Genomic DNA, 1,153,433 nt, shown 5'->3' on the forward strand with positions numbered 1-1,153,433 from the left:
CCCGAATACAATTTCGTGGGGAGATAACCCTATCCTGGTGTGGGCCGTTGTTCTTGTGGACAGTAGGGCTAAGGGCAGAGCATCAACCCAAGTGACACCTGTCTCTGCTATTATTTTGGCCATTTTAGTTTTTAGGATGCCATTGTATACCTCCACTAAACCTGCTGACTTGGGGTGGTTAGCGTCGTGAAAATTTTGCTTTATGCCTAGTGCTGTACAGACATGGTCCATGATTTAAGCTGTAAAGTGTGTCCCGTTGTCGCTCCAGACCAAGCGGGGCAAACCAAAGCGTGGGAAGTACTCCTTGAGTAGTACTTGGGCGGTAGTGATAGCAGTGAAGTCTTTGACGGGGTAGGCTTCCACCCATCGACTGAATGCACAGACCACCACCAGGACATATTTTAAGTTAATGCACCTGCCCATCTGGATACAGTCCATTTGGAGGACTTCAAACGGGAAGGTAGGAGGAGAGAATCCTCCCTTAGGAGTAACGGTGCCTTTTCCGGGGTTGTACATTAGGCAAACCATACATGTTTTAACCAGCTTTCCAGCATATGCTGGTATTTTGGAATTGTACCATGTAGGAGCCAACGGTTTGCAAATTCCTTTCGCGCTAATGTGGGCAGGACCATTGGCCATTGTAACTACTGCCAGCACGTGACTGTCAGGCAACATCCATTGTCTCTCCGTGGTTGTACGGACCCAACAACCATCAATTCCCTCCTTTGCTAAGTGATCTTCCCACACTCTTAGTTCTTCAGGAGTAGGAAGGGACTGAATGTCCAGCACACTCTGTACTGTGTTTTCAACCATGCCCCCTTCTGTCACCCACCTATCGGGACCTCCTACATACATTCCTTCCCTCTTCTTCAGCGCTGTTTGTCTGGCTGTCTGATCAGCCAGGGCATTGCCTTTCCCGACATCGTCTGTCACCTTCTTACGGGCTTGACATTTCATAATGGCCACCTTTTTGGGGAGTGACAGAGAGTCTAACAGTCTGTGTATTAGGAGGCCATGTTGGATCTTGCTCCCATGGGAAGTAATGAAATTCCTTTCTTTCCATAACCTCCCGAAGTTGTGGGCCTCCCCGAAGGCATACTGGCTGTCGGTGTAGATATTTACATTATACCCTTGCCTAACGCACAGGCTCTAGTGAGGGCTACTAGTTCTGCTGCCTGGGCAGGGCACTGCGGAATCTGAGCTGTTTCGACTACCTTTTCTAATGTTGTGAGTGCGTAGGCAGCTGAGGTGTTACCATCTGGCCTTCTGAGACATGATCCGTCCACATATAGTGTACCTTCTGGGTCCTCTATCGGTGTATTCTGTAAGTCAACCCGTCCCTTTGTCTCGTACTCTGTCCTCAATATGCAGTCATGTGGGTCTAAGCGGGCATCTGGAGTGTACAGTGGGAGTAATGTGGCGGGGTTTAGTGCAGTGCATCTTTTGATGTTAATGTGGCTGGCAAAGAGTGTTAGTTCATACCCTGTAAACCGTGCGCAAGTGAGGTACTGTGTCTTGGTGTTGTTAAGGAGGGTGTCTACAGAATGGGGGACCATCAGGGTCAGAGGGGAGTTCATAACGATTCCCGCACTCTGGCGGACCATGAGGGCGGCCGCAGCTGTCGCCTGTAGGCATCCTGGGAGAGCCCTCGCAACAGGATCTAAGGTGGCTGAAAAATAGGCACATGCTCGTTGGTGACCTCCAAACGTCTGGGTCAGGACTGCGCATGCACAGCCATCTGTCGCGTACAAAAAGAAAAAGTTGTTTGCTATAGTCAGGGGTACCGAGGACTGGAGCAGTGCACAGGGCCTTCTTAAACTCTTCGAAGGCCTGCGCATGCTCTGTAGTCCATGGAAAGGAACTGTCTGATACATCCTTGGTGGTGGGGCAAGAAGGGGTTTGACCATGGCCGAAAAATTGGAAATCCACTGTCTACAGTATGAGGTTAGACCTATGAAAGCTCGTACCTGCTTTTGTGTTTGTGGGGCTGTCATTGCATTGATAATGGCTACACGATCAGCGGTGAGTTGTCTTTCCTCCTTCGAGAGGAGATGACCTAAATAGGTCACTTTCTCTTGACAAAACTGAAGCTTTTTCAAAAACACTTTATGGTTGTGGAGGGCAAGGTGGCGTAACAGACAGAGAGTAGCTTCTTTACATGTTGGGGCAGAATTTGCAGCAATGAGGAGGTCGTCTACATACTGCAATAGTGTTGAATTGTCAGGAAGTTCCAAGGAATCTAGTTGTCTTTTTAGGGCTTGGCTGTAGATACTGGGGCTCTCGGTAAATCCTTGAGGGGCGCGGCAGAATCTGAAGCTCCGCCCACCAAGGGAGAAACCCAAAAATTGTCTGCTGTCAGGATGTATGGGTATGCTGAAGAAGGCATTCTTCAGGTCGATGACAGAGAAGTGTGTGGCGTCAGAGGGAACCATCGTCAAGAGGGCAGTGATGTCGGGGACAACAGGATATTGTTATTTTGTTAATGGCTGTCAAGGCAATCACAAATCTGTATATTTTAGGGAAGAGAGCATCTCCATTAGTCTTTTTAGGAACGGGAATAATGGGACTGTTACAGATATTGCCACGTGTCTATTCTACTACGCTCTTGTCAATCAATTCGGATATTATTGTTAACAGAGCCATTTCTCCTTCCGCGGGCAGTCGATACTGCCAAAGGCGGGGGAGAAGTGCACCTGGCTGGATGCGTACCACATGAGGGAGTATGTTGAGACACCCTACATCAGTGTCTGATGCTGCCCAGAGGGAGGAAGGTAAAGACTGCAACTCTGCTGGGAGAGGACCGGACAGATACATGTAGGAAGCTGCAGTCGGGGAGATTGTTAGGGATACACTTTGGGGACTACATGATATGGTCGCATACAGGGCTTTTAGTAAATCTAAACCTAGCAAGTTCTCACTGCAACCTGTAGTAAGGACCAAGGGAGCGTCAACATGTGCAGGGCCAATGTTGAGAGGGATGGGTTCAGAGACAGGACTGGTCACGAGCATCCCTGCAAAACCCACGGAGACATTCATATTGCCAGAAAGGGGTGCCTCCAGGACTGACAGACGTGCAATAGAAGACCTGGTGGCCCCAGTATCCAAAAGAAAATTCTTATCATTCCCCACAACTGACATTTTGACATACGGGCCCTTTTGATCTACTGGAATTTGCACTCTGGTAATGCCCCTTTCCTGGCTGTCCTATAATTGGTAGGATCCTGTCTCATCAACTTCATCATAATCGTCATTATAATAAGTGCGTGTTGCTTCGTTTCCATCGAACCTGTTGGTCGGGCGCTGCCGGATGGGGGCATCATCGCTGGGCCTATGCTCTTTATCCTGTGGATGGGGCGGGCCATGATCCCGAGTCGGCCTCGCTTCCCTGGGAGCGCGAGGCCGAGTCCTCCCTGTTCTTAAGTTTTCTGCTAATACAGGACACTCATCTATCCAATGGCTGTACCCCTTACAATAAGCACACTGATCTGTTTGGAGGGCTCCTGTACCTTGAGGACTGGAGGGGGTGGACTGGCGAGCCCTTGGAGGGGGTTGGGGTTGCGGTCTAAAATTTCCGCGGACATCGGGACCTCGGGAGGATAAGCTTGCTGCAAAAGTGCCTTAGTTTTAAGATCCCTAACTTTCTTACTTTCCTTATCTTTATCTTCGTTCTCCCTATTCTCGTGATATTGAGCCATAGCCAAGATACCGGTCATAGTTTGGGCAGACCATGTACTCTCAACCTTCCTAAGCCTGGGAGAGATCTCGGGAAGTAAGTTGCCGACAACTTTGTCGACAAACACTGGGCCAGAACCTGGGATCCGGTGATCCAAACCGCTATACCCCTTGTATTCAGTCTCAAAACGGGGCGAAGAAATCAGCCACATTTTCATCTTTTCGCTGTCTACAGGCGTTTATTTTATCCCAATTGATGACAGTTTCCGGTAAAAGTGTCTTCATAAATGTCATTATATTACCGGGCAAAGTCAGGATGACAGTTTCTGGTTTAGTCCCTCCTACCCTTGCTTCTTCCATAGCCTCTAGGTCAGCCAATTTACCTCCCAATGCCACTTCATGATCGGTATGCCGAATCTTGTCCCAAATTTCAGTGGGTCCAACTGTACCAAAAAGTAAATCTATATCCTCCAGAACGAGAGTACCTACGTATATTATCTGGCCTAATTCTCGGTAAAAGGCAGCCGGATTCTTCCGGGGATCTGGTAACTGACCTTTTAATTGCATTACTTCTGACCTTTTCCAAGGGACATGAACCCAAAGCCTGCGCCAGTGTGCTTCGACAGCCCCTCGGCCATTATTTTGGGCGTCGGTAAGTGCACTAACAAAGACAGGGGCCGCCTCTCTCATTGGCATAGCTGCAGTCATGTCACGGTAAGCTACTAAAACGGATATAGCTCCAAACATCCCCTCTCCCTGAACATCACCCCTTTTTATTTGTGACCTAAGGTCCATCAATCTGGTAGGTATCTGAACAGACACATTTTCAAATTTCTGCATGACCAAAGCACACATGTATTTAGCCCAGGTGGTTTGTTCCATAATTGTCCATTGTGAAAAGGTGGACCATATTTCTTTAAAAGAAAAAATATTTTTGCTATTTATCCAACAATCACACTGTTGCCTCTGTAGGTCTTTCTCTTGAAGGGACGAAAAGCTGACTGCTGAGCGTAAGGAGGCTAATCGGGGGGAATTAAATAATTTACATAAGTCTTGTTTGACTGTAGACCACGGGGAAGCAGGAGAAGGACGGGTAGGGGTAAAGCCGCTGGGGTTGGACTGATGGAGACTTGTTGTCATTCCCTCGGCGAGGAGAGAGTTAACGGGTGTGGTCGAAGTCATGGGAAAAGTCGGGAGGGCTGGTGTGACGGGGGGAACAGTAGGAGGGGCAGTAGGGGCTGGAGCGGGTAGTGGTGGGGAGACATGCGGGGTGTGAGGCGTCAGGGCAGGGTACATTGGGGCATATGCAGGAGGGCTTTTTAGCATGGTATCAAGCAAGGAATCACTTTCTTCTCCCCCCTCTATATGGACCCTTACATTTTCCTCACGGACTGGTTAACATTTCTGTACCCGGGCCCCATGCTCCCTATCGGCTATTTCTACCAATTTGGTCATTCTATTTTGCAAATTTTCTCTGGCGTGGTCGGCCATAGACATTCGTTCTTGTTTTCTTTCTTGCGCCTTCTGTTTCCTAGCTCTCTGTTCTACCTCTTTCCTCCAAAATCGGACAGACTCAAACATGGACAGGCGCGTTTTTTTAAAATTAATTGTTCTTCTAAGTTTGCGAGGACTTGGGAATCAAAGGAGCCAAAAAATGGCCACTGTAACTCTGCGTTACTTGGTGTATATCACCCAAAACGAGGAAAACATTATGGCAGCAGGGCCATATTTAATATACATAGTATGGCCAGGAGTTCCTTCTAGAGGAAGCGAGCAGGTCTCCTCCAGCTGGGAGTCCTGCGTACACATACAACAACATAACCTCTTGAATTTACTACTGACCGGCATGCTTTTAAACAAATAACAGTCACCAGCGGATTCCTAAAACTCACCTCGCTTGCTTGTCTTTTGCAAAGGACAATGATAACGGAATCATACAGAACAGACACCAGCGGGTAAAAAATTCACCTCGCTTGCTTGGCTTTGGCAAAGTCAATAATTCATACGGATTTCCTACAGAACAGACACCAGCGGGTTTTAAAAATTTACCTCGCTTGCTTGGCTTTAGCAAAAGTCAATAATAATTTGGCTTTTGCGAAAGTCAATAACAGAATCATACAGACTTGGTGGATGATCAGTCCACCCTTACCTTACAGGGGTAGTTCTCTTCTGCAGACGTAGGGCTGTGTCCTGCTCCAGAAATTATTTGCTAGGGGACTACAGCGAGAAGGCGGTCAAGTGGCCCAGACCGGGTGGGGAGGAACACCGGGTGAGTTGTTCGGTCTACCGGAATACAAGAATCCTTGGGTAGGGCGCCTCCGTCAGAGTCTCTCCGTGCACCTCCTCACGTCCACCGGGCCTGACATCCGTACTCGTGGAGTTCCTGTTCGGGCGTCATTTGAAGAACCGGAATAACCCATTTACAGGGTCTCGGCAGGGGGGGAACCGCTCAAATCTCCCATACCCTTCATTTGTAGTAAAAGGAGACACAGGAGCCTTCGTCTGCAGGAGGAACCCAGATTTATTACAATAGCCCAGGCTAGGGGACAGAGTCCAAAGCCAGTCAAAGACAATACAGAAGAGGCTGCTACTTAAATCCGTAGCTAACAAGTCTTTTTATATGTTTCATACTCTAGCCTATTGGCTGCAAGATCATTGTCCAATCAGAGCAGTGTTTGTTGTTAATTAGCCGGATCCAGGTGGTGTTTGCAGTTGGTGCCCTGGTCAAGGGAAGGTACACAGACAAATGTTAGTTTTGCTTTGATCGGGGCTAGGTTTCCTCAGGTTTCTTTGCCCAGCTGCCTTGATCAAAGGCCCCGGCTTTACGAGCCATTCTTCGATTGTCTGGATGAAAGTTCAGCAGTCAGATCATTGACCAAATAACCTGATCAAGATGACAAGGATGTGTTATCAGGCTGGGAGCAGGATAGGAAGAATGATTCATTTACTCGGGTTGAGGGTCATGTAGCTTTCTGATGACTCTGTAGAGAACAGAGGGCTTGGGCGGGTGTCGGTTCCTGATCAGAAATGCGGGCCTGCAAAAATGGTTTTTTGTCGTGTCGACAGATTTTCCTCGTACATCATGAAAAACGACCAGATGGGTCGTGTGGAAAGTATTTGCCACGAGATGGCAATGTAAAAATCAATGAAGTCCTATAAAATTGATTGTCGTTCAAAAATACATTTCCTCAGTCCGGTAGAGCTTCTGAAGCTTTCACATCAGTTTAAGGTTTCTTTGAGTGACTTTGTCGCACCCAGTAAATTTTCTGATGATTGAGACTTTGAGACTATTAACAACATGATGAAAGATTTAGAAATATCTGCTAAATTTACATAACATGACTACTTAGAAGGGTCATCAGATTATGAACAAATGTATTGTTTTAATCACTATGGTCACAATTTTTTGCATAAATCTGCAAGCCCTAGAAATGTGTTTCATTACAATCAATGGGAACATTGTCCAACGCCGCCAAAAGGGAGCTCAAGAATTCTATGAAAAGTTTCCATACTTTACAGGTTTTAATGTTACAAATCCAGAAATGTTTTATTTTAAAAATGAAAATAAGACAGGAATGAAATCAATGCTGACCAATACTAAACAAATTTATTCTGAAAACTTTTATGCACAGCTGTCTACATTAGGTTTTGACTTCTGGAAAGACAACATCGAGACAAAAGACTGGCAGGTGCAAGGTTTAGAAGCACTGTTCACAGCCTGCATTATACCAGAACAATTTTTGTTTTTAAATGACACTGCTCAACAGACTTCTTGTCTAGGCTTAGCAAGATAAAAGATTTAAATAAACCGTCCATACCAAAGCCTGCACCGGACAGTAATAACACTTCGGATGAGTAGGTTCAAGTTCAAGTTCAGAGATTTGTATAGCGCACTACTCACCCAGAGGGTCTCAAGGCGCTTGAGGGAGGGGTGTGCTTTACTTATCAAATATCCAAGTTTTTAGTTGCTTTCTGAAGGCGAGGTGGTTTTGTGTAAGGCGGAGGTGGGTAGACGTAACCTATATATTAAAACAGAACAGAACTTATCCTGATTGGAAAAAATGGTTAATCTGGCAAACAGACATTAATAACTGTAATTAAAGATTCCTGAACAGATCACAAGGGTTCAAATGGAATAGGCCAGATCCAAGATATTCCCAGAGACAACATCCAGGGATAGTAACCACTTACAGTGTAGGGAAGCTATGCCTTGAGTGGCTTCAAAAATCTAGACTTCCAGAAATTAAACAACATTTATCTTTACTTAAAGAGAGCAATGATTTGCGAGATTTCTTAATGGGGCCTCGCAAATCACGGCAAAAACGGTTCATATACGCCAGTATGTATGCGGCATACAACGAAGCTTGGAAAGTGACGCAAATAGAAACTGCTGAAACAATACGGGAAATTGATCGTATTCATTTGGAGAAATCTCTCTCTGTAGTGGACAATGGGTTAACGACTCTGTCCTCCAGAATATATTCTTTGGACAGCATCGTGTCATCTGCTATTGACATCATAGAACAAGACTTGCTAATGTTACAACATGGCCAGTCTCAATTGCGTTCTATCATGCTGTTAGGCTGGACGTTGCAAAATCTGCGTTCGGGCTATGTGCCATGGCATCTAATCAATACAACGTCATTGTTTGCTGTATTTAACCTTACAGATAAACAAATCTCTCTGGCACAAAGCGGAGCAGACTATACCGTGCGGAGCATTGAAAAACTCGAAAGATTACAATTAACAGTTTCTGAGAAACCTGTCATTGAATTGATAATTCATGGCTCCATTACGATACCAGTAACGTCTTTCCGGTTTCAGTATTGTCTGGAGCATATACCAGCAGGCCTGTATGAAAGGTTGGATAAAGAATACATTAAGTCGACCTGGGTTTTACCATACACACACAGATGTTGGAATGGGGGACATGAAGTATTCCTTAGTGGTAAGAATTGTAAAAACTCACTAAGTGGTACACTTTTGTGGAATGAAATTTATTTACACAGGGCCTGCGACGGTTCTGCAAATAACCTTTCATGCCACCTGCACGCTTCGCCCTCCACTACGTAAATAACGATTTTCAGGCAGCTATCCAATGGCAGTTACGTTATGCTGAATGATCACAGATGTTGTGGTATGTTGCCAGGAAAAAGTTATCTCGTAACTGTGTCGTCCACGGTCACTTGTTTGCAAGTATTGTATCCAAAAAGTGAGACAGGAAGGGAGACGGCTCTATGGCCTTCACTGAATATCTCTTCTATACGAATTGATACTTTAAGCAGAATGAAAGCCATTCTTTTACAGAAAAATGTGCCACTGACCTCGTCTAGGGAAACGTATGATCTGCAAGTAGCAAGGTCTTCTGCAGAGATACATGCATTATTATCAACAAACTGCCCAGTACATTTCGCAGAAATGTTAAGTCAAATCTTGAACATGTCTGATACCAGCGGCATCGCACATGTATTTAAGACGATTTTTTTGGGGACTGTTAACACCATTTGAAGCAGTCCTCTGCATTTTTCCAAATTTCATGCACTCTGTGTGCGGCGGCCTGCCTCTCATCTTGGGACTAGTAGCAGGAATTCTATTTTTATTCCTTCTGCTCTTAAGCCGCTGTTGTCCGCGTGGCTGGTGTTGGTCGAGGAGGCGTGTAAACAGACTGACCCCAGGACATCCGTTCTCTGGCACTGGCAGAGGAAGCCCCACCTGCGGGAGAAAGACAAAGCTGGCAGTCAGACACTCAGGGCGAGGGCATGCCAGCGCCCTGAGCAGCTGGATGAATGCTTGTCACAGTCCGGAGTCGGAAACCATGCAAAATCATCTTATGAGGAGGGGGATGGCGGACACTGCAGGGAGCAGCAGAATCCCGTGGGCCGATAGAATTAGACAATGATGATGACCCCAGGTCACTCCCCACGCCGCTCGACTCCTCTCCTCTACGACCCTAGTGCCTCCGAGGGTTCGCCGCTGGTGTGCCCCGGGTTTGCTTTGCTTCCTCACTGTATTTTACTATTGTTCGCCTGTATTTTTAACTTTATTTCACTGTGTCTCTTGTGGATTGTTAGGCGCTCCTTGTGCGCCCCTGCCCTCAGTGCCCCCCCGCTCCCCGCCGCTGCTCCCCCGCGGCCCACCCACTTTTTCTTCTGTTCCCCTGCACGCCCGCCCATTGGCCACCCCGCTCCCGCCTCCCAGCTGCCCCTCCCTCCCACTTCACCTGTTATGGAGGTCTCGCAGCGGCCAAAGGCGCGCCAAAGGCAAACCCGTCTGCGCCCGTCCGTACCTGGACCGCGCCCAGCACCAGACCCCCTGGCCCCAGCCGATGCCATGGCACCCGACTGAGATACGACACCGCCACCCTCATCGCACTCAACACCGGACGACCTGCCGCCTGCCACTGAGCCACCCCGAGGCGCACCCACGGACCCTTCAACTGCCAAGCATGCAAATTCACCTGCCTTTGAACATGCACCCTGCCACCAAACACAGCAACGACAACAACAACCACCTCAAGTGCATCCTCCTCAACACCCGCTCCGTCCACAAACACGCCGTCGAACTCTGGGAAGTCCTGGATACTACAGCACCAGACATCACCTTCCTCACGGAAACCTGGATAAACGCCTCCTCGGCCCCCGACATCGCCATAGCCATCCCAGACGGCTACAAAATCACCCGGAAGGACCGCGTCAACAAAACTGGAGGAGGAATCGCCATCATCTACAGGAACACCATCAGCGTCACGACCAACGCTGAAGACACACTCTCCACCGCCGAACACCTACACTTCCAGATTCACACCGACCCCAAGACCACCCTCAGAGGAACACTCATCTACAGACCCCCGGGCCCACGGACACAATTCAGCGAAACCATCGCCGACTTCATCAGCCCGCATGCCCTAGCCTCACCAGAGTACATCCTCCTAGGGGACCTGAACCTGAACTTCCACCTGGAGAAAAACAACGACAACAACACCACCACCCTGCTCGACAACCTCGGACTCAAGCAACTGGTGGACCCGCCCACCCACCTCACCGGCCACACGGTCGGCCCCATCTTCTCCGCCAGCAACCACGTCTCCTTCAGCCACTCCACCAGACCACACTGGACCGACCACAGCTGCATCCACTTCACCTTCAAGAAGACCACCTCCCACCACCAGATGCTACAGATCCCCCGCAGATGCTGGAGCAAAGTCACCACAGACCAGCTGACCACATCGCTGAGCCAGAACCCAAGTGTTGACACCCACGACATCAACGACGCAGCACACAATCTCGCACAGTGGATCACCAACTGCGCTGACGACCTCGCTCCTCTGAAGAAACCCCCTGGCAAGACGAGCAACAGAAAAACCTCATGATTCACAGATGCCCTCAAAATCACAAAGAAATCATGCCGAACCCTCGAAAAAGCTTGGCGCCACAACCAGACATCAGAAAACATGAAAGCCCTCAAGAGCGCCACCCGCGAATACCACCAGATGATCCGCACCACCAAAAGGACATCGTTCAAAGAGCGGCTGGACAACAACGTCCACAACAGCAAGGAACTCTTCAGCATCGTCAAAGAGCTATCCAACCCCAGCGCCTGCAACAACGACATCACACCGTCGCAAGACCTCTGCAACTCCCTCGCCACATTCTTCCACCGCAAGATCGCAGATATACACAACAGCTTCGGACCCCAGACTCCGCCTCCAACCAACAAACCAACGACCCCCCACCACCATCCTCAGCGCATGGACCCCTGTCAGCACTGAAGACACCACCCGCGACATGAACACCATCCACTCCGGCTCCCCCTCCAACCCATGCCCTCATCATATCTTCTACAAAGCCGACACCATCATCGCACCCCACCTCCGGAACGTCATTAACAGCTCCTTCACGTCAGCCACCTTCCATGGAAGCTGGAAACACGCAGAAATCAACGCCCTTCTGAAGAAACCAACAGCGGACCCCAAAGACCTCAAGAACTTCCGCCCCATCTCTTTTCTCCCCTTTCCGGCTAAAGTCCTCGAGAAAGCTGTCAATAAACAGCTGACTGCATTCCTCGAAGAAAACAACTCGCTCGACCCATCCCAGTCCGGATTTCGAGCCAACCACAGCACCGAGACCGCCCTCATCGCAGCCACCGATAACATCAGGACCCTGATGGACAACGGAGAGACAGCCGCTCTCATCCTCCTGGACCTCTCGGCAGCCTTTGATACCATCTGCCACCGCACCCTAATAACCCGCCTCTACAATTTTGTAATTTGTAATTTGTAGGGGTATTTATAGAGCGCAACGGTCGCTCCGAAAGGAGCATCTTGGCGCTGATTTCCAGGTAGATTATCGAATTACTTCCAAAGGTTAAGAATTAGATGGCTGCCATGGTGTAGTCATCGGGGAGATTAAAGATCCAGGTTTTCAGAGATTTTCTGAAGTGTTTTTCTTGGTTTAGGGATCTCAGGTATTTGGGCATGCTGTTCCAGGCTTTAGTGGCGAGATGATTTAAGGTTTTGCCACCTTTGGTTTTCAGAGAGAACCTAGTAGGAAGGATTAAATTGTCCTTGGAGGAGCGCAGGGATCTGCTAGGGTTGTAGTGAGAGAAACGCTTGATGAGATATTTTGGGCCGGAATGATTAAATGCCCGAAATGCTACAATAAGAATCTTAAAGAATATTCTTTTGTGTAGAGGGAGCCAATGTAAAGATTTTAAAGCAGAAGATATTGAAGACTTTCTGGGTAACTTAAGAACTAGTCTGGCTGCAGAGTGAAGTACACTTTGGAGTTTTTTAAGTGTGGCTTTCTTGGCGCCAGCCAGAAGACCGTTGCAGTAGTCCAAGCGAGCAAGAACTAGGGCCACTGCTACGGTTTTTCTCGAGTCTATTGGCAGAAAGTTAAAAAACTTTTTTTGAGATTTGATGATTCCGAAACATCGGCCAGCCACATTCATCACGTGTTGGTCGAAAGACAGATCGGTATCGAACAGGACTCCAAGGTTCCTTGCAGTGGTTACGGTCTGGGGGGGAGCCGCTGAATCTTCAGGCCACCATAGGCTAGGACAGAAATTGACATTTTTACCTATTGGGAGGATCTCCGTCTTGCTGGAATTGCATTTTAGATGATTTAGATCCATCCAATGAAAAACAGCTTTCAGACAGCTTTTGAGGTTTTGCTCCGCCTCAGTCGAATGTTCCTCTAGTGGCACAATGAGTTGAGTGTCATCGGCATACGAAGTTACGAGTATGCCGAATGACTCAATCAGAGAAATGAGTGGGATTAGATAAATGTTAAAGAGGAGAGGGCTCAGGATGGAGCCCTGGGGGACTCCAGATGAGACCCTCTTCTCTTTGGAGAGGAAAGGACCTAGGGCGGTCATTTGCGATCTGTCCGTTAGAAAGGACATTATCCAGGCTAGAGCCACCTCTGAGATACCGATATCTTTCAACACTGGGATCCAAGGAAAGGCCCTGGACTGGATCACATCGTTCCTCTCCGACAGAACCCAGAGAGTCCGCCTCCCTCCCTTCCGCTCCGAGGCCACCAAGATCATCTGCGGAGTACCCCAGGGCTCCTCACTCAGCCCAACCCTCTTCAATATCTACATGAGCCCCCTCGCCACCATCGCACGCAAACACAGCATCAACATCATCTCCTACGCCGACGACACCCAACTGATACTCTCCCTCACCAAACACCCTCTCACCGCCAAAGCCAACTTCCAGGATGGAATGAAAGATGTCGCAGAATAGCCGTCTGAAGCTCAACTCGGACAAGACGGAGGTCCTCATCCTCGGACAATCCCCATCCGCCTGGGATGACTCCTGGTGGCCCACGACGCTGGGCACCGCACTGACACCCACGGACCACGCACGCAACCTGGGATTCATCCTGGACTCCTCCCTCACGATGACCAAGCAAGTCAACGCAGTCTCGTCCTCATGTTTCAACACCCTGCGCATGCTCCAAAAGATCTTCCGGTGGATCCCCACCAAAACCAGAAAGACGGTCACCCAGGCCCTCGTCACAAGCCGGCTGGACTACGGGAACGCCTTAAACGCAGGAACCACAGCCAAACTTCAGAAATGCCTTCAACGCATACAGAACGCCTCCGAACGACTCATCCTCGACATCCCTCGCCACAGCCACATATCCGCCCGCCTGAGAAACCTGCACTGGCTCCCCGTCAGCAAAAGGATCACGTTCAGGCTGCTCACCCACGCACACAAAGCGCTCCTCAACATGGGCCCCGAGTACCTCAACAACCGCCTCTCGTTCTACACCCCACCCGCCAGCTCCGCTCCACCAGCCTTGCCCTCACCACCGTCCCACGGATTTGCAGAACCACCACTGGAGGAAGATCGTTTTCCTACCTGGCAGCCAAGACATGGAACTCCCTCCCCACACACCTACGACTGACCCAGGACCATCTCACCTTCAGGCAACACCTCAAGACCTGGTTATTTGAGCAATAGCGGCACCCCCCCTCCCTTCAGCGCCTTGAGACCCTCACAGGTTGATTGATTGATGGCAAGTCCAGCCACCAGCGACAATCAGACTACCATGGAACAATGCCTCCTTGCCATAAGATATCGTGAGAGAATTTCCCAGATTCTTGGCTTGGCTCGTTTAAGAGATCTGAACACCACCTGGTTTCTATCGTTCAGACCAATCTGGCAAGATTGCATCTTACCTGTTCTTCGATGCCTGCTTTGCGGAGAAGAATGCATGTTGGACATCTGTCTTACACTTCCATCGGTCCTGCCTGCCGATGTTGACGCTTTGCTAGGTCCTGTAACGGCTCATGCATCGTGTTGTCCCTAACGGCTGCCAATTCTGATGACGGCATTCATTGAGATCTCACCGGCGAGTTTGGCTGAGGGTGAGATACGAGGAACTACAGGCATACAGATAACATCTACTACGGACATTGCTAATGCATCAAACGCTGACGGCGATGCTCCCCACTTCTGCACTTTTGATCTACTAAATGAAGTGGTTCAACTTTCATCTACCACGGTAGACGATTTCTTTTCTAGCCTAGATGATCTGATGTTTTCTCCCGACTCTTCTGACATTCCTGAGAATAACTTTTGATTATTTCACACAGCGTTCCCTGAACTCTGTAATTTGGCCTTCATTGTTTAAAAATAAAACGACTAATTTGAACTTTTGGCACGGAGTAATCTGCTTAAAGTAGAACTATTCTTAGAGAACAAGGTTTCATGTTTTTGAACTTCCTTAGAATGACAATATTTGGATTCAACCTCGAAAAGAATAAAACCAAACACAGTTAAAAACTTATGCTATGTGACTGATCTCATGTACCGATTGATGACTGTACTTTCGTTTTTTATAATGGGAGAATATATGCTCATAATGTATGCTTAATTTCAGGTGATGCCTATGACTTTTGCATACAGTATACTCATTTGAACCTATTCAAAAATGCATTTTTGTATTTTGGGGTGGGATTGTGAACACTTTGCTTTAGAGATGTTCAGTGCTTAGGTGTTATTTAACTTAATAATCGTGGAGTGGGTGTTATGTGGGAATCTATGACCCTAGTGTAATTTTTCCCGATTCATGCCCATATATAGGTATAATTCACACAGTCCTTATATAGGCATAAAGAATCATTGCCTTATTTAGTCTTAGCCTGTGCAGCCCAAATACGGCATGGCTACTTCCACTAAACTCCAAGAATCCACAATGATTTCTTGGTAAAACCAGCCTTCAGCAGTCAGGAACTTCCCCCTGCTTGAATACTAATTTATCCAAGAAATCCTGGAGTTTTCAAGGAACTAAGGCACAAGTGACGATATTATATCTTATCTTACGTCAAACTCGGCACCTTCAGAGGTATAAATATACCTACATTTGCCCAGTCAAACACACGGTGGTTCAGGAGCAGATCGACTAACGACTTGCCCGACGCCATGCTGCTGCAAGTACCGAAGGATCCGACCCTCCAACTGACGCACTGAGAAGACGCTGTCTTTTCTCCTGTCGAGAAATCCAGCTCCGGTGTTTCCAAGCTACCCTTGTGGGTTGCTGGGAGATCGAGTCCCGAGAGAGAGATACAAGACCACTATCATCCTAAAACCAAGGTACGGAGCTGATTAGACCCATAGAAAATTCTTGAACAGATTCTTGGCAGAGAAATACTAAACTTAAACTACTACTCACTTACTTCTTCCCTTGTACTAGACTTAAGTTAGGTACACCGGGGTAGGCATATGTTAGAAGCACCAGTTGAGTACTTTTAGCCACTCTTTTATCACTGTATGTATTTTATGCATTTTATGTATTCTATGTTTATGGCTTAGAAACCATATCATGCTCTTACAGTACTATTTTATAATACTATTTGTATTATATGCATTGTAATTCCTAACCGGCATTTCAATTGTAGCAGTGCATTTCTTATGCTTGAGAAATAAGACTGTTCAATAAATCCTTTTATTGAAAAACGCCTGTCTCTATTTCTAAGCAACTCTGGTGAAACGAAGCATGCACATCTGACTTAGTGAAATAGCTGTCTAGCGTTTCCGCGACTCTAGAGATACATTTCATTCTGGGGAAACAATGTTGTCATGTTATATGGTTGTCAGAAACTAATCCCTTCTTGTTTATTCGAGAAAGTTTCTAGTGACCTCTGAGCTAGCTGGCACTCACAATTAAGTCTAATATATTCGGCAGAGACCTAGTCGACGTAAGTCCTACCTCTAAGCTGCAGGGTATATTATTCCAATGCGCAGAGCCTATTGGGAATATAGGAACTACACTACAGTATGACCACCTGATACTGAAAGATGACACTCTGTTAGCTCTAGCTACACTTCACTATCTGATTCACTACCGCCTTGACCAGTGGTAGGGAATCAGATAGAGGGGATGGTTCATTGATTGCCCAGACCAGTAAAAACCGTTTTTTTTACAGGAGGTATAGCGAATAAAGAAGGGCAGCAGAGATCAGAACAGACGCCTGCACACGGAGAAAGACAAGGAGGGGAAAGAGAAGGGGCGCAGGCAGAAGAAAGACTAGGAACCAGGTCTTGGAATAGAAGGAAATAGGCGATGTCCCTAACGTGAACCTGACTGAAGTGTTATGTTATGTTAAATGGCACTTATAAAGCGCGCAGCTAGTCCCAGGAGTGGCCCGGTGCTGAAGCAAAAGACCACATAACAGCTAACAGAAAGAGAACCCCTACATGCGAATAGCTGCCCGAAGACTTACAGTTGAAAGAGCCAGGTCTTTAATTTCCGCCTAAACGTGAACGGTCTTGCACCTGTCTGAGACCGAGAGGCAGAGTGTTCCATAGACGAGAGGCAGCCACTTGAAAGGATCTGCCCCCTATCTGAGACAGCCGGACCTTAGGCATGGAGGTGAGAAGCTGAGTGGAGGACCTCAAAGTGCGCTGGGGAATGTAATGTTGAAATCTTTCATTGAGGTAGGGGGCCCCGATCCTATGAAAGGCTTTAAAGACCAGAACCAGTGCTTTAAAATGGATACGTTTCTGAACTGGAAGCCAATGTAGGGAAACCAGCAAAGGGGTCGTGTGTGTCCTGGGGCCTGCTAGAAAAATGTCTCTGGCCGCTGCGTTCTGAATCATCTGAAGACGGCCAACTAGATACACGGGGAGGCCTAGGGAAAGAGAATTGACGTAATCCAGCCTTGAGACCACTTGTAATGTCCCTGTTTTCTCGGGATCGACTCTAGCGGTAAGAAAACCCCCACGACAGACCAAGCAATGTTATATACTTGTTTAATAAACACAAGTATAGATAGTATAGGTAAAACAATAATACCGGCGATGTTCAGTCTCGCATTAAGAAAGAAAGTCATACGATACCCATCAGTCGTAGCCCATTGCACCTCCGGGCTCGGTTCCAACCGTCCTCTGCAAGGGCACCGGTCCCGGTGTCCAGCCAACAGAGGACACTGTGCAGCGTAACGGCCGAAAATGCCGTTCGAAAACGACTGATGGGGCGCACACGCCTAATGGCGACAGGGACTGACACTCCACTCGGGAACACCCGGCCGGGCGCTCTACCGAGGGGTCAGAAGAGACACTCGAGTACCACACCACAGAAACGCGGCAAACACCGCCCTTGGTGTGCGTCTCTGTGATTGTTTGTCACTGGAGTGTTAAGCCTCACACTCTACCCTGACTCCTTGTCCGGATAATGCAACGAGCAGCCGCTCGCCACCTGCAGCTGATTCCCAAAGGTCCGTGATGTGGGGCTGTCACTGGATTCCGTTGCTGTACTCGGCTCCGTCGTCCCGGGGTCCAAGGTGTAGAGGGACTCAACGGACAGCCGGTCAGCGTCAAAATTATCGACAGCGGCGCCTCGTCTATGCGTATTAAATACGCGTTTCCGGGTGCGTGCGCAGCGCGCTAGGAATGCCGGTCTTTGAAGTCTTTATGTCTCTGCCCCGTAGATCTTCCGTTTCGGCGTTCACGGGCAGCAGTGTCCCCCCGCTCCCTAGGATCCCGACAGTACATCCTCCCCTCATCCGCCCCCCCCCCCCCGAACAGGACCCGCGGATGCTGGGTGACTCCTGTGAAAAGCAGCAACCAACCGTGGAGCGTGGATGCCCGCCTCGGGCTCCCATGACTGTTCCTCCGGGCCGTATCCCTTCCAGTCCACCAGATACCAGAGCTTGCTGCCTCTCCATTTGGAGTCCAGAATCCCTGCCACCTCGTACTCTGCGTCGGCGTCCATCGACACTGGCCTCAAAGGCACCCGACTGCTCCGAGCTGCCGGCTTCAGGAGGGAAACGTGGAACACCGGGTGGATCCTCAGGTGGGCCGGCAAACTCAGGCGCACGTTCACGGGTCCTAGGTGCTTCGTGATACGATACGGGCCGATGAACTTAGGTTGAAAGACGCTGCGCTTCCGGAACCGCAGATTTCTGGAGGAAACCCAAACGTAATCCCCCGCCTTATACAGAGGACTGGGCCGTCGCTTCTTGTCGGCCGAGGCTTTGTACGCAGATTTGGCCGCCTCCAGGCAGGCACGAGATCGAACCAGAGTCTCCTTGATGTGCGCCACCCTCTTAGCGGCTTCTGGCACCCGTAGGTTCTTCACAGGGTGAACGAAAGGCAGAAACCGGGGGTGATGGCCGTAGTTGGTGTAAAACGGAGACGACTTGGTTGAGCTGTGGGTGGCGTTGTTGTAAGCGACCTCCGCTAGCCATAGGTGATCTACCCACTCCTCCTTCCCCTGCTCGACAAAGCAACTCAGGTATTGTTTGAGGGACTGATTAAGCCGTTCCGTCTGTCCGTCCGTCTGCGGGTGGTAGCTCGTCGACAGGGCTGATGTGACGTGTTACGCCGAACACCACTTCCTCCAGAATTGGGCCGTGAACTGTGCGCCCCTGTCCGACACGATAATGGAGGGCAACCCGTGCAACCGCACCACGTTCTTCAGGAGGAGCAAGGCCAGCTGGCCCGCCGTGGGTACCTGCCTGCAGGCCACGAAGTGCCCCATCTTCGTGAGATAGTCTACCACCACCAGTACGGCTGTACAACCCTGATCCTTCGGCAACCCCACGATAAAATCCACTGATATGCTCTCCCAGGGCTTACTGGGCGACGGAAGAGGCTGCAGCAAGCCTTGTGGCTTGCGGTGGTCTGTTTTCGCGGTGGCGCAGACTGAGCACTCCATCCCCCATCTACGGACGTCTGAACGCAGCGACGGCCACCAGAAGTGTCTTCCCAGACTGGACACGGTCTTTGCAAATCCCAGATGACCCGCGCAGGGCGACGTGTGGCACCATTCAATGGCCTGCTTCTGTAAGCGGGGAGTGGGCACCAACAAGCGGCTGCCGTGCACCGGCATACCGCCTACCACTCTCCATTCCTTATGACACGAGAGCCACCGTTTCCAGGCGAATGTTTGAATCCCCTCTTGGATGCCCTTGAGGAACTGGTCCGGCTGTACTGCCCCAATCACCGCGCCCGGTGGTATGATGGAGTGCACCAGCGTAGGAGGAGGGTCCAGAGCTGACGACTGACGTGACAGCGCGTCCGCCTTCCTGTTTTCCGAGCCCGGTCTGTATGTGATATGGAAATGAAAACCAGAAAAGAACAGCATCCACCGCATCTGCCGAGGTGACAGGTGTTTCGCCGCCGTCATGAATTGCAGATTGCGGTGATCTGTGTACACCGCTACCTCATGCCTGGCCCCCATCAGCCAGTGCCTCCACTCCGCAAAAGCGTCCCTTATGGCCAGAAGTTCCTTCTCCGCTGTAGGGTAGTTTCTTTCCGCGGGGTTCAGTTTTCTGGACATGAACGCCACGGGATGTAGGATTCCGGCGGGCTGGTGGCGTTGTGACAGGATGGCTCCTATGGCGACCTCGGATGCATCCACCTCCACTACGAAAGGCAAGTCAGGGTTCGGATGTGCCAGAATAGGGGCAGAGATGAAGGCCTTCTTGAGCGCTACAAAGGCTTCCTGAGCGTCCGCACTCCATCGGAAGGGCTGTGCTTTACGCAGCAGTTGTGTAATTGGGGCCACCAACCCTGAGAATCCGTCGATGAAGCAGCGATAGAAGTTGGCAAACCCTATGAAGCACTGTACGTCCTTCACCCCCTGAGGCGTTGGCCACTCTTCCACGGCTTTGACCTTGCGCTCTGCCATTTCCTGTCCCTCCGGACTCAGCATCACTCCCAGGAACTCCACTGATGTGACGTGGAAGTCGCATTTGCTGAGTTTGCAGAACAGCAAGTGATCTCGGAGTCTCTGGAGTACCGTGGCCACGTGGTGTACATGTTCTTCCTCAGTGTTGTAATATATGAGTAGGCTTTCCTGTTTTCAGTTTCTATTTTTGGTAAATTCTGGTGGTGTTTTTTCAGTGTTTTCCAGTGATTTCAATACCTCAAAAAAGCAGTGCTTTTCAGTGGTTAGTCGTTTTTGCGCCGTAAAAAACAACTGAAACGGTGTTTTACTGGTGTTTATGGAATTCTTTGCTTTTATTATTGCTTGTTTCTCGAACACATTTAGTGCAACCATCTATGCTACACCTAGTCAAGGAATCCCTCAACTGAGGCCCTACAGAAGGTGCTTAACTACCAATTCTAAGGGTAAAAGCATTGGTCTGATGCCTACTGTGCTGCAGCACATTCCTCCCACAGACACGTATAAATAAATGACTGCCAGAAAGGTGCTTGTGAAGAGGTGGATGTGGTGGTCTGTCTTGGAGTGCGGGAATGCTGCGGGTATGAGAGTAGGTGGGGTGGTGGGGTGGTAGATTGGTGCTAGTGTTGGTTGGTATGAATGCCGCTGTCATTTCTACGGCAACAGTTCCCCTGCATATCCGGGCCAACAAGCTATCGGTCTGCAATCTGAGGATGCGCCGGTTAATTTCGTGCAGGTTCTTTGTCCATTTTTATATTTTTATTTTTAAAGAGACATCCTCAGCCTGCTGTCCCCTCCATCAGCCTCCGTTTCCTGAGCTCAGAAGCAGTTGAGGCCTGAGATAAGGATCCCGCAGACGGGTCAAGGTGTGAGTGGCTTGTGTTGGGGTTTCTGCTTTGCTTCACCACCCCAGACCCTGGCGCCACCTGCAAATAAAATATCAAAATGGCTTTGTTTGTAATGGGGCACTTTACAGCCGGCCTTTGTCTTGTGATGGGACAGGGTGTGGGTGTTTTTTTAAATATTTTTTTTAACGGAGTTTTATATAGCGCAAACTTGACCCATAATCGGGTATCAGAGCGCTTTACATAGCACCAGTTGCATTACATGAGGACACATACATTTTTTTAGGCACAGGGAGATTAGTGATTTGCCCAGAATCACAGGATGTTCAGCGTCATTGCCGAGACTCGAACCCGGTTTCCAAGATTCGAATTCAACAGCTCTAGCCGTTAGGCCAACTCCTTTCCCTATATATAGACACACACACATTTTCTGTATATACGTTTGTCACTGCATTGTCCCCCCTGAGTATGTAAGATGAGATAAGAATTTTATTTGCATGATTACTTAAAACCATTGCAATAAAATAAATAACAGAAGTGTCTTGACTTTTCATAAGTTAGGACTGAAAGTTGCAATTTGATTTTCGTACAAAGTAGTTATACTGGATTTGCACCCAGTATAAGGAAAACATTTTTTAATGAATTTTGTTGTATTTAAAAAATATTAAAAAAGGTAAGTGGAAGATCACGAAATTCAGTAATATAAAAGTTAATAGTTGACACTCCAATAAAAAAAGAGCAAATGTTCTTCTCTAGACAACCGAGCTGATGTTTGCTGGTGGCCAGAGTACAATTAGTCTTCAACACTGGATCCAGGTGGATGGTTCTAATGTTCAGAGTGGGAAGCCAGAGCATAAATATGAAGTCTGGGGACTTAAAGGTCCTAAGTTTTGAGGAAGGCAGATTTTCAGCTACATAATGGATGAGCTAGCGAAAAGGTTGTGTGCAGCATCTCTGTGGAGAAACATGTTGGTTGCAGTGCGAGCCCTGAGCATGTGTTTTATTTATATATATACATTTATATATATATATATATTCCTTCGCGCTTTACCTCGTCGCAGGGGGAACACATTCACGCTGGTGCCATCATCGGGATCGAGGTCGTCTCCCGCTTTACATCCAACCCAAGTTTTCAAAATTGATGGCACTCCACTCAGAGGTTGCTTTTCAAATTATTTATTAACAACAATTGAGATCGCCTACGCGTTTCGAACTGAAGCGTTCTTGATCACGGCATAATTTTAGACAGTCAGTCCTTCTTTGCTTTCCCATTAAATACACATGTAAGTAGCTGTGCATTGTGGGCCTTGTAGTGCAGCTTATTTACATGTGTGCATTTGAACAATTTAATTCATTGGACAAATGAGTGCATTGGCAATTATTTCATTCAATTACACTTGTTTTCTTAAGAACTCGGTTCTTGGGCTTAGTGCCCTTTATATATTTTTCTATTTACAGGTGTATTAGCAGATAAACAGATCTGAGTATTTTTCCCATTGCCTGTGCGGCCTTGCGGCGAAATGCTTCCCATCCGCTCATATCAGTAGTTAGTGCATTATTCTCTGATATGCCCTTATGTGTTTAATCAGGGATTATATTAACTGTGAACAGCTGTATATATGTGCATATACTAATGTGCTTGGGAGCATTAGAGATTCACGGGCTGAGTGCCCTGGTCACCGCAATTGCTGGCCATAGGTGTATGGGAATAGGCTGTAATGTGTTTGTCAAAGGGTGCAACAATTCGCAGTTTTAGCAAACAGTATTTTTCAGCAGTTATATTTTGCAATAATGTCAATAATTACAGATGTACATGTAGTTCAGCGTCTCCATTCAGTCCATGTGGTTGCATCGTCTTGAATCTCATGATGAGTCTCGATTCGAGTCGTCTCAAGTCCAATTTTCTATCCCCGCCACGTTCGTTTTGGGGTATCACCGCCAGGCCAGAGTATGTCATGTACTGCCATGATTTTCCAGGATGGGTGGCCATGTGCTTTGCCATGGCATATGAGAAGTCTTTGTTTTGGATTGCACGAGTATGCTCCAGGATTCGCTTTTTCAATGGACACGTGGTACTCCCTATATATTCTTTCCCGCATTTGCATTGTAATATGTATACCACAAAGGATGTTTCACATGTTATCACATCTCTTACTTCAAAGTTTTTCCCAGATGGATCACAAATATTTTTAAGATTTTTGCCAATCTGACAAGCTTTACATACTAAGCATCTTGTAAATCCTCTTTGTTTGATTTCCAACCAGGATGGTTTTTTGCGGATTTCAAAGTGGCTGTGTACCAGGTGGTCCGATAAGTTTGGTGCTCTTTTGTAGCTCACTATCGGATTCTCTCCTATGTCCCTGCCAATGTCACCATCCTTTTTTAGGACATGCCAGTATTTAGTTAGTATTCTTTGTATTTTGTGACTCTCCTTTGTGTACCTCATTATTAATCTTGGTTGATCTTCTGATGTTGTTTCTTCCATGCGGGATGGTTGTTCATCTGTAATTATTGTTTCAGGTTGATTTCTTTTCCTTTTCTTTGATAATGACCTTTTCATCTTATCGCCAGATATCAGCATCTCGTCTCTGTGCATTTCCCTTGCTGCGTTTTCTCCTCTGACAACGTCCTTCATTTTATATCCCCTCTGCATGAAACGAGTCTTTGTCTCCTTAAACTTCTGTTCCATTTCATTTGCTTCGGAACAATTTCTTTTCATGCGGAGCAGCTCTCCGTATGGTATGCTCCTTTTTAGACTTTCGGGGTGGAAACTCTGTCCGTGGAGAATATTGTTGGTGGCAGTTTTCTTGCGATGTACCGTTGTCTCCAGTTTGTTATTCCTCACATATACTTTTGTGTCCAGGAACTCTATCTCGCTGGAGCTTAGATTAAACGTGAATTTAAGGCCAACTTCGTTGTTATTCAAGGCCTCGAAGAACACAAGAAATTCCTGCTTTGTTCCCCTCCATAGCAGAAACAAATCGTCTATGAAGCGCAGCCACAACGCTACGTTGGCCATGTGTTGGTCGTTTTCTTCTCCCCAAGCCACGCACCTCTCCCACCACCCCATCATGAGATTAGCGTAGCTCGGGGAGAAGGAAACTCCCATGGCCGTCCCGCAGCGCTGCATATACACCTTCTTGTTAAAGAGGAAGACGTTATTGTATAGGCACAGTCTTATCATTTCTAATAGCATTTTTGAATGCTCGTATTGGCCAATTGGAAGTTGTTGAAAGAAATACTTGATTGCTTGGAGGCCAATTTCATGGTCAATTGAGGTGTATAACGAAATTACGTCAATCGTTATGAGTAGATAATTGGGTTGCCAGTCAGTGTTGGAGATAATTCGGAGGAAATCCCCAGTGTCCTTTATGTACGACGTGAGTGTGGGGACAATCGGTGCTATGAAATTGTCCACATAGTTTGAGATGTTTTCATACAAGCTCCCACAACTCGATATTATTGGTCTCCCCGGTGGTTTGTTGAGTGTCTTATGCACTTTCGGGAGAAAGTATATGGTCGGTGTTCTGGGGTTGTCCGTCATTAAGAATTTCCTCTCTTGTTCGGAAATCAGGCCTTCATTTTTCCATTTCTCCAATTTGTTCCTTAAATCCATTGTTAACTCCTCCAGTTGTCTCATCGCCTCCCTCACATAGTCTTCTTTTTCTAGGATGACGATGTTGCCTCCTTTATCGGGAGAACTAGAAAGAATGACCAATGTCACCAACAACAAGCGTGAAAATCTAAGCAAAGAAGAAAGAGAGGCGATACAAACATTGAAGGCAAACACAACCATCGAAATAAAGCCCGCCGATAAAGGAGGCAACATCGTCATCCTAGAAAAAGAAGACTATGTGAGGGAGGCGATGAGACAACTGGAGGACACCACGAAATACACTGAACTTGCTAAAAACCCTACAAAGGAGTTAACAATGGATTTAAGGAACAAATTGGAGAAATGGAAAAATGAAGGCCTGATTTCCGAACAAGAGAGGAAATTCTTAATGACGGACAACCCCAGAACACCGACCATATACTTTCTCCCGAAAGTGCATAAGACACTCAACAAACCACCGGGGAGACCAATAATATCGAGTTGTGGGAGCTTGTATGAAAACATCTCAAACTATGTGGACAATTTCATAGCACCGATTGTCCCCACACTCACGTCGTACATAAAGGACACTGGGGATTTCCTCCGAATTATCTCCAACACTGACTGGCAACCCAATTATCTACTCATAACGATTGACGTAATTTCGTTATACACCTCAATTGACCATGAAATTGGCCTCCAAGCAATCAAGTATTTCTTTCAACAACTTCCAATTGGCCAATACGAGCATTCAAAAATGCTATTAGAAATGATAAGACTGTGCCTATACAATAACGTCTTCCTCTTTAACAAGAAGGTGTATATGCAGCGCTGCGGGACGGCCATGGGAGTTTCCTTCTCCCCGAGCTACGCTAATCTCATGATGGGGTGGTGGGAGAGGTGCGTGGCTTGGGGAGAAGAAAACAACCAACACATGGCCAACGTAGCGTTGTGGCTGCGCTTCATAGACGATTTGTTTCTGCTATGGAGGGGAACAAAGCAGGAATTTCTTGTGTTCTTCGAGGCCTTGAATAACAACGAAGTTGGCCTTAAATTCACGTTTAATCTAAGCTCCAGCGAGATAGAGTTCCTGGACACAAAAGTATATGTGAGGAATAACAAACTGGAGACAACGGTACATCGCAAGAAAACTGCCACCAACAATATTCTCCACGGACAGAGTTTCCACCCCGAAAGTCTAAAAAGGAGCATACCATACGGAGAGCTGCTCCGCATGAAAAGAAATTGTTCCGAAGCAAATGAAATGGAACAGAAGTTTAAGGAGACAAAGACTCGTTTCATGCAGAGGGGATATAAAATGAAGGACGTTGTCAGAGGAGAAAACGCAGCAAGGGAAATGCACAGAGACGAGATGCTGATATCTGGCGATAAGATGAAAAGGTCATTATCAAAGAAAAGGAAAAGAAATCAACCTGAAACAATAATTACAGATGAACAACCATCCCGCATGGAAGAAACAACATCAGAAGATCAACCAAGATTAATAATGAGGTACACAAAGGAGAGTCACAAAATACAAAGAATACTAACTAAATACTGGCATGTCCTAAAAAAGGATGGTGACATTGGCAGGGACATAGGAGAGAATCCGATAGTGAGCTACAAAAGAGCACCAAACTTATCGGACCACCTGGTACACAGCCACTTTGAAATCCGCAAAAAACCATCCTGGTTGGAAATCAAACAAAGAGGATTTACAAGATGCTTAGTATGTAAAGCTTGTCAGATTGGCAAAAATCTTAAAAATATTTGTGATCCATCTGGGAAAAACTTTGAAGTAAGAGATGTGATAACATGTGAAACATCCTTTGTGGTATACATATTACAATGCAAATGCGGGAAAGAATATATAGGGAGTACCACGTGTCCATTGAAAAAGCGAATCCTGGAGCATACTCGTGCAATCCAAAACAAAGACTTCTCATATGCCATGGCAAAGCACATGGCCACCCATCCTGGAAAATCATGGCAGTACATGACATACTCTGGCCTGGCGGTGATACCCCAAAACGAACGTGGCGGGGATAGAAAATTGGACTTGAGACGACTCGAATCGAGACTCATCATGAGATTCAAGACGATGCAACCACATGGACTGAATGGAGACGCTGAACTACATGTACATCTGTAATTATTGACATTATTGCAAAATATAACTGCTGAAAAATACTGTTTGCTAAAACTGCGAATTGTTGCACCCTTTGACAAACACATTACAGCCTATTCCCATACACCTATGGCCAGCAATTGCGGTGACCAGGGCACTCAGCCCGTGAATCTCTAATGCTCCCAAGCACATTAGTATATGCACATATATACAGCTGTTCACAGTTAATATAATCCCTGATTAAACACATAAGGGCATATCAGAGAATAATGCACTAACTACTGATATGAGCGGATGGGAAGCATTTCGCCGCAAGGCCGCACAGGCAATGGGAAAAATACTCAGATCTGTTTATCTGCTAATACACCTGTAAATAGAAAAATATATAAAGGGCACTAAGCCCAAGAACCGAGTTCTTAAGAAAACAAGTGTAATTGAATGAAATAATTGCCAATGCACTCATTTGTCCAATGAATTAAATTGTTCAAATGCACACATGTAAATAAGCTGCACTACAAGGCCCACAATGCACAGCTACTTACATGTGTATTTAATGGGAAAGCAAAGAAGGACTGACTGTCTAAAATTATGCCGTGATCAAGAACGCTTCAGTTCGAAACGCGTAGGCGATCTCAATTGTTGTTAATAAATAATTTGAAAAGCAACCTCTGAGTGGAGTGCCATCAATTTTGAAAACTTGGGTTGGATATATATATATATATATGTTGCAAAAATGAAGACGGAGATAACGAACTTCAAATGCGTTTTTAACTTAAAAGTCTTGAATGTGACGCCTAGGAGATGTGTCCTGTCTACATTTACCGCCTGAACGCCGAAAGCAGGTGGCACAAGTATGAACATACACATGGCATGTGTGCATGCATAGCGGGTGGCTGGGACAAAAGGCAGACACGCTGCTGTTTATTGGCACAAGTGGGGAGAGGGTTGTAAGCCCTGTTAAACATAAATACATTCGTAATAAACACCCAGGTGCTATTTTCGGGCCGGGAAAGGGGCCAATCTAATCACTCTGTCGGAAATCGAAATCTGGAGACACATTACACACTCAAGGTCGTTTTGTTCTCCGATTTAATTACGTGCCCACAACTCTCAACTGAATGCCATTTTCCTGTTACGCTCACTAAGACTGGGGAGGTGGGTCAGACAGAGTGGCGTGGTTGGGGCGCACTCGGCCTTGCCCTCTTGCTAAGCGCCGATTTGTGACCCTCTTGTCTCGCCACAGCTCTTGGAACAGTCAGTGGACATAAGCCCCTTGTTAAGGACTGCCTGCCCCCCATTGTGTTTATTTGGTGCAACCCAGTGCTGGGGGCGCCATAAAACGGTTTTGTCTTAGACTTTTATTAACTGCTAGGAAAGGAATAGCCCTTGCTCAAAACCTTGTCAACCAAACCGCATTCCAAATGAGCGGCAAGAGCACTTCCTGAAATACAATGGTGTAACTGGTCGTCCCAAATTGTATGAAAAAAGCCATTGAAAAAGCGTTGAACTTTTTTAATGAGACCAGTTATCTAAGGACGAGTTGGCAGTCTTAAAACTCATTAAAATGTTATTTTAATTAACACTCAAATTCGTACATATTTTAGAAGTTTGATTTCGGGGTGGGGAGGAAGGAGAGCACATTAATGCACATTTCACCATTACCCTCGTGGTGCTGAATGAATCTTTGACTCCCAGACCCGGCCTCTGTGCGCTCTCTGACATCTCTCACCTGCGTGCGCTCCTGGTGTGAATCCATCAACAATTAGACACCCCTAGACCAGCGCAGCTGCTCGCCGTGTTTTGAGCGCAGTCCCTGGTGGGAGGAGGGGAGGAGGAGAGGGGGGGGGGGGAGCTGAGATGCACGTAGAGAAGGCAGTGCTGGGAGCACTGAGAGATGCCCAGTGCTGCATTTCTGCACTGAGGGTCCAAAGCTCCCCGAAGCCGCCCCTCACTGATTACACTGATGGGCAGGGCAATGGCGGACGATATGGGGCAGGAGGAGGCCTCTCTGCTGGGACAGCAAGGAGAGCCCACATCTCTGCAGACAGGTACGCCATATTAATTATTTTTTTGGACATCACTTGCACAGCCCTTCTCTGCGTTATGATGTCGAGTGCATGTGTGCTCCTAGGCGTCTATTGTTTCAGTGCATAAGTACGAGGCAAAGGCCAGGATCACACATTTTCGAGGAGCCAGGATTACAATTCCGCTACCCTAAACCTATGACTGGCCATCTAATCACTACGCAGCGCCTACAACAATTAGCCTGTGCTTCCCCAAGCGATTTTCAAAGGTAGCCTTGTTAAGTAAATGGTCTTGTTAAAGATATGTGAAGTACTCCTCGGGTGCGGCCGCATTAAGACAGACGGCATACAACAACAGATCCTCTCCCCCCCCCCATGTGAGCCAGGCAGGGGGCCTGGTGTTGCTCTGGCCCTCGGGCCATTCACACCTCGGCTCTCCTGACAACTCCGCGCCAGGCCACCAAAGGCAGGCCAATGCTTTCAAATGCTTTGGCTCCATCAAGTGGCCAAAAGGCGCAACAACTCTGAAAATCAGTGACACTCGGTTTAAACCAGGTCAGCTGATTTTCATCCTGTAGTGTATTATCGTTCAGAATCGGTTTTAACCGAATTCCGGACTGCCTATATATGAGGATATCATCAATGTACACCACCACGTACTCATCCATGATGTCCCTGAATACCTCGTTTAAGAAGTACTGAAAGGCCACAGGGGCGTTGCATAGCCCGAACGGCATGACGAGGTACTCGAAGAGGCCGAATCTGGTCTTAAATGCCGTCTTCCATTCATCGCCGTCGCGCATTCGCACCAGATGGTATGCCCCCTTGAGGTCCAATTTCGTGTACACCTGGGCCTGTTTCACCTGTTCCAACAAGACACTAATGAGCGGCAACGGATACCGATTTTTTACAGTGATTGCGTTCAACTCCCGGAAGTCCACACAGCCCCGCAACTCCCCGTTGGCCTTCGGGATGAAGAATAGGGGAGACGCGGCTGGAGACTTGGAGGGTCGGATGAATCCCAACCCCAGGAGTTTATCTAGATAGGAGCGCAGATGGATGTTTTCCGGTTCCGTTAACGCGTACAACCTACCGCTGGGGATACTGGCTCCCGGAATCAGATCGATCTGACAATCGTAGATACGATGCGGGGGGAGGACCTCAGCCCGGGCCTCATCGAAAACGTCCTGGAAGGTATGGTAAACATCAGGTAACGCCACTGCCTTCTCGGCTGCTGTGGCCACAGTGTACCTTGTACCGGACTCGAACGCGAGCTCTTTCTGCAACCCACAGTGTTGGCGGCAATGCGCCGAAGTCATCCTGATCCGGTGGTTAACCCAATCCACTGTCGGGTTATGCTTCTCGAGCCAAGGTAGACCCAGGATGATTCGGTACCTCGGGGCACGGATGCCGTTGAAATCGATGCCCTCTTCATGGGCTTCCCTGTACCTCACCGGCAGCACCCCGGTGTGATGCCCTATGGGGCCGGTGATCAGACGTCTTCCGTCCACGGCATACACGTCCTCTGGGCGCTCCTTGGGCACAAGGGCGATCCCCAGCCTACCCGCCTCCTCTTCGTCCATAAACAGGCCCGTGGCCCCTGAGTCAACCATGGCTTCTACAGCCTTCCACTGGTTGTCGATGGATACATGGACTGTGACGTAGAGGTGCTGTGGTTGCGACCGAGAACGACTCGACAAAGAAGGGATTGCAGAGCGACTCCGAGAGGACCCTTCGCTTCTCAAGGAGTCCGTTAGTTTTCCGCCTCGATGTCGACTGCAGCGGTGACGGGTTTACTGGTCCTGTTGCGACTGGTTTTCGGTTTGGCAGGGCACTCACGGACGTAGTGTCCCTTTTTGCCGCAATACAGGCATAGGCCTTGCTTACGGCGTGTTTCCTTTTCCGTGGTAGTAAGGCTCGCCCGAACGGTTCCAATATCCATGGGTTCGGCCTTGGCAGAATGGACGCCCTCCGTGGCTCCCGGCGTTCCTGGGATCGGCATAGTCTTCCCTTTCCTTTTGTGGTCTCCTCGTCGTTCCCCCAATCTATGATCCAAGCGTAGGACCAAGGCTATAAGACCTTCACATGTTTTTGGCTGGGGGTCGATCTGTGCCACCACATCTTTGAGGTCTTCACTCAGGCCCTGGTGGAACACAGCTATCTGTTTCGGAACTGGCCATTTGGTTTCCGCAACCAACCGGCGAAAGGAGTTCAAATATTGCACCACGTCTTGGTTGCCTTGACGTAGTTCCAGTAGTTCACAGTCCGCGGTATATGTGTCCGCCCGTCGGTCGAAAACCTTCAGGAACTCCTCACGAAACGCCCCCCAATCACAAAGGATGGGGTCGTCCCTGCTCACCAGGGGCACAGCCCATTGAGCCGCGTTTCCCGCGAGGTATGAGATGAGAAAGGCCACTCTGGCCTGGCTCATGGGAAACGCCTTGGGTTTGCAGGATAGGTGTAACGCCACCTGTGTCATGAATACTTGTACTGATTCGGGGTCTCCACTGTAGCGTTCCGGAGTGGCCAGAGGAACGGACACAGGCATCTCTACCACCACTGCCGGGGTAGGAGGTGTGACTTGGCTGCCAGCATCAAAGGGATTCCGCTGCGTAGCTTCGAACCTAGCTTTTAGGTCCGCCGTTTCCTGTCTAGAAGCCGTCAGCTCTACTTGGACAGCTGCCAACGCTGCCACCACATCATCCAGCGTGGCCATGGTTTTCTTGCCTCGACCGGGAGAAGATTGTTTAGAGTTAGGTCGATAATTATGTAATGTCCCTGTTTTCTCGGGATCGACTCTAGCGGTAAGAAAACCCCCACGACTCTTGCCTCGACCGGGAGAAGATTGTTTAGAGTTAGGTCGATAATTATGTAATGTCCCTGTTTTCTCGGGATCGACTCTAGCGGTAAGAAAACCCCCACGACAGACCAAGCAATGTTATATACTTGTTTAATAAACACAAGTATAGGTAGTATAGGTAAAACAATAATACCGGCGATGTTCAGTCTCGCATTAAGAAAGAAAGTCATACGATACCCATCAGTCGTAGCCCATTGCTCCTCAGGGCTCGGCTCCAACCGTCCTCTGCAAGGGCACCGGTCCCGGTGTCCAGCCAACAGAGGACACTGTGCAGCGTAACGGCCGAAAATGCAGTTCGAAAACGACTGATGGGGCGCACACGCCTAATGGCGACAGGGACTGACACTCCACTCGGGAACACCCGGCCGGGCGCTCTACCGAGGGGTCAGAAGAGACACTCGAGTACCACACCACAGAAACGCGGCAAACACCTCCCTTGGTGTGCGTCTCTGTGATTGTTTGTCACGGGAGTGTTAAGCCTCACACTCTACCCTGACTCCTTGTCCGGATAATGCAACGAGCAGCCGCTCGCCACCTGCAGCTGATTCCCAAAGGTCCGTGATGTGGGGCTGTCACTGGATTCCGTTGCTGTACTCGGCTCCGTCGTCCCGGGGTCCAAGGTGCAGAGGGACTCAACGGACAGCCGGTCAGCGTCAAAATTATCGACAGCGGCGCCTCGTCTATGCGTTTTAAATACGCGTTTCCGGGTGCGTGCGCAGCGCGCTAGGAATGCCGGTCTTTGAAGTCTTTATGTCTCTGCCCCGTAGATCTTCCGTTTCGGCGTTCGCGGGCAGCAGTGTCCCCCCGCTCCCTAGGATCCCGACACCACTAAGGCCTGTATGACCATCTTTCTGTGCGTAGCAGGGGGAGAAAGTTTTGCTACATTCTTAAAACCGCAAAGCAGTTTCCGGCCACTGATTGTATTCAGGCCTTTATTAGAGGGTAGCATCGTTTAACCCCTACATTTTTTACCGTAGTCACTTGTGCTAAAGGATGGGACATATCTTGTGGCCACCAATTAAGCCATGCATCACAAGGGCAGGAGCCAAAGAAAATAATCTCGGACTTGTCCGAGTTACATTTCAGCCAGGAGAAAACGTCGGATAAACAGTTTTTAATAGCATTGCCATTGAACTCTGCCCTCTTCTCGCATGTGAACAACAGTTGGGTATCATCCGGATATGATATTATTTTGGCACTATGTTTCTCCGCTATCAGTGCGCGAGGGGCAATAAACATATTAAACAGAGTAGGGCTCAAAATGGAGCCCTGAGGCAATATATCGGCGGTGAAAGGGGGAGACCAAATAGTTTGCTTATGGTTATTCAGGAAGGAGGTGAACCATCTCAATACAGTTATTCAGGAAGGAGGTGAACCATCTCAATACGGTTCCTCCGACACTGCTCTCCTTGAGTCTGCGCAGAAGTCTGTTATGAGGTACGGTGTCGAAGGCCGCAGAGTTGTCCAACAACATCAATACAGCGTTGCCTACTTTGTCCAATGTGGTTTTAATAGCTTCAGCAACTTCCAGTAATGTGGTTTCCGTGCTGAAGTTTTTTGTTTTTTTTAATTTCTGTATTGGTTTTTCATAGTACGACAAAAAGAGAACAAACTCTACGCCACGGAGGGCCTACCCAACAAAACAGTATAATCAGTAGGCTTGTGATTATCGCATGTGGACTGGGTTACATTCGTGAACATTAGAATACAGGTCAGCCGCGGGCAGGCCCTTTCCCTTATTGCTGAATCCAAAAAGGCGAGGAATCGGGAGGTGGTGGAACTCGAGAGGGAGATTGTTGGGATAGAGGTGTAGTGTAGTTCCTATCATCCCAATAGGCTCTGCGCATTGGAATAATACCTACAGCAGTAAAGGCCTAGACCAGACGTTAACTAGGTCTACTACTGTCGATACTAGACTTAAAGTTTTGGGTTTGCCAGCTAGCTCAGAGTTCACTAGAAACTTTCTCGAATGTTCAGGAAGGAATTAACTTCCCTGATTAGACAAGAAGGGATTTAGTTTCTGACAACCATAGAACATGACAACTTTGCTCTCCCCTAATCAAGAGTGTATCTCGAGAGTCGTGTGAACAAAAGGCAATTTATTTTACTCAGTCAGTACGTGCATTCTTAGTCTCATCAGAATGTAGAGAAAAGGAAGAGACGGGCGTGTTCAATAAAAATGTGTTATTTATTGATCAGTCTCTTTTCTCATACAAGAGAAATGGATCGATATTATTGCAATACTTATAGCTAAGTAAAGTGCATACATTAAAAGCAGAAGTATAAAATAATACTGTAAAAACATTGATATGGTTTCTAAGCCATAAGATGTTTTAAAATGAATAAAATATATTATATACACATATACATTTGACTAAACGTACTCAACTGGTGTTTCTAAATACGCCTACCCCGTGTACCTGACCTAAGCCTAATACGTGGGCGGGAATAGAAAGTTACAGTTTAAGTTAAGTTTGTTTTTGCCAAGTGAATAACTAAAGAATTCTCTGTGAGGGGTTATTCAGTTCTGTACCTGGAATCTAGGTTGAATGAGGGATGGTATCTCTCGTCTCTGGTCTCGATATTCCAGGCTGCCTGTGAGGGCTACCCAGAAACGCCGGTGCTGGATTTCTCGGCAGGAGAAAGCAGCTTCTCTCAGCGCGTCAGGAAGGCGGAGCTGTGCCAGCGGGGTCTGCTCTGCTCTGGGCTTCGGCAAGTATGGCTGCTCCATCTCGTCACCACCGCGTGTGTTTGCATAGGGCAATATCGGTAATATTTATACCTTTAAGGTGCCGAGATTGACGTAAGGATGGACATAGATACGTCAATAAGGATGTCATACGACTTGCTCGTTAGCACATTCTTTTGCTGAAGTTCTCGGTGAAATCAAAACAATGGCCGCAGGGTTTTGCCCAGGTTGTCATAGGTTTGATTTGTTATGAGAACTCCGTATGCCTTATCAGGGGCTGGAGGAATATCACTTGTCTAATTAGATCGCAAGCGTTATGACCTAATCAGATAACACGTTCCTGTGCCGTAGTGTGACTGCGTCAGATAACGGTATCTGCATCATGGGGGTTTTCTGCCTCATGGGCTGACTGTTAGTTAACTTGTTGGTTTGTTTAACCAGAATAGGGTCAGGAATAGGGGGATCGATTCAGAACCTATAGGAATACATCACAGAGGCTGACTTGGAATTGACTGTTACTCCTGATAAACTTCACGCCCTGGGTCTGAAACAATTTGCTTATAGGTCTTTGGTTACGGATGCGGCTAAAATGATGTTTCGGGAACAACAGGGTCGTTTGTATGATGTGGGGGACAAAGCGGGTAAATTGCTGGCGTGATTGGACAAGAAGGAGAGGGCGAATCGTGTGGTACCGGTGATTCAGACTTTGAATGGTGTGAGAGTGACTGACCCGGTTGAAATAGTGGAATGTTTTGCAGACTATTTTCGTGTGGTTTATTCCCCTGTGTCTGAACGGGATGTGGATGACTCTCGCCTCTTGTTGCGTGATATAGCTCTGCCTTGTGTCTCCGATTTAGACCGAGTCTCTTTGGAGTCTCCTTTCTCCACGGACGAGATAGCGACTGCCATTCGCTCACTCCGTTCGGGCAAGGCTTTGGGCCCGAATGGATTGCCAATTGAGTTGTACAAGCTACGTCCTGATAGGGTGGCGCCCTATCTTCGTACCATGTTTTTGGAGTCCCGGGAACGGGGTATTCTCCCATATGATCAGCGGCTGGCTACGATCGTTGTTATTCCTAAGGAAGGTAAACCCCGGGACCTTTGTTCGTCTTATAGGCCCATTTCCCTGTTGAATGTTGAGCCCAAGGTTCTGGCTAAGCTCCTGGCTACCCGCCTCCTGACGGTTATTAGCGGTTTGATTCATCCGGACCAGTCCGGTTTTATCCCGCATCGTAACACGGCTCTTAATCTGCGTCGTCTCCATGGAGCCATTGCGAGGGCGGGGCTTCTGACGGAGCCGGCCATTTTGGCTTCGCTTGATGCCTCGATGGCCTTTGATACGATAGAGTGGCCCTATCTTTGGGCAGCTCTTGAGAAATTTGGTTTCGGCCCTGGATTTATTGGTTGGGTGAAGTTACTATACGCCGAACCCCTGGCGCAGGTTGTGGTCAACGGTCGAGTTTCGGTTCCCTTTTGCCTTGGTAGGGGGACCAGACAGGGGTGCCCCTTGTCTCCGCTACTTTTTGCTCTTGCTTTGGAGCCACTAGCTGCGTGGCTTCGATGGGAACCTTCACTCAAAGGGATCCGTTGGTCACCAGATTTTGAGGACCGCGTCTCGCTTTACGCGGATGACATTCTTCTTTACCTTACTTCCCCGCGCAAATCTTTAAATGTTCTATTTGACGTTCTTACTTCGTTTGGCGCTAACTCTGGTCTGGTTATTAATTGGGCTAAGTCCTGTGTGTATGTTCTTTCGGGTGTTCTGCCCCCGTTGCCGGATAGATTTCCTATCCAGGTTGTCCAGTCTGGCTTCAAATATCTGGGTATCTTTATTACGCTGGACTCCTCACTCCGGTTTGAACGTAATCTCCTCCCCCCGCTTCTTAGACTGCGACTGGATGTGGCTCGCTGGCGTAAGTTGCCCTTGTCCCCTCTGGGCAGGGCTGCCCTTTTCAAAATGATGTCTTTGCCACGATTCCTGTACGTACTTCAGAATTCCTATGATGACGTTCCCACTACCTATTTCCGAGAGATTGAGAGTCTCCAAAGGCAGCTGATTTGGGACGGGCGTCCACGTATCGCCCTTGCGAAACTTACCATCCCTTGGTTTGACGGGGGCATGGCGCTCCCTGATATCAAGAGATATTACTGGGCTACCCAGCTGTCGGCCATTAACCATGCAATGTATTCCCCGGGTCGGGATCCGGCCTTTGAGATGGACAGACTTCAGCTGCCGGGAGGGGATTTTAATAGAGCGCTTTATTCCAGGTCGGCTGGGCGCCATCTTATGGGCCCGTCCAAGATTGCAGTCAGTGTGTGGCGAGCCGCGAATGTGAGTCTGGGATGGGAGAATCGTCTGACACTGGCGACGCCGCTTTATGCTTCCGAGCGTTTGGGATGTCTCTGGTCTACTAAGGGCTTTGACCGCTGGGATATGATTGGGATATGTAGAGTGGGTGATGTCTGTGTGAATGGTAGAATGAAGTCCTTTGAGGCCCTTCGGGCCGAATATGACTTGAGTGATAGGGAATTTTTTCGTTATCTGCAGGTCCAACATGCCCTGGCCTCTGTTTTGACTCCTGATGTGGCCCTCCCCGAGTCCTCTCCCCTCGAGGATCGCATTCTGGATGGCCACCTTCCCGATAGCACTATCTCCCTGATTTACAAGAAGCTGATCAATAATCGCACTGACTTACTTGTCCGACTTAGGGAGGTTTGGGTCGGCGACGGGCTGGACTTAGATGACGAAGATTGGCAATCGGCACTCTCTTCTCCGAAAGAGGTCGCCATCCCTGCCCGTCTCCGTTTGGTTCAGCTTAAGATCCTCCACCGGGTGTATGTTACTGGTCCGCGTCTGGTTGTGATGGGTTTTTCCCCGGATGGTCTATGCAAACGTGGATGTGGAATGAGTGCGACGTTTCTACATATTATTTGGGAGTGCCCGGGGGTGGCGGCCTACTGGACTGAAGTACTTGCGGTGATGACAGTTGTGACTGGGATTGCCTTACGGCCTGAGGCCCGACGATGCCTGTTGAATGTGTGGGAACCCACCGACTATTCTGTGGCCCAGACCAGATGGGCGACCTTGGGATACATGGTTGCAAAGCGAGACATTGCTCAACTCTGGGGCGCATCTAGACCTCCCGACGTCTCGGTGTGGGAGGACAACATGGACTGGTCCATGTTCCGCGAGAAGACCGTCTATGTAGCTAGGGGCAGACCCAGGGCGTGGACGAAAATTTGGGGTCAGTGGAACGAATATCGTGGAAATATTTGTACTCCTCCCTTGGTTGACGCACCCGATGTCACCCTGTCTCCCTAGGCTGGTGTTCCCGAGATTTCTTATGCTGTTTTATGATTTGCCTTTCCTCCCCGCTGTCCCCCCCCCCGCCTTGCCGAGTCCTATCGATTGTGATTCCGTCTTCCTGATTAGTGACTTTCCCCTCCTCCTTCTGGGCTGACTTTGATTAGTATGCATTCGCCTTTTTGTGGTTTGTTGTTTTTTGTATGTATATAACAGAAAATTGTTGTGTCCTGTTCTATACTTCGAGTAACATTTGGTATCTGGTCTGTGCCTGACCACGGGAGTGATCGTATGATCTTTACATTGTGCCTTGATTTTAGCGGCCAGCCCGTGTGGTTGTAGGCCCATCCTTGTAACCTTTATTTGATTGCTCAATAAAAGTTTTTACCCAAAAAAAAAAAAAAAAAAGAATACAGGTCAGGACATATAATTGGATATTCGTCTGTAAACGTGTCTAGCATTACAGCTACACAGGTACACTTAGGGTGACCTTTCCTCCCTTTGCACTTGGTGCACCAGATATTGCCTCAATGGTTCCCAAATGTCTTTTGGTCGTGATGATACAGGCAATTATTCTGCATACAATTCCAGGGTTTCCTTACAGTGCACTAAGAGCCTGATGTAGGTAAATACCATTTACCGATTCTAAAATACCGACTTTTATTATGGGTAAATGGTATGTAGGTATTAATTGGGTAATTTTTACCGAATCTGTAAAATTTGGTAAATACAGTTTCGGTATTTACCCAATCGGTATTCCCCATTCATTCCAATGGGTCTCCAGGCCCATAGGAATGAATGGGGAATACCGAAGACCTACAAGGGTGGCAGGGTGTCACATTGACAGCCGGTTGCACCCCTAAATAGTGCATGGGTGCACATGTGGCACACATGTGGCACACATACATGCCCTAAGGGCATGTATGTCTGCCACATGGCACTGTTATAAAAGCAAAAAATTGCTTTTTTAATGGTTTTCGTTATTTACCACCAACTTGTAGTTGGTGGTAAATAACGAATCCTTACAGGTGAAAAGCACTCACTTGAGTGCTTCCTACATTTCAGATTCAGTAATGTCGCGTTGTGATGCCTCCGCATCTCTGACTTCTTCAGGGCTATAAGCAGATTTAACAAAACAAATATTTCTATGTCATACAGAATTATTTACACAAAATCACCCCCACCATAACACCCATGTGCATAACGGTGATCACAAGGTGATTTACAAGTTAATAAGTCACCTGCTAGTCAACCTCTAGGTTTACTTAATCATCCAAAGTAAGTCTTATGCAGAGGGGTAATGATGTAAACATTACATCTACATGTATAGAGATAATTTTTAGACACTGTGTATAAGCTTCTAATAAGGCCCCAGAACCTTAATTACAAAATCCCCATGACACGGTTCCTCACATGAGGGTATGATAGGGACGTAGTGGTCAAAGCTGAGATCCGAGCACGAAACTTAAAACGTATTGATACACTGAGCGTGAAGCGAGAAGCGTGAAGCGTGGAAGCGTGGCTCAGTGGTTAGAGGCGGCAGACCCGGAAGCTGAGATCGACCGTGGACCAGGGTTCAATTCCCCGCCTCGGCGGGTCTCGGGCTCAAAAATTCCACGGACTCGACAATTCTCGCTCCGGTGCCTACTCGACTCATGGGGTCACACTCTGCGACTCTGGGCAATAGCTTGCTTAATCTCCACTACGGCCTCTCGCGGCAGGATGCCTGGCTTTCACCTTGTGGACACCCTGCCGGGGTTTCTCACAGGGGAATACCAGGACGGGTTCCCTAAGCAAGCGCTTAGATACCGTGTCGGTGATTTGCGCTATATAAATACATGTACATTTACATTTACATTTACTGAAAGAGAAGACTGTGGCGAATAAAAAGGATGTTACTGTGCGATTACCAATTATCCGCAATCACACAAATTGTACAGTACGTTGAAAAAACATTGGTCACTGTTGAAGACTAATCGGGATTTACATCATTTTGTGAAGGAATATCCAAGTATCACATATTAAAAGGGCACATCTATACGAGGAATTGTTAGTCTTAGCTACCCCTCAATGGTGAAGACAGGGACTTGGCTCCATAGTTTGCATAACGGTGATCACAAGGTGATTTACAAGTTAATAAGTCACCTGCTAGTCAAAGTAAGTCTTATGCAGAGGGGTAATGATGTAAACATTACTTCTACATGTACAGAGACAATTTTTAGACACTGTGTATAAGCCTTGTGTTATAATATAGCATGTGTTATGCATCCTCCCTATGCTTGCCCCTTCTCTACTGCTTGGCCTACATGATGTCATCGGAATGTTGAGAGGGTGGAATTGTAAGAAGGAGTCAGTTGGTATGAAGGGCTGAGCAGTGGTTAACTGCTCCTGGTGGGGTCTCTAAAATACATCTTTATACTATGGATTTGAACTGAAGAATACAGCTTAAATCCTGAACTATACCTATGGACTACGGATCTTTCTTTACTTGTAACACTGGCGACGATTTAAAGAACCTGCGTATTATTTTTATGGATATAGACTTTCAAAAACTAAAGGAACCTCAAGTAAATCTGGATTTGAAGAAACTAAAGGACTACAACCTATGGATTTGGAGAAACCTGGCACTTCAAAGGCCCCACCAGTGACCACATCATCGGTCGCCCTTTCATGTAAGTGCCAGTTTGCTTCACTGACTTTATTTTAACTACATTGGTCTGCTGGAATTTACTACAAGCTGTTTGGAGAGAGGTTGCTGTGTTTAATGCTGAGAGTGTACTCCAGAGGAAAGGGAGTGACGTGGATATTTGAGCCCCAGTATTCAATAGTAAAGAGCGTGTGTTTTCATTTCTGGCCTGCCTCACTGTATCGGATCTGCAAGCTGTTCCTTGACAGCTCGCCCTCTCTACAACCACTATGTAACAGGTGTATTCTCCCACATTGTGGGCACGTTTTCTCCTGTGAGAGCCTGCTGTATCTGCTTTCACGGAGTTGCCCTGGCGCTGGGAGTGCCCTTTTCGGTGAGTGTTCTCCCAAGAAGGAGAAGTTTCCCCTGCTTTCCTTGTGACTGCGGCGAACTTGAGGACATTATCTAGGGTGTGAGCCGACGCTCGTCTTTGTGGAAACTGGACTGTGTATTTATTTTACTGGTGACTGGGGGACATTTTTATTTGTTTTTTGTGCACTCACGATGCAATTACCTTCATAGCAGTTGAACCGCTGCATTTTAAACTTGTCACGAGCCCTTGTGCGCACACACACAAGCTTACCGGTCTCGTGGTGCCGGCATCTTTTCCTCTGTGACGTCTGCTCCTTTGCCTCAGCCTGCTGCTATGCAACGTGGTACAGCACGTCTTCGCTGCGAACGATCCGGTGCAGCCGTGACGACGTGCCGCCATCTTGATTGGAGTCAGTGCGCAAGTCTAGAGGCAGTGTGTACGAGTGCGTCTGGTGCTACGTCTTGTGCAAAAGCAGTACTGTTTGCCTTCTGGTCCACTCCAGTTTGCCCTGCAGTGCAAGTCCCATAGCCTCTTCTGATTGTAAACACTTTGAGCGGCAAGCGAAAGACGAGAAATGTGTTTCAACAGAGAATGGATCACGTCTTGTGGCTCTCTTACAGAGGTTGTATCCCACGGACTACGTGACTTTTCACTCTTATGGCAATACTCGACATTTGAACACTGCAAGTATTCGGCTCTTTTCAAGCCTTCACTACATCGCACTGTGCATTCGATGCTTGTCACTACCTGGAGCTGTCTGCGGGGACCCCGGGTGAGAGATCGCTCACCAGAGCTCATGTCACTTATTTATTTTGTAGTTAACATTTCACTGCATGTTGCTTAGCAGAGTCTTGTCCTCGTTGCATTTTCGTTGAGAAGGTTGTCGCAGTTCAACCTATTGGGTATATTTGCCGTTAGTTTCAATTTTATTTTGAAAAGTGGTGTGTTTTAAAAAAAAAAATTATTTGGCAAATGTGTATTGTTTTCATGCCTATTAAGCTGTACTCTGTTGGTTATGATAACATTCTGGATGAGTGAATGTTTTTACTTCCTTACTTACTTTCTTTGCCTATAATCTGTACTCTTTTGTCTTTAAATGATTGATATGATAACGCTTCTGGATGAATGGATGTTGTATTGAGTCCTGTTATTGTACACTGTTAGGAGTAGATTTTTTCTGTAGTGTTGCTTATGAATGGAAAAGTGTAGGTGTGTTGTGTAGTAGCAGTGGTGTATGCAGAAGGGGTAGTACACGGTGTTCCTAGTCTAGTTATTGTATGCAGTAGGGGGAATATGTTGTGTCCTCAGGCCTGCCGTTTTTCTTGGTTGTGGGCGACATAAGTTGTCACCCGATAGGCATTGTCTGCCTTTATCTTTTATGGGGTTGTTTTGAGAGCTGTGTTCTCTCATTTGGGTGTGGGTTGACATAGGATAGTCACCCCGTAGGCAATGTCTGCCTTTATCTTTTATGGGGTTGTTTTGAGAGCCGTGTTCTCTCATTTGGTTGTGGGTTGACATAGGTTTGTCGCCACGTTTTTACCTCTGTGGTTGTCTTGAGAGTATCGTTCTCTCACCTGGTTGTGGGTTGACATGGGTTAGTCGCCCCGTAAGCAATGTCTTATTTTTGTGGTTGTATTGAGAGTATGTGTTCTCTCATTCTCGGGTGAGATAAATCTATTCCCTGACTTTTTTCTGGATATACGTTAGGACCTTTGTGTGTGTCCAAGTGTTGGGAAACCTTTTTATAAATGGATTTGGAATGTTTGAAGTTTTAGGACTTAGGAGGTTGAATAATAATGTTATTTGACCTTCATTTTATTTCTGAAGCTTCTGACATTCTTGTTGTGCTGTTTCATCTCTGCACATTTACTTATTGTGGATTATAGTGTATGCATGCATTATCATTCATATGTTTCCTTTGTGATTTTGATGAAAGGGGGATGTGTTGTAATGTAGCTTGTGTTATGCATCCTCCCTATGCTTGCCCCTGCTCTACTGCTTGGCCTACATGATGTCATCGGAATGTTGAGAGGGTGGAATTGTAAGAAGGAATCAGTTGGTATGAAGGCCTGAGCAGTGGTTAACTGCTCCTGGTGGGGTCTCTACAGTACATCTTTATACTATGGATTTGAACTGAAGAATAAAGCTTAAATCCTGAACTATACCTATGGACTACGGATCTTTCTTTAATTGTAACACCTTGCTTCTAATAAGATTGTGTATTTGCCAAAGGCCCCAGGACCTTAATTAAAAAATCCCCATACTGATCTTCCAAGAGAGAGGAGCTCACCTATTCAAATATCCGCCCACAAAGTTATCTACCATATACACCGTACTTCAGGAAGAAGATTTCTCAGCATAGTAAATCGTATTCAACTGGAGCAAGAACAAAATTATGATATGTTATGTTATGTTATTGGTGGTTTTGTAGCATGCTCAATTACTCTGGAGTATCCTGGCGCGTAAAAAGCAGAGAGGCATCAGAAGAGAAGAGAAGTTAGACCGTCATTTTAAAGAGGTGGGTTTTAAGTGCTTTCTTAAAAAGGTTGAAGTTCTGCGTGGCGTGCAGTGCCGGAGGGAGGGAATTCCATGCAGCAGCCGCCTTAACAGCAATAGAGTGTCCACCAAGGCGTGTGCGTTTGAAGCGGGGGACAACCAACAGATGTTGGGAGGCTGCCCTTAGAGGACGGTTAGGTGAGTACCGGGAGAAACGTTTCCTCAAATACAAAGGTCCCTGATCGTTGATGGCTCTATGGACGAAAGTAAGGGATTTAAACAGAACCCGTTGAGCAACAGGGAGCCAATGTAGGTCGCGCAGATGTTGGCGGACACTGGACTTCCGTGAGATGTTAAACAGAAGTCTGGCTGCTGCGTTCTGTATAATCTGAAGACGATTGGTTGAGTAGGACGGAATGCCAATGAACGGGGCATTCGCGTAGTCGAGTCGGGAAAGAATGAGTGCCCTAGCCACTGTTTCTTTGGCCGTCCTCGGAAGTAGAGGAAAAAATCTCCGGAGAGCTTTGAGAGTGCCGAAGCATCCACCAGTAAGTTTTTTAATGTGCTCATTGAATTTTAGGTTTTCCCCGATCCAAACCCCTAGATTCTTAGCAGGTTTGCCGTCGGAATTAGGGGGAGGAAAGCCCGATGGCCACAGGGATTCTCTGAAGTTGGGGGGGGGACTGACCATAGAATAAGATTTCCGATTTGTCTTCATTGCACTTTAATTGGGCAAGAGCAAGCCAGTTGAAGACTGAGGAAAGACAGGCCTGGACCCTTGCGTGTCGTCGGCATAGGCTATTATTTTAGCGCCTAGTCCCTCAGCCAAAGAGATCAGGTATATATTAAATTGCAGAGGGCTCAGAGTAGACCCCTGTGGCACCCCGGTCGAAAGAAGTTTAGCCGAGAAAGAATAGGGGGGTAGCCACACCGGCTGCGTCCGATTATTCAAAAACGAGGTCAGCCATTTTAAAGCAGAACCAGTGATGCCAATAGCTGCCAGCCGAGTGAGAAGAAGCTGATGGGGTACCGTATCAAAAGCGGCAGAGAGGTCCAACATTATCAGAGCCGCTCTGCCGCCAGCGTCCAGACATTTCCCGATGGCCTCAGATATTTCAACCTGGGCCGACTCAGTGCTGTACGCAGCACGAAACCCAGATTGAGCGGGATGGAGAACATGGGACGCTTCAACAAAAGCGTCAAGCTGATGAAATGCGATCTTCTCACATACTTTTGCTAGCGCTGGCAACAGGGAAATGGGCCGATAATTGTCTGGGACTGCAGAATCCAAACCTGATTTTTTAAGTAGAGGCAGGAATTTAGCTTGCTTCCAGCAATCGGGAACTGTAGCCGTCTGAAAGGAGAGACTAATAATCTCCGAAACCTCGGCACAAACCACCTCAGCCACGGGGTGCGGAGGAGGGGACCGATGGTTGTTCGGCACAAGGTGAAAGAAAGCTCTTGACAATAGTGAAGATTTCTTTACTATTATTATTGGCCCTAGAGATCCTGCCTGCATTGTAGTCACCCTTAGCCACCCTGATGGCGGCATAATATTCCTTCTGAGCCGCACACAAAGCCCCCTTAGCTGTGGGGCAATAGGCGCATCTTCAGCCTCTTTCAAGTTTTTTGCAACCTAGCTTCAGTTCTTTCAGAGCATACGAGTACCAGGGTTTAGAGGGCGCAGAGCGTTTGTTGGTGCTAACGCCCTGTTTCACAGAGGCCCCCACCCCTGTACTGATCCAGGTGTTAAAGCGCTGCACTGCAGCAGGAAGCTCAGAACCCAACACTGGACTCCCCTGGTGGAGGGCAATGTTCAAGGCCGGGAGATTAATTTTCGGATGGCATATATTGGGGGATAGCCCCAGATGGCTTCTCTAAAGACCAGGAGAACCTGATCAACATATGATCTGACCAGGTAAGGACTTCTGGATCTAGTGTCGTTAAGGCAAAGTTGGAGCAGACTACATTTAAAAGGTGGGCCCCCGAATGCATAGGCAGCTTTACCCACTGTGTTAGCTGGGCCAAGTTTAAAGATTCCGACAAACTGATTGAGTCCAACGACTCACCAATTTCCACATGAATGTTATGGTCACCCAAAAGAAGAAATTTAGGGAACCTCAAGGCTCGAGGTACAATCACGTCCTCCAGATCCCTGAGGAACGATCCAGAAGGGCCCGGAGGACGGTAGACCAATGTTCCGCCCAGCGTGAAATGGGGTGAAAGGATAAACGAGAAGTGAAGAACCTCCCCAACACCCAATTCACTGGAGGGCTCGCTGTGAAAAGACCAGATGTCTCTAAATACAACAGCGGACCCTCCTCCTCTCCCCGCTGCACGATCTGCCCTAATGATTTTGAAACCCCTCGGGATGGCCAGTTCAACCACAGGGGCACAGGAATTATTGATCCACGTCTCATTGATGAACAGGATGTCAAGACAGCCATCAGACAGGAGCTCAAAAATGTCGGCGGCATGTTTAACCATCAAACGTGCATTTATCAATGCTGCAGAAATGGTATGTTTGTTATTAGAGATAGGGGTGGGAACAGCCGGCGTTTTAGGGGTACTGAAATTGAATAGGGGACAAATCCTGAAAGAACAGTCGGGGGCATCCCATGACCCAACACCTCTACAATTAGGATTGAAAGTCCAAAGCTCCTCTCGGGAGTATCTCTGTTGAGCTCCCTCATTATGAAGACGAAAACGGGCAGCATGGCTGGCGCTGGGCGCGCCCCGGTGCGCAGACGGGTGCAGACGGGCTAACCTGTGGCTTACCTTCGGCCCGCCCGCTGCGCGTCTGGGAGGACATCCGCAATTTATGTGTGCACCTCCCTCCCCAGCTAGAGCGCTGCCACTAGTCTAGCCGGGTCTGGGACTACACCTAAAATGGCCGCCTGCCCTCCACTCAATCGGCACAGCAAGCCCCGGTGGAACGGGGCAGGGAAGGCACACCTCAGCACCGCCGAGATGACAAATCAGGTATGCGATGTTACACAGAGGGGATAAACAATTTTAAAATCCAATATTCAGCGTGAGCGCCTCAGCGCGAAATCCGAGTGCAGTGAAGGTTAAAATACAAAGTTTAAATGATATGAAGAAAAGTAAAGAGTAGATGCCTCTGCAGAGTAAAACGGGTCGGAGTAGGAGCTGCCACCACCTACCCTAGCGTCAAGCGTCCCAGTCTGGCAACCAATTTATGTGTGCACCTCCCTCCCCCAGCTAGAGCGCTGCCACTAGTCTAGCCGGGGTCTGGGACTACACCTAAGATGGCCGCCTGCCCTCCACTCAATCGGCACAGCAAGCCGCGATGGAACGGGGCAGGGAAGGCACACCTCAGCACCCCCGAGATGACAAATCAGGTATGCGATGTTACAAAGAGGGGATAAACAATTTTAAAATCCAATATTCAGCGTGAGCGCCTCAGCGCGAAATGCGAGTGCAGTGAAGGTTAAAATACAAAGTTTAAATGATATGAAGCAAAGTAAACAGAAGATGCCTCTGCAGAGCAAAACAGGTCGGAGTAGGAGCTGCCACCACCTACCCTAGATATAATCAACTAATCTATTCCAAAACTATTAGTATATAGCACAAAAGGAGAAACTCTAAGATTAGGTGATGTACACCCTTACCGTTCGTTTTTCATGTAATCCTCAATCAGGACAAGAAGTTAACAGAATATGTAGTCTGTTATCCGTAAATCATACATATATGCACTGTAAGACAAAATTCAAGCTTATTTCAAATTCAAGAGTCTCACATTTACACCACTCAAAATGGTCGTAGTCGGTTTCTTAAATCTATACTTAATCCATCCTTTCTCCCTATCTGTTTCTTTTCTGACGAACTACAGGCATGCACAACTTGTTTAAATGCCCCACATAGTTCGCACTGGTTATCGTATCAGGGTTTTTAACTGATCAACCTAGATAAGGTTGAAAGTGAGATGCCCAAGTACACCGTGCTCCATTCATTTAGCCCGTTAAAGTTAGTGAGTTCACTCGTTATCCGGCTTGTCCCTAAAATCTTCCTACATAACCTGTCTTATCCATATTACTTAATGTGCAAAAAAAACACCGTATATGCGAAAAACTCATCCAAGCGGCAGAGAGTACTCTTCACCCAAGCGAACCGGCGTTGTAATCAAGCGCCATTTTGGGTTCCCTCGTCATATATTTTCAGTTGGTTAGATCAGTCCGCTTTTTACGCGTACTATCCTTTCAAGACGATCAGCGTTTCGCTCCGTCATATAATAGAAAAGCAGTTTATTGTTAAATTAAAATCGTGTACCTGTATTAAACCAGAATAGATCGGGACTTTACTACATCCCGTATTTGTGCCTTACACAACATGGCTTCTGGGATACTTCATGTTTTAATAAAAAGTACTTAGATACATACAATTTTATGTTGTGACTATAATATTCTATATGGGGCTATAAAATAAGGATGAATTTGGTCTAAACAAATGATGTTTTGAAAAGTTTATGCGAACACAGAAATTGAAACACACAGAAAGGAATTTCCTTGTTTGATTGTGATATTTCCCGGTCCTTTCTGGGTTTATTTGGGAAAACTCTCTCTTTTTAGAGCGTTACCCGACGCACCGTGACCTAGAAGGTACTTCTTTACATGTTGAAACTTTATTGACAATCAACATGTTTATATGTATCGGGTACTGATAAGCAATATTATTATGCACTTCGTTAGTATAGACACAATGTACACAAACATAAGTCCCTTGAATTATGGTACTTATCCTTACGATCGCACATCCCTGTACTCTAATCCTTAAAATCTCAACTATCAAAAAAAGCACTCGTGAGTAAATTAATAACGTGTGTTATCCATAAAATAATAAAAAAAGAATGTAGCTTGGGTACGTTAACCAAATGTTAAGGCCAGATAACTCCAAAATACTAAGTTACAATAATTATAGATAATGAGCTCGTCACAAATGGAACATCAATAGGTATGGTCCACTATTGTAGTCAATAATGTCATGACCACATTACCTCTGTATTTATAAAGAAGATAGGTAATAGCCTTCACTCATTCTCAGATGAAATAACCTAGTATCATATCCAAACTTTCTGTTTTAAAATACACGTTTTCCTATAATGTACAATACAAGAATACATACAACAGGTAACAGAATTAATCAAAATTCAGACCTTATTAGGAACAGAGAAGCAGACATTTGTATCAAAATTTGCATATAACAAGCATTAACATCTAATGCAAGATTAACAGCATGTATACCAGACCTAGTATCACAGAATAGTTCTTGTTAATGTAATGGTCATAAATTGGTATACGATTGAAACCAAGCCCCATATTTCCACCTTCTGGTTATCACTTATATGTCTTCAGGAAATCACATCTTACATCCCTAAAAAAGATTGCATCTCATGGTCCAGGTTAAGCCCATGTTTCATGAGTCCAAAGTCATGATCCATCGTGCCTCATTTTGACGTAATCTCAACTCCCTATTCCCACCTCTCCTGCCAATAGGGGTTGTTTGCAAGCCATGATACCTGAATTGTAGATGTTTGCCCTGGGCATTACATACACTCATGTGTTGCGCTAATGGGTATCTCATATCCTTCTGTTTCACAGCTCTGAAGTGTTCTACGATTCTCTCTCTCTTAGGTCGAATGGTACTTCCTACATAGATCATTTTGCAATTACAAATCAAAACATATACCACATATTTAGTCATGCAATCTATATGATTCCTGATTTCAAACTTATTTTAACGATTCTACTCCAGTTCCTTTATATCATCCAAAGCCAATTTGCACATGCTACATCTACCACATTTGTATGAACCATTACTCGAACTATGGAGCCACGTCCCTGTCCTCACCATTGGGGGGGTAGCTGGGACCAACAATTCCTCGTATAGATGTGCCCTTTTTATATGTGACACTTGGATATTCCTTCACCAAATGATGTTAATCCCTATCACTCTTCAACAGTGACCAATGTTTATTCAATGTACTGTACAATTTGTATGATTGGGGATGATAATTGGTAATTAATCGCACAGTATCATCCTTTTTATTCGCCACAGTCTTCTCTTTCAGTGTATCACTACGTTTTAAGTTTCGTGCTCTGATCTCAGCTTTGACCACTACGTCCCTATCATACCCTCGTGTGAGGAACCGTGTCACGGGGATTTTTTAATTAAGGTCCTGGGGCCTTTGGCACATACACAATCTTATTAGAAGCAAGGCTTATACACAGTGTCTAAAAATTGTCTCTGTACATGTAGATGTAATGTTTACATCATTACCCCTCTGCATAACATTTACTTTGGATGATTAAGTAAACCTAGATGTTGACTAGCAGGTAACTTACTCACTTGTAAATCACCTTGTGATCACCATTGAGCACATGGGTGTTATGGTGGAGGTGATTTTGTGTAAATAATTCTGTATGATTTAGAAATATTTGATTTGTTAAATTTGCTTATAGCCCTGAAGAAGTCAGAGATGCGGAGGCATCACAACTGACGAAACACTTGTTGGCTATAGATGATCTGAAGAGAGTCACTTGTGATTGACGGAAGATTTTATCAAACTTCAAGAATAAAATCGCTGTGAGAAAAAAAGATTGACTTCTTTGTATTACATGTGGAGTTGTGCTCAGGACAATTTACAATTTTCTCTATAGGACTGGGTTTCTGATCTATACCTGGGGTTACGAGTGGCTGTTCCGGTCCTTGGAGGCCCAGGGTTAGTGACTTTAAGGTAATTCCAACAGTCGAGAGTGATCACAATCCGCTAATCTTGGAATTGACCCTGCCTGAAATTGGCAAAAATATCCATAATGAGTCTGATTACTCTGATATTGGGATGACTCTATCTAATGATAGACGTAGAGTCAGGTGGGACAAACTAGCAGCACACCCCGAGGATATTTGTAAACTGTATTCACGGATAGTGCCAGCATTTGAAGAGGTTGGTGCCTTACTCACAAAATCCCACCTCCCAGATTTCTATAATAAGCTTCAGGCCCTTTATGTGGATTTAACAAGCACCCTAGCAGAGATATTTAATCCCCACGTGACCAAACGGAACACGAGGGGTTATACAAGCTCATGGTACAATGCCGCCTGTAGAAAGGCCAAAGCAGAGCTAGTAAAGGCTTTGAAGCAAAATAACAATAAATTCAAAATACAAGCCAGGAGAACAGAATATAAACGTTTGATTAACTGTGCTAAGTCAGAATGGGACCATGATAAGTGGGCTAATTTAACTGTTGCCCTTGCCACTAGAGACTCTCGTAAATTCTGGTCAATTGTGAACACGGGGTCCGGAGAGTCACTATCGGCTATTGAATCAAACATAGCAGCCGAAGTGTGGGAAGACCATTTCCGTGCCCTGTATTCAGTGGATGATGGCGGGACAGCTGGGGTCTTAGAACCGATGCTGTCACCATCTATCCCACAGTCCGAGGTGGTTTGACTTTACTGTGGAGGAGGTCTGTGTTGCGATTTCCAAGCTTGCGGTGGGAAAAGCCCCGGGCTTGGATAAACTCCTGGGTGACCTCTTCAAACATGAACCTAAGGTATGGGGCCCACTTCTACATACTATCTTCAATGCAGTTCTGAGAGGAATAGCGGTACCCTGTACTTGGCTGGGCGCAGAGATAGTCCCTATATTCAAGAAGGGCTCTACTCTGCTTCCAGCCAACTACAGGCCTATCAGCCTCATTGACGTGCCACCGAAGATTTTTGCGAGGCTAATTTTAGATCGTCTACAGGACTGGATAGACGACCATTCAATTCTTAGTCCCTACCAGGCAGGGTTCAGAAAAAATACTTCCACCACGGACCAGATTTTTCGCCTGACCTTATTGTTTTGGAAGACTGTCAGGATAGAGGGTGGCAGCCTCTATACGGTCTTTGTGGACCTACGTGCTGCCTTCGATTTGGTCCCACGGGGAAAACTGTGGTTGGTGCTTTCTGAGCTGGGCATCCCACCCCAAGTCTTGAACATACTGATGAGGCTCCATGAGGCGAACTTCGCATGGGTTAGGTGTGGGAAGAAAGGAATGTTGTCATCTAGATTCCCCGTTGACAGGGGGGTAAGGCAGGGGTGTGTTTTGGCACCTACCCTGTTTTGCCTCTATGTCAATGGGGTAATCGCCCACTTGAATGGCGTACCGAACACCGATGCCCCCAAGCTAGCGGGCAGCAGGGTGCCTGCGATTATGTTCGCAGATGACACCCTTCTGCTGTCCAAATCTGGTGGCAGAAGGAAAGTCTCAATTTACCAGGAGTGAATACTGATATTGAAGTTGCTGAGGTGCCCGGATTTCATGTGGTGAGGGGAGGAAGGAGTGCGGGTCCACAGAAACAGAGGTAAGTGAAGGAGGCAAGCCTTCCTAAACTTGAACATTCTGCCCAAAATTAAAAAAATTAAGGGAAGTAATCTGGGGGAGAGGGTAGTTGCCCATACACAAGAGACAGAAGCCTTGCAGTACATCCAAGCTCCCTTATACCCCCGGCTACGTAGCAAAGAAGAATTTGAAACAAATGGCCTTAGGGAAAACAAAACCACGTAAGGCCCTGAAAAACCCTAAAAAAGCAGGAAACAAATCCGGAACGGTGGACGTGGCAAATGCATCAAAAAGTCTGGAGAACGCAAAAACACCACCAACTGGCAGCAGAGTATTGACTAATGGAGAAATCTCACCCCCGAGTTTAACTCCTTTGCCAGCACTTGCATCCTCTAAGTCAGCTGGCGCAAATGGGGGGTCGGCGGTATCAAAAACCATTAAGGATTTTATCGGGAAACATTTTAAAGGGAAAGAGACAGTACGTAAGGAGTCAAGTGTATCAGAGACTCCGCAAAACATCGAAGACTCGGCAGAAACTAGCTTGGAACCCCTGAACCAGTCAGTCTTCAATATCGCTGAGATATCATTGGAACCTCGATTGTCTTCCTCACCAAGGTTGTGGCAGTCATTATTCACCCAGGTCACAGGAGCAGAGGTGGTGAACGAGGATAAAAGAGACAGTAGCAACCACTTGGGTGAAGAGAATTCTGCCGAGTGGGAAATCAGTGTCAATGGACAACAAAGATTAAAGAGCTCAATTGTTAGCGGATTAAATGCCACAGACGGGCCCCTATGCAATTTAGAGGTGACTGGATCTACTAGCCTATCCATGCTTGAAGTTATGTTGATGCTCCAAAAGACCTTGCAGGGCATTTTAGAAGTCTCAGTCCTAAATAACGACATTATAAAAAGACAAGGTGACCAATATAAGGATATTCTTGGAGAATTGGTACAGATTAAAAATTTGATGCCCGCCTTAGTAAGACCAGTAGAAGACCAGGAAGTGATTATAGTGGATAGTGGGGATGTAGCGAGAAGGGAGAGTAGCCATTTAGAGGATGCACCCACAGAATACATATCCTATCGCCCAATGATAATAAAAAGGTATGGGGAAAGGAGCTATAGAAAGCAAATAACAACAAAGCAAAGGAGGGGGAAAAAGGCCCCAGTTAACAGCAACCCCGAAAAGCACCAGGAGCAAGAGAAGGGGGCCACGCCAGTCTATAAGTTAAAGGATAAGGAACTAAGGCAAGGAGTTAAGAAACTAAATTTTGCAGAAACAGGAGCAAGTAGCAATAATTCAGCCGATCCAAGCAGGAGGATAAGTAGGAAGAGATTGGGAAATGGTGAAAAGGCTACCAGGAGGACCCAACCAGGGGTAAAGGAGAGCTCAGTAGTAGGTTGGGGGATGGACTTACCTGTAGATGGGGGGCCTACAAACCTAAATCAGGTGATGGGGGACAGAGCTAGAGACAGAGAAGAAGTAAGTAGGTATAACAGGGAAGAGAGGTCAGAGGGATTACTACAACACCGACAGCCAGAACTCCCTACAGATAACTGGGTGTTTGTAGAGCCATTAGGACAAGAAAAGGGGGGGAAAAGAACAAGGAAATTAAACCCTTTAAATCGTTCACAGCTCCTATCATCTTTTGCAATGTGTCCCAGCCTAAGATATGTCAGCACCGCAGATTTAAAAGAAGTTGGGTTCATGGTGAATAGTAAGGGGAAGGAAATAACAAAGGTTCTACTCCACTCAGCCCTAATAAAAGATGCAATAGAAAAGGCAGAGTCTGAGATGCGTTGGGAAGGAATTCGAATAGTAAAAAGGGAAGAGGTGTTACTGGATATGACAGGGAACTCTTTCCTTAGGAACCACGCAGCACTAGATGAAAGACAAATAAAGATGATTAGCCTGGGGAGAGGCAAGAAAGATGCCCTTGAAATTACGATAAAACCAAAAGATCAGAGGCGGAATGTGGAAGATGTCCTTGCGGGGAATAGATATAGAGAATTGGCCTATATGAATGGTGAGGAAGACAGCTATATGAGTAACATTGATTAGGAAGAAGGGTCGTTGCACAGCCTTGCCATTCTGTCCTGGAATGTAAATGGATACAATAGAATAAAAGCACAGAAAGATTTCAAAAACATCTTGAAGAAAAATGATATTGTATGCCTCCAGGAAACATGGCTGTGCGACGAAACCCCAGTTACGGAAGGCTTCACTCACCATGTAAAACCAGCAAAAAAGAACCAATCAGGTAGACCGTCAGGTGGCCAAATGACGCTGATCTCAACAAGGATAGTTAAAGATATGGAACCCCTCGAACTTAAGTGCAAATGGGCGTTGGGTAGTAGAGTGTGTACCGTAAACAACATGCTGGGGGGTGAAAACCTATGTATTATAAATGTGTACATACAGAAAGGGAAATCAAACGAATATAAGACTGATCTAGATTGTTTAAAATCAGACCTGGAGTACCTATGTGATTGTTATCCAAGAGATGTACTAATAGTATTGGGGGATTTTAATCATAGACTAAATCCCATCAAAACGGACTCCTGGTTGAGGGATATGTTGGGAGTATATAAAATAGAGCTCGCGCATTTTCCCCATTGTGAGATCTCCACTCAAGACGCTGAGCTTGGGCAACTGCTGGGGGCCATAGGTATGGTCTGCGTAAATGGAAGGAAGGAAGCAGACCGGCCAGCAAATCGTACTTTTAAGATAGGACAACAAATGTGCCCAATAGATTATGCATTCATTCAGGCCTGGAACTTTTATTTAATCAAACAATTTGAAATTCTTAGGCTTGAGGGTAGTGATCATTACCCTCTACAGGTAGAACTCCAGGTACGCAGTTCCCCACATAGACAAAAAGTGCTTCAAGTAGAGGTGGAATACCCCAAACGACTTACTACGAGAATTACCGATGAATATATAAAAAAACTGAGTGCACACCAGCTAACGGTGAATTTAGATAATCTAGCACCAGTGGAGGGCATAATATGGTATGAGAACACAATAAGGGATATGGTGGAATGCCTCAGGTTAAAATTAAAACACGGTAACCGTAAAGTAGTAAATAATATGAAACCATACCCCGATAGTACCTCCCATTGGTTCGATGATGAATGTCGTAAGGTCAAGGCCACTATTAGAAAACAGGAGAGATATCTAAGAGCTTATTATAGTGATGAAGCGGTAATAGAACTTAAGAAACTAAAAATAAAATATAAGGCCACCATTAGAGATAAAAAAAAGGACATTTAAGGACAAATGTTGGGGGAATTTACTTGAGACAATTGAAGAAAAGAATGTGAGAGGCTTTTGGAAGTTAATTCAGGAATGTACGGGGAAAGCCTCAGGAACCCTACACTGCTCGGTCCCAGAGGACAAGTGGATGACATACCTGAAAGAAATTTATGGCATATGGCCAGAGAGGGAGGGGAGAACGGCCAATGATTGGCCTAGAATAGGGGAAGAAATTAAAGCACACTTCTCCCCAGATGCCATTAGAAGTATAATAAAAAGGCTAAATCTAACACGGGCTGCAGGACCTGATAATGTACCAGCAATTATAATAAAAACGAATGTAGATTGGTGGGCGGAGTTTTTTTCTAATATGTTTCAAGAGATCCTAAATACAGGCAAGTTCCCAGATAATTGGAAAGGGGCAATCGTCAGGCCAATACATAAGAAAGGAGACGTAAACTCCCCAAAAAACTATCGCCTAATAAACCTATTGGATATAGGAGAAAAGGTCTTTTCAAAAGTAATTTTGGGTATACTAAAGGACTGGGTGGATAACAAACAGATAATACCACCAGAACAGGGAGGGTTCAAAGAAGGCCACTCAACTGTTGACCACTGTTTCGCTCTTTGGTCCATTGCACGGAAGTCGATCGATCAGGGGGGGAAATTATTCGCCTGTTTCGTGGACTTCCGTGCAGCTTTCGATCTGGTGGACCGGGTGCAGCTGTGGACATCACTGGTTGGCTATGAAATACTGGGTGATCTGCTAGCCATAATCCAAGAACTGCATACAGGAAACTGGGCACAGATAATCCTGGATAAGGAGGGAGGATTGACGAAGAGAATCCCAATTGGGAACGGTTTAAGGCAGGGTTGTGTACTTGCCCCCCTACTATTCTCCCTGTTCTTAGCAGACCTGCCTCAAAAGCTGAGAGAGGTTAGAGGGGCAAACCCAAAACTGGGAGGAAACCAGATATCATGCCTCCTATATGCTGATGATCTGGTAATCATGGACCAGACGGAGATTGGGCTCCAAAGAAAATTAAATCGATTCAAAGAATACTGTACTACCAAAAAACTAGTAGTAAATATGGAGAAAACAAAAATTGTTTGTTTTGGTAGGAGAAAAACAAAGTTCTCTTGGTACCTGGGCACAGTATTACTTGAGAGGGTATCTGAATATAGATACCTGGGAATGTGGTTTTCTGGTACCCTGAAATGGCATACGCATCTACAAGCACTAAAAATGAGGGCATTGGCTTCCGTGAAAGGTCTAAAAAGATTCAACAATATATACGGAGAAATGTCGGACAGACCGGTCCTGAAAGCCTATCAAGCAATGGTGCCCCCTCAATTCTTGTACGGAGCTGAAGTCATTTATTTAAGCAGTAAGACCCCCTGGGATAGAGAGGAGGGTAATATATTAAAAAGCCTATTTGTACTGCCTAAATCTTCTATGGTACAGGCGGTTAGACTTGAGCTGGGAATTACCTCGTGGGCGATAACCGCCTGTATGGCCCTTGTACGATTCTGGCAGCGATTGGGAACAGATGAGCTCCTCAAAATTTCCCAGTGGGCCAAAGAGGAAATTACAAAGAGCGACCTACCCTGGGCAAAGGAGGCTAGAGCATCAATAAGGAATGCATACAGGGTGCTCGATCTGAAGGTCTGCCCACTACAAGATCATATAATAACAGGAAAAAGAGAGTTAAGGCTCCAAGGCACGGATATGTCCCGCACTTATGACCGGGAGTACCTCTCACAAAAAAGCTCAGTAGCCCACATGACATCTGCCTGGGAGCTTGACCAACATTTTCCGTATGTGGACCGGTTACCTAGTCATAACTTAAGGCTGTGGAAAAGTAAATTTTGCCATGTTCTGTGTCCCTACGCCCCATCCATCATATGTTATGTATGCATGACCAATATGCATATGTTATTCCCCATTTCTGATTAATGACGCAATTATAGTTGTGTCCACCTCTAATATGTTAGTTTCCAGTCCTCGTGAATACTACGAATATCAGGCCTATGTAAAATAATGTTGCCACGTTTCTCAGTGTGCACGTTATTCCATTATAAAGTCCCCGTTTCTAGGCCTCAAAAGGGCCCGGACCCTGGATTCAGCTCCTGTCTCCTGAAAGCCTCGCTGAGGAGCGATACAGCCCCCACCTGTATCCTCGACCTTTCACTTACTTCCCGCCTTGCAGTGCCCGGTGCACCCCGGCTCTGCCTCTAAGTCTGCCAAAAGTATGTTATAGTTCCAGCTATCAGTTCAGTCCTCCTCCTTTGCATTCCTAAGCTACTGAACTGCATCAATAGTTTCCGTCATTGTCTAGCCTTCTCGGCTCCACGTTAGAGAAATACTGTATTTAATGGTCATTTAATATTCTTCTTCACGCACTACATGTAGAATAATGCATGGTCCAGTCTTAGAATCAAGTTAGCCTCTCCCCTCATGACTTCTAGTTTATATCAACATGTTCCCTAAACATTAGATACCAGATAGGGTTTAGGTACATGTCGCTCCGACCCTCCAGACTCTAGTCTCTGCTCCTAGCACAGAGTTCGTAGCCCCCAGCTTCTCCTAGTAACACGTCATTGCCAGTTTTCGCGCACCATTAGGTTAGAGGTCCCGGCTCCTTAGGTAGCCCCCTCCTATGTGTCCGCCCATTCATGACATATTCTGTTACGTTTTACTTCACATGTCTAAGTAAACTCCCAGTTACACCTCTTTTTACTGTTATCTCTCGCGACTGCTACACGTCATGCCTTCTGCTCCACCCACTGCTACGCCTACTGCAATGTAATGCTATGTGTTTGCGTTATGTATATAAATGAATGTCTTGTTATTGAATGTTAGCGCGCTCATCCCAGACCAAGCCCCGGCAGCTGCCGGGCCTCTTTTCCCCTGTCATCCTGTTCCTATGCAGGTTGTCCTGATCCTGTCCTTATGCTGTAATAAACCTGCAGAAACTCCTACTACCTCGAATCTTGACTCTTATTTATTGAGCTATCTGTTATTCATTCATTCATCCAAAAATAGGGTATTATTTATTTATTTACCACATAATGGCGCCCGAACAGGGACTTGCCCTTTCCCCACGCGTCGGTGAAGCCACGCCGACCCCCTGACCCTCTGCAGTCGTGACGGAACCATACCGTGCACCTGGCAGATATTTCTGCTTCAAGTATCCCTCAGGCCCACGGAGGAGACGGAGGAGGCGGTCCAGCATCCGAACGAGACGGTGGAGGAACGCGGCGAGTCCCGACCAGAGCCCAAGCCGAGAGTCCAAGGTCCGAGGTATCCGGAGGTCCACCCGTAACTGAAGTCCGAAGTCCGAAGTTCGTCGTCGTAGTCCAGTCCCGTCCGAGGCCTTCCGTTCCGTGCTGCCCGGTGAGTACCATTGCTGGGGTAGTGTCTAGACAGGGTCAGTCTAAATTGACTCTGGTCCGTGGGTTGGTGGTACCCAAGCTCACAAACGAAGTGTTCACCTAGGTGGATACGGGTCTTGATGTGTTCCTTTATGGGACCGGTATGTTCCGTACTGTTTCAGCAGTGCATCCAGTAACTCTAGTCTGTTCCGTTCTCGAGAATTCTGTTCTGTTTTCAGTATTTTCAGGTAGTATTCTGTTCGAACTGTTATTTATAATGTTGTTTAATGTATTTCCAATGTCGTGGTATGCCTGAATTGTTTCCCCAATTGTTATTGTTTTTCGTGTATTGTATTGTGTTCCGATTCAAGTTTAGAATGCCGCTCTTTTCCAAGTTACGTCAGTTAAAAACTAGAAAGGGTCTGCTGGAAGCAGCAGTTCCTGTTCCGCCTAGGGACAGTCCAGGTCACTTTATGTATCAGAAACATGGCATAAGCGCCATATTGTATCTAGATTTATGGGTAGAGTATACCAAACAGTTAGAAGAAAAGTATAGATGGCCCGTATCGGGTACATGGGATGCCGAATGTATCATGCGAGTAGAAGAAGCATTATGGAAAAAGAAAGCCAGACAGTCACAGAAAGATGCCATCGAGTTATGGCGTAAGGAAGCGCATAGAAGAACGGAAAAGGAAGTCAGAAAGTCAGAGTTAAGTAGAGAATCCCAAGAACGAGCCCAAGAAAGAGAATTAATCGAGATAGGTGAACAAGTCAAAACCGAACAGTCAGACAGACAGAGGCATGCCCTTATTAGGGGTATGTATCCTCTCCTTGCCGAAGGCTCGCCAAAAGCGACCCCAGAGGCACCCAGTAATTTCCCGCCACCATTAGTTCCGACCAAGCTACGTCACAAACCGACCGCAGCTGATATTTTTATTTCGTCCTATTTGGACGATACAGTTCCAGAATATGCAAATCCTGTTCGCGCTCCGCTAGTCCCTGTAAATCAGGCACTTCCCGTTCCTCCAGACACCGGAGTACCTGTTACGGTACCCCCGGGTCAGCCTGCCATACAAGTTCAGCCCACGTTACAATTACCGACCCTGCAAGCACGAAGAATGTCAGTCGACGATTCTAGTCTAGGGGCCGCAGGAGGAGGTCCTCCTCAAACCCCGCCGCCACACAAACGTTTATCAGCACTCGAATTACATGCTCAAGCATCACAGCGTACTCCTAAAAGTAATAAGTCTGTTACAGAAATCAGACAAGCCCTTGCCGAATGTGTTTATGATCCAGTTCCAGGCGAATATAATATGGTTTTATATTCCGTACGCGTAAGAAGGGTGACCGAGTATCTAGTCACCTTACCAAATATGAAAGAAGATCTAGACAGAATATATCGTTTCATCCGTACAGGGGATGATCCAGAAAGTATTGGCGAGATCATGTCTCAAAGGAAAGCCGAGATTCAGCTCATGATATTAAAGTTCCTGATCAATTGTCTAATAAGAGAACAAGACTACCCGTCTAAAGATCCCGCCGAAATGAGAATCCTGACAAGGTGGAGTGATAATATAGCCGAGGGTAAGCACAAGACCATTAGTGCCATGGAAAGTATGTACAAGAAAATTCGTAAAGAAATAGTAAGGTTACACGAACAGCGTAAAGCAGCACAAGTAAGTGAGAAAGAAAGTATCTCTGATCCTGAAGAGGAAGACGAGAATCCCGCCAGAATAGCGTATGTAGGGAAATCCAGATTTCCAGATCGCCATTTACGTCTAGAACCCAAGTCTATTTTTCATCATCCAGCACCAGAACGAGAGCCTTGTTCTCTAGAACAAGTATTTCAAGCTACCGATCACATTCTGAAATCACGAGTCGGTTATAACGAGTTAAGCACCATGCATGAACAAGAACTAGCCCGATCAGCAGTCCGATGGATTACTGATTCTACCACTTTTCCAGACGAAATAGTGGCACAAATGTTTCTGAAACTGCCCCCAGCCGAGCAACGACTGGTGGGTATGTATATGATCCAGCACCTCATTACTCAGTATGAGGGTCAACACTCTGATCCAGGCCCGTTACACGATATCCTGAACGAGTTACTCCAGTACAGATGGAGAGGTCTAGGTACCGATTTAATTAGTGTTATTCTAGAACAGCGTCACAAGTATAGAACGTTCCTGAACCCGCATTTTGTTCACGTCTCACCCCCAGAAAGTAAACCATTCTACATAGACAGACAGAATCCGTTACGAGAAGTCCACCCAGTCCAAGGGACGGGTGGCGAAATGCAACGAGTGTTTGTATACACTCCAATTTCAAAGATGGAACTCCTCGAAATGAAAAAGCTAATTCCCTGTCATGACAAAGATCCAGCAGGGTTCCATAGAGAATTAAAAGACATGCTCCGTATGGGAGAATACACGTACCCAGATGTCATTAAAATGTTAAAGGTCCTGCTACCCGCAGGGGTGTATGAAAAGTTAAAGGAAAAAGAATGGGAGGTGGGAGAGAAAAAGATCGATTGGACAGCTCTAGAAGCTGAAGACAAGGCACGAGTACCAGGTACCGGTCTTGGAGATAAATGTAAAGAATTACCAGAATTATTGATTCAAGTTTTACCCAGATTATTGACAACTAGGAAAGAAGACTGGGATGCCATCTCAGCCTGTAAACAGAAACAAGATGAAGACATTAGTGATTTTTATTCTAGATTTGAGAAATGTTTCAGTATTAATAGTGGTCTCAAGACAAGTAGTGAGTCATACCCTCATCTTTTCGTTACCAAATTAGTCGAGAATTCAAGTCCACAAATTAAAAACCGAGTTTTGAAAGTCGAAAGCACCTGGCAAGCAAATACTCCGTCCCAGATGCTCCAGATGCTTCAGTATCACCAGAATAGAATCAGAGAAGAGCAAGAACACGAAAGAAAACGTATGAAAGACACGAAAATGAAAGTGCTAGTTGCACAATCTATTCCTCAAGACAGTCAGAAGAGGGGTCCGATTCAAGCCAGTCATCCTGCAGCTCCCGTTAAAGGGAACTGCAATTATTGTAAACAGCCAGGTCATTTTATAAACGAGTGTGCAGTTCTGAAACACAACATAGCTACTGGTAAGACTAAAGAAAGACCACGTCCGCCGAGACAAGAACAAGTTTCACAGATTCCTCAGTCACAGAATGCACAACAGACAGTTACAGTACCGCAGCCTATTGCTGCAACACAGCACGTTACATCGCAGATGTACCAGTATGCACAGTCTGAGTATCCAGAGTACCAGTCATATTCATGAAACAGCCTAGAGAGGGAGGTAGGCTTGCCTCTCATCGAGATACCTGTAGACCAAGAAGGTCCCTATGTACACAGTCAAGTATTAGGGAAAGACAGAAAGTTTTTGATCGATACAGGGGCAAGTAGGACTACAATTAGTCACGCCGAAGTTCCAGGGGCTCCGCTCTCAGGCTCAAGAAATGTTTCCCTTGGATTTTCAGGAAAACCCATAGTTAATGAAATATCTCAGCCAGTTACTCTAGAAGTAGGTCCATTGTCCCGTACTACTGATCTGTTACTTACTAAGGCATGTCCAGAAAATCTGTTAGGTATTAAGACACTGAAAGAGTTAGGTGCAGTTATTTGCTGTTCCCCAGAGGGAATACGTCTGTTCCTACGTGACTTTAAGGGTCACTATGTATTACGAGATTTTGATTCCAGATTGTCTAATGTTCCGCAGCATTTATGGGCGCAAGGTCCAACTGATGTAGGTTACATGCAAATCACACCCTATCGTGTGACTCTCAAACCAGGTGTAGTGTTACCCCGAATCAGACAGTACAGATTGCCACCTGAGGCTGTAGCAGCCTTATCCAAAATTATTGACGAGCTCATGGCTCAAGGAGTAGTTGTAGAAACTGACTCCAATGTATGCAATTCTCCGATCATTCCAGTCATGAAACGTACTGATCCAAATGCACCCCTAGTATATCGATTAGTGATTGATTTACGAGAGCTTAATAAATGTATTATTCCTCAGTATCCAGTTGTTCCAGACATTTCTTCCCTGTTAACTGCCATTGATTCCGAAGCCATGTTTTTCACTGTTATTGACCTCAAGAATGCATTTTTTAGTGTTCCAATTCATCCAGACAGCCAGTTTCTTTTCGGATTTTGTTTAAATGGAAGGAGCTATATGTTTACACGCGCTCCTCAAGGTTTCACAGAAAGCCCTAGTATTTACAGTCAAGCACTCAAGAGACAACTAGACAATATTCACATGCCAACTGACACTGCCCTGCTCCAGTATGTCGATGATCTACTGATCACAGCCCGTTCTGAACGTGCTTGCGAGCGAGCATCACTTACAGTTCTGTATTTTCTAGCCGAGATGGGGCACAAGGTGTCACCTTCAAAGCTTCAATTCTGTGTCCAGCAAGTGGTATACTTAGGACACTTGCTGTCCAAGAGGGGTAGGCAGTTGACACCCGACCGTATCCAGTTAATAGCGAGTCTTCCCCAGCCCAGAACCCAGAAGGAGGTACGTGCTTTTATCGGCCTTACTTCTTATTGTAGACAATGGATTCCCCAGTATGCATTTCTAGCCAAGCCACTGATACAGTTAACGACACAGGAGGCAGCCGTATCGACTGTCCTCCCTTGGACATCTGAACATACACTTAGTTTCAACAAGTTAAAGAAAGCCCTATGTCAAGCTCCAGTTCTAGCTACACCGAACTACAGTAAGCCTTTTATACTTTTCGTTACAGAACGCGAAGGTACAGCATTATCTGTTCTCACACAAGATCAAGCAGGTCAACACAAGCCCTGTGCTTATTTTTCAAGCACATTAGATCCAGTCGCCCAGGCGTTGCCTGCGTGCCTCAAGTCAGTCGCAGCCACAGCACTAGCTATCAGACAAAGTGATTCCATAGTTTTAGGACATTCCCTGACAGTACAAGTTCCACATTCAGTAGAAGTTCTTTTAAACCGAACACAAACTCAGCACTTGACAATTGCACGTTTAACAGGTTATGAATTGACACTGTTCCAGCCACACATAGAAATTAGACGCTGCAATGTCCTGAATCCTGCTACACTGTTACCATCAGTTAATTCAAATCCAGACCCACATGACTGTGTGGAAGTAGTTAACGTTACGACAAAGCCAAGACAAGACCTGACAGATATTCCGTTATCAGATCCTGACCTGACACTTTATGTGGACGGTTCATGTATGAGAACTAGTACAGGAGAACTAGTCGCCGCGTATGCAGTGACTACTGACATTGAAGTTATTGAAACACACCGTATTGATACCCTGTCCGCTCAAGCAGCAGAGCTAGTTGCTCTGACACAAGCCTGTGTACACGCCAAGAACCTGAAAGTTAATGTTTACACAGATTCACGTTACGCATTCGGAGTTGTACACGACTTCGGAGTGCTCTGGCAGGAGAGAGGTTTTATGACTTCTCATGGAACCAAGATTCAGCATGGTCTCCTTATTCAAGCTCTGTTAGATGCCATACATTTACCGACATCTATTGCTATCATGAAGTGCAAAGCACATACGAAAGTTACTGACATTATTTCCCAAGGTAATGATTTAGCAGACCGCACAGCCAAGCTTACAGCACAGACTCCAGACATTCCAGTTAATCAGACACAGACACATATTCCAGATCCGACTATATGCATGACAGTTAAGGACCCTACTCAAGATGTCATAGATATCCAGTTACATGCTACTCCCGATGAGATCAAGAAATGGTCTGTACAAGGAGGGGTCCAGACAGATCAAGGATGGTTAACGAAGGGTAGAGCCACATGGTTTCTCCCCGATTCTATGGTTCAAGTTATTATCAATACCGCACATAGTCCAGCACATTTAGGAGAAAAAGCTATGTTAGACAGTATCCAGAACATTTGGTTCAACAAGCATTTACGAGCTGCAGCCAAGCAGAAAGTCCGTACCTGTATGATATGTTGTCAGTTTAATCCAGGTAAAAGTGTCCCGGTGGAACAAGGTGGTTTCCAGCCCCCTGACCACCCTTTTGAGGTCCTCCAGATGGATTATATTCAGATGGAGCGATGTCGAGGTTTCAAGTATGTCCTTGTAGTTGTATGCGCTTTGTCCAGGTGGACAGAAGCATATCCAGTCCCAGATTACACAGCCGCGACCACTGCCAAACAGTTGGTTCGTGAATTCTTCCCTAGATATGGACTCCCTAGAGTCGTATATTCTGACAACGGCCAGCCATTCTCATCCGAACTTATGAGACATGTTTCCCTGTTGTTAGGGTACCAGTGGAAGTTCCATTGTGTACGCCATCCAGAAGCAGCTGGACTAGTCGAGAGGCATAATCAGACTCTGAAAATCCGTATAGCAAAAGTCTGTAAAGACAAGGGTGTGGACTGGTTAGTAGCTTTGCCAGTCGCTCTGTTCTACATGCGTATGGTCGCACATTCCAGATCAGGTCTGTCCCCGTATGAGGTCGTTTTCGGCCGCCCCCCTAACATGTGGGGTACTCCTAGACCCCGAAGTATTACCGATGTTTCATGTAATATGCTGACAGATTACCTAGCTTCCTTGATGTCTGCCCTCAACTCATGTCGTTCACAGGTTGCCGCCGCATTTCCAGACAATACCGAGGTGGCACCGCACGAGATCGTTCCAGGATCGATGGTCCTCGTCCGCAACTTTGACAGATCAAGTCCGCTGGAACCACGTTGGAAGGAGCCACGTCAGGTCCTCTTGACCACCCGAACTGCCGTCAAGTTGGAAGGCAGGAAGGGGTGGGTCCACCTCTCTCATGTAAAACTTTTCAAAGGACCAAAGCCAGACTTCAAAGACATTGCCAAGAACATTTCCCAGGATTCGAAGGATTGCCAGAACATTGTTTTAAAGGACTGTCCCGCACCAGACTTTATTACAGCCCCTCCCTTGTTAGAGAAAACTCCGCAACAGGAGTATAAGTTAAAGCTCAGGTCTAATAAGTCAGCCAGTTTGATTGTATAAGTCCTCCCCTAGGTGAAACGGTTAGATTGTTTCTGACATGTATAAAATAGACCCCCATAGTGAGAGAGTCAGTCGAAGTTCACTGCAATGCATCGTTTTTCTGAGTTTCATATTATTCATCAGCATAATGATTTCTTGCACCAGTTATGCTTTCTATCTGAGTTTTTCAGTTCCTCATGTAAATATGTCTGCTCATGCTACAGTAGAGCACACGTTTAGTGATCTGCCTCCTCACGAATATTCATACCGCCTCGCCATGCGTAATAACACATTCATCCGTATGTTACATTACTCACACCAGACCAGCAATGCCACTAATTGTTGGGTGTGTGGTCGACTCCCCCCTTTCCAGACATCGAAGGGAGTTCTGCCACTCTTTCCTTATCCATTCTCACACAATGGTTCGTGTGGAGCATGGTCCACGTTAACGTCATCCTCAACAGATATGTCTTTTCTTAACAGTACATGTTTCCCAGACAAGCAAGGTTTCCCCCATAGAACAGGTTTAGATCTAGAAAATGAAGTATATAATTTAGGAAATTATTCGTCGAATTTCATGGTTCTGAATGTTCAGTCTGATACTACTCCAGACTCACCCGCTATTTCAGTACTACCAGTCAAAGGCGAATTATGTGTCCGTAGTTATGGTTCTGTACATATAGGTCATAGTGAATGTACTACTGTTATCCAGTATAGTGACAGTGGGAAATCTATTTTTATAGCTTCACGTCATTCTTATTTTGTTTGTGGTCAAACTGCATATGTCCGTCTGCCCCTCGATTGGGAGGGAACCTGTTACATTGCTTTCCTACTGCCACCCGTTTTTCTAGCCCCACCTGATTATCATAGGAATTCTTTCTTAGTACACACTAGACACAAGAGAAATCTCCCGATTGTCGATTATACTGAAACCGCCGCAGAGCAATTCATTGATATAGATAAAGGTGTTTTCCCTTATTTAGGTACAGTTGTAAATAGTAAGCTAATCCGTAGGTTAACAAGAACCCTTGAAGCAGTAGTAGATGAGACTGCCTCTGCTCTAGGTAATTTAACTGAAGAGCAATCCTTTATGAGAATTGTCGTTTTACAGAATCGTCTCGTCCTTGACGTCATACTGGCCGATAGGGGCGGGGCCTGTAGAATTCTCGGATCCAGTTGTTGCATTTTCATTCCAAATAACGCGCCGTCTGTTTATTCAGCTATAACCAGACTCCATAAAATTGCCCATCTGTTACATCAAGATCCAGGCACCTGGACATGGTCCGGTTGGTTCTGGAATGTAATTTCCGCATGGGGATGGAAAGTCCTGTCCTTTCTAGGTATTGCAGTAGCGATCATATTTAGCTGCTGCCTCTGTATACAATGTGGCCCTGCGATTTGCAGCATGTGTGCTACCTCTTGTATTCCTAGTCCCAAGCCCCGTTCTAAATCCCGTTCCAAGACAATTCGAGACGAGCAAATGGTACTGTATGAAATGATAGACGATATCATGAATATTGATGTTTCCTGATGGAAACGTAGTGACAAGGAGGGAATGTGGAAAAGTAAATTTTGCCATGTTCTGTGTCCCTACGCCCCATCCATCATATGTTATGTATGCATGACCAATATGCATATGTTATTCCCCATTTCTGATTAATGACGCAATTATAGTTGTGTCCACCTCTAATATGTTAGTTTCCAGTCCTCGTGAATACTACGAATATCAGGCCTATGTAAAATAATGTTGCCACGTTTCTCAGTGTGCACGTTATTCCATTATAAAGTCCCCGTTTCTAGGCCTCAAAAGGGCCCGGACCCTGGATTCAGCTCCTGTCTCCTGAAAGCCTCGCTGAGGAGCGATACAGCCCCCACCTGTATCCTCGACCTTTCACTTACTTCCCGCCTTGCAGTGCTCTGCCTCTAAGTCTGCCAAAAGTATGTTATAGTTCCAGCTATCAGTTCAGTCCTCCTCCTTTGCATTCCTAAGCTACTGAACTGCATCAATAGTTTCCGTCATTGTCTAGCCTTCTCGGCTCCACGTTAGAGAAATACTGTATTTAATGGTCATTTAATATTCTTCTTCACGCACTACATGTAGAATAATGCATGGTCCAGTCTTAGAATCAAGTTAGCCTCTCCCCTCATGACTTCTAGTTTATATCAACATGTTCCCTAAACATTAGATACCAGATAGGGTTTAGGTACATGTCGCTCCGACCCTCCAGACTCTAGTCTCTGCTCCTAGCACAGAGTTCGTAGCCCCCAGCTTCTCCTAGTAACACGTCATTGCCAGTTTTCGCGCACCATTAGGTTAGAGGTCCCGGCTCCTTAGGTAGCCCCCTCCTATGTGTCCGCCCATTCATGACATATTCTGTTACGTTTTACTTCACATGTCTAAGTAAACTCCCAGTTACACCTCTTTTTACTGTTATCTCTCGCGACTGCTACACGTCATGCCTTCTGCTCCACCCACTGCTACGCCTACTGCAATGTAATGCTATGTGTTTGCGTTATGTATATAAATGAATGTCTTGTTATTGAATGTTAGCGCGCTCATCCCAGACCAAGCCCCGGCAGCTGCCGGGCCTCTTTTCCCCTGTCATCCTGTTCCTATGCAGGTTGTCCTGATCCTGTCCTTATGCTGTAATAAACCTGCAGAAACTCCTACTACCTCGAATCTTGACTCTTATTTATTGAGCTATCTGTTATTCATTCATTCATCCAAAAATAGGGTATTATTTATTTATTTACCACAAGGCGGGAAGTCCTAAAAATGAGAATCGGAATAAACCCATGCTACGCGAATAATGGAGCTCGAAATCAAATGATAAGTTGTAATGGGATCTGCACTTGCACTTTAGGTACTACCTGTAATATTATACACATTTTATTAGATTGTATGTGGTTTTTAGATTTACGAAAGGAGATTTTACGTCCGATTTTTAAAAATTATAATATTGTAAATAGGATGCAAGCTGCTAAATTGCTGATGGAAATGGAGAACTTAGATATAGCCTGTGCCTTGGGGAAATATATGAAAAAAGTTAAGGTATTCCTCAGCTGCACAGAGTAAGATCTAATAATATAAGCCCTTGACATCAAATAAACGTGAAACAATTAGTGATTAAAATAGTGCTGAATGATTAAGAAGATGATGTATAGATAGGATTTGAGCGTCTCATTTAAATTAATTGTGATAACATTCCGGTTTTAAAAACGATAGTCAAAGTATATGTATATTAAGATGTAATATGTTTATTGATACCGTTGTGCTATGCATTTACTGTTGTTTTTATTTTCCCTGTTTTAGTAAGATAAGAGGTAACTTGTACTTTTATGGTTGTAACAAACCAAATAAAGTTTGTTTTGACTTGACTTGCTGTCCAAATCTCGAATGGGGATACAACGGGTGTTGGATGGATTCGTGGCATTCTGTGGTGAGAGGGGGTTGGAGATAAATGCTCTCAAAACCAAATTTATGATCTTTAATCCCCCTGCACCACCCAGCCAAACCCTAGCATAGGCACCACCAGACTGGAAAGGGTCCAGATTTTCGAATATCTGGGGATAACCATAAATGAGAGCATGACGTGGCTACCCCAACAAATTAAATCTCAACTGAAACTGGCCCAACTTGCAGGGGGCATCCTCAAGCTCTCCAACACTTCGACCTTTAAACCTATTGGTTCTTCCCCTGGAGATCTACAAAATGCAAGCAAGGGCGGCGATCACTTATGGCGGTGAACTTTGGGGCCATTCATGTAGGCCAGGGATTATTAACACCGAAAACAAATTCTTAAGACAACTGCTGGCCCTACCACCCAGTTTTCCTCTTCTACCCCTGAGGCTCAATCTGGGACTTAGATCGATAGACGAGGAGCTAGGTCTCAAACCGTTAAGATTCTGGCGAAGGCTCTGGACTACACCAGAGCTTTCAAATTATAGGCAGGAACTACAAGAAATTCTAAGCATATCGAAGGCAGGGAAAATCCCATGGTTGACGTACATTAAGAACGAATGTGGGAAGTTGGGCGTACCAGCATTGTGGTCGGACCCTGAGGCTGGCTGCAATGCAGTTTCCCGCAAGCACCTGGCTAGATTGTTTTATGACCGTAAACTAACTGCCGTTTTCCACAATCCTCATAATGGCACCTTAACTAAATCCTTTTTAAGGGTTAAAGATTCATATCATTTCGAGCTTGTCGTGGATAAATGTTTCCTATTGTAATTAGAAAATTGTACCTACAATGGAGATATGGCACTCTACCGATTAGAGCCTTTACCAGCAGATGGTCTGCATCTTTCCCAAAAAACTGTCCTGGTTGCAACTGTGAATTAGAAAATGATTTACATATACTTTTCTTTTGCCCGGCTTATCGAATGTCTAGGAGGTATTGGCTCATACCTATGTGTACAAATGTGGGTTTTACTCGCTGTATGCAAGCTTACAGAATTCTTAAAACAGAGTTAACCAGACCCATTGTATTTGCTGTATCAAAATTTCTGACAGCTATGTGGCTTAAGCGCAGGTTTTTAATTGCCCTTGCATAAAATTCTTTACAAGCATATCAATAGTTACAGAGGACACAAGGGTCATACTGCAAATTGTATGTTTTTATGCTGTTATACTTATGGTCCATTTTAGATATTTATTTGTTCTAACACCGCTGCTAACCCATTTTTGCTGTCAAGTGAATTTATGTGTCAGTTATGTTTATTGTATTTTAATGAGGCTGCAAACATCTTTTATGGCTAATTTGCCGAAATAAAGATATATGAAATGAAAATGATTGACGGAAGATTTTATCAAACTTCAAGAATAAAATCGCCGTGAGAAAAGAAGATTGACTGGACTTCTTTGTATTACATGTGGAGTTGTGCTCAGGACAATTTACAATTTTCTGAAAGCAGAGGGGACAGAGTCTGGGTCACTTGCCAGTGACCAGGAACACGACAGGAAGATGCCAGGCGATGTGCCAGCCAATGTCGGGTGCTTTCAGGTGAAAGAGGTGAAGCTTGACTCTTCAGCCACGACGACCAGGAGCTGGATTCGAGCTGTCCCTCGAAGGATGTCGAGTGCTGCAGAATTAGAATCCGGATTGGACCCAACAAGCCTTGGCAACAGCAATCCATGCAAGAGGACATGATTGGCTTCGGTGTAGACTAACAAGGTCTGAGGGACTCCTTTGGAGAGGAGTGAGAGCACGTCTGGAGCAACCAGGTAACCTCAAGCAACAAAAGATTGTCCTTCGTAGGGAGCCAACAGACTAGAGATCGTGAAGGAGCCTCTAGCGGAAATGCAAGAAGCGGGCCTGCGGAACACTCGTGGAGTGTAGGCTTCGGTGCAAAAGGTGCTCGGGGCAAGGGCTTCAAATACACCAATGCGCAACTTTGGGAAGTAGGTGCAGTTTCAAAAATGCAGGATGTCCAGGAGTTCCGGTCCCACGTTTCTCGTGTCATCTACAGGTCTCAGCTTTGCTGGGAACTAGTGTCAGCCTCGGAGATGTCTGGAAGTCCGTGTCCTGTGTCGCAGATTCTTCGGGACCGGCAAAGATGCTTCTTGGTGCCTGTTTGAACAGGGAGGTCACTCCTTAACCTCAAGGGTGATTTCTTCCGTCTTCCAGTCGATATGGAATGTCGAAGGTCCAAGATATATGTTGCAGAGTTTTGTCCAGGGTAATCTAAAGTCCTAGGGACTGGGACCTGGGGAGGGGGTGCTTACAGACTCGTGTTTGTGGAAGCAGCATCCATTTTGTGATGCTGAGTCTCTTTTAAACTTTAACCGGGTATACCAGTGTGTACATGTCTTCTCACTCTAGAAGGGTAGAATGCTACCCCCGCCGCCAGAACTGGCGGGGGGGCCGTGGTATTCCAAAGTGTTTGACACCTTACACAACATGTTTTTATAAGGCCAAACCAAATGTAGACCGGCAAAGATGCTTCTTGGTGCCTGTTTGAACAGGGAGGTCACTCCTTGACCTCAAGGGAGATCTCTTCCGTCTTCCAGTCGATATGGAATGTCGAAGATCCAAGATATATGTTGCAGGGTTTCGTCCAGGGTAATCTAAAGTCCTAGGGACTGGGTTCCTATACTTATCCCAAGTTTAGGGGTTAGACTAACTCTAGGGTTCCACCTATGGGAGGACCTGGGGAGGGGGTGGTTGCACCCCTTCCCCTTTGTCCAGTTTCGCACCAGAGCTGGGGCTGAGTGCCCCAGCAAACGGTTTGAACTGGGAAATGCATGGAGTACCTTGTGTGCCCCAGGCAGTGTCTGAAAAGCATTCACTGAATGCAACCCACCCTGTCCCAATACACTAAAGCCTGCTTGGGGGGTTGCTAGCACATCCCTGGACAGGAAACCTATTGTCCAGGCCTCCCCTGCCGGAGTTTCCTCCAGCAGCAGGAGGTCAGACTCGTGTCTGTGGCAGCAGCATCCATTTTGTGATGCTGATGCTCTTTTAAACTTTAACCGGGTATACCAGTGTGTACATGTCTTCTCCCTCTAGAAGGGTGGAATACTACCCCCGCCGCCAGAACTGGCGGGGGGAGGGAGGGGGTGGGGGGCTAGTATTCCAAAGTGTTTGACACCTTACACAACATGTTTTGATAAGGCCAAACCAAAGTTAGCATTGACCACGAGGATTATAATGCCCTTAAGAGTATATGGTATGGCTATATCATAGAACAGCTATAAGGAGATATTTCCGAAAGCTGCAGAGGGGCTCGGCTCATGCTAGGGCACCCTCTCACATAAAACCAAGCACTCTGCCTCCAGGATTGATAAGGTCTGCCATAGGAGTGACTTATAAGTTACTATGTGTCTATATGTAAAGGTAGATACAGGTATACTATATCTAAGTAAGGGGTGCTTACACCACCTTACCCAGGCTGCAAGTGCAGACCTGTGGTGCCGCTTTGGAAGGCTTCCCAGGGGTGGCATAATACATGCTTCAGCCCCTGGTAGGCCTCTGGGGTACCTATGCCCTTAGTACCTAAGGTACTACATGTAGGGGCTCACAAGGGTAACCCAGTAACCAATCGTGTAGGTGAAGTGCGGGTGTGGGGCCAGTAAAGGATGTAGACATTCTAGGGTGATTAAAATAAAGCTAGAGGTACCAAGGAACGATTTATTCTGGCGGTCCGCTGCTTTAATTAAAAAGAGAATCTGGAAGGTGCGCCTGGAGTATTATGCTTCCAGAGATCTTCCAGAGTATGCTAACGTCCGGTCGGTTGGATGGCCAGCCAGGGGTGGCATGATACATGCTGCAGCCCCTGGTAGGTCTTGGATACACCTATGCTCTGGGTACCTATGGTACACTATACAGGGGCTCACAAAGGTGACCCAATACCCAATCTGGTATGTACCTAAAGTACATGGTATCAATTTAGAGGGAGAACAGCCTGACTGTGGTCCTGATTAGCAGGCCCACAGCCAGACTAAAGTAAAGAAAACAGTGAAACACAGCAAAAAGTTAGGGTAACCATAGGAAGCAGATGCTACTCTCCTACAGTGACTTTTCATGGCACCTTTTAGGCAGTATGTTGTGTATGAAAACAGCAGAGTGGGATTGTCAATGAATTCTAGATCAGCATGGCCTATATATGCGCCGGCAGGGTATAAATCGCGCATGTGGGTGATTCCTACCTCCCTTAGGGCTGTCAGCGGGCCAGCTTCATGTGCCACAGAAAATGCAGCATGCCCAGTCAGCGGCAGGGCAGGGGCATAAGTAAGGAGCTTGTGAAGTAGCTTTCCAATCGCCTGCCAGGCTGCAATGGTGGCATCTATGGTGTTGATCTCAGCCTTGGGTGTGCCTCTGTGAGTGTAAATGTGTGTATATGTGTTTGCATTTTATATAGCGCACTTCTACCCAGAGGTCTCGTAGCGCTGTATTCATACCGCTGGGGAACCCATCCTGGCTTTCCTGTGAAATGTCCACTCCTGGGCACCCCCAAGGTGAAGCCAGGCATCCAAGCGCTGCTGGGGCCGTAGTGGAGATTAAGCCAGCTATTGCCCAGAGTTGCAGAGTGGGACCCATGATTAGACCAGGCACCGAGGCGAGAATTATCAGGTCCAGGGAAACTGAGTCCAAGACCCGCCGAGGCGGGGAATTGAACCCTGGTCCTGGGCCAGAGCTCTGCATCAGAGTCTGCCGCTCTAACCATTGAGCCACGCTTCTCCAGTGTGTGCAATTATCCCCGGTAAAGATATGGGATGTGCATCCCCATCCTCCACAGCCAAATGCAGAACGTAATCATGTGTTCTGAACCAGTAATAGGCATACTGTGTCTGCCCACATAGATAATATATGTACAAGTCTGTGCACCGAATCCCCCACGGGCGAACGGGAGTAGAAGAGTAGTCCAGCTGATTCTGTCTTGTTTAGTTCCCCAGATCAACTTCAAGAGCTGTGTTTTTATCATGGAGAAGAAGTGTTTGGTTAGGGTAATTGGTATGTTGCAAAATAGGTACAGGAAATGGGGGAGAGTGACCATCTCAAAAACAGCCACACGGTCTGCAAGGGTAGTGGTATATGAACCCACCTCTCCACCTGATCCACTAAAGTGTGATAGGCTCTCCCATCATTTTCCCTGATGACTGTCTCTGGGTCACGATGCACCCATACCCCTAAGTAGTTAAAGGGGTCTGTTGTCCAAACCAAGCGGTATTCCATCAAAGGAGGGGGTGTACACACAGTCAGGGGGATCACTATTGATTTATCCTAATTTATTGTGAGCCATGAAAAAAGGCCACATCTGATGTACTCACGGAGTACCGCATTGGTGTGGATCTCGAATGAAGAGAACCATGTAGTCCGCATACATTGAGATACCAACAGGCCTATGATTAAAATTGAGCGCAGTGTGTCTGTGTCTTTGACGTATTATGCAAGCGAGCAGCTCCATCATGATAGCAAAAAGCAAGTCCCTCTATCTATTCGAAACGGTTCAGAAGGGAGCCCTCCCACCCTCACCCTAGCAGATGTGTCTTTGTACAGTATCTGCAGCCACCGCAATAAAACATTCGGGAACCCTATTCTTCTTAGGACGTGAAACATGTATCCCCATTCGATCGAATCGAATGCTTTTGCAGCATCTAGCATAACTGCTGCTGCCAGAAGCTCAGGGTTTAGTATGTGAAACATGGCAAATATTGTACGTAAGTTATTACAGTAGATCGGTCTGGCACAAATCCGGACTGATCAGGCAAAACCATGGTGGGAAGAAGAGGTTGCAACCTGGTGGCGATGATTTTCGCCAATATTTTGGTATCTAGCTTTATAAGTGATAGAGGACGGTACAATTCACATAGTGTAGGTGTTTTGTCCTTTTTGAGCAGGGTGATAATTAAAGCTTGTCTAAGAGATGGAGGCAGAACAACAGGGTTGTGCGCTTCCGCGTAAATCTCCAGCAGATGAGGTAACAGTAGATCTGCATAGTTCTTATAAATTTCGGCGGTGAGCCCATCTGGCCCCAGAGCCTTACTGTTAGGTAGGGACATAATTGCCTCTTTAAGGTCAGATTATTCAATGGGTTGGCTGAGATATTCTCTATGCCCGTCTGACAGCGATACACAGGCTATATTATCAAGGTAATCTTGTAGTGTGGCCTCATCGAGTGACCCCACGTGTAGTATATAATTCTCTAAAAAAGCTTCTGAATTGGTCTACTATTCCTTGTGGTTGATAGTGCTCAACCCCCTGAGATTCAATTATCTTAGTGATCTGGTGGTGGACAGATCAGAAACGTAAATTGGCAGCCAGTCATTTGCCCGGGCACCCTGCCTCCCCATATGATCTAGCCACCTGGCGACGTGTCAGATAACATGTCTCAGACTCCGCTAGTGAGTCATACTCCTTTAGCAATACTTGTACTTTGTCGAGAGAGACTGAGGACGGGTTAGTGGAGTATTGAGTTTCCAACTCGTGTAGCATCTTCTCAGTTTTGGAGAGTTGCCCTCTGATGTCCTTCAAGATGCCCGAGGTGGTACTGATGCAGACCCCACGAATTGTCACCTTGAACGCTTCCCACAACGTTGCAGCCCTCTCAACAGGACCTACATTTAACTCAAAATACTGTAATATCGCCTGCCTAATGGTGTTTTTGTATAAAGGGTCTAACAATGCTTCAGCCCGGAAGCGCCATGTGAAGAGGCGATGCACATTTGCAGGATTTTGAATATGTAGCTGTATCGGATTGTGATCCGAAAGGGTGCGTGCCAGGTTTTGTATGTGCGTGACCCAATCATTTGCCTCCTCATTAAATAACCAGTAATCTAATCTAAACCAGCTGTTGTAAGCAGGGGTGATATGTGTGCCCACCTTTGCCCCAGCGTTTCTGAGCCGCCGGACATCTACCAGCCCCACCTCCGCTATGGCGTCTGGAATGCACTGTGCTACTTTGATAGTTCGCGTCCCCCTGTGGGTTGGATTAATCTAGAGTCGGGGTAAGATGTGTGTTGAAGTCCCCTCCCCAGATAACAGCAGCTTCTGGCCATGTCTGCAGCAGTCCTAGTAACTGCACGAAAGTGTGCGGATCATCCACTACTGGGCCGTACACATTAATTACTGTTAATAAAGTGTTGCCTAGTTTTCCGTGTTCTATAGCCCAACGACCCTCGTCATCCGTGTGTGACAGTATAGGGAGGAAGGGCACCGCTCTTTTAATCAGAATAAGGACTCCCCTAGCATAACTAGAGAATGATAATGCTAACCTATATCCTGCCCATTTGCGAGCGATGTTGACTTCTTTCTGCTTACACAGGTGTGTTTCCTACAGCAAGGCGATTTGTATTTTGTGTCTCTCGAGGTATGCTATTATCTATCTAATCTTTTTTGGGGTGTTAAGGCCCCATACATTCCATGTTAGGTAGTTATAGCGTTCTCCCATCCTATCTGTCGTTGCAAAAGTACCTTGGCTCAACATTTAGCCGCCCGCAGTACACAAGAGTCCTAGCTGGACCTGTAATCAAGTCTGACCTTGTTATCTCCACAGTAGCAACAATCCTATGTAATAACATCCCCCCCCACCCACCTTGGCAACCCCAATGCGCCAAAGCCATAATCCCGGGTCAATAACAACCCCCAAAGAAGAAAATAATACAACAAGTGCAGATTGGGTATTTCCATAAGGGGGACGTAGCGGCACCTACCACTCCCGGGTGAAGGAGGGAGCGGGCCGCCTTGATATAGTAGAAGACTCTGCTAATGGCCTACCCGCCACCAAACAGGGATATATTTTCTTAGAAGTGCTATAAAAGACAGCAGAAAAGCGGAACATACGCTCCCAACGCGTAAAAATAGCTACATAGATAGGATTGCTCCTCGTCTGTACAGCCATAACGGTGAATTAACCCAAGCTCATAGTCACCGCCATGTCTATTTTTTACAACCTAGCAACTCGCCCGTAAGTAGAAAAGCGAAATAACACATACTCACAGGGCTGGAGAAAATCATGTGTATGATACACGTTGACATAGTGCATTATAGGTGTTACAATGCCTTCCAGCAGTATTTTTAGAATAAGAGAGGACTGAAAGTGACCCGGCAGCCGACAGCGCTGCACGGGTTTGCAACCAACAATGGTAAGTAGAACTACACAAGAATCAGTGGGATTAGTCGTCTATGTCCGACGTGCGATCGGAGGCTGCTGCTTGCATCGTAAATTTCTAGCATACTCCATGGCCAGCTTTGGATTACTAAAAATCTTTGCCTTGTCATCCACTCCTACGCGGAGGCGAGTAGGGTATAACATTGCATAATCCACCTGCTCTTTCATGAGTTTTTTTGACCCCTTGGAATTCTTTACGAGCCGCCTGAACTGAGGCCGTGAAGTCTGGGTAAAATGACAGTTAATTTCCTTGATATTTGATGGTGCCTTTCTGTCTGGCTATTCGCAGCACAGCGTTTTGGTCCCTGATGTTTAGTAGCCGCCATATGATGGGCCTTGGCGGTGCTCCGGGCGGCGGGCGAGCTGCGAGAGATCTGTGGGCTCTTTACACAACCAGCATGCTTGACAGGTTCTCAGCGCCGCATACATCTTTAAATAGTGCATCGACGTAACCTTCCACCTACCCCACGTTTGTCGATTCAGGCAGACCCAAAATGCACACATTATTGCGCCAAGAGTGCGCTTCAATATCCTCCTTTTTGTCTCGTATGAGCGCAAGAATCTTCTCTATGTCTGAGGTTTTGGCTGCCACTTGTTGTAGTCCATCTTCAGTGTCAGATATTCTTTGTTCCGCTTCCCCCAACCTTAGTGCCTGCTTATCTAATTTGGATGCCATGTGATCCATGCGGCCATTTAATGCTTCAATCTTGCCATATGGATTGTAAGCTGGCTTGGATCGCAGCCAGCATCTTCTCTAGCGCCGTCGGGGCCTGCAAGGCAGAATCAAGCTCCGAATCGGACGCTGCATTTTGCGTTGCTTTTACGCAGATCAAAGCTCAGGCTGGGTTGGTTCTTTTGAGGTTTGCCCATGTTGCAAGTGTGAAGAGTGTGGTTGGGGCCCTCTGCGCATCTGTGATGAGGTGGGATAGAAACTGGGCCTGAAGCGCAGATCTGACGACCAAGAGGTAGGGCTAACTTGGACCAGATGTGTCTACTGGGTGCACCCCTGCAGCTTAATATATGGCCTGATCACCAATTACCGATGAGGTGCAGCACAGAGCAGGATTACAGAGTCTGAGGTGAGGAGCTCATTGGGCGTCATCAAATGCCATTGCCTGCCATTTTGTACGCTGGGGCCTAGACTGACCTGTGGAGCCGGGCACTCACATGATGCACTTCCCCCGTGCAGGGCGCGCTCTCCGCTTCCGTTTTCTGGGGGGCGCTGAGTGAACATACAGCAGTATCACCAGCACGCTGCAACTACGACGTTCGCCTGCCAACTATGCATCCCCGATACAGACTAGGGTGACTCGAACTTGCTCCCACTTGCACCATAGTATCTCACAGAGCAGCCGCGGTCACGATCAAAGCCGCGCGGCCGCCATTGCGACTCCCGGCGTTTAAGAGCCACGTTAGGGAATCAGGCTCCCCAGGCTTCCTGTGCTGGACAGAGCGGCACCGGAGCAAAGCCCAACCCTCCACCACACTCCAGATGCTGCCTGTGATCGCGGTTGGGCCAAGCAGAGCAGGATAGGTGAAGGATGTTTGCGGCGGCCAGCAGAGCTACACTACTGTGTGGCCATCCCGCTGCACGCCAGACCACTCCCCTCTTTCCGTGCTGAAGTTAGCCCTGAAACCTGACTGGCTAGAATGGAGCAGATGGTTGGCCTATACATACTATGTGGTGATTATAGTGACATATTCTCCAAAGCCTTGGAGAAAAGAGGCAATAAGGAAATGGGCTTGTAAATACAAGCTGCTCCGGGGTCGGCCGAGGGTTTTTTCAGCAGCAGGAGGATTTTGACATGTTTCGGGGACTGAGGCATGAGACCCTCTCAGAGAGGGGTATTACGAATAAAATTTACTGCAGGATTGAGTACCTCTGCAGTAGAAGATAGTATTTTAGCCGGACAGGGGTCAGAAGATGAGCCAGATTTAAGAGCTTTCATGATTGAGAGGGATTTTTCCAAAGTAATGACAGGAAACTGCGACCAAGAAGGGTCAGTACAATGCCTATGCATTCAAAAAGGAGCATAGAGGGAAAAGGGAACCCTGGTCGCCCTCCACTCAATAATCATCAAACAATAATGACCAGGTTCCTAAGACTACAGAGTCAATCTTCTAATCTCTTTTGATTTGTAGTCTGTGTGAAGACTTTTAGACTTCTACATAACCTTCCCTCAACATACGTTTGTAACACATTTATAAGATCCCCTTTTAACACTTTGTTGACAGTTTTAAAGAAGTATGGAACTCGCATAACATATGCTCATCAGGATCTTCTTTCTTACAGTCCCATACACACAACTGTTGTGAAAAAATGTGAAAAGGGATTCTCGACCTGAACGCTGCACGCCGTCAAGGCGTACCTTTTTGATTTCTTGCCCTTGTAACTCCTGAAAGCCACGCCTCGCCGGACCCGCTTTGCGGGTCCCGCAGCACGGTTACACACCGTGACAGGACCACTGAGAAGGGGGCAGTCTTCCACCGACCGGCAGGGCTGCGAGCAACAGCAGGGACTCCAAGGACCAGGAGTCCCTGCGCGCCCCATTGGACCAGCTGGGCTGCTCTCCCTGCCGGCCCCGCCCGCCCGCTCACTGAGTGAAAAGCCTGCCGCATTGGGGAGTGAGCGGATTCTCTACCTGAACGCTGCACGCCGTCACGGCGTACCTTTTTGATTCCTTGCCCTTGTAACTCCTGAAAGCCACGCCTCGCCGGACCCGCTTCGCGGGTCCTGCAGCGCGGTTACACACCGTGACAGGACCACTGAGAAGGGGGCAGTCTTCCACCGACCGGCAGGGCTGCGAGCAACAGCAGGGACTCCGAGGACCAGGAGTCCCTGCGCGCCCCATTGGACCAGCTGGGCTGCTCTCCCTGCCGGCCCCGCCCGCCCGCTCATTGAGTGAAAAGCCTGCCGCATTGGGGAGTGAGCGGATTCTCTACCTGAACGCTGCACGCCGTCAAGGCGTACCTTTTTGATTCCGTGCCCTTGTAACTCCTGAAAGCCACGCCACGCCGGACCCGCTTCGCGGGTCCCGCAGCGCGGTTACACACCGTGACAGGACCACTGAGAAGGGGGCAGTCTTCCACCGACCGGCAGGGCTGCGAGCAACAGCTGGGACTCCGAGGACCAGGAGTCCCTGCGCGCCCCATTGGACCAGCTGGGCTGCTCTCCCTGCCGGCCCCGCCCACCCGCTAGCCACACCTCTAGTTATTTAAAGGTTGACGTGATCCCGCTGCGCGGGAGCGTCCCGGGAGAAGCCCGGGACAAGGGCGGGACCGTCTGTGGCCGTCCGGGGCCGCAGGAGGCCGGGCTGGGCCACCCCCCTTATATTGTGAAAGCAGTCTTATGGTATTGACATTATCCGTTGACTATTGACTCTGATCACAGATCTTTATGTTTAGTGCCACATATGTTTTTAAATAACTGTTATCGCCCCGTATTACTTCTTGTCTGAGCAGATTTTGCTACTGATTTTACCCTTAGGCTTTGTTCACATTGTCATTTAGAATTTGATGCAAGCTTAAAATGTCCTCACTCGAAGTTATCCCACGGTCGGGTCCGGCTGGATCTCTCATTTTGGGTCCATTAGATAAATTCTTTGCCAAAATAAAGAGCGAGACCGACAGAGAGCTCACGCTCGCTGAGAAGCGAGCGGGGTGACGTTTATCCATTGAGCTGTTAAAATTAAGACCACTCCTTGCCGAGAATGTTTATACAGGTAGCCCTGCAGATTTAACTAAATCCAAAGACTCTGACAGTGAGTCTTCTAGCTCAGAGGGTATTCCACTTATATTTCAGACTAACTACCCTGCCCAAAATGACATTATAGTCATTCCTGACCCTACCACTTCAGAGTCTATCGATAACCAGATAATTGACCTAAGTACTCCCCTATCTAATGGTCTAGCTCTTCTCCACGATATAAATGTACCTTCCCCTTTATTTACACCCGTGGGACCAGACGAGCATCATCATCCGCCCAGTATACTTGAAAAATCAAAAAAATCTCCTACTAATAAAATCAATAAGGGTTTCAACCGAGTCTCTGGCTCACCACCGAGAAAGAGAAGAAGGAAGGGAGCACTTAAAAAGGGGAATAGCCCCTTCATGTTCCCTCTGCACACGATCCCGAAAGTAGTAGGAAAAAGGGACCAAAGAGGGCACTCGTCTGTTAAATCGATACCTGTTCCAAGCTATGAAGGCCTACTAAATGATATTGATAGCCTTATCAAGGCTCTGATACTTCCACTCACCGAAAGGGTCAAAACGCTAGGGGAAAAAATGGATCAGATCCTTAATGGGCAAAAGGTAGTTCCTTGTCACAATCCTGATGAACAAAGAAATAGGAACCAACCAGCTAAACAACCTTCCACTGAATTATCCAAGCAACAAACTGGTCCTCCTACATTAATTAAAAAGCCTGCTGGGGGGAGATCCACTTCAACGGTGGGTATTAAACCATCTAACAAATTTTCCACAGCTTCCGACAATATAAATAAGGAAACTTCTCACCCTAATACAGGGACACAAAAAAGAAGCCACATTATAAAAGAATCTTTAAATGGCCAGACCCTTGCAACTACAATGAGAACAAGAAACGTAGCTGATCTGCCCCCGGAATCTCTAAATTTTGTCATCGTCCTCACAGGAGTTCCGCCTATGCCAAACGGTAGCCATGAACATTATTCAAGTTTGAAAAATAAGGTCATCTACTGGCTGCGGAAAAATAGACCACTACCAACACACCTAAATGGTGACATAGTTTCGGTCAGGCGATGTAAGTGGGTGGGATCTAGACCAAAGGACATCGAAGGGGACGTCATTATTGTTAATTTTAAAGACCACAGACTAGTCACATATATCAGTGACTGGTACCCTGGGGATGGTGAGGGGGGAATTGCCACGCATAACCTGAGCTATTTTTATCCGGAAGCTCTTATGAAGCCCCCACCCAATCATAATCCACCAAGGAGGAATAGAAATTATAGTATCCGAAACAACTGGAGACCAGAAGGTTCACATAGATCTACCTTAACCTTGAACCGAGCTCAAAGGTATCATAATGGAAACGACCCTCCCTTTTTCCAACCCATGCCCATTCCCTATCCTTTTAAGAGTAATAGACCCCACGCACCACCTTTATGAACCCGGCGGCCCATGATCTTTATAATAGGAATTCTGATCTTTGTCTTCCATCGCTATATCCAAACCATCCACTGGCTTATAATAACAACTTCTATGCTGACAATCCGAGGGATCATTCTCAGATTTATAATCCCAAGGATACTTGGCATATACCTCTGTCTAATTTATTCCATCCTTTCTCCCGATTGGATGAGAATGAATGACTTAATGTGACATGCACAATGAAAGAGTCCCACGATAGGTACCCGATGAGTGGTTGTATTATAGACCAAACCGATTCATCCAGTCCGCCCAAGGACCAACGTGTTCGTAATATAGTTGGGGATGATCCACCAAGATCTACCATAGATCGTAAGTCAGCTTCATACCACCCTCAGTTACCCTCAATTGACTGTAGCCCTGACTCTCCCATGACAGTAGTGGCTATACCACATACACTTCTCCCACACGTTTCATGCCCTTATGAGAAAGCGGCTCGTAACCGAGGAAATTCTAGCAATAAATGTCATTCTCTGCTTTCCTGGAATGTGGCGGGCCTCGGAAGCAAAACTGCCCATAAGTCTTGGATAGATCTTATTCGAAAACACGCTATACTCTGCTTCCAAGAAACATGGCTTCTAGAAGAAGCACATCTGTTAGGTTATCAGACCTTCCACTCCCCGGCTTTATTATCAGCACAGGGACATAACAAGGGTGGTCTTTGTATTTATGTTTCAACAACTGCTGATGTCAAGGTACATACATTTTTTTCCAGTCAGCACTTCCAGCTATTATCATTTACATGGGGACTCAATGTGAATATTGTATTAGTGAATTTTTATAATAATATGACTAATAGTGAAATTGAGCCCACTATGGCAAAAATGATGAGTTGTATTACTCGTTTTGCTGATGACCTTGTAGGGGTAAAAAGGATTGTATGGGTGGGGGATTTCAATTGTACTATTTGCTCGCTAACCGAAACAGATCTGTGTGGTTTGTCAGACCATGGGGAGGAGGGTCCAACCCATTTTTCTCATATCAAGATGGGGTCCCTTCTTAACAGTATCGTTTTTAATTTTGACTTTTCATTTGTTAATCAGATTTGTTCACCATCAGTCCCCTTTGAGCCAACCTTTAATGGCAGAGGTTGTAATTCAACAATTGACTTTGCTTTAATCACCCCTGCCAACCCAGGGTTTATTGCCTCATGGGAAGTTGGAAAGGATCTATCTAGCGACCACTACCCACTGATAATCGGAGTAAAAGTCATAGGGCGCCATGGTAAAAAGGGGACTGTACGTACTTACCCATATAAGATCAATTTAACTAGAACCAACGGATACGTTGTTAAATGGGATAAAATTGTGCCCGAGGTGTTCCTACAGAATCTGCTTACCCAATGTGCTGTTGATGCGGCTGTTTGTTTGGAGGAACATGGCGCTCCTAAGAACGTTATGTCCGCCTTTTCAAACATCCAGCGTCACATTAAAAACATGCTGGTTCGAGTGCCTAAAAGAAATTTCACAAAGCCCGAAGGGTGGTTCAACGGAAAGTGTAGTAAGGCTTTGAAAGACCTAAAAAGAGCCTTGTCCTTAAAACCGAAAAATTCACCCTTAATATGTGAGACCAGGAGACGATATAAATCAGCTATTAAAGAAAGAAAGCTGATCTTGAAAAAGGAAACATGGGATTCACTGATGGTGGCCTCCAGGCAGAAGAATAGTTCTCTCTTCTGGAGGGCGGTAAAATCTTTATACCAGCCAAGGGACAGTGATAACATCATTGATTTAGCTATAACTGGCGAAAGATGGTTAACCCATTTTAAACAATTGTATAATCATGCAATGAACAGGGACGAAAAAACACCAATAGGAGTATGTCCTTCCTCAACTCATTCATTTCCTATAGATCTAGTCTTTACTGTGGAGGAAGTTCATGATGCAATAAGGGAAAGTGCTCCAGGCAAAGCTGCAGGACCAGATTGTATGCCGGTGGATGTTTACAAAGCAGAGCCGGATTTCTGGGCTCCCCTGCTTACAAATGTTTTAAATAAGGGAAACAAATGTGGATTTATTGAAACCTGGACGGATGCCATCGTGGTCCCTATATTTAAAAAGGGTAACAGGGATGACCCCTCCTGCTACAGGCCGATATCCCTATTGGATGGCTTAATGAAAGTGGCAGGAAGAATTATTTTAAAGAGAATACAACTATGGGAGGAAGATCACAACGTTGTTTCCCATTTACAGTATGGGTTTAGAAAGGGAATAGGGACAATCGAACAGTGCCTGAACCTGTCCCTCCTTATTTCTAAGTATACCCATGTCAAGAGCGGAGCACTTTTTATAACTTTTATCGATTTAAGCTCCGCTTTTGACTGTGTTGACCATCCACTGTTGTGGGTAACACTGGGTGAACTGGGCATTGATAACCGCATCATCATTTTTATCAAGGAGCTCTATAAAGATGCAGGGGCAAGAGTAAGGTTTGGTAAACAGGGGGAATGCACAGAGAAATTCCCAATTACTAGAGGGGTGAGACAAGGCTGCATTTTGGCTCCGCGGTTTTTTACATATTATATCAACTCAATTGGACAGCATCTTTCGATCCTACCAAATGACTATCCAACTGTCAAAGGCCTACCAGTGCCTATTTTATTATATGCCGACGATGCGGCCATCATGTCCCAGACCCAAGTTGGTTTACAAAGGGCGGTAACCAATTTTGCACACTATATGAGAGACAGGGGTCTCAGAGTTAACATCTCTAAAACATTTACAATGCCATGTACCCGAAAGCTCAATAGAGCCCCTTGCACCGTCTTTTTGGACAAACAGAAAATCGCAACCACAGACAAATTCTGTTATTTAGGAGTATTGTTTGAAAGACGGTGCCGCTGGCAGGCTGCGATAGCTGCTAGAAAGCTGGCTTATAGCCGCACAATAGGAGCCTTGCGCATTTTTTCTGATAGAACTGTCGGCAAGCCAATCAAGGAGCTGATCCGGATCTATCGGGCTAAATGCGTTTCAACAGCCACCTATGGTGCGGGCATATGGGGCATCGAAAAAGACCACTCCCTACAGGGTTGTGAAAATCAATTTATTTGTTACCTATTGGGAGTGGCCAAAAGTACCTCCACGTTTATGTCACATATTGAGGTAGGAGTTAAACATCTCGATGATTTCATTAAGATGTCCCCTATCCTGCTCTGGCATAAAGTGTGGGTCACACATGAAGCTAAGTTCAATAGAGACCTTATCGAGGATTGTCTGGCGCTAGACGGGGCGGTTAATTTTAGATGGTTATCATATGTGAGATCTATGTTTATTGATTTGGGTCACCCAGAGTATTTTGATAACCCCAGAATCCTGGAGGGCATCCCAAGATCAGCTTTAAAAAAATGATCATCACCCATCTAGAGACTGCTAGATGGATTTATGTAAAATCAAGACACACGGTTTTAAATTACCAGGAAATTACACCTAACGAGGGTTTACAAACTTACCTGGCTGTGGTACATAGTCCATATCTTCGAATGCTGCTGTCCCGTCTCCGCCTGGGAATTTTCTTTCGTATGGTTACTCTACCTAAAACCAATGATTGGTCCAATAGTAAAATAATTTGCCCATGTGATAATATCTCGGTGCAATCGAATATACATATTATGTTTTTCTGTAAACTATACTCTTATCCCAGACAACAATTTTTGAAGCCTCTTCTTAAACGATGGGGGCTACGAAATTGTAGACCAGCTTACGTAAAAATGTTACAGCTAGAGGATGAGCATGTCATTTACGCCGTTTCATGTTTCTTAAAAACGGTAATAAGGTATAGAAAAACTCTGTGTTAAAAATGTATTTATTTGTTGGCACATCGCTTTCTGTGGTTATTGTATTGCCCGTAAAAAAATTGGGTGTTTTTATTTCTTTGTCTCTCTCAATGAACTTTTTCTAAATGATAAAGTAAGCACCTATGTTGTATCAATCATGTATATGATACTTTTTAATTGTTGTGTATATATAAATGTTCTTGAACTGCTTTTATGATTTTATCTAAAAAATCGAATAAAGCTTACTTACTACTATGTGAAAAGGACAAAATGACCCCTCACGGGCGCACCACCAACTGGGTAACTGGCAGGTACTCACCAGATAAGCCCATATTTTTCATCAGTGGCAGTCATTTTGTCCAAAGAAAATGTGTCCAAAAAGAAAGAAAGAAAAAGTGTATACAGGTGCATACAGTGAAGTGGCAACAAATCACACTCCACGTTGTGACAATCAGTGATTAAAAATGACATAGATTCACTCAAACACGCAACAATTTTATTCTTTACCAAGTGAACCTAGTCAAAGGTAAAAACAAAGTAGTATGCTATTCATGCATACCAATACTATATGCCAACATGTTTCACTGCCCTTTGTTTTTTAGGGCAGATTCTTCAGGGCCAGACTTTTCGAAACAGCACCTAGGTTGCGAGATGAGAAATATGGGCTTATCTGGCGAGTATCTGCCAGTTACCCAGGTCATTATTGTTTGATGATCAGTACAATGCCTAACCATGGGGGATAAGGCAGTGACAGCAACCGGTGCTGGTGGCTGTGTTTCAAAAGTGTCTTGGATCATTTTAATTTTAGCATGGAAGAAACATGCCAGCAAATTAGTCTATTCGCTAGTAGGCGAGAACAGGCTACCAGTGGACTTAGGGGCTACAAAGTTCTTTACTATGTTAAAAAGTTCTCTGCTTTTATTACTAGCCTCATCAATTTTAGTGGAGAAGAAATGCTTCTTTCCCTCGCGAACATTCCTATAATGCTCTCTCAAAGCCTACTTGTAAATGCCTTTATCTATGGAATTATAGTGCGCCCCCCATTTCCTTTCAAGGCATTTAGACGCACTTTTACTTGTCTTTAGGGCCACCGTGAACCAGGGGGCGGAGACTCAGTAAGTTTTGACTGGCCTCATAGTTGGGGGAGCAATTTCCAAGGCGCGCAGTTGGAGGCAATACTCGAAGGCGATCAGATTGCCCTCTAGGTTCCCTCTCAAAGGGATTGGATGATGACTTAGTGCTTTCTGCATAGCCTCAGGGAAGATCAAGTGGAAAGGTCTATAACTGTCAATAACTGGCTCCCTGGACACTCTAAAACCTAACAGGCAATGGTCCGACCAGACTAAAGGAAGAGGAGCGTCTATTTCAATTCCTTTGGAAGAGAACATCTGATCTAACGTGTGCCCCTTATCATGGGTAGGGAGATAGACATACGGGGTCATGTTCAGTATATCCATGCATTCAAGATAGATTCCAGAACAAGACACAAGGGTTTACAGTAACTAGGCCACACCCAAGATATGTCCAGAGACAACATCCAGGGATAGTAACAACATACAGTGTAGGAAAACTGTGCCTCAAATGGCTACAAAAACCTACACTTACAGAGGTTAAACAGTGCTTAACTTTACTTAAAGATGGCATTGATTTGAGAGACTTCTTACTAGGGCCTCATAAACCATGTCATAAACGTTTCATATATGCCGGTATTTATGCTGCTTATAATGAAGCATGGAAAGTCACGCAAATGGAAACTGCAGAACGAATACGAGAAAGTGATGATCGTATTAATTTAGAGAAAGCTCTCTCTGTAGTTGATAATGGGTTAACGACTCTGTCATCCAGAATTTATTCTTTGGACAGCATAGTATCCTCTGCCATAGACATAATGGAACAGGACTTGCTCGTGTTACAACATAGATAGTCTCAATTGCGTTCTCTAATGCTGCTAGGCTGGACGTTACAAAATCTTTGTTCAGGCTATGTGCCTTGGCGTCTAATCAAAACCACGTCATTGTTTACTTTATTTAACCTTATTAAATGGAGGTTGGATTTAACAAATCTCTTTGGCACAAAGGGGAGCAGACTATGCGGTGCTGCGCATAGAAAAACTGGAAAGATTACCATTGACTGTTTCTGAGAAACCAGCCATAGAATGGATAATACATGGCACCATTACATTGCGATTGACGATTTTCCAGTTTTAGTATTGCTTGAAACACATACCAGCAGGCCTGTATAAAAGGTTGGGTAAAGAATACATTAAGTCAACCTGGAATTTACCATACACAAACAAATGTTGGAGTGGGGGAAAATAAGTATTTCTTAGTGGTACACAATGTAACAGCACACTAAGCTGTACGTACACTTTTATGTCAGGGTATTAATTTACGCGGAGCCTGTGATGGTTCTTCAACCAACTTATCCTGCCACCTGCAAGGTTTTCCGGCAGCAGTGATAGATCCAATTTTTAGGCAGCTTTCCAATGGGAGCTACATAATGTTGAATGATCACAGCTGTTGTGGAATGATGTCAGGAATTGCCTATCTCGTTAGTGTGTCAGCCAGGGTCACTTGTTGTATGCAAGTATTGTTTCCTAAAGCAAAGACAGATGGGGAGTCGCCGCTATAGCCTTCACAGAACATCTCTTCTATTCAAATTGGTACTTTAATCAGATTAAAAGCCATACTTTTGAAAAAAACTGTGCCACAGACCTCGTCCAAAGAGACGTATGATCTGCAAGTTGCAAGGTCCTCTGCAGAGATCATGCCCTTTTATCCACAAACTATCCAATACATTTCGTAGAAATGTTAGGTCGTATCTTAAGCATGTCTGATACCAGTGGTATTCTACTTGTATTTAAGACAATTTTCTCTGGACTGTAAGCACCTTTTGAAGCAGTCCTCGGCATATTTCCAAACTTCGTGCACTCTGTGTTTGGCGGACTGCCTCTCGTTTTGGGATTTGCAGCAGGAATATTATTTTTACTACTTCTGCTTTGATATGGCAAGACAATCCACCAACGACGCCCAGATTACCATCGAGAACACTCTCCTGGCAATGAAGTGTCATGAGCGCATAATCCAAATTTTGGGCTTGGCTCGTTTAAGAGATCTGAATACCACATGGTTTCTATCATTCAAACCAATCTGGTTAGATGCATCTTACCTGTTCTATGATGCCTGCTATGTGAAGAAGAATGCATGCTGGACATCTGTCTAACACTTCCATCAGCACTGCCAACGGATGTTGATGCTTTGCTTGGTTCGGTAACGGCTCATGCATTGTGTTGTCCCCAACGGCTACCAATCCTGATGACGGCATTCATGGAGGTCTCACCGGCACAACCAGCTGACTGTGAGATACTCGGACCAACAGGTCCACAGGTACAATCTACTGCGAACATTGCTAATGCGACTGACGCTGACGGCGATGCTTCTCATCTGTGTACAATTGATCTGCTTAACGAGGTAGTCCAACTTTCACCTACAGTAGTAGACAAATTCTTTTCAAACTTAGAAGATTTGATGTTTTCTCCAAACAATGATAGTGATTTTTGACTTGGCACACAGCGTTCTGATGTGCTCTGAATTCGACCTTAACTTTTCAAAAAAAAATTCTAACTTTAGAACTCTATTTTTCTTCGATGTAACTTTTTCAAATTGTACTTTTTTTGGCACAAAGTAATCTGCTTATAGTAGAACTATTCTTAGAGAACAAGAAATCTTTGAACACTTCCAAGAAACATTATTTGACCTTGCTCACAACCATAACAATTTTTATATTCTGCCATGGAATGGTCTCGACCTTTTTTTCTCTATGTAATTTCATGATTAATTGTGATAAGCTTTTTTCCAATTTCACACTACATGCTTTGAATAAAAATATTGTTTTTTTTAAATGCATACAGCACAAATGCTCATTTTTGTGTACAACCATTTCGAATGCATTTTATGTATTTTGGGTGGGATTGTAACCACATGCTTTAGATACGTTTTTGCTTAGTATTTAGTAATATTGAACATAATAAAGTGGAGTGGGTGTTGTACAGCGTTTTAGGACCCTAGTGTAATTTTCTCGATTCATGCCCTTATATAGCTATAATTCACGTTACCCTTATATAGGCATAGAAATCATACCCATATTTAGACATAACCCATCCAGTCCAAATACGGCATGGCTACTTCCACTAATTCCAAAAAGCCACAACGATTTCTTGGAAAACTCAGCTTCAGCAGTCAGGGACATCCCCTTTCTTGAATATTGATTTGTCCTAGAAATCATGGCGTTTTCAAAGAACTGCCATTCCCTTGGGGTTCTTTGGTGATGTTATAATGTCTGACTTTAGGTCAAACCAGGCACCTTCAACGTATAAATATGCCCACACTTGCCCTAGCAAGGACACGGTGGTTTGGAGCAGTTCGACTATCTACTTGCCCAACGCAGCTCGCTACAGCAAGTGCCGAAGGAAGCCGACCCTTCAGCTGACGCACTGACAGAGAGGCTGCCTTTCTCTAGCTGAGAATCCAGCTCTAGTGTTTCCAAGATCCCCTTGCGGGGTGTTGGGAAATCGAGTCCCGAGACAGAGATACCAGACCTCCTTCATTCTAAACCAAGGTACGGAGCTGATTAGACCCTAAGATAAATCTTGGATAGATTCTTGGCAAAGAAACTAAACCTATGCTACACCACGCTTACTTCTTCCCTCGTACTAGACTTAGGTTAGGTACATATGGGGCTGGCGTATTTAAGAAGCACCAGTTAAGTACTTTTAGTCTTTGTTATTTATGTATGTATTTTATGGCTTAGAAACCATAGCATGCTTTTACAGTATTATTTTATAATACTCTTCTTGCTGTACGCATTATACTTTACAGCCAGTATTACGATTGTAGCAGTTCATTTCTTCTGCATGAGAAAGAAGACTGTTCAATAAATACTTTTATTGAAAACGCCCGTCTATCTATTTCTCTGCACCTCTGATGAAACGAAGCATGCACGATTGTCTGAGTGAAATATCTATCTATTGTTTCCATGACTCTGAAGATACGTTTTATCTTGGGGAAACAAAGTTGTCATGTTTATGCGGTTGTAAGAAACGAATCCCTTCTTGTGTATTCGAGAAAGTTTCTAGTGACCTCTGAGCTAGCTGGCACTCACAATTAAGTCTAATATATTCGATAGAGACCTAGTCGACTTAAGTCCTATGTCACTTCTACAGGATATATTATTCCAATGCGCAGAGCCTATTGGCAGCGACGGACCGTGTAGGGCGTTACACCGGGCGGTGACGTGGGCGGGGGAGGGGCAGGATGGGGGGGTGTAAAATGCGGGAAACGGACAATTATCAGTAAGTAACGTAAAAAATAAACAAAACAAATTAGGTTGTGGGCGCCGCATCGCAATTGGGGGTTGCAGCGCGCGCAACGAATTTTGTTCTATTTCTTTTTTACGTTACTTACTGGTAATTGTCCGTTTCCTGTATTTTACAGCCCCCCGCCCCACATCACTGCCCGGTGTAACGCCCTAAACGGGCCGTCGCTGCCTATTGGGAATATAGGAACTACACTACACCCAGCCCCCTAGGGGCCATGCTGCCATTCCTTGGCCTGAAACTATGCACAGGTTTTAGAAGCCTTGGTATAGGTGAGGCAGCCTGCATATACTACGCTTAAGAGCAGATTGCACCTGCTCTGTGATCCCTGGATGCTTGTCCGGACTTCCTTTATGCCCCAGGGATACCTAAGGCAACGCTTCCATTCCGAAGTGATGGGACTGTGCAAGAACTGTAATGAGTCTTCGCCTGCACAAGTCACCCAACAGACAAGTTGGCCCTGACTAACCTTGTTTTCTGGTGCCAGATTTGGGAAAGCATTTCCCATTTTCTGTCAACCACTGTGCTGTCCGTGCACACTCATCCAGGCTATATAAGTTTTACAACTTAAAACTGCATACGGTTTGCTTTTCCAACACCAATCCTATGCCCCTTTTCAAAAACACCATTTGACCTTCTTGCGCAAGGGGTCATTTGGCTGAAAGCCCCGTAGGACCTATCCGTGAAAAACTCTTGCTTACTACACTGCTGAGTGAGCCCACAGTATTTCACAAATTTCCTTTAAAATGTCAATTTCTGACTAATTGTGAATACGTTCACCCCATGGTATCTTGGCACTAAATTCCACGGTTATTGTTACCCAACTCAATTTTACTTACTTCGTCGACCACTCTGGCCCTCATGCTAGAACACAAACACTAGCTGTCCAGTAACGTGACAATAACGTGTCCACAATGAGATTACACAAGTCAAAGGCTTTATTGCATCAGCTGGACCAAGAGTTGGAGTCCGAGCAGAATGGTCGTAGCGTGGGACATTGGGAGGGCAACCTGCCTAACCCCTGGTGGCACAGGGACCTTGTTGGCCACCCAGCGAAGTGTTTGCTCAATGCAATAAATACAAATACAAGCCCTACTCCACCTGCATTGTCACTTTAGTCAAACAGCACCAAGGATGTATGCCTTGGCCTATGTCTGCAAAAGTCACCCAACAGCACAAGTTGGCCCTCATAAACCTAGTGTCCTGGCCCCAGCTTTGAAAACGTGTCCACGTTTCATCGTAAATATTGTCCCCTCTACGGGACAGGAACAACATTCTCCTAGGGGCAGTTTAATTGTCCAATTCACTGTAACTGCGTGAGGCCCAATGCCCCCTGCAGCACTGCTAAAAGTTTTTTGGAGGATCTGCTTTCTCATGTCCCCGCCGCACGCTGAGGTCTGAAAATAGTTATAGTAGCCACAGTGCCACCGAGGGGCCTTAGCACCTTCCAGCACCATCGCAGAGCATACTCTGTTCACTGCAGACTATTCTACCAGCACCACACTGCTGGCAATTTTATTTATTTATTTATTTTATTTAAAGAGTTTTATATAGCGCTGGCTAGACCCGAAGGTATTAGAGCGCTTTACATGAGAATCAACAATGTAACAGAGAAAGTTCAACTATTACACAATACATCAAAAAAATAGGAAATACAATTAGGGGAGGAGAGACAGGAGAGAGAAAAGTAGCGAAGGGGGTATGGGAGGTGAGAGGGAGGATAAGGGAAGAGACAATAAGGAGAGACGAAAAGAAGTCTGTCTAAAGACCGACTGGGTAGGTGACGACCAAGGATGGAATCCACGGCTCATCTCCTCTATAGCTAAACTAAGTAGCTCCATCGGGCATCAGACAAAATAGTTCAGTCTCAATACATTGAGAGAGGAGGGAAGGAGAGACATGCGGAAGGGAGGGAGGATGCGGGAGGAGACGACAGGGGAGACGAAAGAAAGTGCGACAATGTGGTTCAAGAATATACCAGAAAAAGATCAACAAGTAAACATTATATCAAACAATCAGCAATACATAAGGAGAAGAGAGAAAGGAGAGAGAAAGTAGTGGGGGGTAGGGTAGGAGAGAAAGTGAGGATAAGGGAAGAGACAACTGTAGAGACGAAAGGAAGTCTGTCTAAAGACCGACTAGGTAGGTGACGACCAAGGAGGGAATCCACGGCTCATCTCCCCTATAGCTAAACCAAGTAGCTCCATCGGGCATCAGACAAAATAGTTTGGTCTCAAGTAGCAGGGGAAGAGGTTCACAGAAAAACAGGGTGGGGACAAAGGGCAAGGGCATGTGAGGGCAGAGGACAGAAGCTGGAAAGAGTAGGAGCGGAGAGGGGGATGGTTGGGGGAAGGGAAGGGAGAGGGGGAAGATAAGGTCAGGAGAGACGCAGGAGCTTTAGCCCGAAGTCCGGCTGGGTAGGTGATAGGCAATGCTGACATCTACACCGGAAGTGGCCATGCTCACACCAACCAATATCAAATCATAACAAGGAAGCAATATAAAGAATATTAAATTTTTTTAGTGAAAACACTATCATAAAAGTAGATCTGCACAGTTTATTAACATACACTATATTTTGTTAAAAAATCAGTGAATGTATTGTCTATGATTTGGTTTTTGTATATGTATATAGGAGATAGCAATTATCGTTATGCTGTAATAGAATGTATTGTTTGTCTAGTGTAACATGGAAGCAATGTTATTTTATGTTTTAGGGATGTAGGAATCTGTATACATTATGTTTTTTATAAAAAAAAGTAAAGATAATATTATATGTAACTAAGATTGGGTTTGTTTGAATTTCAGAACCATTGGGAAACATTTATTATAATTGTCCTGATGAAGGTGGTCAAACATTAAACACACCGCCGAAACGCGTCGATGCACAAGGAGTAATACTGGAAAAACAAATTAAGGAAAATTCTGAATTCTTGTTGGAATTTAGCCCTTTACCTGTACCTCCTTTTTTATAGGAATGTTGGATTTATTTCTTTTATAGTGTTCCGTCTTGTATATGTTTCCCATTTTTAACAAAATATAGTGTATGTTAATAAACTGTGCAGATCTACTTTTATGATAGTGTTTTCACAAAAAAAAATTAATATTCTTTATATTGCTTCCTTGTTATGATTTGATATTGGTGAGTGTATATGTGTATGTCTGTAAGAATCTGTTTTTCTTCGGTAATTCGCCCAAAGGGAATTATATTTTGACTTGTGTCAATTGTGGAACCCTATGCCTTTGGTTCTGGGGTCCCTCTCTCTTTTACTAGAGACATGCTCACACCAAACCTGGTTAACATAGGATGTCAAATATCTGCACTATTTAAGGTACTGCATACCCTTGAAACCAGGGCTCCCCTTTTGTTGCTGACTTTTGACCAGGTGCTTGAGGGAGATTTTAATGCTAAATTTGGTCAACCCATCCTACTTCACAATCCTTTTGAGAGGAAAGTGCAATATAGCCCCTCTGACGGGGCTGACATAAGAGGACTGTGGCTGATAAGTGCTGTTGCACCCACTGATCTAATAGACTTTGGGTACTTTAATTGGGCAAGGTTTTAGCAACAAACCAACTGTCATAGGATTCAGAAAGTAAACCATCATTGATTTTATATTCTTATCAAGGTAAATGGGGAAACAGGTCAAATCAGGCAAAGTCATGCCTACCAAGCCTGCGTCAGTGGCGTGACGCGATCTAACAGTGCCTGCACAACTACAAACTTAGGCACTCCTATGAGTGCGACAACTCAGACTGCTCGAGGGAAGTTGAGTCATTTGCCCCCGCTTCACAGGATGCTTGGGCCTTCTGCCAGACTCGAAGGATGATTTTGGAGCAGGCACTACTTGTCTCCAATGCACATTGAACAACTAACAACTGTTGTGCTCATTTTAAACCACACAAACAGCGCCACCATGTGGCAGCGGCCACAAGCGCAAAACAACAGTGGTAGTTCGGGCTGGACTGTTCCCATGAGGCACAGTGTCAAGGCTGATTTGCATATGGCCATGTCTGACCTGGGGTGGCATGGTGAGCAAAAAAACGATGGATTTAGGCCCAGATCTCTGTACTGGGGTGAATGTATGACATTGTTCTGCATTCTGTCCATCAACTGTTGTTTTTGCATTTGTCACCCCGAGTGGGATGGGTATGCTCAGACGTGAGTCCCGTGCTCTCCAAACCACTGGAGTGAAGCTATCCTGGCTGAAGTCGGCTGATAGCCAGAAACCGGTCCTTGGATGCTTGATTCCGGTCCAGGAAAGACATGGCATGGCAGTTCGGGCTGGGCTGTTCCCATGAGGCACAGGGTCAAGGCTGATTTGCATATGGCCATGTCTGAACTGGGGTGGTGTGGAGTGCAAAAAAAACCCGATGGATTTAGGCCCAGATCTCTGTACTGGGGTGAATGTATGACATTGTACTACATTCTGTCCATCAATTGTTATTTTTGCATTTGTCACCTGGAGTGGGATGGGTATGCTCAGACGTGAGTCCCGTGCTCTCCACACCACTGGAGTGAAGCTATCCTGGCTGAAGTCGGCTGATAGCCAGAAACCGGTCCTTGGATGCTTGATTCCGGTCTGGGAAAGACATGGCTTGGCAGTTCGGGCTGGACTGTTCCCATGAGGCACAGGGTCAAGGCTGTATTGCATATGGCCATGTCTGAACTGGGGTGGTGTGGAGTGCAAAAAAACGATGGATTTAGGCCCAGATCTCTGTACTGGGGTGAATGTATGACATTGTACTACATTCTGTCCATCAACTGTGTTTTTTGCAATTTTCACCCCGAGTGGGCTGGGTATGCTCAGACGTGAGTCCCAGGCTTTCCACACCACTGGAGTCAAGCTATCCAGGCTGATGAAGGCTGATAGCCAGAAACCGGTCCTTGGATGCTTGATTCCGGTCCAGGAAAGACATGGCATGGCAGTTCGGGCTGGACTGTTCCCATGAGGCACAGGGTCAGAGCTGATTTGCATATGGCCAGTGTCTAACCCAGGGTGGCGTGGAGTGCAAAAAACCGATGGATTTAGGCCCAGATCCTTGTACTGGGATGAATGTATGACATTGTTCTACATTCTGTCCATCAACTGTGTTTTTTGCAATTTTCACCCCGAGTGTGCTGGGGATGCTCAGACGTGAGTCCCAGGCTCTCCACACCACTGGAGTCAAGCTATCCAGGCTGATGAAGGCTGATAGCCAGAAACCGGTCCTTGGATGCTTGATTCCGGTCTGGGAAAGACATGGCTTGGTAGTTCGGACTGGACTGTTCCCATGAGGCACAGGGTCAGAGCTGATTTGCATATAGCCAGTGTCTAACCCAGGGTGGTGTGGAGTGCAAAAAAACGATGGATTTAGGCCCAGATCTTTGTACTGGGGTGAATGTATGACATTGTTCTACATTCTGTCCATCAACTGTGTTTTTTGCAATTTTCACCCCGAGTGTGCTGGGGATGCTCAGACGTGAGTCCCAGGCTCTCCACACCACTGGAGTCAAGCTATCCAGGCTGATGAAGGCTGATAGCCAGAAACCGGTCCTTGGATGCTTGATTCCGGTCTGGGAAAGACATGGCATGGCAGTTCGGGCTGGACTGTTCCCATGAGGCACAGGGTCAAGGCTGATTTGCATATTGCCATGTCTGAACTGGGGTGGTGTGGAGTGCATAAAAACTATGGATTTTGGCCCAGATCTCTGTACTGGGGTGAATGTATGACATTGTACTACATTCTGTCCATCAATTGTTATTTTTGCATTTGTCACCTGGAGTGGGATGGGTATGCTCAGACGTGAGTCCCGTGCTCTCCACACCACTGGAGTGAAGCTATCCTGGCTGAAGTCGGCTGATAGCCAGAAACCGGTCCTTGGATGCTTGATTCCGGTCTGGGAAAGACATGGCATGGCAGTTCGGGCTGGACTGTTCCCATGAGGCACAGGGTCAAGGCTGATTTACATATGGCCATGTCTGAACTGGGGTGGTGTGGAGTGCAAAAAAACAATAGATTTAGGCCCAGATCTTTGTACTGGGGTGAATGTAAGACATTGTTCTGCATTCTGTCCATCAACTGTTGTTTTCCAGCGGCCACAAGCGCCAGCGTCCAAGGTCAAGCACCAGAAACCACCGGCTTAAACCAAGCGGTGCAAAAATACCGGCGTGGCAAACGCAGACCCCCTCTATCCGATGGCCACAAAGAGCAGCACCGTGCTCCCGCGCCTAAGTGCTTGGCACTGGACTAGGGCAAAGGTCAATAGTCAACACGTTGAAGCAAGACCACACAGTCCCCCTGTATTCCACAGCGTGCCCCAAGGTCAATACTGTCGGCAGGTTTGCTCCTCATCATGAAAATACAATCCACTCAATGCGCCTGGTTCAGCACACACTCAAGGCACAAAGCGGGAGCCTCACACTTGGTGAACACCAGTAAAGTCCCTTCCTGAGTGGAAGCGAACTGTGCAATAGTATTCCAAGTCCTCAAGGGTCAACTGCCTCGCCCGACCCCAGAGCCCCTCCCCCGGCACCGCACGACACTCAACATGGCGCCCAGGGCACAAGTCCTAAAAAAAGAAGTGGGGGGACGCTGACGTCCATGATAGGTGGCGTGCACCATCTGACCCATTGCCCCCCCTCGCTCACCCCTTAGATGGGATTGCCTCAGAGAAGCCAGCGTGTGAGCAGAGTTCTGAATAAGCTCCGATCTTGCCGCAGAGAGGCCAAAGAGTGAATGTGTGGCTCTATTTGCTCCAGTAATCGAGCTCCTGGTAAAATAAGTGGGGGGACGCCGTTCACCCGCGTGGTACGCCGACTCGAGCCCTGAATTGGCACCAGACCAGAAAGACGCGGGGGCGATGAAGTGCAGCACCTCCCTGCAAGAGCCCTGTTGCACCAGGCCGGTGAGCCCTGGCCAGGCGGAGGCAGCAGCGCCAACAAAACTACCCCTTGGACAGCACCCGAAGCCATCGCTGCCTTCCGCAACCCCGAGCCCGGAGATACCTGGGCCAGTGGCACGGCGCTCTGCCCACCGAGCAAGGAAGGCAGGAGGAGCGCACGCACACCCCCTCTGAGACTCGCTTATCCAGAATACGTGTCCGGAAACACAGGGGGCCAAACCGGGGCCACCCACCAAACTGTGTGCCCGTGCAGCTGAGAGCACCGCACAGCAGTCCGCACAATGCTGCATGGCACAATGGGGAAGAGGAGAGAGGGACGGACAGGAACCACAATGTCTGTCTTCCAACTGAGTCCACCGGAGACATCCAACCCCACACAAGAAAAGCGCAGGGCATGGGGAGGTAGGTGTCCCTCCCAGGGTCAGAGCGCTGAGCGGCCGACCCCTCCCTGCCAATCCTCCCTGCTCATGCCCCTTGAGGCAAACACACACAGAGATGGACTCGAACCTGCGCCCCAAGGACACCTGTTATTGGACTGCTGTCCTCCAATCTACGAACTGATCAACGGTAGAATAGCCTGACTAAACCGCCCCCTCCCCATTGGCGGCGCAACTCGCCCCGGCCAAAAACAGTTCCTGGGAGTTATGCCAGTTCATCCGCAAATGGCTGTCCAGTGACTGCGCGCAGATGTCCATGCACGATGGTCCTGCCCAGGCGGGAAACATCCTTTACCACGCAACTTTTACCACGCAGTGCTTTTACAACGCAAGTTTTACAACGAAAACCATTACAACGCATTGCACTGGGGGCGCTCTAGGATAAGTAATAGTTTAATTTTACTATCCAACACCTTCCCTACTATCCACGGGGACTGGAGTTGGAATAGTAAATTAAACTACTCACTATCCAGCACCCCCCAAAGCAATGCGTTGTAATGGCTTGCGTTGTAAAACTTGCGTTGTAACAGCATGCGTTGTAACAACGTACATCCGCCCAGGCCCCACACCGTGGCGCCCAGCATGACCCATGAGGGGACTTTGGGGGTGTTCTGGGGGCTCTAAATAACAAAAGCCCACACCCCCAGCCATGCCGCAGCTCGCTAGCGCGTCAGCATTCCCTCGTGCACGCAACAATGGGCAGGGCAGGGGGAATACGGGAAATGCATTTTGGCACGCCCCGAAACCACATATAATGCTTGCTTCAAAAGTTACCTGATGGAACTCCTTTCCATGAAATGATAGTACGAAAGTTGCCTTTCCAAAGAACTAGCTGCACATAACGAAGTTAGAAATTAAGTGGTTTGCCCAGAATCACAGGTTACTCGGCCCACCCAAGACTCAAACCTGGTTCCCCTCCTCCAAAGTCGTCACCTCAACTGTGAAGCCATAGCCTCTCCCCTGCGATGCCTACATTCTGATTTCATACAATCAGTAACCTTGTTTCAAAACAAGAGTCAGAGAAACAGAAGGCCTGCGGGGGAGAAAATTGGTACGGGAGATCAAGGGAACGTATCTGCTTTGCAGCCTGGGAAGTCGAGGGAATGATGAAAGGTGGTGCATGTCCCCTATTTCATGGTCCTTGACCGAGCCCCGGTGGTCACAAGTGGCACTCCCCAGGGCAGCCATAGGCACCAGTGCCACTTGCGGCCACCGGTGGGGGGGGGGGGGAAGAGGGGGAGTTGGCATGGTTGACTCACTGTTGTAAACTTATTGTGTTACTTTCCGGATGTTTCCTCTACGAAGCGCCATCATTGATTCTTCTTCTTCTCAAGTATCCTCCTCTCTTCCCAGTCCTAAAATTCCAAGGTATCGTAAAACACCTGTTTATTTAAATGATTATATTTGCAACTAATGTTTAATATCCTGTTTTTGTAAAGAAGGGAGATGTGTTGTAAACTTATTGTGTTACTTTCCTGATGTTTCCTCTTTGATCCTTTCTCCTCTCTATGCTCTACTTGTATTCTAGAATTGTTATCTTGGCTTGGATGACTTGGGTTCTGCTGTGACAGTTGGCAGACTGGTCAGCAGGCGTAGAGTCCACATCCTGCTGTGCTCTTCATTAAATCTCTTATACTACAACAACTGGTCTGGAGATTTACTTACCACACTCACCGGCAACCTCCTCAGTGAAAACACGCACAACAAGAGACGACGAGTCAAGATGGCGTGCCCGGCACAACAGAGGATGCCAGGGTGGCCGGGGAGGAATAAATACCCTCCCCACCTCCTCGGCGCGCCTGAGGCAAGGGGGACTACTCCCTGGGTCCCGGCATTAGAGGGGGTGGGTTAGTGCCACCCTTTCAAGGCCCCCCCTGCGTGGGCCGCGTGCTGCCGCATATCTTTCCTTGCGACACTGCAATGGGGGGGAAGAAGTGCCCACCACTTTTTGTGTTGATGCATGAAGTCTTCCTGTGTGGTGATGGCAGAGACGATCTGCCACAGCCAGGACCTCCAGAGGATCGCTGCCAAAATGAAATGATCCAACCATGCAGGTGAGGTGAACAGGAAGCGGTTTAATGGTAATTGCGGGTCCCAGCATATTCAGACAGGAAGGGCAACTGCCTTTACAAATGTGTATGTGTCTTGTAAAGCGCACTGCTGCACTGAGGCGTCGCAAACTGGAACAAACGCTCGGACGGAAGGAACACTACACACATGTTCTACTGTCTGTTTATTTATTTAATGCCTTTTTATATAGCGCTGACTTTACCCGAAGGTGTCAGAGCGCTTTACAATAGAACCAGTTATGTTACACGAGAGAAATGTTACAAAATAGAACATTACAAAAATAGACAGGAGACTAGAAGAGGTAGGATGAAATCAGATAAGATAAGGCAACAACACAATATCAAACACAGCAAGCAAGGGAGAGGAATGTTCAAGAAAATATTACAAATTGATAATGATGAACGAACATTTTAGAGGGGTCTGAAAATGAAGGTATTAGTTCTGAAAGTGTCTTCGGAAGAGAAGAGATTTGAGATCAGCTTTGAAGATCCGGATGGAGGTGGTGCCACGGAGCAATGGCGGAAGCGAGTTCCAGATTCTTTTACAGGACCGGAGGCTTCGGATTATGCTTACTCTCTCTTTACTGCACAAAACAGCAGCCAATACATTTTTTTTTTACAACAACAGTAACATTCCCAGAATGCTTAGCATGCCTTCCATAACAACCATAGAGACTTGCCCTATATAAGTCTCTTGCCCAGCGAGCACTTCCTCTTTCTTTGCTGCTCGCAGCCAAAGAGAAGTGCTTCTTTGTTCTGTCTGATCATAGGTTGCTACTTATGCTTGGTGTATTTTAATGTTAATTTGAACTCTGGTGAAGGTCCACGCTACTGCGCTGCTGTTTCGCGCTGCCTTGCAGCTGGTGAACTGACCTCGTGTGAGGAACGCTTCAGGGTGTTTAACTTCCCCGTGCTGTCCTGCCCTCGAGCGGTGGCGCGGCGAGGTCAGCACGAGAATCTCTGTCCCCGCGCGCCTCTGCCCGACGGTGGTTTTCCCCATTTCTCCGGTCCCGGTCCCTTCTGTACTTGCCGTGCCTCCCCTCATTCAGGCCCGCATTGCTGGGTGCACGCAGCCCATTTGGGCTCCTTTTGGGCTGCGTGCAGCCCAAGCCCTGATTTTTTTTCCTCGCGCTCGTTTTTCAAACAAGCTTCAGGGTGACAAGTAGCTTAGGTGAAAGGTTGTCCTACGGTCCCATTGCTGACGCCTTCCAAGGGCTGGTTATAATATTGGAGTCAGGCCAAAGCTGTGTGCAAGCTTTTAAAATTATATTTGGCTGGTGACTGTCCACAGCTTTGCTGAGGAGCACTTTTCTGATTTTCCCATATTCCTGCACATAGGGTGGCTCCCCCTTGATTAATCCCTTTGGGATTGCTTGGATTGGTTCAAGCTTTCTATATGTCTGGCACTGCCTTTTCAATCGCACGATGGAAGACTGGGCCTACTGCTAGGAAGATCAATACGGGTACTACGAGGAGGCGCAAGTTACGCCTCTGGAGGACAACCTAGTGGATGTGTTGGACGCATCTGTACAGCAGTCTGTAAGTAGGGCAGTTGAGGTGGCGGTCCCCAAAATGGTGAACAAGGCGCTGGCTGTCACTCTAAGACCGATTACAGCGCAACTGGAGCAATTTGCGAAGAGGCATGGCATGCTACCTGAGACTTCCCCAGCCTCTTCTGATGCTACCTCTGCTGCAACCTCTGCTAACACCTCTTCTTAGTATTGGCCTCACGCTCCGACTTTGACTAAGTTGCCCCCTCCGCCCGCTAGTGACCACCAATACGCGGAGGCGGGCCCTAGTCAATCGTCTTCCACCATGGTGTATACCACCACAGACACGGACACTGACACAGACTCCACGAGTAAGACTGCTTCACCCAAGAAGAAGAAAGCCAAGAAGCGCTCCGGGTGTTCCCAGGTAGCGCCAGCGTACCAATATACATCATCTTTTGATTTCAACCCGGTGGACAATGTCCACCCACGTTCCTCCGATTGGGCCCCTCCCCCTGAGGTTGCCGGCTACCTCCAGCAGAACCTCAGGCGTAGCTTTGACAGGGAAGTCAGGAGCAGGCTACGCTCAGAGTCTTCTCGCCCGGATGTCCCAAACAGGGTGGCGGAGACGACGGAGATAGATCCGAACATGCTGTTGTTACTTAAGAAATTTGCCAAAGACCCGAAGAAGGGGATCGACAGAGCTTGCCGCGGGTGCTAATATAAGGTCTTGGACACCGTTGGTCCGCTGGCAAAGATCCTGGAATTGGCTTTGGTTGCCAAGGAAACGGGTGCGCTCATAGACCCCGACATCCTGGAGGGATGGGCTCAACGCGCCAATTGTTTCGTAGGGAATGCCAACAGTGCTATTTCATCGTAGCGTAGGAAGTCCTTACTCATGAGGATGGACAGCAACTTTACGGAGCTGGCATCTGCCGAGCCGAGCCCTTTGGCTGAGGGTTTGCTGTTCGGGGACAAGTTCGTGAAGGACGTCTCCAAGTACGTGAGGACCTTTACTTCACTTGATGAGGACCTTTACTTCACTTGATAAGGCCCAAACCAATCTTCGGAAGGTTTACCAGTCTGGCCTTTTTGGAAGGGCCGGGCGAAGCAGGGGCCGCTCGCCAGGCCGTCCTTATCCCCAGGGCCCACCGAGAGGTGGATATGGCAGAGGCAGAGGGGACTTTCAGGACACCACCAGAGGCGGAACCTTCTACCCCTCCAGGCGCCAATTCAAAGGCAGATTTCGTCGTGGCGGCCAAATGGGGTACCTTCCAGCCACAGCTTACTACAGGTGAGTCCAACACCTTTGTTCTCTTATCCTCTGGGCGGTCGCATCTGGCACTTTCTACACAATTGGTCTCAAATTACACAGGATTCTTGGGTTATGCAGACAGGGGTGGGTTTCCACATAGAGTTTTATCAAAACCCAGTGCAGGACACTCCTCCCCCTCCCCTGTATTTTTCCCAACTAGACATGACTTTTATAGATCAAGAGATAGAACAATTGCTGCAAAAGCACGCTGTAGCCTACTGCGAAGGCAAACCAGGTGGTTTCTGCAGCAACGTCTTCTTGGTCCAGAAAAGAGGCGGCGGCTATCGCTTAGTTCTCAATCTGAAAGGGTTCAACGGCTTCGTCCTCTACAGGCATTTGAAGATGGAGGTTTTGTTTCTAGAAATTTAAGCAGATATTTGGAGCTTGTATATGTTATACATATATTATCTCTCCCGCATAACTGCTGGTATTTTCGATCTGTCTAATTGTTTATTTGTAAATATTCCGATTTCGATTTTTATGAAATTATACCAATTATTCTTTTGGGACCTTTTTATTGACTACTATTTATGCCTCACGAAGGAAAATTCTTCATAACTAGACTCGTGCTATTTAGTTCGTTATTCGCAAGGGGCCATAGCCAGGGTGATTAAAAAGAGTGTGTCTCGTGGGCGCCATCTTAGAGTATGTCATTTACTTTGCAAGGTGGCTATTGAGAGGTAAAAAAACGTTTTATTTGTGGGAATTTGAGCCGATATTTGGAGCTTATGTGTATATATTTTGCATGTGTTATCTCTCCCGCATACCTACTGATGAAGTTATCTGCTTAAATTTCTAGAAACAAAACGTTTTCGCACCATTCAGAGGTAAAGTTTACAGCTCAAAGATGGAGGCTCCGCGCACAAATTAATGCATCATGGTGAGTATAAGCGGAGAGACACAGCGAGCTCGCGAGATTACGCCAGACAATCAGGTGGTGGCCGTTTGTGGCGCCAAAACCTAAACTTAAAAAGGATGCCGGTGTAAGCGAGCATAGCGGAATCACCAGGCATGATGGCAGGACCCGACTTCACGTCATCTTTCAAGTAGACAAGGTAAGACCATAGGGGACCCCTATTAGAACGAGTCCATAACGCTAAGAAAGGTTAAAGCGTATTTAAAGTGGAACTAATGGGAGGACATAATGTTTTATGCCCTTAGAAAATATTGCAAAAGGCACAGAAGAATTTCTCTGGGAGCCGGGATCAATACAGATGCCAAAAAGTAAAAGCTTAAAATTGAGATCGGTGTAAGCACCCGTAGCGGAGCCATCTAGCCTGACTGCAGGACCTAGTACCACAACGTGGTCTGCCATTACACAAGGTAAGACGTAAGGGGAGCCCTTACGTAGCAAGTTAAAAGCGTAATAATAGATGCGTATTCTATCATAGCATAATTAATGGGAGGAATTAATCTTTATGCCCACAGCAGACATCATAAAACTTTACGAGGAATCTACCAGAAGCCAGCCTTGGCATATGTGTCAAGACAATACATAGAAGTAAGGACCCCACATGGAGTGCTGCCATTGCATCCCCTAAGGTATGGAGAGGCTCTCAGTTAATAACTCAGAATTAGAAAGTATTTAAGAACAAGAGGAGTTGCTTTACAGCGTCAGTTTAATTACATAAGTGCCTTTATCCTCCCCTGTATACTTAGCATCGTTGAACTCGAGAGAGGCAACCTACTAGTGACGGTAGTCTACCGGTGAAGCCCCACAAGACAACATTGGAGAATGAAAGATATCTAGTACCAAGGTATATCGCTATCCAGTGTTGTGTCTATAATGATTACATCTTTTAAATATAGACCACTAACACCGACATTTATATCATCTTTCCCTAGACAACCTTTCAATAACCTGACAAATAAGAGAAGTCAAAAACCTATTGAATTAGGAACGGAATGTCACAGCGCCTAAGTCCTTAATCCAGGTAGTACGTTGTAGCACAATATTATGTGGCTTAAGCACCTTACACACTAGGCATCTAGAGGGTAATAAATATAACTTTTTCCACTAGGCTAAGTCAAAACCGAATAGCGTGCAAGTTGAATCTCGCTCCAATTTGATCGTAATGAGAGCCTGAGAACCCATCTCTATAATACAGGTATAGCATATTCATCCTTAACGTTACCAATGAAGTAAGCCTCTGTGTCTCGGTAATTATTAGTTCGGAACCATAAGATTTAGACTTCCCATGCCTGCTCTCCTTACCTTGCTAACTCACAGCATTAGACCATTATTACCTCACCTGCTCTATTCAACTGCGTGATTTTCATATAAATTGCCCTTCAATCTGTTTCACATATCCAACATTAATTCTTGGTTATTCAGCCCGTATACGATCTATAATCTCAGCTCCCATCTGCAAGCATTAAAAACATGTAAAATCATGGTATGTAAATAACTGTTGTAAATATTGTACATATATGAAATTGTGGTTTTAAGGATTCACAGATGAGAAAATAGTAAAAGCTTTATTTTTGTATGTATAGTTTTAGAGGTGGTTACACACTAATGTATGAAGTTTAATCCAGCCCAGTAAGTAAAGACCCCTGATCAGTAGGAGACCATTAGACGTCATAAGTGACATAGAGATAAAAATGAAAAAAAGTATATGTTAGACGTTGTTTGTGTTTTGTAAGTTTATATTTGATTCACTAAACTAATATTTTTCATAATTGTAGAATGAAGTTCATGCAGTATTCAAAAATACAGATTTCCTGAGGAAGGCTACAAGCCGAAACGCGTTGGAAGGGAATATATGCTGTATTTATAAACTTAAAATCAGAAATTGCTAAGTGATGTATATCCATATATCAATTGTTGTCTCCTTTGAACTGTTTTTTAACAAAATTGAATTGTAATTTTTAAGATACATGTGTGTGGTTGTTATACAGAGATGAAATGAAAATATATCAACGCACTCTTTGCACAGAGGAGAAAAAAACTAGAGGAAGAAAAACAATAAATATAAATAAATAAATAAATAAATAAAAAAAACTTTTTTCAAATTACGCCATTTCTGTGCAAGTTAATTTATCAAATTGCAATGTCTAACTTACTTTAGTGTTAATGTACACAAAACCCGGTGTGCATGGTCAAGTTTCCAAATAGTGGTTCCACTGGTGCCTTGCATACCTGACGACTGCATCATGTGCTAACTGTTACGTTTTCTAACTGTCCCACAACAGGTTCAGACTCTGGGACGGGTTTGGGGTGCTCCGATACAGGGGCTGCTAGCCTCCTGCATAGTTGGGAGTAGTTAGGGGGAGGGGGGAAGCTTTAGAGTCAGTGGGTGTTCGGGATCCATTGGTATGGTAGGCTTTGGGCGCTCTGTTTTGGGCCCGAAGCCGCCCATATCGCGACAGGTACTTCAATGTTTGGTGAGGTATAGGGGGGGGAGGGGGGCAGTTGGGGAGCTTGGTTGGGGGACAGGTTGGGGTTGGGGTAGTTGGGGGGGTGGGGGAGGGTGGCACAGTGTCTGCATTACTTAGGCTACTTTCTTGTGTGTGTGTGTGGCTCCGAGAGCCCGGGTCCTTACATCTCCTCCCCATTGACTATGGTTGATCACCAACGGTCAGGCCTACCGAGGGCAAAATTGCGAGTGGTGAGCTGGAATGTCCGGGGGATGCTGGATAAAATTAAGCGAGGGGCGGTGCTGCAGCTAGGGAAGAGGGAGGGGCGGATGTCCTCCTCCTCCAGGAGACGCACCTTCAAGGCACCAAGACCCTTAGTTTACAGAGGTTTGGCTATCAACAGGTGTTCCATGCCGGGTTTGCAAGGGGGTCCCGGGGGGTGGCGGTCCTGATACACCGAAGGCTCTCATATGTACACGAAACTCATTGGGTAGATGCACATGGCAGATACGTGTTTGTTAAAGGAATGATTGGGAATGAGCCGATGGTCTTTGGTAGCGTGTATGCCCCGCCCCCGCTGCAGGATGCCCTTATTGAGAAGTTGTTCGAGGTGTGGATCGGTATCCCGGATGTTTTGGCGATTGTGGGAGGAGACTGGAATGATGTGATGGATGGGCGGATGGATCGCTACAGGCCCGGTAGGGAACCCCAGACAGCGGCGCCGACGAGGCTTCATGGCCTGGCACAGGGCATGGGATGGACCGATACATGGCGCTACCAGCATGCCTTGAGCCGAGAATACTCCTATGTGTCGGCTGTGCACAAGTCCTTCTCTAGGCTAGACTACCTGTTCGTACCGACTCCTTGGCTGTCGAGGGTCGCTACCACGGCCGTTCTCCCCCGTGGCGTCTCGGACCACTCCCCCGTGTCCCTTGACCTGCTGCTGGACAGGAGGCGACAGCCCTTCCGCTGGCGCCAATCAGCGTGGCACCTACAGCAGGATGGATACCGCACACGTTTGCGCGAGTCTATCTCCGATTATTGGACAGAGAATGGCGGGCCAGAGGTCGACGCCGTCACCCAGTGGGAGGCGATGAAGTCGGTGCTCAGGGGAGTGGACATTGCCTGGTGTGTGGAGGCCCGCAGGACCCATCTGCGCGAGGTGGAGGAGGCGGCGGGGCGGGTTCGGGACCTGGAGAGGGACTGTACCGCGAGTGACACGGACGAGGCGGTGGGGCCGCTCCTGCAGGCACAGCAGTTGTACTCCTCCCTGCTACACAATGAGGCGCGCCAGCTTTGGCTAGCCACCCAGAGCAGGATCTATCAATGGGGGGATAAATCCAGTACCATGCTATATAGACTTTGCCAACACACCTTCCGGCCCCAGGCTCTACCGGGCATTTGGGATGACCAAGGTGTCCAGTTGGCGGCCCCTGAGGCCATAGCTGCCAGCTTCGCGAGGTATTATGCCGATCTTTATGCCCCCCGTGAGGTCCTCACAGCGGACGATATAGACAAATTTTTGGCAGATATCCCGCCGCGCGCCCTCCCAGAGGAGGCCAGGGATCGGCTAGACCTTCCCCTTTCTTTGGAGGAACTGGGCACGGCACTTGGGGAATTGAACACCGGCAAAGCCCCGGGACCGAACGGATTCCCGTGCAAGTTTATGAAGACCTTTCATATCCAGCTGGAGGGGCGCTACCAGTTGGCACTGGAGGCGGCCAGGGAGAGTGGACACCTACCAGCGGATTGGCGACACGCAGAAATTGTTGTTTTCTGTAAGCCAGGGAGGCCCCCGGAACAGCACTCTTCGTACAGACCGATTTCCCTCTTAAATTTCGAGGCGAAAATATTGGCCAAGGCCTTGGCCAACCGCCTTCTCCCGTACATCACTGACTTAGTACACCCTGACCAGGCGGGGTTCATGCCCCATAGAGCAACTCGGCTCAACATTCGCCGGGCGCAGGTGGTGGTGGAGACGGCCCGGGCCGCCGGGATCCCAACGGCGCTCCTCCTGGCAGATATCGACCGAGCCTTTGACTCTCTCAGCTGGGTGTACCTTAGGGCACTGCTGTCCCGCCTTAATCTCGGGCCGGTTTTCCTCTCATACTTGAGCTTGCTCTATACGGACCTGACCGCGTCGGTGCGGGTGGCGGGAGCGGCGTCCGAGTCCTTCCCCATCGGACGGGGCACCAGGCAGGGATGCCCTCTCTCCCCCTACCTATTCGCCCTGGCCATGGAGCCTCTGGCGGCGTGGGTGAGGATGGATGCGCAACTCCGGGGACTGGAATGGGACATGGGCCCCTCCGACCGTATTGCGCTCTACGCCGACGATGTCCTGTTCTTCCTCACGGACCTCAATCGGTCCGGACCCAGGGTCCTGGACATAATGAAAGTTTTCGGGGAGATTTCAGGATTGCATCTGAATGTGCAGAAGTCCAAGCTGTGGGCTCTGGGCGGCGGAGACAGGCCGGGTGATTGGGCCTTGACACTGCAGAGCGCGGTGGGGGGCCTCAAATACCTGGGTATCTTTCTTACAGATGTTCCGGACTTGGCATGGGAGCGCAATGTGGTGCCTGTGTGGGACAGGGTGCGTTCGGACATAAAAACCTGGTCCAGAATGCCACTGAACATATATGGCCGGTCGGCGATCTTTAAAATGGTGGCCCTGCCGCGCCTTCTATACCAATTGCAGAACCACCCATACCCCATTGCACCGCAGTGGTTTCGCCAAGTGAACGCCGCTCTCAGTCAGTTCCTTTGGGCTGGGGGAGTGGCGAGAGTGGCTCTCCGCACCTGCTTCCTTTCTACGTACTGCGGGGGCCTGGCCACCTCGGACATCTTATCATACTATCAGGCGGCGCACCTGCTGGTGCTTAACGACTGGTGGTATGGGGATCGGGGTGACCCGACCTATGCCCTGGAGCGGTACCTGATGGACCCAGACACGGTCCACACCATTCTTTATTCGGCAGCTATCAGGAAACGACTCCCCATGGTCACTCAGGTGGTCTTCCGGGTGTGGCGCGCTGCCTTGCGCCGTATGGGATGGTGGAACAGATTGACGAGGGAGACCCCGCTGTGGCAGAACGGCCGTCTCCCGGAGCTGGCGTCCCTACAGGGATTCAGGAGCTGGGATGATATCGGTATCTCCACGCTCGGCAGCGTCATGAGGGGCACCACCCTTAAGTCTTTCCAGATGTTGAGGGAGGAATATGACATGCCCAAAACTCAATTCTTTAAATATTTGCAACTACGTCATGCACTATCTCCCTCCCTGGTGGGCTTGGAATCTCTGCCCGAGTTTAGCCCCCTGGAGGCCAAGGTGTTCATGGGGGAACTAGAGGAGAAAAAGATCTCCAATATATACCAAACTCTGGTCACGCACTGTTCCTCCTCTCTTGATGGATTACGTTCTGCATGGGAGAGAGATCTTGGTGCGTTCGAAGAAGAGGACTGGAGAGAAGCCCTGGAGGCCCCTAAGGGGGCGGCCATTGCGATGCGCCTCCGCTTTATTCAGTTTAAATACTTACATAGGGCCTACTTTACCAGAGAGCGGTTGTGGAAAGCAGGTTTGATTGCCTCCCCCGAATGCTTGAGATGTGGCCGGGCGGTTGGAACGTTTGTCCATACTGTGTGGTCGTGTGCGAACTTGGCCAGGTACTGGGTGGGGGTCTGGGACTGTTTGGCTGAGGTTCTGGGCTGGGACCTTCCCCGATCACCGCAACTTGGCTTGCTTCATGTTATGGAACAGGTGGGGGGCAACATTTACAAGCGTCACTTACTGGTCCTGGGCCTTACTGTAGCCAAGCGGGACATAGCCAGGGCCTGGAAGGACCCCAGGGCCCCTTTGTTGGAGGTTTGGAGACGAGGATTGGACTTTTGCATGGGACTTGAGCGCCCGATCTTTGAGGCCAGGGGTTGCCCCCGGAAACATTTTAAGATATGGAAAAGATGGGCGGACTACAGGGGACTGTGGCTGGAACCACCGATGGCCCAGGACACTGGGGAAGACCTTTAACTACTGTACCCTGGGCGACAGGGAGTACGCACACTGGCTATTATTATATTCTAGGCCTTGAGATTAGCAGACACTGGGTGGGGGGCGGGGTTGGGTCAGGGGAGTTAGGGAGTTGGGGGGTTGGGTGTTTCATGCAATAATGCTTGTACTGAATGCATATCCTTTTTTCTATATGTTTATGCTCGTTGGTCCTGCGTTGTGATGCGGGACGATGTCCTTATGCTCTGTGTAATGTCAGTACTTGAAAATAAAATTTTGTTCTGAAAAAAAAAAAAGATGAAAGTGTGACATGTACACAAATTGCTTCTGCTTTAGGCCGTTACCCTGGGGCAGTGTGCGTCCCTTACGCATGCGCAATAGACTTGACTATTGTAATTCTCTTCTGACTGGCCTTCCCAAATCTCACCTCTCCCCCCTCAAATCCGTCCTCCATTCAGCAGCTCGCTTCATTTCAGGGTCTAAACGAAGTGACCACATCACTCCTATCCTGTCATCTCTCCGATGGCTTCCCATCGAGGCTAGAGCTATTTACAAAACGGCTTGCATCACCCACAAAGCTTTGCACTCTTCCTCCCCTCGCTATCTGGCGAATAAACTGAAATTGTCTGGAGGTTCCAGACCTTCTCAGAGTGCGGAAAAGTTCCTGCTTGAGCCCTCCTCCTTCAAAAGGGAAAAACTGTTGGCACAATCGTTCTCAGGTAATGCGGTGAGAACCTGGAACTCGCTTCCTCCTTTGCTCCGTGCCATCACCTCCATCCAGATCTTCAAAGCGGACCTCAAATCTCTTCTATTCCAAAGACACTTTCAGAACTAATTCCCTCCTTCTCAGACCCTGCCAGGAAGTTCTTTAGTCATTGTAAATTTGTCACATATATTTATATTTTTGATGTACATCCTGTGTTTAATATTGTGTTCCTTTTGCCTGCGTTGTTTTGATTCTATGGCCTGCTATTGTTCGCCAGGAAGTTCTTTAGTCATTGTAAAATGTGTCATATTTATTCTTACCTTTGCTTGTACACTCTGTTCAGGCTATTTTTGTTTGTTCTATTCCTGCAACAGTTCTCTCATGTAACGTAACTGGTTCTATTGTACAGTTCTCTGACACCTTCGGGTAAAGTCCGCGCTTAATAAGAATGCATAAAATAAAAAAATTAAAAAATAAACAGCTCCCTTCCCTACGCTCAACCGGGACAGGTCCTGGCCTGGATTTCGCTATTTTCTTCGATGGAAAAGTGAAATCACTTGTGGATCAGGTTGCTCATCCTACACCTCCAGAGGAGCGCAAATCCTTAGCCATTTGGCAGAGCTTTGACCCCATATCTGAAGATGCCCTTCTCAAGTGTATACGCGAAACAAAGCCCTCCAACCATTCTCTTGACCCTATCCCCAGTGCCATTGCCTTTGACTTCTATATCCATTCCCTTTCCTATTGGACCACTCTGATCAACCTCTCCCTCTGGCAAGGCTCCCTTCCTGTCTCCTTCAAAACTGGGCAGGTCACCCCTCTGCTTAAAAAACCCACTGCTGATGCGAAGGACCTCAACAACTTCCGCCCCATCACTAACCTTCCCTTTCTTGCGAAGATCACAGAAAGATGTGCAGCAAAACAACTCTCTCGTCATATCAAGGACAATGATCTTCTTGACAATTGTCAGTCCGGCTTCATCCAAAACTGCAGCACTGAAACAGCCCTACTGCAAGTGGTTGATGATGCGCTGAGGATACTCGACTCTGGGGGGTCCTGTTTGCTAATTCTCCTTGACCTTTCCGCAGCCTTCGACACTGTTAATCACAAAACCCTCCTCAATATTCTTCAACAGAGAATGGGCATGGAGGGCACTGTGCTTAAGTGGTTTGCATCCTTCCTCTCTGACAGATCTCAAATGATCAAAATAGCGAACAGTCTTTCTTCTCCTGTGGCGGTGGGTCAAGGTGTTCCCCAAGGCTCTATACTTGCACCCACATTGTTCAATCTCTACTTAGAACCACTGGGAAACCTCCTAAGCAAATCCGGGATTCACTATCATCTCTATGCAGACGACACTCAACTCTACCTCAAGGTTGCCTCCACTCATGATCTCTCCATCCTAAGATCTACTGTTGACTCCATTCAAAACTGGATGTCAACTCATCAATTGATTCTGAATCCCTCCAAAACTGAATTCCTCCTCTTCTCCTCCTCACTCTCTCCTCCCCCGGTTCAATCATGGATGGATCAGATTAATCTACTAAACAATAAACCCATCATTGTTGACAGCGCAAAATCCCTTGGTGTCATTCTAGACAAAAAACTCAATCTAACTCCCCACATCAATTCTACTGCGAAATCTGCTCGCTACCAACTGCGCCTTCTTTGGGGAATCCGTCGCTTTTTCCCGGAGCAGGACCTTATAACCCTGGTGCAATCGCTGGTCCTCTCCAGACTGGACTACTGCAATTCTCTTCTTACTGGCCTCCCCAAATCTCACCTGTCCCCACTTAAGTCTGTCTTCCATTCAGCAGCTCGTTTCATTTATGGGGCCAAAAGAAGCGATCACATCACACCGATGTTATCCACCCTCCGCTGGCTTCCCTTCGAGGCTAAAGCTATCTACAAGACCGCTTGTATCACCCACAAAGCCTTGCACTCCTCCTCTCCCCGCTACCTGGCGAATAAACTGAAACTCTCTGGAGGCTCCAGACCTTCACGCAATGCGGAGAATCTACTGCTTGAACCTTCCACTTTCAAGAAAGAAAGAACAATGGCCCAATCCTTTTCAGGCAACGCAGTGAGAATCTGGAACTCCCTTCCGCCTCAGCTCCGGACCACTGCCTCCTCCCAGGCCTTCAAAAGGGACCTCAAAGTTCTCCTCCTCCAGAGACACCTCCAAAAGTAACTCACGTCCTCTTGCTATTTGTGAGGAAGACTTCCCACTACTGATAATTTCTACTTTCCATGACCATGGAAGTGCCTTCCCAGTGTATTCCTGTGGTAGGAGTGTCTGCCTTTTGCAGTACTTTCCATGTACTTGTGTTCGGTGCCCTTTTGTAACATGCACACACCACTCTGCCCTTGCAACACACGGCTGCTACCTCTCACATGTCTTTACCTTTGATACTTGCACAAGTGCCACCTTGCCTATGTAACGCTTGTTCCTGAGCCTGAGTGTCTAGCACCTATTGCAGGACTATACCTCAAATTATACTCTGTTTTCTCTTATAACTGCACACTTGTCACTTTTCCTCTTGTGCACTTTTGACTACCTCATGTATTTTTGGTTGCTCACAATTATCACTATTACCTTTACTACCTCATGTATTTTTGGTTGCTCACAATTATCACTATTACCTTTACTACCTCATGTATTTTTGGTTGCTCACAATTATCACTATTACCTTTACTACCTCATGTATTTTGTTTGCTCATAATTGTCACTATTACCTTTACTACCTCATGTATTTTGTTTGCTCATAATTGTCACTATTACCTTTTGTAAGTAACATATGTTTTTGCAATCTGTTCTTTTGTAATGTTTCTCATTATGTTTCATTTCTGTTCCTATTGTGAAGCGCTCTGACGCATTCGGGTAAAGTCCGCGCTATATAAAAATGCATAAATAAATAAATAAATAAATAAAGGTCCTGTGCGCACGCGCATTAGGCACGTGTCCTTTCAATATTCGACCCCCCTGTCACTGGACGTGTTCTGTGCTCAGCGCATGCGCGGTAGACGTGTACTACATATCTAGTCCGTTTTCAACACCGACTCCGCGCCCCACGCGTGCGTAGCATGTGCTCTACGCATGCGTAGTATGTGCTCTCCGCACGCGCAGTCGTCGCGCAGCGCCAGTCCTAAAGACGTGTTTTCTCCCGCCAGCGCACTGGGGTGTCTCTGCTCCGCGCATGCGCAGTCGGCGCGCACGGCCATTCCTGAAGCTGTTTTCTCCCGCCAGCGCCCCGGGATGGTATCTCTGCTCCGCGCATGCGCAGTGCGCGCGGACGGTGGTGGGGCAGTGAGGGGTTCCGCCCGCGGCCGCGCAGACCTTCATCCTTCGAAGGGCCAGGGCCGGCGAGAGGGCCCCAGTCCCCGGGGAGAGGCGCCTGGACGCCTGGAGGTAAGGCCCGCCGGGAGCGGGGCCGAGGGGGCACGAGCACCGGTGACCCCGCACGCGGCCAGGGGCGGCGTCTGTAGGCCCTGGGAGGGGAGGGGGGTCACAGGGCGGGGGACAGCCCCTGCCGGGCGGGGGTCACTCCTCCCGGCGCTGAGGGCAGGGGGGGCACCTGGCATGGGTGCAAATGTATTTATTTACAAATGTATTTATAAAGTTCAGGACAAAACTTCGGGACAAAAGGTACGTTTTCCAGACACGTCAGAGGTGGTCGTGCAAGAGTAAATAAGTAAACAAACAACCACCGAAGTACAAGTCTAAATAAGTTCATATCCGGTTGAGACAATCGTGCACTTCACGGTTTGTCCGTATGGCCGCTGCGCCACCTTAGACGACTCAACACTGGCATCTCGCTCCAGCAGGTGCGTTAGTCACCAGGGGATGGTGAACCACACCTGGATATGTCAGGCCGCTTTTTGTTGGTGATTTGAAAACTACTGGATGTACAAGGAACTTTGCAGTGCCAGCCCCCAGTGACAAAACCACTCCTCCCCCCTTTCCAGCCTCCCAGGGAAACACCCGATGCCCGGTCCGGCCAGTCCGGCCATGCTACCACCCTCCAATAGCGCCCCTCATCTTCACTTAGACCGTCTCTCATGTGTATTTAATTTCTTTTATTGTGTTACTCATCCCAAGTATGTAGGGCAGGGTGTCGGAGTGCGATACATCACACACATCATATAGAGCCAATGACTCATATGAACGTGGAAATCAATGTATGGGAAATGTTACTTAAGATAATGGGTGCTACAAGGTATAATAAATCTTTCATCCATTATTCAGTCTTTGACCATTCATTCTGTCCTTCCATCTGTGTGCCCATCTATATCCAAACATATTCAACCATTTGAAAACCTATTTACCATATATCCATCCATCCCTCCATCAATCCCGCCATCCATCCTTTTACTCATCCATCAATTATTCATCCACCCACCCTTTCCCCCATCCATCGACTCTTCCACCCAGCCATCTATTCACTCACCCATCCAGCCATTTACCCTTTTACCCATCCATTCACTAACTCATCCACCCAGTCACTCATCCATCCACCCATTCAGTCATTCATCCTCCCTTTCTCTCTCCATCCCCTTTTCACTTATCCATCCATCATCCACCCACCCATTCATGAATCCATCGATCCTATTACTCATCCATCCTTACACTCATCCATCCATTCTCATCCATCCACCCTATCACTTCACTCATCTATCCATCCTTTTGTCCATCTATCCCCCTTTCACTCACTCATCAGTCGTTACATCCACCCTTTTACTCCTCTATCCATCCATTCACCCTTTCACTTATCAATTCATCAATCCATCCATCCACTCATCCATCCACTCACTTATCCATCCACTTACTCATCCATCCACTCGCCCATCATCTACCCTTTCACTCATCCATCCACCCTTTTACCCATCCATCTACCCATCCACCCATACATCCATCTATTTACCTTTTCTTTCATCCATACTTCCACTCGTTCACCCATCCATCCTTTCTTTCATTGTCTAGCCATTCCCCCCTTTCATTCATCCATTCAGTAATCCATCCAGCCATTCACATATTCCTTCACTTATTTACTCCTGCACCTTTTCACATTATGAGCTGAGCCTTTGTCTGCAAGGTTGCAGACAGAAGAAGCCCATCAAGAACCTCACCTTGCTGTAGTTCCTAAAGCAAGGGGTGGGGTACGATGGGGGAGAGATCACTATGCCCCTGCACATAGGCAGTCTGAAAATGTAGAAGTCATGAGTCATGCATGATGCACAGTGCCAGGATGCAAGGTGACTGTGACATGGTGTTGTTTCCAGGGCTTTAAGTGGTGTAAAAAAACTTGGGGGATTCTCTTCAAAGGGGGTGTTTGATGTAATTAAGGGCGGTGGTTTAAAACACCTAGGCTAAAAGTCTGCGCTTAGCATAGTGTTCCGCCTGACTGGTATTATGTTATTTCTGTCATTGCATCCAGATATATAATACACCAAGTATCATTACACCAACAACAAGTCAGGACTATTAGCTTTGTCAATGGTTGTTAGTTCCTTTAAATAAAAAAGCAGCAATCATGGCTTTGTTGAATATAATATTGAAAATACGTCAGTTCTAAAATGACGACACAGTGAAAGAACGATAACGCGTTCTTTTCAACTTGTTTTACAGGTTTCTTTAAATAAACTGTTCTCTAACGTTGCAGCATGGGCATTTTACCTTTTATGTAACAGAATGCCCTGCTGTACACTGAGACAGGAGGAGGCCACCACATGCTTTAACACCCAGACTGCCCCATTGACATTCTGTATGTGGCAATTACCCGGCATACAGAATGACAATGGGCGGGGTGGGGCTGCTCTTGTGCTCCAGGAGGAGTGCTAGGCGGCCCCATCAGAGGGGTGAGACCTCTCAGAGGGGAGCAGTGTTGGTCCCAGTGATGGCCAAAATTACGGTCAAAAGGCGTCCGTAAAAGGGTTCCTCGCGGACGACAAACGTGAGGTCCAAATTACGGACGGTCCGTGAAATTTACGGACGGTTGGTCACCCACCCTAGCTGAGGGGCGCGTATGGGTCTCTGCCACAACACTCGACCACCAGCATATTGGGGGGGGTACATCCGAGAGCAAACTCAGCCTTCTTCAGGGACAGGGAGCCATCTCCGTCCTCAGCCTCTCCTTTTGTACTCCTCCTCTATCTCCTGACTCACTCTTCCAGCGCCCTCCCTCACTCCCTTCCATCCCTGCCTTTGTTTCACCCTGCCTCCCTTCCATCCCTGCCTTTGTTTCACCCTGCCTCCCTTCCATCCCTGCCTTTGTTTCACCCTCACACCCTTCCATCCCAGTCTTTGTTTCACCCTCAAACCCTTTCATCCCTGTCTTTGTTTTACCCTCACTCCCTTCCATCGCTGTCTTTGTTTTACCCTCAAACCCTTCCATCCTTATCTGTTTTACCCTCACACCCTGCCATCCCTGTCTAACCCCCACACCCTTCCATCCCTGTCTTTGTTTCACCCTCCCTTTCTTCCGTCCCTGTCTTTGTTTCACCCTCCCTCTCTTCCATCCCTGTCTTTGTTTCACCCTCCCTCTCTTCCATCCCTGTCTTTTTCACCCTCCCTCTCTTCCATCCCTGTCGTTGTTTCACCCTCCCTCTCTACATCCCAGTCTTTGTTTCATCCTCACTCACTCCCTTCCATCCCTGTGTTTGTTTCACCTTCCCTCTCTTCCATGCCTGTCTTTGTTTCACCCACCCATGCTTCCATCCCTGTCTTTGTTTCACCCACCCATGCTTCCATCCCTGTCTGTTTCACCCTCCCTCTCTTGCATCCCTGTCTTTGTTTCACCCTCCCTCCCTCCCATCCCTGTCTTTGTTTCACCCTCCCTCCCTCCCTTCCATCCCTGTCTTTGTTTCACTCTCCCATGCTTCCATGCCTGTCTTTGTTTCACCCTCCCTCTCTTCCATCCCTGTCTTTGTGTCACCCTCCATCCTCTTATTAACCAATCAGATGGCCGACTGGCGCGTGCAGGCAGCGTGAGCAGACCGTGTCCCTCGCGTGGTGTTCACTCGTTAAGGAGCATTCAGTGATATACGTGGCGTGGCATGAGATTGCTTTAATCTGTGAGTCGGCCCTTCTGTCCTTCAGCCCCGACACCGTGTGCCCCGCTGATTGCAGCAGCCGCCGCACCGTGTCACCCTAGGGCCCCCCGCACCTGCCTCGGTTTGTCCCTCTACGACCTGAGCCGCACCGCCGACAGCCGCCACAAGCTGCCCTTGCAATTTGCCCCAAAGCGGTACGGAGTGTACGCCGGAAGCGTACCAATTATTTCTCAGTGCGCTTTACAAAACACAGCCCGCTCATTAAAACGCTAAAATGACTGAATGCGCTGTGCACGACAGCTCACTCGTGCAGGATGATTAGCAATTTTACAAGACTCATCACACTCTCTACTGACGCTTCTGGATGTGCTATTAACAACTCACAAAGAGCAATGAAGCTAGACTGTGTGTGTGTGGGTGGCTCTGTGTGTGTGTGGGTGGCTCTGTATGTGTGTGGGTGGCTCTGTATGTGTGTGGGTGGCTCTGTATGTGTGTGTGTGGGTGGCTCTGTATGTGTGTGTGTGGGTGGCTCTGTATGTGTGTGTGTGGGTGGCTCTGTCTGTGTGTGTGTGTGGGTGGCTCTGTGGGTGGCTCTTTTTGTAGATGGCTCTGTGTGTGTGGGTGGCTCTGTGTGTGTGGGTGGCTCTGTGTGTGTGGGTGGCTCTGTGTGTGTGGGTGGCTCTGTGTGTGTGGGTGGCTCTGTGTGTGTGGGTGGCTCTGTGTGTGTGGGTGGCTCCGTGTGTGTGTGGGTGGCTCTGTCTGTGTGTGTGGGTGGCTCTGTCTGTGTGTGGCTCTGTGTGTGGGTGGCTCTGTGGGTAGCTTTTTTTGTAGGTGGCTCTGTGTGTGTGGGGGTGGCTCTGTGTATGTGTGGGGGTGGCTCTGTGTATGGGTGGGTGGCTCTGTGTGTGGGTGGCTCTATGTGAATGACTCTGTGTGGGTGGCTCTATGTGTGGGTGGGTAGCTTTGTGTGTGTGGCTCTGTGTGAGTGCAAATGCAATAGGTCTCGCATTTGCGAGCGATTAAGCTATTGGCATTGTAAATTACAATGCCATTTATTTATGTTTAAAAACAAAAAAATAAATACAAATGTCATGAGCAATGCCAATAGCTCTAACTTTGACAATGCCGACCATTGCATTGTAAATGCTTGTTAAGGATTCTAGCTGTGGTTTAAAAGAATTGTTTCAGTCATTTCCACCGAGCACAGAGGTATCCCTGGGTGTAGTCTTCAGTCTACTAGAGTCCAGAACTAGGAAACTGTTAGGGGAAGTAATATCAGTAAGCATCTGGTGCACCTCCCGCCAGTCCAGATTTAAGTCCTCTGCTTCAGAAGGACACTGTCAGGCACATTGTGCAAGCTGGGGGTAGAATGACCCACTTCGCAATGTCACCTGGGTCTTTGACCCCATAATATCCTCCTGTCTCACTTCTATTCATTTCCTGAACACACTCTCACTCCTCTCACCGCCTTCATATCACCCGTCTCTCCTTTGCTCTCTTCTTCTGTCATTTCGGTTCCAGTTCTCCCATTCTCCACCCAACTATCTCTCTCCCTCTCTCTCTCTCTCTCTCTTCTGTTTCTCTCTCTCTCTTCTGTTTCTCTCTCTCTCTCTTCTGTTTCTTTCTCTCTCTCTTCTGTTTCTCTCTCTCTTCTGTTTCTCTCTCTCTTCTGTTTCTCTCTCTCTCTGTTTCTCTCTCTCTCTCTCTCTCTCTCTCTCCTGTTTCTTTCTCCCTCTTCTGTTTTTCTCTCTCTCTCTCTCTCTCCTGTTTCTCTCTCTCTCTCTCTCCTGTTTCTCTCTCTCTCTCCTGTTTCTCTCTCTCTCTCTCTCTGTTTCTCTCTCTCTCATGTTTCTCTCTCTCTCTCTCTCCTGTTTCTTTCTCCCTCTCTCTCCTGTTTCTTTCTCCCTCTCTCTCTCTCCTGTTTCTTTCTCCCTCTCTCTCTCTCTCTCTCTCTCTCTCTCCTGTTTCTCTCTCTCTCTCTCATGTTTCTCTCTCTCTCTCTCTCATGTTTCTCTCTCTCCTGTTTCTCTCTCTCTCTCCTGTTTCTCTCTCTCTCTCCTGTTTCTCTCTCTCTCTCTCCTGTTTCTCTCTCTCTCTCTCCTGTTTCTCTCTCTTTCTTCTGCTTCTCTCTCTTTCTTCTGTTTATCTCTCTCATGTTTCTCGCTCTCTTTTTCTCTCGCTCTCTTCTGTTTTACTTTCTCTCTCTCTCTTCTGTTTCTCTCTCTCTCTTCTGTTTCTCTCTCTCTCTCGCTCTCTCTTCTGTTTCTCTCTCTCTCTCTCTCGCTCTCTTCTGTTCCATGTACATAGAATTTTAGATACTATGTTGAATTTTTGTATGCCTCACCAAAAAGAAAAATTGGTCTCAAAAAGGGATTCCAGGGTGGGCATTGTCTGAGTGTGGTGCCATTTGGTGTATGGATGGGTGTGAGGACAGAGTGAATAGGTGAACTATTCTGACACAGTATGTATGATGCTTTTTTGATCACAGAGGTTTTAGAGAGTGAATGGGTTTGTAGTGTATAAAGGGGCTTTCTAGAAATAAAAAGCAAAACATTCCTGGGTACTAAAAAACAAATAAAAAATACATAACCTCAAAGTAAAGAGAATAGAAACATATACAAATCAAGTTTTGGATTCTTGTATGAAATGGAATAAGTGGTTTCTTGAGGGCAATTGTTTCAGTCATTGCTTGTCATTATTTGTACAAACAATTTTGCAGCATTGGCATTTGTTTTGTTTATTTATAGTGTGACGTTTCTCCTGGCATGCACAATGTAGGAGGCTATGCCATGTCTTGGCCCCTTGTGGATGTGACATCTCTGTTTGAAAGTGTGGGTTGGAACACATTGCATGTTTGGGAGGGCACTTTATTTTTTTATTTCAAAAACAGTAATCTGGGGAGACAGATTGTCATCACTGTCAGGTCTACACATCATAGAGTTGCTTGCAGTGGCTTTTTCATCTTTCAGATGGTAAAATTGAAAGTAAGTGCTAGGAAGTAAGACATGGTGGCAGTGGACAAAGGTAAAGCTAAAGCATTGTAGCAGCTTTAAGTAAATAATCTAACCAACGTTGTCCACTACTTTAGGCTAACGCTCAATCTTTGGGGCCCAAAACGACAGATAGAGTGCGTGATTAATCTTAATTGGAGAACTTATTTAGTATATATTCTCCAATATCTTAGTTTTCTTTCTCACTTACTTTAGCATGTCCATAAACTTTTCCTCTCCTTGTTTCTCCTTTTTGTCTTTTCTTGATACAGCTTTGTAACCTTTACAATAACTTTCATTCTAGGTTGAGAAACGGAAAATCTAAATGCCATGTGTTAGGAAGAATATTTGGAGAAAGAAAGCAGACCAAAGAAATTGACAGATCAGCAGTCAAAAGACATCTGCTCTTGATGGATGGCCTGATGACCCAGGAGGATGCCGTACCATCCAAGGATTGGATGAAGACAACGGAAGAGACGAACAGAGACCAAGGGGATGATTCGTCATCTAGGAATTGTAAGGGGTCAAGGTACTGGGCAAAGGCTGTGGTAGAGACGGATGCTTCTAGCATAGATAACCAGCACTCCGCAGACATGGCAAAGATTGATCTAGAAGCACATCCTTCTTACAAGGGTAACCAGAAGTCCATGGGCTTGTTGAGGATTGAGGTAGAGAAAGGACCTTCTACCGTGGACGACCAACACCCCACGGACTTGATGAAGGTAGACTTAGCAACCAAACTTTCGAAAGGATGTGATGAACACTGCATAGACTTGACACAAATTAAAGATGAGGCAGAACCGGTTTCCGTTGATGACCAACACCCCACAGACTCTATTAAAATGGAGGTAGAGGAAGAGCATTGTACAGTAGATGGCCAACGCTCCACGGACTTGATGAAGGTAGACTTAGAAACCAAACTTTCGAAAGGATGTGATGAACACTGCATAGACTTGACACAAATTAAAGATGAGGCAGAACCGGTTTCCGTTGATGACCAACACCCCACAGACTCGATTAAAATGGAGGTAGAGGAAGAGCATTGTACAGTAGATGGCCAACGCTCCACGGACTTGAGGAAGGTAGACTTAGAAACCAAACTTTCGAAAGGATGTGATGAACACTGCATAGACTTGACACAAATTAAAGATGAGGCAGAACCGGTTTCCGTTGATGACCAACACCCCACAGACTCGATTAAAATGGAGGTAGAGGAAGAGCATTGTACAGTAGATGGCCAACACTCCACGGACTTGATGAAGGTAGACTTAGAAACCAAACTTTCGATAGGATGTGATGAACACTCCATAGACTTGACACAAATTAAAGATGAGGCAGAACCGGTTTCCATTGATGACCAACACCCCACAGACTCGATTAAAATGGAGGTAGAGGAAGAGCATTGTACAGCAGATGGCCAACAGAAGGCTGCGGGAGAAAGAGAGTCGTCTGCCAGGGTTAACAAAGGTCCCGTCAGATGGGTGAAGATTGAGGTACAGAATTGTGCCGGTGATAACCAAAAGGTTGCCAAGTTTATAAAGATGGAAGATGCTGATGAGCTATCTTCTGAGTTCCCTCAGGATGCCACTGACATGGTAAAGTTGGAAGCCAGAAATGAAACCTATTCGGAGGTATGTCAGGATTCGAGTCGCCTCATAAAATGTGAAGAGGAGGATCCATTGGCTAGGGATAGTTTGGGAGATATGGTCCATGTAAAGACTGAAGAATGCGATGGATCATTTCACAAGATGTCACCTGGCTTAATTAAGTGGGTGATGTTCAAAACTGAGGCGGACCATTTTTCCAGGGATTCTCAGGACTGTGAAGGAGGGAGGAGTGAACATTCTTCTGCAGGTAAGGAGTAAAATCTCTAAGTCACTATATAATCTTTCAGTTATATGTTGTAATTTAATGGTAAGATGATGTACGGAAATAACATTGAAAGCTGGAAGATATTTGACACGTCCTCCAAACAAAGAAGTGCTATATAAATACCCTAGCTATATATGAGCATGCAAGTAGGCTTGGACAATGTCGGCCAAAATTGGCATACAGGTGTTTTTGAGTTTTCTTGGGGAAATCTGGGTTACTTGCAAACCTTTCCAGGTTATTATTTGCTCCAGGAATGCACCACATTTTCTTGTCAGGATTTTGTTGTTGTATTATAGTAATTGTATTTATATAGCGCTTACCACCCCTGTCAAGGCGGCGAAGCAAATTTTTTGCGAGTAGCACGCTACTCCGGAACCCATAAAGGATTAGTGTTGAATTAGTATAGTTAAATATGTAACTAATTTGAGTGGTGGATAGGTTAGTCAGTTATTTGGATTCAGAAGGACAGCGGAGGGATAGAAGAGGGAAAAAGGTTTGCATCTATATAGCGCTCATTACCCTTGAAGAGGTGTTGAAGCAATTTTTTTTGGGGTGCAAATTAGCATGCTACTCCGAAACACACAAAGGATTGGTGGTGAATTAGTGTAGTGAAAAATGAAAGTAATTTGACTCGTGGATATTAGTCCATTATTTGGATTGTTGTTCCAGATAATTTCAGACATTTTACACTTTTTGAGAAGCCCTGTCAAGAAGTGCGTGTCACCAGAGAGCATACCAGTGTTCTCTTTATTTCTATAGCCATATGGGAAAGGCAGAGCACAGACTGTGCTGTTTATAATCTCCTCCAGACAAGGGAATGCCCCTCTGTGCTTTGAGGCTCTTTAAAAAAGAAGAACTTACCTGCATTATTTGCTGTGTTGTAGCCACAGTACAAAGAGTACTGTTTGCTATGTAATATTAGATTGTAGTGTTTTATGCAGTACTTACAGCCTAGTGGACATAAAGGTATAGTGTAAAGATAACTGACTGCTGTGGATTACCAGATCACCGTGTTTTACGCAGTATTTACAGCATGATGGGCATATAGGTAAAGGTAAAGAGTATTGGCTTTTTAAATTTTTTTATTTATCAACTTTTCATTGATCATACAGTGTACACATAGCATGTTCACAGCAATTCTGCATGTATCAGAATAGTGTCATTCGACAAACTTCAACAAAGAAAAAAAAACAAGGCCAAAGAGTACAATACATACTATATAAAGTAGAGTACCACAGTCAGTATAAAAGTACTTAGGGCCGCCCGCCTTCAACATGTCATCCAGTTCAAACAGGCCATGTTACAATAACAGCGATCAGGCATTATCTTCATCCCCATCCACCCACTCATGTTTACAGTCCATCCCCGGTGTCCACCTCACTGCACACTAATAAATATTCCCGTAAGGGGGCCCAAATGTCCCTGGGCTTAGAAGAAGTCGGGAGCACTTCTGCGTATGTCTCAAGTTGGTCTCTGCAGTACACCATGTCTTTCAGCCAGCGGTCTGTTTTGGGACACCTGCAGCTATCCCAAGTGAATAGCGTGCGTCTTTTCGCCATAAGCAAGGCGAGATGTACAAAGCGCCCTATCGCACCTTTAAGTTGAGGAGCGTGCCCTAGGAGGCACAGCTCAGGGGCATTTTGCAGTTCCAAACCGGTTATGTCCTTGAGAATAGATAACACCTTTTCCCAGTAGCAGAAAACCTGTCTACAGTGCCACGCCAAATGTATAAACCCCGCTGGCTCAGTCCCACAGCACTTCCATCCCCCCGTTGGCCTAAGACCTATCCGCCACAACCTATGGGGAGTGTGGTATGTTTGATGCAAAAACTTGAGGTGTATTATTCTAAGGTTACTATTAGAGGATAATCGCCCTGTCACAGAGCATATGTGCGTCCACTCCTCCGTGATGGGGGTGTCTAGCTCACTATTCCACCTGGCTAAGCTGATATCCGTGCTATGCGGTGTGTCGTTCTGGATTGCCTTGTATAGTTTGGTGACTAGTTTCTTCTTCGTTGGGGCCGTAATTACCAACTGTAGTGCCAACAACGTCTCCGGTTCAGCCGGAAAGCTAGTGTAGTGTTCCTTATTTGCTCGTCGCAGCCTGTAGCAGGTGAACTGGAATAGTGGTGTGGGATTGCAGATATACGATAACCCCTCCCCCGTAATGTATGTGCCTTCGGGGAACAAGTCACTCAGACTCGTGATACCCGCCTCTCGAAGAGCCTGCACAGAACCCCTATCTTAAGCTACCGACAGTGCAGCATGTCCTTCAATGGGAACGGCAGGGGCGTATAGGGGGAGTTTTTGCGTCCGCCTACCAATCGCCTGCCAGGCCGAAATGGTAACATCATTTGTGTTTATCTCTATCCGCGGAGTGTGCCTGCACGTGTGTGTTATAAGGCCCCTCAATGGTGTAGGGTGTGCATCACCTTCTTCCACGGCAACATGCGGTGTAAATTCATGCGACCTGTACCAATAGTAAGCATATTGGGCTTGACAGCAAAGATAGTATAGATAAATGTCCGGTGCTTTGAACCCCCCTCTATCGTAAGGCAGCGCTAAAGTGCGCCAGCTTATTCTCGGTTGCTTGGCGCCCCATACAAGCCGTTTGGACGGTTTGGAAGAATCTTTTTGTAGTGGGACCAGGACGTTACAGAATAGGTACAACAGTTTAGGCAAGATCACCATCTTTATTATGGAGATCCTGTCCACCAGCGACAAGGGTAAACTTATCCATCTGTCTATATGCGCAACTATAGCTGTGTATGCCGTGCCATAATTTTCGGAGACGACTATTCCCTGGTCTCTGTGTACCCACACCCCTAAGTATTTTACAGGGTCAGCAGACCAGATCAGCGGATACTCGACCACCGGAGGAGTGGTTGCAGTAGTTAGTGGAATGATTACGGACCTGTCCCAATTAATGTGGAGGCCAGAAGAATATAAGCTAAATTTGACGTACTCGCGGAGAACAGGTGATAAATACTGGTTCGGTTCGCGGACATATAGGACCATGTCGTCCGTGTACATTGAGATTCCCACCGGCCTGTTGTTGAAATTGAGGGCTGCCGCCCTGTGTATCTGACGGATCTTGCATGCCAGGGGTTCTATGACAATGACGAATAAGAGTGGGGACAGGGGGCAGCCCTGTCGTGTACCCCGCTCGATGACAAACTGCTCAGAAGTGTCACCTTCTACTCGAACTCTAGCTGATGGGTCAGTGTATAAGAGCTGAATCCAGTGCATAAACATGGGGGGGGGGAATCCCATTTTGCCCAGTACACGCAAAATGTATCTCCATTCTATGGAGTCAAATGCCTTTGCGGCGTCCAATAAAACAGCAACCGCTGGCAAGTCTGCATTAAGAACATGCAACATGGCAAAAATGGTGTGTAAATTGAGGGATGTGGATCTGTCAGGAATTAACCCAGCCTGGTCCGGGAGTACAAGCAGCGGCATTAGCGGCTGCAGCTTTATGGCCAACATTTTCGATAGTATCTTAGCATCCAGGTTGATAAGAGACAGGGGGCGGTAAGATTCGCAGTGATCGGAGGGGCTTATTTTTCTTCAATAGAGTTATAATCATTTCCTGCCGCAAAGAGGGGGGTAGCCTGCCCGTTTCGTATGCTTCTGCATATACAGCCAGCAGGTGTGGCGCAAGGAGATCAGCGTGTGCTTTATAGAATTCTGCGGTCAGACCGTCTGGTCCAGGAGCTTTTCCGTTTGGGGGTGATTTTATAGCTTCTACCACATCCTCAATATCCAGTTGGAGGCTAAGGTATTTTCTGTGTGCGTCTGATAACCACGCACAGGCAATGTCATCTAGGTAGGAATTTAAGGCCTGCTCGTCAGTTCCCCCGCCAGAGGTGTAAAGTCCTGCATAAAACTGTCGAAATTGCTCCACTATGTCAGTAGGGGAATAGTGTGTCTGCCCAGCAGTATCCACTATCAGCTCAACCGGGAGTTGAGCGGCTCTGCTCTGTAGTCTACCCGCTAGCGATCTGCCCGGGCGACCTCCTTCGCCGTATCGCCTGGCGACATGCCTTTTTGATAGATATTTTACCTCTGTCTCTGCGAGGTCGTTATATTCATCAATGTGTTCTCGTATGCTCGCCAGTACACCCATAGAAGGAGCATTATCATATTGGGCTTCTAGGTCACTTAGCTTTGTCTCCAGTAAGTGTAATCTGCCTCGTATGTCTTTCAAGATCCCCGCTGATGTGCTTATACAGGCGCCCCTTATCGTGACCTTAAAGGCCTCCCTCAAGATCTCCCGACTGTCCACCGACCCCACATTTGTCTCGAAGTAGTGTATAATCGCAGTTCTAAGTGCCTCAGCGTATGTCTGGTCTAGGAGTGCTTCTGCTCTGAACCGCCACGTAAAAGGCTTCTGAGGGTTTAGAGGGATAGTGAGTGTGAGAAGTACTGGATTGGGATCCGATAACGTTCTTGGGAGATTGCGGACATCTGTGACCCATTCATTTGCACTTTCACTCAACAGCCAGTAGTCTAGCCTTGACCAGCTATTTGTCGCCATTGTGACATGTGTGCCCGCCAGTACCTCTACATGCCTATGCCTCCAGGCGTCCACTAGGCCAAATTCAAGCATTCGTTCCTTACACAGTCAGCAACCCTGACCATCCTGTCCCCCTGTGGATTCGATTTATCCTTTGTGGGATCTAGATGTGTGTTGAGGTCTCCCCCCGAACCCCTCCCCCCCTCCCAGATGAGCGCTGTGTCGGGCCAGGTGCGCAGTGTCTTAAACATACTCAGGTAGTCAGCCGTGTCGTCGACCACCGGCCCGTAGAAACTTACTATTGTCACCAGGATGTTGCTTAGCTTGTTGAGTACCATCGCCCACCGCCCCTCTTGATCTGTACTAGAGTCCAGTACCGTAAAGGTCACCCCTCTCTTGATTAAAATGAGGACCCCCCTCGCGTATGAGGAATATGATGATGCTAATCTGTAGGAGGACCATTTTTTTGCTACTTTATCCTCCGTCGTTTTAGTCAGGTGGGTTTCCTGTAACAGTGCTATTCCAACATTATGCCGATCAAGCTGTGCCAATACCTGCCTGATTTTCTGCGGCGTGTTGAGCCCTCGTACATTCCACGTTATAACATTATATGTGTCCCCTGTCATGTGTGTCCCGGAGGTGCGGCATTGCATCTATCTTCCCAATAGTGTAGAAGTGCACCCATCTAGTACGCCAGTACATTACATCACAGTAAGACTCACGCATCTTTGGCCTAGAACGTAAAAAACAGCCTCACCCTCCCTCCTCCCACTTCAGCACACCCCAATTGCCAAAGACATACCCCTCATTCAACTCCCACAATAACATCAACCGTAGTGAACACAGTTCCCATTGGGGATCACCCATCGGTGGTCGCGGCGGCTTAACCCCCTCCCAGATAGCGTAGGGAGGGTAGCCATCGAATCTTCGTAAGGTCCACTAACCCTGCAGGACCCAGCATTCGAATATCAGCATGTTACATATCAGTCGGCAATAGTATCATCACCCGTATGAACCCGCTTACCGCATGTTTCCACCCCGCATTGCTTCCACACATACTACACGACCTCTGCCTTCAGAAGCCCGTTTAATCTCTCTTACTGTTCATTCGTCGATGTCCGACGTGGGAGATGCGGTGGAGCGCTGTCGTTGCTGTCGCAGGTGTCGAGCGTGTTCCATAGCATGTTTAGAATATCTTGCCACTCTCCATTGTTCCCACACGCAGCCTTGCAGGGTACAGCATTGCATATGGGATCTGTTCCTTTTGGAGCATTTTCTTGACATTTTGGAATTTCTTACCGGCTGCTTGGACAGTGGCCGTAAAGTCCGGATAGAAGGACAGCGTGTTTCCTTGATTTGTGATAGTGCCCTTCTGTCTGGTAACGCGTAGCACTGTATCTCGATCCCTGAAGTTAAGCAGCCGGGCTATTATGGGTCTCGGAGGGGCCCCCGGCGGGGGTCGCACCGCTAGTGATCTGTGTGCTCTCTCAATTGCAAAGAGCGGCGATAGCTCGTCTTTGCCACATATTTCCTGAAGCATGGCCTCCATGTAGTCTTCCAGCTTACCCACGTTTGTGTATTCCGGCAGCCCCAGTACGCGAATGTTATTGCGGCGAGACCGCGCTTCAATGTCCTCATTTTTAGCCTGGATTACCGCCAGCAGCTTGGTGATGTCAGACGTCTTTTCTGCAACTTGTTATAGCCCATCCTCCGCGTCTGTGATCCGCTGTTCTACTTCGCCCAGGCGGGCCGCCTGTTTGTCCAGTTTCGTTGAGAATTGGTCCATCCTGCCATTTAGTGCTTCAATCTTGCCGTCGATCGCCTGTAGGCTTGCTTGAATGGCTGCTAGTGACTTCTCGAGTGACGGGCTGGGTTGCGTCGCAGTTTCCAACTCGGAATCCGAAGTTGGCGCCTGCCCCGGTCCCCCCCCCCCCCTTCCGCAGCTCAAACGTGAGACGAGGCTGGTTCTTGTCCGGGTGCCCCATGTTATAGGTCTGGGTGTGCTCGCGGTCCTCTCTAGTTTCATCGTTGTCTATAGTTATTCTTATAGGGAGTGCACAGGTGGGAATTTAGGTCCTCCAGCGAATTAGGCCGCAGATCCACTGGGCCACGCACCACATGGTTATTTAGAAATGGCGCTGGTGGTGCAGATTCGGCGAAATGGCGTGGCCCATGCACCCTCCCCAGGGCACTGTGTCAGTCCATACAGTCCGCGACCCAGTGTCAGTAGAAAAGCCTCCCCAAAGTATCAGCAACGATGATCGCAGTCCTTCGGTCTTGGTCGGCAGCAGCTGGTCACAAAGAGTCAATCTGGGGGAACACGTTCTCTCAGGGGGGCGGGGGTACAGTTGTGAATCGTGTGTTTCGCTGTCCCAGGAATCGCACCCACAGTTATGTCACTCTAGTGTGCTACAGTATTAGGGGGGTTTCCTATGACCGTGAGCAGCCCCCTCCTCATATATCAGCAATTTAATCCTCCTGCTTGGCCTCCAACAGCGTGTAATAGAGGGCCTCTTACTCCAAATTGTCCCGGCAGTTACCCCCTTAAAGGCACCAATAGAGGTGCTGGGCTCTCAGCTATGTGCGTGTCTCGGGAGGGTGGGAGGGGGGGAAGGGGAGGGAGGAGGGGCGGCACTCCGATCGGCCCCTGGTAGGTCGTCTTCGCACACTATGGTTGTCCCCCTCTCAGCCCTTCGTTTTCCGCAAAGAGGAAGGCAGGGGGGGGTCGGGCACCATCTCTCAGGCCGCTAACATGGCACTCTACACTGGCGCGGCCCACACACACTCGCTGCGCCGGGGACTCGCGTAATTCACAGCCCGGGTCTTCTCCCAGCCGTCCTCGTCTGCCGCCTCAGCCGCGCAACTCTCCACCTACGCCCGCTCCGGTACCTGAAATGTTTGCCCACACGACTCTGAGCAGATCACAGGCGACCTCTGCTTCGCGTACTCCGTCAGCCACACCGCCTCAGGGCCCTGGTCAGTCGTCTCTGCTACCCGTGCGCCGCCATTAGTCCTATACTGCGGGCGTCCATGCGATCTCTCAGATCTCGCTCTCGTGCTCTAAAACAGTCCACCGCGGGCAGCGCCGGGTGTGCCCAGCACGCAGCTTTACAGGTTCATAGGGCGATATCGCAGGTTGGCAGGGTTAGGGCAAGGATAGTGAAGGATTGTCCATCGATGGCTGGCAGAGCTGCACTAGAGTGGGGCCATCGCACCAAGCTCCAAGCCACGCCCACAATGAGTATTGTTATGTAGTACTAGATTATAGTGTTTTATGCAGTACTTGCAACATAGTGGGCATGTAGGTATAGTGTAGAGTTCTGTCTGATATGTAGTACTAGATTATAGGGTTTTATGTAGTACGTGCAACATAGTGGGCATTTAGGTATAGTGTAAAGAGTACTGTCTGCTATGTAATACTAGATTATAGGGTTTTATGCAGTACTTACAGCATGGTGGGCATATAGGTAAAGAGTACTGGTATGTAATACTAGATTATATTGTTTTATGCATTTGGGTATAGTGTAAAGAGTACTGTCTGCTATGTAGTACTAGATTATAGTGTTTTATGCATGACTTGCAGCATAGTGGGCATTTGGGTATAGTGCAAAGATTACTGTCTGCAATGTAATACTAGATTATAGTGTTTTATGCAGTACTTGCACGGTGGGCATATAGGTATAGGTAAAGAGTACTGTCTGCTATGTAGTACTAGATTATAGTGTTTTATGCAGTACTTGCAGCATAGTCGGCATTTGGGTATTGTGTAAAGAGTACTGTCTATATAGTACTAGATTATAGTGTTTTATGCAGTACTTGCAGCATAGTGGGCATATAGGTATAGTGGAAAGAGTATTGGTGGCTATGTAGTACCAGGTGGCAGTTATTTTATTGTACCTTTCACACCGTAGAGCTTGTATAAACACTAAGGTCTACAATAGATTGTAGTTTTTTGTACAGTACTTACAGCCTACTGGGCATAATATTATGCTTCTCTTTCTTATCTACCGAACACAGCAGCAAAGTAATATATGGAAAATTACTACATTTCCCATGAGCCCCACAGCCCACATTCCACCAATCAGGACCCACACAGTCCTATATAATGTTATAAAACAATAGGCCTTCCTCTGTTATTATCCAGTAAAATCGGAAATCTCCAAAACACCAGGAACACCAGTGGAATCAGCCAACCAAGCCGAGACACCGTCGGTTTGGAATCTGTGCCTGTGAAATATAAAAAATGCAACTTGACGAAACATGTATCGGCTGGTTTGTTTTAGTTTGTATTGATCCAATTTGAAATACAATCCATGCCACATGAAATCTTGGAAGTCGAGCTCCGTTACTTTTCTAAGAACATTATTGTGTATATTTGGTTTTGACCACAAAGCCTAACTACTCCTTTACGTGTGCATAGGACTTTGTCTCAGCAGCTACAATAATGTCTTCCAGTCTAGAACCGGATGAAAGCGCTTGAGAAGCCATCGCGCCACAAACTGTATGAGCTCCAGAACCAGATGTATCAATACCAGCCTCCCCAAGAAACCATTTAACTAAACGGGCTAAGGTGGCAGAAGAAACAGACCTAAAGGGCTTTTGTAGAGAGAGGGAAGGTGGTCCCCGACTAAAGCTGACTGCCATAAACTCGGACCGGCATTACGCCCATGATTTAAAGAATCCTTTGAACTTTTATAACAACGTTGACTGATATTTCAAAATATCTACCCGCTCTGAGGAAGCCCCAGGTCGGATGGCCATGTAAAGGAGTGAAACACGTGTTGGCTGTTTTCTCTCACTCACTCTTACGGATAGAGTGCCAATACTATTCTGCATCTCATAAACAAGCATTTACAATGCAATGGTCTTGGCAGCATTAAAGGTAGAGCTATTGGCATTGCTCATTATTATTATTTTTTTTAAAATCCTAAATAAATGGCATTGTCATTTACATTGCCAATAGCTTCATCACGTGCATATGCGAGACCTGTTGCATTATCACCCACACACACAGTAAGTAGTAGAGTGAGAAGTCGATAGTGAGTAGGAGAGAGTTATTAGTAAAGAGTATTAGAGAGCACAACAGAGCTGTGTGAATAATAACCGCTGTGAGCCCGTGCCTGAGGTGCATCATCTGAGCTGTGTGAATAATAACTGCGTCAGCCCCGTGCCTGAGGTGCATCATCAGAGTTGTGTGAATAACAGCTGTGAGCACCTGCACGAGGTGCATCATCAGAGCTGTGTGAATAACTGCGTCAGACCCGCGCCCGAGGTGGATCATCAGAGCTGTGTGAATAACTGCGTCAGCCCCGTGCCCGAGGTGCATCATCAGAGCTGTGTGAATAACTACGTCAGCCCTGTGCCCGAGGTGCATCATCAGAGCTGTGTGAATATCTGCGTCAGCCCTGTGCCCGAGGTGCATCTTCAGAGCTGTGTGAATAACTGCGTCAGCCCCGTGCCTGAGGTGCATCATCAGAGCTGTGTGAATAACTGCGTCAGCCCCGTGCCCGAGGTGCATCATCAGAGCTGTGTGAATAACTGCATCCGCCCCGTGCCCGAGGTGCATCATCAGAGCTGTGTGAATATCTGCGTCCGCCCTGTGCCCGAGGTGCATCATCAGAGCTGTGTGAATAACTGCGTCAGCCCAGTGCCTGAGGTGCATCATCAGAGCTGTGTGAATAACTGCGTCAGCCCCGTGCCTGAGGTGCATCATCAGAGCTGTGTGAATAACTGCGTCAGCCCCGTGCCTGAGGTGCATCATCAGAGCTGTGTGAATAACTGCGTCAGCCCCATGCCCTAGGTGCATCATCAGAGCTGTGTGAATAACTGCGTCAGCCCCGTGCCCGAGGTGCATCATCAGAGCTGTGTGAATAACTGCGTCAGCCCCGTGCCTGAGGTGCATCATCAGTTGTGTGAATAACAGCTGTGAGCACCTGCACGAGGTGCATCATCAGAGCTGTGTGAATATCTGCGTCAGACCCGCGTCCGAGGTGGATCATCAGAGCTGTGTGAATAACTGCCACAGCCCCGTGCCCGAGGTGCATCATCAGAGCTGTGTGAATAACTACGTCAGCCCTGTGCCCGAGGTGCATCATCAGAGCTGTGTGAATATCTGCGTCAGCCCTGTGCCCGAGGTGCATCTTCAGAGCTGTGTGAATAACTGCGTCAGCCCCGTGCCTGAGGTGCATCATCAGAGCTGTGTGAATAACTGCGTCAGCCCTGTACCCGAGGTGCATCATCAGAGCTGTGTGAATAACTGCGTCAGCCCCGTGCCTGAGGTGCATCATCAGAGATGTGTGAATAACTGCGTCAGCCCCGCGCCCGAGGTGCATCATCAGAGCTGTGAGAATAACTGCGTCAGCCCCGTGACCGAGGTGCATCATCAGAGCTGTGTGAATAACTGCGTCAGCCCCGTGCCCGAGGTGCATCATTAGAGGTGTGTGAATAACTGCGTCAGCCCCGTGCCGAGCTCGCAGCAGCCGATACTTGCATCCATAAACTTAACTCTCTGTGCACCTATCCACACCAAAATATTAACCAACAGTGAAGCCCTGCACTCACACCCCATAAAACAGCATTGCTCATTTAGAAGACAGACACACATTGAATTTCGAGCTTCTTCTGCGTTGATGGTAATTTCTATAAATTACTATTGAATTCTTGTTTTCCACTCCCAGTTTGATAGACCACCATCAATCACGTTGACCCAGATCGCTGTCCCCGGATAACCCCCATGTCGTCGCTCTCCCTGTGCCACCCGGCCTGAGCCTCCTCTGCAGTTACCTGGGGTGAGGCGTCGCCCCCAACGAAAGGCAGAGGCGATGGTGTTCCATGAGGCTGTTCCTCGCCGTGAGACATCAGACCGCACCGCTGCGGGGAATGTCCCCCAGGGGACCCAGGCAGCGGGGCGCACCTCCTGCCCTTAGGGGACTGGGAGTGGGGGCTAAGAAGGGCCTCGAACTCCACGGGCCGCTTCAGAGTGGCACCGCACGCCATGCTGCCTTCCATGAAGCCGGCCAGGAAGAGAGCAGTTATCGGCGCGCGGCGGAGACGCTGGCGCCGTGAGCGTTCGTGCGACCAAATCTGCGGGTGGCCAGCTCGTCGCTCCCTCTCCCATTCACAATGCTGCGCGCGTGCACAGCTCTTGTCTCGTTTTGTCAGATTTTGAAGGCTGAAACAATCGCTATAGTTCTGTCGAACGCGCTTCGCTTGTTTTCTAGCCGAGACCGAATAACCAGACAACGTTTGAGAAGGGCTTTCCCATGCAAAGCAACAAATATTGCAACATTTTTAGTAACTTTTAATCCGTTTGAGCGAGAATTTTTTTTTTTACAAAGTCTGCAGATTATGCAGCAGATAATGGATTATTTATGTTGCAAATGCCTCAAATCCTTAATTATGCAGAAAACACTGCGGCCGCAGAATCGTATAATTCCATGGCCTTACTCACCACATATATAGCTATTGATCAGCTCTGGTGCAAGGACTTTCCGATTTCGAGGCAAAATGAATAGTTGCTATGCATGAGGAAGGCCTGCAATCTTTCTTAGGCAGCATGTGTAATTGTCGTAAACACAAAAGATTTAACACATTCTGTGTGAGTCCATATGTGAAATTGGGACCTTTAGAATATTTCCAATTGCTAGATTCCCATTGCATTATCTGCTCGCCATAAGAAATTATGCTGCTTGCATTTTCATGGCGACAGTCAATATCCAGATTCTATCGTTTGGATGTGAACTTTGCTATTGCAAGACATGTGGAACTCATCTGATTTCACTATTGCCATGGGACATTTCTGGTTGAACCAGCTCCCCCACAAAAGATAGCAAGGGGGTTAGCAAAAGGTAAATTACAGGAGGTACGGTAATCCATTTATTGAGATGTATGAGAATGATGCTCATTTAATAATAATTAAACACAGGAACTAACAGGCATTAGCAAAACCAATCGGTGACAAAACAAGCATGGACAAAGACAAAAGGCTAGCAGCCAACTCAGACCTGTGTTGGCAGCCAGCCTTTTGACATTGTCCATGCTTGTTTTGTCATAGTTTTTTAGGTCTCGCGCCTGCGATTGCAGGCCAAAGGCCTGCAGTCGCAAAGCGAGACTATTGTCATCATTCCGGCTTTCAAGGGCTAAATGGGAGAGGACAAGAGACTGGGACGCGCACGCTGCAGCCTGCCGGAATCGGATCAGGTCGCGCGCGTCAACACGCGCTCCAATTCCGGCAGGCTCTTCACGACACACATACAGCCACTCCCCCCCTGCCGCGCATACACACACAGACCCCCGCCCCCTCCCCGCCGAGCATGCACGCACACACATACACAGAGAACACCCGGCGCTTACACACACATCCCCTACCTCGTCTCGGCGTCTTCACGCTCCCTTACCCCCGCTCCTCTGGTGCGCGCGCACCACAGGTTTCTATTCCGTGTTTATTTAAACAGCCAATCAGGAGGCAGAACTCCTTTAAGACATGCTCCCTCTCTGGTCCGCTATCATTGTAACTGCACGGTGCGTTGTGCATCTCCGCAAAAACGGCAGCATGGGCCAATCACCTTTGTTTTTGCTTATTATTTCCGTAGGCAGCTTTTGGTTATGCGCAGCTTACGTACAGAGACACCCGTGCGAGTACTTTAAACGTGACTTGTTTTATTTTTTTTAACAGTGGGAAAGGTAACAGCCTCAGTCTTTTAAAGGGCCCGACGCTGCCATTGCAAGCCGATGAAACACGTAACCTGCGCTTAGTAGTAAATGTGTGTGGCACCTTCCCGAAAAAACAAGATAAAGCATTATTGTACGCAGCATGCCTTTCATAGAAGGAATTAAGCCAGTATATTTACTGTCCCTGTAACGTCCGTAAATGTGGAACTAGTAGACGTGTAGCGAATGTTTGTTTCCTTTAACAGTAGAGTATTACAATCAACTTGATTCATTTTCATGAGGTGTCTTACTGTTTAATTGGTTGTATTGGGACATTTATTATTTTTTTAATATTACAGTTTTTCATATTTTAAAATGTGCAGTTGTCAGTAGGAAATTCTAAAATCTAGCAATCACAGACTTGTGCGCTGAGCGTCCCTCTTTAACAACATTAGAAAGCTGCGTTGTGGTGAGTAGTAGCTGTTAGGGAATGATGTGAGTTTTCACTGCATGGCGGTGTATAAGTGAGGTGCGTGGTGAATGCAATACAAAGTGGGGCGAGTGAGGTCGGCGACAGCGTGCCAGTGAAATGAGTGATTGATGTGTGCAGGTAAGGTGAGTGAAGGCTCTGGGGTGGTGAGTGAGGGCTGTATAACAGGGATGCCAGTAGTGGCTCCAAAGGAGTGAGCTTAGATAGCCGTGGGACAGATTTTTGTTTCCGTTTTATATAGCACCAACTTGACATCGGAGCGCTTTACATGAACACCAGTGTTCACAGAAGCCTTTCTGCTAAAAGTCCGACGACTTCCCACCAGGGCGCTCACAAAGGCCGGTCCGAGAGCCTTTCAGCGGCGTCGGCTCCTTTCCGTGCTCCCCCCCCCCCCAGCTAGATACACAGGTCTAGCAGAGTCACCCTTTTATTTTTCTATTTATTAATTAAGACTCTTAATTTAAGAGATTTATTAAAAAACCTGGTCTGTGGTAATTCCTAGCGCCTGTGAACCTTGGCGAACATGTGTTCCCTGTGGCACCCAAGTGTATGATTATAAATGTACCTCACATAGTCATCCATCCATTCACACATTCCCAGGCAGCAATCAAACACATATCTACCCACCAATCCGAAAAAGTGCTTTTTGGACCCCCCCTGAAGGGTAGCTTCAGATCCCGTCCTCACCCACAGGGAAATCCAACAACCGGGCGTTCATTGGACGTGTGCAAAGTTCATCATTTTGCTTATCCCTAAACCTCCAGTTTAATTTCTCCCTTGCACAAGCAGAAAGTTTGGGTGCACGGCGGAATAACTTTAAACAGGTTGTGAGATAAATGCACCCTATTTCTGACATTTTTTTTGCGAAAGTCCTGATACTCTTGCAAATGTGACGAGACGAAGATGCAAGGCCCTCACACAACTTTGCGAAAAAAAGTGAACTTTGCAAAACAGCGCTCACTTCTCTGGGCCTGGGTTTGTCGAAGAAACCCCCATGGAAGATTCGCCTTCCCTGTGGGAAGACGCAGCCCTAAGAGGCTGAGTCCAAAAGTGCCAGGAAGCTCAGTAATTGGCATCGGGCGCTATATAAAAACTGTAATGCGTGGGACCCCCGTTCAGAGCAACTTTTTCAGTTTTATGGCACACTTTTGTACTTAATCAAGCCCAAAGATACCAAACAATATTAAATTATGTGTTAAAGGTTGAGCTAGGGAAACAGGAAGAACTTAGTGTTTACTTTCACGGGGACCCCTGGGAGTTGGGGCCCCTGGCAGCAGCCCACTTTGCCCATCCTATAAAAGGCCCATGCCTAGTGCCACAAAGGGTGCACACTTACGCGCTGCTCCCCCTCCCCCCGAAGCAACAGTGACAACCATTGGTTGAATGTAATTAATAAAAGATAGCGCGTTCACAGGCCCGCAGACCTTGTAACGCGATCGCTCGCAATTTTGTTAAAAACAAAATAGTGATTCGGTCTTGTAGGAGAACGTAAGAGAATTTTAAATCGACCTTCAATTATGTGTTAAAGGTTGAGCTAGGGAAACAGGAAGAACTTAGTGTTTACTTTCACGGGGACCCCTGGGAGGTGGGGCCCCTGGCAGCAGCCCACTTTGCCCATCCTATAAAAGGCCCATGCCTAGTGCCACAAAGGGTGCACACTTACGCGCTGCTCCCCCTCCCCCCGAAGCAACAGTGACAACCATTGGTTGAATGTAATTAATAAAAGATAGCGCGTTCACAGGCCCGCAGACCTTGTAACGCGATCGCTCGCAATTTTGTTAAAAACAAAATAGTGATTCGGTCTTGTAGGAGAACGTAAGAGAATTTTAAGGATTAAAAATAAATCGACCTCTGCCCCTGAACCTTTTACCCAGATTAAGGGCCCATTAGGACTTCTAGGGGGCGGGGCAGGAAGCCGTGGTGAACCTGCCCCGTCACTGAGGGCTGTTCACCAGCAACCTCGGTTTAACTGTCATAAAACAGCCTCGGAGCTTGTAAGCACTTACAAATCGGATTCTGTCCAAGTACATTAATACAGTGATTGGATTGCATGGAGTCAATATGGAAGGGCGGGGGCGGGGGTTCCTTCCTTCCTTCCAAGCCTCGCATCCGAGGCTCTCAGTGTAAATAACAGCTGAGGCCGGGGGAGGATCAGAGGCCATTTTGATAGCGGCCAAAACTTTATTTTCACCTGAGGCACGACACAGGTTTAGAATCCTGGGGCCTTATTTATGAAGGGCTTGCGCCGCCGGTACGTCACTTTTTCCCATTTTAAAAGTGACGCACCGGCGGCGCAAGGCCTTCATAAATACGGCCCCTAGTGCCTAGATAGCCCCCGTCATGGCGCCACGTGTTAACATGGTAGACCACTTGGCGCATGCCCCTGTGCCAGGTGCCTGCATTGCATTCCCCAGCGCCTGGTGCCTGCATGACGCATGCCTGACGCGAGCTCCGTGGCACAGGGTATGTCCTTTTGCACAACACTGCCTTGTGCCAGATACCACTTCAAAGCACATTGTCATGGCCACAGGGCCCAAGAGGTATGTGCCTGCGTTGCCCAGGTGCCACCACCAGCGTGTTGTGGGCACCTCCATTATGTTTGACCCACAGTAAGTGATGGTGAATGGTAAGTACCGCTCCCCTCCGCAGGGGCTGCTCGCATCGGATTCCAATCACTGTTCAATAATAGCTCATCCAGTTATCAGGAGGGTCTGGGTGCGTCACGCGCCAAGGCCTCATGTCCTCTGGTGTTAATGGACTGGCGGGTCAAAGGGCTAGTGACGTCATTTCAACTACTCTCGTAGCGCCAAGGGACAGCAGTAGAAAACGGACGGGAGGAGACAGACAATGAATGTGTTCGCCTGTTGCTTTGTTTACAACTTAAATTAAACAAAGACGAGTATATGCTGAGAGATGGAGGCAGGTATAAAACCCCCTGCCTGTCACACCACACCTACATAACTGCACACTCACGTGTAGCTATGGTTCTAACTTTACATCCACAAAACATTATTTGCTTTTAACTTCCTGCTTTTTAGGTCTCGCTTAGCTATCACGTAAGCGATGCTTTGTGAGATATTAAGTAAGGGGCTTTTGAAAGTGCTCCCAAAGGCTGCAGGCGGATCGGGTACCGTGCATGTGCGCCGGGCACACGCACCATTTGTTAACCTGCGTGATCACTTTCGCTGCCGCTTTAATGTTCTCAGTGAGCTGCGCGGCCACTGAGAACATCAAAGCGGCTGCGAAAGTGATCACCATTTGCCATCCGAAGGATTCTAATAGAAGTAACATATTTCATCTACATTGTGTTTACTAATAAAATTTAATACCGGAATGCCCCCACTTGCTCATCTAAATACCAAGATTGCATTATACTTAATGTGGGAAGTATTTGGGTATCCTTTATTTTTTTATACATTTGCAGTGGTTGCATCCCTTCTTCCTCAGCTTGTTGTTCTTGCCTTTCATCTCCTACCCGTTTTATCCCATTGTTGATTTCCGCACCGCCGTCCGTCTGTCTATTAATCGTACCTGTCTGTATATGTCTGCTTTTTAGTGTGTGCCCTTTTCCCTCTCTCAGTATTTTGTAAGCGAACTTGCTAACTGTACTGACGTGCTGTTTTTCATAGTGCCTCTTACGCACACATTTTAATGATCGGCGGTGCAGGGCCTCACGCGCACATTTATAAGCAGTACTTGCAACGTAAGGTGCGCTCTCCTTTACTGTCACTTCCCCCTTCATTTCAGGCCCACAATCACGCTCTTATTGTATTTCATTCTTTTTCCAAGCTTTCTCCTATCTCTTTCCTCTCTTTTACTCTCCTCTGCCCTCCATCTCTTTAACATCTGTGTCGCCCCTGATGGCTCATGTTTGCCACCTGTCCGCTGCTTCCCTTCTGTCTCAATCCCTTGTTTCTCTTCCTCCAATTTGTTTCCCGGCGCCCCTGTCTTTTTCTTTTCTCTTCTGGCTATGCTTCTTCCCGTCCCTCTTCTTTAGCTATGTCGTTCCTAGTTTTACTCCCTGGTTTTGCCTTTCATCCTGCCCCTCTCTCCGTTTCCCCTCTCTCTTCTCACACCATCGCTCCCTCATTAGCTCTTCTCATTCTTTACTTCCCCTCTTCCGCTCCCTTCTTTGTCTTTCAATCGCTCCTTTTCTGACAAATTTTTGTGTTCATTCTTTCCCCTTCCATCGACCTCTCGTTGTTTGTCTTTTCATTGCTCTTTTCCCTTACCCATACTTTTCAGATTTCTCCCCTTTCCACATTTAACACATGCGTTGTTTCTGCCTTCCGTTAGCCCTCTCCTGCCTTCACCTCTGGTTCATTCTGTGTACATATCCATCCTTGTCATATCAGGTATATCTATATATATCGGATATAATTCTGCCTATCCCTTTCACTCTCCTCACTTATTTCTATTTTTACGCTCCTTGTTTTATTCTCTCTCGCTCCTTCGGTGCATGTCCTCACATTAGCGCCCCTTTAGCCTTCCTCCCCTCCACTTTTCCCAATTCACCATCCCCAGCTTTTCCCAATTCACCATCCCCAGCTTTTCCCAGTTCAGCCGTCGTCTACTCTTTCTGAATCCATTTCTGTTCCAGGAGTACTGGAAATAGCGAGCAACACCGTGCTGTCTTATAGCCTTGCTATTAAAGTTGGCCATTTAAGACGAGGCTCCTTACCTGACCAGTCCTCACTGAGTCTGAACAGAGAAGGAGCCTTGGGTGAAAGGGGTTCAGAGCGAGCCACGAGTACCACAGCGCATTGCCAAAGCTGGGCTTGCTTGGGTTGTGAAGGTTCAGACTAGGGCACTATTTTGGGCCGTTCCAGACCAGTGTCTTTACAGTTCTTATCTTTGTTCTGCCTTTTCTCACCTGTCCCTCACTCCACCACTGCTGAAGGCCTAGTACCAAAGGTTTCCCGCCTCCTCCTCTGTGGGGATGGGGCTCTGTGCGCATTACACCGAGCATCTGCTGATGGCGTTTATTCATCCGGCGCATGGGAATTAAACACATCACAACCTCCCCCGTCTCACTTTCCCCACTGCCTTACCCTCCCCACCTCCTTTCTCACCAGGACTGCTTCAGCGTCCTCGCTTTCTTTCTTGTCTGCTTTCTGCATGGTTCATCTTTGCTTCCCTAATGCCTCTTCTTGTCTTACTTATTTCTCCCATATCTACCGCACGTCTCTCTTTATTCCTTTGCGTTTGTCTTACATGCTTTCGACACACGCAGAAATAGCATTCTTCTTATGCTTTCTTCGCGTTTTATTTCAGTTTTGACATTTCTATACTATCATATCAATTCCTTGATCTTCCTTCCTTCCCCTCCCCCTTACCTCTCTTTATTCTTCCTTCCTTCCTTCCCCTCCCCCTTACCTCTCTTTATTCTTCCTTCCTTCCCCTCCCCCTTACCTCTCTTTATTCTTCCTTCCTTCCCCTCCCCCTTACCTCTCCTTTATTCTTCCTTCCTTCCCCTCCCCCTTACCTCTCTTTATTCTTCCTTCCTTCCCCTCCCCCTTACCTCTCTTTATTCTTCCTTACCTCCCATAGCATAGCCAATAGGTCTCGCCTTTGGGGACCTTATAAGTGTTTAACCATGCAACAGTTAATGTTGTTGCACCAAGGATATTTTGCTGCATAACTAAATACTTATAAGGTCCCAAAAGCGAGACCTATTGGCTATGCCAATGCTTTTTTTTTTTATTGCTGGTGGTAGGCAACACAGAGGGCAAGTGGGGAAAAGAAAAAAAGCACTTGTGCATTGAGCAGTGGCAGAATCACAGTGCTTCTTTTCTTTTTAGGTCGAGCCTGGGCAGTACATGCTCTGTGAGCCATGCTGTATTGAAGTATGGATTTGAAGCCACGCCCACTCTCTGCCAATATTTGTCATTAGCATTTATCATTGTCTTTCGTAAATGCTGGCTTCTGATTCGTTAATAGGCTTGTTAGTCTCTCCTTAGTACCGCCTTGTCTTCACTTGTAACCTCCCATGAGGACTGGACCTTTTACTTTGGCTGTTACACATTACATCTTCTTTAGTCTGTAAGCACTATTTTCTTTAATGGTTTCTCCTACTGCAGACACAACATGTTTTCCTGCAAGATTCAGCGTGAAATGCACGCTTTTACAAAAAAAAGCATTTGTCAACTTGACCAACAAATGCTTTTTTTGGTAAAAGTGCCCCATACCGCGCTTTCAATTTATTAGCGGCACCAGACCTTTCTTTAGAGACAGCTCTTCTAAAGAAAGGGGCGTGGCCCACAGTGAATTGTAAACAACAAGTATTTACGATGCAATAAGTCTCACATTTTAGAAACTTTGACCTATTGGTATTGTAAATGACAATGCCTTTTATTAATGCAGGTTTTTTAAACACAAATAAAAGGCATATTCATTTACAATGCCAATAGCTCAAAATCTCGCAATTGCGAGACCTATTGCATTGCAAATGCTTGTTTAAACAACTTTACTTTTGGGGAAACTGCTGGGCCCTCGTCAATCTAAAATAAAACATTGTCTAAAAGCCAAAATATTTTTTGTAACAAAAAGCACACCTTGCTGATATAGTTTCTGCCTCTAAAGAGAACTACTGGGCGTGGCCAAGATGGCGAGGTGAGCGGACACACTCTCCGCGAGCTCCTCCGACCTCAGGCCCCTAAGCCATGAAATCGCACTAATCTCCCCCCGGTTAATGGCGGTGAGGTGGCAGAGTCACACATCCACCGACGGTCCATCGCTGGACGGCTGTCCTACAGGCGATTTGCGACCGGAGGTCTCAGCGGAGCGGCGACTCCTGGAGCGTGGCCTTGACGCGGCTCCGAACACGAGGCCGCCTGGGTGACGGAAGACACCGAGTCCAGCACCGAGAGGCGACAGGCGTCCCACGCAGCTCGACCCCTGGACACAGACGCCGGCGGAATCCGAGCTGGGAGTGACGCCCGGGGGCGGTTAACAGAGGCGATGTCGAGGGGTCCCGCCTAACCGGAAATACACGCACGAGGCCGGGGACGCGGCCTACTACTGGAGCATCCCGACCCCCTGCCACGGACCAGGCCATCGCGAAGCTGCCACACAGCGCTACACCTGCGGGGGTGAGGGACACCGCAGTAAGCGTTCCCCGCGGAGGACACAGTGAGTTGCCCGACGACGGCGTCTGGCGAAAGGAGGGCCCCGGGACCCGTCCCGCGTGGAGCTCAGCGGGCCCGCAGGGAAGTGACTGGACGCTTGATCCACCTGAGCGTCAGTGGACAGCGGGGCGCGGCGGTCCCAGCTCGACCCCGGTGACAGTGTCGAACCGGCGAGTTGAGGGTCCCTAGGCCTGAGGTATGACCGGAGAGGGCCCGCGGGAGCACAACGCGGCGCAGCCGGTGCGAGGCTTTCACGCGAGGCCGGGGCCTACAACTGGAACGGGGCGACCCCCACCTCGATCTGCGCAGACCCCATCCCGGAGGAGGACAAGTGGAGGTCCCGCAACGGTGAGGAGAGCTACAGGGACCGCGCTCCCCGGGGTCTAGGCCCGCGACGACCGGCGAGGGAGTGGGCGTGGGTCTGGCGGCTAGAAGCGAGACCGACCTGCGTATCAGTGGGGGAAGAGACACATCGAGCGCCCGGAGAGACGTCAATGGTACCCCGGGGGACCTGCCAAGCCCCAAGGCTGACCCCGGCGCGGGCCTTTGAAGGGGCTCAACGGGCGGAGACTGACGGCCTCGAACCTGAGAGGGGACTAACTGCACATTGTTGAGAGGGTGCTGCTGAGGCGTTGGGAGGCCGCGAGGCATCGATCGGAGGCCTCGATCTGCAGAGAAGGAGGGCTCGAGGGTCCCCAAACGGCGGACTGCAACCGAAGGGGATTGGTGACCCCGCAGAGAGAGTAGTCGGCCTACAACCTCGAACGGGGGAGACAGGCTGCTACACGGGGATTGAGGACGCCGCCCTCCCCGGCTGGACTCTAACCGACACGCGGCCGCCCCTCGTCCAGGCCTTGCTACCCGGCTGGCCCTGCCCGGGCACCAACACCCCCCGTGATGGCGGGCAACAGGGGGCCGAAGAAGGGGGACCGGACTCTGCTCGAGATGTTGAACAGGGGAACTTCGAAAACTGACAAAGGCCAACACTCGCCAGGCCCCTCGAGAAGCCCGCTAGAAACGGAAGAAAGAGAGCCGCCGGTCACCAGGTCCTTCCTGGAATCTCTATTCAGCTCACTGCGGGACGACTTTCAGACGCTGAAACAGGAGGTAGCCGGAGAAGTCAGAGAAGTGCGGAGAGAGGTGGATGGCCTGGGCGAGAGGGTGGCTACCTTGGAGGGAGTTGGTCACTCCATCGACGAGGAGATCGAACACTTGCAGCAGGAAGTGCTCTGTCTTCGGGACCAACAACTGGACCTCCAAGCACACAATGAAGATCTTGAGAACCGGTCCAGTCGAAACAACATCCGTGTCCGGGGAGTGCCATCCAAGGAAGAAGGAGAGGACGTTGCCACCTATCTACAGTGCATGTTCAGGGAAGTACTGGGAGAAGCGGAGGACTTTCCTATCAGAATAGACAGAGAGCACAGAGTGGGCCTAGCGAGGCGGACCTCTGCGCCACTGTTAGAAAGGCGATCCTGGGGGTGGCAGAAGATGTCTGACTGACCACCCCTAGGTCCACCCCTCCTTCTGGAAGCGGCCAAGCATAGTTGAGAGGCCTCCTGGGTGAGGCTCTTCTCCTATAATCGTACAGCAGAGCAATCACACCACTACAAATGGACACCACACAAGAGGATAAGTTCTTAGGCTTTATCAGTAATAAAGGTTGATTATCTTCGGCAATATATACATGCGGATCGAGGGATCCGTAAAGTCTCGTAACCGGGAACAGGGTAGCGGGTCAGTCTCAGTACTGGTTGGGCGTAGGGATAACCTGCGCACAGCTCCCAATCCTCGAGCTGGGGGGTTCCGAAAGGACGAGCCGCGGCAGCGCCAGCAGGACTCGAGAGATGGTTTTGACGAAGTTGGGCCGCGGCAGCAGGCTTCGAGGTAGTTTCGGCGAGGATGGGCCGCGGCAGCGCCAGCAGGCTCCAAAGATGGGTTCAGCGAGGATGGGCCGCGGCAGCGCCTGCAGGCTCCCAAGTTGGTTTCAGCGAAGATGGGCCGCGGCAGCGCCAGCAGGATCCCAAGATGGTTTCAGCGAAGATGGGCCGCGGCAGCGCTAGCAAGATCCCAAGATGGTTTCAGCGAAGATGGGCCGCGGCAGCGCCAGCAGGATCCCAAGATGGTTTCAGCGAAGATGGGCCGCGGCAGCGCCAGCAGGACTCCAACAAGGGGTTCAAGGTTCAGGGTAGCGAGTTCTTCTCGGGGTCAGCCGCGACAGCGTCAGCAGGGCTCTCGACTCCAGGATACAACTGCCGTCCTAGTCCAGGGCTAGCCCAGATATAGGACTGGAGTCCTTTGATGTCCGGACCCTCGCGCCTGGGGGTCAGAGGGGCCGGGATGTTGGTGTCCAGATACCCAGCAGGGGGGTGGAGCCAGCGCCCAGGGAGGCCGGAGGGCGATCGATACCAGGCGTCCGGGGATGGCTGGAGGGCCATCGAAACTCCCCCTCCTCTTGGATCCGTCGAGTGGCCACTCTACCACCTGGGTGGATCTTGGTGCCTCGATGTCGGGGCTTCGCTGGGGTCGTGGCCGAGGCCACGTGCTGGGGACGTAATGGGCCCAAGATGGAGTCGGGCCTGAAATGGTGGGCCGGCGTGGTAGCCGGACCTGCAGAGTTGGGGCACGTAGGGTTCGCCGTGTACCAGGGGGGAGAGCCGGGGGTTGCCAGGGTGGCTGCTCTTGTCGAGAGTTCGGGTAGGGTAGCGCCCAGGGGGCGACAGCTGGTCGATGGAGGGCCGATGTCGTCCCGGGCCCGCCATGCGGGAGGGGTAGGACCACGCCACGAGGCCGGGTCCAACACACGTCCCCTCCAGCTGAAGGCAGGGGAGAGTCACCCATCTTCTTGGGGGTTCTCCTCGCCGAGGCGGAAGAAACGGGACAGGCCATCCGCATTGGCGTGGTCGTTGCCAGGGCGATGCTCCACAGTGAAGTCCATCCCTTGGAGGGAGATGGACCATCGCAACAGCTTCGGGTTCTCGCCCCGCATCTGCATCAGCCACCGCAGGGGCCGGTGGTCGGTCTGTACCCGGAAGTGGGTGCCGAAGAGGTAGGGCCGGATTTTCTTTAGGGCCCATACGACGGCGAAGGCTTCTCTCTCGATGGTGCTCCATCTTTGTTCTCTAGCCAGCAGGCGCCTACTGATGAAGGCCACAGGAAGGTCGACTCCCTCAGGGTTAACTTGTGATAGGACCGCCCCGATGCCGTGCTCCGAGGCGTCGGTTTGGACCACAAACTCTCGGTTGTAGTCCGGAGCCTGGAGCACAGGTGCGGTGCACACGGCAGCTTTCAGAGTCTCAAACGCTTTTTGGCACTCAGGGGTCCAGTGCACCTTCTGTGGTAGTTTTTTGGAGGTCATTTCAGTGAGGGGCCCCACAATGCTCCCATAGTCTTTGATGAAGCGCCGGTAATATACCGTGAGCCCTAAGAAGGCTCGGACGGCTGTCTGGGTGATCGGGGGCTCCCAGGCCACAATGGCGTCAATCTTTGGTTGGAGGGGAGCCACCTGGCCGCTCCCTACTTGGTGTCCCAGATAGGTCACGGACCCTTGGCCTATCTGGCACTTGCTGGCCTTAATTGTCAGTCTGGCCCGTCGGAGGGCCGTCAGGACCTCCCGGAGGTGCGTCAGGTGCTCGTCCCAGTGGAGGCTGTACACCGCAATATCGTCCAGATATGCGGCACTGAACTTTTCTAGCCCCGCCAGCACTCTATTCACTAGTCTCTGGAAGGTGGCCGGGCGTTTTTCATGCCGAAGGGCATCACTTTGAAGTGGTAGTGGCCATCGGGGGTCGAGAAGGCAGACCGCTCTTGGGCACCAGGGGTGAGGCCGATCTGCCAATACCCGGCCGTGAGGTCGAAGGTGCTGAGATACCTGGCAGCTTTCGGCAGTCCTGGTGCTGTTCTGGGGTCAGGGCGGAGGAGAGGGTGACTCCCTTGACGGAGCCATCCTTCTGGGCGGTGCTCAGGAGGTCCGGTAGGGGCTCGGAGTAGTCTTCAGCCCCGTCATCTGTAGCCAACAGCAGGCTCAGCTTCGTGCGGGCAAAGTGAGGCTTGAGCCGGTTGGCGTGTAGGACCCGGAGGGGATCCCGGGGGACTCCTTGTCCACCAGGTAGGTGACGGGGCTCTTGCGCTCCACCACTTTGAAGGGCCCCGTCCATTTGTCCTGGAGGGCACAAGGCTCGACCGGGGACATGACCCAGACCTGCTGGCCCGGCTCGAACTCGAGGGACGAGGCGTTCTGGTCATACCAGCGTTTCATTTCCTCCTGGCTGGCCTCAAGGTTAGCTTCGGCAAGTTCCCGGAACTTCCGAGTTTGGTTGCGGAGGGTCAGGAGGTACCGGTAGACATCCGGTGGAGCATCTTGGACAGCCGTCTCCCAGCCTTCTTTGACTAGGCTGAGGGGACCTCGGACGGGTTGTCCGTGCAATAGTTCAAAGGGGCTGAACCCCAGGGACTTCTGGGGCACCTCCCGATAGGCAAACAGGAGACAGGGCAGTAGGACGTCCCATTTGCGTCGTAGTGGTTCTTCTAGGCCCTTGATCATCCCCTTGAGTGTTCGGTTAAACCGCTCTACAAGTCCATTCCCTTGGGGGTGATATGGGGTGGTGAACTTATATGTGACCCTGCACTGTTGCCACAGGGACCACATATATTTGGATATAAAGTTTGTGCCCCGATCACTCACGACCTCTCGGGGGAAGCCGACTCTGGAGAAGATCCCCATTAGCGCTCGGCCCACCACGGGGGCCGTTATGGTCCGGAGGGGGATGGCTTCTGGGTAGCGGGTGGCATGGTCCACCAGGACGAGGATGAAGCGGTGTCCCTGAGAGGTGCGGGGGTCTAGGGGCCCCACTATGCCGATCTCTACTCGCTCGAAGGGGGTTGTTACCACGGGAAAGGGTTGGAGCGGGGCCTTGACTTTCCCCCCGCTCTTCCCGCTGGCTTGACAGGTCGGACAGGTTCTGCAGTGATTGTTCACATCGTTGCGCATTTTTGGCCAGTAAAAATGGGTCGGCAGGCGGCTGTAGGTTTTGTCCTGCCCCAGGTGCCCGGCGAGGGGCACGTCGTGTGCCAGGTTTAAGAGGAAGTCTCTGAATCGTAGGGGGACCACCAGCACTCGGCTGGCCCCTAGTTCGGCAATTTTCTGCTCGCTGTATAGGAGATCGTGGTCCCAATAGACCCAGTGGGACCCCGATGGGTCTCCCGCGGCTTGAGCGGCGGCTTGTTGTCGGATTCCCTCGAGGGAGGGACACGTTTTCTGTTCTTGCCGGAACTGTTCTCGTGTGGGGCCACCTTCTTGGCGCCATTGGGCTAGTTCGGGAAGGTGGCCGAGCTCGGTGATGTCTTCATGGCTGGGCCCCTGGGGGCCGGGCTCTGGGGCGGCGTCCTCGGGGACGGCGGGCGGCGGAGGTTCGGGCCACTCCGGTTCCTCAGGCGGGGTATCTTCGTTCGTGGCGGTGGCCCGGGCGGCCATGGATCGGGTGGTCGCACAGACCCACTCGGGAAGGCCTAGCATCTCCAGATGCTCTCTCCGCTTGACGTGGGCCCAGGGGAAACTTTCCAGGTCGTTCCTGAGAAGGCAGTCCATGGGGGCATCGTCTCGGACAGTCACTTTCAGCATGCCCGACACCCCTCCCCACTCGAAAGGAATACGGGCCATCTGGAACAAGCTCTCGGAGTTGTCCGCCGACCGTACTGGGCATAGGACGTTGGGCAAGATCTGTTCGGGGGCCACCAAATGGCAGTGGACCGCCGTCACGCTGGCCCCAGTGTCACGGAGGGCTTCGGCCCGGCGTCCATTAATGGTGACCCGTTGGCGGTACTTCTGTGTGTTGCCTGGGATCGGGGCTCGGGGGACCATGTCTCTTTCACCCAGGCACACCAAGGACATAGCGGCGGGCTCCCACTCGGCCTGCTCGGGGTCGTCGTCCTCTTCCTCGCCTCTTTCTTCTCCCAGGGCGGCGGCCGCGATCTGGCGGTTTGGAGGACCGGTGGTGCCGGGTCGTTGGTTCATCGGGCAGAGGGGGTCATTAGCATAGGGACCAGGCCGCTGGCATCTGTGGCAGGTAACGTTAGGGCAGGGCCCCGGTCGTGCTGGGGGGGCCCCCCTTCGGGCCAGAGACGGCGAAGTGGAGGTTTGGGGTGGTCCCGTGGGGGCGTCTCGGCCCCGGTTCTGGCCTCCTCCGCCGCCTCGTGGCCGGTGGTTCCTCGGGGACCCCCGGCCGTAGTCTCCCATCGGGCTCCGGGGGACTCGGGTGCTCACCCATCGATCAGCCTCGACAGCGAGTTTCCGTGGCTCTGTCAGTTTGCTGTCGAGGAGATGCTGCCGGAGTCGATAAAGCAGTTGTTGGAGAGGTGCTCCCATACAATAAGGTTGAACAACTGCTCGTAGGTGGTGACCTGGCTGCCTTTGATCCACCCCTCTAGGGCTCTACTATAACAGTTTACGTACTCCACCCATGTGGTACCGGGGAGTTTTTTACAGTCTCGGAATCGCTGCCGGTACATTTCGGGGGTGAGACCGTAGCGAGTGAGAAGGGCGGTTTTCATGTGTTCGTACGAGGTCATTTTGGCGTCGGGGAGCTCTAGCAGGGCGTCCCTCCCTTCGTTGACGAACTTCCCCTACAAGCCGGCGCCCCAGTCCTTGAGGGGTACTCGATAGGCGGTCATTGCTACTTCATACGCTTTGAACCACTGTTGGATGTCGTCGTTTTTATAGTACTCTTTGACGACATCCTTGGGGATGTGAACTTTCGTGTCCACAGGTGGAGGCGAGTTCCTTCCCCCCGGAGGCGCTGGCCTCACTCGTTTTGGCCTTGATTTCAAGTTCTTTAAGGCCACGTTCGTGAGTTTCTTCTCTTCGAGGTCTCTCTGCCTCAGTTTCTCCTCCAGGTCTCCTTCCAGCCGTAGTTGCTCCAGGGCTATTTTTCTTTCTGCTAGCTGCGGTTCTCCGTCCAGCCGGAGTCGGGCGAGCTCCAATTCGTGGAGCCGGTTCCTCTCTCGTTCTCGGGCGTCTTCGTGGGGGAGGCCCGTGTCTATGTTTGCGGGTCTTTCCCCCCGCTGGGGTTGCGTCGGTCTCCGGGGGTCCGTTCGGGCCCGGGTTATCTTCGTTCCGGGGTGGCGTCGCTCCTACCTCCACCCATGTTTGCAGGGCCGACTTGAAATCTTCTTTGGTGCTTAAGCCAGTGGTAGCGATGCCCAGGTGCTTGCAGAATTGCTTCAATTCCTTATGACTGTACTCTTCCATTTTTTCTTTCTGGAATTCTGCGGTCGGTCTGATTTCTTTGGTAGTCATGGTCGCGGTGTGTTTCTGTCGGTAGTGGTTGAGTTACTCTCTGTACGATTTGCGTTGGCTCGGATCCCACCGCCTGCCACCAATGTTAGAAAGGCGATCCCGGGGGAGGCAGAAGATGTCTGACTGACCACCCCTAGGTCCACCCCTCCTTCTGGAAGCGGCCGAGCGTAGTTGAGAGGCCTCCTGGGTGAGGCTCCTCTCCTATAATCGTACAGCAGAGCAATCACACCACTACAAATGGACACCACACAAGAGGATAAGTTCTTAGGCTTTATCAGTAATAAAGGTTGATTATCTTCGGCAATATATACAAGCGGATCGAGGGATCCGTAAAGTCTCGTAACAGGGAACAGGGTAGCGGGTCAGTCTCAGTACTGGTTGGGCGTAGGGATACCCTGCGCACAGCTCCCAATCCTCGAGCTGGGGGGTTCCGAAAGGACGAGCCGCGGCAGCGCCAGCAGGACTCGAGAGATGGTTTTGACGAAGTTGGGCCGCAGCAGCGCCAGCAGGCTTCGAGGTAGTTTCGGCGAGGATGGGCCGCGGCAGCGCCAGCAGGCTCCAAAGATGGGTTCAGCGAGGATGGGCCACGGCAGCGCCAGCAGGCTCCCGAATTGGTTTCAGCGAAGATGGGCCGCGGCAGCGCCAGCAAGATCCCAAGATGGTTTCGGCGAAGATGGGCCGCGGCAGCGCCAGCAGGACTCCAACAAGGGGTTCAAGGTTCAGGGTAGCGAGTTCTTCTCGGGGTCAGCCGCGACAGTGTCAGCAGGGCTCTCGACTCCAGGATACAACTGCCGTCCTAGTCCAGGGCTAGCCCAGATATAGGACTGGAGTCCTTTGATGTCCGGTCCCTCGCGCCTGGGGGTTAGAGGGGCCGGGATGTTGGTGTCCAGACACCCAGCAGGGGGGTGGAGCCAGCGCCCAGGGAGGCCGGAGGGCGATCGATACCAGGCGTCCGGGGACGGCTGGAGGGTCATCGAAACTCCCCCTCCTCTTGGATCCGTCGAGTGGCCACTCTACCAACTGGGTGGATCTTGGTGCCTCGATGTCGGGGCTTCGCTGGGGTCGTGGCCGAGGCCACGTGCTCGGGACGTGATGGGCCCAAGATGGAGTCGGGCCTGAAATGGTGGGCCGGCGTGGTAGCCGGACCTGCAGAGTTGGGGCGCGTAGGGTTCGCCGTGTACCAGGGGGGAGAGCCGGGGGTTGCCAGGGTGGCTGCTCTTGTCGAGAGTTCGGGTAGGGTAGCGCCCAGGGGGCGACAGCGGGTCGATGGAGGGTCGATGGAGCGGGTCGTTGTCGTCCCGGGCCCGCCATGCGGGAGGGGTAGGACCACGCCACGAGGCCGGGTCCAACAGCCACCACCAGACATCCTGGCCTTCCTGCCAGACTACCCGCTTAAGGAGCGCATCCTCCGTGAAGCTAGGAAGCAACAGCCGTTCAGCTTCCGGGGGCACTCGATCGCGCTTTTCCAGGACTTGTCGGCAATTACGCTTCAAAAACGCAGGACATTTAAGATTGCGACTGACTTTCTGAGAAGCCATTAGACGCAGTACTCTTGGGGATACCCTTTAAGGCTTATCTTCCGATGGAACGGCACCTTGCACCAACTACGCTCCTTCCAGGACACATGCGAGGTGCTGGGCATCACCGCATCGGACGAAGACCCACCCACACCGCGCCACAGATGCACCAATAGGGACGGCTGGCAACGGATCCCAGACCGCCGGTCCTCTGCTTCATCCACCCGCCTGGATTCACCCACTATCCGGTCCGGTATGGACAGAGCGGTGCAGGAGGCTGCCAGGGGCACAGCCACCAATGTCGTAGCGCTTACAGCTTAAGAAGCCTCCGGGGGGCGAGCGATGCAGCCTTTCTATGATGCAGGTTTGGGGGTACGGGGGGGCCGACAGGGGTGCAGTGGCCGGACGTCCACTATGGTAACCAACCACGGTCTTGTCCTTGAGGGGCCGGACTGGGACTATGAGAACTTGGGACTTGTTGCGGGGAAGGGGTGGAGGGTGGTGGGGAATGTTGGGGTGGTTTTTGTTGCTCTGGCGCTTAGGGGTTGTTACCGAAAGAATGGAGGAGAGAGAGAGGGGAGGTCGGGTGGGGACAAGGCCAGAGGAGTTCAGGGGGAGTAGGGGGGGAGAGGGGTTGGGATCGTCTAGTGCTTTTAAGGCACCTACTTTGGCCGGGAAGAGCTTCCATACACTACTTAGCACAGAGCCGCCCTTCCTGGGTCCCGATTCACTGCTTGCACTACAGTTGTCCCTACGATAATGGCGACCCTTAAGGTGATGACCCTTAATGTGAAACGGTTGAATTATCCCGTAAAGAGGAAAGCAGTCTTGTCCTTGCTTGAGAACACCCAGGCAGATATTTGTCTCTTACAAGAGACCCATTTGCTGGCCCGTGATTGCCATAGGATGCGATCCCACAAATTTCCTACACATTTTTTTCCGTCCAACACCACCAAGACAGCGGGGGTGGCAATCTTAATTTCCCGAATGTTCAGGGGGGAGGTTTTACGTAAGTTTGCAGAGCAGAAGGGGAGGCTTCTGGTGTACAGGGTTAAGTCAGGAGGTCTAGTGTTCACCATAGGGTCGATATATAGCCCCAACGAGCATCAAGAACGTTTTTTTCACTCAGCCTTAGTGGATGTCACAGCCACCGCAGATAGACACATCATCATAGGAAGGGACCTAAACATGGCATTCGACTCATCTCTAGATAGGTCGGCTCAGAGGTACCCACAAACGGGAGAGATTTTACGAAACGGCAAGTCCCAACTAGAGGACCTAGATCTTCACGGCCTCTGGCGCTGCCTCCACCCCACCGACAGGGACTACTCCTATTACTCACATGCGCATAAGACGTATGCGAGACTGGACCACCTCATGGTCACATGGCCAGTACGTGACCTAGCTACAGCATCTGAAATAGGGTTCTCTCCTTATCAGATCATGCACCCGTCACGGGCACCTTTCGCTTACCACAGGTGTCATCACGTGGGGTTTGGCGCCTCAGAGACACACTGCTGCATAAAACGACAGTAGTGAGGCATATCACGGATTCGATCCGTGATTATCAGACCCACAATGATAATACCGACACCTCATTAGCAACACAATGGGCGGCCCTGAAGGCGGTGCTCAGAGGCGAATTTATAGCAATATCATCTGCGGAGAATAGAGAACGACAGCTCAAACGAGACAAACTCACAAACAAGGTCCGCGAGCTGGAACATGTACATCAGCGCACGGGGACCCATAGGGTTTGGAAGCAACTTAAGGCAGCGAGGAAACTCCTGTCGGCTTTAGACATGGACAGAGCGGAGTATGCGGCCCTGCGTTTGAAGCATGCGTACTACACCGGGGGGGACAGATGTGGCCGGCTGCTGGCGAACAAGCTCCGTGTGGTGCAACAGCGGCACTTGGTGAAGGAGCTCCGGGTCTCGAACGACGAGACGGTCACGGAAGACGACCAGATAGCGGAAACTTTCCGTCGTTACTATGCAGACCTATACACCGGTGAGCCCCCAACGCCATGTGCGGAGGCGAACTATCTGGACTCGGTCGACCTCCCTTCCTTAGCTCCGGAGCAAGCGGAGTACCTTGAAAGGGACATTCGGAATGAAGAGGTGATCACGGCCATCTCTAATCTCAAGCATGGGAAGGCCCCGGGTCCGGACGGATATACCTCGCTTTTTTACAAAACTTTTTGCTCTGTGCTGGCCCCTGTCCTCACCAGGCTTTTCAACTCATTCTCCGCGCCTGGAGCTATTCCACCTGATTTACTCCAGGCGACTGTGTCGGTTATCCCCAAACCAGGGAAAGACCGAACTCACTGCGGCTCATACAGACCGATTTCCCTCCTGAACGTCAATCTCAAGCTATACACCGGGATCCTTGCAGCTCGGCTGGCACTTCACCTGCCTGGACTGATTGAACCGGACCAGGCGGGATTCATCCCGGGACGTCAGACGGTGGACAACACAAAGAGGGTGGTTCACCTCCTGGAGAAAGCCTCCCGGATCCCTGGGGAAAGAATGTTGTTAGCCGTGGACGCGGAGAAGGCATTCGACCGGGTCCACTGGCCTTATTTGGAGCGGGTCCTGGCAAAGGTGGGGATTGGGGAGAAGTTCCGCGCCCTAGTGTTCAACTGCTACAGACTCCCATCGGCAGTAGTGCTGGTGAATGGCTGTAGCTCCCGAAGGTTTACCATAGAGAGGGGCACCAGGCAGGGGTGCCCATTATCACCGCTGCTCTTTGCTTTATATATGGAGCCTCTGGCTCAAAGGCTAAGTCAGAACCCGGCTGCGACGGGGGTGAGAATGGGGGGATATACCCACACAATTAGCCTCTATGCTGATGACGTCATACTGACGCTAGCTAACCCGAGGGGAGCGCTTCCAGCGTGTATTGCTGAGCTGGAGGCTTTCTCGGCGGTTGCGGGCTTCAAAATGAATATGGGAAAATCCGCAGCCCTTGACGTCTCCTTGACCGCGGCCACGAGAACTGAACTTCAGAACCTCTTCCCCATGCATTGGTCTTCGGATCTTGTACCCTATTTGGGCATCCTCCTGGCGCCCACCTTTCCCGCTATGGTGACCGCCAATTATGCGGCCTTGGGAAAGAAAATCAAGGAGGAACTGGGGCGCTGGGACAAGGGCACTCTGTCCTGGCTGGGCAGGGTAGCGGCAGTTAAAATGACGATCTTGCCACAGGTTCTCTATTTGTTCCGGGCCCTGCCGCTCATGCCCCCCAAGGGGTGGATCCAACAGACGCAGTCGGACCTTGCGCGCTTCATCTGGCAGGGCCGCAAACCCAGGCTGAAGAGGGCCCTCGCCACGCTGGCCCCGGAGGCAGGGGGTCTGGGTATACCGGACTTGCGCAAGTACTTTTAAGCGGCACAACTGCGCTATCTCATTGAGTGGAGCAGATGGGAGTCAGATAAACACTGGCTCTTCCAGGACCAAGCTGTAGCGGGCAGGCCTCTCCAAGAGGTGCCCTTCTTGCGCAGAACACACCGCCCCCCCCCAATATATACGCGTCTTTCATCACGCGTGACCCTTCTCAGGTATGGGACGCCACCAATCTTGTTCATGACCTCACCACGTTCCCCTCCCCGTTTACACCATCGGTCGAGAACCCGGATTTCACCCCCAGGATGGAACAGGGTGCCTTTCAGAGTTGGAGGACGGTGGGGTGCAGAGCGCTGTTCCATATGTATGCCCCAGAGGGCATTATCTCATTTCAGGACTTCAAACGCGAATATCACCTACCAGAAATGGAGAGACTGCGATATTTGCAGGTGCGACACTGGGCGTTGCAACCGCAGGTACGTGACTCAGCGGACAGAAGGCTTTCACCTTACGAGAAGTGGCTTGTGACACGCACTTGAGATGCGAAGTTGATCTTTACCATCTTTTGCAGCCCCCTTCCTCTCATTTTTACAATCCGGGTAGGGAGCGTTGGGAACGGGAACTGGGGAGGACATTGAGTCATGCAGAGTGGGACCAGATTTCATACCGGGCACGACACTCCACTTACCACACCGGACTTACCGAAACATTCACAAAGGTGACCACCTACTGGTACTACACCCCAGAGAGATTGCAAGAAATGTATCACAGTGTTGAGGACAAATGCTGGCGGGCTTGTGGGCAGGTAGGCACACTTACGCATGTGTTATGGGATTGCCCTTTGCTACACCCCTACTGGAAGGAGATCTTTGGACGAGATAGACAAGCACTTTGATATTGAATTGCCACGCTTCCCTGCGTATGTGCTGCTAGGTTTCCCTAACCGGTTGATGTACCCCCTTAAGTCCCGACGAGGCAGACAGATTGCAATTGCGCTGGGGTCGGCCATTCAAAACATTCTTATACACTAGTGCACCACCACACTCCCCTCTATCACGGGCCGGCTACATAGGTTATGGCATGTCTTGGGCATGGAGAAGTTGTCGCTCACAGTGGCGGGTGAAGTGGAGCAATTCCGAGAACTGTGGCGACCGTTTCACTCACTGTTGGTCACGGAATTTAAGGAACTCACATGTCCACGATATCTTAGACTTTTGAGACTAACGTCACCTGCAGATGCCACTGACTGATGGAGTGTACTTTGTGATGGTTGAAGGAGAGGGCGGCGGAGGGAGGAGTGCACAGGGAGGCACACTAGGCACTGGACGTGGGAGGGAAGGGAGGGAATAGGAGGGGGAGGAGGAATGGGGATTGTTTATAGTGTATTGTTGTCGCTGTATGAGTATCAATGACGGAGCCGGCTGGTTACTTCGTTTGCAGAGACTTTATGCACCAATTGCACTCCAGCATGGCGATAACGTAACACAAACCTTTTTGCGACTATGGTTTCTTGTTTTTGTAAATGACTCAATAAAATGCTTTTAAACCTAAAGAGAACTACTTTTTTTGTGGATGTGCTCTTTGTGAAAGCAAAAGGAACAATTGATGGACCGAATGCTGAACAATACAAACATTCACCCCTAGTCAGAAAGATATTTGTTTAATCCACCATTCTTTTGCTCACCACGCCACCCCAGTTTGGACCCAGACATATGCAAATCAGTCATGTCCCTATGCCTCATGGGAACAGTCCAGCACGAACTGCCAAGCCATTTCCTCCCTGGACCTGAAACAAGCATCATGGACCGGTTTTGGGGCACCACCCCATATCAGCCAGGCTAGCTTTAATCAAGTGGCACAGTGAGCACGGGACCCGTGTCTGGGCATACCCGGTGCACTTAGGATAAAACGTGCTGTGGCAAAAATGATGGATGAAATGCTGACCAATGCAAACATTCACCCCCAATCACAAGAATCTGGGTTTAATATGTCGGTCTTTTGCTCACCACGCCACCCCAGTTCAGACCTGGCCATATGCAAATCAGTCTTAACCCTGTCCCTCATGGCAAAGAGTCCAGCCCAATCTGCCAAACCAGGTCCTCCCTGGACATGGCTGAAGTTGAACCACTGTCACATGCTGTATGCTGTAGTGGGCAGAAGAAAAATGTAAATTACACAATGAATGATCAGCGGATGAAGAGCGGTGGCTTAAAACCCTTATTCGTAAGAATATTCTACATATAATTTTAGAAAAAGGTCTCGGCTAACGGCCAACCTAAAATTATTCATTGGGCACATTTTCAACCTTGGAACGCTCACCCTCCACCAGTAAAAAAAACATTTTTATTCAGTTTTTTGCAATCTGGCTCCCTTTTGCGACAGTGCTGTTAAGGCCGCTGCCTACTTGATCTTTAATGGATCACAGGCTCTGATTGGAAATCTGCAGAGATCTCCAAACCACTCTAACACCAGGCTTTGGTTCAATGCGTATGTTTACAAACTACAACATTTGGGAAGCTGCAGACTGGTAACTTTAATTGGAGCATGGGCACTAAAGCAACACTTACAACTGGCAATGTTCAAAACTGGCATTACCCTGTTGACAGCAGCACGGAGGCACACAATCGCCCTATTTTATAAATATCCAGCTTTCTTTTTTTTAAAGAACAGTAATGAGGTTGAGCTATTACTTTTCTATTATAAGATGAAGCTTTCGGGTTTCTGTGCATTTCAATGGAAAGTCGAGTCTATCTACGTTTCTCATGACATCATTCTGGACGATGCAGTCTCACGGTACTCAGTTTTAAGGCTTGTGCACTCATTTACATACATCTTGCACCGTGGCAGATAGAAATGGTTCACTGCAATCCAATCAGTTTTAAGGTGCCACTTTATAATGGGTAACGGCCGGGAAATACGACATCTCTCTGACAGCCAATGCACCGTTCACTTTAGATGGTAAATGGCAAGTTGTACTGTGCCTTCCGAGCAGCCCACTCCTGACACGGGCTGCGTCAGACCTCGGGAGATCTTCTGTTTATTGCATACGAGAGATCTGGATTTTTCCTATTAAACGTGCATACATGGAGTCATCTCGTAACTTCATTGTATTTGTCGTAACGGAGTTTAACACTTATTGTAGAAGTACAGTTATCTGTTCACCTACAGATTGAAACAATTACGTAAACGCAAGGATACCCATGCCATTAATCACATCCAGGCTTTGCTGGGCGAAGCAATAACTCCCCTATCTATATTGGAATGTAATGAAAATACAAGTCCCAGAATGCAAAGTACAGCAGGATAAAAAGTCCGGACTGGATGAATGTTCCACAATGATGTGGCATTCATCGCACTAAAAGAAATTTAGCCACCACAGTAATCTGGAAAATAGTTTTTGTCCTTGCCAAAAAGACACGCACATTGCTTGACACTTACTGTCTGGTGTGGCGGAGGCGGTGGGTACCACGATGGCAAGGAGAAACACTTTGCCGAGGTAGAGCAGGCAGGGGGGCATGTGGTCTGCCTGGTGGCCCCCATGCCTCCCGTGCTTCGCGTGCAGGGTGCTTCCAGTCAGCTGAACGGGACGTCTTTCGAAGATGTCTCACTGGAGAGAAGGCTCCTGCTTCTGGGACACTACACGTGCTCTCGTGTCAGCCCATGCTAAGGTAACTGGTGCGGCCCTCCAAAAACACCTCAGGACTACCCCAACAAAGCGATCAGATCAATCTCCCAGTCTTGCTTCCACCAAAACCACAAAAGCCGGCCAGGAAGAGAGCAGTTATCGGCGCGTGGCGGAGACGCTGGCGCCGTGAGCGTGCGCGCGACCAAATCTGCGCGTGGCCAGCTCTTGTCGCTCCCTCTCCCATTCACAATGCTGTGCGCGTGCACAGCTCTTGTCTCGTTTTGTCAGATTTTGAAGGCTGAAACGAACGCTATAGTTCTCTGTTGCTTCGCGCGTTTTCTAGTCGAGACCTAAAAACCAGTGTGTGATTGTCATTTTCCCCCCGAAGAAAACAGATTAAACGAATCTTGCCCAGACAAACCTTTTGAACCAGACTTCAGAAACTGGTCAGGGGGATAGCACTAGAGCCTAAACTCTAGGCCACAGAAAGAGAAAGTGCTGAGATGGGCCTAGAGCCCATCTCTGGTTGCAGCAAAATACTAAATGGAGATAAAGATAAATATTTTGAACCTAAGATCCCCAAAGGGATTTCCCCCCGATATACAGGTGGTGATGATATCACTAAATAGTTCACAGCCTTTGAGAGAACTTGTAGGTTTAGGAAATGTAGCCAAAAGTATTGGGGCTCACTTCTGTGGGAGCTGTTCTCAGGAAAGTGTAGGTTCCTGACACTGATTGTCACAGATTCTGAGTCCTATGACCTCATCAAGGGCACCCTGATTGAGGGCTTAGGACTCACCCCTGAGGAATACAGCATCAGGTTACGGGAGAATCAGAAGACCTAGAGTCAGCCTGAGTAGATTTTGTACACTTTTCAGTGAAAACATTAGGTGGCTGGTTAAAAGGTAACAATGTTCAAGACTATGATGGGCTTTATAATCTTATTATGAAAGGGCATCTGTTGAGTAAATGTGTTCCTGAGAAATCACATTAGTCCCTGGTAGCCCTAGATCCACTTTCTCCTCAAGAGTTGGAGAAGAAGTCAGACCACTGGGTCAAGGTAAGGGTAACCAAGACAACTCGTGGCGGGGGTTACCAAAAGAAAGGGGTTGCTTAGACCCCCTCTCCCCCGCCCCATGGAAAGATGGCGACTATTCTAAAGATAAAAACAAAGAGTCTTCTAAAGGCCCCATAAAACCTAATCGGGAGGGCGGGCCTGAGCCAATACAGTCTGAGGGTGGGTACTAGGGTAAGAACTGAAATCCAAAGAAGGCTGGTGCTTTGATTATAAGGTAAATGGGCATCGAACTGGAGTTCCTAGCTGTCCCATCAAACCGACTGTAAATGCAGGGGTAAGTCTCCAGTTGGATCCCAGGTGAGCCTTGACAATTGTAGGGAGCTCGCAGATGCAATCTTAGTCTGTGAGTGGGGTGGATGGAGCTGCCGTATACAGACAACAGTCTCATATAAATGGGAACAGGGTTGGAACACTGAGGGATACAGGAGCAAGTGTCACTATGGTGACTGAAAAACTGATATCTCTAGGACAGAATCTGAATGGTGAGACTTTCACTGTCCTCAATGTTGACTACTAGACAAAGATACATCCCATGGCGTCCTTAGAATGGGGAGGGGTTAGTGTCCAAAAGAAGGTGGTGGTATCCGCTGCACTTCCTGTAGAATGTCTGCTAGGAAATCATCTGGAGTCCTCGGCATGGGCTGAGGTCGAAAGAAAGACCTATGCAGCTATGTTGGGTATACCTGAATCTGTGTGTGTAAAAACAAGAGCACAGTGCAAAGCCCAGGGTGAAAAAGAGGAGTTGGAGCCTGGAATAAGGGCCCAACCCTCCAATAGAAATGGTACGAAGACTGGGAAACCAGCTTCTGATCAGACACAAGCTCAGCTCCCCTCTCATCAGGGAGAAGCCCTGTCAGCCCCCAGAGGGAACTGAGCCCCAGGAGCTTGGACCTTACACAGCAGAGCTCCTGGGCCCAGGGGGACTCCCTAGAGTAGATCTGTGCCAGGGACAGAGAACCTGTCTCACTCTTGAAAGCCTAAGATCGCAAGCTGCTGATCAGGCAAAGGGGGAGATGTTAGTGGCTCCCACAGAACCTACTGGGTGGGGGGACTCCTTTACACTGAGGCCATAGACCCAAACCTGGTCCCACTTGGAGAGTGGCAGTGCCTCAGAAGTATAGAGAGTTCCTGCTCACGATATCCCATTAGCTGGGCATCTTGGCCAGGCCAAAACCTTGAGTAGGTTAGTCACCCCTTCTACTGGCCAAGTATATCCCAGAAGCATAATGCGGGCGGGAGGCCCGTTCAGCCTCCTGGCTGCATGACAAGTTTCCCCCGGTAATCTCTGGAGCGGCATCGCATTCACCCGTGGGGGGGTTGCTTGTGCCAGAGTCCTGCCTGAGCCCGGCCGTTGCACTGCCCGTCCCCCGCCCGTCCTGCTTCCTCTCACTAGTCAAGACGTGGAGGACCTCCTGCGATGGACTGACTACACTTGCGCGAGGAGCGACACAGCGCGACACCGGGAATCAAGACGGCCCCCCTCCCACTCAGCCTGGTGTGACATCCCCAGAGGAGGCTGAGCAGGGGACATGGCGGTCTCCAGAGTCCACTGAGCATCGCGGAACGAGCTCCGAAATTTCTTTCTGATTTAGCCTGACCCTAAGATGGCGGCCATAATAGACACACACGTTTTAGAGACATTTGCGCATATTCACGCCGGCGTTTTAACTATCTGCAGAGTGTTATGTGCGCTTCACTCTCAATCCGCTGTGCCACCCACCTCCCATGTGATTGGGAGCTCTTCCTACATTGCTTCGTTCCTCTTTTGTGCCCACTGAGTCCTAGAGGAGATGGGCTATGGACTCCCTCCTTGGCCATCACCTACCCAGCCTGTCCTTGGGCAAATTCTCCTGCGTCTTTCCTAAACTTTTTCTCCCTCCCCACCCCTCACCTTACCCCCTACCGCTCTACTCTTCTCTTCCTTCCAGCTAATAGCCCCTGCCATCACCTGTCCCTGCTTATAGTTACCACCATGTGTATCCACTGGACTTCCTTATGTGAACTCTCCCTCATCAGCTGAGACCTAGCTATTTGACTGATGACTGATGGAGCTACTTTGTTTAGCTATAGGGGTGATGGGCTGGGGACCCCCTCCTCGGACGTCACCTACCCAGTCGGTCTTTGGGCAGACTTCTTTGTCTTTCCCGCCTTCCTTTCCCTCCCTCCCCCTGTCACACTCCTAATTCCTATGTTTATTTCGCTCTTGGAACAAATGTAAATTGTAACCTGTAACTCTGATCCTCATGTAAATACTGCTTGTACCTGCCTAAAATGACGGCCTCAACAAACCCTCCTGCGTCTCTTCTGACCTTATCTCCCTCTACCCCCTACCCCTCCCCGCTCTACTCTTCTCCACTTTCCTGCTTCTGACCTTTGCCCTCACCTGTCCTGGCCCTTTAGTCCCCACCTGTTTTATCTGTGAATTTTTCCCTCGTCATTTGAGATCTAGCTTTTTTGTGCGACGCCCGATGGAGCTACTTGGTTTAGCTATAGGGGAGACAGGCTGTAGATTCCCTCCTTGGATGTCACCTACCCAGTCTGTCTTTAGACAGACTTCCTTTCATCTCTGTCGTCTCCTCCCTCTTTTTATTTCTCTCCTTCTCTCCTCTCTCAATGTATTGAGACTGACCCTATTCTGTCTGATGCCCGATTGAGCTACCTGGTTTAGCTATAGGGGAGATGGGCCGTGGATTCCCTCCTTTGGTTATCGCCTACCCAGTCTGTCTTTAGACAGACTTCCTTTTGTCTCTACTGTTGTCTCTTCCCTTATCCTCACTTTCTCACCTCCCCTACCCCCCACTACTTCTCTCTCTCCTTTCTCTCCTCTCCTATTGTTTTGCTGATTGTTTGATATAATGTATAATTGTTGATCTTTTTCTGTTCTATTGTTGAACCACATTGTTGCACTTCCTTTCGTCTCTTCTGTTGTCTCCTCCTGCATCCTCTCTCTATTTATGTCTCTCCTTCTCTTTTCTCTCAATGTATCGAGACTGAACTATTCTGTCTGATGCCCGATGGAGCTACCTGGTTTAGCTATAGGTGAGATGGGCCGTATATTCCATCCTTTGGTCGTCACCTACCCAGTCGGGCTTTAGACAGACTTCCTTTCGTCTCTCCTTGTTGTCTCTTCCCTTATCCTCCCTCTCACCTCCCTCTATTTATCTCTCTCCTTCTCTTTTCTTTCAATGTATCGAGACTGAACTATTCTGTCTGATGCCCGATGGAGCTACCTGGTTAAGCTATATTGGAGCTGGGCCATGGATTCCCTCCTTTGGTCGTCACCTACCCAGTCGGGCTTTAGACAGACTTCCTTTTGTTGCTCCTTGTTGTGTCTTCCCTTAGCTTCCCTCTCTCACCTCCCCTGCCCCCTCCACCACTTATATCTCTCCTTTCCCACCTCTCCTAATTGTATTGCCTATTTTTTGATGTATTGTGTAATTGCTGATCTTTTTCTGTTAAATTGTTGATTCTCATGTTAAGTGCTCTGATACCTTTGGGTCTAGCCAGCGCTATATAAAACTCTTTAAATAAATAAAATAAATAAAAAGGTGAAGTAATTTTGTAATTCCTATGCTACTTGCCAAGCCAGTGGCGAAGCAGGTTGCCACCCAAAGACCCCCTTAATTGTACTTCAGTGGTTGAGGTTCTCTTTGAGAGGGTAGAGGCTGACGTTGTTAGCCCCTTGACTCTTCCACAGCCTCTGGGAACAGATTCATACTGGTGGTGGTGCACCATGCTACCAGGTACAATGAAGCCATTCCCATAAAGACTTACTGCTCCAGCAGTTATCAGAGCCCTCATTAGTATTTTTACAAGAGTGGGCTTTCCTAAGTAGGTGGTGTCAGACAGTGGTAGTAACTTCAAGTCTGGCTACCTGAAAGCCATGTGGGCTGAGTGTGGGTGACTTACAAGTTTACCACCCCCTATCATCCACAGACAAATAGGTTAGTTGAGAGATTCAACAACACAATGAAAGTTATGATTGGTGGACTCCCTGAAAAACCCAGAAGGAGATGGGATCTCCTATTGCCTTGCCTGCTTTTCACCTACAGAGCAGTACCACAGAAGAAAGTGGAATCTTCTCCCATTGAAGTTCTGTTTGGTCATCCTATAATGGGGTCATTGTGTCTAGTGAAGGCAGGCTGGGACAGACCTCACAGAGAGCCTAAGCAAGACATAATGGACTATGTGCTTGGCCTATGTTCAAGGATGACTGACTACATGGAAAAAGCATCCAAAAACCTTGAGCTCTTTGATCTGAATTAGGTCACTGTTATCTCGATACAGGCTTCACCTTGGACCCCCACCTTCCATGCTCTATTGCCACCTCTATTAATGAGAGGGCAGAAATGTTTGCACTTGGTAGCCCCTGAGCTCAGCTCATTTCTTTTCACAGAGCTGAAAACAAACAAATAGTACTTTGTGTTATCGTGTATCAAACCACTCGCTCAGTATGGACTCTTGTTTAACAGTCCAAGCAACATGCTTTGTTCCTGTTATATTTACTGTATTGCGTTACGGAATTACAGTGAATCAGTTAATTCAGCGTACCATTGCATGGACCAATACTTACTAAGCTTTTTTTTCTGCTTAGTTTACTTCGCTTGTTGCCTTGGAACCATTGGGACTGTCACTGGTTGTAGGGAACCTTCTAGATGACACCAAAATGATGGCGTCCACACTCTCCTGGAGTTAACAGCAGCGCGGAAAGCAGACACCTCGAGTCTGCGCAGCGTGTCTTCAAATGGGCTGATGACACACTATGCAGATTTGATTTCTCCGCTTCCCACCTGCCTGCAGCCTTTACTCTGCCCTTTCCCAACTCGTCACACGGCGGGACCCACCCCACTGTGATGATTTGGGAAAGCCCAACTCGTCACAAGGCAGGACCCACCCCACTGTGATGATTTGGGAAAGGGTCGGGATGACCACCCTCTCCAATCCCTGACTGAAGTGAAGCCCCTGGTGCTACAGGGCTTCAGCCTGAAGCTCCCGGGCAAAGTTTACTTCCACGTCATCAGGGGGTGGAGACTGGTCCTCGAGGCTATGTCTTTGCCAAGCTGATGACCTCAGAGGCCTCAGGGCTGTGAGCTTTTTTAAGCTCAACAAATACAGTAGACTCTAGGCCCGCTCACAGGCACCAGAGTTAAGGAATGCATCAGTGTTGCTAACTCCATGGCAGTGTCATCATGAGACTAGTCCCAACAATATCCTGGCCCTAACAAAGATGTGTGGGTACAAAATAAAAAAAAAAAAAAACGGATTTAAAGAGTTTGTTTTAACTTTGGGAATGGCCTTCCCTGGGGGGTGAAAATAAAGGGGGTGGAACCCCGACGCCTTCTCCCAGAAACAGCCACGGGTGTCCCAGTTAGTGGCTGTAGGTATCTTACGGAGCCCTAAAGTGTCTTCTTTGTTTATTGCAATACTCTTGGCTTAAGCCCACACCAGCAGCGATTGCCACCATGCCGGCAAATGGTGTGGTTCAGGCAATTTCCATGGTCAAAATATCATGATGTTCCCTTGTGTGTCTTGCTCCTGCAGATGAGTCCTAAGATGCATGCCTCCCACGTGTGTAGTTTCGTGCGACCCTTGCAGGCAGGTAGTTGGGTAGTTACGTGTCGCCAGTAAGTGTGTATATTAGGATGTGTCAAAAATCAAGAAGGACTAGCTAGGTTTTTACAGGGAAGACTCAATGGAGTACGTATGTCAAGGAAAACCAGTAGGTTTTTGGAAAGCCCTCACCCACCAACCTAGTTGGTGGCATGCTTCATCATCGGGCCCACCACAGTGGCACCTAGCGTGCCCCGGGTGTGCTTCGACGCCAGATTACTGCGGAGCTGGTATACTTACTGAGTGTGCAGTGTGGTGAGTGTGAAGGTGAAGATTAAAAAGCCATACAAAAAATCCCAGCACCCGAGGGTAAAAACACTATTTTAATAAACTGGGTCTCTGTTGGCATATTAAAAGGCAGACGGACACGGTGGAGTATGGATTATGACCTCCAGTGTCCTGTGTGGTCTACATGTTTCAGCCTGGCCTTTCTTAATTTAAAACAGGCTTTCCTCAGGACCAAGTGAGTATGTGTGGAGTTGAAAAGGTTAATTTACAGTGAGTGTTTTTTGTTTTTATGTGTAGCACTCCCTAAGGTGCTATATGGGTGAGAAGGGGGTTCCCTCTCGCTTTGACAGTATTTTTGCTGTTCAAAGCCTCCTTGGGTCGCCTGGCAGAGAAAAAGACCGCAGAAGGACGACACAGGCGACCCAAGGAGGCTTTGAACAGCAAAAATACTGTCAAAGCGAGAGGGAACCCCCTTCTCACCCATATAGCACCTTAGGGAGTGCTACACATAAAAACAAAAAACACTCACTGTAAATTAACCTTTTCAACTCCACACATACTCACTTGGTCCTGAGGAAAGCCTGTTTTAAATTAAGAAAGGCCAGGCTGAAACATGTAGACCACACAGGACACTGGAGGTCATAATCCATACTCCACCGTGTCCGTCTGCCTTTTAATATGCCAACAGAGACCCAGTTTATTAAAATAGTGTTTTTACCCTCGGGTGCTGGGATTTTTTGTATGGCTTTTTAATCTTCACCTTCACACTCACCACACTGCACACTCAGTAAGTATACCAGCTCCGCAGTAATCTGGCGTCGAAGCACACCCGGGGCACGCTAGGTGCCACTGTGGTGGGCCCGATGATGAAGCATGCCACCAACTAGGTTGGTGGGTGAGGGCTTTCCAAAAACCTACTGGTTTTCCTTGACATACGTACTCCATTGAGTCTTCCCTGTAAAAACCTAGCTAGTCCTTCTTGATTTTTGATATATAAAAACGGGGATTCGGACTAGCTTATCTAGTCCTCCCTCTCTCCTTTGATTCAGTGATATATTAGGATGTGCCCATAGCATATGAACTTGGTTGGCCTCTAGTAAATTACATCTAGGGCAGTGTGCGTCTATTTGTTTATAGTATCTGCTCATTTTCGCCTGTATGAGATAGGCTTGTTGGGTTATGTAGTATTGGAGGAGGCAGAAGCAGGCATTCTGAGGGACGTGAATCGGAATCTCCAGCAAGGAAGCCCATTCCTTATCCTTACATGGACATTCCAGTTACCTCCCCCAGCATTGCCTCAGGGATGTGGGAGGCACTTCTGTATGTTGGCGGAGGGAGGCTGCAAACTGTCTTATGAAGTGCCAACCTGTTCCCATAACATGGAGATACTGTATCGTGAGGTGTGTTGAAGGCTCCCTTGTCATCTCCCCCACCTGCCACCCTGCGATGCAAATAACGAGGCATGTAGTAGAAAAAGACCCGGCGGTAGCCCCTCTTTGTAGGAGAGTAGGGTCTGCTATCCTATGGTCACCCCAAATTTTTGCTTTTTGCTTCACTGGTTTTCGACTACTGAGGCTGTGGGCCTGCTGATCAGACCCCCAGCCTGCTGTTCTCTCACTAAATTACTGACACATGTGCTATAGGCACATACCAATTGGAAATGGACTCCTTGTCAGCCCCTGTATAATGCACTATAGGTGCCCAGGGCATAGGGGCCACCAAGGCCTACCAGGGGCTGCAGCATATCTTTTGCCACCCCTGGCTGGTTCTTAAATTGACACAACTGGCTGATCACTCAGCTGGGGGTAAGGTGGTGTAAACACCCCTTGCTTAGATATAGTATACCTATATCTAAACCTATATCTGGACACATGTAAACATGTGAGCCACTCCTATGGAAGGCCTCATCAATCCTGGAGGCTGAGTGCGTGGTTTTATGTGAGATGGAGCTCTAGCATGAGCTGAGCCTGTCTGCAGCTGTCGGGAACAACTCCCTAAGCCGTTTCAGGATAATGCCATACCATATACTCTTAAGTGCCTTATAATCCTCGCGGTTAAATAGCAACTTTGGTTTGGCTTTATCAAAACATGTCGTGTAAGGTGTCATACGATTTGGAATACTATCCCCTCGCCAGTTCTGGCGACGGGGATAGCATTCCACCCCTCTAGAGGGGTAAGACATGTTGCTTTACCTAAATGCGGTTAATTTCTCCAAAGACCTTAAGATCCACAAAATGGATGCCTCTGCCACAGACAAATGTCTGGACCCCTGCAGTTGACCGAAACTCGACCAAATGGGTCCTGGACAAAGGGTTTCCTGTCACAGGAGGGTGTCACCGCCCTCCAGACAGGAGATAGTGGATTGTAGCAGGGAGGTTTGAAAGAAACCAGACACTGCTTGGGGCGCACAAGGCTGCCCCTTGCATAATCCGGCCAAACCGGTTCTGGGGCACTCCAGCCCTCGTGCCAGGGCGGCCTGGATCAAAGGAAGGGGGTGTATCCACCCACTTCCTGGGTCCCACCCATAGGGGGGGACCTAGCAGGTAATCACGCCCCCCAGATTCGAATAAGAGTGGGAGCAGTGCCAATGCACATCAGATTTCCTGGAAGAAACATTTGAAACGAAATTCTGGACCCTTCGCCCTCCATCTCAACGTGGAAGCCCGAAGAATCTCCCTTGTGGTCAAGGAGTGACCACCCTGCAGCAGCAGGCACCATCCAGCCCTCGACGTCTACTTAGTTGCAGTTCCCGCCGGAACTCGAGCGACTGAGATCGACGAGATCAAGCCTGCCTGCCTTCCAACAGCCCGATCCACAGTCCCTGCAAAGCTGAGACCCGTGGAGGCGACCGGAAGCGTGGGGCACGCCATCTTGAATTGACCACGAGACGCTGACCGTGCAGCCCACGAGTGACCCTCGAAGCTGTGCACCGGGGTTTGAGAAGCCCCCACCCTGAGCTACTCCTGAGCCGAAGTTCAGCCCTCCACACTCGACGAGTGCTGCGTGGGGCCCTTCTGCTCCATTTGGCTCAACGCGTTGGCCCGGCCACTTGCCAGCTGGCTAGTGGTCCCTGTGCCGACGAAACTACGAAGAAGACTCGTGAATCTGGTTGCTCCAGATCCACACCAGCTCCCCTGAAAAGGAGCCCCGACTCTGACCTTCCTGGTCCGAGTGAGAAGCAATCTTCCGATCCCGCGTGGATTGCTCTTGCCAAGTGTTGTTTGCTCCAAACTTGAAGCCGACTGCACCGACGGTGAGAGCCTGCGTGGGACAGATCGTGACCTGCTCCTGGACGTCGCAGATGCCCCAGAGCCCACGTGACAGCGGAGAGAAGCTCCTCGACGACCACCTGATTGCGCCCGACATTGCCTGGTTCCGTCCTGGTTCCACCCTGGTCACTGCTGAGTGACCCAGACTCTGTCCCCTCTGCTTTCAGGTACCCTTCGACTTGAGTCCACCCTTGGACTCCACCGGACACTTCATCTTTAACCCGCCTGCAGCCCTTTCAGCTTCAAGCACCAAGAGCCTGCGTGTCAAAACCCGACGCATCTTCGACCCTGTGCACCCACTTCCTGTGGGTGAGGTAACTTTGCTCCGCCGGTGTTCCCACACTGGTGCACACCTCTAGGGTCTGTGTGTTAAGTTTTGTTCCTCTAGGTTCAGCGGAAGTGTCCTTTAACTTTAACTTTACAACTTTTACGCACCATTGGTTAACATTGGTGCATGCGTGCGCTCTCCGCACATCTCCCGAATCCCGAGGGCCATTCCCGACTTCAGCATTGCTTGTCCTGACTGCTCCCAGCGATGCCCTAGGCCTAACCACTGCTCGAGTGGCATCTCTTATACCACTTGTTTAGTATATGGTTTGAGTGGCCCCCTGCCCTCATCCATAATTGTGCAACTTTGTATGTTTAAACAGTGCTTTTGATTTAACGCTTGTGCCCCTTTATTCATAAAGAATACTGGGGATTGTTTTTAGTAATAAATACATATATTTTTATAATATATACTTGTGTGGTGTCCTTTCATTTGATATTACAGGATTGTATGTGGTAAAACAGCTCGCTTAACACGACCTCTTAAGTTAAGCCTTTAGGCTGCTTAGTCCATGCTAGGATAGCTTGTCTAATAAGGTTGACTTACAACCAGACACCATAAGGGATTGTTTGGTCTGATAACAGGTGGTTCCAGAATTGGAAACATCACCTATCAGGCCAACTTCTCACATTGGTGAGCAGCGGTGCGGATTTGAGCTTGCTGTTGTTTTACCATTGCAATCTTTGTATCAAATTGAAAGATCACATCAAGTACCTCTAGGTACATATAAATCAAAAGCTTAGCATATTAAGTTCTACTGAACTTAGTAGTTGTAGATTAAAGGGATTAGCACACCCTGACTACAACTCACTAGCAAGGTACAGTAGGAAAACACTTAGTGTAGGTAAGTGCACCACTTACACCTCACTAGTAGTCATGTCTGACACAGGAAAAGCCTCAGGGTCTACTCCTGTGACAGTTGACCTTACCCAGGCAACTTTTGGATATGACAAACTAACCCGAAGAGACTTGATTGCCTTGTGCAAAGCAAGAGGGTTATAAAGGGGCAGAAGCCCCACCTGCCAAATCCTGGTAGAAATCCTAGAGCAGGATGACTTAGAAAGGGCAAAGGAAGCTTCCCTAGAAACAGGAAATGGAGGGAACCCCCCTGTAACTGACCCCCCTCAGGAGGAAGATGAGGAAGAAGAAGAGGAGGAGGAGGACTCAGAAGTTGAGGACTTAGAAGATCAGGATCAGAGGGGTAGCCAGGTTCCAGTTGCCAGGCTTAGCCAGGCCAACTTGGACCTACTGGGGAATGGAGAGGGCCAGCACCTCCCCAGAACCCACCATGGTATTCTCCCAGGCAACAGAAGAGTGAGATCTCCCTCAGGGGACTCTCATATTTCTAGTGCCTCCAGAGAATCAGAGAGAGGCATGACTGCTTCTCAGAAAGCTGAGCATAGGGCTAGAATGAGGGCTGTCAAACTCCAAATAGAGAGAGAGGAGGTAGCCCTGAGTCAAGCTAGACTTACCTTAGCTCAAGCTAAACTTGCCTTGGCAAGAGAGCAGAAATTAAGTGGCTTAGATGCCACTGGTGGCAGCAAATTTCCAAGAGAAAAAGACAGGGCCTATGACAATAGAAACCTGACAAAAATTGTGGCCCCCTTTAAAGAAGGGGATAACATCCACAAATGGATGACTGCTCTTGAGAGAGCCTGCATGGTACAGCAGGTTCCTGAGGATCAGTGGGCTGCAATTTTGTGGTACTCCTTTTCTGAGAAAGGGAGGGACAGGCTCCTCACAGTTAGACCTGAGGATGCCAAAAACTACTCTGTTTTGAAGAGTGCTCTTATTGAAGGGTTTGGCCTAACCACTGAGCAATACAGGTTGTTGTTCAGAGACACCCAAAAAGCACAGACTCAAGACTGGACTGATTTCGTTGAGTGTGCCACTAAGGCTTTGGAGGGTTGGTTGCAGGGAAGTAAAGTTTCAGACTATACAGGATTGTACAATCTTATGATGAGAGAACAGATCCTTAATAACTGCACAAACCAGCTGTTGCATCAATACCTTATTGACTCTGATCTGACCTCTCCCCAAGAATTGGGAAAGAAGGCAGACAAATGGGTCAGAACAAGGATTAAGCAGAAACCCCAGAACCAAGGTGGTGACCAGAAGAAAACAGACCAGAAGGGTGGTAATCAGAATCAGAAAGATAAAGAAAAAGACCAGAAGTCTTCAGGCCCCCAAACTAATAGTAAGGAGGGTGGTTCCCAAAATGGAAACAAGAAGAAGAAGAACAAAGGTCCAAAGACACCTTGGTGTAATACCTGCAAATCAGTTTCACACTGGGGCAGTGAGTGCACCAAGGCAAATCCAGTTCCCACCACTACAGCTCCTAAAGCAACTGCAACCCCAAGTACAGTAAGCAGTGGTGGAACACAGTCCAAGGGTGTAGCTGGGTTGACCCTGGGTATTGAAGTAGGATCTTGCCTAGTCAGAATCCCTACACAGGCAGTTCTCCTGTATGATGTGGACATTGAGTTGCCCACTGCAGTAAGCCCCAGTAACCTGGGCAAATACAGGCAGACTCCCTTAATTAATGAGAAACTGGCTCAAGCCTACAGGGACACATGTGCCAGTGTCACAATGGTGACACCTGACTTTGTGGACCCTGGACAGATTGTACTAGGTGAGAGCTACCTAGTGACCAATGCAAGCAACTCCACTACTTCCCATAGTGTGGCAGTTGTGAACTTCTCCTGGGGAGGGGTTGATGGCCTAAAGAAAGTTGTGGTGAGTGCAGACCTACCAGTAGACTGTCTGTTAGGCAATGACCTTGAAAGCTCAGCATGGTCAGAAGTGGAGTACAGGACTCATGCAGAAATGCTAGGGATTTCAGAGCATGTCCTTGCCATGACAAGGGCTCAGGCTAAGAAGTGCCTTCCTGAACCAGTGGTGGATCTTGGAACAATAGACCAACCACAACCCAAGAGAAGGAGCAAGAGAGGAAAGGCTGAGCCTTCCACCTTGCCCCAGGTTGAGGATCAAGTTTCAGAGGAAACTGATTCTGCAGTCCAAGAGGAGACTGTCTCTGAGGAGCTTAAACCTGACCAGGTTGAGTTTCTGGGGACAGGGGGACCCTCAAGGGCAGACCTGAGGCAGGCTCAATTAGATTGCCCTTCCCTTGAACCCCTCAGACAGCAGGCTGCTGCTGAGGCTGCTGGGGATGCCCAAGGTACCCATACTGTGTATTGGGATGATGGACTCCTTTACTCAGAGGCTAGAGACCCCAAGCCTGGCATGACCAGGAGGTTGGTTATACCTCTGCAGTTTAGGGGGTTCCTTCTTACCTTGGCCCATGATATTCCCCTTGCAGGACACTTAGGCCAGAACAAGACGTGGGACAGGCTTGTTTCACACTTTCACTGGCCTCACATGTCAGAAAATGTCAAGGAGTTTTGTCGCTCCTGTGTCACTTGCCAAGCCAGTGGTAAGTCAGGTGGCACAACAAAGGCCCCCCTAATACCACTACCTGTGGTGGGGGTCCCCTTTGAGAGAGTTGGAATTGATATTGTGGGTCCAATGGACCCCCAAACAGCATCTGGGAACAGATTTATACTGGTGGTAGTGGATCATGCCACCAGGTATCCAGAGGCTATTCCCCTAAGGACCACCACAGCACCTGTGGTGGCAAAGGCCCTCATTGCAGTTTTCTCAAGAGTGGGCTTACCTAAGGAGGTACTATCAGATAGAGGCACGAATTTTATGTCTAGCTATCTGAAAGCAATGTGGAAGGAATGTGGAGTAAACTATAAGTTTACCACCCCATATCATCCACAGTGCAATGGGCTTGTGGAGAGATTTAACAAGACCCTTAAAGGCATGATAAAAGGATTACCAGAGAAGCTCAGGCGGAAATGGGACATTCTTTTACCCTGCCTGCTCTTTGCTTACAGAGAGGTCCCACAGAAGGGGGTTGGCTACAGCCCTTTTGAACTTTTGTTTGGCCACCCTGTGAGAGGTCCATTGTGTTTGGTGAAAGAAGGATGGGAGTTACCTCTCAAACAACCCAAACTAGACATAGTGGACTATGTACTTGGTCTCCGCTCCAGGATGGCTGAGTACATGGAAAGAGCATCCAAAAACCTGGAGGCCAGCCAAGAATTACAGAAAGCTTGGCATGACCAAAAGGCTGTACTGGTAGAGTTCCAACCAGGACAGAAGGTATGGGTACTGGAGCCAGTGGCTCAAGCAGCACTCCAAGACAAATGGAGTGGACCCTATCCTATTATTGAGAAGAAGGGAGAAGTCACCTACTTGGTGGACTTTGGAACACCCAGGAGCCCTCACAGGGTAATCCATGTGAATCGCTTGAAAGCATTTGTGGACAGGGAGGACATGAGCTTGCTCATGGCCACAGATGGGGATCAGGAGGAAGAGAGTGACCCTCTCCCAGACCTGCTTTCTCAGAACCCTGATGATGGTTCAGTTGATGGAGTAGCCTTGGCAGGCAGCCTCACTGACCAGCAACAGATGGACTGCAGACAAGTTTTGCAGGCCCACAGGCATTTGTTTTCACTCGCACCCAGCCAGACTGACTGGTGTACCCATGTAGTGGACACTGGTGACAGTCTGCCTGTGAAGAATAAGATCTACAGGCAACCTGACCATGTCAGGGATTGCATCAAGGCTGAGGTGCAAAAGATGTTGGAGCTTGGAGTGATTGAGCCATCAGAGAGCCCATGGGCCAGCCCAGTAGTCCTGGTGCCAAAACCTCATACCCAAGATGGAAAGAGAGAAATGAGGTTTTGCGTGGACTACAGGGGTCTCAATGCTGTCACTAGGACAGATGCTCACCCCATTCCAAGAGCAGATGAGCTCATTGACAGATTGGCTTCTGCCAAGTTTCTGAGCACATTCGATCTGACAGCTGGCTACTGGCAAATCAGACTAGCTGAGGAGTCAAAAGCCAAGACAGCATTCTCTACCCCTAGTGGACATTATCAGTTTGTGGTAATGCCCTTTGGTTTGAAGAATGCACCTGCCACTTTCCAAAGGTTGGTGAACCAAGTCCTTACTGGGTTGGATGACTTTTGCGCAGCATATCTAGATGATATTGCTGTCTTTAGCTCCACCTGGGAGGATCACCTGATCCACCTGAAGAGAGTTTTGGAGGCCCTGCAGAAAGCAGGCCTAACTATCAAGGCCACTAAGTGCCAGATAGGGCAGAGTAAGGTTGTATACCTGGGCCACCTAGTAGGTGGAGGCCAGGTTCAGCCACTGGAGAGCAAAATCCAGGCCATACAGGACTGGGCTCCTCCAGTTACCCAGACACAAGTCAGAGCCTTCTTGGGCCTGACTGGGTATTACAGGAAGTTTGTGAAGAACTATGGGTCTATAGTGACACCATTAAATGACTTGACATCCAAGAAGATGCCAAAAAAGGTTCAGTGGACAGTTAGCTGTCAGAAGGCATTTGATGACCTGAAGAAGGCCATGTGCTCTGCACCTATCCTGAAGAGTCCTGACTACTCCAAACAGTTCATTGTACAGACAGATGCTTCTGAGTTGGGGGTGGGAGCTGTGCTCTCACAACTTAATCAAGATGGTCAAGACCAGCCTATTGCTTTCATTAGCAGGAGGCTGACTCCCAGAGAGAAACGTTGGTCAGCCATTGAGAGGGAGGCCTTTGCTGTGGTTTGGGCATTAAAGAAGTTGAGGTCCTACTTGTTTGGAACTCACTTCCTGGTGCAGACAGACCATAAGCCCCTCTTATGGCTTAATCAGATGAAGGGTGAAAATCCCAAACTGCTCAGGTGGTCCATTTCCCTACAGGGGATGGACTTTACAGTGGAGCACCGCCCAGGGACTGACCATGGTAATGCAGATGGTCTCTCCCGGTACTTCCACTTAGAACATGAAGACTTATCTGGTCAAGGTTAGTTTAATGTCCCTGCGTTTGGGGGGGGGGGTTGTGTAGGAGAGTAGGGTCTGCTATCCTATGGTCACCCCAAATTTTTGCTTTTTGCTTCACTGGTTTTCGACTACTGAGGCTGTGGGCCTGCTGATCAGACCCCCAGCCTGCTGTTCTCTCACTAAATTACTGACACATGTGCTATAGGCACATACCAATTGGAAATGGACTCCTTGTCAGCCCCTGTATAATGCACTATAGGTGCCCAGGGCATAGGGGCCACCAAGGCCTACCAGGGGCTGCAGCATATCTTTTGCCACCCCTGGCTGGTTCTTAAATTGACACAACTGGCTGATCACTCAGCTGGGGTAAGGTGGTGTAAACACCCCTTGCTTAGATATAGTATACCTATATCTAAACCTATATCTGGACACATGTAAACCTCTAGAGGGGTAAGACATGTTGCTTTACCTAAATGCGGTTAATTTCTCCAAAGACCTTAAGATCCACAAAATGGATGCCTCTGCCACAGACAAATGTCTGGACCCCTGCAGTTGACCGAAACTCGACACAAGGCTGCCCCTTGCATAATCCGGCCAAACCGGTTCTGGGGCACTCCAGCCCTCGTGCCAGGGCGGCCTGGATCAAAGGAAGGGGGTGTATCCACCCACTTCCTGGGTCCCACCCATAGGGGGGGACCTAGCAGGTAATCACGCCCCCCAGATTCGAATAAGAGTGGGAGCAGTGCCAATGCACATCAGATTTCCTGGAAGAAACATTTGAAACGAAATTCTGGACCCTTCGCCCTCCATCTCAACGTGGAAGCCCGAAGAATCTCCCTTGTGGTCAAGGAGTGACCACCCTGCAGCAGCAGGCACCATCCAGCCCTCGACGTCTACTTAGTTGCAGTTCCCGCCGGAACTCGAGCGACTGAGATCGACGAGATCAAGCCTGCCTGCCTTCCAACAGCCCGATCCACAGTCCCTGCAAAGCTGAGACCCGTGGAGGCGACCGGAAGCGTGGGGCACGCCATCTTGAATTGACCACGAGACGCTGACCGTGCAGCCCACGAGTGACCCTCGAAGCTGTGCACCGGGGTTTGAGAAGCCCCCACCCTGAGCTACTCCTGAGCCGAAGTTCAGCCCTCCACACTCGACGAGTGCTGCGTGGGGCCCTTCTGCTCCATTTGGCTCAACGCGTTGGCCCGGCCACTTGCCAGCTGGCTAGTGGTCCCTCTGCCGACGAAACTACGAAGAAGACTCGTGAATCTGGTTGCTCCAGATCCACACCTGCTCCCCTGAAAAGGAGCCCCGACTCTGACCTTCCTGGTCAGAGTGAGAAGCAATCTTCCGATCCCGCGTGGATTGCTCTTGCCAAGTGTTGTTTGCTCCAAACTTGAAGCCGACTGCACCGACGGTGAGAGCCTGCGTGGGACAGATCGTGACCTGCTCCTGGACGTCGCAGATGCCCCAGAGCCCACGTGACAGCGGAGAGAAGCTCCTCGACGACCACCTGATTGCGCCCGACATTGCCTGGTTCCGTCCTGGTTCCACCCTGGTCACTGCTGAGTGACCCAGACTCTGTCCCCTCTGCTTTCAGGTACCCTTCGACTTGAGTCCACCCTTGGACTCCACCGGACACTTCATCTTTAACCCGCCTGCAGCCCTTTCAGCTTCAAGCACCAAGAGCCTGCGTGTCAAAACCCGACGCATCTTCGACCCTTTGCACCCACTTCCTGTGGGTGAGTTAACTTTGCTCCGCCGGTGTTCCCACACTGGTGCACACCTCTAGGGTCTGTGTGTTAAGTTTTGTTCCTCTAGGTTCAGCGGAAGTGTCCTTTAACTTTAACTTTACAACTTTTACGCACCATTGGTTAACATTGGTGCATGCGTGCGCTCTCCGCACATCTCCCGAATCCCGAGGGCCATTCCCGACTTCAGCATTGCTTGTCCTGACTGCTCCCAGCGATTCCCTAGGCCCTAGGCCTAACCACTGCTCGAGTGGCATCTCTTATACCACTTGTTTAGTATATGGTTTGAGTGGCCCCCTGCCCTCATCCATAATTGTGCAACTTTGTATGTTTAAACAGTGCTTTTGATTTAACGCTTGTGCCCCTTTATTCATAAAGAATACTGGGGATTGTTTTTAGTAATAAATACATATATTTTTATAATATATACTTGTGTGGTGTCCTTTCATTTGATATTACAGGATTGTATGTGGTAAAACAGCTCGCTTAACACGACCTCTTAAGTTAAGCCTTTAGGCTGCTTAGTCCATGCTACCCCTAGGATAGCTTGTCTAATAAGGTTGACTTACAACCAGACACCATAAGGGATTGTTTGGTCTGATAACAGGTGGTTCCAGAATTGGAAACATCACCTATCAGGCCAACTTCTCACACTCTTCCTCTGCCAGTGTATCATACAGCACTAGTTCACTGTCTCAATAGAAGTCCCCAGTATGTATATACCAGTGGACGGCCAAGCAGTGATCTCCTTTGACGAGGTGTTGCCTCTAGGCGTGTCCACCAAGGGCAATGCTGGCTCGTACAGGGTAGAGTATTGAGTATGGTATAGGCAATTTAGTGCTGTTCCATATTGGGTACTGCGAGCCCTGCCTGGTCCATGGGCAGATACATTTTGGCCAGTGCCACTCTGCACCGAGACTTGTTCAAAATAAACTCTCACATGATTCCTTCAAAGGATCTTAAGTAGGGAGGAGCAAGATATATACTAGCAGATTAGTGAACAAATAGAGTAGCCGAGGCAAGACCACCCTTTTGAGCAGAGCTACCCACCCGTGCAGATAATGGAAGTGTACACCAGAGCTACATTTGGGTTTTGAGGGCAGTGCTCGTATATCCTAACCACCAGGTAGTGAAACATTCTGGATTGCCACAATACTGGGATGCAGCTAAGGGCAAATGTGGGATTGGGGTACAAAGGGGTAAAAGGGAACAAGCAGGATTTAGCCCAGTTAACCCACAAGCCAGAAATGACAGCACATTCAGTGAGCATCTGGGCTAGAGCAGCGGGTTCTGATTGCATGTCTTTACTATAGAGGAGGAGATGATCAGTGCACACAGAGATTGTGCGAATCTCGCCTCCCAATGGAATGCCCATATTTTGCCCTGGGCCCTGATATCCATAGCTAGTGGCTGTAGGCCAGAGAAAAAAGCATTTGCCGTGCAACAGGTCTTGCATTAGGAAAGTTTGAGCTATTGGTATTGTAAATGACAAATTTTTTATTTATGTGTTGGGTTTGATAATAGCGAAATTAATAGCTTTGTCATTTACAATGCCAATAGTTGTAACTTTCGCAAATGTGACATCTGTAGCATTTGTAATGCAAAATGTGTTGTATTTACGTGACTTAGATGTATTGATATTACAAATAACAAAGGCTTTTTTTTTTATAATTAATACTTAAATCAAAGTTATTGTAATTTATAATGGCAATAGCTTAAACTTTCAATCAATCAAGAAATTTGTATAGCGCGCTACTCACCCGGAGGGTCTCAAGGCGCTTGGGGGAGAGGGGTCCGCTACTGCTCGAACAGCCAGGTCTTGAGTTGCTTCCTGAAGGAGAGGTGGTCTTGGGTCAGACGGAGGTGGATGGGGAGGGAGTTCCAAGTCTTGGCTGCCAGGTAGGAGAAGGATCTTCTTCCCATGGTGGCTCTTCGAATGTGTGGAACGGCGGCGAGGGCGTGGCTGGTCGATCGTAGCTCGCTGGTGGGGGTGTAGAAGGTCAGGCGGTTGTTGAGGTACCTGGGGCCCAGGTCGTGGAAGGCCTTGTGTGCGTGGGTGAGGAGTCGGAACGTGATTCTCTTGCTGACGGGGAGCCAGTGCAGGTCTCTCAGGTGTCTGGAGTTGTGGCTGTGTTGGGGGATGTCCAGGATGAGTCATGCGGAGGCGTTCTGGATGCGTTGGAGTCTTTTCTGTAGTTTGGCTGTGGTTCCGGTGTAGAGGGTGTTTCCATAGTCCAGTCGGCTGGTGACGAGTGCCTGGGTGACCGTCTTCCTGGTTTCGGTGGGGATCCATCGGAAAATCTTTCGGAGCATGCGTAGGATGTTGAAACATGATGATGAGACGGCGTTGACTTGTCTGGTAATCGAGAGGGAGGAGTCCAGGATGAAGCCCAGGTTGCGTGCGTGGTCCGTTGGTTTGTGTGCGCTGCCCAGGGCAGGGGGCCACCAGGAGTTGTCCCAGGCAGAGGGTGATGATCCAGGGATGAGGATATCCGTCTTGTCTGAGTTCAGTTTCAGGCGGCTGTTCATCATCCACTCGGCTACGTCTTTCATCCCTTCGTGTAGGTTGGATCTGGCGGTGGCTGGGTCGTTGGTGAGGGAGAGGATCAGCTGGGTGTCGTCGGCGTAGGAGATGATGTTGAGGTTGTGTTGGCGTGCGATGGCTGCGTGGGGGCTCATGTAGACGTTGAAGAGGGTGGGGCTGAGTGATGATCCTTGTGGTACGTCGCAGATGACTTCGGTGGCCTCGGATATGAACGGGGGAGGCGGACTCTCTGGGTTCTTCCGGCGAGGAACCAGATGATCCACTACAGTGCCTTCTCTTTGATTCCGATGTTGCTGAGGCGTTGCACTAGGGTGCGGTGGCAGACAGTGTCGAACGCTGCGGAGAGGTCCAGGAGGATGAGGGCCGCTGTTTCCCCATTGTCGAGCAGGGCTCGGATGTCGTCAGTGGCTGCGATGAGGGCGGTCTCGGTGCTGTGGTTGGCTCGGAAGCCGGACTGCGAGTGGTCGAGGGAACAGTTTGTCTCGAGGAAGGCGGCAAGCTGTCTGTTGACGGTCTTCTCGATGACTTTGGCAGGAAACGGGAGGAGCGAGATGGGTCGGTAGTTCTTGAGGTCGGTGGGGTCTGCTGATGGTTTCTTCAGGAGGGCGCTGAGTTCGGCATGCTTCCAGATCTCCGAGAAAGTGGCGGTGTTGAAGGAGCAGTTGATGATGTCCCGGAGTTGGGGTGCGATGACTGAGTCGGCCTTGTTGAAGACGTGGTGGGGGCATTCGGAGTGGATGGAGTTCATCGTGTGGATGGTGTCTTCGGTGCGGACCGGGGTCGAGGCGCGGAGGGTGGTGGTCGGGGGCGTTGGTTCTGTGGTTGGGTGCGAGGTCTGTGGATAGAGCGGGTGTTTAGCAGGATGCACTTCAGGTGGTTGCTGCTGGTGCTCGGCTTGGCGGGTGCGCTGCAGGTCCGGATGCAGGAGAACTTGCAGGATTGGCAGGTGAAGGGTCCGTGGGTGCGTCCTGGGGTGGCTCGGTAAATAACTTTTGTGAAGATTATGTTTAGTGTATTTTATTGTGGCGAAAATCCAAGAACAGAAGTGAAATATTAATATCTTTTTGTGACATTTGTAATAAAGCTTGAAACATTGAGATAACATATTTGAACCAGCTGTTGTTGAATGGTTGCACAGATGGATGCTGTGGTGGCGCTGAGTGATGTGGTGGCGACGAGTGATGCTGTGGCGTTCAGTGATGTTGTGGTGCCCCTGAGTAATGCTGTGGTGCCCCCAAGTGATGCTGTGGTGCCCCTAAGTGATGCTGTGGTGGTGCTGAGTGATGCTGTGGTGGTGCTGAGTGATGCTGTGGTGGTGCTGAGTGATGCTGTGGTGATGCGATAGATGGAGTGAGTGCGATAGATGGAGTGAGTGCGATAGATGGAGTGAGTGCGATAGATGGAGTGAGTGCGATAGATGGAGTGAGTGCGATAGATGGAGTGAGTGCGATAGATGGAGTGAGTGCGATAGATGGAGTGAGTGCGATAGATGGAGTGAGTGCGATAGATGGAGTGAGTGCGATAGATGGAGTGAGGGCAATAGATGGAGTGAGGGCAATAGATGGAGTGAGGGCAATAGATGGACAGATAGAGTGAGGGCGATAGTGACACTTCATCTCAAACTCCAACAAGTGGGCCTTTTTTAGAGGTAGGCCAAAAAGACACAGAAGACCCCGCAGGCGCAAAAGAAAAAGAACCTTCAACATCAACATTAAAGACAACGGTCACCAAGACCAACAGAAGAAAGAAATAGGAACAGACAATCAATTGGTGATTAACATTTCCTCCTACAATCTCAGCAAGACCGAGATACAAACTTTGCAAAAACGGACATCCTTTGTTTCAACTCACAATTCCAATAAATTGGAACTTAACATCAGTCTTTTTAAACTTACACGCAATTTCGTCACTTTTTTGAAAATGTTTTACAACCTGGAAAAGAAAAAGAACCAGACACCCAACTTAAACATCTCAGACCTAAGAGTACCTACCAGGCACCGGTGAGTCACAAATCCATTGATACTTTTGAATCATTAGTTAGTAATGAAATCAACTGATTTGACTTCAGACATCACACCAAATTTCAAAGCTTATCTAAAAAAGAACTGAATATCTTGAGGAACATATCTAATAATGTGAACATCACCGTACAGAAAGCGGACAAGGGAGGTGCACTTGTTCTAATGGACACCGATTTCTATACTGCACAAGTTAATGCCCATGCGAATGATCTAGAAGTATATGCTCCATTGGGGTTTAATCCAACCAAAAATTTTCAGGACTTCTTATCACAAATTTTGGATAAAGCCTGTGAAGATGGCATAATCACAGAGAAAACAAAGAAATTCCTCACCAAAGCACATCCCACGACACCATCAACATACATGCTTCCAAAAATACACAAGGACGCACAACATCCTCCTTTCCGTCCTATAGTAAACACGAGAGGAAGCATTCATGACCTATAGGTCAATTTCTGGATTTACATCTCAAGGATTTTGTGACACAAGCTGTTACTTACATAAAAGACACCACCGACTTTTTGATTAAAATTGCCCAAATCTCTCTACCGGAAGATCAAGAAGTATGGCTATGCACGATCGACGTTAATGCTCTTTACACCTCTATACCGCACAACCTTGGTACAGAAGCAGTCAAAACTATGCTACTACAATCGCAATTGAGTCATGATTTTCAAACCTTTCTTATGAAATTGCTTAATTTCACGTTATACCAGAGTTATTTCAAATGGCAAGATGACTACTATTTACAGCTCACTGGTACTTCTATAGGCAACTGCACAGCTCCTAATTATGCTAACATCTTCATGACCAATTTCGAGACTAACAATATCCAAAATGGTGAAAATTGGAAAAAATATGCACGGATCTTTTTCCGGTATATTGATGACATCTTTGTGTTATGGCAAGGCCCCCATTCAATCTTGACACAAGAACGAACTGGAGAATTTGAATAATATCAATGATCGCAATCAATTCACTCACCAAATTCACGACAAATCCATAGCTTATCTTGATGTCTTATTTCTAATTGAACACAATAAGATCACCACGACTCTATTTAAAAAGCCCGCAGATCGGAACAACCTTCTGCATTACAGAAGCTTCCACCAGTCTTCACTCAAAAATAATTTACCCATTTCACAATTGTACAGAGCTAAGAGAATAGCTTCGGACCCCAGTGAATCCACCCTGCAAGTACAAAACATGATTCGACGTTTCCAGGAACGCGGATATCCTCCTGACATTTTGAAAAGAGCAGAAGAGAAATGCTCAGCTAAAACACGAACTGAATTACTACAGACCACAACAAGATCTGATGATAGACAAATGGTAGTGGTTTCAAAATTTTTAGACGAATGGTAGTGGTTTCAAGATTCTCTACAAAAAGCCACATTTACAAACAAACCATTTTGAAACACTGGCAGATCTTATCCAACGAACCTGATTTCAAAGGAATCTTTCAAGACAAACCTAAATTCGCTTTTTCAAGAAGTAAAAATATTCTTTACATATTAAAACCCACCAGCTCTATTTCAATTACCAGTCACCCCAAAGGTACTTTGCCTTGCCACAACTGCAACAATTGTCATGCTATCTTTAAAGGAACTACTATAAATCATCCACGCAGTGGCACATCCATTCGTCTAAAAACAACAGCAACTTGCGACTCAATGAATTTGGTCTATCTACTCAAATGCCCATGTGGCTTTGTTTATGTAGGGAAAACAATCAGAAAACGAGACTTTCAGAACACAAGAGCAGCATCAGAAGAAATGACGAGAAATCAACTGTAGCAGTGCACTTTAACGAACGTAGACATAACATTTCACAATTGCAATTCATGGTACTCGAGACCATTACGAATATTGAAAACCAAGACGTAAATAAAAGACTATTGCAGAAGGAAAACAAATGGATTTTCAAACTTGATTCCATGAAGCCTTATGGGCTTAATGATTGTCTGGAATTTTCTTGTTACCTGTGAACATTTAATCTAGAGATGTAGCATTTTGATCATCTTCTTTAATTATGGTATATTCTTTTTCTATTCCTCTTTTTAATCTAACACATTTGAGTTTTTATCACTTATTGTCATGCATTTTTATCCTCAGTGATTGAATGACTCTTTCGTTTAGTATTAATTTACACATTATCATTCACATATACTTTTTTTGCCCGTTCCAATATGGCCGACACCTTAGATCATCTAGGACAGGGTTCTTCAATCTGTGGGGCGCGCCCCCCTGGGGGGGCGCAACACCATCCCGGGGGGGCGTGCACTCCACTCCAATCTTCTCTTTGTTTGGAGAACTCTGTGATGGCTGGAGGGGGGTGCGAGGGGAATTCCATAGGGCACTACGTGCCCGTTCCTTTGTCTGGGTAATTCTCCCAGGAGGGGGTTAATTCATGGAGTTGACAGCTTCAGCTGCAGTGCGAGGCAAGGAGTCTCCTCTGCTAAAAACGAAAGCAAACAAACTGATACGCTTTGTTTTAGCAGAGGAGACCCCTTGCCTCCCACTGCAGCTGAAGCTGTCAACTCCGTGAATTAACCCCCTCCTGGGAGAGTTAGCTCTTCCCAGAAAGGAGAGAAAGTTTCCGGAGAAGTTTTAAGGCACGGGCAAAGTGGGCTCTGGCCCAGGGCCCCAGCCTTTCAAAGGGGGTGGGAGTGAAGGGGGGGGGGGGGGCGGTAATACTTCAAATATTTTAGGACGGGAAGGAGAGGTTACAATCCAGGTTTGGGCCATGAATCAGGTTGGTGAACTCTAATCTGCAGTCCTCAACTCATGAAGATCTTTGTGTAAGCACGGAAGTGTCAATGTTAAAAAATATTAGTCTGCAAATTCAAATTTAAATCATCAAATGTGTGAAAGATGTCGAATAAAGCCAACCACCAGACGTTTTCCGTTATATTACCATATAGATAAATAGATGTATGGGTGGAATGGTGGATGTATGGGTGGAATGATGGGTGGAATGGTGGATGTATGGGTGAAATGATGGGTGGAATGGTGGATGTATGGGTGAAATGGTGGATGTATGGGTAAATGGGTGCATGGATGAGTGAAAGGATGGATAGATGAGTGAAAGGGTGGATGGATAATGAGTGACAGGGTGAATGGATAATGAGAGAAAGGATGGATGGATGCATGAGTGGAAGGATGGATGAGAGTAAATAGATGCATGTATGGTTGGAAGGGTAGATGGATGGGTAAAAGGATGGATGGGTCAGTGAAATGGTGGATGGATCAATGAAAGGGTGGATGATGGACGAGTCAATGGGTGGATGGATGAGAGAAATGATGGATGGATTGATGTATTGATAAGTGAAAGGGTGAATGAATGAATAGATAGATGGATGGATGCGTGAAAGGGTGGATGTAAGGATGGATGAGTGATTGAGGAGGGTAGATGGACCAAGGGATGGATAGAAGAGTGAAAGGGTGGATGAGTGGTCAATGGATGGATTCATGAGTGGATGAGTAAATGGATGAGTGGGTGGATGGGTGAAGGGTGGATAGAAGGATGGGTGGCTAAGTGAAAGGGGAATGGAGAGAGAAAGGGAGAATGGATAGATGGATGAGTGAAAACATGGATGAATGACTGGCAGAATGGATGGGCAAATGTGTGTATGGATGAGTGAAAAGAAGAACATAAAGATGGATGAGTCAAAGAATGCATACATGAGTGAAAGGGAGGGTGGAGAGCAGGAAGGATGGATGGATGGGTGGAAGGATGAGTGAAAGGTTGAATGGATGTACGGGTGAGTGACTGGGGGGGATGAGTAAGTGAAAGGATGGCTGGATGGGTGAAAGGGTAAATGGTTGGATTGATGAGTGAATGGATGGATGGGTGGGAGAATGGATGGATGGGTGGAAGAGTGGATGGATGAGTGGAAGAGTGGATGGATGAGTGAAAGGATAGCTTGGGTGAAAGGGTAAATGGTTGGATGGATGAGTGAATGGGTGGATGGGTGGAAGAGTGGATGGATTAGTGAAAGGATGGATTGGGTGAAAGGATGGATGGATGAGTGAAAGGGTGGATGGAGGGATGGAGGAGTGAAATGATGGATGGAAGGATAGATGATGGACAGGTTTGCAAACGGTTGAAAAGGTTTGGATATGGATGGGACACAGATGGAAGGACAGAATGAATGGTGAAAGAGTTAATAGATGACAAAATGTACATGATAAATGGGGAGGGGTGTGATGACTTACTTTGCTTTCTTGGTGCCATAAGAGCTGTAGTTCAGAGTGGGAGGTATTTAAATTGTAAATGTAAATGTAAATGTTTGTATTTTATATAGCGCACTTCTACCCGGAGGCCTCGTAGCGCTGTATTCATACCGCTGCGGAACCCATCCTGGCTTTCCTGTGAAATGTCCACTCCTGGGCACCCCCAAGGTGAAGCCAGGCATCCACAGCGCTGCTGGGGTCGTTGTGGAGATTAAGCAAGCTATTGCCCAGAGTCACAGAGTGGGACCCATGATTAGACTAGGCACCGAGGCGAGAATTATCAGGTCCGGGGAAATTGAGCCCAAGACCCGCCGAGGCGGGAATCGAACCCTGGTCCCGGGCCAGACCTCTGCATCAGGGTCTGCCGCTCTAACCATTGAGCCACACTTCTCCACATTGTTTGGCTACTCCCTTGCCTATGTGTTACTATTCTGTATTCTATGTGTGCTCATGTGTGGGATCTATACATCATGCATATTACATTTTGCGTGACATCCAACTGCTACTTGAATGCAAAGCCCCCATAAGCAAAGTCAGGTTCCATATTTTAAGTTCCACTTAATGAAACACCCATAATGTGTTCCCTATAGTGGGTTCATCACAGCAATCCTCCCTTTAGTTCACTTATGCATGGTGCTTTACATCTTACAATGTATTTATTTATTTATTAAGGAGTTTGTGAGATTGGGTTCTCAGCACTTGCAGTATTAAAGACTAAGTACCGTTCAAGACTGGATGTGGAGCACAACCTGAGGATGGCAGTAGCAAAAATCCACCCACAGATTGAGAGTCTAAATGTGGCTAAACACCGGCACACCCGTCACATTCATGTTGGTGGTGTTATTATTAATCTATGTCCTGTGTAAAACAAAGCATCCTAGTAAAAATAATTTGCGCACATTTTATCTTGGAAAATTATGTTTTGAGCTGTGTAATACTCCTCTGTCATTTCACCACACCCACTCACAAACCTGCAGTTTACTAAACACTCTTATTGTGTTGAACATTATTTGCCGGATTTGGCCCGTAATATGCGCGTGGCAGTTGATCATGTAGTGTACCAGATTCCCAAAATTTCTGTCAGGTGTTGGGGGGGCCCACCATCTAAAAAAATTCAGCTGGGGGGGCTCAACCTAAGTTTGAAGACCTCTGATCTAGGATCACGTTAGAGGTGGACTTCCTCAATTTCTAACCCCCAGCATGCTTAATTCACAGACTAACGCGATCCTTGTAACTGACGACCTCGATTCAGATGGCGTTCTATCTTGTACGGAAACTTTGACCTACGGGCCACACCGGTAAGAACTTTTACACCACTTGAATATCTCCTACGGGTTATCTACTCTCGAGCATGACCTTTGCTCTGATATACTAATTCACCGTTCTGTTATCTATTCTCGAGCAGGACCTTTGCTCTGGTATACTAATTCACCGTTCCGCATCTCCATAACATTGTATATACTATTTTAAAACCTGTATGACATACCACCTTCACGGCTACGGGCAGTTTACACTTTTTTATGCTCGGCAACTCTCCGTTTATCTTTTATAATTTCCAAACAGTTTCACTTTTCACGCCTGATTTTTTTATAAGTGAGCACATTATTCATGTTCTATCCGAACACTCGATTGCAACTCCATAATCACATGTTGTATCTTGAACATGCACTTTTTGAATAATCTCACCATTCACGATTCAGGAGCTACGTTTCCTTTCACTGTGACCACCACATAGGTTTAGATTACTGATCATCACGCTTCACTTTGATGTTTTTGAAATTAAGGTTATTATTGTTGTAAATTTAGCTATGATGTTAGGATTAATGTGGGTCCTCATTACACTTTTGTGTTTGTAGATTCCCCTGATAAAGTGGCACTCTGGCACGAAATGTGATCTACAACATTGATTGAACTTTTCACATGCAAGTGAAATAAACTGGTTGATTCAATTACAACGGATACTTTTCGATTTACTTTAGAACATTTTCCTTTGGTGAATAAACTCTCTTTACAATTGTCCAAATCGCAGATGCGATCTTGTATAAGCTGCGCCCAGAGGGTCGCCCCTTAAACTTTAAGGGACGCATTTTTTGTGTTTTAATTGAAACACCTACAGGACGACTAGGTGATACCTCCGTGGCACGCTACAAAACTACTCACCTGTTTTCAGAGAGCCTGTGCACAGTCGACAAACCCTTCTTTGTATCTAAAAGTAAAGTGTGCCATACAGTGATTACTACAATAGTTAATTGTGGATGCATTAACAATTGATGGGTGCACTGATGTCTGGTGGTGTGTGTGCCTGTAGAAATTGTTCACTGCCGGCTGTTGGTGTGTGTGCCTGGTGGAAGTGTGCACTGCCGGCTGGTGGTGTGTGTGTCTGGTGAAAGCGTGCACTGACGGCTGGTGGTGTGTGTGTGTGTCTGGTGAAAGCGTGCACTGATGGCCGGTGGTGTGTGCCTGGTGAAAGCATGCACTGACGGCTGGTGGTATGTGTGTGGCTGGTGAAAGCGCGCACTGACGGCTAGTGGTGTGTGTGTGCCTGTTGAAAGCGTGCACTGACGTCTGGTGGTGTGTGCCTGGTGGAAGCGTGCACTGACAGCTGGTGGTGTTTGTGCCCGGTGAAAGCGTGCACTGATGAATGATAGTGTCTGTGCCTGGTGAAAGTGTGCACTGACGGTGTGGTTGTATGTGAGGTTGTGCTTGTGTGTGTGGTTGTGTTTGTGTGTGTGTGGTTGTGTTTGTGTGTGTGTGGTTGTGTTTGTGTGTGTGTGGTTGTGTTTGTGTGTGTGTTTGTGTGTGTGGTTGTGTTTGTGTGTGTGGTTGTGTTTGTGTGTGTGGTTGTGTTTGTGGTTGTGTGTGTGGTTGTGGTTGTGTTTGTGTGTGTGGTTGTGTTTGTGTGTGTGGTTGTGTTTGTGTGTGTGTTTGTGTGTGTGGTTGTGTGTGTGGTTGTGTGTGTGGTTGTGTGTGTGTGTGTGTGGTTGTGTGTGTGCTTGTGCGTGTGGTTGTGCTTGTGCGTGTGGTTGTGCTTGTGCGTGTGGTTGTGCTTGTGTGTGTGGTTGGGTGTGTGTGGTTGGGTGTGTGTGTGGTTGGGTGTGTGTGTGGTTGGGTGTGTGTGGTTGGGTGTGTGTGGTTGGGTGTGTGTGGTTGGGTGTGTGTGGTTGGGTGTGCGTGGTTGGGTGTGTGTGGTTGGGTGTGTGTGTGTGTGTGGTTGGGTGTGGGTGTGGTTGGGTGTGTGTGTGTGGTTGGGTGTGGGTGTGGTTGGGTGTGTGTGTGTGTGTGGTTGGGTGTGTGTGGTTGGGTGTGGGTGTGGGTGTGTGTGGTTGGGTGTGTGTGGTTGGGTGTGTGTGGTTGGGTGTGTGTGGTTGGGTGTGTGTGTGTGTGTGGTTGGGTGTGTGTGTGTGTGTGTGGTTGGGTGTGGGTGTGGTTGGGTGTGTGTGTGTGGTTGGGTGTGGGTGTGGTTGGGTGTGTGTGTGTGTGTGGTTGGATGTGTGTGTGTGTGTGTGGTTGGGTGTGTGTGGTTGGGTGTGTGTGGTTGGGTGTGTGTGTGTGGTTGGGTGTGTGGTTGGGAGGCCGGGTCCAACACGTGTGTGTGTGGTTGGGTGTCTGTGGTTGGGTGTTGTTAGAAAGGCAACCCCAGGGGAGGCAGAAGATGTCTGACTGACCGCCCCTAGGTCCACCTCTCCGTCGAGAAGTAGCCGAGCGTTTACCGAGAGGCCTCCTGAATGAGGGTCCTCTCCTAGAATCGTACAGCAGAGTAATCACAACACTACAGATGGACACCACACAAGAGGTCAAGTTCTTAAGCTTTTATAGATAATAAAAGGTTGCGGGTTCTTGGCAGTATGTACAAACAGATCAAGGGATCTATAAAGTCTCGTAAAAGGGGGTAAGGTAGCGGGACAGTCTTACTCGGGTGGAGGAAGGGATACCCTACGCACAGCTCTCAATCCTCGAGCTGGGGGGTTCCGAGAGGTCGCGCCGCGGCAGCGCCAGCAGGCTTGCAGGATGGTTCAGTGAGGTAGGCCGCGGCAGCGCCAGCCGGCTCGTAGATGTCTCAGCAAGTTGGGCCGCGGCAGCGCCAGCAGGCTCTCAGATAGTTCAGCAAGGTAGGCCGCGGCAGCGCCAGCAGGCTCTCAGATGGTTCAGCAAGGTAGGCCGCGGCAGCGCCAGCAGGCTCTCGGAAAGTTCAGCAAGGTAGGCCGCGGCAGCGCCAGCAGGCTCTCGGAAAGTTCAGCAAGGTAGGCCGCGGCAGCGCCAGCAGGCTCTCGGAAAGTTCAGCAAGGTAGGCCGCGGCAGCGCCAGCAGGCTCTCAGATGGTTCAGCAAGGTAGGCCGCGGCAGCGCCAGCAGGCTCTCGGAAAGTTCAGCAAGGTAGGCCGCGGCAGCGCCAGCAGGCTCTCAGAAAGTTCAGCAAGGTAGGCCGCGGCAGCGCCAGCAGGCTTTCAGAAGGTCGTCGGGTTACGGGGAGGATGAGTTCGTCTGGTGTCGGCCGTGACAGCGTCAGCAGGGCTTCCAGTCAAGGATACAACTGAAGTCCTAATCCAGGGCTGGCCCAGATATAGGTCTGGAGGTCTTTGAAGTCCGGACCCTCGCGCCTGGGGGTCAGAGGGGCCGGGATGAAGGTGTCCAGACACCCAGCAGGGTGTGGTTGGGTGTGTGTGTGGTTGGTTGGGTGTCTGTGGTTGTGTGTGTGTGGTGGTGGGTGTGTGGGTGTGGGTGTGTGGTTGTGGGTGTGTGGGTGTGGTTGTGGGTGTGTGGGAGTGGTTGTGGTTGTGTGGGTGGGTGTGTGTGTGGTTGGGTGTGTGTGTGGTTGGGTGTGTGTGTGGGTGGGTGTGTGTGTGGGTGGGTGTGTGTGTGTGTGTGGTTGGGTGTGTGTGTGTGGTTGGGTGTGTGTGTGTGTGTGGTTGGGTGTGTGTGTGTGTGGTTGGGTGTGTGTGTGTGTGGTTGGGTGTGTGTGTGTGGTTGGGTGTGTGTGGGTGTGTGTGTGTGTGGTTGGGTGTGTGTGTGTGTGTGTGGTTGGGTGTGTGTGTGGTTGGGTGTGTGTGTGGTTGGGTGGGTGTGTGTGTGTGTGTGGTTGGGTGTGTGTGTGGTTGGGTGTGTGTGTGGTTGGGTGTGTGTGTGGTTGGGGGTGTGTGTGTGTGTGGTTGGGTGTGTGTGTGTGTGTGTGTGTGTGTGGTTGGGTGGGTGTGTGTGTGTGGGTGTGTGTGTGTGTGTGTGGTTGGGTGTGTGTGTGTGTGTGTGGTTGGGTGTGTGTGTGTGTGTGGTTGGGTGGGTGTGTGTGTGTGTGGTTGGGGGTGTGTGTGTGTGGTTGGTTGGGTGTGTGGTTGGTTGGGTGTGTGTGTGGTTGGTTGGGTGTGTGTGTGGTTGGGTGTGTGTGTGTGTGTGGTTGGGTGTGTGTGGTTGGGTGTGTGTGGTTGGGTGTGTGGTTGGGTGTGTGTGGTTGGGTGTGTGTGGGTGTGTGTGGTTGGTTGGGTGTCTGTGGTTGTGTGTGTGGTTGGTTGGGTGTCTGTGGTGTGTGTGGTTGGTTGGGTGTCTGTGGTTGTGTGTGTGGTTGGTTGGGTGTCTGTGGTTGTGTGTGTGGTTGGTTGGGTGTCTGTGGTTGTGTGTGTGGTTGGGTGTGTGTTTGTGTGGTTGTGTGGGTGTGTGGGTGTGGTTTTGTTTGTGTGGTTGTGTGGTTTTGTGTGTGTGTGGTTGTGGTTGTTTGGTTTTGTGTGTGTGGTTGTGTGTGTGTTTGTGGTTGTGGTTGTTTGGTTTTGTGTGTGTGGTTGTGTGTGTGTTTGTGGTTGTGGTTGTTTGGTTTTGTGTGTGTGGTTGTGTGTGTGTTTGTGGTTATGTGTGTGTTTGGAGTTGTGTGTGTGGTAGTGTGTGTGTGTGGTTGTGTGTTTGTGTGTGTGCCTGTCGTTGTGGTTTTGTGAGTGTGTGTGTGTGTGTGTGTGTTGTTTGTTGGATTGTGTGTGTTTGTGGGGTTGTGTGCGTGTGTGCTGGTGTGTGGATATTGTGCACCATAACTAAATACTTACAAGGTCCCAAAAGCGAGACCTATTGGCTGTGTTAATGCTTGTTCTCTCTTGGTGATAAGGACAATAAACAACAGTGTCAGACTGCAATGCAGGCTTTTTGCATTCTCACCAAAAGAATAGCACAGAAACAACAATGTTAAATGGTGTCATAGTAACAGCTATTATATACAGTGCTTAGAAAAGGCAAAAGGGTAAAGGCGGGGAGCTTTGAGGGGGTAAGGGTATTAGAAAAGGTGTTCACTTTAGCTTTACCCAGGGCACTGTCTGAGCAAAGACTGACCCTGAATATTCCACTGGCTTAAGCCAGACTTTGATTGATAAGGTTTCAAGGCAACAGCTGAAAGAGATTGGTTGAATACAGTCAATGGTTAAAAAGCGCAGAACCACAGCCACTCTATGTATAGTGTAAGCAACAGGTCTGATTGATACTGAACTGTAAAAACCCACACCTAATAAAATAAAATACTAGTGCACAATGTTTTTATGTGCATCTGTTACACTTCTAAATATAAAATATAGGAGCATTTGAAAACCAGTGTTTTGTTCCATACTGAACAGCTTAGGAGCAGCATGTGTGCCTATAGATATATTAAACTTCTGGCTGTCAACAGAATTTGGGCTCCATCCCATAATGTACAGTAACTTTCAGATGGTGAATAGAATCAGAGAGGCACATTTCTATCTCTAATAGTTGTCTGTCTGATATTAAAGAGCACATGAGCATCCTGCCTTTATAGAAAGGTGTCATCTGTGTGATGTAAGATAGCCTAGGTGGATGGAACTTTCATAAAGACACTTTAGCTTTCAGAAGTGAGCAGCTCCAAGGCAGAACGCCTATCTGTAGTATAACAACTGTATCACAGGACTGGAGTCTTCATGTTTTATGCTGTGTTATTGTCATTGTTTGTTTACATGGATCCTGCAGTTAGTTTGAGGTGCATGCATGTTCACCCAGTGGGCATACCTTATATTGTTTGTCTCTGTGCAAAATACCTGTGTCTCAGTCACAGAAGTGTGTATTAAGCGTTAGTGTCGTGTGAGGAAGAGTGTACAGAGTGAAAAATAATGTACTGAAAGAGGATAGTGGAAAAGTAGAATTTAAATGTCACCATATCTCAAAATGTGGCGCGTGATACAGAGACAGCAAGAAGTGGAATGGAAGTACGTTTTTGTTTTTCAAAGCAACGCAGATAAAGGGGTGAGAGAGAGAGCCTCCAAAATAGTAGTTATTTCAGTATAACGAGAATTAGAGAAGGAAGAGATAGAGAAGCAGAGAGATTATAAGCTATTGCAATGTGTGATGTTTTTAATCATGAACAGTTTAAAGTTGATAAATTGAAATGCCATATTTAAAAACGAAATATACTGTTAAATGTGCTTTCATACCGACTTTAATTTCAATATAGTGAAAGGATGAAAGTATTTCACCATGTTTATAATACAATGTGACCACACTAACAATACTGTATAAGACAGCATCCTTTAATAAAAAGTACATGTTTTTGCTGGTTCAAAATGTCCCGAGTAAAACGTGAATTAAGGACATCAATAAAGGCGGATGTCTCTGTCTAGCTTGTGCTCTCCTGGCACCTCGGGTCGGTTTAGTGTTAACACGTAATTGACAACGCATCGTCAAGCAGGATGTCTCAGTCTATGTTGTTGCCCACTGGCGCCTGTTGTCTGTTTCAAGCAGAGAGGAAAGAGCTGGAGAAGGCGGATGCACACGCTGCTAAGGGGGAAGGGAGGGGGTACTCCCATAAGAATGCTCTGTCTGCCTTGTCCCCGCCGGAGAACTGACTGAACTAGACTTAAATCAGTTTAATATTCTATGCAATATATCTTCAATTGCTCGTTACTACACTAGCACATTAAGAGGGTGTAGCATATTTGTGTTTTCTACAGGAAACTAGTGACAGCTCGTTTACCTTTGTAAACAAATTGAACTGTCTTATTCTGAAGAACGATTTCTCAAGCCCCTGCAAGAGCACAGCTCACCTCTTTACCGGAGCTCACTGGAGCAGGGGACTTTTGATTGTATCCCGTCCACAGGTTTCTAGATGCAGCAGGGTGCTACCGGAACACAACGTGCTGCTTGATGACCCTCCCACAGTACAGAGAGCACTGCGAGGGGTCGTGGACGAAGGCACTACACTTGTCTGCTGTTGGCGAGGGGAGGCAATGTTAAAACAAAGGCGCTGTGCGCCCTACCAGTGTCTGCCTGGGTCAATCTGTTATCTACAACAAGGGGTGGTGATGGACAGAGTCTCTGAATTAAGCAGAGTACTCTAACCCAGTCAAGAGATCAGGGCTAGATCCAACACCGTTTTTTAGCTCATTGCACCATCCCAGTTTCAGAACCTGGCTGTATGCAAATTAGTCTGTCCCTGGCCCAGTGCATCATGGGAACAGGGCAGACCAGACTACAAAAGCCAATTCTTACACTGGGAAGGAAACAAGCTTCCGGGGACCGGTTTCTGCCATTTCAGGCGTCTTCGGCCCGGCTTGCTTGAATCCTGATGGTGCAATGAGCAAGGGACTCACATCTGAGTATACCCTTCCACGCTTAGGGTGGACAAAATTATCTACAACAAGGGGTGGTGATGGACAGAGTCTCTGAATTAAGCAGAGTACTCTAACCCAGTCAAGAGATCAGGGCTAGATCCAACACCGTTTTTTAGCTCATTGCACCATCCCAGTTTCAGAACCTGGCTGTATGCAAATTAGTCTGTCCCTGGCCCAGTGCATCATGGGAACAGGGCAGACCAGACTACAAAAGCCAATTCTTACACTGGGAAGGAAACAAGCTTCCGGGGACCGGTTTCTGCCATTTCAGGCGTCTTCGGCCCGGCTTGCTTGAATCCTGATGGTGCAATGAGCAAGGGACTCACATCTGAGTATACCCTTCCACGCTTAGGGTGGACAAAATTATCTACAACAAGGGGTGGTGATGGACAGAGTCTCTGAATTAAGCAGAGTACTCTAACCCAGTCAAGAGATCAGGGCTAGATCCAACACCGTTTTTTAGCTCATTGCACCATCCCAGTTTCAGAACCTGGCTGTATGCAAATTAGTCTGTCCCTGGCCCAGTGCATCATGGGAACAGGGCAGACCAGACTACAAAAGCCAATTCTTACACTGGGAAGGAAACAAGCTTCCGGGGACCGGTTTCTGCCATTTCAGGCGTCTTCGGCCCGGCTTGCTTGAATCCTGATGGTGCAATGAGCAAGGGACTCACATCTGAGTATACCCTTCCACGCTTAGGGTGGACAAAATTATCTACAACAAGGGGTGGTGATGGACAGAGTCTCTGAATTAAGCAGAGTACTCTAACCCAGTCAAGAGATCAGGGCTAGATCCAACACCGTTTTTTAGCTCATTGCACCATCCCAGTTTCAGAACCTGGCTGTATGCAAATTAGTCTGTCCCTGGCCCAGTGCATCATGGGAACAGGGCAGACCAGACTACAAAAGCCAATTCTTACACTGGGAAGGAAACAAGCTTCCGGGGACCGGTTTCTGCCATTTCAGGCGTCTTCGGCCCGGCTTGCTTGAATCCTGATGGTGCAATGAGCAAGGGACTCACATCTGAGTATACCCTTCCACGCTTAGGGTGGACAAAATTATCTACAACAAGGGGTGGTGATGGACAGAGTCTCTGAATTAAGCAGAGTACTCTAACCCAGTCAAGAGATCAGGGCTAGATCCAACACCGTTTTTTAGCTCATTGCACCATCCCAGTTTCAGAACCTGGCTGTATGCAAATTAGTCTGTCCCTGGCCCAGTGCATCATGGGAACAGGGCAGACCAGACTACAAAAGCCAATTCTTACACTGGGAAGGAAACAAGCTTCCGGGGACCGGTTTCTGCCATTTCAGGCGTCTTCGGCCCGGCTTGCTTGAATCCTGATGGTGCAATGAGCAAGGGACTCACATCTGAGTATACCCTTCCACGCTTAGGGTGGACAAAATTATCTACAACAAGGGGTGGTGATGGACAGAGTCTCTGAATTAAGCAGAGTACTCTAACCCAGTCAAGAGATCAGGGCTAGATCCAACACCGTTTTTTAGCTCATTGCACCATCCCAGTTTCAGAACCTGGCTGTATGCAAATTAGTCTGTCCCTGGCCCAGTGCATCATGGGAACAGGGCAGACCAGACTACAAAAGCCAATTCTTACACTGGGAAGGAAACAAGCTTCCGGGGACCGGTTTCTGCCATTTCAGGCGTCTTCGGCCCGGCTTGCTTGAATCCTGATGGTGCAATGAGCAAGGGACTCACATCTGAGTATACCCTTCCACGCTTAGGGTGGACAAAATTATCTACAACAAGGGGTGGTGATGGACAGAGTCTCTGAATTAAGCAGAGTACTCTAACCCAGTCAAGAGATCAGGGCTAGATCCAACACCGTTTTTTAGCTCATTGCACCATCCCAGTTTCAGAACCTGGCTGTATGCAAATTAGTCTGTCCCTGGCCCAGTGCATCATGGGAACAGGGCAGACCAGACTACAAAAGCCAATTCTTACACTGGGAAGGAAACAAGCTTCCGGGGACCGGTTTCTGCCATTTCAGGCGTCTTCGGCCCGGCTTGCTTGAATCCTGATGGTGCAATGAGCAAGGGACTCACATCTGAGTATACCCTTCCACGCTTAGGGTGGACAAAATTATCTACAACAAGGGGTGGTGATGGACAGAGTCTCTGAATTAAGCAGAGTACTCTAACCCAGTCAAGAGATCAGGGCTAGATCCAACACCGTTTTTTAGCTCATTGCACCATCCCAGTTTCAGAACCTGGCTGTATGCAAATTAGTCTGTCCCTGGCCCAGTGCATCATGGGAACAGGGCAGACCAGACTACAAAAGCCAATTCTTACACTGGGAAGGAAACAAGCTTCCGGGGACCGGTTTCTGCCATTTCAGGCGTCTTCGGCCCGGCTTGCTTGAATCCTGATGGTGCAATGAGCAAGGGACTCACATCTGAGTATACCCTTCCACGCTTAGGGTGGACAAAATTATCTACAACAAGGGGTGGTGATGGACAGAGTCTCTGAATTAAGCAGAGTACTCTAACCCAGTCAAGAGATCAGGGCTAGATCCAACACCGTTTTTTAGCTCATTGCACCATCCCAGTTTCAGAACCTGGCTGTATGCAAATTAGTCTGTCCCTGGCCCAGTGCATCATGGGAACAGGGCAGACCAGACTACAAAAGCCAATTCTTACACTGGGAAGGAAACAAGCTTCCGGGGACCGGTTTCTGCCATTTCAGGCGTCTTCGGCCCGGCTTGCTTGAATCCTGATGGTGCAATGAGCAAGGGACTCACATCTGAGTATACCCTTCCACGCTTAGGGTGGACAAAATTATCTACAACAAGGGGTGGTGATGGACAGAGTCTCTGAATTAAGCAGAGTACTCTAACCCAGTCAAGAGATCAGGGCTAGATCCAACACCGTTTTTTAGCTCATTGCACCATCCCAGTTTCAGAACCTGGCTGTATGCAAATTAGTCTGTCCCTGGCCCAGTGCATCATGGGAACAGGGCAGACCAGACTACAAAAGCCAATTCTTACACTGGGAAGGAAACAAGCTTCCGGGGACCGGTTTCTGCCATTTCAGGCGTCTTCGGCCCGGCTTGCTTGAATCCTGATGGTGCAATGAGCAAGGGACTCACATCTGAGTATACCCTTCCACGCTTAGGGTGGACAAAATTATCTACAACAAGGGGTGGTGATGGACAGAGTCTCTGAATTAAGCAGAGTACTCTAACCCAGTCAAGAGATCAGGGCTAGATCCAACACCGTTTTTTAGCTCATTGCACCATCCCAGTTTCAGAACCTGGCTGTATGCAATCTGTTAGCCTGGCGTGTCTCCACTAGCACCCCAGGTATGTGCTTTTTTTTAATGTAAAACAGTGAAGGCACAGAGGCAAACAACGTGGACGGTGGTTCACTCAGTGAGATTCAGAGGCAGCCCGGCCGGCTGGTTTTGATTGATCTGAAATGATGGCAGCTTTGTTTACACCATGAATAAAGGCAGTGCTATGGGAGGTGCTGGCGAGATCTCTGTTTTGTTTGCCGCCCGTGGCGGCCGATTGAAGGGGGGTGGGGGGGGAGTGCATTGAAAGTTCACGGCCATCCGTAGCGGACATCTAAAAAAAAAAGGTGGCTTGTCCATGAGCATAAAACAAATCTCTTCATAGCAGCCTAGTTTCTTTGTAAATTCAGTTTTTATACAAGCAGTCTGGTCTGGCTATTCGAACTCCCCTATGGTTGTAAATTGTATCATTATAGTTATACATTTTTAATCGTGACTGAAAAGGGGCACCCGTAGGTGCTCCCATCTTCAAAAGGAATCATTTACTGTCATTTCTTGGCAGGAAGAAGCAGTGTTCACGGCGAGGACTGTAGAAGCAGACATCTGCAGTTGTTTCCATGGCTACAAGACACTGCAAAAACTCTCGCAAAAAAATGAATTTGTAAAAAAAATGTTGGCAGCGAAGATAAAAGCAAGATCGGCAAACATAAAAGAAAGGAATGGGGAACTAGACTTTCATTGATGCTGTTTAACATTGTCAAAAGAAATGCATAGTACTGATGCTGTTCAGTATTCTTCAAATAAACGCTCAAGGGTGATGGTATCTACATCATGTATTATGAAGCTCAGGTGTTCGAGCGTGAAGATGTGTACCTGCAAATGCTTCACCACACGTGACATTCTTCAAGATGCGGCAGCCATTCTGTATTTTCTTTTTTTTACTGTTCCAAGTTGGCTGAACGGTAATTGTGAGTGTTAAATGAAAAGAAAGAAAATGTGCAGCAAAGTGCATTTACACAATGGAGTGGCCCAGAAGCCAACTGCAGTGGTGGGGCACTGCAAAAAACTGAAAAAATGCTTTAAAAATGGAAATGGCAGCACTGGAGTAGTGGTGGAGTGAAGGGACCAATCTAGCACTGACTAGAGGCGGCAGCAAGGAGGGATGGGGCAACACATTTCGGGAAGTTTTAGTTTTAAAAATCTGAGCAGAACGGGTAGAGATAACAAAAGCAATATACAGGCTGCCGTGTGGGAGAGCACAGGGGTGCAAAGGAAGAAGCAGAACACAGGATAAAGAGGGAGAGAGCCGAAAAACAATGCATTTACATGGAGCATTAAAAGAACAAGCTCTCTGCATTGCTATGGCGGGGGAGCGGGAGCACATTTCTTTGAAGTCTGATGCGGGGGAGCGGGAACGCATTCCTTTGAAGTCTGTTGCGAGGCACAGACAAATGGTGGTGTGTGACGTGGCTGACGATGGTGTGCACGCGCATATATCACATGAACTGTATGCGATCCGCAACTGTTTTGGTAGACTTTTCTTTTCTGCTTACTATAATCTTGCCGAGCAATGCGCAAGGCATTGGCTCAGGTGAGACCTAAAAAGCAAACAAAGCAAAAGAGAAATGTGACAAGGAAAAAAAGTGAAATGAGACAATAATGGACAGATGGAAAACAGGAGGGAAAATGAGGAGCGACATTAAGAGGAAGGCAAAAGAGAAATAATCAGAACCCGAAACAGTGGATAGGGAAAACACGCATACCATACTGATGAGAAGATAGACAGCAGAGAGTACGTGCGGGAGGGAATGGGATAACAAGCTCTCAGCATTGCTGTGACTGGGGTTTGGGGGGCGGGGGAGCTGCAGCCTTTGAAGTCTGATGCCGAGGCACAGACAAATGGTGGTGCGCGATGTGCACCACCATTTGGGGGTGCACATTGCGGGGGAGCGGCAGCCTTTGAAGTCTGATGGCGAGGCACAGACAAATGGTGGTGTGTTATGTGGCTGGCGATGGCGTGCACACGCATAGATCACATGAACTGTACGTGATCTGCAGTTTGGTAGTTTTTGAACTGCTTACTGTAATTCTCGCCTATCTATCCCTGCGGGATAGAAGAGTCGAGACCTAAAAAGTAGTGGGGATAGCTGGCATCCCTTCCGGGGACCTCTGCCCATCGAGATAGCATAAGAGATATAGGATGCTGTTATGACTGTGGCCAACGGTGTAGTGTAGGGCAATTTACTCAGTCTGAGGAAGCAGCCTCCCAGTCCATAGTGGGGTAGTGTGTCAAATAAGAAATCCCATTCCAGTGAATCAAAGGCTTCCTCAAGGTCTAGCACCAAGCATCCAGAGTGTGGTCAATGATGCGCGGAGTATTTTGAAACCCAAATGAATCGCCCCAGGGTCAGCGGGGTTAGGAGTCATCCTCTTGATAATAATGTACCATATTGGTGAAGGGCACCTGAAAAGCTCATGGGAGCAGAAAGAGGAGGTATAAGGAGGAAGGGGGTTAGCCCCAGAAGGTGCAAAGGGTGTATAAACTCCCTAACCGGCAAAAAAGAAGTGGCGGGAGACTCCTGGCCCCTGTGGCAGAGCCCTGCTGCGGATTAGCTCTCTATTAGGCGTAAGGGGAAAAGTAGAGATTCACAGACGTGTCTTTACCACTACAACTCCTGGGAGACAGTTGCATAATGGTTTAACTCAAGCGTGTTGCAAAGACACATGCACAAAGGCAGACATGGAAATTGGACCGAAGCCTGTGTTCCGCTTGACACATAGCTCTAAATTCCCTGCACCGGCTTCACACCGGAGAAAAGCAAAGGTGGGGAATATAACCCCTGTCAACTATACACTCACATAGTGATATAGAAGCCAATAAAGCACAATAATGCTGTAGTATGGTTACAGTGTCAGAGTAACGTGAGAGCACTTATCTGAGCTGTGTCAGCAGCAAAGAGAGAGGAAGGACTATGGTTCCAGAACACTATATAGGGCTGTGTGGGTACTAATTGGTGGAATATGGGCTGTTGGGCTCATGGGAAATGTATATTTTTTCTGTATGTTGCTTTGCTGCTGTGTTCAGTAGATAAAGAAAGAGAAGCATAATTTGAAGCCTCCGGTCCTGCCATAGTAGATCGGCAGAGCTGTAGATATTTTGTTTAAAAAAAACAACAAAAAAAACCATAAATCACAGCTCTGCTGTGGCTAGCCTACAGCACAGGGCGTTATGAATGAAAAAATAAATGCCAGAGCACCTTTTAGGAGCTTGCACCCTGCAGGACTTAAAGGTTGGTACAAGGCTAACTGCCCCAAGCTGCCCATACCAAAACGCAAGTACAAACCTTGGAGGAGTTAAGCAGGTTTCACAAACTGAAGATCGCCCAAAAGCTCCTGGGATTTTAGATTCTTTTAAAACTAAAGGGATTCTAGCGTCTTCCCACTTAATTTTCCCTTCCTATATATGAGGAGCCATGGCGGGGTTTGGTGTACGTCAGAAATTGATCCGTGTACAAACAAAGGACCTAAAGAATAATGGAATATGCCGATGGCCGTGCAATGTATGGATTTGGTGCTTGGGCTATGAGGATGGAGCAAGAATTGCTGTTCAGGGCTTTATCCAGATCAGGAGCTAAGCAGATTTCAGTGGTAGCGAGTGATAGCAACAGTTCAAACATAATTACTAATTTGCATACCTTGACCAGCGAGGCTTAGCACAGAGACTAGATGAGGCACCACTGCAGGTTTTCTCCTACAGACCACATGTGCTTCGGATTGCACATCTTCAAGTACAGACGAGTTATTTAAGGTCCTTTAGCACCAGTACTGATTAAGGACCGCAAGCAGACCTCTTTAGATCGAGGACTGCGTCGCACTGCGTAGCAGTGTGGGCGGAGCTCCGAGATTTAATGTTTTTCTTAGTAGGGGGCTTGAACCCACCCCTCTTCTCCATTGGCTGGCCTCGTGAATGCTGGCCAGCCATTAGAGGAGAGGGGCGTCACTCAGTTCATGCCCCGTCTTTTTCGGACTGTTTTTTGCAGTTTTTAACTCTGTGATGTCATCCATCACTCAACCTGCAAAAACCATACCCCCGAATGCAAAAATGGTGGCGCTTTTCTTATGCCATTTCGGCCCGACCGCCGCCGGAAGAAGTCGCCAAGTCCTCTGACCCAGCCGGTGAGTGCTTGCTTTTCTGCCACCCCCCTGTTCCTCGTTCTGCTCGCTTTTCGGCCCCCCCACCCCCCTGTTCATCGTCACTTTTGGTGTAGCATCAAAGTGCCTGTACCAAGACTGAAGCTCAAGAAGGAGGTGCACTGACAGTCGCGTGTGGGTACCAGGGCTGGAGATCAAAATGGAGGTGAACTAGCAGAGCCAAGGCTAGAGAACAAGATGGCGGTGCACTGGTGGAGCTGTGTGTCAGTCTCAGTGCTCCACACTGTTGATGATTAAACTTTCATTTCCCTCTCGTGCGTTTTCGTCGTTTTCCATCTCGCGTCACTTGTGGGCTGTGAATAGCTGTGGGGGATGGGGGCGCCCTGTGGTGGTGCCTGCCCGGGAGAGACCCCCAAAGGGCACGGCTGAGATCACAGGGTGGTATAGCTGCATGGGAAGAGATGTTTGTGGTCTTTGGGAATCAAAGCAGGGAGTGCCCCAGGTCTGGATTGAGGTGCACTCAGCGAGCTAAATCGGGCTCTGCATTAGAGCACTAAGGGGGTGGAGGGTGCAGTCTAATATGTAAGAGGATTGGTAGAGGTCTACGAGAGTCTCACCACCTGTGTGCTGGTGCTCCTGCTCACAGATTGAGGTGCATTGAGTGCAGAGCCGTGGATGGGTACCAAGACTGGAGCTCAAGAAGGAGGTGCACTGGCACAGTCATGTGTGGGTACCAGGGCTGGAGATCAAAATGGAGGTGAACTAGCAGAGCCAAGGCTAGAGATCAAGATGGCGGTGCACTGGTGGAGTCGTGTGTCAGTCTCCGTGCTCCACACTGTTGATGATTAAACTTTCATTTCCCTCTTGTGCGTTTTCGTCGTTTTCCATCTCGCATCACTTGGGGGCTGTGAATAGCTGCGGGGGAGGGGGGCACCCTGTGGTGGTGCCTGCCCGGGAGAGACCCCCAAAGGGCACGGCTGAGATCACAGGCTGGTAGAGATGTGTCATCGCCGAAGGAAGAGCGGTGAAAACATCTGCTGCACAGCTGGGGTCACGAGATGCTGTGGGGGGGCTGAGGGGGAATAGGTGGGAGACGGGACAGAAAAGAGATGGGACCAGGTGAAAGGATGAGAGTCGAAGAGAGGGTGAGGCGGAAGGGGGAGTGTGTAGAGAGAGAGGGCACCATAGAGGAAAAGGACAGCGAGGGCACGGACAGCGAGGGCACGAAGATAATAAAGAGGGGAAGTGGAGAAAGACTGGAGAGCCAGGGGAGAGAACTTGAAAACTAACTAAGGAAGAGCAGAAGAATGAAGCGTGACGGGTGCCGGGAAGACGCGAAGGACAGAGAACAAGGAAAGAACTATAACAAGCTTTGGCAAAGCCAATAGGTCAGGTGTGAGAAGTTGGCCTGATAGGTGATGTTTCCAATTCTGGAACCACCTGTTATCAGACCAAACAATCCCTTATGGTGTCTGGTTGTAAGTCAACCTTATTAGACAAGCTATCCTAGGGGTAGCATGGACTAAGCAGCCTAAAGGCTTAACTTAAGAGGTCGTGTTAAGCGAGCTGTTTTACCACATACAATCCTGTAATATCAAATGAAAGGACACCACACAAGTATATATTATAAAAATATATGTATTTATTACTAAAAACAATCCCCAGTATTCTTTATGAATAAAGGGGCACAAGCGTTAAATCAAAAGCACTGTTTAAACATACAAAGTTGCACAATTATGGATGAGGGCAGGGGGCCACTCAAACCATATACTAAACAAGTGGTATAAGAGATGCCACTCGAGCAGTGGTTAGGCCTAGGGCCTAGGGAATCGCTGGGAGCAGTCAGGACAAGCAATGCTGAAGTCGGGAATGGCCCTCGGGATTCGGGAGATGTGCGGAAAGCGCACGCACGCACCAATGTTAACCAATGGTGCGTAAAAGTTGTAAAGTTAAAGTTAAAGGACACTTCCGCTGAACCTAGAGGAACAAAACTTAACACACAGACCCTAGAGGTGTGCACCAGTGTGGGAACACCGGCGGAGCAAAGTTACCTCACCCACAGGAAGTGGGTGCACAGGGTCGAAGTGGCGTCGGGTTTTGACTCGCAGGCTCTTGGTGCTTGAAGCTGAAAGGGCTGCAGGCGGGTTATAGATGAAGTGTCCGGTGGAGTCCAAGGGTGGACTCAAGTTGTAGAGTACCTGAAAGCAGAGGGGACAGAGTCTGGGTCACTCAGCAGTGACCAGGGTGGAACCAGGACGGAACCAGGCAATGTCGGGCGCAATCAGGTGGTCGTCGAGGAGCTTCTCTCCGCTGTCACGTGGGCTCTGGGGCATCTGCGACATCCAGGAGCAGGTCACGATCTGTCCCACGCAGGCTCTCACCGTCGGTGCAGTCGGCTTCAAGTTTGGAGCAAACAAGCCTTGGCAAGAGCAATCCACGCGGGATCGGAAGATTGCTTCTCACTCGGACCAGGAAGGTCAGAGTCGGGGCTCCTTTTCAGGGGAGCTGGTGTGGATCTGGAGCAACCAGATTCACGAGTCTTCTTAGTTAGTTCGTCGGCACAGGGACCACTAGCCAGCTGGCAAGTGACCGGGCCAACGCGTTGAGCCAAATAGAGCAGAAGGGCCCCACGTAGCACTCGTCGAGTGTGGAGGGCTGAACTTCGGCTCAGGAGTAGCTCAGGGTGGGGGCTTCTCAAACCCCGGTGCACAGCTTCGAGGATCACTCGTGGGCTGCACGGTCAGCGTCTCGTGGTCAATTCAAGATGGCGTGCCCCACGCTTCCGGTCGCCTCCACGGGTCTCAGCTTTGCAGGGACTGTGGATCGGGCTGTTAGAAGGCAGGCAGGCTTGATCTCGTCGATCTCAGTTGCTCGAGTTCCGGCGGGAACTGCAACTAAGTAGACGTCGAGGGCTGGATGGTGCCTGCTGCTGCAGGGTGGTCACTCCTTGACCACAAGGGAGATTCTTCGGGCTTCCACGTTGAGATGGAGGGCGAAGGGTCCAGAATTTCGTTTCAAATGTTTCTTCCAGGAAATCTGATGTGCATTGGCACTGCTCCCACTCTTATTCGAATCTGGGGGGCGTGATTACCTGCTAGGTCCTCCCCTATGGGTGGGACCCAGGAAGTGGGTGGATACACCCCCTTCCTTTGATCCAGGCCGCCCTGGCACGAGGGCTGGAGTGCCCCAGAACCGGTTTGGCCGGATTATGCAAGGGGCAGCCTTGTGCGCCCCAGGCAGTGTCTGGTTTCTTTCAAACCTCCCTGCTACAATCCACTATCTCCTGTCTGGAGGGCGGTGACACCCTCCTGTGACAGGAAACCCTTTGTCCAGGACCCCTTTGGCTGAGTTTCGGTCAGCTACAGGGGTCCAGACATTTGTCTGTGGTAGAGGCATCCATTTTGTGGATCTAAGATCTTTGGAGAAATCAACCGTATTTAAGCAAAGTAACATGTCTTACCCCTCTAGAGGGGTGGAATGCTATCCCCGTCGCCAGAACTGGCGAGGGGATAGTATTCCAAATCGTATGACACCTTACACGACATGTTTTGATAAAGCCAAACCAGAGTTGCTATATAACCGCGAGGATTATAAGGCACTTAAGAGTATATGGTATGGCGTTATCCTGAAACAGCTTAGGGAGTTGTTCCCGACAGCTGCGGACAGGCTCAGCTCATGCTAGAGCTCCATCTCACATGAAACCACGCACTCTGCCTCCAGGATTGATGAGGCCTTCCATAGGAGTGGCTCACAGGTTAATATGTGTCCAGATATAGGTTTAGATATAGGTATACTATATCTAAGCAAGGGGTGATTACACCACCTTACCCCAGCTGAGTGATCAGCCAGTTGTGTCAATTTAAGAACCATCCAGGGGTGGCAAAAGATATGCTGCAGCCCCTGGTAGGCCTTGGTGGCCCCTATGCCCTGGGCACCTATAGTGCATTATACAGGGGCTGACAAGGAGTCCATTTCCAATTGTGGTATGTACCTAGGGTACATGGAATCCATTTTACAGAGAGAGCAGATGGCCTGGGGCCCTGATTAGCAGGGAACCAGGTCAACTAAGTCAAAAAACCAGCTAAACACAGGCAAAAAATCTGGGGTAACCATAGTCAGGTAGCCACCTTCCTACATCAGGTGTTGCCAAACAGACCTTTTGCTTTGTCAATGTTTGTTCTGTTTTCTCGTGGCTTTTGCAAAATCTAATTGTTGTGGGAGTTGCCAGGCCCACACCAATCTAATTGGCCAAAAGTTAATATATTTTTGGTTGTAAAAAAATCATACATTGCTACAGTAGCCTCATGCACTTATGGGAACTACTTTGTATGTAGACGCGCTCCATCTGTGTGTGTGGCTCTGTGTGTGTGTGGCTCTGTGTGTGTGTGGCTCTGTGTGTGTGTGTGGCTCTGTGTGTGTGTGTGTGGCTCTGTGTGTGTGTGTGTGGCTCTGTGTGTGTGTGTGTGGCTCTGTGTGTGTGTGGCTCTGTGTGTGGCTCTGTGTGTGGCTCACTGTGTGTGTGTGGCTCACTGTGTATGTGTGTGTGGCTCACTGTGTGTGTGGCTCACTGTGTGTGTGTGTGTGCAGCTGTGTGTGTGCAGCTGTGTGTGTGTGTGCAGCTGTGTGTGTGTGTGTGTGTCTCTGTGTGTGTGTGTGGCTCTGTGTGTGTGTGTGGCTCTGTGTGTGTGTGTGGCTCTGTGTGTGTGTGTGTGGCTCTGTGTGTGTGTGTGTGGCTCTGTGTGTGGCTCTGTGTGTGTGTGTGGCTCTGTGTGTGTGTGTGGCTCTGTGTGTGTGTGGCTCTGTGTGTGTGTGTGGCTGTGTGTGTGTGTGTGGCTCTGTGTGTGGCTCTGTGTGGGGCTCGGTGGGTAGCTTTTTTTGTAGGTGGCTCTATGTGTGGGTGGCTCTGTATGTATGTGTGGGTGGCTTTGTGTGTGTGGCTCTGTGTGCAAATGCAATAGTTCTCGCATTTGCGAGAGAGTAAGCCATTGGCATTGTAAATGACAATTCCATTTATTTATGTTTTAAAAACAAAAACATAAATAAAAATGTAGGTGGTTATTACTCACACTCTCTCTACTTTAGGATGCTCCAGGTCTTCACACAGGTCCACCTGCACACTTCTCCAATGGATCGCAAGGGGTCAGAATGAGCATTTTGCCAGTTCCCTTTTCCTTGCTTTTTCATTAGAACGTCTGCTGCATTATGTTGTCAGAGCAGTTTATTTGGACACTGAATCCAACCCTCCCTGAGCTTTGCCGTCCAAGGTTGAGGCTCCTAGATTCCTGTCTCACATATCACCAATCGCAGCCATCCATACGGCTTGAGATCGGCACACTTTGCATAGTGCACTTACAAGTGTCGGCCCCTTCCCTCTTAACTTTGGCCTGAGTCAAGTTATGGGTGGGTTACATTGCAGCATGGCTCATTGTCTGTGTTTCCCGTACATCAAGCCATTTCAGCCTCGTTCTGCCACATCCTACTTCAGTGATGCTATGCTTTTTTTTGAACTGCACTGTTCAAATGTACTTGTACCATGATCTCGCGTATCAGTTTAGTGTGCAGTGTCTTCGACCTCAATTTACTTTAGATTTGTTCAGTGAAGTCTGCTCAGTAACACAAGTAGCATCCATGATGTTCCTGGGATTTTGCATTGCCGTTCTTTTAAAAACAGTTTAATTGTTGAGAATTCCACTGGATAGCCGCCGCACCAAAGGGGTTAAACATCCTGGAAAATCTGTGTAAAATTCTTATTTTTATACTACAAGTGGTGAAGACATTAGAAGATCCATGTAAATTTGGATATATGTGCTTAACTTGACCAGCCGTTATATCTCTAAGAGGTAGTTTTAAAGTGCACCTCCCGGTATCAGAGGCTGACTGTGAGGAGGTGAGGAGGTGAGGACCTCACATGCAATTGTGGACTTCTGCAATATAATGATAAAAACCCTGTGGCGAATTTACTTGGAAGTAAATTTGTTCTTCGATCAGCGAACTGTTTCACAATCTTCTAGTTAAGATTTCAATGCTAAACGTGAGAGGGAACTTCCATTTCGCATTCTGCTCTGAATTTGAAATTGCTTTGGGTTTTCCTGATCTAGAACTTAGTGAGAAGAGTATGGCCTTAGGAGACGTTATTCAAATTATGTTTTTAGGAATAGTACAAGTGCATGAGGGACTGGGCAGGCTAGCCCTCCTGGTGTATGACCAGATAATCTTCTCTGCCTGACTGTACTTGTTATAAACGGGGATATTTCTAGGTTTGTGCGTTGTTCTTCCTGGAGCGATCACATGTTCATGTGCGTTTACATTTTACTAGTCTTTTAAGAGCAAAGGTGATAAACAGCAACATGAGTTGGCTATAGACGGAACAACGCAAGTCTAGTGGAATCATAAAAAGATTTTACGGTTCTGCAGCTAATTGAAGTTGGAAATGATCTACAGAAAGCTGGGGAGAATGCTTTTCTGCACATGGCAGATATGACCTCACTCAAAGTTTCACAGAGCTGCACTACCTCTTAATTACAATGCTTGGAGATCTGAACAGGAGGCTTGTAGCAAAAGCAGCACCTCACCAGCTTAGCTTGATATTGAAACTGGGATGAAACAAAGTGATGTGCGTAAGAAATGAGTGTATCGCTGATCAGCAAATGAGCAAAAATTACAACAGGATTAAAACAATTACACAAGGTATTAGAAAGGTATCTTGTCTGAGAACAAATGAAATTATACAAGAGGTCATTGATAAGGAGGACAGACCCTTTTACAAATTGATTGCAAAAGGAATTGATGGCATAAATGAAAATAATTTGGCAGCCATACTTTAAATGCTAAGTGGATGTTCATGGTTTACGGCTCTGCAAAGGCTCGGACATGTTACTTGAGTAGACCTTTATTTAAAGTTGTCTATAATCATTTGTAATACAGTCTTTCTTTTTTTCTTTAATTATCAGTCAGGGGTCATTAAGGGAGCACAAGAACATATTTTAAAGTGTTTTCTTCTCACGTTTACCATTTGAAGTAAGTACTGATAAGCTGAAAAAATATCAGCGTTAGTGATTTAAACAACAAATTCTGTAGCAGCAAAGACACTAAAATACCAGTCATGCCGGTTTAAAACTAGCTGGATGTCAACGCTGCTCAGAGCCTTCCACGATGATGGGTCTTTCTCACAGCCCAAGTATTTCCACCGGTTCCTAAGAAAGGCATTGCTGTGCTCTGGATGGGTAGCCAATAATTTAAATATCGGTCAGATAATACAGCGTGATGGTGGGGGTGAGGAAGCCTTGGAGGTAAGGCCTAATGGCCCCCTGATCTGAGCCTTTCCTCAACCTGTGAAAGTTGAGCCTCCAGTTTCATTGACACCCCTCTCACCTCCGCCCCCTCATTGCGCCCCCCCCCTAATTCCCAAATCTGGGATTTTCCTCTGGTATTTTTCTTTTGCTTTAAATCGTTCCGAAAAATATTACCCTTTCCTTTCTTGACTGTCTGTGTCAAGGCGCACTCAGCCCTAGTTGAATTAAGGATGATCCATGGAAATGCTCTGTCTCACCTCCAAATGCTTCAGAACTCTGTTGCATAGCTGTTGACTGAAGCTCACAGATTTTGTATGGCCGCTCTGTTCCCTATTTCAGCAAAATTCTCCATGGACTAAGCCTGTCGTCTCATTCACGACAACAGCCAGCATTGTTGAGGGAGTTTACAACATATTGGTTATCGAGTCAAAGTGAGCGGATCATATTCACCTTTAGGTGCACTCTTTAAACGGGAAAGTAGATGAGGCAAGACCGTTAATTTTTTTTTAGTTTAAGAAAACTGTAATCATGCCTCCTTACGAAGTGCTAGATTATCTTGACTCACTTATTCAAATGTATTTTGATAAGAAACCAGCGCCAAGAAACCCTTTTGGGTACACGTGTGCTTTCCAAGAGCAGCCTGCTGGAGGAGTGGAGTATTGTATCCTGTTCACAAGAAGGCCAGACATTCCCTCAGCCAACAAATGGAGGTGTATGCCTTATTGTCAAACAGACTTTCATAAGTGAATGTCTGCAATGCCCATATTGGAGGCAGTGGCAAAAATTGCCGATTAACTATTAAAAGAGAGAGGTCTGGTGCACTTTGCTTCCCCTAGCGGGTTTTACTTGCAGGGCTCCAGTGATGCTTTGGCATGGAACCTTTCCAAGACATGGAGGTTTTTATATGAACCCATTTACACTTTTTGTTTTACACTTTTTGCAGCCACAGCTGTAGCAAGGTCCAGACTACTGCAGTTGCTGCAAGCAGAATGAGGTCTGAATGACAGTCAGCCTAAGACCAACTGAGAACAGTGGAGTGAGGGGAACTGAGTACAACTGAAGGGGGATGAAGCAGACTAAACAGTAAGGCAACAGGAAGATCAGAGAGAGAGAGAAATAAAAGGAGGGGATACTGAGGTGAGACGAATCAAAGGAAGTACTTAGAGGAAGTGCGAGTTCATTGAAGGAAGGAGGGACAAATCTAGAGAAAAGGTGGGGGGATGGGAATAGAGAGGCACTAAAATGTAGGTGTATTAAAAAAAAGGTAAGAGGAAGAGTATTAAGGGTAGGTGGAGCTGAAAAGGGATGGAATAGATCAAGAGGGTTTGAAAAAGGAGGGAACAATAGACCAAGAGTGTTTTGAAAAAGGAGGGAACAATAGATCAAGAGCGTTTGAAAATGGAGGGAACAATAGATCAAGAGCGTTTGAAAAAGGAGGGAACAATAGACCAAGAGTGTTTTGAAAAAGGAGGGAACAATAGACCAAGAGCGTTTGAAAAAGGAGGGAACAATAGATCAAGAGCGTTTGAAAAAGGAGGGAACAATGGAGCAAGAGCGTTTGAAAAAGGAGAGAACAATAGATCAAGAGCGTTTGAAAAAGGAGGGAACAATAGATTAAGAGCGTTTGAAAAAGGAGAGAACAATAGATCAAGAGCGTTTGAAAAAGGAGAGAACAATAGATTAAGAGCGTTTGAAAAAGGAGGGAACAGTAGATCAAGAGCATTTGAAAAAGGAGGGAACAATGGAGCAAGAGTGTGAAAGCAGTAGGCTGAAGAGACCATGTAAATCTAAACATAAAAACTGCAAAGATGACGGGGAACAGAGGGAGCAACCAAATAACAGTAAAATTCAGGGAAAGAGACGAGAGAAGCACTGAAAGGATCAGAGCGCACCAAAAAGTAAGAAACTTAATAGAATGAACATATGTGGGATGAAAATGATCAAGGGCCAGTCTTATGTTTTCTATTTTTTATTTTAATTATTCCCATAAAGTGAAATTCTGATCTATAAAAAGATTGCCAAGAATATGCAAATAAAGTAAAGGCATAGGGCCAAAAGTGTAGGCTGTGAAACCCATTTGTATTAATTTTGAAGACAAATGTGTTTTTAAACCATTCCGTGCTTCACTGTTTTGTTCTCATTTCTGACCACAGGGCAGTGGCCGAATCCTAGACCTCTCGACGTAAAGAATGAAACGCGACCGGAGCGACCATCCCTTGAAGGGAGACTCACAAGAAAAGACTTGCGAGATGGTAGGTCAGCTAATATGTCAAGCATTTCCATTTTAAAATATAAGCTATCTTGGCCAACAGGAAAAACTGAGGGCCGTCAAATGACAGCAAAGCAGTAACCTTTATTTTCTATTTCCCTCTATTCTCCAGCCCCCTCCGGGCTAACAGCTTTTTGTTCTCACTCAGTTTACAATGTTTTATATTTGCACTTCTTTTATATCGTTATGATTATGTTTTTTACTGTGACGCTTTCTATCTTATTTCATTTTATTCAGGAATGTTCGTTATGCTATATCCTCTTTTTGTTATACACTCTGTTATATTGTATTTTATTCTCCTCTGCTTAGTCCACCCCACTGCCGATCATTGTAATATGTCTCACGATACTCTACTGAACGCTCTCAATGTTTAATCCTTAATCCTTTGTATCACTTTACCTTCTTTTCTCTACGTTGTTTATTTAAATTACTAAGGTTACATCACACTTATACCCTAACTGTCTATTTGATTCAGGATACTGTCCATTTCCTCCTCCTTCTATACAACCATATATACTAATTTCTCTGGGCTGCCCCTCCTTCACCTTTAAAGTATTATTTATTTACTCACATCAACACCCCACGCACTGACCTTATTCTTACATCCTCACTTGCTGAAATGTTATCTTCTACGACTACATTACTCCCTCACCTTCTGTGATTAATCAAACTCCACACACCCAACTCTCTGGATGAACCAGCTTTGATCTCACTTATTTTACCCTCCTCTTCCCCTTGCACCACCCCCCACTCCCCCTAGTAAACCAGTTGTACTTACTCTAGTGTCCTTTCTCTTCCCCCCCCTTTTTTTTTTCTTTTTTTCCTTCCTATCTCTAAACCATGCCTCCACTTACTCCTACACCTTCATTTTCAACACCTCACATCTCCAAATTTGGCCCTAACTCTTGGTCTATTATCTACCCACCCCATCTCTCTAAACATGGTAAAAAAAAAACTCAAACACAAACTTATCTGTCTCCACCCCGAAACCTTATTCGCTGATCACCATAACAGCCTTAACTCTTCACTTGTCACCAATTTCATCTTTTTCACTAAACGCCCTTCTAAATGGAAAAGCATATTCCTGGGTCACTTCTTGATCTCTAATTCACGCAACATCCCCTATGGTTTTAAACTCTCCTCCACAACATCCTCCTCCTTTCCTGGCGAAATAGACATCTTCATATTCAAATCGGGTACCATCCTTATCCAAGCATCTGAAAAACACCTCGATATCTTTGAACAACACTTTAACACCGTATCACAAACCCTCAGAGTACCCCCTAATCCGACCCACTATAACCCTCCTCCCCTTGATGCACCTCTCCCCCTCTCTTCCCCATCTCCAATATCCTGTCTCTCCGACCAATCCCAACTTCTAATGTCTGTTTCTCCTCTCAATCCCCTCTCCCCCCTCTCATCTCATTCTGATTCCCCCCCTTCCTCTCCCACTTCCAATGTTCTACATATCAGCTCCTCATCCCTTACCACCATTCAATCACCTAACACTACCCCCTCACCTCAGAAAACCCTTGATTCACCACCCCCCATTTCATCCTCTTCCATTTTACCTCACCTATCGGACCCACCCCAACCAACGCCCTCGTCTGCCTTCATTCCTCTCTCCCCCCATCCCTCCCTCACAATTCTACCTCCCCTCCTACTCCCAATGAAAATCACCTTGACACTACACCCCAAACCCTCATTCCATCCCCCTCCCTCTTAGCCTGTTCCTCTGACCGTCCCCAACTTCTTCTGCATTCATCCCCCCTCGTTTCTCCCCCCCCCCCCCCATTCGCTCCCTCTTGACTTACCACTTCCTTCTCCGGTACCCAATAAACAACAAATTAGCAGTCCTCTACCCCGAGTTACATCACCCCCCATCACAACCCCGTCCCAATCCCAACTTCTAATGCCTGCTTCCCCCCTCATTCCTCTCTCCCCCCTCCCCTCTCATTCTGATTCCTCCCCTTCCTCTCCCACTTCCAATCACCTCCACATCCTAACAACAATACCTCCTACATTCCCCTCTAACCCCCTGATCTCCCCCCTTTCCAAAAACACTCAAAACTTGCTCTAACCCCCTCCTGGCTTTCCACCTCTTCCTCCACTCTTCATTCACCCAACACATAACCCTAATTTGACGAACAGCCCAATAAACACAGACCCATCTACTCTTTTCCTGGCTTCCCCTACCACTGAACTTATCCTTCTGTCCCTCATCTTAGAGCTCTCCTCTCTTAGAAATGATATCTCACTCCTTTCAAAAACTATCTCCTCACACACGTACACCCTCCTCAGCACATCCACAGACTCCCACCTTAACCCCATCACCTGCAAAATTACTCCTCCTTCTAACAACCACACAACTGACTCATTACCCAATCAACCCTCACAAGCCACGACCCCATACAATACCAACATGTCCAATGAACCACAACGTGGCACTCAACCAACACCCACTGAAGTTAACAGCTCCTCTAACATAACTATCTCTCCATCTCTACCCTCAAAAGCAAACAACTCCTCTAACTTAACTATCTCTCCACCTACACCGTTGCCCAATCTACCCCCTAGTCATAAACATTCCATCCCAGTTATCTTAGGAACTAGAAGACTCCCCCTTCCGCCCTCCTCACCTAGACCTCCACAACTTCTTAGATCTATCCCCCCTTGTCCCCCCGCCCAATCGCCTGACCCCACTCCCTTTTTTTTGCACGTCGACTAGCTGCCGATCCACCTCATGCCCCACGCACCTGTCTACTATTCCAGTTTTTTTTAGGAACAAGCAAACTCCCCCTTTCTCCCTCCTCCCCCAGACCACCCCAAATACTCACACCGATCCCTACTTGTCCCCCCTCCCTTACACCAGTCCCCACCTCCCTTTGCTGCATGTTGATTAACTGCAGATCTGCCTCCTGTCACGCCACTGAAATCGCTGAAACCATTCTTAGCGAAAACATTGACATTGCCTTCCTAACCGAAACATGGCTCACCCCCCACTCCACTCCTATCCTCGACTTGCTTATCCCCCCTGGCTATTCTAGCATTAGAAAAGACAGAATTGACCAAACAGGCGGTGGTCTCGCCATAATTTTTAAAGCTGAACTTAACATCTCTCTAGTCAATCTACAAGTCCCTTTATCCTTTGAATACCTTTGCGCCGATCTCATCACATCAGACTCCACCACTACCCGGTTACACGCTATCTACCACCCCCCTGGAAACAACATCCCCTTTACGGAAGAATTGACTGATCTTATCATACAATCGTCACTCTCACATTCTAAAAATCTCTTCCTCGGTGACTACAACATCCATTGGAACAACAGTCTTGATCCCTCTGTCATCCTACTTAACGACACCGTTGACATCACCAACATGTCCCAACTCTGCCATACTCCGACACATAACAAAGGTGCCATTCTTGATGCTATTATAACGAACACAGATCTAGCCTCCCTCTCCAATATTCACCCCGTTGATTGGTCTGACCACTACCTTATCCTCTTCACAATGACTAAATCCATCACTCTCCCCTCCCTCAACAGCACATTATCCAAGAAATCCACCCGCAACCTCCACCTTATTCCTACGGACACATTGGAAACCGCAATTAAGGCTCACCTAGCTCTCCCCCCTCTCTCTGACAGCACCAATGACCTTACCAACCACTATAACAATTCTATTCTTGAATCCCTTGACCAAATTGCCCCAATCAAACTTAAACTACAAAAAAACATTCCTCCTAAGTCTTGGTTCAATTCCGAACTTAACAATGAAAGACGATCCCTTAGACATTCTGAACGGACTTGGAGAGCTCATCCAAATGTAGACAATCTTGCTATCCTTAGAACCACAAGATCCCAGTACAAAAAACACATTTTTAACGTAAAAGCCTCCTTCCTACGTTCTCAACTAGAGCAGGCCAAAAATCGCCCTCGAGAACTTTTTAAAATTGTAAAAAAACAAACCTCCACTGGTCCTCCTAAAATTCTAGCATCCATTAACAAATGCGAAGAAATTGCCAGCTTCTTTACTAACAAAATCAACATGATCGAACTCTCGTTCTCTTCCCTCCCACCGTCACCTCAACTTTCCACCATCCTACACACCATCCCAAACTCTGATAACTCTCCTTCGACCACCTCCTCTGCACCGCTCGATACCTCCGCTCCCCTCCCTGCTATACCCCAACAGGATATCCCTCCAATAACAAACCCCACTGCTAAAAACAATGCCTCCTGGAGAGTCTTCAGTCCAGTAACAGATTCTATGATCACTAATATCATTGCCAAACTTAAACCTTCTGCCCACTCCAAAGATCCTCTCCCCCCCACTCTGGTCTAAGAACTCAAATCCATCATTGCCCCCATATGGACCAAAATCATCAACTCCTCTCTTTCCACTGGATGTGTCCCCGCCTCCCTTCAACTCGGCCAAATCTTGCCTATTCCAAAAAACTCAGCAGTTGACCCAAATGACCCTAACAACCTTCGTCCAATCTCTAACCTTCCATTCCTATCCAAAGCACTTGAAAAATGTGTCCTACTACAACTTGAGAATCACATCGCCTCCTTCAACCTCCTTGATATCTTCCAGTCTGGCTTTAGAAAGGGATGCAGTACAGAAACTGCTATGCTTAATATCATTGATGACATTCATCTTTCCCTCGACAAAGGAGAATCCTCAACACTTATCCTTCTAGACCTCTCAGCTGCATTCGATACCGTCCACCACCCCACCCTTCTCAGCACTCTCAAAGACCGGTTTGGTTTAGATGGCACCGTTCACAAATGGTTCTCCTCATTCCTACAAAATAGATCTCAACAAATTAAGCTCAGCCATTTCCTCTCTAAACCTAAACCTGTCTCACTTGGCGTCCCTCAAGGATCCATCCTCTCCCCAACCCTATTCAATTTGTTCATGGAACCACTCACCCTCATCCTCAAACACTCCAATATCAACTACCACCTCTATGCTGACGACACCCAATTATACTACAAGATCAAATCTCACAAAGACATCCTTCACCTCAATGAGACCCTGATAAAAATTCAAAGCTGGTTCCATTTGAACCATCTCAAACTGAACCCCAAAAAAACGGAAATCATAATTTTCTCCCCCAAAAATAGCTTTCTTCCCATTCAACTTTGGTTAAATGACATCAAAGCTCTAAACTGCTCTCTCTCCACCTCCAATTCGGTCAAATCCCTAGGCATTAGTATTGACCAGAATCTGAATCTCATCCCCCACATTAAAAATGCTTCCAAAAGAGCTCTTTTCACCCTTCTCCATCTTAAGAAACTTAAACCTTTTATTCCTGCAGAAGATTTCAAACTTGTTGTCCAATCGCTGGTCCTCTCCAGGATTGACTATGGCAACGGCACTTTGGCGGGCACCCCTAAAATCCATCTTGCTCCAATTAAATCTGTCCTCAACCTTGCAGCTAGACTCATCTCTGATTGTAGAAAATTTGATCACATCTCCCCCGTCCTCAAAAATCTCAAGTGGCTCCCAATAGAAGGTAGATCAACATTCAAGATCGCCTGCATCACTCACAAAACTCTCCACCAAAACACCCCTTCTTACCTTGCAACAAAACTACACAAAGCAGGCTGCTCTAGATCCCTGAGGAGCACAAACTCCCTTGTCCTCATCCCTCCTAGACTGAAATGTAAAAAAACACAATCCCGTGCTTTCTCCGGCAACGCTCCCACTATCTGGAACTCTATCCCAAAAGAAATCCGTTGCAACCCCTCCTACCCTCTCTTCAAGAAAGAACTAAAAATACTTCTTCTTAACAAATATTGGGGTATCTAATGTTTCTGACACTTTATATGAACCAAGTATTAGGATATCTTATGTAAATTAACTCCCTACCTGCTCACTCCCCTCTCCTCTCTATGCACCCCTCCTAACTCTCCCTCTCTTTACCCTCGTACTCCTACTCTCCCTCACCTCTCTCCCCTCTCCCTACTAACTTTCTTTTTCCATTACCATCCCAACCTCTATCTCTATTCTCCCTGCCCCTTTTAGACACGCTGGCAATCAGTAACATTTTGTAACTCGTTCTCGCTTAAATCTCTTTAATCTACTTAATTGTTTTTGTGTTCTCATGCCTTGTAAAGCGCTCTGATACTCTTGGGTCCAGTAGCGCTATATAAAACCTTTGAAATAAATAAATAAATCATGATGTGAGGCTATAGATGCCAAGTTTTCAGTTTGCTTACCTGTGAATTTTGCATGTTTTTAATGTGAGGTTATATGTGGCTTTTCAGTGCTTTACACGTGGCAGAGTTAGTAACACTTCAAGCGTCTAGCAAAGCTGATTTGCTCGTGCAAAATGAATTGATCAAATGCTCCCACTTATGTGCAATAGATTGGTATAGAAACAGCTTTAAAACTGTAGAAATATTTTTTAAGTGCTTCTGCACTGGGGATGGGGTGGCAACAAGTTGTGTCCACTCCTGTGAGAGCTGTAGACCAAAGGCCAGGCAGCAAGAAGGATTCAGAGTAAGACAATCGAACATCTGACGTCCACATTAAAACATCTTCCATCTGAGCTGAACACACGAAAGGCGGCACACATCCCCAATATTTGCCCAACAAACCTTGCAATATCTTCACACACAGACATATTGTGCAAGGTATTGCAAAGGCAGCACCTCACCTCAACTAAACATCTACAGTAAACACAATAGCAGTGTGCCTAAATGCACACACACAAACACATGTATTAGAACACCTAGGAATTTAAATTACTCAAGGTTCATGGTCACATTGTTTGAAGGTGACAGAGTTCCATATTCGAATATTTTAAAAATCAATAGTCTCATTACTCAAGTTGTTTCTGGAATTTATGTAACTTTTTCCAGCAGGAAATGTAATATAAAATTCCAATATTTAAGTTTTAGCTAGATCAGAGACCAAATTCTTGAAAGACCTGATGGCTCTCCCCCAGAGCACCCCTTCAGTACCTGTACTAATGGATATGGGTTGTAGATCGATCAAGGATCAAGCCCAAATTCGCCCCCTGCTGCTCTGGGCACGACTGTGGCGAGGGCCCGAGCTAGCCCCATACGCGGAGGCCTTAGCAGAGGTCATGGCTCTGGAGGGCTGGTCCAAGATTAAGTGGCTGAGGGACATGAAACACCTGCTAGGAGCTTTGGGGTTTGGGGATGCTTGGGAAGCAAGGACTGCCTCCCCCAAGGCAGTCCTAAAGAACCTTTACTGGAGCTGGGTACTCTGTAAGAATTTCCTTGATGTAAAACATTGTAAATCCACGGAGGAATTTCTGAAGGTGAAGGAAGTGGTGGCCTACGAACCCTACCTTGACACTATTTCCAATCCTATTGACAGAGCTTTGTATTTTAAATTTAGAGTAGGGACGCTACGTGTAGGTGATTTTATCTCCCGTTGGAATCTTGCCTATCCCCGCTCCTCCTGTGCGACCTGCCCATCACGTGTAGAGTCGGTCGCTCACATTTTCTTTGAATGTCCCGCATATGCACGGCCAAGGCGGAGGTGGCTTAAACCCCTGTGCAGGCAGTTAGGCACCCGGCAGTGCAGAGAGGCGCTGCGTATTTTAAAATCTGACACTTGTACCCTGTTTGCATGCTGTGTGCCCAAGTTTCTAAAATGGGCATTGCTAATTCGTCTGAATAGGCTTTCTGTGACTATTTAATGCTTGTTTTATCTGTTTTGGTTAATATGATTTTATCGGTGTAAATAGAATGCATCTGTTTTTACATGATTTTAAAATTGATGTATCTGCTTTTATTATATTTTTTTATATCGAAATAAAGCCATTCATTCATTCATTCAATATTGAAGACCTGTTTCAGGGGATCCTAGGGCAATCAAGGGGTATTGGCCTTAAGCTCTGCTAATTTCACTCATTTACTGCTGGTGTTCAGGGCTCTACTGTTGGACCTGAAACTAATTACCAAGCACCCCTTTCCATGACCTAACTCCAAAGCCAGACTAGCCGGACCGGGCATCAGGCGTTTCCCCCGGGAGGCTGGAAGGGTCGGGAGGTGCTTTTGTTACTGGGGTCTAGTTTTGTAGCAGTGCCACAGTTTTAAAAGCACTGTGGAGTTCCTTGTATATCCAACAGTTTTCAGGCAACAATAAAAGTGCCAAGATAACTCTGGTAATTAATGTACCTGCTGGAGAGGGAAAGGTAGGGCCTGCTGCAAAGAGCATGTACTATGCAGATCACAGAGCAGTATTTTATGTGTGTAGCTCAAAAGGATCTCTGTGACAAAAGCAGTAACCCACTGTTACTTTGCAGTTCTGTGAGAGGGGCTATGCACAGATGAGAGGCACTGTTGGAGGGTGATAGCGAGGAAATAATTGAAGAACCCCAATAAAATTGCTGTATACTGGTGCTCTCCAATATTTTTTATTTTTTTTAAATTATTTTTATTGTTGCTGACATAAAGTATTCACATATCGAAAAACATTTGGCAGCGCAGCCTCAACATTCAGCTGCGTCCAACCATTTATGCAACATTTCCATTTTTTCATTTAACTAATTTGAACATTGCAAACAAAGGGTCAAGATGTGTTTCCGTTGGCAGAATCAAATTACACCAATTGCGTGAGAGATAGCAGCATAATGCTATAGGCATGGTTTATATCAATCACAAACTTAACATCACTACATTTCACGAGGCTTGTACATTCCGGCACACTTAACTACACTCCCCCTCCCGCCACCCTCCCTGCTCATTCCATCTCCTCATCTTCCTCAGCGCTATCAATATCATCATCCTCAGGCAGTGGGTCACAGATCTCCCCCCTGTATACATTCCATGGTGACCATGTCTTATTCCACTTACGTGGGTTGCGCCTCTGTTGGTATACTGCTCTTTCCGTCATCATTAACATATCCATATTTCTGCACCATTGGGCCAGGGTCGGAGTGTTGTGCGCCCCCCAGTTCATTGCAATGTCCCGCTTTGCCAACATCATCCCAATGATTACCCATCTCTTTCCATGCTGTGTCAGGTCGGTCTGGTCCCATACATTCAGCAGGCAGACCCTGGGGTTAGGTGTAAACGACGTGTGCAAAGTCTGGCCTACCGTGCGCGCCACACGCCCCCAATAGTGTTGTATACTGGGGCAGGCCCACAATGTATGGAACAATGTACCCTCTTCCTCACAGTTTCTCAGACAATACGGGTGATCTGCCCTATAGATTTTGTGCAGTGTCGTGCGGGTGTAGTAGACCCTGTGTAGTATTTTAAATTGTACCAATCTAAAACGTGAGGATATACCCGCCTCCTTGGGCGATGCCAATGCTGCGTTCCAGTGTGTCTCGTCCAGTTCCCCAATCTCATCCTCCCAGTGTTCCTTCAGTTTCACCAGCGGATCCGGTAGGTTGTTCAGCAGTTTACGGTATGTGAGTGAGGTAGCACTGGCCTCCATGTAGTCCGTAAGCAATCTGTCCGATAACGGGGCCGAGTCCGGGACCGTCGTACCTGGCTCCAGTACCGCCAGAAGGGCATGCCTAATTTGAACATATCGGTACGTTTCGTTTACTCCCATGTCGTACTGTTCCCTCAGGGCCGCGAATGAGATCACTCCCTCTCTTGTCCACATATCTCCTACGGTGGAGATCCCAATGTTGTCCCACTGGTCAAACCCTTTACTGCGTCGCAGAGTACCTAGGGCCTTAGCGTCCCACAGCGGTGTGAGTTTGGTAATTACCCCCTCCCATGCTAGTCGTCTTTGAGCTTTATGCCATATAGACACCGTGTGTTTGGTTGGGCCTCTCAACTTTGTCAACAGTCCCTTATTATAAAGCGGGGCCAGAAGGGTGTTCAAGCCTAATTGACTCCTATCGGCCAGGAATGCTGGGTCATCCTGTGCTACATGGATCCATTGGTTGATCACCTTAAGGTGCGATGCCCAGTAGTACAATTCAAGGTTTGGGAGCGCTATCCCCCCGCTATACCAGTCTCTAACCAGTTTCGATTGAGCGACCCTGGCCGGCTTATCTCCCCACAGCAGGCCTGACTACTGTGCAGACACCTGGCGGAAAAATGACGGTGGAACCAACGCCGGCGTGTTTTCCAGGACATACAGGAAGCGCGGCAGTGCCATCATTTTGAAGAGTGCCGCCCTACCTAACAGAGTTAAGGGGAGGGTCTTCCAATGGCGCACATCTGCCTTCAACCTATCTAGCAGTGGCTGAAGGTTAAGGTCACGAAAGGTCGTCTGTTCTCGCGTGATTCGAATCCCCAGATATTTAAAGGAGAAAGGTTCTACCTGCAACGGGCAGTCCGGGGTCAGGGGCGGTGGAGTGCCACTGATCAAGTAAAGTACCGATTTTGCCCAGTTAATTTTATAACCCGACGCCGTGCCATGTCTCTCACATAGGGCCAGCAGGACCGGGATACCATTTGCAAGGTCCGTGAGGTAGATTAACATGTCGTCGGCGTACAGGGAGACTCTATCCTCCCAGTCACCTCCCCAGTGTATGCCTTTCAACAGCCGAGTGGTCCTGATAACCGTCGCCAAGGGTTCCAACACTAAGGCGAACAGCAGCGGCGAGAGCGGGCATCCTTGCCTCGTGCCTCTCGCCAGTGGGAACTCCCTCGAGATGTGACCATTGGCCGTCACCCGTGCTACGGGGTCTGTGTACAGTAGCCTAACCCATGATATGAATTTCGCCCCTATACCCAAATGCTCCAGAACCGCGAAGAGATATCGCCATTCTACCATGTCGAATGCCATTTTGGCATCCAACGACAGCACCGCCGCTTGTTCCCTCAACAGTGGAGCGCGTGCCAGCACGCCATGCAGCCGTCGAAGGTTCAGCGCCGTGCTCCGGTGTGGCATAAAGCCCGACTGGTCCGGATGAATTAGGTGCGCCAGATGAGGCAGCAGCCTAGTGGCCAACAGTTTCGCCAAAATTTTACTTTCGGCGTTAAGGAGGGAGATTGGGCGGTACGATCCGCATTCATCAGGGGGTTTTCCGGGCTTTGGTATTGCAATTATAGTAGCCGTACGCTGGTCGGGCGCCAGCTGCCCCCTTTCCAGACAATCCTCGTACATTTGGAGTAAAGGCGTCGACAGCGTTTCCGCCATGGCCTTGTACCATTCTATCGGTACACCGTTAGGGCCAAGCGCCTTCCCTGGGTGTAACGCCGCGATAGCTGCCTGTATCTCCTCAGCCGTCAGGTCTGCGTCCAACTCGTCCCGGCTATTCTGCGGTAGAGTACGAGTAGGCACTCCAGCGAGAGACCCTTCTGCCGTCTCCCGGGAGACCTCGAAATCAGGGGAATATACTAAATGGAAATGGTCCGCCAGTATGTCCACTATTTGAGACGGCCCTGTCTGCACCACGCCCTCTGGGTCTTTCAATTGTACTATGGCCCTCTGCCCTCCTCGTTTCTTTTCTAACCAGGCCAACAGTTTACCCGCCTTTTCACCGACGTCGTACACCCTGTGTGTTGTCGTTCAATCAATCAATCAGGTCATTTATAGAGCGCGCTACTCACCCGTAGGGTCTCAAGGCGCTGAAGTTGCGCTGAAGTTGCCATCAAGTCGTTGCCATATTATCCATCACCCTGCGGCGCACATGTGCTGTGTGACGTTGCTGGCACAGCCGGAGCGCGTGTTGTGTTTCCTCGGTCGGGTCCCTCTCGTGGTCTCGTGTGGCCCTTTCGAGTAGTCCCTCTAAATCCAACAGCTCCTGACGCTGCGTGTGTTTATGGTGGGCTATAGCTGAGATGGCTTGCCCGCGCAGAACCGTCTTGTAGGCTTCCCACACGGTGGTAGGGGAATCCACTGACCCTATGTTTTCGGTGAAATAAGACCTCGTGCCCCTCTTTAATGCCTTGGCTACTGTCAGTTCCCTAAGGTATCCTGGGTAGATCGGGTAGATACGTTTGCGTGTCTGTGTATGATTGGAAAGAGTCAGCGTCAGCGGGGAATGATCTGAAACCCCTCGTGGACGGATTTGGGCTTCGGCAACAGTGAGGAGGCCCCCCCCCCCAGTGTCAGGAGGTAGTCAATTCTCGAGAGGCTGTCATGGACCGCCGAGTAGTATGTGTATTGTCGGTCATCTGGGTGGGACCGCCTCCATATGTCTACCAACCCCTGTGCTTCCATGAAGTCGTGCAGTCGGGAGGGCCCCGGTGTTAGTGTGCGCACAGGGACGCGATCCATAGAGTTATGTGCCACCGCATTGAAGTCGCCCCCTATAATGAGATCCCCTTCCGGTAGGTCCAATAAGAATTTTCCCAGCTCTGGGAGGGCGGTGGCGTGCAGTGCCGGTGGTATATACACCGAGACTATGTTAAGTGGCTTTCCCTCCCACTGCCCATGTGTCGCCGCGAAGCGCCCCAGTGTGTCGATCCTAGTGGATTGGGTTATGAACCTAGATGATCGGTGCATTAGTATCCCCGTGCCCCGGGACCCCTTCGTAAATTCAGAGTGAACAATTATACTATACCCTTTCCGATCTAGGGCCCGTGTCGCTGCGCCCGTTAGATGCGTTTCTTGCAGTAGGACAAGAGCGGGGTTCAGTCTCTTTATGCCTTGCAGCACTAGCCCCCTTTTTATTTTGTCACCCAGGCCCCTCACATTCCAGGACATGAGGTGTTACGGGGTCGCCGGCCCTACACTATCGTCCCCTCCCACCATTCTTGAAAGAGTGGATTGTGTGGCCAGGATCGTGAGGCATCAAGCCTCCTAAGTAGTGAGAATAGATGCCATGCCATGGTTCCGCTACTCTACGCGTGTGTATCCTAAGGTTCCTATCCAGACCCTGATAACCAACTAAAAACCCAAAAACTACAGTACCCCCACCTCCCCCCCCCTCCCTGCCCCCCTGCTCAACGGACTTAGAACTGCCCGCCCCCCCAACTCAGCAGAGTGCCTGAACCCAACCCAAAACATAGTACTTGCACGCTGGGGTGAAGGACTCTCCGGAGTCGGCGGCCCCCTCCTTTGGCCGCGGAGGCCCTCAGCCCAGTGTCCAACAGCGTTGCAGTCAGTTCAATGTGCCATTATCTGGGGATCACTGTTCTCCATCATCGTCCCCTTCTCGAATAGTGGGCAGAGACGAGAGTGGCTCCGCTTCCTCGCCGGTTGATTGTAGCTCCTGCTGAGAATCGACATTGCGGTTTTTGGTCTGTCTGTTGGAGCGACGAGGGCGGCCTGTCGCCCGCCAACCCTCCAGCCAGTCCTGTGCTGCCTCCGGGTTGTCGAAAAACCAAGTCTTATTGTCGGCCACAATCCGGAGTTTGGCCGGAAAAAGCATTGAATAGGGGATCTCCCTGGCTCTCAGTTCTTTCTTGACCTCGAAGAAAGTTCTCCTTCTCCGCGCGACCTCCGCCGTGTAGTCCGGAAAAAAGGCTAGCTTGGAATTTTGTATCCTAACAGGGGGTGAGGTCCTCGCCGCTTGTAGAATGACATCTCGATCCCTGAAATTAAATAGCCGTGCTATGATCGGTCTGGGGTTCGCCCCCGTTTGTCGGCGCCCTCCCGGGACTCTGTGTGCCCTCTCCACAGTGAAAAAATTTGAAAGTCCCTTAGGCTGCAGGTGCTGTTTGATTAGATTCTCCACATACAAGTCCATCGTCCTTGTGTCTTCCGATTCCGGCACACCTATTATACGGATGTTATTCCGTCTCGAGCGTCCTTCTTGGTCATCGAGCTTGTCACGCAGTTCCTTATTTTCTTTCGTGATACGTTCCATACTAATCTACAGTTCCGACACATCTTCCACCAGGGCCTTGGTCACCAGTTCCATCGTCTTCACCTTCTCCGTCATCTTGTGGAAGTCCGCCCGAATCAGAGTAATTTCTGCTGAGATCGACCCCACAGTGGCCTGCACCTGTGTGAGGGCCTGCATGACATCGTCCAGGGTTGCCTTCTTGCCCCCTGCCGCCTCCACTGATCTTGCGTCTGGCGGGGGAGTAGCGGGTTTTTCATATGCGAATCTGTCAAGGCGGGATTGTGCCGCGGTGTTTTTCGGCCCCTTGCCGGCCATCTTGAACGGGGAGTCGAGCACTCAGACCCCCCTCCGGTTCCACCCGGACTCCTGCACTCCTTCGGGGCAGTCTCCCGCCTCTCAAGGCTCTCCGATGTATTTGGGGCACAATCCACCCGCAGCCGTGGCCCTCAGTGGTCTGGCGTGGACCCTCCGACTCGCTTCCGGTTAATTAAGGTGGCGGCGCTCCCGCAGCCACACGTGGGGCCAGGGGGGGGCGACCGCTTCCACGGACGGCTAGCCCCAGCCACGGGGTGTCGACGAGTCTCAGGCAATGGGGATGGTCTCGTTGTGCCCCTCCCGTGTTGTTCGGGCCGGACCGTGTCGCGTTGCCGGTGTCTTCCGCCCTTCCCCCTTGTATCTGCTGCAGGGCAATGATGTTATTTGGCACGTCGGCCTGTGTCCTGGAGGATGGAACCGCCTGTGCGGGTTCGTGCCGCACAAGAAGTCCCTGCGCACACTCGCGCCTTCTTTATGTACAGTGCGCCCCCACCCAGCGGGGGGGGGCCGGGAGCGGTGCCTCGCCGTACCTGGCGGTGTTCGACTGTCGACAGTCCTGCCGGCGGTGCCCGACCCGCCTCTGCTAGTACGGGACCCCTGCCGGGTCCTCAAGATGGCGGCCCCGCTCCGGAGTCAGCAGCTCCAAGCGCCGTCACTTAGCCCCTCAGTTCGTCCGGGCCGGACCCCTCCACTCAGCGAGAGGGTGCCCGGGGTACCGCGCGGGGCTCACCAGGTCTGATGGCAGCTGCGGGAGGCGGGGGGGGGGCCACTCTCTCCGTGGTCATCGCGGGCGGGCGCTTCCGGCCGCTTCTCGCCCAGGATGGCTCACTTCCTGTCAGCCTACCCGCCCAAGCAGGTCCCCGGCTCAGTATCTCCGCAGGGGCCTTCTCGGTGTCCGCCACAACTGGACTCCCCGACGTCGGATTTTCTCCCCGCTTGTCCGAACCTACGCCGCCCGGTCCTGGGCATCAGTACCTTCCCGCCTGGGTCATAGATGGATCGGATCAGTGATCGGATATTGTAGGAGGCCGCTTCAGCCGCGGAGCTCTCTTCCTAAGCTGCCGCCATCATCGGCTGCTGGCCACGCCCCCGCTCTCCAATATTTAATGGAAAATGTGTTGCAGAATGTACACTTTGTCATTTTTTTCCCACAAATATTATTGGCGGGGGCAGAACCCCCATCAAACCCCCTTGCGGTGGTCCCTCTTGCTTCGCTCGCATGCTATGCACTGTATGGGGGCGGTCTGTCAAAATTTGTCAGGTCTGCGTTGGGTACCCAGTCTGAGTAGCAAGGTAGAGAACCAAATTTGCATACTCAAGGAATTGGTATGTGTTTCACTAATAACTTTGCCCCAGTTTGATGAATCTGCGCAAAACTTCCCCAAAAGAAGTTCATCCACCTCAGCTCTTTCATGGAATGGAAAGTTTTGCGGTTATTCTTCAGCCGGAAACCAAGACAAGCATTTGCAATGCAATAGGTCTCGCATTTACGCAAGTTTGAGCCATTGACATTGCAAATGACAATGCCTTTTATTTTTTTTGTAAATGACAATGCCTTTTATTTATGTTTTAAAAACAAACAAAGATAAAAGGCATTGTCATTTGCAATGCCAATAGCTTAAATTACGTAAATGCAAGACCTATTGCATTGCAAATGCTTGTTTTAATCTGTTTTCAAGCACTCCATAGGAGTGCTTGTGTTTTCAGACCCATCTGTTACTTCTCGTACCCCCAAATTCCCCCTCAGCCCTGTTTCATCTCCAAGCTGCCCTCGTTCTGGTTTTGTCTCCCATCTCCACCTGCCCGTTTCACCTTTCTCCACCTAGCAATAAGCTTCTTTTAATAGTGTTTTAAGCTGCACTTTCCTGGCATGCGGCCAAAGCATTGAGGTACAAACAGTTAACAATGAATAGACACGGATGCCTGCACAAACAAAACTTCCTTTCTTTATAAAACCAGGAAGAATTACCGTGCTGTGAGGGTCAGCTGAAGGTTTCACTCCTGATCCTCTCGAGGGCCGCTTCCGCACGTTTGCTATTCCATGTCGCCTGTAATCTGAGCTCCTCTTGAGCCCAGTTGGAAGTCAGGCAGGCCTGCCCGGGACCTGGGCGGGGCCTTGAACCCAGCCGGAAGAGGCTGGCGTGAGCTGTGACGCTGGGCTCCCGTGCTCGAGGGAGAGCCCCGCGGTGGCAGCCGCCGGATGGAGGAGAGCCCCGGGTCCCAGGACGGGGCCCGGGTGAATCAAGGAAGGCGGCCGAGGCCGCCAGCGGCAATGCGGGGCTTCCAGGAGTTCAGGGAAGCCCCGCAGGGGAAGTGCTGCCGCCACAAAGGGAGTCCCCGGAGAGCAGCCCGGTAAGGTCAGAATGGCTGGGGGGGAGCTCCATAGGCGCTTAGTTAGTGCTAACAGCGGCACAATTCCGTGAGTTGTTGCAAAAGAAAGTACAGTAAATCTAGTAGATAGCAAGCGCAAGCTTTAACAATGAAAGTGAAACTGCATGCTGGCTTGCCTCCCAAGGGGGACAGGAGATGTGCACACGGCGTGCCTGAACGTGCCTCTTCACGCGCGTGTTCACATTTCCAGTCCGGCCAGCGCGTGCCCATCTCCTGTCTCCCTTGAGAGCCCTTGAAAGCCAAGTCAGCGACAATAGGTCTCGCTGGCAACAGCGATTTGCGTTGCGTCGCCAGGTGCGAGACCTAAAAAAGGGGTGTCCTAAAAGTTTGATTCCCCCATGTTAATTCCCATAGGAAACTTTGCTCTCTGATATAAATAAAACAGCTGAATGGAATTACACCCAATTTGGCAGAGAGTTAGAGGTTTACTCAGTTTGCTTTTTGTGATTTGGTGTTAATCTGTTTAGCCATTTTGGAGAATTTGGTATTAAAATAGGTTCTTGCGTTGGGCTTCAAGGGGTTTAAAAGGTAGGTATCTCTGCAAGATTGGTTCCGCTGGAGTCCTGGGGTGTGGAAAATTAAAAACGAGGTCCTTCTGAATGGCAGAAGGAGCTTTTTCTCTCGTCATTTTGGTACAGCAGTACCAAGTGATCTGTTTAGCTGACCGCAACTCTGAAGAAAATGTCCCAGTCACCGTTACAGTAGTCAGGGAATCTACTTCTGAGTCTTCAAAAAGTTTAGAAATGGGTATAAAGAATCCGGGCGGGGACACCCTGACCACTAGGAACTTGTGGACGAATCTCGATGGACATCCCTAATGAGGTTTAAACGGACTGTAGGTAGCTGGGCTACTTTATGTAGTGTACCAAAGGGAGGTTCACTATGTAGAAAGTCCAGGTAACCCTTATTGGTTTACAGGGCTTAAATTAATAATCCCAAATGCTTTCTTTGTGTTAGTGTAGTCTCGCAGTTTTGGCTTATCAGAGGGTATTGTAAAGAATTTGTTGTATACACAGTCCATAAGTCGGACACACACTTAAGAAGAAACTCGAGACCTATTTAGAAAAATAATATATATTTTAATTTAATTTTAGACATCAAGAGCTTCGCAATCGGGTAAGTACTTTAGACATTAAATCTTGTGGAGAAGTGTGGCTCACTGGTTAGAGGAGGCAGACCCTGAAGCAGAGGTCAGACCCGGGACCAGGGTTCAATTCCCGACGCGGCAGGGTCTTGAGCCCAAATATCCACGGATTCGATAATTCTCGTTTTGGTGCCTACTCAAATCATGGGTTCACACTCTGCAGCTCTGGGCATTAGCCTGCTTAATCTCCACTACGGCCCCCCCGCGGCGGGATGCCTGGCTTTCACCTTGGGGGAAGCCAGGACGGGTTCCCAAGGCAAGCGCCGAGATGCCTACGGGTAATCGAGCGCTATATAAGAACGCATAATAATAATAATAATAATAACATTGCAGGAAGCTCTTTATATGATATATCAAAATTAGATATATTGTGCAAAGTGTCCCGGGGTTCCCTTAGGAGTGTACAGTGACTTGCTCAGTTAATCCAAAGGTGTTCTTCTAGGGGGTAGTGTGGTCGAGCAGCTTTAGGCTTATCAGAGAGGAGTGCAAGACATCTACTAATGCACACAATAGTCAAAAAATGACACGCACGACTCCATAAGGAGATCCACACAAATGTATAAAAATAACAGGTATCTTTATAGTATGCACCAGAATCAAGATGATCAGGTGAGTACGTTTTGTGATATAAATTATTTTATACTTAAAAAGTCGACACTTAGTGCAATTTTTTGAGGCTGCAATGTTATTCTATTGGAGGAAAACCAAATATGGCCTATCCGTTCTCTGCAGCGACATATCGGGCCAGGCTCCTGGATTGAAGGTGAGTAACGGGCAAGGTCCAAGGCAACACCAGCAGGTCACCTCCAGCTGCACCAGAGCGGGCGGGTGCAGTCGTGCAAACAGTGTCAGGTGCCCAATGCAGTTCAGTGAGGAACAGTCCCGTCACAAATAGGCTGCAAGGGAGACTGAGGGGTCAGCCCAGAGAAACCAAAGAGTGGCTTCGGGTCGTGCGATGTTGGGGGACGTGAAGACACATTTGGTCCTCTTCTCCTCGGGATGGGGTGTCTGGGTGCAGAGGGTCTGTGGGGTGACTGGTTTCTTCATCTGGCAACACTCTCAGTTGAGAGGGCCTGCAGCTTTTGGGAAAGAGATTTGGCACAGGGGACCTGGTTAGCAGGAACCCAGTGGACTTCCAGACGAAATCACATCCACACTATGCAAAAAGTGGGAGTGACCATGTAAAAAAGGGGCACTTTCCTACATAACCCCCCACCCAAACGAAGGAGAGCGAAACTAACCTTTCCCAAGAGAGTCTTCATTTTCTACGTGGAAGAATCTGGAAAGGGCATCTGCATTGTCATGGGCAGTACCAGGTCTGTGATCCACTGTAAAGTTCCTGCCCTGTAGGGAACCGGACCACATCAACCGTTTGGGGTTTTCTCCTATAATTTGCATTAGCCATCTGAGAGGCCTGTGGTCAGTTTGAACAAGGAAGTGAGAGGCAAAGAAGCATGGCCTCATCTTCTCCAGGGACCAAACCACAGCAAAGGCATCCCTCTCAAAGGTACTCCAATGCTGCTCTCTGGAGAGTGACCAAATGCTAATGAAAGCAACATGTTGGTCATGGGATAGGACGGCACCAGTCCCATGTTCAGAGGCATCTGTCTGCACTATGAAGTACTCGGAATAATCTGGAGTCTTTAGAATGGGTGCTGAGCACATTGCTTCCTTCAGAGTGTCAAAAAACCTTTTGACCGCTCACTATCCAGTTTACTTTCTTTGGCATCTTTTTGGAGGTCAGTACTGTAAGGGGTGCCACAATGGGCCCATACCACCTTTACTAACCTCCTGTCGAAGAGCCCAGTCATGGCAAGGAATACCCTGACTTGTGACTTGGGTCTTAGCTACAGTTGTCTGGGTCGTGGGTTGCAAGGGTTGAACTTGGCCTCCACATACAATTGTCCCAAGTATATGACCGGGCCCTGCCCTATCTGGTACTTACTTGCCTTGATAGTGAGGCCTGCTCTCTGCAGAGCTTCAAGGGCCTTTCCAAGGTGGATCAGGTGATCCTGCCGGGTGGAACTATAGACAGGAATATCCTCAAGATAAGCTGCACTAAAAGATTCCAATCCAGCAAGAACTTTGTTCACCAACCTTTGGAAGGTGGCAAGGGCATTCTTTAGACCAAAGGGCCTATCGGTGAACTGAAAATACCAATCCAGGGCTGATAATGCAGATTATTTTTTTGCTGACCAATCTGTCAGTACCCTGATGTCAGATCAAAAGTACTGAGAAATGTGACTGCCCCTTGCCTGTCCGTTAATTTATCTGCCCTTGGGATAGGGTGTGAATCTGTCTTGGTGACAGTGTTGGGACCCCTATGGTCCACGCAAAACCTCAATTCTGTCATTCCACCATGGGGTTGAGCTTTGGGGACTAAGACCACAGCTGAGCCAGGGGTCTCTCAAAGGGCTCAATTACCCCTAACTCCAGCCTCTTGCTGACTTCAGCTCTGATGCTTTCCTTCACTTGGTCAGACTGTCCATACAGTTTATTTTAGACAGCAGGCTCTCACCAGTGTCCACTTCATGGACACACCAGTTAGTCTGGCCAGGGGTGAGGGAAAAGAGCACAGCACACTGCCCCAGGACTTTCCTGCAGTCAGCTTGTTGTTGGGCAGAGAGAGTGTCTGACAAGATGACAACATCCACTGACCCATCTTTGGAGAGGAGGTCAGGGAGAGGCTCGCTATCTTCTTTCTGATCCTCATCAGTGAACATCAGCATGCCACTTCAGCCCTGTCGTGATAGGGTATAAGGTGATTTACATGGATGGCCCTTTTGGGGTTTCTGAAAGTGCCAAGGTCCACCATATAGGTGACCTCCACTTTTCTTTCTAGGATAGGGTAGGATCCACTCCATTAGTCCTGGAGTGCCCTAGGAGCCACAGCTCCAAAACCCACACCTTCTACCCTGGTTGGAACTCTACTAGTGCAGCCTTTTGGTCAAACCATTGCTTCTGGAGCACCTGGGGGACCATAAGGTTTTTAGAAGTGTTTTCCATGTACTCCGTCATCCTTGAAGGTATGCCAAGCACATACTCGACAATGTCTCGTTTGGGCTCTCTGAATCGTCTCTCCCGGTCTTCACTAGACACAGGATGTCCAAACAGAAAGGTCAAAGAGGGCAACCCCGCTCCCTTCTGTGGCTTTTCTCTGTAGGTAAAATGCAGGCATGGTAATAAGACCTCTGTAGGTAAGTGGGTTTCTATTGCAGTAACCCCCCACTTTGTGCCAGATTTCTGATGCACATTGACGGAGAGTGTACTGGGTCCCTGCTCACCAGGTCTCAGTACCTGTGTTCCTTTCCTAAACTGTACCTTTATTTCCACCTTATGTCCCTTGTAAAGGGTACCACTAGTACCAAGGGCCTCACGACCAAAGAGGGCCCTAATGGCTACAGCATGTATTTTGCCACCCCCAAAGACCCCTCACCAAACACATACACACTGTCATTGCAGACTGTGTGTTTTGGTGCAGACAAAACTTAATAGTCGACATGGCACACTTCCTTGTGTTTTGAAAACATGGTTCGTGATGTGTGGCACACTGAATTTCTCTGTGGGTTGTTGATGGTGTTTCAATTTTAAATGGAGTTTCTTAGGTGCTAGTGGGTAGCTCCTTCTGACCTTGGGGAGTTGAGCTTGAAAATCCGTGGAAGTACACTGTTACCTTAATAACACTGTTCCCAACTTGCACTCATTGGAGACGTGTTCTCGCCTTGTTTAAACAATTTAAATCCACATGGAAAAATGAAAGTAGTAAGAGGCTGTTTTCCAATTCAAATGTTCGTTGTTTAATATACCAATTTCATTGTTCTTCACAATGTTTGCAGCTTGTTGATATATTTCATTCATTGTCCGAATTAAATTCCATACATGGATAATGTTCATATTCCAAACTTCATATCCCTATGCATTTCGGAACTGAGCCCTTCATCAGGGGAAACGTAAGCAATCTGAAAATAAAGGAACATCTTATTGTACCCAGGTTGGTCTAGTCTACCACAAACTAGAATATAGTTAAAAAGTGTCAGACCTTGAATAAAAGTAGTGGCTTGTGGACATGCAACAAAAACAGGAAAAGTGGTGGTGAGTGACGAATTGTAAAAATACTCATCAATTATATACTCGTGTGACACGTATCTACAACGGATCCTGTCAAGACTAAGATTCAATAAAGTTATTAAACAGGTGTAAAAAGCGATGTGGTCGTCGTCGCAAAACAAGTGAAATAAGCAGCTCCGGTGAAAAAAGTGAACAATCATGAATACATGGGTGAACAAGCCGGTCATCGCGCGGGCGGTAAAAATAATCAACGTGCATTACATGTGAATGGAAATATGCTCTCGTGACTGTAAGGCAAACGATTACGTCATCGCAAACCGGCAATAAGTGGTGGCGTGTTCCGTAGTAATAATCCGCGTTCTTCGGAATACTAACAGTATATGCTCATAATAACGCAGGTTGGCAATTACCCATCTAGTGAGCCGGCAAAGAATGGCGGCGTTCTACGTGCTGCCAGATCAAAACGCTAGGCATGTATAAACCCCGTGGGTTCCTGAGCTGCCTATTCCACTCATTTTGTGACGGCGACCACATCGCCTTTTTTACCTGCCATGCCCACAAACCAATGCCTGTTATTAAGGTAACTATGTACTTCCACGGATACACATCCCTGTGTGCCATGCCCACAAACCACTGCTTGTGGAATAGGTAAGTCACCCTACTAGCAGGCCTCACAGCCCTAAGGCAGGGAATGCTATACCACGGGTGAGGACACAGCTGCATGAGCAATGTGCCCCTACAGTGGGTGTGCCCACTCAGTCATTGTAAGTGCAGTGGAGCCACATCGCGTACATGGGCTTGGAGTTTGTCATTACGAACTCCACAGCCCCATGATGGCTTTACTGAATTCTGAGAAGTTTGGTATCAAACTTCTCAGCACAATGAAACCACACTGATGCCAGTGTTAGATTTATTGTAAAATGCACTCAGTGGGTATCTTTGTGATGCCCTGTGAAAAACTACCAACTCCCTCGTGTCAAGCTGCCACTTCTAGACATGTTTCTGACACCCTGAGGTGGGAGCCTTTGTGCTCTCATGGGTCCGGAAAAAAGCCTGCTTAGGTGGAGGTGCTTCACACCTACCCCCTAGCAGGAATAGCATTCAGGGTAGTGAGCCTGAAAGGCTTCCTTCCATTTGTAATGCTAGCCAGGGCCCCTCTAGCTAGTGGAGATGCCCTCCTCCCCCGTCCAAGCCCGACTTTTGGCGTCAAGGTTGGCGGGAAATATAGTAGTCAGGAGAGGTGTGCCCCCTACTCTGCCATGACCAACCCTAAGGTGCCCTGGACTGAGGTGACCCACTCCTTAGGAAATCCTCCATCTTGAATGGAAGGATTCTTCCCAATCAGGTTAGGGGATGCCCCCTTCCCAAAGCGAGGGGACATACAAAGGGAGTAGTCACCCTAAAAGGCAAGTAACCCATTGGCTACCATCTTCTAACACCTGTAATGCTCCTAAATTCAGTATTATGGGGCACTCCCAAACCTTGATCCTCAGATTCCTGCAACCCACAAAAAAAAAAGGTCGAAGAAGACACCATGCAGCAAAGCTTGAAGACAACGACTGACTTGTCCCCAGCCCTACTGGCCTGTCTTCAGCTTGAGGAGTATGTGAAGAAGACGATGCCTTTCCTGTGGCCAGCGACTTCCAAGAACCTCAGGAAGACTGCCTCTCTTCAACAAAGACCAGATCTCCAGAGGTCAGCGGCCCTGTCCAGAAAACTCCAACTTCAAGGACTTCGGATCCAGGCGGATCCACGACCTCTACCCACTCTGCATCCGACGCCCACGGCCTGGGTTTGAGTGGCCCACCTGCACAGGGAAGTCTCCTCAGCAATCTTGACATAGACTCCATCAGTGGCTGACCTCTCCTGGACTCCACGATGTTGCCTTCACCCTCTAAATGAAGGGTCACCTGACAACCGGCACCTGTAAAGAAAATCCGACTCTAAAGGACACCCCTGCATCCTCAGCCCTGACCTTGGGGAGCCCAGACCTGCCCCTTAATTCCAGCTTACCTGCCCAGCTGGTGGTCAGCTTCATCCGGCTCCCTGGACTGAGCCTGTAGCCTCTTTGTGGGACTCATTGGGTGCCCAAATCTGTTTTGCACCTGGCTACTACTGGTGGTGTAGCTTTGGTGCTGCCTTGTGCCCCCTCTGGGCTTGCCTTTACCCCCAGGGCCTTTGCCCTGAAACCGCGTGTACCTACCTGCAAACTGCACCTCTTGTAGGTGCCCCCAGTCTCCGTTGACTAACATTGTGCTCAGTTACCTCTGCACCCTGCCTCCCCAGTGCGGCTGGTGGTGCAGTACCTACATTAAACTGACCTTGCCCTGTGTTGGTCTAAACTCTTGAAGACTAGAAGAGTAAGTTATGTACTGTTAATGCATATACCTGTTTTCCTCCAATAGGATTGCATTGCATTGCTCCCATTACATTCAAATGTCTCTCTGTTGCTGTTGTTAAGTTCTACTGATTCTGATTGACACCACAAAAGTATTTCTAGAGCTGCAACGCATATTTTACTGCCTTAACAAAATAATTCCAACTGCATCTTGAAAAGTATTATTGCTGTTCTTGAAACTGTTACTTACCTAGAACTGATTTCCTCTTGGTTCTAAAATAAAATAACAAATAACTTTCATACAAAACAGTTGGTCTTGGATTCAGTCTTTGAGTGTGTTTAATCATTTCTTACCTGAGTGTGTTCAACAAATGCTTAATATAGCCCTAAGAGAAGCCGAACTGCTCGACCATACTACCACAAATAGATATCTTAGTATTATCTACTTAAACACCTGGGGATCCACTGGACTCTGTGCACACTATACATTACTTTGGTTAACTATATACAGAACCAGCTTCCTACAACATCCCATCTCCTTCTGAACTTTTCAGGGAGTCCTGCAATCATACCTTTCATGGTCTTTTTGAATCTCTAAACAAGACCATTTGTTTGTGGGGGGTTGGGGTAGTGAACTTGTAACTCACTCCACATTCTGCCCACTTGTGCTTTAGGTAACAGACATGAAGTTTGTACTGCTGTCTGACACCACCCCCTTCAGAGAACCTACCCTGGTAAAGATACCAATGGGGGCCCTAGCTACTGCAGGAGCATTAGTAGTCCTTTGTGGATCTGCATCAGGGTACCTGGCATAATGATCCACTACTACTAATAGTATGCATCTGTTCCCTGTTGCAGTTGGAGGGTCAAGGGCACCGACAATGTCAATCCCTCCCCATTCAAAGGGACCCCCAACCACTGGAAGTGGACTTAAAAGGGCTTTTGGGTGGCCACCTGCCTTGCCACTGACTAGAGAGGTAGCACAGGAGTTGCACAACTCCTTCACCTTCTGGGACATACCTGGGCAGTAAAATTTGGCGACTTGCCTACTTCCATGTTTTGGCCTGGCCAAGATGCCCAGCTAAGGGGAATTCATGAGCCAATGTGAGTAGGAACTCACAATGCTGCTGAGGCACTACCACTCCTAGTGGCACCAGAATTGGGGTCTCTGGCCTCAGTATAAAGTGGTCCCTCGTCACAGTAGGTTCTGTGGGAGTCACTGACCTCTCCCTTTTCCTGATCAGCAGCTTGTTGTTGCAGGCGTTCAAGCGTGAGACTGGTCCTCTGTTCCTGGCACATATCTTCCCTAGACTGTCCTCCTGGGCCCAATTGCTCTGCTATGTGAAGCCCAAGGTATTGGTGTTCAGTCCCTCTGGGGATGACAGGTCTTCTCCTTGACGAGACGGGAACATCGCTGTGTCTTTTCAGAAGCTGGTTTCCCAGTCTTCCTGCCTTTTCTCTTTGAAGGTTGGGCCATTATTCCAGGCTCCAGCTCTGTTTTCACCCTGGGCTTTGATTGTGCTCTTGCTTTTACATTGCAGCATTGCATATTAACAGGAGGCAATACACCAGTCACAGCTTTTCTACTGGGCAATTCCCAAATATTGATGCGGGTCATGTGCGCGAGCATGGGAAGCAGCTGGAGCTAAAGCCTCTAAGGATGGATGGAGCCAGTCAGGAGGCTGCACACAGTCATCTGCACCAACAGAAAATCTTTAAAGAGCATGCTGGCCACTTGCTTGTGTGTCCACTTCAGTGATGCACCGATGTCCTTAAAATTAACCTAACATGACTTGTGTGACCAATGGTAGGGCTGCCGGAGAAGCCGCATCAAGGGATGGAGAAGTCCAGTGCAGTCAAGGACACATTGAGGTCCTGCATTCGACCCATTACAGGGGCCATCCAGTGTTGTGGGAAATAAGTTTTCTTTCCCACGCCCTGCATTGCTAACAGCTACCAATTATAGGCATTCGAGAATGTTCCTTAGACTTTGTCTTTCTGAGTTTTGAGACATGCTGTGACATGATTTACCAGATAGCCTCTTTAATCTCTGGACTACGCTCTGAGCTCTGGAGTAGCGTGTTTTCTGCTAAGCACCCATCCTCCCTATGCTGCCCAGTCTCTCTTTGCTTGCCCAGTCTCTCTTTGCTTGCCCAGTCTCTCTTTGCTTGCCCAGTCTCCATTTGCTTGCCCAGTCTCCATTTGCTTGCCCAGTCTCCATTTGCTTGCCCAGTCTCCATTTGCTTGCCCAATCTCCCTTTGCTTGCCCAATCTCCCTTTGCTTGCCCAATCTCCCTTTGCTTGCCCAATCTCCCTTTGCTTGCCCAATCTCCCTTTGCTTGCCCAATCTCCCTTTGCTTGCCCAATCTCCCTTTGCTTGCCCAATCTCCCTTTGCTTGCCCAATCTCCCTTTGCTTGCCCAATCTCCCTTTGCTTGCCCAATCTCCCTTTGCTTGCCCAATCTCCCTTTGCTTGCCCAATCTCCCTTTGCTTGCCCAATCTTTCTTTGCTTGCCCAATCACCCTTTGCCTGCACGATCTACCTTCGCCTGCCCAGTCTCCTCCCGGTCTCCCTTCTCCTGCCCAGTCTCCCTTCTCCTGCCCAGTCTCCCTTGTCCTGCCCATCCTCCCTTGTCCTGCCCATCCTCCCTTGTCCTGCCCATCCTCCCTTGTCCTGCCCATCCTCCCTTGTCCTGCCTATCCTCCCTTGTCCTGCCCATCCTCCCTTGTCCTGCCCATCCTCCCTTGTCCTGCCCATCCTCCCTTGTCCTGCCCATCCTCCCTTGTCCTGCCCATCCTCCCTTGTCCTGCCCATCCTCCCTTGTCCTGCCCATCCTCCCTTGTCCTGCCCATCCTCCCTTGTCCTGCCCATCCTCCCTTGTCCTGCCCATCCTCCCTTGTCCTGCCCATCCTCCCTTCGCCTGCCCATTCTCCCTTCGCCTGCCCATTCTCCCTTCGCCTGCCCAATATTAAAACAGCTGTGACACTCTGAGGCGTGGATGATCTATTTGACGTGAGATGACATGTGTCTCCCTCTTAGGCTGGAATCTTTCACAAAATGCATCTGGCTGACAAGGCAAACTCATGCAAACTGATTCAGTGTTTAGTCCCCTGAGAATTGCTATTTTGTATCAGTCTTTTTGTTATATTTTTTTAATTATAGATCTAGTCTGTTTAGTTTTATATAACCGATTTACCTATTTTCTTGGATGTTATATCTTGTTTACAGTGTGGGCTCTGACGACCAGCTTTCCTCGATACTAACAAAGTGGCCTAATTTCCTCTATAAACCAGGCATATTATGACTAACGGCTGATTTAGATCTCGGCAGTAGTTACTCGATCACAACGGTGACTGATATCCTGTCTGCTGAAATATAAATCCCATTATTCCCTAAAGGAATTATATTTTGGCAGACAGGAGATTTGCCAGCGTTGTGATGGAGTGACCCGTCCGCCAAGATCTGAATCTGGCCTTATATCTTTGATTTCATTTACATTTGTCCTCAAGTACCAGTAACTACTTTTGGTTAACATGTTTTGGATTCATTATATCTAAATAAGTTTTTTGATGTTAAATAAACTGATCAATTAAAACAAACATCTTATGAGGTTGAGTTTGTCTACACATTATTGAATACTGAATAAATAATGACTTTTACTTTCCACGGCAGTGTTGGCTGAACTTGCTGCCAAGGAGAAGGATGCACCGGGAGTTGGGGCCGAACGCGTCAGCCTCAGGCACCCCCGTCACGTCTTCTCCGGAGAGGTCCATTGCAACGGTGTAGCGAAGATCATCATGATGAAGCCCGGTATGTGCGGGTTTGTTTGAATTAACTTTGTATGAACTCGTTCCGGAGTCGTTGTTAAGGATGTTTCCCATGTGCGGGTCCATCCTGCTGCAGACTGACCTGTAGCTGAACCCAGTATTCCATTTCACAATCACAAGGACGCGCTCCTAGTAGCCATCACGGTGCACATACTTCATTGTGGACTAAAATAGTTCCTGATAAGCGAACAAATGTAACTTAAGGATATTGTTTCTTATCCAACACTGCTTTCATTAGCAGTTATAAGTGAAGCTATTGGAAGCATATCGGTTACATTCCAGAGTTACGAGATAAAGGCTCAGAACAGAAATTAATGTATTTCACAATAAGTGGTGGCTTTTTCACTGTATTTATTCACCATGTTGGCTTTCCAGCGATGGTATTCATTCAGAAGATTGTTTTTATAAGGTATATAGAGTTATCACATTATATATTTGTTTTTTTATAAATTTGTTTTGTATGGATTATGTATAGCCCTGTGTGAAGTTATTGTTGTTGTTATTGTTAATTGAGATTTGTATAGCGCTAAATCACGGACAGGTCTCTTAGCGCTCGGGACAGGATGGGGAAAACTACTTACTGCATGGGTGGTAGAGGAAAGGCTCTAAAGGGAAATTAATCTGTATTTAATGCTTCTCTAAAGAGGACAGTTTTGAGTAATTTCCGAAAGTGAAGCAAATTGGGTTCTTTGCGGGGCTAGTCAGGTAACTTGTTCCAAAGCTGAGGAACCAGTACTGAAAAGTATCTCCCTCCTTTTGAGGAGAGTTTGTACCGAGGACATGACCGGATTTGTGCCTCTGAAGATCGCAATGAGCGTCCCGGAGTTTAAACCTCCAGGCGTTCTTTTATGTAGACAGGGGCTAAGCCATATATAGCTTTATGAGCTATGCAGAGGCTCTTGAATTTCACTCTTTGTTTTATAGGGAGTCAGTGCAACTTGCGTAGCAGCGAGGTGGCATGTGCTTTTCTAGGTAATCTAAAGATTAATCTAGCTGCATCATTTAAAACTACTTGTAGTCTATTAGCCAGATACTGAGGAAGACCTAGGTAAAGGGCATTACTGTACTCTAGCCTCGAGATTATGATGGCTGAAACAATCGTATGAAGCGTGGAGGTGGAGAGAAGGGGGACCAGTTTACGAAGTTGTCTTATTAGTCCCGTGCAGGTGCCAGCCACCGATGAAATTTTGTTGGCCATTGAAAGTTCATCATCAATTTTTATGCCAAGGCTTTTTACGGTTGAGCTAGGTCTAGGAGTAGGACCTAGGTCTGGAGCCAGAAGAAGTTCTTCTGAAAAAGGAAAGAAGCGCGTAGGCTGACCTTAGATCGTGAGAAGTTTGTGAGTCGGTACCTTAGGATCGAGCGCATAGCAACATAGGATCACTTATATGTGCTGCTTTTTTGGCAGAGATCTGTTATGCAGCTGGGAGCTGGTGCAGATGCAGTTGCACGAAAAAAATATTCAGTCGGACTGACAGGGAGCATGATGTGGTTTTTGTCTTGGCAAATTATTTCGATTTAAAGTTGTTTAGGGGTTGGAGAAGGATTAACTGATCAAGTCAGTATGCCTATATAGTGCACAGCTCCCATGCAGGGTCACTAGGCTCTTTTTATCACTGCAGGGTAGTGTGCGTGTGCCTGAGTAGGTACAGGTGCATGTGGGTCAGGGGGTCTTCCAGATCAGGGCTGCTTGCAGAGCGGGTCAACATTTGCCCATTTATGCAAGATGAAAGCTCGAGGTACAGATGAAATGACCTTTACAGCTTCTTATCAACTGCATGTGACAATGGAGGCTAATTTTACAGCCAAGGTAGAGTGGGGTGGAATAGGCATTTGAAAGGAAGATTTGTCATTTTAAACTTGATAAGGTCCTGAATTGGTTTCCTATCGGATAAGACCCCAGAATACCAGATTCGAATTATCTATGGCACACAATAAATTAGAATTGAGCTTCTTTGATATCTTAGTCACTTCTATGTTCTATAATTTTGTGCAGTTGTCGTCTTGGGCACTACCTCTTCTTTGGTCAGATCTTACACCTTTAACTTAATACTCCAAGCACAAGTTAAGTGACTTAAATGATGTGAGGTATTGGTTGACAAGCTCAGCGAGGCTTTTCTGCTCATTTAATAAGAGGTATTACTGTGACAGAAGGACAAGCCACCATAATCTGAAAAAGACTGAGTTGACAACTTCAGTACTTAAGTTATTAAATACCTATAAGGCAGATTGTTCACATGTGGTTCAGAGGCAAGATACGCACTCTTGACAGAGCCATACATTTTTCTGTCTTGTCGCAGTTCAGGAATAGGCTCACAATGTACTTCACGTGGTCAGTGGCCCAAGAGATGCTGCCAGCTCCTTCAACCAGAGGTAATACCCTGCGGAGCTGAGTGATGCCACCAATAACAGCACAACTGACAACTTTTACTGTTTTCAGTACTTTGTATAGGACACACAGGTTGCCTTCCAAAGTTCAAAGGCAAATCATCTTGCAAACTTCCTGACCCTTCTAGTAAACAGTTTGGCTAGCGTTCTGGTCGGCCAATTATTCACAGTTCATACTGCCATGGAGGTATCCTATGACTTTTTCCTTAATCAGGCTATCATTTTTGGTCTGTTGGTGATAAGATGTTGAAAAGTCGAAGTTCACACCCCATGGGAAGACATAAAATGACTGCCTCAGCTGGAAATCACTGACGGGAAAAATAACATGGGAGAAGAGTGCAAGTAGTGCCCCAATGAACATAGCCTCGCCAGCTCTCATCGTGACCGGGAAGTGCAGGGTTAGCTTTTCCTTAAATCAATCAGGGTTCTTATAGAGCACAGCTAATCACCCGTTAGGATCTCAAGGTGCGGGGAGGGTTTTGCAGTTCTGTCAAAGAGCCAGGTCTTGAGGTCCTTCCTGGATTGAGGCAGGGAAGGTGATTGCCTGAGATGTAGAGGTAGATAGTTCCAGATCTTCGCATTGAGGTAGGAGAAGTATCTTCCTCCGGCTTAGGTCTTTTGGATCCTTGGGAAATGGCCAGAGCCCCTTGGGCGGAGCAGAGTTGTCTGGTGGGTGTGTAGAAGGAGAGTCTGTGGTTGAGGTATTCAGGTCCAGTATTGTGGAGTGCTTTGTAGGTGTGTGCAGGGAGCTTGATGGTGATTCTTTTGTTGATTGGAGCCAGTGAAAGTCGCTCAGGTGACCAGAGATGTGGCTGTGGCAGGGGATGTCCAGGATAAGTCTGGCAGATGCGTTCTGCTCTGCAAATTCTTTTGGAGTTTTTGGGGGCACTGTCGTCATAGAGCTTGGTGCCGACGAGCGCCTGGGTGACCGTTCTCCTGGACTCCGTGGGGATCCACTTGTAAATATATCAAGTCGGGCGGAATGTTTGGAAGCAGGAGGATGAGACAGTGTTGATTTGGCGGTTCATTCCGAGTGAGGAGTCGAGGATGATGCCAAGGTGGCATGCGTGGTCGGTGGGTGTATATGTGGGGGGCGTTCTGAGCGCTACAGGCCACCAGGAGTTGCCCAGGCAGAGGGAGTGGTGCCCAGGATGAGGACTTTGGTTTTGTCAGAGTCGAGTTTGAGGCAGTTGTCCTTTATCTGGACAGTAACTGCCTTCATTCCGTTGTGACAGATGTTCTTTGCGGCTGTAGGTTCGTCAGTGAGGGAAAGAATCAGCAGGGTGTCGCCGGCATTGGAGACGAGGTTAAGTCCGTGGTTTCTGATGATTGCTGCAAGCTCGGCCATGTAGATGTTAGCTGGGGATTCAAAGAGGAGCCCTGAGGACCTCCACAGGTGATCTCTATAGGTACTGAGGGCAATGGTGAGAGCTTAACTCTCTGGGTTCGGCTGGTGAGGAAGGAGAGGATCCACTCTAAGCGTTGTGGAGTCTTGTGCAGAGGGTGCAGTGGGACACAGTGTTGATGCGACAGAGATCCAAGAGGATGAGGGCTAAGGTTTGGTTGAAAATGCGGTGGGGGCAGGCGTTCGAGGGGGCTCCAGAGAGGATGCTTTTTATGACCCTTAGGGTGTCGTCAGTTCAGTGGTGAGGGGGGTCCAGTTGAGTTGGGTAGGCTGGGAACGAGGACATTTGTGTGCAGTGGTGTGCGTGGTGTTATTATTTGCCTACCTGACTGCTGGTTGAAACGCTGCCGGCGTTTGTTCTTTGCCGGTTTGCCGCTGACATTTGGCTGACTTCAAGACCCACGCCTCGCGGCCCCCGCTCCGCGGGCGCCGCTCGTGGTCAACGCACTAACTCCTACGCCGGATTTTCTTCTGCAGGGGGTCCTGCCACTGCCCATCAATTGTCGGGACTGCGAGGACCAGCAGGCGCAGCGCTGCTCAACTCGCCGCAGCTGGTCCTCTTCCCGCCCCTCCCGCTTGAACCTGATAACTGCGGGCTGGGGAAACTCTGCGTGGTGTTATTATTTGCCTACCTGACTGCTGGTTGAAACGCTGCCGGCGTTTGTTCTTTGCTGGTTTGCCGCTGACATTTGGCTGACTTCAAGACCCACGCCTCGCGGCCCCCGCTCCGCGGGCGCCGCTCGTGGTCAACGCACTAACTCCTACGCCGGATTTTCTTCTGCAGGGGGTCCTGCCACTGCCCATCAATTGTCGGGACTGCGAGGACCAGCAGGCGCAGCGCTGCTCAACTCGCCGCAGCTGGTCCTCTTCCCGCCCCTCCCGGTATTTAGTAGCCGCCACTGACGCGCTAGCGGGACGCGCGCGGAGCAAAGCGCGGCGCTAAGCCCGGGCAAAGGGCGGGCCCTCTGTGGCCGAGGTAGGCCGGGCTGGGCCTGGTTACTTACATGGACTAAGTTATTTGTATTGTGCTCTCCCCGAGCTGTATTGATAGTGTTGGTCGATTCCAGGAAGATTTCTCTACTGATATTGTTTATATATTCGCTGGAATCGTTCATTTTTGGCGGTCTTCATTGGATTTTCAGGACTATATGTTTTAGCTTCGGAAAATATCTGTAAGATTTTATATTAATTCTTCTGGAAGTCGGTATTCTTGTATTGTTATTTTGTGAGTTATATTTAAAATGTCTAAAACGTTGCGTTCAGGGAGGGAAGTTGGAGGCATATTGGCCTCACAAAAAGAGTCTGTTCGCATAAGAAATAAATCTGTGAACAACCCCCCACTGAAGGGTCAATGCCAACTATCTGATCTCTGGGATCTGCCGACCCTTAATAACGCTAATGTATCAAATAAAGCCTTCGGTGTTACGGGCCAGGTGGTTCATACCACTGCCCTTATCTCTCCCCCGCCCACTTCCGTGTTGCTTTCTGCACCACATTCAGTATTGGCGGTGCCCTCCCCTATTGCTATTCTTGAAGGGAAGGGAGAAAGCATGGTTGATCTAGTGGGACCTGAAGGAGATCTTACGATTTACCCACTGCTGTCTTACACTCCACAGATTGACAGGTCGGGTGGTGGTTTGTTGCCATCATCTACCGACCGTGAATTCTGTGGTCAATGTGTAAATATAGCCAAAGTGGAGTCTGAGGCCCCCAGTAGATCTCCGGGTGGTGCGACCCCTTCCAGGCTTTTGCTCCATAGTAGCACCCCTTCCTTATATGATCAGGACATGCCCAATTTGTTAGACGCTTCTGGGTCTCTGGGTCTTAATTTATCGGGTATATGCCACCCTCAGGAGGCATGCGAAAAACCCATTTCTGAATCCATGATTGCTCTGGAACAATTACTGTCCTCGATATTAGCTCTATTGGGGAAATTTGTTGGCAGCTCAGATTGCATCTTGGATTCAGTTACCCAAATCTTGAAGGCCTTGTTACAAAAATCAAGTGATTTGAGAGGTGCTGCCCTACCCACGACGGCACATAGCTCGCAAGGGGGCGAAATAAATACCCGTGCACAAGTTGTCTATACGAAGGATGTGGTGACTTCCCAATTACATACTGCAGCTAGTCCTTTAACTGCAGTGTCGAATTGCATTAAGAATTCTGTTATAGAGATTAAGGAAGAAAATAAATCTATTGCTGGTCTTACCGGGGCTCAAGACCTATTTCCCATCTTTACGTCTGAGAACAGAAAAGGCGTCTATGATTCTGAACCTGTGGTAAGGAAAAAAATCGGCAAAAATGGTAAAAATAAAGGGAACAAAAAGAAGCCAATTCGCAAGTACAGGAAGAAAAGGCAGCGTCGAATAATATTCCAAGATTGCTCGGCCGAAGGGGAGAATGAAGAGGTTGGTTCAGAGCCCCGCTCATTATCAACTAAGGCGGATGCTGAATTGAACTCCTTCCTCTCTTCACCTCCTAAGGGTAGACGCGAACTGGGTCCCTTGACATCTCAGGAGGTTTTGCTTCGACTGGGGGGTCCCTTGCCAACCCAGTCTCAACCACCTGTGAGTGGAGACCCAAGTAATTTTCGATCCGGGCCTCTTAATCCTATGGCGCCTTCATTTGCCATGGCTTTAGAGACTGAGGTTGTCCCTATAGTGGAGGATCTCCAATTTATATCCAAAGCTCCAGTGGACACCCTTGTCTTGGACTTTCTACCTTTATTTGATGTGGACCTTCCCCTAAATAGAGCCTGGTTACTTAAGCGATTCAGTGAGAATGAAAGTCTCCACCATATCCAATCCAGGGATATTGAACTGGTTACCCTGTTTGGTGAAGTTAAGGTTTCTAGTATAAGGGTTACATTTTACTCACCAATCATTGTAAACCTGATATTGCAGCAAGCCGAGATTTTCCAACGCACGGGTATTGATATTCTCCCGATTTTTAACTTGGGCAACATTAAGTATGCCCCTGGGGAGGCATTAGGAGGAGATAGGATTAGGGGGGTTACCGCTCCCCTTGGGGATCTGAAGATTCAGGTCTCTAAGGGAAAACGTGTGGTTTTGCAAGCAAAACCACCCCCGTTGACACAGATTTCCTCCTGTATAGAGGATAATGATCGGTGGAATTGGCTGCATGGAGCCCTGACCTCAAAAATTAAAGACAACCCCAGACTATTCCAGCATCTTTAGCACTTCGCTGAAGATTATTTCTTGGAATGCGTCAGGGATCCATAGCAGCCCAGAGAAATTAGATTTTCTCTTTTCTGTAGGAGCCAATGTGATTTGTTTACAGGAAACTTGGTGTGTCAACATGTTGAAAGTGTCTAAAGATTTTTATGTCTTGGAAGTGCCTGCTGCCCCCTCCAAGAAAGGACACGCCAGGGGGGGAATCGCCTGCTTATTGTCTAATAAATCGCAATGGAGATTCTCCCATTATATTGACCCCAGTAAACTCTTCCATGCTATAACTATAGAAAATTTGTTTAATGATGGCACTAAGTCCCCTATCGTGATTTTAAATGTTTATATTCCTCCAGAAGAACGTTTTAATGTGTTAATGAAGCGGGTATTTCGTTATGTGGATCAGATTAAAAATGTTCCATCTCCTCCAGAGGTTCTGATTATGGGCGATTTGAATTGTAAGATCTCTAATGTCAGTCTGGAGCTTTTTAGGAATAAGTCTAAAGAAGAGGCACACTTTATTCCCCAAGCTCTCTTCCCCGAAAAGTCAGTGACAAATAAAAGAGGGAAGATCCTGCTAAATGAATTAGTGGCCGTCGACGGGCTTATAGTAAATGGTAGATTCCCGTCGGACGTCCCTGCAAAATTTACCCATAAGTCTCCTTTTGGGTCTTCCATCTTGGATTATGTCATCGCTGACTATGGCCTGTTTCCTTCTATTCTTGACTTTAAGATTGTACCCACCCCCCTGAGTGATCACAGTTTATTATTGGTAACTATTTCCTTAAAAACCCTGCCTACTGCACCTTGGTCTCTTAGCGGCAGCGATGCTGCCTTCCATGCTTCTTCGGGAAGGTGCTATTGGAATGCCGCAGCCGTTAAAGGAGTGCAGGAACTTTTATCTGATACCGTTTTAGTTCTTAATGAGTGGCGTGGTAATGAAATAGTATACTTCGAAGAATTTTTGCGGAAGATTACTTCTTGTGCAAAAAAATCTTCCCGATCAATAAGAGGGGTTGAAGTTCCCAGGGCACTGTGTACCTTAAATAAGGAAATTAACAACCTTGTCCGGGAACAATACTTGGATAGAGGTATAGAACGTGGAAGAGAGATTTCAAGGCTAAAAAGGAAGAGAAGTAGACTTAAACTAAAAATAAAAAAGGCTAAGGAGGACATTATCTGGATCGACCTGCGGGAATCGGTCGTCCATGGTAGGATTAGAGATTTCTGGGCAATAATAGGTAAGGGGTGTGGGTCCAGATTAAGCCCCTCCCCTATTCCCATAGCGGAAGAGGTATGGTCCATCTACATTCGGGACCTTTACGCAGGGAATGGTATTTCTGATATTATCGCTTCTGATGATATCCTAGGTAGTGTTAATACTATTGCGCAGGATGCGGATGGCCTTTCGAATTATCCTCTAGCAAAGGAAATCGAGACGGCCATAAAAAACATGCGTGCATCTGGGGCAATGGGACCTGATGAACTCCCCATGATGATCCTTAAACAGGACCCGCTCGGGTGGAGTAAAATACTGTACCCCCTGTTTAAAGTATGTTTTTTGTCTAAAAAGGTACCTGCCTCGTGGAGGGGGAGTATTCTGGTCCCAATTTTCAAGAAGGGAACTAGGGACTGCCCAAGTAACTATCGTCTGATTGCGCTCCTCGACTCAATCGGGAAGGTCTTTGCGAAATGCCTTCTAGGATTTCTCTCCGCTTGGGTTGAGGAGAACAATATCCTGCCGTTTGCACAGACTGGGTTCCGTAGGAATCACGGAACCCTGGATAATCTTACTGCCCTACATGTGGTAACGGACAAATACGTACAGGTGAGACGGGGGACGGTGTATGCAGCTTTTATTGATTTCTCCACTGCGTTCGATAAAGTGGATCGCGGAACGCTTTGGAGAAAATTGGCTGCGCTCGGTCTCCCGTCTCACCTGTTGGAGCTGGTGCGGGCTCTCCACACAGAGACCTGGTGTAGGGTCCTGTTGGGGGGTGAAGGAGGGCTTTCTGACCCAATCCCATCGAGCAATGGCCTTAAACAAGGCTGTTTACTGGCTCCCCTCCTATTTTCTCTATATACGGCTGATTTGCCCGCCACTCTGTCAGCCACTGAGGGTATCGCCCCCTTGTTGGGGGGGAGCCCTGTATCTTGCCTGATGTATGCCGATGATGTCCTCATTCTTGACTTAACGCCCAAAGGACTTTCAAATCGGCTGCATGCCCTCCATAGTTATGCGGTGGCTCATTGTATGAAGATTAATATAACCAAGAGTAAAGTCATGTGTATAGTAGGAAAAAAGAGGTGTCGAGCTGCAGATTTTGGTTGGTGTATCGGGGGGGCAAAAATTGGAGGTTGTAAAGTCATATATTTTTCTGGGGAAAATTGTTACTGCTAATCTGAGTGAGAAGCTTCATATAGAGCATTGTTCTCGCAAAGCTCTTGCCCATGGCAAAGGTTTAAACTCACTATACCATGCAACGGGGAAACGGCACTTTCAGATTTTATTGGAGGTGTATAGATCTAAAATCCCCGCGACAATTCTGTATGGTATAGAGCTAATAGAGTTGAAAAAGTGGGACTTTTGCCATAGGATTGAGGGGAAACTCTTAAGGTCTCTCTCCTCATTAAATTCTGCCTGCTCTCTGGCCGCCTGCAGGCTCGAATTCGGTCTAAGGAGCAGTTGGGTACAGGGTCTCTGTGCCCTAGTAAGATGGGTGGCCTGTCTTGCAAGAGCGGAAGCTGGGACACTGAGAGCACTCATTAAAAGTGAACTACTAGGTAATTTCAATGAGTTTTCCCAACTTGTCTGTAATTTCAGAAAAGCCGTAACTCTTTTAAAATTAGACGAAAAGTCTCTTTTTTTGTACTCCCCTAATCAGTTAAAACTTGTGCTAAAAGCAGCCTCCTGGGACCTCTGCTTCCAATCGGATAAAAAATTAATCCATGGGAAAAGGAATGTTCATATCCTTCTCGATACTTATCTGATGAAGCAGCCACAATCCTATGTGCGATGGTCCCTACCACATGGTATACGTAGATTTTGGTTCCTGTTGCGATACGATTTAATTCCTTTAAATCTCTTGTTATCCAAATGGTACGGCTCCACCTCTCTGTGTAATCTATGTCATTTAAATATTCAGGACTGTACGCATGTTCTATTGATTTGCCCGGCGTTATGTAAATTGCGCTCTAGATGGATAAAAGTTATTTGTCTCCGTCTTGGCATTCTAACTCTGAATGATTTTCTTCATGCACTTTATTGTCCCCCTAACGAAATGTTCTGCTTCTACATTTTTAATTTTTTTAAAGGTTTTTTAGCTATTTATTAATAATCAATGGAGACGCCTTCCTGATTTGCCAAATTTTCTACTGCTCCAGTGTGTGAATTAGGTCTATATGTAATTTATGTACTTGTTGGCGGACACTTTTTGCATTTGTATTGTTTCGTATTTTATTTCTGTATATTTTATGTGGCCCTCTGCTGAGAGCCAAAACATAATAAATAAAATTGATTGATTGATTGTGTGCAGTGGTTGCGGGTGGGATGGGCGGGTCTTGGGTTGTGAAGCTGTCAAGGATATCTAACATCTTGCGGTGGAAGAAAGTAGCAAAGCTGTCACAGGTCTTGGGAGGGGGTGATGTCTGTGGCATCCGTGCTGGGTTTGGCAAATTCTTTGATCAAGGTGAAGAGTTCTTTGCTGCTGTATGCATTGATGTTGATATGTTACTGTATGGCAGTTTTCTTTGTGGTTCGGATGAGGGGGCGATGTGTGGTGATGGTGGTTTTGAAGGCTGTGCGGTCGTCCAAGGGCTTGCTGCTCCTCTATCTTCTTCCTAGCCATCTGCAGGTGCGCCTGGACTTTAAATCGGGGGAGAACCAGCTGGCTTTCTCAGGGGGTTACTTGCTGGAGGGTTTCCTATGGGAAGCCAGTGTGTTAGCACAGTCGGAGGTCCGTAGGTGGCGGTTGCGTGCTGAGGCATGGCGTCCGTGAAGGTTTTGCTGAGGGAGGTGGTGAGTTGGTATTAGGAGACCTTGTTCCACCCTCTGCGTGGGGAGCGGTGGGCGTGGTGGTGTTCGATGGTTATGGTGAGGGAGGAGTGGACAAGTGGTGGTTGATTCAGTGTGGCTTGGAGGTGTGGCTGACAGAGATGTTGTTGCTTGCTGAGAAGATGGGGTTGAGCGTGCTTCCTGCTGAGTGGGTTGGGGAGGTGACCAGTTGTTTGAGTCTGATGGTGCCGAGGTTCTCCAGTAGAGATGAGGTGTTGCAGTCGTTGAGGTATTCCAGATGGAAATTGAGGTCACCGTGGAGGATGTAATCCATTGAAGCGAGAGCGTGGTTTGCAATGAAGTCTGCTATGGATTCGCTGAGGGGGGACGGAGTCTGGGAGGTTTGTAGACAAGGGTGCCATGGAGGCTGGACCCGGAAGTGGAGGTGCTCCATGTCTGGTGAGTGGCCATCTGAGTTAGCTGTGAGGCGGAGGGTGTTTTTGTGTATGAACGCGATCTCCCCGCCCATCTGGTTGGTGCTGTTCTTGTGGATGGTTTTGTAACCCTCCTTGACTCACAATCAAGATAAAAGTAACTTTATTTGGTTGATAAAACAACCATGAAAGCATATAAATCATAAAAACAGATAAAATACGCCCATACTTGATGAGTGTTAAAAAATAAAGGCACGCACAATAAAATCCAGAGTAAAACCCTGCAAAGTAAAGTGCACAGTGACTTACATTTAAAACGACAACCCATAAAATATGTTCCAATGTCCTTGACTCTTGGGATGCATGTGCCATTAAAGGCATGTCATGTCCCATTAAAGGCACGTCATGTCCCATAAAAGGCACGTCATGTGCCAGCTGCCCAGGAGGTTCTTGTGCACTTGGGGAAATAGTAATAACTTGCGAGACGGTGCCTCAGAGGAACATGCCTCACTTTCCCATTGACCCAAGCTTCAGTCTGATTCTTCAAGTGTTCCAGAGGGGTGTGCAAAACACCTGGTGAGCAGCCAACAATCTTTGCAGCTCCTTCCAACTAAGGCAAGAGCAACTGGCACTGAACTGGTGCATTCCTGGGCTGCCTCGGTCCTGTTGTCTTGTCCGGCCATTTTGCGACAGCTCCCCTCTGGAGCCACATTTGCCGAAGGGGGGAGGACAGGTGGGCAGCCTGAGAATGAGTCCAGGATTTCTCTATGATCTTTCGAGAGACCAGGTAATTTCCCTACAAATATCACATCTCGACAACTTGCAGGACTAGCTCAATCGTATCCTTTATGTGCAGAACTTCATCTTCTAAGGCAAAGAAAAGAAGATGAGAAGGAAGCCCCCTTCCTGCTCTCAGGAAAGAGATCCTTAGGGTCAATGACCTTCTTGCTCCTTTTTCCCAGTGAGTAGTTCTCCTATGCTCACTGAAATTGTCAGACTGACAAAACCATAGGTTTTGGGATTTAGCACTGCTCACTATTTTAGGGTCTGCCTCCAAGACTTCCAGTGACACCAGAGCCATCGCTACTGACCGAGTGCTCAATGGTCAAAACTTAATTTATAGGATCATCTCTGCTTCATTTGCTGGGCAGTCGTTACATGGCCGGGCTTGTAACACCTGTAACAACCACTGTACGTGGAAGGAGGGGGCGTCGTGTCACTCTCATTTCCCTGGTGGCTCTCCAAAGGCCCCAGGCTCTTTGGGCTTCTGTCTTGACTTGGAGCTCTGGGGATTGCCAGTGCCATTTGTCTGCCCATGCTGTTGTTCAGAAAAGAAAGAATGGATTAAGGGCTTCCAAATCCTTGACCTTCTTGCATCAGCCATACTCTTTTTCTTCTAAGGTGGCCATATCTTTCTTCTTTTGCCTCTTGAAGTTTTTTTTTGCAATATTATGCTTAGATTAGCCCAAAAAGCATGCTAAAAGAATGTATTCATGCTTTCATACTGCATGTGCTGACTTTCACTCAAATGAAAATAGCTTTGTTCCCACGACTCAGTAGAGCAAGCTCAACATTTGCAGCCATGCATCACATCTGCACCTAAGGTGCTTGGAAGCATAATGTCTTTGGGAAAACTGACACTGGAAAGTGTGCTGCCTCCCTCCTGTTCTGGGGCTGCCGATGGGAAGTGCAGTTTGTATCTCCTGCTCCGTCAGCTTCACAAGATTGGATAATCACTTTTCAACCATCTCCATTCTTTGTTGGGTCAGGTTGAATCAAGGGACCAGTGAAGGACATAACTGGTCCATATGCTTCTTGACCAGACAGAGACAAAATGAGTTCATCAGCTCCCATTCTAGATTCCCAAACATACCTTTCATTTTCCGGGTCGATATCGCAGGATCTATATATCGGGGCAAGATTTTCCCTCTGGCAGGGCACCCAAGGGATCCCTTGGAATCACTACTGTCACCAGTTCCCAGTGGTAACTGGTCAGTTTTAAGGTTAGGCTTGACCACAGTTTCACCTAGCAATATTGTCAAGAGTGGTGTACACTACACTGTTGTTTGGGCTTTTTGGATTCCCAGCACCGCTGCAACGCAGTCTACAGTCATGAGATTGGCCTTTGTTTATTTCATCCTCATTGTGAAGAGGATACGATAACAGCCCTAAAAGGAATCATGCTGCTACCGACAGGTCTTCCCATGCACTCAAGTCATTAGTGATGATCACCTGGGCTATTATAAATTTGCATAGGAGAGAAAAAACAACAACAAGAGAAATGTAAGCATATGTTGCCCAGCCTGTTGAGATCCCTTCAGTCAGCAGCCTGCCTCCAGCCTACATCCACTCCCTAGCTAGTCTCCCTTAAACAGTACTTTCTCTGATAATCCCAGGGGGTTTGACAGTCTCCACACTAGTTTATCTGGGCTCAGGTTTGTTGTATGAATAAAAAACAATGAACTGACATCTTCATGTTACAACATTACTGCATAATACAACATTGACAGGGCATTACCTTTCTCTAACTTGTGTCTGCTGCATTCAGGGTCTCTTAGTATTCTTTTTACACTAGTGTTTCGGACGTAAGCCCTCTGCTCTAACAAGTTGTGGGTTTGCTTAAGACCGATTATCAAAAGTTATTTTACTCCCAGCCAGTAGTGCCTTGCTGGTACTCTCTTTTCCGATGCGTAATTTTCAGATGTACTCAGTTGCTCACAGTCTGCAATGAGTCTTTAACCCATAACTAACCGAGTTCATTACTTTTACCTTCTTTTCTTATCATGTAGGCAGTGCTCCGCTGAGTAGGAATGTTGTCAGGGGGAAGAATCTGGACTCTGTCCTCCCAGAGCACCAAACAGCTGCTGTTAAAGATCAATACAAGGATGTGGCAGGTAAGTTCCAGGTTGCCCTGCTTCACAAGAAGCATGTGTGCTGATAGGCCTTGGGAAAATCGAGGGATCTTGTAAGAGTTTCAGGATGCCCCACTGACGCTGTGGAACCTTTCAGAGGACTTTGTTTGGACAGGCCAGTGGGGCGTGACCCTTAGATGAGGCCGCCAATATTTTGTGTGTTCAGGAAATGGGCCGGCTGCACACGGAAGGCTATGGAGCTAGGACTTCCCCCCTCAGAGCTCGGATCTGTATCTATAGCAGGCTTTCTTCCAGTAGTCTGTGTTTGAGGTTAGTGCTGGACCAAAAGTCCTGAAGACTTCCAGTGCAAATACTTGTCTAGGCTCCTGAAACCTTGTAGGAAGCTGGCTCTTTATACAGTGGACAGAAACGAGGTACACTGTATAAAGAGTCCAAGCAACCCTTCTTGGTTTACAGAGACAAAATTGATTACACAGAATGCTCTTTTTTGTGGTAGTGTGGGCGAGCAGTTAGACTTATCAGAGGGCAGTGCTAAGCATGTATTTACTCACAATGGCAATAAATAAAAGACACGCTCAAGAAGAAATCCATCGTATTTATATAATAATTTTGATACCAAGAACTGTTTCATTAAGTAAGTACTTTATTAAAATATCAGTTTTTAGAGGTAAGTAAAAAGTCCACTTATGCGTCTTTACGCAGCAGTGCTTTCCAATGGGTTGAAAGGCATATGTTGCATACGCTTATTTACGGTCAGTTTCTGGGGGTCTCCTTCAGGACTCAAGGTCATAGGGAGCCAGGGTCCGAAGTACCACCAGCCGTTACTCATTACCTGCCCTGTGACATCCGGGTGCAGAGGTGCTAGTCGGGTAGGTAGCTTTGCCTGCTACGCTGGTGGGAAGAAGGGGGGGCACCTAGAAACGGGCTGCAGAGGGAGACTTAGGGACAAGTCTGGAAGCTCCCAACGGTGGGGCTTGGGTTCAAAAGGCAGAACAGTCGGTTCGTCTGTACCCATGCTTGGGCGTTCAGGTGCAGAGTGGAAAGGTCGGCTGGGCTCTGTATGTTCATGGTCTTCGCGGTTCTAGGTCTATCTGGTTGAGGGTGCAGCTGGGCCACCTTGGAAGGGGGCCTCTGCAGTGCTGATGTCCCTAAAAGGCTGCTCAGTCTCAGTGTCATTGGAGTCTGGATTGGACTCTCACGGTTTTAGTTTTCCAGGGGACCGGTACCCCAGGTATTGATCTGTGCGGCTCTCAGTGGTCCTGATGTCCTCGCTCAGTGGGGGGGAAGGACAGATCTGACCTTGTGGAATAGGTGCCTCTTCCTGGGGGGCCAGTGCGTCGGGATAACCTGGGAATGGCAAACTGGTAAACCGGACTCTGCTCTTTGGTGCCTGCAGACAGTGGCAGTGGAGTAGCTCCTCTACTACATAGGAGATTGCTGGCAATTTTCTAAGGGCTGGCAGCCTGCCGGGACTCTTGGTAGAGGCTCTGCTGCAGGACGAGTCACTGGGTCACGATTGTCGAGACTTGTTGCAGGTAGGCTTTGGTGCCAAACGTTCACAGCAGTCTTCAGTTCTCACGGCTCTTCTTTGCCCTCTTATTCTGGATCCCAAAAATCTAAATTCCTGGCTTACTCCAAGGACTAGCCAAGGGACAAATGCCGCCCAGAAGCTGGAAGGTCGCCACTGCCCACCTGTCAAAAAAGAGGTAAGAACATTGCCAGGGTCAATGAGAAGCCTGTTCCTATTCATACTGTGAAGTGTGAGCCGCACTGTTGCTGACATCCAATGCCAGTATGGTCTGTATATGCCCCTTTCTTTAACACAAGGGGGACCAGACGGCAGTCGGTCTTCAAACCAACAACATGGGGTCCCGTTCTGATGGCTTCAGGAGGTCAGCTTGATCCCAGAATCCTGAGAATTATCTTCATAGGATTTCCAATTTCAGAGACATTTAGCTTGGTCCAAAGGTCTGTAGCATAGTGCCCCTTTCTTGACATGGTCACTCCCACTTTCTGTCTGGTATTTGATGCAATTTTGACAGAAAGTGCACTGGGTTCCTGCTATCGAGGTCCCCAGTGCCAGATATCTTTCCCTAAACTGTGCAATTGTTTACCCAATTAGCAATACTTTTTGCACCCCCTGTCAGTCCTTAGTAAATAGGAACCCCGAGTTCCCTGGGCATGGGTACTAAAGAGGGTCCCTGAGGGCTGTAGCATGCATTGTGCTACCCTAGGAGACCCATCGGCACCAACATACAAACCGTCATTGCTAGGGGCGAAATAGCCAAATCTACAGCTTTATAAATGGAGTGTCGACCGCCTCATAAAAAGCATCCCCCCAGGGCATGTCCGCCAAGGGGTCTTGCTCCTCCTGGTACTCATCATCATACTCCTCCATGGCCAATGTGCAGAGGAAGGAGAAGACAAGACATGGCACACTGCCTGTGTGGCATGCCTGAAGACCCTGCATGCAGTATAGGTAAGTCACCCCTACAACAAGTCTTACAGCCCTGAAACAGGGTGCACTATACTACATGCATGGACATATCCGCATGAGCAGATAGGCACCTGTGATGTCGAAGTCTATTCACAGATATTACGAGTGGACAGGGAAGGCATTTTGAGTACATGTGCTGGACACTCATGATGAAGAGTTCCCCAGCTACATGAAGGCGTCTCTGAAACTAGGGATGTTTGGTATCGGACATCTAGTATTAATAAACCCCCACTGATTCCAGTGATGGGTTAACGGTTACATGCACCCAGAGGGCACCTTAGAGGGGCCCCCTGAAAACCTAACCACTTCTAGGGCTCTGGCAGACTGCAGCAGAACAGCCGGACATCACAGACCGGTTTCTGACCCGCTGCAGGGCAGAAACAATGCCTGCTCCAGCCAGAGGTGGGGTTACCTCCACCAAGCAGCATGGGCACGTGATCAGCATATCAAGGCAGGGGACTTCAAGGGCCTCGGCTGCCTTTGACATGCCACTCAAGCCTTCCCCATACAGGAGAAATGCTACTCCCTGGCCCTGGTCCATTTGGCACAAGGACAGGCAGGAACATTTGCTTTTCAGGATGCATGTTCCCCCATCAGACTAGTCCCACTCCTAAGGTGAGCTACCTGGCGTGAACACAAAATTTAGAATTCCACCATCTTGGCTGTGGTGGAATTAGGCTCTCTGGTTCAGTATTATTCCCACTTTCCACAGGAAGTGGTCATACAAAGGGTGTAAACAACCTAAAGGTAAGTAGCCCATTGCCTACTACCTGCCACTCCCTGTAACACCACTAATTTGAGTATTTAGGAGGCACCCCTGATGCCAGGAATTCAGATTTGACCGATCAAGAAGAAAAGGCCACCGAAAGACACAACAAAAAATTAGAACTGAAGACTGCTATAGACTTTTGACATCAAACCCTGCCTGTCGAACTAATTCTCAACAAACGTGACCCAGTAACGCGTTCTGCAGCTGAACTCCTGACAAGAACCCCAGTGGTTTGCCAGCTCTTTGCAAATTGCCCAGCAATCTCCCTTGGGGTAGAGGCGCTCCTCCCTTGCAGTCTGCAGGCACCGAAACGCAAATCTGAGTTGCAGCTCCCCAGTCATCCCAATGAAGCAGCCCCCCTCCCCCCAGGATGAGGATCCTGTGCTCCTGAAGGTCAGATTTGTCCCCCCGGCCAATGTGACACCAGAACCAACCGGAGCTGCACAGGATTAATACCCCTTATAGCAAGCAAAGATCGTAAGAGTCCAGTCGGACCGCATCGTCTACGAAGCAAAGCAGCTGTCGAGGGACGTCCGCACTGCAGACACCCATTTCCAGAGTGGCCCAGCTGTCCTGATATTTTTCACCCTCAACCGGGGAGACTGAAGACTGCAAGGATGTAGGACGCACAGAGCCCAGCAGACCTTTCTACTCTGCAACGGAGTGCCCCAGGCCAGGTACCGACAAACCCACTGTGCTCTTTACTCCCCAGGACCCATGTAACACGCGGCCACGTTAGGAGCTTCTGATTTGTCCCCAAGCACTCCTCTGCAGCCTGTTTCTAGGTGCCCTCGTTCTTTCTACTGGCATATAATGCACAGTTACCAACCTGACCAACACCTTTGCACACTGACGCCCTTGGGCAGGCAACGAGTGCAATGAGTAACTTCTAGTGGTACTTTGGACCTTGTCTCCCTAGGACCGTGGAAACCGATCGCAAATAGACGAATGCTAAATATATGCCTTTTCTTCCGTAGGAAAGCATGGAGCATAAAGATGCATTTACATGAACATTTTACTTACCTCCTAAAATAGATATTTAGAAAAGTACTTACTTGATAACAATGTTCTTGGTATCAAAATTTACATAAAAAGAGGACTTATTTTTTAAATTGGTCTCGAATTTATTCGCGAGTGTGAGTCTCATTTAATGCATCTGTGTGAGTCAACAGTGCTTAGCACTGCCCTCTGATACGCCTAACTGCTCGCCCAGACTACCACAGAAGAGAGCATTTGGGGAGTCATTTGTGCCTCTGTAAAGAGTCCATGCAAACCCAAAGGAATTACACAGTGTACCTCTCTTTGGTCCATATAACGAGCCAGCTTCCACACTCATTATCTCACTCTCCACATTCTTCTGTTCACCCTACTCAAGCCTGACCTTTCCATGTTGTCCGTCCATCACCACCCCCCTTTTGTACCATTTTCATGTTGTCCAGCAAGCACATCTACCTTCTTCCTTTCATTGCTGCCATTTCTCCCAACCACTCATTAATAGTAAAGGAGTTTCATATCGCTCAAACTTGACCCCACGTAAATATGCGTGTGAAAACCTAGGCCCTCATTACTAGTTGCCGGGACACTATCCTTGGGGGAGCTATAGCTCCAGGCAACCACGCGCTTCCCATTGTGTCTGAGCCCAGAGTTTTGATGTCCACAAACTCTGGACTCAATGCCTTAAGGCCCAGAGACACCGGGCCCACAATCCTCAGCAGATCTGCACGGACTGTGGAAGCTGCTGGACCTGGCCCATACTTGCTACATACAGCCTTTTTGGTGGATAAGGAAAAACTCCCTGCAGCTAGAACTAATTGTGTTGGTTGTGAGAAGTTGGCCTGGTAGGGGATGTTTCCAATTCTGGAACCACCTACTACCTGACCAAACAATCCCTTATGGTGTCTGGTTGTAAGTCAACCTTATTAGACAAGCTATCCTAGGGGTAGCATGGACTAAGCAGCCTAAAGGCTTAACTTAAGAGGTCGTGTTAAGCGAGCTGTTTTACCACATACAATCCTGTAATACCAAATGAAAGGACACCACACAAGTATATATTATAAAAATATATGTGTTTATTACTAAAAACAATCCCCAGTATTCTTTATGAATAAAGGGGCACAAGCGTTAAATCAAAAGGCACTGTTTAAACATACAAGTTGCACAATTATGGATGAGGGCGGGTGGCCACTCAAACCATATACTAAACAAGTGGTATAAGAGATGCCACTCGAGCAGTGGTTAGGCCTAGGGCCTAGGGAATCGCTGGGAGCAGTCAGGACAAGCAATGCTGAAGTCGGGAATGGCCCTCGGGATTCGGGAGATGTGCGGAAAGCGCACGCATGCACCAATGTTAACCAATGGTGCGTAAAAGTCAAATAGTTAAAGTTTAAGGACACTTCCGCTGAACCTAGAGGAACAAAACTTAACACACAGACCCTAGAGGTGTGCACCAGTGTGGGAACACCGGCGGAGCAAAGTTACCTCACCCACAGGAAGTGGGTGCACAGGGTCGAAGTGGCGTCGGGTTTTGACACGCAGGCTCTTGGTGCTTGAAGCTGAAAGGGCTGCAGGCAGGGTGAAGACGAAGTGTCCGGTGGAGTCCAAGGGTGGACTCAAGTTGTAGAGTACCTGAAAGCAGAGGGGACAGAGTCTGGGTCACTCAGCAGTGACCAGGGTGGAACCAGGACGGAACCAGGCAATGTCGGGCGCAATCAGGTGGTCGTCGAGGAGCTTCTCTCCGCTGTCACGTGGGCTCTGGGGCATCTGCGACGTCCAGGAGCAGGTCACGATCTGTCCCAGGCAGGCTCTCACCGTCGGTGCAGTCGGCTTCAGGTTTGGAGCAAACAAGCCTTGGTAAGAGCAATCCACGCAGGATCGGAAGATTGCTTCTCACTCGGACCAGGAAGGTCAGAGTCGGGGCTCCTTTTCAGGGGAGCTGGTGTGGATCTGGAGCAACCAGATTCACGAGTCTTCTTCGGTAGTTCGTCGGCACAGGGACCACAAGCCAGCTGGCAAGTGACCGGGCCAACGTGTTGAGCCAAATCGTGCCAAAGGGCCCCACGCAGCACTCGTCGAGTGTGGAGGGCTGAACTTCGGCTCAGGAGTAGCTCAGGGTGGGGGCTTCTCAAACCCCGGTGTACAGCTTCGAGGGTCACTCGTGGGCTGCACGGTCAGCGTCTCGTGGTCACTTCAAGATGGCGTGCCCCACGCTTCCGGTCGCCTCCACGGGTCTCAGCTTTGCAGGGACTGTGGATCGGGCTGTTAGAAGCTGGGCAGGCTTGATCTCGTCGATCTCAGTCGCTCGAGTTCCGGCGGGAACTGCAACTAAGTAGACGTCGAGGGCTGGATGGTGCCTGCTGCTGCAGGGTGGTCACTCCTTGACCACAAGGGAGATTCTTCGGGCTTCCACGTTGAGATGGAGGGCGAAGGGTCCAGAATATCGTTTCAAATGTTTCTTCCAGGAAAATCTGATGTGCATTGGCACTGCTCCCACTCTTATTCGAATCTGGTGGGCGTGATTACCTGCTAGGTCCCCTCCTATGGGTGGGACCCAGGAAGTGGGTGGATACACCCCCTTCCTTTGATCCAGGCCGCCCTGGCACGAGGGCTGGAGTGCCCCAGAACCGGTTTGGCCGGATTATGCAAGGGGCAGCCTTGTGCGCCCCAGGCAGTGTCTGGTTTCTTTCAAACCTCCCTGCTACAATACACTATCTCCTGTCTGGAGGGCGGTGACACCCTCCTGTGACAGGAAACCCTTTGTCCAGGACCCCCTTGACTGGGTTTCGGTCAGCTCCAGGGGTCCAGACATTTGTCTGTGGCAGAGGCATCCATTTTGTGGATCTTAAGGCCTTTGGAGAAATCAACCGCATTAAAGTGAAGTAACATGTCTTACCCCTCTAGAGGGGTGGAATGCCATCCCCGTCGCCAGAACTGGCGAGGGGATGGTATTCCAAAGCGTATGACACCTTACACGACATGTTTTGATAAAGCCAAACCAGAGTTGCTAAATAACCGCGAGGATTATAAGGCACTTAATAGTATATGGTATGGCATTATCCTGAAACAGCTTAGGGATTTGTTCCCGACGGCTGCAGACAGGCTCAGCTCATGCTAGAGCTCCATCTCACATAAAAACCATGCACCCAGCCTCCAGGATTGGTGAGGCCTGTCTATAGGAGTGGCTCACAGGTTTACATGTGTCCAGATATAGGTTTAGACATAGGTATACTATATCTAAGCAAGGGGTGTGTACACCACCTTACCCCAGCTGAGTGATCAGCCAGTTGTGTCAATTTAAGAACCAGCCAGGGGTGGCAAAAGATATGCTGCAGCCCCTGGCAGGCCTTAGTGGCTCCTGTGCCCTGTGCACCTATAGTGCATTCTACAGGGGCTGACAAGGAGTCCATTTCCAATTGGTATGTACCTAGGGTACATGGAATCCATTTTACAGAGAGAGCAGATGGCCTGGGGCCCTGATTAGCAGGGAACCAGGTCAACTAAGTCAAAAAACCAGCTAAACACAGGCAAAAAATCTGGGGTAACCATAGTCAGGTAGCCACCTTCCTACATTGGTGATAAGCCTTAAGCATGATACTATCAGGAAGAGGAAACCCGCGCAGCTCACAAAGACTGGAGACATTTCTTGCCACTTGTTTGCTCCTTGGACTGGCTGGCTCAGCGTTGATTGCAGGATTTGAAGTAAAGAGCATTCTCTCCATTGTCATGCATCTGCTGGTATGAGTGCACAGGTGAATGTACCTTTAGGAATTGCATAAATCCAACCCTATTAGGGAGTCTAGCCTTAAATGTGTCCGAAAGAACCCTCCTATAAAGTGCAGACAATAGAAAGGAAGCAATCTAGCATCTAAGAGGTGTCGTTTTGTACTCTAAAGATCACAAAATCTGTTATGTTTTGCTGGTGGTTCTTCTGTAGACCAGACAGGCTAGGAAAGTAGCAGATGGTATCTTTTTTCATGACATCTTAGGCAATCAGTTCTACTGTAAGTACTTTCTTTCGACCACTCACACAAGAGCACTTCAGTAGATATGGAAGAGCAGGCAGTTGTTACTGTCTGTGTGTTCTGAACAAAGTGCCTACTTTTAAAAAGATCAACATGCATTTTCAATGTGTTGTTGCATTTCCACGTCACTGATTGGCAGTACCTATAAAGCTAAATTACTTACTGTGCATAAAAGCCGCTTGAACTGAACTATGGGTTCGACATACTATCCCATTTCTCAAATCAGGGATGTACAGATCACACAGTGACGAGTTTGCAGAGATATAATTTGCAATGTAACTTATGTCCCAACAAGTCGCTGCCTCTTTATTTTTATCTTCTTGTTTGTCAATATATGGCATTGGCTCAAAAGTCTCGAGTGAGTGTTCAGGAAGCACCATTACCCGTCTCCGTTGAATTTATAATTGTTAGAAGCATTGAGGTATCCATCCCATGCATGGAGCCATTACTACCACCCTATTAGAGGCTCTACGGGCTATTGAAGAAAAGGCAGAGGAGGGTTAACCATTGTAGCTCCTCTGCCGCTCGTTTCTTCTCCCGTTTTAATAAACTGACTGGTGTTGTTAAATGTTTAATAAAAAGTGGGTAGAGGGTGTACTGTTTATGAAACTATCTCGCTTATTCCAGCTACCATTGTTTAATTTATTGAAGGAATGGAGAATACAAAGTGAGGAGAGAAAGTGATGAAGAATACTGAAGAGTGATCGAATGAATGAGAAGTAAGAAGGACAACCGAATAGTGAGGAAGATGAATGACAACTGAGGAGGGTGACTACTGAGGAGTGAAGAGAATGAATGAGGAGAGAGGAAGATGACCAAGGAATGGGAATTACAACAGAAGGGGAAGACTGAAGAGTGAATGAGTGAATGACACGTAATAAAGATGACTGATGAGTGAGGAAGATAAATGAGGAGTGAGGAAAGTGACCAAGAAATTAGATTGATGACTGAAGAGTGAGCAAGATGACTCAGAAGGGAGGAGAGTGACTGAGGAGTGAGGAAAGGCAACCAAGATAAAGGACGATAACTAAAGAGGACGACTGATGAGCGAGGGGGCTGTATGATAACAATGATTACTGAGTGAGGAGGATAACTGAGGGTGAGTGAGGAGGATAACTGAGGATGAGTGAGGAGGATAACTGAGGAGGATCACTGAGGGTGAGTGAGGAGGGTCACTGAGGGTGAGTGAGGAGGGTCACTGAGGGTGAGTGAGGAGGATCACTGAGGGTGAGTGAGGAGGATCACTGAGGGTGAATGAGAAGGATAACTGAGGGTGAGTGAGGAGGATCACTGAGGGTGAGTGAGGAGGATCCCTGAGGGTGAGTGAGGAGGGTCACTGAAGGTGAGTGAGGAGGATCCCTGAGGGTGAGTGAGGAGGATCCCTGAGGCTGAGTGAGGAGGATCCCTGAGGGTGAGTGAGGAGGATCACTGAGGGTGAGTGAGGAGGATCACTGAGGGTGAGTGAGGAGGATCACTGAGGGTGAGTGAGGAGGATCACTGAGGGTGACTAAGTGAGGAGGATCACTGAGGATGACTGAGTGAGGAGGATGACTGTGTGAGGAGGATAACGGAGGATCACTCAGTGAGGAGGCTCACTGAGGACGACTGCGTGAGGAGGGTCACTGAGGACGACTGCGTGAGGAGGGTCACTGAGGACGACTGTGTGAGGAGGATCACTGAGGATGACTGATGAGAGAAGAGAATGCATGAAGATTAGAAGGAGAACAAATGAGTGAGGAATATGAAGGAGGAGTGAGGCGCTTTACCGAAGAGTGAGGAAGATACATGCAGAGTGGGAAGGTTGATTGAGGAGTGAGATGACTGAGGACGATGACTGAGGAGTGTGACATGAGTGAGAGATGCATCTGGTTAGTGAAGAAGACCTCTGGTGCCTGAGAAAAGCATTTGATGATTGAGGCGCATCAACCAGGATAATAACATCAAAAAACGTACAACGTCCAGTCCGTGAGGTGGATGTGGAATGTTGTCCTTAAAGAAGGACGCTGAGGCCATCATGGTCACAAGTGTGGGCTGGAGGTGGTCTACGTTCAGACCCTGCCACTCAGCTCTAGGTTTACACCACAAGGAGTAAAGTCGCAGGCATCTTTAGTGACGACATCTATTCTTCCTAACAGGCTCTCCTGACTGCCATGAAGACGATCCTTGTTCCAGTGACACAGAAAGCTCATGCACGACTGAAAACTCCGAAAGCCCCAGCACAGGTAAGAGGGTAATAGTGTCATGAAAAGATTCAACACCTCTCACTGTTCCCAGCCTCACAAATCCCACCCACAGTCTTGATCTGGTCCTAAGGTTACAAATCTAAAACCTAAAACTTTAAAAAATGAGATGCTATGAAGAACTCTCTGTTCTTATGGACATTTATACAAACGTATCATATGCTCTCTAATGTCCTCTGCACTTGGAAGGGACAAATATACATATGTAGATTTTCTTATGGAAAAATAGACGTCACAGAAGTTTGCTGGGGTACAGATTCCAGGCCTACTTCTGTAACATTCCTGAAAGAGACACATGTGACCAATGCAGTCACATATACCTGCAGGGGCACCTTTATGACTTTCTTTAAGAAATGATTTTCATGTTGCCAAAAATAGTTTTGCATTACTTTTCCATTACTAATGTTTTTCTTATATATTGGCATAAATCAAGCATATTTTACTAAATATCATGACTAAGTGAGGAGGGTCACTGAGGATTACTGAGTGAGGAGGGTCACTGAGGACGACTGATGAATGAGGAGGATCACTGAGGATCACTGAGCGAGGAGGATCACTGAGGGTGACTGAGTGAGGAGGATCACTGAGGATGACTGAGCGAGGAGGATAATGAGGACTACTCTGAGGAGGATCACTGAGGATGACTGAGTGAGGAGGGTCACTGAGGACGACTGATGAATGAGGAGGATCACTGAGGATCACTGAGCGAGGAGGATCACTGAGGGTGACTGAGCGAGGAGGATCACTGAGGATGACTGAGTGAGGAGGGTCACTGAGGATGACTGAGCGAGGAGGATAATGAGGACTACTCTGAGGAGGATCACTGAGGATGACTGAGTGCGGAGGATCACTGAGGACGACTGATGAATAAGGATGATCACTGAGGATGACTGAGTGAGGAGGATCCCTGAGAATGACTGAGCGAGTAGGATGACTGAGCGAGTAGGATAACTGAGGATGACTGATGAATGAGGAGGATCACTGAGGATGACTGAGCGAGGAGGATCATTGAGGATCACTGAGCGAGGAGGATCATTGAGGATCACTGAGCGAGGAGGATCATTGAGGATAACTGAGCGAGGAGGATTACTGAGGATGACTGAGTGCGGAGGATAACTGAGGACGACTGATGAATGAGGAGGATCACTGAGGATGAATGAGGAGGATCACTGAGGATGAATGAGTGCGGAGGATAACTGAGGACGACTGATGAATGAGGAGGATCACTGAGGATGAATGAGGAGGATCACTGAGGATGAATGAGTGAGGAGGATCACTGAGCGAGGAGGATCATTGAGGATCACTGAGCGAGGAGGATCATTGAGGATCACTGAGCGAGGAGGATCATTGAGGATAACTGAGCGAGGAGGATCACTGAGGGTGACTGAGCGAGGAGGATCACTGAGGATGACTGAATGAGGAGGATCACTGAGGATGACTGAGTGAGGAGGGTCACTGAGGATGACTGAGTGAGGAGGGTCACTGAGGATGACTGAGTGAGGAGGATCACTGAGGATGACTGAGCGAGGAGGATCACTGAGGATTGACACTGAACCCCGTCCGGATACTATATGGGCTCCCCAACCCTCTAACTGCACCCCACTCCTAATCATCTCTCCCCCTTCACCATCTCTGCATTACACCGACACCCCTAAAACGCACTCCCACCATCTCAATATGGATACGATTTATTCTCCTACAACAGTGGAACTCCCTCTGGATACAACCATCGCTCCTCCGCCCTTTAACACCCCCCCCCTCCTTATTAATTTCTCCCCCTACCTCATCCCTACCCCACAACAGCATCCCTAACACAGACTCCCACCAAGCCAACCAACACCCCACAGGCCATTTGTTGGCTCCTAACAGGACATCACACCACCTGATTGCAACTCCGCCTCCAATACTACCCCACGCTGCTGCGCCAGTTCAAGCACCTTACCAGGCCAATGCTCAGACATCCACACCCCTATCTCAGACGCCAACCACAGCCATATCCGTGACAGATACCAGACTAGACGAGATTATGTCTGCTCTTCACCATATCAAAGAGGAACTCCATGCTTTTAAAGAAATGGTTTTGAGACCACCATGGCGAACTAGATCCTCAAGTACTCCTTCATCTAGTAAGCTCACTACTCACCCACCATCCACCCCCACTCTCACTTGGCCCTGCTGGAAATCTATTTCCTCCCTTAACCTCGCTACCTGCCCTATGCCAAGCATCAACCCGTTATCGGAGAATGACTTACGGTCTCTCCTATTCTCCTACGAACCCCCTCCCACAACAACCACATCTCCCGCATTCCTGCCCATCCCCACTTTCCCCCCCAACCCTCACAGGCCCTCCACATACAACAACAGAAGAATCACTGACATTAGTCTTAGAAAAATCACACACATGCAGGATCCCATAGCTTCCCTCATCACGCCTCGTCTTAAATACACACTCCTGAACTGTAGATTGGCTGCTAGACACACAGCAGACATAGCTGACATCAATATCACACATGACTTAGGCCTGATAATACTAACGGAAACCTGACTCACAGAATCCTCCTCGCCACTCCTCGACATTCTTGTCCCCCCAAATTACAATATCATTAGATTGGACAGGTCCAGTAAGACAGGGGGAGTTATCGCATGTATACACCGGAGCAACATCACCGTAAACAGAGCCATATCCCCTCTATTGCCCTCGTGTGAATACATATGCCTTGACATCAACAGCAACGGCAAACCAATTTGCCCCTTACACACTATCTACCACCCACCTAGTGACAACCTGCTCTTCACTGAACAACTCATGGACATGATCACAACGAACACCGGATGACAAAATACCCAAATATTCCTTCTCAACCTAAATCTCCAATGGAACGACCACAACAACTCAGTGGTCAATAGTCTCAAAAACTTCCTCACGCTTTAGACCTCTCCCAAATTTGCAACAGCCCTACACACGATAAAGGCTCAACCTTGGATTTAATAATCTCCAAAAATGACTCCATTCAGCTGGAATCGATCCAACCCTGTGACTGGTCTGATCACCATATCATCACCTTCTATATCAATGAATCATTGAAATTTAACTTGGCTCAATCCACAAAACCCAAGGTCTGGAAAAGAGACGTGAAAAAACCCAACCCTCTCACTCTACCTTCTACCTGTTACAAGCGTCTTCTGCCCCCTGCCGACTCATCCAACGTACATGATCTCACCAACCACTACCTCAACACTATGACTTCGATAATCAATGAGGCTGCTCCTCTACAACTAAAGAGAGTCTCCACGAAAGACTCTAAACCCTGGTACAATGGCCTACTTAATGAAGATAGACGTTCCCTTAGAACTTCGGAACTCAACTGGAGATCAGTACCTTCTGCTAAACACCTCAAAATTCTAAGAATGAAGAGAAACGCATTCTTCAGCCACCAATTAGACCAAGCAAGAAACCGTCCCAAAACATTGTTTGAATTAATCAAAACCCAATCTAAGGATGCACCTCAACAACCACAAGACATAGCCCATCTCCGGCCCACATGCGAAGAATTCTCTACCTTCTTTAATCTAAAGACTTACAACATCAAGCAAGACCTCCTCAATGACTTAAGCTTACACTCGAGCTCCCTCATCAAAACACCCCCTACATATCCTAGTTCACCACAGCAGACCCCTGCAAAGACTAACCTAAAACACAACGCAGCCTGGTCCTCTTTTGACACCCACACAGCAGATGCGATAGGCAAGGTGCTTAGCACCCTGAAGCCTGCCAATCACCTCACCGATCCTCTCCCAGGAAAAGCTGTTAAAGACGGAACCCCACTGCTCCTGCCTCTCTGGACCAAAATCATTAACAGTTCCCTGCAACAAGGTTGCATCCCAGACACCCTCAAAGTGGGACAGGTCTCACCCATCCTAAAGAAACCCACAGCGGACCCGACAGACCTAAACAACTATTGCCCTATTTCGAACATTCCTACTTTGGCCAAACTATTGGAAAAATGTGTCCACCTCCAATTGACAAATCACATTGATCGCTTCGACCTGCTTAACAAACACTAATCGGGCTTCCGAGCAGGCCATAGTACGGAATCAGCTATGACACACATAATTGATGATGCGCTACAAATACTTGATCAGAACGGTACTTGCCTGCTCATCCTGCTGGACCTATCCTCAGCCTTTGATACGGTCAAACACGAAAACTTGATAGATCTGCTGAATCACAGAATGGCCTTATCAGGTTCAGTGCTCAACTGGTTCACCTCCTTTCTTCAAAACAGGACCCAAAATTTTAAGGTCAATAACACCCTATCCAAACCTGTTCCAGTGACGTTGGGAGTCCCGCAAGGGTCCTCGCTATCACCGACACTGTTTAATCCATTCATGGAACCACTCACCGAATTGTTGAAAGCATCTGATGTGCAATACCACATGTACGCAGAGGACACCCAACTATACCTTAAGATACACACCCCGGAATACATTAAACTGCTTAATACAACGCTTGGGAACACACAGACTTGGTTGGCAGAGAACCACCTCAAATTGATTGCTCTAAAAACTGAATTCCTCCGAATAGCCCCACCCGCCAAAATCCCCTTCTTTCAGGACTGGCTCAAGCATCTTACGGCATCCAACGCTCAGCCTACCTCGGTTGACTCAGCGAAATCATTAGGTATAACCCTAGACTGCAACCTCAATATGCAGAAACAAATTAGCACTGCAACTAAGGGAGCAAACTTCCAGATAAAAACTCTAAGGAAGTTGAAACCCTTCCTGCCCCACAATGACTTCAAGTTGGCAGTTCAAGCATTAGTTATCCTGCGGGTGGCTTATGGAAATGTCTCTCTCTGTGGCTTGCCTAAAGCAACAACTGCACCCCTAAGAGCCTCCATCAATGCAGCAGCGAGGCTCCTCACGGGCTCAAAAAGAAGGACTCACATCTCCCCAGACCTAAAATCCCTGAACTGGCTACCATTTGAAGCCAGAATACACCTGAAAATTGCGTACATGACGCATAAGGCCTTACATCACAATGCACCAAAATACCTCTCACAGAAACTCACAATCTCTGGTGGTATAAGATCCACAAGAAGTGCAGAAAGTCTACTCCTGAAGCCACAAAGATTCAACAAGAAAAAAACATCTACATGATCCTTCTCAGGGATGGCACCCAGGATTTGGAATGCTCTGCCTCCGGAAACCAGACGCAATCCCTCCACTGTTTCTTTCAAAAAGGAAGTAAAATAGATCCTCATGGCTAAATTCAAATGAACATAGACTAAGAAACTCTGAGGATCTTTCGTACCTTCACCTGTATTCCTCCTATGACAAGTGTCCACTCGGCTACCTAGTCATTATGGTTGCCTTGGCTCTGACTCAACAGGACCTTACTCGCTAGCATCTACCTTGCTCTCCTTGCACAAGCTGTTTTGTACACCTGATTGATTTGTCGTATGTAGTGTATAACTCTCTACTTTTGTATAAGTAACCTCACTGTGTTGTAAAGCGCTCTGATATCCGCAAGGTTCTTGTTCGCGCTCTATAAAACTCAAAATAAATAAATAAATGAATGACTAAGTGAGGAGGATGACTGTGTGAGGAGGAGGATGACTGTGTGAGGAGGAGGATGACTGTGTGAGGAGGAGGAGGACTGTGTGAGGAGGAGGAGGACTGTGTGAGGAGGATGACTGTGTGAGGAGGATGACTGTGTGAGGAGGATGACTGTGTGAGGAGGATGACTGTGTGAGGAGGATGACTGTGTGAGGAGGATGACTGTGTGAGGAGGATGACTGAGTGAGGAGGATGACTGTGTGAGGAGGATGACTGTGTGAGGAGGATGACTGAGTGAGGAGGATGACTGAGTGAGGAGGATGACTGAGTGAGGAGGATGACTGAGTGAGGAGGATGACTGAGTGAGGAGGATGACTGAGTGAGGAGGATGACTGAGTGAGGAGGATGACTGAGTGAGGAGGATGACTGAGTGAGGAGGATGACTGAGTGAGGAGGATGACTGAGTGAGGAGGATGACTGAGGAGGATGACTGAGTGAGGAGGATGACTGAGTGAGGAGGATGACTGAGTGAGGAGGATGACTGAGTGAAGAGGATGAGGAGGATGACTGAGCGAGGAGGATCACTGAGGGTGACTGAGCGAGGAGGATGACTGAGGATGACTGAGCGAGGAGGATGACTGAGGATGACTGTGCGAGTAGGATGACTTAGGATGACTGAGCGAGGAGGATGACTGAGGATGACTGAGCGAGGAGGGTGACTGAGCGAGGAGGATGACTGAGCGAGGAGGATCACAGAGGACGACTGATGAATGAGGAGGATGACTGAGCGAGGACGATCACTAAGGATGACTGAGTGAGGAGGATCACGGAGGATGACTGAGTGAGGAGGATCACGGAGGATGACTGAGCGAGGAGGATCACTGAGGGTGACTAAGCGAGGAGGATCACTGGGTGACTAGGCGAGGAGGATCCCTGAGAATGACTGAGCGAGGAGGATCACTGAGGACGACTGATGAGTGAGGAGGATCACTGAGGGTGACTGAGTGAGGAGGATCACTGAGGGTGACTGAGTGAGGAGGATCACTGAGGGTGACTGAGCGAGGAGGAGCATTGAGAACGACTGAGTGAGGAGGAGCATTGAGGACGACTGAGTGAGGAGGAGCATTGAGGACGACTGAGGAGGAGCATTGAGGACGACTGAGCGAGGACTGAGCGAGGACGACTGAGTGAGGAGGATCACTGAGGATGACTGAGCGAGGAGGATAACTGAGAACGACTTAGTGAGGAGGATTACTGAGGATGAGTTGATGAGTGAAGAGGATAACTGAGGGTGACTTGGTGAGGAGGATCACTGAGGATGACTGAGTGAGGAGGATCACTGAGGGTGACTGAGTGAGGAGGATCACTGAGGGTGACTGAGCGAGGAGGAGCATTGAGGACAACTGAGTGAGGAGGAGCATTGAGGACAATTGAGTGAGGAGGATCACTGAGGGTGACTGAGTGAGGAGGATCACTGAGGGTGACTGAGTGAGGAGGATCACTGAGGGTGACTGAGTGAGGAGGAGCATTGAGGACGACTGAGTGAGGAGGAGCATTGAGGACGACTGAGTGAGGAGGAGCATTGAGGACGACTGAGTGAGGAGGAGCATTGAGGACGACTGAGTGAGGAGGAGCATTGAGGAGGATCACTGAGGATGACTGAGCGAGGAGGATAACTGAGGATAACTGAGAACGACTTAGTGAGGAGGATTACTGAGGATGAGTTGATGAGTGAAGAGGATAACTGAGGGTGACTTGGTGAGGAGGATCACTGAGGATGACTGAGCGAGGAGGATCACGGAGGACGACTGAGTGAGGAGGAGCACTGAGGACGACTGAGTGAGGAGGATCACTGAGGACGACTGAGTGAGGAGGATTACTGAGGACGACTGAGCGAAGAGGATGACTGAGGATGACTGAGCGAGGAGGATCACTGTGGACGACTGAGCGAAGAGGATCATTGTGGATCACTGAGCGAGGAGGATCACTGAGGGTGACTGAGCGAGGAGGATCACTGAGAATGACTGAGCGAAGAGGATCACTGAGGATGACTGAGCGAGGAGGATCACTGAGGACGACTGAGCGAGGAGGAGCATTGAGGACGACTGAGCGAGGAGGATCACTGAGGACGACTGAGTGAGGAGGATCACTGAGGACGACTGAGTGAGGAGGAGCATTGAGGACGACTGAGTGAGGAGGAGCATTGAGGACGACTGAGGAGGATCACTGAGGATGACTGAGCGAGGAGGATAACTGAGGATAACTGAGAACGACTTAGTGAGGAGGATTACTGAGGATGACTGAGCGAGGAGGATCACGGAGGACGACTGAGTGAGGAGGATTACTGAGGACGACTGAGCGAAGAGGATGACTGAGGATGACTGAGCGAGGAGGATCACTGTGGACGACTGAGCGAAGAGGATCACTGTGGATCACTGAGCGAGGAGGATCACTGAGGGTGACTTGGTGAGGAGGATCACTGAGGATGACTGAGCGAGGAGGATCACGGAGGACGACTGAGTGAGGAGGAGCACTGAGGACGACTGAGTGAGGAGGATCACTGAGGACGACTGAGTGAGGAGGATTACTGAGGACGACTGAGCGAAGAGGATGACTGAGGATGACTGAGCGAGGAGGATCACTGTGGACGACTGAGCGAAGAGGATCACTGTGGATCACTGAGCGAGGAGGATCACTGAGAATGACTGAGCGAAGAGGATCACTGAGGATGACTGAGCGAGGAGGATCACTGTGGACGACTGAGCGAGGAGGAGCATTGAGGACGACTGAGCGAGGAGGATCACCGAGGACGACTGAGCGAGGAGGATCACTGAGGACGACTGAGTGAGGAGGATCACTGAGGACGACTGAGTGAGGAGGATCACTGAGGACGACTGAGTGAGGAGGATCACTGAGGACGACTGAGCGAGGAGGATAACTGAGGATAACTGAGAATGACTTAGTGAGGAGGATTACTGAGGATGAGTTGATGAGTGAAGAGGATAACTGAGGGTGACTTGGTGAGGAGGATCAATGAGGATGACTGAGCGAGGAGGATCACAGAGGACGACTGAGTGAGGAGGATCACTGAGGACGACTGAGTGAGGAGGACGACTGAGTGAGGAGGACGACTGAGTGAGGAGGACGACTGAGTGAGGAGGACGACTGAGTGAGGAGGACGACTGAGTGAGGAGGACGACTGAGTGAGGAGGACGACTGAGTGAGGAGGACGACTGAGTGAGGAAGACGACTGAGTGAGGAAGACGACTGAGTGAGGAGGACGACTGAGTGAGGAGGATAACTGAGAATGACTTGGTGAGGAGGATCACTGAGGATGACTGAGCGAGGAGGATCACTGAGGACGACTGAGTGAGGAGGGTGACTGAGCGAGGAGGGTGACTGAGCGAGGAGGGTGACTGAGCGAGGAGGGTGACTGAGCGAGGAGGATCACAGAGGACGACTGATGAATGAGGAGGATGACTGAGCGAGGACGATCACTAAGGATGACTGAGCGAGGAGGATCACTGAGCGAGGAGGATCACTGAGGGTGACTGAGCAAGGAGGATCACTGAGCGAGGAGGATCACTGAGGGTGACTGAGCAAGGAGGATCACTGAGAATGACTGAGCGAAGAGGATCACTGTGGGTGACTGAGCGAGGAGGATCACTGAGGACGACTGAGCGAGGAGGATGACTGAGGATGACTGAGTGGGGAGGATGACTGAGTGGGGAGGATGACTGAGTGGGGAGGATGAGGAGGATGACTGAGTGAGGAGGATGACTGAGTGAGGAGGATGACTGAGTGAGGAGGATGACTGAGTGAGGAGGATGACTGAGTGAGGAGGATGACTGAGTGAGGAGGATGACTGAGTGAGGAGGATGACTGAGGACGACTAGGTGAGGAGAATCACTAAGGACGACTGAGTGAGGAGGATCACTGAGGGTGACTAAGCGAGGAGGATGACTGAGGAGGACTGAGCAAGGAGGATGACTGAGGATGACTGAGCGAGGAGGATGACTGAGGATGACTGAGCGAGAAGGATCACTGAGGGTGACTGTGCGAGTAGGATGACTAAGGATGACTGTGCGAGTAGGATGACTGAGGATGACTGAGCGAGGAGGATGACTGAGGAGGATGACTGAGGACGACTAGGTGAGGAGAATCACTGAGGACGACTAGGTGATGAGAATCACTGAGGACGACTGAGCGAGGAGGATGACTGAGGGTGACTGTGCGAGTAGGATGACTGAGGATGACTGTGCGAGTAGGATGACTGAGGATGACTGAGCGAGGAGGAGGACTGAGCGAGGAGGATGACTGAGCGAGGAGGATCACAGAGGACGACTGAGTGAGGAGGATCACGGAGGATGACTGAGCGAGGAGGATCACTGAGGGTGACTGAGCGAGGAGGATCACTGAGGGTGACTGAGCGAGGAGGATCACTGAGGGTGACTGAGCGAGGAGGATCCCTGAGAATGACTGAGCGAGGAGGATCCCTGAGAATGACTGAGCGAGGAGGATCACTGAGGACGACTGAGCGAGGAGTATCACTGAGGGTGACTGAGCGAGGAGGATCACTGAGGGTGACTGAGCGAGGAGGATCACTGAGGGTGACTGAGCGAGGAGGATCACTGAGGGTGACTGAGCGAGGAGGATCACTGAGGGTGACTGAGCGAGGAGGATCACTGAGGGTGACTGAGCGAGGAGGATCACTGAGGGTGACTGAGCGAGGAGGATCACTGAGAATGACTTGGCGAGGAGGTTCACTGAGTATGACTGAGCGAAGAGGATCACTGAGGATGACTGAGCGAAGAGGATCACTGAGGACGACTGAGCGAGGAGGATCACTGAGGACGACTGAGCGAGGAGGATCACGGAGGGTGACTGAGCGAGGAGGATCACTGAGGGTGACTGAGCGAGGAGGATCACTGAGGGTGACTGAGCGAGGAGGATCACTGAGGGTGACTGAGCGAGGAGGATCACTGAGGGTGACTGAGCGAGGAGGATCACTGAGGGTGACTGAGCGAAGAGGATCACTGAGGGTGACTGAGCGAGGAGGATCCCTGAGAATGACTGAGCGAGGAGGATCACTGAGGATGACTGAGCGAAGAGGATCACTGAGGGTGACTGAGCGAGGAGGATCACTGAGGGTGACTGAGCGAGGAGGATCACTGAGGGTGACTGAGCGAGGAGGATCACTGAGAATGACTGAGCGAGGAGGATCACTGAGGGTGACTGAACGAGGAGGATCACTGAGCGAAGAGGATCACTGAGGGTGACTGAGCGAGGAGGATCACTGAGGGTGACTGAGCGAGGAGGATCACTGAGGGTGACTGAACGAGGAGGATCACTGAGGACGACTGAGCGAAGAGGAGCATTGAGGACGACTGAGTGAGGAAGAGCATTGAGGACGACTGAGTGAGGAGGAGCATTGAGGACGACTGAGTGAAGAGGAGCATTGAGGACGACTGAGCGAGGAGGACTGAGCGAGGAGGTTCACTGAGGATGACTGAGCGAAGAGGATCACTGAGTGAGGAGGATCTCTGAGGATGACTGAGCGAGGAGGATCACTGAGAATGACTGAGCGAGGAGGATCACTGAGGACGACTGAGCGAGGAGGATCACTGAGGACGACTGAGCAAGGAGGATCACTGAGGACGACTGAGCGAGGAGGATCACTGAGGACGACTAAGCGAGGAGGATCACTAAGGGTGACTGAACGAGGAGGATCACTGAGGACGACTGAGCGAGGAGGAGCATTGAGGAAGACTGAGCAAGGAGGAGCATTGAGGACGACTGAGTGAGGAGGATCACTGAGGACGACTGAGCGAGGAGGATCACTGAGGACGACTGAGCGAGGAGGATCACTGAGGACGACTGAGCGAGGAGGATCACTGAGGATGACTGAGTGAGGAGGATGACTGAGTGAGGAGGATGACTGAGTGAGGAGGATGACTGAGTGAGGAGGATGACTGAGTGAGGAGGATCACGGAGGACGACTGAGTGAGGAGGATGACTGAGTGAGGAGGATCACGGAGGACGACTGAGTGAGGAGGATGACGGAGGACGACTGAGCGAGGAGGATGACGGAGGACGACTGAGCGAGGAGGATCACTGAGGATGACTGAGAATGACTTGGTGAGGAGGATCACTGAGCATGACTGAGCGAGGAGGATCACTTAGGATGACTGAGTGAGGAGGATGTAAACAAGAAGGGGTGGGAAGAACAGAAAAAATATGCACGAATAGCACTCCACAATCAGACAGACAAAAACAATCTGTTTGAAAACTGCCCTCACTCACACACAAGATTGTGTGACATGCTTCATCATCGGGTCTGCTTACAAAACGCCCAGGCGTAGCCACGCTCAGGGCGGAGCATAGGGAGGGGGAGAAAAAAAACAAACAACAAGAACGCAAGGACAAATCTAACATGACTTAGATGTGACAAACACAGTGATAAAGTAGTGAATATCACCCTGTGACTGGGTATAGTGATAGAACAAAGTGCAGCATGAAACTGTGCTTAAAAACTGGCTTGTGGATACCAACAACTCCTTTATTGCTAGGTTCCACATCCAGGATTAAAAACCTGAAGGATGGGCTGTGTTACCAGAGAATATTAAGATCTCACAACACCCCTCCTAGTACTGCTAGTTTCAACATGTTTCGACCGAATTACTGTACCATAAAGGTCACCCCGATCTTCATCAGGACGTCTATCTCTCCCAGTCCTCATATACACCTCACCTAAGTCCGGCTAAAAGGTGGTCAAAAGTGTTTTTTCTGGATCCTCATTCGATCACAACGTGTGGAGGAAAGTCCCACCATCACGGGAAAACAAATACTGCAAGAAAAATAAATCGAATGCTTCCATGTATAACACATATTATTCGACATCATAAGACGTCTTGTGTTCGTTTAATAGCCCCCTCTAGAAATGAAGGTAGCGGGCTACTTAATTATGTGAACCCGGAAGGTGGTTAATAGCATCAGCCACCCTTCCCAAAAATCTGTCTGTCTGATTGTGGTGTGCTATTCGTGCATATTTTTTCTGTTATGTTATGTTATGTTATGTTATGTTATTTCGGCTCTTCTATAGCGCAACAGCTACTCCCGAAGGAGTGTCCCGGCGCTTTGGCGAAGGAAACCTTCAATATGGCAACACAACACGACAACAAAGGAAAATGGCAAGCCTATCTAGTAAAAAGCCAAGTTTTTAAAGCCCTTCTAAAGGACAAAAGACAGGGAGTCTGTCTTAGAAAAAGCGGGAGCTCATTCCACGCACGGGGAGCCAAATGGTGAAAAGAGCGACCGCCCTGTCTAGCTCGTTTGATGGCCGGGACTACCATCTTAGACAGGGAGGCAGACCGTAAGGCTCTGTTTGGTTTATAGAAAGCCAAACGTTTCCTCATATATTTGGGGCCAATGGCATGAAGAGCTTTGAAAGTCAGCGTCAGGCTCTTAAACTGAACTCTCTTGGCTATAGGGAGCCAATGCAGCTCTTGCAACAGAACAGAGGCACTTGCACGTCTAGGGAGCCCGTTATTCCCACCCCTTCTTGTGTTTACATATTGCATTAGGGGGATCGGGGTGGTGGAGTCTTTTTTTCACTTGCCCCTCTCCTCTTATACATGAGTAATGAGTGAGGAGGATCACTGATGAGCGAGGAGAATAACTGAAGACGACTGGGTGAGGAGGATCACTGATGAATGAGGAGGATGACTGAGCGAGGCGGATGCCTGAGCGAGGAGGATGACTGAGCGAGGAGGATGACTGAGCGAGGAGGATCACTGAGGGTGACTGAGTGAGGAGGATAATTGAGGATGACTGAGTGAGGAGGATGGCTGAGCGAGGAGGATGACTCAGCGAGGAGGATGACTGAGTGAGGAGGATGACTGAGGATCACTGATGAGTGAGGAGGATCACGGAAGATGACTTATGAGAGAAGAGAATGCATGAAGATTAGATCAACAAATTAGTGAGGAAGATGAGTGAGGAGGACGACTACGGAGTGAGGATGACTGAGCGAGGAGGATAATTGAGGATGACTATAAGTGAGGAGGATCACGGAAGATGACTGATGAGAGAAGAGAATGCATGAAGATTAGAAGGACAACAAATTAGTGAGGAAGATGAGTGAGGAGGACGACTACGGAGTGAGGATGATAAAGGAAGATGAAAAGTAAAGAGTGAGGAACATGAATGTGGAGTGAGGAGGTTGATTGAGGAGTGAGACGACTGAGGACGATGACTGAGGAGTGTGACATGAGTGAGAGATGCATCTGGGTAGTGAAAAAGACCTCTGGTGCTTGAGAGAAGCATTTGAAGATTGAGGCGCATCAACCAGGATAATAACATCAAAAAACGTACAACGTCCAGTCCGTGAGGTGGGTGTGGAATGTTGTCCTTAAAGAAGGACGCTGAGGCCATCATGGTCACAAGTGTGGGCTGGAGGTGGTCTACGTTCAGACCCTGCCACTCAGCTCTAGGTTTACACCACAAGGAGTAAAGTCGCAGGCATCTTTAGTGACGACATCTATTCTTCCTAACAGGCTCTGCTGACTGCCATGAAGACGATCCTTGTTCCAGTGACTCAGAAAGCTCAGGCACAGGTAAGAGGGGAATAGTGTCATGAAAAGATCCAACACCCCTCACTGTTCCCAGCCACAAAAGTCCCACCCACAGTCTTGATCTGGTCCTGAGGTTACAAATCCAAAACCTAAAACTTTCAAAAATTAAATGCTATGAAGAACTCTCTTCTTATGGACATTTATACAAACGTATCATATGCTCTAATGTCCTCTGCACTTGTAAGGGACAAGGAGAAGTGTGGCTCACTGGTTAGAGGAGGCAGACCCTGATGCAGAGGTCAGACCTGGGACCAGGGTTCAATTCCCGACGCGGGAGGGTCTTGAGCCCAAATGTCCACTGACTCGATAATTCTCGCCTCGGTGCCCACTCAAATCATGGGTTCACACTCTGCAGCTCTGGGCAATAGCTTGCTTAATCTCCACTATGGCCCCCCCGCGGCGGGATGCCTGGTCTTCACCTTGGGGATGCCCAGTAGGGGTAATCTCGCAGGGAAAGCCAGGACGGGTTCCCAAAGCAAGCGCTAAGAGACCTGTCGGTGATTTGGCGCTATATAAATCGAAATTAACATAACATAACAAATATACATATGTAGATTTTCTCATGGAAAAATAAATGTCACAGAAGTTTGCTGGGGTACAGATTCCAGGCCTACTTCTGTAACATTCCTGAAAGACACATGTGACCAATGCAATCACATATACCTGCAGGTGCACCTTTATGACTTTCTTTAATAAATGATTTTCATGTTGCCAAAAATAGTTTTGCATTACTTTTCCTTTACTAATGTATTTCTTATATATTGGCATAAATCAGGCATATTTTACTAAATGATACCTCAGAGAAATGGTGTTTAAAGTTGCACCAATAGTTTAGCAAAACGCTTGTTACAAGGTTCAATATTTGGTCTACGTTTTATTTTGAACGCAAGCAATCGCCAATCTTGTTCTCATGCTTACGCATGTATTTGCATATAATCAGGGAGCAAATTAAATAGCCTCAGATTGTTAAATATGGCAAACATGATTACACACTTTCATATTAAAACAATTGTCAGTAATGCAACTGGAGCTCACTGTTCACTGCATTTTTGTAAAATAAAAAAAAAATGATTCTAAACCTTTTCTTTATTTGCATTCTCCAAAGAATTACAGGTATAGGATGACATATATATATATATATATTTTTTTTTTTAAACCTTTATTGTACAGTTAAGGATATACAAATACGGGCCAACAACCGCTCAGGTAGGCCACGACACAATATAATAAGCCAATGTATCCGAAGGGAAGTGTGCCGGGATGTACATTACATTATGTAGGTAAGCAGTCAATATGAGAACGGCCATATATACGACAACCGAAAGCAGGAGCAAAGAAGGTTAATTTTATATTAGGAAGTATAGCAGGATTAATTGCAGTGTATGGTCCTCCGAATTCCCATAGCGTGCCACAAATCAGACAGCAAAACAGAAAGGCAGCAAAGAAAACTATCATCAGCAACAGTGTACATCAATTAGGATATATACGCCATATAACAAAGCAATGGTCACCTTGGCCCGCCTTTAGTCACCCCACCAACCAGGCACATACTGAGAGTGAACGGAGGAACCAGAACAGCAGCAAGAAATACAACCGTCCGCCATACTAACCCAAATAATAAGAAAAGAAGAGAATAAAGGGGGAAAAGGGGAAAAAATAAAATAAATCAGAAAGGGGGAGAACGCCGCGCTGCGGCACGCGCCCCACAGCAACGGAGCACGCAAAAAGAGTGAGGGTACAGCCAGCGAGGTGGACACGCGAGTCGCAATAGCAATGTGGCAATGCAGTAGAAGGGAGAACAACACACCCCCAGTTACCACCCGCAATCATACCATGGGAGACCAGCACAGACGCGGCGCTCCGATAAAGGGATACAAAAGAGCCATAGAACTAAAGAAAAAGGAAAGAGAAAAAATTCCCACCCCACCCTGCACCCCTGCAGAAGGCTACGGCCTACCCCCCCAGCTGCGTGCCTGTCGCCCTAAATCAGAACCCGAAATATAGAGAAGTCAAGAAGAGAGAAGGAATAAGAAGGCAAAAAAGAGGGGGGGAAAGAACCCAAAAGGGGGGGGGGAGGAGAACATAAGGCAAGTCGGTGGGCCCCAGCCTCCCGCCCACCCACACAAATATGCAACGTCCAGACGAGATCGACACAACCTTAGGTATTATAAACTTGTAAAGGAAACCGTCCATATTATCATAAGCGGGGGCCATCAGCATAGCAAGCTATTAACCGGTAGTCCTCCGGGTGCAGCATCGGCTCATCCCTGGCCTGTCTTCGTCTTCACCACCATATGCGATATAGCAAGGAAAGGCAAGCAGTTTAAAGTGAAGCTGCTCCACGGTCGAAACAGACCAGGACTAGGGCGCAGATCAAAGGGTTCCGGCAGCCAGCAATAAAACAAGGACCAGTCACGGGAGTCCAGAACCCTCGATAGTAACACGATGAGCAGCAAGATGTAGGAGTCTCGCATCGCAGCACAGGAAAGTGGAGTCCCCCCTGCAGCACAACAGCAGGGCCTCCCCATAGCAGATCGGATCAGCACTCCATGACGTTCCTTGAACCCTCGAGCAGCATACTAACCTGACATGGAGCCCATGCCCTCGCACTCCACCTTCACAGCTGCCAGGAGAGTCGGGGCCGCACGGCGGCAATCCTGTCCACGCACAGCGGAAGCACTCCTCGTAGTGACCAAGGGGGACAAAGCAACGCCATCACAAAGTCGAGAGGTGACCATGGGGAACGGTCCTTCAAAGATGACGGCGGACCGCCCAACCCCCACAGGGGCACCGGGGGCCAAGGCCGCACGCAAAGACTGCAGGGCAGCCAAGACATCGCCGATCGTGGGCTCACGTTCATATGACCAGGCCCCCGCACAAGTCAGCGACACAGATCCGCAGCCCCGATGAAATCCGTGTTCCTGGGCGTCAGGGACGGGGTCTCACGCAGGGACACCGCCGGGGGTCACCGGGACACGCTAATGGCAATCTTGGTGCAGAAAAAGCGCCATCAAATTCGGGGGCCCGCTGTTCGAGCACCCGAGGGCGTCTCCCGCCGACTCCGGGCGCAGGGCTTCAAGATGGCCGGACAAGGCATCAAAGGGGGGTCATCCTGCACAGACCTCCCACCTCCACGGTGCTCCGTGCTCCAACAAGGGGTCCACTGGCCGCAGGACCGGCCCGGCCAGGATCCACCGGTCTATTCGCACAATGGCCCTCACAGCCGGCTCCGCCCCCGCACCGGGGCCCGCCGCCGACACCACAGCACCGGCTGACCCACACAGGCAAGTCTCCGGTCTCTACACCGCGAAGGCCCCGGAGCAAGCAAGAGCCCAGCAGCGGATCCACCGCACGTACGGGCCCCCGGGCCAGACGGTGAGTACCAGCGTTGTTTCCCCTTCCTTTTCCTTCCAGGGTGTGTCGTCTCGAGGCAGGATATTCAACAGGATTTGTGTGTTGGGCAGGAAGGCTGGCGGAGCCGAGTTACAGAGCGGCCATCTCGGTCGCGAGCTTGGCTCCTCCTAGGATGACATATTTATGCGTAATCTCCATAACCTTCAGTTGCATACTTTAAACATAAGAATTACAAACCCTTTAGGACAGTCGGGCAAATATTTGATAGGAACATCATCACTCTTTCCAAAATCCTATAATGCATGCACTACGTGACTTCAGCATCCAACAAATAATTTACCACTATTTAATGATTGCTTATTACATCATCACATCTCAGCCAACTATTTCTACATTAGAGGACTTAATACCAATAGTAACTATATCAGCTGAAACTGCATCTGTATGGTCAGACTGTTGTGTATGCAGCCATTCTGATATAGGGCTCCAGATATCTTTAGGTCAAGACGCTGTAGGCATAAGTTCCCAAAATAGCGAGAGCTGAGTTTGACAATATGTGACGTCCCGTAACCATGCTGTACTGGATGGGGCACTTAATTTCCTCTAGTGTATAGCTACCCCGCGTTTGGCCAATAATAATAGCATGGGGTGCAATTTCCGAGAGTGTGAAGGTGTTTCCTGCACATACCCCAATAGTCCTAACAACGGGGAAGGTGTTGTTGGTAGATTAAGAATTTTACCAATAATATTAAATTTGTCTGTCCAGTATTTAGCTATAGGAGGGTATTCCCAAGCTACGTGCAAAAACATTGCTGACATCACTACATCTCCAGCAGTCGGCAGTTGGTCGCAATCCTATGCGGTGGAGCAGGGCAGGCGTTCTGTAGAATGTATGCAAATATTTCAAATGAATCCACCGCAATTTGTAATTTGGGGATAGCATCCTTAATTGGCCACAGCAACATTTCCACTGCTCCTCTAGAAGTGGTGGTTGTAACTCAGTAGTCCACATCTGTAAAGGTTTGGGCTCCAATATTGGACATGTAGTCTGCATGGAGCTGTATAGGTCAGTGATAAGTTTACGTGGTGACTGATTGATTAGTATTTGCTCCAGAGCCTGCAGTGTGGGAGGCAGGTTGGGGAAGGTAGTGTGAAATTGACGGGAGGTTGCTTTTATACGGTGATACAAAAATATTTCGGAGGAGGGTGCTACACCAGGGTGGGCGGTAGGTGTCGGCCGGATGTAGGTCTGCATATGTGTTCATGCCCAGCCTGTTAGCCAGAGTGACATTTCCTTTGTCCTCCAATATCGGCAGCTGGGAGTTATGTGCCAGTGGGACCGAGGGGGCATATCCAGACCAGCTCTCCTACGCAGGCCATTCCAGCTCCTTCTCAGTGCCTCAACCGGGTCTATTTCATCCCGCGGTCTTGTGTATCGTTGAAATATCGCGAACGAGAGATGGGTCGGAGCTGCTCTGTCAATCTCGACCGCCACATGCAGCCTAAAGGGTGTGGGATTGATCCGGTGATGTAGAAACTGTGCCTGTGCACAGTATGCATAACGCTGGATATCTAGCGCACCCAGTCCCCCTTGAGCCAGGGGAAGGGTCAGGAGCTCCCACGACACTCTGGCTTGTTAACCGGCCCATGCCAAGGATATCATCAGGGATCGCATTGTCTTGATAAAGCCTGCGTGAGGGGGAAGTTGATAAACAAATAGAAACATTTCGAGAGGACAATAATGCTAGCAATGGCTATGCGTCACGCTGGGGAGAGCTGCAGCCAGGGCCAGATCTTTATTTTACCCTCCAGACAAGTCACTTCTTTCCCATGGTTTTCATCCCAGAGTTCTTGTACATTAGGGCTGAGATATATACCTAGGTAGCGTACCAGTCCTTCTGCCCATTAAAGAGGGTAGTCTAGTTGATGAGGCAGGTGCAGGTTGTGAATGGGCTGCATTTCTTAAGAGCACTTGTCTTAATATTAAAAGCTTTGCATCAAGTCATGTACACAACTTTGAATAACTTGTGCACCTTTCATTAAGTTTATTATTCGTGCACTCAGTCAATCATTTATAAAGCGTGGTAAATCATCATCCCTGAGGGTCTTGAGGCGCTGGAGTTGCTAGCTGCTGCGAAGTGATGTGCTGAGGCGGTCCTGAGGTGCAGGGCAAGCATGTTCCAAGCTCTGGTTGCCAGATGTGAGAAGGAACGTCCTCCGCTGTTGGCTTGACAGATCTGTGGGGTATCTGCGAAGAAGAGGGAGGTGGATCGTTGGTGCCTGGTCAGCTGGTGGGAGGTTGTGAGAAGTTGGCCTGGTATATGATGTTCACTATTCTAGTGAACACCTTGCACCAGTCCAAACAACCCTTATGGTGATGGTTGTAAGTCAACCTTATAGACCAGCTATCCTTGTGGTAGTGTGGACAGAACAGTCTTAGGCTAAAAGACTCTTGAGGGCGTGTAAAGCCAGCTGTTTTACCATATGTAACCCCTTGAACATCAAATGAAAGGACACCACACAGGATATATATAAAATATATATGTATTTATTCACTAACACACTCCTCTGAACTCTTTATGAGAACAGAGGCAAAAGCACATAACAAGTTACACTTAGAAATACTTTAAATAGCACAATTTACAGTTAGGCCCTAGGGGCGCATAAAACCATATACTAAGTAAGTGGTATAAGGACCACAACTTGGGAAAGGGAAAGGCCTAGGGCCTAGAGAATCGCTGGGGCTACACTATCTGACCCTTACGGTAGGAGTGGGACGACCACAGGCGGCGCGTGCAGAGTCAGTACTCACGCGAGAGTCAATAGAAAGTGAATAGGAACGTAACAAGGTAAGTAATGAACCGTTAGGACACTTCTGGTCTAACTAGGATTACACAACTAACAAAACTGGACACTAGGATAGTCCATCCCTACAGGAGCACCGAAGTACTCGTGTTACCTCACCCACGGGCTGCGGGTGCATAGGTGTCAAAGTGTATCGGGTTTTCTAGTTGTTTCTTATGGAGCCTTGGAAGAAGATGCTGCAGGTGACCAGGAGGAAGATGTCCGGGTGGATCCAAGGGTGGATCGAGGATGAAGACCTGAAAGCAGAGGGCACAGAGTCTAGGTCACTAGCCAGTGACCGGGTGGAACCAGTAAGGAACCAGATGTCGTCGAGGAGCAATCAGGTGCTGTTGTGAAGCTTGTCGTTGCAGCCACGCGGACCAGGAGGCATCGAGGATGACCAGGTGCTGGAGAGGAGCTGTCCCATGAAGGTTCTCGCAGATGGAGGGGCCGACTTCAGGATTGGAGTCAACAAGCCTAAGCAAAGGCAACCCATGCAGGATACACAAAAGGCTTCTGGTGCAGACCAGGAGGGTCTGAGGTACTTCACCTTTTCAGGGAAGCGAGGGCCAGTCTGGAGCAACCAGACCAGCGATGGATTTTCAAAGGAGTCGTTGTCAGAGGGCTACTAGCCAACGGGCCTGCAACCGGACAATGCGTTGAGCAGAACACAAGCAGAAGGGCCCCACACAGATCTCGTGGAGCGTGGAGGGCTGGTCTTCGGTGCAGGTGGAGCTCGGTGTCGGGGTGTCTCAGTCCCCAGTGCACAGCTTCGAGGATGCCTCAGGAGCTGCGCTGTTAGCAAGTTGAAGACTTTCCAAGTTGCCTGCTTCCACGGATTCCGACGCCTTCCACGGAGCTCAGCTGAGTCATGCAGTGGGGTCAGAGGAGTCCGGGGGTCGAGGTCTTGTCAGGCTCTGTGCTCGGGTTCCGGCGGGAACGGGGACAAAGCAAGCCGTCGAGTTGCTGGATGGTACCTGGTTGCCCAGGGTGGTCACTCCTTGGCCACAAGGGAGATTCTTCAGTCTTCAGCTTCAGTTGAATGTCGAAGGGTCCAGAGTTTCGTCTTCAGTTCGATTCAAGGATTAATCTAAAGTCTCCTGGGTCAGCTCCTACCTTTATACAACTAAAGGGGGCTGGTTTACTCACTAGGTCCCTCCTATGGGTGGGACCAGGAAGGGGGGGTGGTTACACCCCCTTTCCTTTGTGCAGTTTTGCGCCAGAGCTGGGGCTGGAGTGCCCCAGCAACTGGTTTGAACTGGGGTATGCATGGAGCACCTAGTGTGACCCAGGCATGTCTCATTCTATTCTGCCCTCCCTGTCCCAATACACAAAATCCTGTCTGGGGTGGTGCTCGCACCTCTCCAGGCAGGAAACCTATTGTCCAGGCCTCCCTCGCTGGAAGGACTCCCAGCAGCAGGAGGTCAGACTTGTGTCTGTGGCAGCAGCGTCCATTTTGTGACGCTGGGGCTCTGGTTAACTTTAACCGGGATAGTCAGCAACAACAGGTCTTCTCCCTCTAGAAGGGTGGAATTCTACCCCCGTCGCCAGAATTGGCGAGGGGTAGTATGACACCTTACACGACATGTTTAGATAAAGCCAAACCAAAGTTAGCATTCAACCGCGAGGATTATAATGCACTTAAGAGTAACAGCTATAAGGACATGGTTCCGAAAGCTGCAGACAGGCTCAGCTCAAGCTAGAGCACCATCTCACACATAACCAAGCACTCTGCCTCCAGGATTGTTAAGGCCTGCCATAGGAGTGACTTATAGGTTACTGTGTGTCTATATTTAAGGGTAGATATAGCAATACTATACCTAAGCAAGGGGTGATTACACGACCTTTCCCCAGCTGAGTGATCAGCCAGTTGTGTCAGTTTGAGTGGCCAGCCAGTGGTGGCATAATACATGCTGTAGCCCTTGGTAGGCCTTGGTTACACCTATGCCCTTAGTACCTAGGGTACTCTTCTACAGGGGCTGATGAGGTGAGTCTATTCCCAATTGTGGATGTACCTAGGGTACATGGTGTGAATTTAGAGGGAGTGCATCTGGGATGTGGGTCTGATTAGCAGGCCCACAGCCACATCTAAGTCGAAAACCAGTAAAACAAAAGCAAAAAGTGGGGGTGACCATAGGAAGCAGACCCTACTCTCCTACAGAGGTCATGCACTTGTTGATGCATGTTGGTCCTTGATTGTCCAGGGCTTTGTGAGTGTGGGTCAGCATCTTGAACTGCCATCTCTTCTGCACCGGGAGCCGGTGTAGCTTCCTAAAGTGCAGTGTGGTGCGAGTACGTCTGGGGAGGTCAAGGATGAGTCTAAACGCTGAGTTTTGTATTGTCTGTAGTCTCTTTAGGAGGCGTGCGGTGCTTCCTCCATAGAGTGTCTTCCCGTAGTCCAGCCTGCTTTTAATGAAAGCCTGCCTGATAGTCTCTCTCTGGTGTCGACTGAGAGCCACTTGAAGATCTTGCAGAGAATGCATTGGGTGTGGAAGCAAGCGGACGAGACAGCGTTTACCTGTTGCTTCATGGATAGCTTGCTGTGCTAGATAATGCTGTGGTTGCAGGCATAGCCTGTCTGGTCGGAGGGTGGGCCGAGTTCCGCAGGTCACCATGTGTCCATTTGAGGGCCTATCCCTGGATTTCAATGTGGTGGAGTTTGTTGATTAGGATGTGATGGGAGACGGTGTCGAAGGCAGCTGATAGGTCCAGGAGGATGAGGACTGGTGTTTCGCTGTGGTGCAGGGAGGCCCTGATGTCGTCGATCGTTGCGATCAGGGCTGTCTTACTGCTTTGGATGACTCTGAATCTGGTTTGAGAAGGGTCCAGGAAGTTGTTCTGCTCCAGGTGTTCGGTGAGTTGCTGGTTGATTGCCTTCTCGAGAACCTTCACTGGAAGGGGAGGAAGGAGATGGGTTAGTAGTTCTTCGGTCCTGCTGGGTTGGTGGAAAGTTTCTTCAGGAGGCGCCTCACTTCAGCATGTTTCCAGTCCTCGGGGAGGGAAACTGAGGTTATGGAGGTGTTCGGGACTCACTTGAGCTCGTAGCCAATCTTCCTGCTCTCAAGGTTGAAGACGTGTTGTGGACTGGATTCCGTTGGTGCTCCCATGTGCACGGTGTTCAAGATGGCGATTGTGGGTAGGGTTCTGAGAGGGTCCCAGTTGCTGAGTAGGTGTTCGGGTTCTGTGTTCATAGGTGGGAGCAGGCTGAAGTTGTGGACAGTGGAAGGTTGGGGTTTTACGTTCTTGTAAATGACTAAGATCTTGTCATGGAAGAGGTCCGCCAGGTTGTCACATGGTCCTTGGGAGGGGTTGATGTCGTTCTCGGCGGCTGTGAGGTTGGAGAACTCCTTCAATATGGCAAAGAGCTTCCTGCTGCAGTTTTTCTGGCTTCTATGCGGTTTGCTACTGTGTTCTATTTTGTTTCTCTCAGTTGGCAGTTGAGTGCTGTCCTGAAGGCTGTGATGTCTCTACTTTCTCCATTTTCTTTCTAGTTGCCAGCAGTTGCAGTAGGGTGAATTTATGTTCCGCTGTTCTTACTCTTCTAGTTGGTCCTTGGGACTTGGCTGGCTTGGCGGGGCGATTGTTTCGGTGCATGCTGTGATCCACTGGGAGAAATTCTACACAGCCTGCTCTGGGTTGGATGTTGTGCCTGGGAGGTGGGAGTTGAGAGCGTTGTTCCTCTGGTCTTCTGAAACATTTTTCCAGTCTTTGCACTTGGATTTGGGGGTTAGGGCCAGTGTTGGGTGGTCTGGTAATGGAAAGTGGACGCTGTAGTGGTTGTTCCAGTTGAGCCGCGTGACTTAGTTGTACTTGAATCTGTCACTGGACATGAAAATGAGGTCGAGCATGTGTCCTGTGATCTGGATAGGATCGGTGAAAAGTTGTTTGAGGCCCAAGTTGTTCATTCTTTCCAGGAGGTTGGTTATGGCGGTTTCTCTGGGGTAATTGAGGCGGAAGTTGAGTTCCTCTCAGAAGATGCAGTGTTCGGAGTTCGATTACGATTGGGACGAAGAGGTCAGTGATGGCATTACATAAGCTGGGGCTTGTTCCTGGTGGTCTGAAGGTGTGGGTGCCTCTGATGGTTCTTTTTCAATCTGTGTGGAGTTGGAAGTTAAGGTGCTCCATTATCAAGGTCGACTCGTCTCGGGAGGTTGTACAGTGGATGGTTTTCTTGTAGATGATGCAATTCCACCTGTGTTTGTTGTTTCAATCCCAGTTTGCTATATTGTAGCCTTCGAGGTTGGCGATGCCTGGCACTGAGGCGGAGGTGGGGGGGGGAGGGGCGGCGGGGGTCAGGCAGGTCTCTGTGGTAAAGATGACGTCCGGGGTGAAGTATTAGATCATATCCCAGATCTCCGTGGTGTGTTTGCTGAGTGAACGAGCATTGAGTAGAATACACTGGAGTTGTGCAGTTGCGCACTAGTTGAATAACGCTGCAAGCATGAGACACACAGCACTTTGTTCATGCTAAGGATATCATTCCTTTAGCTTACATAACATTTTGCCAGACAAATCTTTCGCTTCTAAGCAAACACAACTTTTTAAGGGACACAACCAATCATTTCCCAAATACATGGATGATCTGGATCGAATTGTAGCACACCTATGAAGCAGTCAGTATTCTGCGTAAGCCCTGAGGAAGTCATTGGGTTACACCCACTGGACGAAACACATATTGACCTGCTTGGATGTTTTGTAGTACAGAAGATCAGAATTGGCTGGCTGGAATGTTAAAAAGCACAGAATAAAGGAAGACTTGCTTGACTGTCTATTAATATTTTTTATTTAAAGAGTTGTGTGCAAGCAGGAAATTGAATCAAGTAATGTGATATATTTCAAATTTGGAGAGCATGAGAGCGGCTGCTCTTCCTTAGCCAAGCACCTGCGATCAATTATACAATTGATGCAGTTTTACATCTGCTTAACTATTGTACTTGGTAAAGATTTGAGCGACAGTTCTCTGGCTAGTCTATATGTAAACTCTACATATGGATACAAAACTTGCCTTAGTGACAGACCTTCCTCGTTCATATATTCATACAGTGGTACTCTAAACTGGCAATCAAACAGGTTGGGCTGCAGGGGTTCGGCAACTTGTACAGTGAACAACAAACAGTACGTCCTGGGTGGTGGACAGTAGGAATTCCGCACCCCTACTGCACCAACTACATTCAGTCTTGAAATAGACTTGAAGCTGGGTTTACCTGAAGCCCAGACAGTTTCCCATTTGGCTCTCCATGATATCTAGTGAAAATCCATCGTTTTTACGCCACCACGGTTTGGACTTAGCCATTTGTAAATCAGTCTTGAACCTGTCCCCATCATAGGTTCTTTTTGCATTTGTCGCACTAAATTGAACTAGCAGATGTTAAATCACTCTTGACTTTGACTGACCTTGTTCCTACAGAATCTTAGCTCAACAAAAGTCATCGTTGCATAGGGCACATCACCTCCCGCCCATAACTGCATATCTGTTTTTTACCCCATCTTTTCCCTACGCTTCCTAGACTCCTTATCTATTTCAAATTAGTCATTATGAAATCTCCTCTCCGTGTGTATTCCAAATCATTCTGTCTGTTCTGCAACCACCTGTCTAATTTTTCTCTCTCGCTGCCCCTTTGTTCTTCAGTTTGAAATTTTCTAAGATAGCCCTGCTTGTGATGCTCTGAAATTATGTCTCCACCGTGTAGCACTTTACATTTTAATTCTCATTTTACGTTGTTTAAACATCTCTTTTTATGTCTATTCTCCTATCGCTACAGCGCTACAGTGTCTTCAGGGCTGGTTCTTGCTCTCCATAGGGAGCTATGAATTTATATTTATTTACTTCTACAAACAGGCTTTCCGATGATTGCATCGGTCAACTCTTTACGAGGAACAGAGGAGAAAAAGCTTCACTCCGCAAAGCATCAGGAATCAGCGCCACGTAAAGATATAAGTTGTAATTCTGGTGAGTGAGTGTTGGCCACTACTTGTGAAGGTTCGTTATTTCCACGCATGTTCCACAGAGGAAGTGTGAAAAGGGGACAACCCAGCTCAGGTAACTGATATCTGTATGCATTTATATATTAACCGAAAAAACATCTGGCCGTGATCAAAGTCCTCTTTTTCTATCTTTTTATGCCACTGGAGAAGTGAATGATTCAAAAAGGGGGTGGTGATGGACAGAGTATCTTAGTTAATCAGAACACTCCTACCCAGTCAACAGATCAGGGCTTGATCCATCGCCGTTTTTTAGCTCACTGCACCATCCCAGTTCAGAACCTGGGTACATGCAAATTAGTCTGTCCCTGGCCCAGTGCATCATGGGAACAGGGCAGACCAAACTACCAAGCCAATTCTTTACTGGAAAGGAAACAAGCTTCCGGGGACCGTTTTCTGGCAATACAGCCGTCTTCGGCCCGGCTTGCTTGAATCCTGATGCGGACCGGCACCTAGGGAGGTCGGTGACGGGAGGACTTACCGGAGCGCATGAGGAGAGCGCGCATCTGCCTTGAAGGTGGCGTGGCGGTGGCTGTTCCCCGCCTTCCCCCTTTGGGCCTTCTTATCAGGGCCTGACCTAATCTAGACGCCTCGGGACAGCTGGGTCCGCTTGGTGGTAGACGAGAGGCCCTGCTGGAGAATGCCCTGGCAAGACTGACATAACGGACCGAGCGGATGCAGTGGCGCTTGAGAGTGGACCGCTCTGGATAGGTGGAGAGCGGTAGCGGTGTCCAGGGATCCAGCGCGTCTGAGGAACGTCAACGCCTGGTGGATCTAGGGACGGTGACTGAAATCGACTCCCCAGATAGCGATAGCTGATGCTCTCGGCTCGCAGTCTGCACACGAGGGTCGGAGGAGTAGTCCTGCAGAGCTGAAGTTCGGTTGGGAGCACTGGAGCGGAGTAGAATACCGGGTGGACATAACCTACTCCCCGAGGAATGCGACTGAAGGCACACAGCCCTCGTGTCCTGGGTTGGAAACCAGCCTTCGGGACTGGACCATGGGGAAACAGCGACGGACGACTGGAGCGGTACAATCTGACCACGTTGAGGACTCACTTGCGACCCAGGAGTTGGGCTCGACTGGAAGCCATGCTGCAGGGCTACAGCAACATCAGATGGAACAGATCCTCAAAGCTATACCGGACACGAAAGAGGCGCTACGCCAGGATATAGCGCAGGTGTCCACGAGCCTCTGATTATTGCGGGCGGACCATGGGAAGCTGGCTGACCGCGTTAAAAGCACAGAACTTGTATTGGAAACGCTGGAACCGGCACAAAAGGCGACGGATGCGTTTGTGAGTGACTTATTGCGCAGAGTACAGCAGCTGGAGAAGAGGGCCGAAGATGCAGAAGGGCGCAACAGGCACAATAACATACGGATAGTGGACCTGCCCGAAAAAGTTGAAGGAGACAATATGGTTGCATATCTGGAAACATGGCTGCGAGATGTGGTCGCCCCCAAGGGATTATCGCAGTTCTACACGCTGGAAAGGGCCCATCGCGTGCCTGTTCGCCCACCGGTTCTGGGCCGCCCTCCCCGGCCAGTGGTGGCACGCCTGTTGCACTTTAAAGACCGAGACATTATATTGCAGAATGCCCGAGCATCTGGCCCATACCGGGTAGACAACGCCTCGGTCTCCCTCTACCCTGATTATTCCCAGGAAGTACAACGGAGCCGTTTCTCGTTTTTGGCGGTTAAGAGGGCTCTTCGGGAGGAGGTTATACAATATGCCCTGTTGTTTCCGGCACGATTGAAGGTGATGGTGGATGGGACTACGACCTTCTTCGATACGCCAGAGGAAGTGTGACACTGACTTGAAAAGTATCGAACGGGGACTGATGGCGCTGGACGATGGGAGAAGACGGCCGAGACCCCATCGAGACCTCGTAGGGGCCGTCGCATCAGGAAACGTGTGAGGAAAGAACAGTTGCCATCGACTTCTCAGATGGAACTGGAGAGGCAGGCGGCCTTGCAGGCGGTATCTGTCATATCGGGAGCTGCAGCTACGGCTTCACTGGTGGGCTCAGGGTCTCAGCATGGCTCAGAAGAGGTGGTGTCGGAGGGTTCTGAGGAGGACTCTGGAAATTTACCTCAGGTTACCCCGGGAACTGTCGATGGCCTGTTGGACGAGTGACTATGATTTACTTCAGCCTGTATACAGTAAGGGGGTGTGCGCCTAGTGTTTTCCTCAACTGATGAGGGGAGTGGGTATGGTCCTACGGGAGGTGGCGGGAGGCTTGACTCTTGGCTGAGGTGGGAGGATGGCGCACGGGGGGGGGGGAGGAGGAGATCCTAGGGAGGGGGGGGCTCGCCGGGGGCGGGACACCGCTAGGAGGAGGGGAAATCTGTATAAGAGGCTCGACCAACACACAGAGCTGGTGAGAACGCTGTCCGGCTCGGTGTGGTGTAGAGTCACCCCCTCTGCCTCACACTTACTGTGAAACTCTGGTAGCTACCAGGGTATTTTCCTTTGAAGGGATTACGTTTGGATGGGTAACTATGGTTTAGCGCCTGTTCTGGGGAAGGGTGGGTGGGGGTTTGTTGGGGATGTTCTACAAGTTGGGGGTGTGTCAGTGTGCCCACTAGGCTGTTTTGGATTGTGCTCTGTTGTATGCTTCCTTATGGCGACCCGACTTGAGCTAAGATGTATCACCTGGAATGTGAGGGGATTGAACTATATGAGGAAACGTTATAAAGTGCATGCATATTTAGTCCGCAGGGGGTTCCAGGTGGCCTTTTTACAGGAAACGCATATTGATCAGGCGGAGGGGCGGGCGCTGCAGAGAAGATGGAGGGGACAATTATTTTATACCACCTATTCTGCGTTTGCCAGGGGGACCTTAATTTGGGTGCGATCAGGGGTTCCCTTCCAACCCATGAACACGATAGTAGACTCAGAAGGGAGGTTTGTGGCGGTCCTAGGCCCCCTGGACGGCAGAGATGTAACATTTTGCAGTGTATACGCCCCAAACTCGGAACAAGCCGCATTCTTTTCGCGGCTTTCGGGGAGGCTGGCATGGTACTTAGCGGGCTCGTGTATGTGGGAGGAGATTTTAATTCCGTCGCCGATGTGGAGTTGGACCGTTCTCATCCACCGTTGGCCCAATCAGCGGTACATAGAATGGCTAAGGCGAGGAGGGAATGGCAGGAAGCATGGAGCCTTGTAGATGCTTGGCGTGTGCATCACCCCACAGACAGGGACTACTCGTTCTACTCTGTTCCGCATGACTTACATGTACGACTTGATTGCTTCTTGTGCACCCCGGGGGCCCAGGAACTCACGCATCATAGTGAGTATCTGGCGAGGACACTCTCGGACCACAACCCTTGTTTGATAACAGTGCTTTGTTCGCGACAGCGGCAAGTGATTCCGACATGGCGTTTGAACCCAATGACTTTAGAAGACCCAGTGTTTAATGCAGTGGTCAGGGAAGGCATTGAACATTATTTTTTGGAAAACTCGGGGACGGCGACGAGTAGAGCGCATGAGTGGGACGCCTTCAAAGTGGTGGTGAGGGGGATATGCATTTCATCCGTCATGGGAACGCGTAAGACGCTATTGCACGACATAGATCGGGAGGAGGCTCATCTGCGGCAAGCAGAAAGAGACAATCACGCGGATGGGGCGGTCAAGAGGGGGTGATGGCTGCGCGGGAGAAGGTGGCCTCTCAGGTTGAGCGGTTTCGCTGCTATGATTATAAAGAATACATGGTGCGCGCACACGCCGAAAGGGACAAAGTGGGGTAGTTACTGGCCTGGCTGGCCAACCCGGCTCTCAGGGGATCCCCCATAGTGTCACTGTCTACGGCGGATGGGGGCCTAGTCTACTTGCAGAAGGAGGTCAATGACCAATTTCTGGAATACTACTCGCTCCTTTATCAGTGTAGGGTGAGAGAACCGCCTGAGGGGCTGGATGATTTCTTGGAGACAGCACGGTTGCCACGCCTGGAGCCGTGCCAGGCCACCAAGCTGGGTGGCGCTATTTCATTGGGTGAGATCGGAGCAGCGGTTAAAGGTATGGCCAGGAGAAAGACGCCGGGGGCTGATGGCTTCCCGGTGGAGTTTTATGCAACGTATATAGACCTTCTGGCGCCGCAATTGCACTCAGTATACGGAGAGGCGTGGGAACTAGGCAGATTGCCGCCAACCACAAGAGAGGCGATCATAGTGACATTGTTGAAGAAGGGCGGGTCCCCACTTCCAGATCAGCGTACCGACCGCTATCGATGCTCACGGTAGACTACAAGGTTCTGAGTAAGATTTTAGCCGCGCGACTATTGGATCACATGAGCACCCTGGTGCACCCAGACCAATCGGGCTTCATCTCCACCAGGAATACTGCGATGTGCATACGGAGGCTGTTACGGATTATGGGGGAAGAAGCAAAGGTTCGTCTGGAGCTGTGGTTCTATTGGTGGATATCGAGAAAGCATTCGATAGCGTGGAGTGGCCATACTTATTCCGTGTGCTGAAGGAATTTGGTTTGGGAGATAACTTCCTACGTTGGACCAGACTGCTATACAGCTTTGCCATGGCTAGGGTTCGTACGGGGCGCACTATATCAGCGGCATGCCAGGTGGAGAGAAGTACCCGACAGGGATGTTCTTTATCTCCGCTGCTTTTTGCGCTCGCAATCGAACCTCTGGCAGCACATGTTCGACAGGGACAGTTGTATGAGGGGGTCTTGCTACGCGGAGAGGTTCATTATATCTCCCTATACACGGATGACCTTTTGTTGTATCTGGCAGATGCAGGTGATTCCTTGCGAAGCGCCAGAGCCTTTCTTCGGGAGTTTGGTCATTTGTCGGGCCTGCGGGTGAACGGGAATAAGACCTGTCTGTTTCCTTTGACCTCAGATAGTCGGGAACCTCTGGCACTTGAGGATTTGCGGTGGGAGCCTAAGTGCTTGCCGTATTTGGGCGTCCGCATATTCCACGCTCACTCCGACCTTTTGGAAGTGAACGTGGGCAGCGTGATGAGGGAGCTCGGAGGTAGCATGGGCTTTTGGCGAACCCTTCCCCTTTCGGTGGCTGGGAGGGTAGCGCTACTTCTTTTGTACTTTGCCGGTATGGATCCCTGTATCTTTTTTTAAGACGCTACGGGCGCTGGTGACGGGGTTTATCTGGGGATCAGGCAGACGGCGTGTTGCGTTGAATACTTTGATGCGGCCGAGGGACGAAGGGGGATTGGTGGTCCCAGATTTCGAGTGGTACTACTTAGCGGCACAGCTGCAGTGGATAGCGCGTGAGTTTATAGGCCCGGACGGACCGCAAGGGAGAGTTATTCCCCGTCACGTGCTGTCATTCATAGTGCTTCGGCAGAAAATTAGGATAGATCAGCTCACGCTTGAAGAGCGCACCCTCCGCCTGTGCTGGACTCGAAGTCAGAAATGGGCGGGTTTTGCTGCCCCGTATGCTCCGGAAATTCCCTTGGGCATGTGCACTGCCCTCCCACATGGAGGAGATTGGTCGGCGTTGGCTGGCTGGGAGGAGCGCGGGGTCCACATGATTGGGGACCTGTATAGGGACGGTGTCCTATTATCTTTCCAAGAATTGCAGAGTGCCTACGATTTACCAAGGGGGGATTATTTATTTCATGCCGCTCTCGTGACGGGAATTCAGAAGCAGTGGAGGATGGGGCTGTCGGAGCCCCCAACTTCGTTGGGCTGTCAATACATTACAATGACGGCAGGAACATGCAAAGCGATTACTTGTCTGTATAGGCGGCTGTCCATGGAGAGGCTTTTACCCCTAGATAGGCTAAAGAGCAAATGGGAGGAGGACCTTGGCAGGCCCATTCCTGAGACAACATGGCCCCAACTGTTGAGGAGGACCTGGAAGGGCACACGCAATGCCAGGTTTCAACTGGTTCAATTTTTTACTCTCCACAGGGCCTATTTAACCCCGGTTAAGATTCAACAGTATTTTGGGGGAACTCAATCATTGTGCCGTAGGTGCAACGCAGAAGGGTCTGATTATGGCCACATGTTTTGGTCCTGTGTGGGTCTGGGATCTTATTGGGCGGAAGTAGTGACGTGTTTGAATCGGGTAACGGGGCGTGAGCTGGAGGTAGAGATGGGAACTTGCCTTTTGCTTTGGTTTCCTCATACTCCCAATACTAAAATTACTAGCAAGTTTTATGATTTAGGGTTGATAATGGCAAAGAGGGAGCTCACCATGCATTGGAAAGCGAGAGCGGGACCTAACTTACAGAGATGGAAGGCGAGTTTCTTGAATTGGGCGGGTAGTGAAGGGACGCTTCGTCTGCAACTAGCCAGGCGTACATCCAATGACAAGGCGCTAGAAGCGGCAAGAGCATGGGGGCATTAGTGGCAGAACTTCAACCACCGATAGAAATAGATGAGGGGGATGTAGGTAACGCTGGACCTGATCAAAGAATAGAGGCAAGGGCGGGGAGCACTGGGGGACACAATGGGGATGGGGACAATTAGGTATGTAAGGAGAGGAGATCGCTCACACACTCTAGGCTAAGGAGTCTTGGAGGGTCGAAACAAGGGCTCAGAGCACACATGAGTGACTGTACGGAACCTTCTGTTTCCAAGGATTGAAGATGATGTTATTCTCCAATGGTTTGTGTTAGATCCTTCACCACGAGGGGTTTACGCAACTAGACGAAGAGGGGTGTTCGAGGGCACACTGACTGGGGGGGAGGCTGTAGTGAGGGAGGTGGGCGGGAAAGTTGGAGGAAGAATGTTGAGAACTGGTTTCTCATGTACTGTAAGTTGGCTAATGGACCATCTGCGTAATGGTCTGACAGGTGTTTTTATAATGCTTGCATGGCGAACGGAGAATTTCAATAAAAATTACTTTACAACAAAAAAAATGAAAATCATCTGCCACTTGGTCCGAACTCGAAGCAGTTCCTGAAACCACGAAGATGTGGAACATTTAAACTCTCAGAGCTTCCTGTTGCTTTGTTCACCAAATGAATTCCAGCCACACTCACTCCAAAGTCCTCCCCACTGTATCTTGCCCCTCAGTGAGCCTTGATTGTCCCGATATTCTGTTATCCCCAACAGCATTTGTTAGCCTATAACAATTCTCCATCCAACCGAGCTTGCAAGCTTTATACACGAATAAACTCGGTGAGTACGCCAAGCAGGTTATATGTTGAATGCTGAAATCTTTTACCTATCAAGATGTCTACTGATATTGTACGATTTAATGAAAGAGGCTGTATATACCTTCTTTTTTTGGGGGGTGTGGCAATGATTTAGGCAGCAATATATTTTATTCATTTATTTGATGCTTTGCCCAGATTTTTGGGAAGGGTGGCCGATGCTATGAACCACCTTACGGGTTCACATAATTAAGTGGCCCCGCTACCTTCCTTTCTAAAGGGGGCTAATAAACAGACACAAGACGTCCTATGATGTCGAATAATATGTATAATACATGCAAGCATTCGATTTATTTTTCTTGCAGTATTTGTTTTCCCGTGATGGAGGGACTTTCCCCCACACATTGTGATCGAATGAGGATCCAGACAAACCACTTTTGACCACTTTTTTAGCCGGACTTAGGTGAGGTCTATATCGGGACTGGGAGAGATAGACGTCCTGAAGACGATCGGGTGACCTTATGGCACAGTAATTCGGTTGTAAAATGTTGACACAAGCAGTACTAGGAGGGGTGTTGTGAGATCTTTATATTCTCTGGTAACACAGCCCATCCTTCACGTTTTTAATCCTGGATGTGCAACCTAGAAATAAAGGAGTTGTTGGTATCCACAAGCCAGTTTTAAGCACACTTTCATGCTGCACTTTGTTCTATCACTATAACCAGTCACAGGGTGATATTCACTACTTTATCACTGTGTTTGTCACATCTATGTCGTGTTAGATTTGTCCTTGCATTCTTGTTGTTTGTTTTTTGTTCTCCCCCTCCCTATGCTCCGCCCTGAGTGTGGCTACGCCTGAGCGTTTTGTAAGCAGACCCGATGATGAAGCATGTCACACACGCTTGTGTGCGAGTGAGGGCAGTTTTCAAACAGATTGGTTTTTGTCTCTCTGATTGTGGTGTGCTATTGGTGCATATTTTTCTGTTCTTCCCACCCCTTCTTGTGTTTACATATTGCATTAGGGGGTTCGGGGTGGTGGAGTCTTTTTTTCGCTTGACCCTCTCCCCTTATACGTGAGTAATGAGTGAGGAGGATCACTGAGCGAGGAGGATCACTGAGGATCACTGAGCGAGGAGGATCATTGAGGATAACTGAGCTAGGACGATCATTGAGGATGACTGAGCGAGGAGGATCATTGAGGATGACTGAGCGAGGAGGATCATTGAGGATGACTGAGCGAGGAGGATCATTGAGGATCACTGAGCGAGGAGGATCACTGAGGATAACTGAGCGAGGAGGATCATTGAGGATCACTGAGCGAGGAGGATCATTGAGGGTGACTGAGCGAGGAGGATCACTGAGGATGACTGAGCTAGGAGGATCATTAAGGATGACTGAGCGAGGAGAATAACTGAAGACGACTGGGGGAGGAGGATCACTGAGGGTGACTGAGCGAGGAGGATGACTGAGAATGACTGAGCGAGGAGGATAACTGAGAATGACTGAGCGAGGAGGATAACTGAGAATGACTGAGCGAGGAGGATAACTGAGAATGACTGAGCGAGGAGGATAACTGAGAATGACTGAGCGAGGAGGATCACGGAAGATGACTGAGTGAGGAGGATCACGGAAGATGACTGAGTGAGGAGGATCACTGAGGACGATTGAGTGAGGAGGATCACTGAGGACGACTTAGTGAGGAGGATCACTGAGGACGACTTAGTGAGGAGGATGACTGAGCGAGGAGGATAATTGAGGATGACTGAGTGAGGAGGATGACTGTGTGAGGAGGATAACTGAGGATGACTGATGACAGAAGAGAATGCATGAAGATTAGAAGGACAACAAATGAGTGAGGAAGATGAGTGAAGAGGACGACTACGGAGTGAGGATGAAAACGGAAGATGAAAAGTAAAGAGTGAGGAACATGAATGTGGAGTGAGGAGGTTGATTGAGGAGTGAGATGACTGAGGACGATGACTGAGGAGTGTGACATGAGTGAGAGATGCATCTGGGTAGTGAAAAAGACCTCTGGTGCTTGAGAGAAGCAATTGAAGATTGAGGCGCATCAACCAGGATAATAACATCAAAAAACGTACAACGTCCAGTCCGTGAGGAGGGTGTGGAATGTTGTCCTTAAAGAAGGACGCTGAGGCCATCATGGTCACAAGTGTGGGCTGGAGGTGGTCTTCATTCCGACCCTGCCACTCAGCTCTAGGTTTACACTACAAGGAGTAAAGTCGCAGGCATCTTTAGTGACAACATCTATTCTTTCTAACAGGCTCTCCTGACTGCCATGAAGACGATCCTTGTTCCAGTGACTCAGAAAGCTCAGGCACAGGTAAGAGGGTAATAGTGTCATGAAAAGATCCAACACCTCTCACTGTTCCCAGCCACAAAAATCCCACCCACAGTCTTGATCTGGTCCTGAGGTTACAAATCCAAAACCTAAAACTTTCAAAAATTAGATGCTATGAAGAACTCTCTTCTTATGGACATTTATACAAACGTATCATATGCTCTCTAATGTCCTCTGCACTTGGAAGGGACAAATATACATATGTAGATTTTCTCATGGAAAAATAGATGTCACAGAAGTTTGCTGGGGTACAGATTCCAGGCCTACTTCTGTAACATTCCTGAAAGAGACACATGTGACCAATGCAGTCACATATACCTGCAGGGGCACCTTTATGACTTTCTTTAAGAAATGATTTTCATGTTGCCAAAAATAGTTTTGCATTACTTTTCCCTTACTAATGTATTTCTTATATATTGGCATAAATCAGGCATATTTTACTAAATGATACCTCAGAGAAATGGTGTTTAAAGTTGCACCAATAGTTTAGCAAAACGCTTGTTCCAAGGTTCAATATTTTGTGTACATTTTATTTTGAACGCAAGCAATCGCCAATCTTGTTCTCATGCTTACGCATGTATTTGCATATAATCAGGGAGCAAATTAAATAGCCTCAGATTGTTAAATATGGCAAACATGATTACACACTTTCATATTAAAACAATTGTCAGTAATGCAACTGGAGCTCATTCTTCACTGCATTTTTGTAAAAAATAAAAAAATTCTAAACCTTTCCTTTATTTGCATTCTCCAAAGTATTACAGTTATAGGATGACATATTTATGCGTAATCTCCATAACCTTCAGTTGCATACTTTAAACATAAGAATTACAAACCCTTTAGGACAGTCGGGCAAATATTTGATAGGAACATCAATACTCTTTCCAAAATCCTATAATGCATGCACTACGTGACTTCAGCATCCAACAAATAATTTACCACTATTTAATGATTGCTTATTACAGCATCAAATCTCAGCCAACTATTTCTACAGTAGAGGAGTTAATACCAATAGTAACTATATCAGCTGAAACTGCATCTGTGTGGTCAGACTGTTGTGTATGCAGCCATTCTGATATAGGGCTCCAGATATCTTTAGGTCAAGACGCTGTAGGCATAAGTTCCCAAAATAGCGAGAGCTGAGTTTGACAATATGTGACGTCCCGTAACCATGCTGTAGTGGATGGGGCACTTAATTTCCTCTAGTGTATAGCTACCCCGCGTTTGGCCAATAATAATAGCATGGGTGCAATTTCCGAGAGTGTGAAGGTGTTTCCTGCCTAACAACGGGGAAGGTGTTGTTGGTACATTAAGAATTTTACCAATAATATTAAATTTGTCTGTCCAGTATTTAGCTATGGGAGGGTATTCCCAAGCTACGTGCAAAAACATTGCTGACATCACTACATCTCCAGCAGTCGGCAGTTGGTCGCAATCCTATGCGGTGGAGCAGGGCAGGGGTTCTGTAGAATGTATGCAAATATTTCAAATGAATCAACCGCAATTTGTAATTTGGGAATAGCATCCTTAATTGGCCACAACAAAATTTCCACTGCTCCTCTAGAAGTGGTGGTTGTAACTCAGTAGTCCACATCTGTAAAGGTTTGGGCTCCAATATTGGACATGTAGTCTGCATGGAGCTGTATAGGTCAGTGATAAGTTTATGTGGCGACTGATTGATTAGTATTTGCTCCAGAGCCTGCAGTGTGGGAGGCGGGTTGGGGATGGTAGTGTGAAATTGACGGGAGGTTGCTTTTATACGGTGATACAAAAATATTTCAGAGGAGGGTGCTACACCTTGTTTTCCCACCGGGGCGGGCGGTAGGTGTCGGCCGGATGTAGGTCTGCATATGTGTTCATGCCCAGCCTGTTACAGAGTGACATTTCCTTTGTCCTCCAATATCGGCAGCTGGGAGTTATGTGCCAGTGGGACCGAGGGGGCATATAGAACATCCAGACCGGCTCTCCGACGCAGGCCATTCCAGCTCCTTCTCAGTGCCTCAACCGGGTCTATTTCATCCCGCGGTCTTGTACATCGTTGAAATATCGCGACCGAGAGATGGGTCGGAACTGCTCTGTCAATCTCGACCGCCACATGCGGCCTAAAGGGTGTGGGATGGACCCAGTGATGTAGAAACTGTGCCTGTGCACAGTATGCATAAAGCTGGATATCTAGCGCACCCAGTCCACCTTGAGCCAGGGGAAGGGTCAGGAGCTCCCACGACACTCTGGCTTGTTAACCGGCCCATGCCAAGGATATCATCAGGGATCGCATTGTCTTGATAAAGCCTGCATGAGGGGGAAGTTGATAAACAAATAGAAACATTTTGGGAGGACAATAAGGCTAGCAATGGCTATGCGTCACGCTGGGGAGAGCTGCAGCCAGGGCCAGATCTTTATTCTACTCTCCATACAAGTCACTTCTTTCCCATAGTTTTCATCCCAGAGGTCTTGTACATTAGGGCTCAGATATATACCTAGGTAGCGTACCAGTCCTTCTGCCCATTAAAGAGGGTAGTCTAGTTGATGAGGCAGGTGCAGGTTGTGAATGCACTGCATTGCTTAAGAGCACTTGTCTTAATAGTAAAAGCTTTGCATCAAGTCATGTACACAACTTTGAATAACTTGTGCACCTTTCATTAAGTTTATTATTCGTACACTCAGTCAATAATTTATAAAGCGTGGTAAATCATCCGTGAGGGTCTTGAGGCGCTGGAGTTGCTAGCTGCTGCAAAGTGATGTGCTGAGGCGTTCCTCGGGTGCAGGGCAAGTATGTTCCAAGCTTTGGTTGCCAGATGTGAGAAGGAACGTCCTCCGCTGTTGGCTTGACAGATCTGTGGGGTATCTGCGAAGAAGAGGGAGGTGGATCGTTGGTGCCTGGTCAGCTGGTGGGAGGTCATGCACTTGTTGATGTATGTTGGTCCTTGATTGTCCAGGGCTTTGTGTTGTGTGTGTGGGTCAGCATCTTGAACTGCCATCTCTTCTGCATCGGGAGCCGGTGTAGCTTCCTAAAGTACGGTGTGATGTGGGTACGTCTGGGGAGGTCAAGATGAGTCTAAACGCTGAGTTTTGTATTGTCTGTAGTCTCTTTAGGAGGCGTGCGGTGCTTCCTCCGTAGAGTGTGTTCCCGTAGTCCAGCCTGCTTTTAATGAAAGCCTGCCTGATAGTCTCTCTCTGGTGTCGACTGGGAGCCACTTGAAGATCTTGCAGAGAATGCATTGGGTGTGGAAGCAAGCGGATGAGACAGCGTTTACCTGTTGCTTCATGGATAGCTTGCTGTGCTAGATAATGCTGTGGTTGCAGGCATAGCCTGTCTGGTCGGAGCGTTGGCCGAGTTCCGTAGGTCACCATGTGTCCATTTGAGGGCATATCCCTGGATTCCAATGTGGTGGAGTTTGTTGATTAGGATGTGATGGGAGACGGGAGACGGTGTCGAAGGCAGCTGATAGTTCCAGGAGGATGAGGACTGGTGTTTCGCTGTGGTGCAGGGAGGCCCTGATGTCGTCGATAGTTGCGATCAGGGCTGTCTTACTGCTTTGGATGACTCTGAATCTGGTCTGAGAAGGGTCCAGGAAGTTGTTCTGCTCCAGGTGTTCGGTGAGTTGCTGGTTGATTGCCTTCTCGAGAACCTTCACTGGAAGGGGAGGAAGGAGATGGGTCAGTAGTTCTTCGGTCCTGCTGGGTTGGTGGAGGGTTTCTTCAGGAGGCGCCTCACTTCAGCATGTTTCCAGTCCTCGGGGAAGCAAACTGAGGTGATGGGTGTTCGGGACTTACTTGAGCTCGTAGGCAATCTTCCAGCTCTCAAGGCTGAGGAAGTGGTGTGGACTGGATTCCGTTGGTGCTCCCAATCAATCAATCATAGGATTTGTAAAGCGTGCTACTTACCCGCAAGGGTCTCAAGGCGCTATGGGGGGGCTGCTACTGCTCGAAGAGCCAGGTCTTGAGGAGTCTTCTGAAGGCGAGTAGGTCTTGGGTTTGTCGCAGGTGGGTGGGTAGGGTGTTCCAGGTTTTGGCGGCGAGGTAGGAGAAGGATCTGTCGCCGGAGGTGGTTCGTTGGATGCGGGGGACAGTGGCAAGAGCGAGGCTGGCGGAGCGGAGCTGGCGGGTGGGGTTGTAGAAGCTGAGTCTGCTGTTAAGGTAGGCTGGTCCGACGTTGTGGAGTACTTTGTGTGCGTGGGTGAGGAGCTTGAAGGTGATCCTCTTGTCGACGGGGAGCCAGTGTAGGTCTCTCAAATGGTGGGTGATGTGGCTGCGGCGGGGGCGTTGACGATCAGTCGGGCGGAGGCGTTTTGGATGCGTTGTAGTCGTCGTAGGTGCTTGGCTGGGATTCCTGCGTAGCGTGTGTTCCCGTAGTCCAGTCTGCTGCTGACAAGGGCCTGTGTCACTGTTCTTCTGGTTTCGGTCGGGATCCACTTGTAGATCCTGCGGAGAGTGCGGAGAATGCGGAGGGTGTTGTAGCAGGAGGAGGAGATGGCATTGACTTGCTTGGACATGGAGAGGGGAGAGTCGAGGATGAATCCCAGGTGCGTGTATGGTCGGTGGGGGTTGGTGCTGTTCCCAGTGTGGTAGGCCACCAGGAGTCATCCCAGGCTGAGGGGGAGGGTCCGAGGATGAGAACCTCCGTCTTGTCAGAGTTCAGTTTCAGACAGCTGCTCCTCATCTAGTCTGCGACGGCCTTCATTCCCTTGTGGAGGTTGGTTTTGGTGGTGTGGGGGTCCTTGGTGAGGGAGAGGATGAGCTGGGTGTCGTCGGCGTAGGAGATGATGTTGAGGTCGTGGTGGCGGGCCACTTGTGCGAGGGGGGCCATGTAGACGTTGAACAGCGTCGGGCTGAGGGAAGAGCCCTGGGGAACGCCGCAGATGTCGGTGGCTTCTGAGCGGAAGGGTGGTAGGCGGGCGCTCTGGGTTCTGAGAGGTCCAGGAGGATGAGGGCAGAAGTTTCGCCATTGTCTAGTTGGCGCCTGATGTCGTCTGTGGGTGCGATGAGGGCGGTTTCGGTGCTGTGGTTCCGTCTGAATCCAGATTGGCACGGGTCCAGGATGTTGTTGTCTTCAAGGTGGCGGGTTAGTTGTATGTTGACGATTTTCTCGGCGACCTTCACCGGGAACGGGAGTAGGGAGATCAGTCGGAAGTTTTTGAGGTCCTTGGGGTCTGCCTTGGGCTTCTTGAGGAGGGCATTGATTTCGGCGTGCTTCCAGCTTTCCGGGAATGTCGCTGTTTCGAAGGAGACGTTGATGATCTTACGTAGTTTGGGGGTTATGACTGTGTCTGCCTTGTTGAATATGTGGTGGGGGCAGGGGTCTGTTGGGGATCCTGAGTGGATGGAGTTCATGACCTTGCGCGTCTCGTCGTCGCTGACGTTGGACCAGGAGGTAAGGTGGTTGATGTTGCTTGTGTTCGGGGGGGTGGTGGGGACTGGCGTGGTCATGGTGTTGAAGCTGTCGTGGATGTCCGCGATCTTGCGGTGGAAGAAGATTGCCAGTGAGTTGCATAGATCCTGTGAGGGCGGGATGTCGTTGATGTTGGCGCTGGGGTTCGCTAACTCTTTCACGATGCGGAAGAGCTCTTTGCTGTCGTGTGCGTTGTTATCCAGGCGGTCTTTGAAGGAGGACCCCTTGCCTGATCTGATGAGGTGGTGGTGTCTGCGGGTGGCGTCCTTGAGGGCTGCGTGATTGTCTGGTGTGCGTTCGTGGAGCCATTCCTTTACCAGCTTCCGGCATGCGCGTTTGGAGGCCAGGAGCTCGTCGGTGAACCAGGTGGCTTTCTTGCTGGTGTGGTTGCTGAGGGGTTTCTTAAGTGGGGCGAGGGTGTTGGCGCAGTCATTGATCCACTGTCTGAGGTTGCGGGCTGCGGAGTCCGGGTCGGTGGGTTCGATGAGAGGGTTCTGGGAGAGGGTGGTGAGTAGCTGGCCTTCGGTGACTTTGCTCCATCCGTGGCGGGTCAGCTGGAGGGTGCGGTGGTGCATAGTTGGTTTTTTGTAGGTGAAGTGAATGCAGCGGTGGTCAGTGCAGTAGGGTTCGGTGGTGTGGTTGAAGGTGACCTGGTTGCTTGTGGAGAAGATGGCGTCCAGCGTATAACCGGCGGCGTGGGTCGGTGTGGTGACGATTTGTCTGAGGCCGAGGTTTGCGAGGTTGTCGATCAGCGTGGTGGACTTGGCTTCGTTGCTGTTCTCGAGGTGAAAGTTCAGGTCTCCGAGGAGTATGTAGTCCGTGGAAGCGTGTGCGTGGGTGCTGGCGAGGTCGGCGATGGCGTCGCTGAACTGGGCCTGTGGACCGGGGGGTCTGTAGACGAGTGTTCCTCTGAGGGTGGTGTTGGGGTCGGGGTGGATCCGGAAGTGCAGGTGTTCGGCGGTGTTGAGGGTGTCGTCTGCGTGGGTGGTGACCTTGAGGGTGGACTTGTGGACGATGGCAATTCCTCCTCCGATGCCGTTTGTGCGGTCCTTGCGGGAGATCTTGTAGCCGTCTGGGATGGCAATGGTGATGTCCTGCGCAGAGGAGTCGTTCCACCACGTCTCGGTGAGGAAGGCTACGTCTGGAGCGGTGGTGTCGAGCAGGTCCCAGAGCTCGACGGCGTGTTTGCGTGCAGAGCGGGCGTTGAGGAGTATGCAGCGGAGGTGGTTGGGTCTGGTCTTTGCCGCTTTGATGGTTCTGTTGCAGGTGAAGCGGCAGTTGCGGCAGGAGAAGGGTCCGTGGGTGAGTTTCGGGGCGGCTTGATTGCAGTGTTGGTCTCGGCCGGTGTTGAGAGCGCGGAGGGAGCCGGCGTCGTAGCTGAGGCTGGGTTTGGAGCGGTGGGGTGTGCGGGGCCAGGGGGTCTGGCGCTGGGCGCGGTCCAGGCGCGGACGGGCGCAGACGGGCTTGCCTCTGCTCGGCCGCGCAGCGACCTGCATTAAGAAGGGGGTGGAGGGAGGGAGGAGCAGCTGGGAGGCGGGTGGCGGGGAGCGAATGGGAGGGAGGGGGCGGAGACGCAGCGGCGGGAAACGGGCAGAGAAGGCGGCAAAAGCGGGAAGAGGGGGATCCAGGCAACATGAAACAGAGGAAACAGAGGAAAAAAACACAAAATGCAGGCAGCAAATACAGAAACAGGGGACAATAAACAGTACACAGGCAACAAGTACTACAGGAGATTATGATCGAGAACACAGGAGAAGGGACAGACCGAATAATTACCGCCCACCACTGGGCCACCAGGGATGAGGCGCAGGCGGGAGCCTGTGGGTGGAAGAGGGCCTCGAACTCCCAGTCATCATGAAGGGCAGCAGCCGGAGGACACCGCACCAGCAGGGAGCGCTGGGGCGGCGGGGGAGCATCTTGGCCTGAGCACCATGTGCACGGTGTTCAAGATGGCGATTGTGGGTAGGGTTCTGAGAGGGTCCCAGTGGCTGAGTAGGTGTTCGGGTTCTGTGTTCATAGGTGGGAGCAGGCTGAAGTTGTGGACCGTGGAATGTTGGGGTTTTACGTTCTTGTAAATGACTAAGATCTTGTCATGGACGAGGTCCGCCAGGTTGTCACATAGTCCTTGGGAGGGGTTGATGTCGTTCTCGGCGGCTGTGGGGTTTGAGAACTCCTTCACGATGGCAAAGAGCACCTTGCTGCAGTTTTTCTGCCTTCTATGCGGTTTGCTAGTGTGTTCTAATTTGTTTCTTTCAGTTGGCAGTGACACTGGTTGCGTGCTGTCCTGAAGGCTGTGATGCCTCTACTTTCTCCATTTTCTTTCTAGTTGCCAGCAGGTGCAGTTGGGTGTATTTATGTTCCGCTGTTCTCACTCTTCTAGTTGGTCCTTTGTACTTGGCTGGCTTAGCGGGGCAATTGTTTCGGTGCATGCTGTGATCCACTGGGAGAAATTCTACACAGACTGCTCTGGGTTGGATGTTGTGCCTGGGAGGTGGGAATTGAGAGTGTTGTTCCGCTGGTCTTCTGAAACATTTTTCCAGTCTCTGCACTTGGATTTGGGGGTTAGGGCCAGTGTTGGGTGGTCTGGCAATGGAAAGTGGACGCTGTAGTGGTTGTTCCAGTAGAGCCGTGTGACTTAGTTGTACTTGAATCTGTCACTGGACATGAAAATGAGGTCGAGCATGTGTCCTGTGATCTGGATAGGATCGGTGAAAAGTTGTTTGAGGCCCAAGTTGTTCATTCTTTCCAGGATGTTGGTTATGTCGGTTTCTCTGAGCTCATTGAGGCGGAAGTTGAGATCCCCTCGGAAGATGTAGTGTTCGGAGTATTTCACGATTGGGGCGAAGAGGTCAGTGATGGCATTACATAAGCTGGGGCTTGTTCCTGGTGGTCTGAAGGTGTGGGTGCCTCTGATGGTTCTTTTTCAATCTGTGTGGAGTTGGAAGTTAAGGTGCTCCATTATCAAGGTCGACTCGTCTGGGGAGGTTGTACAGTGGATGGTTTTCTTGTAGATGATGCAATTCCACCTGTGTTTGTTGCTTCAATCCCAGTTTGCTATATTGTAGCCTACGAGGTCTCTGTGGTAAAGATGACATCCGGGGTGAAGTATGAGATCATATCCCAGATCTCCGTGGTGTGTTTGCTGAGTGAACGAGCATTGAGTAGAATACACTGGAGTTGTGCAGTTGCGCACTAGTTGAATAACGCTCAAAGCATGAGGCACACAGCACTTTGTACATGCTAAGGACATCAATCCTTTAGCTTACATAACATTTTGCCAGACAAATCTTTGACTTCTAAGCAAACACAACTTTAAGGGACACAACCAATCATTTCCCAAAAACATGGATGATCTGGATCGAATTGTAGCACACCTATGAAGCAGTCAGTATTCTGCGTAAGCCCTGAGGAAGTCCTTGGGTTACACCCGCTGGACGAAACACATATTGACCTGCTTGGATGTTTTGTAGTACAGAAGATCAGAATTGGCTTGCTGGTGGTTAAAAAGCACAGAATAAAGGAAGATTGCTTGACTGACTATTAATATTTTTTATTTGAAGAGTTGTGTGCAAGCAGGAAATTGAATCACGTAATGTAATAAATTTCAAATTTGAAGAGCATGAGAGCGGCTGCTCTTCCTTAGCCAAGCACCTGCTATCAATTATACAATTGATGCAGTTTTACATCTGCTTAACTATTGTACTTGGTAAAGATTTGAGCGACAGTTCTCTGGCTAGTCTATATGTAAACTCTACATATGGATAGAAAACTTGCCTTCGTGACAGACCTTCCTCGTTCATATATTCATACAGTGGTACTCTAAACTGGCAATCAAACAGGTTGGGCTGCAGGGGTTCGGCAACTTGTACAGTGAACAACAAACAGTACGTCCTGGGTGGTGGACAGTAGGAATTCCGCACCCCTACCACACCAACTACATTCAGTCTTGAAATAGACTTGAAGCTGGGTTTACCTGAAGCCCAGACAGTTTCCCATTTGGCTCTCCATGATATCTAGTGAAAATCCATAGTTTGTTTGCTCACCATTCCACCCCAGTGTGCACTTAGCCATTTGTAAATCAGTCTTGACCCTGTCCCCATCATAGGTTATTTTTGCATTTGTCGCACTAAATTGAACTAGCAAATGTTAAATCACTCTTGACTTTGACTGACCTTGTTACTACAGAATCTTAGCTCAACAAAAGTCATTGTTGCATAGGGCACATCACCTCCCGCCCATAACTGCATATATGTTTTTTACCCCATCTTTTCCCTACGCTTCCTAGACTCCTTATCTATATTAAATTAGTCATTATGAAATCTCCTCTCCGTGTGTATTCCAAATCATTCTGTCTGTTCTGCAACCACCTGTCTATTTTTCTCTCTCGCTGCCCCTTTGTTCTTCAGTTTGAAATTTTCTAAGATAGCCCTGCTTGTGATGCTCTGAAATATGTCTCCACCGTGTAGCACTCTACATTTTAATTCTCATTTTACATTGTTTAAACATCTCTTTTTATGTCTATTCTCCTATCGCTACAGCGCTACTGTGTCTTCAGGGCTGGTTCTTGCGCTCCATAGGGAGCTATGAATTTATATTTATTTACTTTTACAAACAGGCTTTCCGATGATTGCATCGGTCTTCCCTTTACGAGCAACGGAGGAGAAAAAGCGTCACTCCGCGGAGCATCAGGAATCAGCGCTACGTAAAGATATAAGTTGTAATTCTGGTGAGTGAGTGTTGGCCACTACTTGTGAAGGTTTGTTATTTCCACGCATGTTCCACAGAGGAAGTGTGAAAAGGGGACAACCCAGCTCAGGTAACTGATATCTGTATGCATCTATATATTAACTGAAGAAACATCTGGCCGTGATCAAAGTCCTCTTTTTCTATCTTTTTATGCCACTGGAGAAGTGAAAACGCAAAAGGGAAAGTTTAAGGCATATAAAATCCTGTTTGAGACAAGCATGTGATGACAGCAACACTGTAAAAGGTGAAGAGAAAGCAAAAAAGGAAGACGATACCAGCTAATGCTGCAGGACTGATGGAGAAGCTGAGACAGGCTATTACGGTATTGGCAGGGATTGTGTGGCCGTAGCTCAGGCTGCCCTCGCCTAAGCCTGATAGTGAAAGTAAAGTAAAGGGGTGTTTCATCACCTTATTCTGTCATCTGTAGCCCTTATCAAGCAGTTGACGTTCTAATGTGGGGCGCAATGGAAAAGTGAAGGGCATAGTATTAAAACCTGGTAGAAAGTGAAGAGGGTGGTCGGAAAGGGAGAACTGATGTGTGAGTGGAATGCACAGTGAGGTCGGAGGATGACTAAGGAGTAAGACGGCCAGGGAGCGAAGAGGATTACAGAGGAGTGAAAAGAGTCGCCGGTGAGTGAAGAGGACATTCGATTCTTGATGAAAATTAAAGGGTATTGGGATGTCATAAAACCGACAAATAATAGTGAGGGTTCTCTTGGAATGCTGTAGGTGGGTGTAGCTGCTTTCAGGGGCACAAGCCTGGGCAGAAGGTAGTCTTTATCTCATTTAGACCCGGGTACTGGCCTTCACACCATGAGCAGGACATGTGTGGAAAAGTAAATTTTGCCATGTTCTGTGTCCCTACGTGTTCCCCATCTTATGTTATGTGTGCATGATTAATATGCATATGTATTCCCATGATCGATTAAAGACGCAATTACAGTTGTGTCCATCTCTAGTATGCCAGTTCCCAGTTTTCGTGAATACAACGAATATCAGGCCTATGTAAAGCTACGTTGCCACGTTTCACAGTGTGCACGTTATTTCATTGTAAAGTCCCCGTTTCTAGGCCTCAAAAGGGCCCGGACTCAGATTCAGCTCCTGTCTTCTGAACCCTCGCTGAGGAGCGATACAGCCCCCACCTGTATCCCTGACCCTTCACTTACTTCCTGCCTCACAGTGCCCGGCTCGGCCTGGCTCTGCCTGCCAGTCTGCCAAGAGTATGTTATGATTCTAGTTATCAGTCCAGCTCTCCTTCTCTGCATTCCTAAGCTACTGAATCGCATCAATAGTTTCAGTCATCGTCTAGCCTTTACGTCTCCATGTAAGAGAAATACTGTATTAATGGTCCTTTAATATTCCTCAACACGCACTACATGTAGAATAATGCATGCACCCGTCTTAGAGTCTGTTAGCCTTTGCCCTGATAACTTTTGGATTCTATCAACATGTTCTCTAAACATCAGATACTAGATAGTGTTTAGGTACATGTCGCTCTGACTCTCCAGACTTCAGTCTCTCCTTCTAGCGCAGAAGTCATAGCCCCCAGCTTCTCCCTAGTAACACGTCATTGCTAGCTTGCGCGCACCACTAGGTCAGAGGTCCCGGCTCCTTAGGTAGCCCCCTCCATGTTTCCGCCCCATTTATGACATATTCTGTTACGTTTACATCACATGTCTATGTATACGCCCTGTTCACGCCTCTTGTTACACCTACTTTCTTCCTTATCTTTCGCGACTGCTACAGGCCCTGCCCACTGCTACGCCTACTGTATGTACTGCAATGTATTTTGTTTAACTATATATGCTTGTGCACTGTTATTAAAAGTTGAGCTAGCCATCCCAGATCTTGCCCGTGCAGGTTGTCCTGTTCCTGTCCTTTATGCTGTATTAAACCTGCAAACTCCAGCTACCTCGAATCTTGACTCTTATTTATTGAGCTATCTGTTATTATATATCTAGTCAAAAATAGAGGTATTATTTATTTATTTACCACATAATGGCGCCCGAATAGGGACTTGCCCTTTCCCCACGCGCCGGAGAAGCCACGCAAGCCCCCTGATCCTCTGCAGTCGTGACGGAACCATCCTGCGCAGTGGCAGATATTTCTGCTTCAAGTATCCCTCAGGCCCACGGAGGAGACGGAGGTTGCGGTCCAGCATCCAGACGAGGCGGTGGAGGAACGCGGCGAGTCCCGACCAGAGCCCAAGCCGAGAGTCCAAGGTCCGAGGTATCCGGAGGCCCACCCGTAACTGAAGTCCGAAGTTCGTCCGTCCGTCGTCGTAGCAGTCCAGTCCAGTCCGAGGCCTTCCGTTCTTGCTGCCCGGTGAGTACCGTTGCTGGGGTAGTATCTAGACAGGGTCAATTGCATTGTCTCTGGTCCGTGGGTTTGGGTACGCAGATCCAACACGAAGTGTCCACTTAGGTGGATGCGGGTCCTGACGTGTCTCTTTATGAGACCGGTAAGTTTCGTACTGTTTTAGCAGTGCATCTAGTTTCTGTTCTAGTCCGTTCTGTTCTCGAGAAATTCATGTATTCTGTTTTCAGTATTCCAGGTAGTATTCTGTCCGAACTGTTATTTTAAATGTCATTCATGTATTTCAATGTCGTGGTATGAAAGTGGTGTTCTTTAGTAATTATCGTGTTCATTGTGTATTGTATTGTGACTCCAGCCCAGTCATGCCATTGTTTTCCAAGTTACGTCAGTTAAAAACTAGAAAAGGTCTGTTAGAAGAAGCAGTTCCTGTCCCGCCTAGGGACAGTCCAGGTCATTTTATGTATCAAAAGCATGGCATAAGTGCCATATTATATCTAGATTTATGGGTGGAGTACACCAAGGAATTAGAAGAAAAGTATAGATGGCCCGTATCAGGTACGTGGGATGCCGAGTGCATCATGCGAGTAGAAGAAGCATTATGGAAAAAGAAAGCTAGACAGTCACAGAAAGATGCCATCGAGTTATGGCGCAAAGAATCTCATAAAAGAACCGAAAAAGAAATCAGAAAGTCAGAATTAGGTAGAGAATCCACAGAAAGAGCCCAAGAAAGGGAACTAATCGAGATAGGTGAACGAGTTAAAACCGAACAGTCAGACAGACAGAGAAATGCCCTTATTAAGGGTATGTACCCTCTTCTTGCCGAGGGCTTGCCAAAAGCAACCCCGGAGGCATCCAGTAATTTTCCGCCACCTTTAGTTCCGACCAAGCTACGTCACAAACCGACCGCAGCTGATATTTTTCTCTCGTCCTATTTGGACGACACAGTCCCAGAATATGCAAATCCTGTTCCACCAGCTCCTGTAAATAATGTAATTCATGGTCTTCCAGCCACCGGGGCACCTGTTACAGCACCTGTTACGGTACCCCCGGTTCAGCCCGTAGTACAAATTCCCGCCACATCAGCCACTCTGCCAGCACGAAGAGTATCAGTCGACGATTCCAGTATAGGGGCCGCGGGAGGAGGTCCTCCTGGTACACCGCCGCCAAATAGACGTCTAGGGGTAGTCGAGTTACATGAACGTGCATTACAGCGCACGCCTAAATATCAGTCCATTGCAGAAATCAGGCGAGCTCTTACTGAATGCTGTTATGATCCAGTCCCAGGCGAGGATAGTATGGTTATATATTCCGTACGTATAAGGCAGGTGTCCGAGTATTTGGTCACCCTACCGAACATGAAAGAAGATCTAGACAGAATGTATCGTTTTATTCGTACAGGACAAGATCCAGAAAGTATCGGTGAAGTCATGTCTCACAGAAAATCTGAGATCCAGTTCATGCTATTAAAGTTTCTGATCAATTGTTTAATACGGGAACAAGATTCCCCGACTAAAGATCCGACCGAAATGAAAATTCTGACAAAGTGGAGTGATAATGTAGCCGAGGGTAAGCACAAGACACTCAATAGTATAGAGAGTATGTACAAGAGAATACGTAAAGAAATAATAAGGTTACACGAACAACGCAAAGAAGCTCTAGGAAGCGAGAAAGAAAATGACTCTCCTACTGAAGAGGTAGACGACGAGAATACCGCCAGAATAGCGTATGTAGGTAAATCTAGATTTCCAGACCGACATTTACGCCTAGAACACAAGAAAGTTTTTCATCTCCCAGCACCAGAACAAGGCTCTCTGGAACAAGTATTTCAAGCTACCGATCAAATTCTGAAATCACGAATCGGTTATAGTGAGTTAAGTACTATGCATGAACAAGAACAAGCCCGATCAGCAGTCCGATGGATTACTGATTCTACCACTTTTCCAGACGAAATAGTGGCACAAATGTTTCTGAAACTGCCCCCAGCCGAGCAACGACTGGTGGGTATGTATACGATCCAGCACCTCATTACATTGTATGAGGGTCAACATTCTGATCCAGGTCCGTTACATGATATCCTGAACGAGTTACTCCAGTATAGATGGAAAGGTTTAGGTACCGATTTAATTAGTGTCATTCTAGAACAGCGCCATAAATATAGAACGTTTTTGAACCCGCATTTTGTTCATGTCTCACCCCCGGAAAGCAAACCGTTTTACATAGACAGACAGAATCCGTTACGAGAAGTACACCCAGTTAGGACAGCGGGTGGTGAAATGCAACGAGTATTTGTTTACACCCCTGTCACAAAGATGGAACTCTTAGAAATGAAGAAGTTAATTCCCTGTCACGACAAAGATCCAGCAGGGTTCCACCGAGAATTAAAAGACATGCTCCGTATGGGAGAATACACGTATCCAGATATAATTAAAATGTTAAAAGTCCTGTTGCCTGCGGGCGTATATGAAAAACTCAAGGAAAAAGATTGGGAGGTGGGAGAGAAAAAGATCGATTGGACAGCTCTAGAAGCTGAAGATAAGATACGAGTACCAGGTACCGGTCTTGGAGACAAATGTAAAGAATTACCAGAATTATTAATACAAGTTTTACCTAGATTATTAGCTACTAAAAAGGAAGACTGGGATGCAATCTCAGCCTGTAAACAGAAACCAGATGAAGATACTAGTGATTTTTATTCTAGATTCGAGAAATGTTTTATAATAAACAGTGGTCTCAAGACGAGTAGTGAGTCATATCCTCATCTTTTTGTTACTAAATTAGTCGAGAATTCAAGCCCACAAGTTAAGAATCGAGTTTTGAAAGTCGAAAGTACATGGCAAGCTAGTACCCCGTCACAGATGTTACAGATGCTCCAATATCACCAGAATAGAATCAGGGAAGAGCAAGACCACGAGAGAAGACGTATGAAAGACACGAAAATGAAAGTATTAGTTGCACAATCTGTTCCACAAGACAGCCAGAAGAGGGGTACGAACCAAGCCAGTCATCCTGCAGTTCCCGTTAAAGGGACATGCAATTATTGTAAACAGCCAGGTCATTATATAAACGAATGTGCAGTTCTGAAACACAATATAGCCACCGGTAAAACTAAAGAAAGACCACGTCCGCCTAGACAAGAACAAGTTTCACAGACTTCTCAGCCACCACAGAATGCACAACAGACAGTTCCAGCACCGCAGCCTATTGCTGCAACTCAGCATGTTACACAGCAGATGTACCAGTATGCACAGTCCGAGTATCCAGAGTATCAAGCGTATTCATGAAACAGCCTAGAGAGGGAGGTAGGCTTGCCTCTCATCGAGATACCTGTAGATCAAGAGGGTCCCTATGTTCATAGTCAAGTATTAGGGAAAGACAGAAAGTTTCTGATTGATACAGGGGCAAGTAGGACGACTATAAGTCATGACGAAGTTCCAGGGGCTCCGCTCTCAGGCTCTAGAAATGTTTCCCTTGGATTTTCAGGAAAGCCTATTGTAAACGAGATATCAAAGCCAGTTACTCTAGAAGTTGGTCCATTGTCCCGAACTACTGACCTATTACTTACGAAATCATGTCCCGAAAATTTGTTAGGCATTAAGACACTGAAAGAATTAGGTGCAGTTATTTGTTGTTCCCCAGAGGGAATACGTTTGTTTTTACGTGACTTCAAGGGTCACTATGTTTTACGAGATTTTGATCCGAGATTGTCCAATGTTCCGCAGCATCTATGGGCACAAGGTCCAACTGATGTTGGTTTCATGCAAATCACACCCCATCGTGTGACTCTCAAGCAAGGTATAGTCCTGCCACGAATCAGACAGTACAGATTGCCACCTGAGGCTGTAGCAGCCTTATCTAAAATTATTGACGAGCTCATTGCTCAAGGAGTGATTGTAGAAACTGACTCCAATGTATGTAATTCTCCTATCATTCCAGTCATGAAACGTACTGATCCAAATGCACCCCCAGTATATCGATTAGTGATCGATCTTCGAGAACTTAATAAATGTATTATTCCCCAGTACCCAGTTGTTCCAGATATCTCATCTCTATTGAAAGCCATTGATTCTGAAGCAATATTCTTTACCGTAATCGACCTCAAGAATGCATTTTTCAGTGTCCCCATTCATCCAGACAGCCAGTTCCTTTTCGGATTCTGTTTAAATGGAAGGAGCTATAAATTCACACGAGCTCCTCAAGGTTTCACAGAAAGTCCTAGTATTTACAGTCAAGCACTTAAGAGACAACTAGACAATATTCACATGCCAACTGACACTGCCCTGCTCCAGTATGTCGATGATCTACTGATCACAGCCCGTTCTGAACGTGCTTGCGAGCGAGCATCACTTACAGTCTTGTATTTCCTAGCCGAGATGGGGCACAAGGTGTCCCCTTCGAAGCTTCAATTCTGTGTCCAGCAAGTGATCTACTTAGGCCACTTACTGTCCAAGAGGGGTAGGCAGTTGACACCTGACCGTATCCAGTTAATAGCGAGTCTTCCGCAACCCAAGACCCAGAAGGAGGTACGTGCTTTTATCGGCCTCACTTCTTATTGCCGACAATGGATTCCTCAGTATGCATTTCTAGCCAAGCCACTGATACAGTTAACGACACAGGAGGCAGCCGTATCGACTGTTCTCCCTTGGACATCTGAACATACACTTAGTTTCAATGAGTTAAAGAAAGCTTTATGCCAAGCTCCTGTTCTAGCTACACCAAACTATAGCAAGCCTTTTACACTTTTTGTCACAGAACGTGAAGGTACAGCATTATCTGTTCTTACACAAGATCAAGCAGGACAATACAAGCCCTGTGCTTATTTTTCGAGCACATTAGATCCAGTAGCCCAGGCTCTGCCTGCGTGCCTCAAGTCAGTTGCAGCCACAGCATTAGCTATCAGACAAAGTGATTCCATAGTATTAGGACACTCCCTGACAGTACAAGTTCCACACTCCGTGGAAGTTCTTTTAAACCGAACACAGACTCAGCACTTGACAATTGCACGTTTAACAGGTTATGAATTGACACTGTTCCAGCCACACATAGAAATCAGACGCTGCAACGTTCTAAATCCCGCTACACTGTTACCGTCAGTTACTTCAAATCCGGCCACACATGACTGTGTGGAAGTAGTTAACACTATGACAAAGCCAAGACAAGACCTGACAGATATTCCATTACCAGATCCCGACCTGACACTTTATGTGGATGGTTCATGTATGAGAACAAGTACAGGAGATCTAGTAGCCGCGTATGCAGTGACTACTGATACTAAAGTTATTGAAACACCGCGTATTGACACCCTGTCTGCTCAAGCAGCAGAGCTAGTTGCTCTGACTCAAGCCTGCATACACGCCAAGAACCTGAAAGTTAATATTTACACGGATTCACGTTACGCATTCGGAGTTGTACACGACTTCGGAGTGCTCTGGCAGGAGAGAGGTTTCATGACTTCTCATGGAACCAAGATTCAGCATGGTCTCCTTATTCAAGCTCTGTTAGATGCAATACATTTACCGACAGCTATCGCTATCATGAAGTGCAAAGCACATACGAAAGTTACAGACATTATTTCTCAAGGAAACGATCTAGCAGATCGAACAGCCAAGCTCACAGCTCAGACACCAGACATTCCAGTTAACAAGACACAGACACACACTCCAGATCCGACTACATGTATGACAGTTAAGGACCCCACTCAAGATGTCATAGATATCCAGTCACATGCTACTCCCGATGAAATCAAGAAATGGTCCGAACAAGGAGGGGTCCAGACAGATCAGGGATGGTTGACGAAGGGAAAGGCCACATGGTTTCTCCCCGACTCTATGGTTCAAGTCATTATCAATACCGCACATAGTCCAGCACATTTAGGAGAAAAAGCTATGTTAGACAGTATCCAGAACATTTGGTTCAACAAGCATTTACGAGCTGCAGCTAAGCAGAAAGTCCGTACCTGTATGATATGTTGTCAGTTCAATCCAGGTAAAAGTGTCCCGGTGGAACAAGGGGGATTCCAGCCTCCTGACCACCCTTTTGAAGTCCTCCAGATGGATTACATTCAGATGGAGCGATGTCGAGGTTTCAAGTATGTCCTTGTAGTTGTATGCGCTTTGTCCAGGTGGACAGAAGCATATCCAGTTCCAGATTACACCGCCGCGACCACTGCCAAGCAGTTGGTTCGTGAATACTTCCCCCGCTATGGACTCCCTAGGGTCGTGTATTCTGATAACGGCCAGCCATTCTCATCTGAACTCATGAAGCACGTTTCCCTTCTGTTAGGGTACCAGTGGAAGTTCCATTGTGTACGCCATCCTGAAGCAGCAGGTCTCGTAGAGAGACATAACCAGACCCTAAAAATCCGCATCGCCAAAATATGTAAAGAGAAAGGTGTGGACTGGCTAGTAGCTCTGCCAGTCGCCCTATTTTATATGCGCATGGTCGCACATTCCAGATCAGGTCTGTCCCCGTATGAGGACGTATTCGGCCGCCCCCCGAATATGTGGGGTACACCCAGACCCCGAAGTATTACAGATGTTTCCAGTAATATGCTGACAGATTACCTAGCTTCCTTGATGTCTGCCCTAAACTCTTGTCGTTCACAGGTTGCCGCTGCATTTCCCGACAATACTGAAGTCAAGCCACACGAGATCCTTCCCGGCACCCTGGTTCTAATCCGGAATTTCGATCGTTCAAGTCCGCTGGAGCCTCGCTGGAAGGAGCCGAAGTTAGTCCTTTTGACCACCCGCACGGCCGTGAAGTTGGAAGGAAGAAAAGGCTGGGTGCATCTGTCTCACGTCAAGAGATTTCATGGATTAAGAACTAAAACTTTAAATAACACTTCTACAGACACTTTTAAGTCTGAACATTGCCCTATTCTTAAGGACTGTCCCGCAAATGACATTGATACCAAGCCCTCCCTGTTAGAGAAAACTCCGCAGCAGGAGTATAAACAGAAGCTACGGTCTAGTAAAATAAGTCAGCCAGTTTAATTGTCTAAGTCCTCCCCTAGGTGAAACGGTTAGACAGGTATCTGACATGAATGAAATAGACCCCCATAGTGAGAGAGTTAGTCAAAACTCAATCCGATGTATCGTTTTTCTAAGCTTTATATTATTTTTAAGCTTGATAATTACCTGCACAAGTTTTGCATTTCATTTATGTTTTCCAATTTCTCATGTAAATATGTTGTCTAATGCTACAGTAGAGCACACGTTTAGTGATTTGCCTCCTCATGAACTATCCTATCGTCTTGCTATGCGCAACAATTCATTTATCCGTATGTTACACTATTCACACCAGACCAGCAATGCCACTAATTGTTGGGTGTGTGGTCGACTCCCCCCCTTCCAGACACCGAAGGGAGTTCTGCCACTGTTTCCTTATCCGTTTTCACATAATGGGTCATGTGGAGCATGGTCCACGTTAACGTCATCCTCAAATGATATGTCCTTTCTGAACAGTACATGTTTTCCAGACAAGCAAGGTCTTCCCCACAGAACAGGGTTAGATCTAGAAAATGAAGTGTATAATTTAGGTAATTATTCTTCGAATTTCATGGTCCTGAATGTTCAGTCTGATCCTACTCCAGACTTACCTGCTATTTCAGTACTACCAGTCAAAGGCGAATTATGTGTCAGAAATAATGGTTCCGTACATGTAGGACACAGTGATTGTACTACTATTGTCAAGTATAGTGACAGTGGGAAATCTATTTTCAAAGCTTCACGTCATTCTTATTTTGTTTGTGGTCAGACCGCATATGTTCGTCTGCCCCTCGATTGGGAGGGAACCTGTTACATTGCCTTCCTACTGCCACCAGTTTTCCTAGCCCCGTCTGATTATCATAGAAACACACATCTAGTACACATTAGACATAGAAGGGAGATCGAGTCCCCAATTGTCGATCAAACTGAAACTGCTCTAGAACAGTATACAGACTTTAATAAAGGATTCTTCTTCTTTATAGGCCCTATTCAGAATAGTAAGTTAATACGTAGATTGACCAGAACCCTTGAAGCAGTAGTGAATGAGACTGCCTCTGCTCTAGGTAACTTAACCGAGGAGCAATCTGCTATGAGATTTGTCGTGCTCCAAAATCGTCTCGTTCTTGACGTCATACTGGCCGATAGAGGAGGAGCATGTAGAGTCATCGGATCTAGTTGCTGCATTTTTATTCCTAATAACGCGCCGTCTGTTTATTCAGCTATAACCAGACTTCATAAAATTGCCCATCAGTTACACCAGAATCCAGGCACCTGGACATGGTCCGGTTGGCTCTGGAGTATAATTTCTGCCTGGGGATGGAAAGTATTGTCATTTCTAGGTATTGCAGTAGCGATCATATTCAGTTGCTGCCTCTGTATACAATGTGGCCCTGCGATTTGCGGCATTTGTGCTACCTCTTGTATTCCTAGTCCCAAGTCTCGCTCTAGACCCCGTTCCAAGACAATTCGAGACGAGCAAATGATACTGTATGAAATGATAGATGGTATCATGAATATAGATGTTTCCTGATGGAAACGTAGTGACAAGGAGGGAATGTGGAAAAGTAAATTTTGCCATGTTCTGTGTCCCTACGTGTTCCCCATCTTATGTTATGTGTGCATGATTAATATGCATATGTATTCCCATGATCGATTAAAGACGCAATTACAGTTGTGTCCATCTCTAGTATGCCAGTTCCCAGTTTTCGTGAATACAACGAATATCAGGCCTATGTAAAGCTACGTTGCCACGTTTCACAGTGTGCACGTTATTTCATTGTAAAGTCCCCGTTTCTAGGCCTCAAAAGGGCCCGGACTCAGATTCAGCTCCTGTCTTCTGAACCCTCGCTGAGGAGCGATACAGCCCCCACCTGTATCCCTGACCCTTCACTTACTTCCTGCCTCACAGTGCCCGGCTCGGCCTGGCTCTGCCTGCCAGTCTGCCAAGAGTATGTTATGATTCTAGTTATCAGTCCAGCTCTCCTTCTCTGCATTCCTAAGCTACTGAATCGCATCAATAGTTTCAGTCATCGTCTAGCCTTTACGTCTCCATGTAAGAGAAATACTGTATTAATGGTCCTTTAATATTCCTCAACACGCACTACATGTAGAATAATGCATGCACCCGTCTTAGAGTCTGTTAGCCTTTGCCCTGATAACTTTTGGATTCTATCAACATGTTCTCTAAACATCAGATACTAGATAGTGTTTAGGTACATGTCGCTCTGACTCTCCAGACTTCAGTCTCTCCTTCTAGCGCAGAAGTCATAGCCCCCAGCTTCTCCCTAGTAACACGTCATTGCCAGCTTGCGCGCACCACTAGGTCAGAGGTCCCGGCTCCTTAGGTAGCCCCCTCCATGTTTCCGCCCCATTTATGACATATTCTGTTACGTTTACATCACATGTCTATGTATACGCCCTGTTCACGCCTCTTGTTACACCTACTTTCTTCCTTATCTTTCGCGACTGCTACAGGCCCTGCCCACTGCTACGCCTACTGTATGTACTGCAATGTATTTTGTTTAACTATATATGCTTGTGCACTGTTATTAAAAGTTGAGCTAGCCATCCCAGATCTTGCCCGTGCAGGTTGTCCTGTTCCTGTCCTTTATGCTGTATTAAACCTGCAAACTCCAGCTACCTCGAATCTTGACTCTTATTTATTGAGCTATCTGTTATTATATATCTAGTCAAAAATAGAGGTATTATTTATTTATTTACCACACATGTAGGAAGCTAGGTTCTTGTTGCAGTAGTCCCCCTTAAGTTGTGTGTGGTATTTGATGCAACTTTAACAGATGTGCGCCTAGTTCCTGCTAATCAGGTCCCCAGTACTAGTGTTCTTTCCCCAAAACAAGAGAACTGGTCACTTGATCCCCAAGTGACCATACCTGTAGCACCTCTGTAAGTCCCTAGTAAATGGTCCCCCTGTTACCCAGGGCATATGTTCTAAAGAGGGTCCCTAAGAGCTGCAGCATATCTTGTGCCGCTCTAGGGGACCAAACGCCAACCACTGGTCAAAAGGAGTTCCCCAGCTCCATGATGACTTCACTGAAACTAAAGATGTTTGCTATCAAACACATCGTATTAATAACCCCACATTGCTTCCAGTGATGGAATAATTAATACGGGCACTAGGAAGGTACCTTAGAGGTACCCCCTGAAACCTACAAGTCCACTAGTGTGCTGGCCGACTGGTCCAGTCCAGCCTGCCACCACATGCTATTTATCGCCTGCTCTAGTTCCACCTCTCCCTCAGATGTTAACCTTGCGAAAGAATGTGGAAATCGAATAATCATCACAAATGGCCCTCTTCAGTTATCAACAAGGATTTAAAGGTCATAGGCTTAATGGAGAGAAAGTGGCAGCCTACGAAGAACGTCTTTGTTAGTAAAGATTTTTGGTAAAAACCCACATTGTCCGGGCCAAAAACCGATACAAGCAACTTTTCGATATTGTCAGACATGACACAAGTCTAATACTCCAAAGTCATTTTGTTGATCCTCGTACATAATTGTGAAGCATTTGCTGAATTGAAATTTTAGGATCAAATCTCTTACCTTTATTAATCTCGCCTCGACCCATCACTATATGAAAATCATCTGCCACTTGGTCCGAACTCGAAGCAGTTCCTGAAACCACGAAGATGTGGAACATTTAAACTCTCAGTGCTTCCTGTTGCTTTGTTCACCAAATGAATTCCAGCCACTCTCACTCAGCTGTCCTCCCCACTGTATCTTGCCCCTCAGTGAGCCTTGATTGTCCTGATATTCTGTTAACCCCCACAGCATTTGTTAGCCTATAACAATTCTCCATCCAACCGAGCTTGCGAGCTTTATACACGAATAAACTCGGTGAGTAGGCCAAGCAGGTTATATGTTGAATGCTGAAATCTTTTACCTATCAAGATGTCTACTGATATTGTACGATTTAATGAAAGAGGCTGTATATACCTTCTTTTTTTTGTGGGGTGTGGCAATGATTTAGGCAGCAATATATTTTATTCATTTATTTGATGCTTTACCCAGATTTTTGGGAAGGGTGGCTGATGCTATGAACCACCTTACGGGTTCACATAATTAAGTGGCCCCGCTACCTTCATTTCTAAAGGGGGTTATTATACAGACACAAGACGTCCTATGATGTCGAATAATATGTGTTATACATGGAAGCATTCGATTTATTTTTCTTGCAGTATTTGTTTTCCCGTGATGGTGGGACTTTCCCCCACACGTTGTATTCGAATGAGGATCCAGAAAAACCACTTTTGACCACTTTTTAGCCCGACTTAGGTGAGGTGTATATCGGGACTGGGAGAGATAGACGTCCTGAAGACGATCGGGTGACCTTTATGGCACAGTAATTCGGTTGAAAAATGTTGACACAAGCAGTACTAGGAGGGGTGTTGTGAGATCTTAATATTCTCTGGTAACACAGCCCATCCTTCACGTTTTTAATCCTGGATGTGGAACCTAGAAATAAAGGAGTTGTTGGTATTCACAAGCCAATATAATCACACTTTCATGCTGCACTTTGTTCTAGCACTATACCCAGTCACAGGGTGATATTCACTACTTTATCACTGTGTTTGTCACATCTATGTCGTGTTAGATTTGTCCTTGCATTCTTGTTGTTTGTTTTTTGTTCTCCCCTCCCTATGCTCCGCCCTGAGCGTGGCTACGCCTGGGCGTTTTGTAAGCAGACCCGATGATGAAGCATGTCACACACTCTTGTGTGTGAGTGAGTGCAGTTTTCAAACAGATTGGTTTTTGTCTGTCTGATTGTGGTGTGCTATTCGTGCATATTTTTTCTGTTCTTCCCACCCCTTCTGGTGTTTACATATTGCATTAGGGGGTTCGGACGTGGTGGAGTCTTTTTTTCGCTTGACCCTCTCCCCTTATACCTGAGTAATGAGCGAGGAGGGTCACTGAGAATGACTGAGCGAGGAGGATCACGGAGGATGACTGAGTGAGGAGGATCACTGAGGGTGACTGAGCGAAGAGGATCACCGAGGAGGACTGAGCGTGGAGGAGGATTGAGTGAGGAGGATCACCGAGGGTGACTGAGCGAGGAGGATGACTGAGGACGACGGAGTGAGGAGAATCACTGAGAATGACTAAGTGAGGAGGATAATTGAGGATCACTCAGTGAGGAGGATCACTGAGGGTGACTGAACGAGGAGGATGACTGAGTGAGGAGGATAATTGAGGATCACTCAGTGAGGAGGATGACTGAGGATGACTGAACGAGGAGGTTGACTGAGGATGACTGATGAATGAGGAGGATGAGTGAGAATGACTTAGTGAGGAGGATAACTAAGGATGACTAAGTGGAGAGGATCACTGAGGATGACTGAGCGAGGAGGATCATTGAGGATAACTGAGCGATGAGGATCATTGAGGATGACTGAGCGAGGAGAATAACTGAAGACGACTGGGTGAGGAAGATCACTGAGGATGACTGAGCGAGGAGGGTCAATGAGGATAACTGAGCGAGGAGGATCACCGAGGATGACTGAGCGTGGAGGATAATTGAGCGAGGAGGATCGCTGAGGAAGACTGAGTGAGGATGATAACTGAGGATGACTGAGTGAGGAGGATGACTGAGGATGACTGAGTGAGGAGGATCACTGAGGATGACTGAGCGAGGAGGATAACGGAGGATCACTGATGAGTGAGGAGGATCACTGAGGGTGACTGAGCGAGGAGGATGATTGAGCGAGGAGGATCACTGAGGACGACTTGGCTAGGAGAATAACTGAGGACGACTGAGTGAGGAGAATCACTGAGAATGACTCTTCGAGGAGTATAACGGAGGATCACTGATGAGTGAGGAGAATCACTGAGAATGACTGAACGAGGAGGATCACTGAGGATGACTAAGTGAGGAGGATGACTGAGGGTGACTGAGTGAGGAGGATGACTGAGGGTGACTGAGGAGGATGACTGAGGGTGACTGAGGAGGATCACTGAGGGTGACTGAGTGAGGAGGATCACTGAGGGTGACTGAGTGAGGAGGATCACTGAGGGTGACTGAGTGAGGAGGATCACCGAGGATGACTGAGCGAGGAGGGTCACTGAGAATGACCAAGTGAGGAGGATAATTGAGGATCACTCAGTGAGGAGGATGACTGAGCGAGGAGGATCACTGAAGGCGACTGGGTGAGGAGGATCACTGAGGATGACTGAGCGAGGAGGATCACTGAGGATGACTGAGCGAGGAGGATCACTGAGGACGACTAATGAATGAGGAGGATCACTGAGGATCACTGAGTGAGGAGGATCACTGAGGACGACTAATGAATGAGGAGGATCACTGAGGATCACTGAGTGAGGAGGATCACTGAGGGTGACTGAGTGAGGAGGATCACTGAGGGTGACTGAGCGAGGAGGATGACTGAGCGAGGAGGATGACTGAGCGAAGAGGATCACCGAGGATGACTGAGCGTGGAGGATGATTGAGCGAGGAGGATCACTGACGACGACTGAGTGAGGCGGATAATTGAGGGTGACTGAGTGAGGAGGATGACTGAGGGTGACTGAGTGAGGCGGATAATTGAGGGTGACTGAGTGAGGAGGATGACTGAGTGAGGAGGATAACTGAGGATGACTGAGTGAGGAGGATGATTGAGCGAGGAGGATCACTGAGGACGACTTGGCTAGGAGAATAACTGAGGACGACTGAGTGAGGAGAATCACTGAGAATGACTGAACGAGGAGGATCACTGAGGATGACTGATGAATGAGGAGGATGACTAAGTGAGGAGGATCACTGAGGATGAGTGAGTGAGGAGGACAATTGAGGATCACTCAGTGAGGAGGATCACTGAGGGTGACTGAACGAGGAGGATCACTGAGGGTGACTGAACGAGGAGGATCACTGAGGATGACTGAGTGAGGAGGATGACTGAGGATGACTGATGAATGAGGAGGATGAGTGAGGATGACTGAGTGAGGAGGATAATTGAGGATGACTGAGTGAGGAGGATCACTGAGGATGACTGTGCGAGGAGAATAACTGAAGACGACTGGGTGAGGAGGATCACTGAGGATGACTGAGCGAGGAGGATCACTGAGGATAACTGAGCGAAGAGGATCATTGAGGATCACTGAGTGTAGAGGATCACTGAGGATCACTGAGTGAGGAGGATCACTGAGGATGACTAATGAATGAGGAGGATCATTGAGGATAACTGAGCGAGGAGGATCATTGAGGATCACTGAGCGAGAGGGATAACTGAGGATGACTGAGCGAGGAGGATCACTGAGGATCACTGAGCGAGGAGGATCACTGAGGGTGACTGAGCGAGGAGGATCACTGAGGGTGACTGAGCGAGGAGGATCACTGAGGGTGACTGTGTGAGGAGGATAATTGAGGATGACTATAAGTGAGGAGGATCACGGAAGATGACTGATGAGAGAAGAGAATGCATGAAGATTAGAAGATCAACAAATTAGTGAGGAAGATGAGTGAGGAGGACGACTACGGAGTGAGGATGATAAAGGAAGATGAAAAGTAAAGAGTGAGGAACATGAATGTGGAGTGAGGAGGTTGATTGAGGAGTGAGACGACTGAGGACGATGACTGAGGAGTGTGACATGAGTGAGAGATGCATCTGGGTAGTGAAAAAGACCTCTGGTGCTTGAGAGAAGCATTTGAAGATTGAGGCGCATCAATCAGGATAATAACATCAAAAAACGTACAACGTCCAGTCCGTGAGGTGGGTGTGGAATGTTGTCCTTAAAGAAGGACGCTGAGGCCATCATGGTCACAAGTGTGGGCTGGAGGTGGTCTACGTTCAGACCCTGCCACTCAGCTCTAGGTTTACACTACAAGGAGTAAAGTCGCAGGCATCTTTAGTGACAACATCTATTCTTTCTAACAGGCTCTCCTGACTGCCATGAAGACGATCCTTGTTCCAGTGACTCAGAAAGCTCAGGCACAGGTAAGAGGGGAATAGTGTCATGAAAAGATCCAACACCTCTCACTGTTCCCAGCCACAAAAATCCCACCCACAGTCTTGATCTGGTCCTGAGGTTACAAATCCAAAACCTAAAACTTTAAAAAATGAGATGCTATGAAGAACTCTCTTCTTATGGACATTTATACAAACGTATCATATGCTCTCTAATGTCCTCTGCACTTGGAAGGGACAAATATACATATGTAGATTTTCTCATGGAAAAATAGATGTCACAGAAGTTTGCTGGGGTACAGATTCCAGGCCTACTTCTGTAACATTCCTGAAAGAGACACATGTGACCAATGCAGTCACATATACCTGCAGGGGCACCTTTATGACTTTCTTTAAGAAATGATTTTCATGTTGCCAAAAATAGTTTTGCATTACTTTTCCCTTACTAATGTATTTCTTATATATTGGCATAAATCAGGCATATTTTACTAAATGATACCTCAGAGAAATGGTGTTTAAAGTTGCACCAATAGTTTAGTAAAACGCTTGTTCCAAGGTTCAATATTTTGTGTACATTTTATTTTGAACGCAAGCAATCGCCAATCTTGTTCTCATGCTTACGCATGTATTTGCATATAATCAGGGAGCAAATTAAATAGCCTCAGATTGTTAAATATGGCAAACATGATTACACACTTTCATATTAAAACAATTGTCAGTAATGCAACTGGAGCTCATTCTTCACTGCATTTTTGTAAAAAATAAAAAAATTCTAAACCTTTCCTTTATTTGCATTCTCCAAAGTATTACAGTTATAGGATGACATATTTATGCGTAATCTCCATAACCTTCAGTTGCATACTTTAAACATAAGAATTACAAACCCTTTAGGACAGTCGGGCAAATATTTGATAGGAACATCAATACTCTTTCCAAAATCCTATAATGCATGCACTAAGTGACTTCAGCATCCAACAAATAATTTACCACTATTTAATGATTGCTTATTACAGCATCAAATCTCAGCCAACTATTTCTACAGTAGAGGAGTTAGTACCAATAGTAACTATATCAGCTGAAACTGCATCTGTGTGGTCAGACTGTTGTGTATGCAGCCATTCTGATATAGGGCTCCAGATATCTTTAGGTCAAGACGCTGTAGGCATAAGTTCCCAAAATAGCGAGAGCTGAGTTTGACAATATGTGACGTCCCGTAACCATGCTGTAGTGGATGGGGCACTTAATTTCCTCTAGTGTATAGCTACCCCGCGTTTGGCCAATAATAATAGCATGGGTGCAATTTCCGAGAGTGTGAAGGTGTTTCCTGCACATACCCCAATAGTCCTAACAACGGGGAAGGTGTTGTTGGTAGATAAAAATTTTTACCAATAATATTAAATTTGTCTGTCCAGTATCTAGCTATGGGAGGGTATTCCCAAGCTACGTGCAAAAACATTGCTGACATCACTACATCTCCAGCAGTCGGCAGTTGGTCGCAATCCTATGCGGTGGAGCAGGGCAGGGGTTCTGTAGAATGTATGCAAATATTTCAAATGAATCAACCGCAATTCGTAATTTGGGGATAGCATCCTTAATTGGCCACAACAAAATTTCCACTGCTCCTCTAGAAGTGGTGGATGTAACTCAGTAGTCCACATCTGTAAAGTTTTGGCCTCCAATATTGGGCATGTAGTCTGCATGGAGCTGTATAGGTCAGTGATAAGTTTACGTGGTGACAGATTGATTAGTATTTGCTCCAGAGCCTGCAGTGTGGGAGGCGGGTTGGGGATGGTAGTGTGAAATTGACGGTAGGTTGCTTTTATACGGTGATACAAATATATTTAGGCGGAGGGTGCTACACCTTGTTTTCCCACCGGGGCGGGCGGTAGGTGTCGGCCGGATGTAGGTCTGCATATGTGTTCATGCCCAGCCTGTTACAGAGTGACATTTCCTTTGTCCTCCAATATCGGCAGCTGGGAGTTATGTGCCAGTGGGACCGAGGGGGCATATAGAACATCCAGACCGGCTCTCCGACGCAGGCCATTCCAGCTCCTTCTCAGTGCCTCAACCGGGTCTATTTCATCCCGCGATCTTGTGTATCGTTGAAATATCGCGACCGAGAGATGGGTCGGAACTGCTCTGTCAATCTCGACCGCCACATGCGGCCTAAAGGGTGTGGGATGGACCCAGTGATGTAGAAACTGTGCCTGTGCACAGTATGCATAAAGCTGGATATCTAGCGCACCCAGTCCCCCTTGAGCCAGGGGAAGGGTCAGGAGCTCCCACGACACTCTGGCTTGTTAACCGGCCCATGCCAAGGATATCATCAGGGATCGCATTGTCTTGATAAAGCCTGCGTGAGGGGGAAGTTGATAAACAAATAGAAACATTTCGAGAGGACAATAATGCTAGCAATGGCTATGCGTCACGCTGGGGAGAGCTGCAGCCAGGGCCAGATCTTTATTTTACTCTCCAGACAAGTCACTTCTTTCCCATGGTTTTCATCCCAGAGGTCTTGTACATTAGGGCTGAGATATATACCTAGGTAGCGTACCAGTCCTTCTGCCCATTAAAGAGGGTAGTCTAGTTGATGAGGCAGGTGCAGGTTGTTAATGCACTGCATTTCTTAAGAGCACTTGTCTTAATATTAAAAGCTTTGTATCAAGTCATGTACACAACTTTGAATAACTTGTGCACCTTTCATTAAGTTTATTATTCGTGCACTCAGTCAATCATTTATAAAGCGTGGTAAATCATCATCCCTGAGGGTCTTGAGGCGCTGGAGTTGCTAGCTGCTGCGAAGTGATGTGCTGAGGCGGTCCTGAGGTGCAGGGCAAGGATGTTCCAAGCTTTGGTTGCCAGATGTGAGGAGGAACGTCCTCCGCTGTTGGCTTGACAGATCTGTGGGGTGTCTGTGAGGAAGATGGTAGTGGATCGTTGGAGCCTGGTCAGCTGGTGGAAGGTCATGCACTTGTTGATGTATGTTGGTCCTTGATTGTCCAGGGCTTTGTGTGTGTGGGTCAGCATCTTGAACTGCCATCTCTTCTGCATCGGGAGCCAGTGTAGCTTCCTAAAGTGCGGTGTGATGTGGGTACGTCTGGGGAGGTCAAGGAGGAGTCTAAACGCGGAGTTTTGTATTGTCTGTAGTCTCTTTAGGAGGCGTGTGGTGCGTTCCCGTAGTCCAGCCTGCTTTTAAAGAAAGCCTGCCTGATAGTCTCTCTCTGGTGTCGACTGGGAGCCACTTGAAGATCTTGCAGAGAATGCATTGGGTGTGGAAGCAAGCGGACGAGACAGCGTTTACCTGTTGCTTCAGGGATAGCTTGCTGTGCTAGATAATGCTGTGGTTGCAGGCATAGCCTGTCTGGTCGGAGGGTGGGCCGAGTTCCGCAGGTCACCATGTGTCCATTTGAGGGCGTATCCCTGGATTCCAATGTGGTGGAGTTTGTTGATTGGGATGTGATGGGAGACGGTGTCGAAGGCAGCTGATAGTTCCAGGAGGATGAGGACTGGTGTTTCGCTGTGGTGCAGGGAGGCCCTGATGTCGTCGATCGTTGCGATCAGGGCTGTCTTACTGCTTTGGATGACTCTGAATCTGGTTTGAGAAGGGTCCAGGAAGTTGTTCTGCTCCAGGTGTTCGGTGAGTTGCTGGTTGATTGCCTTCTCGAGAACCTTCACTGGAAGGGGAGGATGGGATGGGTCAGTACTTCTTCGGTCCTGCTGGGTTGGTGGAGGGTTTCTTCAGGAGGCGCCTCACTTCAGCATGTTTCCAGTCCTCGGGCAGGGAAACTGAGGTGATGGAGGTGTTCGGGACTTACTTGAGCTCGTAGCCAATCTTCCTGCTCTCAAGGTTGAAGACGTGTTGTGGACTGGATTCCGTTGGTGCTCCCATGTGCACGGTGTTCAAGATGGCGATTGTGGGTAGGGTTCTGAGAGGGTCCCAGTGGCTGAGTAGGTGTTCGGGTTCTGTGTTCATAGGTGGGAGCAGGCTGAAGTTGTGGACAGTGGAGGGTTGGGGTTTTACGTTCTTGTAAATTACTAAGATCTTGTCATGGAAGAGGTCCGCCAGGTTGTCACATAGTCAAATCAAATCAAATTGTCTTTATTCGGATTTCCGTAGTTATTGAAATTCCATAAAAGTGATGATGAAAAAGCTTTATTCGAGTTATACACTCATAAAAGCACACACATAAAAATGTATACATTTAAAACTTTAAACATACATTGGCAATAAATTTGCAGTTAAAAATACATGATACACACACATAAAATAGTTACCAATAATGGTTAAAATAAGCTTTCTCATAAAGTGCCGAGACTATGTGCATGTTAAGGTGCAGAATCCTCCGTTTTACAGGGCATACCCAAATTCATGCAATCAAAAGCTCTTAACATACATATTAGCAGCATTTTTGTAATTAAAATTCATATCTTCCTCCCAGTAGGTACTAACAAGGATAATTCAAGCAAGCGGAAAAGGTAAAATTCAAAACATATTAGGGAATAGAGCCCGCCTCCTTATGGACCATGCCCAACCCAGATATTTTGCGGTTCCAACTACAATAGACAATTCGGTGGAGGAACAAACAATTCTCAACCCCTCAACACCACTTAGCACACCAAGATTCCTACAAACAGGTGCCAGCCAAGATTTTCTTGGATTTGCATAAGCCTCGCATAGAAATAAGAAATGTGCAATACTTTCGTTTGGGGCGCCACATGACGGGCAACACGAACTACTACTAGTTCTCCAACTGGACGTCAAACACCTCAAGGGGAGAGAGCCTGCCCTTAACTGGAAAAATAATTTCCTGTCTAGTGGAACAGTTATAATGTCCCAGTACTGTTCTAGGGCTGGTCTTGTTTTAATTTCCATGAATCTACCCCCCATGGATTCCGAGGTTGCGCTCCTCCAAAGCTTCTGATCAATGTAATCCCAATATATTTCTTTTATAGTGGTTTTACTAGGGAACACTTCCCCAAGGGGGTTTTCCCAGAGTTTGGAGAGACCAAGCTCAGCAAGGACGTCCCTCAGCATTTTTAGCCATGTAATTTTATGAAAGACATCTGATTTGGCTAATGCTAAGAACCCCTCAGCATAGTGTCTTATTTCTATAGTTGTCCATAGCCGTCTCCAATAGAGGATAGGCCTCAGTCGGGCACGATCACTAAGCGATCTCCTTCCTAGATCCAAGCCGAGCGGTATTAATGGGGTGCTTTGAGGGAGACTAGTTATCCCTCTCAGGAACCTGTTCTCAGATCTTTGGAGGGTGGTGAGCCTCTCAAAGCCCCAGACTTCAGCCCCGTAAAGGGCTGTGCCCAAGGCTTTTGCGTCATATACCATGAGAACAGGTTTTATAGGCCTAGTTTTGGATTTTACTTGTTCTACCCGGAGGGCTCCTGAAATCTGCTGGTGTTTCAGCACCGCCTTCTCAATTTGTCTCGACCAACCAAGTTTACTTGATATCTCCACCCCGAGGTATGTAAAAACATTTACTAACTCTAGTTTGATGTTGTTCAGAGATACCCTAGGTTGGGATTGGCGCTTTTTCCCAAAGGCCATCAACTTGGTTTTATTTACATTAACCTCGAGACCTCGTTCTTTACAGAACATATCAAATATGTTCAAGGCTCGCTGGAGTCCCGACGGGGTCTTGGACACGATCAAGGTATCGTCAGCGAACATCAGGATTGGAACCCTGATGCCCGCTAGCGAAGGTGCGTCTACCATTGCGTCCAATATCCTGTCCACTATGCCATTAATGAACAGGGAGAACAGCAGGGGTGCCATAGCACAACCCTGCCGTAGCCCCCGCTCAACTGGGAAGTTGGTGGTAGATTCACCATTCCTCCCCCACTGAACCTTGGCGAAATTACATTCATGTAGACGCATTATTAATGTAAGCAAGTCAAGTGGAACCCCTATCTTGTTCAAAACCGCCCACAGCCTGCTTCTAGGCACCAGATCAAAGGCAGCCCTTAGATCTACAAATGCTACATAAAGGCTGCCTTCGCCCAGGAGTACAGTCCCCCACCGTAGCATGGTGAAGCGAAAAATTTGATCAACCGTACTGGTCGCCCGTCTAAATCCTGCCTGGTAGGGGGACAGAGCATTATTGTCATCTACCCAAGCCATAAGTTTGTCGACCACCATCTTCCCCACCACTTTTTGCATAGTGGCCAGCAAACTTATCGGTCTATAATTTGCCGGGAGTGACCGATCACCTTTCTTGAAGATCGGTATTATTATTGCCCCCTTCCATAAATTGGGGATTTTTGCCCCTTTGGCCAGGCCATTTCCCAGCATAGTCGCATATTTTGCCCACCGAACCTTGTCGTGTTTGAAAATGTCTGTTGGAATTCCATCTAACCCCGGGGCTTTCCCTCCCTGCAGGGTTGAGATTACAAGTTCCGCATCTTTAATTAAAAATAAATCTCCCTTGGAAAATACCACAGGGATTGATTCTGTGGTCACTAAATCCCTACTCTCCGCATACTGGGGTTTAAAATACTCGACCCACAATGCCTCATCGACATTGTTGTCGGGGTTATTGGGGGTACCACCTCTTCCCCATTTCAGAATTTTCCAGAATAGTCTGGAATCTTTTAGCCCAGAGGCCTCAAGTAGCTCCTCCCAATGCTCCTTGTCCCACAGCTTCTTAGCCTTACGAATGCTGTCATTATATTGTTTCCTACCGGCGCTAATCAAGGCCCTATCCCTGCTTTTTATTGCTCTGCCCAACTCCAGTCTGGTTACCCTGCACTGCTTATTAAACCACCTCGCCAATTTGATAGGTGCTTTTCTATTTACCTTCACTGACTTGATGAAATGCGGGGACCCTTGCTACTTGCTGTTTTGCTCTCAGGATCCACGTCGTGCACCCTGCTCTGGTGTGTCTGCTGGGCGGAGGCGGCTTCCGTGAACAACTCGCCGGACCCGCTCCGCGGGTCCCGCAGCGCGCCTGAGGCAGAGGAGGCGGTTGGGCACAGGCTGCTGAGAGTGCTGGGAGGAGCGCGAGAGAGGCGTTGGGACCAGCGGGGTTGCGAGTGCCAAGCAGGGACTCCAGTATCCAGGAGCCCCTGCGCGCCCAATCAGTGACACCTGGGCTGCTCTCCCCGCTGGCCACGCCCCCCCGCCGAGGAAGTGAAAATCGGCATCCTCCCTCACCCACCTGGGACCCTTGCTACTTGCTGTTTTGCTCTCAGGATCCACGTCGTGCACCCTGCTCTGGTGTGTCTGCTGGGCGGAGGCGGCTTCCGTGAACAACTCGCCGGACCCGCTCCGCGGGTCCCGCAGCGCGCCTGAGGCAGAGGAGGCGGTTGGGCACAGGCTGCTGAGAGTGCTGGGAGGAGCGCGAGAGAGGCGTTGGGACCAGCGGGGTTGCGAGTGCCAAGCAGGGACTCCAGTATCCAGGAGCCCCTGCGCGCCCAATCAGTGACACCTGGGCTGCTCTCCCCGCTGGCCACGCCCCCCCGCCGAGGAAGTGAAAATCGGCATCCTCCCTCACCCACCTGGGACCCTTGCTACTTGCTGTTTTGCTCTCAGGATCCACGTCGTGCACCCTGCTCTGGTGTGTCTGCTGGGCGGAGGCGGCTTCCGTGAACAACTCGCCGGACCCGCTCCGCGGGTCCCGCAGCGCGCCTGAGGCAGAGGAGGCGGTTGGGCACAGGCTGCTGAGAGTGCTGGGAGGAGCGCGAGAGAGGCGTTGGGACCAGCGGGGTTGCGAGTGCCAAGCAGGGACTCCAGTATCCAGGAGCCCCTGCGCGCCCAATCAGTGACACCTGGGCTGCTCTCCCCGCTGGCCACGCCCCCCCGCCGAGGAAGTGAAAATCGGCATCCTCCCTCACCCACCTGGGACCCTTGCTACTTGCTGTTTTGCTCTCAGGATCCACGTCGTGCACCCTGCTCTGGTGTGTCTGCTGGGCGGAGGCGGCTTCCGTGAACAACTCGCCGGACCCGCTCCGCGGGTCCCGCAGCGCGCCTGAGGCAGAGGAGGCGGTTGGGCACAGGCTGCTGAGAGTGCTGGGAGGAGCGCGAGAGAGGCGTTGGGACCAGCGGGGTTGCGAGTGCCAAGCAGGGACTCCAGTATCCAGGAGCCCCTGCGCGCCCAATCAGTGACACCTGGGCTGCTCTCCCCGCTGGCCACGCCCCCCCGCCGAGGAAGTGAAAATCGGCATCCTCCCTCACCCACCTGGGACCCTTGCTACTTGCTGTTTTGCTCTCAGGATCCACGTCGTGCACCCTGCTCTGGTGTGTCTGCTGGGCGGAGGCGGCTTCCGTGAACAACTCGCCGGACCCGCTCCGCGGGTCCCGCAGCGCGCCTGAGGCAGAGGAGGCGGTTGGGCACAGGCTGCTGAGAGTGCTGGGAGGAGCGCGAGAGAGGCGTTGGGACCAGCGGGGTTGCGAGTGCCAAGCAGGGACTCCAGTATCCAGGAGCCCCTGCGCGCCCAATCAGTGACACCTGGGCTGCTCTCCCCGCTGGCCACGCCCCCCCGCCGAGGAAGTGAAAATCGGCATCCTCCCTCACCCACCTGGGACCCTTGCTACTTGCTGTTTTGCTCTCAGGATCCACGTCGTGCACCCTGCTCTGGTGTGTCTGCTGGGCGGAGGCGGCTTCCGTGAACAACTCGCCGGACCCGCTCCGCGGGTCCCGCAGCGCGCCTGAGGCAGAGGAGGCGGTTGGGCACAGGCTGCTGAGAGTGCTGGGAGGAGCGCGAGAGAGGCGTTGGGACCAGCGGGGTTGCGAGTGCCAAGCAGGGACTCCAGTATCCAGGAGCCCCTGCGCGCCCAATCAGTGACACCTGGGCTGCTCTCCCCGCTGGCCACGCCCCCCCGCCGAGGAAGTGAAAATCGGCATCCTCCCTCACCCACCTGGGACCCTTGCTACTTGCTGTTTTGCTCTCAGGATCCACGTCGTGCACCCTGCTCTGGTGTGTCTGCTGGGCGGAGGCGGCTTCCGTGAACAACTCGCCGGACCCGCTCCGCGGGTCCCGCAGCGCGCCTGAGGCAGAGGAGGCGGTTGGGCACAGGCTGCTGAGAGTGCTGGGAGGAGCGCGAGAGAGGCGTTGGGACCAGCGGGGTTGCGAGTGCCAAGCAGGGACTCCAGTATCCAGGAGCCCCTGCGCGCCCAATCAGTGACACCTGGGCTGCTCTCCCCGCTGGCCACGCCCCCCCGCCGAGGAAGTGAAAATCGGCATCCTCCCTCACCCACCTGGGACCCTTGCTACTTGCTGTTTTGCTCTCAGGATCCACGTCGTGCACCCTGCTCTGGTGTGTCTGCTGGGCGGAGGCGGCTTCCGTGAACAACTCGCCGGACCCGCTCCGCGGGTCCCGCAGCGCGCCTGAGGCAGAGGAGGCGGTTGGGCACAGGCTGCTGAGAGTGCTGGGAGGAGCGCGAGAGAGGCGTTGGGACCAGCGGGGTTGCGAGTGCCAAGCAGGGACTCCAGTATCCAGGAGCCCCTGCGCGCCCAATCAGTGACACCTGGGCTGCTCTCCCCGCTGGCCACGCCCCCCTGCCTATCAGCCAACCAACAAACAGGCCCTGTGTACTTTGGCCTGCGTAGTAGCCGCTACGCGGGAGCGTGCGGGAGCGCGCCGGGAGAAGCCCGGGACAAGGGCGGGACCGTCTGTGGCCGTCCGGGGCCGTAGGAGGCCGGGCTGGGCCACGTCCCTTGCCCCTCAAAGGCGGTGCATCACACGGCCTGGGTGAGGCCCTGTACCGATCCTCAAACCATGTCTACCCGCTCTGGCAAACTCATCAGGAGTGAAGGCGAGAGAGGATCTACTGCTGGGAGCCCTGTGATTGGAACAATGGACCGCTTCATTACCAGGGTAGCAGCGGTGATAGAAAAGGAGATAGCGATGTCCGAGCGGCGCCTATCTGAGATCTATCTCCCCTCAAGACGATCATCATTGGGGGCTGCTGCCCAGTCGCTCACACCGACTAGTGAGAAGGCTCACTCTGTTCCCCTACCCGGTGCTTCAGGTGTTACTATAGACACTATAGATACGCCCCAGTTGGAGGAAATAGGGCAAAATATAACTAGGTTGGAAAATCTGGCTACGTCCATCCCCTCTGTTTCTGTAGAAGATGGTGACCTTAATTCCCTGTATCCAACTGTAATATTTAAATCCTTTAGTGATGCTATTAGTGTCCCTTCTTCACCAGAATCTCCTACCCCCACACTAGTCTCATTAGACGGGGTCCCAGAAGGTGCTTCTGTCAACTTCCAATCTCCCGAAACTAGGCAGGACAATAGTCCTAAAAGTAAAAAGGCAAGAAAACGTAAAAAGGGTAGGCTTGTTAGGCAGGCCGCACTTTACCAAAGAGTAAGAAGGCATACTGGACAAGGTATGAGAATCACAAAGGCTGGGCTGTTAGAGAGTGAGGGCGGCATAGAAGGGCCTGCTGTGGACTCCCCTACGGGGACTTGCACAGATGTCAATATTACTAACGTTCCTGCCCTTGCTGACCCTGTAACGCTTGAAAATATCCTAGAGAAGGTAAATAGTCTCCTGAGGCCTCTTTTAGCCCAGGTTAAGGGCCTGGGGGTGAGGATTGACAAATTAGAGCAATCAACCCTTGACGGACTCCACTCACTCAAAACTACAATTAAGCAAATAGTTAGAGTGGGTGAAAACCGGGACATTGGTGCAAAGGGGAAGGAACCACCTCCTCAGAGAGACCCTAAGCCCCTAAACTGTTCAAAGAAGGTTGATCCTAATAATATAATAACTTCATCTTCTAAAACTTCTCCTCCTCCCAAAGTAGGGCTAAACCGTAAGGACTCTCCAGCATGCTCTGTGCATGTCGCAAGTAAACCCAACCCTATCCCACAAAAGCAGCCACTGACAACCAGAGGCAAAGTGGAAGATCCACAAGTGGCTGGTACATGTAATAAAACTCAAGGCCCAGTGATAGGGAAAACTCCCAGATCTAGGGTTAAGTCTACAGTCCCGGCTCCCACTCCATTGGTCCCCAGAAATCCTGTGCGTCGGATCCCGCCTGTAAACCTCCCGCCAGACTGTCAACCTTTTGTTGCTGTGATGGTAAATGTCCCCCCTCTAAAGGAAGGCCAGATGGAAAATCACCAATCACTTAAGAACAAGTGTATCCACTGGCTGAAGGCATATAAGCCTATTCCCTTGGACGTAGATGGGATTATTTTAAGCGTTCGTAGAGTTGGGTGGGTAGGGCAGGGGAGAAAAACACAGGAAGGGGACTGTATAATTATAAATTTTCAAGACCCTAGAGTAGTGCCCTCCATTTGTTCTCCTATTAAAAACATGGGGGCTCCAGGGATTAAAGTGGTAGACTTATCTTATTTTTACCCTAGGCAAGTTGTAAAACTAACTGGAGAAAGCCAAATCTCCCCTGGGCTGGGACACATTGGGGAGGTTTCCTGGGCAGGGAAAATGGGAGGCACGAGGGCTAATCACGTGTGGGCGCCAAGCTCGAACTGACTGGAACTTGGGAGTAGAGCGTACCCAACAGGAGAATTGCCCTCTCAAATCCTTTTGACTAGCGGGACGCTAGCCACTAAAACTAGCATCCATGGCCCCTGCTCCCCTAAGATATCCATGGCGAGGCCCATAGACGAGAATACTCTTGCACCCAGAGACATTCCAGCTGTGACGGACCTGGCTTTTAAGGTTTTCAGCTGGAATGTCGCAGGGATTGCAAGAAAGTTGGCCCAACCGGATTTTGCTGCTTGGGTTGATGAGCACTCTGTGTGTATTTTTCAAGAGACATGGAGTTTGGCCCCGGCCCATAGGGTGGGATTCTCCTCCCATTCTGTCCCCGCTCAAACCTCGGAAACAGGGAGAGGGCGTCCCTTGGGTGGCCTCCTTATCTGGGTTGCTGCCTCTCTAGATTGTAGAGTAGAGGAGTTCCCCACAGGCTGCCCGGATATTCAAAACATCACCTTAACAGACCAAAGGGGGAGACTGGTCCTAAATATTTATAATGTTTATGCTCGTGGGACCAAGGGTGGACGGAAGTCTCCTGTAATATCTCTTCTTGAGACCATCCTAAAAAATACTCCTCACAAGATGCGTACTTTGGTTGCAGGAGATATGAATTGTACTTTCGAGCCCTTGGGCTCGGACGTAGCCCTTGACCAAGATGAGGAGGATGCTAGAAGGGGGATTCCTGTATTGGAAATTTCTCCGATCAGGAGGTGGTCAGAAGTGGCGCTCCAGCTATATTCCTTGTGTCTCGAATTAAACTTACGGGCAGCAAATGGGAGGACAAATTCGGACAGGGTGGGGGCCCACACTTATAATAGACCAGGGCACACCTCGAGGATCGATTATTTGTTGATAGACGTACACCTATGGCCCCATGTAAGGGACATGCTGGTGGTCCCTGCGACTGAAAGCGATCATAATTCGCTTTCCCTAAAAATGGACCAGTGGTGGCGCCCTAGAGAAAAGGGATATATTACCCCGGTACCTGCTCCTCCCGACGAGTCTGAAGTCTCCCCTTGTGGGAGAAGAATAAAATGGGCGAAATTGGTCCTCTCTGAGGCAAGGGTAGGGGAAATTTCATCTCTCCTAAACCTCGCAGTGGCAACCCTTGGGTCCCCTATTGAAGGAGTGGGCAGAGCGAGTGGGCTGTTTGTCGCCCTGATAGAGGCGTTGACTAATGTGTTTACCCCATACTCTAGTAAGCCGGGCAATAAAAGATCTATAAAGCCCGCTGATGGATGGTATACCCAATCATGTAGGGCGTATAAGTCAAAATTAGTGGAGGCTGTAAAGTTTAAATCCCCCAGTGAGATTCAGGTCGCAAGGAAGACCTATAATAAAGCCCTTAAAAATGCTAGGAGGGAGTGGGAAGATAAGTTCTGGGAAGACCTGCTCTTAGCGAGTAAAAGTAGGGACACAAGGGCTTTCTGGAATCTTATAGCTTCACGGAATAAACCCGCTGAAACTATGAGACCCTGTAATATTCCGCCCCAAAATTGGGTAAATCATTTTGGGGCGTTATACCTCCCTCCAGACGGGGACATGAACATGGGGGTAAACTTCTCACTAGTAATTGAACCTCAGTCCTATGATTTCTTCACCCCTGTAGAAATTGAGGGGGTCATAGGGTGGGTAGCTCCCCGCAAGGCAGCGGGCCCAGATGGCCTCCCGGGGGACTTAATGAAGGCTTATCCCGTAGAATGGGGAAGGGTGATAGCTGCTCTCCTCAATGACATCATGATGGGTGGAGCAGTACCAGAATCTTGGAAAGGGGCAGTGGTGGTCCCAATTTACAAAAAAGGCTGTAGGGAAACCCCGGGGAACTACCGCCCAATAAGTTTGATAGACTCCACCCAAAAGATAGCTGGTAAAGCTATTCTCGGAAGGATCCTCCACTGGGTGGAGGAAAATAAAATCCTATCAGACTTCCAGGCAGGCTTCCGGGCAGGAATGGGGACAATAGAGCAGGTGTTTAGGTTGGCACTATTGGGATGGAAGGTGGTGGATCTAGGTAGGGGTAGTCTTTACTTGGCCTTTATAGACCTGAAGACTGCCTTTGACCTGGTCCCCCGGGAAGAACTATGGAGGGTACTTTACAAACTGGGATTGCCCGATTATATCTTGTCCCTCCTCATTAGCCTCCATGCCAATACCTATGCACAGGTTCGTTGGGGTAAAAACGGAGAGGTCACTGAAAAAATACCGGTGTCTAGGGGAGTAAGACAGGGTTGCGTCTTGGCGCCCACCCTATTCTCACTTTATCTAAATGGGGTGGTGGAATATCTCCAACAAGAACCAGCCGACGCCCCCTGTCTTGGAGGAGTCCGGATCCCCACCCTGCTTTTTGCGGATGACACGCTTTTGATCTCGAAGACTCCCCAAGGCCTCCAGAAACTCCTAACGCGCTTCCAGGAGTTTTGTGCTGCAAAAGGGCTAATAATAAACGTGGACAAAACTAAATACTTAGTCCTAAACCCCCCACGGAAATTGGGCCGCCCACCTATGCTTAACTCTGTTGCCCTAGAAAAAGTATCCGAATTCGATTATCTCGGAATTCGGATCACGGATAGAATGTCCTGGGGAAATCACATAGATAAAATGGTCCTTAACCATAAGAGAGTAGGAGGAGCTCTTATGAGGGAGTACCGGGCCTCACCGAGGAGATCGCTTACCCCGGTAATTGAAATTTACAAGACCAAGGTAGTGACATCAGCCTTGTACGGGGCTGAATTGTGGGGCCACTCCCGATTGGACACTCTGGTAACAGCTGAGACCAAGCTTCTGAAATCAATCATTGCCATCCCCCTGAGCACCCCATCTGTACCTGTGCTGTTGGACACAGGCTGCAGAAGCATTAAGGACCAAGCTCTGCTTCGCCCTCTTCTTTTATGGACCCGAATCTGGAGGGGCGAGGAGTTAAAATCCTATGCTGACGGCCTGAGGGAAATTATGAGCCTGGGGGGTTGGGCAAAGATAAGATGGCTAAGGGATACCAAAAACCTGATGGAGAAAATTGGTTTGGGAGACTACTGGTCATCGCGTTCAGCTCCGCCGAAAGATGTTGTAAAGGCCCTTTTCTGGAAATGGGTCGCGGAGCAACTCATTACAAACTCGAACCATTGTAAATCTACTGCCGCCTTTTTACTTGTTAAAGACATCGTGGCATTTGAACCCTATTTGGATTTAATTACTCTTCCCCTTGATCGTGCCCTTTATTTTAAATTTAGAGTTGGTTCTCTACCTCTTGGTGCTCTGGTATCTAACTGGAGCTCCACGGCCCGTAAGTCCCCGAATTGTGCCTGTTGCCCAAGTAAGATAGAGTCCGTTGCGCATGTACTGTTTGAATGCCCGGATTATGCAAGGCCTAGGGGCACTTGGTTGAAGCCCCTTTGCCGAAATATGGGCACACGTAGCCACTTAACAGCTCTACGTATCCTAACCACGGACACATCCCCCCTGATTGTATGTGGAACTGCAAAATTTTTAAAACAGTTTTGGCTTATTCGTTGCAAGAGATTGTCAGTAGCGATTTAATTCTGTTTAGCTAATTTATCAGCGGACAATCTATGTCCTTTTATCCCTTTTAAATGTGCTTTTTATACTGACTTCTTTAAGTGATGCTTTTTGTATAATTGAAAATGTTTGTATTGCATGTGTGCTTATAAGATATCTTGCATATCGAATAAAAGCTTTTTGACTGACTGACTGAAATGCGGTTTTATCAAGGAGAAGAATGTGTCGTGTATGTCTGTTATTTGGGAGGAGCCCGGTATTACAGGATCTACTATTTCCATGGCGGTGATAGCATTATCTACCTCCAAGTTAATGTAGTCCAAGGTGGCCAAATTTGCCAGCACATTTGGCCATTTCACCCTTCTTGAGTCATTAGCAATAACAGGTACGATCTCACTACCTGAGACTGGATTGGCACATGCGGCTCTCCACCATGAGTGAGTAACACAGAGGGGGTTATGGTCACTTTCTACTCTCCCCTTGATTTCCATGTCGCCCACGCCACACCATAACTCAAGACTACAGATGACATAGTCGATCCTACTTTTATTATGGCCATTGTCGAATGAACAATTTCCTCCTTGGTCGCTTTTTGTCCTGCCATTAAGGGCCCTCAAACCATATTCCAAACATAACGCATTCAACAACAATATGTCTTTTGTCCACCGCTTCACGGGTATGAGGTTTAAGTTTGGGATGCCCCAAAGGGCGTCTTCCTCTTGTCCTATTGGATATGCACTATTTTCTAAAGGCTCAAATGTCCTATTCAGGTCACCAGCCACTACCACTCTGTTTCCAAGTGACTGGGATTCAAGGGAGGTGGATAGAACTTCTAGGGTGGCAGAATTCCCAACACTCATACCCCTAGCATAAATGTTATAAATGTCTATCACACCGCCCTTCCCTACTAATAATCTCAATAATTGTATATCCTTACAACCTAGATCAATCATTTTTATTTTGACTTTTGAATTCTGCTTGATCCAGACTGTGAGACCTCCCATAGGTCTTCCCCTAGGGCCTCTGGTCGCTGGTATACAAAAATTTAAGTAACCCGGCAGGTAAATTGGATCACAGGCCCAGGTCTCTTGGAATAGGCACATTTCAAACCCGCTTACAAAATCTATCCAATGCTGTGACATCAATCTGGCCCCCAACCCCGCTATATTCCATGACAGAAAACTCCCCTTGGTAATTTCTGTACAGATCCCCTTGTCATTAGGTACCATGGGCGGTAAATCAGTCAGCCTCCCACAATCACTGTCCTCTCCTGGAACAATATCTGCGCAATTTACATCTGTTCCCTCCTTAGTGCAAATGCTTGGTGAGAGTCCGGGTTCACCCCCCCAGTCCTCCGGACATTCAATGATGTTCCCCCGCATGTTAACACAATCCCTCTCATTAGCCACTTCAGGTATTGTACTCATTACATCTTCATTGAATACCAGTGTTACATCTGGGATACTTCCCCTGGCCATTTTCCCTCCACAATACATTTGTTCAGCAGGTTTCTGTCAACATCCCCACCTCATCTGCCCCTGCCCATTATAAGGGTTATATGCCTGATTGTAACAAACATTTGGTCTTAAGATGGGGGCAGGAAGGGGGCCGCCCTCTACCCAGGGACAGAGACTAGATCTCGATTGTTCCCTACTGCCCCCAGGGTAGATCGCCACCGGTCTGGGATAAAAGAAGGTGAGGTCCACAACACCGATCCCACCAATACTAATGTTCCAACCTGGTCCCGTAATCAACCCTACAACCCTTGGGTCCTGGAAGTTGATTATAATACACTCACCCCCCTGTTTTTTTGAAGTGTTCCCTATCCAATTGACCCTTCTGACCCCAATTATCAAACCATCCACTCCCCCTGGCAGGGGTCTATTGACACGAAGCCAATGCATGGCCTTATTTTTTAGCGTGTCATAGGATTCTCTTTGGCCCTCCAGTAGGGGTGGAACGTTGGTGAGTATAGCCACATATGGATAGGAATCCGGGGTGAGCTGTACTGGGGGTGTCCTAGTCAGTGGTTTGGTCACTTGTAGCTTTATTTGGCCGTGATCTGGAGCAGCACGGCACTGTGAAACAATGTTTTCCACTGCCACGATGATATTATTCCCATCTCCAACACTGTGCGTATCCCTTATGGAACCACCCCCCGTTATTATCTGGGAGGTTGGCCCCACATTATTTCCAGCGCCATTATTAAGGCAGATTTTGTCATTTCCTGGCAAAGTACCCAAAGATTTTTTCGAGCTGGTCGGCAAGGGTGGGGCATTTTTACTAATGGTGGTAGCTGGGTTTTTTGTACTGTCCTTTCTACCCTTAATAGTAATATTATTGGGCTTAGTTTTCCCACCATTACTCTTAGTTGTGGTGGACAATAATTCAGATACGTTCTTACTAATCAGCCCGTTGTTACCCTGCACAGAAACACCACTCACAATCGAGGATTGTGAGTCAATCAACTCGACTCCTAAGTTTCGGTCGGCTGCCTGTTGATATTTCCCATTCTCACCCATTTTATTGCCAGACTTAATTAGGGATTTTATTGAGAAAAAATTATCTAAGCTAGCTTGTTCTAGATGGTCAAGTTGTTCTGCTAACTTTTTAAGTCGAAGCTCAACGGGGTTTAAAAGGGAACGCATTAGTTTTTCCACTTCCAACAGAAAACCATGATTAGGAGATGGTGATCCAGGGGGTGCTGTAATAGTGGGATCTAAACTTGGTGACACCAGTGGTGTAGTGGGCACCATTATTATGGAGTCCACACCTACTGGGACGACCTCACCCTCTCCCATTAACATTGCAGCGCCATTCTTTGCAGGGACATGGCTTGGGGGTGATTTAGTACCCTGCTTCCTGTACTTTCTTGCTGGTTTTTGTGGTTGTGATTTTTTTACAGTGGCTCCCCATTTCCTTTTGGGGCAGGGTTTAGATTTAATCACTTCCAATTGTACACAAGCTTTTTCTAATACTTCTTGCCCTTTGGGTAATTGGCTAGATACATTTAAATGCTCAACAGATAGAGTAGTAGCTACAGTGTCTGTCGAAGAAGTACCCGTTAACTCACTAGACAAGGGCGAATCAAGTAATATATCCTGAGTGGCTGGTAATACAATAGATGACAAAGGTGTAACTAACGCAGGGGAATTTTGACCTTGGTGTTTCTCAAGTGGGTTTTTCAAGAGCTCAATCGACAACCTACGCCCGGCTCGTCTTTCCGCCAGAGCGATCTCCCTATCAATATCCTGCGGCAATCGTTTGAAATAAGAATCAAGAGGGCCCATGACAGCTATCTCGACCTCACCCGTAGATGGCAGCAGGGTAGAAATACTTGTTGAGCAAGCCATGGCGCAAGAAACCCACTTCTACCTAGCAATAAACTAGCGGGTCAAAATACAGTTGCTAAACAAATCGAATTTGTCAGTACCAGCACCGTAGATGTTGGTGGGGTGGCCCAGCCCAGCCTCCTGCGGCCCCGGACGGCCACAGACGGTCCCGCCCTTGTCCCGGGCTTCTCCCGCGCGCTCTCCCGCGCTGCGGGAGTACTAGTGGCTTGATATGGAGCGTGCACACAATAGGTGGAAGGGGTAGGAGGAGTCGGGGAGAGCGGCCCAGGTGTAGCTATTCAGGGCTGGCGGGTGCTCCTGGGAAATGTAGTCCCAGAGAGCCCACGCGCTCGCTCGCAGCCCCGAAAAGTGCTTTTCCTCGGTGTCCCCTTCAAGGCGCAGCAAACAATCACTCCTCGCGCAGCGGGACCCGCGGAGCGGGTTCCGCAAGAAGTAGGCTGGTGGCTGAAGACAAGGAAATCCAAGCAGGTAGGAGCAAAAACAGCAAGGCGTCCCACTCGCTAACACAGCGAGAGCAGTTGATAAGGGGTCGGTGGAAGGGTAGGAGGAGTCGGGGAGAGCGGCCCAGGTGTAGCTATTCAGGGCTGGCGGGTGCTCCTGGGAAATGTAGTCCCAGAGAGCCCACGCGCTCGCTCGCTGCCCCGAAAAGTGCTTTTCCTCGGTGTCCCCTTCAAGGCGCAGCAAACAATCACTCCTCGCGCAGCGGGACCCGCGGAGCGGGTTCCGCAAGAAGTAGGCTGGTGGCTGAAGACAAGGAAATCCAAGCAGGTAGGAGCAAAAACAGCAAGGCGTCCCACCATAAAAGTACATAAAATACATTGCAACGTTTGCATAAATAATTAAAAATGATAAAAGGCAATTTGAATTTTACCCGGCTTTTAAAAACTAGTTATACACAGATATGCAAATAAAAATTTAAGATGTTATGCATTAACATTGCTACATAAAAACTTCATCATCCTACACTAAAAATTATCGCGAGGCGGTCAACACATACTATTGTCATCTCAAAGCACTATGGGCAAACAAGCATCATAGGTTACGGCGATGTCTAACACAGAATTTAAGAAAGTAAACTAGCGATTTAGCCATCAATTCATTTTCCAAATGCTGGAGAGCCAGAAATGCTGGGCGGCACTGCCGCAGCCCCATTACCCTCAGAATAGGGACAACCCACCTCCTACGCGGAGCCATATAGAACTTACAAAAAAAGGCCACGTGGATGGTAGATTGTGGGGAGGTGGTATCACAAGGACAAGGGCATAGGTTTAGGGACCAATCATTTTGAAGAGGGAAGGAGAGCAAACGATGAAGCAAGTTGAATCTAAAGCGGGTCAACAAAAATTTCCCGTATTGATTTATACTGTAGTTTAGGTACGGCTGGATTGTAGGTACAGTTTGAATTAACAAATAATGTTGAACTGATGTTTTCCCAGCCTCGTTCGATAAGCGCAGTTCGCTCAAGTGCGACAGGCAAGCTTTTCTTAATTCAATTTTTGATATGTCCACTATTGCGGGGGGATCGTCAAAGTATTTCTCAAGGCCTAGGTCCGTAAGGAATGTCTTAACGTAAGCCAACCATTTGATCCTCCTCATATTGTCAAGCTTCAGGCAATCCTGCACAATTGCCCTTGTCAGGTGGCACTGCTCCGTAACCCAAATTCGCCGCCACAACATGACTGGTTGAATTTTTATTATATCCGAGAGGTAGTCCAATCCCAGTTCGTTATGGCATCCGTATGTAGTCGCGCTTTTCGGCATCGAGAGCAAGTACTTTAGAAAGGAGTTCTCAATTGATTGGAGCTGGTCTGTGTTAACTCCTCCCCAGACCCCTGCCCCATAGGTTGCTGCGCTGAGACACTTATATATTTTGATCATTTCTGCCGGAGGTCTTTTCCTTAGCTTTTGCGCAAAGGATTTCAGCGCTGTGACAGCCCTAAGGAACACTAACTTACGAGATTTAATGGCTTCCCTCCATTTGAACTTATTATCAATTAAAATTCCTAGGTAAGGATATGTTAGTGTTTGATCAAGGGGCGCTTTGTTGACACAGATTGTCTTCGGGTTTCTGTATTTTGGGCCAGCATGCATCACATACGTTTTTTTTATATTTATTTTTAGGTTCAAGCTAGCCATGAATGAACAGTACTTGTCCAGGACCCGTTGAAGCTGTACTGGGGTTCGGGCAAGAAGAACCGCGTCGTCGGCGTATAATAAAGCTGGAATCTGCCGACGACCAATAGCTGGAAGGTCATCCGTGCCCTTGAGTAGAGCGGCCTCTAGCCCATTAGTGTACAGGGTGAAAAGGAAGGGGGCCAGAACACACCCTTGTCTGACCCCCTTCTCTACCCGAAAGCTATCCGTTAACTGGCCATTGGTTCCGTATCTTACTCTCCCTGTGGCCCCTGTATACAGCTCTCGCAGGAAATCAACAATCGGTGGATCAATGCCCATCTGAAGTATGATTGTCCACAGCCTTGAGTGCACAACACAGTCAAAGGCTGCGGACAAGTCAACATACACCATATGGAGAGAGGCACCCTTAGCGTGAACATATTTCTCAGCCAGGAGCGTCAAATTCAGTGCCTGGTCCACCGTACCCAGTCCCTCCCTGAATCCATATTGCAGGTCCGAGATCACATTTTGTTGGTTTGTCCACTCCTGGAGTCGCTCAAGAAGAATGCGTCCAGCCATCTTCCCGAGCGAGTCCAGGAGTGAAATGGGTCTGTAACAGGATGGACTGTTCCTATCGCCCTTTTTGTAAATAGGGACCAGTATCGAGGTTGACCAAGATTTTACCAGGCCAACCTCCTTGGCAGCGTTTAGTACATTTGTGAGGGGTCCACAGGTCTGGGTTTTGTTTGAACAGATCTACTGGGACCGCGTCTGGGCCTGGTGCCTTCCCCCCTTTAGATGATTTTATTGCGTTTAATACCTCTTTGTGATTAAAACAGAGAGTTAATGGATATTTGACATGGGGGCGAGGTTCAACTGGGGCCATCTCATGGGTATTCTCCCTGCGGAAAACCTCCGAGAAATACTCAACCCATTCTCTAGCATCGATGGCAATGTCCAAAGTTGGGACGTCTGCCTGGGCAAGTAGAAAAGGAGACCTAACTACTTACCAAAAGGCTGAACCATCCTTTAGAGTGCTGCTTTTCTGTAGTTGGTCCCACAGGTCAGCTTTAATCTCCTTTTTAGGTTTTGACTAGCCAATGCGTACGAAGTACGCATGTGCTAGAAAAAACCTAATGAGAATAGTATATAGGGCTTGGAATCCGCCCCGTCTTCTATTGGCTAGCTCCATAAATGGAGGCTAGCCATTGGAAGACGGGCCTGTCCGTCAATGCCGGACCAGATTCGGGGACGTTCCCGAGATTTTTTGGCTTTTGGCTACGTCAGCCGAAAGCCTGTCCTCGGGAACGCCCCCGAATCTGGTTCTCCCTTGAACCCATGGCTAGTGGCTTCATAAGGCGTGACGTGATGCAAGCAGCCTCAGGGCGCCGTCTGGTACCGATAAGAGGGTGGAGGGAATGGGAAGCGCTTCAGGCTTGAAGGCTGAACATCGTGGCGCTACTCGCCTCTACCTGTCAAATTCCCCTCCTCCCTCTCTTCATCTTACCTGCGCCCTTCCCCCCTCCACTGTTGTGCAGCTCGTCTTTGCCAGCTTTAGTTACACAAGTACCACACATGCTCACGGCCTATGTGTGCCAGAACAACTGAAAGCGCCGGGAAGCCGCGCCAGTGTCAGAGTGTGCGCTACAGAAACGCCAGCTGGCAATAGCAGTGTGAGGCCTTCAAAAGGTGGCTGCGCCTTACCACGAGGAGACCCGTGTGTACTGGGAACACGTCCGGATCCGTGACTAACTCTGTCCCAGCCCTACTGGCTTTGTCACAGGCACTGTCGCCTGTCCAGAAGTGTGGCAGGCCAGTCAAGTCACTAGAGAGGATGTCGTGCAAAGAAAGCTCGCTAGAAGCTCGAATTTGGGGACTTGTGGTTTTATTTAACCAGTGTAAAACCAGGACTACAAATCCCAGAATTCTAAGCGAACCCCCGGGAGAGGACTCACTGGAACTGGAAGCTTTGCAGCTGTGTCTGGGGTGTTGCAGCTCATGATGATGATGAGGCAGTTATTGATGGCCCCACTGGAATGTCTGGGGGGAGGGGGGTGAGTCGGTGACCCCGCCCCCGGGCCCCCAGCAGCGGTGACTCGGTGGGAACGGAGCGGCCAAGGTTGGCCCGGCCCAGGGGACCCCTCGTGGAATCCGGACCGAAAACATAGCCCGGATTCCTGGGAATCCGCCGGGCTGAGAGGGGCAGAGCAGGCGGGCCTCCCCGGGGAGCAAAGGGAAGGGCTGGGGCCGGCACAGCTTGGGCGAGTTAGGGGTGACTGACTGCCCGAGTGAGTGAGGTTACATGAGGTAGGCTGTGCAGGGCACCTCTTGCCACCCCTCACCCACCGTGACACACTGGCCCCAGGCATTGCTTGCACCCGGGGTGGGCGAGTCAGAGCACTCATGGGCGAGCCAGCCTGAGCCGAGCCCGGGCACCGGTCTGGCTCTAGAAGCCGAAGGCCGAGCCGAGCCGCAAAACAGCAGCAAAGGCAGCAGCGGTTACTTTTGTAACAGGTGCGAAAATAAGACACGTTCCTTAACACGTAGAAAATTAATGTTTATTTAATGACCACTTGTGTTTCACCGACAGTTGCCCGAGTATAAGTTTCAGGCAGGGTGTCTGTCCCACCCTCAAACACACGCTTCATGTACGTGTTAACAATAATACACATTAAAGTCACACAGCGCACCTTTCCGCTCGCCCCTGATGCAGTGTTACCACTTTGTTTCTGCACAGCCTCTGTAGCCGTAGCGAGCCCATTTTCACCAGTTTATCTGCTTTGTTTTATTAGTGTTCCCATGGTGGTGGTATGGAGTGTGTGTTTCTGTAGTATTCCCTCGCGTCAGCAATTTTTTCTCTTCGTTGCAGCAGAGTTCTTACTGTGTTTTGGGCACTGTTCCTTCCTTGTTTCAGCTGTGTTCTTACTGGGTTTTGGCACTGTTCCTTCCTTGTTTCAGCAGTGTATAATATGGATTTGCATTTTCCTTGTTTTCGATTTGTTGGAACAAAGAGACATAAAGGGAGGGAGGGAAAAGAGGGGAAAATATATTTTTCATTATATTTTTTTCTCTCTTTTTTCTCTTTCAATCTACCTCCATTTTTGCTCTAATCTTATTTGCTGGATAAGTAATTTATTTTGTCCCCTCGCTTTTGGCTTGTGATGTTAGGTAAGTGGCCCTGTAGGGAGCTGGAAGAAGGCAAAGATCCGAAGCGAGAGATGAGGGTCCTACAGGGGGAACCAGCAGGACAAATAAGAGGTCTGTTCAGGACTGGGAGGGGCAGATGAAAGGCCCGTCAGGGATTGGGAGGGACAGATGAGAGACCTTCAGCAAATGGGAGGCTAGAAAACGACCCAAAGGAGTAGATGAGAAACCAATAAGAATCAATAGAGCAGCGAGCATTTTAACAGCAAAGCTAACAAAGTTTAGATTGACATGTATGAGCCCTAACTAATTCCCAGCGTTTGAATTCATCAAGGCTGCATTTTGCTGAATTCTTAGCTTCCAAATTCTGCCTGGTAGTTAAGTTAAGGAAATATTATAAACCAAATAGATGGCATGTGTTCCCTTCAGTTAGTGCTGCCTTTTTAGCCTACAGCCCATTCTTGCAATGTATAAGCATTAAACTACAAATCTCAGAATGCAGTTGTTGTTGGATAAAAAAGCTGTAATGCTTATGCTTACTGGCATTTGTAGAGCGCAACCAAATACCCGTGGGTGTCTCGGCGCTAGACTGCAGTAGTGTCTTTCCTTAGAAGTAGGTACGGTGGGCTGAGTATGTGAGTTACTGGTCAAATAACCACGTTTTTAGTTGTCTCCTGAACTGTAGGAGTGTTGAGCTGGATTTAACGTAGTAAGGTAGGGAATTCCAGATCTTAGAGGCTGCAGCAAGAAAGCGACGGTCGCCCCAAGTAGCTGTTCTGCTGCGTGGAGTGATTAGTTGATTAAGTGTAGAGGAACGGAGTGTTCTGACTGGATTGTAGGGTTTTAATTGATCTTTAAGGAAGCGAGGCCCCTGGTCCTGCATTACTTTGTAAACTATACACATGGCTTTAAACTTTATCCTGTTTTGGATAGAAAGCCAGTGATAGGTTCTCAGAGTGTCTGAGATGGGGGTGAATTTGGGTTTTTTGGATAGCAGGCGTGCAACCGCGTTTTGTACAGTCTGAAGTTTTTTAGTGACTCTTTTTTGTGCATTTAGAAGGAGGCCGTTGCAATAGTCTAGGGAAGTAAGAACCAATGATGTGACCAAGGTCCTGGCGGCCGCATCAGGTAGAAAAGGCAGGATTTTCCTAATCATCCTAAGTTTGAAATGGGCCGTGGAAGCTACCTTATTGGCATGGGTCATAAAGTTGAGTTGGTCATCAAACATGACTCCCAGATTTCTGACCTTAGAGGAGGGACAAGGTGGGGTGCCAAAGTTGATGGCCACCAGGCTGTGGGCCAAGATGGTGAGAGCTTGCCAAAGATGACCACCTCCGTTTTGTCGGAGTTTAGCTTTAGGCAGTTACCTGCCATCCATTCACCTATCGCCGTCATGCCAGCTTGGAACCGTTCGGCCACCTCCTGACCATCACCCTTGATGGCCAGCACCAGCTGCGTGTCGTCGGCGTATGAGGTTAGGCTCATCCCATGTGCTTTGATGACACTAGCAAGGTCCGACACGTAGATGTTGAAAAGTGTCGGACTTAGGGATGAGCCTTGAGGAACCCCACATGGTAACGACCGACTGGCAGATTGGAATGGGCCTAATGTGACCGCCTGGGTTCTGTTAGCCAAGAAGGAAGTCAGTAGATTTTTCGCAGTGAACTGGATGCCCATTTTTTCGACACGGTTGACCAAGGTCTTGTGGTCAACCGTGTCGAATGCTGCAGAAAGATCTAGGAGCACCAACAGGGCTGTCCCTCCCTGGTCCCGGATGGTTCTGATATCATCCGCTGCCTTAATGAGAGCGGTTTCCGTCCCGTGATATTTGCGGAACCCAAACTGGGTGTCATCAAGCAGGTTATTTCTCTCTATGTGGTCAGTTAGCTGTTGGTTCATAGCTTTCTCCGTGATTTTAGCTAAAAAAGGGAGACTTGCTATAGGCCGATAATTTTTCAGCTCTTGTCTGTCTAGATTGACTTTTTTTAGTAAGGGCTTAATCAGTGTATTTTTCAGGGCATCCGGGTAAGACCCGGAGCTCAGTATTGAGTTGCAGACATGGGTGATGACAGGAATAATGGTATCTGAGACCGAGGTTAGCACAGAAGTGGGGCAAGGGTCCAACGCTGATCCAGATTTAACTGTATTCAGTATGGTCCTAGTTTGATCGGTGGTTAGGGGAGTAAAGCTCGTCAGGGGATTGCTCAGGGTGGTCAGAGGAGGGGGGGTGAGGGTAGTGCTTAGTTCAGAAGTGAACGCTTGGTATATATTATTTACCTTCACAAAGAAAAACTCAGATAAAGCATCGCATAATGATTGCGAGGGTGGAGGTGTTAAATCTGGTGTGTTACCTGATAATGTTTTAGCTATATTGTATAGCTGTTTACTGGAGTTTTTTGCTAGTTCTATATGTTTAGAGAAGAAAAGCTTTTTTTGCTGCTGTTATCATGGATTTATAAGTGGCTAGGGCCTCTTTGTATTTATCCTTACTTTCGCTATCATAATCTCGTCGCCAATGCCTTTCCTTGTTCCTTGTTAGTTGTTTTTGTGTTTTTAATTCTTTAGTGTACCATTGGGCAGTCGGAGTACTCCTGTTTTTCGAGTGGGATTTAGTTGGTACTAATTGCGAAGTAGCGACACTCAGCCATTCATGGAATTGATGTGTGGCAACATTAGGATCGTTGGATAGATCCGGTTTGAGTTTAGTTAATAGTATGTTTAAGCTGTCGTAATTTAAATCCTTCCAAGCTTTGAAAGGACCAGTCTTAAGATGAGGGATCTTTTTACTCAGCGAGTCTTTGGTGGTCATGCTAAAGAATATGGCCGAGTGGTCTGTCCATGTCATCGGGAGAACGTCAGTCACATGTAAATTTTCGATGTTAGTGAATATGCCATCTAACGTATGCCCTGCTTGATGGGTAGGGGCGTCAACCAATTGCCTGAGACCAATTAATTCTAGGTCTGACGTGAGGGAGATCGTATCATTATCGTGGTTTTGTTCGAGGTAGAAATTAAAATCGCCCATAACCGTGATGGACTCATCTGTGGCTATAGATTCAGTTATCATCCCCAGGTTGGTCAGGAACGCAGCTCTGGACCCCGGAGGTCGGTATAAGAGCACTCCCTTAAAACTGAAGGAAGGAGAGAATTTTATAATAAAATGTAAGGCTTCACATGACAGAACTGGGATGGGGGAGGTACGAATTTCAAAATGATTTTTAATTATAATGGCCAGACCTCCACCTCTGTTTTTCACCCTGTCCTGCCTATGGACAGTGTAACCAGGTGGAACTGCCGTGACCAGGTCTGGGGCAGATGCCTCATCGGTCCATGTTTCAGTTACGTACAGTGCATCAAGATTGTGATCAGTGATAAGGTCGGCGATCTCTTGGCAGTGTTTAGGCAAGGATCGCGCATTGATGAGGGCCATGGTAAAATGATTCTCCTTAATGCGCTTAGTGGCAGGATTAGTGATGGTACTGTTAGTTACGTGGATGAGGGTATTGCAATGGGGACAGTTAAGGTTGGTACCTGTGGGCATAAGTGCCGGGTCAATGATGGAGCAGCGGGAGGCGGGCTTAGGGCGGAGTTGCAGCAAGGTGCTCCGCTGATAAGGTAAGGGACAAGCAGGGGTCATGGCCCTGGGCCCGGTCCCGGCGCGCCGTCGGCGCGCCCGCTGCGCTCGTCCGCTGCGCGGACGGGAAGCCTTCTTCTTATATTCGGTGTGAGGAGGGTGGGAAGCGTCCTGCATCTCGAGCGCCACCCCTCCCTCACCCAAGATGGCCGAACCCTTCTCTCCAGGCGCCCCGGATACAAATGCGCTCTGGGAGTCGGTTCGAGTGGCCAGGGATCCGAGAAGTTTTTAATCAACTACCAAATTAAATCCCTATATTGCAAGAGGTATTTGAACGTGTGCAGCAAGTTTTTAAAATCAAATTCACAACACAGTAAAATACAAATAGTGAAAGTGCAAGGTGCAGAGTTAAAATTATAGCACAGCGCCCCCGGCTTCCGCCTCAGGGGAAAGACATCGGTTGAGTCAGCGAAGCAGCGCTGCTTACCGGTTTAAATAGCAGGGAGGGCGGGAAGCGTCCTGCATCTCGAGCGCCACCCCTCCCTCACCCAAGATGGCCGAACCCTTCTCTCCAGGCGCCCCGGATACAAATGCGCTCTGGGAGTCGGTTCGAGTGGCCAGGGATCCGAGAAGTTTTTAATCAACTACCAAATTAAATCCCTATATTGCAAGAGGTATTTGAACGTGTGCAGCAAGTTTTTAAAATCAAATTCACAACACAGTAAAATACAAATAGTGAAAGTGCAAGGTGCAGAGTTAAAATTATAGCACAGCGCCCCCGGCTTCCGCCTCAGGGGAAAGACATCGGTTGATGGTTTAAGGATCCAGGACGGCTCTGCTAGAAAAGAGGAAAAAGGCATGCATGCCCCAATTCCCAATTCAAACTGGAGACTCATATTTTTTTTGCCAGAAACGGGCTTCATTTTAGCATGCAATTGCTTAGAATTCCCACCATCCCATTCTTAACGGAAATTCATTTGAACCAATTTTTTTTCAAATCTCCTTCATAGCCACTCCCAGCCTGCCCTCTCCCAGCCTGTCCTCTCCCAGCCTGCCCACTCCCAGCCTGCCCACTCCCAGCCTGCCCTCTCGCAGCCTGCCCTCTCGCAGCCTGCCCTCTCGCAGCCTGTCCTCTCGCAGCCTGTCCTCTCGCAGCCTGTCCTCTCGCAGCCTGTCCTCTCGCAGCCTGTCCTCTCGCAGCCTGTCCTCTCGCAGCCTGTCCTCTCGCAGCCTGTCCTCTCGCAGCCTGACCTCTCGCGGCCTGCCCACTCCCAGCCTGTTCTCTCCCAGCCTGTTCTCTCCCAGCCTGCCTTCTCCCAGCCCTTTCCCAGCCTGTCCTCTCCCAGCCTGTCCACTTCCAGCCTGCCCTTTCCCAGCCTGTCCACTTCCAGCCTGCCCTTTCCCAGCCTGTCCTCTCCCAGCCTGTCCACTTCCAGCCTGCCCTTTCACAGCCTGTCCACTTCCAGCCTGCCCTCTCCCAACCTGCCCTCTCCCAGCCTGTCCTCTCCCTGCCCTCTCCCAGCCTGCCCTCTCCCAGCCTGTCCCCTCCCTGCCCTCTCACAGCCTGTCCTCTCCCTGCCTGTTGTCGTGTCCCGGCAGCAGCAGGCAGGAGCGTGCACTGCGTCCCCGAAGTAACAGCTCTAAAGCAAGCAAGAAGTACGCCCCCCTCCCACCAATCCCTGTTAGGTAGTGGAAACTGTCCAAACTGGGGTGCAGACAGCCCCTCTCACCTTTCGGCCTGGTACCACTGCACCAGCCGCACTACTTCCCTACTGACCGTTCTCCACTTCAGCCCCGTCTAAATTACAATTCATGCTTGTGACCCTTTTGCCTGCTTGTGCCTCCGTGTGCCCCTGTTGCCTGCTTGTGCCTCCGTGTGCCCCTGTGGCCTGCTTGTGCCTCAGTTTTCGTGCCCCTGTTGCCTGCTTGTAACGGTGCCTGCTTGTACCTCCGTTTTCGTGCCCCTGTTGCCTGCTTGTGCCTCAGTTTTCGTGCCCCTGTTGCCTGCTTGTGCATCCGTTTTCGTGTCCCTGTTGCCTGCTTGTGCCTCTGTGTGCCCCTGTTGCCTGCTTGTGCCTCCGTGTGCCCCTGTTGCCTGCTTGTACCTCCGTGTGCCCCTGTTGCCTGCTTGTGCCTCAGTGTGCCCCTGTTGCCTGCTTGTGCCTCAGTGTGCCCCTGTTGCCTGCTTGTGCCTCCGTTTTCGTGCCCCTGTTGCCTGCTTGTGCCTCCGTGTGCCCCTGTTGCCTGCTTGTGCCTCCGTGTGCCCCTGTTGCCTGCTTGTGCCTCCGTGTGCCCCTGTTGCCTGCTTGTGCTGTGTGGGTGTGTGTGGAGGGCTCTGTGTAGCTGTGTGTGTGGGAAGCTTTGTGTGGCTGTGTGTGTGGGGGGCTGTGTGGGTGTGTGTGTGGGGGGGGTCTGTGTGGGTGTGTGTGTGGGGGGGCTCTGTGTGTGTTTGTGTGTGTCATTTGCGAGAGATAAAGCTAGTGGCATTGTAAATGGCAATGCCATTTATTTATGTTAAAAAAACATAAATAAAAATAATGTCAAGAGCAATGCCAATAGCTCTAACTTTAACAAAGGCAAAACCATTGCATTGTAAATGCTTGTTTCTATTTTTTATAACTAGAGAGTAAGCCTTCCTTAATCTAATAATCTCATCTCTATCTCTCGTTTGCTTGGCTAAAGCCTTTCTTAGTAATGTATATGCTTTGGTGCATGCGGGACTGAACCAGCCCTTTCTAACCTTCTTCTTATGTTTACAGACTTTGGTTACTTCTTTCCTTGTAGCTTCAACAATCGCGGCATAACTAGCCAAAATTTGGACCGGGGTAGCCAAAGGGTCAAGACCCTTCATTATGTGGGAATTACTTGCAGCAACTATTTTTGCCACTACGGCCATCTGATCTAGTTTGCCCCATTTTAAAGTGTAACCGTTCAAGCGGTCCAAAACCAATTCTTGCTGATCCAGCAGATTTAACTGGAGTGAGCCCTCATTGGTTTGACTATTACCAATCTGGAGAGTCACGTTTAAAGGAAGGTGATCGCTAAGTGCGTTGTTAATAGTTTGAAAGGTCTTAATGTGAGGGGCTTTGTTGGTGGAAACTAGGATGTAATCGATCAGGGTTTGTGCACCTCTTCCATTGAATGTTGGGGCGAATACGACTGCTGGAGTTTTTAATTCGTTGGCAAAACCCATCTCTAGTTCCACCATTGTCTCGTACATTTTTGTTCCCTCGGGCGTGTGTGTGAAATGTGTAAGCCCATTCTCTTGTTCGTCAATGATCCCCCAGTTAGGGGTATTACTTTTTGTGCACAAGTGCAAATTGAAATCCCCTCCCCAGACTAAAGTGTATGTCTTACTTGCGTATTTTGTACGCAGGGCCTGAAGCAGATCAGAGATCTCAGCTACCAATAGTATGAGGTCGGGTGAGTTCAGATTATTATAAAAGTTAATTAAGAAATACACTTCCTGGGTAGATCTTTGGAGGATGAGTAGTTGGTAGTTAAGCTCTAATTTCACAGGGATGATATCGTAGCAGGGCGAAAGGTTTGAGACATAAGTAGTTAGCCCTCCCTTACTCCTGCCAGCAGTGGACCTTTTAGCTGGAGAGAAATAGGTCTTATAACCTAGAAGATGTATCGGTTCATTAAGCCACGTTTCTTGTAGGCAGATGATATTATTTGAGTTGGCAGTCTGCAGGTAGCTGGTTTCCGTGTGCTTAGAAGCTAAACCTGCTATGTTCCAGAAGAGAAAGGTGACTTGTTTAATAGAGGTTACCGATGTGGGTACTCTAGGTTGCGTCTGCATCACCTCGCTAGTCAGTGTCATAGGAGAGTTTACCTTCCGTGTCTCATTAATTAATTTCAGGGTACAGTCTATGATTGTAGGGCTATCTTTTGAAGTTACAACATTAGTGGAGCAATTCTCTGGGGCATCTATGGTATAATAATTTTCAATAAGGCCTGTGGTTACCTTCGCTGTGTGTGCTGTTAGCTTGATTAAGTGCATAGGGCCTGTGCTACCATATTTATTATCTAATAATGGTCAATCGACCATCTCCAGGCCACTATATCTATTAAATGTTGGTATACCTCCCCAGGTATCCCTATATGGTGGATTTCTCCTGTCCCTACCTGTCCATACTGCCCAATCGTTCCTCCCCTGCCTAGTGTGATCTGGGCCCCAACCCCATTGGCGATTTACTGGTTCATGCCAGGGCCAGTATGGCCCTTCGTTATAGCGGTGTAGTGGTGGGTAAAAATAGGACGGTCGTTTAGTTGATATCCCATCAGGTTTACTTGTCGAGCCCCATGAGCAGATGCGATCCGCTGTATGAGGGTAATCGAAGTTGACTATAATGCAGTCACCTGGAATTTATTTTAATTTTATGGCCTATCCAGGGGACTCTACGTACTGCAATAATCCTACTGACACAATTTTGCGGGAGTGGTCTGTTATTGTTTAACCAATACTGGACTTTATTTTTTAAGGACCAGTTTGGTTCCTCAGTGTTGTGAGTCAATTCAGGGACCCCTGTCATAACGACTACGTAGGGACTTGCTTCAGGGGGGAGATTTGCCGATTGGCACCCCCCTCCCTTTGACCTTTCTCCCGGGTGATTGTCTTGGTGGATGGTCACATTGAACAGTATTTATCTGAGCTGGTTTAGAAAGAATAGGAGCAGGAGTTGGAATTACCGGGGTGGCAGTTACAGGGGGTATCTTTTTCTGTGGTAAAGACACCTTTTTAGTGGTTTCCTTTCGGGCGTTAGTTTTTGGGGTAGCAGGTCCTGAGGCAATTTTCTTTGTGCCTTCCGGTTGTTTAAGATTGGTGTCCTTGATTTTCAGTCCTCCTACATTAGTCACCCCCAAGTTCTTCTGATGGGTAGATGTCTTCAGAGTTAACGCTAAGACTGCTAGCTGTTTCTCAATAATTGCTAGACTCACTTGGAACGGCTGTAATTGCGTTTTTATTAGTTCTCTAATTTGGCCTAGCAAAAGTTGATCAGCACCACGTGTATGATTGCCACCCCCCGTTTGATTACCCGATATGTCGGTGTTAACATGATCATCTATAGTGCTGTCTATTATGCTAAGATCCACAGCCACGGGATGGAGATTTATACTGTTGTTGCCTGAATTAGTCGGGTTAAGATTGTGCATCGTTGATCCTGATGTAACATTGCCCTTCCCCTGGATGTTGGGTCGCGGTTTATGTCGGGTATTTCTTGGGTTTATGTCTGTTGTTTTCTTTCTCTTATTGGATAGCTTATTCTGCTTTGGGATAGCGCCCTCTTTAATTCCCCTTTGTACAACTTGAGCCTGGTCAGTTTGCACTGGTGTCGCAAAAATGTTAGGGTTTTTTTCAAGGGCCTCATCGGTTTGTGAGTCCGACATTGACAATGTAGCAGAGAGATCAACTAAACTGGGGATACCATGGACATCGGCGTGTACCTCCGACATAGCAGCCTTCTCTCGTTGGTTGACAGGAGTCTGAGCCAATGCCAGAGGCCCAAGTGAAGATCGTCTTGCCTGTGCTAAGTCCTGTGAGACTCTTCTGTCCAGCAGTATTATCCCTTGATCTATGGCTTCGTTAGCTTTAATAATAAACTGGTCGATAGGACCTGTAAACTCTGCCATACGTTGCTTTGTTTTACTACGACTACCTCTAGGTGACATAGTGATTACGGACACAGATAGAATTATAGTTACACGTTCAAAGTAGGTTACACCTTAAATGTCTATATACAGACCAGCTAGCTGTCCGTCCCGTGTCTGTAGCTGGAACTAGATGTTAGAGGGGGGGCCCAGCCCAGTCTATTCCGGTCTATGACGGGATAGGACGGGCCCGCCCTTGGCCCGGGCTTAGCCCGGCGCGTCCCGCTCGCGTCCCGCAGAGCGTCACGTTCCGCCAACAAGTAGAGGGAAAGGGCGGACCGTGGGCGGGGCTCACAGGTGCGCGGGCCAGGTGACGAGGCCGTTCTGGGACTCCTGGGAAAGTGAGTCCCTGCTGCGCGCTGATCTTTCCCCTGTGGCAGAAGGACTCGCCCACAGCACAGCAGCCTCCCGAGCTTTGCACCACCTCCTGGCAGCGCGAAGCGGCACCCGCGAAGCGGGTGCGGCAAGTATTGGGGCTACAACAACACCCACGGGTCCTCAGGTGAGATCAAGCAGCAGGCTCCACAAAAAGTTCTAGGCAGTAGAGGCTATCCCCACAGCAGTTCACAGCGTGTTTTCCAACTTTACACGCTGGTGACGGGGCTTTAATGTTCAGTTGCCGGCCCGGGGGCGGGGCTCACAGGTGCGCGGGCCAGGTGACTAGGCCGTTCAGGGACTCCTGGGAAAGTGAGTCCCAGCGGCGCGCTGATCTTTCCCCTGTGGCAGAAGGACTCGCCCACAGCACAGCAGCCTCCCGAGCTTTGCACCACCTCCTGGCAGCGCGAAGGGGCACCCGCGAAGCGGGTGCGGCAAGGATTGGGGCTACAAGAACACCCACGGGTCCTCAGGTGAGATCAAGCAGAAGGCTCCACAAAAAGTTCTAGGCAGTAGAGGCTATCACCACAGCAGTTCACAGCGTGTTTGTCACATAGTCCTTGGGAGGGGTTGATGTCGTTCTCGGCGGCTGTGGGGTTGGAGAACTCCTTCATGATGGCAAAGAGCTCCTTGCTGCAGTTTTTCTGGGTTCTATGCAGTATGCTAGTGTGTTCTAATTTGTTTCTTTCAGTTGGCAGTGACACTGGTTGAGTGCTGTCCTGAAGGCTGTGGTGCCTCTACTTTCTCCATTTTCTATCTAGTTGCCAGCAGTTGCACTAGGGTGAATTTATGTTCCGCTGTTCTTACTCTTCTAGTTGGTCCTTTGGACTTGGCTGGCTTGGCGGGGCGATTGTTTCGGTGCATGCTGTGATCCACTGGGAGAAATTCTACACAGCCTGCTCTGGGTTGGATGTTGTGCCTGGGAGGTGGGAGTTGAGAGCGTTGTTCCTCTGGTCTTCTGAAACATTTTTCCAGTCTTTGCACTTGGATTTGGGGGTTAGGGCCAGTGTTGGGTGGTCTGGTAATGGAAAGTGGACGCTGTAGTGGTTGTTCCAGTTGAGCCGCGTGACTTAGTTGTGCTTGAATCTGTCACTGGACTGTGGAAAAGTAAATTTTAGAACACAAGAAAACCTAGGGGTCTAGACGAAGGTACCTTTCGTACACTTTAAACCGCAGCGCCAGCTTGCTGGAGAACTATAGTAAGGGTGGAGAACAGATGCAATTGAAAGGAAAGGTGTGAGTGATTGTGACAAAGAAACCCGCTTGGTTTAGAGGATTCCCATCAAACACTTGTATGATCAGATTCTATCATTTGGTCATCCTCAGGGGTATGGTGTCTCTAGATCATTGAGACACAAATGTCCCCTGTAGTATAGCGGAGCCAATGCCCACAAGTACTCAGTGACCTATGATAGACCGAAGATGGGTCTAAGTGCAGTGCAAAACTAAAAAAGTGGTGAATATAAAATAGAATAGAGGACAGAAAATTAGGTTTATTAAGACACAATCCTCTTCCTAAATAAAAACAATATGAACAGTGCAAGGATGCAGTATGAGAACAAATCACTGCATATCTGGCCTGATATGCAGTGATTTGTTCTCATACTGCATCCTTGCACTGTTCATATTGTTTTTATTTAGGAAGAGGATTGTGTCTTAATAAACCTAATTTTCTGTCCTCTATTCTATTTTATATTCACCACTTTTTTAGTTTTGCACTGCACTTAGACCCATCTTCGGTCTATCATAGGTCACTGAGTACTTGTGGGCATTGGCTCCGCTATACTACAGGGGACATTTGTGTCTCAATGATCTAGAGACACCATACCCCTGAGGATGACCAAATGATAGAATCTGATCATACAAGTGTTTGATGGGAATCCTCTAAACCAAGCGGGTTTCTTTGTCACAATCACTCACACCTTTCCTTTCAATTGCATCTGTTCTCCACCCTTACTATAGTTCTCCAGCAAGCTGGCGCTGCGGTTTAAAGTGTACGAAAGGTACCTTCGTCTAGACCCCTAGGTTTTCTTGTGTTCTAATCATTGCATTGGGGGTTCAACCTAGATGTGGTCGTTAAACTCCCCTTAGACCCTTTTCTCCTGCCTTTTTATGAAAAGTAAATTTTGCCATGTTCTGTGTCCCTACGTGTTCCCCATCTTATGTCATATGTGCATGATCAATATGCATATGTATTCCCTTATGATCGATTAAAGACGCAATTACAGTTGTGTCCATCTCTAGTATGCCAGTCCCCAGTTCTCGTGAAAGCTACGAGTATTAGGCCTATGTAAAGTTACGTTGCCACGTTTCACAGTGTGCACGTTATTCCAGTAAAAGTCCCCGTTTCTAGGCCTCAAAAGGGCCCGGACACCAGATTCAGCTCCTGTCTCCTGAACCCTCACTGAGGAGCGATACAGCCCCCACCTGTGTTCCTGACCCTTCACTTACTTCCTGCCTCACAGTGCCCGGCTCGGCCTGGCTCTGCCTACGAGTGTGCCAAGAGTATGTTATGATTCTAGTTATCAGTCCAGCCCTCCTTCTCTGCATTCCTAAGCTACTGAATCGCATCAAGAGTTTCCATCATCGTCTAGCCTTTACGTCTCCATGTAAGAGAAATACTGTATTAATGGTCATTTAATATTCTTCAACACGCACTACATGTAGAATAATGCATGCACCAGTCTTAGAGTCTGTTAGCCTTTCCCCTCCTGACTTTTAGTTTATATCAACATGTTCTCTAAACATTAGATACTAGATAGGGTTTAGGTACATGTTGCCCTGACTCTCCAGACTTCAGTCTCCTCCTCTAGCACAGAGTTCATAGCCCCCAGCTTCTCCCTAGTAACACGTCATTGCCAGTTTGCGCGCACCACTAGGTTAGAGGTCCCGGCTCCTTAGGTAGCCCCCTCCATGTTTCCGCCCCATTTATGACATATTCTGTTACGTTTACATCACATGTCTATGTATACGCCTCCTGTTACACCCACTTTCACCCTTATCTTTCGCGACTGCTACAGGCCACGCCTACTGTATTCACTGTAATGCAATTGTTTTAGTATATATATGTTGTACATTGTTATTAAAGTTAGCCTGCCTGCTCATTCCAGATCCTGCCCCCGGCAGCTGCCATTCTGTCCCCATGCAGGTTGTCCAGTTCCTGTCCTTTATGCTGTATTAAAACCTGCAAACTCCTACTACCTCGAATCTTGACTCTTATTTTATTGAGCTATCTGTTATTACTATGTCCAGTCAAAAATAGATCCGGTATTATTTATTTATATACCACATAATGGCGCCCGAACAGGGACTTGCCCTTTCCCCACGCGCCGGTGAAGCCACGTATGCCCCCTGACCCTCTGCAGCCGTGACGGAACTCTTCTGCGCACCGGCAGATATTTCTGCTTCAAGTATCCCTCAGGCCCACGGAGGAGACGGAGGTTGCGGTCCAGCATCCAGACGAGGCGGTGGAGGAACGCGGCGAGTCCAGACCAGAGCCCAAGCCGAGAGTCCAAGGTCCGAGGTATCCGGAGGCCCACCCGTAACTGAAGTCCGAAGTTCGTCCGTCCGGCGTCGAAGCAGTCCAGTCCAGTCCGAGGCCTTCCGTTCTTGCTGCCCGGTGAGTACCGTTGCTGGGGTAGTATCTAGACAGGGTCAATCTAATTGACTCTGGTCCGTGGGTTTTGGTGGTACACAGACCCAACACGAAGTGTCCACTCCGGTGGATGCGGGTCCTGACGTGTCTCTTTTTGAGACCGGTAAGTTTCGTACTGTTTCAGCAGTGCATCTAATTTCTGTTCTAGTCCGTTCTGTTCTCGAGAAAATTCATGTATTCTGTTTTCAGTATTCCAGGTAGTATTCTGTCAGAACTGTTATTTTAAATGTTTTTCATGTATTTTAATGTCGTGGTATGAAAGTGGTGTAATTATCGTGTTCATTGTGTATTGTATTGTGTCTAGATTACAGTTCAGTCATGCCTTTGTTTTCCAAATTACGTCAGTTAAAAACCAGGAAAGGTCTGTTAGAAGCAGCAGTTCCTGTCCCGCCTAGGGACAGTCCAGGTCACTTTATGTATCAAAAGCATGGCATAAGTGCCATATTGTATCTAGATTTATGGGTAGAGTACACCAAAGAGTTAGAAGAAAAGTATAGATGGCCCGTATCAGGTACGTGGGATGCCGAGTGCATCATGCGAGTAGAAGAAGCATTATGGAAAAAGAAAGCCAGACAGTCACAGAAAGATGCCATCGAGTTATGGCGCAAAGAATCTCATAAAAGAACCGAAAAAGAAATCAGAAAGTCAGAATTAAGTAGAGAATCCATAGAAAGAGCCCAAGAAAGGGAACTAATCGAGATAGGTGAACGAGTTAAAACCGAACAGTCAGACAGACAGAGGAATGCCCTCATTAAGGGTATGTATCCTCTTCTTGCCGAGGGCTTGTCAAAAGCAACCCCGGAGGCATCCAGTAATTTTCCGCCACCCTTAGTTCCGACCAAGCTACGTCACAAACCGACCGCAGCTGATATTTTTATTTCGTCCTATTTGGACGACACAGTCCCAGAATATGCAAATCCTGTTCCGCCAGCTCCTGTAAATAATGTAAATCCTGCTCCTCCAGTCACCGGAGTACCTGCTACGGTACCCCCGGTCCAGTCCACATTACAATTTCCCGCCGCGCCAGCACGAAGAGTATCAGTCGACGATTCCAGTATAGGGGCCGCAGGAGGAGGTCCTCCTGATACCCCGCCACCACACCGTGTAACGTTAGTCGAGTTACATGAACGTGCGTTACAGCGTACGCCCAAATATAAGTCCGTTGCAGAAATCCGACGAGCCCTTACTGAATGCCGCTATGATCCAGTCACAGGTGATGATAGTACGGTTATATATTCCATACGTGTAAGACGGGTGACCGGGTATTTGGACACCCTACCGGATATGAAAGAAGATCTAGACAGAATATATCGTTTCATCCGTACAGGGGATGATCCAGAAAGTATTGGCGAAGCCATGTCTCAAAGGAAAGCTGAGATCCAGCTCATGATATTAAAGTTTCTGATTAATTGTTTGATAAGGGAACAAGATTACCCGTCCAAAGATCCGGCCGAAATGAGAATCCTGACAAGGTGGAGTGATAATATAGCCGAGGGTAAGCACAGAACCATCAGTAGTATAGAGAGTATGTACAAGAAAATTCGTAAAGAAATAAAAGGTTACACGAACAACGTAAAACAGCACAAGTAAGCGAGAAAGAGAATGACTCTCCTGCAGAAGAGGTAGAGGACGAGAATCCCGTCAGAATAGCGTATGTAGGTAGATCTAGATTTCCAGACCGACATTCACGTCTGGAACACAAGAAAATCTTTCATCATCCAGCACCGGAACAAGGTTCTCTAGAACAAGTGTTTCAAGCTACCGATCATATCCTGAAATCACGAATTGGTTACAGTGAGTTAAGTACTATGCATGAACAGGAACTAGCCCGATCAGCAGTCCGGTGGACTACTGATTCTACCACTTTTCCAGACGAAATAGTGGCACAAATGTTTCTGAAACTGCCCCCAGCCGAGCAACGACTGGTGGGTATGTATATGATCCAGCACCTCATTACATTGTATGAGGGTCAACATTCTGATCCAGGTCCGTTACATGATGTCCTGAACGAGTTACTCCAGTATAGATGGAAAGGTTTAGGTACCGATTTAATTAGTGTTATTCTAGAACAGCGTCATAAATATAGTATGTTCTTGAACCCGCATTTTGTCCATGTCCCACCTCCAGAAAGTAAACCGTTTTACATAGATAGACAGAATCCGTTACGAGACGTACACCCAGTCAGGACAGCAGATGGTGAAATGCAACGAGTATTTGTTTACACCCCAGTTACCAAGATGGAACTCTTAGAGATGAAGAAGTTAATTCCCTGCCATGACAAAGATCCAGCAGGGTTCCACCGAGAATTAAAGGACATGCTCCGTATGGGAGAATATACGTATCCAGACATTATTAAAATGCTAAAGGTCCTGTTGCCCGCAGGGGTATACGAGAAACTCAAGGAAAAAGAATGGGAGGCGGGAGAGAAAAAGATCGATTGGGCAGTTCTAGAAGCTGAAGATAAGATACGAGTACCAGGTACCGGTCTTGGAGAGAAATGTAAAGAATTACCTGAATTATTGATACAAGTTTTGCCTAGATTATTAGCAACTAAAAAGGAAGACTGGGATGCAATCTCAGCCTGTAAACAGAAACAAGACGAAGACACTAGTGATTTTTATTCTAGATTTGAGAAATGTTTCATTATAAACAGTGGATTGAAGACGAGTAGCGAGTCATACCCTCATCTTTTTGTTACTAAACTAGTCGAGAATTCAAGTCCACAAGTTAAGAATCGAGTTTTGAAAGTCGAAAGTACATGGCAAGCTAGTACCCCGTCCCAGATGTTACAGATGCTCCAATACCACCAGAATAGAATCAGAGAAGAGCAAGAACACGAGAGAAAACGTATGAAAGACACGAAAATGAAAGTACTAGTTGCACAATCTGTTCCACAAGACAGTCAGAAGAGGGGTCCGAATCAAGCCAGTCATCCTGCAGCTCCCGTTAAAGGGACATGTAATTATTGTAAACAGCCAGGTCATTATATAAACGAATGTGCAGTTCTGAAACATAATATAGCTACTGGTAAGACTAAAGAAAGACCACGTCCGCCTAGACAAGAACAAGTTTCACAGACTTCTCAGCCACAGAATGCACAACAGACAGTTCCAGTACCGCAGCCTATTGCTGCAACACAGCATGTTACACAGCAGATGTACCAGTATGCACAGTCTGAGTATCCAGAGTATCAACAGTATTCATGAAACAGCCTAGAGAGGGAGGTAGGCTTGCCTCTCATCGAGATTCCTGTAGATCAAGGAGGTCCCTATGTTCATAGTCAAGTACTAGGGAAAGACAGAAAGTTTCTGATTGATACAGGGGCAAGTAGGACGACCATAAGTCACGCCGAAGTTCCAGGGGCTCCGCTCTCAGGCTCTAGAAATGTTTCCCTTGGATTTTCAGGAAAGCCTATTGTAAACGAGATTTCTGAGCCAGTTACTTTAGAAGTAGGTCCATTGTCCCGCACTACTGATCTATTACTTACGAAATCATGTCCAGAAAATCTGTTAGGCATTAAGACACTGAAAGAACTAGGTGCAGTTATTTGCTGCTCCCCAGAGGGAATACGTTTGTTTTTACGTGACTTTAAGGGTCACTATGTATTACGAGATTTTGATCCGAGATTGTCTAATGTTCCGCAGCATCTCTGGGCGCAAGGTCCAACTGATGTAGGTTATATGCAAATCACACCCCATCGTGTGACTCTCAAACCAGGTGTAGTGTTACGACGAATCAGACAGTACAGATTGCCACCTGAGGCTGTAGCAGCCTTATCCAAAATTATTGACGAGCTCATGGCTCAAGGTGTAGTTGTAAAAACTGACTCCAATGTATGTAATTCTCCGATCATTCCAGTCATGAAACGTACTGATCCAAATGCACCCCCAGTATATCGATTAGTGATTGACCTTCGAGAACTCAATAAATGTATTATTCCCCAGTACCCAGTTGTCCCAGATATCTCTTCCCTACTGACAGCCATTGATTCCGAAGCCTCATTTTTTACAGTCATAGACCTCAAGAACACATTTTTCAGTGTCCCCATTCATCCAGACAGCCAGTTTCTTTTCGGATTTTGTTTAAATGGAAGGAGCTATAAGTTCACACGAGCTCCTCAAGGTTTCACAGAAAGTCCTAGTATTTACAGTCAAGCACTTAAGAGACAACTAGACAATATTCACATGCCAACTGACACTGCCCTGCTCCAGTATGTCGATGATCTACTGATCACAGCCCGTTCTGAACGTGCTTGCGAGCGAGCATCACTTACAGTCTTGTATTTCCTTGCCGAGATGGGGCACAAGGTGTCCCCTTCGAAGCTTCAATTCTGTGTCCAGCAAGTGATCTACTTAGGCCACTTACTGTCCAAGTGGGGTAGGCAGTTGACACCAGACCGTATACAGCTAATAGCGAGTCTTCCTCAGCCCAAGACCCAGAAGGAGGTACGTGCTTTTATCGGCCTTACTTCTTACTGCAGACAATGGATTCCTCAGTATGCATTTCTAGCTAAGCCACTGATACAGTTAACGACACAGGAGGCAGCCGTATCGACTGTCCTCCCTTGGACATCTGAACATACACTTGCTTTTAATGAGTTAAAGAAAGCTTTATGTCAAGCTCCAGTTCTAGCTACACCGAACTACAGTAAGCCTTTTACACTTTTTGTTACAGAACGTGATGGTATAGCATTATCTGTTCTCACACAAGATCAAGCAGGACAATACAAGCCCTGTGCTTATTTTTCTAGCACATTAGATCCTGTAGCCCAGGCTCTGCCTGCGTGCCTCAAGTCAGTTGCAGCCACAGCACTAGCTATCAGACAAAGTGATTCCATAGTATTAGGTCACTCCTTGACAGTACAAGTTCCACACTCCGTGGAAGTTCTTTTAAACCGAACACAGACTCAGCACTTGACAATTGCACGTTTAACAGGTTATGAACTGACACTGTTCCAGCCACACATAGAAATCAGACGCTGCAACGTTCTAAATCCCGCTACACTGTTACCGTCAGTTACTTCACATCCTGCCACACACGACTGTGTGGAAGTAGTTAACACTATGACTAAGCCAAGACAAGATTTGACAGATATTCCATTACCAGATCCTGACCTGACACTTTATGTGGATGGTTCATGTATGAGAACAAGTACAGGAGAACTAGTAGCCGCGTATGCAGTGACTACTGACACTGAAGTTATTGAAACACACCGTATTGACACTCTGTCCGCTCAAGCAGCAGAGCTAGTTGCTCTGACACAAGCCTGCATACACGCCAAGAACCAGAAAGTTAACATATACACAGATTCACGCTACGCATTTGGAGTTGTACACGACTTCGGAGTGCTCTGGCAGGAGAGAGGTTTCATGACTTCTCATGGAACCAAGATTCAGCATGGTCTCCTTATTCAGGCTCTGTTAGATGCCATACACTTACCAACATCTATCGCTATCATGAAGTGCAAAGCACATGCGAAAGTTACTGACACTATTTCCCTGGGTAATGATCTAGCAGATCGCACAGCCAAGCTTACAGCACAGACACCAGATATACCAGTTAACAAGACACAGACACATACTCCAGATCAGACTACTTGTATGACAGTTAAGGACCCTACTCAAGATGTCATAGATATCCAGTTACATGCTACTCCCGATGAAATCAAGAAATGGTCCGAACAAGGAGGGGTCCAGACAGATCAAGGATGGGTGACGACGGGAAAAGCCACATGGTTTCTCCCCGACTCTATGGTTCAAGTCATTATCAATACCGCACATAGTCCAGCACACTTAGGAGAAAAAGCCATGTTAGACAGTATCCAGAACATTTGGTTCAACAAGCATTTACGAGCTGCAGCCAAGCAGAAAGTCCGTACCTGTATGATATGTTGTCAGTTTAATCCAGGTAAAAGTGTCCCGGTGGAACAAGGGGGATTCCAGCCTCCTGACCACCCTTTTGAAGTCCTCCAGATGGATTATATTCAGATGGAGCGATGTCGAGGTTTCAAGTATGTCCTTGTAGTTGTGTGCGCTTTGTCTAGATGGACAGAAGCATATCCAGTCCCAGATTACACAGCCGCGACCTCTGCCAAGCAGTTGGTTCGTGAATTCTTCCTCCGCTATGGACTCCCTAGGGTCGTATATTCTGATAACGGCCAGCCATTCTCATCTGAGCTCATGAAACACATTTCCCTTTTGTTAGGGTACCAGTGGAAGTTCCATTGTGTACGCCATCCTGAAGCAGCTGGTCTAGTAGAGCGACATAACCAGACCCTGAAAATCCGCCTTGCCAAAGTCTGTAAAGAGAAAGGTGTGGACTGGCTAGTAGCTCTGCCAGTCGCTTTGTTTTATATGCGCATGGTCGCACATTCCAGATCAGGTCTGTCCCCGTACGAGGTCGTATTCGGCCGCCCCCCAAACATGTGGGGTACACCTAGACCCCGAAGTATTACAGATGTTTCAAGTAATATGCTGACAGATTACCTAGCTTCCTTGATGTCTGCCCTACACTCTTGTCGTTCACAGGTTGCCGCCGCATTTCCAGACAATACCGAGGTGGCACCGCATGAAATCGTTCCTGGAACTTTGGTTCTTGTAAGGAACTTTGATCGTTCAAGTCCGCTGGAGCCCCGCTGGAAGGAGCCGAAGCAAGTCCTCCTGGCCACCCGTACTGCCGTCAAGCTGGAAGGCAGGAAGGGCTGGGTCCATCTGTCTCACGTAAAGAAATTTTATGGACTAAAGACTGTTTCCAAGAACATTTCCGAGGATTTTAAAGACTGCCAAAGTACTATTCTCAAGGACTGTCCCGCAAAAGACATTGATACAAATCCCTTCCTGTTAGAGAAAACTCCGCAGCAGGAGTATAAGAAGAAATTAAGGTCTAGTAAAATAAGTCAGCCAGTTTGATTGTCTAAGTCCTCCCCTAGGTGAAACGGTTAGACCGGTTTCTGACATGTATATAATAGACCCCCACAGAGAGAGAGTTAGTGAGAACTCTAAAAGTTGCATTATTATTTTATGTTTTCTGCTATATCTCAGCCTTATGTTTACCTGCACAAGTTATGCATTTTATTTGTGTTTTCCAGTTTCTCACGTAAATATGTCCTCTAATGCTACAGTAGAGCACACGTTTAGTGATCTGCCTCCTCATGAACTCTCTTATCGTCTTGCTATGCGAAATAATTCCTTTATCCGCATGTTACATTATTCACACCAGACCAGCAATGCCACTAATTGTTGGGTGTGTGGTCGACTCCCCCCTTTTCAGACACCGAAGGGAGTTCTGCCACTGTTTCCTTATCCATTTTCACATAATGGTTTGTGTGGAGCATGGTCCACGTTAACGTCATCCTTGACAGATATGTCCTTTCTAAACAGTACATGTTTTCCAGACAAGCAAGGTCTTCCCCACAGAACAGGGTTAGATCTAGAAAATGAAGTTTATAATTTGGGTAATTATTCTTCGAATTTTATGGTCCTGAATGTTCAGTCTGATTCTACTCCAGACTTACCCTCTATGTCAGTATTACCAGTCAAAGGTGAATTATGTGTCCGAAAGAATGGTTCCGTACATGTAGGTCATAGTGATTGTACTACTATTATCAAGTATAGTGACAGTAGGAAATCTATTTTCAAAGCTTCACGTCATTCTTATTTTGTTTGTGGTCAGACCGCATATGTTCGTCTGCCCCTTGATTGGGATGGTACCTGTTACATTGCATTCCTACTGCCACCAGTTTTTCTAGCCCCACCTGACTATCATAGGAATTCCCACCTAGTACATACTAGACACAAGAGAGACCTCCCGATTGTCGATTATACTGAAACTGCTCTAGAACAATACATAGATATCAATAAAGGTGTCTTTCCCTACTTAGGTACTGTCGTGAATAGTAAACTGATACGTAGATTAACCAGAACCCTTGAAGCAGTAGTGATTGAGACTACTTCTGCTCTAGGTAACTTAACCGAAGAGCAATCTTTTATGAGAATTGTCGTGCTCCAGAATCGTCTCGTCCTTGACGTCATACTGGCCGATAGGGGCGGGGCATGTAGAGTCATCGGATCTAGTTGCTGCATTTTCATTCCTAATAACGCGCCGTCTGTTTATTCAGCTATAACCAGACTCCATAAAATTGCCCATCTGTTACACCAAAATCCAGGCACCTGGACATGGTCCGGTTGGTTCTGGAATAAAATTTCTGCCTGGGGATGGAAAGTATTGTCATTTCTAGGTATTGCAGTAGCTATCATATTCAGTTGCTGCCTCTGTATACAATGTGGCCCTGCGATTTGCGGCATTTGTGCTACCTCTTGTATTCCTAGTCCCAAGTCCCGTTCTAAATCCAGTTCCAAGATGATTCGAGACGAGCAAATGATACTATATGAACTGATAGATGGTATCATGAATATTGATGTTTCCTGATGGAAACGTAGTGACAAGGAGGGAATGTGGAAAAGTAAATTTTGCCATGTTCTGTGTCCCTACGTGTTCCCCATCTTATGTCATATGTGCATGATCAATATGCATATGTATTCCCTTATGATCGATTAAAGACGCAATTACAGTTGTGTCCATCTCTAGTATGCCAGTCCCCAGTTCTCGTGAAAGCTACGAGTATTAGGCCTATGTAAAGTTACGTTGCCACGTTTCACAGTGTGCACGTTATTCCAGTAAAAGTCCCCGTTTCTAGGCCTCAAAAGGGCCCGGACACCAGATTCAGCTCCTGTCTCCTGAACCCTCACTGAGGAGCGATACAGCCCCCACCTGTGTTCCTGACCCTTCACTTACTTCCTGCCTCACAGTGCCCGGCTCGGCCTGGCTCTGCCTACGAGTGTGCCAAGAGTATGTTATGATTCTAGTTATCAGTCCAGCCCTCCTTCTCTGCATTCCTAAGCTACTGAATCGCATCAAGAGTTTCCATCATCGTCTAGCCTTTACGTCTCCATGTAAGAGAAATACTGTATTAATGGTCATTTAATATTCTTCAACACGCACTACATGTAGAATAATGCATGCACCAGTCTTAGAGTCTGTTAGCCTTTCCCCTCCTGACTTTTAGTTTATATCAACATGTTCTCTAAACATTAGATACTAGATAGGGTTTAGGTACATGTTGCCCTGACTCTCCAGACTTCAGTCTCCTCCTCTAGCACAGAGTTCATAGCCCCCAGCTTCTCCCTAGTAACACGTCATTGCCAGTTTGCGCGCACCACTAGGTTAGAGGTCCCGGCTCCTTAGGTAGCCCCCTCCATGTTTCCGCCCCATTTATGACATATTCTGTTACGTTTACATCACATGTCTATGTATACGCCTCCTGTTACACCCACTTTCACCCTTATCTTTCGCGACTGCTACAGGCCACGCCTACTGTATTCACTGTAATGCAATTGTTTTAGTATATATATGTTGTACATTGTTATTAAAGTTAGCCTGCCTGCTCATTCCAGATCCTGCCCCCGGCAGCTGCCATTCTGTCCCCATGCAGGTTGTCCTGTTCCTGTCCTTTATGCTGTATTAAAACCTGCAAACTCCTACTACCTCGAATCTTGACTCTTATTTTATTGAGCTATCTGTTATTACTATGTCCAGTCAAAAATAGATCCGGTATTATTTATTTATATACCACAGGACATGAAAATTAGGTCGAGCATGTGTCCTGTGATCTGGATAGGATTGGTGAAAAGTTGTTTGAGGCCCAAGTTGTTCATTCTTTTCAGGAATTTGGTTATGTCGGTTTCTCTGGGGTAATTGAGGTGGAAGTTGAGTTCCCCTCGAAAGATGCAGTGTACGGAGTCGATTACGATTGGGACGAAGAGGTCCGTGATGGCATTACATAAGCTGGGGCTTGTTCCTGGTGGTCTGTAGGTGTGGGTGCCTCTGATGGTTCTTTTTCCATCTGTGTGGAGATGGAGGTTGAGGTGCTCCATTATCAAGGTCGACTCATCTGGGGAGGTTGTACAGTGGATGGTTTTCTTGTAGATGATGCAATTCTGTAGTGTAGTTCCTATATTCCCAATAGGCTCTGCGCATTGGAATAACATAAACAATAGTTTAGACGTTGAACTTAGGTCGACTAGGTCTCTATTGAATATGTTAGACTTCATTATGAATGCCAGCTAGCTCAGAGGTCAGTAGAAACTTTCTCGAGTAAACAAGAAGGTGTTAACTTTCCTGAATAGACCAGAAGGGATTCGTTTCTGACAACTGCATAAACATGACAACTTTGCTCCCTCCAGAATAAGGAGTATATCTCCAGAGTCGCGGAAACAATAGATAACTGTTTCACTCAGTTAATCGTGCATGCTTAGTTTCACCAGAGTGCAGAGAAATAGACGGGCGTTTTCAATAAAAGAGGTTATTTATTGAACAGTCTTCTCTCTCATGCAAGAGAAGTGAGTTGCCACAATTGCAATACTTGTTATAAAGTAAAGTGCGTACAGTATTATGAAATAATACTGTAAAAGCATGGTATGGTTTCTAAGCCATACGGTGTTTAAAATAGATAAAATATATACATAGATAAAACCATGACTAAACGTACTCAACTGGTGCTTCTAAGATATGCCTACCCCGGTGTACCTAACCTAAGCCTAGTACGTGGGAAGGAGTAAGTAAGCTGCAGTTTACGTTAAGATAGGTTTTTGCCAAGAATCTGAATCAAGAATTCTCTAAGGGTCTAATCAGCTCCGTACCTTGTTTATAGAATGAAGGAGGTCTTGTATCTCTCTCTCAGTACTCGATCTCCCAGCTACCCGCAAGGGTGACCGGAAAACACTGGAGCAGGAGAAGCGTGGCTCAGTGGTTAGAGGCGGCAGACCCGGAAGCTGAGATTGACCGTGGACCAGGGTTCGATTCCCCACCTCGGCGGGTCTCGGGCTCAAAATTCTACGGACTCGACAATTCTCGCTCCGGTGCCTACTCGAATCACGGGGTCACACTCTGCAACTCTGGGCAATAGCTTGCTTAATCTCCACAACGGCCCCTCGCGGCGGGATGCCTGGCTTTCACCTTGTGGACACCCTGCCGGGGTTTCTCACAGGGGAATACCAGGACGGGTTCCCTTAGCAAGCGCCAGGATGCCCTTTGGGTGACAGGTTTGCGCTATATAAGTACACCTACATTTACATTTACACATTTACATTTCTCGGCAGGAGAAAAGACAGCGTCTCTCTCAGTGCGTCAATGGGTGGGTCGGCTTCTTTCGGCACTTGCCACAGCAGGGCGTCGGGTAAGTAGATAGCTGATCTGCTCCAAACCACCGTGTGTTTTGCTTGGGCAGATGCTGGTATATTTATACCTGGAAGGTTCCGAGTTTGACGTAAGGTTGGACATAAGACGTCACTAAGAACTCGCAGTTCTTTTAGGACTCCAGGAGTTCTAGGACAAATCAATACAGAAGCAGGGGAAATTCTCGGCCTGCTGGAGGCTTGGTTTGTTTAAGAACGCGTTGTGCTTTCTAGGAGTCTATGGGAGTAGCCTTGCCGTATTTGGACTGCATTGGCTATGACTTAATATGGATATGATTCTTATGCCTTTATAAGGATATGATTAGCTATAACCACATAAGGGCATAAATCGGGAATATTTAAATAGGGTCCTAGATAAGTTTACAACACCCACTCCACGTATAATGTCCATCATTACTAAATACTAAGCAATTTTAAACATATGACTATGCATGTTATTGTTATTGTTATTTTCGATTTATATAGCGCCAAATCACCGACAGGTCTCTTAGCGCTTGGAACCGAGGGAGAGAAAGTGGCTGCTGAGTGGTTGGAAAGTGCCCGAATCTTCAAAGGTTACTCTAAACTTAGTGCTTCTTTCAACAGCAGGGTTTTAAGTGATTTCCGAAATGAAAACAGGTTGGATTCTTTGCGGAGGTGTTCCGGTAGTTTATTCCAGAGCTGTGGGACCAGCACTGAGAAAGATCTACCGCCTTTCGAGGAAACTTTATACCGAGGGCAGGACAGCAGTTGTGCCTCGGAAGACCTTAACGAGCGTCCAGGATTGTAGACCTCCAGGCGTTCTTTTATGTAGATCGGTGCTAGGCCTTGTATAGCTTTGTGGGCTATACAAAGGCTCTTGAATTTCACTCGCTGTTTTATGGGAAGCCAGTGCAGTTTACGCAACAATGGTGAGGCATGGGTCCGTCTTGGCAGCCTGAAAATCAGTCTAGCTGCATCGTTTAAGACCACCTGCAATCTACTTACCAATGCCTGGGGAAGGCCCAAATAGAGAGCATTCCCATAGTCCAGCCTTGAGATTATAATCGCTGAGACTATCGTACGGAGCGTAGAAGTGGAGAGGAAGGGGACTAGTTTTCCTAACTGTCTAATGAGTCCCGTACAGGTCCCCACCACTGATGAAACCTGGCTAGCCATGGAGAGGTCATGGTCAATTTTTATGCCTAGACTTTTTACGGTTGAACATGGTTTGGGGGTGGAACCTAGGTCCTGGGGCCAGAACAGATCAATCCAAGGGGATTCTGCTGCAGGGATAACCAGGACCTCTGTTTTTTTCAGGGTTGATTTTTAGTGAGTTGGCAGTCATCCAACTCATTGTATAGCTGAGGATGTTTTGGGCTAGGAGGTGCGTGGGAGCGGTGTTGTCGATGCCAAGCAACAGCTGAGTGTCATCCACATAGTTACAAATTTTGCAGCCCATATTTACCAGAGTTATTAGGGGCTGCAAATAAACATTAAAAAGAAGCGGGGAAAATGCAGAACCCTGGGGAATCCCACAGCCGAGTGAGCCTAGGTCAGATGTAACATCCCCCAGTTGAATCCTTTGTGTCCTGCCAGACAGAAAGGATTCAAGCCATTGGTAGGCTAGATCTTGTACACCCAACCTGGCCAATCTATCCAGTAAACGAGTATGGCTGACGGTATCAAATGCCGCTGATAGATCTAATAGTATCAGGGCGCAGGGTTTTTTACCGTCAGCCATAACTCTAAGCTCATCAAGCACTGAGAGCATCACCAACTCAGTGCTGTGGTGCGCTCGAAACCCAGCTTGGCGTCCCTGGAGAAGATGGTGAGCCTCCAGGAACGATGAGTGTTTTCAGGACATGCTGTTCTAAGATTTTGGCCAGGAAAGGTAACTGGGATATTTGCCTATAGTTTTTTAGGTTGGCTTGATCTGTCCCAGGCTTTTTTATTAGAGGCCTAACTCGTGCCTCTTTAAAACTAGATGGCAGATATCCAGTGTCCAGCGAGTTGTTGAGTAAGGAGATGATGTGTCCTTCTAGGCCTGGAAGCGCCATCCGGAAGATTCTGGGAGGGCATGGATCTGACGGGGAGCCTGTTTTAATTCGGTTCATAAGCTGCCTGAGGGAAACTATATCTAGTTGTGGAAAGCCAGAAAGAATATGATCTAGAGGGAAGGTTTGTGGACATGTCGGCAAAAAATGGCTAATGGGAGTTTTATTAATGTCTGAGAGAATGATCCTCACTTTTTCCAGGAAAAAGGATTGGAAGGTATTTCAGTCGATTTGAACCTCTGTTTTTCCTGTTTTTTTACTGAGCTCTGTCAGAATTCTATAAGTTTCTTTCTGTTTATTTCCTGCATTGTTTATTCGGGCTTCAAAATAGTTACCTTTAGTCAATACAATACATTTTTTATAAGAGTTGAGAGATAGCTTATATTTATCTCGATCTGCAGGGTCATTAGTTTTACGCCACCGTCTTTCCACGAAGCAAAGCTTTCTTTTAAGTTCTCTCAATGGGGGGTTGAACCAGGGGGCTCCTTTTCCTGCTTCTTTAATCTTATATTTCCGCTCTGGTGCTACCTGATCAATGGCCCAGCACAGATTTTGTGTCAGGTTCGCACATTCTTGATCCAAATCCCCTTGTGTATTAGCAGAAGGTGTATGTGTCAGAAGGAGATCAGTCAAGGTTGCTGGGTTAATTTTATTCCATTGACGTATCATTTTGAAAATTTGGGGTGAGTGGATTGGGTCACCTTCTATTGGGATACAGCAATTTATAAAAAAATGATCTTACCAGAGGCAGGGTAGAACATCTATTACAGTGACCTCCGGGTGGGTAGTCCAGATGAGATCTAGAGTGTGGCCTTTATTATGTGTAGGGACTTTAACTAATTGTTGGAAGCCTAATGTGGTCATGAGTCTCCAGCTGTAAGGTTGCAGTGTCTTTGGCTTTTTTGTCCCAGTGAAAGTTGAAGTCCCCCGCTACTAATACTCTCTGGTAGCGTGTACGGATATCAGAGATGATAGTTGTGAGCAGGTCATTAAAATGCGGGGTGGATTTTGGCGGGCGATATGCCGTTAAAAGAGCAAGACATGAACTATTAAAAGTGAATTTTACCCCGAGATGTCTGCTGAGTCTACAGACTCTGCTATTAATTTTGTAACCTTCAGTTGTTTTTTAAACAAAATTGCCACCCACCCCCCTCCCTTCTGATGTTATCACAACGGTTGTGCCACATTGCATCATATTCGTTTGGTAGGGAGGCAATGATATCTGGTAGAGAACTAGCTCCCAGCCAGGTTTCCGTAAGTGCCAGTATATCTATGTCCTCATTTTGGAGGAGGGTAAAGATTTCTAAGTGGTGTTTTTGTAACGACCGTGTATTCAGGCATGTTAATTTCAGTTCGGTCTGAGATTTAATCGTCGAATTGATGGTATTTCCGGGGCGTTTTTGAGAGGGCGACAGACCGCCATTTCGTAGTAGATTGAGTTCTTTTAGCTTACTCAGAGTGGACTCACTGACAGAGCGAATTTTTAAGTCCAGTGAGTGTAGCTCTGTAGCTGAGTACATTAATCGGTGACCAGGGGATCTGGCCCCTGGGCCCGGTCGTGCGCGGATGGGCACAGACGGGCTTACCTTCAGCGCGCCGTCGGTGCGACTGCTGCGCGCGTCCGCTGCGCGTCCGTAGGTCCATCAGCCTAAATAGATCCAAGTGGAGACGCGGCTCCGCCCCCTATTGGCAGGAAGTGCAGCCCGGGGTCAATCTGCTGCTAACACGCCCTCCTCTCAAACAGCTGAGCTGCGGGGACCGAGGCGGTTAGCAGTCAGAGTGAATGCATCACAAGTAGGTAAAACAATTTTAAAAAGCTTCAATCGCTAAAAGTAATTCCAGGTTGCGCTTTTAAATCCGCGTTTTAGTCAGAAAAAGCACCATGTAGCCGCGCGTGTGTTCAGGCAGCCGCCTACTCATCGCAGTCCCTCTAGCGCCTACTGAACCAGCAGCCTAAATAGATCCAAGTGGTTCATGTGTTTTCCATCCCTCCCCAAAATACATAAAATGCATTCGAAATGGTATACACACGAAAATGAGTAATATACTGTACGTTTTCAAGCAGTGACTGAATTAATCACGAAAATTACATTTATGAAATGGCTCTTAATACAGAAGAGAAAGTCGAGACCATTTCATCACATATTTATACAAGATTGTACATGTGCTAGAGGCTAAATCAAAATATTGTCTCTAGAGTTTCAAAATAGAAATCTTGTTCTCTAAGAATAGTTCTACTTTAAGCAGAGTATCATGTGCCAAAAAAAAAGGTAAATATTTTGGGAACGGGAAAAAATAGTTTCGCTTTCAGGGCAAAATAGTTCCACAGTTTTTTTTTTAGAAGTTCTTGTTTTCCAAAATTGAAGGTCGAAGTCAGAGTTCAGGGAACGCAATGTACTCAAAAGTTATTCTCGTTGTTAGGAGAGAACATTAACTCAGATAGGCTGGCAAAGAATTTGTCTACAACAGTAGGTGAAAGTTGGACCAGGTCCGAAAAAGTAGAAATAGTGCATATATGAGAAGCATTGCTGTCATCGATGTTCAGATCAGCAATGGTCACAGAAGGTTGTACCTGTGTGCCGCTTTCATCTCGTACCTCACGTCACCTAATCGTAATGGTGAGGTCTCAACGAATGCCGTCATCAGAATAGGTAGCCGCTGGGGACAAGACGTTGCAAGAGCCGTTACCGAACCAAGCAAAGTATCGATATCCATAGGTACTGCTGATGGTAGTGTGAGACAGACGTCCAACACGCATTCTTCTCCGCATAGCAGGCATCGTAGAACAGGTAGGATGCAATCTTGCCAGATTGGTCTGAATGAAAGAAACCAGGTAGTATTCATATCTCTTAGCCGAGCCAAGCCGAGTACTTTAGTTATCCGGTCTCGGTATCTCATCGCTAGGATCGTTTCTTCCATTGTAGCCTGAGTTTTGTTTGTGGCTGGATTTTCCATATCGGAGCAGAAGGAACAAAAATAAAATTCCTGCTGCGAGTCCCAAGATGAGAGGCAGGCCGCCAAACACAGAGTGCACGAAATTCGGGAAGATGCTCAGGACTGCTTCAAAGGGTGCTAATAGTCCCGAAAAAATTGTCTTAAATACATGTGCGATGCCACTGGTATCAGACATGTTTAAGATTTGACTTAACATTTCTACGAAATGCACGGGGCAATTGGTTGATAATAATGCATGTATCTCTGCCGCTGTCCTTGCAACTTGCAGATCAAACGTTTCTCTAGACGAGGTTAAAGGCACAGTTGTTTGTAAAAGAATGGATTTCATTCTGCTTAAAGTATCAATTCCAATCGAAGAGATATTCAGAGAAGGGCATATCGTTGCCTCCTTGTCTGGTTTGCTGTTTGGATACAATACTTGCATACAGCAAGTGACCATGGAAGTTACACTGACGAGATAGGCCCTTCCTCGCACCATGCCACAACAGCTGCGGTCACTTATTATAACGTAACTGCCGTTGGAAAGTTGTCTGAAAAAAGGTTCTATTTGTGTAGCCGGGGTGCCGTGCAGGTGGCATGAAAGGTTATTTGATGAACCTTCGCATGCTCCATGCAAGTTAATTCCTTGACACAGTAGTGTACCGCTTAGTGAATTTTTACAGTTGTTACCACTAAGAAATACCTATTTTTACCCCCACTGTAACATCTATGTGTATAAGGTAGATTCCAGGCCGACTTGATGTAACCTTTACCCAACCTTTCATACAGGCCTGCTGGTATATGCTTTTGGCAATATTGAAACTGAAAAGTCGTTATCGGAATTGTAATTGTGCCATGTGTTATCCATTCAATGACAGGTCTTTCGGAGACTGTCTATGGCAATCTTTCTAGTTTTTCAATGCTCCGCACCGTATAGTCTGCTCCTTTTTGTGCCAAAGAGATTTGTTTATCAGTAAGGTTAAAGCTAGAAAATAATGACGGTGTGTTGATTAGACGCCATGGCACGTAGCCTGAACGGAGGTTTTGTAACGTCCAGCCTAACTGTACAATAGAACGTAATTGGGACTGGCCATGTTGTAACATTAGCATATCCTGTTCTATTATATCAATAGAAGATGATACAATGCGGTCTAGTGAATAAATTCTGGAGGACAGAGTCGTTAACCCATTGTCCACTACAGACAGTGATTTTTCCAAATTAATACGATCAATTTCTCGTATTTTCTCTGCAGTTTCAATTTGCGTTACTTTCCATGCTTCGTTGTAAGCAGCGTATATGAAACGTTTTTGACGCTGTTAGCGAGGTCCCAATATGAAATCTCGCAAGTCAACACCTTCTTTAAGTAAAGTCAAGTGTTGCTTAATTTCAGGCAGTGTGGATTTCTGTCGCCACTCGAGGCATAGTTTTCCTACACTGTATGTTGTAATTATCCCTGGATGTTGTCTCTGGGAATATCTTGGGTCTGGCCTGTTCTGTATGAACCCCTGTCTTTTATTCAGGAATCTATCTTGACAGTTATTAGTGTCTGTGGGCCAGATCAACCATTTTCTCCAATCAGGATTTGTTCTGTTTTGGTGTAAAATATGGGATACGTCTATGTCCGCATCTGTAGAGCTATTACTATCCGGTATGGGCTTTGGTATAGACGGTTTGTTTAAGTCCTTTATCTTGGCTAGGCCAAGACAGGTTGTCTGTTAAATGGTGTCATTCAGGAACATTATTTGTTCTGGGATCATGCAGGCTCTGAATAATGATTCTAGACCTTGTACCTGCCAATCTTATGTACCCCAGATGGTTTTTGTTTCAATGTTGTTTTTCCAAAATTCAAAACCAAATGTTGAAATTTTTTCATAAAATGTTGTGGAATATATCAATTTAGTGTTTGTCAACATGTTTCTCATTCCTGTCTTATTTAACATTTTAAAATAAAACGTTTCTGGATCAGTTATGTTGAACCCTGAGAAGTATGGGAATTTCTCATAAAATGTTTTCGAGCTGCCTTTTGGCGGTGTTGGACAATGTTCCCATTGATTATAAGTAAAAACATTTCTAGGATTAGCAGATTTATGCAAATAGTGATGCCCATAATGGTTAAAACAATACATTTCTTCATAGTTTGATGAGCCTTCTAAATAATCATGTTCTGTAAATTTTGCTGACATTTCTAAATCTGACATCATATTATTAATATTTTCAAAGTCCCAATCATCAGAGAAAGTACTAGGTGATACAAAGTCACTTAATGAAACCTTGAACTGGAGTGGATATTTCAAGACTTCAACCGGGCCATAGATGTCGTAATCAGTAGCTTCCCATGCTACACCACCAGGTATAGAAATGGCTGTGATGTTTACTGATGATAGTTCTCTTTTTTCAATGTGAGAAGATCTGTGAGGCTTTAGGACCAAGTTGATGTTCTGACTTGCTGTGTCCATTGTACAGTATTTTCCATCACGCATTCTTCCCAAGCTTAAAACCAAAATGAGCCAGAGTAGGAGTAAAAGTACACCTAACACGATCCATAATTCAATCCATGGTCAAATCAGATATGTTTCTTTGAGTTGATGAAAGAGTTCAGTCATTTTTTCTTTGAAAGTTTGTCGGCGTTTCTTCATGTTCACTTTGATCTTCGGAACAGTCATCGAAATTGATGAAGTAGCCAGATGCAGTTCTGTCAATTGTTGGAATTGCTTCCAGATTTTCATTAATCTTTGCATTTGTATAGTCAGAGGCTACATCATTGTAGATTGGTGTTTCTTGACGGACTGTTGCAATTTGGGTTTCAAGAGGCACAAGTTCCATGGCTTTGTTGCATAGTCCTTTTTTTAGGTCTGTCTTAGAGACGCGCGAAGCACGTTCTCGGCAGAGAACTATAACAATCGTTTTAGGCGACAAACGGAGAGAAGAGCTGGGCACGCGCCCAGCATTCTGAATGGGAGAGGGAGCGACAAGAGCTGGCCACGCGCGGATTTGGTAGCGCGCACGCTCACGGCGCCAGCGTCTCCGCCGCGCGCCGATGACTGCTCTGTTCCTTGCCGGCTTCACGAAAGGCAGCATGCTTGTTATGATAAGTAATCTACAGGAAATTGTTTAATTTTATAATGTTTTGCCCTAACTTTACCCAGAAAAACACATTCTGTAATGGTAGGAGCGGTGTTTTAAATGAGAAGTTGCCCTCAGGTACTGCCTTTCTTAAATTTGAAAGGGGGCAGAAGTACCAGCACCTTTTCGCACTGCTGTAAAGCGTTTGATGGGAAAGTACCGGCACTTCTTCTCATTGGTAAACAGGCACCCAGACAGCACCGGCTTTTGGCATGGGCGAGCTGGGCTCAGGTACAGGGCGCCAATCTTCAGAGGGTGGACGGAGCTGTATGTATTAACGTTATGCAAACAGCAGCAAACTTCTCACCTTTCTCCAACCTCTGTGACTCTGCGCTCTCGTTTCTTTCAGTTTAAAGCCTTTTTAGGTCTCGGCTAAAGACGCGCGGAAGCGCGTCTCCGCCGAGATCTTATGTTAGGGAGTGTGCTCCCCAGGAGACAGTTTGGGGCGCGCGCATCCCTGGAGCCGATTTGAAACGGGAACGCGCGCTGTGGCCAGGCGCTGTCTCCTGGGAAGCGCAAGCACCACACACGCATGCGCATACACACACAAGCACTCATGCACGCACGCACATACATACATACATACAGAGACACACCCCCCCTGACACATACGCGCGCGCACACACACAAGTGCACCGAGGCCCCCCCTCCCCCCTCCCCGCCGTCACCGTCGCCGTCGCATACACACACGAGCATACACGCACACACACACACACAAGTGCACCAAGCCCCCCCAGCCTTTTGAAACTTACCTGGGCAATGTCGGGGACTCTTCTCTCAGCACGCGGCGCCCAACCTCCTGCTAGCGCGGCCCCGGGTCTCCACACCGCTCACAGGAGCCCCGGGCCGCGAGACGCATCGACTCCGCCTGCCTCCTCTTCCGGTCTGGACGTGGCCCCGCCCCCGTCACAGGCGACCGTGCCTGACTTCCGGGGCGGCCTCCGTGTATTCCGTCCGTGGATTCTTTCCGTCTTCTGTTTTTCTTGTTATTATTCTCTCTTCTGCTGGATCAAGGTCTGTTTGGTTCGCATTCCCAGTTTTTGGGCTCTGAGTATCGGCTTTTGTTTTTCGTTGGAGACAGCCTCACGTCTTTGGGATATTAATTTTGTTTTGAAAGCCGTCCATATATTGTGACTGCAGCCTCTGGATCCTGGGAGGGAGTGAAGTGCTTGTGCCTAGTTACATCTCTGTTTCGGCGTCCTCGTCTCTGTTCCTCTGTCTCTACCTCCCTGCGCCTCTCCTTCCACCGTCTCCTCCCTCTTCTCCCCCTCGTCTCTTCTCCCCCTGTTGTTTCGCCAGCCGCCTGCAGCTCACCTTCCATCCCCTGATCGCCTCATCCCTCCGAACGGGCTGCGTGGATCTCACCGGACTCGATAGCGCGTGAGATAAGGGATCGGAGTGGGGTCAGTGAAAGTAAACCATACATGGAGGAGCAAGGCCTTCAGTGCAGGAAGTATCCACAGTAACACATTCATTCAGGAAAAAGTCTCATATTATTTTCTCTACCACGCTAGCCATATATTTGTGTACCTATACATAGACATAGCATTGTTGATGTCTGCTGTCTCAGGTGTCAGTATCTCGTCCACCTCCATTGAATTCTGGAACTTGTAGTCCTAAACTGTAAGCCACTTGCAAACAAAAACCTATAATGGAGTGAAGTGCTTGTGCCTAGTTCTAAGGTAATTACAATACATAGCACATTATATAAACCGAATTGTATGTAGGCACTTGGTTAAGATGGCTGTATTGGACATAGTAATTTAATCGACCTTATATGCATGAAAGTCTGCGTGGCCCCACCAGAATTCGAAAACCTGACATTAAGGTTACAGACAGCTATCCGCTGTACATGCATTATCCCACTTAGCTATCTTACCAGTCGCCTTCCAGGCGGCCTGTCTTCCTGGTTAGGGGGCTTGAGGTCACATTGTAATGGATCCTGTGCCTTGAGAGAATAGATCGAAGTGTCAAGTGTCCCTGTTGAGTTTATACGAACTTTAACTGCCAACTTGTAGTAAAAGTAGATGTTTCATGACAGCCTGCACGTTGTACCCTGGCCCTCACATGGGCAGGATCGGGCCCGGGGTGAGACTTCATCTAGTGTGTGTCACTCCATTGAAAAAGAGAGTCCCCGACATTCCAGCCTCTGAAAACCACTTCTAGCTTTTTGCAGTTTTAAAGAAGGCTGAAGTGAGGCTGCTTTCCAGTGGGCAAGATGCTGACAAAACCTTAAGTCATGTTGAATCCGTATGGCTGACGCTTTCTTTCTTTTTCTGTTTGTCTCTCTCGCTCTTTCTCCCTCCTCAGTCTTTCCACCCTTTCCTGGCCTTCCCTCTTTTCTCTTCAATCTCCTTTCCCTTCTCTCTCCCACGCACCCTCCCCTCTTCATGTCTCACTCTGTCGCCTCCTCACGGTCTCCCACCCCCTCAGTATGCCGGGGAGCCCTGTCGCCTGTCTCATCTCCCTTATCTCACTTGCTCCCACACCTGTCCCACAGCTCATCTCTTTCTCTCTTTCTTAAACAGTACAGGACCCCATTCACCAGTCTGTTCCCCAACACCAGCGTTTTTATTTTTTTTATTTTCAAAAACCTTTATTCACTTACAAAGTATTTTACACAGCTTGTAGCCTACAACTCTGGGGCCGGCAGCAGGTGTGTGACATTTTGTCTGCATAGAGCGGGTAATGTGTACACAGCCATTTAGCCGGCATCCCTCACCAGCGTTTGTTGCTTAGTGTCCATCCCTCCCCCAATATCTGTCCCTCATACCAGTGTCTGTCCCTAGGCATGTCCCTCCCCGGACATCTGTTGCCACCTACACTCATTTCTGTCTCCCGCCACCAGTGTCAACCCTCACCGCTGATGTCTGCCCCAACACCAGTGTCTGTCCTCACACAGGTGTCTGCCTGTTCCCATACACTAGTACCAGTCCCTCAGCAGCACTGACTGTTCCCCTTCACCAGCGTCTGTTCCCCTTCACCAGCGTCTGTTCCCCTTCACCAGCGTCTGTTCCCCTTCACCAGCGTCTGTTCCCCTTCACCAGCATCTGTTCCCCTTCACCAGTGTCAGTTCCCTTTCACCAGTGTCAGTTCCCTTTAACCAGTGACAGTACCCCTTCACCAGTGTCAGTTCCCCTTCACCAGTGTCAGTTCCCCTTCACAAGTATCTGCTGCTTAGTGTCTGCCGCTCCCCCAATATCAGCCCTAACACCAGTATCTGTCCCTCATACCAGTACTATCCCCATACATGTCCCTCCCCATACATCCGTCGCCACCTACACTTGTGTCTGGCTCCTGTCGCCAGTGTCTGTTCCACTTCACCAGTGTCTGTCGCTTAGTGTCCACCCCTCCCCCAGTATCTGTCCCTCATACCAGTGTCTATCCCCAAACGTGTCCCTCCCATACATCCGTCGCCACCTACACTTGAGTATGCCTCACAGCACCAGTGCCCATCCTCACCACTGAGGTCTGCCCCAACACCATGTCCGTCCTTACAACAGTAAGAGTCCGCCTCTCTCCCTACGCTGGCACCAGGCCCTCAGCAACAGTGTCTGTCCCCAAATGTTGCAGTTTCTGTCTCAGCAAGGAGGGAGCGCATATTTGCAGACTGTAGACATGTGAATAGGTCAGCAGCTGTTAAGTGTCTGGAAACCACTAGGAATCCATTTAAGAAAGGGGCCAATACCACCAGGAAGGCAACATTTTCCCTCTACATCCCTCCACCAGGCATGCCCTCCACAGACATTTAGGAGCAGTTAGAAGTGTGAATGCATGGAAAGGAATGTGGGATCTGCCCCTTACGGACACCAACTGCTGGAGTCGGTATCAAAAGGTCGCCTCTTCCCCGCTTTCCAAGAAGCAGACTCAGTTATAGGTGAGACTCTATGTGGGTGGCTCTGTGTGTGTGTGTGGGGGGGGGTGGCTCTGTGTGTGTGTGGGCGGCTCTGTGTGTGTGTGTGTGGGTGGCTCTGTGTGTGTGTGTGTGTGTGGGTGGCTCTGTGTGTGTGTGTGGGTGGCTCTGTGTGTGTGTGTGGGTGGCTCTGTGTGGGTGGCTCTGTGTGTGTGAGGGTGACTGTGTAGGTGGCTCTGTGTGTGTGGGTGGCTCTATGTGAATGACTGTGGGTGGCTCTGTGTGGGTGGCTCTGTGTGTGTGTGTGGGTGGCTTTGTGTGTTTGGCTCTGTGGGTGAAAATGCAATAGGTTATGCATTTGTAAGCGATTAAGCTATTGGCATTGTAAATGACAATGCCATTTATTTAGGATAAAAAAAAAAAAGTCATGAGCAATGCCAATATCTCTACCTTTAATAATGCCGAGACCATTGCATTGTAAATGCTTGTTATTTATACCGTGGAGGATATTTTTAACGGACAGCCCATTAGCCCCCTTCCTTGCCCCCTTCACCCTCTCACCCTTCACCCTGTCACCCTTGCTGACACACACACACGAATGTTGTTCATGCTACGTATGGCGGGGGACCTTGCTTTTGAATTCCATGATCCTGTTCACATTTATGCACTGAGATCAGATCGGAACCACCCTCACGCTTTCCCACGAATCACTGCAGAGAGGCAGTGTTTTGCTTCCTGACCAAGGTTCAGGGGCTCGGTAATCTGACTCATCCCATATATTGCTAGGGATGCTGTGTGCATACGTTGAAATACAAGTGCCCCCTATGAACATGAGGGACGCTTGTTGTTCACAATGCACTAATTGTAAAGCATAACACTTTACAGCAGCTGAGCAAACGTTCAGTATAATAAAGAGGTGATGCACTTTTCTTACTTCTATTCGATCATGTACACAGATGCTACAAGACCTGTAGTGTTTGTAAAGCCTATAGCCAGTTCTGCTTTTTAGCAACTGAGTGTTGCATTCTGGGACTTGTAGACTTGTTATCACCCTTACAAGGACAGGATGTTGCCGGTAAAAAAAAACCAGGCCTGGCTGAAAGAGAGGTTTATCACATAGGCCCCCTTGGAAGCCCACAGCTGTGTCTGCGTGTGTGCGAGTTGTGTGTCTGTATGTGGGCCAACAGATCTTCCTGCCGCTCAAATGCAGGAGGTGGGAACGTGAAACGAGGCTCCAGGACATCTGGAGAGTCCCAGGCGCCCTGACCTAAAGCTTGCATGTCAACACTCACTAAGAGAGGATGCTCAGGGCTGGTGTGTCTTTTGGAGCGGTTTAGACAGCAAGTGAGGGCATTTATAAAGAGACAGCATGAGAGACAGCAGAGTGGGTGTGACAGCAGAGTGGGTGTGACAGCAGAGTGGGTGTGACAGCAGAGTGGGTGTGACAGCATGAGTGGGTGTGACAGCATGAGTGGGTGTGACAGCATGAGTGGGTGTGACAGCATGAGTGGGTGTGACAGCATGAGTGGGTGTGACAGCATGAGTGGGTGTGACAGCATGAGTGGGTGTGACAGCATGAGTGAGAGCGACAGCATGAGTGAGAGCGACAGCATGTGACAGCAGAGTGAGAGTGACATCATGAGAGAGTGACAGCATGAGACAGCAGAGTGAGAGTGACATCATGAGAATGACAGCATGACAGCATGAGACAGCAGAGTGAGAGTGACAGCAGAGTGAGAGTGAGAGCGACACCATGAGAGAGCGACAGCATGAGAGAGTGACAGCATGTGACCTCAGAGTGAGAGTGACCTCAGAGTGAGAGTGACCTCAGAGTGAGAGTGACCTCAGAGTGAGAGTGACCTCATGAGAGAGTGACAGCATGAGAGTGACAGCATGAGAGTGACAGCATGAGAGAGTGACAGCATGACAGCATGAGACAGCAGAGTGAGAGTGACAGCAGAGTGAGAGTGAGAGCAACACCATGAGAGAGCAACACCATGAGAGAGCGACACCATGAGAGAGCGGCACCATGAGAGAGCGACACCATGAGAGAGCGACACCATGACAGCATGTGATAGCAGAGTGAGAGTGACAGCAGAGTGAGAGTGACAGCAGAGTGAGAGTGACAGCAGTGAGAGTGACATCATGAGAGAGTGACAGCATGAGAGAGTGACAGCATGAGACAGCAGAGTGAGAGTGACAGCATGAGACAGCAGAGTGAGAGTGACAGCAGAGTGAGAGTGACAGCAAAAGAGACAGCAGAGTGAGAGTGACAGCAAAAGAGACAGCAGAGTGAGAGTGACAGCAGAGTGAGAGTGACAGCAGAGTGAGAGTGACAGCATAGTGAGAGTGACAGCATAGTGAGAGTGACAGCAGAGTGGGAGTGACAGCAGAGTGGGAGTGACAGCAGAGTGAGAGTGACAGCATGACAGGCCAAAGGGCAAAGCTAGGTCTTTTCGCATTACGTAGGGTGAGCAGTGTGTGAGTGTGCAGGGTGAGCAGTGTGTGAGCGTGCAGGGTGAGCAGTGTGTGAGCGTGCCGGGTGAGCAGTGTGTGAGCGTGCCGGGTGAGCAGTGTGTGAGCGTGCAGGGTGAGCAGTGTGTGAGCGTGCAGGGTGAGCAGTGTGTGAGCATGCAGGGTGAGCAGGGTGTGAGCATCCATGGTGATCATTGTGTGAGTGTGTAGGGTGAGCAGTGTGTGAGTGTGCAGGGTGAGCAGTGTGTGAGTGTGCAGGGTGAGCAGTGTGTGAGTGTGCAGGGTGAACAGTGTGTGAGTGTGCAGGGTGAGCAGTGTGTGAGTGTGCAGTGTGCGAGTGTGCAGGGTGAGCAGTGTGTGAGTGTGCAGGGTGAGCAGTGTGTGAGTGTGTAGGGGCAGTGTGTGAGTGTGCAGGGTACAAAAACACGAACTAAGTCCACCACACACACTCACACACATAAGACCACACACAAGACCACACCACACACACACCACCACACACACACACCACCACACACACACCACCACACACACACACACACACACTCACACCACACACTCACCACCACACACTCACCACCACACACCCACCACCACACACTAACCACCACACACACAACCACACACACACACACCACCAGCGGTCAGTGCACGCTTTCACCGGGCACAAACACCACCAGCCGTCAGTGCATGCTTTCACCGGGCACAAACACCACCAGCCGTCAGTGCATGCTTTCACCGGGCACAAACACCACCAGCCGTCAGTGCATGCTTTCACCGGGCACAAACACCACCAGCCGTCAGTGCATGCTTTCACCGGGCACAAACAACACCAGCCGTCAGTGCATGCTTTCACCGGGCACAAACATCACCAGCCGTCAGTGCACGCTTTCACTGGGCACAAACACCACCAGCCGTCAGTGCACACTTTCACCAAACACACACACACACACACACACCACCAGCCATCAGTGCACGCTTTCACCAGGTACACACAACACCAGCCGTCAGTGTACGTTTTCACCAGGCACACCCCACAAGCCGTCGGTGCACGCTTTCACCAGGCACACACACCACCAGCCGTCAGTGCACGCTTCCACCAGGCACACACACCTCCAGCCGGCAGTACACGCTTCCACCAGGCACACACACCACCAGCCGGCAGTGCACAATTTCTACAGGCACACACACCACCAGCCATCAGTGCACACATCAATTGTTAACGCATCCACAGTTAACTATTGTAGCAATCGCAGTATGGTGCACTTTACTTTTAAACATATTTATTTTATTTATTTTATTTTCAAAGTTTTATATAGCGCGAACAAGATCTTTGCAGATATCAGAGCGCTTTACAGAAAACAAGGGCTAGGGGAAACAAAAGGGTGATTAAACAAACTCTTGGGTACAGTATAGTAGTCGGTAGTAAGTGAATAGCCAGATAGGATAGCAATCCGATAAAAAGCATAATGCAAAAAGGATAGCAATCAGTTAAAAACATAATACAAAGTAGGATAGCAATCAGATAAAAAACATAATACAAAAAGATAATCAGAATAACCAATAATAAAAAAAAAAACGGAGCAAAGTCTTCAATCCAGTAAATATAGAGTTCAGGTGAATTTAGCCATATGGATGGCTTTTACCTCTTTCTTAAAAAATGCCGTGGAGGAGATAAGTCTGGTTTCAGGAGGGAGTGCATTCCAGATCCTGGGTGCCAATCCCGAGTAGGAGCGTTTGTATGTTTTTTCCTTCCGGAATCTTTGGGGTTTCAGGAGGAGATTTTTTTGTGCTTCTGTTGGATCTGGAGCCTCCTGATATAGTCAGCTTTTGAGTGAGGTAGTCGGGTGACTTGTGGTGTACTGCCAAGTGTGTCATGCAGGCGATTATCAGCTGTATTCTGGCTTCAAACGGCAGCCAGTTCAGTGATTTTAAGTCAGGGGATATGTGTGAATGTTTCCTTGATCCAGTGATAAGTCTCGCTGCAGCGTTCAAGGAGGCTCTTAGGGGTGCGGTTGTTGATAGGGGGAGTCCGCTGAGAGCCACAATTCCGTAGTCTATGCGTGGGATGACTAGGGCTTGTACAGCAGTTTGGAAGTCCTTAGCTGGGAAGAAGGGTTTAAGTTTCCTCAAAGTGTTGATTTGAAAATTAGCTCCTTTGGTTGCTTTGCTAATGTGCTGCTGCATGTTAAGATTGGCGTCAAGGGTGATGCCTAAGGATTTCGCGGAGTCCACGATGGTAGGTTGGACATTGAGTGCAGTAAGGTGCTTGAGCCAGGTTTGGGAGATGGCGATTTTCGCCGGAGGTGCGATCAGAAGGAACTCAGTTTTCAGAGCATTTAGTTTGAGGTGATTGTCGGCCAACCATGATTGGGTGTTTCTGAGTGTGGACTTCAGAAGTTTGATGTCTTCCGGGGATTGGAGTTTGAGGTAGAGTTGAGTGTCATCGGCGTACATGTGAAAGTGTACATTAGATGCTTGAAGCAAGGTGGTGAGTGGTTCCATGACCAGGTTGAACAATGTGGGGGATAGGGAAGATCCTTGTGGGACGCCTAATGTTACAGGCACAGATGAGGACAACACGTTGTTGATCTTGAACTTCTGAGACCGGTTATGTAGGAAGGAAGTGAACCATTTGAGAACAGTTCCGGATAAACCCATTCTGGTGTTTAACAGCTCCAGAAGATTCTTATGTTTGACAGTGTCAAATGCTGAGGAGAGATCAAGTAGGATGAGGAGGCAGGAATCGTTGTGATCAAGGATTTGGAGGGCGTCATCAATTATGTGCGTCATAGCCGTTTCCGTACTGTGTTTTCCTCAGAAGCCTGATTGGTGAGGGTTGAGGAGGTCAAACCGATCAATGTGTTTTGTCAGTTGGAGTTGTACGTATTTTTCCAGCAGTTTGGCCAGGGTGGGGATATTGGTAATAGGGCGGTAATTGTTTAGGTCAGCAGGGTCAGCTGTAGGTTTCTTGAGTATAGGCGCGACTTGCCCCACCTTGAGGGAGTCCGGGATGAGCCCTTGTTGCAGGGAACTGTTCATGATTTTTGTCCAGAGTGGGAGGAGCAGGGGGGTAAAGTCCTTTACCGCATTAGCAGGTAGGGGGTCTGTGAGGTGATTAGAGGGTTTCAGGGTGCCGAGCAGTTTGTTAATTTCTTCTTCAGAGTAGGTGTCGAAGGACGACCATGCTGCGTTGTTTTTAGGCTGAGTGTTAGTTATGCTGATGGGGCTGGAGTATCGGCTTACATCATTGAGGAGATCAATTCTTATATTATCGGTCTTTAGCTTAAAGAAAGCAGAAAAGTCTTCACAGGATGGTGTAACGCTTGTTGTGCTGTTTGGTTGTAGAGGTTGTTCCTTGGTTTGGGTATTGACTAGTTCGAACAGTTTTCTTGGTCTGTTTTTTGCTTGGTCGAGCTGGAGGCTGAAGAAGTCAGATTTCGAGCGCTTGATTTTCCTAAAGTAGGCATTCCTCTTATTCTTAAGAGTTTTAAGGTGCAGTGCTGAGGGGTCTGACCTCCAGGTGCTCTCTGCCATTTGCATGGCACACCTGTCATCATTGAGTCTACCATCATACCATGGGTTCGAGTTCTTGGTGGAGACTCTCTTCCGGTGCAGGGGGGCGGCTTCGTTGATTATTGAGGTCATAGAGTTGAGGTAGAGGTCGGTCAGGGATTGTACTTCAGAGGCGCCCGAAGGGGGAAGGAGGAGACTGCAGGTGTGAGAAGGCAAGGATTTGGGGTTAAGTTTCTTCAGGTCCCTTTTCCAGATCTTGGATTTGGTGGGTTGAGCCGGGTTAAGTTTAACTATTTCGTTGATGAAGAATGTGATAATGTGGTGGTCTGACCAGTCACTGGGTTGGATTGCTTCCAGTTGTGTAGAGTCCTCTTTGGCGATGATGAGGTCGAGGATAGAGCCTTTGTCATGTGTTGGGCTGTTGCAGATTTGGGTGAGGTCAAGCGCATTAAGGAAAGTTTTGAGACTATTATGATCGTTCCAGTGGAGATTGAAGTCACCCAGGTAGATTTGAGTGTTCTGCCGTCCGGCATTGGATGAAATCGTGTCCATGAGTTGTTGGGTGAAGGTGAGGTTGTCCCCGGGCGGGTGGTAGATGACATGTAAAGAGCATACAGGTTTGCCCTCGCTGGTGATATCGAGGCACATGAGTTCACAGGAGGTGAGGGAGGGGGATGTGACTTTAGTAACAGAGAGGTTGCTCTTGAAAATGCATGCGATACCCCCACCCGTCTTGCCTGTCCTGTCGAGTCTAATGATGTGGTAGTTGGGGGGGACTAGAATGTCCATTATAGGTGTAGAGGATTCAGTTAGCCAGGTTTCAGTCAGAATGGCTAGATCAAGGTCCATTGTTATGATGAGATCCGCGATGTCGGAGGAATGTCTAGGGGCCGATCTGCAGTTGAGTAGGATACATTTGAGTCTGCGGGTGAGAAGGGTGGTCGAGTGTTCTAGAGAGAGGGTGACTTTTCTGAGATTATTGGGGACGGAACTTCTGTTGCTTTGTGTGGGGGGCCTACGGGGATTTGAGAGAATCGTGGGTATGGGGAGGTGTGGTGGTAGAGTGGTTTAGGGACCTGGGACAAATGAGCGGAGGAGGGTGTGTATGTCGTGGTCCGAAAAGGGGTTTAAGGGCGCGTCGGGCGGTTGGTGTAATTGCGAGCGGGGGTAGAGGGCCAATGAGGGGAGTATTGAGTGAGAGGGTCTGTGGGGAGGGTGGGGGACTTGTTGGGCAAGGAAGTGGTGGTAGGTAGGGGTGTCTGGGGTGTATGAAGAGAAGTTCTTTGATGGTGTGCAGATCTTCTTTGAGTTGGAGGAGGGTGGACAGAATCATGTCCAGCGTAGGATTGGGGATGGTGTTGGGGATGAGATCCCTGGGCTGGTTGAACAGGGAGCTGGAGTGGGGGGGGAGGGGTGCGCTAGCGTTGGTGCAGGGCTCTGCGGTAATAGTAAGTGGGATGGCATTCGGAAGGTGAGAGAGTTTAGGGGTGTAGGATGTGGATGAGGTAGGGGGTAGGTTGATGGCTTAGGTGGGGGTGTTGGTGGGAGTCAGCAAAGGTGAGTTGGGGATGAGTGTAAGCTGGAGATGGTGGGAGTGCAGGTAAGGTAGTGGGGGCTGAGAATGGGGGGGAGAGAGGGGGAGGGGATAAGGTAAGGGAGGTGGTGTGTTCTGAGAACCTAGTTGGGAGAGTGGGGTAATGGGGAGTGAGAGTGGGGGGGCGTGATAGAGTGGGATATGGTCCTGCCGCAGGGAGGGGGAGATAAGTTCAGGGAGGTGGTGGGTTCTACGAGACTCGTAGGAGGTGTGAGGTGGGGGTGTAGTGGATGTATGGAGGGGAGTGATCTACGCCTATGATTGAGGGGTGTGATGAGGTTACCGTGGGTGGGTGAGTAACTAGAGCGCTGGGGGCAGGGGACAGGTGCGTAATGTTCAGATGCTGTGCTGGGTTAGGAGTGTTAGATAGACTGTAGGAGGTGGAAGGTGTTGTGTAGTCTTGGGTGTTAGGAGTGGAGGTACGACGGTTGGAGATATGTTCTAAGAGGGTGGGGAACAGGTTGTCGAGTAGGTCAAGGTTCCGGTCTGTGGATTGAGATAGGATGATCCCGTTGTTGTAGATAGTGATGGTGGCTCTGCCTGGGAAGAGTTGGGAGGGTGTGATAGAAAGTGTTAGACCATGAGCAGATTTTCTGGTGGTGGAGATAGTGAGAAGGGAGAGGAGCGCTTTCCTCCATTGTGCTCTACGAATAGTGTAGAAGATGATATCTGTGCTCGTGGCTCCATTGGTTAGTGAGAAGTAGATGTCAACAAACGGGGTTTCAGGGTGGGCCTTCAGGAAGTTGTGTTTGAAGCGTTCGGCTTTTTTTTTGGTGAGTTTGGGTGGGTAGTTAATTTTGTATGTGTGCTTGCCCATGCGTTCCATGTTGGGAGAGATGGTGTAGGTAGATGAGGGGGAAGAAGAGGGGGGGGGGTGTGTGGGTGGGTGAAGTTACAGAGCTATAAGAATGAGAATAAATAAGAAGAGAAATGGCATAGGTGGGGGTGTTGGTGGGAGTCAGCGAAGGTGAGTTGGGGGATGAGTGTAAGCTAAAAAAAAAAAAAAGAGGAAGACTAGTCTAAGATGGCCACCAGAGTGGAGGACTATTCTAAGATGGCCGCCAAATAGGATAGTGAGAGATAGGAATAATAGTCTCCTGTCTGTTGTAGTTAGGGTTTAGAGAGTTTAGTTTCCCTTTCTACTCTGGGACAAGTCGAGTTAGTCCAGCTTCTATGTTGCTAGGTGGGGATGAAACAGTCTTATCTCTGTTTTGGTGACCCCTGGTCGAGTTGTTATGCAGCCTCGTGGTCATCTGGGGGCAGTGGAGATGATTTATTGCTCCAGTTTATGGCCCCCGCCATTTTAGACCATGGAAAGACCGACATGAATGACGAAGATGGTAATTTAATTTAAGTGCAGATACCTTCCAAGATTCTGGACAGACAATGGAAAGAGCGACACGAAAGTCCAAAGTAGTAAAATGAGTGCAGATACCTCTTTAAGACTCTGGGGGCGTGGCTTGGCGCGCGGCAAGATGGCAGCACAGTAGAGCTGCTCTGCCGGCCACCGCACTGTAATCCTTCAATATCCTGCCCCGCACGCGCCGATTCAGCCCCTGCTTGGTGAGCGCTGTGTTGCTGTGCCCTTATCTGCGGACTGTCCGATTTTCGGGGGCTCTGCTGCTTGGACGCCGCCGGAGTCAGCCTCTGCGGTATCGGCCGCGGTGGAGTTCACGCCTGCGGCCCGTGGGGCGCGAGTGACTCTCCTCTGCCTTCTCCCCCTTCTCGGAGACCGAGGCTTTGTCGCTGGAGGTGGTGGCTGACGTGCGATCTCCGGTGAGTCCCGTCCCCGGCTGCTGGCCTGCTGTCATTTAAGGCGGAGCTCCGCGCGGCTCTAGAGTTTCGGGACGCCGGGGAGCAGTGAGGTCGCTGGGCGGCCTGAAATTCGAGCGGCCGGCTGCAGAGGGGCTGGAGGGCCGTAGGTGGGCCGTTGGTGCGTGGACTTCTCCTCGCAGCAAAAGACAACAAACACTACGGGGACACACAGGCTACTTTGCAGTGCAAGAGTCGTTATGTGCTGGAACCTCTGAACTTGCTTTGGTGTGACTGAGAAGGTGGTGCGGCCTGCGCTCCGGCCCATGAAGCACCGGGGTCCTGCTGGAAACACTCGCTCTGGGCCACAGACGCTGCGCGATTGACTGGTACCCTCTCTTGAACCACGGCTGTCACTTACCTGGTGCGCTGGACATCGCATTAGCGCTTCGTGCTGTGCATCCTAGGCTACCCTTCATACCGGTGTGCGCCTGTTTCGTGGTCGACCTACCGAGCACTGCGTGGACTTCACATCACTGCGGCCCTTGGGGGGGCTGCCCTCTTGCCCCACTAGCGAGAGTGTATCAGGCCTACACCCTTTAGGGCGTCGCGGCCACATACTGAATGTCAAGCGGAGTGTGATAAGACGGCTAGTTGGCCCTTGGTTGATCCTGTGAAGACCGGGTGTTTGGTGTGGTGGAGCCCCCCCCTGGCCTGCCTGGGATCGCGATAGTGTGTAAGACGTTGAGGGGAGTGAGAGGCGGCGATTCGCCATGGGCAAGCCTGATAAATCGCAGCCCAAGCTGTCCTTTGAGCTCCGCAGGAGCAGCAAGCAGCCGATCACAGGAGCGGCGGATGGTGATCACGATTCCACCTCACAAGGCCACTCCATGCTGGAGACCACACTAGTTGCGATACAGGCGAGTCTACAGGCAATAGATGGGAAAATCGAAGCTCTGAACACCCGCATGGATCAATTCTCCGCCAAGCTCGATAGACAGGCTGCGAGACTGGGGGAGGCGGAACAGAGGATCACAGACACCGAGGATGGTCTACAGCAGATGGCGGGCAAGACGAATGAGATGGTCAAGCTCCTGGAAGTCATTCAGGCTAAAAATGAGGATATTGAAGCGCTTGCCAGGCGCAATAACATCCGCGTCCTGGGCTTACCGGAGTCGACCAATGTGGGGAGACTGGAGGATTACGTGGAGACCATGTTGAGGGAGATCTGCGGCACCGACGATTTGTCTCCCATGTTTGCAGTCGAGAGGGCCCATCGCTCCTTAGCAGCTCGTCCTCCACCTGGCACACCTCAGAGACCCATCATCATTAGACTGTTGAACTACAGAGACAGAGACACTGTACTTCGTGTTACTAGACAGAAAGGCATGATTATATATCAGAACAACCAACTATCCTTTTATCCTGACTTCACTGCACAAGTGCAGGCGGCGAGAAAGGAGTTCCAGTCAGTGAAGAAACTACTTCAACGGGAAGAGGTTCCGTATGCCATGCTCTATCCTGCGAGACTCATAATTGGCGACTTCGAAGGAGGTAAAATCTTTACCACCCCCAAGCAAGCGATGGCGTATGCCAAGACACTTCAAAAACGTCGCAGATCCTCTGCTGACACCTCTGATGTGGATGACTAACTCTGGATGCATTATGGTACCCCTTTTACTGGTGTAATACTTGGTTATGAGCCTGAGGAGGTGGTGGGGGTGGATGTTTTTTTTTTTTTTTTTTTTAATATACCCTTTGAATTGTGCCTACTCTACATTTCCCCATTTAACGCTCCCCAACTTGATGTCAACGTGCTGGGCACACTGCTGGCTCACGCCCTCAGGTGAACGATGCAGACTGCACGCTATAAACCTCACCGGTGATACCGTGTCTGTTGATATTAATTGGCACGCTCAAGGGGCTCGATCTGTTTTCTGCGGGGGCCCACTTCTGCCTTGTGCCAGAAGTGAGCATTGCCTCCACTGCCCCCACTGGGTGTAACCCATTTGATGCTTTGTTTGTTTGACTATGTTGGGAGGGAGGGGGGGGAGGTTGTAAGGCTCTTTGGCGGGTTGGGGTTGCCAAAGTGGGAGGGGGGTGGGAGGCCTGGTCTCTTGTACTGCGTCAGAGTATGCTCTGCAAAAGTTGTTCACTCGTATGTGCTGATTGTATCACCATGTAACTGTGCTGTAATTTTAGGAGATGCTGACTTGCAACTTATCAGGAGCCTCTGGGATGGTGGGTGAGAGTTATACTTGCGTGACATGGAATGTACGCGGCCTCAACACACCTAGAAAGACCAGACAGGTACTAGCTCATTTGGATAGGCATGGAGTAGGCATCGCCTTATTGCAGGAAACTCATCTGACTGTACAAACTGAGGGTTCTATAGCGCGTAGATGGGCTGGGTATCGGCTAGCCTCCTCTTATTCTAATTACGCCAGGGGGGTCCTCATACTTATTAAGAGAGGGATACATTTTACTCCGTTGGACTCCTGCACTGATGGTGGGGGCCGCTGGGCGGCAGTGAGAGGCACATTGGGCAAGACTGAGGTGATTATCGCTAATGTCTACGGTCCTGTGGTGGACGAACCAGCGTCACTGTCTTCTTTATTTCAGGTGCTGCGTAAGTGGCCGGAATCGGCTCTACTGATTGGGGGTGACCTTAACACACATTTAGATCCCCGACTTGACAAGTCTGCCCTCGCGAGTAGCCGTATGCTGAAGACCGCAGCTTGTGTACGGCAGTTTATGGAGGAGAGGGGCTTGGTTGACGCTTGGCGCCTGCGGAACGATGGGGTAAGGGCAGGCACGCACATTACACCCTCTCATAATACATGGTCCCGACTGGACTACTGGTTATTGGACAGGCCAACAAATGGGTGGGTGACCGATACCTACACATTACCCCGGACCCTATCGGATCACACGCCTGTCATGCTCAAACTGCAGATTCCACACACCATGCGGCCTCCCTTTACATGGCGGTTTCGGGCAGATGCCCTGCTAGATCCCGTCTTTGCAGACACTGTCCATAAAGCCATAGAGCAATATTTTGACCTGAACGTGGGCACGGTGGATAGTGCTGCCAACCTCTGGGAAGCGTTTAAGGCCAATATACGGGGGGTCTGTATAGGCACGACTGCAGGCATTTTACGTGACCTGAGGGGACAAATACAGAAGGTTGAATCCAAACTGCATGACCTAGAATCCTTATATGACACCCTTCCCTCACTGGACACACTGGCACGTATTAGGGAATACACCGAGGAACATAAATCCCTAGCGGAGGCAGAGATGAGGTATATCTCCAAGCGCTTCGTGGCTAGAGCGTATGGAGAGGGTGGCAGGCCGGGCAGGGTACTGGCAAGTCGCTTAAGTGAGAGGGCCACTGCACATCCTATAGAACACATAGTGGACGATAACGGCACCAGTCATCACACGACGGACGCTATACTGGGGCAATTCCGCGATTTTTACGGACGGCTCTATTCGACCCGGGGCGACGTGTCGGACTCTGTTATGGAAGATTACTTGCGGGATACTGCCTGTGCCTGGCTATCGGACGCCCATAGGAAATATCTTGGCGTGCCTATTGATGAGACCGACATCAAGGAGGCAATACTCTCTTTGCCGAACAAGAAAGCTACCGGCCCGATGGGCTGACAGCTGAATTTTATAAACGATATGCCGATCTCCTAGCGCCCCACATTCTGGCTGTTTACGCTGAGGCACACGAACTGGGCTATCTTCCTCCGTCCTTGCGTCAAGCACTCATCATCACTCTATTAAAAAAAGACAAGCCCCCCAACAGATGCGAGTTTTATCGGCCCCTTTCCCTTATCAATATTGACGCCAAGATTCTCGCTAAAATTCTTGCTACTAAACTTCACCCATTGATGCCCATGCTTGTTCTACCTGACCAGTCAGGCTTTATTCCTGATCGCTCCACATCGTGGAACCTCCGCACAATCTTTGCGATGTTCCATGTCCTCAACCCAGACCTACAAGCTGTGGCCGTGTTGCTTGACGCGGCCAAAGCTTTCGACTCGATCGAATGGTGATATATCATTTTTGTTCTCCGTCGGATGGGGTTCCCCCCTATTTTTGTCCGTTGGATTGAAATCCTGTACACTGATGCTTCAGCAAGAGTGCGGGTAGGTGGTTTCACCTCTGATCCATTGACGATCCAGCGCGGTACCAGGCAGGGACGTCCTCTCTCCCCATTCCTTTTTGCTATTATACTAGAACCATTGATGTGTAGAATCCGGCAGCACCACAGGGAAGCTGCGCTCAATTTTGATAACAGACCGGTGGGCGTATCTGCTTATGCAGATGATATGGTTGTGTATGTTCGCGATCCGCATACCCACCTAACGCAAATCATCCGGGAATATGTCCGATTTGGCCTCCTCTCTGGATTGTGCATCAACTGGGATAAGTCGGTTGTAATCCCCCTCACACTGGCCACTTCTGCCCCCACGTTGGAATATCCGCTGCTTTGGACTGTAGATCCCGTGAAATACCTGGGGATCTGGGTTCACAGAGACCCGGAAATTGTCATTCGTGAGAATTATGGACAGGCTAATGCTGACTTGGTACAACAGGTAGATAGATGGGTGGCTCTGCCTCTGTCATTGGCGGATCGCATTGCGGTTATTAAGATGGTGATACTCCCCAAGTTCTTGTACTTATTCTGTAATATACCTATTCGCTTGAAGAAAAAATTTTTCACCACTCTTCAGACCCAGTTACTCCGCCTGGTCTGGGGGTCGAAACCCCCGCGTATCAGCTGGGCGACCCTGGTCCTGCCATTTGACAGGGGGGGGGTTCTGTGCCACAGATTTTTACATATATTATCTATGCGGCCTGGCTCATTTCGCGTTCTTTTGGTACAGGCATCATGGCTTTATCCCGCATGTAGCGGTTGAGGGTGGGGACGCGGGAGATATCCCTTTACAGAACATATTAACCCACACGCACAGACATGTACCTAGGACAGAGATTAATACGATTGCCGCCACGTGCTCAGCCTGGCAGGCGATTGGTAGACTGACGGACAAACTGCCTTTCTACGTGCCAAACATGAGCATTGCGGGCCACGGCGCTATCTCTGTGGCACAAGAGCGTGGCTCAATGAGGCTGCTTGCTGAAGCTGGCATCTCCGCTCTGGGCGACTTATTTAAAGATGGGATGTATATTTCTGGGGACGAGCTGCGATATGTCTCCAATGCTTCACCCTTATTCACATACACATGTTATCGATTGCGGCGCGCTGTGCGAGATCACTATCCTAGCTTCCCCTGTGAGCCTGACACCTCCAAAGCCCTGCAACTAGTAATTACGTCCACCACTAGAAAACACCTGCTGACTAGGTTGTATAGAGTGGTATTCTCGGAATTGGTCCTCCCAGAAGATCGCAGCTTGGCTAGATGGAACACTGCCCTGGGCACACAACTAGAGGCGGACACATGGGGTCACATCTGTTCCCTCACGGGCAAGCTCTCGCCCAATAGCAACCTCCGCATTATCCATCTGAAGTTTATACATCAGACATACCACACTCCCGTTAAGCTGCATAGAATTGGTTATAGGGATACTGACGGTTGTAGGAGATGTGGGCATGCTGGTGCTGATTTCATCCATTTAGCATGGCACTGTCCTGAGGTTCAGGCCTACTGGGTAGATGTCCTGCAGAAATTAGATAACATGACAGGTCTCACTTTAGACTGTACACCGCTTCTGTGTTTACTAGGACATGTGCCTGAGGCTAAAGGGTTGCTTGGCCGCTTTGTTAGAGTGGCTCTTCTGCTGGCGAAAAGGAGGGTGTTATTTACATGGGATGGTAAGCGCTACCCCAAGGTGTCACAGTGGCTTAAAGACTTGGTATACTGCCAGGAGCAGCTCAACACATATTCTGAGGAACTCCCTAGAAGTTCGAGCCCTAAAGACATTTGGGGTCCACTCCGAGACTATCTACTGGCGAGCTGTGACCGCGATGAGGACACTGTGGAGGAGATTCTGAGAGCTACGGCTTCACCCCAACCGACTGTCGGCTCTCAGGACGCTGTCATTGAGAGTGCCTCCTGAGATCGTATCATTTTTCATCTTCAGTGCATTGCATGAGTGGTATATGACAATTGTATGACATATTTGGACTTGCAGTATGTATAGATATGAGGGGGTTTGAATGTTATGTTGAAGATTTCTATTTTCTGGAAATGACACTGTATCTGGTATGCTTCTTGCAATATACTGATTTCAATAAAAAAAAAGATACCTCTTTAAGACTCAGGACATGGTCGTCAGCAGACGCGCGTATCCGCCCCCTGCATGGTCCGCAGTTCCGTTCGTCCCGTCGGCAGCAGAGGGGGCGCAGGGAGTGGGAACCAGGGTGAGGTGCCGATCCGTGGGTCTGGGCAGCAGGCAGCCCTGCGCTGTAGTTCTGGCACTTAGAGAGCAGGCTGCACCAAAGCTGCTCGATCTCACATGCCGGGCACAGGGATGTCTGACACCTCGATAGCCCAACTCGCTAGTGCAGAGGCGTGCAGCTGTGGTGCAAGACGAGGGGGCAGATCGTGCAGGATGAGAGGGCAGATCGTCGTCACAGTCTGGCCGTGAAGCAACCCAGCCCGTCTCAGTCCTCGAAGCCGTGTGCAACCCCAGATCCGATCACATTGTCTCCAGGATTGCCCTCCGTTTGATCCGCCAGGGCATAGGTGCGATACTCCCGGGGCGAGTCCTGTCCCTAGGACCGATCCGGTGCTGATGGGGGAAAGTCAGTAGGCGGCTCGGAGACCTCCAGAGGGCAGCCCAGCTTTCCTGGTGGACTCCGGTCAACAGTCTTGTGCACAGCGATGCCAGTCTCCTCGGTGGCCGCAGGTTTTGCAATAGGCTCCAGACATCCGTCTCCTCCGATGGTCCGGTGAAAACGTGGGAGCCCTCAGCCGATTAGTACTCCTCTGGTGTCCACCGCCTCCCAGGCTACCACCGATCACGAGCACGGTGAGCTTCAGCCCTCCGCAAATCAGGTAGGAGTGATAAGGTTGCGATCCAGTTACTTGTGTTGTTTGTGTTCCTCGAGGTAGTGGGTGCTAACAGGGATAAGTTCCAAAAATGGAATCCCAAGCACTAGGAGCTCTGAACAAGAGCTCCTACCTGGCGGCCATCTTCCGGCGCTTAATGATGCCTTTATTCATCTAAAGCGCAGCATGCCACCATTGCTACAATTCCAATCCAATCCACATAATTTCACTAAACACCACATGCATACACATGGCTAAAAGACATTGCCATTTACAATGCCATTAGCTCTATCTCAAATAAATCCGAGACCTATTGCATTTCCAATGCTTGTTATTCACTGCAGGTTTATCAAATGTGATTAGTCTCTCAGTTTGAACCTCTTGAATTGTAGCATGGTTTGGTCTTCTGCTACTTCTTGGGAGTCCACTGGGCCTACTACTTATTATTGGCCACATGATTGTGGTTTTACCAGGTCGATTGATACAACTCTGTTCTTCTTTTTACCAGCAAGGGGCGCTAGTACTACTGATCTCATCCGCTGATAGCTAAGACAGGTACTGCTTTTCTGTAAGAAGGTCCAAATTCCTTCTTCACTGCGATCTTTTCTCTGACCAGATCCCCAATCTTTGGAATCCAGACAGGTCTTTTTTTTTTTTTTATTTTTTTTATTTTTTTTGGTGTAAGAAGTTTATTCGCACTTAGCATATATGAAAATACCTTACAAGTGATTCGCCTACAACCAGTGGTGGCCGGCTACAGTTGTTCTTGCCCAATCGGGCCCTCTCTGTTATGTACACAGCCCATCAGCCGACATCCATAGGACCGGCGGCGTTTTACATAGTCATCATATTCACTATCCAATTCAGTGCTCCAGCTATGTATATTCTTGCCAGTGTTCACACTTTTTTGGTTACTTATTCTCCCAACTGTAAACTGGATGGTGTCACCCCTAAATTAACCCGGAGTGTCCATCAAAAACGTATACTCTGTGTCACAGCATCCTCCCTCCCTTCCCATACCACAGTATTCTCGTACACCCGTTGATCACACTTCATGTAGCATTTCTAATCGTTCGCATTCATCCCCTCTTCATTGCCCCGTTCCAATAAGTAGGTTCTGAGGTATTCCCAATAGTCTTTGGGTCTCGATCTAGCTGGCAGTTCCTCCTCATAGGTGTTCAGAGTGTCGCGACAGTACACCATATCTTCTAACCAACTCTTAACCTCTGGCCCTTTTGTACTGTTCCAGTGTAGTGAAACCCTTCTTTTCGCCAGCAACAACGCCACTGCACAGAACTTTCGCCTCGTCGCCCTTAATGTTGGTTCAATACCCAAGAGACACATCTTGGCATCGCATATTAAAGCAGATTCTAACATGACATTCAGCGTTTGCACCACCCGTACCCAGTAGCCCGCCACCTTGCGACAATGCCATGCCAGGTGCATGAAATCCGCCCCCTCCTGCTTACACCTTTTACACTGCGAATCCTCTTGTAACCCATATCTCTGTAGTCTCTGCGGTGTGTAGTACACTTGGTGGAGGTATTTGTAGTGTATGATTCGCAGGTTACCGTTTGGTGTCAGCATGTCTGTTAGCATGCATGCCGACGCCCATTCCTCCTCCGCGATGGGTGTCACTAGTCCCTCGCTCCACCTAACTCTAGCTTTGTCTGTGCTACCCCCTATCGCTCCCTGTAAACTAGTGTATAATTTAGATACCAGGTGCGATGCCGCAGGCGTCGTGAGAAGGAGTTGTAGGGGTGCCAGCGGGGTCGGCTCCTCCGGATGCGTCGGATAATGCTCCCTAAGTGCTCTTTGGAGCCTATAATAGTTAAAGGTGAATAGTAGGGACGGGTTGCTGATGTATTGCATTTCATTTAACGTTTGGAAGACCCCATTGAGATACAAGTCACCCATTTTATCTATGCCCGCCCACCGTAGCAGATCCATGCCCACCTGTTCTTGTGTCACTGAGATATGTGGGTTGTGTGCCAAAGGCAGAGCTGGAGCATACAGTGGCAGTGCCTTAGCCGCCTTGCCCATCAATCGCCATGCTTCCGTGGTGGTATCCACCGTGTTTATGTCTCTGTCATGCAGCCTGGGGCGTTTATGTAGCAGTATGTTCACCAGTGGTATCGGGTCTGCATCCCCCGCCTCTACCGCCACATGCGTCAGGAAGGGTACTTCGTGATGCCAATAATGTGCGAATTGCGCTTGGGCGCACAGATAATAGAGATAGAGGTCCGGTACCTTGAAACCCCCCTGGGCATATGGAAGTGTCATGGTGCGTAGTTCCAGTCGCGCTTGCTTTCCGGCCCACAGCAGACTAAGAACTAAGGAGTTGATATTGCGAAACACTGCCGCCGGCGGCTTTATTGGGATGTTATTAAATAAATACAAAAATTTGGGCAGTATCACCATCTTCACGATTGCAGTCCTGTCCGCCAGGGATAACGGGAGTTTATTCCACCTTTTTATTTTATCCCCTAGGTCCGCTATCGCTCGCCCATAATTGGTGCGTATAACAAGTTCTGGGTCCCTGTGGAACCACACACCTAAATATTTCGTGGGTTCCTCCTGCCATTCGAGTGGGTAGTCCAGGGGTATAGGGTGTGTGCTATCCGTCAGGGCTAGAATGAGCGATTTATCCCAATTAATTTGTAAACCGGAGTGGCTCCCAAACCTAATGTACTCCCTCATTAGTGGATTTAGGTTTTGTGCCGGGTTTTTGACATAAAGCACCATGTCATCTGCGTATAACGATATGTGGATGGGGCGTGATGGCATCTGTATGGCTGAGTAGTGATGGTGCTGTCTTATTTTACATGCCAATGGCTCCAGGATCAATGCAAAGAGCATCGGCGAAAGCGGGCAGCCCTGCCTCGTCCCTCTGCATATCGGGATGGGTGCTGAGACATGTTTGTTTATTCGAATGCGTGCCGACAGATCGGTATACAGCATTGAAATCCAGCCCAGGAACATCAGGGGGAAACCCATGCGCACCAGGACCGCCTGTATGAAGGCCCATCCTATTGTGTCAAATGCCTTGGCAGCGTCAAGTAGCACTGCCACTGCTTTCGTGTCTGGGGATAGGTAATGGGCCAACGCAAAGAGTGTGCGGGTGTTATGTGTGGTGGCCCTGTCAGGTATGAACCCAGATTGGTCTGGCCTGATTAGTAGCGGCATGAGCGGTTTCAGTCTGTCCGCCAGTAGACTGGCTATTATTTTTGTGTCCACGTTCAAAAGGGACAATGGGCGGTATGAGTCACATTTGTCCTCCGCCTTACCCGGCTTTAGGAGCGCAATGAGTAAGGCTTCCCTCATGGAGCCTGGTAGGGTTTGGGCTGCGTGTGCCGCCCCGTATAGCCTCACCAAGTGAGGTGCAAGCAGATCTGCATATTCTTTGTAAAATTCTGCCACGTACCCGTCCGGCCCCGGTGCTTTGTTGTTCGGCAGTCGCTTGATTGTGTCCGTAACCTCCTCGATCGTGACAGGGCGCGCTAGGTACGCTCTGTGCCCGTCTGACAGCCAGGCTAACTCCACATCCTCCATGTATGCTAGCAATTCTCCTTGCGTGGGCGTAGGGCGTGCTTGGTAAAGGGCACCATAGTGTGACATAAATTCTGTCATAATTCCCTTGATGTCGTTCACCGTTTCACCCGTGTCCTTACAGATGGCTGTTATATTCTGTGGGGCCCTCCCCGAGCATATCTTGTCTGCCAGTGCCCTACCCGGTCTACCTCCTTCCCCGTAGCGTCTGGCCGTCGCCCGTTTAGTGACGTATTTGAGTTCATCCGAGGCAAACTGTTTGTGTTCTGTTAGAAGGGTGTGTATGTCTCCTAGCACCTTAGTGTCTCCAGTGTGCGTGTATTTGTGTTCCAGCTCCTGTATTGCTGTTTCGCGCGTGCGCAGTTGCCGCCTGATGTCCTTCAGTATGCCTGAGGACGTGCTAATGCATGCCCCCCTGATTGTGGCCTTAAACGCTTCCCACAGGAGGCAGGGGTCATTCGTGGACGGGCCGTTTATTGCGAAGTAATCTATTATTGCCTCATGTATCGTGGTGGCATACAGTGGGTCCTTCAGAGCTGTCGCGTTGAAACGCCAAGTGAAGGGCGGTGGTTCATATTGAGGGACCTCTATCTGTAGCAAAACTGGATTGTGATCTGACAGTGTCCTGGGCGGATGCGAGATGTGTCGAACCCATGTTAGTATCTCTCGGGTACCAAGCCAATAATCTAGTCGCGCCCAGCTGTTGTTTGCAGCATTAATGTGTGTTGCAGCGGTGATCCCTGCGTTACTCTTCCTCCAAATGTCTGTCAGTTGGAGGTCCTCTATCGCGTCCCGCAACATATGTCTGGCATTGCTATGGTGTTCCGTGGTGTGTGCAGCCCGGTGATCTTGTAGCGTGACATTGAAATCACCTCCCCATAGTATGTGGTCTATATGTGTATCTGCGAGTGTCTGCCAGATTTTCCTGTAAAACCCCGGGTCATCCACATTAGGGCCATACGTGTTCAGTAACAGGAGTCTCTGTCCCCTGACCTTCCCCTCTACCATCACACTTCTGCCCTCTGAGTCCCTGTTCACATTTGTAATGTCAAAGTGTGTTCCCTTACGTATGAGGATGCTAACCCCTCTGGAGTACGTTGAGTAGTTAGAGCTTGTGACTGATTCAGCCCACCGTGCCCCCAGTGTAGATGTGTGTGCGGCATCTTGGTGTGTCTCCTGTAAATACACTATATCCGCATGCAATCTGTCAAAATAAGCAAACATCTGCCTGATCTTTCTCGGGTTCCCCAGTCCCCTTACATTCCACGTGAGCAGGGTTAATGTGTTAACTCTCGACATTGTCATTTGTGTTCATCTTGGCGTCTATTTCGATGTGCGGCATCCGTGTACGGCTCCAAACAGGCAGTAAACAGTGAAGTGCTTGATGCGTGATCCCCGCCGGGTCGGTGAGGCCGCTACTACATTGTGCACGCTCATGTATGGTCTTGGAGTTTGCCATGCTTCTCAGACACAGAGTTAACGAATCAAACATACCCAGTTCCCCCTTTTCCCCCCCACCCACTTTAGCGCCCGAACTTTGCCAAAGCCATCCCTTAACTAACTTAATCTGAACTTGAAAACACATTGTGGGGCGCCCCCGCTCGGGGGTATCGCCAGGTTCACACATCTCCATCCACGTAGTGGACGTGGACGGACGCCCATGTCGACTTATTATGTCGTGTGTGAAGTTTTTCCACCCTCCACCCACCAAATACCAACAGAAAGTAGGCGTGTGCCATCGAACAATTCCTCCCATCGAAGATTTGATATACCCCAGGGACACTCGGTAGCTGTGGTTCATTCCAGTGCTAGCAACGAGGGCTGGTCCTAGGGCTAGCGTCTGTACCCCCCTTACTACACGCTACTGCCATGGGAGCTACTCGGCCCCCTGTTTATGATGTCTCTTCGTGCAGCCATCGGTGGCCCCATGTTCCCCCATTACTCACTGCGAGGACAGACATCTCAGGTCCGCTGCTTCAGTGTTCAAAAAGAAAGGTCTGTGGCAGTGCACCTCCAGGCCAAGTGTTCCGGGGTGAGTCAATGTGCGCCACCCATACGCCTCTGCTTGGTCCCTGGGCCGCTTTCGTGTTCATCAAGGCTTCCTTGCCACCCTACCGTTCATTCCACATCGCTGGTCGGTTCCGCTCTGTTCTGCTCCTTCCGTCGCTTCCCCTGCTGCTTGACGAATTCGTGCGCCGCCTGTACTGATTGCAAGATGACCGGTTTACCCAGGTTCGTGATTTTAAGTTTGGCCGGGTACAGCATGGCATATTCAAGACCAAGGTCACGCAGTTTCTTCTTCACCGGCGCAAATTCCTTCCGTGCTTGCTGCACCGCCATGGTGTGATCAGGGTAGAATTCCAGCGTGTTACCCTGGTGTGTGATTTTTCCCATGTCTCTGGCGAGTCGGAGGACTGTGTCTCTGTCCCTATAGTTGAGCGTACGCGCTATGATCATTCGTGGAGCGGCCCCTGGTTTCGGAACTGGCGCCAGGGAGCGGTGCGCTCTCTCGATCAGGAACACTGAGGATAGTTTGTCGGCGCCAAAGATTTCTGTTAGGAGGGTCTCTATGTACGTTTCCATCCTCCCTGTGTTGGTGGATTCCGGCAGGCCGGAAATTCGGATGTTGTTCCGCCTGGACCTCGCTTCCTGATCCTCCACCTTCGCTCGAAGGGTCTCCACCGTTTTCTCCAGTCCTCCGCATACCTTCGACGTGGTTGCATGGTCGTCTTCCACCCTGGATATCCGTTGTTCTGCTTCCTCCAGGCGCTCGTCGTGCTTCTCTATTTTAGCCGCCATACTGTCCACTCTCTGCACCACGCTGTCCAGTTTCCCATTTATTTCCTGCAGACTCTGCTGGATTGCGCGAAGCACCGCTTCCATGGCAGACCCCTCCGCCATTTCTACGTCACCTTCGGTTTCAGGGGTGGCCGACACTGTTTTGGGCTGCTTCCTTGTTTCAAAGGGGAGCTTGGACTGTTGTTTGTCCGGCTTCCCCATAGTCCGCAGTGGTAGTGGCGAGGTGTGTTCGGCCGCTTTTGGGCTGCCGGCCGTTAGCGTGCTTTTTCCCGCTGGTGCCTGGGCCCCCCACCTCTGGGTGCGTCTGCTCATTTACCCCCGGGTGTGGCAGGAAGGGGACGTTGTAGGGTTTGCTGTGCTATATCGGTCTGGTGGCAGAGTTTATCGTGGGGAGTATCCAATGGCGCACTTCGGCTCAGAACTCTCTCGTTGTGGATGTGGGAGTTGGTGTCTACAGCTTCAAGGGAAGCTCCACGCCCCTCCGTTGAGCGCGCAGTGCAGTGAGCTCGCCGGTCTGGGGGGCCAGCTGGTCTGGTCAGGCGGTGCTTAGCGCTGGGCTGGCTCACCTCGTTATTCGCTATTCCCGCTCCCGATGGGGCTCCATGCCGCCTGTCCCGGGGGCCGCCGATACCGCCGGTCTCGTGCGTTCCAGCGCCGCCGCCATCTTAGTTTCAGTGAAACGCACACCGGACTTCTCCGTTTCTTGCCACATCTATCGGCCTCCGTTGTCTTGCCGCCTCGCTGCCCCTACAGCCGCTGTGACGTGGCTTGGGATCATGCCGCAGCAACCCTCAGCGCTCCGCTGGTCAGTTGGTCGCTTCAAAGCGGCAGCCGTCAGGCGCGGCCATCTTGCTAGCGCCCCGGCGGCGTCTCGAGTTTCCGCTGTTTCCTCGCCGTGCAGCTCACCAAACTCCGTCAAAATCAGAGCATCTTGTCGGCTTCACCTTCCGACACCCGGAGCTGGCCGCAGTTTAGCTGGGTCGGTGGTTTAGAAGGGTGAAAGGGCCGTTATGGTGGCGTCCATCCGGCGGAGCCGACAGTTCAGCCAGCCATCCCGCAGTGCGCCCTCTAGCGCCCCCCCGGAATCCAGACAGGTCTTGCTGGGACAGGTGGTTTTTTTTCAGTGGCCGTTGGCTTTAGCTTTGTGTTACTTAGACTTCTTCTTGTTTCATTTAAGTCCTGTAAAACAGCCTAACGATCTTTGATATCAAAGGTTTTTTGTTCTACCACTGAAGTCTGACTATCGAGATCTACGATTATCATTCTAGTACCAAACAAAAGTTCATACGGAGTGATTCCACCCAGAGAATGTCTTGGCAGATTATTAAGACTACGTTGGACACTTATTAGATGTTTGACCCACCCATCACCCGAACCCAATTCCCTCGCTGTTATGGATTGCTTTATGTCACGTTTTTTTCTCTCCACTACCGCATTTCCCTCGGGATGGAATGGACTAGAGTACCGCAAGGCAATGCCCATGCTGGCCATGGCCTCCTTGTAAGCTCGAGAGCTAAACGCAGGAACCTGGTCAGAATGTAGCATGCCAATTGCGTATGTGCCAAAAAAGACTCGCAAATCTTTTATAACAGTTCTGGCGTCAGCCGAGCGCTGGGGCCACATCTAAATGAATCTCGTCTTAATATTTATGGGATCGCATTTTTCCGTGTGGATGTCTACCTGTAGATGGCCTAATGCTGTCTAGTAGAGGTGTCTGGGCTGGTATCTGGTCCGGTTCACAACTGTGATCTCTATTGCAGTCCTGACAATCCATTGCAAAGTTATAAATTTGCACGCTCATCCCCGGCCACCAGTATTGTGATTGCAATTATATTAAAGATTTCAAGATCTCTTGGTGCCTCAGACCCATTCCCATGTGTGCTTCTTGAATCAAGTAAGCCCTCTGGTTCGTATTTGGAATTACTCTGTCCCCCACTCCAGGGATTTGAGCAAACGGAACAGAGTTCGCATCAATTATGTATCTATTGTCGAGTGGATAGTTGAGAGGTAATGCTGCATAGTCGCCTTTTAATGAGGCTTTTACTGCCAGCATGGTTTCTCCATCTATTTATTTTTTAGGACGCTTTTTGTAGCTACGGAAACCGGTTCAACAGCTGCCGTTCTGGCTCTGTTAGCCAATCAATTCCCTGCAACGTGAACGCCATCACGTCGAAGACTCTGCGTATGTATCACGTGAGTCTTTCGTAGTTCTTTCTGTAAAAGAACTACTTGTTCCCATAGTTTTTTATGCTTTATTGTGACACCTGTCTCATCTTTGTAACCGTTTTCAATCCAGGTCTGCATGTATTCACTGTAAGACTGGACGCAATAATACAAATCGCACACTATCAGTGTGGGGAATTCGCGATCGGCATTCTCAAGCGCCATCTTTAAAGATCTTATTTCAGCTCACTGAGCAGTACAGTTTCTGAGTGATTCAGTTTTAGTGACCATCGGTCTGAATTTACCTAAGCGCCAGCGACCTTTAACAATCGCGCATGCTGCATTGTAAACTTGTTTTTCCACAACGTAGTGTTGTGCAAATCTGTCCGTGTAGATTACACAGGTGTACTGTTCGAGAGGCAGAATTTCGATTGACAGGACATTCATGTTCGTATTCTAGATGTTCTAGTTTTTTCATTTTGTGATCAAATGCGTGTTTCACGTCTGTTGCAGCAAGAGAATTTTCCCATTGTATCCATTTTGGATCTAAAGCTTTAGCATTCGGAATGCTTGGTCTTGTTACTGCCTCAAGGGCTGATTCTGCTGTTAAAACAGATATGCTTTTCCCTTGAGCTAGGGCTCTTTCTTTTGCTACAGCAGTTTGGACTGCAGTCAGAATTTTTTCAGTAGAACTGAATTTCATTTCAGCTTGCGTGCACAAGTGTGATTTATAAGCTATTGGTACCGTTTTTCCCTCATTAAAGGTTAGGTACGTAAATCCGCATCTTCCTGGGATGACTCGGATTACAAGGTTTCGTTCGTTTGCGCGTGTTTGCAGTTTTGTTTTAGTTAACATGTCTGTTTGTATAGATCCTAAAATTTTTGTGTGGTTCTGAGTCCAATTGATTGGTTTGAAATCAGGTTTTATTAATTCGTAGAGAGGTTTAACCCTCTCTGCGTAGTTTAGAATGTAAGTTCTTCCGAAATTCAGGAAACCTAGAATTGATTGTAAGTTTTCCAGCGTTTTTGGAGCTTGGAGTACTGCACACTTCTCTAAGAAGTTGTCTGCTAGGCTTTTGCCTTCACTTGATAATTCATATCCTAAAAGTAGGACAGTGAGGTGGGCAATTCGTGACTTTTTTAAGTTGAATTTGTATCCTTCAGATGCGAACCCAAGTATAATGGTGTTCACTCTTTTCAAGTGTGTCTCCAGGTCATCGTCTGTAAGATAGATGTCATCGGCATAAGATAATGCCTCATCATCATACATTTGTAGTAATTCTGTTACCCTGGCTGAAAATAATCCTGGGCTGTTCTTGAATCCCTGTGGGAGACGACAGGATTGTCAATGGGCCCCCATACTTGAGAAAGCGGTTACATACCTGCTTTCTGGTGCAATGTTTTGACAGAAGAAACCAATTGAAATATCTAATGTTGTTTTATATTTTTTGCGCACAATGTTATTCATTAGTGCTGCACTGTGTGAGTTTTGTACTGCAAATGTTTTGCAACAAGAGTTTATGTGTCTGTAGTCCAAAACTAGACGATATGAATCGTCTGGCTTGGAGACAGGAAACAAAGGATTGTTCATTTGTGAGGTGCATGTTTCAATCACCCCCTGATATTCAAGTTGATCTAAGATCTCCCTGACTTGTTTTTTAGCTTCTTGCTTAACAGGATACTGCCTCTGTGCAGAATGTTGATTTTTTTAACTGAATTTTATGGTGAGGAGAATCCTCTTCCCATCCTACATGATTTTTATATAATGGAGGGGCTTGGGTCACTGCCCATTTTCTAGCATATGTGTATTTTTAGGTCGAGGGACCGTCGCTTCTCACTGTGAAGCAGTGAGGGGGCGGAGACCCAAAGAATTAATGTTTTGGAGTTAGGGGGCATAAACCCGCCTCTCTCCTCCATTCTCCTCCATTGGCTGGCTTCCTAAACGGAGGCCAGCCATTGGAGGAGAAGGGAGTCACTCCAATAAAGCCCCGTCTCTTTCGGATTCGGGGGCGTGTTTTTGCGTTCTTTAGCCCTGTGACGTCATCTGTCACTCAAAACGCCTAAAACACGCCCCCGAATCCGAAATTATCGGAGTTACGGCCGCCATTGTTTTTTTTCTTGTTTCTTCTTGACACAGTTTTCGCATTGACACAGCACAAAGATTGCCAGCTAACGCCAGAAATTCGCTTTGGCAAAGCTTTAAAAATAATCCATTGTTCTCAATCTGACTGCAGGCAAGGTGCCCCCGTCAAGTCGCTCTTCGTGCGCGGTATTACATTCGGCCCCCTGAAATATGTGGTGAGTCTTCAAATCTGTTTATCGGGAGGGTGGTGGTACGGCCGATGGCCTTGAGGTGGGTGGAGAGTCCCGGTCAGATATCTGGACGGACTTATTCTTTGGAATGTCAGTTCGTCAAATACTATTTTTGAGTTCGGTTCTTTTAGCAAAGCGACCAAACTTCCTTCCCATCTTAACCGTGAATATTTTATTTTTGGTAGGAGCTGGAGTTTGGTAGGCAGCCTACACCGACCTCCTAAATATATGTTCTCTGCGTTACTCTGAATTCTACTTTAATGTAACGAGTTTCCTCCTGCCCTATAGCGTTTTTCTTGCATTTTTCTTGCTTGCAAGTTTCTTCGTACAAATAAAAAAAAACATGTTTTGTTATTCGTCTGTCACTACTGGGGCAAATGTGTTGTCTTGACTCTTTCGACTTGACCAATCAGTCTCTGTATGTAGAACAAGTTATTATTGGAGCATTTATAAAGCTGGGCCTCGATCCTCGACTCGTCACCTGATTGCCGTAACTATATCTTCTGCTCCCTCTCGATGTGATCCGGCATTTCCGAATCCTACACCAGCAGGTGAACCCAGCACACCCCGCAGTTAGTGAATTTCATGCCGACAGCGAACTTTGCAAACTTTGGCTGCACCTGCAAGTGTTAATGCACCTGCAAGAGAAGCCACGCTTTCTTTAATCTTAAGATGATGACCTTAATATTAACCTATTGTCCCCACTCATTTGGGGTGCGCCACCTCTTAGATTTTTTTCTTTTTTTCAGGAGAGTTGTGAGCAATGTCGGGGAGCAGGGGGCCCTGTTCCACTTTGAAAGTGGTGATTTCATTTCCATAGTATCTCTCCACATGTAAATCTCAAAATGTCATGTATAGCGCGCACTAGTTTAATAAACTGTAGCGCTGCCGTTCACACATTGAATCTTCGAAGCTCAGACATTTAAATGGTACAACAGGCTTAGGCCGTATAAACCCAATGGGTGGCCATAAAAATCTTAGTGAAGGTGGTAGACCAAATAAAAGGTATGGACAGGAGATATAGCATAACGAGAATTGCAGGAAGTGCCCTCTGTCATTAAAGAAATAACGTCTTCTAAACTTCAGATGAATTCTCACCCAGGTATCAAAAGTATTAGAAAGCATGTTACATCAGAACAGCAGTTTCTGAAAATGCACGTTTTTCCATGAAATAAACTTCATTTTAGGGAGACTAACTTTCCCCAAGAAAAAGCTTACCCGTAGTACAAAAACATGTTTCTGAAATAGCTTAGCTTCAGATAAGACATATTTGGCGGGCACAATTATGCCTAACACTGTGGTAAACTAAACCCATTGATCCAGAATGCGGTTGCTTTGAGTTAGTCTGGCCGCTCATTGGATCTGCCCAATCCATTTTTAAACTCTACCAAGAATGCTTTTGCATCTGCGCGTAGTCCTATTTGGATGGGATTAGGGACATGATTGCTCTGTGTGTGTGGGGCTCTGGGTGTGTGTGTGGGGCTCTGGGTGTGTGTGTGGGGCTCTGGGTGTGTGTGTGGGGCTCTGGGTGTGTGTGTGGGGCTCTGGGTGTGTGTGTGTGGGGCTCTAGGTGTGTGTGTGGGGCTCTAGGTGTGTGTGTGGGGCTCTGGGTGTGTGGGGCGCTGCGTGTGTGTGTGGGGCTGTGTGTGTGTGGCTCTGTGTGTGTGTGGGGGGTTCTGTGTGGGGCTCTGTGTGTGTGTGGGGGGCTCTGTGTGGGTGGCTGTGTGTGTGTGTGGGTGGCTTTGTGTGTGTGGCTCCGTGTGGGTGTAAATGCAATAGGTCATGCATTTGCGAGCGATTAACCTATTGGCATTGTAAATGACAATGCCATTTATTTAACGATTAAGCTATTGGCAATGTAAATGACTGCCATTTATTTAAGATTTAAAAAAAAAAATGACATGAGCAATGCTAATAGCTCTACCTTTAATAATGCCGAGACCATTGCATTGTAAATGCTTGTTTATGAATTGGAATGTGATTTGAGAAGGCAGGCATAATCATTTCTTCGCCATGTGGGCACTCCCTGACAAACTCTGGTGGCCAGTCTTTCTCTGCTAGCAGGATATCATAGCCTCTAGATAGGTTCTCCCAAAAGAGACCTTTTATTTTCCTAGTTTTGTCCCCCTCTATACGTAATGTTATTTCATATAATTTGTGGGGCACACTAACTCTGGTGTCTGCAGTTTCCACCTGAATGTATTCATTCGTGTCCACTGTCTCCAGAAGATTCATCAGGATCTTGCGAGCTATGGTCACTTCTGCTGCGCTGTCTAGCATTGTCTGGGCCCATTCTCCGGGCCCATTCTCCGTTCTTGAGTTGTGTCCTCAGAATCCTCGGCATGTTTTATTTTAATACTGGCTACCTTCTTTTTGGGGAAATTTTAATTTTTTATTTTGATGAGCAGGTTCCTTGTCTTTGGACTTGACGCGCTCTTCTTTATGTTCTGACCGTCCTCTTCTTTCCAATTTCTGTGAGGAAGTCTGAAAAGATCGAGAGGGACGCGTATCATTATCTTGATATCTGTCAGGTTTTCTTAAATTATCCCTATTTCTAAGGTTGTATCTTTTTTCAGAGGGCTCCCGTTGTGGAGACCTGCCCCCCCCCCCCGTTCTGGAGATCTATTTGTCCTTTGGGGAGAACTTCCTCTGGACTGGAACTGTTTTTCTCTGGGAGTGGTTTGTTTATTACTCTCCCACTTCTTTTTTGGAGTAATGAGATTATTTTTAATAAAGCTCTTTTCAGGATTTTCAGTTAGTTGGGGTTTCCCACCTAAACTATCTCTACTTAATTCTTCATAGGATTTTTCAATTATTCTGGCAAGTTCAAAAGGTTGTTCTGCTATATCTGTTTCTTTCAATTTTTGGCGGCAGGTTGTACAGTCAATTGTCAATTGAAGCTAATTGTCTATATACTTTTGTTAATTCTTTTAGTTTAACTAAAAGCTCTCCGCTTGACATGTTTTCAATATCAGGATGTGGTGTATAGCCGGCTAGAACCGGCCATGTGGCTCCTGGTCTACCTAGTGGACCGAGCCTGGTGAATTGATTTTGATGTTTTAGGGCGCCATTAAACCAGAGCTGGTGCTCTTGGTATGTTAGTGGAATTTCAATGTCCTCAAAAGGAACGTATTCTGTTGGAGATTCCTCTATTTTATAGTAGTGGAACTCGTGTGTCACAGCATGTGCTGCTGGAATGTGTATCCAGGAATAGAACACCTCTGTCGGCCGATATTCATGGGCCTCTACCACATATATGACTGTACCACCTCTTGGTGATACCCCATTATTTATAAGTTTGTAAGTTACACTCTTCCTTACATTGACTGGGATGATTATAGCATCCGGGTCATCTTGCCGGAGACTTGTGTCCTCCGCTAAAAGTTGAGCTGCTAACGCTTCTCTTTTTCTTTCCTCTTCACCTTCCGACATTTTGTTGACAGAAAGTTTGCAGAGCAAGTTTCAAGGGAAACAAAGATTAGGTGCACAATATTTTGGAACACTGTATCCTTCAACGTTGACTAAACCAAAAACTAATACATAGGAATCTATTCCTACTAAGTTTTGGCGGATATTAACCTTTCACCCATCTATTGGAGCATTTACGGGAAAAAGGGGTCTGTGTGAAAAGCACGACTGAGTTACTCTAGTATCTAGCGTTAAATTATCGCCTTACCAAACGTTGGGCACCATGTAGTGTAGTTCCTATATTCCCAATAGGCTCTGCGCATTGGAATAACATAAACGATAGTTTAGACGTAGGACTTAGGTGGACTCGGTCTCTATTGAATATGTTAGACTTAATTATGAATGCCAGCTAGCTCAGAGGTCACTAGAAACTTTCTCGAGTAAACAAGGTGTTAACTTTCCTGAATAGACCAGAAGGGTTTAGCTTCTGGCAACCGCATAAACATGACAACTTTGCTCCCTCCAGAATAAGGAGTATATCTCCAGAGTCACGGAAACAATAGATAACTATTTCACTCAGTCAATCGTCCATGCTTCGTTTCACCAGAAGCGCAGAGAAATAGAGAGACGGGCGTTTTCAATAAAAGAGGTTATTTATTGAACAGTCTTCTTTCTCATGCAAGAGAAGTGAGTTGCCACAATTGCAATACTTGTTATAAAGTAAAGTGCGTACAGTAAAAGGAGTATTATGAAATAATACTGTAAAAGCATTGTATGGTTTCTAAGCCATACAGTGTTTAAAATAGATCAAATATATACATAGATAAAACCATGACTAAACGTACTCAACTGGTGCTTCTAAGATACGCCTACCCCGGTGTAACTAACCTAAGCCTAGTACGTGGGAAGGAGTAAGTAAGCTGCAGTTTACGTTAAGATAGGTTTTTGCCAAAAATCTGAATCAAGAATTCTCTAAGGGTCTAATCAGCTCCGTACCTTGTTTATAGAATGAAGGAGGTCTTGTATCTCTCTCTCAGGACTCGATCTCCCAGCAACCCGCAAGGGTGACCGGAAAACACTGGAACTGGATTTCTCGGCAGGAGGAAAGACAGCGTCTCTCTCAGTGCGTCAATGGGAGGGTCGGCTACCTTCGGCACTTGCCACAGCAGGGCGTCCGGCAAGTAGATAGCTGATCTGCTCCAAACCACCGTGTGTTTTGCTAGGGCAGATGCTGGTATATTTATACCTGGAAGGTGCCGAGTTTGACATAAGGTTGGACATAAGACGTCACTAAGAACTCGCAGTTCTTTTAGGACTCCAGGAGTTCTAGGACAAATCAATACAGAAGCAGGGGGAATTCCCGGACTGCTGGAGTCTTGGTTTGTTTAAGAACGCTTTGTGCTTTCTAGGAGTCTATGGGAGTAGCCTTGCCGTATTTGGACTGAATTGGCTATGACTTAATATGGATATGATTCTTATGCCTTTATAAGGATATGATTAGTTACAACCACATAAGGGCATTTATCGGGAATATTTAAATAGGGTACTAGATACGTTTACAACAATTCCACTTGTGTTTGTTGCTTCAATCCCAGTTTGCTATATTGTAGCCTTCGAGGTTGGCGATGCCTGGCACTGAGGCGGGGGGAGGGGCGGCGGGGGTCAGGCAGGTCTCTGTGGTAAAGATATGACGTCCGGGGTGAAGTATGAGATCATATCCCAGATCTCCGTGGTGTGTTTGCCGAGTGAACGAGCATTGAGTAGAATACACTGGAGTTGTGCAGTTGCGCACAAGCATGAGACACACAGCACTTTGTACATACTAAGGATATCATTCCTTTAGCTTACATAACATTTTGCCAGACAAATCTTTCACTTCTAAGCATACACAACTTTAAGGGACACAACCGAACATTTCCCAATACATGGATGATCTGGATCGAATCGTAGCACACCTATGAAGCAGTCAGTATTCTGCGTAAGCCCTGAGGAAGTCTTTGGGTTACACCCACTGGACGAAACACATATTGACCTGCTTGGATGTTTTGTAGTACAGAAGATCAGAATTGGCTGGCTGGAATGTTAAAAAGCACAGAATAAAGGAAGACTTGCTTGACTGACTATTAATATTTTTTATTTGAAGAGTTGTGTGCAAGCAGGAAATTGAATCACGTAATAAATATATTTCAAATTTGAAGAGCATGAGAGCGGCTGCTCTTCTTTAGCCAAGCACCTGCGATCAATTATACAATTGATGCAGTTTTACATCTGCTTAACTATTGTACTTGGTAAAGATTTGAGCGACAGTTCTCTGGCTAGTCCATATGTAATCTCTACATATGGATACAAAACTTGCCTTCGTGACAGACCTTCCTCTTTCATATATTCATACAGTGGTACTCTAAACTGGCAATCAAACAGGTTGGGCTGCAGGGGTTCGGCAACTTGTACAGTGAACAACAAACAGTACGTCCTGGGTGGTGGGCAGTAGGAATTCCGCACCCCTACCACACCAACTACATTCAGTCTTGAAATAGACTTGAAGCTGGGTTTACCTGAAGCCCAGACAGTTTCCCATTTGGCTCCATGATATCTAGTGAAAATCCATCGTTTTTATGCCACCACGGTTTGGACTTAGCCATTTGTAAATCAGTCTTGAACCTGTCCCCATCATAGGTTCTTTTTGCATTTGTCGCACTAAATTGAACTAGCAGATGTTAAATCACTCTTGACTTTGACTGACCTTGTTCCTACAGAATCTTAGCTCAACAAAAGTCATTGTTGCATAGGGCACATCACCTCCCGCCCATAACTGCATATCTGTTTTTTACCCCATCTTTTCCCTACGCTTCCTAGACTCCTTATCTATTTCAAATTCGTCATTATGAAATCTCCTCTCCGTGTGTATTCCAAATCAATTCTGTCTGTTCTGCAACCACCTGTCTATTTTTCTCTCCCGCTGCCCCTTTGTTCCTCAGTTTGAAATTTTCTAAGATAGCCCTGCTTGTGATGCTCTGAAATATGTCTCCACTGTGTAGCACTCTACATTTTAATTCTCATTTTACAATGTTTAAACATCTCTTTTTATGTCTATTCTCCTATCGCTACAGCGCTACTGTGTCTTCAGGGCTGGTTCTTGCGCTCCATAGGGAGCTATGAATTTATATTTATTTACTTTTACAAACAGGCTTTCCGATGATTGCATCGGTCTTCCCTTTACGAGGAACAGAGGAGAAAAAGCGTCACTCCGCGGAGCATCAGGAATCAGCGCCACGTAAATATATAAGTTGTAATTCAGGTGAGTGAGTGTTGGCCACTACTTGTGAAGGTTCGTTATTTCTACGCATGTTCCACAGAGGAAGTGTGAAAAGAGGACAACCCAGCTCAGGTAACTGATATCTGTATGCATCTATATATTAACCGAAGAAACATCTGGCCGTGATCAAAGTCCTCTTTTTATGCCACTGGAGAAGTGAAAATGCAAAAGGGAAAGTTTAAGGCGTATCAAATCCTGTTTGAGACAAGCATGTGATGACAGCAACACTGTAAAAGGTGAAGAGAAAGCAATAAAGGAAGACGATACCAGCTAATGCTGCAGGACTGATGACGAAGCTGAGACAGGCTATTACGGTATTGGCAGGGATTGTGTGGCCGTAGCTCAGGCTGCCCTCACCTAAGCCTGATAGTGAAAGTAAAGTAAAGGGGTGTTTCATCACCTTATTCTGTCATCTGTAGCCCTTATCAATCTTCAGTGGAGATTAGAGCAGTTGACGTGCTAATGTGGGGCACAATGGAAAAGTGAAGGGCATAGTATTAAAACCTGGTAGAAAGTGAGGAGGGTGGTGGGAAAGGGAGAACTGATGTGTGAATATGAGAATGATGCATGAGTGGAATGCCCAGTGAGGTCGGAGGATGACTGAGGAGTAAGACGGCCAGGGAGCGTAGAGGATTACAGAGGAGTAAGAAGAGTCGCCGGTGAGTGAAGAGGATATTCGATTCTTGATGAAAATTAAAGGGTATTGGGATGTCATAAAACCGACAAATCATAGTGAGGGTTCTGATGTAATGCTGTAGATGGGTGTAGCTGCTTTCAGGGGCACAAGCCTGGGCAGAAGGTAGTCTTTATCTCATTCAGACCCTGCTACTGGTCTTCACACCATGAGCAGCGGGTATGATTTGCTATATTTGCTGCTTTGCACACTGGTGGTACGCCGATTTTTAACCTTGTTATTATTCGTTACTAGCGCTTATCTTAATTTGTTTTTAAAATAATCACAAAGCCCAACTTCTGCCTCACCTGATCTCGCCCCACCCGCTGTCCTGTCCGCCGGCTCCCCGGTCCACCGCGGGTTTTCCCGTTTGATGTGGAGCGAATGAAGGCGGGACAGTGACATAGTCGAGGGTTAGAGGTCAGGGGCGGGAACTACACTGCTGGAGCACTACTTAGTCGGCCTATGTGTACGTCGCGCAGCCAAAGGCAAGCCTGTCTGCGCCCGTCCGCGCCTGTCCGGGACCAGGGGCCACCCCATCTGCCCAACTCCCCAAAGTATTTACCTATTCCATAGTGATCTGCTCAGCCACAGATCCAAATACAACTCTTACTGTAAAACGTTACTCTGTGAGGATCCTCCCCTCCTCTTCCCCGAGTGCAATTTCTCATTTTCCCATCTACAGCCTGGAATAACAGGGGAGAACGTAGGATGCTTAAACAATAAAACTGAGAGTACAACAGATGCAGCTAGGCATTTTAACTTTATTAGCACCAACTGCCGATCGCTCCCCAAACATAAAAAGGACATTTTTAACTTACTAAATGATAACAAGCCAGATGCCTTATTCCTAACAGAAACTTGGCTAAATGCCAGTTCAGGCCCAGACATCGCCACAGCCCTACCCCAAACGATACCATAGTAAGGAAAGATCGATTGAATCAAAGTGGGGGAGGCATAGGGATCATTTTTAAAAAAGAACTGAAATGTAAATGGACAGATCTTAAAATGGACAACTGTGAAGCCGGACTTTTTAAACTTACCCTCTCACCTCAAATAACGTTTTCTGGAATCCTGATCTACCGACCACCAGGCGCGGCAGGGGAATGTTCGGCGGCTCTGTCAGAGTTTATCACCCCACTCCTGCTGGAGGCCTCCATGTTTTCTATTCTTGGCGACCTTAACCTGCACTTAGAGGACCACAATTGCCCTTTGACCCTCAACCTTCTTTCCGACTTAGAAGCACTCAATGTCCAATTATGGAACCAAGGTCCAACGCACAAAGCAGGGCACTTACTTGACCCAGTTTTTGCTAACTTTAATAACTTAAGCTGTGAACCTGCACTTCCCATACCCTGGTCTTACCATTTCCTAATCAAGTTTAAAATCTGGGTACCTAATAAAAAAGACCTCAATCGCACTGAGGTAGGTGTCAGGAACTGGAAAAAAATGAACATCGATGATCTTATCTCCCAGCTAATACGGTCCCTACCCAATTTATCTTTTAATGAGCTCAAAGTATTAGATCACAATGAAATCAGTACCTGGTTATCTGCGGCAGTACAGGCGACCATTCCGCTTACACTAAGTAAACGAATATCATGTAACCCCCCAGGTACCATGGTTCTCTGAGAAACAGAAGCAAGAAAAAAGTCACTGCAAGAAACTAGAGAGGCAGTGGAGAAGAAACTATGACGTAGCAAGCAAGTATGTATATAAACAAGCGCTAAATGTTTATCTCTTGTCTTGCAAAATAGCTAAGGTGGAATACACAAAGAATACAATTTTAGAGGCACAAAGCAAACCCACTACTCTTTTTAAAGTTTTAAAGGACCTACCCGGAGCAGCTCACCAACCAGAACCCCCTATTTTGTCAAACACACAATGTAATCTCATTGCAAATTATTTTAATGAGAAAATATCTAACATATACTCCAACTTTAATGCTGGATGCGAATCCAAGGCAAAGCCGCAGTCAATCGCAATCTCCAACGGGTCTGACGAGTGGGAGAATGCTCCTGCAAACCTGCTTTCTGCCTGGCAGCCACTAGACCTCATGACTTTCATGGAAGTACTAAATAGCATCAAATCTGGCTCACCCCAGGACCCCCTGCCGGCCCTTATCTTTAAACAGCTCGATCCTTACATTCTAGATGTTATTAGGAAATTGCTTAATGCATCTCTGAATGAAGCTGTAATACCTAAAGACTGGAAGCACGCAATGGTAGTACCTCTGCTAAAAAAGGCAAACGTGATCCAGAGATGTTCTCTAACTTTCGCCCTATATCGCTCTTGCCAAAATTCTCCAAAATCTTGGAAAAACACGTTAACAGACAGCTAGAAGATTTCATTAATATAAATCAGGTACTACATCCCTCCCAGTCGGGTTTTAGAGCTGGTCACTCTACCGAATCCACTCTATTGGGGGTAACTGAAGCTATTCGTCAGGAACTGGACAATGGTGGCACGGTGGCACTCATTCTTTTAGATCTGAGTGCCGCCTTTGACACCATTTCCCATAAAACATTAATTCAGACACTGGGGGACATCGGAGTTAGAGGGATAGCGCTGAAGTGGCTAGAACAATTCCTTTCACAACGAACATTCCAGGTCTTTTCCAAAAACAATGCCTCCGATGTCCTACACTCCCTCTGCGGAGTACCCCAGGGCTCCATATTGAGTCCACTACTTTTTAATATTTATGCCACCCCCTTAGCGAAAATTGCAGAGGAAATGGGCCTCACAATTTATTCCTATGCGGACGACACACAACTAGTATTCTCCCTATATACCAACGATAAATCCAACACCTCCTCCCTTCGCTCTGGGTTACTGAGAATGGCTAATTGGATGCACACCAAGAAATTCAAACTAAACGGGGAAAACCCAAGCTTCTCATCTTTGGAGATCACAAGGAACTCTGGGGATCAACTCACTGGCCCGCGGAAATGGGCCCAACCCCAGTCGCGGTACAATCCGCCCGCAATCTAGGGGTGATAATCGACGACAAACTGTCCATGCGTGCGCAAACAGCTGAAACTGCCTCAACATGCTTTGCCATCCTTAAATGGCTGAGAAAAATCCTGTGGCGACTCCCTGAAGGGGCACAGAAAACAGTAATGCAGGCTCTGATTGGCTCCAGATTGGATTACAGGAATATACTATATCTAGGAGCCAATAAAGAAGTCACTCATGGACTCCAGGTCGTCCAGAATCCTTCTCCAACTCCCTGGCCGAGCAAGTGTTGCCGAACACCTAAGTAAACTACACTGGCTCAAAATTGGCAACAGAGTCAAATTTAAAGCATTATGCTACATGTTCAGGATAAACGCATAGGTAGCGCCTGCCTACGTATGTAAGCTGGCGCAAAAATACATTCCATCCCGCAACCTCAGGTCATTACATCAGGCTAAGTTTATTGTCCCAAGGTTTAAACGGGTACGACTGGGCGGACTCTCTTTTACTTACCTGGCCCCGGTTCTGTGGAACTCACTCCCATTGAAACTTCGTCTTGAACCGAGTTACATCAAATACCGGAAAGGCATCAAAGCATGGTTATTCAACCAATAAATCTTAAATCCTACCTTAGATTCCTCTTACTCTCTGGGTAGCTGTTGCGCCATATAAATGCATTAAATAAATAAATAAATAAATAGGAAGCTAGGTTCTTGTTGCAGTAGTCCCCCTTAAGTTGTGTGTGTTATTTGATGCAACTTTGACAGATGTGCGCCTAGTTCCTGCTAACCAGGTCCCCAGTACTAGTCTTCTTTCCCCAAAATAAGAGAACTGGTCACTTGATCCCCAAGTGACTATACCTGTAGCACCTCTGTAAGTCTCTAGTAAATGGTCCCCCTGGTACCTAGGGCATATGAACTAAAGAGGGTTCCTAAGAGCTGCAGCATATCTTGTGCCGCTCTAGGGGACCAAACGCCAACCACTGGTCAAAAGGAGTTCCCCAGCTACATGATGACTTCACTGAAACTAAAGATGTTTGGTATCAACACACATCGTATTAATAAGCCCACATTGCTTCCAGTGATGGAATAATTAATACAAGCACTAGGAAGGTACCTTAGAGGTACCCCCTGAACCCTACAAGTCCTCTAGTGTGCTGGCCGACTGGTCCAGTCCAGCCTGCTACCACCTGCTATTTATCACCTCCTCTAGTTCCACCTCTCCCTCAGATGTTAACCTTGCGAAAGAATGTGGAAATCAAATAATCATCACAAATGGCCCTCTTCAGTTATCAACAAGGATTTAAAGGATTCAATTTTAAGAGACTTGAAGAAACTCAACCCAAACTCCTTACCGCCTAACAGCTGCAATCTCCTACTTCCCCCTTCCGGCGCTACGGACGTTCAACTTCTGACTGACCACTTCCTCAATACTATGTCCACAATAATCAATGAGGCGGCGCCCATGCAACTGAAAAGAGTTTCGTCCAAGAAGACTTCCAACCCATGGTATGACGGGGGCCTCAATGAGGATAGACGGGCCATGCGAATGGCAGAGCGCACCTGGAGGTCAGCCCCTTCTGCAGTGCACCTAAAAAGTCTAAAGAAACAGAGAAACGCCTACTTCAGGAAAATAAAACGCTCAAAAAGAGATTTCTTCAGCCTCCAGCTCGCCCAAGCTAAAAACCGACCAAGAAAATTGTTTGAGTTAGTCAGATCACAATCCAAAGAGCAATCCCAGACACTCAGCTCCATGGGCGTTACACCTTCCTGCGAAGACTTCTCTGCCTTCTTTATCCAAAAAACTGAGAGAATAAGAAGCAATCTCCTCAATGACGCTATCCTGTACTCCAACCCCCGACACACAGCAGTGCCTCAACCAAAGAACAATGCTACTTGGTCATCCTTTGGCACCTACTCCGAAGAAGAAATTGGCAGATTGCTCAGCACCTTGAAACCATCCAATCACCTCTCTGACCCCCTTCCTGCTAACGCTGTAAAAGACTTTTCCCCTTGGCTTCTCCCACTCTGGACTAAGATTATCAATAGCTCTCTTCAACAAGGATCCATCCCCAATGCCCTCAAAGTCGGGCAAGTCACACCGCTACTAAAAAACCAACAGCAGACCCCACTGATCTAAACAATTACCGCCCTATTACAAATATTCCCACTCTCGCTAAATGTTGGACAGGCCGCATGGTCGGGCTGCCCCCTCCCCGCAATGGGACCTGGACCCTGGCTCCCCCTGCATCCCCCAGCCAGAGTCCCCGCCGACCACCCGAAGTACACTGCAATTCCGCACCCACAAGACACCAGCTCCGAACCCAGCTGGCCCGGGTCACCATCCACACCACGGCCTCGGCCCAGCCGCCATCTTGGACCACTACAGCACGAGGCCGCGTGGCCTCAACTCGACCCTCACCCCGGGCCCGGCCGGGCCCGACATCGAGGCACCAACCTCCCCCCGGGAGGCAGAGTGACCACTTGGCGAGTCAATGGGAGAAAGGAATCGTCAACGGCTCTCCTCCGCCAGGTGTCGATCACCCCCGGCCGCCTGGGCGCTGGCTCCACCCCCATGCTGGGTGTCTGGACTCCCTCATCCCGGACCTCCCGGCCCCCCAGGCGCGAGAGTCCGGACATCAAAGGGGACCAGACCTATAACTGGGGCAGGACCAGACCAGGAAGGCAGTTGTATCCTGGAGTCGAGAGACCCGAGAAGAACTCATCCGTGACTTGGCCTGCTGGCGCTGCCGCGGCCCTCTGCCTCGTGAAACCATCGTCTTGGCCTGCTGGCGCTGCCGCGGCCCTCTGCCTCGTGAAACCATCGTCTTGGCCTGCTGGCGCTGCCGCGGCCCCTGCCTCGTGAAACCATCGTCTCGGCCTGCTGGCGCTGCCGCGGCCTCTGCCTCGTGAAACCATCGTCTTGGCCTGCTGGCGCTGCCGCGGCCCTCTGCCTCGTGAAACCATCGTCTTGGCCTGCTGGCGCTGCCGCGGCCCCTGCCTCGTGAAACCATCGTCTCGGCCTGCTGGCGCTGCCGCGGCCTCTGCCTCGTGAAACCATCGTCTTGGCCTGCTGGCGCTGCCGCGGCCTCTGCCTCGTGAAACCATCGTCTTGGCCTGCTGGCGCTGCCGCGGCCCCTGCCTCGTGAAACCATCGTCTTGGCCTGCTGGCGCTGCCGCGGCCCCTGCCTCGTGAAACCATCGTCTTGGCCTGCTGGCGCTGCCGCGGCCCTCTGCTTTAAGAGACTATCACCTTGGCCTGCTGGCGCTGCCGCGGCCCGATCCACAGACCCTCCAGCTCGAGGATTGTGAGCTCACCTGTTACCACTACCTGTACCGATCCGGTACCAAGACTGTCCCGCTACCCCCTTTCCCTACAGAGACTAGAAGTGAGAGGACCCCCGGGTCCAAGATCTCCTGTATCGCTGATATCCTTGCCTTAAGAACCTTATATAAAGCCTTGAACTCGACTTGGTGTGGTGCCTGTTTGTGGGGAGGGAGGGTACTTGTCTGTACGATCGCCGGAGACGGTCCCCCTCGGGGATCTCTCCCTCGGTATCCGGCCGACCCTCAGGGTCCCCGTCTAACATTGGTGGCCAGCGACGGGATCCGAACCTACGCATAATCGTACAGAAAGTCACTCGCCCCACCACACACAACAACCATGTCAATAGAGAGCGGAACAACGGAGAAATTTCAGATGGAAAAATTGGAAGACTACAACCACCGGGAACTGAAGCAATATTGCATAGAACTTGGACTTCCAACCACAGGTCTTAGCACAAAGGAAGACTTCAAACGAGCCCTAGAAGCTTGGGCGGAAACGGGTACGGCCGTACCCCGAACACAAACAACCGAGACGAGCCCCGCACCAACTAAAGAAAGAACGGATCTCTCCCTGGAAGAGATCCGAGAAAGAGAAAAAACCAGACTCCACGAATTAGAACTTGCCCGACTTCGCTTGGATGGGGAACTCAAGCTGGCAGAACAAAAAATAACCCTGGAACACTTACGGCTCAGGGAAGAGCGGGAAGACAAGCAAAGACAGAGGGAGCTAGAGGAAAAGAGACTAGAGTACGAACATGAGCGCAATCTCAAAGCACTGGAGGTCCAGAAACAGAATAAAGACCTCGGGCTCCCCGAACGACCGACCCCGTCTGCCTCGACCGAACCCAAGGTTCACATCCCCAAAGATGTCATCCGGGAATACCACAAGAACGATGATATCCAGCAGTGGTTTAAAGCCTATGAGGTGGCAATGACCTCCCACCGGATTCCCCGAAGCGATTGGGGGGCCGGTTTATGGGGGAGGTTTGTCAACGAAGGGCGGGACGCCCTGCTACAACTCCCGGACCAGCTGATGACCTCCTACGACCACATGAAGGCCGCCCTCCTCACTCGATACGGGCTCACACCGGAGATGTACCGCCAACGGTTCCGCGACTGCAAACGGATTCCGGGTACAACTTGGGTGGAGTACGTGAACTTTTTTAGCCGAGCCTTCGAGGGGTGGATCAAGGGCAACAAAGTAACCACCTACGAACAACTCTTTGACCTTATCGTATGGGAGCACCTGTCGAACAACTGCTTCGTGGAGCTCCGGCAACACCTCCTGGACAGTAAGCTAACCGACCCTCGACAACTAGCCGTCGAAGCCGACCGGTGGGAAAGCACCCGAGTTGGCAGGAACGCACCCAGCGAATTATCCAGACCGTATCGCCCCCGAGGGGGAGGAGGAAGTCAGGGTCGGGGGAGAGACACCGGCCCCTCGTCACCCCCCAGAAACCCCTCGACCCCGGTTGGCCGAGGAAGCCCTGCCGTCCGGGCCGGTTTCCGGGCCAACATTACGTGCCACAGGTGCCAGCGACCCGGCCACTACGCCAGTGATCCCAATTGCCCAAAGAACCCGAACACTACCCCCCGCCAAGTTGCAGCGGCGGCCCTAGGGGAAGAACTAATCCCGGAAGACCAGGAAGAGTACGAGACCGATCCCTCTGAATGGGCACCCGCCGCCATGGCACTGGTCTGCTTAGGGGAGAGAGACATGATTCCGCGGGCCCCCCTTCCCGCCAACACCCAGAAGTACGGTCAATGGGTCAACATTAATGGCCGCCGGGCGGAAGCCCTCCGCGACACCGGGGCCAGTGTAACGGCGGTCCGACGCCACCTCGTCACTCCAGACCAAATCTTGCCGAACATTCTTTGCCCTGTCCGATCAGCCGACAATTCCGAAAGCCTATGCCACATGGCCTGCGTCCCCTTCGAGTGGGGAGGAGTAACAGGGATGTTAAAAGTAACTGTCCGCGATGATGCCCCCGTGGACTGCCTCCTAGGAAACGACCTTGAAAGCTCTCCCTGGGCAGCTGTCGAACGGAGGGAGCACCTGGGGATGCTTGGCCTCCCCGAATGGGTCTGCGTCACGACCCGGTCCATGACCGCCCGCGCGGTCCCCAGCCCAGAAGAGCCCGAGTGGCCAGAACCTCCTCCCGCGCTCATCCCCGAGGAGGCCGCCCCAGAAGCCAGTCCATTGACCCAAACCGAAGAAGGATCCGACCAGCTTCGGGACGTCCCTGACCTGGCACAATGGCGGCAGGAGGGAGGCCCCACGCAGGAACAATTCCGGGCCGAACAGAAAACCTGTCCCTCCCTCGAAGGACTCCGGCAGCAAGCCCTGGCCCAGAGCGCCGGGGATACCTCGGGGGCCCACTGGATCTACTGGGACCAAGACCTGCTCTACAGCGAGCAGAAAGTTGCAGAACTAGGGGCCAGTCGGGTGCTGGTGGTGCCCCTTCGCTTCCGAGACTTCCTCCTGAACTTAGCCCACGATGTCCCCCTTGCCGGACACCTGGGGCAGGATAAAACCTACGACCGCCTGGTGACCCATTTTTTCTGGCCCCACATGCGGAAGGATGTCACCAACCACTGCAAGGCCTGCCCCACCTGCCAGGCCAGCGGAAAAAGTGGCCGAAAAATCAAAGCACCATTACAACCCTTTCCTGTCGTCACCACCCCGTTTGAACGAGTGGGAATAGACATTGTGGGGCCCCTCGACCCTCGAACAGCCCAAGGACACCGGTTCATCCTGGTCCTGGTAGACCACGCCACCCGCTATCCCGAAGCCATCCCCCTTCGGACTGTGACGGCCCCCGTGGTGGGCCGGGCCCTGATGGGGATCTTCTCCCGGGTGGGGTTCCCCCGGGAGGTTGTCAGTGACAGGGGCACGAACTTTATCTCCAGATATATGAAGTCCCTCTGGCAGCAATGCGGGGTCACCTACAAATTCACGACCCCCTATCACCCGCAAGGAAACGGACTGGTCGAGAGATTCAACCGCACCCTCAAGGGGATGATTATGGGTCTAGAAGAACCCCTTCGACGCCAGTGGGACGTACTGCTTCCATGCCTCCTGTTTGCCTATCGGGAGGTCCCGCAAAAGTCCCTCGGCTTCAGCCCCTTTGAACTACTGTACGGGCACCCCGTCCGGGGCCCCCTCAGCCTAGTCAAGGAAGGTTGGGAGCAGCCTCCCCAGAAAACTCCCCCGGACATCTACCGATATCTCCTGGCTCTCCGCAACCAGACCCGGCGGTTCCGAGACACCGCCAAAGCCAACCTCGAGGCCAGTCAGGAGGACATGAAGAGGTGGTACGATCAGCACACGTCCTCCATTGAGTTCGAACCTGGACAACAGGTCTGGGTGATGTCCCCGGTTGAGCCCTGTGCCCTCCAAGACAGATGGTCCGGGCCCTTCAAGGTAATCGAACGCAAGGGGCCCGTCACCTATTTAATCGACATGGAGACTGCCCGGAACCCCCTACGGGTCCTCCATGCCAACAGGCTCAAACCCCATTTTGTGCGATCCGAACTCGGCCTCCTGATGGCTACCGATACTGGGACAGAAGAAGACTCCGAACCCCTTCCGGACTTACTGAGGGCCCTCGAGCAGGATGGCTCGGTGGAAGGGGTCCAGCTCTCCGAGGCCCTGTCCCCGGAGCAACGCCAAGACTGCCAAACGCTCCTGAGGCAGTTCGCCTCCCTGTTCTCCCTCACCCCCGGAGTCACCCCCTGGTGCCTCCACGATGTGGACACCGGGGACAGCCCTCCTATTCGACACCGGGCATACCGCGTACCAGACCGGGTACGAGCCTGCATCCAGACCGAGGTGTCCAAGATGCTGACCCTAGGAGTGATCGAGCCCTCAGACAGTCCCTGGGCGAGCCCAGTCGTCCTGGTTCCCAAGGCAGCTGCCCCGGGCGTTGCCCCGGAGCTCCGGTTCTGCGTGGACTATCGAGGGCTGAATGCAGTTACCCGGACCGACGCTCATCCCATCCCCCGGGCAGACGAGCTAATTGACCGGATGGGGGCCGCCCGCTACCTGAGCATCTTCGACCTAACAGCGGGCTACTGGCAGATCGGCCTCACCCCTAGGGCCCAAGAACGATCCGCCTTCTCTACCCCAGACGGGCACTACCACTTTAAAGTCATGCCCTTCGGCATGAAAAACGCCCCGGCAACGTTCCAACGGCTGGTAAACCAGGTACTGGCGGGCCTGGAAGACTTCAGCGCCGCCTACCTGGACGACATTGCTGTGTACAGCCACCAGTGGACCGACCACCTCCGCCACCTGCGGGAGGTTCTACACGCCCTCCAGCAAGCAGGGCTCACCATCAAGGCCAGCAAGTGCCAAGTTGGCCAAGGGTCCGTGACCTACCTGGGACACCAAGTGGGAAGCGGGCTGGTGGCCCCTCTCCAACTCAAGATTGCTGCCATCCAGGCCTGGCAACCCCCGACGAGCCAAACGGAGGTCCGGGCCTTCCTGGGGCTCACCGGATACTACCGGCGGTTCGTGAAGGACTATGGCAGCATCGTGGGGCCCCTCACAGAGCTCACCTCCAAAAAGAGCCCCAAAACCGTCAACTGGACCCCGGACTGCCAATCAGCCTTCGAGAAGCTAAAGACCGCCATGTGCACGGCCCCCGTGCTCCAGGCTCCCGACTACAGCCGGGAATTCCTTGTGCAAACGGACGCCTCCGATCATGGTGTGGGGGCCGTCCTCTCCCAACTCAACGCCGAAGGGGTCGACCATCCGGTGGTCTTCATCAGCAGACGCCTCTTGCCCCGAGAACAGCGCTGGAGTACCATTGAGAGGGAGGCCTTCGCCGTAGTCTGGGCACTCAAGAAGCTCCGGCCATACCTCTTCGGCACCCACTTCCGGGTGCAAACAGACCACCGACCCCTGCAATGGCTGATGCAAATGCGGGGGGAGAACCCGAAGCTGTTGCGCTGGTCCATCTCCCTGCAGGGGATGGACTTCACGGTGGAACATCGTCCAGGCCAGGACCACGCCAACGCCGACGGCCTGTCACGCTTTTTCCGCCTCAGCGAGGAGAGTCCCCAGGAAGATGGCTGACTCTCCCCGCCTTCAGCTGGGGGGGACGCATGTTGGACAGGCCGCATGGTCGGGCTGCCCCCTCCCCGCAATGGGACCTGGACCCTGGCTCCCCCTGCATCCCCCAGCCAGAGTCCCCGCCGACCACCCGAAGTACACTGCAATTCCGCACCCACAAGACACCAGCTCCGAACCCAGCTGGCCCGGGTCACCATCCACACCACGGCCTCGGCCCAGCCGCCATCTTGGACCACTACAGCACGAGGCCGCGTGGCCTCAACTCGACCCTCACCCCGGGCCCGGCCGGGCCATACATCGAGGCACCAACCTCCCCCCGGGAGGCAGAGTGACCACTTGGCGAGTCAATGGGAGAAAGGAATCGTCAACGGCTCTCCTCCGCCAGGTGTCGATCACCCCCGGCCGCCTGGGCGCTGGCTCCACCCCCATGCTGGGTGTCTGGACTCCCTCATCCCGGACCTCCCGGCCCCCCAGGCGCGAGGGTCCGGACATCAAAGGGGACCAGACCTATAACTGGGGCAGGACCAGACCAGGAAGGCAGTTGTATCCTGGAGTCGAGAGACCCGAGAAGAACTCATCCGTGACTTGGCCTGCTGGCGCTGCCGCGGCCCTCTGCCTCGTGAAACCATCGTCTTGGCCTGCTGGCGCTGCCGCGGCCCTCTGCCTCGTGAAACCATCGTCTTGGCCTGCTGGCGCTGCCGCGGCCCCTGCCTCGTGAAACCATCGTCTCGGCCTGCTGGCGCTGCCGCGGCCTCTGCCTCGTGAAACCATCGTCTTGGCCTGCTGGCGCTGCCGCGGCCCTCTGCCTCGTGAAACCATCGTCTTGGCCTGCTGGCGCTGCCGCGGCCCCTGCCTCGTGAAACCATCGTCTCGGCCTGCTGGCGCTGCCGCGGCCTCTGCCTCGTGAAACCATCGTCTTGGCCTGCTGGCGCTGCCGCGGCCTCTGCCTCGTGAAACCATCGTCTTGGCCTGCTGGCGCTGCCGCGGCCCCTGCCTCGTGAAACCATCGTCTTGGCCTGCTGGCGCTGCCGCGGCCCCTGCCTCGTGAAACCATCGTCTTGGCCTGCTGGCGCTGCCGCGGCCCTCTGCTTTAAGAGACTATCACCTTGGCCTGCTGGCGCTGCCGCGGCCCGATCCACAGACCCTCCAGCTCGAGGATTGTGAGCTCACCTGTTACCACTACCTGTACCGATCCGGTACCAAGACTGTCCCGCTACCCCCTTTCCCTACAGAGACTAGAAGTGAGAGGACCCCCGGGTCCAAGATCTCCTGTATCGCTGATATCCTTGCCTTAAGAACCTTATATAAAGCCTTGAACTCGACTTGGTGTGGTGCCTGTTTGTGGGGAGGGAGGGTACTTGTCTGTACGATCGCCGGAGACGGTCCCCCTCGGGGATCTCTCCCTCGGTATCCGGCCGACCCTCAGGGTCCCCGTCTAACACTAAACTGTTGGAAAAATGCGTACAGCTACAACTGACTAAACACATAGATAAGTTTGATCTCCTCAACGCTCATCAGTCAAGCTTCCGAGCAGGGCACAGTACCGAAACTGCCATGACTCACATAGTGGACGACGCCCTCCAAATGCTAGACCAAAACGATACCTGCCTCCTCATCCTTCTGGACCTCTCCTCAGCATTCGATACAGTTAAACATGAGAACTTACTCGAACTGTTAAACACAAGAATGGGCATATCTGGGACTGTTCTCAAGTGGTTCACCTCATTTCTACACAGCCGGACACAAAGAATCAAAAGCAACAACCTGCTGTCCTCTCCGGTACCTGTATCGCTAGGCGTCCCTCAAGGATCCTCCCTCTCCCCAACACTGTTCAACCTAGTTATGTAACCTCTCACTACTTTGCTACAGACATCTAATGTTCACTTTCACATGTATGCCGACGACACCCAACTTTATCTCAAAATACAATCTCCCAAGGACATCATGCTTCTGAACACCACGATCAGAAACACCCAATCCTGGTTTGCTGAGAATCACCTCAAACTCAATGTGCTGAAGACCGAGTTCCTCCTGATATCACCTCCCGCTAAAATCTCCACGGCTCAAAAATGGCTTAAGCACTTAACGGCTCTAAATATACAACCCATCGTCGTAGACTCAGCAAAATCTTTAGGCATAACACTTGACGCCAATCTCAACATGCAGCAGCACATCAGCAAGGCAACCAAAGGAGCGAACTTCCAAATCAATACCCTGAGAAAACTTAAACCCTTCCTTCCTGCCAAAGACTTCCAAACTGCAGTACAATCTATAGTCATCCCGCACATAGAATACGGTAGCACCGCCCTCTGCGGGCTCCTCCTAACTACAACGGCACCCCTAAGAGCGTCCCTTAACGCCGCAGCGAGACTCATCACCGGCTCAAAAAAACACTCGCATATTTCCCCGGACTTTAAATCACTGAACTGGCTACATTTTGAAGCCAGAATACATCTGAAAATCGCATGCATGACACACAAGGCTGTTCACATGAACTCACCCGCCTACCTCACTCAAAAGCTGACAATTTCGGGTGGCTCTAGAACTACTAGAAGCACAAACAATCTTTTGCTGAAACCTCGAAGATTTCGGAAGGAAAAAACATATAAACGCTCCTTTTCAGGAATGGCACCCAGGATCTGGAACTCACTCCCTCCTGAAACAAGGCTCATCTCCTCCAACACACTTTTTAAGAAAGAAGTTAAAGCGATCCTCATGGCTAAATACACATGATCTACTATTCCGTATTACTCATGAATCTGCTCTGTAAGACCTGCCCGACCCCCCTGGTCCATTGTACTACCTGTATTATCGACTTACTTGATTGTATACGCTCACTCTTTGTATATTGTTATAATGTTGACGCACCTGTGTGACTATGTATATTGTTATATTGTTGACGCACCTGTTTGACTTTGCACACTTTACCCACACCACCTCAACGATCCCTACTTCTCTACTACTGTCGCACCTGTGGGACTATACATCCTGTACTCACCCACCTCAACTATGCCCACCTTTAAGCTCCAAATATTTTAAACACGCTTAAGCAAGTATATGCTCCTTATTTTTGTACTTTATATTATTGACGCAACTGTCTGTCTATGCACCGTGTACTGACACTACCTCACCTGTGACCAACCTCATGTTTTTTGACCTACCTATGTAACTAAGCACCTTGTACCTAACTACCTCAAATATTACTTTGTATTACTCCTTATTACTTTGTATTATTATCCCTGTGTCCTTGTAAAGCGCTCTGATATCTGCAAAGATCTTGTTCGCGCTATATAAAACTTTCAAAATAAAAATAAATAAATAAAATAAAGGTCATAGGCTTAATGGAGAGAAAGGGGCAGCCTACGAAGAACGTCTTTGTTAGTAAAGATTTTTGGTAAAAACCCACATTGTCCCCCAGAATAAGGAGTATATCTCCAGAGTCGCGGAAACAATAGATAACTGTTTCACTCAGTCAATCGTGCATGCTTAGTTTCACCAGAAGCGCAGAGAAATAGAGAGACGGGCGTTTTCAATAAAAGAGATAATTTATTGAACAGTCTTCTTTCTCATGCAAGAGAAGTGAGTTGCCACAATTGCAATACTTGTTATAAATTAAAGTGCGTACAGTAAAAGGAGTATTGTGAAATAATTGTCAACACTCGTTTACCTTAGAATCCTGTTATCTTCTGTTGGGAAGTTGAAGATAGTTCTAACCCACCCTTGAATCCCTTGCTCCTCTGAACTGGTTGAAAACAGCGCAAAGTTATCAAGAAATCCAAGGGAAGGGGGAAGTCGAGAAAATAACAAACAGAGAAACAAAACACAGCTTCACTGATTGCTTGTCTTCCTATGTCACGAATTCTGGAAACTGTGATGTCTAAACAGAACAAAAAGACATAACAGTACTTATTTTATGTTCTAATGTTCCCTAGAACATTATGAATAAATAGTCCTGCAACCTTTTATCAGAGCGCTTTGTTCTGAGAAATAATTCTTTCTCTGTAATTCAAGTCAATACTCCTTTAAAAGTTATTTGCTCGATTCACTGTCCAACTTGTTTTCAAGTAAACAAATGTTCGTTCTTTAAAATGAATGGAAACCACTTACTTGTAGTGTAGTTGAACTTGAGCACGATACCTGTTTAAAGTTCTATCTCTGTGTCTTTTTCTTTTGCAGACGGAACCTTTGCGGTCAGGACACTGAAGCTAGAAGCGCCGGAAACGCTGGGGAATAATCAGGAGGAAGGACCAACACCAGAAGCTGAAGATCCGGGATGGGCAGGAGAAAGGAGGACACCGCGATGGAGAGGAAGACCGGAGGACAAGGCAGGATCCACAGGTAAGAGTAACTCCGACGAGCACAAGCAACCGGCAAAGCTCGAAGCCGGCTTTTATAGGCAGAAGCGGGCGGGGCTCTCAAGCGCTGCACGTTTACAGAAGAAACAGTTCGAAACGTGCAGCGCTCATTAGTATTCAGGCAAAAGGCTTCCTTTTTCTCTTGTAACAACTGAAGGAGCTTTTAAACCTTATCAACAAGCTTTGGTAAAACCAAATAAAAGGCTCAAGAAACATTGCTAATTCTGTATATGCAAATGCAGGAATACCTTTCTATTATTATGGGAACTTCTACAAACAGTCTATGGTTATTAAGAGAATTCCTTGATGCTATAATGAAGGGCAAGCTCGCTGCTTATGACAAACCCTGACACTGAGTGAGGAGGATGACTGAGTGAGGGGGATGACTGAGTGAGGGGGATGACTGAGTGAGGGGGATGACTGAGTGAGGGGGATGACGGAGTGTGGGGAGGGTGACGGAGTGTGGGGAGGGTGACGGAGTGTGGGGAGGGTGACGGAGTGTGGGGAGGGTGACGGAGTGTGGGGAGGGTGACGGAGTGTGGGGAGGGTGACGGAGTGTGGGGAGGGTGACGGAGTGTGGGGAGGGTGACGGAGTGTGGGGAGGGTGACGGAGTGTGGAGGGTGACGGAGTGTGGAGGGTGACGGAGTGTGGAGGGTGACGGAGTGTTGATTGTATAATTTGTTTTATGAACTAGAGAATCATGAGAAATATGTTGATATTGAAATCATATGATGAATTATGATTTAATGAAAAAAATAAACCAGAGAAGAAGTATGTATCATTTTTATGGTTGATTTTTTGAATACTATACAGAGGCCTTCTGCCCATAGCTGTGCGACAAGTAGCGTGAGGTTTCCTTACGCTCTCGAGTGATTTATTTGTAATTTGAGGGCTCTGGGCACATGCCCCCACACTTGTCAGCACGCGAAACATTTTTCACATAGCACAGAATTTAAGAATAATATTGATAAGAAATAGGTGTGCAGGCCCACTACTATATATGCTCAAATATTTGATGGGAACATCAATACTCTTTCCAAAATCCTATAATGCATGCACTACGTGACTTCAGCATCCAACAAATAATTTACCACTATTTAATGATTGCTTATTACAGCATCAAATCTCAGCCAACTATTTCTACAGTAGAGGACTTAATACCAATAGTAACTATATCAGATGAGACTGCATCTGTATGGTCAGACTGTTGTGTATGCAGCCATTTTGATATAGGGCTCCAGATATCTTTAGGTCAAGACGCTGTAGGCATAAGTTCCCAAAATAGCGAGAGCTGAGTTTGACAATATGTGACGTCCCGTAACAATGCTGTACTGGATGGGGTACTTAATTACCTCTAGTGTATAGCTGCCCCGCGTTTGGCCAATAATAATAGCATGGGGTGCAATATCCGAGAGTGTGAAGGTGTTTCCTTCACATACCCCAATAGTCCTAACAATGGGGAAGGTGTTGTTGGTACATTAAGAATTTTACCAATAATATTAAATTTGTCTGTCCAGTATTTAGCTATGGGAGGGTATTCCCAAGCTACGTGCAAAAACATTGCTGATATCGCTCTGTATCTCCAGCAGTCGGCAGTTGGTCGCAATCCCATGAGGTGGAGCAGGGCAGGGGTTCTGTAGAATGTATGCAAATATTTAAAATGAATCAACCGCAATTTGTAATTTGGGGATAGCATCCTTAATTGGCCACAACAAAATTTCCACTGCTCCTCTAGAAGTGGTGGATGTAACTCAGTAGTCCACATCTGTAAAGGTTTGGGCTCCAATATTGGGCATGTAGTCTGCATGGAGCTGTATAGGTCAGTGATAAGTTTACGTGGTGACAGATTGATTAGTATTTGCTCCAGAGCCTGCAGTGTGGGAGGCGGGTTGGGGATGGTAGTGTGAAATTGACGGTAGGTTGCTTTTATACGGTGATACAAATATATTTAGGCGGAGGGTGCTACACCTTGTTTTCCCACCGGGGCGGGCAGTCGGTGTCGGCCGGATGTAGGTCTGCTTATGTGTTCATGCCCAGCCTGTTACAGAGTGACATTTCCTTTGTCCTCCAATATCGGCAGCTGGTAGTTATGTGCCAGTGGGACCGAGGGGGCATATAGAACATCCAGACCGGCTCTCCGACGCAGGCCATTCCAGCTCCTTCTCAGTGCCTCAACCGGGTCTATTTCATCCCGCGGTCTTGTACATCGTTGAGAGATGGGTCGGAGCTGCTCTGTCAATCTCGACCGCCACATGCGGCCTAAAGGGTGTGGGATTGATCCGGTGATGTAGAAACTGTGCCTGTGCACAGTATGCATAACGCTGGATATCTAGCGCACCCAGTCCACCTTGAGCCAGGGGAAGGGTCAGGAGCTCCCACGACACTCTGGCTTGTTAACCGGCCCATGCCAAGGATATCATCAGGGATCGCATTGTCTTGATAAAGCCTGCGTGAGGGGGAAGTTGATAAACAAATAGAAACATTTCGAGAGGACAATAATGCTAGCAATGGCTATGCGTCACGCTGGGGAGAGCTGCAGCCAGGGCCAGATCTTTATTCTACTCTCCATACAAGTCACTTCTTTCCCATAGTTTTCATCCCAGAGGTCTTGTACATTAGGGCTGAGGTATATACCTAGGTAGCGTACCAGTCCTTCTGCCCATTAAAGAGGGTAGTCTAGTTGATGAGGCAGGTGCAGGTTGTTAATGCACTGCATTTCTTAAGAGCACTTGTCTTAATATTAAAAGCTTTGTATCAAGTCATGTACACAACTTTGAATAACTTGTGCACCTTTCATTAAGTTTTTTATTCGTGCACTCAGTCAATCATTTATAAAGCGTGGTAAATCATCATCCCTGAGGGTCTTGAGGCGCTGGAGTTGCTAGCTGCTGCGAAGTGATGTGCTGAGGCGGTCCTGAGGTGCAGGGCAAGGATGTTCCAAGCTTTGGTTGCCAGATGTGAGGAGGAACGTCCTCCGCTGTTGGCTCGACAGATTTGTGGGGTGTCTGTGAGGAAGATGGTAGTGGATCGTTGGAGCCTGGTCAGCTGGTGGAAGGTCATGCACTTGTTGATGTATGTTGGTCCTTGATTGTCCAGGGCTTTGTGTGTGTGGGTTAGCATCTTGAACTGCCATCTCTTCTGCATCGGGAGCCGGTGTAGCTTCCTAAAGTGCGGTGTGATGTGGGTACGTCTGGGGAGGTCAAGGAGGAGTCTAAACGCGGAGTTTTGTATTGTCTGTAGTCTCTTTAGGAGGCGTGCGGTGCTTCCTCCGTAGAGTGTGTTCCCGTAGTCCAGCCTGCTTTTAATGAAAGCCTGCCTGATAGTCTCTCTCTGGTGTCGACTGGGAGCCACTTGAAGATCTTGCACAGAATGCATTGGGTGTGGAAGCAAGCGGACGAGACAGCGTTTACGTTATGTTATGTTATGTTATATGTGCTTGTATAGCGCTCAGCTGCCCCAGCGAAGGGGCGTCCCGGCGCTTTCTGTATGAGACCCGTTGCTTCATGGCATAGCCTGTCTGGTCGGAGGGTGGGCCGAGTTCCGCAGGTCACCATGTGTCCATTTGAGGGCGTATCCCTGGATTTCAATGTGGTGGAGTTTGTTGATTGGGATGTGATGGGAGACGGTGTCGAAGGCAGCTGATAGTTCCAGGAGGATGAGGACTGGTGTTTCGCTGTGGTGCAGGGAGGCCCTGATGTCGTCGATAGTTGCGATCAGGGCTGTCTTACTGCTTTGGATGACTCTGAATCTGGTTTGAGAAGGGTCCAGGAAGTTGTTCTGCTCCAGGTGTTCGGTGAGTTGCTGGTTGATTGCCTTCTCGAGAACCTTCACTGGAAGGGGAGGAAGGAGATGGGTCAGTAGTTCTTTGGTTCTGCTGAGTGTGTGGCGGGTTTCTTCAGGAGGCGCCTCACTTCAGCATGTTTCCAGTCCTCGGGGAAGGAAACTGAGGTGATGGAGGTGTTCGGGACTTACTTGAGCTCGTAGCCAATATTCCTGCTCTCAAGGTTGAAGAAGTGGTGTGGACTGGATTCCGTTGGTGCTCCCATGTGCACGGTGTTCAAGATGGCGATTGTGGGTAGGGTTCTGAGAGGATCCCAGTGGCTGAGTAGGTGTTCGGGTTCTGTGTTCATAGGTGGGAGCAGGCTGAAGTTGTGGACAGTGGAAGGTTGGGGTTTTACGTTCTTGTAAATGACTAAGATCTTGTCATGGAAGAGGTCCGCCAGGTTGTCACCTAGTCCTTGGGAGGGGTTGATGTCGTTCTCGGCGGCTGTGGGGCTGGAGAACTCCTTTACGATGGCAAAGAGCACCTTGCTTCAGTTTTACTGGCTTCTATACGGTTTACTAGTGTGTTCTAATTTGTTTCTTTCAGTTGACAGTGGTTGAGTGCTGTCCTGAAGGCTGTGATGCCTCTACTTTCTCCATTTTCTTTCTAGTTGCCAGCAGGTGCAGTTGGGTGTATTTATGTTCCGCTGTTCTCACTCTTCTAGTTGGTCCTTTGTACTTGGCTGGCTTGGCGGGGCGATTGTTTCGGTGCATGCTGTGATCCACTGCGAGAAATCCTACACAGCCTGCTCTGGGTTGGATGTTGTGCCTGGGAGTTGGGAGTTGGGAGCTTTGTTCCTCTGGTCTTCTGAAACATTTTACCAGTCTCTGCACTTGGATTTGGGGGTTAGGGCCAGTGTCTGGCAATGGAAAGTGGACGCTGTAGTGGTTGTTCCAGTTGAGCCGTGTGACTTAGTTGTACTTGACTCTGTCACAGGACATGAAAATGAGGTCGAGCAGGTGTCCTGTGATCTGGATAGGATCGGTGAAAAGTTGTTTGAGGCCCAAGTTGTTCATTCTTTCCAGGATGTTGGTTATGTCGGTTTCTCTGAGGTCATTGAGGCGGAAGTTGAGTTCCCCTCTGAAGATGCAGTGTTCGGAGTCGATTACGATTGGGACGAAGAGGTCAGTGATGGCATTACATAAGCTGGGGCTTGTTCCTGGTTGTCCATAGGTGTGGGTGCCTCTGATGGTTCTTTTTCCATCTGTGTGGAGTTGGAAGTTGAGGTGCTCCATTATCAAGGTCGTCTCGTCTGGGGAGGTTGTAGAGTGGATGGTTTTCTTGTAGATGATGCAATTCCACCTGTGTTTGTTGCTTCAATCCCAGTTTGCTATATTGTAGCCTTCGAGGTTGGCGATGCCTGGCACTGAGGCGGGGGAGGGGCGGCGGGGGTCAGGCAGGTCTCTGTGGTAAAGATGACGTCCGGGGTGAAGTATGAGATCATATCCCAGATCTCCGTGGTGTGTTTGCTGAGTGAACGAGCATTGAGTAGAATACACTGGAGTTGTGCAGTTGCGCACTAGTTGAATAACGCTGCAAGCATGAGAGACACAGCACTTTGTACATGCTGAGGATATCATTCCTTTAGCTTACATAACATTTTGCAAGACAAATCTTTCACTTCTAAGCAAACACAACTTTAAGGGACACAACCAATCATTTCCTAAATACATGGATGATCTGGATCGAATCGTAGCACACCTATGAAGCAGTCAGTATTCTGCGTAAGCCCTGAGGAAGTCATTGGGTTACACCCACTGGACGAAACACATATTGACCTGCTTGGATGTTTTGTAGTACAGAAGATCAGAATTGGCTGGCTGGAATGTTAAAAAGCACACAATAAAGGAAGACTTGCTTGACTGACTATTAATATTTTTTATTTGAAGAGTTGTGTGCAAGCAGGAAATTGAATCACGTAATGTAATATATTTCAAATTTGAAGAGCATGAGAGCGGCTGCTCTTCCTTTACCAAGCACCTGCGATCAACTATACAATTGATGCAGTTTTACATCTGCTTAACTATTGTACTTGGTAAAGATTTGAGCGACAGTACTCTGGCTAGTCCATATGTAATCTCTACATATGGATACAAAACTTGCCTTAGTGACAGACCTTCCTCTTTCATATATTCATACAGTGGTACTCTAAACTGGCAATCAAACAGGTTGAGCTGCAGGGGTTCGGCAACTTGTACAGTGAACAACAAACAGTACGTCCTGGGTGGTGGGCAGTAGGAATTCCGCACCCCTACCGCACCAACTACATTCAGTCTTGAAATAGACTTGAAGCTGGGTTTACCTGAAGCCCAGACAGTTTCCCATTTGGCTCCATGATATCTAGTGAAAATCCATCGTTTTTACGCCACCACGGTTTGGACTTAGCCATTTGTAAATCAGTCTTGAACCTGTCCCCATCATGGGTTCTTTTTGCATTTGTCGCACTAAATTGAACTAGCAGATGTTAAATCACTCTTGACTTTGACTGACCTTGTTCCTACAGAATCTTAGCTCAACAAAAGTCATCGTTGCATAGGGCACATCACCTCCCGCCCATAACTGCATATCTGTTGTTGGAAACCGGCTATTTCTGGTAGGCCAAGGCTGATGCCAAAGCCAGGCAGAAACCACCATTCCAGTCAGGGCAAGGAAGTCACACGCCAAGATAACCCCTGCTCACCCTCTAGGTAGCATGGCGCGAGCAGTCTAGGCTAAACTCTGAGGCGATGTGTAAAGCATTTGCGTCAGCGCACAACAGCAACAACATACTAGGTACACCACAAAAGAGACTCCACACAAGGTTATATTAAAATAACTTTTGTATTGTCAAAAACATCTCAGATAGAAATCACACATGTACATTGTGCCAACGGGCACGGCAGTATTCACAAGGGATTATTTACACAGGACAGGGCCACATGGGCCACTGTCATAATCAGCACTTTTAGAAATATAATAGTACTTATAGAACTTAGAATAAAAGTGTATAAAATCACTGTAACACAAAGTAGCAGTTATAGATCACATCCATTAACTACTGGGAACAGGTAAGTAACACCTACGCAACCCTAAACCCTTAGGAGACTGTCACGCAGGGGACCAGGACCTCACTAGGACCACCTGTACTAAAAAGAACAACCACCTAAGTATCACACAGCATTTAGGGGTCTAAGAAAGAACACATTACCCATGATGCATAGATATACATTCAGAGGAGTAGTAAAGAGAAACACATAATGTATAAACCTACACATTCAGCGGTGTTAAGAATAAAGCACATGATGCAATGAAAATACATTCAGAGGTACCATATTACAGTAGCGCAATAGTCACATGATGTCTAAAAACATTCAGAGGTGCAGGAATAAGACATGATGCAAGAAATCACATTCAGAGGTGCAAGAACCATACAATTGCGCAAAACCTACATAAGCCACCACCTGTGGCAGTCCCTAGGCCACCTGGCCTTGTTGGGGTTAGAATGCCCTGAGTCTCAATGTCAGGGCCTAAACGATGCAGGGGCCCACTACTTGCTGGGCCCCTGGGAACACTCACAAGGGCCTAAACGTTGCAGCTGGCACTAAGTGCTGCGCAGCTGTGAAGGCCTGGCACCACGGTGCCCTCGCTGTCCCACACAGGGACTCTCTCTCCCACCTGCGCCTAAACGGTGCAGCTGCCCACTAATTGCTGGACAGCTGGAGAATCATCAAAACTGCGCCAGGGCCCTCACTGGCCCTCAGGTGCAAACTGCGCCGAAGGTTGGAGCCACACAGGCTCTGAAAACAATAGGCACACGTTGGAGCCACACAGGCTCTAAAAACACTACAACTGCCCTTGGGGCGCCTCGAGGGCTCCAGCAAACGTTGGGGCGACCCACTGCCATCCGGGGCCGCCCTAGATGCCCCCAAAGTCGATCATGCCCCTACGAGCCTAGCAGGCTCTTAGAACCACTGTGGGGTCCGTGGAGCCAAACAGGCTCTTAAGCAAAATATGGCCCCTCTGGGCTCCGCTGAGCTCACACACGTTGGGGCGACCCGCTGCCAACCGGGGCCGCCCTGCCTCTGTGCCAAAGTCCAGTATGCCCCTTGAGCCTCTCTGGGCTCACCAACCGTTGGGGCGACCCACTGCCATCTGGGGCCGCCCTTCTTGCGCCAACTATGCCCCCCGGGATGGAGGGCAGGGCACGGGCCATCAAGAGAGCCTCCGGGGCTCTCTACACATCGCGGGAAGCAGAGAGGAGCGGCCCGCTGCCTCGATCAGACACGGCCGCCCGCAGAGCTCCCCGCCTACCCCCAGCCCTCCAAGCACTCACCGGGCTGGTCGAGGGGGCTCTGCCTCACACGCGGCTTCCTCCGCTGGGCTCCCCTTTGCCGGCGCGGCTCTCTCGGCTCTCGGGCACATCTCCGGTCTCCCTCCACCGCATGGGAGACCGGCACCGACAACCTGCTTCTTTCTCTCGGGGCTCCCTCCCGGTCACTGGAGCCCCGCAGCAGCCGCCGCCATCTTCCGCCCTTCCTTCCTTCTCCTTCCCGCCGACTGCGGGGGCGGGACTTCTGGCCGGCCGCGACAGGATTGGCCGGCCGGCCGACCACTTCCGGGTCGCTGCGGGCAGCGCAGCGGCCCTCCTCTTTAGGCAGGCAGGCGGGGAACCACGATCCGAGGGGTGGCACCCTCGCTACGAACAGCGCCCCATCAAAGTTGAAGCGCTATTAAGCGCTTGGGGCCAAGTAGCGCTGGGAAGACAAATAAAGCGCTCTCCCGCGCTTGGGCAATAAAGCGCTCCAAAGCGCTAGAAAAATAGGCAAAGCGCTCCTAAGCGCTAGAACCCAGGCAGAGCGCTCCCAGGCGCTCAGGGGGAGGCTCAGCGCCTCCAGGCACTAGGAATACAGTTCCAGCGCTCTCCCCACGAGAATGCAGCTCCTCCATGCTGCCAAGGGTCCCAGAGCTTCCCAGGCGTAAAGCCAAGTCTCCCCCTCAGCCCAGGCAGGGCGGAGGGGTCCCCCAGGAGTCCAGGCATCCAGGGGCTGGGCAGCGCCCACCCCTGATAGATTCAAGTCCAGCTAACAAGAACAAGACAAGAACATTTTGGAAGGGGCAGAGCCCCTTCTTATACACAGAAAAGGCTTTGAAGTCATTTGAAGTCTTTGTGTGAGCGAGCCCTAAGCTCTGGGTGTATCTGGTTTCCCTCTCCTGTCAGCCTCAGGTCAGAGGTGACAGGGGGCCATCAGGAGGGAGAGCCATCAAGGGTGGGCCCACAGGCACAGCCTGGCTCCACCAGACGCTCTTTCCACTCCTCCCTAACAGCAGATGGGGGCCTTTCATCTACGGCTGACTCAGACCCCCTCCTCCAGACAGTCCATCTACCAGCAGTCCCCGGCATGCCTGGGCCAGGCCCATCAGCCAATCACGTGCTAGCAGACTCACTACACAATTATGCCAACTTCTAAAAGTGGCGCTTCTGGACTAGATACAGCCATGCCGCATACACCATTTTGCAGCATTCATTCTCACGAGTTCATACATATCAAACTCGCCCCTGCACTCCCCACGCATCAGGAATCTACCATGGGCATACATATTTCCCATTCATTCCTATGGGAGGGCAGGTCACTCACCATCCATACACAGAAAGCACACGCACTTTACACTGTACCACAGTGAAAAAGTGCGCAGAGGCCTAAAATCACCAACCCAGGTTCCAAAAACAGGGTAGGAAAAAGCAAAAAGTCACGGGGTGAACCTGCCCAAAGGACCGGGTCCAACACATCCCCCTTCCAGCCAAAACGCCGGTAGACCAATCACTACACTGATGGTCTTCACTGCTTTGGGCGACAAAAACCACGGACACGGGCCTGCACGGCAGGGCCAACTTCCAGTTTTTTTCGCCACTCTGAACCCATCCACTCTCTCTCTCAGGGTAGCTACACTACCACTGATCCTACAACCTAGGGACCACACCCTCAGGCTGACTAGAGGTCACGGCAAGAATGCCCGATCCTACCTCTACTCCACCAATGTTAGAACTGGGGGTCTCTAGTTGGCAGAGGTAAGTACCTTAGACCAAGTAGGGACCCTTGCTTCCAGTCCGGGTGAAGGAATAACCCTCACAGGGAAGCACTCACCAGAACACAACTCTCCTACCAGATCAGGACCTCACTCCGTCACTGGTCTACCACCTGGAAACGATTCCACTTCTGAGGTACAAAGCACACAGCACAGTCCCTCTTCAAGCAGGTGGGGGCACAGCACAGAGCAAAGCCCCCTTTCCTCTACCTTAGTGGAAACAACAAACTGCAGGTGGGCCCCAGAACACACAGCAAGGGCAGCCCCCTCAGTCTCTTCAGCTGATCTACTTTGGTAGAGTTCCTCTTGACCTAGAAGTTGCCTAATCTCCCAACCTAGGATTTACACCCTCAAGTTGCACCGGGGTCAGAAGTACACCGTCCTTCTGCACCCCCTTCCAGTTCCATGATTACAGGCCTAGTATGTCTCAGGCTAGACAAAGCACACGCCAGCGGTGTATCAGCGACACACTCTCCTCCCACCGGGGTCAGAAGTAGGACACCGTCCCTCTGCACCCCCCTCCAGAGTTCTGCACCCTCCCACCTGGGAGCGGTACCCCTGGAAGCCAACAACCGGTCAGGACACTGACTACAGATGCCCTTCCCCCCAGGTAAGGCTGAACCTGAACCTGGCCTCCCCCTTCCTCGGGGAACAACCTCCAGAGGCCCCACAAATGGTCAAGCACTCTAGACGGTCAAATGCCCAGTGAACCAGGACTTCTGCACCCTCCACTTAGGAGCGGTACAGCCCAACACTAGGACCGCCGGAGTTCTGATTACAGACACTCCCCGTCCTCTAGACACAGGAAGATCCTCCTCAAATGACTTATAAGTACAGCCTAGGCCGCTGACCTGGCGCTCCCTTAGGGAACCCTCCAGGCCCCGAGACAGGGTTTCGGGCCAACGTGGGACACACCGTCCCACACTCACTCCGCCTCCACTGAGACAGGACGTGAGCCCCTACACCCCTACCATCCTAATGGGACATAGCTGGGCTACACATGAACCTCTTCACCTACACAGGATCATCAGATACACAAGCCACTACTTTTAGAATCCCTCCCTAATGTCTCTGCACGACATCCAGCACACCGCCAGACATCCACCTCACGTGCAAGCTCCTTACAAAAAAACTCACACAACTCCTCCAGTTCAACACAGCACTCATCCACACAATCCCCCTCCAGACTGGTGAGACAGTTCCTCACTGCCTCCGACTCTCAACCTGTCACCCTCTTACTGAGCGCACCAGGCACCATACTCTGGGAAATGGGAATGGGAATTCGCGCACTGGACACATTTAAGCTGCCACCACTGGGGCCAAGTAGTGCTGGGAAGACAAAGCGCTCTCCCGCGCTTGGGCAATAAAGCGCTCCAAAGCGCTAGAAACATAGGCAAAGCGCTCCTAAGCGCTAGAACCCAGGCAGAGCGCTCCCAGGCGCTCAGGGGGAGGCTCAGCGCCTCCAGGCACTAGGAATACAGTTCCAGCGCTCTCCCCACGAGAATGCAGCTCCTCCATGCTGCCAAGGGTCCCAGAGCTTCCCAGGGGTAAAGCCAAGTCTCCCGCTCAGCCCAGGCAGGGCGGAGGGGTCCCCCAGGAGTCCAGGCATCCAGGGGCTGGGCAGCGCCCACCCCTGATAGATTCAAGTCCAGCTAACAAGAACAAGACAAGAAAATTTTGGAAGGGGCAGAGCCCCTTCTTATACACAGAAAAGGCTTTGAAGTCATTTGAAGTCTTTGTGTGAGCGAGCCCTAAGCTCTGGGTGTATCTGGTTTCCCTCTCCTGTCAGCCTCAGGTCAGAGGTGACAGGGGGCCATCAGGAGGGAGAGCCATCAAGGGTGGGCCCACAGGCACAGCCTGGCTCCACCAGACGCTCTTTCCACTCCTCCCTAACAGCAGATGGGGGCCTTTCATCTACGGCTGACTCAGACCCCCTCCTCCAGACAGTCCATCTACCAGCAGTCCCCGGCATGCCTGGGCCAGGCCCATCAGCCAATCACGTGCTAGCAGACTCACTACACAATTATGCCAACTTCTAAAAGTGGCGCTTCTGGACTAGATACAGCCATGCCGCATACACCATTCTGCAGCATTCATTCTCACGAGTTCATACATATCAAACTCGCCCCTGCACTCCCCACGCATCAGGAATCTACCATGGGCATACATATTTCCCATTCATTCCTATGGGAGGGCAGGGCGCTCACCATCCATACACAGAAAGCACACGCACTTTACACTGTACCACAGTGAAAAAGTGCGCAGAGGCCTAAAATCACCAACCCAGGTTCCAAAAACAGGCTAGGAAAAAGCAAAAAGTCACGGGGTGAACCTGCCCAAAGGACCGGGTCCAACATCTGTTTTTTTCCGCATCTTTTCCCAACGCTTCCTAGACTCCTTATCTATTTCAAATTAGTCATTATGAAATCTCCTCTCCGTGTGTATTCCAAATCATTCTGTCTGTTCTGCAACCACCTGTCTATTTTTCTCTCTCACTGCCCCTTTGTTCTTCAGTTTGAAATTTTCTAAGATAGCCCTGCTTGTGATGCTCTGATAATATGTCTCCACCGTGTAGCACTCTACATTTTAATTCTCATTTTACATTGTTTAAACATCTCTTTTTATGTCTATTCTCCTATCGCTACAGCGCTACTGTGTCTTCAGGGCTGGTTCTTGCGCTCCATAGGGAGCTATGAATTTATATTTATTTACTTTTACAAACAGGCTTTCCGATGATTGCATCGGTCTTCCCTTTACGAGGAACAGAGGAGAAAAAGCTTCACTCCGCGGAGTATCAGGAATCAGCGCCACGTAAATATATAAGTTGTAATTCAGGTGAGTGAGTGTTGGCCACTACTTGTGAAGGTTCGTTATTTCCACGCATGTTCAACAGAGGAAGTGTGAAAAGGGGACAACCCAGCTCAGGTAACTGATATCTGTATGCATCTATATATTAACCGAAGAAACATCTGGCCGTGATCAAAGTCCTCTTTTTCTATCTTTTTATGCCACTGGGGAAGTGAAAATGCAAAAGGGAAAGTTTAAGGCATATCAAATCCTGTTTGAGACAAGCATGTGATGACAGCAACACTGTAAAAGGTGAAGAGAAAGCAATAAAGGAAGACGATACCAGCTAATGCTGCAGGACTGATGGAGAAGCTGAGACAGGCTATTACGGTATTGGCAGGGATTGTGTGGCCGTAGCTCAGGCTGCCCTCACCTATGCCTGATAGTGAAAGTAAAGTAAAGGGGTGTTTCATCACCTTATTCTGTCATCTGTAGCCCTTATCAATCTTCAGTGGAGATTAGAGCAGTTGACGTGCTAATGTGGGGCACAATGGAAAAGTGAAGGGCATAGTATTAAAAACTGGTAGAAAGTGAGGAGGGTGGTGGGAAAAGGAGAACTGATGTGTGAATATGAGAATGATGCATGAGTGGAATGCCCAGTGAGGTCGGAGGATGACTGAGGAGTAAGACGGCCAGGGAGCGTAGAGGATTACAGAGGAGTAAGAAGAGTCGCCGGTGAGTGAAGAGGATATTCGATTCTTGATGAAAATTAAAGGGTATTGGGATGTCATAAAACCGACAAATCATAGTGAGGGTTCTGATGGAATGCTGTAGATGGGTGTAGCTGCTTTCAGGGGCACAAGCCTGGGCAGAAGGTAGTCTTTATCTCATTCAGACCCTGCTACTGGTCTTCACACCATGAGCAGCGGGTATGATTTGCTATATTTGCTGCTTTGCACACTGGTGGTACGCCGATTTTTAACCTTGTTATTATTCGTTACTAGCGCTTATCTTAATTTGTTTTTTAAATAATCACAAAGCCCAACTTCTGCCTCACCTGATCTCGCCACACCCGCTGTCCTGTCCGCCGGCTCCCCGGTCCACCGCGGGTTTTCGCGTTTGATGTGGAGCGAATGAAGGCGGGACAGTGACATAGTCGAGGTTTAGAGGTCGGGGCGGGAACTACACTGCTGGAGCACTACTTAGTCGGCCTATGTGTACGTCGCGCAGCCAAAGGCAAGCCTGTCTGCGCCCGTCCGCGCCTGTCCGGGACCAGGGGCCACCCCATCTGCCCAACTCCCCAAAGTATTTACCTATTCCATAGTGATCTGCTCAGCCACAGATCCAAATACAACTCTTACTGTAAAACGTTACTCTGTGAGGATCCTCCCCTCCTCTTCCCCGAGTGCAATTTCTCATTTTCCCATCTACAGCCTGGAATAACAGGGGAGAACGTAGGATGCTTAAACAATAAAACTGAGAGTAAAACAGATGCAGCTAGGCATTTTAACTTTATTAGCACCAACTGCCGATCGCTCCCCAAACATAAAAAGGACATTTTTAACTTACTAAATGATAACAAGCCAGATGCCTTATTCCTAACAGAAACTTGGCTTAATGCCAGTTCAGGCCCAGACATCGCCACAGCCCTACCCCAAACGATACCATAGTAAGGAAAGATCGATTGAATCAAAGTGGGGGAGGCATAGGGATAATTTTTAAAAAAGAACTGAAATGTAAATGGACAGATCTTAAAATGGACAACTGTGAAGCCGGACTTTTTAAACTTACCCTCTCACCTCAAATAACGTTTTCTGGAATCCTGATCTACCGACCACCAGGCGCGGCAGGGGAATGGGCGGCGGCTCTGTCAGAGTTTATCACCCCACTCCTGCTGGAGGCCTCCAAGTTTTCTATTCTTGGCGACCTTAACCTGCACTTAGAGGACCACAATTGCCCTTTGACCCTCAACCTTCTTTCCGACTTAGAAGCACTCAATGTCCAATTATGGAACCAAGGTCCAACGCACAAAGCAGGGCACTTACTTGACCCAGTTTTTGCTAACTTTAATAACTTAAGCTGTGAACCTGCACTTCCCATACCCTGGTCTTACCATTTCCTAATCAAGTTTAAAATCTGGGTACCTAATAAAAAAGACCTCAATCGCACTGAGGTATGGGTCAGGAACTGGAAAAAAATGAACATCGATGATCTTAACTCCCAGCTAATACGGTCCCTACCCAATTTATCTTTTAATGAGCTCAAAGTATTAGATCACAATGAAATCAGTACCTGGTTATCTGCGGCAGTACAGGCGACCATTCCGCTTACACTAAGTAAACGAATATCATGTAACCCCCCAGTACCATGGTTCTCTGAGAAACAGAAGCAAGAAAAAAGTCACTGCAAGAAACTAGAGAGGCAGTGGAGAAGAAACTATGACGTAGCAAGCAAGTATGTATATAAACAAGCGCTAAATGTTTATCACTTGTCTTGCAAAATAGCTAAGGTGGAATACACAAAGAATACAATTTTAGAGGCACAAAGCAAACCCACTACTCTTTTTAAAGTTTTAAAGGACCTAGCCGGAGCAGCTCACCAACCAGAACCCCCTATTTTGTCAAACACACAATGTAATCTCATTGCAAATTATTTTAATGAGAAAATATCTAACATATACTCCAACTTTAATGCTGGATGCGAACCCAAGGCAAAGCCGCAGTCAATCTCAATCTCCAACGGGTCTGACGAGTGGGAGAATGCTCCTGCAAACCTGCTTTCTGCCTGGCAGCCACTAGACCTCATGACTTTCATGGAAGTACTAAATAGCATCAAATCTGGCTCACCCCAGGACCCCCTGCCGGCCCTTATCTTTAAACAGCTTGATCCTTTCATTCTAGATGTTATTAGGAAATTGCTTAATGCATCTCTGAATGAAGCTGTAATACCTAAAGACTGGAAGCACGCAATGGTAGTACCTCTGCTAAAAAAGGCAAACGTGATCCAGAGATGTACCCCCTGAACCCTACAAGTCCTCTAGTGTGCTGGCCGACTGGTCCAGTCCAGTCCAGCCTGCTACCACATGCTATTTATCGCCTCCTCTAGTTCCACCTCTCCCTCAGATGTTAAGCTTGCGAAAGAACGTGGAAATCAAATAATCATCACAAATGTCCCTCTTCAGTTATCAACAAGGATTTAAAGGTCATAGGCTTAATGGAGAGAAAGGGGCAGCCTACGAAGAACGTCTTTGTTAGTAAAGATTTTTGGTAAAAACCCACATTGTCCCCCAGAATAAGGAGTATATCTCCAGAGTCGCGGAAACAATAGATAACTGTTTCACTCAGTCAATCGTGCATGCTTAGTTTCACCAGAAGCGCAGAGAAATAGAGAGACGGGCGTTTTCAATAAAAGAGGTTATTTATTGAACAGTCTTCTTTCTCATGCAAGAGAAGTGAGTTGCCACAATTGCAATACTTGTTATAAATTAAAGTGCGTACAGTAAAAGGAGTATTGTGAAATAATTGTCAACACTCGTTTACCTTAGAATCCTGTTATCCTCTGTTGGGAAGTTGAAGATGGTTCTAACCCACCCTTGAATCCCTTGCTCCTCTGAACTGGTTGAAAACAGCGCAAAGGTATCAAGAAATCCAAGGGAAGGGGGAAGTGGAGAAAATAACAAATAGAGAAACAAAACACAGCTTCACTGATTGCTTGTCTTCCTATGTCACGAATTCTGGAAACTGTGATGTCTATACAGAACAAAAAGACATAACAGTACTTATTTTATGTTCTAATGTTCCCTATAACATTATGAATAAACTTTTATACACTTAAAATATCCAAGGAAATAGTCCTGCAACCTTTTATCAGAGCGCTTTGTTCTGAGAAATAATTCTTTCTTTGTAATTCAAGTCAATACTCCTTTAAAAGTTATTTGCTCGATTCACTGTCCAACTTGTTTTCAAGTAAACAAATGTTCGTTCTTTAAAATGAATGGAAACCACTTACTTGTAGTGTAGTTGAACTTGAGCACGATACCTGTTTAAAGTTCTATCTCTGTGTCTTTTTCTTTTGCAGACGGAACCTTTGCGGTCAGGACACTGAAGCTGGAAGCGCCGGAAACGCTGGGGAATAATCAGGAGGAAGGACCAACACCAGAAGCTGAAGATCCGGGATGGGCAGGAGAAAGGAGGACACCGCAATGGAGAGGAAGACCGGAGGACAAGGCAGGATCCACAGGTAAGAGTAACTCCGACGAGCACAAGCAACCGGCAAAGCTCGAAGCCGGCTTTTATAGGCAGAAGCGGGCGGGGCTCTCACGCGCTGCACGTTTACAGAAGAAACAGTTCAAAACGTGCAGCGCTCATTAGTATTCAGGCAAAAGGCTTCCTTTTTCTCTTGTAACAACTGAAGGAGCTTTTAAACCTTATCAACAAGCTTTGGTAAAACCAAATAAAAGGCTCAAGAAACATTGCTAATTCTGTATATGCAAATGCAGGAATACCTTTCTATTATTATGGGAACTTCTACAAACAGTCTATGGTTATTAAGACAACTTCCTTGATGCTATAATGAAGGGCAAGCTCGCTGCTTATGACAAACCTGACAGTCGCCCCCCTCAAAGGTCCCCTTACAGGCCGTGGTTTACCCGGATTTCTTAAATAAAATAACCTGAGTAAACGTGGAGCATGCACATTAGAAGCTGGTTCCCAGGAGTTTTCTGTGTTATCATAACCTTTCCAAGCAATTAAATAAAATAAACGACCATGAATTCTTTTAGCATCTACAATCCTCTGGATTTCATATTCTTGGTGACCTGCTATAGGAATGGGAGGAGGTGGAGTTTCTTTTCGGGTGAGGGGATTGTAAGGTTTGAGCAAGGACACATGAAATACTGGATGCACTGGATAATCATCAGGAAGGTCTAATTTTACTGTGACTGGGTTGAATAATGCTTTAACAGCAAAGGGTCCTATGAATCTAGGTTGTAGTTTTCGAGATCCTTCTATGTTTAGATTTCTTGTGGTAAGCCAAACTTTATCTCCTACTTTATAAAGGGGTGTTTCAGTTCTATGTCTATCAGCTTGTTTCTTCATTTGTTCTTTATAATTAGTCAAATGCTTTTTGGCTTTCTCTTGTATCCTTATCAAATTTGTTAATCTCTCAGTTAGTTTTGGAAGAAGTGAGTCATTCAAAATAACCGGTAAAGCCCTAGGATGATAACCTTTCATAAATAAAATAGAGTACAATGAATTGCTGTATGTATTGTGTTGTTATATATCCAACCATTCACTTGTGTAATCTACTAAAAGACACCTTAATGTTTGTAGTAACTTCTGATTTAAACGCTCTGTTTGTCCATCTGTTTCCGGATGGAAAGCTGTAGACCGAGCTGGTTCTATTTTTAATTTTGCACAAAGCGTTTTCCAAAATTTAGAATTAAATTGGCTACCTCTGTCATAAACTACTTTACTCGGTAATCCATGGAGACGTACTACTTCTTTTTTAAAATATGTCTGCTAACTCTCCTGCAGTTGGTAGTTTTATCAGGGGAACAACATGAGCCATTTTTGACAAATAATCCACTATTACAAGAACCGTAGTATATTTTTTAATGGGAGGCAAATTCACTATGAAATCCACACTCAAACTATGCCATGGTGTTTGTGGAATGGGCATGGGAATCAATAAACCAGCTGGAGCTCTATGTGAAGCCTTCTGACAAGCACATGTAGGACAGGTTTCAATATATTTCTTGATATCAGTACTCATGGTTGGCCACCAAAAATTCTTTCGTACATTTTCTAGTTTTCAACCAACCCGGATGCCCTGCTAAGACTGAAGCATGATGCCAAGTAACAATCTGTTTCTGCAAATCAGGAGTTGGTACATACAAAAGAATTCCATGATACATTAGACCATGTTGTACTGAATTGGACTTATCTTTTAACCAATCTTGAGGATTGATCTGTAAATGTGAATTGTATAGGACAGTCATGAAATCCTGTTGCTGTACTGGTGCTAGTACATTTTGAGGTTCTATTATAGGGTGCCCTCTTTTTTCTTGATTTATTTCCAAAGTATGTTCATACCTTGATAATACATCTGACTGAATTTGTTGTGTACCAGGCCTATACGTTATTACAAAATCATAGACTAAAAAAGTTCAACCATCGCATTTGACGTGGTGTTAATGCTTTAACTGAGCTAAAAAATTGAAAGTTTTTGTGATCACTAAAGATAGTTACTGGAAACTTAGCCCCCATCAAATGATGACGCCATTCAGTAAAAGCTACTTTAATGGCCAGGAGTTTCCGCTCTGCTACTGTATAATTCTGTTCAGCAGGCAACCATTTTTTAGAGTAAAAGGCGATGGGATGTAATTGCCCAGCTTCTGAATCTCGTTGCGAAAGAACTCCTCCTAATGCCACCTGTGAGGCATCAGCTTCCACTTAAAATGGGAGATCTGGGTCAGGATGTTTCAAAATGGGTGCAGTAATGAACTTTTGTTTCAAAATCTGAAAGGCCTGTGATGCTGCAGTATCCCACAAAAAACGCTGTCCTTTCCGTAATAATTTAGTAATGGGGGCCACAATATCTGCAAAATGAGAAATGAATCGCCTATAAAAAGTAGCAAAACCTAAAAAATTCTGTACTTCCTTAAGGGATGTGGGATCTGACCATTCTGAGATAGCTCTTACTTTCTTTTCATCCATGACAATGCCTTTTGGTGTTAAACAGTATCCTAAAAAGTCGACTGAGGTGGAATAAAAAGTCAATTTTTCTAGTTTAGCAAACAAATGATGCTCTCTTAATTTAGCTAAGACTGCTCTAACATGATGTGTATGTTCTTCAGCATTGTTTGAATAAATGAGAATATCATCTATGTATACAATAACACAGACATCTAGATATTCATGTAATACTGTGTTGATAAAAAATTTAAATGCCGCAGGTGCATTACACAGTCCAAAGGGCATGACTGTGTATTCAAATAAGCCAAATTTAGTCTTAAAGGCAGTTTTCCACTCGTCATGTTCTTTTACCCGAACCAGATGGTATGCTCCTCGTAAGTCCAACTTAGTATGAATAGTGGAATGTCTGAGTTGATCTAAGAGCACTGGTATTAAAGGGAGCGGATACTTATTTTTAATATTGCCTTATTAAGTCCTCTATAGTCGATGCAAGCGCGCAAAGAGCCATCTGGTTTCGGAATAAAAAAAAAGAGGAGATGACACCGGTGACGTGGAGTGTCGAATAAAACCAGATTGTAGTAATTCGTCCAAATAAGTTCTTAAATATGTAGTCTCTTTTTCTGTTAGTGCGTATACTCTGCTACTAGGCAGAGGAGCTCTTGGAATTAGATCTATTCTCCAATCAAAGGAGCGATGAGGTGGTAAAACACTAGCTTTAATTGGATCAAAAACATCTTGAAATTCTAAATATTCAGAAGGAATACCTGTGACGTCTAGAGAAGCAGTAACTGCACAGTGCATTACAGAAAGATTGTCCTGAGTTGCTTCTCTATAACAAGTAGAACGAAAAAATGATGAATCTAAAGTAACCGTTCTGGCCACCCAATCAATCTTTGGGTTATGGGTAGTGAGCCAAGGCACACCCAAAATTAGACCAAAATTAGGAGTATCTATTAAATCAAAGCTAATCTCTTCAGTATGACCATTTTGGCATACCATGGTCAACGGACTAGTTTCTTTAGTAATCAAACCTGAAGTTAGGTCTGAACCATCTACAGCACACACTGTCTCTGGATGTGTTTTTAAAACTATAGGTAGATCTAGCTTTTTAGCCAAGGCAATATCTACAAAATTTCCCGTGGCTCCTGAATCTAAGAGTACTGGGAGAGTATACCTCAACTGGGTGCTCACAATCAAAATAACGTGTATTAAGAAATGTTTGGGAATACGTGGCACCGTGAAAGCAGCAGAGAATGAGGTCTGGTTGTGACTTTATCTCGAACAAGTGACCTCTGCCCTTGTCGAGCTTTTTAGTTTTCTGACTCAGATTCTATTGAAGTTAACAAATTCACTTTCTTTGGGGTCTTTGGTTTTACAGGACACTCCCTGGCGAAATGACCAGGTTTCCCACAATACAAACATAGCTGAAACTTTCTACGTCTTTCTTTTTCCTCAAAAGTCAAAGGTCCTCTGAGTGTACCTATTTGCATAGGTTCTGGAAGTTTATTCTCAACTTCCTTCTTTTCATGCTTAAAAAAAGGATAATCTAGATTTTGTCTTAATTCTATCACCCTTTCTCTCACCTAAGCGATGGTCCAGTTTGACCACTAAATCAACAAAATCAGAATAGTCTTCTGGGAGATCAACAATGTGGGCTAAGGCGTCCTTTAAATCATCTTTTAATCCCTTATAAAAAAGGGACACTCGTTTCTCCTCAGGCCATTGAGTTTCGGTCAGGACACTCGTTTCTCCTCAGGCCATTGAGTTTCAGTCAGGAGGCGATTAAAAGAAGTAAGATAGGTCAATAAATCTTTTGTTCCCTGTTTCAGATTCAAAAGCTCATTATCACTGGCCTGTACGTAGGTGTGTTTTGCAAACAAACGGGTCATCGTCCTCTTGAAATTATTCCAATTATGCAATATTGGATCGTCCCTATCCACATAAGGAATGGACCAATTGGCCGCTGTTCCTCCCAAATAAAAAAGGACAAAGGCCACCTTCGTGGCATCTGTAGGAAACTGTTGAGGCTTGCAAACAAAATGTAACTGGCACTGATTAAGAAATACCTGAAACTTACTGCTGTCTCCATGAAAACGCTATGGAGCTGCTAAAGGCACTACATTAGGCACATTAACTGTCACCTCTACAGGAGAAGATAAAGTTTTTGGTCTAGTACCTGTGTTTAACGAAGGTTTAAAGGTAGAAGGAACAGGTGAACCCCACAAATTCTCTCTAGGCTTATAGCGTATTAATTCTTGTTTTAAGGTTTAATTTTCCTGTTTTAAATGGTCTAATTCTAATCGCATTTGTTGTAAAAGCACTGTGACTGACTCAGGTTGAGTCAAATCTTCCTCTAAAGCTTGAACCATATCCGAAGCATCAATAGTGTCTTGATCTAATGCGGTGTTCATCTTTCCAACAGAAGTAGGATAAGGCTTGTGCTTCTGTCAACACTTGTTTACCTTAGAATCCTGTTATCTTCTGTTTGGAAGTTGAAGATAGTTCTAACCCACCCTTGAATCCCTTGCTCCTCTGAACTGGTTGAAAACAGCGCAAAGGTATCAAGAATTCCAAGGGAAGGGGGAAGTGGATAAAATAACAAACAGAGAAACAAAACACAGCTTCACTGATTGCTTGTCTTCATGTGTCACGAATTCTGGAAACTGTGATGTCTAAACAGAACAAAAAGACATAACAGTACTTATTTTATGTTCTAATGTTCCCTATAATATTATGAATAAACTTTTATACACTTAAAAATACCTCTCAGCTCTGGTTAATGAGCTCACCGGAGCTGGGAACTTGGTTCTAGATAAGGCTTCTTCCTTTAAGTAAAATAACACCTTATTAGTCAGGTTTTGTACACTGTCACTTATAGCATATTATACATATTGATACCTACTTTACCCACAAGATGGCACTACTCACTTATCATTTATCCAAGATTGCTCATAAATAATTCCTACTTGCTTCCTTCATTCGAAAGCAATTTGTGTCTCAAAATATTGTATTAACAAATAGAATCTGATGACCTTCGTTGCGTTTCTTAAACCATAAATCACAAAGTCTGATATTGTGCCCTTTAACGTTCAACACTAGGAGCTGCAAAGAATATATGCAAATATCCAAGGAAATAGTCCTGCAACCTTTTATCAGAGCGCTTTGTTCTGAGAAATAATTCTTTCTCTGTAATTCAAGTCAATACTCCTTTAAAAGTTATTTGCTCGATTCACTGTCCAACTTGTTTTCAAGTAAACAAATGTTTGTTCTTTAAAATGAATGGAAAACACTTACTTGTAGTGTAGTTGAACTTGAGCACGATACCTGTTTAAAGTTCTATCTCTGTGTCTTTTTCTTTTGCAGGCGGAACCTTTGCGGTCAAGACACTGAAGCTGGAAGCGCCGGAAACGCTGGGGAATAATCAGGAGGAAGGACCAACACCAGAAGCTGAAGATTCGGGATGGGCAGGAGAAAGGAGGACACCGCAATGGAGAGGAAGACCGGAGGACAAGGCACGATCCACAGGTAAGAGTAACTCCGACGAGCACAAGCAACCGGCAAAGCTCGAAGCCGGCTTTTATAGGCAGAAGCGGGCGGGGCTCTCACGTGCTGCACGTTTACAGAAGAAACAGTTAGAAACGTGCAGCGCTCATTAGTATTCAGGCAAAAGGCTTCATTTTTCTGTTCTAACAACTAAAGGAGCTTTTAAACCTTATCAACAAGCTTTGGTAAAACCAAATAAAAAGCTCAAGAAACATTGCTAATTCTGTATATGCAAATGCAGGAATACCTTTCTATTATTATGGGAACTTCTACAAACAGTCTATGGTTATTAAGACAACTTCCTTGATGCTATAATGAAGGGCAAGCTCGCTGCTTATGACAAACCCTGACACTGAGTGAGGAGGATGACTGAGTGAGGGGGATGACTGAGTGAGGGGGATGACTGAGTGAGGGGGATGACTGAGTGAGGGGGATGACTGAGTGAGGGGGATGACTGAGTGAGGGGGATGACTGAGTGAGGGGGATGACTGAGTGAGGGGGATGACTGAGTGAGGGGGATGACTGAGTAAGGGGGTGTAGTGTAGTTCCTATATTCCCAATAGGCTCTGCGCATTGTAATAATATCTTCAATAGTATAGACGTAGGACAGAGGTGAACTAGGTCTTCTACTGACGATATTAGACTTAAGTTTTGTGTGCCAGCTAGCTCAGAGTTCACTAGAAACTTTCTCGAATAGGCGAGGAGGAGTTTAACCTCCCTGGATAGACAAGAAGGGATTTAGTTTCTGACAACCATAGAACATGAAAACTTTGCTCTCCCTGATCAAGAGTATATCTCTAGAGTCGTGTGAAAACAAAAGACAGCTATTTTACTCAGTCAATACGTGCATACTTAGTTTCACCAGATTGTAGAGAAAAGACGAGACTGTCGTTTTCAATAAAAGGTGTTATTTATTGATCAGTCTCTTTTCTCATACAAGAGAAATGAATCGCTACAATTGCAATACTTAGGGTTAAGTAGAATGCATATAATAAAAGCAGGATTATAAAATAATACTGTAAAAGCATTGATATGGTTTCTTAGCCATATGATACTTTAAAATGGATAAAAGATATACATACATATATACATTGACTAATCGTACTCAACTGGTGCTTCTAACTATGCCTACCCCGGTGTACCTGACCTAAGCCTAATACATGGGAGGGAGTAAGTAAGTAGCAGTTTAAGTTAAGTTTGTTTTGCCAAGAATCTGACTCAAGAATTCTCTGTAAGGGTTTAGTCAGCTCAGTACCTGGGATTTAGAAGGCTGGAGGGCTGGTATCTCTTTCTCAGGACTCGGTATCCCAGTCACCCGCAAAAGTGGGCTGGAAACGCTGGAGGCTGGATTTCTCGGCAAGAGAAAAGACAGCGTCTTCCTCAGCGCGTCAAAAGGGGAGGGGCAGCGTCCGTGGGCTCTCGCATCAGCTGGGCTCTCCGGCAAGTAGTCACTGCTCCAGGTTCATCACCACTGTGTCTCTGCTTAGGGCAGCATTGGTATATTTATACCTGAGAGGTGCTGGGTTTGACGTAAGGATGGACATAAGACGTCAATAAGGATGTCACTAAGAACTGAGCGTTCTTGCAGTGCTTTACAGGAGTTCTTGGACTAAATCAAAACATAGCAGGCGGGGATTTCCCAGGTTTGCTCGAGGCTTGGATTTGTTTAAGAACTCGGTGTGCTTTCTAGGGGGCTGGAGGAATAGTGCTTGCTTAATGTGACAGCATGCGCTATGACTAATTTGAAACTGGTTTCTGTGCCGTTGTATGGATATTAGTGAATTATAACCGGACAAGGGTCAGAAATAGGAGTATCGATACAGGTCCCTAGATAAACATACTACACCCACTCCACAAATTCATGTCCATATTTACTAACCTAAGCAATAGTAAACATAACTAATAGTGCATGTGTATACCGAACCTCCCCAAAATACATTTTTTGCATTCGAAAAATGGTATATGTGAAATACACGAAAATGAGTATAGGTACTGTATGCATTCAAGCAGTGTAATTATTCAAAAGAGATGCACATATATATCAGCATGAATGATTTGCGAAATTACACATGAAATGGCTCTTAATACAGAAGAAAAAGTGCGAGACCACTCCATCACATATAAATACAGTTACTTGTAAATACGCTGAGGCTGAGGTAATGTATTGTCTCTAGAGTTCCTAAAAATAGAAGCTCTGTTCTTTAAGAATAGTTCTACTTCAAGCAGAAGATAAGTGCCAAAAAGGTAAATATTTTGGATTTGGAAAAAAAGTTTTCGTTTTCAGGGGAAGAAAAAATAGTTCTCAGTAGCTTTGTTTTTTAAAGCTGAAGGCCAAATTCAGAGTTCAGGGAACGCTGTGTGCTCGTTTGCTTAAAGTCATTCTTTCTGGTCGGGTGAAAACATCATGTCAGACAGACTTTCAAAAAAACAGTCTACTGCCTCAGGTGAAAGTTCGACTAGGTTGGAGAATGTCGCTACCATGCAGTCGTGCGCATGATCGCTTTCAATGATGTTTCGATCAGCATTGCTTACAGAAGGTCGTACCTGGTTGATGCTGCTCTCATCCTGTACTTCACTACCCTTCAATCGTAGTGGTGAAGTTTCCACGAATGCCGTCATCAGGATAGGTAGCCGCTGGGGACAACACAATGCATGAGCCTATACTGGACCCAACAAGGTATCTGTATCCAATGGTACTTCTGATTGTAGTGTAAGACAGGTGTCCAACACACATTCTTCGCCGCATAGCATACATCTTAACACAGGTAAGACACAATTCTGCCATATGGGTCTGAACAAAAGAAACCAGGTCATATTCAGATCTCTTAGCCGGGCTAATCCAAGGACTTTAGTTATGCGGTCCCGATAGCGTATAGCTAGGATCGTTTCTTCCATTGTTGCTAGAGTCTTGTCTGTGACATGGCTTGCCATAACGAAGCAGGAGTAGCAAAAATAAGATGCCTGCTACGAGTCCCAACAGGAGTGGAAGTCCGCCAAAGACAGAATGGACAAAATTGGGAAATATTCCCAGGATTGCTTTGAATAGGGTTAATAGTCCCGAAAAAACTGTCTTAAATACACTCGCGATACCATTTGTATCAGAAATGTTTAAGATTTCGTTTAGCATTTCTGCGAAGTGTAGGGGGCAATTTGTTGATAACAATGCATGTATCTCTCCCGTTGTCCTTGCAACTTGGAGATCATACGTTTCTTTTCATGAAGTCAAGTGAACTGGCATCTGTGGGAGCACAGTCTTCATTCTGCTTAAAGTATCAATTCGAATAGAAGAGATTTTCAAACTGGGCCAAATTTTCCCTCCCTGTCTGGAGTGTCATTCAGAAACAATACTCTCTCACAGCAAGTGACCATGGAGCTCACGCTTACTAGATAAGGTTTTCCTGGCAGCAAGCCACAACATCTGTGATCCACAATTAGAATGTAGCTCCCGTTAGAAAGCCGTCTAAAGAATGGCTCTATTTGCGTAGCAGGTGTGCCGAGCTGGTGACATGAAAGGTTATTTGAAGTCCCCTCACAGGCCCCATGTAAACTTATACCCTGACACAGAAGTATACCACTCAGTGATTTTTTACAATTATTACCACTAAAAAATACACTCTGTCCCTTATTGCTATAACATGTGTGTGTATAAGGTAAGTTCCATGTTGACTTAATGTATCCTTTACCGAACCTTTCATACTGGCCTGCCTGTATATATTTTTGGCAGTATCGAAATTGGAAAGTCGTTATCGGAATAGTTATAATCCCATGTATTATCCATTCAATGACAGGTCGTTCTGACATTGTCAATGGTAATCTCTCAAGTTTTTCAATGCTCAGAATTGTATATTCTGCACCCTTCTGTGCCAAGCTGATTTGTGTATCAGTAAGGTTAATGATAGTGAATAATGACGTTGTGTTGATTAAACGCCAAGGCACGTAGCCTGAACGCAGATTTTGTAACGTCCAGCCAAGCTGTACAATAGAACGCAATTGGGACTGACTGTGTTGCAACATCAGTAAGTCTTGCTCTATTATATCGATTGCAGATAATACAATACTGTCCAGTGAATATATTCTGGAAGACAGTCATTAACCCATTGTCCACAACAGAAAGTGATTTTTCCAAATTAACACAGTCAATTTCCCGTATTTTCTCTGCTGTCTCAATTTTAGTTTCTTTCCAAGCTTCGTTGTAAGCTGCATATATAGAGGCCGCTATGAAACGTTTTTGACGCTGTTTGCTTGGTCCCATAATGAAATCACGCAAGTCAGCACCTTCTTTAAGTAAAGTCAAGTGTTGCTTAATTTCAACCAGTGTGGATGTTTGCAGCCATTCGAGGCAGAGTTTCCCTACACTGTAAATTGTTATAATCCCTGGATGTTGTCTCTGGGAGTATCTAGGGTCTGGCCTGGTCAATGTGAACCCCTGTATTTTGTTCAGGAATCTATCTTGACAGTTATTTGTGTCTGTGGGCCAGATCAACCATTTTTTCCAATCAGGATGTGTTCTGTTTTGGTTTAAAATATGCGATACGTCTATTTCAACATCTGTAGTGCCATTACTGTCAGGTGTTGGTTTTGGAATAGACGGTTTGTTCAAGTCTTTAGTTTTGGCTAGGCCAAGACAGGTTGTCTGTTGAATTGTCATTCAAGAATATAATTTGTTCTGGGATCATGCAGGCTCTAAATAATGATTCTAAACCTTGCACTTGCCAATCTTTTGTACCCCAGATTGTTTTCATTTCAATATTATTGTTCCAGAAATCAAAACCGAATGTATTCATTTTTTCAAAAAATGATTCTGAATAGATCAATTTTGTATTTGTAAGCATGGTTTTCATTCCTGTCTTATTTAACAGCTTGAAATAAAAAGTTTCTGCATCACTTGTGTTAAACCCTGAGAAATATGAAAAATTTTCATAAAATGTTTTTGAACTGCCTTTTAGTGGAGTTGCACAATGTTCCCATTGGTTATAATTAAAAATATTTCTAGGTTGAGCAGATTTATGCAGATAATGGTTACCATAGTGGTTGTAACAGTACATCTGGTCATAATTAGATGAACCCTGTAAATAATCGTGTTTTGTAAATTTAGCTGACATCACTAGATCTGACATCATATCATTAATACTTCCAAAGTCCCAATCATCAGCGAATGTGCTCGGTTTTACAAAGTCACTTAATGAAATCTTAAATTGATGTGGATACTTCAAGAGCTCGACCGGGCCATAGATTTCGTAATCAGTGTTGTCCTATGCTACCCCACCGGGTATAGGATTGGCTGTGAAGTTTACTGAAGAAAGTTCTCTTTTCTCGATGTGTGAAGACTTGTGTGGTTTCAGGACCAAGTTGATATTCTGACTTGCTGTGTCCATTGTAACATATTTTCCCTCAATGAAATGTCCCAAGCATAGTACCATGATGAGCCAAAGTATGAGGACAAATACACCTTGTGCCACCCAAAATTCAATCCATGGAGAAATCAGAGAGGTTTCTTGTAGTTGATGAAAGAGTTCTTTTGCTTTGTCTTTAAAAGTCTTTGATGTTGTGGGCTGTTCCTCCGGTTCGCTCGGATCCTCAGAAAAATCATCGAAGTTGATGAAGTAGCATGATGCTGTTCTGTCAATTGTTTCAATTGTTTCTGGATTCCATTTCGCTTTTGGAATTTTCTTTGTTTCATTAGCATAGTCAGTGGTTACATCATTGTAGACTGGTGTTTCTTGATGCATTATTGTGATTTGGGTTTCAAGAGGTTTAAGTTCCATGGCTTTGTTGCATAGCCCTTGTTGATTCACTGTAGGTTTCTCAAATGTGATTAGTCTCTCAGTTTGAACCTCTGTGTTTGTAGCAAACATTGGTGTTCTGCTACTTCTTGGGAGTCCACTAGGCCTACTACTTATTATCGGCCACATGATTGTGGTTTAACCAGGTCGATGGATACAACTCGGTTCTCGTTTTTACCAGCAAGGGGCAGTAATACAACTGATCTTGTCCCGTTGATAGACAAGACAGGTACTGCTTTTCTGTAAGAAGGCCCAAATTCCTTCTTCACCGCGATCTTCTCTCTGACCAGATCCCCGATTTTTGGAATCCAGACAGGCCTTGCTGGGACAGGTGGTTTCTCTTCAGTGGTTGTTGGCTGATGTTTCAACTTTATGTTGCTCAGGTCTTTTCTTTTTTCGTTTAAGTCCTGTAAAATAGCCAAACGATCTTTGATATCAAAGCATTTTCCTTTCACCACTGAAGTTTGACTATCGAGGTCCTGGATTAACATTCTAGTCCCAAACAATAGTTCGTACGGACTGAGACCTCTCAGAGAATTTCTTGGCAGATTATTAAGACTACGTTGGACACTTATTAAATGTTTGACCCACCCAGCTCCCGAACCTAATACCTTTGCCATTATAGATTGCTCTATGCCTTGGTTTTTTCTTTACACCATCCCGTTTCCCTCAGGAAGGAAGTGATAAGAATCCCGCAGGGGTGGGGAATTCCTATCTCCCGACGCCCGAGACATCTAGATTTCTTAGGAGGGCAAGAGGTTTTAATTTGCATTTTGTCCAAAGGACAAGTAGACAGTTTAATGGTGCTGGGGCCTGCACTTTAATTTCCCAAGAGCAGAACAACAACAGAGATATAGCAGAGCTCAAAGTTGCAGCCAGCTCCATAAGCTTGTGTGCCCCCCAGGCCCGCCCCTGTTCCTTTTATTTACTTTGAGCAGGAGACAAACATCGTGCTTCTGCAGCTCCAGAACACTCGCAGCAATGGCATGTAAGAGGCTGCCTTATCTGCCTCTTGGCCCCTTGCTCGGACTTGAACTCTATGACCCCTGCGTTTTAATCTCTGCTCCACTCTTGGGCCTCATACGGCCCCAAGAGCAGTGCTTTCCCTTCTCATGCACCTCGTGCACCCCCTTCTTTGCACTTTGCCTTTCCTGTACACTTTGTTTCACCCGTTGCCTAAACCTGCTAACACCGCCCTCTCTGACACCCCGGACCTGCTCCCCTTGGCCTCTCGTTTTCTTAGTCATTCAGGGCTTACATTAAAGCTCATAAGTTTCTCCATGAGGCTTTCACGCAGGCCTAAGGCCACCCCCATTTCTGTCCTTGCACTAGGCCTCATCTCACTTTGTGCATACACTAGGGGCATTTTGAACACACTGCCATAGCAACTACAGCAGCTGTGGAGTTCTTGATGGGCCTCTTCAGTCTGCAGGTCCGCACACAAAGGCCCATAATGGATTTGAAAGGGGTTGGTGGATGAGTGATAGGGTGGATGAATAGATTCATGGATGAATGAGTGAAAGGGTGGATGGATAGATGCATGGATGAATAAGTGAAAGAGTGGATGATAGATGCATACATTAATGAGTGAAAGGTTGGATGGATAGGTGCATGGATGAATGAGTGGAGTGAAAGGGTGGATGGATAGATGCATGGATGAATGAGTGAAAGGGTGGATGGATAGATGCATGTATGAACGAGTGAAAGGTTGGATGGATAGGTGCATGGATGAATGGATGAATGGGTGGAGTGAAAGGGTGGATGGATAGATGAATGAATGAGTGAAATGATGGATGTAAGGAAGGATGCGTGAAAGAATGGATGGGCAAGGGTGAAAGGATGGATGGCTGGATGGATGGGGTGAAAGTGGATGGATGAGTGAAAGGATGGATGGCTGAATGAAAGGGGGATTAATGGTTGAGAGAGAGTAGATAAATAAATGGATAGCTTAGTGAATCGGTGGGTGGGTAGGTCGCTAGCTAGGTGGAAGGGTGGATGGATGGGTGGATAGATGGGTGGATAGTTGAGTGTAAAGGTGGATGGAGGGATTAGTGAAAGGGTGGATGGAGGGATTCGTGAAAGGGTGGATGGAGGGATTCGTGAAAGGGTGGAGGGAGGGATTAGTGAAAGGGTGGATGGAGGGATTAGTGAAAGGGTGGATGGATATATGAGCGAAATGGAAGATGGATGGGGTAAAAGGGTGGATGGATGAGCTAAAGCATAAATGGAGGAAGTGAAAGGGTGGAAGGATATACGAGTGAAAAGGAGGGTGTATGTATGAGCAAAAGGATGGTGGAGGGATGAGTGAAAGGGTGGATGAATATGAGCGAAAAGGAGGATATGTGGGGTGAAAGGATGGATGAGCAAAAGGATGGATGAGTGAAAGAAAGGCGGGATGGATGAGTTTGGTAGATAGGTTTGAAGATGGAAGGATAGGAATGAACAGGGGCTTCGTGAACACCCCACTTTAGCAGCTACTGTAGAGGTGGAGCTCTTGATGGGCCTCTTCTGTCTGCAGCTCGACAGACAAAGGCTCATAATTAATGTGAAAGGGTGGGTGTGAGTGAAAGGATGGATGAATGTGTGGGTGAAAGGATGAGTGAGTGTAAGTGTTGCTGGCTAAATGCATGGATGAATGAGTGACAGGGATGGTTGAGTGACGGGGATAGTGAATGGACAAAGGATGTTATAATGAAGGAAAAGATGGATGGATGGGTTACAGGGTGTAGATTAGGGAGCGAAAGGATGGATGAGTGTAAAGGGTAAATGGCTGAGGGGAAGGATGGATTGATGGATTGGTAGATGGGTGGGTGGGTGGATGAGTGAAAGGGTGGATGGATGAGTGAAAGGGTGGATGGATGAGTGGATGGATGGATAAGTGAAAGGATGGATGGATGGATAGATGGATGGAGGGAAAGGGTGGTTGTATGGATGAGCAAAAGAATGAACAGATGGCTGAAATGGTTAGGTTTGGAGATGGATGGGTAGGTTTGGATATTAATGAGCGGATGGACTGACAAATCCACAGATGGACGAACACATTGGTGAAAGGCTAATGGATGAAATAATGAATGGATGACCATGTAAAGATGAAATGCTAGATATCAGTGGGTGAAAGGATGAATGGATGGATGCTTAGATGGAAGAGGGAGCAATTCTGGAGAGGACTCTAGTGACTTTTTTCGCTTGCTTGGTGGCATAAGAGCTTTGGATCAAAGTGGGGGGTATTTCAATTTTCTGGTTACTCACTTGGCCTGCACTATGCTCCTTTCTCTACCTGGGGATTATCAGGTAGGTGTGGTGCTATTAGCCAGCACGTTCTTACTAGACAGCCAGTATTTGGTCTCATAAAGGCTTCATTGCCATAGAAATTCCTGGTACTGAACAAACTACTTAGTAAAATAGCAGAATGTTGTCACACACAATGAAGCCAGCCGATAGATAGGATGAGAAAGCATTTAAATAAAAACAAAAAGTCTTGGTTAACTCAGATTGAATTAGGGGCTCAAATGTTAAAGAAAGTCACAAAAGTGCACCCAGGATATATGTCCTTATATTAATGCAGATTTACGTTTTTCATGAATTCACATGAATTTCCTTAAGTAGGCCAGGAAACCGTAATTCTAGAAAATATTTGTGAATTGCATTTTAGCATGAGCAAAGATGAATGTGCCCCAGTGGAAATCTGAGTGTTTACAAGTTCACTTTTCCTCGAACCACATTTTTCCCAGCCCTGGAAGAAACTTTACTTCGGTCATTGTCAGGGGTAGTACATTTCCAACCTTTCTCAGTATGGGAAAAGATTAGAGAAAAGCTAGTGAAAACCCCCAAAAGTCAAATCCTTTTATAGTATTAGCCTGACATTAACCAGAGAGGCTACTATCAAAGCTCTTCTATATTGAGATGGCTGCCATTATTTTACGGCGCACTATGTGGCACCAAAGGGACAAGTGGATTTTGTTACAGGACAAGTAGATTAATGAAGCTACTTGTCCCTTGGACAAGTACATATTTCATTAAATTCCACACCCCTGTCCCGCAATGCAATGCCCATGCTGGCCATGCCCCCCCTATAAGCTCGAGAGCTAAAGGCAGGACATTGGTCAGAATGTAGCATGCTCCTTGCGTATATGCCATTTTAGACTCGCAAATCTTTTCATAACAGTTCAGACGTCAGCCGAGAGCTGGGGTCTACATTTTAAGTGAATCTAGTCTCTATATGTTAATATGACGCATTATTCATACTGGGTATTTTTTATATTTATTGCTTAATCCCATCTTGGGCGAAACGCCATGGCAATACACCGTCTCGGTCGCCTCTGCGATCTCTGTTGCAGTCCGGGCAGTTTTTCGCAAAACTGTGATGTTGCAGGCTCATTCCTGGCCACCAGTATATTGATTGTAATTCTTCCAGAGAATCCTTAAGCTTAAGGTGTCTAAGACCCTCACCCATATGTGCGTCTGCTATTAACAAGACTCTCCTGTTCGTGTTTGGAATTACTCTATCCCCCACTCCAGGGATTTGAGCAAAAGGAACGGAGTTTGCATCGATTATGTATGTATTATTGAGTGGATACATGATGGGTAGCGCTGAGCAGTCGCCTTTTGATGACGTTTGCACCGCTAGCATTGTTTCCCCGTCAATGTATTTTTCCGAACGCTTTTTTGTAGCTACAGAAGCCGATTTAGTTGCTTCCGCTGTGGCTGTCTCAGCCAATTAATTCCCTGCAACGTGAACGCCATCACGCTGATGACTCAGTGAGTGTATCACGTGAGTCTTTGGTAGTTATTTCTTTAAAAGAACTACTTGTTCCCAAAGCGATTTTTGCTTAATTGTGGCACCTGTGTCATCTTTGTAACCGTTTTCAATCCATTTCTGTAAATCGTTATTGTATGATTTGACGCAGTAATACGAATCGCACACTATTAGTGTCGGGAATTCGCGATCGGCATTGTCTAGCGCCATTTTTAACGCTATTATTTCAGTTTGTTGTTCTGAATTATTTTCCACTATGTGTGTTTTTGTTAACAGGGGTCTCAATTTACCTCCGCGCCACACGTTTTTTACAATCTCGCATGTGGCGTTATAGGCTTGTGTTGTATAGCTCCTATATATCCTTATATCGTGTTAAGTTAGCATAGGTACATTTCAGATTTAAACGCCATTTTTCCTTTCTTGCAACTTCTGCACACGACCCTTAATTGTTGACTTAGCTTTCAACCTAGTGGTTTGCCGTGGTGTATGTGAGAATAATATGTTATTGCTCTGATATCAGTCTTGTTTAATAAACCATGTCTGCACGGAGAGTGCTGAAGTTTCAGGAGCAACACGATATGGAATTGTTATGAGGTCTGATCTCCACGCCTTCATAGTCATAACACAAGTGCAGCCTTTGCCAACTTGGGCTTGAGGCGGGATTGATATTGCTTTGCACGAGAATTGTTAACACACTTGATGCGGTGCACATGCAGAGAGAGCTGGTGTATGCTGATGTGATTCCTTCATGCTAGGACACTAAGGTATGGGCCCGCCCTAAAACAACCCAAAGAGACCTTCTTAGATAATAATATAATATATGTGTTAGGGAGGGTGAGATATAAGTGTTGTTAACTCTTATTCATTACAGCATGTTAACATGCTGTCACCATTCGCTTTTTATGTCTTAGTAACTATGCTGATAATTTTGCTACTGATAATAAGTATACTTGTATTATCAAAGATACTGCGCCTGAGAAGACGGCATTAGTAAATAAACATTTCAAATGCACATGTGTCTTCTTTACTCCATGTTCTGGTTTGTAATGATAATATAACGAAAGAGTGTGCATGAGTCCCACGTACCCTGAGGTACTGTAAGTTCATGTTCTGGTTTGTCTAAACATTGGGTGTTTGATATGTCCAATGAGACACTGTAGCTAGCTCGGTAAGGGGTGAGTTGGTTGCTAAGGTAAGTTTTGGGACATCCTAATTTGCCGAGGTTCCACTCCTCTGTGCACAGTTCTGTGTGAGTACAGAAACCCTGCAACATGGCGCCCAACGGTTTCGGTGGTCTTATATCATGACACTCGAGTAGTTTATCGTTCATGCCTTAACCCCTTCACGTCCGTTTCCGGAAAACGGGGTGTCGGTGAAACCTACCTATTTTTTGAAATAGGTCTTTATTCAAGCTTGATTCTTACTCAAACGGTTTCTTTGAATTACTACCCAGTTGTGCTACAAAGTGTTCTTTGTGTTTTCTTGTTTCCAATTCTGTAATGGCGGCAGCGGTGGCTATTGCGCAGCATAGTCGCGTTGCGATACGCAACCATCTTCAGACGTACCAGGTCCCAGTAGATGGGATGGCTGTGATTTTCGTGGTAAGTGCAGATCCGGCGTTTCCTTACGAGTTGTTTTACTCTTGGGTTACGTTTCCGGCTGTGGACGCTAATTCTGGTTTGTACCACTCCTACACCGCCTCGGATGTCCCGGCTGAATATACGCCATACAGGGCATTGGAAATACCTATTGATCATTGGCAGCATCGAGTTTGGTTTGATGGCGCCCTCCCCCACTCTTTGTCCCGTGCGAGGTTAGGTCCACTCTCAATTCCAGGTACTAATTGGCCTGCGTTGGGTGGCTTTACCCCGCACCCGAATCACGGGGCTTGCACCCTGGCTGAAATTCGCAGGCTGCATGTAGTTTCCATTTCCGTGATTCGTGCTTTAGTGCAATACATCGGACGACATCTTCCTGGTGGTCCCCAGGGGGGTGCGGCCGCTCCCATGGAACGAGGCGGTATGCGTCTCAATCCAGTGATGGTAAATTCGGTTTTTGGTGCGCGTCCTGTTGACAACGATGACTTCCCATTCTGGCTAGCAGAGAAGTTTGATCAACTGGAGGCGGTTTTTCCGAATTCTACTCCTGCTGATAAACATAGAATGTTGACGATTACTCTACCGAAGGATATTACTCCTGAACTTGCTGACTGTGACAGCTGGGGAAAAACATTTGCGGCAGTTTATACAAGGTGCTTCGGCACCCCGTCTATGACTGCCCTGCCTGAAATCGTTAGACGTGTTCAGAATGATCACGGTCCAGAGGCAGCGGTTGAATTGGGTATGCGCCTGTGTGGTTCTTTTGAGATTGTAAGTGATCTCATTCTCTCCAATGTTAAAGGAGATGCAGTTAACTTTCAGGTGTCGAATGCTTTGGCTGCTCTGCCCGATGCCGACAAACCCCGCCAGTTAGCAAAGATTGTAGTGGCCGCTTATAAAACTATTGGCCGCACAAGTAGAGGTCTAAAATATTTTCCAGTAAAGGAGAAAAAACAACCACAGGGACAATCTGCAGTGACAGATGCCCAGCCCAAGTCCAAGAAACAAAATTGGCCTAAAAAACAGACACAGGGGAAGCAGACAATGCAGACTCAGAGTACTTTTCCTGCAATAGAAGCTCCTGCGCCACCCGAAAAAGTTTATGATTTGCGCGACCGCGCGATGATTAAATCACCTGATCGTTTTCAGGGTTCTGATCAACGCTCTCCTCGTTCCTTTCAGGACACATCGGCCCCGAAGACCGGTGGAGGAGGAGGGGGTGGACGTGGACGTGGTGGCCAACAAGGACGTGGTCAGTCCCGCCAGACGGACGGCGCAGTGAAGCAGGAGGATTCTACGCCTAGGCGTCCGCAGTTTGCGAAAAAGAAAGTCGCAGCCTTAACAGCGCATCGATATGCCACAGATAGTGAGAACGCGGCTTCGGAATCTGACTTGGGCTCTGACGTTGCTGGACAGCGCGGCGGAGATAACCATAGTCAGAGAGGCGCTGCGTCCACTACTGAGGGTGACAGCGACTGATGTCTACGTTGTGATAGAAACAGCGGATACGAGACTTGCTCCCCCTGAAAGACTATATGAAATTGTCCTGTTAATTGAAGGTGACATACAGCGTACCGTTAAAGGTGTATTTTGGGAGAATCTGTCTTCCACATATGATATTTTACTTTCGGAGGCTGACTGGCCCCCACCTTTTGTGCTCGCGGCGCCGCGAGGGGAGGAGGTGATCCTACCCAGTTTCGCGAACACTGTCTCGAAAGAGCATGCGCAGCATTTTGCAGAAGAGTGGGCTCGGGCTCTCGCGCCGGCTCTGTACCGTAACCAATGTGGTTGGGATAAATTGTCGCCTTGCCACGAAATTCCGTTGCGGTCTCAGCCGCAGCCTCAACCTCAATATCCCATTCGGCGTGAAGCAAAATCTTCCGTCGCGGAAATCCTTGAACAATTGGAATATCAGGGAGTTATTGAAACGTGTGTGTCACCGATGAATAATCCCCTTTTTACTGTGAATAAACCTGACGGATCATATCGTTTGGTTTTGGATTACCGGCATTTAAACTCGCATTGCCGTAACTGTGCAGTACAGAATACCCACGGCTCTGCCCTAGTGGATAGTCTCGTGCGTAAGCGTTTCAAGACAACGCTTGACATATCCAATGGTTTTTATGCCCACAGATTGGACAGCTTTAGCTCCCAATGGACCAGTTTTACAAGCGCTGGAGTCCAAAAACAATTCCGGCGTCTTCCGATGGGCTACAAGAATAGTCCTGGTGTATTTACCGCTCGAATTGTCTCTATTCTGGAGGCACTCGACCCTGATGCTTTTTCGTATGTGGATGACATATATCTCACAGACGACGATATTTGGGAGCATCTGTGTCGTGTAAATTCTCTTGTTTGCAACTTCGCAGACATGGGTTACAAATTCAACTTTGCAAAATCGCACATTGCTGAACACACAGTGTTGTTTTTGGGCTATGAGCTCAACAATGAAGGTAGAGGTTTGGCTCCTCACTTCTTGGAGAAGTGCGCACAATTGCGCGCACCGACAACTCTGAAAAAATTACAATCCTTACTGGGCTTTTTGAATTTCGGCAGAACTTACATTCCGGAATATGCCCAGCGTATCAAGCCTTTGTATGCTTTGATACAACCGACTTTCTCAAAATCATGCTGGCTGCCTGAGCATTCAGCCACTTTGCAATCCTTGCAGGCTGATCTGCTCGCTTCTAAATATTTACTGACTCGTGATAACCACACCAACCTGGTCATAAGAATAATTCCTGGGACGGTGGGTTTCACTTACCTCACTTTTAATGAAGGTGACACAGTACCTATTGCTTACAAGTCACACTTGTACACCTCGGCTGAGATGCGGTTTCCCACCATAGAAAAGGTTTTAACTGCTGTACAGATGGCTATTCTAAAGGAACGAGCTCTGTCACAGGGGAAACGCATGCTAGTGGTAACACCCTGTCCTCATTTGGAGGCAGTCACGAAAGCCAGTGTACCAAATTCAAAAGCTTTGCACCCTCGGTGGATTCAGTGGGCTGCGTCATTGTCATCCGCGGATGTCATGTTTATTTTTGACGCTTCCTTACGGTCGCAGGAGTTCTTGCAGTATGAATTCGTTCACCCTGCTCCTCTGGCGATGCGACCTTTGGAGGACTTCCATTGCATCATTTACACTGATGGGTCGGCGCAGGTTGCGCATGGCTCTAAACATGCCTACGTTTCCGCATGCGCCATTGTAGTCGGTGCTATGTTGAATGATGAGTTCATTTCCAGGGAGGTACACACGTTGCCCCTGGGCGATTGCACTGCACAATTGGCAGAGCTTCGTGCTCTATTACTAGCTTTGGAGTACGCAGATTCAAGTGTTACTACTAATTGTAAGTGATTCTTACTACTGTGTCCAGTCTTACAATGAAAACTTGTTCTTTTGGATTCAAAATGACTTTCGTGATTCCAAGGGTAGCACAATAAAACATAAAATGATCTGGGTTCGAGTGGCAGAGCTTAAGGCTATGTTGCCACTCGTTTATGTGATTCATACTCTCGGTCATCAGCGCGTGGGAGTACACGCTCTTGGCAACTCGCTTGCTGATGAAGCGGCGAAATCAGCAGTATCTACATACTTAGTTGCAGCAGTTACTAGGTCTAAAACCAAGATTGATAGCGACATCTTGGCAGCGGTTGCTGCCTCTGAGAAGGGAGGTAAACATCCTTCGGGATTCCCTTCGAAGTATAAATACCACTTAAGTCCCGAAAAGGTTCCTTTTGTGACAATTCCTGATGTTGGGGAACGGCTGATTCCCAACACGGATCGCAGAACAGACTTGATTACAGCGGCTCATGAAGGTGTGGCGTCTGCGCATGCGGGCGTCTCAGCCACTGTAACGCAACTACAACAACGTTTCTGGTGGCGGGGACTGTACAAACAGACGCGTGATTATGTCCTTCTTTGTGACATATGCCAGCAGATTAAACCTTCAACTGCTACGCGTCCGCCACAGACTCAGTTGTACATTTCTAATAAACCACTAGGTTGTGTTTATTTAGATCACTGCGGTCCATTTTCATCTGATACTGCGTATAAATACATCTTAGTAGCAGTTGACTCATGCACACGCTTTGTGTGGTTATGGCCACATCGCAGCGCTGATTCCCGGACTGTCATCAGAGATTTGCGTATCTTTATAGGGATTTTTGCCTGTGGTACCTTCCATTCGGATCAGGGTCCGGCTTTCGCCTCTAAGGCGTATAAGGATGCCATGACTTCGATGGGGGTCCAAGTCAAGTTTTCGTCACCCTACAGACCCGAGGGTAATAGTGTAGTTGAACGAATGAACCGTGATTTAAAGCAATCTTTGACAGCCCGAGTTATAGGCACTGGCAGAAACTGGCTTGCTCACCTCTATGGCGTGCAGCGTGCTCTTAATAATCTCCCTAGAAGGTCTCTGGGTGGGCGGACCCCATACGAAATGCTCTTTGGCATCAAGATGTTCGTCCCTGACCTTGACGGTCTAGACTCGGTGGTTCGCGCCACTTCCTTTGACGCAGATGAACATTGCAATGTTTTACAGAATCTACAAAAGACGAGAGACACTCTTGCAAAGGAACATTTGCCCTCCACATCGGATGATGCGTTGCAGATCCCGGTAGTTGGCTGGCTACCCCAAGTTGGAGAACTGGTTCGAGAGAAGATCGACAACAAAAAAGAGTTTGGTCCCTCCTATCGAGCTCCGGTCCCAGTGCTTGGAGTGAAGGGCACAAGAACAGTCATTTTACCACCACTTCCAGGTCGTAAGGAAAACAGGTTTATTTCTATTGACAATGTCAAGATACACAGAGTGGCCGATTCTTCTTAGCATGACACCGGCTGTTTCCTGTCCTTCCATTGTGAGAAATTCAATTATGCCCACTGCTTCTGATAATGAACCTGAGGTGGCCATCGAATTACCTGCTGTTTCCAGTCCATTATTGAATAATTTACCAGGAACTAACCTTGATGAGACAGACTATACATACCCCACTGATTTGTCCATGCCTGACCTGCAAGCTCGTTTAGCCACGGAATCCAGATTTTCATTTGACTCTGCTTCCCTTGCCTCGAAAAAACCCTCTAAAATTGCATTATATGCTAGCCTGTTTAAAAAACATTTTTTGATACCTCCTTGGATATACATTTGGCTGGTCCTTTTTTCAGTTTACCTTTTTATGTCAATTGGTTTTGTGTTTTATTTTTTTCGGATTATGAATGGACACTATGTCGAGGAGAGAACTTGCATTACTCATTTGAATGGAACTTTGGCCCCACTTTCCTCTTCACATTCTACACACAGATTAAAAAGAGACTTGACTTTGGTTAACATCACAGCGTGGCCTGTTCTGGATGGAATCGCGTGGGATGCAGTTCGTTTTCAGATTCATGGTCCAACGGAAGTCGTTAATGTCCCTAATGTACTAAGAGTTAATATGGGGGATGTGGTGAAACAAAACATTCGTTCTGATGATTGGGATGTTAATGCTGTGGAAAGTTTGTTTTCTGATTTGAAATATTATGCTGCTTTTGATGCTGAGGATTTATATTTAGAATCTGCTAATTATGGTGAATTGTTCTGTTACCAACATTATGGCAATCACTTCTTACACAAGACATCTTCCCGAAGGGATGCGGTTAATTTTACTCAGTGGGAACATTGCCCAGCACCAACACAAGGGAGTTCAGAAACGTTTCTTAAAAAGTATACTTATTTCACTGACTTTAATCAGTCCAATCCCGAGTCCTTTTATTTTAAATTTCAAAAACAGCCACTGTCCAAGGTTAGACTTACAAATACAAAATTGTTATATTCAAAGGCCTTCCTGGATCAATTAGTTACTGGAGGGTATGAGTTATGGAAGGATACCATAGACCTTAAATCGGTTTGGGGCTCAAGGGCCTGGCAGGTACGAGGCACTGAGGCTTTGCACCGTGCATGTCTCATCCCAAATCATATGTGGTTTTTGAATGAAACCATTTCCCAAACCACATGCTTTGGATTGGCTACATCTAAAAGGTTAAACACCCCGTCTTTCCCGGAGTTGGAGGAATATGAGAATTGGAGTAATTTTACTAAATTGTCCATTAAAGATATTCAGGCTCTGCTTCTGAATTCCTCCTTTAACATTTCCAGTATGAATCCCAAGGGTTGGCTGCTTTGGCACCGTGGTGCTGATTCTTGCCAAAAAAGATTTTTAAATATGACTGACGGTTTTAAGGCTGTTAGATCTGATCCCCGTTTTGATTTGAGTCATACTGTCACCTCTTACTCTGTGGGCAAGTTGTGTCAAGCCTGGCTGAAACATTCAACTTTACCTGCGGTTAAGTATCACCTTTCCAAACTGAATGCAGACGTGGATTTGAATGATTTCATTAAGGGCCCAGCTAGTGGCAGGTCGAAAAGGTGGTTATATGGTGTTTACAATGAAATTTGGAAACTCTCACAGATTGAGGCTGCTTCACGCCTTAGGGCTATTGATCAGGCAAATCTTGAGAAGGTGCTTGCAGTGGTTGACAATAGCATTAACGTGCTGTCCTCTAGAATTTACACATTAGATAATATTGTGTCGTCTGTTGTTGATATTGTGCATGATGAAGTGTCTGTATTATACCATGGTCAAAATCAATTACGTTCAATCATGCAGTTTGCATGGACACTACAGACTCTAAAAATGGGTAAAGTTCCCTGGGGATACATGAACGTTTCCTCTTTATTTGCACCGTTTAATTTGACAGACAAACAACGCTTGCTTTCAATGCGTGATGCTTCCTTTTCTATGCTCCATATTGAAAGATTGGAATCTTTGCCTTTTTCTGTGGCAGAGACCACTGCTGCTACGTGGCTTATCCACGGTTTAATAACGCTGCCTTTTGCTTTATATAAGTTTTCAAATTGTATGAAATATGTGCCAATAGGTCGTTTTGAACCCTTAGGTAGCGGTTTTCTTCATGAGGTCTGGTCACTCCCATATACATACAGATGTTTCAAGGATGAACAAGAGGTTTATCTAACAGGGGATGAGTGTACTGAGACGCCAGATCATTCTTTAATGTGTAGACACATACAGTTACACGGTTCATGTAACAAGGACAGACCGAATATGGCTTGCGTTTTACAGGGCACGCCAGTTCCTGCTATCATCCCCACGTTTAAATTGTTAGAGAATGGTAGTTATTTAATGCTCAATAATGAAAACTGTTGTGGTTTAATTAAAGGTATAGCTTTCATAGTAACGGTTAGTGAGCGAGTTATTTGCTGCAGAAATGTTCTTTATCCTCCCACACGTGAACATAGGGAGTCTTCCATTTGGCCACAGATACCGACCTTGGGAGCAGAATTCAGCGGCATGGCTAGAATAAGAGCTCTATTGTCCCAGAAAGAGGTGGCCTTGAGCTCGGCCCGTGAAACTTTCGTGCTTCACATTGCTAACACCCGTACGGAGGTTCAGGCTCTTTTAAACACTGATTTGCCTTTGCATTTCGGAGCCATGGTCCGTTCTATCTTTAACGCATCCTCCACAACGGGCCTAGCACATTTTTTTAAAGTTGTTAGCGGTGGTCTCGTGACTTCCTTTGAGAAGATTTTTGGAGTCATCCCTGCCTTCTTCCATTCTATTTTTTCATCCTTATTTGGAGGGTTCCCGTTTTTGCTTGCATTAGCGGCTGGCGCATTGGTGGTTTTCTGCCTTTTTAAATATGGATGCCCTTCCTGTGCAAGACCACGCACAGCTACTACTGACGCGGTTTCGCAACCGCATGCTTGATTATTATGGCACACTGCCGTTGGCGACTCTAAGCACGGCGTTTGGATTATCTTTTCGGTTCTCCTATTTCACCTGTGTCCAGCCTGTATTTCGCTGCCTGACCTGTGATTTCCTTTGGGCCATTGATTTGTGTCTCTGCGGACCAGCATCTTCTGACGTCGATTTTGATCAACTGATGAGTCCTATCATTGCTCACGAGTTGGTTTGTTCTGACGAAAGGATTATGGCCTTGGCGGTGGCACATGGACTAATGGGTCCCTGGGATGTGTTGTCGGCAGCGCAAAATTTCTTGGAACAAAGTTTTCTTGAAAACCCACCGAGCTGTCCTCTGATGGTTATAGAGGATCCGGTGCTGGAAGATCACGTATGTTCCTTTCATCTTTTAAACTGGATGGCTGAACTGTTTTCGGATGAGGACAGTGACTTCCTCCTGGAGGCTGTTGCAGCTTACTTTTCATATACAGTCTTATCATAGACACTGCCTCAAATTGGCATGCTGATTGATAGCATTTCCTTGATTTTATTGACTTTTGGTCAAGACTTTTTATTTTTGCTTGCCTATTGGCTTGAGCCACATTATATTTGTGGGCTATTTTTTAGCATTAGTTTTTATTATTGAATTTTTATTCATGCTCGTTTATAAATGGATTCTGCTCTCATGTGATGGCACTTCTGTTACCTTATTTAGTCCGTTCTCGGATCATGGGGGGGTGTTGTATAGCTCCTATATATCCTTATATCGTGTTAAGTTAGCATAGGTACATTTCAGATTTAAACGCCATTTTTCCTTTCTTGCAACTTCTGCACACGACCCTTAATTGTTGACTTAGCTTTCAACCTAGTGGTTTGCCGTGGTGTATGTGAGAATAATATGTTATTGCTCTGATATCAGTCTTGTTTAATAAACCATGTCTGCACGGAGAGTGCTGAAGTTTCAGGAGCAACACGATATGGAATTGTTATGAGGTCTGATCTCCACGCCTTCATAGTCATAACACAAGTGCAGCCTTTGCCAACTTGGGCTTGAGGCGGGATTGATATTGCTTTGCACGAGAATTGTTAACACACTTGATGCGGTGCACATGCAGAGAGAGCTGGTGTATGCTGATGTGATTCCTTCATGCTAGGACACTAAGGTATGGGCCCGCCCTAAAACAACCCAAAGAGACCTTCTTAGATAATAATATAATATATGTGTTAGGGAGGGTGAGATATAAGTGTTGTTAACTCTTATTCATTACAGCATGTTAACATGCTGTCACCATTCGCTTTTTATGTCTTAGTAACTATGCTGATAATTTTGCTACTGATAATAAGTATACTTGTATTATCAAAGATACTGCGCCTGAGAAGACGGCATTAGTAAATAAACATTTCAAATGCACATGTGTCTTCTTTACTCCATGTTCTGGTTTGTAATGATAATATAACGAAAGAGTGTGCATGAGTCCCACGTACCCTGAGGTACTGTAAGTTCATGTTCTGGTTTGTCTAAACATTGGGTGTTTGATATGTCCAATGAGACACTGTAGCTAGCTCGGTAAGGGGTGAGTTGGTTGCTAAGGTAAGTTTTGGGACATCCTAATTTGCCGAGGTTCCACTCCTCTGTGCACAGTTCTGTGTGAGTACAGAAACCCTGCAACACTTGCGTTCCCCAAACTGAGGGTTGAGCATGTCCGTCTGTATATATTACACAGGCGTACTGTCGTATGGGCAGAATGTCGATTGGCAGAGGGTATTCTCTTTCATATTCTAGATTTTTTAATTTTTTCATGTTCGGTCCAAAGTAGTAATTTACTTTGTCTGTAGCAAGGGAATTTTCCCATTGTATCCATTTTAGATTTAGTGCCCCAGTAGTTTGATTACACAGGCTTGTTAACGCCTCAAAGGCTGATTCTGCTGTTATAACAGTAATCAGTCTGCCTTGGGCCTGGGCTCTTTCCTTTGCTATAGCTGTTTGAACCGCATGTACAATGTTTTCCTTTATACTGAATGTTTTTTTCAGCTTCTGTGTACAAATGTGATTTGTATGCTATTGGTACCGTTTCTCCCTCATTAGAGGTTAGGTATGTGAAGCCGCGGGCGGACGTGCCTAGAACCACTAGCTGAGCTGAATACCGAGGCATCGGGCCACCCCCCGGGGTGTGCGGTTGCACGGCGCTGCACATAACTAGCCCGGTCGGCGGTGAGTGACCGGAGGTAACAAGAGAGGACAGACGGGGCTACAGCATATCGCCCACGGGGAACACTGCGGAGGAGCAAAATGGGAAGGAATAGACTCCCCCGTGGCGGAGCGCAGGCCTCTGGCTCGGACGATCCCCTGGCCTCTTCTTTCTAATGAAGACGTGATCCCGCCCACGGGAACTACCTCCCACGAGGCTAAGCTGGACCTCATACTCTCGGAGATCCGGGCGTCCAGGGAGACACTTGAAATTCGGATGGATACGATGTCGACGGGCCTATCGCTACTCAAAGATGACCATAAGAAACTAGCGGAAAAGGTGTCGGAGCAGAAACTTGCGATTGCCGATTTGATACCCCAACAAACGGAACACTCCACGAGGCTAGAAAATCTGGAGAAGCAAATGCGACACCTGAGAGAAAGGGTCGACTATGCGGAAGGGCGCTCGAGACGCAACAATGTACGCATCGTGGGCGTGCCGGAACGCAGTGAGGGGACAAATCCGACCTGCTTTGTGGAGGAATGGCTAAAGCCGTAGCAGACCCAGCAGACCTAACCCAGATGTACAGCGTGGAGAGAGCACACAGGGTCCCTCCCAGACCACCGAAGCCGGGGGCTCCACCTCGCCCCTTGATAGCACGCCTCCTCCACTTTAAGGACAGAGATGTCATCCTGAAGGCCGCAAGGGAGAAAGGCCCCATACAATATGAGAACCACTCAGTATCCATTTACCCAGACTTCACGCAAGCGGTGCAGAGGGCCAGAGCGTCTTTCTGGGGAGTGAAGAAAATACTAAGGGAGCGCAGCATGAAATACGCCTTGTTCTACCCGGCGCGCCTCAGGGTCATTCACGATCACAGAACTTATTTTTTCGACACTCCAGAGGAAGCTTCGGAGTGGCTGGAGGTTACACTCACCCCGATGCACTCCACATGAGAAGAGCGGGAGGTGCCGGAGACGCAGAGGTCGGACAGCCGGACGGAATCTCGGGGTCGCCCTGGTCACCCGGACACGGAGGAGCCCCGCACTGATCATCAGGACCGGGAGGAAGAAGACGGTTCGGCAGCGATAGTGCGCGCAACCACCAAAGCACTGGCGGAACATGACGCACACGTCGGGTCACCATCAGCGAGTCGGACAAGTTCCCATACTGCGGCCTCGGACACGGAAGGCAGCATACAGCTGTTTCCCCAAATTACGGCCCAGATGGCGGCTGACATGTGATCCTAGCCCCTACAGCGCCGGACTGGTAATGTAACGGATGTTCTAATCTGTTTCGAGGGGGGGGGGGGGTCGGGAACTTGGGACACTTTTGAAAGTAGGGGACAATGGTTACGAGACTTTTTGAAGTAAACTGTTGTGAGAGTTTGTCTGGGCTTACACCCCCAAGCCTAGGCACGGTTCCAGAATTCATTTACCCATGTTGGGTGTTACGGTTTGGTCTCCTGAGGTTGTAGAGGGGGACCTACGAGTTGGGGTAATGTTCACAAAGGTAGCACTGAAACTTTCCATTTTGTGGTCAATATTGATACGGACAATGGTTTTGGAATATTTTGAAGGTATCCGGGGTAATGACATCCCCTAACGATTATGTGGTCTGCACTTGGAATGTACGGGGATTGTTCTCGGTACACAAGAGACACAGAGTTCTAGCACAACTGCGCAGGCGGCGGGTGTACATAGCGTACCTCCAGGAGACGCACTTGAATGAGTCAGAGGGGGCCAAAATGTTGAGGAAATGGAAGGGCCAGCTATTCGCCACTAAGTACTCTGCATTTTCCCGGGGAGCAGCCATTTGGATTAATAACACGGTCCCGTTTAAACTCATTGAATCTAAAATAGACGGAGAAGGCCGCTACGTGCTTGCTAAGGGATTGCTAAACGGTGTGTGTGTAGTGCTTGGATGTTTGTATGCCCCGAATGTAGAACAATCACAGTTTTTTGCAGACCTAGGTAGGGCGCTTGCGGATTGGGTGGAGTACGATTGGGTTATAGGCGGGGACTGTAATGCGGTACTAGATCTCACGCTCGACAGATCACATCCCCCTCTACATGCAGCAGAGAGTAGACGGCAGGCGGAGGCTTTGGCACAATGGGCTGAGGGGTGGGACCTTGTTGACACATGGCGGGCACTTCATGCATCACACAGGGAATACACGTTCTACTCCCCACCGCACAAACTCCACACCAGGATAGACCGCATCTTTTGCTCCAAGACACTTACGCCGTCGATCGTGAAGGTGGGACATATGGGGAAGACGCTATCGGATCACAACCCGGTGGAATTGTCCCTGCAATGGGGTAGATTACCCAGCCCCATACCGACGTGGCGATTGTCCCCTAGCCTCTTAGAAGACTCAATTTTTAAGTCCACCCTCTCAGACGCTACCGCACATTGCTTCACCGAGAACACAGGTACGGCAAGCTCCAGGCAGGTCGAGTGGGACGCTTTCAAGGCGACTATTCGCGGGGTGGCCATGGGCACCAAGGTAGGCATCAAACATCAGGTACTGAGGGGACTGCGAGAGGTAGAGGACAGTCTAGCGGCTCTGGAAACCGAGACTGCAGGCACGGGCGCCGCCCTCACGCAACTACAGGAGGCTAATATACAGTATGCGGAACTTCTAGAAGACCTAAGGGTCCTAGACTATAGGGAATACACCGCACGACAGCACACACAAGCGGACAGGGCGGGTGCGCTTTTGGCGCGCCTGACCAGGGACGCACCGGCAACCACCCCTATCATGGAGATTCAGGATCCCTCCGGGGAATTGATCCAGGGACAGCGGGAAATTAACACGACGTTCCGACGTTACTACACTAATTTATATGGCCCTCACGCCCCACTCTCGGAACCGGCATTGGAGGAATTTTTCTCAGACGTATGCGTTCCTAAACTAAGTGCGGCGCACAGTGAGGAACTGGCAAAACCCATTACGGTTGCGGAAATTAGAATGGCCATTAGGGCTCTGCCCAGAAACAAGGCGCCCGGGACAGACGGACTCCCGGCGGAGTTTTACCTGACATACATAGACCTATTGGCCCCCCGCCTTCATGAGTTATATAACGAGGCATCGAAGGGCAATGGCCTGCCTGACACGACACTACAAGCCCTAATTGTCTCCCTCCAGAAACCAGGACGGGATGCTTTGAGACTAGACAACTACAGACCGCTGTCACTTCTGAACACTGACTCCAAAATTCTCAGTAAGATACTGGCGGCGCGCCTGTCCCAGCACATCCCGGAGATGGTGCACCCCGATCAATGTGGGTTTGTGCCGGGTAGGAGCACGGCGCTAAATTTACGGAGACTCAGTCAACTATTGTCTCCGATCACAGGGGGGAGTGACACCGAGGGATGCATCTCACTGGATCTATGTCAGGCTTTCGATACGCTCAGGTGGGACTACATGTTTGCGGTCATGACCAAATTCGGGATACCCGCCGGATTTATAGCCTGGGTGTCCCTATTGTACCGGAAACCTACGGCACGGGTTAGAACCAACAAATGTATCTCTGATCGGATTGAGATAGTGCGAGGCACTAGACAGGGGTGCCCTCTCTCGCCCTTGCTGTTTATAATCGCCCTGGAGCCCTTAATGCTGAAAGTACGATCTACGGCGACTGCGGTGGGGATTAATAGGCTTAACGCTCACCATGTCATATCGGCATATGCCGACGACATACTGCTATTCCTAAGAGACATGAATAACCCAGTGACGCCGTTGCCGCGGATCTTTGAGGTCTTCCGCGAGTTGTCGGGCCTCGCCATCAACGAGACAAAGTCGTACGGGTTTGGCTTTCGCGGCCCGGTGGCGGGACCACAAGTTCAGTTTCCACCGCACTGTTTCCAGGTGGCACCCGTGACGTTTAAGTACCTGGGTATCCAGTTGTTCCGACAACCGCAAGACCTGCTGGACGGGAATCTGGGGCGTGCCCTGACTAACCTCGCTACACGGGTGCAATTCTGGAATACTCTGCCGCTATCAGTGGCAGGAAGGGTGGCTATATCAAAAATGGTGGTATTGCCGCGCTTGTTGTACTTCTTTACGAATCTACCAGTCTCTATCCCTATGCCCTTTTTTAAGAAACTTAACACTCTCCTACTCGAACTAATATGGGGGAAGGGCAGGAGACGCATAAGCATGATCAGACCGCAACTGCCCACGGATAAGGGCGGCTTGGGAGTGCCTGATTTGTTCGCTTACGGCTGTGCGTGCCAACTGCAATGGCTAGCTTATTGGTTGGCCGGTCGCAATTTACACAAGCTGAATATGATGGAGGGTGATAGACGCCGGGGGGATGTCCATCGACTGTTACTGCCGGGGGCCAAAACACCGAAGACGACCCCACCCCTTCTCAAACTGGCTCTTACATACTGGAAGAGGGCGATCAGGTATACGAATGGACGTTCGATTTATGCGCCCTCGATACCACTGTTGGGCATCCCACTGGGGACAGGCCCGATGACGGAACGAAGACTGCAGGTGTGGCAGGAGGCGGGAATAACGCAAATCGGGGATTTCTTCTCGGATAACAGGCTACTGCCATACGAGGAATTCGCCAGGCTCCATCGGGCGCCGAGAGCGCTCTTTCTGCAACATGCACAACTGACTCACTACATAGGCACCCACTGGTTGGAGGATGGGGAGGAGCCTCCCACCAACACATTGATCACGATGCAATACCTCATGGGGACGGGTAGTCACTTGACAAAATGGCTGACTGCTGGGATACGGGAAGGCAGGGCTGACCCCCTACAACCCCTGAAATTGCGATGGGAGGTGGATCTAGGGGTGGCATTGAGCGACAAGGAATGGGACCTGATTTTGAGATTGCCAAAGAAAGTGTCACGGAACCCTAGGTTTAAATTTATACAATTGATGGTGTAATACACAGGGCATATTTGACTCCCCACAAGATACACATAATGTTCCCGACTGCGGCTGATACTTGTCCCAGATGCCAGCAGGAAGATGCAGGTATGATGCACATGTTCTGGGAATGCTCTAAGCTGGGACACCACTGGGGTACAATACACCACATATTGAATGACATAGCACCAGGTAGACCCTACACATCCGCCTCATATTGCATGCTGGGGATAGGACACAAAGAGAAGAAGAGGAGTGTGGGATCCAGATTTGTGGATTTGGCGCTGTTACTAGCGAAGAGGTCAGTGGAGATGAGGTGGAAATCGGCAAGGCCGCCAGACATAGGGACCTGGAGCCGAGGAGGTGATCAGGTGGGGTAAGGCTGAGGGACAGGAACTAGGCAGGGAAGAACGCAGAGGCCTCAGGAAACATCCCATCTCAATGGAATGGAATGCCCTACTTATAGCGTTCGAACAAGGTACGCAGGAACAAGGGGACTAGTACGAGTCTGTCGACCGTCGTAGGGGGACACAATACCCATGGCCGAATATACGCAGGAACTGAGATGCAGACGCACACAACGAACTAAATGCTATACATATATGATGTACAACGGGGACCGGCACCCCTATCGGATGCTGATTGTAATGTGTACAATGACACAAAACCGTCATAGTGTTGATATATGGAAAGAGTAAGTGCTGGGAGGGGGAGGGAACAGGGAGGGAGTCGGGGAGTTGGGAGGTTGATATACGCTGGAAATGGGAAAAATTTTATAATTGAAATGCATACTGAGATATATGTCAGGATACAGTGATACACTATATGACCGTATGTACAATATGCAGTGACTTATCTTGCAAATAAAGAAATTTTCAACAAAAAAAAAGGTATGTGAATCCGCATCTTCCTGGGATGACTCGGATTACAAGGTTGCGTGTGTTATCGTGTGTTTGCAGTTTTGTTTTTGCTAACATGTCTGTTTGTAATGATCTCAAAATTTCTGTGTGTTTTTGAGTCCAATTGATTGTTTTAAAATCTTGTTTTATTAGGTCATAGAGAGGTTTAACCCTCTCTGCATAATTTATAATGTAAGTTCTTCCGAAATTCAGGAAACCTAGAATTGATTGTAAGTTTTTCAGCGTTCTTGGTGCTTGGATTACAGCACATTTCTCTAGGAAATTGTCAGCCAGGCTTTTGCCTTCACTTGATAATTCATATCCTAAAAACAGGACAGTTAGATGGGAAATTCTTGACTTTTTGAAGTTGAGTTTGTAACCCTCTGCTGCGAACCCAAGTATTATGGTGTTCACTCTTTTCAAGTGAGTATCCAAGTCATCATCTGTTAGATAGATGTCATCGACATAAGATAATGCCTCATCATCATATATTTGTAGTAACTCTGTTACTCTCGCTGAGAATAATCCTGGGCTGTTCTTGAACCCCTGTGGCAAACGACAGAAATTTTTCTGCGAGCCATTTATTGAGAACGCGGTCAAATATCTGCTTTCAGGTGCTATATTTTGACAAAAGAATCCATTAGAGATGTCTAATGTTGTTTTGTATTTTTTGCGCACTATGCTATTCATTAGTGCTGCACTGTGTGAGTTTTGTACTGCAAATGTTTTGCAACATGAGTTTAGGTGTCTGTAATCCAAAACTAGACGATATGAATCGTCTGGCTTGGAGACAGGAAACAAAGGATTGTTCATTTGTGAGGTGCAAGTTTCAATCACCCCCTGGTATTCAAGTTGATCTAAGATCTCCCTGACCTGTTTTTTAGCTTCTTGCTTAATTGGGTACTGCCTTTGTGCAGTTGGTTGAGATTTTAACTGGATTTTGTGAGGAGGAGAGTCCTCATTCCATCCCACATGGTTTTTATATAATGCAGGAGCTTGGGCTACTGCCCACTTTCTTGCAAGTGTATATTTTTTATGTATTGGAATGTGATTTGAGAAGGCAGGCATAATCATTTCTTCGCCATGAGGGCACTCCCTGACAAACTCCGGTGGCCAGTCTTTTTCAGCTAAAAGGATGTCATAGCCTTTGGACAGATTATCCCAAAATAGACCCCTTATTTTCCTAGTCTTATCTCCCTCTATACGCAATGTTATTTCATTATATTTTATGAGGTTTGCTAACTCTGGTATCCGCAGTTTCCACTTGAATGTATTCATTCGTGTCCACTGTCTCCAGATGATTCATCAGGATCTTGCGAGCTATGCTCACTTCTGCTGCGCTGTCTAGCATTATCTGAGCCCACTCTCCGTTTTTCAGCTGTGTCCTCAGTATCCTCGGCATGTTTGATTACTTTAATACTGGCTACCTTCTTCTTTGGAAATTGTAACTTTTTACTTTGATGAGCAGGTTCCTTGTCTTTGGACTTGACGTGCTCTTCCCTGTGTTCTGACCGTCCTCTTCTTTCCGATTTCTGCGAGGAAGTCTGAAAAGATCGAGAGGGACGTGTATCAATATCTTGATATCTATCAGGTTTCTTTAAATTATCCCTATTTCTAAGGTTGTATCTTTTCTCAGAGGGCTCCCTTTGGGGAGACTTGTGTCCTTGGTCCGGAGATCTTTCTCTCCGTCGAGGAGACCTTCCTCTGGACTGGAATCTTTTTTCTTTGGGAGTGGATTGTTTATTTCCATCCCAGCTCTTTTTTGGAGTGTTTAGATTATTTTTAATAAATACCTTTTCCGGATTTTCAGTTAGTTGGGGTTTCACTTGTTTCCCACCCAAACTATCTCTTCCTAGTTCTTCATAGGATTTTTCTATGATTCTGGCAAGTTCAAATGGTTGTTCTGCTATATCTGTTTCTTTCAACTTCTGGAGAAAAGTTATATCCTCAGTTGCATATTGAACCAATTCTCTGTATGCCTGTGTTAATTCTTTTATTTTAACTAAGAGTTCTTCGCTTGACATTATATTAATGTCAGCATGTGATGTGTAGCTGGCTAGAACCGGCCACGTTGCTCCTGGTCTACCTAGTGGACCGAGCCTGGTGATGTGATTATTATGTTTTAGGGCGCCTTTAAACCAGAGGAGATGCTCTTGGTATTTTAATGGTATTTCCACCTCCTCGAAAGGAGTGTACTCTTCCGGAGGTTCCTCTATTTTGTAATAGTGGAATTCCTTTGTTACAGCGTTTGCTGCTGGAAAGTTTATCCATGAATAGAATACCTCTGTCTGCCGATAATCATGTGCCTCAATTACGAATATGACTGTACCACCTCTCGATGTCAGTCCATTTTCTATAAGTTTTAAAGTTATAGTTTTTCTTATGTTGACCGGGATGAGTATTGCGTCCGGGTCAGTTTGCAGGAGACTTGTGTCATCCGCTAGGAGTTGAGCTGCTATTCTAGCTGACTCCCTTTCTCCTTCGCTGTCTGACATTTTACTGACAGGAAGTTTTTTTTATTACAGATCAGGTTTCCAAGGAAACAAAGATTAGGTGCACAATATTTTGGAACACTGTATCCTTCAACGTTGAATAAACCAAAAACCATATATAGGAGTCTCCTACTACTAAGTTTGCTGGATTTTAACCTTTGACCCACTCCAGACGTCTTTGGAGTATTTACGGGAGAAAGGGTCTGTGTGAAAAAGCACGACTGAGTTACTCTAATGCCTTGCGTTAGATTTATCGCCTTACCAAACCGTTGGGCGCCATGTAGTGTAGTTCCTATATTCCCAATAGGCTCTGCGCATTGTAATAATATCTTCAATAGTATAGACGTAGGACAGAGGTTAACTAGGTCTTCTACTGACGATATTAGACTTAAGTTTTGTGTGCCAGCTAGCTCAGAGTTCACTAGAAACGTTCTCGAATAGGCGAGGAGGAGTTTAACCTCCCTGGATAGACAAGAAGGGATTTAGTTTCTGACAACCATAGAACATGACAACTTTGCTCTCCCTGATCAAGAGTATATCTCTAGAGTCGTGTGAAAACAAAAGACAGCTATTTTACTCAGTCAATACGTGCATACTTAGTTTCACCAGATTGTAGAGAAAAGACGAGACTGTCGTTTTCAATAAAAGGTGTTATTTATTGATCAGTCTCTTTTCTCATACAAGAGAAATGAATCGCTACAATTGCAATACTTAGGGTTAAGTAGAATGCATATAATAAAAGCAGGATTATAAAATAATACTGTAAAAGCATTGATATGGTTTCTTAGCCATATGATACTTTAAAATGGATAAAAGATATATATACATATATACATTGACTAATCGTACTCAACTGGTGCTTCTAACTACGCCTACCCCGGTGTACCTGACCTAAGCCTAATACATGGGAGGGAGTAAGTAAGTAGCAGTTTAAGTTAAGTTTGTTTTGCCAAGAATCTGACTCAAGAATTCTCTGTAAGGGTTTAGTCAGCTCAGTACCTGGGATTTAGAAGGCTGGAGGGCTGGTATCTCTTTCTCAGGACTCTGTATCCCAGTCACCCGCGAAGGTGGGCTGGAAACGCTGGAGGCTGGATTTCTCGGCAAGAGAAAAGACAGTGTCTTCCTCAGCGCGTCAAAAGGGGAGGGGCAGCGTCCGTGGGCTCTCGCATCAGCTGGGCTCTCCGGCAAGTAGTCACTGCTCCAGGTTCATCACCACTGTGTCTCTGCTTAGGGCAGCGTTGGTATATTTATACCTGAGAGGTGCTGGGTTTGACGTAAGGATGGACATAAGACGTCAATAAGGATGTCACTAAGAACTGAGCGTTCTTGCAGTGCTTTACAGGAGTTCTTGGACTAAATCAAAACATAGCAGGCAGGGATTTCCCAGGTTTGCTCGAGGCTTGGATTTGTTTAAGAACTCGGTGGGCTTTCTAGGGGGCTGGAGGAATAGTGCTTGCTTAATGTGACAGCATGCGCTATGACTAATTTGAAACGAGTTTCTGTCCCGTTGTATGGATATTAGTGAATTATAACCGGACAAGGGTCAGAAATAGGAGTATCGATACAGGTCCCTAGATAAACATACTACAGGGGATGACTGAGTGAGGGGGATGACTGAGTGAGGGGGATGACTGAGTGAGGGGGATGACTGAGTGAGGGGGATGACTGAGTGAGGGGGATGACTGAGTGAGGGGGATGACTGAGTGAGGGGGATGACTGAGTGAGGGGGATGACTGAGTGAGGGGGGTGACTGAGCGAGGAGGGTGACTGAGCGAGGAGGGTGACTGAGCGAGGAGGGTGACTGAGCGAGGAGGGTGACTGAGCGAGGAGGGTGACTGAGCGAGGAGGGTGACTGAGCGAGGAGGGTGACTGAGCGAGGAGGGTGACTGACTGAGCGAGGAGGGTGACTGACTGAGCGAGGAGGGTGACTGACTGAGGGAGGAGGGTGACTGACTGAGCGAGGAGGGTGACTGACTGAGCGAGGAGGGTGACTGACTGAGCGAGGAGGGTGACTGACTGAGCGAGGAGGGTGACTGACTGAGCGAGGAGGGTGACTGACTGAGCGAGGAGGGTGACTGACTGAGCGAGGAGGGTGACTGACTGAGCGAGGAGGGTGACTGACTGAGCGAGGAGGGTGACTGACTGAGCGAGGAGGGTGACTGACTGAGCGAGGAGGGTGACTGACTGAGCGAGGAGGATTTCGTAGGATGACTGGGTGAGGAGGATGACTGAGCGAGGAGGATGACTGGGCGAGGAGGATGACTGAGCGAGGAGGATGACTGAGCGAGGAGGATGACTGAGCGAGGAGGATGACTGAGCGAGGAGGATGACTGAGCGAGGAGGATGACTGAGCGAGGAGGATGACTGAGCGAGGAGGATGACTGAGCGAGGAGGATGACTGAGCGAGGAGGATGACTGAGCGAGGAGGATGACTGAGCATGACTGGACGAGGAAGATCACTGAGGATGACTGGACGAGGAAGATCACTGAGGATGACTGGACGAGGAAGATCATTGAGGATGACTGGACGAGGAAGATCATTGAGCGAGGAGGATAACTGAGGACGACTAGGCGAGGAGAATAACTGAGGACGACTAGGCGAGGAGAATAACGAGGACGACTAGGCGAGGAGAATAACGAGGACGACTGAGTGAGGAGGATCACTGAGGACGACTGAGTGAGGAGGATAATTGGGGATCACTCAGTGAGGAGGATAATTGGGGATCACTCAGTGAGGAGGATAATTGGGGATCACTCAGTGAGGAGGATAATTGGGGATCACTCAGTGAGGAGGATCACTGAGAATGACTTAGTGAGGAGGATGACTGAGTGAGGAGGGTCACTAAGGATGACTGAGTGAGGAGGGTCACTAAGGATGACTGAGTGAGGAGGATGACTGAGTGAGGAGGATGACTGAGTGAGGAGGATGACTGAGTGAGGAGGATGACTGAGTGAGGAGGATGACTGAGTTGTGGTAAATAAATAATTAATTACCGGATCTATTTTTCAGAAATAATCAATAAACAGATAGCTCAATAAATAAGAGTCAGGATTCGAGGTAGCTGGAGTTTACAGGCTTTAATAGGCATAAAGGACTGGAACAGGACAGCCTGTACGGGAATAGGATGGCAGCTGCCGGGGGCAGGAATAGGCTAGGCTAGTTTTTAATAACAGTGCACAATATTTATAGTTAAACAGAATACATTACATTCAATACAGTAGGCGTAGCAGTAGGCGTGGTTCGTAACAGTCGCGAAAGATAAGGGCAAAATGATGTAACAAGAAGGCGTGTACAGGGCGTATACATAGACATGTGATGTAAACGTAACAGAATATGTCATAAAAGGGGCGGAAACATGGAGGGGGCTACCTGAGCAGCTGGGACCTCTAACCTAGTGGTGCGCGCAAACTGGCAATGACGTGTTACCAGGGAGAACTGGGGGCTATGACTTCTGCGCTAGAAGAGGAGACTAAAGTCTGGAGTGTCAGAGCGACATGTACCCAGGCATATCTAGTATCTAGTGTTTAGAGTACATGTTGATAGAATCCAAAAGTTATCAGGGCAAAGGCTAACAGACACTAAGACTGGTGCATGCATAATTCTACATGTAGTGCGTGTGCGAGGAATATTCTATGAATATTAATACAGTATTTCTCTTACATGGAGACATAAAGGCTAGACCATGACGGAAACTATTGATGCGATTCAGTAGCTTAGGAATGCAGAGAAGGAGGACTGAACTGATAACTAGAAACATAACATATTCTTGGCAGACTGGGAGGCAGAGCCAGGCCGGGCCGGACACTGCGTGGCAAGAAGTAAGCTAAGGGTCAGGGATGCAGGTGGGGGCTGTATTGCTCCTCGGAGAGGGTTCAGGAAACAGGAGCTGAATCTGAGTCCGGGCCCTTTTGAGGCCTAGAAACGGGGACAATTCAATGAATTAACGTGCACACTGTAAAACGTGGCAACGTAACTTTACATAGGCCTAATATTCGTTGCTTTCACGAAGACTGGAAACTGGCATACTAGAGATGGACACAACTGTAATTGCGTCTTTAGTTGATCAGCAAGGGGATACATGCATATCGATCATGCACATATAACATAACATGGGGAACACGTAGGCACATATGACATGGCAAAATTTACTTATCCACATTCCCTCCTTGTGCCCTACGTTTCCATCAGGAAACATCAATATTCATGATACCATCTATCATTTCATATAGCATCATTTGCTCGTCTCGAATTGTCTTGGAACGGGACTTAGGACTAGGAATACAAGAGGTAGCACAAATGCCGCAAATCGCAGGGCCACATTGTATACAGAGGCAGCAACTGAATATGATCATTACTGCAATACCTAGGAATGACAATACTTTCCATCCCCAGGCAGATATAATACTCCAGAGCCAACCGGACCATGTCCAGGTGCCTGGATTCTGGTGTAACTGATGGGCAATTTTATGAAGTCTGGTTATAGCTGAATAAACAGACGGCGCGTTATTAGGAATGAAAATGCAGCAACTAGATCCGATGACTCTACATGCTCCTCCTCTATCGGCCAGTATGACGTCAAGAACGAGACGATTTTGGAGCACGACAAATCTCATAGCAGATTGCTCTTCGGTTAAGTTACCTAGAGCAGAAGTAGTCTCATTCACTACTGCTTCAAGGGTTCTGGTTAATCTACGTATTAACTTACTATTCTGGAGAGGGCCTATAAAGAAGAAAAAACCTTTATTAAAATCTTGATACTGTTCTAGAGTAGTTTCAGTTTGATCGACAATTGGGGACTCGATCTCCCTTCTATGTCTGACGTGTACTAGATGTGTGTTTCTGTGATAATCAGATGGGGCTAGAAAAACTGGTGGCAGTAGGAAGGCAATGTAACATGTTCCATCCCAATCGAGGGGCAGACGAACATATGCGGTCTGACCACAAACAAAATAAGAATGACGTGAAGCTTTAAAAGTAGATTTCCCACTGTCACTATACTCGACAATAGTAGTACAATCACTATGTCCTACATGTGCGGAACCATTCTTTCTGACACATAATTCGCCTTTGACTGGTAGTACTGAAATAGCAGGCAAATCTGGAGTAGTATCAGACTGAACATTCAGGACCATAAAATTCGAAGAATAATTACCTAGATCATATATTTCATTTTCTAGATCTAACCCTGTTCTATGGGAGAGACCTTGCTTGCTGGAAAACATGTTCTATTCAGAAGGGACATATCATTTGAGGAGGACGTTAACGTGGACCATGCTCCACACGAACCATTATGGGAAAACGGATAAGGAAAGAGTGGCAGAACTCCCTTCGGTGTCTGGAAAGGGGGAAGTCGACCACACACCCAACAATTAGTGGCATTGCTGGTCTGGTGTGAATAGTGTAACATTCTTATAAATGTATTATTTCGCATAGCAAGACGATAGGATAGCTCGTGAGGAGGCAGATCACTAAATGTGTGCTCTACTGTAGCATTAGAAAACTTGTTTACAGGTGAACTTGGAAAACATAAATGTAATGCATAACTTGTGCAGGTAACCATAAGACTTAAAAACAATATAAAACTTAGAAAAACGATACATCTTATAGAGTTTTGACTAACTCTCTCACTATGGGGGTCTATATCATACATGTCAGAAACCTGTCTAACCGTTTCACCCGAGAGGGACTTAGACAATTAAACTGGCTGACTTATTTTACTAGACCGGAGTTTCAACTTATACTCCTGCTGCGGAGTTTTCTCTAACAGAGGAACTTTAAGTTCGGAATCAAGTTCAGAGTCTGTTTTTAGGCAGTCTTTAGTAATGGAACAGTCCTTTGCAAAAGATTTTTCACGAAGTCCATGGAATTTTTTGACGTGGGACAGGTGGACCCATCCCTTCCTGCCTTCCAACTTCACGGCGGTCCTTGTAGTTAATAGGACTAGGCGAGGCTCCTTCCAACGGGGTTCCAGCGGACTTGAACGATCAAAATTCCGGACCAACACGAGGCTTCCTGGAATGATTTCATGCGGTTTCACCTCGGTGTTGTCTGGAAAAGCGGCGGCAACCTGTGAACGACAAGAGTGTAGGGCAGACATCAAGGAAGCTAGGTAATCTGTCAGCATATTACTGGAAACATCTGTAATACTGCGGGGTCTAGGTGTACCCCACATGTTTGGGGGGCGGCCGAATACGACCTCATACGGGGACAGACCTGATCTGGAATGTGCAACCATCCGCATATAAAATAGGGCAACTGGCAGGGCAACTAGCCAGTCTACACCTTTCTCTTTACATGTCTTGGCAATACGGATTTTCAGGGTCTGATTATGTCTCTCTACGAGACCGGCTGCTTCAGGATGGCGCACACAATGGAACTTCCACTGGTACCCTAACAAAAGGGAAACATGTTTCATTAACTCGGATGAGAATGGCTTGAAACCTCGACATCGCTCCATCTGAATATAATCCATCTGGAGGACTTCAAAAGGGTGGTCAGGAGGTTGGAATCCACCTTGTTCCACCGGGACACTTTTACCTGGATTGAACTGGCAACATATCATACAGGTACGGACTTTCTGCTTGGCTGCAGCTCGTTAGTGCTTGTTGAACCATAGGTTCTGAATACTGTCTAACATAGCTTTTTCTCCTAGATGTGCTGGACTATGTGCGGTATTGATAATGACTTGAACCATAGAGTCGGGGAGAAACCATGTGGCTTTTCCCTTCGTCAACCATCCTTGATCTGTCTGGACCCCTCCTTGTTCGGACCATTTCTTGATTTCTTCGGGAGTAGCATGTAACTGTATGTCTATGACATCTTGTGTAGGGTCCTTAACTGTCATACAAGTAGTCGGATCTGGAGTGGATGTCTGTGTCGGAATGTCTGGGGTCTGAGCTGTAAGCTTGGCTGCTCGATCTGCTAGATCGTTACCTTGGGAAAGGATGTCAGTAACTTTCGTATGTGCCTTGCACTTCATGATAGCAATAGCTGTCGGTAAATGTATTGCATCTAACAGAGCTTGAATGAGGAGACCATGCTGAATCTTGGTTCCATGAGAAGTCATGAAACCTCTCTCCTGCCAGAGCACTCCGAAGTCGTGTACAACTCCGAATGCGTAACGTGAATCTGTGTATATGTTTACTTTCAGGTCCTTGGCACGTATGCAGGCTTGGGTCAGAGCAACTAGCTCTGCTGCTTGAGCAGACAGCGTGTCAATACGGTGTGTTTCAATAACTTCAGTGTCAGTAGTCACTGCATACGCGGCTACTAGTTCTCCTGTACTTGTTCTCATACATGAACCATCCACATAAAGTGTCAGGTCGGGATTAGGTAATGCAATGTCTGTCAGATCTTGTCTTGGCTTTGTCATAGTGTTAACAACTTCCACACAGTCATGTGTGGCAGGATTTGAAGTAACTGACGGTAACAGTGTAGCAGGATTTAGAATGTTGCAGCGTCTGATTTCTACGTGTGGCTGGAACAGTGTCAGTTCATAACCTGTTAAACGTGCAATGGTCAAGTGCTGAGTCTGTGTTCGGTTTAAAAGAACTTCCACGGAATGTGGAACTTGTACTGTCAGGGAGTGTCCTAACACTATGGAATCACTTTGTCTGATTGCTAGAGCTGTGGCTGCAACTGACTTGAGGCACGCAGGCAGAGCCTGGGCTACTGGATCTAATGTGCTCGAAAAATAAGCACAGGGCTTGTACTGTCCTGCTTGATCTTGTGTGAGAACAGATAATGCAGTAACATCACGTTCTGTGACAAAAAGTGTAAAAGGCTTACTGTAGTTCGGTGTTGCTAGAACAGGTGCTTGGCATAAGGCTTTCTTTAATTCATTAAAAACAAGTGTATGTTCCTGGGTCCAAGGGAGGACAGTCGATACGGCTGCCTCCTGTGTCGTTAACTGTATCAGTGGCTTGGCTAGAAATGCATACTGAGGAATCCATTGTCTGCAATAAGAAGTGAGGCCAATAAAAGCTCGTACCTCCTTCTGTGTCTTGGGCTGTGGAAGACTCGCTATTAACTGGATACGGTCTGGTGTCAACTGCCTACCCCACTTGGACAGTAAGTGGCCTAAGTAGATCACTTGCTGGACACAGAACTGAAGCTTCGAAGGGGACACCTTGTGCCCCATCTCGGCTAGGAAATACAAAACTGTAAGTGACGCTCGCTCGCAGTCACGTTCAGAACGGGCTGTGATCAGTAGATCATCGACATACTGGAGCAGGGCAGTATTAGTTGGCATGTGAATATTGTCTAGTTGTCTTTTAAGTGCTTGACTGTAAATACTAGGACTTTCTGTGAAACCTTGAGGAGCTCGTGTGAATTTATAGCTCCTTCCATTTAAACAAAAACCGAAAAGGTACTGGCTGTCTGGATGAATGGGGACACTGAAAAATGCATTTTTGAGATCGATAACTGTGAAAAATGTAGCTTCAGAATCAATAGCTGTCAATAGGGATGAAATATCTGGGACTACTGGATACTGGGGTATGATACATTTGTTAAGCTCTCGAAGGTCAATCACTAATCGATATACTGGAGGTGCATTTGGATCAGTACGTTTCAAGACTGGAATGATAGGAGAATTACATACATTGGAGTCAGTTTCTACAACCACTCCTTGAGCAATAAGCTCGTCAATAATTTTGGATAAGGCTGCTACAGCCTCAGGTGGCAATCTGTACTGTCTGATTCGTGGCAAAACTATACCTTGTTTGAGAGTCACACGATGGGGTGTGATTTGCATAAAACCTACATCAGTTGGACCTTGCGCCCATAAATGCTGCGGTACATTTGATAGTCTTGGATCAAAATCACGTAATACATAGTGACCTTTAAAGTCACGCAAAAACAATCGGATTCCTTCTGGAGAGCAGCAAATTACTGCACCTAATTCTTTCAATGTTTTAATGCCTAACAAATTTTCTGGACATGACTTCGTAAGTAACAAATCAGTAGTTCGGGACAATGGACCAACTTCTAGAGAAACTGGTTTCGAAATATCATTAACAATAGGCTTTCCCGAAAATCCAAGGGAAACAATTTTAGAGCCTGAGAGCGGAGCCCCTGGAACCTCGTCATGACTGATAGTAGTCCTACTTGCCCCTGTGTCAATCAGAAACTTTCTGTCTTTCCCTAATACTTGACTGTGAACATAGGGACCCTCTTGATCTACAGGTATCTCGATGAGAGGCAAGCCTACCTCCCTCTCTAGGCTGTTTCATGAATACTGTTGATACTCTGGATACTCTGCCTGGGCATACTGGTACATTTGCTGTGTAACATGCTGTGTTGCAGCAATAGGCTGCGGTGCTGGAACTGTCTGTTGTGCGTTCTGTGGTGACTGTGAAGTCTGTGAAACTTGTTCTTGTCTAGGCGGACGTGGTCTTTCTTTAGTCTTACCAGTTGCTATGTTGTGTTTCAGAACTGCACACTCGTTTATAAAATGACCTGGCTGTTTACAGTAATTGCAAGTCCCTTTAACGGGAGCTGCAGGGTGACTGGCTTGATTTGGACCCCTCTTCTGACTGTCTTGTGGAACAGATTGTGCAACTAACACTTTCATTTTCGTATCTTTCATACGTCTCCTTTCGTGTTCTTGCTCTTCCCTGATTCTATTCTGGTGATACTGGAGCATCTGAAGCATTTGTGACGGGGTACTAGCTTGCCAGGTACTTTCGACTTTCAATACTCGATTTTTAACTTGTGGACTTGAATTCTCGACTAATTTGGTAACAAAAAGATGAGGGTACGACTCGCTACTTGTCTTCAAACCACTGTTAATAATAAAACATTTTTCAAATCTAGAATAAAAATCACTAGTGTCTTCATCCTGTTTCTGTTTGCATGCTGAGATTGCGTCCCAATCTTCCTTTTTCGTGGCTAGTAACCTTGGCAAAACCTGAATCAATAACTCGGGCAATTCTTTACATTTGTCCCCGAGACCGGTACCTGGTACTCGTATTTTATCTTCAGCTTCTAGAGCTGTCCAATCAATCTTTTTCTCTCCCACCTCCCATTCCTTTTCCTTGAGTTTTTCATATACCCCTGCGGGCAACAGGACTTTTAGCATTTTAATGATATCCGGATACGTGTATTCTCCCATACGGAGCATGTCTTTCAATTCTCGATGGAACCCTGCTGGATCTTTGTCGTGACAGGGAATTAATTTCTTCATCTCTAAGAGTTCCATCTTTGTAATAGGGGTGTAAACAAATACTCGTTGCATTTCACCACCCGCTGTCCTAACTGGATGTACTTCTCGTAACGGATTCTGTTTGTCTATGTAGAATGATTTACTTTCTGGAGGTGAGACGTAAACAAAATGCGGATTCAGAAACGTTCTATATTTCTGGCGCTGTTCTAGAATGATACTAATTAAATCGGTACCTAAACCTCTCCATCTATACTGGAGTAACTCGTTCAGAACATCATGTAACGGACCTGGATCAGAATGTTGTCCCTCATACAGTGTAATGAGGTGCTGGATCATATACATACCCACCAGTCGCTGCTCGGCTGGGGGCAGTTTCAGAAACATTTGTGCCACTATTTCGTCTGGAAAAGTGGTAGAATCAGTAGCCCATCGGACTGCTGATCGGGCTAGTTCTTGTTCATGCATGGTACTAAGTTCACTATAACCGATTCGTGATTTCAGGATGTGATCGGTAGCTTGAAATACTTGCTCAAGAGAACCTTGTTCTGTTGCTGGAAGAGGAAAAACTTTCTTGTGTTCTAGGCGTGAATGTCGGTCGGGAAGTCTAGTTTTACCTACATACGCTATTCTGGTAGGATTCTCGTCGTCTACCTCTTCGGTAGGAGAGTCGTCTTCTTTCTCGGACACTTGTGCTGCTTTGCGTTTCTCGTGTAACCTTATTATTTCCTTACGAATTTTCTTGTACATACTCTCTATACTACCTAGTGTCTTGTGTCTTCCCTCGGCTATATGATCACTCCACCTTGTCAGGACCTTCATTTCGGTCGGATCTTTATCTGGATAATCTTGTTCCCTTATTAAACAATTAATTAGAAACTTTAAAAGCATGAGCTGAGTCTCAGCTTTCCTTTGAGACATGGCTTCGCCAATACTTTCTGGGTCTTCTCCTGTACGGATGAAACAATATATTCTGTCTAGATCTTCTTTCATATTCGGTAGGGTGTCCAAATACTCGGTTACTCGCCTTACACGCAATGAATATATGACCATATTATCATCGCCTGGGACTGAATCATAACGGCATTCAGTAAGAGCTCGTTTGATATCTGCAACGGACTGGGGTTTGGGCGTACGCTGTAACGCACGTTCATGTAACTCGAGAAATGACGGACGTTTGTGTTGCGGCGGGGTACAAGGAGGACTCCCCCCCCCCCCCCCCCCGCGCGGCTCCTAAACTGGAATCGTCGACGGGTATCGTACGGGCGGGCAGAGTGACTGATGTAGCGGGTACTTGTACTGTGGGCTGGACCGGGGGTACCGTAACAGGTGCTGTAACAGGTGCCCCGGTGGCTGGAGGAACAGGAATTACATTATTTACAGGAGCTGGCGGAACTGTATTTGCATATTCTGGGACTGTGTCGTCCAAATAGGACGAGAGAAAAATATCAGCTGCGGTCGGTTTGTGACGTAGCTTAATCGGAACTAATGGCGGCGGAAAATACATGGTGCTTCCGGGGTTGCTTTCGGCAAGCCCTCGGCAAGAAGAGGATACATACCCTTAATAAGGGCATTTCTCTGTCTGTCTGACTGTTCGGCTTTAACTCGTTCACCTATTTCGATTAATTCCCTTTCTTGGGCTCTTTCTGAGGATTCCCTACTTAATTCTGATTTTCTGATTTCTTTTTCGGTTCTTCTATGAGATTCTTTGCGCCATAACTCGATGGCATCTTTCTGGGACTGTCTGGCTTTCTTTTTCCATAATGCTTCTTCTACTCGCATGATGCACTCGGCATCCCACGTACCTGATACGGGCCATCTATATTTCTCTTCTAATTCCTTGGTGTACTCCACCCATAAGTCTAGATATAATATGGCACTTATGCCATGCTTATGATACATAAAATGACCTGGACTGTCCCTAGGCGGGACAGGAACTGCTTCCTCGAGCAGACCGTTTCTAGTTCTTAACTGACGTAATTTCGAGAACAGAGGCATAATTTTGGGCTGGAGTCTGGACACAATACAATACACGATAAACACAATAATAACTAAGAACACAAAACATTCATACCACGACATTGAAAACACATGAAATAACATTTATAATAACAGTTCGGACAGAATACATGAATTTCCTCGAGAACAGAACTTACTGGAACAGAAACTTACTAGAATGACTAGATGCACTGCTAAAACAGTACGAAACTTACCGGTCCCATAAAGAGACACGTCAGGACCCGCGTCCACCTAGGTGAACACTTCGTGTTGGATCTGTGTACCCAAACCCACGGACCAGAGACAAATTAATTGACCCTGTCTAGATACTACCCCAGCAACGGTACTCACCGGGCAGCAAGAACGGAAGGCCTCGGACTGGACTGGACTGCTACGACGACGGACGGACGAACTTCGGACTTGAGTTACAGGTGGGCCTCTGGATACCTCGGACCTTGGACTCTCGGCTTGGGCTCTGGTCGGGACTCGCCGCGTTCCTCCACCGCCTCGTCTGGACGCTGGACCGCAACCTCCGTCTCCTCCGTGGGCCTGAGGGATACTTGAAGCAGAAATATCTGCACGTGCACGGTATGGTTCCGTCACGGCTGCAGAGGATCAGGGGGCCTGCGTGGCTTCTCCGGCGCGTGGGGAAAGGGCAAGTCCCTATTCGGGCGCCATTATGTGGTAAATAAATAATTAATTACCTGATCTATTTTTCAGAAATAATCAATAAACAGATAGCTCAATAAATAAGAGTCAGGATTCGAGGTAGCTGGAGTTTACAGGCTTTAATAGGCATAAAGGACTGGAACAGGACAGCCTGTACGGGAATAGGATGGCAGCTGCCGGGGGCAGGAATAGGCTAGGCTAGTTTTTAATAACAGTGCACAATATTTATAGTTAAACAGAATACATTACATTCAATACAGTAGGCGTAGCAGTAGGCGTGGTTCGTAACAGTCGCGAAAGATAAGGGCAAAATGATGTAACAAGAAGGCGTGTACAGGGCGTATACATAGACATGTGATGTAAACGTAACAGAATATGTCATAAAAGGGGCGGAAACATGGAGGGGGCTACCTGAGCAGCTGGGACCTCTAACCTAGTGGTGCGCGCAAACTGGCAATGACGTGTTACCAGGGAGAACTGGGGGCTATGACTTCTGCGCTAGAAGAGGAGACTAAAGTCTGGAGTGTCAGAGCGACATGTACCCAGGCATATCTAGTATCTAGTGTTTAGAGTACATGTTGATAGAATCCAAAAGTTATCAGGGCAAAGGCTAACAGACACTAAGACTGGTGCATGCATAATTCTACATGTAGTGCGTGTGCGAGGAATATTCTATGAATATTAATACAGTATTTCTCTTACATGGAGACATAAAGGCTAGACCATGACGGAAACTATTGATGCGATTCAGTAGCTTAGGAATGCAGAGAAGGAGGACTGAACTGATAACTAGAAACATAACATATTCTTGGCAGACTGGGAGGCAGAGCCAGGCCGGGCCGGACACTGCGTGGCAAGAAGTAAGCTAAGGGTCAGGGATGCAGGTGGGGGCTGTATTGCTCCTCGGAGAGGGTTCAGGAAACAGGAGCTGAATCTGAGTCCGGGCCCTTTTGAGGCCTAGAAACGGGGACAATTCAATGAATTGACGTGCACACTGTAAAACGTGGCTAAGTAACTTTACATAGGCCTAATATTCGTTGCTTTCACGAAGACTGGAAACTGGCATACTAGAGATGGACACAACTGTAATTGCGTCTTTAGTTGATCAGCAAGGGGATACATGCATATCGATCATGCACATATAACATAACATGGGGAACACGTAGGCACATATGACATGGCAAAATTTACTTTTCCACAGAGTGAGGAGGATTTCGTAGGATGACTGAGTGAGGAGGATGACTGAGTGAGGAGGATGACTGAGTGAGGAGGATGACTGAGTGAGGAGGATGACTGAGTGAGGAGGATGACTGAGTGAGGAGGATAATTGAGGATGACTGAGTGAGGAGGATAATTGAGGATGACTGAGTGAGGAGGATAATTGAGGATAGCTGAGCGAGGAGGATGACTGAGCGAGGAGGATGACTGAGCGAGGAGGATGACTGAGCGAGGAGGATGACTGAGCGAGGAGGATGACTGTGTGAGGAGGATAACTGAGGATGTCTGAGCGAGGAGGATGACTGTGAGGAGGATCACGGAAGATGACTGAGTGAGGAGGATCACGGAAGATGACTGAGTGAGGAGGATCACGGAAGATGACTGATGAGAGAAGAGAATGCATGAAGATTAGAAGATCAACAAATTAGTGAGGAAGATAACTGAGGAGGACGACTACGGAGTGAGGATGATAACGGAAGATGGAAAGTAAAGAGTGAGGAACATGAATGAGGAGTGAGGAGGTTGATTGAGGAGTGAGACGACTGAGGATGATGACTGAGGAGTGTGACATGAGTGAGAGATGCATCTGGGTAGTGAAAAAGACCTCTGGTGCTTGAGAGAAGCAATTGAAGATTGAGGCGCATCAACCAGGATAATAACATCAAAAAACGTACAACGTCCAGTCCGTGAGGTGGGTGTGGAATGGTGTTCTTAAAGAAGGACGCTGAGGCCATCATGGTCACAAGTGTGGGCTGGAGGTGGTCTACGTTCAGACCCTGCCACTCAGCTCTAGGTTTACACTACAAGGAGTAAAGTCGCAGGCATCTTTAGTGACGACATCTATTCTTTCTAACAGGCTCTCCTGACTGCCATGAAGACGATCCTTGTTCCAGTGACTCAGAAAGCTCAGGCACAGGTAAGAGGGGAATAGTGTCATGAAAAGATCCAACACCTCTCACTGTTCCCAGCCACAAAAATCCCACCCACAGTCTTGATCTGTGCCTGATGTTACAAATCCAAAACCTAAAACTTTCAAAAATTAGATGCTATGAAGAACTCTGTTCTTATGGACATTTATACAAACGGAGCATATGCTCTCTAATGTCCTCTGCACTTGGAAGCGACAAATATACATATGTAGATTTTCTCATGGAAAAATAGACGTCACAGAAGTTTGCTGGGGAACAGATTCCAGGCCTACTTCTGTAACGTTCCTGAAAGATATACGTGTGCACCAATGAATCACATATACCTGCAGGTGCACCTTTATGACTTTCTTTAAGAAATGATTTTCATGTTGCCAAAAATAGTTTTGCATTACTTTTCCCTTACTAATGTTTTTCTTATATATTGACATAAATCAAGCATATTTTACTAAATGATACCTCAGAGAAATGGTGTCCAAAGTTGCACCAATAGTTTAGCAAAACGCTTGTTCCAAGGTTCAATATTTTGTGTACATTTTATTTTGAACGCAAGCAATCGGCAATCTTGTTCTCATGCTTGCGCATATATTTGCATATAATCAGGGAGCAAATTAAATAGCCTCAGATTGTTAAATATGGCAAACATGATTACTCACTTTTCATATTAAAACAATTGTCAGTAATGCAACTGGAGCTCACTCTTCACTGCATTTTTTTTTTTTTAATAAACATTTTTTTTATTTGCATTCTCCAAAGAATTAGTTATAGGATGACATATTTATGCGTAATCTCCGTAACCTTCAGGTGCATTCTTTAATCATAAGAATTACAAACCCTTTAGGACAGTCGGGCAAATATTTGATAGGTCACTCGAGAGCGTTGGGAAACCTCACGCTACTTGTCACACAGCTATGGGCAGAAGGCCTCTGTATAGTATTCAAAAGATCAACCATAAGAATGATACATACTTCTTCTCTGGTTTATTTTTTTCATTAAATCATAATTTATCATATGATTTCAATATCAACATATTTCTCATGATTCTCTAGTTCATAAAACAAATTATACAATCAATTTGGAAGTTCTGCTTTCACTCGATTCAATTGTATGGAATGAAACATTTTAGTTTACAAAACTCTACATTATACCCAAAGCATTTCGGGTTCTGCTCCGAACCCTTCCTCAGGGGATAAAATTCCATAACATATTTGTAAAAATTCTGAATTTCTTGCAGACTGTTGTATGGTTACTTTCCAGATCTAGAACACAGAAAACAGCAACGGTTGTTGTATATATGACATAACATCAACATGCAGTCAATGCTTGCTTAATTCGAAATTCCAAGTTAAACTGGGGAACGACACCGCAAGCACCAAAAAATAGAAAAAAGAGGAAAATAGTGAAATATGACTTTCCACCCGTGTAACACTCCAAATAACAGTAAGGAGTGAATACAAAGTGACTAGAAAAACGCCTCTATTCCATAATTTATCACCGAGGAGCAAACTAAGCGCCTCTATTAGGGGTTTGGTGTACCAGATAGAAGAGGCTTCTCGAGTGCCTGAGTGTTGGGATACACTTGCATAACAGTCCGCTTTTAGTGTTGCTTCACGCATAGTCTGTCATCGATATTTATGACTCTCCAAGAGCGCTCTCACACAACCACGTGTGATGATGCAGATCATGTGACTTTGGTTACGAGATTCCTATGAGACATGTTATGGCGGCGCTCCACGAACTGTGGTGAGTGTCTATTAGAAGGATTTTCCGGTTCTCGGATTAACAGCGTCAGGGCAGATGGTGATTTTATTTCTTTCTGCTTAAGGAATATCTACGTAAGAATCGTGTGAATTCCGAGGGTTTTTCGGCGCATACTCCGGTATGACCTCTTGACCGTTTGGTAAACACACATGAACTATGACAGATCCAAGAAGGTTTCTTATACGTGGTGTTAGTTTCTTTCAGGATTTGAGTTACTTTATTTTAAGAACTCTTATTGTGGTCACGTATTGAATACCTCGAGTATCTTTAACGGAGCTTTGGGTAAGAGGCATCCTCTTTATGTGTTTGTTTAGCGCTTGCATGTGAGGTATACAGAGGCCCTGTATATGAGCACTTACACTGTGATATGTACACTGGAGCATTTTGTTTACCGTTGTGCCGGTTTACGAATGCATCTCTTCTATCTGGTACACCAAACCCCTAATAGAGGCGCTTAGTTTGCTCCTCGGTGATAAATTATGGAATAGAGGCGCTTTTCTAGTCACTTTGTATTCACTCCTTACTGTTATTTTGAGTGTTACACGGGTGGAAAATCATATTATTTCACTATTTTCCTCTTTTGTCTATTTTTTGGTGCTTGCGGTGTCATTCCCCAGTTTAACTTGGAATTTCGAATTAAGCAAGCATTGACTGCATGTTGATGTTATGTCCTATATACAACAACCGTTACTGTTTTCTGTGTTCTAGATCTGGAAAGTAACCATACAACAGTCTGCAAGAAATTCAGAATTTTTACAAATATGTTATGGAATTTTATCCCCTGAGGAAGGGTTCGGTGCAGAACCCGAAATGCATTGGGTATAATGTATAGTTATGTAAACTGAAATGTTTCATTCCATACAATTGAATCGAGTGAAAGCAGAACTTCTAAATTGATTGTATAATTTGTTTTATGAACTAGAGAATCATGAGAAATATGTTGATATTGAAATCATATGATAAATTATGATTTAATGAAAAAAATAAACCAGAGAAGAAGTATGTATCATTTTTATGGTTGATCTTTTGAATACTATACAGAGGCCTTCTGCCCATAGCTGTGCGACAAGTAGCGTGAGGTTTCCTTACGCTCTCGAGTGATTTATTTGTCATTTGAGGGCTCTGGGCACATGCCCCCACACTTGTCAGCACGCGAAACATTTTTCACATAGCACAGAATTTAAGAATAATATTGATAAGAAATAGGTGTGCAGGCCCACTACTATATATGCTCAAATATTTGATGGGAACATCAATACTCTTTCCAAAATCCTATAATGCATGCACTACGTGACTTCAGCATCCAATAAATAATTTACCACTATTTAATGATTGCTTATTACAGCATCAAATCTCAGCCAACTATTTCTACAGTAGAGGAGTTAATACCAATAGTAACTATATCAGCTGAAACTGCATCTGTATGGTCAGACTGTTGTGTATGCAGCCATTCTGATATAGGGCTCCAGATATCTTTAGGTCTAGACGCTGTAGGCATAAGCTCCCAAAATAGCGAGAGCTGAGTTTGACAATATGTGACGTCCCGTAACCATGCTGTACTGGATGGGGCACTTAATTTCCTCTAGTGTATAGCTACCCCGCGTTTGGCCAATAATAATAGCATGGGGTGCAATTTCCGAGAGTGTTAAGGTGTTTCCTTCACATACCCCAATAGTCCTAACAACGGGGAAGGTGTTGTTGGTAGATTAAGAATTTTACCAATAATATTAAATTTGTCTGTCCAGTATTTAGCTATGGGAGGGTATTCCCAAGCTACGTGCAAAAACATTGCTGACATCACTCTACATCTCCAGCAGTCGGCAGTTGGTCGCAATCCTATGCGGTGGATCAGGGCAGGGGTTCTGTAGAATGTATGCAAATATTTCAAATGAATCAACCGCAATTTGTAATTTGGGGATAGCATCCTTAATTGGCCACAACAAAATTTCCACTGCTCCTCTAGAAGTGGTGGATGTAACTCAGTAGTCCACATCTGTAAAGGTTTGGGCTCCAATATTGGGCATGTAGTCTGCATGGAGCTGTATAGGTCAGTGATAAGTTTACGTGGTGACTGATTGATTAGTATTTCCTCCAGAGCCTGCAGTGTGGGAGGCGGGTTGGGGAAGGTAGTGTGAAATTGACGGTAGGTTGCTTTTATACAGTGATACAACTATATTTCGGAGGAGGGTGCTACACCAGGGTGGGCGGTAGGTGTCGGCCGGATGTAGGTCTGCATATATGTTCATGCCAAGCCTGTTAGCCAGAGTGACATTTCCTTTGTCCTCCAATATCGGCAGCTGGGAGTTATGTGCCAGTGGGACCGAGGGGGCATATCCAGACCGGCTCTCCTACGCAGGCCATTCCAGCTCCTTCTCAGTGCCTCAACCGGGTCTATTTCATCCCGCGGTCTTGTGTATCGTTGAAATATCGCGAACGAGAGATGGGTCGGAGCTGCTCTGTCAATCTCGACCGCCACATGCGGCCTAAAGGGTGTGGGATGGATCCAGTGATGTAGAAACTGTGCCTGTGCACAGTATGCATAAAGCTGGATATCTAGCGCACCCAGTCCACCTTGAGCCAGGGGAAGGGTCAGGAGCTCCCACAACACTCTGGCTTGTTAACCGGCCCATGCCAAGGATATCATCAGGGATCGCATTGTCTTGATAAAGCCTGCGTGAGGAGGAAGTTGATAAACAAATAGAAACATTTCGAGAGGACAATAATGCTAGCAATGGCTATGCGTCACGCTAGGCAGAGCTGCAGCCAGGGCCAGATCTTTATTTTACCCTCCAGACAAGTCACTTCTTTCCCATGGGTTTCATCCCAGAGTTCTTGTACATTAGGGCTGAGATATATACCTAGGTAGCGTACCAGTCCTTCTGCCCATTAAAGAGGGTAGTCTAGTTGATGAGGCAGGTGCAAGTTGTTAATGCACTGCATTTCTTAAGAGCACTTGTCTTAATATTAAAAGCTTTGTATCAAGTCATGTACACAACTTTGAATAACTTGTGCACCTTTCATTAAGTTTATTATTCGTGCACTCAGTCAATCATTTATAAAGCGTGGTAAATCATCATCCCTGAGGGTCTTGAGGCGCTGGAGTTGCTAGCTGCTGCGAAGTGATGTGCTGAGGCGGTCCTGAGGTGCAGGGCAAGCATGTTCCAAGCTCTGGTTGCCAGATGTGAGGAGGAACGTCCTCTGCTGTTGGCTTTGCAGACCTGTGGGGTGTCTGCGAGGAAGAGGGAGGTGAATCGTTGGTGCCTGGTCAGCTGGTGGAAGGTCATGCACTTGTTGATGTATTTTGGTCCTTGATTGTCCAGGGCTTTGTGTGTGTGGGTCAGCATCTTGAACTGCCATCTCTTCTGCATCGGGAGCCGGTGTAGCTTCCTAAAGTGCGGTGTGATGTGGGTACGTCTGGGGAGGTCAAGGAGGAGTCTAAACGCGGAGTTTTGTATTGTCTGTAGTCTCTTTAGGAGGCGTGCGGTGCTTCCTCCGTAGAGTGTCTTCCCGTAGTCCAGCCTGCTTTTAAAGAAAGCCTGCCTGATAGTCTCTCTCTGGTGTCGACTGGGAGCCACTTGAAGATCTTGCAGAGAATGCATTGGGTGTGGAAGCAAGCGGACAAGACAGCGTTTACGTTATGTTATGTTATATGTGCTTGTATAGCGCTCAGTTGCCCCAGCGAAGGGGCGTCCCGGCGCTTTCTGTATGAGACCCGTTGCTTCATGGCATAGCCTGTCTGGTCGGAGGGTGGGCCGAGTTCCGCAGGTCACCATGTGTCCATTTGAGGGCGTATCCCTGGATTTCAATGTGGTGGAGTTTGTTGATTGGGATGTGATGGGAGACGGTGTCGAAGGCAGCTGATAGTTCCAGGAGGATGAGGACTGGTGTTTCGCTGTGGTGCAGGGAGGCCCTGATGTCGTCGATAGTTGCGATCAGGGCTGTCTTACTGCTTTGGATGACTCTGAATCTGGTTTGAGAAGGGTCCAGGAAGTTGTTCTGCTCCAGGTGTTCGGTGAGTTGCTGGTTGATTGCCTTCTCGAGAACCTTCACTGGAAGGGGAGGATGGGATGGGTCAGTACTTCTTCGGTCCTGCTGGGTTGGTGGAGGGTTTCTTCAGGAGGCGCCTCACTTCAGCATGTTTCCAGTCCTCGGGGAAGGTAACTGAGGTGATGGAGGTGTTCGGGACTTACTTGAGCTCGTAGCCAATATTCCTGCTCTCAAGGTTGAAGAAGTGGTGTGGACTGGATTCCGTTGGTGCTCCCATGTGCACGGTGTTCAAGATGGCGATTGTGGGTAGGGTTCTGAGAGGGTCCCAGTGGCTGAGTAGGTGTTCGGGTTCTGTGTTCATAGGTGGGAGCAGGCTGAAGTTGTGGACAGTGGAAGGTTGGGGTTTTACGTTCTTGTAAATGACTAAGATCTTGTCATGGAAGAGGTCCGCCAGGTTGTCACATAGTCCTTGGGAGTGGTTGATGTCGTTCTCGGCGTCTGTGGGGCTGGAGAACTCCTTTACGATGGCAAAGAGCTCCTTGCTTCAGTTTTACTGGCTTTTATACGGTTTGCTAGTGTGTTCTAATTTGTTTCTTTCAGTTGACAGTGACAGTGGTTGAGTGCTGTCCTGAAGGCTGTGATGCCTCTACTTTCTCCATTTTCTTTCTAGTTGCCAGCAGGTGCAGTTGGGTGTATTTATGTTCCGCTGTTCTCACTCTTCTAGTTGGTCCTTTGTACTTGGCTGGCTTGGCGGGGCGATTGTTTCGGTGCATGCTGTGATCCACTGCGAGAAATTCTACACAGCCTGCTCTGGGTTGGATGTTGTGCCTGGGAGTTGGGAGCTTTGTTCCTCTGGTCTTCTGAAACATTTTTCCAGTCTCTGCACTTGGATTTGGGGGTTAGGGCCAGTGTCTGGCAATGGAAAGTGGACGCTGTAGTGGTTGTTCCAGTTGAGCCGTGTGACTTAGTTGTACTTGACTCTGTCACAGGACATGAAAATGAGGTCGAGCAGGTGTCCTGTGATCTGGATAGGATCGGTGAAAAGTTGTTTGAGGCCCAAGTTGTTCATTCTTTCCAGGATGTTGGTTATGTCGGTTTCTCTGAGGTCATTGAGGCGGAAGTTGAGTTCCCCTCTGAAGATGCAGTGTTCGGAGTAGATTACGATTGGGACGAAGAGGTCAATGATGGCATTACATAAGCTGGGGCTTGTTCCTGGTGGTCCATAGGTGTGGGTGCCTCTGATGGTTCTTTTTCCATCTGTGTGGAGTTGGAAGTTGAGGTGCTTCATTATCAAGGTCGTCTCGTCTGGGGAGGTTGTAGAGTGGATGGTTTTCTTGTAGATGATGCAATTCCACCTGTGTTTGTTGCTTCAATCCCAGTTTGCTATATTGTAGCCTTTGAGGTTGGCGATGCCTGGCACTGAGGCGGAGGTGGGGGGGGGGAGGGGCGGCGGGGGTCAGGCAGGTCTCTGTGGTAAAGATATGACGTCCGGGGTGAAGTATGAGATCATATCCCAGATCTCCGTGGTGTGTTTGCTGAGTGAACGAGCATTGAGTAGAATACACTGGAGTTGTGCAGTTGCGCACTAGTTGAATAACGCTGCAAGCATGAGACACACAGCACTTTGTTCATGCTAAGGATATCATTCCTTTAGCTTACATAACATTTTGCAAGACAAATCTTTCACTTCTAAGCAAACACAACTTTAAGGGACACAACCAATCATTTCCCAAATACATGGATGATCTGGATCGAATCGTAGCACACCTATGAAGCAGTCAGTATTCTGAGTAAGCCCTGAGGAAGTCATTGGGTTACACCCACTGGACGAAACACATATTGACCTGCTTGGATGTTTTGTAGTACAGAAGATCAGAATTGGCTGGCTGGAATGTTAAAAAGCACACAATAAAGGAAGACTTGCTTGACTGACTATTAATATTTTTTATTTGAAGAGTTGTGTGCAAGCAGGAAATTGAATCACGTAATGTAATATATTTCAAATTCGAAGAGCATGAGAGCGGCTGCTCTTCCTTTACCAAGCACCTGCGATCAACTATACAATTGATGCAGTTTTACATCTGCTTAACTATTGTACTTGGTAAAGATTTGAGCGACAGTACTCTGGCTAGTCCATATGTAATCTCTACATATGGATACAAAACTTGCCTTAGTGACAGACCTTCCTCTTTCATATATTCATACAGTGGTACTCTAAACTGGCAATCAAACAGGTTGGGCTGCAGGGGTTCGGCAACTTGTACAGTGAACAACAAACAGTACGTCCTGGGTGGTGGGCAGTAGGAATTCCGCACCCCTACTGCACCAACTACATTCAGTCTTGAAATAGACTTGAAGCTGGGTTTACCTGAAGCCCAGACAGTTTCCCATTTGGCTCTCCATGATATCTAGTGAAAATCCATCGTTTTTACGCCACCACGGTTTGGACTTAGCCATTTATAAATCAGTCTTGAACCTGTCCCCATCATAGGTTCTTTTTGCATTTGTCGCACTAAATTGAACTAGCAGATGTTAAATCACTCTTGACTTTGACTGACCTTGTTCCTACAGAATCTTAGCTCAACAAAAGTCATCGTTGCATAGGGCACATCACCTCCCGCTCATAACTGAATATCTGTTTTTTACCCCATCTTTTCCCTACGCTTCCTAGACTCCTTATCTATTTCAAATTAGTCATTATGAAATCTCCTCTCCGTGTGTATTCCAAATCATTCTGTCTGTTCTGCAACCACCTGTCTATTTTTCTCTCTCGCTGCCCCTTTGTTCTTCAGTTTGAAATTTTCTAAGATAGCCCTGCTTGTGATGCTCTGAAATATGTCTCCACCGTGTAGCACTCTACATTTTAATTCTCATTTTACTTTGTTTAAACATCTCTTTTTATGTCTATGCTCCTATCGCTACAGCGCTACAGTTTCTTCAGGGCTGGTTCTTGCTCTCCATAGGGAGCTATGAATTTATATTTATTTACTTTTACAAACAGGCTTTCCGATGATTGCATCGGTCTTCCCTTTACGAGGAACAGAGGAGAAAAAGCTTCACTCCGCGGAGCATCAGGAATCAGCGCCACGTAAAGATATAAGTTGTAATTCAGGTGAGCGAGTGTTGGCCACTACTTGTGAAGGTTCGTTATTTCCCGCATGTTCCACAGAGGAAGTGTGAAAAGGGGACAATCCAGCTCCGGTAACTGATATCTGTATGCATCTTTATATTAACCGAAGAAACATCTGGCCGTGATCAAAGTCCTCTTTTTTTATCTTTTTATGCCACTGGAGAAGTGAAAACGCAAAAGGGAAAGTTTAAGGCATATAAAATCCTGTTTGAGACAAGCATGTGATGACAGCAACACTGTAAAGGGTGAAGAGAAAGCAATAAAGGAAGAAGATACCAGCTAATGCTGCAGGACTGATGGAGAAGCTGAGACACGCTATTACGGTATTGGCAGGGATTGTGTGACCTTAGCTCAGGCTGCCCTCGCCTAAGCCTGATAGTGAAATGTGCAGTATCACGTGCCTGGGTGCTCTTGAAGTAATGGGGTGTTTCATCACCTTATTCTGTCATCTGTAGCCCTTATCACTCTTCAGTGGAGATTAGAGCAGTTGGCGTGCTAATGTGGGGCACCATGGAAAAGTGAAGGGCATAGTATTAAAACCTGGTAGAAAGTGAGGAGGGTGGTGGGAAAGGGAGAACTGATGTGTGAGTAAGAGAATGATGCATGATTGTAATGCACAGTGAGTTCGGAGGATGACTGAGGAGTAAGAAGGCCAGGGAGCGAAGAGGATTACAGAGCAGTGAGAAGAGTCGCCAGTGAGTGAAGAGGACATTCGATTCTTGATGAAAATTAAAGGGTATTGGGATGTCATAAAACCGACAAATCATAGTGAGGGTTCTGATGTAATGCTGTAGATGGGTGTAGCTGCTTTCAGGGGCACAAGCCTGGGCAGAAGGTAGTCTTTATCTCATTCAGACCCTGGTACTGGTCGTCACACCATGAGCAGGACATGTAGGAAGCTAGGTTCTTGTTGCAGGAGTCCCCCTTAAGTTGTGTGTGGTATTTGATGCAAATGGGGGTGGGGTCGCACACTACTCACACACCGGCGGTGTCGCCCCTAAGGACTCTGGTCAATGTAGTAAAGTGTTTGCGATGCATCATCTTTCGATCTTCTGCTATCTTCGCTGTCTTTGCCATCCCTGGACACGTGTTTCGGGGTATCACCCCTCGTCAGCAGGGATAGGCCGTGTACTGGGGTTGCCGATGGCTGCCAATATCTGCCAGGTATAGTACCACTCAGGCGCGTAGGTACGGGATCCCAGGCTCGTCAGCCCACTGCTCACGGGAGCTTTAAAGTTACAAATGGGGGTGGGGTCGCACACTACTCACACACCGGCGGTGTCGCCCCTAAGGACTCTGGTCAATGTAGTAAAGTGTTCACGATGCATCATCTGTCGATCTTCTGCTATCTTCGCTGTCTTCGCCATCCCTGGACACGTGTTTCGGGGTATCACCCCTCGTCAGCAGGGATAGGCCGTGTACTGGGGTTGCCGATGGCTGCCAATATCTGCCAGGTATAGTACCACTCAGGCGCGTAGGTGCGGGATCCCAGGCTCGTCAGCCCACTGCTCACGGGAGCTTTAAAGCTACAAATTGGGGTGGGGTCGCACACTACTCACACACCGGCGGTGTCGCCCCTAAGGACTCTGGTCAATGTAGTAAAGTGTTCGCGATGCATCATCTTTCGATCTTCTGCTATCTTCGCTGTCTTCGCCATCCCTGGACACGTGTTTCGGGGTATCACCCCTCGTCAGCAGGGATAGGCCGTGTACTGGGGTTGCCGATGGCTGCCAATATCTGCCAGGTATAGTACCACTCAGGCGCGTAGGTGCGGGATCCCAGGCTCGTCAGCCCACTGCTCACGGGAGCTTTAAAGTTACAAATGGGGGTGGGGGCGCACACTACTCACACACCGGCGGTGTCGCCCCTAAGGACTCTGGTCAATGTAGTAAAGTGTTCGCGATGCATCATCTTTCGATCTTCTGCTATCTTCGCTGTCTTCGCCATCCCTGGACACGTGTTTCGGGGTATCACCCCTCGTCAGCAGGGATAGGCCGTGTACTGGGGTTGCCGATGGCTGCCAATATCTGCCAGGTATAGTACCACTCAGGCGCGTAGGTGCGGGATCCCAGGCTCATCAGCCCACTGCTCACGGGAGCTTTAAAGTTACAAATAGGGGTGGGGTCGCCACTACTCACACACCGGCGGTGTCGCCCCTAAGGACTCTGGTCAATGTAGTAAAGTGTTCGCGATGCATCATCTTTCGATCTTCTGCTATCTTCGCTGTCTTCGCCATCCCTGGACACGTGTTTCGGGGTATCACCCCTCGTCAGCAGGGATAGGCCGTGTACTGGGGTTGCCGATGGCTGCCAATATCTGCCAGGTATAGTACCACTCAGGCGCGTAGGTGCGGGATCCCAGGCTCGTCAGCCCACTGCTCACGGGAGCTTTAAAGTTACAAATGGGGGTGGGGTCGCACACTACTCACACACCGGCAGTGTCGCCCCTAAGGACTCTGGTCAATGTAGTAAAGTGTTCGCGATGCATCATCTTTCGATCTTCTGCTATCTTCGCTGTCTTCGCCATCCCTGGACACGTGTTTCGGGGTATCACCCCTCGTCAGCAGGGATAGGCCGTGTACTGGGGTTGCCGATGGCTGCCAATATCTGCCAGGTATAGTACCACTCAGGCGCGTAGGTGCGGGATCCCAGGCTCGTCAGCCCACTGCTCACGGGAGCTTTAAAGTTACAAATGGGGGTGGGGTCGCACACTACTCACACACCGGCGGTGTCGCCCCTAAGGACTCTGGTCAATGTAGTAAAGTGTTCGCGATACATCATCTTTCGATCTTCTGCTATCTTCGCTGTCTTTTCATCCCTGGACACGTGTGTGAGAAGTTGGCCTGATATATGATGCTCACTAATTCTAGTGATCACCTTGTATCAGTCCAAACAACCCTTATGGTGATTGGTTGTAAGTCAACCTGATAGACCAGCTATCCTAGTAGCGTGGACAAAAGCAGTCTTTAGGCTAAACTCTTTTGGCATGTGAAGCCAGCTGTTTACCACAGTACAACCCCTTGAATACCAGATGAAAGGACACCACACAGGTTGTTATGAAAATAAACGATATATTTATTAATAACAACACCTCTGAATTCTTTATGAGGTCAGAGGGCTAAGCACATGACAATACTACAAAAGAAATACGAGTTCGCACAATATCTATACAAGTGCCTTAGGGGCACGACAAACCATATACTCAAAACAATGGAATGCGAGGAAGGAAAATACTGTAAGGAGATCCAGAGGCTGGAGGATCGCTGGGACTACGCTACGAACTAGGTAAGTAAGGAGCAGGAGGCCCACGGGACTCACGTGCAGAGTGGGAACTCTCACGCGGGATGCGTACCAACGTCTATGGATGCTACAGTTTACAAAGTTACGGATTCCGGACGAACCCGGCTGGATGGAGGGAAAACAACAGTGGACCTGGACACTAGGATAGTGGACACAGACTTCAGCTCCTAGAAGCTTTAGTTACCTAACCCACAGGCTGCGGGTGCATAGGGCTGAAGTTGCGTCGGGTTTGCTGTGTGGATCCCGGTGATGCCTGAAACAAGAAGTTGCTGGCAGGTAGCCAGATGGAGGAGTCCGGTGGTTCCAAGGATGGAACTAGGAAGAAGGAAGTCCTGAAAAGGAAGGGGACAGAGTCTTGGTCACTTGCCAGTGACTGTGCTGGAACCAGGAGGGAACCAGATGCTGTCGCCGCGTTCAGGTGAAGGAAGGGTCGCTTCTCTCTGTAGCTGCGCGGACCCGGAGCTGTTCTTCACGACCAGGCTGGAGGCACGAGCTGTCCCACGTAGTCTGCTGCTGTTGGCGGTGTCGGATCGTCGATCTGGACAACAGGCCTTGGCTAATGCAAGCCACGCGGTGGAACAAAGATGGCGTCTGGTGTGGACCAGGAGGGTCCGGGGTGCTTCTCTTTCACAAGGAAGCAAGGGCCAGTCTGGGGGACCAGACTAGCAGTGTTGAAATCTTCGGGTCGTCGCCTCAGAGGTCACTAGCCAGCCGGCAAGTGACCAGACAACAGGAAGGGCAGCAACCAGGCAAAAGGGGCCCCACGCAGATCACGGGGATGCTGGTGGGCTGGTCTTTGGTGCAGGAGCTGCATCGGTGTGGGGCGTCTCAGTCCCCAATGCACTCACTCGAGGAACCCTCAGGGGGTCGTGCTGGAAGCGCTGTGCAGGTTTCTTCAAGATGGCCGTCTCCACGTTGCTCGTCGCACCCACGGGTCCCAGCTGTGCTGTGGATGTGGGTAGAGGTCAGAGAGCTCTGGAGGTCCGGGTCTTGTCGAGCTGGGTCGTCGGATTCCGGGATGGAAGGACTTTGCAGCAAACCGCACAGGAGCTTGATGGTGCCTGCGAAGCAGGATGGTCACTCCCTGACCATAGGGGAGATTCTTCAGTCTTCTGATGTTCAGGAGGTCGAAGGTCAAGAGTTCTTCGTGGAAGTTGTCAAGAGTAATCTAATCTGGAATGGGACCAGCTCCTACCTTTATTCAGCTAAAGGGGGCTGCACTACGACTAGGTCCCTCCCCTGGGTGGGACCAGGAAGGGGGGGGGTGTTTACACCCCCTATCCTTTGTCCAGTTTCCCGCCAGAGCTGGGGCTGGAGTGCCCCAGCAACTGATTGGAACCGGTGTATGCACAGGGCACCTTGTGTGCCCCAGGCATGTCTCATTCCTTTCAGCCTTAGCCTACCTAATACACAAAATCCTGTCTGGGGTGGTGCTAGCACCTCCCAAGGCAGGAAACCCTTTGTCTGAGCCTCCCTCGCTGGAAGGACTCCCAGAAGCAGGAGGTCAGACTTGTGTCTGTGGTGGCAGCATCCATTTTGTGATGCTGAGGCTTGAGTTAACTTTAACCGGGGTTTACAGTTACATACATGTCGTGTCCCTCTAGAAGGGTGGAATGCTAACCCCGTCGCCAGAATTGGCGAGGGGTTAGTATTCCAATTCGTATGACACCTTACTCGACATGTTTTGATAATGCTATGCCAAAGTTAGCATTTAACCGCGAGGATTATAATGCACTTAAGAGTATATGGTATAGCGTTATCATGGAACAGCTATAAGGACTTGGTTCCGCAAGCTGCAAACGGGCTCAGCTCATGCCAGAGCACCATCTCACATATTTCCAAGCACTCTGCCTTCGGGATTGATAAGGCCTGTCATAGGAGTGACTGATAGGAATATATGTGTCCATTTTAGGGTTAGATATAGGAATACTATATTAATATATTATATAATTAATTAATTAAAGCAAAGGGTGATTACACCACCTTGCCCCAGCTGTCGTGCAGCCAGTTGTGTCAGATTTGGGTGGCCAGCCAGGGGTGGCATAATACATGCTGCAGCCCCTGGTAGGCCCTGGGTACACCTATGCCCTGGATACCTAAGGTATACTGTACAGGGACTGATAAGGTGGCCCAGTACCAATTGGTAAATGCACCTAGGGTACATGGTTGTAATTTAGAGAGAGAACAGCTAGGCTGTGGGTCTGATTAGCAGGCCCACAGCCAGGGAAAGTCGTAAATCAGTGAAGCAAAAAGCAAAAATCTGGGGTGGCCATGGGATTGCAGACCCCACTCTCCTACAACGTGTTTCGGGGTATCACCCCTCGTCAGCAGGGATAGGCCGTGTACTGGGGTTGCCGATGGCTGCCAATATCTGCCAGGTATAGTACCACTCAGGCGCGTAGGTGCGGGATCCCAGGCTCGTCAGCCCACTGCTCACGGGAGCTTTAAAGTTACAAGTTACTACGCGCCTGAGTGGTACTATACCTGGCAGATATTGGCAGCCATCGGCAACCCCAGTACACGGCCTATCCCTGCTGATGAGGGGTAATACCCCGAAACATGTGTCCAGGGATGGCGAAGACAGCGAAGATAGCAGAAGATCGAAAGATGATGCATCGCGAACACTTTACTACATTGACCAGAGTCCTTAGGGGCGACACCGCCGGTGTGTGAGTAGTGTGCGACCCCACCCCCATTTGTAACTTTAAAGCTCCCGTGAGCAGTGGGCTGACGAGCCTGGGATCCCGCACCTACGCGCCTGAGTGGTACTATACCTGGCAGATATTGGCAGCCATCGGCAACCCCAGTACACGGCCTATCCCTGCTGACGAGGGGTGATACCCCGAAACACGTGTCCAGGGATGGCGAAGACAGCGAAGATAGCAGAAGATCGAAAGATGATGCATCGCGAACACTTTACTACATTGACCAGAGTCCTTAGGGGCGACACTGCCGGTGTGTGAGTAGTGTGCGACCCCACCCCCATTTGTAACTTTAAAGCTCCCGTGAGCAGTGGGCTGACGAGCCTGGGATCCCGCACCTACGCGCCTGAGTGGTACTATACCTGGCAGATATTGGCAGCCATCGGCAACCCCAGTACACGGCCTATCCCTGCTGACGAGGGGTGATACCCCGAAACACGTGTCCAGGGATGGCGAAGACAGCGAAGATAGCAGAAGATCGAAAGATGATGCATCGCGAACACTTTACTACATTGACCAGAGTCCTTAGGGGCGACACCGCCGGTGTGTGAGTAGTGTGCGACCCCACCCCCATTGGTATTTGATGCAACTTTGACAGAGGTGCACCTAGTTCCTGCTGACCAGGTCCCCAGTATTAGTGTTCTTTCCCCAAAACAAGAGAACTGGTCACTTGATCCCCAAGTGACCATACCTGTAGCACCTCTGTAAGTCCCTAGTAAATGGTCCCCCTGGTACCCAGGACATATGTACTAAGAGCTGCAGCATATCTTGTGCCGCTCTAGGGGACCAAACGCCAACCACTGGTCAAAAGGAGTTCCCCAGCTCCATGATGACTTCACTGAAACTAAAGATGTTTGGCATCAAACACATTGTATTAATAAGCCCACATTGCTTCCAGTGATGGAATAATTAATACGGGCACTAGGAAGGTACCTTAGAGGTACCCCCTGAACCCTACAAGTCCTCTAGTGTGCGGGCCGACTGGTCCAGTCCAGCCTGCCACCACATGCTATTTATCGCCTCCTCTAGTTCCACCTCTCCCTCAGATGTTAACCTTGCGAAAGAATGTGGAAATCGAATAATCATCACAAATGGCCCTCTTCAGTTATCAACAAGGATTTAAAGTTCATAGGCTTAATGGAGAGAAAGGGGCAGCCTACGAAGAACGTCTTTGTTAGTAAAGAATTTTGGTAAAAACCCACATTGTCCGGGCCAAAAACTGATACCAGCAGCTTTTCGATATTGTCAGACATGACACAAGTCTAATACTCCAAAGTCATTTTGTTGATCCTCGTACATAATTGTGAAGCATTTGCTGAATTGAAATTTTAGGATCAAATCTCTTACCTTTATTAATCTCGCCTCGACCCATCACTATATGAAAATCATCTGCCACTTGGTCCGAACTCGAAGCAGTTCCTGAAACCACGAAGATGTGGAACATTTAAACTCTCAGAGCTTCCTGTTGCTTTGTTCACCAAATGAATTCCAGCCACTCTCACTCCGAAGTCCTCCCCACTTTAACTTGCCCCTCAGTGAGCCTTGATTGTCCTGATATTCTGTTAACCCCCACAGCATTTGTTAGCCTATAACAATTCTCCATCCAACCCAAGGGCTCCACAGCATTGTAGTGTAGCTCCTATTTTCCCAATAGGCTCTGCGCATTGGAATAGTACCTACAGCAGTAAAGACCTAGGCCAGACGTTAACTAGGTCTACTACTGTCGAAACTAGACTTAATTTTTGGGTTTGCCAGCTAAGCTCAGAGTTCGCTAGAAACTTTCTCGAATGTTCAAGGAAGGATGAACTCCCCTGATTAGACAAGAAGGGATTTAGTTTCTGACAACCATAGAACATGACAACTTTGCTCTCCCCTAATCAAGAGTCAATCTCAAGAGTCGTGTGAGCACAAGGCAATTATTTTACTCAGTCAGTACGTGCATTCTTAGTCTCATCAGAATGTAGAGAAAAGGAAGAGACGGGCGTGTTCAATAAAAGATGTTATTTATTGATCAGTCTCTTTTCTCGTACAAGAGAAATGGATCGATATTATTGCAATACTTATAGTTAAGTAAAGTGCATACATTAGAAGCAATAGTATAAAATAATATTGTAAAAACATTGATATGGTTTCTGAGCCATATGATGTTTAAAATGATTAAAATATATTTACATACACATATACATTTGACTAAACGTACTCAACTGGTGTTTCTAAATACGCCTACCCCGTGTACCTGACCTAAGTCTAATGCGTGGGCGGGAATAGAAAGTTACAGTTTAGTTTAAGTTTGTTTTTGCCAAGTGAATAACTAAAGAATTCTCTAGGAGGGGTTATTCAGTTCTGTACCTGGAATTTAGGATGAATGAGGAATGGTATCTCTTTCTCTGCTCTCGATATTCCAGGCTGCCTGCGAGGGCTGCCCAGAAGCGCCGGTGCTGGGTCTCTCGGCTTGAGATAGCAGCGCGTCTCTCAGCGCGTCAGGAAGGCGGGGCTGCTGCCTGCGGGGTCTGCTTCTGCTCTCGGCTTCGGCAAGTATGGCTGCTCCGTCTTGTCACCACGCGTGTGTTTGCATAGGGCAAGGTCGGCAATATTTATACCTTAAAGGTGCCAGGATTGACGTAAGGATGGACATAGGTACGTCAATAAAGATGTCATACGACTTGCTCGTTAGCACATTCTTTACTAAAGTTCTCTGTGAAATCAAAACAATGGCCGCACGGATTATCCAGGTTGTCATAGGTTTGATTTGTTATGAGAACGTCGTATGCCTTATCAGGGGCTGGAGGAATATCGCTTGTCTAATTAGATCTCAAGCGTTATGACCTAATCAGATAACACGTTCCTGTGCCGTAGTGTGACTGCGTCAGATAACGGTATCTGCATCATGGGGGATTTCTTGCCTCATGGGCTGACTGTTAGTTAACTAGCTAGTAAGTTTAACCAGAATAGGGTCAGGAATAGGGGGATCGAATCAGAACCTATAGAAATACACGACACCCACTCCACGCTAACTATGGTCATATCTACTAATCTATGCATAGTATAACATAGTACAACATACTATAGAGTATAGTGTATACCTTACCACCCCAAAATACATAAATGCATTTCGAAATTTTCAAATATACTGAAAAATTGCAGTCATATATATTGTATGCACTTAAGCTATGAATTAGATGCAAAAGTGAACACGCATTGTTATGCATTATTGATTGTTGGTATATGAGAAATACACATGAAATGGCTCTTAATATGGCTATACAGAAAAAAAGTCGAAACCATTTCATCACATAAAATCTATTGCGAACATACCAGCGGGCAGCTAAAGTCTATAAAGTCTATAAAGTATCTAAAATAGAAATCTTAGTTCTCTAGGAATAGTCTCTTACTTTAAGCAGAAAATCAGTGTCCCGGGAAAAAATATATAGAAAAATATTTTAGGGGCTTGCTGAAAAAAGTTGCTGTCCGTGAACTGGATTGTAATTGTTCATGTGACTTTATTTTTAAAGTTGAAGGCCGAATTCAGGGAACGCCGTGTGCGAGTTTACTCAAAAGTCTCTATTTCTGTTCCGGAGAGAACATCATATCATTCAGGCTTTCGAAAAAACTGTCAACAGCTTCATGGGAAAGTTCCTCTAAGTCGGAAATAGGGGTAACCATACATTCGTGCGCATGATTGTCTCCATTGACATTCTGATTTGCATTGCTGACAGAAGGTCGTACCTGTTCGATGCTGCTTTCATCTTGAACTTCACTACTCTTCAATCGCAGTGGTGAAGATTCCAGGAATGCCGTCATCAGAATTGGCAGCCTTTGAGGGCAGCACAGTGCGTGAACCTTGGTAGGAACCAACAGTGTATCTGCATCCACCGGCGCATCCGATTGTAGCGTCAGACAGGTGTCTAACACGCATTCTTCTCCGCATAGCAGACACCTTAGTACAGGTAAAACACACCTTTGCCACATTGGTCGAAATGATAGAAACCAAGTCATGTTTAGGTCTCTAAGCCGGGATAGTCCCAGGATTTTTGATATCCGGTCCCGGTATCCAATGGCTAGGATCGTATCTTCCATTGTCGCGAGAGTTTGATCTGTGACATGGGTTGCCATAACGAAAAATAAGGACTAGGAATAGGATTCCTGCAATTAGTCCTAGGATCAGGGGAAGTCCGCCAAAAATCGAATGGACGAAGTCTGGAAAAATACCCAGTATGGCTTTGAATGGTGTTAATGCCATCGAAAATACTGTCTTAAATACCTTTGAGACCCCTGTGGTATCAGAAATATTTAAGATTTCGCTCAGGATTTCCGCGAAATGTACGGGGGAATTAGTTGATAATAATGTATGTATCTCTGCAGTCGTCCTTGCGACTTGTAGATCATACGTTTCTTTAGATGACGTGAGCCTTGTAGGCGTCTGAAGAAGCACTGTTTTCATTCTGCTTAAAGTGTCTATTCGAATAGAAGTAATTTTCAAACTGGGCCATGCCCTCGCCTCCCTGTCAGGAAAGGAGCTGGGGAACAAAGAACGTCCACAGCACTTGACCTTCGCCGTCGTAGTGACGAGATAAGGAGTCCCGGGCATAAGACTACAGCATCTGCGGTCTACAATAAGAATGTAACTCCCATTATAGAGTCTTTGAAAGAATGGTTCTATTTCAGTTGCAGGTGCGCCTTGCTGGTGACATGAAAGGTTGTATGAATTCCCTTCACAGGCTCCGTGCAAACTAATACCGTTACACAGAAGCGTGCCGCTTAGTGACATAGCACAATTGATGCCACTAAGAAACACTTTCTGTCCTTTGTTACTGACACATGCATGTGAATAGGGCAGGTTCCATGTTGTTTTAAGGTACCCCTTTCCCAATTTCTCGTACATGCCAGCCTGTATATATTTTTGGCAGTATTGAAACCTGAAGGTTGAGATTGGAATATTTATGATTCCGTGGATTATCCATTCACTGACAGGTCGTTCTGACATTGTCAACGGTAATCTTTCTAGTTTTTCAATGCTCAAGATTGTATAATCAGCACCCTTCTGCGCCATACCGATTTGTCTATCAGTAAGGTTAAAGATTTGAAATAGTGACGTTGTGTTGATTAAACGCCAAGGCACATAGCCTGAACGCAGATTTTGTAACGTCCAGCCAAGCTGTACAATAGAACGCAATTGTGACTGACCATGTTGTAATAACAGTAAGTCTTGCGATAATATATCGATTGCTGAAGACACAATGCTGTCCAATGAAAAAAATTCTGGAGGACAGAGTCATTAACCCATTGTCCACTACAGAAAGTGATTTTTCCAAATGAATACGGTCAATTTCCCGTATTCTTTCTGCTGTCTCAATTTGAGTAACCTTCCAGGCCTCATTGTATGCTGCATATACAGAGGCTGCTATGAAACGCTTTTGACGCTGTTTGCGTGGTCCCATTATGAAATCACGCAAGTCAGCACCATCAGTAAGTAAAGTTAGGTGTTGCTTAATTTCAGGCAGTGTGGAAGTTTGTAGCCATTGAAGGCATAATTTGCCCACACTGTAGGTTGTTATTATCCCTGGGTGATGTCTTTGGGGATATCTAGGGTCTGGCCTGTTCATTTTGAAACCCTGTGTTTTATTCAGGAATCTATCTTGACAGTTATTTGTATCTGTGGGCCAGATCAACCATTGTTTCCAATCAGGATGTGTTCTGTTTTGGTTAAGTATATGGTTTATGTCTATTTCTTCATCTGTTTCAGAGTTATTGCTAAACATTGTTGGCTTTGGAATAGACAGGTTATTTAAATCTTTGATTTTGGCTAAGCCAAGACAGGTGGTTTGTTGAACGGTGTCATTTAAAAATATCATTTGTTCTGGGATCATGCAGGCTCTAAACAAAGCTTCTATACCCTGTACTTGCCATTCTTTTGTACCCCAAACACTTTTCAAATCAACATGTTTGTCCCAATAATCAAATCCAAAAGTATTCATTTTTTCAAAGAAAGAATCTGAATATATCAATTTTGTGTTGGTTATCATGGTTTTCATCCCTGTCTTGTTTGACAATTTGTAATAAAATGTTTCAGCATTAGTTATGTTAAAACCTGAAAAATATGAATATTTGCCATACACGGTTCTAGAGCTCCCTTTTGGAGGTGTAGCACAATGTTCCCATTGATTAAAATTTAAAACATTTCTAGGTTGTGCAGATTTATGCAAGAAATGGTTACCATAATGGTTATAGCAGTACATGCTGTCATAATTTGTAGAACCCTGCAAATAATCATGTTTTGTAAATTTAGCAGACATTACTAAGTCAGACATCATATTGTTTATACTTTCAAAGTCCCAATCATCAGCAAATGAGTTTGGTTTTGCAAAGTCACTCAAGGAGATCTTGATTTGGTGTGGATATTTCAGGATCTCGACCGGACCATAAATTTCATAGTCAGTGTTGTCCCAGGCTACCCCACCAGATATTGGAATTGCTGTGAAGTTGGCTGAAGAAAGTTCTGAAGAAAGTTCTCTTTTCTCGACGTGTGAAGATGTGTGTGGTTTGAGGACCAAGTTGATGTTCTGACTTGCTGTGTCCATTTTAGCATATTTTCCCTCAATGAAGCGTCCCAAGGTAAATACCATGATGAGCCAAAGTATGAGGATAAATGCACCAAAACCCACCCAAAATTCAATCCATGGAGAAACCAGATATGTTTCTTTCAGTTGTTTCAAAAGTTCCTTCGCTTTGTCTTTAAAGGATTTTGATGATGGCTGTGTCTTTTGTTCGCTGAAGCCTTCAGAGGAATCATCGAAGTTGATGAAGTAACCGGATGCAGTTCTGTCAATTGTTCCAATTGGTTCAGGATTTTTGTTTCTCGCATTTTCACTTGGTACTTCTGTATAGATTGGTGTGTCTCTGCTAAATGTCTTTATTTGGGTTTTCAGAGGTCTAAGTTCTATTGCATTGTTGCATAGTCCTTGTTGTTCTTCTGTAGGCGTTTCGAATGTGATGAGCCTCTTTGATAGGACCTCTGTACTGGTAGCAAACCTTGGTGTTCTGCTACTTATTGGGAGTCCACTTGGCCTACTGTTGGTTATCGGCCACATGTTGTGGTTTTACCAGGTCGATGGATACAACTCGGTTCTCCTTTTTTCCAGCAAGTGGCGGTAGTACAACTGATCTTGTCCCGTTGACAGACAATACAGGAACTGCTTTTCTGTAAGAAGGCCCAAATTCCTTCTTTACCGCGATCTTCTCCCTGACTAGATCCCCGACTTTTGGAATCCAGACAGGTCTTGCTGGGACAGGTGGTGATTCTTCAGTGGTCGTTGGCTGTTCTTTCAACTGTATGTTGCTCAGGTCTTTTCTTGTTTTGTTTAAGTCCTGCAAAATAGCCAAACGGTCTTTGACATCAAAGCTTTTTTCTGTTACCACTGAAGTCTGACTATCAAGGTCAGAGATCAACATCCTAGTTCCGAATAATAATTCGTACGGACTGAATCCCTTCAGAGAATTTCTTGGCAAGTTATTTAGACTACGTTGGACACTTATTAGATGTTTGACCCACCCAGCTCCCGAACCTAATACCTTTGCCGTTATAGATTGCTTTATGTCACGGTTTTTTCTTTCAACAATTCCGTTCCCCTCAGGGTGAAATGGACAAGAGTACCGCAATTGCACGCCCATGCTGACCATGGCCTCCTTATAAGCCCGAGAGCTAAAAGCAGGACCATTGTCCGAATGCAGAATGCCAATTGCGTATGTGCCGATAAAGACCCGCAAATCTTTTATAACAGTTCTGGCGTCAGCCGTTCGCTGGGGCCACATCCATATGAATCTCGTGCATGAGTCCACTGCGACCAAGATATATTTATAGTTACCGTCCCTTTGTAAGGGACCACAGTGGTCTAGATAAACACAGGCTAATGGTTTATCCGAGATTAGAAGGGGCGTCTGTGCTGGACGTCTCACAGTTGATACTTTCATTTTTTGACATATTTCACATGCTAGAACATAGTTCCTTGTTTGTCTTCTCATTTGCGGCCACCAGTATCTCTGTTTTAATAATGATACTGTGGCTGAGACGCCAGCATGGGTAGAAGCAAGCCCTTCGTGTGCCGCTATTATTAGTCCTAATCTGTGTTCCATGTTTGGAATTGCCCTATCCCCCACTCCAGGGATTTGAGCAAAAGGAACATTGTTTTCATCTGTTATGTATGAGTACTTTAATGGAAAGCCTTTAGGGAGTGGTTCTATCGAATCCTTTTCAGAAGCGCTGACAGCTTGTAATATTTCGCTGTCTATTTTTGTTTTTGACCGGGTGATGGCAGCTACGGAAGCCGTTTGCACAGCTGCCTTCGCGGCCTCATCAGCCAATGAATTCCCTGCAACGTGAACGCCATCACGTTGATGACTCAGTGTATGTATCACGTGAGTCTTTGGTAGTTCTTTTTGTAAAAGAGCTACTTGTTCCCATAGCATTTTATGCTTGATTGTGCCTCCTTTCGCATCCTTGAAACCATTTTGAAGCCAGATCTGCAAGTATTCATTATAAGATTGAACGCAATAATACGAATCGCACACTATGAGTGTGGGGAATTCTCGATCGGTATTTTCAAGCGCCATCTTGAATGCTAGTAATTCAGCTCGCTGAGCTGTGCAATCTCCTAGAGATTGGGTCTTAGTTAGGGTTGGTTTAAATTTCCCTTCGTGCCAACGACCTTTAACAATCGCGCACGCAGCACTGTAAGCTTGTTTACCCCCTACTGCGGGTTGTGCTGATCCGTCTGTATATATTATACAGCCGTATTGGTCTAGAGGCAGAATTTCGGTTGGCAGAGGACATTCGAATTCATATTGTAGAAATTCTTGTGTTTTTAAGTAAGGATCAAATTCGTACACCACGTCTGTTGCAGCAAGAGAGTTAGCCCATTGTATCCATCTCGGATGCAGTGCTTTCGCATTAGGAATGCTTGCCTTTGTTACCGCCTCTAAGGCTGGTATTGGTGTCACGATTATTATTCGTTTACCTTGTGCCAGGGCTCGTTCTTTTGCTATAGCTGTCTGTGTTGCTGTAAGAATTTTTTCCGTTGGGCTAAATTTCATTTCAGCCTTAGTGTACAAGTGCGATTTAAATGCAATTGGTACCTTATCTCCCTCATTAGAGGTTAGGTATGTGAATCCGCATCTCCCTGGGATGACTCGGATCACAAGGTTGCGTGTATTATCACGGGTTTCTAATTTTGTTTTAATTAGCATGTCTGTTTGTAAGGATCTCAAAATTTCTGTGTGTGCTTGAGTCCAACTGGATCTTTTAAAGTCTGGTTTAATTAGATCGTAAAGGGGTTTGACCCTTTCTGCGTAATTTGCAATGTAAGTTCTTCCGAAATTTAGGAAGCCTAGAATTGACTGTAGGTTTTTTAGTGTTTTAGGAGCTTGGATTACGGCACATTTCTCTAGGAAATTGTCTGCCAGGCTTTTGCCTTCACTTGATAACTCATATCCTAAGAATAGGACCGTCAGATGGGCAATTCTGGACTTTTTGAAGTTGAATTTGTAACCCTCTGCAGCGAAACCAAGTATTTTGGTGTTCACTCTTTTCAAGTGAGTTTCCAAGTCATCATCTGTTAAGTAAATGTCATCGACATAAGATAATGCTTCATCATCATATAGTTGTAGTAATTCTGTTACTCTCGCTGAGAATACCCCCGGGCTGTTCTTGTACCCCTGGGCTAACCGACAGAATTGTTTTTGAGTGCCATTTACTGAAAATGCAGTTAAATATCTGCTCTCTGGTGCTATGTTTTGACAAAAGAATCCATTGGAGATGTCCAAGGTTGTTTTGTATTTTTTGCGCACTATGTTATTCATTAGTGCAGCACTGTGTGAGTTTTGCACTGCAAAAGTTTTGCAACATGTGTTAAGGTGTCGGTAATCCAAAACTAGACGGTACGAATTGTCTGGTTTGGAGACCGGAAATAAAGGATTGTTCATTTGTGAGGTGCAAGTTTCAATCACCCCTTGGTATTCTAGCTGATCTAGTATTTCATTTACTTGTTTTTTAGCTTCTTGCTTAATTGGGTACTGCCTTTGTGCAGTTGGTTGTGATTTTAACTGGACTTTGTGAGGAGGAGAATCCTCATCCCATCCTACGTGATTTTTATATAAAGCAGGTGCTAAGGCCACTGCCCACTTTCTAGCAAGTGTGTATTTTTTATGAATCGGTATTTGATTCGAGAAGGCAGGCATAATTACTTCTTCGCCATGAGGGCACTCCCTGACAAACTCCGGTGGCCAGTCTTTTTCAGCTAGAAGGATGTCATAGCCCTTGGATAGGTTATCCCAAAATAGTCCCCTTATTTTCCTAGTCTTATCTCCCTCTATACGTAATGTTATCTCGTATATTTTGTGGGGCTTGCTAACTCTGGTATCTGCAGTTTCCACTTGAAGGTATTCATTCGTGTCCACTGTCTCCAGATGATTCATAAGGACTTTGCGAGCTATGCTCACCTCTGCTGCGCTGTCTAGCATTGTCTGAGCCCATTCTCCGTTTTTCAGTTGTGTCCTCAGTATTCTCGGCATTGTTAACTACCTTGATACTGGCTACCTTCTTTTTTGGAAATTGTGATTTCTTTTTCAGTTGAGCAGGTTCCTTGTCTTTGGACTTGGCGTGCTCTTCTGATCGTCCTCTTCTTTCCGATTTCTGCGAGGTATTCTGAAAAGATTGAGACGGACGTGTATCAATGTCTTGATATCTATCAGGTTTTTTAATATTATCCCTATTTCTAAGGTTATATCTATTCCCAGAGGGTTCACTCTGAGGTGACCTTTGTCTCGGGTTTGGAGATTTCTCTCTTCGCCTAGGAGACCTTCCTCTGGACTGGAATTTCTTTTCTTTAGGATTGGATTGTTTATTTCCATCCCAGTTCTTTTTTGGTGAATTATTATTAAAAAATATTTTTTCTGGACTTGTAGTCAGTTGCGGTTTTACTGGTATTCCACCTAGACTATCTCTGCCTAGTTCTTCATAGGATTTTTCTATGATTCTGGCAATTTCAGCTGGTTGGTCTGCTATATCTGTCTCTTTTAACCTCTGGCGGATCGCCACGTTTGCTGCTTCACCCTTTATGTTGGCTAGTAATATAGCCGAGACCTGCTTGAAGTCTTTCAGTAATTTCATACCAAGAGTTAAAGCAGGTTCTGGACCGTATTCATCTTGAATTTGTTTTAGCACATCTGGTATTACCGAAATGGATGGAACACCGTGCATTTTTGTGTATATTGAAGCAAAGACCGTACCCCAAGTGTCACAGTCCTCAATGTGTGGTGCGATTCCCATTGGGAGACATATAGTCAGAATCCTGTGCTTTTCTAATGGGGTGGTGTCAGGAAACACCGCCTCTATTTGGGTGATTTTCTGTGCCAACCAGAATGGTATCTGTTCCCGTTTAGCTGGAACTTTACCTAGGCAGGATTGGATGTTCTGTGGTGTGATTTTATTTGTGTTCCCCTGGTGAGGGGTCAGCTGTGGAATTTTAATCGCTGGCTGAATTGTTGAAGTCCGCATTACATACTGAACTAATTGTCTGTGAATTTTTAGTAGTTGTTTTAGCTGTATTAATAGCTCTGGTGCAGTCATCTCGTCGATGTCTGGATGTGGTGTGTATCCGGCTAAGACCGGCCACGTTGCTCCTGGTCTTCCTAAAGGACCGAGCCTTGTAATGTGATTATTATGTTTTAGGGCGCCATCAAATAAGAGCAAATGCTCTTGGAATTTGAGTGGTACTTCCACCTCTCGAAAGGAGTGTACGTTTCAGGAGGTTCCTCTACTTTGTAATAGTGGAAGTACTTTGTTACAGCATTTGCTGCTGGAAAATGTATCCATGTATAGTATACCTCTGTCTGCCGATATTCGTGTGCCTCAATTACGAATATGACTGTGCCACCTCTAGGTGTCAGTCCATTTTCTATAAGTTTTAAGGTTATAGATCTCCTTTTGGCGACCTGGATGAGTATTATATCCGGGTCTGCTGTTTGCATGGTAGCATCAGCATCTGCTATTTCAGTAGCTAATCTAATTGCCTCTCTTTCTCCATCACTGTCTCCCATTTTACTGACAGGATGGTATTATTTTTATTTGCAGATCAGGTTTCTTTATGGAAACAGAGATTAGGTGCACAATATTTTGGAACTGTTTTATCCTTCAACGTTGACTAGACCAAGAACCGTACATAGGAGTTCCCTCCTGCGAGGTTTTGGAGGATATAATAACCTTTCACCCACTCCAGACGTCTTTGGAGTATTTGGGAAAAGGGGTCTGAGTGAGAAAGCACGACTGAGTTACTCTAAATGTCTTACGTTAGTTTTATCGCCCTTTCCAAACACGTTGGGCGCCATGTAGTGTAGCTCCTATTTTCCCAATAGGCTCTGCGCATTGGAATAGTACCTACAGCAGTAAAGACCTAGGCCAGACGTTAACTAGGTCTACTACTGTCGAAACTAGACTTAATTTTTGGGTTTGCCAGCTAAGCTCAGAGTTCGCTAGAAACTTTCTCGAATGTTCAAGGAAGGATGAACTCCCCTGATTAGACAAGAAGGGATTTAGTTTCTGACAACCATAGAACATGACAACTTTGCTCTCCCCTAATCAAGAGTCAATCTCAAGAGTCGTGTGAGCACAAGGCAATTATTTTACTCAGTCAGTACGTGCATTCTTAGTCTCATCAGAATGTAGAGAAAAGGAAGAGACGGGCGTGTTCAATAAAAGATGTTATTTATTGATCAGTCTCTTTTCTCGTACAAGAGAAATGGATCGATATTATTGCAATACTTATAGTTAAGTAAAGTGCATACATTAGAAGCAATAGTATAAAATAATATTGTAAAAACATTGATATGGTTTCTGAGCCATATGATGTTTAAAATGATTAAAATATATTTACATACACATATACATTTGACTAAACGTACTCAACTGGTGTTTCTAAATACGCCTACCCCGTGTACCTGACCTAAGTCTAATGCGTGGGCGGGAATAGAAAGTTACAGTTTAGTTTAAGTTTGTTTTTGCCAAGTGAATAACTAAAGAATTCTCTAGGAGGGGTTATTCAGTTCTGTACCTGGAATTTAGGATGAATGAGGAATGGTATCTCTTTCTCTGCTCTCGATATTCCAGGCTGCCTGCGAGGGCTGCCCAGAAGCGCCGGTGCTGGGTCTCTCGGCTTGAGATAGCAGCGCGTCTCTCACCGCGTCAGGAAGGCGGGGCTGCTGCCTGCGGGGTCTGCTTCTGCTCTCGGCTTCGGCAAGTATGGCTGCTCCGTCTTGTCACCACGCGTGTGTTTGCATAGGGCAAGGTCGGCAATATTTATACCTTAAAGGTGCCGGGATTGACGTAAGGATGGACATAGGTACGTCAATAAAGATGTCATACGACTTGCTCGTTAGCACATTCTTTACTAAAGTTCTCTGTGAAATCAAAACAATGGCCGCACAGATTATCCAGGTTGTCATAGGTTTGATTTGTTATGAGAACGTCGTATGCCTTATCAGGGGCTGGAGGAATATCGCTTGTCTAATTAGATCTCAAGCGTTATGACCTAATCAGATAACACGTTCCTGTGCCGTAGTGTGACTGCGTCAGATAACGGTATCTGCATCATGGGGGATTTCTTGCCTCATGGGCTGACTGTTAGTTAACTAGCTAGTAAGTTTAACCAGAATAGGGTCAGGAATAGGGGGATCGAATCAGAACCTATAGAAATACACGACAGCATGAAGTATTAGTTTTCATTATGCACTGTATAGACCTGCTTATATGCGTACACCTATTACCTCTGTCTGAACATCGCTGCAGGGCCCAAGGGCCTCTTTAGCACTCTACGTAGGGAACTATGCACTTATCACTGTTTACTTTTACAAACAGAACTTCCTTTGATTACATCTGTCTACACTTTAAGAGGTACCGAAGACGCCTTGAAGCAGCAGGAATCAGTGCTGCGCAGCAATATCAATTGTAATGCAGGTGAGTGAGTGGCCCAAAAGCTTGTGAAGGTGAGTTGATTTCCACACACCCTGACATTTACAATATCTTTACAGTGACTCAAGGAAGATTGGAGCATGCTGGAACACCTCCTGCTATGTTACATTTGTAGGAAAGTGCCCCTTTCTGACATGGTCACCCCACTTTTTGCCTAGTATAGGATGTGATTTCGACTGGAAGTGCACTAGGCTCCTGCTAACCAGGTCCCCGGTGCCAAATCTCTTTTCCAAAAACTGTACAGTTGTTTCCCCAGTTGGCCATACTTTTATCACTCTCTGTAAGTTTCTACTAAATGGTACCCAGGGCCTGAGGTACTAAAGAGGGTCCCTGAGGGCTGCAGCATGAATTCTGCCACCCTAAGGTACCCCTCACCAACCAACCTCATGCAAGACTGCCATTGGAGGCTGCATGTTTTGGTGCAGACATAAGTAAAAACATAACCGGACACACTTCTCTGTATGCCATAGACCCTGGCACTGCAAGTAATATTTGTAAGTCACCCCTACAGTAGGCCTTACGGCCCTAAGGCAGGCTGATTTGTATTACATGTGAGGACATATCTCCATGAGCAGATATGCCCCTGTGCTGGTCAGTTCCATTACTGCCAGGAGAAGTGAACAGGAAAGCTGTGGAGGGCTTGGGGTCCTGGAGGCGGCCTGGTCTCAGTGGCAGGCGCTGCTGTTGGACGTGGCGCTCCCTTCTAACTGCATCTGAGAGCGCCGATAACCGCTATAAGGGAGTGGGGCGAACGGGTGTGATGGTGCTTGGGATTGGCCAAGGTGGAATCGCCTGCAGCATGCGGCTGGCGGGAAGCAACTGAAGCGCTGCGCAGCATTGCTAGGGCGGCGCTCTCCGGGCGCCCCCGCTGTCACCATCCCTGCTGTGGACCGGAGTGCAGCCTGTCGATGTCAGCTGGGCCTTTGAAGTAGGTGCTGAGGTCTGCCTTGTATCCCCTGGGTTGTGCCTTCTGTTGCTCTGGGATGTGCGCGGCCTGGACAGTGTTGGACTCTCGGGCCTTGTTTGCCTGCCTGCATTTTTAATTCTTGGCCATCTGAAGACTGAGGGAGGCACTTGACTGCTGCTGGCCTCATTACCGTGGCCCCCTAGAGGTCGTGGGGGTCCCCTTAGACTGCTGCTGGAGGGGCTCAGGGGTGTTAGTGCACTTGGAGGTTCTTGCTCCTCAGCACATATGGGGATCAATAAACCGGCGGGGGCCATCCAGGGAACACAATGTAATATTATACAACTCCAACACCTTCCTCGCAGTGCACAATGCAACATACCTCTGGCAGGGGTACCAGGGGTTGGAGACATCTTAGGGGAGCCCTGGAGAGCCGAGTTGTTGGAAGCCATGGGTCCTCAGGTGAGAAACAGAGGTACCCCCCATTTTATCTATACAGGACGCACAGGCTCAATTGCAAATCCGTCAGAGGGAAATTCTATCGGGCCTGCTTTGAAGGAAGTGGGTGCAGCCATTAAGGTGTTTAACAGGTGCAAGGCTCCGGGTGAAGATGGGTTCCCAGCAAAGTTCTGCCGTGCCTTCTCTTCTGTCCTCAAACAAAAACTGATGGATGTCAGTCTACAGGTGAAGAGAAATGTCTTCTCCCGCCAACTATGAGAGAGTGGATAGTTTGTTTGATGCTAAAGCCTGGAGGAGACTCCGCTGACCCTTCTGCTTGCAGACCCCTCACTATGCTCAACACAGATCTCAAAGTACTGTGCAAAATTTTGGCAACCAGGCTGCAAGGGGTAGTTCGGGAGCTGGTCCGTGAGCACCAAGGTGGCTTCATGCCGGCGCCTAGTACCACTCCTAACCTCCGTAGGTCGACTCATGTACAACATGACAGTTTGGAGTGCGAGAGGGAGATGGCTTTCGTCTGCCTATATCTTATAAAAGGTGTTTGATACAGTGGTGCGGGCCTATCTAATGGCAGTCGGGAGGTGCATGGGGTTTGGCCTTAACTTTGCGCCTGGATACAACTTCTGTATACTGACCCTTCTATACGCATCAGAATGGGTGGTGAGCTTTCTGAAATCCCGGCCAGCGGGCAGTATCACTCGTCAGGGGTGCCCTCTCACCCCATTTATTTATCTTAGCAATTGAACCCCTTGCACGGCTGCTACATGTGGAGCTAGTATCCTGGGGGATTAGGGTGGGGGACATTATTCACATGATTTCCTTATATGCGGATGACCCACTGGTGTATGTGCAAGCACCCGGGGAGTCGGTACATATCCTGAGGCAGTTACTGGGATCCTTTGGTGAGGTTTCAGGTCTTAGGATCAATGTCCGCAAGTCGTTCTTGTTCCCCCTAGAAGGCCTAATTGGGAGACAGTTGGAGTACCTGCCGGATGTAGGTCTCCAGTGGGAGTGGGTGGGGTTTCGGCACCTGGGGGATTTGGGTTAAGCTCACCATCAATGCAAACACGTGGACAGGGCGTAGATGGGACTGGAGAACTCCATTAAATTTTGGAATAAATTTCCTCTCTCAGTGATGGGACAGGCGGCTGTGGCTGTAACGGTTTTCCTTCTGCGCTGCCTGTACCTCGTCTAGAATTCTGTTTACCCTACGGGATAGTTTTTTTTTTCACAAGCTTGATACCCTGTTGGTGAATCTCCTGTGGCAGTTAAGCGCAGCAGGGTGGCGCTGGCAATGCTCAAGAAGGACTTGGAGGATTGGGGATTAGCGGTCTCGGATATACAATTCTGCTATGCTGTACACTTCCAGCATGCCGTTAGATGGCTCACAGAGTCTGTAAATTGGGAGAAATGAGTCGTGGGGACCAGGAGCGCTGGAGACACTTTGCCTCAGCTGTTGATGTGAGGGTGCAGGTTGGACCATCCGGTTCCGTATCTAATTTGAAACACAACGGAAATTTGGGAGCAGGTAGTACAAAAGGTTGTCTGTTGGGCTCCCTTCAGTAGGGAGATACGATTGTCAAATCTGGCTCCCGTTAGGAATATTAAAATGGACACGTCTATGGAACAATGGAGGGGGGGGGTCTGGTAGCGGGTGATATATACCCCGGAGATACCTTCATTACATTTCCGGATGCTCAGGACACTTTTGGGGTTGGCCAGCCCACTTCTTACGTTATGCTAAATTGGAGAGTGTCACGAAGAAGCTCTGAACGGATTTCCAGGTGACGCCTCAGCCCTCTGGGTGCTTGATTATCTTATTGGGTGGGGGAGGGCCACCGCCTAATTAAGACAGAGAGCCTCACAGCGCTCGACATGTGGGTTTTCAAGAACAAAGTTAAAAATAAACTGTGATCAAACCCAAAAGTCCGTGCAACTGTCCCCTCCCCCCCCAAGCAAATGCAGAGCATGCCAGCTGTGAAGCGGAATGTCTGGGCATCCTACCCTTTGCTTGTGGCTAGACCGTAGAAAAACACAGCAAGGCGAAGGGTACGCAAGCTTTTAGGGCAGGTAAGTTCTCAGGATTCTGTGGATAAGAGAGCAGGAAATGGGCTCCATATTTCTTGGAAAGAGGTCTTCGAGATCGTGAGGGTGGCAGATAGTCTATGTAGCCAACCCAAGTGTGTGGGAGTATTGAGGTTCCCCAATGGGTAAGGATGTTCTGGAGCTCTGCCCCCAATGGCAATCCTATCTGTCGCCCTTTGCGAGATTTGAGTGGGTAGGTTAGGCAAACCATGGATCGTGTAATAGGGGAACCGGGGTATCGGAGTGCCGAAATTTATAGATCTAGGTCACCTAAGATCTGGGTCCAGTAAGCTGTGAGGTTTGGGCAGTCCCAGAGCAAATGTAGGAGTGTGCCCGCTGAGCTGAAACCACGCCGGCAGTCTGAACTCTTCTCCGGGTTGCCCTTATTGAAGCGCACTGGAGCCAGGTACCAATAGGTGGCTATCTTTTTTTTTTTTGGAAACCTTTATTGGTATAGACAGGATATACAAATCTGGGCCTACAACCAAACTGGCCGGCCATAATACGTGAAAGCAGTCAAGAAGTCCAGAATGAAGTTACAGAATCAATCATAGAGGAACGTAAGCAATACAATCTTAAACAAGCATTTACAATGCAATGGTTTCGCCTTTGGAAAAGTTAGAGCTATTGGCATTGTAAATGACAAAATTTGTATTTATGTGTTGGTTTTGAAAACAGATAAATAAATGGCATTGTCATTTACATTGCCATTAGGTTAATCTCGGCAGCCACTCTGCACTCCCTAGCATTCTGCAGTCACTCTGCACTCCCTAGCAGTCTCTCTGCAGTCTCTCTGCAGTCCCTAGCACTCCCTAGCACTCACTAGTCACTCTGCATTCTCTAGCACTCCCTAGCACTCCCTAGTCACTCTGCACTCTCTAGCACTCCCTAGTCACTCTGCACTCTCTAGCACTCCCTAGCACTCACTAGTCACTCTGCACTCTCTAGCACTCCCTAGGCACTCTGCACTCTCTAGCACTCCCTAGGCACTCTCTAGCACTCCATAGCACTAGCAAATTTGTTTGGGAAAGTAATAGCCAGAGCCATAAGAATACAGCGTGTGAAAACTAACACTGATGTGGGCCGTGAGAGGCGGTGAAAAAAGTTAGAATACAGGATCGATTCCATCTTAAATGGATTGTGTTTGTGGTAATTTTGTGTGAGGGACATAAGACTTAAACCTGAACCAAACAGCAGATTCCCATACATGCAAGTACAGCGATGCAAATGTTTCACAGTGCAGAGGATGCACAGACAGCAGTGACTTGCGAACTGAGACTGGTAACACCACCGCCACCCACACGCTCATCCTACAGCAACAACAGTGAATTGTAAATCTGTAGACTTAGTATACCCAAAAAAAGTGACTTAGTAAAGCGGCCGGAGCTACTAACAAAGAAATGGGTTGTGGACAAAAGGCAAGTATATCCACCAATCAATCTTCTGTTCCATGTTTGAGCAACAGCCTATGTTGTGCAAAATGAAATTGAGAAACCGTGTACTCCAGGAACACAAGCAAGTAACAAATATGGCCAGACCCCACTATTCAATGAACTTTATCAAGCAAACTGATACTTTGCAAATAACAATGTAGAAACATACAGAATGTTGAGATCTTAGTCTCCAGCTCTGCTGTGTCCTGTCACAGAGGCGCATATGGAAGGGGTTAGGTCCAAAGTGGGGAAAGAGAGCTGGTACTAGATGCCCCGGCACCTGACATTCCAGGGATTCCCAGGTATAATTTACACCGCAGCCTCCAGTCTCCAGACTGCAGGAGCTGCACGGAAAGAGAGTACCAGTACCTCAGTGCAATTGAGAGCTGAACCCACTCACCTTACTCTTCACCTCCACGGTGCTGTTACTCTCCAGGAAGCGCAGGTTCTGCGACCTGCTGAAGCTGCGGTTTATGGCCACTGCTGCTTCGGACGCCTTGGCTGCGCTGGCTGGGGATGCAGGTGCCCCTACCGGGCGCGGAAGGCTATATGCAACTGCTTGTATCCGGGGGCTGTGCGCACTCCGGTGGGTAAATTCACTACCTCTCCCTGGACGCTAAGGATACTCTCCCACACCTTGTTCCCGCAGTTGCTCCAGACTCCTGGGATTGCTCACTCCTTTAGGTAGGGGAGGGGCCGCTTGCTGCTCTGGGGCAGTTGCCACTTCCTGACTGGGTGCAGCTTGGGCACGGACCTGGAGCGGCCTGCACCCAGGGAGTAGGCCGGACTGAGGTCTCCGATCTGCATGTACCTTTAATGCAGCGCAGCTGGCTTCTAGCGTTCCTCCTTGCAGGCCGCATGCAGGACGCCACACCTGTGCCGGCGACACCGGTGGGGGAATATCAGCAGTGTTTTTTTCTGGGTTTTTTTATTTCCTATTTTTATGCGTTTTTATATAGCGCGGACTTTACCCGAAGGTGTCCGAGCGCTTCACAATAGCAACAGTAGTGATACATGAGGAGAAAATTACAAGTGAACAAATTACAAAAGCAAACGTTGACTCCATCTCCTCCTATCCCATCAGTGATCGCCGTGCAAAAGAGATGCAAAGTTTCACGTGTAAAGGCAACACCGCTCTGTTTCAGACCCTGTCGTGGCCTGCCACCTCGCCTCCTCCCACCCAAAAGACACAGGAAGCGGGGAGGCAATATCAAAGACCCGAACTGCCTCGGAGAACCAGGACTGACCGCTGGACCCTCATGGGGCCTCTTCTAGGGAGCCCGCCCGAGCCTGGCACCCGCACAATAAGGGAAGCACGAAATCTTGAAAACTGGCACAACATGCCCCTTTCTCGATGTTCCATTGGTCCGAGTGACCCCCCGCCACCAAACGGATCTAACGCACAGAGACGATCATTCTGGGCACACACTGAAGTCTCCTGGAAGTGGAACATCACTCCCTCCATCAAACAACTTAACAGCAGAAATGCTGCATTTTAGGAACATTCTGACCTCCCCAATCCATATATACCCCCCTAAGCCCGGATACAATTCCCCCAACAACAGATCTGTAAATAAGTGACTTGGGTGTCAGACACGTTGCTGCTCCTACCCCCTCCTCTAGGCTCTAAACACACTCTCAGCGCACTGAAGGCGGCCCCAAGCGATGTGCGCCCAGACATCGGTGTGAACTTCTGTGGCTGTCTCAGCTCGTATCTAACACCGAGCACATGATGCGGGGCACTTCTAGTGGAAACACAGGAACTCAGAGACCACAGGCTCTCTCCCCACACTCCATACCCCCCCCTTTACCGGGGGCACCCACTGCCTTTTCTACCCCCAGCCGGGCAGCGGGGACGTCGCCCAGACTCGAGCACAAAGCACAGCCCCGCACAAAAGATGGCAGAAGTTCGGGTCCTACCTTGAGACAGAGTGTCCGAGAGAGTCAAAATCCAGAAGAGCAAGATCAGCATGCTCCCTACTGCGGCCCCCAGGCGGCGGCTGAGTGTCGGGGGGCTTGACAAGGGGGGTGTCCGTTCCTTGGCGTCGCCGTCCTTTCTTCCTCCTCAATGTTCCTCCAGATAAATCATCCCCCACTGAAACGAGCTGCCAGACCGTCCGCCCCCTTGCCTCTCACACACTCTCGCGCACACAAAAAAGTCTTGTGTTAAGAGTCATGAAGTGAACACAGGCAGTGACGGCAGGTGGCTACACTGCTTCAGTCCCACTTGCAGTGCGAATTCGCTGCTCTCACCCTGCCTTGGCGCTTCAAGCCAATGTGCACCGGAACCAGCCAGGACTCTGAGCTGTACTGGGGGGGCGGAAAGGCACAGGGAGGGGGCGGGAGAGGACACGGACGGCCGGAAACGGCCGGAAACATTGCCAGGACAGCGAGGGGGGGCGGAAAGGCACAGGGAGGGGGCGGGAGAGGACACGGACGGCCGGAAACGGCCGGAAACATTGCCAGGACAGCGAGGGGGGGCGGAAAGGCACAGGGAGGGGGCGGGAGAGGACACGGACGGCCGGAAACGGCCGGAAACATTGCCAGGACAGCGAGGGGGGGCGGAAAGGCACAGGGAGGGGGCGGGAGAGGACACGGACGGCCGGAAACGTGCACAGGACAGCGAGGGGGGGCGGAAAGGCACAGGGAGGGAGCGGGACGGACGGCGGGAGGGGGCGGGAGAGGACAGCGCTTCTGAATTCACTTTCAGTGAAAGGGGAGGGAACGGGAAAAAACGTAACTCCGCCCTGGGAAAAAATCTCCGGAACGCCCCCGAATCTGGTCCAGCCTTGATGGACAGATCCGGCACTCAATGGCTAGCCTCCATTTATGGAGCTAGCCAATGAGAGCCGGGGGACGTTCCAGGAGTCCTTATTGACGACATAGGATTTCACCTGCGCTGAAGAGCTGCGCAGAGCGCAGCCTTCGGCAGGCGAAACCCAAAAAGGGGGGAGGAGAAAGGATCCAAACGGCCAGCAAACAGGAGCAAAGAAGGTTATTTTTTATAATGGGCGATAAGGAGCATGACAGGCTCGGCGACAATATAGAAGAATCCGGATGCCCAAGTCAAACCATTGGTAACAGAAAGGCTAAAGGGCAGCCATGCAGGAATGTCAGCACTGTATATATCGGTATAAAAAGGGGCCGTGAACACAAGGCAGTATATAATTAAGAACAACTTTGCATCCCCACCACCCAGTAGCACATCGGAAACAGAACAAAGGGGCCGGAATAGCGACAACACCAAGACTAACCCGTCATACTGACCTTGGGAGAGAAGGAAAAAGGGAGGGGGGGGGGGGGAAAGAGGAAAGAAGAGAGGGAAAGGAAAACACAGACTGAAAGAGAAGAATGCCGCGCCTAAACAAGCGCCCCGTAGCAAGGAACACATAAAAGAGCGGTAATATCAGCAACTAGGAGGGCATGGGAGTCGCAATGGAAAGCAGCAGAACTACAAAAAGAAGAACAGCGACGTTACAGACCCCACCCCAATAATACCACGGAAGGCAAGGACAGACGCGGCACTCCAATAAAGAGATACAAAAGGGCCATAGAACTGAGGAAAATAAAACATCAGATAAGACCCAACCCACCCATCCCACCCAGCACCCCTGCAGAAGGCTACGGCCTACCCTCCAAACAGCGCGCCTGTCGCCCTAAACCAGAACCCGAAATGTAGTAGAGACAAGAGAGAAGAAGAATATAAAGACAAAAAAAGGACATAAAAACAAAAGAAATAAATGGGAGGGAGGAGCAAAAGGGCAGAAACAAAGACGGTCGGCCACAGCCCTCCACCCAACCATACGATCATATTACAATGGAACCAGAACGACACAATCTCGAGCGCCAAAAAACGTACAGGGGGGGTCTCCCACAGCACCAGAAATATGAGCAACTTCGCCACAGATCTGTACACCAATAAACCACCGGGAGCCGTGCATCTCACCCCAGTCCCTTCCTAACCACAATTACCACCCACCACAGGACAGTGTGAAGTAAGCAATACGATGCGAGGCAAGCACACAATTGAAAGAGAGTACGAGCAAAACGTAGGCCAGGGATGGCAATCAATAAGCAAGTGGGCAAAAGTTCAAATAGGCAGTTCAAATGTCTCAGCAATAGCAACAAGGGCAATAATAGACAGGAGTTCCGTCTCGCCGTTAGGAAAAGCGGGGGTTTCCCTGCAAAATAGAAACACAACCTCATCAAGGCAGAAACAGGCAGCGGTCCACCATTGTTCTCAGGCACCCGGGGAGGATCGGATCCCCGCACGACATCCAAGTCCCCAAACTCCAAACATCGAAAAGCAGGAGGTTCCAAATCCACCGGCCAGCAAACCCGTCGATGGATAGTGACACTAACCCTCGTAGCGACCGAGGGAGGCGAGGCGGTGGCATCACTGAGACAAGAGGGGACCATGAAGGAGCGTTCACCCAAGATGGCGGTGGAACGAAGCGAGTCTCCCGGAGCACCGGGGGCCAGGGCCGCGCGTAAGGATCGCAAGGCATCAAGAACGTCTCCAATCGCTCACGCACACACGTCCAGGCCCCCGTGCAGTCCAGCAACCCAAGTCCGTCATCACGAGGAGACCCATAGCACAGGTCGTCGGCAGCCATTTTGTGAATTCAGCCTCCTCACCACCCTCCGCGATTTTCAGAACAGTTCACAAATGCGGGCCTTTACAGATTTCCGGGGGGTCCCAGCAATGGCAGCCGGGGTGAAAAAAGGAGATTCGCCCAAGGCAGGGGGCCGTCTGCAGTATCGCTGGCGCTCCTCTCAAACAAAGTCCGAGGACGAGGGTCCAGGGTCGATGGACGGAGCAGCGGCGGGGGGACCCCTTCACACGATCAGTCCACGGAGCACCGCGCCCCGCACCAGCCTCACGGTCGTCAAGGCGGGCCCGGATCAGGGTCACCGGGATGTTCTCACAACGGCTCTCACCAGTGGCGCAGTCTCTCGGCCGGGGCCGACGGTCACCACAACGCCAGGCCGGATCCGATAGGCGAGGCCCCGGTCTCAACACCACGAAGGCCCAGGTACCTTCGGGGGGCACAACTTCGGAACCGCAGCACGCCGGAGTCTCCTGGCCAAACGGTGAGTAAGAGCGAAACGTTGCGTTGCTATTTCTTCGGAATTGTGTCGTCTCTGGGCAGGATATGCAACAGGATATGCGAGTCAGGCCAGAGGGCTGACTGAGCCGAGCTACAAGGCGACCATTACGCTCGCGAGCTTGGCTCCTCCCCCAGGTGGCTATCTTTGTGGCCGTCTCTATACTACATGTGTTCCGGGCGGTGTGTCGTGCTCTGTAATAAATCTTGCACCACTCTTTAGCAGATAGCTCCCTCCCAAGCTCCTTTTCCCATTGTCTTTGACTGGGTTTGGGCTCTGAAGGGACAGGCTGACGCTGTAAAACATAGAGTTTGGACCTCAATTGTTTATCAGTGGTTTTTGTTACCATCCACTACTCATATCGAGTAAGCCGTCTAATCACTGTGGGGAGGTTAGATGGATGGAGAAGCCAATGTCGCACCTAGAGATAGTGTAGCCTTTTCGTCTTCGGTAGATTATATTGTTAGCCTAGGTGAGGGAAGGAAATGACTCCCTCCTCATCAAACATGTGACCTGTGACGTGGCACGGTGTCTGGTGCCAAGCCTCAAATGTTCCCCACTGTAAGCTCAGGGAGAAATCTCAATTCTCGAACAAGGGTGTCATTGGGGAAGGAAATGTGGTGAGCTCCCATCGACAGGCAGCGTAATCCTACACTTCCATGATCATTTTGTAGGCTCCGTGGCCTATCGATTCTCTTGAGGAACGGTACCTTCCAAAGACGAAGCATTGCAATCGCCCAGTCCTGGAATAGCCAGTGCTTTTTTGATTCTTCTCTACTCCACTAGGTAGCGCATCTGTGTCGCTTGAAAATAGCGCTGCAGGTTTTGAATCTCATAAGAGGTCGGGCCCACAGCCACACAAACCGGAGCAGTTCTCTTTGTAGTGTAGCAACTGTCCCTCTGGGGTGTGACCAGCAGTGTCTGGAAAAGGTATAAGATCTTTGGCAGGGTGGACATTTTAAAGGCAGCGACACGCCCAAGTAAAGAGAGGTGATGGCGTTTCCAGATGTTTAAGTCCTCTCTAATTTGTCGGAGTAGGTTATTATAGTTTATCGTGACGGTTTGTGAGATCGATGGGGCGAGTTGAAACCCCACATAGGACAGCGACTGTGTCCCACTGCACTGGGAAGCGTTCTTTAAACAGGGATAGGTGGTCCTGAGTGGTCGACAATATGAGGACCTGGGATTTACTTACAATTCTCCAGTATTAGGGGTGTCTTTCATAGATTCACATGCTTGAATATTCCCCGTCGTCGAAGTGGGAGTCCCACGGTACATAAAATAGCAGTCATATATGCATGTATACATGAAAATAATAATAAATAAAAATATACATACATATAATGCAATAAATTGTCAATTCTAAAAAGTACCATAGAACACAATAGGCCCATTGAAAAGCCTAAGGGAGAACTCGCTTTAGTAGCATATCAGTGTCATTATGTGTTGGATCACATTCCAGCCAATCAGGCTGTAGCCTCCTCTAGAACCTTCTCCTCAGAAGCCCAAGTCCTCAGATTTTCTACCGCACGTCGTGTGAAGGGAGTCTCCCTGAGCTCTGCTCAGTTTTCTTCAACTTTACCTGATTTTTCTTCAAGAAAATGTCTTCAAACAAGAAATCTCTGTTTAAAGCCTGCCCTTCATGTTGTAAACTGCGCCTTTTCCACGAGGATCCACACAGTAAATGCATTTACTGTCTCTACCCAGACCATGAGGTGAAAAACTGTAAGTACTGTCGCACTTTCCCTCCTAAGACTCTGAGAGATAGAGAGGCCCGTCTCCTTCTGTGGCTACAGAAGTTGAAGACTTCGGAGTCTGTGGTTTCTGATGTGGAGAGCCTGTCATCTTTTGCTTCAAAGTCCTCTCAGAAGCGTGGGTCTGAGACCGAGGTTCCTTCTCCTTTTCTTAAGAAGAGTAGACTGTTGGAGTCCTCTAGGATTGTCTCCCCACAGGATTCGCTTCAGGGCACGTCTACGGGACCTGGTTCTCTGACGTCTGCGCCCAAAGCCTTGCCTACCATTAAAAAATCTGGTTTTGGCTCGTCGACGGGCTCGTCGACGCGCCCGTCGACGTCTTCAGCGTCGACGAAATCTGTATCTGCCATCTCCACGTCGACGACGACATGTTCCATGTCGACCAGCGCTACGTCGACGACGACCACCTCGTCGACGACGACCACGAAGGTGAGACCCATCTCTTCAGTGGTGAAGATCTCGTCGACGACCGTCAAAGAGAGACCGTCGACGACGAAGCCGTCGACGCATCCATCGTCGACGCGTACACCGTCGACGAAGACCAAGCCTTCATCCAGCGCTCCGTCGACGGGCCCGTCGACGGCGCCCTCGTCGACGGCGCCTCCGTCGACCAGCACTACATCGTCGACGGCCTCGTCGACGGCCTCGTCGACGACTATCATCCCGTCGACGCCTTCGTCGTCTACGGCCAAAGCTCCAATCTCGTCGACGAACAAAGCCCCGCTTTCGTCGACGGCCCCGTCGACGGACAAGAAATCCTCGTCGACGAAGAAAATTCCATTCATGTCAACGCCGATGGCCTCTTTGTCGACGATGCACCCGCTTCAGGGTGTTGCTGACACTGCCGCATTTGCGCCAAAGGGCTCGTTGGCGTCGCACCAACCTCTACCAAAAACAGCTTCCGTCTACACAGTGGTTACTGCTTCTTCTTTGCGGACAATACCACTCATCCAACTGAGTCCTGTGCGGAGTGGCACTCGTCTTCCAGACAAATTGCTCCAGTCTGGTGAGGAAGAATCCGGAAACGATTCAGAGGTGGAAGGATTTTTTAAACAGGCAACCAGCCCTTCGGATTTAAACATTAAGTGCCAGGAATATAGTGACGAGGGTGATGTGGTGGACAATGTCGAAGATGGGACTGAATTGTTTCCTGTTGATACGTCCGAACCGATGCCTTCAGAACCTGTTACTCAGATACCTCTATCTTTGGTGATGAACCTTCAGCACATGCTGGATGATTATAACCGCAGGTTTCCTTCTTCTACTCCTGCTTCTCCAGCACCACTGCCTCCTCCGCAGCCTCAACCGCAACTTCCTCAGGCACCTACACCAGTTTCACCCGCTTCACCGGATGGTGCTCGTCCTGACACTGGCGACGAGGATCCGGATCCTCACAATACTGATGACGAGGACAATGACGCCGACATGGCTGAGTGGGACAATTATAGGGCTCAAACACCTTACACTCCGCCCACCTCACCTCTACATTCGCCCCCAGTGGACATGGCACATTTCCACAATTTGATGATCCGTGCTACAAAACGGTTTCATCTCAAAGTCGAACAACAACAGCATGAAAGTGAATGCTTTCTGTTAGAACCGGGAGTCTCTGGTTGGCAGAGGTAAGTACCTGAGCCCAAGTAGGGACCCCTGGTTCCGGTCAGGGCGACGGAATAACCCTCTGAGATAACCCCTGCTCACCCTCTAGGTAGCATGGCGCGAGCAGTCTAGGCTAAACTCGGAGGCAATGTGGATAACATTTGCACTGAACACAACAATAATTCCCAATCCACCACAAACTGAGACCACACAGGTAAGTATATATAAAATATAACTTTATCTAGTTTCAGCAAGGTAAATCAAGCAGTTGCACGATAAACACTTCATTTAGAAAAATGTTGCACTTCATTCTTAATGGTTCTTGTAAATAGGCAGTTCTCAGCATTAAAACAAAAATAGTCTCTAGTCTCTCAAATCAGAAGGTAAAAGTAATGCCACTGATTTCTAATCACTTAGCTCTAAAAACGAGCAGTCAACCAATGTGAGCGTTGAAATCTTACTCTTGGCTTTTAAGCGCTGCAAGCGCGCTTCCTCGCGAGGCCCGGGGACTCTCCTCTTTCCCCGGTTCCACCTCGCTCCTCTGTGTGCCCTTCGGTGCCCTGCGCCCACCAGAACTCACTCTCCCCCGGGCCCGGCCGGTCCCTCCTGCTCCCCGCCTGCTCTTGATCATCCAACGAGCGGCAGGGAGCGGGCCTGGCTCTCCAGGCTGGGACGGCAGGCCGGGGCGGAAGACACTCGGGGAAATCCCTCGGCGAGGGCTGGTCTCTTCTTCCCGGGTCCGGCGGTGATCGCGCAACGCTTCCCTGGGTCCCGAGGACGGGGACCAATCCGGTCGCGGCGTCTGGGCGAGCCTCCAGCAGCACCCGGGAGTCAGCCAATGGCAGTGCGGCTCCCGGGTGAGGCCTTCAATGACGCTCGGCTCCTCCACCAATCACAGCTCGGCAATGACGATGACGCTGCGCCGCACGGGCCAATCCCGTCGCGGCGTTAGTGAGGGGGCTCGGTCCCCTCAACCAATGGGAGCACGGCGGCTTCGTTCTTCGCCGCTTTAGCTCCCCAACGATCGACGATCTTGGGGGGGGATATTCCTGGCCCCCGGGCCGCGGCGGTGACACGGCTGGCAGTGGTTTTCAGTGCGCCTCGCACTGTGAAGGCCCACAAGTCTCCGGCAAGCCCCACACCCGCGTGTCGATGAACACGCCGATCTTGGCCACTCAGCAGGCTGGGTCAGCGCGGCGCTCTCAAGCAGATTAGAGAGCAGCCCGTGCGCTAAGCAGGCAACCGGCCAGGTTTCACGATCTCCTTGCCACCCAGCAGCTTCAGGGGGGCACAGCAGAGTCTTGCAGTCCTTGGGCAACCTTTATGTCCCTGGGTTGCAGACAGGGGGCCAGCTCTTCTCAGGCCCTTGGAGATTCAAGTTGCAGACACAGCACACAGCAAAGTCTTGGCAGTTTCAAGTAGGCAGGGTCACAGCACACAGCAAAGCCCCTTTCTTCTCCTCAGCTTCCAGGTAGACAGTAGAACAGGTCAGTCCTTAGAGCACACAGCAAGGCAGTCTTTCTTTAGTTCTCTAGCCGTCCTCCTTCCAGCCGAGGTTCCTTCTTGGTTGCAGAATTTCAGAATCTAATCTTCTGTAGTCAGGGGTCCTTTCCTTATACCCCTCAATGTCTTTGAAGTTCTTTGAAGTCTTTGTGCATGGAGGCCCTTGGTCCAGTCTAAACCAGTTCTGGGGGTTGCGGAGCACTGACTTGTCTCTGGTTTTCTTCTTCCTGTCAGCTTCAGGGCCAGGGGTGTCAGTTGACCACCAGGAGAGAGCTAACGTGGGGGAGGTAGGCAGGCGCAGCTCAGCACTTATCAGGCATTCCTTCCTCCCTCCTCCCAGGCAGGCAGATGTGCCCTTTCATCCCCGGGATGGCTCCGACCCTCTCCTCTGGGGCTCTGCAGCCCCCCCTGTCACATCCAGACCAGGCAGGCATTCCACAAACCCAGGCACACAGAAAGGTTTAGACAAGAGAACAGCCACTTTCTAAAAGTGCTATTCTCCAACACAGGATTTAAAAACACCCTTCACTAAAAGATGTGTCATTAAATTCTGAGTCCAGGGATATCTTTCACTTATGTCCCATCTTGTTCCTATGGGAAGATAGGCTGGTATCACATGGGCCCAGCCTCCTCCATGTTACTCTATGGAGCAAGATAGCCTTCCAGCAGTGAGCACACAAAATGGCTGTAGCCCACTACCAGAGCATAGTACCTGCACTAGCACATGCTCTACCTTATCCATACACTGCACCCTGCCCAGGGGGGTGCCTTGAGCCTTCCATAGGGGTGACTGATGTGCACAGACAGGGAAGGGTTAGGCCTAGCCAGTGGGGACACTGGCCAGGCTGACATGGCAGTCACTGACTGCACACAGGCTCTGCGCTGGCAGGCCTGAGTCACCATTTTAAAGCTACTCATGTGGGTGGCGCAATCTGCGCTGCAGGCCCACTAGTAGCATTTGTCATCACCAGCCCTGGCACACACAGTGCACTTTACTAGGGACTTCATGGTGATACAAATATGCCAATCAGGTATATTCAATCAATATCACAATTTACAGAGGGAGCACTTACACTCTGACACTGATCAGCAGTGGCAAAGTGTCCAAAGCATCTAAATCAGCAAAAACGAAATCCAGCACAGCATCAAAACACATGAGTCAGAGCCAAAAAAGATGGGGGAAGAACCACGCCAAAAGGTGTCAGGTCTAACACGTGTCCCCTCCAGCTGAAAGTGGGGAGAACTACCCAACCTCTTGGGAGTCCTCATCACTAAGGCGGAAGAATCTGGACAGACCGTCAGCATTGGCGTGTTCTGTACCAGGGCGGTGCTCCACCGTAAAATCCATCCCCTGTAGGGAAATGGACCACCTCAACAATTTTGGATTCTCACCCCTCATCTGCATTAACCATCTGAGGGGCCTGTGGTCGGTCTGAACACGGAAGTGAGTCCCAAACAGGTAGGGCCTCAGCTTCTTCAGAGCCCAGACCACAGCGAAAGCTTCTCTTTCAATGGCACTCCATTTTTGTTCCCTGGGGATTAGCCTCCAGCTAATGAAAGCCACAGGTTGGTCTCCTCCCTCATCATTGATCTGTGAGAGTACTGCTCCCACGCCTTGCTCTGAAGCGTCAGTTTGCACAATGAACTCACTGGAAAAGTCAGGTGCCTTAAGCACCGGTGCTGTGCACATGGCAGTTTTGAGGGTGTCAAAAGCAGTTTGACAGGCCTCAGTCCAATTCACTTTCCTGGGCTGATTCCTAGATGTCAGCTCTGTCAAAGGGGCCACAATGGTGCCATAGCCTTTGACAAACCGTCTGTAATACCCAGTGAGACCGAGAAAGGCTCTCAACTCAGTCTGGGTCTTAGGGGGTTCCCAAGCCAGAATGGTATCAATTTTTGCCTGTAGGGGCGCCACCTTGCCGCTCCTCACCTGGTGTCCCAAGTACACCACAGATCCCTGCCCTATCTGGCATTTACTGGCCTTGATAGTGAGGCCTGCCTTCTGCAGAGCCTTCAACACTTCAGTGAGGTGTTGCAGGTGTTCCTCCCAAGCGGAGCTGAACACCGGAATGTCATCCAGGTAGGCTGCGCTGAATTGCTCCAGCCCTGCCAGTACCTGGTTGACCAATCTCTGAAATGTGGCGGGGGCATTTTTCAACCCAAAGGGCATGACACGGAACTGGAAGTGCCCCTCTGGTGTGGAAAATGCTGACCTCTCCTTTGCCCCGTCAGTTAAGGCAATCTGCCAGTACCCTGAAGTCAAATCAAAAGTACTCAGGTACTGGGCAGCTCCCAACCGATCCACCAGCTCATCAGCTCTGGGGATGGGGTGCGCGTCAGTCTTGGTGACCGCATTGAGCCCACGGTAGTCCACGCAGAACCGAAGTTCTGGGGTGCCACCGGGGGTAGCAGCTTTCTTAGGCACTAAGACCACTGGGCTAGCCCAGGGGCTGCTGGAGGGCTCAATAACCCCAAGCGCCAACATCTTGGAAACTTCTTCCTTGATGCTAGCTCTGACCTTGTCAGCCACCCTGTAAAACTTCTGTTTCACAGGCATGCTGTCTCCAGTGTCCACGTCGTGGACGCACCACTTGGTGACACCTGGGGTCAGGGAGAACAGTGGGGCGAACTGACCCAAGACTTGGCGACAGTCCTCCTGCTGTTCTGGGGTCAGGGTGGGGGAGAGGACCACACCATCCACTGACCCATCTTGCTCCTTGACTGCCAGGAGGTCAGGGAGAGGATCACTATCCTCCTCCCCTCCAACATCTGTAGCCATGAGCATAGTCACTTCAGTTCTTTCAAAGTGGGGTTTGAGGCGGTTCACATGTAGCACTCTCAGGGGCTGCCTGGGAGTCTTCAGGTTAACCAAATAGGTAACCTCGCTCTTGCGCTCCACCACCTCATATGGCCCTGACCACTTGTCACGGAGCGCACAAGGCTCCACTGGCGCCATCACCCACACTTTCTGACCAGGTTGGAGCTCAACCAGAGAAGTGTTCTGGTCATACCACCTCTTCATTTCCTCCTGGCTAGCCTCCAGGTTCTCTTGAGCGAGCTTCCTGAAGCGCTTGGTCTGGTTGCGGATGGCCAGCACATAGCTGAACACATCCTGAGGGGTTTTCCCACGGGATTTCTCCCACCCCTCCTTCACCGGAGTCAGAGGTCCTCTGACAGGGTGGCCATACAGCAACTCAAAGGGACTGAACCCTAAGGATTTCTGAGGCACCTCCCTGTAGGCAAACAACAGGCATGGCAACAAGACATCCCATTTCCGCCTCATGGGCTCTTCCAGGCCCATAATCATGCCCTTCAATGTGCGGTTGAATCTCTCAACCAACCCATTTCCTTGAGGGTGGTAAGGAGTGGTGAATTTGTATGTCACCCCACACTCACTCCACAGGGACTTCATATACTTAGAAATTAAGTTTGTCCCGTGGTCTGAGACGACCTCCCTGGGAAATCCCACCCGGGAAAAGATCCCCATCAGGGCACGGCCCACCACTGGGGCGGTGACTGTCCTGAGCGGAAGGGCTTCCGGGTACCGAGTGGCATGGTCCACCAAGACCAGGATAAACCTGTTGCCTAGGGCTGTCTTGGGATCCAGGGGCCCCACGATGTCAATGCCCACCCGCTCAAAAGGGGTGCTCACCTCGGGAAAGGGTTGGAGGGGGGCCACGCGCTTCCCTCCACTCTTGCCACTAGCCTGACAAGTCTGGCAAGATTTACAAAAGGCAGAGACGTGTGTCTTCATCTGGGGCCAGTAGAAATGGGTGACAAGCCTGTGATAGGTCTTGTCTTGCCCCAGATGTCCTGCGAGAGGCACGTCATGAGCCAGACCCAGTAGGAAGTTCCTGAAGCGCTCCGATACCACCAGCACACGGGCTGCACCGGGCTCAGCGAACTTAGGCTCACTATACAGTAAGTCATCCTCCCAGTAGATCAAATGCTCCTTGGACACCAGGCCTGCGGCCTGGTCGGCAGCCTGCTGCCGCACACCAATGAGAGAAGGGCACTCCTTCTGAGCCTGGCAGAATTCCTCCCTGGAGGGACCACCCTCTTGCTGCCACTGGGACAGCTCAGGCAATTCCCCTAGTTCGGCCACCTGCTCCCCTGTAGGTTCCAGGGCATCCCCTTCCGGGTCTGCCTCCTCCTGGACCGTGGGAACAGTGGGGACCGGTTTCCCGCGCCCTCTACCCCTTCTTCTCTTGGCAGGTTCCTGGGCCATGGTTCCAGGCTCCAGCTCTGCTAGACCACCCTCTCTGGCTGTCATTGCACGGGTGGACACACAGATCCACGCAGGCAAACCCAACATCTCCAAGTGAGTCCTGTGCTCCACCTCTTTCCATGGGGAGCTCTCCAGGTCATTACCTAATAGACAATCTACAGGCAAGGCATCACTTACAACAATCTCCAGAATACCGGAGACTCCTCCCCATTCGAATGGAACTTTCGCCAACTTGCAGTAGCGCACTGAACTGTCAGCTGCCACCACAGGCCGGAGTACCTGGGGAACAATTTGCTCTTCAGACACCCACCGACACCTAACAGATGTCACGCTGGCCCCTGTGTCTCTCAGAGCCTCCACCACCTGTCCATTGATGGTCACCTTCTGCCCGTATTTCTTAGTATTCTGGGGCAGCAAGGTTTCCTGGACCATCTCTTGGTCTCCTAGAGAGACAAGGGTCATCAATGCTAACCCCTCCTCCCCACTAGAAATCAAATCCCCTCCCAAAGCTACACTGCCCAACGCCGGAGCTGGAGCTGGAGCACCAGTGGGTGCTGATTTCTTCTTTGGACAGCTTGGAGCAATGTGCCCCACCTCCCTGCATGAATAGCAAGTAAGGGTCTTTTTGTCCTGCGGGCCCTTATGGGGCCAGGACTTAGGCTTGGGGGGTTGAGACACCTTCTCCTGTGAACTACTTTGGGGCCCTTTAGAAGACTCCTTTTGATTACCTGTGTCCCCCCCACTCTTCTGCTGGGGACCCTGTCCACCTTTGGCTGGGGTACTTACCACCCCCTTGTGGACCCTGGTGCTCGTCCACCGGTCCGCCTCTTTAGCAAGCTCACTGGGATCAGTTAACTTGCTATCCAAAAGATGCTGGCGCAGCTCTGGGACACATAAACTACTTAAGTGCTCCCTACTAATCAAGTGACACAACCCCACATAATCAGTAACTTTGCTGCCCTTCATCCAACCTTCCAGTGCACGCGTGTACATACTCACACACTCCACCCAAGTGCTTGAATCAAGCTTCTTGAAGTTCCTAAACTTCTGGCGGTACTGTTCAGCAGTGAGCCCATACCTGAGGCACAAAGCCTCCTTCATGGCGGAGTAGGACAAAGCATCCTTTGCTTCTAAGGGTGCCAAAACATCCCTCCCAGAGGCCTCAAAATGCTTCCACAATCCTGCTCCCCAATTCTTCTTAGGCACCTCATTCATCTGTAAGGCAAGTTCATACGCTCTGAACCACGCATAAATATCCTCACCCCTCTGATAATTCTGTACCAGATCCTTTGGTATGTATACCTTACCCGCCTGTACTGGTTGTGCGCTGCCACCACTAGAACTGGACCCCCTCTCTTTATATTTGAAGTCCAACTCCTTCATGCTCCTCTCATGAGCCAATTGGAGCTTCTTTTCCTCCAAAGCGAGAGCATGCCTTCTCTCCTGTGCCGCTCTCTCCTGCGCCTCTTTCTCAACTTCTAGGCGCAGTCTCTTCTCATCGGCTTCCGCTCTGAGCTTCAAAAGCTCAATCTCATGGGCCCTAGCTCTCTGATTCTCCTCCACCTCCTCTGGAGAAATAATCCTACTGGAGTGGGTGCTGCCGGCCCTAGACGCTGGCTTCGCCACTGGCAAATCACTAGGCAGAAAAACAAACTCCTGTGCGCCAACCTCTCCAATAGTAGCTCCTGGTTCACCATGCTTGGCCTCCCACCAGGCCCTCAGAGCTTTCCTTAGCTCTTCCTTGTTTGCGCTGCTCCTTACTGAGCATTCAAGCCGTTTGCAGAATTTTCTCAGTTGCTCCTTTTTATAGAGGAACAACTCCTGGATTTCAAATTCCACTTCCTCTTCTGCACTCACGCTTGGCGCTTTCTGAGACATGATGCTTCCTAACCTTTTCAACTAAAAAGGTTTCAACCAAAAAGAAAAAAAAATCTTGCGCAACCTGTTCTGCTACTAGACTAGTGATGTACAAGAAATCACTGCAGGTCAAGTGCAATCATTAGTTCAAAATCCGCACCGCGAGCCACCAATGTTAGAACCGGGAGTCTCTGGTTGGCAGAGGTAAGTACCTGAGCCCAAGTAGGGACCCCTGGTTCCGGTCAGGGCGACGGAATAACCCTCTGAGATAACCCCTGCTCACCCTCTAGGTAGCATGGCGCGAGCAGTCTAGGCTAAACTCTGAGGCAATGTGGATAACATTTGCACTTAACACAACAATAATTCCCAATCCACCACAAACTGAGACCACACAGGTAAGTATATATAAAATATAACTTTATCTAGTTTCAGCAAGGTAAATCAAGCAGTTGCACGATAAACACTTCATTTAGAAAAATGTTGCACTTCATTCTTAATGGTTCTTGTAAATAGGCAGTTCTCAGCATTAAAACAAAAATAGTCTCTAGTCTCTCAAATCAGAAGGTAAAAGTAATGCCACTGATTTCTAATCACTTAGCTCTAAAAACGAGCAGTCAACCAATGTGAGCGTTGAAATCTTACTCTTGGCTTTTAAGCGCTGCAAGCGCGCTTCCTCGCGAGGCCCGGGGACTCTCCTCTTTCCCCGGTTCCACCTCGCTCCTCTGTGTGCCCTTCGGCGCCCTGCGCCCACCAGAACTCACTCTCCCCCGGGCCCGGCCGGTCCCTCCTGCTCCCCCGCCTGCTCTTGATCATCCAACGAGCGGCAGGGAGCGGGCCTGGCTCTCCAGGCTGGGACGGCAGGCCGGGGCGGAAGACACTCGGGGAAATCCCTCGGCGAGGGCTGGTCTCTTCTTCCCGGGTCCGGCGGTGATCGCGCAACGCTTCCCTGGGTCCCGAGGACGGGGACCAATCCGGTCGCGGCGTCTGGGCGAGCCTCCAGCAGCACCCGGGAGTCAGCCAATGGCAGTGCGGCTCCCGGGAGAGGCCTTCAATGACGCTCGGCTCCTCCACCAATCACAGCTCGGCAATGACGATGACGCTGCGCCGCACGGGCCAATCCCGTCGCGGCGTTAGTGAGGGGGCTCGGTCCCCTCAACCAATGGGAGCACGGCGGCTTCGTTCTTCGCCGCTTTAGCTCCCCAACGATCGACGATCTTGGGGGGGGGGATATTCCTGGCCCCCGGGCCGCGGCGGTGACACGGCTGGCAGTGGTTTTCAGTGCGCCTCGCACTGTGAAGGCCCACAAGTCTCCGGCAAGCCCCACACCCGCGTGTCGATGAACACGCCGATCTTGGCCACTCAGCAGGCTGGGTCAGCGCGGCGCTCTCAAGCAGATTAGAGAGCAGCCCGTGCGCTAAGCAGGCAACCGGCCAGGTTTCACGATCTCCTTGCCACCCAGCAGCTTCAGGGGGGCACAGCAGAGTCTTGCAGTCCTTGGGCAACCTTTATGTCCCTGGGTTGCAGACAGGGGGCCAGCTCTTCTCAGGCCCTTGGAGATTCAAGTTGCAGACACAGCACAGTCTTGGCAGTTTCAAGTAGGCAGGGTCACAGCACACAGCAAAGCCCCTTTCTTCTCCTCAGCTTCCAGGTAGACAGTAGAACAGGTCAGTCCTTAGAGCACACAGCAAGGCAGTCTTTCTTTAGTTCTCTAGCCGTCCTCCTTCCAGCCGAGGTTCCTTCTTGGTTGCAGAATTTCAGAATCTAATCTTCTGTAGTCAGGGGTCCTTTCCTTATACCCCTCAATGTCTTTGAAGTTCTTTGAAGTCTTTGTGCATGGAGGCCCTTGGTCCAGTCTAAACCAGTTCTGGGGGTTGCGGAGCACTGACTTGTCTCTGGTTTTCTTCTTCCTGTCAGCTTCAGGGCCAGGGGTGTCAGTTGACCACCAGGAGAGAGCTAACGTGGGGGAGGTAGGCAGGCGCAGCTCAGCACTTATCAGGCATTCCTTCCTCCCTCCTCCCAGGCAGGCAGATGTGCCCTTTCATCCCCGGGATGGCTCCGACCCTCTCCTCTGGGGCTCTGCAGCCCCCCCTGTCACATCCAGACCAGGCAGGCATTCCACAAACCCAGGCACACAGAAAGGTTTAGACAAGAGAACAGCCACTTTCTAAAAGTGCTATTCTCCAACACAGGATTTAAAAACACCCTTCACTAAAAGATGTGTCATTAAATTCTGAGTCCAGGGATATCTTTCACTTATGTCCCATCTTGTTCCTATGGGAAGATAGGCTGGTATCACATGGGCCCAGCCTCCTCCATGTTACTCTATGGAGCAAGATAGCCTAACAGCAGTGAGCACACAAAATGGCTGTAGCCCACTACCAGAGCATAGTACCTGCACTAGCACATGCTCTACCTTATCCATACACTGCACCCTGCCCAGGGGGGTGCCTTGAGCCTTCCATAGGGGTGACTGAGGTGCACAGACAGGGAAGGGTTAGGCCCAGCCAGTGGAGACACTGGCCAGGGGGACAGGCAGTCACTGACTGCACACAGGCTCTGCGCTGGCAGGCCTGAGTCACCATTTTAAAGCTACTCATGTGGGTGGCGCAATCTGCGCTGCAGGCCCACTAGTAGCATTTGTCATCACCAGCCCTGGCACACACAGTGCACTTTACTAGGGACTTCGTGGTGATACAAATATGCCAATCAGGTATATTCAATCAATATCACAATTTACAGAGGGAGCACTTACACTCTGACACTGATCAGCAGTGGCAGAGTGTCCAAAGCATCTAAATCAGCAAAAACGAAATCCAGCACAGCATCAAAACACATGAGTCAGAGCCAAAAAAGATGGGGGAAGAACCACGCCAAAAGGTGTCAGGTCTAACACTTTCTATATGACTTTAAAGACCTATCACAAAGGCAATCCCACACTATACCAATCGTGGATTATATTTGGAAGGAGGGCCTTAAATTGATGGAACGTCCAAATTCTGTTCCTGCGGTTTTGCCCAGATTGGACAGGAAATACAAGGCTCCGGCGTCTTCCCCGGCTTGCTTGGTGTCTCAACCGAAAGCAGATTCGGTAATTACACAGGCTGCACAAAAAAGATCGCGCAATCCTGCTACGCCACTCACGTCTCCTCCTGATCAGGAAGGCCGCAAATTGGATTCTATAGGAAAGAAATTCACGACCATGGCGGCTACTACGGTGAGGGCGGCAAACACTCTGGCTATACTGGGCCGTTATGACCGCCAGATGTGGTCCGAGGTTGCTGCATTGATTCCTCAGCTGCCTGAGGCAGAAGCACAGGCGATTATACACGAGGGAGAGTTGATTTCATCCGAAATCATTGATTGTGCACTCGATATTTCCTCCACGGGGTTTCGACAATTGGCGGGGGCTGCAGTCTTGAGGCGTCAAGGCTGGCTGCGATCTACCACTTTCCGTCCAGAAGTACAGGCAAGAGTCCTAGATTTACCGTATGACGGAGAATTATTGTTTGGCAAACATGTGGATGATGCCCTTGAGGCGATCAAAAAGGACACGGACACTGCGAAATCTTTGGCTACCCTACAATACAAGAAACGACCCTTTCGGGGTGCACGGGGTAGAGGCGGAGGCTCCTCTACTTTTCGTGGATCAAGTCAATATCGTTCATACAACACCTACAACGATAACAGACAGAGGGGTGCCTATCAGTCTCAAACTCGACAATCCACCTCCAGACCTTACCAAAGGAAATCCACTTATAGAGGTGGATCAAACACCAAAAAACAGTGACTGCCTCAGACCCTTCCTTTTGCCGACCGTAAATCTTGGAGGTCGCATCTCGAAGTACTTTTACAAATGGTCCACAATCACCTCCGACCAATGGGTCCTGGACGTTATATCCAAAGGACATACCCTGGAATTCACAAAATTTCCACCCACTCATCCACCTTCGGGGCCACCACCTCCTCATTTCAAGGACCTTCTGGCCCAGGTGAAATTGATGATCAAAAAAGGAGCCATCGAACTCGTGCCGCAAGGTCAACGCGGCAAGGGGTTTTATTCCCGCTTTTTCTTAGTCAAGAAGAAGTCGGGGGAATGGCGTCCAATATTGGATCTACGAGCCCTAAACAAATTTATAATTTCAAAAACTTTTCAGATGTTAACTCTGCTCCAAATTCTGAATTTTCTCAATCCAAGCGAGTTCTATTCAACAATCGACCTTCAGGACGCTTACTTCCATGTGCCAATCCACCCCAGACACAGGAAGTATCTCCGCTTCACGGTCGGGCAGCTACACTTCCAATTCAAAGTCCTGCCATTCGGCCTCCGATCAGCACCAAGGGTTTTTACCAAGATCTTGGCCCCCGTAGCTGCCTTCCTACGTCTCCAAGGTATCCAATTTTACCCATACCTGGACGACTGCCTCATCAAGGCAAGAACTTTTCACCTGACGGAGCAGCACACTCAAGTTTGCGTCTCCCTTTTCCACGCCTTGGGGCTTTCAATCAATTGCCAGAAGTCACACTTTCAACCATCGCAAAGGAGAAATTTTCTCGGAGCCTTGCTAGATTCTCGGCAGGGAAAGGTGTTCGTTTCCCAGGAAAGACAGGACCGCATGATAAAGATGGTGCGCTCCCTCCAATCAAAACTGTACGTTTCTGTCCGAATGTTCAAATCATTCCTTGGCATGGCCTCCTCGTGCATCCAACTTATTCCAAATTGCAGATTGCACATGAGGACTCTACAGGAGGAACTGGACAGGCAGTGGAAACAGGTGTCGGGGTCATTCGAGGACAAGGTCCTTTTAACACTTCGCATCCAGAAAGCGCTGGAGTGGTGGGCTCACCCTCCGCACATATCTGCGTGCCGATCATTCCAGGACGAACCTCCGACTCTGACGCTTACGACAGACGCGTCTCTCGAAGGCTGGGGAGCGCATCTCGACGGCATGTCTGTGAAAGGGAAGTGGACGGCAATCCAACGAACTTGGCACATCAATCGTCTGGAACTCTTGGCGATTTTCTTAGCCCTCAAATCTTTCCAGAGGTTAGTGCAGGGACACACTTTGCTGGTAAGGACGGACAACACCACCAGCATGCACTACCTCAACAAGCAGGGCGGCACGAGGTCTCTTCTACTTTCTCAACTGGCGCAAGAAATATGGGATTGGGCGATTCAACGTCAAATTCATCTCACAGCCATTCACGTGCCAGGTGTGGCCAATGCTCTGGCGGATTCACTCAGCCGAGCATCGTCGGACAGTCACGAGTGGGAACTCAACCAGCCGACGGTCGAGTTCATCTTCCGGCGGTGGGGCCGGCCACAGATGGATCTTTTCGCGACTGCTGTCAACAGGAAATGCCAACGCTTTGCAAGTCGGCATCCCCACAGAGAGTCGAGCGGGAATGCATTTTCGATCGATTGGTCGAACGACTTCATCTATGCTTTCCCTCCACTTCCTCTGATCCCTCGCTTCTTACACAGGATGAGGTTCCAACCTTGTCGCATCATCCTGATCGCACCCAAGTGGCCGAGACGTCCATGGTTCACGGACCTGCTCCTCTTCTCGCAGTCCGATCCGTTACCGCTTTGTCCTCTACCGCACCTCCTCACGATGCAGCAGGGACTAATCTGTCACCCGGATCCGGCATATCTTCAACTCCATGCCTGGAACCTGAGTACAATGAATTTGCACGTTTAACTATTGACAGGGACTGCAGGGAGGTGTTAGCGCGGGCTCGCGCACCCTCCACCATAAAAACGTACCAACTTAAGTGGAAGCGTTTCTGTGTCTGGTGCCGCACCAAGGATTTGGACCCAATGACTGCAAAACCTGAACAAATTTTACCTTTCTTTTTATCCCTGGCAAAATCAGGTCTGTCACACTCAACTCTTAAAGTGTTTCTGGCGGCGATTTCCCGTTTCCGCCATGATGGTTCCACATCTCTATGTTCTTCAAGGATCATTAAGCAATTTTACAAGGGCCTTTTTAGGATGTTTCCACCTATCCGTCGCCCTCCGCCTGCTTGGCGCTTGAATTTGGTCTTGTCTCAACTACTTCTACCACCATTTGAGCCTATTCACTCGGCAAATCTTAAATTTCTCACGTGGAAAGTTGCTCTCTTACTCACCTTAACGTCCTCAAGACGTGTCAGTGACATCCAGGCGTTTACCATACAGCCTCCTTTCCTACAATTCTCCAACGAGGCTGTGACATTACGAACTAATCCTAAGTTCATCCCAAAGGTTCCCAGTGACTTTCATCTCTACGAACCTGTAATTCTGAAAACTTTCTTTCCTGCTCCGCAAACTCCAGCTGAGCGGTCATTGCATTCATTAGATGTGAAACGTTGTCTCAAATTCTACATTCAACGAACTGCAACTATCAGAAAGTCAGATCAATTGTTTGTGGCTTATGGTCCAACTTGCAAAGGACAACCTGTTACCAAGCAGACCATAACTAGGTGGATATCCTCTACCATATCCTTCTGCCACCACGGGCTGGAAAGCCCCTTCCTGCTCCAGTTCGAGCTCATTCAACTAGAGCAGTGTCTACTTCGGCTGCCCTTTTTGCGGGGGTACCCTTACGACAGATCTGCAGAGCTGCGACTTGGTCGAGCAGCCATACTTTTACTAAGCACTACTGCCTGCAATCAACAGACGCCGCGGATGCGGCAGTGGGTCAAGCGGTGCTGAGGAATCTTTTCCAATAAAGGTGAGCCTCTGTTGCTACCCGCCTCCAGTCATAAAGGTTTTGTTTTTACTAATAATGTTTTGGTATTTAGTGCATTTTGCCTAATATATTTACCTTCTTGCTTGATGTATCACCTTTATGACTTATGTGATGATTTACTGCTTTCTACTCTATTCAAGCATGTGAATCTATGAAAGACACCCCTAATACTGGAGAAGAACTATAGTTACTTACCTGTAAACTGTGGTTCTCCAGTATTGGTGTCTTTCATAGATTCACATGCGATCCTCCCCTCAGAGGCTCTCTTCTCCTCAGGCACTTTTACTTACTTTGTGCTACGAAAATCTGAGGACTTGGGCTTCTGAGGAGAAGGTTCTAGAGGAGGCTACAGCCTGATTGGCTGGAATGTGATCCAACACATAATGACACTGATATGCTACTAAAGCGAGTTCTCCCTTAGGCTTTTCAATGGGCCTATTGTGTTCTATGGTACTTTTTAGAATTTACAATTTATTGCATTATATGTATGTATATTTTTATTTATTATTATTTTCGTGTATACATGCATATATGACTGCTATTTTACGTACCGTGGGACTCCCACTTCGACGACGGGGAATATTCAAGCATGTGAATCTATGAAAGACACCAATACTGGAGAACCACAGTTTACAGGTAAGTAACTATAGTTCTTATGCGGAACCCAAAAGCCAAGCCTCCTCGAGGAAGGCCAGGAGGGATACGTCCGGATGACCAGAGAAGCCAAGACATCCTCCGCATAAAGGCTGACTGTGTGTCTCTCCCCCCACCGTAGGGCATACTGGTGATCTCTGGGTTGCCCTAGAGGGGTAAAAGGGAGCAACCGTGTCTAGTTTACCTACCGATAGTTGAACTAGACAAGGGGAGAAGATGCCGTTCACTCTATCAGTAGCTGTGGGGGAGCTATAGCAGCTCGCCGCCCAGGCGCGAAAGTGGTCGCCTACGCCAAAATGAGAACAGGTCTGCTCAATGTAATGCCAATGTACGCGGTGGAATGTCTTCTCTGCATCGACCAATAGGAAGAGGGCCTCTGTGTACGAGGTCAATGATGCCCGGCATCAGCGGGCCCAGCCGTGTTGCGAGAATACTTGTGAACGGCTTGGATCTACATTTAGCAATGATATAGGGTGAAAAGAACTATATACCTTCCTATCGTTTCCCGATTTGGAGATGACTACAATGGACGCAGCTAGCATAGCTGGAGGAATTGAACCAGGGCCTGCAAAGGAGTTGAACAGTCTGGTGAGGACAGGGACCAGGATCTTACAGAACGATTTGTAGATGCTTCCCTGGTAACTATCTGGACTCAGGGATTTAAAAAGCTTAAGACTGGATCTGAGAGATTGAACCCTCATCTATGATCTTTAGGCCGTCAACTTGTTAGCTAACAGCTGCCCTTATTTATCTTCTACAATATAAAAGGAGTTTTCAGCCGGAGAGTGGCGAATACCACCCTGTCTAGGTCGAGGCCCACCAGCTAGGCCTGTGCTGCACGTTGTTAGTGCCAAACTCTAGTAGTCCCTGTTCAGCTATGTATGCGTTCACGCTCCCTAACTTGAGCCGTCAGTTGATCCCCCTTTTCTTTAGGGCAATATTAATGGCTGCTGATATTGCTATGAGTTTCCCTCTCACTACCATTTTCAATGCCTAACATGGTGTGGAGATAGGGTTGTTGGAAGATTTGTTGAAGTCTACATAGGTTTGTATTGCTGTTGTATCACTGCAGACTGTTAGAGCAGAGTGTTCGAGGCATGTGGGCTGCTGAATTCATATCTATTGCATAGATCGCCGCCTAGTGTTGGGTCCGGATGATTGCACATTGTTGTCCTGGAAGAGTCTTCGAAGTATCACGAGATAGGTGGCTCCTCCCCTGGACTACAGTGCGCATGGGCATCGACTCCATCCCCAGATTGTTTTTTTCCGCCATTGGGTTCGTATGCATATTTGATCACTCAAGTTCGGAATCAATAGAAACGTTCTTTTTGGCCCAAAGGCCTTTTCCTATATCGTCGGTATTGTCTTCCGATCGGTTCCCAGTTCTGTTCCAGCTCAGTTCCCGAGTCGAACATCCGGAGGAGTCACGTGACTCTTTAGTGCTCGAGGCCCGGTCGACGCTACAGGCCTTCTTTAACAAACCATCATGGAACGGAGCCCGTTCAAAAGGTGCCACCTGTGCAACTCGGAAGTATCCCCACATCGACGTCCACCCGGTGTGCAACAAATGCCTGTCACCGGATCACGATGAAGCCAACTGTATGGCTTGTTCTCGTTTCCATTCCAAGAAGACGATTCGACTTCGGCGCGTGGCGCGCCAGGAGGCCCAGCAGACGGCACCTGACCCGCTGAACATTTTCGATACCGAGGGAGAAGAGGCAGACGAGCAGGAAGATCGGGAGCCGATTTCCAATCCAGCGGCGGAGATCGACTCCAACTACGACGCAGACGTAGAAATGCTCGATGCAGAAGACATCGTCGACGAGGTAGGAGACGACGATGGGGCCTATGGGGCCACGGAAGATAGCTCAAGCGAGGAGCTATGCCCCGTTCAGACAATATCTACGGCTCAGGTCGAGGGATCGCCACATGGCCTTACCCAAGATCTTGCACCAAGTTCCACAGTCTCGCCTCCGGGCCCGGCTACGGACACTTCTAAGGAGCCGCCATTGGTTAAATCGAAACCAAAAGAGAAAGCTTCGGTTTCTACAAAAGCGAAAGGGCTGGAGGCGCCGTCGAAACCGAAGGCGCGTGTCGCCTTGGTCGGCTCCACGTCTTCAGACCTGTCGGTGCAGACAAAGACAAAAAAGGTTGTCAAACTGGTGAAGTCGCTCAAGGGCGTCGAGCCGAAGACTTTGGCGCCGAGGGCCGTCGACACAGACAGAGGACTCGGAGCTGCAAAGGTTGTCGATCCTGCGCGTCGGCCGGCCAAAAGTGCTACGCCCCTCTAGTCCGCACGTGGTGGTGGCTCAAAGGCACCTGTCGAGTTGACGCAGCCGTCAGCCTCCTTCACGAAGCAGGTGTCGGAATCATTGAAACGCATTAAGGACAGAGCTTCCGCTGTCGATCCGAAGGATACTTCCACACCGAAGCCTGCCGCCAAACCGCAAAAGTCGACGGCGCCTATCCAGTTTACGCTGCCGCCGAAAGTGGCGCCGAAAGCGTTCGCGCCAAAGAAGGTTGTCGAGGCATCCATGAAGGTGTCCACGGGGCCAAAGCCTAGCCCTGCAGTTGTGGGCACAACGCATCAACGACCCCTGCTGGAGGAGCAGTCGGAACAATTCATCGACGCCGACACCGGTAACCTTTCCATTTACAAACGAAAGATCACACCGGCACAGCCTATGGAGTCCTACAAAATTCCTTTAAAGAAGAAGAAGGATTCCACAGATTCACCCGTTCTTGTTGAACTAATAACTCCACGTGGCCAGGACACTGCTCCAATCTCGCCCACTTACTCGGATGTAGAGGCTGGGGAGGGTGACTATGATGAGTACAACTACCCTGCTGACACTGATCCTGAAGATCAACATGACACATGGGCAGTTGCTGCGGACCCAGGGGATCCACAAACTGCCCCAGACACTCAAGTGTATAATGTCAAAATGTCACCTACTGAGGACTCAACAGCATTTAATGCGCTTATCGAGAGGGCAGCCAAGAACACCTTTTCCACCTCTGAAAAGACCGTGAAGACTCTGCCAATGCTGAAGGGTGTCTTGAAACATGCTGCAGACATTTTTAAAGAACCCACACGTGCCAGGGTTATAAACCCCAGGATTGAAAAAAAGTACAAGCCGGCGCCTGGGGACCCTACCTACATCAAGGGCCAGTTGCCGTTGGACTTTCTAGTTGTTTCTAATGCCCGGAAGAGGGCAAACTCACAAACTACTGGTGATGCTCCTCCCCCTGACAAGGAATCTAAAGTGCTAGAAGCATCAGGGAAGAGGGTGGCGACTCAAGCGGCCAATATCTGGCGCATTTCAAACACTCAGGCACTCTTGGCCAGATATGACAGGGCACATTACGATACACTAGAAACCCTGTTACAACACTTGCCAGATGAATATAAAGAAGCAGCAGAGATGCTCATTCAAGAAGGGAAACTCATCTCAAATGCTTCTATTAAGTGTGCACTGGACGTAGCAGACACCGCGGCCAGGGCCATTAACACCAGTGTAATGTTACGGCGACAGGCCTGGCTCAGAATCTCCGGTTTCAAGCCGGAGATACTGTAGGAGAGTAGGGTCTGCAATCCTATGATCACCCAGATTTTTGCTTTTTGCTTCACTGGTTTACGACTTTCCCTGGCTGTGGGCCTGCTAATCAGACCCACAGCCTAGCTGTTCTCTCTACTCCAAATTGTACCCAGGTACTGAATTGGCACTGGGCCCTCTCAAGTCCCTGTACCCAGGGCTGAGGTGCACCCAGAAGTCTCCCAGGGGCTGCAGCATGTATTATGCCACCCCTGGACTGACTAACTAAATCTGACACAACTGGCTGCACGACAGCTGGGGCAAGGTGGTGTAATCACCCTTTGCTTTAGATATAGTATTCCTATATCTAAACCTAAATGGGCACACAGATCTCCTATCAGTCACTCCTATGGCAGGCCTTGACAGTCCTGAAGGCAGAGTGCTGGGAATCGTGTGAGATGGTGCTCTGGCATGAGCTGAGCCTGTCTGCGGCTTTCGGGATCCATCCCTTAGCCGTTTCCATGTGCATTATAATCCTCGCGGTTATATGCCAACTCTGGTATCGCTTTATCAAAACATGTCGAGTAAGGTGTCATACGAATTGGAATACTAACCCCTCGCCAATTCTGGCGACGGGGTTAGCATTCCACCCTTCTAGAGGGACACGACATGTATGTAACCTATAACCCCGGTTAAAGTCAAACAGAGCCTTAGCTCCACAAAATGGATGCTGCCACCGAGACACAAGTCTGCCCTCCTGCTGCTGGGAGTCCTCCCAGCCCAGGAGGCAAGGACAAAGGGTTTCCTGCCAGGGGCGGTGCCAGCACCGTCCCAGACAGGATTTTGTGTATTCTAGGTAGGCAAGGCTTTAGAGGAAGGTGACTGCAAGTGGCACCCCGGTGCTCACTGTGCATAGGCCGGCTTGAACCAGTTCCAGGGGCACTCCAGCCCCTGATCTGGGGAAAGCCCGCCAAAGGAGAGGGGTGTAACCACCCCCCTCCTAGTCCTACCCATAGGGCAGGACTTAGTCGCGTGCCAGCCCCTTTTTGCAGGATAAAGGTAGGAACTGGCCCCCTTCCAAATCAGATCATCTTTGAATCCTGAAACTACTTTCCACGAAAGGAACTCAAGACTTCTTCCCAAGAGTCTCCCTTGTGACTAAGGAGTAGTCACCCTGCAGCAGCAGGCACCAACCAAGCTTCGCGGTTTGTTGCCAGTCTCTCCTTCGGATCAAGACTGCTCCAGCACGACGAGAACCGGCTTCCCTGGCACCTCTGACCTCAACCTACATCATCAGCCCAGCTGTGATCCGTGGGTGCGACGAGACCTCGAGGGACCGGCCATCTTCAGAACTGCACGACGCTTGTCCAGCACGACTCCCGAGTGACCCTCGACTGAGTGCTTTGGGGTAAGAGAAGCCCCGACCCTGAGCAGCTCCTGCACCGAAGTTCAGCCCCCCTGCATCCACGAGATCTGCGTGGGGCCCTTCTGCTCTTTGCTGCTCACCGCGTTGTCCAGGTCGCTTGCCGGTTGGCTTGTGGCCCTCTCACGACGCTCCACGACGACAACTACTGCTGGTCTGGTTGCTCCAGACTAGCCCTAGCTCCCCTCCAAAAGAGGAGCACCCCGGACCCTCCTGGTCCACTCAAGACGCCATTTTAGGTCCACCGCGTGGGCCTTGCATTTGCCAAGACTTGTTGCCCAATCCTGGGTCCAGCGACGTCGACAGCAAGTACCTTCGTGGGACAGCTCGCACCTCCATCCTGGTCGCCGACAACGCCTCCTGGTCCGAGAGACTGCAGAGCCCAGCAGCGCCCACTCACCTGGTCGAGGTGACTTCGCCCGGTGCCACTCTGGTGCCCATCTAATCACTGGCTAGTGATTCAGAACTTGGTCCCCTCTGCTTTCAGGTCTTCCTCTTCCCTGATCCAGGCTTGGATCATCACTAACTTTTCCTCACTGGCCGCCTGCCAGCAACTTCCACTTCAGGCTCCTGGTTCGTCAACGAGGGTTTCCGACGTGACTTGAACCCTATGCAGCCGCAGCCCCTGGGCTAGGTAAACCGAGTACTCCGGTGCTCCAGCATAGTCCAACACTCCTAGTGTTCGGATCCACTCTTGTTTTCGACCCACCTAGTCGGGTTCGCCCGAGAACAGTAACTTTGCAACTGCTAGCCTCCATAGACTTTTTCCCGCCTTACGCGTGAGAGTTCCCACTCTGCACACAACGTCCACAGGCCTCCTGCATCTAATCCCAGTGTTTAGAATTGTAGGCCTAGCGATTCCTGAGTCTAGAAAAGTATTACTTACCTGCTAGCAAGTTCGCATTCCACTTACTGAGTATATGGTTTTTCGTGCCCCTAGGGCATTTGTGTAAATTGTGCGACTTAAAGTATTTTCGTAAGAGTTTTGTTGTGTGCTTAGCTCCCTGACTCATAAAGAGATCAGGGTAGTCTTGTTATAAATAAATATCTGTTTATTTTCATAACAACTTGTGTGGTGTCCTTTCACTTGGTGTTCAAGGGGTAATGTGATGGTAAAACAGCTGGCTTAACACGCCCTCTAGAGTCTTAGCCTTAGACTGCTCGTATCCATGCTACTAGGATAGCTGGTCTATAAGGTTGACTTACAACCAATCATCAATAAGGGTTGTCTGGACTGATACATAGTGATCACTAGAATAGTGAGCACTGCATATCAGGCCAACTTCTCACAGATACAAACCACCATCCTCAACCAGCCCAGCCTGTAAACCCTGATCACTTATTTGGCCCTGAGGTGGACACCACCCTGGAAAAAATAAAAAAGGACACTGAGACTGCAAAGTCTATGGGGGCTCTCCAGTCCCAGCAGTTCAGGGGTGGTTCTTTTCGTCGCTCAGGCAATAGAGGTGTTTCCAGAGGCCAGCTGTCCCAGCAAACACAGTACAATAAGGGTGGTGCGCAGACCACGTACAACAAACAAAGTAGAGGTGGCTATCGCGGAAACAGCGCCAAAGGCAGAGGTCGTGGAAACAACAGCTCCCGATCCTCCGCCACCAACAAACAGTGACGCCTTGTTACTGCCCCCCGACCATACAACACCAGTCGGGGGGAGACTCCAGCAGTTCCTGCCAGTCTGGAAATCCATCACCACAGACAGGTGGGTCAGAAAGCTTATCCAGTACGGTTATTGTCTGGAGTTAACATCCACTCCACCCAACATACCCCCAAAACACCGTCCTATGTCCACAGAGCATTTGCACTTATTGCAGCAGGAGGTACTAGTCATGCTGCAAAAAGGGGCAATCGAGCTCGTGCCGGTGGAAGAAAGAGGCACAGGAGTGTACTTCCTGTACTTCTTAATCCCAAAGAAGGACGGGTCCCTCAGACCCATACTGGACCTCAGACCCCTAAACCAGTACATTCTATCAGAACACTTTCATATGCTAACACTGCAGCAGGTTCTTCCGTTGCTCAATCAGGGAGATTTCCTCGCCACATTAGATCTAAAGGATGCATATTTTCACATTCCGCTACATCCGTCACACAGAAAATACCTCAGATTCACCATTCAGAATCAGCATTACCAATTCAAAATCCTCCCTTTCGGAGTGACAACAACGCCCAGAGTGTTCACAAAGTGCCTGGCGACAGTGGCTGCACACCTCAGGAGACAACACGTTCACGTCTACCCTTATCTGGACGACTGGCTTGTCCAAGCAAAGTCGGCCCAGCAGTGCGCCGCCAACATGTCCCACACCATTCACCTTCTTCACGATCTGGGATTCTCACTGAATTACCCAAAGTCACACCTTCAGCCTGCCCACGTACGGCAGTATCTGGGCATGACAATAAACACTCTGGCAGCCAAAGCACAGCCAAATTCAGTGAGGATCAACAGCATTCAATTGCTGATACAGAAATTCAGACCGCAACACTCGCTTCTGGCACGAGTGTTCATGCAGTTGATAGGCATGATGGCCTCCTGCATCTTTATAGACCCGCATGCGAGACCACATCTGCGTCCGCTCCAAGAATGCTTAGCACATCAGTGGACTCAGGCTCACGGACAGTTGAGAGACCTAGTGTTGGTAACCGGTCGTGCATACAACTCTCTGCATTGGTGGAATCCACACAACCTTTACAAGGGACGACCGTTCCAGGAGCCTGCGCCACAGATCATCCTAACGACGGACGCATCTCTCCAGGGTTGGGGAGCTCATGTACTCCACTACACGGTGCAGGGACTATGGACAACGCAGCAAAAGAAGATGGACATCAACCTCCTAGAGCTGATGGCAATCTTCATGGCAATGAAGGCATTCAAGGTACATCTGTGCAACAAGGTCGTGTTGATCCGGACGGACAACATGACGGCCATGTACTACATTCAAAAGCAGGGAGGTACACACTCTCCACAGTTGTCTCATCTGGCTCAGAGCATGTGGAAGTGGGCCATTCAAAGGAACATCTTCCTCATGGCGGAACACCTCCCAGGCAAGGACAATCAGATGGCGGATCTGCTCAGCAGGCACAGCCACCAAATGCACGAGTGGGAGATACATCCATCAGTACTCCACCCGTACTTCCAGCAGTGGGGTCATCCAGAGATAGACCTGTTTGCCACAAAGGAAAACGCCAAATGCCAATGCTTTGCCGCCAGGTTCCCGCACCCACAGTCGCAGGGCAATGCGATATGGATGAACTGGTCAGGCAAATTTGCGTACGCTTTTCCCCCAGCACCTCTAATACCGGTGGTGGCACGCAAGCTGAAGCAACACTCGACGCTCATCCTGGTTGCTCCAACGTGGGCACGCCAACCATGGTACACCACGTTTCTAGAACTTTCCGTGGTACCGCATCAAAGGCTGCGCCTCACTCCCAGGCTTTTGACGCAGAGCCATGGCAACATTCAGCACCCAGATCCGCAACAGCTCAACCTGGCGATCTGGCTCCTGAGGTCTTAGAATTTGGCTACCTCAACTTGCCTCCCGTCTGCATGGATATCATAGGGGAGGCAAGAAAGCCCACCACCAGAGCATGCTATGCAGCAAAATGGAAGCGGTTTGTCATTTATTGCGTAGACCACGACATAGACCCGTGACGCGTCCACGCACAACATCATTTGTTATCTGTTACATCTTTACAAATGCAATCTAGCGTATACTTCCATTCGAATTCATTTATCCGCCATAGCGGCTTATCTCCAAAACAGGCAGCATCTCTCCCTTTTCAGAGTGCCTGCCATTAAACCCTTTCTAGAGGGACTCAAATGAGTCATTCCTCCCAGGACCCCACCTGCTCCTGAATGGAATCTTAATGTGGTCCTCACCCGACTAATGGGTCCACCTTTTGAGCCTCTACATTCATGCGAGATTCAGTTCTTAACATGGAAAGTGGCTTTCCTGATAGCCATTACGTCACTGCGACGTGTTAGTGAGCTCCAGGCACTAACTGTACAAGAGCCATTCATACAAATTCACTCCAACCGAGTGGTGCTGCGCACTAACTCTAAATTTCTTCCAAAGGTGGTTTCACAGTTCCATCTCAATCAGACTATTGAACTGCCTGTGTTCTTCCAAAATCCTGAGACAGTGGCAGAAAGAATGCTCCACACTCTTGACATCAAAAGAGCTTTGATGTATTACATTGATAGGACCAAAGATTTTAGGAAGACAAAACAACTCTTTGTTGCCTTTTCCGCACAACACAAGGGCAACCCCATTTCCAAAGCAGGTATAGCCAGGTGGATCGTTAAGTGTATTCAGATTTGCTACCAAAAAGCTAAGCACACTTTAACGATCCCCCCCCAGAGCCCACTCCACCCGCAAGTTGGGGGCCTCCATAGCTTTCCTGGGAAATATCCCTTTAGAGGACATTTGTAGAGCAGCCACATGGTCTACCCCACACACATTTACAAAACACTACTGCGTAGATGTGCACTCCAAGCAGCAGGCAGCTGTAGGGCAGGCTGTTCTCAAAACACTTTTTCAGACTACTGCAGCTGACACAGGCAGCCGTCGCTAATGGAGGGACTGCTATATATTCTATGCTATAGATATGAATTCAGCAGCCCACATGCCTCGAATCGAATATGCTACTTACCAGTATGCATCTGTTCTTGGCATGTAGGGCTGCTGACATTCCTATCGCCCGCCCTCCTCCCCGGCGCCTGTAGCGGCTGCAGCACTTACACTTACTCTTAGCATGGTCATCGCTCACACTGTTACACTCCATCTTCGCCACAATGGCTAAAAACAATCTGGGGATGGAGTCGATGCCCATGCGCACTGTAGTCCAGGGGAGGAGCCACCTATCTCGTGATACTTCGAAGTCTCTTCCAGGACAACAATGTGCAATCATCCGGACCCAACACTAGGCGGCGATCTATGCTATAGATATGAATGTCAGCAGCCCTACATGCCAAGAACAGATGCATACTGGTAAGTAGCATATTCGCTCTCTGTCGCAAATGTTCCAGAGTGCTTTCTCTGAGGAGGTAAATTTAGTGTGAGGGCCACTGCATTGTGATCCAACAGTGCCGCTGGCTCTATCTCTACGTTCTCCATGATGTTGTGTACTTCCCTAGTCCCTAATAGTCAAGACTGGCATATGTTTTATGGGTATGGGAGAGAAAGCATTCTAGGTAGAAGAGCCTCCCTCCAGAGGTCTAACAGCCCCACTTCCTGTAGCCACCTGCCCCCTCCCATCGACCGAGCTCCCAACTGAGCAGAACGACGGCCTAATCTGTCTTTGTCAGCTTCCAACACCAGGTTCAGGTCTCCCCCTAGAGGTGCCAAGTGCGACTGTGCGGCCATCACCTCTGACACTGCCTCCTGTAAGAATTGTTCCTGTCCCATGTCGGGAGCGTAGACAGAGCCCACCACCAGGGAGTCGCCCCCAATGTGTACGATGTGTACCAATAGTCTGCCTTTCACCTCAGCAATCCTAGAACCCACTTCACCCCTAAATGATCTGGCGATAAGGATTGCTACGACAAAATCAGGTTGTGGTCACCCACGTGACACTTGATTTCCTTGCACACCAGGCACACACCTATTCACACTCTTCCCCACGCAACTGAACTACTGGACCCAATTATAAGTAATAATGTTACATTTTATTATTATAGTGGTAGTATAACATTTATTTAAAAACAGTGCTAAAATAAAACAGAGCCTGCTATGTTCTGATGTCTCTCATATGTATACAGGCACAATTTATACAATAATACATACAGAATAGAAATACATCCATTCATCAAAATCATTTTACAAAAGTCACAATGATATCTCACATCTGTCCATCTAGATATACATAATTTAAAAAAACTAAATTTCTCGACGCTGCGATCCGGTGGATGAAAGTCGTTTGGAACCACCTTCTTCAGGACTCTAACTTTACTGACAATAGTAATCTATTGATAAAAATATATAAAACATAATTACTACTACTTGACCGTGACAAAATCACATATGATGGGTTCAGTTACTATTGCACATCCATACTCACTGGGATCCACCCACTACTCAAAATCCTCCTTCATAACCAAAATACAAAAGCGGTTGTGGTTAAAAAATAGATGGACCAGGACAAAATGCCCATCAGTTTAGGGTGTAGGTATTTGTCCTCCTAATTCACTCTCTACCACCCTAGTGTAGTCTGTCATTATTACAAAAAGGGGGGGTCTTATAATTTGCATTTACCCCACACTAGACAATGATATGTTTAAATACCTGTAGGTTGTCGTTCAAGGTATATGTTATTATTCAAGAAGATCCGCTGCAACTGCAATGGAGGTAGACGTGTTTGGGTAGAGCTTAAAGGAGGCTCCCCTAAACAGGCTGCTTTCTCCATGCATAATCGTTTCTGGAGGCTGCGACAATGAAGAGACGATTCAAGACAGTATGCTAATGCAGCGATGTCAATTCTAACTCACCCGAGCCCAGCTGCATGGAACCAGACTGTGGAGACTGCTTGCTGTGTGGACCCAGGTGGGCAGGCTCCGTCTACTCGAGTCCGTGGTCTGGCTCCTCCCACTCGGCCGGAGATGATGGCGTAGTCCCGGCGAGAAGACAGTCAAATACGCTGGCGGTGTGTCCTGTCCCTGCACGTAACTGTACTGGCTGCCTTGTGAGGGAATGTGGCTGAAGCCCCTGCTGGACAACCCGGGTGCTCTTATCTGGGTCTCGCTGCCTTAATTGTGATCTGCGGCCCTGCGGGGGACGGACCGAATACAGTAACAACGCCCTGCCTGACTGGCCGTTGCCCTTGCGGCGGAGCTCCGGTGAGTGATTCCCTTCCTGTTGTGTGCCTGCGGGGAGCTGCTCCACTCGCGGACACAGACTGTCGGGGCAGGTTCAGAGCTCACTTGGTGCCGCCTGCTGAATCCCGGATGGTGGCTTACCCCAACTCGGCTCCTGGCCGGCAAGATCTCTGGGGCGACGTTGTGCGCGTGGGCCCCCGACTCCAATACCGGTGCTGCCTCGGCCCGCGCAATGGGTTCGAGGTGGAGCGCCCTCCACACCTCTCCCTCCCCCCTGCTGGAGGGCCGCTGGCTGAACCAGCTGGACTGCCTGCCATCCGCTTGTGCAGAGCTGCCGTTGTCTGTGCGGCCTCCCCGCTGGTGTGACTAAGTGAATGTCTGCCTGGTACATCTCTTGGATGTACCCGCTGGCGGGGGCAGAGAGGTGACTGAAGCCCTGGCTGAGCTGCTGACGGACCAAGGGAGTGAATTTCTTCACTGAATCATTGTCACTTGCCACAGGAGGGGCGGCGGGACCCCCCAAAGGACTGCACTACTGGGACAGGCATAGTCACTGTCATTCATGCAACATGTCGGTGGGATAAGAGATTGCCCGCCACATCCCACAAGCCATTACTCCACTCCACAGGCGGTCACATGTTGGGATGGCAGATGGTGCTAGGAGTGCAACTACACATTAAACCCTATATATGGCCCATGAATATTACACACCCTGTCAGTGTTGCTGTGGGAGCTGGGGGATACCGCCTGGAAATCCCATGACTTGATGTTGCCTGCTGCATGGGAACTTTGAGGCTGCTGCTTCATCACAACTGGGTCCGAACAGGAGCTAAGACGCGATTCTGATTTCCAGCCTGCTGTGCCCACATGCGGCTGCCCCAGCGCTTGTGCAGAATTCCTGGTTTGCTCCAAGAGGCGCCCTCACCGATGCGGCGCCCTCACTGATGCGAGGTATACTATCAGCCCTGTCCACGTGGAATCTTACTGCGATGAACTGTGGGTCTCCTGGTGCCTGGACGGCTGGGGTAGGCAGTCGGCTGCCTGGTCGCGGAGGGTCCATGAGTGAGTGGCAGGCTGGGCCCCACGGCCTCATTTGCGAGCCATAAAGCGTTGGCCAACTGCGAACTACTGTCACCGACCCGTGGCTCACGGCACTGCTTCGGCCCTGGGGATTTCGGGCGGCACCCTGGCGCGCACTGGGACGGGAAGAGCACAGACCCTACCGTCGCCGTCGAAGTCTAAACTGGAAAAGATGGCGAAGCAGGGACTCACGGATCAGACTGCGAACAAGCTGGATGCAGTACTCGCTGCCTTGGAGCGGCTGGAGGAAACACTTAACCAGACCCGCACCTCCCTGGAGTCCAAAATTGACAAGGTAGCTATTGACCTTACCCACTTGCACGCTGATCATAGGAAACTAACAGATCGCACTACAGCCGTGGAGTCTACGCTTGCTGACATCAAACCGCAGGTGACCCAAACAGAAAAGCACGTGCAGGATTTGCTGAATCGTTTGGAGTTCCTGGAAGAAAGAGCTGAGGATGCCGAGGGGCGGGCACAATGCAATAATGTTGCGTAATAGGCATACCGGAACGCTGGGAAGGAAGAGAGCCCGCCCTACACATGGAAAAATGGCTCAGAGAATTGTTGCCGGAAGGGTCTCTTTCATCACACTTCGTCATAGAGCGTGCACATAGAGTTCCGGCGAGGCCCCCACCTACGGGATCAAACACACGGACCATGCTCCTTCGGATCCTCAACAATCGGGCCGAGATTCAATACTGCAGGAAATCAGGAAGCGCCACAATGTTCGAATTGATAATCACAAAATCTTGTTTTTCCCGGACTATACCATCCAGGTACAACGCCAGAGGTTTTCGTTCATGGAAGTGAAGAGGCGTCTTCGGCAACACGATCTGAAATACTCTTTGCTATTCCCGGCCCGCTTACGAGTGGTTGCTAATTATAAGACACATTTTTTCAACACATCAGAGGAGGCGGAGGACTGGCTAGACACCTTCACTAATGCGGGGCCCCGGGACCGCACCGCACACTGCCAAAGCTGAAAGGCCCCTTTTACCGCCGACAGAGGGAGCGTTGGAACACAGGAACAGGGACACCGCCCTCACCACCTGTAGTCCCACACTCAGAAATGATTCTCAGCGGGCAGCAGGACGCCCTGCAGGCGGTAGCAGAAATCAGCGGCTCGTCAATGACTGAATCTGCGTCTAATTCGAGCCAACGAGATCTGTCCATCGATGACGAACGGATCTATGGCCTACAAAACACACAGGACTCGACTGAGCAGCAGGATGCCACCCCGCAGACGGCGGACCTCATAACGTGAACACTACTGGCTCCTATCTTTGCATGGACAACAAAATGAGGTATTGGGGTGTGTATGCGGGGATGGGCGGTCATCTCTAAACTGGACATCCATGGTGGACATAGACATGTCTGCAGTGCATTCACTCACAGCTGGGACTGGTATCATACTATATGCGGGGCGGCGGATTTTTTACTATGTGAATTGTTGCTATTATGAGATCATTAATGTGCGCCACTAATCTGAAAAATACTTCTAGATTAATATACGCAGCCAGCCAAACTTCTACTGTCTTTTGCCTGATGATGGTGAGTCTCCGAGCTGCTGGATACGCGGATTGTTAGCTAATGAAACACAGTACGCAGTACACTCCTCCGGATTGTTTTGACTCTTTTTTTTTTGTTTTGTTTTTTTGCAGAGTTTTATATAGCGCGAACTAGACCCAAACCGAATCGGGTATCAGAGCGCTTTACATATTACCAGTTACGTTACAAGAGGACACACATTCATTTTAGGCACGGGGAGATTAAGTGATTTGCCCAGAATCACAGGAGGTTTTGGCGTTGTTACCGAGACTCGAACCCAGATCCCAGGTTTTGGCGTCGTTACCGAGACTCAAACCCAGATCCCCAGCTCCGAGGTCGAGCGCCCTAGCCGTTAGGCCAACTCCATATGGGAGTTTGAACGATTGCTGGTTGCATTTTCGCCCTTTTGGTATTGCATATGATTATGTTTATGTTTTGGTTTTGTTATAAGATATCATCCATTATGTGTGGGCTCATGCACTGGAATGGGCCACAAGTCATCGTATTGGGCGAATTGAGTGACACAAGGCCCCGTTCGGTAAATACACCTATATGGCTGCTACAGACACAGATTAATTTGAAGGGTTGTTATACATAAGACTTCGATTAAAATTGGTACCTGGAATGTGAGGGGCATGCATACACCATCACGTAGATACCAGATACATTCATACCTTAAACGGCATCACATACAAATAGCTTTGCTGCAGGAGACCCACCTGACCAAATCAGAGATACACCGCTTACACCGCCGCTGGCGCGGCCAGCTGTATGCTACAGGGTACTCCGCTTTTGCGAGAGGGGCATTAATATGGGTGAGGTCAGGTGTTCTGCTTACAATTACACAAATGCAGATAGATACAGAAGGGAGGAATGTGGTAGTTAAGGGCATGCTAGACCGCCGGCATATAGTACTTGCGTCGCTGTATGCTCCTAACACAGAACAAGCTGCTTTCCTGGACAGGGCTTCACACATCCTCGCACCGTGGCACGATGTTCCCATGTTATTAGGAGGCGACTATAACAGCGTCCTTGATGTCTCACTAGACCGATCCTTTCCGCCTCTTCCGTTCACCAGTACCCGCCACGCCATGAAAGCCTTATCCAACTGGGCAACACAGTGGCGCTTGAGAGATGCCTGGAGACACCGTTATCCTTGTGACAATGTGTATTCCTATTATTCAGGGACTCATCATTTGCATGTGCGGTTAGACCGTTATATGCTATCGGAGTCACTTCTTCCCAATATATTGTCCGCTTATTTATTATCTTGGCAAGACGCACTCGGACCACAATCCTCATGTATTAGGGCTGCTTTGGGAACACCCTCGGCCACCAATCCCGACTTGGCGGCTTCCACCTGATTTATTGCTAGACTCACCCTTTCGTACACTACTAGCTGCCCGCATCACCCAATACTTTGAGAACAATACCGGCACAGCTACAACTACTCCTCAGGTTGAGTGGGATGAATTTAAGGTGGTGATCAGGGGCAACTGTCTTGGTGCACAAGCGGGCATGTGGAGACAATTGGAGGTAGACCTTGCACGCCTTGAAACTGACATGCTCCAAAGAGAGGAAGACGTGATGGGGGGAGATACTGGACCTTTGGAGCGGGTCAGGGAAGAGTAGCTAGATTGTCTCCGTAATCTTAATTACGCAGCACACTCTGCACGCACCCATCAAATGGGGGACAAACCTGGTAAGCTACTGTCGTGGCTGATACGGCAGGGCACAGCTACGGTACCCGTGACAGCAATACAAAACACGCAAGGACTCGTGGTGTATATCCAAAGCGATATACACCGCGCCTTTGTGGAGCATTATTCCAAGGTATACAGGTCTTGTTTGACAGCTACGGCAGCTGATATACAGGACTTCCTTTCTACCCTAGTATTGCTGCAACTGACGGAGCACCAACAGGAGGAATTGGGTGCTCCCCTGCTTTCGGAGGAGCTGAGAGATCGTATCTACTCACTTTCTAATGGTGAAACGCCGGACCCCGAAGGTCTGCCGGCTGAATTCTACAAGGCATACTCGGATATACTGGTGCCGGAACTGTTGCGGATATATGAGGCGGCTCTTGAATATTTGACGCTCACGCCAACGCAGAATTAGGCTATGTTAGTTTCCCTTTTGAAGCCAGGCAGAACTCCTGATCTTCTAGGCTGCTACCGCCCGCTGGCTCTGTTGAACACAAACTATAAAATCCTTGCTTCTACGCTGGCCAGGCGTGTCTCCCCTTTTGTGCCATCTTTGGTACATACTGATCAAAATGGCTTTGTTCCCGCCAGAAGTACCTCCCTAAATATTTGCAGTTTATTTAGAGTTCAGAAGTATGCAGTAGAGAATTGGCCCCAATCTGGTTGTCTGGTACTAGACCTGGAGAAGGCCTTCAACTCGCTGGATTGGCCATATCTCGCGGCGGTTTTGCGCAAATATGAGCTGGGTGATGGATATTTACAGCTAGTTCAACTGCTGTATCAACACCCCACAGTACGTGCTTGTGCGGGCAAACTCTTGTCTGACACGATCAGGGTACGGAGAGGAACCAGGTAGGGATGCCCTCTGTCCCCGCTGCTCTTTTCTTTAGCTATGGAGCCTCTGGCAGCTCTCCTTCGAAAAGATGGAGATAATTGGGGCATCCCTTTGAAGGGTGGCGTTCATGTGGTGTCTTTATATGCGGACAATTTGTTATTGTACGTAAAGGACCTACATGCGTTACCGCCGACGATACCAGCACTGTTCCGTAGCTTTGAAGCGGTATCGGGCCTCAGGGTAAACTGGGCTAAGTCAGGTGCCTATTCTTTTTGCTAGGATGTGACTGTGACGGATATCATGTTCAACGGGATTACGCTTGACTGGTATCCAGCCACGTTCAGATATCTCGGTATATACATCTACAGATCCCCAGCTGACATACTGGAGGGTAATCTGGTTCGCGCTATCTTCTCTGTAAGATCAAATACAATTCTCGAAGACGCTGCCACCTAACGTGATGCGCTGCATCACTTTAGCCAAGATGATAGTGTTGCCCAGGCTCTTATATTATTTTGCAAACCTTCCGGTGTATGTCCCAGTGCGGCTGTTTAGGGAACTAGAGGGGTTAAATCAGAGGCCTAGTTTGGAATGCATGGCGACCCAAGGTAACTTTACAGAAGTTATATGCACCCCCGGCATGTGGGGGTTTAGCAGTCCCCCATCTGGAAATATACTATTTGGCAAATCTGACTGATACGGCGACCGGTTAAACAAAAAAGTCGTTCTGTTGGGTAAGACAAGATTGCTTTAACACTGCTATTAATGTGCTCTGGGGTAAACGCTCTCTGAAATACACAGCTTACAGGAAATAATGCTTAACAAATAAGTCATAAGATCAATTGGTTGTATTGTTTGTTTTTATCAGAATTACGTCATTCAATTATATCATACAATTCATAAGTAGACTGTCAGAATAGGTGTTAAAGTGCAATTGAGTGACATTTGTGTGTAGTGCTCAAAAGGTGAAAGATATATACCGTGGAACCAATTCCATATATACAGATATATACAAGAGTGTCAGTGGCCAGGTACTGATTTATAGCCAAAGATCCCTATTTTTCTTGGTGGGATCCTGGTGGTGCTGGACCTAGGACAAGCGTAGACGTTTCAACCCTGGGGTGCCCGAATCGGTGGTCACGGCGGGTCTTTCTCAAGACAGGGGTGTGGAGGGGGGGGGGGGTTTATTTAATATGGCAGTCTGAAATAAAACAAGATGCTGTGTATCAGAGAGACTGTAGGAGCACGTAGAGTTGCACCTAATTTAAAAAGAAGCGTGTGTACGCACACTGTGTTCAAGGCCGGAGACACTCAGCCTTAGTCGGTACAATACAGTAGTCAATGTATCTGTAGGAGAGACAACGATTTGGACACCGGCTCAGATTTGCGGACTGTTTCATCCACTGAGTAAAGTTCCTCACCCGACACAGCTATATGTGGAGTTAGCACATAGATGTTACAAGAGAAGCCTCCACCTCACAAAAGACACGATCCCGTATGCTCCGGCACTGCCTCTCGTCGGGACTCCCAGAGGTAGAGACCCCATACCAGACGCGACGACGATGACCTGGACTGCATTGGGAGTGGACACAGTAGGAGATTTATACATAGATGGCGCCCTATTACCCTTTGAGACATTAGCAGCGGATAACTGACTACCGGTGGGCCAATTCCTTCTACACGCAGCCATTGCACGTACACTTACACTAGCATGGGGAGACATAACTGATGAGCCAACGGGACATCAGTTGTTGCAATATCTACACGTAATGGGGGAGGGGTCGCATGTGATACACTGGCTAGCTCAAGCCCTGCTTTCCCAGGTATTGAAACCACTACAGAGGCTTCGCGCGCAATGGACTGAAGACAGAGGCCGTCCCTGGACTGATAAAGAATGGGAGCGTGTTTTGGCCCGTGCCACACACATACCAGGTAACTCAAGATTTAAACTTATACAAACTTACATACTACATAGGGCGTACCTATCGCCAGACAAAATTGATAAATATTTTGCCATCAACACCTCCAAGTGCCCGAGATGCCATTCCCTGGGCGCTGACCTACTGCACATGATACGGTCCTGTCCCTTGCTTTTACCCTACCGGCGCACGATTACAGGCGTACTTGCCACATGCACTAATACTGAGGTGCCCAGCACATGGGAACTCAGTATTCTGTAGTAGGGGATCTCTGTGTATAGTCATAATCTAGTGAATAGTCCCGCCTATGTGCGTGGACCCCGGAGCAATCAAAAATAATCTCTTACAGTGTCGAAAAATGCAGACCTGCACAGACACTTGAGAGAATTAAAGACAGATAATGCAGCCTATAACACAGGCTGCACTGTCCAGTACTTCAACTAGAAATTCCACCCAAAAAATCCACAAAACAGCAAAGCCTGTACAGATTTCCCTTGCTTCAGCAGCAAAAACCCTCTGGAATGATAGAGAGGAGGATCTGGACAGACAAGCCCCATAGGCTGCCATTATGTGGCTCAGACCAGGATACTGTGCCTTTAAGAGAACTTTCCAGAACTTCACAGTATCCCAGAATGCACTGCAGGTCCCATTTACTTTCAGTTCTTTTTTCCGGCTCCTGCAAACAGGACCCTGGAGCATTGAGCTCTCCCTTTTCAAAGGTTTATTGGTGATTTTTCACTAATTATTTCGTTTTGAGTGCTTCTAAAGTACTTTAGTGCTGTTCTTCTTGGGTTTTGCTCCTTTTTTATGTCAAATATGCCTGCATTATTTGACAAATGCCCGGAGTGCTCCAGGAAGAAGGCCAAATCGGATTCACATGAGGTGTGTATCCTCTGCCTTCCCTCTTCCCATGTTCCTGAGGAGTGTGAGATTTGTCAGGGCTTCTCTGGAAGGACCCTGAAGGAAAGAAAGAAGATCAGGCTTCAGGGACTCGAGGAAAGAAGGCTGAAGGCACAAGGTGGGTCTGGAGGGGCTCCTTCTACCCATGCTGAGGCCTCTGGGGGGCTCACCAGGGGCAGGAAGACCAGCAAACGTGCCCACTCTCCGTCTGGGTCGATTGCAGAGACCACGACGTCGAGAGGAATGACTGCGGTCTGTTCCCCGTCCCCCCAGGGCTCTGGGGCGAAGCGCCGTCGGCGCTCGACGCCGAGAGATGTGCACAGACCGCCGTCGCCGTCGAAGCGGAAGAGGTCGCTGTCGAGGCGGTCGAGGTTGACGTCGAGGCGAGAGAGGTCGCCGTCGAGGTGCCAGAGGTCGCCGTCGAGGCGCAAGAGGTCGTCGTCGAGACACGTGAGCTCGACGTCGAGGCATGGACGACGGTCGACGTCGAGGAAGAGACGCTCGACTTCGAGGGGCCGACGCTCGCCGTCTGGTCGCCGTTCTTCGATGTCGAAGAAGCGGGAGAGGAGGCCTGCTGCCATGGGAGGCTCTCCGACGCCCCAGGCACCGGGCTCGGTGTATTCCGAGGTGTATACGCCTTCGCAGGTTACGCCTCCGCCGCCATTGCCGAGGGGTCCCCCTCCGAGGGTTCCTACCCCTCCACCTTTGCCTCCGCTTCCGCAAACCGTGCCTCCACCTCAGGTGCCACTGAAGCCTCCTCCGGTTCCTCCGAGGTCGTTTTCGTTGCCCTGGTTTCCGACACCTCCCAAGGGGACTCCTAAGCCGCAGGCCCCGGCCAAACCTCAGATGCCCACGCCGGTGGAACCGGCGGATCGCCCGAGGCCTAGGAAGTCAAGATTGCGCTCCGGACGGAGACGTAGATCTAGGAGTCGGCGCAGACCCTCCACTAGATCTAGGCGCCGCCATATGAGGCGAGGGTCCAGGTCCCGCACGGACTCCTCCAGGACTCGCTCCTATTCACCGACCGTGTCGGATTCCCCCGGGACGAGGGTGTCTCCGGTGGATGACATCAGCACGTTCCAGGAGGTTCTCCTGAGGGGGGCTACGAAATTAGGCATCACGGTGACGGCTCCTACACCTACGACATCCGTGATATTCGAGACACTTCACAAGAAGCATCTGTCTCGCCCTCTGCTGCCATTGGTTCCAGGACTGGTCGAACCTGCGGAGGAGCTGTTTCTTACGCCTGCGGTGGTGAAGGCCGCTCCATCCCGACTTCTGAAGAAGTATAGAGCACCGGATTCGGACCCAGCCTTCCTGCGGATGGACCCAGTGCCCGACTCAGTTATAGTGACGGCAGCCAGGAAGTTACACTCTACCTCCCCGTCCTCCACCGTGCCGCCTGATAAGGAAAGCCGATGGATTGATTCGGCTGGGCGGAAGGCTTGTGGAACTTCTTCCACGACCATGAAAGCCTCCAGCGACTCGGCTTTGCTGGGGCGGTACAGCCGTGCCCTGTGGGACTCCCTGGAACAGTTCACGGGCCTTCTGCCACGTGACAAGAAGGAGGACTTCCTAGAAATACTTAAGGAAGGGATGCTGGTTTCAAACCAGGTCATCAGCGCGGCTGCGGATATTTCGCTGTTGGCAGCCCATGGTTACTGTTACGGGATCAACCAGCGCCGCCATGCTTGGCTCAGGCTCACGTCACTCAAGCCGGAGGCCCAGCAGCGGGTGGCCAATCTGCCCTTTTCCGGAGAAACACTGTTCGGAAAACATGCCGATGATGAGATGGCCCGCATGAAGGCGGAGGCGGAGACCCTGACGGCTGTGGGCTTGGAAAAGCCCAAAGAAAAGAAGTCCTACCGCCCGTTCCAGAGACGGTTCAGTGCACAGGGGAAAGGACGAGGCCAGTCTTCGGGACAGCAGCAGCAACAACAGCAGCAGTTCCGGAGACCCTTCCAAAAGAGCCAGAAGGGTAGATGTGGACAACAATCCTCTACAGCTAACAAAGGCCCGGCCGGGTCTCGACCCTGAGCGGTTACTTCCCCTTCATCCGTTACCCGCTCCGGTGGGGGGAAGCGTTCAACTTTTTCTGGCAGAGTGGAGAAAAATTACTCAGGACAAGTGGGTGCTGAATATTGTTTGCAATGGATACAGTCTTCGGTTCATCAGCCCTCCTCCATCGATTCCTCCGGTCAGCTCGCAGTATCAACTGCGCGAGCTCCAGGCGGAGGCCGATATCCTGTTAAGGAAAAGGGCGATAGAAGACGTACCTCTGTCTCAAAGAGGAAGAGGTCTGTACTCTCGGTTCTTTCTGGTCCGCAAGAAGGACAAGAACGAGTTCAGGCCCATTCTGGACTTGCGACAGGCGAACAAATGGATTCGCAGAGAGAAGTTTCGCATGCTGTCGTTGCATCAGATTTATCCTCAGTTGCAACAGGGAGACTGGCTATGTGCAATAGACCTACAGGATGCGTACTTCCATGTGCCCATTGCACACAAACACAGGAAGTTCCTGCGATTCCAAGTCGGCACCAATCACTATCAGTACACAGTACTTCCGTTCGGGCTGAAGTCTGCGCCCAGGACTTTCTCGAAGTGCATGGCAGTGGTAGCGGCACACCTGAGGAAGAACATGGTGTTTGTCTACCCGTACCTGGACGATTGGTTGATCAAGGCCTCCTCCTTCTCGGAAGCTCAAGCGCACTTCCAGAAGACGTGCGTTCTCTTGAACAAGCTGGGGTTGCACATCAACATGTCCAAGTCTGTCCCGACTCCGGTCCAGTGCATTCAGTACTTGGGGGCCACCATCGATACGAGGTCGGCAAGCGTGTCTCCTTCGGAGGAGCGACGATTATCGCTTCGTCGGAAGGCTCAGGCTCTTCTGACCACTCCTTCTACAACAGTGAGGACGGTGTCGTCTCTACTGGGATCGATGGCCTCTTGTATCTTCCTGACGCCACATGCGTGGCTGCACATGAGACCGCTGCAGGAGTGCTTGGAAGATCAGTGGGACCAGAGGAGAGGATCTTGGGACGACAAGATACGACTGTCTCTGCATGCTCTTCAGTCTCTGAAGTGGTGGTGTTCAGCGGAGAATCTCCTCAGAGGGGTTCCATTCCACAAGGACATTCCCACTCAGACTATCGTGACGGATGCGTCTCTCCAGGGCTGGGGAGCGCACTCCGGAGACTTACAGATTCAAGGGACGTGGTCCCCAACGGAGTCCACGTACCACATCAATTTCCTGGAACTCAGAGCTGTTCACTTGGCACTGAAGGCCTTTCATCCGTCCTTCCAGACCAACTCTCTGCTTGTACAGACGGACAATACGACCACGATGTATTACCTCAACAAGCAGGGGGGCTCAAGATCACGCACCCTGTCGCAGGAGGCGCAGGCGATCTGGCACTGGCTTCTGGCCCGAGGACTGACGATAACGGCCACCCATTTGCCAGGTGTGCAGAATGTTCAGGCAGACACACTGAGCAGACTGATTCAGAAAAAACACGAATGGGTCATAAACGACGAAGTACTAGTAGAAGTCTTCGCAAGGTGGGGGACTCCAGACGTAGATCTGTTCGCCACCGCAGAAAACCACAAATGTCGAGACTTCGCCTCCAGGTACTACCAGCCGGGGACGCTGGGGAATGCGTTATGGATCAACTGGTCGAACAGCTTTCTGTACGCTTTTCCACCCATTCCCCTGATTCCGACGGTTCTCATCAAGCTGTCCCAGTCCAGGGCGCGGATGATACTGATTGCCCCGGAATGGCCCAGGCAGTGGTGGTTCACGGACCTGCTTCACCGATCTCTCCTTCCTCACATGAAGTTGCCGTGCAGGCCGGACCTTCTCACGAAGTTCGGGGGTCTGATGTTGCACCCCAACCTCTCGTCTTTGAGTTTGGCGGCATGGCTCCTGAGATAGTGCAATATGGCCATCTTAATCTCCCAGAAGATTGCATGGACATACTGAAGGAGGCTAAGCGACCTTCCACTAGGACTTCTTATGCTTACAAGTGGAAGAGGTTTTGTATCTGGTGCAAGTTCAAGAGCTATGACCCAACGACGTGTAAGGAAGATGTCATCCTTCCATACCTTCTACATCTGGCGCAGTCTGGCCTTAATGTTCATTCCATTAAGGTCCATCTGGCTGCATTGACTGCCTACAGGAAATGCCCTTCACAGACTTCCTTCTTCCAGATCCCTGTGATCAAAGATTTTTTGGAAGGCTTGAAGAAAGTGTTCCTCCTGTCAGGCTTCCTTCGCCTTCATGGGAACTGAATGTGGTGCTGTCCAGGTTGATGAAGGAGCCTTTTGAACCTATTCATAAGGCTTCGTTGCAGCACCTGTCCTGGAAGGCGGCGTTCCTCGTGGCCATTACATCGGCCCGCAGGGTGAGTGAAATTCAGGCATTGTGTTGCCAAGAACCTTATACTGTATTTCATGCTGCTAAGGTTGTTATGCGTACTCACCCTAAATTCCTTCCCAAGGTTATTTCTGATTTTCATGTTAACCAGACCATAACTTTACCTATGTTTTTTCAGAATCCTTCATCTCCAGCGGAAAGGTCTTTACATTCCCTGGATGTGCGGAGGGTGTTGAAATTTTATCTGGATAAAACCAAAGATATTCGTAGGTCGGACCAATTGTTTATCAATTATGGATCAGTCAGGACAGGTCTTGCTACCTCTAAGCAGTCCATCTCTAGGTGGATTGTGTCCTGTATACAATTGTGTTACCAAAAAGCTAATAAGACCTTAGGGGGTAAACCTAAGGCTCATTCCACCAGGGGCAAAGCTGCCACGACTGCTTTGCTCCGTAATGTTCCAATTGCAGAAATCTGCAAGGCGGCCACTTGGAAGTCGGTCCATACCTTTGCTAAGCATTACTGCCTGGGCACTGATGCCAGAGCAGACGCTCAGGTTGGGCAGGCTTCGCTGCGAAATCTGTTCGCACAATAGTGGTGTTATTTCTCGTTTCTCCACCGCCGCTTTGGTGTGGGGATGGGCTTGCCATTCTATTCACTAGATTATGACTATACACAGAGATCCCCCTACTACAGAAGGAGTAGTTTCTGTCCTGTAACTCCTGTTCTGTAGTAGGGGTATCTCTGTTATAGTCATAAGCGCCTGCCCTCCTCCCCGGTGGAGAGAGATGTTCATGTACGGAATGCTACAGGTTCTGGCGTGTTACGCCTTCAAAAAGAACTGAAAGTAAATGGGACCTGCAGTGCATTCTGGGATACTGTGAAGTTCTGCAAAGTTCTCTTAAAGGCACAGTATCCTGGTCTGAGCCACATAATGGCAGCCTATGGGGCTTGTCTGTCCAGATCCTCCTCTCTATCATTCCAGAGGGTTTTTGCTGCTGAAGCAAGGGAAATCTGTACAGGCTTTGCTGTTTTGTGGATTTTGTTGGTGGAATTTCTAGTTGAAGTACTGGACAGTGTAGCCTGTGTTATAGGCTGCATTATCTGTCTTTAATTCTCTCTTAAGTGTCTGTGCAGGTCTGCATTTTTCGACACCTTAAGAGATTATTTTTGATTGCTCCGGGGTCCACGCACATGGGCGGGACTATTCACTAGATTATGACTATAACAGAGATACCCCTACTACAGACTGGAGTTACACGACAGAAACTACTCCTTATGGGGGTTTCTAAAAGAACTAAGGCCAACAAAGTAAGTTCCAGATTTCGAGATCTGGGCCTGATAACAGCCAAGCGACTTATAACTAGGCGTTGGAAACACACAGATCCACCGGAGGTATTGCACTGGGTGGGGTCCCTAGAAAAGTCTGGGCGCAGGCAGAGAGCACCACTCTACTTAGGGAATAAACGGCAGGGTTGCAAAAATATCCAATCGCACAGTCCTGGGACGGCATGCCCAAAACCCTTTATACGTACCCCAGCTGCTCTACGGGAACCTCCCGCACAGTAGGCTTGACCAAACACCCTGCAGGCTGCATAGAAGTGGGGGGTGCACTGTATCGAAGTGTCACATTGACCACGACTGCTGTGATTGGTGCAGGCCTCGCATTCCTCACAGGATGTTTCACAGAAATGGCTTTGCGTCATGACACCCTAGCATTTATGTAAACCGTATGACACATGTGAATAGCGGCCCACATTTATTTATTTATTTTCTTTCTCTGTGTGCATATTAGTCTAGCTGCCACCATGCCCCGATGGCACATTGCACACTAGTCCTATATCCTCTCAGTTCTTTGATATCTTTGTTTTGTTCTGATATTATTATCTTATTCTTTATTGTTATTGGATAGGACTGTTTATTACAACAATAAATATCTAATGAGAAGAGTCAGTATTTACATGGATATTGATTTTGCTTACCCAGGAAGTGCTTCACTCTGTGAGCCAACAGTTGTGCCGCATTAAACAGAATACTTTTACAAATATAGATACATTACTGCATTATCAAACATCGGCATGGCAAGGCGTAATTGCTAGGTCCACTCTGACCCCTGACTGGAGACAATAGACTGTGCGGGCTGCAGATGCCCGAGGCGCTATGTAAATGTATGAGCACTCCCATACTGGTGTTGCGTATATTATTAAAACTTTGAGAAAGAAATGTGTTAGAATATGTACGCACTGTCATTCACCAAATGTTATCATCATAAGTGTCGACATGTAATATTGTAGTAATGTATGTAACTGACAAAATAAAATGCAATAAAGATATATATAAAAAAAACTATGGTCTGAGTCACTCCGCCTAATGAATCACTCCAATATTTTCCATTGCTTTCTGAGGGTGGCTTTGTATACCCCCAGTCTGCTGCAGTTGGTTCATATGGATTGCTACTCCAGCTTTTTTGGAGAAGGTAGAGGAAAGAAATTGGTGAGGGAAAGCTTGAAAGCGGAGGCGGTGCCACTTCCTGCTCAGGAGATGGGTCTCCTGAAGAAGGCATGTACCTGCTGTTGAGTGTTCAATGTAGGAGAGCATTGCGCGTCTCTTGATAGGGTTATTGAGGCCCTGTGATTTGAGCGAGAGGACCTTAACTATATGCAATGCCATGTGTGATATGTGGAGGCGTATCTATCTGTGTACGTCTATCTCCATTGTCCCTGTCCCCTCCTGGCTCCCCCTCCCGGTCTTCCCTCTGGGTGCGTTGGCCCCTCCCTCATACCCCGCTAAAATGAGTAATGGTCCCCAATAAAACTAGAAACAAATAGAAACTACAACATGAAACAATCCGTTTGAGTCCAGGTCTGGCAGATCGAGTCCATAAGTACCCAGGAATGGGAATTGCTGGGTGCATGTTCTGGCACGCTGACGAAGCACTCCCCCGGTGGGGTACAGCCCGCTGCCAGACCAGCCGTAGTATTTAAATCTGGTATCTGTCCAAAAGGCTCATGCATTATCTCTGTCTTGCTGTTCACCAGACAGACTCCAGGCCACCTGATGCTCCATCGCTATTGTACCTGGGTCAGGTTTCACGCTGCTCTCAAGTGGGGGACGACTCCGCTCTCGTGGGCGCCTTCAGCGTGGGGCCCCTGGTTCACTTCTCTCTGAAACCTCGCCCGGGAGGCCCCCAATTCCGAGGACGCTGCAAGTCTCCTCATATGATCAAAGTTGATTCAGTTTGCCTTCTAGACCGAAGATGAGGTGGAAGGGGTGGCCCCAGGAGTAAGCAATGCCCAGAATCCGCAAATATGAAGTGGCCGGTTGAAATTCCCTTCTTTCCTGCAGAGTGATCATGGCTATGTCTTGATACACTGTGGGGGTGTGTCCCTGGAAAAAAAGATGATGTCTCTCTCGGGCTTTGTGTAGAATCGATTCTATCAGTTGAAAGTCCAGGAGGTAGGGCAGAATGTCCTTAGGGGGGCTGATGATTACCTCGAGAGACCCACTCTGTGTGTGCGGTCGATCATTGTCAGTGTCCAGGGGGGCATCCAGGATGTAGCTGAAGAGGTCTCTCAGATAGAGATTCATGTCAGAGCCCTCTGCTTGAGATGGCACACCTTTAATGTAGATGTTTTTGCACCCAGGGCGATTCTCGTGGTTTTCGGCATAGGCTTGAAGTTCTATTCGTTGTTCTCGTAGTCAGATCACTTCCTGTTGCAGTTGCTCCACTTCCTTGTCTCAGGTGTGTTCCTGGTCTTCTATGACCGGCACACATTCCCCAATTAAGTCTGCATTGTGGTGGACCTCTATAATGTTGTTGGATAGCTCCCCTCTGAGGGTTTGCAGGTCTTCACGCAGTATTGAAAACAGTTCCTCCAGGATGGAGCGGGTGACTTGCTCCTCAGCTCCCTCTGTGTCTTGACCTTGATTTGTGCTAGGCGATGCCTGCTTATCACCCCATGGCATGTAGGGGAGCTTGCTCATCATGTCTGTTAAAGTCCTATCTTTTTCGCCCTCGCAGATGACATGGTCTGGAGGATGAACTGCTGCGTCCCGCAAGCTGGTCTCCTATCGCTGTGATAGCGATAACCCTCCCCGATGTAGCCCTGCAACTCTGGTGGGCATCTTGGAGAACCCCGAGGTGCACTGGCCCAGATAAGATTGCAAGGCTGGCCCCAAATCTACTGCTGCTCCGTGTAATATTTAAGAGTGGATCTGCACATGGCATTCATCTTTTGGCGGGCTTGCTCTTCACCTAGAAGCCACCATTTAGCATAGCGGCCTGTGCACTGCATAATTTCGCGGCAGTCACCCTGGCTCCTAGGCTCCCTCTGCCTGCGTCAGCTGATCAGCAACTCCCATGGAGCAAGTGCTTTAGTGGGCAGCGTTGACAGTCAAGTGCGTCCTGTCTCAAGGAGACTCTTGGGGTAGTGATATACTGTTGATGATGGGTGCGGCCCTTGATGTTCAGCTTCTCGAGGGCCCCCCTGCTGAGGGCCACCACCTGGCGCAGCCTCCTGCTCGCTGCACGATCTCACGTCGTTCGCCCTGGTTCTGGGGATCCACTGTCAGTGCAGCGAGCTTGTGGGACGCCTCTGAAGATACACTACCTGTCTCTTTAATAGGGCTAGTGCAGCATATGGTCTGGTCTCCTCTGCCTCATCCGGGTAGGAATGCGGCCGCATCTGGTTCACTCCGCGGGGCACAACAGTGTCAACGAGCTCCCCTCAGCGGGGTCCAGGCCTTCACCAGTGCACCACGCCCCTACTGTCAGCGCAGCTCTCAGCTGGACGCCCTAAAATCTTGCCAAAGCGCGAGGCCCAGTCCTGGGCCCCCACCTCGCCACCAGTGTGAGGGAGTGGCTGGGCAGCACGGTAATGCGCAGTGCTGGCTGGAGGCGCTATCTCTGGGCCCACCCCCAGTCAGACACCCCTGTGTGTTGTATCTCCAGGCGTCAATGCTGGGGCTTGTGGTTTTTGGCCACAATGTCCTAAGCCCACATGTCCCTCCTGTTTCGTCACTCTGTGGGTTCGCCTCGGCTCTCCCACTGGGGCACAGCCTCTAAACTGCACTCGCACTACACTGCAGTATCAGAGGCGCTCCCGAGCAAAGCCACGGCCCCTGCTTTCCGCCCACCTTGTGTGCACCTAGACTGGGAACCCCTTTGAGCTCGACACGACTCAGCAACTTCCTTGGAGTTGCGCATTGTCTCTATAGGTGGCTGCTTCCACGCCCATCCTTCTATGGGTTGCGTGCGGCCTGTTCTGCTGGCCTAAGGTGCATGCTAGGCTTTGGCCACACTTTTTGGAGGTGGGCCAGGCTCTCCACATTCGCCACAGGGTGTGCCGGATGGCGAGCACCCTCCCATTCGGGCTCCAGTGGATGGCTCCCTCGCCCGTTCCAAGTAGCTAAACTACCGGGCAGTCATAGTGTGTGCTGCAGCAGCGATGGGTGTCGGGGAAAGGGAGAAGAGAAAGACACATCCTACCTGCTCACCATCTTGGCAATACCCCTCCAGTAAGTTTTAAATATAAATTATTTTTACTGTAAAAAGTGGACACAGTGCAATTTCTGAGTTCTGCAATGTAATCCAATGGAAGGAAGAACAAAGTCTGCAAACAGGTACAGTACAGTGACTTACAGGACCAATCTCCAGAAGTTAAAGTGAGTGGTGGGCAAGGTCCAAGGCAGCACCAACAGTACCATCAGCGCCACGAGCGCGGCAGGGTGCTCAATGCATTTCCGTGGAGATCAGTTATGGTAAAAATAGACTGCAGGCTCTGGCCTAAAGAAGCAAGTGGGCTGAGGCCTAGCGATGATCGGGCGGGGGACCAACTTTGGTCTTCTTCTCGAAGCCCTGGGCAACGGGTGCAGAGGTGTCTTTAGGGGATGGGTTTTTCCTTACCGGAGCAGTCACGAGTGAGGGGGCCTGCATGCAGAGGCTGCAGGTGATGCCAGGGAATCCATAAGGGGTGGCACCACGATGGACTCGTGCTCTGGAGGGCTGGGGAACCTTGTTGGCACCAGTGGCCCACCACAGCTCGGGCCAAAGGCAACAGGTGCAGTGCCTGCTTCAGCTGTCAGGTCTCAGCGTCTTCTCATTTGGAGTTCTTTAGAACAGGTCCAGTGTTCACAGGAGGTTTTTAGTCTTTTCCAAAAGCAAGCAGTCCTCCCAGGTTTCTGGAGTCACAGCTGCAGGATGAGTCTGCTTTGGTGCTGTTTCCCATGAGGGATGCAGACAGACTGGCAGGGTTGGTACCAGGTCAGCTGCTTCTATTCTCTTCTCGGCTTTTGCATCTCTTCTGTGACCTCTCTTCTTAGGTCATCAGGATCTGCTTCTCTGGTGCCAGGGGCTCCCCTGAATACTGAATTTAGGGGCATTTGGGGAGTGTATTGTAGCCAATTGGCTACTGACCCTTGGAGTCACTACACCCCCTATATGACCACTTCCTGTCCCAGAATTCCTAAGTATACCATCACAAAGATGGCTACTTCTGATAAGTTGTATCAACCTCCCAGTAGCCCACCTTAGGGGTGGTACTAGCCTGGAGACGACACGCCTACCTGACTAGCTAATTTTCCCGCCTGTCCAGGTGCCAAGGTGGCTCTGGTCGGAGAGGTGGCTTTCTCTCCTGTGATTGGAGCCAGATTTGCATTCCAAAGGCAGCAGCTTTTTTTAAGCACGCTGGCCCCAGGAGTTTAATCAGCAGGTCATCCTGTGGGAGGGAGTGTTGCACCCTCTTCTCAGACAGGTTCTTGTTCTAGGTCTCCTGAGAGCAGAGGCTCTCGCCCTATGAGGTCAGAACAGGGTGGCAGGCTTGCAGAATCCAATCCGCAAGTACACCCGAGGCTGACCTATAAGGTGCCTTCCGGTTGCATGTATTAGTAAATCCAACACTAGCATCAGCATGGGTTTACCAATACGAGCTGTTTGATACCAAACATCCCTGTTTTAAGTAAAGCCATCATGTATCTGGGGAACCCGTTTTCACCTGAGGCCAGTACATGTTTTAAAATGGCTTCTCTGGTCACTTTTACTGGCAGTGTTAGGTCTGACCAGCACAGGCATGTATCTGCTTATGCAGGTATGCCCTCGCACGTAATATTAAGCACCCTGACTTGGGGATGTTAGGCCTGCTGGAGGGTTGACTTACAAATATTACATGCAGTGTTGGGGGCATGGCACACAGGGATGTGTGATATGTTGTGTTTTCATTTTTGTCTCCATTATGTCATGCAGCTTGCAATGACAGTCTCCCTTGCATGTACTTGGCGAGGGGTCTCTTGAAGTGGCACAATTTGTGTTGCAGTCCCAAGGTACCCTCTTTGGTAACTCAGACCATAGGTTCCAGGGGAACCGTTTACTAGGGACTTACAGAGGGTGCTAAAGGGTTAAAAGGTATAGGGAGGGGGATACGCAACAAAAATCCAGTTTCCTACAGCTTTAAAGGACGTAAAATCCCTTACCGACTTGCCCAGTTGGCCCTTTGTGAGAAAGTGCCATATTTCTTGCATTGGTATGCCCCTACTTTTTTCTGAACTGCTGAGGTACTTTGACTGAGTGTGCCCTGGGTTCCTGCCAACCAGGTACCCAGGGCCTGTGTTCCTTCCCTAAAACTATGCTGAACCAAAAGACCCAATTGGCATCTGTGGCCACCTGTCAGCCCCTATTAAATGGTACCCTAGGTACCCAGGGCATGGTGACCAGGGAAGACCCTTGAAGACTGCAGCACTTATTGTGCCACCCTCAGGGGCCCTGTACCCTGGTACCCACACAGTGCCTTTGCAGGCTGAGTGCCTACGTACAGAACGAAAAGAAGATTCGACATGGCACACATCTGTGTGCCATGCCCACAAAACCCACTGCCCTGGCATACTTCAGTCACCCCTCTAGCTGGGTGCCCTATGCCAGAGGTGTGGGTACAGGTGCATGAGCCCTGTGCCCCTACAGTACCCAGGGCCATTCCTGGGCACTGTAAGTGCAGTGATGCCATTAAGAGTATATGGTTCTGGGAGGTTGTCTTATATACCAAAGGGGATGAAAAGGTCTAGACCGTGTGGTAACACAAGGAAACTACAAAAGAAGTGGATACTAGAGTGGCAGTTGGCCGAGATATTCCCATCAAACCACCCTAACTTGGCGGAGTTTCATCATATGGGATATTTGTAGGAGCACCCGACTCTACCGCCCAAACCATCAGCTGATGGTGCGGGAGTGGATGAAGATCTTACACTCGTGCCAAACTTTCACTCATAGAGTGGTGATGAAAGTGTATGTGCAGTGCTGTGGTGAGAAAATGTTAAAATTAGCGACTCAGACAAGAACACATTTAATAAAGAGAGTCCGAGTGTTAAAGTTAAAAACACGCCAGGTAGTTGGAGCTAATGACTACACTATGGCGCTGTGCAGGTGGTCAACATGTTTCAGCCCAATAGACATGTCGTCAGGCTTTCGTCAGGACCAAAGAATTAAAGCTACTGCCACAAAAAGTGATTAATAACAAAGTGAAGTGAAAACATAAATAAAATGCAATCAGCTACCATGAACTTGGAGCCCCAATGTGCATATGTAGAAAGTATTTTCTTTTCACAATCCTGAAAATATAAACAAGATTATGTGCATTACTAATATATACCACAAATTCATAGCAAAACATGTGTATACCACACCAAAAACGGGATCAAGAGATATCCCGTCCAGCAGTAGAGTCTACTTACTCATTCACAGAACACACTTCTTATGTCTGTAAATACTCACCAAGCTTTGCAAGGAAGTGGACCTCACTTTAACACTTGGACTCTCTTTATTAAATGTGTTCTTGTCTGAGTCGCTAATTTTAACATTTTCTCACCACAGCACTGCACATACACTTTCATCACCACTCTATGAGTGAAAGTTTGGCACGAGTGTAAGATCTTCATCCACTCCCGCACCATCAGCTGATGGTTTGGGCGGTAGAGTCGGGTGCTCCTACAAATATCCCATATGATGAAACTCCGCCAAGTTAGGGTGGTTTGATGGGAATATCTCGGCCAACTGCCACTCTAGTATCCACTTCTTTTGTAGTTTCCTTGTGTTACCACACGGTCTAGACCTTTTCATCCCCTTTGGTATATAAGTGACTGTTGTTGGAGATGGGATGATAGGTCTTTAAATATATCTCCTTAGACCCTTCTCAAAATTCTTTTGGTTCTTGGTCTGGGAGGTTGTCATCACAAACTCTACAGCACCATAATGGCTACACTGAAGACTGACATGTTTGGTACCAAACTTCTCAGCACATTAAACCCGCACTGATGCCAGTGTGGGATTTAATGTGCAATGCACCAGCGGGCATCTTATAGATGCCCTCCAAAACCAGAACCTACAATCCACGTCTGGGCTGAGTGGCTGCAGAGGCTGCCACACAGCAGACATGTTGCTGGACCCCTGGGTGGAGACCACCCACCCGCTCTCCTGGGCCTGCAACAATGCACATCCTGGACGAGGTGCTAGGTCTCCTCCCCCAGGATGGGCAGGGGGAAGCTTCAAAGGCATGCCGCCTCCGAGAGCTTCTCCAGACCATTTGCTGTACCCAGCAACTGGCCCCCACCAGTTCTAACCCCCACTCTGGCGGGAAGACTGGCGGGAACAACTACACCAGGAAGGGGGGTGTGCCAACCTTTGCCAACTCCACCCCTCTGGTGGAGGAGGCGAGGTGAAGCCCGACCCCGGGCTCCTAGCGTGTTTACTAGTCATCTGTATTTTCTCCATTGGAACCCATTGTCTGCTTTTCTATGAAATTTCTTCTAAGTGTCTACTTCTGAAAACTGCAAATATTCTTTAAAAATCGTACGAAATACTGAAATGCAATTACCTACCTGTTTTGAGTTAAGCCCCCAGTGCTGGTCCTAGGAGACCAGTGCTGGGTTACAAAAGTAACGCGCTCGTACTTTACCTGCAACCTGAATTTCTTCCCATTGAATAACATTGTCAGATTTACATTGAAAAGTTTCTAAGTGTGAACTTTTAAAACAACTTTATATTAATGAAAATTCATCACAGTAACTAAAACGGTTTTGCTAATCTGGTTTCAGCTTAGACCCCAGGACTGGATCTAAGATCTGGTCCTGGAACTACCAAAGTAATCCATAAAGTAATCAACTGTACTTATCTGTGAAAAACCCTTTGAGCTCAATGCTAGTGTGTTTCAGAACTGTGCTGCTCCCTATCTATCCTGTAATTATTGTGTGCACAAACTTTATTGCTCCTTTGCAAAGTATTTACATGAGAGTACTCCTAACTTGAAAAGCATATTTTTATAACTGTTGGTTCTAAAAATAAAACAACTATATCTGAGGATATAAAAACAATTGGCCTGGGGTTCAGTTCTTGAGTGTGTGAAACCTTTTGCTGACTGAGTGTGTACAACAAATGCTTTACACTGTGCTCAGGTACTGCGTTACTGCTCGACCAAGCTACCACTTTGGAGAGTAAGGTCAGTTCTGACTTTAACCTCTGTTATACCTCTGGGGTTGGTGGGCTCTATACACACTGTACTGCATTCTAGTCCAGTATATATAGAGCCACTTTCTCACACCCTATCATTGGCAAAGAGACGGTGGCCATTGGGTGGCTGAGTACAAGGGTTCCCGTGTTGGACCATTGGTTGCAAGAACTCTTGGAATGGTGAGTGGCAGAAGAAGACCACATGAGAGTGTGCCACACTAATGAAGGGGCAGCAGATGTCACAGCGTTGTGGGATCAATTTGTGGGTTTGTTCCAGGATAACAGTGATTCGAGCTCTGAAAGTTGATCTGAGACGGAGGGCTGATGGTGTAGAGGGATCATACGCTGGTGCATTTTCTGATGGTGTGTAATGAGGCTTCCTTGTATAATGACTGCCTTGTAGCCTTGGTTACATACATGAAGCGCTTTGATTAAGGCTGGGCTGGTAGATGTTTCCACCTGGGAATACTGTATAATGCTCGTCTGTAGTTGCCTCTGATCGATAATTGCTGTGGTAATGTGTATGACACTATCAACTCACACTTTAATTTTCATTTAGCATAAAATCAATAAAATACAGTTAAAAAAACTGTTGCATTGCACTCAGCAGTTTTGCTCCTGGTAGTTGCTACTAGCCCTTCAAACGTGTGTTCTTCTGGGTGTTGAAGAGGTGGGGGTGAGTGGCAGGAGTAGAGGTAATGTTGAGCATTGGGGTTTGGTTTGACTGTGGATGATAGTAAGCGGTGATGGCGGAGAGAAGGTCCAGAGCAGGCTGCCTAAGCTCTATGCTCATTGTCATCTTGAGGGTTTGGCATCAGAGGTAATGTGAGGAAGAGGATCTGCTGACGTCATGTGGTTGAACTGAGGGTTCGCATGTGTTGTAGCAGTGCGATTCAATTGATGGTGTGGGTGTCTTATAATAACAAGCATTAAAAATGCAATAGGTCTCGCCTTTTATTAAGTTGAAGCCATTCGCTTTGCTATACAATATCATTAGCAAAGCAAATGGCTTAAACTTAACCAAAGGCGAGACCTGTTGCATTTTCAATGCTTGTTTATCTTGTGCAACTAACAACCATTGACAAAGGCAATAGTTCTGACTTGTTGTAGGTATGATGTTACTAGTTGTATCATATATCTGGATGCAATGACCGAAGCAGCAAAATACAAGTGGGGAGGCACACTATTTCATCCCACTTAAAGCCCTGTATAAAGGTGAGATTGGGTATTTACCCATCCTGGGACTTGCACGGTTTCGCTGCGTGTCAGGTGACCTGTTCATCAGATGGCCTATAGAATGCACTTCCAATAGCGGCATGGGCATTGGTGACGTCAGCCGAAGGAGCGCCTGCTGTTACACAACTTCATTTCCACAATGGGCTGTGCTCACTATGTCACGTGAAAACACTTTTGTCAAATAACACTAGTGTGCACAGTGGGCGACTTCCATTTGCACTTCTGCATAGAAAGACCCACGTAGCCAATTCAATCTTTACACACGTTCCCTCCGTTACTTTAAATTTTGGGGGCTGGGCTGTGGGAGGATCACCCTAAAAGCTCATACTGTTCGAGGCATGTGGGCTGCTGAATTCATATCTATAGCATAGATCGCCGCCTAGTGTTGGGTCCGGATGATTGCAAATTGTTGTCCTGGAAGAGTCTTCGAAGTATCACGAGATAGGTGGCTCCTCCCCTGGACTACAGTGCGCATGGGCATCGACTCCATCCCCAGATTGTTTTTTTCCGCCATTGGGTTCGGATGTATATTCGTTATCTCCAGTTCGGAATCGATATAGACTTTTCTTAAGGCCTGAAGGCCTTGTCCTATACCGTCGGTATTGTTTTGCGCTCGGTGCCCAGCTCTGCTCCGGCTCAGTTCCCGAGTCGGACATCCCGAGGAGTGGCTCTTCGGTGCTCGAGGCCCAGTCAACGCAACAAGACTTTCGACGACACATCATGGAACGGAGCCCGTTCAATAAATGTCCCGTGTGTGGATCGAAGTATCCCCACATCGACGTCCACCCGGTGTGCAACAAGTGCCTGTCGCCAGACCACAATGAGGCCAACTGTATGGCTTGTTCCCGGTTTCGATCGAAGAAGACGATTCGACTTCGGCGCGTGGCGCGCCTGGAGGCCCAGCAGTCGGCCCCGTCACCGGTGGACATCTTCGAGAGAGAAGAAGCAGACGAACAAGAAGTTCATATGCAGATTTCACCTCCAGCGGAGGAGATCGACTACGACCCGGACGTCGAAGCGCTCGATGCAGAAGAAGTCGTCGACGAGGTAGGAGACGACAATGAGGCCTATGGGGCCATGGAAGATAGCTCAGGCGAAGAGCTATGCTCCGTTCGAACAATCACTAAGGCTCAGGTCGTGGGATCGCCACACGGCCTTACCCAAGACCTTACACCCAGATCCACGGCCTCGCCTATGGGCCGGGCTACGGACACTTCTGCGGAGCCGCCGTTGGTCAAAACGAAACCGAAAGGGAAACCTTCGGTGTCGACGAAAACGAAAGTGATGGAGACGCCGTCGAAACAGAAGACGTCTGTCCCGCTGGCCGCCTCCTCGTCTTCCGATATGTCGGGGCAGCCGAAGCCGAAGAAGGCTGTCGACCCGGTGAAGTCGACCAAAGGCGTCGAGCCAAAGTCGGTCAAGGGCGTCGATCCAAAATCGAACAAGGGCGTCGAGCCGAAGACTGGGGCCCCAAACCCGGGAATCAAGGCCGCCGACCCGAAGTTGTCGGCGCCGAAGGCCGTCGACGCGGAAGGAGGACACGGCGCACCTAAGAAAGCTGCTCCTGTACCTCGGCCGGAGAAGACCAAGACATCGACGCTCGAGTCTTCACACGCTGGTGGACCGAGGAAGTCTGTCGGGTCGACGAAACCGTCCGCTTCCTTTACGAAGCAGGTGTCGGACTCACTGCAACGCATCAAGAACAAGGCTTCCGCGGTCGATCCGAAGGATGCTTCCACCCCGAAGCAGGCTGCCAAAACGCCAAAGTCTTCGACGCCACTCCTGTTTACGTTGCCGCCGAAGGTGGCACCGAAGGCCTTCGCACCAAGGTCGGTCGCCAACGCGCCCGTGCAAGGGTCTGCAGGGTCGAAGCCTTCTCAGCAGCTTGGGAGCTTGAAGCATCGACAACCCTTGATGGAGGTGCAGTCGGAACACTTTATCGACGCCGACACCGGTAAACTTACCCTCTACAAGAGAAAGATCACGGCGTCACAGCCTTTGGAGTCCTACACGATTCCTTTGAAGCGCAAGAAGCCTTCTACGGATTCCCCGGTTCTGGTTGAGCCACTTGCTCCACGGACTCCAAGAGTTGCTACACCCTCACCCACTTATTCAGATGTCGAGGCTGGGGAAGGTGATGACGAGGAGTATAACTTTCCTGCCAACACTGATCCTGAGGATCACCAGGACTCTTGGGCAGATGCAGGGGACCCAGGGGATCCGCAAACTGCCCCGGACACTCAGGTGTACAATGTCAAAACCTCTCCTACTGAGGATTCTGCGGCATTTAATGCTCTAATTGATAGGGCGGCTAAAAACCACGACGTCCAGCTGCACGCTGACCCTATTGACGTGGACTTACTTTTTGATACCTTTTCCACGGCAGAAAAGACTGTCAAAACTCTCCCAATGTTGAAAGGGGTTCTGAAACATGCTGCAGACATCTTTAAAGAACCCACACGTGCCAGGGTGATCAACCCTAGAATTGAAAAAAAATATAAGCCGGCACCTGGCGACCCTACCTACATCAAGGGCTAGTTGCCATTGGACTCTCTGGTCGTTTCTAATGCCCGGAAGAGGGCGAATTCGCAAACCACTGGTGATGCTCCTCCCCCTGACAAGGAATCTAAAGTGCTGGAGGCATCAGGGAAGAGGGTGGCGGCTCAAGCAGCCAATATCTGGCGTATCTCAAACACTCAGGCACTCTTGGCCAGATATGACAGGGCGCACTATGACACACTAGAGACCCTGTTACAACATCTACCAGATCAGTATAAAGAGGCGGGGGAGATGCTCATTCAAGAAGGGAAGCTCATCTCCAACGCTTCTATTAAATGTGCACTGGACGTGGCGGACACCGCGGCCAGGGCCATTAACACCAGTGTGATGTTGAGACGTCAGGCATGGCTCAGAATCTCCGGTTTCAAGCCAGAGATACAAACCACCATCCTCAATCAGCCGGTAAACCCTGATAGGTTATTTGGTCCTGAGGTGGATACCACACTGGAAAAAATAAAAAAGGATACCGAGACTGCAAAGTCCATGGGAGCTCTCCAGTCCCAGCAGTTAAGGGGCAGTACTTTTTTAGTGGAGGAAGAATGCACAGGAGTGTATTCCCTGTACTTCTTAATCCCGAAGAAGGATGGGTCCCTCAGACCCATACTGGACCTCAGACCCCTAAACCAGTATATTCTCTCAGAACACTTTCACATGCTGACGCTGCAGCAAGTTCTTCCGTTGCTCAACCAGGGAGACTTCCTCGCAACCTTGAATCTCAAGGATGCATATTTTCACATTTCACTACATCCATCACACCGAAAATACCTCAGATTCACCATTCAGGGTCGGCATTATCAGTTAAAGGTCCTACCTTTCGGAGTGACCACGGCGCCCAGGGTGTTCACAAAATGCCTGGCGACAGTGGCTGCGCACCTCAGAAGGCAGAACGTTCACGTTTACCCTTATCTGGACGACTGGCTTGTCCAAGCAAAGTCGGCCCAGCTGTGCGCCGCCAACATTTCCCACACCATTCACCTTCTTCACAGTCTGGGATTCTCACTAAATTATCCCAAATCGCACCTTCAGCCAGCCCACGTGCGGCAGTATCTGGGCGCGACGATAGATACTCTGGCAGCCACGGCTCAGCCGAATTCTGTGAGGATCGACAGCATTCAGTCGCTCATCCGGAAGTTCAGACCGCAACACTCGCTTCCAGCAAGAGTGTTCATGCAGTTGATAGGCATGATGGCCTCCTGCATCTTCATAGTCCCGCACGCGAGGCTACATATGCGTCCGCTTCAAGAGTGCTGGCACGTCAGTGGAATCAGGCTCACGGACAGTTAAAAAACCTAGTGTTGGTGACCGGTCGGGCATACAACTCTCTGCATTGGTGGAATCCACACAACCTTTGCAAGGGCCGACCGTTCCAGGAGCCTGTGCCACAAATTATCCTGACGACGGACGCATCTCTCCAGGGTTGGGGAGCTCATGTACTCCACTACACGGTGCAGGGACTATGGACAACGCAGCAAAAGAAGATGCACATCAACTACCTACAACTGATGCAATCTTCATGGCGATGAAGGCATTCAAAGTACATCTGTGCAACAAAGTCGTGTTGATCCGGACGGACAACATGACAGCCATGTACTACGTTCAAAAGCAGGGAGGTACACACTCTCCACAGTTCTCTCATCTGGCTCAGAGCTTGTGGAAGTGGGCCATTCAAAGGAACATCTTCCTCATGGCGGAACACCTCCCGGGCAAGGACAATCAGATGGCGGATCTGCTCAGCAGGTACAGCCACCAAATGCACGAGTGGGAGATACATCCATCAGTACTCCACCGTACTTCCAGCAGTGGGGTCATCCAGAGATAGACCTGTTTGCCACAAGGGAAAACGCAAAATGCCAACACTTTGCCGCCAGGTTCCCTCACCCACAGTCGCAGGGCAATGCGATATGGATGAACTGGTCAGGCAGATTTGCGTACGCTTTTCCCCCTGCACCTCTCATACCGCTGGTGGCACGAAAGCTAAAGCAACACTCGATGACACTCATCCTGGTTGCTCCAACGTGGGCACGCCAACCATGGTACACCACGTTTCTAGAACTCTCCGTGGTGCCGCATCAAAGGCTGCACCTCACGCCCAGACTTTTGACGCAGAGCCATGGCGACATTCAGCACCCAGACCCGCAACATCTCAACCTGGCGATCTGGCTCCTGAAGTCTTAGAATTTGGCTACCTTGACTTGCCTCCCAACTGCATGGATATCATACGGGAGGCAAGAAAGCCCACCACCAGAGCTTGCTATGCAGCAAAGTGGAAGCGGTTTGTCATTTACTGTACAGAACGCAACATCAACCCGCTAGATGCATCCACTCACAACATCATCTGTTATTTGTTACATCTTTACAAATGCAAGCTGGCATATGCTTCCATTCGGATACACTTATCCGCCATAGCAGCTTATCTCCAAAACCGGCAGCATCTCTCCGTTTTCAGAGCGCCTGCCATTAAAGCCTTCCTAGAAGGACTGAAACGGGTCATCCCTCCCAGGACCCCGCCAGCTCCTGTATGGAACCTTAATGTGGTCCTCACAAGGCTGATGGGCCCACCTTTTGAGCCTCTGCATTCATGCGAGGTTCAGTTTTTAACATGGAAAGTGGCTTTTCTAATAGCCATTACGTCTCTGCGACATGTTAGTGAGCTCCAGGCGCTCACTGTACAAGAGCCATTCATACAAATTCACTCGAACAGGGTGGTGCTGCGCACTAACCCTAAATTTCTTCCTAAGGTGGTTTCACAGTTCCATGTCAATCCGACCATTGAACTGCCCGCGTTCTTTCAAAACCCGGAGACAGTAGCCGAAAGAATGCTCCACACTCTTGACGTCAAACGAGCTTTGATGTACTACATCGATGGGACCAAGGATTTTAGGAAAACACAACAACTCTTTGTTGCCTTTTCGGCCCAGCACAAAGGCAACCCCATTTCCAAAGCAGGTATAGCCAGGTGGATCGTTAAGTGTATTCAAATTTGCTATCACAAGGCTAAGCGCACTTTAACGGTCCCCCCCCAGAGCCCACTCCACCCGCAAGTTGGGGGCCTCCATGGCTTTCCTTGGTAATATCCCTTTGGAAGACATTTGTAGAGCAGCCACATGGTCTACACCACACACATTTACTAAACACTACTGTGTAGATGTGCACTCCAAGCAGCTGTAGGGCAGGCTGTTCTTAAGACACTTTTTCAAAAGTCTGCAGCTGGCACAGGCGGCCGCCGTTAATGGAGGGACTGCTATATATTCTATGCTATAGATATGAATTCAGCAGCCCACATGCCTCGAACTGAATATGCTACTTACCAGTATGCATCTGTTCTTGGCATGTAGGGCTGCTGACATTTATATCGCCCGCCCTCCTCCCCGGCGCCTGTAGCGGCTGCAGAATTCAAACTTACTCTTAGCATGGCCATCGCTCACACTGTTACACTCCATCTTCGCCACAATGGCTAAAAACAATCTGGGGATGGAGTCGATGCCCATGCGCAATGTAGTCCAGGGGAGGAGCCACCTATATCGTGATACTTCGAAGACTCTTCCAGGACAACAATTTGCAATCATCCGGACCCAACACTAGGCGGCGATCTATGCTATAGATATGAATGTCAGCAGCCCTACATGCCAAGAACAGATGCATACTGGTAAGTAGCATATTCAATGCCCTACCCTGTAGTCGCCTCCTCTAGGCGCCTATAGGGTATGTGTTTTTAAAGCGCGGCACGCAGCTAGTTGCCGTATCTGTTTAAATGCTGAGGTGCGGGAAAGGGTCATAGATGGGGGCACGCCCTCCCTGAACTGAGACTTGGTCCAAAGCGCACCTCTATATCCAAGGGCTATGTATTTCTCACATAAGAAAACATATTAACAACAGGACCCAGTGGAAACCATTTGTAACTGGTCAACATGAGTTTCCACTGTGAAAGATAATTTGCCCTGGATCTCACACAGTGGTAAAGCGGGGAAGCCGAAATTAGAATTTTGGTCGTCTCTAGAAATCTATCAGGTTGCATAGTGCACTATATAAGTGTCCTGACTTCGCGCATCCGACACAGGGCCCCCTGCTAAGGAGCAATCCTGGTTATCAAGAAGAAATTTGGGACTCACCATCCTAACCGGAGGTCTCCAAGTATTTCGCCAGGTCACAACCGAACCGAAGGCGCCCGCTCCCTTTTTCTTGAACTTCGGCTTCACCCTTTCTTCATCATGAGTTAATCCAGCAAGCGGCACCCCCAGGTCCCCCGAAAAATAACCCAGCAGGGCCACTCGAACCTTCCTTCAGGCGGGCTCTCGAGCTACGCCTTCCTCCTGTGACATGGATGTTTGATGCCAGGCAACGGCCGGTGAACAGGAACATGAAACCCTCAAGGGATTCCCGGCCACTCTGGGGTGAGGGAGGAAGACGAGACACGACGAGTGGGAGATATGTATGTGCTATTTATATCTCGCTTAAAGGCCCAGGTATCCAAGCGCTTGCTTCTTCCAGTTGGCTGTGTGCAGTGAGCAAGAAAAATGCTGTCACATCCTGGCGCAACAGTGCGGCTTCTAGTTGCTACAGTTCAGGGACCATTGGGTGAGGTTGTGCCCGTCTTCAACACTGCTCCTGGAATTAAAAGAATAACACACCCCAATGGTGTGCGGGCAGCGCGCTTCCTGCTGCTGGGGGAAGTGGAAGACGAGCTGAGACTAAATGGTTTAACAAGCACGATCACGAACCGCTTTCATTTACGTTGGTCGCAAAAGTTTTGTTATCTTTATGGGGCCATGTGTTTGAAACACATGGCCCCATAAAGATTACAAAGCTTTTGCGACCAACGTAAATCAGACGAGCCCGTCCAAGTGGGCCTTCTGAAAAAGAGAAAAGAATACGTCACCACGACCTCTTTCCCAATGGCTGGCCACCGTTTAGCATGAATGGTGACGCCAGCCAATGGGAAAGAGGGGCGGGGCTTAAAGCCCGCTAGTTAATCTCCCCTGATATCACTAAATCTCGCCAGTGAGACTGCGCATGTGTGCAGTCTTACGCAAGGTTTCGACCTAAAAAGGGTGAAGTGAGACTGTGAATAACAGTGCGGTTGATGTGACAGTGAGTTGTAGAATGCTGGTGATTTGATGCTGTGGATGTCGTATTGTGGCACAGGTGAAGTGTCGAGCTGTGGATGTGTTGTAGTGGTGAGTGTGAAGTGAGGGTGTGGAAGTGTTGTGGGAGGTCTGAGTTAAGGATGTGGTTGTATTGCAGTGGTATAGGTACAAGAATGACATGAATATGTTGTAACAATGTGGGTGAGGTGATGCTGCGGATGTATTTTTATGGTGTAGGTGAAGAGAGGCTGTGGCAGTGATATGGTACGTGTGTTGTGGTGGTGCGGATGAAGAGATGTGATTGTATTGCAGTGGCTTCTTCTTCTAAATGTGATTTTGACACTAAGCCAGTGATGTCACTTTCTGTACAGGTGGCCCTGGGTAATGCAGTGATGTCACTACTTGCGGATAAGAAGGATGGGGTGGGTTACTATGGGTGTTTCAAACCTGGTGCATTTGACTCTGCTAAGAGGAAGTGTTTTTAGACTGCTTGTCCCTGTCATGCTTTAAAAATATGCATCCCCTGTACCAGTCTGCTTCTTAGCCAAATGAGTGTCTGTGTGACGGAGCCGCTCTAGTCTCTGCCTCCATTTAAGTGTATTTATTAAATTGATTTATTTACTGTCTCTGTGAATGTGTTCCTGTGCCGGTGTACATGTTTGAAAATTCATTTACTGGAGTAAAAATGAATGTTCGAGGCATGTGTGACTGTAGATACACATGCTGTGCATATTCCTGCCATTTAGTGTTGAGCCCAAATGTGTGCAAGTTTTTTTTCTTTGAAGAAGCCTTTTCAGTCATGTGGTATAGCAACTCGTCCTCTTGCTGGTAATGCGCATGGTCATCGCTTCCATTGTTAGGTTGCTTTCTTTCCGCCATCAGGTTTAGCCATGTGCTCCTGTTCTCTGGGTCGACACCGTTGTGGTGCTTTTTTTCAAGGCTCCCTTCCCTTCTGCGGTATTGTATTTTGATTGCGTATCCCTTTCTCTCTGTCTCGGATTGGCATTTGTGTACTTCGCATAAGCGGATTCCGGGTCGATCGCGGACCCCCGTGGGCCTCGCCCTTCAGGGCCTACTTTTGTCTCTCAGTTGGGTCTTTCCACCGAGCCTCAACGGAGATGAAACATACGCCATTATGGTGCTTTCCACTTTGTCACATGAAATATCCTCAAACTGACCTCCATCAAGTCTGCAATTTGTACCTGTCACCTGAGCACAATGAAGCCCCCTGCTATGCCTGCCCCTTCTTCTATTCCAACAAGACTCTTCGCCGTTGGGCACGTTAGCTCGAGATGTTTCGCAGGAGTGGCAACCTTTAGCTGCAGATCAAGAGGCTGTCTCTTCTGAAGAAATCTCCAACTCTGAACTGGTGATTGAGAATCTTCTGCCAGTCCAGCAGCCCATAAGTACGGTATCCCCTACCTAGGCAACCAGCCCCTTACTCCTTGCACAACCATCCCCTCACACTCTTCCTCAGCCTTCATGTAAATGTAAATGTGTAAATGTATGAAACTTATATAGCGCAGGACTTACCCTGGGGCATCTCCGCGCTTGCTTAGGGAACCCGTCCTGGTATTCCCCTGTGAGAAACCACGGCAGGGTATCCACAAGGTGAAAGCCAGGCATCCCGCCGCGAGGGTTCATCTTCCCAACCTCCTCCTCCAGAGGACCCCCTTGACATCACACCTCAGAGGTCTCCACACTCTGACATGCTTGGGCCTGGTAGAGGGGACTACACATTTCACCCCGCCCCTTGCAGGGTGACCCATGGGACTGCTTTGATGTAGACGCACCGGGAGGCACAGACCCTGACCTTTACCCTGCCCATCCCTACCTCCTGGACGATTCCATGTCCTACCAAGATCTCCTAGGTAGGGCAGTCTTATTTCTTTAGGTGGATCTTCGTACAGAAACCCCTAGAAGCGGACTTCCTTTTTGAAACCTTCTCCTCCACTCACAGCACTACTCTGTACCTCCCCTTGCTTAAGGGGATGCTACGCCACACAACTGACATATTCAAGGACTGTGTCCGAGCTAGGGTCCTAATACATAGGGTGGATAAAAAAAATAAAGCCTCCCCTACTGACCTCATTTACGTCTGTGCCCCAATCCCGCCGGACTCTCTGGTGGTTACAACTGCTCATAAGCGAGCCAACTCCCAGGCTAGCAGAGATATCCCACCGGCAGATAAAGAGAGTAAGCGCATAAATGCAGCAAGAAAGAGGGTAGACGCGCATTCCGCCAACCAAAATCTCATTGCTAAATCTATCCGACTTCTTGCACAGTATACCAACTGGGGTAAGATGGAGGAGCTCCTCCAGCACCTCCCAAAGGAGGACTGAAAAAGAAGACATGAAGTAGTCTCTGAGAGCAAGCATATATCTAACCAGTAGCGGCCACTCGTATTGGGAAGTGATAGGGCAGGGGGAGGGGAACACAAGCAAGAAAAACATAATTATGAATAAAGAAAACAGCATTTACCTACTCCGACAGCTTCCGCCTTGCTCCCGCGTCCCGTCTCGGAACTGCTGCACACTGCGCAGGCTCCCAGCTCTCAAACCCAGCGTTGCTCTCATGCTGGGTATTCCCAGCATGAAAGCAGCGCTGGGATTGGTCTGAGCTCCCAGGTTAGGACTGAGAGCCTTTGTTGGTTCTCCGCCCGGCTGCACAACCCAGCTCGGGTAGGAGAAAGGTCAAGTGTGCATGACTGTTTGACCAGCCCCATAGGGCCAGCCAAAACGTCATGCACACTTGGCAGTGCCCACCATTCCCCCCATGCCCCTGGTGCTGCAGCGTCAGCATGGATGGCCACGCCCCTTCCTCTGCTCGCAGCCTGCAGGACGAAAAATAATAATTAAATAACTTTATTTTTGTCCTTTCTCTGCTGGCTTTCAGTAGGGGGAAGACGCTCCCCCTCCATAATGGAGGAGCCACGCCTGTATCTAACACTTCTATCCACTGTGCCCTAAATGCCGCAGATATTGCAGCTGGAGGGGGTGGTCAACTCCAGCGTCCTTTTATGCAAACATGCATGGCTCCGTATCTCTGGTTTGAAGGCGGAGGTTCACAGAACCTGTGGAACATGCCTTTTGACGGACAGCATCTCTTTGGTCCACAGGTGGACCAAACGTTAGAAAAGATCAAGAAAGATATGGAAATAGCTAAGGCGATGAGTGCACTTCCGAGTCCTGCTTCCGGCTGCTCCTTTACTATAGAGGCAGAGGTAAAGGTGGCTCCTCAAAAGGAGCTGACCTACCACCAAACACTAACTTGCCTCTCACCCCTCCCCCTATCCCCCCACACAACCCCAGTCGGGGATATCTTCAAGGCTTCTTTTCCACATGGCAAACCGTCACCTCAGACCAGTAGATGTTGGATATTATCCAACATGGTTATTGTCTGGAGCTCACTCCCACTTCTCCCACAATTCCACCTCGCAAGCAGAGACTCTGCATAGAACACCAAGGGCTTCTCTGGGAGGAGGTCAAAATGCATCTCCTCAAAGGGGCTATAGAATCCATCCCCAGTCAGTGTATTCCTACAACTCATGGGCTCTCCTTTTTAACTCCTCCATTCCTTCGCCCTTCAGTTCCTCTTTTGGAAGGTGACATTTGTGGTTGCTATCACTTCACTTGGGCGTATCCGTGAGTTTCAGCCATTAACTCTTGAAAAACCTTTCTTTAAAATACATAGGGACAGTGTTGTCCTACACTCCAACCCCAAGTTCTTCCCTGAAGTAGTTTCTCAATTCCACCTTAATCAGTCCATTGAGCTTCCTTTTTTTTCCCCACCCCTTGATTCATTTGTGGAATGGGCTCTCATGTGCTACGTTGACAGAACCACACCTTTTAGAAATAAAAAATTTTTTGTTGCTTTCTCCTAACCTGAAAAAGAAAATGCCCCATCTCAATCAGGCATTGCTAGATGGTTATTTAGATGCGTTCAGACATGCTATGCTAAAGCGAAGAGAACTCTAACCACTCCTAAAGCCCACCGCACTCTGAAGAAAGGAGCCTTTATGGCCTTCCTGGGGCACATCTCAATTGCTGACATATGCAATGCAGCTACTTCATCCACATGGATGTACTAGCCTGTCAACAAGCTGATGTTGTTCAGGCTGTACTCCGTGGACTCTTCAAATCTGCTGCAACACCCACAGGCTATCCATCCCTCTTTGGAAGAACTGTTTTACAGTCTTTGTACAGCATGTGTATCTACAGCCACACATGCCTCGAACGCAAAATGTTACTTACCCTGTAAGTATCTGTTCGTGGCATGTAGTGCTGTAGATTCACAGGCTCCCACCCTCCGTCCCGGATGCCTCTGCCCATTGCAGTACACTTTACTATCTCTTTTTCCTCTTTCGCATGGACATATACATCTATATACATCGTATCGCTTCACATTGTATCCTCACATGCCAAACGGGAAAACAATTTAACAATGGAACCAATGACCATGAGCTTTACCAGCAAGTGGAGGAGTCACTACACCGAGTCACTTAAAAGACTTTTCAAAGAAAAACAACTTCTAAACATTCCAGTCCAACTCTAGATGACAGTAGCGTACACAGCATGTGAATCTACACCACTACTTGCCATAAACAGATGCTTACAGTAACCTTTTCTTTTCATCATACCATTTGAATACAAAATGTTGATAAGATAATCGAGACCAGAGTGTGAAAACTTTTATATATTTATTTGCTTTTGCAGGTGTGCCTGCTGTGTCATTGCTGTTCATAGGAAATGTACTTCAGCCTTTGATGACTCCTCTGAACACCCAAAAAGGTAAAGGAATTGATAAACTTGGTGCAGGCAGGTCAGGTGAACCTTTTAAAATATCTTAGTAAAATTATTAAATTATGAAATATGTATTTACATATTATTGTAGATATATATATATGTGTTTATGCTTTGTGTGTGTGTGTATGTATGTGTGTGTGTATGTATATACAGTCAATAAAAACGTTGCAGGGATGTTGTAGTTGGGTTCAGATTTTACACGCATACAACCATAGAAATTAAGTAAGCAGTTCTAGTTAGCTGAGGTAACTATTACTTATGCCCCAGGCAAAGCACTGTTTATGATATTACATCACTCATGACATGGTCAGTGATGTCACTTATGGCATCATTGATGACATCCCAAATGACATCACTCATGACATCATCCAGTGAGTGTAAGTGTTTCGTAAACGTTTCTGACACTGATAAATATATATTGAGCTACGACTTAAGTTAAATTATTATTCTTTCTGTAGTACTAATGGGTTTTAGTATTTGTAACATACATCATCTGAAGTATAAACCCATTTTAAAGCAAATGAAACTGCTTGGTAGGTGGTTCTATGGGGTATTGGCGCTCCTGGGCAATACTCAGGTAAGTATACTCTAGTACTGAGTGAGGATCGCGGTACATGAGGGTAGGGAGAGCCACCCTCCGTCCCAACGAGTGGATAGCCACTGGTAAAACAGAACATCAGCCCCCTGCTCACGCTAACAGTGTATCAATTATATCAATAACAGTGTGACAAAAACTTGAATCTTTGCTGGAACACGCGCTTCAGTTTATACACAACAGCCTTAGCCAACACGTGTTCCGTCGCGCTTACAGTCGTGCGCGGCGACTTCTTCAGGGCTATATTCAATACGTGAAGCTCCTTAAATCCGGTTGAATTTCCGTTCCGAATGGGATTCAATAGGGTCCAATGGTAGACACACAGTTAAGACTGCACATGTCTTTGCCACCGTCTAAGATGTTCGTTGGGACTTCACTCCACACTGCTGGCTTCGTATAGTTCTGTTTTATGACATACTCACCTGTTTCCTTCTACCTCTCTTCTTTGTGATAAATGACTGAATTAGTTGATTGCAATGCATTCATCTCTCCACGAAGACATTTCTTTAGGGTGATGGTTCAGTGTAGTACAAAAGACTGACCGCTCTTTTGACACCTTTCTGCAGGTTGAAGAATCATTTTACTAGTGGTTTGTGACACAGTGCTCCGTCCATTATCACCTCTCTATTGGGTTTGTGACACAGGGCTCTGTCCGTTATCACCTCTCTATTGGGTTTGTGACACAGTGCTCCGTCCGTTATCACCTCTCTATTGGGTTTGTGACACAGGGCTCTGTCCGTTATCACCTCTCTATTGGGTTTGTGACACAGGGCTCTGTCCGTTATCACCTCTCTATTGGGTTTGTGATACAGTGCTCCGTCCGTTATCACCTCTCTATTGGGTTTGTGACACAGTGCTCTGTCCGTTATCACCTCTCTATTGGGTTTGTGACACAGGGCTCTGTCCGTTATCACCTCTCTATTGGGTTTGTGATACAGTGCTCTGTCCGTTATCACCTCTCTATTGGATTGGGACACAGTGCTCTGTCCGTTATCACCTCTCTATTGGGTTTGTGACACAGGGCTCTGTCAGTTATCACCTCTCTATTGGGTTTGTGGCACAGTGCTCCGTCCGTTATCACCTCTCTATTGGGTTTGTGACACAGTGCTCTGTCTGTTATCACCTCTCTATTGGGTTTGTGGCACAGTGCTCCGTCCGTTATCACCTCTCTATTGGGTTTGTGACACAGTGCTCCGTCCGTTATCACCTCTCTATTGGGTTTGTGACACAGTGCTCCGTCCGTTATCACCTCTCTATTGGGTTTGTGACACAGTGCCCGGTCCGTTATCACCTCTCTATTGGGTTTGTGACACAGTGCTCTGTCCGTTATCACCTCTCTATTGGGTTTGTGACACAGTGCTCTGTCCGTTATCACATCTCTATTGGGTTTGTGGCACAGTGCTCCGTCCGTTATCACCTCTCTATTGGGTTTGTGGCACAGTGCTCTGTTCGTTATCACCTCTCTATTGGGTTTGTGGCACAGTGCTCCGTCCGTTATCACCTCTCTATTGGGTTTGTGACAGTGCTCTGTCCGTTATCACCTCTCTATTGGGTTTGTGATACAGTGCTCTGTCCGTTATCACCTCTCTATTGGGTTTGTGACACAGTGCTCTGTCCGTTATCACCTCTCTATTGGGTTTGTGACACAGTGCTCTGTCCGTTATCACCGCTCTTTATCACCTCTCTATTGGGTTTGTGTTGTAGTGGTTTCTGTAAAACTGACGTATGCATTGAAATCTTTTTCAAGGTTCATTAATAGTGTTGCGGTTTCTGATAGACTTGCCTGTATGGTTATATGTCTTACTTTGGACACTAGCATTTAGAGCAGTGGTTTAGAAGAAACAGGACTATCCACTGAGAACTCTCCCTCCTGGGTGATAAGTGAGTGTAGTAGTTGATAAGGTTACGGTGAGCTCTCTGGTGTACGTGTCTCACCTGTCTCCTTTTCTCATTTAAAAAATAATAATAATTGTATATTAATCATTATATTGTAGTTTACTTTGCTAGATGATGTAATCAATAATGTCATCAGTGATGTCATTTGAGATATTAACGCCCAGGCGTGTCTCCCTGTGGGTCATCTATGTGCAGGGGGAATGAGTCTGCGTCTAGCATTTTGAAAGACTCCAGTAGCAGATCCCAGAACATGGCAATGGGCACCTTTCGCATTCCGTGGCAATCTTGTCTGCATAGTGCCCCGCTTTCAATGAGTCCCAAGTGCTCCATCGCCTCCCTACAGGCCTGTAATGCGGGCGGAAGCGCTGACTTCCAGCGCCTAGTTTTAAAGCGTTTCGCCAGTATGAATGCCAGATCAGCCACTTTCACCTGCATTTTGTAACCCTTAGGCTGCGGATAGAGGCCCAGCAGGCAGCCCTCTGCCGTAGTCCATGATTGTCCCCCAACCACCTCCCGCAGTGTGATCGCCATCTGTGTTCAGTCGGTGGAGAGGGCAGGACATTACCATATCATGTGCAAGATGTCAGCGCCTTGTTAAGTACTTCTCGGCCAGTTCACTGCTACCGCCGTAAACATTGTGTGTAGTCGATGTGGTGTGAGGTACACTCTTTGAGTTATCATATATTGAATAAAATTGAGCCGGTAGATGCGGGAGACCACCCTCGGATAATTGAGAGGGGAGACCCATTCTTTGTCAGTCAGAACCATGCCCATGTCTCACTTAACCCTTATAGTAGTTAGGGGTGAGGGTATGTGTGCCATTCTACCTCGGTACATCCACCGTGTCCGGTGCCTACCAGTGTTTATCAAGTGCACCAGTTTGTGTTTTGATGGTTCGACCCCGTCATGAGCCCAGCCCCGCTTGATATATCGTATTAGACTAGCATGCAGTAAAAATAACGTATTAGGGAGCCCCTCCTCGTGCACAAAATTGGCATGAGTGAGTAGAGTGCCATCTCCGAATAGTGCTCAGACAGTTGCCACCCCAGCCCGCTCCCACCTGGAGAGTTGTCGATGTGTCAGTATCCTGGCAGAAGTGAGGAGTCCCAGGTGCGGAATGTTGGGTGCATATGGTACGGTGGGTGCAGTGTATGTCAGGGCTTGCTTTCAGTAATGAAACAAAGAAAGAGTACGCAGTAAAAACAGGGGTCTTAAAAAGAGACGAGGAGGGGAATTCCTCCTTTTGGAACTAGGGCTCTCACACACCCAGCAAGCTAGGTGTCATTGTTGGGCCGGCGTTGCAATGACCATCAAGGAGTAGAGTAAGGTTTCTTTCACCTAGTTTATAGAACACACTGCCCTCCTTTTCTATTTTTATTTAGGTAAGGTACCCAACAGAATAAAGTCTTGCAGCGGAATCCTTAACCTATTTTAATACACTGCACTTACATCTACATCTGACTAGGCCCCCTCACCCCCACTGCACCCTTACGGCAAGGAACAAAAGATCTCCGATAAAGAGCCCCTTTAAGGGGGCCCATTGGGCATTGCAGCGCTGGCTCAATGAGGAGCAGGCTCAAATGATGAAGCATGACACCTAGCTTGCTGGGTGTGTGAGAGCCCTAGTTCCAAAAGGAGGAATTCCCCGCCTCTCTTTTTAAGACCCCTGTTTTACTTACTCCACTGGACGTACTTGTCCTAGTAGGTTTCGGTGATTAATATTTCACCTAGGAACTGCATACTCTTTCTTTGTTTCATTGCGTTTAGGGCAGGTACGCTGGACCTAGTTAAAAGCCCAAATACTTTTCCCTCCTTTTTGATAACACTTGCTTTTAGTAAGTCAGCACCACTTTCAATAGTGGTGTGGTTGCAATCAAGACATTTTGTGACCATACCAGGAGTGTATGCTATCTCCTGTAAGTTGCGGCCCACTAGCCAGTAAGAGCGCCACTGTAATTGGCTCACCATGCCGTAGGCCCTAAAGCCTGGAGCTCCCATGTCACTAGCATCGGACGGCAGTTGCAATTTTGCCTGGCTAACTCGGCACTTACCAGCACCCTATATTAGTCGATCAATAGGGTATTCAGTATTTTGAAAGTAGTAGATGGGATTAGTATCTGTAAATTGGTGAAAAGGTATAGCACACGAGGTAGCATGACCATTTTTGCAATGGCTAAACGCCTGGCCACTGATATGGGGAGCGTTTTCCAAAAAGGGATTTGGGATCGCAGGGAGGTGATCGTTCTCTGTACGTTTCCATCTAGTATATCCTGTTGGGTTCTATACACTTGGACTCCCAGGTATTTGAAAGTGACTGGGGCATCTCCGCCTCCCTTAAGAAACACATACTCAATGACTAACTTCTGGCCAATGTTTATTAAAAAAATATTTCATTACTTTTATTTTAGGAACCAAGTGGAACTTAGTTACAGGTAAGTAGACGTTCGAGGCATGTGGGCTGCTGAATTCATATCTTAGCATAGATCGCCGCCTAGTGTTGGGTCTGGATGATTGCACCTTGTTGTCTTGGAAGAGTCTTCGAAGTATCACGAGATAGGTGACTCCTCCCTTGGACTACAGTGTGCATGGGCATCCACTCCATCCTAAGATTGTTTTTTTTTTTTCCGCCATTGGGTTTGGATGTTATTTCCTATACTCCAACTTCGGAACTGAAACTAACTACTTTCTAAGGCCAAAAGGCCTTCGAACTCGACGGTATTGTTCTCGCTCGGTACCCCTCGACTCCGTTAAACTTTTCCTCTTGATCCGGTCGTCGGCGCGGGACGTTGGGCCTTATCGACGCCACGTGCGACTTTCGTCGATAGAAAGGAGTCCATTTAAAAGGTGCCCATAATGCCACTCCAAATTCCTGCATACTGACAAGCATACAGTATGCAACAAGTGTTTGTCACCTGAACACAAAGAAGAAAATTGCCCAGCGTGTGCCCAATTCCGATCCAAGAAAACCATCAGGAATCAACGGGCTGCCAGGCAAGAGATGCAGAAGTCGGCACTGGAACCGGAGAATATCTTCGAGGACGAACAAGATCTCCCCAAAGCCGCCGACTCCGATCTAGAGATTGTCATCGTTGAGGACCAATCGGACTCCGATGACCAGATCACGCCGGGGCAAACTGTGAGTACTCAGCCCCCCACTCCACTCAGCCCAAAAAAGAAGGCTCCGGTCGAAGCATCGCCGAAAGGCCTTAGCCAAGATCGAGATATTCCTTCGGAGACCCCACCTCTCAGCTCAGCTCCGAAGCCCAAACACACGCCTTCCGGTAGCCCAGGCCCGAAGAAAGACATCGAGCCAAAAACAGTTCTCCAACCAAAGGTCGTCGAACTGAAAAAGCTGGTCGACCCGAAAGGTGCAGAACCAAAAAAGCTGGTCCAACAAAAGAACAAAGGTCGTCGATCCGAAGGGCGTACACACAAAGAAGGTTGTCGAGCCCAAGAAGACCTCGGCACCTAAAACCTCGACACCAAAAACTGTTGTTGAGCCCAAAAAACACTCGGCACCGAAAACCTCGGCACTGAAGAGTGTCGTAAAGCCTAAAGAACACTCTGAACCGAAACCCTCGGAACCGAAAAAAGGACATCCAGCCCAAAAAGGTTGTCCATCCTAAAGAAATAGACAAACCAAAAAAGGACGCCGATCAAACAAAAAAGGCAATCGATCTGATAAAACAACTTGCTTCGGACAAAAAACTTCTCGAACCAAGAAAACCAATCTTTCCAAAATCCGTCGACTGCCCTAAAGAGGGCGCCGATCCAAAGAAGAACGTCGAAAACGAAAAAGGCGTCGAACCGAAAAAGGTTACCAAACCAAAATCTGCTGTCGAGTCCAAAGGAGCTCCAACACCAAAGGCCCTCGAGCCACAGACTCCAATAAGGTCCATAACCCAAAACCTTCGACGCCAAAACCACGGACTGTAGAGGAAGAACTGTTCCATCCAGAGCCGGTAACTGAGGAGCAGCCAAAATTATGTATTGACCCAGAAACAGGACACGTGGTAGTTTACCACCGAAAGAAGAGGCCTTTACCACAAGTCACTCCTCCTGTTCCTCCAAAGAAAAAAGACTTTGGGACATCTCCCTCAAGGCCTTTTACTCCTCCTCCTTTTCTACCTAATATGCCTTTTGTACCTTATTCTCCCACACACTCTAATTACAAAGAGGGAGAGGACATGGGGGAAGATCCTCAGTAAACTTATGATGAACCAGGGGATCCTGATCCACAAGATGATACATAGGATGACCAAAATGATCCTGAGGAAACGCAGCCCATCCCAGACACTTCCCCATACCCTACAAAACCGTCGCCTACAGATGACACAATAGTATTTAACCAGCTTATAGACAGGGCAGCAAAATATCACAATGTATTTATTTATTTATTTTTAAAATTTATAAAGCGCATCATATGCCCTTAGGCGTCTTGGCGCTAAAACTCACAGGTGCCTCAATATGCTCAACTTACAGTTTTAATCATGAGAAATAATAAAGGGGAAGTGGAACTTATTGGTCAAACAGCCATGTCTTCACCAATTTTCTAAATTGTAACAATGTAGTGGCGGATCTTATCACCAGTGGAAGCATGTTCCAGAGTCTGGCTGCAGCATTGGTGAAGCATCTGTCTCCCCAAGTGACTGTCCTAGTTCTTGGTACGATAAGATGAAATGTATTTATTGACCTTAATTGTTGATTGGGGCGATAGAGCAAGAGCTTCTGTTTAAGAAACTCCGTCCCTCGCTGATGGATGGCTTTAAAGGTGAGGCACAATGTTTTAAATTTAATCCTGTTTTTAACCGTCAGCCAGTGATAACTCCTGATTACCTGTTTAATCGGTTTATACTTGGGGGTCCCGGATAGCAGTCTCGCTGCAGCATTGGAGCGTGGCAACCACCCGAGCTTGAGCGTTCAGAAATAAACCGTTGCAGTAATCCAAGGCGGACAGTACCAGTGCGCTCACCACCGTTTTCCCTCCATTTTCCGAGAGAAATGGAATTATTTTTCGTAGGAGTTTGAGTTTAAAAAATGCTGTGGAGGCCGCTTGATTGGCATGATCAGTGAAGTTCAATTTCTCATCGAAGATAACCCCAAGATTTCGAACTTTCTGCACTGGAGACGGTAATACTCTGAGTAACGGAGGCCACCAAATTGATGACCAGATGGGGAAAAAGTTTACCAAAAATAATAACCTCAGTTTTCTCGGAATTCGGCCTTAAGCAGTTGCAGGCCATCCACTCCTTAATTGCCAACATGCCTTCCTGAAACCGAACTGCCACCTCTTCTCCATCATTGTTTATGGCTAGCACCAGCTGCGTGTCGTCAGCATAAGTGGTGAGGCTCATCCGGTAGATCTTGATAACCCTAGCTAAGTCCGACACATAAATGTTAAAAAGTGTCGGACTTAGGGACAAGCCTTGTGGCACTCCGCATTGTAGCGCTAGGTCGACCGATCTAAAAGGCCCCAGAGTTACTGCCTGTGTTCTCCCTGCCAAAAAGGAGGTAAGCAAGGCTCCAGCCGTGGAATGGATACCCAGCTCTCCGACACGGTCAATCAGGGTGGAATGATTGACCGTGTCGAAGGCCGCGGATAGATCTAACATGACCAGAACCGCCGTACCACCCTGGTCTCTAATGGCCCTGATATCATCAGCGGCCTTGATGAGCGCAGTTTCGGTTCCATGCATTTTCCGAAAGCCAAACTGTGACTCATCGAGCAAATCATTCTGTTCAATGTATTCTGAAAGCTGAACATTCACTACTTTTTCAACCACTTTGACTAAGAAAGGCAAGCTATCAATAGACCTGTAGTTTTTTAGTAACTCTTTATCTAAGCCTGGCTTCTTTAGGAGAGGTTTTAATAGCGTGTTCTTTAACCTATCAGGGAAAACACCTGATATGAACATCGCATTACAGATTTGCATTGTGAAATCACTTATTAAGTCGATTATAGGGGGAACAATTTTGGGAGGACAAGAATCTAGGGCAGAACCTGATTTATTTAGCCTAATAATGTCTGTAATTTGATCCTCCTTTGCCTCTTTAAATTGGGTGAATGAACACTCAGTTTGTTTATTAGATAGAATAGGTGCCAAATTAATTGGTTTATTAGATATGCACACTGACCCTATAGAGGAGCACTTTTTATTTGTCACTTTCCCCATTTCAGAAAAAAAATTCAGAACACTTCCTATGCTTAAAGGGGTCCTAAAGCACACGCCAGACATATTTAAAGATCCTGCTTGGGCGCGGGTGCTCAATCCAAGGATTGAGAAAAAATATAAGGCGGCACCAGCAGACCCTACTTTTATAAAACAACAATTGCCTTTAGATTCTTTAGTAGTTGCAAATGCTCGTAAGAGGGCCAACTCACAGACAACAGGAGATGCTCCCCCTCCTGATAAGGAATCTAAAATACTAGAAGCCTCAGGGAAAAGAGTAGCTTCACAGCCCGCAAATTCATGGAGAATTGCAAATACACATGCTCTACTAGCAAGATACGATACAGCACACTACGATCAGCTCGAAAGTCTAATGCAATACCTACCTGAACCTTTTAAGGCACAGGCCAACGACCTCATTCATGAAGGCAAATTCATAACCAATGCCTCCTCAAATGTGCGCTAGACGCAGACGATACAGCGGTCAGGTCTATCAATACCAGCGTTTTACTGCGCAGACACGCGTGGTTACGCATATCTGGTTTTAAAAACGAGGTGCAATCCACCATCCTCAAGCAACCAGTAAACCAAGACTTCCTGTTTGGCCCCGCAATTGACAACATTTTAGATAAAATGAAAAAGGACACAAACTGCCAAGTCAATGGGGGCTCTTCAGTTCCAACAACATCGAAGTTCCTTTCGCCGCTCCTCATATAGAGGCTCAGGAAGGGGCAACACATCGCAAACCTCCTCTACCTTAAAATCTAATACCCAGAGCACTTTTAACCAAGGCTCCAATAGAGGAGGTTATAGGGGAAACACTAATAAGGGCAGAGGACGTGGAGGCAATAACACCCGAGCCTCCACTGCCACCAAACAGTGACTTCATCACATTCCCTCCAGACCATTTAACACCAGTCGGAGGCAGACTCAACCAATTCCTACCTGTCTGGAACGCAATTACCACAGACAGGTGGGTGAGACAAATTATCCAGTATGGTTATTGCCTGGAACTCACTTCTACTCCACCCAACATACTACCCAAACAACGTCCTATGTCCAAAGAACACTAAACACTGTTACAGCAAGAGGTCCAATCCATGCTACAAAAGGGCGCCATAGAGCCTGTCCCTTTTCAACACCAGGGAACAGGAGTATATTCTCTATACTTCCTAATTCCCAAAAAGGACGGTTCCCTCAGACCCATGTTAGACCTCAGACCTCTGAACAATACATACTATCGGAGCACTTCCATATGATAACGCTACACCAGGTACTCACGTTGCTTCAGCAAGGCGACTTGCTTGCCACATTAGACCTCAAAGAAGCATACTTCCACATACCTATACATCCAGCGCACAGGAAATATCTCAGGTTCACAATAGAAGGTCAACACTATCAGTTCAGAGTTCTCCCTTTCGGAGTAACTACAGCACCAAGAGTGTTCACAAAGTGTCTAGCAGTACACCTCAGGAGGCAACACATCCACGTGTTTCCATACCTCGACGATTGGCTCATAAAAGCCAAAACGTACGCTCAATCTGCAAGTCACACGTCTCAAACACTCCAGCTGCTGCACAGTCTGGGGTTTTCCATACATTACCCGAAATCTCATCTACAACCCTCCCACATACAACAATATCTGGGAGCTACAATAGATACATCAGTAGCAAAGGCATAGCCAAACGCAGTCAGGATAGCCAACATGCAGACTCTAATTCAGAAGTTTCAGCAATCAAGCAAAAGACACTGCATATCAACCATCTAGAGTTGCTAGCAGTATTTCTAGCACTGAAAGCATTCCAAAAACACATATACAACAAGACTGTGTTGATCTGGACGGACAACATGACAGCCATGTACTACATCCAGAAACAGGGAGGGACTCACTCTCTACAGCTTTCTCACCTCGCGCAGAGCATATGGAGGTGGGCAATTCCAAAAAACATCTTTCTCCTAGCAGAACACTTGCCAGGGAAAGACAATCAAATAGCGGATCTGTTAAGCAGACAAAGCCAACAGATACACAAATGGGAGATTCACCCTCAAGCTCTCCAGCCATTCTTCCAAAAATGGGGGCATCCAGAGATTGATCTGTTTGCCGCAGAAGAAAACTCAAAATGCCAGTACTTTGCCGCCAGGTTTCCACATCCGTTGTCACAGGGCAATGTGATATGGATGAACTGGTCAGGCAGATTTGCGTACGCTTTTCCACCAGCCCCACTGATTCCGCTAGTGGCACGCAAACTACGTCAGCAGTCACTGACGATGATCCTGGTTGCTCCAACATGGGCGAGACAACCATGGTACACAACATTCCTAGAACTCTCCGTGGTTCCACATCAAAGACTGCGTCTATCGCCACATCTTCTAACTCAGAACCATGGAGAAATCAGGCACCCAGATCCCAATCAACTGAACCTGGCGATCTGGCTCCTGAAGTCTTAGAATTTGGATATCTCAACTTGCCTCCTGATTGTATGAACATTATCAAAGAGGCCCAACCACTAGAGCATGCTATGCAGCTAAATGGAAAAGATTTGTAATCTATTGCAATAATAACCAAATCAATCCATTAGACGCTTCAATACAAAACATTATTTGTTACTTGCTGCATCTACAAAGATGCAACTTAGCATACTCTTCTATAAGACTACATCTTGCGGCTATAGCTGCATACCTCCAAAACAGACAACACCTGTCTCTGTTCAGAGTTCCACCAATCAAGGCTTTCATGGAAGGGCTTAAAAGGATAATCCCTCCAAAACATCCACCTTCACCGGTCTGGAACTTAAATATAGTAATAACCAGACTTATGGGACCTCCTTTTGAACCACTCCACTCATGTGAACTGCAATTTCTAACATGGAAGGTGGCATTTTTAATTGCCATCACTTCACTCAGACGAGTAAGTGAGTTACAGGCTCTAACGATTCAGGAACCTTTCATGCAAATACGTGCAAATAAGGTAGTTCATACGTACTAACCCTAAGTTCATGCCAAAGGTCATATCCACTTTCCAAATCAATCAGTCCATAGAACTGCCCGTTTTCTTCCAAAACCCGCAGTCAGTAGCTGAGAGAGCCTTGCACACACTAGATGTAAGAAGAGCTCTGTTATATTATGTTGACAGAACTAAACCATTCAGGAAAACAAAGCAACTGTTTGTCGCTTTTTCACCACAGCATAAGGGTAACCCCATCTCAAAATCAGGAATAGCCAGATGGATAGTTAAATGCATCCAAATATGCTACCACAAAGCTAAACACACTCTAACAGTTCCCCCAAGAGCACACTCTATGCGCAAAATCGAGGCATCCATGGCTTTCCTGGGAAACATTCCACTAGAAGACATCTGTAGAGCAGCTACATGGTCTACCATACACACTTTCACTAAACACTATTGTGTAGATATGCAATCAAAGCAGCAAGCTGCTGTAGGCCAGGTTGTCCTCAGAACTCTTTCAAACTGCTGCAGCTGGGGCAGGCGTCCATTGCTAAAGGAGGTACTGCTATACAGTCTATGCTAAGATATGAATTCAGCAGCCCACATGCCTCGAACGGAAAATGCTACTTACCAGTATGCATCTGTAATTGGCATGTAGGGCTGCTGACATTCATATCGCCCACCCTCCTCCCCGGGGCCTGTCGCAGCTGCAGGATTTTCTTTGCATGGCCATCTTTTACTTTACTATACTCCATCTTTGCCACAATGGCGAAAAACAATCTGAGGATGGAGAGGATGCCCATGCGCACTGTAGTCCGGGGGAGGAGCCACCTATCTTGTGATACTTCGAAGACTCTTCCAAGACAACAAGGTGCAATCATCCGGACCCAACACTAGGCGGCGATCTATGCTAAGATATGAATGTCAGCAGCCCTACATGCCAAGAACAGATGCATACTGATAAGTAGCATTTTCCTTTTCAATTTCGCAGTACTTTCAAGATACAGGTGGCTGTACCTTAGTCTCCAAAATGGTCAGAATCTGGATCATGGGCCATAGTTTTGTGTGAAAACCTGCATTCAGTAGAAAACAACAACACTTGTAATACAGTGGCTGTGTGACTGGGTGTGTGGGTGGGCGTGTGAGGGGTTTTATGGGTGTGTGATTGGCTCTGTAGGTGTGTAACTGGGTCTGCAAGTGATTTTGTGGGTCTGTGAGTGTGTGGGTGTGCGATTGTTAGTGTTAGTAGTTTTGTGGGTCTGTGGGTAACTGTGAGTGGTTTTTTGGGCCTGTGAGTGTGTATGTTAGTGGCTGTGTGGGTCTTGAGTGGCTGTGTGGGTATGTAAGTGTGTGGCTGCATGTGTGAGTGGATTTGTGGGCCTGTTTGTGGGTGTATGAGTCTGTGAATGGGTGTATGAGTGTGTGAATGGGTGTGTGAGTGGATGTATGCATGTGTGAGTTGGGGTGTGAGTGGCTGTGTGTGTCTGTAAGTGGGTGTAAGTGGCTCTAAGGCTGTATGTGTATGACTTGGTGTGTTAGTGGATTTGTGGGTCTGTGAGTAGGTGTGCGAGTGGTTTTATGGGTGTGTAAGTGGCTGTGTGGGTCTGTGACTTGGTGTGTGAGTAGCTGTATGGGTGTGTGAGTAGCTCTGTAGGTGTATGACTGGGTCTATGAGTATTTTGTCAGTCTATGGGTGGGTATGTTAGTTGCTGTGTGTCTGTGAGTGGCTGCATGGGTTTGTGAGTGGCTGTGTAAGTGTATGACTGTGTGAGTGGTTATGTGGGTCTGTGAGTGGGTGTAGGAGTCTGAGTGGGTGTGTTAGTATGTGAATGGGTGTGTGAGTCTGGGTGTGTGTGAGTAGCTGTATGTGTTTGAGTAGGTGTGAGTGGCTATGTGGGTCTGAGTGGGTGTGTGAGTAGTTCTGTGGGTGTGTGAGTGGCTATATAGGTAAGTGACTGGGCGTGTTAGTGGTTTTGTGGGTCTGTGAGTGAATGTGTTGGTCTGTGAGTGCTTCTCTGGGTCTGTGCGGAAGTGTGAGTGACTATGGGTGTGTGAGTGGATGTATAGATGTGTGAGTAGATGTATAGATGTGCGAGTAGAAATGCGAGTAGTTGTGTGGGAGTGTGAGAGTATGTGAGTGAGTATGTTCTTTTTTTAATTGAGCACTGGATCCGTGTATCTGTCGTGCATTCACATGGGGGGTCTTGCTGAGCACTGCAACGGATCCATGGATCCTCACGTGCCCGCCTCACACACCCTCTCAATCAGTCCTATGGGGTCAGGATACCTGTATCCTGACCCCTTATATCATATGTCAGCTTTATTCTCCCCACTCTGGGACAAATGCTGATAAACTAAATGGCAGCCGTAACTGTCCTCTCAGGTTGCACCCAGCCAATCCCGGTATTACTGGTGGTACATGAATCCATGTCCTTAGATGTACATAAATCTTTTTCAGTTTATAACTCCAAAACTACTGAACCGATTTACACCAAGTTACAACAAGCATTTGCATATGTTTGATTTTTGTTGTTTAGGGGTGCCACTAAAATATTGTTTCTTCTTCCGTATGCTTTTTTTAGTTTTGTGGTCTTTGGTCTTAAGATGTAGGGTTTAGAAGCATGTTTTAGGTCCTCTTTAATTTTTTTATAAACTGTAGAGAATCAGGAAATATCAAAATCATATTTGATATTTTGGCTGTGTTTATTTCTTTCACTGATAGGTAAAATGGCTGGTTTCACAAGAATCTTTCCTAATATGCGTCATCACATTTACCCACAGAGAATTGGTGAAAACCCTTAATACATCAGCCTCCAGTTTCTAGTGGGTCAGTATTGATAGTAGGTGAATTGCCAAAGGCTCAGGCTTTAAACATTCAATGCAAGGTATAGTGGCAAGTATATGTAAAAATAGCACGATCACCAAGCATCTGGGATAGTGGTGAAAACATGACACCAGACTTTTGGAAATGATGCATAGAAATGTCCCTTCACCACCAATGGCATTTGAAGTCCATGAAACCTCACTGTGGTACTCTGTACAAGTTCGAGATCCCTTCAGTTAAGGGGAGTTTCCTCCGTAGTTTCAAAAGTGCTGATTCATTTTTGACCGCTTCAGTAGCTCTGTAGGCATAAGTGCCCAGCTCAACACAGATGTTGCAGAACCTGCCCTGAGAATCGCAATATTCAAATGCACCAGTATTGGCATGGAAAGCTATGTCAGTGGCCAGAGTTAACAAATTCTGTACTGGCTGTTTTGGCGTTGCCCGTCTCAAGTGCCAATGTTGAGAGGGCCTTTCCACAGAAGTTTACATAGGAAAGAAAGAAAGAGCGAGCGCACATGACCAAAGACTCACTGAAGAAGTATTCTATGGTGTACAACAATAAGTTTAATGTGCAAAATTCTTTTTGGACCTCATATACACTATACTTACACTGTCTATATACCATGTGCTATCAGTGCAGAAAGCAAGCAATAATAAAAGCAAAACGTTCCATAAACACCGGAAAAACACTTTTTCTGTTCTTAGTGGTGCGAAAATGTGTAACCACTGAAAACAACAGTTTTTAAGGTATTGAAATTACTTGAAAATACTGAATAAACCCCACCAGAATTTACCAAAAATAGAAACTGAAAACAGGAAAGCCTAGACATAATTGATGACCACAACAGTGCATGGCGAAGGCGAGAGTTATAGTTACTTGAGATACCTAGAACAGGTGAATTTAATTGGTTTTGTTTGTTTAAAATATTACCTAACTATAACGTCCCTTTTAACCCTTGGATATTTCCCTGAATAAACCGTTTCAGTCTGAAGAGATCTTATCGGTTTTCCTTTGCTTCAACAGGTCAGCCGGCAGTGTCAGTGATGACAGTCGGAGATCAACGACAGCCTTTGATGCTTCCTCCTATCCCCCAGGGAATTGAAAGAGTTGCTGAATTTGGTGCAGGTCAGGATCTTTTATTAAGTTGTTCTATTTCAATTCTTGATATGGGGGACAAGGCCACAATCTGTTGGCCTGGCTTGACAAAAGAGACATTTGTTGTTTAGGGGTGCCACTAAAATATTGTTTCTTCTTCCTTTTGCTTTTTTCAGTTTTGTGCTCTTTGGTCTTAAGATGTAGGGTTTAGAAGCATGTTTTAGGTCCTGTTTCATGTTTTTTATAAACTGTAGAGAATCAGGAAATCTCAAAATCATATTTGATATTTTGGCTGTGTTTATTTCTTTCACTGATAGGTAAAATGGCTGATTTCACAAGAATCTTTCCTAATATGCGTCATCACATTTACCCACAGAGAATTGGTGAAAACCCTTAATACATCAGCCTCCAGTTTCTAGTGGGTCAGTATTGATAGTAGGTGAATTGCCAAAGGCTCAGGCTTTAACCATTCAATGCAAGGTATAGTGGCAAGTATATGTAAAAAGAGCACGATCACCAAGCATCTGGGATAGTGGTGAAAACATGACACCAGACTTTTGGAAATGATGCATAGAAATGTCCCTTCACCACCAATGGCATTTGAAGTCAATGAAACCTCACTGTGGTACTCTGTACAAGTTCGAGATCCCTTCAGTTAAGGGGAGTTTCCTCCGTAGTTTCAAAAGTGCTGAATCATTTTTGACCGCTTCAGTAGCTCTGAAGGCATAAGTGCCCAGATCAACACAGATGTTGCAGAACCTGCCCTGAGAATCGCAATATTCAAATGCACCAGTATTGGCATGGAAAGCTATGTCAGTGGCCAGAGTTAACAAATTCTGTACTGGCTGTTTTGGCGTTGCCCGTCTCAAGTGCCAATGTTGAGAGGGCCTTTCCACAGAAGTTTACATAGGAAAGAAAGAGCGAGCGCACATGACCAAAGACTCACTGAAGAAGTATTCTATGGTGTACAACAATAAGTTTAATGTGCAAAATTCTTTTTGGACCTCATATACACTATACTTACACTGTCTATATACCATGTGCTATCAGTGCAGAAAGCAAGCAATAATAAAAGCAAAACGTTCCATAAACACCGGAAAAACACTTTTTCTGTTCTTAGTGGTGCGAAAATGTGTAACCACTGAAAACAACAGTTTTTAAGGTATTGAAATTACTTGAAAATACTGAATAAACCCCACCAGAATTTACCAAAAATAGAAACTGAAAACAGGAAAGCCTAGACATAATTGATGACAACAACAGTGCATGGCGAAGGCGAGAGTTATAGTTACTTGAGATACCTAGAACAGGTGAATTTAATTGGTTTTGTTTGTTTAAAATATTACCTAACTATAGCGTCCCTTTTAACCCTTGGATATTTCCCTGAATAAACCGTTTCAGTCTGAAGAGATCTTATCGGTTTTCCTTTGCTTCAACAGGTCAGCCGGCAGTGTCAGTGATGACAGTCGGAGATCAACGACAGCCTTTGATGCTTCCTCCTATCCCCCAGGGAATTGAAAGAGTTGCTGAATTTGGTGCAGGTCAGGATCTTTTATTAAGTTGTTCTCTTTCAATTCTTGATATGGGGGACAAGGCCACCATCTGTTGGCCTGGCTTGACAAAAGAGACATTTGTTGTTTAGGGGTGCCACTAAAATATTGTTTCTTCTTCCTTTTGCTTTTTTCAGTTTTGTGCTCTTTGGTCTTAAGATGTAGGGTTTAGAAGCATGTTTTAGGTCCTGTTTCATGTTTTTTATAAACTGTAGAGAATCAGGAAATCTCAAAATCATATTTGATATTTTGGCTGTGTTTATTTCTTTCACTGATAGGTAAAATGGCTGGTTTCACAAGAATCTTTCCTAATATGCGTCATCACATTTACCCACAGAGAATTGGTGAAAACCCTTAATACATCAGCCTCCAGTTTCTAGTGGGTCAGTATTGATAGTAGGTGAATTGCCAAAGGCTCAGGCTTTAAACATTCAATGCAAGGTATAGTGGCAAGTATATGTAAAAATAGCACGATCACCAAGCATCTGGGATAGTGGTGAAAACATGACACCAGACTTTTGGAAATGATGCATAGAAATGTCCCTTCACCACCAATGGCATTTGAAGTCAATGAAACCTCACTGTGGTACTCTGTACAAGTTCGAGATCCCTTCAGTTAAGGGGAGTTTCCTCCGTAGTTTCAAAAGTGCTGAATCATTTTTGACCGCTTCAGTAGCTCTGAAGGCATAAGTGCCCAGCTCAACACAGATGTTGCAGAACCTGCCCTGAGAATCGCAATATTCAAATGCACCAGTATTGGCATGGAAAGCTATGTCAGTGGCCAGAGTTAACAAATTCTGTACTGGCTGTTTTGGCGTTGCCCGTCTCAAGTGCCAATGTTGAGAGGGCCTTTCCACAAAAGTTTACATAGGAAAGAAAGAGCGAGCGCACATGACCCAAAGACTCACTGAAGAAGTATTCTATGGTGTACAACAATAAGTTTAATGTGCAAAATTCTTTTTGGACCTCATATACACTATACTTACACTGTCTATATACCATGTGCTATCAGTGCAGAAAGCAAGCAATAATAAAAGCAAAACGTTCCATAAACACCGGAAAAACACTTTTTCTGTTCTTAGTGGCGCGAAAATGTTTAACCACTGAAAACAACCGTTTTTTAAGGTATTGAAAACACTGAATAAACCCCACCAGAATTTACCAAAAATAGAAACTGAAAACAGGAAAGCCTAGACATAATTGATGACAACAACAGTGCATGGCGAAGGCGAGAGTTATAGTTACTTGAGATACCTAGAACTGGTGAATTTATTTGGTTTTGTTTGTTTAAAATATTACCTAACTATAACGTCCCTTTTAACCTTTGGATATTTCCCTGAATAAACCGTTTCAGTCTGAAGAGACCTTATCGGTTTTCCTTTGCTTCAACAGGTCAGCCGGCAGTGTCAAAGATGACAGTTGGAGATCAACGACAGCCTTTGATGCTTCCTCTGAACCCCCAGGGAATTGAAAGAGTTGCTGAACTTGGTGCAGGTCAGGATCTTTTATTAAGTTGTTCTATTTAAATTCTTTATATGGGGGACAAGGCCACCAAGCTGTTGGCCGGACTCGACAAGAGACATGGCCTGTTCCTGGGTATTTAAGATTGCAGACTAGGAAGGTAGGTTCCAAACAACTGATCCTGCCATATCCGAAACCTTTGCTAAACATTATGAGGATCTTTACACCTCCACAGTGTCTAGGACCGCCACAGACTGTGCTGTCTTTCTACAGACGCACACAGGTGAAGAGAGAGAGACTCTAGAGGCTAACTTGACAGACAAGCAGTTTGGGAGGGCTATACGAGGCCTGCAGTCAGGGAAAACAGCCGGACCCAATAGTATACCAGTAGAACTTTAGAAAAGGATGGCGGAAACAGTTGCCAAACACTTTAACTATGTTCCTCAGGGCGCAAGATGAGGGCAGCATTCCAGCGAGTAGCCACCATTGTTGTTATCCACAAGAAAGGCAAGCCATCGGCCGACTTTGGCTTGTATCGACCCATATCATTACTAAACGTAGAGGCAAAGGTGCTAGCAAAGGTCATGCCTAATAGAAGCACCCGCCTCAACTTGAGACACCTTTATGGAGCACTGCATGGGACCACACCACTCCAAATGGAGTAGCCAGTTTTGATGTCTCTGGATGGAAAAATGGTATTCAATACCATCAGATGGAACTACATCTTCGCTATTCTGGCTCGCTTGCGCTTTGGCCCAAAATTCTGTGGCTGGGTTAAACTCTTATATCAGGGCCCACTGGCTAGGGTGAGGATTAATAGACCAGTCTCCCACGTCTTTGCCCTGCAGAAGGGCACTAGGTGGGGATGTCCTCTTTTCCTGTGTGATCTTTGAGCAGGGTCCCAAGCTGCTAGCGGCCTGGATTTGTTAGGACTCCATTTTACACGAGTGAGGATTGTCTGGTATTGAGAGGAGCGCATCTCTCAGTATGCCAATGACATCTTGCTTTACCTTACCCCGCTGTCCCTTTCCATCTCCAGAGTCCTGCAGCTCTTTGACATCTTCAGGAGCTACTTGGGCCACAGTATCAACTGGGCTGGATCACTGATCTTTCCCCTGTCTGCTTCCCCCTGATTTCACAGCACTTTTGGTGCTTGAGAGATTTTCAAATCTAGGGATATATGTTACCTACAACCCACAAGGGGGGTTTGTGCGACGGAACGTTCTTGTATAACTGGACAGGCTGCATGGAGATGTGGAGCATTGGAAGAATCTGAAACAATAACGAAAACCTCTCCCTAACCCTTAATTAATACACAGGTAATACATCCTAAATAAGAAACAACAACATTGTCCCACAAAAACAACTGTTTATGATTTTTTATTGTATCAAAAGCCTCGTTTTTTAAAATGTATATGTAAATTCATTTGTATAAAAAACTTTGCTGTACAGAATTCAAGTGGAGCAAACCCCAAAAAAGCGAAACAGAAAATATGCAACAACATTATGACACCACAAGTCACACGGACATCAATCATACCATACATAACCCAAATGAGAAAACACAAATTATACACAACGTATTGTTTTACAAAAAACTGTTAAAATACAAAAAATACAAAAATTGTTTCAAGACCGAAAAACAGCGCTGTTTTTCTGTCTTGAAACAATTTTTGTATTTTGTGTATTGCAACTGTTAATGGTTAGGGAGAGGTTTTCGTTATTGTTTCTGGTTTTTCCCAGCCCTCCTCTCCCTATATTAAGAACCCCAGGACCCTCTTTGGTTTTTCTAGGCACTGGAAGAATCTACCACAATCCTCGATGGGCAGAGACCTGTATAAAATGACGACTCTCCCATGCCTTATGTGCTCCAAAACACACCATTCAGGTTCCCACCGGAGTTCTTTAAGACAATTGACCATGAAGCCCGTTCATTGTTGTAGAAGGGTGACTCCCGTACATTGCGTTGGGCAAACTCCAAAGGGGGCTGTTTGAGGGCGGATTGGCAGTCCCAGATATAGGAAAGTATTATTGGGCGACGCAGCTCCTGGTGATCATGATTGGGCTTTCTCAGATCGACAAGAACTGGCATACTGAGTTGGCAGGGAGGCCATGGTTCGCAGAGGCCATGAGGCGGTCCTTAAAGCAGGTAAGAGGAGTGCGACCCTCCGCCCCAGACCCAGACAGTGGTAAGGATATGGCGGGAGGCAACAAAATATTTGAGCTGGAGTGATAAACTCACCAATCTGACCCTGCTGTGGACAGTGACCTAATATGCGAGGTGGGGGGCCTGACTTGTTTCTTGAGATGGGAGCTAACAGGCAGAGAGCACCTGGGAGATGTCTGGAGGGACCAAGCTTTCTTATAATTGAGGTCTATGCCAGGAATACGAGCTGGCGGAGATGGAAGGATACAAATACTTGCAACTGGGACATGCCCTTAGCAGACACATACAAGAGGGGGAGCAGCTGCCAGAGGAGTTGCCTCTGTACGACCGTCTCCTGACAGAGCCCATAACTGACAAAGCGATCACTATGATGTACAGGAAGCTGGTCAACAACTCTGCTGTCCCGTTGGTGACGCTCAGGGAGACCAGGGCCGGAGACCTAGGGGACACAGAAGATGACGATTGGGTGGAAACTATCCAGACAACAACAGTGCAATGTGAAGGCGAGAGTTATAGTTACTTGAGATACCTAGAACTGGTGAATTTAATTGTTTTTGTTTGTTTAAAATTTTACCTAACTATAACGTCCCTTTTAACCTTTGGATATTTCCCTGAATAAACCGTTTCAGTCTGAAGAGATCTTATCGGTTTTCCTTTGCTTCAACAGGTCATCCGGCAGTGTCAGTGATGACAGTCGGAGATCAACGACAGCCTTTGATGCTTCCTCCGAACCCTGAGGGAAGTGAAAGAGTTGCTGAACTTGGTGCAGGTCAGGATCTTTAATTAAGTTGTTCTATTTAAATTCTTGATATGGGTGGACAAGGCCACCAAGCTGTTGGCCTGGCTCGACAAAAGAGACATGGCCCGTTCCTGGTTATTGAAGATTGCAAACTGGGAAGGTAGGTTTGAAACAACTGAGCCTGCCATATCCGACACCTTTGCTAAACATTATGAGGATCTTTACCCTCCACAGTGTCTTGGACCGTCACAGACTGTGCTGTCTTTCTACAGACCCACACAGGCGAACAGAGAGAGACTCCAGAGGCTAACTTGACAGACAAGCAGTTTGTGAGGGCGATACGAGGCCTGCAGTCAAGGAAAACAGCCGGACCCAATCGAATACCAGTAGAACTTTAGAAAGGGATCGCGGAAACAGTTGCCAAACACTTTGACTATGTTCCACAGGGCGCAAGATGAGGGCAGCATTCCAGCATTCCAGCGAGTAGCCACCATTGTTGTTATCCACAAGAAAGGCAAGCCATCGACCGACTTTGGCTTGTATCGACCCATATCCTTACTAAACGTAGAGGCAAAGGTGCTAGCAAAGATCCTGGCTACCAGGCTGCGCTCTGTTATCACTTCGCTCATACATCCCGGCCAGTCGGGTTGGATGCCTAATAGAAGCACCCGCCTCAACTTGAGACACCTTTATGGAGCACTGCATGGGACCACACCACTCCAAATGGAGTAGCCAGTTTTGATGTCTCTGGATGGAAAAATGGTATTCAATACCATCAGATGGAACTACATCTTCGCTATTCTGGCTCGCTTGCGCTTTGGCCCAAAATTCTGTGGCTGGGTTAAACTCTTATATCAGGGCCCACTGGCTAGGGTGAGGATTAATAGACCAGTCTCCCACGTCTTTGCCCTGCAGAAGGGCACTAGGTGGGGATGTCCCCTTTTCCTGTATGATCTTTGAGCGGGGTCCCAAGCTGCTAGCGGCCTGGATTTGTTAGGACTCCATTTTACACGAGTGAGGATTGTCTGGTATTGAGAGGAGCGCATCCCTCAGTATGCCAATGACATCTTGCTTTACCTTACCCCGCTGTCCCTTTCCATCTCCAGAGTCCTGCAGCTCTTTGACATCTTCAGGAGCTACTTGGGCCACAGTATCAACTGGGCTGGATCACTGGTCTTTCCCCTGTCTGCTTCCCCCTGATTTCACAGCACTATTGGTGCTTGAGAGATTTGCAAATCTAGGGATATATGTTACCTACAACCCACAAGGGGGGTTTGTGCGACGGAACGTTCTTGTGTAACTGGACAGGCTGCATGGAGATGTGGAGCATTGGAAGAATCTGAAACAATAACGAAAACCTCTCCCTAACCCTTAATTAATACACAGGTAATACATCCTAAATAAGAAACAACAACATTGTCCCACAAAAACAACTGTTTATGAGTTTTTATTGTATCAAAAGCCTCGTTTTTTAAAATGTATATGTAAATTCATTTGTATAAAAAACTTTGCTGTACAGAATTCAAGTGGAGCAACCCCCAAAAAAGCAAAACAGAAAATATGCAACAACATTATGACACCACAAGTCACACGGACATCAATCAAACCATACATAACCCAAATGAGAAAACACAAATTATACACAACGTATTGTTTTACAAAAAACTGTTAAAATTCAAAAATAGTTTCAAGACCGAAAAACAGCACTGTTTTTCTGTCTTGAAACAATTTTTGTATTTTGTGTATTGTAACTGTTAATGGTTAGGGAGAGGTTTTCGTTATTGTTTGTTTTTTCCCAGCCCCCCTCTCCCTATATTAAGAACCCCAGGACCCTCTTTGGTTTTTCTAGGCACTGGAAGAATCTACCACAATCCTCGATGGGCAGAGACCTGTATAAAATGACGACTCTCCCATGCCTTATGTGCTCCAAAACACACCCTTCAGGTTCCCACCTGAGTTCTTTAAGACAATTGACCATGAAGCCCGTTCATTGTTGTAGAAGGGTGACTCCCGTACATTGCGTTGGGCAAACTCCAAAGGGTGCTGTTTGAGGGCGGATTGGCAGTCCCAGATATAACAAAGTATTATTGGGCGACGCAGCTCCTGGTGATCAATGACTGGGCTTTCTCAGATCGACAAGAACTGGCATACTGAGTTGGCAGGGAGGCCATGGTTCGCAGAGGCCATGAGGCGGTCCTTAAAGCAGGTAAGAGGAGTGCGACCTCCCGCCCCAGACCCAGACAGTGGTAAGGATATGGCCGGAGGCAACAAAATATTTGAGCTGGAGTGATAAACTCGCCAATCTGACCCTGCTGTGGACAGTGACCTAATATGCGAGGTGGGGGGCCTGACTTGTTTCTTGAGATGGTAGCTAATAGGCAGAGAGCACCTGGGAGATGTCTGGAGGGACCAAGCTTTCTTATAATTGAGGTCTATGCCAGGAATACGAGCTGGCGGAGATGGAAGGATACAAATACTTGAAACTGGGACATGCCCTTAGCAGACACATACAAGAGGGGGAGCAGCTGCCAGAGGAGTTGCCTCTTTACGACCGTCTCCTGACAGAGCCCATAACTGAGAAAGCGATCACTATGATGTACAGGAAGCTGGTTAACAACTCTGCTGTCCCGTTGGTGACGCTCAGGGAGGCCTGGGCCGGAGACCTAGGGGTCAAAGAAGATGAAGATTGGGTGGAAACGATCCAGAGCCTGCGGGTCATTGCAATTCGCGCTCGGTTTAGACTGATTCAGCTTAGGATCTTTGATAGATCTTATTATTCCACGACTCTGCTAGCTGAGATGGGGCGGGCTGATCAACTCGTCACCGGGGTTGTGGCCAGGAGTCCTCAATTTTCCTTGTCATGTGGGAATGTCTGGTGACAGGTCACTGAGGTAATGTCCACAGTTTCTGTCCTTAGAAGCAAAGTGGCTCCTCCTGACAGTCCCAGGTGAGCAGCCATGGCCTTGGTATACAAAGATGTGGTTGGTGATGGCTGGGGGGCGTGACCAAGAAGAACACTGCATGGGCCTGGGGCCACACCACTTCTCCAAGACTTGAGGACCGGGAGTCTGACCTAGATTAATGCCAGAGGGTGGAGCAGGTAGTGTACCAGAGATTAACTGCCCCTAATAAATGGGATAAAGTATGGGGTGCCTTTGGTACTTTAGGGGCTACTGATGACCGAGAGAAGTTTCTCGGGGGTGGACTAGGGCTCTACTGGGGACATTATATTGTCCCCAGTATTGTCCATGCAAACTGCATGGAACATGACTGGCTGTAAAAGCACCCTCTCTTAAATATGCATGCACATTTTTCAAGCTATACCTCTTAGGCACTACATTTGTAGCAGCACACCAATCTACATGCATTTCCTGTTTAATCTATATGATGAGCAATGTTTCAATAAAGAGTTAAAAAAAATAGGTGAAACAATCAATTATCACCTCCATGCTCATACAAAAATCAAACAAATCCGTTCTTTCATCAACCCTAAACCTAATCATGTGTTCATGGTCTTCTTGAGGACTTGGTGTCAGGAAGTGATGTTAGTGTATGGATGTGTAGTAGCTTTGCAGGTGAGGTACGGCTGTGGACATACGTTATTGGTGTTGACCGTCCTGACTCCATCAGTAGCGGTCGCTCCCTCGATCCCTGGCCTCCCTGTGGTATCGTAACTGACCTCGTTTTTACTTTGCTCTGTGCCCTTTAAACTCGGTGCCTGCTAGGATCTCTAGCGCTCATAGCGCTCTATTTGCCCATTAGCGCCGCCTGATTTCTAAGCGCTTTAGTGCCTCTTATGCTGCCTTGAGTTATCTGCGCTGTGTGAGGAAACTGTGTATCTGCTCTTTTTGCTCTGGTGGTCCCGTGGCGCTCGCATTGCCTGTTGCATAATATACTCTGTGCCTGATCCTCACTCTGTGCCCCAGCCTCACTCGGCTTTGCTCCGCTTCCATTTTGTTTGTTTTGTTTTTTTGCCTTCCGAGCCCGTCCTCCCCACCCCGACCCCGCCTCCCAGCTGCCCCTCCCACGCCCCTCCCCGTCCACTATCCATATATGAGCGATGCTTTCTCGCACAGCGTTCACGCGCAGCGATCGCGCCCCAGTCGCGCCGAAGGTGCGCCAAAGGTAAGCCCGGACCGCGCCCAGCGCCAGACCCCCTGGTCCCCGCCGCACCCAATCCACTAGACTCACATATGATGCCGCAACTCTCCTCGCCCTCAACCCCGGTCGCACACCACAATGCTGCAAAGCCACCCCAGGACGTACCCACGGCCCATTCACCTGCCTCTCCTGCAAGTTCAACTGTTCCAGGACCCTCACCAAACCCCCCTCCTCCACACGCAACCCCGACTCTAACCACCTGAAGTGCATCCTGCTCAACACCCGCTCGGTCCACAGACACGCTACGGAACTCTGGGACCTACTCGACACTGCTTCACCTGACATCGCCTTCCTTACAGAAACATGGATGAACACATCTTCAGCTCCCGACATCGCCATAGCCATACCGAAAGGCTACAAGATTACCCGTAAAAACCGCACCAACCAAACCGGAGGAGGAATCGCCATCATCCATAAGAACACCATCAAAGTCACGACCAGCACCGATGATAATCTTACATCCGCCGAACATCTCCACTTTCAGATGCACACCGACCCTAGGACCACACTTAGAGGCACCCTCATCTACAGGCCCCCAGGCACCCGCACTCAATTCAGCGATGACATCACGGACTTCGTCAGCCCACATGCCCTCGCCTCCGAGAACTACATTCTTTTAGGCGACCTCAACTACCACCTTGACAACAAACAAGACAACAACACCACCTCCCTTCTGGACAACCTGGCCAATCTTGGACTCAATCAACTCGTTGACGCCCCCACCCACATAGCCGGACACACGCTCGACCCTATCTTCACCTCCAGCAAGCACATTTCCTTCGATCGCACCACAGCTCTCCATTGGACGGACCACAGCTGTGTTCACTTCAGCTACAAAACCACCCTGAACAACAACCGCCCACAACCCATTCCTCGGAGAAACTGGAACAAAATCACCTCCAACCAACTCCTCTCATCACTCAACCAAAATCCTCCCACCCTCTCATTGGACCCAAACCAAGCGGCCACGATCTCAAGCAATGGATCACCCACAGTGCTGACGAATTAGCACCCCTAAAAAAGCACCAGATCAAATCAGCCAGCAAAAAGGCTTCCTGGTTCAATGATGACCTTAAAAAATCCAAGAAGCTATGCCGCACCCTGGAGAAAACATGGAGAAAAAACCCAACCACCGACAACATGGCCACCCTCAAGGCAGCCACCCGCAACCACCACCAACTGATTCGATCCGCCAAGAAATCAGCATTCAAGGATCGTCTCGACAACAACACCCACAACAGCAAGGAACTTTTCAACATCGTCAAAGAATTCGCCAACCCCACAGCAGCATCTAACGACATCACTCCCTCCCAAGACCTCTGCGACGCGTTATCCTCCTTCTTCTACAACAAAATCGCCGTCATCCACAACAGCTTCGAGAACACTCCCAACGATCAACCCTCCCCACACCCCTCAGATCCCACGCCGCCAACTAACTACCTTAGCGCATGGAACACAATCACCACTGAAGACACCATCCGCCTAATGAACTCAATCCATTCTGGCTCGCCAACATACCCCTGCCCCCACCACATCTTCAACAAAGCTGACTCCATCATCGCACCCCATCTTCGTGATGTCATCAACCGCTCGTTCAACTCTGCCACCTTTCCAGAAAGCTGGAAACACGCCGAACTCAGCGCCCTCTTGAAGAAACCCACAGCAGACCCCTCTGAACTTAAAAACTACCGACCCATATCCCTCCTCCCTTTCCCCGCCAAAGTCATTGAGAAAGCCGTCAACAGCCAGCTCGCCGCCTTCCTTGAATCCAACAACTCCCTCGATCCATCTCAATCCGGATTTCGAGCCAAACACAGCAACGAAACCGCCCTCATTGCAGCGACAGACGACATCCGAACACTACTGGACAACGGAGAAACTGCAGCCCTCATTCTACTCGACCTCTCCGCAGCTTTCGACACGGTCTGCCACAGCACCCTTATACAACGCCTCAGCAACATCGGCATACAAGGAAAAGCCTTGGACTGGATCATCTCGTTCCTCGCCGAGCGAACTCAAAGAGTCCGACTTCCCCCATTCAACTCAGAAGCCACAGAAGTCATCTGTGGAGTACCACAAGGATCATCACTCAGTCCCACCCTCTTCAACGTTTACATGAGCCCACTCGCATCCATCGCGCGCCAACACAACCTCAACATCATCTCTTACGCCGACGACACCCAATTAATCCTTTCCCTCACCAAAGACCCGAACACCGCCAAAACCAATCTTCACGAAGGCATGAAAGAAGTAGCCGAATGGATGAAACAGAGCCGCCTAAAACTCAATTCAGACAAAACTGAAGTGCTCATCCTAGGATCCTCACCCTCTGCCTGGGACGACTCTTGGTGGCCTTCCGCTCTGGGCACAGCACCCACAGACCACGCACGTAACCTTGGCTTCACCCTAGACTCCTCTCTCTCGATGTCCAGACAAGTTAACGCAGTCTCATCCTCCTGCTTTAACGTACTTCGCATCCTCAAAAAGATCTTCCGCTGGATCCCCCTCGAAACAAGAAAGACTGTGACCCACGCACTGGTCACGAGTCGGCTGGATTATGGTAACACATTATACGCTGGAATCACAGCAAAGTTACAGAAAAAAATCCAACGCATCCAAAACTCATCAGCGAGACTCATATTGGACATCCCTCGCCGAGATCACATCACCGGACACCTAAAGGACCTCCACTGGCTTCCCGTCAACAAAAGAATTACGTTCCGTCTTCTCACCCACGCACACAAGGCCCTCTACAACCTAGGACCCGAATGCCTCAACACTCGACTATCCTTCTACAAACCCACCCGCCAACTAAGATCGTCCAATCAAGCCCTCGCCACAGTCCCACGAATCCGAAAATCCACCATGGGTGGCAGATCCTTCTCCTTCCTGGATTCCAAGACCTGGAACTCACTCCCCTCTCACCTCCGCCTTACTCAAAACCACATCTCATTCAGAAAAGAACTTAAAACCTGGCTATTCGACAAATAATGAACCCCCTCCCCAAGCGCTTTGAGACCCTCTGGGTGAGTAGTGCGCTATATAAATGCTCGAACTTGAACTTGAACTTGAAGTGATGCAGTGGGCATGTTGTAGTTATGTATGTGAAGTGATGTGTTGCAGTGGAGTGGGTGTAGTAAGTCTGTGCATATACTGTTGGTGTCTTGGTGAAGTAATGCTGTGACTATTGTAGCAGTGTGGATGAGGCTGCGGATGTGTTGCAATGATGCAGGCGAGCTGATGTGGTAAATGTGTTGTAGTAGTGTGGGTGGGGTGAGGTGATGCAGAGCAGTGTTTTGGTTGTACTGGTGAATTGAGGTTAATGTGTTGTGGTACGAGAGAGGGTATTGATCAGTAGTAGCTTTGTGGGTTAGTTGAGTTGTGGATATATTGTAGTGGTGCAGGTGAAGTATTGTAGTGCATCTGTTATAGCAGTGTGAATAATTATTTGAATGAGTTGTAGTGCATGTGAAGCGAAGCTGCAAAGGTGTTGTGATGGTGTGAGTGAGTGGAGAGTGTGGATGTGCTGTACAGGTTCATGTGAAGTGATGGTGTGGATGTCTTGTAGCAGTATCGGTGAAGTGAGTGTGTTGATGTGTTATATTGGTGTAGCTTTATCACTGTATTGTGATGAAGCGATGCTGTGAATGTTAGACAGTGTGCGAGGCAAGCGGTCCTGTGGATGTGCTGAGGCAGAGCAGGTGCTGGGGTGGAGCGGTGTAGTTATGAATGTATTGTAGTGGTGCGATTTTAGTGATGCTGTGGATGTGTTGAAATGGTGCCGGTGAGGAGGGTATGGATGTGCTGTGGTGATGCAGGTGAGGGTGCGCATGGATTGTAGTAGTGCGTGTGAGGTGAGGGTCTGTAAGTATGGTGTTTCTGCAGGTGAAGTGGTTTGGTGCATGTGTTGTATAGGTGTGGATTTAGATGAGGCTATCGATATGTTGTAGCGGTGCGTGTGAGGTAAGGGTGTGGAAGTATTGTTTCTTCAGGTGAAGTGGTCGGTGCATGTGTTTTATAGGTGAAGATGAGATGAGGCTATTGATATGTGGCTATTGATATGTTGTTGTGATACGTGTGAGGTTGTGGTGTGTTTCTTCTGGTGGAGTGGTTCGATGCGTGTGTTTTGTCGGTGCGGATGAGGTGAGGCTATAGATATGTTAAAGCAGTGCATGTGAGATGAGAGTGTGGAAGTATGGTGTTTCTTCAGGTGAAGTGGTCGGTGCATGTGTTTTCTAGGTGCAGATGAGATGAGGCTATCCATATGTTGTTGTGGTACGTGTGAAGTGGAGGTGTGGTGTGGTGTTTCTTCAGGTGGAGTGGTTCGATGCATGTGTTTTGTAGGTGCGGATGAGGTGAGGCTATAGATATGTTACAGCAGTGCATGTGAGATGAGATTGTGGAAGTATGGTGTTTCTTCAGGTGAAGTGGTTGGTGCATGTGTTTTTATTGGTGCAGATGAGATGAGGCTATCGATATGTTGTGGTACGTGTGAGGTGGAGGTGTGTTTCTTCTGGTGAAGTGGTTTGATGCATGTGTTTTGTAGGTGCAGATGAGGTGAGGCTATAGATATGTTAAAGCAGTGCATGTGAGATGAGATTGTGGGAGTATGGTGTTTCTTCAGGTGAAGTGGTCGGTGCTTGTGTTTTATAAGTGCAGATGTGGTGAGGCTATCAATATGTTGTTGTGGTACGTGTGAGGTGGAGGTGTGGTGTTTCTTCTGGTGAAGCGGTTCGGGGCTTGTGTTTTATAAGTGCAGATGTGATGAGGCTATCAATATGTTGTTGTGGTACGTGTGAGGTGGAGGTGTGGTGTTTCTTCTGGTGAAGTGGTTCGGGGCTTGTGTTTTATAAGTGCAGATGTGGTGAGGCTATCGATGTTTTATAGCACTGCAGTTGGGGTGAGTGTGGAACTGTGGTGTTTCCACAGCTGAAGTGTTTCGGTGCATGTGTTGTATAGGTGCGGATGAAGGTGAAGCTATCGATATGTTGAGGTTAGAGTGCAGATCTATAGTGTTTCTGCGGGGGAAGTGGATCAGTGGATGTGTTGTGTAGAGATGCTATTGATATGTTGTAGCAGGTCATGAGGGGTGAGATTGTAGAAGTGGTCTTTTCGCGGGTGAAGTGGTTCAGTGCATGTGTTGTACAGGTGCGGATGACTTAAGACTATCAATATGTTGTAGTAGTGCAGTTGGGGTGAGGATGCGTAGTGTGCAGGTGAAACTATTCAGTGAGAGTGTGAGTGTGCTGATGCTGTTGATGTGTTGTACCGTTGAAAGTGAGGGGTTGGATGTGCCGTACTGGTGCAGTATGGTCAGAGTGGCCATCTGTCACTTGACTTCACTCCACCGCATGTGTGGACTCCCTTGTCCATTGTCTTTATATTTAGTTTTCCCATGCCAGTATGTTCCCTATGTGTCCCTGGATTCTGCTTCTATCACTGCATCATTGTGCCTTCTGTGCCAGTGTTTGTTTTATTTACTGTCCTCAAGTCAGTATGTTTCGGGTCTCCGTGTCCCTGGATTCTGTCTCTGTGACAGCATCACTTTGCTTTCTGTCCCAGGGACTGTGTATTTACTATCCTTGTGTTTGTTAAATCATTGTCCTTGTGCCATTCGTTTTCTGGACCTCACTGTCCCTCAATTCTCTGATTGTCACAGTGTAACTATGCTTCCTGTCCAAATGTATGCCTCTACTCATCATACAGTGCCTCTGTATTCCTATCTTTCTGTCCATGGGCTCCCCTGTTAAGGTGTCATTGTATCTATGTCCGAGCAAAAGACTTCAGGTCTGTGTTCATACAGTCACTGTCCCAGCTGATTTACAGCTTGGCCGATGTGTACATGTCCCCGTATGAGTGACGTCGTGCCCGCATGTCAGTGCGTTCACTGTCCCAGTAAACAGATATCAGCATCTCCTTGTCAATATGTCCCTGTTCTAGTAAACAGATATCAGCGAATCCTTGTCAATATGTCCATGTTCTAGTAAACAGATATCAGCATCTCCTTGTCAATATGTCCCTGTTCTAGTAAACAGATATCAGCATCTCCTTGTCAATATGTCCATGTTCTAGTAAACAGATATCAGCATCTCCTTGTCAATATGTCCATGTTCTAGTAAACAGATATCAGCATCTCCTTGTCAATATGTCCATGTTCTAGTAAACAGATATCAGCATCTCCTTGTCAATATGTCCCTGTTCTTGTAAACAGATGTCAGCATCTCCTTGTCAATATGTCCATGTTCTAGTAAACAGATATCAGCATCTCCTTGTCAATATGTCCCTGTTCTTGTAAACAGATGTCAGCATCTCCTTGTCAATATGTCCATGTTCTAGTAAACAGATGTCAGCATCTCCTTGTCAATATGTCCATGTTCTAGTAAACAGATATCAGCATCTCCTTGTCAATATGTCCCTGTTCTAGTAAACAGATATCAGCATCTCCTTGTCAATATGTCCCTGTTCTAGTAAACAGATATCAGCATCTCCTTGTCAATATGTCCCTGTTCTTGTAAACAGATGTCAGCATCTCCTTGTCAATATGTCCATGTTCTAGTAAACCGATATCAGCATCTCCTTGTCAATATGTCCCTGTCCCATTAAACAGATATCAGCATCTCCTTATCCTGGTGTTCCCTCCCCCCTGTGAACAGTATCGTTTCTAGGGTATGAGTCCGCCTGGTCCATTTCGAGCCCCCTATGTGGTGCCTCTTTTGTGTTGTGAAACCAGTATGATGCAAATTGCATCTGAGCGATCATATAGTACTTATTGAAATTGTGGGGCTTATGAAGCATTTTCAGAAAATTGCAAGGCTGTTTCCTGGCCCAGGCGAGTTGTGTAAGGAGTGTGCAGAGCTGTGCAAAGTAGCTATGGTTCAGTGGCCCAAGTATATTCATAAATAAATTAAAATAATTGTGACAAAATCACCATCTTCATTAATGCTATTCAGCCCGCCGGGGTCAGGGGTAGGTAAATCCACCAATAGTCAACACTGGTTACTATTCTACTGTAGTCGTCTCATAGCTTTCAATAATGATCACTTCTGTATCACTGTGGAATTTTGTAACCAAATATCTCACTGGGCCATTGTTGTTGTATTGTCGCTTATAAACTTCAAAAATAAAGTTAAAAAAAAATATATATCTCACTGGGCCTATTTGCCATCGTAGTGGGTAATCCAGCCCGGGCTGTGTTGTGATACTGATGAGCGGCATCATCACGTATTTTGCCCTGTTTATAAGCAGTCCATGGTCCGTATTTGCATCTATTAATAGAGTTAAGTTAGCTAACAAAATATAATCAGTGTACAATGATATAAGCACTCTATGGGGTCTGAACTGAATACCTCTGTCAGTGTGAAACTCCCTGAGTAAACATGCTTGCGGTTCTGTCACTTGGGCAGATATGATTGGTGAAAGGGGGCAGCCCTGCCGGGTCCTCCGTTTCATGGCTTCTGGTTCAGAGGACCTGTAGTTTATTTAAATGTTGTTGACCAGTTCAGTGTAAAGTAGCTTAATCCTATTTATTATCGCTTTGCCCAGTCCCAGTCTTTTAAGCATTATTAGCAAATCTGGCCATTCGATTGAATCACATAACTGTTTGGCATCTAAAAATACCGCTGTTGCTCAATGCCAGGCCTTATCTGCCGAGCATCCGTGAACTTGTTTCTCAGATCTACAGTTGATCACCAATCCTCACTGGTCCAGTAGGACCAGTCGAGCGGCGATTATTTTTGCCAGAATTTTATTATCCACAGCAATTAAGGAGAGCGACCTGTAGGAGTCACATAACCCTACGTCCTTGCCTGGCTTTAGTAAAGGTATCACTGTGGCTTCCCTAAGTGAGGGTTGGAGTTCACCTTTCCCAATCACTTCACCTTTCCCAATCACTTCACCATACATGTCTAATAAGTGAGGCGCCAACTGCTCTACATATTCTTGTCGGGCGCTAGAGAGCCCGGAGCAAGATGGCCGCACATTAGTGCAGCTCTGCTGGTCAGGGCCAATAATCCTTACATTATCCTGCCTTCTACGGATACATCCTGCAATCTACCATGGTGGAAGAGACATTCCTAACTGAGGGCGATCGTTTGATGTGTCTCTTTTAGCACTTGCTACACCCTGCATGCTGTTACTGGCCTTGCGAGGATCGGGCATGGGCCTCTGAGAAAATCAACAATGGCGGTGTGAGGTTTTTGCCTGCATTAGTGACCCAGCAGGCTGCACTGCTCTCTGGCGGACAGTGGAGCACTTCCCCCTGGCTTGCGGTGTGGGGTGTTGAGGAGAACGCGGGAGCCGACTGTGTGGATGGCCTCGATCCGCGATGAAGAAGACAACCTCGGCACCTCTGCCGCGATACAGCGGGTGAGTGTGCGGTGGCGCGGCCCCGGTTCTGGCGTTCCATGTGGCTGCAGCCGGCGCTGGGTGCTGGACTGCCGCGCTGCCCATTTAAACCTGTGACTGTGACGGGCTTTGGCACTGCTTGCGGGCCTTACCTCCAACACGTTGTAAGCGCCTGCCCGGCTGGTGAGGAGCAGTGGATGGCCATAACGCAGACAACGAGGCTGGTGGCGCTGATAATTTGTGCTGCAGTGGTGGGCCCCCCATTTTGTGTCTTGATCGTGGGAGCAACGCCAGGTACAGATGACAGCAATTCTCATCCTTTCCTGAACACCTTCTGTGTGGAGGACGCTTTCATCACAATCTAACGATTGAGGCCAGTGCTGAACATTGTTTGTGCAGTGTTTGTTCGGCAATTTAGAAATCTGTTGTGGTGAGCTCCATTTTGACTCCAGGGACAGCCCCTTTTTAGAGGTGTAAAGTGAGCCTCCAAAGATGTATGATATAAGCCTGGTGCCGGACTCTGAGGACGAACTGCGTATGAAACTGCTCCTACATTTATTGATAGTGCTTGCAGCCCCTTGAATAGTCTTTGCTGGTGAGGCAGTTTCTTTTCCTCATTTCCCATTACAGATAGTGACGCTGCATTCAGCAATTATATTTTAACGCTGTGTGTGTCCTGACAGAGGCTCGGCCCTGGTGTGCTGGCGCTGCCACTGTCTCTTTCCTGCTATCTACACCAGGTGCAGCCCAAGTTGACATTTGAATCAAAGCGCCTCAAAAAAGCTGCCCTACAAGTCATGTCGGACACTGAGACTGATGTGGAGGCCGCTGGAACCAGCAAGCTTGAGCGGGTGATGCTGGCGATGCAGCAAAGGTTGCAGACCATTGATGGCAAAATTGACACGCTCAATTTGCGTATGGACAATATGGCGTCCAAACTCCACAAGCATGCGGCGCGCCTCACTGAAGCTGAGCAACGAATCTCGAACTCGAAGGATAGGGTGGAGGTCATCACAAAGTCGTGCACGAAGATGGAGAAGCCCATCGCGGTGATAAATGCCGAGAACGAAGACTTGGAAGCCAGATCTAGGTGCAATAATTTGCACATTATTGGTGTTCCTGAGTCCACAAATATTGTGAAAACTGAGCTGTATGTGGAGGACATGTTAAAGACGCTGTTTGGTGCAGAAATCTTTTCCAACATGCTGGTGGTAGAGCAGGCACATCGGTCTCTTGCGCCACGCCTGGTCCCAGGGGCACCGCCCGGCCCGATTATAGCCAAATTCCTCAATTATAGAGATCGAGATGTGGCACTTCGGATTGCGAGGGAAATTGGCACTACAAAATATCAGGGCACAGAGATACAGCTCATCCGGATTTCACGACAGCGGTTCAACAAGCCAGGCGGGAATTTCCTACCGGTCAAAAAAAAAGCTTCAGGCGTTTGGAATCTAATATGCGATGCACTACTCGGCCCGGCTCAAGATACAACATGGTAACAAACCAAGAATCTTCACGACTCCAGAGGACGCAACGCACTTCGTCAAACAAATTGATCGTAAAGCCTCGGCGATGACAGAGGGTGGAGAAGCAGATACTGAGGATTGATGAGGCCGCAAGGGCCTCGTGGACTGCATTGGTAGCTTGGATGTGCTGCACTTTGGAAAACAAACAGAGGCAGCTGCTTTGTTATATGAATCTCCTCTGTTGTTTGATGTTGTAGATGTATAGCAGGGTGTGGGCCTACATCTTGCCACAACAAACTGGCTCGGAACTGCACTAATGGCTTTGGGATCGTAAGTCAAAACAGTGCTTTATCCTAATTTCTTTCCTGTCTTTTCTTTTTACTAGTTGTACCAGTGCTATGTTAGTGATAATGTCCTTTGCTCCTTTGATGTATAGGTTTTTGTTGCTCTTGCAATGATACATTCGACATATGCTTAGCCGCTGTTATAAATGCTATGGCTTGTAGGAATTGGAGGCACATAGACACATTGCGGTTGACTGTGGACTGACAATGGCTGCTGAAGAGTCTTTTCAATATGTTATAGTTTTGCTACAGTATATTACAGCTAGATAGACTGATGGGGGCTATAATTATGGCTCTGACCCCCCTGCTTACCAACGTGGGGGCACGTGGGCTACTACCGGTCTCCTAAAGGGAACTCCCCAAGCAGTTTCACTGTTGTTCCTAGGGTATGAGCAGGGTAGCTGCTTATGGTGGGTGAAGGTGGGAGGGGGGAGGGCGTGGGATTTGGTTTCATTCTGTTTTTTCTGATGGGGCTACGGGCATAATTTGGATGCCTAAGTGGGTGGGGGGGTTGGATGGAGGTTTGTTTCTATGTATTAGTATGCGATTCAGAATACAACATGCCAGGCAGAATGTACTATACAGATTGCATGCAACGACACAATCTGATGTGATAGTTGAGACTAATGTACATGATGGCTGAGGTAGGCAAACTTAGATGGATAACGTGGAACGTTAGGGGCCTTAAAAGCCCAAAGAAAAAAAGGCAGGTGCTTGCCTACCTGGATAGGCATAATGTACAAGTAGCGTTTCTGCAGGAGACCCGTCTGACTATGCAGACAGCCGAGAAGGTGGGCACAAAGTGGGCTGAGGTTCAGTGGGCTTCCAGCTATTCATCCTATGCAAGAGGTGTCATGATTTTAATAAGGAAAGGTTGCCCCTTCCAAGTGACTCATGTGGAAGTAGACGATAATGGCAGGTATCTCATTGTGCAGGGGAAGCTGTGTGACATGTCACTGACTCTGCTTAACCTATACGGTCCTAATGTTGATGACCCTGGGTTTTATGAGGAGGTCTGGAATAGGGTCTACCGTTTGCACCTAATGCCTATTTTACGTGGGGGGGGGTCTTAATGTGGTTTTAAATCTAACAATGACTCGTCAATTTAGGGCGGACCCTGTAATCAAGAAAGCTTCACAGGCGGTTAAAGATGGTATGCAAGCATTGTCTCTTATAGATGTTTGGAGGCTGAGGCATCCAGGGCAGAGGGAGGGTACGTGTCATTCTTATGCACAGCATTCATGGTCACGGCTGGACTATTGGTTAGTTACAGACGAGGTGAATTCACTAAAGCCCAACATTTACCCAGAACGCTATCTGATCATTCCCCAGTCCTGCTTCAAATGATTATACCTACTTACACGCCGCCCCAGTTTCAGTGGAGACTGCAGGCCTCGGCACTGCAAGATCAGGTAATCGGGTCGAGGGTCCGTAAAGCTATTGCAAAAATTTTTGAAGAAAACATTGGCTCCGTTGATAGTTTGGGCACGCTATGGGAAGCGTTCATAGTTACACTTCGAGGGGTGTATATAGGATTGCAGGCGGGAGTACTAAAGTCGAAACGGGGATCTATGAAACGCTTAGAGCAGGACCTGATCGCTCTTGAACGTCAATATGATGCAACATTGGATGCTCAGATTCTGGCGTCCATCAGGTCGAAAGTTACTGAGTACAATGACCTAGCAGACTCAGAGGTTAAGCACTTGTCGTGTCGTTGGATGGCTAGATATTATGGTGAGGGCGGACGGCCAGGCAGGGCTCCAGCGGAAAAAATCAAGGGACCCTGGGCAAAAAACAGAGTGATTACAAGGTAAATGTAAATGCATATTTGTAAAGCACAAACTACTCACCCTTACAGGTCTCAAGGCGCTGGGGGCCGTCGTGGAAATTAAGTGAGCTATTGCCCAGAGTCACATGGTGCTGACCTGAGCTGCCGCCGGAGCTGGGGATTGAACCGTGAACCCTGTGCTCCGAAGGCAGCTGCCCTGGCCGCTGCAGCACACCTCTCCACCATTCTATTGTGGATGGTGACGATAGGCATTGTGATAAAGCAGGTATCCTCACTACTTTTGTACAATATTATATAGACATGTATCGAGCTAGGCAGACAACGTGGGAAGAGGAGAAAGCTCAATATCTTGAAGACATAGCCTTGGTGTGGCTTTCCAAGGGATAGCAGGACTTTTTAATGCATCCTATCAGGATTGGAGAAATCCAGGATGCTATTAGTACCAAATGGAAAAGCTACGGGCACGGACAGACTCTCCGCGGAATTTTATAAGGAGTATGCAGAGCTGCTGGTGCCGCAACTGCATGCCATGTTTGAAGATGCCTATGAGCAACAGATTTTACCAGGCATACTTCGGGAGGCTTTGATTGTAGCCTTATTGAAGCCAGGAAAGGACTCTGACAAATGTGAGCCCTATCGTCCATTATCCTTAATGAATACGGATGTCAAAATACTTGCAAAGGTCCTGGCCACGAGGCTGCAGTTGTTGTTGCCCATCATGGTCTTGCCGGACCAGTCAGGTTTTGTTCCGTGCGATCCACGGCCCACAACTTGCGAGATATATAGGGGCTTATCGAGAGTTTACCTAACTGGCGATTTGATGCTGTGCCCGTGCGCTTTTAGGTCAATGCGCAAGCGCATTGACCTAAAATGCGCGTGCACATCATCAAATCGGCAGTCAATCACCAGCAGCACTCCTCCCACACCTTTGAAGTGAAGCTTAGCTTCACTTCAAAGGCCCCTGCTGCTTCACACCCTCATGCCGCTCTCCCCGCTCCGCCCCCTCCCGGACCACAGCAGCCGCAGCAGAGCAGCAGAGCAGGAGGACGCCAAAAACTGCCTAAGGCTCTGGCACCCCCGCACCCCCGCTCACCCCGCCGAGTTCCCCGCTGGTGTTTTCAGCGATTGTTCAGCGTTTGTTCAGCGTTTGTCCTGCGGGTAGACCCGGGACCTAACAGCTGCCTAATTGAAGGCCGTGAACCGCGACCGAGCGCCGCAGTTCGCCACACCAAGCGAGCTGTGCGAGCTCAGTGGGAGAGCCAAGCGAAGCGCTCAACGATCAACGGGCAGAGAACGCCAGCCCACCGCGCCGTGCGGAGAGAGGAGAGAGAGACCGACCGGGAGGCTAATAACGACCGACTGATCCGACTGCGTCACCAGGGAGCCCCCCGTTGGGAGGTAGGATATCGACGGAGAAGGGCAGTGTTTGGTGAACGGCCGGGCTTCGCCTACCCGCCGCCCCTTGTTGTCGCTGTCTGCCGCTCCTCGCCCATTCCGCCCGCCCGACGTCTGACGTCGGTCAGGGTCAGGGTCTGGGCCCGGGTCTGGGGAGGGAGCAGGCGCGGTCAAGGGTGTGTGTGCGGACTTGGCCCCCTGGCCTTTAAATCTATAAATATAATACTCTAGCCCCCTGTGCTGTGGACAGGCAGTGGTCAGGCTCGGCCAGCACCTTGTGGGAGAGGCAGTGTCTCTGGGAGTTTGTGCCCCAATAGCTGGCCGACTGCCGGCTTGTGGACAAGCGGCCCACCAGCTGATCGGCAGAGTATCAACGTCAGCCTGCAACTGCAGGGCCCACAACATCAGTTTCCATCGTGGCCTCTGCTATCATCCACTCAATTACCTAACCATCACAGGCAAACTATCTGTCTCTGACACAAAGAGTGAGTGGGTCAGCGGACCAGCAACTGCAGAAAGTGTGTGCGCCGGATGCCCACAGATGCCCACGGATGCTAAGGGACAGCGCTGTGACAACAATACTTCTGCGCACACCCCTGCACACACCTCCAACAGCTCTTTTGTCAGTCGCCACGACTGCAGGTAGTGTGAGCGCTGGACGCAATATGAACAATAGGTAGCGCTTTGATAACAACACCCCTGCACACGACCCCACCACGTTCCTGCCGCCATAACCACCATCACCTCGTAAAAAACGTCGTAAATGACAGTAGTGACAAGTTTCTATTTGCTACCCAAAAAGAAGGGTCATACCGAGCAAAGTGAGCACCTGGAAGGAAGAGGGTTATACTGTATTCGATCCACGCCTGATTCAGAATAGGGAAAAGCGGGACAGGCACGGACTCCCTCAAGAATACTAGTGCCGACTGGCACGCAGATTGTCGTGACACCTTGCAAATAATCCAACTAGCACCCGCATGAGCGGGAAGAGGACACGGATATACAGAAAACAGCCCTAACCCACGAGATCAACAAAGTGAACTACCTGGGATCACTTGAGGGGTAAAATTAGATCTGGGAGGCCGAGAGTAAACCCGCCAAGGAAAATTAGGAAGAAGGCCAAGGCCAAGATAAACTCGTCTGTTCATACCCAGTCGGTTGACCAACTCCCAAGCCTAATACCTTCCATGTATTCGACTTTTGGAGCAGCGAAACCCTCCGGGAAGTTTACTTTTATGAAGGATCCACCGTCAGTGATTTTTTCAACACCGACAACCTACAGAAGCCAATGACTCCGAATATTTGTAGCATAATGACGGAGTCAAAGGATTGGTCGGCAGCTCACTTAGTCCACTTACCCATATCCATAATGTCAGACGGAATTGAGACGAATCATAATTGCGTGGAACAATCTTACGATCCAAAGAAACATACTATGCATTGTCAAGCCCAAGTCCACAGGGACAGCAGCACGCACGAACCTCTAACACGAGCCGACGCAGAGGATAATTTGCCAACAATACGAGCCTCAAGCATAGTCCCAGACATTACGCCTGAAGGCTTTACAAGCAACGCATTACCTAACAATAGTGATCTGAATTTAACCACGCATTGCAATCAGCAACAAGACTGCAGAAGGGATAGCCCTATTAATAACAACCAACATGACCCATTGGACAAAGCCTACCTGAAAAATCATTCAACTCCCAGACCGGTTTTATGCTCAAACAAAAGCCTAAATCTGAAGACTGTGAAATCAAAAGACTCATATCTGGCACGAAAACTGGAAGCTGCCACATCAACTACCACTGACATGTCGTTAAGATACAGGGATCGCCCGTTCACCAACACAACTCGAAGTGACACGGACCAACCCGACACAAGCGACAAATTACTGCTTGCCGCGCTGGAAGACCTAGTCATAACAATTCATGACTCACAGTCAGACATTTTGCCCATCTCGCCAATCATAGGCCCATTCAACAGTCTGGCGAAAACCCTCAGCGCAACAAAACCTGTACAAGGAAACAAACCACTTAAACACGCAAGCAAACGTGCCAAGGACAAAGGCAACCTGAAGGAAATGTCTATATTAGAGATTTCAAGATCCCTGACACCTGACATGGTATCCACGGAAAGAAATCCTAACATCGAACAAAAATCACTTCAAGAACAGACACACAGATTATCACCCAGCGACCAGACCGCACTGGAGCCGGCTATTGTTCTCAATAATAACAACGAACATGGTATGCAACCAGAAGTCGAGCCGGACACTAAAATCAGCCTAGAATCCATATTCACGTTACATAAGGCACTGGGCTGCATATTGGAAACGTCGATAAAAACCTTAAACATGCAGTCGGACAAGCTTGACGTACAAATATATTTAATTCAATAGCCGAGCATATAGCCGGTATAAACAAAAAACTCGACGCAATGGCTGGCTCATTTAACGTCTTAACAGAACAGGTTTGCACAAGCCTGCCAGCACACTCCTGCACTTGTCACCCAATACTAGAAAAACTCCAAGATCTGCCATCTATCTTGAAAGACATTCTGCAGGAATGCAAACAGTCTAATTCAACTGCCACTAGCATTCAATTGAACGACGACTTGATTTGCTTTGACGACAAGGAGACTCAAAAAAGCAATGCCTACAAGGACAAGATCTTAGAGGCAGCTAACATAGTCGTCCCCTACCAACAGCCGGCAGAAGGTAACAATAAACACAACAATCTGAGCACTACCGTAATTAATAGATTAGAAAAGCTAAATCCAAAACCTGATATTGCCTCGACCAACCAACAGAGCAGTGCTAAACCTGTTATCATTGACCAACTGCCAGAAGCCGACATTGGAACAAAATTAACCAAACGTCAGAGAAAAAGGGCCAGGAAAAATAGAAATCAACGTCCAAACAGTGAACTTGAGCATAAGCAGACGTTATCACTCTACCCTATCTTCACGCAAGCCAAAGCCAAAAACAAGAGCGCCACAACGACCGACCCATCTCAGACGATGACATCGAAAGACACAAAAAACAAGGGTCTGAGGACGCCCGTAAAAATGGAAGCCCAAGTCGCGAGAATAGATTCCCCTAATAAGGAAGAGTGCAAAATCCCACCAAACAAACCACCCTACCCAGCAGAGGCCATCCCCACAAAAGCCTTGTGCAAAGGGAACCCCTCGGGTCCAGAGCTCCGCGACCGAACGGGTTCAAACGTTTCTGCCTATCAAGAAGATTCTGTTGAAGTTCTTCCAAAGAAGCCGTCAGTAATCATTCAATCCACATTGGGAAAATTCGAACTTTCCCCCAAACAGATCTCAAGTTTGCAGAACTGGAATAAGCAGGCCACAACAATTGAGAAAGATCTGATAAATGAAAAATCTGGAATAGACAGACATAACAGTCAGGTTGTGGATATGACAGCTACCAACGAAACAGCATCTCCACTCTTAATCACCACCTCTAGTGTGGTTATAGAACCTGCCAGATGCTTGGCAATATATGCGACTAGGGAAAACCTTGACCTCATCAGAGTAACCTTCCCAAATGATAGCAAGGGCACCGACCCTGAAACCAGCAAGATAGCAGAGGGCACACGCCGCCCGGAGAATTTGTTTGATGTAAAAGAGGGCCCTCTAGTAACGAGGCAAGCATCAAGTAAAGCCCGAAAAGAGTATCCATCACAAGCAACCACTGTACAGTGTTCATCCCCCTCTTGGAAACTGCCACTCCGATAACACAAAAGTTTCTGGGTCTTGTAATCGAATGCACCATCGCCAAATTGTCAAATCCTGTGACAAATCACTAACGGCAAAGGAGGGAGTTCCCAATGCAGGGAAACTTTTATTCGTTCCTGAATTTGAACAGCAAGGTTTGCAAGATCATTTAAACCGGGGGAACATACTCCGCTTAACATCCGCCATCCCTAGCCTTGGCTACCTTACTTCAGCAGACCTCCTGTCGGTTGAGTTTATAACATTGGAGGATAACCCAAAAAAATAGTGCACAGTCACGACATGGAGGGAGGCCGATATGGTAACCCATATTCTTTCCGAAATGGCTAAATTTAAGGAATGGGGAATCCTCTTGAAAGAAATGGTCAAGGCAGCGTATCCGTCCCCACTCTTAAGAAGGCAGACCAAGAGCACAAATCTAGCACCAAGGAGTCAACCAACGCATTCGGTCCTTCGAGGAGCAAGGGAAGTTGAAGCAGCAGACCGCGATCATCTCCAGCCGCAATTGCTATTCTCAAATCGAACGCCCGGTAGGTCACTTAACACTGCAAGCCACGCTATAAAAATTCTTTCCTGGAACATTGCGGGTGCTAAAGACATCATGAACAAAAACGGCAAAGCCGCTACTTGGGACCCATACGCAATTATAGCCTTACAGGAAACGTGGCAAACCGACCCAATTGACATACCCGGCCGCTTGGGCTTCCATGTATGCGCGGCTCGCCTCCAGCGCTTTGGGCGAGCCCGTGGGGGCCTTTCTGTCTATATATCAACGTCTTTAAAGATCAGAGCAACACAAACTCCTGACTCAATGGCGGACATGCAAATCCTAAAATTAAAGAGTATAACAACGACCATAACCAGAACTCTAATTCTAATGAACATCAACGCAAACCTAAATAAATCTTCCAAAAAGGCATTATGCCAACGTATTACTTTGGTAATCACCACCATGCGTTTGGAGCACCCAGACTGGGAGATAATCCTCACGGGCGACTTTAACTCAAATCTTCTACAAGCACCGGAGGACGAAGTTAACATCAACGCTGCAAATGAAATTTGGAACGTCTTGCCGCAGGCAGCTCCTCAAGTAGTGAAGAAGGACAAGGAGGGTAAACAACTTATGTGGGACCTCGAAAATCTCGGACTCCGTGCACAAAATGGAAGAGCTAACCAAGACAACCCTCCTTCAATGACCTATATAGGCCACAATTCCTGTTCGGTATTGGACTATACATTTGTCACACTACCTTTGCTCAGTCAAATACAAGACTTCCATATCATCTGTGCCTTGGACAGCGATCACTCTAAACAACATCTCGAGATTGTGACGGAAATACCCAAACTCGAATCAGCTCCCAATTTACCAGGCGACCATACAACCATCAATCTGAAGCGGCTCAAGTGGACAAGTGACTCCCTCCCACGAATAGCCAACGACGCCAAAAAACTATTAGAAGACCTCCTGATTGAGAACGCCCTGAGCCCAATCATCTGGAATAACTACTTGATGCAGCTTTCTAGGTCCAACTCAAGTAACATAATTAGACCTTTCTCAAAATTTAAGAACGCATTTAACAGATCAGCAATACCATTAAAGAGGCGCTTGGGAAAACTTATACGTCAAGCACGAGGTCACGCTCGAAACGCCTGTGTTTGGTCAGCAGTACGAAAGGTCAGGACTCAATATAAGAAATTAATATGGACCGAAAAACAAAATCTCCAAAATGAGTTCTGGTCTAAGTTACTGCATAACATCAAGAGAGCCGACTCGCGGGCCTTCTGGCTGCAAGTTAATTCTGTAAACCGGGCAGCCAAACCAATAAGCATGGCCTGCATAACTGAATCGCAATGGTCTCAACATCTAACGGACACATTTTCAATCAACAGCCAGAGTGCAGCTACCATCCTGCCCTTTGAAGCAAAAGATAACCCAGTGCGGGAAGCCATTTCTCCAGCCCATCAAGGGAACAGCGTAAAGGGCACTGGCCCAACAGCATCATGGCCCAAGTATGATGCTGAACAAAGCATCTTAAAAATAATTGAGAAAAGCAGGCAAGATAGTGCCCCAGGTCCAAACGGCGTCCCACAAGCCATCTACAAGATGGACCCGCAGTACTGGGCCAGCAAATTCAACTTACTGTTTCAAACAGTTACAAACGCAGGCGGTATTCCTGAGAGCTGGAGAGGAGCTATTATATCTCCAATCTATAAAGGCGGAGAGCGTAAGGATCCAAACAACTATCGCTTGATTGCCCTCCTCGACGCTGAATCAAAATACTATGCGTCACTGATATTGGCAGACCTGGCTGACTGGTCAGAAACGAACAATAAAATACCACCGAATCAGACCGGCTTTCGGCGCGGCATGGGTACTACGACAAATGCCATGGCCCTTTGTCTTATTGCCGAGAAAAGTCTACAGAACTCCCTCGACCTTCACACCAGTTTTGTAGACTTTAAAGCGGCATTTGATCGTGTCAACAGGTAAATGTTATGGGCAAAATTAAAACATCAGGGCCTACCGGACTCAATTCTCATGCCCATCATTAACCTCTACACTGAAACCTGGATGCAGGTGAAAATCGACAATGGGCGACGTCTGACCAGGAAGATCTACACTGTTGACGGACTAAAGCAAGGATGCGTCCTGGCCCCACATTTATGTAATTTATTTATGAGTGACCTGGCAGAAAGCCTAGACAAGGTTAACACTCATCCTCCCAGGTTAGGCACCCTTCGTCTAACGCATTTATCATACGCGGACAATGTGTTGCTGGTGAGCCAGACAAGAATTGGCCTCCATCATCTGCTAGACGACTTGTCCGCTTACACAAAAAGGAACCTGCTTACAATAAATGTTAAGAAAACAAAGACTATGCTCATATCACGGCGTCGCAAAAATCCACCAATTTTTCGAATAAACAATCAGCTGGAATCCGTCAACAGCTATAAATATCTGGGGGTACACCTAGACAAACACTTAATTCCTGGTGCATCTCAAAGCTGTTGAAAGAAAAGGGGCCACATTATTGCACGCCTTCACCAACTTGGCAGTCAAGCTAAAGGGCCCTCTAGTCTCCCCTTTGCTAACTGCAATGAAAGCTAAATTATTGCCCACATTAGCATATGGGAGCATTTTGCACCACGGGAAAAGAGCCACCCTCCTGGATAAAATACAAACTAAAGTATACAAACGGGTTCTCTTGTTACCGAATAGCTCTTCCCCAGCGCAAGTCAGACTTGAACTTGGATTACAATCCCAGGTCTTACTGAAAAAATATGAGGCCATTAAATTTTGGTATAATGTATGGAGAAACAAGGAGAAGAAACTGAATGGCGTACTCTGGGGAGCAATCCAGACAAGCCCGAACTCTGAGTACTCAAAATACGTAAAGTCCTCATTAGAGGAAACTGAGCTTGGAGCATTGTGGGAAACAAAACTGCCAGTCCCTTCGTTTAAGCAGGTAGTCAAAAGGATTGCTAAGAAACACTCGTTCCTCAAGGACAAAATAACTTTTAGTACCCGGACTCACGCCTGGATGACTATTAATTCGTACACAAGGCCCGCACCAGCACCTTATTTAGACACGGCATTCTCGTTGAACCTCAAACGTAAATTTCTCCACTTAAGGCTGGGCACTTTACCTACACGACTAGACCAACCTAGGTGGAGTCCACAAGCAACAACGGAATGTGATCTTTGCGGTGCAGGTAACCAAGACTTTATACACATAGTCTGTATTTGCCCAGCTATGTATCACGGACGTCGGTACTGGCTTAAGGATAAACTCAACAAGCTTGGAGTCCGCACCTGCCGATCTGCGATAGTCCAGACCCTGTGCTCAGAGGACGCCCAACTGATTTGCAGATTAGTAAAATTCCTGGACAGTTTCGCAGAAAAAACAAGGCACGCTGCCACTTGCCGGATTCCCATTGAGTCTTAAGAACATTGCTGAAAGATAAATTGGTATTGCAGAAACTTTGCCGTAATTGGTTTGACTCCTTGCAGAAATTCTTTATTTATCTCCTTTCCCTGCCCGTTTCTTATTTATTTCCTTGTCTACGTTTTAAATGTTTGTTTTAAAAGTTGTAGAATGTTATAAATTGTAGTGGTTTTAATTAACCGAACAATAAAGAAATTACTTACCCTCCCCTGCCCGCCGTGTCGCATTTCTCCTCCCCCCTACCCACAGCAATGCCCTCCTCCGGCCGTACTTTCACTTTGACGGTCGTGTTTCTCCTTGTTCCCTGTTTGGAACGTCGGTGTTTTTTTCTTCCAAAGGGCTTTGCTTTATTTTACAATTTGTTTTGTGTTCTTTGGCTTAAATTGTTTTTATTTCAGATGGAAGGGATTTTGTTTTCCTGTTTGCACATAAATGAAGTGCACGTAATGTATTCAGCACACCGTGTTCAATGACCCCAACATAGTTAATACAGAAAGTCCCCTAACCCCACTCCCCTGCGTTCCCACCAGCCCCCACCATGTGTTTTCCTATTGATTCCTTTCAGAGACAACTGTTTTCGGTTCGACAAAACACAGACATGCTTCTTAGAAGGGCGATATCAGTCTTTATAGCTTTGCACAACTACAAAGCATTCTACCTGTTCCCGCTGCTCCACCCTTTTTGTTTTGCTAATTTACTATCTTTGCAACCAAAGGTTCCTAAGTTTCGTTGCAAAGCTAATTTAGTATTCAAACGCTTTTAGGCTAAAGGACCTTCTACTGTGCTTACACCTTCATTTTTTCAAAGAAAAAACGCTACAAGAGTCAATTTGCAGTCCCTGAACATGGTTAAACAGGCCTCCTCTAACCTCCAACCCCCATGCCTCCCGCCCCACCCGTATGCGAGCACTTTCTAATGGGAACATTTACTAATACATGGTCACGGTGCAATAAAAAACACAGATGCTTCTTTCAACACTGATAACAATCTTTACTTCGTGGCAGATTTACAACGGATTGTACCATCTCCTCCTACTTCGCCAATGCACTGTTTCTCTGGTCAAAACCTCTCTGGTCCGTCTCAAACATAAAACAAGCACTGGCATAGCCAATAGGTCTCGCATTTACGCGAGTTTGAGCTATTGGCATTGTAAATGACAATGGCTTTTAGTTTTCTTTTCGTATTTACGTTTTAATAACGAAAACAAAAATAAAAGGCATTGTTATTTGCAATGTCAATAGCTCAAACTCGCAAAAAATGCGAGACCTATTGCATTGCAAATGCTTGTTGCTGTCTTGCATCTTCTAGAACCCACCCTGCCGGCTGCGGCGGTCCTTTTAGACGCCGCGAAGGCTTTTGATTCTATCTCCTGGCGGTATATGATAGCGGTACTACATCGTATGGGGTCCCCTATATTTACACTAATTGCATTAAGTTGCTGTATGAACAACCTGTGGCGAGAGTGAGGGTGAATGGTAGAAGTCTGAACCCTCGCAATAAGGCGTGGGAGACGACAGGGATGTCCGCTGTCACCTATACTTTTCGCTATAGTGCTGGAGCCTTTGGCTTGTATATTGCGATAACGGCATGCCAAGGCAGCGCTGCGCTTTCACCAAAGACCATTAGCGGTGTCTATGTACGCTAATGATATGGTTTTATATGTGCGGGAACCAGCAGAACACTTAGAGCAGCTTATCAGGGAATACCTAAGATTTGAATGGCACTCCGGTTTAGGGATCAATTGGAATAAGTCAGTGGTGTTCTCTTTGACGACGGCCACACAGCGCTTTGCACTAGAGTTCCCTTTATTGTGGAGTGAAGGTCCTGTTAAATATTTGGGTGTGTGGGTACCCAGAGATCCGCAATGTGTCCTCAGCGCAAACTATGCCACTGCGATTACCCGACTTGAGGAGCAGGTCGCTCGTTGGATACGCCTGCCCTTGACGTTTTTGGACCGCGTAGACTTGCTTAAAATGGTAGTCCTGCCCAAATATTTATACTACTTCACTACTATACCCATAGTGCTGAAGTCCCATTTTTTTATCACACTTCGCAGATCATTGTTCACTCTGGTCTGGGGGAAGGGAGAAACCGCGCGTTAGCTGAGGTGTCCTGACACTCCCCTATGAGAGAGGAGGCTTTAAGGTGCCTGACGTGCATCTGTATTACTTATGTGCACAAGCACAGTACGCTTTTTATTGGCAGAGTGCCCCTCCCTTCACGCCGCATGTTGCGGTTGAAGCTGGGGCCGTGCGGCCGGTACCCCTGCAGGCGATGATGGTTAATAGTACATCTGTCTTTGAGAATGGCGAAATAGATACAGTGCAATGTACGGCACAGGCTTGGAGGGAGCTTGGGAAACGCGCTGCGAGATTGCCACTATATGCACCATCCATTCCGCTTCTGCACCATGATGGGATTTCAGTGACTAGGGAGCCTGGCTCCCTCACGGTATTACATGAGGCAGGGATATGTACTATGGGGGATGTTTACGCTGCTGGTGAGTTTATTAGCATACAGGCATTTATGGGTGGGAACACTAGGCCTGCAAAGGCGACGTATGTATACAGTCGCTTGAGAGCTGCGATTAGAGCATTATATCCTGGGTTTCCTGATGAACCCCCCCCCCCTCTGACAGCGTTACAGATACTATATTCCTGACCCCTTCGAACTAAATTGGTTACCAGACTATACAATGCTTCGCAGGCTGATGCGATGACTGTCGCACTGGGGGCTATGCGAAGAAGGAATGATGTGCTGCCTCAGCCGCTCACAGAGGATGAATGGGAAGCCTGCTGTAGATTAACAGGCTAATAAATTATAAATATCTTCATCAAATGTATTATACGCCTTTGCAGCTTCATAAGTATGGGCTTAGGGCCTCGCCTTGCTGCAGACAATGTGGGGCGGACAGTGCTGATTTTTTTCATCTTGCCTGGAACTGTCTGAGGGTATCGGACTTCTGGGACAAAGTTACAGAGGCTCTGGTTGGTGAGCCTGTACCCTGCGATATGACTGTCTGCCTCCTGGGAAATGTGTTGAAGCTTAAGTCCACTAATCGTAAGCTGTTTGCAATGGGCCTACTATTGGCGTGACTCAGAGTCTCCATTCATTGCGATGGTAGGCCTGCGCCCCAACTGGCACAATGGCTTAAAGATGTTGCTTATAGTCGTGACCAATTGTTATATTAAGCCTCTAAGCTTTGAGACATTTGGCGCCCGTTCAATGGATATGTATTAGCTCACTCCTCAAGTGCCTAATATTCTTGTTTACTGCCTCTTCAGATTCTGCTATCTAATCTGTCGTCTTACTGTAGGATCTTGGGATATAATTGACTGTCATATTGTTGTCATGCATTGCCACTGTGTATTAAGTACTACGTGCTAAAGAATGAATTCTGACTATTGAGGTTTTTTAACTGAAAACTTTATGAATAACATTTTTTTAAAAACTGCTCTACATATTCTTTGTAAAATTCCCAGATTTGTACATCACTGCCTGATGCTTTTCCATTTTTCAGATCCCTGATTGCGTTTTTAATTTCTTTTATAGTGAAGAGTACACAAAGAGGTTCCCTCTCAGACTTTTCCACCCAAGCTAATGTAGCTATCTTAAGATAACCACTAATATCCTCGCTACACTTCCTAATGTGAGTCATATAGGTTTGGATTGTTCTGAACAAACATTCCCAGTATTTCCTCATCTTGTTACCTTGTGCTCACGTCTTGCATTAGCTAAAGTCCTGCTGTGCCTCTCACCCTCCCCTTATCATCTAGAAGCTGCATATTTTCCCAAACAGTTAACTTCCCTATCCGCTTCTTTGCAGAATTCTAGTAGATTAGATTGAATGAATTTCATTGTTGCTGACCTATGGTCCGGTTCATGTTTGTGCTACATATAATTGAATTTATGCTTCTGCCTTACCAGTCTGCCCCTTATCGCATTTGAAATGCCATGTCCCTTGGATATACATTGTCCTTTGATTATCGCTTTGAACACTTCCCATAAAATCCCGTTTTCCTGAACTGAGTCAGTGTTTATCTCAAAACATGTTTGTGATGCCTGGAAAATTTCCTCCCAAATGCGTGTGTTCAAAAACCTAGTTGGCTGGAACCGCCACTTCCGCTGCGTGTTTGGGATGTGCAGTGTTAAGTTTATGGGGCATGATCAGAGTACGTGTAGGGCATATGCTTCGCACCCACTGCCCAATCAATTACATCCCTAGGGACAAGCCAGAAATCTGTCTGGAAGCTGCCATGAACTTTGTAGCTATTGTGTACACCTGTATTCGGTCATTTCTGTCTCTATAGATCTACCAGATCATTTTGTTACATAACCTCCAGCAACGCAGCATGCGCAGCGGGTGAAATCTGTCTCTGTTGTTAGCGCTATCCAGCGTGCAAACAGGGGTGTTCACCCCATTTTAATGTGGCTAAAAATATTAATATTTACGTGATAATTCAGAGTTCAGAGTGAGGTGATTTTACGGATCATCTTTTTACAGGTGATCCCAGCACGCCAGCGATGAAAACCGGAAGTGAACATCAGCCTGTGATGCTTAATGCTAACAACGCGGAAGGCAAAAGAGTGAGCGAGCAAGCTCCAGGTCAGGACATCTTATTAAAATAATGTCGACAAATTATTGACCTGCATAGATCAACCATAATTTAAATACCTTATGTTAGTAACAGCGGTAAGTGAACGAAACCTAACCTTGGACGATTAAGACTATTATTCTCTTAACAAAAGTCACGTTGATATATTATACTGTACTGAGATACTAGAATACGACTGATGGATTTATGTGTGCTTAAACAAGGATGTTAGTCTATATTAAAGCTGTAGGATAGTGACGTGTCTGCTAACCTGATACGCACATTGCCTAGTAATTGTATGGGCACTAAGCAAACTGCTAAACGAAAAGATGAATACGTTTATTTAACAGAAAATAGCATAACTCATTTGAAACGATACAAGGAAAAATGTCCCACAGCGCATCAGCCAAAAAGCACTTCAGATTTCCAAAGTCCCTTAAAGTATTTCATGTAGTTGTGCTGTCAACCTCCAGGACCTGCTGTGGTTCGATCCCACTGGAATTCCAGACAAACGATTTCAAAAAAGAATGGAGGCAGCACCAAGTTCAAAGTCAGTCAATGAAACCAAAGTTTGTTCAAAGACAGTCACATTTAAAATCACATACATTTTTAAAAAATGAATGGCAATATGCCCTATAGTCAGATGTATCATTGATGTGTCCTCTTAGATGTTGTGTCATCTCTTTGTTCTTTCGAATGCAGCATTCATTTTTTAAAAATGTATGTGATTTTAAATGTGACTGTCTTTTTGTTAGTATGCGTCATTAATATATGTATATATTTCACGTTTGTTTCAGCCCTGACGAAGCTCCCACGGTTGGGAAGCGAAGCGCGTTGGCTGTCTTGTGCACTTTATGAATAAGAAAATAAAAAGAAAAATATATTTTTTGAACAAACTTTGGTTTCATTGACTGACTTTGAACTTGGTGCTGCCTCCATTCTTTTTTGAAATTTTTTGAAATCATTTGAAACAATAGTGTTGCTGTGTCATAAGCCGAGACCACGACTGCACCAGACATCATCACAGCATTTCCTACCCACAACACAAGAATGGGGCAGCTACACAGCCATCTTTGCTGGGTACCTGGCTAAACTCCTCCAGTCCAGAAAATCACTATTATATGCATACAATATCCTCCCTTTGTTGCTTGTGAAGGAGATCCCTGAAGAAGCCCTGACACCTCTACTGAACATCAATAACGCATCACTAGCCCAAAGCGTCCTCCCAGATAACTTCAAGAATAGTCAGAAAGCAGTTAGCATAAGGTCCCTGAGCTTCCACTTTGACACCAGCTTCATGACTCCTTATAACAGCAGCTGAGGATGACCCGGCATTCTTGCATTCTGTGTGCTTTCTGTCGCCCAACACGCGTAGAGTTCTCATCTCCATAACTCTCAATAGGAGTACAGTTCTGCGACTTTCCACCAATTCTTGTGAGTTTGTTGGCTCATGTAACTGTGTCTTTGAATCAACGAGTGGCTTATGTTGTGTGTGCCAATGTTCTCAAGATATTAGAGGGCATTCTGTAATGCAGCCTGGTTATGGGATCCTCCACAGCTGGATTTCAGGGAAATTCCGGTCCTTTTGTATTCCTAATGTGTAAAGATTGGATGCTTAGATAGTTCCTGGATCAGTTAGCGGGTGGCAGACTCTTAGCAAAGCTACTGATGGTCCTATGTGCACTCTCCGGTAGCCTGGAAACTGGATCACACTCGCGCAGAGCGCTGATAGAAGTTGGCTTAGATGAGACCTAAAGATTCAAGCTCTCCAAGAGAGGTTAATAATCATATACTGGCGCAAAAACATGGAGTCTTCAAATGTTCTTCTTGGCTAATGAAGAATATTCAAATGATTGTCCAGAACTCTGTGCATAGTTGGCTCATAAATGTTTCTTTGTTTTAACAGGCGGGGTCGACCCTTCAGTGAGGATCGTATTGAATAAAGTAAAGGATTTGTCGTCTCCAGCGAGCACCCAGAAACAGAAGAGAATTGATGAGCCTGATGAAGGTGAGGAGATGAAGTTGTGGTGCTTTTTTATTCCAGTTATTGACATTCAACCAAAAATTTAAAGTATCACATCTTAGTTAATTACCCTGAAATAAATACAAACACTCACTCTGAAAGATTACATTTAATGTTCCCTACACACAAGCCTTAGATTTGTGTAATAAAAGAGGCTTAAAATGAGTCTTCTTTCAGAGGGATCTATGTACGAGGACGCCTGGCCCCGACATGGTTAAACCCCCTCGCTCGTAATTAAAGGCATTATTCCTCTCAAGGCCTTGATTTCAGACCACTTTTGGGGGTTATGGTTAGGCAGGGGTTACTGAGCCTCAACTGTTACTGTGACATTCTTTACTGTGAATATCCGTGGGACTGTCCTACTCTGGCCCTGCAACTGGGGCAAAGTTCAGCCCCGTTCCATGCTTAGCACGCGTGTCCCAAGGGTGAGGTGTCACAAGCTTTTCAGAGAGGTAGTGTGGGGGTGCTCAGGCTCGGATCAATCAACAAACTCAATTTACTAATGTCTAGCCCTGGGCTCATCTTTTCAGTAAAGAAAGTACTTTAATCACACAGTGGTACTCAATACTACACACTAGAAAAACAAAAAGAAGTCTGTGTTTCTGGGATAGATATTGGCAGGGGCTGCACGCATCATGCACACTCGCTAGCCCCACTATCCCCCCTCTCTCCTCGGTTCTGAGTTGTCTCCCTGTATCTCTATGGGTAAACGTGAGTTTAAATCGAGCACAGGGGCAGCTTGGTTACCCCAATACATATGCAGGCTCAGTCTCAAGTCAAGTCAAGTCAAGTGTATTGTCACTATCCATGCCGCCCTGTACTCGTGGGCGAGTCCTGAGATGATGTGGTCTCTCCGGACTATGGGTAAGGGCCGCCCCACAGGTGTCAGGACTGGCTGGGCCACAGGCCAAGTATCTGACAGGGTCTTCTACCCTCTGCAGTTGCAACCCTCCATGGGCTGGTCCTAGATTTGGCAGATGACGCCGGCACATGGGCTGATTAGGAATTTGACACACGAAGCCTCGCACTGGCCGATCAGGATTTGGCTGATACAGCCCAACACAGACTGATCGGGTCCTCCTAGATCGAACTCCAGCAACCTACTTCTTCCAGGCATCCTGCTACCGCTGGGGACACGCTGAAGTTCACTCCTCCTGCAGGGTAGGCAGACTCCTTTCCTCTTTCTGCATGCAGGCAGACTGCAGCTCCTACTGCAAGAGATCCAGCAATCCGAGCATGGCTGCTCACCTCTCGGAAACTGTAACCAACCCTTGGGGCACAGCAGCTTTCTGAGTACACTGCAGAATATTCCCTTCATTGGTTATGTAGGATATGAAACTGGGACAACCGAGTGAGATAGTTGGTCCCTCTTTCATACACACCTGTCAGACAGGAGGGGTGGACCCACTGTCTCAAACTGTAGAACCCGTTTCTGGTGTTTCTTCTTTCAGGTGTCCTTTCCAGGCTGCCTTCCTGACAGCGCCTTTGTGTAGAGTGATGCTTCTCACAGGAGTGTTGTCTCCAGCCTTGAGCGCCGACAACAGAGCCACAAACAGGTGTGACACTACTGCACCTGGCCGTCCTTAGCCCAGCTGAAGGTGTAAAAATGAAAAGAGAAAAAGGAACTCCTCAGCTAAAGACTTTCTCAACCGATCGTATCAGAGTCTGCATTATCACCCTTCACGACTACCGTCCACCAAATAATTTTCAGAAAGACTAATCCGCGGCTCCTTGCGAACCACCTCAAATAATAACTAAAGAATCACGGTCTCCACCCCCCTCACTTCAGTGTCTAGGTCTCCTCCCCTCCTGCTACAGGAAGAAGAGCAGTGCTCTCCCTCTGTCTGTGAACTGAGTCCTCACCCTTAAACTTGTGTCAGGCAATGCCAGGGACAGCCACATTGGATGCTACTGATCTCCATTACTCTGCCTCATTCACCCACACTGTGCATGTACTATACAGACTGCACTAATACCAACACGATTAACATAAAATTAGGATGTTCGCATAAGAGACTGGGTAAGTGGATCGTTGCGTAACCTCCCACCGCGCATAGGAGCGTAACCTCCCACCGCGCGGAGGAGCGTAACCTCCCACCGCGCGGAGGAGCGTAACCTCCCACCGCGCGGAGGAGCGTAACCTCCCACCGCGCGGAGGAGCGTAACCTCCCACCGCGCGGAGGAGCGTAACCTCCCACCGCGCGGAGGAGCGTAACCTCCCACCGCGCGGTGTGCAACCTGGAATTGAGTCTCTCATGAATGCTCTTCAATCCTCGCATCTGCACTGGTGTCTGTTAGCTTGTCCTACGAATTTACTAATTTAATAAGACTGGCCACTGTCTTCCTCTTTGGATCTTTTTTGCCTCTTTTTACAAATTATTTAAGTGTTTGCAGTCCAAGATACCATCCACAAAAAAGGATTTTTACACTGTGAACCATGCGCAGTTGTTGGCTTGTGTCCGGCGGCTGGAAGTCACCGGGACGGTCCTCCAATGGATTACCTCCTTTCTGGAGGATCGATCTCAAATGGTCCAACTAGGAGAATGTAGATCCAGTCGGGTTTCTTGCATTTGGGGGTTCCGCAGGGCTCTGCGCTGTCCCCCGCTGTGTATTATCTACCTCCAGCCATTGGTAGAAGCACTGGCAAAATTGGATTGTCAAGTGTTTAACTACAACGATGACACTCAGTTAACTGTACGAATTGATAATTCTCTTCCGGTACAGCTCAATGTTCAGAATATCCTCCGGCTCACTATGAAGTGGATGACTGTCAACTCACTTAAGGTAAACCCTAATATGACTGAGGTGCTTGCTCTCACAACAGATGCTTCACCTTGGTCTAGCCTCTTCTGGCCTCAAGAGTTGGGCACCACCCCGACACCAGTGCCAGCCGTGAAGAGTCTGGGTATCAAACTAGACACTCAGTTAACTCTAAACAGTCAGGTGTCTGCTGTGGTGGGGAGCTGTACTGGCCTGATGCGGCAACTCCGGAAGGTTGGGACCCTGTTGACATTTACCACCATGCGTACCGTTGTGATGGCACTTATTGTGTCACGATTAGATTACGTTAACGCAGTGTACACAAGGCTCCATGACAAACTCGGGGACAAATTACATGCCACATAATTACACTGCACTCAATGCAACATACACTCCAAATACCACTCAGTGCCACATAATTACCCGCCACATAATTACACTGCACTCAATGCAACATACACTCCAAATACCACTCAGTGCCACATAATTACCCGCCACATAATTACACTGCACTCAATGCAACATACACTCCAAATACCACTCAGTGCCACATAATTACCCGCCACATAATTACACTGCACTCAATGCAACTTACACTCCAAATACCACTCAGTGCCACATAGTTACACGCCACATAATTACACTGCACTCAATGCAACTTACACTCCAAATACCACTCAGTGCCACATAGTTACACGCCACAAATTACACTGCACTCAATGCAACATACACTCTAAATACCACTCGGTGCCACATAATTACACGCCACATAATTACACTGCACTCAATGCAACATACACTCTAAATACCACTCAGTGCCACATAGTTACATGCCACATAATTACACTCTATCTATCTATTGCATCACCACAACATCACTCAGGGGCATCACAACATCACTATGCGCTACCACAGCATCACTAAACGCCACAGCATCACTCGTCCCCACCACAATATCACTCAGTGCCACCACAGCATCAATCTGTGCAACCATTTAACAACTGATTCAAATATGTTCTCTCAATGTTTCAAGCTTTATTACAAATGCCACAGAAAAATGTTAATATTTCACTTCTGTTCTAGGATTTTCGTCACAATAAAAAACACTGAACATAATCTTCACAAAAGTTATTTACAAAAGTTTAAGCTATTGCCATTATAAATTACAATAACTTTTATTTAAGTATTATTTATTAGAAAAATTAAAAGCAATTGTTATTTGTAATATCAATACATCTAAGGCACGTAAATACAACACGTATTGCATTACAAATGCTATAGGTGTCACATTTGCGAAAGTTAAAAGTATTGGCATTATAAATGACAAAGCTATTCATTTCTCTATTTTCAAAACCAACACACAAATAAAAAATGTGTCATTTACAATACCAATAGCTCAAGCTTTCCTAATGCGAGAACTATTGCATTGCAAATGCTTGTTAATTTTATTTTTTTTGCTAATGAAGGAATTTTTAATAGCAAGTAGATTGTACCAATTTATAACAACAAGGTTGGATTGGTGAACCGCGAGGACATCAGAGTGCTCAAAACTGCTCTCGCAAAAACAAGCAAAATAAGAGTAGAGCAGATTGTTACAGATATTCAAACAAGAGATAAGTGGTTCCCTGAGCACCTCGGTTTGTGTTGGATTAGAACAAATAATTTTGGTTCTGTTTCGAATAAAAGTAGAGTTATTCACACTTCTATGCGGTCCACAAAAGATGCATTTATTCCACTAATGCTTTGTTCCAAGTGTAAATTCTGTATTCACTCGGGCTAGCATTCCGATACAAATGCCAACCCATGTTTCACATAATGCTTCATCAGGGCATGACAGTTGACCATGTACCCGCTGTTATTAGCAGCTCCATTGCTTGAGGTCACCAGCCAGAAAACGAATACCACAAGCCACTTCTGGAACTGGGTCAAAATGTTTACGTTACAAGAAACGTGAACCATTAGCACCGGTACACCTCGGGAATCCTTCAAGTGAATCATTATCTCAAGCAGAGCAGTTGCTTGATCTTGGTCATGTGACAGGTGTGGCATGGTTGCCATCTCTGCATCCTGCTGTACAGACTGTCTGATTGACTTACACTTGACTGATGGAAGTGTAAACACCAGCCAGTTAGATGTAGCAAGGGTAGTCAGCCTGTTTGAATAAGAGGGTAATGGTGAGGATCTCTTCTTAGCCTTTCATGTGTCTCCTCCAGTGTCTCTGGGGGCAATGGAGCCCCCGTGTCCTATTCCAGACGGCACCAGACATCCGACGTTGATGAGTGCACGATGCCCAAGCTCGAGATTCCAATACACTTAGTCAGGAACACAAGGAAGCAGAGCCTGGCACGTGCAGAAAGAAGAAGGATCTGCCTGGTAAGAAGCTAGTCCAGGCTCAAATGTCATAGTGGAAGCGGAAAGATCTCAGTGCAGTAGCACCTGTCCGAGGTGCTACTCACAGCTTAGGTACCACTTCTCCTATCGCTGAACCACCTGTCAGCACCCTGCCACCCAGAAGAGGACTAATGTCTCCTCTGCCACAGATGCTTTCTGCAGTTTGTCAGCCTCCCCATCGTTGATTGCAAGGCTGGGGTAACCATGGCCGGGCCTCGTATACCCTGGGCCAGGGTAGATCATAAATGGTTTGAACCTCCATGCAGTGAAAGCCAGGACTCCAGCTCCATACCTGCCAACATAAGGAATCTGCAAGCCAGCGTGGAAAATGTTAATGTGATTGAACCCGTTACTCCCAGTTATAACGCATGTCCCTGCATAAGGAACGGCCGCCGGCACTCCAGAGTGCACTGCCGTTGAGGAGGCACTTGCTGTAATCAAGTCGTGAGAAAACTGACCAATGGCACTGGTTTACCCTGAAAGATCACTCACTGGGATGCGGGTCCACCCAGACCTCTGCAGGTTACAGATAGGAAGCACGGATGGGCTGACTTGACGTTGTACCTGTTCAAGGGTGATAGTAAGCACACCAGAGAGTTGATGAATAGTTTTGATGATTGAAATGCCTAGTGATGTGTACAATCTAGTTATTCTTCTTCAGTGTTTCACTCATAATGTTGACTTTCTGTACGGCATTTGGGCTGGGGCTACGACGACGCAGCACTGCTCGCCATCCGATTTCCCAACTAGCAATAGAGTAAGTTATTTAATTCTGGTCAGTTCTCATATAGGCCTCAAAACTTCAAATAAGTCCACTGAGCACTGCCATGGTGATCAAACAACGAAAGTTCCCAAAGTAGAAGAGTTTTTAGAGATTTCTGAAATGGGGTGAGTTTCTTGCTGTAGCGAAGGCCATCCAGCAATGCATTTCCACAATGAACTGGCCATGGCCAGAAAGAAGTTATCCCGTGTCTTTTTCCTGATAGTGTTAGGAGGCACTAATAACAGTTTCCCAGCGGATCTCAAGGACCCATTCTGAGCAGTGTAGAGTCAAAGGTTGCGTCACAAAGCCAAGAACAGTTCCAAATACAAATGTGTGCATTCGGGTGAGTATCTTGAACTCAATTTACCAAGGCACACGAACTCGGTGTAGACTGCAATGTGCCTCAGACATGCGAGCTCTTTTGGACATGTTAAGGCTATTCTTACTACAGTATTTTGTAAGAGCTAAATTTAGCTTACTAGCATGTCTATAGCTAGCTGTTTCCACCAACAAAGCATTATTACAGTCAATTTTGCAACAAATAACCATTCTAGCAGATTTGAATCAATTTTATTGAAATAGAGGACATTGAATTTTACGTCGTTGTTAATATTGGAGGATTAAATAAACTTGTTGAATTCTAATTCTATTGAGACATTCGGGTGCTTAAAAATGGAGGATTAAATAAACTGGTTGACTTGGCATTTCATCGAGAGACGTTCATAAAGCTATACCCTCATGTTTTCACTTTGTTTTTCTTCTCAATGTTATTATGGAATCCCGAAAAGAAAAATTGGCAGGCCTGTAAGTTTTCATCCAGTGGAACAATAACTCAGAGGTAATGCATTTAAATTAACCACCTCTTGTTTATAAATCCCATGATGACCTCAAACAGGTGTTTGAGGTCCTCAACGAATGGATAAACAAGAGGTCTACTTTTGTTGGCCTCCATCATTGCGTTGTGGCAGTTCTTTGATCACGCATCTCCTGCTTGGAATGTGCTGATACAAAACATCTTGGCTTTGAATACTGTGTCAGTCCGCTCCTGAGATGGGGTTTGTCTCATGAAGATCCCGCATCCATCTCTGCTACCCGTACACGCTCTTCAAATCGGACAGAAACTTGATGCTCAGTACCTAACGTACCAGGAACATCTTCTACCGTAATCCATAATAACTAGGATAATTTGATCCCTCACGGATGTTGTTTCACTAAACCTTGGGAAAGGCCCAGGCAGACAGCCATAGGGAACGAAACAGGTGTTGGCTCAATATAGGCAGTGAAACATGTGGACTCTACATCTTTCAGTTTCAAAGACTTATTACTTATGGTTCAATAATGTATTAGTTATTTCTTTACTTTGTTACTTGAACAGCATTTTATGATTACCCTAAGTATATCAGGAAAAACTAAGAACTTTATAAGAACTTTTTGGTCAATAACTGAACCCTGCCCCCCCCTCCTCGTAGAGGGTGACAAACACAAGAGCTTTTTAATGAGTCCATGTTTGTTGTCTAAATACAATATTTCATTCACAACTTGCACCTTTGTTAAATTGATTCAGTCTTTTAGATTTGTGATTATGACCATTGTGATTTATGTAAGTTTTAATACCTGGTACTTTTACTCTTGTCACTCAATGCTACCCATCCCTAGTAAGAACATCATTCTTCATACATAGCTCTGCACAAGTTCCTCCATACACTCGCCCTGTGGCAAATCTTGGCCTTCCAGTGAGAATCAGACCACAGAGGGTCTTTTTTGCAGAGACTGCAATAAAAATAAAATAAATGTTCAGCCTTTCACTATTCTATCAATCAAACCCCACTACAGATGATAATGAGCAGCTTCACAGCTACCAGGTGATATTGTAATGGGAGTATTTTTATAAAAAGAAAATAATCTAGTCCAACACATCATCGTCCCGGCATGAATTTACAAATCATGACTTTTCGTATATGGAGATTAGTTTTATACTCCGATAAAATTCTTCAAAGCATCTTTGGGTTTTTAACGCAACTATTACCTTCTTTTGTTTACCTTTTAAATACAGAATTTCCTGTGATAACATCTGTTTTCACATTAAGAGATACGGAAGAGGAAGACCTGCAGTCTGTGGACAACCCGGAGTCCGAGAGAAGCAAAGATGTCAATTTTGACTCAGGTAAGCAGTGATGTGTTTGTAAAATCTGAAAGATGGATTGATTCATCACACCTTTCCTGCAGAGTCTATCATCTCATATTCATTGTCCTGTGCTGGTAATTTCTGGGACAGAGAGTCTCATAAAAGTGGTCCAGTTACGTGGTGGGAGGGAAGAAGGGTGGTATCTTGGTTGAAGATCTCATTTTGATGTCTGATCTCATCTACTTTCTCAGTTAAAAACTGGTTGGTGGCATTACACTTTTGAACGAGGTTCCGGCGTGCCTACTAATGGGTGAAGCAACACTTAACATGGATTCAGATTCTGTTGGACATTTCTACAGTGATTGGCCTAAATAGGTGGCTTTGCCTGGGATTATAAATTTTCTTCTAGCAGGGCATACCCTTTTCATTTTTATTACGCACAAAAGGGTTCAGCACTATACAACAAATTATAAAAATTCAACATCAGTGTTCAAGAAACAGTGAGCACACGGAAAGATACCTTAGTCCCAGATGTGTGTTTCTTAAAAGGATTTTTCTTTATTTCTTATTTTCACAAAGGCAGAAGACATTGCCAGCGCGTTTCGTCTCCCAAAGAGACTTCTTCAGGGCTTCACAAAGTAAATTTACAAGAGTATATTCATGTGGCCGTTTGTACAGTTCAGATACTTGGGAATCCAATTTTCGGAAGACTTCTAAGTAATGTATAATATCAGCAGTGGCATAGTAACCCGCAGCTTGTATGCTCCTCGTGTTCCAATCCGAAACACACTTCTGGGACTTGGATATCTTTCCGGGTGCTCACTGTTTCTTGAACACTGATGTTGAATTTTTATAATTTGTTGTATAGTGCGGAACCCTTTTGTGCTTAATGTTGTTGCAGGACTTGTTCCTAGTTAAGGAGCATAGAGGGGAGTGCTCCTTGGTTCTTTGCGCTACTTCACACCTTGAAACACTGGTCATTTGTTAGGTGATGTATTTAATAGCCTCTACTCTCATCTTTGTGTATTCCCTTTTCATTTTTATAATGTCTTACTGAGGCTTGTTTTTTCCAGATAGACTGTTTGATGTGGATTGCTTTTTAGATGTACTGTGATCCTGAGTCACAAGTTTTCTGGAACGCTGGTCACGTTGGATCTATAAGGATACAATCGGGTCCTGCCCTAATGTTGTTTGACTAGAGTTCCTAACTCCTTTTTGGTGTTCCCTACCTTATCTCCAGCATACTCAGGAGGTGGTGTTCTTTGGTGATATAGTGGCAATGACCTTTGAGTTCTCTTTGAAGGTACTGCTTCTCATCTGCTCGGAGCATGTGAGCTTCAGGTTCCATGCCTCTTTTAGGTCTTTTACTTTTCTTCCTTTGTCCCCTATGATGACTATTGGGACACTAGGTTCTCATAAGGATACTTGTCCCATTGTCCAGTTTGCTGATGGGACCAGCCCTGTGAATTTGTCGGTGTTGGTCCTTTTATCTCTCCGTTGGTGCCTTGCCGCCCCAGTTCATTGCTTTGGAGCCAGGTTTATGTTCACAGTTTTGCTCTGATTACCGAAAATGGCGATTCCACTGATGAGCGTCAGCAGTTGCTGTTGTGCTATTCTGATTCCAGACATGGTGAAATCTTGCAGACTCTAAACTCCTATGATTGCCTTAAAAATAGACTGCGAGGCACATGCCTGAAATATCAGAGGTATCTGTGTTCCTGGTATACATTATTGCTTGATCTGTGGCCCTTTTTTCCATTCCATGTCGGTGCTCGCGCATCTCTTTAGATTCCCTACCTTGACTCGGTGTTCTCTTTTAAGCATCACATAGGAAACGCTGTTGGTGACTGTCGGCAAGCCACTCACCGGTTTTGCATACACCATGCACTCCTTGAGTAGAAACACGTTCCACTTCTGACAGAACCGCTCGTTGCTCTAGAGCTCATCATGTACAGCTGTGAGGTCACAGTTTTTATATCTGACTTCGGCGCAGGTGGAAAATGATGGGTTCAATGGTGTTGCCAGTCACACGGAATTGCAATCCACCCTTCGAAACACTGTTCCATGAGTCTTGGCAATGTCTTTGGTTCCCAAGTCCTCCCCATTGCAGACGTGTTGTTTGCGGTGGCTTTTCCAAAGGGTCTCTTCAAGAACAGTTTGCTGCAGAGCCATGCCTTGTGGAGGGCCTGGCCAGGGTTTAACCCCTTCAGTGCTAATGACAAGGGTAACTCGTCATGGAGTTTCCATTGATTTCAATGGAAATTCAATGGTCCTCATTGCACCCCCCTTAGCATCCAAGTGGTTAAAGACCTTTACAGGTTGTGTGTGTCAGGAGTGCAAGGTTGCCTCACCTCAGTCTGTTTTCAGCAAGTGCTGTACCACCTCGCTGGAGCAGTGGCATTTCTTTCATTTCAGCACTGTGTCCGTGGAGCCTACAGGCCCATGCTGTGCTTTCCTCTGTAGCTCTGTGCCGAGTCTGCTAGTGCTGTAGGTCTGTCCAACTCTGGGATACTGCAGGGTCCTCACAGCATCCATTGGTCAGTAGCCTCTCCACCGCTTCAGTGTACCCTGGCTAAGCAGCTCTGGACTCTGGCAGCATTCAAGGAGGACTGCCATTCATCCCTCGTCTCCGCTGCTTTTTTTTGGGTGGCACGTTCCTCAGAAGGGTATGATTGATGTCTATTTTTTGTCCTCTGATGTGGGAACACTAGCAAAGCCAATAGGACTTCCCCATGTGAGATCTAATTGCTTTGTGAATGTTTTTTTAGCGCCATGTTGTACAGTAGTGCTGCTGCTGTGCAACATGGCTGCCAGTGACCGTCCTGTCCTGGACACGAACGGTCGCTCCCCCTTGCCTTCCTCCAGAGAAGACCTGGTATTGTAGCGCCTGACTCTGCTGAATTCTCTTCATAGCGCTGAGTGTTAACCTGTGATTGTAGCGCCTGACTCTGCCTCTGCATTTTTTATCATAGCGCTTGAGTGCAGACCATTTACCATCAGTAGCGCTTGACTGCACTGTCTGTATTTAAACCACAGTGCCTGCATTATTAGTGCCTTTCATATCGCCAGCGCGCACTTCTTGGCTGTGCTTGTTCAGAGATACTTGATTTTTAAAAGCACCTCCGTTTCCCCTGCTGCAAAGCTTGTTGTTGTTGCTGCCATTTTGTGTACATCCCCTGGCCCTTCCCCCACCTCGCTCCCGCCTCCCTGCTGACCCTCCCACCCACGGAATCCATAGGACGTCCTCGCACCCTCTTTCAGCTGTGACCGTCCTGTCCTGGACACGAACGGTCGCTCCCCCTTGCCTTCCTCCGGAGAAGACCTGGTATTGTAGCGCCTGACTCTGCTGAATTCTCTTCATAGCGCTGAGTGTTAACCTGTTATTGTAGCGCCTGACTCTGCCTCTGCATTTTTTATCATAGCGCTTGAGTGCAGACCATTTACCATCAGTAGCGCTTGACTGCACTGTCTGTATTTTAAACCACAGTGCCTGCATTATTAGTGCCTTTCATATCGCCAGCGCGCACTTCTTGGCTGTGCTTGTTCAGAGATACTTGATTTTTAAAAGCACCTCCGTTTCCCCTGCTGCAAAGCTTGTTGTTGTTGCTGCCATTTTGTGTACATCCCCTGGCCCTTCCCCCACCTCGCTCCCGCCTCCCTGCTGACCCTCCCACCCACGGAATCCATAGAACGTCCTCGCACCCTCTTTCAGCTGTGACCGTCCTGTCCTGGACACGAACGGTCGCTCCCCCTTGCCTTCCTCCAGAGAAGACCTGGTATTGTAGCGCCTGACTCTGCTGAATTCTCTTCATAGCGCTGAGTGTTAACCTGTGATTGTAGCGCCTGACTCTGCCTCTGCATTTTTTATCATAGCGCTTGAGTGCAGACCATTTACCATCAGTAGCGCTTGACTGCACTGTCTGTATTTAAACCACAGTGCCTGCATTATTAGTGCCTTTCATATCGCCAGCGCGCACTTCTTGGCTGTGCTTGTTCAGAGATACTTGATTTTTAAAAGCACCTCCGTTTCCCCTGCTGCAAAGCTTGTTGTTGTTGCTGCCATTTTGTGTACATCCCCTGGCCCTTCCCCCACCTCGCTCCCGCCTCCCTGCTGACCCTCCCACCCACGGAATCCATAGGACGTCCTCGCACCCTCTTTCAGCTGTGACCGTCCTGTCCTGGACACGAACGGTCGCTCCCCCTTGCCTTCCTCCGGAGAAGACCTGGTATTGTAGCGCCTGACTCTGCTGAATTCTCTTCATAGCGCTGAGTGTTAACCTGTTATTGTAGCGCCTGACTCTGCCTCTGCATTTTTTATCATAGCGCTTGAGTGCAGACCATTTACCATCAGTAGCGCTTGACTGCACTGTCTGTATTTAAACCACAGTGCCTGCATTATTAGTGCCTTTCATATCGCCAGCGCGCACTTCTTGGCTGTGCTTGTTCAGAGATACTTGATTTTTAAAAGCACCTCCGTTTCCCCTGCTGCAAAGCTTGTTGTTGTTGCTGCCATTTTGTGTACATCCCCTGGCCCTTCCCCCACCTCGCTCCCGCCTCCCTGCTGACCCTCCCACCCACGGAATCCATAGGACGTCCTCGCACCCTCTTTCAGCTGTGACCGTCCTGTCCTGGACACGAACGGTCGCTCCCCCTTGCCTTCCTCCAGAGAAGACCTGGTATTGTAGCGCCTGACTCTGCTGAATTCTCTTCATAGCGCTGAGTGTTAACCTGTGATTGTAGCGCCTGACTCTGCCTCTGCATTTTTTATCATAGCGCTTGAGTGCAGACCATTTACCATCAGTAGCGCTTGACTGCACTGTCTGTATTTAAACCACAGTGCCTGCATTATTAGTGCCTTTCATATCGCCAGCGCGCACTTCTTGGCTGTGCTTGTTCAGAGATACTTGATTTTTAAAAGCACCTCCGTTTCCCCTGCTGCAAAGCTTGTTGTTGTTGCTGCCATTTTGTGTACATCCCCTGGCCCTTCCCCCACCTCGCTCCCGCCTCCCTGCTGACCCTCCCACCCACGGAATCCATAGGACGTCCTCGCACCCTCTTTCAGCTGTGACCGTCCTGTCCTGGACACGAACGGTCGCTCCCCCTTGCCTTCCTCCAGAGAAGACCTGGTATTGTAGCGCCTGACTCTGCTGAATTCTCTTCATAGCGCTGAGTGTTAACCTGTGATTGTAGCGCCTGACTCTGCCTCTGCATTTTTTATCATAGCGCTTGAGTGCAGACCATTTACCATCAGTAGCGCTTGACTGCACTGTCTGTATTTAAACCACAGTGCCTGCATTATTAGTGCCTTTCATATCGCCAGCGCGCACTTCTTGGCTGTGCTTGTTCAGAGATACTTGATTTTTAAAAGCACCTCCGTTTCCCCTGCTGCAAAGCTTGTTGTTGTTGCTGCCATTTTGTGTACATCCCCTGGCCCTTCCCCCACCTCGCTCCCGCCTCCCTGCTGACCCTCCCACCCACGGAATCCATAGGACGTCCTCGCACCCTCTTTCAGCTGTGACCGTCCTGTCCTGGACACGAACGGTCGCTCCCCCTTGCCTTCCTCCAGAGAAGACCTGGTATTGTAGCGCCTGACTCTGCTGAATTCTCTTCATAGCGCTGAGTGTTAACCTGTGATTGTAGCGCCTGACTCTGCCTCTGCATTTTTTATCATAGCGCTTGAGTGCAGACCATTTACCATCAGTAGCGCTTGACTGCACTGTCTGTATTTAAACCACAGTGCCTGCATTATTAGTGCCTTTCATATCGCCAGCGCGCACTTCTTGGCTGTGCTTGTTCAGAGATACTTGATTTTTAAAAGCACCTCCGTTTCCCCTGCTGCAAAGCTTGTTGTTGTTGCTGCCATTTTGTGTACATCCCCTGGCCCTTCCCCCACCTCGCTCCCGCCTCCCTGCTGACCCTCCCACCCACGGAATCCATAGGACGTCCTCGCACCCTCTTTCAGCTGTGACCGTCCTGTCCTGGACACGAACGGTCGCTCCCCCTTGCCTTCCTCCGGAGAAGACCTGGTATTGTAGCGCCTGACTCTGCTGAATTCTCTTCATAGCGCTGAGTGTTAACCTGTGATTGTAGCGCCTGACTCTGCCTCTGCATTTTTTATCATAGCGCTTGAGTGCAGACCATTTACCATCAGTAGCGCTTCACTGCACTGTCTGTATTTAAACCACAGTGCCTGCATTATTAGTGCCTTTCATATCGCCAGCGCGCACTTCTTGGCTGTGCTTGTTCAGAGATACTTGATTTTTAAAAGCACCTCCGTTTCCCCTGCTGCAAAGCTTGTTGTTGTTGCTGCCATTTTGTGTACATCCCCTGGCCCTTCCCCCACCTCGCTCCCGCCTCCCTGCTGACCCTCCCACCCACGGAATCCATAGGACGTCCTCGCACCCTCTTTCAGCTGTGACCGTCCTGTCCTGGACACGAACGGTCGCTCCCCCTTGCCTTCCTCCGGAGAAGACCTGGTATTGTAGCGCCTGACTCTGCTGAATTCTCTTCATAGCGCTGAGTGTTAACCTGTGATTGTAGCGCCTGACTCTGCCTCTGCATTTTTTATCATAGCGCTTGAGTGCAGACCATTTACCATCAGTAGCGCTTCACTGCACTGTCTGTATTTAAACCACAGTGCCTGCATTATTAGTGCCTTTCATATCGCCAGCGCGCACTTCTTGGCTGTGCTTGTTCAGAGATACTTGATTTTTAAAAGCACCTCCGTTTCCCCTGCTGCAAAGCTTGTTGTTGTTGCTGCCATTTTGTGTACATCCCCTGGCCCTTCCCCCACCTCGCTCCCGCCTCCCTGCTGACCCTCCCACGCTCCGCCCCCTCCACCATCCATTTATGGCCAATGGTCCCACGCGCAGCGTCCACGCGCTACGGCCACGCCGAAGGCCGCGCCTGGACCGCGCCCAGCGCCAGACCCCCTGCCCCTCGCGCTGCCCAGCCCTCCCGCATTACCTACGATGCCGCCACCCTCCTAGCCCTTAACCCCGGCCGCGCCCCCAACTGCGTCCAAGCCGCTCCTGGACACACCCATGGATCTTTCTCCTGCTACTCCTGCAAATTCAGCGGCACCGACAACATCTCTGCTACGACCACACCACAGATTCCCGACCCCAACCACCTACAATGCATCCTTCTCAACACCAGATCGATCCACAGGCATGCCATTGACCTATGGAATCTACTAGACACCATCTCTCCGGACATCGCCTTCCTTACGGAAACATGGATGAATGCTTCCTCCGCACCAGACATCACAATTGCCATTCCTGAAGACTATAAGATCACCCACAAAGACCGTACCAGCCACACAGGAGGAGGAATCGCTATCGTCCATAAGAAATCTATCCGCATCTCAACCAGCTCCGACGTCAATCTCGCTAACTCCGAACACCTTCACTTCCAGATCCACATCAATCCCAAAACAACACTCAGAGGCACTCTCCTCTACAGACCACCAGGACCCCGCGCAAAATTCAGTGAAGACATCACGGACTTCATCACCCCACACGCACTCCCCTCCAAAGATTACATCCTTCTGGGAGACCTCAACTTTCACCTTGAAAAGACCAACGACCGCAACACCACCACCCTCTTGGACAACCTCGCCAACCTCGGACTTAAACAACTAGTCACTTCCCCCACCCACATCGCAGGTCACACACTCGACCCCATCTTCACATCCAGCAACCATGTCTCCTTCAGCCACACTACGGATCTCCTCTGGACCGACCACAGCTGCGTCCACTTCATCTACAACAAGCCAAAACCCATCAACCACTCCCAACCTACCCTGCAAAGAAACTGGAACAAAATCACCACAGACCAAATCTCCGCATCGCTCCTTCGAAACTCCCCAGCCTTCTCTTCCAACGCCAACGATGCCGCCTCCAACCTCACGCTATGGTTATCCAACACCGCCGACACCTTAGCTCCACTGAAAAAACGTCAAAGCAAACCTGGCAGCAAGAAAGCCTCATGGTTCAACGATGATCTCAAGAAGTCCAAGAAACTCTGCCGCTCCCTTGAAAAGGCCTGGAAAAAAGACCCAACCACCAGCACCAAGGACGCCTTCAAAAGCGCCACCCGCTCTCACCACCAACTGATCCGAAAAGCCAAGAAAACAGCATTCAAGGATCGACTTGACAACAACGCCCACAACAGCAAGGAACTTTTCAACATCGTCAAGGAATTTTCCAATCCCTCGGCCAACTCCAACGACATCACCCCCTCTCAAGCCCTCTGCGACTCCCTAGCCTCATTCTTCCACAACAAGATTGCAGACATCCACAACAGCTTTGACAACCAACCCGGAAACCAACCCACCCTACCATCTGCTGACCATCTTCCCCCCGTGAACACCCTTAACGCTTGGAACCCAATCTCCACCGAGGACACCATCCGCCTGATGAATTCCATCCACTCAGGATCCCCCACAGACCCATGCCCTCACCACATCTTCAACAAAGCAGACTCCGTCATCGCACCGCACCTCCGAGACGTCATCAACTGCTCCTTCAACTCCGCCACCTTCCCAGAAGACTGGAAACACGCTGAACTCACCGCCCTTCTGAAAAAACCAACAGCGGACCCCACCGAACTCAAAAATTACCGCCCCATCTCGCTTCTTCCATTCCCGGCCAAAGTCATCGAGAAAGCCGTCAACAACCAACTCGCCGCTTTCCTCGAAGCCAACAAATCCCTCGACCCCTCACAATCTGGCTTCCGAGCAAAACATAGCACTGAGACCGCCCTCATCGCAGCAACAGACGACATTCGAACTCTACTGGACAATGGAGACACAGTCGCCCTCATCCTCCTCGACCTCTCTGCAGCATTCGATACAGTCTGCCACAGCACCCTCCTACAACGCCTCAATAACATCGGAATCCAAGGAAAAGCACTTGAATGGATCACCTCGTTCCTCACCGGAAGAACCCAGAGAGTCCGCCTTCCTCCATTCAAGTCCGAGGCCTCTGAAGTCATCTGCGGCGTACCTCAAGGATCCTCACTCAGTCCCACCCTCTTCAACGTATACATGAGCCCCCTCGCGGCCATCGCACGCCAACACAACCTCAACATCATCTCCTACGCGGACGACACTCAACTAATCCTCTCTCTCACCAATGACCCCAGCACCGCCAAAACTAACCTACACGAAGGAATGAAAGAAGTTGCCGAATGGATGAAACAAAGCCGTCTGAAACTGAACTCAGACAAAACAGAAGTCCTCATCTTAGGTACTTCCCCCTCTTCATGGGACGACTCCTGGTGGCCGGAAGCCCTCGGAAAAGCACCCATCCCGACAGACCACGCACGGAACCTGGGCGTCATCCTGGATTCCTCACTTTCGATGAACAGACAAGTCAGCGCCGTATCCTCTTCATGCTTCAACATTCTTCGCATTCTCAGAAAAATATTTCGCTGGATCCCCTCCGAAACAAGGAAAACAGTCACCCACGCTCTGGTCACGAGCCGTCTGGACTACGGAAACACCCTCTACGCGGGTACTACCGCAAAACTCCAGAAAAAACTCCAACGAATCCAAAACGCATCAGCCAGGCTCATATTAGACATCCCACGCAACGAACACATCTCTGGTCACCTTAAAGACCTCCACTGGCTACCCGTCAATAAGAGGATCACTTTCCGACTGCTTACCCACGCACACAAATCACTCTACGACATCGGACCAGATTGCCTCAACTCTCGACTGTCCTTCTACACCCCCCCCCCGCCAACTACGGTCTTCCAGCCAAGCCCTCGCCACTGTACCTCGCATCAACAAGACCACCATGGGAGGCAGATCCTTTTCATACCTGGCTGCTAAAACATGGAACTCACTCCCCGCTTACCTGCGCCTCACCCAGAACCACCTAGCGTTCAGAAAGCAGCTTAAAACGTGGATATTTGACAAATAATCCTCCTCCCCTTCCTAAGCGCCTTGAAACCCTCTGGGTATGTAGTGCGCTATACAAATTTTATGACTTGACTTGACTTGACCAGTAAAAAAAGAAAAACGCTATAACATTGGCCAATGCTTGTTTTCTATGCAAGGAAACATCTCTGTTTTGACTCCCCTGTGACATAAAAATTAGGAGAGAGTGAAAGAAAATGTGCAGTGTTGTTCTAGTGCCAACAAAATTACAAAAAAGGCCCAACCCCAAAGGCTGGAATTCAGGGCATTTCCTTTGCTGTATAATACATTAACTTTGTTGCGGTAGTCAACAGAAAAAATAATTCAAAAAGATAAGATGTTCAATATTTGGTATATTTCCCTGGCTTTCGAGGACACATAAACGTGCCAATTGCAAGCCTGTTTAGCTAACACCGGAAGACCTGAATAGATTCATTAAGGTTATAAGCAGCCTTCTGTGACCCTCACAAGGTGCCTTCACACTCCATCATGTAAGATTAATGAGTGTTGGGTTTGTCACCACAGCAACTCCTTCGTTTACATCCTCCTAAACAAAAATATCTACACAAATTATCTAAGCCATTGACTGCCTGTACAGTTGACTTTTTTTAAACTTCCTGCTGGCAACCTAAGGTTTGCATATTATTGCTCATCTCAACCTGATCTGCAAAAGCTTCACTCTGCGTCCTCTCTTCCCTCCTCATTTTATTTTTTTGATGGTTATTGCAGCTTTTGTTTCACATTGCAGTATCAGCTGTTTTGGCCAGCAGCCACTAAAGGCCAATCTTACTTACTGCCTGTTGGACTTGGCCTTTTCCACCCAAATTTTTCGCTTTTGACCCCCTTATCTAGATTGTCTCCCCCATGGGATTAAACCTGTATAGGCCATGAGTGGTGAGAGACACCTTGTTGAAAATGTAATTACATGACATAATGTGAGCACTTGTAAAATCCCCCATTTTAAAACTGCACCTGATTGAAATGTATTGTATTTAAAATGGATGCCATGGCCCTGGGTTTTGCCACTGGACTGACATAGGTCAGCGGACTAGATAATATTACCCAGCTACCCCTAGTTTTGGAGGGAAAGCCTGGCACCCAGGGTGCTCAACCCCTCCCCTTGAGCCAGTGTGAACCAGTTATCCCCAACATTCCGGAAGGTGCTGGCTCTGTGAGGGAGGAGGGTATAAATAGGGAGAAGTGTCACCAGAGAGTCAGTCAGCGCTGGGACAAAGAAGAGAGGGGACCTGCTGCGAGGTGCTACCGCCACATGGGCCTGTGAGCTGGGCCCTGCACCCCTATAAACCCCCCCCTCTGCTGTCCCCATGGGCCCCTGACAAGGGAGGGCCCCTATCCAGGTCACTGACGCTATTTGACCGGGTACCACGCCAGCGCTGTGTGAAGAAGCGCCCAGGAGGTGAGGAGTGTGCCCCTGAGGAATTGCTGTGGGACTGTCTGCCCCTCTGAAGCACCCTGGGGAAGATTGTGCCCCCAAAGGAATTGTTGCTGGCTGAGGTGGTGTGAGGCCCTGTGGAAGCGCTGGGCCCCTGGGACTGCTGTGGCCTCCTAGTGCTGTGAAGCCTATCTGACAAGCGCTATAACTGCGAAGCGCTGAGGAAGTGCTAGATTCCTGCCCCCTCTGCGTAGTCTGAGGAAGGAGCTGAGGTTGTGGGCACAGGGAGGAGCGGTGCGCTGTGAATAGCGCCGTTTTCGCTGTTTTCTGAGGAGACTGGCAGCCTGTGAATAGCGCTGTTGTGGAGGCGCGCTTTGGCCGATATAAATAATTAATTAAAAAGGGAGCCTACCCCTTGTTGCTGCCGGAAATCAGCGTCGCGGCCCGGCGCTGTTGTGGGGACCCCCCCACTGGGATGGTTATCGTCGCGGCGGCCCCCGGTACCAGGAGAGGGCCGCCGAAGTGAAGGAAGGGCTGCGTTAGGCCCTGAGGCCGCCGACATCCCCCATCACGTGACGGGGGCCCGCCCCCGCCAACGGCCCGCCCCCGCCAACGCCGTGCACGGATTGGCCTGCGCGGCCGTGCCCCTGGAAGGCCGCGCAGGGATTGGCTGCCGGCCGGGCAGCCGAGGAAGAAGCCAGAAACGAGGAGCGACGCAAAGCCCTGGGTCCCCGTGAGGGAGGGGGAACCCAGGTGAAGCACCGTTGCGGGGCCCCCGTGGCAAGGAGGGAGCCCCGAGAGAATCGACCAGAGCGGGAGGCCACCCCGCCGGTCTGTGTCCCACGCGAGGAGCCGGTGAGGTAGGCGGGGCCGGGGCACACTGTCGGTGCCAGCCCCGCCTCCCGACCTAAGAGGGCCAGAGAAGGGAGCCCCACTTGGGCCGCCCAGGGGTGCAGTGACCCCCCCCCCAGGCCCCCGAGAGGAGAGAGTGTGGGCCCGAGTGATGCCACAGGGAAGGAGGGGCATCGAGGCACATTGCCGGTGCCTGCCCCCTCCCCGGGAAAGAAGCCCTGTGTCCGGATGGGGAGAGCCCCGGGTCCCAGAGAAAGGAGTGGAGGCCTGAGTGAGGCCTTGTGGGCCCGAGTGACCACGCAGATCACCGGAGAGTCCCGCGACTCGAGGTGCATTGTCGGTGCCTGGTTCCCCCCTGCAGAGGAGACCCCAAAGGACGCCTGCAGGATCTATTGAGCCCCGCAGGAACCATCGAAAAGAGCCCGGTGAGTGGGGCCTACGCTTAACGGTGTGGGGGACAGAGAGCTAGGTGAGCACTAGGGCTGCGAGCTACTTAAAAATCAGTTGTATTGTATTACTGCATTGAAAACGGACGAACTTGGACCTATAAGGATTTTATACGCTGTGCAATAATTATTTTAGCTGGGGGTACTTTTAATCTTGTTAGTATAAAGGGAATTGTAACTAAGGCACACTGACATCTATCCACAGTACAAAGCTTCCTTTTCGCTTTTTCTTGCCGCTTTTGCTGACTGAAGTCGGCGGCGGGCGCCATCTTGGGTGTGGGCTGGGGCCGCGCTCTAGTCGCGCTGCCCTCCCACCCTCCTCACGGCCCATAAATGAACATCATGACCAGACGGCGCAGCGGGCTGGCGCAGCGGGCGCGCGCCGAAGCAGCGCCAAAGCCAAGCCCGTCTGCGCCCGTCCGCGGCCGGACTCGGCCCAGGGCCACACCTCCTGTCCCCCGATTGCAGTACTCGGCCCATTATCTAAAATCACTAAATCCCGGTAAGATACATCTGGATTGCTCTACTGTTTCTCTTGCTGCTGTGATGAGTACTCCCCCCCCCCCCCCCCTTGCCCAGGTTGCAGCTATTTGTTCCCCCCATTTTATTTGCTAGCCCATTTAGATCCTAATCATGGCCCACAACGTGTCCCCGATACTATTGTATTGCACGGCTGTCGAGCTGCACTCATTAATACGCGCTCACTTCCCTGTCATAGTCTCCAGGTTCATGAGTTTATTCTTGCTCATGATCTGGATTTATTGTTTGCCACGGAGACCTGGGCAGATGCCGGATCAGGGCCGGATTTTTGCGATGCTATCCCGGAAGGATATAGCGTCGTCAGACACGACAGGCCTATGGGAAGAGGTGGAGGCCTTGCAATTATTCACAAGGATTTATATCGTACCACACTTGACCCTATAAATTCTGCCAATTGCGAATCTGCTGCTTTCGCTATCAGCATCAGCCCTAAGCAAGCTTTAAAGGGTATAATTTTATACCGCCCCCCTGACCCTCGTAATCTTTTTCTCTCCACTTTTTCTGACCTAAACGATAACGTTATAGGTTCAGACAAATACACGATACTGGGAGATTTTAACTTTTATTTGGAGGAGCAGGACAACTTTGACACTACTCAACTCATTTCTGACCTTTCTAATTTAGGATTGCATCAATTAGTTAAGGGCAGTACTCATCAAGCTGGACATACCCTTGATGGTCTGTTCACTAATGACCCTGACATTTCTGTGTTGGACATTATTCCCATCACGTGGTCAGACCACAGGGCTATTATATTCCAGCTGGATATAAGGTCTGCACACCCTTTACTCTCCAGGCCCCGAAACAGGCTGAGGACTCGCGCCTGGAAAAATGCAGACATTTCTCAGATGCTAGATTCGTTAGCCTTCTCCTGTTCTCAGGAAGGAAGCACTTCTGTACGATCAGCTGTGGATTTCCAGGATTGGATCCGTACTGCCGCTGATTTAGTGGCCCCAGAAAAACTTATCAGACCAAACAGAGGATCTCCATCGGCTGCCTGGTATAATGAAGATCTTAGACTTCATCGCCAACATTGTAGGAATCTAGAAAGGCGATGGAGGAAAGCTTACTGCCCCATAGCTAGGCAAACTTATAAAGATGCCCTTGCAATTTATAAAAAGGCGGTTTTGGCTCGAAAAACGGCTTTCTTTTCGGCGCAAATTGAGACCGCCGCCAACTCTGCTAGAGAGCTGTTTTCTGTTGTCACTACTCTGTCCACACCCCCTTCTGGCCCTGGAGTGGAACCTTCACAGACTTTTTGCAACGAATTATCCACGTTCTTCACTTCAAAGGTGGCAGATATATATGCATCATTTGAAGGGGATATCGAAACGGAACACAGAGGTGGTACCGTGGAAGAAGGATTTTACCATCATAATCATGATTTCTTTTCATGTTTTTTACCTGCCTCACATGACGATGTTACTAAACTCATTTATTACATTAAATCGGGCTCCCCGTTGGATCCGTGCCCTCCTTCTGTGATGTCAAAACTCACAGAAGTAATTTCACGTCCCCTCATGAAGATCTGCAACTGCGCATTTCAGACAGGCCAACTTCCTAGTATATGGAAGAAGGCTGTTATAAAACCTCTCTTAAAAAAGCCGTCCCTAGATCCCACAGCTGTTGCTAGTTATAGGCCCATTGCGTGTCTGCCCTTTCCTGCCAAAGTATGCGAATTCCTGATGAATCGACAGCTCTCAGAGTTCGTCGAGACTCACCAACTTCTCGACGAAACGCAATTTGGCTTTAGGAAGGGGCATGGAACAGAGACCGCTTTGATAAAGGCCTCTGACGAGATCAGGGTGATCATGGATCAGGGAGGAGCGGCCGTCTTGATCCTTTTGGACCTGTCAGCGGCCTTTGACACGGTCGACCATGTCACCTTAGTCGACCGTGTCACAGCCCTGGGGATAAACGGTTTGGCCAGGGATCTTATCTCATCTTTCCTCGCAAACCGTACCCAGACGGTGAAGCTGGGAGAATTCTACTCACCCATCTCTGCTCTCCCTTGTGGAGTCCCACAGGGCTCCTCGCTAAGCCCGCTGCTATTTAATATCTATGTAGCGGACTTGGCGAGGGTAATAAAAGCCCATGGGGTACGGCTTACATCTTACGCAGATGATACCCAGCTGGTTCTGGGTATCCATAGGGATGGCCTTGCTGTGGCAGCCAACTTCCAGAGAGTTATGCTGGAGGTCAGTACCTGGATGACCTCGAATTGTCTTAGACTCAACTCGAACAAGACCGAGATCATGACCTACGGAAAACTCTCTCCTGACTGGTCTCCCACTTGGTGGCCGGAAAAACTCGGCCTTCCGCCTGTCCCAGTGGAAAAAGCCAGAAATCTGGGAGTCATATTTGACAGCAAGCTGGCTTTTGACCTTCATACCAACAAGGTTGTTTCGTCATCGTTCTTTACTTTGAAAAAAATAAAGAAATTATTGCCCTATCTCCCTCCTTCAGCTGGGAAGACTCTGGTTTCTACCTTAGTCTTCTCAAAAATAGATTATGGGAACGCTCTCTTTCTTCACACCCAGAAGCGTGTCATAACTAAGCTGCAATCCATCCAGAATGCGGCTGCTAGGATCCTCCTAAATATCCCCCGCCGCAAATCCACCACCCTTGGCATTCGTCAGCTTCACTGGCTGAGAGTTGAGAGCCGTATAAAATTTAAGGCCCTCTGTATTGCCTATAAGGCAGTACATGGCACAGGACCCAGGTTCCTGACTGAAGCTTTTCAGCTTTATGTCCCTAGAAGGCAATTACGATCGGCCAACACCAGTCTCCTCTCTGTGCCTCGCACAAGAACGGCCACCTGGGGAGACAGGCGTTTTCTTGTGGCTACGCCAAAGTTGTGGAACCTTCTGCCACCTGCTATCAAATCTGCTCCGAACCTGATGAGTTTCCGCAGGCTTTTAAAAACATGGTTGTTCAACGAGTAATAGAATGACTGATTCAGTAGCTCCACAGCGCCGAGACACCTCCGGGTATTTGTTGCGCTATAAAAGTCGTATAAATAAATAAATAAAATAAATAAATAAGAGGGCAACGGGGTACATTGCCCGTGCCCGCCCCGGGGACTGTGTTGCCTTATCAGGTGCCCAAATGACAGGGGGCACCTGCGACTTGGGCTCCAGATTTATTGAACTGCCCTGACGTTCCTGCAACTAACTGCCTTCTAGACAACTCAGGAGCAAGCCGGTTGTCCTTATTGCATATTCTGGGGTAGAGAGTTTTATTCTCCCTTGGTGCAAATATAGGTCCCTGCTATACGGGTTGCCCTGAGGTCCCCAGTTACTAAGGAACCCTGAGGAAGGAAATGTCTAAGGGAGTCCAGAAGTAAGGAGGGTTGACTGCTGTGTACACCCTGATGTTGATACCCCTTAGTTGATGGTAAAGGGAGCCCAGTTGAGTCCTGACAGGTGTTCCTGATCTAGGAGGAGGGCCCCTATCTGATATTAATGCTGGGTGAGGTATGTTCTGCATAATGTTGGTCAATGGGTTGGCCTGATGAGTTATTCCAGGCCCCTGTTTATGCCCTGGTTAATGAGCTTGCCGTACTGATTTCTTACAGGTGCTCCTGACTAGTATGTGCTGTAATGCTCTGTTGTTGTTTTTCCCTAACAGGGGCGGGTTGGTGCTAATGTGCATGATGTATTTCTATGCTAATGTAGAATTTTGCAATTACAACCCCCTAAGGATGAGAGCCTGAGTTGGCCCCGCCAGATTGGCCTCAGGTCTACTGATATTTAATCACAATTTTCTTTATTTCAGCATGGACTTTGGACTTAACCCTTTTTGTCCCATGTAAATAATTCCCCATGATGTACTTGGCTCTGGCGCCAGTTGGCGCCTGGTTGTGAATACCAGTGTATTTTTCCTTTTTACCTTGCAGGTTGGAGATATCACTAAATTTATTCTTTTTCCAACCAAAGGTGGTGTCGTGACTCTTTTGTAGTGTGATTGGTGTGTTGTCTGTGGGTACTGCGCGAATGCTTCACATGTCCTCGAAGTTTGGCCTGCCCGCTTGATGCCATGCTACCCCCTTTGAGACTTGGGCAACCCCCATTTCCAACACTGCCTATCTATACTTATAGCTTCAATTCATTGCAAATCCATCCAGGCCTGCTCAGAAAATGCTAGCAGGTTGGCACGGTGATGTGGCATGTGCATCATGCGTGTTGAGTGCAATGGGGACCAGGCATTGCCATCGTAACCTAAAGGATCATTCTTCCAAAGAATGCTTGAAATGGGTCTGCGTTTACCTTCAACTCAATTCCCAAGAAGTTCTTGGTCGAAAGTAGTGTTGAATATTTTCGGCGCACTCCGTGCCTTTTTGTAGAATACACTGCACCGGCAGGTGGGGTTTCAAAATCATTTATGACCATACTGAATACAGCCTGCATTCACCACCACACAACATCACACCAAAGCAAACACACAACGGAAACTTTAACAAAAATGGCCCCAGAGGTCCTTGGCATAACCATTGACGTTCTAGGAAACATGACTTTGTGAAAGAAGCAACGCAGGAGGACAGAGGGGGAAGCAGAAACGATAGAACAAGCAATGACATGGGAGGGAGAAGGGGGCAAGCAGGTATCAATAGTAATGATGAGGGGAGAAATGAAAAGTGCCTCAGTCCCAGTTCGACCGTGGCAGAAAAACACTAATAAAAAAAGCAATCAGTACTTGGCCCATGCTCCACCGAAGGGAGAAACAAATAAAGAGCAAGTGGAACCCGCATGTGTTGACCAATCAGGAGCCAGAAAATAAGAGTGACAGTGAAGCAAACAAATGGTAAATAATGGACAGGCTCCAAGCGTCATTTTAGTTCACAAAATGCCTCACAAGCAAGTGCGAATGCACTGTCTCAGACAGGCCCTAAAAATCTGTTTTTGTTGTTCTTAGTTGTCCGTCCAAGATAAATTTGTCGCCCTTAATCAACATGCCCAGGCTCAGAATAGCATTCTTCAATCGCGTGACTTTCCTTAACTTGGTTGAAATTACAATATTTTTTTCATTAGCTTTCCCTGTAACCCTCACTACCAATATCAGGGATACTTCCTGGTCCAAATGTTTTAATTTATTCCTTGGAGGCCAAAAACTTTGTAGTCAGTTATTGCACAGACGCGTCCCTCTCGATGGACGAAGCCCTGAGATATGAAGAGTGCGATCCACCAGAGCTTTTATGTTAGGAGTACAATGTGCTTGTGCTAAGGAGAGTGTGACCCTGAACGGATTCACCAAGAAAACCTGGAAGTGCCTCAACCTTGAGGTCAGGTTCATACAGGGGCCAGCAAGGGACCTCCCCTGTAAATTCAAGAAGACCCTGCACTTGGGATCCCACTCGCTACAACTTGTTTATTACAGTACTACCTGTGTACCTACTCACTGTGGTATGTCCTCTGTGCACACCCTGCTGCTGTCACCCCGATGTGAAGTCAATTGCTACACACTTCGTGACTTTATTATCAAACCAGCGTTCCTATCCAGTGCTCCTCCCTGGTGGACACACACCCCACACATGGGGCACACCTGGAAAACCCCACTCACTCGTAGTTGGTTGGGACAATGACTTCTTCTCAGAGATGTTGACACTTGCCAGTCGGATATGTCTGGCTTGCCGGAGGGAAATGCAGTTGCTTGTGCCCTATCGCTTGGACCGAACTATTGGGTTTTGGTACAGTCTAACCGCTAGGGCGCTCGACCTCTGACCTGGAGGAACTGGGTTCGAGTCTCGGTAACGACGCCCAAAACTTCCTGTGATTCTGGGCAAATCACTTAATCTCCCCTTGTCTAAAATGAAAGTAACTGGAAAAATATGTAAAGCGCTCTGATACCTGATTCGGTTTGGGTCTAGTTCGCGCTATATAAAACTCTGCAAAAAAAACAACAAAAAAAAAAACATGGCAACAAACCAACTTAGGGTTAAGAACGTGAAGTCCTCTTGAAATGTTTTTTCCTTGCTAACTTATGTTCACCTACTGCCTTTTTAACCAGCAACTCTTTACTGCTTCCAAACTCACCTCTTGAGGGCCAGATTAGGAGTTGCACAGTGCTGGAGGGATGCAAAGTCTGTATGCAAAATAATGTGACCATGCACTTATGAATAAATCCTCCAGAAGGAGGAATAACCACAGATCTGGTTTCACTGGATGAAAATCTGCACACTCTACCCTGTTCCACCAGGATTAACAGTCGTGTTTCCTCCTGCTTGGAGTAGGTGGTAAATGTGAGCTGCGGGCAAGTTCTGGGCTGGTGGGGAGGAAGTGAACTGAAAGCTTACAGGGAAGGGGAAAAGGTGCTCACGCATGGGAGGCACATTGCATGCTCCCTGTTTACCCACAAAGAAATCTCAGCACAGCAGTATTGCAGGGACAGAGATAAAGACTTGACTGCTGTTTCAGCCAAAGCCTCAAGTAATATTATCAGCCGTGTTTTCTGGATGGTAATATAGGGTATGGTATTCCTGCACCTGGGAAAACCAAATGTGGGAACTTTGGCCGAGTTGTAGTAGAATTCCAACCAGTAATTCCGCCCTACCTGTGTTGTAAGTATGCGCCGAGACGGAGTTCTGCCCCCCTCATCTCCCCACAAACGGCCCCCACTATCCTGATCATCACATTAACATCATCTGTCACAGCACTAAACCAGCACAACTGCAACCAACAACCAGTTTAACTAAACTCACCTTGAGTGACTTTAGGCAACTCCATTCTCGCCAGCCTTTCAGGGAGCCCTCAGAACATTGACCAGGCGGCATATCCTCCAGGCCCGGCAGCAGGTGACGTCCCTCACCCCAAGCCATCCGTACAGAGTCCACGCAGACACAGATGGGGCGAGAACTCCTCACATGTCCTTAGACAGTATGCCTGTCAGACCCTGGTCTGAGAGGGAAGAACCGTAAACAATCCACCTCTGCAGGAAGGTCGCCCCTTACAAACTCCCAAACCGAAGCGATAAATCGCGAGCATTGAAGCTTGCTTCAAGATGAACAACCACGTGTACTGTGATGTCCGTGAACATTACACACAGATCTATGACACACTATATGTTTTCTTTAAAAACAGGAATTCCTATGATCACTGCTGTCTTTACGTTAAGAGATGAAGAAGAACTGCAGCAGGACAAGAGAAAAGAAAAAGGGACAAAAAGAAAGGAGAGCACGGCTCAGGACCCAGGTGAGTGAGGAATGGAACGAATAAGTGGTCATTGTATGTAATGCGCTTGAGGGAGGAGCCCCCTTGCTTTGTAATGACTTTGGCCCCGATGTACGAAGCTTCGTATATACGGATAGTTTTGCATTCCTTAAATTGCAATTTCCTAATAGGAAATTGCAGTTTAGGAAACCCTAACCCAAGGGTGCCTCTGGCCTTAAAGCCCCCTGGAGGCACCCCTAAAATTGAGGTGCACATGTAAGTGGACATATGTGCGTTTTATGTCACATTAAAATATGCATTTTTAAATGCATTTTTTAATTTTGCACGTAGTTACCATCGACTTTGAGTTGATGGTAATGGCATTTCCTAATTGACCAATTGGCATTTAGGAAATTGTTCGTACATGTGCTTTAGGAATTGCAAATAGGTCATCTCTATGTGCGATTCCTAAATCGCTGTTGCATTTGTGATTTCTACCAGGTAGAAATCGCATATTGTGACAGATTTCAGCCTTTGTACATATGAAGAGGCCATTTTGCATTTCCTAATGAGGTGAAATTGCGATTCGGCCCATTAAGAAATGCTAAATGGCTTCATACATCTGGCTCTTTGTGAAAGGGAAAAAAGCATTTCAATGCTGTTTTTCGGTGCAGTGACAAGGTAAACAAAAGATACAGTTTTAAGACTGTGCACTTAAATGTACGTAGGACTCCCAGTTTATAGCCCAGGAAATTTGCCTCCTGATAAAAATGGTCTGCCTAAAATAATTGATACTTATTTTAAAAGTAGCATGAGGTGTGTGAGGTCTTAGCCACTCACCACACTGGGTGGAGAAGGACGACTAGAGAGGATTTGTATTGGAATGTTGATTAACAGAGAGGACTAGGAAAAGACAATTGTCACTTTCTGGATTTGTGGTATGAAAACTTGTAGTAGATATTAAATTAGATGTGTGGCGTATTTTGTAGGGTAAGGATAAACGGTGCCAAGGTTCAGGACCAGAGATCTGCTCCGCACATAATGCAGTTGCCAACAAGAGTATTTTAGAGGGATGGAGAAGTCTTCAGAAAGGTGCCCACGGTTAGACATGCTTGACTGAGGGTGCCTCGCAGTCAGGTGTATGGCAACGGCCATGTCGTTTACTTGCAAGGATTTTCCATTAGGTACAGGAGGGTGTCCTTTCAACCAGGAGGTTTACTGGATGCACCCAGGTGCAAGACAGCAGTTTACGAGGGTGCGTAGGGCTGTACCAGGTGTAAAATGAAACGGTTCATTTAGGTGCAAGGGTGACGATGGCAAATTAAAGTAATGGAAAGTCTCTGCCCAGGTGTGTTATGGCAGATTTGAGCGTACAGGACGCCACAAATTAACAAGCGTTGTGGCACATTTCATACATGGGGAGGCAAGGGTGGACGTGTCCACGGCAGTAGCTAATATTCAAGAAGGTGCTTGGGTGTCTGTGGGGATGGGGTTCTTATGTAATTTGTACTTGTAAAGCGCACTAATATCCCAACTGGGGTGTCCTGGCGCTGTAACACATACCGCTGTGGAACCCTTCCTGGCTTTTCCCTGTGAAATGTCCACTCCTGGGCACCCCCAAGGTGAAGCCAGGCATCCAAGCGCTGCTGGGGCCATTGTGGAGATTAAGCAAGCTATTGCCCAGAGTTGCAGAGTGGGACCCATGATTAGAATAGGCACCACCGAGGCGAGAATTATCAGGTCCTAGGAAATTGAGCCCCAGACCCGCCGAGGCGGTAATTGAAACCTGGTCCTGGGCCAGACCTCTGCATCAGGGTCTGCCGCTCTAACCATTGAGCCACACTTCTACCTAATGACCTGATGTCATTAGGTAGAGTGTAGGTGGACTGCTGGTGCTTCTGCCAAAAGCGTGCTTTAATTTCACACATTCAAAGCTCTTCGCAACTCAGGCCCCATGTACCTGATAAGTTACATCTCCTTCCACCGGCCATCCGGACATCTCCACTCAGCAGGACTCCTACTCGCAACCATCCCACGCGTATACAGACCCAGATCAGGAGGGTGTTCGCTCACATCATTCCTAAAACGTAGAATGACCTCCCTCTCCACATCAGAGTCTCCTCCACGCTTCTTGAGTTCCGTTAGAAGGTGAAGACCTGACTTTTCAATTAACCGACATACCATAGGCAGGGAAGGGCACACACACCTGCAAGGCACCAGGAGATCCTCGCAGGAGCAAACTCCTGAATGTGTCTGAATCTGGATTACCGAGCCATAAGGAGTGAGGGCTTTCAGCAGCTACAGCAGGAGCAGTATGGCCCATAGTGAAATTCTCTCAGTATAATGTTCTAGCTCTGGAAGATATAAAAATACTCTATTTAAATGTAAAGTAAGAGGGAACCCTCACTTCTGATAGATACTTCTACCTGCATATTCCTTACCTGTTGCATATCCCAAGGCACCGAATAAATCCAGAAACGTTTCGTAGCTCTGGTGGGCCCGTAGAAGGTTCAGGCCGTCTTGGTACCAGAAACAACACCATAGTGATGCTACTGATATCATTTCCCTGTCAGTTGTGTCTGTGTCCTTAGAGGCAGGCACAAGGAAATGACCAGACTAAAGTGGAACCTTTTGAATGTGGCCTTTGACCTTCTGCAGAATCCAGTACGGGGATGCAATTGGTGTGGGCAGCGTATCCACCAGCAAGCGGGATAACAAGAAGTAACTTTTTCTTCTGACAGACTTTAACCTGCAGGTTCTTCAGCGGTTGAATTGATTTTATATCAAGTCATTTGATCATTTCAAGTCACTTTTTTCTCTAGATTTACCACGAGTAGCCTTTAGAAAAAATGTACATATATTTACCATCAGCCCATCTTATCTCCCATGAATGCCAATTAGGAGTCTCTGGGGGTCGGTGCAGCAACTCTGCGGGTGCTCGCTGTCCCTCTTTGTGTCTGGAGGAGCCTGTTTATGTTCTGTACCGTCACTTCTTGCCTTTCGTGCAGCCCCTTAGCAGCAGCAAGGGCGTTCACGACTAGCCAAGGATTGGGCAAGGGGCCAATCGTGTTGTCATTGGAAGGTCAAAGAGTGTGTGAAACCTCTTTTGCAATTCCTGATATTCTGTCACTGTGCCCGTATTCTCCACTTCAGCTTCTTTGTCTTTTAAACATAAACATTTGCTGTGTGCTATTTCATTAATTTGTTCATTCATCTCACAGCGCATGTGGGCCCATCCAGTCTTGTTCAGAGAAGCAAGAACGGTCTGGATCTGCTCTGCTGCTCTGTACTTTGCAGTAGAGAACACAGACATCATAATAACATCACTTCTGTGCTGTGAGAATATTGTTAACAACAAAATGCTGCTTTAAAAAAGTTAATTGTGTTCCTTTACTTCTACTCCAGCAGGTAATTTCAAGCCAGAAGGGTCAAGAAAGATGAAGTATTCTGCACGTCATCAATTGGGGCCTGGGCCTTATACCTGTTCTGTATGTGGCAAAACCTTCGTTCACTACAATCTGTTTAGTAGACATGAAGCCACGCATAAAGTTTTGAAACATTACAAGTGCCCGGTATGCGGCGATACCTTCAATCAAGAGTATCGTCTTCTTGCCCACAAAAAAACACATACAGTAAAGCGACCGAAATATATGCCTTTCATCCTTCCGAAACCAACATTCTGAATATCATCAACTAGGATTATTATTAAATGTGTCACAAAATGGCATGATAGGTGTATGTAGCAAGTGCTATATGAAAAGAACAAGCTATTAGGCACTGTGCAAACACTTCAGTATGTCAGCACTAGGGAGTTTAGAGCCTCAAACCAAGCAGGAACTTGAACACAAGACATTTGGGGGGATTCCACAACCAGTGTATGAAATGGTGGAGGCCACACAGTGTGATCTAGGGGTCAAACAGTATGTTACACATTTGTTAGGCAAATACAGGTATTGGTTTCTGGTGGGAGGCAGAGTGATAATCAATATCAGGAGACAATCAAAAAACTGGAATAGATCTGTGAAGGTATGCAATGGCTCTAGAAGTCTAGTTGTGATGCCGAGACTCCATACAAACTCAGGAAAGAAGCTGTACTGTACACATAGCAGATCCTCAGAGTGATTTTAGTCCTATCACTCTTTGTATAAAAAAGAGACACGCCTGGAGGATGGACCCTGGCTGCGAATCCTTCCAGGACTGCAAGAGGTAAGGGACCATCAGAGAACACGTGAGAAGGAGGACAGACCCCATTCAGGGTTTGGCTGAGATCGAGGCCGAGGAAATCGATGTAAAACCAGAAACAAACCTCTTTCTCAAGCAGATTCTCTGCAAAATGCAACATTCACCAAGATCGTTAAGACCAGTTATAGAAGGAAGCGCACCCATTGGACAACTGAGTTCCACAAGTTTATCACGAGCGGCTCTAACAAAAACCCAGTAATAGTAAAGGTCCATGTGAAGGAAAGCACCAGCACCGCTCAACACTGCAGCATGGTCATTAACCGCAGGGACACATCTTTCACTGATTGGATTATCACTCAGCACCCCGTGGCAAAGGAGGGAAGAAGTGCAATGGATGCGGACATCGGCTTGGGGTTGCTCATCTTAGAAGAAGCCAAGTAACTGGTAATTCTGCAAAAACAGGGGATAGTAGAGAAATCGAACTCTTGAGCAATAGACAGAAGCCGAGAGATGCCGGTTACTGCAGGTGTTTTCCTCCAATACCAGATCATGATATCACAGAAGGTCAAACAAAGACATTGAACGAGTTTTGTTTGTGAAAGATAAATAGTAACTTGAGACCAACGGCGTTATTGGCACACGTGCAGCACCAAGACGAGCATGCGCGGTTCGCTTGGGAGAGCAGTATCGAGTGCACGGAGAGGTCCCGACTGGTGATAATGTCAAGTTATTTTCAGGTGTTTCACTTTTTGTCTTTAGCATCATTTATGCAAATGTTGTTCAAGTTATCTATGGTTACACAGCGAACGACACAAGAATACATCGGACAAATTATACAAATATGTTTTTCCAGAAATGTGTTTATTAAAGTTGTAGCAGACGTTGTCAATGCAGCTGAATATTTTGCTTTGTCTTTTTATTGACCTACTGTAGGAAACTGGGTTTTGGTTGCAGTTCTTCCCCACTGTTTTCCTGGTATTTGATGCAACTTCGACTGAAGTGTACTGGGTTCCTGCTAACCAGGTCTCCAGGACCAATGTTCGTGCCCTAAAAACTGTACAATTGTTCCTTCTGTTGGCAAAACGTTTAGCACTCTCTGTTAGTCCCTAGTACATGGTACCCGGGTACCCAGGGCCTGAGGTACTAAACAGGGCCCCTAACGGCTGCAGCATTAATTGTGCCACCCTAAGGGACCTCTCACCAAGCACATGTAAGACTACCATTGCAGGCTGTGTGCCCCGGTGCAGTCAAAAGTGAAACCACGACATGTCACACAGCCCTGTATGCCACGTCCCTAACACTGCATGCAGTATGTGCAAGTCACCCCTACAGCAGGCCTGACAACCTGAGTCAGGGTGCTGAATATTATATGCAAGGGCATACCCACATTAGCAGATATGCCCATGTGCTCGTCAGTCCTATTACTGCCAGCACAAGTGACCAGGGAAGCCATTTTAGAACATGTGCTGGACACTGGTGAAAACGAGATCCCCAACTACATGGTGACTTCACTGAAAATGGGGATATTTAGTATCAAACATCTCGTATTGGCAAATCCACCCTGATGCCAGTGTTGTATTTGCCAATACATGCACCCAGAGGGCACCTTAGAGGTGCCCCCTGAAAACCTTCCAGCCTCTGGTGTGCTGGCTGACTGGTTTCTGCAAGCCTGCCACCTGAGATGCAGTTCTGACATCCTAGGTTGAGAGTCTTCGCTCTGATGAGACCCAAAAAAAAAAGGCTGTCCGGGAAGAGGGTGTAACACCCACTCCCACAGGATGACCTGCTGATGAGCCTCCTTGGACCGGCAAGCTTCTAAGAAACGGCCGCCTTTGGAATGTGAATCTGACTCTCCTCACAGGAGAGGAAGCCACCCCCCTGTCCAGAGCCCCCTTGGCACCTGGACAGGAGGGAAAATTAGCTAGTCTGTTAGGCGTGCCACCCCCAGGCTAGTACCACCCCTAAGGTGGGCTACTGTGAGGTGGAATCGATTTTTCAGGAGTAGCCCTCTGGGACAGGGTTATGTCCACTTCCCACAGGAAGTGGTTGTATAGGGGGCATAGTGACCCCACGGGTCAGTAGCCCACCTTAGGGGTAATAGTAGTCTGGAGGTGGCACACCTACCTGAATAGCATAACTAGCTAATTTCCCCATCTGTCCTGGTTCCAAGGGGGCTCTGGAAAAGGGGGGTGGCTTTCTCTCCTGTGAGGGGAGTCATATTCGTATTCCAAAGGTGGCTACTACCCTACACTCCCCTAATGCCCGTAAATTAGAGAGAGGGCACCAAAGAGCTGCAAAAGCTGATTTGGTACCAACCCTGCCAGTCTGTCTGCATATCCTGTTGAAAAAGGTGCTATGGTTGACTCTTCCTGTAGCTGTGACTCCAGAAACTTGGGAGGACTAATTGCCTTCAAAAAAGACTCAAGCTTTCCTGTGAACAGCGCACATGTTCGAAAGAACTCCAAAGGAGAAGACTCTGAGGCCTCCGGAACCACAAAAACCTGACACCTGAAGCAACTACTGCTTGAATTGGGAAAAAGGTACCAAGAAGGTTCCCCAGCCCTCCAGAGCTCGACTCCATTGTGGTTCCAGCCCTCCCTGACTCCCCGACGGCGCCTGCAGCCTTGACATGCAGGCCCCCTCTACTGCCACTGCTCTAGTAAGGAAAAACCTGATGCCTAAGGACACCTCCGCACCTGTCGTCCCTGGGTCTTGGAGAAGAGGACCAAAGGTGTCCCCCCATCCTCTAGCATCCCAAGACCTGAGCCGTCTTGCTGTTTCAACCTGACACGCTTGCTAGCCAGAGCCTGCAGCCTCTTATTACAGTGACCGATCTCCATTGAAACGACTTGGGCTCCCGGCGCTGATTTGCACCCTGCACCCGGCTGACCTCGTGCCACTGGTGGTGTACTGCTGGTGCTGCCTTGGACCTTGCCCACCACTCACCTGGAGATTGGTTTTGTAAGTCAATGTACTGTATCTGTTTGCAGAACTTGTTCTTCCTGTCTGTAAGATAACATTGCAGAACTCAGAAATTGCACTGTGTCCACTTTTAAAAGTGAAAAGAATTTATATTTAAAAAGTACTTACCTGAGCGGCTTTTCTCTGATGCCTAAACATATTTAATGGTACCTGGTATTTGTATGAATCAGTGTGAATCTCCTTGAGCCCTGTGTGTCATTTATTAATCTTTGTGTTTATTTGCAAATGTCTCACACTCCTCTGTGTTAAGCCTATGGCTGCTTTACCACACTACCCCCTAATAGAGCACTTTGGGATGACATAGCAACACGCTGTCAACTCGTGAGGGAACCCCTGGACTCTTTACACGGTATGTCAAATGATTGTATATAAATTATCAAAAAGAGGACACTGTTCCTGTAGCGGGGTTCAACAATGTAACCCTCGCATAGGGGTGCAAATAGTCACCCGTGCACAACCGAAAGAGACGTGAAAGGAGAAAAAGACATCCTAGGTTGATGTGACCCATTAGTGAAGTGGAACAAACAATATTGTCCTCTGTTGCCCTCACACACCCCGAAGAGTGTCATGCTTCATCATCGGGCAGTTGCTCCTCGTAGGGCCAGCGCTGCAATCCCCTACGGGTCCCCCGAAGGGTCTCTTTGTCGGAGATCTTTTAAGGACTGCCGGGAGGTGCATGCGGGTATGTGGGGTATGGGTCTAGTGAGGGTTAGGAGAGTGATGTGCGTGCTACGTGGTGGGAGAATCATTGTTAAAAGAAGGGTAAACATGCAGCAGATATATGAATTGTAAACCCTTCGCAGATAAACTGCTAGATAAAATCTTGTCCCTAAGGCACACTATGCCCAGGTGTCATCAGAACATAGGTCAACATGTTTCGCGCCTGTGTCGCCATAAGGGTCGTTGGCACTTCGTCAGGACCGGGAAAATAATGTATAAGGTGCACGTGATAAAAATTAATAAACCCTCTAAAAACATACAGGGCGAGGCAGCACCCTGTATACCTGTTGTAAGGCTACAGCTGCATGATAGTAGAGCGCTCCTGATGGAGTCCTAGGAAACAGAAAAAATTAAATAACAGTTAAGCGCATCAGTAACAACTTGATGCCTTATAAGTGCATCAGTCACAACTTAATGCCTTATCATGTGCCACACATGTGTGCACATTGATTAAAACAAGCAACATTATTTAAAGAACCAGGCACAGGAGACACCAGCATCATCAAAACAAGGGGGCCTGACTGTGCAATATTCAAAGCACGCCAAGTTAATTACTCGTTGTAAAAGCTGTTTGTATCACTCGTGACCTCCCTTCGTCTAAAATACGACAAGTGTCCATAAAGTTTCAACAATTGGAAATACATGTGAATCTTACACCACCCTATATCTGGTAGTTGGCTCTAAAAGATGGTTAGCTCTGAAAGGTGCTTACCTCGCCATGTATGTTTTTAGAGGGTTTATTAATTTTTATCACGTGCACCTTATACATTATTTTCCCGGTCCTGACGAAGTGCCAACGACCCTTATGGCGACACAGGCGCGAAACATGTTGACCTATGTTCTGATGACACCTGGGCATAGTGTGCCTTAGGGACAAGATTTTATCTAGCAGTTTATCTGCGAAGGGTTTACAATTCATATATCTGCTGCATGTTTACCCTTCTTTTAACAATGATTCTCCCACCACGTAGCACGCACATCACTCTCCTAACCCTCACTAGACCCATACCCCACATACCCGCATGCACCTCCCGGCAGTCCTTAAAAGATCTCCGACAAAGAGACCCTTCGGGGGACCCGTAGGGGATTGCAGCGCCGGCCCTACGAGGAGCAACTGCCCGATGATGAAGCATGACACTCTTCGGGGTGTGTGAGGGCAACAGAGGACAATATTGTTTGTTCCACTTCACTAATGGGTCACATCAACCTAGGATGTCTTTTTCTCCTTTCACGTCTCTTTCGGTTGTGCACGGGTGACTATTTGCACCCCTATGCGAGGGTTACATTGTTGAACCCCGCTACAGGAACAGTGTCCTCTTTTTGATAATTTATGTTGAAATAAGGAGCATGGACACTGGACCTTAATCGCTCCTTGGCCCCCCCCCTCTCTCTTTTGTAAAATAAAAATGATTGTATATCACATAATGAGCCCGCTTCCTACATTGGTGGCGCAACGCTGGGATACAAAACTTGACATTTTGCTGTACCACTTGGTTGACAGGTGATCCCACCAAGGAATTCAAAATTGTCTTTAGGTAGAAATTTTTTTTTCAATTTTTCTAAATTGTTTTAAAATAGCTGTCGGGCCTTGGTTAAGTCCCTTTACAAAACTAGTAAGAATTTAAAAAGTAGTAAAGTAATTATGCCTTTAGCAGTACTTAGCTTTTTTGTAAGTTCTTAAAAAGTTACACACAGAGAAGGTCCCAGGGGTAAGTTTATAGACCCTACTGTTAAGCCCCCTGTATATAAGTGACACCAACCTAAAATTAACAGAGAGTCAAGAAACAAGCAAACAATGTACCCAAATAAAGTTACACAGGAAATAGTTATTAAACTATACGAGTTCCCATCAGTCCACCATCGAGACCGCCCTTCATCATCTGGGATCTCTGGTGCATAATTTCTGTCACATTAACGGGTAAAAAACCTGTGCTGGCAGATACCTACACCAAGCACAGGAAAAACCACAATGATATTTACAGATGTGAAACAGAAAGGCGTATCTAGATGGGAACTAAATAGCAGTGCGTGAAAAAGATGTGTGTTTGTGAAAAGAAAGAGAAAAAAGCTCTAAAATTAGGTAGTGGTCGGGAAATACAATTTAATAAACACCCTCACACTCCTAAATCAATAAAAACAGTGCAATAGTGGTTTAACAAATAGCCACTAAAGATGAAAGGTCGACATGTTTCTGCCGACGCACGGAGTCTAGTGATCTCCTGCTGCTTCCTCGGGACCATTAGTGCTACTGCTAGAAAAAATAATAAATAACAAGAACCATATCACCTGAAAGTGTATGTATAAACATCTTCTCATCCTAAAGATAGGGGAGAAAATTATAATATAAGGGTACAAAGTCATGTATACATATAAATATAAATTTTAACGTGCATGTTTAATGCCATCAATATTATATGCTAGACATAAGCTAATATTGCCCAGCACTTAGACTAACAGACTCAGTCACAAATCACCAGTTCAGCAAATTTGTAGATTAGGGTTCACTCACCCACTTGATGAGAAGGAACCACTCCACCTCACCTGGCACGAGCTCAGGTAAATGGATGCACCGCACTAGAAACAAACAACAAATCAAAAGATGTATCCACATCTAAATGTATTCCTAAACTGATCGGTCTTAACATGCTCCACACCAAGCATCACATTCCTGCCAGCGCCGTGGAACAGCACCTGGTCGATTAGCTATAATTTATAAAACGGTAGTTATGATTTGGTGACAGCGCTACAAAAAGTCACCACTGTTTCCAACAAATGTACGCATGCGTATGCACTTAACTACAATGACGGAGTACCAAACGAGCGATTTTAGATGTCCGAAAGGAGCACAACCCCTCTCACTCACACGCACGCATGCCAGCCGTCTTACCTCTCCGTCGGTGCACCGGTCGTCCCTCTAAGCTCTATCGTAGGGAGGAACCGACTCGGTGCACCGGCGAGGTAAATAAACCTCTCTCGCTTCCGCATTCAATGCGCAACGATGTCCGACGCCCCCTGTGCGTGGTGACGTCATGCGCCTACTCGCCACTGGGTGCGCTCTTCGTGATGGGAAATGTAGTTCCCAAACTCTGTCTGTTCCGCGAAACTGGCTCCCTGGTGCCCCTTGCCCAGTAGTTCATGAAAGCCCAGTAGCACAGACAGAGAGTAATGAAAGACCCCGCATTATTGTTGGGTGGTATATTCAGTAATTAACTGATGTTTAACGAGGGCTGATATCAAAGAACGCGTTCTGATATTAAATACGCTGCGTTCAAGACAAATAATCACCCTTATTGATTTATAATCATTTTTATGACAATGCTGAAGCTTTACCCCATTATAGAAAAGATTTATCCACAGTTTCCTTCTCTTAAATTCATTAGGCAAGAAAAAACGATATGATAAAGTCTGCTGAATAATATGGTAGAATCCATACTAATTAATATTGAAGAATCCATGCAGGCTAATCATCCCGCTAAATAGACAACTAGGCATATGTAGACCAACAGCGAAGGGGGCCAAACTCGTCCTCTGCACCAACGCATAATACAATGCCATAGTGCAATCGCTTAATATATAGACCTCTCATGTGTGCTAGGACGGGTTACATTGTCACCCCAACATAGATATAATTCTGCTGTAGTGACAAACGTGCCAGTTTACCAATCCCAAGAACTGTATTTTGTCAATGAGATTCGGGTCTATTGATGCGACACCCCTTATACCTAAAGGGACATCCACGGGATCGCGTCATTCAACCCACGTTCATCACTACGAAGGCGATAGACCCACTTTTGTTCACATTTAAACAGAAATTTCGCCGTATCAGTAACTGACGGAGGAATCCACGGTTGATCCAATACTGTCCACATGATGTCCGTGGGTAGATGACCCACCTGCAAGAAATGATTTGTCAGTTTGGTGGCTTGTTTGCAGCACCGGATTGAACTTTTATGTTCAGAAATTCTGAACTTTATCTTTCTGGTGGTCATCCCCACGTAATTCAGTTTACAGGGACATGTTATTAAGTAAACCAGGTTGGAGCTGTTACAGTTGGTGAACCGTTTTAGTTGCCAAGGTCTATCTGTGCCTATGTCTATAGAGAGTGTTTTTGTCGTTTGTGGACATGCCGCACAGCCACCGCAAGGATGGTGTCCGGTGACTGCAGGCATGTCCCAGAGGGTACCGACAGCTCGAGGAATCGTGATTTTGGGCCTTGTGTGGACCAACTGGTCCCTCAGATTTTGGCCTCTCCGAAAGGCAAACAGCGGAGGAGGTATAGGGTCACTCCCTGTCCTAAGGATTTTCCAATTCCTTTTAACAATTTTTTGGACTTGGTTTGAAAGTGTACTAAATGTGTTCACACAAGTCATTCTTTCTTGTGGGTTCTTTGGAGGTGTTGGTTCCAATAGACATTGCCTGTTATTGTTTGCTGCACGCTTTTTGGAGTTTTTTACGAGATGTTTGGGATATTTCTTATCGTGCAGATTTCTTTCCAGAGCTTGGGAGTGTGTGACGAAGGCCGTTTTGGTGGAACAATTCCTCTGAATGCGGAGGAATTGCCCGAAGGGCAGATTATCCCTCAGCGCTTTCGGATGAAAGCTGTCGTAACTTAACAGGGAATTCCTCGCCATTGGCTTTCGGTATAGCTCCGACTGTAACCCCCCTCCTGATGCAGAAATCAACAGATCCAGGAATGCTAGTTTGTGTCTGTCGAACTCCATGGTAAACTTCAGAAATAAATTTCTTTCGTTTAACCAAGTGTGAAATTGACGGAGTTCCTCTTCCGTCCCTCGCCACACGACCAAAATGTCATCTATGTACCTTCTCCATACTCGCAGACACTGAAGATGGGGATTAGTGTCTGCGAGTACGTGTGTCTGTTCGAAGGTATGTACATACAGGTTAGCGAGACTGGGAGCAAAAACACTTCCCATGCTCGTCCCGCTAACCTGTAGGTAGATCGATTCTTCATATTCGAAGAAGTTCTCAGTCATGGCGATGGTCGCCAAAGTCATGATGAAACTGACTGGCGTGATGGAGTTCAAATCTCTAGCTGTTAAAAGGGCTTCAATAGCTTCCAGTGTCTCAGTCTGTGGGATAGAGGTATATAGGCTCTCCACATCAAAGGAAACTAGAAAGTCAAGGTCCATATTAAACTCAATTTCAGGCAAAATCCTAAGGACATCCTTAGCTTTCGGTATAGCTCCGACTGTAACCCCCCTCTGCTGAAGAAGGCCTTGCAGAGGGATGGATTACTGACAAAGAATCTCAATATCTACGTACTGTCCACCCTAGGATGCCCTATTTCTACATCCTTCCAAAAGTACACAAGCCACAACGCCCCCCTCCCGGTAGACCCATCATATCGGGAATCGGTTCACTATTGGAACCTTTATCTACATTCGTAGATTTCTTCCTTCAACCAATAGTGCGGGAGATGCCTACCTTCTTGAAGGACACAAAGGATGTCCTTAGGATTTTGCCTGAAATTGAGTTTAATATGGACCTTGACTTTCTAGTTTCCTTTGATGTGGAGAGCCTATATACCTCTATCCCACAGACTGAGACACTGGAAGCTATTGAAGCCCTTTTAACAGCTAGAGATTTGAACTCCATCACGCCAGTCAGTTTCATCATGACTTTGGCGACCATCGCCATGACTGAGAACTTCTTCGAATATGAAGAATCGATCTACCTACAGGTTAGCGGGACGAGCATGGGAAGTGTTTTTGCTCCCAGTCTCGCTAACCTGTATGTACATACCTTCGAACAGACACACGTACTCGCAGACACTAATCCCCATCTTCAGTGTCTGCGAGTATGGAGAAGGTACATAGATGACATTTTGGTCGTGTGGCGAGGGACGGAAGAGGAACTCCGTCAATTTCACACTTGGTTAAACGAAAGAAATTTATTTCTGAAGTTTACCATGGAGTTCGACAGACACAAACTAGCATTCCTGGATCTGTTGATTTCTGCATCAGGAGGGGGGTTACAGTCGGAGCTATACCGAAAGCCAATGGCGAGGAATTCCCTGTTAAGTTACGACAGCTTTCATCCGAAAGCGCTGAGGGATAATCTGCCCTTCGGGCAATTCCTCCGCATTCAGAGGAATTGTTCCACCAAAACGGCCTTCGTCACACACTCCCAAGCTCTGGAAAGAAATCTGCACGATAAGAAATATCCCAAACATCTCGTAAAAAACTCCAAAAAGCGTGCAGCAAACAATAACAGGCAATGTCTATTGGAACCAACACCTCCAAAGAACCCACAAGAAAGAATGACTTGTGTGAACACATTTAGTACACTTTCAAACCAAGTCCAAAAAATTGTTAAAAGGAATTGGAAAATCCTTAGGACAGGGAGTGACCCTATACCTCCTCCGCTGTTTGCCTTTCGGAGAGGCCAAAATCTGAGGGACCAGTTGGTCCACACAAGGCCCAAAATCACGATTCCTCGAGCTGTCGGTACCCTCTGGGACATGCCTGCAGTCACCGGACACCATCCTTGCGGTGGCTGTGCGGCATGTCCACAAACGACAAAAACACTCTCTATAGACATAGGCACAGATAGACCTTGGCAACTAAAACGGTTCACCAACTGTAACAGCTCCAACCTGGTTTACTTAATAACATGTCCCTGTAAACTGAATTACGTGGGGATGACCACCAGAAAGATAAAGTTCAGAATTTCTGAACATAAAAGTTCAATCCGGTGCTGCAAACAAGCCACCAAACTGACAAATCATTTCTTGCAGGTGGGTCATCTACCCACGGACATCATGTGGACAGTATTGGATCAACCGTGGATTCCTCCGTCAGTTACTGATACGGCGAAATTTCTGTTTAAATGTGAACAAAAGTGGGTCTATCGCCTTCGTAGTGATGAACGTGGGTTGAATGACGCGATCCCGTGGATGTCCCTTTAGGTATAAGGGGTGTCGTATCAATAGACCCGAATCTCATTGACAAAATACAGTTCTTGGGATTGGTAAACTGGCACGTTTGTCACTACAGCAGAATTATATCTATGTTGGGGTGACAATGTAACCCGTCCTAGCACACATGAGAGGTCTATATATTAAGCGATTGCACTATGGCATTGTATTATGCGTTGGTGCAGAGGACGAGTTTGGCCCCCTTCGCTGTTGGTCTACATATGCCTAGTTGTCTATTTAGCGGGATGATTAGCCTGCATGGATTCTTCAATATTAATTAGTATGGATTCTACCATATTATTCAGCAGCCTTTATCATATCGTTTTTTCTTGCCTAATGAATTTAAGAGAAGGAAACTGTGGATAAATCTTTTCTATAATGGGGTAAAGCTTCAGCATTGTCATAAAAATGATTATAAATCAATAAGTGAAGTAGTGTGGCTCACTGGTTAGAGGCGGCAGACCCGAGAGCAGAGGACGGCCCGGGACCAGGGTTCGATTCCCGGCGCGGCAGGTTGCTGGACCAGGGTCAGCGGACTCGATAATTCTCTCGCCTCGGTGCCCACTCTGATCAGTGTTCACACTCGGCAACTCTGGGCATTAGCTTGCCTCAACTTCACTAACGGCCCCACCAGACCGCCGGGGATGCCTGGTCTCACCCTGGAGATACCCATTAAGGGACCATCTCTCAGGGAAGCCAGGAAGGGTTTCGCAGCGGTCGAAGCGCCTTGGGACCCTACGGGTAAGTAGTGCGCTATATAAATGCCTATACATTTACATACATTTAAGGGTGATTATTTGTCTTGAACGCAGCGTATTTCATATCAGAACGCGTTCTTTGATATCAGCCCTCGTTAAACATCAGTTAATTACTGAATATACCACCCAACAATAATGCGGGGTCTTTCATTACTCTCTGTCTGTGCTACTGGGCTTTCATGAACTACTGGGCAAGGGGCACCAGGGAGCCAGTTTCGCGGAACAGACAGAGTTTGGGAACTACATATCCCATCAAGAAGAGCGCACCCAGTGGCGAGTAGGCGCATGACGTCACCACGCACAGGGGGCGTCGGACATCGTTGCGCATTGAATGCGGAAGCGAGAGAGGTTTATTTACCTCGCCGGTGCACCGAGTCGGTTCCTCCCTACGATAGAGCTTAGAGGGACGACCGGTGCACCGACGGAGAGGTAAGACGGCTGGCATGCGTGCGTGTGAGTGAGAGGGGTTGTGCTCCTTTCGGACATCTAAAATCGCTCGTTTGGTACTCCGTCATTGTAGTTAAGTGCATACGCATGCGTACATTTGTTGGAAACAGTGGTGACTTTTTGTAGCGCTGTCACCAAATCATAACTACCGTTTTATAAATTATAGCTAATCGACCAGGTGCTGTTCCACGGCGCTGGCAGGAATGTGATGCTTGGTGTGGAGCATGTTAAGACCGATCAGTTTAGGAATACATTTAGATGTGGATACATCTTTTGATTTGTTGTTTGTTTCTAGTGCGGTGCATCCATTTACCTGAGCTCGTGCCAGGTGAGGTGGAGTGGTTCCTTCTCATCAAGTGGGTGAGTGAACCCTAATCTAAAAATTTGCTGAACTGGTGATTTGTGACTGAGTCTGTTAGTCTAAGTGCTGGGCAATATTAGCTTATGTCTAGCATATAATATTGATGGCATTAAACATGCACGTTAAAATTTATATGTATACATGACTTTGTACCCTTATATTATAATTTTCTCCCCTATCTTTAGGATGAGAAGATGTTTATACATACACTTTCAGGTGATATGGTTCTTGTTATTTATTATTTTTTCTAGCAGTAGCACTAATGGTCCCGAGGAAGCAGCAGGAGATCACTAGACTCCGTGCGTCTGCAGAAACATGTCGACCTTTCATCTTTAGTGGCTATTTGTTAAACCACTATTGCACTGTGTTTATTGATTTAGGAGTGTGAGGGTGTTTATTAAATTGTATTTCCCGACCACTACCTAATTTTAGAGCTTTTTTCTCTTTCTTTTCACAAACACACATCTTTTTCACGCACTGCTATTTAGTTCCCATCTAGATACGCCTTTCTGTTTCACATCTGTAAATATCATTGTGGTTTTTCCTGTGCTTGGTGTAGGTATCTGCCAGCACAGGTTTTTTACCCGTTAATGTGACAGAAATTATGCACCAGAGATCCCAGATGATGAAGGGCGGTCTCGATGGTGGACTGATGGGAACTCGTATAGTTTAATAACTATTTCCTGTGTAACTTTATTTGGGTACATTGTTTGCTTGTTTCTTGACTCTCTGTTAATTTTAGGTTGGTGTCAGTTCTTAAAAAGTTCCTAACGACTTTGGATGGATGGATGGGTTTTTATATAGCGCAATATCACCGCCAGGTCTCAAAGCGCTTTGCATTGGGAACCCGTCCTGGTTTTTCCCTGTGAGATAGCCCCTACTGGGTATCCCCAAGGTGAAAGCCAGGCATCCCGCTGCGGGGGGCCGTAGTGGAGATTAAGCAAGCTATTGCCCAGAGTTGCAGAGTGTGAACCTGTGATTCGAGTAGGCACCGAAGCGAGAATTACCAAGTCCGTGGACATTTTGGGCTCAAGACCCTGCCGCGTCAGGAATTGAACCCTGGTCCCGGGTCTGATCTCAGCGTCCGGATCTGCCTCCTCTAACCAGTGAGCCACTCTTCTCCACTTTAAAGCTATGTCTGTAGAAGGGACATCCCAGGAACTTATCCTGGCTCCTTATGAGCACCTTAAGGTACCCTAACTTAGGCATGGACACTTGCCGAGGGACCTAAACCCACAAAAGCTCGTCTGCAGCAGTTGCTGGTAGAAAACGACAAGGCTTTGGCAATTAACAGGTGAGGAAGGCCCAGAGGTAGGCGAGGAGGACAATGACTCCACCACTACCTCCTCGTAAAGCATCACCGGTGAGACCACTCCTAGTAGTGTCCTAGAAGAAATAGACCCTGAAGATGCAGATCTTCAGAAACTAACCAGGAGGATAGCACTAGAGGCTAACTCCTGGCTGTAGAAAATGAAAGAATCTAAATGGGCCAAGGACCCACCTCTGGTGGTAGCAAAATCATAAACGGGGAGGAACATTTTGACCCTAAAATCCCCAAAGGGATTGTCCGAAAATGCACAGATGGTGACATCACAAAAATGCTTTACAGCCTTGGAGAGAACTGGTAAAATAAGACATCTGAAAAAAGAAGTATTGGGGCTCTCTTCTCTGGGAGCTGGTCTCAGGAAAGTGTGGGGATAGGCTCCTGACAATGAATGAGACAGATGCTGAGTCCTATGACTTCACGAAGGACACCCTGATTGGGGGCTTTGGACTCACCACTGAGAAATACAGGATCAGGTTCAAGGAAACTCCGAAAACCCAGAGTCAGTTTTGGGTTGATTTTGCAGACTTTTCGTTAAAAACACTAGGTGTTTGGTTAAAGGGAAGTCAAGTGCAAGTCTTCATAGTTTACGTATGAAAGAACATCTGTTAAGTAACTGTACTTTTGAAAAGTTGCATCAGTACCTGGTGGACTTGGAGCCAGTCTCTCCCCAAGAGCTCGGGAGGATCCTGATCTTTGGCTAAAAACAAGTGTCTAAAACTAGGCCTGGTGGAGGAGACTAAAAAGCCCCCCAAGAGAAAAAGGCAGACCACTCTGCAAACAAGGATAACAGTGAGGAGTCCTCGGTCGGTCTCCAAAAACCTGCTCACGGAGATAGGTAAACTGACTATGTAAATGGCTGTGAGGTGTGGTGAGAAACCACAAATCCTGGGTTTAGAATACAGGTAGGTAGGTCACTGTCAAAATGCATAGGATGTATCAAAAATGCAAGTCCTGGCGCAAGATCGTCCAGGAACTAAGTATCGTTCTAGACTAAACACAATTCTTAGAGTAAAGGTCCGGTGTGCATTACGATTAGATGGAGTCCATAGTAAGCTCCAGTCTGCCGGTTCATGTTGGCGTTGCACCTCCCAGCTGTCTACAGCGACAGTCTATCAATCTCCGTCATTTTCATTTGCGTCTATTATTAAATGATGTCGTGTGGAGATGCTACTACCAGGGACATTACAGCAGACATCTACTGACTCCACCTGGATCTGCTCACATGGAACTTGTGACCGTGTATTTATATTAATCAAAGCATTGAAAAAGTCACTGTGTGATGAGACACGTGTTGGCTGTTGTCCATTTCTGAAGAAAGAACTTTCGAAATTTGAATGTACCGAAGAACACAGGGTCTTCCACATCTAAAATGGTAAACTATTGATCAAAAATCAGTTCTTAATGTTTGGATTTTGTACTATTAATTAATACTGTTTGAGTGCTTTGGTTTCCGTCTTTATAGCCTTTGAAGGTGATTTCTCAGGAAGGGAAGTCCTTTGTAGTATCTTAATAGATTACACTACAATTCTATAATGAATTCAGTATCCTTTATTGGATAAAACAACATGCATCTATTCAAGTGAAGAGCCAGCTGTAAAGTGGTAACCGATAACATTCCGAATCTTCAGACCCACACAGAATTCCATGACATATGTATATTCTAAACTCTATTTAAATAAATACTAACAATACTACACATCTTCCCTTTCACAAAAAAATAAATAAATACAATTAAAAAAAAATCTAAGAATTAATAGCAAACAAATTCATTGTACCTCTCTGGTTTTCTTACAACTCTCCCAAAAGATGTTAGGGTTAGGTTGGTGGTATTGTACTAGGATGCGGCGCCTCAGGGGACTGTACACCTTTATATATTTGTTTACTCTATCTTGGGAACGGTGCTATAAGGAGAAGAGAACCACACTTCCTCTTCTAATATAGGCTGTGCCTAAAAAACATTTGAACACTCCTTAGCACGCGTTTACAGTATTCAGCACAGATTTGCACATGTGTATTTCACTCATACATAGGTTATGCAAGATTTAAAAATTGAGGTCCTTGTAATTCAGGTTGTTCCGCAGGTGTTGTTTTTTATTTTGATCGATGTTACAGCCAACACGTGTTTCGTCAGTAGGGAATGTAACCCTTGACTTTTTCAAGGCTATTTTCCTCGAGTGTTCCTCTTTCTTCCTTGAGGTGATAATTCCAACACTCGAAGGGGTATCTGTTAGGGGACTTCGGTTCGTTAGTAGGTTATTCTTCCGTTATTTGCCACAGTATCGGTATGCTTTGAGGCAGCTTTCGCCGTTGTTGCTATCGTGTCCTCGAATGTCCCCGCTGCTCCGTGTTAGGTGCAGTCAAACACCTAACACGGAGCAGCGGGGACATTCGAGGACACGATAGCAACAACGGCGAAAGCTGCCTCAAAGCATACCGATACTGTGGCAAATAACGGAAGAATAACCTACTAACGAACCGAAGTCCCCTAACAGATACCCCTTCGAAGGTTCGGAATTATCACCTCAAGGAAGAAAGAGGAACACTCGAGGAAAATAGCCTTGAAAAAGTCAAGGGTTACATTCCCTACTGACGAAACACGTGTTGGCTGTAACATCGATCAAAATAAAAAACAACACCTGCGGAACAACCTGAATTACAAGGACCTCAATTTTTAAATCTTGCATAACCTATGTATGAGTGAAATACACATGTGCAAATCTGTGCTGAATACTGTAAACGCGTGCTAAGGAGTGTTCAAATCTCCCAAAAGATGTTTGAATAGTTGACGAAGGTTCAATTCTATCATGGGACACATTGCAATTTCCATTAACAGAGTCATCATTGGAATTATCAATATTTTCATCAGGAACAGAAAGTTTACCATCATAACACCAAAGTGGAGAATAAGATTGAAAAGGTGGAGCTGAGTCATCAACATCAGAGTTAGCTAAAGCTAAACGACTCATATGCCATGTCACTCCATTCTCCAATTCCACCGCGTTTTCATGAATCTTAGAAATTCTTTTAGGTGAGGAAAACTTCCTAAATCCTTTAGGCACTTTCCTTGGATTTTTTATATAGACCCATTGACCAACCTGCAAATTAGCATGTCGAGTGCCATGTTTATCATCATAATACATTTTATTCTTAATTTGGGATATAATTAATGTACCCTTTACTTCATCTAAATTGCAAAAAGACATACCATTACGTTTCATCCATCCTGGATTGGTTTTAGAACAAGGTATCCTGCAACGCATTAAAGAAAAAGGACTTTTTCCCAAAGAAGGATGAGGTGTAACACGATAAGACCATAACATTTTTTTAAGTTCGTCATTCCAAGTTAATCTTGATTTCCTGCATAGTTGCACTGTGTCTTTTATAAATCTATTCAATCTCTCTACGACACCGTTATAAGATGGATGATAAAGTGGTGTGAGATTATGCTTAATACCATTAGTAGAAAGAAAATTCAACATCTCATGTGACTTGAACTGTACCCCATTATCAGTTAAAATTGATGTAGGGAATCCTTCCTGAAGAAAAATAGTTTCCAAAAATATGATGACCGATTTAGTATCAACTTTGTCTACTACACTTAATTCAAACCAACGTGAGAGCAAATCAACTAACACCAGAATATATTTACTTAAATCATCAAACCAAATAATAGGTCCCATGATATCCAAAGCTACTTCATCCCAAGGTAAGTCTGGGGAATGAACATTACCTAAAGGTGGATTAAACGTTTTTTTAGACTTATCAGATGTTTCACAATTGATACAAGTCCTCACAATCTCTTCAACTGCTCTGTCCACTCCAGGCCACCAATAAGAATCCTTGACTCTAGATTTGGTGTGAGTAATACCTGGATGTCCTTCATGTGACAAATGAATAATGCGTTCCCTTACAGCCACAGGAGGAATTACTCTATTTCCTCTTAAAACAAAATTATCACAGACAGTGAGCTCATCTCTGACCTCCCAAAATGGTCTCAAACTGTCAGACAAATATTTCTTGTTACGAACATTCCACCCATTCATTACTTTGGACCTGACTTCAGTCAACACCAAATCAGAAGAATCCGCATCAACCCAAACTTCTCTGGAAACGCTACTACCACAACTCACATCAAAAATGATATTGGCTGACTGCGATAGCTCGGACAAGGAATGAATGGATGGGAGGGGAAAGGAATGGGACAAGGGTAATGTAGAAACTGTTCACCGAAAAGAAATGTAACATTGCATGTCGAAAGTATTTAAGTTGGAATGTATGTAACTCCACCAAGCAAGGAGCTAATCTGCAAAATGTCTGTATTGCTGCTTTGATATCTGACGTTAATGATAATAAAAACTTTTATTTAAAAAAAATGATATTGGCTACAGAAAATTCATTCCAAGTACTGGGATCAGTTTTCGTCACAGGCAAAGACAATCTGCTCAAACAATCAGCAACTACATTCTTGGCTCCAGGAACATACTGAATGTCAAATACATAATCCTGAAGGTGCATAGAAAGTCTGGCAATTCTTGCAGTGGCTTTGGACAACCCTTCAGTTGTCAATAGTTTCGTAAGTGGTTTATGATCACTCCTAACACTGAACTTCTTTCCCCACAAACATTTTCTAAAATGTTCTAAACTCCACACCACAGCCAAAGTCTCCCTCTCAATAACTGAGTACTATTGTTCAGAAGTTGTGAGAGACCTTGAGGCAAATGCTACAATTACTTCCATTTTATCTTCTTGAAACTTAACTTCTTAAAACACTCCCTAACCCACTGGCACTTGCATCAGTAGTCACAATCGTGGGACGATCAGGGTCAAAGCCTTGTAGATTAGGAGCATTGCAAATATCTTTCTTCATGCAAACAAAGGCTAGTTGGCACTCATCAGACCATGAAAAAGGAGCTTTTTTTTAAGCAAACTTCTCATGGCAAGTGTTTTACTAGAGGAATTGCTCACAAATTTGAAATAGAATTCCGCCAAACCAAGGAAGGATCTTACTTCCTCCTTGGTTTTGGGAGCATCATCCCATCCTCGTCGCCAAAATATTGTAGTATCTTAATAGATTACACTACAATTCTATAATGAATTCAGTATCCTTCATTGGATAAAACAACATGAATCTATTCCAAGTGAAGAGCCAGCTGTAAAGTGGTAACCGATAACATTCCGAATCTTCAGACCCACACAGAATTCCATGACATATGTATATTCTAAACTCTATTGAAATAAATAAATAAATACTAACAATACTACATCCTTCTAGCTTTTAACTGGAAAGTGGGACCAAAAGGTGAGTTGGAGATTTCAGAGGGAAGCAGACACTTTCGCCCTCTATTGGTGAATAGAATCTCAGGCATTACCCTGAGAGATACCTGTGCCAATCACACGCTTGTGCATGACAGGCTGGTTCTCTCAGACCAGTATATCCAGGGGAGACTAGAAGAGTAAGGGCTGTCCCAGGGGAGGTCACTGTTAGGCCTGTGGCTTTAGTACACCTAGAAATAGCTAGGTCCCATGGAGAAGAGTGGTTGTCAATACAGACCTCCCGCTTGACTTTCTCATTGGAAATGACCACGCAGAGGTTGGTCTGAGACAAATTGAGGTACTGGTCCAGTGACAGTCCTCACCCAAGGACTCTGGAGGGACTGAATATACAGTTAGTGCAAGAAAGCAACAGAAGAAGAGGAAATATAGAAAGTGTAGGGAACGTGGGGTTCTGTTTATCAACTTTCCAGTAAGCGAAGTAGATCCTGCCCCTGATGGGGAGGGCTCTGTTAGTGGCGCTGGTGAAGCCCGACCTAAACCACAAGGAGTCCTGAATAGTCAGGCAGCTGTTAAGCATGAGATGGCCCCTCAGCTAACAGAAGAGAGCTTGGAAGGAGGGTGTTTGCTACAGGATGTAGTAACCCCCACTCTAAAATGGTAGACAGGCAACCTGAACCCAAAGAAGCCAGTATGTGAGCACCTTCACCTGCCAGCGATGAGCTAAAGGTGTGGTTCTGGGCACTGACAGCTGTCAGTGGCCTCTGCTGGGTGTTAGCCTTTATGGCTGCACTGTTCTTGGCATGATGGTCTGACCCTATGTCAAATAGCAAGCTAGATCCCCTGACCCTGTTGGTCATGGAGAGGTTACTCAAGTTGTGGGTAACCTCTTCGGGTAAGCTGGGGGCTGACCTGGCTAAAATAGGGTTAGCAGAGGTAGACACCTCTTATCCCAAGACAAAAATACATGGGGCGAGGACACTAAAGAAGCAGACAAAGGGCATTTTGAATTCGGTCCTAACACTGTTGAGGTAGGTCAGTTCCCCAGAGGGGGTGACCTAGATAAGAAGATTAAGGCAGAGTAGGCCCTGCAACACTCTGAGGCATATTTATAAGTGAATGGCAACGTGTAGCATTAACCCCTTCGCCAAGGGGCAAATTTCCCCACGGTGCAAGGGGGGTTTGGCTCCGAACTCCGCCCACTGATTAATTCTCCCGCACAGGCGGGGAATTAATCACGCGTGGGCGGAGCGGCAACGTTTGGACGGCAGCTGGCCGTCATGAGCACACGCCTACTATGACTCATGATGGCCGGGAGCCGTCCTGAGCATGGAAGGTGTTAAGCAAAAATTGCTAACGTCACGCTCTGCCATTCTGAAAACGCAGAGATGCTCCGTATTTACAATGGTGTGGCGCATCTCTGCATTTTCCCTAGCGCTGGTACTAAACTCCGCTGCCTAGCGCCAACGCAAGCACCCTTGCACCATAGTGTGTTGAGGGAATGGATGGTTTATGTGCAGGAAGGTGTCCCTTCCCGCACATAAACAATCACAAATGGCGATTTGTAACTCTTAAGTGTGCTGCATTGTGCAGCACACATAGAAGTTACAGATCAAAGCTTTTTTTAATGTGCAGGAAGGTGTCCCTTCCTGCACTTAAACAATCGTTCATGGCGATCTGCACAGCAAAAACAAGAAAACATTTCTCCTCTTTTTACCTGTTAAGACCAGGTTTTCCCTGATCTTAATTTTGACTCTGCCATATATTTACGCCACCCTTGTACATAGAGGGCAGCGCAAAAATCAGTGGGTGTTACGGCGGAAAGCGCACCGCAACAACCATTGCTCGCTCCTTTCACACTGAGGGGGAGATTTACTAAGATTTTGCACCGTGTTTACATCACAAATGTGTTGCAAAACAGCACAAAATCTTTTTTTTCCAAATTAACTTTCCAGCGCTAAACTTGGTTAGTGCTGGAAATAACTTAAAAGTAATGCGAAGCAGTGCATTGCGCTGCTTCGCGTTACTTTGCGCCTTGAGGGGCGCGCTAAGACTGGTGCGTGTACGTTCCCTTGCAACCACCCCAGCTTTCTCACGCTACACCCAATTTACTAAAAACACTAGATTGGGTTTAGCGTGGGAAAACTGAGCATTTTTAAACCAGGTGCAAGGAAGGAGAAATGCTTTAATTTCTCCTTCCTTTTCCGACTTTGCATGCGTGCTGCACTGTGCAGCACGCATACAAAGTGGGAAACGCTTAACCTTGTGTCTAGAATATTATTTTGTACAGGAAGGGTACCCTTCCTGTACAAAGCCTATGCTTGTCTTACATACATGCACACACACCCTAGCACTATTGCGCTAAGGTGTGTGCGTGGTGCACAGCAGCTGTAATCAGCACTGGCACAAGGGAAAGGGGAGGAGCGAGCCATATCTTTCAAGATATGGCCCTCTCCTGCTAGTCGCACAAAGCAGCCAAGCCTTCAGGGAGATTTGTTAAATCTCCCTGTAAGCGTAGCGTGAAAAGGGGCCTTGTTTACAAGGCTTGTTAGCCACAATAAGCGACTTTACGCCGCATTGTAAATAGGGCGAAGGGATCATCGCCACAGGAAAGTCACAAAAAGTAAATATGCCCCTCTGTTTCCTTACTCTTCCTCGCCTGACAGACTAGGAAGACGCTCCCAGGTTCGGCTGAGGCTGCTGGCCTATGGGCTGGAGGAGTGCTTGTGTAGGAAACTGGCTTTTTGTTGCAGTACGCCCCCCCCCCCCACCACCACCACAACACACACTTTCTTCCCTGGTATTGGATTTTTTTGATTTTATGCAACTTTGACTAAAGTGTACTGGGTTCCTTTTAACCAGGTCCTCTGTACCAGTGTTCTTTCCCTAACAATTGTACAATATGTCCCCCACTTGACAAAACCTTTAATACTCTTCGTAAGTCCCTAGTAAATGGTACCCTGGTACCTAGGGCCTGAGGTACTAAAGATGGCCGCTGAGGACTGCAGCCCGAATTGTGCCTCCCTAAGGGACCCCTCACCAAGCACATGCAAGACTGCCATTGCAGGCATCATGTCTTGGAGCAGCCAAAAGTGAAAACACAACATGTCACACATGCCTTTGTGCTATGTCCCTAGCACTGCATGTAATATTTGTAAGTCACCCCTACAGCAGCCCTAAGGCAGGGTGCTGAATATTACATGTAAGGGCATACCTGCATGAGCAGATACACCCCTGCGCTGGTCAGTCCTCATACAGCCAGTACCAGTGACCCGGGGAGTTATTTCAAAACGTGCTGGACACTGGTGAAAACAAGCTCCCCGGCTACATGACAGCTTCACTGCAAATAGGGATGTTTTGGTATCAAACCTCTTGCTTTGATAAACACACCTGATGCCAGTGTTGGATTTACCAACACATGCACCCAGAGGACAACAAAGAGGTGCCCCCTGAAAACCTCTGGTGTGCCTGCTGACTGCATTCTGCCAGCCTGCCCCCGATATGATGTTCTGACCTCCTAGGGTGGGAGGCTTTGCTTTCAGGAGACCCAGAAAGACTGACTAAACGGGAAGAGGGTGCAACACCCTTCCACCCCCCAACTCCCTTCACAGGATGACCTGCAGATTTGCCTCCTGGGGCCGGCAAGCTTCGAAGAAGTAGCCTCCTTAGGGACACAAATCTGGCTCTCCTCGCTGGAGAGGAAGCTGCCCCCTTCCCCTGTCCAGGGCACCCTTGGCACAGGAAGTGTTTGTATAGGGGGTGTAGTGACCCCAGGGTTAGTAGACCATTGGGAACTACCCTACACTCCCCCTAACGCCGTTAAATTCAGTATTTAGGGAAACCCCTGGCACCAGAGAAGTAGAACCTGATGTCTGAAGAAGAGAGAGGACACCGAAGAGCGCAAAAGCCGAGAAGAGAGAAGAAACAGTTGACCTGGTACCAACCCTGCCAGCCTTTCTGCATCTATATTCGAAAATGGTGCCAAAATCAACTTGTCCTGCAGCTGTTGCTCCAGAAACTTGGGAGGACTGCCTGCCTTCTAAAAAGACTCAAGACCTTCCGTGAACAGCAGACCTACTAAAAACTCCAAAGAAGAAGACTCTGAGGCCTCCGGAACCGCCAAAACCCGACACCTGAAGCAACCACTGCACTTGCCGTCACCGCCAGCCCAAGTTGAAGTGGCCAACTGTGCCAACACGGTTCCCCAGCCCTCCAGAGCGTGAGTTCATTGTGGTTCCACCCCTCCTGGACTCCCCGACGTTGTCTGTAGTCTCTACACGCAGTTCTTCACTACCCGTCTCCCCTGGGCCTTGGAGAAGAAAAACAAAGGCGTCCCCCGAGCATCGAGGCCTGAGCCCACTTGCTGGTTCAGCCTGACTGGCTTCCTGGCCAGAGCCGTAGCCTCTTTTTACAGTGATCAATCTCCATTGAAACGCAGTGGGCTCCCGATGTTAATTTGCACCCGGCCGACCTCGTGCCGCTGGTGGTGTACTGCTGGTGCTGCCTTGCACCCGGCCCACCATTCACCTGGATATTGGTCTTGTGAGTCGATGTACTGTACCTGTTCGCAGAACTTGTTCTTCCTTTCATAGGATAACATTGCAGAACTCACAAATTGCATTTTTTAAAGTGAAAGGAATTTATATTTAAAAACGTACTTACCTGAACAATGTTTCTGTAGTAGGGGATCTCTGTGTATAGTCATAATCTAGTGAATAGTCCCACCCATGTGCGTGGACCCCGGAGCAATCAAAAATAATCTCTTAAATTGTCAAAAAATGCAAACCTGCACCGACACTTAAGAGAGAATTTAAAGATAATGCAGCCTATATCCACAGGCTACACTGTCCAGTACTTAAACTAGAAATTCCACCAAAAAAAACACAAACAACACAGCCTGTCCAGCTTTCTCCACAGAGAAAGCTTTCCTTTTTCAGCAAAAGCTTCTGGAATGATAGAGAGGAAGGAGTGTACAGACAAGCCCCATAGGCTGTCATTATGTGGCTCAAAACAGGATACTGTGCCTTTAAGAGAACCTTCCAGAACGTTCTCAGTATCCCAGAATGCACAGCAGGTCCCTTTTACTTTCAGTACTTTTTTCCGGCTCCTGCTAGCAGGACCCTGGAGCATTGAGCTCTGCCTTTTTAAGGGTTTATTTAGTGATTTTTCACTTTTTCAAGTGTACTTTGGTGCTTTCTTCCTGTGTGTGTTTCTGAGCACTCTTTTATTTGTCAAAATGCCTGCTTTGTTTGACAAATGCCCAGAGTGTTCTAGGAAGAAGGCCAAGTCTGACCCACATGAGGTGTGCATCATCTGCCTTCCCTCATCTCATGTCCCAGAGGAGTGTGACATTTGCCAGGGCTTCTCTTCCAAGACCCTGAGAGAGAGGTTGAAGATCAGGCTCCAAGGCCTGGAAGATAGAAGACTGAAGGCACAAGGTGGGTCTGGGCAAGCTTCATCTTCCCATGCTGAGGCCTCTGGGGGGCTCCCCAGGGGCAGGAAGACCAGCAAGCGTTCCCTTCCTCCGCCAGCGTCGATGACGGCGTCGAGAGGGATGACAGCAGTCTGTTCCCCGTCTCCCCAGGTCTCTGGGTGAAAGCGGCGTCGACGTTCGACGTCGAGGGGACTGACCAGGCCGCCGTCGAGATCGCCGTCGACGGAGTCCTCGACGTCATCGGCGTCGTCGAGTCATCGACGTGGAGAGAGTTCGGCCCGGCGTCGGCGCTCGCCGTCGAGGCGACGCCGCCGGCGAAGAGGATGAGGTTGGCGTCGAGGGGATCCTCATCGTCGAGGAGGACGGCGAAGACTCGCAGGCGTTCGACGCCGAGGAGGAGACGCTCGACGTCGAGAAGGAGACGTCCGACGTCGAAAAGACGACGGTTGCCGTCGCGGAGAAGCCGTTCGACGTCCAGGCAAGGCTCAACGTCGAGACGCCGCGCCGGTCGACGTCGAGGCGGCGTTCCTCGACGTCGAGACGGCGTTCTTCTACGCCAAGGAAGTGCAGAAGGAGTTCTGGCGCCAGGGATTCCTCTGGGTCCGCTGGGGCGCGCCGGCGACGTTCACCGATAGGAGACACGGCTTCTCCTTCGCCTCCATCTAAAAAGAAGATGGAGTCACAGGGATCTGTATACTCTGAGGTATATACACCTCCTAAGCCAAGGTCAGCTACCCCTCCTCCTCCTCCCTTGCCCAAGGATCCTCCGCCGCGAACTCCCACTCCGCCTCCACTTCCACCATTGCCTCCTCCTCATTCCCAACCTCTGCACCCTCCTTCAAAACCGCCTGTGTTTCCGCCGCGGACGGCTTCACTACCACGGTACCCGACGCCGCCTAAGGGGACTCCTCAGCCGCCTAAGGGGACTCCTCAGCCAAGGCGCCCGGTCAGGCCGCAGTCTCAGGTTCCTATGAAACCTGTAGAGCGTCTGAAGCCGAGGAGATCGTGGTCTCGCTCCGGCCGGAGGGAGAGGTCGCGGAGTCGTCATAGGTCATCGACGAGATCCAGACAACGCCACAGGAGGCGCAGGTCCAGATCCCATATGGACTCTTCTAGGACCAGGGAATACTCGCCGACTTTGTCGGAATCCCCAGGGACGAGGGTGTCGCCGGTGGACAATTTCGTTTCATTTCAAGATGTCCTACTGAGGGGGGCAGCTAAACTGGGCACCACGGTGACGGGGCCCACGCCCACGACATCCCTGATTTTTGAGACGCTACATAAAAAGCACCTGTCTCGACCGTTGCTCCCTCTAGTACCAGGATTGGTAGAGCCCGCCAAGGAGTTATTCCTTACTCCAGCGGTGACGAAGGCGGCCCCCTCCAGGCTCCTTAAGAAGTACCGGGCTCCAGATTCTGACCCGGCTTTTCTCAGGATGGATCCGGCACCGGACTCAGTCATAATGACGGCGGCTAGGAAGCAGCATGCCACCACCCTGTTGTCTACGGTACCTCCTGACAAGGAGAGCCGCTGGTTAGACTTGGCGGGCAGGTAGGTCTGTGGGACGGCGTCTACTGCGATGAAAGCTGCAAGTGCCGCGGCTTTACTAGGGCGATACGATCAGGCCCTATGGGAGTCCCTCCAGTAATTCGCTGAGCTCCTTCCTCGAGAGAAGAAAGAGGACTTTCAGGAGATCCTGAATGAGGGGATTTTGGTGTCAAATCAACTCATCAGCGTGGCTGCTGATGTATCTCTTCTGGTGGCGCATGGGTACTGCCATGGTGTCAACCAACGGCACCACGCCTGGCTTCGCCTGACGTCTCTCAAGCCAGAGGCTCAACAGCGGGTGGCCAACCTGCCTTTCTCGGGGGGAGACCCTGTTTGGCAAGCATGCAGACGATGAGATGGCCCGCATGAAAGCGGAAGCCGAGACCCTGACGGCCGTCGGGTTGGAGAGGCCCAAGGAAAAGAAGACCTACCGCCCGTTCCAGAGACGGTTCGGGGCACAAGGCAGAGGGCGAGGGCAGGCTTCAGGACAGCAGCAACAACAGCAGCAGCAGTTCCGGAGGCCCTTCCAGAAGCGCCAGAAGGGCAGAGGCGGCCAGCAGTCCACAGCGGCGAACAAAGGCCCGGCTGGGTCTAGGCCCTGAGCGGTTACTTCCCCTGCATCCGTTACCCACTCCGGTGGGGGGGAAGCGTTCAATTTTTTCTGGCAGAGTAGAGAAAAATTACTCGGGACAAGTGGGTGCTGAATATTGTTTGCAATGGATACAGTCTTCGTTTCACCAGCCCGCCTCCAGCAATTCCACCGGTCAGTTCGCAGTTTCAGCTGCGCGAACTCCAGGCGGAGGCTGATACCCTGTTAAGGAAAAGGGCGATAGAAGACGTACCTCTGTCTCAAAGGGGAAGAGGTCTGTACTCCCGGTTCTTTCTGGTTCGCAAGAAGGACAAGAACGAGTTCAGGCCCATTCTGGATTTGCGACAAGCAAACAAGTGGATTCGCAGAGAGAAATTTCGCATGCTGTCGTAGCATTAGACTTATCCTCAGCTGCAGCAGGGAGACTGGCTCTGTGCTATAGACCTACAGGATGCGTACTTCCATGTGCCCATTGCACACAAACACAGGAAGTTCCTGCGATTCCAAGTCGGCGCCAATCATTATCAGTACACAGTACTGCCATTCGGGCTGAAGTCTTTGCCCAGGACATTCTCAAAGTGCATGGCAGTGGTAGCGGCACACCTGAGGAAGAACAAGGTGTTTGTCTACCCGTACCTGGACGATTGGTTGATCAAGGCCTCATCCTTCTCGGAAGCTCAGGCGCACTTCCAGAAGGCGTGCGTTCTCTTGAACAGGCTGGGGTTGAACATCAACATGTCCAAGTCTGTCCCGACTCCGGTCCAGTGCATACAGTACTTGGGAGCCTCCATCTATACGCTGTCAGCAAGCATGTGTCCTTCGGAGGAGAGACGATTATCACTCCTTCGGAAGGCTCAGGCTCTTATGACCGCTCCATCTACAACAGTGAGGACGGTGTCTTCTCTACTGGGGTCGATGTCCTCTTGTATCTTCCTCACGCCACACGCACGGCTGCACATGAGACCATTGCAAGAGTGCTTGGAGGATCAGTGGGATCAGAGGAAGGGGTCTTGGGACGACAAGATACGACTGTCTCTGCATGCTCTTCAGTCTCTGAAGTGGTGGCGTTCAGTGGAGAATCTCCTCAGAGGGGTTCCCTTCCACAAGGACATTCCCACACAGACTATCGTGACGGATGCGTCTCTGCACGGCTGGGGGGCGCACTCCGGAGACTTACAGATACAAGGAACGTGGTCCCCAACGGAGTACACGTATCACATCAATTTCCTGGAACTCAGAGCTGTTCACTTGACACTGAAGGCCTTCCATCCGTCCTTCCAGACCAACTCTCTGCTTGTTCAGACGGACAATACGACCACGATGTATTACCTCAACAAGCAGGGAGGCTCGAGATCATGCACTCTGTCACAGGAGGCGCAGGCGATCTGGCGCTGGCTTCTAGCCAGAGGACTGACGATAACGGCTACCCATCTGCCAGGTGTGCAGAATGTTCAGGCGGACGCACTGAGTAGACTGATTCAGGAAAACCACGAATGGGTCCTAAACGACGAAGTACTAGGAGACTTCTTCGCAAGGTGAGGGACTACAGACCGAAAACAGCAAATGCAGAGACTTCGCCTCCAGGTACTACCAGCATGGGACGCTGGGGAATGCGCTATGGATCAACTGGTCAAACAGATTTCTGTACGCTTTTCCACCCATTCCCCTGATTCCGGCGGTGTTCATCAAGCTGTCCCAGTCCAGGGCGCGGATGATACTGATTGCCCCGGAATGGCCCAGACAGTGGTGGTTCACGGACCTGCTTCACCGGTCTCTCCTTCCTCACATACGGCTGCCGTGCCGGCCGGAACTTCTCACGAAGTTCGGGGGGCAGATGGTGCACCCCAACCTCTCGTCTTTGAGTTTGGCGGCATGGCTCCTGAGATAGTGCAGTATGGCCATTTGAATCTACCAGAGGATTGTATGGACATACTGAAGGAGGCTAAGCGACCTTCCACTAGGACTTCCTATGCTTACAAGTGGAAGAGATTCTGCATCTGGTGCAAGTCCAAGAACTACGATCCAACGATGTGTAAGGAAGATGTCATCCTTCCATATATTCTACAATTGGCGCAGTCTGGCCTTAATGTCCGTTCCATTAAGGTTCATCTCCCTGCACGGACTGCCTACCGGAAATGCCCTTCACAGACTTCCTTCTTCCAGATCCCTGTGGTCAAGGATTTTTTGGAAGGCTTGAAGAAAGTGTTCCCTCCTGTCCGGCTTCCTTCGCCTTCATGGGAATCGAACGTGGTGCTGTCCAGATTGATGAAGGAGCCTTTGGAACCTATTCATAAGGCTTCGTTGCAGCGCCTGTCCTGGAAGGCGGCGTTCCTCGTGGCCATTGCATCAGCCTGCAGGGTGAGTGAAATTCAGGCGTTGTGTTGCCAAGAACCTTATACTGTATTTCATGCTGCTAAGGTTGATATGCGTACTCACCCTAAATTTCTTCCAAAGGTTATCTCGGATTTCCATGTTAACCAGACCATACCGTTACCTACGTTTTTTCAAAATCCTTCATCTCCAGCGGAAAGGTCTCTGCATTCCCTAGATGTTAGGAGGGTGTTGAAATTTTATCTGGATAAAATCAAAGATATTTGTAGGTCAGACCAATTGTTCATCAATTATGGATCAGTCAGGACCGATCTTGCCACCTCGAAACAGTCTATCTCGAGGTGGATTGTGTCCTGTATACAGTTGTGTTACCAGAAGGCTAATAAGACCTTAGGGGGTAAACCTAAGGCTCATTCCACCAGGGGCAAAGCTGCCACGACTGCTTTGCTTCGTAATGTTCCCATTGCGGAAATCTGCAAGGCGGCCACTTGGAAGTCGGTCCATACCTTTGCTAAGCATTACTGCCTGGACACTGATGCCAGGGCAGACGCTCAGGTTGGGCAGGCTTCGCTGCGAAATCTGTTTGCACAGTAGTGGTGTTATTTCTCTTCTCTCCACAGCCGCTTTGGTGTGGGGGATGGGCTTGCCATTCTATTCACTAGATTATGACTATACACAGAGATCCCCTACTACAGAAGGAGTTGTTTCTGTCCTGTAACTCAAGTTCTGTAGTAGGGGTATCTCTGTTATAGTCATAAGCGCCCGCCCTCCTCCCCGGTGGAGAAAGATATTCATGTAAGGAATGCTACAGGTCTGGCGTGTTCGGCCTTCAAAAAGAACTGAAAGTAAAAGGGACCTGCAGTGCATTCTGGGATACTGTGAAGTTCTGGAAAGTTCTCTTAAAGGCACGGTATCCTGTTCTGAGCCACATAATGGCAGCCTATGGGGCTTGTCTGTCCACTCCTTCCTCTCTATCATTCCAGAGGCTTTTGCTGAAAAAGGAAAGCTTTCCCTGTGGAGAAAGCTGGACCGGCTGTGCGGTTTGTGGTTTTTTTGGTGGAATTTCTAGTTGAAGTACTGGACAGTGCAGCCTGTGTTATAGGCTGCATTATCTGTCTTTAAATTCTCTCTTAAGTGTCGGTGCAGGTTTGCATTTTTTGACAATTTAAGAGATTATTTTTGATTGCTCCGGGGTCCACGCACATGGGCGGGACTATTCACTAGATTATGACTATACACAGAGATACCCTACTACAGATCTGGAGTTACAGGACAGAAACTACTCCTTCTCTGATGCCTAAACATATATAAAGGTACTTGGTATTTTTATAAATTGGTGTGGATCTCCTTCTTGAGTCATATTGTCATTTATTAATCATTATGTGTATTTGTAGATGTCTTGCACTCCTCTGTGTTAAGCCTAAGGCTGCTCGACCACATTATTCCCTAATAGAGAGCTTTGGGATTGCTTAGCAAGCCATTGTCCACTCATTAGGGAACCCCTGGACTCTACGTGGTATATCTGATTATTTCTATATTACATAAAGAGTCTGCTTCCTACACCTACCGTATGCGGTAAGGTATGCATTAATTTCATTTTAGCGTCACTCTACAGACAGTACCTACGATTACCCATATATTTGAACCCGGGCCCTTTCTACAGACAGTAACAGTACTCAAGACCTTACACTTAAACATTTTCCAGCACTTAATAAAGATAGTCGAAGCGTGTGTATCTGCCTGGTCTCAGTCATCAAGCACATTACACCATCATTCTTCTAGGGAGAGAGCTTTGGTGAATCCCGCTTCATGTACCAATGAGTACCAATGAAACAGGTTACTTCGCAGTCAGAGCTGCACTTGGGTGACAAAAAGATGGGGTAACTTTTTTAGAGGGGGGAAACTCCTATTTGTATCAGTTGCCACCTCTGGCAAGTAAATCCCTGCGATCACCAGGAAGTGATAAGGTAAAGGCAGTTCAGCATTCTTTGGAATAGGTTCCTGCATGTTAGGATCTCGTAACTGTGGGGCATATTATCAAGGACCGGTGTTAAAATTATCGCCAGGAAACTGGCGATAAAACGGTGATAGTGGCCTTGATAATATGCCCTTGTTAATACCCATAGAAACTCATAATCTGGTGTTAACATGGGCTTCTATGGGAATTAACAAGGGCGTATTATCAAGGCCATTATCGCTGTTTTATCTGCAGTTTCCGGCCGATAAAACGGCGATAATTTTAACACCGGTCCTTGACAATATGCCCCTCTGTGTCTTTCAGGGACAGAAGCGGCCTCTGGACCTTCGGTCTGCTGATCTTGGAACCCAAGAGGCATACAGTAGGACCACAATATTTTCTAACACAAAAAATGAAAAGGTAGAAAAGGAAAGATTTCTCATGTTGAAATGATTGCACATTTCCCATTTCTTAAGTTGGAATGGGACAGCGACGTGGCACTCAAGACAGGAACTTCTGAGTACCTTGGCGAGCAGGGGATTGTGGATGTTGAAGGCCCCTGACTGTTGGCACAGCCGCCTGAGCTTCCTCTGATAGTGGGACCTTCATCGCCTATGGAGACGCTACACCACCTTCACGTCTTATCTTCCAGGGAGAGACGAGGACCACTCAACAGAAGCATTTCTTTCCTTTGATATGGGACGATGAAAGACACCACAAAGGAGCCCATCTCCACCCCTCTGAAAGAAAACTACAGGACTCTGAAAACATTGACTCTCTCTTTCTAACACTATTCTACATCCTGTTCTGTAGAACCCCACAGGGATTGGTTGCACAGTGTGCGAAATCCATGGGTATGCATTTGAGAGTTCACGCCGCTAATAGATTTTTATTCCACCAACGTTTTTATTTTTCATTATTTTATTTTTTCGTGTAGCACAGATGTTATCCCAAAGGATGTTACTGGGCTTTGTATGGAAGAACATTTGTACATCACATTGGTTAAGTTAGGAGTATAATATGTATTCTTGCCTCCGAAAGGAGAGGGAACAAGTAGTCATCCAATGAAGTAAGCATTCCAGTTTCAACATATATTCATATGCGTAGCAGAGGCATCACATATGGTCTAAGCGAGATGAGGAAGGGTCACGCCAGGCATGGATTCGCTGGTTGGCAGTCAAGGTGCATCTCCTACTGCAGGGTATTTTTTTTTAAAGACATTTTATTGTTTACAGCAGAATAACAGCAATACAAATAATAAAATGATAAAAAACTACAGCCATCCCGAAACATTTGACTTTCAATAAGAAGTGATCGCAGGTCAGTGCCCACAGAAAGAACAAGCATTGGCATAGCTAATAGGTCTCGCCTTTTGGACCGGATATAAGTGTTTAGGCATGCAGCATATTATCATGGGTCTCTTGCTTCCCTCAACTAACTCATGCTGGATGAATAGACAGACAGGTGAATAGACAGACATAATGTCAAATGACGCTAAAACTGTTGGAATTTACCTATGCAAGGTTGGTTGCTCTTAGGGGCGCTAGGTGGCGCACTGGCAAGATGGCCACACTAATGTGAGGCTCCTGCCGATCGGCGTTTTAATCTGATCATGTATCCGTTCCAGTCAAATATTCGGACATAAAAAGCACGGCGGAATGCAGATGCAAGGCTGGTGAAATGAGGGTGTTAATTTGGTGCTGCTGCGAGGCAATTCGGAGTTGCCTGTGACTAGTATGCCCCGCGAGACGGCCTGCTGAAGCGTGGAGCTGCCCCCGGGCTGCGCGAGTCGTGAGACTCCAGTGCGGACCATGAGGGCTGCACCGAGCAGACACAACAACTACAGCCAGCTAACAGGGAGGTGAGAGCTCGCCCCCGCATACACGGCGCAGCGTTAGCCCCTATTGCAAAGACATACACCTCTTCAGATGCCCTGCTAGAGGATTGCCCAAAAACCCTGTATTGTACTGTATGCCGTCCGGGTGGCGGATCGGTCACAGGCGTGCTGAAGTAATAACAGCAGTTTGACTCATGGATGAAGGTGCACGTCCTCAGCTAAGCGATCAAATAGAGAAGATATGTGAGTATAGTCACCCGCTCGGAGGGAGGTGAAGAAGCACCCCGGGAGAAAGTGGACGCCTGCTGGCATTGCAGCCGCGGCAGTGCGGGAGGTCTGTGTTACCGTCGAACCTCCATCTTGAGCACGGTGCATCTGGACCGCGGGGAAGTAAAAGAAGCGCCGAAATGAAGACAGATTGCTGCTGACAGCACCGCAAAAAGACTTAGGAGCAAGCAACTTGCGCCCGCACCGATTCCAGTTAAAAGAGAGAGCGCCAGTATTAGCCCAGCCAGGAGATTGCTGCCATCAGGAATGCGGTATATTTGAGGCACACTGCCGGTGAAGTAAATAAGTACAGAAACTGATGAGCAATCCTAACTTATAACTTACCTCAAAATACGTTGTTGCGTTGCTTTGCAGGGCCCATAATCATCCCTCCACTGCACCTACAATATCTAATGTGCAAAATGTTCCCACAGTGACGCACAGTAGGTGCTGGAAATGGACTCTTTCGCTGTAACACCGAAGCTAGCCCAGAAGCCATAAATAAGATACAGTTTGATAAGCCAGGAGGCTGTGCAGAAAATCCTTGTACGGCTCAGGCAATATTGCCTTGGATACAGGGCTGTAGGTCTAACATTCACTTGATCATAAGGCACTACACGATGCAAAAGTAAATTTAACTATCAGAAGTACATACCTGGGCAGGAACACTTAGATACGGGAGAATACCAGCCGGTAAATCCTGCTACTGCTGCTCCAGGAAGCGATTTATAGCAACCATGGGGAAAACGGACACGAAACAGACCCGCCTCACTTTTGATGCAAAGAAAACTACGAGAATGCAGCAGGAGGATAATGAGAGGAGTATGGAACAATCCGCCATCCAGGAGGGTCCGGCCCCAAGCAATGACATGGTGACATTACTGCAGGAGGTCAGGCTGGGTCTCACCACCATTGCTGACAAGATGGATGCCATGACCACGCGCATGGATGCCATAGTGCACATGCTAGACACCCATGACGAACGCATTAAAGACACAGAGCGCAGAATTTCAGATGCTGAGGATGCGACCTCTCATCTACAGGATAACGTCGCGCAAATAGACAAACTATTGAAGATCATTTCTGCCAAAAATGAAGATATAGAAGCCAGAAGCAGGCGCAATAATGTGCGCATAATTGGCATTCCAGAAAGCACGAACATGGGTAAAATGGAGGAATATGTGGAGAAGATGTGGTTAGCGACAATCGGAGCTGAAGCACTATCCACACACTTCATAGTTGAACGATCTCATCCATTTTTAGTCCCCCACCAGGTGCTGCACCCAGCCCTATTATCGTGTGGCTCTAGAATTACCGGGATAGGGATGTTACCCTGAAAATAGCCCGAGATAAGCGGCAGCTCAGCTTTGAAGGGAATTAAATATCCTGATTTCACAGCAACTGTACAAGACGAGAGGCGCAAATTCATACCGGAAAAGCTCAAATTGACTACGCACTTCTCTACCCGGCTCAATTAAGAATTCCCTATCAAGGGAAGCAGTGGTTTTACACCAAACCGCAGCAAGTGGAGGAGTTCCTGGAGCGGCCCAAATGGCATAACTATGATCCCAAAGAGCCTGATACACTCTCCAGAGCCTCCTCACCGGTTAATGAATGAGCCTTGAAACATGGAGGTGAAAGCAGCTCTACCTACGAAGCAGTTGATGAAGCGACGAAACGATGCCTTCCAGGAACTGATATGAACATTCCCAGAGTTCGACCTGAAATACTGGGATGCTGGATAAATATGTCTGGGAACGCCGACCACCCTCGCCTCAGTGAAAACAGTTGATGTCATCTCACTGGCTCCGTAGAAGCGGGGGAAATCGTGCTAACGCCTAGGAGATTCCCCCAATCAGGGCATTTCCCTATCACTCTGGCCTGCACTAATATGTGCACCTTGGTTATTGAATTATTTTGGGCAAGGGAGGGGGGTGGGACTGTTATGTCTGGCATGATTGGGATGCTTCAGTGGGAGGGGGGAAAAGGGGATGTTTTACTGTTTACTGGTATTTCCAAGATACAGCACAGGAGGAAACGTGTGCGTAATGCCTTTCAGGAAACGGTTAACAACTGGGGACTTAAAAAGAGAAGGCTGATCAGGAAGCCGCATTAAGATAACCCCTGCTGGGCCAAGGAAAGAAGGAACAGAAGAACTTCAGAAAGAGGGGCTGAAAGGGGATCTACAGACTTATCTGTGCACCATGCCACAACCTTGTTCCACCTGCAGGTGTACACCGTTTTCGTGGAGGATTGCCTGGCTGCCAGAATGACATCACAGCCTTCGGGAGGAAGATCGAAAGCTGTCACCGCTCAATCTCCACGCATGGAGGTGTGGAGGCTGGACAGGTTTGGGTGGGGGACCGTCCCTTACTGCTGTGACAGGAGATCCTCCCGAAGAGGCAGTCGGAACAGGGCATCGATCGTCATGTTGAGTAGCTCGGGATACCAGTATCTTCGTGCCCAATCCAGAACTACAAGAATGACCTGGGCCCGGTCGCGACTGATCTTCTTCAGCACTCTGGGTAGAAGTGGTATAGGCGGAAAGGTGTACAACAGACTGCAGCTCCACTCAGGACGATAAGTGTAGCCGAGCGAGTGCCACCTTGGAAATTCCAACAGGCAGAATTGATGACATTGCGCGTTTTCTTCGGTGGCGAATAGATCTAACCAAGGCTCTCCCCACTGCAGAAAGAGACCTTGTGCCACATCCAAGTTCAGACGCCATTCGTGATCCTTCAAGCACCGGCGGCTGAGTTCGTCCTCCCTGGCGTTCAGGGAACCTGCCAGGTGTTGAACCACCAAGGTAATGCCCTGATGTTCCAGCCATGTCCAGAGGCATAGAGCCTCCTGACATAGGGCCAAGGACCCCACCCCACCCTGTTTGTTGCAATACCAAATGGCAGTGGTGTTGTCTGAGAACACCTGCACCACACTTCCCCGGACAGAGAGAAGGAATGCCTTCAGTGCAAGTCGGATTGCCGAAGATCCAAAAGGTTGATATGGAGCCAGGACTCCGTTGGAGACCAGAGGCCTCTGATCTCCGCCTCTCCCAAGTGGCCTCCCCATCCCAGGAGGGACGCATCTGTCACCACGGTGTGCTCCAGTTGGGGAAGGGAGAGGGATCTGCCATTGACCCAATCGCCATTCGTGAGCCACCACTGCAAGTGTCGTGCAGTGCCCTCCGAGATCTGGACATGAGAGTCCGCATATGCCACCTGGCATCGGGCACTAGTAGGAAGCAAGAGGCCATCAGGCCCAGGAGCCGGAGGGTCATCCTGACTGAAATCCCGGAAAAGGCTGAAAGATCTGCCTGAATATCCCAGACTTGCTGCTCGGGAGGATAAACCCGAAACCAGAACCGCTCCGATGAAAGGAGCTTCTGAGAGGGGCTCTGGTGCGACTTCGGCACGTTGATGGAGAACCCCCAGAAAATGCAGGAGGTCGGCCGTAGCCTGAAGGTGGGTGACGATCTCCTGGGGAAACCTGCCTTCAACAGCCAGTCGTCGAGGTAGGGGAAGGCTGCAACCACCGCCATCACTTTCGTGAATACCCGAGGGGCGCTGGTAAGGCCGAAGGGGAGCACGGCAAACTGAAAATGTTCCTGGCCTACCGCGAACCGCAGGTAGCACTGGTGGGCCGGCAGGGCGGGGATGTGAAAATATGCATCCTGCAAGTCCAACGCTACCGTCCAGTCTCCAGGGTCGAGGGCAGCCAAGACCTGAGCCAGAGTCAACATCTTGAACTTATTCTTCCGTAGGAAGCGATTGACGTCCCTGCGGTACAAAATGGGGCGCAAACCCACTTTGTCCTTCTTGGGGACCAGAAAGTAGTGGGAATAACAACCACGTCCTACTTCTGGCCCAGGAACGCGCTCGATGGCCCCCTTGGCCAAGAGAGCCATAACTTCCTGCTGGAGAAGTGCAAAGTGATCCCCCAACATGCGGTGGACCTGGGGTGGCATGGCTGGGGGGAAAGACTCGAAGGGGAGGGAGTAGCCCCTCCGGATGAGTTGTAGCACCCACTTGTCGGAAGTGACAGAACGCCAATGGGGAAGGTGATGACGAATCCTGCCACCCACAGGCGTGGTGTGCAATCTGAAGCGCAGACTAGGAAGGTTTCGAGGTGGATGTCGTGGGGGTGGAAGTGGACTGACCCTCATGCCAGCCCCCGGAGCCACCCCGGCGACCTCCCCACCCACGGGCGCCCTGAGTTTGATTCTGCGCATGCTTTTGGCTGAACGAACGAGCAGGGGTGCCTCAGCCATGGCCACGAAAGGAATGAAAGGTAGACGCAGCTGGGCGCGTGGTGGAAAGGCCGAAAGACTTGGCAATAGCTCAAGAGTCCTTAAAGCGCTCCAGGGCAGTGAAGGCCTTATCACCAAACAGGCGAGTGCCGTCAAAAGGCATGTCCATGAGCAAGCTCTGGACGTCCAGGGAGACCGGTGGACCTCAACTACGCGTGGCGATGAAGCGCCACGGTGGTGGAGCTTGCCCTACCGAGAGAGTCTGCGGTGTCCAAGCCACAACGAATGGTGAACCTAGCCGTCCTTACCCTCAGCCACAGCCCGAGACAGCACAGTTTGGACCTCCTCCGTGCACCGAGGCAACACCTCAGCCACAGAATCCCACACCGCATGGGAATAGCGGCCCAGGAGGCATGGGGTGTTCACTGACCGTAGACCTAAGCTGGCCAAAGAGAACAACCGCTTGCCAAACTGCTCCAATCTCATAGAGTACTTATCCGGCGGAGCTGTGGGAAAGGTACTCTGTAGAAGCTTGAATGACCAGACCCTCAGGTGTAGGATGAGTTGTCAAAAAGGCAGGGTCACCCTGTGCCAGGCGATGACACCCGGCGCGCTCTTATCCACAGGGGCCCCTGTGGCGGGCTGTGACCAAGTGCCTAACAAGGCTTCAGTGAGGGCATCATTAAAAGGTAGCAGCGGCTCCGACGAAGTGGACGCCGGCTGGAGCACCTCAGTGAGATTTGTCTTCAGGGTCACCGTGGTTAAGGACCTCAGCAGCCCTACGGAGCACCACCGTATACGAGGTACCTTCCTCCATAGTGGGCGGGGGAGAGGCAAACCCCGGATTAGAGGAGACGTCAAGGCTGCCGGCCTCCTCCAAGTCGTCCACCCAGTCTTGCTTAGAATCACACTGACAAGCAAGTGGGTCCTCACTCACTTCCCAGTTATCCTCCGATGGCGCCGTAGGTACAGGCCTCGGTGGCGGGGCCGGAGTCGGTGAAGGAAAAAACGGCGCCAGGATCTGGGCCCAGCGGGGCCGAGCCAGTGCCGGTTCCCAATTCGGATCCCAGGCACGGACAAATCCCTCCGGGAACCGGGGCAGAGCCGGAACCAGGGGTATTCACTGAGGCGCCAGGGGCGGCACCGGAGCCGGCAGCATGGGACCTCTAGGCGCCGAGGCCGGAGCCAGGGGTGCAGGATCCTGCGGCGCCGGGGCCAGAGCCACTAGGGACGCCGGGGCTGGATCCGCCGCAGGAGTCGACGGACCAGCAGGATCCAGACACAGGACCACGGGCCCGAAGGCGCACCGGTGGGAGCCCGAGGCCAAAACAGGCGGTCCATGGCAGCAAGGAATTCTTGCATTTTTGCGGGAGTTGCCGATGGACCAGAGTAAAGCGGGTAGGCCTCGGGACTCCCAGGCTACAAAGGAGCCGCAGAGGCGGAGTCCCTGTCCCCCTCATCCGCATCCAGGTACCAACCGGGAGACGTCAGAGAGCGAACACGCTTCTTCGACTTTTTCTTGTGTCGTCTCTTACCCATGTCCAAGGGGGAAGAGGAATGGTGGTGACGACTCCACGAGTGGTCACAGGAACGATTCCTGGATCTCGAACGGCGCGGGGACGAGTGCCAAACTTCAAACCACTTCCGGCGCCGTTCCCTCAGGGCCTTCGGCGCCATAGCCCTACAGTCCAGACAGGACTGGGAGTCAGGCGCTCCAGGCAGTAGAGACAGACGTCATGATGGTCCGCCACCAACATATTGCGACGGTAGGTCCCGCAAGACTTAAAACCAGGCATCCCTGCTAGCACCAGAGAAAACCAACACGAGACAAAAGTATAAAAAAGATAGTCAAAAAATGACTAGGGTACGTGATCTAACCGGATCTGCGTTTACTGGTGCGGGAAAAAAATGAAGTGACACCAGCACGCATGGGTGGCGCCTAAGTAGCCTCCGTGACATCATCTCGGCGCATACGATGCCAGTGACGGACGTGGAGCCACAGGACGCCACCTACTGACGCGCAGGGGTACTGCTAAGCAAAACTTTCCGGATCCAGTCTGACGCCTGGGAATATTCTAAGGTAAGGTAAGGAATCGATCACTAATGTGTCTCTTTCAGACAACACTGAGACGCTATTTGCGACAAATCCTCATATCACAATATGCAGATGATATGACCCTCTAAGTGAGAGACCCAGAGCATTATTTAAATCCACTATCGCGAGAATTTATAATATTCTAAAGCTCTCTGGGAATTAAATCAATTGGGGGAAGTCGCAAAATGTTCCCCTGACGCAAGCAACATCTAGATTTCCCTAGACTTTCCCTTGGAATGGTGCGATTCTGATCTCAGATATCTTGGGATAGTGGTCACTAAAGATAGGGAGGAGCTAATGCACCTTAATTATGGCACAGCCATAGATCGCATTACAGATCGGGTCACGCGATGGATATCACTACAGCTTTCACTGGCAGGGCGAGCTGCATAGATCAAGATGGTGATCCTCTCACTAAACTTTTTTTTTTTAAATATCCCTTACTATCCTGTTCGTCGTTTCTTCCAACCACTCAGATTTGAAATGGTATGGTTGATATGGGGAGGCAAACAGCCACAATTACAATGGCAAATACTCACACAACCATATGTGCAGGGGGGCTTTGATATCCCAGATTTTGAGTTATACTACACATGTGCACAGGCACATTATACTTTTTACTAGATCCATCCTCCTAGGTATATGCCTCAGATTGCAGCGGAACATTGGCTTGCACATCCCATTCCACTGAATGGTGTATTGTACTCACTTGCCCACATCTCCCCGGTCCTAAAATCGCTAAACTGACTGCCTTACGAAGCAAGAATTCAACTGAAAATTGCATGCTTAGCGCACAAGGCCCTCCACTACAAACCCCCCAATTACCTGGCGCAAATGTTAACACTATCCAGTGGGGGTAGACCATCGAGGAGTGCTAACTCCCTCCTCCTGAAATCCCAGAACTTCCGCAAAAAGAGAACATGGCAACGAGCCTTCTAGGGTTCTGCTCCAAAAATCTGGAACTCTCTCCCACCGGAAATCCGGAGAATCTCCTCCAAGGTTACATTCAAATGGGAAGCAAAACGATTCCTCGTGAACAAGTTCTTACCTTTATAAGACGTGCGAATGTCAGCCATTAGTGAATCGGACACACTACAAGAAAGGACACTATTCTGGTATTTTACTGTTTTATTGGCTCCCCTTTGTCGTTTTGTTTCAATGCATAGCACATTATACTCCTAGCCAAGGCCTTTCTTGAATCTTCTACATGTACAACTATCGTATTGCTCTTGTATACTCCCTATATGTCTCTCGTACTGTTATGTTACCTCATTCCCTCAAGTGTAAAGCGCTCTGATATCCCTCGGGATTAAGTTTGCGCTATATAAAACTTTATAAATAAAATAAATAGGAGTGCCCACGAGTGAGTGAATATTGGTCTCAGGTTTTCGACGCCCTAGATCAGATGGTGCACATTACTGTAAACCGTATGCCTCTACTAGCGTTGTTGGGATACACTAATCCCATACCCAGGTCCTGTCAGAAATATCTAGTAATAGCATTGTTGTTAGCTAAACGTAGAGTTGCGTGCAGGTGGGGTAGGGGAGGGCGCCCAAATTGAAGGAATGGCTGACTGATCTAGTATACTGCCTACACCAACTGACTCTGTATGCCGAAACACTGCCTCTTGCCTCAAGACCAAAGGATATATGGAGCCGTTGCAAAGCTACCTTCTAATACACTCCCCAGACTCTCAAGTGGATTTGCCAGAGACATTGCTGTAGCGCGGAACAGAAGATATGTTAAGATATAGCTGTTGCCTTCACCATTTGATAAATGTCTGATTATTGTACTGAACCCAGTGAGGGGTGCGTACGGTTTTACTCATATATCGTAAAGGCCAATGGTGATCTAGAATAAGAAATAACAGCCTCTGCTATGCTTACTTAGCTGCCCAGGAGTACTGTATCTTTAACCCGTTTACTGCTTCGAATGTTCATCGCCAGTGCTGAACGTTCGAAGAAACGGGTGCGGCCGCGTCGCCCAACGGACGTGCGCAGCACTGGCAAGGTAGTGTGACGACCGCTGGCCGACGGCAGCACTAAAGGGGTTAAGCATTACCGATATGCGGCTCTAGACCCGAGTAGAACAAACAATGTACACATATGTTGCAATGTGCCTATACTTCACCCAAATGGGCTTTGTGTCATATATGTGCCTGTGTGGAGCTGACATTTCCTTTTTTTTTATCACTGTATAATGTCTGCTGACAGTCGCTGTAATTTATACCTGTGATGTATTCATACTTTAAAAGCACAAAAAATGAAAAAAAAGTTGTTTGCTTTTAATACTGTTCTTGATGTCACGGGCCAGGTGGAAGGATCGGCATGTACAATCTGCACTGTTAATTGACATCTGATAATGAGTCACAGTTCTGTCAATGTATCAGTAAATGGAAAAAAGAACTGTAGCTCATAGGGCTGTTGAAAAGATTTTCTTTAGCATCTAAGAGCAGCAGAGTCTCTTAGTCTGGGCAGACTTAAAATGCAAAAAATTAAATAAAATGCTGGGAAAACAGGTTCAAGTCTCGGCATCAGCTCAATAGCCCATGATTCTGGGCAAAGCACTTCAACACCCTGGGGCAGATTTACAAGCCCGTTGCGCCACTTTTGCATCACTTTTCCCATGTTGAAAATGGCGCAAAAGTGGTGCAAGGCCTTGTAAATAAGCCTCTCTCTGCTTTAAAAAAATTAATGTGACCTTGTGTAATATATTCGGTTTTCAAGTAAAGCACTTCAATGACCTTGGTTGAGATTGCACTATATAAAACTGCAAAAACTGAACTGTCAAGGAAGCAAGCTTCTCCAATCAAGATACAGCACCTTGCAAAACGTCAATAACAATTATTGGCAAATGTGTTTTTTGACATGCTCTAAGTAAAGAAGAAAGCAATATGACGTGGCCACCGTTGACAGTGCCTTAGCGTTTTTTAAATATACACTGCTGTGGATTATCGTAGAAATAGTTGGGGTGAGGCACACGCCGACGAACACACGGCAGACATGAGCGGGAAACGAAGACCGGGCAGGAACGAATGATTCAATAAACTGCTCTGACTCCGTAAGCATGTTCACACAGAGACTGGGAACGGATCTGTTAAATTCAGTAAAATAAAGATGATGGGTCCTTGTTGTAATGTTCATGTAGTATATTTATTCTTGAGATTAGATAGAAGGTACAGCATTCAAGTAGGAATGTAATATGGTAAGAAACCCCACCGGAAGCAGATAACCTCCTGCTCAGCCTCCAGGTAACTGATGAATCCCTTGAACAGCAACAGGTAGAATCATGGATGACATCACAGAGACATCACATAGACAAGCAGACACTGACACTAAGAAGGGACAAAGAGAGAGGAAGAGCAGGATATAACACACCTCCCTCCTTTAATTGAAAAAATGGATAAGATGAAACAGAAGATGGCAGAAGAAAGAAAGAACATAAATGCACCAGAAATAAAACCCTCTTCAACATGATAGAAAGAAGAGGTAATATCAAAGGGGCGCAGGTACAAAGGTTGTACAAGCACCGTAAGCTAACAAAAGAATGTAAGCTTAAATGAAATGAAAACTGAACATTTCAATACAAATGAGCAAAGGTACAGTATGGCTCAGTACCGTAGATAGAAAATGAACTATCAACTCCTCAAATTCGAATATTTTTGATTCCTCTAAAATAAAGCACAATAAAAACGAGCCCAACTCCTCAAAGTAAATACATGAACTCCTCTAAACATAGAGCACAGTAAAAGTGGTTCATGACAAAACGGCTCTTCACAGAAAATGCAAAGCTTCTCTATCAATAGAATAAAACTGAGCCCATGCAGTTCCTCACAGTAAGTAACAGAAAATCAGCAATAAAACTGAGCCCTGCGGCTCCTGACAGTAAATAGATGAACTCCTCTAACCATAGAGCACTATAAGTGGTTCATCTGAAATGACAATAAAATTGAGCCCCTACGGCTTCTAATAGCGAGCACATGAACACCTCTAACAATAGAGCACTATAAAGTGGTTCATAACAGAAATAAACATCAAAATTGAGCATCCCACTAGCTCATCATCACTAAGAATGAAAACAAACTGGAGCACCTCAACATAGTTGAGCACATAAATGACCCCAATAAGCATAACGCCTACAAATCTTCACGAAAATGAAAGCAAATGAGCACCTCAACAAAGGTTGAGCACAAACGTGGCTCCAGTAAAGTAGGCAATAATAGAATAAATTATTTCAAAATGTATCACTTGCAAATCCACACAGAAAAGAACATGTAACAGCATACATACATAACCTAGAAACAGAATTCTAAGCATTGAGCATAAAAATCGATATTTAGCACACCACAGTACTTAGAAGAAATGCACTCAAGGGTAAATTACAGCGTAAACTACACATTGCATAAATTAGGAAAAATGTAAAATTGTACACAACATCTTAAACATAACAAATCAAAATAATAAAAGTAGTCACCGTTGTCATTTGAATGAAGGGAGACACAAACAGCTCTGTAGAAATCTCCATGGGAAAATGTAAAGAAAATCAAACAGTACCTTGTTGGAGAACACCCTTTTGTTTAAGGAAAATAAATAAATAAATAAATCATGAAACAGCAAACACCGGTGAGCGATCTCTCACCCGGGTTGTAGATCCAAACGTAGTGAAATGGTGTGCAGATCAAGTTCTCGAAGTCAGGAATGTAGACAGACTCCCAAATGGTGTAAAGCCAAGTGCTGGCATGTGAATTCCAGACGACAGTGCACAAATATCAAATATTGGAAGTTAAAGAAGTAACGCCGTAGTGCTGCATGACAGAGAAGTTGACAAAAGTACACACCAGAAGTACACGTAGTACTGCTGCAGAGTATGCTCAGGACGTGGTTGGCCGTACATTTTTTGTGGCGGTACGTTTCTTGACGCCAAGCTGGGTGGCTCAAGGCACGCAGAAGCATGCAGGCGTCGATAGGCAGCTGAACAGGCGTCATGGAGGAACGAGGAGAGAAAGACGTAACAGAAGCACTCTGCCTCCACGCGATGCTAGAAGTAAGGTGAGTGTGCCCTGGAGCTCGAGCCACATCTTTATTTTTAAATTTTGAAAAAGACAGTTGGCAAGAAATAGGCTTCAGGTCTCAGCGTAGGCCACACGGCAAGCCAAATAACAAAGTAGAATAGCCGTCTCTTCACTCAAACTGCCAGTGCACAACCTCCAAGGTACCGTAACACGGAGTTCACACAGATTGATGCAGGCAGACTTCAGTTTTAACTGCAGGTTGTAACGGTCCCAGTAAGCAGCGCTTTTGTAAACAGGAGACATTTAAACAGCAGGTTGGCACAAGTCGCGCAAGCAATAAACTGAAGTCACAAAGTGAGCTGACAATCTTTTAAACAGCAGATTCCAGAAATAGCACAGGCACACTTTCATTTAAACAGGAGGTTGCAGAAGTAGCACAGGCACACCTAGGACAGACAGCAGCAGCAACGTTACTCACGTAAAACGCTGACTCACTAGATGAAAACAGGGAGTCCTTTACGTTTGCTCTAGTGCCAGATGATATAGTAGTAGTATTACTTCAGCAAAGGTTATTCCAATTCTCTGGGTTGAGGCTGTCGGTTGGATTCAGACACCGGTGGGGTACCCAGAAGCAGGAAAGTAACTTTAAACGTTTCTCTTCTTGTCTTTGGTTGCAATAATGTCTTTTTAAATTCAATGAAGTCCTTTTTCTTTTAAATTGGTCATTTTTTACCTCGTCGCCAGTGTTAAATTCAGTAAAATAAAGGTCTGGGGAAACACAACCTTGGGATTTAAAGAGAATTCCATGGGGGTCAGCTTTACTGATACAAATGTATATCTGCCCAAACATACTCATTTTAGCAACATTTGAATAATGAAAGACTGGGGAAGTTCTAACTATACCATTCATGTTTGTATGCAGCTCTTTGGGGACAGTTCATTGGTCACTGTCCTATGTTAGGATTGTAACTTCTGAACTGCAAGTAACACAAGGATCTCTGTGACAAAGGCAGTAACACACTGAGCTATCCAGATAAAATACAGTTCATCTGCATTTAAAAACTACTAACAGACAAATGATTGCTCTCCAGCAGGATCATTATTCACCAACATTATCTGAGCATTTTGTATTGTCTTATTGTTGTCCTGCATCGGCCATGATAATGATAAAAACTGTTTAAATGAAGCACACACGAAGTATGTCTCCTGCTGGGCCTGTGCAGATTTTAAAAAGAAAAAAGTGTAGTAACACATTCTCTAACCCACTCCATTAGTCAAACTTTGTGTCACAGCCTGACGTGATAAGCTGCTGCAGGGATCAGGAAAGGTGACTAGGAATAAACAAACTTCTTTTTTCCTGCACTGCATAGAAAAAGAAATATCCATGCAGCAGAACAGTAGGCAAAGGTTACCATTGTCAAAGAAAGGAGTTGTCCCTTTCGCCATGCAGAGATTAAGGGGTGAAAAAATAAACAAAGTCTCGTTGACATGTAAACGGTCTTTTAAAGACCTGTGAAGTACTTGGGTGTGGCTGCGATAATTTCTAAAACTGTGTGTGTGCGCCCGGGAAGCTGTCTGGGCTGACACACACGACCTCTGCGTTGCACGCCTGCCTTCAAGCCCTCACTGCGAGGGCCATGGCTCCTGTTTGGGTGGGCCAGGCTCATGTTTGGGTGGGACTGGCCCACCCAGCCCACCCGCTAGAACCGGGCCTGCTGATAAGAATGATTCGTGTGACATCAAAGGCAAATGGGGGTACGGAAAGTCCAAAAAGACAACATTCATAAAAAATAAATTGCAACAGCTAAGCGTCTTTTGTTCAAAAAGCCCCAAAAAATAAAACAGAAGCCATGGGAAACAAACCAAAATGTGTGTTTGTACACAAAAAATGCCATGTGTGTTTGTAGACTAAAGATGGCATTAGCTGAGCGCGTTTTCGTCAGAAAGCCAAACAAGTAGTACCGGGGAGCAGCCGGCAGCGCTGCAGAGGCAAGACTGGACGGACAGCGCACGCCAGGCACTCCTGAAAAACAGCGTGCAAATGTAATAAGACCAATATTTACAGGCCTGTTTATGAGGAAGCCTGGGGATAGTGCTGCAGGGATGAGGGTGAGCAGTAGTGGCTGGATGCCTTTAAGCTGCCACCTCAAAGACGCGTATGAAAGAAAGAAAGAAATATTCCCAGACACGAACAGATAGCCACTAACTACAAAGCTGGAACAGTACGAGTAGTTGGGCACTGCTCTGTGGGAGGAAACAAAGGAACAAAAGGCGGGACAAAGAGGAAAGATTACCCGATAGCAATCACGCCTTTCTAAAGGACAATCGCAGTAATGAATGAAAAGGCAATGGGCGGGCTGTAAGCCCACAGAGTGAATACAGCATGTCTAGAAGAAACCTTGAATGAGCTGCCTAGGCTCGGCCTAAAAATCATAAGTATCATGTCCCAACACTCTCCTCTCATTGCACAGCAGGCACAACTGCATCTGTAACAGAGGGTACCCATGCCTCATCCTCAGAAGAATCCTTCTGCGAGCCCCCCTCCTGTCCCAGAAACTTAGTCAGCCGCTCACCCCAAGCCTGCAGGTTGTCCTCCACCTTATCATCATGTCTGCATTTCTGGAGGTGTACTTCTTCTGCAACCCCCCCTCTCACATACAAACCTTGCCCACCCATCCACACTAGGCCCAGCCAACCCCATCCAGGTATTTGTGACTCTCCTCTTCACCAATAGCAAGAGCAGGTACATAAATTTCAATTCCATTTGTTTTTGCATTTACACTTCCAGCCCACCCTCCATCTTGCGCAAAATCAGGAATTCATGTGCCACCCTACTCCTGCCGCCTGCCCAGCACCGTGAGAAGAGAGCGCAATCTCCAAATATGGCCCGCGGAAGAGTGTCAAACGAATACTGCACAGTACACAGACACCAGGGTATAAACACCATCTTAGCCACGGCTACTCATCCCAATGGGAACTGCGGGAGGGTGTTCCGAAATCAGATCGAAGAACCCAGACCCTCCACAACTCTGTCAATATGGCAGCACTGTCGCTGCAGGGCAGTGCGTGCCACCATGATCCCCAAATAACCAAATTTCTCAGTTTCCCATCTCAGAGGCAGGAGAGGCAAGGCAGCCGGGTCCCAAGTCGCCAGCGCACCAGGCAAAAATAGCAGCTAATTGATCTTAAGACTCATAAGCGCCCTCAAGGGGTCTAGATATTGTAGAAGCAGAGGTAAGGACCCCCGCTGGAGAGCAAGATAAAAGAGAGCGTCGCCTGCATAAAGAGACACCAGGTGATTCACATCACCTACTTAGAGACCCCAGTCCGACATCCTTACTACTGCACGATCATCCGGATATTAGAGTAAAGGAACCCATGCTTAGGAGGTCACATCAAGGAGAATGAGTAACATGTACTGAAGTAACAACTAAAAAGAATGGGAGGAAAGGAAGATGTGTTTCTGCCTTCACTCAATTTCCAGGGCTCTTGTGTAAGTGTGATCAAGGATAAAACTGGATCCTACAAAAAAAGTCTTCACATTTCAACCAGTGTTTGTTATATTCCTCATTGTTTAATTTCTTTTGTAAATTAACTTTTCATTCGTTCATACCCTTGATGAGCCCAGGCCCAAGTCTCCACCTAGGGTATATCTAGGCGTTTCTGGGTAATGGGCTAGCTGTGCCAGGCTAAAACCCGCTGAGCTACACTTGGAAAATTTGAATTAAAAATTGTGAGCCACCAAAGCAAGTAAATCAGGTACAATTTCCGATCTCTCCCATTACGGAGAGTTTGACAATTCAAACATTTGGAACAGATCACTACCTTGTCACAACAGTAAATGTAAAAGCCATTGAACTAGACTCTAGGGGCCATATGTATCAAGGAACCATTTTGCGATTCTGTAATAGCGATTTTTAAGAAATCACTATTTCAGAATCGCAAAATGGCATGTATCAAGAAAAGCGCAATTTTTTAGCGATTTCTTGATATTCCTTAATTGCGAAATTGCGAATTCGCAATTAAGGAATACTTTCCCATTCATTTCTATAAGCCAGGAGGCCCATAGGAAGGAATGGGAATGTTCTCTCAATTTGCAATTCGCAATTTGCTAATCGCAAATTGAGAATAATTTCAAGGGTGCAGGGGTGTCCAAAGGACACCTTGTTGCACCCCTAAAATAAGTATAGATGCACATGTGGTGCACATACATGCCTTAAGGGCATGTATGTGCGTCACATGGCACTTTGAAAAATGCAAAAATTTGCATTTTTCAAGGAATTCGCAACTTACCACCAACTGGAAGTTGGTGGTAATTTGCGATTCCTTAAGGCCATTTATCACATTTTTTTGCCTTCTTACATTGCATTTAAGGAATCGCAAAATTTGCGATTCCTTAAATGCAATCACAAAATAAGGAATCGCAAATTTTGCGATTCGTTATTTTGCATCGGGATTTCCTTCATATATATAATTTTGCGAATTCGCATTCGCAAAGGCCAAAATTCTGTGAATTTCGGCCTTTGCGAATGCGAATTTCAATGATAAATATGGCCCCAGGTGCTGTAAAAAGTGGTTTCAGAGTTGCAACCACAATACCCTCGCCTGCTGTTTACCCGTGGCGCTATCACTTGCTGTGGCAGTCACTTGTGAAAAACAAACCTGGATGCATTCAACAAGCTTCTGTGGAGATGCCCACACACTACAATCGGGCATGCCATTCAATGGCGAGAGGCTGTCCAGGGAGAAGGCGGGCTTCTCCATAGAACACTTTAAGAACATGCGCACCACTGTTCTCTGAGCCTTCTCTCCATTGCGAAACAGCTCCACCAACAACACCTTCGCTTCCGAGGCTTCTTCAAGGTACAACTTTGACTGCAGTTTCCACCTTACCAGTAGTCAGCCTCCACAGCAGTTCTGCCTGATCTTTCATGATGTACATGACCCTAAAGGATGCCCATAGCAGCAGCTCCAGCACCTCCCCCCCATCTTCTGCTGGGTGTTGCTTCAAGTACCCTTTGACTCATCTTCCTTTTATCACCAGCTACCTTTAGGCCCACTCTCGCCACCGCCTATTAGGGCATGTTCACAGTGAATCAGTGGGTGCCTACGTTTATCTACAAGAGCTACGACCTCCCTTTTTTTTTGGACTCCTACCTGGTGCGTGCTTTTTTTTGCAAGGAAGTGCTCTCTGATGCATGCCTTCAATGCCTGGATTTTGGAAGCAGAGTATTTTTTGGAGGAGAGGAGCATTGGATGTTGCTCTGTTTTCTTCTTGGTCCCTGGGATAGACCAAGTCTCAAGTCCATTCCTCACCTGAGACTCCTAAACTTATTCATCTGGAAGGAGAATTTGAAAATGCTGTCTGACTCACTATGTGGGGGACTGGATCTATGGATCTTTAGGTCTCCTGTGTCCATTTGCTGATCCCTGCTGTTCAGAGGTGCCACCTCTGATTCACAGTGGAGCACCAACACCACAAATCTGTCTGCAGTAGAGAGGCCCTGGAACAGAGGAACCAAACTAGTGTTGCTTTGGAGAACCCTCTAGTAACTGAAGTTAGCAACTTCTTTCGCCAGAGCCGTCCCCTTCACCTGCAAAACCCTGGACTAGTGCACCGGCTGTTCCAGTCCTTCCCTGTTTGTGCCAGCTCCTGGAGCATGTAACGCACCTGCGCATCATATCCATCGAGTGGAATGCACTCCACGTTATGATATGTACAGTGAGGCAGATTTACAAGCCCCTTGCACCACTTTTTCCATGTTAAAAGTGACGCAAATGTGGCGCAAGGGCCTTGTAAATCTGCCCCAGTGTTTCTTAAAGATATGTGATTGATGCTCAATAGCTACAATTGTGCATCAGTCATTGCAGTGGCAGAGGGCGCGCCACCCGGTACACTCACAGCGAGTTCCGCCCTTAGTTAGAGGTGCCGCATTAGCACATTCTTCTGCTCAATGCCCCACTAAATGCCCTCCCCGAAAGATGTGCGCATTGTTTGCTGTTGGTAGATTTACCTGCCATTGACGCTGTATTAACATGTTGTAAGAACTGGGACCACCAGTTCTCCGGGGGGGGTAGCTTGGCTCGAGCAGGAAGGCGGCCAGGGGCTTACGTTTAAAGCAGCTACTTAACACACTCATCCACTGAGACAAGAAGTGGGCGCAATAATGGAGACCACACCAGTAGTTGTGTTTGAAAATCAAGATCTTTTATGTAGGCTTTAGATCAAAGCAATTCGGGCATTAGCAAATCATTAGCATTTCATTAAGTACCTCATTAAAGCATTTCACGGAAGCCTTTCAAAATGCATTTCCTTTAAAATGGTAAAACATTTCATTAAATATTTTCAGTAAAGCAGAAAACTTCAAATAACACAGCCTGTCGCGTTATACTCTTCAGCAGGCTAAGAGGGTACTTTCATAAACCATGGACTAGCATTCAGGAAGCAATTATAAACATTTCCTCTTGTAAATATCAACAGTTTAGTAACCAAAGTCAGATCATCAAACTAGTCCTGGAATAAATCACTAGGGATCAGAATTTAACCCCATCAGGAACTGTAGAAGCCCGCCCCTGCAAGAAATTCAGTACAGGGAAAAAGATAACCACTTCATCTGCAGGCTTGAAAACATTTAGGCAGGCATGAGCATTACAGGCAGCATAAGACGGCCACCATGCATCAACAATCAATGACCTGAACGATCTTATCACCCAGTGGGCCGGAAACAGTTAATTCAGTAGAGCCTGCTCTTCAGGCATGTACAGTTATATGGCCCCAGCACTCCTGGTGCATAAATCAGGCCTCACGACTGTTTGAGGCTCAATGGGGCCAACAGGGCCCAGTCACAGCGATCCCCAGGGAGAGGGGCGAACTCGGGGCCTTAAACCGGCCTTCCGCCCTCCTCCCCGGGGGTTACCTTGGGTTTTCGGCCCTCTGGGGCCCTTGCGATGGTACGCTGTGGGATGGGGGGGCTTCGGCCCTCTGGCAGGCCTAGCAGGCGAAGGGGGGCAGGCGGAGTGGCTCCGGTCCCTCTGGAGACTCTCGCGGCCCGGGGCGGTGCAGGAAGCCAGGCGGGGCACCGGCGCCGGGAACGAGGGACTTCTCTTGTGGGGAAATTGGAGGGGGCTTTCCTGCTTCCCGGCCCCCTCCACGACGAGACCGGACTTTCCCCGGGCCTCCTCACACAGCTACGGCCCGGGGACCAATCAGGGCAGGGTTGGCTGTCACAACCAATCAGGACGCCCGCCTCGAGGGCGCGCCAGCCAAGACCAATGGCTGCGCGGCGCTTAGGGGCGGGGCGGAGGAGCTCCCCGGTCACGTGGGGCGCGCACTGGCTTCAGGCCTACCGCGGCCTGACTGGATTCCGCCCTGACAGGACTCGGCTAGGCCCGGGGACAGGGGCCTCCAACCATGACCCAGCTGGGCCGATGTTCGTGGCGGCGGCCTCCACAGGGCTCCGGAGGCCGGCGAAAAGAAGGCAGCGTCTCGGGCCGGGTGCGGCACACGCGCACACAGCGGCGGCCCTCTCCTGGCACCGAGGGCCGCCTGGGGGCAATTTCGGCGCTTCACTAGGCGCTACAGGTAAGCGCTTGAAGGGGGCGCCTCGGCGCTCCTCGAAGGGATTTCCCAGCGCTACGGGGCAGGGTCAAACACAGCTCCCGCGGGGCAATCCAGCGCTCGTTGCAGGCAGGGCAAGGAAGGTACCCTCAACAGGGCAGACAGTCTTAGATACAGCGCTGGACAGGGGGGGCAGGATATAGCGCTCTTCACACAGTTCAACAGGGACTGCAGGCTGAATGGACAGCAGAGCAGCTCAGTCAGGGGGGAGACAGGTGGGGCAAGGTGGGCCCACTGCAAATGTAAATGTAAATGTAAATGTAGACGTACTTGTAAAGCGCACTGATACTCCTGAGTGTCCTGGTGCTGTACTCATACCGCTAGAGAACCCTTCCTGGTTTTTCCCCGTGAAATGTCCACTCCTGGGCATCCCCAGGGTGCAACCAGGCATCCCTAGCGCTGTAGGGGGCCATTGTGGAGACTAAGCAAGCTATTGCCCAGAGTTGCAGCGTGGGACCCATGCTTAGAGTAGGCACCGAGGCGAGAAATCAGGTCCGAGGAATTATGAGCCCAAGATCCGCCGAGACCAGCCAAGGCAGGAATTGAACCCTGATCCCGGGCCAGACCTCTGCATCAGAGTCTGCCGCTCTAACCATTGAGCCACACTTCTCCACACTGCAGGCAGGGGGGTGCGCAGGGAAGCACAGTCCAGTACCTGGTCGATCCCCCAGCAGTCTCTGGGTAAAGCAAGTAGTCTTCTTGGCGCTTGGATGGTTCTGCGCCCTTAGGTGATGGTTTCTTGAAGAGAGGGGGGGGTGAGTTGGAGGCTGGATGTGTTTTCCTCAGTCACTGCAGATGGACCCTGGGGTTCCCTACCGCTGGGCCAGATCAGGGGGCTAGTCTAGGACACCTCACTCAGATTAGGAGGCAGCACCTAAATACTGTCACTCCCAGTGGCATAAGTTCCTAACTAGGCCCTCCCGCCTAAAACTCCTGCGTGGGTTCCCCAGGTCAGTGATGCCCCAACTGACTAGAAAAAGTTCCCTCGCTTAAGTATGCCCAGGTCAGGTAACTACTCTCTAAGGCGGCAAAAACCAGCTCTGCCTTTCTTCTGGAAGGTTCCAGGAGCTTCCCCACTCTACCTTTGGACAGGGGATGGGTAGCTGGCATTGCAACATTGTATGGGGATCCAGCCAGCTCCTGGCAGCTAGGGTGCTACACTAAAAGACCACGCCGCAGTAGCAGGGGCCAGTGGCAGCCATGTTTGAAGTAGAGAGCACCTGCACCCTAACATGGATTAGCCATGAAAAGGTGCCCGAAGACCTAAGGGCCGACAAAAAGAAGGTGGGAAAAATGAGGCAAGGGCGAAAAAACACAGGGAAAGACCACCCTAGGGCTGACAGGTCTAACACATGTCAACACTCCAAGGCTACAGGGTCCTTTGGTGGCTGTGAAGCTGCCCCACAACCCCAAAAGGTGGTATCCTCTCATGATACAGTTTTCCTAAAACCTTGAATTGGACTGGCCACAAGACTAGAGCCTACTGCTACAAAAACGCCAAAGGCTGCTATTGATGTACACCCCAGTTTACAACAGACACGTACCAGAAGTGTTTTTGAGTTGCACATTGAATTGCAGAAGAAATGTTAATGTAATTGGTGCTTTACTGCTGTGGCAATTGTCCTTATTGGCGCCAGGTTGCATGTGTGGGCTCTGCAGTGGAATTTAAAGTCCTAGTGGGCCCAGCACCAAGGAAACCTGTCCGATTCCATTCAGGTTTCACAGGAGACTATACGCTATCTTCAGTGGTGGCTGCTTGACCAAAACTGGACCAGCGGCAGACCCCTCTACCTTGCTGGTTTCAGGGATGTGGAATTTAATCAAATATCTACTTGTCCATGGGGCAGGTTGCTTCATAAATCTACTTGTCCTGGAACAAAATCCACTTGCCCCTTTTGTGTCATGTAATGCGGTGACAAATTATGGCAGCAATCTGATTATATAGGAGTTCTGATACAGCCTCTCTGATTATGCCAGGGCTCATACTACGTTAGTGTTTGAATACTTGCAATCCCCTTATGTTGACACATTTCTGCAAATCTACATATTGAGGCTGAAGGCAGTGGTAAGCGATAGTTCCAGGTTTGGAAGGCACCTTTGAGTCTGCACAAACCTACTAACTTGCATGTTGTCTCTTCTCTAATCTTTTCCCATATTGAGAAAGGTTGGAAATTTACTCCTGACAATGGCAGACGTAAAGCTCTTTCTGGGGTTGGGAAAAAAGAATTACGCGCCATAGGCTTGCGGTAAAGTTCGCTATGACTTTTTCACACATGGCTGAACTCACGTAATCAATTCCTCAATTTCACAATGGATTCAAGTGATGCACAACTACCATTCTTGGACATCTTGATCCATGCAGGAACAGGTGGCTTACATAGCGAACTTTACCGCAAGCCTATGGCGCGTAATTCTTTGTTGTCCTACCATAGTTTCCACCCTCAGGCGCTTAGAGACAACCTGCCAGTAGGCCAGTTTTTAAGAGTAAGGAGAAATTGATCTTCTAAGTCCCTTTATGAACAGCATGCTCGAGACCTGACAGCACAGCTCAGAGCAAGACATTACCCGAACCATCTTGTTCGGCGTGCATGCAAAAGAGCAGCTAACAATAACCGAGAGGCTCTTCTGGAGCCTAAGAGCACACAAACTTCCAATGACCGTATCACCATGGTTCATACGTTCAATACCCGTTCCAATGAAGTGAAAAAAACCATCCTCAAACATTGGAAGATACTGAACACAGCTACGGGTAACATTCCGCGTCCTCTCTTTGCCTTCAAACGTGGTTCCAGTATACGAGATCAAATCGTACACACGAGGCCAAGACACCATCCGAAGCCAGACACTAACACTCTGTGGAATACCGAACCTGTACGAGGACACTACCCATGCGGAGGTTGTGCAGCTTGTCCCCAAACTTCCAAAACTGTGACAATAGATATAGGGACACCCAAACCGTGGCGTTTAAATTCCCACACCAATTGTAACTCAGACAAACTGATTTACATGATAACATGTCCCTGTAACCTTATCTACATAGGTCACACCACTAGGAAGATTAAGCTCCGGATTAGCGAGCACAAGTGCACAATTCGGTGCAACAAGCAATCTACTCGCCTCACAAACCACTTTTTGATTCAAAAACATAAGGCAGACGAATTGAAGTGGGTGGTGTTAGAGCGACCATTCATTCCACCTCATGTAACCAATGTATCACATTTTCTATTTGTCAGAGAGCAACGCTGGATACATAGGCTCAAGACGGACGTCTTGGGGTTGAATGACACCATACCATGGATTTCTCTATGATTACCATAATTTTTTCCTAAATATATGGTTATGTATATGATGTTTGTACATAGTCCTTGTCCATCGGTATAGGAACTATATAGTTGCTTAGATTCACGTGCGGACCCTTGTCCTCTTGTCCTCTTGTCTTTATGCATGCGGGACTCATGATGTTAGTGCTGTGAGCCCTTTTGACATACGGTCTGTTTGTACACTACACTCTATCCACATCGTCATGTGTTTTATAATCATGGCGGAGCATAAACATCAAAACATGCCCTGTCAATTGGTCGACTATGCTAGTCGTTCCATGAAGGCGTTTTTGTACTGCCTGTAGGAGTGATCATTATAGGTATCACCCTTTAACTTTCACAACAATGACAGTTATATACCTCATACACCAGCAAGGTTGCATATGTGACTAGAGAATTTATATTAATTTTTTGTCACATCATCTCCTGTTTGCATCTACTCGAATCACTCATGCCACAGGGGGTTTTATATTGGTTCAACAGGGATGATGTTCTCCACATAGCCACGCCAGCAGCTTTGTCTAGGCAGTGGTGGTTTTCCCCATAGGCATCCCAATTATATCGGGACTATCTGCCCTTCAGAAACGGTCATTTGATGCTCCACATTATTCCGGTAATTTGATCTTTCCTGAATATAAGTGATTCCGGGGTTGTGCTAACATACTCCCATAGCTCCGCAGTGGTCACAGTATTAACTGTCCCTAGGAGCACGCAGACGCACTCTGTCTCCTCGTACCAGGGCATATTGAGACCTACTGCGCATGCGCGTGAGTGCGCTGTGATCACTATACATTGCCGCATGCGTTTGGCAGCGCTGGGTCCGAACCCTGGTTCCAGGCGCATGCGCGATGCAGCTACACTACTGCAACGCCGAGCGGGGAGACGGAGTTACGCGTCGCAGACGCATCCGCCTTCCCACAGGTGTTAGTCGTTTAACTATCAATCACCCAATCAAGATGGGTATATATACTTCCTGCATCCTGTCCGTCGGCGCCTCCCCTTCGGTTCTGGAACCCACACCGAGGTACCGACGGACAGGTAAGGGAATCCCTTCAGACACCTTGGTCTTAGTCTTGGTGTTAATACTAGTTATACAGGGGTTTTGACTTGTTTAACCACACTAGCTGCTCAGAGGAGCATCAATAAGAAATTTCCCTGTATTCAACAACTACTTTGTATAAAATTTTTTTTTTTTTTTTTTTTTTTTTAAAAAGCGGAAGGGGAACAGGAAAGTATTTCACTCCCTTCTCCCCTCAGCTTAACTAACAATCAAGTTGAGTAAATTCGCCTGTTAGACCTGTAGTCACTCTTAGCTGAATTTGTAATCAAGCTAAAGAAAACCTGCTTGACAGATTTGTAGTGATTAAATGGCATTTGTAAAGAGCTGTTCCATCAGCTACCATTTAGATCTGAGGTACGTTATATTTAATGTCCTAGTCAAATGACTCCCTTGCCTTTTTCGCGCCATTATTCAGTCTGGGTTGATAGATCGGTCAGAGTCAAAACCAAGTTTGATGTGGGTGTGTTTATACCACAACAGATACATTGAGTATGACATTTATGACTGCCAATTTGTCTTTCTCTGTATGTCTCGTAGAGCGGGGCCTCTCTATCCGAGCCGTTGCCAGGTGAGGTGAGGCTTGACTCCCACACAGAGTTGGGTGAGTTGTTATCCTTTTTCAAAAGTATTTGATTCACTAGATTTTCTAGTATTTGACTATCCAATAGTCATGATATAGTCTGGCTCCCGCTAGTGCAGTCAGTAGAAGTGTTTACAGACCACTTAATTTTGACCTTCACAACATGTTGATATTCACATATGTACAATAGATGCGAAATCAGTGTGTTTTTTCTTTTTCTGTCATTATATTTTCCAGGAAAGGATTGTACTTTGCATGGTGGCCAGATCGGAGACGGTAAGGTGGCTGACTGAGCCACACGACTAAGACTTACCATCCCATACCATGCTGTATAGTTTGTTTTGTGTTCTTTAAATTTTTCCATAATGATAATTTAATTAGATGTTGCAGTAGCCTATGTTCACAGCTTGGCCCTGACGAATGCCTGTAAAACGATACATGAAAGGCAGAAACATGTTGGCCTATTTATAGATGCTTTCTTGACAGTGATATTTTCACACTGTTGCCACATCTGTTTTAACCTGGCGTCCAGGGAGATACCATTAAATAATTTTTTCTACCCTGATCGCCATTTTAATTATGCACATATAATTTTTTCTTGAGCACTGCACCCTATCAGTACCACTCGCAGTGAGGACTCATCTTTTTTCAGCATGGGAACTGTTGGCAACAAGTAAATACAACTGAACTTGGCCAGATGTACACCTGCTGGAAAGGTCCTAGATGACGAGGTTCCGCCGAATGGGTGGGCTGATAGGACTCTTTCATCACTGATGGACCCTCACCGTTAGTTGTGATAGAAGTGTTGGTCAACTTTTTTGTGGTCATTTTCCTTCATTTAACAAAGACCTCCTAGTCTATTTCTTGTTATTCACGTTCTCAGTAGGGGTTTTTGACTAGGCGAGGTCGGTAAATATTGTCCCCTTGACCCTCAAAATACTGGTGTTTCTTTAGTAAAAATTACTATTCCCATCTACCCCAAAACCCATACCCACCCTAAGACTAAAAAATCTCCATGACTTACCTTATAATGGGTTGTAATGGCATGCGTTGTAATGGTATGCGTTGTAATGGCATGCGTTGTAGTGACATGCGTTGTAATGGCATGCGTTGTAGTGACATGCGTTGTAATGGCATGCGTTGTAATGGCATGCGTTGTAGTGACATGTGTTGTAGTGGCATGCGTTGTAATGGCATGCATTGTAATGGCATGCGTTGTAGTGACATGCGTTGTAGTGACATGCGTTGTAGTGACATGCGTTGTAATGGCATGCATTGTAGTGACATGCGTTGTAATGGCATGCGTTGTAATGGCATGCGTTGTAGTGACATGCGTTGTAGTGGCATGCGTTGTAATGGCATGCGTTGTAGTGGCATGCGTTGTAATGGCATGCAATGTAAAGGCAGTTGCGTTGTAACAAGTGTGTTGTAAAAGCAGTGCGATGTAATGACTGCATTATAATGGATGTTTCCCCTTGTTGTAAGCTTCTCGCTGCCTCTTTTCCCTCCACTACATCCTCCCCCCCCAAACTCCAGTACTGCTCAATGCCTCCTGCTGTGAATGTATATCTCTGACAACGGAATGCATACTGTAGCTACCGCCTCTCAGCCGTCACTCAATCTCCTCTGTTGTTAGTCACCCAGACTGTGAATGATTCTACACTGTTCTATGTTGTTGCTATTCACAACTTTCTTGTCAAGGTAGCCTTGCTGCTCACAGTAATACGGTAAACAGCAGATTCACACATTACTGTCTCAGCAGAAAGCTGGCACATCAACGACAGGCTGGCACAAGAGAGGCCATCGCAGGCATGCACAGCGGCATGCAATTTCACTAGGCAGTTGTTTTAGCTGCTGCTTGATGTCAGCGCACTGCTCTAGTGGAGAAGGGAGGCAAATCTGAAATTAATAACTGCTTGCCATTGAATTATTCACAAAAAGTCAATGAAAAAACAGCAGGCAGACAATATTGGGCTGCATGGCTAAATACTTAAGTCCCAATGGTGAGACCAATTGCATTGCAAAGGCTTGTTTTGAAAACTGGTGCTGAGGACTTGGGCCATTTTCTTGCCAAAAATCATGACTCCTTTCCACATTGGGCAATCCATCACTCTCCAAGCGTTATTTGCACTCACCCCTCGAAACAAGAGGAGAGGTTCCATTGATTCGATTCCTAAAGAGCTTTAAGTTTTCACATTGATCATGCCAAGGACCGTCAGCTGTGGGTTTTCTGGGACGAAGAAAGGGAAGGTGGTGCAGAAATGACCTGTGTCGATGTTGCTGGTCCTCTGCATTAAGATGTGCTATGCACTGGGCAAGAAGCAGGTACCAGAAGGTCTGAGGGCCCCTTCTACTAGGGCCAAGGCTGCCACCTCTGTGTTGGCACGCAGAGTATTCGTCCTGATATCGGTCAGGCCGTGACATGGGCAGATTGCACATGTTCACTAAGCACTACTGACTTGACAACGAGGTGCAATGGCATTGCACATGTTCGGTCCTGCATGACCTTTTGGTCTGATTCCAGTACACCGACCTTCCGCCTTGGTGAGGAATCTGGAGCTAGAAGTATCCATCAGAAGAACAAGTTCCTCATCTTTGGTAACGCTCTTTCTGGTGGATAGTCTACGTAGGAAAGTGCTGCTTTATGACATGGTCACCACCACTTTTTGACTGGTATATGATGCAATTTTGATAGAGTGCACAGGGTTCCTGCTATCCGGGTTCCCAGTGCCAGAAGTCTTTCCCTAAACTGTGCACGTGTTTTTCCAACTGGCAAAACCTTTAGCACCCTCTGTAAGTCCCTAGTAAATACTACCCCTGGTACATAGGACATTGGGTACTAAAGAGGGTGTAGGAGAGTAGGGTCTGCTTCCTATGGTCACCCCCACTTTTTGCTGTGATTCTCTGATATTTCGACTTTAGTGTGGCTGTGGGCCTGCTAATCAGACCCACATCCCAGCTGTTCTCTCTCTAAATTGATACAATGTACCTTAGGTACATACCTGATTGGGTATTGGGTCACCTTTGTGAGCCCCTGTATAGTGTACCATAGGTACCCAGAGCATAGGTGCATCCAAGGCCTACCAGTGGCTGAAGCATGTATTATGCCACCCCTGGCTGACCATCCAAACTGACACCACAGGCTGATCACTCAGCTTGGGTAAGGTGGTGTAATCACCCTTACTGCTCCCAGCAGAAGCGGTCGCTCCACACGCTGCTCCCTGCCTCACCTGGTATCGTAGCGATCTCGCCTCGCACTGCTCTAGCCTGCATAATTATTTAATTTCAATTCGTAGCGATAGATTGCCACGCCTGCCTGTTATTAATAATTAAATTGCTGAGGTTAATTTGCTCGTAGCGCTTGATTGCCAAGGTGCGCTTGTACGACTTTCAAACTTGTGCTGTGCTGCCTGCAGATTAATTTTGTGCCTGATTGTGCCTACGCCACTGCCATTTACATTGCGCTATTGCCGATTGTGCCCCTGTCCTGTTTCGTTATTGGCTTGCAGCCATTTTGTGTTGTTGTTTGTGCCTCCCTGCCCTGATCTCCACCCCACTCCCGCCTCCCAGCTGACCCTCCCTCGCCCCTCCCCTTCCACTAACCACATATGACAGATGCTTCTGCGCGCAGCGTTCACGCGCTGCGGTCGCGCCCCATGCGCGCCGAAGGTGCGCCAAAGGTAAGCCCGTCTACGCCCGTCCGCGCCTGGACCGCGCCCAGCGCCAAATCCCCTGGCCCTCGCAAATCCCACTCCGCTCGCATTACATACGACGCTGCAACCCTCTCAGCTCTGAACCCCGGCCGCTCACCACAATGCTACCAGGCTGCCCCGGGACACACCCATGGACCCTTCACCTGCCACTCCTGCAAATACGACTGTGTCAGAACCCACACCAAACCCACTAACTCCAACCAGTGCCCCGACAACAACTACCTGAAGTGCATCCTCCTCAACACCCGCTCGATCCACAAACACTCCATTGAACTCTGGAATCTCCTCAACACCACATCTCCGGACGTCGCCTTCCTCACAGAAACATGTAGTAACGCCTCTTCAGCTCCAGACATCGCCATAGCCATCCCGGACGGCTACAAGATCATCCGGAAGGACCGCACCAACCAAACAGGAGGAGGCATCGCCATCGTCCATAAGAACACCATCCGCATCACGACCAGTTCCGACGATCACCTCGCAGCCGCCGAACACCTTCACTTCCAGATCCACACCGACCCCAAGACCACACTCAGAGGCACCCTCATCTACAGACCACCAGGACCACGCACACAATTTAGCGAAGATATCACTGACTTTATCAGCCCACATGCCCTCCCCTCCGAAAACTACATCCTACTGGGAGACCTGAACTTCCACCTGGAAAAGAAGAACGACAGCAATACCGCCAACCTTCTAGACAACCTGGCCAATCTCGGACTCAAACAACTTGTTGACACCCCCACCCATCTCGCCGGACACACGCTCGACCCAATCTTCACCTCCAGCAAGCACATCTCCTTCGATCTCACCACTACTCTCCATTGGACGGACCACAGCTGCGTTCACTTCAACTACAAAAAGACCTCGACCCACAACCCCCACAACCTATTTCCCGAAGAAACTGGAATAAAATTACCACCGACCAACTCTTCACATCGCTACACCAAAACCCCCCTGCCAAATCATCGGACCCAAACCAAGCAGCCACCAACCTCACACAATGGATCACCCACAGCGCTGACGAACTAGAACCCCTGAAAACCCATCTAATCAAGCAAGGCAACAAAAAAGCCCCCTGGTTCAACGACGACCTTAAGAAATCCAAGAAGCTCTGTCGTACCCTCGAGAAAGCCTGGAGAAAAAACCCAACCATCGACAACCTGGCCTCCTTCAAGAACGCCACCCGCAAACACCACCAACTCAGCCGATCCACCAAGAAATCAGCATTCAAGGATCGACTTGACAACAACGCCCAAAACAGCAAGGAACTATTCAACATCGTCAAAGAATTTACCAACCCCAACGCCGGCTCCAACGACATCACCCCCTCCCAAGACCTCTGCGACTCTCTATCCTCATTTTTCTACAACAAAATCGCCGACATACATAACAGCTTCAAAAACCAATCCGAAGACCAGACCACTTCACCCACCCCCGAACCGAAACCGCACTCTAACAACCCTATGCCTGGAACACAATCACCACCGAATACACCATCCGCCTGATGAACTCCATCCACTCAGGATCGCCAACCGACACTTGCCCCCACCACATTTTCAACAAAGCAGACTCTATCATCGCACCCCATCTCCGCGATGCCATCAACTGCTCCTTCAACTCCGCTACCTTCCCGGAAAGCTGGAAACACGCCGAACTCAGCGCCCTTCTAAAGAAACCCACAGAAGACCCCACTGAACTTAAGAACTACCGCCCCATCTCGCTCCTCCCATTCCCCGCCAAAGTCATAGAGAAAGCCGTCAACAATCAGCTCGCCGCCTTCCTTGAATCCAAGAAATCCCGTGACCCCTCACAGTCCGGCTTCTGAGCCAAACACAGCACCGAAACAGCCCTCATCGCAGCAATAGACGACATTAGAACACTACTGGACAACGGAGAAACGGTTGCCCTCATCCTACTTGACCTCTCCGCAGCCTTCGACACAGTCTCTCACAGCACCCTCATACAACGTCTCAACAATGTCGGAATACAAGGAAAAGCACTGGAATGGATCATCTCGTTCCTCACCAGAAGAACGCAGAGAGTCCGCCTTCCCCCTTTCAGATCAGAGGCCACCGAAGTCATCTGCGGCGTACCACAAGGATCATCACTCAGCCCCACCCTCTTCAACGTATACATGAACCCCCTCGCATCCATCGCACGCCAACACAACCTCAACATCATCTCCTACGCACACGACACCCAGCTAATCCTCTCCCTCACCAAAGACCCAAACACCGCCAAAACCAACCTACACGAAGGAATGAAAGATGTAGCAGAATGGATGAAGAACAGCTGTTTAAAACTAAACTCGGACAAAACGGAAGTCCTCATCTTAGGTTCATCCCCCTCTGCCTGGGACAACTCTTGGTGGCCACATGCCCTGGGAACCGCACCCACACCTACGGATCACGCACGCAACCTGGGCTTCATCCTAGACTCCTCTCTCTCGATGTCCAGACAAGTCAACGCCGTCTCATCATCCTGCTTCAACATCCTACGCATGCTCAAAAAAGTCTTCCGTTGAATCCCCACCGAAACTAGAAAGACGGTCACCCACGCCCTGGTCACCAGCCGTCTAGATTACGGAAACACCCTTTACGCCGGAACCACAGCCAAACTACAGAAAAAACTCCAACGCATCCAAAATGCCTCAGCCAGACTCATACTGGACATTCCTCGTCAAGCTCACATTTCCGGTCACCTGAAAGACCTCCACTGGCTCCCCGTCAACAAGAGAATAACGTTCGTCTCCTCACCCACGCACACAAAGCCCTCTACGACCTTGGACCCGAATGCCTCAACACACGACTAACCTTCTACACCCCCACCCGCCAACTACGATCATCCAATCAAGCCCTCTCCACTATCCCACGCATCCGTAAATCCACCATGGGGGGAATATCATTCTCCTACCTAGCGGCCAAGACCTGGAATTCTCTCCCCACCCACCTCCGCCTTACTCAGAACCACCTCTCCTTCAGAAAACAACTAAAAACTTGGATATTCGATAAGTAAATGCACCCCCCTCCCCCAAGCGAGAGCCTCTGGGTGAGTAGTGCGCTTTATAAATCTCTGAACTTGAACTTGAACTTACTTAGATGTAGCATACCTATATCTACCCATATGTATAGACACATATGCACCTATAAGTCACTCCTATGGTAGGCCTCGACAATCCTGGAGGCAGAGTGCTTGGTTTTATGTGACATGGTGCCCTAGCATGAGCTGAGCCCCTCTGCAGCTTTGGGAACCATCTCCTTATAGCTGTTCTATGATATAGCCATACCATATACTCTTAAGTGCATTATAATCCTCGCGGTTAATGCTAACTTTGGTTTGGCTTTATCAAAACATGTCGTGTAAGGTGTCAAACACTTTGGAATACTACCCTCCCCCCCCGCCAATTATGGCGGCGGGGGTAGCATACCACCCTTCTAGAGGGAAAAGACATGTATGTTACTGCTTTACCCGGTTAAAGTTAAACAGAGCCCCAGCATCACAAAATGGATGCTGCTGCCACAGACACAAGTCTGACCTCCTGCTGCTAGACGAAACTCCGGGAGGGGAGGCCTGGACAACAGGTTTCCTGTCCAGGGAGGTGCCAGCACCTCCCCAGACGTGCTGATGTTTATTGGGACAAGGAGGGCTGCGCCAGCAGATGCTTTTTGAGACACTGCCTGGGGCACACAAGGTGCTCCATGCATAGCCCGGTTCAAACCAGTTGCTCGGGCACTCCAGCCCCGCTCTGCCGCGAAACTGTACAAAGGGAAAGGGGTGTAACCACCCCCTTCCCAGTCCACCCATAGGAGGGACCTAGCAGGTAATCCAGCCCATTTTCTTAGTATAAAGATAGGAGCTGTGTCCCCAGGACTTTAGATTATCCTAGAATGAAACTCTGATGCAGAACTCTTGGACCTTCAACGTTCTATTTCGACTAGAAGACTGAAGACATCTCCCTTGTGGTCAAGGAGTGACCACCCTGTGCAAACAGGCACCATCAGTAACTTGCCGGTCTGCTTTGTCGACGCTCCTTCCGGAACGCGAAGACTCAGCGACACAGGAACTGGACTTCCAGACTTCTCTGACTCCGATCCACATCCGCAGCAAAGCTGAGACCCGTGGCGGACACGAGAGACGTGGAACCGGACAACCTGGACATCCTGCATTTTGCTAACAGCTCGACTACCGAGTTACCCTCGCAGTTGTGCATTGAAGTACGAGAATCCCCAGACCTGAGCGCCATTTGCACCGAAGCTCAGCCCTCCACACTCCACGAGTGCCGCGTGGGGCCCGCTCTTGCATTTCAGCTCAACGCGTCTTCCCGGTTTCTAGCCCGCTGGCTAGTGAGCCCCCTGAAGACAAACCTTTGAAACCAAACTGCTTTCCTGGTTGCTCCAGGCTTGCTCCAGCTTCCCTGCAAAGGAGAAGCTCCTCAGATCTTGCAGGTATGCACCAAAGCCAATCTTCACTTCCTACGTGAATTGCGTTTGCCAAGGCTTGTTGGGTCCAGTACGGATACAGACACCGCAGTCAACTAGATCCTTCGTGGGACAGCTCGAATCCAGCTCCTGGTCGTCGTCGACACCTCCTGGTCCTCGTGGCTGCAGAGACAAGCTTCACCTCTTCACCTGAGATCATCGCGACATCGCCTGGCTCCTTCCTGGTCACTGGCTAGTGACCCAGACTCTGTCCTCTCTGCTTTCAGGTTCTTCAGTTCCTCGATCCACCCTTGGATCCACCCGGACACTCTTCCTCTGGTCGCCTGCAGCACTTCTTTGCAGATCTCCATTGAAAGCATCGACGAAACCCGACACTAAAAGACACCTATGCACCCGGCTTCCCTGGGTGAGGTAACACGAGAACTCCGGTGCTACCGTGGGTCTTGACTCTCGAAGTGTCCTAGTCTAAAGAGGTTTTGTCGTAGTACATCCGGAATTGCCTTTAAACAGTAACTTTGTAACTTCTTCGTTCTCCATTATAAGTCAATGGCAACTCACGACTGTGTTTAGACACTGCACGCGTCTCCTGTGGGTCTCTAAACTTCCTAACCTTTGGTTGTTTAGTGTAGCACCAGCGATTCCCTAGGGCTATTCACTATTCCTGAAGTGGTTCTTATACCACTTACTTAGTATATGGTTTATGAGGCCCCTAGGGCAAAACTGTATTTGTGCAACTTATCGTATGCTAATTGAGTAACTTGTGATGTACACAGGGGTTGTGTTAGAAATAAATACTAAATATTTGATATATACCTTGTGTGGTGTCCTTTCATTTGGTACTCAAGGGATTATAATTGGTAAAACAGCTTACTTTACATTCTCTCTGAAGTCTTACCCTATGACTGCTGGTCCATGCTACCACTAGGATAGCTTGTCTATAAGGTTGACTTTACAACCACCATCAATAAGCGTCGATTAGACGGGTGCAAAGTGCCCACTAGAATAGTGGATATCATATGCCAGGCTAACTTCTCACAGAGGGTCTCTAAGGGTGCAGCATTCATTGTGCCACCCTAAGGGACCCCTCGCCGATCCCATGCAGACTGCCATTGCTTAAGAAAATCTGCAAGGTCATGGAGCACATTTAGCGAAGAAATTACAACACTGACGATAAACTGAATAATCTGGGAGTTCTGAAATCTTATCATAAGGCATGGCATGTTGTGAAGTGTGTGTTTACTCCAACAATAAGATCTGCTGACAGGAACACAGCTAAGGAGCTATTTCAGATAGTCAAATCCCTTTTGTGCACAGCGTGCATGGCTCCTTTGCTAACTATATCCATGGGCACATTTGATGAACTAGCTGTAACGTTTTTTGGACAAAGTATCAGACGTTTATGCTATTTTATTTTATCCACCATGGATGAAGGGACTCTTCCCACGACCACGGAAAAAATAGGTATCGCTACCATCTTGAAGTGGTTTACTTTACTTGACTGCCAAAGCTTTGAGCGTCTGCTGAAATTTATTACATCAGGATCGCTGTTGGACCCGGCCTCGTGGCGTGGTCCTACCCCTCCCGCATGGCGGGCCCGGGACGACATCGGGCCTCCGTCGACCCGCCGTCGACCCCCCTGAACACGAACCATCGACAAGAGCAGCCCCCTTGGCAACCCACGGCTCGCCCCCCTGGAAACCCCAGCAGACCCTGCTCGTCAACCCTGTCGGTCTGGCGACCATGCCAGGCCACCATTCCCGGCCCGACGCCATCTTGGGCCCGTCACGTCCCGAGCACGTGGCCACAGCCATCCCTGGCCCCGGCCCCAGCAAAGCCCCGACATCGAGGCACCAAGATCCTCCCAGGTGGTAGAGTAGCCACTTGACGGATCCCGGAGGAGGGGAGTTTCAATGGGCCTCCAGCCGTCCCCGGACGCCTGGTATCGATCGCCCTCCAGCCTCCCTGGGCGCTGGCTCCACCCCCCTGCTGGGTGTCTGGACACCTTCATCCCGGCCCGCTGACCCCCAGGCGCGAGGGTCCGGACATCAAAGGACTCCAGTCCTATATCTGGGCCAGCCCTGGATTAGGACTCCAGTTGTATCTTGGAGTCGAAGCCCTGCTGACTTTGTCGCGGCTGATCCTGATCCGAACTCATGCCCTGGAACTTTCGAGGCCCTGCTGACGCTGTCGCGGCCTGACCAAGCTGAACTATCTTCGAGGCCCTGCTGACGCTGTCGCGGCCTGACTAAGCTGAACCATCTTCGAGGCCCTGCTGACGCTGTCGCGGCCTGACCAAGCTGAACCATCTTCGAGGCACTGCTGACGCTGTCGCGGCCTGACCAAGCTGAACCCTCTTCGAGGCCCTGCTGACGCTGTCGCGGCCTGACCAAGCTGAACCCTCTTCGAGGCCCTGCTGACGCTGTCGCGGCCTGACCAAGCTGAACCATCTTCGAGGCCCTGCTGACGCTGTCGCGGCCTGACCGAGCTGAACCATCTTCGAGGCCCTGCTGACGCTGTCGCGGCCTAACCAACGCTGAACTACACCAAGGCCCTGCTGACGCTGTCGCGGCCTGACCCCTTGAACTATCCACGCACCAGTTGGTGCCAAGACTGTCCCGCTACCCCCTTACTCCCGAAACCAAGACTTTACGGATCCCTCGATCCCTGCCTGCTAACCTGCCAAGAACGTGCCTTCATTTTATTATATAAAAATACTTGTGAATATTCCTTCGTGTGGTGTCCATCTGTAGTAGTGTGATTGCTCAGCTGTTACGATTGTAGGAGAGGAGCCTCGCCAAGGAGGCCCCCTATGGCGCTCGGCCTATTCCATAGAGAGAGGTGGGTCTCGGGCGGACAGTCAGACATCTTCTGTCTCCCCTGGGATCGCCTTTCTAACATTGGTGGCAGCGGTGGGGTCCGAGCCCACGCAAATCGTACAGCGAGTAACTCGCCACTACTAACAGAGACCCACAACCACGATGACTACTAAGGAAGCCGGAACGACCACAGAATTCCAGAAGGAACGATTAGAGGATTACACCCATAAAGAACTCAAACAATTCTGCAAAGCCCTGGGTATCGCTACCACCGGACTAAGCACGAAAGACGATTTCAAAGACGCGCTGAAAACGTGGGTGGAAACCGGAGCGACCCCACCCCAAGCTAACGATGACATTGTCCTAGAAGTACCCCTGAGTACAGTCATGGCCCCCGTGGAAGAAAGAACCGCCAACAGAGAACCGGGCCTCTCCCACGAAGACGCCCGGGAACGAGAGAGGAGTCGGCTCCATGAACTAGAGCTCGTCCGACTCCGGCTGGATGGAGAACTTCAACTAGCAGAAAAGAAAATGGCCATTGAGCAACTACGATTAGAGGGAGATCTGGAAGAAAGGCGGAGGCAAAGGGAATTGGAAGAAAGAAAGCTCACGTACGAACACGAGCGCGGCCTCAAAGAACTCGAGATCAAAGCCAAGATCGAAGAGGCTGGCGCCGCGGTAACCCGGGACCCCCCACCTCCTGCCGACCCAAAGGTCCACATTCCCAAGGATATCGTCAAGGAATACTACAAAAATGACGATATCCAGCAATGGTTCAAAGCGTATGAAGTGGCCATGACCGCGCACCGCATCCCGCGAAAAGATTGGGGTGCCGGCTTATGGGGGAGATTTGTCAGCGAAGGAAGAGACACCCTGCTTGAGCTGGCCGAGGACGTGATGTCCTCCTATGACCACATGAAGGACGCCCTGCTCACCCGGTATGGCCTCACCCCCGAGATGTACCGACAGCGGTTCAGAGACTGCAAAAAGATCCCCGGTACCACGTGGGTAGAATACGTACACTTTAATAGCCGGGCCCTGGAAGGGTGGATAAAGGGCAGCAAAGTGTCCACCTACGAGCAGCTGTTCGACCTCATCGTTTGGGAGCACCTCTCCAACAACTGCTTTGTTGAGCTCAGACAGCATCTCCTCGACAGCAAGCTGACCGAGCCTCGAAAACTCGCCGTCGAGGCCGATCGATGGGTGAGCACCCGGGTCCCCCGGACCCCGATAGGAGAAACGGGACGAAACAGCCAGGGGCACCACCGCCAGCGTGGCGGCGGAGGAGGCCAGAACAGGAGCCGAGACTTCCCATCGGCCCCGGGCCGGAGTCCGCCCCGGGGGTCACCCCGGAATAACACTTCGCCATCCCTGACCAGAAGAGGGCCTCCTCCAACACGGCCGGGGCCCCGCCCAAACATTACTTGTCACAGATGCCAGCGGCCCGGTCACTATGCCAGTGACCCCCTCTGCCCCATGAACCAGCGTCCCGGCACCACCGGGCCTCCGACCCGCCAGTTCGCTGCTGCTGCCCTGGGGGAAGGGGGAGAAGAAGACGAAGAGGTCTACAATGACGATCAGACCGAGTATGAACCGGCCGCCATGGCCCTAGCCTGCCTGGGCGAAAGAGACATGGTCCCCCAGGCCCCGCTACCGAGCAACACTCAAAAATACCGTCAGTGGGTCCTCATCAATGGACGGCGGACCGAAGCCCTCCGAGACACGGGAGCCAGTGTGACGGCCGTCCGCTGCCACTTGGTGACCCCCGAACAGATCATACCAAACGTACGATGCCCCGTGAGGGCCGCCGACAACTCCGAGACTCTGTGTCAGATGGCCCGAATCCCCTTCGAGTGGGGGGGGGGGTGTCGGGCACCCTCAAGGTGACCATCCGGGACGACGCCCCCGTGGACTGCCTCCTCGGAAACGACCTCGAGAGCTCTCCCTGGGCCCAAGTCGAGCAGAGAGAGCATCTAGGAATGATGGGACTACCAGAGTGGGTCTGCGCTACGACCCGATCTATGACTGCCCGGGCCCCGGCGGCAACCGAGGCCACCCCGACGGAAGAACCGGAGTGGCCCGCGCCACCACCGCCCGCAGTCAATGAAGAATCCGAGCCCGAGCCACCGGAGCAGGACCGAGAAGGCAGCGCCGGACTCAGCGACATACCTGAACTAGCCCAATGGCGCCAGGAGGGTGGTCCCACCCGAGAACAATTCCGGCAGGAACAGAAGACCTGCCCCTCCCTCGAGGGGACCCGGCAGCAAGCCACAGCCCAAGCTGCCGGGGACACCTCGGGGTCCCACTGGGTCTACTGGGACCACGGCCTCCTATACAGTGAACAAAAAATTGCCGAGCTGGGGGCCAGCCGAGTGTTGGTGGTCCCCCTACGATTCAGAGACTTCCTTCTGAACCTGGCACACGATGTGCCCCTCGCCGGGCACCTGGGGCAGGACAAAACTTACAGCCGCCTGGTGACCCATTTCTACTGGCCGAAAATGCGCAACGATGTGCATAACCACTGCCGCACCTGCCCGACATGCCAAGCCAGCGGAAAGAGCGGGGGAAGGGTGAAGGCCCCGCTCCAACCCTTTCCAGTAGTGACCACTCCTTTCGAGCGGGTGGGGATCGACATCGTGGGGCCTCTGGACCCCCGAACCTCGCAAGGGCATCGCTTCATCCTCGTCCTGGTGGACCATGCCACCCGCTATCCCAAAGCCATCCCCCTCCGAACCATAACGGCTCCCGTGGTGGGCCGAGCCGTGATGGGGATGTTCTCCAGAGTGGGGTTCCCCCGAGAAGTCGTGAGCGATCGGGGCACAAACTTTATATCGAAGTATATGCGGTCCCTATATCTGGGCCAGCCCTGGATTAGGACTCCAGTTGTATCTTGGAGTCGAAGCCCTGCTGACTTTGTCGCGGCTGATCCTGATCCGAACTCATGCCCTGGAACTTTCGAGGCCCTGCTGACGCTGTTGCGGCCTGACCAAGCTGAACCATCTTCGAGGCCCTGCTGACGCTGTCGCGGCCTGACCAAGCTGAACCATCTTCGAGGCCCTGCTGACGCTGTCGCGGCCTGACCAAGCTGAACCATCTTCGAGGCCCTGCTGACGCTGTCGCGGCCTGACCAAGCTGAACCATCTTCGAGGCCCTGCTGACGCTGTCGCGGCCTGACCAAGCTGAACCATCTTCGAGGCCCTGCTGACGCTGTTGCGGCCTGACCGAGCTGAACCATCTTCGAGGCCCTGCTGACGCTGTCGCGGCCTAACCAACGCTGAACTACACCAAGGCCCTGCTGACGCTGTCGCGGCCTGACCCCTTGAACTATCCACGCACCAGTTGGTGCCAAGACTGTCCCGCTACCCCCTTACTCCCGAAACCAAGACTTTACGGATCCCTCGATCCCTGCCTGCTAACCTGCCAAGAACGTGCCTTCATTTTATTATATAAAAATACTTGTGAATATTCCTTCGTGTGGTGTCCATCTGTAGTAGTGTGATTGCTCAGCTGTTACGATTGTAGGAGAGGAGCCTCGCCAAGGAGGCCTCCCTACGGCGCTCGGCCTATTCCATAGAGAGAGGTGGGTCTCGGGGCGGACAGTCAGACATCTTCTGTCTCCCCTGGAATCGCCTTTCTAACAATCGCCATCTGACACCTTGCACCTCTGCGTATACCTAAACTTGACATGAGGTACTCTCTCTCTTGGCTGGATCTTTTCAATATGTCTATAACCCAAGCATTGGTCCCCACTTCATGGAAACACACTATGGTTGTTCCAATTTTTTTTAAACCTACCCTTGGATACATCCAAATCAGAAAACAATAATCCCATATCACACCTTCTGGCTTTTACCAAACTGCTGTAAAGACATATCGCTTCCCAACTCTCATCTCACTTAGAACTCAACAACCTTCTTCATGGCTTGCAATCTGGTTTTTGATCCGGCCACAGCACCGAGTCCGCTCTGATAGTGGTCACTGAACATCTTAGAGTGGCTCTTGACACTGGAGACACAGCTTCGCAGATCATTTTGGATCTCAGCGCAGCATTTGATAAGGTGTTCACTCCACCCTTCTTTAATAGCTGCCCACACCAATGTGAGGGGTATTGTCCTTCACGGGTTCTGGTCTTTTTAGGTCTCGCGTCTAGCGAAAGATCTATTATTGCCGACTTGCCGGGAATGTTGGATAGGGGATGGGCACGCGCTTTCCCTCGGCGATTTCACCTCGTGGGCGCGCACGCCCAGCCCGGCGCCGTACACATCTCCTGTTCAACATTCACCGCAAGTCAGCTTCTCGCAATCGCGCGCGCATACACAGCCACACTCATGCATGCACACACAGACACACACACGCATGCCAACACACACACACACACACGCATGCAAACACACACGCGCAGGCACACACACACACACGTGCGCATACACACGCGCATGGAGGGAGGGTGGAGTCTGTGTCTATGGGAGTCCGCTCCTGCACGGGCCCCCGCGGGGCCTCCCTCTCACCTGCTTCCGATAGCCGCTCCTCACCGCTGCTGTTGGGGACAGTCATTTCTGGAGCACCGGGTCCTCGGCTCCCGATGGCTGGGCGGGCGGGGGCTACGTGGCCTAGGACAGGCTGACAACTTCCAGCCTGCTAACTTTCTGCTGCGGGAGCGGCGCTGTGGTGCACGGGCGGGGCAGGACGGCGGCTGCGCAGGATTCGTAGCCCCTGCCCTTCGGCCGCCTCCGGGGCTCCTCCCTGCTAGCATGCCATTGGCTGAGCGCCCCTCAGCGCTGGCTCGTCCCCGCGCTGCTGGTCTCCGTGCAGCTCTCCCACAGGCCGTCAAAGAACGCAGTATCCCATGGATGGTCTGGCCTCTGGGGCAGTTCTCGCCACTGAGGGGTCACCGTGGCGAGCCAATGCCAGGCCAAGTACCACAGAGGCCGTCACCATGGCTTGATCACGGCCCTGAATGCTGGGCAAGAGTGGTATTGAAAGTACAAGATCACACGTCTCGAGGGAACGAGCCTGAGGCTGATTCTGTCCAGTAGGCTTGGGAGAAAGTAGTCCTGTGGTCACAGCTTTGACGTAGAGCTGGGTCAGATTCTTGTCACCCACAGCTGAGAGGGTGCTGTGATCGCAACATCTCGTGTGAAAGGGTGGTACCTGTGCCACAGCTCAAAAAATTGTCTAAGGACAACCTGACCACTCCTATTTGGATGATAATGTGTATTTTAAGCCAGGGAGAGGTGTGGCGCAGCGGTCAGAGCGGCTGACTCGCGGTTCGGTCCCAGTCGCCGGCGGCAGCTCAGCACGATGTGACTCTAGGCAACCGCTCACTTAATCTGCTCGATGGCCCCCAGCGCCTTGAAACCATTAATGGTTGATATGCTCCCGCTTTACAAATATGAATTATTATTAATTCACACTGTTGGGTGATGAAGGCTAGGAACTATCATCAAATTATTGGGGTCACCTCACCACCACTGGACCAGGGAGAAGGAAGGGAGAGAGAACGTCTGGCTCGGGCCCTCCTGGAATGTTGACCTCTGTAATGGGGGTCAGAGAAAGAACGTAGAATACACACGAGTCAACAAAAGCCCATGGGTCCTTACAGGGGTTTGGTCTTTGCGATGAGATGTCACAGGCGATGCTGTTTCCACAAACCTCAATGAAAGTACACAAAACAGAAGCTTTCTAGCTAGTAGGTACCTGTGCGGATGGATTCACTGATGCAGCTCTGATATTGGGGTTGGGTAATGAGGCGCACAGAGTCTGGCTGAGGCTTGACGTCTGCCTGGTTGGTCCAGGTTGGAATAACCCTCAGTGATACGACTCTGCGGTGTGATACTTTCTCGACGAGGCTCGGCGAGTCCCTTAGGATGCTGTCTGCTTAGGATGTGTCCTCGGTGTTATACACCTGAGGTTTGGGGCTCGTCTGACAAGGTCATGGGTTGCATTACTCCTCACTGACGGACGTCTGAGGTCTGAGTCTTGCTCGGTGAGGCTCCCTCTCCGAGGACCTACAGAAGGGCTGTCACCGCCTCCCAAAGCCCCATTCGGAGTCCGCAGCTCCGAGGGAAGCCGTTCTCTCGTTGAAGGTCGGCGAGAGCCGATGGGAATTTGGGCGAGTGGTGAAACCTAATTTCGCAAGGAACTTTGTCTTCCTCCGCAGCCGGAAGATGTTTAATTAATACATGTTCTTGGCAATGCGACCTTAGAAGAGGTTCGAGGCTCAGAGAGTTAACACCGGTGATGTTAGGCTGGCAGGCACTGGTCTCAATATGGCCGCTCCCTTACTGCCTCGCAGGTAGGTGGCTATGCTGTGTTCAAGAGGAGGCCCCTTTATAGCAGGAAACCTTTGGGGAAATTCCTCTTCACAGGAAAGTCTCGCTACAACTCCCCTCCAGGAAGGCATCACCTAGTAGCACAGTGTAACCCTCCGCCTCAACTCCGGTGATCATTAACACCACCTCTCATTAATCCCTCGCTCAGGCCGTATCCAGACTTCATAATTAGCAGCTGGCGCTAATGATTAACAGGTGTTATACTTTTTGTCACCTCGGCTGAACACCTCCAGCCCATGTAGCAGATGGCGGGAAGTGAGGCTCATGTTCAAGTTCAAGTTCAGGCATTTGTAGAGCGCACTACTCACCCAGAGGGTCTCAAGGCGCTATGGGAAGGGGTTCGCTATTTGTCGAAGAGCCAGGTTTTGAGTTCTTTTCTGAAAGAGATGTGGTTCTGAGTAAGGCGGAGGTAGGTGGGGAGTGAGTTCCAGGTCTTGGCAGCCAGGAAGGAGAAGGATCTGCCACCCATGGTGGATTTCCGGATGCGCGGGACTGCGGCGAGGGCATGATTGGACGATCTAAGTTGGCGGGTGGGTTTGTAGAAGGACAGTCGAGTGTTGAGGCATTCGGGACCTAGATTGTAGAGGGCCTTGTGTGCGTGGGTGAGAAGGCGGAAAATAATTCTTTTGTTAACGGGGAGCCAGTGGAGGTCTTTTAGATGTTCGGTGATGTGATCTTGGCGTGGGATGTCTAATATGAGCCTCGCTGACGCGTTTTGGATGCGCTGGAGTTTTTTCTGTAATTTTGCTGTGATTCTGGCGTAAAGTGTGTTGCCATAATCCAGTCGACTCGTGACCAGTGCGTGGGTGACAGTCTTTCTTGTCTCGAGGGGGATCCAGCGGAAGATCTTTTTGAGAATGCGAAGTACGTTGAAGCAGGAGGACGAGACGGCGTTGACTTGTCTGGACATCGAGAGAGAGGAGTCCAGGATGAAGCCAAGGTTACGAGCATTGTCAGTGGATGTGGGTGCTGTGCCCAGCGCGGAAGGCCACCAGGAGTCGTCCCAAGCCGAGGGGGAAGATCCCAGGATGAGTACCTCCGTCTTGTCTGAGTTGAGTTTTAGGCGGCTAAGTTTCATCCAATCGGCTACTTCTTTCATGCCTTCGTGAAGATTGGTTTTGGCGGTGTTGGGGTCTTTGGTGAGGGAGAGGATTAACTGGGTGTCGTCGGCGTAAGAGATGATGTTGAGGTTGTGTTGACGCGCGATGGAGGCGAGAGGACTCATGTAGACGTTGAAGAGGGTGGGGCTGAGTGAGGATCCTTGAGGTATGCCGCAGATTACTTCGGTGGCCTCTGAGTAGAATGGGGGAAGTCGGACTCTTTGAGTTCTCCCAGCGAGGAATGAGGTGATCAAGTTCAAGGCTTTTTCTTTTATGCCGATGCTGCTGAGGCGATGTATGAGGGTGCTGTGGCAGACTGTGTCGAAAGCGGCGGATAGGTCGAGTAGGATGAGGGCCACTGTTTCTCCGTTGTCCAGGAGTATTCGGATGTCGTCGGTCGCTGCAATGAGGGCGGTTTCGGTGCTGTGTTTGGCTCGGAATCCAGATTGAGATGGATCAAGGGAGTTGTTGGATTCAAGGAAGGCGGCGAGTTGGCTGTTGACGGCTTTCTCGATGACTTTGGCCGGGAATGGAAGGAGGGATATGGGTCTGTAGTTTTTAAGTTCAGAGGGGTCTGCTGTGGGTTTCTTCAGAAGGGCGCTGAGTTCGGCGTGTTTCCAGCTTTCTGGAAAGGTGGCGGAGTTGAACGAGCAGTTGATGACATCACGGAGATGGGGTGCGATGATGGAGTCAGCTTTGTTGAAGATGTGGTGGGGGCAGGGGTCAGTGGGCGATCCAGAGTGGATTGAGTTCATGAGGCGAATGGTGTCTTCAGTGGTAATTGGGTTCCAGGCGCTGAGGATGCTAGTTGGCGGAGTAGGATCTGGGGGGGGGTGGGGAGGGTTGATCGCTGGGAGAATTCTCGAAGCTATTGTGGATGTCGGCAATTTTGTTGTAGAAGAAGGAGGATAACGCGTCGCAGAGGTCTTGGGAGGGGGTGATGTCGTTAGATGCTGCGGTGGGGTTGGTAAATTCTTTGACGATGTTGAAGAGTTCCTTGCTGTTGTGAGTGTTGTTGTCTAGACGGTCCTTGAATGCTGATTTCTTAGCAGATCGAATCAGTTGGTGGTGTTTGCGGGTGGCTGACTTGAGGGAGGCCATGTTGTCTGAGGTTGGGTTTTTTCTCCATATCTTCTCCAGAGTGCGGCATAGCTTCTTGGAATTTTTAAGGTCGTCATTGAACCAGGGAGCCTTTTTGCTGGCTGAATTGATCTGGTGCTTTTTCAAGGGTGCTAATTCGTCAGCGCTGTGGGTGATCCATTGCTTGAGTTTGGTGGCCGCTTGGTCTGGGTCCAATGAGAGGGTGGGAGGGTTTTGGTTGAGTGATGTGAGGAGTTGGTCGGAGGTGATTTTGTTCCAGTTTCTCCGAGGAATAGGTTGAGGACGATTGTGGGTAAGGGAGGTTTTGTAGCTGAAGTGTACACAGCTGTGGTCCGTCCAGTGGAGAGCTGTGGTGCGATCGAAGGAGATGTGCTTGCTGGATGTGAAGATAGGGTCGAGCGTGTGTCCGGCTACATGGGTGGGGGTGTCCACAAGTTGTTTGAGTCCGAGGTTGGCCAGGTTGTCCAGGATGGTGTTGGAGTTGCTGTCGTGTTTGTTTTCAAGGTGGTAGTTGAGGTCTCCTAGAAGAATGTAGTTCTCGGAGGCTAGGGCGTGTGGGCTGATGAAGTCCGTGATGTCGTCGCTGAATTGGGTGCGGGAGCCTGGAGGCCTGTAGATGAGGGTGCCTCTCAGTGTGGTCCTGGGGTCGGTGTGGATCTGAAAGTGGAGATGTTCGGTGGTAGCAAGATTGTCGTCGGAGCTGGTTGTGATTTTGATGGTGTTCCTGTGGATGATGGCGATGCCTCCTCCTGTTTGATTGGTGCGGTCTTTTCGGATAATCTTGTAAGTGTCCGGTATGGCTATGGCGATGTCGGGGGCTGATGATGTGTTCATCCATGTTTCAGTAAGGAAGGCGATGTCAGGTGACGCAGAATCGATTAGGTCCCAGAGTTCCGTTGCGTGTCTGTGGACCGAGCGTGTGTTGAGGTACAGAACGTCGTATGTAGGAGGTACAGAACGTCGATAAAGGGCACTGGGGTACGGTGACCCAGCATGGTACCTACCTACAATGTCTGCTGCTCTGAATTTCTGGCGCCCATTTTTTGTGGGCACATGGGGTGGAGGGGGCCGAGTTCGGGGTGACATCATTGTGGAGTATCTAGGCCGCTGAACTAATTATGTCTCTAGGTGTTCGTAATGCCAAGGTGCTGCTATATATTTAGAACGACGCAGTGCGCACGCGTGCATAAACGGGTGCATTCGAAATTATAGGTCGCATATTAGCATCCCTGCAAGGTCACTGACTTTTTCTTGGATAATCCTCAACTCTCACTGTTTTATTTTGTCATCAGCCCTCGGTGCTACTCTCTTTGCTGCTCCCCCCTTCTGCAAACATTATGTCCCACTTATCATACATTTCATTCGTCAGAAGCCTTTATTTACGAAAAGACCGATTTCAAACCAGGGTTCACACCTGACACCATCTCGAGCTGCGCTCAGGCTCAAGGAAACACTAACGTCCGACTGTCCGACACTGGTGAGCCCGCTCTAGCTGCACCCGGGCACCCATTGTCGCAGTTGCCCTGGTACTCTGCAGTTAAAATGTGGAAAAGTAAATTTTGCCATGTTCTGTGTCCCTACGTGTTCCCCATCTTATGTTATGTGTGCATGATTGATATGCATATGTATTCCCCATGTTTGATTAAAGACGCAATTACAGTTGTGTCCATCTCTAGTATGCCAGTTTCCAGTTCTCGTGAATACTACGAATATCAGGCCTATGTAAAGCTACGTTGCCATGTTTCTCAGTGTGCACGTTATTTCATTGAAAAGTCCCCGTTTCTAGGCCTCAAAAGGGCCCAGACACCAGATTCAACTCCTGTCTCCTGAGCCCTCGCTGAGGAGCGATACAGCCCCCACCTGTATCCTCGACCCTTCACTTACTTCCTGCCTCACAGTGCCCGGCTCAGCCTGGCTCTGCCTACGAGTCTGCCAAGAGTATGTTATGATTCTAGTTATCAGTCCAGCCCTCCTTCTCTGCATTCCTAAGCTACTGAATCGCATCAATAGTTTCCGTCATTGTCTAGCCTTTACGTCTCCATGTAAGAGAAATACTGCATTTAATGGTCATTTAATATTCTTCATTACGCACTACATGTAGAATAATGCATGCTCCAGTCTTAGAGTCTGTTAGCCTTTACCCCGATAACTTTTAGTTTATATCAACATGTTCTCTAAACATCAGATACTAGATAGTGGGTTAGGTACATGTCGCCTTGACTCTCCAGACTTCAGTCTCTGCTCCTAGCGCAGAAGTCATAGCCCCCAGCTTCTCCTAGTAACACGTCATTGTCAGTTTGCGCGCACCATTAGGTTAGAGGTCCCGGCTCCTTAGGTAGCCCCCTCCATGTTTCCGCCCCATTTATGACATATTCTGTTACGTTTACATCACATGTCTATGTATACGCCTCCTGTTACACCCACTTTCACCCTTATCTTTCGCGACTGTTATTGACCACACCCACTGCTCCGCCTACTGTATTCACTGTAATGCAACTGTTTTAGTATATATGCTTGTGCACTGTTATTAAATGTTACCCATTCCCTTACGCCAGTCCAATCCTGTCCCAGGCAGCGCTGCCATCCTATTCCTGTGCAGGTTGTCCTGTTCCTGTCCTTTATGCTGTATTAAACCTGCAAACTCCTACTACCTCGAATCTTGACTCTTATTTATTGAGCTATCTGTTATTGCTATGTCCAGTCAAACCTAGATCCGGTATTATTTATTTATATACCACATAATGGCGCCCGAATAGGTGCTTGCCCTTTCCCCACGCGCCGGTGAAGCCACGTATGCCCCCTGACCCTCTGCAGCCGTGACGGAACCATACCGGCCACGTGCAGATATTTCTGCTTCAAGTATCCCTCAGGCCCACGGAGGAGACGGAGGTTGCGGTCCAGCATCCAGACGAGGCGGTGGAGGAACGCGGCGAGTCCCGACCAGAGCCCAAGCCGAGAGTCCAAGGTCCGAGGTATCCGGAGGCCCACCCGTAACAGAAGTCCGAAGTCTGTCTGTCCGGCGTCAAAGCAGTCCAGTCCAGTCCGAGGCCTTCCGTTCTTGCTGCCCGGTGAGTACCGTTGCTGGGGTAGTATCTAGACAGGGTCAATCTAATTGTCTCTGGTCCGTGGGGTTTGGTGGTACACAGATCCCAAAACGAAGTGTCCACTCCGGTGGATGCGGGTCCTGACGTGTCTCTTTATGAGACCGGTAAGTTTCGTACTGTTTCAGCAGTGCATCTAGTTTCTGTTCTAGTCAGTTCTGTTCTCGAGAAAATCCATGTATTCTGTTTTCCGTATTCCAGGTAGTATTTTGTCAGACCTGTTATTTTAAATGTTCTTCATGTATTTTAATGTCGTGGTATGAGAGTGGTGTAATTATTGTGTTCATTGTGTATTGTAATTGTGTCCAGATTACAGTTCAGTCATGCCGTTATTTTCCAGACTACGTCAGTTAAGAACTAGAAAAGGTCTGTTAGAAGCAGCAGTTCCTGTCCCACCTAGGGACAGTCCAGGTCACTTTATGTATCAGAAGCATGGCATAAGTGCCATATTATATCTAGATTTATGGGTAGAGTATACCAAACAGTTAGAAGAAAAGTATAAATGGCCCGTATCGGGTACATGGGATGCCGAGTGCATCATGCGAGTAGAAGAAGCATTATGGAAAAAGAAAGCCAGACAGTCACAGAAAGATGCCATCGAGTTATGGCGCAAAGAATCTCATAAAAGAACCGAAAAAGAAATCAGAAAGTCAGAATTAAGTAGAGAATCCTTAGAACGAGCCCACGAAAGGGAATTAATCGAGATAGGTGAACGAGTTAAAACCGAACAGTCAGACAGACAGAGGAATGCCCTTATTAAGGGTATGTATCCTCTTCTTGCCGAGGGCTTGCCAAAAGCAACCCCGGAGGCATCCAGTAATTTTCCGCCACCATTAGTTCCGACCAAGCTACGTCACAAACCGACCGCAGCTGATATTTTCATCTCGTCCTACTTGGACGACACAGTCCCAGAATATGCAAATCCTGTTCCGCCAGCTCCTGTAAATAATGCCATTCCTGCTCCTCCAGACACCGGAGTACCTGCTACGGTACCCCCGGTCCAGCCTACATTACAATTTCCCACTCTGCCAGCACGAAGAGTATCAGTCGACGATTCCAGTTTAGGGGCCGCAGGAGGAGGTCCTCCTGGTACCCCGCCACCACACCAACGAGTAACGTTAGTCGAGTTACATGAATGTGCGTTACAGCGTACGCCCAAATATAAGTCCGTTGCAGATATCCGACGAGCCCTTACTGAATGCCGCTATGATCCAGTTGCAGGTGATGATAGTACAGTTATATATTCCATCCGTGTAAGACGGGTGACCGGGTATTTGGACACCCTACCGAATATGAAAGAAGATCTAGACAGAATATATCGTTTCATCCGTACAGGGGATGATCCAGAAAGTATTGGCGAAGCCATGTCTCAAAGGAAAGCTGAGATCCAGCTCATGATATTAAAGTTTCTGATTAATTGTTTAATAAGGGAACAAGATTATCCGTCCAAAGATCCGGCCGAAATGAGAATCCTGACAAGGTGGAGTGATAATATAGCCGAGGGTAAGCACAGAACCATCAGTAGTATAGAGAGTATGTACAAGAGAATTCGTAAGGAAATAATAAAGTTACATGAACAACGTAAAGCAGCACAAGTAAGCGAGAAAGAGAATGACTCTTCTACTGAAGAGGTAGAGGACGAGAATCCCGCCAGAATAGCGTATGTAGGTAAATCTAGATTTCCAGACCGACATTTACGCCTAGAACGCAAGAAAACTGTTCATCTTCCAGCACCAGAACAAGGTTCTCTAGAACAAGTATTTCAAGCTACCGATCATATTTTGAAATCACGAATCGGTTATAGTAAGTTAAGTACTATGCATGAACAAGAACTAGCCCGATCAGCAGTCCGATGGATTACTGATTCTACCACTTTTCCAGATGAAATAGTGGCACAAATGTTTCTGAAACTGCCCCCAGCCAAGCAACGACTGGTGGGTATGTATATGATCCAGCACCTCATCACATTGTATGAGGGTCAACATTCTGATCCAGGTCCGTTACATGATGTCCTGAACGAGTTACTCCAGTATAGATGGAAAGGTTTAGGTACCGATTTAATTAGTGTCATTCTAGAACAGCGTCACAAATATAGTGCGTTTTTGAACCCGCATTTTGTTCATGTCTCACCTCCAGAAAGTAAACCCTTTTATATAGACAGACAGAATCCGTTACGAGAAGTACACCCAGTCAGGACAGCAGATGGTGAAATGCAAAGAGTATTTGTTTACACTCCGATTACAAAGATGGAACTCCTAGAAATGAAGAAATTAATTCCCTGTCACGACAAAGATCCAGCAGGGTTCCACCGAGAATTAAAAGACATGCTCCGTATGGGAGAATACACTTATCCAGATATTATTAAAATGCTAAAGGTCCTGTTGCCCGCAGGGGTATACGAGAAACTCAAGGAAAAAGATTGGGAGGTGGGAGAGAAAAAGATCGAGTGTGCAGTTCTGAAACATAATATAGCCACTGGTAAAACTAAAGAAAGACCACGTCCGCCTAGACAAGAACAAGTTTCACAGACTTCTCAGCCACAGAATGCACAACAGACAGTTCCAGCACCGCAGCCTATTGCTGCAACACAGCATGTTACACAGCAGATGTACCAGTATGCACAGTCTGAGTATCCAGAGTATCAGCCATATTCATGAAACAGCCTAGAGAGGGAGGTAGGCTTGCCTCTCATCGAGATTCCTGTAGATCAAGAAGGTCCCTATGTTCATAGTCAAGTACTAGGGAAAGACAGAAAGTTTTTGATTGATACAGGGGCAAGTAGGACCACCATCAGTCACGCCGAAGTTCCAGGGGCTCCGCTCTCAGGCTCTAGAAATGTTTCCCTTGGATTTTCAGGAAAGCCTATTGTAAACGAGATATCTAAACCAGTTACTCTAGAAGTAGGTCCATTGTCCCGCACTACTGATCTATTACTTACTAAGTCATGTCCAGAAAATTTGTTAGGTATTAAAACACTGAAAGAATTAGGTGCAGTCATATGTTGTTCCCCAGAGGGAATACGACTGTTTCTACGTGACTTCAAGGGTCACTATGTATTACGAGATTTTGATCCGAGATTGTCCAATGTTCCACAGCATTTATGGGCGCAAGGTCCAACTGATGTAGGTTATATGCAAATCACACCCCATCGTGTGACTCTCAAGCCAGGTGTAGTGTTACCACGAATCAGACAGTACAGATTGCCACCTGAGGCTGTAACAGCCTTATCCAAAATTATTGACGAGCTCATCGCTCAAGGAGTAGTTGTAGAAACTGACTCCAATGTATGTAATTCTCCGATCATTCCAGTCATGAAACGTACTGATCCAAATGCACCCCCAGTATATCGATTAGTGATTGACCTACGAGAACTCAATAAATGTATTATTCCCCAGTACCCAGTTGTTCCAGATATCTCTTCCCTATTGACAGCCATTGATTCTGAGGCAACATTTTTCACAGTCATAGACCTCAAGAACGCGTTTTTCAGTGTCCCCATTCATCCAGACAGCCAGTTTCTTTTCGGATTCTGTTTAAATGGAAGGAGCTATAAATTCACACGAGCTCCTCAAGGTTTCACAGAAAGTCCTAGTATTTACAGTCAAGCACTTAAGAGACAACTAGACAATATTCACATGCCAACTGACACTGCCCTGCTCCAGTATGTCGATGATCTACTGATCACAGCCCGTTCTGAACGTGCTTGCGAGCGAGCATCTCTTACAGTCTTGTACTTCTTAGCAGAGATGGGGCACAAGGTGTCCCCTTCGAAGCTTCAATTCTGTGTCCAGCAAGTGATCTATTTAGGCCACTTACTGTCCAAGTGGGGTAGGCAGTTGACACCAGACCGTATCCAGTTAATAGCGAGTCTTCCTCAGCCCAAGACACAGAAGGAGGTACGTGCTTTTATCGGCCTTACTTCTTATTGTAGACAATGGATTCCTCAGTATGCATTTCTAGCTAAGCCACTGATACAGTTAACGACACAGGAGGCAGCCGTATCGACTGTCCTCCCTTGGACATCTGAACATACACTTAGTTTCAATGAGCTAAAGAAAGCTTTATGCCAAGCTCCAGTTCTAGCTACACCGAACTACAGTAAGCCTTTTACACTTTTTGTCACAGAACGTGATGGTACAGCATTATCTGTTCTCACACAAGATCAAGCAGGACAATACAAGCCCTGTGCTTATTTTTCGAGCACACTAGATCCTGTAGCCCAGGCTCTGCCTGCGTGCCTCAAGTCAGTTGCAGCCACAGCACTAGCTATCAGACAAAGTGATTCCATAGTATTAGGACATTCCCTGACAGTACAAGTTCCACACTCTGTGGAAGTTCTTTTAAACCGAACACAAACTCAGCACTTGACAATTGCACGTTTAACAGGTTATGAACTGACACTGTTCCAGCCACACATAGAAATCAGACGCTGCAACGTTCTAAATCCTGCTACACTGTTACCGTCAGTTATTTCAACTCCTGCCACACATGACTGTGTGGAAGTAGTTAACACCATGACAAAGCCAAGACAAGATCTGACAGATATTCCATTACCAGATCCCGACCTGACACTTTATGTGGATGGTTCATGTATGAGAACAAGTACAGGAGAACTAGTAGCCGCGTATGCAGTGACTACTGACACTGAAGTTATAGAAACACACCGTATTGACACCCTGTCTGCCCAAGCAGCAGAGCTAGTTGCTCTGACACAAGCCTGCATACACGCTAAGAACCTGAAAGTTAATGTTTATACAGATTCACGCTACGCATTCGGAGTCGTACACGATTTTGGAGTACTCTGGCAGGAGAGAGGTTTCATGACTTCTCATGGAACCAAGATTCAGCATGGTCTCCTTATTCAAGCTCTGTTAGATGCCATACACTTACCGACATCTATTGCTATCATGAAATGCAAAGCACATACGAAAGTTACTGACATTATTTCTCAAGGTAATGATCTAGCAGATCGCACAGCCAAGCTTACAGCACAGACTCCAGACATTCCAGTTAATCCGACACAGACACATACTCCAGATCCGACTACCTGTATGACAGTTAAGGACCCTACTCAAGATGTCATAGATATCCAGTTACATGCTACTCCCGATGAAATCAAGAAATGGTCCGAACAAGGAGGGGTCCAGACAGATCAGGGATGGGTAACGAAGGGTAAAGTCACATGGTTTCTCCCCGACTCTATGGTTCAAGTCATTATCAATACCGCACATAGTCCAGCACATTTAGGAGAAAAAGCTATGTTAGACAGTATCCAGAACATTTGGTTCAACAAGCATTTACGAGCTGCAGCCAAGCAGAAAGTCCGTACCTGTATGATATGTTGCCAGTTTAATCCAGGTAAAAGTGTCCCGGTGGAACAAGGTGGATTCCAGCCCCCTGACCACCCTTTTGAAGTCCTCCAGATGGATTATATTCAGATGGAGCGATGTCGAGGTTTCAAGTATGTCCTTGTAGTTGTATGCGCTTTGTCCAGATGGACAGAAGCATATCCAGTTCCAGATTACACAGCCGCGACCACTGCCAAGCAGTTGGTTCGTGAATTCTTCCCCCGTTATGGACTCCCTAGAGTCGTATATTCTGACAACGGCCAGCCATTCTCATCTGAACTCATGAAACATGTCTCCCTTTTGTTAGGGTACCTGTGGAAGTTCCATTGTGTACGCCATCCTGAAGCAGCCGGTCTCGTAGAGAGACATAATCAGACCCTGAAAATCCGCATCGCCAAAATATGTAAAGAGAAAGGTGTGGACTGGCTAGTAGCTCTGCCAGTCGCTTTGTTTTATATGCGCATGGTCGCACATTCCAGATCAGGTCTGTCCCCGTACGAGGTCGTATTCGGCCGCCCCCCTAATATGTGGGGTACACCTAGACCCCGAAGTATTACAGATGTTTCAAGTAATATGCTGACAGATTACCTAGCTTCCTTGATGTCTGCCCTACACTCTTGTCGTTCACAGGTTGCCGCCGCATTTCCAGACAATACCGAGGTGGCACCGCATGAAATCGTTCCCGGATGCATGGTTCTTGTCAGGAACTTTGATCGTTCAAGTCCGCTGGAGCCCCGCTGGAAGGAGCCAAAACAGGTCCTCCTGGCCACCCGTACTGCCGTCAAGCTGGAAGGCAGGAAGGGCTGGGTCCACCTGTCTCATGTGAAAAGATTTTACGGACTAAAGACTGTTTCAAAGAACATTTCCGAGGATTTTAAGGATTGCCAAAGTACTATTCTTAAGGACTGTCCCGCAAAAGACAATGATACTAAACCCTCCCTGTTAGAGAAAACTCCGCAACAGGAGTATAAGCTAAAATTAAGGTCTAGTAAAATAAGTCAGCCAGTTTGATTGTCTAAGTCCTCCCCTAGGTGAAACGGTTAGACCGGTTTCTGACATGTATAAAATAGACCCCCATAGTGAGAGAGTTAGTCAAAACTCAATCCGATGTATCGTTTTTCTAAGTTTCATATTGTTTTTCAGCCTTATGACTACCTGCACAAGTTATGCTTTTTATTTGTGTTTTTCAGTTTCTCATGTAAATAAGTCTTCTATTGCTACAGTAGAGCACACGTTTAGTGATCTACCTCCTCATGAACTATCTTATCGTCTTGCTATGCGTAATAATTCCTTTATCCGCATGTTACATTATTCACACCAGACCAGCAATGCCACTAATTGTTGGGTGTGTGGTCGACTCCCCCCTTTCCAGACACCGAAGGGAGTTCTGCCACTCTTTCCTTATCCATTTTCACATAATGGTTCGTGTGGAGCATGGTCCACGTTAACGTCATCCTCAACAGATATGTATTTTCTTAACAGTACATGTTTCCCAGACAAGCAAGGTCTTCCCCACAGAACAGGGTTAGATCTAGAAAATGAAGTTTATAATTTAGGTAATTATTCTTCGAATTTCATGGTCCTGAATGTTCAGTCTGATACTACTCCAGACTTACCTGCTATGTCAGTACTACCAGTTAAAGGCGAATTATGTGTCCGAAAGAATGGTTCCGTACATGTAGGACATAGTGATTGTACTACTATTGTCAAGTATAGTGACAGTAGGAAATCTATTTTCAAAGCTTCACGTCATTCTTATTTTGTTTGTGGTCAGACCGCATATGTTCGTCTGCCCCTCGAGTGGGAGGGTACCTGTTACATTGCCTTCCTACTGCCACCAGTTTTTCTAGCCCCACCTGACTATCATAGGAATTCCCACCTAGTACATACTAGACACAAAAGAGACCTCCCGATTGTCGATTATACTGAAACTGCTCTAGAACAATACATAGATATCAATAAAGGTGTCTTCCCTTATTTAGGTACTGTCGTGAATAGTAAACTGATACGTAGATTAACCAGAACCCTTGAAGCAGTAGTGATTGAGACTACCTCTGCTCTAGGTAACTTGACCGAGGAGCAATCCTTTATGAGAATTGTCGTGCTCCAGAATCGTCTCGTCCTTGACGTCATACTGGCCGATAGGGGCGGGGCTTGTAGAGTCATCGGATCTAGTTGCTGCATTTTCATTCCTAATAACGCGCCGTCTGTTTATTCAGCTATAACCAGACTCCATAAAATTGCCCATATGTTACACCAAGATCCAGGCACCTGGACATGGTCCGGTTGGTTCTGGAATATAATTTCCGCCTGGGGATGGAAAGTATTGTCTTTTCTAGGTATTGCAGTAGCGATCATATTCAGTTGCTGCCTCTGTATACAATGTGGCCCTGCGATTTGTGGCATTTGTGCTACCTCTTGTATTCCTAGTCCCAAGTCCCGTTCTAAATCCCGTTCCAAGAAAATTCGAGACAAGCAAATGATACTGTATGAAATGATAGATGGTATCATGAATATTGATGTTTCCTGATGGAAACGTAGTGACAAGGAGGGAATGTGGAAAAGTAAATTTTGCCATGTTCTGTGTCCCTACGTGTTCCCCATCTTATGTTATGTGTGCATGATTGATATGCATATGTATTCCCCATGTTTGATTAAAGACGCAATTACAGTTGTGTCCATCTCTAGTATGCCAGTTTCCAGTTCTCGTGAATACTACGAATATCAGGCCTATGTAAAGCTACGTTGCCATGTTTCTCAGTGTGCACGTTATTTAATTGAAAAGTCCCCGTTTCTAGGCCTCAAAAGGGCCCGGACACCAGATTCAACTCCTGTCTCCTGAGCCCTCGCTGAGGAGCGATACAGCCCCCACCTGTATCCTCGACCCTTCACTTACTTCCTGCCTCACAGTGCCCGGCTCAGCCTGGCTCTGCCTACGAGTCTGCCAAGAGTATGTTATGATTCTAGTTATCAGTCCAGCCCTCCTTCTCTGCATTCCTAAGCTACTGAATCGCATCAATAGTTTCCGTCATTGTCTAGCCTTTACGTCTCCATGTAAGAGAAATACTGCATTTAATGGTCATTTAATATTCTTCATTACGCACTACATGTAGAATAATGCATGCTCCAGTCTTAGAGTCTGTTAGCCTTTACCCCGATAACTTTTAGTTTATATCAACATGTTCTCTAAACATCAGATACTAGATAGTGGGTTAGGTACATGTCGCCCTGACTCTCCAGACTTCAGTCTCTGCTCCTAGCGCAGAAGTCATAGCCCCCAGCTTCTCCTAGTAACACGTCATTGTCAGTTTGCGCGCACCATTAGGTTAGAGGTCCCGGCTCCTTAGGTAGCCCCCTCCATGTTTCCGCCCCATTTATGACATATTCTGTTACGTTTACATCACATGTCTATGTATACGCCTCCTGTTACACCCACTTTCACCCTTATCTTTCGCGACTGTTATTGACCACACCCACTGCTCCGCCTACTGTATTCACTGTAATGCAACTGTTTTAGTATATATGCTTGTGCACTGTTATTAAATGTTACCCATTCCCTTACGCCAGTCCAATCCTGTCCCAGGCAGCGCTGCCATCCTATTCCTGTGCAGGTTGTCCTGTTCCTGTCCTTTATGCTGTATTAAACCTGCAAACTCCTACTACCTCGAATCTTGACTCTTATTTATTGAGCTATCTGTTATTGCTATGTCCAGTCAAACCTAGATCCGGTATTATTTATTTATATACCACAAAAAGAAGAGCTCAATTGAAACTAGAGCTTTCCCAGTCTATTGAGGATGTTTCAATGTGCAATGTTTGCAGGACACAAGTCCTAAAACAAGCATTGGAAATGCAATAGGTCTCAGATTTATTTGAGTTTGTGCTAATGGCATTGTAAATGGCAATGTCTTTTAGCCATGTTTTATGGAGTGTATGCATGTGGTGTGTAGTGGAATTATGTGAGTTGGAGTTGAATTGTAGCAATGGTGGCATGCTGCGCTTTAGATGAACATGTTTAAAAGTAAAGTGTGCCATACTGCGATTGCTACAATAGTTAATCGTGGATGCGTTAACAATTGATGTGTGCGTTGATGGCTGGTGGTGTGTGTGCCTGTAGAAATTGTGCACTGACGGCTGGTGGTGTGTGCGCCTGGTGGAAGCGTACACTGCCGGCTGGTGGTGTGTGTGTCTGGTGAAAGTGTGCACTGACGGCTGGTGGTGTGTGTGTGCCTGGTGAAAGTGTGCACTGACGGCTGGTGGTGTGTGTGTGCCTGGTGAAAGTGTGCACTGATGACTGGTGGTGTGTGTGTTTGGTCAAAGCGTGCACTGACGTCTGGTGGTGTGTGCCTGGTGGAAGCCTGCACTGACGGCTGATGGTGTTTGTGCCCGGTGAAAGCGTGCACTGCCGGCTGGTGGTGTGTGTGTCTGGTGAAAGTGTGCACTGACGGCTGGTGGTGTGTGTGTGCCTGGTGAAAGTGTGCACTGATGACTGGTGGTGTGTGTGTTTGGTCAAAGCGTGCACTGACGTCTGGTGGTGTGTGCCTGGTGGAAGCCTGCACTGACGGCTGATGGTGTTTGTGCCCGGTGAAAGCGTGCACTGACGGCTGATGGTGTTTGTGCCCGGTGAAAGCGTGCACTGACGGCTGGTGGCGTGTGTGCCTGGTGGAAGCCTGCACTGACGGCTGATGGTGTTTGTCCCCGGTGAAAGCGTGCACTGACGGCTGGTGGTGTTTGTGCCCGGTGAAAGCGTGCACTGACGTCTGGTGGTGTGTGCCTGGTGGAAGCCTGCACTGACGGCTGATGGTGTTTGTGCCCGGTGAAAGCGTGCACTGACGGCTGATGGTGTTTGTGCCCGGTGAAAGCGTGCACTGACGGCTGGTGGTGTTTGTGCCTGGTGAAAGCGTGCACTGACGGCTGGTGGTGTTTGTGCCCGGGGAAAGTGTGCACTGACGGCTGGTGGTCTTTGTGCCCGGTGAAAGCGTGCACTGACGGCTGGTGGTGTTTGTGCCCGGTGAAAGCGTGCACTGATGGCTGGTGGTGTTTGTGCCCGGTGAAAGAGTGCACGGACGCCTGGTGGTGTGTGTGTGTGTGTGGTTGTGTGTGTGGTGGTGAGTCTGCGGTGGTGAGAGTGCGGTGGTGAGAGTGTGGTCTTATGTGTGTGGTCTTATGTGTGTGGTCTTATGTGTGTGGTCTTAGGTGTGTGGTCTTAGGTGTGTGGTCTTAGGTGTGTGGTCTTAGGTGTGTGGTCTTAGGTGTATCTATCGCACTCACTCTATCGCATCACCACAGCATCACTCAGCACCACCACAGCATCACTCAGGGGCACAACAACATCACTATGCGCTACCACAGCATCACTGAACGCCACAGCATTACTCGTCGCCACCACAACATCACTCAGCGCCACCACAACATCAATCTGTGCAACCATTCAACAACAACTGGTTCAAATATGTTCTCTCAATGTTTCAAGCTTCATTTCAAATGTCACAAAAAGATGTTAATATTTCACTTCTGTTCTTGTATTTTCGTCACAATAAAATACACTGAACATAATCTTCACAAAAGTTATTTACAAAAGTTTAAGCTATTGCCATTATGAATTCCAATAACTTTTATTTAAGTTTTAAATATTTTAAAAAATTAAAAGCCATTGTTATTTGTAATATCAATACATCTAAGTCACGTAAATACAACACATATTGCATTACAAATGCTATAGGTGTCACATTTGCAAAAGTTAAAACTATTGGAATTGTAAATGACAAAGCTATTAATTTGGCTATTTTCAAAACCAACACATAAATACAAAATTTGTAATTTACAATACCAATAGCTCAAACTTTCCTAATGCGAGACCTATTGCATTGCAAATGCTTGTTTATAAGATGGAACCTTTCAAGTGCCCTCTAGCCGTTCTCCTCCTCAGCTCACAACATCTCATTTGGTGTCCCTCAGGGATACTCCATGAGCTCTACGCCCTTCAGTGTTTATGTTCGACCTTTAGCTGACACAGTAGAGGCGTTGGGCAGTACTCTTATTCTCTTACACCGATGACACCCAAATTATTTTCTCTCTACCTTCTACAAAGGGTAACTGTGGCTCCAAACTGAGGTCTTACCCCAGGACAGTGGCCCATTGGATGAAAAATAATTGTTTAAAGCTGAATGGAAATAAAACAGGTTTTGGTTGTAGGTAACCAGCCTCAACTTTAGGGTCCGTTGGGCTGGCCTGAGATCCTAGGTCTGGTGCCTACTCCTAAGCAGGTGGTCAAAGACATGGGTTTCTCCTTAGATAGAAGACAGATGATGGACCAGCAGATTAACAAGGTGTCCACTACGTGCCTTGGGCTTCTTAAATGTCAGCGAAAAATGTTAGGGTTTCTCCCTGCTTCAGCTCAAAGAACTATCTCACGTGCTCCAATAGCATTGCGTCTGGACTATGGAAATGTTTTCTGTCAGGGAGTTTTGAAGTCTCTACGCAATTTGTGCAGAATGCAGCTGCTAGCCTTCTATGCCATCTCCCCTGGCATGTTTTAGTTTCCACCCATTTGTGTGAACTTCACCAGCTGATCATTGAGAAGTGAGTCATGGTAAAAGCATTATGTTTTATGTATAAGGCAATGGCACACAAGGCCCCTAACCACATAAACAGTTTGGTCACTCAGTGCCCAAAGCATGTCCTTACGCTTTCTGGGTTTCGCGATCATCCATTGGGTAAAAGTGGTGCAGGAAGGGCACTCATGTAAGTTTTTAGGTCCCGAACTATGGAATGCCCTTTCTCTCGGGTCAGTACCACCACCTCCTTAGAGCTCTTCCGAAAGAAAGTGAAGACTTGGTTTTTTTAGTCATTGGTTGGTGCCCACTCTACCATCCTCGAGTGCTCAGCCAACTTTTGTTATCGGACTTTGATCAGAGCGAAGCACCTTTTGAGGATAACTAATCTGTCCCTCAATATGATGATGATGACATTTATATGGACGACAGGATGCCAGCAGGCTGAGCACTTCGTCTGACACAGGGCTAGCCTCCCAAACCATCCCTTGACCCCTCCGGCACTCTCACAGAGAATCTGCCCTATTTGCCATAATAATTTGACGAGTGGCTGAGGTTTTAGATCTCCAGTTACTCTCTGTCGAGGTAAAAACCAACTTCCTCCTGGAGGTGGTACTGCCCGAAAGATCCCCTCCAGTGTCTGAAGAGTTCCGGATGCTACATCTGAAGCTTTACAACATTATTTAAATGTTCAGTGAAGTCGATCGAAGTTACATTTAATAAAAAAACACAATCACTTTCTTTAAACTATGACCTGTTCGTAAAAAAACACACAACCAGGTTCCTCAAGAAGAGTGTGGCAGCTATATTAACATTTGAATGCAATTCAAAGATGAAAACAATTTGTACAAATTGAAAACACATTCCATTTTGAGAACTAATGAATGGAAGGATAGAGTGGTTTTAAATGTTTCCCATGCCCCTGGAGCTGGCAGCAGCACAGACACAGGTCACATGCAAAGGGTCTGATTTCTCTACTGCTCAGCAAATGGTTCAACTCATCAGTTAGCCACACCCTTCAACCAAGCATTAGGCACTGCCCTTGTTTCTGATAAACAGAAGCTAGTCCTCCAGTAGACCGTAATAAGATCTTACAAGTACTCCAGGACACTGAAAGAGGCTCAGTGCACCAAAGGCACCATTTACTTCTTCTGGGGTATCCTGTTTCAATCTACCTTCTCAGAGGCACCCTACCACCTGGAGGCAGTTTATGGACACATTTTGGCCTTTTCTGTGTTTCAAGGATACTAGAACAAATTTCGTCTGATATAGCGTAGCCCAGCGGGAGTAGAAAAAAAAATCAGGCTCTGGGGCAGAGAGGGATATAATAGCTGCAGTGATGACTGGCATCTGAAGACATCTAGGCTAGATTATGCCAATGCGCTGTACCTTGGCCTCCCAAAATATGGTATCCACCGCCTTCAAATGATTCAAAATGCGGCTGCGAGACTGGTCTGCCGGATCCCTTTCCGACAACATGTCTCTCCGCATTTAGACAACCTCCACTGGCTACCAGTGGAAAAAAGAATCATATTTAAGTCCATGATAATGGCCATCGGGCTCTAAATGGAAACTGCCCGAAGTATCTGAAGGAAAGACTCTGCCCCTACCAACAAAATAGGGTGTTGCGCTCGAACTCTTTCAATTGGCTGCAAACTCCGCGCTTTACGAAAGCACGACTGGGGGGGAAGAGCTTTCACAGTGAAAACAGCTGTACTGTGGAACAACCTCCCCGCCTCACTTCGAAGCGCCGAGTCAGAACTCTGTTTTAAAAAGGCCTTGAAGACATGGCTCTTCAAGACAGCAGCGTTACAGAACTAATAGTCGCATTCCTGCGCTTGCCACTTGTTTTCACCCCAGCTGCTTTTAGCGCCGGGACACCCCTGTGCCTAGGGGTAGCTGTCGCGCTTAATAAATATCAGTATTATTATTATTATTATTAAGACATGGGGATGCGTTCCTTTCAAGGAACGTAGTGCCATTTATAACATATCCTTGAATTAAGTAAAACAGATCAATACACAATGCTTTCATCAGTGTGCACCGTGACATGCATGGAAGCGCCAGTGAAAGGGCAAGCACATGTGAAGCTTCCTGTAGGCGCCTCATCTATGGTCAATTATGTCAAAAACAACAGTTTTGTATCACTATGTGTTAACGTAATGCAGATCTCTGACATTGAACTGTATTTGTGCGCAACAACCTGCGCCCTACAGCAGAGAACTTACAAATCTGGTGATGCATGCCACCTTTGCATCAAGCTGTACTTAATAATATGCTTCCTACTGCACATGTCCAAGTAAGGCTCTTGATCTCTGTGCATGCATGGCGTGCCTGCCTGTTGCGGTGAGTGTGTACTTGTATCATAGGTCTGTCCGTATAAATGACATAGCTCTTCGTTGGTCTCTATGCATGGACTGATCAATGTTGGGGTCTTGGTTTACATGTGTGCATGCACTATTCCAAATCTAAATTAATGGCTTTGTCAATTCTTGTTTATAATGCTTCCTCGATAGTCTGTAGTTTTTCCATTGCGCCTGAAGCCCATTCAGTTTGCTTTTAAATTCTAACAATTCTTATTCCTGTGCTGTTGCTTTAGCAGGTTTGATACAGGCTTGTTTTCGTTGATGTTCGTTGAGATGACTTTTCTGAATGAAGCGTTTATCACAGTTAGTACATTTATACGGCCTCTCGCCAGTGTGTGTTCTTATGTGTTCACCAAGATAGTCTTTTCGATTGAATCCTTTGTGGCAAAAAGGACACACAAATGGTTTTTCGCCAGAATGTATTCTCTGGTGCATAACCAGGTAGCTCCTGTGGGAGAAGGTCTTCTCACATTCGGTACATGCGTACGGCCTCACTTTGTAGCTTTTGTCGCCTTCGCTGCATGCGTTTGGTTTCGGATTTTGCAGGGTGTTTGGATGATCTTCAGGAAACGGTGGATATGGCAGATTGCCCTCAAATTCATCATACCTATCGGATCCGTCTCTGCTGGGGCTTTCGTGTGGTGAGCTCAAAGGGGATGGATTGGTGAAACTACTATTATATTGACCCGTTTTCTCTTCCCTGAGATCCTGAAAACATTGTGACCACATATCAATTCTAGTGTTTGCTTCCTTGTTGGAGAGCTGGAGATCAGTTGTGTTCATTTCTCTTGACAAAACGTTATGCTTCGAAGCTCTTTCTGAACATTTTACAGAATCTTCAATATTTCTTTTCCTTTTCGTGCTTTCATTACCTGTTTAAAATGAAGAAAGTCTGTAGTTAACATTCAGCAGATGAACCAGCATAATTCAGTAAAATTATTGTTCTGCTTGAACATAAAAACTAAAATGAGTTCCTTATAATAATACGTATCACTAGATGGTACACTTTTACCAACCTCCCATGGATGAAAGTCAGAGTGAGCCTGTGCTCTGCTGGTTGTAGAGTTTTCTGAATCAGATGTGGACCTGTGAGGATTGTATTGTTGCTGACCAGTCCTTGAAGGTCTCCCATGATCATTTATGTGAGCAGTGGAAAGACATACATAACATAGAGCAGACGGTAACACACAACCTGCCACAGACACTGACCAGGAACAACCTATTTTGTTTTTACTTCCCCTCTAAGACCCCCTTTCCTCTCAGCATCCCTCTCCTCCCTCCCAGAGCATCTCTCTCCCCCTCCCAGAGCATCTCTCTCCTCCCTCCCAGAGCAACTCTCTCCTCCCTCCCAGAGCAACTCTCTCCTCCTTCCCAGAGCAACTCTCTCCTCCCCCCAGAGCAACTCTTTCCTCCCTCCCAGAGCACTCCCCCTTAGAGCAACTCTCTCCTCCCTCCCAGAGCAACTCTCTCCTCCCTCCCAGAGCACTCCCCCCTAGAGCAACTCTCTCCTCCCTCCCAGAGAAACTCTCTCCTCCCTCCCAGAGCATCTCTCTCCTCCCTCCCAGAGCAACTCTCTCCTCCCTCCCAGAGCAACTCTCTCCTCCTTCCCAGAGCAACTCTCTCCTCCCTCCCAGAGCAACTCTCTCCTCCCTCCCAGAGCAACTCTCTCCTCCCTCCCAGAGCAACTCTCTCCTCCCTCCCAGAGCAACTCTCTCCTCCCTCCCAGAGCAACTCTCTCCTCCTTCCCAGAGCAACTCTCTCCTCCCTCCCAGAGCATCTCTCTCCTCCCTCCCAGAGCAACTCTCTCCTCCCTCCCAGAGCAACTCTCTCCTCCCTCCCAGAGCAACTCTCTCCTCCCTCCCAGAACAACTCTCTCCTCCCTCCCAGAGCAACTCTCTCCTCCCCAGAGCAACTCTCTCCTCCCTCCCAGAGCATCTCTCTCCTCCCTCCCAGAGCAACTCTCTCCTCCCTCCCAGAGCAACTCTCTCCTCCCTCCCAGAGCAACTCTCTCCTCCCTCCCAGAACAACTCTCTCCTCCCTCCCAGAGCAACTCTCTCCTCCTTCCCAGAGCAACTCTCTCCTCCCTCCCAGAGCATCTCTCTCCTCCCTCCCAGAGCAACTCTCTCCTCCCTCCCAGAGCAACTCTCTCCTCCCTCCCAGAGCAACTCTCTCCTCCCTCCCAGAACAACTCTCTCCTCCCTCCCAGAGCAACTCTCTCCTCCCCAGAGCAACTCTCTCCTCCCTCCCAGAGCAACTCTCTCCTCCCTCCCAGAGCAACTCTCTCCTCCCTCCCAGAGCAACTCTCTCCTCCCCCCAGAGCAACTCTCTCCTCCCCCAGAGCAACTCTCCCCTCATCCCTAGAGCAACTCTCTCCTCCTCCCAGAGCAACTCTCTCCTCTCCCCTAGACCAACTCTCTCCTCCTCCCTAGAGCAACTCTCTCCTCCCCCTAGAGCAACTCTCTCCTCCCCCTAGAGCAACTCTCTCCTCCCCCCTAGAGCAACTCTCTCCTCCCCAGAGCAACTCTCTCCTCCCCCTAGAGCAACTCTCTCGTCCCCCCAGAGCAACTCTCCCCTCCCCAGAGCAACTCTCTCCTCCCCCCTAGAGCAACTCTCTCCTCCCCCCTAGAGCAACTCTCTCCTCCCCCCACAGCAACTCTCTCCTCCCCCCACAGCAACTCTCTCCTCCCCAGAGCAACTCTCTCCTCCCCCTAGAGCAACTCTCTCCTCCCTCCCAGAGCAACTCGCTCCTCCCTCCCAGAGCAACTCGCTCCTCCCTCCCAGAGCAACTCGCTCCTCCCTCCCAGAGCAACTCCCTCCTCCCTCCCAGAGCAACTCGCTCCTCCCTCCCAGAGCAACTCTCTCCTCCCCAGAGCAACTCTCTCCTCCCCGCTAGAGCAACTCTTTCCTCCCTCCCAGAGCAACTCGCTCCTCCCTCCCAGAGCAACTCTCTCCTCTGCCCAGAGCTACTCTCTCCTCCCCCCAGAACAACTCTCCCCTCCCCCCAGAGCAACTCTCTCCTCCCCCCTAGAGCAACTCGCTCCTCCCTCCCAGAGCAAATCCCTCCTCCTCCCAGAGCAACTCGCTCCTCCCTCCCAGAGCAACTCTCTCCTCCTCCCAGAGCAACTCTCTCCTCCCCCCAGAGCAACTCTCACCTCCCTCCTAGAGCAACTCTCACCTCCCTCCCAGAGCAACTCTCTCCTCCCCCCTAGAGCAACTCTCTCCTCCCCAGAGCAACTCTCTCCTCCTCCCTAGAGCAACTCTCTCCTCCCCAGAGCAACTCTCCCCTCCCCCCTAGAGCAACTCTCTCCTCCCTCCCAGAGCAACTCTGTCCTCCCTCCCAGAGCAACTCTGTCCTCCCCCCCAGAGCAACACTCTCCTCCCCCCCAGAGCAACACTCTCCTCCCCCCTAGAGCAACTCTCTCCTCCCTCCCAGAGCAACTCTCTCCTCGCCAGAGCAACTCTCTCCTCCCCAGAGCAACTCTCTCCTCCCCAGAGCAACTCTCTCCTCCCCAGAGCAACTCTCTCCTCCTTCCCAGAGCAACTCTCTCCTCCCTCCCAGAGCAACTCTCTCCTCCCCCCAGAGCAACTCTCTCCTCCCCCAGAGCAACTCTCTCCTCCTCCCTAGAGCAACTCTCTCCTCCTCCCTAGAGTAACTCTCTCCTCCCCCCTAGAGCAACTCTCTCCTCCCCCGAAAGCAACTCTCTCCTCCCCCCAGAGCAACTCTCTCCTCCCCCCAGAGCAACTCTCTCCTCCCCGGAGCAACTCTCTCCTCCCCCCTAGAGCAACTCTCTCCTCCCCCCCCCCCCCCAGAGCAACTCTCTCCTCCCCAGAGCAACTCTCTCCTCCCCAGAGCAACGCTCTCCTCCCTCCCAGAGCAATTCTCTCCTCCCTCCCAGAACAACTCTCTCCTCCCTCCCAGAGCAACTCTCTACTCCCTCCCAGAGCAACTCTCTCCTCCCCAGAGCAACTCTCTCCTCCCTCCCAGAGCAACTCTCTCCTCCCTCCCAGAGCAACTCTCTCCTCCCTCCCAGAGCAACTCTCTCCTCCCTCCCAGAGCAACTCTCTCCTCCCTCCCAGAGCAACTCTCTCCTCCCTCCCAGAGCAACTCTCTCCTCCCCCCAGAGCAACTCTCTCCTCCCCCAGAGCAACTCTCCCCTCATCCCTAGAGCAACTCTCTCCTCCTCCCAGAGCAACTCTCTCCTCTCCCCTAGAGCAACTCTCTCCTCCTCCCTAGAGCAACTCTCTCCTCCCCCTAGAGCAACTCTCTCCCCCCCCTAGAGCAACTCTCTCCTCCCCAGAGCAACTCTCTCCTCCCCCTAGAGCAACTCTCTCCTCCCCCCAGAGCAACTCTCTCCTCCCCCCAGAGCAACTCTCTCCTCCCCCCTAGAGCAACTCTCTCCTCCCCCCTAGAGCAACTCTCTCCTCCCCCCTAGAGCAACTCTCTCCTCCCCCCACAGCAACTCTCTCCTCCCCCCACAGCAACTCTCTCCTCCCCAGAGCAACTCTCTCCTCCCCCTAGAGCAACTCTCTCCTCCCTCCCAGAGCAACTCGCTCCTCCCTCCCAGAGCAACTCTCTCCTCCCCGCTAGAGCAACTCTTTCCTCCCTCCCAGAGCAACTCGCTCCATCCTCCCAGAGCAACTCGCTCCTCCCTCCCAGAGCAACTCGCTCCTCCCTCCCAGAGCAACTCGCTCCTCCCTCCCAGAGCAACTCTCTCCTCTGCCCAGAGCTACTCTCTCCTCCCCCCAGAACAACTCTCCCCTCCCCCCAGAGCAACTCTCTCCTCCCCCCTAGAGCAACTCGCTCCTCCCTCCCAGAGCAAATCCCTCCTCCTCCCAGAGCAACTCGCTCCTCCCTCCCAGAGCAACTCTCTCCTCCTCCCAGAGCAACTCTCTCCTCCCCCCAGAGCAACTCTCTCCTCCCCCCCAGAGCAACTCTCACCTCCCTCCTAGAGCAACTCTCACCTCCCTCCCAGAGCAACTCTCTCCTACCCCCTAGAGCAACTCTCTCCTCCCCAGAGCAACTCTCTCCTCCTCCCTAGAGCAACTCTCTCCTCCCCAGAGCAACTCTCCCCTCCCCCCTAGAGCAACTCTCTCCTCCCTCCCAGAGCAACTCTGTCCTCCCTCCCAGAGCAACTCTGTCCTCCCCCCCAGAGCAACACTCTCCTCCCCCCCAGAGCAACACTCTCCTCCCCCCTAGAGCAACTCTCTCCTCCCTCCCAGAGCAACTCTCTCCTCGCCAGAGCAACTCTCTCCTCCCCAGAGCAACTCTCTCCTCCCCAGAGCAACTCTCTCCTCCTTCCCAGAGCAACTCTCTCCTCCCTCCCAGAGCAACTCTCTCCTCCCCCCAGAGCAACTCTCTCCTCCCCCAGAGCAACTCTCTCCTCCCCAGAGCAACTCTCTCCTCCTCCCTAGAGCAACTCTCTCCTCCTCCCTAGAGTAACTCTCTCCTCCCCCCTAGAGCAACTCTCTCCTCCCCCCAGAGCAACTCTCTCCTCCCCCCAGAGCAACTCTCTCCTCCCCGGAGCAACTCTCTCCTCCCCCCTAGAGCAACTCTCTCCTCCCCCCCCCCCAGAGCAACTCTCTCCTCCCCAGAGCAACTCTCTCCTCCCCCCTAAAGCAACTCTCTCCTCCCCCAGAGCAACTCTCTCCTCCCCAGAGCAACTCTCTCCTCCCCCCTAGAGCAACTCTCTCCTCCCCAGAGCAACTCTCTCCTCCCCGCTAGAGCAACTCTCTCCTCCCTCCCAGAGCAACTCGCTCCTCCCTCCCAGAGCAACTCGCTCCTCCCTCCCAGAGCAACTCGCTCCTCCCTCCCAGAGCAACTCTCTCCTCCTCCCAGAGCAACACTCTCCTCCCTCCCAGAGCAATTCTCTCCTCCCCCCACAGCAACTCTCTCCTCCCCCCACAGCAACTCTCTCCTTCCCAGAGCAACTCTCTCCTCCCCCTTGAGCAACTCTCTCCTCCCTCCCAGAGCAACTCGCTCCTCCCTCCCAGAGCAACTCGCTCCTCCCTCCCAGAGCAACTCTCTCCTCCCCAGAGCAACTCTCTCCTCCCCAGAGCAACTCTCTCCTCCCCGCTAGAGCAACTCTCTCCTCCCTCCCAGAGCAACTCTCTCCTCCCCAGAGCAACTCTCTCCTCCTCCCTAGAGCAACTCTCTCCTCCTCCCTAGAGTAACTCTTTCCTCCCCCCTAGAGCAACTCTCTCCTCCCCCGAAAGCAACTCTCTCCTCCCCCCAGAGCAACTCTCTCCTCCCCGGAGCAACTCTCTCCTCCCCCCTAGAGCAACTCTCTCCTCCCCCCCCCCCCAGAGCAACTCTCTCCTCCCCAGAGCAACTCTCTCCTCCCCCCTAAAGCAACTCTCTCCTCCCCCAGAGCAACTCTCTCCTCCCCAGAGCAACTCTCTCCTCCCCCCTAGAGCAACTCTCTCCTCCCCAGAGCAACTCTCTCCTCCCCGCTAGAGCAACTCTCTCCTCCCTCCCAGAGCAACTCTCTCCTCTGCCCAGAGCAACTCTCTCCTCTGCCCAGAGCTACTCTCTCCTCCCCCCAGAACAACTCTCCCCTCCCCCCAGAGCAACTCTCTCCTCCCCCCTAGAGCAACTCGCTCCTCCCTCCCAGAGCAAATCTCTCCTCCTCCCAGAGCAACTCGCTCCTCCCTCCCAGAGCAACTCTCTCCTCCTCCCAGAGCAACTCTCTCCTCCCCCCAGAGCAATTCTCTCCTCCCCCCCCAGAGCAACTCTCACCTCCCTCCTAGAGCAACTCTCTCCTCCCTCCCAGAGCAACTCTCTCCTCCCCCCTAGAGCAACTCTCTCCTCCCCAGAGCAACTCTCTCCTCCTCCCTAGAGCAACTCTCTCCTCCCCGTGGCAACTCTCCCCTCCCCCCTAGAGCAACTCTCTCCTCCCTCCCAGAGCAACTCTGTCCTCCCTCCCAGAGCAACTCTGTCCTCCCCCCCAGAGCAACACTCTCCTCCCCCCCAGAGCAACACTCTCCTCCCCCCTAGAGCAACTCTCTCCTCCCTCCCAGAGCAACTCTCTCCTCCCCAGAGCAACTCTCTCCTCCCCAGAGCAACTCTCTCCTCCTTCCCAGAGCAACTCTCTACTCCTTCCCAGAGCAACTCTCTCCTCCCTCCCAGAGCAACTCTCTCCTCCCCCCAGAGCAACTCTCTCCTCCCCCCAGAGCAACTCTCTCCTCCCCAGAGCAACTCTCTCCTCCCCCCTAGAGCAACTCTCTCCTCCTCCCTAGAGTAACTCTCGCCTCCCCCCTAGAGCAACTCTCTCCTCCCCCCTAGAGCAACTCTCTCCTCCCCCCGAGAGCAACTCTCTCCTCCCCCCGAGAGCAACTCTCTCCTCCCCCCAGAGCAACTCTCTCCTCCCCCCAGAGCAACTCTCTCCTCCCCGGAGCAACTCTCTCCTCCCCCCTAGAGCAACTCTCTCCTCCCCCCTAGAGCAACTCTCTCCTCCCCCCCAGAGCAACTCTCTCCTCCCCAGAGCAACTCTCTCCTCCCCCCTAGAGCAACTCTCTCCTCCCCCCTAAAGCAACTCTCTCCTCCCCGGAGCAACTCTCTCCTCCCCCTAGAGCAACTCGCTCCTCCCTCCCAGAGCAACTCTCTCCTCCCTCCCAGAGCAACTCTCTCCTCCCTCCCAGAGCAACTCTCTCCTCCCTCCCAGAGCATCTCTCTCCTCCCTCCCAGAGCAACTCCCTCCTCCCTCCCAGAGTTTTCTCTCCTCCCTCCCAGAGCAACTCTCTCCTCCCTCCCAGAGCAACTCTCTCCTCCCTCCCAGAGCAACTCTCTCCTCCCTCCCAGAACAACTCTCTCCTCCCTCCCAGAGCAACTCTCTACTCCCTCCCAGAGCAACTCTCTCCTCCCCAGAGCAACTCTCTCCTCCCTCCCAGAGCAACTCTCTCCTCCCTCCCAGAGCAACTCTCTCCTCCCTCCCAGAGCAACTCTCTCCTCCCCCCAGAGCAACTCTCTCCTCCCCCAGAGCAACTCTCTCCTCCCCCAGAGCAACTCTCCCCTCATCCCTAGAGCAACTCTCTCCTCCTGCCAGAGCAACTCTCTCCTCTCCCCTAGAGCAACTCTCTCCTCCTCCCTAGAGCAACTCTCTCCTCCCCCTAGAGCAACTCTCTCCTCCCCCTAGAGCAACTCTCTCCTCCCCCCTAGAGCAACTCTCTCCTCCCCAGAGCAACTCTCTCATCCCCCTAGAGCAACTCTCTCCTCCCCCCAGAGCAACTCCCTCCTCCCCAGAGCAACTCTCTCCTCCCCCCTAGATCAACTCTCTCCTCCCCCCTAGAGCAACTCTCTCCTCCCCCCTAGAGCAACTCTCTCCTCCCCCCACAGCAACTCTCTCCTCCCCCCACAGCAACTCTCTCCTCCCCAGAGCAACTCTCTCCTCCCCCTAGAGCAACTCTCTCCTCCCTCCCAGAGCAACTCGCTCCTCCCTCCCAGAGCAACTCGCTCCTCCCTCCCAGAGCAACTCTCTCCTCCCCAGAGCAACTCTCTCCTCCCCGCTAGAGCAACTCTTTCCTCCCTCCCAGAGCAACTCGCTCCTCCCTCCCAGAGCAACTCTCTCCTCTGCCCAGAGCTACTCTCTCCTCCCCCCAGAACAACTCTCCCCTCCCCCCAGAGCAACTCTCTCCTCCCCCCTAGAGCAACTCGCTCCTCCCTCCCAGAGCAAATCCCTCCTCCTCCCAGAGCAACTCGCTCCTCCCTCCCAGAGCAACTCTCTCCTCCTCCCAGAGCAACTCTCTCCTCCCCCCAGAGCAACTCTCTCCTCCCCCCCAGAGCAACTCTCTCCTCCCTCCTAGAGCAACTCTCACCTCCCTCCCAGAGCAACTCTCTCCTCCCCCCTAGAGCAACTCTCTCCTCCCCAGAGCAACTCTCTCCTCCTCCCTAGAGCAACTCTCTCCTCCCCAGAGCAACTCTCCCCTCCCCCCTAGAGCAACTCTCTCCTCCCTCCCAGAGCAACTCTGTCCTCCCCCCCAGAGCAACACTCTCCTCCCCCCCAGAGCAACACTCTCCTCCCCCCTAGAGCAACTCTCTCCTCCCTCCCAGAGCAACTCTCTCCTCGCCAGAGCAACTCTCTCCTCCCCAGAGCAACTCTCTCCTCCCCAGAGCAACTCTCTCCTCCTTCCCAGAGCAACTCTCTCCTCCCTCCCAGAGCAACTCTCTCCTCCCCCCAGAGCAACTCTCTCCTCCCCCCAGAGCAACTCTCTCCTCCCCCAGAGCAACTCTCTCCTCCCCAGAGCAACTCTCTCCTCCTCCCTAGAGCAACTCTCTCCTCCTCCCTAGAGTAACTCTCTCCTCCCCGGAGCAACTCTCTCCTCCCCCTAGAGCAACTCGCTCCTCCCTCCCAGAGCAACTCTCTCCTCCCTCCCAGAGCAACTCTCTCCTCCCTCCCAGAGCAACTCTCTCCTCCCTCCCAGAGCATCTCTCTCCTCCCTCCCAGAGCAACTCCCTCCTCCCTCCCAGAGCAACTCTCTCCTCCCTCCCAGAGCAACTCTCTCCTCCCTCCCAGAGCAACTCTCTCCTCCCTCCCAGAGCATCTCTCTCCTCCCTCCCAGAGCAACTCCCTCCTCCCTCCCAGAGCAACTCTCTCCTCCCTCCCAGAGCAACTCTCTCCTCCCTCCCAGAGCAACTCTCTCCTCCCTCCCAGAGCAACTCTCTCCTCCCTCCCAGAACAACTCTCTCCTCCCTCCCAGAGCAACTCTCTACTCCCTCCCAGAGCAACTCTCTCCTCCCCAGAGCAACTCTCTCCTCCCTCCCAGAGCAACTCTCTCCTCCCTCCCAGAGCAACTCTCTCCTCCCTCCCAGAGCAACTCTCTCCTCCCCCCAGAGCAACTCTCTCCTCCCCCAGAGCAACTCTCTCCTCCCCCAGAGCAACTCTCCCCTCATCCCTAGAGCAACTCTCTCCTCCTGCCAGAGCAACTCTCTCCTCTCCCCTAGAGCAACTCTCTCCTCCTCCCTAGAGCAACTCTCTCCTCCCCCTAGAGCAACTCTCTCCTCCCCCTAGAGCAACTCTCTCCTCCCCCCTAGAGCAACTCTCTCCTCCCCAGAGCAACTCTCTCATCCCCCTAGAGCAACTCTCTCCTCCCCCCAGAGCAACTCCCTCCTCCCCAGAGCAACTCTCTCCTCCCCCCTAGATCAACTCTCTCCTCCCCCCTAGAGCAACTCTCTCCTCCCCCCTAGAGCAACTCTCTCCTCCCCCCACAGCAACTCTCTCCTCCCCCCACAGCAACTCTCTCCTCCCCAGAGCAACTCTCTCCTCCCCCTAGAGCAACTCTCTCCTCCCTCCCAGAGCAACTCGCTCCTCCCTCCCAGAGCAACTCGCTCCTCCCTCCCAGAGCAACTCTCTCCTCCCCAGAGCAACTCTCTCCTCCCCGCTAGAGCAACTCTTTCCTCCCTCCCAGAGCAACTCGCTCCTCCCTCCCAGAGCAACTCTCTCCTCTGCCCAGAGCTACTCTCTCCTCCCCCCAGAACAACTCTCCCCTCCCCCCAGAGCAACTCTCTCCTCCCCCCTAGAGCAACTCGCTCCTCCCTCCCAGAGCAAATCCCTCCTCCTCCCAGAGCAACTCGCTCCTCCCTCCCAGAGCAACTCTCTCCTCCTCCCAGAGCAACTCTCTCCTCCCCCCAGAGCAACTCTCTCCTCCCCCCCAGAGCAACTCTCTCCTCCCTCCTAGAGCAACTCTCACCTCCCTCCCAGAGCAACTCTCTCCTCCCCCCTAGAGCAACTCTCTCCTCCCCAGAGCAACTCTCTCCTCCTCCCTAGAGCAACTCTCTCCTCCCCAGAGCAACTCTCCCCTCCCCCCTAGAGCAACTCTCTCCTCCCTCCCAGAGCAACTCTGTCCTCCCCCCCAGAGCAACACTCTCCTCCCCCCCAGAGCAACACTCTCCTCCCCCCTAGAGCAACTCTCTCCTCCCTCCCAGAGCAACTCTCTCCTCGCCAGAGCAACTCTCTCCTCCCCAGAGCAACTCTCTCCTCCCCAGAGCAACTCTCTCCTCCTTCCCAGAGCAACTCTCTCCTCCCTCCCAGAGCAACTCTCTCCTCCCCCCAGAGCAACTCTCTCCTCCCCCCAGAGCAACTCTCTCCTCCCCCAGAGCAACTCTCTCCTCCCCAGAGCAACTCTCTCCTCCTCCCTAGAGCAACTCTCTCCTCCTCCCTAGAGTAACTCTCTCCTCCCCCCTAGAGCAACTCTCTCCTCCCCCGAAAGCAACTCTCTCCTCCCCCCAGAGCAACTCTCTCCTCCCCGGAGCAACTCTCTCCTCCCCCCTAGAGCAACTCTCTCCTCCCCCCCCCCCCCGCAGAGCAACTCTCTCCTCCCCAGAGCAACTCTCTCCTCCCCCCTAAAGCAACTCTCTCCTCCCCCAGAGCAACTCTCTCCTCCCCAGAGCAACTCTCTCCTCCCCCCTAGAGCAACTCTCTCCTCCCCAGAGCAACTCTCTCCTCCCCGCTAGAGCAACTCTCTCCTCCCTCCCAGAGCAACTCGCTCCTCCCTCCCAGAGCAACTCGCTCCTCCCTCCCAGAGCAACTCGCTCCTCCCTCCCAGAGCAACTCTCTCCTCCTCCCAGAGCAACGCTCTCCTCCCTCCCAGAGCAATTCTCTCCTCCCCCCACAGCAACTCTCTCCTCCCCCCACAGCAACTCTCTCCTTCCCAGAGCAACTCTCTCCTCCCCCTTGTGCAACTCTCTCCTCCCCCCCAGAGCAACTCGCTCCTCCCTCCCAGAGCAACTCGCTCCTCCCTCCCAGAGCAACTCTCTCCTCCCCAGAGCAACTCTCTCCTCCCCCCCAGAGCAACTCTCTCCTCCCCGCTAGAGCAACTCTCTCCTCCCTCCCAGAGCAACTCTCTCCTCCCCAGAGCAACTCTCTCCTCCTCCCTAGAGCAACTCTCTCCTCCTCCCTAGAGTAACTCTCTCCTCCCCCCTAGAGCAACTCTCTCCTCCCCCGAAAGCAACTCTCTCCTCCCCCCAGAGCAACTCTCTCCTCCCCGGAGCAACTCTCTCCTCCCCCCTAGAGCAACTCTCTCCTCCCCCCCCAGAGCAACTCTCTCCTCCCCAGAGCAACTCTCTCCTCCCCCCTAAAGCAACTCTCTCCTCCCCCAGAGCAACTCTCTCCTCCCCAGAGCAACTCTCTCCTCCCCCCTAGAGCAACTCTCTCCTCCCCAGAGCAACTCTCTCCTCCCCGCTAGAGCAACTCTCTCCTCCCTCCCAGAGCAACTCTCTCCTCTGCCCAGAGCAACTCTCTCCTCTGCCCAGAGCTACTCTCTCCTCCCCCCAGAACAACTCTCCCCTCCCCCCAGAGCAACTCTCTCCTCCCCCCTAGAGCAACTCGCTCCTCCCTCCCAGAGCAAATCTCTCCTCCTCCCAGAGCAACTCGCTCCTCCCTCCCAGAGCAACTCTCTCCTCCTCCCAGAGCAACTCTCTCCTCCCCCAGAGCAATTCTCTCCTCCCCCCCCAGAGCAACTCTCACCTCCCTCCTAGAGCAACTCTCTCCTCCCTCCCAGAGCAACTCTCTCCTCCCCCCTAGAGCAACTCTCTCCTCCCCCCTAGAGCAACTCTCTCCTCCCCCCCCCAGAGCAACTCTCCCCTCCCCAGAGCAACTCTCTCCTCCCCCCTAAAGCAACTCTCTCCTCCCCCAGAGCAACTCTCCTCCCCAGAGCAACTCTCTCCTCCCCCCTAGAGCAACTCTCTCCTCCCCAGAGCAACTCTCTCCTCCCCGCTAGAGCAACTCTCTCCTCCCTCCCAGAGCAACTCTCTCCTCTGCCCAGAGCAACTCTCTCCTCTGCCCAGAGCTACTCTCTCCTCCCCCCAGAACAACTCTCCCCTCCCCCCAGAGCAACTCTCTCCTCCCCCCTAGAGCAACTCGCTCCTCCCTCCCAGAGCAAATCTCTCCTCCTCCCAGAGCAACTCGCTCCTCCCTCCCAGAGCAACTCTCTCCTCCTCCCAGAGCAACTCTCTCCTCCCCCCAGAGCAATTCTCTCCTCCCCCCCAGAGCAACTCTCACCTCCCTCCTAGAGCAACTCTCTCCTCCCTCCCAGAGCAACTCTCTCCTCCCCCCTAGAGCAACTCTCTCCTCCCCAGAGCAACTCTCTCCTCCTCCCTAGAGCAACTCTCTCCTCCCCGTGGCAACTCTCCCCTCCCCCCTAGAGCAACTCTCTCCTCCCTCCCAGAGCAACTCTGTCCTCCCTCCCAGAGCAACTCTGTCCTCCCCCCCAGAGCAACACTCTCCTCCCCCCCAGAGCAACACTCTCCTCCCCCCTAGAGCAACTCTCTCCTCCCTCCCAGAGCAACTCTCTCCTCCCCAGAGCAACTCTCTCCTCCCCAGAGCAACTCTCTCCTCCTTCCCAGAGCAACTCTCTACTCCTTCCCAGAGCAACTCTCTCCTCCCTCCCAGAGCAACTCTCTCCTCCCCCCAGAGCAACTCTCTCCTCCCCCCAGAGCAACTCTCTCCTCCCCCCAGAGCAACTCTCTCCTCCCCAGAGCAACTCTCTCCTCCCCCCTAGAGCAACTCTCTCCTCCTCCCTAGAGTAACTCTCTCCTCCCCCCTAGAGCAACTCTCTCCTCCCCCCTAGAGCAACTCTCTCCTCCCCCGAGAGCAACTCTCTCCTCCCCCCAGAGCAACTCTCTCCTCCCCCCAGAGCAACTCTCTCCTCCCCGGAGCAACTCTCTCCTCCCCCCTAGAGCAACTCTCTCCTCCCCCCTAGAGCAACTCTCTCCTCCCCCCCAGAGCAACTCTCTCCTCCCCAGAGCAACTCTCTCCTCCCCAGAGCAACTCTCTCCTCCCCCCTAGAGCAACTCTCTCCTCCCCCAGAGCAACTCTCTCCTCCCCAGAGCAACTCTCTCCTCCCCCCTAGAGCAACTCTCTCCTCCCCAGAGCAACTCTCTCCTCCCCGCTAGAGCAACTCTCTCCTCCCTCCCAGAGCAACTCGCTCCTCCCTCCCAGAGCAACTCTCTCCTCCTCCCAGAGCAATTCTCTCCTCCCTCCCAGAGCAATTCTCTCCTCCTCCCAGAGCAACGCTCTCCTCCCTCCCAGAGCAACTCTCTCCTCCGCCCAGAGCTACTCTCTCCTCCCCCCAGAGCAACTCTCTCCTCCCCCCAGAGCAACTCTCTCTTCCCCCCCAGAGCAACTCTCTGCTCCCTCCCAGAGCAACTCTCTCCTCCCTCCCAGAGCAACTCTCTCCTCCCTCCCAGAGCAACTCGCTCCTCCCTCCCACAGTAACTCTCTCCTCCTCCCAGAGCAACTCTCTCCTCCCCCCAGAGCAACTCTCACCTCCCTCCCAGAGCAACTCTCTCCTCCCTCCCAGAGCAACTCTCTCCTCCCTCCCAGAGCAACTCGCTCCTCCCTCCCAGAGCAACTCGCTCCTCCCTCCCAGAGCAACTCGCTCCTCCCTCCCAGAGCAACTCGCTCCTCCCTCCCAGAGCAACTCGCTCCTCCTCCCAGAGCAACTCTCTCCTCCCCCCAGAGCAACTCTCTCCTCCCCCCCAGAGCAACTCTCACCTCCCTCCTAGAGCAACTCTCTCCTCCCTCCCAGAGCAACTCTCTCCTCCCCCCTAGAGCAACTCTCTCCTCCCCAGAGCAACTCTCTCCTCCCCAGAGCAACTCTCTCCTCCTCCCTAGAGCAACTCTCTCCTCCCTAGAGCAACTCTCTCCTCCCCAGAGCAACTCTCCCCTCCCCCCTAGAGCAACTCTCTCCTCCCTCCCAGAGCAACTCTGTCCTCCCTCCCAGAGCAACTCTGTCCTCCCCCCCCAGAGCAACACTCTCCTCCCCCCCCAGAGCAACACTCTCCTCCCCCCTAGAGCAACTCTCTCCTCCCTCCCAGAGCAACTCTCTCCTCCCCAGAGCAACTCTCTCCTCCCCAGAGCAACTCTCTCCTCCCCAGAGCAACTCTCTCCTCCTTCCCAGAGCAACTCTCTCCTCCCTCCCAGAGCAACTCTCTCCTCCCTCCCAGAGCAACTCTCTCCTCCCCCAGAGCAACTCTCTCCTCCCCAGAGCAACTCTCCCCTCCTCCCTAGAGCAACTCTCTCCTCCTCCCTAGAGTAACTCTCTCCTCCCCCCTAGAGCAACTCTCTCCTCCCCCCGAGAGCAACTCTCTCCTCCCCCCAGAGCAACTCTCTCCTCCCCGGAGCAACTCTCTCCTCCCCCCTAGAGCAACTCTCTCCTCCCCCCTAGAGCAACTCTCTCCTCCCCCCCAGAGCAACTCTCTCCTCCCCCCCAGAGCAACTCTCTCCTCCCTCCCAGAGCAACTCTCTCCTCCCTCCCAGAGCAACTCTCTCCTCCCCCCAGAGCAACTCTCTCCTCCCCCAGAGCAACTCTCTCCTCCTCCCTAGAGCAACTCTCTCCTCCTCCCTAGAGTAACTCTCTCCTCCCCCCTAGAGCAACTCTCTCCTCCCCCGAAAGCAACTCTCTCCTCCCCCCAGAGCAACTCTCTCCTCCCCCCAGAGCAACTCTCTCCTCCCCCCAGAGCAACTCTCTCCTCCCCAGAGCAACTCTCTCCTCCCCGCTAGAGCAACTCTCTCCTCCCTCCCAGAGCAACTCGCTCCTCCCTCCCAGAGCAACTCGCTCCTCCCTCCCAGAGCAACTCGCTCCTCCTCCCAGAGCAACGCTCTCCTCCCTCCCAGAGCAATTCTCTCCTCCTCCCAGAGCAACGCTCTCCTCCCTCCCAGAGCAACTCTTTCCTCCCCCCAGAGCTACTCTCTCCTCCCCCCAGAGCAACTCTGTCCTCCCCCCAGAGCAACTCTGCTCCCTCCCAGAGCAACTCGCTCCTCCATCCCAGAGCAACTCTCTCCTCCTCCCAGAGCAACTCGCTCCTCCCTCCCAGAGTAACTCTCTCCTCCTCCCAGAGCAACTCTCTCCTCCCCCCCAGAGCAACTCTCACCTCCCTCCCAGAGCAACTCTCTCCTCCCTCCCAGAGCAACTCGCTCCTCCCTCCCAGAGCAACTCGCTCCTACCTCCCAGAGCAACTCGCTCCACCTCCCAGAGCAACTCTCTCCTCCCCCCTAGAACAACTCTCTCCTCCCTCCCAGAGCAACTCGCTCCTCCCTCCCAGAGCAACTCGCTCCTCCCTCCCAGAGCAACTCGCTCCTCCCTCCCAGAGCAACTCGCTCCTCCCTCCCAGAGCAACTCTCTCCTCCCCCCTAGAGCAACTCTCTCCTCCCCCCTAGAGCAACTCTCTCCTCCCTCCCAGAGCAATTCGCTCCTCCCTCCCAGAGCAACTCGCTCCTCCCTCCCAGAGCAACTCGCTCCTCCCTCCCAGAGCAACTCTCTCCTCCCTCCCAGAGCAACTCTCTCCTCCCCCATAGCAACTCTCTCCTCCCTCCCAGAGCAACTCTCTCCTCCCCAGAGCAACTCTCTCCTCCCCAGAGCAACTCTCTCCTCCTCCCTAGAGCAACTCTCTCCTCCCCAGAGCAACTCTCCCCTCCCCCTAGAGCAACTCTCTCCTCCCTCCCAGAGCAACTCTCTCCACCCTCCCAGAGCAACTCTGTCCTCCCCCCCAGAGCAACACTCTCCTCCCCCCTAGAGCAACTCTCTCCTCCCTCCCAGAGCAACTCTCTCTTCCCCAGAGCAACTCTGTCCTCCCCAGAGCAACTCTCTCCTCCTTCCCAGAGCAACTCTCTCCTCCTTCCCAGAGCAACTCTCTCCTCCCCCTAGAGCAACTCTCTCCTCCCCCCTAGAGCAACTCTCTCCTCCCCCCTAGAGCAACTCTCTCCTCCCCCCTAGAGCAACTCTCTCCTCCCCCTAGAGCAACTCTCTCCTCCCCCCTAGAGCAACTCTCTCCTCCCCCCTAGAGCAACTCTCTCCTCCCCCCAGAGCAACTCTCTCCTCCCCAGAGCAACTCTCTCCTCCCCAGAGCAACTCTCTCCTCCCCAGACCAACTCTCACCTCCCTCCTAGAGCAACTCTCTCCTCCCTCCCAGAGCAACTCTCTCCTCCCCCCTACAGCAACTCTCTCCTCCCTCCCAGAGCAACTCTCTCCTCCCTCCCAGAGCAACTCTCTCCTCCCTCCCAGAGCAACTCGCTTCTCCCTCCCAGAGCAACTCTCTCCTCCTCCCAGAGCAACTCTCTCCTCCCCCCTAGAGCAACTCTCTCCTCCCTCCCAGAGCAACTCTCTCCTCCCTCCCAGAGCAACTCGCTCCTCCCTCCCAGAGCAACTCTCTCCTCCCTCCCAGAGCAACTCTCTCCTCCCTCCCAGAGCAACTCTCCTCCTCCATAGCAACTATCTCCTCCCCTGAGCAACTCTCTCCTCCCCAGAGCAACTCTCTCCTCCCCAGAGCAACTCTCTCCTCCCCAGAGCAACTCTCTCCTCCCCAGAGCAACTCCCCCCTCCCTCCTAGAGCAACTCTCTCCTCCCTCCCAGATCAACTCTGTCCTCCCTCCCAGAGCAACTCTGTCCTCCCCCCCCAGAGCAACACTCTCCTCCCCCCTAGAGCAACTCTCTCCTCCCTCCCAGAGCAACTCTCTCCTCCCCAGAGCAACTCTCTCCTCCCTCCCAGAGCAACTCTCTCCTCCCCAGAGCAACTCTCTCCTCCCCAGAGCAACTCTCTCCTCCCCAGAGCAACTCTCTCCTCCTTCCCAGAGCAACTCTCTCCTCCTTCCCAGAGCAACTCTCTCCTCCTTCCCAGAGCAACTCTCTCCTCCCCCAAGAGCAACTCTCTCCTCCCCCAAGAGCAACTCTCTCCTCCCCCCTAGAGCAACTCTCTCCTCCCCCCTAGAGCAACTCTCTCCTCCCCAGAGCAACTCTCTCCTCCCCAGAGCAACTCTCTCCTCCCCAGACCAACTCTCTCCTCCTCAGAGCAACTCTCTCCTCCCTCCCAGAGCAACTCTCTCCTCCCCCCTAGAGCAACTCTCTCCTCCCCCCTAGAGCAACTCTCTCCTCCCCAGAGCAACTCTCTCCTCCCCAGAGCAACTCTCTCCTCCCCAGAGCAACTCTCTCCTCCCCCTAGAGCAACTCTCTCCTCCCTCCCAGAGCAACTCCCTCCTCCCCCTAGAGCAACTCTCTCCTCCCCAGAGCAACTCTCTCCTCCCCCTAGAGCAACTCTCCTCCCCCCTAGAGCAACTCTCTCCTCCCTCCCAGAGCAACTCTCTCCTTCCCCCTAGAGCAACTCTCTCCACCCTCCCAGAGCAACTCTCTCCTCCCTCCCAGAGCAACTCTCTCCTTCCCCCTAGAGCAACTCTCTCCACCCTCCCAGAGCAACTCTCTCCTCCCACCGAGAGCAACTCTCTCCTCCCCCCAGAGCAACTCTCTCCTCCCCGGAGCAACTCTCTCCTCCCCCCTAGAGCAACTCTCTCCTCCCCCCCAGAGCAACTCTCTCCTCCCCAGAGCAACTCTCTCCTCCCCCAGAGCAACTCTCTCCTCCCCAGAGCAACTCTCTCCTCCCCCCTAGAGCAACTCTCTCCTCCCTCCCAGAGCAACTCGCTCCTCCCTCCCAGAGCAACTCGCTCCTCCCTCCCAGAGCAACTCGCTCCTCCTCCCAGAGCAACGCTCTCCTCCCTCCCAGAGCAATTCTCTCCTCCTCCCAGAGCAACGCTCTCCTCCCTCCCAGAGCAACGCTCTCCTCCGCCCAGAGCTACTCTCTCCTCCGCCGAGAGCTACTCTCTCCTCCCCCCAGAGCAACTCTCTCCTCCCCCCAGAGCAACTCGCTCCTCCCTCCCAGAGCAACTCGCTCCTCCCTCCCAGAGCAACTCGCTCCTCCCTCCCAGAGTAACTCTCTCCTCCTCCCAGAGCAACTCTCTCCTCCCCCCAGAGCAACTCTCACCTCCCTCCCAGAGCAACTCTCTCCTCCCTCCCAGAGCAACTCTCTCCTCCCTCCCAGAGCAACTCTCTCCTCCCTCCCAGAGCAACTCGCTCCTCCCCCCAGAGCAACTCGCTCCTCCCTCCCAGAGCAACTCGCTCCTCCCTCCCAGAGCAACTCGCTCCTCCCTCCCAGAGCAACTCGCTCCTCCCTCCCAGAGCAACTCTCTCCTCCCCCCTAGAACATCTCTCTCCTCCCTCCCAGAGCAACTCGCTCCTCCCTCCCAGAGCAACTCGCTCCTCCCTCCCAGAGCAACTTGCTCCTCCTCCCAGAGCAACTCTCTCCTCCCCCCTAGAGCAACTCTCTCCTCCCTCCCAGAGCAACTCGCTCCTCCCTCCCAGAGCAACTCGCTCCTCCCTCCCAGAGCAACTCGCTCCTCCCTCCCAGAGCAACTCGCTCCTCCCTCCCAGAGCAACTCTCTCCTCCCTCCCAGAGCAACTCTCTCCTCCCCCATAGCAACTCTCTCCTCCCTCCCAGAGCAACTCTCTCCTCCCCAGAGCAACTCTCTCCTCCTCCCTAGAGCAACTCTCTCCTCCCCAGAGCAACTCTCCGCTCCCCCTAGAGCAACTCTCTCCTCCCTCCCAGAGCAACTCTCTCCACCCTCCCAGAGCAACTCTGTCCTCCCCCCCAGAGCAACACTCTCCTCCCCCCTAGAGCAACTCTCTCCTCCCTCCCAGAGCAACTCTCTCTTCCCCAGAGCAACTCTGTCCTCCCCAGAGGAACTCTGTCCTCCCCAGAGCAACTCTCTCCTCCTTCCCAGAGCAACTCTCTCCTCCTTCCCAGAGCAACTCTCTCCTCCCCCTAGAGCAACTCTCTCCTCCCCCCTAGAGCAACTCTCTCCTCCCCCCTAGAGCAACTCTCTCCTCCCCCCTAGAGCAACTCTCTCCTCCCCCCCAGAGCAACTCTCTCCTCCCCAGAGCAACTCTCTCCTCCCCAGAGCAACTCTCTCCTCCCCAGACCAACTCTCACCTCCCTCCTAGAGCAACTCTCTCCTCCCTCCCAGAGCAACTCTCTCCTCCCTCCCAGAGCAACTCTCTCCTCCCTCCCAGAGCAACTCTCTCCTCCCTCCCAGAGCAACTCTCTCCTCCCTCCCAGAGCAACTCGCTTCTCCCTCCCAGAGCAACTCTCTCCTCCTCCCAGAGCAACTCTCTCCTCCCCCCTAGAGCAACTCTCTCCTCCCTCCCAGAGCAACTCTCTCCTCCCTCCCAGAGCAACTCGCTCCTCCCTCCCAGAGCAACTCTCTCCTCCCTCCCAGAGCAACTCTCCTCCCTCCCAGAGCACCTCTCCTCCTCCATAGCAACTATCTCCTCCCCAGAGCAACTCTCTCCTCCCCAGAGCAACTCTCTCCTCCCCAGAGCAACTCCCCCCTCCCTCCTAGAGCAACTCTCTCCTCCCTCCCAGATCAACTCTGTCCTCCCTCCCAGAGCAACTCTGTCCTCCCCCCCCAGAGCAACACTCTCCTCCCTCCCAGAGCAACTCTCTCCTCCCCAGAGCAACTCTCTCCTCCCTCCCAGAGCAACTCTCTCCTCCCCAGAGCAACTCTCTCCTCCCCAGAGCAACTCTCTCCTCCTTCCCAGAGCAACTCTCTCCTCCTTCCCAGAGCAACTCGCTCCTCCTTCCCAGAGCAACTCTCTCCTCCTTCCCAGAGCAACTCTCTCCTCCCCCCAGAGCAACTCTCTCCTCCCCCAAGAGCAACTCTCTCCTCCCCCCTAGAGCAACTCTCTCCTCCCCCCTAGAGCAACTCTCTCCTCCCCAGAGCAACTCTCTCCTCCCCAGAGCAACTCTCTCCTCCCCAGACCAACTCTCTCCTCCTCAGAGCAACTCTCTCCTCCCTCCCAGAGCAACTCTCTCCTCCCCCCTAGAGCAACTCTCTCCTCCCCCCTAGAGCAACTCTCTCCTCCCCAGAGCAACTCTCTCCTCCCCAGAGCAACTCTCTCCTCCCCAGAGCAACTCTCTCCTCCCCCTAGAGCAACTCTCTCCTCCCTCCCAGAGCAACTCCCTCCTCCCCCTAGAGCAACTCTCTCCTCCCCAGAGCAACTCTCTCCTCCCCCTAGAGCAACTCTCCTCCCCCCTAGAGCAACTCTCTCCTCCCTCCCAGAGCAACTCTCTCCTTCCCCCTAGAGCAACTCTCTCCACCCTCCCAGAGCAACTCTCTCCTCCCTCCCAGAGCAACTCTCTCCTTCCCCCTAGAGCAACTCTCTCCACCCTCCCAGAGCAACTCTCTCCTCCCCCCGAGAGCAACTCTCTCCTCCCCCCAGAGCAACTCTCTCCTCCCCGGAGCAACTCTCTCCTCCCCCCTAGAGCAACTCTCTCCTCCCCCCCAGAGCAACTCTCTCCTCCCCAGAGCAACTCTCTCCTCCCCCAGAGCAACTCTCTCCTCCCCCAGAGCAACTCTCTCCTCCCCAGAGCAACTCTCTCCTCCCCCCTAGAGCAACTCTCTCCTCCCCAGAGCAACTCTCTCCTCCCCGCTAGAGCAACTCTCTCCTCCCTCCCAGAGCAACTCGCTCCTCCCTCCCAGAGCAACTCGCTCCTCCCTCCCAGAGCAACTCGCTCCTCCCTCCCAGAGCAACGCTCTCCTCCCTCCCAGAGCAATTCTCTCCTCCTCCCAGAGCAACGCTCTCCTCCCTCCCAGAGCAACTCTCTCCTCCGCCCAGAGCTACTCTCTCCTCCCCCCAGAGCAACTCTCTCCTCCCCCCAGAGCAACTCTGCTCCCTCCCAGAGCAACTCGCTCCTCCCTCCCAGAGCAACTCTCTCCTCTTCCCAGAGCAACTCGCTCCTCCCTCCCAGAGTAACTCTCTCCTCCTCCCAGAGCAACTCTCTCCTCCCCCCAGAGCAACTCTCACCTCCCTCCCAGAGCAACTCTCTCCTCCCTCCCAGAGCAACTCTCTCCTCCCTCCCAGAGCAACTCGCTCCTCCCTCCCAGAGCAACTCGCTCCTCCCTCCCAGAGCAACTCGCTCCACCTCCCAGAGCAACTCTCTCCTCCCCCCTAGAACAACTCTCTCCTCCCTCCCAGAGCAACTCGCTCCTCCCTCCCAGAGCAACTCGCTCCTCCCTCCCAGAGCAACTCGCTCCTCCTCCCAGAGCAACTCGCTCCTCCTCCCAGAGCAACTCTCAACTCCCCCCTAGAGCAACTCTCTCCTCCCTCCCAGAGCAACTCGCTCCTCCCTCCCAGAGCAACTCGCTCCTCCCTCCCAGAGCAACTCGCTCCTCCCTCCCAGAGCAACTCTCTCCTCCCTCCCAGAGCAACTCTCTCCTCCCCCATAGCAACTCTCTCCTCCCTCCCAGAGCAACTCTCTCCTCCCCAGAGCAACTCTCTCCTCCTCCCTAGAGCAACTCTCTCCTCCCCAGAGCAACACTCCCCTCCCCCTAGAGCAACTCTCTCCTCCCTCCCAGAGCAACTCTCTCCACCCTCCCAGAGCAACTCTGTCCTCCCCCCCAGAGCAACACTCTCCTCCCCCCTAGAGCAACTCTCTCCTCCCTCCCAGAGCAACTCTCTCCTCCCCAGAGCAACTCTGTCCTCCCCAGAGCAACTCTCTCCTCCTTCCCAGAGCAACTCTCTCCTCCTTCCCAGAGCAACTCTCTCCTCCTTCCCAGAGCAACTCTCTCCTCCCCCTAGAGCAACTCTCTCCTCCCCCCTAGAGCAACTCTCTCCTCCCCCCTAGAGCAACTCTCTCCTCCCCCCTAGAGCAACTCTCCTAGAGCAACTCTCTCCTCCCCAGAGCAACTCTCTCCTCCCCAGAGCAACTCTCTCCTCCCCAGACCAACTCTCACCTCCCTCCTAGAGCAACTCTCTCCTCCCTCCCAGAGCAACTCTCTCCTCCCCCCTACAGCAACTCTCTCCTCCCTCCCAGAGCAACTCTCTCCTCCCTCCCAGAGCAACTCTCTCCTCCCTCCCAGAGCAACTCGCTCCTCCCTCCCAGAGCAACTCTCTCCTCCTCCCAGAGCAACTCTCTCCTCCCCCCTAGAGCAACTCTCTCCTCCCTCCCAGAGCAACTCTCTCCTCCCTCCCAGAGCAACTCGCTCCTCCCTCCCAGAGCAACTCTCTCCTCCCTCCCAGAGCAACTCTCTCCTCCCTCCCAGAGCACCTCTCCTCCTCCATAGCAACTATCTCCTCCCCAGAGCAACTCTCTCCTCCCCAGAGCAACTCTCTCCTCCCCAGAGCAACTCTCTCCTCCCCAGAGCAACTCCCCCCTCCCTCCTAGAGCAACTCTCTCCTCCCTCCCAGATCAACTCTGTCCTCCCTCCCAGAGCAACTCTCTCCTCCTCCCAGAGCAACTCTCTCCTCCCCCCTAGAGCAACTCTCTGCTCCCTCCCAGAGCAACTCTCTCCTCCCTCCCAGAGCAACTCGCTCCTCCCTCCCAGAGCAACTCTCTCCTCCCTCCCAGAGCAACTCTCTCCTCCCTCCCAGAGCACCTCTCCTCCTCCATAGCAACTATCTCCTCCCCAGAGCAACTCTCTCCTCCCCAGAGCAACTCTCTCCTCCCCAGAGCAACTCTCTCCTCCCCAGAGCAACTCCCCCCTCCCTCCTAGAGCAACTCTCTCCTCCCTCCCAGATCAACTCTGTCCTCCCTCCCAGAGCAACTCTGTCCTCCCCCCCAGAGCAACACTCTCCTCCCCCCTAGAGCAACTCTCTCCTCCCTCCCAGAGCAACTCTCTCCTCCCCAGAGCAACTCTCTCCTCCCTCCCAGAGCAACTCTCTCCTCCCCAGAGCAACTCTCTCCTCCCCAGAGCAACTCTCTCCTCCTTCCCAGAGCAACTCTCTCCTCCTTCCCAGAGCAACTCTCTCCTCCCCCCAGAGCAACTCTCTCCTCCCCCAAGAGCAACTCTCTCCTCCCCCCTAGAGCAACTCTCTCCTCCCCCCTAGAGCAACTCTCTCCTCCCCAGAGCAACTCTCTCCTCCCCAGAGCAACTCTCTCCTCCCCAGACCAACTCTCTCCTCCTCAGACCAACTCTCTCCTCCCTCCCAGAGCAACTCTCTCCTCCCCCTAGAGCAACTCTCTCCTCCCCCCTAGAGCAACTCTCTCCTCCCCAGAGCAACTCTCTCCTCCCCAGAGCAACTCTCTCCTCCCCCTAGAGCAACTCTCTCCTCCCGCCCAGAGCAACTCCCTCCTCCCCCTAGAGCAACTCTCTCCTCCCCTGAGCAACTCTCTCCTCCCCCTAGAGCAACTCTCCTCCCCCCTAGAGCAACTCTCTCCTCCCTCCCAGAGCAACTCTCTCCTTCCCCCTAGAGCAACTCTCTCCACCCTCCCAGAGCAACTCTCTCCTCCCTCCCAGAGCAACTCTCTCCTCCCTCATAGAGCATCTCTCTCCTCCCTCATAGAGCATCTCTCTCCTCCCTCATAGAGCAACTCGCTCCTCCCTCCCACAGCAACTCGCTCCTCCCTCCCACAGCAACTCTCTCCTCCCTCCCAGAGCAACTCTCTCCTCCCTCCCAGAGCAACTCTCTCCTCCCTCCCAGAGCAACTCTCTCCTCCCTCCCAGAGCAACTCTCTCCTCCCTCCCAGAGCAACTCTCTCCTCCCTCCCAGAGCAACTCTCTCCTCCCTCCCAGAGCAACTCTCTCCTCCCCCCTAGAGCAACTCTCTCCTCCCCAGAGCAACTCTCTCCTCCCAGAGCAACTCTCTCCTCCCTCATAGAGAATCTCTCTCCTCCCTCCCAGAGCAACTCTCGCCACCCTCCCAGACCTCTGATTGTCAACCTTTACCCAATTGCAGATGTTTTTTCCAACTTACCACTAAATCGCAAATGAGCCCGGCTGATGGTGCACAGAAACAGACTGAAAGTACTAGAACCTAGCTCAACTTGTGCAGTGAATGACTGAATGTCTGCCAGGCACAAGTAGGGAGCGATAGATTACAGAGATGGTGCTCCTAGCGGAGGATTTTAGACGTTTAATGCCTTTATTAAGAAATCTTTCATCCAAGCTCCACACCGCTGTAGAAACACGGAGAAGTTGATGTTACGAGCAGATCCCCCAGTTAGAGAATAGATGGGCAGCTTAAAAACACCTTGCAGATCTTCAGCTGATGCAATTTATTCTGTAACAAGAAACCTTGTTGACAGGGTATAGTTGGTCATATAAACAGCATCAAAGATAGATGGATGGATAGACAGACAGATAGATATTTGTTGCCTGCACACTGAAAGCTGTGCCTTTGGACTTGGCTTCCCTGAAGGCAGACATTTTCAGATTAAAATCAGAAGCTAATCTGAAAAGGTACTTTGCTGATAGTCTTTTGGATTTCACCAAAATGTTCTCCACTGTGTTAGTTTAGTAGAATGCTCGATAAATGTGAGATTTGCACTGGATCCTCCTTTGGGAATGTGGGAGGGGAAGCTCACAGTGACTCTAGAACCGTTCTCACCTATTAGCTAGCACCTGGTTCAACACATGGGTTCTCTGAAATGAGTAATGGTTGCAGTGATTCCTGTTCTGCATCCCAGCCGCAGACATCAATATAAGTAGGAGGTACACTGTCTAAGATGGTGTCTCTTCTATGGTGTAATTTATGTGCTGATGGCTCTGGTGAAAGAATGACTTCTTCCTCTGGTAGACAGGTTTTCTTTACTCGTTCCAAGATTTGATTCTTTCTAGGCTGGAGATCAGAGCCAGCACACTGGCCACATTTAAACAGTTAGAAGTCTGGGAAGCCGGTGTTAAAGTATGGAAGCAGAAACCATTCTGAAAACTAGCAACTGACTCCAGAGCATCTGTCTTTACAATAAAAATGGTTGACCCGGAGGAGCTTGGCGCGCGTCCAAGATGGCGGCGTGAGCTCGGGGCTCCCGAGACCCCCGTAACCGCCAGAGTTATCCTGCAACTTATCCTGATATCTTGACACAGTTTAGGTCGACAGAGTGGTGGAGGCGCCGAATGAGACTTTCCGCGTCCAAATCGGTTGGCGAAAAGTGAAGCTGGGTCGTCTGCGAGGTTGGGGCCTGAGCCGGAGAGGGGCCGAGGTCTCGGATGGGAGGTGACCCGGCTCCGAGTTGAACAACATCGGCTTGACTGAACGGAAGTGCCCGGCCTGCACCCCCCTTTCTGAACTTTCGGCCGCGGGGTTTCACCTGAGGTGCCTTCCATCCACGGAGTGCCCTTTCTCCCCCCTTGGGAGAACCGTCCCCCCTACTGGTCTGACACTGGCATACAACTACGTCATCCTTAGGAGCGATACCTAGCGACAAATTATCCGCTGTTGTGCCGAACGACGGAGGTGCCCTTTGGGCCTGGAGTGGTACTGGTGATGGCGTCTAAACCAGAGACGGAGAAGCCTCAACTCAAATCGTCCAGAACGACCCGTACAGTGCAATCCAACAAGCTGGACAGGTACACTGTCATGGAGGGCTCGCCCGGAGCGTCTAACCGATTGCAGGATGGCGGAGTGGCGGACCCAAGCCCGACATTGGAACCCACACTACACGATGTGATGGCGGCCATCGAGGGGGTTCGCACTGCTCTTGGTCAACAGATCCAATCCTTGGACCACAAATTGGATACTGTCACTATTGAGGTCAACCTGCTCCGGGCGGATCTCACCAAAACGAATGAAAAGGTGAAGTCTATCGATATGAAGACTTCGAGCTTGACGGACGATGTGGGTGAGCTCCAGAGAGAGGTGCGCGACCTGAGAATGGCTGGAGAGGTGCAGGGCCGGCAGCTGGATGAGTACGAGGGAAGAGCCAGACGAAACAACGTCCGTCTGACCGGTGTCCCTGAAAATGCCGAGGGACAAGCCCCTGACTTATTTGTTGAGGACTTAATTGTTAAATATCTGCAGCCCAAAGGCTTGAGTTCCTTCTTTACGGTTGAGAGGGTGCACAGGGTCCCAGGAGGGAAACCACATACAGGAACTGCCCCTCGGCCTATGATCGTGCGGCTCCTTAACTTTAGGGATAGAGACACCATCCTTCAGGCCTCCAGATCCCAGGGGCCTCTGCAATTTGAGAATTCATCGCTGAACTTTTATCCCGACTTCACGCAAAAGGTCCAGAAACAGCGGCAGAGCTTCCAGGGAGTGAAACAGAGACTGCGTGCTAAGGGATACAAGTACTCCTTGATGTTTCCGGCAAAGCTCTGAGTGGAGGCTCATGGAAAGACTTGGTTTTTGGTTAATCCGGAGGTGGCATCGGACTGGGTCGATGGACTTGCATCTCAGACTGAATCCCGGGATCGAGGTGAAAGAGTCACGGAGGCGACGGAAGACCAGTGACAATTTTGCGCAGTTGTGATGTGGGGGGGGGGGGGGTTTGGGGGACTATGCATAATCCTGTCTGACTTTGGTACCAGTGTCAATTATGGCGGAGTGATGGGGATCCGGGGTACTGGACTCCTCCTCGAATCTATATTTAGATAGGGGTTTGTTTGAGTGAGGGGGGACAGGCACACTGCGAGTTGGGGTTTGGCGAATGCCGAGTGCAGGGTGGGGGGTGGGGGGTGGGGGTTTGGGTGTGGTGGTGAGAGTGTGTTTTTTTCTTTTTTCCTTTTATTTTTTGATCTCAGGAACGGCCATGCTATTGTATCTTGGACTGTGTGGGTGCGGAGATACGTAGTTCACAGGGGTCTGGAATGAGGGTGTTGAGTTGGAATGTTAACAGCTTGGGGGATAAGATTAAAAGAGGGATGGTGAATCAGTTAGTTCGGAGACACGGTCCGGACATAGTGCTGCTCCAAGAGACACATCTAGTTGGAAATACGTGTTTAGCTCTTCACAGGGGGGGGGCTATAAGTTAGTAGTACATGCCGGTTTTACGACTGGGTCGAGAGGTGTGGGGATTTTGGTTAGGAACTCCTTCCCATTGTCGGTGCAACATACTTGGGTTAATCAGAGGGGGAGATATGCTGGTATCTCAGGATTGGTAGAGGGTCGTGTTGTGACCCTGATATCTGTGTATGTGCCGCCGATACTGCAAACCGAAACCTATCGTGATCTGGGGACTGTTTTTCTTTTGTTTCCCTTGGGTGACCTGGTGGTGGGAGGAGACTTCAACTCCGTGCTGGACGGGGAACTGGATCGCTGCCCTCCTCGAACGCTTCGTTTGTCGCAGCAGTGGCTGCCGGACTTCCTAGAGTCGATGGGTTTGATTGATGGATGGCGCATACGCAGTCCGACGTCTGTTCACTATTCACATGTTTCCACAGCTCATGGTAGCCTTTCCCGGCTCGACTAAGTACTGCTCCCCGCTGGGATGGCGTCTAACATTAGGGAAGCGTGTTATCTCGGTAGGGGCGTCTCTGATCACTCTCAGTTGTGGATGGTTATTCGACTGGACTTGCCGGCGGCTGGTAGGGTGGCTCCTATCAGCGCTTGGCAACTGAAAGACACGGTTATTCGGAAAGACGTTCTTCGTATGTCCGATAGGTATTTCCAGGAGAATGCAGGTTCTGTTGAGTCAGCGCGGACATTGTGGGAGGCCTATAAGACAGTGGCGAGGGGGGAGGTGCTCTCGCTGGTTGCCGGGAAGAAGAATAGGGCGCTGGCAGAAGTGATCCGGTTAGAGACAAAACTGTTAGACTTGGAGGAGAACTTTAATGAATCTAGAACACCGGAGGACCTGCATCAGGTGCGCCTTCGTGAGGAGGAATACCGGGTGTTGCTGCGCAGCAGGGCTGTAGAGGCACAGGCGGGAGTCCAAAGTAGAATATATGAGCACGGAGATAAGGCAGGCAAATTGATCGCTTGGCTTGAAAAGGGGACCAGGCCTTCGGTGTTAGTGCCTGAATTAGAAGATAAGTCGTCCCGTCTGCTGACTCACCCTAAAGAAATAGTTGACGAGTTTGCCTATTATTACCAGACAATATATACAGCTGGGAATGCCTATTCGGAGGTCGAATGTGGCGATAGGATCAGAGACATTATCATGCCCGCTTGTCAGAGGAACATAGGGATTACTTGGATTCTCAGTTTACAGAGGATGAAGTGGCCCAAGCGATTAGACAGGTTAAATCTGGTAAGGCGACTCGTCCAAATGGGATTACCATTGAATTGTGTAAATTGAATGCTAACAAGGTGGCCCCATATTTGCGGGCTATGTTCCTGGAGAGTAGGAAGGTGGGTGAGCTCCCGTACGATCAACGAATAGCGAATGTGGTGGTTCTGTATAAAGAGGGTAAACCCAGGACGCAGTGTTCTTCGTATAGGCCTATATCTCTGTTGAATGCGGAACCCAAAATCCTCGCGAAGCTTTTGGCGATCAGGCTAGTCAAGGTTATCACGACTTTAGTACACCCGGATCAGTCCGGATTCATGCCACATCGTAACATGCCGTTGAATCTGAGACGGCTGCAGGGAGTCCTGGGATGTGCCTCTAAAATACATGAGCAGATGGTGTTGGTCTCGTGGATGCGTCGATGGCCTTTTTTTTTTTTTTTTTTTTTTTTTGAAAACCTTTATTGTACAAAGAAAGCTCACAAATACGGGCCTACAACCCACGAGGGCTGGCCACCACATGGTAGATAACGTAATAAATGAAAAACAAATTTTCAACAGGATATGTCACCAGGAGCACAGGAGAAACAATAAGAGCATCGAGCAATCAGCAAGAACAGGACAATAAAAGGTTAATTTTCTAATGCGGGGTGGGGAAACAGAAGAATCATGGGCCGTGCAAAAAACAACCAGGGAGGGGCCGCGGCAAGCCGCCATCTTACGATCACAGAATGACAAAAGAGGCCATACCAACATAGCTATCAAAGAGTATAAACGTAATCGGAATATAAAGAAACGACAATGGCATCAATCAAACCGCACCTACCCGTCGCCGCCCCCACCCAAATTGAGGAGACATGATCAAAAAGGCCCACATAATAAAAGACAATACGATACGCATCCCAACAAAATAAAAGGACCCCCATAAAGGAGGAAAAAGGGGAGAGGGAAAAAGGGAACGAAAGAAGGGACTCCCACCAAACCACGCACCCCCAGGAGTGAAAGCAGGATAATAGAGTCCGGCAAGCGACATAGCAAAAATCGATACCGAAGTACCCAGCGAGCTACAATCAGATACATACCGGAATACAAAAGTCACAGAAACTCCCCAGGGGGATACAGGAGGAGACGGAGTCCCGGAAAAAGTGAACACACAAGAGCCATAGAACAGAAAAAGAGGAAATAAGGGAGGAAAAAGACCCCCCAATACGGACAGACCCCCCCAACCCACCCCTAAAGCCCACCCTGCACCCCTGCAGAAGGCTACGGCCTACCCCCCCGCAGCGTGCCTGTCGCCCTAATTAGAACCCGAAATATAGCGGAGCAAAGTTAAGTCGGAAACAAAGACAAAAATGGGAAGGGAAGAGAAGGAAACGAGGGATGGGAAACACACACAGACATACACGGGGGAGGGCCGGGAGACAGGAGTAAACGCACCCAGCCACCCGCCTGAGTCGAGGAGCCAAGTCCCGGGGAAGCCAAAGAACATCGGGTTAAAGTCCAGGGGCACCAGTCAATCACACAGAACCATACCGGGACAGGTTGACCATCCAAACCAGTGCAAGACTACCGCACACAGATGCCAATATACATCAGCCCTGTCCTTGTTTGTCCAAAGTGGAAACGGTCCGATCCAGCGAGGACCAGGTTACGAAGAACAGGAGACAGACAGCAGGAAGATCCAACGGCAGTCCGGAAAAGGCACGTAAAGTGGAACACGGACGATCCAGGAAAGTCACGAAGTGTAGCAAACGATGCAGGCACAAGTCCAAGGATATGTCCAGAAGAACCGACCCATCTGGGCCAGCACAGGAGACATCGCCGGGCAGCAGCGACCGAAAGGAAGCGGGAGAGTCATGAAGGCCAGGCCAAGTAAAATCCAGCTCCCGGGCCCGAGAAAAAGAAGGTAGCGCAGGAGGAGGAGGCGCCATCAAGTTCCGTACAGCAGCAGACGCGGTCGGAGCCGGGGCCAATTCCGCCAGGATAATTCCAGCCGCACCCCGCGGCGGCACAATCACATCTGGCCGTGGGGGCCCAGGAGGCCCGCCGTGAGGAACCATCTCCGAAGCTAGGATAGGCGCGGTCACACAGAGCCGCCAGGAGAGCAGGGTGTCCAGTAACTCCTTAAGTGTAGGAAAACCTTCACAGTATCCGGCACCCGGGCCATGCGGCGGGCCCCCAGCGCTCGCCCAGGCCCGGTCAAGACACTCGGGGTCGGTCGCCATTTTGAGAGTCCGACAAGGCAGCGCGGCTGTAAATCTCCGCCGGGGCGGCAGTAAGGCAAACAAAGTCCCGCTGACCGGCAACAGAGCACCCCGGGCAGGAAGGGGGGCCACCAGAAGAAAGGGATTCGCCGGCCACCCAACGCCGCCGGTCCCGTTCTCCGAGTCCGGGCGGCAAAATCAAAATGGCCGGACCGGAGAACAAAGGGAGAGCAAGCCGGACACACGAGGAGCTTCGACCACGGAAGGCAGCGCCTCCACCATAGGCCTCCTCCCCACAGGAATCGGCCAGGAAGGACCTCCGGCCCACACGAACAACGGCCCTCCGACCACCTCCTCCGCGCCCCGGAGGGCAGATCCGCAGGCTCCGTCTGGCCCGGGAGCCGGCAAGAAGATCCAGGCCAGTCCGCCTCCGACACCCCAACACAATCGGGGGCACTGCACCGGATCCACAGCAGCCAGGATAACCGGAACAAGAGGTAAGTGTCTGCAAGGCGTCGTAGCACCACCACTCAGCAAACAGGGCTTCCCGGGGCAGGATTACAGCAGGATAAATGTGAAAACCCAGGCGGGCGAACGGAGCCGAGCTAAAGCGCGGCCATCTCGGTCGCGAGCTAGGCTCCTCCCCACGCGTCGATGGCCTTTGATCGAGTGGAGTGGCGATATTTATTTGCGGTGTTGGGCAAGTTGGGATTTGGCAGTGAATTCATTGGATGGGTCCGTCTGTTATACTCTAGACCTCTGGCTAGAATAATTGTCAACAACTGCAAGTCCCGAGATTTCCAGCTTGAGAAGGGGACGAGGCAGGGATGTCCGCTATCCCCCCTGTTATTCGCTCTTGCGATGGAGCCATTGGCAGCGTGGGTGCGCTGGGATAGGTCGATTAGAGGGTTGCGCTGGACGTTGGATTGGGAAGACAAGATTTCGCTATACGCAGATGACGTCTTGCTCTACCTCACTAGACCCAGGGAGTCGTTCGGGTCTTTCTGGGTGTGTTAGCTATTTTTGGTAGGTACTCCGGCCTGGTAATCAACTGGGATAAGTCGGTTATGTTTATAGTGGCAGGTGATCCTCCGGTGGTCCCCCAGTCTTGTCCCGTGCGACTACAAACAGTGGGATTTCGATACCTGGGCAATTATGTGACGCTGGACCCCCGGCTGCGATATGAGAGAAACTTGGTCGCTCCTTTGACTAGGTGCAGGGCAGATGTGGAGCGTTGGAGATCTCTTCCGCTCTCTCTGTTAGGGAGGGTGGTCTTGTTTAAGATGATGGTGCTTCCCCGGTTTTTGTATGCGTTGCAGAACTCGATGGACCTGGTCCCGGTGGCTTATTTCAGAGAGATAGAATCCCTTCAGAGGAGACTCCTTTGGGGAGGTAGTGCTTGGATAGCCTATAGTAAGCTGACCCTTCCCTGGTATGACGGGGGAATTGGGCTCCCAGATATCCGCAAGTATTATTGGGACTCACAACTAGCAGCTGTGAATAACATAATATTCGGTATTCCTGGCGACCCCGGTTACGCGATGGATCGGGGGCAGGCACCTGGTGGCTCACTAGAGAGGGCTCTATACTCCAGACCTGGTAGATTTCCATTGACGGGTCCCACAGATCACGTGGTCCGGATTTGGCACATAGCTAATAAATGTTTGGGTTGGGAGGGTAGACTAACACTAGCCACTCCTTTATTGAACTCTGAGAAGCTGGGCAATATGTGGAAATCGAAAGGATTTGACAAGTGGGATTTGATTGGTATAGTTAAGATAGGAGATGTCTGGAAGAAGGATGCAATGCATACGTTTGAGTCCCTTGCGGCCCAGTACCAACTGCACCAGAACTAATATTTCAGGTATTTACAGGTGCGGCACTCCTTGGCCACGCATGTCCCTAAAGGCACGGCTCTTCCGGAGGCTTCCCCTCTAGAGGACCGGGTGCTGGATGGTCATCTTCCTGAAAAGACGATCTCCCTGATTTATCGTAAATTGGTGAACCATTCTGATGACCCACTGCGTAAAATCAGAGCCCAGTGGTGTGAGGATGGCTTTGAACTGGATGACTAGGACTGGGTGGCTGCCGTTGCCTCTCCTAAAGAGGTGGCGATCCAGATGCGACTGAGATTGGTTCAGTTGAAAATCCTGCATAGGTCATACATTACTGGGCCTGATCCGTATGGGCCGGGCTGATAACGCTACGTGCCGGAGGAGATGTGCGGAAGATGGTACCCTAATGCATATATTGTGGCACTGTGAGCGTGTGCAGGCATTTTGGGCGGCCATTTATGTGGAATTGAATCAGGCGTTGGGCACTGACATGAGACCTGAGGCTCGGCGTTGTGTGCTGAATGTGTGGGAGCCGTCTGACTTGAATGAGTCCCAGAAACAATGGGTGACATTAGCGAATATGGTAGCCAAACGTAACATTGCCCAGCTTTGGGGTGCTAGTCAGCCGCCGGGGGTCACCAAGTGGGCGGAGGATCTTGACTGGTGCATGCTGCGTGAAAAGTCGGTGTATGTGGCCAGGGGGTGCCCTGGGAAGTGGGGGAAGATTTGGGGACCGTGGAACAGTCACAGGGGTGATATCTGTGTCCCCCCCGAGCTGTGTCTGGATGAAGAAATGCCCGACCACGCTGATCTTGGAATACTCTTAGCCACCTGGGTCAAGTTGTTAAGACTCGTACTTGCAGGTGCCACTTAAGTTTGTTACAGCCAATCGCCACTGATGTTTAGACTGCCTCAGGCCACTGACGTTTAAACTGCTTTAGGCCACTGACGTTTAAACTGCCTCAGGCCACCGACGTTTAAACTGCCTCAGGCCACCGACGTTTAAACCGACGTTTAAACTGCCTCAGGCCACTGACGTTTAAACTGCCTCAGGCCACTGACGTTTAAACTGCCTCAGGCCACTGACGTTTAAACTGCCTCGGGCCACTGACGTTTAAACTGCATCAGGCCACAACGTTTAAACTGCCTCGGGCCACTGACGTTTAAACTGCCTCGGGCCACTGACGTTTAAACTGCCTCGGGCCACTGACGTTTAAACTGCCTCGGGCCACTGACGTTTACACTGCCTCGGGCCACTGACGTTTAAACTGCCTCGGGCCACTGACGGTTAAACTGCCTCGGGCCACTGACGGTTAAACTGCCTCGGGCCACTGACGTTTAAACTGCCTCGGGCCACTGACGTTTAAACTCCCTCAGGCCACTGATGTTTAAACTGCCTCAGGCCACTGACGTTTAAACTGCCTCAGGCCACCGACGTTTAAACTGCCTCAGGCCACCGACGTTTAAACCGACGTTTAAACTGCCTCAGGCCACTGACGTTTAAACTGCCTCAGGCCACTGACGTTTAAACTGCCTCAGGCCACTGACGTTTAAACTGCCTCGGGCCACTGACGTTTAAACTGCCTCGGGCCACTGACGTTTAAACTGCATCAGGCCACAACGTTTAAACTGCCTCGGGCCACTGACGTTTAAACTGCCTCGGGCCACTGACGTTTAAACTGCCTCGGGCCACTGACGTTTAAACTGCCTCGGGCCACTGACGTTTAAACTGCCTCGGGCCACTGACGTTTAAACTGCCTCGGGCCACTGACGTTTAAACTGCCTCGGGCCACTGATGTTTAAACTGCCTCGGGCCACTGACGGTTAAACTGCCTCGGGCCACTGACGGTTAAACTGCCTCGGGCCACTGTCGTTTAAACTGCCTCGGGCCACTGACTTTTAAACTGCCTCAGGCCACTGATGTTTAAACTGCCTCAAGCCACTGAAGTTTAAACTGCCTCAGGCCACTGACGTTTAAACTGCCTCGGGCCACTGACGTTTACACAGCCTCGGGCCACCGGCTTTTACGCTGCCTCGGGCCACTGACGTTTAAACTGCCTCGGGCCACTGATGTTTAAACTGGCTCGGGCCACTGACGTCTATTGTGCCTCAGGCCACTGACGTTTAAACTGGCTTGGGCCACTGACGTCTATGGTGCCTCAGGCCACTGATGTTTAAACTGCCTCAGGCCACTGACGTTTAAACTGCCTCGGGCCACTGACGTTTAAACTGCCTCGGGCCACTGACGTTTAAACTCCCTCAGGCCACTGATGTTTAAACTGCCTCAGGCCACTGACGTTTAAACTGCCTCAGGCCACCGACGTTTAAACTGCCTCAGGCCACCGACGTTTAAACCGACGTTTAAACTGCCTCAGGCCACTGACGTTTAAACTGCCTCAGGCCACCGACGTTTAAACTGCCTCAGGCCACTGACGTTTAAACCGACGTTTAAACTGCCTCAGGCCACTGACGTTTAAACTGCCTCAGGCCACTGACGTTTAAACTGCCTCAGGCCACTGACGTTTAAACTGCCTCAGGCCACTGACGTTTAAACTGCATCAGGCCACAACGTTTAAACTGCCTCGGGCCACTGACGTTTAAACTGCCTCGGGCCACTGACGTTTAAACTGCCTCGGGCCACTGACGTTTAAACTGCCTCGGGCCACTGACGTTTAAACTGCCTCGGGCCACTGACGTTTAAACTGCCTCGGGCCACTGACGTTTAAACTGCCTCGGGCCACTGACGTTTAAACTACCTCGGGCCACTGACGTTTAAACTGCCTCGGGCCACTGTCGTTTAAACTGCCTCGGGCCACTGATTTTTAAACTGCCTCAGGCCACTGATGTTTAAACTGCCTCAAGCCACTGAAGTTTAAACTGCCTCAGGCCACTGACGTTTAAACTGCCTCGGGCCACTGACGTTTAAACTGCATCAGGCCACAACGTTTAAACTGCCTCGGGCCACTGACGTTTAAACTGCCTCGGGCCACTGACGTTTAAACTGCCTCGGGCCACTGACGTTTAAACTGCCTCGGGCCACTGACGTTTAAACTGCCTCGGGCCACTGACGTTTAAACTGCCTCGGGCCACTGACGTTTACACAGCCTCGGGCCACCGGCTTCTACGCTGCCTCGGGCCACTGACGTTTATACTGCCTCGGGCTACTGATGTTTAAACTGGCTCGGGCCACTGACGTCTATGGTGCCTCAGGCCACTGACGTTTAAACTGCCTCAGGCCACTGACGTTTAAACTGCCTCAGGCCACTGACGTTTAAACTGCCTCAGGCCACTGACGTCTATGCTGCCTCAGGCCACTGACGTCTATGCTGCCTCAGGCCACTGACGTCTATGCTGCCTCAGGCCACTGACGTTTAAACTCCCTCAGGCCACTGATGTTTAAACTGCCTCAGGCCACTGACGTTTAAACTGCCTCGGGCCACTGACGTTTAAACTGCCTCGGGCCACTGACGTTTAAACTGCCTCGGGCCACTGACGTTTAAACTGCCTCGGGCCACTGACATTTAAACTGCCTCGGGCCACTGACGTCTATGCTGCCTCGGGCCACTGACGTTTAAACTGCCTCGGGCCACTGATGTTTAAACTGCCTCAGGCCACTGACAGTTATAGTGCCTCAGGCCACTGACAGTTACGCTGCCTCAAGCCACTGGCAGTTATGCTGCCTCACGGCACTTACGTCTAAACTGCCTCAGGCCACTGACGTTTAAACTGCCTCAGGCCACTGACGTTTAAACTGCCTCGGGCCACTGACGTTTAAACTGCCTCGGGCCACTGACGTTTAAACTGCTAAGGCCACTGCTTCGGGCAACTGACAGTTATAGTGCCTCAGGCCAATGGCGTTTACACTGCTAAGGCCACTGACGTTTACGCTGCCTCAGGCCACTGACGTTTACGCTGCCTCAGGCTACTGACTTTTATGCTGCCTCAGGCCACTGACAGTTATAGTGCCTCAGGCGACTAGAGTTTATATTGCTAAGGCCACTGACGTTTATCCTGCCTCAGGCCACCGGCGGTTAATCTGCCTCAGGCGGTCATGCTGCCTCAGGCGACTGGCGGTTATGCTACCTCAGGCCACTGACGTATATGCCGCCTCAGGCCACTGACATCTATGCCGCCTCAGGCCACTGACTGTTATGCCGCCTCAGGCCACTGACTGTTATGCTGCCTCAGGCAACTGACTGTTAAGCCGCCTCAGGCCACTGACGGTTATGCCGCCTCAGGCCACTGACGGTTATGCTGCCTCAGGCCACTGGCGTTTAAACTGCCTCAGGCCACTGACAGTTATAGTGCCTCAGGCCACTGGCTTTTATACTGCTAAGGCCGTTGACGTTTACGCTGCCTCAGGCCACTGACGTTTATGCTGCCTCAGGCTACTGACGTTTATGCTGCCTCAGGCTACTGATGTTTATGCTGCCTCAGGCTACTGAGGTTTATGCTGCCTCAGGCCACTGACGTCTAAGCTGCCTCAGGCCACTGATGTTTATGCTGCCTCAGGCCACTGATGTTTATGCTGCCTCAGGCCACTGATGTTTATGCTGCCTAAGGCCACTGATGGTTATGCTGCCTCAGGCCACTGACGGTTATGCTGCATCAGGTCACTGACGGTTATGCTGCATCAGGTCACTGACGGTTATGCTGCATCAGGCGACTGACGTTTATGCTGCCTCATGCCACTGACGTCTGTGCTGCCTCAGGCCACTGATCTATGCTGCCTCAGGCCACTCACGGTTATGGTGCCTCAGGCCACTCACGGTTATGGTGCCTCAGGCCACTCACGGTTATGGTGCCTCAGGCCACTGACGGTTATGGTGCCTCAGGCCACTGACGGTTATGGTGCCTCCGGCCACTGACTGTTATGCTGCATCAGGTCACTGGCCATTATTCTGCATCAGGCCACTGACGTTTATGCTGCCTCTTGCCACTGACGTCTATGCTGCCTCAGGCCACTGATGTTTATGCTGCCTCAGGCCACTGACGTCTGTGCTGCCTCAGGCAACTGACGGTTACGCTGCCTCAGGCCATTGACGATTACGCCGCCTCAAACCACTGATGTCTATGCTGCCTCAGGCCATTGACGGTTACGCTGCCTCAAACCACTGATGTTTATGCTGGCTCAGGCCACTGACGGTTATGCTGCCTCAGCCCACTTACGGTTATGTGCCTATGCTGCTTCAAACAGTCAGAGATATTGGGCTTGCACTGTCCTACTTTGTAATGCACCATTACAAATGTAGTAGAAAAACTTTTGTGGAGTTTTACCTTCAACAACACACGTATTTGACTTTTATTTCACTTTAACAATATGTACAGAACTCTTGGCGGGTGCTTTCACTGAAAGCTTAAGACTTGTACGTTCATGATGTCAAGACTAGTAATGTATTTTTATATCAAATGCGGTAAATAACACAAGTTACATTTACCCATTTTAATACTACTTAATTTACCAACCTCGCAAGAATGGAAGACAGGGATGTCCTTATATTGAGTCAACCCGGAGACCTACAAAACACACCTGATGTCTGCAATGAATATCAGTTCCAGGGCTACCCTGCTGGCTCCATGCAGTTATAGTCCATCTACAAATCTAACTTTGAACACAGCAAATCTATTTTGCTGAAGAAGTGAAATTCCATATGTAGTACAGAGGAAATGTGATGAGATACTCAGGATCACATAATGCAAATACAAGCAAGAGCACGACAGAAGGCCCTGAAACACCCCTTCATCGCCCCATCTCGCCGCCTCCTCCACAGACCGGTTGAGGAGGTATTTCTATGGTCTATTACACTACTATACATCACCAAACAAAGTCCACCGCTCAGAGGACACATTCATATATAGAGGGTATTTTTCCGAGAATATAGAAAGCAATGAAAGTGAACAAGTTTGTGTGTTTGCATAGATCGTGGGATTTAAAAAAATAATAATAATTTGGTCGATTCCAACATACTCACCGGTGGGACTGTGGGGGCTTTCTGAAGTCTTTCTGTCCTCACGGTCGATGCAGCTGGTCTCCATCTCATCGTTTATGCAGAATGAAACAACTTCATAGTCTGCTATGTAAGAGACATTTAGATAGAACATTACTTCACAAGCTATTCATCATGGAGCATTCTCTAGTAGTGGCAGAGGGAGGGAATCGCCTCGTCAAACACTTCACAGTGCATTTACATGAGCTGACGTAGACCGCTGTTTGATTTCTGCCTTGTTATGTTATGTGTATTTGTAAAGATCATTTTCACCCACCAGGATATCATGGCGCTGTGTAACTGTTATCAATGAGTGATTGGTTGAACTGTGTGATTACAGCACATCTAAAATATAATCACCTCTCAGCCCTCCTGTGCCAGGCTGGAAGTGTAAGACGTAGCCACTCTTTAGTGGTCTATTAACAGGCCTCTTGCTGAACCCCTGACAGTCATGCACACACAGCTGATAAGAAGAGGCAACATCCATTTCACAGACTGGCAACTTTGGAAAGAGGACCTCACTAGTTTATGTTCTAAAGCATCTGTCTTGAGACTGACGGACCAGTAATGTCTGTTCCTTCACTTAGCGGTACAAAAGGGGGGTGGTGATGGACGGAGCATCAGAACCAATCAAACACTCACACCCAGTCAAAAGATCTGGGTTTGATCCATCACCGTTCTTTAGCCCACTCTGCCACCCCAGGTCAGACATGGCTATATGCAAATCAGTCTGACCCTGTGCCTCATGGGAACAGTCCAGCCCGAACTGCCAAGCCATGCCTTCCCTGGACCGGAAACAAGCTTCCGAGAACCGGTTTCTGGCATTCCAGCCATGAGGCACAGGGTCAGACTGATTTGCATATAGCCATGTCTGAACTGGGGTGGCTGAGTGAACTAAAGAATGGTGATGGATTAAACCCAGATCAGTTGACTGGGGGTGAGTGTTTGATTTGTTCAACGCTCATCATCCCCTTTTGTATCGCTTTGTTTGCCCTAAGTGTGGCAGGGTATACTCAGATGTGAGTCCCTTGCTCACTTGGCCACTGGATTCAAGATAGCCTGGCTGATGAGGATTATGAATCCGAAACCGGTCCCAGGATGCTTGTTTCCGGTCCAGGGAAGACATGGCTTGGCAGTTCGGGCTGGACTGTTCCCATGAGGCACAGGGTCAGACTGATTTGCGTATGGCTATGTCTGAACTAGGGTGGCGGAGTGAGCTAAAGAATGGTGATGGATTAAACCCAGATCAGTTAACTGGGGGTGAGTGTTTGATTTGTTCAAACGCTCCGTCCATCATCCCCTTTTGTATCGCTTTGTTCCTTCACTTAGTCATAAAATGCATTAGACTGGTCTTGAATTAAACAAAAAGAGTGAGCTTGAAGTAGACAAAGACACTATGTATACACACATCCATTTAACTGGTAGAAGGGGCTTATGCTCTACCAGTTCCTAACAATTTGATACCTCAAGCACACATTTTAATTCAGCGAAATAGAGAAGAGGTTTGGACAAATCTGAGAAATTAAATACCGCAGGTGCAACTATGCCTCACTGGAGAGAGAGAATGAACTGATAATTCAAATTACCTGGGTTGGTGTGGATTCTGTTTTCCTCTACTTCTGCACCGAGATGATCAATAAAAATTGAAACGGGCTCATCTTTATGCAAAGGAATGTCAGTGTTGGTAAACGGAGATCCTACGGAACAAGATAACAATCTTAGTTTGCTGAAAAACTAAATTTGAGCCCACAATATTGTAAACAATGTATTCAAAACCATTAAAACATTGGATAAGATAAAGCCCATTTGTATTTTCCCTGAAGCTCTTCCGGGTATCTCTTTAGATAGTTATGTACTGTTTTCCTTATGTTGCGCCCACATTGAAGGCTCTTCCTTCTGCATCTACGGAGATTTACCATACAAATGCGTATACTTTGGAACTTGTGCAAGTCCCTCAAGACCCTAAAGGAAAGATGTAAATATGCTCCTTTGTATTACGGAGCGTGGCTACTACCAGACTCTGCCACGTAACGCAACCCCAGATTTAAATCATGATTTGAAAACAAATACATACAGCTATATTTTGAGTTTAGTACAGGCTTCTCCAACGAGGAGCTTGTGATCTACTGGTAATTCTTCAGCTACCTGAAAGTAGCTCTTCTGTGTGAAGTACATTAGAAGATTTTGTTTAACTGAATTAGTATATCTCTATCAAAATTGAAAAGTATGTATTTGTAACTAGAAAAAGTGAGTATTTTCCAAATTCAAAGGTTGATATTTGGAGAAAAATGGTTGAATGCCCAAAGTATGTTTAAAACGGATATCTGAGTGATAAAAACAAAGGTGTTGGGGAGAATATTAGAAACATGATTAACTTGGTGGTAGGGGCACTGCAGCGATAGCTGTATGTATTACCCATGTGGAGGCATGCCACGCCGAGAAAGCATTTTTTACATTACTGCCGGCAACCATACCTGATGGACTGAGGCAATTGCCTCTGATAATCTTGCATATGGTAGTCATGAATGTAATCTTGTCTGATGTGGTTACTGTTAAATCTTTAATAAGACTAGTAGCTCTGGAGTGTTTTCATTGAACATAAGTAGCTCTTATAGAAAAGTGAGGTAACGTCAGTCATGTTTCCATGATGCATTTAATGTTCTGCTCTCACCAGGTTGTCATTCCCTTGGTGATAGAATGTTTGTAGTTAAGCTTCTGGGACCGTTATCTCATTCCCTGGAAGATGAGGAGTTGAACGGTATTAAAGACTGTTTCTCAATCTACTTATGTGTACCTGGTCACTTCAACAAGGCAGGAGACCATTGTTTGTGGATATCCCACTGATGCTAAACCAGAGGTTTTCTGGTTTGGCTGATGTTTAAACAACTTACCTCCTCCCTATCTGACTCACACACGACTCAAGCGTCTCCCTACTTACCTCGCACAATCCTTAACCACTTCCAATCTGGCTTTCATATCACTTTATCACCTCCCTCACCATGATCACCTACTTTCTATTCTGTCCTTATCAGGTTTTCTCTGGCTTTCCTGCTGGTAAACACCCCACAATGTTAGCCACCAGGGCATCTCTTGGCATCACTGGCACTGGACTCCCCACTAACCTGCGCTAGCAGGCACTCCTCGAGGATCTGCCCTGGGTGTCACTCTTCTTTTCACCACCTCTCTTTCTGATATCATTTCATCTGGTTGTTCTCGTTTTCTCTAGGCCAGGGACACGCATATCTGGGACCCAAAGGTCAGAACGAGCTCTGGATCCTTATTTGTCGGCTACTCGGCCATTTCCCTTTTACAAAGGTCCTAAAAACCTTGTCGTTCATATGAATTCATCTGTTTCCTTTTCTGATTCTGTGGCACTGGGTAACTGCTTCTCATGGTAAAAGTGCCTAAATGATTGAATGTCACTAGCCTTCTCAATCAATCAATCAATCAATCAATCAATCGAAGTACTTGTAAAGCGCGCTACTTACCCGTGAGGGTCTCAAGGCACTGAGGGGAGGGGGTGCCCCCACTGCTCGAAAGCCAGGTTTTGAGGAGTCTTCTTAAGGCGAGTAGGTCTTGGGTCTGCTGTAGGTGGGTAGGGCGGGTGTTCCAGGTATTGGCGGCGAGGTAGGAGAAGGATCTGCCGCCGGAGGTTATTCGTTGGATGCGGGGAACAGCGACGAGGGCGAGGCTGGCGGAGCGGGGTTGTAGAAGGGGAGTTTGCTGTTCAGGTAGGCTGGTCCGGCGTTGTGGAGTGCTTTGTGTGCATGGGTGAGGAGCTTGAAGGTGATCCTCTTGTCGACGGGGAGCCAGTGGAGTTCTCTCAGGTGGGGGGTGATGTGGCTGCGGCGGGGGACGTTGACGATCAGTCGGGCAGAGGCGTTTTGGATGTGTTGTAGTCGTCGTAGGTGTTTGGCTTGGATTCCTGCATTGAGTGCGTTGCAGTAGTCGCGTCTGCTGCTGACGAGGACCTTTGTCACCATTCTTCTTGTTTCGGTCGGGATCCACTTGTAGATCCTGCGGAGCATGCAGAGGGTGTTGTAGCAGGAGGAGACAGCGTTGACCTGTTTAGACATGGAGAGGGAGGAGTAGAGGATGAATCCTAGGTTGCGTGCATGGTCTGTGGGTGTCGGTGCTGTTCCCAGTGTGGTCGGCCACCAGGAGTCGTCCCAGGCTGAGGGGGTGGGTCCGAGGAGGAGTACCTCAGCCTTGTCCGATTTCAGCTTCAGACGGCTGTTCCTCATCCAGTCGGCGACAGCCTTCATTCCCTCGTGGAGGTTGGTTTTTGCGGTGTGCGGGTCCTTGGTGAGGGAGAGGATGAGCTGGGTGTCATCAGCGTAGGAGATGACATTGAGGTCGTGTTGGCAGGCCACTTGTGCGAGGGGGGCCATGTAGACGTTGAACAGCGTCAGGCTGAGGAATGAGCCCTGGGGGACGCCAGATGATGTCGGTGGCCTCGGATCGGAAGGGTGGGAGGCGGACGCTCTGGGTTCTGTCGGAGAGGAACGACGTGGTCCAGTCAAGGGCCTTCTCTTGGATTCCGGCTTCTAGGAGGCGTGTCTTTAGAGTGCGATGGCAGACCGTGTCGAAGGCCGCTGACAGGTCCAGGAGGATGAGGGCTGATGTTTCACCGTGGTCTAGTTGGCACCTGATGTCGTCTGTGGCGGTGATGAGTGCTGTCTCGGTGCTGTGGTTTCGTCTGTACACGGACTGGGACCGGTCCAAGATCTTGTTGTCTTTCAGGTGGCGGACCAGTTGCATGTTGACGATTTTCTCGATGACCTTCGCCAGTAATGGGAGCAGGGAGATTGGCCGGAAGTTCTTGGGGTCCACCTTGGGCTTCTTGAGGAGGGCGTTGATTTCGGCGTGTTTCCAGCTTTCCGAGAATGTCGTTGTTTCGAAGGAGATGTTGATGACCTTCCGTAGTTGGGGTGCGATGGCAGCGTCTGCTTTGTTGAATACGTGGTGTGGGTACGGTCTGACAGAGATCATGAGTGGATGTAGTTCATGACCTTGCGTGTCTCGTCGTCGTTGACGTTGGACCAGGAGGTCAGGCGGTTGGCGCTGGTGGTGTTCGCAGGGGAGGTGGGGTCTGGCGTAGTCGGGGCGGTCAAGGTGTTGAAGCTGTCATGGATGTCAATGATCTTGCTGTTAAAGAAGATGGCCAGTGAGTTGCACAGTTCCTGTGAGGGCGGTATGTCGTAGGCGTTGGCGCTGGGGTTGGAGAGTTCCTTTACGATGCTGAAAAGCTCTTTGCTGTTGTGTGCGTTGTTATCCAGGCGGTCTTTGAAGGAGGATCTCTTGTCTAATCTGATGAGGTGGTGATGTCTGCGGGTGGCGTCCTTGAGGACTGCGTGGTTGTCCGGAGTGCGTTCGTGGAGCCATATCTTCTCCAGTTTCCGGCATGTGTGTTTGGAGGTCTGCAGCTCGTTGGTGAACCAGGTGGCTCTCTTGCTGGCGTGGTTGTTGGAGGGTTTCTTAAGTGGGGCGAGGGTGTTGGCGCAGTCGTCGATCCACCGTCTGAGGTTGTGGGCTGCAGTGTCCGGGTAGTGGGGTCGGTTGGTGGGTTTTGGGCGAGGATGGTGATCAGCTGGTCTTCGGTGACTTTGATCCAGCGGCGGCGAGGTAGCTGTTGGGTGCGGTGGTGCGTGGTTGGTTTATTGAAGGTGAAATGGATGCAGCGGTGGTCGGTCCAGTGGAGTACGGTGGTGTGGTCAAAGGTGATGTGGGTGCCTGTGGAGAAGACGGGGTCCAGCGTGTGGCCAGCGGCGTTGGTGGGTGCGGTGACGAGTTGTCAGAGGCCGAGGTTGTCGATCAGGGTGGCGGAGTTCGTGTTGTTGTTGTTTCAAGGTGGAAATTCAGGTCCCCGAGGAGGATGTAGTCCGTGCAGGCGAGTGCGTGGTGCTGGCGAGGTCGGCGATGGAGTCGCTGACTTGAGCTCGGGGTCCGGGGGGTCTGTAGAGGAGTGTTCCTCTGAGGGTGGTGTTGGGGTCGGTGTGGATCCAGAAGTGCAGGTGTTCGACGGTGTTGAGGGTGTCGTCTGCGTGGGTGTCGACCTTCACGGTAGACTTGTGGACGATGGCTATTCCTCCTCCGATTCCGTTGGCGCGATCCCTGCGGGTGATCTTGTAGCCGTCCAGGGTGTTGGCGCAGTCATCGATCCACCGTCTGAGGTTGCGGGCTGCAGTGTCCGGGTAGTGGGGTCGGGTGGTGAGTTTTGGGCGAGGATGGTGATCAGCTGGTCTTCGGTGACTTTGCTCCAGCAGCGGCGAGGTAGCTGTTGGGTGCGGTGGTGTGTGGTTGGTTTATTGAAGGTGAAATGGATGCAGCGGTGGTCGGTCCAGAGGAGTACGGTGGTGTGGTCAAAGGTAATGTGGGTGCCTGTGGAGAAGACGGGGTCCAGCGTGTGGCCAGCGGCGTTGGTGGGTGCGGTAACGAGTTGTCAGAGGCCGAGGTTGTCGATCAGGGTGGCAGAGTTGGCGTTGTTGTTGTTTCGAGGGTGGAAATTCAGGTCCCCGAGGAGGATGTAGTCCGTGGAGGCGTGTGCGTGGGTGCTGGCGAGGTCGGCGATGGAGTCGCTGACTTGAGCTCGGGGTCCGGGGGTCTGTAGAGGAGTGTTCCTCTGAGGGTGGTGTTGGGGTCGGTGTGGATCCAGAAGTGCAGGTGTTCGACGGTGTTGAGGGTGTCGTCTGCGTGGGTGCCGACCTTCACGGTAGACTTGTGGACGATGGCTATTCCTCCTCCGATTCCGTTGGCGCGATCCCTGCGGGTGATCTTGTAGCCGTCCAGGGTGTTGGTGCAGTCGTCGATCCACCGTCTGAGGTTGCGGGCTGCAGTGTCCGGGTAGTGGGGTCGGTTGGTGGGTTTTGGGCGAGGATGGTGATCAGCTGGTCTTCGGTGACTTTGCTCCAGCAGCGGCGAGGTAGCTTTGGGTGCTGTGGTGTGTGGTTGGTTTATTGAAGGTGAAATAGATGCAGCGGTGGTCGGTCCAGTGGAGTACGGTGGTGTGGTCAAAGGTGATGTGGGTGCCTGTGGAGAAGACGGGGTGCAGCGTGTGGCCAGCGGCGTTGGTGGGTCCAGGATGGCTATGGCGATGTTGGGCACCAAGGAGTCATTCCACCAGGTCTCGGTCAGGAAGGCCACGTCTGGGGCGGAGGTGTCGAGCAGATCCGAGGGTTCGACGGCGTGTTTGCGTGCGGAGCGGGTGTTGAGGAGTATGCAGCGGAGGTGGTTGGGTCCAGTCCTTACAGGTTTAATGGCTCGGTCGCAGGTGAAGCTGCAGGTGTGGCAGGAGAAAGGTCCGTGAGTCTGTTTCGGGGCGGCTTGGAAGTAGGTGTGGTTTCGGCCGGCGTTGAGTGCGTAGAGGGTGCTGGCGTCGTAGCAGAGTCTGGTGTTGTGGCGTTTGCGGGGTCCAGAGGTTCTGAAGCTGGGCGGGGTCCAGGCGCGGACGGGCTTGCCATCGGCGCGCCCGCTGCGTGCGTCTCCTGCCCGGCCTCCATAAGAGGGGGATAGGGAGGGAGGAGCAGCTGGGAGGCGTGAGCCGGGTGGCCAATGTGGAGCAGGGGGGCGCGCCGCAGGGACGCAGCGGAGGGAAGGAGCAGGAAACGGTGGGAAAACAGGTGGGCGGCAGGGAGCAGGTACGAGGCAGCTGGGGCCGTGTGGTGGCGTGGGGAGCAAAGTACCTGCGAGCACGGTCAGAGGTCGCTCCTACGCCACTGCGTGGCCTCCTTAAGAGGGGGAGAGGGAGGGAGGAGCAGCTGGGAGGCGGGAGCGTGGTGGCCAATGGGGAGCAAGGGGGCGGGGCAGCACTGACGCAGCGGCGGGAAGGAGCGGGAAACGGCAGGAAAACAGGAGGGCGGCAGGGAGCAGGTACGAGGCAGCTGGCGGCCATGTGGTGGCGTGGGGAGCGATCTGCCTGCGAGCAGGGTCAGAGGTCGCTCTCTTTATCATCTTTCTTCTTCCACATCCGGGCTTTTAGTTCACACTGCCATCTATCACTAGCTGGCCAATCTCTTACAGGCCAGAAATAAACTACTTCTTTGCTGCTCCTGCTCTACCTACCTTGCGATCTGTGGAAAAAGGAAGAATAAAAGCACCGCAAGCAAATTGGAGAAGGTACCGGTAAGTAATGAAATATGGGTGATAAATAGATTTTTTAAAAAGTTAGGGAATGTGGTAAGTATAAGGAAAGGGTACGGTAAAAGGGTAGGGACAGAAATACAATAGAATGTAAACATGAGAAACAGGATGGTTAGTGGCGTGATTAGGAACAGAGAACGAAGGACAAGTATTAACACGTGAAAAAAGAGAAGGGTTCGTACTAACAAAATAATAAACATAGGACTACATCATTAATCGCATATGAATATGTATCCTGAAAAAATACATAGTGCTGGCTCCTCCCCTATAGAGAGCAGGCTTTGTGTAGTAGCATAAGCTGTGCTTCTACCATCATCTTCAAGGCATACAACAGATGTACCCCCACCTCCTATTCTGGACCAGCACATCTCTCATCAACGCTTTAGCCCTGAGCAAATCTGAGCAAAGGAAAAACCTCCAGGTTGATGACAATATTATACTCACCCTGGCCTCAGGTGATCAGTTTTGCATTATGGCCTTCTGTTTAACCTCACAAGACACAATCAATCTCACCTCCTCATACTGTAATCAAGCTGGCCTATCCTCCCTTAAAAGTAGGGCTATATACAAGCTCCCGAACCGGGTCTGCAGGTGATCCAGGCGCATCTCCCCTCATTTTTACACCCGCCAAAAATATTGCACATCACAATCCCTCACAAACCCCCTTCTGAGCCAACCCTCATCTCCTCACAGCATCCAAACCACCCACTCAGTTTCCAATCGTTATTTGGCTCCCTCCACTGGAACACAATCCCAACAGTATAGAAAGTGATTTCTACTATTGCTGTTTGTTGCCTCCCTCATCCCTTACTAACGCCCGTCACAAACTCTAGTCTAAACTTCTCCTCTACTTGAGTAAATAAACGATTCACGCGAGAGCTAGATTAACTTCCTAAATTTAAATTAGTGGATTTTGCAAGGCCAGGCAACCCCACTTGATGACCTGGGATAATTCATTGATCTCCCCCATTTGCTGGAAGCTTTGCTAAAACAATAAATCTCCTCTTGAAACACAAAACATTATGTGGTGTAATGTGTTTTTGGATATATTTAATCTAATTGTCATCTGGGAGGGTTAGTATTCCTGGGCCAGAATTCTCTACCAAGACCCCTTCTGTCCACTGCATTGTGGTATCCATTCTCTTCTCCGTCAGTGTTTTTAAACGAGGCTCTTCACTGTTTGGACTGGTATTACGATAAAGTTTTAACAAGTCTTGTAACCACAGCCCAGTAGGGTAACCTTGGCCCTTAGGTAAGAACATGTTTGTGTCAACTTACCAGCTTGAGCAGGAGGAACAGACATGCATCGCCCACAACTTACCTGCAGATAATGTTTATTAGGCAACTATCAGATACCGCCAGAGAATGTCTAGAACAACGGTTTATTTTAGTGGGTTACTGGAAAACTTTTCCCCAAAGGATGCACACACACACAAGAAATCTACACTATTATGTTGAAAGGTTGTATTAAAGCCCGGTTTTAGGATAGAATATTTATAGATACGAAAATTAAGAGCATAATAGATGGTAGTCTTTAGTGGAATCCCTTCTTCCCTAGTCCAGGTTAAGGTTTACATTTTCCAAACATCAGCCGTTTTCCTGGATGGCACACGTGCATATCAGCTCACTGCTCGTATTTTTCAAGTCTCCCGCCTACCTGAAGGCAAAAGCCAATTTTCACCTCTATTATGCTGCTGTTCTCAAGGGAACCAGATGGCAAGCGAGAACGCACAACCGTAACGCAGAAGGTTTTTTGTAAATGTTCCTTCTAGAAAATTTGAAACTCATCTCGCCCTTAGAATCTCTTAACCAAGCTTCATTCCAGGCACACCAACAAATTTTTCAGAACTACAAATTAGATTTATGAATTTTGGAATGAGTTGAACGTATAAAAAACTTCTTATAGGAGACCTACCTTTAGCTGGTTCGTTCGGTGAGTTGTAGCTACATCACATGAAACAAACATGTTTTATACTTGTTACATTGATTCAGGGTGGCTGTATGTGGGGAAGGGAGACTTCTAGGCTCGGTTTTCCAGAACAACATATACAATGACATTTTTCGAGTCACTTTCAATTACTTTGTTCAACATCAGAAAATAGAGGTTGGTGGTACCTGCATTGGGGTTTTCTAAATAACACCGATGCACTACCCTGAAATCAGTTTTGTTCCATTTATGCTACAACGTGTGGTTAAAATCCAAGAACTGCATTAATGTATCTTCTACTTTTGGTGACTGACAAGGAAAAGAGATGGGGTGATATTGTGCTGACTAATGAGCAATAATCTTCATTGTTCTCATCCACATCAGGGTACCTGAGACCCTCCCAACTATGTAATGGTCTTATTCACTGACCCAGGGGTGCCCCGGAAATTTGGACTGGGATGAGAAATCCGACAGGGGTGCCTGTCTTTTTGAGCTAGCGGTTGAACTGATGGCAGAATGGGTGAGGAAAAATGCTCCGGTGCAAGGCCTCCACTGGGACCCCGGCTGGGAGGATAGCATCTCATTATATGCAGGTGACATGCTATTGTACTTGGCCGACCCAGTGAGTTTGATTCCACGAAATTCGCAATACATTCACAAAATGTATGCCGGAGTGCATATTAACTGGCACAAGGCTGTAGCGTACTCCCCCGTTGGGTGGAGACCACAACATGATTGGGGGTGCCCTCTGAAATGGTTGTCGCAGGGGTTCAAACACTTGGGGATGTACATATTGACAGAGCCCAAAGAATTCCAGTGTCGCAACTTGGGGCGGGTCCTTGACGGATACAAAGCAGATGAGGGGTAGAGGAGGACCCTCCCGCTATCCTTGTTGAGGGGGGCCGAGTGCTGCCCAAGTTCCTGTCTGGGCTGCAGAATACATTATTTGCTGTCTCTGACTCCTTTTTCACAGCGGTTAATGCAGTCACATGTTCTTTACTGTGGGATGGGGGGAGCGTGCCGAGAGCTGCGCTGGTAACACTTACTAGGGGGCAACAAGAGGGAGCACTGCGCTGCCTTACTTGGGACTACTCCTGGGCGACACAGCTACTGGGGAGAAACAACTGGGCATTTGTGGACCAGTCTGAGCTGTCCCTGCTGGCGACAGGAGAGCTATGCCAGAAAGAGGCTACATAAGAGAGCTCTATAGAGTAGGGTGGACTGGGGTGATGCATAGCCCTGCAAACGTGGTTATTAAAATATGGAAGAAAGCTATACGTGAAACAGGGTGCACGGGAGACTGAAAATGGAAACTCCCCTATGGGATGCAGACTTCCTTGCAGAGCTTAAAAAACTAGAACATGGCGGCCGTGCACTGAGCGGCCGCAAGACCATGAGAGGAATGTATTCACTGGTGTGGCCCCACCCTCACTGCACGTACCCAGCAGAAAAGGCTAATGTAGCCCACAGATCTTGGTCCTGATGATTTTACTCTGGGGGCCCTCTTTGGCGGTTGCAGCTGCGTTCTCGCCTGAAGCAGCCATCACGGGAATTTCACGCTGAGAGGAAGCCACAAGGGAGATGTAGCGTAACTGGGCGACCCGTGCACAGACTCATGGCTGCTGCGGCAGCACATGTCAGCAGGGAAACCAGGAAATCCTCCCACCGCATACAGCAATGCTGTCGGAGGCATACAACAGCTCCCAGCCCCAGGGGAGTGGTACGTGGAGTGACTAGGAGGCAGCAGAAGAAGGCCAGTGGGCCCAGTGCCCTAGCCATATGCAAAGGAACGGTCAATCTATGGGCAAGGCTGGCGGTATGACCTCAAGGTACACACTGCGTACCAGGACTACAGAGGCAGCGAGGGTAAGTTCTGGGTTTGAATTTCCCCCCTTCATATGTTTATACCACTGTAAAGGATATAGTGAAGGGGCAGCAATGCCTGCCAGGAAGGGCACGAGATGTTGAGACCATTGCTCCTAAATTTGAGAAGCCAACAAGGCTGCCTGGTAAGAGCCCTGGTAGTAGTGGGAGAATGACTCCGATCCACCAGATTAAGGCAACCCCTTCTTTTAAATACTTTTTTAAAGTTCTGACTCTGCCAACCTCACAAAGCGCAAAGGGAGGTTCGGAAGAGGTGGCGAGCCAGCAGGTTTTGAGCATGGAGAATGTACCTACTGCTACTGTTTCTGGCATAAATCCCTCCGGCAGCAAAATCACCACCCCTGAAGCAGGAAGTGGGTCGGCTGAAGGCTGGTGCAGTGTAGCCCAGTGCCCCACAAGCAACAAGTTTGAGACTCTCGCAGTAGGAGAGGCAGAATTGATAGAAAAGCACGGTCTGCAGGTGATGGAAGAAGGCGGAGTAGCTAGGAAGCAACCTGAGGATTCACTGGCTGCCATTCTCCTGGGCCCAAAAGAAGAGATGAAAAGTAGAATAAAAAAGTATCGGAGGCCAACCAAGCGCACATTCAAGCCTCCTGATCTGCCCTAACACAGAAGCTTGATGAGGTGACTGCACATACTGGAGCATTACAAGAGGAGGTAGTTTTTATTAGACAGGATGTCGCAAAAAACACCTCTGGGATAGGCATGTTGACTAAGCAGAATCAAGGATTAAGGGAGGATCTCGAGAGGATTGAAAATCATTCCCGGAAGAATAATCTTAGGCTCTTGAAGTTTCCGGAGGCCAATGAAGGTGCGGATATCAAGTCTTTTGTCATTTCTTTGTTGTGGGACACAGTCCTGAAAGACATGCCAGATATTAACCGTGACCCAGAGATACAGTGTGTACATAGAGACCCTTTTAAAAGGAACCTTCAAAGGCAGAAACCAATGAATATCCTGGAGAATTTTCTCTCTTATGTAGTGAAGGTGGCAATACTGAGTATAGCTTGAAGGAATGGTCCTTTTTCGGTTGGAGGGTTCTATTTTGCTATTAGATCAGATGTATGCGAGGCAACAGATCAGAGGCGGTGGGCGCTGGGCAGGAGAATGGAGGAGCTGCTTAAACTAGGGGCAAAGGTACAACTAAAGTTCCCGGCAATGCTCCGTACCATGTGGAACAACCAGGTGCATAAGTATAAAGCAGTGGACGATACAGATGCATTGATTGATACCATTAAAAAGGGGGCTGTATCTTGAGTCTTAGGGAGATCATGAACGCGGGGGCGGGGTGGGGGACGCACTGTGGTTAAGCACATCCTGAGTGTAACTAAGACTTTCCTGGCATTCTTATGCCTGCTAGTCTTGGGAGGGTTCCCCAGGGAGGGACCAAGGGGTGGGTCTGGGAATGGGTTAGGGATTGGGCACATGGCGGTGAGCATTGGGGAAAAAAAGAAAAAAACATGTCCTCAATAGCATCATGTGGCTGCTTCAGTGTCGGCAAGCCTCGGATAACACCTTTGAAGAAGGGCTTTGATGAATTTGAAGATGATTGGTGGCAGTAAGGAGTCATCTTTTTAAAAATGGAATGTTAATGGTCTCAGAACCCGGGGCGGACAGAGATTGGTGATGCGTTACCTAGAAAAAAGCCTTGCCCACATTATTATTTTTCAAGAGTCTCATTCGACTGCTAGCGAGTGTAGAGCTCTCTTCTCTAAATTTAGATGAATGGAGAGCTATGTTACTTCGGACGAGACTGAGTATTGTAAGGGGGTGACGATCGTGGTAAGGAGGCGCGCTGGGCTCAAGGTAATATCCTCAAAGACTGTTAGCTCAGGGAGGTGAGTCTTGGCAACTACGTAGTGTGCTGGCTCTACGTTTGTATGGGTTGGATTTTATGGTCCGAATTCGTATGATCCCTATTATATTGCAAACTTGAAGTTGGATCTAGTTGAGGTGATGGCCCTGTAGGTTATCGGGTGTGATTTCATTTACTCTTTTGGACCCCATTTTAGACAAAGCCACCTGGAGGAATTGTACTCAAGCCCCCAGGACGAGACAGGCTGTTTGAAGTTTGCTCCAGGATGCTGGGCTGGCTGATGCATGGAGATATTTAAAGGGCCCGATGAGGGCCTACACTTTTCATAGTAAAAAATATGGGCATTATTCTAGGTTGGATTATTTCTTTGTAGAGTTTTGGCAGGCAAAATAAAAGAGGTCAACCAATTTCCTGGGCATATCTCAGATCACGCAGCAGTCTATGTCCCTTGGGCCTTTTGAAGACAAACAAAATTCAAGTTGGACGTTAAAAAGAGCTATCCTCTGAGGTGGTTTCCACTGTGAAAAAAACTAGTGCTGTTTTTTCTTGTTAATGCTGGATTAGCTTCGCTTGAGGTAATATGCGACGCTTTTAATGCCTACAGCTGATGGGTTTTGTAAAGCCAGGCACATTTTAAAAATAAGGAGGAAAAAGTAGAGTTCAAGGTGGCTGCTACACAGCGGCTAAGTAAGGGGTCCAATAGTGATAGGGAAAGGCTCTTTAAACAATTGGAGGAGACACGGTTAAACTATAAAATCAAGTAGGGGATGAAGTGTAGAGAATGGTGGCATACTGGGTGTATGAGACAGTTTGAATATAGAGAGAATGTGTGTTTGGTTGGCATGGAAGGCAAGGGTTTAAAAGGTCCAGGATATCAGGGAACTGGTTGTCAATCCACAGGGAGATGTCTCGAATAAGGTCGAGGATATGCAGGTACTTTTGGTCTCCTTATTTTCTGAACTGTATTCGGAAGAGATCTTTCCGGATAGGCTCGGAGATTGGTTGACTGGTATTGAGCTACCGAGGCTTACAGTGGAGGGTAAAGAAAGCCTGTAAGCAGCAACTACTCAGGGGGAAATTAGGGAGCATCTGTCACCTATTAAGAACGGGAAGGCTGCTGGTCCAGATGCCATCCCATTAGAATTCTATAAGCTCTTATTAGAGTGGGAGACACTATTTATTTCGATATAGCAGGGGGTTAGGCAGATCCTAAAATCGTGGTCTTAAAACCTGCTAAAGACCCCAGGAAGGCAGACTCCTACCACCCAATCTCCCTGTTGAATGCAGATTATAAGGTTTTCACAAGCATTTTTGCAGGGAGATTGGCTAAATTAGCCCCTCTAGTTAATTCACCCGGATCAGAAGGGCTTTGTGCCAAAGAGGCAAATCCAAAAACGTACTCAGCACTTGATGAGATCGATTAACCTAGCCACTTCTTGGTCCATTCCCCTGGCCGGGGTCACAATAGATGCGGCCAAGGCATTCAACCGAGTATGTTGGGTATATCTGTGAGGGGTATTGGAAGTATTGGGTTTTAGTCCTTGTTTTCTCTCTACTCTCCGGAGGCTTTATGAGAATTCATCGTCTGGAATCCTCCTTAACGGGACATTGACCAGAAGTTTCAGTATTTATAGAGGTACATGGCAAGGTTGGCCCTTGTCTCCTCTATTTTTTGACATCCAGATTGAGCCATTTGCCCAGCTACTTAAAAGGGATAGTAAGGTAATTCCGTTTCACACCTCCCCTTTTTGCAATAAGATTGTGTTATACGCAGATGACCTGGTCCTCTATAAATCAGACTCTGCTCAAACTACTCTTAGGGTGGAGAGTCTGACGGAGAAGTTTGGAGCCCCATCTGGATATTTAGTGAATCGTGCTAAGTCAGAAGTAATGTGGAAGGTTGGAGGAGGGAGACACGCGCAGAGATTAAATATTTGGGCATTGTTATTGTCAACCCTGTGGATGCAATACCGCTACACAATTTGAAAAGTGTGGCAAAGGAGGTGGATGTGTTACTGGCTAGATGGAAGAATCTGCCACCGACAATTTACGGGCGTGTGAATTTGATCAGGATGTTGATCCTCTCTAAATTTACGTGGCTTTTTAATAGTATACCCCTTATATTTCCACGATCAGCAATCAATAAAATTCAGGGAAAAATAACTAGCTTTTTATGGGCTTCTCGTGGGGCAAGCTGGCGTGGAAAAATATGAGGCTTAGGCTTGAGAAGGGTGGCCTAGCTCTCCATGACCTGAATCTGTATTGCACGGGTATTTTTTATTATCCGATTTTGCACCCATCTTGGATTCCCCTTGTACCTGCCTGAGAGATGGGCAGAGTCTTCCATTAAGGCGGCTACGATTGGTACATGGGGGTGGGGGGGGGTGGGGGGAGGCTGATGACAGAGCTGGAGGTACTACCCTAGGAAGTTTTAAGAGCCAAGACTGGCAACATTCCCTAAAATTATTGTATTGAGTGGTTAAGCCAGCAAATCTAAAACTAAATCCTTTTTTACTATCAATAGACTATACTGGGCCTCCCAAAAGATCTCAAAGTTTGTACTGCAGCCAACCTCCAGATGTAGAAGATGAGGTTTTTTAAGAGCTTATGATGAACATGTATTTTTTACTCGTCCTGGGATCAAGGTGTTTTGGGAGGACATTGAGGACATTCTAAAGGATATCATGGGGGTTGTTAGAACGCTAAACCCAGTTTTAGTTCTAACGGGGTGGATATGGCCTTGCGCGCCTTCTGAGCAGAGAACAGAGAGGCCTCTTGTTCTATCTGGTGCTTCTAACCAGGAGGGTTTGTAAACGCTGGACTGATCCATCTGCTTCATGTGCACAGACTGGCTCAAAGTGGCAAATCAGATTTGTCGTCTGGATACACAGGGCAAGCCTGGAAGAGTAACAAGGTATGGGCCGTTTTCACTAGGTGGAGTGGTATCTTGTGAGCAGAATCGATAGAACAAGAGGTCCTATAATTACACCAAGACACCGCTCTAGGTAACGGGCCTATCGGCTGGGTCAGTTCGGTTGGGCCCAACGTGAATGCAGTGGACCATGTGGCGGATAGCAATTGTAAATACGTCCCGAGACTTGCAGACGCTACTGAGATATGAGGACAATATAAAAAAAATAGACGGAATTAAGCAGTGGGATCCAATCAGGATCAGCCGCTTACATGCCACCTGGAAGACTCAGGGGATAGTCTCATTCCAGGACCTTCAGAAACGGTACGAACACACAGACTCATAAAGATATAAATATATGCAGCTGAGTCACGCACTGCATTAATACTCCAACCAATTGCAGGGCTTGCCTGAGGAGTCCCCACTAGAATACAGTGTGCCCTTAGAGAGAGATGGGAGCAAGATCTAGGATGTATGGAATATTCCCATTGTGCCAATGCATGTCAATATCCGATGGAGGAGTCCATTACGGCGGGCTTCAGAACGGTACCTAAAAACCTAACAACGGGCATATTACATATGGGAAAGCTGGATAATAACAAGTGCTTGAGGTGATGCCACCAGGATGGTACGATCTTACATACTCTGTGGTCATGCCCACACCTGCAGGGCATTGGGAGGTCTCTGGCGAATGACCTTGACATTGACATTGATTTGGTCTTGAATGTCCGGCTATTTTGTTTGGGAAATTGGGGAGAGCCGACGCTGCCAAAATACAACCTGGCTGTTCTGTAATGTTGCACTGAAGGTGGCCCGCAGAGACGTAATCCGACTGTGCGGTAACGAGACGCTACCACTGGTACAGCAATGGATGCTTAATATGGACAGGAGCATGCAGGCTGAAAAAAAATGGTCTACCAGGCAAGGTACCGCACGCAGAAATATAAGATGGTCTAGGGACCATGCAGAGACTTTAGAGAAGACGGACCTGCAAGTGAAGGTTGACGAAGGCTTATGTGAGCCAGGTGACCAAACTCAGGCACCCTACAAGCTCGATCATCTGTTTGAAAACAAGGTGCACTTTGGTTCAAGACAGGGCCATAGATGTTCTATTGCGCCAGCTCGATCTCAACATCTGTAAGTGTACACCTATGAATGTTACGTGAAAATGAGAGCCCTCTTGGGTCACCTTGGGGAGGAAGGGGCAGGAGGTGTGGGTTTCAGTTGAATGTTGTTATCATGAACATAAGTTGCAGACGGGATTCTTTGTAAAACCTTTTGAATGAAAAACATAACCCCTCACATACCTTCTTCCTTCTTAGTGCTCCTGTGATGAGTCCTTTTTCTTTTTCCAGAGCCTTGAGGATTCTTCAAGCATATGGATTTTTCACTATTTTCCCTGAAAGCCGCATCAGGATCAGCCACAGAATTATCTGCATTTTGAAGATAAGATTCCACAATTTACCCTGTCATCCTGCCTTTGGTGTGTGCCCCACTAACAAGCCAAATAATTCTCAAATAACTGCATGCTTGTGAAACAACAGAATGTCTAGTAATATCCCTCTTCTTTCTAATTACTATCACTTCTTCTCTTCACTTTCTTGTAACCCATGTGCACTTAACATGGTTCTCACCTCCGTTTTGCTCTCACTTTGCTGGCCGTAAGCATAAACCCAATTTTCATCCCTGCGGTCCAACCAAAAACAAAAAAAACTCTAGAGTCTTCTATACCAGAGACGAAGCTCCAAAATGTCATTAGAAGGAAACAGGAAAAGAGGCAGTGCGTGGGGAGGGCCTAAGATGAGGAATGCGGTTAAGACGAAGGACTCGCACATAAAAAAAGAAAAAGTAATAAAGTGAGTTGGGGAAACAGGCTATTTTAAGAAAGCAATAAAAACGGGTATCCAGTGGGGTGTTTTTGGCAAGCCCATTGATTGCCATTGGTTGTTTTCTGTGGCATTCTGAAACGCTTACTTTTTATTGGTCTATTACTGGAATTGTCCCTACTTTGTGTAGGTTGTTCCCTCCCATGGCAACTTCACTAATGGTTCCTTTTGGTTGTCCCGCAGGCGGGGAGCGTGCAGGGGCCGGGCTTCGCTCTTTGGCACTTATGTTTCTTTTGTTTTTGGTGCTTCACCTGTTGTCAGTCCCCGCATTCCCCCTCCGCGTTCACGGTTCCACTGGTCATCCCGATGGCGCAGCTCCAAGCTGCTCTTGCCTTTGGTCCTGCTCCCAGCTGGCAACCGTTCCTCGGGAGTGCGATCGGGGATTTACCGTCCAAGTCATGTTTTTCTTTAATTTGCCCGTTTAACCTTTCGCTTTATTTGAATAACTGCGTTGGGGATGCAATTACACGTGAGAATTACTATGCAATGTGTTGTGGGTTCAATTTTTTTAAGCAGTAAGAGTGTATTGAAAACCCGAGATGATGGCTGTGTTTGAAACTGAAATATTGTTTACATGATGCAGGTATGACATAAATTGTTAGTCATAGTGTTATAATGGTTCTGTGATGGAACGTATTGGAGAGGTTAGAGACTAAGGGTACCCAACATGTGTTGGGCATGATCTTTTGAGTTGATAGATGGTGGTTGTGAACATGTAATGCGGACATTGTAAAACCCAATAACATTTGTTTTAAAAAAGAAAAATGATATAAATTGTTAGCGATCTGTATTAAAGGTACACAGGGTCCCTCTGTGACTTCAACGTAAGTGTAGTGAGCGTGAAAAGGAGGGGTTTAAACAACAACCACCCAGTCATAGCGAATAAACTTCTTACTCACGTGGGGAAGCTTTACACCTGGGTCTTCTCTCAGAGCATGGGCCATCACTAGGGTACACCTCTTCCTTTACTTTAGTTCTCAGAGAGCAGACCGTGGTGGCAATAAGAGGCCCTGTTCGAACAAGAAAAGCAAAGACCAGTTCATGCACATTCCTCAGTAACTACTACGATCAACAGATCTAGAAAAGTTAGAGAAAGAACTAAACTCTACAGACTACCAGCATATTGTGCGAAGTACCATAGATACGAGGAACCTTAACATGGGACAAAACAAAATGAAATCTATAAAAAAGGTTATAGAGATGATGGTACTAAAACAGACCACACTGAAGTCAGAGTAATATTACTCTAAAAGCATTTATACAGTAACAAATACAAATATATATATTACTCAAATGAGTTTATACCTTTGTATTACACCTTGTGGTAGTGATAAAATATATATTTTCCCCTGCTGTTATATCAAAGGGGATGAATGAAAACAGAACCAGAGTCATAATACAAAATAAATTGCATTAAGTCAGGAGTCAACAAAGAACGTGTAAGCCAGTAGGCCTCGCCTCGGGGGACCCAGCGGACGGGGTTCATTCGATCTAATTTACGCAACATATGACAATCACAGAATGTAACTGATTTTTTAGGTTACTTAAGTTTAATATTTTCAAACCGGAAATAAAAAACAAGGCAACAATCCTACCTGAAGAATGGTGACAGGTTTTGAAAAGCTCTTTTAAAGCTGCAGAATGAGTAGTAACTATGGGAAATGAATTTACGTTTGGTTGAAGGGATGAATGTTGGAGAGCCTGCGAGTAGTATCAAGAAGGTCATACATTCTCCCAATTTACATGTGAAGGATTCCATAGACCAGGGTGAAAAATCCTTATCGCACTGAAGTTTCTGAGGAATGATCCACATGTCTGCATAAGATATGACATTTTTGTGAATTAGCACCAAAAAGAAAGCACTATTTTCATATTCAAGAGTTGGAACTCATTGCTCATCCAGTGCCAGGGTGCTTGCCAGAAAGGAATTCTTGACTCAGTGGCGACTGGTGAAAATTGTGCTCGAGACACAATGTTAGGCCACCAAAATCACCCTTTACCAGCGATTCTCTCTTTTGTGGGAGAGGTTTCCAAGAATATGATATACGTTTGGAATGCTCTCCTTAAAGGAACATTGTGAATACATGGAGATTGCGTTCAGTAGGACTAACAGAGGCTTTGTGTACATGAAATTAAATATTTGGAGATGGCATGTCGCTATTTAGATTACAAGGGAAGGAGATGTGGCATAACTGCCCAAACAGCGACTTTGGAACTTGGGAACCAGGTTTGAGTCATGGAGTGACCTCAAAATCCTTTGATTCTGGGCAAATCACGTAATTTCCCAATGCTAAAAAAAAAGAACACTGCCCATGTGAGGTGCTAGGTGCGAACTACATGGCAAATGAGCTGTAACAGATTTCAAGCCCAGGTTAAGGGTACAAGACTCCCACTAGTTCAGAAGAAGAAATCCTTAGCAGACCATCACATAACATCATGGCCACTGGTAGTATGCGGCAAGAAAGGGCAAATTTTGCAGCATAATACCGCACATTTTATGAAAGTATTATTTCATTATTTTTTCATTTTTAAGTCGCTGGAGTGACCTCTTGGAATCCCTGCAGGCTTTATTGGAAACTCACGCATGTTTTGCACTGTTTCCAATGAGCCCTCGTGCATGTACGTAGTTTACCTTGCGGGAGCGAGCAGCGGCTCCATCTGTTTAAAATTATCGCGCTTGTGCTTTGTAAACACACGACGCGGCTGCTCGCTCTCACTAGGTAAACGCTGTGCGAGTCTCGCCCCCGTTTGAAACCTTGTCCACAACTCTGCCTTCGGCGCACAGTGTGCCATCTGTTATCTTGTTTCTTCCTTTAGTCTTTAGCTCCTGCTTCTCTCTCTTACTCTATGCATGTTTATCCTTCGTTATCTTTATATATGTCTCTTTCGGCCAATCCAATGTTTTATTGGTACAACTTATACCTGCTCGACGGTCTGCCCATCAGCCTGCCGGTCAACATCCAGGGACCCAGGTCTACCATCAGCCACACGGGACGGGAATCCAGAGCCTTCACTACCGCGCCTGCTGCCTGCTGTCTCCTCCCCCCGCTGCAGCCCTCCACCATCGGGTCTGCAGCTGAGCAGGGGGAGTAGAGACTACAACATCCAGCAGCCTCCGCGACACGAGCGGAAGTCGCGTAGAGGCTTGGCGCCCGGAGGCGCTGCATAAGGGGCTGGCCTTCCCGCGTCGCGGGCCCGCGCGCGGGGCTAAGCCCGGGCAAAGGGTGGGCCCTCTGTGGCCCTCAGAGGCCTGAAGAGACTGGGCTGGGCACCACCCCCTGGCCAATTCTGCACTGCCCGTTAAGGTATTACATTTTGTGATTTAAAACATATTGCAAATGGCTCCAACTGTATCCAAATCTACCACTAAAAACATGGTCAAAAAACGCCCATTAACACACGTTCTGTTGCAAGGATCACCGCCCAAACCAAAACACCGTTACCAACGCTAACTGCTATTGACCGCATGCTTCAACAGACAATCGTAGTGGTAGCAAATGCAATTGAAAACACCGAGAGACGATTGTCTCTACCACCCAGCGCTTGTCTAATTCAGGGAAGAGCGTTATAATTACAAAATCGTATTAGCCACTCGGAAGAGAGAACTTCAGGACGAGGCATGGGCTAAATTAGATCAGGCTGCAGAAACAAAAGATCATAAACTTTTCTGGGACACTGTAAACAGCCCGTTTTTAAAAAACGACAACATTCCCGAACTAACCTCGCATGTCAGTTGTCAAGCCTGGATTGTACACTTCACTGGGATTTTTAACTCTGATTTTACTTTTGATTCTATTCCGGCCCCAGACTCTAATGTTTTAACTGTAATGCCAACCAGTTTTAATTGGGAGAAATTATCGTTTTTGGTATCTTTAAATGAGGTGCGGGATGCAATTGAGAAAAGCAAGGGGGGGAAAGCCCCGGGCCCAGATGGGGTCCCTGTGGACTTTTTTTAAATCTATGATTGATTTATGGGCCCCTATTTTAACACGCTACTTTAATGCTGCTATTGAGGACGAGCTACCTACCTCATGGGGTCAATCTATTTTGGTGCCACTTTTTAAAAAAGGTTCAAGGGCTGAAGCACGAAATTATCGCCCAATTTCGCTCTTGGACTCGTCACTAAAAATATTGAGTCGCGTGCTTCTGGGAAGATTAGAGTCCTGGGTCGAGGACAAAAATGTCCTGTCACCAATCCAGTACGGGTTCCGCAGGGGCATAGGAACCATGGAGCAGTGTGTGAACCTTGAGCTTATTATCGGCAAGTACACAAAAGCCAAGGAAGGGAATTTGTTCATGTGGAACACACACTGCTCTGGCCAACATTACTTGCTATGGGCGCACCCCCTGAAATTATTCATTTGCTGGCCAGAATGTACAGCAGCTTATCAAGTAAAGTCAGATTTGGACCGAATGGAGAATGCACCCCCTTTTTTAAAATTGGCAGAGGGATTAGGCAAGGGTGTGTTCTCGCCCCCTTGTTGTTCTCCCTTTTTATAAACCAGGTTGACCAGTCCCTACAAGAATCTTTTGCTGACGCCCCTATGATAAATGGTAAACAAATACCCGTCCTCTTATATGCGGACGACGCGGTCCTGATTTCCAGGACCGCGAATGGGCTCCAAAAGCTAATTGACAAATTTAATATTTTTATTAAGGGCAGAAAGCTCAAAATTAACAAGGGCAAGACTATGACCATGACCTGTGGAAAGAAATTAAAGAAAAGTAAGTCATTCTTCCTTGATGGGGATAAACTTGAATCTGTGCAACACTTCTGTTATTTAGGCATTACTTTCTCAGGGGATGGGAGATGGGTAAACGAGCAATCCTGTGTAGGCATGAAGATGACTAGAAATACAAACTGTATCTTCAGATTCGCTTCAAAACTGGGTGGGCGTAGAATAAGAGAGATGATCTCTATCTATAATGCCAGGTGTATGTCCTCTGCTCTATATGGAGCAGGGATATGGGGATACAACTCGCAGATTGCCCTATCCATTCAGCAGGAAGAAAATAAGTACCTTAAACGCTTATTATGTCTTCCTGCTTCAGCATCAAATGAAATTATCCATAGGGAGCTGGGCATACATCATGCCACAGATTTGATTGCACTACGCCCCCTTTCCCTTTGGCGATCCATTTGGGCTAAAGATGAAACCCAGTTTACTCAGGAAGTAATTTTAGATTGCATTAAATTGGATCAGCACTCCAAAATCCCTTGGCTAAAAAAAAATGTTCCATTGGTACAATGCCCTTTTTGGTCAGGATATTTTTAAAGATATCCCAACAGAATTAGTTTTAACGAAGCGTGACCTTAAAACCACCTATATGGATCATGCAAAAGGGATTAGAATGAAGGGGTATGTTACACAAAGTACATTTAAATTGTACCTGGAATATAATCTAAGTACAGGATTTCCATCTTATCTTACATTTGTCAATATTAATTCCCATCGCTTCGTTCTGGCACGCCTGAGGCTGGGCATAGTTCACCATTTGGTGGCTTTCCCTACTGTAAAAAAGCCCGGGTCTTGCCCGTGCCCATGCGATGGGAAATCTAAACAGAGTATCTGCCACTTTTTATTATTCTGTAATTTTTAATCTGGTTTTAGAAAGTTTTATTTAAAGCAATTATTTTTAGAATACAGTATGCGTGATATAAGAGCTGCAATGCAATTGTTGTTTGACCTGTCGTCCCCCAATGTGTGTTATCGTGTAGCCACCTATGTTCTTAAATGCATCGGGCACAGGAAATCAATCATTATATGATCCTCGTTGGTAAAGACACTTACTGATCAACCGTGAACCACTGTTAAACCACATGCATTTCTCTTATACATGAATTTTGGTTATTATGTATTTTATACTTTGTATCCGGGTAATGATTGTTGCCCGGCTCTGTACCCTTCTGGACTAATGTCTTTTTAATTTTCTGCATATAAATTGCTGCTAACATATGTAAGAGATTATTACGTAAGAGATTATATAGACATTGCACTTTAGTTATATCCTTGCATATTTTGCATATACTATTGCACTTTATGCCCAGCGCAGGCTTTTCTCTGACTTGTGTTACCTCACTTGGCATGTTTTGCACTAAATTTCTAAATTGCTGCTAAATACAATGTTCAATTTTTGCATATTTTGCACACACTATTGCACTTTATGCCCAGCATAGGCCTCTTGTTTAGTACCATCCCACTTGGCATGCTTTGCACCAAACGTTTAAATTGCTGTTATATATAGTGATTATTTTCTACCGTATTACAAATGTGATATATTGCAGGTTTTAACTTGATTGGCTTGGATCAAAGTAATTGTTTTAGAAAGTTTCATTATTCTTTCTTCTTTATAAATGTGACCTCAATTGCATTTATGAATGTTGCTATATGGTTGTACTTGTACAAACCGAATAAAGCATTTTGAAACGAAACGACCAGGGAGGGTTCCACCCCCATAGCGCCCATGAGATCCCATAATTTCCCCCGGTTTACACAGTCAAACGCGGAGGAGAGATCCATGAAAGCCATATAGATGGTGCCCCGTCGAGCCATGGTATACTTTCCAAGGACCATATATAGATTTAGGCATTGTGCTAGTGTGGAGTGACCAGGACGAAACCCGTATTGTTGTTGTTGTAATACTTTATTCGATAAAAATTATCATAAAAGTACATACCATTTCATCATAAAAGAATATAAAAACTTTAAAAAAGTATTTTCCTTTACAATATACAAGGGCAATAAACAATTAAAACTAGATAATAATGTTTAAAAAACTGTCAGACAGAGAAATACAGATATTTGTTTCTTTGGGTTGTTTAGTTGATTATCATACTCAATTTCCTACCCCATTCTCAGTTTTACAAGCCTCAAACGTATCTGCCAAGCTTCCCCTAAGTACTTTGCGACTCCACAGACGACCATCGTAGGCGATGTGGCCGTTACCAATATACGGAGTGCAGTCGCATGGTGCCTTACTCCCAGTTCTCTGCAAACTGGCTTTAACCATCTTCTCCTGTGCCCACTATATGCCGTACAGGCAAACAAAAAGTGGGCTACGGACTCAATGGGGTTTGCACATCCAGGGCAACTAGCGTGATTGGACAGAGAGGCCTTCCAGCGCCTTGTAAATACATTCAGGGGAAGTGTTCCATGTCTTAGTTTTAAAAACAAGGTTCTGTCTCTAGGTACTTTAATAAAATCTAAAAAAGCTTCCAACTTCCTCACCGGCTTACACTCTAAAAACTGATCAGTTAGAACACCCCAATTTGATTTTTCAAGCTCCCAGCTTGAACCCATTCCCAATATATTTTCTTAATGGTTTCTTTCGGGGGCGGTGACTGGGACAACCATGCTTCACTCAGCCCCAACTTGTTAACCAACTCCCTCAAATTGTTCAACCATACACTTTTTGCCGACCTGTTCAAGGTAATGAGTTAGTCTAGAACTACTGCGTAATGAGCCAGCTCTGGTGTCCTTCTCAAGCGCACCCAATATAATAATGGGCGGAGCCTGGCTATATCTTTAATTGAGCGGCGGCCCATGTCATGAAAAAGTGGTTTCAAGGGGGTAGAAACTGGGAGGCCCACCAGATCTCTTAAAAACATATTCTCAGTTTTTGCTAGTTCTTGGGTGTTGTCAAAACCCCATAATTCCGACCCATAGGTTGCTGCAGCTAGAGCTTTTCCCTCATAAACAACAAGAGCTGGGGCAATGGGCCTACTGGTGGAGGCCCGGTGATCTCTCGAGATGTCTCCCGTGACTCTTTTCAGATTTAGCAGCATTTTGGCTAAATGGGAGTCCCACTTCATTCTGCAATTTACCCTTACTCCCAAATAGTCAAAAGCATCCACCTCTTCCAATAGGGATCCATTGAGTGCCACATTAATCTTCCTGGGTCTCTTGATCTGAGATAATACCATTAATTTTGTTTTTGTGGTATTGATTATTAGCCCACGCTCCTCGCAGAACATATCAAACCTATCCAAAAGTTTCTGAAGACCAGAGGGGGTTTTAGACATGAGGAGGGTATCATCTGCGAAGAGGAGGTTCAGTATTTTCTCACCCGCCAGGGAGGGGGCGTCCACTGGGTCCTCCCTCAAATGGTCTGCCACCCGATTTATAAAGAGGGAGAACAGAGTGGAGGCCATCACACATCCCTGGCAAGCCCCCCTATTCACTGGTATCTTATCAGTCAGTTGACCCTCACTCCCCCATCTGATCCTTGCATAGGTGCCTTCATGTAATCTTTTTATCAAATCGAGGAGATAACGTGGGAAGCCCATATCCTGAAGTACCTGCCATAATTTGGTGCGTGGGACAAGGTCGAAGGCGGTTTTCAGATCTATAAAAGCCAGCTATAATGAGCCTTTGCCAATGGACACAGTTTTCCAGTATATCGCTGTAAATCTGAAGACTTGGTCTATTGTGCCCACCTTCTGCCTAAACCCCGCCTGTAGATGTGTCAAAATGTCTCCCTCCTCTAGCCATGCCACCGTTCTGGATATGATAACCCTGCCAACCACCTTCTGTATTACATCGATCAGACTTATCGGTCTGTAGTTGGCAGGGTCCTCTCTAGCCCCTTTCTTGTATATTGTGACCACTTCTGCTCCTTTCCAGGACTCAGGGACTGGGTAACCCTGTATCAGAAGATTCAGCAGAAGAGAAATAAGGTTAGCCCATGCGGTTGGATCATGTAATAAAAGGTCACCAGGTAAACCATCCGGGCCGGCGGCCTTTCCAGGGGCTATATTTTTAATGGCTGCTTGGACCTCGAGAAAGGTAAAGGGGTCAGCCGGTTCAATATTTGTATTGGCTGATTCTGGTTCCAGTTGTACGCCTAGCGGTTGTTCAGGGTCAACCTCACAGCAATAGGGGTTCAAAAAATGGGAATACCATTGCTTTCCCGTTATGTGATTTAGGGCAGAGTCCACTCCCCTTCTTGTTAGTTTATTTATGAGATCCCAAAAAACAGTTGAATCTTTTTGGAAGGCTGCCCTCCTAAGTTCCTCCCAATGATCTTCCTCCCATGACCGTTTTGCCAATTCTATTGTACTTTTATATTCCCTTCTAGCTATCCTTAAGGCTGTGGGATCCTTTTTACGGACAGCTAATGAAATGGCCTTTCTCTTTTTCTTACAGTCTACTGTAAACCATGGGTTGCCACTTTTAGGTGAATTGTTTTCCCGTCCTCCAGGCCATGTGGTCTTGAAAAAGGAACCTATGTTTTCTATGAAGTTCTTATAAGTTTCACTAAAATCTAAACTAGGGATATCATCCTGCACAACATTGAGCATACTAAGTTCTACGCCCTTTGATGTCACCAACAGGCGTATACTAGTCAAAGTTTCCTCTCGACATGCCACCTTGTGCCACTTTAACCTTCTATTGCAATTAGATGGGACTACTTCTTTAGTGCATGGTAGGTAGCTTAAGGCCTCCCTTTTTAAATCCCATTTAATTTCAGCACAAAGAGGATTATGGTCACTGTCCGGCATCTGTTTAACTTTCATATCGACCACATTCCCCCATAATCCTGTATCCAGGAGGATATAATCAATGCGGGACTGTCCATTGAGTCTATTAAAGGTCATTGCCCCATTGGGGTCTGAGGTCGTTCTGCCATTCAGTGCACGGAGATTGTATTCCAATGTCAGGGCATTGATCTGCAATGCCCTAACCGACCATCTCTTAATAGGTCTCAGATTCAATGCAGGAATGGACCGTTTAGTATCTTCCTCAGTAACCCCCAGTAAATCATCCTCACTCAGGGGTTCATAAATGCAATGGAGGTCTCCTCCCACAATGATGTTAGATTGCGGGGGATGCCCTCTAGGGCCAGTTTCAGTAGTGATATTGTGACCGAATTTTTAGAGGCTGGCATTCCTCTAGCATACACGTTAAACAGATCTACTCGGTTGCCCTTCAAGAGGCCCCTGAATGATAGGTGCAAGATATCTTCTAAATTTCAATTATGACGGGTGATAACCCAATTCAATGCTACCTTAAACCATATAATGAGTCCTCCCGATGGGCGGCCCCTGCCTTGGCTTACAGCAGGGACAAAAAAGCTGGAATATCCTGTTTTATACAGGGGTGTCGTGCTCCAGGTCTCCTGGAACATGCATACCTCATGCTTCTCAATAAAGTCGTTCCATTCTGGGATGGCCATTTTTGGTTTTAGGCCTGCAATGTTCCAGGAGAGGATACGGATTGTGCCTGAGTTGACCTCCTCTTCCATATTATGTCCTCTTCTATTCTGGTTTCGGGGTTCTGTACTGTAGAGGGCAGGGGGTTCATTATCTATAATGTGTATGTTTTCATCAGTGCACGTGTTAAGGCTTTTTTCCAAATTGCTACTATTGTTATCTTTGGATAGTCAATCTACTCTGTTTAAATCTGAACAATCATTATCTTTTCCTATTGCCAGAGGGGGGAGGATCTAATCTGGATGTTAGAGTGATTGGGGGAGCAGGTCCGAAACTCTAAAGCCACTAGATTGTCTGCCAGTAATTTATTACAGAGTTGAATTTCGATACAATCTGTGTGGGAGCTGAACAGGGATAGTCTCTTGATGCTAGTTATGTCCTCCCTGATGATGGATCTGCAACCCCTCACATGTCTAAGCCAGTGAATTGTTTTGTTGTGAATAGACTCTCTCGATTCATACCCTGAATTCAGATTTAGTTTAGGGACCCCTGTCATGTAAACTGTTGTACCTAAATTTCTTACAGCACTTGGTTGAGGTATTGTATTTTGACCTGCCTTAAACTTCCCATCACCTCCTAACCTTGGAACCTTGAGGGGTAATACGCTCTGGTGTGAGGGCTTGCTTTCCGGTACTATGCCCCGCGACTTCACATTTTCAGCATATGACATAGTACTAGGACTACGCTGTACAGCGGGTGTATCCATAACCCCCAGACTACTGAGCAGCGGGCCTTTTTTTGGTAATGCACCCGCTGGGAGCAACCTGGGAACTGAGGGTTTTGTGGAGTTTGTCGTGGCTAGTGTATCTGTTTTAGGCTGCGGGGTTTTATTTGCGTGATCGATTATTCCTTTCTGGGATTGGGGATTGAGTAACTTTTTAATGAAGATCATATCCCTTTCTAACTTCTCTAGTTTCTTCAGGATGACCCTATTAGAGGACCCACACCTTGGGCAGTCTTCGTTTAGCTCTACGCTTGCATCTTTTGCCATGTTAACCCTCTTGGCTACGTGCGCAATTACATCTGCAGCTTCCCCTGATTCACCTTCAAAAAAGGGCGAAATTATTGGTGCAACTAATAGCTAACTCCCCTACGTCCGTCTGTATACTCCCATGGTCAGTGTTTCCACAGATCACATTTGCTAAATTAATCTCTTCAGGGGTTTTAGGTATGTCTAATCCAGGGGTGCCCTCTTGTGGATTATGGACAATACAGATTGTAGAGTTTTGTGATGGCTTTTTATTAAAGATAACAGGAATCACTTTTCCTCGTAGCTGGCCTTGGCCTTCTAGGCGAGGATCAACGTTTGCATCCTGTTGGGTGTAGATATGTGGCCCTGCCCTGCCTCTGTCTGCCCCGGACGGCCACAGACGGCCCGCCCTTTGCCCGGGCTTAGCCCGCGAGCGGGAAATATCTCGCGCTTTTAGCGCCACCAGGCGTGTTGTGGGCATGGTCCCGTCCGGCTTCCTGGTGCCGGGAATGCTGGGAAACGTAGTTTTCCCCTGCTCGGCGGCCGCGCACAGGTCCCAAGTGCGGCGGCGGCGAGGGGAAAATGCTGGCAATGGTGTTGTTACTGGGCTTCAGGTCACAACAAGGTAAGACCCCTCGGACACCAAGGGCTCGATGAGAAGAAATGCCCCGCTCCGCCGGTAATCTCTTGCGCTTTTAGCGCCACCAGGCGTGTTGTAGGCGTGGTCCCGTCCGGCTTCCTGGTGCCGGGAATGCTGGGAAACGTAGTTTTCCCCTGCTCGGCGGCCGCACACAGGTCCCAAGTGCGGCGGCGGCGAGGGGAAAATGCTGGCAATGGTGTTGTTACTGGGCTTCAGGTCACAACAAGGTAAGACCCCTCGGACACCAAGGGCTCGATGAGAAGAAATGCCCCTACCCGTATTGAATATCCAATATAATCCTGTTTTCCTCAGCCCAAGTTGACAGTCTGTTCAGGACCACCCCTCCCACGACCTTAACCACAGAATCAATCAGGGAGATCGGTCTATAGCAAGTAGTGCTATTCCGGTCTCCCTTCTTGAAAACTGGTACGATCGTGGATGTTCTGGACCCAGGACAACCCTGGGTTGCTGCTGCATTGACTACTGATGTGAGAACCGGCACCCATAGTGCCATATTTGACTTGTAAAGATCCGGGGGCATTGCATCGGGGCCCGGTGCTTTGTTACTTGTCAACCCCATAATTCCTCTCTCGATTTCATTTGGGGTGAAGTGCGGTCGTAATGCACCCTGCCCGCCCTCACACAAGTCTAATTAGGTGGCATTGGCCTTAAATATGGAGCTAAAGTGCAGTACCCCATCATGTTCGGGATGTTAGTGCCTAGTTCGGGTACCCCACCTATGTCAAACAGTGGTCTGTTGACCATGCCCCAAAATTTCTCACTGTTGTTCAAAGTACTGGGGTCTAAGAGATCCTTCCAGGTTGTTTCTTTAAGTTCACCCTTACACTTTGCCAGCGCTTTTTTGTACGATAAGCGTAGTGAACAAATCTGAAGGCGGTCTCTCTGAGTACTTTTCAATGCTGACTTTAACTCCCTGGCGGCCTTAGAACAATTGTGGTCAAACCATCTTGGGTCCCTAGACTTCAGGGCTGTTATTGGGGTGGACAGCATCGTACCCACTTTGATTGTAATCGTCTCAAAGGCCCTAAGAATGTCCATGGGGGCAGAGGCGGGAGATACACAGGATTCGAGTTCCTGGGCACATGTATTATGAATTCCATCATAAAGAGCCTCCGGGTTTACTTTCGAACACTTGAGACAGAGTCTTCCGTCTGTAGATTTCAGCACCCCTACAGGTATGGACTTTTCCTGTAAAGACAATAAGTTCCCTGCCAGGTGGATACAAACAGGGTTATGATCACTGTATATGCTGTCTAAAATTTCGAAACCCAATAAGCGGGTTCGAATACCCTCCGTAATTAGAATATGATCTATAAAGGACCCCCCTGAATGGCCCTTAAATGTGGGGACAACCAGTTTGCTACCAACGCCTACCAAAAACATGGTGCTTATCAGATCATATTCATTCATTAAGAGGTTAAGGGCGTCGCCCTGACGGGAGTGTTCAAAATGTATGCCCCCCATTCTGTCACAGCCCAGTTCACCCATTGCAGTTTTGTTGGATTACCGCATGGGTGGATGTTAAAATCCCCCGTTAGCATCATACAATGTGTAGCTTTTCTCCAGTGCTGTTCTAAAGGTACCCAATTGATCGATCTGACATGTCCCTGATGTGTTTACTGCATTGTAAATATTAATCAGAAACACCTTCACGTTCCCTCGCTTCAAGATGACTGCTTGGATATTACTGTTGGTGCTACTTATGGGGGTGATTACGCATTTCAGGGCTATAGAGGTGTATATGACCAGACCACTTTTGGCTCTGCCACTGGGTGAACGTTCGGCCGGGACAAAGAAAGCCTTGTCACCCTCTAAAAAGAGTTCACAATCCACCAGCCAGGTCTCTTGTAAACAGATCACAGGAAATTTCCTAATAAACTCTAACCACTTTGGGTCTTGAAATTTCCCTGCCAGTCCAGCGACATTCCAGGAGATTACATTATGAACAACTTTGTGCCCTAGGGATGCGGCAGGAGCAATTATCGAGCTCACAACCTGGGAAGAAATATGGTCTCCACCCTTAGGTTCACCCTGATAAGAAATGCATCCAAGGTCCCCACAACTCTCCCCTCACTTCCTCCTTTACTTTTCGACTTGCTCATGCCCTAGATGATTACTTTTCTTGGACGTACACTAATCAACTATTCAAGATAAGTTTCTATCTAACCAGGGAATGACCAAGGCGAATATAGCGCAGTTAACTTTGTGTGCGTGCTGATGGATAAATGTCAACAATGTTCTTCTCGGTACCAGGGCCAAGATTATAAAACTGCTTACTTCAGGTCTTGATGGCGACTTTAGGGGGGTGGCCTAGCCCAACCTCTGCCGGCCGCTGACGGGCGCGGACGGGTCCGCCCTTGGCCGGGCGCGTCCCGTGCTGCGGGAGGGCCGATGCGTCTTTATGCGCCTCCCGGCACTGCAGGTTATACTGATCGATCGCGCCCCGGGGACTCTGGGTAATGTAGTCCCGGCGCAGTCGGTGTGAGATCCAGCCCCCCACGGGCTGGCTAGGACGGCAAGCCGAAGGAAGCGGCAACAGGACAGGGCAAGTGGCGGCAACAGGACAGCAAGAGGGAGTCCAAGGATGAGTAGCCCTGTGGCAAAGTTCTACGACCGTAGGATCCTTTTCAAAACACTGTGCCTGGCTCATGATGCCCATTATGGCTCAGGCCCAGATGCAATTACGGCAATTTTCCATCGCTATGTTCCCAGCAGACAGCTCTGGTCCTCAGATAAAAATCTGTCCACAATACCGAGGTTTAAAAAAGGCAAAATGAGGAGGTAGAGCCTTTTCTACTGCTGCTGCTAAGCTGTGGAACTCCCATCCGGAAGAGCTCTCTAGTCAGGTGTCCCACTCTCTCTTCTGTAAAGCCTTAAAGACCTGGCTTTTCTCACATATTTCAGTTTGAGCTTGTCATCTTGTCTGCACTTTCAGTCCTGCAAATTGCGCCTGGACGCCCTTGGGCTAAATTAGCGCTCTGTAAGTTCAATATTCATTCATTCATTCAATTCCGACATTTCGGCTTGTTTTCCCCTCTCCCTTCTGCAGTTCCTGCAGCAGATGTGGTGTTGCCTTTTCAGCCCCTCTTCCTTCTTCTATTCTCTCCATCTTCTTCCCTCCCGTGTCTGTCTCTCTAGTTTCGTACGGGCCCCATACAGTCTCTTCCATCCCTATCTATATCTGTTGTCTATCCAGTGTCCTCTTCTCATTCACTCCATCCTGTCTCTCTTCTCGTCATCCCGTGCATCCCATGTTTACATCTCTTGCTTCCCCCCGTTTTCAACATCACCCCGTGTTCACTCCACCCACCTGTTTATCTCCCTCGTCCTTCTTCTCTGTTCATGCCCACCCTTCTCTCGCTCCCTTTCGCTTGTCCGCTTTCCTATCCCATCCAATATCTCTTCTTCTCGCCTCTGTGCCCTCCACAGCTCATTACCCTCTTGATGCTCCCATCTTTCATTCACAAACCGGCTTGGCAGATGCCTACCCGCTCATTTATGTGCACAAAAATGGCACGCACCCAGTAGCATAGCCCGTGTGCCTGGGATCCAGTGCAGGGACGAACACTGGCCCCTAGCTTCTGTTTTATCTGTGAAATACAGCAATAACCAGGGTTCAGTGGGGCCCTCTGGGCCCCGGTGCCACTGCACCCGCTACACCAATGGAAACTGCCCCCCCTGCATGCAGCAGAGAACCTGCAGGTCAGAAACATCCCTACCTATTCTTGCGCAAGCAGCTCATCTCCCACATATCCGTTATCATGGCACTGCGGAGCCCAGCACTCTACTGAGCATAGAGGCCTGGCATAGAAAGAGGAGACTTCACGTTTACATTTACTTCGTATTTAGGATGCAGTAAATGTAAACGTGAAGTCTTACACTTCAGATTTTTTTTTGTACTTACAAGGTCCCAAAGGCGAGACCTATTGGCTATGCCAATGCTGGTTACTCTTGTTAACACTATCAAGGCACTGGTTGCACCACATATGCTGAACACCTAAATTGAATAATAAACAACAGAAAAGTGACCAGTCCAGCTTTGCAAAGGGCCTTGAACTGCACTGCAACACTTGTCGCAAAGTTTTTCATAACTTTTGAACTAGAATGTTTTGGGATAAAATTTGCAGATTATGCAGCAGATGATGGATTACGTCACAGATGTGGGAAATCAATAATTATGCACCAATAAGCCACAACGGAACAATCGCATAATTCCAGTGGCCCGGCATTGCATGCATGATCACCGGCTGTGATAATGAAAATGTTTGTGTATGCTTTCAGGATGAAGTCTCCAAACTCCTCACTGACGGCTGTAAAATGTGCGCTGAAAGTGTCTTGCATAAGAATGCTGGGCAACAATGCACAAGACCTTTAAAAAGCTTTAACGTAGAAAATAAAAATGAGATGTCTGTCCTGTCCCACGCCAGACTGCAGCGAGGTGCATGATGCCGACTTATTTCAAACAGCAGCGACTATTGTTATGTCATTATTAACATCTGTTTATATGCACAACAATACACCAAGGGCAAGATAATTACCCAACTGCTGGCAACAGAGCTTGGAAAACTGCAAGAAACACCTTTATGTAAAACTTGCAGCGACAATAATAATGCAAAAAGCTGCTAAGTACTGATTTGGCTTTCCTTTTTTTGAAATGCTATAAAAGGAGATCCCATGGTGCACTCTGGTTCACACCCCCTGCCACACATGCCTCCCTTGGATCGGTGTACACTGCAGAGCGCTGCATGAAGCAGTGTGCAATCCCCGGGCCCTCAAAAAGATTTAAAAATAAAAATAAATGGAGCAGGGGTGAGGAGTTAAAAAGTGCAAGTGGCCCATAGCTGTATGCAACTGCTAGACCCTCCCACAAAAAATCTATTAAATGAAGTAATAAACGAGCTTGGGTTGAGGGACCAAGGGAGCAATCTGAAGTGGCAATAAGGAGAGCGGGTAGTCGAGAGGGGAAGCAGCACACAACAGAGAGGCAATAACAAGCATGCACACTCATGGAGTGCAGATTGGAAAATAAAGTAGTTCTCGATAAGAAGTGGATCCGGATTCCTACTTGCACAAATCCCACGCATACAAAAAATTCGTTCTGGCAGCCTTCCCCTACGTTGCTCCGTAAGTATGGAATGACTGCCGCTACACATAAGATCCTCCTCCTCGCTTCTTAACTTCTGCAAGAAGCTGAAGCTCTTAATATTGAAGTGTGAGAAAAAACATTACGTTAAATGGTAGAAAATTAAAATGAAAAATTATCCTAATGATTAAGTGAATTCTTCATTTGAATTTTCTTCCATTTTAAAGTGTCACATTCAAACAGCAGTGAATCCTTTTTTAAAATAGGAGAAATTTCAAGTGCAGAAAAATATTTCTATGAAACATTAAGTCAATGTTTTTCTCCACTTTCAACTAAGCCAATTATGTCTTAATGTTTTATAAAGCAGGTTTCTTTACTTAAAATGTCACTCATTTAAAAAAATTGCTGTATTTTTCTGTTATGAATATGGCACTTTGTCTTCAGGCAACTAGGAGCAGGAGGCATGTTGTTTGTAAATGTGACACTGGGAAATTGGATTAAATTCAAATGATGACTTTTAAGGAATCCATGTAAACATAAAGTTAACTCTTCAGTTTAATTTTCTCTCATTTCAAAGTGTTCCCTTTTCACACCGCGGGCATCTTACTCCCAGTGGCTGTTAAACACTGTCATACTTTATAGCTGAAAAATACAGCCATTATTTAAGTTGAAGGGCAGAAAGTTGTCCCATATCATGAACATTTTTGCAGACCGTTTTCTGTACTTTAGAATGGGTATATGTTTGTATTATACATGTAACAGTGGTGAGAGGATGAGGGAGAGGATGTAGCCTTATGGCTAGAGCGGTCGACCTCGAAGCTGGGGAACCGGGTTCGAGTCTCGTCAACGACGCTCAACATCCTGTGATTCTGGGCAAATCACTGTATCTCCCCGTGCCTAACAAAGTGAGTGTTCAATCTGTAACAAAACTGGTGCTCATGTAAAACGCTCTGATACCCGATGTCTCAGGTCTAGATCGAGATATATAAAACTCTACAAAAAAATAACAACAGTGCAACATATGATGAAAGGTATTCGAGTGCCAAAATTACATACGACATAGGCTGCTGGTCACCCATACACATTTATCCCACTCGTACGCACACACGTTCATACATCCCTACAGACCATGTCATAGTGCCCCTAGTCAAAGTATTTTGTTCAAACCATAAGATCTAGCTCCAAAGACATTAGTCTTAAAGTCTATGGAGCTGGGGCGGGAGGGTGTCTGGTAACAATGTGCACGTTGCCTGGCCTTCAGTAGCTCACAATGATTTTAACTGATCAGAAGTAGCTTGCGCGGCAGAAAATGTTGGAGACCCTACGTCTAGACACACCTGCAGAGCGACAGGATACCCTCCCAGGTGATAGTGCGCTCGACAAATCTGCACAACAGACCCAGTGGGAACAGCAGGAACCCACAGAGACCCTATAATGGGTTGTCACTACGTTTAATACATAAACAAATACAATAAAAAAACAATCAAACAGAACATTCTTGCAATCAAGAAACGTTACATGTTAATGATAAAGAGACATAAATGTTAGTGTGCAAAATTACAATTACTGTCACACTACAGAAAACTAAAGCATATCAACTAAAACATTTAACTTTAAACTATACCTAATCGTGCACAATTCACTGCATTACAGAAGGGAGGGCATTAATATAAATATATCTAACAAGTCATTATCTAACCCAGAGTCCTACAGCATCATGTGAAAATCTCTATTCCGTAAATAAAAAACCCTGTCTCGAAAACCTACAATAAAAAACATTACCACAACTTTTGGAGGTAGGGAAGATAAACCAGACATCACCTACACAGGTATGAGGGAATGGGGTTTTTGTAGGAGACTCCCACCAAAATAAAAAGAGCAATAGTTCCAACTATATTTAAATATATTATGATAATGGTTTATTGGTGGTAACGTTTTTTTGTGCTTATTTTCACAGAGGCCTGTGCCAAGCTGCCACCAAAATGTAGTAGTTCAAAGCACTTTCAATTCACAGGCACTTAAACATATCGGAGGTCAGAGATGCGATTGCGGGCCTACCACTGGGCAAAGCGCCAGGCTTGGATGGTCTTCCAGGTGATCTGTTTAAACAGGAACCGGATGTATGGGCCCCCTACGTACTGCTACTATTTAATGCAGTTCTGGGGGGCATGGATGTGCCTAGTACTTGGCTGGGAGCAGAGGTTGTTCCTATATTTAAGAAGGGCTCGCCTCTGCTCCCAGCCAACTACAGGCCCATCAGCCTCATAGACGTGTCCCAGAAGCTTTTTGGGAGGCTTATACTAGACCGCCTCCAGAGCTGGTTGGAGGAATGTGCTATTCTGAGCCCATATCAGGCAGGTTTTAGAAGGGGGATATCCACAACAGACCAAATATTCCGTCTAAATCTTATTTACTGGAGGACTGCCTTAATCGAGGGCGGCAGCTTGTACACTGTGTTTGTGGACTTGCGAGCCGCCTTCGATTTGGTCCCAAGACCAAAACTATGGAGTGTTTTGGCAGATGTGGGTGTCCCAGTAGAAATCCTATCCATCTTGATTAAACTACATCACAATAACTTTGCACGTGTCAGGTGTGGCAGGAACGGGGACCTTACAGACAGATTCCCCGTTAACAGAGGGGTAAGACAGGGCTGCGTGCTCGCACCGACCCTGTTCTGCCTCTTTGTGAACGGGGTAATCGCCCACCTGTCCAGGATTGCAGATACTGATGCTCCTAAACTAGATGGCAGCAGGGTCCCCGCTATTATGTTTGCGGACGATACCCTGCTGCTATCGAAATCCCCCATGGGAATCCAAAGGGTATTGGATGGTTTCCTTGAATTTTGTACGGAAAGGGGACTCGAGATCAACGCACTAAAAACAAAATATATGATCTTAAACCCCACTCCCTCAACACGTCCCAACCCCATGCTTGGTTCAGTCCGCTTAGAGAGGGTCTCAACGTTTGAGTACCTGGGGGTAACCCTAAACGAGAAAATGACCTGGGAAACACAAAAGACCAAAGCCAATATGAAACTTGTGCAGTTAGCGGGTGGCATCTCAAGGATGGTTAAGAACTTTACATACCGCCCACTTGGCCCAATCATCCAAACTTACAAAGCACAGGCTCGGGGGGCAGTCACATACTGGGCAGAACTGTGGGGCCATACTACTGCACAAAAACTAATGTCCACAGAAAACAAATTTATCAGGCAGTCGGTAGCTCTACCCACAAGTACTCCACTGCTTCCTTTGAGACTCGATCTAGACATCAGGCCGATTGCAGATGAACTGGGACTCAAGCCATTAATGTTCTGGCGACGACTCTGGAGCAGCATAGATTTAATTAAATACAGGACTGAGCTGCAGGAGTTCTTAAATACACCAAACGCTAGCTCTATTCCATGGTTAACCTATATAAAAAGGTCGCTTGAGAGCCTTGGCTTACCTGAACTTTGGACTGATCCGGCAAAAGCAAGCATCAAGATCTCACGGAAAGAACTATCAAAGGCTTATTACAATCTAAAGCTGATTGCCGCCGTGAATGAGACGCGGGTGGGCTCTTTGACAAATTCATTTATCCAAAACAAAGACCATTACTTGTTTGAATGTGTTTTGGATGGTATGTCTCCAGCCCTCGCCAGGAAACTCTTTTTGCAGTGGAGGTATGGCACCTTACCTTTAAGGTCATTTACAAGTTCATGGTCTTCCCCCCCGACCACTGAGTGTTGCCCGGCATGTGCACACCCCCAAGAAAATGAATTACATGTGGTATTTTTCTGTGAGCCTTATCAAAAAATCAGGAAATACTGGTTTATTCCCCTTCTTAAAAACATGGGTTTTAGAAACTTTTTATCTGCATATAGAATCCTGAAAACTGATCTTTCCCCGCAGATAGTGTTTGCAATGGCGAAGTATTTAATGGCAATGTGGCTGGCACGTTCACGCTTTCTTAAATTGGATGCGGATTATTAATTATGTTTCTTTTTTTTAATTTTAGATGGTAACTAATTTTAGACAATTCGATTTAGACCGCAAAGATCAATTTTAACTACACTTTTGAGCCATTGTATAAATTTTTGTGATTGCAATGTATGTATATCTTTTATGATCTTATTGGTCGAAATAAAGATTTCAAACAGGATATCAGAATGAAGGCAGTGCGCGTGATAGTATAGATTATAAGGACATGCAAAATTAATAAAAACAAACCCCATTCTGAGACCGAAGAATTATGAAACTAGGCTTTGCACGCTGTAAACAACTGAAAACAAACATTAAAGTGTAACTTTACCTAGTGAGATCAAAGCTTGATGAATTTCCTTCATCACATTCCTGTAAAGTTCCTTCTGCCAATCTTGCAAAAGCGTCCACTCCTCTTCAGAGAAATAACTGGAAGCATCCTGGAATGTTATGTCGGTCTGGAACAGAAAATGTAAAATTGTGTATTCAGCGAAATTAAATACAAATGAAAATGTAATCACTAAAACTAAGAGACTCAAGACCTGGCTCTTTGACATAGACTCAGAGCCCAGATATCACCAGGGGTTACAAATGCTGTTTAATTGAATGATAAAACTGGTGAATCAGAGAGAAATCTTGATAAGAGAAAACATTCTCCTCCCCAGTCTTACTATCTCATGCTGGTTTTCCCTCATAGCTGTGTCACACTCTACTACTCAAATGAATTCCGAAGTCAGAACAAGCAATGATATAATTCCCTTCATGTCTGATCCTACACCAGCTTCTGTGAATGTGGTTAGAAATATAACCCCTCATCCAAAACTGCTTGAGCTCAGGCATTTACCTCACCTCGCTCCTATGCTTTTCCTTGCCTCAGTTGCAGACAAAAGAGGTGACTCCTTCCATCTTGAGATTCCATTTTCTAAGGTGTTCAAAACAATGGTACAACCTTTATCTGCAAATAGTCCCAACAATGTGGCATAATTCCTTCTTACCTCCGTTTTGCACCGCACCTCTTATTAAACCACCTGTAAAATATCCGAATCTTGTTGCCCTTAGTTAGCCTCACAGAGTAGACCCCTTTCTAGTGCTGATGAATAGTTTGTGCTTCATAAATGTTATGTGCTTTGGGGGTCTGACCCACTGCCATGATGCTGATGCAGCAGTGCTTGGCACATTTGCAGGTCTCTGAATTTCCCTTCTGCATTGTGTGCACTGCCAAGTAAACTGCATCTATACCATTAATAATTCAGCATGTTGATCTTCCACCTCACTTAACTCTCCTCTTACCACTTCTTTATAAGTGCAATGCCTGTTTAAAGCTTTAGTAGTTGTATTAATGACCCGATTACTTACCGGTCATCTTCATTACTCCAAGTCCAGGTTTTCCCTTTCCATTCCTCACACGTGCAGTTAATGCCCAGTTACTCACCGGTCATCTCCATTTGTCCTAGTCCAGGTCTTCCCGTCCCATTCCTTACATGTGCAGTTAATGCCCGGTTACTCATAGGTAATCTTCATTAGTCTGAGTCCTGGTCTTCCCGTCCCATTCCTTACACATGCAGTTAACGCCCGGATACTTACCGGACATCTTCATTACTCCAAGTCTAGGTCATCCTCGCCATGTTCAAGCGTGGCCCAAATGACAACACTATTGAATCAGTTCCTGTAAAAATGCACCACCACTGCCATCTGTAGAGTGTATTATGACAATGAATTTTGAACACCAGCATTCCATCAAACGCTGGGAAGCACCCTTGAAACTCCAAGTAACAACCGACCAGTGACACTCAGACTTCCCTGTCTACATCCTGGTCCAATATTCAGCATGTCCAGACCTTTACCCATTTACCCCAAAGGTTGCACAAGCGGCTAGGCAGTGGCTCATCAGTAGCCTTGCAGTGCCCACACACAGCACACAGGCAAACCTTACACAGCGCACATGCAATCCCATTGGTGATACGCTGAAGGTGCTTCCACACGTGAGTGATGGCCTTGTCATTGGTCCAGAGGAAGACATCAGAAGCTTGTTGACAATTTCACAGCAAGACTATCTTTGGAGTCAGGCAACCCAGCACATACAAGCTGTGCAATCCATTCCTGCAACGTTCCAGATGCATTACCTGAACTATGGACACCAACCATGAATCATCCAAGGTATCTGCAGAGCGGATCAACGTTGTACTTTTGGACACAAACTCATAAAATGTATGCGAACAGAAGATCCTGGGCTTGTCCATACCCGTGTTTGCACTCTCTCTCCTCCTCCATCCCTTTTATTTATCCAAAAGCTCATCTCACTGCTATGATTGCCCAAATAACACTTTCTAGACCAGGGGGTCTTCACCTTTTCTGTAATAAGAGTCACTTATGTTCAATAAAACACATCAAAAGCTACTAATACTACTGGTGTAGTAATAGGGACTGCAAACGTCAACTAACCTGGACTTCTATAGGAGATGTCTTCTCTCTCTTTGGACATTCAAGGATAGTGGGTGACCGGACTATGTCATTTTCACCTTTTTCTTTCTATTGTTCTCTCCCAGTCCGCTGCACTGCAGATTTATTTCCCATGCTGTATTTTTGTCTTTGGTTTGCTTCCTTACTGCCGGCCTACTATGTAATGCAATGTAATGTCCTTCTGTTTTTTACTGTGTGCATGTAAAGCGCTCTGATACCTACGGGTCAAGCTAGCGCTGTATAAAACTTTAAATGAATAAATAAAATAAAGATTGTTATCGGCCTCCATATGCCAGATTACGATTCACAATCACCTCAGTGCATCAGGCACGGCTACCAGTACTAATGTAAGAGATCTTTGTCAATATGGAAATCCTCTACATGCATAATGGAGCCACAGCGGCAAGTTAATACCATTTGTAAAAAGTCTCTCCAATGCCACATGATTTATCGCTCAAATATCAGCTTTAAATATATTTTTGAATTGAAGCCATTTTTCTCCAAATATTAGCTCATGGGTTCTAAAAAAATCAACACATTTATCTATCAAACGTTCATTCTCTATTTTGAAACATTAAGGTAAATTCAATCAAGCACATACTTGTAATTTGGAGGCTGGTCTGCGCCCAGGAGAGCTCACGAGCAGAAGCCTGCACTCTGGCCTCTTCTATCCCTGCAGTGTCCTATGCAATCTAACGAACAGACCTGCAAGCCCCGGCTCAAATTAACTCTATCCTTGTGGGTTCCAGAGTAGCCTGCAGCTTGCTGAATAGCACTTCGACGCCTCATCTGGGGTGGTAAGCGCTATATAGATGCAATTACAATGATAATAAAGTAAAATGATGGAACAGCCGTGTCCGGCTGCATCCTGGGTCCAGGCAGCTGCTGGGGCTGCTGAGGGGCTCTGAGAGCTCTGCTCTTCCCGAGGCCTGGGGCTCCACTCACCGGCTGGGGGCCGCTCCCGGGCATGGCTCCTCAGGGGCCCCGCCGCTGCAGCTCAGGGGGCAGGGGTCACACGGGGGCGCGCACAGGGCTCCGGGGGCGCGCACAGCTCTCCTCCAGGCCGACGTTATGTCAGAAGCTGCGGGGAGCACAACACCACTCAGCAAAGCAATACAATACAGGAAGCGGAACCCACACTGCGCATGCGCGCGTGAGAAGTGTCTGCCGTCCGGGGCATGCGCGTCTGACACGGACCCCTTTGCGTTTGCGCTCAAAAGAAGTGTCCGCTTTCCATACATGCGCGTATGGACCGTACTTCCGCTTCCGAGTCTTGATGTGCTATAAGCATGCGCCGAACGCATAAGTGACCCAACTGTGCGCGTGCACTACTTTCGACGTTCGCCTTGAAATTGCGTTCCGTTCCTGAGCATGCGCACAGGCCTTCTTTGTACACCATCTGTCATGTCCGCATACGCTTTGGTAGGACAGTGTTTTCGTTTCTGAGCATGCGCACAAGGGCCTCTTTGAATACTCCTGGTTGCATATGCTTTACATACTGTAGAGAGCCACCCGGCCTCTCACCTACATTGTATCTACACACACACACGCACGCCTTCACCCTCGGGACGGGCACGCTCCGAGGTATATATTAAAAGCGCGGAAGACCGCTCGGGGTCTTTCCGGCATACCAGTTTACTAGTTGTGTGTGTCCAGTTACTGTGGCTCAATACTGTGCGCGAGGCCCTGACCTCGCCCACCACATTGGCGACGAGGCCGGTTCCGCTCCTACGCGTGCCTGGCCGCCCTGCTGGGGCTGTCCGCTCCTCACCTGTCGCCTGCTGCCGGCCGCCCCTGCTCTGCTGTTTTCCCGGGCCGCGGAGCTCGTCCGCCGGCCTGCTGTGCCTGCTCGAAGTCGGCTCCCCGCCCACGCGCCTCCCTGGGTGGAGCGCGTTCAGCTGGCGGGAGCCGCCTGGTGAGTGCCTCGCCCCGCGGCTTTTGCCCGGCCCCCGCGCTGCGAGAGCTGCCGTCTGGGGTTTACCCTGCTCCGCTTCCAGCGCGAGTGCGCTGCCCTAGCGTGCTGCCCCGGTGGGGGAGGGGTGAACAGGGGAGACGCTGCACGTCAGCCCCGAGGCCCGACCACGTGGTGCCTCCAACGCGTGTCTGGCCCTCCGCCTCAGCCTGCGGTGTCCTGCGCGTCTGCGCTCTCCGGGAGCAGGTGGGGGAATGTCGATGCCTGCAGCATGAGGACAGGACCACATAAATAACTTCTAACACGGGGGTCAGATTCCAGCTACTGAACACAGGGATCAACTGTTCAATAAAGCATTGGCAAGTGCAACCGATCCACCTTTGTGGGACTTTCGGTACAGGGTGGCTGTCCTGCCAACACCCACGCCACGTCCAGGGGGCGAGTCTCTTGGGATACCGTCCGCCCAGCCTCCACGCAGCACAGCGTCGTGCAGCTCTGGGACAAACAAGCACTGGCAAACTCAACCTCCACGTCACGAAGGGGTCCCGTGTCAGGGAGCTAGTCGGTCACGTGCTCGGCTCCCCAACTCCGCTCCACGCGGCGCGGCCCGCGCAGGTGGGGTGTGATCCGAAGGAAGGGTCACCATCATGGACGGCGCTGCCACAGGAGGTGCGCCCACGTGGACGGCCGCTCATGCCGCTACGCCACGCCCACCTCCACGGCGCGGAGCAGCCACTCACACAGTCAGCCATGCACACACTGGAGTATCCCCGCTTCCGCCGTTCAGCGAGACGGCAGACCCAGCGACTGCGGCGCCGCGATGGAAGGCGTGGCTGGGCCGTTTGAACCTATATTTTAAAGGCACCAGAGAAACGGATGACTCCGTGAAAAGATCACTTCTGATCCTGTATGGTGGCCCCGAAATCTACGACCTTTTCGAGTCTCTCCCGAACACCAGGGAGGACGACGACTATGACGCGGCGGTGGCCGCCCTGAATACCCACTTTGACCCCCAGGTCAACACCGACTACGAGAAGTTCAAGTTTAAGCGGGCGTGGCAAACTGAGGTCGAATCAGTGGACATGTATTACGCGAGGCTGCGCCGGCTGGCCAGCAGCTGCCCGTTTGCAGAACCACGTGAGGAAATCAGAGACCAGATCATCGTCGGGTGCAAGTCAAAGCTTCTACGGAAGCTCATCCTCAGGCAACCGGGCATCACGTTAGATGCCATTCTCGTCCTCGCCCGTTCACATGAGCTGTCGGATTCCAGGGCAGATGAGATGGAGCTGGCGCTCCGGTCCCCCATAGCCCCGCAAGCCGTGCCCAAGATGGCGCCCATCAAGGAAGAAACTGTCGACGCGATACAGAGGAGGCCGACGGGAGGCAGAGCTCGACAGTGGCAGACCCGGGACGCGCAGTGTGCCTACTGTGGGGGAGACCATGCAGCGTCCGCTGTGTGCAACGCGAAGGGAAAGACGTGCTCGAAGTGCGGCAGACTCAATCACTTTGCCGCGGTGTGCCAAGGAGGGCGATACAGGCCCAATGCTCAAAGGGCGCGAGGCGGATATGGATCTCGGTCGATGACATCCAGGGTGAGACAACTGTCGCTGGAACCAGAGCACCCGCCGCCCGACACGAAGGCCCAAGAACGGAAACCGTACTATGAGGACGAGGAAGACGACGAAGTATATGTAGTATCTTACGTCAGCAGGATATCCACCCGGAAGAGACCACCACCCATGTGCACGATCTCGGTGGAAGGATCGGAAATCAGAGCATTGATTGACACCGGAGCCTCCGTGAATGTCATGGACTCTGACCAGTATGATCAGATGTCGCCAAAACCCGCACTGGCCCCGACGAACGCTCGGATATACACATATGGAGGCACCGAGCCCATGCCGCTACGCGGTGTCATCAACGCCACCATTCGCAATGGGGAGTACACGACGGAAGCCCGGTTCCACGTAACCGAGGGGAAGAAAGGGACACTACTCAGCTGCAACACAGCGGAAGACCTCGGCCTGGTCTTCTTCGCCAACCAAGTCCACCAATCACACGCTGATACCATACTAGGAGACTTTCCTGCGCTTTTCAGTGGCCTCGGAAAGCTCAAAGACAAGAAGATCAAACTACACATAGACACTTCCATCCGTCCCGTCGCCTTGCGTCACAGAAGAGTGCCTTTTAACCTCCGTGCTCAGGTCGAAGAGGAGCTGAAGAAGCTCGAAGACCTCGATGTCATTGAGAACGTGTCGGGACCGACTCCGTGGGTGTCTCCACTGGTGGTTGCCCCGAAGCCCAAGCAGCCTGGGGCCATCAGGCTGTGCGTCGACATGAGGCTGCCAAACGCTGCCGTGAAAAGGGAGCGCCACATCACGCCCACCATGGACGACATCGTCGCCGACCTCAATGGAGCAAAGTGGTTCTCCAAACTTGATCTCAACGCGGGTTACCACCAGCTAGAACTTGATCAGAGCAGCCGATACATCACGACATTCTCCACCCATGTCGGGTTCCGGAGATACAAGAGGTTAAGCTTTGGAGTGTCATCGGCGGCCGAAGTGTTTCAGGACGCCATAATGAAGTTCTGTCCGGGCTGTGTGGGGTCATCAACTTGAGCGATGACATTCTGATATACTCGAACACGCTGGAGGAGCACCACGCACATCTGAGGGACACCCTCCAAAGGCTACAGGAACATGGCCTGACCCTCCACAGGGAAAAGTGCTCGTTCTACCAAGAAGCGGTGGATTTCTTCGGCTACCGATTCACGCGCGAAGGGCTCCGAGTTGACCCAAAGAAGGCAGAAGCTATCCAGAATGCCAGCACGCCCAGAAACCCCACCGAGGTGAGAAGCTTCCTCGGGATGGCCACGTACTGTGGCCGATTCATACCCAATTTAGCCGACCTGGCCGAGCCCCTCCGCGCTCTCACTAGACAGGACCACGAATGGGAATGGACAGGCGCAGCAAACCAGGCCTTTCAGGAGATCAAGGCGAGCCTTCTGGACAAGGCCACGATGGCTTACTTCCAGCCACGCAGGAAGACCGAATTGGTCGTGGACGCCAGCCCCGTAGGCCTCGGCGCTGTTCTACTGCAGGAATATGGCCAGAATGACTGGAAACCTGTCGCATATGCGAGCAAGGCTCTCACGGACACTGAAACGCGATATGCTCAAATCGAGCGAGAGGCGCTAGCCATCAAGTGGGCCTGCCAACATTTTCACTTGTACCTCTGCGGTCAACCCTTCACCATTGTGACCGACCACAAGCCACTCCTGCCCCTATTCACCGGGTCCTCCAGGCTTGCACCACCGCGGATTGAACGATGGGCCGTCCAGCTACAAGGCTACAACTTCTCCCTAATCTTCCGGCCCGGCGCCCATAATCCCGCGGACTATCTGTCCAGGCATCCGGACGTCACCAGAAGAGCAATCTCACTGGCTGATAGTCCTTTGGTGGAGGAATTCGTACACATGGTGTCGGTGGCTGCATGCCCGGAGACCCTCACCTTGCAAGAGATTGGAAGAGCCACCGCTGAAGATGAGACTCTGATCCGTGTCAAGAATGCCCTGGACACTGGAAGCTGGACCCGGTTTCTGGAAGGGGCTCAAGGACTTCGTCCGGAGATCAGCCATGCCAGACAACAACTATGGCAAATCCGCCATGAATTGAGCGTCGGCGATGAAGGCATTATACTGAGAGGACATCTCATCGTGGTGCCTGCAAGCCTCCAACAACAGACCCTCGTGATCGCTCACACGGGTCACCAAGGTACAGCCAAAACGAAGGCCAGGCTTCGCAACAAAGTATGGTTCCCGGCCATGGATCGCATGGTCGATGAGATGGTGCACTCTTGCCATGCCTGCGCCATCACGGGGTCAGATCCGGCCCCAGCCCCAGTCATCACTGAAGAAGCGGCGACAACACCCTGGACCCAGCTGAGCATAGACTTCGGGAGCTTCCCGGATGGTCGGCACACGCTGGTCGTCGTGGATTCCTTTTCAAAGTTCCCCGTAGTGGAACTACTCTCCTCCACAGCCTTTGGACCAGTCAAGAAAGCGTTGGACCACATCTTTGCCACTATGGGACTCCCGGAGGAGGTGAAGTCGGACAACGGACCCCCTTTTCAAGGGCGAGAGTTCCAAACATACCTGGAGGGCCTAGGGATAAAGCACCGCAGGATCACACCGTTGTGGCCGCAAGCAAACGGCGAAGTGGAGAGGCTCATGCGGACTCTCAACAGGGCACTCCGCATCGCCGTCAACGATGGCAAAGATCCTGAAGCTGCGTTAGACCAATTCCTGAGTGCCTACCGACAGACCCCGCACAGCACCACCCACTGCGCACCGGCGCATGTCCTGTTCAAAAGTGCACCGAGAGGCAACATCCCGGCATCCTCTACATGGACCCCGGAAGAGAGAGATGGTGATGCCATCCAAGCACGGAGAATTATCACAAACCAGAAAGCAAGCGAAAAGAGACATGCTCGACACCCAGGGTTGCAAGAAGGAGACATTGTAGTGGTACAAGATCGGCACCCCGGGTGGAAATTTAGAACCCCGTTCGAACCAGAGCGGTGGATCGTGGAGAAAATTCAGGGAACAATGGTGACGGCCCGTTTTGGCCATCAGACTGTCACGCGGAATGTATCTTGTTTCAAACGGATCGGGGTGCCGGATGGCACTCCCCAGGAGGCCGACGAAACCATCGATGTCGGCGCAGGTGATCCGGTTGATGAAAGAGCGGGGGCCCAAAACTCAGTGCCCCTCCCGCGCCGTGACCAGCCAGGAGAAGACAGGCGTCACCGTGGTGTGCCCCAAAGTGAAACAACTGGGTGCACCTCTTCCTCCCGAGGTGGAGCGACAACCCCGGCCGGGGTTGGTGAATCTCCTGCCCGGTCCAACCACCGATACCATCTGCGGCCCAATCCTGGGCCAAGCCAAAGACTCCGGGACTTTGTGTGCACCTCCCCGTAGCCACTATGTTTGGGACAGTTTACATGTGAACTAAATTGAAGGAGGGATGTAGAGAGCCACCCGGCCTCTCACCTACATTGTATCTACACACACACACGCACGCCTTCACCCTCGGGACGGGCACGCCCCGAGGTATATATTAAAAGCGCGGAAGACCGCTCGGGGTCTTTCCGGTATACCAGTTTACTAGTTGTGTGTGTCCAGTTACTGTGGCTCAATACTGTGCGCGAGGCCCTGACCTCGCCCACCACACATACCATGCCTATTTTTATTTATTTTTATTTATATATTTTTGCCTACACCATTTACCGTTCTATTACTAGACCGGAGGCTTCAGATTATGCTTTCTCTTTCTTCGCTGTTTATTTTTACAGCAGCAAATGAAAAACAAACACTTATAATAACTACATTTCTCTTGTTGCACTGGTGCAGTCCAATAACCTTAGAGACTATGCCCTATATATGTAACGTCATCCATTAGCACTTCCTCTTTCTTTGCTGCTTGCAGCCAAGTTAAGATCCATTTTTCCTTTTCACTTTATTGTTTCAGGGTGTGGCATATGTATGTATTTCAATTTGTGGTAATATTTGAATGTTTACACACTGTGGTATTTGTTGTGCCTATTTCCTTAGCATACCTGGTTTTGTGCTGCTGTCACACGGTGAACGCATTCTGTAATTTTCACAGTTGGATGGAGGCAAGTGCGATTTACGCATTCTCCCGCTTTGCTGCTCACCTCCACCAAACCAGTTGACCCTCAAATGTGTTTTCCGGCGCTTTCAACGTCAACAACGCGGAGCCTTCCCTCATCAGGCCCGCGAAAGTTATTTGAGCCACGCGTCGCTTAGCCCAAGTGGGCTCCAATTGGGTTTCCTTTGGGCTCCTTTTGGGCTACGCGACACCCAATTTCCGTTCCTCCTCGCTCCACGCTAATTTTGAACAGAGCTGTACATGGGAGAGGAAAGTGCTTTCCCTGTGTAGACGGACGCCCTTTTCCAGGCTAGAAGAGAAGTGAAGGCCCTAGCCGGGTGCAGGTTCAATAATTATTAGTTGCTCATTTACGCCCTTTGGGCTAGAATAACTCTGAATACAGCTGGGCAGAGGAGCTTATTTCTACATATATTTGGTGCACAAAGTGTTGCTCCCCCTTATTCAATTCCTCTGGAATTCAGACTTGGCCTCTTACCAATCGTTTAAAGTAAGTCATTGGGGGGGCGTGTTCAAGATGGCGACCGCAAAGGATGTGTTTTGCGTCGCTCCGGCCCGTCTTGATTCAAAATGACATATCTAAAAGGATACATTTAAAATTTTATATTGACTATGAATTTTAGGATCGTTTAGTTATTTCCCTATCGAGAATATCACATAAACGTGCATGATTCATCCTTTATTTAATATGGAGGTGGTTTTGGGAATTACCAGGTAAGTTTTTGTTTATATTTATGTTTGCAGATTTCTAGAGCGCACGGCTGCCCGCAAGCGTCCCAGCGCTAGTGATAGAGTCAGTGAGACAGATGGGACGGAATTAGGGGAACAGCCAGGTCTTCAAGAGTCGGCGAAATGAGAGCAGGTTAGGCTGAGCACGGATGTCCATTGGGAGTGAGTTCCATAGTTTGGAGGCATTGTATGAGAAGAGGCGGCCTCCTGATCGCGTCCTTTTGATCATGGGTACTAATGCCAGGTGGAGATATGTAGAGCAAAGAGTTCTAATGGTATTATATGGAACAATGAGATCTTTTAGGATGGGGGGGGCTTGCCCTACATGATTTTATAGGCCAATAGGCCATGCAGAGAGCTTTGAAATGTACTCTTTCACATATGGGAATTATTGATATGTTAATAATTTGATGAATTGAAGTGGTATGTCAGTACAGGAAACCTGTTTGAATTTTTTCAGTTATGTGAATATGTCTATACCATATTGACATATATTTGTTTTTTATTACAGCCTTGAAAAAGAGGAGTGTTCCTCGAAACGCATTGGCTGTATTGTGCATGTAATAATTCACAGTATACAACAGAAATAAAGAATATCATCTGGGGAAATTGTGTAGACCAATTGAATGTATACATTATCAGGATAGATGGGCTAGACATCTGTCATGCCCCCGCAAATAGGACAGGAGCCAGGAGTAGTATTCGACACTTCTTTATTCGTGTCTGTCCTACTCATAACTAACTTCCCATTTTCCGTTTCCTGCTCCTCCCTTTCCTGCTCCTCCCACGAGTCTATCCCCAAACACTAGACTGCTATACACGACATGACATCTCCCCCTTTCTTAACAAAATAGTCATCTTCAACATGTTTGTAGTTTCTTGACTGTCCACACACAGGTCTGCGGGAGTCCGCATGGGTCATAGACACATTGCCGTTCCAGGCTTAGACTCAGTCAGCTTCTTAGGCGCTGGCAATGTATAGTCTATTGGGGGCACTGCTTTGTTCGAGCTGCTGTCGGCCGCCTCGACAAGAATATCCTTGACTGCGGGAGTGTGCCTTTGAAAGTGCGAAGTATTGTGTGTGGTCTTCTGGTTCTCAGATTCGTTGCGGGTTTCAATAGTCTTCCGGGTTATCCACCCATTTACAGATTCTGACACAATTGTGGCTGCTTTGTGTGAGATGACAGTTGGTGACTCAGCTCGATAGCGGCAATCTGTCTTTCTTGGTAGTTCTCGTTCGACTGACGCTCGATCTCCTTCAGGAGTGGACGGTGTTCTGGTTCTCTTCCGAGCATCTGTACGAGATCTTACTTCCTTCTGTCTCTTTGAGTCGGGGGCAGCACTGTCCTCTTGTTCCGAGTCGTGCATACCGGTCAGCAGGGAACTGTCTGACATGGGTGACCCGGTTTGGTCTCGGGACTCATTTGTTGGCCCTGTTTGTCTCTCCCACTCCCACTCGCATTTGGGACTGGTGGTGGTGGACTCTTGTTTCTTTCTTATCCACGCATTTTGCCCTCCTTGTTGAGTGGTAGGGTAGTTCTTCCTCACCCGATGGGTGCTGTCCCGTATCTCTGGTTTCCTTCTGCCAGCGCGTTGAGTCAGCCTCGCGAACCCCTTCAGGGGTGCCGGCATGTTCTTTACATCTTGAGATATCCGTGACTGACATGACGTGTTGTATTGTGGGGTGATCAAATGTTTTGATTCATTGATGTGAAATATGTTGCTCTGGACAGGGAGAATGTTCTCCGATGTTATTGTACATTTTGGTGATTGGTGCCATGAGTGTTGTAAAAACCTTGACTCGGTTGATCGAGATGACCGTACAGACACGTTTTCTGAATTGGAGGAACCTTTTGCTGGTTTCCTCTGAGAACGTTTCTTTGAGAGTGTTTTGACTGATAAATTTCTTGAGCTGGTGGTCTGTGAAGACATGCTCCTGGAGTCAGAGTCATCTGTAAAATATATTTGTGAGTGTGAATTTTGAGGTGTCTTTTGTGTTGTTGCTGTGAATGGGTTATTTGCTAGCCACGCATTTATTCCTTTGGTTTGGTCGTGGAGCATTTGGTCACCGTCTCTCTCACATGACATTGACTGTCTGTCCCCGGTATTCTCATTGTCGTGGATGTCTTTAGTGCACATACCTGTCCCTTTCCGGTGCCTGAGTGGCTTACCACACCTCATGTGATTTGTTTCTTCTTCTCGTTTGTTAGGTGTAATAACGGCAGTGACACTTGTGTGACGTGTCTTCCTGCTTGGTGCTTCTTTAGGAGTGCCTATAGCATTTGATGGGCAGTGGGTTGCTTGAGTGTGCTCGTATGCCGATGTCCAGAGTTGGCGTGACTTGTCCGCTCGTTTGTATTTGGTCCTTTCCACATATCCATTGAGCAGACTGTCATCTGTCTCTTTTGTGTGGTCTGTCCCACTTGAGGCTTCATCCGAATCGTTTGTGGTGTCTGTTGAATGATTCAATGAAGACGTATCAGTGAGACTGTCGTAACCATCCTTCACCGCCTTTCGTATGGTTGACTCAGGGTGTTTCACGTCACTTGGTTTCTTCCATTGTCTCGTCTCTATTCTGCCTTCGCCCTCCCTCTTTCTGGTTTTGTTTGTTTCCTGGGCTTTCTCCAGAGACATGATAGGCGTCTCCATTCTTTTATCTTCATGACTTGCATTCGGGTGCAGTTCTTTTGCCGATTGTCTTGCTTTAACCCGCTCTCCAACATCAGCCCTCCTGATGATTTCTTTTAGCGAGAACTGCCCTTGAAGGATCTTGTGTTTTGTTTCAGGTTTTGAGCAGCCTTCAATCACCCGGAGTCGAACTGCTTCCTCGTCTGTAAATGTGTTGAAGGGGCAGTGGTGCACTAGACTTTGTAGCCTTATTATGAAGTGTGGTAATGATTCTCCGGGTTCCTGCCGTGCCGCGTTGAAGGCGATGCGTTCATGATCCACACTCTCCTGTGTGTTGAAGTGAGTGCGTAGCGTCTCTTTGAGGTTTCTATATGTCTCTGTGTCCTTTGCTGAGAACGTCCTGATTAGACGTCGACCTTCGTGACCCACCAGCCGAAGTAGTAACAGTAAACGGTTGCTATCTCTTCCCTCTCCGGTTGTTTCAAGAAATGCATCTAATGATTCTAGCCACTTAGTCCATCTAGAACCCAGACTCTGGTCACTGGTCTGTGTCACTGGGGGTGGCACCTCAATGCAGATATTGGGTTTGTGTTTTCCTTTTCTCACTGACATGGCGGAGGAGAGTCCTAGTATGCTACCGTCACGAAACTGTTCCCTTGAGCTGTCCGCGTTATTCTAGAATTCTCTGCAGTCGAAATCTTATGTACATTTAGTTCCTCTTTGATTTTAATCGCTTGTTTTCACTTAGCACTGGAACTTACTCTGAAATCGGGATTTGTTTATGCCTGTTGCATTCAGGACTTGCATTTGCTCGGGCTTGTTGCACCTGGGGCTTGTATGAGCTGGTGCTTGTTGCCTTTGCGCTTGGTATTGGCTTGAGTGTTGCATGCGTGACTTGTATTTATCTGCGTTCTTTGTAATCGCGACTTACATTTGCTTGTACTTGCTTCGTTGCAATTCTTGCACTTGCGACTGTAGGTTCGTCACACTTCTTGTTGCTTGTATCAACGCTTGATTGCGCTCAAGGTCGTCTTTGCTTGTTGTTTTCGCTTCTTGTGTTGAAGTTTGCATTTGCTTGTGCTTGCTATGTTCAGGATTTGCATTTGCTTGTGTTCGTTGCGTTTAAGGCTTGCATTTGCTTGGGTTTGTTGCTTCACACTTTGCCTTGGCTCGTGCTTATTTTCTTATTTTGTCTCTTGCATTTGCATGTGCTTATTATGTTTGCTATTTTGTCTCTTGCATTTGCATGTGCTTATTATGTTTGCTATTGCAGTGTTTGTTTATTCTGTGCGCCAATGCTTGTTTCTGATGTCTGTTGAATGCTCAATTCCAAATTCTGCTTGCCTGACTTAAAAATGGCCGCTTAGGCATTTGAACAGGGGTGTCGCTATGGGCTGCCTGACTTAAAGATGGCCGCCGACACTGAAGTCTCAGTTCACACGAGACTTCCTTTCCATTCATTCCGGTCAGTGCTGATTCATCCAGGACTCACCGACCGCTGGTCGCAGAGGCAGCAACTCTTCTCCAGGTCCCTTCACCCTTGCAGCGCTGCAGTATCCAGGTGAGGTCGGGGTGGGCTCCCACCTCACTTTCCTCGGTCGCGCGCTCACTCGGCGACTGCATGCCAAGTCTCACGCATCGGGGGTGAGCTCCCGATTTTGGGCGCCAAACAGCGCTCGGCTTCAGGCGGCTCCAGCGCTCAACGCGCTTGCTGGTCGGGCTTCACACAATCACCTGATCGTGGAGTTGGCTCACTTGCCAGGACTTCAAGTTAAGTTCATGGGGCAGCATTCAGGCGCGACGTGTAGCGCGTTTCGTTTTCGCGCTTCTGGCACTCGGCGCTGACACAGGCTGCAGGCTCTCAGGTCTCGGGCCGTTCACGGACGGCAGGGGTTTTGGGCAGATGTGGGTTTCAGCATTATCCCACCCTCGTCGCCATTGTCATGCCCCCCCAAATAGGACAGGAGCCAGGAGTAGTATTCGACACTTCTTTATTCGTGTCTGTCCTACTCATAACTAACTTCCCATTTTCCGTTTCCTGCTCCTCCCTTTCCTGCTCCTCCCACGAGTCTATCCCCAAACACTAGACTGCTATACACGACATGACAACATCCATTAGGATTCAATTTGACTTAATGGCACCTGGGTTTTTGGTGCAGGAGGTGAAATAAATAAAAAATAAAATAAAGATGTTGGGCGGAATTTCCTTAATCTCTGTGGATTCTATTAGAAATATTTCTGTATTTTCTTTTTATTTTAGAGTTTTATATGGCACGAACTTGACCCGAATCGGGTATCAGAACGCTTTACATAGCATCAGTTGCGTTACATGAGGACACAGTCATTTTTGTTAGGCACGGGGAGATTAAGTGATTTGCCCAGAATCACAGGATGTTCAGCACCATTGCCGAGACTCGAACCCAGTTCCCCAGATACGAGGTCGACTGCCTAGCGCTTAGGCCAACTCCTCTCAGACCATCCTGTGAGAAAGTGCCATCTTTCTTGCATTGGTATGCCCCCACCTTTTGCTGAACTGCTGATGTGCTTTGACGGAGTGTGCCCTGGGCTCCTGCCAACCAGGTACCCAGGGCCTGTGTTCCTTCCCTTAAACTTTATTGAACCTAAAACCCAATTGGCATCTCTGGCCACCTGTCAGCCCCTAGTAAATGGTACCCTAGGTACCCAGGACATAGTGACCAGAGAAGACCCCCAAGGACTGCAGCACTTATTGTGCCACCCTTAGGGGGCCCTGTAACCTGACACCCACACACTGCCTTTGCAGTCTGTGTCTAAGTACAGAACTAAACAGAGAGTCGACATGGCACACATCCCTGTGTGCCATGCCCACAAACCCACTGCCTTGGCATACATTAGTCACCCCTCTAGCTGGGTGCCCTATGCCAGTAGTGTGGGCACAGGTGCATGAGCGATGTGCCCCTACAGTACCCAGGGCCATTCCTGGGCACTGTAAGTGCAGTGATGCCATTAAGAGTATATGGTGCTGGGAGGTTTTCATTACGAACTCCACAGCACCATAATGGCTACACTGACGACTGACAAGTTTGATATCAAACTTCTCAGCACATTAAACCCGCACTGATCCCAGTGTGGGATTTAATGTAATTTGCACCACAGAGGGCATCTTAGAGATGCCCCCTGAAACCTAACCTACAATCCACGTCTGGTCTGAGTGGCTGCCCAGGCTGCCACAAAGCAGACATGTTGCTGGACCCCTGGGTGGAGAGCCCCCCGCTCTCCTGCGCCTGCAACAATGCACATCCTGGGCGAGGTACTAGGTCTCCTCCCCCAGGATGGGCAGGGGGAAGCTTCAAAGGCATGCCGCCTTTGTGAGCTTCTCCAGGCCACTTGCTGTACCCAGCAACTGGCCCCCACCAGTTCTAACCCCCATTCTGGCGGGAAGGCTGGCGGGAAACCCTACGTCAGGAAGGGGGGGTGCCAGCCTATGCCAACCCGACCCCTCAGGTGGGAGAGGCGAGGTGAAGCACGACCCCGGGTTCCCACCATCTTGAAGATGGGGAGCCCTGCCCAATCACAGCTAGGCTCCTGCCCCCCTCCCACAGGAGAGGAGCAGGTTAGGGGGTGTACCCGCCCCAGGACAGGGACCTATTGGTCCCTGCCCTTGCCCTACATGTAACACCCCTAAACTTAGTATTTAGGGGCACCCTGAACCTTCCTTCCTCAGATCCCGATAAGAAAAGAAGAAAGAAGATCAAGAAGACGAAGACCCGCCGTGCAGCTGCTAACAACAGGATGACACCAACTGACTTGGCCCCAGCCCTACTGGCCTGTTGATCCTGGAACCTGCTCCTGCTTAATCCCGGCGACTCCTGCGGACAGCAACCTTGGACAACCCGAAGGACCTGCCTGCCTTGACCCTCTAACAGACTGGGACTCCCATGAGCAGAGACTCTGCTCCAACAGCAATACCCCTGGTGCCAGCCAGGAACCGTGAATCCAGCCCACTCTGCACCCGCAAACCCGGCCCATGCCCGAGTGATCCAAGACCACGAGGGCATCCCTCCGGCGACTGGGACCCGAAGTCCAGTGCCCAAAGACCCTCCGTGACGACCCAGACGACGCCTGCAGCCTCAGAACCAGGACCCCCCCAATGCGACCAGCTGAGGGTAAGCTTTCCCGACGCCAAAACACACCACTGTACCCGGCGCCCCCCGATTCCTTGCGCCTTACTTTGGGGTACCTACCTCTTCTCCAAGATCCCAACTTACCTCTGGAAGTGGTGGTCGCACCCGAAGAATCTCCGTCCCCAGGCCTGCAGCCTTTGTTCACTTTTTAACTTTCCAATTGGCTAACATTGAGCGCCTGACGGCTCAAAAGCACCCTGCCCCCAGCCGCCCGAGTGCCGCTGGACGTGCCACTACTACCCTTCTCTACTTCCCCACTTGCCCTGAGTAAATGACCAGGAGCTGGGCTCCTACAGCCGCGTGATCTGCTTGCTTGAAGCCACCAAGAATGTTCATCACTTCATTTGGTGACGAGCTGTATTCTTTTAAGGAGCCTTTTTTAACTTCATGTTGAAGTGCACTCTATCTGAGGCGACCGTTGCTGTCTTTCCGTCTCTTTCGCTTTGACTCAGCAGGACACTTGTCACAAAGATTGCCTGCATTTCTTCTTTCTAACGCTGGATGAGCCCTGGGGGAGGCATCGCTTATGTCATCAGCCTGTGTAATCCTGACTGATGCAAGCCCCCCAGGAGGAGCTCAAGTGTTGCTTTGAATGTTTCCAAGATAACCAAGGATTTCCTCTGAACTGTTCCCAGAGCCGGGTCCTCCTTAGCAACCGGCCCTGGCAACTGACACGGGAACTGGCTGCCTGCAGTTAACCGTGTTGTCTTTACCGGATTGAAAGGTAGTTTAAGTATTTATTCTGCTTTTCAGCATTTTTAACAGTTTCCAGGACTTAAAAAAAAAACAGAACATAAATAAAAAAAACTTCCAACATTATTTAATTTAAGGATCACCTTTATTCTTACAAAGAGTTTATAAGCATCATCAAGAGGCTTTCCCTGGATTAAATGCATGAAGTTTTAAAAGGGGCAATGGTTATAACTTTCAACTTGCAATTTAAAATTCTTAACAAGCAACCTGCTACATTTACTGTGGTCTCTCCATAATTCTAAGCAGTAAATTTCACATTCCGCATCATCATAATACTCGCCATGAGCAATTTAACCCAACTTGTTCATCTTCAACCATTTCTGCAATCACCTGGTAAACCCCCATTTGCATGGAAACAATGGTTCAAAGTGTTTGAATGTTACTTGGTTGCTCTGGAAAGGGAGAAGTACTTTCCAAAGAGAAAAGCTGCAATACTTTTTAATACCCTAGGTACTGAAGGTCAACAAGTTTTTAGTGACTTACCAAAAATTACGCAGGCTACTGAACCAGAAGGATGAAATGAATATCTGGAAAGCATTGCAAGATTAGAGAAGAAATTTACTGAGCACACAAGTGTACTTTCGGAATTATTTAATTTTGGAAAAAGAAATCAACATTCAGATGAATATGTGAAGGACTATATTTCAGCGTTACGCCATGCAGCAGCTAATTGTAATTTTGGGATGACATTGGATTGCAGCATTAGCAATCAATTTGTGTTTGATTGTAAGTCTAAAAAAAATCAAGTGAGGTTATTAAGCTGTAGGGATCCCACTCTCTCTAAGGTTATAGATGTGGCTAAATCCATTGAGAGGTCTATCATTTCCGCAGAAAGATGCTAATGATTCAAACAATTCATATGTGAATGTTGTACAAGAACCTGATACAGTTAACATTATATCTTTTAAGTAGAAAACACGGAGGAGGTCTTCTGGTATTTGGTTTAGGTGCGGTTCGAAATTTCATCTAAGTAACTTCACCCGGTGCCCTGCACTTGGCAAAAGGTGCAACAAGTTTAGCAATATAGGACACTTTCAAGATGTCTGCAGGGGCAAAAATAATGTCCAGGTGCACAATGTTGATATTGACCCTTCTGTATCTTATGTGACAAGATCTCTCTAAATTGCTCCTCACACTGGATACCTGTGTGCCTAATGACAAGTCTTACAAAGGACCTTTTTGTGAAGCCAAGGTTGCTGGTTTACCTCTTCAAATGATGGCTGATTCAGGTGCCCCTATCACAATTGTGTCAGATGTTCTTTATGCACAACATTGGGGAGACCCCAAAGTCCTTTCCCCAACTGATAGCAACCCAAAAACCATATGGAGATCCGGACATTACTTTGTTAGGTTATTTTATTGACATACTTGAGTATCTTGGAAGATTACAACTAAAATGTATGTGGCGCTTAAAGCTGAGCTGATCATTGGGGGGTAAGATCTTGCTAAACTAGATCTTATGTTAGTCCCTGGATCAAGCGTTCAAGTGGTGGTTAATCCTAATTTTGTGGCAACTGTTTACGATGTTTTACTCGTAACAGACAAAAGTATTAAAGGTATTGTGAAGTCTTTCCCAGAGGTTTTTCAATCCAAAATAGGAACGATTTCTTCTTTTGAACATAAGATTAAACTAAAACCTCATGCCATTCCAATATCACACAAACCCAGGCCGGTACCATTGTCAGTCAGAGCGGAGTTGCAAACTTTACTTCAGAAATTAGTGTTAGAATCAGTGCTTGCTCCCGCTGACTCTTCCAAATGGGTCAGTCCCATTGTTATTCTGCGCAATAAAGATAGCGATATTCGTCTATGTGCAGACTGGCGCACAATGAACAATAACATAATTGTCGAATGCCATCCTTTATCCAAGAATCAAGACCTTTTAGCTAATCTGTCAGATGCAAAATATGTTTCACTATTTGAACTACTGTCGCTGCAGAATCCCAAGATTTGACAACTTTTGACACTCCATTTGGAGCGAACACATTTTTAAGACTTCCTTTTGGACTGGCTTTTGCAGCGAGCATGTTGCAAAAATTCATGGACACTTTTAGCTGACATTCAGGGTACTTAAGCATATCAGGATGATGAGTTTATTTTTGGGAAATCTGTCCAGGAGCACAACAAAAGTTTGAATGTATTAAAAAAATATGGTACAACATTGAAACAAAATAGGTGTCATTTTTTAGTTCAAGACCTGTGAAGAACCGGAATAACCCACTTACAGGGTCTCGGCGGCAGGGGAACCGCCCAAGTCTTCCATACCCTTCATTCGTAGTAAAAGGAGACACAGGAGCCTTCGTCTGCAGGAGGAACACAGATTTATTCAATTAGCCCAGACTATGGAACAGAGTCCCAAGCTCGTTAGAAACAAGACAGAGGAGGCTGCTGCTTTACTCCACAGTTTACAAGCCTTTTATACTTTTTCATTCCAGTCTTTTGGCTGTTAGTCCATTGTTCAATCAGGGCAGTGTTTGCAGTTGATAACCAGATCCAGACGATGTTTGCAGTTGGTGACCTGGTCAAGGATTGGTACTCAAATCATTGTTCACTCAGCTTGATCAAAGCACGGTCATTCAGGTCATTGTTCGATCAGTTTGATCAAAGCTCGGTCATTCAAACCATTGTCCAACCACCCTGATCAAGGTCCAGCAGTCAGACCATTGTCCAGATAACCTGATCACGGTGTCAAGGATGTTAACCAGGCAGGGAGCAGGAGATGGAAAACAAATCATTTACACAAGGCGTGAGTGTCTCATGGCTTTCTGTCGAACTGCAAAGAACAGGGGGGGTTGGGTGTGCGACAGTTCCTGGGCAGAAATGCAGGCTGCAAGATGCTTTTTGTTGTGTCAGTTAGAATTTCCTCAGGCATCAGCAGAAACAACCAGGTGGGTCGCGTGGAAGTGTTTGACACGAGAGGGAGAGAGAGAGGGAAGATAAGAAGTTTGCTTTGGAGAGGGAAAGACTAGCTATGGAGGAAAGGAAATTGGCGCGCGAGCTCCAGCTGAAAGAATTAGAGCTGCAAGCATTGCAGTTGGGTGCGCCAGGAAGTCCTAATGGTGGCAGCGTACTAGGGGCTCACCAGGAGCCAGATTCTGGTTACCTAAGGAGGTGATAGCGAGCTACACCAAGGGGGATGACATTGCGAGGTGGTTGGAGGCGTATGAAGTGGCCTTGACCGCCCATGGGGTGCCCGAGAAACATTGGGGAGGTGGCCTGTACCGTTATATACCTCCCGACGTCAGGGACACCCTCCTGTATTTGGATAAGGCAGACCAGTTCAGGTATTCCCCCATGAAGGAGGCGCTCATTAAACACTTTGGCCTCAACCCCGAAAGGTATCGCCAGAAGTTCCGTGGCAGCCATAAGCTGTCCACGCAGAATTGGGTGCATTTTTTTGAGTATGCCCGTAAGGCTCTGGATGGTTGGGTGCGTGGCAGCGAGGTGCGTGATTATGAGGGCCTGTACAATCTTTTTTTGAGAGAGCACCTCTTGGATAAGTGTTTTCTGGAGCTGCGCCAACATCTGGTGGACCGCAAGCTTACTGATCCCCATGAGCTTGCGGAGGAGGCGGATACTTGGGTTAGCACCCGGGTGTCACAAAAGGGCCCCGGGGGAGATGCCCGAAAGTCGGACAGGGCGCCCCCCAGAAGAAAGAGGATGGAGATAAAAGGACGGAGTTCTCACGAGGCCCACAAACTAGACAGTTTGGGAGAGGAGTAGGTACCCCACCTCAGACCCGTTCCCCGAAACCCACTTACCCTGACAAGAGTCAGCAGCCAAAAGTGGTCCGGTGCTATGAGTGCGAAGAGGTCGGACACTACAAGGGAGATGCCCAGTGTCGCAAACAACCCCCAGCCCCCACTGGTGGCAAGAGTCCTGGGGTGGCTAGTGTAGCGCTTGGGGTGGAGCTGCTCCTAGATAGGGAAGGGGAGTGGACAGGCCTGACCCTGGTTTCACTTGGGGATAGAGAGATGGTCCCAGTGACGCCCTTACCATCAAATACTGCTAAGTACCAGCAAAGGGTGAAGGTCAATGGGGAGGAGGTGGACGCTCTGAGGGACACAGGTGCCAGCATGACCACCGTAGTGAGGCGGCTGGTGTCCCCTGAGCAGGTAGTACCTGATGTGTTCCATCCGGCCGTGTTGGCTGACGGCAGTATGAGCTACTATCCCGTGGCTCAAGTTCCCTTTGAGTGGGGAGGAGTGAAAGGCCCGTTGAGAGTTGCGATAAGCCCTGCCTTGCCTGTGGACTGTCTGCTAGGTAATGACCTGGAACATACCACCTGCAAGGAAGTGGAGTTTAAGGCCCACACTGAGATGCTGGGGTTACCAGGGTGGACTTGCGTATTCACGCGGTCCATGGCTGCCCGGCAGGAAGCTCAACCCGGGTTGGAGCCTGAGACAACGGCCCAACCCAATGCCGGTCCAAAGGAGAATGGAGTGGAGGACACGCCCCGTGTGATGGATGGGGATCCCGCGGAGGTACCCCCGGAGTCCGTGGAGGTGGATGTCGTTCCCGTGGGGGACTTGCCGACCCTTGCTGAGTGGCATGTGGAAGAAGGGCCTACCCGGGAGGAATTCTGTCGGGCGCAGGAGTGCCCCACGCTTGAAGGCATGCGGCGACAGGCCGAAGCCCAAGCGGCTGATCAGGAGACCGGCAGTTTTCACGTGTATTGGGAGGATGGCCTCCTGTACAGTGAGCCTAAGGTTCCGGTACATGGATCCTCGAGGGCCTTAGTGGTCCCCCAATGCTACCGGGCCTTTTTGTTGGAACTGGCGCATGACATACCCTTAGCCGGACACATGGGCCAGGACAAGACCTTTGCGAGGCTAGTCCCACATTTTTATTGGCCCAGGATGAGAGTTGCCTCTGACACCTACTGCAAGACCTGCAAGACTTGCCAGGCAAGTGGCAAGACGGGGACCAAAGTGAAGGCCCCATTGGAACCGCTCCCGGTGGTCGGGACCCCTTTTGAGCGGTCAGTATTGACATCGTTGGCCCGTTGGACCCTCCGACCTCTGCGGGACACCGGTTCATCTTGGTGTTAGTGTACCACGCCACTCGGTACCCGGAGCCCATTCCTCTGAGGACCGTTACTGCACCTGTGGTGGCGCGGGCCCTGATGGGGATATTTACCCGAGTGGGATTCCCCACGGTCGTGGTGTCGGACAGGGGCACAAACTTCATGTCGGCCTACATGCAGGCCATGTGGAAGGAGTGCGGAGTGACCTATCGGTTCTCCACTCCTTACCACCCCCAGACTAACGGGCTCGTAGATCGCTTCAACAAGACCTTGAAGGGGATGATCCGGAGCCTGCCAGAGGACTTGAGGCGGAAATGGGACATCCTCCTCCCTTGCCTGCTGTTTTCATACCGCGAGGTACCACAGAAGGGAGTCGGGTTCAGCCCCTTCGAATTGCTCTATGGCCACCCCGTTAGGGGACCCCTCAGTCTTGTCAAAAAGGGATGGGAGAAGACTTCGAAGAAGCTTCCCCGTGATGTTGTCAACTATATGCTGGCGTTCCGCAGCCAGATGGCCAAGCTATGGAAGGAAGCCTCAAACAACTTAGAGGCTAGCCAAGCCGTCATGAAGGAGTGGTATGACCGCAACGTTCGGTCGGTGGAGTTGGACGCTGGACAGAAGGTGTGGGTCATGGAGCCTGGGGAGCTTAGTACCCTCCAGGACCGGTGGACTGGTCCATACGAGATTGTGGAGCGTCGAGGCCAGACCACCTACGTCGTTGACTTGAAGACCCCCCGTCAGCCCCATCGGGTGCTCCACGTCAACCGCCTGAAGCCTCACCATGAGCGATCGGAGCTTGCTCTCCTCATGGTGACGGATCGGAGCGAGGAGTGAGCCTCTTCCTGACCTTCTGGCGGCTCAGGAAAAGGATGGCTCAGTGGAGGGAGTTGTCCTCTCCCCATCCTTGACCCCAGAGCAACAGAGGGACTGCCACCAGGTATTGGCACAGCACGCCTTGTTGTTCTCCCTCACGCCTGGAATTACACATTTGTGTACCCATGATGTGGACACAGGGGACAGTCCGCCAGTAAAAACCAAGTCTTACCGGCTGTCCGAGAAAGTGAAGAACAGCATCCAGGGTGAGGTGGCCAAAATGCTGGAGCTGGGGGTGATCAAACCCGCCAGCAGCCCGTGGGCTAGTCCGGTCGTGCTGGTGCCGAAAGCGGCCCCACCGGGCACCACACCAGAACTTCGGTTCTGTGTGGACTATCGGGGCTTGAACTCTGTCACCAAGACAGACTCTCACCCGATCCCACGGGCAGACGAGCTGATTGACCGGCTGGGAGCAGCCAAGTACCTCAGCACCATCGAATTGACATCACGGTACTGGTAGATTGCCATGGCCGATGGAGCGAAGGAGAAGACAGCGTTCTCCACCCCCGAGGGCCACTTCCAATTCCGAGTGATGCCCTTCGGGCTCAAGAATGCTCCGGCCACCTTCCAGAGGTTGGTGAACCAGGTGCTATCTGGCCTGGAGTCCTTCTCAGCGGCGTACCTGGATGACATAGCTGTCTTCAGTAGCACCTGGGAGGACCATCTGCAGCATCTCCAGGCTCCAGGAGATGCTGCAGGCTTTGCAACGTGCTGGCCTCACCATCAGGGCTAGCAAGTGCCAGATTGGACAGGGATCTGTCGTCTACCTGGGAGACCTGGTGGGCGGGGGTAAGGTGCAACCCCTCCAGGCCAAAATTTAGACCATCATGGCCTGGGAGCCCCCAAAACTCAGACTGAGGTCCGAGCTTTCCTCGGCCTCACTGGCTACTACCGCAGGTTCGTCAAGGGATATGGCACCATCGTGGCCCCCTTGACCGAGTTAACGTCCAAAAAGCAGCCACGCAAGGTGATCTGGACGGCTGCTTGCAAGGAGGCATTTGAAACACTGAAGCGCGCGATGTGCATCGCTCCGGTGCTGGTCACTCCGGACTTCTAAAAAGAATTCATCGTGCAGACAGATGCCTCAGAGCATGGCGTAGGCGCCGTGCTGTCGCAACTCAACGATGATGGCCAAGACCAACCTGTGGCCTTCATCTCCAGAAGACTCCTCCCTCGGGAACAGCGATGGAGTACCATCGATCGAGAAGCCTTCGCTGTGGTCTGGGCCTTGAAGAAGCTGAGGCCATACCTTTTTGGCTCTCACTTCCTAGTTCAAACCGACCAACGGCCCCTTCGCTGGCTCATGCAGATGAGAGGCGGAAATCCCAAGTTATTAAGGTGGTCCATTTCCCTACAGGGGATGGACTTTAGGGTGGAACATCGGCCCGGAGTTGACCACGCCAATGCTGACGGTCTCTCCTGGTTTTTCCGCCTTAGTGACGAGAACTCCCTAGAGGTTGGGTAGCTCTCCCCACTTTCAGCTGGGGGGGACGCATGTTAGACCTGTCAGCCCTAGGGTGGTCTTTCCCTATTTTTTTCGCCCTTGCCTCATTTTTCCCACCTTCTTTTTGTTGGCCCTTAGGTCTCCGGGCACCTTTCCATGGCCAATCCATGTTAAGGTGCTCTCTACTCCAAACATGGCTGCCACTGGCCCCTGCTTCTGCAGCGCGGTCTTTTTCTAGTAGCACCCTAGTTGCCAGGAGCTGGCTGGATCCCCATACATTGTTGCAATGCCAGCCTGCGATCCCTTGTCCATAGGTAGAGTGGGGAAGCTCCTGGAACCTTCCAGAAGAAAGGCGGAGCCTATTTTTGCCGCCTTAGAGAGTGGTCACCTGACCTGGGCATACTTAAGCAAGGGAGGGAACTTTTTTTAGTCAGTTGGGGCATCACTGACCTGGGGGACCCGCGCAGGAGATTTAGGCGGGAGGGCCTATTCAGGGACTTATGCCACTGGGAGTGACAGGATTTAGGTGCTGCCTCTTAAGCTGAGTGAGGTATCCTAGACTAGCCCCCTCATCTGGCCCAGCGGTAGGGGAACCCAGGGACCATCTTCAGTGAACTGAGGAAACTTATCCAACTCAAGCCCCCCACCCCTCTTCAAGAAATCACCTCATAAGGGCGCAGAACCAACCAAACGCCGAGAAGACTACTTGCCCTTCATACAGAGACTACTGGGGGATCGACCAGGTACTGGACTGTGCTGCCCTTGCACACTCCCTGCCTCCATCTGGGCCTGACCTGCCTGCCTCCCCCTGACTGAATTGCTCTGATTTCCATCCTGCCTGCGCTACTTGCTGAATAGCTTGAAAAGCGCTGTATTCTGCTTCCCTGTCAAGCACTGTGTCAGAGACTGCCTGCCCTGTCATTAACTGCTGAGGGTGCCCCCCCTTATCCTGCCTGCAACGAGCGCTGTAAAGTGCCCCTCAAGCGCTAGAGCGCCCTCATGTTTATGCCCGTGTGAGAGCTGACTGAGACTGTTCCTGTAGCGCTTTGCAAGCCCCCGGCGCTAGACCCCGTGGAAGAGCGCTGTAACGCTCACCTCAAGCGCTCACCTGACTGGGCTCGTTGGGCACTGTGCTTTGCCCCCGGGCGGCCCCCAGTGCCAGGAGAGGGCCGCCCTTGCATTCGGAGGAGTGAGGAAGAGAAGGCGCCATTTTCCGGCGTATCCCGGGGCCGCTGTCACCACCGCAGCCCGGCCGGAGAGTGAGGGATTCCCGCGGCGGCCTCCGGAGCCTGCGGTAGGCCGCCGCATCTGCGAGAAGGCCAGATCAGGGGGCTAGTCTAGGATACTTCACTCAGCTTAAGAGGCAGCACCTAAATCCTGTCACTCCCAGTAGCATAAGTCCCTGACTAGGCCCTCCTGCCTAAATCTCCTGCCTGCGTGGGTCCCCCAGGTCAGTGATGCCACAACTGACTAAAAAAAGTACCTTCCCTTGCTTAAGTATGCCCAGGTCAGGTGACCACTATCTAAGGTGGCAAAAAGAGGCTCCGCCTTTCTTCTGGAAGGTACCAGGAGCTTCCCCACTCTACCTATGGACAGGGGATCGCAGGCTGGCATTGCAACAATGTATGGGGATCCAGCCAGCTCCTGGCAACTAGGGTGCTACTAGAAAAAGACCACGCCTCAGTAGCAGGGGCCAGTGGCAGCCATGTTTGGAGTAGAGAGCACCTGCACCTTAACATGGATTGGCCATGGAAAGGTGCCCGGAGACCTAAGGTCCAACAAAAAGAAGGTGGGAAAAATGAGGCAAGGGCGAAAAAAATAGGGAAAGACCACCCTAGGGCTGACAGGTCTAACATGCGTCCCCCCAGCTGAAAGTGGGGAGAGCTACCCAACCTCTAGGGAGTTCTCGTCACTAAGGCGGAAAAACCGGGAGAGACCGTCAGCATTGGCGTGGTCAACTCCGGGCCGATGTTCCACCCTAAAGTCCATCCCCCGTAGGGAAATGGACCACCTTAGTAACTTGGAATTTCCGCCTCTCATCTGCATGAGCCAGCGAAGGGGCCGGTAGTCAGTTTGAACTAGGAAGTGAGAGCCCTCCTCACGTGACGGGGGAAGCGGCCGCGTCATCGGCCGCGCCCCCACCAGAGCCGCGCAGCCATTGGCTGCCAAGATCGGGCCCTTTCAACGAGGCCTGGCACCCGGGAAAGGCCCAGCCAAGTCCGGACTTGTAGCGGAGGGGGTCGGAGAGCACAGGGCCTGCCCCTCCTCGAGCGCCAGGGCTCCGCATCTGTCGCCTGCACCGCGCTGGGCCGAGTGAGGCCCACGGGAGGGCCCGAGCCCCTTCCCCAGCCGCCGAGCCATCGCAAGGGCCCCGGAGGGCCGAAGGCAACAGGTAACCCCAGGGGAGGAGGGCGGAAGGCCGGTCAAGGCCCCGAGTTCGCCCCTCCCCTGGGGAAAACGGTGACTGGGCCCCTGTTGGCCCCCGATGAGCCCCCAGAGACTGTGAGGCCTCGATTAAACTTCCAGGTTACCCTGGCCAATTAACTGTGCATGCCCTGGGGACAGGCTCATTCCTTATTAACGATTTATGCCTGATTAGCTGTTTAGGCCCGAATTGATGACAAGGTTATTCATCCTCTTTGACTGTTTAATGCCTGGCAACAATCTCATGCTTAATTAACTGTTTATGCCTAATGACCAGTCGATTTGACCGGAAGTGGTTTAGCCCTAATGTAATGAATTACCTGTATGTTATAAGATGAAATGCTCATAGCTTCTTCCTGAAATGCTAGTCAAGGTCCATGAAAGTATCCCCTTTGCCTGCTGAAAAGGTTCCTGCGACAGGCTGTGTTACTTAATGATTTGCTACTGTTGCTCACCTGATGAAAATGCTTTATTGAAGTGTTCTTGGAAATGTTGATGAATTGATTATCCTGATCTGAATCATATATAAAAAAATATTGATTTTAAATCAAAAGTACTGGTGTGGTCTCCATTATTGCGCCCACTTAATGTCTCAGTGGATGAGTGTGTTGTGTAGCTACTTTACACTTAAGCCCCTGGTTGCCTTCCTGCTCGAGCCAAGCTACCCCCCCGGAGAACTGGTGGTCCCAGTTCTTACAGTGGGTGTGTAATCTAAGGCTGGTGACTGTCAGTGGATGTGTAAGCTAAGGTTGGTTACTGTCAGTGAGTGTGTAAGCTAAGGCTGGTGACTGTCAGTGGGTGTGTAATCTAAGGCTGGTGACTGTCAGTGGGTGTGTAATCTAAGGCTGGTGACTTTCAGTGGGTGTGTAAGCTAAGGCTGGTTATACTTTGGTGGGTGTGTAAGCTAAGGCTGGTGACTGTCAGTGGGTGTGTAATATAAGGCTGGTGACTTTCAGTGGGTGTGTAAGCTAAGGCTGGTGACTCCTTGCTGGGTGTGTAAGCTAAGACTGGTGACTGCCAGTGGGTGTGTAAGCTAAGGCTGGTTATACTTTGGTGGGTGTGTAAGCTAAGGCTGGTGACTGTCAGTGGGTGTGTAATCTAAGGCTGGTGACTTTCAGTGGGTGTGTAAGTTAACGCTGGTGACTGTCTGTGGGTGTGTAAGCTAAGGTTGGTGGCTGCCAGTGGGTGTGTAAGCTAAGGCTGGTTATACTTTGGTGGGTGTGTAAGCTAAGGCTGGTGACTGTCAGTGGGTGTGTAAGCTAAGGTTGGTGACTGTCAGTGGGTGTGTAAGCTAAGGCTGGTTATACTTTGGTGGGTGTGTAAGCTAAGGCTGGTGACTGTCATTGGGTGTGTAATCTAAGGCTGGTGACTTTCAGTGGGTGTGTAAGCTAAGGCTGGTGACTGTCAGTGGGTGTGTAAGCTAAGGCTGGTGACTGCCAGTGGGTGTGTAAGCTAAGGCTGGTGACTGCCAGTGGGAGTGTAAGCTAAGGCTGGTGACTATCGGTGGGTGTGTAAGCTAAGGCTGGTGACTGTCAGTGGGTGTGTAAGAGAAGGCTGGTGACTGTCAGTGGGTGTGTAAGCTGAGGCTGGTGACTGTCAGTGGGTGTGTAAGCTAAGGCTGGTGACTGTCAGTGGGTGTGTAAGCTGAGGCTGGTGACTGTCAGTGGGTGTGTAAGCTAAGGCTGGTGACTGTCAGTGGGTGTGTAAGCTAAGGCTGGTGACTGCCAGTGGGTGTGTAAGATAAGGCTGGTGACTGTCAGTGGGTGTGTAAGCTAAGGCTGGTGACTGTCAGTGGGTGTGTAAGCTGAGGCTGGTGACTGTCAGTGGGTGTGTAATCTAAGGCTGGTGACTGTCAGTGGGTGTGTAAGCTACGGCCGGTGACTGTAAGTGGGTGTGTAAGCGAAGGCTGGTTATACTTTGGTGGGTGTGTAATCTAAGGCTGGTGACTGTCAGTGGGTGTGTAAGCTAAGGCTGGTTATACTTTGGTGGGTGTGTAAGCTAAGGCTGGTGACTGTCAGTGGGTGTGTAATCTAAGGCTGGTGACTTTCAGTGGGTGTGTAAGTTAAGGCTGGTGACTGTCAGTGGGTGTGTAATCTAAGGCTGGTGACTGTCAGTGGGTGTGTAATCTAAGGCTGGTGACTTTCAGTGGGTGTGTAACTTAAGGCTGGTGACTGTCTGTGGGTGTGTACGCTAAGGTTGGTGACTGCCAGTGGGTGTGTAAGCTAAGGCTGGTTATACTTTATTGGGTGTGTAAGCTAAGGCTGGTGTCTGTCAGTGGGTGTGTAATCTAAGGCTGGTGACTTTCAGTGGGTGTGTAAGCTAAGGCTGGTGACTCCTTGCTGGGTGTGTAAGCTAAGACTGGTGACTGCCAGTGGGTGTGTAAGCTAAGGCTGGTTATACTTTGGTGGGTGTGTAAGCTAAGGCTGGTGACTGTCAGTGGGTGTGTAATCTAAGGCTGGTGACTTTCAGTGGGTGTGTAAGTTAACGCTGGTGACTGTCTGTGGGTGTGTAAGCTAAGGTTGGTGGCTGCCAGTGGGTGTGTAAGCTAAGGCTGGTTATACTTTGGTGGGTGTGTAAGCTAAGGCTGGTGACTGTCAGTGGGTGTGTAAGCTAAGGTTGGTGACTGTCAGTGGGTGTGTAAGCTAAGGCTGGTTATACTTTGGTGGGTGTGTAAGCTAAGGCTGGTGACTGTCATTGGGTGTGTAATCTAAGGCTGGTGACTTTCAGTGGGTGTGTAAGCTAAGGCTGGTGACTGTCAGTGGGTGTGTAAGCTAAGGCTGGTGACTGCCAGTGGGTGTGTAAGCTAAGGCTGATGACTGCCAGTGGGAGTGTAAGCTAAGGCTGGGGACTATCGGTGGGTGTGTAAGCTAAGGCTGGTGACTGTCAGTAGGTGTGTAAGAGAAGGCTGGTGACTGTCAGTGGGTGTGTAAGCTGAGGCTGGTGACTGTCAGTGGGTGTGTAAGCTGAGGCTGGTGACTGTCAGTGGGTGTGTAATCTAAGGCCGGTGACTGTCAGTGGGTGTGTAAGCTAAGGCCGGTGACTGTAAGTGGGTGTGTAAGCGAAGGCTGGTTATACTTTGGTGGGTGTGTAATCTAAGGCTGGTGACTGTTAGTGGATGTGTAAGCTAAGGCTGGTTATACTTTGGTGGGTGTGTAAGCTAAGGCTGGTGACTGTCAGTCGATGTGTAATCTAAGGCTGGTGACTTTCAGTGGGTGTGTAAGTTAAGGCTGGTGACTGTCTGTGGGTGTGTAAGCTAAGGTTGGTGACTGCCAGTGTGTGTGTAAGCTAAGGCTGGTTATGATTTGGTGTGTGTGTAAGCTAAGGTTGGTGACTGTCAGTGGGTGTGTAAGCTAAGGCTGGTTATACTTTGGTGGGTGTGTAAGTTAAGGCTGGTGACTGTCACTGGGTGTGTAATCTAAGGCTGGTGACTTTCAGTGGGTGTGTAAGCTAAGGCTGGTGACTGTCAGTGGGTGTGTAAGCTAAGGCTGGTGACTGCCAGTGGGTGTGTAAGCTAAGGCTGGTGACTGCCAGTGGGAGTGTAAGCTAAGGCTGGTGACTATCGGTGGGTGTGTAAGCTAAGGCTGGTGACTGTCAGTGGGTGTGTAAGAGAAGGCTGGTGACTGTTAGTGGGTGTGTAAGCTGAGGCTGGTGACTGTCAGTGGGTGTGTAAGCTAAGGCTGGTGACTGTCAGTGGGTGTGTAAGCTAAGGCTGGTGACTGTCAGTGGGTGTGTAAGATAAGGCTGGTGACTGTCAGTGGGTGTGTAAGCTAAGGCTGGTGACTGTCAGTGGGTGTGTAAGCTAAGGCCGGTGACTGTCAGTGGGTGTGTAAGCTGAGGCTGGTGACTGTAAGTGGGTGTGTAAGCGAAGGCTGGTTATACTTTGGTGGGTGTGTAATCTAAGGCTGGTGACTGTCAGTGGGTGTGTAAGCTAAGGCTGGTTATACTTTGGTGGGTGTGTACGCTAAGGCTGGTGACTGTCAGTGGGTGTGTAAGCTAAGGCTGGTGACTGTCAGTGGGTGTGTAAGCTAAGGCTGGGGACTGTCAGTGGGTGTGTAAGCTAAGGCTGGTTATACTTTGGTGGGTGTGTAAGCTAAGGCTGGTGACTGTCAGTGGGTGTGTACGCTAAGGCTGGTGACTGTCAGTGGGTGTGTAAGCTAAGGCTGGTAACTGTCAGTGGGTGTGTAAGCTAAGGCTGGTGACTCTGATAATGTGTGCAGCATTTTATGCTAAGTCTGCAGCCTAGGAGTGCGTTAAGATTGAGCAGAATCACTATTGATAAAGTTTGGTTGCAGAGGCGGTGCAGGGATCCAATCAGGTGAAGTCAGTAGCTGTCAGTATCCTGGAAACAGCGCTGGCTACTCGACAGAGGCTCCATTTGGACAGTAGAGACACTTGTTTGGAAGATACATTTTGCTCAGTTTGCCTGTTGCGTGCAGTGTTTGACATGGATGAAATCTGCTCGTGCTATCTACGATACTGAGTGATGCTGCTAGTGAAGATATATTTCTGCAGTGGCTTCATACCTTTTGAAATGGTGTCAGAAAGCAGACTTGTCATTATGTTCGTAAGTTTTCTTCCAGTGTCTTTCCCTTCTTTGTTTTTAGAGATTTTAATTTAGTGTCTAGTTTTCTGATGGGAATGTTTAGCTGAGGTGGTCTTGGGTGGGATATGATTGTCATTTACACCAAGATGTTGGATTGCTGGGCTGTTACCTAGAGGTCATTTGAGGTTCCTTTTGATTTGTAGTGTCTGCTTGTCTCTCACCTGCAAGAACTTTTTCTAATTACCCTTCCTTACAAGATGTCCAAGCACCGCTCATCACAGCTCGTGCTCTTCCCCATTGCAGTGGTCAGTGCCGGTCAGTGCCGGTCATGCAACCGACAGCTGGAGTCCATTCAGCTGAGCCTGGAGCAGTACCAGACCCTGAAAGAAGAAGTCTTGACCGAGGTGATAAAGGGAGAAGACACCTTCAGAAAAACCACCCCCCAGGTGAGCCACAGAATTTATGAAATAGAAAGAAGGTTGATTTACAGGAAAAAGGAAAGATTGTGTCTATCAAGAAAGGACATATTAATAGTGGAGGGATTTTTAAAATGTATCTTGTCTGAGAAAGAGAAGCGGTGTTCGTAACCAGCATTAATTATATTTTAGTTCATTTTCCGGCCCACTATCACCCCCCAACATGTTTGGTTTTGATGCTCCAGTGAAGTCTTTTCTCTTAATTGAATCACATTTCTATGGAAGGTGTCTGTTGCTAATAAAGCATCCTGGAATCGGTCAGAGAGAAAATCTAAAATGGTGCCTTGTTGCAAAACAAGGTTAATCATTTAAGATTTTAAAAGCCCCATTCTCTTCTGAGATTGTCAAGCTACAAATAAAACTATAGATTGTGATGCAAACATTGTGCTTTATTTATCATCAGACACCTCCCACATCCCGACTATGTTTCCACCTCATTCCTCCCCAGTTTGTTCCTTGAATATCTGCTCCTGGAATCACAAAAAATATGTTTTTTCCACCTTGGGAAGAGAGGAGAAATTGAGATACTTTGCTTGGAGGAATATATTGATCAATTCTCAGTATTTAACTCACATCCTGGGTAGATAAGCATTTGTATCTTGTCTGGTGGAAGTCCTTCTGGGGAATGGATTAATGTGTCTGGAAATCTCATTTTGACATTTGATCCTATGCCCTCCAACAAACATACCCTAGCTCACTGTTGGTTTCTTGTGTAGTCTTTTTAGATTGTCCTCAGATTCTGATTGGGTTTCAGTATCCACACCTTAAGCCCCGGCGATGCCTGCCAGAGATGTGGGATTGTGGGTATCTTTGGACGTCTTCAGGACTTTGTACCAGAGCCTTGTCTACTCCTCTCTTGTGTGCCCCTGGCCCCTGTGTGGCTGACTCTCACCTGTGTGCTCCGGGCCTGTGTGGCTGACTCTCACCTGTGTGCTCCCGGCCCCTGTGTGGCTGACTCTGAACCGTGTGCTCCCGGCCCCTGTGTGGCTGACTCTCACCTGTGTGCTCCTGGCCCCTGTGTGACTGACTCTCACCTGTGTGCTCCCGTTCCCTGTGTGGCTGTGTGGGAGTGCGGGTTTTATAAACAGGCTAGGAGGCTGTAGGATGGATCTAAACGAAGGAGTTTTATTGATAACAGAAGGAGTTAATGCTTGTGGGGCTGACTGTCCCTCGGGTTCTTCTTCCTCGGACGATTCCTTTGATGAGCTGGAGGTTTTAGAGACTCGTAGAGATGATGACTCGCTCTCGTTTTCCTCTTGATTGAGGTGGTCTCCCCGGAGGCTCATAGGAGGAGAAACAAATGAAGGTACTGTAAGAAAAATGCGTTGCTTAGGTCATGGGTTTCTACCTTCACCACACCTTTAGTGTTCTAATCTTGACCATGAAAAACCAGTGAAGGGCAGGAAAGTCGTGATGTTCGGATCGAGGTTCGTGAAAGGAGAGAGGTAGGAATTAAGTGCCTAGGGTCAGAATAGTGCTTTTAGGAAGGTTTACGGTAGGGGAAAAACGCCGAAAGATATTGTGCAATACAAGTGACGGTATGTTGCAAGGACACCAAAGTCTTAGTCAGGAAATACCTTGAGACCTCCCTCTATTCCTAACCCCACCCGGTTGTCCCTCCCGCCTTCACCAACCCGCCTCCCTATACCCTTGAGCCGTTATCACTCACCGGCTCTGCTGCAACTCTCCAGCATCCTCCGGACACCACCAGCCCTCGCACCAGCTCTCCTCTCCCTCCTGGTCGGCCGCGGATCTCTCGTCCGGTGCGTTGGGTCCCGCGTCTTCTTCCTCGGGTTACGCGTCTTCTCTCTGTACTGCCTCGCTCCAACTCTCTTCCGCTCTTTCCACGCCAACCTTCTCTGACTCCGCCTCTGGAAGCGGGTCGCTTTTCATTGGACTGACCTTACTGTTTCCGGATTCCCAGGGGGTCACTTCCGGGTTATCACCCTTGTTGTCCTGGGGAAAAACACGAGAGTAGCATGATAGCGGTAGTCTCTGAGTACGGTCCCGATAAGGAAGGTTTTACTGTCGTTCCCCCCCTGGTGATAGTCCGGTGAGTCCTTCCGTTCCTATGATTCCCTCACATCCCCTTTCCCTAGCTGTCTTTCTTCTAGGGTTTGGATTATGGGGATATCTAGACAAGTAGTCTGCATTCCCTTGTTCCTTCCCTTTCCTATGTTTCGTTTGGAATCTGAATGGCTGTAGTGAAAGAAACCATCTAAGTACCCTCTCATTGTGACCCTTATTCCTGACTAACCATTCTAAGGGTGCATGGTCTGTAAAAAGAGTGAATTCTCCCCCTCCCAAATAGTAGCATAAAGATTCTATGGCCCACTTGATAGCCAAAGCCTCTTTCTCGATGGTGGAATAGTTTTTCTCTCGTGGAAACAGTTTACGACCAATGTATAGAATTGTTTTTTCCCCTTGTGGTGTTTCTTGAGATAAGACAGCTCCTAGCCCCTGGTCCGAGGTGTCAGTATGTAGTATAAAGGGACGGGAATGATCAGGGATCACCAGGACAGTATCTGAAGTCAGGGATTTCTTTAGGGATTCAAAAGAGTGTAATACCCCGGCAGGAGGGGTTTTCAAGATTTCCTCAGTTCTGATATTCTTTTGAAGCAGATCAGTCAAGGGAGCTGCTGTTTGTGAGAATCTAGGGATGAATCGTCTATAGTACCATAGTAACCCAAGAAAAGCTCTGTAGTCTTTTTTTGTTCTGGGTAAAGGTATTTGTGATATGGCTGTTAGTTTTGACACCTGAGGTCTTATGACTCCTTCTCCCAATAGGTATTCTAAGTATTTAACTGTTTGGGCTGCCAAGTGGCTTTTTGCCGGATTTATTTTCAGCCTGTGTGACCCCAATGTCTGAATGACTTGGAAGAGGTGTGTCAGATGTTGTTCCCAGGTATTGCTATATATCACATAATCATCGATATAGGCACCTACATAGCTTTCGTGGGGTCTTAGTATCACATTCATGGCCCTTTGAAACGTTGCGGGTGCCCCATGCAGACCAAATGGCAACACTTTAAATTGATACAATCCATCAGGGGTGGAAAAGGCCGTTTTTTCTCTGTCCTCTTTTTTTAAGTGGTATCTGCCAGTACTCTTTGCATAAATCCAAAGTACTGATATACTTTGCTCAGCTAATTCTCTCCACCATTTCATCGACCCGAGGAAGGGGATATGTGTCAAATTCTGAGATTTTGTTTACCTCCTGAAAATCGATACAAAATTGCACCGATCCGTCAGGTTTTGGCACGAGCACAATGGGTGAATTCCATTCGCTCTTGGATGGTTCTATAATATCCATTTGCAACATCTTTTGTATTTCCTCCTTTATAACCTGACACCGGGCTTCCGGTATACGATATGGTCTCAGCCTAACCCGTTTCCCCGGTGGTGTTTTAATGGTGTGTTCAATGAGAGAGTTCCTCCCTGGGGAGGTAGAAAAAACAGGGGTAAGAGGCTGCAAATACTTTGGACAAACCCTCCTTCAGAGTAAAGGGTAACTCAGGATCAATGCATTGATGAAATAAAGGTGTTTGTGTCTCCACCACACTCACCGAAATAGGTAGAGGGCCTTCCCACTTTTTAAGTAAATTGACATGGTATATTTGGGATAGATGTTTGGTGGGATCTATTTCGATGCGATAAGTCACCGGTGTCACTTGGTCTACTACTCTATAAGGTCCCTGCCATTGTCCTAGTAACTTTTGGTGAGAAGAAGACATCATAAGCAATACAAGGTCTCCCCCTTTGAAAGCCCGGACTTTTATTCTTTTGTCATATTGTCCCTTATGGGCAATCTGTGCATTTTCTAGGTTATTCCTGACAATGTTTCGGATTTGGGTTAAATGTGTCCTTAAATTGGACACGTATTCGGGCAGAGGTTTTGGATTGTTTGGTTCTTTCTCCCACTGTTCTTGGGCCATGTCAAGCAGTGTACAGGGTTTGTGGCCATATAACAATTCGAAAGGGGAGTACCCAGTACTTTTCTGTTCCTTACATCTAATTGCAAATAAGGCCAAAGGTAAGATCTCTTCCCATTTCCGTGTCTCTAACGCCAATAGGTTTTTAAGAGTGGTCTTAATGGTGGCGTTGTATTTTTCCACCAGCCCATCTGTTTGTGGGTGATAGGCCGATGTTCTGATTTGTTTAACCCCTAGCTGTGTGCAGATGTGTTTCCTCATTTTGGAGACAAAGGGTCAGTCAGGATTTCTTTTGGGAATCCTACCCTAGAAAAAATACCAATCATAACCTTGGCAATATTGGTCGTGTCTGGCCGGTGAAGGGGAATGGCCTCGGGGAAACGTGTAGCATAGTCTACTATAACAAGGACGTATCTATACCCACTTCGAGAGGGTAGTAAGGGTCCAATTATATCCATACCTACATGACGGAAGGGTTCATCAATGATAGGAAGGGGAAGCAACGGTACCCTTGGAGGTTGATAACGGCTATGCCGTTGGCATACTGGGCCTTGCCTAGAATATCGCTTAACCTGCTGGTATATCCCTTGCCAATAGAAGTTTTCTAGGATCAATTTCTCTGTCTTTTCTGCTCCGAAATGTCCACCCTTAGATGGCTATGAGCTAGATACAGGACCTTTTCTCTGAATGGTTCTGGAATGAGGAGCTGTGCTTTCTGGGTAGAACTACCTTTCCTGTACAATAGAACATTTCATTTAAAGAAATAAGGACCTACTTGCTGTGGGTCTTCATCCTCAATGGCTTTATTCCATGCTTCTTGTAGGACAGGGTCCTCTAGTTGAGCCGCGTGGAAATTCCTATCTGTTTTCCAGTGGTTTTCATCTGGGATGACGGGCATCGCCATTAACTCTTTCCCTTTTTCGGCCCTTCTTTGTCTTCGACTTTTTCGTGGTTTGGAAGATGGCCATTCATTTCCTGTCTCTTTGGAAAAAGGTGCCGGCGACAACCAGTCATCTTCATTTAGAGAGGGGCCCTGTAACAGCTGGGGTAACTTAGGATAATCATTTCCTAGAATGGCTTGTTCAGGTAAACGGGGTATTAGTCCTTCAGTTAATGTTGTTCCCGAATCCTGGGGATGTTGTATCCGAACACGAGCAGTGGGATATGGTTTTGTGTCCCCGTGTACACACCGAATGGCCACCACTCCTATGGGTCCTATGTTATTACCAAGGTCTTGTGGTCTTACTACACTATGCAAACACCCCGTGTCAGCTAAAGCAGTTACAGGTTGCCCATTTACAGTGACTGTACACCGATATGGGGGTGTTTTTTTTCTGTAGGTGAACAATAATAATTACGGGCCATCCCAATTTCCATTGGTTCTTCTTTTGTGGACAAAACCTAGCTATGTGTCCCATCCCCCCACACTGAAAGCACTGAGGTCCCACAGAAGGGGTTTGTATAAGCGGGGCACTGGGTAGAGGGGTACTAGGTACTATAGCAAGGGGTTCGGGTTTCTTGCCTAACAGGGGTCTGGGAGGTCGATGGGTCATGTGTCCCCCAGCTGTGCTCGAGGGCTCTTCTCGTCCTTTTTGGATGTCCTGTGCTCTATAGTATGCACTAGCTATCTCCACAGCTGTTTCTAAGGTAAGGTTAGCTTGCTGCCGGACCCAGCGTTGGATGGGAGGGTGAAGTGATGTTGAATACTGTTCTAGGTAGATCTTGGACATGATCCCATCCTTGTCAGTGGTGGCGAGTTTTAACCAACGATCCGCCATGTCGTTTACCCTAAAATACAAGGCACGAGGGGTTTCCTGTGGTCCTTCCTTCATTTGTCTTAATTTCAACCTATAGGTTTCATCATCTACTCCTAACCTTTCCAAGATACATTTTTTATATCGGCATAGGGGACCGCCCCTTGAAGAGTAGCTGCCTGATAAGCTGCTTGCAGGTCTCCTGATAACAGAGGACCTAAATATTGCCCCCACTTCTCTGAAGGCTAGGAAGCAGCCGTTGCCATTCTCTCGAAGTTGTTGAAAAAGAAATAGGGGTCCTCCCCAGCTACGTATCGCTGCAAAACTACTGATGGTAATGTGGTAGGGCCTCTTTGTTGCCCCAAAGCTTCAGTAAGTTTGTCCGTGGCAGCTCTGTGGGTCTGACCTTGACCTGCTAGTACTTGTAACTTGCCCCGGTCTTCTTCCACAACAGTCCAAAAACGTTCCATTACTTTGTCCAGGTGCTCCTGGTTTTCGGCCATCTTCGCCAGTGCGGCCTCCATCTTTCCTTTATATCCCACTTCTGACACCACTTGTGGGAGTGCGAGTTTTATAAACAGGCGGGGAGGCTGTAGGATGGGTCTAAAAGAAGGAGTTTTATTGATAACAGAAGGAGTTAATGCTTGTGGGGCTGACTGTCCCTCGGGTTCTTCTTCCTCGGACGATTCCTTTGATGAGCTGGAGGTTTTTGAGACTCGTAGAGATGATGACTCGCTCTCGTTTTCCTCTTGATTGAGGTGGTCTCCCCGGAGGCTCATAGGAGGAGAAACAAATGAGGGTACTGTAAGAACAATGCTTTGCTTAGGTCATGGGTTTCTACCTTCACCACACCTTTAGTGTTCTAATCTTGACCATGAAAAACCAGTGAAGGGCAGGAAAGTCATGATGTTGGGATTGAGGTTCGTGAAAGGAGAGAGGTAGGAATTAATTGCCTTGGGTGCTTTTAGGAAGGTTTACGGTAAGGGAAAAACGCCGAAAGATATTGTGCAATACAAGTGACGGTATGTTGCAAGGACACCAAAGTCTTAGTCAGGAAATACCTCGAGACCTCCCTCTATTCCTAACCCCACCCAGTTGTCCCTCCCGCCTTCACCAACCTGCCTCCCTATACCCTTGAGCCGTTATCACTCACCGGCTCCGCTGCAACTCTCCAGCATCCTCCGGACACCACCAGCCCTCGCACCAGCTCTCCTCTCCCTCCTGGTCGGCCGCGGATCTCTCGTCTGGTGCCTCAGGTCCCGCGTCTTCTTCCTCGGATTCCACGTCTTCTCTCTGTACTGCTTCGCTCCAACTCTCTTCCGCTCTTTCTGCGCCAACCTTCTCTGACTCCGCCTCTGGAACCGGGTCGCTTTTCATTGGACTGACCTTACTGTTTCCAGATTCCCAGGGGGTCACTTCCGGGTTATCACCCTTGTTGTCCTGGGGAAAAACACGAGAGTAGCATGGTAGCGGTAGTCTCTGAGTACGGTCCCGATAAGGAAGGTTTTGCTGTCCTTCCCCCCCTGGCGATAGTCCGGTGAGTCCTTCCGTTCCTATGATTCCCTCACATCTCCTTTCCCTAGCTGTCCTTCTTCTAGGGTTTGGATTTTGGGAATATCTAGACAAGTAGTCTGCATTCCCTTGTTCCTTCCCTTTCCTATGTTTTGTTTGGAATCTGAATGGCTGTAGTGAAAGAAACCATCTAAGTACCCTCTCATTGTGACCCTTATTCCTGGCTAACCATTCTAAGGGTGCATGGTCTGTAAAAAGAGTGAATTCTCCCCCTTCCAAATAGTAGCATAAAGATTCTATGGCCCACTCGATAGCCAAAGCCTCTTTCTCGATGGTGGCATAGTTTTTCTCTCGGGGAAACAGTTTACGACCAATGTATAGAATTGGTTTTTCCCCTTGTGGTGTTTCTTGAGATAAGACAGCTCCTAGCCCCTGTTCCGAGGCGTCAGTTTGTAGTATAAAGGGACGGGAATGATCAGGGATCACCAGGACAGTATCTGAAGTCAGGGATTTCTTTAGGGATTCAAAGAGTGTATTACCTCGGCAGGAGGGGTTTTCAAGATTTCCTCAGTTCTGATATTCTTTTGAAGCAGATCAGTCAAGGGAGCTGCTGTTTGTGAGAATCTAGGGATGAATAGTCTATAGTACCCTAGTAACCCAAGAAAAGCTCTTTAGTCTTTTTTTGTTCTGGGTAAAGGTATTTGTGATATGGCTGTTAGTTTTGACACCTGAGGTCTTATGACTCCTTCTCCCAATAGGTATTCTAAGTATTTAACTGTTTGGACTGCCAAGTGGCTTTTTGCCGGATTTATTTTCAGCCCGTGTGACCCTAACGTCTGAATGACTTGGAAGAGGTGTGTCAGATGTTGTTCCCAGGTATTGCTATATATCACATAATCATCGATATAGGCACCTGCATAGCTTACGTGGGGTCTTAGTATCACGGTCATGGCCCTTTGAAACGTTGCAGGTGCCCCATGCAGACCAAATGGCAACACTTTAACCTGATACAATCCATCAGGGGTGGAAAAGGCAGTTTTTTCTCTGTCCTCTTTTTTTAAGTGGTATCTGCCAGTACCCTTTGCATAAATCCAAAGTACTGATATACTTTGCTCGGCCAATTCTCTCCACCATTTCATCCACCCGAGGAAGGGGATATGTAGATTGCGGTATTAATAACTCTGAAGGCTGTCAATTTTCGCTACGCATATCTTCTACTACCTCTATCTCTGACCTTCTTGTCTATCGGCCTCCTGTAACGATGGGAAATTTCTTAGATTCCTTTATTGAGGCGGTGATACCACTGGCTGCCGCGTCCTCCAACTTTATAGTTCTCGGAGACCTCAACTTACATTTTGATGATCCCTGTGATGTAGTGGCGAGAGACCTACAAGGCATGCTGGGTGTACTCGATCTACACCTTGCTAATGTTGGTGCCACCCATAATAGGGGTCATCAGCTGGATGTTGCTTTTGCTAACTCAGAGAACCTGCAAGCCCTCCAGCCTTTGGCTCTTCCCTGGACGGACCATTGTCTAGTCCCCCTTAGATGGCAGTTGGGGAAGGGGAGAGATCCGGTACCTAGACGGTATACAGTGGAACGACTCTGGTCGAGGCTGCCAGTGGATAGCTGGGCGGCCGAATTGGCAAGAATCTGTCCTCCCCCTGTCACTGACCCCAGTATTGCCGACCAGCATGTGGGAAACTGGCTGACTAATACTCTGGACTCGTTGATTCCGAAAAAGAGGAGGCCCATCAGGGAAAGAAGAGTCGGTTCCGCTCCCTGTTATATTCCCGAACTTAGGGGTCTCAGAACATCATGTAAAAGATCAGAACGGGCATGGAGGAGAGAGCGGACGGAAGAAAGTCGGGAAGACTACAAAATATCGATGAGGAAGTATAAAGTCGCTTTGAAAGACGCCAAAAGGAACTTTTTCAGCGATAGGATCGAGAGGGCAAGTAACTCACCAGGGGAATCCTTTAACATTTTTAAGGAACTCCTGAAGGCTCCGGTCCCTTCAGTTGTGCACGACAACCCTCAAGAAAAATGTGAAGAGCTGGCTGACTTTTTTCATTCGAGAATAGAGAAAATTTTGTCTTCGTTGCCTGCGACCTCTCAGATCCCGGAGATGGACTTTAGCCCAGTAATATGCCCCGCTGAGCTGTCCTCTTTCGGCCCTTTTTCGGAGGAGGAGGTCGTAAAAGTCCTGAAAGGGATGAAGAGTGGGTCTCCCAGTGACCCAGTGCCTATGAAATATCTCAAACAAGTGGCAAACGGGGGCGTGGCTTCGCGGGCGAAGATGGCGGTCGCAGCCTTGTAGAGCTCCCGCCGGCCCGGACCTAATTTGAACATTTATCCTGACCTCCGAGCCCACTGTCGGTGCCCCGTGATTGATTTTGATTCGAGGGAGCCTCCGGTCTACTTTGGTGTGCTGATCCTGTCTTTCCTACCTTCCGGCGGTCGGAGGGAGGCGGCGGCGGCGTGCGGCCTGGTGGCCGGCCGGAGACCGGGGACCTCGAGTTTCGTGACGCCGGGTGGCGGCTGCGACCTGGCGGGTGCGGGAGACGTCCGCTGCGCCGCCCCTGGCCTATCTCTTTGTCTGCGACCGCCTGGAGGTCGGGCCGGCGCCAACAACTTTTACCCCTCGACTCACCCTCTGGAGGACCAACAAGCGGTGGCGGTGAGGCGTGGTCCCACGGCGGTTGGGAGACCGGGGCCGGGGCCCCTTGTGCCCTGAGGCGGCCGAGGATAGATTAGTGGCCGGTGGGGCAGCTGATCCGCCTCTCCTGGCTTGGCCCACTGGATACGCCTGCCCACTGACGGCGGACCCGCGGACTCTTCCAATTGTGCCCTGGACAGCGGCCTGTGGGGTCGAGTGTGGATGCGGCCTGTCCTGCCGGGGTGACGCCGGGACCTCGATTTCCGCGACATCCGATCGCGGCAGCCGGCCCGCATCCGTCCCTCCCTGGGGCCTCATCCGGGCCGTCCCGCTCAAGATTGGTGGCAGTGCCCGAAGATTCGGGGGTGGTGCCCGCCTTGCCCAATGCTTATCATGACCAGGGACAAGGGAGGTGGCCCGCCTAAACATGGCCCCATTGATAAATTCACCGGGCCGAGTGGTGGCGCCGGGGCGGCCGGTGGTAGCGGCGGCCCCGGGCCGGACACTGCAGCTATCCTAACGGCCATCACCCAGTCCCGAGACGCACTTGATGCCAAGATTGGAGCGGTTGGGGCAGATGTCGCGCTCCTGCGCCAGGACCTTCGCAGCGCGGTGGAGAGGATCGCTGGGGCCGAGACCCGTATCACGGAGACAGAGGCGGACGTTAGTGGTCTGAAGAAGCGACTGGCGGAGGTTGAAAGCATCCAAAAGACACTGGCAGCCCGCGTGGAAGATGCAGAAGGGCGCGCGCGGCGCAACAACCTCCGCTTCATTGGTTTTCCGGAGCGGTGCGAGAAGGACAACATGGAGCGGTTCCTGTCCGGGTGGCTGGAGAGCTGGCTCCCCGAGGGGGCACTGTCTACGTGCTTCGTCATTGAGAGGGCCCACAGGGCTCTGACCCAGCGGCCACCGGAGGGTGAGCGCCCACGGCCAGTTATCGCTCGCCTACTGAACTACCACGACCGGGATGTTATCCTCCGGGAGGCGAGGAACAAGGGCTCCCTCGCCTTCGAGAATCATACCATCATGATTTTCCCGGATTACACGAAAATGGTGCAGCAGAAAAGGCAATCCTTCATGGACGCTAAGGCTAAACTTCGGGGCCTCAAGCTCCAATACTCGCTCCTGTATCCGGCTCGCCTGCGAGTAATCTATCAGTCTCGGACCCACTTCTTCGAGTCGCCGGAGGAGGTGTTCCGCTGGACCGACGAGGCGGTGCGTCTCCGGCCCCATGCCCAACCGGGGCTGGACCCGGGCGGGTCTCAGAGATCGTCGCCGGAGCGGACGGATCGCCCGCCCAGGAGGGGCCGCCATCGGGGGTCTCGCTCCAAGAAAAGATCGGCCTCAGCCAGTGCGTCGCAATCGGGTGGTGCCAGGGACTCGGAACTCTCTGATGCGGGCAGCTGAACACTGCTGGGCCTACATGCACTTTGTATGCTGCATACTGAATTGCTCTGCTTAGGCTGGTGAGACTGTTTCATTTTGTCCTTGATGTGCCAGTCGGCTCCCGTGTGCAGACTTTAGTCATTGTCATGGGGGCGCAGTGGGGTTCGGAGGGTACCATACATGGGCCTCAGACCCTCACAGATGTGAGTGTTGTTGGGGGGGTGGTGTGTGTGTGTCATTGTGGGGTTGTGGGGATCCATTGGTGTGGCGGGCCCTGGGTCCTCTGTTATGGGCCCGGGTCTCTCCACACCGCGACAGATACTTCACTGTTTTCTGAGGTATTGGGGTGGTGGGTGTGGGGTTTGGAAGGGTGTTCTAGTGTTGTACTTGTTGGGGGGGTTCTGGGTGGGGTTGGGGGCACTGAGTTTGCGGGCTGGGGGGGTGGGTCCACACATGTCTGAGGCTGTAGTTCTTATCGGGTTGCGGGTTGCACCTGGGTGGGAGGGAGGGCCGGATTTTGGACTGTATATTGACAATGGCTGATGCTGCGCTTCTGTCTCCTTCGAAGACTCTGCGGGTGGTAACGTGGAATGTGCGGGGTATCCTAGATAAGATCAAGCGTGGGGCTGTACTGCGATGGGGGAAGAGGGAGATGGTGGATGTACTCCTGCTTCAGGAAACTCACATGCTGGGCTCTAAGGCCCTTTGCCTCCAGAGGTTCGGTTACCACCAGGTCTATCATGCTGGCTTTACGAGGGGATCACGGGGAGTGGCCATTTTGATACATCGTAGGGTGGCCTATGTTCATGAGAAGCAATGGATTGACCCTCAGGGAAGGTTTGCCTTTGTTAAGGGCCTACTGGGCTCCGAGCCGGTGGTCTTTGGCAGTGTTTACGCCCCTCCCCCCTTGCAATGGGCACTGTCTGAGCGGCTGTTTGCGCTGTGGGACGAAATCCCGGAGGTCCTGACTGTGGTGGGGGGTGATTGGAATGCAGTTATGGATGTGGGCCTGGACCGCCTGAGGCGAGCGTGTGGAGTGGCTGACCCCCCCCCCCCCCCGCGGCTGCCCCCACCCGGTTGTGTGCGACTGTGCGTAGTCTGGGCTGGATCGATGTGTGGCGGCATTTTCATCCCGCAGTGCAGGCCTTCACGTATGTATCGGCGGTACATGGGTCATTCTCGAGACTCGATTACTTGTTTGTACCGGGTGCCTATCTGAACCGTGTCAGGGACGCCACGATACTCCCCAGAGGCCTCTCGGATCATTCCCCTGTTCTAGCCACCGTGACCCTCCTGTCTAAACGACAACCCTTTCGTTGGCGGATGTCCGCCTGGCAGTTGCAGCGGCCGGAGTATGTGGCGCACTTACGCAAAGAGATCGACCATTTCTGGCGCGAGAACTTGGTTGGGGATGTCGATGCCATTGTTGTGTGGGAGGCGCTGAAGCCCACGATCCGGGGCATTGATATAACTTGGTGTGCAGCCGCTCGGCGGGAACACCGGGAGGCCATTGTGACTGCCGCGGCCCGCGTGGAGGAGCTGGAGCAGCGTAGTCGACTCGGGGGTGGCGATGGCGTCGTGCGACAGCTCCTGCAGGCCCAGCAGACGTATTCCTCGGTCCTCTATGAGGAGGCCCGGCAGGCGTGGCTTGCCACGCGTAGCAGGGTGTATCAATGGGGTGATAAGTCCTGCACCATGCTACATAGGCTTTGCCAGGCGACCTTCCAGCCCCTTGAGCTACCCGGCATTACGGCGGAGGATGGCTCGGTTATGACCGACCCGGATCGGTTGGCGGCTAGCTTCGCCCGCTATTACGAGGCACAATACGCTCCTCGTGACCCATTGATGGAGGGCGAGATTGCCTCTTACTTGGACGACCTGCTCCCGCAGGCAGTTCCGGAGGAGACTAGAACGGCCTTGGAGGCCCCGCTAACGTCCGAGGAACTTGGGGAGGCCCTTGGCCAATTGAATACTGGGAAAGCGCCCGGCCCGAGCGGTTATCCCGCCGAATTCTATAAAAAGTTCCATGTCCAGCTGGGACCCCACTTTCGCAGCGCCCTGGAGGCGGCGCGGTCTAGAGGCGAGTTGCCACCTGACTGGCGCCATGCCGAGATTGTGGTCTTTTTGAAGCCTGGCAGGGCGCCGGACCGACATGACTCTTACAGGCCAATCTCCCTCATCAACATCGAGGCCAAGATCTTGGCGAAAGCCCTGGCGAATCGCCTCCTGCCCCACATCGCCGACCTGGTCCACCCTGACCAGGCCGGGTTCATGCCGCACAGGGCCACCAGGCATAATATCCGGCGGGCGCAGGCAGCGATCGACGCCATGGGGGCTAGAGATGACCGGGCCGCACTGCTCCTCGCGGACATGGACCGGGCCTTTGACTCGGTGAGTTGGGCATATTTGTTCACCTTGTTGGCCCGCCTCAATTTAGGGCCTGTCTTCTTGTCCTATATCCGTCTCCTGTATACTAATGTTACGGCGTCGGTCCGGGTAGTCGGTGCGGTCTCGGGACGTTTCCGGATAGGCCGTGGTACTCGGCAGGGCTGCCCACTGTCCCCCTATCTATTCGCCCTGGCCATGGAGCCCCTGGCGTCGCGGATACGATTGGATGCCCATCTGCGTGGCTTTGTCTGGAACGATACCCTAACGGATAGGATTGCGCTTTACGCGGACGACGTCCTCCTTTTCCTTACCGACCTGCGGCGCTCGGGCCCTCGGGTATTGGAGATCATGCGGGGGTTTGGCGAAGTCTCAGGGCTTCGCCTTAACTTGTCTAAGTCGACCCTGTGGGTTCTACGTGGCGGAACGGTTACCGACCCTTGGGCCGCCGACCTGCGCGTGGCGACGGACGGCCTGAGATATTTGGGTGTTTTCCTCTCGACTTCGCGAGCCGTGGTCTGGACGCGCAGTGTCTTGCCGGTGTGGGAACGGGTTCAGGCTGATGTCAAGACGTGGTCCAGAATGCCCCTTACGATCTTTGGGAGGTCGGCCATTTTTAAGATGGTGGCGCTGCCGAGACTGCTGTACCAACTCCAGCATTTCCCGCACCCCATTGGCATGGAGTGGTTCCGTCAGGTGAACTCTGTGCTGAGCCGCTTCCTGTGGGATGGCGGTGCGGCCAGGGTGGCCCTGAGGACATGCTTTTTGTCCACTTACTGTGGTGGTCTGGCCACATCCGACCTCCTCTCCTACTACCAGGCGTCACATCTTCTTGTCCTCAATGAATGGTGGTACGGGGACAGGAGTGACCCGGCCTATGCCCTGGAGAGGCATCTGATGGGTGACCATACGCTCCACACCGTTCTCTACTCGGCCCGTATGCGCCGCGGGCTGCCGTCAGTAACAAAAGTGGTCTTTGCAGTGTGGCGGCAGTCTTTGCGCCGCATGGGTTGGTGGGGCAAATTAACGGCCGAAACGCCGCTGTGGCACAACGGTCTGCTCCCAGAACTGGCGGCCCTAGCCGGGTTCGGGGGTTGGGAGGCTATTGGAATTACACAACTGGGCCAGGTCATGTCAGGCGCCACCCTCAAATCCTTTGAGGAACTCCGAGTAGAGTTCCAGATGCCCCAGTCCCAGTTCTTCCGTTACCTCCAGCTGAGGCATGCCCTCGCCCCCAGCATTGCCGGCCTCGACTCCCTGCCGGAGTTCAACCCTATTGAGGCGAAAGTGTTTATGGGAGACATGGGAGACAAGAAGGTCTCTGGGATTTATCGGTCCCTTGTTATTCACTGCTCGTCCACTCTTCGCTCCCTTCGGGACGCATGGGAGGTAGACGTGGGCGCCTTGGATGAGGACGACTGGAGGGAGGCGCTGGAGTCCCCGCGCGGCACCGCAATTGCGGTCCGGCTTCGCCTGATACAGTTCAAATACCTGCATCGTGCCTACTACACACGTGAACGACTGTGGAAGGCTGGGTTGATTGCGTCATCGGAGTGCCTGCGTTGTGGGGAAGTGCCTGGCTCCCTAATACATACGGTGTGGTCGTGTGGTCGCCTGGCTGGATTCTGGAGGGGCGTATGGAGTTGCCTGGCTGAGGTCCTGGGCTGGGATCTTCCTCGAACTCACAGGCTCGGCCTGCTGCACATTATGGAGGGGGTTGGGGGCAACATATACAAGCGTCACTTGCTGCTACTGGGCCTGGTGGTTGCTAAGCGCGACCTAGCTCGGGCCTGGAAATCTGTGAGGGCCCCCCCCCTGTCTGCGTGGAAGGCTGGGCTGGACTACTTTATGGGTCTTGAGAAACCAATCTTTGAGGCGCGGGGCTGCCCACGCAAACACTACAAGATCTGGAGGCGGTGGGCCGACTACCGTGACCTGACCTTGGAACCCCCGGCGGAGCAGGAGGAGGACATTTGATCGCAGTGACTTTTCTGGCCCGAATGGCACGACCCTGGTTGCATTACACCTGCATCCTCTATGTGAATCGTTTTTGTGTTGCCTCTGTACATGTGTGGTGGGGGGGGGGTTGGTGGGTACGGGTTGGGGTGTAGTTGGGGTTGGGGAGGGTTGTTAGGGCATTTTTAAAGCTGAGCTTCATTGACACTAGCTTTGTGAATCTTATGTGTGTCACCTTTACATTGATACTGTTGTGGTGATCTTGGTGTGTGAAGATGCCACTTCCTTGATACTTTTACGCTCAATAAACTTGGTTGTGAAAACAAAAAACAAGTGGCAAACACTCTGTCCACTCCGCTTACTGACCTCATTAACCTTTCACTCTCCCAGGGCACGGTGCCTCAGAGATGGAAAAAGGCAGTTGTCAAAGCACTACTGAAAACAAGCATTGGAAATGCAATAGGTCTCGCAGCATTAGAGTTAGTGCTTTTAGAATTGTTTATGGGTTTTTTTTGTAAATCTTTAGCATTTTTGTTTCCTGTAGCCAATGCTAAAGAATTACAAATAAAAAAAGCCATAAACAATTCTAAAAGCTCTAACTCAAATGCTCCGAGACCTATTGCACTGTGTGAGGGTGAGGGGTTGAGGGTGAGTGAGGGTGAGGGTGGGTGAGGGTGAGTGAGGGTGAGTGAGGGTGAGTGAGGGGTTGAGGGTGAGTGAGGGGTTGAGGGTGAGTGAGGGGTTGAGGGTGAGTGAGAGTGAGGGTGAGTGAGGGTGAGGGTGAGTGAGGGTGAGTGTGAGTTAGGGTGAGGGGTTGAGGGTGGGTGAGGGTGAGGGGTTGAGGGTGAGTGAGGATGAGTGAGGGTGAGTGAGGGGTTGAGGGTGAGTGAGGGTGAGTGAGGGAGGGTGAGTGAGGGAGGGTGAGTGAGGGAGGGTGAGTGAGGGTGAGTGAGGGTGAGTGAGGGTGAGTGAGGGTGAGTGAGGGTGAGTGAGGGTGAGTGAGAGTGAGTGAGAGTGAGTGAGAGTGAGGGTGAGTGAGGGTGAGTGAGGGTGAGTGAGGGTGAGTGAGAGTGAGTGAGAGTGAGTGAGAGTGAGGGTGAGTGAGGGTGAGTGAGGGGTTGAGGGTGAGTGAGTGAGGGTGAGGGGTTGAGGGTGAGGGGTTGAGGGTGAGGAGTTGAGGGTGAGGAGTTGAGGGTGAGTGAGTGAGGGTGAGGGGTTGAGGGTGAGTGAGGGTGAGGGGTTGAGGGTGAGTGAGGGTGAGGGGTTGAGGGGGAGGGGTTGAGGGTGGGTGAGGGGTTGAGGGTGAGGGGTTGAGGGTGAGTGAGGGGTTGAGGGTGAGTGAGGGGTTGAGGGGGAGGGGTCGAGGGGAAGGGGTTGAGGGTGAGTGAGGGTGAGTGAGTGAGAGTGAGGGGTTGAGGGTGAGTGAGTGAGGGTGAGGGGTTGAGGGTGGGTGAGTGAGGGTGAGGGTTTGAGGGTGAGGGGTTGAGGGTGAGTGAGTGAGGGTGAGGGGTTGAGGGTGAGGGGTTGAGGGTGAGTGAGGTGGAGGGTGGTTGAGTGAGGATGAGTGAGAGTGAGGGTTAGTGAGGGGTTGAGGGTGAGGGGTTGAGGGTGAGTGAGTGAGGGTGAGGGGTTGAGGGTGAGTGAGGGTGAGGGGTTGAGGGTGAGTGAGGATGAGTGAGAGTGAGGGTGAGTGAGGGGTTGAGGGTGAGGGGTTGAGGGTGAGGGTGAGTGAGGGGTTGAGGGTGAGTGAGGGTGAGGGTGAGGGGTTGAGGGGGAGGGGTCGAGGGGGAGGGGTTGAGGGTGAGTGAGGGTGAGTGAGTGAGGGTGAGGGGTTGAGGGTGAGTGAGTGAGGGTGAGGGGTTGAGGGTGGGTGAGTGAGGGTGAGGGTTTGAGGGTGAGGGGTGTCCCCAAACAGAAAGTTCCAAACTTTGCCATTGGCATATTCTAAACCTCACTCTTAAACATTACATACCAACAGTCACTATGCAATGCTGAACAAACCCGGCAATTGGTGAAAACGGCCAACTTTCAAAATCTAGAAAAGTTAATGCCCTGTAACAATTTTGTAAAACCCCGGTCAAAATCGCCCAGAAAACAACCCTGAATAAAAAATAAAACTGACAACTAAATAGATTCCTACTTGCCTCCCTACTGGGTCCATAGACTGACACCAAAGGACATCATCAGAAATAATAGTGACAGTACATCAACGAGTCACACTTAACCAGCTGCCGAGGGTACTGGCATCTTGGTCCTAAGAATCCTTTCATTTACCAATCTTAAAACGGAGGGAACAGTCCAGTTATCCACTAACAAGCATTTGTCACAAACCTGATCAAACGACCGATCTCCGGCAAATCAGCGCCAACAACTAACACGCCTATATTGAAGTCAAATAAAATCCCATTCTGCTCGAATTCTCAGTAAGTTTGCTGCTAGCAGCCAGTAGCACATTAAGGCCTTTTTAGTTTGATGAGTTGTACACAATGTTGTTCATTTTTTGGTTCTTAGCTCCATGTTTGCCTTTAAGTAAGTCTGGTCCCTTGACAACCGCACATAATTTAGAATGGACCCTTGAAGATAAAGGGACTTTGCCCCGCACAAATGGTTTCATAGGCAGGCCTTGCGTGTATTATTAAAACACTTTATACTAATAGAGGAACCGTGATTTTAAGCAATTTACCACGGTTGGGTTCAGCACAGTACACTTAATTAAAAAGTGTATCCACTATTAAAACACTACAGTAGTTTTGGGCGCCTAGATGCTACATCTGTGTCCACTGAGCATTTACAGTTCCCATCCCAGCGGGATTGACTCAGCCTTCCAGGCTTCAGAGGTCGATATAATGGGTACAATTGATTTGGGCAGTAATAACACCTATTATTTAAGAGCTGGACACTTTTAGTCTGCTGTGTTCTGTATGATAAATCGATATTACATTTACTCACATGCCCGGTGAGCCTGAAGGACTGGCCGGCAGCTCTGCTGTGCCATGTCTCTGTGCCGTGGGCTTCCAGGCGCCTTCTTAGCCCGAAAGAGTCTCTGTAGCTCCAACCATTGGCTCTGTCATTTCAGGGGAGTATCTTAATAACTATACCTTTTACTTAACTTTCGAAGTCGAGAGGGAAATCCCGTGGGATCTCGCCAAATGTCACAGCACCCTCGAAGGGAACACGAGAGCAAATAAATCCGGATTATACAGAGACAATGGTAAATCATTTCCACCGTACAGGAGCAGAGCACTGCACTGCAGGCAACTCAACCCGAGCATGTCGGGATTTGGGACCCGCTGAGAGGATTCGGGAAGCCAGCACCGGAGCGGAGCACGAGGGCCTGCGTCTGTCAGCAGTGATGGCGGATTAGACACTGATTGCTGCAGGGGGGGGGGGCACTCGCGGGAGGCACGCTATTAAACTGAGTCTTAGACCATATAATTGTTTCTGTGCTGAGCACAGGCGCCGGCATCATCTATGGAGTGAGCGAGGAGAGGGAGAAAGGCGGGAAAAAAGAAGGAAAACCTGTGACGCGAGGCACGGGGTAAGCAAGAAGAGGGAGGAAGCACAGGAGAGATATGGTGGAAGCAAAAGGATAATAGAGAAAAGGAGAAGCCAAGGAGACATGAAGCAGAGGCGAGAGGGGAAGCGCAGGGCAGAGGGGAGGGGGAGGTAAAACAAGGTGAGCTGAAATGAAGCAAAAGAAAGAGGAATTAAATGAGGAGAAGAAGGAACTGAGTAGAGAGAAAGAAAAAGCATTGTCGAGGCTTTCCAGGCCAGATAAGAAGTAGAATAAACGTGAATGGGGGGAGGAGGGAGGAGAAATGCGTCTCGGCCGGAGCAGGGGGCGGAGCAGGGAGAGCGGGCTTTGTAATGTAATTGACACGGCCGGCCGGTCGTGAAACTGAAAGCATGGCCGGCCGGCCGTGAAAGCCTTTGATGCGGCAGGGGAAATGCGAGACGGCGGGGAGGGGGCGGAGCGGGTAAACAAAGACGGACGTGCACGCGCTTTTAAGCTCAATGCGCATGCGCATTGAGCTTAAAAGTCACGGGCACTGCAAGGAATCGCCACGATTCCTTGCAGTGTGGATAAAGAGTGGATAAGTCCCAATACTCTCGCTTGCTCGATGCGCATGCGCATCGACAGGCGAGACCTAAAAACAGGATTAGACTCCTCAAATTTGGCCAATTTCAGGCCTATTTCACTTTTGCCCGGCTTCTCAAAAGTCGCAGAAAAGATGGTTAACCGCCAGCTCTCTTATCATCTAGAATCCCATCATCTGCTGGGAGACTCCCAGACGGGCTTTCGCCCTGGTCAGGGGACGGACACAGCCTTATTGGCAGTGGTGGAGGAAGCAAGGAGCATTCTTGATACAGGGGGGTCAGTGGCAGTGATCCTCCTGGACTTGAGTGCTGCCTTTGACACCGTAAGTCATCAGGTGCTCCTCCAACGTCTGTCAGAGGTGGGTGTGACAGGGATGGCCTTGAAATGGCTCGAATCCTTCCTCTCCAACCGCTTCTATCAAGTCTGGGAAGGGGCAGAGCAGTCGACCTTGTTCCCTCTTCAATGTGGAGTCCCTCAGGGCTCATCTTTGAGCCCTACTTTATTTAATATTTATATGGCTCCTCTTGAAAGAGTGGTCTCCCCTTCAGGAGTGAAGATCATCAGCTATGCTGATGATACTCAGCTGGTTGTAGGCCTAACCCAGCTGACGGAACAACCTGAAGTTCTTCATGACTGCCTTGCCAATGTCCATCGTTGGATGTCCCACTCTGCCCTTAAGCTCAACGGAGAGAAAACTGAGCTTATGCTGCTGGGCAAATCTAGTCCCTCACTCATCGCTAGCTGTTGGCCTCGGTCTCTGGGTGACCCACCATCCCCCAAGAAGGAGATCAAGAGCTTGGGAGTTTGGTTGGAGGAAGATCTGTCCTTCAGGACGCACGCCAGGAAGACCGCGGGGGTGTGTTTTGGTCTGTTGCGGTCAGCTCGCAAGGTGCTACCACTGCTCCCTAATCCATCTAGGAAGCTCTTGATTCGTGGTTTAATCTTGTCGAGGCTTGACTACGGGAATGCGCTGTTTCTCGGTGCTCCCGAAGCGACTTTTAAAACCCTTCAACAGGTGCAGAATGCAGCCGCTAGAGTGCTGATGGAGGTTCCTAGAAGACACTCAGCTGCCCCGGCCTTGAAAACGCTTCACTGGCTCCCCGTTAAAAAGCGGGTGAAATTCAAAGCGTTATGCACGGCTCATAAAATCTTGCATGGTAGGGGCCCCTCTATCCTGTCCATTATGGCACGCCCCTACAAGCCCACACGCCCACTGCGTTCGGACCAAAGACATCTTCTGCAGTCAGCCAGAGTAAAAAGAGCTCGCTCTGGGGGCCGTCGTTTTTCAGTGCAAGTGGCGGCACTGTGGAACTCCTTGCCCTTTAAGATTCGTTCAGAGCCCAATATCCTGCACTTTAGGAAACTCTTGAAGACTCATTTGCTTCCGGTGTAGTGACTGAGTTTGAGCTTTCCCTTCTCGTTCCTTACAGCGCCGGGATGCCCCTGGGTAACTGAGCGCGCTATAAATTTTATATAATAATAATAATAATAATAATATGTGTCAAATTCTGAGATTTTGTTTACCTCCCGAAAATCGATACAAAATCGCACCGATCCGTCAGGTTTTGGCACGAGCACAATGGGTGAATTCCATTCGCTCTTGGATGGTTCTATAATATCCATTTGCAACATCTTTTGTATTTCCTCCTTTATAACCTGACGCCGGGCTTCCGGTATACGATATGGTCTCAGCCTAACCCATTTCCCCGGTGGTGTTTTAATGGTGTGTTCAATGAGAGAGGTCCTCCCTGGGGAGGTAGAAAAAACAGGGGTAAGAGGCTGCAATACTTTGGACAAACCCTCCTTCAGAGTAAAGGGTAACTCAGGATCAATGCATTGATGAAATAAAGGTGTTTGTGTCTCCACCACACTCACCGAAATAGGTAGAGGGCCTTCCTACTTTTTAAGTAAATTGACATGGTATATTTGGGATAGATGTTTGGTGGGATCTATTTCGATGCGATAAGTCACCGGTGTCACTTGGTCTACTGCTCTATAAGGTCCCTGCGATTGTCCTAGTAACGTTTGGTCAAAAGAAGACATCATAAGCAATACAAGGTCTCCCCCTTTGAAAGACCGGACTTTTGTTCTTTTGTCATATTGTCCCTGTTGGGCATTCTGTGCATTTTCTAGGTTATTCCTGACAATGTTTCGGATTTGGGTTAAATGTGTCCTTAAATTGGACAAGTATTTGGCCAGAGGTTTTGTATTGTTTGGTTCTTTCTCCCACTGTTCTTGGGCCATGTCAAGCAGTGTACGGGGTTTGTGGCCATGTAACAATTCGAAAGGGGAGTACCCAGTACTTTTCTGTTCCTTACATCTAATGGCAAATAAGGCCAAAGGTAAGATCTCTTCCCATTTCCGTGCCTCTAACGCCAATAGGTTTTTAAGAGTGGTCTTAATGGTGGTGTTGTATCTTTCCACCAGCCCATCTGTTTGTGGGTGATAGGCCGATGTTCTGATTTGTTTAACCCCTAGTTGTGTGCAGATGTGTTTCCTCATTTTGGAGACAAAGGGTGTCCCTTGATCAGTCAGGATTTCTTTTGGGAATCCTACCCTAGAAAAAATACCAATCATAACCTTCGCAATATTGGTCGTGTCTGGACGGTGAAGGGGAATGGCCTCAGGGAAACGTGTAGCATAGTCTACTATAACAAGGACGTATCTACACCCACTTCGAGAGGGTAGTAAGGGTCCAATTATATCCATACCTACACGACGGAAGGGTTCATCAATGATAGGAAGGGGAAGCAGCGGTACCCTTGGAGGTTGATAACGGCTATGCCATTGGCATTCTGGGCCTTGACTACAATATCGCTTAACCTGCTGGTATATCCCTTGCCAATAGAAGTTTTCTAGGATCAACTTCTCTGTATTTTCATCTCCGAAATGTCCCCCCAATAGATGGTTCTGAGCTAGATATAGGACCTTTTCTCTGAATGGTTCTGGAATGAGGAGCTGTGCTTTCTGGGTAGAACTACCTTTCCTGTACAATAGACCATTTCTTTTAAAGAAATAAGGACCTACTTGCTGTGGGTCTTCATCCTCAATGGCTTTATTCCATGCTTCTTGTAGGACAGGGTCCTCTAGTTGAGCCGCGTGGAAATTCCTATCTGTTTCCCAGGGGTTTTCATCTGGGATGACGGGCATCGCCATTAACTCTTTTCCTTTTTCGGCCCTTCTTTGTCTTCGACTTTTTCGTGGTTTGGAAGATGGCCATTCATTTCCTGTCTCTTTGGAAAAAGGTGCCGGCGACAACCAGTCATCTTCATTTAGAGAGGGGCCCTGTAACAGCTGGGGTAACTTAGGATAATCATTTCCTAGAATGGCTTGTTCAGGTAAACGGGGTATTAGTCCTTCAGTTAATGCTGTTCCTGAATCCTGGGGATGTTGTATCCAAAAACGAGCAATGGGATATGGTTTTGTGTCCCCGTGTACACACCGAATGGCCACCACTCCTATGGGTCCTATGTTATTACCAAGGTCTTGTGGTCTTACTACACTATGCAAACACCCGTTGTCAGCTAAAGCTGTTACAGGTTGCCCATTTACAGAGACTGTACACCGATATGTTTTTTTTTTTTTTCTGTAGGTGAACAATAATAATTGCGGGCCATCCCAATTTCCATTGGTTCTTCTTTTTGTGGACAAAACCTAGCTGAAAGCACTGAGGTCCCACAGAAGGGGTTAGTATAAGCGGGGCACTGGGTAGAGGGGTACTAGGTACTATAGCAAGGGGTTCGGGTTTCTTGGCTAACAGGGGTCTGGAAGGTCGATGGGTCATGTGTCCCCCAGCTTTGCTCGAGAGCTCTTCTTGTCCTTTTTGGATGTCCTGTGCTCTATTGTATGCACTAGCTATCTCCACCGCTGTTTCTAAGGTAAAGTTAGCTTGCTGCCGGACCCAGCGTTGGATGGGAGGGTGAAGTGACGTTGAATACTGTTCTGGGTAGATCTTGGACATGATCCCATCCTTGTCAGTGGTGGCGAGTTTTAACCAACGATCCGCCATGTAGTTTACCCTAAAATGCAAGGCACGAGGGGTTTCCTGTGGTCCTTCCTTCATTTGTCTTAATTTCAACCTATAGGTTTCATCATCTACTCCTAACCTTTCCAAGATACATTTTTTTATATCGGCATAGGGGCCCGCCCCTTGAAGAGTAGCTGCCAGATAAGCTGCTTGCAGGTCTCCTGATAACAGAGGACCTAAATATTGCCGCCACTTCTCTGCAGGCTAGGAAGCAGCCGTTGCCATTCTCTCGAAGTTGTTGAAAAAGAAATGGGGGTCCTCCCCAGCTACGTATCGCTGCAAAACTACTGATGGTAATGTGGTAGGGCCTCTTTGTTGCCCCAAAGCTTCAGTAAGTTTGTCCATGGCAGCTCTGTGGGTCTGACCTTGACCTGCTAGTACTTGTAAATTGCCCCGGTCTTCTTCCACAACAGTCCAAAAACGTTCCATTACTTTGCCCAGGTGCTCCTGGTTTTCGGCCATCTTCGCCAGTGCGGCCTTCATCTTTCCTTTATATCCCACTTCTGATACCACTTGTGGGAGTGCGAGTTTTATAAACAGGCGAGGAGGCTGGAGGATGGGTCTAAAAGAAGGAGTTTTATTGATAACAGAAGGAGTTACTGCTTGTGGGGCTGACTGTCCCTCGGGTTCTTCTTCCTCGGACGATTCCTTTGATGAGCTGGAGGTTTTTGAGACTCGTAGAGATGATGACTCGCTCTCGTTTTCCTCTTGATTGAGGTGATCTCCCCGGAGGCTCATAGGAGTAGAAACCAAATGAGGGAAGCGTAAGAAAATGCTTTGCTTAGGTCGTGGGTTTCTACCTTCACCACACCTTTAGTGTTCTAATCTTGACCATGAAAAACCAATGAAGGGCAGGAAAGTCGTGATGTTCGGATCGAGGTTCGTGAAAGGAGAGAGGTAGGAATTAAGGGGCACATTATGATGGCGGACGGACCTGAGTCCGTCCGCCACCATAGAGTAGGGGGGAACATCCGCATGGGCAGCGGCGTTCCCCCCATGCAGATTAGGACGTGACCGCCAGGGTGGCGGTCACATCCTCTATCTTTAACATTGCGGCGGTTGCAGCTTCAAGCTGCACCCGCCGCAATGTTAAAAATGCATACATTGCATTTGTATGCAGAAAGCGGCAGGCACCGCGCTGTGCCTGCTGATTTCTGCATACAAATGCAGGGGGGTACCATAGGTACCCCCCACCCGACCTTCACCTACGGGGCCCGCAACGGGCCCCCGCAGTGAAGTTCCACATGCTTTTCCACGGCAAAAAATCCGCCGCGGAAAATCCGCCGCGGAAAAGCATCTTTTCAAGCCCTTCCTAATATGGTGGACGGTGTCTGAGAGACACCGCCACCATATTAGAGCTTTTCCGCCGTGGTTGTAAGCCAACCACGGCGGAAAAGCTGCGGACGGTAACCAGGACCCACCAGCCATCCTAATGTGGCGGTGGGTCTTTGGGAGGTCCGCTGCGGTTTTTCCGCATCCTCTGGGCCGGGGGTGGCTTCCGCCGGCCCGGAGGATGCGGAAAAACCGCAATCATAATCGGCCCCTAAGTGCCTAGGGTCAGAATAGTGCTTTTAGGAAGGTTTACGGTAAGGGAAAAACACCGAAAGATATTGTGCAATACAAGTGACGGTATGTTGCAAGGACACCAAAGTCTTAGTCAGGAAATACCTCGAGACCTCCCTCTATTCCTAACCCCACCCGGTTATCCCTCCCGCCTTCACCAACCCTCCTCCCGATACCCTTGAGCCGTTATCACTCACCGGCTCCGCCGCAACGCTCTCCAGCATCCTCCGGACACCACCAGTCCTCGCACCAGCTCTCCTCTCCTTCCTCGTGGTCGGCCGAGGATCTCGCGTCCGGTGCCTCGGGTCCCGCGTCTTCTTCCTTGGGCCCGTGTCTTCTCTCTGTACTGCCTCGCTCCAACTCTCTTCCGCTCTTTCCGCGCCAACCTTCTCTGACTCCGTCTCTGGAACCGGGTCGCTTTTCATTGGACTGACCTTACTCTTTCCGGATTCCCAAGGGGTCACTTCCGGGTTATCGTCCGCGTTGTCCTGGGGAAAAACACGAGAGGAGCATGGTAGCAGTAGTCTCTGAGTATGGTCCCGATAAGGAAGGTTTTGCTGTTGCTCCCCCCCCTGGTGATAGTCCGGTGAGTCCTTCCGTTCCTATGATTTCCTCACAGGCTGACGCTCTCCCGTGTGCTCCCGGCCCCTGTGTGGCTGACTCTCACCCTTGTGCTCCCGGCCCCTGTGTGGCTGACTCTCACCTGTGTGCTCCCGGCCCCTGTGTGGCTGACTCTCACCTGGGTGCTGCTGGCCCCTGTGTGGCTGACTCTCACCCGTGTGCTCCTGGCCCCTGTGTGGCTGACTCTCACCCTTGTGCTCCCGGCCCCTGTGTGGCTGACTCTCACCTGTGTTCTCCCGGCCCCTGTGTGGCTGACTCTCACCTGGGTGCTCCTGGCCCTTGTGTGGCTGACTCTCACCTGTGTGCTCCCGGCCCCTGTGTGGCTGACTCTCACCTGTGTGCTCCCGGCCCCTGTGTGGCTGACTCTCACCTGTGTGCTCCTGGCCCCTGTGTGGCTGACTCTCACCTGTGTGTTCCCGGCCCCTGTGTGGCTGACTCTCACCCGTGTGCTCCCGGCCCCTGTGTGGCTGACTCTCACATGTGTGCTCCTGGCCTTTGTGTGACTGACTCTCACCTGTGTGCTCCTGGCCCCTGTGTGACTGACTCTCACTTGTGTGCTCCTGGCCCCTGTGTGGCTGACTCTCACCTGTGTGCTCCTGGCCCCCATGTGGCTGACTCTCACCCGTGTGCTCCCGGCCCCTGTGTGGCTGACTCTCACCCGTGTGCTCCTGGGCCCCTGTGTGGCTGACTCTCACCCGTGTGCTCCCAGGCCCTGTGTGGCTGACTCTCACTAGTGTGCTCCCGGCCTCTGTGTGGCTGACTCTCCCCTGTGTGCTCCGGGCCTGTGTGGCTGACTCTCACCTGTGTGCTCCGGGCCTGTGTGGCTGACTCTCACCTGGGTGCTCCTGGCCCCTGTGTGGCTGACTCTCACTCGTGTGCTCCCGGCCCCAGTGTGGCTGACTCTCACCCATGTGCTCCCGGCCCCTGTGTGGCTGACTCTCACCTGTGTGCTCCCGGCCCCTGTGTGGCTGACTCTCACCTGTGTGCTCCGGGCCCCTGTGTGGCTGACTCTCACCCGTGTGCTCCTGGCCCCTGTGTGGCTGACTCTCACCTGTGTGCTCCCGGCCCCTGTGTGGCTGACTCTCACCCATGTGCTCCCGGCCCCTGTGTGGCTGACTCTCACCTGTGTGCTCCCGGCCCCTGTGTGGCTGACTCTCACCTGTGTGCTCCCGGCCCCTGTGTGGCTGATTCTCACCAGTGTGCTCCCGGCCCCTGTGTGGCTGACTCTCACCTGTGTGCTCCCGGTTCCTGTGTGGCTGACTCTCCCCTGTGTGCTCCCTGCCCCTGTGTGGCTGACTCTCACCCATGTGATCCCTGCCCCTGTGTGGCTGACTCTCACCCGTGTGCTCCCGGCCCCTGTGTGGCTGACTCTCACCTGTGTGCTCCCGGCCCCTGTGTGGCTGACTCTCACCCGTGTGCTCCCGGCCCTTGTGTGACTGACTCTCACCTGTGTGCTCCCGGCACCTGTGTGGCTGACTCTCACCTGTGTGCTCCCGGCCCCTGTGTGGCTGATTCTCACCTGTGTGCTCCCGGCCCCTGTGTGGCTGACTCTCACCTGTGTGCTCCCGGTTCCTGTGTGGCTGACTCTCCCCTGTGTGCTCCCTGCCCCTGTGTGGCTGACTCTCACCCGTGTGATCCCTGCCCCTGTGTGGCTGACTCTCACCCGTGTGCTCCTGGCCCCTGTGTGGCTGACTCTCACCCGTGTGCTCCTGGCCCCTGTGTGGCTGACTCTCACCCTTGTGCTCCCGGCCCCTGTGTGGCTGACTCTCACCTGTGTGCTCCCGGCCCCTGTGTGGCTGACTCTCACCTGGGTGCTCCTGGCCCTTGTGTGGCTGACTCTCACCTGTGTGCTCCCGGCCCCTGTGTGGCTGACTCTCACCTGTGTGCTCCCGGCCCCTGTGTGGCTGACTCTCACCTGTGTGCTCCTGGCCCCTGTGTGGCTGACTCTCACCTGTGTGTTCCCGGCCCCTGTGTGGCTGACTCTCACCCGTGTGCTCCCGGCCCCTGTGTGGCTGACTCTCACATGTGTGCTCCTGGCCTTTGTGTGACTGACTCTCACCTGTGTGCTCCTGGCCCCTGTGTGACTGACTCTCACTTGTGTGCTCCTGGCCCCTGTGTGGCTGACTCTCACCTGTGTGCTCCTGGCCCCCATGTGGCTGACTCTCACCCGTGTGCTCCCGGCCCCTGTGTGGCTGACTCTCACCCGTGTGCTCCTGGGCCCCTGTGTGGCTGACTCTCACCCGTGTGCTCCCAGGCCCTGTGTGGCTGACTCTCACTAGTGTGCTCCCGGCCTCTGTGTGGCTGACTCTCCCCTGTGTGCTCCGGGCCTGTGTGGCTGACTCTCACCTGTGTGCTCCGGGCCTGTGTGGCTGACTCTCACCTGGGTGCTCCTGGCCCCTGTGTGGCTGACTCTCACTCGTGTGCTCCCGGCCCCAGTGTGGCTGACTCTCACCCATGTGCTCCCGGCCCCTGTGTGGCTGACTCTCACCTGTGTGCTCCCGGCCCCTGTGTGGCTGACTCTCACCTGTGTGCTCCGGGCCCCTGTGTGGCTGACTCTCACCCGTGTGCTCCTGGCCCCTGTGTGGCTGACTCTCACCTGTGTGCTCCCGGCCCCTGTGTGGCTGACTCTCACCCATGTGCTCCCGGCCCCTGTGTGGCTGACTCTCACCTGTGTGCTCCCGGCCCCTGTGTGGCTGACTCTCACCTGTGTGCTCCCGGCCCCTGTGTGGCTGATTCTCACCAGTGTGCTCCCGGCCCCTGTGTGGCTGACTCTCACCTGTGTGCTCCCGGTTCCTGTGTGGCTGACTCTCCCCTGTGTGCTCCCTGCCCCTGTGTGGCTGACTCTCACCCGTGTGATCCCTGCCCCTGTGTGGCTGACTCTCACCCGTGTGCTCCCGGCCCCTGTGTGGCTGACTCTCACCTGTGTGCTCCCGGCCCCTGTGTGGCTGACTCTCACCCGTGTGCTCCCGGCCCTTGTGTGACTGACTCTCACCTGTGTGCTCCCGGCACCTGTGTGGCTGACTCTCACCTGTGTGCTCCCGGCCCCTGTGTGGCTGACTCTCACCTGTGTGCTCCCGGCCCCTGTGTGGCTGATTCTCACCTGTGTGCTCCCGGCCCCTGTGTGGCTGACTCTCACCTGTGTGCTCCCGGTTCCTGTGTGGCTGACTCTCCCCTGTGTGCTCCCTGCCCCTGTGTGGCTGACTCTCACCCGTGTGATCCCTGCCCCTGTGTGGCTGACTCTCACCCGTGTGCTCCCGGCCCCTGTGTGGCTGACTCTCACCCGTGTGCACCGGCCCCTGTGTGGCTGACTCTCACCCGTGTGCTCCCGGCCCTTGTGTGACTGACTCTCACCTGTGTGCTCCTGGCCCCTGTGTGACTGACTCTCACCTGTGTGCTCCTGTTCCCTGTGTGGCTGTGTGGGAGTGCAGGTTTTATAAATAGGCGAGGAAGCTGTAGGATGGGTCTAAAAGAAGGAGTTTTATTGATAACAGAAGGAGTTACTGCTTGTGGGGCTGACTGTTCCTCGGGTTCTTCTTCCTCGGACGATTCCTTTGATGAGCTGGAGGTTTTTGAGACTCGTAGAGATGATGACTCGCTCTCGTTTTCCTCTTGATTGAGATGGTCTCCCCGGAGGCTCATAGGAGGAGAAACAAATGAGGGTACTGTAAGAAAAATGCTTTGCTTAGGTCATGGGTTTCTACCTTCACCACACCTTTAGTGTTCTAATCTTGACCATGAAAAACCAGTGAAGGGCAGGAAAGTCGTGATGTTAGGATCGAGTTTCGTGAAAGGAGAGAGGTAGGAATTAAGGGCTAGATGTAGGTAAATGTTATTTACCGATTCATAAATACCGAATTTTACCGATTCGGTATTTATGAATCGGTAAATATGAAGGGGGGAGATGTAGGTATTTCCAGATGTTGAAATACCGATTCGTTAATATTCGGTATTTACCGATTCGGTAAATACCGAATCGGTATTTCCTATTGATTCCTATGGGCTGTGAAGCCCATAGGAATCAATGGAAAATACCGACTCGGTTATTACCGAATCGGTAAATACCGAATTCTGCAAGGGTGCAGGGGGTGTCACTTTAACACCCTCTTGCACCCCAAATACAGGCATGTGTGCCATGTGGCACACAGATATGCCCTAAGGGCATGTCTGTCTGTCACATGGCATAGGTGTGCATGCACACATGTGCATGCACACCTGGATTCGGTATTTTACCACCCAATTGGATTGGGTGGTAAAATACAGAATCTGTAAGGCCTGTGGGACTCAGAAGAGTCCCACCTACATCTTGAAGTTACCGAATCGGTAAAAATACCGATTTGGTATTTTACAGATTCGGTAAATTTACCGAATCGGTAAATTTACTGAATCAGTAAAATATGGCCCCTACATGCCAATTCTTAAATACCGGTCGGTAACGGCTGAAATTGGCCGTTACCGACCGGTATTTTGGCTCCTACATCTGGCCCTAAGTGCCTAGGGTCAGAATAGTGCTTTTAGGAAGGTTTACGGTAAGGGAAAAACGCCGAAAGATATTGTGCAATACAAGTGACGGTATGTTGCAAGGACACCAAAGTCTTAGTCAGGAAATACCTCGAGACCTCCCTCTATTCTTAACCCCACCCGGTTGTCCCTCCCGCCTTCACCAACCCTCCTCCCTATACCTTTGAGCCGTTATCACTCACCTGCTCCGCTGCAACTCTCCAGCATCCTCCGGACACCACAAGCCTTCGCACCAGCTCTCCTCTCCCTCATGGTCGGCCGCGGATCTCTCGTCCGGTGCCTCGGGTCCCGCGTCTTCTTCCTCGGGTTCCGCGTCTTCTCTCTGTACTGCCTCGCTCCAACTCTCTTCAGCTCTTTCCGCGCCAACCTTCTCTGACTCCGCCTCTGGAACCGGGTCTCTTTTCATTGGACTGACCTTACTGTTTCCGGATTCCCAGGGGTCACTTCCGGGTTATCACCCTTGTTGTCCTGGGGAAAAACACGAGAGTAGCATGGTAGCGGTAGTCTCTGAGTACGGTCCCGATAAGGAAGGTTTTGCTGTCGTTCCCCCCCTGGCGATAGTCCGGTGAGTCCTTCCGTTCCTATGATTCCCTCACATCCCCTTTCCCTAGCTGTCCTTCTTCTAGGGTTTGGATTTTGGGGATATCTAGACAAGTAGTCTGCATTCCCTTGTTCCTTCCCTTTCCTATGTTTCGTTTGGAATCTGAATGGCTGTAGTGAAAGAAACCATCTAAGTACCCTCTCATTGTGACCCTTATTCCTGGCTAACCATTCTAAGGGTGCATGGTCTGTAAAAAGAGTGAATTCTCCCCCTTCCAAATAGTAGCACAAAGATTCTATGGCCCACTTGATAGCCAAAGCCTCTTTCTCGATGGTGGCATAGTTTTTCTCTCGGGGAAACAGTTTACGACCAATGTATAGAATTGGTTTTTCCCCTTGTAGTGTTTCTTGAGATAAGACAGCTCCTAGCCCCTGGTCCGAGGCGTCAGTTTGTAGTATAAAGGGACAGGAATAATCAGGGCTCGCCAGGACAGTATCTGAAGTCAGGGATTTCTTTAGGGATTCAAAAGAGTGTAATACCTCGGCAGGAGGGGTTTTCAAGATTTCCTCAGTTCTGATATTCTTTTGAAGCAGATCAGTCAAGGGAGCTGCTGTTTGTGAGAATCTAGGGATGAATCGTCTATAGTACCCTAGTAACCCAAGAAAAGCTCTTTAGTCTTTTTTTGTTCTGGGTAAAGGTATTTGTGATATGGCTGTTAGTTTTGACACCTGAGGTCTTATGACTCCTTCTCCCAATAGGTATCCTAAGTATTTAACTGTTTGGGTTGCCAAGTGGCTTTTTGCCGGATTTATTTTCAGCCCGTGTAACCCTAACGTCTGAATGACTTGGAAGAGGTGTGTCAGATGTTGTTCCCAGGTATTGCTATATATCACATAATCATCGATATAGGCACCTGCATAGCTTTCGTGGGGTCTTAGTATCACATTTATGGCCCTTTGAAACGTTGCGGGTGCCCCATGCAGACCAAATGGCAAAACTTTAAACTGATACAATCCATCAGGGGTTGAAAAGGCCGTTTTTTCTCTGTCCTGTTTTTTAAGTGGTATCTGCCAGTACCCTTTGCATAAATCCAAAGTACTGATATACTTTGCTCGGCCAATTCTCTCCACCATTTCATCCACCCGAGGAAGGGGATATGTGTCAAATTCTGAGATTTTGTTTACCTCCCGAAAATCGATACAAAATCGCACCGATCCATCAGGTTTTGGCACGAGCACAATGGGTGAATTCCATTCGCTCTTGAATGGTTCTATAATATCCATTTGCAACATCTTTTGTATTTCCTCCTTTATAACCTGACGCCGGGCTTCCGGGATATGATATGGTCTCAGCCTAACCCATTTCCCCGGTGGTGTTTTAATGGTGTGTTCAATGAGAGAGGTCCTCCCTGGGGAGGTAGAAAAAACAGGGGTAAGAGGCTGCAATACTTTGGACAAACCCTCCTTCAGAGTAAAGGGTAACTCAGGATCAATGCATTGATGAAATAAAGGTGTTTGTGTCTCCACCACACTCACCGAAATAGGTAGAGGGCCTTCCCACTTTTTAAGTAAATTGACATGGTATATTTGGGATAGATGTTTGGTGGGATCTATTTCGATGCGATAAGTCACCGGTGTCACTTGGTCTACTACTCTATAAGGTCCCTGCCATTGTCCTAGTAACTTTTGGTCAGAAGAAGGCATCATAAGCAATACAAGGTCTCCCCCTTTGAAAGACCGGACTTTTGTTCTTTTGTCATATTATCCCTTTTGGGCAATCTGTGCATTTTCTAGGTTATTCCTGACAATGTTTCGGATTTGGGTTAAATGTGTCTTTAAATTGGACACGTATTCGGGCAGAGGTTTTGTATTGTTTGGTTCTTTCTCCCTCTGTTCTTGGGCCATGTCAAGCAGTGTACGGGGTTTGTGGCCATATAACAATTCGAAAGGGGAATACCCAGTACTTTTCTGTTCCTTACATCTAATGGCAAATAAGGCCAAAGTTAAGATCTCTTCCCATTTCCGTGCCTCTAACGCCAATAGGTTTTTAAGAGTGGTCTTAATGGTGGCGTTGTATCTTTCCACCAGCCCATCTGTTTGTGGGTGATAGGCCGATGTTCTGATTGGTTTAACCCCTAGCTGTGTGCAGATGTGTTTCCTCATTTTGGAGACAAAGGGTGTCCCTTGATCAATCAGGATTTCTTTTGGGAATCCTACCCTAGAAAAAATACCAATCATAACCTTGGCAATATTGGTCGTGTCTGGACGGTGAAGGGGAATGGCCTCCGGGAAACGTGTAGCATAGTCTACTATAACAAGGACGTATCTACACCCACTTCGAGAGGGTAGTAAGGGTCCAATTATATCCATACCTACACGACGGAAGGGTTCATCAATGATAGGAAGGGGAAGCAACTGTACCCTTGGAGGTTGATAACTGCTATGCCGTTGGCATACTGGGCCTTGCCTACAATATCGCTTAACCTGCTGGTATATCCCTTGCCAATAGAAGTTTTCTAGGATCAACTTCTCTGTCTTTTCAGCTCTGAAATGTCCCCCCAATAGATGGCTATGAGCTAGATATAGGACCTTTTCTCTGAATGGTTCTGGAATGAGGAGCTGTGCTTTCTGGGTAGAACTACCTTTCCTGTACAATAGACCATTTCTTTTAAAGAAATAAGGACCTACTTGCTGTGGGTCTTCATCCTCAATGGCTTTATTCCATGCTTCTTGTAGGACAGGGTCCTCTAGTTGAGCCGCGTGGAAATTCCTATCTGTTTCCCAGGGGTTTTCATCTGGGATGACGGGCATCGCCATTAACTCTTTTCCTTTTTCGGCCCTTCTTTGTCTTCGACTTTTTCGTGGTTTGGAAGATGGCCATTCATTTCCTGTCTCATTGGAAAAAGGTGCAGACGACAACCAGTCATCTTCATTTAGAGAGGGGCCCTGTAACAGCTGGGGTAACTTAGGATAATCATTTCCTAGAATGGCTTGTTCAGGTAAACGGGGTATTAGTCCTTCAGTTAATGTTGTTCCTGAATCCTGGGGATGTTGTATCCGAACACGAGCAGCGGGATATGATTTTGTGTCCCCGTGTACACACCGAATGGCCACCACTCCTATGGGTCCTATGTTATTACCAAGGTCTTGTGGTCTTACTACACTATGCAAACACCCCGTGTCAGCTAAAGCAGTTACAGGTTGCCCATTTACAGAGACTGTACACCGATATGGGGGTGTTTTTTTTTCTGTAGGTGAACAATAATAATTGCGGGCCATCCCAATTTCCATTGGTTCTTCTTTTTGTGGACAAAACCTAGCTATGTGTCCCATCCCCCCACACTGAAAGCACTGAGGTCCCACAGAAGGGGTTTGTATAAGCGGGGCACTGGGTAGAGGGGTACTAGGTACTATAGCAAGGGGTTCGGGTTTCTTGGCTAACAGGGGTCTGGGAGGTCGATGGGTCATGTGTCCCCCAGCTTTGCTCGAGGGCTCTTCTCGTCCTTTTTGGATGTCCTGTGCACTATTGTATGCACTAGCTATCTCCACAGCTGTTTCTAAGGTAAGGTTAGCTTGCTGCCGGACCCAGCGTTGGATGAGAGGGTGAAGTGACGTTGAATACTGTTCTAGGTAGATCTTGGACATGATCCCATCCTTGTCAGTGGTGGCGAGTTTTAACCAACGATCCGCCATGTCGTTTACCCTAAAATACAAGGCACGAGGGGTTTCCTGTGGTCCTCCCTTCATTTGTCTTAATTTCAACCTATAGGTTTCATCATCTACTCCTAACCTTTCCAAGATACATTTTTTTATATCGGCATAGGGGCCCGACCCTTGAAGAGTAGCTGCCTGATAAGCTGCTTGCAGGTCTCCTGATAACAGAGGACCTAAATATTGCCCCCACTTCTCTGCAGGCCAGGAAGCAGCCGTTGCCATTCTCTCGAAGTTGTTGAAAAAGAAATGGGGGTCCTCCCCAGCTACGTATCGCTGCAAAACTACTGATGGTAATGTGGTTGGGCCTCTTTGTTGCCCCAAAGCTTCAGTAAGTTTGTCCATGGCAGCTCTGTGGGTCTGACCTTGACCTGCTAGTACTTGTAACTTGCCCCGGTCTTCTTCCACAACAGTCAAAAAACGTTCCATTACTTTGCCCAGGTGCTCCTGGTTTTCGGCCATCTTTGCCAGTGCAGCCTCCATCTTTCCTTTATATCCCACTTCTGACACCACTTGTGGGAGTGCGAGTTTTATAAACAGGCGGGGAGGCTGTAGGATGGGTCTAAAAGAAGGAGTTTTATTGATAACAGAAGGAGTTACTGCTTGTGGGGCTGACTGTCCCTCGGGTTCTTCTTCCTCGGACGATTCCTTTGATGAGCTGGAGGTTTTTGAGACTCGTAGAGATGATGACTCGCTCTCGTTTTCCTCTTGATTGAGGTGGTCTCCCCGGAGGCTCATAGGAGGAGAAACCAAATGAGGGAAGCGTAAGAAAATGCTTTGCTTAGGTCGTGGGTTTCTACCTTCACCACACCTTTAGTGTTCTAATCTTGACCATGAAAAACCAATGAAGGGCAGGAAAGTCGTGATGTCCGGATCGAGGTTCGTGAAAGGAGAGAGGTAGGAATTAAGTGCCTAGGGTCAGAATAGTGCTTTTAGGAAGGTTTACGGTGAGGGAAAAATGCCGAAAGATATTGTGCGATACAAGTGACGGTATGTTGCAAGGACACCAAAGTCTTAGTCAGGAAATACCTCCAGACCTCCCTCTATTCCTAACCCCACCCGGTTGTCCCTCCCGCCTTCACCACCCCGCCTCCCGATACCCTTGAGCCGTTATCACTCACCGGCTCCGCCGCAACGCTCTCCAGCATCCTCCGGACACCACCAGTCCTCGCACCAGCTCTCCTCTCCCTCCTCGTGGTCGGCCGAGGATCTCGCGTTCGGTGCCTCGGGTCCCGCATCTTCTTCCTCGGGCCTGTGTCTTCTCTCTGTACTGCCTCGCTCCAACTCTCTTCCGCTCTTTCCGCGCCAAACTTCTCTGACTCCGCCTCTGGAACCGGGTCGCTTTTCATTGGACTGACTTTACTGTTTCCGGATTCCCAAGGGGTCACTTCCGGGTTATCGTCCGCGTTGTCCTGGGGAAAAACACGAGAGGAGCATGGTAGCGGTAGTCTCTGAGTATGGTCCCGATAAGGAAGGTTTTGCTGTTGTTCCCCCCCTGGTGATAGTCCGGTGAGTCCTTACGTTCCTATGATTTCCTCACAGGCTGACTCTCTCCCGTGCGCTCCTGGCCCCTGTGTGGCTGACTCTCACCTGTGTGCTCCCGGCCCCTGTGTGGCTGACTCTCACCTGTGTGCTCCCGGCCCCTGTGTGGCTGACTCTCACCTGGGTGCTCCTGGCTCCTGTGTGGCTGACTCTCACCTGTGTGCTCCTGGCCCCTGTGTGGCTGACTCTCACCTGTGTGCTCCTGGCCCCTGTGTGGCTGACTCTCACCTGGGTGCTCCTGGCCTTTGTGTGACTGACTCTCACCTGTGTGCTCCTGGCCCCTGTGTGGCTGACTCACCTGTGTGCTTCTGGCCCCCATGTGGCTGACTCTCACCCGTGTGCTCCCGGCCCCTGTGTGGCTGACTCTCACCCGTGTGCTCCCGGCCCCTGTGTGGCTGACTCTCACCTGTGTGCTCCAAGGCCCTGTGTGGCTGACTCTCACTAGTGTGCTCCCGGCCTCTGTGTGGCTGACTCTCCCCTGTGTGCTCCGGGCCTGTGTGGCTGACTCTCCCCTGTGTGCTCCGGGCCCCTGTGTGGCTGACTCTCACCTGTGTGCTCCTGGCTCCTGTGTGGCTGACTCTCCCCTGTGTGCTCCGGGCCTGTGTGGCTGACTCTCACCTGGGTGCTCCTGGCCCCTGTGTGGCTGACTCTCACTTGTGTGCTCCCGGCCCCTGTGTGGCTGACTCTCACCTGTGTGCTCCTGGCCCCTGTGTGGCTGATTCTCACCTGTGTGTTACGGCCCCTGTGTGGCTGACTCTCACCTGTGTGCTCCGGGCCCCTGTGTGGCTGACTCTCACCTGTGTGTTCCTGGCCCCTGTGTGGCTGACTCTCACCTGTGTGCTCCCGGCCCCTGTGTGGCTGATTCTCACCTGTGTGTTACGGCCCCTGTGTGGCTGACTCTCACCTGTGTGCTCCTGGCCCCTGTGTGGCTGACTCTCACCTGTGTGCTCCTGGCCCCTGTGTGGCTGACTCTCACCTGTGTGCTCCTGGCCCCTGTGTGGCTGACTCTCACCCATGTGCTCCTGGCCCCTGTGTGGCTGACTCTCACCTGTGTGCTCCTGGCCCCTGTGTGGCTGACTCTCACCTGTGTGCTCCTGGCCCCTGTGTGGCTGACTCTCACCCATGTGCTCCCGGCCCCTGTGTGGCTGACTCTCACCCGTCGGCTCCCGGCCCCTGTGTGGCTGACTCTCACCTGTGTGCTCCCGGCCCCTGTGTGGCTGACTCTCACCTGTGTGCTCCCTGCCCCTGTGTGGCTGACTCTCACCTGTGTGCTCCCGGCCCCTGTGTGGCTGACTCCCACCTGGGTGCTCCCGGCCCCTGTGTGGCTGACTCTCACCTGTGTGCTCCCGGCCCCTGTGTGGCTGACTCTCACTTGTGTGCTCCCGGCCCCTGTGTGGCTGACTCTCACCTGTGTGCTCCGGGCCCCTGTGTGGCTGACTCTCATCTGTGTGCTCCGGGCCTGTGTGGCTGACTCTCACCTGTGTGCTCCCGGCCCCAGTGTGGCTGACTCTCACCTGGGTGCTCCTGGCCCCTGTGTGGCTGACTCTCACCTGGGTGCTCCCGGCCCCTGTGTGGCTGACTCTCACCTGGGTGCTCCCGGCCCCTGTGTGGCTGACTCTCACCTGGGTGCTCCTGGCCCCTGTGTGGCTGACTCTCACCTGTGTGCTCCGGGCCTGTGTGGCTGACTCTCACCTGTGTGCTCCCGGCCCCTGTGTGGCTGACTCTCACCTGGGTGCTCCTGGCCCCTGTGTGGCTGACTCTCACCTGTGTGCTCCGGGCCTGTGTGGCTGACTCTCACCTGTGTGCTCCTGGCCCCTGTGTGGCTGACTCTCACCTGTGTGCTCCGGGCCCCTGTGTGGCTGACTCTCACCTGTGTGTTCCTGGCCCCTGTGTGGCTGACTCTCACCTGTGTGCTCCCGGCCCCTGTGTGGCTGATTCTCACCTGTGTGTTACGGCCCCTGTGTGGCTGACTCTCACCTGTGTGCTCCTGGCCCCTGTGTGGCTGACTCTCACCTGTGTGCTCCTGGCCCCTGTGTGGCTGACTCTCACCTGTGTGCTCCTGGCCCCTGTGTGGCTGACTCTCACCCATGTGCTCCTGGCCCCTGTGTGGCTGACTCTCACCTGTGTGCTCCTGGCCCCTGTGTGGCTGACTCTCACCTGTGTGCTCCTGGCCCCTGTGTGGCTGACTCTCACCCATGTGCTCCCGGCCCCTGTGTGGCTGACTCTCACCCGTCGGCTCCCGGCCCCTGTGTGGCTGACTCTCACCTGTGTGCTCCCGGCCCCTGTGTGGCTGACTCTCACCTGTGTGCTCCCTGCCCCTGTGTGGCTGACTCTCACCTGTGTGCTCCCGGCCCCTGTGTGGCTGACTCCCACCTGGGTGCTCCCGGCCCCTGTGTGGCTGACTCTCACCTGTGTGCTCCCGGCCCCTGTGTGGCTGACTCTCACTTGTGTGCTCCCGGCCCCTGTGTGGCTGACTCTCACCTGTGTGCTCCGGGCCCCTGTGTGGCTGACTCTCATCTGTGTGCTCCGGGCCTGTGTGGCTGACTCTCACCTGTGTGCTCCCGGCCCCAGTGTGGCTGACTCTCACCTGGGTGCTCCTGGCCCCTGTGTGGCTGACTCTCACCTGGGTGCTCCCGGCCCCTGTGTGGCTGACTCTCACCTGGGTGCTCCCGGCCCCTGTGTGGCTGACTCTCACCTGGGTGCTCCTGGCCCCTGTGTGGCTGACTCTCACCTGTGTGCTCCGGGCCTGTGTGGCTGACTCTCACCTGTGTGCTCCCGGCCCCTGTGTGGCTGACTCTCACCTGGGTGCTCCTGGCCCCTGTGTGGCTGACTCTCACCTGTGTGCTCCGGGCCTGTGTGGCTGACTCTCACCTGTGTGCTCCTGGCCCCTGTGTGGCTGACTCTCACCTGTGTGCTCCCGGCCCCTGTGTGGCTGACTCTCACCTGTGTGCTCCGGGCCTGTGTGGCTGACTCTCACCTGTGTGATCCTGGCCCCTGTATGGCTGACTCTCACCTGGGAGCTCCCGGCCCCTGTGTGGCTGACTCTCACCTGGGTGCTCCTTACACCCCTGTGTGGCTGACTCTCACCTGGGTGCTCCCGGCCCCTGTGTGGCTGACTCTCACCTGGGTGCTCCCGGCCCCTGTGTGGCTGACTCTCACCTGGGTGCTCCCGGCCCCTGTGTGGCTGACTCTCACCTGTGTGCTCCCGGCCCCTGTGTGGCTGACTCTCACCTGTGTGCTCCTGGCCCCTGTGTGGCTGACTCTCACCTGTGTGCTCCCGGCCCCTGTGTGGCTGACTCTCACCTGTGTGCTCCCGGCCCCTGTGTGGCTGACTCTCACCTGTGTGCTCCGGGCCTGTGTGGCTGACTCTCACCTGTGTGCTCCTGGCCCCTGTGTGGCTGACTCTCACCTGTGTGCTCCCGGCCCCTGTGTGGCTGACTCTCACCTGTGTGCTCCCGGCCCCTGTGTGGCTGACTCTCACCTGGGTGCTCCCGGCCCCTGTGTGGCTGACTCTCACCTGGGTGCTCCCGGCCCCTGTGTGGCTGACTCTCACCTGGGTGCTCCCGGCCCCTGTGTGGCTGACTCTCACCTGTGTGCTCCGGACCCTGTGTGGCTGACTCTCACCTGTGTGCTCCCGGCCCCTGTGTGGCTGACTCTCACCTGGGTGCTCCCTGCCCCTGTGTGGCTGACTCACCTGTGTGCTCCCGGCCCCTGTGTGGCTGACTCTCACCCGTGTGCTCCTGGCACCTGTGTAGTCTGGCTACAGGGGTCTGAATAAATCGACCTAAAAACAAGAAGATTTGAAGCAATTTATTTCTTATAATTGCTATTTGAGGTGGTTGCTGTGGACTTTCTGTATATTGCAAGGACTAGGTTTTCTCAGCCACTGTGAGAGCGCAGGCGGCCGCTCTCTCCCTTGAAGCACCACGGAATTAGATAAACGTGCAGTTACTGTAGGAATACTTACTAGGTTTGCGCAGGTGGCCCAGCCACACCCTATTGTAAGTTATCTTTTTAGGTCTCGCCTAGGCAGCACTTGCACTGTCTCTTCGAGACATGCTGTTTTCAGATATGGACTTTTAGCTCTGCCCATCTTTTCAATTGGCTCCTCTTACTGTCCTTTGTAAATGATGGCTTTTGATTGGTGAATAGGCCTAGTAGTCCCTCTTTAGTACCTCCCTCTCTTCTGTTGTTACCTCCAATGAGGACAGCCCTTTCTTACATGTGGCCTTACACTTTAGGTTTCATTTACAGTTAGGGAGCACTATTTAGCTGATTAATGTCTTGCTGCAGCTAATACGACATGCTGCACAGGCGGCCACCACATTTATTTTTCATTTATTATGTTTGTATCAATCGCGGCACGCAGCGCTTTAGCTTTAAACATCTGAAGCTGAAGTGCAGCGTGTCGCCTTTTCTACAAAAGTCAGTAAATAGAAAAAACGGTGGGTGGACGCCGATATTTGATTTCCATATATTTTCGTTTGTACCATTGGGGGCAAGTAGAGGTTTCGTTTTAAACGTCTTAAGCTAAAGCGCGGTGTGCCGTGATTGCTACAAAAGTAAATAAATAGAAGAAAAACTGTGCACGGCTATTGCATTTCTTTTCCATTTGTTTACTTTTGTACTAATGGCGGCACGCAGCGCTTTAGCTATGGACATCTGAAGTTAAAGTGCGGCCTTAGGCAAATGCCTTTCTGCTGTCTTTTCTTGCGTCCGCGCAGTTTTACATCTTCCTCCATCCTGCACGCTGGAATTTCAGTGTGTGCATCATGGATTTCAGTGGGAATGAACACGACGAAGGTCGCAGTAGCAGGCTAATCTCTACCATGCTTCCTGCGAGTGTCAGCCAGCCCTTTTGGTTGGAAATAAAGAAGGCGGGCCTGGACCCAGACCTGGGAAGGAGTTATATTCATTTTTACACGGAGCAGTACATTGTATGGTTAATAGAGGTCTGCAAGGTCACCTAGTAACAGGCAACGGTACTGCACCCTTTCCTTGCTTCATGGATTTTGAGGAAAAAATTCTAACAAACTTTCTCATTTACAAAGCCAATTGCTGTAAATTTAACTAATGCGAGACCTACAGCATTGCAAATGCATGTTTTTTTTTTAGCCATGCTGCACTGTATCGATGATGCTACACGCATCTCCAAAAGCCATTGGCAAAGCGTATAGGTCTAAAAGGTGAGACCTGTTGGCTTTGCCAGTGTCTTTTTTTAATTGACGCTTTAGTAGTAGTAAAAAACGTATATTTTTTATTTACCGATCTAAGTAGCATTTTACATCTTCTAGCGATGAATAGAATTGGCGCCTGCGTTATTCTGCTGGCGCGCCTCCGTGCAATGATGCGACCGCCATTGCGCCTTTGCTTCGACGATGCTTCATCGGGTCCCGGCTCGCGACAGCCCTGTTTATAGCATTGGCAAAGCCAGTAGGTCCCAAAGGCCAGTGCCATTGCCTGTGCAGATGACTGCTTCTAGATTGTCCTCACACCCTTGTTGGTGGCCTCATCTGTAGACCCTCTCCTAGGACCGGCCACCAGGGGGCGGTGTGCTGCCACCCTTAGAGTTAGCAGCGCTCACTCTAGGCCATATGTTTTCAAAGTGTGGGGCGTGCCCCCCGGGGGGTGGGGGGCGCAGCATTACCTCAGGGGGGGCACGCACTCCAAAGAACGGCCACTAGGGGGCGGTGTGCTGCCACCCTTAGAGTTAGCAGCTCTCACTCTAGGCCATATGTCTTCAAAGTGTGGGGCGCGCCCCCCAGGGGGGGGGCGCAGCATTACCTCAGGGGGGGGCACGCACTCCAAAGAACGGCCACGAGGGGGCAGTGTGCTGCCACCCTTAGAGTTAGCAGCTCTCACTCTAGGCGGAGGGAGTGCTGGGGGAATGGGGCCAGCATTGGTTTCACTTCTCATCCGGCTGCAGCTGCTTGCATTGTGCTTTTAATGAACTCCTTTTTACCCCACAGTTTGTTTGACAAGGAGTGTCAGTGTCAGCCCTTAAGCACTGATAATGGAAGCTACTTAGATCTGTAAAAAAAACATTTAATAACACAAAAAAATATTTTTTGTAGTAAATGGCAGCTGTCGGACCATCCAAAAATAAAATAAAACCATTTTTGAAGGGGCTGCAAGGGTGGGGAGCACACAGAGGCTGGTGCCAAAAATCTTTTTGCCGCAAATGGCAGCTGGCAGGCTCTCCAGGTAAATTAAAATTCTAAAAGATTTTAAGGACTGAGCGGTAGAGGAGCAATGGAGGCGCGGGAGAGGAGCGAGGAGGGAGGTGGTTGAAGGGGAAGCAGCAGGGAGGTGGGTATTTGAGGGGTGAAATCAACGCAAGACAGAGCAAGAAAACCAGTGCACTCCCATGGAGTGCTTCATGAAAAGGAAAACAGTAATTGGATAAATGTGATCAGTAGAAGGATACGAGTCAGCCAATCAGGGGGATGTAGAGGCTGTGCTCCATGGGCGGGACAAACGCAAGTTTTTAGCATGGTCCACAAGAGGTCTTTCCTGAAATGTTATTTTGCATTTCACAAGTTTGCTAAGTGTCACCATGACATCTGATGCAATCAGCCCCTGCTAGCATTTCTGGCAACAGCAGGTTGCATTGTGGGGCTTGTAGTCTTGCATTTAACACTTTCATGTTTGGTTTAGACTCTCTTCATCCCTTCATGCAAGCTTAATATGATGATTACGCACTTGTATAGCGCATGACTACCCGTAGGCATCTCGGCGCTTGTACGAATACTGCCGAGGAACCCTTCCTGGCCTTTCCCTGTGAGGAGCCCACTCCTGGGCACCCCCAAGGTGAAGTCAGGCATCCTCAGCGTTGTTGGGGCCGTTGTGGAGATTAAGCAAGCTATTGCCCAGAGGTGCAGAGTGGGACTCCTGATAAGAATAGACACCGGGGCGAGAATTATCAGGTCCGAGGAAATTGTGCCCGAGACCCGCCGAGGCGGGAATTGAACCCTGGTCCCGGGCCAGACTTCTGCATCAGGGTCTGCCGCTCTAACCATTGAGCCACACTTCTCTAATATCCATCACTTTAATACTGATTGAACAGCAGCTGCTGCTGATAATGCTGTCACTTCCTGCAGCTGTACTGCTGCTGCTGCTACTGTTAGTAGTAGTATCCCTACTACTGTTGTGGGCGGTACTCCTATTACCCCGCCTACTGCTACTAGCACCATTCGTGTTACTGTTGCTGCTAGTACATCTTTTTCTTTTGCTGCTGCTTCTACTCAGACTCTCAGTAACACCTCAACTGCTTTCACATCTTTGATTAAACTCTGATGACCATCAAGGCCTGCAAGTGTTGCTCCGCTGCATCTGTGTGTTTGGAGCAGCAGAACCTTTGTTTCTGAGCCCTGGCAATCATGGGCAAGGGCTGAAGTCCAAGCCAAAGCCCTATGTTTGAGGAACTAAATTCATGGCTAGTGTGGAGAGCAGAGAAGGGTGTCTGAGGGAGGCAAAGACCCCGGATGGACCATGAACAGCGTCTAAAGTATTTGAAGGGTTACTTGTGCCGCAGCTTATCAGAGCAAGGTATCTGTAGGATGACCCAGGACTCATAGGTGTGTTTGAGCAGTTCCTGAAGACTTCCCAACCCCTGTGGTGAGGGGAGACCTCTGCTCAGGGGATCCCTGCTATGTGGGAGACTAGCAGAACAGGCTGTGTTGGCACCACATGCTGATTGAGAGCCCGTGGCAAGAGAGTGGCTACTTGACTCTGACATGAACGGGGAACATCCTTTACAATGCAACTTTTACATTGCACTACCATTACAACGCAAGTTATTACAACGCATTGCGCTGGGGGCGCTCTAGGATAGGGAATAGTTTAATTACTATCCAACACCTTCCCTACTATCCACGGGGACTGGAGTTGGAATAGTAAATTAAACTATTCACTATCCAGCGCCCCCCCAACGCAAGTCGTTGTAACGACTTGCATTGTAAAACCTGCGTCGTAATGACATGCGTTGTAAAAGCATGCGTTGAAACGTCATACATCCGACATGAACGTGTGATACGGGATTGTCTCTGGAAGAAAGGGTTTTGGGTTAGAAAGGGTTCCTATAGCACTCTTGGGGAGTGGCCCTGTCTGAGGGCGAGGCCGTCAGGCTGGGATGTTGTTTGTCAAGGTAGCACAACACTAGGCCTCCTTGTCCACGTGGGATGGCGACACCCTTCTATTGTCACAGAAGACTATGCTGGGGTTTATGATGTTGTAAATTATGTCATAGGACATGTCATGAGTGATTTAATATGTGATGTCGTAGGCAGTGCATGGCAGGGGTGCAAGTTATAGTGAGCTCTGGTTAACCATAACTGGTGAAACGTTGTGTTTTTTAGTTATTGTTGTCACTGACATATTGGCCTTTGTTTTTTTCAGTGAATTTCTAGTTTTTTTTAAGGTAAACTATTATTTTATTACCATATGTAAAGCCAACCCCCTGCCGCGCACGGGCATAGGGCATGCATGTGGACGGTTGCAAACAGGGCCTGGCTGTGCCCACCCACCTGCAAGCAGCCAAGGCCCCCACAGGCAGCCAACCCCATGCTGTGCACAGTCTTTCGTCACGTGAGTTATGGGTTTAGCCGCATGGCCTGGCTTACAGCTAGTGGGGTAGAGAGGAGTGTGGTACAGTGGAGTGGCGTAAACTGGTATAGCGTACACTGGGGTGGGGTGGAATGGAGAACCTATACAGTGAAGTGGGGTCCAGTTGAGTTGTGTACTGTGGGCTTGCATGAAGTGGTGTGTTATACAGTGTAGTGTTGTAAAGTTAAATTGCGTAAAATGGAGGGCTATTTTTTGAGTGCTGTAGAGTGCAGTGGTGCTGAGTGGAATAGCGCACAGTACCGTGGGATACAGTGCAATACGGTACGATGCAGTAGCGTATAGTGGAGAAACATAAACTGTAGTGCAATACAGTGGAGTAGCTTGGAATTCAGTAGGGTACAGTGTGATAACGTTTAGTAGCGTTAAGTGTTCTGACGTACACTGGAGTGCCATAAAGTGAAATAACGTACAGTAAAGTATCGTTCAACTCATGGAAGTGTAGAGTCTAGTGACGTACAGTGAAGTGTAGTTTACCGCAGCGGCGCTAGAACTTGTGAGGGCTCAGTCATGATTCATGTATACAGTCGAAGTGCTGGGACATGTGCCACACGTGCAGTCTTAGGGCTTTGTCACGTTTCATGTATACAATCTGAGCGCTGTGACACGTGGCATTCATGCAGTCTGAGGTCTCTGTCATGTATCATATATACAGTCTAAGGGCTGTGACAATGTGACATGCCACACATACAATCTGAGGGACCTGTCATGTATCCAGTCTGAGCGCTCTGACCTTAGCAACACATGCAGTCTGAGGGCTGGGTCATGTATCCAGTCTGAGCGCTGTGACCCTTGCCACACATGCAGTCTGAGGGCTCGGTCATGCATCCAGTCTGAGTGCTGTGACCCTTGCCACACATGCAGTCTGAGGGCTCAGTCATGTATCCAGTCTGAGCGCTGTGACCTTTGCCAAACATGCAGTCTGAGGGCTCGGTCATGTATCTAGTCAGAACGCTGCGACCCTTGCCACACATGCAGTCTGAGGGCTCGGTCATGTATCCAGTCTGAGCGCTGTGACCCTTGCCACGCATGCAGTCTGAGGGCTCGGTCATGTATCATGTATACAATCGGAGTGCTGTGACCCTTGCCACACATGCAGTCTGAGGGCTCGGCCATGTATCATGTATACAATCTGAGCGCTGTGACACGTGGCATACATGCAGTCTGAGTGTGTGGTCATGTATCCAGTCTTAGCGCTGTGACCCTTGCCACACATGCAGTCTGAGGGCTCGGTCATGTATCCAGTCTGAGCGCTGTGACCTTTGCCACACATGCAGTCTGAGGGCTCGGTCATGTATCATGTATACAATCTGAGCGCTGTGACACGTGCCATACATGCAGTCTGAGTGCGTGGTCATGTATCCAGTCTTAGCGCTGTGACCCTAGCCACACATGCAGTCTGAGGGCTCGGGTCATTCATGTATTCTCCAGTCTGAGGCGCTGTGACCCTTGATGCACACGCAAGTCTGAGGGCTCGGGTCATTCATGTGTTCTCCAGTCTGAGGCGCTGTGACCCTTGCCGCACACGCAAGTCTGAGGGCTCAGGTCATTCATGTGTTCTCCAGTCTGAGGCGCTGTGACCCTTGCCGCACACGCAAGTCTGAGGGCTCGGGTCATTCATGTGTTCTCCAGTCTGAGGCGCTGTGACCCTTGATGCACAAGCAAGTCTGAGGGCTCGGGTTATTCATGTGTTCTCCAGTCTGAGGTGCTGTGACCCTTGCCGCACACGCAAGTCTGAGGGCTCGAGTCATTGCTGTGTTCTCCAGTCTGAGGCGCTGTGACCCTTGCCGCACACGCAAGTCTGAGGGCTTGGGTCATTCATGTGTTCTCCAGTCTGAGGCGCTGCGACCCTTGCTGCACACGCAAGTCTGAGGGCTCGGGTCATTCATGCGTTCTCCAGTCTGAGGCGCTGTGACCCTTGCCGCACACGCAAGTCTGAGGGCTCGGGTCATTCATGTGTTCTCCAGTCTGAGGCGCTGTGACCCTTGCCGCACACGCAAGTCTGAGGGCTCGGGTCATTCATGTATTCTCCAGTCTGAGGCACTGTGTCCCTTGCCGCACACGCAAGTCTGAGGGCTCGGGTCATTCATGTATTCTCCAGTCTGAGGCACTGTGTCCCTTGCCGCACACGCAAGTCTGAGGGCTCGGGTCATTCATGTATTCTCCAGTCTGAGGCGCTGTGACCCTTGCCGCACACGCAAGTCTGAGGGCTCGGGTCATTCATGTGTTCTCCAGTCTGAGGCGCTGTGACCCTTGCCGCACACGCAAGTCTGAGGGCTCGGGTCATTCATGTGTTCTCCAGTCTGAGGCGCTGTGACCCTTGCCGCACACGCAAGACTGAGGGCTCGGGTCATTCATGTGTTCTCCAGTCTGAGGCGCTGTGACCCTTGCCGCACACGCAAGTCTGAGGGCTCGGGTCATTCATGTGTTCTCCAGTCTGAGGCGCTGTGACCCTTGCCGCACACGCAAGTCTGAGGGCTCGGGTCATTCATGTGTTCTCCAGTCTGAGGCGCTGTGACCCTTGATGCACACGCAAGTCTGAGGGCTCGGGTTATTCATGTGTTCTCCAGTCTGAGGCGCTGTGACCCTTGCCGCACACGCAAGTCTGAGGGCTCGAGTCATTCCTGTGTTCTCCAGTCTGAGGCGCTGTGACCCTTGCCGCACACGCAAGTCTGAGGGCTTGGGTCATTCATGTGTTCTCCAGTCTGAGGCGCTGTGACCCTTGCCGCACACGCAAGTCTGAGAACTCGGGTCATTCATGTGTTCTCCAGTCTGAGGCGCTGTGACCCTTGCCGCACACGCAAGTCTGAGGGCTCGGGTCATTCATGTGTTCTCCAGTCTGAGGCGCTGTGACCCTTGCCGCACACGCAAGTCTGAGGGCTCGGGTCATTCATGTATTCTCCAGTCTGAGGCACTGTGTCCCTTGCCGCACAGGCAAGTCTGAGGGCTCGGGTCATTCATGTATTCTCCAGTCTGAGGCACTGTGTTCCTTGCCGCACACGCAAGTCTGAGGGCTCAGGTCATTCATGTATTCTCCAGTCTGAGGCGCTGTGACCCTTGCCGCACACGCAAGTCTGAGGGCTCGGGTCATTCATGTATTCTCCAGTACAAGGGGCTGTGACCCTTGCCGCACACGCAAGTCTGAGGGCTCGGGTCATTCATGTATTCTCCAGTCTGAGGCGCTGTGACCCTTGCCGCACACGCAAGTCTGAGGGCTCGGGTCATTCATGTATACTCCAGTCTGAGGCGCTGTGACCCTTGCCGCACACGCAAGTCTGAGGGCTCGGGTCATTCATGTATTCTCCAGTCTGAGGCGTTGTGACTCTTGCCGCACACGCAAGTCTGAGGGCTCGGGTCATTCATGTATTCTCCAGCCTGAGGCGCTGTGACCCTTGCCGCACACGCAAATCTGAGGGCTCGGGTCATTCATGTGTTTTCCAGTCTGAGGCGCTGTGACGCTTGCCCCACACGCAAGTCTGAGGGCTCGGGTCATTCATGTGTTCTCCAGTCTGAGGCGCTGTGACCCTTGCCGCACACGCAAGTCTAAGGGCTCGGGTCATTCATGTGTTCTCCAGTCTGAGGCGCTGTGACCCTTGCCGCACACGCAAGTCTGAGGGCTCGGGTCATTCATTTGTTCTCCAGTCTGAGGCGCAGTGACCCTTGCCGCACACGCAAGTCTGAGGGCTCGGCTCATTCATGTGTTCTCCAGTCTGAGGCGCTGTGACCCTTGACGCACACGCAAGTCTGAGGGCTCGGGTCAATCATGTGTTCTCCAGTCTGAGGCACTGTGACCCTTGACGCACACGCAAGTCTGAGGGCTCGGGTCATTCATGTGTTCTCCAGTCTGAGGCGCTGTGACCCTTGCCGCACACGCAAGTCTGAGGGCTCGGGTCATTCATGTATTCTCCAGTCTGAGGCGCTGTGACCCTTGCCGCACACGCAAGTCTGAGGGCTCGGGTCATTCATGTATACTCCAGTCTGAGGCGCTGTGACCCTTGCCGCACACGCAAGTCTGAGGGCTCGGGTCATTCATGTATTCTCCAGTCTGAGGTGTTGTGACTCTTGCCGCACACGCAAGTCTGAGGGCTCGGGTCATTCATGTATTCTCCAGCCTGAGGCGCTGTGACCCTTGCCGCACACGCAAATCTGAGGGCTCGGGTCATTCATGTGTTTTCCAGTCTGAGGCGCTGTGACGCTTGCCCCACACGCAAGTCTGAGGGCTCGGGTCATTCATGTGTTCTCCAGTCTGAGGCGCTGTGACCCTTGCCGCACACGCAAGTCTAAGGGCTCGGGTCATTCATGTGTTCTCCAGTCTGAGGCGCTGTGACCCTTGCCGCACACGCAAGTCTGAGGGCTCGGGTCATTCATTTGTTCTCCAGTCTGAGGTGCAGTGACCCTTGCCGCACACGCAAGTCTGAGGGCTCGGGTCATTCATGTGGTCTCCAGTCTGAGGCGCTGTGACCCTTGCCGCACACGTAAGTCTGAGGGCTCGGGTCATTCATGTGTTCTCCAGTCTGAGCGCTGTGACCCTTGCCGCACACGCAAGTCTGAGGGCTCGGGTCATTCATGTATTCTCCAGTCTGAGGCGCTGTGACCCTTGCCGCACACGCAAGTCTGAGGGCTCGGGTCATTCATGTATTCTCCAGTCTGAGGCGCTGTGACCCTTGCCGCACACGCAAGTCTGAGGGCTCGGGTCATTCATGTATTCTCCAGTCTGAGGCGCTGTGACCCTAGCTTACACGCAAGTCTGAGGGCTCGGGTCATTCATGAATTCTCAAGTCTGAGGCGCTGTTATCTTTGCCGCACACGCAAGTCTGAGGGCTCGGGTCATTCATGAATTCTCCAGTCTGAGGCGCTGTGACCCTTGCCGCACACGCAAGTCTGAGGGCTCGGGTCATTCATGTATTCTCCAGTCTGAGGCGCTGTGACCCTTGCCGCACACGCAAGTCTGAGGGCTCGGGTCATTCATGTATTCTCCAGTGTTGGACCTGGCAGCGTGGCGTGGTTCTCCCCTTTCCTCAGCACCCTGTTAGCCTAGCCCTGCACCCAGATGCCCCTCGTCGTCCTGCTCCCTGTACGCCCAATCTCCCTGCACGACCCCGCCAGCCGACGACCAGCCCCGCATGCCCCCGGCCTCCTTCCCGGCTCCGAGCGCCCAGAACCTGCATCACCCCACAGGGCCCCCGGCAGCCATTTTCCCTTCCCGAGGTCCCTGACTCCGTGGCCCTAGCATGACCCCGGCCCCCAGCGAAACTTAGGCTCCAAGGCGCGCCAGTCCCGGCTAGGGGGTAAAGGGCTCCCCGAGTGAGATAAGACAGGGTGTTTCGAATGCACCTCCGGTCTCCCCTGAGAGACTGGTTTCTATCACACCTCTGGCCTTTCCCTGGGGGCCGGTTTTGATCACACCTCTGGCCTCCCCGAGTGCTGGCTCCAGACCCTGCTGAGCGCCTGGGAATTCCGGACGCATCTTCAAAAGGATCAAAGAGCCAACCGATGGATCTCTCCCACGACCAGCCCCCAAGGCCTGAGACCTCAGCCTGCGAGGGTCCGGACATCAAAGGGCCACTGGACTATATCAAGGCCCACCCAACAACTAGCGGGCAGTTGTATCCTGGACAAGAAAGCCCTGCTGATCTGATCGCCGCTGACCCTTGGGGAAAACTGAACCTTCGAACTCTTCGAGCCCTGCTGACGCTGTTGCGGCTCCCTCTCGTAACACGGAACTGGAACGTCGGAGCCCTGCTGACGCTGTCGCGGCTGGTTCTCGTAAAGACCGACTAGAACCTCGGAGCCCTGCTGACTTCGTCACGGCTCGAGCTTGAACTCTAAAAGATCTTCGTGAAACCTCCTGAGCCCAGCTGACACTGTTGCGACTCCTCAAGAACACCTCCACATCGAGCCCTGCTGACCTCGTCGCGGCTCGAGGAGTACTCTGGTCCGGCTAGACCATCGACGCTACCAACACGACCTGAGCCGACTCGAAGTGAGTGAAGCAGCCAGTACGATCATCATCTTTCGTATCCCCCGGCTCAAGGATTGAGAGCTCTGTGCAGGGTATGCTTAGTACTGGCCTAAAAAATGAGACTGTCCCGCTTCCCTCTTCCCGAATTCCTGAGACTTTACGATCCCTCGATTGCTTGTAAATAAGAGTGCTAATACCTTTTTACTGTTCATAAAGAACATGTTACTGAAAACCTACGGTGTGGTGTCCGTTTGTAAGTGTGGTGTGAGCTCAGTGTGTACGATCCTAGACTCAAAGTATGTATGTATATGTATGTATGTATAAAATATTTAATTACGCGCTCTGCTACTACAGAGTATCCTGGCGCGATATGTGAACTAAAAACAGAGCCGAACCAAGGGAGAAGGGAAGCAACTAGATACTGAGATTAAAAAGGTGGGTTTTTAACCCCTTCTTAAATTATGTCAGTGTGGCTGACGCTCGCAAAGAGAGCGGCAGGGCATTCCAGGATTGAGCTGCTTGGACAGAAATAGACTGACCACCCAATCTCACATATCTGATTTTAGGCGTAAACATCAGAAGGAGATTAGCTGATCGGAGTGCACGGCGAGGGGTATAAAACGTGAACCTCTTGTGCAAATATTGTGGACCTTGTTGGTGCAGGGCACGGAAGGCCAGGACCAAAGATTTGAACACAATACGGTGGGCCACTGGAAGCCAATGGAGCTTTCGGAGATGAGCAGAAGCGCTAGTTCTTCTCGGGAGATGGAATAGAAGTCGAACCGCCGCATTCTGAATAATCTGCATTCGGTTGATGAGATATTTAGGGAGACCGCTAAAGAGGGCATTGGAATAATCCAGTCCTCCCCGGTGAGAACCTCACGTTAAGACTCGGCAGTACTTGGGGGAGAGGTGGGTCCTGTGGTGGTCGGGTGAGCCTAACCTGGCCCTCTGAGATCGCCCCTTCTAACATTGGTGGCAGCGACGAGATAAGAGCCCACGTCTAGGGATCGTACAGTAAAACGACTGACACACTACCCGAACAAAGAACAACCATGAGTCTCATTGTAACAAACGAAAGGACCACAATCCAGAAGGACCGTGTGGAAGAGTATACCCACCAAGAGCTGAAGCAATTCTGCAAAGATTTCCATATCGCTACCACTGGTTTAAGCACCAAAGAGGACTTCCAAAAAGCCCTGACAGCATGGGTAGAGGCCCATCTTCCCCCGCCAGAAGAAGACGGTGGAGAGGGAGGGCCACCGACCGAAACCCGTGTTCAAGAGGATGAGGGAGCTGAATCCCTAACACGGAGTCCCAGCACGGAGAGAGGTCTGTCACCGGAGGAGATGACAGACCGAGAACGCAACCGAAGTCACGAGATAGAACTGGCACACCTTAAAATGAAAGGGGAACTCAAGTTGGCTAATAAGAAACTGGCCATCGAGCAGTTATGGCTGCAGGGAGAACTGGAGGAGAAGAAGCTCCAGAGGGAACATGAAGGCAATAGACCCCAGCTGGAGCACGAGCGCGGCCTGAAGGAGATTGAACTAAAAGCCCGGAGCGGAGACAACCGAACCTCGGAGAACCGAGAAGCTGTTCCCCCGGCGGAACCAAAAGTCCACATCCCCAAGGATGTGGTAAAAGAGTATTACAAGAAAGATGATATCCAGCAATGGTTCAGGGCCTACGAAGTAGCCATGACCTCCCACCGAGTTCCTCAGAAGGATTGGGGAGCCGGGTTGTGGGGTCGATTCCTGAGCGAGGGGAGAGACACCCTACTCGATCTACCGTCCTCCGAGCAAACCTCCTACAGCCACATGAAAGAGGCCCTCCTCACGAGATATGGGCTCACCCCAGAGATGTATCGACAACGATTTCGAGACTGCAAGAAGATCCCCGGCACCACATGGGTAGAATATGTGAATTTCTACAGCCGGGCCTTGGAAGAGTGGATCAAGGGCAGCAAGGTGACCACTTTTGAAAGACTCATTGATCTCATCGCCTATGAACACTTATCATCCAATTGCTTTGTGGAACTGAGACAGCACCTTCTGGACAGCAAGTTGGCCGATCCCCGGAAGCTGGCTGTCGAAGCAGACCGCTGGGTGAGCACCAGAGTCCCCCGGGGGCCCGGGGGAGACTATGGCCGACACGAGCAAGGATCTTCCCGCCAGAGGGGAGGGGGAGGTCAGGGTAGACAGAGGGGGTCCCAACCAGGGCCCCCACGAAGCCCCCCCAGAAACCAGTCCGGAACATCCCCTCCCGCAGCAAGAGCAGGGTTCCCCCCAGCTAGACAAGGACCCAGAATCAGCACAGCCTGCTACAGATGCCAGCAAACAGGGCATTATGCCAGTGACCCCTTGTGCCCCATGCTCAAGAAACCCGCTGCTGCAGGTCCCCCAGCGCGCCAGCTAGCCACAGTAGCCTTAGAGGAGGAAGAGATCGAGGATCCAGAAAGGCGGGAACCAGCAGCCATGACTTTAGTCTCCCGGTGTGACAAGAAATGGTCCCCCGACCCCCCTTGCCAGACAACACTGAAAAATACCGACAGCAGGTGACCGTCAACGGGCACCGCATAGGGGCGCTCCGAGAAACAGGGGCCAGCATTACTGCAGTAAGGTGTCACCTAGTCACACGGGACCAAATTATACCCCACGCCTCCTGCAGGGTGATCTCAGCAGACAATTCCGTCCGCACCTGCCGAATAGCTCAGGTCCCGTTCAAGTGGGAGGGCGTCTCCGGGGAGTTACGAGTAGCGGTCCGTACCGACATGCCCGTGGACTGCCTACTGGGTAACGACCTGGAGAGCTCCCCGTGGAAGCAGGTAGAGCGAAGAACTCACCTAGAGATGGTGGACCTGCCCGAGTGGGCCTGTGGGAACACCCGATCCATGACCGCCCGACTATCCACCCCCGAGGGGGTGGAACCCGAGAACCCGTGCCCGGTCTCTGACGACCCGGAGGGCAGCGGGCAATCCGAAGTCCCCGAGCTCCCCCGCAGTGAGAGCATTGACCCCGACGCAGATCCCCTAGGCCCTATTGTCGAACAGACCACGAACTTTGATGACCTTCCTGAGTTAGCACAGTGGCGCCAGGAAGGCGGACCTTCCCGCGAAGAATTCTGCCTGGAACAGACCTCCTGTCCTTCCCTGGCTGGGCCGCGGCAGGAGGCCACCGGTGACCAGACCGGCTCCCACCTTGTCTATTGGGAGAACAGCCTATTATATAGCGAACAGAAGTCCGCCGAGCTAGGGTCAGCCCGGGTGCTGGTGGTACCCCTACGCTTCCGCGGCTTCCTCCTGAACCTGGCCCATGATGTGCCCCTGGCGGGACACCTGGGACAAGACATAACCTACCACCGCCTGGTCACTCACTTTTACTGGCCCGGCATGCGCTCCGATGTGGAGGCCCACTGCAAATCCTGCCCCACGTGTCAGGCCAGCGGGAAGAGCAGAGGGAGGCGCAAGACCCCGCTCCAACCCTTCCCCGTGGTCAGTACCCCCTTTGAACGGGTGGGAATAGATATAGTGGGGCCTCTAGACCCCCGGACCTCCTTAGGCCACCGGTTTATCCTCGTCCTGGTGGACCATGCCACCCGATACCCCGAGGCCATTCCCCTCCGAACGGTGACGGCCCCCGTAGTGGGGCGGGCCCTCATGGGGATCTTCTCCCGGGTGGGATTCCCGCGGGAAGTGGTGAGCGACCGAGGGACGAACTTCATCTCCAAGTACATGAAGTCCCTCTGGCAGCAGTGTGGGGTGACGTACAAGTTCACCACCCCATACCACCCCCAAGGTAACGACCTGGTTGAGCGATTCAACCGGACCCTCACGGGAATGATCATGGGTCTCGAAGAACCCCTGAGGCGCAAGTGGGATGTCCTCCTTCCCTGTCTCCTGTTCGCGTACCGAGAAGTCCCCCAGAAACCCTTGGGATTTAGCCCCTTTGAGCTGCTCTACGGGCACCCCGTCCGGGGGCCCCTCAGTCTGGTCAAAGAAGGGTGGGAAACGGCGGCCCCGAGCCCCCTCCAGGTGTGTTTCGATACATCCTGGCCCTCCGAAATCAGACTCGGAAGTTCCAGGAACTGGCCGAGGCAAACCTCGAAGCCAGTCAGGAAGAAATAAACGTTGGTATGACCAGAATGCCACTCTGGTCGAGTTTCAGCCAGAACAGCAGGTCTGGGTGATGGCCCCAGTGGAACCTTGTGCCCTGCAAGACAAGTGGACAGGGCCCTTCAAGGTGGTGGAGCACAAGAGCTAGGTGACCTACCTCATATATGTGCAGTCCCCAAGGAACTCCTTAAGGGTCCTTCATGTGAACTGCCCTCAACCCCACTTCGTGCGGTCCGAGTTGAGTTTGCTCCTCGCCACCGACGACGGGGTGGAAGAAGACACGGAGCCTCTCCCCGATCTCCTGTGTGCGAAAGAAAAAGATGGCTCCGTAGAGGGAGTGAGTCTCTCCTCCTCCCTCACCCCCGAGCAGCGCGAGGACTGTCGCCAGTTACTGGGACAGTTCCCTGACCTTTTCTCCCTCATCCCCGGCGTCACCAGCTGGTGCGTCCACGACGTGGACACCGGTACAGCCCTCCGGTACGGCACAGAGCCTACCGCGTCCCTGACAGAGTCCGGGCCTGCATCAAGGCCGAAGTCTCCAAGATGCTAGCCCTAGGAGTGGTCGAAGCCTCTGACAGCCCATGGGCCAGCCCCGTGGTCCTAGTTCCGAAGGCTGCAGCCCCTGGCGCTGTTCCCGAGCTGAGGTTCTGCGTGGACTACCGCGGCCTCAATGCAGTCACCAGAACTGACGCCCACCCCATCCCCTGAGCAGACGAGCTCATTGACCACCTAGAGTCTGCTCGCTATCTCAGCACGTTCGAATTGACCAGCGGATACTGGCAGATCGCCCTCACCGAGGGGGCCAGAAAGAGATCCGCTTTCTCCACCCCGGATGGTCACTCCCACTACCGGGTGATGCCCTTCGGGATGAAAAATGCCCCCGCCACCTTCCAGAGGCTGGTTAACCAGGTACTGGCTGGGTTGGAGGGATTCAGCGCCGCCTATCTTGACGATATCGCGGTATTCAGTTCCCAATGGGCTGAGCACCTCCACCACCTCTGGGAGGTGTTGATGGCCCTGCAGAGGGCGGGCCTCACAATCAAAGCAAGCAAATGCCAAATCGGACAAGGGTCCGTGGTCTACCTGGGGCACCAGGTCGGAAGCGGCCTAGTAGCTCCCCTCCAGCCCAAGATCGATGCAATCGTGGCCTGGGAGGCCCCCACGACCCAGACGGAAGTGCGGGCATTCCTAGGGCTCACGGGGTACTACTGAAGATTCATAAAAGGGTACGGCAGCATCGTAGTCCCTTTCACGGAGTTAACCTCCAAAAACCAGCCGAAGAAAGTTAGCTGGCCCCCGCCTCCAAGAGGCGTTCGAAGCATTGAAAGACGCCATGTGCACTGCTCCTGTACTCCAGGCCCCCGACTACTCCCGAGAGTTCATGGTCCAAACGGACACGTCCGAACATGGCATCGGAGCGGTCCTGTCCCAGATGAACGAAAGCGGCTTAGACCAGCCAGTAGCATTCATTAGCCGGAGGTTACTCCCTCAAGAGCAAAGGTGGAGCACCATCGAGCGGGAGGCCTTCGCAGTGGTTTGGGCTCTGAAGAAGCTCAGGCCCTACCTGTTCGGTACTCACTTCCGGGTCCAAACCGACCACCAACCCCTCCGGTGGCAAATGCAAATGAGAGGGGAGAACCCCAAACTGTTGCGCTGGTCCATCTCCCTCCAGGGGATGGATTTCACTGTTGAGCACCGGCCTGGTGCTGACCACGCCAACGCAGACAGCCTGTCCCGATTCTTCCGCCTCAGTGAAGAGAACCCCCAAGGGGATGGGTAGTTCTCTCCGCCTTTCAGCTGGGGGGGCGCGTTTTGGACCTGGCCTCATGGCGTTGTTCCCCCCGTTCCTCAGCACCCTGTTAGCCTAGCCCTGCACCCAGAAGCCCCTGGTCGTCCTGCTCCCTGTACGCCCAAACTCCCTGCACGACCCCGTCAGCCGACGACCAGCCCCGCATGCCCCCGGCCTCCTTCCCGGATCCGAGCGCCCTGAACCTGCATCACCCCATAGGGCCCCCGGCAGCCATTTTCCCTTCCCGAGGTCCCTGACTCCCTGGGCCTAGCATGACCCCGGCCCCAGCAAAACTTAGGCTCCAAGGCGCGCCAGTCCTGGCTGAGGGGTAAAGGGCTCCCCGAGTGAGATAAGACAGGGAGTTTCGATTGCACCTCCGGACTCCCCTGAGAGACTGGTTTCTATTACACCTCTGGCCTTTCCCTGGGGGCCGGTTTCGATCACACCTCTGGCCTCCCCGAGTGCTGGCTCCAGACCCTGCTGAGCGCCTGGGAATTCCGGACGCATCTTCAAAAGGATCAAAGAGCCAACCGACGGACCTCTCCCAAGACCAGCCCCCAAGGCCTGAGACCTCCGCCTGCGAGGGTCCGGACAAGAAAGGGCCACTGGACTATATCAAGGCCCGCCCAACAACTAGCGGGCAGTTGTATCCTGGACAAGAAAGCCCTGCTGATCTGATCGCGGCTGACCCTTGGGGAAAACTGAACCTTCGAACTCTTCGTGCCCTGCTGACGCTGTCGCAGCTCCCTCTCGTAACACGGAACTGGAACATCGGAGCCCTGCTGACGCTGTCGCCGCTCGTCCTCGTAAAGACCGACTAGAACCTCGGAGCCCTGCTGACCTCGTCGCGGCTCGAGCTTGAACTCTAAAAAGATCTTCGTGAAACCTTCTGAGCCCTGCTGACACTGTCGCGGCTCCTCAAGAACACCTCTGCATCGAGCCCTGCTGACCACGTCGTGGCTCGAGGAGTACTCTGGTCCGGCTGGACCATCGACGCTACCAACACGACCTGAGCGGACTCGAAGTGAGTGAAGCAGCCAGTACGATCATCATCTTTCGTATCCCCCGGCTCGAGGATTGAGAGCTGTGCGCAGGGTACGCTTTGTACTGGCCTAAAGACTGAGACTGTCCCGCTTCCCTCTTCCCGAATTCCTGAGACTTTACGATCCCTGGATCGCTTGTAAATAAGAGTGGTAATACCTTTTTACTGTTTATAAAGAACTTGTTACCGAAAACCTACGGTGTGGTGTCCGTTCGTAAGTGTGGTGTGAGCTCAGTGTGTATGATCCTAGACTCGAAGTCCTCCCCGGTGAGGACCTCACGTTAAGACTCGGCAGTACTTGGGGGAGAGGTGGGTCCTGGGGTGGTCGGGTGAGCCTAACCTGGCCCTCTGAGATCGCCCCTTCTTAACATCCAGTCTGAGGCCCTGTGACCCTTGCCGCACACGCAAGTCTGAGGGCTCGGGTCATTCATGTTTTCTCCAGTCTGAGGCGCTGTGACCCTTGCCGCACACGGAAGTCTGAGGGCTCGGGTCATTCATGTGTTCTCTGGTCTGAGGCGCTGTAACCCTTGCCGCACACGCAAGTCTGAGGGCTCGGGTCATTCATGTGTTCTCCAGTCTGAGGCGCTGTGACCCTTGCCGCACACACAAGTCTGAGGGCTCGGGTCATTCATGTGTTCTCCAGTTTGAGGCGCTGTGACCCTTGCCGCGCACGCAAGTCTGAGGGCTCGGGTCATTCATGTGTTCTCCAGTCTGAGGCGCTGTGACCCTTGCTGCACACGCAAGTCTGAGGGCTCGGGTCATTCATGTGTTCTCCAGTCTGAGGTGCTGTGACCCTTGCCGCACACGCAAGTCTGAGGGCTCGGGTCATTCATGTGTTCTCCAGTCTGAGGCTCTGTGACCCTTGTCGCACACGCAAGTCTGAGGGCTCGGGTCATTCATGTGTTCTCCAGTTTGAGGCACTGTGACCCTTGCCGCGCACGCAAGTCTGAGGGCTCGGGTCATTCATGTGTTCTCCAGTCTGAGGCGCTGTGACCCTTGCTGCACACGCAAGTCTGAGGGCTCGGGTCATTCATGTGTTCTCCAGTCTGAGGTGCTGTGACCCTTGCCGCACACGCAAGTCTGAGGGCTCGGGTCATTCATGTGTTCTCCAGTCTGAGGCTCTGTGACCCTTGCCGCACACGCAAGTCTGAGGGCTCGGGTAATTCATGTGTTGTTCTCCAGTCTGAGGCTCTGTGACCCTTGCCGCACACGCAAGTCTGAGGGCTCGGGTAATTCATGTGTTGTTCTCCAGTCTGATTCGCTGTGACCCTTGACGCACACGCAAGTCTGAGGGCTCGGGTCATTAATTTCATGTGTTCTCCAGTCTGAGGCGCTGTGACCCTTGACGCACACGCAAGTCTGAGGGCTCGGGTCATTCATGTGTTCTCCAGTCTGAGGCGCTGTGACCCTTGCCGCACACGCAAGTCTGAGGGCTCGGGTCATTCATGTGTTCTCCAGTCTGAGGCGCTGTGACCCTTGCCGCACACGCAAGTCTGAGGGCTCTGGTCATTCATGTGTTCTCCAGTCTGAGGCGATGTGACCCTTGCCGCACACGCAAGTCTAAGGGCTTGGGTCATTCATGTGTTCTCCAATCCGAGGCGCTGTGACCCTTGCCGCACACGCAAGTCTGAGGGCTTGGGTCATTCATGTGTTCTCCAGTCTGAGGCGCTGTTACCCTTGCCGCACACGCAAGTCTGAGGGCTCAGGACATTCATGTGTTCTCCAGTCTGAGGCGCTGTGACCCTTGCCGCACACGCAAGTCTGAGGGCTCGGGTCATTCATGTGTTCTCCAGTCTGAGGCTCTGTGACCCTTGCCGCACACGCAAGTCTGAGGGCTCGGGTCATTCATGTGTTCTCCAGTCTGAGGCGCTGTGACCCTTGCCGCACACGCAAGTCTGAGGGCTCAGGTCATTCATGTGTTCTCCAGTCTGAGGCGCTGTGACCCTTGATGCACACGCAAGTCTGAGGGCTCGGGTCATTCATGTGTTCTCCAGTCTGAGGCGCTGTGACCCTTGCCGCACACGCAAGTCTGAGGGCTCGGGTCATTCATGTGTTTTCAAGTCTGAGGCGCTGTGACCCCTGCCGCACACGCAAGTCTGAGGGCTCGGGTCATTCATGTGTTCTCCAGTCTGAGGCGCTGTGACCCTTGCCGCACACGCAAGTCTGAGGGCTCGGGTCATTCATGTGTTCTCCAGTCCGAGGTGCTGTGACCCTTGCCGCACACGCAAGTCTGAGGGCTCGGGTCATTCATGTATTCTCCAGTCCGAGGCGCTGTGACCCTTGCCGCACATGCAAGTCTGAGGGCTCGGGTCATTCATGTGTTCTCCAGTCCGAGGCGCTGTGACCCTTGCCGCAAATGCAAGTCTGAGGGCTCGGGTCATTCATGTATTCTCCAGTCCGACGCGCTGTGACCCTTGCCGCACACGCAAGTCTGAGGGCTCGGGTGATTCATGTATTCTCCAGTCCGAGACGCTGTGACCCTTGCCGCACATGCAAGTCTGAGGGCTCGGGTCATTCATGTGTTCTCCAGTCTGAGGCGCTGTGACCCTTGCCGCACACGCAATTCTGAGGGCTCGGGTCATTCATGTGTTCTCCAGTCCGAGGCTCTGTGACCCTTGCCGCACACGCAAGTCTGAGGGCTCGGGTCATTCATGTGTTCTCCAGTCCGAGGCGCTGTGACCCTTGCCGCACACGCAAGTCTGAGGGCTCGGGTCATTCATGTGTTCTCCAGTCTGAGGCGCTGTGACCCTTGTCGCACACGCAAGTCTGAGGGCTCGGGTCATTAATGTGTTCTCCAGTCTGAGGCGCTGTGACCCTTGCCGCACACGCAAGTCTGAGGTCTCGGGTCATTCATGTGTTCTCCAGTCTGAGGTGCTGTGACCCTTGCCGCACACGCAAGTCTGAGGGCTTGGGTCATTCATGTGTTCTCCAGTCTGAGGCGCTGTGACCCTTGCCGCACACGCAAGTCTGAGGGCTTGGGTCGTTCATGTGTTCTCTAGTCTGAGGCGCTGTGACCCTTGCCGCACACGCAAGTCTGAGGGCTCGGGTCATTCATGTGTTCTCCAGTCTGAGGCGCAGTGACCCTTGCCGCACACGCAAGTCTGAGGGCTTGGGTCATTCATGTGTTCTCCAGTCTGAGGCGCTGTGACCCTTGCCGCACTCGCACGTCTGAGGGCTGGGTCATTCATGTGTTCTCCAGTCCGAGGCGCTGTGACCCTTGCCGCACACGCAAGTCTGAGGGCTCGGGTCATTCATGTGTTCTCCAGTCCGAGGCGCTGGAACCCTTGCCGCACACGCAAGTCTGAGGGCTGGGTCATTCATGTATTCTCCAGTCTGAGGCGCTGGGACCCTTGCCGCACACGCAAGTCTGAGGGCTCGGGTCATTCATGTATTCTCCAGTCTGAGGTGCTGTGACCCTTGCCGCACACGCAAGTCTGAGGGCTCGGGTCATTCATGTGTTCTCCAGTCTGAGGCGCTGTGACCCTTGCCGCACACGCAAGTCTGAGGGCTCGGGTCATTCATCTGTTCTCCAGTCTGTGGCGCTGTGACCCTTGCCGCACACGCAAGTCTGAGGCCTCGGGTCATTCATGTGTTCTCCAGTATGAGGCACTGTGACCCTTGCCGCACACGCAAGTCTGAGGGCTCGGGTCATTCATGTATTCTCCAGTCTGAGGCGCTGTGACTCTTGCCGCACACGCAAGTCTGAGGGCTCGGGTCATTCATGTGTTCTCGAGTCTGAGGCGCTGTGACCCTTGCCGCACACGCAAGTCTGAGGGCTCGGGTCATTCATGTGTACTCCAGTCTGAGGCGCTGTGACCCTTGCCGCACACGCAAGTCTGAGGGCTCGGGTCATTCATGTGTTCTCCAGTCTGAGGCGCTGTGACCCTTGCTGCACACGGAAGTCTGAGGGCTCGGGTCATTCATGTATTCTCCAGTCTGAGGTGCTGTTACCCTTGCCGCACACGCAAGTCTGAGGGCTCGGGTCATTCATGTGTTCTCCAGTCTGAGGCGCTGTGACCCTTGCCGCACACGCAAGTCTGAGGGCTCGGGTCATTCATGTGTACTCCAGTCTGAGGCGCTGTGACCCTTGCCGCACACGCAAGTCTGAGGGCTCGGGTCATTCATGTGTTCTCCAGTCTGAGGCGCTGTGACCCTTGCCGCACACTGAAGTCTGAGGGCTCAGGTCATTCATGTGTTCTCCAGTCTGAGGCGCTGTGACCCTTGACGCACACGCAAGTCTGAGGGCTCGGGTCATTCATGTGTTCTCCAGTCTGAGGCGCTGTGACCCTTGCCGCACACGCAAGTCTGAGGGCTCGGGTCATTCATGTGTTCTCCAGTCTGAGGCGCTGTGACCCTTGCCGCACACGCAAGTCTGAGGGCTCGGGTCATTCATGTGTTCTCCAGTCTGTGGCGCTGTGACCCTTGCCGCACACGCAAGTCTGAGGCCTCGGGTCATTCATGTGTTCTCCAGTCTGAGGCGCTGTGACCCTTGCCGCACACGCAAGTCTGAGGGCTCGGGTCATTCATGTGTTCTCCAGTATGAGGCGCTGTGACCCTTGCCGCACACGCAAGTCTGAGGGCTCGGGTCATTCATGTATTCTCAGTCTGAGGCGCTGTGACCCTTGCCGCACACGCTAGTCTGAGGGCTCGGGTCATTCATGTGTACTCCAGTCTGAGGCGCTGTGACCCTTGCCGCACACGCAAGTAAATGTAAATGTAAATGTAAATGTAAATGTAAATGTAAATGTAGTATACTTGTAAAGCGCACAGCTGCCCCAGCAACGGGGCGTCCCGGCGCTGTATAACTCTGGGGAACCCGTCCTGGCTTTCTCTGTGGGATGGTCCCTTGCTGGGAGTCCCCAAGGTGGAGCCAGGCATCCCCGGAATTGGCGGGGCCAGTCTGAGGGCTCGGGTCATTCCCACCTTGTCTATTGGGAGAACGGCCTAATTTATAGTGAACATAAGTCCGCCGAGCTAGGGTCAGCCCGGGTGCTGGTGATACCCCTACGCTTCCGCGGCTTCCTTCTGAACCTGGCCCATGATGTGCCCTTGGCGGGACACCTGGGACAAGACAAAACCTACCACCGCCTGGTCACTCACTTTTCTGGCCTGGTATGCGCTCCGATGTGGAGGCCCACTGCAAATCCTGCCCCACGTGTCAGGCCAGCGGGAAGAGCGGAAGGAGGCGCAAGGCCCCGCTCTAACCCTTCCCCGTGGTCAGTACCCCCTTTGAACGGGTGGGAATAGATATAGTAGGGCCTCTAGACCCCCGGACCTCCCTAGGCCACCGGTTTATCCTCGTCCTGGTGGACCATGCCAACCGATACCCCGAGGCCATTCCCCACCGAACAGTGATGGCCCCCGTAGTGGGGCGGGCCCTCATGGGGATCTTCTCCCGGGTGGGATTCCCACGAGAAGTGGTGAGCGACCGAGGGATGAACTTCATCTCCAAGTACATGAAGTCCCTCTGGCAGCAGTGTGGGGTGACGTACAAGTTCACCACCCCATACCACCCCCAAGGTAACGGCCTGGTTGAGCGATTCAACCGGACCCTCAATGGAATGATCATGGGTCTCGAAGAACCCCTGAGGCGCAAGTGGAATGTCCTCCTTCCCTGTCTCCTGTTCGCGTACGGAGAAGTCCCCCAGAAATCCTTGGGGTTTAGCCCCTTCGAGCTGCTATACGGGCACCCCGTCCGGGGGCCCCTCAGTCTGGTCAAAGAAGGTTGGGAAATGGCAGCCTCCTCTAGGTGTGTTTCGATACATCCTGGCCCTCCCAAATCAAACTCGGAAGTTCCGGGAACTGGCCGTGGCAAACCTCGAGACCAGTCAGGAAGAAATGAAACGTTGGTATGACCAGAATGCCACTCTGGTCGAATTTCAGCCCGGACAGCAGGTCTGGGTGATGGCCCCAGTGGAACCTTGTGCCCTGCAAGACAAGTGGACAGAGCCCTTCAAGGTGGTGGAGCGCAAGAGCCAGGTGACCTACCTCATAGATGTGCAGTCCCCCAGGAACCCCTTGAGGGTACTTCATGTGAACCGCCTCAAACCCCACTTCGTGCGGTCCGAGTTGAGTTTGCTCATCACCACCGACGACGGGGCGGAAGAAGACACAGAGCCTCTACCGATCTCCTGTGTGCGAAAGAAAAAGATGGCTCCATAGAGGGAGTGAGTCTCTCCTCCTCCCTCACCCCCGAGCAGTGCGAGGACTGTAGCCAGTTACTGGGACAGTTCCCTGACCTTTTCTCCCTCATCCCCGGCGTCACCAGCTGGTGCGTCCAGGACGTGGACACCATGGACAGCCCTCCGGTACGGCACAGAGCCTACCGCGTCCCTGACAGAGTCCGGGCCTGCATCAAGGCCGAAGTCTCCAAGATGCTAGCCCTAGGAGTGGTAGAAGCCTCTGACAGCCCATGGGCCAGCCCCGTGGTCCTGGTTCCGAAGGCGGCCGCCCCCGGCGCTGTTCCCGAGATTAGGTTCTATGTGGACTACTGCGGCCTCAACGCAGTCACTAGAACTGACGCCCACCCCATTCCCCGAGCAGACGAGCTCATTGACTGCCTAGGGTCTGCTCGCTTACTCAGCACGTTCGACTTGACCAGCGGATACTGGCAGATCGCCCTCACCGAGGTGGCCAGAGAGAGAGCCGCTTTCTCCACCCCGGATGGTCACTCCCACTTCCGGGTGATGCCCTTCGGGATGAAAAATGCCCCCGCCACCTTCCAGAGGCTGGTTAACCAGCTACTGGCTGGGTTGGAGGGATTCAGCGCCGCCTATCTTGATGATATCGCGGTATTCAGTTCCCAATGGGCTGAGCACCTCCACCACCTCTGGGAGGTGTTGATGGCCCTGCCGAGGGCGGGCCTCACAATCAAAGCAAGCAAATGCCAAATCGGACAAGGGTCCGAGGTCTACCTGGGGCACCAGGTCGGAAGCGGCCTAGTAGCTCCCCTCCAGCCCAAGATCGATGCAATCGTGGCCTGGGAGGCCCCCACGACCCAGACGGAAGTGCGGGCATTCCTAGGGCTCACGGGGTACTACCGAAGATTCATAAAAGGGTACGGCAGCATCGTAGTCCCTTTCACGGAGTTAACCTCCAAAAAACAGCCGAAGAAAGTTAGCTGGACCCCCGCCTGCCAATAGGCGTTCGAAGCATTGAAAGACGCCATGTGCACTCCTCCTGTACTCCAGGCCCCCGACTACTCCTGAGTGTTCGTGGTCCAAACGGAGGCGTCCGAACATGGCATCGGAGCGGTCCTGTCCCAGATGAACAAAAGCGGCCTAGACCAGCCAGTAGCATTCATTAGCCGGAGGTTAATCCCTCGAGAGCAAAGGTGGAGCACCATCGAGCGGGAAACCTTCGCGGTGGTTTGGGCCCTGAAGAAGCTCAGGCCCTACCTGTTCGGTACTCCCTTCTGGGTCCAAACCGACCACCGACCTCTCCGGTGGCTAATGCAAATGAGAGGGGAGAACCCCAAACTGTTGCGATGGTCCATCTACCTCCAGGGGATGGATTTCACTGTTGAGCACCAGCCTGGTGCTGACCACGCCAACTCAGACGGCCTGTCCCGATTCTTCCGCCTCAGTGAAGAGAACCCCCAAGGGGATGGGTAGTTCTCTCCGCCTTTCAGCTGGGGGGGACGCGTGTTGGACCTGGCCTCGTGGCATGGTTACCCCCGTTCCTCAGCACCCTGTTAGCCTAGCCCTGGACCCAGAAGCCCCTGGTCGTCCTGCTCCCTGTACGCCCAAACTCACTGCACGACCCCGCCAGCCGACGACCATCCCCGCATGCCCCCGGCCTCCTTCCCGGCTCCGAGCGCCCAGAACCTGCATCACCCCACAGGGCCCCCGGCAGCCATTTTCCCTTCCCGAGGTCCCTGGCTCCCTCGGCCTAGCATGACTCTGGCCCCAGCAAAACTTAGGCTCCAAGGCGCGCCAGTCCCGGCTGGGGGGTAAAGGGCTCCCCGAGTGAGATGAGACAGGGAGTTTCGATTGCACCTCTGGCCTCCCCTGAGAGACTGGTTTCTCTTACACCTCTGGCCTTCACCTGGGGGCCGGTTTCGATCACACCTCTTGCCTCCCCGAGTGCTGGTTCCAGACCCTGCTGAGCGTCTTGGAATTCCCGGACGCATCTTCAAAAGGATCAAAGAGCCAACCGACGGACCTCAAGGCCTGAGACCTCCACCTGCGAGGGTCCGGACATCAAAGGGCCACTGGACTATATCAAGGCCCGCCCAACAACTAGCGGGCAGTTGTATGCTTGACAAGAAAGCCCTGCTGATCTGATCGCGGCTGACCCTTGGGGAAAACTGAACCTTCGAACTCTTCGAGCCCTGCTGACGCTGTCGCGGCTCCCTCTCGTAACACGGAACTGGAACATCAGAGCCCTGCTGACGCTGTCGCGGCTCGTCCTCGTAAAGACCGACTAGAACCTCGGAGCTCTGCTAACCTCGTCGCGGCTCGAGCTTGAACTCTAAAAAGATCTTCGTGAAACCTCCTGAACCCTGCTGACACTGTCGCGGCTCCTCAAGAACACCTCCGCATCGAGCCCTGCTGACCTCGTCGCGGCTCGAGGAGTACTCTGGTCCGGCTGGACCATCGAAGCTACCAACACAACCTGAGCCGACTCGAAGTGAGTGAGGCAGCCTGTAATATCATCATCTTTCGTATCCCCCGGCTCGAGGATTGAGAGCTGTGCGCAGGGTACGCTTCGACTGGCCTAAAGACCGAGACTGTCCCGCTTCCCTCTTCCCGAATTCCTGAGCCTTTCGATCCCTCGATTGCTTGTAAATAAGAGTGCTAATACCTTTTTACTGTTCATAAAGAACTTGTTACCGAAAACCTACGGTGTGGTGTCCGTTCGTAAGTGTGGTGTGAGCTCAGTGTGTACGATCCTAGACTCGAAGTCCTCCCCGGTGAGGACCCCGCGTTAAGACTCTGCAGTACTAGGGGGAGAGGTGGGTCCTGGGGTGGTCGGGTGAGCCTAACCTGGCCCTCTGTGATCGCCCCTTCTAACATCCAGTCTGAGTCCCTGTGACCCTTGCCGCACACGCAAGTCTGAGGGCTCGGGTCATTCATGTATTCTCCAGTCTGAGGCGCTGTGACCCTTGCCGCACACGCAAGTCTGAGGGCTGGGTCATTCATGTATTCTCCAGTCTGAGGGCCTGTGACCCTTGCTGCACACGCAAGTCTGAGGGCTGGGTCATTCATGTATTCTCCAGTCTGTTGCCCTGTGACCCTTGCCGCACACGCAAGTCTGAGGGCTCGGGTCATTCATGTGTTCTCCAGTCTGAGGCGCTGTGACCCTTGCCGCACACGCAAGTCTGAGGGCTCGGGTCATTCATGTGTTCTCCAGTCTGAGGCGCTGTGACCCTTGCCGCACACACAAGTCTGAGGGCTCGGGTCATTCATGTGTTCTCCAGTATGAGGCGTCGAGCTCTGGAACCTGCTCGACACCACAGCCCCAGACGTCGCCTTCCTCACGGAAACCTGGATGAACGCCTCCTCAGCGCCCGACATCGCCATCGCCATCCCGGACGGCTACAAGATCATCCGGAGGGACCACATCAACCAGACAGGAGGAGGCATCGCCATCATCCACAGGAACTCCATCCGCATCACGTCCAACACCGACGACACCCTCGCACCCGCCGAGCACCTGCACTTCCAGATCCACATCAAACCCAGGACCACCCTCAGAGGCACCCTCATCTACAGACCCCCGGGACCACGCACACAATTCAGCGAGGACATCGCCGACTTCATCAGCCCGCATGCCCTCCCCTCTGCTGACTACATCCTCCTCGGGGACCTCAACTTCCACCTGGAGAACAACAACGACCGCAACACCACCACCCTGCTGGACAACCTCGCCAACCTCGGACTCAAGCAACTGGTGACCACCCCCACCCACTACGCCGGACACACTCTCGACCCCGTCTTCTCCTCCAGCAAGGACATCGCCTTCAGCCACGCCACCGGACTCCACTGGACGGACCACAGCTGCGTCCACTTCAGCTTCAAAAGGACCACGATCCACCACCACCAGCAACAGGTTGCACGCAGAAGCTGGAACAAGATCACAGCCAATCAACTCGCAACTTCCCTGAGCAAGAACCCACCCACCAGCGCAGCGAACCCCAGCCAAGCGGCCACCAACCTCACGAAGTGGATCAGCGACTGCGCAGACGACCTCGCCCCTCTGAGGACCCCGCCTAGCAGACCCGGCAGCAAGAAAGCCCCATGGTTCACCGACGAACTCAAGAACTCAAAAAAGAACTGCAGAGCGCTTGAGAAAGCCTGGCGCAGAGACCCAACACCGGACAACATGACTACCCTCAAGCTCGCCACCCGAAAACACCACCAACTGATCCACACCACCAAGAAAACTGCATTCAAGGAACGACTGGACAACAATGCACACAACAGCAAGGAACTCTTCAACATCGTCAAAGAGCTCTCCAACCCCAACGCCGGAAACAACGACATCACCCCTTCGCAAGACCTCTGCAACTCCCTCGCCTCCTACTTCCACGACAAGATCACGGACATACACAACAGCTTCAGCACTCTACCGACGCACGCCACGACTGAACCACCGCCCCCCACCACCACCCTCCGCGCCTGGACCCCGATCAGCACCGAAGACACCATCCGCACGATGAACACCATCCACTCCGGATCTCCGACCGACCCTTGCCCTCACCACGTCTTCAACAAGGCCGACGCCGTCATCGTACCCCACCTGCGGGACATCATCAACACCTCCTTCGACACCGCTACCTTCCCGGAGAGCTGGAAGCACGCCGAACTCAGTGCCCTACTAAAGAAGCCATCAGCTGACCCCTCCGACCTCAAGAACTACCGACCCATCTCGCTGCTCCCGTTCCCCGCAAAAGTCATCGAGAAGACCGTCAACAAGCAGCTGGCCGCCTTCCTCAAGACGAACGGATCCCTCGACCTCTCCGAGTCTGGCTTCAGGGCCAACCACAGCACCGAGACCGCCCTGATCGCAGCCACCGATGACATCCGGGCTCTGCTCAACAACGGAGAAACAGCAGCCCTCATCCTCCTAGACCTCTCCGCGGCCTTCGACACCGTCTGCCACCGTACCCTAGTACAAAAAACACAGTTGATGGACAGAATGTAGAACAATGTCATACATTCACCCCAGTACAAGGATCTGGGCCTAAATCCATCGCTTTTTTGCACTCCACACCTCCCTGGGTTAGACACTGGCTATATGCAAATCAGCTCTGACCCTGTGCCTCATGGGAACAGTCCAGTCCGAACTACCAAGCCATGTCTTTCCCAGACCGGAATCAAGCATCCAAGGACCGGTTTCTGCCTATCAGCCTTCATTCAGCCTGGATAGCTTGACTCCAGTGGTGTGGAGAGCCTGGGACTCACGTCTGAGCATACCCAGCCCACTCAGGGTGAAAATTGCAAAAAACACAGTTGATGGACAGAATGTAGAACAATGTCATACATTCACCCCAGTACAAGGATCTGGGCCCTAAATCCATCGTTTTTTTGCACTCCACACCACCCTGGGTTAGACACTGGCTATATGCAAATCAGCTCTGACCCTGTGCCTCATTGGAACAGTCCAGTCCGAACTACCAAGCCATGTCTTTCCCAGACTGGAATCAAGCATCCAAGGACCGGTTTCTGGCTATCAGCCTTCATTCAGCCTGGATAGCTTGACTCCAGTGGTGTGGAGAGCCTGGGACTCACGTCTGAGCATACCCAGCCCACTCGGGGTGAAAATTGCAAAAAACACAGTTGATGGACAGAATGTAGAACAATGTCATACATTCACCCCAGTACAAGGATCTGGGCCTAAATCCATCGTTTTTTTGCACTCCACACCACCCTGGGTTAGACACTGGCTATATTCAAATCAGCTCTGACCCTGTGCCTCATGGGAACAGTCCAGTCCGAACTACCAAGCCATGTCTTTCCCAGACCGGAATCAAGCATCCAAGGACCGGTTTCTGGCTATCAGCCTTCATTCAGCCTGGATAGCTTGACTCCAGTGGTGTGGAGAGCCTGGGACTCACGTCTGAGCATACCCAGCCCACTCGGGGTGAAAATTGCAAAAAACACAGTTGATGGACAGAATGTAGAACAATGTCATACATTCACCCCAGTACAAGGATCTGGGCCTAAATCCATCGTTTTTTTGCACTCCACACCACCCTGGGTTAGACACTGGCTATATGCAAATCAGCTCTGACCCTGTGCCTCATTGGAACAGTCCAGTCCGAACTACCAAGCCATGTCTTTCCAAGACCGGAATCAAGCATCCAAGGACCGGTTTCTGGCTATCAGCCTTCATTCAGCCTGGATAGCTTGACTCCAGTGGTGTGGAGAGCCTGGGACTCACGTCTGAGCATACCCAGCCCACTCGGGGTGAAAATTGCAAAAAACACAGTTGATGGACAGAATGTAGAACAATGTCATACATTCACCCCAGTACAAGGATCTGGGCCTAAATCCATCGTTTTTTTGCACTCCACACCACCCTGGGTTAGACACTGGCTATATGCAAATCAGCTCTGACCCTGTGCCTCATGGGAACAGTCCAGTCCGAACTACCAAGCCATGTCTTTCCCAGACCGGAATCAAGCATCCAAGGACCGGTTTCTGGCTATCAGCCTTCATTCAGCCTGGATAGCTTGACTCCAGTGGTGTGGAGAGCCTGGGACTCACGTCTGAGCATACCCAGCCCACTCGGGGTGAAAATTGCAAAAAACACAGTTGATGGACAGAATGTAGAACAATGTCATACATTCACCCCAGTACAAGGATCTGGGCCTAAATCCATCGTTTTTTTGCACTCCACACCACCCTGGGTTAGACACTGGCTATATAGCCTAGTACAGCACCTCAGCAATGTCGGAATCCGGGAGAAGGCACTGCAGTGGACCATCTCCTTCCTCGCCGGAAGGACACAGAGAGTCCGCCTCCCCCCTTTCAGATCAGAAGCCACCAAAGTCATCTGCGCCGTTCCTCAAGGCTCCTCGCTCAGCCCAACCCTCTTCAACGTCTACATGAGTCCCCTCGCAGCCCTCGCATGACAGCACAACCTCAACATCATCTCCTACGCCGACGACACCCAGCTGATCCTCTCCCTCACCAACGACCCTGCCACCGCCAGAGCCAACCTACACGAAGGGATGAAGGAGGTAGCCGAATGGATGAAGAACAGCCGCCTGAAACTGAACTCGGACAAGACAGAAGTCCTCATCCTGGGATCCTCACCCTCCGCCTGGGACGACTCCTGGTGGCCCCCCGCCCTGGGCAGCGCACCCAAACCAACAGACCACGCACGCAACCTGGGATTCATCCTGGACTCATCCCTCTCCATGACCAGACAAGTCAACGCCGTCTCCTCGTCGTGCTTCAACATCCTACGCATGCTACGCAAGATCTTCCGGTGGATCCCCACCGAGACCAGGAAGACAGTCACCCAGGCCCTCGTCACCAGCCGACTGAACTACGGCAACTCCCTCTACGCCGGAATCACCGTCAAACTCCAGAAGAGACTCCAGCGGATCCAGAACGTCTCAGCAAGACTCATCCTGGACATCCCCCGTCGCAACCACATCTCCGGACACCAGTGAGACCTGCACTGGCTCCCGGTCAACAAGAGAATCACCTTCCGTCTCCTCACCCACGCGCACAAAGCCCTGCACAACCAAGGACCAGGATACCTCAACAGCCCCCTCAATTTCTACGCTCCCAAACGCCAGCTTCGATCGACCGGCCACGCCCTTGCCGCCGTCCCCCGCATCCGAAGAGTCACCACAGGGTGAAGGTCCTTCTCCTACCTCGCCGCCAAGATCTGGAACTCCCTCCCGACCCACCTCCGCCTGACCCAGGACCACCTCGCCTTCAGAAAGCAGCTCAAGACCTGGCTGTTCGAGCAGTAGCGGACCCCCCTCCCCAAGCGCCTTGAGACCCTCCGGGTGAGTAGCGCGCTATACAAATTCTTTGATTGATTGAGGCGCTGTGACCCTTGCCGCACACGCAAGTCTGAGGGCACGGGTCATTCATGTATTCTCCAGTCCGAGGTGCTGTGACCCTTGCCGCACACGCAAGTCTGAGGGCTTGGGTCATTCATGTGTTCTCCAGTCCGAGGCGCTGTGACCCTTGCTGCACACGCAAGTCTGAGGGCTTGGGTCATTCATGTGTTCTCCAGTCCGAGGCGCTGTGACTCTTGCCGTACACGCAAGTCTGAGGGCTCGGGTAATTCATGTATTCTCCAGTCCGAGGTGCTGTGACCCTTGCCGCACACGCAAGTCTGAGAGCTCGAGTCATTCATGTATTCTCCAGTCCGAGGCGCTGTGACCCTTGCCGCACACGCAAGTCTGAGGGCTCGGGTCATTCATGTATTCTCCAGTCTGAGGTGCTGTGACCCTTGCCGCACACGTAAGTCTGAGGGCTCGGGTCATTCATGTGTTCTCCAGTCTGAGGCGCTGTGACCCTTGCCGCACACGCAGGTCTGAGGGCTCGGGTCATTCAAGTGTTCTCCAGTCTGAGGCGCTGTGACCCTTGCCGCACAAGCAAGTCTGAGGGCTCGGGTCATTTATGTGTTCTCCAGTCTGAGGCGCTGTGACCCTTGCTGCACACGCAAGTCTGAGGGCTCGGGTCATTCATGTATTCTCCAGTCTGAGGTGCTGCGACCCTTGCCGCACACGCAAGTCTGAGGGCTCGGGTCATTCATGTGTTCTCCAGTCTGATGCGCTGTGACCCTTGCCGCACACGCAAGTCTGAGGGCTCGGGTCATTCATGTGATCTCCAGTCTGAGGCGCTGTGACCCTTGCCGCACACGCAAGTCTGAGGGCTCGCGTCATTCATGTGTTCTCCAGTCTGAGGCGCTGTGACCCTTGCCGCACACGCAAGTCTGAGGGCTCGGGTCATTCATGTGTTCTCCAGTCTGAGGCGCTGTGACCCTTGCCGCACACGCAAGTATGAGGGCTCGGGTCATTCATGTGTTCTCCAATCTGTGGCGCTGTGACCCTTGCCGCACACCCAAGTCTGAGGGCTCGGGTCATTCATGTGTTCTCCAGTATGAGGCGCTGCGAACGTTGCCGCACACGCAAGTCTGATGGCTCGGGTCATTCATGTATTCTCCAGTCTGAGGTGCTGTGACCCTTGCCGCACACGCAAGTCTGAGGGCTCGGGTCATTCATGTGTTCTCCAGTCTGAGGCGCTGTGACCCTTGCCGCACACGCAAGTCTGAGGGCTCGGGTCATTCTTGTGTTCTCCAGTCTGAGGTGCTGTGACCCTTGCCGCACACGCAAGTCTGAGGGCTCGGGTCATTCATGTGTTCTCCAGTCTGAGGCGCTGTGACCCTTGCCGCACACGCAAGTCTGAGGGCTCGGGTCATTCATGTGTTCTCCATTCTGAGGCGCTGTGACTCTTGTCGTGCACGCAAGTCTGAGGGCTCGGGTCATTCATGTGTTCTCCAGTCTGAGGCGCTGTGACCCTTGCCGCACACGCAAGTCTGAGGGCTCGGGTCATTCATGTGTTCTCCAGTTTGAGAAGCTGTGACCCTTGCCGCACACGCAAGTCTGAGGGCTCGGGTCATTCATGTATTCTCCATTCCGAGGCGCTGTGACCCTTGCCGCACACGCAAGTCTGAGGGCTCGGGTCATTCATGTGTTCTCTAGTCCGAGGCGCTGTGACCCTTGCCGCACATGCAAGTCTGAGGGCTCGGGTCATTCATGTATTCTCCAGTCCGAGGCGCTGTGACCCTTGCCGCACACGCAAGTCTGAGAGCTCGGGTCATTCATGTATTCTCCAGTGTGAGGCGCTGTGACCCTTGCCGCACACGCAAGTCTGAGGGCTCGGGTCATTCATGTGTTCTCCAGTCTGAGGTGCTGTGAACCTTGCCGCACACGCAAGTCTGAGGGCTCAGGTCATTCATGTGTTCTTCAGTCTGAGGCGCTGTGACCCTTGCCGCACACGCAAGTCTGAGGGCTCGGGTCATTCATGTGTTCTCCAGTCTGAGGCGCTGTGACCCTTGCTGCACACGCAAGTCTGAGGGCTCGGGTCATTCATGTGTTCTCCAGTCTGAGGTGCTGTGACCATTGCCGCACACGCAAGTCTGAGGGCTCGGGTCATTCATGTGTTCTCCAGTCTGAGGCGCTGTGACCCTTGCCGCACACGCAAGTCTGAGGGCTCGGGTCATTCATGTGTTCTCCAGTCTGTGGCGCTGTGACCGTTGCCACACACGCAAGTCTGAGGGCTCAGGTCATTCATGTGTTCTCCAGTATGAGGCGCTGTGACCCTTGCCGCACACGCAAGTCCGAGGGCTCGGGTCATTCATGTATTCTCCAGTCTGAGGCGCTGTGACCCTTGCCGCACACGCAAGTCTGAGGGCTCGGGTCATTCATGTGTTCTCCAGTCTGAGGCGCTGTGACCCTTGCTGCACACGCAAGTCTGAGGGCTCAGGTCATTCATGTGTTCTCCAGTCTGAGGCCCTGTGACCCTTGCTGCACACGCCAGTCTGAGGGCTCGGGTCATTCATGTGTTCTCCAGTCTGAGGCGCTGTGACCCTTGCCGCACCCGCAAGTCTGAGGGTTCGGGTCATTCATGTGTTCTCCAGTATGAGGCGCTGTGACCCTTGCCGCACACGCAAGTCTGAGGGCTCGGGTCATTCATGTATTCTCCAGTCCGAGGCGCTGTGACCCTTGCCGCACACGCAAGTCTGAGGGCTCAGGTCATTCATGTGTTCTCCAGTCTGAGGCGCTGTGACCCTTGCCGCACACGCAAGTCTGAGGGCTCGGGTTATTCATGTGTTCTCCAGTCTGAGGCGCTGTGACCCTTGCTGCACACGCAAGTGTGAGGGCTCGGGTCATTCATGTGTTCTCCAGTCTGAGGTGCTGTGACCATTGCCGCACACGCAAGTCTGAGGGCTCGGGTCATTCATTTGTTCTCCAGTCCGAGGCGCTGTGACCCTTGCCGCACACGCAAGTCTGAGGGCTCGGTTCATTCATGTATTCTCCAGTCTGAGGCGCTGTGACCCTTGCCGCACACGCAAGTCTGAGGGCTCGGGTCATTCATGTATTCTCCAGTCCGAGGCGCTGTGACCCTTGCCGCACACGCAAGTCTGAGAGCTCGGGTCATTCATGTATTCTCCAGTCTGAGGCGCTGTGACCCTTGCCGCACACGCAAGTCTGAGGGCTCGGGTCATTCATGTATTCTCCAGTCTGAGGCGCTGTGACCCTTGCCGCACACGCAAGTCTGAGGGCTCAGGTCATTCATGTGTTCTCCAGTCTGAGGCGCTGTGACCCTTGCCGCACACGCAAGTCTGAGGGCTCGGGTCATTCATGTGTTCTCCAGTCTGAGGCGCTGTGACCCTTGCCGCACACGCAAGTCTGAGGGCTCGGGTCATTCATGTTATCTCCAGTCTGAGGCGCTGTGACCCTTGCCGCACAGGCATGTCTGAGGGCTCGGGTCATTCATGTGTTCTCCAGTCTGAGGCGCTGTGACCCTTGACGCACATGCAAGTCTGAGGGCTCGGGTCATTCATGTGTTCTCCAGTCTGAGGCGCTGTGACCCTTGCTGCACACGCAAGTCTGAGGGCTCGGGTCATTCATGTGTTTTCCAGTCTGAGGTGCTGTGACCCTTGCCGCACACGCAAGTCTGAGGGCTCGGGTCATTCAAGTATTCTCCAGTCTGAGGCGCTGTGACCCTTGCCGCACACGCAAGTCTGAGGGCTCGGGTCATTCATGTATTCTCCAGTCCGAGGCGCTGTGACCCTTGCCGCGCACGCAAGTCTGAGGGCTCGGGTCATTCATGTGTTCTCCAGTCCGAGGCGCTGTGACCCTTGCCGCACACGCAAGTCTGAGGGCTCGGGTCATTCATGTGTTCTCCAGTCCGAGGCGCTGTGACCCTTGCCGCACACGCAAGTCTCAGGGTTTGGGTCATTCATGTGTTCTCCAGTCTGAGGCGCTGTGACCCTTGCCGCACACGCAAGTCTGAGGGCTCGAGTCATTTATGTGTTCTCCAGTCTGAGGCGCTGTGACCCTTGCCGCACACGCAAGTCTGAGGGCTCGGGTCATTCATGTGTTCTCCAGTCTGAGGCGCTGTGACCCTTGCCGCACACGCAAGTCTGAGGGCTCGGGTCATTCATGTGTTCTCCAGTCTGAGGCGCTTTGACCCTTGACGCACGCGCAAGTCTGAGGGCTCGGGTCATTCATGTGTTCTCCAGTCTGAGGCACTGTGACCCTTGCCGCACACGCAAGTCTGAGGGCTTGGGTCATTCATGTGTTCTCCAGTCTGTGGCACTGTGACCCTTGCCGCACACACAAGTCTGAGGCCTCGGGTCATTCATGTGTTCTCCAGTATGAGGCGCTGTGACCCTTGCCGCACACGCAAGTCTGAGGGCTCGGGTCATTCATGTATTCTCCAGTCTGAGGCGCTGTGACCCTTGCCGCACACGCAAGTCTGAGGGCTCGGGTCATTCATGTGTTCTCCAGTCTGAGGCGCTGTGACCCTTGCCGCACACGCAAGTCTGAGGGCTCGGGTCATTCATGTGTACTCCAGTCTGAGGCGCTGTGACCCTTGCCGCACACGCAAGTCTGAGGGCTCGGGTCATTCATGTGTTCTCCAGTCTGAGGTGCTGTGACCCTTGCCGCACACGCAAGTCTGAGGGCTCGGGTCATTCATGTGTTCTCCAGTCTGAGGCGCTGTGACCCTTGCCGCACACGGAAGTCTGAGGGCTCGGGTCATTCATGTGTTCTCCAGTCTGAGGCGCTGTGACCCTTGCCGCACACGCAAGTCTGAGGGCTCGGGTCATTCATGTGTTCTCCTGTCTGAGGCGCTGTGACCCTTGCTGCACACGCAAGTCTGAGGGCTCGGGTCATTCATGTGTTCTCCAGTCTGAGGTGCTGTGACCCTTGCCGCACACGCAAGTCTGAGGGCTCGGGTCATTCAAGTGTTCTCCAGTCTGAGGTGCTGTGACCCTTGCCGCACACGCAAGTCTGAGGGCTCGGGTCATTTATGTGTTCTCCAATCTGTGGCACTGTGACCGTTGCCACACACGCAAGTCTGAGGGCTCGGGTCATTCATGTGTTCTCCAGTATGAGGCGCTGTGACCCTTGCCACACACGCAAGTCTGAGAGCTCGGGTCATTCATGTATTCTCCAGTGTGAGGCGCTGTGACCCTTGCCGCACACGCAAGTCTGAGGGCTCGGATCATTCATGTGTTCTCCAGTCGGAGGTGCTGTGACCCTTGCCGCACACGCAAGTCTGAGGGCTCGGGTCATTCATGTGTTCTCCAGTCTGAGGCGCTGTGACCCTTGCTGCACACGGAAGTCTGAGGGCTCGGGTCATTCATGTGTTCTCCAGTCTGTGGCACTGTGACCGTTGCCACACACGCAAGTCTGAGGGCTCGGGTCATTCATGTGTTCTCCAATCTGAGGCGCTGTGACCCTTGCCGCACACGCAAGTCTGAGGGCTCGGGTCATTCATGTATTCTCCAGTCTGAGGCGCTGTGACCCTTGCTGCACAGGCAAGTCTGAGGGCTCGGGTCATTCATGTGTTCTTCAGTCTGAGGCGCTGTGACTCTTGCCGCACACGCAAGTCTGAGGGCTCGGGTCATTCATGTGTTCTCCAGTCTGAGGCCCTGTGACCCTTGCCGCACACGCAAGTCTGAGGGCTCGGGTCATTCATGTGTTCTCCAGTCTGAGGTGCTGTGACCCTTGCCGCTCACGCAAGTCTGAGGGCTCGGGTCATTCATGTGTTCTCCAGTATGAGGCGCTGTGACCCTTGCCGCACACGCAAGTCTGAGGGCTCGGGTCATTCATGTATTCTCCAGTCCGAGGCGCTGTGACCCTTGCCGCACACGCAAGTCTGAGGGCTCGGGTCATTCATGTGTTCTCCAGTCCGAGGCGCTGTGACCCTTGCCGCACACGCAAGTCTGAGGGCTCGGGTCATTCATGTATTCTCCAGTCCGAGGCACTGTGACCCTTGCCGCACACGCAAGTCTGAGGGCTCGGGTCATTCATGTATTCTCCAGTCTGAGGCGCTGTGACCCTTGCCGCACACGCAAGTATGAGGGCTCGGGTCATTCATGTGTTCTCCAATCTGTGGCGCTGTGACCCTTGCCGCACACCCAAGTCTGAGGGCTCGGGTCATTCATGTGTTCTCCAGTATGAGGCGCTGCGAACGTTGCCGCACACGCAAGTCTGATGGCTCGGGTCATTCATGAATTCTCCAGTCTGAGGTGCTGTGACCCTTGCCGCACACGCAAGTCTGAGGGCTCGGGTCATTCATGTGTTCTCCAGTCTGAGGCGCTGTGACCCTTGCCGCACACGCAAGTCTGAGGGCTCGGGTCATTCTTGTGTTCTCCAGTCTGAGGTGCTGTGACCCTTGCCGCACACGCAAGTCTGAGGGCTCGGGTCATTCATGTGTTCTCCAGTCTGAGGCGCTGTGACCCTTGCCGCACACGCAAGTCTGAGGGCTCGGGTCATTCATGTGTTCTCCATTCTGAGGCGCTGTGACTCTTGTCGTGCACGCAAGTCTGAGGGCTCGGGTCATTCATGTGTTCTCCAGTCTGAGGCGCTGTGACCCTTGCCGCACACGCAAGTCTGAGGGCTCGGGTCATTCATGTGTTCTCCAGTTTGAGAAGCTGTGACCCTTGCCGCACACGCAAGTCTGAGGGCTCGGGTCATTCATGTATTCTCCATTCCGAGGCGCTGTGACCCTTGCCGCACACGCAAGTCTGAGGGCTCGGGTCATTCATGTGTTCTCTAGTCCGAGGCGCTGTGACCCTTGCCGCACATGCAAGTCTGAGGGCTCGGGTCATTCATGTATTCTCCAGTCCGAGGCGCTGTGACCCTTGCCGCACACGCAAGTCTGAGAGCTCGGGTCATTCATGTATTCTCCAGTGTGAGGCGCTGTGACCCTTGCCGCACACGCAAGTCTGAGGGCTCGGGTCATTCATGTGTTCTCCAGTCTGAGGTGCTGTGAACCTTGCCGCACACGCAAGTCTGAGGGCTCAGGTCATTCATGTGTTCTTCAGTCTGAGGCGCTGTGACCCTTGCCGCACACGCAAGTCTGAGGGCTCGGGTCATTCATGTGTTCTCCAGTCTGAGGCGCTGTGACCCTTGCTGCACACGCAAGTCTGAGGGCTCGGGTCATTCATGTGTTCTCCAGTCTGAGGTGCTGTGACCATTGCCGCACACGCAAGTCTGAGGGCTCGGGTCATTCATGTGTTCTCCAGTCTGAGGCGCTGTGACCCTTGCCGCACACGCAAGTCTGAGGGCTCGGGTCATTCATGTGTTCTCCAGTCTGTGGCGCTGTGACCGTTGCCACACACGCAAGTCTGAGGGCTCAGGTCATTCATGTGTTCTCCAGTATGAGGCGCTGTGACCCTTGCCGCACACGCAAGTCCGAGGGCTCGGGTCATTCATGTATTCTCCAGTCTGAGGCGCTGTGACCCTTGCCGCACACGCAAGTCTGAGGGCTCGGGTCATTCATGTGTTCTCCAGTCTGAGGCGCTGTGACCCTTGCTGCACACGCAAGTCTGAGGGCTCAGGTCATTCATGTGTTCTCCAGTCTGAGGCCCTGTGACCCTTGCTGCACACGCCAGTCTGAGGGCTCGGGTCATTCATGTGTTCTCCAGTCTGAGGCGCTGTGACCCTTGCCGCACCCGCAAGTCTGAGGGTTCGGGTCATTCATGTGTTCTCCAGTATGAGGCGCTGTGACCCTTGCCGCACACGCAAGTCTGAGGGCTCGGGTCATTCATGTATTCTCCAGTCCGAGGCGCTGTGACCCTTGCCGCACACGCAAGTCTGAGGGCTCAGGTCATTCATGTGTTCTCCAGTCTGAGGCGCTGTGACCCTTGCCGCACACGCAAGTCTGAGGGCTCGGGTTATTCATGTGTTCTCCAGTCTGAGGCGCTGTGACCCTTGCTGCACACGCAAGTGTGAGGGCTCGGGTCATTCATGTGTTCTCCAGTCTGAGGTGCTGTGACCATTGCCGCACACGCAAGTCTGAGGGCTCGGGTCATTCATTTGTTCTCCAGTCCGAGGCGCTGTGACCCTTGCCGCACACGCAAGTCTGAGGGCTCGGTTCATTCATGTATTCTCCAGTCTGAGGCGCTGTGACCCTTGCCGCACACGCAAGTCTGAGGGCTCGGGTCATTCATGTATTCTCCAGTCCGAGGCGCTGTGACCCTTGCCGCACACGCAAGTCTGAGAGCGCGGGTCATTCATGTATTCTCCAGTCTGAGGCGCTGTGACCCTTGCCGCACACGCAAGTCTGAGGGCTCGGGTCATTCATGTATTCTCCAGTCTGAGGCGCTGTGACCCTTGCCGCACACGCAAGTCTGAGGGCTCAGGTCATTCATGTGTTCTCCAGTCTGAGGCGCTGTGACCCTTGCCGCACACGCAAGTCTGAGGGCTCGGGTCATTCATGTGTTCTCCAGTCTGAGGCGCTGTGACCCTTGCCGCACACGCAAGTCTGAGGGCTCGGGTCATTCATGTTATCTCCAGTCTGAGGCGCTGTGACCCTTGCCGCACAGGCATGTCTGAGGGCTCGGGTCATTCATGTGTTCTCCAGTCTGAGGCGCTGTGACCCTTGACGCACATGCAAGTCTGAGGGCTCGGGTCATTCATGTGTTCTCCAGTCTGAGGCGCTGTGACCCTTGCTGCACACGCAAGTCTGAGGGCTCGGGTCATTCATGTGTTTTCCAGTCTGAGGTGCTGTGACCCTTGCCGCACACGCAAGTCTGAGGGCTCGGGTCATTCAAGTATTCTCCAGTCTGAGGCGCTGTGACCCTTGCCGCACACGCAAGTCTGAGGGCTCGGGTCATTCATGTATTCTCCAGTCCGAGGCGCTGTGACCCTTGCCGCGCACGCAAGTCTGAGGGCTCGGGTCATTCATGTGTTCTCCAGTCCGAGGCGCTGTGACCCTTGCCGCACACGCAAGTCTGAGGGCTCGGGTCATTCATGTGTTCTCCAGTCCGAGGCGCTGTGACCCTTGCCGCACACGCAAGTCTCAGGGTTTGGGTCATTCATGTGTTCTCCAGTCTGAGGCGCTGTGACCCTTGCCGCACACGCAAGTCTGAGGGCTCGAGTCATTTATGTGTTCTCCAGTCTGAGGCGCTGTGACCCTTGCCGCACACGCAAGTCTGAGGGCTCGGGTCATTCATGTGTTCTCCAGTCTGAGGCGCTGTGACCCTTGCCGCACACGCAAGTCTGAGGGCTCGGGTCATTCATGTGTTCTCCAGTCTGAGGCGCTTTGACCCTTGACGCACGCGCAAGTCTGAGGGCTCGGGTCATTCATGTGTTCTCCAGTCTGAGGCACTGTGACCCTTGCCGCACACGCAAGTCTGAGGGCTTGGGTCATTCATGTGTTCTCCAGTCTGTGGCACTGTGACCCTTGCCGCACACACAAGTCTGAGGCCTCGGGTCATTCATGTGTTCTCCAGTATGAGGCGCTGTGACCCTTGCCGCACACGCAAGTCTGAGGGCTCGGGTCATTCATGTATTCTCCAGTCTGAGGCGCTGTGACCCTTGCCGCACACGCAAGTCTGAGGGCTCGGGTCATTCATGTGTTCTCCAGTCTGAGGCGCTGTGACCCTTGCCGCACACGCAAGTCTGAGGGCTCGGGTCATTCATGTGTACTCCAGTCTGAGGCGCTGTGACCCTTGCCGCACACGCAAGTCTGAGGGCTCGGGTCATTCATGTGTTCTCCAGTCTGAGGCGCTGTGACCCTTGCCGCACACGGAAGTCTGAGGGCTCGGGTCATTCATGTGTTCTCCAGTCTGAGGCGCTGTGACCCTTGCCGCACACGCAAGTCTGAGGGCTCGGGTCATTCATGTGTTCTCCTGTCTGAGGCGCTGTGACCCTTGCTGCACACGCAAGTCTGAGGGCTCGGGTCATTCATGTGTTCTCCAGTCTGAGGTGCTGTGACCCTTGCCGCACACGCAAGTCTGAGGGCTCGGGTCATTCAAGTGTTCTCCAGTCTGAGGTGCTGTGACCCTTGCCGCACACGCAAGTCTGAGGGCTCGGGTCATTTATGTGTTCTCCAATCTGTGGCACTGTGACCGTTGCCACACACGCAAGTCTGAGGGCTCGGGTCATTCATGTGTTCTCCAGTATGAGGCGCTGTGACCCTTGCCACACACGCAAGTCTGAGAGCTCGGGTCATTCATGTATTCTCCAGTGTGAGGCGCTGTGACCCTTGCCGCACACGCAAGTCTGAGGGCTCGGATCATTCATGTGTTCTCCAGTCGGAGGTGCTGTGACCCTTGCCGCACACGCAAGTCTGAGGGCTCGGGTCATTCATGTGTTCTCCAGTCTGAGGCGCTGTGACCCTTGCTGCACACGGAAGTCTGAGGGCTCGGGTCATTCATGTGTTCTCCAGTCTGTGGCACTGTGACCGTTGCCACACACGCAAGTCTGAGGGCTCGGGTCATTCATGTGTTCTCCAATCTGAGGCGCTGTGACCCTTGCCGCACACGCAAGTCTGAGGGCTCGGGTCATTCATGTATTCTCCAGTCTGAGGCGCTGTGACCCTTGCTGCACAGGCAAGTCTGAGGGCTCGGGTCATTCATGTGTTCTTCAGTCTGAGGCGCTGTGACTCTTGCCGCACACGCAAGTCTGAGGGCTCGGGTCATTCATGTGTTCTCCAGTCTGAGGCCCTGTGACCCTTGCCGCACACGCAAGTCTGAGGGCTCGGGTCATTCATGTGTTCTCCAGTCTGAGGTGCTGTGACCCTTGCCGCTCACGCAAGTCTGAGGGCTCGGGTCATTCATGTGTTCTCCAGTATGAGGCGCTGTGACCCTTGCCGCACACGCAAGTCTGAGGGCTCGGGTCATTCATGTATTCTCCAGTCCGAGGCGCTGTGACCCTTGCCGCACACGCAAGTCTGAGGGCTCGGGTCATTCATGTATTCTCCAGTCGGAGGCGCTGTGACCCTTGCCACACACGCAAGTCTGAGAGCTCGGGTCATTCATGTATTCTCCAGTCTGAGGCGCTGTGACCCTTGCCGCACACGCAAGTCTGAGGGCTCGGGTCATTCATGTATTCTCCAGTCTGAGGTGCTGTGACCCTTGCCGCACACGCAGGTCTGAGGGCTCAGGTCATTAATGTGTTCTCCAGTCTGAGGCACTGTGACCCTTACCGCACACGCAAATCTGAGGGCTCGGGTCATTCATGTGTTCTCCAGTCTGAGGCGCTGTGACCCTTGCCGCACATGCAACTCTGAGGGCTCGGGTCATTCATGTGTTCTCCAGTCTGAGGCGCTGTGACCCTTGCCGCACATGCAAGTCTGAGGGCTCGGGTCATTCATGTGTTCTCCAGTCTGAGGCGCTGTGACCCTTGCCGCACATGCAAGTCTGAGGGCTCGGGTCATGCATGTGTTCTCCAGTCTGAGGCGCTGTGACCCTTGCTGCACACGCAAGTCTGAGGGCTCGGGTCATTCATGTGTTCTCCAGTCTGAGGCGCTGTGACCCTTGCCGCATACGCAAGTCTGAGGGCTTGGGTCATTTAAGTATTCTCCAGTCTGAGGCGCTGTGACCCTTGCCGCACACGCAAGTCTGAGGGCTCGGGTCATTCATGTATTCTCCAGTCCGAGGCGCTGTGACCCTTGCCGCACACGCAAGTCTGAGTCTCGGGTCATTCATGTGTTCTCCAGTCCGAGGCGCTGTGACCCTTGCCGCACATGCAAGTCTGAGGGCTCGGGTCATTCATGTGTTCTCCAGTCCCAGGTGCTGTGACCCTTGCCGCACACGCAAGTGTGAGGGCTCGGGTCATTCATGTATTCTCCAGTCCGAGGTGCTGTGACCCCTGCCGCACACGCAAGTCTGAGGGCTCGGGTCATTCATGTGTTCTCCAGTCCGAGGCGCTGTGACCCTTGCCGCACACGCAAGTCTGAGGGCTCGGGTCATTCATGTGTTCTCCAGTCTGAGGCGCTGTGACCCTTGCCGCACACGCAAGTGTGAGGGCTCGGGTCATTTATGTGTTCTCCAGTCTGAGGCGCTGTGACCCTTGCCGAACACGCAAGTCTGAGGGCTCGGGACATTCATGTATTCTCCAGTCTGAGGCGCTGTGACCCTTGCCGCTCACGCAAGTCTGAGGGCTCGGGTCATTCATGTTTTCTCCAGTCTGAGGCGCTGTGACCCTTGCCGCACACGCAAGTCTGAGGGCTCGGGTCATTCATGTGTTCTCCAGTCTGAGGCGCTGTGACCCTTGCCCGCACACGCAAGTCTGAGGGCTCGGGTCATTCATGTGTTCTCCAGTCTGAGGCGCTGTGACCCTTGCCGCACACGCAAGTCTAAGGGCTCGGGTCATTCATGTGTTCTCCAGTCTGAGGCGCTGTGACCCTTGCCGCACACGCAAGTCTGAGGGCTCGGGTCATTCATGTGTTCTCCAGTCTGAGGCGCTGTGACCCTTGCCGCACACGCAAGTCTGAGGGCTCGGGTCATTCATGTGTTCTCCAGTATGAGGCGCTGTGACCCTTGCCGCACACGCAAGTCTGAGGGCTTGGGTCATTCATGTATTCTCCAGTCCGAGGTGCTGTGACCCTTGCTGCACACGCAAGTCTGAGGGCTTGGGTCATTCATGTGTTCTCCAGTCCGAGGCGCTGTGACCCTTGCCGCACACGCAAGTCTGAGGGCTTGGGTCATTCATGTGTTCTCCAGTCCGAGGCGCTGTGACTCTTGCCGCACACGCAAGTCTGAGGGCTCGGGTCATTCATGTGTTCTCCAGTCTGATGCGCTGTGACCCTTGCCGCACACGCAAGTCTGAGGGCTCGGGTAATTCATGTGTTCTCCAGTCTGAGGCGATGTGACCCTTGCCGCACACGCAAGTCTGAGGGCTCGGGTCATTCATGTGTTCTCCAGTCTGAGGCGCTGTGACCCTTGCCGCACAAGCAAGTCTGATGGGTCGGGTCATTCATGTGTTCTCTAGTCTGAGGCGCTGTGACCCTTGCCGCACACGCAAGTCTGAGGGCTCGGGTCATTCATGTGTTCTCCAGTCTGAGGCGCTGTGACCCTTGCTGCACACGCAAGTCTGAGGGCTCGGGTCATTCATGTGTTCTCCAGTCTGAGGCGCTGTGACCCTTGCCGCACACGCAAGTCTGAGGGCTCGGGTCATTCATGTGTTCTCCAGTCTGAGGCGCTGTGACCCTTGCCGCACACTCAAGTCTGAGGGCTCGGGTCATTCATGTATTCTCCAGTCTGAGGTGCTGTGACCCTTGCCGCACACGCAAGTCTGAGGGCTCGGGACATTCATGTATTCTCCAGTCTGAGGCGCTGTGACCCTTGCCGCACACGCAAGTCTGAGGGCTCGGATCATTCATGTGTTCTCCAGTCTGAGGCGCTGTGACCCTTGCCGCACACGCAAGTCTGAGGGCTCAGGTCATTCATGTGTTCTCCAGTCTGAGGCGATGTGACCCTTGCCGCACACGCAAGTCTGAGGGCTCGGGTCATTCATGTGTTCTCCAGTCTGAAGGGCTTTGACCCTTGCCGCACACGCAAGTCTGAGGGCTCGGGTCATTCATGTGTTCTCCAGTCTGAGGCGCTTTGACCCTTGCCGCACACGCAAGTCTGAGGGCTCGGCTCATTCATGTATTCTCCAGTGAGGCCTAGTGACCCTTGCCGCACACGCAAGTCTGAGGGCTCGGGTCATTCATGTATTCTTCAGTCTGAGGCGCTGTTACCCTTGCCACACACGCAAGTCTGAGGGCTCGGGTCATTCATGTATTCTCCAGTGTTGGACCTGGCCTTGTGGCGTGGTTGCCCCCGTTCCTCAGCACCCTGTTAGCCTAGCCCTGCACCCAGAAGCCCCTGGTCGTCCTGCTCCCTGTACGCCCAAACTCCCTGCACGACCCCGCCACCCGACGACCAGCCCCGCATGCCCCCAGCCTCCTTCCCGGCTCCAAGCGCCCAGAACCTGCATCACCCCACAGGGCCCCTGGCAGCCATTTCCCCTTCCCGATGTCCCTGACTACCTGGGCCTAGCATGACCCCGGCCCCAGCCAAACTTAGGCTCCAAGGCACGCCAGTCCAGGCTGGGGGGTAAAGGGCTCCCAGAGTGAGATAAGACAGGGAGTTTCGATTGCACCTCCGGCCTCCCCTGAGAGACTGGTTTCTATCACACCTCTGGCCTTCCCCTGGGGGCCGGTTTCGATCACACCTCTGGCCTCCCCGAGTGCTGGCTCCAGACCCTGCTGAGCGTCTGGGAATTCCCGGACGCATCTTCAAAAGGATCAAAGAGCCAACCGACGGACCTCTCCCACGACCAGCCCCCAAGTCCTGAGACCTCCGCCTGCGAGGGTCCGGACATCAAAGGGCCACTGGACTATATCAAGGCCCGCCCCACAACTAGCGGGCAGTTGTATCCTGGACAAGAAAGCCCTGCTGATCTAATCGCGGCTGACCCTTGGGGAAAACTGAACCTTTGAACTCTTCGAGCCCTGCTGACGCTGTCGCAGCTCCCTCTCGTAACACAGAACTGGAACATCAGAGCCCTGCTGACGCTGTCGCGGCTCGTCCTCGTAAAGACCGACTAGAACCTCGGAGCCCTGCTGACCTCGTCGCGGCTCGAGCTTGAACTCTAAAAAGATCTTCGTAAAACCTCCTGATCCCTGCTTACACTGTCGCGGCTCCTTAAGAACACCTCCGCATCGAGCCCTGCTGACCCCGTCGCGGCTCGAGGAGTACTCTGGTCCGGCTAGACCATCCACGCTACCAACACGACCTGAGCCGACTCGAAGTGAGTGAAGCAGCTAGTACGATCATTATCTTTCGTATCCCCTGGCTCGAGGATTGAGAGCTGTGAGCAGGGTACGCTTCGTACTGGCCTAAAGACTGAGACTGTCCCGCTTCCCTCTTCCCGAATTCCTGAGACTTTACGATCCCTCAATCGCTTGTAAATAAGAGTGCTAATACCTTTTTACTGTTCATAAAGAACTTGTTACGGAAAACCTACGGTGTGGTGTCCGTTCATAAGTGTGGTGTGAGCTCAGTGTGTACGATCTTAGACTCGAAGTCCTCCCCGGTGAGGACCTCACGTTAAGACTCGGCAGTACTTGGGGGAGAGGTGGGTCCTGGGGTGGTCGGGTGAGCCTAACCTGGCCCTCTGAGATCGCCCCTTCTAACATTGGTGGCAGCGACGAGCTAAGAGCCCACGTCTAGGGATCGTACAGTAAAACGACTGACACACTACCTGAACGAAGCACAACCATGAGTCTCATTGTAACAAAGACTACATTCCAGAAGAACCGTGTGGAAGAGTATACCCACCAAGAGCTGAAGCAATTCTGCAAAGATTTCCATAACGCTACCACTGGTTTAAGCACCAAAGTGGACTTCCAAAAAGCCCTGACAGTATGGGTAGAGGCCGTAGGCCCATCTTCCCCCGCCAGAAGAAGACGGTGGAGACGGCGGGCCACCGACCGAAACCCGCGTTCAGTTTATTATTTAAGACACTTATTAAGCGCACTGTCACCTTGCAGGCATCCTGGCGCTGACTGGTTCAGAGAAACGGACGGTAACAGAAGGAGCGTGACCTTTCAGGAAGTTGCCTTGGGAAACAACCATGTTTTGATCTTTCTCCTAAACGGAAGAAGTTCCGTGATTTGCCTAATCTCAAGCGGGAGCAGATTCCAGAGTTTGGCAGCTGCCACCTCGAAGGATCTGCCTCCAGCTCTGACCTTCCTGAATCTAGGTACCTTCACCAACTTGGCCGCAGAAGATCAGAGCTGCCTAGTTGGAGTGTACCAAGCAAATTTCGATTGCAGGGGGGCTGGGCCGATTCCGTGGAGAGCCCTAAAAACTAGGCAGAGGGCCTTAAATTGTATCCTCTGCCTCACCGGCAGCCAATGCAGCTTCCCAAGGGTGGACAGCCCATGTGCTCTTCTTGGAAGCCCCAGAGCCAACCTAGCAGCCGCTGATTGAACCCTTTGGAGCCTGTCCAACACAAACTCAGGGGACCCCAGCAAAAGGGCATTGCAATAGTCCAGCCTACTGAGGATTACCACTTGAGCACGAGCTTGAGATGGTAAAAGTGGCAAGACTTTCCTCAGGGAGCGTAAGATGGCAAAGCAACAGGCGGTCGTCTTTTTTACATGAGTCTCCATACTGAGCCTTTGGTCTAGCATGGTCTAGCATGACCCCTAAATTACGGACTGAGTCCACAGGCCGTACTTTGGTCCCAGTTTAAGGAGGCCAAAAGTTATTTGGAAACGGACGGGAGATCTTATTCCCGGCGCTAAAGAGCACCTCGGTCTTCCCAGCGTTAAACTGAAGGGAGTTATCCTTTAGCCATCGTGACGTATCACGCAGAAAGTTGTGGAAAACCTCCACAGATGTTGAATAATCTCCCTCAAAGGAGAGGATCATCTGCGTGTCGTCAGCATAATTTACAATCCTGATGTTATAGGTTTTAATGAGTGAAATCAGAGGTCTGAGATACAAATTAAAAAGTATGGGACTAATTGCTGAGCCCTGAGGGACCCCATGAGATATTAGAGTGAAGGCCGATTGAAAGGGGGGCAAAGACACCGCCTGCTGCCTATCCTGCAAAAATGATTGAAACCACAACAAAGCAGTACCTCTCACCCCAGCCTCAGATAAACGATTCAACAAGATCTTGTGGTTGACCATATCAAAGGCGGCAGACATATCTAGCAGGATCAGAAACACTGCCTGCCTTCTATCTGCACGCCTCTGAAGCTCGTCCATGGCGGTGATTAAGGCTGTTTCGGTCCCGTGAGCTGGCCGGAAACCAAATTGATCATCTTCTAATAAATGATGACGTTCCAGATGTTTGGAGAGGGTAGTACTAACCAGATGCTCGACAATCTTGGCTGGAAAAGGCAGCAAGGAGATGGGTCTGTAGTTTTTAGAACAGTTCGGGTCCAAAGAGGGCTTTTTCAGCAAAGGAGATATCACCGCCCGTTTCCACTGGGCTGGAACGATACCAGTATCGAGAGATTGATTGCATATTAGGCGGAGTGAAGGAAATAGTTCCTCATCATATTCTTTTTCAAATTTTGTGTGGCACAGGGTCCAAAGGAGACCCAGAGGAAATCCCCCTGGCTAGCCCCCTAAAAGCCTCTTGCGTGAAGAGTGGGAACTCAAGTAATAGTTCCTTCAGTACCCAGGCTGGCATGACCATCCTGTCCACCAAAGACCCAAGTCTCATGTCCAGGGAAAGATCAGATCCAGGAGAAACTTCCAAATCCCCAATGATTTGCTCAATTTTCTCTTTAAAGAATTTGGCAAGGTTCTAGCAGAGTTCTTGGGACGAGACAATTGCATTCTTGGAGCACTCAGAGTTGGTAAAACTGTTCAAAATATTAAAGATGCTCCTAGAGCTATTAGTGGAATTACAAATCAAGGAGGAATAGTATTCTGCCTTAGATTTCTTAATCAGATTCTTATATTCCAAAACCTTGTTTTTCCATACCTCCTTAGAGGCTTCCTCGTATGCCCGTCTCCACCTTCTTTCAGCTTGTTTACAGCCATGCTTCAAGTTTTTCAATGTATCATTGAACCAGGGGGCAGAACCGTTTCCCCTGCAACTGCGTGTTTTTTGGGGAGCATGGGCATCCAAGACAGCTGTGATTCCTGTGCATAGTGAGGTGTAATTTTCCTCTACTTGCTTATCCGTGTCGAAAAGCTTTCTCACATGAAACACCCCCCCTAAGGAATTCAAGCGTGCAAGAGCCCTCCAGTCTCTGTGCCGAAATTCCTTAGTAGTCACAGGAGCCTTAGTATGCACACCGTTAATATTTACAAAAAAATTGACAAGGGAATGATCTGTCCAATACATGGGTAGGATTTCCCCCATAACCAACAGGTCAGGAGCCGCGAACACCAGATCTAGCAGGTGTCCCGCCTTGTGAGTAGCACCCATGACCTACTGAGAAAGGCCAAAGCTTTCACAAGACTGCAGTATGTTAAGGAGACCCAAGTCAAGGGAGCCATTGCGCCATAGATTGAAATCTCCCAAAATAACCAGCTTATGATGAGAGGCTGCAATATTAGTCAGGGTAGCTAGTAGCGCTTGTTGCTGCTGAAGGCTGAAAGCCCCTGGCGGTCTATAACATAATACCCCAGTAATAATAGTCCCGGAATGAGTCCGGATAGATAGACCCAGTAGCTCTGTACCCCCCGCCGGATCTAGGTCAATAATATTGATTCTGCAAGTTGCATTAAAAATAACTCCTACTCCTCCGCCTCTCTCAGTAGACCTAGGAAGATGTAAAAATTTAAACCCAGGAGGGCAAGCACAGCCGGGGTCAACCAGACTGTCAGATCGAGTCCAAGTTTCCGTCATGAAGAGGATATCCAATTCATGAGTTTCAATCAATAGCTGGATCTCTATACTGTGCTTAGGCAGGGACCTCACATTCAAAAGCCCACATTTCAAGAGACTATCAGCCAGAAAGTCTGCTCGTGGGAGGGCCGTGTGCAACAGTGTAAACGTTCCTTTGTCTGCATGGAGCTTACCTAATTGTATGAGCATCTCTCTCGAATAAGGTGGGCTGGATGGTAATTGACCAGTTTCTATGGGTCCAAAACAGGCAGCATAACTGGCACAAGGCGCAACCTTGGCGCGGACGGGCGCAGACGGGTTTGCCTTTGGCGTGCCTTCGGCGCACCACCGGCGCGCCACTGCGCCCGCCCGCTGCGCCCGCTAGCTGCGCGGACGAGATGACATCATCCTTATATCCGGTGTGGAGGAGGGCGGGATGCGGCCAGCAACTGGACCGCAACCCTTTCCTCCGTCCAGTATGGCGGCTATCAGAACTCTCTCCTACAGCATCAGCACGTAGTCTGCTGCGCTGGGAGAAGAGAGGTACTCGGCAGTGAGGCAGGTAAAGTTAAAAACTTTCGCCAAATAAATGAAAGAACATAAGATTTCCAAAGCACACGATTAAAAAATACACGCTAGCCTCCGGCTTTCCGCCTCAGAGGTGAGCCAGTCAAATTCCAAGAGGATGAGGGAGCCGATTCCCTGACACGGAGTCCCAGCACGGAGAGAGGTCTGTCACCGGAGGAGATTTGAATTTGAATGTTTTAACAATTTGTAGAGCGCACATTCACAAGGCAGTTTCTTGGCGCTGTAGGATTTCGGAACTGAGGAAGATATCGGGGGCTATCGGCTAAAAGCTTGCTGAAACAAAAAAGTCCTAAGGGCTTTACGAAATTCTGTGTAGGAAGGGGAGGATCTGAGAGGGAGGGGGAGGGAGTTCCAAAAGGTAGGTGCAAGTACCGAAAATTTCTGGCCGCCGGATCGTTTTTTCTTGAACCGGGGGATAACTAATAAAGATTGGGTGGAGGAACGTAAGTCCCTAGCCGGGCTATAGTTAGGGATGGCAGAATTGATAAAAACGGGGGCCGTGCCCGCCCGGGCTTGGAAAGTAAGGCAGCCAAGTTTGAAAAGAGCTCTTTGTTTAATTGGGAGCCAGTGAAGGGCCGAAAGAAGGGGGAAGAGTGGTGATATTGCGATAGGCCATGCACCAGGCGAGCTGTCTGGTTCTGCATCAGCTGGAGGCGTTGGAGTGCGTAAGTGGGAGCTCCATTGTAAATGATGTTCCCATGATCAATCTTAGATAGAACCATGGCCATTACAATTAACTTGAGTGCAGGGAGAGAGAAAAAACTGGATACTTTCCTGATAATACGTAAAGTAAAAAAACAAGAAGAGACAACAGAACTGATATGGGAGTGAAGTGTCAGGTGATCGTTTAGTGTGATGCCAAGGGTCTTAACCGAGTGAGAGGGAGTGGGAGGAAGGCCAAGAGAAGAGGGCCAGAAGGAGGGCCACCAGGGATTGCCACTGCCTCCAGTCAGAATCAACTCTGTTTTATCCGGGTTAAGTGATGACAGACCGAGAACGCAACCGAAGGCACGAGATAGAACTGGCAGGCCTTAAAATGGAAGGGGAACTCAAGTTGGCTGATAAGAAATTGGCCATCGAGCAGTTACGGCTGCAGGGAGAACTGGAGGAGAAGAAGCTCCAGAGGGAACACGAAGGCAAGAGACTCCAGCTGGAGCACGAGCGCGGCCTGAAGGAGATTGAACTAAAAGCCCGGAGCGGAGACAACCGAACCTCGGAGAACCGAGAAGCCGTTCCCCCGGCGGAACCAAAAGTCCACATCCCCAAAGATGTGGTAAAAGAGTATTACAAGAACGAGGATATCCAGCAATGGTTCAGGGCCTACGAAGTAGCCATGACCTCCCACCGAGTTCCTCAGAAGGATTGGGGAGCCGGGTTGTGGGGTCGATTCCTGAGCGAGGGGAGAGACACCTTACTCGATCCACCGTCCTCCGAGCAAACCTCCTACAGCCACATGAAAGAGGCCCACCTCACGAGATATGGGCTTACCCCAGAGATGTATCGACAACGATTTCGAGACTGCAAGAAGATCCCCGGCACCACATGGGTAGAATATGTGAATTTCCTTGGAAGGGTGGATCAAGGGCAGCAAGGTGACCACTTTTGAAGGACTCATTGATCTCATCGCCTATGAACACTTTTCATCCAATTGCTTTGTGCAACTGAGACAGCACCTTCTGGACAGCAAGTTGGCCGACCCCCGGAAGCTGGCTGTCGAAGCAGACCGCTGGGTGAGTCCCAGAGTCCCCTGGGGGCCCGGGGGAGACTATGGCCGACACGAGCAAGGATCTTCCCGCCAAGGGGAGGGGGAGGTCAGGGTAGACAGGGGAGTCCCAGCCAGGGCCCCCCACGAAGCCCCCCCCAGAAACCAGTCCGGAACATCCCCTCCCGCAGCAAGAGCAGGGTTCCCCCCAGCTAGACAAGGACCCAGAATCAGCACAGCCTGCTACAGATGCCAGCAAACAGGGCATTATGCCAGTGACCCCTTGTGCCCCATGCTCAAGAAACCCGCTGCTGCTGGTTCCCCAGCATGCCAGCTAGCCACAGTAGCCTTAGAGGAGGAAGAGATCGAGGATCCAGAAGGGTGGGAACCAGCAGCCATGACTTTAGTCTCCCTGGGTGACAGGAAATGGTCCCCGGAGCCCCCTTGCCAGACAACACTGAAAAATACCGACAGCAGGTGACCGTCAACGGGCACCGCATAGGGGCGCTCCGAGACACAGGGGCCAGCATTACTGCAGTAAGGTGTCACCTAGTCACACGGGACCAAATTATACCCCACGCCTCCTGCAGGGTGATCTCAGCAGACAATTCCGTCCGCACCTGCCGAATAGCTCAGGTCCCGTTCGAGTGGGAGGGCGTCTCCGGGGAGTTACGAGTAGCAGTCCGAACCGACATGCCCGTGGACTGCCTACTGGGTAACGACCTGGAGTGCTCCCCGTGGAAGCAGGTAGAGCGAAGAACTCACCTAGAGATGGTGGGCCTGCCCGAGTGGGCCTGTGTGAACACCCGATCCATGACCGCCCGACTATCCACCCCCGAGGGGGTGGAACCCAAGAACCCTCGCCCGGTCTCTGACGACCCGGAGGGCAGCGAGCAATCCGAATTCCCCGAGCTCCCCCCCAGTGAGAGCATTGACCCCGACGCATATCACCTAGGCCCTGTTGTCGAACTGACCACAAACTTGGATGACCTTCCTGAGTTAGCACAGTGGCGCCAGGAAGGCGGACCTTCCCGAGAAGAATTCTGCCTGGAACAGACCTCCTGTCCTTCCCTGGTTGGGCCGCGGCAGCAGGCCGCCGGTGACCAGACCGGCTCCCACCTTGTCTATTGGGAGAACAGCCTATTATATAGTGAACAGAAGTCCGCCGAGCTAGGGTCAGCCCGCGTGCTGGTGGTACCCCTACGCTTCCGCGGCTTCCTCCTGAACCTGGCCCGTGATGTGCCCCTGGCGGGACACCTGGGACAAGACATAACCTACCACCGCCTGGTCACTCACTTTTACTGGCCCGGCATGCGCTCCGATGTGGAGGCCCACTGCAAATCCTGCCCCACGTGTCAGGCCAGCGGGAAGAGCGGAGGGAGGTGCAAGACCCCGCTCCAACCCTTCCCCGTGGTCAGTACCCCCTTTGAACGGGTGGGAATAGATATAGTGGGGCCTCTAGACCCCAGGACCTCCTTAGGCCACCGGTTTATCCTCGTCCTGGTGGACCATGCCACCCGATACCCCGAGGCCATTCCCCTCGGTGGCGGCCCCCGTAGTGGGGCGGGCCCTCATGGGGATCTTCTCCCGGGTGGGATTCCCGAGGGAAGTGGTGAGCGACCGAGGGACGAACTTCATCTCCAAGTACATGAAGTCCCTTTGGCAGCAGTGTGGGGTGACGTACAAGTTCACCACCCCCAAGGTAACGACCTGGTTGAGCGATTCAACCGGACCCTCAAGGGAATGATCATGGGTCTCGAAGAACCCCTGAGGCGCAAGTGGGACGTCCTCCTTCCCTGTCTCCTGTTCGCGTACCGAGAAGTCCTCCAGAAACCCTTGGGATTTAGCCCCTTTGAGCTGCTCTACGGGCACCCCGTCCGGGGGCCCCTCAGTCTGGTCAAAGAAGGGTGGGAAACGGTGGCCCCCGAGCCCCCTCCAGGTGTGTTTCGATACATCCTGGCCCTCCGAAATCAGACTCGGAAGTTCCAGGAACTGGCCGAGGCAAACCTCGAGGCCAGTCAGGAAGAAATGAAACGTTGTTATGACCAGAATGCCACTCTGGTCGAGTTTCAACCAGAACAGCAGGTCTGGGTGATGGCCCCAGTGGAACCTTGTGCCCTGCAAGACAAGTGGACAGGGCCCTTCAAGGTGGTGGAGCACAAGAGCTAGGTGACCTACCTTATATATGTGCAGTCCCCCAGGAACTCCTTGAGGGTCCTTCATGTGAACTGCCTCAAACCTGTGGTATATAAATAAATAATACCGGATCTAGGTTTTACTGGACATAGCAATAACAGATAGCTCAATAAATAAGAGTCAAGATTCGAGGTAGTAGGAGTTTGCAGGTTTAATACAGCATAAAGGACAGGAACAGGACAACCTGCACAGGAACAGGAGGACAGGGCCCTGCAGGGGGGACAGGGAATGAGCGCGCTAGCTCAATAACAATATATAAGTATATATATACTAAAACAGTTGCATTACAGTGAATTACAGTAGGCGGAGCAGTGGGTGTGGTCAATAGCAGTCGCGAAAGATAAGGGTGAAAGTGGGTGTAACAGGAGGCGTATACATAGACATGTGATGTAAACGTAACAGAATATGTCATAATTGGGGCGGGAACATGGAGGGGGCTACCTAAGGAGCCGGGACCTCTAACCTAATGGTGCGCGCAAACTGACAATGACGTGTTACCAGGAGAAGCTGGGGGCTATGAACTCTGTGCTAGGAGCAGAGACTGAAGTCTGGAGAGTCAGGGCGACATGTACCTAAACAGTATCTAGTATCTGATGTTTAGAGAACATGTTGATAGAATCCAAAAGTTATCGGGGCAAAGGCTAACAGACTCTAAGACTAGTGCATGCATTATTCTACATGTAGTGCGTGATGAAGAATATTAAATGACCATAAATACAGTATTTCTCTTACATGGAGACGTAAAGGCTAGACAATGACGGAACTATTGATGCGATTCAGTAGCTTTAGGAATGCAGAGAAGGAGGACTGGACTGATAACTAGAATCATAACATACTCTTGGCAGACTCAGAGGCAGAGCCAGGCTGAACCGGGCACTGTGAGGCAGGAAGTAAGTGAAGGGTCAGGAATACAGGTGGGGGCTGTATCGCTCCTCAGCGAGGATTCAGGAGACAGGAGCTGAATCTGGTGTCCAGGCCCTTTTGAGGCCTAGAAACGGGGACTTTACAATGAAATAACGTGCACACTGAGAAACGTGGCAACATAACTTTACATAGGCCTGATATTCGTAGTATTCACGAGGACTGGGAACTGGCATACTAGAGATGGACACAACTATAATTGCGTCTTTAATCAAACATGGGGAATACATATGCATATTAATCATGCACACATAACATGAGATGGAGGACACGTAGGGACACAGAACATGACAAAATTTACTTTTCCACATTCCCTCCTTGTCACTACGTTTCCATCAGGAAACATCAATATTCATGATACCATCTATCATCTCATACAGTATCATTTGCTCGTCTCGAATTGTCTTGGAACGGGATTTAGAACGGGACTTGGGACTAGGAATACAAGAGGTAGCACAAATGCCACAAATCACAGGGCCACATTGTATACAGAGGCAGCAACTGAATATGACCGCTACTGCAATACCTAGAAAGGACAATACTTTCCATCCCCAGGCGGAAATTATATTCCAGAACCAACCGGACCATGTCCAGGTGCCTGGATCTTGGTGTAACATATGGGCAATTTTATGGAGTCTGGTTATAGCTGAATAAACAGACGGCGCGTTATTAGGAATGAAAATGCAGCAACTAGATCCGATGACTCTACAAGCCCTGCCCCTATCGGCCAGTATGACGTCAAGGACGAGACGATTCTGGAGCACGACAAATCTCATAGCAGATTGTTCTTCGGTTAAGTTACCTAGGGCAGAGGCAGTCTCATTCACTACTGCTTCAAGGGTTCTGGTTAATCTACGTATTAACTTGCTATTCTGGACAGGTCCTATAAAGAAGAAGAAACCTTTATTGAAATCTGTATACTGTTCTAGAGCAGTTTCAGTATAATCGACAATCGGGGACTCGATCTCCCTTTTATGTCTAATGTGTACTAGATGTGTGTTTCTATGATAATCAGATGGGGCTAGGAAAACAGGTGGCAGTAGGAAGGCAATGTAACAGGTTCCCTCCCAATCGAGGGGCAGACGAACATATGCGGTCTGACCACAAACAAAATAAGAATGACGTGAAGCTTTGAAAATAGATTTCCCACTGTCACAATACTTAATAATAGTAGTACAATCACTATGTCCTACATGTACGGAACCATAATTTCGGACACATAATTCGCCTTTGACTGGTAGTACTGATATAGCAGGTAAGTCTGGAGTAGTATCAGACTGAACATTCAGGACCATGAAATTCGAGGAATAATTACCTAGATTATAAACTTCATTTTCTAGATCTAACCCTGTTCTGTGGGGAAGACCTTGTTTGTCTGGAAAACATGTACTGTTAAGAAAAGACATATCATTTGAGGATGACGTTAACGTGGACCATGCTCCACACGAACCATTATGTGAAAATGGATAAGGAAAGAGTGGCAGAACTCCCTTCGGTGTCTGGAAAGGGGGGAGTCGACCACACACCCAACAATTAGTGGCATTGCTGGTCTGGTGTGAATAATGTAACATGCGGATAAAGGTATTATTACGCATAGCAAGACGATAAGAAAATTCATGAGGAGGCAGATCACTAAACGTGTGCTCTACTGTAGCAATAGAAGACTTATTTACATGAGAGACTGGAAAATACAAATAAAATGCATAACCTGTGCAGGTAAACATGAGGCTGAAAAACAATATGAAACTTAGAAAAACGATACATCGGATTGAGTTTTGACTAACTCTCTCACTATGGGGGTCTATTTTATACATGTCAGAAACCGGTCTAACCGTTTCACCTAGGGGAGGACTTAGACAATCAAACTGGCTGACTTATTTTACTAGACCTTAATTTGAGCTTATACTCCTGTTGCGGAGTTTTCTCTAACAGGGAGGGTTCAGTATCATTGTCTTTTGCGGGACAGTCCTTAAGAATAGTACTTTGGCAATTTTTAGAATCCTCGGAAATGTTCTTTGAAACAGGTTTCAGTCCATAAAACTTCTTTATGTGCGACAGATGCACCCAGCCTTTCCTGCCTTCCAACTTCACGGCTGTACGGGTGGTTAGGAGGACCTGTCGGGGTTCTTTCCAGCGAGGCTCCAGCGGACTTGAACGATCAAAGTTCCTGACCAAAACCATGCATCCAGGAACGATTTCATGCGGTGCCACCTCGGTATTGTCTGGAAATGCGGCGGCAACCTGTGAACGACAAGAGTTGAGGGCAGACATCAAGGAAGCTAGGTAATCTGTCAGCATATTACTTGAAACATCGGTAATACTTCGAGGTCTAGGTGTACCCCACATGTTAGGGGGGCGGCCGAATACGACCTCGTACGGGGACAGACCTGATCTGGAATGTGCGACCATGCGCATATAAAATAAAGCGACTGGCAGAGCTACTAGCCAGTCCACACCTTTCTCTTTACATACTTTTGCAATTCGAATTTTCAGGGTCTGATTATGTCTCTCTACGAGACCGGCTGCTTCAGGATGGCGTACACAATGGAACTTCCACTGGTACCCTAACAACAGGGAAACGTGTTTCATAAGCTCGGATGAGAATGGTTGGCCGTTATCAGAATATACGACCCTTGGGAGTCCGTAGCGGGGGAAGAACTCACGAACCAACTGTTTGGCAGTGGTCGCGGCTGTGTAATCTGGGACTGGATATGCCTCTGTCCACCTGGACAAAGCGCATACAACTACAAGGACATACTTGAAACCTCGACATCGCTCCATCTGAATATAATCCATCTGGAGGACTTCAAAAGGGTGGTCAGGGGGCTGGAATCCACCTTGTTCCACCGAGACACTTTTACCTGGATTAAACTGGCAACATATCATACAGGTACGAACTTTCTGCTTGGCTGCAGCTCGTAAATGCTTGTTGAACCAAATGTTCTGGATACTGTCTAACATAGCTTTTTCTCCTAAATGTGCTGGACTATGTGCGGTATTGATAATGACTTGAACCATTGAGTCGGGGAGAAACCATGTGGCTCTATCCTTCGTTACCCATCCCTGATCTGTCTGGACCCCTCCTTGTTCGGACCATTTCTTGATTTCATCGGGAGTAGCATGTAACTGGATATCTATGACATCTTGAGTGGGGTCCTTAACTGTCATACAGGTAGTTAGATCTGGAATATGAGTCTGTGTCGGATTAACTGGCATGTCTGGAGTCTGTGCTGTAAGCTTGGCTGTGCGATCTGCTAGATCATTACCTTGAGAAATAGTGTCAGTAACTTTCGTATGTGCTTTGCATTTCATAATAGCAATAGATGTCGGTAAGTGTATGGCATCTAACAGAGCTTGAATAAGGAGACCATGTTGAATCTTGGTTCCATGAGAAGTCATGAAACCTCTCTCCTGCCAGAGCACTCCGAAGTCGTGTACGACTCCAAATGCGTAGCGTGAATCTGTGTAAACATTAACTTTCAGGTTCTTGGCGTGTATGCAGGCTTGTGTCAGAGCAACTAGCTCTGCTGCTTGAGCAGACAGGGTGTCAATACGGTGTGTCTCTATAACTTCAGTGTCAGTAGTCACTGCATACGCGGCTACTAGTTCTCCTGTACTTGTTCTCATACATGAACCATCCACATAAAGTGTCAGGTCGGGATCTGGTAATGGAATATCTGTCAGATCTTGTCTTGGCTTAGTCATGATGTTAACTACTTCCACACAGTCGTGTGTGGCAGGATTCGAATTAACTGATGGTAACAGTGTAGCAGGATTTAAAACGTTGCAGCGTCTGATTTCTATGTGTGGCTGGAACAGTGTCAGTTCATAACCTGTTAAACGTGCAATTGTCAAGTGCTGAGTTTGTGTTCGGTTTAAAAGAACTTCCACGGAGTGTGGAACTTGTACTGTCAGGGAATGTCCTAACACTATGGAATCACTTTGTCTGATGGCTAGTGCTGTGGCTGCAACTGACTTGAGGCACGCAGGCAGAGCCTGGGCTACAGGATCTAGTGTGCTCGAAAAATAAGCACAGGGCTTGTATTGTCCTGCTTGATCTTGTGTGAGAACAGATAATGCTGTACCTTCGCGTTCAGTGACGAAAAGTGTAAAAGGCTTACTGTAGTTCGGTGTAGCTAGAACTGGAGCTTGGCATAAGGCTTTCTTTAACTCATTAAAACTAAGTGTATGTTCAGATGTCCAAGGGAGAACAGTCGATACGGCTGCCTCCTGTGTCGTTAACTGTATCAGTGGCTTGGCTAGAAATGCATACTGAGGAATCCATTGTCTGCAGTAAGAAGTGAGGCCAATAAAAGCACGTACCTCCTTCTGGGTCTTTGGCTGAGGAAGACTAGCTATTAACTGAATACGGTCAGGTGTCAACTGCCTACCCCTCTTGGACAGTAAGTGGCCTAAATAGATCACTTGCTGGACACAGAATTGAAGCTTCGAAGGGGACACCTTGTGCCCCATCTCGGCAAGGAAATACAGAACTGTAAGGGATGCTCGCTCGCAAGCACGTTCAGAACGGGCTGTGATCAGTAGATCATCGACATACTGGAGCAGGGCAGTGTCAGTTGGCATGTGAATGTTGTCTAGTTGTCTCTTAAGTGCTTGACTGTAAATACTAGGACTTTCTGTGAAACCTTGAGGAGCTCGTGTGAACATATAGCTTCTTCCATTTAAACAAAATCCGAAAAGAAACTGGCTGTCTGGATGAATGGGGACACTGAAAAACGCGTTCTTGAGGTCTATGACTGTAAAAAATGAAGCTTCTGAATCAATGGCTGTTAATAGGGAAGAAATATCTGGGACAACTGGGTACTGGGGAATAATACATTTATTGAGTTCTCGAAGGTCAATTACTAATCGATATACTGGAGGTGCATTCGGATCAGTACGTTTCATGACGGGAATAATCGGAGAATTACATACATTGGAGTCAGTTTCTACAACTACTCCTTGAGCCATGAGCTCGTCAATAATTTTGGATAAGGCTGCTACAGCCTCAGGTGGCAATCTGTACTGTCTGATTCGTGGCAGGACTACACCTGGCTTGAGAGTCACACGATGGGGTGTGATTTGCATATAGCCAACATCAGTTGGACCTTGCGCCCATAGATGCTGCGGAACATTAGACAATCTCGGATCAAAATCTCGTAACACATAGTGACCCTTGAAGTCACGTAGGAACAATCGTATTCCCTCTGGGGAGCAGCAAATAACTGCACCTAATTCTTTCAGTGTCTTAATTCCTAACAAATTTTCTGGGCATGACTTCGTAAGTAACAGATCAGTAGTGCGGGACAATGGACCCACTTCTAGAGTAACTGGCTGAGATATCTCGTTTACAATAGGCTTTCCTGAAAATCCAAGGGAAACATTTCTAGAGCCTGAGAGCGGAGCCCCTGGAACTTCGGCGTGACTGATGGTGGTCCTACTTGCCCCTGTATCAATCAGAAACTTTCTGTCTTTCCCTAGTACTTGACTATGAACATAGGGACCTTCTTGATCTACAGGAATCTCGATGAGAGGCAAGCCTACCTCCCTCTCTAGGCTGTTTCATGAATACGGTTGATACTCTGGATACTCGGACTGTGCATACTGGTACATCTGCTGTGTAACATGCTGTGTTGCAGCAATAGGCTGCGGTGCTGGAACTGTCTGTTGTGCATTCTGTGGTTGAGAAGTCTGTGAAACTTGTTCTTGTCTAGGCGGACGTGGTCTTTCTTTAGTCTTACCAGTAGCTATGTTGTGTTTCAGAACTGCACACTCGTTTATATAATGACCTGGCTGTTTACAATAATTGCAGTTCCCTTTAACGGAAACTGCAGGATGACTGGCTTGATTCGGACCCCTCTTCTGACTGTCTTGAGGAACAGATTGTGCAACTAGTACTTTCATTTTCGTGTCTTTCATACGCTTTCTCTCGTGTTCTTGCTCTTCTCTGATTCTATTCTGGTGATACTGAAGCATCTGCAACATCTGGGACGGGGTATTAGCTTGCCAGGTACTTTCGACTTTCAAAACTCGATTCTTAACTTGTGGACTTGAATTCTCGACTAATTTAGTAACAAAAAGATGAGGGTATGACTCGCTACTTGTCTTGAGGCCACTGTTGATACTAAAGCATTTCTCAAACCTAGAATAAAAATCACTAGTGTCTTCGTCTTGTTTCTGTTTACAGGCTGAGATTGCATCCCAGTCTTCCTTTTTAGTGGTTAATAATCTGGGCAAAACTTGTATTAATAATTCTGGTAATTCTTTACATTTGTCTCCAAGACCGGTACCTGGTACTCGTATCTTATCTTCAGCTTCTAGGACTGCCCAATCGATCTTTTTCTCTCCCACCTCCCAATCTTTTTCCTTGAGTTTCTCGTATACCCCTGCGGGCAATAGGACTTTTAGCATTTTATTAATATCTGGATACGTGTATTCTCCCATACGGAGCATGTCTTTTAATTCTCGGTGGAACCCTGCTGGATCTTTGTCGTGACAAGGAATTAATTTCTTCATCTCTAAGAGTTCCATCTTTGTAATCGGGGTGTAAACAAACACTCGTTGCATTTCACCATCTGTTGTCCTAACTGGGTGTACTTCTCGTAACGGATTCTGTCTGTCTATGTAAAACGGTTTACTTTCTGGGGGTGAGACATGAACAAAATGCGGGTTCAAAAACGTTCTATATTTGTGGCGCTGTTCTAAAATGACACTAATTAAATCGGTACCTAAACCTTTCCATTTATACTGGAGTAACTCGTTCAGGACATCGTGTAACGGACCTGGATCAGAATGTTGACCCTCATACAATGTAATGAGGTGCTGGATCATATACATACCCACCAGTCGTTGCTCGGCTGGGGGCAGTTTCAGAAACATTTGTGCCACTATTTCGTCTGGAAAAGTGGTAGAATCAGTAGCCCATCGGACTGCTGATCGGACTAGTTCTTGTTCATGCATAGTACTTAACTCACTATAACCGATTCGTGATTTCAGAATGTGATCGGTAGCTTGAAATACTTGTTCCAGAGAACCTTGTTCTGGTGCTGGATGATGAAAAACGGACTTGTGTTCTAGGCGTAAATGGCGGTCTGGAAATCTAGATTTTCCTACATACGCTATTCTGGCGGGATTCTCGTCCTCTACCTCTTCAGTAGAGTCATTTTCCTTCTCGCTTACTTGTGCTGCTTTACGTTGTTCGTGTAACTTTAGTATTTCTTTACGAATTTTCTTGTACATACTCTCTATACTACTGATAGTCTTGTGCTTACCCTCGGCTATATTATCACTCCACCTTGTCAGGATTCTCATTTCGGCCGGATCTTTGGTCGGATAATCTTGTTCCCTTATTAGACAATTAATCAGAAACTTTAATATCATGAGCTGGATTTCAGCTTTCCTTTGAGACATGGCTTCGCCAATACTTTCTGGATCATCCCCTGTACGGATGAAGCGATATATTCTGTCTAGATCTCTTTTCATATCAGGTAGGGTGTCCAAATACCCGGTCACCCGTCTTACACGGATGGAATATATAACTGTACTATCATCACCTGCAACTGGATCATAGCGGCATTCAGTAAGAGCTCGTCGGATATCTGCAACGGACTTAAATTTGGGAGTACGCTGTAATGCACATTCATGTAACTCGGCCAACGTTCTACGTTGGTGTGGTGGCGGGGTACCAGGAGGACCTCCTCCTGCGGCCCCTAAACTAGAATCGTCGACTGACATTCTTCGTGCTGGCAGAGTGGCGGGAAGTTGTAATGTTGGCTGGACCGGGGGTACCGTAGCAGGTACTCCGGTGTCTGGAGGAGCCGGAATGGCACGATTTACAGGGACCGGCGGAACAGGATTTGCATATTCCGGGACTGTGTCGTCCAAATAGGACGAAATGAAAATATCAGCTGCGGTCGGTTTGTGACGTAGCTTGGTCGGAACTAAGGGTGGGGGAAAATTACTGGATGCCTCCGGGGTCGCTTTTGGCAAACCCTCGGCAAGAAGAGGATACATACCCTTAATAAGGGCATGCCTCTGTCTGTCTGACTGTTCGGTTTTAACTCGTTCACCTATCTCGATTAATTCCCTTTCTTGGGCTCGTTCTAAGGATTCTCTACTTAGTTCTGACTTTCTGATTTCTTTTTCGGTTCTTTTATGAGATTCTTTGCGCCATAACTCGATGGCATCTTTCTGTGACTGTCTGGCTTTCTTTTTCCATAATGCCTCTTCTACTCTCATGATGCACTCGGCATCCCACGTACCTGATACGGGCCATCTATACTTTTCTTCTAACTGTTTGGTATACTCTACCCATAAATCTAGATACAATATGGCACTTATGCCATGCTTCTGATACATAAAATGACCTGGACTGTCCCTAGGCGGGACAGGAACTGCTGCTTCTAGCAGACCTTTTCTGGTTTTTAACTGACGTAGTTTAGAAAATAAGGGCATGACTGAACTGTAACCTAGACACAATACGTAATTACAATACACAATGAACACGATAATTACTCCACATTCATACCACGACATTAAAATACATGAAGAACATTTAAAATAACAGTTCGAACAGAATACTACCTGGAATACTGAAAACAGAATACATGAATTTTCTCGAGAAACAGAACTGACTAGAACAGAAACTAGATGCACTGCTAAAACAGTACGAAACTTATCGGTCTCATAAAGAGACACGTCAGGACCCGCATCCACCGAAGTGGACACTTCGTTTTGGGTCTGTGTACCACCAACCCACGGACCAGAGTCAATTAAATTGACCCTGTCTAGATACTACCCCAGCAATGGTACTCACCGGGCAGCAAGAACGGAAGGCCTCGGACTGGACTGGACTGCTTCGACGCCGGACGGACGAACTTTGGACTTCTGTTACGGGTGGGCCTCCGGATACCTCGGACCTTGGACTCTCGGCTTGGGCTCTGGTCGGGACTCGCCGCGTTCCTCCACCGCCTCGTCTGGATGCTGGACCGCCACCTCCGTCTCCTCCTGGGCCTGAGGGATACTTGAAGCAGAAATATCTGCCGGTGCGCAGAAGAGTTCCGTCACGGCTGCAGAGGGTCAGGGGGCCGGCGTGGCTTCACCGGCGCGTGGGGAAAGGGCAGGTCCCTATTCGGGCGCCATTATGTGGTATATAAATAAATAATACCGGATCTAGGTTTTACTGGACATAGCAATAACAGATAGCTCAATAAATAAGAGTCAAGATTCGAGGTAGTAGGAGTTTGCAGGTTTAATACAGCATAAAGGACAGGAACAGGACAACCTGCACAGGAATAGGAGGACAGGGCCCTGCAGGGGGGACAGGGAATGAGCGCGCTAGCTCAATAACAATACATAAGTATATATATACTAAAACAGTTGCATTACAGTGAATTACAGTAGGCGGAGCAGTGGGTGTGGTCAATAGCAGTCGCGAAAGATAAGGGTGAAAGTGGGTGTAACAGGAGGCGTATACATAGACATGTGATGTAAACGTAACAGAATATGTCATAATTGGGGCGGGAACATGGAGGGGGCTACCTAAGGAGCCGGGACCTCTAACCTAATGGTGCGCGCAAACTGACAATGACGTGTTACCAGGAAAGCTGGGGGCTATGAACTCTGTGCTAGGAGCAGAGACTGAAGTCTGGAGAGTCAGGGCGACATGTACCTAAACAGTATCTAGTATCTGATGTTTAGAGAACATGTTGATAGAATCCAAAAGTTATCGGGGCAAAGGCTAACAGACTCTAAGACTAGTGCATGCATTATTCTACATGTAGTGCGTGATGAAGAATATTAAATGACCATAAATACAGTATTTCTCTTACATGGAGACGTAAAGGCTAGACAATGACGGAACTATTGATGCGATTCAGTAGCTTTAGGAATGCAGAGAAGGAGGACTGGACTGATAACTAGAATCATAACATACTCTTGGCAGACTCAGAGGCAGAGCCAGGCTGAACCGGGCACTGTGAGGCAGGAAGTAAGTGAAGGGTCAGGAATACAGGTGGGGGCTGTATCGCTCCTCAGCGAGGATTCAGGAGACAGGAGCTGAATCTGGTGTCCAGGCCCTTTTGAGGCCTAGAAACGGGGACTTTACAATGAAATAACGTGCACACTGAGAAACGTGGCAACGTAACTTTACATAGGCCTGATATTCGTAGTATTCACGAGGACTGGGAACTGGCATACTAGAGATGGACACAACTATAATTGCGTCTTTAATCAAACATGGGGAATACATATGCATATTAATCATGCACACATAACATGAGATGGAGGACACGTAGGGACACAGAACATGACAAAATTTACTTTTCCACAAACCCCACTTCGTGCGGTACGAGTTGAGTTTGCTCCTCGCCACCGATGACGGGGCGGAAGAAGACACGGAGCCTCTCCCCGATCTCCTGTGTGCGAAAGAAAAAGATGGCTCCGTAGAGGGAGTGAGTCTCTCCTCCTCCCTCACCCCCGAGCAGCGCGAGGACTGTCGCCAGTTACTGGGATAGTTCCCTGACCTTTTCTCCCTCATCCCCGGCGTCACCAGCTGGTGCGTCCATGACGTGGACACCGGGGACAGCCCTCCGGTACGGCACAGAGCTTACCGCGTCCCTGACAGAGTCCGGGCCTGCATCAAGGCCGAAGTCTCCAAGATGCTAGCCCTAGGAGTGGTCGAGGCATCTGACAGCCCATGGGCTCTGTCAGATGGCCGCCCGGCGCTGTTCCCGAGCTGAGGTTCTGCGTGGACTACCGCGGCCTCAACGCAGTCACCAGAACTGACGCCCACCCCATTCCCCGAGCAGACGAGCTCATTGACCGCCTAGGGTCTGCTCGCTATCTCAGCACGTTCGACTTGACCAGCGGATACTGGCAGATCGCCCTCACCGAGGGGGCCAGAGGGAGATCCGCTTTCTCCACCCCGGATGGTCACTCCCACTTTCGGGTGATGCCCTTCGTGATGAAAAATGCCCCCGCCACCTTCCAGAGGCTGGTTAACCAGGTACTGGCTGGGTTGGAGGGATTCAGCGCCGCCTATCTTGATGATATCGTGGTATTCAGTTTCCAATGGGCTGAGCACCTCCACCACCTCTGGGAGGTGTTGATGGCCCTGCAGAGGGCGGGCCTCACAATCAAAGCAAGCAAATGGCAAATCGGACAAGGGTCCGAGGTCTACCTGGGGCACCAGGTCGGAAGCGGCCTAGTAGCTCCCCTCCAGCCCAAAATCGATGCAATCGTGGCCTGGGAGGCCCCCACGACCCAGACGGAAGTGAGGGCATTCTTAGGGCTCACGGGGTACTACCGAAGATTCATAAAAGGGTACGGCAGCATCGTAGTCCCTTTCACGGAGTTAAGCTCCAAAAAACAGCCGAAGAAAGTTAGCTGGACCCCCGCCTGCCAAGAGGCGTTCGAAGCATTGAAAGACGCCATGTGCACTGCTCCTGTACTCCAGGCCCCTGACTACTCCCGAGTGTTCGTGGTCCAAACGGACGCATCCGAACATGGCATCGGAGCGGTCCTGTCCCAGATGAACGAAAGCGGCCTAGACAAGCCAGTAGCATTCATTAGCCGGAGGTTAATCCCTCGAGAGCAAAGGTGGAGCACCATCGAGCGTGAGGCCTTCACGGTGGTTTGTGCCCTGAAGAAGCTCAGGCCCTACCTGTTCGGTACTCCCTTCCGGGTCCAAACCGACCACCGACCTCTCCGGTGGCTAATGCAAATGAGAGGGGAGAACCCCAAACTGTTGCGATGGTCCATCTCCCTCCAGGGGATGGATTTCACTGTTGAGCACCGGCCTGGTGCTGACCACGCCAACTCAGACGGCCTGTCCCGATTCTTCCGCCTCAGTGAAGAGAACCCCCAAGGGGAAGGGTAGTTCTCTCCGCCTTTCAGCTGGGGGGGTACGCGTGTTGGACCTGGCCTCGTGGCGTGGTTCCCCGTTCCTCAGCACCCTGTTAGCCTAGCCCTGCACCCAGAAGCCCCTGGTCGTCCTGCTCCCTGTACGCCCAAACTCACTGCATGACCCCGCCAGCCGACGACCATCCCCGCATGCCCCCGGCCTCCTTCCTGGCTCCGAGCTCCCAGAACCTGCATCAGCCCACAGGGCCCCCGGCAGCCATTTTCCCTTCCTGAGGTCCCTGGCTCCCTCGGCCTAGCATGACTCCGGCCCCAGCGAAACTTAGGCTCCAAGGCGCGCCAGTCCCGGCTGGGGGGTAAAGGGCTCCCCGAGTGAGATAAGACAGGGAGTTTAGATTGCACCTCTGGCCTCCCCTGAGAGACTTGTTTCTATCACACCTCTGGCCTTCACCTGGGGGCCGGTTTCGATCACACCACTTGCCTCCCCGAGTGCTGGATCCAGACCCTGCTGAGCGTCTTGGAATTCCCGGACGCATCTTCAAAAGGATCAAAGAGCCAACCGACGGACCTCTCCCACGACCTGCCACCAAGGCCTAAGACCTCCACCTGCGACGGTCCGGACATCAAAGGGCCACTGGACTATATCAAAGCCCACCCAACAACTAGCGGGCAGTTGTATCCTTGACAAGAAAGCCCTGCTGATCTGATCGCGGCTGACCCTTGGGGAATAACTGAACCTTCGAACTCTTCGAACCCTGCTGACGCTGTCGCGGCTCCCTCTCGTAACACGGAACTGGAACATCAGAGCCCTGCTGTCGCGGCTCGTCCTCGTAAAGACCGAGTAGAACCTCGGAGCCCTGCTGACCTGGTCGCGGCTCGAGCTCGAACTCTAAAAAGATCTTCGTGAAACCTCCTGAGCCTTGCTGACACTGTTGCGGCTCCTCAAGAACACCTCCGCATCGAGCCCTGCTGACCTCGTCGCGGCTCGAGGAGTACTCTGGTCCGGCTGGACCATCGACGCTACTAACACGACCTGAGCCGACTCGAAGTGAGTGAAGCAGCCAGTACGATCATCATCTTTCGTATCCCCCGGCTCGATGATTGAGAGCTGTGCGCAGGGTACGCTTCGTACAGGCCTAAAGACTGAGACTGTCCCGCTTCCCTCTTCCCGAATTCCTGAGCCTTTCGATCCCTCGATTGCTTGTAAATAAGAGTGCTAATACCTTTTTACTGTTCATAAAGAACTTGTTACCGAAAACCTATGGTGTGGTGTCCATTCGTAAGTGTGGTGTGAGCTCAGTGTGTACGATCCTAGACTCGAAGTCCTCCCCGGTGAGGACCTCACGTTAATACTGGGCAGTACTAGGGAGAGAGGTGGGTCCTGGGGTGGTCGGGTGAGCCTAACCTGGCCCTCTGAGATCGCCCCTTCTAACATCCAGTCTGAGGCCCTGTGACCCTTGCCGCACACGCAAGTCTGAGGGCTCGGGTCATTCATGTATTCTCCTGTCTGAGGCGCTGTGACCCTTGCCGCAAACGCAAGTCTGAGGGCTTGGGTCATTCAGGTATTCTCCAGTCTGAGGTGCTGTGACCCTTGCCGCACATGCAAGTCTGAGGGCTTGGGTCATTAATGTATTCTCCAGTCTGAGGCGCTGTGACCCTTGCCGCACATGCAAGTCTGAGGGCTTGGGTCATTCATGTGTTCTCCAGTCTGAGGCGCTGTGACCCTTGCCGCACACGCAAGTCTGAGGGCTTGGGTCATTCATGTGTTCTCCAGTCTGAGGCGCTGTGACCCTTGATGCACACGCAAGTCTGAGGGCTCGGGTCATTCATGTGTTCTCCAGTTTGAGGCGCTGTGACCCTTGACGCACACGCAAGTCTGAGGGCTCGGGTCATTGATGTGTTTTCCAGTCTGAGGCGCTGTGACCCTTGCCGCACACGCAAGTCTGAGGGCTCGGGTCATTGATGTGTTCTCCAGTCTGAGGCGCTGTGACCCTTGCCGCACACGCAAGTCTGAGGGCTCGGGTCATTCATGTGTTCTCCAGTCTGAGGCACTGTGACCCTTGCCGCACACGCAAGTCTGAGGGCTCGGGTCATTCATGTATTCTCCAGTCTGAGGTGCTGTGACCCTAGCCGCACACGCAAGTCTGAGGGCTCGGGTCATTCATGTATTCTCCAGTCTGAGGGGCTGTGACCCTTGCCGCACACTCAAGTCTGAGGGCTCGGGTCATTCATGTATTCTCCAGTCTGAGGCGCTGTGACCCTTGCCGCACACGCAAGTCTGAGGGCTCGGGTCATTCATGTATTCTCCAGTCTGAGGTGCTGTGACCCTTACCGCACACGCAAATATGAGGGCTCGGGTCATTCATGTATTCTCCAGTCTGAGGCGCTGTGACCCTTGCCGCTCACGCAATTTTAAGGGCTCGGGTCATTCATGTATTCTCCAGTCTGAGGCGCTGTGACCCTTGCCGCACACACAAGTCTGAGGGCTCGGGTCATTCATGTGTTCTCCAGTCTGAGGCGCTGTGACCCTTGCCGCATGCGCAAGTCTGAGGGCTCGGGTCATTCATGTGTTCTCCAGTCTGAGGCTCTGTGACCCTTGCCGCACACGCAAGTCTGAGGGCTCGGGTCATTTATGTGTTCTCCAGTCTGAGGCGCTGTGACCCTTGCCGCACACTCAAGTCTGAGGGCTCGGGTCATTCATGTATTCTCCAGTCTGAGGTGCTGTGACCCTTGCCGTCACGCAAGTCTGAGGGCTCGGGTCATTCATGTGTTCTCCAGTCTGTGGCGCTGTGACCCTTGCCGCACACGCAAGTCTGAGGGCTCTGGTCATTCATGTGTTCTCCAGTCTGAGGCGCTGTGACCCTTGCCGCACACGCAAGTCTGAGGGCTCGGGTCATTCATGTGTTCTCCAGTCTGAGGCGCTGTGACACTTGCCGCACACGCAAGTCTGAGGGCTCGGGTCATTCATGTATTCCCCAGTCTGAGGTGCTGTGACCCTTGCCGCACACGCAAGTCTGAGGGCTCGGGTCATTCATGTGTTCTCCAGTCTGAGGCGCTGAGACCCTTGCTGCACACGCAAGTCTGAGGGCTCGGGTCATTCATGTTTTTTCCAGTCTGAGGCGCTGTGACCCTTGCCGCACACGCAAGTCTGAGGGCTCGGGTCATTCATGTGTTCTCCAGTCCGAGGCGCTGTGACCCTTGCCGCACACGCAAGTCTGAGGGCTTGGGTCATTCATGTATTCTCCAGTCCGAGGCGCTGTGACCCTTGCCGTACACGCAAGTCTAAGGGCTCGGGTCATTCATGTATTCTCCATTCCGAGGCGCTGTGACCCTTGCCGCACACGCAAGTCTGCAAGCTCGGGTCATTCATGTATTCTCCAGTCTGAGGCGCTGTGACCCTTGCCGCACATGCAAGTCTGAGGGCTCGGGTCATTCATGTATTCTCCAGTCTGAGGTGCTGTGACCCCTGCCGCACACGCAAGTCTGAGGGCTCGGGTCATTCATGTGTTCTTCAGTCTAAGGTGCTGTGACCCTTGCCGCACACGCAAGTCTTAGGGCTCGGGTCATTCATGTATTCTCCAGTCTGAGGCGCTGTGACCCTTGCCGCACACGCAAGTCTGAGGGCTCGGGTCATTCATGTATTCTCCAGTCTGAGGCGCTGTGACCCTTGCCGCACACGCAAGTCTGAGGGCTCGGGTCATTCATGTGTTCTCCAGTCTGAGGCTCTGTGACCCTTGCCGCACACGCAAGTCTAAGGGCTCGGGTCATTTATGTGTTCTCCAGTTTGAGGCGCTGTGACCCTTGCCGCACACTCAAGTCTGAGGGCTCGGGTCATTCATGTGTTCTCCAGTCTGAGGCGCTGTGACCCTTGCCGCACACGGAAGTCAGAGGGCTCGGGTCATTCATGTGTTCTCCAGTCTGAGGCGCTGTGACCCTTGCCGCACACGCAAGTCTGAGGGCTGGGGTCATTCATGTGTTCTCCAGTCTGAGGCGCTGTGACCCTTGCCGCACACGCAAGTCTGAGGGCTCGGGTCATTCATGTGTTCTCCAGTCTGAGGCGCTCTGACCCTTGCCGCACACGCAAGTCTGAGGGCTCGGGTCATTCATGTATTCTCCAGTCTGAGGCGCTGTGACCCTTGCCGCACACGCAAGTCTGAGGGCTCGGGTCATTCATGTGTTCTCCAGTCTGAGGTGCTGTGACCCTTGCCGCACACGCAAGTCTGAGGGCTCGGGTCATTTATGGGCTCTCCAGTCCGAGGCGCTGTGGCCGTTGCCGCACACGCAAGTCTGAGGGCTCGGGTCATTCATGTGTTCTCCAGTCTGAGGTGCTGTGACCCTTGCCGCACACGCAAGTCTGAGGGCTCGGGTCATTTATGTGTTCTCCAGTCCGAGGCGCTGTGACCCTTGCCGCACACGCAAGTCTGAGGGCTCGGGTCATTCATGTGTTCTCTAGTCCGAGGCGCTGTGACCCTTGCCGCACACGCAAGTGTGAGAGATTGGGTCATTCATGTATTCTCCAGTCTGAGGCGCTGTGACCCTTGCCGCACACGCAAGTCTGAGGGTTCGGGTCATTCATGTATTCTTCAGTCTGAGCTGCTGTGACCCTTGCCGCACACGCAAGTCTAGGGGCTCGGGTCATTCATGTGTTCTCCAGTCTGAGGCGCTGTGACCCTTGCCGCACACGCAACTCTGAGGGCTTGGGTCATTCATGTGTTCTCCAGTCTGAGGCGCTGTAACCCTTGCCGCACACGCAAGTCTGAGGGCTCGGGTCATTCATGTGTTCTCCAGTCTGAGGTGCTGTGACCCTTGCCGCACACGGAAGTCAGAGGGCTCGGGTCATTCATGTGTTCTCCAGTCTGAGGCGCTGTGACCCTTGCCGCACACGCAAGTCTTTGGGCTCGGGTCATTCATGTGTTCTCCAGTCTGAGGCGCTGTGACCCTTGCCGCACACGCAAGTCTGAGGGCTCGGGTCATTCATGTGTTCTCCAGTCTGAGGCGCTCTGACCCTTGCCGCACACGCAAGTCTGAGGGCTCGGGTCATTCATGTATTCTCCAGTCTGAGGCGCTGTGACCCTTGCCGCACACGCAAGTCTGAGGGCTCGGGTCATTCATGTGTTCTCCAGTCTGAGGTGCTGTGACCCTTGCCGCACACGCAAGTCTGAGGGCTCGGGTCATTTATGTGTTCTCCAGTCTGAGGCGCTGTGACCCTTGCCGCACACGCAAGTCTGAGGGCTCGGGTCATTCATGTGTTCTCCAGTCTGAGGTGCTGTGACCCTTGCCGCACACGCAAGTCTGAGGGCTCGGGTCATTTATGTGTTCTCCAGTCCGAGGCGCTGTGACCCTTGCCACACACGCAAGTCTGAGGGCTCGGGTCATTCATGTGTTCTCTAGTCCGAGGCGCTGTGACCCTTGCCGCACACGCAAGTCTGAGGGCTCGGGTCATTCATGTGTTCTCTAGTACGAGGCGCTGTGACCCTTGCCGCACACGCAAGTCTGAGGGCTCGGGTCATTCATGTATTCTCCAGTCCGAGGCACTGTGACCCTTGCCGCACACGCAAGTCTGAGAGCTCGGGTCATTCATGTATTCTCCAGTCTGAGGAAATGTGACCCTTGCCGCACACGCAAGTCTGAGGGCTCGGGTCATTCATGTATTCTCCAGTCTGAGGTGCTGTGACCATTGCCGCACACGCAAGTCTGAGGGCTCGGGTCATTCATGTGTTCTCCAGTCTCAGGCACTGTGACCCTTGCCGCACACGCAAGTCTGAGGGTTTGGGTCATTCATGTGTTCTCCAGTCTGAGGCGCTGTGACCCTTGCCGCACACGCAAGTCTGAGGGCTCGGGTCATTCATGTGTTCTCCAGTCTGAGGCACTGTGGCCCTTGCCGCACACGCAAGTCTGAGGGCTCGGGTCATTTATGTGTTCTCCAGTCTGAGGCGCTGTGACCCTTGCCGCACACGCAGGTCTGAGGGCTCGGGTCATTCATGTATTCTCCAGTCTGAGGCGCTGTGACCCTTGCCGCACACGCAAGTCTGAGGGCTTGGGTCATTCATGTGTTCTCCAGTCCGAGGCGCTGTGACGCTTGCCGCACACGCAAGTCTGAGGGCTCGGGTCATTCATGTGTTCTCCAGTCTGAGGCACTGTGACCCTTGCCGTACACGCAAGTCTGAGGGCTCGGGTCATTCATGTATTCTCCAGTCCGAGGCGCTGTGACCCTTGCCGCACACGCAAGTCTGAGGGCTCGGGTCATTCATGTATTCTCCAGTCTGAGGTGCTGTGACCCTTGCCACACACGCAAGTCTGAGGGCTCGGGTCATTCAGGTGTTCTCCAGTCTGAGGCGCTGTGACCCTTGCCGCACAAGCAAGTCTGAGGGCTCGGGTCATTCATGTGTTCTCCAGTCTGAGGCGCTGTGACCCTTGCCGCATACGCAAGTCTGAGGGCTCGGGTCATTCATGTGTTCTCCAGTCTGAGGCGCTGTGACCCTTGCTGCACACGCAAGTCTGAGGGCTCGGGTCATTCATGTGTTCTCCAGTCTGAGGCGCTGTGACCCTTGCCGCACACGCAAGTCTGAGGGCTCGGGTCATTTATGTGTTCTCCAGTCTGAGGCCCTGTGACCCTTGCCGCACACGCAAGTCTGAGGGCTCGGGTCATTCATGTATTCTCCAGTCTGAGGCGCTGTGACCCTTGCCGCACACGCAAGTCTGAGGGCTCGGGTCATTCATGTGTTCTCCAGTCTGAGGCGCTGTGACCCTTGCCGCACACGCAAGTCTGAGGGCTCGGGTCATTCATGTGTTATCCAGTCTGAGGCGCTGTGACCCTTGCCGCACACACAAGTCTGAGGGCTCGGGTCATTCATGTGTTCTCCAGTCTGAGGCGCTGTGACCCTTGCCGCACACGCAAGTCTGAGGGCTCGGGTCATTCATGTGTTCTCCAGTCTGAGGCTCTTTGACTCTTGCCGCACACGCAAGTCTGAGGGCTCGGGTCATTCGTGTGTTCTCGAGTCTGAGGCGCTGTGACCCTTGCCGCACACGCAAGTCTGAGGGCTCGGGTCATTCATGTGTTCTCCAGTCTGAGGTGCTGTGACCCTTGCCGCACACGCAAGTCTGAGGGCTCGGGTCATTCATGTGTTCTCCAGCCTGAGGTGCTGTGACCCTTGCCGCACACGCAAGTCTGAGGGCTCGGGTCATTCATGTGTTCTCCAGTCTAAGGTGCTGTGACCCTAGCCGCACACGCAAGTCTGAGGGCTCGGGTCATTCATGTGTTCTCCAGTCTGAGGTGCTGTGACCCTTGCGGCACACGCAAGTCTGAGGGCTCGGGTCATTCAGGTGTTCTCCAGTCTGAGGCGCTGTGACCCTTGCCGCACAAGCAAGTCTGAGGGCTCGGGTCATTCATGTGTTCTCCAGTCTGAGTCACTGTGACCCTTGCCGCACACGCAAGTCTGAGGGCTCGGGTCATTCATGTGTTCTCCAGTCTGAGGCGCTGTGACCCTTGCTGCACACGCAAGTCTGAGGGCTCGGGTCATTCATGTGTTCTCCAGTCTGAGGCGCTGTGACCCTTGCCGCACACGCAAGTCTGAGGGCTCGGGTCATTCATGTGTTCTCCAGTCTGAGGCGCTGAGACCCCTGCCGCACACGCAAGTCTGAGGGCTCGGGTCATTCATGTATTCTCCAGTCTGAGGCGCTGTGACCCTTGCCGCACGCGCAAGTCTGAGGGCTCGGGTCATTCATGTGTTCTCCAGTCTGAGGCGCTGTGACCCTTGCCGCACACGCTAGTCTGAGGGCTCGGGTCATTCATGTGTTCTCCAGTCTGAGGCGCTGTCACCCTTGCTGCACACACAAGTCTGAGGGCTCGGGTCATTCATGTGTTCTCCAGTCTGAGGCGCTGTGACCCTTGCCGCACACGCAAGTCTGAGGGCTCGGGTCATTCATGTGTTCTCCAGTCTGAGGCTCTTTGACTCTTGCCGCACACGCAAGTCTGAGGGCTCGGGTCATTCATGTGTTCTCCAGTCTGAGGCGCTGTGACCCTTGCCGCACAAGCAAGTCTGAGGGCTCGGGTCATTCATGTGTTCTCCAGTCTGAGGCGCTGTGACCCTTGCCGCACACGCAAGTCTGAGGGCTCGGGTCATTCATGTGTTCTCCAGTCTGCGGCGCTGTGACCCTTGCCGCACACGCAAGTCTGAGGGCTCGGGTCATTCATGTGTTCTCCAGTCTGAGGCGCTGTGACCCTTGCCGCACACGCAAGTCTGAGGGCTCGGGTCATTCATGTATTCTCCAGTGAGGCGCTGTGACCCTTGCCGCACACGCAAGTCTGAGGGCTCAGGTCATTCATGTATTCTCCAGTCTGAGGCGCTGTGACCCTTGCCGCACACGCAAGTCTGAGGGCTCGGGTCATTCATGTATTCTCCAGTGTTGGACCTGGCCTTGTGGCGTGGTTGCCCCCGTTCCTCAGCACCCTGTTAGCCTAGCCCTGCACCCAGAAGCCCCTGGTCGTCCTGCTCCCTGTACGCCCAAACTCCCTGCACGACCCCGCCAGCCGACGACCAGCCCCGCATGCCCTCAGCCTCCTTCTCGGCTCCGAGCCCCCAGAACCTGCATCACCCCACAAGGCCCATGGCAGCCATTTTCCCTTCCCGATGTCCCTGACTCCCTGGGCCTAGCATGACCCCGGCCCCAGCGAAACTTAGGCTCCAAGGCAGGCCAGTCCCGGCTGGGGGGTAAAGGGCTCCCAGAGTGAGATGAGACAGGGAGTTTCGATTGCACCTCCGGCCTCCCCTGAGAGACTGGTTTCTATCACACCTCTGGCCTTCCCCTGGGGGCCGGTTTCGATCACACCTCTGGCCTCCCCGAGTGCTGGCTCCAGACCCTGCTGAGCGTCTGGGAATTCACGGACGCATCTTCAAAAGGATCAAAGAGCCAACCGACGGACCTCTCCCACGACCAGCCCCCAAGACCTGAGACCTCCGCCTGCGAGGGTCCGGACATCAAAGGGCCACTGGACTATATCAAGGCCAGCCCAACAACTAGCGGGCAGTTGTATCCTGAACAAGAAAGCCCTGCTGATCTGATCGCGGCTGACCCTTGGGGAAAACTGAACCTTCGAACTCTTCGAGCCCTGCTGATGCTGTCGCGGCTCCCTCTCGTAACACGGAACTGGAACATCAGAGCCCTGCTGACGCTGTCGCGGCTCGTCAGACGGAGGACCACCGACCAAAACCCGTGTTCAGTTTATTATTTAAGACACTTATTAAGCGCACTGTCACCTTGCAGGCATCCTGGCGCTGACTGGTTCAGAGAAACGGACGGTAACAGAAGGAGCGTGACCTTTCAGGAAGTTGCCTTGGGAAACAACCATGTTTTGATCTTTCTCCTAAACGGAAGAAGTTCCGTGATTTGCCTAATCTCAAGCGGGAGCAGATTCCAGAGTTTGGCAGCTGCCACCTCGAAGGATCTGCCTCCAGCTCTGACCTTCCTGAATCTAGGTACCTTCACCAACTTGGCCGCAGAAGATCAGAGCTGCCTAGTTGGAGTGTACCAAGCAAATTTCGATTGCAGGGGGGCTGGGCCGATTCCGTGGAGAGCCCTAAAAACTAGGCAGAGGGCCTTAAATTGTATCCTCTGCCTCACCGGCAGCCAATGCAGCTTCCCAAGGGTGGACAGCCCATGTGCTCTTCTTGGAAGCCCCAGAGCCAACCTAGCAGCCGCTGATTGGACCCTTTGGAGCCTGTCCAACACAAACTCAGGGGACCCCAGCAAAAGGGCATTGCAATAGTCCAGCCTACTGAGGATTGTACACCTTACCACTTGAGCACGAGCTTGAGATGGTAAAAGTGGCAAGACTTTCCTCAGGGAGCGTAAGATGGCAAAGCAACAGGCGGTCGTCTTTTTTACATGAGTCTCCATACTGAGCCTTTGGTCTAGCATGACCCCTAAATTACGGACTGAGTCCACAGGCCGTACTTTGGTCCCAGTTTAAGGAGGCCAAAAGTTATCTGGAAACGGACGGGAGATCTTATTCCCGGCGCTAAAGAGCACCTCCGTCTTCCCAGCGTTAAACTGAAGGGAGTTATCCTTTAGCCATCGTGACGTATCACGCAGACAGTTGTGGAAAACCTCCACAGATCTTGAATAATCTCCCTCAAAGGAGAGGATCATCTGCGTGTCGTCAGCATAATTTACAATCCTGATGTTATAGGTTTTAATGAGTGAAATCAGAGGTCTGAGATACAAATTAAAAAGTATGGGACTAATTGCTGAGCCCTGAGGGACCCCATGAGATATCAGAGTGAAGGCCGATTGAAAGGGGGGCAAAGACACCGCCTGCTGCCTATCCTGCAAAAATGATCGAAACCACAACAAAGCAGTACCTCTCACCCCAGCCTCAGATAACCGATTCAACAAGATCTTGTGGTTGATCGTATCAAAGGCGGCAGACATATCTAGCAGGATCAGAAACACTGCCTGCCTTCTATCTGCACGCCTCTGAAGCTCGTCCATGGCGGTGATTAAGGCTGTTTCTGTCCCGTGAGCTGGCCGGAAACCAAATTGATCATCTTCTAATAAATGATGATGTTCCAGATGTTTGGAGAGGGTAGTACTAACCAGACGCTCGACAATCTTGGCTGGAAAAGGCAGCAAGGTGATGGGTCTGTAGTTTTTAGAACAGTCCGGGTCCAAAGAGGGCTTTTTCAGCAAAGGAGATATCACCGCCCGTTTCCACTGGGCTGTAACGATACCAGTAGCGATAGATTGATTGCATATTAGGCGGAGTGAAGGAAATAGTTCCTCATCATATTCTTTCCAAATTTTGTGTGGCACAGGGTCCAAAGGAGACCCAGAGGAAATCCCCCTGGCTAGCCCCCTAAAAGCCTCTTGCGTGAAGAGTGGGAACTCAAGTAATAGTTCCTTCAGTACCCAGGCTGGCATGACCGTCCTGTCCACCAAAGACCCAAGTCTCGTGTCCAGGGAAAGATCAGATCCAGGAGAAACTTCCAAATCCCCAATGATTTGCTCAATTTTCTCTTTAAAGAATTTGGCAAGGTTCTCGCAGAGTTCTTGGGACAAGACAATTGCATTCTTGGAGCACTCAGGGTTGGTAAAACTGTTCAAAATATTAAAGATGCTCCTAGAGCTATTAGTTGAATTACAAATCAAGAAGGAATAGTATTCTGCCTTAGATTTCTTAATCAGATTCTTATATTCCAAAACCTTGTTTTTCCATACCTCCTTAGAGGCTTCCTCATATTCCCGTCTCCACCTTCTTTCAGCTTGTTTACAGCCATGCTTCAAGTTTTTCAATGTATCATTGAACCAGGGGGCAGAACCGTTTCCCCTGCAACTGCGTGTTTTTTGGGGAGCATGGGCATCCAAGACAGCTGTGATTCCTGTGCATAGTGAGGTGTAATTTTCCTCTACTTGCTTATCCGTGTCAAAAAGCTTTCTCACATGAAACACCCCCCCTAAGGAATTCAAGCGTGCAAGAGCCCTCCAGTCTCTGTGCCGAAATTCCTTAGTAGTCACAGGAGCCTTAGTATGCACACCGTTAATATTTACAAATAATTTGACAAGGGAATGATCCGTCCAATCCATGGGTAGGATTTCCCCCATAACCAACAAGTCAGGAGCCGCGAACACCAGATCTAGCAGGTGTCCCGCCTTGTGAGTAGCACCCATGACCTACTGAGAAAGGCCAAAGCTTTCACAAGACTGCAGTATGTTAAGGAGACCCAAGTCAAGGGAGCCATTGCGCCATAGATTAAAATCTCCCAAAATAACGAGCTTATGATGAGAGGCTGCGATATTAGTCAGGGAAGCTAGTATCGCTTGTTGCTGCTGAAGGCTGAAAGCCCCTGGCGGTCTGTAACATAATACCCCAGTAACAATAGTCCCGGAATGAGTCCGGATAGATAGACCCAGTAGCTCTGTACCCCCCGCCGGATCTAGGTCAATAATATTGATTCTGCAAGTTGCATTAAAAATAACTCCTACTCCTCCGCCTCTCCCAGTAGACCTAGGAAGATGTAAAAATTTAAACCCAGGAGGGCAAGCACAGCCGGGGTCAACCAGACAGTCAGATCGAGTCCAAGTTTCCGTCATGAAGACGATATCCAATTCATGAGTTTCAATCAATAGCTGGATCTCTATACTGTGCTTAGGCAGGGACCTCACATTCAAAAGCCCACATTTCAAGAGACTATCAGCCAGAAAGTCTGCTCGTGGGAGGGCCGTGTGCAACAGTGTAAACGTTCCTTTGTCTGCATGGAGCTTACCTAATTGTATGAGCAGAATTTCTCTCGAATAAGGAGGGCTGGATGGTAATTGACCAGTTTCTATGGGTCCAAAACAGGCAGCATAACTGGCACAAGGCGCTACCTTGGCGCGGACGGGCGCAGACGGGCTTGCCTTTGGCGCGCCTTCGGCGCACCACTGGCGCGCCGCTGCGCCCGCCCGCTGCGCGGACGAGATGACATCGTCCTTATATCCGGTGTTGAGGAGGACGGGATGCGGCCAGCAACTGGACCGCAACCCTTTCCTCCATCCAGTATGGCGGCTATCAGCACTCTCTCCTACAGCGTCAGCACGTAGTCTGCTGCGCTGGGAGAAGAGAGGTACTCGGCAGTGAGGCAGGTAAAGTTAAAAACTTTCGCCAAATAAATGAAAGAACATAAGATTTCCAAATGCACACAATTAAAAAATACACGCTAGCCTCCGGCTTTCCGCCTCAGAGGTGAACCAGTCAAATTCAGCACGCTCGCGCTAGAGAGCAGTTTAAATACCTTGGGAGGGCGGGATGCGGCCAGCAACCGGACCGCAACCCTTTCCTCCGTCCAGTATGGCGGCTATCAGCACTCTCTCCTACAGCGTCAGCACGTAGTCTGCTGCGCTGGGAGAAGAGAGGTACTCGGCAGTGAGGCAGGTAAAGTTAAAAACTTTCGCCAAATAAATGAAAGAACATAAGATTTCCAAATGCACACAATTAAAAAATACACGCTAGCCTCCGGCTTTCCGCCTCAGAGGTGAACCAGTCAAATTCAGCACGCTCGCGCTAGAGAGCAGTTTAAATAACTTGGGAGGGCGGGATGCGGCCAGCAACCGGACCGCAACCCTTTCCTCCGTCCAGTATGGCGGCTATCAGCACTCTCTCCTACAGCGTCAGCACGTAGTCTGCTGTGCTGGGAGAAGAGAGGTACTCGGCAGTGAGGCAGGTAAAGTTAAAAACTTTCGCCAAATAAATGAAAGAACATAAGATTTCCAAAGCACACGATTAAAAAATACACGCTAGCCTCCGGCTTTCCGCCTCAGAGGTGAGCCAGTCAAATTCCAAGAGGATGAGGGAGCCGATTCCCTGACACGGAGTCCCAGCACGGAGAGAGGTCTGTCACCGGAGGAGATTTGAATTTGAATGTTTTAACAATTTGTAGAGCGCACATTCACAAGGCAGTTTCTTGGCGCTGTAGGATTTCGGAACTGAGGAAGATATCGGGGGCTATCGGCTAAAAGCTTGCTGAAACAAAAAAGTCCTAAGGGCTTTACGAAATTCTGTGTAGGAAGGGGAGGATCTGAGAGGGAGGGGGAGGGAGTTCCAAAAGGTAGGTGCAAGTACCGAAAATTTCTGGCCGCCGGATCGTTTTTTCTTGAACCGGGGGATAACTAATAAAGATTGGGTGGAGGAACGTAAGTCCCTAGCCGGGCTATAGTTAGGGATGGCAGAATTGATAAAAACGGGGGCCGTGCCCGCCCGGGCTTGGAAAGTAAGGCAGCCAAGTTTGAAAAGAGCTCTTTGTTTAATTGGGAGCCAGTGAAGGGCCGAAAGAAGGGGGAAGAGTGGTGATATTGCGATAGGCCATGCACCAGGCGAGCTGCCTGGTTCTGCATCAGCTGGAGGCGTTGGAGTGCGTAAGTGGGAGCTCCATTGTAAATGATGTTCCCATGATCAATCTTAGATAGAACCATGGCCATTACAATTAACTTGAGTGCAGGGAGAGAGAAAAAACTGGATACTTTCCTGATAATACGTAAAGTAAAAAAACAAGAAGAGACAACAGAACTGATATGGGAGTGAAGTGTCAGGTGATCGTTTAGTGTGATGCCAAGGGTCTTAACCGAGTGAGAGGGAGTGGGAGGAAGGCCAAGAGAAGAGGGCCAGAAGGAGGGCCACCAGGGATTGCCACTGCCTCCAGTCAGAATCAACTCTGTTTTATCCGGGTTAAGTGATGACAGACCGAGAACGCAACCGAAGGCACGAGATAGAACTGGCAGGCCTTAAAATGGAAGGGGAACTCAAGTTGGCTGATAAGAAATTGGCCATCGAGCAGTTACGGCTGCAGGGAGAACTGGAGGAGAAGAAGCTCCAGAGGGAACACGAAGGCAAGAGACTCCAGCTGGAGCACGAGCGCGGCCTGAAGGAGATTGAACTAAAAGCCCGGAGCGGAGACAACCGAACCTCGGAGAACCGAGAAGCCGTTCCCCCGGCGGAACCAAAAGTCCACATCCCCAAAGATGTGGTAAAAGAGTATTACAAGAACGAGGATATCCAGCAATGGTTCAGGGCCTACGAAGTAGCCATGACCTCCCACCGAGTTCCTCAGAAGGATTGGGGAGCCGGGTTGTGGGGTCGATTCCTGAGCGAGGGGAGAGACACCTTACTCGATCCACCGTCCTCCGAGCAAACCTCCTACAGCCACATGAAAGAGGCCCTCCTCACGAGATATGGGCTCACCCCAGAGATGTATCGACAACGATTACGAGACTGCAAGAAGATCCCCAGCACCACATGGGTAGAATATGTGAATTTCTACAGCCGGGCCTTGGAAGGGTGGATCAAGGGCAGCAAGGTGACCACTTTTGTAGGACTCATTGATCTCATCGCCTATGAACACTTATCATCCAATTGCTTTGTGGAACTGAGACAGCACCTTCTGGACAGCAAGTTGGCCGACCCCCGGAAGCTGGCTGTCGAAGCAGACCACTGGGTGAGCACTAGAGTCCCCCGGGGGCCCGGGGGAGACTATGGCCGACACGAGCAAGGATCTTCCCGCCAGAGGGGAGGGGGAGGTCAGGGTAGACAGAGGGGGTCCCAGGCAGGGCCCACACGACCCCCCCAGAAACCAGTCCGGAACATCCCCTCCCGCAGCAAGAGCAGGGTTCCCCCAGCTAGACAAGAACCCAGAATCAGCACAGCCTGCTACAGATGCCAGCAAACAGGGCATTATGCCAGTGACCCCTTGTGCCCCATGCTCAAGAAACCCGCTGCTGCAGGTCCCCCAGCTCGCCAGCTAGCCACAGTAGCCTTAGAGGAGGAAGAGATCGAGGATCCAGAAGGGTGGGAACCAGCAGCCATGACTTTAGTCTCCCTGGGTGATAGGGAAATGGTCCCCGGAGCCCCCTTGCCAGACAACATTGAAAAATACTGACAGCAGGTGACCGTCAACGGGCACCGCATAGGGGCGCTCCGAGACACAGGGGCCAGCATTACTGCAGTAAGGTGTCACCTAGTCACAGAGGACCAAATTATACCCCATGCCTCCTGCAGGGTGATCTCAGCAGACAATTCCGTCCGCACCTGCCGAATAGCTCAGGTCCCGTTCGAGTGGGAGGGCGTCTCTGGGGAGTTACGAGTAGCGGTCCGCACCGACATGCCCGTGGACTGCCTACTGGGTAACGACCTGGAGAGCTCCCCGTGGAAGCAGGTAGAGCGAAGAACTCACCTAGAGATGGTGGGCCTGCCCGAGTGGGCCTGCATGAACACCCGATCCATGACCGCCCGACTGTCCACCCCCGAGGGGATGGAACCCGAGAACCCTCGCCCGGTCTCTGACAACCCGGAGGGCAGCGGGCAATCCGAAGTCCCCGAGCTCCCCACCAGTGAGAGCATTGACCCCGATGCAGATCCCCTAGGCCCTGTTGTCGAACAGACCACGAACTTGGACGACCTTCCTGAGTTAGCACAGTGGCGCAAGGAAGGCAGACCTTCCCGAGAAGAATTCTGCCTGGAACAGATCTCCTGTCCTTCTCTGGTTGGGCCTGTCCTTCCCTGGTTGGGCTGCGGCAGCAGGCTGCCGCCCAGGCCGGCGGTGACCAGACCGGCTCCCCCCTTGTCTATTGGGAGAACGGCCTATTATATAGTGAACAGAAGTCCGCCGAGCTAGGATCAGCCCGGGTGCTGGTGGTACCCCTACGCTTCCACGGCTTCCTCCTGAACCTGGCCTATGATATGCCCCTGGCGGGACACGTGGGACAAGACAAAACCTACCACCGCCTGGTCACTCACTTTTACTGGCCCGGCATGCACTCCGATGTGGAGGCCCACTGCAAATCCTGCCCCACGTGTCAGGCCAGCGGGCAGAGCGGAGGGAGGCGCAAGGCCCCGCTCCAACCCTTCCCCGTGGTCAGTACCCCCTTTGAACGGGTGGGAATAGATACAGTGGGGCCTCTAGACCCCCGGACCTCCTTAGACCATGCCACCCGATACCCGAGGCCATTCCCCTCCGAACGGTGACGGCCCCCGTAATGGGGCGGGCCCTCATGGGGATCTTCTCCCGGGTGAGATTCCTGCGAGAAGTGATGAGCGACTGAGGGACGAACTTCATCTCCAAGTACATGAAGTCCCTCTGGCAGCAGTGTGGGGTGACGTACAAGTTCACCACCCCATACCACCCCCAAGGTAACGGCCTGGTTGAGCGATTCAACCGGACCCTCAAGGGAATGGTCATGGGTCTCGAAGAACCCCTGAGGCGCAAGTGGGACGTCCTCCTTCCCTGTGTCCTGTTTGCGTACCGAGAAGTCCACCAGAAATCCTTGGGGTTTAGCCCCTTCGAGCTGCTCTGATCGGGGGCCCCTCAGTCTGGTCAAAGAAGGTTGGGAATCGGCGGCCCCCGAGCCCCCTCCAGATGTGTTTCGATACATCCTGGCCCTCCGAAATCAGACTCGGAAGTTCCGGGAACTGGCCTTGGCAAACCTCGAGGCCAGTCAGGAAGAAATGAAACGTTGGTATGACCAGAATGGCACTCTGGTCGAGTTTCAGCCTGGACAGCAGGTCTGGGTGATGGCCCCAGTGGAACCTTGTGCTTTACAAGACAAGTGGACAGGGCCCTTCAAGGTGGTAGAGCGCAAGAGCCAGGTGACCTACCTCATAGATGTGCAGTCCCCCAGGAACACCTTGAGGGTCCTTCATGTGAACCTCCTCAAACCCCACTTCGTGCGGTCCGAGTTAAGTTTGCTCCTCACCACCGACAACGGGGCGGAAGAAGACACGGAGCCTGTCCCCTATCTCCTGTGTGCGAAAGAAAAAGATGGCTCCGTGGAGGGAGTGAGTCTCTCCTCCTTCCTCACCCCCGAGCAGCGCGAGGACTGTCGCCAGTTACTGGGACAGTTCCCTGACCTTTTCTCCCTCATCCCCGGCGTCACCAGCTGGTGCGTCCATGACGTGGACACCGGGGACAGCCCTCCGGTACGGCACAGAGCCTACCGCGTCCCTGACAGAGTCCGGGCCTGCATCAGGGCCGAAGTCTCCAAGATGCTAGCCCTAGGAGTGGTCGAAACCTCTGACAGTCCATGGGCCAGCCCCGTGGTCCTGGTTCCGAAGGCGGCCGCCCCCGGCACTGTTCCCGAGCTGAGGATCTGCGTGGACTACTGCGGCCTCAACGCAGTCACCAGAACTGACGCCCACCCCATTCCCCGAGCAGACGAGCTCATTGACCGCCTAGGGTCTGCTCACTATCTCAGCACGTTCGACTTGACCAGCGGATACTGGCAGATCGCCCTCACTGAGGGGGCCAGAGAGAGATCCACTTTCTCCACCCCGGATGGTCACTCCCACTTCCGGGTGATGCCCTTCGGGATGAAAAATGCCCCCGCCACCTTCCAGAGGCTGGTTAACCAGGTATTGGCTGGGTTGGAGGGATTCAGCGCCGCCTATCTTAACGATATCGCGGTATTCAGTTCCCAATGGGCTGAGCACCTCCACCACCTCTGGGAGGTGTTGATGGCCCTGCAGAGGGTGGGCCTCACAATCAAAGCAATCAAATGCCAAATCGGACAAGGGTCCGTGGTCTACCTGGGGCACCAGGTCGGACGCGGCCTAGTAGCTCCCCTCCACCCCAAGATCGATGCAATCGTGGCTTGGGAGGACCCCACGACCCAGACGGAAGTGCGGGCATTCCTAGGGCTCACGGGGTACTACCTGTTAGAAATGGGATCTCTGGCTGGCCAAGGCTTGCGCCAAAGTCAGTCAGAGACCACCACTCCCGAGTCAGGGCAAGGGAGTTACACGCCAAGATAACCCTTGCTCACCCTCTAGGTAACGTGGCGCGAGCAGCAAGGCTAAACTTGGAGGCGATGTGAGTTAAGTATTTGCGCACGCACCCCAGCAACAACCCCCAAGACCCACCACAGAGGAAACTCCAGACAAGGTTATATAAAAATAGCCTTTGTATTACACCAAAACACATTAGATAAAAACACACACTTTACAATGTGCCAACAGGCACGGGCAGAATTTACAGGGGATATGTACAAGACAGGGCCACCTGGACCACTGTCAGGAATCAGCACATTTAGAAGTAACACTTTTAGAACATAGCACATAGAATGTAAAATCACTGTAGCACACAACCAGTAACTACTGGTAACCAGGACCTCACTAGCACCACCTGCACTAGGAGAAAAACAACCACCTAAGTATCACATTACCTGTAGGGGTATAAACACATAACACATGATGCATAACATACATTCAGAGGTGTAGAGAAGGAAAAGACATGATGCCTAAAATCATTCAGAGGTGTAAGCACAAGCAATTGCGCCAAAAATCACATTAGCCACAACCTGTGGCAGTCCCTAGGCCAACTGGCCTCTCTAGGGCTAGGACGCCCTGTGTCCCAAAGTCAGGGGCCTAAACGTAGCAGTTGCCCACAAAGTGCTGGGCAACTGGTGCGAGCAATGATGGGGCCAACGTGGGAGCCTCGCAGGCTCTGCACTTGAAGAACCAATGGGGAGCTGTGAACCTCTCTGGGCTCCTGAACAAATACAATGCCCCCTGAGCCCTCGTGGGCTCTGCACACAAAATGGCCCCCATCATTGGGAGTCCCCTCCTGGAGACTCGAAGAAACTTGGGGCGCCTAGAGCCTCTCAGGGCTCGTGAAACAAATATGGCACTTAAGAGCCTCTCTGGGCTCGTAAAACGAACTGGCACCCTGAGCCTCTCGGGCTCGCAAAACAAATATGGGCTGTGAGGAGCCTCGGGGCTCTGAACGACAATGGGGCGGCGTTGGAGTCCTTCGTCTGGGGACTCTGCAACACAGGATGGCGCCTCGAGCCTCGCAGGCTCATGAATACAAATGCCCCAAGTAACGTAAGAGCCCTGCTCTGGGCTCGACACAAGATATGCCCCCTGAGCCTCTTGGCTCCAACAAAGAAATGCCGCACACGTTGGAGCAGCCCTCTGCCAACTGGGGCCGCTCGAAGAACCAAGAGAACCTGCCCCCGCACTCACCGGGACTTCACTGGTGCTGCGGGGGGGGAGGGCGGGAAACACTGCCGGCCTCTGTAGGTGGAGTCCCGCTCGAGGGGACTCAATTCACAATGCCCCCTGCACTCACCGGGTCTCGCGGCGGCTCTGCTTCTTCTCCCAGGGCTCTCCCTTCACTTGGGAGCCTCGGCAGGGCACGGCAGGCTGCTTCCTGCTCCTTCGTTCTTCCTTCGGCTGCTTTCCGGGGGAACCAATCACCGCACAGGTCGCCCGGCAAGCCTCCCGCAGCCTAAGCCAATGGCAGCGTGGCTCCCGGGTGACGTCAGCGGTGGTTCCCTCGGCTTTTCCTCGGCGTTTCCTCGGCCCCGGGCTGCGGCGGTGATCACGGGGCAATGCCGGGTGGGAACCAGCTTTCAATAGCTAAATAAGAACGGGGCAAATAAGCGGCAAGGTCCGCGACAGCGCCAAAGGCAGGGTGTGCACACCGACTCAGTAACCCAAGCGCTCTCCCAGCGCTACAAGTGAAATCAAGCGCCGTCCAGCGCTAAAAGGCCATCCACAGCGCTCCTAAGCACTCGGGGAGAGAAAAAGCGCTTCCAGGCGCTTTCAGCAAGAATACAGCGCTCTTAAGCGCTGGGGCCCCAAAATAACGCGCCCCCCAGGCGCTTCAGGGAAATGAAGCGCTCCCAAGCGCTAAGCAGGGACAGGGTAGCGCTCCCAGGCGCCAGGGGCAAGGCAAAGCGCTCCCAAGCGCTCGGGGCAAGGACAAAGCTCCAGCCAGGTCTGGAGGCAGGTAGGGGGGCAAGGCTGGGCCCAGAGCCAGCTCACTGGGTCTCCAGGCAGGGAGACAATCCAAGTGGCGGTCCTCCTGGCCCCAGCAACAGCAGCAGCCCCCTCAGGCAGGATCCTGGAAAAGAACAGAACCAACAGCATTGTGTGGGGAAAGCCCAGCCCCATCAGGAACCAGGTGCAGCCCTCCCCTCACATCAGCATGCTGATCTCAGCACTCACCACTGGGCAGACCCATCCAGACATCCTGGAATCCCAGCCAGCTCCAGCCAATCACACGCCAGCACCCTCACTGCACACGTACAGGCATGTCTAGAAGTGGCACTTCCCCACTAGACACATACAAGCCGCACATACCATTGCGCAGCATTCACTCTCACGAGTTCGCACATATCAGACTCGAGCCTGTACACCCCACGCATCAAGAACTACCAGGGACACACACATTCCCCATGCATTCCATATGGGAGGGCAGGCCTATCTCACCACATGCACTCAGAGTGCGCACGCACTTTCCACTGGGACACAGTGAAAGTGCGCAGAAACCAAAAATCACTACTACTGGGTCACAAATAAAAGCAAAAAGTCTAGGGGTGAACCTGCCATGAGCGCCAAGTCCAACACAACCCCCTTCCAGCCAAAACGCAGGGTAGACCTATCACCACCGTGATGGACTTCCCTGCTTCGGGCGATAGAACACGGACGCGGGACCGCAACTGCAGGGACACCCTCCTGTTCTACGCCACGGTGAACCCATGGGATTCCTTCTCAAACCACTGTCTGGACCAACTGGGCTACCCCACTGGTATTCCCGAGCTGTCCGCGGCCAGGACCAGGCCCTGGGCCACCCAGGTGCCATCGGTCCTTGCCTATTCACAGAACGGGGGGTAGTAACCCCTGGCACATAGTAGCCATTCTCCACTCTTCCTGTCTGCAAGACAGGACTAGACTGCCACTGGTTCTCCAGCCTAGGGTCTACAACCTCAGGCGGACCAGGAGTCTCAGGGAAGGCTCTCCTCCCCTTACCGCTTCTCCTAGGGTTCCTCCTCCTCAGGCGAGGGGTACACCTAGAACACCATTCCAACCCAGGGTTTAACCCCTCAGGTTGCACCGGGGTCAGAGGTGGGCTCTCCCACCCTCTGCACCCCCTTCCAGAGGTCTGCCCTCTCCCAACTGAAGAGGTTCCTCTGGAAGAAGAACTGGTCAGGACACTGGTTACAGTCGTCCTACCCTTCAGGTCAGGCTGATCCTGAACCATGCCTCCCAACCTCTGGTCTAAAACCTTTGGTGGAACAATTGCCTGGCACTCCAGGACTTTTGGGGATTCACACACCATCCCCCTGAGGCTAACAAATGACACATATGTTGTGTGACTGTCTGTCTGGCGCAGATCTCCCGTCCCCTGTCTACCTGACAGTGCGTGACGATCCCCCAGACCAGAAGTGGCGCCACCCGGGTCCCCCCAAGAAGATCTAGCCCAACTGGCTAGTCCCTGGTCCACTGGTGCATCCACTGGGAAACTCATCCCCCAATCACTCCTCACGCTGGACTCCTGTACTCTCCCTACCGGAGCGGTACTGCCAGACTCTAGAACCACAGGAGCTCTGGCTACAGACGCTCCAGGTCCTCTACTCACTAGGAGATCTTCCTCAAATTGACTAACAGGACAGCCTAGGTCCCCAACCTGGTGTTCCCTACAGAAACCATCCAAGTCCTGAGGCAGGGCTTCGGGCGTCTGGGGACCCTCGGTCTCCCCCTCACTCCTGCTCCACTGAGCCAGGCAGTGAGCCCCTACACCCTCCTCGCTATCCTGGGACCTAGCTGGGCTACACTGAGCCTCTTCCACCACGCTGGGCTGGAAGATATCTGAACCACTTCTTTTGGACTCCCTCACTAGGGACTCTAAAGAACCACTGGCCCTCTCCCAGCGGTCTGCTTCCGCTGCAAGCTGCTCTGAACAAGGAGACCCATATTCCAACAGGTGTTGGCGCAACTCTGGACAACAAACACTGAGCAACTGCTCTTTGATAATCATTCCGTGCAATACATCAAAATCATCTTCCGTGCGAACTCGCACCCAATCAATCAGTGTCGCATTACATTCATCCTCAAACTCTTCCCAAGACTGGTGAGACAGTCTCCTAAGGTTCCTGAACTTCAACCGATACTCCTCTTCTCGGGAAACAGGTACCATACTTGGGGAACTGGGAGTGGGACTTTCTACACTGAGATTTAAATAGCTGCCACCACTGGACTCAACCCTCTCTTTGGAGCCCAGAAAATTAAAACTGCGCGCAGGGGATAGTCTACCCTCCAGAGGTAATTTCTCTCTGGTGGGGGCCCTCTCAGCCTCCTCTATCCTTTTCTGCGCTAAGACCCTCTAAGTCTCTAGCTGTTGCTTCCTAAGCTCCAGCTGTGCCATAGCCTGGGCATGCTCTAACCTGAGCTTTTCTAAAGCCAGCTGGTGCTCCCTTTCTCTCCTATCTTCCAGCTCCTCTGGGGACAGGGAAAGGGATGAGGCGCTGCCTCCTATGCTGGACCCAGCAAGGGACTCCCTATCCATGGGGTCTTCACTCTCTACTGGCGTCCAGGTACTGACATCTTCTCCCTCCTCTTCTGAATCTTCAGGGCTCCCTACAGACCCACCACCCTCCTGGTGTGAGGCCCGGGCCCTTTCCTCACTGCGCTCAAGATCCCTTTGTTCCTTACACTATTGGACCAGGTGGTTCCTAAGTTCGTACTTAGTATCTGACCCATCCACCCCTATGTCTCTCTCTCTCTACAGAACCCTTCCAACTCCTGCATACTGTACCAAACTAGATCACTGAGATCAAAAACAGGCTCCATCCTGGCAGGCGCTCTAGAGACAAGATTACACAGGGAACCTAGGGGTCTGAGCTTAACACAGGAGTACACAATTCACAAGGTATTCAGCAATCTCTCTATCCCAGGGAACTCACACTCACTTGTCTAGTGCCACACACCATTCATCCACACACAACCCTCCCCTCGGACTGGTAAGGCAGTTTCTACCACCCCTGATTACTCAACCTGACCACACGTGACACAGGTACCAACTCTGGGCGCAGGGTGGGGGAACAAATGTACTGGACACAATTGCACGATGATACCTTCAGGAGAAGAAAATAATGGAACTTCAAAAACAATAATCCTCAAAATGTGGTTATCTAAAATGCAGAGTTTTGTAGTGCGGCCAGTTGCCACTGTGGTACAACGCAAACACAAATCCGGATCCTCACCGCTTGCCGCCAATGTTAGAAATGGGATCTCTGGCTGGCCAAGGCTTGCACCAAAGTCAGTCAGAGACCACCACTCCCAAGTCAGGGCAAGGGAGTTACACGTCAAGATAACCCCTGTTTACCCTCTAGGTAACGTGGCGCGAGCAGCAAGGCTAAACTTGGAGGCGATGTGAGTTAAGTATTTGCGCACGCACCCCAGCAACAACCCCCAAGACCCACCACAAAGGAAACTCCACACAAGGTTATATCAAAACAGCCTTTGTATTACACCAAAACACATTTGTGAGAAGTTGGCCTGGTATATGATGTCCACAGTTCTGTGGGCACCTTGTATCAGTCCAAACAATCCCTTATGGTGATGGTTGCTAGTCAACCTTATAGACAAGCTATCCTAGGGGTAGCATGGACTAAGCAGCCTTAAAGGCTTAACTCAAGAGGGCATGTGAAGCCAGCTGTTTTACCATATGCAATCCTGTAATACCAAATGAAAGGACACCACACAAGTTATATATTATAAAAATATATGTATTTATTCTCAGAATAATCCCCACTACTCTTTATGAGCAATGAAGCACATGCGTTTAAACAAAAGCACAATATAACATATACAAGTTGCACGTTTTTGGATGAGGCCGGTGGCCACTCAAACCATATTTCAAAAAGTGGTATAACAATCACTAATCGATCGGGGGTAAGGCCTAGGGCCTTGGGAATCGCTTGGACTACACTGGACTAACCACAGTTAGGATGGGAGTAGCCTGTGGGATTCGGGTACAGTGTCTAAAGCACAAACTTGCACCAATATAAAGTCAATGGTGCGTAAAAGTTATCGTTTTACAGTTTTAAGAGTCTTCCGACTGGACTAGAAGGACAAAACTTTAGAGTTAGACACTAGAGGTGTAAACCTCTACAGAAGCATTGGCGTTCAAGTGTTACCTCACCCACAGGAAGCGGGTGCACAGGTGCAAAGATGTATCGGGTTTCGTCACGCAGTTCTAAGGTACCTGGAGATGAAGATGCTGCAGGCATCCAGAAGAGAAGTGTCCGATGCGATCCAAGGGTGGATCGAAGTTGAAGGGTACCTACAAGCAGAGGAGACAGAGTCTGGGTCACTAGGCAGTGACCAGGAAGGAACCAGGAAGGAACCAGGCAATGTCGGGCGCAATCAGGTCGATGTCATGTAGCTTCTCTCCACTGCCACGTGGTCTCTGGGGCACCGAGGATGTCCTGGAGTGAATCACGAGCTGACCCACGAAGGCTCTCGCTGTCAGCGGTGTCGGCTTCACAATCTGAGTCAACAAGCCTTGACAAAGGCAACCCACGCAGGTTACGAAGATGGCTTAACACTCGGACCAGCAAGGTCCGAGCGGGTGCTCCTTTTCAGGGGAGCGAGTGCCAGTCTGGAGCAACCAGACTAGCTGTTCAAGTTTGGAGGTTCGTTGGTTCTGGGGCCACTAGCCAACGGGCAAGTGACCGGACCAACGCGTCGAGCAGGAAAATGCAAAAGGCCCCCACACAGCACTCGTCGAGTGTGGAGGGGTGAGTTTTGGTGCAAAAGCTGCTCGGGGCTGGAGCTTCTCAAACTCTAATGCACAGCTTCGAGGAAGCCTCGGGTGCTGCACGGTCAGCGCTTTGTGGTTTATTCAAGATGGCCGCTCCCACGCTTCAGGTCACGTCCACGGGTCCCAGCTCTGCATGGATTGTGGATCGGGTTGTTGGAAGTCAGGATAACTGGCTCTTGTCGGTCTCTGTCGCTCGAGTTCCGGCGGGAACTGCAACAAAGCAAACGTCGAGGTGCTGGATGGTGCCTGTTTGCACAGGCTGGTCACTCCTTGACCACAAGGGAGATTCTTCAGTTTTCCACGTCGAGTGGGATGTCGAAGGGTCCAGAGTTTCATTTCATAAGTTTCAGTCAGGATAATCTGATGTGCATTGGCACTGCTCCCACCTATATTCCAAATCTGGGGGCTGGATTACCTGCTAGGTCCCTCCTATGGGGGAACCCAGGAAGGGGGTGGTTACACCACTTTCCTTTGTCCAGTTTGCCGCCAGGACTGGGGCTGCAGTGCCCCAGTACCGGTTTGACTGGAATCTGCCCAGGGACACCTTGTGGGCCCCAGGCAGTGTCTAGTTTCTTGCAACCCTCCCTGCTACAATCCACTATCTCCTGTCTGGGGTGGTGTGACAGGAAACCCTTTGTCCAGGTGTCCTCTGCCAAGTTTCGGTCAGCAGCAGGAGGTCAGACATGTGTCTGTGGCAGCAGCATCCATTTTGTGATGCAGGGGCTCTGGTTAGGATTAACCGCATTTGCAGTAAGTAACATGTCTTCCCCTCCTAGAGGGGAAGACATGTTACACTCTTGTTGAGTGACACTCTTGTTGAGTAGCCGTGCGCTATATAAATAAAAGTTTAACATAACATAACATAACATAACAGGGGTGGGATGTTGCCCCCGTCATCAGAATCGTCGAGGGGGTAGCATTTCATGTTGTATGACACCAAACACGACATGTTTTGATAAAGCCAAACCGGAATTGCAATAACCGTAAGGATTATAATGCACTTAAGAGCATATGGTATGGCAGTATCACTAGAACAGCATTAAGGAATTGGTCCCCACACTGCAGACGGGCTCAGTTCATGCTAGACCACCATCTCACATAAAACCAAGCACTGTGCCTCCAGGATTGTTAAGGCCTGCCATAGGAGTGACTTATAGGTTCATATGTGTCCAGATATAGGTTTAGATATAGGTATACTATATCTAAGCAAGGGGTGATTACACCACCTTGCCCCCGCTGAGGGATCAGCCAGTTGTGTCGATTTAAGTACCAGCCAGGGGTGGCAAAAGATATGCTGCAGCCCCTGGTAGGCCTTGGATGCACCTATGCCCTGGGCACCTATAGTGCACTGTATAGGGGCTGACAAGGTGTCCAATACCAAATTGGTTATGTGCCTAAAGTACATGTCTGTGAATTTAGAGAGAGAACAGCAGTCTGGGGGTCTGATTAGCAGGCCCACAGCCACATTAAGTTGAAAACCAGTGAAGCAAAAGCAAAAATTGGGGTGACCATAGGATAGCAGACCCTACTCTCCTACACAACCCCCCCCCCCCCCAAACGCAGGGACATTAAACTTAACCTTGACCAGATAAGTCTTCATGTTCTAAGTGGAAGTACCTGGAGAGACCATCTGCATTACCATGGTCAGTCCCTGGGCGGTGCTCCACTGTAAAGTCCTTCCCCTGTAGGGAAATGGACCATCTGAGCAGTTTGGGATTTTCACCCTTCATCTGATTAAGCCACAAGAGGGGCTTATGGTCTGTCTGAATTAGGAAGTGAGTGCCAAACAAGTATGGTCCCAACTTCTTCAGGGCCCAAACCACAGCAAAGGCCTCCCTCTCAATAGCTGACCAACGGTTCTCTCTAGGGGTCAGCCTTCTGCTAATAAAAGCAATGGGCTGGTCTTGACCATCTACATTGAGTTGTGAAAGCACAGCTCCCACCCCCAACTCAGAAGCATCTGTTTGAACAATGAACTGTTTGGAGTAGTCAGGACTCTTCAGGATAGGTGCAGAGCACATGGCCTTCTTCAGGTCATCAAATGCCTTTTGACAGCTAACTGTCCACTGAACCTTTTTGGGCATCTTCTTGGATGTCAAATCATTTAATGGTGTCACAATGGACCCATAGTTCTTCACAAACTTCCTGTAATACCCAGTCAGGCCCAAGAAGGCTCTGACTTGTGTCTGGGTAGTTGGAGGAGCCCAGTCCTGTATGGCCTGGATTTTGCTCTCCAATGGTTGAACTTGACCCCCACCTACTAGGTGGCCCAAGTACACAACCTTGCTCTGCCCTATCTGGTAGCCTTGATAGTCAGGCCTGCCTTTTGCAGGGCCTCCAGAACCTTCTTCAGGTGGATCAGGTGATCCTCCCAGGTAGAGCTAAAGACAGCAATATCATCTAGATATGCTGCACAAAAGTCATCCAACCCAGAAAGGACTTGATTCACCAACCTTTGGAAGGTGGCAGGTGCATTCTTCAAACCAAAGGGCATCACCACAAACTGATAATGCCCACTGGGGGTAGAGAATGCTGTCTTAGCCTTTGACTCCTCAGCTAACCTGATTTGCCAATAGCCAGCTGTCAGATCAAATGTGCTCAGAAACTTGGCAGAAGCCAATTTGTCAATGAGCTCATCTGCCCTTGGAATGGGATGAGCATCTGTCCTAGTGACAGCATTGAGACCTCTATAGTCCACACAAAATCTAATTTCTCTCTTTCCATCTTGGGTATGAGGTTTTGGCACAAGGACTACTGGGCTGGCCCAGGGGCTCTCTGATGGCTCAATCACTCCAAGTTCTAACATTTTCTGCACCTCAGCCTTGATACAATCTCTGACATGGTCAGGTTGCCTGTACATTTTATTCTTCACAGGTAGACTATCACCAGTGTCCACCACATGGGTGCACCAGTTAGTCTGACTGGGTGTGAGTGAAAACATGTGTCTATGGGCTTGCAAAACTTGTCTGCAGTCCATCTGTTGCTGGTCAGTGAGGCTGCCTGCCAAGGCTACTCCATCAACTGAGCCATCATCAGGGTTTTGGGAAAGCAGGTCTGGGAGAGGGTCACTCTCTTCCTCCTAATCCCCATCTGTAGCCAAGAGAAAGCCCATGCTTTCCGTGTCAACAAATGCTTTCAATCTGTTCACATGGAGCACCCTGTGGGGGCTCCTAGGGGTTTCAAAGTCCACCAAGTAGGTGACTTCCCCTTTCTTTTCCAGTATGGTGTAGGGTCCAGACCATTTGTCCTGGAGAGCTGCTGGGGCCACTGGCTCCAACACCCACACCTTCTGCCCTGGCTGGTACTCAGTCAGAACAGCCTTTTGGTCATGCCAAGCTTTCTGTAATTCTTGGCTGGCCTCCAGGTTTTTGGATGCTTTCTCCATGTACTCAGCCATCCTGGAGCGGAGACCAAGTACATAGTCCACAATATCAAGTTTGGGCTTTTTGAGAGGTAACTCCCATCCTTCCCTCACAAGACATAATGGACCCCTCACAGGGTGGCCAAACAAAAGTTCAAAAGGGCTGTAGCCAACCCCCTTCTGTGGGACCTCTCTGTAAGCAAAGAGTAAGCAGGGTAAAAGGATGTCCCATCTACGCCTGAGCTTTTCAGGTAATCCTTTTATCATTCCCTTTAGGGTCTTGTTGAATCTCTCCACAAGCCCATTGCACTGTGGGTGATAGGGTGTGGTGAACTTGTAGTTCACTCCACACTCCTTCCACATTGCCTTTAAGTATCCAGACATAAAGTTTGTACCTCTGTCTGAAAGTACCTCCTTTGGAAAGCCCACTCTGGAGAAAACTCCAAGTAGGGCCCTTGCCACAACAGGAGCTGTTGTGGTCCTCAGGGGAATTGCCTCTGGGTACCTGGTGGCATGATCCACTACCACCAGGATAAACCTGTGCCCAGATGCTGTTTGGGGATCCATTGGTCCAACAATGTCAATCCCAACTCTCTCAAAGGGCACCCCCACCACAGGTAGGGGTATAAGGGGGGCCTTTGTTGTGCCACCTGATTTGCCACTGGCTTGGCAGGTGACACAGGAGCGACAAAACTCCTTTGTATCCTCTGACATATGAGGCCAGTGAAAGTGAGGGACAAGCCTGTCCCAAGTCTTGTTCTGGCCTAAGTGTCCTGCAAGGGGAATATCATGGGCCAAGGTTAGAAGGAAGCCCCTACATTGCAAAGGTATGACCAACCTCCTGGTTGTACCAGGCTTGGGGTCTCTAGCCTCTGAATAAAGGAGCCCATCATCCCAATATACTTTATGGGTACCTTGAGCATTCCCTGCAGCCTCAGCAGCAGCTTGCTGTCTGAGGGGTTAAAGTGAAGGGCAAGTCAACTGAGCCTGCCCCAGGTCTGCCCTTGAGGGTCCCCCTGTCCCCAGAAACTCAACCTGATCAGGTTCAAATTCTTCAGAGACAGTCTCCTCTTGGATCACAGAATCACCCTCCTGTGAGGTCTGATCCTCAACCTGGGGCAAGTGTGAAGGATCTGCCTTCACCCTCTTGCTCCTTCTCTTGGGTTGTGGTTGGTCTATTGTTTCAAGATCCACCACAGGTTCAGGTAGGCACTTCTTGGCCTGGGACCTGGTTACAGCAAGGACATGGGCTGATATCCCTAGCATTTCTGCATGAGTCCTGTACTCCACTTCTGACCATACTGATTCCTCCAGATCATTGCCCAACAAACAGTCAACTGGGAGGTCTGCACTAACAACAACTCTTTTGAGGCCAGTTACCCCTCCCCAGGAGAAATTAACAACAGCCACACTATGTGTAGTAGTGGTGTTGCTAGCATTAGTCACTAGATAGTTCTCACCTAGTATCATCTGCTCAGGGTCCACAAAGTTAGGTGTCACAATAGTGACTGGCCCAATTGTCCCTGTAGGCCTGAGCCAGTTTCTCATTAATTAAAGGCGTCTGCCTGTACTTGCCCAGGTTACTAGGACTCATAGTAGAGGACATAGCTATGTCCCCCTCACAGATCAGAACTGCCTGAGTAGGGATCCTGACTAAGCCAGTCTCCATCTCAGCTCCCAGGGTTAACCCTACTATAGCCTTGGGTTGTGCCCTACCACTGCTAACTGTACTAGGGGGTGCAGGTGTCTTAGGGACTGCAGTGGTAGCAACTGGGTTTCTCTTAGTGCATTCACTTCCCCAATGAGAAGTGGACTTGCAAAAGTTGCACCAAGGTTTCTTTGGGCCATCATTCTTCTTTTTCTTGTTTCCATTTTGGGAACCACCCTCCTTATTATTAGTTTGGGGGCCTGTAGAAGACTTCTGGTCTTTATCTTTCTGATTACTACCCTTCTGGTCTGCTTTCTTCTGATCACCTCCTTGGTTCTGGGGTTTCTGCTTAACCCTTGTTCTGACCCATTTGTCTGCCTTCTTTCCCAATTCTTGGGGAGAGGTCAGATCAGAGACTACAAGGTGTTGATGCAACAGCTGGCTCTGACCGTTATTAAGGATCTGCTCTCTCATTATAAGATTGTACAATCCTGTATAGTCTGAGACTTTACTTCCCTGCAACCAACCCTCCAGAGCCTTAGTGGCACAATCAACAAAATCAGTCCAGTCTTGAGTCTGTGCTTTTTGGGTGTCTCTGAACAACAACCTGTATTGCTCAGTGGTTAGGCCAAACCCTTCAATAAGAGCACTCTTGAAGACAGAGTAGTTTTTAACATCCTCAGGTCTAACTGTGAGGAGCTTATCTCTCCCTTTCTCTGAAAAGGAGAGCCACACGATTGCTGCCCACTGATCTGAAGAGACCTGCTGTACCATGCAGGCCCTCTCCAGAGCAGTTATCCATTTGTGGATGTCATCCCCATCTCTCTAGGGGGGCACAATATTACTCAGGTTTCTATTGTCATAGGACCTGTCTTTATCCCTTGGGATATTGCTGCCACCAGTGGGTATTTCACCACTCAATTTCTGCTCACTTGTCAAGGCAAGTCTAGCTTGGGCCAGGGCTACTTCCTCACTCTCTATCTGGAGTTTAACAGCTCTCATCCTGGCCTCATCCTCCAATTTCTGGGCAGGAGTCATTCCCCTTTGAGATTCTCTAGAGGCACTAGAAATGTGAGAGTCTCCAGAGTGAGATCTCTCCCTTCTATTGCCTGGGAGAATCCTGTTATGTACTCTGGGAAGGGGCTGGCCCTCTCCATTTCCATGTAGGTCCAAGTTGGCTTGGCTAAGCCTTGCAACTGGTACCTGGTTATCCCCCTGATCTCCATCTGAATCTTCTCCATTTGAATCTGGGTTCACCTCCTCATCTTCTACTTCTGGGGTGGTGTTCTCAGTATCTGGGGGGTCTATTCCTTCTCCTGATCCTGAGGGAACTACTCTAGCTCTCTCAAGGTCATCCTTCTCCAGGATGGCCATCATGATAGGAATGGTAGGGTTGTGACCCTTTCTCAGCTTCCTTGCAGTGCACAAGGCACTCAAGTCTCTGTGGCTGAATTTGTCATAGTTGGAGGTTGCCTGTGGAGGGTCAACCGTCACAGGTAGAGAGCCTGTAGCTTCACCTGTGCCAGACATGAGTCTAGTGTGGTGTAAGTGATGCGCCTACCTACACTAAGTGTTTTCCTACTGTACCTTACTAGTGAGTTGTAGTCAGGGTGTGCTAAGCCCTTCTACCTACAACTACTAAGTTCAGTAGAACTTAAATATGCTAAGCTTTGTTTATATGTACCTAGGTACTTAATGTGATCTTTCAATTTGATATAAAGATTGCAATGGTAAAACAACAGCAAGCTCAAATCCGCACCGCTGCTCACCAATGTGAGAAGTTGGCCTGGTATATGATGTCCACAGTTCTGTGGGCACCATGTATCAGTCCAAACAATCCCTTATGGTGATGGTTGCAAATCAACCTTATAGACAAGCTATCCTAGGGGTAGCATGGACTAAGCAGCCTTAAAGGCTTAACTCAAGAGGGCATGTGAAGCCAGATGTTTTACCATATGCAATCCTGTAATACCAAATGAAAGGACACCACACAAGTTATATATTATAAAAATATATGTATTTATTCTCAGAATAATCCCCACTACTCTTTATGAGCAATGAAGCACATGCGTTTAAACAAAAGCACAATATAACATATACAAGTTGCACGTTTTTGGATCAGGCCGGTGGCCACTCAAACGATATATCAAAAAAGTGGTATAACAATCACTAATCGATCGGGGGTAAAGCCTAGGGCCTTGGAAATCGCTTGGACTACACTGGACTAACCACAGTTAGGACTGGAGTAGCCCGCGGGATTCGGGTGCAGTGCCTAAAGCACAAACTTGCACCAATGTAAAGGCAATGGTGCGTAAAAGTTATCGTTTTACAGTTTTAAGAGTCTTCGACTGGACTAGAAGGACAAAACTTTAGAGTTAGACACTAGAGGTGTAAACCTCTACCAAAGCATCGGCGTTCAAGTGTTACCTCACCCACAGGAAGCGGGTGCACAGGTGCAAAGATGTGTCGGGTTTCGTCACGCAGTTCTAAGGTGCCTGGAGATGAAGATGCTGCAGGCGTCCAGAAGAGAAGTGTCCGGTGCGATCCAAGGGTGTATCGAAATTGAAGGGTACCTGAAAGCAGAGGGGACAGAGTCTGGGTCACTAGGCAGTGACCAGGAAGGAACCAGGAAGGAACCAGGCAATGTCGGGCGCAATCAGGTCGATGTCATGTAGCTTCTCTCCGCTGCCACATGGTCTCTGGGGCACCGAGGATGTCCTGGAGTGAATCACGAGCTGACCCACAAAGGCTCTCGCTGTCGGCGGTGTCAGCTTCAAGATCGGAGTCAACAAGCCTTGGCAAAGGCAACCCACGCCGGTTACGAAGATGGCTTAACACTCGGACCAGCAAGGTCTGAGCGGGTGCTCCTTTTCAGGGGAGTGAGTGCCAGTCTGGAGCAACTAGACTAGCTGTTCAAGTTTGAAGGTTCGTCGGTTCTGGGGCCACTAGCCAACGGGCAAGTGACCGGACCAACGCATCGAGCAGGAAAATGCAAAAGGCCCCCACGCAGCACTCGTCGAGTGTGGAGGGGTGAGCTTTGGTGCAAAAGCTGCTCGGGGCTGGAGCTTCTCAAACTCCAATGCACAGCTTCGAGGAAGCCTCGGGTGCTGCACGGTCAGCGCTTTGTGGTTTATTCAAGATGGCCGCTCCCACGCTTCAGGTCGCCTCCACGGGTCCCAGCTCTGCATGGACTGTGGATCGGGCTGTTGGAAGTCAGGATAGCTGGCTCTTGTTGGTCTCTGTCGCTCGAGTTCCGGATGGAACTGCAACAAAGCAAATGTCGAGGTGCTGGATGGTGCCTGTTTGCACAGGGTGGTCACTCCTTGACCACAAGGGAGATTCTTCAGTCTTCCACGTCGAGTGGGATGTCGAAGGGTCCAGAGTTTCGTTTCATGAGTTTCAGTCAGGATAATCTGATGTGCATTGGCACTGCTCCCACCTATATTCCAAATCTGGGGGCTGGATTACCTGCTAGGTCCCTCCTATGGGTGGAACCCAGGAAGGGGGTGGTTACACCCCTTTCCTATGTCCACTTTGCCGCCAGGACTGGGGCTGGAGTGCCCCAGAACCGGTTTGACTGGAATCTGCCCAGGGACACCTAGTGTGCCCCAGGCAGTGTCTAGTTTCTTTCAACCCTCCCTGCTACAATCCACTATCTCCTGTCTGGGGTGGTGTGACACCTCCCTGTGATAGGAAACCCTTTGTCCAGGCGTCCTCTGCCAAGTTTCGGTCAGCAGCAGGAGGTCAGACATGTGTCTGTGGCAGCAGCATCCATTTTGTGATGCTGGGGCTCTGGTTAGGATTAACCGCATTTGCAGTAAGTAACATGTCTTCCCCTCCTAGAGGGGTGGGATGTTGCCCCCGTCATCAGCATCATCGAGGGGGTAGCATTCCACGTTGTATGACACCAAACATGACATGTTTTGATAAAGCCAAACCGGAGTTGCAATAACCGTAAGGATTATAATGCACTTAAGAGTATATGGTATGGCTGTATCACTGGAACAGCATTAAGGAATTGGTCCCAACACTGCAGACGGGCTCAGCTCATGCTAGAGCACCATCTCACATAAAACCAAGGACTCTGCCTCCAGGATTGTTAAGGCCTGCCATAGGAGTGACTTATAGGTTCATATGTGTCCAGATATAGGTTTAGATATAGGTATACTATATCTAAGCAAGGGGTGATTACACCACCTTGCCCCAGCTGAGGGATCAGCCAGTTGTGTCGATTTAAGTACCAGCCAGGGGTGGTAAAAGATATGCTGCAGCCCCCGGTAGGCCTTGGATGCACCTATGCCCTGGGCACCTATAGTGCACTGTATAGGGGCTGACAAGGTGTCCAGTACCAAATTGGTTATGTGCCTAAAGTACATGTCTGTGAATTTAGAGAGAGAACAGCAGGCTGGGGGTCTGATTAGCAGGCCCACAGCCACATTAAGTCGAAAACCAGTGAAGCAAAAAGCAAAAATTGGGGTGACCATAGGATAGCAGACCCTACTCTCCTACAACATTACATAAAAACACACACTTTACAATGTGCCAACAGGCACGGGCAGAATTTACAGGGGATACATACAAGACAGGGCCACCTGGACCACTGTCAGGAATCAGCACATTTAGAAGTAACACTTTTAGAACATAGCACATAGAATGTAAAATCCCTGTAGCACACAACCAGTAACTACTGGTAACCAGGACCTCACTAGCACCACCTGCACTAGGAGAAAAACAACAACCTAAGTATCACAATACCTGTAGGGGTATAAGCACATAACACATGATGCATAACATGCATTCAGAGGTGTAGGGAAGGAAAACACATGATGCCTAAAATCATTCAGAGGTGTAAGCACAAGCAATTGCGCCACAAATCACATTAGCCACAACCTGTGGCAGTCCCTAGGCCAACTGGCCTCTCTAGGGCTAGGACGCCCTGTGTCCCAAAGTCAGGGGCCTAAACATAGCAGTTGCCCACAAAGTGCTGGGCAACTGGTGCGAACAATGATAGGGCCAACGTGGGAGCCTCGCAGGCTCTACGCTTGAAGAACCAATGGGGAGCTGTGAACCTCTCTGGGCTCCTGAACAAATACAATGCCCCCTGAGCCCTCGTGGGCTCTGCACAGAAAATGGCCCCCACCGTTGGGAGTCCCCCTCCTGGAGACTCGAAGTAACTTGGGGCGCCTAGAGCCTCTCAGGGCTCGTGAAACAAATATGGCACCCTGAGCCTCTCGGGCTCGCAAAACAAATATGGGCTGTGAGGAGCCTCGGGGCTCTGAACGACAATGGGGTGGCGTTGGAGTCCTTCGTCCGGGGACTCGGCAACACAGGATGGCGCCTCGAGCCTCGCAGGCTCGTGAATACAAATGCCCCAAGTAACGTAAGAGCCCTGCTCGGGGCTCGACACAAGATATGCCCCATGAGCCTCTTGGCTCCAACAAAGAAATGCCGCACACATTGAAGCGGCCCTCTGCCAACTGGGGCCGATCGAAGAACCAAGAGAACCTGCCCCCGCACTCACCAGGACTTCACTGGTGCTGCAGGGGGAGCGGGAAACACTGCCGGCCTCTGTAGGTGGAGTCCCGCTCGAGGGGACTGAATTCACAATGCCCCCTGCACTCACCGGGTCTCGCGGCAGCTCTGCTTCTTCTCCTGGGGCTCTCCCTTCGCTTGGGAGCCTCGGCAGGGCATGGCAGGCTGCTTCCTGCTCCTTTGTTCCTCCTTCGGCTGCTTTCCGGGGGAACCAATCACCGCGCAGGTCGCCCGGTTAGCCTCCTGCAGCCTAAGCCAATGGCAGCGCGGCTCCCGGGTGACGTCAGCGGTGGTTCCCTCGGCTTTGCCTCGGCGTCTCCTCGGCCCCAGGCTGCGGCGGTGATCACGGGGCAATGCCGGGTGGGCACCGGCTTTCAATAGCTAAAAAAGAATGGGGCAAATAAGCGGCAAGGTCCGCGACAGCGCGAAAGGCAGGGTGTGCACTCGGCTCAGTAACCTAAGCTCTCTCCCAGCGCTACAAGTGAAATCAAGCGCTGTCCAGCTCTAAAACGCCATCCACAGTGCTCCCAAGCACTCGGGGGAGAGAAAAAGCGCTTCCAGGAGCTTTCAGCAAGAATACAGCGCTCTTAAGCGCTGGGGCCCCAAAATAACGCGCCCCCCAGGCGCTTCAGGGAAATGAAGCGCTCCCAAGCGCTAGGCAGGGACAGGGAAGCGCTCCCAGGTGCCAGGGGCAAGGCAAAGCGCTCCCAAGCGCTAGGCAAGGACAGGGAAGCGCTCCCAGGTGCCAGGGGCAAGGACAAAGCTCCAGCCAGGTCTCTAGGCAGGTAGGGGGGCAAGGCTGGGCCCAGAGCCAGCTCACTGGGTCTCCAGGCAGGGAGACAATCCAAGTGGCGGTCCTCCTGGCCCCAGCAAACAGCAGAAGCCCCCTCAGGCAGGATCCTGGAACAGAACAGAACCAACTGCAAGGGGACACAGCCCCATTTTTATACACAACATTCTTTTGTCTGTAGGTGCAGGGTGGGGGAGAAACCAGTCGCAGCTGGTTTTGGAGCACCCTTGATGGCCCAATCACCCTTTTCATTCACAAGGGAGGCTAGGGTCGTTAGACGCACCACAGGGGGCGGAGCCAGCATTGTGTGGGGAAAGCCCAGCCCCATCAGGAACCAGGTGCAGCCCTCCCCTCACATCAGCATGCTGATCTCAGCACTCACCACTGGGCAGACCCATCCAGACATCCTGGAGCCTGGCATTCCAGCCAGCTCCAGCCAATCACACGCCAGCACCCTCACTGCACACGTACAGGCATGTCTAGAAGTGGCACTTCCCCACTAGACACATACAAGCCGCACATACCATTGCGCAGCATTCACTCCCACGAGTTCGCACATACCAGGCTCGAGCCTGTACACCCCACGGATCAGGAACTACCAGGGACACACACATTCCCTATGCATTCCTATGGGAGGGAAGGCCTATCTCACCACATGCACTCAGAGTGCACACGTACTTTCCACTGGGAAACAGTGAAAGTGCGCAGAAACCAAAAATCACTACTACTGGGTCACAAATAAAAGCAAAAAGTCTAGGGGTGAACCTGCCATAAGGGCCAAGTCCAACTCTACCGAAGATTCATAAAAGGGTACGGCAGCATCGTAGTCCCTTTCATGGAGTTAACCTCCAAAAACCAGCCAAAGAAAGTTAGCTGGACCCCCGCCTGCCAAGAGTCGTTCGAAGCATTGAAAGACGCCATGTGCACTGCTCCTGTACTCCAGGCCCCCGACTACTCCCGAGATTTCGTGGTTCAAACGGACGCGTCGGAACATGGCATCGGAGCGGTCCTGTCCCAGATGAACGAAAGCGGCCTAGACCAGCCAGTAGTATTTATTAGCCGGAGGTTACTCCCTCGAGAGCAAAGGTGGAGCACCATCGAGCGGGAGGCCTTCGCGGTGGTTTGGGCCCTGAAGAAGCTCAGGCCCTACCTGTTCGGTACTCACTTCCGGGTCCAAAACGACCACCGACCCCTCCGGTGGCTAATGCAAATGAGAGGGGAGAACCCCAAACTGTTGCGATGGTCCATCTCCCTCCAGGGAATGGATTTCACTGTTGAGCACCGGCCTGGTGCTGACCACGCCAACGCAGATGGCCTGTCCCGATTCTTACGCCTCAGTGAAGAGAACCCCCAAGGGGATGGGTAGTTCTATCCGCCTTTCAGCGAGGGGGAACGCGTGTTGGACCTGGCCTCATGGCGTGGTTCCCCCCATTCCTCAGCACCCTGTTAGCCTAGCCCTGCACCCAGAAGCCCCTGGTCGTCCTGCTCCCTGTACGCCCAAACTCCCTGCACGACCCCGCCAGCCGACGACCAGCCCCGCATGCCCCTGGCCTCCTTCCCGGCTCCGAGCGCCCAGAACCTGCATCACCCCACAGGGCCCCCGGCAGCCATTTTCCCTTCCCGAGGTCCCTGACTCCCTGGGCTTAGCATGACCCCGGCCCCAGTGAAACTTAGGCTCCAAGGCGCGCCAGTCCCGGCTGGGGATAAAGGGCTCCCCGAGTGAGATAAGACAGGGAGTTTCGATTGCACCTCCGGCCTCCCCTGAGAGACTGGTTTTCTATCACACCGCTGGCCTTCCCCTGGGGGCCGGTTTCGATCACACCTCTGGCCTCCCCGTGTGCTGGCTCCAGACCCTGCTGAGCGTCTGGGAATTCCCGGACGCATCTTCAAAAGGATCAAAGAGCCAACCGACGGACCTCTCCCACGACCAGCCCCCAAGGCCTGAGACCTCCGCCTGCGAGGGTCCGGACATCAAAGGGCCACTGGACTATATCAAGGCCCACCCAACAACTAGCGGGCAGTTGTATCCTGGACAAGAAAGCCCTGCTGATCTGATCGCGTCTGACCCTTGGGGAAAACTGAACCTTCGAACTCTTTGAGCCCTGCTGACGCTGTCGCGGCTCCCTCTCGTAACACGGAACTGGAACATCGGAGCCCTGCTGACACTGTTGCGGCTCGTCCTCGTAAAGACCGACTAGAACCTCGGAGCCCTGCTGACCTCGTCGCGTCTCGAGCTTGAACTCTAAAAACATCTTCGTGAAACCTCCTGAGCCCTGCTGATACTGTCTCGGCTCCTCAAGAACACCTCCGCATCGAGCCCTGCTGACCTCGTCGCGGCTCGAGGAGTACTCTGGTCCGGCTGGACAATCGACGCTACCAACACAACCTGAGCCGACTCAAAGTGAGTGAAGCAGCCAGTACTATCATCATCTTTCGTATCCCCTGGCTCGAGGATTGAGAGCTGTGCGCAGGGTACGCTTCGTACTGGCCTAAAGACCGAGACTGTCCCGCTTCCCTCTTCCCGAATTCCTGAGACTTTACGATCCCTCGATCGCTTGTAAATAAGAGTGCTAATACCTTTTTACTGTTCATAAAGAACTTGTTACTGAAAACCTACGGTGCGGTGTCCGTTCGTAAGTGAGGTGTGAGCTCAGTGTGTACGATCCAAGACTCAAAGTCCTCCCCGATGAGGACCTCACGTTAAGACTCGGAAGTACTTGGGGGAGATGTGGGTCCTGGGGTGCTCGGGTGAGCCTAACCTGGCCCTCTGAGATCGCCCCTTCTAACATCCAGTCTGAGGCCCTGTGACCCTTGCCGCACACACAAGTCTGAAGGCTCGGGTCATTCATGTATTCTCCAGTCTGAGGCGCTGTGACCCTTGCCGCACACGCAAGTCTGAGGGCTCGGGTCATTCATGTGTTCTCCAGTCTGAGGCGCTGTGACCCTTGCCGCACACGCAAGTCTGAGGGCTCGGGTCATTCATGTATTCTCCAGTCTGTGGCCCTGTGACCCTTGCCCCACACGCAAGTCTGAGGGCTTGGGTCATTCATGTGTTCTTCAGTCTGAGGTGCTGTGACCCTTGCCGCACACGCAATTCTGAGGGATTGGGTCATTCATGTATTCTCCAGTCTGAGGCGCTGTGACCCTTGCCGCTCACGCAAGTCTGAGGGCTTGGGTCATTCATGTATTCTCCTGTCTGAGGTGAGGTTCCGTAAAAATTATTACGGCGTTCTGGACATTACCGAATATGGACGAGTTTGGTATCTACGAACCGTAAATGGCGAGTTCAATAGGTGTACGCATTTTCGCTACACTGCCTGATAGGGTTCGCCTAATATTACGTGTTCTTCATCTGAACCCTCGGGTTCCATTTTAGATACGGCATCCATTTTGTTTCTTGCCCTCACGTAGTCAGCGAGCAGGTAACTGTTCGCCCCCTGACCTTCTAGTTCCCAAGCCTTGCGGAAGACGCATATTCCTTTAATGCGTCTTTATGGCCAGAGGAATGACACAGCGAAGGCAGATGGCTCAGCTTGAGGATAATCTGGCCGTGCCGGTCTATTGTGACAGCCGTGCAGGCGATGGGATCCAGCTCTTTGATCCTACGATCATGCTTCCGATATTACCCCCACACTCTTTTCTCTACACGTGTCTGACTTCCTTGCAGCTGCTCTTGTCTCTTCTTCTTGGTCATTTACAACTCTAATGGGTGTGCCTGATGGTGGGAAGATGTACTTTTACAGTTGGGAACCGGCATTGCTTCTGTAATTATGTTCCGGGATTCTGAACACATGAAAGCGACCCTTTTGAAATTTACTATGGGAACTGAATTGTAATCTTTTGTTCACATGTTGTGCAATGGCAACATTTTGTATAAAAGAGAGCGACCTACATGTGCAATTGGAAGCAGACTCGCAGAACCTACATGCCGATGTACTTCTAATGACTCTTTTTTCCCTGCAGTAAATAAACGCTGATCTTTGACGCCGAAGGAAGTGTCCCGTGTCTCTGTCATTGTGCGCCGAAACAGGTATCCCATGAAGGTTATAGGTGTTGTTCCCTGGCACCGCTGGTTCTGTTAAAAGTCCAGTCCTTCAGTTGGCGCCCAACGTGGGGCGACATCAGCGGTACCGGTCCAAAGCCTGACGATCGTGAGGAACTTCGTGTGAAATCTCCGAGGGAAGGTGCACCCCGCTTCATCGATCCTGTTGTCGAAATAAGTGGCCCGAAGATTTTCCCTGCGAAGATTCCCGCCTCCTGACGGCTACGACGGACCGATGCCCTGACTGTCGACCTGTCTTCGACGCCCGGCGCAGACCTTACGTACAAGCGAGACGATAGACGGGCCTTCCTGGTGACGCCATTGAAGTTCTGAGTTAAGTATTTGTGGGTCGCTCCCAGTCCTTAGTGGTCGTTCTAGCTTCTTGAAGCTTTGTTGTAGCTTATTAAAGCTTTGTTGTTCTAGCTCATTGAGCTTTGTTGTAGCCTTTTAAGGCTTTGTTGTATTGCATGGTTCCATTGCATTTGTGGTTCTTAGTATTAGTTCTTAGTATTTTATTTGACAGTTGCAATTGCCAAAAACCGAGGGTTTTGTCTTACACGAAGATTTAGCACTTCGGTAACCCTTGAAGTTTGATACTAGGTTAGTGTGCACGATGCCTAGCCATAGTGGTTTGTTTGGTATCTTCAAATGTTGCGCAATGGATTCCCGGTTGGAGGACTCGTGTCCGATACCTCCAGTTGGAACTCCGATATATGAGCTCTACAGTCGACATGGTGTGGGCCCTATTATATATAATGAATACTGGGTCCGTTACACGAAGAAAGACGGTGTCCTTAGTTGGCCACCACATGGAAGTTTTGAACTTACGATTTTAGATAATCTTGAAGCTAAATTATTTCAAAAGAAAGCTAGGCCAGCTATGTTTGATTCTTTTCGGCTGTGGCGTAAAGAGGCCAAGCAGAAGGAAATCAAACAGCTTAAAAAGGATCGAAGAGAAGGGTTTGTTCCGATAATGCAAGTTGTACAACAAAGTAAACGAGAAAAAGAAGAAAAAGAAATGGAAGTTTCCACTAGATTGCATCACATGAGTGTAGACGAATGTTATCCGGTTTTACCGACTAGTCTAGATAAGAAAGAAGAAGATTCGAAGGAGGATTCCTTGTTAGCGTATTTGATGAAATCGCCACCTCCTTATGCACAGGGTGCTACGGCTCCTGTAGCTCCTCCTGTAGCTCCTCCTATAGTTCCTCCTGTTGTTCCAGCGGCTGCAGGTCAGCCCGTTGTTAACCCTACGTTTGTCCCACCACCTGTCCTTGCTCCTACTGCCCCTGTACCTGTACCTCCTCAATCTGTTATTTCTGTTACCCCGACTACCTTGTCTGTTCCTACTATGCCTTCCTTCGCTGCTAATGTTGTTGCTCCTGCTCTTCTTTCTTCTTCTCCTTCTGTTCGTAATCGTATCCCTAACACTGTTGCTACCCTTTATTCACCGCTTTCTGGTCAGTTATTCCCGTCTGATCTTTCCGAAACTCCTCAGAGACGGAGTCAGATCCCTAGTGGAAGGGAGAAAGAGACATTAGTGACTATGGCACATAGATGGATAAGACACCCTGCTAACTACACTCCACGTGTGGTCTTCGACACGTTTTCTCAGTTTAATGAGCCTACGCAGAGATTCGTGTTCGAAGAAATGTGTAAATTTTTGAGGGAAGAATGGTATAACGATGATCTAGATAACGTACCGCCCGATATAACTGAACTCCAGAGTCACTTTTCGAACGGTATGATTGTAGGTGGAGATGTACGACGTGCCTTGGAACGTTTGTTAGCGTTCAGATCCACAGTGCATTCTCGAGTGTCATTTGATGATGCCACTGAGAATTGGAAAGCGGCTCCTGGTCAGTATCCTATGAGAGAGGTTCCGCCACTTTGGGTGCCTGGTGATCCACAAGCTGTCCCTCCGGTTTTACCGCACTTCCGAAGAGTGTGGATACACCTCCCATGGAAACGATCAGAAGTTTTGCAAGTGAAGCAATCCTTACCTGATCCGCGTAAGAATCCGGCTGGTTATTATAAGGAGCTATCCCAATTGGTGGAAGCTTCTGTTATGAACCTTGCCGACATCGACATGTTGTTTGGTAATGTTGTACCACAACCAGTTTGGGCAAAAATTCGTCAGGCAAACCACGCAAATGAGTTAGGTGGTGATTGGGCTGCACTGATAGCGGCTGATGCATTGCAAGTCGGTGGGGCTAAGCCTGAGCAGTTGATCTTGGATTTACCTCAGAAAATCATTACGCTCATGAAAACTCTCATGCCAGCGATGAAGGTGAACTGGGATAAGTTATCAGCTTGTAAGCAAAAGAAAGACGAGAGTGTCTCGGATTTCTTCACAAGGTTTGAGGAAGCGTTTGTCGACCACAGCGGTCAGGACATGGGCGCTGAGGGAGGCCAGCGGTTATTTGTCGACAAGTTCGTGTCGAATTTGTTGCCTGAACTATGCAACAAATTAAAGAATTCAGAAAGTGCGTGGGCGGTTTCAACCACTGCACAGATATTAGCAACGGCTCAATACTATGAGAATAGGGAAAAGGAAGAAAGTGATCGTGTAGATAAGAAAACGAAGGAGCTCAAAACGAAGGTTTTGTTGCAGCAAGCGTATCCTCCACGATCAAACCAAAATGATTCACAACAGCAGTATCGACCGCGAGCACAGCACGATAGGATGCAGCCGCGTTCTGACAACTCTGACTACAGATCTTCACTTGGGTATAATCAGTGCGCATATTGTAGAAGAGAGGGACACATAAAGTATGATTGTCCTGCTTTACGGGACCGTCTAAATGGTGTGTCGACACGAGGAAACCGTGGTGGTGGTCCTCAACAGACATCACGAGGTAGAGGTCGTGGTTCACCCCAAAATCAGATTGATCGCCATCAAAATCAATCAGATACGAATAATTGTTTTGACCAGCGAAATGCGGGGTCAGTTCGATCTGCACAATATAATGTGGACGATTATTACGTAGAACATGAGACTGTTGCAAACGACCATTACTAGGACGGCCACCGACAAAGAGAGGGAGTAGTATCAGTTCCGGTTGATCAGAGTGGGCCTTACGTTGCAGTGGCTACATCGGGCATAGTTGAGCCTTTTCTGTTAGACACTGGTGCGACGAAAAGTTCCATCATGCATTCGAAACTCCCTGGCGCCCCTTTGTCTGGCTTAACGAACGTTTCCGTTGGATTCTCTGGCGCCCCTGTTAGCAACCCCGTCTCTAGTCCTTTGCCCCTTACGATTGGCCCTCGTGAGCTGAAGGCTCCACTGATTCTATCTACCGGCTGTGGTGAGAATCTTTTGGGTCTGGATTTGTTGAAACGACTATACGCGACTTTGTATTGCTCTCCTGAAGGAGTGGAGCTTACATTAGGTCGGAGAGTGAACTCTCCCATGTACTTGTCAATCGATAAATTCCCACCGGAATTGAGTTCCCTTCCTGCGTCTCTATGGGCCACAGGTCCCAATGATGTGGGTCTGTTAGACATTCCACCTTATGTGATTCAATTGAAACCAAATGTGCGATTACCACGTTTACCTCAATATCGTATCTCTCTTGATGGTGAGCGAGCGCTGTTAGCAATCGTTCATGATCTAATTAAGAAAGGTGTGGTTGAAGAAACTCGTGGAAACGTGTGTAATAGCCCTGTATTGCCTATTTTGAAACGAACTGACCCATCCAAACCTCCTGTGTATCATTTCGTAATAGATTTGAGAGAAGTAAATAAAATAGTGATTCCACAATTTCCCGTGGTCCCTGATATCACGGCCTTACTAACAATGATTCCGGCCCCTGCCTCCTGGTTCACGGTGATCGATCTAAAGAATGCTTTCTTTAGTATCCCGATTGCTGAGGAAAGCAGAGACCTATTCGGATTCGCGTTAGGTGGTCGCAGTTTTAGGCTAAAACGCGCTCCACAGGGCTACTGTGAGAGTCCGTCAATCTACAGTCAAGCACTTAAAAGTCAGCTTGATGCCTTTGTTTTACCGACGGGTGCGGCTTTGATTCAATACGTTGACGACCTTCTAGTGGCAGCTGATACAGAAGCTATTTGCAAAACGGCTACAGTATCATTATTGCATTATCTGCATGACTTACATCACAAAGTATCACCTTCTAAGCTACAATATTGTTGTCAAGAAGTTACCTATTTAGGTCACTTATTGTCAAAAGAAGGGAGAAGGTTGACCCCAGAGAGAATCGCAGCGATTTCCCGAATGACTGCGCCAAAAACCCAGAGAGATGTTCGTGCCTTTTTAGGTATTACGTCCTACTGCAGACAATGGATTCCAAATTTTTCATTGTTGGTGAAACCATTGATAGCCCTTACGTGCAAGGATGTTTCATCTCCATTGCCTTGGACTGAAGAGTGTCAGAAAGGATTTTCTGAATTGCGTGATGCGTTGTGTTCGGCTCCTGTGTTGGGTACTCCTGACTACAGTAAGCCGTTTACACTATACGTTCACGAGAGGGATGGTTGTGCATTGAGTGTTCTGACACAACCTTTTGGTGGCAAACAACGCCCATGCGCCTATTTTTCCTCGACTTTAGACCCAGTAGCTAGAGCCTTGCCGAGTTGTTTAAGAGCAACAGCGGCAGCTGCGGCGTCCATTCGACAGTCCGCAGGTCTGGTCATGGATAATATGCTTACGGTGATGGTCCCGCATACAGTTGACACTCTTTTGAACCGAACGAAGACTCAACATTTGACAAGCGCAAGATTGTCTGGATATGAGTTAACGTTACTGGCCAGTCATATACGGATAAAACGATGTAATGTGTTGAATCCAGCAACATTGCTGCCGATCGACACGGAGTCAAGTGGTGAAGCACTACATGACTGTTATCTTCGAACTGAAGAGGAAACAAAGGGTCGTATTGACCTAAAAGATACTCCATTGGTAGATCCCGATGGTACTTTGTATGTGGATGGTTCCTGTTTTAAGTTGCCGAATGGTGATGTGACGACTGCGTATGCTGTAGTAACATTGAGTACGGTTGTGGAAAGCGCAAGATTGAGTCAGAATTCGGCTCAAGCTGCTGAGCTGATCGCATTGACAAGAGCGTGTGTGTTGTCCAAAGATAAACGGGTGAATGTGTTTACAGATAGCCAGTATGCGTTTGGTGTGGCGCATAGTTTTGGGCGATTATGGAGAGAAAGAGGATTCCTTACGTCGCATGGCACGAAGATTCAGCATGGTCAGCTTGTGAATGACCTATTAGATGCACTCACATTGCCTAAACAGGTGGCCGTAATCAAATGTAGTGCACATCAGAAAGTGACGGATGACGTGGGTCGTGGTAATGCGTTTGCTGATGAGACGGCTAAAGAGACAGCTAAAGATTTGACGAATCGTATGTATGTTACGAGTTCAGTGAGATGGCCAACAGAGACTAGTATGTGTGAAGACACAATTGAGAGTGTGAAGGGAATACAGAATGAAGCCACTGAGACGGAAAGGACTAGATGGAAAGAGAGCATGGGAAGATTGGATGAGAATGGATGTTGGGTTGATTTGTCAGAAAAACAGAGATGGATGTTACCGGATGCATATGTGCTCGCTGTCGTTACAATGGCTCATGGTACGGCACACATAAGCATGAAAGGCATATGCAAGTTGTTGTCTCATGTATGGAAGAATGATGGGATTACTAAGTGTGCAGAGAGAGTGGTTAAGAATTGTATGGTGTGTTTGATGCACAATCCTGGTAAGGGCACTCCCACTCCACCTGGCCATTTTGCCCCTCCTTCATGCCCTTTCGAAGTTATCCAGTTGGACTTCATCCACCTGGAGAGATGTAATAACTTGAAGTACGTGTTGGTTGTGGTATGTGCCTTCTCCAGATGGATCGAGGCTTACCCCCTTAAGGACAATACTGCCTTATCCACGGCAAAAATTTTGCTCAAAGAGTATTTTCCCCGGGTCCCCGTCTAACAGTCATTCATGTGTTCGCCAGTCTGAGGCGCTGTGACCCTTGCCGCACACGCAAGTCTGAGGGCTGGGGTCATTCATGTGTTCTCCAGTCTGAGGCGCTGTGACCCTTGCTGCACACGCAAGTCTGAGGGTTTGGGTCATTCATGTATCCTCAAGTCTGAGGCGCTGTGACCCTTGCCGCACACGCAAGTCTGAGGGCTTGGGTCATTCATAGATTCTCCAGTCTGAGACGCTGTGACCCTTGCCGCACATGCAAGTCTGAGGGCTTGGGTCATTCATAGATTCTCCAGTCTGAGGCGCTGTAACCCTTGCCGCACACGCAAGTCTGAGGGCTCGGGTCATTCATGTGTTCTCCAGTCTTAGGCGCTGTGACCCTTGCCGCACACGCAAGTCTGAGGGCTCGGGTCATTCATGTGTTCACCAGTCTGAGGCGCTGTGACCCTTGCCGCACACGCAAGTCTGAGGGCTCGGGTCATTCATGTGTTCTCCAGTCTGAGGCGCTGTGACCCTTGCCGCACACGCAAGTCTGAGGGCTCGGGTCATTCATGTGTTCTACAGTCTGAGGCGCTGTGACCCTTGCCGCACACGCAAGTCTGAGGGCTTGGGTCATTCATCTGTACTCCAGTCTGAGGCGCTTTGACCCTTGCCGCACACGCAAGTCTGAGGGCTCGGGTCATTTTTCTGTTCTCCAGTCTGAGGCGCTGTGACCCTTGCCGCACACGCAAGTCTGAGGGCTCGGGTCATTCGTGTGTTCTCCAGTCTGAGGCGCTGTGGCCCTTGCCGCACACGCAAGTCTGAGGGCTCGGGTCATTCATGTGTTCTCCAGTCTGAGGCGCTGTGACCCTTGCCGCACACGCAGGTCTGAGGGCTCGGGTCATTCATGTGTTCTCCAGTCTGAGGCGCTGTGACCCTTGCCGCACACGCAAGTCTGAGGGCACAGGTCATTCATGTGTTCTCCAGTCTGACGCGCTGTGACCCTTGCCGCACACGCAAGTCTGAGGGCTCCGGTCATTCATGTGTTCTCCAGTCTGAGGCGCTGTGACCCTTGCCGCACACGCAAGTCAGAGGGCTCGGGTCTTTCATGTGTTCTCCAGTCTGAGGCGCTGTGACCCTTGCCGCACACGCAAGTCTGAGGGCTCGGGTCATTCATGTGTTCTCCAGTCTGAGGCGCTGTGACCCTTGCCGTATACGCAAGTCTGAGGGCTCGGGTCATTCATGTGTTCTCCAGTCTCAGGCTCTGTGACCCTTGCCGCACACGCAAGTCTGAGGGCTCGGGTCATTCATGTGTTCTCCAGTCTCAGGCGCTGTGACCCTTGCCGCACACGCAAGTCTGAGGGCTCGGGTCATTCATGTGTTCTCCAGTCTGAGGCGCTGTGACCCTTGCCGCACAAGCAAGTCTGAGGGCTCGGGTCATTCATGTGTTCTCCAGTCTGAGGCGCTGTGACCCTTGCCGCACACGCAAGTCTGAGGGCTCGGGTATTTCATGTGTTCTCCAGTCTGAGGCGCTGTGACCCTTGCCGCACACGCAAGTCTGAGGGCTCGGGTCATTCATGTGTTCTCCAGTCTGAGGCGCTGTGACCCTTGCCGCACACACAAGTCAGAGGGCTCCGGTCATTCATGTGTTCTCCAGTCTGAGGCGCTGTGACCCTTGCCGCACACGCAAGTCTGAGAGATCGGGTCATTCATGTGTTTTCCAGTCTGAGGCGCTGTGACCCTTACCGCACACGCAAGTCTGAGGGCTCGGGTCATTCATGTGTTTTCCAGTCTGAGGCGCTGTGACCCTTACCGCACACGCAAGTCTGAGGGCTCGGGTCATTCATGTGTTCTCCAGTCTGAGGCGCTGTGACCCTTGCCGCACACGCAAGTCTGAGGGCTCGGGTCATTCATGTGTTCTCCAGTCTGAGGCACTGTGACCCTTGCCGCACACGCAAGTCTGAGGGATCGGGTCATTCATGTGTTCTCCAGTCTGTGGCATTGTGACCCTTGCCGCACACGCAAGTCTGAGGGCTCGGGTCATTCATCTGTTCTCCAGTCTGAGGCGCTGTGACCCTTGCCGCACACGCAAGTCTGAGGGCTCAGGTCATTCATGTGTTCTCCAGTCTGAGGCGCTGTGACCCTTGCCGCACACGCAAGTCTGAGGGCTCGGGTCATTCATGTGTTCTCCAGTCTGAGGCGCTGTGACCCTTGCCGCACACGCAAGTCTGAGGGCTCGGGTCATTCATGTGTTCTCCAGTCTGAGGCGCTGTGACCCTTGCCGCACATGCAAGTCTGAGGGCTCGGGTCATTCATGTGTTCTACAGTCTGAGGCGCTGTGACCCTTGCCGCGCACGCAAGTCTGAGGGCTCGGGTCTTTCATGTGTTCTCCAGTCTGAGGCGCTGTGACCCTTGCTGCGCACGCAAGTCTGAGGGCTCGGGTCATTCAAGTGTTCTCCAGTCTGAGGCGCTGTGACCCTTGCCGCACACGCAAGTCTGAGGGCTCGGGTCATTCATGTGTTCTCCAGTCTGAGGCGCTGTGACCCTTGCCGCACACGCAAGTCTGAGGGCTCAGGTCATTCATGTGTTCTCCAGTCTCAGGCGCTGTGACCCTTGCCGCACACGCAAGTCTGAGGGCTCGGGTCATTCATGTGTTCTCCAGTCTGAGGCGCTGTGACAATTGCCGCACAAGCAAGTATGAGGGCTCGGGTCATTCATGTGTTCTCCAGTCTGAGGCGCTGTGACCCTTGCTGCGCACGCAAGTCTGAGGGCTCGGGTCATTCAAGTGTTCTCCAGTCTGAGGCGCTGTGACCCTTGCCGCACACGCAAGTCTGAGGGCTCGGGTCATTCATGTGTTCTCCAGTCTGAGGCGCTGTGATCCTTGCCGCACACGCAAGTCTGAGGGCTCGGGTCATTCATGTGTTCTCCAGTCTCAGGCGCTGTGACCCTTGCCGCACACGCAAGTCTGAGGGCTCAGGTCATTCATGTGTTCTCCAGTCTCAGGCGCTGTGACCCTTGCCGCACACGCAAGTCTGAGGGCTCGGGTCATTCATGTGTTCTCCAGTCTGAGGCGCTGTGACCCTTGCCGCACAAGCAAGTATGAGGGCTCGGGTCATTCATGTGTTCTCCAGTCTGAGGCGCTGTGACCCTTGCCGCACTCGCAAGTCTGAGGGCTCGGGTATTTCATGTGTTCTCCAGTCTGAGGCGCTGTGATCCTTGCCGCACACGAAAGTCTGAGGGCTCGGGTCATTAATGTGTTCTCCAGTCTGAGGCACTGTGACCCTTGCCGCACACGCAAGTCTGAGGGCTCCGGTCATTCATGTGTTCTCCAGTCTGAGGTGCTGTGACCCTTGCCGCACACGCAAGTCTGAGGGCTTGGGTCATTCATCTGTACTCCAGTCTGAGGCGCTTTGACCCTTGCCGCACACGCAAGTCTGAGGGCTCGGGTCATTTTTCTGTTCTCCAGTCTGAGGCGCTGTGACCCTTGCCGCACACGCAAGTCAGAGGGCTCGGGTCTTTCATGTGTTCTCCAGTCTGAGGCGCTGTGACCCTTCCCGCACACGCAAGTCTGAGGGCTCGGGTCATTCATGTGTTCTCCAGTCTGAGGCGCTGTGACCCTTGCCGTATACGCAAGTCTGAGGGCTCGGGTCATTCATGTGTTCTCCAGTCTCAGGCTCTGTGACCCTTGCCGCACACGCAAGTCTGAGGGCTCGGGTCATTCATGTGTTCTCCAGTCTCAGGCGCTGTGACCCTTGCCGCACACGCAAGTCTGAGGGCTCGGGTCATTCATGTGTTCTCCAGTCTGAGGCGCTGTGACCCTTGCCGCACAAGCAAGTCTGAGGGCTCGGGTCATTCATGTGTTCTCCAGTCTGAGGCGCTGTGACCCTTGCCGCACACGCAAGTCTGAGGGCTCGGGTATTTCATGTGTTCTCCAGTCTGAGGCGCTGTGACCCTTGCCGCACACGCAAGTCTGAGGGCTCGGGTCATTCATGTGTTCTCCAGTCTGAGGCGCTGTGACCCTTGCCGCACACACAAGTCAGAGGGCTCCGGTCATTCATGTGTTCTCCAGTCTGAGGCGCTGTGACCCTTGCCGCACACGCAAGTCTGAGAGATCGGGTCATTCATGTGTTTTCCAGTCTGAGGCGCTGTGACCCTTACCGCACACGCAAGTCTGAGGGCTCGGGTCATTCATGTGTTTTCCAGTCTGAGGCGCTGTGACCCTTACCGCACACGCAAGTCTGAGGGCTCGGGTCATTCATGTGTTCTCCAGTCTGAGGCGCTGTGACCCTTGCCGCACACGCAAGTCTGAGGGCTCGGGTCATTCATGTGTTCTCCAGTCTGAGGCACTGTGACCCTTGCCGCACACGCAAGTCTGAGGGATCGGGTCATTCATGTGTTCTCCAGTCTGTGGCATTGTGACCCTTGCCGCACACGCAAGTCTGAGGGCTCGGGTCATTCATCTGTTCTCCAGTCTGAGGCGCTGTGACCCTTGCCGCACACGCAAGTCTGAGGGCTCAGGTCATTCATGTGTTCTCCAGTCTGAGGCGCTGTGACCCTTGCCGCACACGCAAGTCTGAGGGCTCGGGTCATTCATGTGTTCTCCAGTCTGAGGCGCTGTGACCCTTGCCGCACACGCAAGTCTGAGGGCTCGGGTCATTCATGTGTTCTCCAGTCTGAGGCGCTGTGACCCTTGCCGCACATGCAAGTCTGAGGGCTCGGGTCATTCATGTGTTCTACAGTCTGAGGCGCTGTGACCCTTGCCGCGCACGCAAGTCTGAGGGCTCGGGTCTTTCATGTGTTCTCCAGTCTGAGGCGCTGTGACCCTTGCTGCGCACGCAAGTCTGAGGGCTCGGGTCATTCAAGTGTTCTCCAGTCTGAGGCGCTGTGACCCTTGCCGCACACGCAAGTCTGAGGGCTCGGGTCATTCATGTGTTCTCCAGTCTGAGGCGCTGTGACCCTTGCCGCACACGCAAGTCTGAGGGCTCAGGTCATTCATGTGTTCTCCAGTCTCAGGCGCTGTGACCCTTGCCGCACACGCAAGTCTGAGGGCTCGGGTCATTCATGTGTTCTCCAGTCTGAGGCGCTGTGACAATTGCCGCACAAGCAAGTATGAGGGCTCGGGTCATTCATGTGTTCTCCAGTCTGAGGCGCTGTGACCCTTGCTGCGCACGCAAGTCTGAGGGCTCGGGTCATTCAAGTGTTCTCCAGTCTGAGGCGCTGTGACCCTTGCCGCACACGCAAGTCTGAGGGCTCGGGTCATTCATGTGTTCTCCAGTCTGAGGCGCTGTGATCCTTGCCGCACACGCAAGTCTGAGGGCTCGGGTCATTCATGTGTTCTCCAGTCTCAGGCGCTGTGACCCTTGCCGCACACGCAAGTCTGAGGGCTCAGGTCATTCATGTGTTCTCCAGTCTCAGGCGCTGTGACCCTTGCCGCACACGCAAGTCTGAGGGCTCGGGTCATTCATGTGTTCTCCAGTCTGAGGCGCTGTGACCCTTGCCGCACAAGCAAGTATGAGGGCTCGGGTCATTCATGTGTTCTCCAGTCTGAGGCGCTGTGACCCTTGCCGCACTCGCAAGTCTGAGGGCTCGGGTATTTCATGTGTTCTCCAGTCTGAGGCGCTGTGATCCTTGCCGCACACGAAAGTCTGAGGGCTCGGGTCATTAATGTGTTCTCCAGTCTGAGGCACTGTGACCCTTGCCGCACACGCAAGTCTGAGGGCTCCGGTCATTCATGTGTTCTCCAGTCTGAGGTGCTGTGACCCTTGCCGCACACGCAAGTCTGAGGGCTTGGGTCATTCATCTGTACTCCAGTCTGAGGCGCTTTGACCCTTGCCGCACACGCAAGTCTGAGGGCTCGGGTCATTTTTCTGTTCTCCAGTCTGAGGCGCTGTGACCCTTGCCGCACACGCAAGTCTGAGGGCTCGGGTCATTCGTGTGTTCTCCAGTCTGAGGCGCTGTGGCCCTTGCCGCACACGCAAGTCTGAGGGCTCGGGTCATTCATGTGTTCTCCAGTCTGAGGCGCTGTGACCCTTGCCGCACACGCAGGTCTGAGGGCTCGGGTCATTCATGTGTTCTCCAGTCTGAGGCGCTGTGACCCTTGCCGCACACGCAAGTCTGAGGGCACAGGTCATTCATGTGTTCTCCAGTCTGACGCGCTGTGACCCTTGCCGCACACACAAGTCTGAGGGCTCCGGTCATTCATGTGTTCTCCAGTCTGAGGCGCTGTGACCCTTGCCGCGCACGCAAGTCTGAGGGCTCGGGTCTTTCATGTGTTCTCCAGTCTGAGGCGCTGTGACCCTTGCCGCACACGCAAGTCTGAGGGCTCGGGTCATTCATGTGTTCTCCAGTCTGAGGCGCTGTGACCCTTGCCGTACACGCAAGTCTGAGGGCTCGGGTCATTCATGTGTTCTCCAGTCTCAGGCTCTGTGACCCTTGCCGCACACGCAAGTCTGAGGGCTCGGGTCATTCATGTGTTCTCCAGTCTCAGGCGCTGTGACCCTTGCCGCACACGCAAGTCTGAGGGCTCGGGTCATTCATGTGTTCTCCAGTCTGAGGCGCTGTGACCCTTGCCGCACAAGCAAGTCTGAGGGCTCGGGTCATTCATGTGTTCTCCAGTCTGAGGCGCTGTGACCCTCGCCGCACACGCAAGTCTGAGGGCTCGGGTATTTCATGTGTTCTCCAGTCTGAGGCGCTGTGACCCTTGCCGCACACGCAAGTCTGAGGGCTCGGGTCATTCATGTGTTCTCCAGTCTGAGGCGCTGTGACCCTTGCCGCACACGCAAGTCAGAGGGCTCCGGTCATTCATGTGTTCTCCAGTCTGAGGCGCTGTGACCCTTGCCGCACACGCAAGTCTGAGGGATCGGGTCATTCATGTGTTTTCCAGTCTGAGGCGCTGTGACCCTTACCGCACACGCAAGTCTGAGGGCTCGGGTCATTCATGTGTTCTCCAGTCTGAGGCGCTGTGACCCTTGCCGCACACGCAAGTCTGAGGGCTCGGGTCATTCATGTGTTCTCCAGTCTGAGGCACTGTGACCCTTGCCGCACACGCAAGTCTGAGGGATCGGGTCATTCATGTGTTCTCCAGTCTGTGGCATTGTGACCCTTGCCGCACACGCAAGTCTGAGGGCTCGGGTCATTCATCTGTTCTCCAGTCTGAGGCGCTGTGACCCTTGCCGCACACGCAAGTCTGAGGGCTCAGGTCATTCATGTGTTCTCCAGTCTGAGGCGCTGTGACCCTTGCCGCACACGCAAGTCTGAGGGCTCGGGTCATTCATGTGTTCTCCAGTCTGAGGCGCTGTGACCCTTGCCGCACACGCAAGTCTGAGGGCTCGGGTCATTCATGTGTTCTCCAGTCTGAGGCGCTGTGACCCTTGCCGCACATGCAAGTCTGAGGGCTCGGGTCATTCATGTGTTCTACAGTCTGAGGCGCTGTGACCCTTGCCGCGCACGCAAGTCTGAGGGCTCGGGTCTTTCATGTGTTCTCCAGTCTGAGGCGCTGTGACCCTTGCTGCGCACGCAAGTCTGAGGGCTCGGGTCATTCAAGTGTTCTCCAGTCTGAGGCGCTGTGACCCTTGCCGCACACGCAAGTCTGAGGGCTCGGGTCATTCATGTGTTCTCCAGTCTGAGGCGCTGTGACCCTTGCCGCACACGCAAGTCTGAGGGCTCGGGTCATTCATGTGTTCTCCAGTCTGAGGCGCTTTGACCCTTGCCGCACACGCAAGTCTGAGGGCTCGGGTCATTCATGTGTTCTCCAGTCTCAGGCGCTGTGACCCTTGCCGCACACGCAAGTCTGAGGGCTCAGGTCATTCATGTGTTCTCCAGTCTCAGGCGCTGTGACCCTTGCCGCACACGCAAGTCTGAGGGCTCGGGTCATTCATGTGTTCTCCAGTCTGAGGCGCTGTGACCCTTGCCGCACACGCAAGTCTGAGGGCTCAGGTCATTCATGTGTTCTCCAGTCTCAGGCGCTGTGACCCTTGCCGCACACGCAAGTCTGAGGGCTCAGGTCATTCATGTGTTCTCCAGTCTGAGGCGCTGTGACCCTTGCCGCACAAGCAAGTATGAGGGCTCGGGTCATTCATGTGTTCTCCAGTCTGAGGCGCTGTGACCCTTGCCGCACTCGCAAGTCTGAGGGCTCGGGTATTTCATGTGTTCTCCAGTCTGAGGCGCTGTGATCCTTGCCGCACACGCAAGTCTGAGGGCTCGGGTCATTCATGTGTTCTCCAGTCTGAGGCACTGTGACCCTTGCCGCACATGCAAGTCTGAGGGCTCCGGTCATTCATGTGTTCTCCAGTCTGAGGCGCTGTGACCCTTGCCGCACACGCAAGTCTGAGGGCTCGGGTCATTCATGTGTTCTACAGTTTGAGGCGCTGTGACCCTTGCCGCACACGCAAGTCTGAGGGCTCGGGTCATTCATGTGTTCTCCAGTCTGAGGCACTGTGACCCTTGCCGCACACGCAAGTCTGAGGGCTCGGTTCATTCATGTGTTCTCCAGTCTGTGGCGTTGTGACCCTTGCTGCACACGCAAGTCTGAGGGCTTGGGTCATTCATCTGTTCTCCAGTCTGAGGCGCTGTGACCCTTGCCGCACACGCAAGTCTGAGAGCTCGGGTCATTTGTGTGTTCTCCAGTCTGAGGCGCTGTGACCCTTGCGCACACATAAGTCTGAGGGCTCGGGTCATTCATGTGTACTCCAGTCTGAGGCGCTGTGACCCTTGCCGCACACGCAAGTCTGAGGGCTCGGGTCATTCATGTGTTCTCCAGTGTGAGGTGCTGTGACCCTTGCCACACACGCAAGTCTGAGGGCTCGGGTCATTCATGTGTTCTCCAGTCTGAGGTGCTGTGACCCTTGCCGCACACGCAAGTCTGAGGGCTCGGGTCATTCATGTGTTCTCCTGTCTGAGGCGCTGTGACCCTTGCCGCACACGCAAGTATGAGGGCTCGGGTCATTCATGTGTTCTCCAGTCTCAGGCGCTGTGACCCTTGCCGCACACGCAAGTCTGAGGGCTCAGGTCATTCATGTGTTCTCCAGTCTCAGGCGCTGTGACCCTTGCCGCACACGCAAGTCTGAGGGCTCGGGTCATTCATGTGTTCTCCAGTCTGAGGCGCTGTGATCCTTGCCGCACACGCAAGTCTGAGGGCTCGGGTCATTCATGTGTTCTCCAGTCTGAGGTGCTGTGACCCTTGCCGCACACGCAAGTCTGAGGGCTCGGGTATTTCATGTGTTCTCCAGTCTGAGGCGCTGTGACCCTTGCCGCACACGCAAGTCTGAGGGCTCGGGTCATTCATGTGTTATCCAGTCTGAGGCGATGTGACCCTTGCCGCACACGCAAGTCTGAGGGCTCCGGTCATTCATGTGTTCTCCAGTCTGAGGCACTGTGACCCTTGCCGCACACGCAAGTCTGAGGGCTCGGGTCATTCATGTGTTCTCCAGTCTCGGGCGCTGTGACCCTTTCCGCACACGCAAGTCTGAGGGCTCAGGTCATTCGTGTGTTCTCCAGTCTGGGCGCTGTGACCCTTGCCGCACACGCAAGTCTGAGGGCTCGGGTCATTCATGTGTTCTCCAGTCTGAGGCGCTGTGACCCTTGCCGCACACGCAAGTCTGAGGGCTCGGGTCATTCATGTGTTCTCCAGTCTGAGGCGCTGTGACCCTTGCCACACACGCAAGTCTGAGGGCTCGGGTCATTCATTAGTTCTCCAGTCTGAGGCGCTGTGACCCTTGCCGCACACGCAAGTCTGAGGGCTCGGGTCATTCATGTGTTCTCCAGTCTGTGGCACTGTGACCCTTGCCGCACACGCAAGTCTGAGGGCTGGGGTCATTCATGTGTTCTCCAGTCTGAGGCGCTGTAACCCTTGCCGCACACGCAAGTCTGAGGGCTGGGGTCATTCATGTGTTCTCCAGTCTGTGGCGCTGTGACACTTGCCGCACACGCAAGTCTGAGGGCTCGTGTCATTCATGTGTTCTCCAGTCTGAGGCGCTGTGACCCTTGTCGCACAAGCAAGTCTGAGGGCTCGGGTCATTCATGTGTTCTCCAGTCTGAGGCGCTGTGACCCTTGCCGCAGATGCAAGTCTGAGGGCTCGGGTCATTCAAGTGTTCTCCAGTCTGAGGCGCTGTGACCCTTGCCGCACACGCAAGTCTGAGGGCTCGGGTCATTCATGTGTTCTCCAGTCTGAGGCGCTCTGACCCTTGCCTCACACGCAAGTCTGAGGGCTCGGGTCTTTCATTTGTTCTCCAGTCTGAGGCGCTCTGACCCTTGCCGCACACGCAAGTCTGAGGGCTCGGGTCATTCATGTATTCTCCAGTCTGAGGCGCTGTGACCCTTGCCGCACATGCAAGTCTGAGGGCTCGGGTCATTCATGTATTCTCCAGTCTGAGGTGCTGTGACCCTTGCCGCACACGCAAGTCTGAGGGCTCGGGTCATTCATGTGTTCTCCAGTGTTGGACCCGGCCTCGTGGCGTGGTCCTACGCCTCCCGCATGGCGGGCTGGGATGACATCGGCCCTCCGTCGACCCCGTGTCGACCCCCCTGAACACGAACCATCGACGAGAGCAGCCCCCCTGGCAACCCACGGCTCTCCCCCCTGGGACCTCGGCGGACCCTGCTCGCCAACACCGCCGGTCTGGCGACCATGCCAGGCCACCATTTCCGGCCCGACTCCATCTTGGGCCCATCACGTCCCGAGCATGTGGCCGCAGCCATCCCTGGCCCCGGCCTCAGCGAAGCCCCGACATCGAGGCACCAAGATCCTCCCGGGTGGTAGAGTGGCCACTTGGCGGAGCCCGGAAGAGGGGAGTTTCGAGGGGCCTCCAGCCGTCCCCAGATGCCTGGTATCGATCGCCCTTCAGCCTCCCTGGGCGCTGGCTCCACCCCCCTGCTGGGTGTCTGGACACCTTCATCCCGGCCCCTCTGAACCCCAGGCGCGAGGGTCCGGACATCAAAGGCCTCCAGTCCTATATCTGGGCCAGCCCTGGATTAGGACTCCAGTTTTATTTTGGAGTCGAAGCCCTGCTGACCTTGTCGCGGCTGATCCTGATCCGAACTCTTGCACCTGGAACCTTCGAGGCCCTGCTGACGCTGTCGCGGCCTGACTAAGCTGAACCACATTCGAGGCCCTGCTGACGCTGTCGTGGCTTGACCAAGCTGAACCACCTTCGAGGCCCTGCTGACGCTGTTGCGGCCTGACCAAGCTGAACCACCGTGGCCCTGCTGACGCTGTCGCGGCCTGACCAAGCTGAACCATCTTCGAGGCCCTGCTGACGTTGTCGCGGCCTGACCAAGCTGAACCACCTTCGAGGCCCTGCTGACGCTGTCGCGGCCTGACCAAGCTGAACCACCTTCGAGGCCCTGCTGACGCTGTCGCGGCCTGACTAAGCTGAATCACCACCTTCGAGGCCCTGCTGACGCTGTCGCGGCCTGACCAAGCTGAACTATCATCGAGGCCCTGCTGACGCTGTCGCGGCCTGACCAAGCTGAACTATCATCGAGGCCCTGCTGACGCTGTCGCGGCCTGACCAAGCTGAACTATCATCGAGGCCCTGCTGACGCTGTCGCGGCCTGACCCCTTGAACTATCCACGCACCAGTTGGTGCCAAGACTGTCCCGCTACCCCTTATCCCCGAAACCAAGACCTTACGGATCCCTCGATCCTTGCCTGCTAACCTTCCAAGAACTTGCCTTAACTGCTTATATAAAGATTCTTGTGAATATCCCTCCTGTGTGGTGTCCATCTGTAAGTAGTGTGATTGCTCAGCTGTTACGATTGTAGGAGAGGAGCCTCGCCAAGGAGGCCTCCCTACGGCGCTCGGCCTATTCCATACAGAGAGGTGGGTCTCGGGGCGGACAGTCAGATACCTTCTGTCTTCCCCGGGGTCGCCTTTCCAACATTGGTGGCAGTGGTGGGATCCGAGCCCACGCAAATCGTACAGCGAGTAACTCGCCACTACTAACAGAGACCCACAACCACGATGACTACTAAAGAAGCCGGAACAACCGCAGAATTCCAGAAAGAACTATTAGAGGAGTACACCCATAAAGAACTCAAACAATTCTGCAAAGCCCTAGGTATCGCTACCACCGGACTAAGCACAAAAGACGATTTTAAAGACGCATTACAAACATGGGTGGAGACCGGAGCAACCCCACCCCAAGCCAACGGGGACATTGTCCTAGAAGTACCCCTGAGTACAGTTGTAGCCCCAGTGGAAGAAAGAACCGCCAACAAAGAACTGGGCCTCTCTCACGAAGACGCCCGGGAGCGAGAGAGGAGTCGGCTCCATGAACTAGAGCTCGCCCGACTCCGGCTGGATGGAGAGCTTCAATTAGCAGCAAAGAAAATGGCCATTGAACAACTACGATTAGAGGGAGATCTGGAAGAGAGGCGGAGGCAAAGAGAATTGGACGAAAAAAAGCTCACGTACGAACACGTGCGTGGCCTCAAAGAACTAGAGATCAAAGCCAAGATTAAAGAGGCGGGCGCCGCGGTAACCCGGAACACTCCACCTCCTGCCGACCCGAAGGTCCACATTCCCAAGGATATCGTCAAGGAATACTACAAAAATGACGATATCCAGCAATGGTTCAAGGCGTATGAAGTTGCCATGACCGCGCACCGCATCCTGCGAAAAGATTGGGGTGCCGGCTTATGGGGGAGATTCGTCAGCGAAGGAAGAGACACCCTGCTAGAGCTGGCCGAGGACGTGATGTCCTCCTATGACCACATGAAGGACGCCCTGCTCACCCGGTATGGCCTCACCCCCGAGATGTACCAACAGAGGTTCAGAGACTGCAAAAAGATTCCCGGTACCACGTGGGTAGAGTACGTAAACTTTTATAGCAGGGCCCTGGAAGGATGGATAAAGGGCAGCAAAGTGTCTACCTACGAGCAGCTGTTCGACCTCATCGTTTGGGAGCACCTCTCCAACAACTGCTTTGTCGAGCTCAGGCAGCATCTCCTCGACAGTAAGCTGACCGAGCCCCGAAAACTCGCCGTCGAGGCTGATCGATGGGTGAGCACCCGGGTCCCCCGGACCCTGATAGGAGAAACGGAACGGCCAGGGGCACCCCTGCCAGCATGGCGGCGGAGGAGGCCAGAACAGGAGCCGAGACTTCCCATCGGCCCGGGCCGGAGTCCGCCTCGGGGGTCCCCCCAGAAGAACACTTCGCCATCCCTGACCAGAAGAGGGCCCCCACCAGCACGGCCGGGGCCCCACCTGAACATTACTTGCCACAGATGCCAGCGGACCAGTCACTATGCCAGTGACCCGCTCTGCCCCATGAACCAGCGCCCCGGCACCACCGGGCCTCCGACCCGCCAGTTCGCTGCTGCAGCCCTGGGGGAAGGGGGAGAAGAAGACGAAGAGGTCTACAACGAAGATCAGACCGAGTATGAACCGGCCGCCATGGCCCTAGCCTGCCTGGGCGAAAGAGACATGGTCCCCCAGGCCCCGCTACCGAGGAACACTCAAAAGTACCGTCAGTGGGTCCACATCAATGGACGACGGACCGAAGCCCTCCGAGACACGGGAGCCAGTGTGACGGCCGTCCGCTGCCACTTGGTGACCCCCGAACAGATCATACCAAACGTGCGATGCCCCGTGAGGGCCGCCGACAACCCCGAAACTCTGTGTCAGATGGCCCGAATCTCCTTCGAGTGGGGGGGGTGTTAGGCACCCTCAAAGTGACCGTCCGGGACGACACCCCCGTGGACTGCCTCCTTGGAAACAACCTCGAGAGCTCTCCCTGGGCCCAAGTCGAACGGAGAGAGCATCTAGGAATGATGGGACTACCAGAGTGGGTCTGCGCGACGACCCGATCCATGACTGCCCGGGTCCTGGCGGCACCCGAGGCCACCCCGCCTGAAGAGCCAGAGTGGCCCGCGCCCCCACCGCCCGCAGTCAATGAAGAATCCGACCCCGAGCCCGAGCCATCGGAGCATGACCAAGAAGGCAGCGCAGAACTCAGCGACATCCCCGAACTAGCCCAATGGCACCAAGAGGGTGGTCCCACCCGGGAACAATTCCGGCAGGAACAGAAGGCCTGCCCCTCCCTCGAGGGGACCCGACAGCAAGCCACCGCCCAAGCTGCCGGGAACACCTCGGGGTCCCACTGGGTCTACTGGGACCACGGCCTCCTATACATTGAACAGAAAATTGCCGAGCTAGGGGCCAGCCGAGTGTTGGTGGTCCCCCTACGATTCAGAGACTTCCTTTTGAACCTGGCACATGATGTGCCCCTCGCCGGGCACCTGGGGCAGGACAAAACTTACAGCCGCCTGGTGACCCATTTCTACGGGCCGAAGATGCGCAACGATGTGCATAACCACTGCCGCACCTGCCCGACATGCCAAGCCAGCGGAAAGAGCGGAGGGAAGGTGAAGGCCCCGCTCCAACCCTTTCCAGTAGTGACCACTCGCTTCATCCTCGTCCTGGTGGACCATGCCACCCGCTATCCCGAAGCCATCCCCCTACGGGTTCTGCACGCCAACCGGCTCAAGCCTCATTTTGCCCGCACAGAACTGAGCCTGCTGCTAGCTACCGACGATGGGGCCGAAGACGACTCCGAGCCCCTGCCCGACCTCCTAAGGTGCGCTGAGAAAGACGGCTCCGTCGAGGGAATCTCTCTCTCCTCCGACCTGACCCCAGCGCAACGCCGAGACTGCCAAGAACTGTTGGGGCGATTTACGGACCTGTTCTCCCTCACCCCCGGGGTGACCCAGTGGTGTGTCCACGATGTCGACACCGGGGACAGCCAGCCAGTGAGACACCGGGCCTACCGAGTCCCCGACCGAGTTCGGGCCTGCATCCAGACAGAAGTTACCAAGATGCTGGCTCTGGGGGTGGTCGAACCCTCCGACAGTCCCTGGGCCAGCCCAGTGGTCCTGGTCCCCAAAGCCGCCGCCCCTGGCACCCCTCCAGAACTCAGGTTTTGTGTCGACTACCGGGGACTGAATGCTGTTACCAGAACCGACGCACATCCTATCCCCCGGGCCGATGAACTAATCGACCGCCTGGGAGCCGCCAAGTACCTCAGTACCTTCGACCTCACAGCCGGGTACTGGCAGATCGGCCTCACTCCAGGCGCCCAGGAGCGGTCGGCCTTCTCCACACCCGATGGCCACTTCCAATTCAAGGTGATGCCCTTCGGCATGAAAAACACCCCAGCCACCTTCCAGAGACTGATGAACAAAGTGCTGGCGGGGCTAGAAGAATTCAGCGCCGCCTATCTAGACGACATTGCAGTGTACAGCCTCCACTGGGCCGAGCACCTGAAGCACCTCTGGGAGGTCCTGACGGCCCTCGGCCGGGCCAGACTAACTGTGAAAGCCAGCAAGTGCCAGATAGGTCAAGGGTCCGTGAATTACCTGGGACACCAAGTGGGGAGCGGCCACGTGGCTCCCCTCCAACCCAAGATTGACGCCATCGTGGCCTGGGAGCCCCCGGTCACCCAGACAGCCGCCCGGGCCTTCCTGGGGCTCACTGGATATTATCGGCGATTCATCAAGAACTATGGGAGCATTGTGGGGCCCCTCACTGAACTGACCTCGAAGAACCGGCCACAAAAAGTACAATGGACACCCACGTGTCAGGTGGCCTTCGAGACTTTGAAAACAGCCATGTGCACCGCCCCTGTGCTCCAAGCCCCTGACTACAGCCGGGAGTTTGTAGTCCAGACCGACGCCTCGGAGCACGGCATCGGGGCGGTCCTATCCCAGATTGACCCCGAGGGGATTGACCATCCTGTGGCCTTCATCAGCCGGCGGCTGCTGGCCAGAGAGCAGCGATGGAGCACCATTGAAAGAGAGGCCTTCGCCGTCGTATGGGCCCTCAAGAAACTCAGGCCCTACCTCTTCGGCACCCACTTCCGGGTCCAGACTGACCACCGGCCCCTGCGGTGGCTGATGCAGATGCGTGGCGAAAACCCAAAGCTGCTGCGCTGGTCCATCTCCCTCCAAGGGATGGACTTCACGGTGGAGCATCGCCCTGGCGACGACCACGCCAATGCTGACGGCCTGTCCCGATTCTTCCGCCTCGACGAGGAGAATCCCCAGGAAGATGGGTGACTCTCCCCGCCTTCAGCTGGAGGGGACGTGTGTTGGACCCGGCCTCGTGGCGTGGTCCTACCCCTCCTGCATGGCGGGCCTGGGACGACATCGGCCCTCCGTCGACCCCCTGTCGACCCCCCTGAACACGAACAATCGACGAGAGCAGCCTTCCTGGCAACCCACGGCTCTCCCCCCTGGGACCTCGGCGGACCCTGCTCGCCAACACCGCCGGTCTGGCGACCATGCCAGGCCACCATTTCCGGCCCGACTCCATCTTGGGCCCATCACGTCCCGAGCACGTGGCCGCAGCCATCCCTGGCCCCCGCCTCAGCGAAGCCCCGACATCGAGGCACCAAGATCCTCCCGGGTGGTAGAGTGGCCACTTGGCGGAGCCTGGAGGAGGGGAGTTTCGAGGGGCCTCCAGCCGTCCCCGGACGCCTGGTATCGATCGCCCTTCAGCCTCCCTGGGCGCTGGCTCCACCCCCCTGCTGGGTGTCTGGACACCTTCATCCCGGCCCCTCTGAACCCCAGGCGCGAGGGTCCGGACATCAAAGGCCTCCAGTCCTATATCTGGGCCAGCCCTGGATTAGGACTCCAGTTGTATCTTGGAGTCGAAGCCCTGCTGACCTTGTCGCTGCTGATCCTGATCCGAACTCTTGCACCTGGAACCTTCGAGGCCCTGCTGACGCTGTCGCGGCCTGACCAAGCTGAACCACCTTCGAGGCCCTGCTGACGCTGTCGCGGCCTGACCAAGCTGAACCACCTTCGAGGCCCTGCTGACGTTGTCGCGGCCTGACCAAGCTGAACCACCTTCGAGGCCCTGCTGACGCTGTCGCGGCCTGACCAAGCTGAACCATCTTCGAGGCCCTGCTGACGTTGTCGCGGCCTGACCAAGCTGAACCACCTTCGAGGCCCTGCTGACGCTGTCGCGGCCTGACCAAGCTGAACCACCTTCGAGGCCCTGCTGACGCTGTCGCGGCCTGACTAAGCTGAACCACCTTCGAGGCCCTGCTGACGCTGTCGCGGCCTGACCAAGCTGAACTATCATCGAGGCCCTGCTGATGCTGTCGCGGCCTGACCAAGCTGAACTATCATCGAGGCCCTGCTGACGCTGTCGCGGCCTGACCCCTTGAACAATCCACGCACCAGTTGGTGCCAAGACTGTCCCGCTACCCCTTATCCCCGAAACCAAGACCTTACGGATCCCTCGATCCTTGCCTGCTAACCTTCCAAGAACTTGCCTTAACTGCTTATATAAAGATTCTTGTGAATATCCCTCCTGTGTGGTGTCCATCTGTAAGTAGTGTGATTGCTCAGCTGTTACGATTGTAGGAGAGGAGCCTCGCCAAGGAGGCCTCCCTACGGCGCTCGGCCTATTCCATACAGAGAGGTGGGTCTCGGGGCGGACAGTCAGACACCTTCTGTCTCCCCCGGGGTCGCCTTTCCAACATTGGTGGCAGCGGTGGGATCCGAGCCCGCGCAAATCGTACAGCGAGTAACTCGCCACTACTAACAGAGACCCACAACCACGATGACTACTAAAGAAGCCGGAACAACCGCAGAATTCCAGAAAGAACTATTAGAGGAGTACACCCATAAAGAACTCAAACAATTCTGCAAAGCCCTAGGTATCGCTACCACCGGACTAAGCACAAAAGACGATTTTAAAGATGCATTACAAACATGGGTGGAGACCGGAGCAACCCCACCCCAAGCCAACGGGGACATTGTCCTAGAAGTACCCCTGAGTACAGTTGTAGCCCCAGTGGAAGAAAGAACCGCCAACAAAGAACTGGGCCTCTCTCACGAAGACGCCCGGGAGCGAGAGAGGAGTCGGCTCCATGAACTAGAGCTCGCCCGACTCCGGCTGGATGGAGAGCTTCAATTAGCAGCAAAGAAAATGGCCATTGAACAACTACGATTAGAGGGAGATCTGGAAGAGAGGCGGAGGCAAAGAGAATTGGACGAAAAAAAGCTCACGTACAAACACGAGCGTGGCCTCAAAGAACTAGAGATCAAAGCCAAGATTGAAGAGGCGGGCGCCGCGGTAACCCGGAACCCTCCACCTCCTGCCGGTCCGAAGGTCCACATTCCCAAGGATATCGTCAAGGAATACTACAAAAATGACGATATCCAGCAATGGTTCAAGGCGTATGAAGTTGCCATGACCGCGCACCGCATCCCGCGAAAAGATTGGGGTGCCGGCTTATGGGGGAGATTCGTCAGCGAAGGAAGAGACACCCTGCTAGAGCTGGCCGAGGACGTGATGTCCTCCTATGACCACATGAAGGACGCCCTGCTCACCCGGTATGGCCTCACCCCGAGATGTACCAACAGAGGTTCAGAGACTGCAAAAAGATTCCCGGTACCACGTGGGTAGAGTACGTAAACTTTTATAGCAGGGCCCTGGAAGGATGGATAAAGGGCAGCAAAGTGTCTACCTACGAGCAGCTGTTCGACCTCATCGTTTGGGAGCACCTCTCCAACAACTGCTTTGTCGAGCTCAGGCAGCATCTCCTCGACAGTAAGCTGACCGAGCCCCGAAAACTCGCCGTCGAGGCTGATCGATGGGTGAGCACCCGGGTCCCCCGGACCCTGATAGGAGAAACGGGACGGAACGGCCAGGGGCACCCCTGCCAGCGTGGCGGCGGAGGAGGCCAGAATAGGAGCCGAGACTTCCCATCGGCCCGGGCCGGAGTCCGCCTCGGGGGTCCCCCCAGAAGAACACTTCGCCATCCCTGACCAGAAGAGGGCCCCCACCAGCACGGCCAGGGCCCCACCTGAACATTACTTGCCACAGATGCCAGCGGACCAGTCACTATGCCAGTGACCCGCTCTGCCCCATGAACCAGCGCCCCGGCACCACCGGGCCTCCGACCCGCCAGTTCGCTGCTGCAGCCCTGGGGGAAGGGGGAGAAGAAGACGAAGAGGTCTACAACGAAGATCAGACCGAGTATGAACCGGCCGCCATGGCCCTAGCCTGCCTGGGCGAAAGAGACATGGTCCCCCAGGCCCCGCTACCGAGGAACACTCAAAAGTACCGTCAGTGGGTCCACATCAATGGACGACGGACCGAAGCCCTCCGAGACACGGGAGCCAGTGTGACGGCCGTCCGCTGCCACTTGGTGACCCCCGAACAGATCATACCAAACGTGCGATGCCCCGTGAGGGCCGCCGACAACCCCGAAACTCTGTGTCAGATGGCCCGAATCTCCTTCGAGTGGGGGGGGTGTTAGGCACCCTCAAAGTGACCGTCCGGGACGACACCCCCGTGGACTGCCTCCTTGGAAACAACCTCGAGAGCTCTCCCTGGGCCCAAGTCGAACGGAGAGAGCATCTAGGAATGATGGGACTACCAGAGTGGGTCTGCGCGACGACCCGATCCATGACTGCCCGGGTCCTGGCGGCACCTGAGTCCACCCCGCCTGAAGAGCCAGAGTGGCCCGCGCCCCCACCGCCCGCAGTCAATGAAGAATCTGACCCCGAGCCCGAGCCATCGGAGCATGACCAAGAAGGCAGCGCAGAACTCAGCGACATCCCCGAACTAGCCCAATGGCACCAAGAGGGTGGTCCCACCCGGGAACAATTCCGGCAGGAACAGAAGGCCTGCCCCTCCCTCGAGGGGACCCGACAGCAAGCCACCGCCCAAGCTGCCGGGAACACCTGGGGGTCCCACTGGGTCTACTGGGACCACGGCCTCCTATACAGTGAACAGAAAATTGCCGAGCTAGGGGCCAGCCGAGTGTTGGTGGTCCCCCTACGATTCAGAGACTTCCTTTTGAACCTGGCACACGATGTGCCCCTCGCCGGGCACCTGGGGCAGGACAAAACTTACAGCCGCCTGGTGACCCATTTCTACGGGCCGAAGATGCGCAACGATGTGCATAACCACTGCCGCACCTGCCCGACATGCCAAGCCAGCGGAAAGAGCGGAGGGAAGGTGAAGGCCCCGCTCCAACCCTTTCCAGTAGTGACCACTCGCTTCATCCTCGTCCTGGTGGACCATGCCACCCGCTATCCCGAAGCCATCCCCCTACGGGTTCTGCACGCCAACCGGCTCAAGCCTCATTTTGCCCGCACAGAACTGAGCCTGCTGCTAGCTACCGACGATGGGGCCGAAGACGACTCCGAGCCCCTGCCCGACCTCCTAAGGTGCGCTGAGAAAGACGGCTCCGTCGAGGGAATCTCTCTCTCCTCCGACCTGACCCCAGCGCAACGCCGAGACTGCCAAGAACTGTTGGGGCGATTTATGGACCTGTTCTCCCTCACCCCCGGGGTGACCCAGTGGTGTGTCCACGATGTCGACACCGGGGACAGCCAGCCAGTGAGACACCGGGCCTACCGAGTCCCCGACCGAGTTCGGGTCTGCATCCAGACAGAAGTTACCAAGATGCTGGCTCTGGGGGTGGTCGAACCCTCCGACAGTCCCTGGGCCAGCCCAGTGGTCCTGGTCCCCAAAGCCACCGCCCCTGGCACCCCTCCAGAACTCAGGTTTTGTGTCGACTACCGGGGACTGAATGCTGTTACCAGAACCGACGCACATCCCATCCCCGGGGCCGATGAACTAATCGACCGCCTGGGAGCCGCCAAGTACCTCAGTACCTTCGACCTCACAGCCGGGTACTGGCAGATCGGCCTCACTCCAGGCGCCCAGGAGCGGTCGGCCTTCTCCACACCCGATGGCCACTTCCAATTCAAGGTGATGCCCTTCGGCATGAAAAACACCCCAGCCACCTTCCAGATACTGATGAACAAAGTGCTGGCGGGGCTAGAAGAATTCAGCGCCGCCTATCTAGACGACATTGCAGTGTACAGCCTCCACTGGGCCGAGCACCTGAAGCACCTCTGGGAGGTCCTGACGGCCCTCGGCCGGGCCAGACTAACTGTGAAAGCCAGCAAGTGCCAGATAGGTCAAGGGTCCGTGACCTACCTGGGACACCAAGTGGGGAGCGGCCACGTGGCTCCCCTCCAACCCAAGATTGACGCCATAGTGGCCTGGGAGCCCCCGGTCACCCAGACAGCCGCCCGGGCCTTCCTGGGGCTCACTGGATATTATCGGCGATTCATCAAGAACTATGGGAGCATTGTGGGGCCCCTCACTGAACTGACCTCGAAGAACCGACCACAAAAAGTACAATGGACACTCACGTGTCAGGTGGCCTTCGAGACTTTGAAAACAGCCATGTGCACCGCCCCTGTGCTCCAAGCCCCTGACTACAGCCGGGAGTTTGTAGTCCAGACCGACGCCTCGGAGCACGGCATCGGGGCGGTCCTATCCCAGATTGACCCCGAGGGGATTGACCATCCTGTGGCCTTCATCAGCCGGCGGCTGCTGGCCAGAGAGCAGCGATGGAGCACCATTGAAAGAGAGGCCTTCGCCGTCGTATGGGCCCTCAAGAAACTCAGGCCCTACCTCTTCGGCACCCACTTCCGGGTCCAGACTGACCACCGGCCCCTGCGGTGGCTGATGCAGATGCGTGGCGAAAACCCAAAGCTGCTGCGCTGGTCCATCTCCCTCCAAGGGATGGACTTCACGGTGGAGCATCGCCCTGGCGACGACCACGCCAATGCTGACGGCCTGTCCCGATTCTTCCGCCTCGACGAGGAGAATCCCCAGGAAGATGGGTGACTCTCCCCGCCTTCAGCTGGAGGGGACATGTGTTGGACCCGGCCTCGTGGCGTGGTCCTACCCCTCCTGCATGGCGGGCCTGGGACGACATCGGCCCTCCGTCGACCCCCTGTCGACCCCCCTGAACACGAACAATCGACGAGAGCAGCCTTCCTGGCAACCCACGGCTCTCCCCCCTGGGACCTCGGCGGACCCTGCTCGCCAACACCGCCGGTCTGGCGACCATGCCAGGCCACCATTTCCGGCCGGACTCTATCTTGGGCCCATCACGTCCCGAGCACGTGGCCGCAGCCATCCCTGGCCCCGGCCTCAGCGAAGCCCCGACATCGAGGCACCAAGATCCTCCCGGGTGGTAGAGTGGCCACTTGGCGGAGCCTGGAGGAGGGGAGTTTCGAGGGGCCTCCAGCCGTCCCCGGACGCCTGGTATCGATCGCCCTTCAGCCTCCCTGGGCGCTGGCTCCACCCCCCTGCTGGGTGTCTGGACACCTTCATCCCGGCCCCTCTGAACCCCAGGCGCGAGGGTCCGGACATCAAAGGCCTCCAGTCCTATATCTGGGCCAGCCCTGGATTAGGACTCCAGTTGTATCTTGGAGTCGAAGCCCTGCTGACCTTGTCGCTGCTGATCCTGATCCGAACTCTTGCACCTGGAACCTTCGAGGCCCTGCTGACGCTGTCGCGGCCTGACCAAGCTGAACCACCTTCGAGGCCCTGCTGACGCTGTCGCGGCCTGACCAAGCTGAACCACCTTCGAGGCCCTGCTGACGCTGTCGCGGCCTGACCAAGCTGAACCATCTTCGAGGCCCTGCTGACGTTGTCGCGGCCTGACCAAGCTGAACCACCTTCGAGGCCCTGCTGACGCTGTCGCGGCCTGACCAAGCTGAACCACCTTCGAGGCCCTGCTGACGCTGTCGCGGCCTGACTAAGCTGAACCACCTTCGAGGCCCTGCTGACGCTGTCGCGGCCTGACCAAGCTGAACTATCATCGAGGCCCTGCTGATGCTGTCGCGGCCTGACCAAGCTGAACTATCATCGAGGCCCTGCTGACGCTGTCGCGGCCTGACCCCTTGAACAATCCACGCACCAGTTGGTGCCAAGACTGTCCCGCTACCCCTTATCCCCGAAACCAAGACCTTACGGATCCCTCGATCCTTGCCTGCTAACCTGCCAAGAACTTGCCTTAACTGCTTATATAAAGATTCTTGTGAATATCCCTCCTGTGTGGTGTCCATCTGTAAGTAGTGTGATTGCTCAGCTGTTACGATTGTAGGAGAAGAGCCTCGCCAAGGAGGCCTCCCTACGGCGCTCGGCCTATTCCATATAGAGAGGTGGGCCTCGGGGCGGACAGTCAGACACCTTCTGTCTCCCCCGGGGTCGCCTTTCCAACATCCAGTCTGAGGCGCTGTGACCCTTGCCGCACACGCAAGTCTGAGGGCTCGGGTCATTCATGTATTCTCCAGTCTGAGGCGCTGTGACCCTTGCCGCACACGCAAGTCTGAGAGCTCGGGTCATTCGTGTGTTCTCCAGTCTGAGGCGCTGTGACCCTTGCCGCAAACGCAAGTCTGAGGGCTCGGGTCATTCATGTGTTCTCCAGTCGGAGGCGCTGTGACCCTTGCCGCACACGCAAGTCTGAGGGCTTGGGTCATTCGTGTGTTCTCCAGTCTGAGGCGCTGTGAACCTTGCCGCACACGCAAGTTTGAGGGCTCGGGTCATTCATGTGTTCTCCAGTCTGAGGCGCTTTGACCCGTGCCGCACACGCAAGTCTGAGGGCTCGGGTCATTCATGTGTTCTCCAGTCTGAGGCTCTGTGACCCTTGCCGCACACGCAAGTCTGAGGGCTCGAGTCATTCATGTGTTCTCCAGTCTGAGGCGCTGTGACCCTTGCCGCACACGCAAGTCTGAGGGCTCGGGTCATTCATGTGTTCTCCAGCCTGAGGCGCTGTGACCCTTGCCGCACACGCAAGTCTGAGGGCTCGGGTCATTCATGTATTCTCCAGTCTGAGGCGCTGTGACCCTTGCCGCACACGCAAGTCTGAGAGCTCGGGTCATTCGTGTGTTCTCCAGTCTGAGGCGCTGTGACCCTTGCCGCAAACGCAAGTCTGAGGGCTCGGGTCATTCATGTGTTCTCCAGGGTGAGGCGCTGTGACCCTTGCCGCACACGCAAGTCTGAGGGCTCGGGTCATTCATGTTTTCTCCAGTCTGAGGCGCTGTGACCCTTGCCGCACACGCAAGTCTGAGGGCTCGAGTCATTCATGTGTTCTCCAGTCTGAGGCGCTGTGACCCTTGCCGCACACGCAAGTCTGAGGGCTTGGGTCATTCATGTGTTCTCCAGTCTGAGGCGCTGTGACCCTTGCCGCACACGCAAGTCTGAGGGCTCGGGTCATTCATGTGTTCTCAAGCCTGAGGCGCTGTGACCCTTGCCGCACACGCAAGTCTGAGGTCTCGGGTCATTCATGTGTTCTCCAGCCTGATGCGCTGTGACCCTTGCCGCACACGCAAGTCTGAGGGCTCGGGTGATTCATGTGTTCTCCAGCCTGAGGCGCTGTGACCCTTGCCGCACACGCAAGTCTGAGGGCTCGGGTCATTCATGTGTTCTCCAGCCTGAGGCGCTGTGACCCTTGCTGCACACGCAAGTCTGAGGGCTCCAGTCATTCATGTGTTCTCCAGTCTGAGGCGCTGTGATCCTTGCCGCACACGCAAGTCTGAGGGCTCGGGTCATTCATGTGTTCTCCAGTCTGAGGCGCTGTGACCCTTGCCGCACACGCAAGTCTGAGGGCTCGGGTCATTCATGTGTTCTCCAGTCTGAGGCGCTGTGACCCTTGCCGCACACGCAAGTCTGAGGGCTCGGGTCATTCATGTGTTCTCCAGTCTGAGGCGCTGTGACCCTTGCCGCACACGCAAGTCTGAGGGCTCGGGTCATTCATGTGTTCTCCAGTCTGAGGCGCTGTCACCCTTGCCGCACACGCAAGTCTGAGGGCTCGGGTCATTCATGTGGTCTCCAGTCTGAAGCGCTGTGACCCTTGCCACACACGCAAGTCTGACGGCTTGGGTCATTCATGTGGTCTCCAGTCTGAGGCGCTGTGAACCTTGCTGCACACGCAAGTCTGAGGGCTCGGGTCATTTATGTGTCCTCCAGTCTGAGGCGCTGTGACCCTTGCCGCACACGCAAGTCTGAGGGCTCGGGTCATTCATGTGTTCTCCAGTCTGAGGCTCTGTGACCCTTGCCGCACACGCAAGTCTGAGGGCTCGAGTCATTCATGTGTTCTCCAGTCTGAGGCTCTGTGACCCTTGCCGCACACACAAGTCTGAGGGCTCGGGTCATTCATGTGTTCTCCAGTCTGAGGCGCTGTGACCCTTGCCGCACACGCAAGTCTGAGGGCTCGGGTCATTCATGTATTCTCCAGTCTGAGGCGCTGTGACCCTTGCCGCACACGCAAGTCTGAGAGCTCGGGTCATTCGTGTGTTCTCCAGTCTGAGGCGCTGTGACCCTTGCCGCAAACGCAAGTCTGAGGGCTCGGGTCATTCATGTGTTCTCCAGTCGGAGGCGCTGTGACCCTTGCCGCACACGCAAGTCTGAGGGCTCGGGTCATTCGTGTGTTCTCCAGTCCGAGGCGCTGTGACCCTTGCCGCACTCGCAAGTCTGAGGGCTCGGGTCATTCATGTGTTCTCCAGTCTGAGGCGCTGTGACCCTTGCCGCACATGCAAGTCTGAGGGCTCGGGTCATTCATGTTTTCTCCAGGCTGAGGCGCTGTGACCCTTGCCGCACACGCAAGTCTGAGGGCTCGGGTCATTCATGTGCTCTCCAGTCTGAGGCGCTGTGACCCTTGCCGCACACGCAAGTCTGAGGGCTCGAGTCATTCATGTGTTCTCCAGTCTGAGGCGCTGTGACCCTTGCCGCACACGCAAGTCTGAGGGCTTGGGTCATTCATGTGTTCTCCAGTCTGAGGCGCTGTGACCCTTGCCGCACACGCAAGTCTGAGGGCTCGGGTCATTCATGTGTTCTCCAGCCTGAGGCGCTGTGACCCTTGCCGCACACGCAAGTCTGAGGTCTCGGGTCATTCATGTGTTCTCCAGCCTGAGGCGCTGTGACCCTTGCCGCACACGCAAGTCTGAGGGCTCGGGTCATTCATGTGTTCTCCAGCCTGAGGCGCTGTGACCCTTGCCGCACACGCAAGTCTGAGGGCTCGGGTCATTCATGTGTTCTCCAGCCTGAGGCGCTGTGACCCTTGCTGCACACGCAAGTCTGAGGGCTCCAGTCATTCATGTGTTCTCCAGTCTGAGGCGCTGTGACCCTTGCCGCACACGCAAGTCTGAGGGCTCGGGTCATTCATGTGTTCTCCAGTCTGAGGCGCTGTGACCCTTGCCGCACACGCAAGTCTGAGGGCTCGGGTCATTCATGTGTTCTCCAGTCTGAGGCGCTGTGACCCTTGCCGCACACGCAAGTCTGAGGGCTCGGGTCATTCATGTGTTCTCAAGTCTGAGGCGCTGTGACCCTTGCCGCACACGCAAGTCTGAGGGCTCGGGTAATTCATGTGTTCTCCAGTCTGAGGCGCTGTCACCCTTGCCGCACACGCAAGTCTGAGGGCTCGGGTCATTCATGTGGTCTCCAGTCTGAAGCGCTGTGACCCTTGCCACACACGCAAGTCTGACGGCTTGGGTCATTCATGTGGTCTCCAGTCTGAGGCGCTGTGAACCTTGCTGCACACGCAAGTCTGAGGGCTCGGGTCATTCATGTGTTCTCCAGTCTGAGGCTCTGTGACACTTGCCGCACACGCAAGTCTGAGGGCTCGGGTCATTCATGTGTTCTCCAGTCTGAGGCACTGTGACCCTTGCCGCACACGCAAGTCTGAGGGCTCGGGTCATTCATGTGTTCTCCAGTCTGAGGCGCTGTGACCCTTGCCGCACACGCAAGTCTGAGGGCTTGGGTCATTCATGTGTTCTCCAGTCTGAGGCGCTGTGACCCTTGCCGCACACGCAAGTCTGAGGGCTCGGGTCATTCATGTGTTCTCCAGCCTGAGGCGCTGTGACCCTTGCCGCACACGCAAGTCTGAGGTCTCGGGTCATTCATGTGTTCTCCAGCCTGAGGCGCTGTGACCCTTGCCGCACACGCAAGTCTGAGGGCTCGGGTCATTCATGTGTTCTCCAGCCTGAGGCGCTGTGACCCTTGCCGCACACGCAAGTCTGAGGGCTCGGGTCATTCATGTGTTCTCCAGCCTGAGGCGCTGTGACCCTTGCTGCACACGCAAGTCTGAGGGCTCCAGTCATTCATGTGTTCTCCAGTCTGAGGCGCTGTGACCCTTGCCGCACACGCAAGTCTGAGGGCTCGGGTCATTCATGTGTTCTCCAGTCTGAGGCGCTGTGACCCTTGCCGCACACGCAAGTCTGAGGGCTCGGGTCATTCATGTGTTCTCCAGTCTGAGGCGCTGTGACCCTTGCCGCACACGCAAGTCTGAGGGCTCGGGTCATTCATGTGTTCTCAAGTCTGAGGCGCTGTGACCCTTGCCGCACACGCAAGTCTGAGGGCTCGGGTCATTCATGTGTTCTCCAGTCTGAGGCGCTGTCACCCTTGCCGCACACGCAAGTCTGAGGGCTCGGGTCATTCATGTGGTCTCCAGTCTGAAGTGCTGTGACCCTTGCCACACACGCAAGTCTGACGGCTTGGGTCATTCATGTGGTCTCCAGTCTGAGGCGCTGTGAACCTTGCTGCAAACGCAAGTCTGAGGGCTCGGGTCATTTATGTGTTCTCCAGTCTGAGGCGCTGTGACCCTTGCCGCACACGCAAGTCTGAGGGCTCGGGTCATTCATGTGTTCTCCAGTCTGAGGCTCTGTGACCCTTGCCGCACACGCAAGTCTGAGGGCTCGAGTCATTCATGTGTTCTCCAGTCTGAGGCTCTGTGACCCTTGCCGCACATGCAAGTCTGAGGGCTCGGGTCATTCATGTGTTCTCCAGTCTGAGGCGCTGTGACCCTTGCCGCACAAGCAAGTCTGAGGGCTCGGGTCATTCATGTGTTCTCCAGTCTGAGGCGCTGTGACCCTTGCTGCACACGCAAGTCTGAGGACTCGGGTCATTCATGTGTTCTCCAGTCTGAGGCGCTGTGACCCTTGCCGCACACGCAAGTCTGAGGGCTTGGGTCATTCATGTGTTCTCCAGTCTGAGGCGCTGTGACCCTTGCCGCACACGCAAGTCTGAGGGCTCGAGTCATTCATGTGTTCTCCAGTCTGAGGCGCTGTGACCCTTGCCGCACACGCAAGTCTGAGGGCTCGGGTCATTCATGTGTTCTCCAGCCTGAGGCACTGTGACCCTTGCCGCACACGCAAGTCTGAGGGCTCGGGTCATTCATGTATTCTCCAGTCTGAGGCGCTGTGACCCTTGCCGCACACGCAAGTCTGAGAGCTCGGGTCATTCGTGTGTTCTCCAGTCTGAGGCGCTGTGACCCTTGCCGCAAACGCAAGTCTGAGGGCTCGGGTCATTCATGTGTTCTCCAGGGTGAGGCGCTGTGACCCTTGCCGCACACGCAAGTCTGAGGGCTCGGGTCATTCATGTTTTCTCCAGTCTGAGGCGCTGTGACCCTTGCCGCACACGCAAGTCTGAGGGCTCGAGTCATTCATGTGTTCTCCAGTCTGAGGCGCTGTGACCCTTGCCGCACACGCAAGTCTGAGTGCTTGGGTCATTCATGTGTTCTCCAGTCTGAGGCGCTGTGACCCTTGCCGCACACGCAAGTCTGAGGGCTCGGGTCATTCATGTGTTCTCAAGTCTGAGGCACTGTGACCCTTGCCGCACACGCAAGTCTGAAGTCTCGGGTCATTCATGTGTTCTCCAGCCTGATGCGCTGTGACCCTTGCCGCACACGCAAGTCTGAGGGCTCGGGTGATTCATGTGTTCTCCAGCCTGAGGCGCTGTGACCCTTGCCGCACACGCAAGTCTGAGGGCTCGGGTCATTCATGTGTTCTCCAGCCTGAGGCGCTGTGACCCTTGCTGCACACGCAAGTCTGAGGGCTCCAGTCATTCATTTGTTCTCCAGTCTGAGGCGCTGTGACCCTTGCCGCACACGCAAGTCTGAGGGCTCGGGTCATTCATGTGTTCTCCAGTCTGAGGCGCTGTGACCCTTGCCGCACACGCAAGTCTGAGGGCTCGGGTCATTCATGTGTTCTCCAGTCTGAGGCGCTGTGACCCTTGCCGCACACGCAAGTCTGAGGGCTCGGGTCATTCATGTGTTCTCCAGTCTGAGGCGCTGTCACCCTTGCCGCACACGCAAGTCTGAGGGCTCGGGTCATTCATGTGGTCTCCAGTCTGAAGCGCTGTGACCCTTGCCACACACGCAAGTCTGACGGCTTGGGTCATTCATGTGGTCTCCAGTCTGAAGCGCTGTGAACCTTGCTGCACACGCAAGTCTGAGGGCTCGGGTCATTTATGTGTCCTCCAGTCTGAGGCGCTGTGACCCTTGCCGCACACGCAAGTCTGAGGGCTCGGGTCATTCATGTGTTCTCCAGTCTGAGGCTCTGTGACCCTTGCCGCACACGCAAGTCTGAGGGCTCGAGTCATTCATGTGTTCTCCAGTAAGAGGCTCTGTGACCCTTGCCGCAAACGCAAGTCTGAGGGCTCGGGTCATTCATGTGTTCTCCAGTCTGAGGCGCTGTGACCCTTGCCGCACACGCAAGTCTGAGGGCTCGGGTCATTCATGTATTCTCCAGTCTGAGGCGCTGTGACCCTTGCCGCACACGCAAGTCTGAGAGCTCGGGTCATTCGTGTGTTCTCCAGTCTGAGGCGCTGTGACCCTTGCCGCAAACGCAAGTCTGAGGGCTCGGGTCATTCATGTGTTCTCCAGTCGGAGGCGCTGTGACCCTTGCCGCATACGCAAGTCTGAGGGCTCGGGTCATTCGTGTGTTCTCCAGTCCGAGGCGCTGTGACCCTTGCCGCTTTGGAAAAGTAAATTTTGCCATGTTCTGTGTCCCTACGCGTCCTCCATCATATGTTATGTGTGCATGATTAATATGCATATGTATTCCCCATGTTCGATTAAAGACGCAATTATAGTTGTGTCCATCTCTAGTATGCCAGTTTCCAGTTCTCGTGAATACTACGAATATCAGGCCTATGTAAAGTTACGTTGCCACGTTTCTCAGTGTGCACGTTATTTCATTGTAAAGTCCCCGTTCCTAGGCCTCAAAAGGGCCTGGACACCCGATTCGGCTCCTGTCTCCTGAGCCCTCGCTGAGGAGCGATACAGCCCCCACCTGTGTTCCTGACCCTTCACTTACTTCCTGCCTTGCAGTGCCCGGTTGAGCCTGGCTCTGCCTCTGAGTCTGCCAAGAGTATGTTATGATTCCAGTTATCAGTTCAGTCCTCCTTCTCTGCATTCCTAAAGCTACTGAACTGCATCAATAGTTTCTGTCATTGTCTAGCCTTTATGTCTCCATGTAAGAGAAATACTGTATTAATGGTCATTCAATATTCTTCATCACGCACTACATGTAGAATAATGCATGCTCCAGTCTTAGAGTCTGCTAGCCTTTACCCCGATAACTTTTGGATTCTATCAACATGTTCTCTAAACATCAGATACTAGATACTGCTTAGGTAAATGTCGCCCTGACTCTCCAGACTTCAGTCTCTGCTCCTAGCACAGAGTTCATAGCCCCCAGCTTCTCCTAGTAACACGTCATTGCCAGTTTGCGCGCACCATTAGGTCAGAGGTCCCGGCTCCTTAGGTAGCCCCCTCCATGTCTCCATGTCTCCACCCCATTTATGACATATTCTGTTACGTTTGCATCACATGTCTATGTATACGCCTCTGTTACACCTACTTTCACCCTTATCTTTCGCGACTGCTATTGACCACACCCACTGTTCCGCCTATCGTATGTATTGTAATGCAACTGTTTTAGTATATATGATCGTGTATTGTTATTAAATGTTAGCGCGCTCATCCCAGATCCAGCCCCGGCAGCTGCCGGGCTCTGCCATCCTATTCCTGTGCAGGTTGTCCTGTTCCTGTCCTTTATGCTGTAATAAACCTGCAAACTCCTACTACCTCGAATCTTGACTCTTATTTATTGAGCTATCTGTTATTGCTATGCCTAGACAAAAAATAGATCCGGTATTATTTATTTATATACCACATAATGGCGCCCGAATAGGGACTTGCCCTTTCCCCACGCGCCGGTGAAGCCACGCGTGCCCCCTGACCCTCTGCAGCCGTGACGGAACCATACCGTGCACGTGCAGATATTTCTGCTTCAAGTATCCCTCAGGCCCACGGAGGAGACGGAGGTGGCGGTCCAGCATCCAGACGAGGCGGTGGAGGAACGCGGCGAGTCCCGACCAGAGCCCAAGCCGAGAGTCCAAGATCGGAGGTATCCGGAGGCCCACCTGTAACAGAAGTCCGAAGTTCGTCCGTCCGGCGTCGAAGCAGTCCAGTCCAGTCCGAGGCCTTCCGTTCTTGCTGCCCGGTGAGTACCGTTGCTGGGGTAGTATCTAGACAGGGTCAATCTAATTGACTCTGGTCCGTGGGGTTTTGGTGGTACACATATCCCAAACGAAGTATCCACTTCGGTGGATACGGGTCCTGACGTGTCTCTGTATGAGACCGGTAAGTTCCGTACTGTTTCAGCAGTGCATCTAGTTTCTGTTCTAGTCAGTTCTGTTCTCGAGAAAATTTATGTATTCTGTTTTCCGTATTCCAGGTGGTATTCTGTTCGAGCTATTATTCAAAAATGTTCTTCATGTATTTTAATGTCGTGGTATGAGTGTGAAGTAATTATCGTGTTTATTGTGTATTGTGTTGTGCCCAGATTATAGTTCAGTCATGCCGCTCTTTTCAAAACTGCGTCAGTTAAAAACCAGAAAAGGTCTGCTAGAAGCAGCAGTTCCTGTTCCGCCTAGGGACAGTCCAGGTCATTTCATGTATCAGAAGCATGGCATAAGCGCCATATTGTATCTAGATTTATGGGTGGAGTATACTAAAGAGTTGGAGGAAAAGTATAGATGGCCCGTATCAGGTACGTGGGATGCCGAGTGCATCATGAGAGTAGAAGAGGTATTATGGAAAAAGAAAGCCAGACAGTCACAGAAAGATGCCATCGAGTTATGGCGCAAAGAATCTCATAAAAGAACCGAAAAGGAAATCAGAAAGTCTGAATTAAGTAGAGAATCCTTAGAGCGAGCCCAGGAAAAAGAATTAATCGAGATAGGTGAACGAGTCAGAACTGAACAGTCAGACAGGCAGAGGCATGCCCTCATTAAGGGTATGTATCCTCTTCTTGCCGAGGGCTTGCCAAAAGCGACCCCAGAGGCATCCAGTAATTTCCCGCCACCACTAGTTCCGACCAAGCTACGTCACAAACCAACCGCAGCTGATATTTTCATTTCGTCCTATTTGGACGACACAGTCCCAGAATATGCAAATCCTGTTCCTGCTCCGCCAGTCCCTGTAAATCAGGCACTTCCCGTTCCTCCAGACACCGGAGTACCTGTTACGGTACCCCCGGTCCAGCCCGCCATACAAGTCCAGCCTGCATTTCCATTTCCCACTCTGCCAGTACGAAGAACATCAGTCGATGATTCTAGTTTAGGGGCCGCAGGAGGAGGTCCTCCAGGAACCCCGCCGCCACACAAGCGTTTAACGATAGCCGAATTACATGCACAAGCGTCACAGCGTACGCCCAGATATCAGTCTGTTGCAGAAATAAGAAAAGCCCTTACCGAATGTGGCTATGATCCAGTCCCAGGCGAGGATAATATGGTTTTATATTCATTACGCGTGAGAAAGGTGACCGAGTATCTAGTCACCCTACCAGATATGAAAGAAGATCTAGACAGAATATATCGTTTCATCCGTACAGGGAATGATCCAGAAAGTATCAGTGACGTCATGTGCCAAAGAAAAGTTGAAGTCCAGCTCATGCTATTAAAGTTTCTGATTAATTGTTTAATACGAGAACAAGATTATCCGACCAAAGATCGAGCCGAGATGAAAGTCCTGACAAGGTGGAGTGATAATATAGCCGAGGGTAAGCATAAGACCATCAGTTGTATAGAGAGTATGTACAAGAAGATTCGTAAAGAAATACTAAGGATACACGAACGACGCAAAGAAGCACGAGTAAGCGAGAAAGAAAGTAACTCTGATACTGAAGAGGTAGAGGACGAGAATCCCGACAGAATAGCGTATGTAGGAAAATCTAGATTTCCAGATCGCCATTTACGCCTAGAACACAAGCTAACTTTCCATCATCCCGCACCAGAACAAGGTTCACTAGAACAAGTATTTCAAGCTACCGACCATATTCTAAAATCACGAATCGGTTATAGCGAGTTAAGTACTATGCATGAACAAGAACTAGTCCGATCAGCAGTCCGATGGATTACTGATTCTACCACTTTTCCAGACGAAATAGTGGCACAAATGTTTCTGAAAATGCCCCCAGCCGAGCAGCGACTGGCGGGTATGTATATGATTCAGCACCTCATTACATTGTACGAGGGTCAACATTCTGATCCAGGTCCGTTACATGATGTCCTGAACGAGTTACTCCAGTATAAATGGAAAGGTTTAGGTACCGATTTAATTAGCGTCATTCTAGAACAGCGCCACAAATATAGAACGTTCTTGAACCCGCATTTTGTTCATGTCTCACCCCCAGAAAGTAAACCCTTTTACATAGACAGACAGAATCCGTTACGGGAAGTGCATCCAGTTAAGACAGAGGGTGGTGAAATGCAACGAGTGTTTGTTTACACCCCGATTACAAAGATGGAACTCTTAGAGATGAAGAAGTTAATTCCCTGTCATGATAAAGATCCAGCAGGGTTCCACCGAGAATTAAAAGACATGCTCCGTATGGGAGAATATACGTATCCGGACGTTATTAAAATGCTAAAAGTCTTGTTGCCCGCAGGGGTATATGAGAAACTCAAAGAAAAAGAATGGGAGGTGGGAGAGAAAAAGATCGATTGGACAGTTCTAGAAGCTGAAGACAAGGCACGAGTACCAGGTACCGGTCTTGGAGATAAATGTAAAGAATTACCAGAATTGTTAATACAAGTTTTGCCAAAGATTATTGACAACTAGAAAAGAAGACTGGGATGCAATCTCAGCCTGTAAACAGAAACAAGACGAAGATATTAGTGATTTTTATTCTAGATTTGAGAAATGTTTTAGCATCAACAGTGGCCTCAAGACAAGTAGTGAATCATACCCTCATCTTTTTGTTACTAAATTAGTCGAGAATTCAAGTCCACAAATTAAAAACCGAGTTTTGAAAGTCGAAAGTACCTGGCAAGCTAATACCCCGTCCCAAATGCTCCAGATGCTTCAATACCACCAGAATAGAATCAGAGAAGAGCAAGACCACGAGAGAAAACGTATGAAAGACACGAAAATGAAAGTACTAGTTGCACAATCTGTTCCTCAAGACAGTCAGAAGAGGGGTCCGAATCAAGCCAGTCATCCTGCAGCTCCCGTTAAAGGAAACTGCAATTATTGTAAACAGCCAGGTCATTTTATAAACGAGTGTGCAGTTCTGAAACACAACATAGCTACCGGTAAGACTAAAGAAAGACCACGTCCGCCTAGACAAGAGCAAGTTGCACAGACTCCTCAGTCACAGAATGCACAACAGACAGTTACAGTACCGCAGCCTATTGCTGCAACACAACATGTTACACAGCAGATGTACCAGTATGCACAGTCCGAGTATCCAGAGTATCAGCCATATTCATGAAACAGCCTAGAGAGGGAGGTAGGTTTGCCTCTCATCGAGATACCTGTAGATCAGGAGGGTCCCTATGTTCACAGTCAAGTACTAGGGAAAGACAGAAAGTTTCTGATTGATACAGGGGCAAGTAGGACCACTATAAGTCATGCCGAAGTTCCAGGGGCTCCGCTCTCAGGCTCTAGAAATGTTTCCCTTGGATTTTCAGGAAAACCTATTGTAAATGAAATATCTAAGCCAGTTACTCTAGAAGTAGGTCCATTGTCCCGCACTACTGATCTGTTACTTACTAAGTCATGTCCAGAAAACCTATTAGGCATTAAGACACTGAAAGAGTTAGGTGCAGTTATATGCTGTTCCCCAGAGGGGATACGATTGTTCCTACGCGACTTCAAGGGTCACTATGTATTACGAGATTTTGATCCCAGATTGTCTAATGTTCCGCAGCATCTATGGGCGCAAGGTCCAACTGATGTTGGTTTTATGCAAATCACACCCCATCGTGTGACTCTCAAGCCAGGTGTAGTCCTGCCACGAATCAGACAGTACAGATTGCCACCTGAGGCTGTAGCAGCCTTATCCAAAATTATTGACGAGCTCATGGCTCAAGGAGTAATTGTAGAAACTGAATTCAATGTATGCAATTCTCCGATCATTCCTGTTATGAAACGTACTGATCCAAATGCACCTCCAGTATATCGATTAGTGATTGACCTTCGAGAACTCAATAAATGTATTATTCCCCAGTACCCAGTTGTCCCAGACATTTCTTCCCTATTGACAGCTATTGATTCAGAAGCATCATTTTTTACAGTCATAGACCTCAAGAATGCGTTTTTCAGTGTCCCCATTCATCCAGACAGCCAGTTTCTTTTCGGATTTTGTTTAAATGGAAGGAGCTATATGTTCACACGCGCTCCTCAAGGTTTCACAGAAAGTCCTAGTATTTATAGTCAAGCACTCAAGAGACAACTAGACAACATTCACATGCCAACTGACACTGCCCTGCTCCAATATGTTGATGACCTACTGATCACAGCCCGTTCTGAACGTGCTTGCGAGCGAGCATCCCTTACAGTCTTGTATTTCCTTGCCGAGATGGGGCACAAGGTGTCCCCTTCGAAGCTTCAATTCTGTGTCCAGCAAGTGATCTATTTAGGCCACTTGCTGTCCAAGAGGGGTAGGCAGTTGACACCAGACCGTATCCAGTTAATAGCGAGTCTTCCTCAGCCCAGGACCCAGAAGGAGGTACGTGCTTTTATTGGCCTTACTTCTTATTGCAGACAATGGATTCCTCAGTATGCATTTCTAGCTAAACCACTGATACAGTTAACGACACAGGAGGCAGCCGTATCGACTGTCCTCCCTTGGACATCTGAACATACACTTAGTTTCAATGAGTTAAAGAAAGCTTTATGTCAAGCTCCAGTTCTAGCTACACCGAACTATAGTAAACCTTTTACACTTTTCGTTACAGAACGCGAAGGTACAGCATTATCTGTCCTCACACAAGACCAAGCAGGACAATACAAGCCCTGTGCTTATTTCTCGAGCACATTAGATCCTGTAGCCCAGGCTCTGCCTGCGTGCCTCAAGTCAGTTGCAGCCACAGCACTAGCTATCAGACAAAGTGATTCCATAGTGTTAGGACACTCCCTGACAGTACAAGTTCCACACTCCGTGGAAGTTCTTTTAAACCGAACACAAACTCAGCACTTGACAATTGCACGTTTAACAGGTTATGAATTGACACTGTTCCAGCCACACATAGAGATCAGACGCTGCAACGTTCTAAATCCCGCCACACTGTTACCGTCAGTTACTTCGAATTCTGCCACACACGACTGTGTGGAAGTAGTCAACATTATGACTAAGCCAAGACAAGATCTGACAGATATTCCATTACCAGATCCCGACCTGACACTTTATGTGGATGGTTCATGCATGAGAACTAGTACAGGAGAATTAGTCGCCGCGTATGCAGTGACTACTGACACCGAAGTTATAGAGACACACCGTATTGACACCCTGTCTGCTCAAGCAGCAGAGCTAGTTGCTCTGACACAAGCCTGCATACACGCTAAGAACCTGAAGGTTAATGTTTACACAGATTCACGTTACGCATTTGGAGTCGTACACGACTTTGGAGTGCTCTGGCAGGAGAGAGGTTTCATGACTTCTCATGGAACCAAGATTCAGCATGGTCTCCTTATTCAAGCTCTGTTAGATGCCATACATTTACCGACATTTATTGCTATCATGAAGTGCAAAGCACATACGAAAGTTACTGACACTGTTTCTCAGGGTAACGATCTAGCAGATCGCACAGCCAAGCTTACAGCACAGACTCCAGACATTTCAGTTAACCCGACACAGACACACACTCCAGATCCGACTACATGTATGACAGTTAAAGACCCTACTCAAGATGTCATAGACATCCAGTTGCATGCTACCCCCGAAGAAATCAAGAAATGGTCCGAACAAGGAGGGGTCCAGACAGATCAGGGATGGGTAACGAAGGGTAAAGCCACATGGTTTCTCCCCGACTCTATGGTTCAAGTCATTATTAATACCGCACATAGTCCAGCACATTTAGGAGAAAAAGCTATGTTAGATAGTATCCAGAATATTTGGTTCAACAAGCATTTACGAGCTGCAGCCAAGCAGAAAGTCCGTACCTGTATGATATGTTGTCAGTTCAATCCAGGTAAAAGTGTCCCGGTGGAACAAGGTGGATTCCAGCCCCCTGACCACCCTTTTGAAGTCCTCCAGATGGATTACATTCAAATGGAGCGATGTCGAGGTTTCAAGTATGTCCTCGTAGTTGTATGCGCTTTGTCCAGGTGGACGGAGGCATATCCAGTTCCAGATTACACAGCCGCGACCACTGCCAAGCAGTTGGTTCGTGAGTTCTTCCCCCGTTACGGACTCCCTAGAGTCGTATATTCTGACAACGGCCAGCCATTCTCATCTGAACTCATGAAGCACGTTTCCCTTCTGTTAGGGTACCAGTGGAAGTTCCATTGTGTACGCCATCCTGAAGCAGCCGGTCTCGTAGAGAGACATAACCAGACTTTGAAAATCCGCATTGCAAAAGTTTGTCAAGAGAAAGGTGTGGACTGGCTAGTAGCTCTGCCAGTTGCTCTGTTTTACATGCGCATGGTCGCACATTCCAGATCAGGTCTGTCCCCGTACGAGGTCGTTTTCGGCCGCCCCCCTAACATGTGGGGTACTCCTAGACCCCGAAGTATTACCGATGTTTCAAGTGATATGCTGACAGATTACCTAGCTTCCTTGATGTCTGCCCTCAACTCTTGTCGTTCACAGGTTGCTGCCGCGTTTCCAGACAATACCGAGGTGGCACCGCATGAAATCGTTCCCGGATCCATGGTCCTAGTGCGAAATTTCGATCGTTCAAGTCCGCTGGAACCTCGCTGGAAGGAGCCCCGACAGGTCCTCCTCGCCACCCGTACAGCCGTGAAGTTGGAGGGACGGAAAGGCTGGGTGCATCTTTCACACATCAAAAGATTTTATGGACTGAAACCTGTCTCAAAGAACATTTCCGAGGATTCTAAAAATTGCCAAAGTACTATTCTTAAGGACTGTCCCGCAAAAGACAATACTACTGAACCCTCCCTGTTAGAGAAAACTCCGCAACAGGAGTATAAATTAAAACTAAGGTCTAGTAAAATAAGTCAGCCAGTTTGATTGTCTAAGTCCTCCCCTAGGTGAAACGGTTAGACCGGTTTCTGACATGTATAAAATAGACCCCCATAGTGAGAGAGTTAGTCAAAACTCAATCCGATGTATCGTTTTTCTAAGTTTCATATTGTTTCTCAGCATTATGATTTCCTGCACCAGTTATGCATTTTACCTGTATTTTCCAGTTTCTCATGTAAATAAGTCCTCTAATGCTACAGTAGAGCACACGTTTAGTGATCTGCCTCCTCATGAACTCTCTTACCGCCTCGCTATGCGTAACAATTCTTTTATCCGCATGTTACATTATTCACACCAGACCAGCAATGCCACTAATTGTTGGATATGTGGTCGACTTCCCCCTTTCCAGACACCGAAGGGAGTTTTGCCACTCTTTCCTTATCCATTTTCACATAATGGTTCGTGTGGAGCATGGTCCACGTTGACGTCATCCTCAACAGATATGTCTTTTCTTAACAGTACATGTTTTCCAGACAAGCAAGGTCCTCCCCACAGAACAGGGTTAGATCTAGAAAATGAAGTCTACAATTTAGGTAATTATTCTTCGAATTTCATGGTCCTGAATGTTCAGTCTGATTCTACTCCAGACTTACCTGCTATTTCAGTACTACCAGTCAAAGGCGAATTATGTGTTAGAAATTATGGTTCTGTACATGTAGGACATAGTGATTGTACTACTATTGTCAAGTATAGTGACAGTAGGAAATCTATTTTCAAAGCTTCACGTCATTCTTATTTTATTTGTGGTCAGACCGCATATGTTCGTCTGCCCCTCGATTGGGAGGGAACCTGTTACATTGCCTTCCTACTGCCACCTGTTTTCCTAGCTCCATCTGATTATCACAGAAACACACATCTAGTACACATTAGACATAGAAGGGAGTCCCTCATTGTCGATTATACTGAAACTGCTCTAGAACAGTATACAGATTTCAATAGAGGTTTCTTCTTCTTTATAGGACCTATCCAGAATAGTAAGCTAATTCGTAGGTTAACCAGAACCCTTGAAGCAGTAGTTAATGAGACTGCCTCTGCCCTAGGTAACTTGACTGAAGAGCAATCTGCTATGAGATTTGTCGTTTTACAGAATCGTCTCGTCCTTGACGTCATACTGGCCGATAGGGGCGGGGCCTGTAGAGTCATCGGATCTAGTTGCTGCATTTTCATTCCAAATAACACGCCGTCTGTTTATTCAGCTATAACCAGACTCCATAAAATTGCCCATCTGTTACACCAAGATCCAGGCACCTGGACATGGTCCGGTTGGTTCTGGAATATAATTTCCGCCTGGGGATGGAAAGTCTTGTCCTTTCTAGGTATTGCAGTAGCGATCATATTCAGCTGCTGCCTCTGTATACAATGTGGCCCTGCGATCTGCGGCATTTGTGCTACCTCTTGTATTCCTAGTCCCAAGTCCCGTTCTAGATCCCGTTCCCAGAAAATTCGAGACGAGCAAATGATACTGTATGAAATGATAGATGGTATCATGAATATTGATGTTTCCTGATGGAAACGTAGTGACAAGGAGGGAATGTGGAAAAGTAAATTTTGCCATGTTCTGTGTCCCTACGCGTCCTCCATCATATGTTATGTGTGCATGATTAATATGCATATGTATTCCCCATGTTCGATTAAAGACGCAATTATAGTTGTGTCCATCTCTAGTATGCCAGTTTCCAGTTCTCGTGAATACTACGAATATCAGGCCTATGTAAAGTTACGTTGCCACGTTTCTCAGTGTGCACGTTATTTCATTGTAACGTCCCCGTTCCTAGGCCTCAAAAGGGCCTGGACACCCGATTCGGCTCCTGTCTCCTGAGCCCTCGCTGAGGAGCGATACAGCCCCCACCTGTGTTCCTGACCCTTCACTTACTTCCTGCCTTGCAGTGCCCGGTTCAGCCTGGCTCTGCCTCTGAGTCTGCCAAGAGTATGTTATGATTCCAGTTATCAGTTCAGTCCTCCTTCTCTGCATTCCTAAAGCTACTGAACTGCATCAATAGTTTCTGTCATTGTCTAGCCTTTATGTCTCCATGTAAGAGAAATACTGTATTAATGGTCATTCAATATTCTTCATCACGCACTACATGTAGAATAATGCATGCTCCAGTCTTAGAGTCTGCTAGCCTTTACCCCGATAACTTTTGGATTCTATCAACATGTTCTCTAAACATCAGATACTAGATACTGCTTAGGTAAATGTCGCCCTGACTCTCCAGACTTCAGTCTCTGCTCCTAGCACAGAGTTCATAGCCCCCAGCTTCTCCTAGTAACACGTCATTGCCAGTTTGCGCGCACCATTAGGTCAGAGGTCCCGGCTCCTTAGGTAGCCCCCTCCATGTCTCCATGTCTCCACCCCATTTATGACATATTCTGTTACGTTTGCATCACATGTCTATGTATACGCCTCTGTTACACCTACTTTCACCCTTATCTTTCGCGACTGCTATTGACCACACCCACTGTTCCGCCTATCGTATGTATTGTAATGCAACTGTTTTAGTATATATGATCGTGTATTGTTATTAAATGTTAGCGCGCTCATCCCAGATCCAGCCCCGGCAGCTGCCGGGCTCTGCCATCCTATTCCTGTGCAGGTTGTCCTGTTCCTGTCCTTTATGCTGTAATAAACCTGCAAACTCCTACTACCTCGAATCTTGACTCTTATTTATTGAGCTATCTGTTATTGCTATGCCTAGACAAAAAATAGATCCGGTATTATTTATTTATATACCACACCGCACTCGCAAGTCTGAGGGCTCGGGTCATTCATGTGTTCTCCAGTCTGAGGCGCTGTGACCCTTGCCGCACATGCAAGTCTGAGGGCTCGGGTCATTCATGTTTTCTCCAGGCTGAGGCGCTGTGACCCTTGCCGCACACGCAAGTCTGAGGGCTCGGGTCATTCATGTGTTCTCCAGTCTGAGGCGCTCTGACCCTTGCCGCACACGCAAGTCTGAGGGCTCGAGTCATTCATGTGTTCTCCAGTCTGAGGCGCTGTGACCCTTGCCGCACACGCAAGTCTGAGGGCTTGGGTCATTCATGTGTTCTCCAGTCTGAGGCGCTGTGACCCTTGCCGCACACGCAAGTCTGAGGGCTCGGGTCATTCATGTGTTCTCCAGCCTGAGGCGCTGTGACCCTTGCCGCACACGCAAGTCTGAGGTCTCGGGTCATTCATGTGTTCTCCAGCCTGAGGCGCTGTGACCCTTGCCGCACACGCAAGTCTGAGGGCTCGGGTCATTCATGTGTTCTCCAGCCTGAGGCGCTGTGACCCTTGCCGCACACGCAAGTCTGAGGGCTCGGGTCATTCATGTGTTCTCCAGCCTGAGGCGCTGTGACCCTTGCTGCACACGCAAGTCTGAGGGCTCCAGTCATTCATGTGTTCTCCAGTCTGAGGCGCTGTGACCCTTGCCGCACACGCAAGTCTGAGGGCTCGGGTCATTCATGTGTTCTCCAGTCTGAGGCGCTGTGACCCTTGCCGCACACGCAAGTCTGAGGGCTCGGGTCATTCATGTGTTCTCCAGTCTGAGGCGCTGTGACCCTTGCCGCACACGCAAGTCTGAGGGCTCGGGTCATTCATGTGTTCTCAAGTCTGAGGCGCTGTGACCCTTGCCGCACACGCAAGTCTGAGGGCTCGGGTCATTCATGTGTTCTCCAGTCTGAGGCGCTGTCACCCTTGCCGCACACGCAAGTCTGAGGGCTCGGGTCATTCATGTGGTCTCCAGTCTGAAGCGCTGTGACCCTTGCCACACACGCAAGTCTGACGGCTTGGGTCATTCATGTGGTCTCCAGTCTGAGGCGCTGTGAACCTTGCTGCACACGCAAGTCTGAGGGCTCGGGTCATTTATGTGTTCTCCAGTCTGAGGCGCTGTGACCCTTGCCGCACACGCAAGTCTGAGGGCTCGGGTCATTCATGTGTTCTCCAGTCTGAGGCTCTGTGACCCTTGCCGCACACGCAAGTCTGAGGGCTCGAGTCATTCATGTGTTCTCCAGTCTGAGGCTCTGTGACCCTTGCCGCACACGCAAGTCTGAGGGCTCGGGTCATTCATGTGTTCTCCAGTCTGAGGCGCTGTGACCCTTGCCGCACACGCAAGTCTGAGGGCTCGGGTCATTCATGTGTTCTCCAGTCTGAGGCGCTGTGACCCTTGCTGCACACGCAAGTCTGAGGACTCGGGTCATTCATGTGTTCTCCAGTCTGAGGCGCTGTGACCCTTGCCGCACACGCAAGTCTGAGGGCTTGGGTCATTCATGTGTTCTCCAGTCTGAGGCGCTGTGACCCTTGCCGCACACGCAAGTCTGAGGGCTCGGGTCATTCATGTGTTCTCCAGTCTGAGGCGCTGTGACCCTTGCTGCACACGCCAGTCTGAGGGCTCGGGTCATTCATGTGTTCTCCAGTCCGAGGCGCTGTGACCCTTGTCGCACACGCAAGTCTGAGGGCTCGAGTCATTCATGTGTTCTCGAGTCTGAGGTGCTGTGACCCTTGCCGCACACGCAAGTCTGAGGGCTCGGGTCATTCATGTGTTCTCCAGTCCGAGGCGCTGTGACCCTTGTCGCACACGCAAGTCTGAGGGCTCGAGTCATTCATGTGTTCACGAGTCTGAGGTGCTGTGACCCTTGCCGCACACGCAAGTCTGAGGGCTTGGGTCATTCATGTGTTCTCCAGTCTGAGGCGCTGTGACCCTTACCGCACACGCAAGTCTGAGGGCTCGGGTCATTCATGTGTTCTCCAGTCTGAGGCGCTATGACCCTTGCCGCACACGCAAGTCTGAGGGCTTGGGTCATTCTTGTGTTCTCCAGTCTGAGGCGCTGTGACCCTTGCCGCACACGCAAGTCTGAGGGCTTGGGTCATTCATGTGTTCTCCAGTCAGAGGCGCTGTGACCCTTGCCGCACACGCAAGTCTGAGGGCTGGGTCATTCATGTGTTCTCCAGTCTGAGGCGCTGTGACCCTTGCCGCACACGCAAGTCTGAGGGCTCGGGTCATTCATGTGTTCTCCAGTCTGAGGCGCTATGACCCTTGCCGCACACGCAAGTCTGAGGGCTTGGGTCATTCTTGTGTTCTCCAGTCTGAGGCGCTGTGACCCTTGCCGCACACGCAAGTCTGAGGGCTTGGGTCATTCATGTGTTCTCCAGTCAGAGGCGCTGTGACCCTTGCCGCACACGCAAGTCTGAGGGCTGGGTCATTCATGTGTTCTCCAGTCTGAGGCGCTGTGACCCTTGCCGCACACGCAAGTCTGAGGGCTTGGGTCATTGTTGGACAGGCCTCGTAGCCGGGCCGTCCCCACTCCGCACAACAGGGCCCGGACCCCAGCTCTCCCTGAATCCCCAGCAAGAGCCACCCCGGCAACCCCCGAGGTAACCCACAACCCGTCCACAACGGGACTCCAGCTCCTGAACCCTCCCGTACCGGCTGGCCCTGGTCCCCGTCAGCACCATGGCCCCGGCCCGGCAGCCATCTTTGGACACTACAGCACGAGGCCACGTGGCCTCGAATGGACCCCAACCCTGGGCCTGGCCAGGCCCCGACATCGAGGCACCAACCTCCACACAGGAGGTAAAGAGACCACTTGGCAGGTCAATGAAAGAAGGAGGCGTCAACGGCTCTCCTCCGCCAGGTGTCGATCTCCCCCGGCCTCCCTGGGCGCTGGCTCCACCCCCCTGCTGGGTGTCGGGACTCCCTCATTCCGGACCTCCCGACCTCCAGGCGCGAGGGTCCGGACATCAAAGGGAACAAGACCTATAACTGGGGCAGCTCCAGACCAGGAAGGCAGTTGTATCCTGGAGTCGAGAGACACCGAGAAGAAGTCATCCTTGACGGACTGCTGGCGCTGCTGCAGCCCTGCCCTGTGAACCCTACACCTTGGCATGCTGGCGCTGCTGCGGCCCTCTGCCTCGTGAAACATCATCTCGGCCGGCTGGCGCTGCCGCGGCCCTCAGCCACGTGAACCATCATCTTGGCCTGCTGGCGCTGCCGCGGCCCTCTGCCTCGTGAACCATCATCTTGGCCTGTTGGCGCTGCCGCGGCCCTCAGCCACGTGAACCATCATCTCGGCCGGCTGGCGCTGCCGCGGCCCTCAGCCACGTGAACCATCATCTTGGCCTGCTGGCGCTGCCGCGGCCCTCTGCCTCGTGAAACCATCATCTTGGCCTGCTGGCGCTGCCGCGGCCCTCTGCCTCGTGAAACCATCATCTTGGCCTGCTGGCGCTGCCGCGGCCCTCTGCCTCGTGAAACCATCATCTTGGCCTGCTGGCGCTGCCGCGGCCCTCAGCCACGTGAACCATCATCTCGGCCGGCTGGCGCTGCCACGGCCCTCTGCCATTGGAACCATCGCCTCGGCCTGCTGGCGCTGCCGCGGCCCCTTCGTTGTAGACCTTCCTCCTAGCCGGCTGGCGCTGCCGCGGCCCGACCTTGCAGACTCCTAAGCTCGAGGATTGTGAGCTTCCCTCCTGCCACCCCCTGTACCGATCCGGTACCAAGACTGTCCCGCTACCCCCTTTCCCTACAGAGACTAGAATTGAGAGGACCCTCGAGTCCTGAATCTCCTGTACCGCTGATAACCTTGCCGCAAGAACCCTATATAAAGCGTGTTGATCTCATCCTTGTGTGGTGTCTATCTGTGGGGAGGGAAGTGACTTGTCTGTACGATCGCCGGAGACGGCCCTCATCGGAGGCCTCTCCCCCAGTATTCGGCCGACCCTCCGGGTCCCCGTCTAACATTGGTGGCCAGCGGCGCGATCCGAACCTACGCATAATCGTACAGAGGGTCACTCGCCCCACGACACACTACCACCATGACAACAAAAGAGAGCGGAACAACGGAAAAATTCCAGATGGAAAAGCTAGAAGAATACAACCACAGAGAAGTGAAACAATTTTGCATAGAATTAGGCATTTCAACCACAGGACTGAGCACGAAAGAGGACTTCAAACGAGCCCTGGAATCTTGGGCGGAGACGGGTACGACCGTACCCCAAACAGAAAGCCACGAGACACCCGAAACAAGCCCCACGCCGACGGAAGAAAGAAGATCGGGTCTCTCCCCAGAAGAGGTCCGGGAACGGGAAAAAAGCAGGCTACATGAATTAGAACTGGCACGACTTCGCTTAGATGGAGAGCTCAAATTGGCGGAACAAAAAATAACGTTGGAACACTTACGGCTCCGAGAGGAGCAAGAAGAGAAACAAAGGCAGAGAGAGCTAGAAGAGAAGAAGCTAGCCTACGAACATGAGCGCAACCTCAAAGAACTAGAGATTCGGAAGCAGAACAAGGAGCTCGGGGTCCCCGAGCGCACGAACACTCCTGCTCCTACAGACCCCAAGGTCCACATACCCAAAGATGTCGTCAGAGAGTACTACAAGAACGATGTTATCCAGCAATGGTTCAAAGCGTACGAGGTAGCCATGACCTCCCACCGGATTCCCCGGAGCGACTGGGGAGCCGGGTTATGGGGGAGGTTTGTCAACGAAGGGCGAGACGCCCTGCTGCAACTCCCGGACCATCTGATGACATCCTACCACCACATGAAAGCCGCCCTCCTCACTCGATACGGACTCACACCCGAGATGTACCGCCAGCGGTTTCGCGACTGCAAACGGATCCCGGGTACAACTTGGGTGGAGTAGGTGAACTTCTTTAGCCGGGCCTTCGAGGGGTGGATCAAGGGCAGCAACGTGACCACCTACGAGCAGCTCTTTGACCTTATTGTGTGGGAGCACCTTTCTAACAACTGCTTCATCGAACTCAGGCAGCACCTCCTGGACAGTAAACTAACGGAACCTCGGCAACTCGCCGCCGAAGCTGACCGATGGGAAAGCACCCGAGTTGGCCGAAACGGACCCAGCGAACCGAACAGAACTGCCCAAGGGCCCCATCGCCCCCGTGGAGGAGGAGGCCAGGGTCGGGGTAGGGACACCGGCCTGGTGACTCCCACAAGCAACCCCCCGCCCCTGGCCGGCAGGGGAAACCCCCTGATGCGACCAGGCTTCCGAGCCAACATTACTTGCCACCGATGCCAGCGACCCGGCCACTACGCCAATGATCCCAACTGCCCAAAGAACCCGAACACTATACCCCGCCAGGTCGCTGCTGCAGCCCTGGGGGAAGAGCAAACCCCAGAAGACCAAGAAGAGTACGAAACCGACCAGCCTGAGTGGGAACCGGCCGCCATGTCCCTGGTTTGCTTAGGGGAACGAGACCTGATCCCTCGGGCCCCCCTTCCCGCCAACACGCAGAAGTACAGCCAGTGGGTCAACATTAATGGCCGCCGGGCTGAAGCCCTCCGCGACACCGGGGCCAGTGTGACCGCGGTCCGCTATCATCTGGTGGCCCCGGACCAGATCTTGCCGAACATTCTTTGCCCTGTCCGGTCGGCCGACAACTCAGAAAGTCTATGTCAAATGGCCTACGTCCCCTTCGAATGGGGAGGAGTATCAGGGATGCTGAAAGTGACGGTCCGCGATGATGCCCCCGTGGATTGCCTCCTGGGGAACGATCTCGAAAGTTCTCCCTGGGCAGCAGTCGAACGGAGAGAGCACCTGGGGATGCTGGGCCTCCCCGAATGGGTCTGTGCCACGACCCGGTCCATGACCGCCCGTGCCGTCCCCAGTCTAGAGGAACTCGAGTGGCCGGAGCCCCCTCCCGCGATTGTCCCAGAGGAGGCCACCCCAGAAGCAAGTCCCCCGGCCCAAACCGAAGAAGGACCCGGTCGGCTCCAGGACCTCCCCGACCTGGCCCAGTGGCGTCAAGAGGGGGGTCCCACCCAGGAACAATTCCGACAAGAACAAAGAACCTGTCCCTCCCTCGAGGGACTCCGGCAGCAAGCCCTTGCCCAGAGCGCAGGGGACACCACGGGAGCCCACTGGATCTACTGGGACAATGACCTGCTCTACAGTGAGCAAAGGATTGCAGAACTGGGGGCCAGTCGGGTGCTGGTGGTGCCCCTCCGCTTCATAGATTTCCTCTTGAACTTAGCCCACGATGTACCCCTTGCCGGACACCTGGGACAGGACAAATGGTCCGGACCCTTCAAGGTGATCGAACGCAAGGGGCCCGTCACCTACTTAATCGACATGGAAACTTCCCGGAACCCCCTACGGGTCCTCCAAGCCAACAGACTCAAGCCCCATTTTGTACGCTCAGAACTCAGCCTCCTGATGGCTACCGATAATGGGACGGAAGAAGACTCCGAGCCCCTTCCGGACCTGCTGAGGACCCTCGAGCAGGATGGCTCCGTGGAAGGGGTCAGACTCTCCGAGGCCCTGTCCCCGGAGCAACGCCAAGACTGTCAAGCTCTCCTGACACGATTCGCATCCTTGTTCTCTCTCACCCCTGGGGTCACCCCCTGGTGCCTTCACGATGTGGACACCGGGGACAGCCCCCCTTTTCGCCACAGGGCGTACCGCGTACCAGATCGGGTGCGCACCTGCATCCAGACCGAGGTGTCCAAGATGCTGGCACTGGGAGTGATCGAACCCTCTGACAGCCCCTGGGCCAGCCCAGTCGTCCTGGTCCCCAAGGCCGCCGCCCCGGGCGTTGCCCCTGAACTCCGGTTCTGTGTGGACTACCGGGGACTGAATGCCGTTACCAGGACCGACGCTCACCCTATCCCCCGGGCAGATGAGCTAATTGACCGTATGGGGGCCGCCCGCTACCTGAGCATCTTCGATTTAACAGCGGGCTACTGGCAAATCGGCCTCACCCCCAGGGCCCAAGAACGATCCGCCTTCTCTACCCCGGACGGTCACTACCACTTCAGGGTGATGCCATTCGGCATGAAAAACGCTCCGGCAACATTTCAACGACTCGTGAACCAGGTACTGGCGGGCCTCGAAGAATTCAGCGCCGCCTACCTGGACGACATCGCTGTGTACAGTCACCACTGGACCGACCACCTCCGCCACCTGCGGGAAGTTCTACACGCCCTCCAGCAGGCCGGGCTCACCATCAAGGCCAGCAAATGTCAGGTTGGCCAAGGGTCCGTGACCTACCTAGGACACCAAGTGGGAAGCGGTCTGGTGGCCCCCCTCCAGCTCAAGATCGCTGCCATCCAGGCCTGGCAACCCCCTACGACCCAAACCGAGGTCCGGGCCTTCCTGGGACTCACCGGGTACTACCGGCGGTTTGTGAAGGACTATGGCAGCATCGTGGGGCCCCTCACGGAGCTCACATCCAAGAAGAACCCCAAAACAGTCAACTGGACTCCGGACTGCCAATCGGCCTTCGAGAAGCTGAAGGCCGCCATGTGCACTGCCCCCGTGCTCCAGGCTCCCGACTACGGCCGGGAATTCATCGTACAGACGGACGCCTCCGATCATGGCGTGGGGGCCGTCCTCTCCCAACTCAACACCGAGGGAGTCGATCAGCCAGTGGCATTCATCAGCCGACGCCTGCTGGCCCGGGAACAGTGCTGGAGCACCATCGAGAGGGAGGCCTTCGCCGTAGTATGGGCCCTCAAGAAGCTCCGGTCCTACCTCTTCGGCACCCACTTTCGGGTGCAGACAGACCACCGACCCCTGCAATGGCTGATGCAGATGCGGGGGGGAAACCCGAAACTGTTGCGCTGGTCCATCTCCCTACAGGGGATGGACTTCACTGTGGAGCATCGTCCAGGCCAGGACCACGCCAACGCAGACGGCCTGTCACGCTTTTTCCGCCTCGGCGAGGAGAGTCCCCAAGAGGATGGCTGACTCTCCCTGCCTTCAGCTGGGGGGGACGCATGTTGGACAGGCCTCGTAGCCGGGCCGTCCCCCCTCCGCACAACAGGGCCCGGACCCCGGCTCTCCCTGAATCCCCAGCAAGAGCCACCCCGGCAACCCCCCGAGGTAACCCACAACCCGTCCACAACGGGACTCCAGCTCCTGAACCTTCCCGTACCGGCTGGCCCTGGTCCCCGTCAGCACCATGGCCCCGGCCCGGCAGCCATCTTTGGACACTACAGCACGAGGCCACGTGGCCTCGAATCGACCCCAACCCTGGGCCTGGCCAGGCCCCGACATCGAGGCACCAACCTCCACACAGGAGGTAAAGAGACCACTTGGCAGGTCAATGAAAGAAGGAGGCGTCAACGGCTCTCCTCCGCCAGGTGTCGATCACCCCCGGCCTCCCTGGGCGCTGGCTCCACCCCCCTGCTGGGTGTCGGGACTCCCTCATTCCGGACCTCCCGACCTCCAGGCGCGAGGGTCCGGACATCAAAGGGAACAAGACCTATAACTGGGGCAGCTCCAGACCAGGAAGGCAGTTGTATCCTGGAGTCGAGAGACACCGAGAAGAACTCATCCTTGACGGACTGCTGGCGCTGCCGCAGCCCTGCCCTGTGAACCCTTCACCTTGGCCTGCTGGCGCTGCCGCGGCCCTCTGCCTCGTGAAACCATCATCTTGACCTGCTGGCGCTGCCGCGGCCCTCTGCCTCGTGAAACCATCATCTTGGCCTGCTGGCGCTGCCGCGGCCCTCAGCCACGTGAACCATCATCTCGGCCGGCTGGCGCTGCCGCGGCCCTCAGCCACGTGAACCATCATCTTGGCCTGCTGGCGCTGCTGCGGCCCTCTGCCTCGTGAAACCATCATCTTGGCCTGCTGGCACTGCCGCGGCCCTCTGCCTTGTGAAACCATCATCTTGGCCTGCTGGCGCTGCCGCGGCCCTCTGCCTTGTGAAACCATCATCTTGGCCTGCTGGCGCTGCTGCGGCCCTCAGCCACGTGAACCATCATCTCGGCCGGCTGGCGCTGCCGCGGCCCTCTGCCATTGGAACCATCGCCTCGGCCTGCTGGCGCTTCCGCGGCCCCTTCGTTGTAGACCTTCCTCCTAGCCGGCTGGCGCTGCCGCGGCCCGACCTTGCAGACTCCTAAGCTCGAGGATTGTGAGCTTCCCTCCTGCCACCCCCTGTACCGATCCGGTACCAAGACTGTCCCGCTACCCCCTTTCCCTACAGAGACTAGAATTGAGAGGACCCTCGAGTCCTGAATCTCCTGTACCGCTGATAACCTTGCCGCAAGAATCCTATATAAAGCGTGTTGATCTCATCCTTGTGTGGTGTCTATCTGTGGGGAGGGTAGTGACTTGTCTGTACGATCGCCGGAGACGGCCATCATCGGAGGCCTCTCCCCCAGTATTCGGCCGACCCTCCGGGTCCCCGTCTAACAGTCATTCATGTGTTCTCCAGTCTGAGGCGCTGTGACCCTTGCCGCACACGCAAGTCTGAGGGCTGGGGTCATTCATGTGTTCTCCAGTCTGAGGCGCTGTAACCCTTGCCGCACACGCAAGTCTGAGGGCTCGAGTCATTCATGTGTTCTCCAGTCTGAGGCGCTGTGACCCTTGCCGCACACGCAAGTCTGAGGGCTCGGGTCATTCATGTGTTCTCCAGTCTGAGGCGCTGTGACCCTTGCCGCACACGCAAGTCTGAGGGCTCGGGTCATTCATGTGTTCTCCAGTCTGAGGCGCTGTGACCCTTGCCGCACACGCAAGTCTGAGGGCTCGGGTCATTCATGTGTTCTCCAGTCTGAGGCGCTGTCACCCTTGCCGCACACGCAAGTCTGAGGGCTCGGGTCATTCATGTGGTCTCCAGTCTGAAGCGCTGTGACCCTTGCCGCACACGCAAGTCTGACGGCTTGGGTCATTCATGTGGTCTCCAGTCTGAGGCGCTGTGACCCTTGCTGCACACGCAAGTCTGAGGGCTCGGGTCATTTATGTGTTCTCCAGTCTGAGGCGCTGTGACCCTTGCCGCACACGCAAGTCTGAGGGCTCGGGTCATTCATGTGTTCTCCAGTCTGAGGCTCTGTAACCCTTGCGGCACACGCAAGTCTGAGGGCTTGAGTCATTCATGTGTTCTCTGTGACCCTTGCCGCACACGCAAGTCTGAGGGCTCGGGTCATTCATGTGTTCTCCAGTCTGAGGCGCTGTGACCCTTGCCGCACACGCAAGTCTGAGGGCTCGGGTCATTCATGTGTTCTCCAGTCTGAGGCGCTGTGACCCTTGCTGCACACGCAAGTCTGAGGACTCGGGTCATTCATGTGTTCTCCAGTCTGAGGCGCTGTGACCCTTGCCGCACACGCAAGTCTGAGGGCTTGGGTCATTCATGTGTTCTCCAGTCTGAGGCGCTGTGACCCTTGCCGCACACGCCAGTCTGAGGGCTCGGGTCATTCATGTGTTCTCCAGTCCGAGGCGCTGTGACCCTTGTCGCACACGCAAGTCTGAGGGCTCGAGTCATTCATGTGTTCTCGAGTCTGAGGTGCTGTGACCCTTGCCGCACACGCAAGTCTGAGGGCTTGGGTCATTCATGTGTTCTCCAGTCTGAGGCGCTGTGACCCTTGCCGCACACGCAAGTCTGAGGGCTCGGGTCATTCATGTGTTCTCCAGTCTGAGGCGCTATGACCCTTGCCGCACACGCAAGTCTGAGGGCTTGGGTCATTCTTGTGTTCTCCAGTCTGAGGCGCTGTGACCCTTGCCGCACACGCAAGTCTGAGGGCTGGGGTCATTCATGTGTTCTCCAGTCAGAGGCGCTGTGACCCCTTCCGCACACGCAAGTCTGAGGGCTGGGTCATTCATGTGTTCTCCAGTCTGAGGCGCTGTGACCCTTGCCGCACACGCAAGTCTGAGGGCTTGGGTCATTCATGTGTTCTCCAGTCTGAGGCGCTGTGACCCTTGCCGCACACGCAAGTCTGAGGGCTTGGGTCATTCATGTGTTCTCCAGTCTGAGGTGCTGTGACCCTTGCCGCACACGCAAGTCTGAGGGATGGGGTCATTCATGTGTTCTCCAGTCTGAGGCGCTGTGACCCTTGCCGCACATGCAAGTCTGAGGGCTGGGGTCATTCATGTGTTCTCCAGTCTGAGGCGCTGTGACCCTTGCCGCACACGCAAGTCTGAGGGCTGGGGTCATTCATGTGTTCTCCAGTCTGAGGCGCTGTGACCCTTGCCGCACACGCAAGTCTGAGGGCTGGGGTCATTCATGTGTTCTCCAGTCTGAGGCGCTGTGACCCTTGCCGCACACGCAAGTCTGAGGGCTGGGGTCATTCATGTGTTCTACAGTCTGAGGCGCTGTGACCCTTGCCGCACACGCAAGTCTGAGGGCTGGGGTCATTCATGTGTTCTCCAGTCTGAGGCGCTGTGACCCTTGCCGCACATGCAAGTCTGAGGGCTGGGGTCATTCATGTGTTCTCCAGTCTGAGGCGCTGTGACCCTTGCCGCACACGCAAGTCTGAGGGCTCGGGTCATTCATGTGTTCTCCAGTCTGAGGCGCTGTGACCCTTGCCGCACACGCAAGTCTGAGGGCTTGGGTCATTCATGTATTCTCCAGTCTGAGGTGCTGTAACCCTTGCCGCACACGGAAGTCTGAGGGCTTGGGTCATTCATGTATTCTCCAGTCTGAGGCGCTGTGACCCTTGCCGCACACGCAAGTCTGAGGGCTTGGGTCATTCAAAAATTCTCCAGTCTGAGGCGCTGTGACCCTTGCCGCACACGCAAGTCTGAGGGCTTGGGTCATTCATGTATTCTCCAGTCTGAGGCGCTGTGACCCTTGCCGCACATGCAAGTCTGAGGGCTGGGGTCATTCATGTGTTCTCCAGTCTGAGGCGCTGTGACCCTTGCCGCACACGCAAGTCTGAGGGCTCGGGTCAATGTGGAAAAGTAAATTTTGCCATGTTCTGTGTCCCTACGTGTCCTCCATCTTATGTTATGTGTGCATGATTAAATATGCATATGTATCCCCCATGTTTGATTAAAGACGCAATTACAGTTGTGTCCATCACTAGTATGCCAGTTTCCAGTTCTCGTGAAAGCTACGAGTATCAGGCCTATGTAAAGTTACGTTGCCACGTTTCTCAGTGTGCACGTTATTTCATTGTAAAGTCCCCGTTTCTAGGCCTCAAAAGGGCCCGGACACCAGATTCAGCTCCTGTCTCCTGAGCCTCGCTGAGGAGCGATACAGCCCCCACCTGTATCCTCGACCCTTCACTTACTTCCTGCCTCACAGTGCCCGGCTCAGCCTGGCTCTGCCTACGAGTCTGCCAAGAGTATGTTATGATTCTAGTTATCAGTCCAGCCCCCCTTCTCTGCATTCCTAAGCTACTGAATCGCATCAATAGTTTCCGTCATTGTCTAGCCTTTACGTCTCCATGTAAGAGAAATACTGCATTTAATGGTCATTTAATATTCTTCATCACGCACTACATGTAGAATAATGCATGCTCCAGTCTTAGAGTCCGTTAGCCTCTCCCCTCCTGACTCTTAGTTTATATCAACATGTTCTCTAAACATCAGATACTAGATACTGTTTAGGTACATGTCGCCCTGACTCTCCAGACTTCAGTCTCTGCTCCTAGCACAGAGTTCATAGCCCCCAGCTTCTCCTAGTAACACGTCATTGTCAGCTTGCGCGCACCATTAGGTTAGAGGTCCCGGCTCCTTAGGTAGCCCCCTCCATGTTTCCGCCCCATTTATGACATATTCTGTTACGTTTACATCACATGTCTATGTATACGCCCCTGTTACACCCATTTTCACCCTTATCTTTCGCGACTGCTATTGACCACACCCACTGCTCCGCCTACTGTAATTCATTGTAATGTAACTGTTTTAGTATATATATTTGTGCACTGTTATTAAATGTTGTGCCGATTCTGATCCTGCCCCCGGCAGCGCTGCCATCCTGTTCCCGTGCAGGTTGTCCTGTTCCTGTCCTTTATGCTGTATTAAACCTGCAAACTCCTACTACCTCGAATCTTGACTCTTATTTATTGAGCTATCTGTTATTGCTATGTCCAGTAAAACCTAGATCCGGTATTATTTATTTATATACCACATAATGGCACCCGAACAGGGACTTGCCCTTTCCCCACGCGCCGGTGAAGCCACGCCGGCCCCCTGACCCTCTGCAGCCGTGACGGAACCATACCGTGCACGTGCAGATATTTCTGCTTCAAGTATCCCTCAGGCCCACGGAGGAGACGGAGGTGGTGGTCCAGCATCCAGACGAGGCGGTGGAGGAACGCGGCGAGTCCCGACCAGAGCCCAGCCGAGAGTCCAAGGTCCGAGGTATCCGGAGGCCCACCCGTAACAGAAGTTCGAAGTTCGTCCGTCCGGCGTCGAAGCAGTCCAGTCCAGTCCGAGGCCTTCCGTTCTTGCTGCCCGGTGAGTACCATTGCTGGGGTAGTATCTAGACAGGGTCAATCTAATTGACTCTGGTCCGTGGGTTGGTGGTACACAGACCCAAAACGAAGTGTCCACTTCGGTGGATGCGGGTCCTGACGTGTCTCTTTATGAGACCGGTAAGTTTCGTACTGTTTCAGCAGTGCATCTAGTTTCTGTTCTAGTCAGTTCTGTTCTCGAGAAAATTCATGTATTCTGTTTTCAGTATTCCAGGTAGTATTCTGTTCGAACTGTTATTTTAAATATTCTTCATGTATTTTAATGTCGTGGTATGAATGTGAAGTAATTATCGTGTTCATTGTGTATTGTATTGTGTCTAGATTACAGTTCAGTCATGCCCTTATTCTCGAAATTACGTCAGTTAAAAACTAGAAAAGGTCTGCTAGAAGCAGCAGTTCCTGTCCCGCCTAGGGACAGTCCAGGTCATTTTATGTATCAGAAGCATGGCATAAGTGCCATATTATATCTAGATTTATGGGTAGAGTATACCAAAGAGTTAGAGGAAAAGTATAGATGGCCCGTATCAGGTACGTGGGATGCCGAGTGCATCATGAGAGTAGAAGAAGCATTATGGAAAAAGAAAGCCAGACAGTCACAGAAAGATGCCATCGAGTTATGGCGCAAAGAATCTCATAAAAGAACCGAAAAAGAAATCAGAAAGTCAGAACTAAGTAGAAAATCCTTGGAACGAGCCCAGGAAAGGGAACTAATCGAGATAGGTGAACGAGTTAAAACAGAACAGTCAGACAGACAGAGGCATGCCCTCATCAAGGGTATGTATCCTCTTCTTGCCGAGGGCTTGCCAAAAGCAACCCCGGAGGCATCCAGTAATTTTCCGCCACCACTAGTTCCGACTAAGCTACGTCACAAACCGACCGCAGCTGATATTTTCATCTCGTCCTATTTGGACGACACAGTCCCGGAATATGCAAATCCTGTTCCGCCAGTCCCTGTAAATCAGGCAATTCCTGCTCCCCCAGACACCGGGGCACCTCTTGCAGTACCTGCTACGGTACCCCCGGTCCAGCCTACATTACAATTTCCCGCCGCGCTGGTACGAAGAGTATCAGTCGACGATTCCAGTTTAGGGGCCGCAGGAGGAGGTCCTCCTGGTACCCCGCCACCGCACCAACGTAGAACGTTGGCCGAGTTACATGAATGTGCGTTACAGCGTACGCCCAAATTTAAGTCCGTTGCAGAAATCCGACGAGCTCTCACTGAATGCCGCTATGATCCAGTTGCAGGTGATGATAGTACAGTAATATATTCCATCCGTGTAAGACGGGTGACCGGGTATTTAGACACCCTACCAGATATGAAAGGAGATCTAGACAGAATATATCGTTTCATCCGTACAGGGGATGATCCAGAAAGTATTGGCGAAGCCATGTCTCAAAGGAAAGCTGAGATCCAGCTCATGATATTAAAGTTTCTGATTAATTGTCTAATAAGAGAACAAGATTACCCGACTAAAGATCCGGCCGAAATGAAAATCCTGACAAGGTGGAGTGATAATATAGCCGAGGGTAAACACAAGACTATCAGTAGTATAGAGAGTATGTACAAGAAAATTCGTAAGGAAATACTAAAGTTACACGAACAACGTAAAGCAGCACAAGTAAGCGAGAAAGAAAATGACTCTACTGAAGAGGTAGAGGACGAGAATCCCACTAGAATAGCGTATGTAGGAAAATCTAGATTTCCAGATCGCCATTTGCGCCTAGAACACAAGTCAGTTTTACATCATCCAGCACCAGAACAAGGTTCTCTGGAACAAGTATTTCAAGCTACCGATCACATTCTGAAATCACGAATCGGTTACAGTGAATTAAGTACTATGCATGAACAAGAACTAGCCCGATCAGCAGTCCGATGGATTACTGATTCTACCACTTTTCCAGACGAAATAGTGGCACAAATGTTCCTGAAATTGCCCCCAGCCGAGCAGCGACTGGTGGGTATGTATATGATCCAGCACCTCATTACATTGTATGAGGGTCAACATTCTGATCCAGGTCCGTTACACGATGTCCTGAACGAGTTACTCCAGTATAGATGGAAAGGTTTAGGTACCGATTTAATTAGTGTCATTCTAGAACAGCGCCACAAATATAGTATGTTTTTGAACCCGCATTTTGTTCATGTCTCACCTCCAGAAAGTAAACCGTTTTACATAGACAGACAGAATCCGTTACGAGAAGTACACCCAGTTAGGACAACAGATGGTGAAATGCAACGAGTGTTTGTTTACACTCCGATTACAAAGATGGAACTCTTAGAGATGAAAAAGTTAATTCCCTGTCATGATAAAGATCCAGCAGGGTTCCACCGAGAATTAAAGGACATGCTCCGTATGGGAGAATACACGTATCCAGATATAATTAAAATGTTAAAAGTCCTGTTGCCCGCAGGGGTATATGAAAAACTCAAGGAAAAAGATTGGGAGGTGGGAGAGAAAAAGATCGATTGGGCAGTTCTCGAAGCTGAAGACAAGATACGAGTACCAGGTACCGGTCTAGGAGAGAAATGTAAAGAATTACCAGAACTGTTAATACAAGTTTTGCCAAGATTATTAGCCACTAAAAAGGAAGACTGGGATGCAATCTCAGCCTGTAAACAGAAACAAGACGAAGACACTAGTGATTTTTATTCTAGATTCGAGAAATGTTTTAGTATAAACAGTGGCCTCAAGACAAGTAGCGAGTCATACCCTCATCTTTTTGTTACTAAATTAGTCGAGAATTCAAGTCCACAAGTTAAGAATCGAGTTTTGAAAGTCGAAAGTACCTGGCAAGCTAATACCCCGTCCCAGATGTTACAGATGCTCCAATACCACCAGAATAGAATCAGAGAAGAGCAAGATCATGAAAGAAAACGTATGAAAGACACGAAAATGAAAGTACTAGTTGCACAATCTATTCCTCAAGACAGTCAGAAGAGGGGTCCGAATCAAGCCAGTCATCCTACAGCTCCCGTTAAAGGGACATGCAATTATTGTAAACAGCCAGGTCATTTCATAAACGAGTGTGCAGTTCTGAAACATAATATAGCTACCGGTAAAACTAAAGAAAGACCACGTCCGCCTAGACAAGAACAAGTTTCACAGACTTCTCAGCCACAGAAGGCACAACAGACAGTTCCAGCACCGCAGCCTATTGCTGCAACACAGCATGTTACACAGCAGATGTACCAGTATGCACAGTCCGAGTATCCAGAGTATCAGCCATATTCATGAAACAGCCTAGAGAGGGAGGTAGGCTTGCCTCTCATCGAGATACCTGTAGATCAAGAGGGTCCCTATGTTCATAGTCAAGTATTAGGGAAAGACAGAAAGTTTTTGATTGATACAGGGGCAAGTAGGACCACCATCAGTCACGCCGAAGTTCCAGGGGCTCCGCTCTCAGGCTCAAGAAATGTTTCCCTTGGATTTTCAGGAAAGCCTATTGTAAATGAGATATCTCAGCCAGTTACTCTAGAAGTAGGTCCATTGTCCCGCACTACTGATCTGTTACTTACGAAGTCATGTCCAGAAAATCTGTTAGGCATTAAGACACTGAAAGAATTAGGTGCAGTCATATGCTGCTCCCCCGAGGGAATACGATTGTTCCTACGTGACTTCAAGGGTCACTATGTATTACGAGATTTTGATCCGAGATTGTCTAATGTTCCGCAGCATCTATGGGCACAAGGTCCAACTGATGTTGGTTATATGCAAATCACACCCCATCGTGTGACTCTCAAGCCAGGTGTAGTGTTACCACGAATCAGGCAGTACAGATTGCCACCTGAGGCTGTAGCAGCCTTATCCAAAATTATTGACGAGCTCATCGCTCAAGGAGTAGTTGTAAAAACTGACTCCAATGTATGTAATTCTCCGATCATTCCAGTCATGAAACGTACTGATCCAAATGCACCCCCAGTATATCGATTAGTGATTGATCTCCGAGAGCTTAATAAATGTATTATTCCCCAGTACCCAGTTGTCCCAGATATCTCTTCCCTATTGACAGCCATTGATTCTGAAGCCTCATTTTTTACAGTCATAGACCTCAAGAACGCGTTTTTCAGTGTCCCCATTCATCCAGACAGCCAGTTTCTTTTCGGATTTTGTTTAAATGGAAGGAGCTATATGTTCACACGCGCTCCTCAAGGTTTCACAGAAAGTCCAAGTATTTACAGTCAAGCACTTAAGAGACAACTAGACAATATTCACATGCCAACTGACACTGCCCTGCTCCAGTATGTCGATGATCTACTGATCACAGCCCGTTCTGAACGTGCTTGCGAGCGAGCATCCCTTACAGTCTTGTATTTCCTTGCCGAGATGGGGCACAAGGTGTCCCCTTCTAAGCTTCAATTCTGTGTCCAGCAAGTGATCTATTTAGGCCACTTACTGTCCAAGAGGGGTAGGCAGTTGACACCCGACCGTATCCAGTTAATAGCGAGTCTTCCTCAGCCCAAGACCCAGAAGGAGGTACGTGCTTTTATTGGCCTCACTTCTTACTGCAGACAATGGATTCCTCAGTATGCATTTCTAGCTAAACCACTGATACAGTTAACGACACAGGAGGCAGCCGTATCGACTGTCCTCCCTTGGACATCTGAACATACATTTAGTTTTAATGAGTTAAAGAAGGCTCTATGCCAAGCTCCAGTTCTAGCAACACCGAACTACAGTAAGCCTTTTACACTTTTTGTCACTGAACGCGAAGGTACAGCATTATCTGTTCTCACACAAGATCAAGCAGGACAATACAAGCCCTGTGCTTATTTTTCGAGCACATTAGATCCTGTAGCCCAGGCTCTGCCTGCGTGCCTCAAGTCAGTTGCAGCCACAGCACTAGCTATCAGACAAAGTGATTCCATAGTATTAGGACATTCCTTGACAGTACAAGTCCCACACTCCGTGGAAGTTCTTTTAAACCGAACACAGACTCAGCACTTGACAATTGCACGTTTAACAGGTTATGAATTGACACTGTTCCAGCCACACATAGAAATCAGACGCTGCAACGTTCTAAATCCTGCCACACTGTTACCGTCAGTTAATTCAAATCCTGCCACACACGACTGTGTGGAAGTAGTTAACATTATGACTAAGCCAAGACAAGACTTGACGGATATTCCATTACCAGATCCAGACCTGACACTTTATGTGGATGGTTCATGTATGAGAACAAGTACAGGAGAACTAGTAGCCGCGTATGCAGTGACTACTGACACTGAAGTTATAGAAACACACCGTATTGACACCCTGTCTGCTCAAGCAGCAGAGCTAGTTGCTCTGACACAAGCCTGCATACACGCCAAGAACCTGAAAGTTAATGTTTACACAGATTCACGTTACGCATTTGGAGTCGTACACGACTTCGGAGTGCTCTGGCAGGAGAGAGGTTTCATGACTTCTCATGGAACCAAGATTCAGCATGGTCTCCTTATTCAAGCTCTGTTAGATGCCATACACTTACCGACATCCATTGCTATCATGAAATGCAAAGCACATACGAAAGTTACTGACACTATTTCTCAAGGTAATGATCTAGCAGATCGCACAGCCAAGCTTACAGCACAGACACCAGACGTTCCAGTAAATAAGACACCGACATACACTCCAGATCCGACTACCTGTATGACAGTTAAGGACCCTACTCAAGATGTCATAGATATCCAGTTACATGCTACTCCCGAGGAAATCAAGAAATGGTCCGAACAAGGAGGGGTCCAGACAGATCAGGGATGGGTAACGAAGGGTAAAGCCACATGGTTTCTCCCCGACTCCATGGTTCAAGTCATTATCAATACCGCACATAGTCCAGCACATTTAGGAGAAAAAGCTATGTTAGACAGTATCCAGAACATTTGGTTCAACAAGCATTTACGAGCTGCAGCCAAGCAGAAAGTCCGTACTTGTATGATATGTTGCCAGTTTAATCCAGGTAAAAGTGTCCCGGTGGAACAAGGTGGATTCCAGCCTCCTGACCACCCTTTTGAAGTCCTCCAGATGGATTATATTCAGATGGAGCGATGTCGAGGTTTCAAGTATGTCCTTGTAGTGGTATGCGCTTTGTCCAGGTGGACAGAAGCATATCCAGTACCAGATTACACAGCCGCGACCACTGCCAAGCAGTTGGTTCGTGAATTCTTCCCCCGTTATGGACTCCCTAGAGTCGTATATTCTGACAACGGCCAGCCATTCTCATCCGAGTTGATGAAACATGTTTCCCTTTTGTTAGGGTACCAGTGGAAGTTCCATTGTGTACGCCATCCAGAAGCAGCCGGTCTCGTAGAGAGACATAATCAGACCCTGAAAATCCGAATTGCGAAAGTATGTAAAGAGAAAGGTGTGGACTAGCTAGTAGCTCTGCCAGTTGCCTTGTTTTATATGCGCATGGTCGCACATTCTAGATCAGGCCTGTCCCCTTATGAGGTCGTATTCGGCCGCCCCCCCTAACATGTGGGGTACACCTAAACCTCGAAGTATTACCGATGTTTCAAGTAATATGCTGACAGATTACCTAGCTTCCTTAATGTCTGCCTTCAACTCTTGTCGTTCACAGGTTGCTGCCGCATTTCCAGACAATACCGAGGTGGCACCGCATGAAATCGTTCCCGGATGCATGGTTTTGGTCAGGAACTTTGATCGTTCAAGTCCGTTGGAGCCCCGCTGGAAGGAACCCCGACAGGTCCTCCTGGCCACCCGTACTGCCGTCAAGCTGGAAGGCAGGAAGGGCTGGGTCCATTTGTCACATGTGAAAAGATTTTTTGGATTGAAACCTGTTTCAAAGAACATTTCCGAGGATCTTAAAGACTGCCAAAGTACTATTCTTAAGGACTGTCCCGCAAAAGACATTGCTACGAACCCTTCCCTGTTAGAGAAAACTCCGCAACAGGAGTATAAGCTTAAACTAAGGTCTAGTAAAATAAGTCAGCCAGTTTGATTGTCTAAGTCCTCCCCTAGGTGAAACGGTTAGACCGGTTTCTGACATGTATATAATAGACCCCCACAGAGAGAGAGTTAGTGAGAACTCTAGAAGTTGCACTATTATTTTATGTTTTCTGCTATATTTCAGCATTATGATCTCCTGCACCAGTTATGCATTTTATTTGTGTTTTTCAGTTTCTCATGTAAATAAGTCTGCTAATGTTACAGTAGAGCACACGTTTAGTGATCTGCCTCCTCATGAACTTTCTTATCGTCTTGCTATGCGTAATAACTCTTTTATCCGCATGTTACATTATTCACACCAGACCAACAATGCCACAAATTGTTGGGTGTGTGGTCGACTCCCCCCTTTCCAGACACCGAAGGGAGTTCTGCCACTCTTTCCTTATCCATTTTCACATAATGGTTCGTGTGGAGCATGGTCCACGTTAACGTCATCCTCAACAGATATGTCTTTTCTGAACAGTACATGTTTCCCAGACAAGCAAGGTCTTCCCCACAGAACAGGGTTAGATCTAGAGAATGAAGTTTATAATCTAGGTAATTATTCTTCGAATTTCATGGTCCTGAATGTTCAGTCTGATTCTACTCCAGACTTACCTGCTATTTCAGTACTACCAGTCAAAGGTGAATTATGTGTCCGAAATAATGGTTCCGTACATGTAGGCCATAGTGATTGTACTACTATTGTCAAGTATAGTGACAGTGGGAAATCTATTTTCAAAGCTTCACGTCATTCTTATTTTGTTTGTGGTCAGACCGCATATGTTCGTCTGCCCCTCGATTGGGAGGGAACATGTTACATTGCCTTCCTACTGCCACCAGTTTTCCTAGCCCCACCTGACTATCATAGGAATTCCCACCTAGTACATACTAGACACAAGAGAAATCTCCCGATTGTCGATTATACTGAAACTGTTCTAGAACAATACATAGATATCAATAAAGGTGTCTTCCCCTACTTAGGTACTGTTGTAAATAGTAAACTGATACGTAGATTAACCAGAACACTTGAAGCAGTAGTGATTGAGACTACTTCTGCTCTAGGTAACTTAACCGAAGAACAATCCTTTATGAGAATTGTCGTGCTCCAGAATCGTCTCGTCCTTGACGTCATACTGGCCGATAGGGGCGGGGCCTGTAGAGTCATCGGATCTAGTTGCTGCATTTTCATTCCTAATAACGCGCCGTCTGTTTATTCAGCTATTACCAGACTCCATAAAATTGCCCATATGTTACACCAAGATCCAGGCACCTGATTGCCTGATTGGTTCTGGAATATAATTTCCGCCTGGGGATGGAAAGTATTGTCATTTCTGGGTATTGCAGTAGCGATCATATTCAGTTGCTGCCTCTGTTTACAATGTGGCCCTGCGATTTGCGGCATTTGTGCTACATCATGTGTTCCTAGTCCCAAGTCCCGTCCTAAATCCAGTTCCAAGAAAACTCGAGACGAGCAAATGATACTGTATGAAATGATAGATGGTATCATGAATATTGATGTTTCCTGATGGAAACGTAGTGACAAGGAGGGAATGTGGAAAAGTAAATTTTGCCATGTTCTGTGTCCCTACGTGTCCTCCATCTTATGTTATGTGTGCATGATTAATATGCATATGTATTCCCCATGTTCGATTAAAGACGCAATTACAGTTGTGTCCATCACTAGTATGCCAGTTTCCAGTTCTCGTGAAAGCTACGAGTATCAGGCCTATGTAAAGTTACGTTGCCACGTTTCTCAGTGTGCACGTTATTTCATTGTAAAGTCCCCGTTTCTAGGCCTCAAAAGGGCCCGGACACCAGATTCAGCTCCTGTCTCCTGAGCCTCGCTGAGGAGCGATACAGCCCCCACCTGTATCCTCGACCCTTCACTTACTTCCTGCCTCACAGTGCCCGGCTCAGCCTGGCTCTGCCTACGAGTCTGCCAAGAGTATGTTATGATTCTAGTTATCAGTCCAGCCCCCCTTCTCTGCATTCCTAAGCTACTGAATCGCATCAATAGTTTCCGTCATTGTCTAGCCTTTACGTCTCCATGTAAGAGAAATACTGCATTTAATGGTCATTTAATATTCTTCATCACGCACTACATGTAGAATAATGCATGCTCCAGTCTTAGAGTCCGTTAGCCTCTCCCCTCCTGACTCTTAGTTTATATCAACATGTTCTCTAAACATCAGATACTAGATACTGTTTAGGTACATGTCGCCCTGACTCTCCAGACTTCAGTCTCTGCTCCTAGCACAGAGTTCATAGCCCCCAGCTTCTCCTAGTAACACGTCATTGTCAGCTTGCGCGCACCATTAGGTTAGAGGTCCCGGCTCCTTAGGTAGCCCCCTCCATGTTTCCTCCCCATTTATGACATATTCTGTTACGTTTACATCACATGTCTATGTATACGCCCCTTTTACACCCATTTTCACCCTTATCTTTCGCGACTGCTATTGACCACACCCACTGCTCCGCCTACTGTAATTCATTGTAATGTAACTGTTTTAGTATATATATTTGTGCACTGTTATTAAATGTTGTGCCGATTCTGATCCTGCCCCCGGCAGCGCTGCCATCCTGTTCCCGTGCAGGTTGTCCTGTTCCTGTCCTTTATGCTGTATTAAACCTGCAAACTCCTACTACCTCGAATCTTGACTCTTATTTATTGAGCTATCTGTTATTGCTATGTCCAGTAAAACCTAGATCCGGTATTATTTATTTATATACCACATCATTCATGTGTTCTCCAGTCTGAGGCGCTGTGACCCTTGCCGCACACGCAAGTCTGAGGCCTCGGGTCAATTATGTGTTCTCCAGTCTGAGGCGCTGTGACCCTTGCCGCACACCCAAATCTGAGGGCATGGGTCATTCATGTGTTCTCCAGTCTGAGACGCTGTGACCCTTGCCGCACACGCAAGTCTGAGGGCTGGGGTCATTCATGTGTTCTCCAGTCTGAGGCGATGTGAACCTTGCCGCACACGCAAGTCTGAGGGCTTGGGTCATTCTTGTGTTCTCCAGTCTGAGGCGCTGTGACCCTTGCCGCTCACGCAAGTCTGAGGGCTGGGGTCATTCATGTCTTCTCCAGTCCGAGGCGCTGTGACCCTTGCCGCACACGCAAGTCTGAGGGCTGGGTCATTCATGTGTTCTCCAGTCTGAGGCGCCGTGACCCTTGCCGCACACGCAAGTCTGAGGGCTCGGGTCATTCATCTGTTCTCCAGTCTGAGGCACTGTGACCCTTGCCGCACACGCAAGTCTGAGGGCTGGGGTCATTCATGTGTTCTCCAGTCTGAGGCGCTGTGACCCTTGCCGCACACGCAAGTCTGAGGGCTGGGGTCATTCATGTGTTCTCCAGTCTGAGGCGATGTGACCCTTGCCGCACACGCAAGTCTGAGGGCTGGGGTCATTCATGTGTTCTCCAGTCTGAGGCGCTGTGACCCTTGCCGCACACCCAAGTCTGAGGGCTGGGGTCATTCATGTGTTCTCCAGTCTGAGGCGCTGTGACCCTTGCCGCACATGCAAGTCTGAGGGCTGGGGTCATTCATGTGTTCTCCCGTCTGAGGCGCTGTGACCCTTGCCGCACATGCAAGTCTGAGGGCTGGGGTCATTCAAGTGTTCTCCAGTCTGAGGCGCTGTGACCCTTGCTGCACACGCAAGTCTGAGGGTTCGGGTCATTCATGTATTCTCCAGTCTGAGGCGCTGTGACCGTTGCCGCACACGCAAGTCTGAGGGCTCGGGTCATTCATGTATTCTCCAGTCTGAGGCGCTGTGACCCTTGCAGCACACGCAAGTGTGAGGGCTCGGGTCATTCAAGTATTCTCCAGTCTGAGGCGCTGTGACCCTTGCAGCACACGCAAGTCTGAGGGCTCGGGTTTTTTATGTGTTCTCCAGTCTGAGGCGCTGTGACCCTTGCCGCACACGCAAGTCTGAGGGCTCGGGTCTTTCATATGTTCTCCAGTTTGAGGCGCTGTGACCCTTGCCGCACACAAAGTAAAGTAAAGTCCACATTTGTAAAGCGCACAATCACCCGTAAGGGTCTCTAGGCGCTGGGGGCCGTCGGGAAGATTAAGCGAGCTATTGCCCAGAGTCACATGGTGCTGGGCCAACCTGCCACCGGAGCCGGGGATCGAACCGTGGTCCCCAGATTCCAGCGTCAGTCGCCCTGGCCGCGGCGCCACACCTCTCCCTTGCCGCACACGCAAGTCTGACGGCTTGAGTCATTCATGTGTTCTCCAGTCTGAGGCGCTGTGACCCTTGCCACACACGCAAGTCTGAGGGCTGGGGTCATTCATGTGTTCTCCAGTCTGAGGCGCTGTGACCCTTGGCGCACACGCAAGTCTGAGGGATCGGGTCATTCATGTATTCTCCAGTCTGAGGTGCTGTGACTCTTGCCGCACACGCAAGTCTGAGGGCTGGGGTCATTCATGTGTTCTCCAGTCTGAGGCGCTGTGACCCTTGCCGCACACGCAAGTCTGAGGGCTCGGGTCATTCATGTATTCTCCAGTCTGAGGCGCTGTGACCCTTGCCGCACACGCAAGTCTGAGGGCTCGGGTCATTCATGTATTCTCCAGTCTGAGGCGCTGTGACCCTTGCCGCACACGCAAGTCTGAGGGCTCGGGTCATTCATGTGTTCTCCAGTCTGAGGCGCTGTGACCCTTGCCGCACACGCAAGTCTGAGGGCTCGGGTCATTCATGTGTTCTCCAGTCTGAGGCGCTGTGACCCTTGCCGCACACGCAAGTCTGAGGGCTCGGGTCATTCATGTGTTCTCCAGTCTGAGGCGCAGTGACCCTTGCCGCACACGCAAGTCTGAGGGCTCGGGTCATTCATGTGTTCTCCAGTCTGAGGCGCTGTGACCCTTGCCGCACACGCAAGTCTGAGGGCTTGGGTCATTCATGTGTTCTCCAGTCTGAGGTGCTGTGACCCTTGCCGCACATGCAAGTCTGAGGGCTGGGTCATTCATGTGTTCTCCAGTCTGAGGCGCTGTGACCCTTGCCGCACACGCAAGTCTGAGGGCTTGGGTCATTCATGTCTGCGCCTGTCCGCGTCTGATGGGCCCTGGGTCCTGCCCTCCTGCCCAAATGATCACGTATTCCTCGGAGGACTTACAAACATTATACCAGGCCACACTTCCACTCTGTCCTACCATTTCGGATTACCTGAATCAGCTCAATATCCTCCGCGACTCTTCCCATATACTTGAGCCTTTGCCTGTTATCCCCGTCAAAGCTATAGTACCATCTCAACCACGGCTCCCAACCTAGAACTTCATATTTTGTATCTTAACACCCGCTCCTTGGTTAACCACCAATTGGACATTTTTTTGCTTCTCCTCGATGATAAACCTGACATATTTTTCATCACGGAAACTTGGCTTAGCACCGACTCCCCCCCAGACATCCTGGCAGCCCTTCCAGATTCATATTACATCTTACATGTTGATCCGGCTCCAGGAAAGACGGGTGGTGGAGTAGCTGCAATTATTAAAAAAGAGCATGTCTTTACTTCTTTGTCCGCCCTAATTCTTCCGGGAGTAGATAACTTAATCATTAAACTCGAATCTAAGTCTGGCCCACTCATCTGTGTTTTAGTTTACAGACCCCCTCAACATATGGCCTCTTTCCCCTTGTCCCTGTGTGAACAATTGGCTACCGTGGTCACAGACTAGGCTAAAATACTCCTGCTTGGAGATTTTAACTATTGGTGTAATGATGAGCTAGGTGGCCCGCAGGCATCCAAACTCATGGAACTTCTCTCTGGTCTCAACTTCTGCCATCACATCACATCTGCCACGCATGTTAAGGGTCACATTCTCGATCAGGTGTGGAGTAATAATCTTACCATCTCTACTCCCACCATAAGCCCCTGCGTATGGTCAGACCACTCTTTGAGAACATTTACCATCTCCATTGTAATGGACAGTAAACCCCCTGCGATGGCAGGAGGTCTCATCCGGAAATGGAGCACCCTTAATAAACCAGCCGTTTTAGACAGCTTAGCGAACACCATTCCAGCCGATGATCTAGGTCTTGAGCAGGCTGAAATAAACATCTCTCACTGGCTGTTAGCAGCAAGCAACGTACATGCCCCACTGAAGACATTTAAAACTAGTCGCCGTCCGGATTCCCAGAAGTGGTTTTCTGAGGACTTCAGGGCAAAAAAACTCGACATCCGCCAAAAAGGAACGTAAATGGAGGAGCAACTATGATCCCCATGTAAAAACTATTTACATAGCTGCCCGTACTGCCTACAGGCAAGCTATTATCCAAACCAAGGCTTTATATTTCTCTGACATAATAACTCATTCTGGAAATAAGTACAAGGACATCTTTGCCATCATCAATAAATTATCAAATTTGGAGAGAGCTCTCCCAAAACCTATTGTGACTCAAGATCTATGCAACTCCCTTCATTTATTCTTTCTGGATAAAATCTCTGCAATAAAAGCCAGGATTCCAGCTACTGCCCCCAAACCGAATGCTATTCCCCTGATCCCTAGTGATCACACTTTTGACCACTTTCCACCCCTCAATGTAGATTACTTACGTACCTTAACTACAAGGGTAAAATCTGGCTCCCCTAGGGATTGCTGCCCCCCGTATATCCTAAAAGAAATTCTCTCTGCCAATACTGCCCCTTTTTTTACCCTTCTCAATGCCTCCCTCTCACAGGGCGTGGTCCCCAAAGCCTTCAAAGAGGCAGTGATCGTGCCCCTTTTAAAAAAAAAACAGGTGCAGACTCCTCTGCCCCCTCTAATTACAGACCAATTTCTCTTCCTTACCTGGCCAAAATTATTGAAGCTCATGTTACCAGCCACCTCTCCAACTTTATTGAACACTCTAACCGTCTGGATCCCCATCAGGCTGGGTTCCGGCCTGCTCATTCCACCGAGACTGCCATTACTGCCGTTATGGACTCGATCCGCGCCAATACAGACAAAGCAACACTTCAGGCTTTGGTCTTATTAGACCTGTCTGCCGTGTTTGACACGGTCGATCATGCCATCCTGCTCGACCGTGTCGAACAAGATGGCATTCGGAACTCAGCTTACAGTTGGATCAGCTCTTTTCTCAGCGACCGCACTCAAGCGGTCCGCCTGGCCCCTTTCACTGCCCCTAAACTCCCGATCACCTGCGGGGTTCCTCAGGGCTCATCTCTGTCCCCTCTTCTGTTTAATCTTTATTTAGTCCCTTTGATCCAATCTTTGAGAAAGTTTAAGGCCGCCACATTCAACTAAGCGGACGATCTTCAGCTTATTTTCACTACAGACAGCTCTCCCGATTCTATCAGGGAATTTCAAGACAGCATGCTACATATCTGTCGCTGGATAGACTCGAATCATTTAAAACTAAATCCAAGCAAGACAGAAATTATCCTTAACGGAAAAAGCCAAGCATTCTGGGGCCCACATTACTGGACCCTGAATTAGGTCTCCCGCCCACTCCCTCCGTATCGGTTAAGAGCTTGGGAGTAATCATCGACAGTGATCTGTCATTGAAGGCCCAGGTGGGCTCGGTGGTATCCTCCTGTTTTTACCAGCTCCGCAGAATAAGGAAAATCAGTCGGATGTTGACCCAGTCGGCCTTGATGCAGGTGGTGATAGCACTCGTACTGTCCCATCTGGATTATGCCAGTTCCATCTAGCTCTTTATCTGGGCGAGCGTCTCCAGCTGGTTCAGAACCAGGCTGCCAGACTGATTCACCGGCAGCCCCGCTGGCAGTCAGCTAGGTCCCTGCTAAAACAACTCCACTGGCTCCCTTTTGCTCAGCGAGTAAAATTCAAAACAGCCTGTATGGTCTTCAAATCTCTCCATGTCCGTAGCCCTCAATTTATCAACATCCTCCTGTCCAGGTATATTCCTTCCCGTAATCTTCGGTCTGCTAATCTCCATCTTCTGGTCACACCAACATTCAAATTGCAGCGTCAGGGCGGACGCAGGTTCGCTACTCTCGCTTCCGGACTTTGGAATTCCCTCCCTCTGGGGTTGCGCTCCTGCACCGACCTCCTAGCATTCAGGAAACAGCTTAAGGCCTGGCTCTTTTCATCAGCTTAGGCACTCTCCCCTTTCAATCTGGATTCTCTGTTAGTTAGCGCCATGAAGCCCCTGGGTGTACGTGCGCTTTATAAAAAACTATTAACATAACATAACATAACTGTACAAAGTGGTGCTGTGGCTCTGCTGGCTGCAAACCCACCTCAGTGAGGGCATTAGCGCAAGGTAAGCTGCAAAGCATGTACCTACAAACTTTCCCTAGTCTAATGATATGTTGTTGATGGTTGTAGAAGTGCCTGGTCCACCTAGAAGGGGAAAAAGAGAGTGTGCCTACAACCTGTCCCTGTTCTAAACATTCTTGACAGAGCCAGCAGACACAAAACAGGAGCGAGGTTGCCTTGAACCAACTGTACAAAGTGGTGCTGTGGCTTTGCTGGCAGCAAACACACCTCAGTGAGGGCATTAGCTCAAGGCAAGCTGCAAAGCATGTACCTACAAGCTGTCCCTAGTCTAAACATGTGTTGTTGATTGTTGTCGAAGTGCTGGTCCACCTAAACGGGAAAAAAAAGAGAGAGTGTGCCTACAACCTGTCCCTGTTCTGAACATTCTTGGCAGAGCCAGCAGACACAAAACAGGAGCCAGGTTGCCTTGAACCAACTGTACAAAGTGGTGCTGTGGCTTTGCTGGCAGCAAACACACCTCAGTGAGGGCATTAGCTCAAGGCAAGCTGCAAAGCATGTACCTACAAGCTGTCCCTAGTCTAAACATGTGTTGTTGATTGTTGTCGAAGTGCTGGTCCACCTAAACGGGAAAAAAAAGAGAGAGTGTGCCTACAACCTGTCCCTGTTCTAAACATTCTTGGCAGAGCCAGGAGATACAAACCAGGAGCGAGGTTGCCTTGAGCCAACTGTACAAAGTGGTGCTGTGGCTTTGCTGGCAGCAAACACACCTCAGTGAGGGCATTAGCTCAAGGCAAGCTGCAAAGCATGTACCTACAAGCTGTCCCTCGTCTAAACATGTGTTGATGATTGTTGTCGAAGTGCTGGTCTACCTAAAAGGGGAAAAAGAGAGAGAGTGCCTACCACCTGTCCCTGTACTGTATATTCATGGCAGAGCAAGGAGATACTAAACGAGAGGCGGGTTACCTTGAACCAACTGCACAAAGTGGTGCTGTGGCTCTGCCGGCAGCAAAAACACCTCAGTGAGGGCATTAGCTCAAGGTAAGCTGCAAAGCATGTACCTACAAGCTGTCCCTGAGCTAAACGTGTAGTTGACTATTGTTGAAGTTCCGGGTCCACCTAGGAGGGAAAAAAAGAGTATGTCCCTAACCTGACCCTATGCTCCTCTTGTTGAAAGAGTGAAAACTAGATCCGGATTCCCAGAGAGTATACCAAGATGCTTCCCAGGAGGTCCACAGATTTGGTATACCCTCTAGTCACCGACTTACCTGAATGATGTTTCTTTGGCAACAGCCAACAGTCTTTCCAACGTGACGTGATTGTTCATCTTCTTCACCTTCATCACAGACACCATCAAAGTGTTCTCGTGAGTACGGTTTACACCTTGTGTACAAAAAACATATTTTAATGATTAAATACTACTAGTCACACATCCCCAAATCGCACCCATCCATTTATTTGATACTCGCCCCCTTACTGTGCAGAGTTGGATTGTAAGTAGCATTTTCAGAGGCAGAGCATCCCATCAGAAACTCTCATGCAAGACACAGTTGGTGTCAGTGAGACCATGTAGAGCTAAACCAAGGGCAATAAAATCACTTCCAAAAAGACATTGGTCGCCATCTCTCACCCCCACATCAAACGTGACTGACTTTCCGCTGGTTAATATCCACCCACTTGTCAGTCAACACAGTATGCTTCTCTGTATCCTTTTCTGATAAGATAGGGCCAGATGTAGGAGCCCTATTACCGGTCGGAAACGGCCGATTTCGGCCGTTTCCGACCAGCATTAGGGTTTTCAGATGTAGGGGGCTTAAAATTACAGAATCGGTATATTTACCGATTCGGTAAAATTACCGATTCGGTAAATTACCGAATCAGTAAATATACCGATTCTGTAATTACAAATGTAGGTGGCACACTTTACAGTGCCACAGGCACCTGAATTCGGTATTTTACCACACAATAGGATTGTGTGGTAAAATACCGAATTCAGGTGTGCATGCACATCTGTGCATGCACACCTGTGCAATGTGACACACAGACATGCCCTTAGGGCATGTATGTGTGCCACATGGCACACAAGCCTGTACTTGGGGTTCTAGAGGGTGTCAAAGTGACACCCCCTGCACCCTGGCAGGATTCGGTATTTACCGATTCCGTAAATACAGAATCGGTATTTCCCATTGATTCCTATGGGCTTCAAAGAATCGGTAAATACCGAATTTTACAGATTCGGTAATTCAGATTTTAAAATTACCTACATCTGCCCCTTCCCATTTACAGAATCTTAAATACCGAATCGGTAAAATTCGGTATTTAAGAGTCTGTAAATGGGAATTACCTACATCTAGCCCTTAGACTGCTATTTATTAAGCAGAGTAAAGCGGTTCCATTTACTCTGCACTGTCCGCAAGGTCACGCAAGGCTAAGCTCATTGTTTATCCAAGCTGAGATCAAAAGATAGTCACAAAACAGGACCCTTCCTTCTGGACTATCACCCCTCTGACAATCTCCCTTACAGCAAGATACCAAGAGACCGATGCTTGCGTCAGGTTCACTAAGCAAGTCATGTGGCAAGAGGCACAAAGTCAGATGCCTATGCAGGATATCAGACATCCATGTTATGTTATGTTATTCCGGAAGGGTGTCCCGGTGCTGAAGCAGGAAATGTTTTGGCCCGAGTAGGGGCTCGGTGAAGCGTCAGGTTTTAGGCACCTTCGAGTGTAAGAACTAACTGAAATAAAAGAAGACATATGGTGCATTACTTTGGGACACTATCAAAAGATAGTGGGCCCGATTCACAGAACTAACTTAAGACAAAATCCTAAACTTACATTTTCGAACTGAGAAAAACCCTAATTTTAAGACTTTTGGCATTCACAGAAGGCAGTTAGGAGTCCTAACTTTACTACTACTAAATTGAGAAAAATCCTAATTTTAAGACTTTTGGCATTCACAGCAGGCATTTAAGAGTCCTAAAGTTAGGACTCCTAACTTCTTTGAATATCAAAATGAGTAAGTGCCTTCTGTGAATACCAAAATGGTAGTAAGTTTAGGATTTTGTCTTAAGTTAGTTCTGTGAATCGGGCCCAGTGTGTGGAGGAATCAAAAGTTTATGTGGTTGTTGAGGTATGTGGGGGCTGTACCTTTATTAGGCACCTTCGAGTGTAAGAACTGAAATAAAAGAAGACATATGGTGCATGACTTTGGGACACTATCAAAAGATAGTGTGTGGAGGAATCAAAAGATGTGGTGTGGGGCGTCCCTTGGTAATGATGCCTGGCACTGCGCCAGGTGGAACGGCCCTCCGTTGAATGTCTAATGCTATGGAACCGGTAACTGGTTGGTGCATGCAAAGGCTATACACTTTCACTCAAGTAGCAAGGAAGAACAGTACGATATTTGCCTCGTAGTACAGGAGGCAGGGTGTGCGTGTGACCCGAGGTCACGTGAAGCACTGTCTCTGGGGCTTACACCACTGTAAGGAGGACTTCAGCAGCCAATAGCTGTGTAAAGCTAAAGAGCCTATACTTCCCCATCCCCACCCAGTGCACAGGCACTGTGCTGCTGCCTATGAATGTCAGCTGCCAACAGTTTGAAAAGGCTGAGATGGGCAGGAACATACATGTTTGTGACAGAGCACACTATCCATGAAACTTTAATTATACCTGCAGTTTATAAATGGCTAACAGACAAACCAGGGGACAGCACCGTCCCAATGAACAAATGCCAAATGACAAAACAAAGCACTGGGAAACAAGAGGCAATAACAATCTAGAGGGCAAAGGGAACCCAAATCTGATTGAATTTATGCTGAAATCTGACCCACTCACTAATCATTTTTCTGAAAGCAAAAATATTAACCGGCATGAAACAAACCAGGGGTTACAAGATGGTACATCTTAAAACCAAAACGGGTTTGGAGCAAAGTGTCTCTCTCCAAAAGTCGAACGCACAGCCCAGTCCTTCAGAAATCAACCACAATTTATTCTATTTAAGCCAATTTTATTCCAACGTATTCCCTATAATGATATACTCCTTAATCAATGTGCATAGACATCTGCGGGTGGGCCCGCATGAGTTGTTTGAATAGGTTTTTGTAATAACATGCAAGTCAGTGTCATTATAAAACATAGGCGCTAAATGCAACCGGAGCTTCCGAGGCAGCAAAAGTGGTGTGTTGTGGAATTCGTAGGAACGAGGGAGTGGAAGTTCACATAATTGATTCATCAGGTGAGGCGTGGCTACGCCACACGAACTGATAAGTGGGAAGTCAGTTAGAAGTGAGGCTTTGTTTGCGGAATGGGGGACGAAGTTAAGAAGGTGCTTGCACAATCGGATAATTAAGGTATGGAAAAAATCGATGGGGTTCTGCTTAATGGTTACTATTAACTGTCAACAGCGTGGAGAATTAACTGATGGGTAACAGTCATCATGCCTTTTTTAAATAATAAGTGAAGGGGCAGAACAAGGGCGGGTTGTGCTACTTAGTGAAAGCTTATTCGGGCAACTGTTTTGAAATGCATATGTAAACATCAGTGCAGTTTAGAGAGAAAACGTTGACTAAAAGGTGTTTTTAAGAATATCGCATGCACCGTTTAAAGCAATAATTGATAGTATCTATGTACGGAGGTCTGAAGACAAAGTCTAACATTGATGATTTTAAATTTGTAGTGAAACCCCTGACGAAGGGCTTTAAAAAGCCTGAAATGCATTGGGTGTAAAAGACTAATTACTGAAGATTATGAATGTACGTCTCGTGCAACAGAAAAAGGCCCGGATGGGCATATCTGCTGCATCAGAAACTTTGAAGTACAGAAGTGCCTCTCATGTGAGAAGATGAAAAAGAATTGTTTAAATTATATGGAATAAGTTGGAATAAAATTGGCTTTAATGGAATAAATTGTGGTTGATTTCTGAAGGACTGAGCTGTGCGTTCGACTTTTGGAGAGAGACACTTTGGCCCACATGCATCATTGTGTCTTTTTGCATTTCTTAATTTGCGAAAAATAAGGAATCGCAAATTAAGAAATGCAAAATGATATGCATCAATATTTTCGGTATTCTTTTGGGATTCGGTAAAAATCGCAATTTTTACCGAATCCCAAAGAAATACCGATTTCTTAACTTAATTTTCGCAATTCCCATTGATTCCTATGGGCCAAAAGGCCCATAGGAGTCAATGGAAATTGCGAGTGGCACTTAGAAAATTTCATGGGTGCAGGGGGGGGTCCAAAGGACCCCCCCATGCACCCCTGAAATGTATTTTTCGCATCATGTTGCACACACACATGTCCTAAGGACATGTGTGTCCGTAACATGAATGTTGAAAAAAAACCATTTTACACATTTTACACACTTTTTCCAAATTTACCGAGTGGTTCAACCACTCGGTAAATTTGGCACCCTATTTGCGAATTTTCACTTTTTAAAAAAATGATGCATTGCTTTTAAGAAATCGCACATCTGCGACTTCTTAAAAGCACCCGCAATTTTAGAATTCGCACACATGTTACGAATTCTAAAATTGCTTCATGCATCCCAAAAAGCACTTTTGCATTCGCAAACGGCCGATTTTAAGGAATCGCACCGTTTGCGAATACAAAAATGCTTGATGCATGTGGGCCTATGCTCCAAACCCGTTTTGCATTCCTATACATGTGGAAATTGGGCGGACCACGGAGCCGGGGCTGCACGCTAAATGTTTAAAGAAAGAATAAAACTTCACGAGGAACAGAATTGGACTAACCCGGTGTGCACAGTCACCCTTTCTTGTATACATTTTAAAACCAACCAGCAGACGAATATAAATGCACAATGTTTTAGTGCTGAATACTAATGCGCAATGTGTTAGGACTACAAACACTGCAAACAGAACAGTCACAAAAAATCAGACTACTTCCAAAGCATCACTCAAAAAATAAAGCCCAAACACAGAGAACATTCTCATATGTTTCCAAATTGTTTTCTGGAACCTCACTAATGTGATTAAATGAAAAGGAAAAGTGTCCGATACCCAAGAAGAAAACATGACCAACAAACTCTTCAAACAAAACGTTTTACAACCGCAGTTCCCCGCCAAAGATAACCTAGGACCTCCATACGTAAAACAGGGCGGACTAGCATCCAGTCATACAAGGGCAAGTGAAAGCCATATGTGGAAAGAAAACCATGGCCGTGTTATGGTCTGTGGCTGGTATGCCAAAAAAAGACTTATGTAGATTTCATTTCTTGCACTTTGTCGATGCGCTTACCTCTCTGACAACTTACCCAACACAACCAAACGTCAACAAAACATCGCCAAACATCCAATCTGCGCCAGCTCACAACATTCAAGATACTCTTACAAATCCCCCCAAACACCTACAGTCACCCCCACCAGCCAGGTAAAAACATTTACACCACACACCCTAAACAGCTAAATAGCACCCCAAGGGCTCTGAAGACACTACGATACACCCAGAGACACCCTCGTACCCCCAAGGGAACAAAGACCAAGACCTCAGACATTACCAACATCACAGACGTCAACATGCATATCCACAGAGAGCAACACCCAGTCTAACATGTCACAAACCAGTACATATAAAGCAACACTTATGAATATTCAAATACTCTCACAATTTATATACCGTGCTATTGTAATGGAAATCACCTTCAACATAAGGGTAGGAAGAGGTTGATGGGGCGAGGCACAAGATCACAAAAACTCACCTGAGTGATAAAACCACCTACCTTTTCACCAGACTCTCCTCACACAACACAGCCTTGTGAATACATAGCTCCTTCCAACCCAACAAGATCTGCACGTTTTAGTCGGTGAGCATGTTTCATTTTTGAAAAAAGGCTGGACTCCAACAATAATACATTTTCGAAACCTGGGGAAACTGCAGGTCCAGTCTGACACTTTTCCTTTCAATATAAAACATAATACTGCAAAGTGTACCTTGAAAATATGCAGCACAAGAATCCAGCTGCCCATTTGCTTCATGCAAATTTTAAATATGAAATCAATCAATCAATCAATCAATCAATCAGGCTTTTGTTAAGCGCGACTACTCACCCGCAAGGGTCTCAAGGCGCTAGGGGTGGGAGGGTGCAGGTTCCAGTCCATCAAGGAGGGGGGCCGTCGAAGAGCCAAGTTTGAGGTTTCTTATGAAGATGGGAAAGGATGTTGTCTGTCTGAGGTGGAGCGGAAGGGCATTCCAGGCTTCGGCCGAGTGGAAGGAGAGGGAGAAGCCTCCTGATCTGGTTTTTCTGGTGCGTGGGACCACAGCGTAGGAGAGCTGGGCTGATCTGGGGTCCTTTTGGGGTGCGTGGAGTTTGAGTCGGCTGTTTAGGTATGCTGGTCCGGTGCCGTGGACGGCCTTGTGTGCATGAGCATCTTGAAGGTGACTCTTGCCTCGATGGGGGAGCCAGTGGAGTGTGCGCAGGTGCCGGGCGATGTGGCAGTGTCTTGGCAGGTTGAGGGCGAGCCTTGCGGCTGCGTTCTGGATGTTCTGTAACTTGCGAGTGAGGTTTTTGTTTGTTACAGCATTGAGTGTGTTGCCATAGTCGAGTCTGCAGGTGATCAGGACGTGAGTGAGGGTCTTTCTGTGTTCGAAGGGTATCCATTTGAAGGTCTTATGTAGGAGGTGGAGGGTATGGAAGAAGGAGGACGAGACTGAGTTGATCTGGCAGTCCATTTTGAGCTCGGAGTTCAGGATGATTCCCAGGTTGTGTGCATGGCCCGTGGGGGTGGGCGGGTTTCCAAGGGTGGGGGCAACCAGGTATTGTTCCATGCATTGGGGTTTGGGCCCATGATGAGTACTTCTGTCTTGTCGTTGTTTAGTTGTAGGCAGCTGTGTTTCATCCATTTTGCGGGGGCTTCCATGCCTTCTCGAAAGTTGTGTCTGGCAGTGTTGGGTTTGTTGGTTTGTTGAATAGGGAGAGGATGAGTTGGGTATCGTCTGCATATGACACTATGTTGAGTCCGTAGGTTCTGACGATTGGGGCGGGCGGGGCCATGTAGACGTTGAAGAGTGTAGGGCTGAGGGAGAACTCCTGAGGGACTCCGCAGGTGGTTGGTATAGGGCCCGAGAGGAAAGGGGGGAGTCTGACCTGCTGCGTTCTATCGGAGAGGAAGGAGCTGACCCAGTCGAGGGTCTTGTTCTGGATCCTTGCGTTGTAAAGTCTGCGTATTAGGGTGCGATGGGAGACTGTAACCAATGCCGCTGTGAGGTTGAGGAAGATGATGGCTACTGTTTATCCTTTGTCCAGTAGGGTGCAGATGTCATCTGCTGTGGCAAGGATGGCAGTTTCTGTGCTGTGGTTTTTCCTGAAGCCAGATTTGGAGGAGTTGAGGATGTTGTGCTCGTCGATAAATGTGGCGAGTTGGCAGTTGATGGCTTTCTCAATAACTTTCACAGGGAATGGGAGCAGGGAGATGGGTCTGTAGTTTTAGAGGTCGGTGATGTCTGCCGAGGGTTTCTTCAAGAGGGGGTTTACTTCAGCGTGTTTCCAGTTTTTCGGGGAACGTGGTGGTTGCCAGGGAGCGGTTGATGGTGTGGTGGAGCATGGGTGCGATGGTGTCAGCGACTCTGTTGAAGATGTGGTGAGGGCAGGAGTTCGTGGGTGCCCCAGAGTGGATTGCCTTCATCGTCTTCAGTGTGTCTTCAGTGGTGAGGGCTGTTCAGCTGTCAATTGTTGGCTTTAGGGTGTCGGTGGGTGGTTGGTGGGGGTTGCGTGTGATGTTTGTCTTTGTTGAAGTTGTTGTAGATGTTCTTGACTTTGTGGTGAAAGAAGGTGCTGAGTTTGTCGCAGAGGTCTTGTGATGGAGGGATGTCAGTGGACTTGCTGGTAGGTTAGGCGAACTCCTTGATGATGCTGAAGAGTTCTTTGCTGTTGTGTGCGTGTGTGGAGATTTTGTCTTCAATCGCTTTTTTCCTCGTTTTTTTGATGAGATGGTGGTGGGCGTTGATAGTGGACCTGAAGTTGTGAAAATCTGTGGATTTGGTGTTCCTCCAGGACTTTTTGAGGCGGCAGCAGGTGCACCTGGACTCTCGAAGTTCGGTGGTGAACCATCTGGCTTTCTTGGCATGGGTGTTGTTGTTTTTCTTGAGGAGGGCTACGGTGTTGGCGCTGTCGGAGATCCACCTGTATAGGGTTCGGGCTGCTGTGTTGGGGTCGTTGTTTTCTGCGATGGTTGGAGTGGAGTTGCTGAGTGAGGTGGTGAGCTGGTCGCCTGTGCTGATGTCTGTGGATGGTGGTTGTTCGGAAGGTGAAGTGGATGCATAGGTGGTCCGCCCATGTGAGTTCGGTGGTGTGGCTGAAGGTGATGGAGTTTCCTGTTGTGAAGAGGGGGTAGAGGGTGTGTCCTGCTGAGTGCGTGGGTTCGGTCAAGATTTGGCGGAGTCCAATGTTGTGGAGGTTGTCCAGGAGGGACGTGGTGTTGGGGTCCAGTTGGTTGTCGATGTGGAAGTTGAGGTCTCCCAGCAGGGTGTAGTTGGTGGATGCGATGGCATGCGGGGACATGATGTCCGTGATGGAGTTGGTGAACGGTCCATGGGGTCCAGGAAGTCAGTAGTTGAGGGTTCCTTGGTTGGTGGTGGTAGGGCTGGTCTGTTTCTTGATGTGTAGATGTTCCATCAAGTCTGTGGGCTCGTTGGGGAGTGTGCTCAGGCGGAGGGTGGATTTGTGGACGATAATGATTCCTCCTCCAAGGCGGGTGGGGCGGTCCTTTCTGGAGATCTTGTATCCTTGGGGAATGGCGATGGTGATATCCGGTTCCGCGGTGGTGTTGGCTCAGGTTTATCCTGGTGTATCCAGGCTCTTAAAACCACTCTCAGGGGACAACCTACCCACCTGAGCTACGCTTTCCCTGGCAAAGGCCCTCTCCGCCTCTGCCATCCTCTCCTGAGCTAGGACCATTTCTGTCTCTAGCCTCTGCTGTTGAATCGTCAGCTGCGCTAACTCCATGGCCTGCTCATATCTGAGCTTCTTCAGCCCTAGCTGATGCTCCCTTTCTTCCCTCCTATCTACTCACTCTTCTGGGGACAGGGAAAGGGATGGGGCAGTGCCCCCGGGACAGGACCCAGTGCGAGACTCCCTATCTACGGTGTCCTCATCAGCTACTGGCGTCTCTGCCCTGTTAAACTCTTCCTCCTCTTCATCGGGGTAATTACCCTCCAGGGATATGGATTGGGAGCCCTCCCTCTGGCTTCTACCGAATCCACCCTTTAAATACTCAGGGGGGTAATCAGACAGGTCCCCACCGATCTTTAAGGGCTCTCTCCTCTTGAGGGCCTCATAAAGAAACAGCTTTCTCCTAATGTTTCCTACTGGGGGTATCCCTCTCTCCAGGAGGAAGTCTATCACCTCCTGTTCGGTGTACTCCATCAGTTCCACCTCCTCATAAACCAACCCCATCGTGGTGAGGTTTCCCGGGACACAACCACAGTGGAACAAGGGGACACAATTCCACCAAAAACACTTTCAGGAGGAAGCAATACAGCAAACAATATTCAGTCAACAATAATCCCCACAACAAGGCTATGAATACTCTCAAAGCTCTACTTGTGGTGTAACCCGTGGCCGCTGTGGTACTGCGCAAACACAAGTCCTATCCCACCGCTCGCCACCAATGTAAGAAATGGGGTTACCCAAATCTCCAAGGGGGTAGCATGGAACCAAGCGGGCAGGCCAAACTTCGAGGACATGTGAAGCACTCACACAGTACCCACAGGAAACACACCAGGCACACCACAAAAGAGGCAGGACACCAGTTTGAGTTGGAAAATTAAGAAGTTTAGTATCTCCAACCTGCAAAGCAAAAATGCATAACAGTGGTATCATAACACTGCGCCAACTGGCACCAGAGCCAAGTGTATAAAGGGGGGATTATTTACATGGGAAGTAAGAGCTGAGTCTGTAAGTCCATCTGAAGTATAAAAAAGTGACTAAATTAACATTGAACCTGGGGCCAATATGGCGGGGCCAATTCAGGCTCTCATCCTTAGGGATAGACTGTAATGCAAAATACCATTAGTATGAGTACACATAACCTGCATTATCACTCCAACACGACCCCTGTGAGGGAAAACATCAGGGCATCATAGTAAATCCCAACATACAGGAACACCTGCAATAAATCATCATAGGGATATCAAACATCAGGCGGGAAGCATTGATATGCATTGGCATCAGTAACCTCATATAACTGTAGGCCGTAAGTCAGCAGCTTCCTTTAGGCAGGCCTAAACACTTTAGTGAAAATCAGATAACCTCGTGCCATCTTATCCGTTAGCATTCCGGTAACATCTCACTAGGAGAACAAACGCTGCATTAACATCAGGTAGGGGCCATACCCGTGGACCAGGAACACCTGTAATGAAACAGCAAGGCTTCCTCTACCATAGCCCTAGGGGTATCAAACATCAGGCAGAGCAGGTCTTAATCAAGGGGCAGCACACCCATCTACAACATATGAACCAGACAGGAGCACCTGCAATAAAGCAAGGCTTGCTCCCTAACATGGGATGCAGCCAGGGGCCTGGTATTCAATAAAACCTTAGATATACGCGCTCGGCATCAAAGGTAACCTGGGGAACATGACTCCTTAGCCCCCAACCTGCAACACAAACATCAGGCAGTGCATTGACATCAATAACATATGCACCAGGCCTGTATCACATTTTCCATGAGCACCCCTAAATATCTCCTGGGGCGAGCAACACTTCCTTAGAGGAGCAGTAGACCCATTTGCGTAATTGACCAGGCAACATTTCGGCACCAAGCCCAGGTAGCTAATCCGTCAAACCAGTACCCAATTATCAACTCGGTTAGGGACCAGCAGGTCACTGATCCAACAGGGGACTGTAGCAGTGGAACTCAGTTCTGGCCCCCATCTAGCCTGGAGGCATTCGGCCTGACCTGTGGGCATATCTTGGTGCCGTACGTATTATTAGGCACCACTGTCCTTGGTATGGGCACCCCTGTCCTTGGGGGTGAGTCCCTACAGCAAACCACTGGTCCTGGGGGGGGGCGTTGGGCTCCGATCCTGTGCCCCGACACCCCCCAACTTCACAGCAAGCAGCCCCACTCACCGGGCTCCTGATGTCCCTCAGACGTCTTCAGGGGCTCTGTCCTCTCTGTACCAGCGGGCAGGGCTCTCCTCGGGTGCTGCTCTTCCTCTGTGGCTGGTGCGGGGCTTCCCTGCCCGGCTCACTCTCCTCGGCGTCACCCGGTAGCAGGCTCCACTTCTTCCCCCAGGCCCCTCCTCCCTCACGAGGGCCCGGGACTCGACGGCAGCCTCCGTGAGCTGGCTGGTTTCCGCGGGCAGCACTCGCTCTTACGGGGCTTCTGAGGCAGAGGCGGGGCAGGCACCGAGCCCGTGCCTCGAGGCCCCCCTACTCACGACGGCTGGGCCCCTCCTTCCTCACGGGGGCCCGGGATTTGAAGGCAGCCTTCGCAAGACTGCAAGCACAAACGGGGCTCCCTCTGCACCACGGGAGCCCCGCAACACCGCAGCTTCACCAGGGCTTCTCCCGGCCTCTTTCGGCTGCCCGGCCGGCAGCCAATCCCTATGCGGCGAGGGCGGGGGCGCGGCCAGTGACGCGGCCGGGTGCCCTCGTCACGTGGGTTGGTCGGGGCTGGCTTCAGGGCCTAGCGCAGCCCTCTACTCACTTTGGCGGCCCTCTCTTGGCACCGGGGGCCGCCACAATGGTGCCCACAGCAGTGGGGGGGATCCCCACGACAGCGCCGGGCCGCGGCGGTGATTTCGGCCTATTCACAACCGGCGCAAGGTAGCGCCAACACTCCTCGGCGGCAGTAAGGGGTAGGCTCCCTTTTAATTAATTCTTTAAATGGCAAACAGCGCACCAAAACGAGGGTAGGCTCCTCCAGCGCGATTCTCCTCAGCGGGATGGCGCTATTCACAGCGCACTGCTCCTCCCTCTGCCCACAACCTCAGCTCCTTCCTCAGGCCACGCAGAGGGGGCAGGAAATTAACTCTTTCTCAGCGCTTCGCAATTATAGCGCTTGACAGGCAGGCTTTACAGCACTAGGGGGCCACAACAGTCCCAGGGCCCAGCGCTTTCACAGGGCCTCACAGCACCTCAGCCAGCAACAGTTCTTTTGGGGGCACGATCTTCCCCATGCGGTGCTTCAAAGGGGCCACAGCTTCCCAAGGGGGGTAGACAGTCCCACTCCTCACCTCCTGGGCACTTCTTCCTCGCAGCGCTGGCGTAATTCCCGGTCCTCACAGTGTCAGGGACCTGGGTAGGGGCCCTCCCTTCTCAGGGGCCCAGGGGACAGCAGAGGGGGGGGGGTTTAGGTATACAGGGCCCAGCTCACAGGCCCATGTGGCGGTAGCTCCTCGCAGCAGGTCCCCTCTCTTTCCTGCCCCAGCTCAGACTCTCTCTCTGGTGGCACCTCCCCCTTACTTATACCCTCCTCCCAGGCAGTGCCAGAACCTTCTAGAATGTTGGCAAAGCTAGCCTAAACTGGCTCAGGGGGAGGGGTTGAGCACCCTGGGTGCCAGGCTTTCCCTCCAAAAGCTAGGGGTAGCTGGGTAATGTTAACTAGACCGCTGACCTATGGCAGTCCAGAGGCAAAACCCATGGCCATGGCATCCATTTTAACCATAGAACATTTCAGTCAGGTGCATTTTACAATGGGGAAATTTACAAGTGAATCGAAAGGAGAGATTCCCTTGAGCAAAAGTATAATTTATAAAAATTTATGGGCAAAAACAATTACACAATTCACATATGAAATAAAGACCACAATGTATTAATCATACAGTAATTAAAAAAGTGGACAGAAAACCACTTAACACAGATTTAAAACAATTTAAACCATAAAAACCATAAAACAACTGACATTCAATGTTGACCAGCAAGATTGATACATAAAGACAGAAAATAGTAAGACATAAACTTGTACAGTACTAAGCGTATATCCAAACTCTATTTCTGACACCAGTGTTATGTACACAGCAATACAGTGTATCCACAAGGGTATCCGAGACAGGAATTATACTGGAGAGTGCGTCGACGCGTTTCGGTGGTTTCTCACAATTATATCCACCTTTGTCAAGACTATAATTGTTATCTGTCGTAATTCAGGGGCCAATATAATCTCCCTTTAAATCCACTTTTGGATGTTGTCAGATTTCCATTATTTTAAAATATGGTCCGGGCCAAGGAATGTTTGCTTCATATGTCCGTTTTAATATAGTGCCTCTTATTCAAGTTACAGGTAGAGGTCCTGTTATAAAAGCGCTAAACATGAGCGGTAATCGTATCCAATAGTTAAGCCTCATGGAGCGCTTTTTTTTCCATTTACAAAGGAATCAGGGGCGCTTACGTCATGTCCTCGCGGTAGGAACAAATGTTTCACTGTAAACCCGCAACGGACTGCCTGCTTCTCTGGTTCTGGTTACAAGGGCTCAAACCATTAGATGACTTTACAATTTTAACAAGGTGTCTCACACCACTCATGGCCTATACAGGTTTATTCCCATGGGGGAGACATCCCAGATAAGGGGGTCAAAGGCGAAAAAATTCAGGGGAAAGGCCGAGTCCAACACACACGATTCAAAAGTAAAATCAATGTATTGTTTAAGAAATAAAAGACCCTACCTGCGCTGGTTTCTGTATGTCTGCAGTTCAAACCCAACACTGAAGTGACGATTCAGTCAAGTCACGTGCCCACACTGGCTGCACTGTCTCTGGGGCTGACGCAAGTCTGAGGGCTCGGTCATGTTTCCAGTCTAAGCGCTGTGACCCTTGCCACACACGCAAGTCTGAGGGCTCGGTCATGTTTCCAGTCTGAGCGCTGTGACCCTTGCCACACACGCAAGTCTGAGGGCTCGGTCATGTATCCAGTCTGTGCGCTGTGACCCTTGCCGCACATGCAAGCCTGAGGGCTCGGTCATTCATGTATCCAGTCTAAGCGCTGTGACCCTTGCCGCACACGCAAGTCTGAGGGCTCGGTCATTCATGTATCCTGTCTGAGCGCTGTCTGTGACCCTTCCTGCACACGCAAGTCTGAGGGCTCGGTCATGTATCCAGTCTGAGCGCTGTGACCCTTGCCACACACGCAAGTCTGAGGGCTCGGTCATGTTTCCAGTCTGAGCGCTGTGACCCTTGCCGCACACGCAAGTCTGAGGGCTCAGTCAGGTATCCAGTCTGAGCGCTGTGACCCTTGCCACACACGCAAATCTGAGGGCTCGGTCAGGTATCCAGTCTGAGCGCTGTCTGTGACCCTTGCCACACATGCAAGTCTGAGGGCTCAGTCATGTTTCCAGTCTGAGCGCTGTGACCCTTGCCACACACGCAAGTCTGAGGGCTCGGTCATGTTTACAGTCTGAGCGCTGTGACCCTTGCCACACACGCAAATCTGAGAGCTCGGTCAGGTATCCAGTCTGAGCGCTGTCTGTGACCCTTGCCACACATGCAAGTCTGAGGGCTTAGTCATGTATACCCCCATCTGACAGTCCCGGACAGTGTCCCGTGCCAGGCTTTGCCTCTGGGCACTGTGTCTTGTGTCCCCCACTCTACAGTCCGTGGGTAATCCCCTGTGCCAGGCCTCGCCTCTGGGCGCTGTGTGATGTACCCCCCTCCCCTGTGCCAGGCCTCGCCTCTGGGCGCTGTGTGATGTATCCCCTCCCCTGTTCCTGGCCTCGCCTCTGGGTGCTGTGTGATGTACCCCCCTCCCCTGTGCCAGGCCTCGCCTCTGGGTGCTGTGTAATGTACCCCCTTCTTCTGTGCCAGGCCTCGCCTCTGGGTGCTGTGTGATGTACCCTCCTCCCCTGTGCCAGGCCTCGCCTCTGGGTGCTGTGTAATGTACCCCCTTCTTCTGTGCCAGGCCTCGCCTCTGGGTGCTGTGTGATGTACCCCCTCCCCTGTGCCAGGCCTCGCCTCTGGGTGCTGTGTGATGTACCCCCTCCCCTGTGCCAGGCCTCGCCTCTGGGTGCTGTGTGATGTACCCTCCTCCCCTGAGCCAGGCCTCGCCTCTGGGCGCTGTGTGATGTACCCCCCTCCCCTGTGCCAGGCCTCGCCTCTGGGCACTGTGTGATGCACCCTCCTCCCCTGTGCCAGGCCTCGCCTCTGGGCACTGTGTGATGTACCCTCCTCCCCTGTGCCAGGCCTCGCCTCTGGGTGCTGTGTGATGTACCCCCTCCCCTGTGCCAGGCCTCGCCTCTGGGTGCTGTGTGATGTACCCTCCTCCCCTGAGCCAGGCCTCGCCTCTGGGCGCTGTGTGATGTACCCCCCTCCCCTGTGCCAGGCCTCGCCTCTGGGCACTGTGTGATGCACCCTCCTCCCCTGTGCCAGGCCTCGTCTCTGGGCACTGTGTGATGTACCCTCCTCCCCTGTGCCAGGCCTCGCCACTGGGCGCTGTGTGATGTACCTCCCTCCCCTGTGCCAGGCCTCGCCTCTGGGTGCTGTGTGATGTACCCTCCTCCCCTGTGCCAGGCCTCGCCTCTAAGCGCTGTGTGATGTACCCCCCTCCCCTGTGCCAGGTCTCGCCTCTGGGCGCTGTGTGATATACCCCCTCTTCTGTGCCAGGCCTCGCCTCTGGGTGCTGTGTGATGTACCCCCTCCCCTGTGCCAGGCCTCGCCTCTGGGTGCTGTGTGATGTACCCTCCTCCCCTGAGCCAGGCCTCGCCTCTGGGCGCTGTGTGATGTACCCCCCTCCCCTGTGCCAGGCCTCACCTCTGGGCGCTGTGTGATGTATCCCCTCCCATGAGCCAGGCCTCGCCTCTGGGCGCTGTGTGATGTACCCCCCTCCCCTGTGCCAGGCCTCGCCTCTGGGAGCTGTGTGATGTACCCCCTCCCCTGTGCCAGGCCTCGCCTCTGGGCGCTGTGTGATGTACCCCCCTCCCCTGTGCCAGGCCTCGCCTCTGGGCGCTGTGTGATGTACCCTCCTCCCCTGTGCCCTGCCTCCCCTCTGGGCGCTGTGTGATGTACACCCTTCTTCTGTGCCAGGCCTCGCCTCTGGCTTCTGTGTGATGTACCCTCCTCCCCTGTGCCAGGCCTCGCCTCTGGGCGCTGTGTGATGTACCCTCCTCCCCTGTGCCAGGCCTCGCCTCTGGGCGCTGTGTGATGTACCACCTCCCCTGTGCCCTGCCTCGCCTCTGGGCGCTGTGTGATATACCCCCTCTCCTGTGCCAGGCCTTGTCTCTGGGCGCTGTGTGATGTACCCTCCTCCCCTGTACCAGGCCTCGCCTCTGGGCGCTGTGTGATGTACCCACTCCCCTGTTCCTGGCCTCGCCTCTGGGCGCTGTGTGATGTACCCCCCTCCCCTGTGCCAGGCCTCGCCTCTGGGCGCTATGTGATGTACCCCCCTCCCCTGTGCCAGGTCTCGCCTCTGGGCGCTGTGTGATATACCCCCTCTTCTGTGCCAGGCCTCGCCTCTGGGCGCTGTGTGATGTACCCTCCTCCCCTGTGCCAGGCCTCGCCTCTGGGCGCTGTGTGATGTACCCCCCTGCCCTGTGCCAGGCCTCTCCTCTGGGCGCTGTGTGATGTACCCTCCTCCCCTGTACCAGGCCTCGCCTCTGGGCGCTGTGTGATGTACCCTCCTCCTCTCCTGTTCCAGGCCTCGCCTCTGGGTGCTGTGTGATGTACCCCCCCTCCCCTAAGCCAGGCCTCGCATCTGGGCGCTGTGTGATGTACCCCCTCCCCTGTTCCGGGCCTCGCCTCTGGGCGCTGTGTGATGTACCCCCCTCCCCTGTGCCAGGCCTCGCCTCTGGGTGCTGTGTGATGTACCCTCCTCCCCTGTGCTAGGCCTCGCCTCTGGGCGCTGTGTGATGTACCCTCCTCCCCTGTACCAGGCCTTGCCTCTGGCCGCTGTGTGGTGTACTCTCCTCCCCGGTGCCATGCCTTGCCTCTGGGCGCTGTGTGATGTACCCTCCTCCTCTCCTGTACCAGGCCTCGCCTCTGGACGCAGAACCAGGCCTCGCCTCTGGGCACTGTACCAGGCCTCGCCTCTGGGCGCTGTGTGATGTACCTCCTCCCCTGTTCCTTGCCTCGCCTCTGGGCGCTGTGTGATGTACCCTCCCCTGTTCCTGGCCTCGCCTCTAGGGTGACCAACTGTCATGGGTGCAAATTCAGGACGGTGAGTGTAAAAATTCAGGACAAAGGGTCAAAATTCCGGAGAAAAATTCAGGACAGGAGGTCAAAATTCAGGACAAATCTTTGGGACAAAAGGTAGGTTTTACAGACACATCAAAGGAGGTCGCGCAATAGTATATAAGTAATACCATTTATATCCAAACATATTCATCCATTTGCAAATCTATCCATTGTGCATCCTTTCAGCCATCATTTCATTCATCCATCCCTCCACCTTTTCACCCTATCCATCCGTACACTAATCCATTCACTCTTCAATCCAGCCATTTACCCTTTCACACATCCAGCTATCCTTTCACTTACTCATCCATACAGTCACTCATCCTTTCACTCATTCACCTTTTCAGTCATCCACCCTTGATCCCTTTCTCTCTCCATCGACCCTTTCACTTAGCCATCCTTCCTTCCATCCATCCAACCACATATCCATCTACTCATCCACTCGTGAATCCATCCATTTACCCTATCACTCATCCATCCTTTCTCTCATCCATCCACCCATTCACTCACTGATCATCCACCCTTTCACTCATCCATCCATCCATCCTTTGGCCCATTATCCATCTATTCACCTTTTCAATCATCCATTCACCAATCCATCCATCCATCCCTTCACTTACTCACTCGCCAACCGTTTCATATTAATTATGAGCTGAGCCTTCATCTGCAGAGTTCCAGACAGAAGAGGCCCATCAAAAATGTCACCCCTGCTGAAGTTCCTAAAGCAAGGGGTGGGTGGCGGAGGGTTTACTATGCCCCTGCACATAGGCAATCTGAAAAAGTGGAATGCATGAGTCATGCATGATGTACAGTGCATGGACTTGAGGCGACTGTGATATGGTGTTGTTTCCAGGGCTTTAAGCGGGATGAAAAAAGGGGGGGGGGGGGCGGCGTCTCTCAAAAGGGGGTGTTTGATGTAATTAAGGGCGGGGCTTAAAACAACTGATCTAAAAATCTGTGCTTAGCATAGTGTGCCACCGGACTGGTATTTTGCCTCTTCTGTCATTGTATCCAGATATATAACACAAGTAACGTTACACCTACAACAAGCCAGAAGTATTGGCTTTGTCAGTGGTTGTTAGATGCATACAATAAAAATGCAGCAATCATGGCTTTCTTCAATATAATATTGAAACTGCACTTTGCTGAAATGATGAGACTGAAAGAACTCTAGCCCGGGCCCCTTCTTCTCAACTTGTGTTACCAGCTTCTTTGAATGTACTGGATTCTGTAGCAGCCTGTGCTTGTTTGCACACTCCATCCATCTAACAAAAGGCGCTGCCCTGGACCGAGGCAGGAGGAGGCCACCGCATGTGGTAACACTTCAGACTCGCCCATTGTCATTCTGTATGTGGCAATCATCAGCCCCAGACAATGGGCGGGTGGCGCTGCTCTAGCGCTCCGAGGAGGAGTGCGAGGCGCCAGCATCAAGGGGCTCGAGGCTTCTCGCAGGGGAGCAGTGCTGCTCCCTGTGATGGCCAGAATTACGGACAAACGGCGTCCGTTAAAAGGATCCTCACGGACAACGGACGTGAGGTCCAATTTATGGACTGTCCGTGAAATTTACGGACGGTTGGTCACCCTAGCGCGACTCGCCTCTGGGCGCTGTACCAGGCCTCGCCTCTGGCCGCTGTGCCAGGCCTCGCCTCTGGGCGCTGTGCCATGAGACGGAAGTCCCCATTCCCCTTGTACCTTGTGGCACAGCTGGTTCTCTGCTTCCTCCGAGAGCTGTTTCCAGGAGCAGAGGGCACCGCCGTCCTCGCCTCTGGGCGCTGTCTGTTCTTTCTGCCCTCCGTGTCCACGGCTGCCCCTGAGCTCCTCTCAGGCTCTCTGGGCGCTGTGCTCGGTGCCACGGACACGGCGTGTGATCCTGCGCGGGTCGGGGCACGTCATAGACACTGCACCTCATACGTCATAGACACTGCACCAGGGGGAGGCAGTGCACGTCATAGACACTGCACGGGGGGGGGGGGGGGGAGTGCACGTCATAAACCCTTCCCCAGGGGGGGGTCAGCAGATGTAACTCGGGCAACAACTGTCCGGAAAACAGAAAGACTTCAAAAATAAACACCTGCACGTGTTAGTGTCTGAATGAAGCGAACGATTCCACCTCCGAAAGGTCAGAGGTTAAACCATGAAACGTCCACCAATCCCTGGCGGCGCCGCCTCGAGGCACTGAAGCCTCATGGTGCTCCTTTAAAGAGCCGAGATGAGGATGAAAGTGAAACCATGTTATTTCATCCATCAGCAGGTTGTCCCCAGGACTTCGAGGCGCTCTCAAACTGCTTGTTTAATGGAAAAGATGCACGAAGGCCTCCGATGTGCGGAGGATCACACGGTGCTCAAGTGGGGGGAGCCGGGAGTGGAAGTCGAGCAGTGCATGCCGGTCCGTGCAGAGACTGGAGGGTCACAGCGCCTTGAGGGCTCTGTGTTCACTTAGTGTCAGTAGACGGAGTTCAATTGTGGCACCTGGAATCAGACTGACACCTGCACACATGTATGTACATGTTTGCTGCCCTGAGATTTCACCGTCTGCTTTTCTACGAACCCTGAAGAGAGATCCGTGATAGGACCCGTCTGTCTGAAATCAAGAGCAAAGTCTGGAAGGGGGGGGGCTGTTTATTGCTGATTACACATTGGAATGTTGAGCCCTCCATCGAAGGCCAAGAGAGGCGCTGGGCTTCTAATGGCTGTTAGAAGCCCGGAGCTCCCACATGACAGGCAGGGCTCGAGTCGGGGTACCACGCGGGTGGACGGCGTCCCCCCACTTATTTTTTTACGACTTGTGCCCTGATGACAGGGTTTGTCTTTCACAGCAGCAGCTCTGAACCAAGGCCTCACGGAGGGAGCCCGAGGGGATTCCTAATAGCCTCACAACCTGCTGTAGCAGGGCTATACCAGCCATTAAAGACCTGCTCCCTTTTTAAAGGCCCTTACCTTCGGCTTGGGCCTTTAACACTGGAGTGGGCCTTTAATGGGCGGAGTAGAGCAAGAAGGCTATAATAAAACATTGGAATGTTGAGCCCTCCATTGAAGGCCATGAGAGGCGCTGGGCTTCTAATGGCTGTTAATGCCCCGAGCTCCCACATGACAGGGTTTGTCTTTCACAGCAGCAGCTCTGAACCAAGGCCTCACGGAGCCCGAGGGGATTCCTAATAGCCTTACAACCTGCTGTAGCAGGGCTATACCAGCCATTAAAGACCTGCTCCCTTTTTAAAAGCCCTTACCTTCGGCTTGGGCCTTTAACACTGGAGTGGGCCTTTAATGGGGCGGAGTAGAGCTATAAGGCTATAATAAAACATTGGAATGTTCAGCGCTCCATTGAAGGCCATGAGAGGCGCTGGGCTTCTAATGGCTGTTAATGCCCCGAGCTCCCACATGACAGGGTTTGTCTTTCACAGCAACAGCTCTGAACCAAGGCCTCACGGAGGGAGCCCGAGGGGATTCCTAATAGCCTGTTAGAATTGGGGGTCTCTGGTTGGCGCAGGTATGTACTTGCGACAAGCAGGGACCCTCTCCTCTAAGGTATACAACCTTTACAACGCAACTTTTACAACGCAGGATCCATTACAACGAATGTCTTTACAACGCATGTTTTTACATCGCAGATGCCTTTACAACGCATGCCATTACAACGTAAGTATTGGTAAGTATATAATTATATTAAAAATGTTACTTAATTATTTAAAAAAATATATATATATTAATTAATTAATATATTTAGAAATAAAATATCATCTATTAAAAAAAAGTAAGTAATTTTATTATTAATTAAAATGTTTACCCCTACACTATCCAGCACTTACCCTACTATTTCACCCCCCTGGAGTTAGAATAGTAATTTTTACCCCTACACTATCCAGCACTTACCCTACTATTTCACCCCCCTAGAGTTAGAATAGTAATTTTTACCCCTACACTATCCAGCACTTACCCTACTATTACACCCATTATTTTAAAACAACAAAATTATTATAAAAAATATATATATATATTTAAAAACGAAAAGAAAATTAAAGTAAAATTAAAAATAAATTAAATAAAAATATATTAATTTTAATTAATTACATTAAAAAAAATATTATATACTTACCTATACTTATGTTGTAATGGCATGCGTTGTAAAGGCATCTGCGATGTAAAAACATGCGTTGTAAAGACATTCGTTGTAATGGATCCTGCGTTGTAAAAATTGCGTTGTAAAGATAGGCGTTGTAAAAGTATGCGTCGTAACGTCATACATCCCTCCTCTAAGTCAGGGCAAAGGATTACTCTCAGGAAATAACCCCTGCTCACCCTCTAGATAGTGTGGCACAAGCAGTCAAGGCTGATCTCTGGAGTACATACGGTTAAGCATTTGAAGCATCCCCCCCACTGTAGGTTTGTAAAAATATATATATCCTTTATATATAACTTTCAAGCAGGCTTCAAAAATACAGTCATTAGACTTTTGGATGTGTCTCAGTAACGTTTAAAATAGACCACAATTCTTTATAGGCAAAATTCAGTTCTTTTAGGCAATTTCCTCTAAGGTATGGTGCTTACTAGCGCTTCTGTGCGCTTCGTTCTATGCGAGGTCAAAGGCCCTACCGATGCTCACGCATCTCGTGGTACGGAGCGTACTGTACTCCGGGTACGGCCCTCTTCAAAGCAAGGGTGCACTGCGTACCGGGCTGGTGTCAAATGCGAGGTGCACAGTCTCAATGCCAAAGGCGAGGCGTACAGGCCTTAGCAATGCAGCCGTACGCCGCGCACAGTCTATCTTGGACGCGCAGCGCACAATACCTTTTCCTTGATGTGCGGGTGCGATGCGGACGATGCTAGGCTGACGTCCCACGTTGCAGCGTGGGGGCCCCGGGATCACTTTTCCTTTGGTTGGCGGTGCTCGGGGGGACACAGGCTCATAAGCAGAGTCCGCGTCCTGAAGAGGGGGCAGTGGCTGGAGATACTCCCAGCGGCGATATGCTGTGAACAGGGCCTCTTCCTCGGAGGGACGAGTCCGGGGGCCACCAGTCTTTACGGTGCGTTCCTGCAGCTTGGGGGCCACGGGTTCACGTTTCTTGGACCAGGTGGGGGCATAGGCTTTCAGAGTGCGGGACAAGCGGCAGTACGATCCCCAAGTGCGGGACGGACCCAGCCGCAGTGCGGGTCGCAGCTGTGCACTTCACAGCGGCGGACGCTTCAGGCAGGACGTTGATCAGCGGGAGGTGATGCAGGGCGACAGTCCGTCTTTGCTTTGTGATCTACGGCGCGGGGCTCAGTAGATCTCGGTGCTTGGACCGGACGGGTCCTCCTTCACTTTGCGAGCTAGGGCTCGGTGCGGGTGCAGTCACGGTGCTCGGGCCAGCGGCGGGCTGGTCTTTACTTTGTTTTTGCAGCGCGCTCAGGCCAAAGTCACGGTGCTCGGGGGACACGGGTACACTGAATCACGGGGAGCGCGGCGAGGGTGCACCACGCTCTCAGTCTCCTCGATCAGCGCTGCAGGGACAAGCAGCACACACAGCAGTTCCTTCTTCAGGGGGGTAGCGCCCAATGTTCCTGGGGCGCAGTTCATGGGGCGAGTTCACAAGCAAGCCCTTGGAGATCTTTTTAGAAGAATGCACCAGTTGAATAAAATAAAGTCTTTCTCAGTCTTTGTCTCCTCTCCTTCGTGCAGCAAGGCACCCACCACAGGCCAGTCTCTCAGGATTAGAGACAGTAGTCCTCCTTGCAACTTTCCCAGGTCCTTCTCTTCAGGCAGAGTTTCTTCTTGGCAATAACAGGATCTGATTTCTTAGGAGCAGGGCTCCTACTTTTATAGGACATTTCTTTTGTTCCTGCAGGCCAGGGGGGCCTTTGCCTAATCCAGTCAGTCTCTGAGCACTTTGTTTTTCAGTCTCTGGTTTCTCCTTTCAGTGTGCAGGGCAGGGACATCAGACGCTCCGCAGGAGGTGGAGCCAGCATTGTGATGACAGGTACAGTCAGGAGCACTCTGTTGACAGTCTTCCCTCTTCCTGGGCCAGGTGGAGGGCAGAGTCATCAGTCGCTCCCCAGGGGGCAGAGCCAGCATTGTGGTGGCAGAGCACAGCCCTATCCAGAGTCAAGGGGCACTCCCCCCACCCATCCTGGTGTAATCCCTCCATTCACCCCCTGTCATCCCTAGCCCTGTCACTCACAGAACCCAGACAGCAGATACACATAAGAGCAGAGGCGGGCTGAAATGGTTAGGCAAGCAAATGCTAACTTTCTAAAAGTAGCATTTGCAAACACAGGATATTAAAATAAACGTTACTAAAAGAAGTATTTTATTATTCTGAGTTCAGGCATACTAAACTTGACTTTCTACCATGTTCCCTGAGCCTGCTGGGATTATAGAGTGTAATAATTCCAGCAGCCCATTCTGGCCTATGAGAACAGGTAGCCTTACAATAGTGAAAAACGAAATTGGCCGTAATTCACTATTAGGACATGCCACACACATCAGGGCATGTCCTACCTTATGCTTACAATGCACCCTGCCCTAGGGCCTACCATTGGGGTGACTAATATGAAGTTAAGGGAAGGTTTAGGGACTGGCGAATAGGTGTACTTGCGCAGTTAGCATGCCAGTACCAGACTGCACGCAGGTTCTGCAATGGCAGACCTTAGATACATTTTACTAGGCCGCTTCTGTGGGTGGCACAACCAGTGCTGCAAGCCCACCAGCAGCATTTGTATTTACAAGCCCTGGCCCTCCAGGTGCACTTTACTGGGGACTGACAGTTAACCAAATAAGCCAATTATGGAAACCAATCACATGTTGCAATTTACAGTAGGGAGAGCATATGCACTTTAGCACTAGTCAGCAGTGGTAAAGTGTCCAGAGTCATTAAACCAACAAAAACAGGTCAGAGAGAATATTGGAGGAAGGCAAAAAGTTCAGGGATGACCCTGCCAAGAGGGCCAAGTCCAACATAGCCTTACAACCTGCTGTAGCAGGGCTATACCAGCCATTAAAGACCTGCTCCCTTTTTAAAGGCCCTTGCCTTCGGCTTGGGCCTTTAACACTGGAGTGGGCCTTTAATGGGCGGAGTAGAGCAATAAGGCTATAATAAAACATTGGAATGTTCAGCGCTCCATTAAATAAAATGGAGTACTCTGACTGGTAAACAACATTTAGTATGCAGCTCCTAGTGCGCATATCATTACTTCGCAAACTTTACTACACTTACGATGTTACAACACGCACCATAAGTACGCAAGTTGTTACATTGCAAGCGTTGTTACAATACATGCGTTGTCATGGTATGCGCTATCCACATCGTTGTCTGGAAGGCGCTTCTGTTTGCAAACAACGAAGTGCAGATCTGACGTCGCTGGAAGCCGGAGAAGAGAGGAACCATGGAGGAGAGAGAGAGGTAAGTGTAGTTTTTTTGGGTCGTGCAGGGGTGGTTTTTTAGGTTATTGGGTTGTGTTTGAGTAGTGTAGAGTAGTGTATTTGAGTTAAGGGTAGTGTCGGGGGTCGTGAAGTGTTGTGTTGGGGAATAGTGATGTGGTGTTTGTGTAGGATAGTATTTTAGGGATTAGGATAGTGTTGGGGTGTCGTGCAGGGTAGTGTTGTAGTGTAGGAAGCAGACTGGGGTAAAGGTAAGGGTCATGCAAGGAGTAGTGTTTTAGGGTTTAAGGTAGTGGTGTGGGGGCTCGTGAAGTGTAGTGTTAGAGTGTAGGGTCCAGGAAGGGTGAAGGTCATGAAGGGGGTAGTGTATAAGGCAGACCCCCCAGGATATAGCGGCATAGATTAGCAAATTTAGCGGCACAAATATGGAAATTTAGCGGCAATTTTGCGGCATTTTATTTGCCCATTTTCCCTACAACAAACATAAATATGTTAGTTTTTTGAGTGATTTAACAACATGAAGCTATGTATATTTGGTTTATTTACAATGTAGACACTTTGTTTGGCTTCAAGGCTACATATAAGACATAAACATGTTAATGAATAAATGCCCCAAAAGTAATGCCCCCCAGGGCCCACTACACACTAGGCACGCACGTCTTGTAGTGTAGTTCCTATTATCCCAATAGGCTCTGCGCATTGGAATAATATCTTCAATAGTATAGACCTAGGGCAGAGGTTAACTAGGTCTTCTACCGACGATATTAGACTTAAAGTTTTGTGTTTGTGCCAGCTAGCTCAGAGTTCACTAGAAACTTTCTCGAATAGGCAAGGAGGATTTTAACCTCCCTGGATAGACAAGAAGGGATTTAGTTTCTGACAACCATAGAACATGACAACTTTGCTCTCCCCTAATCAAGAGTGTATCTCTAGAGTCGTGTGAAAACAATAGACAACTTATTTTACTCAGTCAGTTCAGTGCATTCTTAGTTTCACCAGATTGTAGAGAAAGGAAGAGACGGGCGTGTTCAATAAAAGATGTTATTTATTGATCAGTCTCTTTTCTCATACAAGAGAAATGAATCGCTATTATTGCAATACTTGTAGTTAAGTAAAGTGCATACAGCAAAGACAGAATTATAAAATAATACTGTAAAAGCATTGATATGGTTTCTGAGCCATATGATACTTTAAAATGGATAAAATAGATACATACATATATACATTTGACTAATCGTACTCAACTGGTGCTTCTAACCACGCCTACCCCAGTGTACCTGACCTAAGCCTAATACGTGGGCGGGAGTAGATAAGTAGCAGTTTAAGTTAAGTTTGTTTTGCCAAGGGACTGACTCGAGAATTCTCTGCAAGGGGTTATTCAGTTCTGTACCTGAGATCTAGAATGATGGAGGGCTGGTATCTCTTATCCCTGGTCTTGATATTCCAGCTGCCTGCGAGGGCTGCTTGGAAGCGCCGGAGCTGGATTTCTCAGCAGGAGAAAGGCAGCGTCTCGTTCTCATCGCGTCAGGAAGGCGGGGCAGCGTCTTTGGGCTTCGCTCTCTGCTGGGCTCCTCAGCACGTCTCGCTGCTCCGATCTCGTCACCACCGCATGTGTTTGCTTAAGGCAATGTCGGTAATATTTATACCTGAAAGGTGCCGAGATTGACGTAAGGATGGACATATATACGTCAATAATGATGTCATATGAACGGGCTCGTTCGCACATTCTTTTGCTGAAGTTCTCGATGAAATCAAAACAATGGTTATGGGAATTTCCCAGGTCGCTGTAGGTTTGATTTGTTTTGAGAACTCCGTATGCCTTATCAGGGGCTGGAGGAATATCGCTTGTCTCATTAGATGGCATGCGTTATGACCTAATCAGATAATGCTCTTCTGTGCCGTGGTGTGGCTTAATCAGATAACGGTTTTTGCACCGTTGGATGGCTGCTAGTTAATTATTACCCAGACCAGGGTCAGGAATAGGGGAATCGATACAGTACCTATAGGAATACATCACACCCACTCCACGTAGACTATGTCCATATTTACAAATCTAGGCATAGTGAAACCAGTAGCGTTTGTGTATACCGTACCACCCCAAAA

The 1,153,433-nt window shown here is 49.6% G+C and overlaps 2 protein-coding genes and 1 long non-coding RNA gene across 12 annotated transcripts; 2 read left to right on the forward strand and 1 right to left on the reverse strand.

Moving 5' to 3' along the window:
- The first annotated feature begins 104,371 nt into the window (after positions 1 to 104,371).
- On the forward strand, positions 104,372 to 105,127 carry LOC144767889 (uncharacterized). The gene is made up of 3 exons (XR_013598373.1): positions 104,372 to 104,693; positions 104,799 to 104,912; positions 105,030 to 105,127. It is a non-coding gene; the product is annotated as an uncharacterized LOC144767889 (long non-coding RNA).
- Positions 105,128 to 114,637: 9,510 nt separating this feature from the next.
- Positions 114,638 to 698,891, forward strand: LOC144770929 (uncharacterized). Of its 10 annotated transcripts, none has more exons than XM_078655752.1 (29): positions 114,638 to 114,845; positions 121,781 to 123,330; positions 212,260 to 212,358; positions 240,000 to 240,137; positions 254,353 to 254,457; positions 264,856 to 264,942; positions 279,075 to 279,134; positions 291,190 to 291,300; positions 300,697 to 300,756; positions 310,779 to 310,889; positions 328,094 to 328,153; positions 421,937 to 422,047; positions 438,273 to 438,434; positions 451,063 to 451,173; positions 455,203 to 455,364; positions 461,184 to 461,345; positions 506,619 to 506,678; positions 515,438 to 515,548; positions 535,471 to 535,569; positions 612,126 to 612,200; positions 627,672 to 627,773; positions 629,183 to 629,284; positions 630,686 to 630,787; positions 633,589 to 633,690; positions 663,354 to 663,455; positions 665,351 to 665,452; positions 673,435 to 673,545; positions 693,742 to 693,852; positions 697,216 to 698,891. In XM_078655752.1, the coding sequence occupies exons 2-29, from the start codon at positions 121,887 to 121,889 to the stop codon at positions 697,491 to 697,493; spliced, it is 4,440 nt and encodes a 1,479-aa protein (XP_078511878.1). In that variant the 5' UTR covers positions 114,638 to 114,845; positions 121,781 to 121,886; the 3' UTR covers positions 697,494 to 698,891. The 10 variants fall into 10 exon arrangements, with proteins under 10 accessions (XP_078511878.1, XP_078511879.1, XP_078511883.1 ...); XM_078655753.1 differs by having other exon boundaries at positions 697,219 to 698,891; XM_078655757.1 differs by lacking the exon at positions 633,589 to 633,690.
- Positions 698,892 to 788,241: 89,350 nt separating this feature from the next.
- Positions 788,242 to 873,294, reverse strand: LOC144770931 (uncharacterized). Its single transcript, XM_078655763.1, has 7 exons — positions 873,149 to 873,294; positions 870,075 to 870,201; positions 849,754 to 849,864; positions 848,276 to 848,401; positions 831,878 to 831,988; positions 830,277 to 830,378; positions 788,242 to 792,433 (listed from the first exon to the last, which is right to left on the reverse strand). The coding sequence occupies exons 1-7, from the start codon at positions 873,170 to 873,172 to the stop codon at positions 791,772 to 791,774; spliced, it is 1,263 nt and encodes a 420-aa protein (XP_078511889.1). The 5' UTR covers positions 873,173 to 873,294; the 3' UTR covers positions 788,242 to 791,771.
- Between the last annotated feature and the right edge of the window lie 280,139 nt (positions 873,295 to 1,153,433).

This window comes from Lissotriton helveticus, chromosome 7, assembly GCF_964261635.1.
Source record: "Lissotriton helveticus chromosome 7, aLisHel1.1, whole genome shotgun sequence".
NCBI lineage: Eukaryota > Metazoa > Chordata > Amphibia > Caudata > Salamandridae > Lissotriton > Lissotriton helveticus.

Bases quoted from the DNA above. Each gene is read 5' to 3' on its own strand.
- LOC144770929 (XM_078655752.1), top strand. From the start codon at position 121,887: ATGGATGGCCTGATGACCCAGGAGGATGCCGTACCATCCAAGGATTGG. The intron at 455,365-461,183 runs GTAAGAGTAACT...TTTCTTTTGCAG, and splicing joins GGACAAGGCAGGATCCACAG to GCGGAACCTTTGCGGTCAAG. The intron at 535,570-612,125 runs GTGAGTGAGTGG...TTGCTTTTGCAG, and splicing joins CAATATCAATTGTAATGCAG to GTGTGCCTGCTGTGTCATTG.
- LOC144770931 (XM_078655763.1), bottom strand. From the start codon at position 873,172: ATGCCCGGGAGCGGCCCCCAGCCG. The intron at 848,402-849,753 runs GTGAGTAAGAAG...TTCAAAATGCAG, and splicing joins CAGGTGTAAAGCTTCCCCAC to ATAATTCTGTGGCTGATCCT. The intron at 830,379-831,877 runs GTAATTTGAATT...TCTCTTACATAG, and splicing joins CAGAATCCACACCAACCCAG to CAGACTATGAAGTTGTTTCA.